The sequence below is a fragment of the Arabidopsis thaliana genome, chromosome 2, assembly GCF_000001735.4.
Source record: "Arabidopsis thaliana chromosome 2, partial sequence".
Lineage (NCBI taxonomy): Eukaryota > Viridiplantae > Streptophyta > Magnoliopsida > Brassicales > Brassicaceae > Arabidopsis > Arabidopsis thaliana.
In genome coordinates this window covers 13,233,730-14,258,675 of record NC_003071.7, presented here as the reverse complement: position 1 = coordinate 14,258,675, position 1,024,946 = coordinate 13,233,730, and the positions used below count along the sequence as shown (strand labels likewise).

Sequence of the window (1,024,946 nt, the reverse complement as noted above, 5' to 3'; positions counted from 1 at the left end):
GATGAAATGGTTGGTAAATAAAAATGAAACTAAACTAGGTAACAGTCTGCATATGAAACGATTAAAAAACGATTCAAGTAAAATTATTATAAATAAATTATTATATAGGATACACATATCGACTGCTAGTGTATAAAACAAAACATGTAGTAAAAGTTTTTTTGTTCTATTCAAATTTGCGATTATTTCATATAAGTGTATCTTTCACCAGTTAAATAACTGAATGGAGAAAAAGGTTCAACATTATGAAAAATTATTCATGAAAATTATTATCTGTGAAAATATGTTTTATGTTTTTAAAAATCAAATTCACATCTTGTGTGTTTTATTGAGTAATCAGAACCATTTAACCTGTTTTTTGCAAAAAAAAAAAAAAATCACGTAATTTGATGGACAAATCCACAAAGAATCGCGATCACAAAATTAAAATCAGAACTAATATGCCTCTTAGATGATTACATGTGGACACTATCAAATCTACACTATTTATGTTAAATGCTATGTATCATCAAAACATAATAATTTACGTATAGATTCATTAAACAATAATAGTATATGATATCATAAATTGCTATTGTTTTATATAGTGTTTCTCAATTAATCATAATAAATAATATAGGTATGAAATCTAAACATTTTAATACCAAAATCATTTGTATGTATTGACCTCATAAAAGAGGATAAAAACTATCCTAATATATTAAACCCAATTTAGAACACAAATTACCATCATAACTCACAAATCACAACAAACAAAATACAAAAAGAAAAAAGAAAGAAAAAATATAGAGATGAACTCAAAGAAAACAGGCTTCTTTTAATCTTGTTCCTTGTATCACCCTTCTGTGAGTTCTTCACTCATACAAATATATTATAATTCATTTACTCATATATCAGTGTGTTAATATGTATAACAATGAAACACACACATATATAATTTATATTTATGTTCTAATGACTATAACATATAGGTGATACCCTGATTTTTAATGGATTTTTAAAAGTAAAAGAACGAATACTATTTAATGTTGATTCAATATCAAGTGCTATTTGCTGTGGTGTAAAATATGAAAATTTTAGATTCATTTTTTTCAAATGAATTAATTTATCTAGGAATTTTCAATTTGTTAGTTTCTTTATTGTGAGCTTAAAGATTTCTTAAAAACAGTAATCAAGTAATCAACACAAACAAAAATTGCGGTTTTAGTTTCAGATCAGAATCAATTGAATTGGCAAAGCAGCCATATTTTTTTATTGGATTATAAATCGATTTTTGGTTTTTAGGATATATAAAACTAATGTTAACAAAAAAATTGTACGGTTTTTCATATCAGTTTGTTATGCTTAACTAGGCGGTTCAAATACATTTGGTTTATCCAAATTGAACACTTACAACTTTTTAAAAATTATTATCTAGTATTGTTTTCTTTTGGATAATCTATTTGAAGGTATGACGATGACAGAAAGCAAAAGATGTCACAAAGACTCAGATTGCAAAAACAAAGTACCATGTGCAATTCCTGTTGCCTGTCTATATGGCGGTTGCGTTTGTACATTAAAGCAGTCTTTCTCTGCTTGTAAACTTATGTGTGCACAGCAGGGAAAAAACACTATAAACCGTTTTGATTCTGATCATTGTGTTTGCGGCGTTAAGTAAGAAAACAAACATGTTGTAATATAACAAGAGAATTTGCAAAACTTGAATAAAAAGTATAATTTAAATTTGTTTACTTTTCTTTTATAATAACAATTCTTTCTATTCAGAATCAAACAAAAGCTACAAAGAATAATTGTAAAGCAGCGCATTACAAAAGTCTTTACACTAGAGGATGAAAATAAGTAGTATTGTTTACTACCCAAGAAAAGATGAACATTGTATTGTATAGTAACAATCTAATTAAGGTTGCTATGGAAACTTTATATATCTGTATCTTTATGTTTGTACTGTATATCTTCCTTTTGTATACATGCAGATTTTTGCTTTAAATAAGTTATACCGTGTTGGCAATGGTCTATTTAGTTCATCTACAATCTCGAAAACTACATTCTTTAGCCCAATTGTAATGTGGTTTTCACCAATGGATAAATGAATAACATAGAGCTCACCAAAGACACAATTTCCAAAGTCGCTTATCGCTCATGATGAAAAGAAGAGTAACCTTAAAACTTATAACACCATGGTTCACAAGATATTGCATGAACCAATAAGAAAAGATGAATACCATACGTACCAAGAAAAAAAAATATAGTAATCAAATAAGATAACGACTGTGCTAATCCTAAATACTTGCCATAAGCTTCAGATCCTTGGACGTCTAAATTTGCATGGAAGACGATATGATAAAGAGCAGTTCAGTGAAATATCGACTGCGGAATGTGGAATCCCATAGCTTTGATACGCAACGAAATCTCGCTATAGACTTTGCCGACAATTTCAAGAGTATCTCCAATACGAGATCGTATGGGATCTGTTCCAAGTTTACTCCTTCATTCATCGGATTCGAACAAGCTCGTGTCTTCATCATGGTAGAGACGCTTCTCTTAAACACTAAAGTCTCTTTTGTTTTCCATTTGCTAAATTGAAACAGAGATCTAAGTGTTTCTTTAAATATAATGAATATATAGGGGTTAATGTGAACTGTCCTAATAGTATGAGGGCCTAAATGCAAATAATAAAATTCTGATAAATTTTTTAATGAAAGGAATTTGGTGGAACAAGTTAAAAATTATTTACAATGGGATAATATGCATCCATCTAAAATCTCAATGGATGTTGAATACTACTAATATTGGTAACAACAACATACTCAGAACACAACATGTCAATAAACCTGTAAACACTCTCTCTAACTTGGCAATAGTCTCACAAAGTAACGTACAACATAACATGCTCACGGATAGCCATCGAGCACGCCTTTGAGTAGGTTTAACCCTTCCGCAGATATGCTCCGCCTCACCCGTGACTGCATTCGGATCTCTATCCTCTGTGGAGGATCCGGAGAGAAGCACACAACAATCACTGTCAAATTGTCACATGTATTCCGTTTAAGGGCCTCCCTCACAAGCTCTCTAGAGCATCTCTCTGGATCATTATGAATCATCAGTTCCTTCCTAGCTATTGTCACAGCGCACTGGCTGCTCATCACATCCCACAGACCATCACATCCCATTATCAAGAACTCGTCGTCTTCACTCAGGTCTGTCTCTTGCAACTCTGGCTCTGGGCTTAGCGGACAAGCAGAGCCTTTGGGACCTTTCATGTGCCAGTCTCCAATGGCACGTGCAACTGATAGTTGCCCGTTGAGGTAACCGTCATACACAACTCCACCTAACTTTTCTATTCTTACTTTCTCGGCTGTGCAGTTTGGTTTGTGATCTTTGGACAACTCAATTGCCCTACCTCTTCTCCCCAGTACTGCTCGGCAATCACCAGCATTTGCAATTATCAACCTCCTGTAAAGAAAGAAAGTAGCAATTCTATTCAAAATCACATCAAAACTACAAAGAAACATGGTAAAACAGCCCGTTACATAAGTCTTTACACTAAGCCTTATTCTCTATCTTATACACACAGGCAACCTGATAAGTATTGATGATTATACAGGTGATAACATATATAGCTTCCCAAGTTCATAAATACGAATTTAAATGCTCTTACCGTCCAAAAATAAAAGCTGTAAGCGCAGTGGTCCCAGAAGAGATGTCAAGAGAAGAATCATCTGCAAATTCATAATCAGCTTTTAAGAAAGCACTCTTAATTGCTTTCTTTACGCATAGTGGGAAGGAGGAGTCCTCTACAATGAATCTCAGAATGTTCTTTCTAACAAAGTGTGCTGCATCTGTGCCACCGTGGCCATCAAATACCTGCCAAAGGACACACAATCAACAAATGTTAGAAGAGTTTTTGAAGTAATACCTCTTATATCGTACTAGTACAAAAGAGGAGAAGAAAGAAGAATCAGGCTAGTGAATTGCTTTTATGCTTCTTTGGGTAAGATTGGAAGATAAACTCACCCCATAGAAGGCTCCAAGAGAAGAGCATTGAATAGCTGCACCAAGATGATTAACAAGATCATCGATGCAAATGTGTTCATCTTCCATGAACTGTTTTGCCCCTTGCTCAGCACAACTTCCTGATCGGTATACAGGTAGAAACTCTGATTTGTCATCAAGTGACTTCATAACCAAGTTACAAACATCCACATCCTGCGCACAAACAGAAACCAGTTACATCATTCGAATCCCATTGTAACAAAGAAAAGGAAAAAGAAAAAGCAGGGTCAAGTATATTACCGCATTGGCTGCAAGCTGCAGCCTAGTAGCACTGCTTGTGAGGTGCCTCGGAGGTTTTCCTTTACTTATCTGCCTAGTGTCATCTAAGTTCTCTAAAGTATCAATTTCTGTTGCAGAAGAAGTATTATCCTTGTTGAAATCTCCCTCAAGAACCGTTAACAAAGGTGAAAAATCCATACTCATCGGTGAGTTCTTCTCTGAATCATATAAATCTATCAGCAATCCAGACAGTCTCTTCAGGAAGCAATTCCTCTTGTGATAGCGTTTTCAAGTCTGCTGCTTTCCAAGGACTTCCTTTATTCACACTAGATCTAAGATCAATAGAGACCAACTTCAAGGATCAAACTTTGTGAGAAACAAACTTCACCAAAGACCTTGACAACTACAGCAACCTTACTTCCACAAGATCAATTTCAGATTTTGATCAAATACCCAAAATCAACAGATCCTTGATCTTGTAGCAGACTCAACAAATGAAGAAAGTGAAGAAATCCAATGGTCTTGTAGCAAGCTCCCAAACACAACTTTGTAATAGAACCAGCTCTACTCAAAGGTTTCTACTTTTTCTCAGGTCAGATCAAGTAATCGATTATCCACAAATATAACCAAAACTCAGAAGCCTATTTCAACAAAAACCCAGCTCGCAAATTTCAGAAACCTCAAAGAATTCAGCTTTGAAACTAAACCCCAAAGATCGATGAATAAAAATGAAATCTTGAAGCAGGTAGAGAATTCAGAAAGATAACAAAACTACAGAAAAAAAAGCTCTGAGATTCCCCACAGATGACAATGATGATGAATCTTCTTATTCCCTCTTAATTTTCCTTTTCTCTTACCGTAAGATCCTTTCGAAGAAATTCTCGAAAAACCCAGAAAAAGTTATGAGTTTAATGAAGAAGAAGAACAGAATTTGACGAAAGACAATTTCCAAAAGCTTTCTTTGAGAGAGAAAGATAGATAGAGAAAGAGAGAGAGAAGCTTGTCTCGTTCGGTATTTGGTTGGCCACCGGCGTTTCCAGGTAATCTCTCGTATCGTCTATCTGTCAAACCGGAGCTAAATTACCGACACGTGTCAAATATCGACGGTACGCATTACTTTGACCGGGTGGTACCGCCATAAATTCCTAACCATTAGATCTCTAAGATAGAACATCGACGGTCAAGATCGCTACCATGCAAATCTCCTTTTGTCTTTCCCAATGGCGAGGGGTTACCTCCGATTAAAAAATTAAAGTTGCGGCGTCTGATTCCCGCCATACACGTGTCGTAATTATATTGGTTTCAGCTAATGTTGCGGCTGTGTTCACATTACCGAGAAATTTATTTCCGGTTTAGGTTGATCAAAGCCGGTAGAAATCAAATTGGTAGCTAGTTGTTGCCTGTTGGGCATCATAATTAATTCATACCGATGGAAGAAGCATATTAATTTTGTAACTATCAATTACTGACTTTAATTAGAGATTTAGTGGACTAAATATTACATTTCCGTTTGATGAAACATGTTTGAAAAGAGAGAGTAAAGTTTTCAATGTGAATTCTTGAAACTTCTATTCAAACATGTTTGTTAATTGCTAGTAGTTGTTAAGGATTTGACTTTTAAGGTTCATTTTATTTCTTTTCTAATATGCTATCGATCAGACAATCAGTAGGTCACCACAACTTGTGCTACAATATATGTCATGAAATGACACGTACGAGAGTTTTCTTGACCAAATATTTTTACAAATTTGGCGTATAATTCTTCGCAAAATTCTGTTTTTCAAGGTGAGAATATACATAACGTGGGTTGTTAATGTTGCAAGATGGCCAAAATCCCTTCGACTTGACATCTATTTATTGATCTTAGATTGGATCATATCAATGGAGAAAAGGAGAAAAAACAAAAACATGTCAATTATCACAATGCGTCAAATGAATCACATTGGAGAGTAACTAAAACAGAATCAAGAGAAACATTTTGTGAGTGGTTCACTTCTTAGCTTTTTGGTTAGCGGAATCTATGGCGGAGGGAGCAGCATCACCGGAGGGGGTCGGTGCGTCGGTTGTGCCGCCGCCGTGGCCAGGCTTAACGTCCTGGTGACCGGAAGTTCCATAAGCATTCTTCTTGTAATCCTCTATATCCTCGTACTTTGTATACGGACTTGTTTCTAGTGGCAACTCTTGTTTCTCTTCACTCTTCGACATATTTCCTGACATATTTCTTGAATTTAAGTTTAGCTTCTTTTTTTTTTTCTTCCTTGTGTGTGAAGACAATATATTTGGAGACGTAAATAATTATTGTCCAAAGAAATTGCACAAAATTGGCCATCGAACTAGGGAGTGTATTTGACTAGGTTATTTCCACATTTAGCTAAATCTCAATTTCTCTTTATTTCAAAGTTCTAAAATCTAAAGCATGCATGCATTGTCTAATTTGCAATGAATGGAAACAAAACATTCAGTAATTTAACACTATATGGCATATGGTTATAAAAAGTGAATAATCATTTGGTTAACAAAAGAATTACTATTTGTGATACATTTTCACACCTAAAGTTACACTCACACACCTAAAATTAAAACCTACAATATAAAAAATTTCAACAAAAAATTTATATTATGAAAGAAGTAGATAATTGTGTTCCTTCTTCTTCTTCGACAAAAGACGAATCCAACACAGTTACGAATCCTTCTTCTATCATCTGTCTACTAACCAAACAAACCAAATCCTTCGTCTCTTCAATCATCGGATGCATTGTATCTCCCACAACAAAAACATGGTACTGATTCTTCAGCTCGATCCAACTGCAACCCACTTCTTTGCTCACCCCGTTTGCTCTCATGTGTTTCCAAACCCGTTCCACATCTCTCATCCGCCCTAAAGCCGTGTAAATGCCTGACAATTGCACATAAGTTGATGATTCTCTCGATCCAAGGGCCATGAGCTTCTCTCCTGCGTAAACTCCTAGCTCACATTTCCCATGGTTCTTACATGCGCTTAATAGTATCCGCCAAAGGCATAAACCGTGATCAATATTAGCTGATTCGATGAACTCTTTTGCCTCTTTGAGCTGTCCTGCACGGCTCAGCAGATCAACCATACAAGCATAGTGGTCAACTTTTGGATCAAGCCCGATCTGATCTGACATCATATTGAAATAAAACCAGCCTCTCTCTACAAAACCTTTGTGGCTACACGCTGATATAATGTTCACGAAAGTGACATCATCTGGTTCCATTCCTTCTGCTAACATCTCCTCAAACAGTTCCAAAGCCTCATCTCCTTGTCCATTATGGGACAAGCCTGAGATCATAGCGTTCCAAGACACAACATCTTTATTGGGAGTTCTTCTAAAGACGAGGTTCCCATCTTCTAAACTCCCACACTTTGAGTACATTGTAGAAAGTGCGCTTCCTATTGGAACTTCAAGCCCAAACCCATGCTTGATTGTGTGGCCGTGTACTTGCTTTCCGAGCTCCAAGGTAGCTAGAGAAGAGCAAGCTTTTAGAACACTTGCCATGGTTGGGTCGTTTGGGATAATACCTGCTGTTTTCATTCTGCGGTACAGAATCAAAGCCTCTTCGTTATCTGAGTTTTGAACATACCCGCTAATAAGCGATGTCCAAAGCGCCACATCACGTTCTTGTAGGCAGTCAAAACCTTTTCTGGCATCTGCTAGACAACCGGCTTTTGCATACATGTCAACCAAAGCAGTAGTTGCAAATAAATGTCTTTCAAATCCCAACTTTAACAAGAAAGAATGAAGTTGCTTCCCTTCTTCTAGATAGCAAATGTCACTGCATGCATTAAGAACCCCAACAATCGTGTATTCACTGGGCTTGATTCCAGCAGAAAACATTCTAGAGAAAAGCTTTACTGCTTCAAGTGATTCCCCATTCTGAGAATAACCAGTGACCATTGCTGACCATGTAATCGAATTTCTGTCACCAGACGAGTCAAACATCTTGCATGCCTCATTCAAGCTCTCACACTTTGAATACATTGTAACAAGCGCATTACTCAAAGCTACAAACCCAAGCAACCCATTTTTAATTGTGATGCAATGGATTTGCCTGCCTAGTCCTACGTATATGGTTGCAGCCAGCGAGCTGAGAACCGCGGTGAAGACATAGTCACTATCACTTCCTTCCTCCTTCTCTCTAAGAAACAAATTGAAGACTTTAATTGCCTCTTCAACGCGTCCTCTTGTAGCATAACCAGAAACCATAGTAGACCATGTATAAGTATTTCTTTCAGGCATATAGGCGAACACTTTAAGTCCATCCTCGACCAAGCCCGCTTTACAGTACATGCCCACCAACGAAGTATCAACATATATATCCCCAAAACTTGACATTTTGACCACTAGCGCGTGAGCCTGCCTCCCAACTGTAGAACTTTGAAGACTCGACTCGGCCTTAAAAATCCCAGCAAGGGTATAAGCATTTGGCAGTATATCTTGCGCTCTCATCTCACGAAACAGCTGCATAACAGTGTAGGAGCTGGAGATACCGCCGTTCTGAGAATAGCCAGTGATGAGACTGTTCCAGGACACAACATCCTTGCAGATTATGGCGTTAAAGATGGAGTGGGCTTTGGCCAATTTTCCACATTTTGCATAAAAGTTGACAAGGACATTGGCATGTTGGATGCAGGTTGATGCTCCCGTTCTGATGATCTGTCCATGAACTGCACGTCCAGCCACGAGGTTCCTTTGCTGTGAATGATGAGTCAGTTTTTTTAATAACGTGGAAGTATGCGGGTTGAGTTCTGTTTGAAAGGTACTTGGATGCATTGGTATAGAACATTGTTTGTCCCTGCACAGAACACGCTGATGATAGTAAGGAATGAAATATTCATATTATTAGACACTAAATAATAGTTGAATACTATCTAAGAGCAAAAGTGTCAAAGTAGATCATCTAATGGAAAGGAAAAGTACTCACTGAGTCGTTGTTCTCGATTTATCTAGAACAGAGTGTTCTTCCAACCCAGGTTTCTGTCTAATCGCTAAACTCTGATCATTTTGACTTAAAATCACTCTAAATGATACTAAAAGATAATCAAATACCATAAAACATGCAGACATATAGGTATTTCTGTACCTCTCTGTCTAAATCAGTGAAAAGGCCAATACTTCCAACTCCGTAAATATCTTTCTCAAGTTTCTTCTTTATTGCTGTCAATTACACAAGGAGAAACTTTCAAAAACCAAATTACTAACATAGTGCATGAAAAACAACCCACATTAAGCCTAACGCTAAAGTTTACATCCCCATGAATCCCATAGTCTACTTTGAAATTCTTCCTTCTTCATTTTGCGAGAGTTCAATAATTTAGGAATAACAAAGATAATGAATAGTGATACAAATTCTTAGAAATGATTGCTTAAACTATGCTATTTTCATTCCTAGATCCGCATATGGTTCAGCTTACGGAAATCATATCCTAAGTTACGAAATTGCCATTGCGAGCACCGCTCTGATAATCCTTAAAAAGTTTGTGCCTTTACAGTAAGTTCTATAAGCTTCTAAAGGATATATAGCTCGAAATCATTCCCAATGAAAATGCATGACAAATTTTTATAGAAGTAAACAAAATTTACCCTTCATGGCAGGAGCCTTTATCATGGAATTCAACACCTTTTGAGGCAGCCTGAACATAAGAATTCCAACATTAGTGGCGCTAGTTCAATTGAATTCCAAATACTTAACACTATTATCTCTGATTAATACTTCAAACTACTCAACAATGTGCTTATATATCAAATCAATTTGATACTTAAAATACTTCAAAAACTATTAGGCATTATGAGTAAGCAACCATACCAGAGAAAGATAGGTACTTTACTTTATACTCAAGAACAACCAAAAATTTTCAGTCTAAGCCTCTTCATTTCTCCGGCCTAACTGTCTCCCATGAATTTAATAGACGCGAATATGGAATTACTGCAATAACCACAAACATTCAGAAAAAAAAATGAGTGAGAAGACGCGTCCTATATATCACATGTATCTCTTAGGCATTTGATCGAACACGTTGTGTGCAGAAATGTGTTTTTAGAAAACAGAGCAATATCAACCTCCTTCAGTTTAGCTCAAGTTAAGGCGGGGACTTGTGAGAGAATAAAGTAGCAACGGAGGTGACGGCTGCCAAATGGTGACGACGGCGAAAAACTCAAGACGGACGATTCGAGATTAGGGCGTTATTTTTAAAATTTAAGGTTTTATAAACTGACTCGAGGCAATTGAACAAAACCTGAGTTAACCGAAATAAGTTAAACCAAACATTTGGTCAGTTAGTTTGGTATTGTCCCATTTACCAAACCTGACCCTATAGGCTCATGTTTTTGTAGTAAGTCTATTTTGATAAGCTGGTACAGAATTGAACTAATTGTGATACACATACAACAAACAGTTACATGAATAAATGATTAAAACCTATAATTTGAAAAGAAAATTTGTGTAGAGAGACTTAGAGTAAGCCGGTTAAGTGAAAGTAATGTCTTGACCCGTTTGGTTTTTTAGGGACCGCTTAAGAGGTCTCTAGATTGAGATTGATCACTTTCTTTAACATCAACACTAGCCGTGATATTGGCCGGAGAAGCAGACTCAATATCGCCGCCGGTTTTAGGTCGGAGATTAGGCAATGGAGGCTGCGTTTGACCAGGAGTTTCGCTCTTTTTCTTTGCATTTTTATGCCAATTCTTTAATGCCTTTGACGTTTGATCATCAAACACCGATCGCTTCATCGTTGATCCCATCTGGAAAAAAAACATGTAAAATCTTTAGAGTGTTTACAATGGCGGCTTTTTACTCTTATTGGAAGAGAAAGAATGAAGTATAAATCTTTTGACATGCCTGAGTCACGAGAGCGTAAAGAGGAAGTGTGATGTAACTGCAGAGAAATTGTACTCCCACCCTGCATTTAGAACTCAAGATAAGATTCTTGTGGCTCAAGAAAACCAAATATCACAAAAGAAGATTCTTGTAGCTGAAGAAAACCAAATTTCACAAAAGAAGTACTCACCCAAGAGCAACCCTTATGATTATTAGCGCGAAATGGTGATGAAAACAGGACCGTAACCCGAACTCATACTGCAACAATGGAAGGAGAGTGAGAGAAGTAGAGAGAGATCATGGGAAAAGAGAGTTGTGAGTTGTATTTGTTTACCCATATCCAGAAGAAGTAGGTGATCTCAAAAGCATTCTGAACATTTAAGTAAGCTCGTTAGAAGATAGACGAACCAAGAAAACATACTTTTCTATTGTTTTATATTTGTAAGCGGCGATTAGTTGTACCTGGAAGAGAATGAAGTGGATGATATGGAGGACTAAGGCGGGACGACTAAACCAGAAATGTCGATCAGAGACATTGACAAGTGGCATCCCTTGTATCACGGCGTGTCTCTCCTGAATTTCCAACGCCATGTCTGAGATGATGGCTTGAAGCTTGGTTCCTATCGCTAATGTCAACTTCAAACCAAACACAATTAGTCGGTTCTTTCTTTATATTGCTATTTCCGTGGAAGCTAGCACACGCTACAAAGGTAGATTCAGTTACTTACAAGTGGAGGAATCATGGTGATCACAGCAGTAACATACCACCCTATACCGCGAACAATTAGCTTCTAAGCTTTGTATGTTGAAGAATATTACAACACAAGATTATAAAAAGACTAACCGTGAACATCAAAGAGCAAAAAGAGCATTACAAAGGCCCATAGCTCGGGACTGCATTACCAGAATGATTGTGAAATTGCATCCGAAAATGATGAATATAGGATCGTTGGTGTAAGAAGAAGAAGTATTAAGATGTACCTTATTCCCACGACTACCTTGAAGTCGTCTTCCAATGATCTTTTGATGTATTTTTGGAAATTAAACTTCATACCCGGTGCCAAATGGACCTAAGTAACCGAGGATTTTGGAAACATATCTCAAACAATGTTTTGGGGAGAAATTAATTAAAGAATGGTTTTGCATAATCTCAAGGAACTTACACTTATGAAACCATGACGCATTGTCAAATAATCAGATTTTCTGACAGATCTCAGCATTTGACGAAAGAAACACATCTACAAAACAGAGTAACAAGGAAAGTCTCTCTTGCTTTAGATACATAGAAACAAGAGATGGAATAATAAAAACAAACGATCAAAATCTTACAACGTAGAATGAGAATCTATTTTTGGCCCAAGGATTGACATGCTCTCTAACAAATGATGTCTCATGTGTGAGCCTAAACCTTGAAGGGTCTGTAAATTACACCAAAGTAATAAGAAATTGATATTCTTGTTTGAAATGTGAATGGCATCTGTAACTATAAGCTCAATAATCTAACCATTCATCATTTCATGATCATTTATGACTTCTTCCTCCCAAACTTTCCATCCACGAATCTGCATAATCCAACAATCAAAATCTCACAAACACATACACATTGCTACGACATTAAGTAAACATTATATATGCAAATATACCTTTGCTCGTCCAAGCATCATGGTAATAGCACTATAAATGACATGAAACACAGCCAAGAAAAAGATGAAGATATGCACTTGATGCAACGCGTTGAGTGATATAAGCGGTACATAGCCCTGCATACATCAAAAACATTCATCTTCATCAATTTCAACCATGTTATCTAATTAAGCAAAAAAAAAAATATATATAGAAAGATTTTGACCTTCTTGCACTGAGCTGGAGCAGCATCAGCCAAAACACGACGTTCTAAGTGTTCGGTAGTCTTTGGCTTCTTAGACTCACCACTTGGACCATCGTATGGACCACAAAAGGACATCGCATGGCCGTATCTTGACGCCACACACAAACTTGCTATGTAGTTTTGTCCAAATGTTAATAACAAAGAAATGAATCCCAAAACCATAAGCTCTGCAAAATCAATAACACAAAAAGTTCTAAAACTTGTAACCCACGAAAAAAAAAAAAAAAAAAATCAATTGGAGGGTTTGGTACCGTTCTTGATCTTTTGAAGCGCTTCGTACAAAGCTTTCTTCCTTCTTTCAGTGAAAACCTGCGAAAGAACAATCAATGACTGGTGTAATAAGAAATCATAAAATGTAGAGCAATCTTTGAGAAATTGTGTTAGTTTTTATTACCTCTCCGATTTTGTGAATCATGAGCTCTAGAACGATAGAGATCAAGATGATAACGCCACAAACAGTGGAGACGGCCCATGTCGGTGTCTGATCGAGCTCTCTAGGACCTTCTCCAGAAGTGCTACCACCTCCTCCTCCAGCCATTTTTTCTTTAACGAAATTGTTTTTTTCTTATGTACCTTGTCTTATATGTTTTTTTTTTATATACGACTATCAATATTTATATCTTCTACGGCCAAGAAACGGCGGTAACATGCAAAGAAGGAAGATGTCTCCGTCGTTCCGCTAGACGGATTCCGGTGATGGTGATTTTCTGGTTTTTTTTTTTTTTTTTTTTTTTTTTGGGTTTTATTTTTCTTGTTTTGGAAACTTTTGCTCTGTTTGTCCATTGTGTAGCTGTAATGGTTTTGAATCGGAAATGTAGGGAGATGAACGACTTTGCGGATTTATGGGAAATTTCAATAAAAATATTTAAGCAGAGTTCAAAAAAATAAAACAGGAAAACAAAATACGCCGTTGCCGGGGATCGAACCCGGGTCACCCGCGTGACAGGCGGGAATACTTACCACTATACTACAACGACTTTGTTGCTACGTTAGTTTTATTTACTTATTTAATTTTAATCTATAAACTGAGACGTGGGATATAAGAAGAAACCCTAATTCTACTACAACGATCTTTGTTGATTGTTGAAACCATAAAAGAAAAAAATATGGAGAAGATGTCCGATCTTCCCCGGGAATTGGTAGAGGAAATACTCTCAAGGGTTCCAGTGAAATCGATGAGAGAAGTCCGAGTGACTTGCAAAACGTGGAACGCTTTATCAAAGCACATTAGTAAAGCAGAAGCTGCAAGGGAAGGAGAGTTTCTTGGGATCGCGAAGGTGTGGAACAGGGTTTATTTAAATAGTGTCAATCTCCATGTTCTTATGTTCCAAAGTTCTTTCTTACATACAGAAAAAGGGGATTTCTTTCTTACATGTTCTTATGTTCCAAGTTCAGTGTTCTTTTGAGTTTTGGATTTGATAAGAAACGTTAGAAATTTTTGTTTGTTACAGTTTGACATCAATTCTGCTTGTTTTCCTAATATCAGAACCAGGACCAATTAGCTAGCTGGCAAGTGGTCACTCAGCCAGCTACTGTATACTCCGATGAAAGAAAACAGAGGCAGAATCAACCTTAACAAGTAACAAACTTTGTTAGAAACATACATAGAAGAAATTTGCCGCCATAAGACATACAAAGCTGATGTAGTTCGACAGAGCTTGCTAACTGCTAAGCATATGGGGTGGGGTTATATGCTATATGCTATATAATTATACATTGTACATAGATAAAAAAAAAGTCTTTCTTGAGCTTATTTAGTTCCAACTCCTTTTGATGAACTCAGCCTTCTTTGACAACTTGAAGCATACATGTTCGTTTTTGTTGTTTTGTACTCCTCTAAGAGCACTACATGATGAAGGAAAGCTTCACTTGAAAAATTAATGTTTCTTTTAAACTTGTAAGTAAAGGAGTCTTCTTCTCTTCCTATGAGATAACTTTCTCTTGGTGACACCATTTTCTTTTTGCTATTTTGAAGAATATTTCCGGTGAATTATACAGTTTTTAAAATTCTTTCTACTCAGATATGTTACAAATTAAACCAACAAAACTGTCACATTACCAAGAAAAAAAAGAAAAAGAGAAATAAGAAACAAAATTACCTGAAAGGAATTGGTGTGGGTGTGGTGTTGAGAGTCAAATAACCATGTCAATGGGTTTCCTCTAGCCCTTGTGCTATAATCAGTCCCAGAAGAAGTTTTGCCGTAATTCATTCTTGTTGTTTTCTATTCCTTGGCTGCGTGTTCTTATTGTTGTTGATTTCAGTAATGCAATGAAGGATGCTATGAAGGATGCTATGAAGGAGATACGATCGTCTTTTCAGGCTATGAGGTTGATTGTAGTGTGTTCTTTTGTTTCTATGTTTTGGAAACTTTTGCTCTGTTTGTTCTTTGTGTAGCTCTAATGGTTTTGAATCGGAAATGTAGAAAGATGAACGACACAGCGGATTTGTGGAAAATTTTCAAAATAAAAAAGACGCCTTTGCCGGGGATCGAACCCGGGTCACCCGCGTGACAGGCGGGAATACTTACCACTATACTACAACGACCTTGTTGCTACGTAAATCTTATTTAACATTTTAATTGTAATTGTAATTGTAAACTGAGACGTGACTCTGCCTCTGCCGTTTGAGGCTAATTATGATATTGCGACTCTATCTGCATTTGGAGAAGAGCAGCTTGCAGTTTTATTTCAACCTTTTGAAGGCTATGTGATGGAGATTTGGGTTACGACTAAGATAGAGCCTAGTGCCGTGAGTTCTTAGCGGTTGTTGATATGATTTATGAAACCACTATATGATGGGAGTGGTGTGTGTTCTTTTCTATCTCTTTGTTGTAAAATTTTGCTTGTTTGTTCATTGTGTAGTTCTACTGGTTTTGAATCGTAATCGGATCGGGGCTTACCAGTTACCACTATACTACATAGACCAACCTTGTTGATACCCTTTTTCTGTATTTATTTAAATATTTTATCTAAATAGTAAATAGAGAAGTCGATTAGACCTAAAATACCTTCTCAAAGACGTTACAAATAAGAAGAAATTAAACCCTAATTTATTTATTCCAAAGATCTTTGTTCATTCTTGAAAAAAAAACAAAAAATGGCGACGATGGTAGAGGAGATACATTTTTGCATCAACTCTACTTATTTACCTAAACCAGATCCAAGTTCTGTATGCAACATCACTCATCTAGCTATTCCGAGATGCTGCGTAATGCATGTGTATCCTTATTCTCACGGCAATACTGTTAATTTCTTTCTTTCTTGGCAATTTTCAATAATAACCAGGTGTTACAAACTAGTTCTAAATCTTGTTTTAAATTTCTTCCCTACCATTAAACCAATAAAACTGTCTCCTTAATTGGCAAGAAAATAAAAAGAGAAATAAGAAACAAAACTTGAATGGAAACATATAAGTTGGTGATCTACAAAATGTTTCTAATGGAATCTAGTAGATAAATGTCTGTGCAGTTGAGAATCAGTAGGCATAAACACTGGAAGTTGGTCTCCTCTCTGTGATCTAACCTGTTGAAAATAACCAGTCAATGGGTTTCCTCTAGCCCTTCTGCTACGATCAGTCCCAGTAGAAGTTATGGTGTTGAGACATTCATTACCAAGAGGACCTCCAACATCTGTTCCGGGAATCCGAGACAACGATACAAACCGGCCAGCTTCTGGATCCCAAACTACTGAACTCTCATCGCTTGACGGCAAGTTTCTTCTAGCTGCAACAACAGCATTTCTGCTTTCTTCCTCGTTTAAAGGTGACTCGTTAGCTGGTGATGACATGTACATTGGGTTGAAGTGATCTCTCGTCAAACCTGGACTACTAAGGCTACAAGACTCTGAATCAGCAGGTTTGCCTCTTCCGGGGCTGCTTCTCCCGCTTACATTGCTGCTGGTTTTGTAAGGGTTTTGCCGCGAACTTACAGGAAGAAGCACTGATGAAGATGCACGTGCTTTTGCAGCTGCTTTAGATGCTTCTTTTGAGTCAAGTTTTGCCAGCTTCCATGGATTGATCCTTACTTGTTGACGCTGAGGTGGCTTCTTCTGTGAAAGTGAGTCGGGATCTATTGTGGATCGTACAGGTCCAGGCTCCAAATGCTGGATAACATCGTCCTGGCAAAACAAAATTTATTATACAACTGAAGAAAGCGGAAAACAGAAGAGATTTGGTGTTTTTACCTGTTGGTCCACGAATATGTTTGGGGGTGTACACAAGGAGGCACCACGGTATTGAATGCTCAATCCGAGAGAGCTTCTAGCACTCGTGGCTGTCACAGCTGAGCTTGCAGGTGAAGGATACTGGCTTGTTTGGTCTAGCTCATCTACAGATGTTCCAAGTGGTTCAGTTTGCGCTCTCAGGGCAACAACATATTCATATGTTGTGATTCCCTACAGCCACAAAAGTGACATATCAACGCTCAGCTTTGTGTTTCCTTATGTGTTTGTCAGTGGAGCGTAGAATTCAAAAAATGGTGCAAGAAAAAGTATATACAAAACCTTTCGGATCAAAATCATATGGAAAAAGAAAAGTTCCCCAAGAGGTATCAAAGCCAGTAACGAGAGAGTTGTACAAACAACCTGCAGAATGAGAAAGCAAGCTCAAGTCGGAAACTAAGCATTGATAGAAAACAGAATAAACCAGTATTTTCTTTGAGAATACTTACCACAACAGCGGCAAATGGAGGACGGGAGAACCCAAGCCCAAGCTTTTCAGTTATAAGATGTTCCATCGCCTTTTGGTCCACGAAACATCGAACAAATACAGTAACACCAACTCCAAATTCAGCTATAAGCTGACACCATATTTGCAAAGTCATATCATATGGATATGTTAAAATATTATCAGATGAGATAAAGCGTAGGCAGAAACAACCTTAAAATAACAAACTGTGTTGGAAACATACCCAAAAGAAGCTTGCTGCCATAAGACACACAAAGCTGATGTAGTTTTTCTGCCCCACACAGTTATTCAGCCACTAAGGCAAAAAGAAACTTAACATATCAGTTTAAATTGCTAAGTCAGAAACCCAACAAAAACAATAAAATTTTCAAGTTGCTTACCCGGCAATGGTGATCAAACCCATCTACACACTTGCCACAACTTCGACAGTGCTTGCTAAACATACGTACCTTCAAGAAAAGAATGTGCTGTTACAGTACAAGATGCAATGAGAAGCTTCTAACCAGAAGGTAAAAATGTACTATACCTCAGCATTGCACAATGAGCAGAACAAAGCTTCTTCTTGTTCGTTTGATTGCTCTTGTTGGGTATCTCTACGGCAATCTTGTATTACTAAACAACCACAAATGAATCTTCCTATAGCACTACAGCAACCTGAGCCGTGTCTAATATATGGCCCACCATCAATTGCTGAAGCATTCTCTGCAACAGAGACATCACTATAAGAAAGAAGTATCCGATTTATGTAAGCCTTATACACAACATCATCGGGTAGAGAACGTACCAGGAACATAGTTACTGTTCTGTGACTTATGAGCTGGAGTGTTATCAGCCTTCACAAAGATTCCAGGATCTGCAGGATCTATACCAGTGCATCGGATGTAAAGAACTAAAACCGAAAACGCCTGTAAAATCATTATGCAAACTCTATGAATAAATTGCCATAGTGATGAGAGATGTGAGATAAAGAACAAGTTTAATGCAACTGAGAGCTTAGTGTAACAATGTTTCGTTTTAGGTCTTACCAGGAAAGAGTAAACACCAATGGCAATATATTCATAGAGTTTGTTTCCAAGAAATGGAGCAAAGAAGGCATAGTAAGCGACAGTTAGCAAGAAAAATACAGTTATGGCAACAACCTGCACAGCAACATGAGCAACAGACCATGTTAGATAACCATATACATAAACTTAAATGTGTGTTTTATCCACAAACACATAAAGCAGAGGAAAAAGAAAAGATTTTGAAAACTATGTGAATACTATATCACAACAAAGTAAACTACCAGATACGAACAAAACATTTGATGTCATTTTCAAAAGGATTAGAAAAAGGAACAAACTTGTCACAATAGCAGATTACGACAGGAATTTCCCAAATCGTTAAAACCAAAGTCAAAGACAGAACCCAATCAATACTCTCAGTGAAGTATTGTAAGGAAAAAAACCTGAAATGTGTGAGCTGGAAGTTGCCATCCATGTCTTCTCGCCATTGCAATGAAGAAACCCACAACCCCTAATTAATTTATCTCGGGAAACCAGATAAACCCTAGATTACTAGAGGAAATATCCTAAACCTAAAAACCTTGAACTCGTTAAAAAATTGAAGATCAATAGATTTTCGAAATTCTTTTTTTCCCCCTAAACTCAGCTCCTACACTAACATCATGAGCTTGACCGAGTGTATAGCACTTGATTAAGTCGACTAGTGAGGAAAATTTCAGGACTTAAAAGGTTCATCTGCTTGAATTTTATCAATCAGAGAGTGTCTCTCGGGGACGAAGTCACAGGCAGTTAGAGATATAAATGAAGAACATTAAGGACTGGTTTAGACTTACACAAGAATTTTCTTTTTATTTCTGAAATTCACAAAAATTCGATTTGTTAATATATTTATTTTTAATTTAACAGTTTTCTAATATTAAATTTGTTAATAAATTTTTAATTCAATAGTTTTACTCTTGTTCAAATTATCTCAATCAAACATTAAATGTTAATGTCAAATAGAAACATATTTCTCCCTATTGTTTTTTCTATCTTTATAAATGAGATTATATAGTATAATTAGCAAATTACAGGATGTTTGTCCATAATGGGGAGAAAACAAATAAAAGTATAAAAAACAATTCCTGATCAAATTAGTTAAGTTAAAGTGTATACGTGGCAAACCATTATAGCTAGCTGGGTTTGGAAGAAGTCAGAGACGCCGTGTCGTTTCTCATCTCGCCGGTCAACTTTTGAGAGAGAGAAGAAGAAAAATGCATTTGAGTGAGAATGAAGGTGTCGAAGGTAACACCTTCGTGGTCACTGGAGGTCTTGGCTTCGTCGGTGCAGCTCTCTGCTTAGAGCTCGTTCGTCGTGGTGCTCGCCAAGTTCGCTCTTTTGACCTCCGTCACTCTTCTCCTTGGTCCGATGATCTCAAAAACAGTGGCGTTCGCTGCATTCAAGGTTCCAATTTCATCGATCCATTAAACCCTTTTTCAATTTGATCTGTAACTTCTGAATCTCAAGTTTTTAGTGTTAGATCAGTTCCGGATTTATATATTGTGATGATGATGTCACAGGTGATGTGACTAAGAAACAAGATGTGGATAACGCTTTAGATGGAGCAGACTGTGTTTTGCATCTTGCTTCTTATGGTATGTCTGGGAAGGAGATGCTTCGGTTTGGTCGTTGTGATGAGGTTAACATCAACGGGACTTGTAATGTCTTGGAAGCTGCGTTTAAACATGAGATTACAAGAATTGTGTATGTTAGCACTTACAATGTTGTGTTTGGTGGTAAAGAGATTCTCAATGGTAATGAAGGTTTGCCTTATTTCCCTCTTGATGATCATGTTGATGCATATAGTCGAACTAAATCGATTGCAGAACAGTTGGTTCTCAAGAGTAATGGTCGACCTTTTAAGTAAGTCTGGTTCTTGATTCTTCAATAGAGGAAATGTTGAGGTTTTTATGCTTATCAGTGGCTGTGCTTATGTAGGAATGGAGGCAAACGGATGTATACATGTGCGATTCGTCCAGCGGCTATATATGGACCTGGCGAAGATAGGCATCTTCCTAGGATTGTTACTCTAACAAAGTTGGGTTTGGCTCTCTTCAAGATCGGTGAACCGAGTGTCAAATCAGACTGGATTTATGTCGAAAACCTTGTCCTAGCAATCATCTTGGCAAGTATGGGACTCTTGGATGACATTCCTGGCAGAGAAGGACAACCTGTTGCTGCTGGTCAACCATATTTTGTCTCTGACGGTAAATGCATCTCTTAAACCTTAAAACTAGCTTCCTAAAGCAAGCTGAAGTATTTTGCATTGGCGATGTTGTAGGTTACCCGGTGAATACCTTTGAGTTTCTGCGTCCTTTACTAAAAAGTTTAGACTATGACCTGCCCAAGTGTACAATCTCTGTACCTTTTGCGCTGTCCTTGGGTAAGATCTTCCAAGGTTTCTACACTGTGCTATATCCATGGCTATCAAAGAGCTGGTTACCACAGCCCCTTGTTCTTCCTGCTGAAGTCTACAAGGTAACAGTTTTTTTCCCAACTCATATTCCAGCTGAGATCATAAACCAACTTGTATGAAACTTTTGATGTGGTGCAGGTCGGTGTTACCCATTATTTCTCATATCTTAAAGCCAAGGAGGAGCTTGGATATGTTCCATTCAAGAGCTCCAAGGAAGGTATGGCTGCAACTATCTCATACTGGCAGGAAAGGAAGCGGAGATCTTTAGACGGTCCAACCATGTTCACTTGGATAGCTGTTACAATAGGAATGTCTGCTCTTTTTGCTGCCGGATGGTTACCCGACATAGGACCTGTGCCTTTCTTAAGAGCCATACACCTCTTCTTTTTCCGGACAATCACGATTGTAAAGGCTGTCTTCATTGTAGCAGTGGTACTACATGTTGCAGAAGGAATCTATGCGTGGTTTCTGGCTAAACGAGTCGACCCAGGAAATGCAATGGGGTGGTTCTTGCAAACCAGCGCTCTCGGGTTTTTCTCAATGCGGTTTTTATTGAAGAGAGCGAAAGAGCACCAGATTTAAACCCAGCCTTGTTTTGATGTTGTAATCAAAAAAAGTTTTACATGACTTGAATGTTTTCAAGATTGAAAAACACAAAATAAAAGATCTACATTAATCAGGATATTCCAATTTCTGAACAACTTATGGTTCCGAAAGTACCTCAACATAAAATAAAAGATCTACCTTAAACAGAACATTCTAATTTCTGAACACCTATGGTTCTGAAAGTACCTCAAACACACAAAATAGGTCGGTCAATTTATCAAACTCCTTTTGTCTGAACAGAACTAGAAAGTCTAAACCAACTGTAGAAATAACCATCAGAACTAGAAAGTCTAAACCAAATGTAGAAATAAATCACTCTAATAACGGGAAGTTGTTGGTTTTAAGCCGACACAGATCACTTGGCTACTTCCAGGGCATGTTAATGGTGTTATTGTAAGGTCCTCCAGTGCTCTGATGAATAGGGCTTCCATGTCCTCCTCCACAAGATGACTCACTCATTGTGCCTCGAGATTGTGGGCTACTTGGAGTCATCAGCACCTGCGTTGGGGCCACACGCGGTAATACGGGTGACGACAGTCCCATTTGTCCCACATGCTGTTTTGGTTCTTTTTCTCCGTCTGGTAAGAAACTCCCAACAACAATCTGTAATTTGAAAGCCAAACGTGTCCTTACATTGATCTCATGAACATGTATATATCAAATATTTTGAATTTGAAGAAGGCAGAAAATACCTGAACAGGTGATGCTGCTATAAGAAGACCAGCTACACTGCCACCGAGGACATTACCATCCGGACTTGATAATGACACGCTTAGACCTCCCGTCCTGCTTCTTTGACCATTGTTCTCCAGCAAATGGAAAGATCCCGATAAAGACAGAATCTCAAATCTCCCCTGGTTTTCAGTGTATACAAATCACTAGGATTAAAGCAGTAAAAAAATCGGAGTAAAAAGGGATTGAATAACTTTACAAGCTGAATCTTGATACCTCATATGTAACAGTTCCACCGGATGTGGCAGACTGGCGGAGAGTCACATTGGAGATGGCTCCATTTGCAGACAAGACACACACAGCACGGGGTCCATTATGAGTTAACGCCATTATCTTGGATGATACATCCTATCCCATGGATCAAACAGCAGCAAATCATAAATATGTCAGCTCTTAGATATGATAAAATCAAATGGACCTAAAATGTTAACAACACTAACAGCCACACAACATACTCTTGTCAGGTAAGAAACAACATAACCCTAATCAAGTTCAACATTCTCTTGTTACCAAATAATGATTGACCTTAAAAGACAACAACTCGTATACTATACAGATAAGCTTAGACAGACATCGTACAATTAAATAAGGAAATTCAAGAAGCTAGACGAAGATAGATACCTCTCCAGCCAGCACGGTAAGTACATGAGGCGTAAATCCGATTCCAGTCGAGCCTGAAACAAAAAGAATCTGTCAATAATATAGCAAAGCAAGACACAAAATATGCCAAGATTGGTAGGGGATTTACAGAGCAAAGATGGTTGACAAAGATACGCTTAAAAGGGCATAAAAGTCTATTGTAATAGCAATGATTCTCAAGGTCATTGTTTAACTACCATATTCACCATTTTTACTATATTCTAATAGATTGCAGCCGACACAAAACAAAACTTTCTAATTGCAGCACGTGAGGGAGAGAAGATTCCAAAATGTCAGAAGAATCATTGTGTGTTGTTACATATATAGTAAATACATACCTAAAGCTTGAAGCTTGAGCCTTTTGCTAGAAGAACCAGGAGGTCTTCCTCTCTTCTTCTCTCCTCCATCGCCGCCGCTACTAGGTTGGCTGACAGTGAAAGAAGGAGCTCCAGGATTCAAACCAAGTGACATTTCACCACTATCAGGCCCATATTTCCTCGGTCTACCTCTCCTCTTTTTCACTGGCTCACTTCCAGTTCCAGTCATGCCTCCAGACTCACCTCCGGGCAAGTTCATGTTCAAGACAGAATTCTCACCAGCTGAGTTGGGTTGGTACTGCTGCGGTGGTGATACTGATCTCATCGGCTGCTTGTAAAGAGCAGTTCCGTCGTCTCCACCGAATGACAATGGCCTGTTCTGAGACTGCTGAGGTTGAGCTTGACTGTGTTGCTGCTGCTGGTGGAGAGCCATTGTAAATTGCATTGATTCTCTGGTCGCCGCCATTAAACCCGTCTCAGATCCTGACATTTTCTTCTCACTTTCCCAAACCAAAACAGGGCAAAAAGTGTTAGCAGAAGATTAACCAAAACCACAAAACCATAGTTTCCATTCAAGAAGCTCTGAAGTGAAGAAAGTTTGAAACTTTTAGCCATAAATCTAAGCAACAACACGCACAAGAGAGACAATTCAGTGTTTCAACTTTCAACAACAAGATTGAACCATCTCCAAGAAAAAGTTTGAAACTTTAAGCCATAAATCAAAGCAACAACAACACCCAAGAGAGACAATGCAGTGTATAACTACAAGATTGTACCATATCCAAGTTTGAAACTTTTGGCCATAAATCAAAGCAACAACGCCCACGAGGGACACAATTCAGTGTTTAACTACAAGATTTGTACCATATCCAATGAAAAGTTTGAAACTTTAAGCCATAAATCTAAGCAACAAGGCCTAAAATTCAGCATTTAACTCCAAGATTTGAACAAAATTGTGGATTTTTTTAGATCTCTTCTCTCTCACAAAACTTTAGAAAAGCGGATCGCGCATTAAGGTTACCAGAATTTAAGATTAAAGATGAAAATTATATAAACATAAATGAAAAAGAAACCACTTTTATAATATTAAATTTTACAGGAGAATTTTGTTTTCTCGAAGAAAATAGAAAAATCAAACAAGAAATTACATTAAAAATTGAATTGAATGAGAAAGAGAGAGAAAACTTACGAGATGACTGAGGCGAAACTTCAGGAGATAAAGTAAAAAGACAAAGAGGAGATCTCTCTGTCTGCCTCTTTTTTTTAGGGTTTTTTATTTTCTTTAGACAAGAATATATATATAGTGCGGAATCTGTCCCAGTGACCAAATCTTTTTATTTGGATTATTATCCCCAATTTTTTTAAATATTTTCACTTTTATCTTTTATTTTTATTTAGTCCAATTATTTTTTTGTTTTTTATCTAATTGTCCAGAAATCATATTTTTTCACCCCAAAAATTAGTGCTTCCTTTCTAATTAGTAATTAGACAAAATCTTGATATTTTCTTAGTAAGAGACATTTATTATTGACACGCAAGATAGATTTTTTTTTTTTTAGCTTTACAATATTGTAAAATATAGATATTAATGACCCGGAAATATTGTTGATCTAGAAATATAATACTTTTTAAGCTAAGTATTGTTGTTTTTTAAAGAGACATATATTATTGACGTGGAAAATAAGCAAAAATTAACTTTTAAAATATTGTAAAATTTATTATTTAATTTTCATAATATTGAAAGAAAAGTTAGTGAAAAAGTCTTAGTGATAAATGTTAAAGAAAGGAGATTTGGTGTAAAATTGTTTTTGGCAGAATAACAGTTTCCGTGATGGAATCTACTAAAAATTAGGAAAACATTTTGATAAAAGTGTTGGTGATCTAAAGGTAATCATCTCTAGGGGTCCAAGTTGTTGTATATTGACAATGAATTTAAGATTTATTAAAAAACATTAGCTTTTACAATATTGTAAAACATATATATTAATGACTCGAAAATATTGTTGATGCAGAAATATTGTTATTTTTGTAAGAGACATATAAATTGACGTGAAATAAGCAAAATTTAACTTTTAAAATATTGTAAGATTTTACAATATTAAAAAAAAGTTAGTAGAAAAACAAGTGTTTGTGGTGATAAGTTTTAAAGAAAAGAGATTTGGTGGTGAAATTTTTTTGTAGAAAAGCTGTTTCTCTGATGGAATCTACTGAAAATTAGGCAAAATTTTTGATAAAAGTTTTAGTGATCTAAAGGTAATCATCACCATGGGTTTAGGTTGTTGTATTATATAAATTAACAATGAACTTAAGAAGTATGTGTCAACTAGTTTATTTGTTTTGGAAAACAATAACAATATATTTTATAAGTTATTTACATAAAATCTTTAACAAAATATCTAGATAGTCTAATATATATACTTACTATATGTGGTGTACTTCCTCGTTGACGGATGGGTTAGCTTACCACATGATAAGTATGTCAAATAGAAGGGAAGCAGGTGTAGAAGGCCACATTCGAATAGCTGAAAACTCAAGCTACCAATAGAGAGTGCAAACTAAACTATGGCAAAGATGTTCCTCTTTCTTTCACTTGATGGCAAATACAAGAAGAGTTCCGTCACGCAAAAACCGGCTTAATAATCAAATAGTAAGATTGTTACCTATGACATATGACACACGTACATATATTAAATAAAACCTAAACAACAAAGCTAACTTTCTATTAATGTGCCTCTTTTTTCCAATCAAACTTAATATTTCATTAATAAAAAAGCTTAACCTAGATAAAAAGAGAAATAGAGGATACATCAAAGGTACAAGGAACCGAACCAACCAACACAACAACCAGCAAAGTGATCGCATAAGAAAAAAAAAAGCTAAAACTTAGCAACAAAGCTCAATTAGAGACATGCAGATAACGAGATAAAGGCTGAACTAAAAAATTCTACCAAAGCAGAAACTAATTATAAAGGCCATCAATAAAGTAGTTATGATAAGTTATTTACCTCTATATATTTTTATTTTTTATATTGGGAAATTGTTTAGAATGCAGTATTAATATGTACATAATATATTATGGTTTATATTTTGAATTTAAGATGTAAATTGATCTTTTTAAAAAGAAAAAATAGAGTTTAAATATTTACGAAGAATGGATATTTACTGAATTTTTAGTTAAATATAAAAGATTTTATATTGTACGAGTTTAATATATAAATAAATTGGGTTTGGTTTCCCGATGGGGAAGAAAGAAAAATACACTCTCTTTGTTTCTAATAAATTGATGTTCTACCACTTTTAACTTGTCCCACAAAAAAAACATTTTCGTTTTTTCTTTATTTTTTTTAAATATCACTCACTCCTTTCTAAATTAGTTATGTTTTAGAAATTAAATTTTGTATTAAATTAGTTATCGTTTTATATTTTCAATGCATGTTTTTGAAAGATTTTCCAAAAGAAATTCTTATTGTTTTGGCTGATTAATTGATGATATGATATTAAATAACACATTAATTAGAGATAAAACAGAAAATTCAATGTTTTTTTAGTTTGTCTGAAAAACCTGAACTAGTAAAGTTCAAGATAAAATGATTGAAATTTGTTAGACTGCTATTGGTTTATAGTTATTGAAAATGTTTAATATAACAAACAATACAGAAATGATTAATTAATGACTGTTTCTTAATATAAAAACCATCACTCTTTTAGCAACAAAGAGAGTAATCATGTTACGGAGATACAAAAAAAACATCGGTAACTTAACAACATTTGAAGATTAACCTATTTAGTGAAAACAAAATCTATCTTTTATATCGGATATCTCCAAAACCCTGACATTTTCTATTGTTTCCAAAAGAGCAAAATTAATTTTTAAAACTTTTCCACTTGTGATTGCCTGATAAAGACAAAAATTATACTTCGACGCAGTTGCCATTTGGTTTTGACTTTTATACCAACCCAGCCTTATTTATACCAATTCGATCTCATCTCATTTTGTTACCAACACATCTCAAGTACACTACAATACAAGTCATCTTCTTAACCAGACAAGAATCAAATAAGAAATAACAGTTTCAAATTAAGTGCGTTCTAACACTCTATTCTATCTTCAGTTTTCCGGGCTTTTCTGGTGTGGAAGAAAATGTTTAATTGATCAACGAAAAGCAGATTCCTCACCTCCTCCAATTGTTTCCGGCTTCTCTCCATTTCCAAATCCAATTTCTCGAAATGAACAATCCTATCTCGGATCTTCTTCATCTGTTAATCCCAAATTTTGTTTGTTCCAACATAAATCATCATTGAGTATAACCATATAATAAAAAGTCTATGGAAAGTTGCAGATTGTTACTAACCTCAACTTCAACAGTCTCTTTGATTGCTCCTTCTACCTCATGCTCTTCCTTCTCAATTAAAGACTTTGCATCTGCCCAAGCTCTTTCAGATTCGTTTCTAGTGGTTTCACCACTCGATGCAGCATTGGCATCTGTGTATCAGGAAAACAAAACTGTCACTATTGGGTTTGGCTTAGGACAGAAATGGACTGCAAATAGAGACAGCTTGGTCTTTGATACCTTGTCGATTTGGGTCTCTACTGGCGTTTTTGTCAGCCTCGTAGTCTACATCAGATAAAGCTCTCACTGCCGCTCGAGCTGCTGCTTCTGCAACATTTGTGCCAGCCAAAGCTGAAAGAAAAGCAGCCTGAAGAGGACATGATAGGATAAATCTTATTCAGAGACAGCCAATGAAGCATAACAATTGAGGTGTGATAACACAGTACAGAATTATCTAACACATATTTGATTCTTAAATGCCTTATATATGTCAACTAGGGTTTGTTATTACTAGATTTCAAAGTAAGCCCCACAAGGTATTCTAGATTTAGGTTCTTTAAGGAGACAAAAACGCAAGTCGTGGAACAGCCTAGTGCAGACACTGGACTATTCTTCAGTAGCCTAACAATGTAAAAGCATTTCCACGCATGTTGAAGACTTATACAAATAAGATTAACATAGAGAGAGAACGCAACTACTCAAATTGTAGTGTCTTTCTAACCTGAGCCATTATTGGGTTGCTTGCATCTGCAAGAGGTGTTAATTTGATCCGCTTGTTGGGAGAAGAACCGTCTTTATCTATTCCTTCAGATTCAGGAATATCAGAGTCCTTGATCTGATCAAACATCTCTAAACCATCCTCAGAGTCAGACTCTTTTACAAACTGTTCCCCAAACGGAAGCTTGACAAACTGAGAAACACAATCCTTCTCCGTTCTACCAATAACATGCGATGCAACCTTCTTCCAATCATCTCCATAGTGCATAACAGCTTCCAGCAGCAGCAGAATTTCCTTATCAGACCACTCTGGCTTTGACTCCTCACTAATCTCAACTCGTTTAAACTCCGAGGAGTTAATACCAACACGATAATTACTACGAACATAGCACCTCGCACACAATGTCAAGTCATACTGAAAACAAAAATGTACATAATCATTCTAAGTGACAAACTCAGTGAATGAAATTATTACTATGGCTACAAATTATGAAATCAAACCTTATCACAGGCGAAACAAGCTATGCTGCAAATTGCTTTGCAGCCATTGCAGTTTCTCTTGGCAGTTTCTTTGACAGTTGTGGCTGGCTCAGAAGCAGCATCTCCGGCGGATTTTCCGGCCTCTTTTTCTTCCCACTTGAGCGGCTTAGCAGAGGCGGAGCTATTATAGTTGATAAGTCCCCATGAATCGAGGAAATCAAAGACGCGACGAATAGAGACAACATCACTGACGAGAGTTCTCCGAACGTCAGTGAAACTAATCTTCCGAGGATGGTCGTCTCTGTACTGCTTAATAATCGAGTTCCTCAAGTAGAGATAAAACTTAGGGTTTTTGGATGAAGATCTCGAATCGAAAAATTCCGGCAGTGACCGGACCTCGCAATCGTTAATGTCGGTCCATGAAAACCAACCTAATTGGTTAAATAGACGGTACAAGTACAAAATCCGTAAGAAACAGTGAAGAAAGTAGAATAAATCAAAGTTTTCTCGGCGTTGCAGACTTACTGGAGTAGCTAGGTACGTGAATATTATCGATATCGGAAGAAGAAGACGGCAATTGAGCCGACTTAGAAGCTGCTGCGGCGCCTCCAGACGTAGTTTCGGAAAGAGAGGGAGTGCTCGGGAGAATTTCCCCAGATCCGCCGGGATCGGGAGCTTTCATGGCCATGACTCTCTGTTTAACTAACGCAACTTCGCCGGAGAAGGAAGAGGGAAAAGAGAATCTAGCTATCGAGATGGGCAAAGTTAAAAAAAAAGTCGGATATCTAAACGGGCCTGGTTTGGGCCCTAATACAGGTCCATTAACCTGGCTTTAGTTGTTAAATATTGCGAATGTTTTTTTAGTCCCATGGTCAGCCAAGATGTAGTGCATCTGCTACGCTAGGCTTAGAGGTTAATTCGAATGGTGAAGTTGTGCGTTACTGATTTCATGTATTAATGGTGAAGTTATCCTTTGTAAGTAGGTAGAAATTGGAACGTATCAAAGAGATATTGGAACATAGTTATGGAAGGAGTAATTGTAGATTGGTCATAAAAGTAATGGTGTCTAAGAAAGTAACAAAAACTCAGAAGTTCATGATGGAAAATATGTTGCACAACTCTTATTCTTGAGTAAAAGATGAAAGAGCGTGTGCAGATAGGAACACTTAACACATGGACCCAAAACACTCATATGCTATTCGTTCCCAGTTTTCAGTCCACAAGCTTAGCTTTGCGGTAGCTCTCAACAGAATCCACAAGTGTTTCCTCCAACGGCCGGTAAGTCCAACCCAACTTCTGCAACTTCTCTGAACTCACCTTCACTTTTCCATCCGCTTCGATGTATCTGATATTGGATAAGTAGAATTTAGATCAAAGGTAAGGTCTAAAAGAAACTTCAGAGACATTGATGTAAAGGTAAGTGACACTGTTTACTGATGAAAGTAACAAAAACAGCTTATTAAGGTTTAAAGGTTTTCACTCAAATTGGGTAGAGAGATGTGCAGCTGTTGTTTGCTTACCTCTTTGGGTAGTTGTAATTTAGATAAAGACTTTTCAGCTTCTCAGCGACTTCTTGTTCCCTAACCGTGTGGCCTATGCAGATGTACCTTCCTTCAGCTTCTGCTTTCTCATAAACCAAAAGTAAAGCTTGAGCCACATCACGCACATCTACCAAATGCCGTTCTTGGTTATTACGCGATTCATAACCCTCTGCACCACACTTAAGTATAAAATCAATACCAACTCATATACCAAGTTGCTGCTTCTAACAATCCCAGATGAAATGAGAGGCTTGTTTATAATACCTTTAAGAAGCTTGAGAAGAACAAGGCTACTAGCATTTACTGTGTGCTGCTGCAATACAGGTCCCAAGACAAGGGTAGGGCAAACACTGACGAGATCAAGTCCGGTTCGTTTTGCAAATTCGAAAGCTTCACTTTCTGCTCGTGTCTTTGACAAAGAATACCAATTCTGCCAGAGGGACGAAAGTCAGATTTAAAAGAAGAAAAAAAAGTGAGATGAGGGATTCAAGATGCATTATTAACCTCAGTTTTTTTGCAATAATCTTGGTCAGACCAAGCGGTCTCATCTAACACTTGACTCTTTGACCACATAGGGTTCATAGCAACTGCAGATACAGAGGAAACATACACAACACGCTTAACTTTTGCTTCAACGCATGCCTTAAGCACATTCAGCGTACCATCCACTGCAGGTGCGATCAAATCTACCTGCAAAACCAGTGAAACCATAGTGAGACAATGCATATAGCCACCAATGAGATTGTAAAAATGAAATCCTCACCTCAGGATTAGGGACTGAAGCAGATGGAACAGGGCAAGCGACATGGAAGACGCCGCTGCAGCCAGCAATAGCAGATTGAAGAGAGCCGTAGTTGAGCAAATCAGCCTTGAAGAGCTTGAGTTTGTCACCAGCTTTATCAAGCTTCTTCAAATGAGCATACTTTTCATTACCTATAACAAGAACCATGCGAAACTCTTCATCAGAACAATAGACAAACTCAAAAGGCTTAATCTTCTGTCTGTAGACAGAAACATCGGAGCTACAAAAAGAATTGGGAATAGAAAACCTTAGAAAGTAGACGAAAGAATCAATTTTGACCAGGCTGAGCTACAAAAATTCGATGAACTAGAAATGCGAGAGAATAAAGGTTGACAATTTACAGAGGGAGAGATAAAAGGTGAGGAGAGTAGTACCAGGGTCTCTGACAGTGCCGTGGACGAAGTAATCCCTAGAGAGGAGATGATTGACGACCCAAGAACCCAAAAAACCTCCGGCACCGGTTACACAAACCTTTCCTTTCTGCACAACCGCCATTTTTGATCACCCAAATGAGAAGAAGATTCTTCCTTGTGCAAATGGTAGCTATTTGTTTGACTTTGACCATCTCTGCTTCAGCTCCATATCTCAACTTTTGTTCGACTAATTTTATTCATCGGAAAAAGCATTAATATTTATGTTCAGCTTAAATCCACATTTGTTATGTTATTTTCTACAATGATTAACAAATTTATACAGAAACAAGACGTACCAATTGAGATAAAAGTTTGTGTGTTTTATCCTTTGAAAGTAAGATTTCGGTAGAAATTGGAACAACATATACAATAGAGAGATATTGTAAAATATTATGGAAAGAAAATTGTAGATTGGTAATAAAAGTAATGATATCTAAAAAGAAAATAACAAAAACTCAGAAATCCATGGTGAATGCACAACTCTTATTATTGAGTAAACGATGAGAGAGTGTGTGTGTGTGTGCAGAATGGAACACTATAACTATAACATATGAAGCTAAAACACTATTTTGCTCTTCTTTCCAAGTTTTCAGTCCACAAGCTTAGCTTTCCGGTAGCTCTCAACAGAATCCACAAGTGTTTCCTCCAACGGCCGGTAAGTCCAACCCAACTTCTGCAATTTCTCTGAACTCACCTTCACTCTATCTTCCGCATCAATGTATCTAACATTGGATAAGTAGAGGTTGGATCAAAGTTAGGTCTTAAAGAAACTTCAAAACACTGATCTAAAGGTAAGTGTCATTGCTTATTGAATGAAATCAGTAATGAGCTGACAGCAATTAGTCTGTTCTCAAGACAAAAGGTTTTCGCTCAAAAAATTGTCAAGGATGGTTTTGAGTGTACAAAACTAAGCAGAGAGATGTGTTGTTTGTTTACTTACTTCTTTGGGTAGTTGTAATGTGGATAAAAACTCTTCAGCTTCTCAACCACAATCTCTTCTTTAACCGTGTGGGATGTACATATGTATCTTCCTTCAGCTTCTGCTTTCTCATAAACCAAGAGTAAAGCTTGAGCTACATCACGCACATCTACCAAATGACGTTCTTGGTTATCACGTGTTTCAAAACCCTCTGCACCACACAAAAGTAAAATCAAAACCCGAGATTCACCAACCCATGTATACCACGCTGCTTCTAACAATCCCAGATGTGAATGATAAGGCTTGTTGTATACCTTTAAGAAGCTTAAGAAGAACCAGGCTACTAGCATTTACTGTGTTCTGCTGCAGTATAGGTCCCAAAACAAGGGTAGGGCAAACACTGACGAGATGAAGTCCGGTTCGTTTTGCAAATTCAAAAGCTTCACTCTCTGCTCGTGTCTTTGCCAGACAATACCAATTCTGCCAGAGGAATTTAAAAGTCAGCAAAAAAAAGATGTGATATATAACAAGTGAGATGAGATGAGGGATTGAGGATGCATTAACCTCAGTTTTCTTGCAGTATTCCTGGTCAGACCAACATGCCTCATCTAATACTTGATTCTTTGACCACATAGGGTTCATGAAAGCCGCAGCTACAGAGGAAACATACACAACACGCTTAACATTCGCTTCAATGCATGCCTTAAGCACATTCAGCGTGCCATCCACAGCAGGTGCGATCAATTCTACCTGCAAAACCAGTGGAAGCAGAGTGAGACTATGTTATATATCCCCAGTGAGATTACAGGAGTGAAGTGAAATCCTCACCTCAGGATTAGGGACTGAAGCTGGTGGAACCGGGCAAGCGACATGGAAGACTCCGCTGCAACCTGCAATAGCAGATTGAAGAGAGCCGTAGTCCAACAAATCAGCCTTGAAGAGCTTGAGTTTGTCACCAGCTTTCTCGAGCTTCTTCAAATGAGCATACTTTTCATTATCTATAACAAGAACCATGCGAAACTCTTCATCAGAACAACAACAACTACACTAAAAGAAGAGAAGCAAACTAAAATGATTTGGGAACAACAAACAAAAATCAAAAGCTAAGGCTTTTATCCGTCGAGAGAACAGAAACTAGCGAATCTAAACACCTAGAAAGTAGATTAAGAAAAAAATCAAACTTTGGGAACAGACTTTCTACTTCGCACGCACACACAAGTCAACGAGACATCAGAGTGAATAAAGGCGGAAAATTTACAGAGGAAGAGAGTAAAAGGAGAGAAGATTCAGTACCAGGGTCTCTGACAGTGCCATGGACGAAGTAATCCTTAGAGAGAAGAAGATCGACGACCCACGAACCCAAAAACCCTCCGGCACCGGTTACACAAACCTTTCCTTTGTGAACATCAGCCATTTTCGATCTCTTGATTGTTCGGAGCAAACAAGAAGATGGTTACTAAAATCGGCTGAGAAGATGGTTCTCGATTTTTCTTCTTCCTTGTCCTTGTCCAAATAGCCAGGTGGGTATGCTACTGTTTGACCATCTGTAGTGCCTCCACACTGACCACACACCATCTCAGAATCTTCCCTATCATTATTTTGGAATATTGCTGTCTTTAGTAAATTTTTCGTATATAATAATAAGTTTTCTCATCATCAGCATTCACCAATATATCCACTTCCTTAGTCTTTTTTTTTTCCTTCAAATTCGACAGCGATATGATATGAATGATATGCTCAGATGTTACCAAATGTATTTCTGTGCTCAAATTGTTAACCAATCCTGCTGACTTCAAATATTTTTGCCATTTTTGTTCCACAGATTGTATTTTATTTACCTACACATATTCAAAGTCTATGGGCCCTATATGGTAAAACAATGTTCTCCGGCCCACAATATATTTGAGCGGGTCTCCAAATGTTACGTGGAGAAACAACAGCCGCATGATGTGTCAATCCCAAACATCAGATTAACCGTCTCGGCGACCGGTTTAGCCTTTGGCAGTGTTCACCAAGCAAATGCGAATCAAAATCAAATCGCCTGCTTTTACTTTTCTTGCAATTTCAGTTCCAAATCGAATCATCATCAAAGTCAAGCAATTGTCAGAGAAGAGATCCAGAAGAACCTTAGACCAGTTCGTATAGTTGGGCATCAATCAATGGCTAGCAGCTGGAGAAGATCAATTGGAAACGTGAGATCTTTCATCGGTAATTCCATGGGAGGTCTTAGAGGTGGTCAGAGTGCCGCTTCTTGGGTCGTCGCCGGAACTATTGCTTACTTTCTCTGGATTAAGCCAGAACAAGATCTTAAAAAGGAACAAGAGGTACCAATTTTGATTTTTTTGCACATCCAAAAAAGTTTGTGTTTTTATTGAATCCTCTAGTCTCATTTCCACAGTTATCTCTGGTTTGATTTAGGCTAGGGCAGCTCTTGCAATGGCTGATACTAATCAATACGTTGAGAAGAGGAAACCAATCGCTGACCCTCAGGTAAATTTCCAACATTTATTAGTAGTTTAGTATTCATTTGTGGATTCTTCGTTTAGAGTATCAATGGTTTTTTCTTATGCTATTTGTAGGTTACTGGTTTGATATATGGAAACAAGAACGGAACTGATAAGTCAGAAGATTGAATTTTCTGTTAAGTTTGAACATTTGGTTGTAAGTTAGCTTCTACAGTTTTGTTCCTTATAGCTAATGATCATGTATAGACACTATAGTTGTAACTTACAACGAATAAAAGATGGAAACTTTTTTTGTTACCAAACCATCTCTGAAGGATTTTATGTGCATTGTGAGATTGAGTATGGATCTGAAACTTCGTTTTGACTCCAAACTTTCTATCATTTCCTTTTACTCTGTTCAATTTGGCACCAATTGGTTTCATGGTTAGTAACTTTTTTTTTGAAGTTTGCCAGTTTGGAACACCGATGCTGTAAACTTATATACGTCGGATTCGAAATTTTTTTACCCTTTAAATTGGTGAGATGCATCGACTTGCATCATTTCAGGTCCTTGCAATTATTCTGTGGTTGGTTTATGTTTGTGCTCTGCCACAAGGATGGGTGATTTTCTCGTGTCATATTAGAAAAGCATGTCTGTCTTGTTCTTTAGTTCGATCGTGAATGGAAAGCTTACTTCCCCGGGATATAACTTAGTTTTATATCATGTGATGGCGATTGACAATGGACCTCTGTTTTTTGTTGTGGATTATAGTATTGAAGTTATTGCCTCGACTCATTATTGGAGCTATATGCTTTAGTGTCCTTATCTTGGATGTTCTATGAGTTGGTCAGATGGATTTGGTTTGTTCTGCTTTGCGTCCTTAGATTCATCAGTTTGGTGTGCTTGTTGATGACTTGATGTAGTCTTCTAACCGAATTTGTATCCGTCGGAACCATATGTAATGCGTTGCAAGTTCTTTGGTAAACCTTTCATGACTTTGCTATCCAAAAGCCATGTTCATGGATCGCTTTAATAGTTGGCCCATTATTTTATCTAACTGTAGTTTGGTTATGATATAGGTTAATCTAGTTATACAGTTTTCATATCGAAACGATGAAACTAAATCTTCCGTATAGTAGGATGATGAGAAAATCGTGGTGCCGGTAAGAGTTTCCAACAGCATCATACCGCAAACCAAATGAATCTCTTTCCTTCTAGGAACAACGCCAACTTAGAAGTTTGAAAATTGTAGAGAAGATTATTTAGATTGACGAGAAATAGTCCATGACCATCTTTAAGTTGTTTATCACGTCGAGAATGGGTATGGGTTGAGTACCCGGAAGGAAAAACGGTAGCAACACGTATTGGCTGAGACAATGTGTCTCTTTCACATGAGATCCAAGAGACCAAGACCATCTTTATGTCCATGAGAGAGCTAACGTAGCTTAAGGGCATTTAGCATGATTAGTATTACTTAGTTCACTTTTGTATTCAGCTTAAGACTATTACTGAACAAATTTACTGACCTGGTCAACTTTCTAGAAGACGTACCAAAATCTCCTCTAATCCCACATATTATCATTTTGACGGTAGGACCAATGAGAAACGTCACAAAAAGTCAACACATACGACGCGTTTCCATTGACTAAATAAGTCTTCGCCGTCTCCTTTGGTTCATCATCGTCCTCTCTGTTTAAATCAGGAGAAAGCTCACGAGAATCCCTCTTCAGATCAGAACACCACAAAACATGGCTGCGTGTACACTCCACGCGCTCTCAGTCACCTTATTCCTCCTTCTCTTCTTTGCCGTGTCACCGGCGAAAGCTCAGCAACCGTACGTCAACAACCACCAGCTCGCCTGCGAGGTCCGTGTCTACGACAACATAACCAACGGATTCACATGTAACGGCCCACCTTCTTGCCGCTCATACCTCACTTTCTGGTCTCAACCACCGTACAACACGGCGGACTCAATCGCCAAACTCCTCAACGTCTCCGCCGCAGAGATCCAATCAATCAACAACCTCCCCACAGCCACCACCAGAATCCCAACCCGTGAATTAGTCGTGATCCCAGCTAACTGCTCCTGCTCCTCCTCCAGCGGAGGATTTTACCAACACAACGCCACTTACAATCTCTCCGGTAACAGAGGAGATGAAACCTATTTCTCAGTGGCTAACGATACTTACCAAGCTTTATCCACGTGTCAAGCCATGATGTCACAAAACCGTTACGGCGAGAGACAACTAACCCCCGGCTTAAACCTCCTTGTTCCTCTCCGATGTGCTTGTCCCACCGCCAAACAAACCACCGCCGGATTTAAATATCTCCTGACTTACTTAGTCGCCATGGGAGATAGTATCTCCGGCATCGCCGAGATGTTCAACAGCACATCCGCCGCCATAACCGAAGGTAACGAGCTTACATCAGACAATATCTTCTTCTTCACACCGGTTCTAGTTCCTCTCACAACTGAACCTACCAAAATCGTTATATCTCCGTCGCCTCCTCCTCCACCCGTTGTTGCTACGCCGCCTCAAACGCCAGTTGATCCTCCGGGATCTTCTTCTTCTCACAAATGGATCTACATCGGAATTGGAATCGGAGCTGGTTTGCTTCTCTTACTCTCAATCTTAGCTCTCTGCTTCTACAAACGAAGGTCTAAGAAGAAGTCATTACCGTCGTCGTTGCCGGAGGAGAACAAGCTCTTTGATTCATCAACCAAACAATCTATTCCCACAACAACAACGACTCAATGGTCAATAGATTTATCCAATTCATCAGAAGCTTTCGGTTTAAAATCCGCCATAGAATCTCTAACACTATACAGATTCAACGATCTTCAATCAGCTACTTCGAATTTCAGCGACGAAAACAGAATCAAAGGCTCTGTTTATCGCGCGACAATCAACGGCGACGATGCCGCTGTGAAAGTGATCAAAGGAGATGTTTCTTCCTCTGAGATCAATCTTTTGAAGAAGCTAAATCATTCTAATATCATCCGTCTCTCAGGTTTCTGTATCCGTGAAGGAACATCGTACCTCGTCTTCGAGTATTCAGAGAATGGATCGATCAGTGATTGGCTTCACTCGTCGGGCAAGAAGAGTTTGACATGGAAACAGAGAGTTGAAATAGCAAGGGATGTGGCAGAGGCGTTAGATTATCTCCATAACTATATAACTCCACCTCATATTCATAAGAACTTGGAATCAACAAACATACTTCTGGATTCTAATTTCAGAGCCAAGATTGCGAATTTCGGTGTTGCGAGGATTCTTGATGAAGGTGATCTTGATCTTCAGTTAACAAGACATGTTGAAGGAACACAAGGCTACTTAGCTCCAGAGTATGTGGAGAATGGAGTCATTACTTCGAAACTAGACGTGTTTGCTTTTGGAGTTGCGGTTCTTGAGCTTCTTTCGGGGAGAGAAGCAGTAACGATACATAAGAAGAAGGAAGGAGAAGAAGAAGTGGAGATGTTGTGTAAAGTGATAAACAGTGTGCTTGGAGGAGAGAATGTGAGAGAGAAGTTAAAAGAGTTTATGGATCCATCTCTAGGGAATGAGTATCCGTTGGAGCTGGCTTACACCATGGCTCAGCTTGCTAAGAGCTGTGTCGCAACTGATCTTAACTCGCGTCCATCTGTCACTCAGGTTCTAACCACGCTCTCAATGATCGTCTCCTCCTCCATCGATTGGGAGCCTTCTGATGACCTTCTTCGTTCCGGCTCTCTTGGCAACTAGTTCAGTTTTTTTTTTCTATTGGTAGTCAATAACAAGTATTTAGACTTTAGATAAGGACCATACGGCTAAAAAGTTGAGATCTAATAAGTACCCCACTGTGAAACATAGTAATAAGAACATATCATAGAGAAACTTTATTTAGATTTTGACATGTTGCTTCAGTAGTCTTTTGTATTTCAGAAAAAAATAATCATTTTCTTCCAATGAGAAGTAGAATCTTGAGGAGAAACAGATCCAAAATGATACAAGTAAACAAACATAACAATACCACTACACATAAAATGCTTATCAGAGAGAATCCTATCTAAGATTGGATAATTTCATCTAAATCAAAACAAGAAATTCTTTGTGTATAATCATAGTCACACCAGAAGGGACAAAGAATCTACTTTGTTCCTTTTCATGACCTTATTTATAGTTAGAAACATCAGAAGCTACCTATGTCTTGCCTAAGAACTGAATCACAATGACTAAGAACTAATTAGCTTTGAATTATTTGCTATTATCGAATGAATCATTGAGTCAATGATTTTAAGAATCTTTAGCTAAATCAATTATTGTCTTACGACAAAATAATAAAAACCAACGATGTTTTGTATGTCCAAGGTCTTGAGTAACTCTAATTTCTATTAAGTTCAATACATAACAAAAGAAAACACAAGTAATTTTCAAAAATATTGATCAAAGTCATTAATGAAATAGTAAAAGAGGACAAAACAGAATGAAAAATGATACATGTAATGTAGAAACAACTATACCTTTATAGACAAAATGCTTATCAGAGAGATTACAGCTATATTATGGTCATGAGAAATTCTTCACATCCGTCCCAAGTTTTTTCTGCTCAAACTCTTTAATCGTCTTCACTAGCTTCTTCATGTTGTCATCATACACATACGGAAGCTTATTGTACAATGTCACCTTCTTCTTGGCTGAATTTGGTAACATCTCTCTACAAAGCTCCTCATGCACAGTTATGGTGTTGTGGTAATGGTAATAACGAATCTTTGTCTCTGTCTTGTGTAGTGTTTTGCCTACAATGTTTTCAGACATATGAACTCCTGTAGCAAATGCGTTCTTCGCTTGGATTGCATATTTTCTATCACGTCGTATCTTCGTCCTTGAATCCTTAAATAACAATTTCTCAAATCCCCATTGCCTGAAATATCCCAAACAAAAACAAGAATTGAATCAAAATGGAAGCTAATTTCTAGATTCGATCCTAATAGTATCATCTAAGCTAAATACAGAACAATGCTCATAAGCCATCCAACATTATTCCAAAGTCCTATGACCAAACTTTTCGATTCTGAATTGCATTATAAGTGTTTTAGAGGTTGAAGTTTAGTACCTTGGATAATCTTGAGAAGAGTCGTTTATGCAAAGAACACTAGACATTGGATTCTGCTCAATCGTAAACTGCGTGTTAACCGAGAACTCATCGAGCACGGATTCGAGTGTATTACCATGCGGCAAATAGATATACTCATCGACATCGAAGAAGAAGGTCCAATTCGCAGCGTATCGATACCGATGCAAGCAATCATTAACAATAAGAAACTGATTATAGTAGTAACCATCATACTGCGACTGATCCCGAATATTCTGAACCGTGACCCTCCCAGCTCGAATCCACGGCTCAAGAACCTTCCTAACTTCCGGCGACACACCACCAGCATCGTGGAAAACAAAATGCGATTTGTCACCAAAGAACCAAGCGTGGTAAGCCATCCACTCTCTCATACGCGACGCGCTCACGTTACCGTACAGTGACGAGCCACAATAGAGGTAATCGTACTGATACGGCGGCGAGTATTTCGATTCGTCGTAGATTCCAGCTGATTCTTCTAACGTAGTGAATCGTTCAAAGAGTTTGGGAGATTCGTTGTAGTAAGCGTTGAGAATGAGTTTACCTCCGGTGTTATCGGAGTTAGGGTTTGAATTGAAAGTGCAATTGACGACGACGACGGTGTAGACTCGTCCGTATCCCCAATCTGGTAGAATCTTCTGTGCTTTAGCTCGAATCGAAGTTCCATTGTTAGATATCCACTCACACTTGTACCATGGTTTTCCGTAAACGTGGATCGGTTTCGACGCGAGTCCGATAACGGAAAACGTCGTTGGACCGCCGCGGTAAGCTCCCATTAGTACGAATAACGCCGCCGCGTTTCCGAACGGTTGGAAAACGCGTTTGTTCGGATCTGAGGGAGTTGAATCGTACTTCTGAGAAGCTGCTGCAGTTGTCGTTGAGAGAGAGGTGGTGAAATTCTCCGCCGAAGTGAAGTTCGATGAGGAGAGTAAGGTGGTGGTGGTGGTGGTGGTGACGGCGGAGCAGGGACGAGCGGTGGAGATGAGGTTGTGGTAGTAAGGAGGAAGGTTCCAGACAATCATGACGAGAGAGAGAGCTAGTAATGTAGCAATTATTGGTTTCTTCTCGAAACATACTGTGGTGGTTGATAACACCGGCGGCAAAACTTCCTTCCTCATGTTTTTTTTCCCGACGACGGTGAGTAAAACGCACCGTTTCGGTTATCAATTATTTAAAAATTAAAAAAATTCAAAAGTGACGACAAGCGTCAGAGAGAAGTGACGAGAGGCTTTGCCGACACGGCGTGTAGAAATTAGAAGACTCGTGGCTGTCTCACATATGATATGAGGAGTGATGTGGTGGAGGTTATACGAGAATGGGCTTGGATCTATTATGATTTACGAAAAAGACACTGCATCTAACTTGTAAAAAGTTGGATCAAGTCTGTTTTATGTATTGCTGGCTCCCAATTGGCAGCATGGTGGGGACACATGGTCCTTTGGGCAAGTTGGCGTAACGGTGTACCTTCTTTGGTGATGATTTAGTTTCGGTTAGAGAAATCGAATGAGTTTGGGCACGGAAAGGTGAAATGTGAATAGACTCGTTAAAGAGTTTGTGAATTCCCAGCAAAAAGTAAAAAAAAAAAGTGTGTTCTAAATTCCTTTGAATGTAGACTTTGTTTTAAACATTTGAATTAAAAACATGATTTGTTCTTCCAGTTATGGAATTCTTAAACGTACGGCAAAAGGCTTTTAGTTTTAGACTTTAGTAATAACAAGCAAAATGTATATTGATTGCGAATACGATTGCATGCATTTAAAGACTTGTTTTTTTTTCCAAACTTAAACGTCAATAAAGGAGATCATGTGTGTCACATTCCCAAACTGAAGGATACCATAAATATCAATTCTTTTATTATGTTTTCTTCATTTCATTTTCTTCAATAAACTGTTACTGTTTTATTGTCGGTGGAAGTTGTTACAATGGAAAAACAGACTTTGTATACAACTTCTAATCTTGAGTACGTTTTGTTTAGGAATTCATAATTGAGCACACTAGGTTTAGCGTGTAACGCAATGTATGTGATCATCCCTTGTTGAACCGACAGACAGAGAGCATCTTGTGGTTGTGGATGAACTTTTTTTTAGCTTCCAAGTCAAAAAGTGAATTATGCTCGTAATTTATTTAAAGAAGGTAAAAAAAGAGTACATCTTCTCTTTTATCTTTTGCTTTGATTGTTATTCTCCAAAAGACCAAAACCATCTAATTTAGAAGAAAACAAAACAGTAAAAATAATTTTCTCTGGATTATTGTGTTATTTTGTTCAGCCAATTGAATTAATGAAGTGTATTCTGTCATTTCTTTTACTATTTTACTTTCGCTCATTGTCATTTTTCTTCTCTTATCGATTATTTGTAGTAGGAGTATACACAATTCGGTTTAGATGGCCACTTAATGGGTTTAAGAAATCAAATCATGGCCCATCTAAGTTAGGCCCATCAAAAGCGTCTATACGCTCCGAGTATGCGTACATCAAAGCAAAAAGTTGCGAAGCTCTCTCATTGAGTAAACTAACGGCTATATTCTCTCTGATATTCAAAATTTGCTCGAAGAAACGACGATGGCAGCCGAAACGAAGGTTCAGGTTTCAGATCCAGAGGCAGAGTTTCTTAATTCGAAGCAGGAGACTGGATACGAGTGGGAGCTTTTCAAGGAGAACGTCCGGCCATTGAAGAGAGGTCGCAATGTTGGTATTCTCAACCACGCTCTCAAATCTCACTCTGACCACCAATTGAGAAAGAATCTCATCGAGAAACGCAGGTACTGATTTCAATCTCACATCTTTGCTCTTGGGTTTTAGTCTAATCGCTCGATTCTTGTCTAATTTTGTGTTGTTTTTGTGAATTAGGAATTTGATTGAAGCCATTGATGAGTATGAAGGAGATGACCCTTTATCTCCATGGATAGAGTGAGTTCCTTTTATCATTCTTGATTGGGTTGTTGAAAAATTGAAATTTTTCTTGAACCAATCTTTATGCTGTGACCAATTTGTAAACTGAGCTTCTTAATTGGTTTCTTTGGAAGGTGTATAAAATGGGTACAAGAGGCTTTTCCACCAGGAGGAGAATGTTCAGGACTGTTAGTGATATATGAGCAATGTGTTCGTAAATTTTGGCACTCTGAACGTTACAAGGATGATCTTCGTTATCTTAAAGTCTGGTTGGAATATGTAATGATTCTATCTTTAATTAAACCCTCTAGATGATTCTTTCTTTGTTATGGAGAGAGTACTCATAGTTTTTGTGTGTGTTTTGAAGGCGGAGCATTGCGCTGATGCGGAAGTGATTTACAAGTTTTTGGAGGTCAATGAGATTGGAAAGACACATGCTGTCTACTATATAGCTTATGCTTTGCACATTGAGTTTAAGAATAAGGTCAAAACTGCTAATGAGATCTTCAATCTTGGAATCTCTAGGTAAATGAACAGATATGTAATCTTACTTTCATGTTTCGGCTCCAAGTTATTGGTCTGATTTGAAAGTGGGAACTTGTGCAGGGATGCAAAGCCAGTGGAAAAGTTGAATGACGCGTACAAGAAGTTTATGGTGAGAACGATGAGAAGGTCCAACACAGCTGATGAAGTAAAAAGTTTTGTCTCTTTGTAACACTTTATATCTATTCATTATGGACTAAGGTTTTTCCTAATCATAATTAATGTTCTACCTACCAGCAGGAACCAAAGGAGAATAATGACTTACCGTCAAGAAGCTTTGGCACTTTATTGTCCAGGGGAGATAATAGTGAGTCACATTAACTTAACTTGGAAACCACTGAAATGTTTTGGTAAGCTATCTTACATGAAAATGTTTTCTGTAGATGCAAGAAGGCAGGCGTTAGGAAGTTCTAACCCACAAGCCAAAAAGCTAAAGCCAAATCAGTAAGTAGTTTGATTGGTTCTATATTTCTCGTTGTTTTCATTATCTGCATTTTCTATCAACTCATACCTTTAAATTATTCTGCAACTCACTATGGTAAGCAACTTTGTCTTTTGCAGATCATCCAAGACACCTTTTGCTATCTACGCAGATGCAGTTTCAGACACCACATCAGGGAATCAACCAGAGTCAGACAAGTCAAGACCAGAGTTTGGTAGTTGGCTCATGCTTGGAGGCAGAGCAGAGAGGAACAAAGAAAACAATTCTTTACCTAGAAAATGGGCATCATTCAAGGTTTTCCCTCTACCCTCCTAAACAAAACTATCTCACTTGGCTCATACTATCTCTATAAATTGATCACTAACTGCATTTATATTTATTGTCACAGGTTCCTCAGAAACCCATTGTGAGAACTGTTGCAGCAGCATCTGCTTCCACCTTTGAGGTTTTTGTCGATGAAGAAGAATGTACAGAGTAAGTTTGACTAATTTTTCAGAAGTTTTCTGAACAAAACATGTTTCCACCATTAACATGATTCTGAAATGCAGAGAGGAAGAAGAAAAGAAGAAGAATGATGAAACTATCTCATCATCATCAAACGTTCTGCCCCTTAATGGCGGCCGTGAGATAAAAAAGTAAGCAAAAAAATTCCCCTAAAGATTCATTCACCAAACAAATATTATATCATGACTTGGTAGAGATCTAACAATGGTTACTTAAAAAAATGCAGAGAAACAGAGCTGCTACGACAGAACCCTTTAAGACATTTCCCACCCAACAGCTTCCTACGATGATGATATTGGACTTTCTTCTCTACACGATCTTATGGTTTGAGATTTGAGCTTTTGTCTATAAAGCTCCTTGTGTGTTTTTGCCTATTTGGATTTGTTTTTGTGATGTACTGGGATATACTATCCTACTATGTACCATGATGTGCCTTTCATGTTTTGAAATTAATGTGACTTGTCTTGTTTCAATCCTTATATGATTTGTTTCTCCTAAAGTAATCATTCTACAAAAAAAAACTTTATATCAATTTCCACTAATTAACCTAGATTACCACTTATGATTAAACTTAAGGAATCATTTTAATAATGCCCTAAATGTGGCCAAGTCATTGGTTTATATGGCAAGTGACTTTGTGATCCCAATAATTTTTTGGTCTAGTCGTCTAGGCAACTAGCGTACCTTTGTTTTAGAAAAATTCTAGAGTTTCATTGTAAATCAATGGATACGTATGGATGGGTACAAACTAGAAAAGATAATCAATCCATTGGGCATTTCTTCCATAGAAAATAAAGTGGCTTTAAACGGATGGGAGGGGGCATAAAACATAATCAAGCATTAATAGCCATTTAAATTAATGATTAAAAACGAATGATGCGATTTTGGAGATAGACTTTGAGTGGTAAACAAGGGCAAATGAAAAAAAAAACTTGGGAATTTTATTTGGTGTTAGTGGTAGGGGCATCATTTCATTTCACAATCTACCCTTTAGGGGTTTTAAGGGTTCCCTTTAATGCAAAGTATTGCATTAAGTACGTAGCTAAACATTTATACGACTGAGTCAAGATTTCTAATAAAACAAAAAACAAATTCTATGCGTAAGATGAAATTCTATATTCAAACAGAAATGGTATTTACGGTATCGATGTCTCTTGGTTTTTATTTTATTGGCTTTAGTTTCATGTCCTCTTACTAGCAAGCTTGAACAAAACATTGGCATTGGTTCTCTTTCTCCATCTCAAAGAACATTATGGTTTAATCTTGATTTGATTTATACATGTTTACCCTTAGTCATGTGTGTTTCATAAATCATATCTCCATTTTGGATTTGATCTATTTCATAGAAAACTTTGCTCTATAGTTCTAGAGCTCTAGAGTTTCTCTTTCTACTTGTCAAAAATCATAAACCTTAACATGTAGTAGTGATATCTCTGTTTTTCTTTTCTTCTTACAAACCTTAAACAACAAACTTTTTTTTATCATGATTTTTTTTCTTATTTTTAAACCCTCAAAAGTGAATATATTGATATATCTATCTCTACTCGTCAGCAAGCTTTCCTCATGCTTCTCTCGTCATTCATTTGCTTTTTCATAATGATGTTGTCTTATTGTCTACATTGTTTTAAGGAACGGTTAGCTACGATTTGTTTATACATTTAAGTAGGCTCAGAATTATGCCAACAAAAGATAGTTTCAGAGTTTATTGCAACAAAAAATAGTTTACAAAAAGGGTCCCAAAACCCATTTAATCATTTAAATGATTTAGGGTACTGTTACTAATTATGATATGTGACTGTTGAAAACTTCTACAATGTTTATAGCATTTTTTGTAATGGAACTCCCAAAAACCCTGAGGGCTCTTAAAGATCACTAGGTTATTAAAGCAGAGACTCACTAATATTGTCATTATCTTAAGCTGACAAAAACGTAGAAAAATCCAAAAAAATAAATGGCGGAGGAAATTGACCAAAACGCATATATAAGGATTATGGAGTAAAAGCAACTTATGGTAGTTGGAGAGAAATTAACCAATAGAAATACTCAAAGGGCGCGTTTATTGCCATAATCTACGCCCCCTCCATATTTACACACAACCATATCATAATATTACCAAATATGAAAATTATATGTGCATTATCTTTATTACATAAACAATAAATACAGTTTATTATTAATATAAGAAAAAGATAATTTTTGATTTTATTTTTAGAGTGATCTTGGCCGTAGAAAATGAGGTGATGAAAGTGATGTGTCAAAAAAATCAGGAAATAGCCATATCAAGCATGTAATCCCTAATTACGGTCTAAAGGAATTAAAGATTACGGTCTACTTAAATTCAACATATCTACATGAACCTTATGAAAGGCTTAAGGGACGAAATTAAAATAAAATGATAACACAAGGGTCAATTTTATCTACAGTCACCAAATTAAAAATCAGATTAAGATACATTAAAAAGTCATTATCTCACAAAATAAATCTTTTCTTTGCTCTTTCATTTGTAGCTCCTCTCTCTCTCCGGCGCTAACGGGATGTCCTCACCATAACGCCGTTAAGTCTGGAACCCGTTTGAACGGAATTATCAAAACGGGAAGGAATATTCCGTTTGAATGGCTCTGGAACAGTTAGGATTAGGAGTGAGCGCCGTTGACGGTGGAGAGAACAGTAGCGCGCCGTCAAATGACGGTGGAGATGACGGCGTTAAGACGGCGAGACTTCCTCGTTGGACGAGACAAGAGATTCTGGTTCTGATTCAAGGGAAGAGAGTGGCGGAGAACAGAGTCCGGCGAGGGAGAGCGGCGGGTATGGCTCTCGGGTCGGGTCAAATGGAGCCTAAATGGGCTTCTGTTTCGTCTTACTGTAAACGTCACGGTGTAAATCGTGGGCCGGTTCAGTGCCGGAAAAGATGGAGCAATCTCGCCGGAGATTATAAGAAGATTAAAGAATGGGAGTCTCAGATTAAGGAAGAGACTGAGTCCTATTGGGTTATGAGGAATGATGTTCGTAGAGAGAAGAAGCTTCCTGGTTTTTTCGATAAGGAGGTTTATGATATTGTTGACGGTGGTGTGATTCCTCCGGCGGTTCCGGTTCTTTCGCTTGGATTGGCTCCGGCGTCAGACGAGGGATTGTTGTCTGATTTAGATCGGAGAGAAAGTCCTGAGAAGTTGAATTCTACTCCGGTGGCTAAATCAGTTACTGGTAAAATTCAGATCAAAGTTTAAGTTTTTATTTTGTATGTTCATCAGAATGATTCCATTTCTTATGAAGTTCAATTTTTTTGATGAAGATGTTATAGACAAAGAGAAGCAAGAAGCTTGTGTAGCAGATCAAGGTTTGTTTATCTCTCTGTGTGTATTTGCTTGATCTATTGCTCTATATGCTAATCTCAAACTAGTTTTAGAGCTCTAGAGTGTGTTTCTCTTGAGTCTTGACTATGTAGTTATGTTGTCATGTAGATAAATGATGTTTTCGTATTCTAAAATGCATCTCAAATTGTGTTATAAAAGTAGTTTAACAATCTTCCCTATGGTGTGTGATCTTTTCGTTTATGTTGAAGGGTCTCTATGTTCTTGTTTTTATACTAAAATGTTGAGTTTGAACTTGAAGGTAGAGTGAAAGAGAAACAGCCAGAAGCAGCAAACGTGGAAGGTGGATCGACATCACAAGAAGAGAGGAAGCGTAAACGGACATCTTTTGGTGAAAAGGAAGAGGAAGAAGAAGAAGGAGAAACAAAGAAGATGCAGAATCAGTTGATAGAGATACTAGAAAGAAACGGGCAGTTGTTGGCGGCACAGCTTGAGGTTCAGAATTTAAACTTAAAACTAGACAGAGAGCAAAGAAAAGATCACGGTGATAGCTTAGTCGCTGTTCTCAATAAGCTCGCTGATGCTGTGGCAAAAATCGCGGATAAGATGTAGATTTAGTAAAAGTTAGTTGTATATCACTTTGGCCATTACTTCTCATTCTTCTTCTTCCTTTTTTTTCAATCATTTATCACCATTGTTGATTGAATATTGATGCCACCACAAGAGGTTATTATACACATCTTATATAAACATTGAGATTTATACGGGTTTAGGATATCATTTGCCTTAGTGTTACCTTTTGACTGATTTGAACATCTTGATGTGTTGATGATTTGTTGCATAGCATGAAATTGAGTTTTCATCTTTCTTGCTTCCCCTAACAACAGGATTAATAACATAATATTAAATGGTATACGTAGTCATATGACCCTTGAACATATACAAATAGTTACTCAATTGGTTAGAAAATGACTTTGGTATATGCAGATTGAAGATCTGCCACTTTATGTTGTTTGGTAATCTGATAGCTACTTTGAAAACAATTTCTGTATTTTAACTTCTTCTTTTATAATCTATAGAAATTAAATTGAAACCGTATCTAACTCGAACCAATTTTTTTGTCTGGATTGTAGTGCAACATGAACTATATTTAACATATTATCGTGAGCTTGAATTTGAAACCAAAAGTTGTACTAATACCAAAACTCAGTGATGCAAAATATCAAATAAGTTCCCATATTACTTTGGATTATCTTTCACAAAATAGTTGTTATGCACATAATTCCAGTCCAAATTTGTTTTTTTCGTCAGTTATAATAAAAAGACAAGCAACAGTTTCATAAAAGCCGCACGACATATTTGACCACTGAAATTTATGTACGAACTTCGACTTCCATAGAGGTAAGTTAACTGACAAACTTTTCGAGTCAAAAACTTTGGATCATCAGACACAAAACTAGTAAAGAAAATTCACAGAGATGTCTACTTTCGTCATTTAAAATACCCCTCATCTGGCGCCAATCACACGTCGCGCTGACATAATTTACCTCGTTCGGATCGCTGACGTGTACGGTCTAGATTAAACTCCTTCTCTCAACTAGATTCTCCTTCTTCTTCTCTCTCTCTCCCTTCGTCTATATTTCACATTCTCTTCAAGTTTCGGCCTTCGGAGAAAATAATAAGCATCTCAAAATTTGGATCTGGAGAAGAAAATTTGAAAACTCTCTTGTTCTCTCAAAGGTGGTGGTAGATCTCGAATTGGGAATTTTCGAAATTGTGAATCTTTGAAAAAAAAAGAGTTAAATTGACAAAACATTTCCTTAACTTGAATCTCTGTTTTTTGAATCGTTTAAATTAGAGAAGAACCCTAATTTTTTCTGTTTTGGAGATCTCTTCTCTGGACCGGGGACTAAAGTGGGCGATTTTCGAATTCAAGGTTTTTGTTTCTGAATCGGGTTTGGATTCGTTTTTGAGCAAAGTTTTGAGATTTTTACATGCTTGTAGCTCGATCTGGTTGTTCTAGAACCCTAATTCGAATGGGCAACGATGAAAACTTGATGGTAATGGTGGATGTTGAGGAAGGTGAGATTCCTGATTCTGTCAACACTGAGATTGAAGTTAAGCACAAGAGTACTACTACTACGGCCGATGTTGGCGGAGACGTCGATGTTGGGGTTGTGGCTGGAGGAAGAGGAGGAGGTGGTGGTGGTTCTAATGGCAACTCTAGGGTTTGGACAATGGAGGAGTTGATTTCTCAGTATCCTGCTTACCGTCCATATGCGAATTCGGGTTTATCTAATTTAGCTTGGGCTCGAGCTGTGCAGAACAAACCTTTTAATGAAGGTTTGGTAATGGATTATGAACCAAGAGAGAGTGATAAGATTGTGATTGAAGATAGTGATGATGAGAAAGAAGAAGGTGAGTTGGAGGAAGGTGAAATTGATTTGGTCGACAATGCTTCTGATGACAATTTGGTTGAGAAGGATACTGAATCTGTTGTGTTGATAAGTGCTGATAAAGTTGAAGATGATCGAATTCTAAAGGAGAGAGATTTGGAGAAGAAAGTGAAACTAATTCGTGGTGTTTTGGAGAGTACTTCGTTGGTAGAAGCACAGACGTAAGACTATCCTGAGAATGGAGAGATCAGATGATGATGATGAAAAAAATTAAAACATCTGTCAGAGTTTGATGAGTGAAGTTTGATTTTTTTTTCTTTTCATGTTTTGTTCTGTTTCGTTTCAGCGGATTTGAAGGAGTTTGTTCCAGAATATTGGGGGCGTTAGAGTCTTTGCGAGAGCTGGTTTCAGATAATGATGATTTTCCGAAGAGGGATACTTTAGTTCAATTGTCATTTGCTTCTCTTCAAACCATTAACTATGTATGTGCCACTCAAGATCCCTTCCCTCAATCTTCTGTTACGTTTACGGTTTTATGTAACTAATCTATTATCTTTCAGGTGTTTTGCTCGATGAACAATATTTCCAAGGAGCGTAATAAGGAGACTATGTCAAGGTTGTTGTGAATCTGTGTTTTTACTGTGCCAGCCTTTGATTAAAGATGCTTCTTGGAGTCCTTTGATTGCTCACATTATTTTTGGTTTTTCTTGTGCAGATTGCTGACTCTTGTAAATGACCATTTTTCCCAATTTCTCTCATTCAACCAGAAAAATGAGGTGCGTTTCCTTTGGTTTACCTGTTGAAGTAGCACAAGTCAAAATCTTTTCCACTGTTCCAAACATTGGGATGAGTGCCTTCTCGTCTTACATAAGTACATGTCTTGGTTTTGCAGATAGAGACCATGAATCAGGATTTAAGCCGTTCTGCTATTGCAGTTTTTGCTGGAACCAGCAGTGAAGAGAATGTTAATCAAATGACTCAGCCGAGTAATGGTGATTCTTTTCTTGCCAAAAAGCTGACTTCAGAAAGTACACATCGAGGAGCCGCCTACTTAAGGAGTAGGTTGCCTATGCTGCCTCTTCTAGACCTTCATAAGGATCATGATGCAGACAGCCTTCCGTCGCCCACAAGGGAAACAACACCAAGTTTACCTGTAAATGGTCGCCATACAATGGTTAGACCAGGTTTTCCCGTTGGTAGAGAGAGCCAAACGACTGAGGGTGCCAAAGTCTATTCATATGAGAGTGATGCCCGTAAAGCAGTTTCTACCTACCAGCAAAAATTTGGTCTTAATTCAGTGTTTAAGACAGATGACCTTCCAAGCCCAACCCCATCAGGAGAACCTAATGATGGCAATGGAGACGTTGGTGGAGAGGTTTCCAGTTCTGTTGTTAAGAGCTCGAACCCGGGGAGTCACCTAATTTATGGGCAAGACGTTCCTCTGCCCTCCAATTTTAATTCTAGAAGCATGCCTGTTGCAAATTCTGTTTCTAGCACTGTTCCACCACATCATCTGTCAATTCATGCTATTTCTGCACCAACTGCCTCTGATCAGACAGTGAAACCTTCTGCAAAGAGTCGAGATCCAAGACTAAGGCTTGCGAAACCTGATGCTGCCAATGTAACCATTTATTCGTACTCGTCTGGCGACGCTAGAAATCTTTCAAAAGTAGAGCTTTCTGCAGACTTGGTGAACCCAAGAAAACAAAAAGCCGCTGATGAATTTTTAATTGATGGGCCTGCATGGAAAAGACAAAAGAGTGATACGGATGCACCAAAAGCAGCTGGAACTGGTGGCTGGCTAGAGGATACAGAATCATCGGGACTTCTAAAACTGGAATCCAAGCCCAGGCTAATTGAGAACGGTGTAACATCTATGACATCAAGTGTTATGCCCACGAGTGCTGTTTCTGTGAGCCAAAAAGTACGGACAGCTTCAACTGATACTGCATCATTGCAATCCCTTTTGAAGGATATTGCAGTAAATCCTACAATGCTACTGAATCTCCTGAAAATGGGAGAAAGACAAAAGGTACCTGAAAAAGCTATTCAGAAACCCATGGATCCAAGAAGAGCAGCACAACTCCCTGGCTCTTCCGTACAACCAGGGGTATCAACACCGCTTAGTATACCTGCATCAAATGCTTTAGCTGCTAATTCTTTAAACTCAGGAGTACTTCAGGATTCTTCCCAAAACGCCCCTGCAGTGAGTATCCTTTATATATAGGGATTCTAGAACCTTTTCTTTCAATTTTTTCTCCAACTATTTTTTGGTACTTTCAGGCCGAATCTGGAAGCATTCGCATGAAACCTCGTGATCCTCGCCGAATCCTGCATGGAAGTACTCTTCAAAGAACGGACTCTTCAATGGAAAAGCAGACCAAAGTGAATGATCCTTCCACTCTAGGAACCTTGACTATGAAGGGTAAGGCAGAAGATTTGGAAACACCTCCCCAGCTTGATCCACGGCAAAATATTAGCCAGAATGGTACCAGCAAAATGAAAATTTCGGGTGAACTTCTCAGTGGGAAGACACCAGACTTTTCAACACAATTCACCAAAAACCTGAAAAGTATTGCTGATATGGTTGTCGTATCACAACAACTTGGCAATCCCCCAGCAAGTATGCATTCGGTACAGCTTAAGACGGAGAGAGATGTTAAACATAATCCTTCAAATCCCAATGCCCAGGATGAGGATGTGTCAGTTTCAGCAGCATCAGTAACGGCTGCAGCTGGTCCCACTCGTTCCATGAACAGTTGGGGAGATGTGGAACACCTATTTGAAGGATATGATGACATTCAGAGAGTAGCTATTCAAAGAGAGAGAGTTCGTAGGTTAGAGGAACAGAATAAAATGTTTGCATCTCAAAAGCTCTCTCTTGTCTTGGATATAGACCACACCCTTCTCAATTCAGCTAAGGTTAGTTTATCTTCCTTCTGGTTTGATTACTTTTCTTATATTTTTTCTAAAGTTTTTGTTTCTATCGTTTTCAGTTTAATGAGGTTGAATCCCGCCACGAGGAGATATTAAGAAAGAAGGAAGAACAAGATCGTGAGAAACCATATAGACATCTCTTTCGTTTCCTGCACATGGGAATGTGGACTAAACTAAGACCAGGGATTTGGAATTTTTTGGAGAAGGTGACTTAGTTAATAATATTATCTTACTACTGTTCAACTACGTGTGGAAGACTTAAAATGTAAATATTCCTGTGAATTTCAGGCTAGCAAGCTGTACGAGTTACATCTTTACACTATGGGAAACAAATTGTATGCTACAGAGATGGCCAAGCTGCTTGATCCCAAAGGGGTTCTATTTAATGGACGGGTCATATCGAAAGGAGATGATGGAGATCCTCTTGATGGAGACGAACGAGTACCTAAGAGCAAAGATTTAGAAGGAGTTATGGGTATGGAATCGTCTGTGGTGATCATAGATGACTCTGTCCGAGTGTGGCCTCAACACAAAATGAATTTAATAGCTGTTGAAAGGTATCATCTTTCACACTATGGCTAACATGAGACCGTAGTACTTACTGTATAATATTTTCCTGCTGATGTTAATTATCTTGTTTTGCAGATATCTTTATTTCCCTTGTAGTAGACGGCAATTTGGGCTTCTTGGTCCTTCTCTTCTTGAGTTAGATCGTGATGAGGTACCTGAGGAGGGCACATTGGCATCTTCATTAGCGGTCTGCACTTTGTCTATGCACCTTGTTATGTTATTTTCTACTCTTCGTTTTGGATCTCAGCATCATCACATGGTTTCACTGTGCAGGTTATTGAGAAAATACATCAAAATTTCTTCTCGCACACTTCATTAGATGAAGTTGATGTGAGAAATATTTTAGCTTCTGAGCAACGAAAGATATTGGCTGGTTGTAGGATTGTATTTAGTCGGATAATCCCAGTGGGTGAAGCCAAACCGCACTTGCATCCCCTGTGGCAAACTGCTGAGCAGTTTGGTGCTGTCTGCACAACCCAGGTGGATGAACATGTCACTCATGTTGTCACAAATTCTCTTGGAACCGACAAGGTAAGGAAGTCTGCAAATTTTAACTGTTGGGCCACAGAAGAAATATCATTGGGGAGATTCTGAATGTGTCTGTTTGAGCAGGTAAATTGGGCACTAACCAGAGGTAGATTTGTTGTTCATCCTGGCTGGTAAGGCCCTCTTGGTCTCCTCTTAAAGATAGAAAAAAAAACTGGTCTATTCCTGATTGTAATAGTTTTCATCGTCTGAGTGTAGGGTGGAAGCATCAGCTTTTCTGTACCAGAGAGCAAATGAGAACTTATATGCCATCAACCCGTAAACCAAATCCATGATCCGCCCTCTTAAATCCCCACCATTTGGTGGAATTGAGACTTAAGAAGGCCTGAAAACCCAATAAGTCATATTGGGTTGATTAGGCTAGGCCCCGGGGTACATACACATTCTTTTGCCCCAAAAGAAGCGAATTCATTAAAATGCCAAAGGTATTGGGGGCTTTTAACAAAACGAACTCCACATTGTATCAATGGTCTAGAGTAGATCTACTTACTTTGGGATGGTGAAGGAAACTAGTCTGTCTCTGAATCTAAAAAAATAACACCAGAGAGACCCAGCATTAGAAAGTATGATGTGCCAAGGTCACGTGTCAAAGGAGAGGATCATGTTCAATTTTGGTTCTCATCTGTTGATTCATGATCGGTCAGATAAATGTTTGTTGTGGTATTTATGTCTCTTGTCGGAAGCAATTCTGATGGGGTACCAAGGCAACAGAGAAGAGAAGAAAGCTTTAATTGAAATGTTCATATGCCTTACTAATCCCCAGAATTAAATGTGGTGGAGAAACCAAATTCATTAAGTATGACAAACAGAGACCACATTAAACAGTTACTTGACGTCTAAGTTATTGGTAATGGATCATTATTAACCGTAAAACCACAATGGACTATATACTATTAAGGGTACCATCAATTGGTAAATGACTGAATGGAATTTGGCACGTCATTTCATTCTGCAGGTACTGATGCTTTTGATGAATATTTAGAACACACAAAAAAAAAACTTTTAAGAACTCAGAAATTAATCCTCAGGATCTCTCTATGCTTTTGCACCATTTGGGTAATCGATTCGATTATGTGAAGACTATAATAACCAAAAATGCTAATTTTAAAAGACCAAAATGATTGTATTTCTAGTGAAAGTCAAATCTTCCATATAACAAAATCTTGCACGCAGCCTCTACCGAGTTGATGATTTGGAGTTTGAAATTAATGTAATACCTTGGTTTAACAAATTCAATATATATAGTATATATTCTATTAAGGGTGAATCCTTCCGAGAGTATCTTTGCTAAATTTATCATGAATATCAAATATATCATAGTATTATCCTATTGTTAGCATATATTTGATACACTAAAGATAAAGAGAAAAGGGAGAGACAAAAGGTATGAAATTGGTGATACCACATAAGAAGTGGTTGTGTTATAGGCATGCGGCTCTTTAATTTAATAGTCCCCACCACATCATACACTTTTGCCCCATTTCTCGAATCTTAATCAAACAAGCTAGCTTTTGCTAACTATGGGAGAAGGTGGTCTTGTGAATCATATCACATATTGATTTCTAATTATGTTAATGAACTTTTCTTCCAAAGTTTAGACCCTTTTCAATCTGACCTAAGTCTTTTTGTGTAACTTCCAAACCAAATTAGCATGGTATATTATATACAAACGCACATCAAGATGGTAGTAACACAAAAGTGTCGTAGGATTGAAAGACACAACTTTTTGGTCTTGGGATTGTTTTTTTGTTTTGTGTGTGTGTGGATCTTACTGTTTAGCAGGGATATCCAATTAAGTACAAATAACTCAATATTAATCACATGTTCATAGAAAACTATAATTCTTTTCCCCTGTCTAAAGTTTACAGATTTAGCTGTTTCAAAATGTACATTATTCAATAATACTATGTACATCATTCTTAAAACAAAGAGCAGGTCCATGATAACTCAAATTTGAATCCAATAAAGTTAAGATATTGAAAAGCACCACTTGGCTTAAGTAATTAAACAAATGCAAAGCCAAGAGACCTTAAAACCTCAAGGCAGATAAAGCAACAGAGAGATCTGTCGAGATGAGTTAGTCTGTTTTACAGAGAAGATTAATCTTTATTTATCACTCAATGGTTTTAAACTGTAGTGATTCAGATAGACAAAATAAATATAAAAAAATTGTAACAAATAGATTTTATGGAAATAGTTTGGTTTACATTGGATTGTTCTTTTTCGTTTTTCGGTTACCATTTGAACCGAATATATTTTTAACACATAAGAACCGAAAGTGTGAATGTGTGTGCGCATTTCTCCTTGTAATTCGTGTATTAAAGAACACAATGTAATAATTATTTTGTTGCTAAAAAAAGTGATAGTACTTAAAACTTAGTTAGTAAAGGTGTTTGCCAAAAAAAAAAAAGTTAGTTAAGGTAAAAGGGAATTGAGTATGGAAAATGGAAGATCAGAGACGAGAGGTGAGAAGGTGGGGATGGGCCAGTAACACTCTTTTAGCCAACCTATGGCTATAAAGGCAAAAGTTGTTTTCAGTTTCAGACCAAATTGAATTTGTCTTTTACCCATTTCTACCTCTCTATTTCATTTCCCTAACAACTTAAATTGTTATAATTCATTTTTCTATGGTCAAGAAAGATAATGCATTTAGGCTGTGAATGGAGCATGCGGAGCAGGAGGATCCAGTTGCAAGATGGGGTGGATTATTGATTATTTGTTGCCATTTACATAAGTTATGTTCTCTAGAGTGTGTTTAGGAAAATAAACTGACTTGTCAAACATGTCATTCTTTCTTAAACCTTGTTCGCATCCGCGGTCCATCAATAAATGATCCAAATAGTATTGGATCAAGTTAGCAGAGAATAAAACGCAAAATCTTACGTTAACTCTATTTTGTACGGTGTAACTTTCAAAATTTGGTGTAGTATTTCTTTGAAGCTTAACTTCTAGTATTAGAAGGACCTTAGCTTTATTTGAGATACTAAGCATAAGTTTCAAAATGTATTTATCTGAAATTCAAAGAAACTCTTATAGGTAATTGAACTAATGTACACACTATTCAGCCTTCGGAGACATACTTGTGTCACACAAATTGTGTGCATTGGTCTTGCATATGCAATTGGGAGAAGCTACGTGCTCTTATAACACCCACATATTTTCTCTATTATTTGTCCTCAAATTTCTTGAGCGTTTTTTTTCTCTTCCACGCCTAAAATTTTATAGAAAGAGGACCACATTCAAGTCCCTTTCCAACTTTTTATTATTATTTAGAAATGGTAAATATGAGTGAGTCTTTTGGGGGTTTGAGTGAAAGTCCAGCCACGCCAAGCTCCATTTGCTGATTACTGCTTAAAAACATCACCAACCGTTTCTTAATTACCTTCATTGTTTACTCATGTTTATTGTGAATGGTTCATTATAAAATTTCTATGACATAATAACTTGAATAGCTAGCATCATCTCTTGACCAAAAAAGAAGAAGAAGCTAGCATCACCCAAATTAGTCAATGATTCAAAACGAAAGTTTTAGTACATATAAGAAGAAAACCAAACCTAAAACTATGAGTAGTGGTAGTAAAACCATTTCAATATGTTTACTTGTTGGAATGCCATCATAATAACAATAAAATAAGAAATGTTTTAAGAAACTTTTACCTGTGAATCACGCGGCTTACGGCTTTTGCAGAGAAGAAAGATATTTACAAATACTCGATTTTCACAAAAATAAAATACAAAAGGTGATTTCTTGATATAAAACCCAAAAGTCATCTTTCTTCTCTATTGACTTGAGAAGAACCACAACAATGCCTCGCCTACAATGCCTAACAATGGCGACTTCACTAATTCTGCTGCTTCAAGCTCTGAGTTTAGTGAGCTCAACTATTCTGTCCCGGGCCGATCGGATCACCCGTTTACCCGGTCAACCCCGAGTCGGGTTTCAGCAGTACTCAGGTTATGTCACTATTGACGAGAAGAAACAGAGAGCTCTGTTTTACTACTTGGCTGAAGCAGAAACCAAACCCATCTCTAAACCTCTCGTTCTCTGGCTCAATGGAGGTTAAATACTAAAATCTTTCATCTTCTTGATTACAGATTGATACCCTAAAGATTACAAAGAAAACAAAACGTTTTAATCTTTTTTTGAGTAAAACGCAGGACCTGGATGTTCATCATTAGGTGTTGGTGCATTCTCTGAGAATGGACCTTTTAGACCAAAGGGATCAATCTTGGTGAGAAATCAACACAGCTGGAATCAAGGTTAGTCCTTGGAACATTCGAATTTTACACTTTTTATAAGAAAGAATTGATTTCGAGTTTTTTTTATTCAAAATTGTGCAGAGGCTAATATGTTGTATCTGGAGACACCTGTTGGAGTTGGATTTTCTTATGCAAATGAGAGCTCCTCTTATGAGGGTGTGAATGATAAGATCACTGGTAATTTATTAAACCGAATTATCTCCATTTCATTCCCAGTTATAACTCAAACCCTAGAACTCAAATCTTCACTCTTTTCATAAATAGTGTAGTGATTTAGGCTTTGTAAAAGAAACCCAAATTGATACCAACATTACTTGTTATGTTTTCAGACATAAACTGCTCTAGATAATTGTTATGTTTCTATAGTTCAAGTATTTTTCTTTGTGTATGTTTTGAATTTGAGTATTTTTTTCATTTTTTTTGGTCGAGTAGTAAATGGTTTAATTTTGTGATGATGATACTGGGGTGCATGCGATATGAATCTTGTTTGATCGCTTTTAAAAAAATATATATATATATTAATGTTTCCCTGAAAACATTTCAGCTTTTATTTGTTGTTCTTTCTCAGTCTGACAAAAAGAGAAAAATAATCGACCTTTTTTGCAGAATTCAGATCACATCTGAGGATTATTCTCTTCATCTTTGTTTCTTTTTGTTTGTCTTCACATATCAAACATTCTAATATTTGTCTTTTTTGTCCATTTTCGAATAAAAATTTGCAGCAAAAGACAATCTTGTGTTCTTGCAAAAATGGTTCCTCAAATTCCCTCAATATCTCAACAGAAGTCTCTTCATCACTGGTGAAAGCTATGCTGGTACGTAAATATTGCTCTGTTTCTCTTTGAAAAACAGTAGTTTTCGTCGCTAAAATGTATTAACTAAATTGCAAATTTTTAGGCCATTATGTTCCTCAGTTGGCTCAGCTTATGATTCAGTACAACAAGAAGCACAATTTGTTTAATCTCAAAGGCATTGCTGTGAGTATTTTCATATTCTCCTCAACATTTTCATATAATCCGGTTATGTTTCTGTCTTCATAACACTTGGTTTTGTAGATTGGCAATCCGGTTATGGAGTTTGCAACGGATTTCAATTCACGAGCAGAGTATTTCTGGTCTCACGGGTTGATATCGGATCCAACTTACAAATTGTTCACATCTTCTTGTAATTACTCGAGATTTTTGAGTGAGTACCATAGAGGATCAGTGTCGAGTATGTGCACTAAAGTGCTAAGTCAAGTTGGCATCGAAACAAGTAGATTCATAGACAAATATGACGTTACTCTTGACGTCTGCATTCCCTCTGTGCTATCTCAATCCAAAGTAGTTAGCCCTCAACCTCAAGTAAGTTCAGAAACCAATAAAAGTGTTAAACACTTTTGTTTTTGTTTTTTTTAATTTTCTTCTGCTGATTTCTTGGAATGATGTAGCAAGTGGGAGAGACGGTGGATGTGTGTCTAGAAGATGAGACGGTGAACTATCTTAACCGGAGAGATGTGCAAAAAGCTCTCCACGCTCGGCTTGTCGGAACTCGCAAATGGACTGTTTGCAGCGAGTAATATCATTTTCTTTCGTAAACATTTAACCGAAATTGCCTATTTGGGTCTAGTTACTAAATTTGTTTCGTTTTATTGTGATGACAGTGTGCTGGATTACGAAGTACTTGATGTGGAAGTACCAACGATAAATATCGTAGGAAGTCTTGTTAAAGCTGGTGTTCCAGTTTTTGTGTACAGGTAAAGCAATGTTCATAACAGAGTTGTGAACTTCTGTTAAACTAGGCTTGACGTGTCTGTTTAAAACATAACAGTGGAGATCAAGACTCTGTGATTCCGTTAACCGGAAGTAGAACATTAGTGAAGCGACTGGCTGAAGAGTTGGGACTAAGAACAACCGTGCCTTATCGAGTTTGGTTCGCAGGACAACAGGTGAGCATCATGACTCTAAAATTTAAGGGTGCTCAATTCTTGGTGATTGATGTTTTTCGAATCTACTGTTGATATGTTTCGGTTCGGATACAGATTTTTGAATATTTAAGAGACGTGGTAATAAAGGTTTGGTGTTACAGGTTGGTGGGTGGACTCAAGTTTATGGGAACACATTGGCGTTTGCCACTGTGAGAGGAGCAGCCCACGAGGTACCATTCTCGCAGCCCGCGAGAGCGCTTGTGTTGTTTAAAGCATTCTTGGGTGGTCGTCCTCTCCCTGAAGAATTCTAATGCGTTTACCATTTTCTGAGCTTGTAAGTAAACATTGGTGAACAATGTCCCAAAATGGCTATATTTGATTCACGGCGAGAAAAGGAAATACTACAAACATTGTTTGTAGAATGTGTAGAAATATCAATATGTATTGTTCTTTAAGTTTTCAAGATTTTTAAAAGAAGGATGTAAAAATAAAAATCTAGTGTTTACCGTCTCATGACATTTCTCAAAACGTAATTTTGTTTGTTTTTATTATTAGAAGTCCTTGTTTCATGAACAAAACAAGTATTCTAATTTGCCTAATACAACATAAACGCGGATCAAAAGTAGATCATCGAGAGTAAATGGTCTCATCACATAATAGAATTAATAACGACTTCGAAAGCAGCACTGTTCCACGAACCAGCAACAACATAGCGTCGTCAAACTGCATCATTACCAAACACAAGTAAAAGCGATTAAATTTGTTTTTAAGCTGAAATATACTTTTAAATTCTTAATTGTTATATCAAATTGACTTGATTCACAATTTCACATTAACGTGACATAATTATACATAGGTTTTTTTTTTTTTTTAATTAAGAAACCAAAACCTCTTTAGCACATTCAGAACGTATAAAACTTAAATTAACAATTGGAATTTACCAGCTTCTGAGAAACGGAAAGCAACCAACATATTCTCCGTCTCCATAGTATTCATGATCTGATCTATATGGACGTAGAGGTGGTGGATGCGGCTGACCGTAGCCACCGTAGTAATCTTGATACCTCGTTCGGGTTGGTGGATACGGTGGCGGTGGAGCCTCTATTATCGGTTGGTACAATGGTGAAGGACCTACAAAATTCATATAAAATATATATACACATGCATGGGATTAATTCAGTTCATCAAGTTTGTTACATATATAGAAATAAAATTTACCAAGAAGAAAAGTAATTTATAAAAACGTTTTGAGAATTGCCTGGTGATTGATATGAATCATGAGAAACATGGTAAGATGCCATTGTGAATCTTTAGATTTGCAACCTCGTTTCGGCAATGGAAAGTTGAAAGAGGTTTGATTTTTAAAAAGTGATCTTTTGAGAATTACTTCACAAGATACAAGACATGATCTCTCGTTTTATTTTTATGAAAACAAACTGAAGTTGTGGTCTACAACGAAGAGGTTAGTTTTATCGACGGGAAGGCACTTGGCAATAAGTTTTGTCGACGTGTTGGCTTCCAAACACCGTGACGAGATAAATTGGCAGTTCTTCCGGTTTAATCCAATTTAGGCCGGTACCTTCCGGTTAGGCTTGATTTTAAAATTTCCAAGTCCCCTTGCTTTATATTCGTTTTAAATAATAACCGTACTCCGTAAGTGTTTCCGACTTTCCGTTTACAGTAGTTTGGTCCCATCATAGTTTCTTGTTGTAGTAACTCTGTTTTCTTTTGTGTCGACAAAACTAAAAGTTTTGGTTTGATAGGTCTAACTTAAATATTGGTCAATTTGGTTTAAGATTACTATGGAACTAGAACTTGAATTGACAGAATCAAAATCAAACTCCAAGTAAATCCGGATTTTGGCTTTAATAGTTTGAGCTGTACTTGGTTTTTGTGAAACTAGTATTATGGCCGACGTAGTAATTTCATACAATTAGATTATAGATTTTTATATTGTTAACAATTCATACATGACACGCATTAAATTGTTAGTGCCCATACTAAATACTAGTGATGGAAGACCAAAATCTCTGTAAATAGTTCACTTCCTTAACAGTCATTTTATAAGTATGCAACATAAAGTTCTCTATTAAGGCTACGCATGGGAAGGCATTTGTTGTTTTCCACTTGGAATATTTGATCATCTCTTGGAATAAAAAAAAGTTAACTATCATCTCTGCTCCTTTATTAAGCTTGGAATATTTGATCATCTCTTTTCATTTTTATCTCCATTTTTTTACCCGAGATAAAAAAATAAAAGAAAAAAGGTGTCCAAGAAAATCTACTTACAATTTTTAAAAAAGGATTCGGATGCAACAAAAAGGAAAACCATGAAATGTGGAGTCACATGTAGCAATCATTATGATTAGTACTCGTCTTTATTATTTAAGAGGCGCGCGATTCCTCAGGGCTCATTTCATTGACCAACTTTAATGCAACAACTCTTCCTCACATAGTCACATCCCATTCACATTACATTCTTTTTCAACTTGTAAAGCAAACACAACTCATTTAATGGATACCATTCTCGGAAATTTTCAGACTCATTTTAACATTTTACTGTCTGATACATTGCCTTTGAAACTCGTGTTAATGCCACTCACATGAGAAACCACTAAATTATAACAACAATATAAGATTAAAGTGGAAACCTAAACAAATTCTCATCTGAATAAAGGGAAAATCCAAACAAAGACAAGGGTTTCAAGAAGATGCAGAATGAGGTCGATCAAAGTGAAGAAGCTGTGCTGCACATTTAGGACAGTCCTCAACAAGCTTAGGAACCATGAAGTACATGAAACAAGCTTTGCAACCAGCAACCACTAGCACATCTTCTTCTTCTTCTTCCTCCTCTTCTTCTTCTTCTTCTTCTTCTTTATGATTCTCTCTTGATGATGGAGATGACTCTGATGAAGACTCTTCGCTGTCGTAATATGAGCTATCTTCTTCTGAACACACGGTTCCATATGAGTCTCCACTGTCAGGATCTGCATTCATCACTTTCCTTGGATCCTCTTTCACTCTCATTCCGTTTTTCCAGTTTATGTAGTAAATCTCTCCTGTCTAAAACAAAACAAAAAGCTCACCTCATGAATTCAATCATAAAGTGCTCTTATTACTATAAAGTTTTATCTTTTTTCTTTCTTGGCAAATTGCAATGCACCTCCCAAATTTTGGTTAAGACAAAAAGCTTTGGTCCTAGATCTATATATGAGCAAATGACTATGTACTTTTTGTATGTATGTTTTGTGGTAGTGCGGCATTGATTTCTTTAGACAAATCATTGAACATGAAAAACAAAAACATTTGTTTGTTTGTTTTACTTCCTTATGAGAATAATCATATCTAGGAGATGAAAGATTGGCTGATAAAAAGCATCAAATAGCTTTACAAAAATTATTTTGTTTTTATCCAAAAGCAAAAATCCCAGAATTTAGTTTCATGGTCAAGCTTTCAAACTTTTTTTAGCCATTTAAAATCTCTGCAAAAGTTTTCCATATAAGGCAAACATCTTTCCCTAAACACAAAGCCTGAAACCAAAAAGCCCTATGAGTAAACATTTATACGGTCTGAAGCAATAAATGCATCACAAAGATACAAGAAAAAACATTATATTAACATGAAAAATTTATCCCCCAATGTACATTTAATGCAATCCAAAACACGAAAACGACACGAGTTCGAAGTTTCTGTAGTGATTAGTTTAACCTAGAAAGCAGAAAAAAAAGAAGAAAAAAAATAGAAAGATGAATCTCATTTGTTTAAAGTTTACCTTAAGATCAAGACACTGTTCCCAGTGACAAGGAAGAGATAAGTGAGAATTGAGCTCCAATGTTCTATCTGAGATCGGAGTCATGTGTTCGTTGCTCGACGATCTCCCAAACCCATCTCCGACGACCCTTCTTCTCCGATCATTCAGAGAACAATTCATCATCGATTTCTCTAGAGACTCCGTTATCGTCTCCATGTTGGGTGCTTTCATCTTCTCTTTTTTTCTTGCCTCAAAGACGCAGAGAAGAAGAAAGAGATGAAACAAAAGAAAAGAGTTTATTATTATTTGTGATGAGAAAACTAATCTTAAGAGAACGAAGAAAACAAAAAAACAGAGTGAAGGGTAGTTTCGGAAATTTAGCATTGGTTGGTTTTGAAAGTTCACGCGCAAGTAAAAGAAGCGCGTGGGGATATTTGGGTAAAAGAGAAAGTGGACCCGTAGCTGTCAGAGAGACCAAAGTGACCACAGAGGCTCTCTCGCACTTTTGTCTCACGTCCGTGTTACCGTGTTCTTGAAAACGTATGACCATTAGGTTCACACGCGAGGGTTTAGGCGCGTGGTGTTATCGGTTAGTGGCCGGTTTAAAATAAGAGGAGAATAAAAGTTGAAAAATCTTGGGAAGGGTTAAAGTTGGTAAACCTGAGATTTTTGTTTTTAGAAAGAAGGAAAAACTCTGTTAAATTAAATATTACTATCAACGTAGATATCGAAAAGAATGCCGGAACTTCCTTTATTCTGTTATTTCGTTTTTCTTTAGCATTGCAAAATCTTACTTGATTATTAAATGAAACAACTTAGTATTTTTTATGTTATATTAATCCCATTCCCTAGATGGTAAACCGGTGTTTAATCTGAATTTTAGTTTGAGTTTTTGGATTTTTTGTTATCAATAATGGTTTTCAAAGTAAAATCTTTGATGTGATATAAAATATAAAAAGTTTGGTACAATTTCGGTTTCGAATTGGATTCAAGTTCTTATCAAAAATATTCTCAAACAAATTTACATTAGCTGTTTTTTGTGGTTGTTCAGTTCGAATTCGGTTCAGTATTTCCTTTCGGCAATTAGCACTTGAATATTTGATTCATGAGAAACTTGAACCGTCCAACCTAAATATTGTTCATGATCAACTTTATAATATCCTAAAGCCATTAAGCCTTTACTAAAATTTAAATCCAACTATGTTCTACTGTTTAATATCTACTCGAAACATCCAAAAATCTATAAATCTCCTCCTTCATCCAATGATAACTAGGACTTACCACGGCTTTCAACTCATTCAATCTAGAAGATCATTCTCGTCTACAAACATTAATTGAGATCCACAAATCACTCAATCAAAACCAGATCACATAGCCTCATACTTATATTTTTATAAATCGATCACACATTATCACTTTCATCTCATGCACGTATAGTCACGATTACATTCAATATACGATTTTTCACATAGTCTAATGCATAACACATCAATCTTCTTGCTAAGACGGTCACCTTTTACATATTCATCTAATCCATTCATATTTGAATAGAGTGAATACAACAAACTATAACCTTAATCCAATAAATATTTATAAGAATATGTTATATGTGAGTTCAAATCTAAAACTCGATGGCTAGCTTGAGGTTTGGTGCATACATCGAAAGTCAATAGCAAACAGGATGATATTTTCAGGATGGAATGACTATACGACAGCAAGTACTAACCTCGAAAATGAAATGAATCTGGCCGTGAGATGACAATTTAAAATAGCTAAAGCCTAATAATGCAATATGATGGGTGGAGCAAAATAATTGAAGAACTAAAGATTTTTATTTTAGAGAAAGTCAACCAAATTATAAAGAAAGTAAATGCAAAATGTCAACATTTGTTTTAACACATTAGAGTAAAGTATTTTTTATGTGGGCAAAGGCTCTCGATCTTTAGCTGCAATTATTAAATTTGTGAAAACTATCATATATTGATGCCTCACTTCACTCATCTTTTGAATAATAAAGCCAAGAACATCACGTCAAAAATAAAAACTACAAAAGTCAAGACCATGATCACCATGTTCCTACTTTCATCCTAAAAAGTTTACGAAACAACAATACACAAAGGAATGAAAAAGATGAGAAAAGAAAGCCAATAAATATAGTTTTCTCACCCAAACAATTGAAGACCATGTGATATATAACTATATAAGATATTAGGTACTAACATGAAGCATGCTATATCTATATAGTATGGTTTAATAGAATATTAGGTAGATGTATGTATAATTAACTTCAGATTGCATAACGTTTATTATTGAACTGGTAAAATCGAGGGAAAACAAAAAAAACTTACCATTCTTAGTTACGTACATACACAAAACATGCAAAGAAAGATAACTACCTAACTATAAATTACGTTTTTGTTGTTGCTGCAAAAATACAAAAAGGAAGATAAAGAGAAGGAATTGTGATAGACCAATATATACAGTGGCAATAACATTTTTACACCATACCATTATATATATAGGGAATAAAGGTATTGTCTGGAGGAAAATGACGTTTCCGTAAACAAAATAATGATAAAACAAAAATAGTGAAAAGAGTGAAAGAGAGAAGTGCAAAAGGGAATCTGTTGGAAGTGTAGAAAGAGAAAGCGACGACCACTTCAATCCAGTGTTGTTCTTTCTTTCTTTTTTCCTAGAAAATTAAAGATATTGCTTTTTACCAAATAATAATTTTATCTTGGTGGTAGAAAGGTTTGCAAGAGTTGTAATATACAGAAAGAGAGACAATGGGACCTAAGAAGGGAATCTCTGAGGAGAGACAGAGATGTTTCAGATCGAAAGAGACGCCAAATTGTGTCTGTCACTCTGTTCTTGTGTGTGGGTCTCCTCTCCTTCCTTCCTTATCGAATCCATATTCCATTTTGCTTTTTTTTCCCTAGAAGATTTTTAAGAATCCGAATTTTAACATAATCTTTTGTTTAGTATAATTCACTTTCCTTCTTTTTTAATTACTTTTTAAGGGTTCTTTAAAGGTTGTGTTTAGTTAAATTTTCGTTTCTCTATTATGAATTCAAGTGATATAGAGAATAAAGATTTAAGTGATATAGATGATAAAAGTTCACTTGTTAAAGAATAGTTGAATATTGAAGTCCTTTATGGTTTCGAAACCGAATTTACAACGTGATTTTCTGTAGGTTTTCTACATAATAAAGAATCAAAATTCGTAAAAGTAAGAATATAGAATATCCATTCCAAGTGAGTTTGAAACACATAATAGCTAAGTAACATGTGAAAAAACCTTAGGGCATAGGAAAATAGCAAAGGTTGGATGTTTTGTTTCTCGCACCACATAATGGGCAATGATTGTAACACCATTCATCTTCTATTCATATAACAACACAAGTACACAACCAATAATGATTTGTCACATAGGTGAAAGCGACACATGTGTGGGAGGAAAATTATGTTCGCTGAGCTTGATGAATCAATGAGAGAAAACATGGCTTTAAGAGATGAATCAAAGATGGATGTAAAAGGTAAAAAACACATCCTCATCCGATTGAAAAGTGGAAATCAGTAATTTATTTCCAACGTTTACTATATTCCAAACCTATGGACAAACATCTTGAGTTTTGGACAATTCTTAGAGATATGTTATTGATATTCGACTAAAAGATAATAACCTTTCTAAAAGAGACCAAGAAAGCAATCTCGTTACCAAGATACCAATGTCAAAAATAGAATGTTGTTATTGACATTCAAAATGACATTGCACAATGTTTCAAGATGTGCTACAACAGAACTTGCAAGATTTTTGGATATTTGGATACTTGGTGTGAATTCATGGCTGGATTTAGGATATGTTCCTAGTATATATATATTGACTTATTTGTTTTCTAAATTGCCAAATAATGATCATCTGGAACGATTTACGAGTTAGTAAACTTCGTACATGTGAAATATTCTCCTTATCGATCATGTCGTTAACATCCTAACGTCCCATCCAAATAATGGGCTTAGAATTGGGCTTAGCAGAAACATGGGCTAAAATCCTTGTGCGTGGATCTGAAAGAAAGGCAGCCAATTAATGTGCCTAAATCCATACACTGTAATGCAGCCAATTATTTCTCAAGTAATTAATTACCTATGTAAATGCAACTTTATTTCCGGTACAACAGTTAGATATTTTCAATTAATGACATCTTCTTCTTCTCCTTTCACTGCAAAACCGAAAGCTTGAGACTTTGAGATTATGTCTATGTCATCTTCTTCTTCTTCCATCGATCACTTCATCACCTTTCGTCATCTTGATCTTATTCTCCACTGTATAAAATCAGCGAGATTTTAAGGGATTGTGAAGGTACCATCTTAAACACAAAATGGGTACTTCTACTACAGAGAGTGTGGTGGCGTGTGAATTTTGCGGCGAGAGAACGGCGGTTCTGTTTTGTAGAGCCGATACGGCGAAGCTTTGTTTGCCTTGTGACCAGCACGTGCACTCGGCGAACCTTCTCTCGAGGAAGCATGTTCGTTCTCAGATCTGTGATAACTGTAGCAAAGAGCCGGTGTCCGTACGTTGCTTCACAGATAATCTCGTATTGTGTCAGGAGTGTGATTGGGATGTTCACGGAAGCTGTTCCTCCTCCGCGACGCATGAACGCTCCGCCGTGGAAGGGTTTTCAGGTTGTCCTTCGGTTTTGGAGCTTGCTGCTGTGTGGGGAATCGATTTAAAGGGTAAGAAGAAAGAAGATGACGAAGACGAATTGACTAAGAATTTTGGGATGGGGTTGGATTCGTGGGGTTCTGGATCTAACATCGTTCAAGAACTGATTGTTCCTTATGATGTGTCTTGCAAAAAGCAAAGCTTTAGCTTTGGGAGGTCTAAGCAGGTAGTGTTTGAACAGCTTGAGTTACTGAAGAGAGGCTTCGTTGAAGGCGAAGGAGAGATTATGGTTCCGGAGGGAATCAATGGCGGAGGAAGCATTTCTCAGCCATCTCCGACGACGTCGTTTACTTCTTTGCTTATGTCTCAAAGTCTTTGTGGTAATGGTATGCAATGGAATGCTACTAATCATAGCACTGGCCAGAACACTCAGGTCCATTTCTCTATCTCTCTCTGGCAATTGATTTTAGGGTTTTAAGTTTGGTCATGTGTTCTTGCTTTTGTGCTTAGAACATGTTACAGTAACTTCAGTTGGATCTTTAGGTCTCCAAATCTGTTAAGTTACCTGTCGGAACGTTGATTATTCTTTCTTGGTTGTCCTAATTAGAGATAAGACTCTGTTTTATGGCCTGGGGTTCACAGTGGAATATACGTTGTTGCAGATATGGGATTTTAACTTGGGACAGTCGAGGAACCCTGATGAACCTAGTCCAGTCGAAACTAAAGGCTCTACTTTCACATTCAACAACGTTACTCATCTCAAGAACGATACCCGAACCACCAATATGAATGCTTTCAAAGAGAGTTACCAGGTATTACATTGTTATTAGGTTTGGAATTGTAAACCATTTTATTTATCTCACAAATTGACAAACACAACGCACATTGCAGAACGTAATTAGAGTTTGTTCTATAGACAATAAACTCCCCCGATCCCTAAATTCAATCCCAAAACACTCCATACCTTAAACATTTGAATATTCCCTCATATATAGCTTAAGTTGGTGACTGATATACTGGTCTGGTAGTAGCTACATCTCATGGGTTTATTTCTATTGGTTAGAACATCTTGGAATGAATGAAACCTGATGTATTTATATCATAATTGATAAGTCAAACTACTATTTTTGGTATATCTTTGTCGGTGAACTGTGATACTTATAAGTAGAATGTAGCAGGAGGATTCCGTCCACTCAACTTCTACCAAGGGACAGGAAACATCTAAGAGCAACAATATTCCTGCTGCCATTCACTCGCATAAAAGTTCTAACGACTCCTGTGGCTTGCATTGCACGGAACATATTGCTATTACTAGTAATAGAGCCACAAGATTGGTGGCGGTAACGAATGCTGATCTAGAGCAGATGGCACAGAACAGAGATAATGCTATGCAGCGGTACAAGGAAAAGAAGAAAACGCGGAGGTAATGATGTTCTCCATTTTTTCTTTTAGTTTCCCTTTTGTAAGTTGATTGTCTTTCGAAATCGCTAATTTGTAATTGCTTCAGCAGATATGATAAGACCATAAGATATGAAACGAGGAAGGCGAGAGCCGAGACCAGGTTGCGTGTTAAGGGCAGATTTGTGAAAGCTACAGATCCTTAGATGTCTCTCCACGTTAGGTTTTACATTTGAGATCCTAAGTTAGGAACTTTTTTTGTTTTTTCTACTTTCAACTACCTTGTAAATGTAAATGATCGATCTTCAGCTGCATAATGTGTGGCCAGATTTTTGTAATTTTTACGTTTAACCTTCTAGAAGCAAAGTTTCTTAACCCAATCAAAAGAAGACAGACTCCACAGAAGTTAAACCCGTAAATCTCGGACGTAAAACATGTCACATCACTGGACAAAAAAAAAAAAAAAAGCTTCGTTGAGTGATAGTAGAAAAACCAAAATTCCTCAGGCAATTATTATTAACTCTGTTTGCCTCTATTTTTGTCATCATTCTCAAAAGGGATCAACTACTATATGTAATATACAACTAAGATCATCCATGAGACTAAAAATTGGAGGATATTTACATATATCTGCAACTATAGGGAATGCCTTCCTCCTACAGTTTTTAGGCAGCTACAAACGTCTTACACCTTACATCTTAAATCCTCCTCTGCAAATTCACCAATTAGAACGTATATCAGCAATTCTAGATTTTACACTTAAGCAGAACTTTGCGGAACACATGAAGGGAACCAAAAATCGGATTGCCCACATCTACTTAAACGTGACACACATGATGACTTTTTTACTCTAAACCACACAAAAAACTAATAGACAGTGAAAAGAAGTAAAATTAATGGTTTACCTCTTGTTTGGACATCATTAGGTGGTCTGCACGTTCGGGAAGAGCCTGTGGCGGTGGATGGATCAATGACATTGGGGTTAAAGGAGGCGAGGGAGTGCCTAACTTTTTAGTGCCCAGACTTGTCTTAGACATATCTAAATCTGATGCTCTAAGGTTGCTAGTAGGTATAGAGAAGCTACGAGTGATTGCAGGTGGTATAGGAAGAGGAGAAGCTGAATTTGTAATAAGAGGTTTACTAAGCAATTGGCTCCTCGAAACCAAGGGAGCTGAATATCCCAATTCCCTAGAGGACTTAGTAGAGCTTCTTGGTGGTGGTCTAGGAAGCTCATGGAGCTCACTTATTTTTGGGGTTGAGACAAATGTAGGGGAAGCAGTTGGAGATGATGACACTTTTGGCAATTTAGAAACTGGATTCCTTGGGATCGGACCAGAGTATAAGTGAGATGTTGTAGAGAGAGGCTTGTTCGGTAACGGTTTACTTGTCAGTGGACCAGAGAAGGATCGTCTCTTGAGTGTACCGAGACGAGAGAACAAGAGTCCATCTGCTAAAGGCGGAGGCAACCGAGATGTATTCTTGTTACTCTCTCTCAGGACTTGTTCTTTCAAGGCTACCATTGATCTTGAGGAAACCTTTGCAGGTCCGCGAGTTTCAAGTGGGGATGAATACCAAATCTGCTTTGTAATTGCCTTTGTAGGATTAGATGACCCCACGTTTTTGTGACCTGGACTTGTAGTAGATGAGGGACTTCTCGTTGTTTCCACAGGAGTTGGCAATGCATAAGTGTTGAATTTCCGTGTCAGAGTTGATCGCATCCGTAACAGCTTTTCTGAAGGAGGAGTTGTGCGGTTCTCGGGAAAAAGTGGTGCTGATTGGCTCACTGCCCTTACATCTCTCCTAAACGAATGAGATTTTCTGTAATTTCCTTCCTCATTTTCCTGGTAAATAAATAAAAAGACAAAGACTGGTAAGAGAGAAATAAATTGGGTGGTTTTCGTGGTAAAGATGAAAGAAATTAAATTCCTTGAACTATGAGCTTCCTGAGAATTTGTCTGCGTCATTTGAAAGGAAAAGCAGAGAAGATGTGATCAAAAATAAAGCATGGTTGTGTTACCTGTGCAGTATATGGTCCTCCAATTTGTGGAAATGTGATGTCTGAGTTACCCAACTGCATGCATTAGGCAAACATTTATTAAGCAAACGGGTTTAAGAAATAAAATAGCACAAGATTCAAATTACTCAAGACTGATAATCTAAACAATTTCAACCGATCTATTTTAAATGGCATTCATCATTCGTCATCTCTAGCAGCAAGTGGTCCAGAAAAAAATGTTCTTCTCCATATGACCTTTTTGTTGATAAAAGATTCAAATTGCTTCCTGTATTAACCTCATTTATAATTTCTTAGGTCACCTTTGGGAGAAACATTGGAACATCGAATATCACTATTCTATTAGTGATAACCAATGCACTAAAAAGGATAAACAGGAAATATCATCAGAACCGTAAACATATGAAACCATCACCTCTGAGGAGCCACCAGCTGAAGAATCCGCATCTTGGTCCTTGTCATTAACTCTATATTCAAAACTCAACTCTCCATCATCATGCACCTCAGAACCATCGTTCTCATTGTTTTCAATTTCATCATCCCCGTCATCATCTTCTAATCCGCTGAAATGGTAATCAATATGCTGTGACTCGGTTACCATCTGTACATGTGGGTCCACTTCTTCAAGGGAACTAAGAGCCTTCTTGAAGAAGCATAACTGCAAAACCACACAAAAAAGTGATATCAACAGAGTGCTCTGGTGATCGAAACAGAAAGATGAAAAACAGCCCAAGATGAAACCTGTGCTGCATGGTGCCTTGCTGCCTGAGTCAAAAGACTACGTGTTTGCCCTTGTTTCAGGGATTTTAAACGGAAAACAAATAAAGTCGTCTCGTTTTCATAATCATCATGAGCTTCTTGTAGTTGCTGTGGCGAAAAAGTTTCTCCTTTCCCACCCTTTGATCTCCCTTTCTCTCTTTGTCTTGTAAGCATGCCTTCATAAACATTCCTGAAAGGTAAGAGTTCCATGAATAATTGAATAAAATACTTTTTGCCCACTAAGATATAAGGACATGTTGATAGGAGGAGATAATTTAATAACTATGGAACGGTAATCCCCTCATGAGGCCAATCAGATTTCTGCAAAACTCATGTATCTCTAAAAACTGAACAAAATATAGGTGTAACGTTAAGTTCTTTATTTCAATTATAGTAAGGTAATACATTTAAGATATTATTTCATGTCTCACTAATAGGTGTTGAGAAATGAATAAGAAGATGAGGCAAGAAAAACCTTTTCTCATCACAAAGCCGCTGCATCTCCTGCATAAACCACCACTAAAACACATTATTATCGTCGCTTGAAAGGGCTGAATCAGCAAGCTTATCAAACAACGCTTAAAAATCTCGTTCTGTCAACATGGAAGTTCATTTATACGCAGCAAGGATGGGCCATTCTGACAATTTGCGAAAGTAAATAGATATGGCAGATTTGAACAAACCTCAACTATGCGGAGTTCATTTAGAAGTGACTCTGAGGGGATTGTGATTGTTTGAAAAATATGAGAACGCTGAATAAACAATATAAATAGTTAATTGATTTTTCTTTGGTGGTTAGACAAAGGAAAACTCAGTTGGAAAATATTAAACCAGTTCAGTTTGTACCAGATCTCAAAAACTCACATATTTATCAACAAGTTTTTGCAATTCAAACTGCAACTTTCCCAGCATAATCAACACTCTACCTGCATAAGAATAAGAGAAGCAAAATGTTTCTTATCAGAAATGTGTAGAAAACTTGGAAAAGGGATAAACGCACAAACTGTCGGTTTCAAATGTTTAAACATTAAGATGAGATATAATATGATATCTTTAACGAATCTGTTTGACAAAGACTCAAAAAATTCTTACCACTTTCTTCATCATCATTTAGCGCAGTTTTCTCAAGAAGACAAGCACCTAGTTCTCGCAAAGATTCAGAAAATTCTGCAAGCAAACGAAATCTGCAAATGATAAGAATATATATTTATTAACAAGAAGATGTTTCTCTCCATAAATTGGGATGCAAGAGATTCACTCAAGAGTTATAACTGAAGGTTCAATACAGTTCAATAATAGACCTATGCGTTTGAACCAGTAAAATGAGAATGCAAAACTACAAGTATTAAATCTAAACTTAAGAATACATCAAACTGAAAAACCACCATTCTGAATAGTAAAGTTATGAAGTTAGCTGGGTTACTTTTATCCGAACAAAGGAAAAGGAACAATAGATTACCATAAGCACTATTGGCAGTAGCAGCAGCGGCATTGAGCAAGCTATCATAGCAATCTCTCATGTCTTCTACGTCCTGCGAAAATAACAAACAAGCTAAACAATGTGAGACCAGTTACATCAACATCTCATTAATCTCATCGTAAAACAGAGAGCAGTAAATTGAAACACCTAAGCACCTTCCACCTTTCAATTAGGTTGGTCAAGTGAAAGAGACGATCTAACTTAACCAGATAAAGAAAACGTAAAAGCTACAGAGAAGCTCAGATTAAATCGAGGAAGCTCTAGATCCACCACAATTTTCGTGAATATCTGAATCATCACCGTTTCCTAAATCATTGTCACTAAACTTAAATTGGAAACTAATTCCACCTAGAGCGACGATATGATTGAGAATCGCCTCATCATCAAACAGCTAACAACGAAAAAACGAAAACAGTCCAAATTCGAATTGGTGAGATAGAGATTGGTACCTGAGAAGCTTGGGCAAGCTCATCTTTCTGAACCAGAGCTCGAAGATCTCTCCGGTCTTTAGATTCATGCTTGTGAAGCACACCTCGTAACCGTCGGAGAGAGGTTTTCATTGCCGGAAACGCTATTTCTCCGGCGAATCAAGGAAAATCGAAAAACGACGACAAAGAATGGGCAAGTAGGTAGATGATCGATTCGTCTCCTTTCTCCAACTACGCCATTTTCAACAACGTATGAAAAAAACCCTAATAATAATGCCAGGAAAAAATCAAAACCAGAGGAAAAAAGAACAGAGAGAAATTTAGAAAAATAAAAAAGCGATTGTTTTAGAGGAAAAGTTAAGGCTTTGATCCTTGACTTCGTCGTCTCTTTGATTCTCTTTCGTCCTTTTTATCAATTTTCTTTTTGGGATCATATTATTCTCGCTTATAATTACGTCAGCAAGTGCAATTAATGATGGCAGCAAATGGTTTAGGCTTTTGAATATTACAATAATTACTCCATTTACATTAGAGTTTTATCAAACCGATTCATTCTTAATCAATCTGAAAATCAAACTATAAAAGTAAGTTTCAATCAAACCGAAAAAAAAATAAAAAAAATTTGAAGATCAAAGATATGTTTAACTAAAACCAAAATCATACTAAATTGTCTATGTTATATTAATATTCCTTTATTTGATTTTTTGGAATTTTAAATGAGATGATGTTTTCGACTTCCATTGCAAAATTATCTAGTTTATTATTGATTTTGGGTGATTTATATTTGATAAATTATTTTATATTGGTTGAATCGGATATAGATAGATAATCAATGATGTTTTAGTTAAAAATAAACAAAAATTAATTGATTTGTTAATTTGTGCCAAAACTAAAATATTAATTTACCTTTAAACCAATTTATTCTAACCTTTTACTAATTTATTTCAACCAGACATGAGAGTTTTCTTATCAATGTTGTGATCTTTTACAGTATGGGTAAAAAAGTGTTGTCCAAAAACTTAGAAACAACCCAACAATTGAAAGAAATAATCATTATGCATTTTCTATTTTTAACATATAATGCTTTTTCAGATATCAAAATAAATGAATTTGTGTTGTTTGGGTATATGATTTTTTCTATAAAAAAATGTTCCACATTTTTTTTTTGTAAGAGTGATCTTTAATGTAGTGTTAGTCTCTGATTTGATTGCTTGAATTGTTAGCTAGATGGTTGGTCCTTGTTGTTAATTGACACTCATTAACAAATTAGATATTTGATCAACCAGTTTTCAATATTTGATACAATTAGATAAGCTATAAAATATGGCTATTAATTACCAAAACCAAGAAAGACTCCTGGATTGCATAATTAACTTTGGAAACAATCATAATCTAATTTATTAAAGTTAATAGAAGTTGTTCCCAAGTTTGTTAATCTATAGAAACAAACAAAACTTATTTTCCCGATAACTGATTTCTTGACGATTATCATTAGAAGATGTGTGAGTTAAAGCACTTGAGCAAACAGACGACGAAGAAGTCGAAGAAGAGCAACAACAACAAGTAGCAGGAGTCAAATTCAAATCACAGCATCTTCTTCTCCTTCTCTTTTTCTTCGTGTCTTTTCTCATAAAGTCATAAAATATGGGACAAGTACTCTTCTTGTTCTCCTCCTCACGTTCTCTCTCTGTCTCTGTCTCTTTCTCATTCTCCACCTCTTCTTTCTCATCTTCTTTCCTCTTACTATTACTATTGCTTCTCTTCTTCAAGAACACTCTACACAAAACCCAATTCATGTTCTGTCCCTTTTAAAAACACATTAAAATACACTTTTTAGCCAAGTTTTTATCCAACTGATTGATGAATCTAATTTATTTGAATTTGATTCTCTTACATATAATGAATCTTGTTGTGAATCAACAAGACGATATTCATGAAGAACCCAGTTAGTTCTTGTTCCGTTTGGTGGTTTACCTTTGTAGAAAACAAGAGTTTTCTTCATCCCCACGACAAGCTTCTTCTTACCGATCTGCTTATCGAGACCAGTCGCTTTCCAATAACCCGAACCGGTAGACCGGTTCGACCGGTTTCCGTTCGGGTATTTAGCTTCCCTCGTGCTAAAAAAATACATCTCTGATTCACAATCACCTGTGATCATCATGCATATACACCATCAAATATTGAATTTGAATGAAACCCTAGAGTAGATTTTTCAATTTCTGTACCTGGTAAATCCCATGGATCGGATTTACAAACATCGGTTTCCGGTATTACAGAAGCTGGTAAGGGTAAACCGGTTACTTTTCGACGTAAATATTGAACCACTAGCTCTTCATCGGTCGGGTGAAATCGGAACCCTGGTGGTAATCTAAGTACTCCTCTGTTTTTAATAGAGCTCCTCTTCTCCATCTATCTTTTTAATGTTTGAACCGTAGAAAGAGAGACGAAAGAAGATGAGAGATTATTGAAAATGGAGAGGTAAAGTTTGGCTTATTTTATAGCAATGATAATGGGGTTGATATCGTATAATATTCGAAATACTTTTTCTTTTGAGCCATGTCGTAATGAATTGAATTTGGTAGCTTTACTATTTTAGAGTAGGGTATTGCTCTCTTTTTAATAATGTTTTTGGCACATAAAAAATTGTTTAAACTAAAACAAATACTATAACATTTTCTTTAAAGATGTGATCACCATATATATAACAAGACCTCATGAGTTTTTTTTTTTTTTTTTTTTTTGTATCAATGTTAAGTACTTATACTATTTTCACAAGTTTTTTACCGAAGTTACAGCGAAATACAAATTACATAAAAGATCAAAAACTAAGTAAAACAACAAAACTACATCACAACACAAACACCAGGGAGTACAAGCAAAAACTCAACGAGTAGAGTCTCCGGAAAAAAACATTACTGATTCTGAACCGCTCGGACATCTTGTCCTGAGCTATCTTGTCCTGAGACACTAATGTTTGCTAACCAACGACTTCCACCCTTGAATCACATAGTGTGAGGTAAACAAATTAGAGATCATGTTCATTCATTATGCATCAACAATTAACACACCTCATAACACATAGATAACACGACTAATATATTAGTAATTTTTAGTATTAACGATCGTTAACAATATTATTAGAAGATTAAGTTAGTTTGTAGTTATGGCATATGTCGTATATGTGCTACGACCAATCGTAGACAAAGATGCGTATGCAACTGGATTTCGATTATTCAATTAAAAGAGATGTGATTTCATGGGGTCCATGAAAGTGACAAATGCCCTGCAGATTCCTCTACTCCATCGCATGGTCCAATCATCTTTTCCTAATCCAGATAATAAATTACATAACCCTGTTATTTGGTAAACACTTTTAGCGTATATGTTTATATTTTTTTCTTTCTTCTTTTTGTCAACCATTATAAGTATGGGTTTCTAAACCAACACGTTATTGAATCTATATAGTCTTACGTAAAACGAAAGAAAAGAAATTCCAAAACGGTTGGCTTCCTACAACAATTTATTTATAGGAGATGAAATTGAATTGACGTGCTTTCATCAAGTCTTTCCATTTCTGTTCTACGACTTGCTAATATACCTAGCTACATGGCATTTTAATTGTGTTATAGTTTTTATATTTGATTGGTGAATGAATCTATAAAAAGAAAAGCTCATGTTATACTCGCAAAACGTCTTTTAAGAGATGTGATTAATTCAGGAGCTCAAACAAGTTGCCAGGTATTTTTTTTGATAAAGGGTATAACAAATTGTCAAGTTGCAATAACTTAAGAGAGCAAAAGTGGTAATGTTGTAGAAGAACTTAACAAGCTAAACAAGTAAAAGATGCAATTAGGTAAATGCGTAAATCGCAAGGAGAATGGAGAAGTCAAGAGGGCATTTAGTTGCTTCTAAAGCGACTTTCAATTGCTTTGTCCCACTATAGATCTCCTCCACATTAACTTCATTTGTCTCACACACTTTTCCGTACACACCTCCTAATCTCACAAAAGACTAAATTGCCTCTAATACAATTCAAAGACCACGAATGAGAAAATCACATACTAAGTGGTACAAAAGAAGCGTGATTAGTGCGGAACATAAAGAATTACTCGTACGAATGACGACTATAACAAAACAGCAGCGGATATAGAAACTAAGTTTTGTTGTGTTCAAACATAATTTATTTATCAACAAGTGAATACTATATAATTTAACATACGGTTAATGTAGTTGAATCGTATCGTACATTAGTGTACAACTTTTATGTAGAATACCAAATACAATGGGTTAGTTTGGCATTAAAGGTAGGGCCCAAAGGAGGGACAATGGGAGACTTCAACAAATGCCGGTTGCGTGAGGAGAAGGTAAAGGTCATGTCTCTTGTCCAAATAATACAATGTGGATTTGTCGTCAACGAAATCCATATCGACTTTTTTTTTTTTTTTTTTTCTCTTCCATATGTTCTTGTTGTATGTCTCAACATAATATTATTTTTAGTTGCGGTCAATAATTGGGTTGTAGAGAAAGTTACGAAAAATGAAAATTACATGTCAAGAAATGATACTTTACTTGCTCATACTTGTTACTCACTCGGCTTGTTAAGCTTTATTGTGATAGTCAATTACTCGTTTATATTTCTACTAATCCAGGATATTTCTACTAATCCAGGTTATTACAATTTCACAAAATATTATCAAAGTGAACTATCATTTTATTTGAGTTACGGTCTTAATTAGATGAAAACAAACCAACCCCTAGAATCTATGGATAATGAACTAACATGCTAAAGTTTTGACCAAGCGATTGGAAAATCAACAAACGAAATGGAAACTATTATGTGGCAATACTCGAGTACTATAGACCCAACTGACCCGACATAATCTCTTCACTTTTTATTTTGTTATCTAAAAAAATTCGGTATAAAGCCTTGTTTGGTTTCAAATTTTATCCACTTGAGAATCTCATATATCAAGATGAAACACCTACAACAACAAATGTAACTTCATATGTCAGGACCGGTCCGCAGGACAAGCATGTAATAAAACTGTGTGTTTTCTACATTTTCTATGAAATGGGTGTAATTGAAAGATACTAAATGTTAGGGCTTTTCAGAAACTTCCGTTACGTTTTAGGCGTTTAACACAATTATTATTTTCTAAAACGAGAGCCGTTTAAAGAGAAAGAGAAATTTCTAACTCCAGAGAGCGAAGAACACAATCCCAGAGTAGCAGAATCTGATCCATCCCACCTTTTTCAATTCTCAGGCAAAGGTACGATCTTTCTCCTTCCCCGTTAGAGATCAGCCTTAGATTCGTCATTCTCGTCCATTGAATCAATAGATCTCGAATAATTGTCTTGTTTTATTGTTTCTTCTCACGCTGTTTTGATGCTCTTGCTTGATTGGTGGATCCAATTGAAATTAGATCTCTGTATCGATTCGGTTGATGCCATTTTTATGATTCTTGTTCTGGATTTCCACTGTAATGGAGCTGATTTAAATAGTTCTATATCTGCATGTGTAGAGAGATTGTTGGCTGTTTCAATTTTCCTTATGGAGCTGACTCATTTTTACAAAGTGACTTTCATGTTTGATTCAATTCATTACCTTTTTGCTTGAGTTAATGTGTTTCTCAGTGTTGTTCATGTTGTTTCTCAGTTTTGGGTTTGTTTAATGTTGATTATCTTCATTCTTCAGTGTTTGATCTCATATTCAGATAAGTCAAACTTGAAAAAATGGAAGGGACTGTGTTCACGCCTTGTTTGGAAGGAATGAAGCATGTCAAATCTGATCAAGGCGAGATGCTTACTAAGCCATTTTTAGAGCTTTGCAAGACCATCTTGCCTGTTATAGGTAATAAAGGGAGAAGCTTTTTCTAATTGTTTCTTTGTCTGTCTTAATACTTTTAATGAGGTTATTGACATTTGTTATTGTGATTGTTCCTTGTTCTTCAAAACTTCGAAGTTCACGTATAGCTTGTGATTGTTCATTTTTCCTATGTAACACAAATGTTGTGTTTCCTACATGATGACTTCATTTTTCTGTGGTTATCTATTTTCCAGATAAATTTGGAGCTGCTATGACTCTCGTGAAATCTGACATTGGTGGCAACATAACGGTAAAAAATGCATTGTCTGCCCCTTTGATAATCGAATAGCACAAATCTATTTTACATTCACAGTACAAACTACTGACAAAAATGCATTGTCTGCCCCTTTTCTCGCTCTTCTTAGATTGTAATGTGTACCTCTGATGGCGGAGAATAGGCTAGTGAAAATGTCCTGTAGACTGTAGTAGTGATATGACCTCTCTGTATTGGATTATTGTCTTCTTACAATATAACTTTATTGGTCCGTCTCTTGTGTAGAGGTTGGAGAAGAACTACTTATCTGATCCCGACAAGTTCAAGTACTTGTACACCTTTGTTCAAGTCGAAATTGAGTCTAAGATAGCAAAAGGATCGTCTAGCTGTACAAACGGTCTTCTCTGGTTAACCAGGTAAACGATGACAACATGTCAACAATACACACCTTTATTTCGAAGAGAGCAGCTTCTCAAAACCATATATATCACCTATGAGTGAATCTTTCAGAGCAATGGATTTCTTAGTGGAGCTGTTCCGAAACTTGGTAGCACATCAAGACTGGTCAATGCCACAAGCTTGTGCTGACTCATACCAAAAAACACTCAAGAAATGGCACGGATGGCTCGCCAGCTCTACCTTCTCTGTATGTACTCACTAGTGCTTCTCTGTGTAATCAGCATATTCTGCAAACCAATCTCATTTTGATTTCCTGAGACACGGTAAACTTTGTTTTTATCAGATGGCTTTAAAGCTAGCTCCGGACAGGAAGAAGTTCATGGATGTCATATCTGGTTCTGGTAACATCCAAGCCGACATGGAAAGGTTTTGTGCTGAGTTTGGTCCGTTTCTTCATGATAATCATAAGTTTCTGGTAAACAAAGACTTTAAAAACTTTTGAGTCTTTACACTTTCTTCAATTTCATCACACAGGCTTTGATTATTTTGTTCTTGTTTTCTTTTTGGCAGGCTAGCGTCGGTATGGATGACATGAAAGCTTCTTAAGTCATCATATGATTATCGCCGGTATCAAATCTTCTTTGCCGGAATCTTTGTCTGTTTTAACTTTTCTCCTTCCAATTATAGAACCTCCAAAAAGAAACAGAATAATGTGTTGGTTTCTATCTGAATGTTCACTTTATATTACAAGTTATAACATACGAATCAATCTTATCAACTCTTCTTGTTAATGTTTGTTATGAAAACTTGAATCTTTCTTTTCATAATCTAAGAAATTTATTTTCAAAATATTTCACATAACATAATAATGTTTAACTTGTTAAAAAATAATGTAAAGTCTTTAAGATAGTAAATCTCATGCTTCAAAGTTCAAACCATTTTGCTTACTATTGCAAAATCTCTCAATTATTATCTTAGTATTCAGATATCACATTTTTCAGTATTTGCAATCTATGCAATTTCTCTAAATAATACTTTATACTATCTTAGATTTCATTAGAGTATGTTTATTAGTAAAATAAGAAATTGGTGTGGTCGTGTCTCCTTCCATTCGACCCGGAAAATCCTCTTGACAACTTGTTTCCCAAAGGAGGGTTCCCTTTGATAATAGCTCTACGTTGCCTCCATTACCAATCAACAATCTAATTATAAAATTATCTGTTAATTACAACTATGAAAATATTTCTTTCTTTTCTAAATTTTTTTATCCTCTGTTAAAACAACAACAAAACTTAGTGCTCTTCCTCTTCTTCTTTTTGGTCTGTTGATCTTTAACCAATAACTCCTCGGAGATCTCTCGATCCTTCTCTCTCTCCCTCCCTCCCTCTCTCTCTCTCTTCAAAACATTTCAACATTTTTTTTTCTCGTCAAGAGAAAATCCATGCGTTCAAGGTTTAAGTCTTCAGATTTCGTTATATTCTCTGTTGTTTTTTTGTTTGTGCCTTACAACTTTTTTCTTGATTTGTTCTTCGTTTTCTTTTTCTGCATGTTAGGTTTACGGTAACGATCGTCAAATCTTGAACCACAAAGGTTGTATCCGGCGTGTGGATACACATTAGCCGGAACCAACCCTTTATAGACCAATGGCGACGACAATGAAGGGTCTTCTTAAGGGCCTTCGTTACATTACTCAGATTTTTGGTGAGTCTCATTCATTTTCCCCATAAACATGAAAAAAATGAAAAATCATTTGTGTTTCTTGTGTCAAAAGTCAAATTACATGGTGGATGTAATTATTCTATTGCAGATGAAGAGAAAGAGCAGGAGATGCAGATAGGATTTCCGACCGATGTAAAGCATGTTGCCCACATTGGCTCCGACGGTCCAACCAACACCACACCAAGCTGGGTAAGATCATACGTACATTTATACGTATTTTCATACATGTCACACGTATCTGTGCTCATTATTGTTTTTTTATGGGACAAAAACTGCAGATGAATGACTTTAAAACTCAAGAACATGAGAAAGGTCAAGTCGTTTCCAGGGGAAATTCCAACAAATACAACCCGCAAGGTTAGTTATTTTTGCAAAGTGTGTTTTTCCTTTTCCCTTAAAGTGTTAAGCTTTGAGGAACAAATCTGGATTGGTTCGAGGAATTGATGTGTATCTCAATAGGGACGAACCAACGTGGAGCCGGGCTAAAAGAGTTACTGCCTTCGAACACAAACGAGAAACCGAAACAGAAAACAAGGCGGAAACCCGGAGGAGCAGCTTCTCCAAATCATAACGGGTCTCCGCCTAGAAAAAGTAGCGGAAATGCTGCATCATCAGATGAACCATCAAAGCATTCAAGACATAACCGAAGCGCACACGGGTCAACAGACTCATCGAATGATCAAGAACCATCAGTTCGCAGAAGGCGTGGTGGTATCCCGGCTCCAGACACAGAAGTTCCTAATCAAATACCTGATGGTTCAGCTCCTCCACGGAAGGCTACATCGCGTCCTAGGAAACTAAAAGGATCATCAGCAGGAGGAGAAGGTTCGATTAAGAAGTCTTCAAAAGGAAAACCCGAGAATTCAGTTGATACAACCTGTAACGATATTATCTGAGAAACATAAACAAAACCATGAAATGTATTATTTGAGCCACCTGCAAGTGAGAGTTTGTTTTCGTTTCTCTTTAAAGTCTTTTCTTGACAGTGTCTGATACAACAACTCAGAGATTCCATTGATACTTACCAAAATCTAGAAAGGAAATGTACGAGTACTGCAAAAGGAGAAGCAAGAAATGTATATAATAAACTTTGCGATCATCATATCTATTTCTTGCGAAGATCAATGCCGGCTTTCTTGGCAACAGCGTCGAGTCCGTTCTTCTCAATGGTCTTCAAAGCCTTAGTTGATAAACGAAGTTTGACAAAACGTTTGCCAGCTTCCCACCAAACTCTCTTGTATTGTAAGTTGACGAATTGCAACTTCTTGGTCTTGTGGTTAGAGAATGAAACTTTGTTTGCTCTGTTTGCTTTCTTCCCAGTAAAAGGGCAGATTCTACCTGACATTTTGGAAAACAAAAACACAGTTTCAAGAAAAAAGGAGCAAATTGCCCAATGCTCAGAATCATATAAATGTGGTCAATTTTGGAGAATTTTTTTAACATAACATCAAATTCAAAGGAAAAGTTTAATACGAGAAATTATGCTACGGGTTTTAAATACACTGCTCATTTTCATATCTAAAAGCAAAGACATAGTTCCAGACAATTCAACACAAGCTTGCTAACTCAGAGATTCGAAATTCGACATGAATAAAACGAAAGCAAGATAAATTTAGTACGCCAATGCATTCGACTAAACCCTAAGAGAAAGGGAAAAGGGGAATTACGTGCGACGATTGGCTGAATCCCGGGGAACGAAGGAAGGGAGATACGGTTGATGACGTCACTGGGAGTATATGAGATTCTTAAGCCGCTGAGCTGGGAGGTGAGGAATCCAAGCTCCTTTGAAGTCACGGTTGACTTGGTCATGGACTTGGCTGATGAGGTCATTCGTAGCCAAGCGCCTTGTGTCGCCATTGTCGTCATTTTTGGTTGCTGTTACTTCTGCTTCGAAGGAGGATTTGGATAAAGAAGGAGATTGGGTTCATTTTATTTATTATTTTGTAGAAAATGAAAGACGCTTTCTCATTCAGAAGGTTACGTTCTCTTTTAACACAACAATTTTTCAGTAAGCAAACCGGTCCATATAGCCACCAACACAATAGTATGGTTTCATCTTTCCCTTCTTGGATTCTCTAATACATAAAAGTAACGAGACACAGGTGGTGATGAATAATCCAACCTGATCAATCCCAACGATTACAAAGAGATTTTTGAAGGGTTTTTGATTGTAGATGCTATGTATCTCTGAACTCGGTTTGAACCGGTTATGTGGTAAAGATGAGAAGAATCACAGAGTCTCACTTGTTGTGGGATTATTTACCCACTTGGGAACCGGATTTGGTAAAGCTCTTTAGAAACATATTCTGCTTTCACAATCCGGTTATCATATAGCCTTCCGTGTAAAGAATGGGCTGCATCACATGTCGCTTCTGGTCTTCTGTACTCAATGAAGATACAACCCGTCTCAAATACATCCTCGGGGTCTTCTTCTTGTTCTTCTTCTATCTTGTCGCCAGCATCCCATCTTGTCTTCACGGTACGCACTGATGCTACTTCTTGTGGATTCTCTGCCTCGGCCTGCGCACTTTCTTCAACAATCTTTTCACAATGCTCTTGTTCAGTGGAGTGTAGATCTTCATTTTCTTGAGTGCTTGTTTCAGCAGCAGTATCCGAGCACGGTTCACATAACTTGTCTTCACCTGTCAAACTGTCTGGCATGACAACCTCTGCAAGATCTACATTGTCTGCAATATCTTCCGCTTTCTCGGATCCTTCATCTTTCTCCTCGATCACTGACACATTCATTTCTTTAGAATCAGTTGATTCTAAGTTCAACAATGGATTTGTTTCAGAAACAGTGATATCTTTGCTCTTGTGTTCCAAGATGTTTATCGACTTAATAACCCCAAACCTGCATCATGACAAGACCCAGAGGCCTATTTTCTTAATTTACTAGCTTTTAAAAGCTCAATGGACTCATGGGAAGATGATCTCAGAGCTTAACCTGGCACATTCTAACCGTACATCCTCCAAAATTTCTTTCACTTCTTGCTCGGAAAACGACGTGAGATCTTCTGGGTCAACCTGTCAAACAAGAAAGAATGGAATGTTAATATAGCCTCACATAGTTTATTTGGGAAAGATTCACAAGAAAAAGGATACACCAATTATGCTTACCACATTTTTTAGCTTTAGAATATTCTTAGGCTTGCCAAGAAGTGGTTTTGCATGGCTAGGTATCCCATAGAATGGTGGATTCTCATTCACCTGCAACACATATTACGTACACACACCACTCTCACAAGTAACTAAAGGAATTTCTGTTCAATGTCACCCATACAAACACAACATGAACTAACGAAAGCAAAGTTGGGTCACTGAATTACCGCTACGGATGATGCATCAGGAAATGCACAAACGGCTGTTATTACACTGCCACCTAACCTCATACCATTTAGACCAGCACAAGCTTTGAGGGTAACAGATCCATCAGTGTACTGAAATATAGAGATTTAAAAAGAGTTAGGGCTGGTTAATATGAATATACTTGGAACTACAGTCACATTCATGGTTACTCTGTAAAAGTTACAAGGTAATAACACCTTCCCATGCTACCCGGAAAATGAAAAATTAAAGATATGAAACAATCACAAGAACTACATCGAGATGGCAGACTAAGATGGGGGTATCTTGGCCACAAATAAAAGTACATTCTAACCTCTAGGAAAGCGCATCGCTGATTGAGATCATTGTTGCTCACGAACCGGTATGCTTTCAAAGGTCCAAAGACGCTGACAATCTCCATAAGCTGGAAAAACGTTAAAGAGGAATCAGACAATCCTAGAAGTTGAAACGATAGAAATGGGGACAATAGAAGATTGAACGTGTCAAATGTTTTCAAAGAATTACAGTTCAGCATACCATTTCAGATGAAATAGCTTTTGAAAATCCGCCAATGAAGATCTGCAACAAGTACACTAGGCTCAATATCAAGCTTGACAGAAAAAGAAATTAGTATAGCAAGCAAATACAGTGAAGCTTTCAACATTATCAACCACAAAGATGCCGTAGCTGCGGAGAGAACTGCACTTCTATTCTCTGCGTGTTTTTCACTTTAAGATTATAATAAGGTGGTCTGACATTTGGCTTTCCAGGTTGAACCACTATGAACAAGCTTTTGATCATAACACCTACTACCAGCCAAACTTACAAAAAAGTTGATCCAGCCACATGTTTTATTCCTTTGTTGTTAACTCTAACAAAATTGATATTCTACTGACAGACAATTAAACGGAAAAGGATATAAAAGCTGTCAGCATGAAAAACATGCAACAAAATTCCAAGATATGCCCCACATCATGAACCATGAATGGAAAGGACCAAGTCAAATTTAGAAATACCGATGTTTTGTCTCTAGAGCAAGAGATTACAAATTACAGTGGTATCGAAACTATGGCACAAACTAAAAATTTGATCTGAACTATAAACCAAGGGTCACTGACATATACAATTACAGTACTTTCAAAAGGGAATACGTTAAGAGATATTTAAAAGACACTCTACACTCATTTTCGATATAAAAAGTTTTACCCACTGTCGTAAGAAGCAAATTTAGGGCAATTATTTGTACCTTGTTTGATGAGTCCTCCACGTTGTCACTTACTGCATTTGCGGCTGGCTCTTTTTTCTCCAATTCACCGTTCTGCATGAAAATAGCAACCGTCTGAAAACCTGCTTCATGGATGGTAACCATAACATAGCTCAGAAATCATAGTAAAATGCATGGTACTGATGTACAAGGCCAAATAGAAGGACAAAGTCCACAGCCTTGATAATCAGTCATTTTTCATAGACTTTCCTACAACTACTCAGCCGAAAATCACAGTAAGAACTGATCAAAAATGAAGGACAAAGGCAAAAAATCCTCGCTCGCTTAGACCCGAACGAGGATCTAAGAGGAGGTGGTAAGAGTTTAGGGTATTCATGTTATTCTTAGGCGCGCCAACACGAAAGAATAGAGATAACAATCAACACCAGGTATCTGATCCTGCTGAGGAATGAAACACAGTAATAGCCAAACAGATAAATGAATAAAGGTATTACTACAACCACATTCAGTTAGGAGACGATCAAAGATAAAAAAAAAGATTGATATGGTATCATCTGATACCAACATATTTAGACAAAACTAACAAAGAACACAAGAACGGTAAACCATATCACACAGGAATCATATGGATTATCTGTATGAATTCCTAAAAGCCCAAAAAAGAGAAGAAGAATGGAAACAAACTTGGAAGACAACAAACTCTTCACTACACCTGGTAGTCTTCTTATTTAGCAGACAGCGTCATCACCCTCCTGAATGTGAATTATGACATACCCAACATAAACACCCTATTTAAGAGATTCCAACACACAACAGTCAGATAACGGTATGACATGTGGCTTGAAAACATATCATGTCAAGTGCAGGAATCCATAAACTACACTAATTCTTAGTGACACCTATTGTCAGTATTAATTATGATAATGGCACGGGAAAAAAACAGAGAAGCCTTCAAAACCAATTGCAAATAAATAATAAGATTGCACCTCAACACATCAAGCCTTTTTGCAAATTCCAAATCGCTTGGACTTCACAACCCAGCAAGAGAATCATGTGATGGAAACATCAAGCAAATACAGAGAAATTCATTTATTCTTTTCCTATAACCATGATGAATTTACTTCAACGATATCTAAATTTCTATTCTCAGAGGGCCATCCTTTGAAAAATGGCTAAGGTTTTAAGCTTACTGAAGCAACGCAAAACCATATGTTTACCAACAAATCTGCTAACAGTTGTAACATCAACAGTACTGTCTTGCATTTATCAAACTCTCAAGTTGCAATACATAGTTTAAAAGTGGCAATATGCTTCCATTGAGACTACCTTCAAAGATAGGACCATGAGCATTTTTTGGTTCCAACATAGTACATTTAAGGAGTGGCACAGTATGGGCATCTAAGACTGAATCATACATGAATCGATGATAATAAGAACTCTCCTAATTTTTCTGATTATAGAAGACAACCATAATCTTCAACAGAAAAGTTATCAGTAAATGAGAATTTGGTTATACAACACCATGCTTATGTGCTCTAAAATATAGAGACAGATGTTTTGCTAAGTTCCTTATGTCTGTCTACTTTGAATATATCTATCTGGATCAAAAGAGGACTGATGCTCACGACTTGTAAATAATGTAACATAAACTTACACCGGACAGTGGTCATATAACACAATAAATTCAAGCTTAAATCATTAAAAAGAAGTCACACAGGTTTCAGTAGCATGTTATCAACTGAACTGAAAGTGGAAACATTGAATCTTACTGATGACACCTAGAGAAATATATTGCCGATATTTGAGCTAGCTTGCAAAATTAACCAGATGACTATTAGAAGATAAAACATGCGGAGCAAGTAGCAAGAGTTTTAGAGAGAGAGAGATTGTAGAAATTGCAATTCTTACTGTTGTCCTGACATAGTCTTTAGGGCGTCGGATTTTGAGGTTTGAACCCGCAAAGGAGCAGCCATCCAAGGAGAGTGCAGCAGAGGCATCTTGTGGCGTAAGGAACTCCACTAGCGCCTGACTTTTTTCCTTGTTTATCTGCATTTAAAGGACAAATACTATCAGGTGATATAATTCACAAGCATAACAAGAGTGATATGAATAAGGAAGTCACATGACAGAAACTTACAATACAGCTAATACATGGTTCACTTCCTTTTATGTGATTGGACCCTGAAGATAACATATAGCCATTGAAGCATTCAATCAGAGACTTCTCAGAGGCCGAATCAGGCACATTTTCTGCGTAAAGTCTTCTCATACGTCTGGTGGATTCTGTCAGTTGAACAGAATCGAATGAAGTGGTCTGCCTTGCCGGTGGCGTCCTAAAAGGCGCATCCATAACCATAAGTGGCTTCAAAAGCGTCAAGGAAGCCTCACTGATGGTAGGATATGCTGTCTGAGTTGCTGCTTGGAGACCAGAAAATACTGAGTCCGAAAACATGCCAGCAGTTACAGTAGCTGCAAGACCCCATTTAGCACTTTTTTTCTCGGAAGAAAGATTAGGTGGAGATGCAGCCTTGGTAGATGCTTGCTCCCTTCTTTTCCGTGGTGAATATCCACCAAGTTCACTTTTGGAAGCACTATACCGTCTAGACTTGTTACTTACAGTGCTTGTCACTTTGTCTTCATTATCATTACAATGATGTTTTCCCGACCTATCTTTGACAACATTTTCCGATCGCTCCTCATGGTTTCTCTTATGACGCGATGTAGCCTTTTCAGCCCTTGGTAAGGGGGATGACCTTTTCTGTCTGTCCTGCCCATGATCTCGACTTCTTGATCTCCTTCTTTTCTCTCTCAAGTCGCGTTGACGTGATTTTGGTTGTTCCCTTCTCTCCCATCGCTCTGAAACTTCAACACTGTGCACTTTTCCTGGATCATGCCTCTTTGACATATTTATCTCCCTATTCTTCTTATGATTTCCATTTTGATTCTTTCTCTTGTCTCCATTGTCAGGTTTTATACTACTTTCATCTCGAGGTACGTCTGCCACAACTAGACTTCTAAGACGCTTTTTACTACAAAGCCCATCTCTATCTGTCATTGTTTTTGTTTCAGTTGTAGGGATTTCTCCTTCAATTTTTCTGTTTGAAGCAAGGTCTTCCTTCTTCATCTTCTTATCTCGTCTTTCCTCCCTACAATTAGAATTAGTTTCTTCTTTCTTTCCTCGTCTATCCTTACTATGTTCTTCAATTGATTCTGTTTCAGCTGTAGAACACTCTCCTTCTGCTTTCCTTTTTCTATTTGAAGTAGACTCGTCTTTTTTTTGTTTATCTAGGTTTTCTTCTCTAGAACTAGAAATAGCCTCTTCCTTCTTTCTTGAACTGTCCTTAACACGCTCTTCACGGCTCAATTTCTTGGATCTGTCATACCCTTTTTCAGTTTCATGATAGTCAGAAACCATCTCAACAAGATCGTTACCCAGTAACTGAGCTGCTCCCACATGATCCTCTTTAATCGGTTTTTCTCCTCTAGAACTAGAAATAGCCTCTTCCTTCTTTCTTGAATTGTCCTTAACACGTTCTTCACGCCTCACTTTCTTGGATCTTTCATGCCCTCTTTCAGACGTATGATAGTCAGAAACCTTCTCAACAAAATCGTTACCTAGTAACTGAGCTGCTCCAACAGGGTCCTCTTTCGTTGAATTATCTACTCTTTCTTCCCTAGAACCAGAAGTGGCATCTTCTTTCTTTCTTGAGCTGTCCTTAACACGTTCTTCACGCCTCACTTTCGTCGATCTATCATGCCCTTTTTCAGACGCATGATAGTCAGAAACCTTCTCAACAATATCGTGACCCAGTAACTGAGCTGCTCCCGCATGATCCTCTTTCATTGATTTTTCTTCCGTAGAACCAGAAGTGGCGTCTTCTTTCTTTCTTGAGCTTTCCTTAACATGTTCGTCACGCCTCACTTTCTTCGACCTATCATGCCGTTTTTCAGACGCATGATAGTCAGAAAACTTGTCAACAATATCGTGACCCAGTAACATAGCTGCTCCCACATGATCCTCTTTTCTTGATTTTTCTTCTCTAAAACTAGAAATGTAGTCTTCTTTCTTTCTTGAACTGTCCTTAACATGTTCTTCACGCCTCACTTTATTGGATTTATCATGCCCTTTTTCAGATGCATGATTGTCAGAAACCTTCTCAACGATATCGTTACCCCGTAACTGAGCTGCTCCCACATGATCCTCTTTCATTGGTGTTTCATCCCTAGAACTAGAAGTTATGTCCTCTTTCTTTCTTAAACTGTCCTTAACACGTTCTTCACGCCTCACGTTCTTGGATCCATCATGCTCTTTTTCAGACACATGATATTCAGGAACCTTCTCAACAAGATCATTACCCAGTAACTGAGCTGTTCCAACAAGATCATCTTTTATTGGTTTATCAAGTTTTTCTTCTCTAGAACTAGAAATAGCCTCTTCTTTCTTTCTTGAGCTGTCCATAACAAGCTCTTCATGACTCAGTTTCTCGGATCTATCATACCCTTTTTCAGACTCATGACAGTCAAGAACCTTCTCAACAAGATTTTTATCGGGTAACTGAGCTGCTCCCACAGGGTCCTCTTTCATTGGTTTTTCTATTTTTTCTTCCCTACATCTAGAAATGGCTTCTTTTTCCTTTCTTGAACTGTCTTCAACATGTTCTTCACGCCTCAAATTCTTGGACTCATGATAGTCAGAAGCCTTTTCAACAAGATCGTAACCCAGTAACTGTGCTGCTCCTACAGTTTCCTCCTTCACATTTTCCAAGGACTCTTTCCTCTTCCTCCTTAGCCTAATCTCCTCAACACTTGTAGGTCTTGTTCGAGCAGCAGATCCTTCTTCATTTACAAGTGTTTCATGTCCATCACGATTTTCCTTTTGCTTATTAACTTCGTTCATCCTGCTTTATTCCCTTGAGATAATGAGCAGAGAGCACAATCATCAGCAGACATAAATCACAAACTAATAGAATGAGAACAAAAGACAATTATAAGGCAATGCACAGCTGAATTCATGAGTTTCCACTCCCTCGTCCAACATAGAAATCATTACCAGGAACTTCAAAATTACAAGATACATGGAGCCAAAATCACAGAAACAGAAACCTACCAACACAATACTATTCCAGATTTTTTTATCATATCATAGATCTTCGATCACATTTAACAAGCTCCTAACCACCAGAAAAAGCAAGTTATTTAACTGATTGTACAAGAAACAGTGACTGCGCCTCTAAAAACCAACACCATTTCCTAACTACTTGACTAGAAACTTCAAGATGAACGAATAGATCAGAACTACGATCCGATTGAATCTAATCGCATTAAGTAATCCACGACCTAAAGAACTAGACGGCGCAGAGTAGAGATATCTCCACAGCCCATTCTCCTACCCACTAACCACATAAACATTCAATTACTAGCTACTTCTCAGCAATCATATGCTCACACAAACCCTAATATACATCGAAATGAAGAACCAATCGTGATTTTTTCGCGACTAATCCAACTATTTACACCCAAAGAGAAGGCATAAAGAAGCTTGACATGAGACGAGAAATAACAAGAGCAGAAAAAAATAAGCGGAGTAGAAGCGTCGCACCTCCGGAAAGTTAAATTGCCTCGCCGACGGCGAAAACTAGCGCCTCCGGTAGAGAGTTTCGTCAACTTTTTTTCGGGGACGAGAGATTAAAAGAAAAAAACTCACATCAGATTTTGTCCGCTGGATTTTAAAATCAACTTGTTTACTTTTTCATTTTCCCCTTATTTATTGGAGATATCATCAGATCGCCCTTTTATTTTGACATTGTTTCCTTTTAACCCCAAATTGTATTTGCTTTTCCACAGATTGACCACAAGAGTAATCGTCTCTTTTTAGCATGCTTCAGCATTCTAAAAGATTACTAAAATAAATTTACCATTTCCCACATGAATTGTTCTTGAAAAGAAAACTAATCTTCTACCCAAAGTAATTTCCTAAAACAGTGAAACCTCAATTTACATTATTAAATAAAATTGTTACATAGAAACAAAACTTAGAATTTCAACAATATCCAAAGTAAGCCCGGTCCATTAACTGCAACGGACTGGAATACAGAGCCCTCGTGTGGCGGCAGTAACATCATCCTCACCACCATTATCATCATCATCATCATCATCCTCATACTGGCTTAGCTTAGGTGTATGTATACCATCTTCAGTTACAGTTCATCTTGTGTTTTCTCTGCGGCGAGAGTAACGAGTTCTGTCATTGTATCTCGGTCTATCTTGGGCTCTCTGCGGCTGTGGCTCAACCCGCCTCTGCCTCTCTGGTGATCGTTGGACTATCTCTCCATTAACAAACAGCTCAGCTGCAAGTCAACGACAACGATTAAGAATAAATCAGAATTCGATCACAGTAAATGTTCTTCTGTATAGTTGAGATTTAATTTGAGAAATGTAAAGCTGGTGTATCTCTCGTAATTGAGTCCATGCTTCCTCAATATAAAGAGCACAGCACAAGAAAGAGCGAATCTGGATGTGAGTCCATTAACATTCAAAACTAGAAATGGCAGAAAGCTACTAGCTTTGCCAAGAAGGACTTCTGGTCCATGGTTCTTTACTAAAACCTCCAATCATCTCTATACCGGGTTATTATGGTTACATATATACTTTTTCTCAACCAGGAAATTAATCATGTTGCTATTCAAAATCCACACATACACCAAGTGAAGAAACTGATACAAGTCTATTAGCATTCTAAACTAAACATTGCTAAAAAAGAATTATTAACTTTACCAAGATGAACTTTGAACTATCTTTTACATGGCTAGGGAGAGTGACACACAGATACTATCAGTGCGTATATATTTTATCTTCTCAACTGGTCATGTCATTAATTTAGTGCGCACACAGAGCCAATAGATTCACTAGGTTCACCAAAATGGACTAATTGAAACAAGAAGCACTCAGGAGATGCAATGTATGTTTTATCTAAACCGGTCTGCAGGTAGATATTACACTAACTATCTGCAAAAGTCGGCTTAGATAAAAATTATTTGATGTCAGTCCATTAGCATTCAAAGCTAATCATAGCCCAAAGACTCATTAGCTTCGCCAAGATGGACTGATAATCAATAACACGTCTTCACGTTCCAAGAGAAAAGCACTCTAGAGTTGCATGCAATATATGTTTTCATCTAAACCAGACTGCAGTTAGATATATTATTAACTATCTGCACAAATCGGTTAAGAGAAAATAGACGATGTCAGTCCATTAGCATTCAAAGCTAATCATAGCCAAAAGACTCATTAGCTTTGCCAAGATGGACTTATAAAAATATTTCCTTCATGTTTCAAGAGAGGCACACACTAAGACTCAAAATTTGCAATGACAATGGCACTAGCAAAGATTTCATTTGGAGAAATAAAGCAAACATATAGGTTAAACTTGAATAGTAGGCAGAACAATTACCTCCATAATCTTTGTTTTCAGGATCCACATAGGAATCTGGAAGCACAAACAGAACACCTGGTAAACCTGTTGTAAACAAAGTAACACTTTAAGAATACTCTTCTTTATTATCAGTTAACACATAGTAAACATAAGAAACAAGTTCTAAGTAAAAAGACCTTCAAGCTTAGTGGATGTCTCTTCATCAATCTCACAACCAAACCCTAAATACCTCTCACATGAAACATTGTAGATTCGCTTCTTCGCCTCTTCCTCACTAACCAAAAACCAACAACAAACACTATACAGAGTCAAATACACAAAGTAAACAGAATTTTCTGCCCTAGATTTTTTCATACATTTTTCATTATATTTCAACAGCAACCTAGACAATTAACATATATAATCTGAAGATTATACCTTCCAACGACTTTCGCTAGGGTTTGAATGTAACAATCAATCATCTGCTGCTTAGTCGCGCCTTCCCCGCCAGGTTTATCCATAACAATAAGCCAGTGCTCATAATCGCATCCCGGAAACAAAGGAGCCATCTCCGTCGGAGGCCGATCACTAAAGTTAGAGCCAGAGTTAAGCGGCGAGTAAGTAGAACCTGACCGGTTAGCTCCACATCGAATTGAGAAGAACCGGGTCGAACAACCTAACCGAGATCCACCGTAGTGAACAGAGGAAGGAATCCGAGGAGGAGCCATAAGAGTGACATTAGAGAGGAGAGCGCGCGTGAGGTGGCGCGTGCCAGACAAAGGCAAAGCCATTGTAGGGCGACTGAGGAAGAAAGACGAAGGTAATGGAGGTTTAGAGTAAAGTGGATAGGGTTTTGGTTTTTATCTTCGAATTTTTATCTTCTTATATACTATAAAGGCTTTACATGAGTTGGGCTCAAAGCCCATTAAATCTCATTCTTTTCATCATCGCAAGAACTTGTTACAATTTCTTAAACAAATAAAGACTTTCTATTTCTGAACACATCTAATTAAAGAATTAACGAATATTTTCCTCGTAAAACAACAAACAATTCTCTTCAACCTCAATGCAACAATTTTTAGATTACAAATCAGCCCCAAAAACTCGAAAACCATACTTTTAACCCATTTACACAACGAATCAAGTTCACATCCTTCACCAACACCAACATATTTTTTTGTTGAATTTTTCTTTTTTCCTTTCTTACTTCTTACCAGTTCACCTTCGTTTAGGCAATTGAAACGATTTCTTTAAAAACTGATTAGCAACACGGTCGTTTCTATGACAAAGTACCCTCAAGATCGTGTTTGGATCAGACCGGTTCCACCGTCCTGTAGTTGGAGGCATAGGTAGCTTCTGTCCAGAACCAACCATCCCCATTCCACTTGTCTCACACGTTACAATACTAAAATCTTCCATAAGTTGTTCTGTTGGTTGACTCATAAGCTGAATCACTCCTTCCACTGTCTCTGCCTCTCTGTCCACCACTTCTTCAGGTATCAACCCTTCACCACAAGTACAAAAGACCCTTTTCAAGTTCTCGAAATCTTCTTCGATAATACTGTGATCCGATCTATAGAACACTCGGGAGTATCCACCGGCGAGAAGGACCATCAAGAACGCTTCGAATGATGATTTCATAACCTCCCTCATTGCTAATGATTGAGCTCTATCCGCAAGAATCGCTGACATCAATGTTAAGTTCTGTTTCATGATTCGTAACGCTGGTCTGATCCTCGCGTTCGCAACTTCTCCTACGTAGAGGCTCTCGTACAAAACAGAGTTTGAATCGAGGAAAATCAAACGGTAAGCCGCGACCTCTGAAACGTGTTGGCAAGCGGATTCGATTCCAGCGTATGTGAAATCGAAATAAGAAGATGAATTGTTGTTTCTATGGCGGTAACGTTTTCGAGTTGCCGGAAGTATCCTCGGGTTTAAAGAGAGTGTTTTGTTTAAGGAGTGGATATGTGAGCTTAGGAAATGTAATGTGTTGAGACGAATGTATAGACGTTGTGTCCCGCGGCTTGTGGATGGCCGTGGATGGTGGCCGTCGGATATGACAGATGTGGTGTATTTAAGGTCTTCGTTGGAAGTAGTACACGGTGTAGCTCTCTTCCATAGCTTAACGAATCTGGAATCTCTGTTGCATCTTGTAAGAGGAGGTAATGTAGGGATGTAACTTTGTCTTGCTCCTGAACAAGACAAGAATTAGAGATAACAAATTCAATTCTTGCGGTATACAGATTTGGATGTTTTGCTTACCGCAAGATGCAACAAATGTGGTGTATTCTTGAAAAAGTTGTTCCAATCCTTCAGCGATATCATGAACAAGATCTTCAGTAATCCCGATGGGGATTTCGAAGAACTCATCGATTGTGTCCTTCGCTAGCTTCATCAACTCTCCTGCGGATTGTGCATAAGGTTCTGATTTGGATTTCGGGTTCCACGTCTACAAAGATAGAAAGCAAACACCATTAGATGAAGTAATGTTTCTTGGATCACAAGTAAAATCTCTAAAACTTACTTCAGTTTCCTTTGCTCTAAATAAACACTCTTGAACTGCCTTGAGCTTTTCTTCGACCCATTGTCTTAGAAGACGCAATATAATAGAATCGACTTCATAAGGAACCATCTCTCGTACAAGCCCCTTTCCACCGTCCTCGCATTCCTCTGAATCTTCAGCTACCATCTGCACCAAGACCTTCTCAAGCTTCCCTGCCGTTTGCAAAACCTCAACAGTATCTCTCGAGATAAACGATCTTCCAGCTAAATATTGCATCAAGATCGAGCCATAACATTGGTGAAGTGACACCGAGGCAACACCAGCAGCAACTGAGTGCCATCTCTTGAGTATCGGACTGAAACATTCGCGTTCCCTTAATGCTAGCTCCTCTGTTTCTTTAGCTAGCTGTAACAACGTTCCAGCAGCTTCTTCTCCTTCATCTGTAGCTGCGATCTTAGCTTTTGTATTTTCTATCACCTGTAACATAAAAAAATCAGAACCCTAAAAACAGAGAGGAAATGAAAACAAAAATAAAATTTTGTGTTTTTACCTTAGAAAATGCGTTTTTAATGGAAGATCTTATGTAATAATCGACGCGATCTCCTGAATGATCCACTAATTTCACATCACCTTTCTCTTGTCCTTTCCCTTGAGAAATTGTCACATCTTCTCCCAAAATTCTTGACGATGATAATGCCAATGGCAGAAGATTTTCTATCAATCCCACATTCCCTCTTTGGAAATAATCATGGTAGCTCAATAACCTAATAACCAAAATCACATTAAAATTCAAACATTTTGTAAATATAATTGTTCTTGACTTCTTGGCTTAACGAGAATAGTCAAATACCTTTTCTCTGTCCATCCTTGCATAGAGGCCAATGTTGAGTTTAATAGTTTCACATAAAGAGCTTCGCGGTCAAGCTTCTTAGCGTCATTAGCAACTTCAGCTAACATAGCATGAGAAGCGCCGAGCAAGTCCGGTTCCATTTGTGATGTCACGACGTACTGATGAAACAAAACCCAAGTGAAACACAGATTATGTATCGGTCGTGTGATCCCTAGTGTTGACCAAGTCTTCTTCATTAGCTCTAGAAGCTCATCGATCTCATCGAGCACCAATGTCTCGTCTCTCACATCGAATATCGACTGCAACAAAGCAACATAAAGATGAATGTTGAGCGGGTAACCGTCAGCCCAGTGACAAACATCAGTTGGGTTTCCATTAGTGCCACGCCAAGATAAAGACACGACCACGTTGGTGAGTGTTCTCATCGTGTCTGAGGTTTTGCTTGTGTCAATGGGTTTTGTCTCGCTTTGTCTGACAACTTCTCTTAGACGCATTGCAAAGTTGTTGGTTTTGTCTAGAGGAATCGATGGATGAAGAAGAAGACCAGCTTCAAGAACTTTGAGTTGCCTTCTTTGCCAAAGCTGGTACTCGTGTATGTCACCAAACTCCGATGTTTTTAAGTGTCGAAGGAGCTCTAACGGTAAGATTATCGTCTCCGCTCGTCTACCCGTCTAATTTTTTTATAAAAAAAAAAACAATTAAGGTATTGTGTCAAGGCATTTCAAAGTTTAAATTAACTTGTAGAAGAAGGAAGCTAACGATTAACTTACTTGACCAACAAGCGTTCTCAAAAGGGTTTTCCGAAGCCGACTGTCACTCTGTTCTGTCACCTTCATTTGTTGCCTCATGATCTCTGCCGATGTCAACGGTCTTCTAGGACGAGAAGGTTGGACCGTCAAGAATCCGGCTCCAGGACTAATATGTCCCGCACTACTATTCATTCCGCCAGGGGATAGTGAAGTTGCGGCTCCTCCAGCCGCTCCTATCGTGGACATTCGCCTAGACGGAGACCGTTTAAGCATCTTCAAACCTAAAGCCCGTTTCACCCGGCTTGTAGGGGTCGTCACCACCTCTTTCCTCCCAGAAGAGCCAAACCCAGACCCAACACCAGTTGAGCCACCAGATCCTATTCCTCCTCCTCCGTCTCCATGATGGTCATTGCTATTGTGGTTAGAGTAAAACGTGAGAGCAGTCCTACCACCAAAACCCGGTGAAGACCGGCAAGCCGTGAAGAAGATTTCATAAGCCGTCTCACGAATATCATCTCGATCAAGCCCTTCAAGCTTCCCAAATGGCCAAAGAAGGTCGGTATTAGGACAAAGCACGACGGAACCTCCCATGGTAGAGGGAGTAACCGAGAAGGACTCTCTCCGGTGATGATGGGTCATGGCGGAGGAGGGGAGAGGGTGGAAAGGAAAACTTTACGGGATTTTATGAAATTAGATTGCTCAATGAGAGAGGAAAGAGGAAAGGAAAAGACATATCTCTTGTGTTATTATAAGACAAACGTAAAAATAAAACTGGAGAAACTGAGGAGGTGGAGGAGGAAGGCGACAAGTTGGAAAAAGGTAATCTACAGCAAAAAAAATCTGTATTGAGAGAATCATAGAGGATGCGAGTAAAATTAGGAATACTCACAAATAAAAATAACACTAGAATTAGCTAATTTCCTATTTCGAGTAAATTTTGTCCATCCAAATCTCATCTGTAAAATCTTTTATATATATGTACTAGATTGTTGCCAGCACAATATACCAGTTTTTGTATATATTTCTTTAATGTAGATGCTACTCAATGTCTCAATCTACATTTTTACCTATACGAAGAGAAATACGCTTTAGACTTTTAGTTATCGTATATAGAAAAGAAAAAAGACATAATGGTAATCTCTTTTCTTCTGTCGGTCCAAAATGGTTACGAAATCTAATGTATTGAAAGAAAATATATATTACAAACTCAAGAGGTTTCACTGAGCGAGTGTTTAAAACATAATTAACTGGGGGAAAACAACTACTAGCTACAATGTATTGCTTTACTCACATGTCAGAAGTGTTAGATTAGCCGCAGGATTTGCAAAAACTGGAATGCAGTAGAGAAGATAACTTATTACCGTAAGAGAGAGAAAATGATTTAGAGACGGGCCGGTTTGGATTAGAAACGTCATGTTTGAACAGCCACCAAACAGACCAGTTTAGTCAGGTTTTGTCTGACAAAAGACAATATTTTAAAGTTCTTGGGACTGTTAAGTTTCCGCCAACACGACCTTCATGTAACAACGCAATCTCAAAGTGATTTATTGCAGCTCTTGCTCTACCAAACACTTTTCTTAGATCACATTGAACACTGAGCAAATCATCTTCCCCTAAACAGAGGAGATGCAAAAGCAAGAATCTGTGAATGGAATATTCAACAAAAATGAATGAACCAAAAGGGAGATGAATAATGATAATCTGGAGGATGTATCGTTAAACACAAACACTAGAGGATAACAGAGAAAGAAAACCATTCCAAAGCGACAAATATAAATAAGCACGCAAACTTAAAAACTACAACTTGATAGGAAATAGTATCCGGAATTGCCTGAAAACAACTTATTGAGAAACTAACAAAAGAGATAATCCAGCGTAGGTCCACCTCCTGGTCTAACCGCCAAAGACGTGACATGGTTAAGGCGGAAAGCAGGAGGTTTCAAGGTCAGCGATAAAACCACATTCTAGTAGTATTTCTTCTTCAATCACTGTTGTTGAGCTTGCCTACCACTTCCATAACCTCCACCATAACCAGCTTGCCCGTTGTTCCCTTGGTGATTCCCATAGCCTCCAGAGCCATCTAAAGCATCCGCATAGCCACCGCCACCATGGTTGTTAGGCATATTCCCAGATCGCCCCCCTACTGCACCATAGGCAGATGGAGTCCCGTAAGAGGAATCATTTCCACCATAGCCATAACCTTGACTGCCATAACCTGCAGATGCACCAGCTTGACCCATTACTGCTGAACCAGGACCACCAGAACCACCCCACGGAGCTGCATTTCCATATCCCACATTCCCATAACCCGATGGTGCTTGAGCGCCCCATGAACTTCTTGGACCACTTCCAAACCCAGCTCCAGGGACACTAGGATTCCCATAAGGCGCACCAGCTGGATTGCCATACCCACCAAAACCCCCATAACCTACACCATTGCTTCCATAACCATAACCAGTACCATACCCAGAACCACCATAAGGAGGATAACCACTTCCAGTGTTTTGCGGCTGCATGTATCTATTAGAATCCACACGACCCTCATAGCCACTTCCACCAGAACCACCATAGCCCGGAAACCCTCCAGCTCCACCACTGCCACGACCACCACCACTGGCTATTCCAGGGTTAGCATCTTTAGGAAGAGCTCTTTTAACTTCGACTTGTTTACCATTCAAATCGTGGAAAGTCTTATGTAAAACAAGGTCAACCGAATCTTCAGAATCAAAAGAAACAAACCCAAATCCTCGAGGACGCTGTGTAGTCTGATCAATCATAATGACTGCATCACTCACAGGACCATAAGTCTCAAAGTAAGCCCGAAATTCATCTGATGTTAATGCAGGAGGCAAACCTCCCACGAATATCTTCTTAGTCCTCACGTTAGCTCCACTATCAAAATTCCTAGAAGCATTAAAAGTCCCTGATCTCCCAGCAGGACTCTGCTCCTCTCTAGACATTGCTCTCTTCACATCAACCTAAGAAATTAACACAACTTAAATCCATCAAAGATGAAAATCAAACCTCGACAACAACAAGATTCAAAGTATCAATTTTTACTATAAAGATTCAAAATTTAGAAAGACCCATTTGAGAAACAAGATTTTTGCTTACATCTCTATTATCAATATGGTGCTTGTCCTGAAGAACCCTATCAATAACAGCAGGATCCGAGAATGCGACGAATCCGAATCCTCTAGGACGACCAGTAGCTTTCTCTCGCATAACAGTGACCTGCAAAACCTCGCCGAAATTGCTGAAGTACTCTCTCAGAAGATTCTCGTCGGTATCCCATGAAATCCCGCCGATAAATAGCTTTCCCTGATCTGATTCCATTGTGAGTTTTTTTCTCTCTCTTCAACCCTCCGGTGATACCCAAAAACCCTAGATTTAGTACCGACAAATCTCCCCGGTGAAGAAGAGGAAAGAAGCTGTAAAAATTTCAGTGTCCCGAGAAAATTAGGGTTTCGGGTTTGTGAAATTGGGTGAGAGAGAAGAGAGAGAGATTAAAAAAATAAACAGACTTTGGAAAATAGCGGCCAATTGGGTTAAAGTGAGTGAAAGAGAGATCGACTTACCAAAAAAAAAAAAAGAAAGAGAAGACTTTTCCATATCAGCTTCGTTTATTTATTTATTTATTTTTATTTTTTAGTCATGTAATAATAAGTTCCATTTAGAGATTTAAAATGGTTGATAAATTTTATTATTAGTCGTTAATATGTTGGAAAAAAAAGGAGAGAGATATATGAGCAAGAATGTAGGTTATAAATGTTATAGTGATTCCATGTTATATAAGGATCAATGACCTTATTATTTGAGAAAAAATGTTAGATCATTTTAAGTCTTTGATTTTTTGTATTAAAATTTGTTACTWTYATATATATATATATATATATATATATATATATAAAAGCATTAATCGACAAAAAAACCATATCTCAAATCGAGCTCATCAAAGCAATCTTTCTACTTCTCTCATCGAAATATATCGAGCATTGATGGAAGAAATGAAATATCTGCAATTTTACAAAAAAAATCAAACAACGTGGAATGTGCTAAGAATCGTACATTTTCGTATTAATTCAAATGTATGTTAAGAAGGTCATTGATCCGAAAAATAATAAACACTTCATTTGGCAAACTTTGTGAGGGTGTGGTATTAAAGAAGAATTTATATAATCAAAGAATACAATGTAATCTACAAATTCAGCTTACAAGGGAAACCAATTAATCATGTTATTTTGTATAGATGCTAGTACTGCAAATTTGAACTCTTAAATGCAACATTATGCTGTGACCAAAAAAAAAAAAGCAACATTAATCTCTCTTTTTTTTCTAGTCATCAACGTTATTCTCTTAACTCTTAAGAATATTTTTGTCGCAAAAAAAAAATTAAATTATTAGAAACTCTAAAATTATAAATTTAGAAAACAATTCCTATTAAATAAAAATTGGATCGAGGAATCTCAAAAGAAAGTTCTTAGATAGTTATAGCCTGATATTTTCATATTTTGGTGATAACTAACATTTCTAAAATCAAACTTAACTTAAGCTGTTTTCAGTTTTCACATATTCATAATCATATTGCGCAAGGTGATCAAAATTTGTGCACCACTTGTTTAGAGTGAACGTTGAACTTAAAAGGCATAAACGTAGGCCTAAATCTGTCTTTACAGACCTCAAAAGTCAAAAAGCACATTAACAACAAACTGTTTGAAATGGGCCGCAAGGCCCAACATTCCTTGGTTGTGCATAGAAACAAATAAATGCTTTTATTTTGGCATAAAATGTTATAAAAATAGAAAAGGAATCCAATAATTAATTTTGTCTCATCTTCATAAAGAAAAGACGGCATAAACTCCGTGAGCCCACCGTCACTTTCATCCGTTTGAAACCCCAACGTTCCTATTTCTCTCTTTTCAAAACACCTCAACGAGGCAACAAAGTAAACAACTAATCATCTCTCTTCTTCTTCTTCCTCTCAAGTATCGAAACCGAAACAGAGAAACATCACCACCAATGGGATGTTTTATGGGTTGTTTCGGTCTCTCTTCCAACAAAAAACGCAGAAATTCCATTAGGAAGATCCTTCCTCGAGATCAAGTAAGCTTTTTTCAATTTTCCACAATAAGTAAAATAACACTCTTTCTTCTTACTCTATCTCTTTAAAGTTTAGGTTTTTTTCCATTACTCTGATTTGAACCTTAACCTTTATTGCAGAGAATCTGTAGCTATGAGCCGCTGCTTTCTTCAGATCCGACAGATTTCAGTACTGTTTCAGATAACCCTGAAAAGATCTCAAATTCGAACCTCAGGTATAATGTCTTAGGGGCTTGGATTTACTTAAAAACTGAAACTTTTTCTTAATCTGAGTTATGAAAAGCCAAAATGAAACCCAATTTTAGCAGAGATTATCAATTGAAATGGCTATTTTATGTTTACTGTGTCAGGAGTGAGGTAGGGGAGGAGGAGGAGAAGAAGAAGGTGACTAAGAAGACGAGGAAGAGAGTCAGATTTGACTTGAATGTACAAACCTATGAACCTATTGTACCTTCAAGATATGAGAATGCTTGCAGTGATGATGAAGAGGGGAAAGGAGGAAGAAGCAAGGGATCTTCGGCTATAGATAAGAAACCAGAGGATCTAAGCAGTAGATCTGTGTATCCTTCAAACTATAGATACCACAACTGTGTGGATAGTTTTGAGGATGAAGATGATGAAATGGGTTATGGAGAGAGTGATTTGGAAGATGAAGACTATTACACCGATAATGAAAACGACTATGAAGATGATGCTGATGATGAAGATGAAGAAGAAGAAGAAGAGAATGAGCAGGACGTGGCTCCTCTTTTGAATCCAGTGGAGAATCTTGCTCAGTGGAAAGCGGTTAAAGCAAGGCCAGTGAAAGTTAAACGGGTAATGAAAGAGAATGTTGAAGAGGATATGGATGATCAAGCAAAACCACTACTGAAGGAGATAATCGTTAATACTAGCCTTTCCAATTGGTTGGCCTCACCAAAGAGTCTTCATGCGAATGGTTCATCGAAGAGATCCCCAATTGTGGATATCACCAACATGGAGAACAGGTAAAGGTTTCACAGTGGTTAACAAGAAGGAAGAAGAAGAAAAACTGTGTTTTGTTTGTTTGTCTTTGTAGCATTTCTGATTCTTTGTGTGTGTATGGATGGAGGTTTGTATTTGTTTTCCCTTTTAGGGCTATTCTTCCCACTGGTTGTTTCTGCAACTACATCTTGATACAAGTTGTGATCTTTCAACTTTTTTGGATCAAGTACTATAAGAAGAAGAGAAAAAATAATAAATTGCTGCATATTATACTTACAACTTAACAAGTGTGTATGTTCGAGAAACAGATACATAGTTTACTATCAAAACACTGTCAAATCAAACAGCACTCGATGATCTTCGCTTTGAAGATCAGCCTCTATTGAACAATACAGCAATAATAATCTATATACTCACTCTTGTCACTGAGATGAGACAATCTGATATAGCTTATGAGTCTAAATCCCTTGTTTGGACTGGCTTCTTGTCAGAAGTCACCTTAGCATAAAAATCAGACAGTTACATGATTGTGATGCCCAATCGCTCAAGTTCTCGTTTGTCTGTCCTCACAAAAACTGATGGCTGAAAAGAAGTCAGATTACAAGGACGAGCTCATTGTTAAACTCCATGTTAATGGTGGTTGATTGCGGATTGGTGGACTACATAATTGTGCAGATGCAGGAATCTGAATCATCGTCCTCTGTATCGCTAACTTCGCTGCAAGCATAAAATGGCAGACGTAAGATATATAGTTGTTTTCAATTGCCAAGGGGAAAAACAACAATGTAAAAGAGTAAGTTCTTAAACAGAAGATAACTACTCTATTGGACCTTCAACTACCAATATGGATGTAAACGACAAGCTTTTCCAATGGGTTTAGTTAGTGTTTCTAGACATAGTAAGTAGATTATCTTCAAGGTTCTTTACTAAATTCAGATTCCACAACCCCAAATTGAAGTGAGAAACAGGACTACAGGTTTGTTTCGTCTATCAGTTAGTACACTAAACTGCTGCCAGATAGGAGCACAAACGCTATAAGAAATTTATCAGCTACATTACACAGGGAAGCCAAATTGTTTCTCATAGGCTCATCAACAAAAATATTGGAAATAGTCAAATCAATACTAATCTAAGGTTTACAATATGGCTAGAGCAACTATAAGAATTTCTCTATGGAAACCATTCTTAAACAAAAAGACCACCAGTCAAAGATCAAGAAGACCACTCCAAAAGCACGGAAATAGCCAAAACAAAACTAACCTAAGGTTTCCGATACGAATCCCGCATTTGCAAATCATTAACATTTAAGTAAGAGCTAGACCAAATAAAAGAGAAGAGAATCACGATACAGCGAAAAACTTGAAATAATACTCTACAGAGATAGTGTTGTTAAGGATGATATTACCTTGGTTCATAAACTAAAACCTCAGCAAGATTGTCTCCTTTAATGTCATTCCACTGCACAGTCCTCTTAATCTTGTCAGTGCTTCTAGACATGCCTCCTTTCCTTGGAGGCAATAAACATTGTGACTCACTTTCTTCTTCCTCAAAGATTTGATCTTCAATTTCACTGCTATTTAAACTAACTATAGCCTTATTCTCACATCCATTAGCTTCTTTACCCTCTCCACGACCCGTATCCATAGCAAATCTTCAATCTATGGAAACTAAACCCCAAGCTTAAACAATCTGGAGAAGATAGAGATATCACTCGTGTTCCCTAATTCATGTCAAATACCAAATACCACCTGATCATTCATAAACCCTAAGCTCCCTAACCATTAACCTCAATTTCGCTTCAGTATTCAGGGGTTTGAATTTGATCCTGATACAAAACAAAAGATAAATATGAATCTAACAAACCCTAATCACAAAATCTGAAAATTTGTGAATTCTAATATATCAAAGTCAACGCTTGGATCATGAATCAAGATCAGGATACGAAATCAGAAAACTGGAAATGAGAAAAAGCATTACTTACGTAGTAAAATGGCTGCGTTTTCTCTCGATTAGACGAACGAAAAAATCTCAAATTTTCTCGAGGAAAAAAATCAAAACTTTGACAACGATTAACACAAACAACAAACACCCATATCGAATTTCAACAATAATCGAATCCAACAATCCAGGGAAACCTCGAATTTCCCAAAATTTTGTTCTGATCCGATAACGAGAAAAAAAGAAAAGGGAAAGTGAAGGATTGAAATCTGAGAGACGCGTTTCTCTCAGCTGAGTTCTGATTGGGTGTCGAGAAAGTGTGCGAAAAGAAAATTCGTTAAATAAGGAATTAACGGCTAAGATCAAACTTGAGATATTTTTGTAGATGAGATTAAAACTTGTTTTGGCACACGGTAGGTAATCTCGTTATGAGATTATACTTCGGCCGTTGACTAATCATTTTTAATTAGCAAACTTGCAACTTTTTAATTACTTGTTTTTTTGGTTAAACAACAATATTTTAATTAAACAACTTGTTGAGCTTTTATGTGTTCTATAATTTAATAAGCTTTGAATTTTTCATGTTGACAAATTCAATATAGACTTCTAGATTTATAATTGATAATAAATTAAATTGATAGAGGTCTAGTTATCTTAGCATATGTATAGTTTTATGTGACTAAGATTACTTTTATAGTTTTAAATTATATAACAAATCAGGGTATTTTACAAGTTGTATTATCAAAATGAATCTATATAAATAAAACATGAATTTATATATTGATGGTCATCATAACAAAGACACATTTTGCTAAAAGATTTTATTTTCCTGTTTCATAAAAAAATAATATTAATAAATAAGTTATAAATTCATGTCAGATAATATGGTTTTACAATGACCATTCTTTTACCCTAAGTAAACCTCACGTCCACACTGAATAGAAAGAAGAATTGTGACTTAGTATGTGGGGTAAACTAATAACTATATGTTGGTGAAGTCAATAATAGCTTGCGATTTGTGTGAAACCGACGCTTAATGTTCATTGGATTAGCTTGGATTACATTCCAAGTATTGCTTTTTTAATGATAAGATTAATGTCCACATAATGACAATAGAAAAACAATCATTTATGTTTCTAACAGTAGAATTTTGCCTTTGAGGTTGAATAAAGATCAGGGAAAAAATATATGAAAATCTCATTTTCCATGGTTTCGATATTTTAGATGTAATCTAAGTTTTTGGAAAAAACACATTCTACCTCTGTCAAATTCCTTCTGTGTCATCACGGGACCGTGCGAATCGGCGTCCATCGGATCCCACAGCTTTAGTCCGAAGGCTGAGAAAGCATTAAAACTCTTTATCAACGGGCCTATGTTTATATTCGGCTCACAGGTACATCCACATGTTACGTTTCAGTGGCAGATACAATAGCTAAAATGTTTTCTTAGAAAGAAAGATAAAAAAATGATTGCAAATTTAAACTGACATTTTACTCAACATCCAACAATTCACCAATGCACGAAAGAAAAAGCGCACTTATTAGGCTCTCACACAGATATATGTGCAATGCACACATAAAAAGTTATAGATTGATGACATTGTAAATTATAATTATTGTACCCTCAAGTTTCTTCCGAGGTGTTTCAAGAATGGCATATCTCGAAAGAGCCTCTCCAACGTTGAAAGAAACACTCCTCAAGATATACCGGTAAGCCACACTCTCTCTTTTATTCTCTGGTCCAATTTCATTCCCGGTTTAGCTACCTCCGTACCTAACAATATTTTCCGGCTTAACTTCAATCAAGATTATTTGAAATGATTTTGTTAGTATGGTTAGTAAACATTAATTTCCAACTAAAAATCAATTGGCAATAAGTTCATATCCAATGCCAATGTGAGACATTATAACATAAGGTTATTGAATCCATGGCAGTGCTGAAAAACCTATTGAGGTCGATCAACATTTCCATGAGTTTGGTTCGATTGAATACCATATCAAGGTATATTTTTGGGGCTTCCTTTTTTTAATAATAATCTTCTTTCTTATTCGATTATATGTGCTCTTACAAAATGAAATATATATGATTTGGACATGCAGTACTCGGTTTCGGATCCAAATATTGTGCATGTATCGACGTCGACGTTGCTTGAGACACAAGGAGCAGTGACATTGAAGGAGATTTCAAGTTACACTTATGAGGTGATTAAGAATATTGGAGTTGGTGTGATTGACATCGTTGATCCACCAAGATTAGGGTTTCAATTGACCCTTGGCCTAAACCTTGATAATATACCACGTGGCAAAGGTAAGCTTCAATATTGAAATGTACTTTTTCCCGCTACTTAGTTATTATAAGTTTTTTTCATATTTACTCATTCAAATGCAGAAGCGATTAAAATCATTACAAGGATTTCTGAACTACAAGCGATAATATTAAGTAGCCAACTAAAAGAGATGCTGAGAAGTTTAAATTTTCAAGATGATTCACGATCGATCAACAACATGCCCATCAGGATTGTTTATCACCCAAGTGAACCTTTCTACGTCTTTAAACAGGTTTATTTTACCGCGTTTTATTCGTTTATCTGAGTTACATCCAACTAAATATAATAATGGATAGAGACCAACGTCTAAAATTTATCGAATAACTATAACTATAAGAATAAGTCTTTGAATGTTTTTTCAGCCGGAAAAAATCACGGCCGTGTTTCCGATGAATTTTAAAGACAATTCGGATGTGGTCATCGCCACGTCATTCTTCCAGGTACAACTAAAATGCATACAATCAATGGGTGGGACTAGAGTTTTGCATTGAGACGTCACTAAGGTTTCCTTTGTCAAATTTTATCTTTTTATGTTAAAAACAAATTGGACAATACATATAAAAAGGAACTAGTTGAAGTGGGAAGCCAAAAGGATATGGGAAAAGCCCCACAATGTAGTTGGTCGCCAATTCCTCCTCTCCAACTTAGAGGAGAACCGGTTCAAGACTTGACCACCAATTCTGGTTTTGTATCATTTGGTACGTTTTGTGTCATTTTATCTGTTTATAAAACTTAATCCAACATCTTTAATTAGTATTCTTAAATGTCAAAGTTCAAACAATTCTCATTGCAGATATTACTTCACGGCACATTGAAGGAAAGAGACTGGACAAAACGGTTTGGAACTTGCTAAATTTCTACGCATGCGCTAAGTACCATATTAAGGTACATTAGTTCTAGTTTTTCAAATAAAATATAATAGATTTTGTGTTCTTGTAATTGAAAATTTTCAACCTCGTATTGTTTAAATAGTGCTCGAGAGGGTACATACAGAGACGGATGAGAAAAAGAATGGAAACTTTAGTTAAGGTATTTTTATCATATATTACGTACACACACGAATCTACAACAATAGTTGACATTTCATAAACAAAATAACGTATGTTTGTAAATTTACATTATATACGTAGCTGCTAAATAACACAAGCCTAGAAGAAGAAGCTGCTCAAAATGGTATCCTTTTTTTTTGTTACCTTTAACCTTACTTAGGTTTGTATATATAAAAAAGTTATATTATCATTTTTTCTTTTCCATTCTCTAATTTCTATATAGAAAACGGAAGATGCAAATACGTAAAGGAGTTTGTGAAGGTACCAAAAGGTAAATTGATGATGAAACAAAGATGCAAGGAGATGACAAGGAGAGTGAAGATAAGCAAGTTCCGGATCAAAATCAACGGTTGTGCTCGGTTTCGATTCAATCAGCGGTGGATATCTCTCCCCAAATTCTCTTCGAAACCATCAGATAAATCATACACAAAATTGGACTAAGTAATCACTTAACTTGGAAAGTCTCAAGAAAGAGGCTCGGTGTTGTTGTTTTTTTTCTTTGTCAACATGCTTTAAAATTGAATTCGGGGAGCAATATTATACGTTAATGAATATCTTGACAACAAAAAAAAACGTTATCAGATAAACTTATGGATATAATTTGGTAAACCAAAAATAAACCTAATCAAAAGTTGGCATTGAATGCAGCATGTTACGTAAGAGCTTTGTACAAGTACCATTCACTCTTTTTACTTTTCAATGTATACAATCATCATGTGATAAAAAAAAAAATGTAACCAATCAACACACTGAGATACGGCCAAAAAATGGTAATACATAAATGTTTGTAGGTTTTGTAATTTAAATACTTTAGTTAAGTTATGATTTTATTATTTTTGCTTATCACTTATACGAAATCATCAATCTATTGGTATCTCTTAATCCCGCTTTTTAATTTCCACCGCACACGCAAATCAGCAAATGGTTCCAGCCACGTGCATGTGACCACATATTGTGGTCACAGTACTCGTCCTTTTTTTTTCTTTTGTAATCAATAAATTTCAATCCTAAAACTTCACACATTGAGCACGTCGGCAACGTTAGCTCCTAAATCATAACGAGCAAAAAAGTTCAAATTAGGGTATATGATCAATTGATCATCACTACATGTCTACATAATTAATATGTATTCAACCGGTCGGTTTGTTGATACTCATAGTTAAGTATATATGTGCTAATTAGAATTAGGATGAATCAGTTCTTGCAAACAACTACGGTTTCATATAATATGGGAGTGTTATGTACAAAATGAAAGAGGATGGATCATTCTGAGATGTTATGGGCTCCCAGTCAATCATGTTTTGCTCGCATATGCTATCTTTTGAGTCTCTTCCTAAACTCATAGAATAAGCACGTTGGTTTTTTCCACCGTCCTCCTCGTGAACAAAAGTACAATTACATTTTAGCAAATTGAAAATAACCACGTGGATGGACCATATTATATGTGATCATATTGCTTGTCGTCTTCGTTTTCTTTTAAATGTTTACACCACTACTTCCTGACACGTGTCCCTATTCACATCATCCTTGTTATATCGTTTTACTTATAAAGGATCACGAACACCAAAACATCAATGTGTACGTCTTTTGCATAAGAAGAAACAGAGAGCATTATCAATTATTAACAATTACACAAGACAGCGAGATTGTAAAAGAGTAAGAGAGAGAGAATGGCAGGAGAGGCAGAGGCTTTGGCCACGACGGCACCGTTAGCTCCGGTCACCAGTCAGCGAAAAGTACGGAACGATTTGGAGGAAACATTACCAAAACCATGTAAGTGTGAATGTCCAAATTTATGATTTTAATGTGTAACAAGCGGGAAATTAAGTGGTTACGTTAAATGAAACTACAAAAACATCCAACTATTAACATGACAAATCGTATATTATCCATTTTTAAAAGTTATGGTGAGGACATGAACATGTTTCAAATTAAGTGTACCTTTCAAGATTTGTAGTGTTCAACACAAGTCACAATAACTTAAAGAAAAAATGTAATTTTCTTGAAAAAGATACATAATAATCTAACGTACAAAAATGAAAAACAGACATGGCAAGAGCATTAGCAGCTCCAGATACAGAGCATCCGAATGGAACAGAAGGTCACGATAGCAAAGGAATGAGTGTTATGCAACAACATGTTGCTTTCTTCGACCAAAACGACGATGGAATCGTCTATCCTTGGGAGACTTATAAGGGTAATTATTACTTGTTATAGTCTCTTCAAAGACTTCAATCTTCAGAAAAAAAAAAAATTCAAATAATTGTATAAAAATTGCAGGATTTCGTGACCTTGGTTTCAACCCAATTTCCTCTATCTTTTGGACCTTACTCATAAACTTAGCGTTCAGCTACGTTACACTTCCGGTATGGAAAATAATCCAGAGACCCTTCGAATTTAATTTGAATTTTATTATTATTTTGTGATTTTAATTTATGTTGTGATCAATTTTATGTAAAAAGAGTTGGGTGCCATCACCATTATTGCCGGTTTATATCGACAACATACACAAAGCCAAGCATGGGAGTGATTCGAGCACCTATGACACCGAAGGAAGGTAACATTAACATATATGTAAAATATAATATCCAATAATTTTAAATAGAATTTTCATGATACTCAATTTTGTAAAATTGCGATTGTTTATAGGTATGTCCCAGTTAACCTCGAGAACATATTTAGCAAATACGCGCTAACGGTTAAAGATAAGTTATCATTTAAAGAGGTTTGGAATGTAACCGAGGGAAATCGAATGGCAATCGATCCTTTTGGATGGTTAGTACTAAAAACATTATTGGTTATTAGTTGATTTTTTTGAATGAAATTTATTAGTTGATTTTACATACACGGTAATAAGTTAACACTAAATCCTAACGAAATCTGCTAAATTTGTTGTGTTGGTTATGGCAGGCTTTCAAACAAAGTTGAATGGATACTACTCTATATTCTTGCTAAGGACGAAGATGGTTTCCTATCTAAAGAAGCTGTGAGAGGTTGCTTTGATGGAAGTTTATTTGAACAAATTGCCAAAGAGAGGGCCAATTCTCGCAAACAAGACTAAGAATGTGTGTGTTTGGTTAGCGAATAAAGCTTTTTGAAGAAAAGCATTGTGTAATTTAGCTTCTTTCGTCTTGTTATTCAGTTTGGGGATTTGTATAATTAATGTGTTTGTAAACTATGTTTCAAAGTTATATAAATAAGAGAAGATGTTACAAAAAAAAAAAAAAGACTAATAAGAAGAATTTGGTATTGTTCATTTCATGATTAAAATGGTTCATGGGCTATCATGGGCCTAAAAGGCCTTTTCCATAGGTTTAAACCCTAATCCTTTCTTCTCCTTCATTTTTCTACTTCGATCAGACGCCAAACATCAGAAGCCCTAGAGCTTGAGCCGTCGAAAATGTCGAAGCGAGGTATGTCTTTTTCGATTCCAAGCCTTCTTCTTTCGTAGCTGTTGCAATTTAGTATAATTTGTTTTTGAAGCTTCCATGGCTGTTAGATTTAATAATAATTGAAATCAATCTACTACTCTCAGTATAGAATGCTCGAAAGTTTGAACCTTTGATCTCGATTTCTTCAATTCCAAGTAATATGATCTGATGTATTCATCTAGACAGCTCATTAACAACATTTGATATCAAAAATATTGAATTTGAGACTTGATGTTATTGAAAACAGAAAAGGTAAATGTTTTTGAGCATTGTTCTAATGGTGCTTGTGTTTTGTTGTTTGATTTGATTAGGACGTGGAGGAACGTCTGGTAACAAATTCAGGATGTCACTTGGTCTGCCCGTTGCAGCCACAGTGAACTGTGCAGACAACACTGGTGCTAAGAACCTTTACATCATCTCTGTTAAAGGAATCAAAGGTCGTCTCAATCGGTTACCTTCTGCTTGTGTTGGTGACATGGTTATGGCCACTGTCAAGAAAGGTAAACCAGACCTCAGGAAAAAGGTTCTTCCTGCTGTGATTGTTAGGCAACGTAAGCCATGGCGCCGAAAGGACGGTGTTTTCATGTACTTTGAAGGTAATTTTGCATACCTCAACAATTTCTCGAGTTGAAGTTTATGATCATGAGATTGGTACTGATTCGGTTCTTGGATCGTAGATAATGCTGGAGTGATTGTGAACCCTAAGGGAGAAATGAAAGGTATTAGTTTGTTTATTCCATTAGTTCTTTGTCAAACATATCTTGGCAGTACATTGTTTTCTGAAACATGTTGGTGGTTTGTTTTGGTTTTCAGGTTCTGCAATTACTGGACCTATTGGGAAAGAGTGTGCGGATCTCTGGCCAAGGATTGCTAGTGCTGCTAACGCCATTGTCTGAAGATCATTTATCACTTTTGCTGGTTATGTATCTGTCTTCAACGAAACGCGAAATAGTTGGTGTTTTGAGTGTTTTAAGTAGAGACGACAATCTTTTGTGAGCTTCAGACATATTTCCAGTTTCTAAGAGATTTTGCTTAGATTTTTCCAGTTTCTGATTTTGTGAAAATCAATTGCTCAGAGGTGACTATTAATAGGTCATAAAAATGAGTTATAAAGTCGAAAATTATGTGCAGAAGAAACTCTTACAAAACCAGAATATCATGAAGGTGAAAATTTGGAGGCAGCGAAATCATGTGGTCTACAATATTTGGAGGCAGCGAAATAATCTGCTTCACAATCTTCAGCGTCTTGCTCCGGCCCTCATCTTCAAGTTCATTGACCGCGAGATTCGAAACATCATCACCTCGAGAAGGCACCGGGCGCGTTGGCGGTCGTTAATGCTTCTTTGGATCCGTTAATCCACCCAAATCTTACGTAACTCTATTGTAATCTTGTTTTACTTTTTTGCCAAGATTGCTTTGGTTTGGTTTTGCTCTGTAAAATCACATTGTTCATTCTAATGATATTAACAAATTTAGCAAAAAAAAAAAAAATCATGAAGGTGAAAATCAAAAGTCAGAATTTACATTTTACACAACTCTTTGAAAAACAATACCAAAGCCCACATATGATTCCAGTAAAGAGACAATGATATACTTTCTATAGATTTAAACAGAAAGCCAAAAAATAAAAAAATAAAAATAATATCTACTAATTTGTAGATATTGTTAACTCAAGAACCCAACTAAAAACTATGAAGGCTGAGTTTTGCCCATCTTACTTTGTGCAATCCTTTCTTTTGCTAGTTAAGCTTCTGTACACTTCTTTGACGACCATGGCCGGAGTCTCTGGCTTTGGCTATGAATGTATGCTAAAGCAATTGAAAAAGATTGCAAAACTGATATCTTTGCTTGAGACTGGACAAAGTAGAGACCATCTCGAACATTCATGATCCTTAGTCCAGGACTTCCCTGCATCAATCCCTGAAACGAAAACACACAACGAATCAATCGAATTTCAGAGTCAATATGACCAAGACTGATTTTTTAGTTGATGAGTTATCTTGAATGCAAGAAAGTTTCCATTTTTTGAAATCTATGATGTATGGTTAAGGAAGTGGTAACTGGATCTTGAATGCTACCTCTGTGAAAAGCTCAAAAAGATTGCATTGGCCTTCACTTTGGTCTTTTCGCGCTTGGCCTTTAAGGACGGTTAAGGGGCAACCCAAGTCCCATCCAGAGCAATCACAGCATCCACCGGATTTCCATCTCTGAATCAAGCTCGAAGGACCACCGTTTCTATTTCTCGGCCCTCCGTGAATCCCTAAAGGAATCACAACATCTATGCTTGTGGAATGCTTAGAACATTTAGAAGCATCCTTGGTTCGAGCTAAGGGAATTTTCTTGAGAAACTTCATGCCCCAGCCTCCAACTTTTTCGACTTCTTCTTCTTCTTCTTCTTCCACTGGAAACTGTTCTCTCACAACAACAGCTGAGGTTTCAAGATTTGGTGGAAGGTCATTATCCAGTAAACTTATGGGTTCAAGATCGCTGTCATGTTCTTGAAATGGCTCCCAAGAACAAAAATCCGGTATGGAGCTTGTTCTACTGAATCTTGAGATACTTCTTTGCCTTGAAGTGCGTTTGGTGCTTTTGAGAGCATCAACGACTTTCTTAGGCAATCCTCTGTTTTTCCTAATATCTTTGTGGCACGGTAACTGCGGATTTCCACCACTGCTGAATAGAACAAACTGTCTCTCTACAGTTTTTTCATTCGTGGACGAGACAGAAAACAAAGTTGATACCTTTAGTTTACCAACCAAATGCTGCGGCTCAGATCCGCGACCTTTCTTCAAATGGATCAAATACGAATAGTCTAGAGAACTACGGTCGAAACCTGACCCAACACTAGTAGTGCTTAAGCTAGCTACATAGATCTCTTTCTGATCATCCAGTGAGAAAACAAAATGAGGCGTCTTGTTGTCTTTCATAGTGAATTGAAGTGTTCCTTGAGAAACTGATGAAGATGGAGACCACGAGGAAGAAGATTGCTCAGAAGAAGAAGAACTCAATGAATTTGTGCTTGATAAAGAAACTGCCTTTCGGGGCATGTTTCCAGAATGATAACTCAGAAACTGTGAATCCGGGGTGTTTTTTTCCTCTATCTTCCTCACAACATCATATGAAACCAACTCGCTTTCACCATTATGGTCTCGCCTTGTCCCGATATTATTACCATCACCATCTAATGCTTCGAGACTGTGTAACGTAGGCTTATCAAGCATATATGTAACCCTCTTGCAACCTATAATTGCACGGCTAATCACTGGACTGCCTGAATCATCTACCAACGGAAGATCAAACACAAGGCGAGCAACATTTTCTTTGGGGATAACAGGTAAATCGAAGCGACGTGAAGACAAACTCATCTTTGATCCTACAAGATTCAAAGAAAGGCTGCAACTGGCTGACTTAAACGCACTGATATTAATCAGGTCAAGGCATCGACGGAGATACTTCTCGTCTACTGACACCAACTGCCTTGGGATCTTGTTATCGAAGAAACTAGTGGCACGAGAAAAAGATCCCTTGGGACCGTTTTTAACAATCTGTAACCACTTTCCGCTGTTTGAAACTAAACTACATTGCTGTCTTTTCTGGCTCAACAAGTTCCCTGACTTCAATAAGCCATTTCCCCCAGACAGATTCTCATCAATGTTCAATGAATCTTCAAGCTCAAGATCATCCTTCTGAGCATCAGGAGAAACACTTCCCATCGTTCCGCTCGCTATACTCAAATCAAAGCCGAGCAAATTTCAACTTCCCATCTTCTTATACAGATTGAAGAAAGACCACTTCCAAGTTCCAAGTAATCTGAAAGACAAACATGAACAGAACAAGTGAGCATATTAAGTCAAAAGTGAACAAGATTTTAACTATTTTGGACACAAGACATCTTCAACAACCTTTGTATTTTGTAATATTGTCAAAAATCAAAATTGTGCAGAATCCCAAAATGTACTATACAGAAATCTACTGTTTCAAATAGAAGCTGAATTTGAGACTCTTAATGCTAACAAAACTAATTTGCGGAAAAGTCAAGGTCTTTAAATATGACCTAATCTCTTACCTAAAAGCAACAAAAAGCTAAAAACGAAGAACCCTACACAATATTGACAATCAAAGAAAAGCTTGAATTTTTAGATGTAGCCATTAATTGAATCACAGAAAAAGCTAAAACTTTGATGAAGTTTCCAAGCTCGAAAGAAACATTTGAAGAATAAGCACCTAACTCAAGCTAACAGAGAAAAAGTAGAAAGGTAGGAATTTTACTCAGGAGTGACCTAGAAACTAAAATTCTCTATCTGAATCACTTCATGTACCAAAGCCAATCTAGTAAAAAGGAACCCACAAGCTAGTTACTAGTAATAACTCCAAGAACAGATTTTTAAAAACCAATCTATACCTGGAGGATGGAAGAAGAAGTGATTAGATCGAAGCAATCTCCTCCACCAATTCTGGATTGTTGCGATCTTCTTCCTTCCGTGTCTCCAATTTCTTCTATGTTAAGAGGAAGCAGAGGAAAAGAAGCAAAATTTCTCCTTCTAATAAGCAATTATGAGTGGGAAAAGCTTGGAAGCAAGAGTTTTCTTCTCTGGGTTTCTAGAGAGAGGGAAAGAGATGGGTTGGTTTTTCACAAAGGCACGTTAATGTCTGACTAGTAAGTAAGTACCAATGGAGACGAAGAGAAAAAAGGAACGTCTTTATTTTTGGTGTGTGTGTGGTGACACTTGACTATGGCCACTACTAAGGAATGGTGATTCTTACAAATGCGGACCCACTTCTTTGTGTTGTGTGTTTCTTTTTTCTCTCTTGTGTCAAGGCTCGAGATTTAGGGTTTTTTAGTTTAAAGTGTGGATTTAGGAGGGTGAGTGAGCTGGTGGGCACGATCGAGAGAGAGAGAGGGAATCAAAAGGAAGGTAGTGATGGCTACTTGTTGGCGAAAAAGCAGGAGTTTTTAGTAGTAGAAGTTACTGTTTCAGAGACTAGTGCCCACATTATTAACTCCCCCATTTTCTTCTACTATTTACTTTTTCTATTTTCACTATTTTCTTTCTTTATTCTTTATTAATTTATTTTATTTTCATTAAAGTTTTTTTTTTCATTAGATCTTCTTTTTTCAATTATTGATTTTTTAGAACTTTTTTATGTTAATTGTATGGATGATGTAGTGGATCGATTCAAATTCATGTGCTTAGGTTTTGATTTGGACGTTCTTATATGTAGTTGATTAGTATATAACTCTTTTGCTAACGAAATTAGCCCGATCATTAGAAAATTTTGGATGACCAATTTTGATATTGAAATTTATACAAGTGTCCATGATGTTTACCAAGACCGGATCGAGTTAGGCCATTATTTAAGGAAAAAAAAAAGATACGAATAAGAAAAAAAGACAAAAGTAGTATTAATTGTAATAAGATTTAGTTACACATCAAAAGAAGAAATTTCTTAAATTTCAAGCATGTATTTATTATACGAGTTTCAACAAAGTTTCTAAATTCTCTAGTTAGTTTTGCAATTTGATTGTTGTTAAATTTTAACAAATTTGTACTAAACATGCAATACTGACTTGACTAATATAAACATTCAACCAGAAAATAAGAGGTTTTTAAATTGTATGATTGTGTTATAAAAATGGTAGGTTTTTAATTAGATAGATATTGAGTGATTTGTTAGAAAACGGTCGACTTCCAAAGTAGGTAGCTCCGTATACAATAATGGCAAAGGTTAAATTAAACCTATATATTGTTTGAAAGTTTTAAAACAAACCCTACAATACATATTTTGCCTTTTTTATACATGATTAAAATATTTGACATTTGGAGGCTTTAGAACATATATTGATATTTTATCTACGAATATTGAGAATATATGGACCAACCCAACAAAATTACAAAACTGTTTTGTCTCATTCCGGACCGTGAGCTTGTGGCACATGGTTGACTCGACCATTTGGTTGCACCTTCACTTACATTTTTATTTAAATTTCAAAATTCAAATACGTAAATTTCGATAAAATAGTATAGTGAAATTTAGTTCCACTACATATGTGTATTATTCTTCTTGAAGATCGTAAATGTCAGTTCAATTATTCATCTAGAAGATTATATGTTTGTAAATATATATCTATATGACTTTAAATATACGTGTAAATTCAGTCGACCTACCGTACGTATTATAAAATTGATGCTCTGGTTTGTATACTCTAAGATTCTCCTCCACCAAATCCGGTCCATTTGTTTGCACTAATCTCATTAACCTTTTTAAAAAGGAAATGTGAAGCATCAACCAGAATACATGTTTCTTCATGCATGTGATTTAGTCTTATTTCTTGGATTTTATAGTTCGTTAGTGTGTCTGGTCGAAAATCATATCTATCGATATTTTTGATTTTTGACACACGTGTAGATGTTCTGGAAAATAAGTTATAAAATAGACTCGAAGTTGATAAGACTTGTGTCGTGATCAAGTTGTGTAAGTCTATCATCTATATAGATCAAGATCGGATGTTTTAATTTTCAAAAGAGTAATTATAGCCATGATGAAATTTTTAACTCATTGGACTTTTAGGATAAGTTTTGTTTGCTCTGAACACTTCGATTATACGATAAATTAAGGAACCAAACAATGAAATCACTTTGCGCTGTCAAAAAAGAAAAAAAGAAATCACTTTGCATTTATTCGACCGTAAGATTATAAAACTGTATTTATCGTGTTTATAAGTCAAATGGCATAGTTAAACTCTTGAATATATATAGTTTTATATAACATAAAAATCTATAGTGATTTCATAAATTTGATGGTGACATTTCAATACCATAATTCATCTCTAAAGTCAAAATCACTATATTTTAATATTTGCCGTTGATACGTTTGGTTCGAAGTTATTGACTTAGTCGCCATTTATATTTTAACAGTCCTCGGTTAGAACTTAGAAGTTAAAAAAAATTAGCAAATGGGTTTTCACTTTTCAGAAACGAACAAAAAGAACTATTCAACATAATAAAATATCGAATTATTTCATTACAAAGTTACTACAAACCTTTTTGTTCTTCTTTCAGTTTAGCAACTATATATGGCCATGAAATTATGGTACGATCATCATTTATTGCGCATGCATCAAGTTGTCAATCGTTTAAGCTTTACATTAATCTTAAATGGTAGCCTACAAGGGAGGCCTTAATTATATAATTGATCTGTAACACTCTGTTGGCCCAGTCCAACATTTTGATACTAACAAATTAAAGCCCAATTATTTCATCTTTTTCTTAAAAATAGTTACTACTATCCTTTTTTTTGGATCAAATAGTTATTATCTAATTACTAATTAGATCTTCTAACCAGGTGTTAGACATGACAATTTGACCGGTCTATTCATTTTGTATGCATAGAACATCTGAATGATTTGAGAAGCAAAATAATAACTCATATGACGATTATATATATAGAGTGTTCAGGTGATAAAAAATTCAACTCAACTTATCAAATACAAGACATCACATATCATAGTATCTACAAAATTTCCAAATTGCTAGGTAACATAATTACAACCTTATTCTCACTACTGATTTATTCATCCAAACCTGCCTAAACCCATTATTCATTATTTATTTTCAATACGAGTTAGATTATTTATTTTTTTGACAGAAGTCACAGAACTTGTTGGGGGCATGACAAAACTAAGTATACAAGTCATAACTCTATAGCAATACTATTTGTGTAACTATTATAAGATTCATGTTAAAACATGAGGTATATGTGGTGTTGCACTTGGAACTCAAATCCAAGATTGGATTGGGTAGTTGCACTTGAAGGAATTTGCTCCACTAATGTGTGCAAAAATGTCTGAAGAATCTACCAATTGTTCCTCATCCTTCACTCCCATCTGTAAACCCAATCGGCTTAGTTAGTTTTCACATAAATTCATATAAATCGAGTTAAAATAACCCGGTTTTCTTACATCGTCTTCATCTTCATCATCATGATGGCTTGAAAAAGCTTGTCTATTTGGCTCACCAAATTCATCATTCTTTGCAAATCTTCCTCTAACTCTTGGTCGACTATCTGCCAATGTTTTCCTACACGCATACTACAACCCCCCAAAAAAATCATTGGGACAACATTTAACAACGGTTAAGTCCGGTTTGGTTTAATAAAAACCGAACCTTGATTTTCTTGTTGAAATTCCTTTCGTTCCTCTTCTTCATGTACCTACGAATCTTCTCTTTCCTTTGCTCAGGGGAGAGTTTTCCAACTTTGTTCAACGTTGAGTCTTCTAAACCGTTTATATCGACCGGTCCTAATGCTGGATGAGCTTGAGGTGTCACCAAGTGGCTCTGGTTCTCGGCGCCACCACCAAGTGCCTTCTTCAACAAAATTAAACCGGTTAGCATCACATCAGAATACCAACCCGGTCTTGTGACCGGAAATCTTAGCTCCATACCGGTTCTTAAAGATAACCAAACGTTAACCGGAAAATATTTGTAACAAAAACTCAATTACCTGGAGATCTTCTGGATTAAACATACGTTTGATGGAATCCGGACAAAAAAAACCACCATTATCAGCTTGAAAGTCCATCAGTGGATCATGTGGCTTATTGATTTCTGATCCCACATGAATATTCCCGGGAAGATAACCGAGATTACTTTCAGCAGATAATAAACCGGTACTCATATACGCCGGTAAACCGGACGAACGGAAGAAAGAGCAAGAAGGGTTCAAACCAAGATTGTAACTTGGGACTGAAGAAAGACAATCTTCTTCGAAAACCCCTGATTGTAAGGGAGGAGGAGCTAGAGAGGAAATCGCCGATAGAGACAGAGGATCTCCAGAGTATGAAATGTTAGGAGGCTGATGAATAACTTGGAGACCTGATGAGAAATCAAACTGGTCTTGGCTTATTGCCGTGAGGAGATGATCGATGACTGGATATTGCAGTGAAGATGATGAGAAATCGATTGAAGCCGTTATATCGTTTTCGAAATCTTCTTGTGAATCAAAGATTATGGACAGATCCGTGTTGTTGTTGTCATCTTCATCGTCTTGAAGGTTTGTGTTCTTGTTGTTGTTGTTGTTGTTACTGTTCTCAGTTGTTGTGGTGGTGTTAGTGTTGGAATGGAAGCTTCCGGATTTCTCAAGAATGTTTGAAGTAGAGGTGACTTCAGAGGATTGATTAAAGGTTTCTTGAAAGAGTTGTGGATCGCAGAAATCGAAGATCTGAGCACTAAGAGGGCTCGTGATATCATCCTGTTAAGATAATAAAAACAATAGTTAGTTTCAAAGATTAGATCGAGCATGGAAAGTAAATGAACCAAGATCTTTTGAAGAGATTACGTTAAAGCCAAGCATCAAAAAAAGGTAACAAAGGTTTTGGCTTGAGTCACAAGAAATTAGAACTGGTGAAATCATAAGAAGCTACAAGATATTAGTTCTTAAATCTTAAGAGAAATTTATTTATACTTAAGTAATTTTGTTCTGGCTTAACTATGTTAAGAATCTGTAAGATGTTTTGATTCTGTTTTTCGACATCCAAACACTCCAAAGATTTTGGTGTCTTGATCAAATCCAATGTTTGTTTGTTATCAATATTTGTTGAGGACAACACAAGAGAGATTAAATGCATCTGTTCTTTTATGTGACATGTTAAGAAGAAGTGTTCCAATTACTTCCAATAGCTAAAAAGATAAAGTAAAGAAGAGTGGAGTTTCTATAAACGGAAAGTTTTCTGATTCTGGTATTTCCTTTTCGTATTGACAAAATAATTTAAAATTGCCTGGTATGAACCAACATCCAGATTTTTTTCCCACAAAGAAAAAGTAAAGGGCACTTCATAAAATATCAGAACATGTGTGAAACCCATTATGATCATGATCATATACAAACCCATCATGATAACAAACAATGCTCCTAGTGAAATTCACGTAATATGTAGATTTTGCATAAAATCCAAGGTGAGAGATTAAATCTAGCATTTTTCGTTTGATGAGAATAAAAATCTATACTAAAATACGATAGATATAGTGAATTATGGTTACAGTTATTTTGTAGAACAATATTGTTCCATATCATGTGACGATTTTCTATTGGTTTATAAGTAATAATCGTATGCCAATGAGAATTATGATAATGATTGTTCAAAAAAAAATCGCATGGAAGGACAAATTGAAGTGCGGAGAGAATAACAAAGAAAGAAAAGCGAAAAGAATGAAGCAATTTATAAGAAGATCAAATGGAATATAAGTAGAAGAAAATGACGTTACACCAAAAAAGAAAAACTAGCTGAAATTATAGGGTAGTTGCCGAATAAAAGACTACGGAATAAAAATTAATCAGTTTATAAGATTAGACTCGAGTTTATATGATCTATACATGTAAGCAAAATTTCAAAGACAAAAACATCTACGCATTGCATGAATAAAAATGAAAGCAATAATGAGAAGAGAATTACGATGGAAAGCTGATCGTGAGAGTGAGACGAGATCATGTCTTGCAACATGTTTGTGTTCTTTGTATATCTCCAATGTTAATGCGAAAACTTTCTGGGAAAATAAAGAAAATTCCCGAGAAAATATGAATTATAGCAAGAAAATTAATGAACGAGGCTTCAAGGATGATTTGTGGAATAATATTGGAATGAGTGATGTATGATGAACAAGAAAATCCATGGAAGAAATTCAAATATTGGGAGGAAAAAACAACAAAAACTGAAAAAACAAAGAGGTAATTGAATTAAAAACAGAACAAAGGTTCTTCTGTTTGGACAGAGAAGAAATTCAAATTCTTATAGTTTTCTGGAAAAAAAGAGGTTATGGGAGTTTCACGTAACAATCATACATATATATATATACTTTTGGTTTTATGTGTATGTATATATTTGTATATACTAAACTAATGCATGTGTGTTTCAGTGTATGTACAAATTATTTTCACATAATTTTTATAATATATTCCAGCGTGGACTTGATGCAAAAATGTGATACCCTCGATTCTCCTCTTCACATGACGTGGAAAGCCCACGTAGATATAATGGTGTTGACGTGGGTAAAGGATCTCACGTAGGAGGAAACTATTTAGACCGGTCAATGAGTTTGACCCAATTCTTGTTCCGTGGATTTTGACGTTTTTGACTGAAAATCGTCCTAAATTAAGCCCTATATTCGTGGAATTAGTTTCTATGTTTTTAATTTAGATATGCATTTTTCTATCTTTTATCTCGTTTGCTAATTTTATTGACTTGGCTCATGATTTCCCGCAAAGGAGAGAAAAAGATTTCGACCAGGTCAGTAAAGTATTAGAAAATAGAAGATATCTAAAGTAAAATGCTACTGGACAAAATGTCTTTGGACAATAAGCATATTATTTGCCTTAAGAAAATATTTAGGGATATCAGATAAAATTCGAAAACAATGTTTAACCAACTTCGAACATTTTTTTTAATAAAAAATATGAAAATGATTTCATATAGAAAAATGCTTTGATTGTGACAGTTTGAGCATAGGGTCAATGCATTGTTATTCAAAATTGAGAATATTTCACTTTCGTACACTTTTGTTATTCTAATAACCATAAGGTCCATAACAGAAAAAAATTAATATGAGAAGATATGTGTGTAGAGACTACAGGCTACATGCTCGAGATCTCATTATCGGTACGTAAGACACAAACAAAAGTACGAGTCGTACGTGTTATCCATCAAACTATAACTTACGAGTGTTTATTTCACATTTATAGTCTTCAAATAGGTAAACACGGATTCACTTTTTGTTTAAGCCCACGATTTACATTTGTACTTGTGTTGCCGATAAAAATAAAATATTATTTTAATGGTTTTGAAAGCGTTTTTGGTTACTATAGTAGATCTTAAGTGTTTTTTGTATTTCACTTATTTCATTACATGGAAAATATAGTTCTCTTCTTTTTATTTGTTCTAATCATGAGACATCAACATCGCCTTTCAGTATCTTATTTTGGTCACAAAAGTCTATCTACCATTTGAAAATCATTGTCAAGAGTCTATCTAGTTATTCTATGTCCAAAAATATTATTACTTCACTTTCAAGTCGTCTGCACAAACTAAATTTTATATGAGGTTTTTTTTTTGAACACAAAATTGTGTATGAGCTTAAACTACACTACACACGTGCATAATAGCGATTAAGACACATATTATAAGGATTATCTGGGTGTAGAAGTTCAGAATTTGGGATTACGAGAATTGCAATAAATTGTTTACAGATTAAAATTTAACGAAAGGAAATTAAAATAAAAGTAAAACAGCTTAAGATCAAAGCTGATTTGATGAATTGATACTTTTGAAGATATGACCATCTTCATATAAAGTCTGAAATGCAATATATGCATCACGCATTATCCAAATAGAAAACGACCACCACTTTAATTTCAAGATATAAAACCAATACCTAAAATGAAGAAAATTTATATATGCATGTGCATCTGTAATATATAATCAACCATTAATTATCTATATATAATTACGATTCACCAATATTAATTACATAATCTCAAACGTTATACGTACGTATTATTTAGGGTTGAAAACAAAACAAAATGTCATGCGTATATGAACTATACATATGCGTCATTAGCTCGTTCTTCAATCTAGGTTTAATATGAAAAATAATTTTTTCTTCATAAATATCTTTTTCTTGGAGCATTGTTTTTTTTTTCTTTTTTCTTTTTTTCTTGGAGCATTGTATTTGTATGAGAGTTCGCTTTCATCTTTGGATCCTAAGAATATAACTTTTATGCAAATAGAAAGGACACAGCTATTGTGCTTAGGATGGTACCCTCATCGTCCTATCTTTAGACATTAAAAATAAAATACCATTGATTTTGACCTTAGGTATATAATTTGTATATCGAACCCGTGGAGGTCGCATTTGCAACGTGAATCCATAACGATATACCAACAGATAAACCATATCTCTAATTGTCAATGAAATGTACAAACATATATCCCTTATTCTTTCATCTTAGAACATATTTTTAGGATCTCTTGAACGGTTGATTTTGTTTGTTGTGATCGAGGATATGTTGTTAATTGTTATTTGATTGTTGGTGAGTATGGAGTGTTGGTGGGTAATGGGTATAAGATAGGCGATTAAGATGCAAAGAACAAACCTACCTCGGTCTCATTCGATATTTGTGCTCGTTCTTTAGATTAAAACATAGTCGCAACAACATATAACAAAAAAAAATCTGTAACAAAACAATGGGTTTGTTTTATAATCTAATGAGTAAATGTACATGAATCAACCAAAATTACTGAATGCCCAATTTTAGTTCAACATGAGTTAAAACAGATTTTAAAACTAATATAAAACGTCGTCAATTTCAAATTCTAATGGTTGGATCGATTTAAAAGCCCAAATATAAGAAGGTGATCGTTAAAGGCCCAATTAAATTGAATCCCTAATATATCAAGTGAGAGTGTTAATCGTCGTCTCTCTCTTCAACCATTTCCCGGCTTCCGCGTTTTTGCTTTGTAGCGCCGGACCGGAGAAGATAAAACCCTTGCTCCGCCCCACTCACAGGAAGTTCTACATCGACCTGAGTTCTCGTACTTCGTCGTATCACTCGTTCTTCCTACGATGAACTGTGCAAGTAAAGCTTTCAGTCGTCTCTCTCTATTTTTTCTCAATATGCCGATTTAGGGTTTTCTTATGGTTGATGTTGGTGGCGGCACTGTGTTCTTTCAGTTTCAGGAGAAGTTCCCGTGGAGCCAGTGGTTTCGACGAAGTCAGGATTACTCTTCGAGAGACGACTAATCGAAAGACATATATCGGTAAGCTTTGAGCTGAATTAAGCACTGCCAAGTACTTTTACCGTCTTGTTTTTTTTGTTCTCACTGGAAGGATTTCTCGTAATTTGAGTGATGTTGTTTGGTTTACTTCGGATGATTCTTGTAGCACTGTGAAATTATCGAGAAATTCTTTTGGGCACCAATGAGATCCGATCTCCAGTGAGAGCTCTTTTAGATTATCACGCCACTTGGAAATGAATGATTTCTTCTAAATTATTTTCCTCTGTAGGATTATGGGAAGTGCCCGGTTACTGGCGAACCACTTACCATTGATGACATTGTTCCCATCAAAACTGGGGAGGTAGTGTAATCTCTTTAACTATTTGATGCAAAGTACTGTTGACGATATTTGTTTGAGATTTTTTAATGTAATTGTCAATTGTGTAGATCATAAAGCCGAAAACATTGCATACAGCTAGTATCCCTGGATTGCTCGGAACGTTCCAGAATGTAAGCTTTAATTGTTCTTTTGCAAATTTGTTCCTACCTTTTCTCTTGGATTTATGCTTGTTTTCTTAATGGGAAGTTCACTAAGAAATGTCACAATGTTTTATGTTATTGGTCATGTAGAGTTTGGTTGATTGACTTAAAATAAATTTTCCAAGGTTGTTTCTTAAATGTATACAAGATTCGTTTAACTGAACACATTGGCCTCTTCTCTTTAGTAACATTATTACGCGGATCACCTGCTCCTTTTCTGAGTGCTAATCAACATAAATTGTTCATTTTTTTGGGATGAATTATTCGAAGTAATTGCGTGAGAAGTTTAGCTGCTTTGCATTTTTTAGGAATGGGACGGTTTGATGCTATCAAATTTTGCACTGGAGCAACAACTACATACTGCAAGGCAAGAGCTAAGTCATGCCTTGTATCAGGTAATTTTGGCTGTGTGTTTCTGTCACCAGTTTATGAGGTGCCATGGTCAATAAATTTGTTTTATGCACCCTAGATTTATTTTCCTCACTCATTTCATCTTTTAGTGTGTTTAGTCTACTGATGGGACTGTTTTACCTTCTGTTTGCAGCATGATTCTGCTTGTCGTGTGATTGCTAGACTTAAAAAAGAAAGAGACGAAGCACGCCAATTACTGGCCGAGGTTGAGAGACATATACCTGCGGCCCCTGAAGCTGTGACAGCTAATGCTGCTCTGAGTAATGGTAAACGAGGTATGATTGTACACTTTTTACTCAAAATATATTGGCTAGTTATTTTTTCCTCTTGTAACATGTCACTATACTCTTTTGTTGTATAATAGCTGCCGTTGACGAGGAACTGGGTCCTGATGCAAAGAAATTGTGTCCTGGAATTTCAGCTGAAATTATTACGGAATTGACTGATTGTAATGCTGCTCTTTCCCAGAAGCGAAAAAAGCGACAGGTACTGCACATAGACTCGTATCTATCTTTGAATATGCATTTGAATGTTAGAAGGCAAGACCTGACGACTTGCTACGTTTATGTATTTTTTCTTGTTTGTAGAGGCATGTGATTTATACTCACTATATCTATTTAGATCCTAGTATTCGGTTTGAAACTTAACTAAAAAAATGTTGCCCTCCTGCCTAGTCTTGTGATTTTTTTTGTATTGGTTCCTGCTGTCTTGATAATTTTAATATTTTTCTGTAGATTCCTCAAACATTGGCGTCAATAGATACTTTGGAGAGGTTCACTCAGCTATCAAGCCACCCACTTCACAAGACCAACAAACCAGGCATTTGTTCGATGGACATTCTACATTCTAAGGTCCCTCATCTGATGGTTTTTTAATCACATCCCCTTATTCTTATTTTCCTCTGTTTCTGAAAGCCTCTTCATAGCATGTGATAACCGACTGGCAAACTTCTAATCTTCTATGTATAAATTATTTGAATATAGCCTTGAGTCCTTGGTTGGGGAATGATCATATCATTGTTATGTCTTTTTTGCATAATATTTTTATTTGCCTATTACATACCTATATGCTGTGTGTGATAGTTTGTATTACGACCACGACCAGGGATTCTTTGCATTTCTTTGATCTTATATTATGCTAAGTTTTGGTGTGCAAAAATTTACATCAGAACTATATTTCTTCTTAATTCGGTGACCAGGATGTCATTGCTACTGGAGGAGTTGATGCAACTGCTGTTCTCTTTGATCGCCCTTCTGGACAAATCTTGTCAACACTGACTGGTCACTCGAAGAAGGTTTTTAACTTTTTGCCTTAGATTTTTGTTTGAATTTGTTTCATGTAGCTCCATGCTTGATATGTGTTGATTCTTTTGTAGGTTACAAGCGTAAAATTTGTAGGCGACTCTGATCTTGTTTTGACTGCTTCTGCTGACAAGGTAATTTCATATGTCATATTTTATGAATAGTGCTTGGTATTAGTTCTATAGGAAATTGTAATCCCACATTGTGTATTGCCTTCGTTTTGAAAAGTAGTAGCCGGCAGATGCATTTGTTTATTTGTATTGTGAAAAGATGACTAGTAGCCATTGAATCTTTTTCTGTAGATGTCATGATGCTATCTTTGAAAACTTTGTTTGCTGCGAGTTATAAAACACATTTTGATCACTCACACCAGAAGTCTCTGTAATTTGTTGGATGCTCTGTTCGATTTCACAGAGGATGTACATCACCAATTGTTCGATAGTTATCTTTTTATTACTAAATTAGTGACTTACCTGCAGACAGTCCGTATCTGGCGGAATCCTGGGGATGGGAATTATGCTTGTGGGTATACATTGAATGATCATTCTGCGGAGGTAAGGATGAATTTGAGGAACTCTTACAGTCCGTTCCATGTTCTTTTAATTCATATACTTTTTGTGTAACTTTAGTTAATGATGCTTTATTCAGGTGCGAGCTGTAACTGTGCATCCCACAAATAAATACTTTGTCTCGGCATCTCTTGATGGTACATGGTGCTTCTACGATCTGTCCTCTGGCTCATGCCTTGCACAGGTCCCTAAACACTTTCCTTAAAGAACCAACTAATACCTGTTTTCCTTTCTAGCTTTGCCTGTATGCTATATAACAGAAATGATTATATATATTTACAAGAAACAATTGTGTGGATTATACTTTCTTCATGAGCATTTTCATATCAGCTAAAATCCGTGGTTCGGTGTATGGTTAGAGTACGAGCTCCTTTACTCATGAAAGCCTTTGTCATATTCCTTGTTTTTATTCAGGTATCAGATGATTCAAAGAATGTAGATTACACGGCTGCTGCTTTTCATCCCGATGGTCTCATTCTCGGAACCGGTACTTCTCAATCTGTTGTTAAGATTTGGGACGTTAAAAGTCAGGTAAAAACTATGGGCTTCCAAACTATATGACCTATTAAAATTATTAATTGTGTACAGTGTTCTTCATTATAGTTTTCATTTTTTTGGTTGATAATAGGCAAATGTGGCTAAGTTTGATGGACACACTGGGGAAGTTACAGCTATATCTTTCTCTGAAAATGGTTACTTCCTCGCGGTGAGTACTTTGAACAAAATACGAGAAGAGAGAATACAGCTTAAGTTATGCTTACATGAATGATTTTCTTTTTGTCCTGGAATTGACAGACAGCTGCAGAGGATGGTGTTAGGTTGTGGGATCTGCGCAAGTTAAGGAACTTCAAATCATTTTTATCTGCAGATGCGAACTCTGGTACACAACTATCGTATCTGTTTCTACTCATTTTGTTGATAGAGAACTTTCTATGTATTATAAGCTCGCTTTGATTAAACCTACTTTTTTTTTGTGTGCAGTGGAGTTTGATCCTAGCGGATCTTATCTCGGTATTGCTGCATCAGATATCAAGTGAGTACACATTTGAAAATAGTGATCAAAACATCCAAAGCTCAGCTAAAGAAAATATCCAAAGAGACCAAGCTAGCTTGATTAATCTGCACGTTGGGTTAACACAATTTATGTGTTTTGGCTGCAGAGTATACCAGACGGCAAGTGTGAAAGCTGAATGGAACCTTATCAAGACACTCCCAGATCTCTCCGGCACTGGTAAAGTCCCTTACCTAACTCCTTCAATGATCACATAGCGATAATGTTGCTAATTTCGAAGCCCTTACACTTGCAGGTAAAGCTACGTGTGTGAAGTTTGGTTCAGATGCACAGTACGTTGCAGTCGGTTCGATGGACCGTAACCTACGGATATTTGGTCTTCCTGGTGATGAAAAAGCCAACGTCGATGATGACTCTGCGCAAGACTCGTGAACAATCCGTAAAAAACTCAGACAGAACATTCCAAATGTCCATCTCCAGTGTTATCTCGCTCAAATTTCTCAAGTTCTGTTGTATCTTACAGTATTTGCAGCAATGGGGGAGAATTTCATAGGTGCGGGTCATGAGTGAGTGGTGATTGTGATCATCCTCGCTACCTCTTGGAATTCAAACAATGACACTCACAAACCCTCGAGTTTTCTTATAGGCTCTTTTAATCGCTTTGTACCTTCAATATATGTACCAAAAAATGTGTTCTTTCTGTTGCCAAATGAATTCAGACACTAATGAAGATCCCAAACCGATGGTGCTAAACCGCATTTGGTATTATTTAATCTGTTCTAGACAGTGGTGGTCTGCTTAGTATTCCGTATTCCAACAAATGATTTCAGCTGGTCTCTGAGAACAAAATTTTAACTAAATGTTAAAGAATACCCTTGACTGTACTTGGTCAAAAATCACTGGGCACAATATTTACATTTATCCACGAATATCAGATTCGTGATTCCTTTTGCAATTCCAGGATTAGTTTAACTTCACGCAAAAGATAATGTTTTGTAATACCCTTTCTTTATTGTGACCAGGATTGACAATTCGTGTTAAGGTATAACCACGTGTTTCCTCACAATTCTAAAGAATGCTTATGTTTCTCCCTGTCTATATTATTTTTTTAATTTTGTCTGAAAATACTAAAATAACTTGAACAAATCATCGTATAAAAACTACAAAATACATAAACTAAGCTTAAAGAAATACCTACACGATGAACTTTTTATATAGTAATTAGTAACAACTACAAAATACATAACCTTACTAGCTACTGGGAAAAAAATTGTCCAGTTTTAGATGATCAGAGTAAATATAATACTAATTGTCTTCCATTTTAATTATTGTCGAAAACGTGTTTTCATAAAGTAACTATTATTGGGTTTCATTACTAAATTCTAAACATCAAATGGAATTGAAACCAAAAGAGTAGTTATTCTAATTTTAAAAAGTTAGGTGTTGAATAAACAGTTTAAGTGAAATCTAATAATCAAAGACTGCAATACACACACCAAGCTCACTGTACTGTCTTTAGACTGGTCAGTGGTGGCTGAAGAAAGAAAAGAGTGTTTGATTGTTATATTAAAAAATAAAGAAAACAAATTACGCTCCCTTCTCTACAGACTCTCTCTATCCTAATCCTATTTCTTTTTCCACATCTCCTAAAGAAAGAGAAAAGAGTGGTCATCCATCCATCCACAGCCTCTTACAAAATCTCTCTCTTTCACCATTAACACCAAATTCAGAAAACTCAGAAGAAGCAAAATAAAGAGCTTTTACTGATCCACCAAACACAGAATTTCATAAACTCCCAAAAAAGTTAAATTCCAAACAAGCCCCACAACAACAACAACAACAAAAAAGATTTTAATCTTTCTCATTTACCCATATCCTCAAAATTCCCACAAAAATCTTTCCTCCAATAACATAACAAAACAACTCTTCTTCTACAACAAACTATGTTCTGATTTTTTAGTTTCTTCTTCCACACAATACAAAAGAAATGGGGTTTTATTCACTGAAGCAGCTTTTGTTACTTTACATCATCATCATGGCTCTGTTCTCAGATCTCAAGCTAGCAAAATCTTCTTCACCAGAGTACACGAACCTAATCTACAAAGGTTGTGCAAGACAGAGATTATCAGATCCATCTGGTTTATACTCACAAGCTCTCTCTGCAATGTATGGCTTATTGGTTACTCAATCAACGAAAACAAGATTCTACAAAACCACAACTGGAACAACAAGCCAAACAAGCGTCACTGGTCTTTTCCAGTGTAGAGGAGATTTAAGTAACAACGACTGTTACAACTGTGTTAGTCGTCTTCCTGTTCTCTCTGGTAAGCTCTGTGGCAAAACCATTGCTGCTAGAGTTCAGCTCTCCGGCTGTTATCTTCTCTATGAAATCTCTGGCTTTGCCCAAATTTCAGGTATTACTCTCCATTATTTGGTTTAATCTCAATTTCTTCGAAATTTTTTGTTTCTTGAACCGGAATTCGAGTTTCTGTGTGAACTTCAAGAACCCGGTTAAGAATCAGGTTTTGGTTTTAGATATAGGTTTAACCAAAGTTAGGATTCGACTAAACCAGAGAAACTTTTAACTATCGACCTAATTTCGGTTTTAACCATAAACCGAACCGAGATTGACTAATTTTAACTCCGGTTTAAAAATTTCTTTAGGAATGGAGTTGTTATTCAAGACATGTGGGAAGAACAACGTCGCCGGGACAGGATTCGAACAGAGAAGAGACACAGCTTTCGGGGTGATGCAAAACGGCGTCGTTCAAGGTCACGGCTTCTACGCAACGACATACGAATCGGTTTACGTTTTAGGACAATGCGAAGGCGATATAGGCGATTCAGATTGTAGCGGTTGCATAAAAAACGCGTTACAGAGAGCTCAAGTCGAATGTGGAAGCTCAATATCTGGTCAGATATATCTTCATAAGTGTTTTGTCGGTTATAGTTTCTACCCAAATGGTGTTCCCAAGAGATCTTCTCCTTATCCTAGCTCTGGCTCTTCGGGTTCTTCTTCTTCTTCATCTTCTTCAGGTGAAAATTTCTATTTCTTTTTATTTGTTTATTATTTTGGTGGAAAATTTCAATACCAACGTTCTAATATTTGCTGGAAAATCTTGAAAAGGTGTTCATTAAAAAGAAAATGATTCGATGTTGAAGTTAATAATTAATTTATTTGACTATCTTCACTTTAATTCAAAAGGTTTTCAGTGTGAAACTTGTTCTTTTGTTTTCAGGCTCCAATTGTGATTTTTGTTTCTTTTCATTTTGATGAATAAATATTGTTTTTTTCTTTTCAACATTATAGTTTGCTACGGTTTCGTAACAATTAATTCTTTAGAAAAGAGAGCGTAAAGTTTAGGAAATGTATTTTTAGGTATATTTTATTAGGATGATGAAATGGTTTTTGATGGAAAAAAACAGGAACAACAGGCAAAACGGTGGCAATAATAGTAGGAGGAACAGCTGGTGTTGGATTTCTTGTCATTTGCTTACTTTTCGTCAAAAACTTGATGAAGAAGAAATATGACGGTAATTACTTCCTCTCCACTTATATATACATACACGTAGACAACATTCATGCACGTATCACGTCTATAAGCATACATGCATATGTAACGTAATTCATACGAGTTGTCATTTTTGTATTGCCAAAATAATAGATTACTCAGTGTTTTTTATTAGAGATATTAATTATCCTTCTAATTTGAGCATATTGAAAATTAAGTGTGGAAGAGCTTGCATATAATAGACATACACATGCATATGTTGAGAAGAAGAATAAAGGCAAAAAAAATTGATTACTTATGTTTTTTTTTTGGCAGATTATTGAAAATAATTAGGATGAAGACAACAAAATGAGTCCCAACCCCGAAATGGAGGCAAGCGTTAATGTGAATTCCGAGGTGCATGCAATTAATTGTGTCCCGATTTTTATATTTTTCGAATTGTTAGTTTATTGAATACAGTATTTTTGAGAGGTGGAAATTGTGGTGGGATGGATGAAGAAGAGCTGGGACCATTTTAAAATGTTAGAAGATGGAGAAAGTACTTTCAATTTATTTTTAAAAATGTAAATGAATTATCTCATTTGAAGTTCCTTAAGTACTTATACTTGTCTTAATTTCATACCTTTTACAAGTTCCGTGAAGTCATTCTATTGGATGTTATGCTATAGTTTAACAATGGGTAACTCTTAAACAGAAATGAATTTATACTATGCTGTAGCATTTTACATTATTCTGTTCTGATAACGTTATACATTTTTGTTTTCGTATGTTTTAAATGATATTTTGTTTTTTCTAGACTGTTGAGTTGCTTTTTGAGTTTCTGTCGAGTTGTTTTTTTCTGCCAACTTGTTTTTGGTACTTTTTCTATCAAAATCTCGTTTGATAAGTAACTTTATTGGTATAACCTGGCAATTTTTATTTGTTTCTTGTAAAATGAGTAGGATTCCACCGCGTTTTGTATTATTGTGGGCAATTTGCATTATTTAAATGTTTTTTTTCGGCATTACTTAAATCTTATTTGTTCAGAAAATAATCGTGTGCATAATTTATATATTTGGAAATACGAAAGTCGAGTTATGTACTTCTCAATGTGTTGTTGTTTATGTATCTCGAGTGAAAGAAACTATGGTTAATTTTTTATACAACACTCATGCGATTTCATGGAGAAGTGTGATGCTTTTTATGATTTTGGGAATAGGGAACTTGATTGATACCTTTTGGGATCAAACATCAATACTCTCCGCACAAGTTTTGATGAATCTTGTAGTAATTGTTTTGGCATTTAATTGCATGATATGAGATGTGGTGCATAGGGTGGTCCATTTTTGTTACTTTTAAATTTTTAATAGAAGAACCAATATACAAGAATATTACGAATTTAGTATACAGCCATTCAGAGACCATTATCATTTATCAAAACGGAGAACAAAGGTTACGAAGCTCACACCATCACGAGAGAAAGAGAGAAATTAAAACTTTACTCTAGCCAGACGTAAATGACGTTGGATTTGGCCCATGACTCTCAGTTTGGGCTACAAATCAGAAAGCCCATTGATAACATACGAATAAAAATCCCAGTTTTTCAAAATTGTGATAGAAGCAACATACATAGATGAAAAACGTCTCTTATGAGACAACAAAAGACTTTCATAAATCATATGTGAAAATCACTTTTCCAGAGATTATTAGCCTCTGGTGTCTATCGTATCGTTGTGCATAAAGATTATTCATATCTGATATCTCTAAGAATTGACAATTTGATCCTATAAACTCCCTAATATAGCAAACTTCTACAATATCTTACTAAAGATTATCACATGACCAACCCTAATTTACTCTTTCTCTCTCATTTTTTTCACAAAATAGCCCAAATATGGAACCTAAGATTGACTCGTTTTATCTCTCTCTCTCTCCTCTCTCTGCTTCAAAGGTTAATAAAAACATGGAAAACTGAGATAGGAAGCAATGGCCAATACCTTATCCCTACCATTCGGAGATTTGCCACCAAACGAATAACAATCTTAATGATCTATCCAATGGAGAATCGTCCACTCCTTAGGGGGCTAATCAAGAATTCGATTTTCCAATTCCATAGCTTTTTCAATTCTCCTAATTTCGTCAAATGTGACTGAGAATTTGAATAACAAACACTGATTGTGTACACAAACAATGTCGATATTTCCTTCTTTCCAATTGCTAGAGCTCAACATAATCTCTGCTCAAGATCTAGCTCCTGTCTCACGTAAAATGAAGACCTACGCGGTGGCTTGGGTTCACTCTGAACGCAAACTCACCACCCGCGTAGATTACACCGGTGGTGGAAACCCAACTTGGAACGACAAGTTTGTCTTCCGAGTTAGCGAGGATTTCCTCTACGCCGATACTTCAGCCGTCGTGGTTGAAATCTACGCTTTACATTGGTTCCGTGATGTTCACGTTGGCACAGTCCGTGTCCTCATTAGCAACTTAATCCCTCCAAATCGCCGACCTGGATACCGAAGCAACGAGGAGTACCGTCGTACACCCCCTCCCGGAATGCGATTCGTCGCACTTCAAGTTCGCAGACCATCAGGTCGTCCTCAAGGAATATTAAACATCGGTGTGGGAATACTGGACGGATCAATGCGTAGCATGCCACTTTACACCAATATGGACTCTTCTGCAGTAGGTTACAGAGACTTGCTTGGAGAAGAAGATCCAAATCTGCAGAATTTGCATCTCAATAGCTTCAAAGGAAGCTCAAAGAATCCACAATCACCATCTTCTAAACAATACCAATCCGTAGTCTCGAGACCGCCAATGCTCCGTCGTACAAGGAGCGATACAAGTTCAATGGTCGTTTCCGATCTTCTAAGCAGAGTTGAGCGAAGTCGTGTAGCTAATAGGAAGCCAGCGAGCGCGTTGATGAGCGCAGAATCGGAAACTGTACCTACAACGACGGGACACGATTCAGTGACTTCAGATTCCGAGCTGACGAAATCGATAGAGTATGCACTTCCTTATCAATCCCCAAAGATTCCAAGTCAGGGATACGATTCATACGAGCCTGATTTCATAGATCAATCACCAAATCACAATGTGTTGCGGCCGAGAAGTGAGAGACAACACGAACCTGATTTCATAGATCAATCACCTTTTCGATCAAACGATCGTTCACGCAAAACTCCGAGAAGATCAACACCAATGATCGAGAAACCAAGACCGCCGAGAGACTATGACCGTACAAGCAGCCGCGCTTCACCATATTTGTCAAGACACGGAACGCCGTTGAGATCAAACATCGTCGCGTCTACTCCGATCAGATCTAACATGGTTTCATCAAGTCCAATGAGATCCACCGGCGTCGGATCAACTCCGAGAAGATCTAACATCCTCGGATCGACTCCGTTACGATCCAACATCGTCGGATCAACTCCGATTAGATCTAACTACAAGGCTACACCGATGAAATCGCCTATGCAATTTGGTACTCCGATGAGATCTAATTTAGCAGGAAGACCGGTTTTAACAGAATCCGAATTAGGTCCGTCGCCATCAGAAGTAGCGCAGAAAATGGCGAAAGAGAGATCACAAGCTTACGAAACAGAGAGTTCGATTCTTAGTGAATGGAGCTTAGACGATGATAGTAACATCGAAGGTCTCCGATCGAAACTTGAGAGATGGAGAACAGAGCTTCCGCCGCTTTACGATCTGGGATCGAGTCATCAAAGCAGCGATGTAGGAAGCGGCGCGATGGTTGTTGCTAATGTAGGTGGAGGAAAAAGCTCGAGGAAGAAAACTCCGGCGGTGAAGAAGAAGCATAATCGCCGTCACACTGAAGGAGGAGGTAACGGACTTTTCTCGTGTTTTAGTAATTTGTGCGGCGTGGAATGCACATTCGTGTGTGGAGGCGGGTCGGATCAAGACGGGTCAAAAAAGAAAGGTGGGTCTGGGCGTTTGCCCCGCTTGGGCTCTGCTGATGATTTGAGTTATTTATGATTATTTTTAATTTTTAGGCTGACCAATATTCTTTTATTTTCTATATATTTGGTTTGTGAAAATGAGAAAATATTTGTGAATATTTTTAAACATTTCTCTTTTAAAATGTCATTGAGAAATATTGCATGCTATTTTCTTCTTATTACAATTGATATACAGTACACTAATACACATGAAACTATAAGGTAAGTTCAGATAGTTTGTAAAATGTAAAAATTTGCATAAAATATACTCTTGATATTTTGCTATCAAGCTATATGATTTTATATTTAAATTTTTGGCAAATGTGATCACGTGGACCGACGAAATAAAAGATCACTTTATGATGGATTCGGTTCAGAATTTTAAATCAATTAATTGTCGCTTATAGCTTAGTTTGACACAATAATTAAACTTAGCGAGATTAAAAATAGAGAAAAAGGAAATAAAGAGGCGCGAAAAAGGGGATTTGTGTCTTGCACTAAACGGGTAAACATCCGGGTGGTCCGCAAAGACCATTGAACAACGTGTCGTTTTAATATTAAGTACTTTTTGGTTTGATCCACCTTGTCGTTTTGTCCCCTTAAAACGACAGCCTTTTTCCTCCTTTCACAACCATTTTTTATTTACTTTCCAGTAATTTGTCACAGTATTTCTCCTCACATATTTGCTGACTGGTAAAATTTAGAACAGTGAAATGATTCTTCAGTTTTCAGTTTATTTTATTCAACTGTTGTCATTTCATCATTTTAGTGAAAAAAATAAAAATGAATTTTCATTCTACTGTTTTGCAAGTAATATGTTTTGTTTTTTCTTACAATTCTGATATACTATCTGACTGATGTAGACAATGTTTTGAGATAAGTTGATTTATATAAGAATGCAATAAATTTCCATTTTTAACAGTCGTATATCTAAATTTTTGTGTATAACTTCCTTAATTATGTCTTCGGATTTTTTTTAAAAAACTCGTTGATATATACTAACGGAAGCAATAAATTCTTTAATTGCTAAAGATTAATAAAGTTGTAACCTTTTTTTTGGGTCTTTTTCTTTAAAGATCGTTATGAAATGGGTATGGACCATGCTAGTATGCTACTAATTCAAAATAGTACATTGGCTATCTAAAGTTGGACTGTGTGAAATAGTTTATTCTACAATTTAAGACCTTTTTCAGGTAAGGAGAAATCACATATTAGAACTAAGATAATCTTAAATGTCTTCGAGTGATCATTTACTTTGTTATACAAAGACAATTTCCTTTTAATATCTACTGTAAAACATATTAATATATCGACAATATTGTTTAGTCTCAAAGTCTTTATGTTATGGTCCTAATAAAAACACTAATTTTTCTACATATTGATTTTAGTCTAGCATGTAGTATTTTTATCACTTTCTAAAAATCATGACTAGTCCTTAATCTTACTTTACAGAATACAATCCTCTTGCAAACTAATACTCTCATTATATATCTTTTCTTAGAATAGTTATATGTTACTGTTGGGATGTTTATAATATAAGATCAATCAAATCAAACAAATATGTATATTTATTTATATACATCTACAAGCGTGAAAATTCATTTGGAATGTCACATATGTTACAATTTTGGAACGTTTATACTTTATCAATATATATATATATTAATATATATTTACAAGCGTGAAGTCATCTCCATCATTTATCTTCAACCATTTGATTACAAGTTATGTATCATGAATCTGCTTTTGTCTTTTCCTTATGATTCCAAATGATATTAACCTTCAACTTGTTGCATGTTCACAAGAGACAAACACAATTCACGGTATATTTGATCAATTGTAATTCGTTACATACATAACTTTAATTCATTGAAATATACACGAACTAGATCAATTAAAAAATTCAGGACGTTGAAAAAGCTTTACAAAAGAAAAGAATGTATAACTTTTCCTTTACACGAATAGTAAATGAGAAAAACTCACATCTACAATTTTCGTTATCGTGTTAAATAGTATACAAATTTAAACCACTTTTTGAGCATTTAGACCTAAGTTTTATTTTCCGGAGATAAGCTGTTATTTTGCTCTGTTTACGTTTTCTTTTGCATCACTACTCTTATGCATATGTATATAAGTCCTCACTTTACTCATTAATAAATTTCTTATTTAAACTAAAAAATCATATACCGAAGTTACTATAAAACCTACGAATTCTCTCTAATTCATAAACATTTGTAAACAGCATTCATTAATACTATATGATAGATAATAAATAACTGTTCGTATAATCTACTTATTTTTCTTATTTCACCTTTACAGACAACCCCACAGCCCACTTGGGTATCGACTTTATAGTTAAAGCAATGTTCGTGCCTTTTGTCCTATAAAGGAACGACACAGGTAGCGCCTAAGAAAAAAATAAAAACTAACAAGTGAGTAAAAATGCAAAATAAGTAGAAGGGAAAAAGAAAAAACGAGTATAAAAATCACACGCAATTCTAGAACAAACGTAGATAACGTGAAAAACATAGAATCAACTATTTGATATTGACTAACTGTTAGTGTACTTGGAACTGTGAGAATAAGTCGCTTTGAAGTCTGAAGAGGTTCAGGTGTCCTGAGTTTCTAAATAAATAAAGAGAACAAACTTGTACTTGTTTTTTGGTTGTGAAATATTACTGTATCTTAATACTGTGAAATTTCAACATATTTCTTGAAACTAAGTTTGGTATTTCTAGCAAATCCATCAATAGAGTATGAAATTCAATGTTCTCATTTAGTCATGATTTTGATCAAAAGAGAATTTTCCACACATCAATTGCGATTGAAAAAGTTTTCAAAGGATCATCATAGCTCACATCAAGAAACATGATGATGAATAATCTCATCACCACTATTTATTTAATAATTCCTTATAATGAAAACCAATTTTGTTCTCACTTTATTTGGAACCCATCATAGTCTAGTCCTCCACGAAAAAAAGAAAAGAAAATAAATGAGCATATAGTGACCCAAAACTAAACCCAAATTCAACTTTTTTTCAAAACTGGTACTTAGCTATACGTTTTCACATATTTAACAGTTGTTACTATGAACATGATATAAAGCATAGCTAACCAGATAAGATCAAACGCAACGAATACAAAATAAACTCTAATATAGCAATCATCAAAACGAATACAAATTCTTGCAAAAATAGAAAAGAAAGTGTGATGCAAAAACAAAGCTTTCCACAAATACAAACACATAACACAAAAACAACAGTTTATATATTTAATATAGTTTAATAAGATATGTTTGTTTTGTTTATCATATTTTTTTATAAACACAGGAGAAAACAATAAGGTAAACGGGAGCACGACAAGTTTGATAATGTCGGGAAGAAAAGTTAAAAAGAATTTCTTTGTTAATAATAAAATTAGGGAATAAAAAAAGGGTAAAAGAGAAGAAGAAAGAATGGCATTGTTGTTGGTATGGCCACTACCAGACATATGGGTCCTACTCTTCTCATCACTCTCTCCACCACCTAATCCTCTCTCTCTTTCTTCTTCCTCAATTCTTGAAACTCTCTTTCAGATTTCAAGAAACCCTTAAAATCCTCTCTCTGTCTCTTTCTGTTTGTTTGTTTTCTTGTTTCCTTCTCTCTCTCTCTTTCTTTCTTTGTCTTCCTTTCCCAGGTTGTTTTTTTTTGCTCTCTCTGCCTTCTTGACTTTCAAAAGACTCTTTCTTTCTTTTGGATTGATTTTGGATTCTAGGGCTCTCTTTCTTTTAGTGGGTTTTTGTTGTTGTTGTTGTGGTCTCTCTGATGATTACTGAACTTGAGATGGGGAAAGGTGAGAGTGAGCTTGAGCTTGGTCTAGGGCTGAGTCTTGGCGGTGGAACGGCGGCCAAGATTGGTAAATCAGGTGGTGGTGGCGCGTGGGGAGAGCGTGGAAGGCTTTTGACGGCTAAGGATTTTCCTTCTGTTGGTTCTAAACGTGCTGCTGATTCTGCTTCTCATGCTGGTTCATCTCCTCCTCGTTCAAGGTTCGTCTTTTTCAAGCTTTTTGGTTTCAAAGAAAGATCTTTTAAGATGTTTAATTCCTTTTGTATGATGTGAAATTGCTATTCTCTGAACATAGTTCGTTTAGGAGTTTCTTAAAGATTCTTTAGTGTTTGGATGTATACTTGATCTGAGTTATGTCGGAAGAAATGCTCTGGTTTGGAATTAGGAATCTTGAATAGTTGAATCTGTTCTTGGTTTTGATTCATTTGGATAGATTACAAGTCCTGACTTGATGTTTGCTTTGTTTGTAGCAGTCAAGTTGTTGGATGGCCTCCTATAGGGTCACACAGGATGAACAGTTTGGTTAATAACCAAGCTACAAAGTCAGCAAGAGAAGAAGAAGAAGCTGGTAAGAAGAAAGTGAAAGATGATGAACCTAAAGATGTGACAAAGAAAGTGAATGGGAAAGTACAAGTTGGATTTATTAAGGTGAACATGGATGGAGTTGCTATAGGAAGAAAAGTGGATTTGAATGCTCATTCTTCTTACGAGAATTTGGCGCAAACATTGGAAGATATGTTCTTTCGCACTAATCCGGGTACTGTCGGGTTAACCAGTCAGTTCACTAAACCGTTGAGGCTTTTAGATGGATCGTCTGAGTTTGTACTTACTTATGAAGATAAGGAAGGAGATTGGATGCTTGTTGGTGATGTTCCATGGAGGTAATAGATCTAAAAACCTTGTTTATTTATCTCTTACACTTCCAATAAATGTTTCTGATGGTCTTTTTGTTGGAATTATCTTAGAATGTTCATCAACTCGGTGAAAAGGCTACGTGTGATGAAAACCTCTGAAGCTAATGGACTCGGTATGTAGATAATCTCATCTTGATTCCTGTTCTTGTTTCTCAAGATGACGCAATGAAAAATTTCTACTAAAACATGTTAATATATATGCAGCTGCACGAAATCAAGAACCAAACGAGAGACAGCGAAAGCAGCCGGTTTAGATCTCTTTTCGACGTTACGGTGTTACAGGTTTTATATTTTGGGGTTTTGCAAGTCTGAGATACTTCTGAAGCAAGCATAAGCTAGATTGATCTTATATCCAGTTTGTGTATTTTCTTGGTTCTTATAATGGTTTTTACTGGTTTTCTTTAGTTTTTTTTTTTGCTGTCTTTTAATTTTCGGTTGCGATTTCACTATATACTATGGATGGAAGAGAATGCTCTTTATATCTTTTACTACACTGTAAATATTTGAAGCTTATCTAATATCGTTTTTAAGGGTTTTTGTTGATGAGTCTACTCTAATGATCTTAGAACTATGCCAATATATCCACAAATAACTACTCAGATCAAATGGGGTTACGGAAACATAAGGCAAGAAAGCAAATAGATTACAAAACTCATAATGTATTTACAACTCAAAACGTTTCACACAGGTTAAACTTCTTATAATAGTGATTGTGAAAATCCTTAATACATACATATTCCTCTCACTGTTAGCTTTTGAGTAATGTAATTGAAGCAGTGACTACAATACTCTACTTTAAGCAAAAGAATAAGCAAGCAACCAACGTTTTCAAGTCATAAGCTTTTAAATTCCCTAGTGACATTTAGCCTTGAGTTTTACGGGACTCTCTGAGTTGTTGATCTCTGATACTCTGCCTCCAACATTGAAGAAGTTTTGAAACAGAATTGCATATTTTTCGGTTCTTGTGTTTTGTAAGATTCTCTAGCCTAACCATGAGCTTCCTTGTTTCCATAGCTCTTGCGCTGATGGGGAACTCCAAGAGCAAAGCGAGGGTATCTACGCACATTGATGTTTCTACTTCAGACGCGAGGATTCCCTTTGCGTTGGCAAAATCAGCAGATTTTTTGGCGATCTCGAACAGTTCCAACAAATCCTTGTCGTTCTTCTTCAAGACAGGACAACCTTTAGATGCGTTCACAGGTGGCCCATGTTCCCCGGATCTAGGGTTTTTAGAAAGTTTCATTGGTAAAGCTGATTTCTTCTTCACCTGAATAGTTCTCGCTGCAAAAGACTTGTAATCACCAGGCTTCTTCAAATTTTGTTTGGTCTTGCCGGTTTCATGATTAGCCGCCCTAGATCTCTGATCTTCTGTCTTGTTCAAGTTTGAGGATACTTGAACAACATCAGGCTTCTGTAGCGTTAGGCGAACCTTGTAGCAAGTACTATTATCCCTCACGCTCTTCATGGATACTTTTTCTGGAACATGATTCTGTTCATCAATTTGCTTAACTTCTCCGGTTTCATGAGCGTGCGAACTCTGATGTTCTCTCTTCTTCAACCCCGAACATACTTTAACAACATTATTTTTCTTCAGATTCAAGGTAAGAGCTTTGTTGTAAGTATAAGCGTCTTTTTCACTGGAAGAAAGAGTCTTCTTCATCGATGAGGAGTTGAACAAAACGTGAGATTCCATTCCTAATCTAACTAGGGTTTAACTCTATCAAATTTGGTTATCGAATTATGGAGATAGAGCGTAGAGAGTTTCAGGTATTATATAGATTGTAGAGAGTAGAGACCCAAACAAAAAAGGAAATTAAAGGAAGCTTTCTTCAGGCCCACGCAACGAAACAACGTCGGACTATACTAATTTCCTTTTTTCTTGTCGAGTACATCCAAGGGTAAATCTGTCAGACCAGATATTTCAACGTTAAAACAATCAGTGACCAATCAAGTAGTAAGTATTTTTAAAAATCCTCTCTTTTCGTTCTTTCTTAATCCGATCCTCTGTTTCGTAAGAAGAAACAGAGATTATAAAGAGCCACTAGATTAACCTAGATTAACCTAGATTAACGAAAAAACGGTTTGTTTCGGTTCCACGTAACAACGGTAACTTGGTAAGAAGCAAAAGCTAACACGAAGTAAAACAAGAGCTGGTCTGTTTCAACATAAATTTACATAAACCAAAATTACTTTCACAAAAAATATAGTAAAAACCCCTCAGTTTTTACAAAAGAGAAACACATTTACTTCACTTAAACAATTAAACAAAGAGAGATTGTTGTTTTCCTTATTTATTCACTACTGAGTAAACACTGATCAATTTGCAGAATAAAAGGCAAACATTTTAAGATTAAGGAATAAACAACTTCAAAAGCTTTTTATACCAAGAAATTACAGAATGTTTTGTTGATTTGCTATTACATTGTTTTTTTTTTATATATCAGCTTAAGCTCTAACATAAGGGGGAGAGAGAAACATACAAAAATTTCAGTACATTAATAACAGAACAAAAGTACAAACACATTTGACAAAGAGAAGTTTTTACCCCCAAAAAATGGATGCAGAACACTCACCGACCATGCCTCCCATTCTTGCTTCACAGAAAGGTTGGAAGACATAACAACAAACGAGCAGAGAAAGGCTTTGATCAAAATTTTCTCCATCTGCATCATTGCTGTAAGAGATTAATGCCATAGGAAGCAAGACAGAGAGACCAAAGATATAACAACACTATGATGAGAATTTACCTCAAGGCTCAAGCTATAGCACAAAAACAAACTTTGTAAAAACTAGTTGCAGATGGCGAGCTTGCCGTTCACTTCATCTGCCAAGCCGTAATCCAGGCTTAGCTCGGCCAACGGTGAGATATTCTCCAGCGCAAAAAGCATCACACGGGGGAACATCAGGTGATTGTGGTCATGCAAAACAAATTGCACCATCACATTTGGTTCTTTGCTGTGACTAATGTAGCAAGCCACGTTCCTCATCCTTGACACATCCATTGAGAAATCCAGTGGAGGGAGAGATGGATAATTCGGCCTAACAAAATCTGGGTATACTTGAGATAAATCACCCCAGTTACGCCATTGGTCTGTGAACCGACCAGGATAGACCATAACATCCCCATTCATTGACAGAATCTCGGCTTGAAGTCTCGTGACAACTACACCTGCATATTCGCATATGAAAGCACCAGCTTCAATTAGATCAAGTGTCCTGACACCCCAACCGGTTTCCTTCGATCTGAAAACCTCTAGCCTGTTCCTCAATCCCTTCTGTGTCACACGGCTCTTACAGCTCGGACCACAAGTGCAGAATTCCCCACATTCAAATACCACATGCTTTCCTTTCAATAGATGCCCGTTATCATCATATGCAAACTCACCACCGTTCTTCCTTGCACAGAGACAATCATCAGTACAAGAGAGCTTACACTCGCAGCCAGTCCTGCTGATCCCCCCCTGACCAAAAATTCCAGGAGGAAAGACAGCTTTTGCAATGTACTCATAATGTCTCGGTTCTTGATCACCATCTACATCATTATATAGAAACACGGGTACATTCTCCTTCTTGTTAGAAAGGTCAAAGCTAACATAACCAGTAGGCCTAACCATCGATGGCTTATTTCTAAGAGTTTGTGCAAACCTCATTACCGCACTGCCCATCATCGGTTGCCCTTCAATTCTTACTAACCTAAATTTAAAAACCCCAAAACCAGACTTCCCCACAGCAAACCACCAATCTACTATCTTATACAAACCATCATATACATACACCTTCGAGCTTATACTGTTCTCATACTTAATACCTCTAATCACACGTACCTCGATACCGTAGTGCATACTTCTCTCCATTCCCAGATTCCCACCTACTAGCCTCTGGTTATCACACTGCTTGTGTTGATGATCCTGACCACCGTGACCAGTATAAACCAAAACATCTCCTGTATCTTCATCATCCTCATAACCACCTGAGACAACAATGCTGGTAGCTATAGGCTCTCCAGTGGCGCTCCGTTCAGCCGTTAAACAATCAATCCCGGCTTGTGTCTGGCCGTGTAAGCCCAGCACACACAATTCCATACGGTAGAAGAATATATCCCCTACTTCAACCCCTGTGACTGGACCAACTATGTGCTTATCATAGTTCAACCACAGTCCCCGATCCCTCATTATATACGCAGCCGCCATATCGCTCCTCCGTCTACGCCCTTGACCAAGTACATGATTCTTCATACTCTCCGCCATTAGATGAATCCGAAGAGACTCATAAGTCATCCTAGTTCGTTTCATGACTTGTCGGAGTTCCTTCCGTTGTTCATGACCTAGAATTGCAATTCTCGCTAGCTCTCTCGGTCTCTCGAATTTCGGCGAGACAACGACGGTGGAGACTCGATTATCCTTAAATCCTGGAGGCGGTTCAATCAATTCCCGGTTTTCTTTCTCCGGTACAGCAACGATGGCACCAGAATCCAATCCGTATACGGAGACTCCGTCTAATCCTTTGACCTGCAGTGGCTTGAATGCCGAGCGGAAGAGCTCTGAGATACGAATAAACTCGGCGATGAGATCGGTATTGGCTGATTGATCGGAGGTAGACGATGGTGGAGTTTGCCATTCCTCAATTGGTTCCGATTTCACTTCTAACTTTCCGGTGACTACAGTGTCGCCGGCTGTGGTTCCGGCGGTGGAGGATTGAGAATCCGGCATGAGGTTGAGGTCAGGAAATGGTAACAATGTACTCATCCTTCCCAATGAACCGAAGACAGAAACAACACCTGGGCTCCGAATCCGGAAACTATTCGGGTCACGAATCGGATCCGGCCTTAAAGTGTTTGCATTACTTCGAGGTTGTCTCAACTTGTCAACGGAACTGTTCCTGTATATTGGAAAAATATACGTATATTCAAAATTGGATTTAGTTAATTTGTAAATAATTCGTACGTATAGGCAAATATTACGAATGGAAAAGATGTTACAAAAGAATGACTTTGAAAATTTTAACTTTCAAAAAGAAAATTTTGTAGTTGACAAATCTTTAAATCTATTTTTATTACAGATTAGTTTTGTGATTAATTAGATATTTTTAACATTAAAATACATATACATTTGTATGAACTTAAGATCGGAATTCATCATAATTAATAACTAATAGAATTATAAATGAAAGTTTGTAAAATACCTCATTTCTTCGGCTAGTTGGATCTATTAAGACTTAAGAGACAAATATTTTCTTCTGTACTAATTATTTGGTTTTTCCATCCTTGCGTACAAGTTTTTGACGTTTTGACAATGGACTAAAATCACGTATTTATAGAGGAAATGACTGATCTTTTTGAGATATTTTTTTTAACTTTGATCTTAATCGTCTACATTAAATTTTAATAGTTCAAAATTGTTTAATGTGATTTGTACTAACATTAAAACATATCTTTCTATATTAATTAAAAAATATATTTCAGACTAGAATCTTATTTTTTTTATAAGAAAGTTACCAAAATGACGTTTCCATTAAATACAATATATTTTATTATATTCATTAATTTAAATATAAATGTATGTTTCCTTTTATATTTTATTTTTTTTCAAGCAAAAAGGAACTATACATTTCTATTTAAATTAAAGGAAAATAAATGAAAAATTATTTGTATTTAATTTCTAATGTCATTTATTTGGTAATTTCCTTAAAATTTTACCATTAGACTCTGAAATATACTTCTCAATTAATATATAAAAGATTTGTTTCTATGCCAGTACAATCCACATTTGTATTCAAGTGCTCTTATCACTTTTGGATAAAATATATCTTTTATAACATAAAAGAATATTCATTTCCTTATATTGATATATGAAATCTTTGAAAGTGATTATATCAATATATTAACTTACAAAAACTTTCATTTTTTATCCAAAAAATAAATTATAAAGAAAATTACACTTTTTAGACTAATATTTAATTTTTGGACCCTGCTCACTTAGATGTTCATATCAAAATCTTTGATGTCAAAGATAGATTCCTAGAATCCTATTTAGACTAGGAGAGAAGGTCAGAGTATTCGGATCACTACTAGAAAAAAATTTGAGAATATGACTTGGCCATTGACCGTCGTTGATCGGCAAAAATAAGTGGTCTAGTAAACTTTGGATCTATTGCCTCCACCATATTTTAATGTTGAACAATGTCTAACATATATGATTTATTTTAAACTCTAGAGGATAGTTTAAACGTGATATATGTGTTAGAAATCTTACCAAAAGTGTTACTCGGAAAGAATGAACTTTGTGACGATGATGGTTTCCCTTCATGATATAGAAACATGATGGATGGTCAAAAATTTTGAAAAGGGGAAGAGAAAGACTCGAAAAAAGGAGGAGAAAAACTTGTTGTGGTAGGTGATCGGAGGTGGAAGAGCCAAGGAGGAACATAGGATTTCGAGTAATGAAGCAATAGAGAAGTCAGAGTTGCTCTTAAATAGAGAAATCAACTATGCAAAACCATTAATCCCTAAAGTGACACCTCCTAATTTACTAGGTTCCTAAAATCACAACCACAAGATCATCGGAATCTTTAATCTCAGCCACTGAATATTCCAATTTGCTAATAAATCTATTCAAACAATCTTTCTGAAAACCGTAAATCTCTTACAAAATAACATACCAATTTCATTACTATTCAAAATGGTCTAATCAAAACTTTAATTCACATCCTAAATTTTCTTTCATTACATAGCAATTTCATTACTATTCAAAAAATGGTCTAACCAAAACTTTAATTTCATTTCTAGGTCATTGTTATCCTAGTACAAGATATTACACTGTGCGTTGGCTTGTCTTGGAAGAAATGACATCTCATGTCTCCAAACCAAGAACGATGAATGAAACAGTGGGGAGATTCTTGGAGTTGCTGCAGCAAGATTGGTGTGAACTGAGATATAACATTGCTTTGATTGGATTTATGAGATTCTTGTCAATCTTGGGACTTTTATGTTTACCAACATCAGTATCCATCCTTACTTACATGGGCACAAAATCTTCTCCTCCCAAGAAACAATGTTATGTCAGCTGAAGAACTAGCTCTAACTATAACTCAGACTGATTCTTGTTTATGTTTCTCTTTCCCGCCGGTAAGCAAAACTTTCCTGACCTATGACTCTCCCTACACGTCTATTCCTTCTGCTTTTCTTACTCATAGCTCTCTTCCCTTCTCTCTCAAAACCAGGCTCTAACATTGGAACATAATGAATAAACCACAAAGGCACCAAAGCTGCCAAAGACTGTATCAGAATTCCTGCAGGCAGGTTTGAGTAATTCTTCGATGTTATCCCGATCATATTAGCCATTCCAACTCCAGTGAATCCGCTTACAACTGATGACAAACACAGAGTAGAAGCAAGGAAAGAAGTGATTGATCCTTCACAGCCTCCAGGGCACATATTTGCTAGCAAAACAGAGAAAGGAAGAATCTTGAACTGTGCAAGAATTTCCGCTACACTAGAGAAACAGAGCACAAAAGCCGTGTTTGAGATCCCGAACGCGAGATTTATTTGCTTCACCAAGATATAATCAAACAGTAATGAAAACGCGTACAGGAGTTGCACGATATGGATCAACGCCCTCATGGGAAGTTTCTTCCAGTAACGATCATAAACAACAGTTAAACAGAGAAGCATCAACTGTCCAATAACCTTTGACATACCAATAACTGAAGGATCAAGGTTTAGAACTTGAGTTTGGTAGCAGAAGACTGATCCTGAGAGAAGAGGGACCAATGCAATGGAAGATACTATCCAAATCAAAGGCTGGGAGATTTCATCTACCTGAACAATTCCCTTAAGATCCAAAAACTGTTTCTTTACGATCCCCAAAACAGAGCTTATCTCTGGAGTTACTTCTCCGATCCGTGGCAAGTTAACAGATTCTTCTTTAGAAGATAAAGAAACAATGAGCTGAAGAGATAACAAAGCTGTAAAAGCAAGAAACAAGATTCTAGGAGGTGTCTTGAGTAAGCAATATCCACCGAGTAAGTTCCCAAGGATTCCTCCAACTGCTGAAGCCATAAGTGCATAAGACTGAAGACCATTTATCTGATATCTTAAACCGTATTCCGCAACAAGAGCGTCTTGAGAAACTTCAGTAATGGATGCTCCAAGGTTACTAAGCAGAATAAATGCCATAAGTGAAGGAAGAACTTCTCTAGCACCAGGGAATATCGCCAACGAACCCCATGCTAGACCCTGCAAAAGCACTGAGACAACACTATATTGGACCATTTGGAGCATAATGCGAAAGAGACCGTTTTTTCCGGGACAGTTGGAGAAAGAAAACTAACCTCCAACGGAGATGTAAGGAACTCTACGAGCACCGCCAATATAAAGAACATCAGAGAGAACTCCATAGAGAGGCTTAGCAACCATGGGAAGACTAGCAGTGTACTGTACAAGCTGAAGCGTCGATGGCTTGAGATTAAGACAATGAGCCATATGGAAGTTAAGAGCAAGCCATGAGAAACACCTTAACCCTTGAACCCAATACCCTAAAGCACACAACAGAACCGTTTGTCCTTTTTCATCTCTACCCACTTTTTTAACCAGCGTCGTTTCACCATCGCCATTGTTGTTTCTCCTTCTAACCAGCGAGACACTACTAGTCAATGATGTTGTAGACCTTTTGTTGGATTTCACGACAAGGGTTTTGCTTTGATGCTTCTGTTTCTTGTTAATGGTGGTGTTTAAGCTTATTCTGTACGGAATTGGTGGTTTAAAGAACTTTACTGGGTTTGAGATTGATAATAATGGATTGTTCATGATTCTGTAATGACTTCTTTAAGCTTTGTTATTATTATTTTTGTCTTAGGGATTCAAAATCTGGAGAAAAAAATTAAGAGATGGAACAGAGAGAAAAGAGGAGAAATTCACGGGTCGGTTCTTAAGAAGACTACAGCACTACAAACGAAATTAGCCACAATAATAATGTGATTACCATTATATTAACAAAAACTATAAAAATATGTGTTTACATATGAAATTAGCACTGTATTTGTTTATGAGAAAAAACCCTAATTTAGAGAGATATTTCTAGAATCAGAGAATGATACGGAATAAGATTTTTTGTCAATTTTCCGACATTAAATTATAGAAAAAGACAAATCTAGAAGAGTGATCGATAATTAAACAACTACCAATCAGTTTATTAAAGATTAATTAACTTTGTTTACATGGGACCCACTTCACGGAGTGTTTGGTTTTTGTAAGATACGAGTGGGTCCCATTCTTACAAAAACTTATCGAAACTATACGATTGTGACTTCTTATTGAAACTTTGTTTGAAAATTATCACATCTCACAATTTCATGTAACTTCGACACGTATAGTTTGGCCATGTGTTAGTGTTACACTACTCTTTTCTTTCAAACAACATGACAACATACATTATTTTATTTTCGATAATGAGATTAAAATATAAATACGAGTCTATCTCACCTTACATAATTAAACAAGAAACTTTAACACAATTATACCCCCCAAATGAACCTGCATTTACAATTAACATTATACACATATGCATATGACTACTCTATATTGAATCACACAAGCAAATGGTAACAGCAATGCTAGACCATTCATGCAGGAGCAGGACTAACTAGTAGTAGAGAATGTTCTACTTCTTTTTGTTTATTAAAAGTTGGAGATTTCGGGAGAAATATTTCTTTCTTTTTTTGCTCTTGGATATTTCCACACGATGTGGGTTTATAATCGAATGACAAGTCTTTATTTGCAGCCATGGCGACAAGTTCTTTCTCCTCAAGCCCCTTTGTTTCTCCAATGCTACATTGCTCCCTCCCATGCTTCTCCAACGCTTCCTTGAATTTCCTTATCTGCAAAAACAAAACAACAAAATGTGCATTTCATGTTTAATTAGGTTTTGATTTTTACAAATGCAACTTTTATGTTTGCGTTTTTTACTTTTTAAATCACACTTTTGAAACTTTAATGTTTTATTTTTATGTAAAATACAAAAAAATAAAACATTTAAGTTTCAAAAGTGTGATATGTAAATTGTAAAATACAAAAAAAAGCCATTCTGAAAGGGATCCAGATTCCACACCCTCAAGTGTTTTGCATTTATGTTTACAATGAACACAGATTTTGTTTAACGTAACATGGTTTGTGGGTTTATTTGAATGTGAACAATACTAATATAAACATAAATGATAAATGTAAATCCAAACAAACAATCAAGTTTCGAGTTGTTAATGGAATGAACAAATGAATAGAATCGTAGATACCGTGGCATTAGTACAACTGAAGCTGCAAACGCGGCCAGAGGAACCACGATAGAAGCGGAAGAAGGGAAGAACATGAATGTTAAGACTTTGACATAAACTTCTATGTTCTTCATAATTCACTTGTAGAAACTCTACTTCCGGATTCTTCTCTGCAATTTTACATATCTGAAAATATATATATATCTAAGTCACATTTACGATAAAAATATAAAATCCAAGATACTGTACCTAAAGTAACTCACAATGTCAACATAACTTGAGTTAATTTTGATTAAATCCTATAAATAGTTTTTGCTTAATTTGGTAAATAGTTATTCTTAAGATCTTTCGTGTAAAAAGCTGTCCCCGGTTTATTTTTTTCAGATGATTAAGACCGGCTTACCTTGGGATGAAGAGCTTTGCAGCCACCACAACTAGGCGAGAAGAAATCAACAACGACAAGTTTATCTCCAGCGTTACGTAAAGAGACGACAAGATCTTGCGGTGATGTAACCGACTTCATGTTCGGTTTCAATTCCTTCTCCCACCATTTTTGGTTCCTTCCGATCCCAAGACTTGTCTGGATTAAACAATTCAAGAAAATTAACTATGTTCGATAAAAAAGATTAAATTTTCTAATGATTTTGAACTAACCTGACATCGGACAAACGCGGGGATCTTTTTCTTGGAAAACAATATGTTACCATTCTCGCCGGATATCAATGTTCTCGGGCTGAAATGGTTGCAAGATATCAATCTTGGGCTAATGCAACACAGAGAAGAGATGCTTTTAGGACTTATGCCAGCAAAATCTCGGAGGTCGAAGCGGGCACGGTTAAAGGAAATTGGATTTAACTTGATGAACGAATCCGTCGCCATGAATTTTACTTAAAAACAGAACTGCCTTGTTCCACAAGAAACATGCACATCCAAGGAAAAAAACTTGAACAAAGAGAGGAGAGGCTTTTGAAGGGAAATTTGATATTTCTCTTCTACTCTCTCCCCACCCTCGAAAGCGAGATTTTGGAGAAGGACATACGCTTACAAATCATAATTTTTCCCATAGTATTTATCTATTTTTAGCTTGATATTTCTCTTTTGCCTTTTTTTAGTAAACTTAAGGTTTTTCTCTTCCTTTTTCTTAGGAAACTCCTGCGATCTTAAAGAAACTATTGCTGCATGTGACATGTACTCTATTATCCATCTGGTTTGATCAATTTCGGTTCAGTCACTCGGTATAACTATTTTATTTTGTAATTCCGTTTGGTTTAGATCAGTTTAGCAAACACATTGTATTGTATGTCTTTTTCTGTTTGCGAGAATATCAATCAACCAAATATCAACCATCTTCCTCTTTCTCTCTACAATTCAAACCCGAACCAATCCAATCCGGATATATATTGAGAGGAAGAAAGCAATTGCTGGTGGTCTCCGGATCCAAGAATTGAAGGAACGGGTCAAGAATATGGAGCTAACTTTGTTGGACTTCAAAGTTGAACGGAATAAGGAGAAGGCCAAATCTGCTGCTGCTGCTTCTAAAGTCTTGTCGTTTACCGACATTCTTTGATGTCGAAACTAAGTTCTAGCAATCTAGCTTAAATATTTGGCATAGAAAGACTACTCTATGTCCATCCTTACATTCTCTGTTTTGTGCAACTCACTATTGATTTGGCATAAGACATTTTATTTACATGAAGATTAGTTATTAGTTGAGTTTTAGGCTGTGTCTAGTGTTAGCGGTAATCAATCCAATGATTAGACCACTCCAATGAAAGGCAAATAATCAAAGATAGATATTGTACCTTTAATTTGTTTCTAAACCAATCCAATCCTTTTGGTTAGACCAATTCCTCATGTCTGGTTTATTAGACAAAGCCCTAAAAAGACACTAAAGAGTAAATAGGTATCTTCACAAGACAGCCTTAAGATTCCAAAAGTTGATACCAACAAAATCAAATCAGGTCCACTTGACAGAGAATCTTGCACATCGCATCAATGGCTCTTCCTTTTCGCCAACATTCTCTAGCTCCCATTGCAGCAACGCCCACATTTTCAAAATTCAATCTTTTTCCCCAAAATGTCCTTCGTACACTCTCTTCTCGCCTGAGTTTTCCCAAGTTTCCCGACTGTCGTCATTTTCAGAGTTCGCCTCCAACCCAATTTACCAAAGATTACCGGAAACCCATTTCGCAGAATGGCTCTCTCTACTCACCTTTAGTTGTCAAATGCAGCGACCACGATGAGCCTCACTCAACTATCGTGTCTTCTGAGTTCGTCAAAGATGAAAAGTCGGAGACTTTAGAAAAAATGGATGATTTGGAGATTACCCACGAAACGAAGAAGGGAAAGAGTTTTTGGGCTGCCGTTAGTTTGATCATCGGAACAGCCGTTGGTCCAGGAATGCTCGGCCTCCCAGCTGCAACTATCAGATCTGGTTCTATCCCATCGACCATTGCTTTACTTTGTTCTTGGGTTTACGTCATTTCCTCTATTCTTCTCGTGGCTGAGCTCAGCTTTGCAGCAATGGAAGAAGACAATGCAGCAGAGGTTAGTTTCACAGGACTTGCAACTAAATCCTTTGGGAACAAATTTGGAGTTTTCGTGGCTTTTGTGTATGCTTCACTAAGTTTCTCTTTGATGGTTGCTTGTGTCTCGGGTATTGGCTCCATTGTGTCTCAATGGTTTCCTTCAATGAATCCATTTTTGGCCAATGCTATATTCCCTCTAGTTTCCGGAATCTTGATCGGGTTTTTCCCTTTCAATGCCATTGATTTCACCAACAGGGGTCTCTGCTTCCTCATGCTCTTCTCTATAACTTCACTTGTGGCCATTGGTTTATCTGTGGCTAGGTCCAATGTGTTAGCCTCATTTGGTCAATCATGTTGGAAAGTCTCCATGGTTTTACCCGCGGTTCCTGTTATGGTACTGACACTAGGGTTTCATGTGATCACGCCTTTCATATGCAATCTCGCTGGGGATTCGGTTTCAGATGCTCGGAGAGCCATTCTTGTAGGCGGTGTTGTGCCATTGGCTATGGTGTTGTCTTGGAATCTAATTGTTTTGGGGCTTGCAAGAATCACTGTGCCTGCTGCACCTTCTTCAACCATTGACCCAATCTCTCTTCTTCTATCTGTGAATCCTTCTGCCTTATCTGCTGTTCAAGGCTTTGCTTTCTCAGCCTTAGCTACCAGTTTAATCGGATATGCTGTTAGCTTCCCGAAACAGCTCCTCGACACATGGAAGCTTGTGTCTAAGCAATCAAATGGAAATGGAAGACTTGGGTCTGTAAGTTTCTCATCAAAAGAGCGTGATAGGAGAACTAATGGGAGAGCCTCATACAATGAACCAGCAAGAGCTCGTGATGGGTTTGAAGCAGTAGTGATGCTATTTGTCCTTGGAGTTCCAGCTCTAATTGCAACATTCTTTCCCTCAACGTTCTCGAGAGCTCTGGATTTTGCCGGTGTTTATGCAAACTGTTTCCTCTTTGGTGTCCTGCCTCCTGCAATGGCTTATATTCAACAGTCCAGAAAGAAGCTCAGGTAACTTCACCCTACTATACAAAACATTCTCTGTAGTCCTCTGTTTCTTCATTGGAACTATCTATGGGATTCATATGAAACCAAAACCTTCTGATTTTGCAGGCCATGGGTTCTTCCCGGAGGCAACTTTACCTTGTTGATCTTATTTGCAATCGCCATTATTCTGGGAATATGGCATTAGATCACCATCAAATACAAATGTTTTGTTTGTATCATGATTCTGCGAAGACATGCCATAATCTGACCGTGCTAACCAGACGCTAGGGAAGCAAAAAGACCCCACTGGGACCTTCACGAAGATATATGCATTCATTGGTTCCTTGTAGAAACACTAATAGCGATTGAGAAGTCTTTTTCACTTAGCAGGATCACATTTCACACTAGATCTATCATTGTTGGAAGACTTACTAAGAAACAGATTCAGCCATTCAGAGACTAGAGATGATATTAAAAATCTTGAAATTTTGGATTTAACAAACAACAATGTTTGCCCTCACACACATGTTCGCTAGACGACCATGCAGGGACACAATTGTGCAACTTAAAGATAGCCAGTGCATAGAATTCCGTGGTTTGACATTTATGGCTATCCTGAACAGATACTGTGTTGAGTAGGACACTAATTTGGTCACTGAAACTACAAGATGAGGAACTTGGAAAAACTACGGGTTCAGGTCGAAGTTCGTCTCCAATAGGTTCTGGATTTTGGACAAGGAATCAACCTTAAAATCAGGTTGCAGACCGGAAACAGAAAAATCGTCTGGTCCATACCTTCCGGTTTCATCTAGCAAGCAAGTGAAGGCTCCAGCTCGTTTCCCACATGCTATCTGCAGAATCGAGAAAAGAAAGATCGATTACCAGTTGTAATCTTCAGTAAAGATGTGAGAAAAATAGTCTGAAAAGTTGGTAGGCATCCTTTCCACATAGAAAATCTTTAAGCAATGGCATGAGAAGATCCATTGTTTAAGCTTCTTTCATTGCATTGCTTATCGATTTGCTATGGAGAAAGGGTTGACCAAAGGCTTGTCATCATGTCTGTCACTCACATCATCTTTTAAGCTGTCACCAACCATCATGACTTCATTAGGTTGGATGTCCCATGTAGAACATATATGCAACAGCGGGTCTGGGTTTGGTTTATATGGACGAAACTCTCTGCCTAGTGCTGGAGAAAAGATAACCTATACAATGAAAAATAACTGTAAGGAACTGCCTCAGATTTCTTCTCTCTGATAAAAAAAAAAGAATGATCCAGCTAAACCTATCTCAGGCAGCTGTCAAAATGTCTTCAATTCAACATTCTTACCTCAAAACGTTGATGGAAGATGTCGATTGCCTTTTGAACATTGCGTGTAATTAGCCCCCTCCTATAAAGTAAAATACAAAATGTAACAACAGTCAAGTTATCTGAACAAGAAAACAAAAAATCATAGACAGAAGTATCTGAAAACCACAGACTTTATCTTTTTGGAATCAAGGAAGCCACATAGTTCAGCAGTACCTGCCACATAAATGATCACATATCAGAAGAGAATTAAACCTCTAAACGCCAAAGAAACACAGTACTCCTTCTAGATTTTCAACTGCTAAATCATCTTATAGAACTCAACAGCATAAAGTCAATGACCAGTAAAGGAATGATCTCAAATCGTGATGTGGGGCTCTAAGACAAAAGTCAAACCTCCGTTAGACCATAAAGTCTTCACTTTTAACAAATGTTCATTTTATCTTTCAGCCTTGAATTTGCAATCTTTTCTCATCTTTAACTCTACGAAATTCTCAATCTTTAACCCATTTTACGATAGATTATCAGACGAAAACCCAAATCCTTAACACTTCCTCAGCGCAAACACAAAATCAAAAATAAAAAAATAAAGCAGATGAATCCGTACCAGGCATGATTTGAAGCTTATCTATTCCTTGTTTCTCATAATCAGCAATGATTTCATACGCCTTCTGCTGTTTATCAGGACTCCACGACTCAATATGATGCAGAATATCAATCCCACTAGGGCTCTCTGCTTTGATTCGCTTGTAAGCATCTTCACCAAGAACAGCTCTATACATTGCGGCGAAATCGATGACCGGAACAGTCAGGGTTCCGTCCATATCGAATACAACACCTCTCAGGCGAGTTTTAGCGTTCGTCGTTAAATTCGCCATGGAAATCGAACAAGAAGGTCTGAGAGTGAGAGAAATAAATGTTCTTGATAAGAGGAAAGTCATGGAAAAGAAATGGTGATGCTCAAACTGAAATTGAGGCTCATAATTATTCTCTATTTTTAACCAATTTCGGTTCGGTTTAATTTGAACAACTTGGTTTGTTTTGGTTTAGTGGTTTTTCACTTGAGCATGTTTGTGTATGTGCTTAAGAATGGAAACAAAGACACCAACAATCTCAACAATAATGGTTCTGCTGCCTTTTCTCTTCTTACTCTCTTCCTCTTCGGTAACGGTTTCTTCTTCGGTTCGCTTGTTGGCCGTTCGGGAATGGTGGTACCAAGCCCGTCTAACTCGTCCCACCCACCAAACTTAGAAGCCATTCCAGCTGAACTACGGTTAACTCCACGGCCATTGACATTGTTTCTAACGGTTGATGGGTTGTATCGAATCCTGCTACTACTTCTCTCCACTTCTTCTTCTTCTTCCTCTATCCCGAATTGATTTGCTATTGATGTACCTCTGCGTTTATCCCAACCAATCAACTTCTGGAACGCATAAAATAACAATGATGGCCCGATTGCTACGGCTAGTGACACGAGGAAAGCTTTGGGTCCGGTGCTGAAGAAAAGCGATAAGATGATGAATGGGAGGAGATATCCATACGATTTGAATGCCTACAAAGTGAACATAAACCAAACACAATAAAGATCCCACACCAACAATAAGAGAGCAAAATCTGGTGTATGCAAATAAAATGCAGCTATATATCAACAAAGCCGTTTCTCTTATCTTTGAGCAGAAAGACACTATCTAGTTAGAAATCAAAACTAGTTCAGATTCACTACACAACGATATTAACTGTTTCTTACATGATCACCATAACCATTACCAAAGAACAATTTTGATACTTTAATCAATCAGCATTTTCAATTAGCAGTAGTAGATTCCCGGCTAATTTCATAATTAAGGCTTAAAAGATGCATGATTGAAACTAATTACCTTTAAAATCCAAACATTATCTACAATTTCCTCTAAGATCTTCCACAGGTCAAAATTAGCACTACCAATTCCACCACCACCATCATCTTCATCATCATCGTCTTCAACATTATCTTCAAAAAGTTCTTCCCATAGCTCCCGCCGCTTCCTTCCCCTTTTTCCCCTTTCCGTCAAACGGTATCCCCTACCGTCATCAGCGGCGGCGCATATTTTATAGCTGAATCTCCGGCGGTTCAGCTGAATTATCTTCGCCGAAGTTACTCTAGAGCATGAGGAAGAGAAACAGAGGAGTTGAGAACGAGAGGGAGGATAAGATCTAGGGTTGTGGAATCGCCAGACATGGAGGTTTGAGAAACTAAGATAAGTAGAAGCTCGCGGTAACGAAAGAGCTCCTCTATCCGCCATTAACGTCTGGCGAAGCGAGAACAGTGAAGAAAATGCTCTGCTCCATGTATAGACACACTCAACTTGCGCCACGTTGTCATCATCTCCTCCATTAGAATCGAATACTATAAACCGGCTTGGTCCAGGAGAAATGTTAGAACTGAAATCCGGTATAATTGCAGGGGTAATTTCGAGATCATCAAATGTCTGACCTGACACGCCTACGTGGATTCTCTTTTCTCTTCCTTTTTCCAGAAACGAGGGAGAGAGAGACGAAGCATCAAACAAGGCAAAAACAAAAAAAAACCAGGAGAGAATATTCCGAGGGAAAACGCGAGAAAATTTCTTACGTTCTGCGAGAATCTCCAGCTTTCCTGGGGAAATATTGGAAGGCAAAAGCCGAAGGGTTTAAGGTCTCTGTAATCGTCGGAGAAATTTGAAATATCGTCCGTAAAACGTGAATGTAGTCTTAATCTTCCGCATTTATAACGTCGATCAGAGATTTTGAAGCTAGTAGAGAGAGAGAAGCGTTTTGTGTTTGATTTATGGTGTTTGGATCCATGGTGTGGAAACACCAGCTGATTGGGTTCTCAGGGATTTTTTCTAATGTTTCTCCCGTTGGAAATCTTTATTCGGGATCATTTCTAGGAAAATCAGACCAGATTTGGCCGTGATAATGGTACGAGTCTCTCTTCTCTTATCTGCATTGCGATTTCTCCGTGTTCTTCATTTTTACCTTTTTTTTTTTATCTTCTGTAACCATAATTGCTATTTGAGCTGATTTTTATGTTGCCCCTTACATTTTAGATTTCATTATAAGATGTGTCTAAAAGAGAACAAAAGAACCAGCTAATGAAGCTTGACAATATTTTTTTTATTTGTTTCTAATATATTCTACTTTAATCAGGCTTCAGTGAAGGTAACTGTGGGGTCACAGGTCTGGGTGGAAGATCCAGATGAAGCCTGGCTAGATGGAGAAGTTGTGGAAGCTAACGGTCAAGAGATCAAAGTTAATTGCCAAACCAAGACGGTTAGTCCCTTTTCTCCAAAGCAACGAGACAATGTGTTAGTTCTTAAGGTACCTTAAGAATACATTGCTCATATTTGTGATGCATTTGTTTGTAGGTTGTGGCAAAGGTTAATGCTGTCCACCCCAAGGATCCTGAGTTTCCTGAGCTTGGTGTGGACGACATGACAAAGCTTGCGTATTTGCATGAACCAGGGGTTCTTCTCAATCTAAAAGCCAGATACAATGCAAATGAAATATATGTACGCTTCAGCATGTAACTCTTGTCAGTTTTCCTTCTTTCATTACACCCACTTATGAATTCTATGATTATCTCTACCATTGTTTTGCTGAAAATTACTGCACAGTTATAGCAATATCATTAATATTTCTCTGAAGTGTTTGTAGCAAGCTAATTTCTTCTTGATGGTTACAGACATACACAGGGAATATACTGATAGCTGTGAATCCCTTTAAAAGATTACCCCACCTATATGGAAATGAGATAATGGAGCAATATAAGGGCACAGATTTTGGCGAGTTAAGCCCACATCCTTTTGCTGTTGCTGATTCTGCATACAGGTAATCTTTTGTTGCATAGATGAAACTTTAACTAATGTTGCACTATCATTTTTTTTTGGGCCTCACCATCATCAAGAATATAAATTTAGAAAAATGATCAACGAGGGAGTAAGCCAGGCGATCTTGGTGAGTGGAGAAAGCGGTGCTGGGAAGACAGAGAGCACAAAAATGCTCATGCAATATCTTGCATACATGGGTGGAAAAGCTGAGAGTGAAGGACGATCTGTCGAACAGCAAGTTTTGGAGGTAGATAGTCTGTTTACAATGCATCTACATTCTTACTAGAGACAGACTCACTGAGTTTCTCTCTGTAGATATCTTCTTATTCTTCTCGTATTATGATCCTGTTATGCAGTCAAATCCAGTTTTAGAAGCTTTTGGTAATGCAAAAACCGTCAGAAACAATAATTCAAGGTGGAATGTCATTCACATTTCTTGATTTTTCAAGTTTATGTATGTTCTTGAAGTCAACCTTGACATATGTAGGCAAATCTCATATTGCAGTCGTTTTGGTAAATTTGTGGAGATTCAGTTCAATCATATGGGAAGAATCTCAGGAGCTGCTATTAGAACATATTTGCTGGAGAGGTCACGAGTTTGTCAAGTTTCTGATCCTGAAAGAAACTATCATTGCTTTTACATGCTTTGCGCTGCGCCAGAACAGGTAAACATGGTCCCTTGTATGTTTACATCAGGTCGAACATATGAAGGCTCTGTATGTCCAGTGCTTGGCCATATATGGGATTCATACTGAAAACTAGCTTCTGTTCTGAAATTTCAGGAAACTGAGCGGTATCAGTTAGGGAAACCAAGCACATTTCACTACCTAAATCAATCGAATTGCCATGCATTGGATGCAATTGATGATTCCAAAGAATACCTAGCTACGAGGAAAGCTATGGACGTTGTTGGAATTAGTCCTGAAGAACAGGTACCTTTTGTTTTTTCATTGACATGATCAGCAATGAGGATAACTCTTCTTACATTTTACTTTTGTAGGATGCAATCTTTCGGGTAGTTGCTGCTATCCTTCATCTAGGAAACATTGAGTTTGCAAAGAGCGAAGAATCAGATGGTGCAGAACCCAAGGACGATAAATCCCGGTTCCATCTAAAAGTTGCTGCAAAACTTTTCATGTATATGCTTCACTATTATGTGTTCTCGGATTACAGGTTTCTTGTCAATGGGAGGTAGAACCCTGATTGCTCTTTTTTGGGTAGGTGTGATGAGAAAGCTCTAGAGAACTCCTTGTGCAATAGGGTGATGGTGACTCGTGGTGAAAGCATTACAAAGCCTCTTGATCCCGGTAGTGCAGCACTAAGCAGAGATGCTCTTGCCAAGATTGTCTATTCTAAATTGTTTGATTGGTAGGTTTACAATAACGGCTTCTTTCTTAAGGGCTTATTATCAATCCTGGGATATAAAGTTTTGAAAGCTTACAAATTTATTGCTCCCAGGCTTGTGACTAAGATAAATAATTCCATTGGCCAAGACTCAAGTTCTAAGTACATAATTGGAGTCCTGGATATTTATGGATTTGAGAGTTTCAAGACAAACAGGTGCTTAACCGGTACGCTACCAAAATGTTCAATTTCCTTTTTCGAGTTGATTTATAAACTCCCTATACTGCTTCCTGCATGGCTGCCTATATGCTCTCTGATTTAGTCTTCTTCAAACATTGAGCAGATGGTTTGTTATTGGATTTCTTAAGTTTTAGCTACTTAGCTAGAGATTTTTTTCTGGTCTGGGACAATATTATTATTATTCTCATAATTGATTGTTCCTAGCTGTTATATGGTTCAACTGATAGCAGTTTTAATGCTTGTGTTACAATTACAACGTTGTCTTTCTCTTTTCACATTTTGCAGTTTTGAACAGTTTTGTATAAACCTGACAAACGAGAAGCTGCAGCAGCATTTCAATCAGGTTGGAGACTGAGGTTCTTTTCATATTTTTGATTCTTGATTGATCTAATTTTATGCTGATCCATATTCATGCATATGTTCCTCTCTTCTACAGCATGTGTTCAAGATGGAGCAAGAAGAATATACTAAAGAAGAGATTGACTGGAGTTACATAGAGTTCATTGATAATCAAGATGTCCTTGACCTTATAGAAAAGGTAAGTAGTATCACAATGAGTGGTGTTGGAATCTTTATTCCGTTTTCTAGCAGTTCCAGTTTCATACATATTTATTGATTTCTAGCACCTAATACAGAATTGTTCAATGTCAGAAACCTGGTGGAATTATTGCTCTTCTTGATGAGGCTTGGTAATGTACCAAAGCGTCATGTTCTTTCTTCACTGATTTCTTTTTACTTCTTCAATAAGTGGCTGAGTTTGTGTATGCCTCTACAGTATGTTCCCAAGATCAACACATGATACACTTGCAGAAAAGCTATACCAGACATTTGGTAGCCACAAGCGTTTTACCAAGCCAAAATTGGCTCGTACAGACTTTACCATCTGCCATTATGCTGGTGATGTTAGTGATTTAATTTACTACAGAAGTTTGTGCTTAAATGTTTGTCTTTAAGTAATGGCAAAAATGTCAATGTGGTGTAATGACTGTATTGATGTTCAACTTCAGGTCACTTATCAGACTGAACTATTTTTAGACAAGAACAAAGATTATGTTGTTGGAGAACATCAATCTCTCATGAACTCTTCAGATTGTTCCTTTGTCTCATCGTTGTTCCCAAAATCGCGAGAGGAATCGTCCAAATCATCAAAGTTCTCATCAATAGGCTCTCAATTCAAGGTCTACTAATGATGTTAAATTCATTAAATTCTTCTTATATTGTTTTTCCGGTGATTCTCACCATGTTATAAATTACAGCAACAACTACAATCTTTGCTCGAGACGTTGAACACCACAGAGCCACACTACATACGTTGTGTTAAGCCAAATAACGTTCTTAAGCCAGAAATATTTGAGAACGTTAATGTTCTGCATCAACTTAGGTGTGGGGTAAGCTTAATGTTTCAGAGAACCATATACTGTTATTTTTTGCAACTGCGACAATTTTTCGGTCTTTACGTGATGTTGTGAAGCATACTTTTCTGACCTCAGGGGGTCATGGAAGCCATTAGGATTAGTTGTGCTGGATATCCCACTAGAAAGCCTTTCAATGAATTTTTGACCAGGTTCCGAATTTTGGCCCCAGAGGCAACGGAGAGAAGGTAGATTCTCCAATACATATTTTGCAGTTAAATTCTTAGCCTAATGTTAAATAGACGTTAAGGTTTTAGACTGATATAAACCTTTTCTCTCTGGCCTTAATATTCTATAGCTTTGATGAAGTTGATGCTTGCAAAAAGCTTCTAGCAAGAGTGGACCTTAAAGGTTTTCAGGTGCGTTTCCATATACTTATCACACAGTTCCTGGATTGCTGCCTTTACATTGTGATTTCCAAAAAAAGAGATACAAAGGGTACAGGCAATGCCACTTCGGATATATTGCCTGGTTACACTGCACAAGATTCATTAAATTTTTTAAATCACAGATAGGGAAGACAAAGGTGTTTCTTAGGGCAGGTCAGATGGCAGAACTGGATGCTCACCGAGCGGAAGTTCTTGGGCATTCAGCAAGGATTATACAGAGGAAAGTCATTACGTATCTGTCTCGCAAAAAATATCTGCTGTTGCAGTCCGCTTCAACTGAAATCCAAGCCTTTTGTAGAGGTAATACATGTTCTATGCGATTGCTCGTCGGGTAGATTATTGGCGTCAAATATAGTTTCATGTCTAACAAGGCTTCTCCCAACTCATTTCAGGACATATTGCACGCGTTCAGTTTAAGGCCACGAGAAGAGAAGCTGCTTCTGTGAGAATTCAGAAGCAGGCACGGACATATATATGTCAGACAGCATTTAAAAAGTTGTGTGCTTCAGCTATTTCCATTCAGTCTGGGTTGCGTGCAATGGCTGCTCGAGTTGAATTTCAATACAGGACGAAGAGAAAAGCAGCGATTATTATTCAAGCAAGTTTAAAACCTCATATTGATGATAAAGATCTCTCCTTTTTCGTATCTTAAAGATATCAAATACTTGAATTTGTTTGTGTATCAATAACATGTGTGTTACTGATTCCACAGAGTCAAATCAGAAGATGTTTGTGTCGACGGCGGTATTTGAGAACGAAGAAAGCAGCGATTACCACTCAATGTGGCTGGAGAGTGAAAGTTGCACACCGAGAATTGCGGAAGCTTAAAATGGTGACTTTCTCTCTTAGCTAACAATAAAAGCTCTTTCTTTCTCTAAACCTAATTTATACGATCCTACCTTCCATGAGATGTACGTGAATATTCAACATGATTGTCATCAAGATGTTGAAAAATTGTATACTTGTGGATTGGAAGTTTCTCTCAGTATTTTTTGAATCTTTTAAGGTTCTCTTTTGAGAGCTCAAGTTGATGATCTATAGTCAATTTTATGTACAAATTCACAGATTCGAATGTATCCTGAGATTTCCTAAGATATTTTTTTGTCTTCCAGGCTGCTAAGGAAACAGGTGCCCTCCAAGACGCTAAGACTAAGCTAGAAAAGGAAGTGGAAGAACTCACTTCATGCTTAGAGCTTGAGAAACAAATGAGGGTACACATCTCAGAACTTGCAATAGTAGATCTTTTGTTGATGTTTCCCTTTTCTATGTGAAGCATCTGATCTGCCTACTGATGCAGATGGAGCTTGAGCAAGTCAAAACTCAAGAAGTCGAAGATTTGCGGTCAGCTTTAAATGATATGAAACTTCAGCTAGGGGAAACTCAAGTAACCAAAAGTGAGGAGATTTTGAAGTTGCAGTCTGCTTTACAAGATATGCAACTAGAATTTGAAGAACTTGCTAAGGAGTTGGAGATGACAAATGATCTTGCTGCCGAAAATGAACAGCTCAAGGTAAGGTCATAAAGATTTTGAAAATATGATCGTGGTTTCTCTGTCTTATTTATTTTCCTTCTAACTTCTAAGGATTTGGTGAGCTCGTTGCAAAGGAAAATTGATGAATCCGATAGCAAATATGAAGAAACAAGTAAGCTAAGTGAAGAACGAGTAAAACAGGAGGTTCCCGTCATTGACCAAGGTGTAATTATCAAACTCGAAGCTGAAAATCAAAAATTGAAGGTAGGATTTCAAGATATTGTTTTATGATAGACGACCCAGATTTGTGGCAAAAGCGGTTCATTTGAGATTTCAATGTTTTCTCTCGGTAATTGATATCTTAACAAGTACAACGTATCGTAGGCTTTGGTCAGTACATTGGAGAAGAAAATCGATTCATTAGACAGAAAGCACGACGTAACAAGCTCAAACATCTCAGATCAATTGAAAGAGAGTGCTTCATCTGATTATGAGATGTTGAGTAATCTTGCAGCAGAGAATGAACGTCTGAAGGTAAAGTTACAGTGACATAGCTCCACTCCTGATTCTTTTTAAGTTTTAGGTTTGTTTTTCCCATTGTTCTGAGTATGACTCTTCTCAGGCACTTGTGAGTTCATTAGAGAATGAAAATTATGAAAACGATGGAAATGATTCACCAAACGAGCAAAAGGAAGGACCACAGATGCTCAAAGAAGAGATATTAGCAGAAGATTTTTCGATTGATGATGAAATGACCAACAAACTTGCTGCTGAAAACAAAGATTTATATGTTAGTTTTCCACAAAATGTATTCTTCTCCATTAAAAGTTTGTGCGTTATGTCTCTCTTAAATTTATTGAAATTCTACAGGATCTGGTAGATTTGTTGGAAAGGAAAATAGACGAAACAGAGAAGAAGTATGAGGAAGCAAGTAAACTTTGTGAAGAGAGGCTTAAGCAGGTTGTGGACACAGAGAAGAAGTATGAGGAAGCAAGTAGACTTTGTGAAGAGAGGCTTAAGCAGGTTGTGGACACAGAGACAAAACTAATCGAGTTAAAAACATCTATGCAAAGGTTATCGATTTGCATTCTCTATTTTCCCAAAGTTTCAATGTTTCAATCTTTTCTTTGCTATTTATTTTCATTTTCAACAGTATCTATGTATGCATTACTTATTTACTCCTAAATTTAGGCTAGAGGAAAAGGTATCTGACATGGAAGCAGAAGACAAAATTCTTCGGCAGCAAGCGCTACGTAATTCAGCTTCCCGGAAAATGTCACCTCAGGTGTCATTTACAAGACCACCTGTAAAAACCCTCTATTTTCCACTTCTCATATTCTTTATATAGATTATATTTTCAAGAAAAGTCTTGACCTCTTCGTTTTCATGTACCTCTTCCAGCCTGTGGAGAACGGACATCATGTAAGTGAAAACTAGATGAATTGTTCTTGTTTACACTTAATCATCTTCGCAAGTTTTTGTTACTATAGAATTATAATAGAAATCTCTTTCTTACAGGAATCATTTGCTCCTATACCATCAAGAAGGTTCGGGGCAATGTCTTTTAGACGATCTCAGATTGAACAACAACCCCATGTATGTGCCTAACTAATACAGCAGTCATAGTACTGTGATACTTGTTTGAATTGGTCAATTACTTATGTCATGTTGTTATTATGCAGGAATTTGTTGACGTCCTACTCAAATGTGTTTCGAAAAACGTCGGTTTCAGCCACGGAAAGCCTGTTGCAGCATTTACAATCTACAAATGTCTCATACACTGGAAACTATTCGAAGCAGAGAAAACCAGTGTCTTTGACCGTATTGTTCCTATTTTTGGTTCTGCTATAGAGGTAACCTGGAAGTTTAAATAGTAATCGCTTTATAGTGTTTATGGTCAAAGAATCATTGGAAATATGGCGTCTTGAATACTACTTCTCAGAAGGTTTAATCAATATGCGTTGATATACTTTCAGAACCCAGAAGATGATAGCAATTTGGCTTATTGGCTAACAAACACATCTACACTGCTGTTCTTGCTTCAAAGAAGCTTGAAATCTCATAGTACAACCGGTGCAAGTCCGAAGAAACCTCCTCAGCCAACTTCTTTTTTTGGGAGGATGACACAGGTAACAAAATCCTGTTTATAGACTCTAAGAATACCTTAAGCATACTAATGGCCATAAAGCTTTAACTTAAGGGTTTCCGTGTCTTGTGGGATTTCCTCTAATATGACTTCCATATGTTTAGGGTTTCCGTTCACCCTCCTCGGCCAGCCTTTCAGGTGATGTAGTGCAACAAGTAGATGCTCGATATCCTGCTTTACTTTTCAAGCAGCAGCTTACAGCCTACATTGAGACTATATATGGGATATTTCAAGAGAATGTGAAGAGAAAACTCGCACCTGTGCTTTCGTCCTGCATTCAGGTAGAACTATTTATGGTTTCCTTCAGATCATGATCTCTGCTAGATAAGGTCATCTCACTTATTAGTTCTCAACTAATGGATCAGGGACTGAAAGATTCATCACATGAGTTCTCTGCAGAGACTTTATCAGCTGAGTCATCTGAACAGAATTCACCAGAAAAGCCATCTGAAGAGAATCCACCGGAAAAGCTGTCTGAAGATAATTCATCAGGAAAGCTGTCTGAAGATTATTTAGCAGCAAAGCCTTCTGAAGATAATTCACCAGCAAAGCCATCTGAAGAGAACTCACAGGCAAAGCTATCCGAAGTGAATCCACAGGCAAAGCCATCCGCAGAGAATTCACTGGCAAAACCATCTGAGGAGAATTCACCCACGGAAACTTGGCAAGACGTCATTGGTCTTTTGAATCAGCTTCTCGGCACATTGAAGAAAAACTACGTAAGAACTTTTCTGTATTCGAGGATGAAAGATTGTGTTTGATTCTGTTTACTCCTAGATTTCCACTCTGACAAACTTCTTCTTTCAGGTTCCTCTGTTTCTTGCTCAGAAGATTTTCTGCCAAACATTCCAAGACATCAACGTTCAACTCTTTAACAGGTAAAATATTTACATTCCCCCATCAACCTTTAACGAATATAAATCACCTAACCCACCATCAGCCAATAAACTTAAAGCTGTAATCTAACTAATGCAGCCTTCTGCAACGTGAATGCTGCACATTCATCATGGGCAAGAAGGTGAATGTCTGGCTAAATGAACTAGAGTCTTGGTGCAGCCAGGCAACTGAAGATGTAAGTTCAGTTGTTTTAAATGATTCTAGTAACCAGACAGTTTCAATCGCTTGATTTCACTTGTCGATTAAGTTCTCCTGAATGCAGTTTGTAGGATCTTCTTGGGATGAACTCAAAAACACAAGACAAGCCTTAGTGCTATTGGTCAGTTTCTTATGAACCAAATAACATCAACTTAATTAACATCACAACACTCTTGCTTCTTTCTCGTTCCTGAATGTTTCATCGTAATCCTCTTCCAGGTTACAGAACAGAAGTCCACAATTACATATGATGATCTAACGACTAACCTCTGCCCGGTAACTACTCTCTGCTTCTCTGATCTGAAAAAAGTCTTTAAATATTATAAAACATGCCTGGAAAATGGTTAGGATTTGTTGTATTCCTCATCTTATGATCTTTATATCTGTCTTTAATCTCTCAGGCTCTTAGTACTCAGCAATTGTATAGAATATGTACCCTCTGCAAAATTGATGATCACGAGGATCAAAATGTATCTCCAGACGTATGTTTGCTCTCAACATTTCTCAGATAAACCAAATTACATATTTCCAATCTCTACATCGGCTTCATATATCTATGGGTGCAGGTGATTTCCAACTTGAAACTTCTAGTTACAGATGAAGACGAAGACAGTCGTTCCTTCTTGTTAGACAATAATTCCAGGTATTGAAGATTTCACAATACGCCTAAATTTCTCTAAATTGTTCAAACATCATCACCATAACCTCTTGAATATTGTCTTGGTGAAACTCAGCATCCCCTTTGCAGCTGATGAAATCTCGAACTCTATGCAAGAAAAAGACTTTACCAATGTAAAACCAGCTGTGGAACTCGCTGATAACCCTAACTTCCACTTTCTGAAGGAATGAGACCTATTTACTTGGCAATGAAATTGTATAGTAATCCCTTGCACAGTTTTACGATTTGTAGAATCTTGATCGATTTCGTCGTCTAGGCTTTAAGAGGGCATGTTGAGCTCAAGTGTAGGGATCGCTCTCTTCTTTTGATTTGATTCTTATACGTTAATTATCTTCAGGGTGGTGGTGGTGGTTAGGTTAAAGCCAGCCAGTATTTTACTTGTAAGGCAAGAAACTTCTCTATGTAGAACAAACGTTAGTAATCAGTTTTGTAACCTTAGTCCCTTATTGGGTCAGAGATTCATAATTGGCCTTGCGATATTGTTCAAATTTGGAGGATCTTTTTGCATTTTACTAACACTAATGTTTAATACATCAATCAAAACGAGAAAAAAAGTGGCAGTAATTAATCCAGTATCGAAGATAATAATCCAGGCTTTTTATTTTATTTTTGCTAAAAATGTGAACATGTCATTAAAAATGAAAAAAATTAGGATTGACTCACAAAAAAAAAACATGGAACAAAGAATAATCAGTCCGTCGATCAACAAATACAATAATGTTTACAGAATCAATGAAGTGATAAAAGATTTTGAAGAATTTCCAAAAAGACGTCTCAAGGAGGAAGAAACGAGATGTCAAACGGCGATGGTCGAATCATTGAAAACCAAACAAAAACAAGTCTTTCAACACGGTAGCCCGGGAAGACTGAACCAGAGATCATGAACACGCACTCAACATGTGAAAGCATCTCTTAGATACGACCATGAGCTTTCTCAAAGTGGAAACAGACGAACCAAAAGAACAAAAGCGCTAGCTCACTCTACCAAGATCATTTCCCAAGGTTGGCTAGCACAGACCAAAATCCACTAAAACAAACCACGCTAACACTCCTAAGTTAGCTAATTGACGACAAACCAAAGCACTAGCCATCTCCAATCATCAACACAGTAAGGTAACATGCATTATACATGTTTGAATCTTGATAGGGACACATCAATGACAGTAATATAATATCATTATATTATATGTATCGGTTTTTAATATAGTTATGTTTATGGTAGTTTTAGACATTTAAAAAGATTGTTGTAATCGTATGAAAAAAAAAAAAGATTGTTGTAATTTAAAGTAGTGATATTATTTGAAAAATACTAACTTAGAGGATACCCTATTTCTAATTTTGTTTTTCAAAGGAAGATGAAAATTGATGGAATGGGGTTATAGTTAACTAAGTTAGTTACCAATGGTAAAAACACCTGATGATGAGTCTGAGTCTGAGTGTGACACTGAGGAGGAAAAACATGTGAATCTGATCACATGGTCTTCCCATACTCTTTTAGTTATTACAGTTATGGAGGTTTGTTTGCATTTATCATCTTCTATTTCTTTTGTCCCTTTTCTCCATCCTATAATATTTACATATACATGCACGTATATCTATAAATGTGTTTGTGCAATGATTTTGCCCTAACAAATATTGTGAACCAAGTGTTTTTCTTTTAATTTTGTTTGGGTTGATTCCTCAAAGTTAAGCCGACGTCGCAAATGCAAAAAAACTATATTATCTTTTTTCTTGTTAATGTAAACTATATTATCTTATCATATGGTGATCGACTACATATAGCCATATATATCTATGTGTGCATGTATGAATTCATTATTTGACCTCTTTAAATATATCTCTTAATATGATCCGCTCCAGTATTAAAGAACCTATAACGATAATTACCACTAATTTAGTTAGGAACAAAATTGTTCTTTTTTTCCTGGTTATTGTTGTTGTTTTGGTTTAAACTTTAAAGTAGTATACGTATATAATCGTTCATTTCAAACGTTATAATGTGTTCTAATGATTGGCTATAATCTATTTATAATGTACGCATATTCCCAGCACGTGATTTGACCAATATATTTGTCTGAGTGTGTGCATATGATGAGAAATGGTTTGGTCGCTTCATGGAAATAGTCGAATTATTTACTGCATTACCGAGTACTATTACATTTCTATTCAAATAAAAACGAAATATTACCTATAGCTTTTAGCATATCTTTGTAACTGAATCCAAATTATTTTTAACTGGATTCAAATTACGATTGTATTAATTTTTTCTTATCAGTTTTTTTTCAGCTTATATAGAAGTTGTTTATATAGAACGCAATGATCACAAGTATTACTTTTATAATGTATAAACGACTCTCAAGTATGCGATAGTTTTATTAAATCTAGGTTGTTAATTACTTGCTAGTGGCTTAACAGTTAACACTGGGAGTCTGGGAACACTCTTTTAGTTTTATCATTTCAAAAAGGACAATAGACCTACTCATGACTCATCGATAGAGTGAATAGTCTCGTCATTCCATGGAGCCATGAATTTCATAATTATCAACTAAATCTAAAGTTCATCTATGAAACTAAAACTATTATTAAGGCTAGACACGTCATATGCATGCATCTATACACATTTTCCTTATATTAAACTTAAAAAGGAACTCTAGATTTTGGTGAGAAAAATCTTTGCCCGATTCAACTCCACTACGTACATATATCACTCTCTCGAATCTCGATCGAGGTTTCCTGAAGAAATCTAGTTTTCATAAATCATGATATTAGTTTCTTACACAACATGATTCGATATTATCGATGTGAATCATTTATAATAGATTGCAGAGAACTATAGTATCCTAAGAAGTTATGAAGGATATAAAAAGATAAACAGAAAACGTAAAGAAAACAGAGTAGTTATGTTGTAGTTCATCCATCATTGGGTGTGTTGGTTATTTAATTTCTACTGGCAAAACTCAAAAGATATCCATTTCACTTTTTCTGTGTGGATTCCAATGCATATTTTTCACACACACATATGCCCTATTATTTTTACACAAAATATACTAAGAAATGTTTATATATATGGAGTAGATATATATTATTAACAAATATGAAAGGCTAACTATGAGAATCTTTTGATTCAATATTGTACTACTTGATCAAAAGGTTCTTAATGATTTACTACTAAAACTAAATGAGATTTCTTAACTTATTATAGCAAGACGATAAATGTTTAAAAACAATGAAAAAGTATTGAGATTGTTTTGGAAGTAAATGATACGTGTTCAATCTCAAGATTTTTAATGTTAATTAATACTTATTCAAATTATTTTTACCCAAAATACGATGTTGAGAAAAATGAAAGTATTTTTATGGTAAAAATATAGAAAAGAGAAAGATCTTTATCAAAAAGAAAATAGAAAAGAGTGGTACAATGAGATCTTTTGGGATTTATGTATTAAATTCCAAGATTAATAGTTCTATAAATAGGGGTTATTCAGGATCCAAAAATTACAGACCATTTTTCTTCAATAGACTTAAAAATAATAATGGGTTTCACAAAAATCGTAGTGACTTTCTTTCTTGTAGTTATGTTGGCTGTTTCGTCGTCCTCCCAAAACGCTATGGCATCAGGTACTTTTTTATATATAATAATAATGCACCTATAGTAACTAAAATTAGTTAGCTTTGATCATGTAAATTTTTAAAAGCGATATAAAAATGGAGAATTTTGAGAATTATCAAAGAATATGAATTTTTGAAAATGTAATTTGGCATGTTGTGGTTGTAGTTAGATTAATGTGGAGTTTGTGTATATATGTGCAGAGATCAAAGCAAAGATCAATGGACTAGAATGCTTTAATACATGTACGCCTTATTATGATGATTATAAATGCAATGTGGACTGCCTATCATCGGGCTACCCGGCAGGAGATTGTCATATCGTGTCTCCTTCTCAACCTAAAAAATGTTGTTGTTATTAATTAAAATTGATGATCCGGTAATTTCCTTATGTTTTTCCTTATAACTATGAGAAGCATGTGGTTAATTTCTCTTGTAATAAAAATTCCATGAAAATAAAAGCCATCTTTCAAATACACAGGATGTTCTAGATTAGAGGTGAAAACAATAATACAAGAGGAATAATTGTGTAAAATTATTGTATCACAATATGTACTGATATTTCATCATTGCATTAAAAGAGGAATTGACCAAATTAATTTAAACATGAAGAACCCAAATTTTACACTCCAGCTGCACATGAATAGATTTCACATTTCTCTTTCAGCCTCATGTTATGCGTATCTAACCCTAGATTTGGTTTGTGCATTGATCGATGTAGATCTTCTTAAAACATTCCAAATCTATATGATTAACTTATCACAAGAACAATGTGTTTAACTTTAGTATGGTATTTAACAATTTGTTTAACTTTAGTATGGTATTTAACTAAAAAAAACTTTACTATGATGCTCTTCGGACGTAACACTTTGCGTCTAATGAACGGGATTAAAACCCTCGGTTTTAGGTTTAATTGAACTCATGAGAGTGGTCGTTTTCTTGAAGAAACAATAGAAAAGCTAAATGGACCCATTTATGATCCTGTCTCTTTTTTTAATAGAATGTCTGCTCCTTTTTTCTCAAAGACCGGATTACCGGATTAGAGAATTCTCATATAGTATATGTGGGTTTGTATCCGAGTGGTGACACAACGCCGATTCTAACACAAATCATTCGGATACATCATACATGTTTTGGTCGAATATAACACAAACCATTAGGACACAACAATAGTTTAAACACAAGTCATTAGCCATGATGTAATATAATTTAGGCAAAACTTTTCAATAAGTGTCAGTTTCATTCTTATAATTATAATCCGGTATATGTATATTCAAGTATTGATCTCTTCATACATAGCTTAAATCAATTAATAAATGCGGCTACAAGCCAATCATTTAACCATTTAGAAGTTAAATTAAATGGAGTAAAATAATCAAATAATCATCTTGAGAAATAATTTTTTCAAAAACAAAATTCCAAATTGCGTAAAGCTCTTCTCTATATAAACCCTTTCCCCTCAATCCATCTATCATCATTACATCTTTTCTTGCCCTAAAAGTAAGTATAAATACACTAAAAAGCTCCCAATAAGATGTGTAATAACAATAACACAAGTTGTGTCAACATCTCAAGTATGCTTCAGCCTGAGGACATTTTCTCCCGTCGTTGCATCTGGGTGAATGGGCCTGTCATCGTCGGTGCTGGCCCATCAGGCCTAGCTGTCGCCGCCGACCTGAAACGCCAAGAAGTTCCGTTTGTAATCCTCGAGCGAGCTAACTGCATAGCTTCTCTGTGGCAAAACAGAACCTATGATCGTCTCAAGCTTCATCTCCCAAAGCAATTCTGTCAATTACCCAATTTACCCTTCCCCGAGGATATCCCGGAGTATCCAACGAAGTACCAGTTTATTGAGTACCTTGAGTCCTACGCTACCCACTTTGATCTCCGCCCCAAGTTCAATGAGACGGTCCAATCAGCTAAATATGACAAGAGGTTTGGGCTGTGGCGGGTCCAGACTGTTTTGAGAAGCGAGCTGCTCGGTTATTGTGAGTTCGAGTATATATGCAGGTGGCTCGTGGTGGCGACGGGAGAGAATGCTGAGAAAGTGGTGCCGGAGTTTGAGGGTTTAGAAGATTTTGGTGGTGATGTTCTTCACGCTGGAGATTATAAATCCGGCGAGAGGTACCGCGGAAAACGAGTTCTCGTAGTTGGATGTGGAAACTCAGGCATGGAAGTCTCTCTTGATCTATGCAATCATGATGCGAGCCCATCAATGGTCGTTCGAAGCTCCGTAAGTAAAATTCAGTAAATTATACCCACCAAGTTACGAAAAACAGAGCACCCTGATTCTTAGTAGCTCCTCTGTTTAAAACAGAGCATCTGATAGTTATACTCTGTTTTTCCTTGTTCGATCAGGTTCATGTATTACCGAGAGAAGTTCTTGGGAAGTCGACGTTCGAGTTAAGTGTAACAATGATGAAATGGATGCCGGTTTGGCTCGTGGACAAGACTCTTCTCGTTCTCACAAGGTTACTTCTAGGGAACACCGATAAGTATGGGCTCAAGAGGCCTGAAATTGGACCGTTAGAGCTGAAGAACACCGCAGGTAAAACTCCCGTGCTAGACATCGGAGCCATTTCAATGATCAAATCAGGAAAGATCAAAATCGTAGCGGGAATAGCTAAGTTTGGTCCGGGAAAGGTCGAACTCGTGGATGGTCGAGTTCTGCAGATTGATTCAGTGATTCTTGCCACTGGTTACAGAAGCAATGTCCCTTCATGGCTTAAGGTAGACAAAAGTATTATCTTTTTCAGATTTTTGTCTCAAAAGATAACATTTTATAGGACCATAGAATACCGGTATTGATAGTTATGGGAAGTTTGATAAAAACTAAGACGTTGATTGGTGATTGATTTATTGTTATGCAGGAAAACGACTTGGGTGAGATTGGGATAGAGAAAAACCCATTTCCAAAAGGGTGGAAAGGGAAGGCTGGATTGTATGCGGTGGGATTCACCGGAAGAGGACTCTCAGGTGCATCGTTCGATGCAATGAGTGTAGCTCATGACATTGCCAATAGCTGGAAAGAAGAAACTAAGCAACAGATCAAAACTGTCGCTACTCGCCACCGTCGTTGTATTTCACACTTTTGATTTTCACTGTTTATACGAAAACATATATGAGAAGAGGTAAAAAAGAGAGGATCGATAGTGTTATGTGATGTGAAAATCAAAGAGATAAGCCCACTCCATGAGAGTATAACTGTGAAATGTGTTTGAGCTTATTTTCTTGTAAGGAGGATGTGGCTCCATGTATTTAACGTATTCTTTAACATTCCAACTTATCTTTTGTTAGCAAATGTGTTTGATTAGAGCTGATCTAGAAAGTTTAAAACATGATTAGTTTAAACAAAATATATGAACATGTGTCTGAAACTGATTTCGTCATTGACAGAAATAAGTGAATGAGGGAAAAATACCGAAAACATTCCTCCGTACCGTACCAGCAATACATGAACTGTGTATGTATCATTTCTCTTATTATACGATGGAAATATAGAGACAACAAACATCAAGGTTCTAAAATGCTTAAACAAACATTCATTCATCATCATCAAAAGGAGCCATTGAAATTTTACCAGACATCAGGACGAAGCTCTCCGGTAGCTGGAGGCATCCAACGACCAGAATTGTACACGTTTTCACCGACTTTCCATCCAGGAACATCCTTCATCACATCCGCCTCGTATTCTAGATACTTCTTCCACTCAGACACAAACCTATTTACAAATCAACACGTGGTGATCCAATGTGAGAGTTTGTACCACACAAGCAAACATAACTTCTTTTGTGAATCCTACCTTTCATCTTCTTCAGCTTGAAGAATCGGTAGAATTGCTCTACGTGCAGCGTACTTCTCTTCCTTCAACGCCCTATCATCACAGCAATCTTCATTAAAACTTTGGAGTTGATACATTGTGCTCATTTTGACACTTTTGTCATCATTATGCAATTGAGAGTCTAACAATAGAAGACTATTAGAGAATGTCACTTACACACACCAAGAAAGATAACACTGTGTTGTCTTATTCGTTGCAAATTACTCCAAATCGACACTAATCAAGCTAAATAACTCACAATGTGACCATCTAAAAACCAATATGCAACTAACCACTAGTATATCATCTTGCAATTTGATTGCTTTCTTCATCACAGCTCAAGAGATCGTTAATTAGTAACCAATTTCGAGACTAACCACACAAATTTATAAGCATCAATCCCAAATTGTCTTAAGATTCAATCCCAAATTACTCAAAATTTCACAATAGAGAAAAGCCTAACCAAACTCAAATTCCACATCTCATTATCTAATTACCTGCGGATTTTGTTGCCCTGACCAACTTGGTACATGCCCCAAGCAAAAGCACCGGAAACGGTAAGGAAAATAGCCATGGCGCTAGGTCCCGTGTTGGAGATCCGGCGAGCATATCGGACCGGCGCGAATCCACCAGGTGGTGGACCATCCTGAAGCAACGGCATATCCTTCACACTCGCCATTCCTGGCTTCTTCCTTATCATCGCCTCCGTCATCTTCTTCCTCGATTGATCCCCAAATCGATCTTTGATTCGTTAATCAGTGTGTGTTCTAGGGATTCTGAGAAAGACAATCAGAAATGAAATGAAATGAAAAATCTTTTTTTTGGTGACTTTTTTTTTAAAATGTTGTAATAATGAACTGGGCTTTAAAAGGCCCATATTAAAATAGTACCGGGTCAAAACTCGAACCGGATCCAAAACCGGAGGCTAAAACTCGACCAAGCAATGATGAGCTTGGAGAAAACGTAAAACCCTAAACCCTACTGCTTATAGAATCTTCGACGATCTGCTTCATTTCTCCTCATCTACGAGTGAGAGAATTTGTCAATTTAGCTTCTTTAGTTCGGTCTGATCTGAATTAATTGCAATCTTCTCGGTTGTGTGAGAGAATCAATCACCATGTATCGGCTTGTCTCCAACGTTGCTTCCAAAGCTAGGTAGATCTATTCGACTTTTTGGTTTTCTTTGTGTATATGATTCCAATGCTGCTTTATTTTCTGTGAATTTGTTTCTGATTGGATCCTCGAAATCGGAAAGTTGCGAGAAACTGTTGGGAATTGAATCGGATTTTGATCGGATTGAATTGAATATTTCTCTGCCATTGGAGAGTTTAGCATCTTCTATTTTCTTTGTATTTCTGGAAGTTGCTTCATTTATTGATGGGATTTATTTTTCTTTGTTTCAACAGGATTGCCAGAAAGTGTACAAGCCAGGTTCGTGTTCTTCATTTTGTATCTAATTTGTGGTTTAGCCGTTTGTGGGTATGTATTGATGTGAATTTGTGTATTGTTAGATTGGAAGCAGGCTCAATTCTACTAGGAATTATGCAGCAAAAGACATAAGGTTCGGTGTTGAAGCTCGGGCTTTAATGCTTAGGGGTGTTGAGGATCTTGCTGATGCAGTTAAAGTCACTATGGGACCCAAGGTATAAACTTATGTTTCAGATAATTTCTGTGTAAGAGACTTGTATTGTAAGTGAATCTAGTTAAAAATAGATAACGTGACGACCTATTGACAAGTATCAACAATCGTCTGTTTTGTTACCCTCACACTCTCTGATACTACATGTCTAAAACCATTTTTGAAGGGTCGTAATGTCATCATCGAACAAAGCTGGGGTGCACCAAAGGTGACAAAGGATGGTGTGACTGTTGCCAAGAGCATTGAGTTCAAGGATAGAATTAAGAACGTTGGTGCCAGTCTTGTGAAACAGGTTGCTAACGCCACAAATGACGTAGCTGGTGATGGTAAGTGTTCCCTTTCAATGGATTAAAACGTTTTTTCTGTTTTTGCTAATTGGGTTGTTAGTCTCCTATCTACTCATATTAATCGGTGTTTTTGTATCTGACAAAATATATGGTATGCGTTACAGGAACAACGTGTGCCACAGTCCTTACTAGAGCTATCTTCACGGAAGGTTGTAAATCAGTTGCCGCTGGAATGAATGCAATGGACCTAAGACGTGGTATCAAATTGGCAGTTGATACTGTTGTGACGAACTTGCAGAGCCGAGCACGCATGATTAGCACCTCTGAAGAAATCGCCCAAGTTGGAACAATATCAGCTAATGGAGATAGGGAAATTGGTGAACTGATTGCAAAGGCTATGGAAACTGTCGGCAAAGAGGGAGTGATCACAATTCAAGTGAGTTGAATTTTATCCCTAAATGTCAAATTATTTTGCTTATTCCTTAAGGTGACCAATGTTATCATCTCTTGATTCAGGATGGCAAGACCTTGTTTAATGAGCTGGAAGTTGTTGAGGGTATGAAGATTGACAGGGGATACATCTCCCCGTACTTCATAACTAACCCGAAAACACAAAAATGTGTAAGGATTCCCACCTTGTTACTTTATCAATTTAAGGAATTGCGGATTTAATTTGCTCTGAATGAATATGTGTTGCAGGAACTAGAAGATCCTCTCATTCTTATCCACGAGAAGAAAATTTCCAATATAAACGCAATGGTGAAAGTATTAGAACTGGCCCTCAAGGTATAAACAATTTGGCGATTTCTTCACTGTCAATAGTGTCTGATATTCATTAAGTTACTTTGATCTGAAGATCGAAATTTATTTTCACTGCCATTTTTCAGAAGCAAAGGCCGCTGCTGATCGTTGCTGAGGATGTGGAGAGCGATGCTCTTGCCACCCTAATTCTGAACAAACTTCGTGCTAATATCAAGGTTTTTCTTTTCAGCCTTTTGTTATTTGCCTTTTCCTTACAACGTCTTAGTAAAAAATTAATTTGATTGGATTGATGTACATGGTATTGCTTTATAGGTCTGTGCTGTGAAGGCCCCTGGTTTTGGAGAGAACCGAAAGGCCAATTTACATGATCTAGCTGCCCTCACTGGAGCCCAGGCATGCCCATGTTTCTTTTTATAATAACTGCCAAGACCATCACACCCACACTAATCGGATGAGCCATAATGTGTCTTTGGTGATTTCACTTTGTAGGTAATAACAGAAGAGTTGGGTATGAATCTAGACAACATTGACCTCAGTATGTTTGGAAACTGCAAGAAGGTTCGTTTGGTCCAATTCCTTCTGCTTTCTCTCTTTCTCCCTTGTACCTTCTGATAACTTGGTTTTCATTTGTTAACAGGTAACGGTATCCAAAGATGATACTGTTGTTCTCGATGGGGCTGGTGACAAGCAAGCAATTGGGGAACGATGTGAACAGGTTAGCGTGTTTTTCGCTTTTTTATCATTTAGTGGTTCAGTGTCATATACCTTTGCCCTTTTTTCCAACTGGTAGTTTTAATATGTTTTGAATTTTTATTAAACCACGCAGATACGATCCATGGTTGAAGCAAGCACTTCTGATTATGACAAGGAGAAGTTGCAAGAAAGGTTGGCTAAGCTTTCGGGTGGTGTTGCTGTACTAAAGGTAATGTACACCTCTTGTGAACATCAGACTAATAGGCTATTAATGCATTATTAGTTTATTACTAATGTCGAGATTACTCATATGGGTTTTTAGATTGGAGGAGCAAGTGAGACAGAAGTTAGTGAAAAGAAAGATAGAGTAACGGATGCTCTAAATGCCACTAAAGCAGCCGTAGAGGAGGGTATTGTTCCAGGTATAATCTATCCCAAATCTAAAACAAAATTTGGTTGAATCCCTTAAGAAAATTGCGTGAGAAGAGAATTATATTACTTTGTGTGTATTACAGGTGGTGGTGTTGCTCTTTTGTATGCTTCGAAAGAACTTGAGAAGCTTTCCACAGCTAACTTTGATCAGAAAATTGGTGTTCAAATCATTCAAAACGCACTCAAGGTGTTTCTCTCATCACATTGTTCATCCTCGCTAGCATAAACAGCTTCTAGAATCTTACACACAAAATCTTTCTTTGATGCAGACACCTGTTTACACGATTGCTTCCAATGCTGGAGTCGAGGGTGCAGTTGTCGTAGGCAAGCTTTTGGAACAAGATAATCCTGACCTTGGTTATGATGCTGCTAAAGGTTACACTCTTATATGCATTAGATAATTCACTTTCTATAGTTCTTGATCCACCTTGTTATATATTTCCCTATATTCCGAAATCTGAACTAGCTTCTTTTGGCATTTACTTTCAGGAGAATATGTGGACATGATAAAGGCTGGTATTATCGATCCTTTGAAAGTGATCAGAACCGCATTAGTTGATGCTGCAAGGTACACAAAGATTGAAAATTGGTTGTCCAATTTTGTATTTTATTGCAATGTTTTGCTAATTTATTCTATTGGTTAGTGTTTCGTCTTTGTTGACAACGACGGAAGCAGTTGTGACTGAGATTCCAACGAAAGAGGTAGCATCTCCGGGTATGGGCGGTGGTGGCATGGGCGGCATGGGTGGCATGGGCGGTATGGGAGGAATGGGTTTCTGAGGAGAACTATAAACCCTGAGTAGGGTTCTTTGGAATCTGTTGTGAGAGATGCTACGGTTGGTTCATCCACAAGACACTAATGTATTCTTTAATCATGATTGGTAGAGAGAGACCTTCAGATTTTCCGTGATTTTCAATTCACAAACGATTTATAAACTATTTTGAAGAAGATCCTTTTCCGATTCATGCAAATTTCTTCCAAAAATAATTCAGATTAGAGAGTTCAGTGAAACATCAAGTAGGTTGTGTTTGCGCATATGGAGGAGATTCCTTAGTTCTCGCCAACTATCACCAAACCCTTATATCTTATTAACACGATATTTAGCTGTTTATTTATATGTGGTTCAAGTAACAGACTACTTATTTCAAATAAAAAATGGAAAAAGCTTTTTTCATAGAACGAAACAAACGATATAGTGTAGTTTAAAGTATGTTACCCGAAAAAGAAAGCAAATCTACTTAACACGGTCCACAATTCGCGTGGTGAAGAAGGTTATAATTGGGTCCCAAAACATTCATTTCCCCCCAAAAAAAGTCATAATTATGAACCAAACTCTTTTTGTCTTCACGTCTTTGTCCGTTCCATAACCATAGCTTGCCCTACTTATTATAGCAGTAAGCCATAATCAAGGAAACCGTATTTGTATGTAACTTAATATTGTGGATTGATTACAGCTTGGAGGGAATTGATTCAATTTGGCCAGTTGGTCAAACGCAATGGTATAAGTCCACCGAACTAGATGGCAAAAACAAAAACAATTTGAGAATGTTCTTAAAAGTTCCAGTTCAAATGTGTTGTAAATAGTCAAATTCCTTTTACGAACGATATAAAAGTAGTCAAATAGAGATAGGGAATAAAGAAAAATACTTATCTAGATGATGAATTAGCTTAACGAGAAAACTATTAGTATCTGTTTTGGCAAGAAAATTTTATGTCTCGGTTGATTACACACACTTTTTAGTTAAACTACAAGTAATCAATCATAGATTTTACTTTAAGAAAGTTCCACAAACACGACGTGGCTGTCCATTATAACATAACCTCGTGGTCATGGAATGTTTCGTCTTATTTTATTTTTAATATTACACAATGTTCAAAGTTCTCAATTAGCAAGTTTCATGTGGTGTGATGAAAATCATTAACCATAAAAACCAACACTCAAGCGGAAATCCAACTCTCTTAAATTAAAATAATTCACTCAAAATTTTATTTTCATTTGGAGATAAAAATATAAATTGGTCAAAAGCAAAATAAAGATAGAGGTCATCAAATCGTACGGCTAGAAACAGAAGTGCACAGAGTTATTACGATGAAAACGTTACACAGAATCATTTTCATACACCAAAAGCTCTTTCTTTTTGTATTTTAAATCGAGTTTCGAACCGCTCTGCTTCTTCTTTACTCTCTGCGTGATTATCGTGTGAGAACATTGAACTCACACTTCAACTCTCAAGCTTCTTCTTCCTTCGCCTTCTTCTCATTCATTTGCTTCTGTGTCTAATTTTACATAGCGAAATTCCAGCCATAGCCAAAAAAAAAAGGGTCAGATTTTTTAAACGGATTTTTTTCTCTCTCTCTCAATTACTGATAATGAGTCTAATTGAGAGTTTCTCTTTTGACCTGTTGTTCTTGTTCTTGTCTTTAGATTCTAGGGATGTTCTTAAAGTCTTGGTTGATTACATTATGATCCTTCTAGAGTTTGTTCTGTGTCATCAATCTAAACCAAATCGCTCATATTCTTACAGAATAAAAGAATTGATTTAGACACTTTTTAGAATTTTGTATACATTGGATCAAGTAGCATTCAAAAAATAATTACTGTTCTCTACATTTTCAGTACTTACAGGTTCTTTAATTTCAGTTTCTTGTAGGTTTTGGCAATGAATGGATCAGCGGAAGCTACACGGACAAGACCATTGCAGATCAGTCCCGGTGATTTAGAGGCTGCTCATCTAGATGAACTCATAATGGAAATAGAACAGAGGAGTCTCTATTATTACCAAGAGAAAAACAAGTCCTTGAGAGCTCGTTATACCTACGGAACCATTTTCTTGATCATAAATCTATGCGCTTGGTTTATCCGTGACTACGCACAAAAGGCTCTGGCCTTGCTTCCATGTATTTTTTTCATAAATCTTTTGAGATATATCTAATGTTGAAGTTAAAGATACTTTAAGTTGAAATCATCATTGCAGATGTCAGCAGTTGTGGACCAGAAGGAAGTCGTTGTTTCCATACGCTTGGAGTACTCCGCGTGAGTTTAGGATGTTTCGTATCCTGAAATATCAAATCTTTTGCTGATAGAGTCATACTTTTAAGTAATTTGGTATGTTATATAGTTTATCCTTAGCAATGAAGATATTTTACTTTGTTATGTTCCTCTCAACATGGAACACAATGAAACTCCACGAAGCTCAAAACAGCTGGCACTCGGATAATTGGATCTTTAAGTTTTTTCTACTGGTTATAGTCATGGTAGCTTCTTTCTTCATACCTCAGCTTTACATCCAAATTTATGGTATGCTTCTGTCTCACTATAACTCTATAATATTCTCCATTTTATCTAATTGGTTTGGATCACGACAATGATGTTTTCCTTACAGGAGAAATCGCTCGTGTTGGTGCAGGGTAAAATCATCTTTCAAGTTATACTCTTCTTATAAGATAAGAGAATAAGAGAAACACATAATTCTCTTACCATTTCTATTGTTTCAGGATATTTCTTGGTCTGCAACTTGTAAGTGTTATCGAATTCATCACTTGGTGGAATAACTATTGGATGCCTCAAAACCAAAGTAAGCAAAGGTAAGCAAGTATCAGTCATTACAAAAGCGTTTTCTCTATGTGGATATATCACCAATTGGCTAACACTACTGTGTTTTCTGCAGCTGTTCTTTTGGTTTGGTCATGTCAATAGTTTTCTACATCGGTTCTGTTTGCGGGATCGCAGTGATGTACTACTTTTATGGAGCTTCTACTGCTTGTGGCCTCAATATATTCTTCATCTCATGGACTGTTATACTTTTAATCGTTATGATGGTTATTTCCTTGCATTCAAAGGTACATTTCCTAAGTTTTGCTTAAAGGTAGCACAAAGATTGATCTCTGCTTCGAATACTGATGCTTTGCATTAAAAGGTGAAGAATAGAGGTCTTTTGTCTTCCGGGATTATGGCTTCTTACATTGTCTTCCTATGTTGGTCTGCGATCAGAAGGTAAAGACAAATACAACATCTGATTTTTGTTTGTTTAGTTCTTCAAAGCATTACTAAAGTAGAAGTTTTGTATCAGCGAACCTTCACATACAAAATGCAATGCGCATACTCAAAACAGCCATACTGATTGGACTACAATACTGGTAAGAGCTCAAAGCCTCTTCTTGAGTTCTTGTTTACTTAAGAGTTTATCTAACTTCTTACTTTTTTCAGAGTTTCCTTATAGCTATAGGCGCCATTGTGATGGCAACATTCTCAACCGGGATCGATTCAGAATCCTTCAGGGTTAGTTTACATTCACTCTCATCTTGAAAATCAATATTTTTCAGTCACAGACATTTTAGATCTTTATTACAGTTCGAGTTTCGTAAAGATGAAGCGAAAGAAGAAGACGATATACCATACAGCTATGGATTCTTCCACCTTGTGTTCTCCTTAGGAGCAATGTACTTTGCTATGTTGTTTATCAGCTGGAACCTTTCACATTCCACAGAGAAGTAAGGAAAATTCCAATCTGCACATTCTCATCTGAAACAACAATACTCAGAGTCATGACTGTGAAATTGTATTATTTATGTAACACATAGATGGAGCATTGATGTTGGATGGACAAGCACATGGGTGAAGATAGTGAACGAGTGGTTTGCCGCAGCGATTTACCGTAAGTTAAAAATGTAAAACTAAATGGTTTCAGCTCTTGATCTAACAGATGGCTCTAAACGAGAGATTTGCAATCAAATTATATACCAACTAGGCCAGTAAATGACATTTGTTTACTGAGTTTGGGTTTTTATTGGTTTGAATACAGTTTGGAAGTTGATTGCTCCTATTGTGAGACAGCATAGAGTTCACGAACAACCTCAGCCAACAGCAGCAGAAGTTCACAGATAGATAGATGAACTGAAATTGACTGTGACATTGCAATTTTGAGAGCTGTGTGTTGTTTCCATAAACAAATTTTAGAGGATCAGTTGTAAGATTTCTTACAAGATTACTATAAGAACTTTTATCAAACAAAGATTCATTAAACCACAAACTTCCGTAGAATTTGTTTTGTTAAAAATCGGAAAAAGATGAACAATAAAAGCCTAGAACTAATCGATAGTAATATCCAAAGTCAAAGTAGCCAAAAAACACTTAGCTCTGCTGATTCTCTCTGAATCTTTAGACTAGACCAAATGAGAAACCAATCTCCTTAAAACATACTCAAGCATGTCCTGGAACAAACCAGAAACTCTTCAAGACTGAAGCATCTAATGATTTAGGCCATGTGATTGTACTTGTCGCAAGATCAAATACACCGCACATAGGTTGTGTGATGGGAATAAAAAGCTGACTAAGTGGCCAAAGATCATCACCGCGGAAACAGATTGAATCACTCTTGATTCCCAAACCATTAATATCTAAGATCGGTGCTCTTATGGTAACCCCATGACCAAATATCAACATCTCACCTCCAAGAGAATCTACTCTCTCCCAGTTACAACTTCCAAAATCCATCTTATATATATAAAACAAACGCTTATCTTCTAACCCTTTTAAGCTCACGATCATCAAAACCTCTCCAGAGTTAGTAATCGCTACAACCTGCTTCCAAGCGTGTTCCTCGGGCTTCGAAACAAACCGAAAGCTAAACGGATGGTTGCGATACGGATTCTCCTCGACAATCTCACTAGGAAACTCACCATATAAATCAAAAATCTTGATGGAGTTATCTAATGCATACACATAAAGCTTGTAGTCCTTATTCAAAGCCATAGACACACACTTAGTGCCTTCAAGATTCAACCATGAATCATCTCCTTTCTTGTAAGTGAACAAATAGTGCTGTTTGATACTCCAAGCCACAACATAATCCCCTGTTCTCTCATTTATCCAAAGACAAGCCTGTTTCTTGGTAGAGATGATGTCTGTACGCTCGATGAAATGTTTCCACGCAACTTCTTTTTCCAATCTCTCTTTACCAAGAATCGATGACTCCATCGATGGAAGATTGATTCTCTCACGAGTGAAAGCATTCAGGAGATAGAATTCTAAACCAGAATCAACCATCAAGAACCAATTGCTGCAGCTAGCAAGAACATTCCTATCGGAGAATTCGATTCCGGGATGTTGAATTTCGTGGATCTTGTCTTCTCTTGGATCGAAGAGTGAAGTTGAAATCTTGTTGAATTTGATTCGCCATGGATACAGAGGTCGCTTACACGTTGTGGAAGCTGTGTACCAGTTAGAGCAAACGGTTCTTGCTCGATGATAATCCTTGTAGTGCAAGCTTTCGAGTATCAATCGCAAAATATCGTGACAAAGCTTGGACCAATCATAACGAGTTCTCGACATTGTTTGTCGTCTTCTTCAAATCATTCCGATGGTTGTGAACTTGTGATGTAAGAAATAAAGTAGGGTTAGGTTTTTGAACAAAGGAAACCATTCATGGGCCTAAGACCATATTAATGGGCTATATATGTGACAAGCAAAGCCCGCGAACTAAAACAGGGTTATGCGTATCAAGTGTAATAATTTGTCTGAAAAGTATATTAGTGTTGATGATTTGTCTCATCTCTTAATTGTCACTAGAAACAACAACTTTAGTCCATGATTTAATCACATATTTCCGGTAGAAAATCATACGATATCTTTATTAAAAAAAATTAAGCTTAAAAAAGCATGTTACAATCAAAAAACTTTATTCAACGTTTAACAAAAAAAAAAAACTTATTCAAATTGTTGATAAAACCAAAATCAGAGACTGAGGAGGAGAGTTTTAGACTAAGCACATCCTGGAACAAACCAACAAATCTTCGAAGACAGGTCTTCTAATCTTGTATGCCATGTGATTGTACTTGTCGCAAGATCGAACACACCGCAAATTGGTTGTCTCTTCATTGTAAGATAATGATCAGACAAATAGTCATCATAAAGAAAACATATTGAATCACTCTTGAGTCCTCCCCCACTAATATCTTTGTCCGGTGCTCTTATTGTGACCCCATGACCAAAAATCAACATTTCATCTCCCAAGGACTCTACTATTTCCCAATCACCAATCTTAAGATTCAGCTTGTAGATGCAAATCTTTTTATCTAACCCTACTAAACTCAGAACGATTAGAACCTTTCCTTCCCTTGTGACCGCAAGTCTCAACTTATAAATCGCATCTACGAAACTAAAAGGATGACTAAGATAAGGGTTTTCTTCCATGGGTTCTTTAGGAGAATTTCCAGAGAAATCAAGAATGTTGATGTAATGATCAAATGTATACACATAAAGCTTGTTATCTTTATAAGCCATATCCTCACATTGTGTGCATGTGATACTCCATCGCTTATCATCATCATCATTTCCTATTTTTTTGTATGAGAAGATATAGAACTGTTTGATAGCCCAAGCAACAACGTAATCTCCATTTCTCCCGTTTACCCACAGGATAGCAGTTTTCTCAAACCTAAAATCGTTCCACGTCAAGAGAAACTTGGTGCCGTAGAGCTCAAGAAAGTATCCAGACTCGTCATCATTTCGTATGAATCTAAAAGGACGATCACCACGTAGCGATGACTCTAATGAAGGAAGATTGATCGTCTCGCGAGTAAACACGTTCAAGAGGTAGAAATCTAAACGAGGATCTACGATTAGGATCCAATTACCATAACTAGCAAGACAATGGATTTTGGACAAGTCGATTCCAAGAAGATTTTTGGTGTAGATCTTGTCTTGTATTGGATCAAACAAGACAGAATTCTTACCTCGGAATACGATTCTCCATGGATACAGAGGACATGATCGAGATACGGCATACCAGTTTGAACAAACGGTTCCTGCTCGATGAAAATCCAAGCAACTCAAGCTTTCGAATATCGATCGCAAAAGATCAGGATAAAGCTTTGACCAACCATTATCATCTCTAGACATTTTCGTGTTGCAATTGTTGGAGGCGTACGTGCGCTTAACAATTTAGGATTTTTTCTTCTCGTGTGAAACAAAAGAATCATTAATTCGGATAATTCCGTTTCTATATCTTTCATGTACTTATTTTTACATTTCATTTGTTTATAAAATAATTAAGTACAAGATAATTCGTTGGAGACGATTGATCCATCTCGTTTGTTCATATTCTAACAAACCAAACCAATTTAAAAAAAAAGAAATCTTATACTAAAACGGTTTAATGAATCTATTAAAATAAATAAATAACCAATCTAAGCCACACACTTATGGAATCAAATTTGGAGCTGTATCGAGTTTACCGCACGGGTCCCTGTAGACTAGGAATAAACCACCTCACGGAACCAAACGTTTTACTCGTGAAATCCTTTTGAATCACCAAATGATCAAAAACGCTAAACCTAATCAAATTAGGGTTTTACTCGCACATATATTATTAGTTATTAAAAAAAAAAATTGATAGTCTCTTTTGGGCTTTTAGAAACGATGTATACTTTGCTACAAAGCATCGATTTTAGATACTCAACAGAGTTTTAACAACTCATAAGCATCATCAAACTTCAAAGTCACATTAAGCAGCAAGAAAGATCAATAAATATTTTCCAAATGAACAAAATGGAAGATTTAGAAATTTGCAGGACTATCATCGAGTTGCTTTTCATCTTCAATATTAACCTCCAAAATCTCAGGGATCCTCTGTTTTAAGTAGTTCCCAAGTCGAGCTAGAACCATTGCACGCGTATGCCAAAACTTGCCTCTTAAACTTATCGTAACGAATGGTCCGTCTAGTTCCACTAACTCTACTTGTCCTGTTATCCCAACCGATGAGTCGAAGAGTTGTGCTAGCTATCGTACAAAACCAAAACATGAATTTCGATCAAAATTCACAAATTCGGAACCTCTAGTTTAGCTCTGTAAAAAACTGAAACCGAACAAAGATTGTTTCCTCTACAAGCAACAATGCTCTGTTTTGTTTTTTTCATACGGAACACAATCTCTCAATATGACCTAGAACCGGTTCGTTACGGTTTCGGTCTAAATAAATTAAAGAACATAACCAAGCAGGAAGAAAATCGGACCATATACGTTGGTGCAATTCGGTTATATACTGAATGCCGGTTCAGAATTTATTTCGTACTAATCTTGGATTAGGCAAAAGCGGTTAAGAAGAAAAAGCTTACCTCGATACGAGCTTCGGATAGTACCAAATGGATATTATCCTCAGTCAAATCCAGCGGCGGAAGCGAAACTCCACTTCCGGAAACTGCTTCCGCCGTCGTTAATGTTCTTGCTCTTGATTTCTCAGATAAGATCGTTCCTAAATACGCGGGCTTTCTCATTCTAACATTGCTGAATCGTAGAGCTTGTCCAATCCGGTTAGCTACTGGATTTCCAGTTTCGAGTGGTGGAAAATTCGGCGGCGCCGTACGGTGGTGGATCGGAAGAGACACCAGTTCCATGGCGACTCAGTACCGTAAAATCTGACTAACTGGTAAAGGACTTATGGTTTCTGATAATGTTTACTGTGACGTGGCAAAATTTCAACCGTTCGTTTCTACTTCAATCGAAATCTCAGATATATGGGCTTACAGATTAGGAAATAACATGGGCTTATCAGTAATTGTTAAAAAGCCCATAAAGCCATCAATTATTAACATTTACATCTTTTTTTGACAAATTACTTTTCTTTTTTTATGGGCCATCTCTCTCACATAAGCCACAAACTCCCAACACATGTAAAGAGCAAGTTACTGTTCTAATGGAAAAAATGCACAGCTTGAGGATTACGTTAAGAGTTTTGATGAACACCATATATATGGTTCCCACGTAGTGAAAGATTTCATTATTTGTGACTCTAACGTTGTAGAAACCAATGAGAAAATAAAGAACGGTGAAAGAAAATCTATAGATACAAATGCAGTGTTATTGAATCATGGAGTCTTTGAATAGTCTCACGTGGTTACAAATGTTAGTGGAAAAAATGGGATTGGATTGGTGGTGACATGGACATGTGTGGGGTTTCATTATCCACCATATATATCCTTTGCACGCTTTTGGATCCTACAGAGAGACGTACGAAACTACGAATACGTATATACGCGTATACGTGATACGTGTGTATCAGTGTATGTATATGTATTATAGGCGCGTTATATATCCATGTATGTATACACCATCGTATACATGCATATTCCATCCGTTCACGTTTTCATTCAAAGCCTTAGATCGTGAATACAATTGCATATAGAGAACGTTGAATGATTAATTATTAGCAAGAATTTTAAATACGGTGTTATATATTGGAAATTATGCACAATCCATGCTAGATTAGATGCATCATGCATGGATCAACCATTCTATATTTTTCGAATACAATCAAACACAAAACAAATCCGTTAAGTTACGTATAGCTATAATAATTGTTCTTTACAATAATCATATTTTATACGATGAATTTATATATACATATATATATATATAATTTGTGTTGATTATGATAAAAATATATATAATTTATTTTTTAGATTTTGAGTAGAGATATACGGTTTAATTACAGATAAACTGTGGTACGGTTCTAATAATAATAAAATATATACAGTATATAGAAAATTTCGTTGTTATTGGAATCGCATTACACTATGCAGTTGAATTTCCATTCAAAACCTTAGTTTGCTAGAAAGTGACTATTTGTTTATGCATCGTAATAAGAAAAACAAGTGGGCGATGCGCTCATAAAACAAGTATTTAATAAAATAATGAAAATCTTAACTTATTGACGCATGTTGAGTCAAAGCTTGGCAGATCTGATCTCCGAGAGCTTCTAAGCAACTTCGACTAAGATGTTCTCCTTTAGGAAAACTCCCAATAACTTGATTAATCATATATTGGTGGTTCTTCTAACTTAACATAAACTATTGTTAATTTGAATATCATTATATTGTTATTTTTATTATACTCTTATAAAATACAACGCTAGCTGCGTAATCGTTGGACTCTTGTAGTGAAAACCAGTTTTGTTTAATGACTACTTGCTTGAGATTCGATAAGATTTAAAGTGTTATCTCGAGATTGATGCTTATGTGAGATTATTTTGATTACTTTAATACTTATACGCATATCTCCGTTACAAGCTATTGTAATTGTATCCAAGAAAATTATTATAAACATGCGAAATAATTCAAAATTTCTCAAAAATATAAAAAGAGATACTCGACCTTGTAAAAATACGACGCGTTAGTCATTTTTTTTTTTTGGATTCACGAGAATATTCAATAAACTTGACTCCGACTACTTCAACTTAACTATTTGAACTGTATATATATAATAATAATAAGTTAGCAACGAGTAATCAAATTATTTACCCACCAAACTACAATTGTTTATTCAAATGGTATATACAACTATAAGGACATTTTGTATTGTGGGCTTAATTTGATTGCTAAAATCATTTGCCAAGAGTTTCTTCTACTATTAAACGACGATGACAAGCATATCACGGGTCTTATTGAAAGTTTATAACAAATATACATATTCATAGATATCTTATATCACAAACTGATATATAGTAATATAAAAGTTTGGTACTAACACTTTGTTAGGAAAAGCAAACGAGTTTACATCAAAATATTATATTCCTAACTTGTTGAAGTGGCCAATTCAATTCAAAGAAGCAAAATATTTTGATTTTTTGATATATTAAGTAAAAAGAGAGGAGGAGAGTAAGGAGAAACGTGACCAATGTAGCGTAGAGAGTAGCTAGCCCCCTTCTACTCCTAGTGGATATCTTCTCATTTTGGCCGAACATTTTAAATAATGTCAAATACACACCTAACTGAGTTGATTGGATCATAGTGGCTATGGACCAACTCACAAAAGATATATATCTTATGTCACATGACAAATTAAATAAAAGAAAATTTTGATATGCGAATATCAAATACACAAATACTTCATTCGGTTTAGACTAATAATATTTTGTTAACAATGTTGTTTATGATTAATATGTAATGACTTAATAAGAGATATAGCTCTTAGGTATAACTAAGAAAAATGTAAAATTAATCTTATAATAGAATTCAAGGATCAATCTTATTTGTAAAAGCATAACTATAATATAAGCTTCGTTACCTTTTTATTCATGCGAAAGTGTCAAACCGATATTTAATGAAAATGGATGTAATATTAATTTAAATAGCTATCGGCACTCTTAAAAATCGTTTTTGATAGTATTAGATATATATATATATATATATATATATATATATATATATATATATATATATATATATATACTATTAGATAACTATATGTGTGACTCACATTGTACAACGAACAGAGGCGATACTTGAAAACAGTTTTCTTCAAACCAACACCGGCGGTTCTCTCCTCCGACCGGCGCTGGCCTCTCCGGCGTCGGTAGATTCTATGTTTTCTCTTTTCCATTTTTTTATTTTGTTATTGTTGTTGTTAGGTTTTATGCAATAACTCGAGAATGATAGCGATGATGATGAAATCGTGTTCGTCATTACGTTAGAATGGTGTTTTACTGTTTTCCGGTGAATCTATTGTGGTTTCTTATGTTGTTACACTATTTCTATGTCGGTTCGTGTTCTCGGAATGTATGTTTAGTCACCGGCGGTTTCGATTCAACCGTTGTTTTGCTATGTCCGGCGATTGCCTCGTGAATCTTTTGGCTTTGTTAGTCGTGTGTTTGGTCATACTAACATCTGATGTTAGTTATGCGATAGTTCCCGGGCGTCAGTATGATCTACTATGGGCGTTCCGAAGTTTAACACAAATCCTATCAGATTTGATATGTCACCATCGACCGGCACGGAAACCACCATGGAGGCAATATGTTGAGGAGGAGTTGGAGGCTAATAGGAGAATCAGAAGATGGTTTATACCATATCAACAAAAATGGGGTTTAAGAAAAACCAAGATTAATGACATCTCTTTCTATATGAGAGTTTCGATCAATTCGAAGGTTTTGCGATGTAACAGATGGATCGCTGCCTATGATTTTCGTATGCGTTACCGGTATTTCATCTATAAAAAGAAGATGATTCCCAAGCAAGAAAGTCACACCAAATTGACGGAAATGATGAAGACGATTAAGTATTTGATTAAGTATTTGATTAAGAAAGCAGAGCGTAATTTACTTTATCGTTTCTTCATTACATAAACTATTGATTATATCTGTAATCTCATTGATACTTTTGTATACAATGATTCATATTAATGAAATATTTTTAGATGAAAAAAGAAAAAAAAGATACATATATATATGTGTATATATATACATATTTTAAATACAAATGTTATATTTTTCGAAATTGTTTATCGGTTTGCATATATAGTCACTCCTAAATTACATTCTTTAATTGTCGCAGTAAAATATTAGTTCATATAAAAGATACTTACTGGGAAGATTCATGCGACCTACATCTTCCGGATTCATGCAAATGTTAAGAAAGGAACAACTTGGTTTTGTTAAATGTTTCATATATCATTTTTAAATTTGCCGCCTTTAATTTAGTTCTAACCATTGAGGAAAATCTAACAACTATAGGTAAAATGTTATTTACTTATGCCAAAATGTTTACGAAAAAAGTTATCGGGGTCCCCTAAAGACCCTTTTCGTTCTAATAATTTAAGCGTTTCATGTCAAGCACATGAACCTCTCCTAACGTGTTTATATTATACTATTATATCTAGTGTTTATCACTTTCCAAAGTTAGAATCGAAAGAAACAAAACCTTAATGTAAATTCATTGTAAGTTTTTGTTTTAAGAGTTTTTTTTTATAACTTTTACACGTTTTGTGATCTCCTAGCTCAATGAGCAATATAGTTTCACAATTGCAAATCAGAGATCAATGAAATTTTTAGTTCTTCTATTTTTGTTTTTATAAAACTGTGCAGTTTAGTGATTCCATTAGCAATAGAAAAAGTTAAGTAAGTTCCACATCAGACGGTGATTATCTGCTGATCTAGTCTCTTTCATTGAATAGTTTTTTTTCCTCACGATCGTCCCGTTGGACCCATATTCCCCAGTCACATCATGTTGTCCTTAATACGGTAATGTATCAACAATTATGAAGACTTTTGGGAATTTAAAGCAAATATTTCTAGTCAATTCATAATGTTAGTTTTACATCGTTGCTTTAACTCAAAGCAATGCTGTAAATACGTTCCTTCTCGATTGAACCTGACTAACCGGTGTTTTATTAAGAAAATTAGTTTAGAAGACGACCATATTGAATTAAACGATCAATAATTTTCGAGCGAGTTGTTTCTTGGATTTTTTTTCTTTTCTTTTAATATTTATCAATAAACGTATGACTTTGACTTGTAGTCTTGTACCATTGAATTTGACTTAAGCTATTATAATATACTATATTCATCTCATATTGTAATTAATCAAAGAGACAGAAATTTCTAAGTAATTTTTGTGAAGAAATAAGCCAGGTGATTTTCAAAAGAATGAATAGTAATTAATGTTTAGGAAGCTGAATCGTAGCAATATGTGCACGACCTAATGTTTTAACAAATTTGTCAAGAGTTTTTGATTTAGACTTAAGTACCAATAGATCTACAGTTTCAATTGGATGAATTAATTGTAAGTTTGTAACCATGACGTTCTTTTCTCACAACACTCGCATGCCACATGTATAAGTTGGTGATGAACAATGTCCAATGGGGAATGGGGATTAGCCAAGTTTGTCCAGCATTATAAGCTGAAGGATTGGCTTACAATTCTTAAAATTTGGTGTTGGTTGGTCCTGAATGTAGACTCTTGTTTCAAAACAAAAAATCTACTGCAGAAATTTTGAAAATGTGCATGAAACTTAAAAAGAAAATAAACAAACCCACATATTATTGGCTTTAGCTTAAATGGAAAAAAAATTGAATAATTGGACCGAGAAAATTTAACAAAACTTAATAAAAATCAAACTTATATAATTGAAAACAAAGTTAAAAGACTTTATATTTTCAAAGTCTCGTACCAATCACCCCTAACTTTGAGAAAAATGAAAATTATGATCTATCTATCAATCCGGTCTAAATAATGAGAACCTAAGCTGTCTCAATCAATAAATCTTCAAAAGCTATTCCTCTGGGAAAAGATTTAGCTGAGAAATAAAAATTCTATCACTTTCCCTTGGCCTAAAAAAGTTTGCCACTTTCTTTCCCACAAGTTCCTTTTTTCAATTAGAAAATTGATGTTCTTGGCACTGAAGAAAATGGCCAAAAGAAAAACCCACAAGGCACACACACAAGCTTCTCACAATATAAGAAAGAGAGAGAAAGCACACACAGTAGAGAGAGAAGGCATGCCTTGTCGGCCATTAGAACTTCAAGCCAAAGCAAAAACCTTACTTATCCTTTCTCCATAAAATCAAAATCCTTATTGGAATATACACTAATTGATTCTCCTCATCACTATCTCTCTCTCTTCACTTTTTCTTTCCTTTTCTAGTTTCTCTCTTTTAATTCTTGGGATTGTGGAGCTTTAAAGTTCCTTTTTTTGAACCTTTTGAGTTTCTGATTCTGCTTGATTCCAGATCATAACCATGATCTTTGTTGATTCCAGAACTTTAGCTTTTTGATTTCATTCTATCAAATCACTGAAATTTTCATTTGAGGAATCAGAAGAGTAAGTTTTTGCGATACTCTCATTTGTCCTCAGCTGCACAAAGTAAGAAATCTTAAAGCTTTGACATTTTTTGAAAACTTTAGTTCGTTTCGTAAAGGTTCCATTTTTTTGTTTCGTGCAGCTATAACTTCCGATAAGATTGATCAGTTTTGACCTTTGTGCTTGGTGGTTTCTTCTATGGATTCACATTGGTAAGCTTCTTCGTTATTCATTCTCTAGTTTCCATTCATTTGAAATGAACTGAAATTTGAATCCTGAAACCAAATTAATCAGAACCAATGCTAGATCTAAGGCTTCGTTGCTTAAAGCTCTGAGTTTTGCATTATATTGTCTCTGTTAAATTGAAAAGATTTGATTTTTTTTAAAACTTTGGTGTGAAAAGAAATGTGAATCTCTCTATAATTGCAGGTGTTGAGGGATTATATAGTGTTTCTCTTTGTTGAGAGGATCAATGGGTTGGTGGATCTTTGAGTTTAAGAAAGAATCAAAATCTATGTTTGTTGGGGTTTTGTTTCTCTTGACTCTTCTGGTTTGGACTTCAGAGAGTTTGAATAGTGATGGTCAGTTTCTCTTGGAGTTGAAGAACAGAGGATTTCAAGATTCGTTGAACCGTTTACATAATTGGAACGGCATTGACGAGACGCCGTGTAATTGGATAGGTGTGAATTGCAGCTCACAAGGCAGTAGTAGTAGTAGTAATAGTCTGGTGGTGACATCTCTTGATTTGAGTTCTATGAATCTCTCTGGGATAGTAAGTCCTAGCATTGGTGGTTTAGTTAACTTGGTCTATCTTAACCTCGCGTACAACGCGTTAACCGGAGATATTCCTCGGGAGATTGGAAACTGTTCGAAGCTGGAGGTTATGTTTTTGAACAATAACCAGTTTGGTGGTTCCATTCCAGTCGAGATCAACAAGTTATCGCAGTTGAGAAGTTTCAACATTTGCAATAACAAGCTTTCAGGTCCTTTGCCAGAAGAGATTGGTGATTTATACAATCTAGAAGAGCTTGTGGCTTATACTAATAACTTGACCGGTCCATTGCCTCGTTCTTTAGGAAATCTCAACAAGTTGACGACATTTCGAGCAGGGCAGAACGATTTCTCGGGGAATATACCTACTGAAATTGGTAAATGTCTTAACTTGAAGTTGCTCGGTCTTGCTCAGAATTTCATTTCTGGAGAGCTTCCCAAGGAAATTGGGATGCTTGTTAAACTTCAGGAGGTGATTCTGTGGCAGAACAAGTTTTCAGGGTTTATTCCGAAAGATATTGGGAATTTAACAAGTCTTGAGACTCTTGCTTTGTACGGTAACTCATTGGTTGGACCTATACCATCAGAGATTGGTAACATGAAGTCCTTGAAGAAGCTCTATCTTTACCAAAACCAGTTGAATGGGACTATCCCAAAGGAGCTTGGAAAGCTTTCCAAAGTAATGGAAATCGATTTCTCGGAGAATTTGTTGAGTGGGGAGATTCCAGTTGAGCTGAGCAAGATCAGTGAGTTGAGGCTGCTCTATTTGTTTCAGAACAAGTTAACTGGAATCATACCAAATGAGCTCAGTAAGTTGAGGAATTTGGCGAAACTCGATCTCTCCATCAACTCCTTAACCGGTCCTATTCCACCGGGTTTCCAGAATCTTACGTCTATGCGCCAACTTCAGCTTTTCCACAATTCCCTCAGTGGTGTAATCCCTCAAGGTCTTGGTTTGTACAGTCCTCTATGGGTTGTTGACTTCTCAGAAAACCAACTTTCAGGAAAAATACCGCCTTTTATCTGTCAACAGTCTAATCTCATTCTGTTGAATCTCGGGTCTAACAGGATATTTGGAAATATTCCACCAGGTGTATTGCGCTGCAAATCTCTGCTGCAGCTTCGTGTTGTTGGAAACCGACTCACTGGTCAGTTTCCGACTGAGTTATGCAAGCTTGTCAACCTTTCTGCTATTGAGTTGGATCAAAACCGGTTTAGCGGACCACTACCTCCTGAGATAGGCACGTGTCAGAAGCTGCAAAGACTTCATCTTGCAGCTAACCAATTTTCCTCTAATCTACCCAACGAAATCAGTAAACTCTCCAACCTGGTAACATTTAACGTTTCCTCAAACTCTCTCACTGGACCAATCCCCTCTGAAATAGCCAACTGTAAAATGCTTCAACGACTTGACTTGAGCCGGAACAGTTTCATCGGTTCTTTACCTCCCGAGCTTGGAAGCCTTCATCAGCTCGAGATACTCAGACTCTCAGAAAATAGATTCTCTGGCAACATACCGTTTACCATTGGAAACCTTACCCATCTAACTGAGCTGCAGATGGGAGGAAACTTGTTTTCAGGAAGTATACCGCCTCAACTCGGTTTACTCTCGAGTCTGCAGATTGCAATGAACCTGAGCTACAATGATTTCAGTGGTGAAATACCTCCCGAGATCGGGAATCTTCATCTGCTAATGTACCTATCTCTGAACAACAACCATCTCAGCGGCGAAATCCCGACCACATTCGAGAACTTATCCAGTTTACTCGGGTGCAACTTTTCCTACAACAACCTCACCGGACAGCTTCCACATACGCAGATCTTTCAAAACATGACTCTAACCAGTTTTCTCGGAAACAAAGGACTCTGTGGCGGCCATTTGAGAAGCTGTGACCCTAGCCACTCCTCTTGGCCTCACATTTCATCTCTAAAAGCGGGTTCTGCTCGGAGGGGGAGAATCATCATCATCGTGTCTTCAGTCATTGGCGGTATCTCTCTTTTACTAATCGCGATTGTCGTTCATTTCCTAAGAAATCCCGTGGAACCAACGGCTCCTTATGTGCACGACAAGGAACCCTTTTTTCAAGAATCCGACATTTACTTTGTCCCGAAAGAACGATTCACAGTCAAAGACATTTTGGAAGCAACAAAAGGCTTCCACGATAGCTACATTGTCGGTAGAGGCGCTTGCGGGACCGTTTACAAAGCAGTTATGCCTTCAGGTAAAACAATAGCAGTTAAAAAACTCGAATCCAACAGAGAAGGCAACAACAACAACAGCAACAACACTGATAACAGTTTCCGCGCCGAGATTCTAACACTAGGCAAAATCCGTCACAGGAACATTGTCAGGCTATACAGTTTCTGTTACCACCAAGGATCAAACTCGAACCTCTTGCTCTACGAATACATGTCTCGGGGAAGCCTTGGCGAGTTACTTCACGGCGGGAAATCACATAGCATGGATTGGCCAACTCGGTTTGCTATCGCACTCGGTGCAGCGGAAGGTCTCGCTTACTTACATCATGATTGTAAACCAAGAATCATTCACCGTGACATCAAATCGAATAACATTCTCATCGATGAGAATTTCGAAGCCCATGTTGGAGATTTCGGGTTAGCAAAAGTCATCGACATGCCACTATCAAAATCCGTCTCAGCCGTTGCTGGATCCTACGGTTACATCGCTCCCGGTAAGTTTGTAAAAAACCGTTAAACTTTCGAGTTTACACTAACTTAAAGCTAACCGTTTTTTAACTGTTTTTTTTTTGTTGCAGAGTATGCATACACAATGAAAGTAACAGAGAAATGCGATATCTACAGCTTTGGAGTTGTTCTTCTTGAATTGTTAACCGGGAAAGCTCCGGTTCAGCCGCTAGAGCAAGGCGGAGATCTTGCCACGTGGACAAGAAACCATATCAGAGATCATTCGTTAACATCTGAAATCCTTGATCCTTATCTAACAAAGGTAGAGGACGATGTGATTCTCAATCATATGATCACAGTGACGAAAATTGCCGTGCTCTGTACGAAATCTTCGCCGTCTGATCGACCGACGATGAGAGAAGTAGTGTTGATGCTTATAGAGTCCGGTGAACGTGCCGGAAAAGTAATTGTGTCTACAACGTGCAGTGATTTACCTCCACCGGCGCCGCCGTGAAAAAAGTTCTTTTTATAACTTACTTTTTCTTTCTCCGAAATTGATTATGTATAGATTAATATGATTTGTATAGTCATTATAGAAGAAAGAGATTTTTTTTTTTTTTTGTCATCATCATATTGAATTATATTGAAGAAGTATAATCACAATGTAAAGCAAAACTTATTACACGGGGAACCCAGAAATGATTAGCAAATAAAAATTGATGTTGTAGTGGTGTTCTTGCGAGGATGTCAGCTGGTTTGTTGTTCTGCCTGTTGGTCCATTGAAATTGTGTCTGCTCAAACTTCGATGCCCACCATAGTATGTCTCGAATCCAGTTAAAGGCTCCAAAATGCATCTTTAATCCGTTTATAAGATCAAACATCTCCTTGTTGTCACCTTCAAAACAGATGCGTCGATATCCTTTACTCCAACAATGTTGCATGGCCATTAGCAATGCTTGAAATTCACACTCTAGAGCATTATCTATGCAGTTACCAATGGCCTGTCCCGCAAACTCATATCTCCCGTTGTGGTCCCGAACAATCCATCCTCCTTTGCCTGGTATGTTTCCATTAATAAATGAGCCATCTACATTGCACTTGACCCACCCATTTGTTGGACGCCTCCAATTAGGGATATGACTTCGAATTGTTGTACCATGGCTGTTGATGTGTGATGGTGTGACAGCTTCATTCCACTCCTGAAGATCCATTTGAGCAAGCTGTAACGTAGTCTCCCATGGAACATGTCGTCGCTGAAAATACAAGATATTTCTGCTATTCCAAAGTCTCCAAAGAATCCATAAAGGTAGTTGATGGAACCGCTGTGTTTGTGTTGTGTTTGCCAATTGGAAAATGCCTTGCATCTTGTCTTCTAACGTGGAATTTGAATCCGTAATGATGTTGCTTGGAAGAAAGAGATTTATCTGAGGAAAAAATCATTCATATAAATCATTCATCGTGCAAATTGGAATAAAATTACTGTACATAAGTTTGTTCTTAGAATCTTAATAACACAAAAGACAAGAAAAATGGATGATTCAAAATGTAAGTTTTAAAAGCTAAAGATGATTCGTCAACGTTAAGCTACACATATAATTTTTTTATAAATAATATAATTTAAATAAAATGAATTGATGAATAATAATTACAAGATGTTTTTTCCCATAACAGAAAATGTATAAATGAATTAAAAAAGGTCGGTCATAATCGAAATTGGACCAACTCTTTTTTGCTTTTCCTAAAATGATGCTTATATACCGCAGCAACCATTCACATCCCAAATTTTTTGAAATTATTTGGATGTTTATTAGGTTTTAGTAGCCTCAGTATTGAATCGAAACAAACGCTAATAAAATCCTAGACCTAAAAATTTATATAAAATCTATAAATCGAACAGTCTAATAAAGATCAAACCCTGCAATTTGCAGGAACAATCTTGCCACGAATCGAACCACCAACGTTCTCACACAAAGCCGTGACTAAACCGTCACGTCCAACGTAGTGCAAGTTGATATTTGAGAGCTCAACGTCTTGACAAGGAAACGTTTTACTACATTGCATCTTCAAAGCCTCTTTGCTTGTGGAAGTTCCCCAAATATTGTTATACTTGACGTCTTTTATCTGAACATGAGAAGCATACTTTCCAGGACTATCACATTGCCCGTGTGGACAATACTGCTGATCAATGACGATAGGGTTTCCAACATTGATCATTTGGATGTTCTCGTACAAGAAATTCGAAACCGAAATCTGCGATACGGACTTAGCCCATGTCTTGATACGTAAACCGTCTGTGGTACCGTTGATAATCGAGTTTCTGACGGTTAAGCCCTGGACGTTCTTCTCCTCTTTATATCTCCCGAGACTCCCGACACTAATACCATGCCCTGGTCCGCATCTGTTGTTGGGAGATATCAAAACATCATATCATATAATAATAGACATAAATATTCGAGAATATTATTATATCTTATAGTTTACATATAGTAAACCAGTAAATAAAATGAAGAATAAATATAAGTATTATTCTCAATTTTTACCAGTTATCTAAAATAAAGAAAAATATTACAGCTCATTCAAAGTTTGTTAAGAAAGAAAAAGTTAAGGAAACAAATCACCTACTAAAGAGGAAAAGAATAAACTAAATGTTCCTCTATTTGTTATTTTCAATTCAAAACCTTCATCATTATTTCTTTAGTTAATTTCAAAGTAACATTTTGCACAGCTAGTGAGATTGAGTCAAGAGTTATATTTACCTGACATCAGAGATATCCAAATTGCTGGTTCCGTCAAGGATTGCGATACAATCGTCACCGGTTCCGATAGTGACGTTGTAGATTTGCATATGGCTAGATTTCCCGATCTTGATTCCGTCGGTATTAGGGCTATCTCCGGGAGCAGTGATGGTAACTCCGGTAATGTTAAAATCCTCAACGGAGAATAAGTTGAAATGCCCCATTTTGCTATTGATGGACCTTAGACCGTTGATCTTCGATGATTTAACAAAAGCAAACCCAATGTTCATAGCTAGTGTACGACAATTAGTGTTTTTGTTACAATCATTGAGAGGCCAAGAATAAGATCCTTGACCGTCAAGTAATCCACCGCCAGTAACAGTGAGATTATCGACGTACTTGAAAAGTATCCATTCTTCTTGGTTGATGGCGTAAGGATTACGAGGAGCCAATAAAGTTCCTCTGATAAAAAAAGTTATAGAGCTTTTGCAAGGACCAGAGAATGTTACTTGACGGAGATAGAATATTCCGGAAGGAATATAGACCGTTGATCTTCCGTAACTCCATTGGCAAGCTTCGTTCCACGCCTTTGTAAACGCAAAAGCGTTATCTCTTTGGCTATCTGCGCGAGCACCATAGTTTCTGACGTCAAAGATTTTTGGTTGGCCGGGATATTCCTTCGTGGAAGCGGCGAGGAAGAAGAAGAGAGAAGGCACACACAAAATCAGAAGAACCCTAGACGCCATTCTCTCTTCTTTGGTTTGGTAACCCTTTTTTGGTTGAAGGAAAATAAAGCGTTTAGGCTTCTTATTTATAGAGTTACAAGATAAGAATATATGTATTTATTTAACAAATATGGGAAACGCAATCTTTACTATCACCCATATGGAAAATACTTAGGAATAATATTATGAAAGGATCCTTTTAAGATGGAATAAGATGATTTTATGTACATATATACTACTAATAAATTATGAAATAAATGTAGGATTCATTCTTTTTCTACTTCTTTTTGCATATCCGCTTGAATCTATATAAATCTGTATAAGTTGGAATGTTTTGACTGTATATTGTGTCACATTACATTATACATTACAGTTCCACGTGGTATTTTTTATGATTTATTAAATTTGTATGTGTTAAATAAATTTATACTTCATTCATATAGATAAGAAATGTATACTTTACAGTTTACATGTGTATTTGTTATTAAAAAAAGATAATATAAAAGAATAAGATATGGGAATGTTTACCCTAAAATCATATATAAGAGATTCAATTATCTTTTTATCTCATTTAATTTTGAGTCAGGAAAAAATATATATACAGAGAAGAAACAAAATTATTAAAAATGTAAAATTTATTGGTTAACATTTTGTCTTTACAAAAAACATAGATATGTTAATATAACGAATATAGTAAATGATAGAATAAAGATATTTAGTATGGTTAAGTAAGAAAATTAACATTTTCAATAATTTCGTCTCTTCTTTGCATAGGATTTGTTTGCCAACTCAAAGTATATTAGATAAAAAGATAAGATTGAAAACTAAAGTTGATAAGATATTATATTGTTTCACAAAAATTAGACATTGGATAGATGTTTAAGATTAAATAATCTTGTTAGAAATAAAACTGAAGTCTATGATGTTGCATGTAAGAGCTAATACAGTAAAATAAAATTATAAATTAATAACATGGGGAATAAAATATTTTATTGATTTATATAAGTGTTAATTTTTAGATGTAGTAAAAATATTGAAAATGACTTTTTCACAAAAATTAAAACAAATTCAAAGAAAAACAAATAACATTTTTATCCAATTACGTTATATATTATATTCGTCCAACTTTGAACCGGAAAAGTTTATTAATTTACAATGATTATTAAATTGACAAGTATTAATATATAGATGTTTCACTCTAATAGGTTAAATGGACAACTATATGCGAAAATATTAGGGCGATATTACAATAATCACAATGTAAAGATAGACAAGCACAATGTAAAGCTGATCACGTACAGTTTTGTTTCTTCCTCTTCAATGTTAATCTCTCCATTCAGTTAGAGTTAATTTCTAGTCTGATACATAACAAAACTACAAAGTTTCTCGAGTTTTTTTGTTATTTGATAACTCTCTACACGATCTAATTTCAATATTACATGTCGGAAAACTTCCGGAAAGTACCACACAAATGTTTGTAAGATTGAGTAAAATTGAGTAAAGAGAGCTTTAATCTCCCATATTTGCAAGTCGATATAAATTTGGTATCACGGCGTGTAAGAGATCTTGACATGCTAACCTTACGCAGATGTGCATTGTTGCAGTGCCATATTGTCATTATTGGTAATATATATGCCTAAGTAAAGTTCATATTGATAAAAATTTTATTCAAACACTATTGCATCTGCTTGTCAATCGCATAATAACATTATTAATTGAAAATGTAGTTTTCACTATTATACAATATCCGTTCTTATTTCGTTTAAACCGGCCGAGCCCATAGTATTGCAAACTATCACACCATATGGGCTTTAACTTTACGTTGGTAAAACGTAAAAAGAAAATAGCGATCAAGTCTCAAGAAGGGTACTTTTAGAATTAATAGCAACTTTAAGGCGTAAATAGAAGTAATACAAATAGTTGGGGTTATTATGTAAATATGAAGAAGATTAAGATCCAGAAGATGGAAATGAAAAACACGGCACGCATTTCAAAGCCCAAAACGGGCGGGGGCAAACGTCACGCCTAATCTTATCTTCTTCTATCACACTCTCAGCTTATCTATGACTATGACTCTCATCATCAATTATTTCACACTATTAACAATCACCAAACCAGTGTGAACATTTTAATTCATAATTAGAGTAAGGTCATTAGGCTAAAAACTGTTTGATTTGGATTTTACAACTATAGGATAAGAACTTGTATCGCTGTCACAGATGATATTTTTTGGTCGTTTAAGCAAAGAAATATTACGAAAAAGAGATATTTTTTATTCTTACTTATTTTGGGATTATCATTTACCCGGAACGGGCAAAGCGGTGAGTCATCTTACCTTATAAATGATCACAAACCCGAGGACTGTGAGTTTTCGTGTAGAACAAATCCTTCTCTGAGAAAAAACAACAGATCCGAATTTTATCTTTAATCAGCCGGAAAAAATGGAGAAAGCGATCGAGAGACAACGCGTTCTTCTTGAGCATCTCCGACCTTCTTCTTCTTCTTCGCACAATTACGAGGCTTCTCTATCTGTAAGCATTCTATCACCACACACTCTCTCTCTCTCGATCTATCGCGATCTTTTGGTTGTCTTCTCTTGTGTTTGCAGTCTGGGGATTATGGATCGTTGTTGATCTGGATTCATTATATGGAATTTTCGATTTTGATTTTGATGCTGAATTATAATTTGATTCGAGGCGTGCCTGTGAGCTGAAAATTTTAAGTTTCAGCTCGATTGAGATCAAATTCAAGACTTGGATTTTGTTTTTGTATTTCGTTCACTGGATTGAGATAGATATCTTTTTTTTTTTTGTTGTTGTTTGATTTTTGTTCGATTGGGTTGAATTATCCGTGCTCTGCATGTACTGATGATTTCTTAAAAGTCAAAGCTTGATTTCAATTACTACGTGTGATCTCTTTAACGTGTTCTTTCCAAATTCCCAGGCTTCTGCTTGCTTGGCTGGGGACAGTGCTGCATATCAGAGGACCTCTCTCTATGGAGATGATGTTGTCATTGTCGCGTAAGTCCCATCTCTTATGCTTTTACTCTTTTGGTATTTGGTTTTTCAGCAACGTATGAAGATTTCTCGTCTCTTTCTGATAGACTTACACTTATTGATCCATTGCAGGGCACATAGGACTCCACTATGCAAGTCCAAACGTGGCAATTTCAAGGATACATATCCCGATGATTTGCTCGCACCTGTTTTGAGGGTCTGTCGCTATCTTTTCTATTCTGTTGTTGGTTTTTATTTCCTTTCTACGTCTATTTATAGATAGTTCTTCCTTGACATAGGCATTGATAGAGAAGACGAATCTAAACCCAAGTGAAGTAGGTGACATTGTTGTGGGTACTGTTTTGGCACCTGGATCTCAGAGAGCCAGTGAATGCAGGATGGCTGCGTTCTATGCTGGTTTCCCTGGTATGTTTCTTCTATGTACAGTACAATACAATGGTGAAAAGTCTTTGTTTTTATTTCCTGTATGCTCATCCTGTTATGTTCATTTGCAGAAACCGTGGCTGTCAGAACTGTGAATAGACAGTGCTCATCTGGGCTTCAGGCTGTTGCTGATGTAGCCGCTGCCATTAAAGCGGGATTTTATGACATTGGTTAGTGAATAACCGTCTTTAACTACGCCACATTTTTTCATAGAGAACCGAGCTGACGATATGATGGATGCAGGTATCGGGGCTGGTTTGGAGTCCATGACTACCAATCCAATGGCATGGGAAGGGTCAGTCAACCCAGCGGTACTGATTCTCTCTTATCTGGAGTCTTACTTGGCTCTGTTATTTTAATACGTACTATAATACGGACTATGTTATTTCAGGTGAAGAAGTTTGCACAAGCGCAGAATTGTCTTCTTCCTATGGGTGTTACGTCAGAAAATGTAGCACAACGCTTTGGTGTCTCAAGGCAGGAGCAAGATCAAGCTGCTGTAAGGGAACTGAACTTTTTCAGTATGGTTGTATTTTAAATAACCTATAACTTTGATCGCTATGCTAAGCTATGGAGTCATATTGCTAGGTTGACTCGCACAGAAAGGCAGCTGCTGCTACTGCTGCTGGTAAATTCAAGGATGAGATCATTCCTGTTAAGACCAAGGTATTTTTCAGATCCTTCATACAATAACTGTAACATTTAAGACTTCTCTTGGTGGATTAGTTACTGAACTTCATTCATGTTCTAGTATTAGTCAATAACGTGTGTTTTAAATTTCAGCTTGTTGACCCGAAGACTGGTGATGAGAAACCCATTACAGTTTCTGTTGATGATGGTATCCGACCAACCACAACTCTTGCTTCTCTTGGGAAGCTGAAGCCAGTGTTTAAGAAGGATGGCACCACTACTGCTGGTACTTTTCCCGAATCAATTGTTTCATTATGGAAACCACAGTTCTTATTATCACAATTTTAAATCCATTGCTTCATTTGTTCTGTCGCAAACAGGAAATTCCAGCCAAGTAAGTGATGGTGCAGGAGCGGTTCTCCTAATGAAGAGAAGTGTTGCAATGCAAAAAGGACTTCCCGTTCTTGGTGTATTCAGGTGGGTAATAATTACTTACAAAGCTACGACTGTGGAAGTCTGAAAACCGAAAAAACTGCAGAGGCTTGTGATTTCCATTTACACAGATATGCTAGTATACGTGGAAAATACATTGTTCTTTCTGTATTTGGCTTTTTCTAAGTAGCACACTATTGGACATATTGCAGGACATTTGCTGCAGTTGGTGTTGACCCTGCAATCATGGGTATCGGTCCAGCAGTTGCCATTCCTGCTGCAGTTAAGGCGGCTGGTTTAGAACTTGATGACATCGACTTGTTTGAGATCAATGAGGTATATAGCAAACAATTTCATGATCTTCTTATCACATATCTCTTCCCGCACATTCTGATGATGACCATCTGTTTGAATCCTTGTGTGTTCAGGCATTTGCATCTCAGTTTGTTTATTGCCGTAACAAATTGGGACTTGACCCAGAGAAAATCAATGTCAACGGAGGTGCAATGGCCATAGGCCATCCTTTGGGCGCTACAGGTATATCTGTTAAGAACAGGACTAAAACTGTTAAGCTTGTTCCAATTTACCAAACCATAGAGACTTGAATTAATGAGAATCTCTCAACTCTCAACCAAACCTTAAGAAATCCACAGCCGAGATATATCTTTATAAACTCTGTCCTCACTAATGGTTCTTTAACCAACTTACAAGAGCTCTATCTTGCCGCAGTCCGTCCTTTTCAAAGCATATCAATGTCTACATTGTGTCTATATAATTATAAAACGCTCATGAACAGTTGCTAATACTTGTTAAAACTCTCACAGGAGCGCGTTGTGTTGCTACATTGTTGCACGAGATGAAACGCCGTGGTAAAGACTGCCGTTTTGGAGTAGTGTCAATGTGCATTGGTATGCTTCTCACTCGAATAATTCATTGTGAATTTGGTGTCTGAAATATGTGTCTGAGGGATGGTTTTACTGATTTGGTAAACTCTGGCAGGGACGGGGATGGGTGCAGCAGCTGTGTTTGAGAGAGGAGATGGAGTTGATGAGCTTCGCAACGCAAGGAAAGTTGAAGCGCAAGGTCTTTTGTCCAAGGACGCTCGCTAGAGAGGACCATGCACCAAAACCGTTTTTCACCTCACCTCTCTCTTTTCTGGTCTTCTTGTCACTTTCTTCAGATATTATTATAGTTTCGAATAAAGCACACAACCAATGTTTGCCTGAGTCTTGTGTTGTTCTTGACCAGGTCATGTGTTTAGTATTTTTTTTAAGTGAAGGGGGATAATCTTTAAATCTTTTATATGTAAGAATATTGTTCTTCTCGAATTTCATCAGTTGTTGCTTCTAGAAATTTTAGATTTTTTGGGTGGCAGCCATTTCTATATTTCGATGGATAAGTCAAACGTTCATAAAGTCAAGGGTTCTGCCTTTTGTTTGTGTTTCATGATTTTACCTTGAATTTCATTAACTAAAACAGTGTTAATAGTAACAGTTGGGGTGGTGGCGCAGTTGGCTAGCGCGTAGGTCTCATAGCTACTGAGTGATCCTGAGGTCGAGAGTTCGAGCCTCTCTCACCCCATAATTTTATTTTCTCATAGCTATTTATATAACGTTCCTTCTAGTATTTTTTTTTCTTTTCGTTATAGTATCTTGTCTTTGATACCGGAGACGTTATAACGGCAGTATAAGACGTTATAATCATGTTCCAATGCATCCCCTCAGTTTTGTGTTAAAAACGAGCCATCAATGTTATCATATATGGAAATCATTATTGAGGCTTTGACCAATTAATTATGCGAATTGACCGACTTTGATCACTATACAGAGCAAAACAAATCCACTGAATCATTTATTTGTGTAGGTTCATCTTTTTTGGGCACCGTATTCATTTCTTATTCCATGAATTTGACGGAGTAATTTTGATTTTCTTTTTCGAGTAAGAATCTGGTCAAATATTCGATGAACCTCTACAAAAAAAATTAACCTCTATAAAAGTGTAGATTAACCAAGTGTTTCATCACAAACCATTTCAACGTAAACGAAACAACAACTACTACTCTCAACTTTACACTCTCTTGATAAGTCTCGATGATGAATAACATGAAGCTCTTGATCATCGCTGTGATGATCATCTCGGCAGCTTTGCTTCCAGCGCTTGTGGTCGGATCTCGTCCGGTAAAATGTGACAATTGCATGGACGGTGGAGAAAAAGAAGAGATCATGAAGATGAGTTCAGGTGTAGATGTGAGCCATAGGATACTTCAAGCTAAGAGATTTATAGATTACGAAGCATTGAAGAAAAACTTACCAGCCAAACCAGATGGTAAACCGGATAAACCGGATAACAAATACCGACGTGGTTGCAGTGCCGCTACAGGATGTTACCGCTTTACAAATTAAACATAAACCACCTCTCTCTTCTTCTTCTTCTTCCTTTCGTTGGTGTGTTTTATTTTATTTTTAATTAGTATTTCCAATCACATTTCTTATTATTATATTTTATTGCAATTTGTAAGCCTTTGAGGCATTATCTCCTAGAGAGTTAGAATAAACTTCGTTTAGAAATTGTCATCCTTTTCTCACCAAATGATTGACGAGTGAAAATTGATCTCATCGTAAAGTATTTTTGCGGTCAAGTTCAAACAAATTGATCCCTTCTCTCGCACCATATTCTTGTTTTATTTTATTTAAACGATCGATATATTTCCAAACCATTCCTCCAAAACTATCACACATTCACACCTACCAATTTCAACTTTAAATACAAAATATAGTCTTGTTGTAAATATAAGATACACTTTAGAAGTGTACACGTGAAATTCAGGTATATATATTACAATAGTAAGCAACCTCTAAGTACAATTAAATCAAGAAAAAAATAGATTTGAATTAATAGGAGCGGACATGGGATGCATGTAGAATTGTAGATTATCATTTATTATGGTGACTAGACCATTGAACTTTCCTATAACTTTGAAAATATTCTTATTTAGTCATTTAATTTAGATTACACCAAAACCCCAAATATGCCAAATTTTCTACAAATACCCCAAAAAAGACAATTTATAAAATTATTATCCAACCACATGTAATAATCTTTGATGACTTTTAAGTTTTAAATTTTAATAGTAGATTTAGATAATATAGGAACCAATTATTCAAAGGTCAAAGTTCAAACTAGCTTATCCAAATTCATTTTCGCTGATAAAAATACGTTGAAACTATCAAATAACAAAATACCATTACACCAACATCACCAACTTTTTAAAACCCCACAAGTTGATTATTTGAATTTGCTTTTAGGTCCTCAAGTTCAAGATTGTTTCAATTTGCACAATCTGCATAAATCTTTCTGAAATATAACTTTTTTGCCCTCTAAAACTCAAGGGTTTGATTTTTCTTCTTCAACTACGTTAAGATTTCTCCTACACTTTTCTTTTTCACCGTATTCTCTTTTAGTCCTCGATTCTCTACGCGTTTCAGCGTCAAGTCTTCTAGATCTCTAAAGCCTTCGTGCTCGCCAATATAAATCTCTGAGATCGGTCCCGTAAAATCGGATTCGCGTCGTTTTTGAGTAAAAAAAATGGCGCAACAATCGTTGATCTACAGTTTCGTCGCTCGTGGTACCGTTATCCTCGTTGAGTTCACAGATTTCAAAGGCAATTTCACATCAATCGCTGCTCAGTGCCTTCAGAAGCTTCCTTCTTCTAACAACAAGTTTACCTACAACTGCGATGGTCACACGTTCAATTACCTCGTCGAAAATGGATTCAGTGAGTCAAAATATTGCTCGATCTGTAAGCGTAGCTTGTTTGTGTTTTGATTTATCCATTGTTTGAATTAGATTTTTTGCCTAATTGAGAAATATGAATCGAGTTCTTATGTTTGGTATAGTTTCCAGTAATAATTATGTATTGGCGTTGATAATTAATTGATGTTAGATCTATGGTAATCAGTGATATTTTTGGTGGATCTATCAATGAATATTTGCAATTTTTGTTCTGGATCTATTGATTCTTTGCTTATTTGCGTGTAGCTTTCGATATCATGAAGTTTTTGGCATTAGTGTATTGTGTTCTTTATGTAACTCTGTTTTACTAAACCTAATTGGGTTTTGGGTGATGTTGATGGCGGATATGGTCTCTTTATGATAGTGTTAACTTTCTTATCAGCGATATATTGATGAATCTATTGCTTTATCTCTTAATATAGAGTTTAAAATGGACCGGTTTTGTTTTCGTTTGTGCAGCCTATTGTGTTGTTGCAGTTGATTCTGCTGGGAGGCAGATTCCTATGGCTTTCTTGGAACGAGTTAAGGAGGATTTCAACAAGAGATATGGTGGTGGAAAGGCTGCAACTGCTCAAGCAAACAGCTTGAATAAAGAATTTGGGTATGTGTTTTTTGATCTCTTTGATTGGTATTGAAAAGGGTCTATGATTCATGGGCATAGTTATTGATGGACTTCTTTTTGGCTTCTCTAAAGGTCGAAACTGAAAGAGCATATGCAGTATTGCATGGATCATCCTGATGAGATTAGCAAGCTTGCTAAGGTTAAAGCTCAAGTGTCTGAAGTTAAAGGTGTTATGATGGAAAACATTGAGAAGGTTTGATTCTGACCCTTTTTTCTTTTTATCGATATAGTTTTATGTTGTAAACCTTTTCGAACAGAGTTCAGCTTGTATGACTTTAGTACCAGGATCTTATGATTCGTAAAGCATAAACTGTAGAGAGGAATGTTTTATTCTCGGTTGTGAAGACATATTCTGTTGTTAACTCGTTTATGCATTCGTTTGCAGGTTCTTGACCGTGGTGAGAAGATTGAGCTTTTGGTTGACAAAACAGAAAACCTTCGCTCACAGGTTTGTTTTCTAAATGGTTCAAAGTCAATAGACCCACACAGAGACATGCAAGAGTTTGCAGCTTTCTCTTACTGATTGTTGTTTCTTGGGTTTCTAACTTTAAATTTGAACTCGACTTTATCACAGGCGCAAGATTTTAGAACACAAGGAACTCAAATGAGAAGAAAGATGTGGTTTCAGAACATGAAGATAAAGCTCATTGTCCTTGCAATTATCATTGCCTTGATTCTCATCATCATCCTCTCAATTTGTGGGGGATTCAACTGCGGTAAATAAGTCTGGAACATTTCTTCCCGGCGTTATCGACTGCGCTCTGTGCTTCCCAAGATCTCTGAGAATATCTTCATTCAGTTCGTTGTGCTACCTTTTTGTTTTGTTTTTGTTTTTGTGATTTCTATATTCTCATACTATATGTTTCTTCTTAGATTGTACTTCTTGAAATTTGTTTTGTATAGGCTATATATATTATACATATATGTATGCATGTTCGACAATCTGCAATGTTGCTATTGCTGGTACTGACACTAATTCTTGCAAACCAATATTTGGACGATACTTGTTCTTGGCAATTTACTAATTTCTTTGGTCTGTTGATGAGACTCTAGTTGCGGATTGCAGTGAGGTATAAGCATAGTCCACAGCCGGTTAATATTAAATGGAGATGAATATGTAATTAACACGGTTTCGTCTGACCGATTCACCAGAGTCTCCGGTTAGTTCATTAAGGGTTTGCTCAAACGCTTTCTCCTCTGCTTCCCTAATTTCGGAAACATTCGCCTGATTTTCTGAGATTTTGGAATTTCTTCGAATTGATTGCCATGCTGAGCTCAAGATTTCGACTGCTGAAATCGAGGCGACTTGCGGAGCCACCTCCGGCTGATGTCGCGGTTATGTGTATTTGCAGGAAATGAAAGTGATCTCCTTATTGCGGCAAATCAGCCACTTCCTGTCGACTAAAACTGTGGTGCAGCATGTAAGAACAAATGCAAGTTCGGACAAACGTGTTGTCTTGGTCAGTGGTTTTACTTGGCTTAGTCTTCGATTCTCTACGCGTTTCAGCGTCAAGTTTTCTAGATCTCTAAAGCTTTCGTGCTCGCCGATATAAATCTCTAATATCGGTCCCGTAAGATCGAATTAGATTCGCGTCGTTTTTTAAGGAACCAAAATAATGGCGCAACAATCGTTGTTCTACAGTTTCATCGCTCGCGGCACCGTAATCCTCGTCGAGTTCACAGATTTCAAAGGCAATTTCACATCTGTCGCTGCTCAGTACCTTGAGAATCTTCCTTCCTCGAACAACAAGTTTACCTACAACTGCGATGGTCATACGTTCAACGACCTCGTCGAAAATGGATTCAGTGAGTCAAAATATTGCTCGTGATGTGTTTGTGATTGTGTTTTCGATTAGTCGATTTATTCATTGTTTGGATTAGATTTCTTTTTACCTAATTGAGCATTTGAGAATCGAGTTCTTATGTTTGGTATATCTCTATGACTTATCTGAGTCGAGTTCTTATGTGTTTACCGTTTGGTATAATTTCAGGAATAGTTATGTATTGGGTTTGATAATTAATTGATGTTAGATCTATAATCAGTGATATGTTTGGTGGATCTATTTAAGCATCTATGCAATTCTTATTATGAATCTATGATTCTTGGCTTCTTTGCGTGTAGCTTTTGTTTTCATGAATTTGGCTGGTTTTTCAAATGAGAGTTGTTTGGGAAATTTGTGGATATATATCGCTCGAGTAAATTGCATTGGTGTATTGTGTTTATTATATTGCTCTGTTTTAATTAAACTTAGTTGGGTTTTGATGACGTTGGATATGGTCCATATCATATGGACTCTTTATTATATTTTTTAAGTTTCTTATGAGGGATATGTTTGTGCAGCCTATTGTGTTGTTGCAGTTGATTCTGCTGGGAGGGAGATTCCTATGGCTTTCTTGGAACGCGTGAAGGAGGATTTTTATAAGAGATATGGTGGTGAAAAGGCTGCAACTGATCAAGCAAATAGCTTGAATAAAGAATTTGGGTATGTGTTTTTTGATCTATATGATTGGTATTGAGAAGTTTGTATTATTCATGTCAATGACAGACTCCTTTTTGGCTGCTCTAAAGGTCGAATCTGAAAGAGCACATGCAGTATTGCATGGATCATCCTGATGAGATTAGCAACCTTGCTAAAGCTAAAGCTCAAGTGTCTGAAGTTAAAAGTTTAATGATGGAAAACATTGAGAAGGTTCGATTCTGACCCTTTTTTCTGTTAATGGTATAATTTTATGTTTTAATCTATTTCCAGTAGAGTTAAGCTCGTATGAGTTAAGTGTCATGATCTTTTGGTTCCTTAACCTTTAAATTGATGAGGGGAATGTCCAGTTCTGGGTTGTATAGGCATGTATGCTGACCGTTTTTACATTGTGGAACACATTCATTTGCAGGTTCTTGCCCGTGGTGTGATATGTGAGATGCTGGGTAGTTCAGAGGTTAGTTCTCTTAGGCATATGGTTCTAAGTTCCATACACATAGATATGCTTGAGTTGCCAGTTCTCTCTTACTAATGTTGTCTTGGGTTTCCAACTTTTAATTGAACTCGAAACTGTCACAGTCACAGCCGCAAGCTTTCTATATAAAAAGAACTCAAATGAAAAGGAAGAAGTGGTTTCAGAACATGAAGATAAAACTCATTGTCCTTGCAATTATCATTGCCTTGATTCTCATCATCATCCTCTCGGTTTGTGGGGGATTCAACTGCGGTAAATAAGTCTGGAACATTTCTTCCCGGCGTTATCGACTGCGCTCTGTGCTTCCCAAGATCTCTGAGAATATCTTCATTCAGTTCGTTGTGCTGCTTTCTTTTTGTGGTTTCTAATTTCTAATTTCTGCTATGTCCTTTCTACTTAGGTTGTACATAAATATTATACATATATGTATGTCCTTTCTTCTTTGAAATTGGTTTTGTATAGGCCATATATATGTATGAATGTTTTTGCTATTACTGGTACTGACACTGATTCTTGCGAACCAATACTGTGACGAGATTTAAATATGTAATTGGCAACTTACAAATTGCTCTGGTCTGTTGATGTCTTAATGAAGGCTCTAGTTGCGAATTTGCAGTGATGGTGATAACGGTGTAACATAGCCTAGATTGGAGACGAGTCTGTTTGGTCTGACCGGTTCAGCAGAGTCTTTTTTTTTTTTTCGTCCTTCAGCAGAGTCTCCGGTTAGTTCGTTTCTTTCGTTGCTGCCACATCACCTCGCTCGAACCTTTCTCTTCTGCTTCCCTAATTACGGAAACGATTCGTCTGATTTCGATTCTTCTAAACGATTAGTCGGCTAGCCATGTTGAAGACGACGCGCTCAAGTTCTCGACTACTGAAATCGAAACGACCTGCGGAGACACCTCCGACGCCGGTCCGAAGGCTTCTGGACTGGAGGTGATTTGGCGTCTAACCGATGGATAGCTGCGACTGCGATGCATTGTTAAGGAAACAGACAGAGATGAGTAATCCAAATGCACCTGTGACCTGCTTTGGTATTGTTTCTGATTCCCCTCCTATGTGAAATTCAATGCTTGTTAAATTAGGGAAATTTGGTAAAGCTAAACCCTTGGTTTCTAGCTTTAGAGTCTGATATTGTATTAGAGAGAGTGTTTTTATGTGTATCTTTGTTATCATTTTCGATGATTTGATCTATCTAGTTTTCTCACAATGTTATACACAATCTTTTAACCATTGATAAGCAACCTTCATTGAGATAGAGAGAGGCAAAGCACAAAGAAAGGAGATTTCAGAACTCAAAAGATTTCAGTTTTAAGTTTTCCTTATAATAGAAAAGGATCTATTAACCGTTGAAATTCTAAAGCTTTTACATTTCCTTCCAAACTCATTCCTCTGTTTTCTTATTTTCCTCTTTTCCTAAATCAGGTTTGTCAAAAAAAAATAAAAAAAAATGGGTTCAGTTTCTCTCTGAAGAAACCAAACGACCCAAAACAAGATAATTCCATAATTGTAATGGCTTCAAGTCCACCCAAGAAGACCTTAAATTCACAATCTTCTTCCTTAAGCCGGCCTCCACAAGCTGTCAAGTTTGGTCGCCGGACGTCCAGTGGTCGCATTGTTAGCCTCTCCCGTGACGATGACATGGACGTCTCTGGTGATTACTCCGGCCAAAATGATTACATCAACTACACCGTCCTCATGCCTCCAACACCTGACAACCAACCTGCTGGCTCCTCTGGCTCCACCTCGGAGTCTAAAGGTGATGCTAACCGAGGTGGAGGAGGAGGAGACGGGCCCAAGATGGGGAATAAGCTGGAGAGGAGATTGTCTGTCATGAAATCAAATAACAAATCAATGTTGTTGAGGAGCCAGACGGGAGATTTTGATCATAACAGGTGGTTGTTTGAATCTAAAGGAAAATACGGTATTGGAAACGCGTTTTGGTCAGAAGAGGATGATACCTATGATGGTGGCGTTAGCAAGTCCGATTTCTTAGACAAGCCATGGAAACCTCTCACGAGGAAAGTTCAGATCCCGGCCAAAATTCTTAGTCCCTACAGGTGATTGTTTGTTTTCACATTTTAAAACCCCTCAAGATTTTCTGCTTCTTTTATTGATGTCTATTACAGAACATCAAAATCTTACAATTAGTCCCCTTGTTTCAGGTTATTAATCGTGATTCGTCTTGTGATAGTCTTCTTCTTCCTTTGGTGGCGTATTACGAACCCTAATGAGGATGCAATGTGGTTATGGGGACTATCGATAGTCTGCGAGATTTGGTTCGCTTTCTCTTGGATTCTTGACATTCTTCCGAAGCTAAACCCTATAAATAGAGCTACTGACCTTGCTGCCTTGCATGACAAGTTTGAGCAGCCCTCTCCGTCAAATCCCACTGGTCGCTCTGATCTTCCCGGTGTTGATGTGTTCGTTTCCACGGCTGACCCTGAGAAGGAACCGCCTTTAGTCACTGCAAACACCCTTCTCTCGATCCTTGCTGTGGATTATCCAATTGAGAAGCTTTCTGCTTACATTTCTGACGATGGTGGTGCAATTCTCACCTTTGAAGCTATGGCTGAAGCTGTTCGTTTTGCTGAGGTTTCATTTCCGCTTTCTCTCCCTCTGTATCTTAACTAGTCTATTAGATGGTGGCAAAAATCTAAATGGTTTTGAATTTTGTTTGCAGTATTGGGTGCCATTTTGCAGAAAACATGATATAGAGCCACGGAACCCGGATAGTTACTTTAGCATTAAAAAGGACCCAACAAAAAACAAGAAAAGGCAAGATTTCGTCAAAGATCGTCGTTGGATCAAGCGTGAGTATGACGAATTCAAGGTCAGGATCAATGGTCTTCCAGAACAAATCAAGAAAAGAGCTGAACAGTTCAACATGAGAGAAGAGCTCAAGGAGAAGCGAATTGCCCGAGAGAAAAATGGGGGTGTATTGCCGCCAGATGGGGTTGAGGTGGTAAAAGCAACGTGGATGGCTGATGGTACGCATTGGCCAGGGACATGGTTTGAACCTAAACCTGATCATTCAAAAGGAGATCACGCCGGAATTCTACAGGTATGAACCATCAACTTCATTGATTTCAAGTAAAACCATGAAAACTTGTCAAACTTGACATAATGTTTTGTAGATCATGAGCAAAGTGCCTGATCTTGAACCGGTGATGGGCGGACCGAATGAAGGCGCGCTAGATTTCACAGGGATTGATATTCGTGTACCTATGTTTGCTTATGTCTCGCGTGAGAAACGTCCAGGTTTTGACCACAACAAGAAAGCCGGCGCTATGAATGGTATGGTTAGAGCTTCAGCCATATTATCCAATGGCGCGTTTATCCTCAATCTGGACTGTGATCACTACATCTACAACTCCAAAGCTATCAAAGAAGGAATGTGTTTCATGATGGACCGAGGTGGTGACAGGATCTGTTATATTCAGTTTCCACAACGGTTCGAAGGAATCGACCCATCAGATCGATATGCAAATCACAATACTGTCTTCTTCGATGGTGAGTTGTTACATTGATTTGCAACACAGCAAAATTGTAATGCTTATGTTACAAGCCACCATAACTTAAACATTATTCCGGTTCTGAAACAGGTAACATGAGAGCATTAGATGGGTTACAAGGTCCTGTCTATGTTGGAACAGGGTGTATGTTCCGAAGGTATGCTCTCTATGGATTCAACCCACCTCGAGCCAATGAGTACTCAGGCGTGTTTGGTCAGGAAAAGGCTCCAGCTATGCATGTCCGGACTCAGTCCCAAGCATCCCAAACGTCCCAAGCGTCTGATTTAGAGTCTGATACACAGCCTCTTAATGATGATCCAGATCTTGGTCTGCCCAAAAAGTTTGGTAATTCGACCATGTTCACAGACACTATTCCAGTTGCAGAGTACCAAGGACGGCCTCTAGCAGATCACATGTCGGTTAAAAACGGAAGACCACCTGGTGCTTTGCTCCTGCCACGACCTCCCCTTGATGCTCCAACAGTGGCTGAAGCCATCGCTGTCATTTCTTGCTGGTAACGTTTTGAAAAAAGAGATATGCTCTGTTAGTATAAATGGATATGTAGTTAAAAATGTTGAGTTTATTTGGCCTTTCAGGTATGAAGACAATACTGAATGGGGAGATAGAATCGGATGGATTTACGGGTCGGTCACGGAAGACGTGGTGACAGGTTATCGTATGCATAACCGTGGTTGGCGGTCCGTTTACTGCATCACAAAACGTGATGCTTTCCGTGGCACAGCTCCAATCAATCTCACTGACCGTCTCCATCAAGTTCTCCGTTGGGCCACAGGCTCTGTAGAAATCTTTTTCTCCAAGAACAATGCCATGTTCGCCACCAGAAGGCTCAAGTTTCTCCAGCGAGTCGCCTACCTCAATGTCGGGATCTACCCTTTCACTTCCATCTTCTTGGTCGTCTATTGCTTCCTCCCTGCTCTCTGTCTCTTCAGCGGAAAATTCATCGTCCAGAGCCTCGATATCCACTTCCTCTCCTACCTTCTCTGCATCACCGTAACCCTAACCCTAATCTCACTCCTCGAGGTCAAATGGTCGGGAATCGGACTGGAAGAATGGTGGAGAAATGAACAGTTTTGGTTAATCGGAGGCACAAGCGCTCATCTTGCAGCAGTCGTTCAAGGTTTGCTCAAAGTTATAGCCGGAATCGAAATCTCCTTCACCCTGACATCGAAAGCCTCAGGAGAAGACGAAGACGACATCTTTGCGGATCTTTACATTGTGAAATGGACAGGCTTATTCATCATGCCGCTTACAATCATCATAGTCAACCTTGTTGCGATAGTGATTGGAGCTTCGAGAACAATATACAGTGTGATTCCGCAATGGGGCAAGTTAATGGGAGGAATATTCTTTAGTTTATGGGTCTTGACTCATATGTATCCGTTTGCTAAAGGATTGATGGGTCGAAGAGGAAAGGTTCCAACGATTGTTTATGTTTGGTCCGGGCTTGTGTCGATTACCGTCTCGCTGCTTTGGATCACCATTAGTCCTCCAGATGATGTTTCAGGCAGTGGAGGAATCTCAGTGTAAATTTGGATCAGAATGTAAAAACTGAGGATTTTTAACTCTATTTTTTTTTGTTTGTAAAAGTAATTTTGGTTTATGTAAATTTATGTTGAAACAGACCAATTCTTGCTGTACTTCGTGTTAGCTTTTGATACACACCGTTGTTACATGGAACAGAAACAAACAGTTTTTTTTCATTAGTCCCATGGCTTTTATAATCTCTGTTTCTTCTTACAGAACAGAGGATCAGATTAAGAGAGAACGAAAAGAGAGAATTTTCAAATATACTATATTTGACGAAACTACCCTTGTTGGTCATGAACGTTGAATACCTGATCTGACAGATTTACCCTTCGTGGAACTTGACAAGAAAAAAGGAAATTAGTATCAGCCGACGTTGTTTCGTTGCGTGGACCTGAAGGAAGCTTCCTTTAATTTCCTTTTTTCGTTTAAGTCTCCACTTTTTACGCTCTCTATATAATATCGGACACTCTACTTCTCTCGTTCCATAATTCGATAACCAAATTTGAGAGAGTGAAACCCTAATTAGATAAGAATGGTAGATCACGGTATGTTCTACTCCTCCAGGATGAGTACTCTTTCTTCCAACGGAAGAGGCGACGCTTATACTTGCAAAAAAGCTCTTCACTTGACTCTGAATAAACCTAATGTTGTTAAAGCATGTTCGGATTTGAAGAAGAATGAACATCAGATATCTCGTGATTTTGCGGCAGAGACTAAGAAAAAGACTGAGTTTTTGGTGTTGAAGAAGAACAACGATGAGAGATCTAAGACTGGTGAAGTAACTAGAGAGAAGAAGCAATCGGCTCTACCTCTGAAACTTTCTAAAACCCCTAGATCTGGAACGGGAGAGATTAAGCAAACTTTGAAGAAGCGTGGCCTTTCCAAGTCTGTTCCAGAAACATCGAGGCTGATCAAGTTGAAGAAGCAGCCGCCTGTGAAAGTATCTGACAAACCTAAGAGTTGTCCTGTCTTGACGAAGAACGACACGGATACGTTGGAACTGTTCGAGATCGCCAAAAAATCTGCTGATTTTGCCAACGCAAAGGGAATACTCGCGTCTGAAGTAGAGACATCAATGTGTGTAGATACCCTCACTCTGCTCTTGGAGTTTCCCATCAGCGCAAGAGATATGGAAACAAGGAAGCTCATGGTTAGGCTAGAGCATCTTACAAAACACAAGAACCGAAAAATATGCAATTCTGCTTCAAAACTTCTTCAATGTTGGAGGGAGAGTATCAGAGAGCAACAACTCAGAGAGTCCCGTAAAACTCAAGGCTAAAATGTCACTAGGGAATTGAAAAGGTTGTAACTTGAAAACGTTGGTTGGTTGCTTATTCTTTTGCTTAAAGTAGAGTATTGTAGTCACTAATTCAATTACATTACTCAAACCCTAACAGTGAGAGGAATATGTATGTATTAAGGATTTTCACAATCTCTCTTAGCTTTGTGTTATTCAAGTTCAGTGTGTATTTCTTCTGTTTAGGCAATCAATGAAATTAGAGTTTTGTTCTGAAAATTTGTTTTCAGTTGTCGATTGTAACTGAGAGACAATAAGTCAATACTTGAGAGAGTTTCTCATTTGCATAATGGTTTTCCAACATAAGCTCAAAGATCTTCTATTAAGAGAATCCATGGAACTAAAAAAGTTAAGAAATCAACAGTAATGGTTATTAGTTTTCTATGCATTTGTGTCTTTATTCGGAAACAGCCCTCCTGATATATCGAGCGGACTGTTTCAAGAGGTGATGATAAACACTATTCTCCATTGTCAGAGCAGAACTATTTTCCTAAACTTACAGTTATCTCGGTAGCAAACCTTCTTGGGGAGACCATATGGCGTGTTCATCATGATTCCTCTGTGAGTGAAGGAAGATAAACAATACTTCAAATGCAATTTTTGTTTTAAGAGAATATTTGGGTCTAATAAAGCTTTTTGATATTCTCAGGGAGCTTTTGAGCTATTTTCCTCTGCTTTTTCCCACTCCTCTGTTTCATATTTGTATATGACATCAAGAGATAGATATGTACGTGTATGAATGTAACTATTGAAAATTCATCATTCCAACATTAACCATAAAAGTAACTACTTCATAACAAGACCAACAACGACTTGACATGCATTCAAAGATCAAAAGCAAAACCGAAACAAACCAATTATCTTAACAAGCCAATCCGGCTTGTATGAAGCGATGACTTGAGCTATAGCTAATCCAAGCAACAGTCCAGTCCCATATCCTGTTGCCACTGCTTTCCAGTTCAGCACTTGCTCCTGTTCTTCGTCTTCTTCCTTAGGTTGTTGTGTTGGCGGCGCATTCTTTCCAGAGCAAGTTTCCTCCAAAGGAAGACCACAAAGCCCTGCATTCCCTTCAAAGGAGGATTTATGTTGCCCAATAATCTGTGTTCCTTGTGGTTTTCACCCTTGAGTTTATTGTGAGATACATTTATGTATGCCAAAAACGAGAGGGTCTTGAGTCCATTAGGAATAGTCCCAGAGAGTTGGTTTCTTGACAGGTCTAATGACTCGAGCTCAGTAGCATTGGCCAAAGACAGAGGAATATGGCATGTAAATGCGTTGTTTGATAAATTGAGTGCAATGAGTTCCTTCAAGAGACCAATAGATTTAGGAATCTGTCCTTCTAATCTATTCCCAGAAAAATCAATGGCACTGTAGGAGTTGAGGACCATCTGTTGCTCCATGGATAACCCTTTGTATTTCATATCTATAGTATCCCTATACACATACGAATCTATACCGAATGCATTATTCTTGTATACCATATATAAATCTCCATCTTCATTCACCGTGAGTGATGATGTTTTCCAGTTCACAAAGTATCTTGGTGACAAGGTTCCAGTAAACATATTATCAGCTATCTCAAATATCCGCAACTCAGGAAACGCGAGAGGACTTTGATGAGGAGGAGCTATAGGACCATACAATTTGTTTGAACTTAGGATAAGGACTTGCAAATTTGGTAAAGCCTTGAGCCAGAAGGGAAATGTGTCTTTGATTCTGTTGTTGTCAACGCTAAGAAACTCTAGAGACGAGCAGTTTAGGAGAGATCTTGGAAGCGTCCCAGATATTAGATTGAAGCCAATGTCGAGTGTCTGAAGAGAGTCCCCGGCACATAATGTGTCAGGAATACTTCCTTCCAAATTGTTCTTTCGAAGATGCACAAACGTCAAATTACTCAGACATTGAGGAATTTTACCGGTGAAATTGTTGTAAGGTAGAGAAAGAGCAGCAAGAGAGCTTCTGTTGCAGATTGAAAGAGGTATCTCTCCTGAGAAATTATTATAACCCGCAGAGAAGGCTTTGATAGAGAGTGGTAGATTAGGAAGTGCCCCTTGAATATTGTTTGAATGCATAAATAATATCTCCATTGATGAATTTACTAAAACATCTGTTGAACCTTCGAAACCGTTGAAAGAATTATTTGCAAGACTCATTGATCTTAGGCGAGGAAGTCTCCATAACCACTCAGGGATTTTACCATTGATTCTATTGTTGGACATGTCTATATACTCCAACTTCTGAAGGGTCTTTAAGATGTTTGGAAACTCTATGATGCCGCATTGCTCCAATAGCAACTTCTCAAGGGTTAGTGGGATGTATAAATCTGACCTTAAACTTCTCGGAGATATACTGTTACCGGAAAGATCGAGGTATGTTAAAGATTTGAGAGAGGAGAAGAGGTTTAAGTCGAGTGGGTAGCTTATGTTTAGAAAAGAAAGTTCAAGACGCTTTAGGTTTATGAGCTTTGAGATAGGCTCTAGGATTTGTCCTTCAAAAGGTTTAAGCCCAAGGTAAAGGATCTCGAGCTTCGATGAGGTAGAAACTTCAATGGAACCGGTGAAATGGTTTCCATATAAATTAAGATATGATAAAAAGGGCATCATGAGGAGAGAAGAAGGGACGGTTCCAGAGAATTTATTATTTTCAAAGTCTAGATGGGAGAGGTTAGTTAGATTTTGTACCTGTGGGAAACCACCAGTGAGCTGGTTATTGGAAAGGTGCAACTCGGTTAGCTGACTTAGGTTACTAAATGAGGAAGGAACTTGGCCAGTGAAGCTATTAAAGGAAAGATCCAAAACCTCTACTTTGTTGAGATTACCAAACTCGGAAGGGAATGAAGTGGAGGTGAAGTTGTTGTGAGAGAGATTAAGGAAACGGAGCTGATGAAACCAGAATAGGCTACTGTTGGGATTCAGAGTTCCACTGAGACAAGCGTTGAGTTGTAGCTTCGTGACCACACCCGTCGAGTTATCGCACCAGACTCCATTAGAGTGGTCACTATGGTTGCAACGATGGGTATCAAACTCGTTCTTGAACTGTGTAAAGGCTTGAATCTGATGGGAACGACAAGCAACAAGATCAAGAACGGGATAACTGAAAGTGAATAAGCTTGAAGTCGAAGAGGAGACACAACAGAGTAATAGTAGCGAGAGAAAACGCAAACGCAGATGTGATCCTGACATGGTTCATGGAAACTTTTTAACAAGGATGATTTAGTTTAAAGAAAAGCGAGAGTCAAGATTGATATAAATATAGGCATATATAGATACGTGGTTATGCATAATTGGAGCACAAATTGACTTATAAGAAGTTATAGCCGTGAAGTCTTTGTATTCGATCGGGAGTGAAGAAAAGTATGGCTAAGTGGGTCAAGGCTAGGTGCCACTAAAGTCATGAAATGAATCCACGTTAGTTGAAATTCCTAACGTATAACTTGGATTGGAATCACATCAGTTTGAAACTTCTAAAACTTACTTTTCAAAACTACAAAAAATAAACTTACCATAACGACAAACCCATATACGTTTGTTGATTAATTGTGCTATCTGAGTCTTTAATCATTGGTATAAAACTGGTGAAAAATACGAGTTTGGTAATTGATAATGATGTTATATTCCAAAAACATGAACTACTTGAATCTTGATAGACATCTAAAGACCAAATGTAAAACAAAATACGTCGACGTGTCTTATCGGCAACAAATAGCATCATCGAGTCATCATTCATAATCATATATATGGGCAACACTTGATATTTTGATGCCTCGCGTCTTTACATGAGTTATAAAGGGGCCATTTGCCACACTTTCCAGATTTTATGTTTGAATACTAGTTTTACTATTAGTGATTTTTTTTCATTCCATATATGAACACAAAATTATATTGTGCATTTTGTTTTGTTACAATTTTTCTCTTCTATTCAATACGATTATCTTAGAACATATACTATAAAAAAATACATTATGCATTTTAAAATGATAATTTTAGTTAATTCATTATAATATATAGTTCTTTACATTATTTATCTAGTATTGTTTTCCTGGGGCAAATTCTAAATCTGAAACGGTGACCATCTACCTTCCAGGGGTCAATAAATACCCCATGCAATTTTTCCAAAAGGGATCAATGTAACAATCGTTAGTTTCTTTCTCAGCCTCAGGTAAGCTGTCCCCACATATCCCTCCCTCTTTCTAATTATCTGATTGTAGTTTGTATAATGTTTTGTTGTATTCGTAAGACTTGATCAACTTGCAAGCAAAAGAGATGGTGCAAAAGGTGGAAGCAAGGGGTGGTGAGATAGGAGATGTATGGGATGATGGTGCTTACGACGGTGTTAGAAAAGTATACGTAGGGCAAGGCGAAGATGGTATAGCCTTCGTCAAGTTTGAGTATGTCAATGGTTCTCAAGAGGTTGTTGGAGATGAACGTGGGAAGAAGACTTTGCTAGGAGCTGAGGAGGTATACTAATATATCTATCGATCTATGCATGTTGAGATTTGTTTATTGGTTTCTTCATTGAGAATTCTCTTTGCAGTTTGAGGTTGATCCGGATGACTACATCGTATACGTGGAAGGTTATCATGAGAAAGTTTTTGGGGTAACAACAAAAGAAATCATCTCCACTCTTACTTTCAAGACTTATAAAGGCAAAACTTCTCCGCCGTTTGGAATCGTCTCGGGGACAAAGTTTGTCCTCCAAGGTGGCAAAATCGTTGGGTTTCACGGACGTTCTACCGATGTTTTGCACTCACTTGGAGCCTATATATCATCGCCGGCCACTCCCAAATTGCGTGGAAAGTGGATTAAGGTAGTAGTAATATCTTAGATGCATGTTACCAATAATAATCAAAATCTAATTCTCTTAAGAATATAGAACTAACAAGTGTTACTTATTTATAAGGTGGAGCAAAAAGGAGAGGGTCCAGGGCCAAGATGCTCACATGACATAGCACAGGTGGGAAACAAAATTTTCTCATTTGGTGGTGAGCTCACACCAAATCAGCCCATAGACAAACACCTTTACGTTTTTGACCTCGAGACCAGGACTTGGTCCATTTCTCCAGCCACCGGAGACGTTCCAAACCTCTCTTGCTTAGGCGTCCGTATGGTGTCAATTGGATCAAGCCTCTATGTCTTTGGAGGCCGAGACGCTTCACGCAAATACAACGGCTTCTACTCGTTTGACACGACCAAGAACGAGTGGAAACTGCTAACTCCGGTCGAACAAGGACCCACTCCTCGTAGCTTCCACTCGATGACCGCAGATGAGAACAACGTTTACGTTTTCGGTGGAGTGAGTGCTACGGTTCGGCTCAAGACACTAGACGCTTACAACATCGTTGATCACAAGTGGGTGCAGTGTTCGACCCCGGGAGGTTCGTGTAGCGTAAGAGGAGGAGCCGGGCTCGAAGTGGTTCAAGGGAAAGTATGGGTTGTGTATGGATTCAACGGATGTGAAGTAGATGATGTTCATTGCTACGATCCAGCTCAAGACAAGTGGACACAAGTGGAGACGTTCGGTGAGAAGCCTTGCGCTAGGAGTGTGTTCGCTAGTGCGGTTGTTGGGAAACACATTTTGGTCTTTGGAGGTGAGATAGCGATGGACCCAAAAGCTCACGAAGGTCCGGGTCAATTGAGTGGTGGAACTTTTGCGTTGGATACAGAGACGTTGAAGTGGGAGAAGCTGGATAAGTTAGGTGAAGAGGAAGAGACTCCGAGTATCAGAGGTTGGTCTGCGTCCACGACAGGTACCATTGATGGTAAGAAAGGACTGGTGATGTTTGGTGGGAAAGCTCAAACCAATGATCGGTTTGGTGATCTCTTCTTTTATGGAGTTGACTCTGCATAAACGCTGTTCGGTGACGGTGATGATGAGTGTTTGTAAATATGTGTGTGTGATGCAATAAGGGAGGGTCGTAAATCGTAAGACTATATGATCCTGTATGTTTGTTTGCATGTTTCGTGTACGGTGTACCAATAAATTTCGATAAAATAAAATAAAATAAATGAACAACGATGAATGTGTTTGAAACTAAACCAATTTAGACCAAGACTGCATTTCGATTTATATTAAACCGGTATATGTATGATTTAATGAACCGGATTGTTTGGTTTAAGTCCTCTCTTATTATGAAAACAAGTCGAGAAGGAGATTTTATGGCGCGATAACGGCGGAGTGCGACCACCGTCACTCTCGTCGAGTTTTGGTGGAGGCTTTCAAACTCAATGAGCATCAGGTGATTTCATTTTCGTATATCTTATCGTCTTTTCACTAGCAAGAACAAATGCTCTTTCCTTTTCTCTGGGGTTCGCTAATTATATTCAAATGCTGATTTAGTTAAGAACACCAAAATTAGTTTTGACTACAGTCATGAAACGAAACCAATCTTTTGAATTGAATTTAGGGTTTTAGCTTCTCGGATTGATGTTTTAGGGTTTTATTATTTTGGCTGTCTACTTGTTGATTTTTGTGTTTCAAAGCACACTACAAGTTCAGCTCTCATCTGAAAATAGATCTCTCTTGGTGTGTTTCCTTTTATGAGAATTCATGAGATTGGAGTTTGATCTGTTAGAAATAATTTCAGTTACAATTGAGAGACAATACACTTGCGAGAGTTTTCATGCGCACACTTTATTTCATTGTTATCTGAGAAAATTAGTTCAAACTGTGACGCAGATTGTTGTATTTGGTAAGTCCTCTAATGCTACAAGTTTGTTTATTCACATTAAACTGTTTTGTATCATTGGTGGGGGGTGCCATATGCACTCCACAGAGGGATCTCATGAATGTCTAGTTTGAGACTGAATTCTTGAAACTGGTAATATAGTCTCTGACTCTCTTATGTTTACTTGATCCATTTTATCTTAACAGGATGCTGGAAGATGACGTCTTGCGTTATAAAGAAAGTTCAGCTCGAGTTATTTCAAGAATTAGAGAAGATCCAAAACAGTATATCATAAGCCTCTTTCTCAACCAATATACCAATACATGCATCAAGACATTGTCAGCCAAACAGAGATCTTAATTAAGGGAACCAAAAGTTACAGAAACTAGCAAAACCTCTTTCTTACATCAGGTAACAATATATCCACATACTACATAGTCTACATTTACATATCACTTTTTTGTTCTACGTTCTTCTTATTATTAAAACTATCCCATCTTGAATCCAGAGTCATAAACAATCTAACTGGATTGTCTTCCTTGCGCTTCTCCGGACCAACTATCTTGACTAACCACTTCGGCTTGAATGAAGCAATAACGTGTGCCATTATCAATCCAAGTAACAGTCCAGGCCAATACCCTATAACCACTGCTTTCCAGTTTAACACTTCTTCATCTTCGTCTTCTTCCTTTGGCTGTGGTGTTGGTGGCGCAAAGCAACTTCCTTGGAGAGGAAGACCACAAAGACCTGCATTCCCTTCAAAGGAGGATTTAGATTGCCCAGTGATTTGTGTCCCTTGTGGAATTTCACCTATGAGTTGGTTATGGGCCACACTTATGTACGCCAAAAACGAGAGGGTCTTCAGTCCATTAGGAATAGTCCCTGAGAGTTGGTTTCTTGAGAGGTCTAGTGACTCCAGCTCTGTCACGTTTGCCAAAGACAGAGGAATATGGCCTGTGAATGCGTTGTTTGATAAGTTGAGTGCAATCAATGCCTTCAAAAGACCAATGGATTCGGGAATCTGTCCTTCAAGTTTGTTCCCAGAAAAATCAATGGTGGCATAGGAAGTAAGGACCTTTCCTTGCTCCATGAATAGACCTTTGTATTGCAAATCCACTGTATCTTCGTAGATATAGTAAGGATTGTTGTAGTCTCCCATATAGATTCTCCCATCTTCATTCATCTGGAGTGATGATGCTTCCCAATTCACAAAGTAATTTGGTGGCAAGCTTCCTGTAAAGTTGTTATCTGATATTTCAAGTATGCGCAGCTTGGGAAACGCAAGAGGACCTCGATCAGGAGGAGATATAGGGCCATGGAATTTGTTTGAACGGAGGGTAAGTGCTTGTAAATCAGGCAAAGCCTTAAGCCAGAAAGGAAATGTGTCTTTGATTTTGTTGTGGTCTACACTTACAAACCTTAGCATGGAGCAATTCAGAAGAGACCTTGGAAGCTTCCCGGTTAGTTGATTGTAGCCAACGTCAAGTGTCCGAAGCAAGGCACCATCAGAAAATATATCTGGAAGACTGCCTTCCAAGTTGTTCTTCCGGAGGTTCACTACAATGAGAGACTCTTGGAAATCACTCAAACATCGAGGAATTGGACCGGTTAAGTTGTTGTAGGATAGGTCAAGAATAGCAAGAGAGCTTCGGTTGCAGGTTTCAAGAGGTATGTTTCCTGTGAAACTATTGTTCCATGCAGATAAGAGGTTGATAGAGAGTGGTGGTTTAGGAAATGGTCCTCTAAAATGGTTATAAGCCAAATCTAAAAGCCTCACCGATGAATTCACTAAAACTTCCTCCGAACCTTCTAAATCGGTGAACAAATTGTTAAAAAGATTCACTCTGCGGAGACGAGGAAGGTTCCAAAACCACTCAGGGACTTTCCCTTTTATTTTATTGTTGGAAAGGTCTATATGCTCCAATTTCGTAAGGTTCTTTAAGATGGTTGGGAACTCAATGAGGCCGCAACTTAACAAGACCAAATTCTCCAAGTTCAGTGGGATCTTGGAATCTGAAGTTATACTAGTAGCCAATAAACTATTACCGGAAAGAACAAGCCTCACCAAAGATTTGAAAGAGGAGAAAAGGTTTAAGTCAATTGGGTAGCTTGTTTTTAGGAAAGAGAGGTCGAGATGCTTGAGGTTGATGAGCTTTGAGATAGGCTCTAGGATTTGTCCTTCAAAATGGTTATTCCCAAGGTACATGAACTCAAGCCTAGATGACGTAGAGGAGTTAGGAGCTTCAATAGAACCAGTGAGATAGTTTTCACGCAGATCAAGAGATGATAAGAAAGGCAAAGTGAGGAGAGAAGAAGGGATGGTTCCAGAGAAGTGATTATAGGAAAGCACTAAAATCGAGAGTTTGGTTAGATTTTGTACAAATGGGAAACTACCCGTGAGCTCATTATGGGAAAGGTCTAAAATGTTAAGCTGGCTAAGGTTACTAAATGAGGAAGGAACTTGACCTAGAAAGCCATTAGAGGAAAGATACAAGACCTCTAATCTGTTGAGATTTCCAAATCCAGAAGGGAGCGAAGCAGAGGTGAAGTTGTTATTTGAGAGATTAAGGTAACGAAGATGCTGCAATCCGAAGAGGCTACTGTTAGGCTTCATAGATCCATGAAGGCAGCCACTTGGGAGTTGTAGCTTTGTGACCACACCGGTCTTGTTATCGCACTGGACTCCATTGAAGTAGTCAGTTTGGTTGCAATCGCTGGAATCAAACTCGTTTTTGAACTGTGTCAGTGCTTGAATCTGATCGGGACGACAACCAGCAAGTCCAACAACAAGAGTGAAGCTTGAAGCAAAGATAAAAAACAGTAAGAGCACCGACAGTATGGTCTTCATGAAAACTTTTATGAAGAATAACATTATTTAAGCAAAGAGATGGAGAAGCCGAGTATGATGTGTTCTTTTTAGATGAAGAATTTATATTCTCTTTGAATTTTCTAGTGCAAATAAGTGATAGTTGTTGAAGACTTTATATTCTCATTAAACTTTCTTGTGCTAATTTAAAGAATTTGTGACCTTTTTACAATGAAATGGCATTAAATTTTGTTTGTTGGTTGGTAGGAGAAGACTTGGTTAAATTGTTGATAACCTTTAACGTCTTGAGGATAAGATTTGATGTTGATTTGTTGATGGAATGGAGAAGAAGACGTTGCAAACTTTGAAAACAGAGACATCTCTTTGCGTTATCAGTTTCCCTATCAATCAAGCTCAAGAACTTTAGAAAAAAAACTGCGAGGGTTGATGCTTGAGCTTGTGAATTAGTGGAGATAATATCAATTTTGGAGAAAGAGAGTGTGAAAATATAAATCTCTTTTGTGTTTGTTTGACAATTCGTGTGACATAAGTAATAAGAAGCTGAACCAGCAAAAAGTTAACCAATTTAGACCAAAACTACACTGCGGTTTATATTAAAACCGTTAATACATATTTAATATACCAGATTATTCTATTTCAGTAAAGTCGAAAAGGAGATTTTATGACGCGACGACAGCGGAGCTATTGCGATCACCGTCACTCACTCTCGTCGACGTTTTGGTGGATGCCAGGTGATTTCATAAGCAAGAGTAATCGAATCCTCCTTTAAATTTTCTTTCCATTTTTGGGTTTAGCTAATTCTCTTTCTTTGATCCTAACGTTGATGATATAGTTAAGAAAAGCAACTCTCAAGGTCAATTAGTTTTGACGCAATCATGAAATGAAATCAGTTAATAGTCAATTTGATTATAGGGTTTAGGGGTTAAGCAACTCTGGATTGATATTTTAGGGTCATTGATAGCTCTCTGTTTGTATTGTGCATACTTTCTTTCTCTGTTATCTGAGAATATTAGTTCAAAGTGTAAGAAGATTGTTATATTTAGTAAGCCCTCTCATGATATTTTTTTTTTTTTAATTCACATCAAACTGATTTGTTTCATCAGTTGTAAGTGGTAACATTTACTTTTAGAAAAAAGAGATCTCGTCAATGTATGGTCTGAGATTGATCTTATACTCTTATGTTCACTTCATCTAGTTTGTCTTAACAGGAAGTTGAAACAGCGGGCTTTCGTGCATTACAAATCATCGGCTCGGGTTACTTGAAGAATCAGAGAAGAACCGAAGCAGTATGTCATAAGCGCCTCTATCTCAACAATCTACCATGACATTATCATCCAATAGAGAGATCGTAATTAAGGGAACCAAGAGTTACAGAAACTAGTCAACTTCTTTCTTACATCAGGTAACAACAACATATCCACATACTATTATTTTCATATCACTTCTTCTTCTACAGTATCCTTATTATTAAAACTGTCCCATCTTGAATCCAGATTCATAAACAATCTAACTGGATCTACTTGCTTGCCCTTAGCTGGACCAAGTATCTTGACAAACCACTTCGGCTTGAATGAAGCAATAACGTGTGCCATTACCAATCCAAGTAACAGTCCAGGCCAATACCCGAAAAACACTGCTTTCCACTCAATCACTTCGTCCTCTTCTTCTTCTTCGTCTTCTTCCTTGGGATATTTTGTTGGTGGCGCAACGCAACTTCCTTGGAGAGGAAGACCACAGAGACCTACATTCCCTTCAAATGATGATTCAGCTTGCCCACTAAACTGTGGTCCCTGTGGTATTTCACCTTTGAGTTGGTTATGAGCTACACTTATGTACGCCAGAAATGAGAGGCTCCCGAGTTCTCTTGGAATATTCCCTGATAGTTGATTTCTTGACAGGTCTAGTGACTCGAGCTCCGTAACATTTGCCAAAGACATAGGAATATGGCCAGTGAAGGCGTTGTTCGATAAGTTGAGCGCTATCAATTCCTTCAACAGACCAATAGACTCAGGAATCTGTCCTTCAAGTTTGTTTCCAGAGAAATCAATGGTGCTGTAGAAAGTAAGGACTTTCCCCTGCTCCATGAATAGACCTTTGTATTGCAAATCCATTGTATCTTCATAGATATAATAAGCATTCTTGTAGTCTCCCATATAAATACGCCCATCTTCATTTATCTTGGGTGATGATGCTTTCCAGTTAACAAAGAAATTTGGTGGCAAGCTTCCAGTAAAGCTGTTATCTGACAATTCAAGTATCCGCAGCTCGGGAAACGCGAGAGGACCTCGATCAGGAGGAGAGAGATGGCCGAAGAATCTGTTTGAACGGAGAGTCAAGACATGCAAATTGGGTAGCGCCTTCAGCCAGAAAGGAAACGTGTCTTCAATTCTGTTGTTGTCAACACTCAGAAACCTCAGAGAGGAGCAATTCAAAAGTGATTTTGGAAGCTTCCCGGTTAGTCGATTATAGCCAACGTCAAGCGTCTGTGTCTTAGCACCGCTATGGAACTCGTCAGGTATACTTCCTTCCAAGCTGTTCTTCCTGAGGTTTACTACTTTTAAGTTACTCAGACATTGAGGAATTGGACCGGTGAATTTGTTGTAGGATAGATCAAGGACGATGAGAGAGCTTCGGTTGCAGATTGAGAGAGGTATGTTCCCTGTGAAACTATTGTTCCACGCAGACAAGTAGATCGAACCGAGTGGTGGAGTAGGAAACGCTCCTGTCATGGAGTTATAGGCAAAATCTAGTAACTGCACTGATGAGTTAAGTAAAACTTCTGAAGAACCTTCGAAACCAGTCAAAGAATTGTTAACAAGATTTGCTATGCTAAGACGAGGAAGCTTCCAAAACCACTCAGGTACTTTCCCTTTGATTAGATTGTTGGAAATGTCTATATGCTCCAAGTTTTGAAGGGTCTTAAAGATGTTTGGAAACTCGATAATGTCGCACTGGATCAAAATCAAGCTTATTAAGCTCAATGGAAACTCTGAATCTGAACTTAAACTGGCTGGTAATAACCTATTTTGACGAATATCAAAGACCAACAAAGATTTGAGAGGAGCGAAGACGCGTAAGTCAATTGGGTGACTTATGTTTAGGGAAGCAAGTTCAAGATGGTTGAGGTTTATGAGCTTTGAGATAGGCTCTATGATTTTTCCTTCAAATTGGTTAAACCCAAGGGACAAACGAACTAGCTTAGATGAAGAAGAAGAGTTTGGGACATCAATAGAACCAGTGAGATGATTCTTTTTCAGATCAAGATAAGACAAGAAAGGCAAAGTGGGTAGTAAATCAAAAGGTATGGCTCCTGAGAATTGATTGTAAGAAAGGTCTAAAAAGGAAAGCTTTGTTAGGTTTCTTACAGGTGGGAAACTACCAGTGAGCTCATTATGGGAAAGGTTTAAATGGGTAAGCAAGATAAGGTTACTAATTGAGGAAGGAACTTGACCAGTAAAGCTACTAGAGGCAAGAGACAAAACCTCTAATCTGGTGAGATTGCTGAATTCAGAAGGGAGTGAAGAGGAAGTGAAGTTGTTGTGAGAGAGATTAAGGTAACGAAGCTGATGCAACTCAAAGAGACTACTGTTTGGTTTGAGAGTTCCAGTGAAGCAACCACTTGGGAGCTGAAGCTTCGTGACCGCACCAGTCGTGTTATCACACTGGACTCCGTTTAAGTAGTCACTGCGGTTGCAGCCGTCAGATTCAAACTCATTCTTGAATTGGATTAGAGCTTGGATCTGGTCAGGAAGACAAGCAAGAGCGTCGGTCGTCAAGAAGCTTGAAACGAAGACGATACAGTAGAGTAAGAGTAGCGAGCAAAAATGCAAACGCATGGTGTTTGTGATTGAACCAACAAGTTGAGGAAATTATTGAACCCAAAAAAAGACATATCAAAGATTTGCTATATATATGTTATTTTAAGCCGCCTTTACTAAATATGTGGGGTTTAAATGTCACGTGAAATGTCTACGAGTCACATTTGTTCATGAAGTAAATTCCACGTGGACATCTCTGACTATATAACTGGGAGTTATAGTTGACTGTTAAAATTGGCTTCAAAATTTAGCAACAAGAGGAAATCAACACTCAGCAATTTACTCTCATTGGATCAAATGAACGCACATTAATATGACGTAACGATGATGACAATTCTGTTTAATAGTATCTTATTGTTTACAGATACAGAAAAATAAATTAAGTGGGCCTTTCAATAATTAATAGGTTGGTGAAATGTTACCTTCTCTTGATATTTTTTTAATTTTCATTTATTATGAGTATGTTGCGTTATGAAACAACTCGCATTAATTTGGTTATAGATTGGAGAAAGAAGAAGTCATGGTCAAAACTCAAAAATGTAAAAGGAAACAAGACGTGTATGACGACGTGATTGATAATCTGAGGAGATACCTTTGGGCCTTATAAGATGGGCCGAAAAAGTAATAGTATTAGCCTCTATTCGGCCCGATTAATTTCAGGGGAAATTTTGGTAATAAAGTGGAAACGACGTCGTGACAAAACTACTGTGTAGACTGAGAAATAAAGAAGCCCTTGATTTTGCCCATTGCAGTCATCTCTCTCGAATCTCTCTCTATAATCCGATCTGAGAAATTTCGCCGGAGCTAGGTTTTGTTGTTTACCGATCAATCCTTTAATCAATGGCAATGGCTGTTTTCCGTCGCGAAGGGAGGCGTCTCCTCCCTTCAATCGCCGCTCGCCCAATCGCTGCTATCCGATCTCCTCTCTCTTCTGACCAGTGAGATCTCTTTCTCATTCATCTTATCCTTGCGTATAAACACACATTTCGCTGTTCCTCTGTGATGCTTTTCTGAATTTGAAATCGTTTGATTTAATTGAGTCGTTGATGTTTTCATTTCCTTGAAATTCGAATCGACGAAAATTTATGGAAATTGTGTTGTTTGACTCGGGAGCTGCTAATGAGTGAGGTGTTTTTGTTCGTCTATTTGGAGTTTTGAGACTCGGAAATGTCCTGTTAAGCTCGTTTCGTTGAATTTCCTATTGCAAGACCAATTTGATTTTCCTCGTAGAAGAGACTTTGTGATATGTTGTCTAAGCTCGTCAGATTTAATCAGCTTTTACCTGCAAAACTTTGTGATATTTAGGATGATGAGGACTAAACTTGTATTTGATTTGTAGGGAGGAAGGACTTCTTGGAGTTCGATCTATCTCAACTCAAGTGGGTAAGTCAAAGCTGATAATTGGAGATTGGTTTTACCTAGTTAGGATTGTGTTCTAAGAAATCTGTGATGTTCTAATCTTTATGAATTGCTTTACATGTATTCTCTGTGCAGTGCGTAACCGCATGAAGAGTGTTAAGAACATCCAAAAGATCACAAAGGCAATGAAGATGGTTGCTGCTTCCAAGCTTAGAGCAGTTCAAGGCCGAGCTGAGAACTCCCGTGGACTTTGGCAGCCATTTACTGCACTTCTAGGAGATAATCCCAGTATGGTTGGCTATATAGAGTTGTTTTTCTTAATAACTTTGTTCTAGTATCACTCCGGGCTTGCATCGGTATTGAATATTGATGACGACGAACAAATCTGTTGCTCTTACTATAGTCTGAGATATCCATCCTCTTGCTATCTCTTGTTGTTATTGTGGATGTGTTTCTGATTTCTAGCGTTACTTGATGGAAAAACCAGGCATTGATGTAAAGAAGAGTGTGGTGGTCACTCTCTCTTCTGACAAGGGTCTCTGTGGTGGAATCAACTCCACTGTCGTTAAAGTGAGCAGGGCTCTGTACAAATTGAATGCTGGTATGTTTGAAAACACTACGATGGTTCCGTGGTTTAGTTTTCCTGAATTGCATATCCGATATTAATTCTTATATCATTGCAGGTCCTGAAAAGGAAGTTCAGTTTGTTATTGTCGGAGAGAAAGCAAAGGCTATAATGTTTCGTGACTCAAAGAACGACATTGTCCTCTCTGTAACAGAGCTGAATAAGAACCCACTCAATTATGCTCAGGTAGTTCTTAGTTGCTAATAGTTAGGAGCAATAGTTTCTCTCCCCGATCCATTTGTTCTCGAGCTATTTATTGTTGTCTATAGTGTTTCTTATGTTTACTTGCTGCTTCAGGTGTCAGTTCTAGCTGATGACATCCTGAAGAACGTTGAATTTGATGCTTTGCGCATTGTCTACAACAAGTTCCATTCAGTTGTCGCATTTCTGCCAACTGTGTCCACTGTTTTGTCACCTGAGGTAAGTCATAACTGTTGAACGTCTCAATTTGTGCTTAATATTTCACATTCTGCTTTAAGTATAAACTTGATTGTATATGTGTGTGTTTTGCATTGAAAGATTATTGAGAAGGAGTCTGAAATTGGAGGAAAACTTGGCGAGCTTGACTCATATGAGATTGAAGGTGGGGAAACAAAGGGAGAAATATTGCAGAATCTGGCCGAGTTCCAATTCTCTTGTGTAAGTAACCAAGAAAGTTTAACTTGATTTATGGTATTTCAGCATAGAAAGAAACATAACATTTTGGTTGTTTACGTAAATTCTACTAGGTGATGTTCAATGCGGTTCTGGAGAATGCATGTAGTGAGATGGGAGCAAGAATGTCTGCCATGGACAGCTCAAGCAGAAACGCAGGAGAAATGCTCGACCGTCTCACCCTCACATACAACAGGACTCGTCAAGCTTCTATTACAACAGAGCTTATTGAGATTATCTCTGGAGCTTCTGCTCTTGAAGCTGCTAAATAAGCCCATCCGTGTTAGTTCTCTTTTCTTCGCTTTGATATTTACCCCCACCTTGAAGGAGAAGAGTGTGTTAAAATTTTACTGAATCAGTTTCCTTTGCTGGCTTCTTGTTGAGACCTACCAATGTTTGCTCAACGATTTTTAATAAACATACCTGTAATTTCCAGCAGGATTTCGAATAATTGCATTAACATTTTGTTCTGATTCAGACTCGCTTCCTCCAGAGTCTGTAGTGTTGTTTTGTGCAAACACCATGTACTCCGGTTTATTTGATATTTTTTTACCTGAGCCAATATTTTGTCACTTCGCCAGGTTTTGAAGTTTGAAACTTTGAATAATCCCACAAACAAATCTAAACAATATATCCAATGCAGTGTATGTTGTCATGCTAGTGGATTTCTAGAATTTTGGAATTATGTATAAACAATCTGATGTTAGAAAGTTTAAACTGATGTGAATCCAATCATGTGAAACAAATTTTATGGCTCAATATCTCCTCTTGATCGAGGTCCACTAGGGTATCCAGAGCTGCGGATATTTGAGATATCTGGTAATAAATTTACCGGAGGCTTGCCACCAAATTATTATGAGAATTGGAAAGCATCATCACTCACGCTAAAATCAAGAAGGGGGTTTATATATGATATACACTAAGAATGCTTACGGTAGCATTTCTTATACCTATCAAGATTTTATAGATTTAAGATACAAAGGTCTACACATGGAGCAAAAGAGGATTCTTACTTTATACAGCGCTATTGATTTTTCCGGAAACAGACTTGAAGGACAGATTCCTGAATCCATTGGTCTCTTGAAGGCACTGATTGCACTCAACTTATCAAACAACGCTTTCATAGGTAATATTCCCATGTCTATGGCCAATCTTATTGAGCTTGAATCATTAGACATGTCTAGAAACGGACTATCTGGGACTATTCCTCAAGGACTCAAGACCCTCTCGTTTTTGGGGTACATAAATGTGTCCCATAACCAACTCAAGGGTGAAATACCACAAGGAACACAAATCACTGGGCCACCAAAATCCTCATTTGAAGGGAATGCAGGGCTTTGTGGTCTTCCTCTCGAAGAAAGTTGCTTCGGAACGAAAGTGCCACCAATACAACAGTCAAAGAAAGAAGACAACCAAGAGGATGCAAAAGTGTTGAACTGGAAAGCAGTGGCAACAGGGTATGGACCTGGAGTTTTTTTTGGATTGGCAATAGCGCAAATCATTGCTTCATACAAACCGGAGTGGCTCGTCAAGATAATTGGTCCTAATAAGCGTAGAAACCATTAAGATTTGTTAGTGTTTGATTTTTGAATGTATGTCAAATTGTTACTTGTTTTGCGTATGATATTTGAATGTTTGTCAAGTATTCCTTGGTCTTGTGGTGAAGCAGGTTCTCTATGCTTCATTCAGCTTTCCTCTGTATCTTGGAAGAGAAAAATACTAGAGGCCGGGAACGGGAATCACGTTATGGATTTTTTGGTCTCTGACAATAAAAAGTAGAAAATCCAAACTCTTGTTATTGTTATCCCACAGGAGGAAATCCGTTCTTGTTATTTTCATCATTGGATTCTATTTCCGTGTAAAAGTAACTTTTTCCCCTAAAAACAAGCTTCTCTATTTTGTAAACAAAAAAATAAAGAAACAGAGGAAGGAGACGAGAGGGAGAAACAGAGCAACATATGAGATCTGTTTCCTAATGAATAAAATGCATGAGAGAGAGGGACCGAGACTGAGACTGAAGTGTGGCGGTGAGATCATACGGAGCGTAAAAAAAAAACAAGAAAAAGATAGATGTTCCCTTTTCTGTGTTTTCTTGGATCCCAAGTAAATTTTTGATTTCGTTCACACTCTAAGTTCAAATGGATTGAAAACTACGTGTGTTCGTCGCTAGATTCAGTTTTTTTAGACTAGACAATTCTTCTTCTTCTTCTTCTTTCTTTTTGGATTCTTAAGTTCCGACAAAAAAAAAAACTAGTCAATCTCGTTTTCCACACACTGAACCTGGTCCCTAGACCCTAGGCACATATATATTCCTCTAATCAAATATTTCAACGTTAACGAAATTATGTTCAGACCAGGAGAATGTACTACTAATAGACATAAACTCTTTGTGATCTGTTCATAATTGGGTTTGTTTAGAATAAATATTTCCTCTTATTCGTCAGAGTAGATAACACATTTTCCACGACGTCCTTGTCGTTTAGGATTTGATTTCGGACCTTTTGACTCCAAGAAAACATGTCCCATGCGTTGGACAAAAAATAGTGACATGCACATGCATTTGGTATTCAGACTTTATGATTCATTTCCCACTCAAAGACTTCACTTAGCTCTAACTTCTTCTAAGTCAACTTGTAGCTCCAAAGCAAAACCACATACCGTTTATTTATACCAATCTTCTCTCTCACTTTCCTTAAACCATAATCATTTAATTTTCCTAAAATAGTTCTCATCATGAAGACCGTGTTTAAATCGCTTCTGCTTTTGCATTTTCTCTTGCTACTCTTACTCTGTTTTGTCTCCCCTTCGAGCTTTTTCCTTCTAAAAGTTCCGGTTGGTGGTCTTGTTGCTTGTCGTCTCCGCCAGAGTCAAGCCTTTATGCAGTTCAAGGACGAGTTTGATACCCGCCATTGCAACCACAGTGACGACTTCAATGGAGTCTGGTGCGATAACTCCACGGGTGCGGTCACAGTGCTACAACTCAGGGACTGTCTCAGTGGAACTCTGAAGTCAAACAGTAGCCTCTTCGGGTTTCATCAGCTCCGTTATCTTGCTCTCAATCGAAACAACTTCACCTCTGCTTCGCTCCCTTCAGAGTTCTGCAATCTCAACAAATTAAAGCTCTTGTCTCTTTTCTCTAATGGCTTTATAGGTCACGTTCCTTCCTCATTTAATAACTAAAGTCAGCTTTCCTATTTAGATCTTTCCCATAATGATCTCATGGGTAGTTTCCCGCTGGTGCGAAATCTAGGCAAGCTCGCAGTTTTAGACCTTTCGGATAATCACTTCTCTGGAACTCTGAATCCCAACAATAGCCTCTTTGAGTTGCACTCCCTCCGTTACCTGAATCTGGCTTTCAATAACATTAGTTCCTCACTTCCTTCCAAATTTGGCAATCTCAACAAATTAGAGGTCTTATCTCTTTCTTTTAATGGCTTTTCTGGTCAATGTTTTCCCACAATTAGTAACCTTACCCGGATAACGCAGCTGTACCTCCACAATAATGAGCTCACCGGTAGTTTCCCACTTGTACAAAACCTAACTAAGCTCTCTTTTCTAGGACTTTCGGATAATCTCTTTTCTGGAACCATTCCTTCTTACCTCTTCACTTTCCCTTCCTTATCAACTCTTGATCTGCGTGAAAATGATCTCTCCGGTTCTATTGAAGTTCCTAACTCATCTACCTCATCTAAGCTCGAGATCATGTACCTTGGGTTTAACCATCTTGAAGGAAAAATCCTAGAGCCGATCTCAAAGCTTATCAACCTCAAGCGTCTCGACCTTTCTTTCCTAAATACAAGCTACCCAATTGACTTAAACCTCTTGTCTCCTCTCAAATCTTTGTCTTACCTTGATTTTTCGGGTAATAGTTTATCTCCAGCCAGTTTAAGTTCAAGTTCGTACATCCCGCTGAGCATGGAAAGCATAGTCTTGTCGCTCTGCGGCATCCGCGAGTTCCCAAACATCTTAAAACATCTTCAAAACTTGATTCATATAGACATAACCAGTAATCAAATTAAAGGAAAAATACCTGAGTGGTTATGGACCCTTCCTCAGCTAAGCTTCGTGGATATTTCCAATAATTCGTTCAACGGTTTCCAAGGTTCGGCAGAAGTTTTTGTAAACTTATCAGTGCGGATTTTAATGTTGGATGCAAACAATTTTGAAGGAGCACTTCCTACTCTACCACTCTCTATCATCGGCTTCTCTGCGATTCATAATAGTTTCACAGGAGAGATACCTCTTTCAATCTGCAACCGAACATCTCTTACAATGGTTGATCTATCCTACAACAACTTCACCGGTCCAATTCCTCAATGTCTTAGTAACTTCATGTTTGTCAATCTCCGGAAGAACGACCTGGAAGGAAGTATCCCTGACACTTTCTATACTGATTCTTCTCTAAAATCACTTGACGTTGGCTACAATCGACTAACCGGAAAGCTTCCAAGGTCTCTTCTAAATTGCTCCTCTCTGAGATTTCTAAGCGTTGACAACAACAGAGTCAAAGACACATTTCCTTTCTGGCTCAAGGCTTTACCAAATTTGCGTGTCCTTACCCTTCGTTCAAACAAATTCTACGGTCCTATATCTCCTCCTCATCAAGGTCCTCTCGGGTTTCCAGAGTTGCGGATATTTGAGATAGCTGATAATATGTTTACTGGAAGCTTGCCACCAAGTTTCTTTGTGAATTGGAAAGCATCAGCCCTCACGAAGAATGAAGATGGCGGATTATATATGGTGTATGAATACGATAAGGCTGCTAACAGTCCAGTTCGCTACACTTATACAGATACCATAGATTTGCAATACAAAGGTCTACACATGGAGCAAGAGAGGGTCCTTACTTCTTATGCCGCCATTGATTTTTCTGGAAACAGACTACAAGGACAGATTCCTGAATCCATTGGTCTCTTGAAGGCATTGATTGCGCTCAACTTATCGAACAACGCATTCACAGGCCATATTCCTCTGTCTTTCGCCAATCTTATGAATCTCGAGTCACTAGACATGTCAGGAAACCAACTCTCTGGGACTATTCCTAATGGACTTGGGAGCCTCTCGTTTTTGGTGTACATAAGTGTGGCTCATAACAAACTCAAAGGTGAAATACCACAAGGAACACAAATTACCGGGCAAATTAAATCATCTTTCGAAGGGAATGCAGGGCTTTGTGGTCTTCCTCTCCAGGAAACTTGCTTTGACTCTAGTGTGCCACCGATACAACCAAAGCAAGAAGACGAAGAAAAAGGAGAGGTGATTAACTGGAAAGCAGTAGCTATAGGATATGCTCCTGGATTGTTGTTTGGATTGGCAATAGCACATCTCATTGCTTCATACAAGCCAGAGTGGCTCGTCAAAATTATTGGCTTCTGAAAAGCGCAAACACCGTTAGAGGATTGACTTGGTTTTACGTGTGATCTTTGAATGTCTCTATCAAAACGTTGCTGTTTTCGTTCCTTATGTTTATTTGTATCTTCATGTGAAACTTTGTTCTATTTCCTTTTCAATAAAGTAAGAATGCTAAAAAGATTGTAGTTGGATCAATCTTACAAAAATAGAAGGAATGAGAATAATCGAACAAGAAAAATGGCATGGCAGGGAAAATAATGGCATCTAGAAAGGGCAAACTAGGTTTGACTCATCATCGCTTCTTCTCCAATTACTCTGTCCCAAAAAAGTAAGAACCTACTCTGTTTTGTAAAAGTATATAATGAAGAAACAGAGGAGATGAGAGGGAAAAGCAGAGCAAAGTGATATAAAGGAACAACAGTTGTCTCTATGTTTCATATATCGTATAGCAACTGTATAGAATCAAATCTGTAAGATAATAACGCTCTCCTTATCCATTTTATGTTTCACAAATCGCAGTAACAACTGTACCTGCTCTATTCTATTTTTTCCTTTCTATACAAGGCAAGAATCCTTTCGAAAATCATATACATCTCTCTGTCTTTCTTATCTGTTTCATCATCAATCAATGGAAACTGTAAAAATCCAAAGCTAAGTGTTGTGGAAGACCTGGTGGAGAGTTGTAGAACCACTCTTACAAATTTTGCCTACAGTTGCATTCATATCCCTGCAATCATCTTCTCCACCCACTGAGCGCAAATCGTAATATCTGTTGTTAGCTGGTGTTAGCTCGTCAATGGCATTGCGGATGTCTCTGACGGTTTGGTCTGATCTAAAAGGAATATATACCGGTGTCACAGACCCACCATCGTCCAAGTAGATAGTTAGTGTAATTGTAGTCGGTGCAGCTTCATGCCCCACACTTGTCCAGCCTTGGATGGCCTGAGGATCAAGAAATGTCTCCGTGCTTAAATCTTCCTCAACAACAAAAAAGGCCACATCCAAAGAAAGACCATCAAGAGAGATATATCTAGGTTGCTAACTCCTAATGTAAAACTAAGATCCCTATTTTTCCTTTACAGGTTCTGTTTTAAGCTAAGCTTTCAAGCTAACACAATTCGAGAAAGTAGCAAGACTATAGTAAATAGTGCAGAGGAAGAGAAGGAAAGTTACATCCACTTGAGACGATGCCATTGGAAGATTAGCTACGGTGAAATCAGTCGGGTCAATGTTCGTCAAACTGTACAAGTAGGTGAATGGCGGAAAAAAGAAAGATTCAGATAAGGATGTTCAGAGATCTTGAAAGAAGGCAGAGAGACTCATACTAAGTATAATCGGGAAGTCACCTAGAAAAAGAGCTCCCCGAAGCCTGAAACTGTGATTGTGAAGGTAGTCCTATCAATGGAAGAGGCGGGTTGGATGTTACATCCTCTGTGAAATATGCCTCATTCATGAAATAGTCGATGGCAACTTGTAAACTCCATTGGCAACGCTCGAGGTAAGCGACTGCGACATCTGGATGCAATCCAACAATCTCACAGAATTGTTTGATGATTTCCTCTTTGTTTAGCGGTAGTTGCTCTGGCTGAATCTGCAGCTCATTCGAAATCGGACAAGAATTCATCACCAGTGGCCTCTCTGTTGGTGACTCCCACTCTGGTACCGCGGATATCTCATTCACCGAAACCACTGGCGAAGATCTAACCTTGAGGGTAGGCAAGTTTTTGCTGCGGCAAGCCTCTATCGCTGAAGCCAAATCACCATCGAAGGATTCAAGGTAATAGACTGCTTCACCTCGAGACACACCAGTTTCAGTGCAGATTCTATCAATATTGTTTGGCGGTGGGTGGTCTTCCAAGTTTTGAGCAGAACTGCTACTTCCCTGAATCTGAATGTAGAAAATGCAAACAGTTAAAACATAGGAGAAAGATTGAGTCTGAAATCAACTCTCGTTTTCTCTAAAGTTCCTTCATCATCAAACACAAAGCTTCTATGTGCATCAATCAACATAGAGTTAGTTCCCTTCTTTGTAAAGACTATCTTAAGGAAACAGAGCAAACCAGAAGAAAGATATAGTGCAGAGAAAGAGAAGATTAGTACCTGAACTTGAGACGATGAAGACATTATAGGTATATCGTATACATCTCCAAACTCATCCACATCAACGTTCATCAATCTGTACACAAACATTTTCTCAGGAATCAACTAAACCCTAAATCAAAGAACTCACCAGAAATCGAATTCGATAGACAAAATCGCAAGAAAAGTAAAAGGAAATTACCCAGAAAAAGAAGAAGAGTGGTCCCCTAATTGATAACCAACAGAATCATGAAACTGAGATTCTGAAGGTAAATGTAACGATGGAAGAGGCGGAGCACTATGCTGCATCAAATCCATAGTCGATGTTTCATTTTGTGAGAATCCTTCCAAATTCGAAACCCCAATCATCGGCGTATAACCCTCTTGAAACCGCTGCAAATACGACTGATCAATCTCCGTACGATCATATGAAGTACGCTGCTGATCTCGATCCTCATAGTATTGGGCCCCGGCTCTCTCCACGTCCCAATTGAAGCGCTCGAGATAAGAGAGGACTTCTTGTGAAGGCAAATCAGAAGCCACTGCTAGGAATAGATTGATTCGTTCTTGCTTCAATTCATGCGATAGTTCCTGCGGCGGATTCAAAACCCGTCCTGAATGGCTTCTTTTTCTTGGCGGCAACGGATTCGAAGTCAGACTTGGATAATTGATCGATCTTGGATCCTGATTCGAAACCCGAGGTGGAATTATCGTTAATGGAGTAGCTGAATATTCCTCCGCCGTGGACTGCTCTGTAACTGAAACTACCGGTGAAGATTTGACCTTGACGGAAGGCAAGGTTTTGACGCCGCAAGCTTCCATCGCCGGAGCTAAATTCCAGTCGTATGCTTCGAGGTAATAGAGTGCTTCTTCTCGATATGCTCCAGTTTCATCGCTGATTCGGTCCACTTCCATTGGATTAGTCATCGTCGTCTTAAATTTGGGCGGGACTTTCAAAGAATCTTTTTCCAAGACGACGAGAGACGAATGATAATCTTCTTGAAAAAAACAGCGTCGTTTTTTTATAGTAGAGCCTGAAACGACGTCGTTGTCGGGGAACTCTGTTACATTCACAAAATACGAAGGGTAAAACGGTAAATAAGAAAGAAGAGACCGTTCTAGCTTCCAACGAATTAAATCAAATAACAAAAACATTAGTCGATATTAATTACTATAACTTATAAGAAAAAACTCTAAGCTTCTTTTTTTTGGTAGGGAAAACTCTAAGCTTATAAATATCATTAGAAAATAACTTTGAGGTATTACAGAGAGTGATAGTTTTTTTTGTCTGCATCCGTTTTAGGCTTTGTCACTGCTCCGGTTTGGATCCGATGTGGCGTAGAAATTTTATTTTCACTGCTATTTGTATTTTTCTATAAATATATCAAAAAAAATTTTGAGTAAAATAAAGAAAAATAACAAATAAATTTTTAGTTGATGTAAATGTATTTACTGTCGCAATTAAGTAAATCAAAAGAATTATGTAAGTAGCCTAAACCATCTTTATATAAAACATAGCAATTACAGTTTCATGATATATTAAATGTTTTCGTTCGGCGACTTCTTTCACTTTCTGAATTTATTATGTAAATATTTATATATATATTTAGATAGGTGATGATACATAGTTTTTTAATTTCAAAAAATCATAACATAGTTTTATTTTATCAAATCCCAAAACAAAGAGTTGCCCCTTGTATTGTTATTTTGACGGCTGATGGATATCGCCCGCCTCAGCAAGCCGTTTTATGTAAAAAGGGACGAAAGCACAAGATACGATGTAGGACTCCGCATAGGCCAAAGTAAAATATATGAACAGATCAATTGAAGTCCACTACCACATGTCTTTAAAGAATCTGAGCAATATTTGCACATAATCAGCTACGTGAAGTCCACTGCCACATTTGTTTTGTGCATGAGTGCATCAATGATGTATCGAATCGATACGAAAGCCAAAGCCGCAGCGATTAGAAAAGCTATCATTTCATTACAACGTTTGACATACCATGGCCATCGGTTCTTATAAATCAAAAGTTTTTTTAAAACAAAATAAAATCTTGTAAATGAAATATCATATGCTACCAAATATTAAATAAAAGCATTTATGTTATGTTATTTTTAGATTTTATACTAATTTATCTCTAATGAAAAGAATAGATAATTAGATAAAAACAAAATACGTCCGGCTAAAACAAAAAAAAAACAAATCTAAACTAAAGTTATAGTCTCGCTTGTTTACAGTGTTTCCACGCTGCTGCAAATTTCCTTCCGTCATTGTACTGTCGTTTTGTGATGGCTCAATCACCACAGCAAGTATCGAATTCGGATTTATCGGTTGCTCTTTTGGCTTCCTCAAAGCAACTAAAAGACCCGCCAAATTAGGCAGATATGAGAAATAAATATAATTTTTAATATAATTTTTGAATTCAAATAGTATTCCACACTTTTTATGTATAGAAATATTTTAAAACCAAATTTTAATCTTACACATTCTATTTTATAATATAATTTAACTATTTATTTATAAAAAAAACTAAATTTTAATTTTATACACTCCATCTTAATAGATAAGAGCTAAAACTTTTGATTTTACATACTTAATCTTATTTTTTTTTTGTTCGATCATATTTAAATTTTAAATAGTACATCTATTTTTAAATATTTAATATTCTTACGCTTGTCTTAATTTTCTATTCTCTTTAAATATTATTAAATCACGTAAGTTACACTTTTTAGTTTAGTAAGCTACTCTAAACGTTTTACTCAAATATACTTACATTTAATTCTCATTCATCATTGATGGTATTTAGTTTCTACATTATAATCTTTATCTATACATCACATAATTTTTTTTGTATTTTGTTATATTTAATTCTCATTCATAAATGTATTAATTTTAAAGACACCGCACTACTATAATATTAATTCTTTTTATTATATATTTTTTGTATAGGGGAAGATATCCAAAACCTTGGTTTGTAGTGAGGTTATATGTGGGAAAAGATCGTCACTAGCGTAGAGATTATCCGCCATAGCTTCTATTGGTGCAAGCATGACTATGTCTATCAACTTATTGCTGGTCTTGTAAATTGTAATGAAGCATTTCCTTATGTTTTGAGCTTAGCTTGTAGCTAACTCTTCTGTAATGGCTAGCCTCTGTGTGCTTCATTTGAAATTCTCTGTTCCCAAAAATCAAGCCTAATACGTCTTCTGCCCTCTATTTAATATGCAATCATAATAAGGTCTTTAGTTTAACAGCAAAGAGATAAAAGGAACAACGGTTGTTTCAAATCTCTCTATGTTTCATTAATCGTTTCGTACCATACAGTATAAGAAAACTCTCTTTATCCATTCCTATCTCAAACAACTAAGTGCAAAGCTGCTCTGTTCTATTTTTTCCATTCTATACAAGGCAAGAATCCTTTCTAAAGTCCTATACATCTGTTTCCTTTCTCTCTATGTTTCATCAATCAACGGAAACTGTACAAAACCAAAGCTACAGGTAGATCTGGAGGAGAGTTGTAGAACCAGTAGATATTTCGTGTACAGTAATGTCTGGATCCATGTAAACTACTTCAGCCATTGATTGCAAAATGTAGTCTTTCTCGTAATCTGGTGTTAGCTCGTCAATGGCATCACGGATGTCTCTGACAGTTTGGTTTGATCTAAAAGGAATATTTACCGATCGCGTATTGGCCAAGAGGATAGTCAATGTAATAGTAGTCCCCCCAGCTCGAGGCCCCACAATTATCCTGTCTTGGTAGGCAACAGGATCAGGGAATGTCTCCATGCTTGAGTCTTCCTCAATACCCTTACCCTTCAAGTTAAAAGACAAAACAAAATATTGATAAGAGAAACTTGAGAACTGCTAGCAGTACTGTTTGAGTACCCTTTTGTTAAGATCGACATTGCCGGCTTATGTTTTGCGCTTAGGCTTTAGTAAACACAGTCCGAGAAAACAAGCAAGACCATAGAAAGAAAGTGCAGAGGAAGAGAAGGTTACATACATCTACTTGAGACGATGTCATTCTAGGAATAGCTACTGCGGCGTTTTCTTCACCAGCCTCTTCGAGTGACCTTTTTAACTCGGTCGGATCAACCTCCAACAAACTGTACAAGTAATCAAATGGCGGGAAAAGGATTTAGAACTTGATATAAATCAACATTTACGAGACTATTTCATACTTCTTGGAGACAAAATCGCAAATGAAAAAGGGACAAATCACCTAGAAGTGCTTCCTTCTTTCAAGTAACCAAGTGAAGCCTCAAACTGCGATTGAGAAGGTAATTCGATGGATGAAAGAGGCAGCTTTCTGTTCTCCTTCAAACTCATATTGACTGCCACTGACGTTTGATGCTCTGAGAAGTCCTCCATATAAAAGCCGATGGCTCGATGTACATCCCAGTTGCAGACTTTAAGGCAATAGATTGCCTCCTCTCTAGTCGCTGTACTAGCCGCCTCGCAGAATGAAGAGATCCATTCATTTTTCAGTAGAGACGGTTGCTCTGGCGAATTCGGCGGCGCCTCAGCAGATTCCTGGCTCGCCGAAACCACCGGCAAGGTTTTACTGCGACAAGCCTCCACAGCCCGACTGAAATTCCACTTGGATCCCTCAAGGTAATAGAATGCTTCTTCTCGAGACACTTTGGTTTCATGGCAGATTCGATCAACCCAAGTTTTCATCGGCGGCCAAACACTAGTACTTTCCTGGTTTTCTTGAGTCTGAATGGAGAAAATGTAAGCAGTGTATGCGTCAACATTGAGTTCCATTCTTATTAACTATCTTAAGAAAACAGAGAAGTCCATCAAGAAATGAAACTAAGATTCTAAATTTAGCAAACACAATTAGAGAAAACAGCAAGACAATAACCACAGAGTGCAGAGAAGGAGAAGATTACAGTACATTGACTTGAGATGACGCCATTAGAGGTGGTATAGCTTCAGGGATCTGTTCTCCTGTCGAGTCAACTTCCATCGAGCTGTCAAAGGTAAGAAAATGGCTAAAAATTACACACAAAAAAACCCTTACTCGAGAAATTCACCAGAATCAGAAAGAAAAACCCTAAACACTTATATACGAAACAAATCCATACTCAGAAGAAGATCTCCCGATTCTGAGTGGTTTCGAGTAATCTAGAAACCGCGATTTTGAATCTAATCGTAGAGGATTCGACTTCTTTTGAAGAGGCGTTGCACGGCGCTCGACCAAGAAACTGTCGACGGCTAGGTTTATATTCCAATTGCTTCGCTCGAGGTAAGCGCGTGCCTCTTCTACACTAACTCCAGCAACCGCGTAGCAAAATCGTGCGATACTTTCATTTCTCGATTGTTCATCCGGCGGATTCCAACTCCGAAGAGGATCGATCATTAATGGAGTTGTCAACGACGCGGAGTTAGCGTTCACCGGCGTAGATTCAACTGTGAGGGACGGCGGAAACGGAGAGGTTTGGTTGCGGCAAGCCTCCAACGCCGAATCAAAATCCCAGTGGAATCCATCAAGGTAACAAAGTGCTTCTTCTTCACATACTCCAAGTTCAGCGCAGATTCTATCAATCAGATCAGCCTTCGCCGTTGGTGAAAGGTGTTCGTCCCCAATTTGGGCGGGACTTCTACTTTCTTTCATCCAGAATTTTGCCAAGAAGACGATGGAGTTTCTTGCTTAAAACAGCGTCGTTTGGAGTGAAAGTGTAAGAGGACGTCGTATAACGCAATTAATCCACAAAAACGGCAGGGGTAAAAATGGTAAGTGTAAACTGCAAAACAGAGGCAAAAAGAAGAGACCGTTCGAACTTCTTAACTAATAAAATTGACAAAAATCTATATTGATAATTGATATTTTATACACACTTTTTATTTAAAAACAAAACAAAAAAAAAAAGTTGAGAAGAAAAACTCTAACAATATAGAAATGGCAAAATGGGTGCAAAATAAAACCACATTTTCTTTCTTTTTTTTGTATTGATTAAATAAAAACTATCTCTTATAAGTTGCAACCAAGCTCACATCTTCTTCTTCAAGTTTTTGCTCCTCAAGCTCTATAAGTCTCGCAAACACACCGACCAAAGGAGCAGTATTGTACGTACAAGCCTCCGTTTGAACGTAATTACCCCTCCGGTCATCAAAATCATCCTGGTGATCCGGTCCTCCAACCAAAGCCCCGACTAAAACACTCGGATTTGGCTCGGACCGTCCATACCAATTATCATATCCTTGAGTACATCCTATAAAACCTTTGTGCTCTTTAAAAGAAGCGATAGACGCGCCTCGATGATGAACCCTAATCGGGTATTTTGGACCGTACCCGACTAGATAACTTGTTTCCATTGGATTTGATCCTAAAATGTAATCGATTTGAGATTTCGCAAAGCCAAGCATCTCGTCAGGAGTTACGGTTCCTTCGTGACACTCGAGATCGGTGTTTGATTTTCGGAGATGATCAGAATATACGGTTAGGAGGAAAGATGCTGTGGATACGTATTGCATATTGTTCCATTGTCGGACGTAGAGTAAACCGGCAGGAGTTCGCTGGACGTTTGTGCCGTTGATGTTCTTGTTGAGAATTGAGCATAGGTAATGATCCGCCTTTGATTTGTATTGTTGTAGGACTTTAGAATGTTGCTTGTGCTTTTCTTCTTTTAGCAACTGAAAAATGAGGCAAGTGTTGTTAGTGCTTAAAACTCAAGTAGAATTTCGTAGACTAGTTCATACATAAGAATATAGCTTCTTCTTTTTTTGTCAATCAGAATATAGCTAATTTATCAAGTAGGTTTAGAATCACGTGCCATAAAACAGAACCATTTAAAGAGACGTATCCGCTTAGACTTAGAGGAACAAAAGCACGTGACCTTTAGTTTTGTTTCTGCTTCATAACTAAACTTTTTTCTAAATGCTAGTACTAATATTTAGTTATAAAGTATTTCATTTGCATACAAAGAGAAAATATTTGAATAGTTGTTGTACATATGTAACGTGGGGTGGGGAATACCTTACTTTTGGTAATTCGACGTGAGAATATTTAAACTTGATAATCACTTCACATAAGGCAATTATAAGATTCTACTTAAATCTTAAATTAGACTACTAAGAGGTTAGTGCTATAAATATTTCACTTTTACCACACACAAAATTGAACAATATGTAAGTACTAACCATGGAAGCTAGGAGTTGAACACCGGCGAACTTGACGTCCCAGCTAAACTCGGACATGGCCCAAGAAAGGCCACCTAGTTGGTGAGCCATGTCAACCACATAACTCATATAGTGCTCATTGTCGGTGGCTCGATAAAGCCAAGTGGCACCCCATAAAAGCTCGTCCATGTACCCACTCACCGAGGCATAATAACTTTTCACAACTTTTAGACTCTCATCGTATTTTCCTCTGTACTTGTCTCCAAACTCAAACAACTACAACCAAAACCATAACCATAACTTATTTAAATGTCCTACCCAAAAACATTAAAATGTCTGTTCCAACTGTAACATTAAATTAAATTTAAAATGAGTATGTATGTACTTGTTGGGCATGGTGCAAGAGAAGGTGAGAGTAATGTGGATTTGTTGAACGGAAAACGATCGAAGCTGCCGCCATAGCCGCCGCAGTTTCTCCAGCGATATCTGATCCCGGATTATTCTCATCGATCTTGAAAGCTCTCCGTGAAGTCGTCATGTCCTCCGGTCTTTGCCAACAGTAGTGGTCAGTGTCACCGTCGCCAACTTCGGCCCATAAGACATTTGGGCTTGTGTGTGCCTTGATGAAGTAGTCTGTTCCCCACTTGATGGCTTCAAGCGCGTGAGATAACTCTCCGGTGGAAGCGAGTGAGTCACCGTACTCTATTACACTCCATGACAACATTGTCACCGTAAAAGCCATCGGAAGTCCAAATTTAACATGGTCTCCGGCGTCGTGATATCCTCCCACTAAATCAACCTTTATTACCAAAATTTTAAAATTAAAGTCACATCACAAAATAAAACAAATAATTAATTTCAATACTTAATTCACAAAAGGTTTTCAAGTCTCATTCCAAACCAAAGAAAATAATTTCTTTAAATGGAAATCTACAATAAATTTATGTATTATTTATAAATTAATACAAACAATAAATTTCAATTCTCTTATTAAAATTCAAACTAATGATAGTAAACTGAATTAGTTTGAATTCAAAAATAAAATTAATTAAAAAATAAAATGACAAGAGTTTTGAACAGAAAACAAACCCCTTGTTCAAGACCATCGGTGAGACCAGAGTGATCACGCCAAGTCACGCGCTGGTTGTACGGAAGTCTTCCTGATCTCTGAGCTTCAAAGTAGAGTAAGCTTTTAGACAATGCTTCACCGTAGTCAAACCCTCCGACGTCTGTCTCGGAAGAAACACCATCCAACGCGGCAGAGAAGACAGTGATCAGAAGGAGGAGGAGAAAATGACATTGCTTGTGTCGGTGATTCATCACAGTCATATTTGTGAAGATCTCTTTCTCTAGAAAGAAGTCTCTGTTGGAGATGAAGAGAGAGCGAGAGAGAGAAAGAAAGAAAGCGATGGACTCTCTCACTCACTAGTCTCTCTCTATTTCTCTGCTCTCGCAGGAGAGGGATATATTTGAAAGCTCTGTGGAGTGGTGGAGGAGAGAGATGACGTGACTTTGTTTTTATGGTTAACTTTTGTTTTTAATCTAAAATATTTCCACATGAGAAAATGTGGAGACTTTTGCTTTTTCCATATAGTGGTAATGGCCGTAATTTATGCAGCTAGTTATTGCTTTTACTGTGCTAAATCTAGACCGAATTAATTAAAAGTGCATGTAGTAAAGTCATTTTACATACTATTTACAATTGTTGAAATTTTACATTTGTACTGTGTGAGAGGGTGTTTTATGATACTTTTCCTAATGATTTCAATTTTTGTTTCAAAAGGTGGTGATAATTTCAATGTATTTAGCGATCTTGTGTAATTTTGAAAAGTAGAAGGAGAGTGTCAGTTGTTGATAGTGTAACAGTTAAAGTGGACGATTTTGTCTCTTAATTAGTTTCTCTTAATTATTTCAAGTTTCCATGAAACGGTCCAATTAATACTAATAAATTTTCGGAACCGTAGAATGTCATTGCTAGGCAGAGATTCGTTTCTGTTTCTGTCGTTAAGGCTGCTGTGTTAGGCGAGAGAATCGTGAATAGTAAGGCTAATTTCTCAAATCAAAACTTTGGTTTTGGCTGGGTTCACTGTTACAAATTATAAAGTTTACAAAAACTATCACAAATGTTAAACTCAAATCTGCAGAGTATGAATACTAATTTATTCACCTCTATTGATATCTAAAGCAAAAACACCAAACATTCAAAAATATAGGATGGATCTAAATGGGTTTGAAAGATGGACCTGGGTCATCTTAATATAAGTTTGCCCACCACCAATAAAAACTGAGGGGTATGACAATGGGGACTAAGAGACACCTACACGTGTGCAGTGCCTACAACCATAAATTTGGCAGTAATTCAGGTTTCCGGAGTTTCATGATGACCGGTTTAATTTAGCGGTTTATCTTTTTTCCGAGCACCGACATTTTCAAAGTGGGCCTAACTATTTGTTACCTTCGAGCTAGCTCGACCGACAACTTGGTCAAAATAATTTGACTTGAGCGAACCAAAAAGGTGATTAGCGCCACTAAGCATGGAGACGTAAAAATTGTTAACGGGGAACATGCGTTTATTTGTTTATCATTACTTGTATCATTTAACTATATGAATAGCTGTTGACAAACTAATTAATTTTCATGTTGATCCACAACAAAATTCGTTTATACACTTTCATTATACTGTATCTTTTATAAAATAAAGTTAGTTTTTAAAATTAGTTTCGATTTGATGTTATATTATAAAATTTATATAAAGTTTACATTAAAAATCCTACTCGATATTCTTTTAAAATGTCTTTTTTTTTTAAATGGATTTTCTCTGTTTTTATTAGTGAACTTTTTCTTCAAAAAGATGACTATAGTTTCAAATGTGTTAAATTAATCAGACGGCAACTAATGTGGAAAAAAACAAAGTAATTCATATGATTAAGTTGTGTTGCATGCTGGTTTAATAAAGCTTTCTTTTTCAGTTTTCCTAGTCTTCCTCTTAATTTTTTTTTTTTTTTTTTTCAGTTTCCTAGTCTAGTTTTTGCTACGATTCAGTTTTCTTTCAAAGGATGTATATAAAAAGAAATGTTGTTAAAAATCAGTGAGCCCCAAGTGCATTTTTTGAGTTATTCTTCAGTAGACTGGCAGAAGAACGTTCTTTTCAAAGATAGTAGCTTGATCAGTTGTCGCAAGAACAATATTCTTTCAAATATTCATGAGTAGAAAAAGATGGTCGTTTCCTATCGTCTTGAGTCGCAAACCATTAATAACTTAATTAAAATGTTTAAAACAAATAAAACGCCTCTTAGTTGTGATAATCCAGTCGTTAAATATCAGTCTTATAAAGTTTAACTATGCATTGATTATTCGCTTAGCTTATGCATAAAATTTTATTCGGCATCTGGTGTGTGGTGTGGTTCGTGCAACCCGCTCAATTAACTCCGAATCTATGGAATTAATAATGTTGTCGTTGGTGGTTCCCATATTCCAAAAGAAAGAAAAAAACTAAATTATTTTCAAATGATTGAGCGCCACGTGTCTCTTCGTACCAGCACATCACCGACGACCTCAAGCTCCAAAGTTACACTATATATTCCACCTTACTAGTTACTACGATAGTATTTTAAGACAATATTTAAGGAACTTTATTACTTGTTTTTTGATAAAGAAATGAGAAGATGGGAATCGAACCCATTACTTAGCTTGAGTATAATATCATAAAGGAACCAAATGAGCTGCGAATAAACTTTATTAACCCCATATGTCTAGCTTATTTGGTGAGTACGAGAAGGATTGAATTTTGCTTGTTGTTGGTGCTGAGTTCAAACTTTCATTTGGGAAAGGATGGTTTAATTTCATTTGGGAAAACTTAAATTCTTGTTTATTTAAGCAGATTTGATGTGTTTATTTTTCTTGATAATTATTTTAGATTCATATGACAAGAGTCGGTCGATGAAATTTCTATGCATGGGTTTTGTTTTCTCTCCCTCTCTCTCTTAAATCCATGCAGAATAAAAAAATTGGCGATCCATAATAATGCAGAATATTAAATGCAAGGTATAAAATAAATAAATGTAACAATCAAATCCCAATGTTTTTAGTTAATAAATATGTTAATAACCAGATCTGTCAAATCTTTGATATTAAAGAGTCTTTTAGTATAAAGTGAAGAACTTTTTATTAGATCAAAATATGTTTTTTTGCTTCTAGACGTTCCATATTTCATAAATCTCCCACCGACGGTCTCACATTGTTTCGACTTTACAATTAATAAACGTGCCATAAGCTAGAAGCTTCTCAGAGCAATCTTATTAAAAACAATCTTAAGAAAGATTCAAGCTTTATTAATTTAGAAATAAGCTAAGAATTTATATACAGCTCAGCTCATGATTTCTTTATATATATAAAAAAGAAACTTAATATATAACTCGTAAAAAGCTTTATGTATTGTACAAAGAAATGAAAAAGGGAAAGACTAATTGAAAAACACCAAACATTTTTTTTTTTTTTTTTTTATCCATATCAAGGTTACCATATATTGATGTTATAATTTCTAAATACAAATATATTTAAATTCTCGTTATTCAACAACATTTTTTCATAATGGCATATCAACAATACTAATACAAACCACTAGTTTCTATTACATTGGTTGGTTTTTGTCGGGTTGCTTTCGTTCCGTCACGTAGCAGATCTCAGTGTCCATATTTCTCGACCGTCCGTAATAGCATGTTGGGCTATCTTCAGCATATTTCTGGGCTAAGCCCATTTTGGTCTTCGGTTCTTCTTCAGATGTATTTTTGTGAAGTTGTTGGATGACTTACAATTTTACATATACAAAAGTAAAGTATAAATTACTGAAGTAGGAAAAAAAGAAAAGAGTTTAATGGCATGACGAAAAGTTTTTGAATATTTTTGAATTTGGTTTTATATATAACAATCTGGATCCGCCACCGTCGAATTAATCTCCGGAAAGCTCGTCGAAAGATGTCGATGGGAGGCGACACGACGTGGGTTGGGAAGAAGCCGATCAGACGCATCGGTGGATTATCTGATGCTCTCTCTATCGCCTCCGATCTCGGTTTCGCCGTCGCTCCTCCTCCGTCGCAGGTAACTTCTCTTGTTCACTTTAATCTCATCCGAATCGGAATTGCGTCTCCGGTTAGTTCCATTAGCTTGAGTATAGCATATGCTTTGGGTTGTATGCTATTAGATTGACTTTGCAGAACAATGCGTATGAGAGATCTATAATTTGAAGGAGATTATGTTTCTGAGGAATGAGGAATTTTAGCTGCTTGTTAGTTTTGCGAATCTCTGGACCATATGTTTTGATTAGATCTTTGATCTCTTGGCTTTTATATACTGAATCTGAATTTTTCATCAAGTAGAGAATATTTATGGTTAGTTATCTCTTCAATTGGCTCAATCATTTTCCGATGTAGGAAGAATTACAAAGCTTTGCGTCTTCGAATGGGGAAAGAGGTGATGATTTGATAAGGGTATTGAGAGAGTTATCTGTTGTTCAAAGGAAAATTGCAGACTTGCAGGTCGAGCTTCAAGGGAGGAAGGTATCTTTCTCATGGTTTTGGTTTCTTTTTCAAATTGAAATAAGATATGGATCATAGTATTTGCATTGCCTGAAGCCTTATGATAACTTATTGGTATATCTCATGTAACAACTTTTGTTAGATGCTTTGTATATAACTTCTTTTGTTGGCGAATTTCAGGATGATAAAAATGTGGCGCATTTGACTCATGTTGGTGAAATGCAAAAGAAAATCGAGACTTTGTCAAGGATTACTCAAATATTGAAAGATGTTATACAAAACAAGGTAGGATCATTTTTCCTTTCTACTTACCTCTAAAATCTTCTCTCTCTTTTTTTTCTGGACTAAGGTTTATGTATCTTTCGAGTTCATTTATCTCTCTTTTCTGTCTTTAAGCGATATCCCTCTTATTCACTATCGTTCTGAAAATTGAGAAAATTCCTTAAGATGTTTTCGAAACATTAGCTTCTGAGTACGTCTTAAGACTGCCTTATCTTTTAGTCAATTTGTGACCCTCTAGTTGAAGTTTATTACATCATTTGTCTGTTTATATAACAGGATCGCATCATTGCTCGTCTCCAACAACCTTATTCGCTAGATTGCATTCCAGTTGAAGCAGAATATCAGGTGATTCATGCCATTTTATACTATTTGCAACTTTGAGGACCTTATTTAGTATCTGAAGTTGCACAACTGGAAAACGAAGATGCTATGTTTAATGGCTTTGTTCTGCTTTGTTTTTCAGAAACAATTCTCAGAGTTGCTAATGAAAGCCGCCAGTGATTATGGCGCCTTAACAGCATCCGTGTCTGATTTTCAGTGGAGCCAAAACTTTAAAGAACCTCCTTCAGTCTGGGGGGTACGATTTTACTCTCTTTTACATGCATCTTGATTTTTTTTCCATTTACATCTTTGACTTTCAGACATAACTCCACATGTTTAGTTGCATACATTGGATTACTCATTTCAGTTGGAATCTAATACATTGTTCATAGTGTAAGAGGAAAGCACTGTATTACACTACGCCATGCGTTAACTGTATAGAATACATTGCAGAAGGATCAGTTGTGTCATCAGGTCCTTGAATTAGATTTCTATGTGTTTAAACTCTTTGCATCAAGAGAGAAGGAGATTGCTACTTTTACGTAATGTGTTGCATAACAGTTGTTGATTTCGGTTTTACATGCTATAATCTCAATCTCTCTACTCTTTTTTTCCCCAACAAAATTATAGGAAATGCTGCGTCCAATACCTGTGGCACTAGCGTCATGCACGAGATTCTTTGAGGCCATGTCTGCGATGAGAGAATCATTCGCGACTCTTCAAGAGCTTCGAGTTGGTAACTCTGCAGTTTCTTTACCAACAACACCAGGAGGTAACGAAATGACACATAGAGACTCAGATTGTGTGACTCCACCTCAAGGGAGGATAGAGTCAAGCTTCGACGATTTAGCTGTTCATAAAACAAGGAGACAAAACAATGATCAAAATGAAGAAGAAGAAGAAGAAGAAGAAGAAGAAGATGGTAATAACAATGGGAACCGGAGACTATCTTGGCCTCCTTCTGTAAAAAAGAGTAGCGTTTAAACAGTTGCTTTTGTCTTTGCTTGAGCTTTTTAATATCGATCGTGTTTTGTTTCATCAGCATTAGTGTTCTTTATGGATTTACTTATTTCTATTTGATAGTCTTTGAGTGAAACTTAAAACAGTGTATATTTTGTTAACACTGGTTTTCATGGTCCATGTGACTATCATATTTTAGTCTGTTCGTTTGTTCGCCGCTTGCGGCTGCGGCAGACCGCGGCAAAACTACCGCAAAATTAAAATATTTCATAGATGTGGGAATTGTTTTAGTCGAGAAATCTAAAGAGGGGTCTATAAAAAAAGGATTAGCATTCATAGGCACAATCGTTCCACTAAATAACTCGTATGGTCTAAATATTGTAGTATGTAGACTGTAGAGAGTAGACCATGAATTTAAGACAACTTTAATTGAGAACCGGTGGCACCTAATCATATTTTAGCCACCTAGTTACATAGCCCGGTCTGGTCTTAAAAGTAGTTTGTGTAAATTGGACAATAAAACCTCATATATCATTTACATGATATTTAAACTGTAAAACTCATCACTATTTAAAACTATAAAACGAACCACAAAAGTGTTTGCAATAAAAAAAATACCACTTATATATAAAATTCATATCAGATTAGATTGCATAGGTTCACTGCCAATCCATGGCCAACATTTCTAAATGATATACAGTACATGAAAGACTATTATATTCAACTATTCAAAGTTATCTGATGGAAAATTATTACATGAAATCAAATAAGTAGTTGAATCTGGATGATCGATCTCAATATTCATATTAAAATGGAACACACTTTTGTTGTTAGAGTATTGATATAATGCATGTAACGTGAAATTGCAATAATGCATCATATATAGGTTTATATAGATTAACTGAGAGACATCACTTGCGTTGGTTACTCAATAATTACGTAGCTAAAATTAATAAAGCGGCGTTAAGGACCCACCCACGAGCTCTATCTATATATTTCCGTGGTTTTTGTATTCGAAACAGAATCGATCACATACGTCCAAATTTTGATTTGTTCCTGGCCCACTCCTTATCCTTACGCGCCCGAACGCGTGTCCTTTTAAATTGACTCTTTCATATAACCAAAATATCAGACCAACCTCTGGTTTATTCGGTTTAGCGATTATACTCATTATTACACATTTTCCAGACACACAAATTGAGATTATTTAATTTCTCACATTTCAAGTATATATTAAATTTCGGATGCGTGCAATTAAATGAAACGAATAAATATGTGCAAGCGATTAATGTACCGACGCAGGCGATGAATATTCGTATTTCTCGCAACTTTAAATGTCGATGATACACTTTTCAAAGCATAACTTTAATGTCAAATGTCAATTCATTGTCCATGCGTCCATTTCCCACTCTCGACACCTATTTTCATGTCTTAAATTCTTGATTTATTGCTTCATTTTTGATTTTTATTTTTATTTTGTTGTTTACAATTCATTATTTCTTGTTCATTTTCTGTAAGACATTTGACAAATTATACAAAAGAATCGAATCTACAAAACATATTCTAATCTAAACAACAAAATCTAAATCTAACAGTCTCAAAAATATTTGACAATCATGCAAATATGTTACAGATAATATCAATTTTTCATGATGCGAGAAAATACCATTTTAGTGCTCATTGAATAAAGATGCATTATTAGTTTGCGGCTTTTCAGAAGACATCAAGTCTCAAAGGACCATTATGTAATTTGAAGAAAATAGGAAACTACACGCGCCTGCCAAAGAAGGACCTTATCCCACGCGTTTATATATCTTCCAATCCATAAGCAGAGCTTCTCTTCAACGTGCTCCGGTGAAGATTAAAAACCGACGAGACCCTGGCGCCATCACAACTACGCAATCTCATTCCTCCGTCTTCTTCGGCTTTCAAATTTACCATTTTACCCTTCTCTTTCCCTGAGACGTCTTCTTTGGAAATATTCTTCTCTTCTTCCATTCCAAGTAAACCCAAATTCTCTCTCTCTCTCTATCTCTCAAATTTCAAATTCCGGATTTATTGATTCTCTGGTGATAAACCTAAACCTCTGGTTTTGATTTGTGGTTGTTATTGTTGCTACATTAATGGTGCTTTTAATTTTTTCTCTGATCCATTTCTCGCCGTGTGATTTCAAATTTCTCCGGCTGTTTTTGTTCGCCGGCGGGCGGTGTTGATTCGATTCTATACGATTTGAATTTCCTTTTTCTTTAGGTTTTAGAGTTTCCTTTTCTATTAAGTAATCACACAATTTTACAAATTTGTTCCTAAATTTATTTATGTCATTTTACCAACTAACTACCATTAATTTGTATAAAACTCGTCGGCAATAGCTTCATGACCTCTTTCTCTCAAGGCTAAGCTCTTGTAATCTCTGTTGAGAATTTGTTGTGGAGTATGATGATAATGACGAATAATCTGGAATTACGTCTTTCGATTTTTCAGTGATTTTGAGGTTAATTGGAAATTAGAGTGCAAAATTGGGATTTAGATGGGGATTGCTGATGAATCTAAATGTGTTTTCCCCTTGACGAGTCTCCAGATCGGGTAATTTTATCTATCTATTTGATCTGCATTGCCGCTTTTTTTTTTTTTTATAAGTTATGATTCACAGGATCAATGATTCTGCAGTTAATTACGTGACCTGTTTTTGAATGAAGTACAAGCTTGTTGAGCCTTTAATTGGAAAACTATGTTGTCTTTCCAGACAAAACAAGATCTGTTTTTGTGGTTTTGACAATTTATTATCTAAGTTCTGCAATTAAAGCTATCACTTATTTGTGTTTCTTTCATTATCTTGATTCCAGGCTTATGTTCCTCTCCTGAATCTGAACTAGTAATCAGTTTTTGGTGTTAATGTCTTAAACATTTCCCTCTGAAGTGAATTATATTTGTTCTAGCAATTCTCTTGTCCAGTTTCTTGAAATTTTCTTCTACGTATGTGATATTTTAAAGTCTCACTCGTGTTGGCTACTTTTTCTTAGCAGAGATCTTAATCTGATGATACTTTCGTGTGTTTTTTAAGAGTTAACTACATTGTCACACTTTATTTGCTTGATTGTTCTCTGCTTTTCTGGTTAACCTTTGTTTTTTTGGTTGGTTACAGAGACTTGCAATCATATCTTTCTGATCTCAGTATTTTCCTGGGAAATAAAAGTAAAAAGATTTACATATTGGTGGATAACCGGCCATGGTTGAATCCTGGCACCAGATCTGCTCATTTTTGGCAACTAATGGTCACAAAGGTTGTAAAAGCTGCTTCAAGTACATTTCTCTGTGGTGTGTAGGTGAAAAATTATGGTAAAGTGACACATCTATCTTTGTTTGCAGTCCAGACTCTCCCCTTTTGCAAACACGAAACTTCGAGGGGAGAAGAAAAATCAGAATCAGGACAGGGAGAAGAAAAAGTCGAAGCAGGAGGAGGAAGAGAAGCCTAAAGAGGCTTGTTCTCAGCCCCAGCCGGACGATAAAAAAATGAAGAAGCTTAAGCAGTGGTTCTCATTGATAGATGCGACAACTTTTTCGAATAAGAAATTACCTGCAAAGAAACTGCAGAGCTCTTTGTATCTGAAAAAGCAACTGCACAAGACCTTGTATGGTTTCATCGTGTTTGAGATTGAATGGGCTAATGTGAGGGGTATCAACTACTTAAATGAGCTACAGGTACTTCTTGCAACTGTCCACTTTTTTTTTGGTCTGACATTGTGTGTTATTCTTGTTTCTTACTTGATCTATATCTTTATGTAGACAGACACATCTCTTGCTATAGAAGCTAAGTTGATGCGAAGGTGGGAGTTTGAGAGTATCGATCAAGCTGTGAAAAGCATGTCTCAGTGGTTCTCTGGATCAAAAGCTGAAAAGTCTTGCTTGAGGGAATATCTCGACTCAACTATAGGTATTATAGTTTTTCATAAAGAATATCTATTCTGATTTAACTTTGAAATTCCTTTTAACAAACAACTTTGCTATAGTGGTGATACATCTTATGGCATGCTTTAACGTTGCACCTTTGTGGACTTCTAGCTTAAATAAGCTTACAGTATTGTAATTCTTGCAGGAGAGGTTTTTCATGACACTGAAATGGAATTCTCAAAAACTACTCTCTCTGATGACGATGACAATCTTTCTGTTGAAAATGATTCTCCTTGCTGCTCCAGAAGTGTCTTCAACGTTAATCATTCTGCTGCAAATTATGATGAAAACGAGCCTCACACACCGCCTCTGACTGGACCGTACAAGAGAAGAAGAGTAACTAAGGCAATCAGCACCGGAGTTGAAGTTGACTATATGGAGGAAACACCCAGAAGAAAAGATAACTCGGTAGACCACTGGGAAAGCCATGTACCTGATTGTGACAACATCATTGAAGCAACCCAGTATAAGGATGTACTAGTTCTTGTTAGGTGTGGTGACCGTGATCTCCCTTTCAAGTTGCGAGAGGTTATAATGGCTGACATACGATTGCTTACTTTACTTGAAGCTGGTCTCCCTTCATGGGTCTTGTTTCTGCAGTCTTATCCCGGTTTCTGTCATCTTTATCGACCCTGGATGTGCCATTTCGCCAGAGCATTATATGTGATGATATCTGTCATCACTGTTGTGATTGGTTTTTATGACCTGTACAAAAATGTCCCTGTTCTGAAGGCTACTGCATCTCGGTTATGTGGGCCACTGTTCGATTGGGTTGAAACATGGGACATGGTATCCCGAATAAAGTACTTGGGAACGATGTTGTTTCTTCACAACTTCCAGAAAGCTGTCAAGTGGGCTCTGACTATGGCACGTGCTATGCAGTCATTTGTTTCTTTTTGCATAATGCCTCTGGTAAATCCTCTCTTAGACATTCTTGAATTGCTCCTACCGTTATGGAATTCGTTGGCGGAAACAGTGGCAAGCTTGGTTTCAGTGGTTTGGATAGTGATGGAGTCTGGTTGCAATCTTGTTGGTGATGTGGTAGAGTTGGTGCTTTTGCCCATCTCGCTAGTTTGGAACGTCAGTAAGTAATCAAACGTTTGCTTGAGCATTCCTTTTCTCATCTCTATATAATCATAATCCTGATATTTTTCTTCTTTTTGATGCTACAGCAAATACTGTTTTACTACCTCTATTCTGGATCATATGGGAAGTGGTATATGCACCGATCAGAGTGGTTGCTGCATTGGCCAATTGTTTAGCTGTTTCCTTCTCATACATATTCGATGTTATTGGAGATTTATGGAGGTATATGAGCAGTATACTTCAGCTTGCATCAGATTCTCAAGCAGCTGTGAAGACTTATGAAGTCTCCATGTGGCGTACACTTTGGAACGATCTCTTTTCTCATGTAAGTAAACAATGCCAAGTACAAGAGAAAAAAATCTGAATCCTTGCAACTTCAGTAATTACTAATTGTGTTTGTTTTGCTTCATATTTTCAGGTTTTTCGTGCTGTCAGGAGCATATTGAACGGTTTTGTAGCATTTTTTGCTGCCTGTAACAGACATCGGCTTAGGTATAAGTGTTTTCTTACACATGTTTTACAGTTTTCTATATGACCATTTCTGACATATATTTTTTGTGATTGATCTGGTTTCTGTTTGCAGTACATATAATCACATACAAGAGTTTATGGAGAGAGTACATGGACGAACCACGAGACCAGAATCTATAGACTCAAGACATGGCAAGTCTGTTAAGAACAATCAACGTACAGTAAGTTTTCTCTCAATGTTCTTCTCTTATGGGAATCAGTATTGTGTATTTGTGATTCTCATACTGGTTTTTGATCATTTTTCGCAGGGAGACGAAACGAGAAGGAAATTGCACCTTGCATAGAAGTCAAAACTTAAATTCTTTTGATTACTTTTTCTTGCCAGAGAATATGATAGGTTAGTGTATAGATAGATAGGTTTTACACCACGAAACATTGTCCCAACTCCCAACTCAGCCAAATGATGTATATAAGAAAGAAAGAAAACACACACTCACCACTCTTCTTGCAAATCTTCTAGTGGGTCTTCCTCTTCAGAATTGGTAAGTTTTCGATATAATAACAAAAAAAAAGAGAGAACATTTTTATGATTTTGTAAAGAATGTAATTATAACTTATGTATGGAAACGACTTTAGATAACAATGTGAGTTGGTTGATGAGGAAACCCAGTGAACAATTAACACACCAATGCACAATTGATACAATAGACATCCAAATTTTGTTTCACTTGCCAATGACATTTGGTAACCAAAATTAGAACTCGTTACTCGACTTTGATGTTTCTTCTAAACACCAAAAAATACCCTTTTAATTCTGATCAATTATTCACTATCACGGGATTGATCAGAAGAAGCTGAACAGACTGGTATTGTGACTCACGTTAACCTGATGTGGCCAGTGGCCTATCGGAAATGTTGAGAAGAATGAGTGGACTCGAGTTAACTCGGATGTGACTCATCAAGGAGATGTTTGGTCGTATATGTGTCATCGGTTTACCAAACCAGTTAGTCTTACTATTCAGTTTAGTATAGTGATTGCTTCACATTATTATCATGATGAGGATACTAATCCTGCAGTTGAATAAATTTCATATTAAACTAAACTGTTGTTTTATTTTGTTGCGTTAATTTATAAATTAATACATTATTAGATTACAAATGAATCAAAAGAAAAAGATATACAATATTCTTCTTCTTCCAATTATTATTGTTATTATTTGATTCAGAAAAAGAAAACAAAAACCAGAAGAATTTGATGATTCCTCAGGTAACTCATGATTTTTCTCCTCCTTTAATTTTGTTATTCAACTATGGAAAAAAGGGAATGACGGATTGGTCAAATCTTCTTTGATTGTCTCGTTTTTATTTTACCTATTGGAGCAAGAAAAAGACATTGGAGTGTGCTTCAAGCCTGATACATCGAATGACTCCAAGAACCTTTGATCCGAAACTCTAGCTTTAGCCGCTGCAAATCGCTTATACTCATCGAGTATCGATGTTATGCACCATTTCTGGAGTTTCCTCATGCACCCAACAAGACACCCGGTTCTGTGCTGCAATGATCATATATAAACCATTGTGTTGAGTCAATACAAAGAAAATGAAAATCATTTAAGGAGATTTATAGCTTTTGATATTTACTATTTTACATATACCTTGCCTCGTTTGCAATGAATCAAAAGTGGATGGTTCTTCTCATCTGAGGATTAACAAAGAAGACAGGATTAGAAGACTTGTATATATAACCAAAACATATGATTTTCTCTTAACTTTGTTTTAGGGCTTCTATGATTTTTACCGAGAAGGACTTTGAGTGCTTCACGGATTTTCTGATCTAGGATATCTACAAATGGCTCCTGCAAAAATGAGGATCACACTATCAGTGCCTTGGTAAGTCTTTAGTAACGCACAAGCCAGCAAAAAATATATCCAAATTATGATGAGATGTGTCGGCTATATTCATTCTTAGAGACCGAAATTGATCAGAAAACTAGATTGGTTTTGGCTGTTCCCTAGAGTACTGTAAAAGACCTGTGGAGTATATTCTATCTTCCTATTTTTAAAAGTTAAGCACAACAAAAAATAAACACAAGATCAAAGAGGGTCCATCAAAAGCAGCCAATAATGAAAATGATTTCATATGAAGACTAGAGACTAGAGAGTTGTCACACCCAACATAAAGAATCTTAGCCAATAAATAATATATGAATGTGGAATATCCAATACCCTTATAGTCTATTATAAGAAAAGAAAAAAAGCCACTTTACTTCATGTTTAGTCTAAAATCAAAAATTAACAAACTACATATCATATATACATGAAACAGAATTGACAACACAAGGCTTAGTTTGTGTGAGAGAGAGAATGATCACTACCACAATAGCAAATCAGCACAATTATATTTACTTTCAGTCTTCTCTTTCGAATATAAAGATGTTCTAAATCAAATCAAACTAGCCGCCCCATCACAAGTTGTACAAACTTGTTCAACTAAAAGTAAAATATGTTTGCTTGGCTTCTTATCTCTACTTTAATATCTAAAAAGTTACAGATTATACACTTGGAGATCAAGATAACTAGTTCACGACTCTAGTTTTTGGTTATTCCATGAAACGAAAAGTCATTTTATCCAAACAAGGGCCAATAAAACATAAGCAACAATAGGTAGGTAGGTATTTACACATCAGTAACTGACATTAAACTTAGCCATCTATCACTTTCACACTTAATTCCAGCTTGATTTATGTACTATACCTACCAGTTGATATGTGAATACTCTTACCATTAATACATCGACAAGTCACTATCCACAAAGTTTTCACCACCAAAAGTTAAGATACATAATATACCATTCATGCATCAAAGTGCACACAGAACTAATATGAACCAAGAAAACAGTATCAACATACACACAAAGAAAAGTAAAACTTTTGAGTAGTGGATCACTGACAATACTTGTATGCAAGAAATATTTTTGACGCAGCCCATTATCTAAAATATTATATATACACAGTAAGAGGACCAAGTGGTCTATTAGTTGAGGAAGGGCAAGCAAACAAACAGTGGGACCATAGAGTCAATGGTAACGGACAGAGCCAAGAAAAGCATCCTTCAATAAAGCATTAAAGAATGGTGTACACTTTTCTTGGGCGGTTCATATATAAAAAATATGGATAACTAGTCTATATCATAACATGCATAAGCAAATTACTACTCCTAAGGAAACATGAAACTAGAGATACACATGCATAATTAAAGAACAGTTAGGCAACATTAAGCAATTCAAAACTAGAACTCCAAATAGTATTCAGATTAATACCGAAGTTTTTGAATTTCCATTTGTATAAAAATCCTCTTTCTGATGCTTAGAACTCCAAATATGCAACCAAACCTCGTTCTCTAATCCGGGAAGACACTGCAAATTCAAGATATCCAAGAGATGTGAACTTTTAATTCTAATAATTCCTCCTAAAAAGTTGTGACAACAACTTCAAACCACAAAATCAGAATTACAGAGAACAAGGCAGTGATTGAGAAATGGATTTTTATAAACCAGAGGCCAAAAAAATTTAGCAAAATGGCACACACCTTGGACTTAGAGCCTTCAATGCCAAACTGAAAAAGACTAATTCCATTGGATTTGAGGAACTGCATGTTGTTCTCAGGATATGGCTCTGGACACAAAGATCTTCACACATTTCCCATACACAAACAAACCACAAAAACTTGATGTCAGAAGGAAAAAAAAACACACACAAAAACCTAAATCAACAAGTCCAACGTTTCCAATATAAGAGTCAATTGATCATAGTAGCTTTATACATGATTGAGCGAAGGCCAAGAGTCTTGATGAAGGAGAAGTTCGCCGAGTCCGGGAATCCAGACCGGAATATACCATTATCGACCATCGAAAAGTTCAACGGTGGAATTAGGTTAAGTTCATCACCGGGAACTTCTAGCAGTGCTGCAGTAGCAGCCGGCGGCGGCTGAGACACGTTGTTCCGGTCAACTTTAGCTACCTCGATGGTATGGAAAAGCTCACCACCGTCTTGCTTCTCCTCCTCCATAGTCCTAAACTGGTTCATGCTCATCGTCTTCTCAATCAGTTTCATTCTCTAGCTAAGAAAGAATCTAATGAAACTTATATTTGTTGGAGTGTAGGAATCTGAAGAGATCTTATCTTGTTTTTGTTTCTTGAAAGGTTATGGAGAAGTAATGGAGATGGTCGTTATGAATCGACGACCTTGCTTTATATAGACACGCCATGGTAGAGAGAGAAACCTATGTTGTCGCTGTTGGACTTTTAGAAGAGAAAGAACATAAAAAAAGAAAAAGAACATTTGGAGGAGATGAACGAGACTTGCGTTTTCAATCAACTTTTTTAAATTAAATTAATGCAACAATCTTTCTTTGTTTTCGTCAGAATATATAATGCACAATCTAAATTCGATTTTGTCGAAAATGACAATATAATAAAAATGACTCAGAGTGAAAGTGAAAATACGGCTTTATTAAATTGTAGGAATGCCATGGTGGGGGGTGGGATACACAAGAAGCTTATTGAGATACCACAAATATTTTCCACCCCAAAAGGAAAAATATTCAATTGGTGACAAAAATAAACTACTATAGAAGTTTTTATTTTAGAGCAATTATCTTACATATCGTGTTAATAAGATATATCTATATGATATGTGATTTATTACAATATCTATTGTTATAGTTAATTGTGTTGGTAAATACCGACAAAAAGCTAATATTGGTATATAATTTTATATATATATATATGTATATTAGAATTTAACTAGTCAACAAAATCAAATTGTTGTTTCTCGTTGTAGTAATTCCATCAACCGATCGAACAATTACTATAGATTTGTAATTTGTAAATCGATCGCTAAAAATTTAATGGGATTATTATAGATGTTCTATAGCAGTCCCGTGTTATAAACTATGCTATACTCCATATATGAAATTAGGAACGCTAACGCTTTCTCAAATTCTCTATATATTAATTGAGATATATTTTCAAAAAAGACTTATCTTCATGTATGATTAACAAAAATGTTATGTTCAGTTGTTCACATAACTCCTCAAACCATTTAAGCAACTAATGTTCTCCTACTATTTTTAGTAGTCCATCAATATATATTGTGAAAAACAAGAGTCAGGACTCAAGAGACATATAAAAGATTGTATGCCTGTACGGGCCTCTCATGAGCTCCGAACCAATACACATGCTGCAAAGTGTTCGACAAAAAAAATTTAGTTTTTTTTTTTCCGTCTATGTCTATATAACTGTTTTTTGAAAATGTAACGAGATTTTATGAAAAGAAAATACTAAAATAAACTAATGGAGAAATTGAAAAGGTACATTCTATGGAATATGCTTCAGATTAGGAAAGGTTTTGGGTCCCGAGCTGAGCTGGGCTCCACACCGTAAAGAGCTTCCGTATTAAGACTTAAGAATGTACAGTAAAACCCTAATTTTGTTTCATTGTTACTATTTTTTTTTACAAATCTTGGGAATATTTTTTTTTAACCGTACCAAGCAATTTTAGAGTTTTGATCTATAGACTGTTCCAACTTCCAACCAATATTAAAAATAGGTTCATACTTCTCTTTCGAAACAGAATTGAACGAGCATAAAAGGTTTTATCAACAAACAGAATTGAACGAGAACTGAAACTAATAACATCGATATAATACTCAGCAAATAAAAATGAATTTTGTAATGACACTTGAGCTAAACAAATGTTTGGGAACTAATGGCTAATTTTACCATTCCTTGCTAAGAATATTTTGAAAACTAACATTATTTATTGGTAAAATCAAAGATTGATCGATATAATTGTCAAAAAACAATTATCCTTATTTGGTAATCATTTGTACCGTTGATCTCGGTCTATCTCTCGTTCTCTCAATATTATCCCACCTCATATTTGATACCATCATTAGAATTTATATTGCCTTGTCTTGTTGATAATTAAAACTTCAATATTGGATCTCTTTACTTGATTCCATGACTAGTTTAATCAAGGAAAATTGAGTTCATGTATATTCTTATATACATGCTTAAAATTTGTTGTAATGTTGTTAACACCATGTCGTTACACTTGAGTAATGTTATTAGTAGATAGTGGATATTGTTCTTACACCCATTAAACTTACCATATGTCAGATACTTTATTAACGCATTTTCAACTTCGTTTAACGATTGCTTCAATATAAATTTAAAATATATAAATTTATCTGAATCATCACATGATTGCTAAAACTCAAACTACTTGTAAAAAGCAGTTTAAATACTATTTTATGAACCGTCCTTAATCATATAATTAACAGAAGCTAATTAATTAATGTCGAGCTACGCATACTTTAAACTTTCTACTTATTGGAAAACAACTTGGATAGTGAATGTCAGAATGTATACATAACTAGTAATTACCAACTCGATTACTAATTTGGTCAAATGAAAAGAGTTTTGGGTAAAAGAATATTATTATAAGTTTTGAATTATTGTTCCACTACTTAAGTGGCTTAACATAAGTAAGTGGGAATTTGATGAGAAACGATTCCTATCTCTCCAATTATTTTTCGGTTCTCAAGTTGGACACTGTGGAAGAAGTGGAGATGAGAAGCCGATCCAATCATTCCCACCTCTCTTCAAACCTAAAGGACAACAGACTAAAAATCATATCGTATAAAATATATTCTGTGTCTAAATATATTCTTTGTCTCCGCCCATGTGAATCGATAACGAATTTATTTCTATTTATAGTGAAAGTTTGTATTTATGGCTTTTTTCTGTACATTATTAGGAAATATAGTTCTATTTAACATGAAAACCAACGTTCATCTAATTTTGCAATTTATGATTAAAATATATTTATTTGATTATTTAAGTAATATTTTAACACGCAAACTAAAATCCACATTATATTAGCTATGAACAGTTTATATAGTTTTGATAATCACTAAACAGCAATGCCGAGTTTAGTGATTTTGAGAGTATCTGGTTGTCTTTATTATACTGTATGATTTTGTGATTATACCACAAAACAAAAGTCGTAGTAAAAGTGTTGGCTCCAAGTCATCCACACCGACTTTTTTTTTTCTTTTTTTATCAATCATCCATTTACCATTTATGATTAATCTCGGTGTTTCTTGGTATATAAAAGTTAAAAATTCATAGGACTCGTCGTGAGAATAAAATAATTAGTAGTGTTATTACTAATTGTTGTACTAATATATCTATACTTGACGTAAGTTTAGTGACGGAAAAATATAAAGAATACATCACATTTAGATTTCATAGATATATGCTTGAGTGACTCCGCCTATATTATATACTATACGTATTATAAACTTATAATACGATGTGAACCTGAAAGAAAATATATGTGGCTAACGTGAAACGATATGATATTATCATAACAACGAAAATTCCAATTATGTGACCATCTAGTTACTTTAATAGCCTAATATTGTAACATTTCTTTAGAACATTGACTTGGTACTGTGTTTTATTTAGTTAATTATATAAACTCAAAATATTAACACACATTCAATCTTATCCACAATTCATTTTCATATATAAGACTAGCCAATTTCTTTATTGATTTTTCTGATTAATTACTACGATAAATTTAAGTTGTTGTTTCGAGTTTATAAGATGTATATTATAAGCAATTATAAATTAAAACGTACAAAAAATTGTAATTTTTTTAAGACTAGTTTAATATAATTTTTTTTGGGAAGAGATGTATTTCGCTAGCAAATAATTTCTAAAAGAAATAGACTAAAAATTGAATCTGAATATACAGAGACTAAGATTTAGACCCGAATTCGCGGTTATTTTTTAAAAAATAGGATAGGTATCGAATTATATGTGTAGAATATCAATTAACAAAAAATGTTGTATGAAAGTAGTTATTTAATAGAAAGAAAACTAGGATTTGATGGCTATGGTTGCTTAAAGGGAAGAAACACATTAGTGTGTCCAATTCGTTGTGAAAAAGTCGTTCTTTCCACTCAAAAGAGATTGTTTACAAAGTCAATGACTTGTAACTTAGGGAATTAGAAAAACCTGTAAATAGCATTCTTTTATTAAGCCACCTAACCTAATTATTATGACTAAGATGACCAAGTGAAGTATGTAACGTTTTTAGGAACGAAAACAAAAGACGAAAACTAAAATGTTTGGCCATGTGATTTAAACTTCACAAAGCATGCATGATTTTATATAGACATCATGCCATCCCTAGTTGCGTATCCAAATTTAAAAGGGTTACTCTTATAGTATTGATACGACCAATTTATGAAAATGTGTCACACAATCACTTTGTTATGAGTTAATTTAGAGGTGTTAAGTAATTGTATATAATTTCACTTATGACACAAATTCGTCAATTCTCATGAATTTTACATTATAAAATGATTTTTTTTTTTCAATGATCTTGCTACATGAACATACTAATGACTTATTGCATGGGTCGGACCTTTTGTATAAGCCAAGGTTTGACTTTTCATGACCGATTCACATCACCGCATTTTGATTCTAACATTTAATTATATAAAGTAGAAGCTAAGAAACCGTAAGACATATCTACATCACTGATACAAATTCTTCTTGAGGAGTGTTCCAAGGCAAGCATAATAATACAAAGTTGCTTTCCAAATGATGAACCCTACTTTTAATAAATTGTTCTCTCTCTATATGTAACTCCCACTAAAGAACATAGACGGCAAATTTGTTTTTATTGATTCACGAAGCTATAAGATCTTTTGTAATGTCTACTAGAATCACGCAGCGAGTACCAGAACTTTGATGGTTCCTTGACTATTCGCAGTCAACATCGTGGGACTATCACTCTTCCAGCAAACCGCACTAATAAAGTAGGAACCTGCCTCTTCCTCTGCATCGTCCATGTCTGGCGATCCAAATCTGTGCGATGTCACGGGTCTCGTGATTTCCTGCATCGCATCATTCACATTTTAAAATACTTGAGCAACGACAGGTTGAAAATCTGTGAATCATGAATGAAAAATGCTAAAGTTGAGAGCAGAGGTTTCGGATTTGTGAACCTTGTGATATACATATACTTCGTTTGTCTCGCTTCCACAGGCGAGATACTCGCTGTTCACTGTGAGACCCACAAAGTTCTTCTCGTTAGTATGTCCTCTGAATGTTCGAACCTGAAAAGTAAAATTGAACAACATAGTCAAGACAAGTTTTTCTTTTTGACTGAATCTGCAAGATTGGCTCGGGCAGTAATCTAACTGGCAAGTTGTCTTTGACATCCCATAAGCGTAGTGTGCTATCTGTGGACGCAGAAGCGAGCTCGTTGTTGGACAAAAATTTAACATAGGAAACTGCTTTCTTGTGTCCACTGAAGACATGAAGTGGTTGGCTTATGTTTCTTAGATCGTAATAATGGATGTGATGATCAGCTGATCCGACCTGTGATAAGTCAACAGGCTTAAACGTCTAAGTCTCTCTATCTAATTAAAGATTATATCTAGAGACGTGTGATAGTGTCATGCTGATCATGAGTGGTAGCGAATAAATGTGAGATGCAAAGTTGAGGCGTGGAAGTATATACCGCAATGTAGTTGCTTGAGCCAGGATTGTACTTGACACAACATATGTTTGCTTTCATATCAATATTAATCACACTTGCTTCCTGCCTCGTGCACCAAACTTTAACCTGGATCAAACACACAGCACAATTGGTTAATCTATGAGACATGATTTAACAGATGCAATAATGCATGGTTGAGGATTAACTAGTAGTGAATTGACTTAAAAGGAGCCCACTGGTATAATATGCTTTTGTCAGAATTAGAAATCCAGTGAATTTTTCAATAACGTTTAATTAAATTTGGACAAATGAAGCTACAAAATTTCAAGGTAAAATCTACTATATACAAGTGTCCAGTTTCGTTTGTTTCCTAATGTATAGCCACCACAGATACACTAAGGGGAAAATTTTGCTGAAAATTTAAGAAACCAACAAACATTCAATGTAGGAAGGGCTACATATGACCAATCCCCAAGTTGGGAAGAACAACTCAAAGAAAAGTTTAAGAAGTAGTAGAAAAGATTCATGAGAACACAATGTACTAATGAGCAAGTAGGAGATTCTCCAGTTTTGTTTCACAATATGTCTCTTTAGTTCGTCGTAGAAATTAGACAAATCCGTGACCAAGTTAGTTATAAGAGCTAGGAGATATCTAAAAGTAGTATTCTTTTTATATGAGACATAGCCCAATGTGAGATGAAAGGTGATAACGGAAAATATGGAGATATTTACCTTGCAGTCGTCACTACCAGATACAAGCATTGATGGTTCTGTTCGTGAAAAGTCAACACTCCAGGCACGTTTTTCGTGCTCTTCATACTCCATAAGACTCTGCCTCAGTTTACATAAAAATTCAAATACGCTGCAGAATTCATGAGATGAATATCTTATAGGTGCGATGTTAGATACTTTGGGTAAAGTACTCACCTGCCTAGTAGTTACATCCCACACTGTTACTATTCCTTCATAATCACTGCTTGCTATGTGATTTTTTTCATGCTTATTCCAACTCAAGCAACTAAGTTTAGACCGAGTTGACATCTCCACAATCGGACACTGCATATCTGCTGGTTCATTTACAACCTGAAAAGTAGCAGCCGATAATCAATCAGTTCAGCGTGGTCCATTGGATAAAACAGAAAATTAAAACCAAAAATTTGATTAGCTTTGATTTATATTCTTCTACGCAATACAAAAGTGTAAAATGGCTATCTTGCATCAAAGCTAGAATTTCCCAAGAGCATAACTTAGTTTCATTATCAACGAAGCTTTCTTAGAATTGAGATGCATGATCAGTTTCACAAAAGCATAAGGTTGGACAAGAAGATTCAATTGGTATGTAATTGAATGCACTCCAAGATTTATGAACGTACCGAAGAGAAGTCAAAAACCTTTATACATCTAGAAACACCAGCAGTGGCAAACAGCTCATCATCACGATCAAACTCTATGCTGAAAAGGAACAGCACCCTCTTCATCAGCAAAATCAGTAAGATGGTACATCAAATTACAGGTAAACTAGAGGTCCAGGCAAAGCATAAAGCATGTAAACTATGGAAGACCATAAACCAAAGCACATAGAGAGAAAAAGATATGAGCCCCGGAGCTCCCAGACCATAAACTAAAAATATATATCTTTCGTCTCTTCATTGAGAAGAGACACTTTCATATAAAAGATCGCAAACCGATTCTATATATTCCGACATGGATAAGGATAACATAGTGTTCCATCTTTTAGAAAATTCTCCTCAAGTGGCCTGCTGACTACACAACCTTCTCCCTACCATGTCAGCAGTTTTATCTTCATACTATTCACTGGCTTAGAATTACACAGCAACGAATCCCATAGTAATAATTGCGTCTATCAATACATTAAACAAAACTTAATCACTTAAGGGTCTATTTTGATATATTCGGAGACATTCTTTTGGTACCTATCATCTGTTATCTGATCAACGAACAAGGAATAGAAAATTCACCTTGATACAATGTTGGCTGAATGAAATATATCCCCATGCCGGATTTCTGCTATAACTCTTAGACGACTGTGAATAAAGAGTGCAATTAAAACCCCAACTAATTCGAAAACACTCTTTATGTACGGCTAGACCGATTGAAAAGGGATAGTCACTCCTCTACCTGTAGCGAGTGAAGGTAGTCAACACAGATTGAAAATCTGCAAGGCCGTTGCTATAGCCTTCCCTCCGTACTACACTCTTATCATTTTCTTGTTTACTATTTGGTTGGTCTGCCAACTGACGCCGCTTTTGGAGGTAACATTCTTGTAAATCATTGAACTACAAGACAAGACACTTTAACAGAATTAGGCAATCTGTGCATATATCAACAAGCAGTTACAGAGAGATTAAAGGACCATGCAGGTTTTTTCAAGAAAACTACTATAATTGTGATTGCATAGTATTCACAGAACTGTTAGTGTGTCTAGAGAACATAGTGACTTTTTGTTGCTATAGTACCAGAGAGACAAGAAGCGGCTACTATCACTAAGCAGTAGATATAAAGTCCAGAAAGCTATTTCTACTTTTACGTGCAAACAATACGAAATCAATCTCTCTGAAGTCCAATCGGCTTTTTATAAAGACCACCAAAAATGTGGGCCTTAATCTAAGGTATCTTTTCCGTAAGAAGATTCATCCTCTACCCACAACCACTTTCAATTTCTCGAGCTGTCAATCCAGATGACCAAGAGCTGAGTAGCTAGGCATGGTAGTAACTGTAACACAATCACTGGGGCCTAATTGTAGTAATTATTCTTATTCTTTAATAGACAAATATCTTAAACTTTAATGCCATTGTCCTTTTACCATTTCAGCATAAAGATGTTGAGTAGACAAGGAGGAACAAACCTGAGCATGAATCCGTTTCTTTCTAGCCATTGAGACAGTTGACTGATTCAAACTTTGCGAATCTGACCCACTCAGCGCATCCTTCTTTGGTAGCCCATGAGAGCTTCCTTGTGCCTTCCCCTCTACCTTTTTGTTTTGATAATTGCCTACAAAATTTCCTCCTCTTATGCTGAGAGAATTGGAGTTGAAACCAATCTGGTTCTTCTCATGTGGCCATGCATTTCTTGTGCTTGGATCATCTCCGAGCATCCGCAACTTTACAGAATATCTGTCCCTAGCTCGGTATAAATCTATTCTATGTCTCTCAACGGCATTTATATCTTCTTTAATATACTGGAGATCAGTTTGCACCTACATTAAGATAGAGAAGACATAAATGACAGAATTCTATAATATTCTGAGATCTCATCTAACATTCAGGGGTTATACGTCTCATGAATAGTTGGATAGATCATACATCTATTGATAGAAACATGGTTTATGGCTTTCTTTTACAACAACTATACAGTCTAAACCCAGTGAAGATTTTGAAGCAAATGGAATGAAGAGCAACGAGAATAATTATCAATAGGTAGCCCAATGCTACTCCATAATTCAGACAAACCAACCTCATTTAGTTCATCAACTTTTTGCTTCCTTAGACAATGCAAAAAGTCCAAAAGTATCTGCATGTTCCTCTCAGCTTCTTCCTGTTCCATTTTTCTCTTCCTTTCCGCAAGAAGTGTCAGAAGATTATCAACCTCCTTAATTGACACATCACAACCCTGTCTAAGTATGAACGCAGGAAGTCAATATTTGATCAAAAGAAATGACTTAGAATTGCTTTTTACTCCAATAATAATTCTGAGAAAGCAAACTTAAAGAGGAAAAAATGAAACATAAAAAGCTTGTTAAGAACCGACCCTTTGTAGTGCTTCCCGAAACTGATCCAAGGGCGATGCAGTTTTTGACACATGCCGAGCTGAAGTTTTCTTCAATAGCTACACAATTGATACATAAACGTCATATAATAAGCTGCATTCCAGTGATAAATAGTTTCAATACACTATCATTCCTATAAACATGCTTCTATTTAGCTGTAATAAGCAGAATCCTACCACAATACTACACATCAAAAACAAAACAAAACCTTCCTAAGAAAATCTAATGGCAAGGTTCATTGGAATCGATTAAAGACTAAGCTAGCTTACTTGTTTCCACAAAAACCACGACAAAAACCAAACTTGATTACAAGCTAAGACTCAAACAAGCAACACCCGAACTTGAACTGAAAAGCTAAGGACCAAACACAAATTACGAGTAAAATTAGAAAAAGAAACCTTATCGAGCAAGAAATTAGGGTAAAGCTGATTATTGGTGAGGTGTTGGCTACAACAGGGACAATCACTCTTGTTCCTAAGATGTGTGATGATACACATATAGCAGAAACTATGACCACAAGCCGTGAGGAAAGCATCTTTAATAATCTGCATACAAATCGGACAAAGCAAGTCTTTATCCAGATCCGGTGCTCCAATCTCAGAACCGCCGCTTCCTCCGTCGTCATTTTCATGACGATTAGCACCTTCACCAACTGAAGATGTTCTCGGGTCAGGTTTCACCGCTGGAACAACCGGATCCGTCGAAATCTCTTCCATTTTGCTTTCAAAAGATTTCTTCGATTGTGATTTTGGTTTTTGAGAAAATCGGAATTGTGAGAAAAGAGTGGTTTGGGTATGACGTCGGAGATGAAGGAGGAGTGAGGCTGAGGTGTGGTGGGATCCACCGTGGTTCTTTTCTGAGGTGACAAATCCTACACGTTCTGGTCTACGCGCTTCTTTTCGCGCGTGTGTCTGGCGTTTCTCCAAGCGCTGGTACGGTTTAATTATCCGGCTTCTAATTTATAGTCCGGTTCAATGAAATTTCTTACAATTACCACGACGGTCTAATTTAATTTCTTACAACCATTCATTTTATTTCTTACTATTTGAAATGAATAAGTTGGGAATTTCAATCCATTCAACCGGAGCATAACCCTAGAAATAGAATAAGTTTTGAAGGATTCGGTTTAATAATTTTGGAATAAACCATTTTTATTTCAGTTCTTAAATTTTGTTACTGTAAAAAATGACTGAAAAGTGAAATATATTTTAATTTTCCCATCACTGGAAACGTTCCCTCCATTCTTTTGCTTGTCTGGGAAACCCAAAGAGACTGTGACGGAGAAGAGAAATGAGCTAAATAAATTCCTCTCTTTGATTCACCGGAACCCTAGAAATCCTCTTCTTAATTCTTTCAAAGGTGCGCTGTTTTCACTAGATATCGCTGTTGTAATTGTTGTTGATTCGGAGCTAGGTTTTGTTTTTGTCTCTCTTTCGGAGAATTTGCATGAAGCTAGGATTTGTCTGTTGATAGTTGTATGGTTTTGGCTGCGTTGTTTCTCTCTTGAAAGTCTTGTTATGCTACTGTATGACACACTCGAATGAGTTTTTGTTTGTGTAATGTTTCTCAATTTTGAAGGCGACCAACAGTTAAAGGTGCCATTTTTTTTCCAGATTAAGTTTGTTCCTCATCTGAAATTTATACCATTTCTCGCGATTTAGCAGGATATGCCCAGAAATTAAAATCTTAGAACGACAATGGTGGTAAAGTTTTTAGCTTTTTACCTTTTGGAGTTGTCTTCTTAATTTGGTGTTTTTCTTTTCTTTCTTAGTCTCCTGAGCATTGTGTTTTGGACTGGTTTTTGCACACTGTAACCAACCTCCACTTTTCTCTCTTGCAGATTATTTTCCCCTGGAAGGATGGAGACATCTTCATCTCTGCCACTGTCACCCATAAGTATAGAACCAGAACAGCCCAGCCATCGAGATTATGACATCACAACTAGACGTGGGGTTGGAACCACAGGCAACCCAATAGAATTGTGCACCAATCACTTTAATGTTTCTGTGAGACAGCCGGATGTAGTATTTTACCAGTACACTGTAAGATTCATTAGTCACTTTTCTGCATTCTTTCATCAGTGTCTGTGCGTGTGTGAGATGTTTGACATATCGGTACCTTTTTTGCAGGTTAGTATCACCACAGAAAACGGTGATGCTGTTGATGGGACAGGAATAAGCAGAAAGCTTATGGACCAACTATTCAAGACTTACTCTTCTGATCTTGATGGTAAAAGGTTGGCATATGATGGAGAGAAGACTTTATATACTGTTGGTCCTCTACCACAGAACGAATTTGACTTTCTAGTCATCGTGGAAGGGTCATTTTCAAAACGGTATGTCCCTCTTATCTGGATTGATATTTAATCGTTTCAAGGTGTCAAGATAGATCTTGTTGATCTTCTAACTAACGCAGTCTTGTTAAGTTTATAGTGATTGTGGTGTCTCTGATGGTGGTAGTTCTTCCGGTACTTGCAAGCGATCAAAACGTTCTTTCTTGCCAAGAAGTTACAAGGTTCAGATACATTATGCTGCAGAAATACCGTTGAAGACTGTTCTTGGCACTCAGAGAGGAGCTTATACACCAGATAAGAGTGCTCAGGATGCACTTAGAGTGCTTGACATTGTACTGAGGCAGCAAGCAGCTGAAAGGTAAATCTTTCTATCTGTTTGCTTTTGTGCAGTTTATATTTTTATTAAAATAGATACTCTACGTTCTAATGGACCAATTTTTATTATCATATTTTCACTTTGTTGGTGAAATTTAATCAATGTACAACTATTTGCATTTTGTGACCATGCTCGATGCTTACTATAGAAAACTGTTGATAATGCAGGGGATGCCTTTTGGTCAGACAGGCATTTTTCCATAGCGATGGGCACCCCATGAAAGTTGGAGGAGGTGTTATAGGTATTCGAGGTTTACATTCGAGCTTTCGTCCAACTCATGGAGGACTCTCGCTTAACATTGGTATTTTTCAGTATACCTTTCTCATCTCCAGCTTTCATAAACTTGTCTTAATTGTGGATAGTTTTATTAATAAGCAAAACTGTTTTCGTTTTGTGATGGTTTGCAGATGTGTCAACAACAATGATCTTAGAACCTGGTCCAGTTATTGAATTCCTGAAAGCCAATCAGAGTGTTGAGACACCACGGCAAATCGACTGGATTAAGGTAGTTCTGGCTTTTAAATGCAATAACTGAGAACATGACTGGCTGCTTTTGTTTTGAGCTTGTGAAGTTTTCATTGAAACTTGGCAGGCTGCGAAAATGCTTAAACATATGAGGGTTAAGGCAACACACCGTAACATGGAATTTAAAATTATAGGTCTAAGTTCGAAACCGTGCAATCAGCAACTGTAGGTTCCCCATGATTGTACTATCAATATATATTTTGTCCTCTTTTTCAGCCTTTGCTTGACTTTCTTCACCGTTTTCCAGGTTTTCAATGAAGATTAAAGATGGTGAACGTGAGGTACCTATTAGAGAGATTACTGTGTATGACTATTTCAAGCAAACCTACACAGAGCCTATTTCTTCTGCGTACTTTCCATGCCTTGATGTTGGCAAGCCAGATCGGCCCAACTATCTTCCACTGGAGGTATCCATCTCCAGCAGTGTTTCCTTCGTTAATTTTTTTGTAGTCTCTTATCCCACTTCTGGAGGTGTGTATGTTTGAACTTCTAATTCTTTTCTTGCAGTTTTGTAATCTTGTATCTCTGCAACGTTATACAAAACCATTGTCAGGGAGGCAAAGAGTTTTACTTGTTGAAAGTTCAAGACAAAAACCTCTAGAGAGAATTAAAACACTCAATGATGTGAGCTTCGTTTTCTGACCTCGGATGATGCTTGATCTATCTTGGATGGCAAATACTGTTACTGACTAGAATTGTAGGCAATGCATACCTACTGCTATGACAAGGACCCATTTTTGGCTGGATGTGGCATCTCCATTGAAAAAGAAATGACTCAAGTTGAAGGCCGTGTTCTCAAGCCCCCAATGGTAAACCTGTTTATGTTTTGTTTGCAGATAGAAAGATATGATCTACCATGGAAATTATAGTCCCATATTGACCCATTTGTAATATACAGCTGAAGTTTGGCAAGAATGAAGATTTTCAACCTTGCAACGGACGGTGGAACTTTAACAACAAGGTAATTGTCTGCAAAGATTTCCGGGCATCACTATTTCCCTTTTATTTTTACCCTTTGTTTCTTGCTTTACAGATGCTTCTAGAACCAAGAGCTATTAAAAGCTGGGCTATCGTCAACTTTTCTTTTCCATGCGACAGTAGTCACATTTCCCGTGAGCTTATAAGCTGTGGCATGAGGAAAGGCATTGTAGGTTTTGTAGATACTGTCTCAATTTTCTTATATGGTTTGTAGTGTTGTTCTATGGTTATTGACAGAGTCTGAATATGGTTTGTTAATTTGCAGGAAATTGATCGACCTTTTGCACTAGTTGAAGAGGATCCACAGTACAAAAAAGCAGGTCCTGTTGAAAGGGTAGAAAAAATGATTGCAACGATGAAGTTAAAATTTCCAGATCCTCCTCATTTTATCCTCTGTATTCTGCCAGAACGGAAAACTTCTGATATCTATGGTATTATCTCACCTTTTTCCTGCGGATATTAAAGTTTGAACTCTCTCATTCAACTGGTCGTTGCATACTATAAAGGTCCCTGGAAGAAGATATGCCTCACTGAAGAAGGGATCCACACACAATGCATCTGCCCAATCAAGATCAGTGACCAATATCTCACCAATGTACTTCTGAAGATAAATTCGAAGGTATATCACCAACCACGCTAACACTTGAGATATCTTCTTTTGATGTGTTATTCTCTGTGAATTGACTTCTTTTCTTCCGTCTTAATATAGCTTGGAGGCATCAATTCTCTGTTGGGAATAGAGTACTCTTACAACATTCCATTGATAAACAAAATTCCCACCTTGATTTTGGGTATGGATGTATCTCATGGGCCTCCAGGTCGGGCAGATGTTCCTTCAGTAGCAGCGGTATTGATTACATGTCTTTTCCTTTGTATGTTCATTGTATCTGGTTATCTTAGGATCTGATTATTTATCTGTTTACTTTCTCGATCTCTGCTGCAAGGTTGTTGGTTCAAAATGCTGGCCCTTAATCTCAAGGTATAGGGCAGCTGTAAGAACTCAGTCACCACGTCTGGAGATGATTGATTCGCTCTTCCAACCTATCGAGAACACTGAGAAAGGAGATAACGGTATCATGAAGTATGTGAACCCTAGTTTTAATCAATTTCAACAACTCAAGATGTTTAAGTCTCTTCTTCATGTTTAATTATTCGTTTCAACAGCGAATTATTTGTAGAGTTCTATCGGACAAGCAGGGCACGGAAACCTAAGCAGATTATCATTTTCAGGTATTAGCAAAACATTTACTGTTTATCTTTGTTGTCTAACCTCCAATATCTAAAAGTCTATCCTTACACAAACCTTGGGCATTTGATAGGGATGGTGTGAGTGAATCACAGTTCGAGCAAGTCTTGAAGATCGAAGTGGACCAAATTATAAAGGTCTTGTTTCAAAGTCCCATGGCTGGTTCTGGTTTCAATCTATTAGTCAAATTGTAGTGAAGATATTATTTAACAGTTTTGCTTCTTTTTTACATGGCGCAGGCGTATCAACGTCTTGGTGAATCTGATGTGCCAAAATTCACTGTCATTGTGGCTCAGAAGAACCACCACACCAAGTTGTTTCAAGCTAAGGGTCCTGAAAATGTTCCTGCAGGTAAAAAATACTTTTTATTCTTCACCCGTCACTAGGATTCCATTTCTTTCCGTAACTATTTCATCATAAAAAAAACAATGTCGTTTGTCAGGAACTGTCGTGGACACCAAGATCGTACACCCGACAAACTACGATTTTTACATGTGTGCTCATGCAGGAAAAATAGTAAGTGTAGACAAAAGTTTAGCTTCACTCCTCGCACCTTTATTAAAATCAACGCTATATAATGTTTCCCTCTATGATCTCTCAGGGAACTTCAAGACCGGCTCATTACCATGTATTACTTGATGAGATTGGTTTCTCCCCCGATGACTTGCAGAATCTCATCCATTCTCTCTCCTATGTGTAAGTTCACTCCTTAACGTCAATTACAAAAACCAACTTAGCTTTACCATCACTAAGATCTAATTGTCTCGAATCATCATCATTCCAGCAACCAACGTAGCACAACTGCAACTTCGATCGGTAACACTCCTTAATCAAACTCTCTTCTATAAATAAAAATGCGACCTCCTCTTTTACACTATACAGAAACTACTCAACTCAATATTCAATGTGTCCTCTCTTTTGTGTGTGTTTGTGCTCTCAGTGGCTCCAGTACGATACGCTCATCTTGCAGCAGCTCAAGTTGCGCAATTCACAAAGTTTGAAGGTATATCGGAGGACGGGAAAGTTCCAGAGCTTCCACGTCTGCACGAGAATGTCGAAGGCAACATGTTCTTCTGCTGAGTACATATAAGTAGTTCTGCTTCCTCCCTAGTCTAAACCCAAACCCTCCTCTTTAGAGGAAGTTTATCATTTTGCATATATGCAATCATCACCGTACAGTTTCATTAGAAGTAAGAAGAAAGATCCTCGCGTAGATTAAGAGGCTCATTGGCTTATTGATAGCCCAAGTTTGCTTACTAAACGGCAGCGATTTTTGCGTTTAGCTTTTGGATTTTTCAATACGTTATATTAAATTTTCTTTTTTGTTTTGTGACGGGACTCACAAAGGGAAATGAAAAGTGAGAAAAACTCTTGACGTAAAAGTCTTTCAAACGGTCAAACCGGTCTAACAAACCGCGTCAAACCCACGTGCACTACTAGAAAACTTTGTAATGAAGTGGACGTTACCACAGACAATCACCACCTTTCAGAACTGTTTACGTGGTACAATATAGACGGGTCAGAATCATTGCTCTTACACTACTCCCGAGACCACCAGATCATTACCACTACTCAATTTTTCTCCACACGTGGGTCCTACTTGGCTGCGATGCAGGAGATTTCTTGTGCATGACTCAAACTTGTTTTGACTACTTTGCCCCTCCTCTCTTTAACTTGTTTTCTTCTAGTTTACGACGAGTCAAGAAACTTTGCCTTGGTCCCAAAGCCTGTTGTCTATTTTATTTCCTTTTAAAAAAAAAACTGTTTACGAATCGTGTCTACGTTTTTGTCCCTCGAAGAAATCTAAAGCCGGTTTGACTAAACTGGATTCTATTTATTTTTTAATTATTATTTGTCCTACTTCAGAATCAAAAGTTTAAATTAATACAACTCACAAGTAAACAAAATTGAGATACTTATTGCAATTTGAGTATAAATTACCAAACCATCTTATAAGATAAAACAAATAAACACTTTATATTTTGTATCAGAATAAATATAATTTGACGAAGGACAGAAAAGGATTACAAGCATATGTATGTAAATCTTCTTCGTGTTTAAGCTCCTAAAAAAAATCTTAACTTGTGAGTTCAGTTATATAATTAGATTGCTTTTAAGACAATAATCCTAGTTGTAAACCTGAACCCTATAGTCTATAGCTAAGTCTACACTTGTCTTGTGCCGAATTAAAAAATGATAGTATGATACAATGCAGCAAAAAGGTCTCTTGGTAGATTCTGCCAAACTGCATTAAATGTTTTTATTATTTATTCTTTTTTAAACCCAATTGCTTGCTATATCGTGCGTTACCTTAAAATCGAAATTTACCCCAAAACAACAAAACAAATTGGTCGTAATTCTAAGAGATTCAGCTAAAAACAGGTTTTGAAGAGTACTATCAAACCGATTTAACAACTAATTAGATGATCATTAAATTTATGTATTTTTGTTTGTAATTAGACAGTGGAGTTGATTCAACATTCACATTCGATTTGTTTTTAAAATTTTAACTCTTAAACCTAATTTATTTGTATTAGTTTGGAAGCGAACTTATTGAACTCATGATTTAGATATAGATTCGAACTGATGGATAGAAATCCAAAATATTATAGTTCATGATTATTTGAGTTAAGTTCCTTTCACAAAAATAATTTAACTTACAATCTAATTTCTTGCATGTTAAATTTCATAACGTTTTCTAATATAAACATAAACTTATTATATGAAAGTATTATAAAAACTAAACTAAAATTCACGTAAAAGAAAACAAACTGGTGGCCTGAATTTTGCAATTAGTGTGCATTCTTAATCAATCGTACTGAGTACAACAGTATTGGTCATTAAGCAGCTACAAATTAAGGAAGGATTCAGCGTGGGCCCTACAGCAGAATTAAACTGGTCCAAACCGCAGATTAGCGTACGAAGAACATTTTAGTATGAGGCTCTATTTTATTAAAAAAAAAAAAGCTCCCTTAATCTTTATAAATCAGTATTTTTTACCTTTCTCATTAAATAAAATACCGTGTAGCTCACGCTTTCCTTTTTATCCTTTACTCCACACTAAATGACGAAAACACCCATCAATTTCTTTTCTTTCTCTCTCTTTAACTTAATAATAATATATTTATATTTCCCCTAAATTCTGAATTTATAATGTCTCATAGAAGAAATAGTTTAGTTTCTACTTTCAAGTTTCAACGTAGTTTTTTGTATTGTGAATAAAACTATTTGTTGTGGAGTCAATTGTAAAATGGGGTATAATTCAAATGCTAAACAAAATTAGAGTCGTTTATCAAATAGTAGATTCATTTGTAGAAGAATAAAATATAATAATGATGTAATAGACTACAAACTTGTCTTAGATAATTTCATCTCTAATCAAATACATGTTTCATTATATTCTGTTTGTTCTCATAATAACATCTTGGTAAAAAATTGAGCTTATATGTCAATGAGACATAATTATTTTCATAAAAAAAGTTATACAGTAAGTCTTAATTAATTTACAGCATTAGTTACAATTTGGATCAACATTAAGTATCTTTTAATGATACCATCAATTTGTTTATAGAGATCAGGAGTCAATAAATACATTTATTCATTCAGCATAATATAGTTGGAAATCTGTAGAATTTTAGTGAGAAGATATAATAATTAAGAAAAGGACCCACGCACCGTCATTTAGATACGCGAATAAACTGCTTTCAAATTAGGTGTGTCATGTGTGATTGCATATTAAATGTTAACAAACCTTAATTTGGCCAAAAAAATAAACAATTTACAACACTAATAGACTTATTTATAAAAAGATCAGAATATGTTGATAACTAGAGATAACATTTAAGAAATTATAATCACTTTACATTCATATTAAATCATAAGTTTATCACTATTTTTTATTGAATTTAGTGCTAAAACTATGTGCTAGAAATAAATTATTTTAGAAAAGTATGTTGAGTTATTAATTATGAAAAAATAAATACTACATTAAGATTACATTATACAATTGAAAAGTTCAGTATTAACTCTATTAAGATTAATTAACATATAATAGCTTTTTTAGGCAGCATAATTTCATTTGTTTAAATTAAAATGCAATAAGAGAAAAAAAATTAATTTTTATTAAATAAGGTTCCCAAACAAAGAAGAAGAATAGAGGGGGTCCCACAAGGTTTGTATCCAACGGCTCAGATCGAACCAACACATTGAAAATTAAACCACGCGCAAACGAGTTAAAGGAACATATAGGGGTAATATAGTCATTTCAGATGGACCGGCAGAATTTATTAATCCGTACACGGGGGGGGGGGGCAAAGACTCATTACTCAGCACTGTTATTTTTATTTTCATTATATTATATAAATGCAATATTTGTTATTATATTATTATTTGATCTCGTTTTCACATTGAAGAAGAAACTCTTCATTACATTGGGAGAAAAAAAAAGAGGCAAAAAACCAAAAAGGAAGATCCGAAAATTTTCCCACGAAAATCTCAGATTCTGGGGAAAAAGAAAGGAAATCGCCAAGCAGAGAATAAGGCAAAATTTCATTCCTATTGGAATATTTGGGCTGAGATTTTTCTCTTTTCTTTTGGATTTGTTCAAACGATAAATCTATCTTTGGGACACAAAAAAAAAGTTAAATTTAAGAGATCGTTTTTTATTCTTTTCAAGTTTTCACATTTTGTTCTTCGTTTGATCTTTCATCGGAAAAAAGGAAAAATCTTATTTTCCTTTTGTGTTTGTTTCCTTTTCGTTTGTTTGATCATTGTGATCATCGTCTCTACTTACATACAACTCATAAACGATTTTTTCTCAGAGGATTAGAGACGAGTTTTGATTTTGTGTCTGTGACTGTGTTTGTTTCATAACGAGCCATGTCGGAAACTCAGCAGCAGGTTCAGAACTCTACTGGGTCGATTCGATCTCCCGACAAAATTGAAGGTAGTTACTCTCTTTTTTTTCATTGAAGATCCAACGAAACGGGTTTTTTCCGTAATGTGTTTGAAGATCATATAATTTCTGTTGTTGTTTTTGATCATTCAAGTCTTATTGTGATTTCGTTTATTTTTTCTGAGAGTTCTGATCATTCAAGTCTTAAAAGTTCGAAAATTTAGAGTTTTGTCTTTTTGGAGTTATCTTGTTGGATTCGTCTTGTCGGATCATTGATTCCGAATGCTTCTTCTACATTTATGGAAGTTAAAGATCATGTTTTTTTTCATTGTGTGATATTGTTCTGATTCTGATTGCTCTTTGTCGGATTTAAAGTTTGACATTGTCTTTTTGTCTTTGGAATGTGGATTCTTATGATTTGAGTTTGGTTTTTCTTGTTATTTAGATATATAATGTTCTTGGTGTTATGATTTTGTAGATACCTTCAGGAGGATGAAAGTTAATGAAGACAATATGGAGCAATCTAGTCCATATCCTGATCGTCCTGGTGAGCGAGATTGCCAGTTCTTTCTGAGAACTGGTCAGTGTGGCTATGGAAACTCTTGTCGATACAATCATCCTCTTACTAATCTTCCACAGGTGAGAAACTTAGTTTATATGGCTGAATCTTCTCTTCATCTTTCCTGATACTCGAGCTTACAGTTTGTAACATTTTGCAGGGTATTATTTATTACAGAGACCAATTGCCTGAGAGAGTTGGACAGCCTGACTGTGAGGTGCACTGCTTACATTATGCTGCAAAACATACCTTGTCTTGAGTCTTTCCTTATTTGGAAAGTGTTAATACAGTAGTTTGGATAGTTGATGCACCGTATTGTTTTACTTTTCTCTGAAGATGTTTAACGAACATTTTCCTCTTCTGTATGCATTTTCTTTGCAGTATTTTCTGAAGACAGGAGCCTGTAAGTATGGCCCAACATGTAAATATCACCACCCTAAAGACAGGAATGGTGCTGGACCCGTGCTGTTCAATGTTCTCGGTTTGCCTATGCGGCAGGTAAGATTACATCGTTGCATATAGCCTGCTTTTCATCCACCAGTTTCATACTTGATAGAAAACTTTATATGTTTCTTCTCTCTCCAGGGTGAGAAGCCATGTCCATATTACATGCAGACAGGATTGTGTCGATTCGGAGTTGCCTGCAAATTCCATCATCCTCATCCTCATTCTCAGCCTTCTAATGGCCACTCTGCATATGCAATGTCCAGCTTTCCGTCTGTTGGTTTTCCTTATGCCAGTGGAATGACAATGGTGTCTTTGCCTCCTGCAACATATGGAGCTATTCCACGTCCTCAAGTTCCTCAGTCTCAGGCCTATATGCCCTACATGGTTGCACCCTCCCAAGGCCTTTTACCTCCTCAAGGCTGGGCCACTTACATGGTAAGTCTTAAATATAGTTTCTCAGTGCATAGACCTTGCTTTCTCTCTGTGAAGTTACAATAAATAGACAGAGATTCTGCTTTTAACAAATTTCACTTTCTTTTACAACATTCCTATTTTGCAATAGATTGTCTTAATCTGAAAATTCTCTCTTTTCCTTTTTACCGTGGTGCAGACTGCATCTAACCCCATTTACAATATGAAAACTCAACTCGACTCCAGTTCTAGCGCATCGGTGGCTGTGACCGTGACATCACATCATCACAGTTTTTCTGAAAGAGCTGAATGTAGGTTTTTTATGAACACTGGAACTTGTAAATATGGTGATGATTGCAAATACAGTCATCCGAAAGAAAGATTGTTACAATCACCACCAACTCTCTTGAACCCTATTGTTCTTCCAGCAAGACCAGTAAGTCTCTTGTCCTTCTTTGTTATTTTTTGCCAACTTGACATTTCCGCAACTCGTTCTGTTTATTCTGTTAAAGCCAACAAGCTTTGGTGACACTAATTTCTCTCATTTTGCTGTGTTCAGGGACAGCCAGCATGTGGTAACTTCAAGGCCTACGGATTTTGCAAGTTTGGAGCAAACTGCAAATTTGATCACTCAATGCTGCTAAACCCTTATAACAATACGGGCTTGGCCATGTCTTCTCTGCCTACTCCTTATCCTTATGCTCCACCTGTTTCAACTAATTTGAGGATCTCATCGCCACCAAGCCCCTCTGATATGACTACCCTATCCAATGGTAAACCCGCTGCTGCAGAAGCTCAAAGCTTGGAGACTGAGAAACAAGACGATAGTCCAACAGAACCAGAAAAATCAGAAGTGGAGGACTCATTGCCACCAAACGGCTCTGATTCAACCTCCCTGCCCAATGATAAACCTGATGCAGAGACTGAGAAACAAGACGATGATTCTGCAGAACTGGACAGCTCAAAAGTGCAGGATTCATCTGATAAATCTACATGATCACGATCATGATCTCACAATCTGGCAGAGTCTTTCCCTGTCAGGGGTATCTAACGGTCTCAAAATGATCTCTCTGCCCTTTTTGTTAATTTTTTTGGAAAGAGGGCTTGGAAATGTTCTATCTTTTTTTTTTTTTTTTTTTCTTCTTCTTTGGTTTCGGAGACAGCAATGGCTGAAACAAAATAGGAAAAGAACAGTGTTTTGAATTGGTTAATAAAACTTGACATCCTTTAGCACAATTTTCAGATTCTCAACATATCAAGTTCCATGATTTTTCTATTTCTTTATCAAACTGTATATTCGATTTCCTTGATGCAGCAACTAGAAAATGTTGAACCTAACTAGTTTTTGGAACCCAACACAAATAGTAACCCTCTTTCTGAGCCAGAGGCTTGCCTAGTTAATGTTACAAAAGAAAACGAAGCGACATCTTATGCTGATGTGTCAGGATATTATTGGTTAGACTACGTAATTCCACGGAGCTTGTGTTCTTAAATCTGCTGCTTCGCAGGATCGCGAGAGAGAAAAGGATACAATTTTACAGAAGAAAGTGAAAAGAAAGAGAGAAAGGGGAAGAAGAAAAATGTATAAATCACCATTAACGTTGCTCACACTTCTTACTATTTGTTTTGGATTCTTCGATCTCAGCAGTGCTCTTTATGGATCTTCGTCACCTGTGGTTCAGCTCACTGCTTCTAACTTTAAGTCCAAGGTATGGGCTCTGCATCGATTTCATCTTTTGGTGTTTCTGAGAATCTCTATTGGTTTATCTGTATAGATCCGGTTTAGCTGCTAATTCATTGCTCCAATTTGTTGATTGTTGTGATTGTTTGGGTAAACCGAAAATGAGAATTGATGTGAAACTGTGTTAGTGTTGATAACTTGTTTCTTGTTGCAGGTTCTTAATTCAAATGGAGTTGTTTTGGTAGAGTTCTTTGCACCATGGTGTGGTCATTGCAAAGCTCTAACACCTACATGGGAGAAAGTGGCTAATATTCTGAAAGGAGTTGCTACTGTGGCTGCAATTGATGCAGATGCTCATCAGTCTGCCGCGCAGGTTTGTGATGTTGATACCAGTCAGCTAAAGTTTCAATTTTTCCATGTAGCCGTTGCTTGTGAATCATACAAGAAAAAAAAAAACTTTTTTACTCACTATAATGCACAAAGCTCAGGCTCAGGTTTGTGATACTGATGATGTACTCTCTTGTTCAGGATTATGGTATTAAAGGTTTCCCAACAATTAAGGTTTTTGTTCCTGGAAAGGCTCCAATCGATTACCAAGGAGCAAGAGATGCCAAATCCATTGCTAATTTTGCTTATAAGCAGGTTTGTCATATGCTACTACTTGATTCTTCATTACACTCTTTTTTACTGTCAAGAAATTTCTCATCCTGTGACATGATCGGGTGTATTTAAAGCCCCAGTCAAGATGTTCTTGCTACAACAAACGACCTTTACCTTGTTATTTCTTTTGGCCAGATAAGCAGATAACATGTTCTGATAGATATGCCATAGTTATGTAGAAGAAGTTTTATACTTTTTATACCTTCTTGAAGCTAAGTACTACAAACATACGTTGTGGAATCACACTAATTGTCCATCAAACAAAATATACTACTTAGATACGTTGTGGAATCACACTAATTGTCCATCAACCAAAATATAGCTAGTTTAGTAAAATTTGAATATGAATTGAAGAACCACAAATGGCCATCTTAAGTTGCACTGCAGATATAACATTCTCCATCAAACAAACTTGTGTACCTGCATTCAGATAAACATATTGCTATTTGCTTGCATTGGCAGATCAAGGGTCTTTTGAGTGACCGTTTGGAAGGCAAAAGTAAACCAACTGGAGGAGGATCTAAAGAAAAGAAATCTGAACCTAGTGCATCTGTGGAACTGAACGCTAGCAATTTTGATGATTTGGTCATCGAAAGCAATGAACTTTGGATCGTTGAGTTTTTTGCACCTTGGTAAGTTGTCCTTATAGAGCCAATGAACTGGTCATGCCTTTGAACTTCTTCGGTACATCTGAAGGTGTAAAATATCTTTCTTTTTTTCCTTTCTTCTTAAAGGTGTGGACATTGCAAAAAGCTTGCCCCGGAGTGGAAGAGGGCTGCAAAAAATTTGCAGGGAAAGGTGAAATTAGGTCATGTCAATTGTGATGTTGAGCAGGTAATCACTAGAAATCCTTACATTTTATTAACTTGGCTTCAGAGATAATTTCTATGGACTCCTTCCCGTCTCAGCGTTATACTGATTGCTTAGAAAATTTACCATATTTACAGTCTTTACCCGTTTTTATCTTTGAATCATGAATCCTGATCAGCTGCCCCACCGTCTTATTTTTTGTATCAAAAGTCTTGTTTTCATTATTCTCTTGATGAGTTCTGACTTCTGACCAAGAACCTTATATATTGCAGTCGATAATGAGCAGATTCAAAGTTCAAGGATTCCCTACAATTTTGGTATTTGGTCCAGACAAAAGTAGTCCATATCCTTACGAGGGTGCTAGATCTGCTTCAGCGATAGAATCTTTTGCTTCTGAACTTGTGGAATCCAGTGCTGGCCCTGTTGAAGTGACTGAACTAACTGGACCGGTATTTTTCACATCCTTTGTTTCGTCTTTAACATTATTTCTTAAATACTACTAGACTCGAATCCAAGACATTGACACTTGTTCCATTGTGGTTGTATAGGATGTCATGGAAAAGAAGTGTGGTTCTGCTGCTATTTGCTTTATCTCTTTCTTACCTGACATTCTTGACTCCAAAGCTGAAGGAAGGAATAAGTACCTCGAGATGTTATTATCAGTTGCAGAGAAGTTTAAGAAGCAGCCTTACAGGTATACTAAGAAAGATTATAACCTCTGTGCTGTGGCATTGTCTTGTTCTCAGTTAGTATTAACGGTTACAATCAGCAGAGAGAGGTTTAGGGTTCTAATAGAAGTGTTAGGACTTGCTGTGAGCACATATGTACAAGCCTCGTTATTTTTCATGCACATCTCATGATATTATCATTTCTTAAGGCATAATGAGAATCTTATGTAAAAATTTCATATTGTCTGCAGTTTTATGTGGGTGGCGGCTGTAACTCAAATGGATTTGGAGAAGCGAGTTAATGTAGGAGGATACGGTTATCCAGCAATGGTAGCCATGAATGTGAAGAAAGGAGTATATGCTCCTCTTAAAAGCGCCTTTGAGCTTCAACACCTCTTGTAAGTTTGGTTCATCTAGGGATCACAATGGTTTAGGTGATTTTCGCTCTTATAACACGGTAATCATTGTTCGTGTTATTTCATCAGAGAATTTGTGAAAGATGCTGGAACCGGTGGAAAAGGAAATGTGCCAATGAATGGAACACCAGAGATCGTGAAGACAAAGGAGTGGGATGGTAAAGATGGAGAGTTGATTGAGGAAGATGAATTCTCACTTGATGAGCTCATGGGAGGTGATGATGCTGTTGGTTCTAAGGATGAGTTGTGAAGAATCCAAGGGGATTTTGCTACTTTTGGGATCTGAACCGCTGAATGTATTTCACCCTTTTTTATTTTTGAAAAGAAAGTAAGAGCATTTCAAGAGATAGAACATGTACGGATTTTGTATTACGATAGACACATAACAGAGAATCTATGCTGGAGTTATATTAGAGTTCATTGCTAGTTTTTCAGTGGAGTTTCATGTTATCCTTGAAGCAATCCACAACATGCATGTCGATTTGAGGATTTTAGTACCTATATCGGATTTCTTCTTATATCAACTAAGCACTATGAAGTATCAATCCTCTTACTTCTGGCAATATGAACAGGCAATCATTGACTAGTATTCTTGGTTCTAGCACTATCTATTAGATAGAAGAGATATTATTTGAAGAAACCCACTGGTATAACGACCAAATTTAAGTCGAACCCTTTGGCAGCAACTCTTTAGTATCCATATCCAAGATACATTAAACATCAGATAAATTCAAAGGAATAGGAGAATTACACATTCTGATTTCAGCGGTGAGAATAAGGCAAAGACCGAGAATAAGCATACCGGGATGTTACTAACGAAGGCGGAAGCTCAGGTTCAGTTACGCTTGGGTATCTTTGTGATGATCGGTAGTACTCAGCCAATGAATCCGGTGTTACATACCGGGAATACAGGTCATCATCTTGTCTACCTGGAGAAACCATGTATGTCCTTGGTGGTCTTTCAAGAGCATGGCGCTCACAAATGTAATACGGATCTCTCCTGTAGGAATCCAGAGTAACCGCTGAATCTGGTGGGTCAGGCGAGTTTCGAACCAAGATTTCCCGTCTAGAAGTAAGATGATCATACGTCTGGTAGTCTCTCTCAGACAAATGAGGGTGACGAACTTCCCTACGGTCATGCCTCTCAATCTCTGCTTGTCTCAAAAGCCGGTCATGGTCCATAGATGAACGGTAAGAATCCAAATGAACACGGTCTCGGTTGACAATGTGGTAAGAAGAAGAGGATTCTGGAGGTGGAATTTGGTAATGCTGGGTTGTTTCTCCTCCTCTCAAGCCATATGTTCGATACTCCCTTTCACTAAGATATAAATCACGCGGTTGTTCTTCTCTGCGTGGAGGAGGTGAAGCACGTCTTCTTTCATGTTTGCGTGTTGGGTGACCCCTACTGCTACCAGGGGCATACCGGTCTCTATCAGATCTTTTCCTGTCAGTATCACGAGGAACAGGGATTTGCTGGGTGTGGGTAACTTGTGCAGGGATCGCAGCTGGCCGAAAAAGCTTTTTAAGCTTAAATACCTTTAAGAACACCATAATAGAAGAGACGAACAGAGTGATTAAGACGTGTTAATAGTAAGATATAAATTAGAGAAAATGATGAAAATATGAAGGTCACCTGCTTATGAGTCAATTCTGTTTTGAACTTGTTTTTATTATTGTAGTTCTCTATGATTGCTTTCTTGAATTGGCTCTCAGCCAATGGGATGCAATCACTAAAAACCTTAAAGCGCACCTGAATCCAAAGAATATCATCATCTAGATCCGTAAGTTAAATAAATTCCGACGAAAGAAAACTGATATCATCTTCGAGACAAGTTGTACAAATGGAAAACGGCTAACAAACATGGGTGACACACAATGTTACCTGAGCAGGAAAGGATCCACCAAAAGCATTGCGCTCAAGTTTCATACCACCAGCAGAGGATGCTTCAAAAATTCCATAGAGGAGTTTGAGATCATAATCATAAAGAAAAAGCTTAAGCCCAGGCTTGATACCCTTGACAAAATCCTTCCTTTTCTCTTGTACACCCATTACACTGAACCGAAAACAATCGGGTCTAGTTTTTGTATTGCACATGAAGATCAATCCACCAATCTTTACTTTCCCAGGCCCATCCATTTCTCTTTTCTCAGGGTCAACCGGCTGCTCTTTCCTCTCTTCCATTCCCTGTTCTGTTGTATCAGCACCAGCTACTACATCTTGCCTAAGTTTCTTGTTTGAATCTCTAACCTGTTTTGTTGGTCTCTTCCTTTTGCGTCTCTTGTCTTCAGTCAAGCCAGTTTTGGCTTCTACAGAACCGTCAATAGCTTTCTTAGCTACGATCAAGTTTCCTCCTGGAGAAGCTCCGACGTCTCTCTTATCAATTGCACTCTCTTTATCCATCCCCTGAGCAAGAGTACCTTTGAATTTTTTTTCCCTTTGTCTCTTAGCTTTTCCCTTTACCTCTTTTAGTGTTTCCTTACCAGAAGGCTCCCCTCCAACAACTTTAACATCAACTGCAGGTTGAGTAGCTACTGCTAATTCTTTCTGAAATTCCATATCGTTTCCTCCAAGATAGGGTTCTGAATCTTTGTCCTTTTCGCTTTCGCCAAGAGAAGGCTCTCCACTTTGTTCACCTTCCTTGATGACATTCTCCTCACCAGCCACCTGAGCAGCAGTGCCTTTTATAATTTTCCTTTTTACCAGCTTCTTTACTTTCTTAACAATTTTAGTTTTCGCTGGTAAACCCTGAGGCTTTTTCATTCCAGAAGAAGTTGCTTCAACAGAGGCAGGAAGAGAAGGTTCTTCAACAGTCACATTTTCCGTATCATTTTCCTCTACCGGTATTTTGAAGGTAGCCAAATCCTGATTGGTATCCAACAGACTTTCAACAAACTCGTCATCTGCCTTACTTTTTCCTGAATCAACGGGTTCTACAACCTCATTCCCATCCTTTTCCTCAGCTTCAACCACTACATCCCCATTGTTCCCGGAAACTTCATCATTCTGAACCACCGAAGCCTCAGGGGCTTTCTCATTCTCATCATTCATAGCATCTTGTAGTTCCATTTTCAAGGAACAAGCAGATTTCAAAGCTTAGTCGCTGCAACATAAAACGAAAAAGAGATCATGAATCATATGGTAAAAGAAACATTAGCAAATGATTATTCAATGACATTTGGCATCAGAAAGATTCTCTTCTCATAATTCCAATCTCCAAACAAGTAGATTATAATGTCAATGTCTTACAAAACAGTAACTGAAACAAGAAGATTGTAATTAAGACAGCAATTAAGAGATGAGAGAAAACATTTGCTAAAGTCTCTGTCTTTTTTTTCATCACTTGTAATCTTAAGCTAATCAATTAAATCCCGAAAAGGTTTCCAAATCAAGAAAATGTAAAAAGACTGTAATTGACATGTATAGAGATCCGGGCAGAATCAAAATGAATAAGCTCAAACTTTGGTTACCCTGAAATTGAGATTGATTTGAAACAAACCCGAAAAGGAAAAAAACAAATCGAATCTAGAGTCTGCTCGAAGAACTCTTACAGAATCGAAGAAAGAGCAGGATTTCTATGACGATGATGATGATGTTTCTCCAAATCCGCGGCACAAGGTTCTGATTAGATCTCTAGAAAGATCTTATCACAATCGAATAGAAAGAAGAAGGAATTGACCAAAGAGTTTAGAGGAAGAAAGCTTGTTCCTTTATGATTCTTGTTTCTTCCTCTGTTAAAAAGTCTGGACTTTTCACTTGTTTAAAAGGTACTGAGAGACGTGCTTGAAGACTAGCGAGATCAGTCTTATAGAGTTTTCTCGTTGAGATCAATTTTGGATTGTAGCTGTTCTCTTCTCTCTTCATTACTTTCAAAAGCCATTCCGGTGGTGATGTTTGAATTGGTTCCACCTCTAAAGGACTATCGATTTTGAGTCTCTTGCGAGTACTCTCTTCTTTGTCCATGTGGCGACGTTTCTTGAAGTGGGTAACGCAAGAGGAAGAAGAAGGTTCAGATTCCGGGTTAGGGTTTTGTAGTTCAGATGATCTCTGTTGTTCGATCACACGCGTCCATGGTGTTATCGTCTTGTTAGAAGAAGAAGATGATCGGTGAGTTCTGTTCTTTCTAGGTATTGTATCTCCAAAGATTCTTGCTTCTGTCTCTGTATCTTCGTCAATGGTCTTTGACTTGTGTTCGTCATGAGTACCGTACTCATGATCGTAAACCATGACAGCGACTTGTATCAACATCTCGAAGTTTGAGAATTCACTCGACTCTGAAACCCTAGGATCATCAGATTCATCCATTCTCTTCGATTCTCTGGAAGACATGGGAAATTGTAAAAAGAATTTGTAACGTTGTACGCAAGAAACCTAAAGATGGGGAAGAAGAAAGAAAGAAAGAGAGCTAGAGGAAAGACAATGAGCGTGAGAATGGAAACTTGAAAGTAAGAGAGAAGGTAGAGATAGATAGATGTGTGGTGTTATTAAATAGAAATATATGACGTCATCTCAAGTTCTTGATAGATCACTAAATCTAATAAGATCTTCTAATGAAATTTTTCCTTTTCGGGCCCTTAATTATGACCGTTATGTGATTTTGTTAACATTTTAAACATGTGGCCAACATAAGGAAAAATACCAATGTCGACAAAAAAAAAAAAGGAAAAATACCAATGTCTCTTAACTCTATTTCTTAATGTAATTTTGTTGGTTTATGAGACCAAAATATTTTCCTAGTGTTCATAACTTAATATTAGTTTATGAAATAGTTTTTAATATAATATTAGCATCTAAACACATCATACATTATATTTGAATAAGTATATCAAAAGTTTAATTTCATTGAAAATCATTGTATCAATAATTTCATAGAAATATTTAGTGTTTTCATGTGTTACGGTTTTCAATATCCTATCAGTTTCTTCTTTTTTATTTTTATTTTTTTTATATTAGTTTCTTAGTTAAGGGTTTTCAAGTTTTTAGCTAACTGGAAAATGCAATATTTGGAGAATTTGTACCGGAAAATTGTTGTTACCCAGAGCGTTTTACTTGTTGAATCTAAAGCCCAAATGTACAACAAAATCTGGAACACGCTTTTAAACCTAAAGTTTTAAACTCATCAGCTAAAACTCTCTTTACATATATATTCTTACACAAGAGTGCGTCGTCGATGTTACAAGCTGCTGACATTAAAATACCTCATGGCTCTTTTGCCAAAATAGGCTTTCACTTGCTTCTTCTCACAAGTCTTGAGTTTTTTTTTTAAGTTTTATCATTTCCAATCTACTGGTTAACCTCGTCTATCCTCCATAAGCATTCTTTTCTCAGCGGCGAATCTGTAAATATAGCTTTGATGAAATCTTGTACCTGTAACCAAGTACATTCCAAAAGCTTTCAGAATCACCATAACCAATAATCAAAGATCCAATAATCACCATAAGAAATAGCCTTAATCCATATATCAGGTAGTAGGACACGAGGTCAAACGATTTAAAAAGATTGTACCTCTGTTCTTGTGAAATTGCATCTAAATAACTCCCCGCTTTCCCAAGCTGAAGTTATAGACATGAGAGGCATATCCAATAGTTCTGGAAAATGATAAACAATAAGAAAAGCCATGGTAAGAAAACTTCGCTGCGCCAATGTCAAGTTAGCAATAAACTGAGGGATATTTAAAAGAAAAAAGAAAGAAAAGACATGCCTGCTAGTTTACGGGTTTTGCGCAAAGATGGTATGATATCATCAAGAGGACGAGAAGTCTCATCTGCAGATCTCACGGAATCGAGTACAGAAGATAGATTCTTCAACATGAGATAAATCAGTTTTTGTAGCTGAGAATATATAAGCAAACATTTTCATTACGCAGTTAAAATATAACATTGCAGAAGCGACTAGCAAGGAGAAACAGCTACCTCGAAAGTTTCGTCAGCAGCCATGTCGTCTAGAAGAAGAATATCTCTAGCTATTCTGCGAAATACAGACTCCAAAACTGCGCACATGCTTTGCTTGTAAGTTTTGGGCCGTAAGACTGGCTCCCATATCATATGCACATTCTTTAGACTAAAGACAACCTATAAAACAATTGCATTTTCCTCATATAACTGACACTTTATTGGAAAGAAGGTAAGAGAAAAGCAAACAATTTCAAGTCTGTGTGTTTACCTGATCAATGCTAAATTCTGCAGATTTAAACTGTTTAATTTGATGAGTATTCTGAAATCCATCTGCACTATCTATAGCCTGATCGTAGATGCAAAATGTTAGACGAGGAATCAATACTGAGTACATAATATTACTTTGTAAGATTTAAGCACAGTTTTTTCCACACAGATTCACCTCTCGCAGACTTGAAATTACTAGATGAACTTGTTTTTGCAAAACTTCTTCGGCCATCAGTTTAAATCTTGGGGCTATGTCAGCAAAGACTGCATACTCCTTGATGGAGCTAGGGAAGCTAGCACGATACTGTGAACAAAAAATGATGATAAAGTCAGCAGAAGGGGATAATTATAACTTTCACCTGTCAATGAAAAGGATGCTTAAGAAGACAATTACTTAACCGAAAAAAAGAAATTAAAAATAGCGGTTTATCTTGCTTAAGACACATTGTTCATACCTCAAAAGCAAGGCCAAGTATCTCTTCGAACAAATATAGACAATCGTTGTGCAGAAGAACAGCAGCTTCATTGAGGCCATCGAGTTGTTTCTCTAGCTTCACATTTCAACGGAGTAAGGAAAAAGAAGAATAAGAATTTGTGCATATTGGTGAGAAATTTCCATGTGACGACAGTCACTATATTGATTCAGTTGTTAAATCTTCATTGAAAACTATTTTTTTACTGACCTTGACAGGAACAACAGCTTCATATAGAAGGATAGAATCTCTAGCAGCGTTGTAGAACTCTGAAGCAACCCTTGCAGAAGAAACACAGACATCCTGTATAAAAATGAGTTTATTATCCCAACCGTGTCTGGAAAAAGCTTATATTGAATTGCAAAAGTCTGAAAAGAGCCACCTCGAGCGTCTTATGCACCAAATTCATAAGTTGAGATGCAGCTTCAGATACCACACACCTTTCAGAGGAGAAAAGTAAGCAGACGATGTGCTTGGCATTCCTCATAGCAATATCCTGGAAAACGGAGTTCACAATCCTGATCTTTCACATGAAAAGGTTAATGCGGTAAATATGACATGATGATGATGAAAATCAAAAGCCCACCTGGGGAATCGTAAAGTTACACTGCAACAGCAAATTTCTTGCTTTTGCTAGGATTTCTATCTTCTTTCTAGATGCAAAATGAACCTCCACATCTTCAGCATATTTGCTGAGCCTACTCTCTGCGTCAGATGATGAAACAAAATTCAGTTCCTTTAGAGCGGCTTCGAATTGAGAGGTCCGCTCGATAATTTTCTGAAAGTCAGCAAGTTTTGAAGCATCTTCTGGGACAACCTGACTCCAAAGAAAACAATAACCTTTAAACAGACTACAACAGTTAAAGTACAAAGGAGAAGAGTGCTCTCACACCAAAGAAATTTCTACAAAATTTCACAACTTCACGAGTTCTAAAAGCAAACCTTTGAAAGAAATTTAGATATAATTAACTCTGATATCCTCGGCCATGTCAACCTCCCAAAAGAATGGATCCATGTAACGTTTCCAAAGCACAAGGAACTGCAAATGAACTTAACAACCTTAAGAATTCCAGAATACATTGCATCTCCATCCACATCTTCAAACTGCATTATTAAGTGGGTAAGTATTTAAAGGTTCAGAAGACATAGACCAAATGCAGGAAATATAAAAAGCACATAATCTATATAGGCTAGAGACAAAGAAGATATTCATGAGATGGACAGAGGCTTCTCTAGACCTTATGATCTGAGGATTGCTCTAGCCTTAGTGTCGCTTCGGTGACTTCCCCTGCGGATTTACATAAATCTTCCACAGCGGCAAAGGTAGATGCATGAGTTACAGCTGGAGTGATGACATGCTTAAAGATTGAGTCAGCTGCTTTCGCAAGCCCATAGTCTAATATTCCAATCACCTAGATAAATCCAGAACAGTCAAATGCCAAAAAGTGTAATCTAACAAATGACTTAACACAGAAATAAAAATAAAAATTGATACAGAAGTCAAATCATATATCCATACCTCCATTGCCTCTAGAACAGTACTAAGAGCGATTCCAGCAGTCTCACCAACGCTTAGCTGATACTTAATCCGGATTCTACTCGAGTCTAGCTCAAAACGCACTGCATTCTCCATGAACTTTGCAAGCACCTCTTGAATCTGCAAAACACATACACGATTCTTTGAAATGTGGATGCAAATTCGAAGATTAAAGACACTAAGCTAGCCATTGGCACTGAGTTTAACTAAGGTTGCACCTCGTCAAAGCAATTAGACCATTCCTTCCTAAGTAAAGCGTAAGCCACAGGTTCTCCATCTTCCTCTTCACCAATTCTCAATACAACTTTAAGTTCTCTGATTCTCTCAGCGGCGAATCTGAAACGTCCATTTTTCAAAGCTTCCTTCGTTTCCTGCAATGCCTCACAAATTCCCACGATCGCATTCACTAAATCAAGAGATTCTCTTTTCAATTTCACTTCCTTAGTCTTTTCCGTTATCTCATCTACCACACTGCGTATCTCAACATCAATCGGACGGTCAGAAACCAATTGTAGGACATCGGAGACGTCATCGGAGATCAGACGAGTCCTCGAGACGGTGTCTTGACAAAGAGAAAATAGCTCCGAGAAATCAGAGTGATGAGCGACGAGATAAGACTGAACTTTGGACTTGATCCGCAGAGAATGAGACTCTAAGCGGTTTATGAGGAGACGGAGATCCGGTGCAGATAACGGAGTTGTGGGATCGTTTAGATCGTGTCCGGCGAGAAGGTCCCGAACATTGATCGATTCAAACAACGCGTCTATCTCCGGCATGACGGAGGGACGGTGGTCGTTGTCGTCGGGGCTCTTTTCCGATTAGAGAGTAATTGGCGGTGATAGATTTGGCGGTGACGATGGACCTTATTGAACACGGACGTTTTTATTTTACTTTTACTATTGGGCCTATCAAATAAAATGTTAGGCTCAAGGCCCAAGTCTTCATCGGGAACTTGTAATAATGTATGTTTTTTGACATCGAAAACATGTCATTTTTTTGTTCCTTGTCACTAACGTACCACTTATTTAAATGATTTTCTTTATTTTTGCTATGAATATTCAAGTAAAATACTGCAACAGTTACTTAGCCTTAAGACCAGCTCAAAAGAAATCACTCTACTCCATTAATAGTAAATTCCATTTCTTATATAAGCACAATTGTAAGAGAAAAGCATAACAAAAGAACATAGTAAATAAAAAGAACAAAAGCTTTTAAAGTAAGTTGGATTAATCTATATTATCATTTGTTTTTCAGACAAGAGAAAGAGAGATAGAGAGAAAGTGTCTGATCCATGGCTGCATCTAGAGAATTTATTATATGTTGCTTCTTAACACTTCTCCTATGCAATTTCTTCATGAGAGTCGAGTCTGGTGCTGCTGCTGACGTCAGTAGAGGAGGATGCGGCGGCGGCGATGGCAGCCTCGGGGACGATAATGAGCGGTGTGTGGAGGCGGTGAAAGAAGACGACGACGATGATGTGGATGATGTTTACAAAGTGATCAACAAGATGAGGATATATGCTTGATCATGCATGCATGATGCATTCTTTATATATAGGGCTATTTATTTATTACTTTTTTTTCGTTTCCATTTTCTTTTCTCAAGTTTTTTCCGATTCTTCTGTTTTTCTCTTAATCTATTTGCTTTTTCTTTTTTCCCCTTAATGAGAGAGATTATGATCCGAAGAAGAACCTGTTGCCTTAAATATATGGTTTACTAACTTTCTTGGATCCGACAAGAATGTACTTATCCTAGCGTTACACATTTTACCTCTATTATAAGTACATTATTTATTTAAAAAAAACAACAAAATATATTAATTATTTTCTTATATAACAATACACATGAATTTTCTACATAAATATCCAAAAATATAACAAATGACTGGTAATATACAATTATCTTTTGCTAAGTTAGACAATACTAGCTTACCATACACGTACCAGTCTCAGCTTGCTGCTACTTAAAAAAACATTATTCTCATAGAATTAGTTACAAAAATTTTGTATTTTATAGTTTTACTAATTTAGTTGAAAAATTAAGTTTTATTTATGTAATTTTATCTTTTCTTCTTTTTTCAAGAAAAATTATATCTCATAGTATCAACCCCCACGACATCTTTGGCTAGCTTCGCAACCTGGTTTATACGGATTAGCCGGTTGCATCTTGCAACCAGCTGAAGATCCAGGAGCACAACCTTTGGGTAAATCTTCTCGCATAGCTGGAGCGCCTATACTGTTTGCCTCCGTTGTGCTCATGACGATAGATATAATAATTATAAGAGCAAATGATTGTACAACTGTTTTCTTGGATATACCCATTTTTCCTTATTGATAAACTTTTTTACTTTTTACTTCTTATTCCCAATAAACATTTGCGCTATTATATAGTGAAGATTTGTTGCTAAATAAAGAATTTTCTGATTGGTTTAGTCATTTGTAACCGTTGAATGTTTTGTCGGGTTTGCGCATTGTTTGGTGAACCATACTTATTATTATTATTTTTGTAAAAATAAAGATATCTCTAATCAAAGCCGTTTCTAATATTTTAGAGGCCAAAACAACTAAAGAAAATATTAAAATATGGTCGTTTTTTGATATTCAAATAAAAATTCGTTATAAGTTTTACTTCAAATTAAAACAAAAATTAACATAGTACTGTTAAATAAGTACATTATACCATATCTTGGTTCAAAATTTGTAGAGATATTGTAAACAAAACAAATAATGAAGAAAAAAAAAACAAAAAAGCCATGAAGAATGTTTCATAAAAGTAAAATTTCTAAATATAAAGTAAACAAAAGAGAGAGAGAAATGTTTTAAGTTAAATAGATGTTAAATAAAAAATGGATGTAAGAAAAAAAAGTTATTGATAAAAGAAGAAATATATCTAGGCACATTGCATTGTGTTGCTCGTCTCTGGCTAGGCGTACATATCTCGCCTTTATAATTGTCACCCCACTGTTGTTAGATTCTAGATAACGTGGGAATACATGTAGGTGCTTAATTGGTCGTACATGTCAAAACGAATGTGCTTGGTAGAAACAAAATAAAAGCTAGTGTGTTTGACGGGACCGGAGGATTCGTACTAGATATGATCGAATATTTCTATTTCTATGTGGAATTTAGTTATCTTCTCTAGCTTGGATTTTGTTAGACCGGCCAGCCAGTTCATGTGGTAGCATTATATTAGCAACACTAGTTACGTAAAGTTTTGTGCTCAGATCTGGGACATGCAACAAATGATATTATAATTTTGTATGCATGCAACGTAGTGGGAGATGTATCAGCTGTATCAACTAATGATATTATACAATATGTACAATTTACAAATGATATTCCCAAAGTAACGCCCCATGCACTAGGTCCTTCTAATAGGGTCACATATTTATCGGTCTATTCATTTACCCAAGGAAAGATAAATTGCTTTATTATGTTTAACCAAAATTCAGCATCTAATATAGCTTCGAAGTCATGAATTTGAAACCCTTTTTTTGTCAACAATATTATATTAATCTTCGAATGCGATTACAACCGAAAGAAACCGGGTACTCGATGCCGAAAAGTCCCGGAATGATACATAAATGAGATAGATTAAATAAACGGTTACAACCGTAGATAAGATTAAATACAAAACATGAATTTGAACTTAACATAGGAAACGAACTATTTTAACTTGTTGTAGTTGTTAACCCGAAAAGAGTTTGGATATTCTTACATTTAAAACTTTTTGGTTACCAAAAAAGTATTTAATACAAAGTAATTTTTATGTTGAATGATGTGCAAATGAATATATCCTCAAGGTTATCAATTTGGACCATACGGATTCCTGTCAAGACCAAACATGTGTAGGGGTGAATAAATTAGCCGAAAAACCGGCTCTACATTAAATTAAACTTGTTTTTTCTTTTTTTCTTTCTAAGAGCAACTAAGATATATATAACCGGTTCAATTTATACCCTAATTGAAACCCCTTTGTCAAGGAACCTGTCTATATATACAGACATATGCTTACTACTTTCTTCTCACTCCAATACAACTAAAAAAATCTACTACGGTGTATTATACGACGACCATCATGCTCAAAATGGGTCTAACGTCATTTGAAGGTTCGTTTTACTTCTTTCTTCATGCGTACATATAAGTTTAAATTCATTTATGTCTATTTATGTTTACTCATATGTAATGTAATATAGACGCCATAAAAGAGCAGCTAAAGGAACGAAAAAACGCTCACTTCATGTTGGTTGATGGAATGTCGAAGCTACTGACTGAAAAAGTTAACAATTTTCAGTCATTGGATTTCCAAGTATCTGGTCTCAAATGGTGAGTCATTTGATGATCTGGTGCCCCAACACGGCTCTGCAATTTAATTAAACTTAAGTGTGTTCTTTGTGGCTTGAAATTGGCGATATAGGAGGTTGCTTATACAACCAGCTGTGGGAGTAAAAGATTATCTATCTGTTGCTGTATGGATCATAGATGAAAAGTGTACCGGGCCTAATTGGGAAGTCAAATTCAACTTCAAAATCGGCCTACTCCCTCAGACTGGACCTGAATATTTCTACGGTATGTTTTTGTGTGTGTACATATATAAATATATATACCCAAATATTTCACAAGTATTATTTTGATAATTTGAAATATATGTTTTGTATCAGTCTCGGTGGGGTGTCACAACGAAAAACAACCTGCTCAAGGGGTAGTCAAATTCATAACACACACGCAGTTAAAGGAGAGGTTTCTTGTGAACGACAAAGCGGTTTTCTATGCCGAGATAAGCGAAGAAGTCATACCAAACTTCCTCGTTACTGGTATCCCTCGAACCATGGGGACAGCAGAACGCTTTAAACTGATAGAGGTGGCTCGGAACAATTCCAGATTCACCTGGAAGATCACGAAGTTTTCCTCCTTCAATGGTGAAGAGCATTCGTCTTACGAGTTCACGGTTGGACCACGGAGATGGTATGCAAATCTTATATATACTCTCTCATCTTGTGACTTGTTTTGATTGAATGTTCATGAATTTTTTATAAAAATTATCTAAATAGACTCACTTATTCAAAATATTAGAATAAAATTAATAATGTGTTACATTAAAAAAAATATACAAAACAATGGTAAAAATATGTTTATCTTATACATTGCGCACATGTTTCCCATATATATGAACCAGGAAACTAGTAATGTACCCAAGAGGAACCGGAGATGGGAAAGGAAACTCGTTGTCTTTGTATTTGAATGCGTCTAATTACGTCACCAATAATGGTCCAAAGGGGAGAACATTCGCGGTCTATAAATTGAGAGTGTTGGACCAACTCCATCGCAATCATTTCGAAATTGGTATGTATGTATACGTAATTATCCTTTTGTTTTCTAAGCTTTACATTTTCTATATGCATATATCATCTATATAATAAGCCGTTTGCTACTACTAATGATCACATGTTTGATAAAGACTGCCAAGATTGGTTTCTTTATGATCCGGTTCATCCAAGATTATGCTCATGGGGACGTACCAAGTTCTTGCCGCTGGAGGAACTCCACAAAGCTTCTAGGGGATTTCTGGTGAATGATCAGATATATATCGGTGTTGAATTCTTAATTGTATCCACTACTGAGTATCTCTGATGCGCATTCACGGGTTTGATCAAGACCACACCAATAAATAGCTCCCGTTGAACCTATCTACCTATTGTTCTATACTTGAATATTGTCATGTACGTTGCTAAATTATCTTATTGAGGGATGCATGCTTCATGCTTGTGTTTGTGTTTAAGTGCTATTTCTTGTTTGTAATATATACATAAACAATTAAAAACCTCACCACGTTGAAAAAATCAATTTCCATAACAATATTTATACATATTTCTTAACATTTATGGATACTATGGCCAAATTATAGGTGGCTTTGAAATTTAAATGCCTATCTCTCTACAAAATATTACTAGAAACTTTAGACCATCCTTATTGGTCATATTCTTATTCGTGTCTTAAAAAAAACAAAGACACCATCATTTTGGGATCTAAAACTGTCTTCCTAGTAACACTAATCTCACTAATTCACACATTTAAAGACACCCCCATTTCCTTTCTTTTTTTAATATTTAGAGACACCCTCATGGGATGACCAATGAGGGCGGTAGTTGAAAATTTATCATTAATTCGTAAAATTATGATTGTTTTAATGCATAAAGGTTCAATTTATCTTTTAAAGCCATAGAATTCTATATAGTTCAGAAGTAAATCAGTGTTAAGTTTTTTTATATTTCGACTCTTAGAAAAATATAACTTATAAATGAGATTCTTGTTTATAACTGCTAAACTTCAAAAGTAATGATATAAAACATATGTTTGCATCATTTTATAAAAATTCTTTCTTATACTTTTTCATTAATTATATACATATATGAGTCACACATTTCTAAGGTCGACTGTCTTTGGCATGTAGTCCTAAAGTTCACATTAGTAGTTTCATTTTAATTATAGGTTTTGTAATTTCGGTTTAGATTTCCAAACCTTTTAATGAAAACTCTTTCTGTTCTATTTTACTATAAGATTTTTAGGTAAAAGCACGGTCTTTAAAAACTGGTAAAATATTTGATCATTTCTACAATTCCACCTAACATTTTGGTTCAAATTTCTTAGAGATAGACAAAACAAATTATCATTAAAATGAAAAAAAAAAACAAATATGAAGAATTTTACATAAAAGAGTCTTAGTTCTAAATATAAAGTAAAAAATATAGAGAGATTTTTAAGTTAAACAGAAGTTAAATATAAAAAAATGGATGTAAGAAAAAAACAGAAGACAAGTTATTGATAGAGAAGAAATATATCTAGGCACATTGCGTTGCATTACTAGGAAAGAGGATATTGCGTTGCTCGTCTCTAGACACATATCTCGCCTTCACAATTGCACTCACTGTTGTTAGATTCTCGATAACGTGGGAATAAATGTAGGTGCTTAATTGGTCATACATATGTCAAAACAAATGTGCTTGGTGGAAACAAAATAAAAATTAGTGTGTTTGAGGGGACCGGAGGATATGGTTCGTATTAGATATGATCGAATCTGTCTAATTCTATGCGGGAATTCAGTTATGCTCTCTAGGGTGAGATTTTCTAGACTGGCCAGAAAATTAATGTGGTAGCAACTAATTATTTTGCAAAGTTGGACATGATCAATGCAACGTGGTTGGAGATGTATCATAATTGTATCAACACTTGTACGTAGCATATGTACAAATGATACTCCCAAAGTAACGTCCCAGGCACTATAGCTCCTCTGAATAGGCTCATATTTATCCGTCGATTCATTAGCCCAAGAAAAAAATATTGTTTTTGTCAGGTTTAATACACAAAAATTCAGCATTAGTTTTCAATTGGGGTGTGTATGAAGAGATCTAAGATCTTTAAAGTCATGAATATAATCATGAACTAATTTAACTTGGTGAAGTTTTCAAGCCGAAAATAGTATGGATCAAACACCTAAAACTTTTTCATAAATAAAAAAGAGTATTTAATACAAAGTAATTATATATATTCTTCACATTAAAATCAAAAAATAAATAATTATATATGTATGTTGAATGTAAAAGAAATAAAATGTCATGTCGTCGAATGATGTCGTGTAAATATATATACCTACTGCATATATACTTAACGGTTAATTATCAATTGGACCATATATACATATTCTTGTCGAGTCCAAACAGGTCTAGGGATATTTCAACCTTACATCTTAGCCTAAACCCGATCCTAAACAGCTTGGAGATCGATATCAATCGAACCAAAGATTTAAACCATGAACAACAGTTTTCGAAATAAAATTCATGAACAGTCGAAAGAAAATTTATCTGATGACCGGCACAAGAAATCTGATAGGACCCTAATCGTGTTTAACCGGAAAACCCCGCTCTATTTTTATTTTTTTGAGCAAGTAAGATATATAACCGGTTCTATTTATATCCTAATTGAAACCCCTTCGTCAAGGAATCTGCCTATATATAGTAACATATGCATACCAATTTCTTCTCACCCCAATACAAACTATAGACCAAAGAAAAGAAAAAAAAACCCTCCTACGGTATATTTGACGACCATTATCCTCATAATGGGTCTACTGTCACTTGAAGGTTCGTTTAATTTCACTTAATTCTGCATGCATGCATACAAGTTTAAATTCATTTATGCTATTTATATTTACTCATCGACATATATACTTCAAGCCAGACACCATAAAAGAGAAGCTAAAGGACCGCAAAAACGCTCACTTCATGTTGGTTGACGGAATGTCTAAGCTACTGACGGAAAAAGTTAAGAATTGTCAGTCATTGGATTTCCAAGTTTCTGGTGTCAAATGGTGAGTCGTCGATCTGTTGACCAACCACGGTTCAGCAATTTTATTTTAACTTATTTGTGTTCTTTTAAATTGGCTTGAAATTTGGCGTTATAGGAGGTTGGTTATACGCTTATCTAGGGGAAGAAAAGACCATCTATCTTTTGTTCTGGAGATCACAGATGAAAAGTGTACCGGGTCTACTTGGGACGTCAAATTCAACTTCAAAATCGGCATAGTCCCTCAGACTGGACCAGATTATTGCTTCGGTATGTTTCTGTATGTATATAAACATAAAAAAAAATAAAAAAAATTCATACATGTATTATTGGGTGTAGATTTTGATAATATTGAAATATATATGTTGTGTTATCAGTTTTGGTGGGGCATCAAAACGAAAAAAAACGTAGTCAAGGGTTAGCCAACTTCATATCACACACGGATTTGAAGGAGAGGTTTCTTGTGAACGACAAAGCGGGGTTCTATGCCGAGATAAGCGATGTCCAACCAAACTTCCCCGTTACCCGTATCCCTCGAACAATGGGGACAGCAGAACGCTTTAAACTGATAGAGTTTTCTCCGAAAAACTCCAGATTCACCTGGAAGATCACGCAGTTTTCCTCCTTCGATGGTGAAGAGCATTCTTCTTACGAGTTCACGGTTGGACCACGGAGATGGTACGCAAATCTTATACTCTCATGCATCTGTTAAAGTAAAAAAAGTAATGCATGTTTCAATATAAATTTAACGTTTTACATTGAATATTTACAAAAACAAAAAACATGTTCTTTTATAAAATATGCATGTTTCCAATATGAACCAGGAAACTAGTAATGTACCCAAAAGGAAACGGAGATGGAAAAGGAAATTCGTTGTCTTTGTATTTGTTTGCATCCGATTACGTCACCAATGGTCCTAAGGGTGGAACATTGGCCATCTATAAATTGAGAGTGTTGGACCAACTCAATCGCAATCACTGTGAAACTGGTATGTGTATATATACACTTAATTCACTAATTTATACTTTTTTCTAAGCTTTACATTTTCTATATGCATATACATATAAGCCTTTTGCTGATAAATAGTTACATGTTTGATAAAGAGTGTAGATATTGGTTTCCTTATAACCCTGTTAATCAAATGGATTCCTTATGGGGACGTCCCAAGTTTTTGCCGCTGGAGGAACTCCACAAATCTTCGAGGGGATTTCTAGTGAACGATCAGATATATATCGGTGTTGAGATCTCAATTGTATCCACTACTGAGTATCTCTGATGCGCATTAATGGATTCGATCAAGACCAGAAGAATGAATAGCTCATGTTGAACCTATCTACCAGTTATATATTCTGCCATATTGTGATGTGTGTTTAGATATCAGTGAATGATACAAACATGCATGTTTATACAAAATAATAAAATAAGCGACGGATCGAATCGGTTGATTGTATTGAATGTTACAATAACGTTCAACCGAATCCGTTGCTGCAAATTCTCTTATGGAGAAGAATGCATGCTTGTCTATAAGTACTACCTTTCTTGTTTGTAATAACAACGATATATCTATGTGTGTGTTAAATATTTTATTCCGACTCTTAAAAAATATAACATATGAAAGAGATTATAAAACATATATATATGTTTGCATCTTTATAAACATTATTTCTCATAGTTTTTATTTATTTAAGATATATATCATTCACACATTTCTAAGGCCGACTCTTTGGCATGTTGTCCACATTTGTAGTTTCATTTTTGTAGGTTTTGTAATTTCGGTTTATATTTTCAAACCTTACATTTAATACAAGTTTAGAGGTTGACCAAGAAAACTATGATTCACATATGCATTGCATATTTATTATTAACTGTTAAGCATATCTCTTTTTTTATAGTCCGCTATATATTGCTGTTAGATTCTCGATAATATGGGAATTAAATTTTTGTGATTTAGAGTGGTTTTTGAAGATATATGTCGAGGCATTAGGCATATGGTTCCTGATATAACTCGCACCTACCTATCTTATGTAGGAATCTATCCCCTTAAGTTACGTCGATCGGACTACTAGAAGATAAGTATTTTGCATCAATGCTTTAACATAGCTTAAAAGCTGACCCCAAAAAAAAAAACAGCGTCTCATATCACTTTGAATAAAAGTTGATATAAGATAAATGACGCTAACCGTAGAAAATATGACATTACTTATTGTACGACCGTCATGCGTTCAAATAAGTGATAGTTATTATTGTTGTTTTACATCACTTATTTGGTAACCAACGCATAAACAAAAATAGACTATAGATTTTATATAGACGACACATTTCTCCTCATTATTCTAAGACATCGTCGACAAATTTAAAGCTTTAATTGTTTACTTTAATTATATGTATATATATAGGAGAAAAGAACAAACAAAAGAGGATGTGTGAGGCTTTACATAGTTTAAAAACAAACATTCGATCGTAGTTTTATTCATTATTAGTATGTGCATACAAACACTCACAAAACACAGAAACATATATATATTTTAAAACATAGATATGACCATCTCAGCTTTTATTCTTCTTATTATAAACGATATGGTTAGCTGAGGATTGACTCTACTATAAAAGAGTAGATTAGTGATCATATCATACTTTCACCATTTCTTCACATAAAATCGCTCCTGTAACTTAGCTGCGAGTTCTCAGGTTCCAGATACTCAACGTCGAACAACTTGGGTGCATATCCTTTCTCACGATGGCCCTCGAAATAGCATTTATGGAGAGTCTCTTTGGAATCAAGAAACTCACTTAGCCATTTTCCAGATGACCTTATATAACGTTTCATGTTGTCATTATAATCGACGTAATAGAGCCCGAACCTGACTTTATAACCTTTATCCCACTCGAAGTTGTCCATTAACGACCATATGTAGTAACCCTTCAGCCTCACTTTGTCCATCCTGCAAAGTGCAAACCATCCATTACATAACTACATGATACGACTTATCATTCTGACAAAGTCGCTTAGAAATGTGAGATGATAATGGCCTAAGATATTTGTATGTTATTTGCTATATATAAGTATTTTTAGTAGAAATATATAGTTAAGTATATTATACCTGATGGATTTACCCATGATTAAGATGTGACTCTTGATGAACTCTTTCCTCCCGTAATCGTTAGTAGCTTCCGTTATGTTTTTGGTCCCATAGTCGATCTCGTCCATCCCTACAATTTATAGAAATTAGTATAACTTACCAAAAACATTCTAATCATCATACTAATTACTCATTCACACACATATGTATATGATATAGTTCATTCATTACCATTCTCCATAATGTAAATCTCTGGGTCCATGTATTCGTCTTTGATATGTTTCAAGATATTCTTCAAACCCGCTGGATATATCACTATACCCATTGAAGTTGTCTGCAAATCAGGAAGACTTAGGTTATTAGTAATAACTTGAATTAGCAGGAAAAAAAGGATACTCATTTGAATTTAGTTGACAAAGTTGACGATTTTTGTTTGTTAATAGATATAGAAATGTTTTTAAAATAAAATCTCCGTTTTCTAATTTTGCAGCTTAACATTTTTTTAAAGAGTATTAAAATATATGTCAAGTGTTTTAGGAGGATTGTTAAAGAGTACCTTGAGATGTGGTGAATTGTTTTGACTATCTGCAAAGAACCAAAAAGAAGTAAAGCAAACCATTACTTTTCATAGAAATTAATGTTAAAATGATATTGTTTCATTTTGAAAGAAATTTCTTGAAAACGGTCAAGGTTATAGTACCTGTCCAGTTTACACGTAAGTCGGTCTCATAATTAAGCTGCGATGAATTGACTTTGGCGAGAGGGGTAGAGAAGAATGCTCCATAGTAATTTAATCCGACGAAATCCAAAGATTTTCTTAGTTTCTCAGATTCTTCTGGTGTAAATTCACGCAGTCGGATGTTTACATCTTCTAACATTTCCGCTGGATACTGTCCATATGTGAGAGGGCGAAGAAACCTGCCCATTTGTAGTTCAGAAAGCAAGAATGTCACATCTTATGTATGATCAATTTAAACATTATTTTAATTAATCATGGATACATACTAAGATCGATCCCAAAGGAAAAATAGTTAAAAGAAGGAAGAAAAAATCACCAGCCGAGTTGGTACTCGAGGGATCGTCTAGCTGCTTTGACGTCTTCACTCGAATTTGGATCTTTAGGCTCGAACCAGTGAGATACCAACACTATCCCAATTTTCCCTCCACCCTCTTGGCACTATATTGTAACATAGTAAAGAAATTATTAAATGAATAATGTATGTATGGCATACTATTTTTGTAATTCAGATATGTATAGGATTTATGATTTAAGCTTTATAATATATGTGGAAATTAGTTAGTATATAAGCACCGACCTTTTTACAGTTTCGGAATTCATCAACAGCAGCAAGATGAGCAAGAATTTGGTTGTGAGCAACTATGTATGGCTCCTCGGATGAATCTCCTGTGGGACATTTTGGGGCTTGCCATTTAGAGCACCGTCCTGGTGCTTTCTTACCTTTCGAGTAACCAGCAACGCTGTATACCGATGGCTCGTTAAACGTCGCCCAATTCTTCACCCTATCTCCAAATTCCTTGAAGCAAAAGTTTGCAAACTCACGGAAATCCTCTCTACATTAATTTGTTAGCGACAAAAAAATTATTTAAGAAAATCAGATAGTTGAATAGTTTTCTTAATTATACTAGAAGAAGAAATCTTGAGAAGTTTTTATCAACAAAATTACTTACACTATCCTTTCGTTTAGGAAACCTCCGTACTCCATTTCTAGAGCAAGTGGAGATTCCCAGTGAAAGAGAGTAACCGAAGGCTGAATTCCTGGCAATTAGTATTACAAACGATTAAAAACAAAAGCTGGTATAATATACACAAGTTGGAAATAACAATTAAGATTGAATAATATAAGAGACATTAAGTTATAAGATGTTTAACCATTAGCTAAAAGTTCATTTATAAGATCGTTGTAGAACTTCACCCCCTCCTCGTTTACACCTTTTTTAATAGTTCCATCTGCAAATTATATATAAATTTTCATGAGTTATAAAAGTAAAAAGAATCATTACGTCATTGCAATATAGATTTAAGTTAGAGATAATATGTGTGGTCTGGTAAATTAACTGTAAGGACAATGAGATTGACTTACAAGGCAAGATCCTGGTCCATGAGATTGAAAATCTGAAGCCATTCGTGTTCAACTCCTTCATTAATTTTATATCATCCTATAACGTCACATCCCGCCCAATCGTTTCAATTTAATTATAGGATAAAAAAAAGACTATCATTTACTATATATGAAATCATATACACCCATAATAAATAATGACGTACCTTGTAACGGGTATAGAAGTCGACTCCCTCATCTCCATCGCCATTTTGTTGAACCTTCTCTGAAAGATGCCACAATATTGGTGATACATTTTCTTTTAAGAAAAGCTTTTGGTAAAATAAAATACAATTCATAATCACTTGGTAATTTATACCAGGAAACATGTGTGTAAATTCGTCCCATGAGGTCAAGCCTCTCCCAGAACCCTTTTTAGCACCTTCAACCTAAAAGTCAAACCAATTTGAAAATGATAAGACTGATCTTCTATATATCATCAATGTTATAATGTGTTTATATGTATGTTGACCTGATATGCGGAAACAGATGTTCCAAATATGAAATCTGCGGGGAAATCTTGCTTGTGGATCTCAAACTCGGGTCCAATGATGGTGCCCAAATCATCATCATTTAGGTTGGTCTGCGGTCCAACGGTGGTGCCCATGTCCATGTCAATGTCTTCGTCATCTACGGTCGCATGTGGTCCAATCACGATGCCTATCTCGTCATCGAAGCTAGTTTGATGAGGTCCAATGATGGTACCAAGATCCTCATCACTTGGTTGAGGCCTAGCATCGGCGTTGAAGCTAAGTATGGTACTAGTTAAGGCTAAGAGCCCTAGGAAAAGAGTGAGAGTAGCTGTAGCCATATGAGTGTTTTTTCTTGTGAATTTTATTAGTTTTTTTTTTTTTTATGCTTCTTCCATTTCCAATCCATTCTATTTATAGGAAAGAAGCTTCAAGTGTGTGTTATGTGAAAGGGAATTTGTGATTTCCTTGTGTTGCACTCATATTTTGCGGGGCATCTTTAGTTTAGTTATAGGATTAGTTAAAAAAAGTTTATAATATTATGAACATTTACTTCCTTTATATTTCTGAATTCGTCAAGCGTCATTGTCCATAACAAAGCACGAAGTGCATTTTAATGACTTTAATAAAAAAAAAAGTATTCTAATACCTTGCTCAAAACTTTAAATATTATAATATTCCAATCGTCTTTACTAGCATATATCCATCATTTTCATATATTTCCTTTACTCACCTCATTTTCTACTTATTAACACAACAATAAGAGACAAAGCGGCATTCCTGGTGAATATCCACGATACTACATTCATTTAAAACAATTTCGTCAAAGTTTACATCAACTTCACATTAATCCCAAAATAGTCCAAAGACCCAACAAAAAATAAAAACTGAGTTCTAAGAAGACATGGGCTTGTTAATATCATTTTCATGGGAATAGATAGCGCCAGTTTAGTTTTTTTAGAAGCTGTTTTCATATAAAATTCAGAGAAGAATTGTTGAACATAGTCAATCTTAATGCTGAATGCAAATCCTTGATGCACAACATTTCTCTTAAGATAGGTTCTTTAAGGAATGACATTCTGAAATCCAATCCAATAACATTACCCCTATGTCCGCTTGTGTCCAGCATCCGTACGTCGGTTTCTACAGCAGTGGTTGGCTGGCTTATGTCTAGGGTTTCACCGTTCGTCTCCTGTATCTTGTCTAGGGTTTATTTTGTTTTGGTTTTGGTGAAGTGGTGTTGTAGATCTGTGAAAGTTTCGACACCGGTCCCTTTGGTGATGATCAATAATGTGCTCAAGCCATCGATAATCTAAAGTTACAATAAGTTCAAGCTTTTTTTTTGGAAGAAAAACCTTGTGTTATAGCTTTGAGTAAACCGGTAAATGTCCCTCAAGTCTCCTTCCGAGAACCGAATTCTCTAATCATTTTTCAGTGCTTTTTATTAAGTTCAAGAACCCACATGTCGCGATTTGATTGTAGCCAATTCTGATAAGAACATGCATTCTAGAATTAGAGCAAATCAACAAGTGTAAAATTGTAAAATCATCTCTATATTTGCAACAGAAATTACCTAAATGTATCTCATAACGTTTAAAATACAAACTTTATGATAAAATGTACAAATGCGTCAACAAATGTGAAATAATCAAATAAAAATAGGTATTGGGAGGGTCACGGTCCACGTTCAGGTTCACGTCTTAATTTTACGGCTTATTATACAAAACCATAACCAAAATGTTCTTATCTCACTTTCCTTTCTATTCCCGGATTTGCCGCTTTCTTCTTCTTCATCATCTCTCTCTCAAAATCACCCCTTTTAAAGTTGTTTCCTTTATACGCAAAAGTGAACGCAGATCTTAATGCAGCTACTGTGATTTCGATTCTTAGGGTAAATATATTCTTTTACTCATTGGATTGGCACTCCTCAGCATCTGGGTTTTTGCAAAGGTATAATTTTTATTGTCTCTTTCGATTGGATTTGATTGATCTGCCGATTCTCTGTTTCTCCCGAGCTTTGTGGGTTAAGATCTCGATTATCTATCTGGGAATCTTTAGATTTTGTGTTCATCGGAGCTGTTAATCGTTGGACTCGCTAGTGTTCTTCTCTTGTAAAAACTTTGTGGAGGAGAATCTGATTGTAGGTATAGTGTGAAGTGAGTTTGAGCTGAATTCTGTAGCTTTACATGGAAGTTTTTGGTTGATGATAACGTCTTGTACTTTGATACCATATCTGACCATAGTCGCCAGATTCTTAATCGGATCTAGTTCGAGTTATAAGACTCTTCAATAGTCTCTCCTTAGGTTCTTATGTTTTTATTGTGTGTTGATCTGGTTTCTCTGATCAAGGATTCAGCTTTTAGCTCCCTTTATTGGTCATATAAGAATAGATCTGTTTGATTGGTTTCTTAACTGAGCAATTGTGTAGCAGATTAGGTGCTTATCATTATCTTTGTTTTTGTTCTGTGTATTTGAATATCTCATTAGGATCTTGGCATCTCCTATTGATCATGATATCTTGTTCTCCGAAGTTTGTTTGGTTTTGTAACAGATTTTATGTTTATGCAGCATTCTTATTACTTCCACTGATTCAAACATGTGGAAGTTTAAACCTTTTGCTCAAAAAGAACCTGCGGGTCTCGAAGGTCGATTTCTCGAGATAGGAAATCTGAAAGTTCAAGTTAGAAATGTCATTGCGGAAGGAGGTTTCTCCAGTGTTTACTTAGCTCAAGATGTAAATCACGCGTCAAAGCAATATGCTTTGAAGCACATGATATGCAATGACGAGGAGTCACTTGAACTCGTAATGAAAGAGATCTCGGTTCTGAAATCCCTCAAGGGACATCCAAATGTTGTCACGCTCTACGCACATGGTATCTTGGATATGGGGAGGAATAAAAAAGAAGCTCTTTTGGCTATGGATTTTTGTGGTAAATCTCTTGTGGATGTGCTTGAGAATAGAGGTGCTGGTTACTTTGAAGAGAAACAAGCTCTTACGATTTTTAGAGATGTGTGTAATGCTGTCTTTGCAATGCATTGTCAATCCCCACGCATTGCTCACAGGTATACATGTTGTATTATTAGATTTCGTTTCGTTTTTACATTAGCAAGCGATGTGAATTGATACTGTATTGGTGTTGCTAATCGTGACAGAGACTTGAAGGCTGAGAATCTTCTATTGAGCTCAGATGGACAATGGAAATTGTGTGATTTTGGAAGCGTTTCGACAAATCACAAGATTTTTGAAAGAGCAGAAGAGATGGGAATTGAAGAAGATAATATTAGAAAATACACAACACCAACATATAGAGCTCCTGAGGTTTGACTGGATATGCACCTATGCAGATTATAAGAGTTTTAAAAGTGGTGAAAAAATGTTTGATTTATGTCTTTATTGGCAATAGATGTGGGATCTCTTTCGAAGGGAGATGATAAGCGAGAAGGTCGATATATGGGTATGTGATGACACTTTTTCAATCTCTCCAGATTGCTAATCTATTTGGTTGAAACTTGAAAGTAAAGGTTTGTTTTTAAAAAAAAATAGGCTCTTGGATGTCTCTTGTTTCGGATATGCTATTTCAAGAATGCATTTGATGGAGAATCAAAGCTGCAAATCTTAAACGGGAATTATCGTATTCCAGAATCGCCTAAATACAGTGTATTTATTACGGATCTCATCAAAGAAATGCTCCAAGCTTCACCCGATGAACGACCAGATATTACACAGGTTAAAAGTCAATTTTTACTCATTGTTTCTTCTCAGTTGAGGAAATGTAAAATGTCTCTAACAACATGTCCATCTACAGATTTGGTTTCGTGTCAATGAGCAGCTTCCTGCTAATTTACAGAAATCATTACCGGATCGACCACCTGAAATGCAATCTACTGGAGTCCATGATGGTATAGTGAATAAAACCTATTTTGGATAGCTTCTCAAAGAAAGATGTGATTTCTTTTGATCCTTATGAATTTTGACAGGCTCATCAAAATCAGCAACTAAACCTTCTCCAGCACCTCGTAGAAGTCCGCCACCGCCGCCACCATCTTCTGGAGAATCAGATAGTGGAGGACCGCTCGGTGCCTTTTGGGCGACTCAGCATGCTAAAACCTCAGTTGTATCAGAAGATAACAAAAACATGCCTAAATTTGATGAACCAAACAGTAACACATCTAAATCTGAAAGAGTTCGTGTGGATAGTCATCAACCCAAAAAACCAAGTCCTGTGAGAGGAGAGGCTCGTGGTATTCAAAGAAATAAAGATCTTGAAACTACGATTTCTCAGAAGAATACAACTCCTGCTGCAGCCAATAACATGACAAGAGTGTCCAAGGATGATGCCTTCAACTCGTTTGTTGCTGACTTTGATACCACAAAGTTCGATAATGGTAATAAACCTGGCAAAGAAGAGGCATTGGAAGCTGAGATACAGAGGTTAAAAGACGAGTTGAAGCAAACAAAATCAGAGAAGGCAGAAATAACTGCTAAGTTTGAAAAGCTTTCTGCTATCTGCAGATCGCAAAGGCAAGAGTTGCAGGATCTCAAACAAACACTTGCCTCTAAAAGTGCCTCACCGTCACCGAGCAGAGACTCTTCACAAAATCAACCCTCTCCAGGGATGCATTCCATGTCATCAACTCCATCGGTATTATTCTTGGTTCTTGTTCATCTAAGCTTAGACACCCATACAAAAGTCTTCATCAATGTATATCTTAGAATTCTAATGTTCTTGATGAAACAGAGAGATAAGATGGAAGGAACAATGTGGGAACTTCAACAGGACAGATCTAACTGGTCAACTGGCAGCTCTGATACAAATTCATGGCAACCTTTTAGTGATGAAGCGAAACCCGTGATGGAATCTGCATCAAAGGGTAACAATAATACGATTAATCAGTCTGTGAGAACCAGAAGTAAACCAGCTTCTGCTGCAGGTACTCAAGGTTTTGAGCCATGGGGTTTCGAGACAGAATCCTTTAGAGCCGCTGCAACGTCTGCAGCTGCTACTTCTGCATCTGGAACACAAAGATCTATGGGCTCTGGAAACAGCACTTCACAGAGATATGGGAACTCAAAGATGAGAGAAAACCAGAAAACAGCTCAACCTGCTGGATGGGCCGGCTTCTAAAACTCACTCAGATGCGCATTGCTATTTCTTCCTCATGCAACAACAACAGCTTCATGTTGCTGCCATTACAGAATCTTGAATCTTTTTGTAGATGATGATCATCCCCTGTTTTTGTGCTGCTGCTAAATATACCCCACCCATATCCATTATGTTTTATGTAGAGTCTTAAACTTTACACATTCTCTGAGCTGTGGCCAGATATCTCAGCTTATGGATTATTATTGGAAAAATAAATAATTCAAGATTCAGACAGCTTACACTTCTTTCTGTGAAACTTAGAACTAAGGTCACATTTAATACCGAACCCAACCATACGATGGCTGCATTATGGTTTAAATGTTACCCAAAAAGATTTCAGCCGTAACTAAATCAGCATTTTAAAATCCTGGATTAATTTTCGTTAATGTAAATCTCACATTGAACCGGACCCGAGTAGAAAAAAGTAAAAAACCGAACCAAAACATTAAATACCGAGCCCTAGTTTAGTTAGTTAGAAGGAACTTAAAAAGAGTTCGTGTCCTGAAAATCAAAGAAAAAGCTACCAAATTTTGAATCGTTGTCTTTAACTTGATTTTCCCCAAATTTCTCAGAAATCAAAATCCGCCGGAACAATGTCTACTCCCGATCCCAATCCCAATCCAAATCCAAATCCTTCCGTCTCTGTAGCAGTATCGACTCCAATCGTCACCGCATCTGAATCTCCGGTGACACAACCTAACACAGTCATAACGCCGTCGTCTCAACCTCAACCTCAAACACCAGCTTCGTCGTACAGAGCCATAGCTCCGCTTCATCGTCATCATCCTCATCAAAATATCTACACTAACCCTTTACCGATTAGGCGTTCGAATTCCGTTACTAATTCGCCTCATCAGCCTCCTCACCCAGACCCGTCTAGTCTGATATACCCGTTTGGTTCTTCGGGTCGAGGGTTTCCGACCCGACCCGTTAGACAGAATTCCAATTCCGTCGCTGATCCAGTTGGTAGTCCTAGTCCAGGTGGGTATACTCCTCGAGGGCCAGTTTACGGATACCACCATGGCCAATTCGTGTCGAATTTGGATCCAATGAATCAGTTCATGAGAGCTGCACATCCTCAGAATCAACAATCTCCTCAACTTGGTTCCGGTCATATGAAAGGAGTTCCTCATTTTTTGCAACCTCGGGTTAGTTATCGTTTTCGTTACCAAAACAAGTTTGAATCTTTTTGTTTAATTCCATAGTTTTGTCAAGTGTTTTTTTTGTAGCTTGTGCTAGTTAGTGAAAATGTGTATGTTGAAGTGAAGATTATTTGCTTTGGTGATTGTAGAATTCGAATAGCAATCTCTAATGAATTAGGAAAGGTTGAAACTTCTGTTAGATATTTGTGTGAGGTTACATTTTGTAAATTTTGGATTTTTGATTGTTAGGCTACTCCTTCTCCAACTTCAATTCTAGACAACAGTGGGCATAAGAAGGCCAGGTACTTTATCTTCTTTGCCATTATGCTTTGTTAATTAGAAACTACTCTAGAAACTTAATAATGTCTCTGTTTCGTTTCCATGGTGTTTAGGAGCCGGGATGATGCTCTGGTCCTCGTTAGAAAAAGAAAGGTATAGTTTTATCCTTGTTTTTTGGTTTTGCATTATCGTTCGAAACCGCTTGCTTCGCCATTTGAGGAATTTTAAATACTTTTTATTTGTTCTGCAGGTTAGAATAACCGAGGGAGCTTCTTTATACTCGCTGTGTCGATCTTGGTTGAGAAATGGTGCTCATGAGGGAATTAAGGTTCGTATCCATTTCTTATTTCTGCTTTGTAGTATAATGCAACACTTGGATTTTTGTATATCTATTCTTGATATCTTTGGAAGATTAATGACGTTGTTTACAGCCGCAGCGAATTGATATGATGACATGTTTGCCAAAGCCTTTACCTGTGGACAAGACGGAGACAAGTTTGCCAAAAGATTTAGTTGAAGAAGCAATTTGCGAAGAAGACAAAGAGGTTTCGTGTTTCTCTGATTTCTTTCTAAAATGGTAATTGTGAAGGGTAAAGCTAAGTTTGATTATTTACTTCAACTCTCTTGATGAGCTTCAGGACGAGGAATCTGTGAAACATTTGTCAGAATCTGATCTTTTGAAAAGACATATAGACCGAGCTAAGAAGGTCCGCGCTCGGTGAGTCCCACAACATATCATCAAAGCTAAGTTCGATGGTTGAAGATTGAATATTTTTTGTTTTGAACAAAATTGTGTGGTTTGTTTTGTTTGCAGATTGAGAGAAGAACGGTTAAAGAGAATCGCGAGGTACAAGGCAAGATTGGCTCTTCTTCTGCCACCCTTTGGAGAGCAATGCAGGAACGAGTAATGATTTTAAAGTTAGGGACTTCGGTGTGAATATACTTGCAGTTGATTTAGAAATGACATAAATTATCTTAGAGCCAGAGTTATGTCTTATGTCTGTGTGTAATATAAGAAAGATTTTCTCTGAATTTTCGTCATACACTCGTATTAGATGATTCTAAACTAATCAACAATCTCAAGATTTTCTGAGATGGTTAACTTATATAGCTCTTATCTTTTTTTTTTTTCAAGAACACCTAGTAGTTCTTGGACAAGTAAAATTTTCAATATAGTATTCGGTCATGGTGGGTCGACCATGTTTTGAACGCTGGATCGATCATCATGTGGTCGGACGATCATAATTTCAGAGATTGATCGACCATCCTTGGAAGCACGAACACATTTAGTCATGTGTTTGAATTTTCTTTTATCTTATTTGTTTCCAACTCCCAAATGATACGAAATGTCACAAAAACTCTTAAAATCACTACATAATCTAAGACTTCCTAAGACACAAATACTCCTATGGACATTAAAACAAGATTTTATCAACAGTGAAGCCATATTATCATCACTGTAGTTCTGAAAATGCCATATTGCCCAAAGTCTTTTCTAGCTAGTATGCCATAGTGGCTAACATCTTCTTCTTTCTTTTCATCTCTCTAAATAAGCAAAAAATTGAGAGGCTTTCTCTTCCTCTTCTATTCCTCTCCAACATAGTATTCATTCTCTCCTCATCTCATCTCTTGTTTCTTTTCAGCCGGAGCTTGTGCCGATGGTTCTACGTCGATCTCACTCTCTCAACGACGAAGAAAACATCCCCCAAAGCCTCCTTCTATGTCCAAATGTAAAGCTTCTCCGCAGCACACAACCTTCCACCGCTGTACCACCACCGTTCCTACTTTTCTGACATGGAACTGAAGCTTTATCAAGTTTTATGTTAAGTAATGTTAATCGGAAGTCCTTTAGGCAAGATGTCTAGCTAAATGTTATAGAAATTCTAGGGTGACAATTTTTGTTTTCAGGCAGACAATGGTAACTAGTAACTGGACAAATTAATTTGAAGTATACAAATTATTATGGACAATATTTTTCTAATATTTGTAGACAATTTTTATTACATATAAGATCAATTACTCAAATTTTGTTTTAAAATATATTTTTTCGAACGAAATATGATTTTAGGATGAAACAAGAGGCCATATAGTACGACGAACATGACCCATCCACAAGCTTAATTTGTTCTTGTTTTCCAACTCACTCTTTTCTAATTTGAAGATTAATGCTTACTGACCTTTAAGATTAAGATGTTGTAGTTTTGTTTTTCAAGTTTTCACCGTTTAAAATACACAAATACCAAAAGTCTTTAGTTACACTTTGTTATGTAACAAAAAACATTGCTGGCATAGTGGCATATTGACAAACCTTCCAAAATTTGATTTATCTGTTTGAAATATCACAGTTAAAAAAACAAACCCAAAAAAAAGAGATGTTTATGACAAATGAACTCCATGAATATGTATTATTCCCTGGCATATGTAACAACATAACTTTATTAACCAACTCTTGTCTCATTATAAATTTCTGAAACAATGTATACAATAATTACTCACTAATTCTTGTAGCAAATTAAACCCAAAAATAGTTAAGAAGAAAATTAACAAAAAAAAATATGGTTGCATACGAGAAGAGTCCTATTGTTTTTCTATTTGCTACAATGATGCTTGTAATGTTTTTGTTTTGTGGAAGTGGAGAAGCAAGAACATTAGGGTACGGATCTATTAAAGGAGACCGAATTCCGGCATGTGGCTATAAAAACCCCAATTCATGTGTCAAACAACCAGTTAACCATTACCATAGAGGTTGTGAAAAAATTACCAGGTGTGCTCGTGATGCTGCTCGTTATACTGAATCCTTCAATGTCGATGACGATGAAAGTCCCATTATTAATCTCCATTGAAATTTAATCTTTAATTTACTTTCGTTGATACTACAAAGATTCATGTATTTATACGTCGTGTAGCTTGAATATATTCATATACCTAATTATCAGTCTATTAAAATGTGAAAGATTATATTTTATTAATTTGTGTTTTTATGTAAAGTCACTAATTGTTGTCTTAAATTTTTATGTATTCTATGCTTTTCCTGAGATTATTTATTTATTTGTTTATAATTTTTTTTTAATTAAAAAATAAATTATGTGTGACTACTCTTTCTCTAGATATGCCTTAAGCAATAAAAGGGGGAAAAACATTTTTTGATGACAAATTAGTTTGTCATATGAATGAAATTGTGGTTTAGATGAATTTCATCCAAGAATTCTTAATAGAACCGAAAATCTCTTTAAGTTTTAACATAATCAACAAAGATAAATTCTATGAACATTCCTAATATTTCCTTTAAGATTACTCAATGAATTCTTGTCCGAGCGCTTGCATTTGTCTAATCATCAACATAGACGAATCATACATTTGCTTGCGGCTAACGTCACCTTCCTTTCCTCCTTCCTCTTCGAAGAGCCTACCATCCAATATACTCAGCACATAGACAAAAATCTATATGAGTTACAAAAATTCATCCATTGAGTTGTTACAATTTAATTTGATTGAAAATTGTTCATTAGACATTAGGTGAGGAATGCAATGTTGTGTGAGTTAAATTTAAGTTACTACTGCTACTATTGATTCAAGTCCGTCATACAAAATTCTAGAGAAAATTAATATATATATCCTCTCGTTTTCCCATATCTTAAAATTGTTAAATTGAAATCCAGAGGGTAAGTGAGAGAAGCAATCGACCTCAGCAAGAGGTGTAGTATTCATAAAAGTTTTACGTTGTATATTTAATGACACTACAAAGTCATTGGAAAATATATTTTTGTAAGGTATATTCTTATAGATTCTTTTAAATGTACTTTTCGTTTCTAGAGTTCTCTGAAGACTTTAGTTCCACTTCAGCGTTTCAACAGTTCAAAGTTTCCACCTCATGCATGTGTTATGTGTACATATTTCTTCTATACATCCTTTTTTTTCAGTGAACTATATGTTATAAAACAGTAACTCTATAGTTAAGTGTAAACTGGTTGGTTTAAGAATAAACTAAATATTTTTTATTAAATTGTAGTAAATTGATTAGTTTAAGATAGAAACCAAAACCAAGCTTAATAAAGTTAGATTGATTCCTAACGTTAGAAAAAAAAAGTTAGATTGATTCCTCACGTTTCAAAAGGGGATCGTTGGTTCTTGGCCTCACACATACTTTTCCTTGACTCTTTCAAAAAAGACAACCTTTGACAAATCGCTTATAAACTGCATTTAATTTTACATAGATAACTGCACTCACTGTCACATGCATGTTCACAATATCTTGACTATATAATAATTACATTTATAAAATACTAGCCTATGTGATCAAAAATTGTTGTATCAAGATTTTCTCTCAGGTGACTGAACAACAGAGAAAAACATGGCGAAAAAAGGAAAAGAAGTGTTGAACGCTTTGGACGCAGCCAAAACGCAGATGTACCATTTCACAGCGATTGTAATCGCGGGTATGGGTTTTTTCACTGATGCTTACGATCTATTTAGCATCTCCCTCGTCACGAAGCTCCTAGGCCGCATATACTACCACGTTGATAGCTCCAAGAAGCCTGGAACGCTCCCTCCTAATGTTGCTGCCGCTGTTAATGGTGTGGCCTTCTGCGGTACCTTAGCAGGCCAGCTCTTCTTCGGTTGGCTCGGTGACAAGCTCGGCCGCAAGAAAGTTTACGGTAACCTTTGCTAATTTCTTGGCCTTAACATATGTTTTAGTAGTTTTACGTTTAAAATGATCTATCTAGATTAATTCAAAGTATTTGATCCATTGGTAATACTAGAACTATTAATTATAGTATTTAGTGGCTAAATTAACTAATGGTATATAATGAAAATTATTGGAATACACATAGGTATTACCTTGATGCTCATGGTACTATGTTCTCTCGGGTCTGGTCTATCATTTGGTCACTCAGCTAACGGAGTAATGGCCACACTTTGTTTCTTCCGGTTCTGGCTCGGTTTCGGCATAGGCGGCGACTACCCTCTCTCAGCCACCATCATGTCGGAATACGCCAACAAGAAAACACGTGGCGCCTTCATAGCAGCCGTCTTCGCTATGCAAGGCTTCGGAATCTTAGCCGGAGGAATCGTGTCTCTCATCGTCTCGAGTACATTTGACCATGCCTTCAAAGCGCCCACCTACGAGGTTGATCCTGTTGGCTCCACTGTTCCTCAAGCGGATTACGTGTGGCGGATTGTGCTCATGTTTGGAGCTATCCCAGCTTTACTTACTTATTATTGGCGGATGAAAATGCCGGAAACTGCTCGGTATACCGCTCTTGTAGCTCGGAATACCAAACAAGCCGCCTCCGATATGTCTAAGGTACACGTTCCTTAACTAATACTTAATTTCATCATATACTAAATCATCATACTAAACCATGATGATTAGTGTAAAAGTAATTATTATTTACACAACAGGTGCTTCAAGTGGATCTAATTGCAGAAGAAGAAGCACAATCAAATTCAAATTCATCAAACCCTAATTTCACCTTCGGTTTATTCACCAGAGAATTCGCTCGCCGTCACGGTCTCCACCTTCTCGGCACAACCACCACATGGTTCCTCCTAGACATCGCCTATTACAGCAGCAACCTCTTCCAAAAAGACATCTACACAGCAATCGGATGGATTCCCGCCGCCGAAACAATGAACGCAATCCACGAAGTCTTCACCGTCTCAAAAGCTCAAACCCTAATCGCTCTCTGCGGCACCGTCCCTGGTTACTGGTTCACCGTCGCATTCATCGATATACTCGGTCGATTCTTCATCCAGTTGATGGGATTTATCTTCATGACGATCTTTATGTTCGCTTTAGCGATTCCTTATGATCATTGGAGACATAGAGAGAATCGAATTGGTTTTTTGATTATGTATTCGTTGACTATGTTCTTCGCTAATTTTGGACCTAATGCGACGACGTTTGTTGTTCCTGCTGAGATATTTCCGGCGAGGTTGAGATCGACTTGTCATGGGATATCGGCGGCGAGTGGTAAGGCGGGAGCGATTGTTGGAGCGTTTGGGTTTCTTTACGCGGCGCAGAGTTCGGATTCGGAGAAGACTGATGCTGGTTATCCTCCTGGGATTGGTGTTAGGAATTCGTTGTTGATGCTTGCTTGTGTTAATTTCTTGGGGATTGTTTTTACTCTGTTGGTTCCGGAGTCTAAAGGGAAGTCTTTGGAAGAGATTTCGAGAGAAGATGAGGAACAAAGCGGCGGAGATACGGTGGTGGAGATGACTGTGGCAAATTCCGGTAGAAAAGTCCCGGTTTGATTATTTTGTGTTACTCATTTTGTAAATTTACTCTATATATGAAAGTCCCTTGCATAAAGTTTTTCGATACTCAATATATCAGAATAACAGTTTTGCTGGAACTTTGCAACCAAATTACTCTGTGAATTGGAAAGTATTATCTTACTTCTTCCTATAAAGCACCAGTGATCTTTTTGTAAAGAGATTCATAAGTCTATTGGTTTATGGAACAATGCCTTCACATGCAAGTCATATTATTTGTCCAGACGACGAAGAGGAAGAATTTGTTGAACTAGAAAGCAGTGGCGATAGAATCGTTCATTAAGATAAATGGTTCGTATAAAACCATTAGGATAAATTCTATGTTTTGTGTTTCATCATTGAATATCTACCAGACCAAATGATTTTATTTGGTTTTAGTTTCTTTTGTAAATCCCAAAAAAGGTAAAGTTATATCAAAACCAAACTACAAACCAGATGTTAATCCCTATTGTATTAACCACAAACATGTTACCAGAATATATCAAAAGTGTATCAGTTTCAGTTTGCTACTAAGTAAAGACTTTCATCTTTGTGTTGCTTAGGCTTCAAGTTCGTTTTATCTTGTCTTCTCTGTTTTACTCTGCTTTATGATGATGATAAATAACGATGGAACACAAGAGAGAAGAGCTCCATTATGCACAAGAATTCATTTCCATAATATAGTTGCTTGTCATGTCGTTCAAATCAAACTCCATTTTCATGAATTTGCATAAACAAAAGAAAAACACACATTCCACTTGAAACAACACACCGAGAGATTATGAAAATCCTTATATAATATATTCACAACTCATTAACTCATAACATTGTTTGCTTCTAAGTAATGGAATTTAAGTGGCATGCTACTCTACTCTAGTTTACTAAACGAATAGAAAACCAAAACTTTCAAGTCACGATCCTACTAATTTCCATCCCTTGTCTTCCGCAGATTCTCTGATGACACTACTCATTGTTGTTGATTTCTAATGGTCTGCCTCCAATGGTGGAGAAGTGCTAATGCAGCATTGCATATCTTTCTATCTTTGTGCTTTGTGAGACGCTCAAGCTTTTCCATGATCCGTCTTGTTTCAATAGCCGTTGAGATGATGGAAAATTTCATGAGTAAAGCGAGTATGTCGACGCATATTGATGCCTCTTCTTTAGCTGCGAGAAATCCCTTGGCATTGGCAACATCTGCTGACTTCTTGGCCATCTCGAATAGCTCCAACATCTCCGGTGAGTTCTTCTTCAACACAAGACAAGTTTTAGGGTTTTCAAATGCTTTCACCGGTTGATGCTTCTTCATGTTGAGAGGAGGCCTTGATGGAACAGACTTGCAGCAAAAGTCAGGCTTCCTCAAAATTTTCTTAATCACTCCCGTTTCACCCGCCCCGGATCTAGGGTTTTTAGAACCTTGAATTGGTGAGGCCGATTGCTTCTTCTTCTCGATAGTCCTCATCAATGCAAAAGACTTGGAATCACCAATTTGTTTCATCTCTCTGGTTTCATGAACCCTAGATCTCTCATCTTCGTTCTTCTTCATCCCCAAAAAAACAGTCTCTTTCTTAGCCTTAAGTACCGCAAAACCATGAGATAGTTGCTCTTCGTTCTTCTTCTTCAACTCCGAACACGCTTTAACAACTTTCTTCAGTTTCAGGGGATTAGGTTTGTTGCAAGTAGAAGAAGAGTTTTGTCCGCTGGAGTAAAAAGTCTTCATCCATGAAGTGAACAAGACGTGAGCTTCCGTTCGTATCTTAGGGTTTTCGTGATCTCTCAGACTCTCCAAGGGAAGTATCACTTTGGAATGGGAAAGATTTTTGACAGAGAGATTCAAACCCTTCAAGTATCGAAGAACATCAAAGCAACGTTCAACATCAGAAGCATTCTGCGAATTAGAAGCTCTAATTGCAGTAGATACCAAACGAGGAAGATCTGTTCTCTCTGTTGCTATCGCAATCTTCATCACCATCTTCTTCTTCTTCTTCTTCTTCTTCTTCTTCTTCAAGTGTTGATCGTTAGGGTTAAAAAATCAGAACTTTGGATATCACAAAATAGGAAGTTAGAGAGGTATTGGATATTATATAGAACGTACTAGAAACTTTAGAGAAAAGGAAATAGAAGGAAGTTTACTTTTGAGCCAAGGAAACTTTATCCAAAACAAAATCATAATCTGACCAGGATATTGCAATAAGGATACACACATAGATCTTGTTGTTGCTTCATTAATTGCGTTATTCTCAAGTTACAGCTGTGAAATTAATTTATTATTTGCTGTTGTTAAGTTTAATTTTATTTTTGGGCTATGTTGCACTTTTATAAACGTTTGGGGATATTTTAACATTTAGTAGAAATAGATATGGGTATCGTCTTCGAGTTCGAGATACACGCTAAAAGGAAAATCTGTGGACTTTGATGAGCTTTTACTTCAATGGCAGAGTCAATTCGAACTTTTTCGCTTCAATGGCGGATACTGTCACTGATCATCGCTTTACTTGTGTACTTTCCGATTCTGTCGGGAAGTTACTTTAAACCGTTCAATGTGAGCTACGATCACCGGGCTTTAATCATCGCCGGCAAGAGGCGCATGCTCGTCTCAGCTGGAATTCACTACCCTCGAGCCACTCCTGAGGTAACAATCTCTTTCACCGACCTTAGCTCAACAATTTTTGATTTTTTGATGAAATGCTGATAGAAGAATTGGCATTGTTAATTGGTTATTCAGATGTGGTCTGATCTCATCGCAAAGAGTAAAGAAGGTGGAGCTGATGTGGTTCAAACTTATGTGTTTTGGAATGGGCACGAGCCTGTAAAGGGTCAGGTTAGCCAAATTTCCTCTTTGTCCTGTCTTGATTTAGTTAAAATTGGAAATTTTGATGTTTATCTTCTATGGCTTTGTTCAGTATAACTTTGAAGGAAGATATGACCTTGTCAAATTTGTGAAGCTTATTGGATCAAGTGGTCTTTATCTCCATCTACGGATAGGTCCTTATGTTTGTGCTGAGTGGAACTTTGGGTATTTTCTTTTTTTGCAACCATTGGTGTCTCTTAGTCTTCTTTTTTATTCAGCTTTCTCTTTATTCTTTTTGCTCCAATTCTTTGTTAGGGGGTTCCCAGTGTGGCTGCGGGATATTCCTGGCATTGAGTTTCGAACAGATAATGAACCTTTTAAGGTACTTTTTTTTAATTGAATGCTCATTTCACATTTTCTTTGTTATTGTACTTATTAAATTCTGTTTTAGCGTTGTTATCATCGGACAGACTATCATATCTTTGTGTTTGCTATTTTCCAGAAAGAGATGCAAAAGTTTGTAACAAAGATTGTGGATTTGATGCGAGAAGCAAAGCTCTTCTGTTGGCAAGGAGGTCCCATAATCATGCTGCAGGTCATATGAAAATGTTATATGTTTTGAACTTTATATCCAAATCAGTGAGCTTTCTTTCTTTTATTAGTCTTTCTATAAAGGTGTGATTATACGTATGTGGTGACAGTCTCCGGCATTCTTTGTTCGCTGACAGGACTTGTCATGGGCTGACCAGCCCTCTTAATTGAATGTTGTTAAATTAATGCAGCTTGTTGAATGAGAATGCACCGTCGACTGAAATATTTTCTTACACAGATCGAGAATGAATATGGGGATGTTGAAAAATCTTACGGGCAGAAGGGAAAGGATTACGTCAAATGGGCAGCTAGCATGGCTCTAGGGCTTGGTGCTGGAGTTCCGTGGGTTATGTGCAAACAAACGGACGCTCCAGAGAATATTGTAATGTTGCTAACTTGATTTTTGTGCATTAAGATGTCTCTGTTTTTATTTGTTGCTGATCTTGTTCACCAGGCTGATGATTTTTACAACGATTTTCTTTGGGTGCCTAAAATAAGATTGAGATACTCAGTATTTACCGACCTGCAATCATTGATAATGACTTGTAAACCATTTGTTTCATTGATTTTCTTTGGAATATAAAAGGGGTTTTATCTTTCAATTCATAATGAAAGATTCCTTGTTTTTGAAAACCATCCTTGTGACGCCTATTAATCTCTTTTTATCTCAGATTGATGCATGCAATGGATACTATTGTGATGGTTTTAAACCAAATTCGCGGACGAAGCCAGTACTTTGGACAGAGGATTGGGATGGATGGTATGTTTTTGTCATGCAGTCTTCTGACAAAGCTTTGCTCTTATCAAATAAGTGTTTTGGTGAAGTTTTTATTTCAAGGCCAATGTACCAGTTGGCCTTAACTGTTATGTTAATTGGTATTTGGATTAAATGAGTATGTTAGGCTGACTTTTTGAAGGTACACGAAGTGGGGTGGAAGTTTGCCTCACCGACCTGCTGAAGATCTTGCATTTGCAGTTGCAAGATTTTATCAGCGTGGAGGAAGCTTTCAAAATTATTATATGGTACAATAGTTACAGACTAGATTGTTTTCTATTTTTCTTGTCCACTTTTTCCTGCCGTAGTTCATTTGCATCATCATCTTCCTGTTTCATATTTATTTGCAGCTGATTTCAAATGATATTCAGAAACAACAATGACTAGTTCCATAGGTTTTTTGCTTGAGTTGAGAAACTAGGTTTTACTAAGCCATAGTATTTACTTTACGTCCCTCCCGTAGAACCCTCAAAAGGCAAACGATGTAGGAGATAATCTACACAACTTGCGGGAATTGTTTTTACTCAACTTGATTATTGAATGCCTATGATAACGCTTTCAATCTGTTTGCGTTGCATATATTGATGCGTCTGTTTTATGGTTGCAGTATTTTGGTGGAACAAACTTTGGTCGAACTTCTGGTGGTCCTTTCTACATTACAAGCTATGATTATGATGCTCCTCTTGATGAATATGGTGGGTGCAAGCTAAGGCTAGCAGGAGAGCAGATTGCTAAGAAAAATTTAGTTACTTAGTTTTCTAATGAAATTTTGTTTGTCATATACTAAGGTCTGAGGAGCGAGCCAAAATGGGGGCATCTAAAGGACCTTCATGCTGCCATAAAACTTTGTGAACCTGCTCTTGTCGCGGCGGATGCACCTCAATATAGAAAATTGGGATCAAAGCAGGAGGTGTTATCCTACTCTCAAATGCTAGTTGCATATAGTGACATTAGTAGAACTCACTCTTCTTATCTAGGTATAATAAACTAGTGCTGTTAGATAGATTTCCTGCCGGTTTGATTCTTACTCTGCTTTACCTGTCAAGATTTTCACTTAGTTCTACTATAAGGATAGTCTTCATTGCCATCTATTGGGTGCTTCTTTTAAATGTACGTATAAATGTGATTTATCTACTGAACAAAATACGGGCCTGTTATTTGATTACCTTTCAGAATGAAGATGAGGTTTTATATTATACATGCTTAAGATTCCAGATTCTTATTTGTAAATAACGCAAATTTCAGGCACACATTTATCATGGAGATGGTGAGACTGGAGGAAAGGTGTGCGCTGCATTTCTCGCAAACATTGATGAGCATAAATCTGCACATGTGAAATTTAATGGCCAGTCATATACTTTACCACCTTGGTCAGTGAGTATATTGCCAGACTGTCGACATGTGGCCTTCAACACTGCCAAGGTTTGATTTCCATTTCTACCGGTATTCTAAATTCTTTTGACTGGTAATTGCTTGTGAAATTCTGGAATGGTTTTTGTTGACAGTTTGTCTTTCTTAAATTTAGTCCAGTGGTCTGAAAATTCCTTTAGCACATTACTGATATGGTTCTTTGTGACTGGATTTTTAAAAAAACTGTCACTGTTGGACTAGTTCTGTTTCTATTGTTTCATTTTTGAAACTGCCCCAGCCTCAAATATCGTCCTCTGTGAACTTGACATTTCTCTCTTAATCAGGAAATTGGCTTTTTTAATTGCTTCAGATAGTAGTTCGCCCCCAAGATGATTCCTGACATTATCGTTTTTGTCTGTTCTTGAGCAGGTAGGAGCACAAACTTCTGTTAAAACGGTTGAGTCTGCAAGGCCATCTTTAGGTAGTATGTCTATACTGCAAAAAGTCGTGAGGCAGGATAATGTTTCTTATATCTCAAAATCATGGATGGCTCTGAAAGAACCTATTGGCATATGGGGTGAAAACAATTTCACTTTCCAAGGATTATTGGAGCATTTGAATGTTACAAAAGACCGGTCTGATTACCTGTGGCATAAGACAAGGTAGATGCGGAGTTGTCTATTTCATGATCTAACTAACATCAACCATTGAAGGGAAAGAATTCCTACAAGATAGATATTCAAGATGCTTTTACATCATAATTTGACTGAATTACCGGAAGTTGTTTGTTGTATGTAATGGCTTTTTGCTTCTTTGTCAACCAAATGTAGAATAAGCGTATCTGAAGATGATATCTCGTTCTGGAAGAAAAATGGACCTAACTCAACAGTGTCGATTGATAGCATGAGGGATGTGTTACGTGTGTTTGTTAACAAACAACTCGCAGGTAATTTACAACACTCACTCCTGCTTTTTATGCATGTCTGCAATTGTACAAATGCACTGCTCCTGTATTGTGTCTGTTCGTGGTTGGGTATGCCGTCTCTTGTGATTCGCTGTGTCTAACTATACATGAGGGTTATAGCTTTCATAAAGTGCAACGCTTTATAAATTGTTTTCTCCCATCTTGTGCTAACTTTTTCCTCCTGCTGAATGGAAGTAAAGGCAGTATTGTTGGTCACTGGGTGAAGGCAGTGCAGCCTGTACGATTTATACAGGGAAACAATGATTTACTTCTGTTGACTCAAACAGTTGGTTTACAGGTTAATATCTACTACCTAATTTCTCTTTTTATCTTTTTTCTTACAGCTAATTGTGATCACTTTCGACTTTGTGGCACAGAATTATGGTGCTTTCTTGGAGAAGGATGGAGCCGGTTTTAGAGGCAAAGCTAAGCTTACTGGATTCAAGAATGGAGATTTAGACCTGTCAAAATCGTCATGGACGTATCAGGTGTAGTTAGCGTGCATATGGTTTAAAATTATATGTCTTAAAAAAAGTTGAACGTTGTGGATTCTTTTTTCTTTCTCTCGCTTTATCTGAAATATGAAGATTATTTTGGAAGCATTGAATGTTTGGCGTTTGTTATAGGTGGGATTGAAGGGCGAGGCTGATAAAATATATACTGTTGAACACAATGAAAAAGCTGAGTGGAGTACTTTGGAGACCGATGCTTCACCTTCGATCTTCATGTGGTACAAGGTAAATCTGTGAAACATGTTGGCGTTTTGTTTTCTCGTTTCTCCGAAAACAAAGATGTTTTCGTATTACCGTCCCTCATTAATCTACTGATCATTGTTCATTTTTTTTCCCCTTATTGAATTAGACATACTTTGACCCCCCGGCCGGAACAGATCCTGTTGTTCTTAATCTGGAAAGTATGGGAAGGGGGCAAGCTTGGGTCAATGGACAACATATTGGAAGGTATTGGAATATCATTTCCCAAAAGGATGGATGTGACAGAACCTGTGATTATCGTGGAGCCTACAATTCAGATAAGTGCACAACAAATTGTGGAAAGCCTACACAAACCAGGTAATGTGCATGTAATAACTCCGCAATGACTATTGAATGCCATGGTACTGACATAATATCATTGTACAGGTACCATGTACCGCGTTCGTGGTTAAAGCCGTCAAGTAATCTACTTGTGCTCTTTGAAGAGACTGGGGGAAACCCATTTAAGATATCGGTTAAGACAGTTACTGCTGGGATTCTGTGCGGTCAAGTCTCGGAATCGCATTATCCACCTCTGCGGAAATGGTCCACACCAGATTACATAAACGGAACAATGTCGATAAACAGTGTGGCACCAGAAGTGCATCTGCATTGTGAAGATGGACATGTCATATCCTCCATAGAATTTGCTAGCTATGGGACTCCAAGAGGTAGCTGCGACGGGTTTTCTATCGGGAAATGTCATGCATCCAACTCATTATCAATCGTCTCTGAGGTAAAATTATATTGCCTGCAACACTGGCAACTGATTCAATCATACGAAGGAATCTAAAAACCGGTGCTGGAAACATAACTCCAATTATAATCCAAAGTAGAACTTATGATGATCTTAATTTCCTAAGCAAGCTAGTAGAAATATTTTGGGTGCAAATTGTTGACATATAGCTCTAAAACAGGTTCGTAGCAATTGCGTACTATAAATTTTGTGGACTATCTGAACAGTTCTTTGCTCTCTTCTGCAGGCTTGTAAAGGACGCAACAGCTGCTTCATCGAGGTATCAAATACTGCTTTTATCAGTGACCCATGTAGCGGAACTTTAAAGACTTTAGCGGTTATGTCACGATGTTCCCCGTCTCAAAACATGAGTGACCTCAGTTTTTAGACACCAGGAAGCGGCTCAGAACGATGAACAGCTGTTTCTCTAAGAAACAAGAGACCATTGATATTGATTAAAGAAGTGTATGTCCCATCACAAGCTTTCTTTGACCTTTATATTTCAAAGTCTGAACTCTGAACAATTGTGTTTGCTCTTGTTCATTGGTGTATCCAAACTCTACCTGGAACCAATTAACAGACTCAAAACCATCTCTAAGGTTTCTTACCGTATGTAATGATTTAGATCTCAGTGGTTTTAAATGCAAATAATATTTATGTTTATCCTTGCTTTACCTGGAACCAATTAACAGACCCAAAATCTTTATAACATAATCAACAAAGATAAATTACATGAACATTCCTAATATTTCCTTTATCATTACTCAATGGATCCCAAGCGCTTGCATTTGTCTAATCATCAACATAGACGAATCATACATTTGCTTGCGGCTAACGTCACCTTCCTTTCCTCCTTCCTCTTCGAAGAACCTCTCGCTTCCATCCAATATACTCACCACTTGGCTAATGCTAGGCCTTAACTTCGGATCGGTTCTCGTGCAAACTAACCCTAACCGTAATAGCCTTGCCAATTCTCGATTCTCGTATTCATCATCCAAATGAATATCTGCAATCTCCTCCAAGAGTTTTTTTCGGTTACCAACTACTTCGCGGATTCGCAACACCATAAGAGCATCTTCTTTTTTCCTCTTGTAATCCACTGCTGGCTGCCCCGTAACCATCTCGAGCACTACCACGCCAAAGCTGTATACATCCGCCATGGTTGTAGCCTCGCCGGATTCCATGTATTCTGGTGCCATATAACCAAAAATCCCTTGAGCAGATCCTTTCTTTTTTGCAGCTTGATGAGCCTTGTCGTTTCTAGACAAAAACTCTGCCAATGCGAATCCGCAAAGCCGCGGATTCATATCTCTATCAAGAAATATAGTTGAAGAAGTAATGTTTCGGTGAATGACTTGTTCGTCCCATTCCTCGTGGAGATAACGTACAGCGCAAGCAAGCGATTTGATCACGTTGTACCGACTTTTCCATCGCAAAACAGAGTTTCCAGGTATATGATTATGGAAAAGAAGATGACTTAGCTTACGATTCGCGGAATAATCGTACACTACAAGCATTTCTCCGTGTTCGGTGCACCAACCACGGAGCATTACTAGGTTACGGTGTCGAAGCCGGCCTAGGTTAAGTAGTTCAGTGGAGAACCGGGTAACAAGCGCCGGACATTTAGTCATACCGAGACGTTTCACCACAATATGTTGGTCTCCATTTAGTAAACCATAATAAGCCGTACCAAAATCAACCTCAGCAACGCGACGTGCATCAGAGAAATTATCAGTGGCTAAAACAAGGTCGTTGTATGAAATCTCTCTTGGCGTGTCCAATACGAAAGACTTTGATGACATCACTCTCCGGCTGTTGTAATTAAAGTACGGATTTTCTCCAGTCTCCGCCGTCTGGTAAATAGAATCCTCAAGGGCAGTAACGTAATTTGATGACGGCGTTGACTCCGACGACGCATTGAAGCTAGTTGTGGAGGTGGTGGTGGTCATCGTTGTTCTTGTAGTAGTCGTAGTCGCCGAAGTTGAGGTTGATTTTAAAGAAGATAAAGGAATATAAAGAGGATGGCTCTTAAACGAAGGTAACGCCGGTAAGTTACCGGAAAACTCGCCGGAAAGTGCTCCGATAACCCATTTCATGTTGGGACGATGCGTTGGATTGTTTAAAGAACAGAGCAGAGCAAGATGAATCATTCTCTTCATATCAGAGAGATCATAAGATCCTTTTGCTAACCGAGAATCCCCGGCGTCGAGTAATTTCCGGTTATCGGATAATCTCCGAACCCAATCAAGTAAAATGATTTTATCTTCCGAGAACGAAAGATCAACGGCTCGTCTACCGGAGACAACCTCTAAAACCACAACACCAAAGCTGAAAACATCTGTTTTAGCGGTGGCAACGGTTTTTTTCCGGAAACTCTCCGGTGGTAAGTACCCGATAGTCCCACCGATCCGAGTCGAATCCGCGACTCGGAACTGGTGGTTACGGAAGGAAGAAACAGAGTCGTAACTCGAATCATGCTCTGTTTCATCAATCTTGTGTTCTAACCACCGAGCTAAACCAAAATCTCCGAGTTTAGCGTTAAACTCAGAATCCAACATAACGTTACTCGTCTTCACATCTCTGTGAATGATCTGAGTCTCTAACTGCTCGTGGAGGTAGAACAACGCGGCGGCGAGTCCTTTGACGATTTTACCCCTCCGATCCCAATCCAACGGTTTAAAATCGGAGTTAACTTCCGGTCGTCGGAAAAGCACACGATCTAAGCTCCGGTTAGGCATGTAATCGTAAACAAGAAGCAACTCGTCTTCGTGTAGACACCAACCTCTTAACTTCACAAGATTTCGATGGCGGAGCTGAGCCACCGCAACAAGCTCCGCCGCGAAAGTTTTCTCGAATTGTTCTCCTTTCTTCTCCGCCAAGCATTTAACAGCCACGGTGGTTCCGTCGCTCGGTAACAACGCCTTGTAAACGCGGCCGAAACCGCCGCTTCCGAGGATCAGTTCGTCGCTGAAACCATTAGTTCCGATATAAAGCTCAGAGTATCCAAAGATTCTTGGATTCTCGCAACCGACTTTGCTGGAAAGCTGAACACCTTCCATGTCAGTGAATGATTTATTGATCTCCATTGAAATCGAATCTTTACTCTCGTTGATACTACAGAGATTCAAGCTCTTCACCAACTTAGAGCCGTGTAATCGCCGGAATAAATCTCCGATTAAACTCACAACTTGACGTCCACAATCACGACTCTTCTTCTCCTCTTCTTCTTCTGTGGTCTCCTCGACCATCACCGGTGGCTTTAACTCGCCGGATTCTGTCGGTAGTACGAAACAGAGATGATCCATAGCCATTGGCGCCATGTGAATGTGTAAAGATATCGAAATGTGAATGAATTTAAAGATGTGATAATGCTTTATAACATTTTGTGACGATCTATTTGACCGACCAAAATTGAATGATGGATTTTTGCCAGCAAGGATGTTTTTATTTATAGTGTGTCTTCTTTCTAGAAATATATGTGATTTTATCATCTTTAAAAGTGTTTGTATAATTTGAAGATTGGAGGCATTAATTTCAACAAGATTAGGTTCGCTTTGTTTGAATATAGCAAACCCCTTAATCGGGTTTGGTCATTTATGGTGATGTGTCATGGCCCATGATTCTTCATTTTTTGGTATAAAGTTATTTTCCTTTTGTTTTATTCTTAGTTCTAATTGATTTTTCAACGATAAATTTTTTAAAAAAAAACCATTGATTTCGCGAAAATGATTTTACTTAGAAACTATATATGTAAATTGAAATAAATGTATTTATTTACGTATGGAAAAAATGAGAACGAAGAAGACTTTCGAAGCGTGTCGTCGGGAAGAACATTGACGCGGTCGAAACTTTGTCATCTTCTATTTTTCTTCTTTTTTTTCTTCCTAAATTAAATTCTAAATTTGAATAACTTTTTACTTTTTGATCAAGGACGTGTAATGCATTTGAAAATAATTACGCGCTAGTTTAAATGTTTTATAGGTTGTATTTTTCTTTCATCTTATCGGTTATATTCATAGTTTGAATGTGCTTTATTAACCTATCAGTAAGAAGTAAGGGCAAAAAGTTTTGGTCCATGCCTTTCACGAGAATATAAAATTTGAGCAATTGAGAAACTAATAACATGAATGATCAACCATTTAACCCAAAAAAATGGCAACAAACAATAACGACATGTCGACATTCTTCGTTGCGTTTTTAATTGTATGAATCAAGTAACCAACAAGGCAATGATATCATATTCCTGGAGCTTTTTGTTAGTGGAGTACTAAATTCAGATACTTTTTAGGTCCGAGAACTAAAACATGTCACAACATCATTTAACTAGTATAAATAGGCTTTCTCAAATATAAACTGAATTTAAACTTTGATGATATTTGTCATTTGTGGCGGGTCCAACTGTTATATTCATATAGTGATATAGTTCTTGAGATCGCTTCATTAGTTTTAGTTTTCGGATGTTTTGAAGATTCGCCGGTGCCTTATTTTGCCATTGAGTCTTCAAGACCGATCTTGATTGAGATGACTTTAGATTAGATTATATTTTCACATATATACGCAGAGGAATGTAGACATTAGACTATATACTTTTGTATTTTTCTAGAGACTACTTGTTTTTATTAAAAAAATTTTATTTTTTATAAAAAAGTTCAGACTATTTTGGAGTCTGTTTTATATGCTGGTTTGAATTCGATAATATTAATGATAATAAAATCATCAATTGCGAATAATATTCTAGTAGCGTTTGGAATCCTGACTTCTTTATATTTTTTAACTAATTAGTTAACGAATCTCCATTATAAACACTGGTTTTAAAACTCACTGTGTTGTTTTAAGTTGATTACAAGTATTAGGACCTTGACTAATCTTTTGGTGAACATATCATTCAGCAAATAGATTTCGTAAGTCAAGTAGTTTTCTTCCCAGCAATCAGGTAGTTCAGAAGTATTACTTGATTCTGGTAAGATTTTTAATGAAGAATTAAGACCAAATAACTTTACCCCAACTTTTGCTCAAAAAAATAAAAATAAAAATAAATATTAGATCAATTCAGTTCATGAGTTTAAACGTCTTACTAACTTTACTGTCTAAAAAAGATGGCAATATAAAATAATATGTATATAATTTTAATATTTACCGCAAAGTTTTACTGCTATATGGGTTTGTAACGTTAATTAACCAAAGTAAGAAAAAAAAAAAACAGATGTACGAACGTAACTCAAAGGGAACTTGAGTTGAGTGGAGGAAAGTGGAGGACAAACATGAGTAAGATGTTGATATGAAAATAGAAAATGGTAAGCAAAGTAATTATGATTATACGTTTTGATTATACCCCAATATTATGAGGGATTAATGGATTATCAATCAAATCCGCCCCACCATAAACGTTTCATCTATATATAATCTTGATTTATGACATCAAAACACATGTGATTATACCTCCCAATCACTCATGTCGAGTTCGTGTCTCTTAAATGATCAACACTTTATGAAAATGAAAAGACCCAAAGTCAACAGTTTCTATTTCTTTAGAAGCAGGGACTGCATTAAGATCCAACTTCAATTACTTTTGTCCTAAATTACTCTCCAATGATATATAGTAAGCTTTGCATAGATAATTTAGTGTTTATCCAACATATGTACTATATAACTTACTGTTTACAGTTTCTAGCATTTTGGACATGTAAAACCAGTGGGTAAGCAATTTCTATCTTAATGAAAATATTCAATCATAGAATGGTGTGTGGAATTCTTTGGATATAAATTAAACTATAAATAACAGATTTAGAAGTTAAGAAATTATAAATTGGTAGAGCACACTTTGCTCTTTCTATATTGGACTTGGACGCAATTAATAAACAGCCGCATCAAAAAGTTGATAGTTGCATTCCCATATCCACTGATTTAAAAGTTGATTACTACTGTATCTGAATATAAACAATTTAAAAAAATTTGTACCAATTTATACATAACATATGAGGTTTTTTTTTTCTTTCTAAATACTGCCACCTAGCCTCTAATTAAAAGGAAATGAAAGTTTTGGTGGCCGCAACAAATGGCGTGATCAGTGTCTATTTACAAGAGTTTCAGTGAAAGATTTCTATTTTGTCTCACCCAAAAAAAATGAAGATTTATATTTTACGTATTTAATTTATCTATTTTAGAATTATATTGGTTATTTTCTTCGAATTGTCAATTGTTTTGTATCTGGAGAAGTCAATATTTGAACAGTTGGAAATTGAAAAACTTTAAAGGATTCAACGGACATAATGCCACCATAAATGCAAAAAGATAAGGTGGCAATTCATTAAAGAAAAGAGAGCTTATAAAGATAAGATTGCTACTTCAAAAGATAAGTAATTGATATAGGGAGGAGATTGGTGATTAGAAGATTCAAAATTTCATATTAATTACTTTCAAAATTATATACTTATATATAGTTTTCTTTTGTTAAAGTAGATTATATATATATATATATATAAAGTTGGTTTGTAAACGTTGTATATCTATAGCTTCATTTTATTTATTTATTTTACAATAAATGGACTAGCAGGAGAGGTTGGGTGATGTCGTTGGCCTACCTTATTTTGTTCATCAATTTTTTTTGTTTGCTTTCATTTTCAAAGCCCACGAGAAGATTATGGTTTGGGAATCTCTTAGTGTAATTGTTCCAACTGCTACTCACTCATGCTTTGATCCGAATAAGTATGACCTTTTTGGCCAATTATTTCAACTACATTTTTATAAGCTTCTTTAAATGAATTAATTAAAGATGCTAATTTTTCAATCATTTTGTAGCCACTCATCATATATACTCCTTAGTAACTATTAAGTATAACTCACCCATCAGATTCTTATCTTGACATATGTATCTATTTTTTTCCATCATTTCTTTATAGTATTTTATCAAGATGAGAATATATGTATATCAAGCTTACGAGGTTTATATTGAATCTAGATCAGATCTTGTAAAACAAACGAACAAAATGCTGAACTAATCTATCCAAACCGAGCAAACAAAAATCTATCAGTAAACTAAAATGGGTTGGTAAGCCATTCTGAATTTTTAAAGACATTGTCTAAAGATATTTGATTCAGTTTTACATGTGTAACTAGTTTTCGGGAAAATCAGTCTAGTAAAAATCGAAGCAAATATATTAATTTTATATATTCAGTTTTTTTTAGTTTTAATAATGACATCAAGTGAAAAGACACGATGTGTAGGAAATTTTTAAAAAGGTTAAAGTAGTCGTATACATTATACATATAGTTTCGTGGTTTGGTCATATACTAAAGATCCAAATTTGTAGGAAATTCACTTTATAAAAACATCAGAGAATAATGTATAAATGTGATCAATAATTCTCAAACAAACATACCTGAGAAACTTAATTAGTCTTCCTTCACCAAAAAACCAAGACTTCGTAAGAAAATTAATTAGGTGATGAAACTTAAGAGACAGACAATTCTGATAGTACAAGAAGTTTGAAAATATGGTACATGAAGATGTCTTAGTACTTTATTTAATTATATATTATTCATCAAACGATATGATTTTTGCTTTGCTATAAATTGTTTTTTTTTGGTAAAGTGATTGATTAATTTTTTATAAGTCTTTTTCTTCATAATATATATCAACTACTATCAATTATATGCTTTTGCCAAATATGAGTGTATATTGTTCACATACGTACATAACAATATTACTAATTTGATATATAAAAGATTAAAAGTTAACAACATTTATAATTGTTCCGCAATGATATATTACAAACGATAAAGAAAACTTACACCTACTTGCAACTAAAATTGGCTTTACCGTGACTGAAGCTCACATTTTTCAATATAAAAGAAAAAAACCAATATAAATATTGACTTTAAGAATGCTGTTTTGTATTCAGAAAAATTGTAGCGAAAAAAACATTCAAATAGGCAAATGGTTTATGAATGTGTGTAGTAGGGAAAGTGTCAAAGTGGGGTTATAGACTTTATAGTTTGCTTCGATGAAAGATGATTTCTTTTGACAGTCATATTGGGCTCTGACTGGATTCTATTTATAAACTGCGGCCCACTTTAAACCATAGTGGTCTTCAATTGTCATACAATATCGGATATCCTAATCCCACTAGTGCGTTACCTTAAGGAAAGTAAGAGAAAATGTTTTTGGACAGACCAAATTCCTCATCCTCATTGAAAGAGAGGCCGTTCTCATCACTCTTCTCCTATGTCGAGTGTTTCAAAAATCTCAACCGTAGAGGCATCAAGAGCTACTGTTGTTCGCCCGCCTTCAATGGCAAAAGAACAAGCATCACTCTCGGATCTATTACAAGACCGAGGATTGATCGACTTCAAACTGATCACTTTCGAAGTACTTTTCGAGGAGCTTCTGGTTGTCATCATTGATTTTAAACTTCTATCTTATCGCTTTCAAACATTCTTTTTCAATTGTGTTTCTATTTCAAATATTCGACAAGTAAATTCTTTGGTGAAGAGCTTCCGGATTAGTGTTGTTGTTGTAACCGCAAGTTAATTTTAATATAATATTATATTGGTGTTTCAAAACAAAACAAATTTTGGTAAAATAATTAATAACCATCAACTGGATCACGTCAAAATTGTTTTAAAAGTTAACGCGTCATTGATTCGAGACACGTCTTCGACATTTTTATGTAATGTGAAACGTTAGAGCATCTCCAATGGTAAGAGCCAATGAGTGGCTCTCACCAATTTTTTTCTAATAAATTTTAGATTATCCAATGTTAGAGAGCCCATGATACTGTTTTAAGAAAAACCTTCTCCAATGGTTGAATACATGAGGAGTTCTTAAGAATGTTTCTTTTGAAAATAAAGCTTGGTTTCTTAAACATGAGAAGTTCCATACTCAATTCAAAAATGGCAATACTTCATAACACAGATGATTACAATTACACAAGAAAAAAGAGTTGCTACCTTTTGACCACTTGAAGACAGCTTCTCAAAAGTGTTTGGATCAAAGTAAATTTATGATTATAAGACACAACATATCAGTTGGGCATTGACGATAGGTGTAACACACAAGAGTCCTCATTCCAGTTGGACACGATCCATGTCGTTTATCATACCTTTAAGCTGTGCAATGGAAAAAAAAAAAGAAGAAGTCAAAGATCAAAAATGACAGTCAGGACACCCATATGCAAGAAGAAATCACCATAACGTTTTGAGGGTTTTGATTCCACAACGTAGATCATGATTTAGAATCAAACAAAAACTACCTTTCTATCAAACTTCATCACATGATAGTCATACTCTTATATTTAGGTCATCATCCATTCATCAATGCTAATTATATTGTTATCAACAATGTTTCATAACGTTAAAGTAACATGAATAATCAAATTATGAGTATGATAATAATAGAATCCATGTAGCTAAGTGGATTAATCAAAAGGATTCTTTGTAACAGGGAGGATTCATTTGAAAGAAGCTTACTAAACAAGATCTTCCTGTTATTGGCGAGATTTTCAGGATTCAAAACATATTGGGGCATTACTAAACATGAGCTTAATCATCTTCCTATCTCACAACGCTTTGTTAAAATAGCTTCTCTAGCTATATCTATTCTTCCTCAAGTAGCAAACAAGAAACTTCACACTAGAAGCCCATCACAACTATCAGAAACTAATTGTCTCCGTCAGTCCAAACCATAAAACAATCGGATACAAAACTTAAATTCTTTATACAATCTACAGAGCTTTAGTTGCTTCAATTTCCAGTCAAAAGAAGAAGCAATTACCACTATTCAATAACAGAATAAGATCCCAAAAGTTGATATAAAAAGCTTCAACTTTTAGTAAGAATCGCTTCTAAGAAGAACATATCATCCAAATCTATATATTGATCCAATGATTAGGCTTATTGAATGCAAACAAATACGAAGTTTAAAGGTTGACTAACCTGTTCCATAGCAGCCTGAGCGGCACTCATGAGCTTAGTGACGAGACCTAGCTTGCGATGGGTACGAAGAATGGCGAGAGAAGTGATATGCTCGTGTCACTCGTTGCCTCTCCTCAACGATTACTCTCCAACTGGGAGTCGCAAATCTCCGATTAGGTGAACCTCGCTTCGCCGATGGTGAGAAGCTGACGAATCCAGCGGAACGACTTGTCAGAAACCGAAATTTTGAATTTGCCGTTAATTTCACCCTCAATTGTCGAAGCAAAATTCAATCTTTATCGCCATAGTCTCGCCTAAAGAAAGATACAGAGAGTCGTGGGAATTCCAAAAAGGCAAAATTCACTCTCCATCGCCATAGTCTCGTCTAAAAACGTGATACGTCATCGTCTCTCTTACCTTCCAAAATCTCTGTCAAGAGAGACAGCTCTCTCAAAAATTAATCATTCTGATTTATTTTTTCCAACTTTTAATAAGAGAAACCGTGAAGAAAGCTCCATTTTTACACCGTTGGAGATGCTCTTAGAAGTTACATAATCAAACCAGCTCTCTCGGCTATTAGTGGAATGAAGACTACTTTCTATAATTTCATATTTTGGCCGTAACTCAAAAATGACTACATGATAACAATAATTGGTCTGACAATATTACCAATGACATTTAATTTTTAGACATCCTATAACCAAATTACTTCCAAAGGACCAAAGCTAGGTCATAAATATACATATATACAGCTTTTGTTATACTTCTTTCTCTCTTTTTAAGATCACTATATACGTATATCATAATCACATTGATTAATCAGATTTTAATAGTAAAGTGTCATTTCAAGGTTTCTATTTTGTGTTCACTTATAGATGAAAACGTGTTGATGATTTCACATGCTTTTTTAACTTAATTTCGCAATGCATTGACAAAAGCGTCGCTCAAGTTGTGGCTAACATTAAATTACTTTACCAACCATTCGATTGCCTCTAACTCTCTCTTTTTTCTGCTAATATACTCTAAAACTTTAACACTATATGATTTGAACACATGATTTTTAGTCAATTAGACTTTGGATTTTAGACATGTAAGAATTTTTCTAGGTTAGATTTATTTAGTTCTGATGTAATCTTGGGTAAAAATTGTAGTATGAGGTTAATAATCCTACTATATTATTTGGGAAGTACATTTTAAATGTAACCTTAATTTTTGTAAGTAATTACATAGGTATGCCATTAGAAATAAAATTTTAAAGAGTAAATTAATTTATCTCTTTAAGGATTAAAAAGTCAAATACTCATTTAATTAATTAAATTTAATTAAAAAACGAAATACATTATTAATTTCCAAAAATAATAACCAATCAAAATCAACATATAAGATTTGATATCTAAATTTTAATTAATTTAATTTAATTAGAAAAACGAAATACATTATTAATTTCCAAAAAAGTAACCAATTAAAATCAACAAATTATATTTGATATCTAAATTATCATATTATTTTTTTATTAATTATTATAGTTCACTTCTCATCTTTATATGATTTTATTTTTGCGGAAAAATAATATCATCATTATAAAAGAATAATTAGAGTTTTTTCCCATATGCCATAATTTGAATTTTTAAAAACAAATATAAACTGTTCAATACATAAAAAAATATTATAACGGGTAAAAAATAGATTTAAGAAAACTTTCTACTGAGTAACAGGTCATAATTTGAAATATTTATATTCAATTTCATACATATTATATTGAAAATTTATAATCTTATATATTACAATAATTAATAACATATTAGATGTGATTCAATTTTTAATACAAGTTGGAAATCATAGAATTGCATGTTTAGATCGATATTAATACAAAATGGTATACTACAGGTGAAACTCGTAAATTAACAATCAAACTACAAGTGTATAATCTTAAACACTAAACAATATAGATAATATCAACAAAACATATACAACTCACAGTTTACTATACATTTAAAATCAAATAAAATAATATCAAATATTTTTAAATCATCTTTACAATAAAAAAATTTAGTTTAACTAAAATATATACTGCAGGTTAATATCTAGATTATAGGGCTTATTGGATCTAAAGACGGGTCATCAAAGATTTCTTAAACTGAAGCAAAATATATTGAATATTCAAATATCTATCTGTTACCAAATTATAAACAAATAAGTCAATTTAATATTTTATATACAAAATCAATTAAATCTTAATCACATAAAAATTAGCACAAAAAAAGTATTCATCAATTAAAAAATTATCAAATCTCTGTGTTATATAAGTTTTGATACTATATTCGAATAAAGTGTAATATACCTTTTCAATTTGTATTCTTTAACTAATTTAAGCTAACTAATATATTTGCTAATCTTATACCTATCAAAACCGACTATCGTTTCTTATCTCTATAGTATTTTTGCAAGACTTTTTTGGTGGATTTGGATAAAAGTGCATTCGGGTCATATGGTACATTCTCCTATAAATTAAATATGGTGCACTCCTATGTTATTAGCTAAAATGTTTAGATTCTAATTCAGAGTCATATCATTAATAAAATTAATATTAACAAAATAAATAGCTTTTTGGCAAGACGGATTTGGAGGGACGGGTTTTTGAATCAACATTAATAAAAAAATAAAATATAATTAATCCACCGTTTCAATACGGGTTAAATCTTTAATTTATTATTTTTTAAGACCACTAATATTAAACATATCAAATCATCCTAATTTAGAAAAAATTATATAAAACCAAAAATGTTATGTGGTATGTATAATGTTACTATATATAAAATTAAACTATAGATATAAATGTATTAGAGAATGATACAATTTGCAAAACTTTTTTATATAAAAAATTATTCTTAAATGTTAAAAAATTACTATTTTTTAAAAAAATCACGTGACGGTAAAAAAAATTACAGAACGAGTTCTATTTTGGAATTGGGTTATATGGTGGATGTATTTGAATCAATATTTATAAAATTTTAAAATATTATTAATATGCTGTTTTAATAGGGGTTAAAACTTCAGTTTTTTAACAATTATTTCATGAATTCGTGGTATACCGTTACTTAATAACAATTATAAACTGTAAAATATAAATATTTTATAAAAATAAAATTTGCAAGTTTTAATATATATTACTTTTAAAAAATAAATCGTCCCGCGGTATACCGCGGGTTAAAATCTACTAACAGTTTATAAATTAAAGCACTTAAAACAAAACAAAAAAAGATGATAAGAAGTAGAGAAATAAGAAGAAAGTCTTGACTCCTTTATACTTAAGTCTTAACCAATCAAAATGCACGAAATTTTGACGTCAAAATATAAAAGAGTTCCTGAATATCAAATTCTAGCTAGATTCCACCATATATGTAAATACTAACATTCACCGTATACATCATTGTTTTCTATAAACTCTTTAAAGTTCTTGTCAATGATTCGACAAAGCATTATATGTAATTTATGTCGTATAAGTAAATAAAAGAAATACTCAAGAAAAATATAAATATGAGCTTAACTATAATCTAAGAAAAGCATAGTCTCTCTCTCTCTCTCTCTCATAATACATAGAGGAGAATAAAAAAATGATGTGTTTCCAAAACTTCAAAGTTCGTAAATTCTTTACGTCGAGGAACTCCGGTAAAGTATCTCCAGACACCGTCTCAAAATCAGCGGAGAACAGATTGTGGAAAGAATTTCAAGAAAAAGATGACGTTCTGAAGATCCATGTGAGATCGTGGTTACCTTCGCCGGAAAATATTTTCCGGTGGGAAGCCACCGTTAACGGCCCGGTGGGTTGCCCTTACGAAAAAGGAGTCTTCACCGTCTCTGTTCACATCCCACCCAAATATCCTTATGAACCACCCAAAATCACATTCAAGACTAAGGTAACCAAAATTAGAAATCCGGTTTAATTTAGTCTTTCGGAAATGTTTGGTTCCCGGTTAAAAATTTCGTTTTATGTTTTTGGATCCAGATTTTTCATCCTAATATAAGCGAAATTGGAGAAATCTTTGTTGATATATTGGGATCACGATGGTCATCAGCCTTGACCATTAACTTGGTGTTGCTCTCTATATGTTCGATTTTATCGAACCCGGTTGAACCGTTATTGGTTAGCAATCATGCCGCGAGACTGTACCAGAAAGACCGGAAAGCTTACGAGAAAGTTGCGCGAGAATGGACTTTGAAGTATGCAAAGGGATGATTAGTTGTTCTCAAGTTTTTTTGATGTCTATTGCGATTAAACTATATGACTTCTGTTTTGTTTCGTCAGTTTAGTGTCGTGTAAGGTCGTTTACTACCGAGAGATTGAATACAATAGTTGTCTTTGTATTCAAGACGTCAGCAGCTGCTAAACCTTGTTAAAAATTGTTTGTGTGCTTCTGTTTTTTTTTTTTTTTTTTTACTTTTACAGTAACCAATTCAAATATTATTAACCGCAGAAAATTTAGATATATGAGTGTTTTTTGAAGGACATTGAAAATGATTTCTTAGTCGTTTATCAAATACTACATTACGTACAAGTTGTAACTCGGTGATACGTTTTACTTTATATAGTAATAAATCATGTACATAGACACATATATACATATATACAAATGAATGATCACATATAAACACCATAAATTTAATTTAAAAATGAGGGTACAATATAATAAATATTCGATAAATAACATTATAAACGAAACAGAAAAAATAAAATATATATTGCAGTTCAGATGAGACTCACGACTTTGATGAATCTAGGGATTGGCCTTTTGTTTGAGACATGATAATCTAGGAAACTTTGGACTACATCCCCATGCATGATCTTGTAAGAGAACTTCGTAGCTTATCACATCTTCCGCATTGGTCTTGAGTGTTGCAAATGTGAAGAACACCATAATAAGAGCCATATATATTATTATAGCCTTTGTTGATTTCTTAGAGATACCCATATCTTTTTCTTTCTTTTTTTTTTGAATGAACGAAGGAAAAAAGCTTGAATTTATCTGTAGAAAGATTAGCTTTTTTGTTTTTTTTGTTGTGGAGAAACATGAAGGGATTATCAAACCTTTAAATAATATTCAAGATGGGAGACAATATTGTTATGTTTCTTTCCTTTTTTTGGCATGTAGATTTGGAGTATCTATCTAAAATATGGATATTGTTATTTTACTATTTTACTCCTAAAGTGATTAGAATTTAGTTTCACGTCTAAAGAGATATCGAAAGTTTTAAAGATTTTGTTATCATTGCAAGTTTGCAACAATATACTGGATAAACAGTTCAACAAAACTGAATCAATTAACAAAACAAAAAGACAGATTTATACTTTTGTTTTTCTGAATGGTACAAAAACAATAAACTGCAAATTACAGGCAAATTATGTTTTGATTAGTTTTTTTTTTTTTTTTTGAACCAAGTTTTGATTAGTTTTCTTAACTCGTTCAATTATCTGGTTTCTTCTTCGTAAATATGAAATGAATATTAGTCGATGGATTTACGGCCAGTCGGCCGCCTTGAAAAATCAGTAAGCAGTTTGGTAGTGGCGGACCCAGCCAAAAAATTAAGTGGGTACAAAATGTAGCCAGATAGAATCGAACCAGCCACCTTCACCATTTAATGCTTTGAAAGCTATAAACGTATCTTTTTTTTGGGGGCAAAAGCTATAAACGTATCTTAATCGGAAAAAAAGATACGTACATGAAAGCTGTTATAATCAAGTTTCTAACAAACATACAAAACCGAAATTCCTACTCTACTATAATATTCGTTTTAAGAACTAGTTATGATTTATGATTTTTACATTCTTTATATAACTTTATTTTAGCTGAAACGATAATTTATTCAAAACATGAAGTTCATATCCATATATATAAAATAAAATTACACATAGACGGTATTAATTTTCTTACGTATAACATAATAACTACATTAGGAAAGTCACTTTCTCATCAACTTAAGTAGTTTGTGCTAATGTCGTCGATATCAGCATTCACATTTAAATCCGTATGATACATGTTCTAGACAAAAGAAACTAGAAACACATAATTGTGTATATATAACCATTAAAATATAGATTGATTGATATGATCGTTTTCATCAACGATTGTAGAGAAAGATTACACTTTATTATCATATAAATTGCAATTTATCTATGAAAGGATAAAATAGGAATATATATATATATATATGAATATATATAATAATCATAAATAAATATATCTTAATCCATATAAAAGAATACATTTTCCCATTACCAAAAAAAAGAATACATTTGCCGCCCTCTTGTTCTCCATAATACGTTTTGTTGATTTCTTTTTTGAGATTTTTTGATATATATGACTCCGAATCGTGTTTTCATATCACAAAAATTCCAACCCCTATGAAGCTTCACTGTTTTTTGGGGGTGGCTTCGTATATGGATTTGCCCTAGTTTTCTGGCAAAACTGAGGATATTTTTGAGAACATCCCCATGCATGATTCACACGCATTGACTCATATGATATAACTTGCTCCCTGTTGATTGTATCCGCCTTAACAACAAAAATAATCAGTAGAGCGACACATAAAACCGATATTGCCTTCAACATCGCCATATTTTCAAAACGAACAAAGTAAACTAAATGGATTTACACTTACTTTTGATTATTTATTACTTTCTTATAGATTTCTAATTTCTAATTTTGCGTTGATGCTTTATAAAAATAGTTGGTTGCGTTTGCTAAATAAAGTTAATTGTTTTGGAGGTTCCTTAGTTATCCAATTCCAACAAGACTTTCTTTCACAAATGTAATTATTGTTATTAGTTCCAACTTCCAACAGTACATATATAAGATCTATGTTAGCTAATAACAACTAAATGTCGATCCAAAATTGATTCTTAAAATGTCAATCAAAGTTAGTTCTTTTTAGTTTTGTGTAGTGTAAAATTAGATAAATGTATTAACTCTATTTTATTTTATTTTGCCTTTTTTCCTGATTTTATCTACTCAGATTTTATTTTCCTTTTTGCTTACTCAAACTTTTTTTTTATATAATTATAAATAGTACATGGTCTACTTCTATAATTAAGTTACAAAACTATCTATATTCCCAGTTGAGTAGTTGACCTTTAAATATTTCTTTTCTTTTATTTAAAAACGAATTTTTTCATTTTATATTATTATTATTATTATTGGTAAAAGACGATTAAAAAAGAAAATTATTTGTGGGTAATTTTTTATTTTGTTTCCTTTACCCTTGTGACTTGGGTTCTCTTCGTCTCCCTCTCTCTTTGTCCGAGTAAGATACTGAATATATATAGTCTCTCTCGACTCTGTTACTCTCGACAACGTTGGCAAAAAAAAGTAAAGAAAAAAAAACGAACTTTGTGAGTTGTGACAAAACCTTCTTTGTGCTCGTATCTCTCACAAATCCCTAGATTAGGTTAGTTTCTAATCTCTTGGACTTCGTTTCGTCTTCCATCCTTCTCACGTTTAATATTATTCTCTTTGATTCTTCTTCTGCTTTGTGGGTTTAAGGGTAAAACATATGGACTCTGCTTTTTTACAACTTTTATTTAAAAAAGCATCTGTTTTTTGCGTTTAAGGTTTAGTTGACTACTAGTATTTAGTATAAAAATCCCAACTTTTTAGTTGTTTAGACCACTGGAAGATTTTGACTCTTTGAATTTCGGATTTTTGTTGGGTAGTTTTTACATACTAAGTATTGTAAGGTAAAAAGTTGGAACCTTTTTGCAATGTGTGTGCTAAAAGAATCCTGGGGTTTGTTTGATTTTCATTAATGTACAAGTTGATTGTTACTCCTTCTCTGTTTGTTTCGTCTAATGCTTCATTATTTATTTGCTAAGCTGTGATTTGATTATTCGGATGAAGCTAACATCTTTCTGTATAATGGTGTCTTTACGCAGTCTCCTTTGTCTGGCTTTGAAAGTTTGGTATATTTATAATTAGTAACGAATGGGAAAGAGATTAAAGAAGGGTCAAAAGCCTCCATATATGAGGTTTGCTGCAACGGTCTCCGAGAAGCAATCTGAGCAAAGCGTGGAAGTAACTGAGGAGTTTGCTGTGACAATGACAGAAAAAAGATCTTGTGTCCATTTTGATAAATATGTTGATTTGGATAAGTTGTTGAAAATTATCAAATCTTATCAACAAATCAAGTGTGGAGAATGCAATGAAAGAGTTCACGTGAAGAGAGGAAGTAGATGGGGTGCTAGTAACAGGAGAGACTGGTATTCTTCCTCTGACCAGAATTGTGCTAGAAATGCTATTTGGCTTTGTTTGGAATGTGGCTATTATGTTTGTGGAGATGTTGGTTTGCCGACTGAGGCTCAGAGTCATGTTATGGGGCATAACAGGTTGACGCGTCACCGTTTGGTGATTCAATGTAAAAATCCTCAGTTAAGGTGGTGTTTCTCATGCCAATCACTTCTCCCTTTTGATAATGAAGAGAATGGTGAGAAAAAAGATTTGTTGCTGGAAGTTGTGAAATTGATTAGAGAAAGATCTCCAAACACGTACTCTGCTTCATTTGAAACTGAATTTTCATGTTCAGGAAGTATCTATGGTGGTATAGAAGCAAGAGATGGTTATGCTGTAAGAGGTTTAGTTAACCTTGGGAACACATGTTTCTTTAATTCTGTAATGCAGAACCTTCTCTCTTTGGATCAATTACGTGAGCACTTCTTGAAAGAGGATCTATCTGTTAGCGGGCCTCTCGTTTCTTCCCTGAAGGAACTATTTGCTGAATCAAATTCAGAGGCAAGCGTTTTTAGGAATGAGATAAATCCAAGAGACCTTTTCTTTTCTGTCTGTTCTCAGGCTCCCCAATTTAGGGGATATCAGCAGCATGACAGTCATGAGTTGCTAAGATGTTTGTTGGATGGTTTGAGCATTGAAGAATCGAGCCTGAGGAAGAAGCTTGGTGTTTCTGATAGTAATGACAGTTCTACATATCAGAAACCTACTCTCATAGATTCTGTATTTGGAGGTGAAATATCGAGCACTGTTTCTTGTTTAGAATGCGGACATTTCTCAAAAGTGTATGAACCCTTTATGGATCTCTCTTTACCCGTTCCGTCCATGAAACTTCCTCCTAAAAAGCAACAAATCCTTTCTCAGGCAAAGGAGGTCCTTAAGAATGGGGCAGTCAGCAAAGATTCAGAAGTTGTGTCCGCTAAACCTGCATCGGATCACAATTCCACAGTTCCACTCTTTCCATCGGATCACAAGATTCAAAGCAGGTCTCTGAAATCACAATAGATACTGATACGGAACAGGATAACTTATGGTCCGAACATGATGACTTTTGGTCGAATTTTCTTAGACCAGAAACCTCTGACAATGAAACCGATTTGGTTTTGCTAAGCGATGTTAGTGATACTGCCCCATCAACCGAGGCTAAAGGAGTTAATCAGATTTTGGTAGGTAGCACAGAAACGCTGATGCATGATAATGATCGAACTGGAAAAACTGTACCAGATAAAGAAGATGTACGAGCTACGCAGTCTAATGAAGAAACATCTGCAAGTGGGATTTCAGCAGTGATAGATGAGGCTCAAGTTTGCGGTTGTCCTGATTTAGAGCAAAGTTCTTCATCTGCAAATCAGGGGGCTGATGAAGAGCTTGCCTTGATGGTTGCAGATTCTCAGGTTCTGTATATGCCTTATAAAGATCACTTATTCTATGATGATTATATGGTTGCAGAAGCTTCCTCGTCATTCGTGAGCGGTGACCATGAACCAAAAAAAGACTATTTTGACTTTAGCAGTTTTCTTGATGAGCCTGAGATACGCGAAGGACCTGTTTTTAGACCACTATCTAAATCTGAAGTTTATGAAGCTGGTTTTAAGGCTGACTGCAGTGATGATAAAACAGTTAGTGCAGGTAAGGGTGAAGCTTCCTCGTCATTCATAAGTAGTGACCATGAACAAAACATAGATTATGTTGACTTTAGCAGTTTTTTTGACGAGCCTGAGATATCCGAAAGACCTTTCTTTCGACCGCTATCTAAATCTGAAGTTTCTGAAGCTGGTTTTAAGGCTGACTGCAGTGATGATAAAACAGTTAGTGCAGGTAAGGGTGAAGCTTCCTCGTCATTCGTAAGCAGTGACCATGAACAAAACATAGATTATGTTGACTTTAGCAGTTTTTTTGATGAGCCTGAGATATCCGAAAGACCTTTCTTTCGACCGCTATCTAAATCTGAAGTTTCTGAAGCAGGTTTTATGGCTGTCAGCGGTAATGATAAAACAGTTAGGGCAGGTAAGGGTGAAACTTTTTCTTCATTCATGAGCGGTGACAATGAACGAAACATAGATTATGTTGAGTTTACTAACAGAATATTCGATGATCGTGGGACATCTGAAAGACCTGTTTTTGGACCACCATCTAAAGCTAAAGTTTCTGAAGCTGGTTTTGTGGCTGTAAGCAGCGACTCTGATCCTGCAGTTCTTGATGAATCGGATTCACCAGTGTCTGTAGATAGGTGTTTGGCTCAGTTCACGAAGCATGAGATTTTGTCAGAAGACAATGCTTGGCATTGTGAGAATTGTTCGAAGAACCTAAAACTTCAGCGGTTGAGAGAAAAGAGAAGAACTAAAGAAGGATTGAGCAACAGATGGGTGAATGAAAATGGAGCTAGTTCGGCTTTTGATGAGTGTAGAGACAGTTCACTAAATCAATCCTGTATAGATCTCGAAAACGGTTACAAAGCTGCTCCTCCGATCACAAAATTGCCAAACTGCAAGGAAGAGGAAAGCGCAATAGATGATGGATTTGTGGGAGAGGAAAATACAAAGCAAGCTCCAATTACTTCTGTTACTGAAACACCTCTCCTCGGTGGAGAAACCATCAGTTCTCAACCAGCCAGTGACAATGAATGTGAAAATTGGGAAGACTTGGCAGTAGATTCTGAAGAAGTGATAGTAAAAAGAGATGCTAGGAAAAAGGTACTTATAAACAAGGCACCACCTGTCTTGACCATACATCTCAAAAGGTTCAGCCAAGATGCTCGAGGCAGGGTAAGCAAGCTAAGTGGCCATGTTGATTTCCAAGAGTTCATCGATCTTAGCAAATACATGGACACTAGGTATGCCCATTTTCTCTATATACATAATCTTTTCTTTTAATGTTACCACATTTGGTCAGAAACCATCATAAAATCCACTAATCGTTAATTTCTCTCGCTCTCTAGGTGCTCCGAAGAAGACGAGCCGGTTTACAGGTTGGCCGGGTTAGTGGAACATTTAGGGGCAATGAGTCGAGGTCATTATGTTTCTTACATTAGAGGAGGCCACAAGGAGAGGAGAGACTCTGATACTAAAGAACCAAACTCATCCATATGGTATCACGCAAGCGATTCTCAGGTTCGACCGGCTTCTTTGGAAGAAGTTCTCCGTTCTGAAGCCTATATCTTATTTTACGAACGAATCTGAGAACACGGAGGCTGGATATCTTTTTTTTTTTTTTTTCTCTTTCTATAATTTAGGTTAATAGAACAAGATAGGTTTAACGTTCTTCACACATTGTGCTGGTGAACTCTCTTGACTTAAGTTTAGCATTTTGCCTTGTTTGAAAAGTTAAGTGTTTTTACGTTCAGCTTATAGATAATGGCTACGTAAACTGTAGAACGTTATAAAATCTACCGGTATAACTACTTGGTTTAGTTGCAAACCGAGCACATTTCAGGCTGACGTACAATATGTATTACGTCGGCGGCGAGATAGTACAGGTCTTGATTCCGGTTCCAGCTCCACAATGCATGCGTCTCATTCTTCACCTGAAAAGGCCAACGTAAAAAAAAACACTTCGTTTTAAGCAATTTTAAATTGGTACAATCTGAGAAAACAACGGACCGGTTCTGAGTTTGATCCATGATGCTTATGCCCAAGAACTATTCTTAGTAGGTTACTTGAACATCAAGCGATAAAGAATAGAGAGAGATCTAACTTACTTCTAGTATACCGAAACCGAAGCTGCTTTCTCTGTATGCGCTATACTCCGGCTGCTTAACCGGACAAGTCTCATCTTTTACAGGCTCCAACGTGGAGTTCAAGCCGCTGGATCTGCACGAGTAGTTCTGAGAAGGATCTGGAATATTTCCTGGGTCGTCTACATGCTGAGTCTCCAGCTTCCCAGCTCCTCCTGCACCGGTTGTTATATAAACCGGGCCACATTGGTCTAACGTGTAGTTGTAGACTCTGTTTGATCTCTCATATGCATCAACCTAGTTCAGGTTTTGTGGGAAATTAGCGTAAAAGAAGATATTTCCCAAAAGCAAAGGAATACTTTAACAGAACAACACACATACATGACTATTGAAGACGATATCGACTCGGTAGTTATAGAGCAAGTCTTCAAGGTGAATCCTCATTGATTCAGCTTCTCTGTAATGCCCTTTGAATGTGCTGTACCAAGGAAGACTCCAAGTTGCAACCACCCATGGAGTTTCTGATCTGTTTATTTTGATCAGGTCACTTTCAAGCCAAATATACTGATCAGCTGTTGAAGAAACAGGGAATTAAGAAAATCAGAAACACATTTCAATGAAATTTAAACCTAAAGAGAGAAAATCAAAACCTGGAGAAACTATACATGAGTTATCATAAAGTGTGTATGAATTGAGCACTATGAAATGAGCTCCTCCCGCGTTGAAAGAATAGTATAATGGTGAGAAAGAACCGCTTTCGTTTGAAGGGAATGCGAATCTTGAACTGTATGCAGCGAATGTCAGATTATTCTCGGTCTGCGGCTCAATCTCGTGCTCCCCTGCTACCATCATGGTTGGAACATTAGCCGTGAGTGGCTCCATGAACCTGTCATCAAAGACAAAGCCCCCAATAATTTAGTGTTTAAAACCATCAAAGGATTCACAATCACTAGAGAAGAATCTTCTTTTACCTTCCCCAATAATCCCAGCGAGGCTGATAAGTTTCTCCACTAGAATAACAAGAACCACAATCAGAACTAGTTCCATTTTGGTCACAATGACAAGAACTACAATCTAGTTTAGTCTTATTCGCAAGATAAGTATCAGCGTAGCTGAATCCTCCAAGTAAAACCACAAGATCTGGATGGTTAGACAGAATATGCCCCAAAACAGTTGATGTGTTGTAAGTAAGACCCAAATCTCCAGCCACAACGATTCTGTGTGGATAATTCTCTGATGTAGACTTAGGCATTGTCCTGAAGTAATACTCTTTGCTCATTGCTGATAAAGACGGGTCTCCGCATTGGTATCGGTACAATGTGTTTGGTTTAAGACCTGTGAGTTGAACATGGTGAATGATGCCTGAAGTATAGTTCATGAAACCATTCTCAGAAGAATACTGTTGGTTATAAACAATAGAATGGCCTGTTGCATTTTGCTTCCTAGTACGACGAACATCGAATTCACGGTATTGAACTATGCTTTGCACACAATTAGGATCCAGAGGTGCAGAATCTTTTTCACCAATTTGGTATTCCCCTGTAGTATATAATACAACAACCATGCTTCAGAGTTCAGACAAATGCAAATAGTTAACTTAAAGGATGAATATTTAAGCAAAAATCTTGATGAAGCTTCTTAAGTAGATCCAGCTCTTGGCTCAAAAAGATTAAACCTTTATGTACTTTCAAGATAAACTAATCACACATTCCACATTTTTGTAAACATAAATAAGTCCAATTTTGAGAATTTAATAATATTTCAAGACTTTTGTAGTAAAAAAAATTGTTTTTTCCGAAAGGTAAAGAAAGTTGAAGAGACAAATAGAGACCTGTGACCCAAGAAATCCAGACGGAGTCAAAGCTGTAAGAGAGAGAGACAGAGATCTGTTCGGGAAGAAGAAACTCCGAAATGGGTTTTACGAAACTCGGGTCGGATTCTGGTAAGTCGAATGCAATCGGGTTAAGATTCGGGTCGAGTGGAGCAGTAACGGGGTTAAGCGGACCGTCGAGTGTCGATGGGAAACCATGAACGATGATAGTAACAGTAGAAGCGAAAATGACGAAAAAGGACATCGACATTGTATATTTTACCACCATTTTCACATAAATGTTTTGTTGCAGCGAAGAAGATAATAAACTCTATTAGACCAAAAAAAAAAACAAGAAGATAATAAACTCTGTTTGGAATGAAATCTTAACATGAAATCTTAAGATAGTAAACTCTTTACCACAGAAAATTGGTTATTTACAGGAAGGTAATATCAATTCCGATTATTTCCCGGTTAACTCTGTGAACCGGTGGACGCTTTCTCGATATTCCGGTTCTCAGATTATTTACCAATTACCGAGAGAAAAACATTAACTAATTTCCTTGGAAAATATTAGTACGAATTAACAACAACGTTAAGAGAGACTTAAGATGCAACATTGAAACTAAAAGAGTAATTAAGAAAAATAACTAAAGTTCTTTAGAAAGCCTAATCTGTTTATCCCGCGAACAAATCGGGAAAATTTTGAAGAAACTCCGGCGAGATCTCAAGGAGTGTAAGGACCGCCACCACCAAGTTCCATGACCATACAGATCTCATCTTCTTCTTCCATGTGCAGCTGTTGGAACAAAAAAGTAAATGAAAGTTAACAGTGACCAACAGTGTTGTTGTAGATACATAATAATATAAACAAAAATCAGAAGAAACTAAAGATGAGAGAGACCTGAGCAGGAGTCTGTCGAGCTTTGATTTCTCTACCATTGTAGACGAATCGGACAGAACTGTAATCTAAGTTTCTCTTCGTACAGTAAGCACTCATTAGTTTCTTTAGATGTGCATGAGTTCCAATTTTATACAAATCCTCTGCTCCCTGTTGGTTCTTGACCTTGAGAGTGACTTTCATATGGGGTGATGTTTCAGGAGATCGAGACTTCTTTGATACAAATGAAGCAGAGATTGTGTCTGTGGAACTCACCATTGTTGTTTTGAGAAACCTTTTTTTTTTTGAGGTTTCTTCTGGGTTCAGAGAGAGAAAGAGAGAGAAAGAGAGAGGAGGAGGTGAGAAAGAGATGATGGGAAAAGTTAAAAGAGCTTTGAACGAACATTAAAGTACAATCCTCGTCAAACACTCCTATTGGTCCATTTTTACTTATTGAGTTTCCCATTTTACCCTTGGTGGTGGTCTTTTGTTTTCTCGCCTTTGAATCATCATCACTCCACAGTTCACACGTTTCGTATTCCAACAGTACGTTGAAAATTGTACTGACTCAACAACAGGCTCATTGTTACAAATTCAAACATATTTCAAATGGTACAACTAGCACAAAAAGATAAAGGGAAACAAAAAAACTAATACAGCTGTTAGAACTTAAGAAAGAACTGTATAATAGACTAAGCTTTCGTTTATCGTCGGTCTCTCCAAACCAAAAACATCACATCTAGAGAGGAGGAGTCTCATCCTAAAGAGAATTTCCATGTCTAAAATTTCTCTAACAAAATCAATTATTTGTACTTTTTTACCTCCACAAAGTGTCTGACTTGAGATGATTCAATAAACAAGAAGAGACACTGGAACTCTGGAAGATGTGTGAGAAGGAATGGATTGATATCTTCATCATCGTCATTATTTTCGTCGTCATCATCATCATCGTCATAAATAATCGATATAATCTGGAGATTGGATGATTCGAATTAGCTCCTTCAGGTTTGCTAGAACCTGACGTGGTCCTAGACTATTTTCCCCCACAAAGTTCAAGAGTTGCTCGATGTTCTGTGATACGATGACTATGATTAGATGAGAGGAGAGGCAAGCTACTGTTTCAAGTATCAGGGAGAAGAGCAAAACCAAAAAAAATCTCTAACTAACCTTGTTTAGTAAGAAGACAGCATAGGCAGCTCGTGTTGTATCTTGACCATCCAGAAACAGAGGAAACTCTACAAAGTTAATATTTTGGGAAAGCGTGGTAATCGGAGACATGTCTGATGGTGAAGGCTCAATGTAAGGTGCATAGTCTCGAATGTATGTTTTGGAACCCCCCAGGCACAAAGGATAACGAATTGGCACTCTCAAGTAAGGAGCTATTAGTGACACGGCCTGCAAAAGCCAAGCAGGAAGCCATTAATACTTTCTATCAAGAATTTAAACCAAACAAAATTCGTTTGTTTGAATTCATTAGCAGTGATTCCTGAAATCCAAGCCAAGAGATTTAAGGCCGCACAATAGATATGGAAGTATAAAGCAAGTTTTAATGCATAAATCAGTAAGGAAAAAGAGGACGGAACATACATGGGCTACATATCCTAGGGCAGTTGCAGACTTCTGAACTTCTTTCTTGTCGGTGAAGAAGCTCATCTTTGTAAACGGGGCCATACTAAAAGGCAACCCCAGAATTCTCACAGATCCTTGACTCAGAGGCTTAGTTCCTACAAAAGCCATAGATATAAACATGTCAAGAAGGTAGATGCTGCAATTAAAAACTTTCTGTAAACACTTACGACAACAAAGGCAAAGTTAGTCCTGATATCAATATCAGACTGAATGAAGTAAAGATAAAGGCATGCACTGAAAGATGTTAAGGAGTTAGGTCTCGTTCTCATCAAAGGCTACATTCTTAATTCTTATAAGATTTTAGACTTAACTGACCTAATCTACTGCCACCAGGAAATGATTCCAGTTCTTGGTCTTGTGAAGGTCCAGCTTCAATCTTCAAGGGATAGATAAATGAAACTTGAGATACCATGAACTGCTGCCTCTTTCTCAGCTTATTCGTTACAATCTTTAAATGTGCATAACCACTTTCTCCTTCTAGTTGGCAGTTTGATTCCTATGAAAAGAGAAAAATAAGTTAAAACAGTGTATCTATGATTCAATCATTCACAAATTGTTCATAGAATGGAGAATATACTGAAGAAAATTAGCTTTCCTTCTTTAAAGAAACAGCTATCAAATAATTCATACTAGAACTAAAATACAGTTAGAAGAAGAAAAAGTAAGTCGTAAAATAAACTGTACTCCTGCCAAAGAAGAGGCCAAGAGAACATGGGGAAACAACTAATTTGAAATAGCCAAACACCAGGATATGCAAAACTGATGCACCTTGCTTCCTAATAAGATAATTCTGCACTGAATGAGGTAATACCTGCAATTTGCTTTTAGCGATCGAAAGAGTTGTTCCGCCTACTAGCAAAGACCTCACTTCTGTACTAAGATTCTCCTCTTTCTTTTTAACATCCTGCTCAGTAACTTTGCAAGCAACTGATGTCTTGTCCACCAACAATTTTCTTGCTTCAAGCCTCTGACGCATTTCTTCAAGTTCATTAGTGCGTCTCAATGATTCAGTACTAACCTGCCCGAAATTTTGCCGCCCGCTAATCCGCGGGCTAATCAATTAAAGCTCATCGAGTAGATAAAGTAAGAGATAAGCAAGAATAATAAGACTAAACAACACATTCCTAACCAACACAATAAGAAAGCATAAATTTTCTTTGAATAGAGTTTCTTCTTCTAGCTATCTTCATCCACCCTTAAGACAATGCCACTAATAAAAATCTATGCTTTACACTCAGAAATGAATCAAATTCAGACATGCCCAAAAGAAAACACATGAGTAAGAGAAAAACCTGAATAAGAGACTCAAGTTTCGGTTGCAGGATTTGTTTCCTCTCTGTGGCTAATTTCATAGCAGAAGAAAGACTCCATAACCTCGTAAGCTCATGGTCGAATTCTTCCCATTCTATAATCTTCCCATCTTCTCGATCGCTTCTTCTCAAATTTTCTGACAAACTTCGCTCTGATACTCTTTCCATCAACAATTATCTCGGAACCCACGCAACGCAAGTTCTGACATCAAGTCTTCAGATCTTTTCATATCACGCTTCGAAATTCATCATCAATCTTAAAGGAACCGAGAGATCGGATTAGAACAATCAAAAACCCTAATTTTTAATAAACCGATCACCTGGAGATGATGATTGGTACAAAGGAAGAGCAATGGAAGCAAGAAACGAATCTGGGAAATGAGAGATTGGTACGTAGAATGAAAAATTTACAGGATTGAAGAAGCTTCTCGGGCTGATGATTCGTTGTTCGATTTTGCAGAAAATTTAAAGTTTGTTACTTTAGGAAAGAGAGAGAGATTAGAAACTTCCGGGTCAGAGATGACCCGAATGACTTAACAGGTGGGTATTATCTAAAGACCGGGTTAAGCAGTAGGCACCGTTCGATCCGGCCAACTGGTGGCGAACTGGCGATTCCTCGTGGAAAGTATGATTCCTTTAACCAAAGTTGTTTTGTACTTTGTACCAAACCAATTATTTCGTCCTGGTTATCTCAAGTTTGAACCAATTATTATGTATCTTAATTTAACTTTAACATTTACCATTCACATTCTACTTTAAACTTCATATTTCGAATAGACTACAGTTTAACATTCAGCTAACTTTTTATGTGTATGTTAACTTCCATATCTAATTTAGCCATCCAAATTCTTGATAACGAAAAGTCAAATTCTCTTGTCATAGTTTCAAAACATTCTCATTCATACATCAAAATCCATTTATTATATAGTATTCGAAATTAAGTTTCTTTCGAGAGATCATATTCATATAGTTTTTGGTTGCTCCACATCTTAAGGAACGAGAAAGAGAGAAATTTGTAATTTATGCATCCTTGTAAAACAAAATCGATTGATTTACTTACAATTCCAAAATGTATCTGAAATGTGATTCAACATGCTATAAATACTGAATGTGCATTCATTAACAATGTCTTAAGGCTTAAGCAGTTTTTTCATGTATAATCTCAAGTTTTTTCAAATCCTTTGTCTGTGAATAATACTGACTTTGAACATCTTTCCCTTCTTCCATCATCCTCTTAACCATTGCTACCCTCTCAAGCATCCTATCCACTGCAATGTCAAACGCATCTTCAATCTTCTCCGGTCCAAACCCTGGTTTATTATATATGATTTTTGGTATAATCTTCACAACCTCTTTTCTCATCCTCAAAATCCTCTCCTTAGCGATCATACCCAAAATATTCTTGAGACTAACCGTTCCATTTCTCATTTCATTCTCTGGTATGTAAACCGAGTACTTGGTATAATCCTTTGGAAAATACCAAATATATTGGTTGTAACCCGAACCTGGGCTGAAGAAAACCGGTATACAACCCGCCAGAATCGAATCGAATATCGATCTCCGAGTGTACGAATCTCCCGAAGGTTGTAAACAGAAGACAGAATTTTCAAACACCTTCATTATCTTAACCGGATTATCGCAGTCATTAACAAAGCAGTTAAGAAAGTTGCATTTACCGTGAGATGCAAGGCACTGCTTTATAATCTCTCCCCTAATAGATCCATCCAATTTAGGTCTTGGACCTCCAACAAACGAAAACAAATACTTCCTCTTCACACTCTTCACTTTCTTCTGCCATCTCCAAATCTCTGTTAAGCTCTTTGGATGGAAATAAGTAGGATAAGGAATCGCAAATTCGTTAGCCCAAGCAGTCGTTTCGATACCTAACATTGTCAGATTCGAGAATTCAGGTAATAGCATCAGTTTGCTTCCCCAATCTGAATCTTCATCGTGAAACCTCCTGAAATCCCAACCAATCCGTCCGGTCACAAAGAAGTGATCTCGGCCGTACATCTTCCCCCATTCAGGTCTCTCTCTCAGCCATTGTGCCAGCTTTATCGCCAATTCGTCTCTAACCGTCACGTTGTATCCCCAGAGGTGACGGCTCACATCAAATCCTGCGTAGTATGGGACATAGATCGCTGAGGCTAGAGAAGAGTTGTTGGTCAAACACTCGTAGTGTTTCATCCTCTCTCGGAAGATAACCGAAAGCAAGAATTGGTTCGTTGAGTACCAAGAACCGGTTTTCACGGTTAAGACTCGAGCTGTGGTTTTATCGGAGACCAAAATCTGTGGACCGAGCCCGGAATTGACCATGAATGGACACATATCGAACCATTTGATGAGTGGACGACATTCTTTGATGATGTCGTCGTTGAATGTGCTTGGAAGATTGTACATGTAGATGTATCTTCCGGCGCAAGTATCCGTTTCTTCTTCCTCAAGCTGTTTCGCTCTGATTCCATCACTCTCATTCGCATGTTTGGTGTGATTTAGGATTTGATTATTTGAAGAAGCAACGAAGGAGATGAGGAAGTTGTTAACTTGATGAGTGATTTGGAGATTTGCTTCGATCAAATCTGATTTATTGATTTGAAACAGAACTAAAAGACAGAACACAAAGGCACTTGAGATGACAACCCAAAGCTTTGGAACTGGTTTCATCATCTTCATTTACTTGTGAGAAAACATTGGTATTACTTTTTGAGATCTAAAATTAATAAATGTAATCTTAAGGAGAAGAATAATTGTATTTTATTCTTTTTAATGGCGCTTTAATTGCATTTTCCAAATGAAGTAATAGATATTTGACCATTTATTATGAATTTAATTCAATGGATTATATTCTAAAAACTTCTCTCTGATTTTATAAAGTTTCTATCATGGACACGCAAAGATGATTCCCATATGTCAAGAAGAGATCTCAACTCTTTCCCAACTGTATTCCACAGAATTTAATTGGAAAATAATATGAATACCAGGAAACTTAATAATTATATATATTTACTAAAATATTCTAGAATATAGGGCAATTTCTTTGTGTTCTAAGAGATTGCAAATCCAAAAGTAGTGTAAACTGATTTTCATGATATGTTTAGAGGGGAAGAAAATAAACAATTTAGGTTATGACCATTTTAGATCTTTTGTCTTGTGAAACCATTTGTCTATTATATGGACGGTAAGAATATTCTTTTCCTTTCTTGGAAGATTTATATAAATAACAAAAAAAAAATCTATAAATCAATATTAACCTTTTTCGGTACATGTGAATAATACAAGCTACCTTCCTGAATTTATTTTGGTAAGAAACATAAATTTCCTCTTAATATTCTGATTAGGTAAGTTAAGCTTTTCTATCTATTAATGAGAGAATTTTGGTTCTGACAAAGATTTCCAGTATCTTGTCAATTGTTTTACCACAATTAGCTGACGCGAATTCTCTTAGCGAAAGTGTAATTATTTAACAGGGTTCGATATAGAGAAGGTTAATTTTAAAAAAAATGTGGAATACATGGTTTAACTTGGTTTAAACGATTACTAGATTACTATAACATATTGGGATCTAAGCGTTATTCGACTGCAAGTCAAAATTTTCATGTTGATTTTTGTTTCTTTAAACATAATCGTTTCCGAACAACATCGATTACATCAAAATATTAATATAGAAACTTTATGTTTCAAGATGAAACCAACCAAAAAAAACGACTTGGAATAATATCCTAAAGATCATCTACCAGACTCAACTATGATTGAAATCGTAATGAAAACTGAAAAGCCTCTAATCTTAATTAGTACATAAAAAGTTGAAAACTAATCGTTTAAATTAATAATTGTTGTGTAAAGAAACGAATTTTCAATAATTGTTGTGTAAAGAATTACGATGATTCATTGTTCATACTCTATAATTTCAATAATTGTTGTGTAAAGAAACGAATTTTCAATACCATAAATCATTACTAAACTATAATACTTGGCATAATCCTTTGATACTTTGCTTTGCCAAATTAGTACCCCAAAAAATATCTATAATACTTCTAAGTTATATTTCCCCCCCCTTAATATAGTTATGTAGTTGCTAGATCCGTGTCATCTTGAACAATGACACTCTCTCAAGCACCCTAGCCACTGCAATTTCAAATGCATCTTCAATCTTTTCCGGTCCAACCTCCCCCGGTTTTGTATAAATTATCTTTGGTATAATCTTCTCAACCTCATTTCTCATCCTTGAAATCTTCTCTTCACTAACATTAGCCAATAACTTCTCAATACTAACCTTCCCCTTTTTCACACCTTCCTCCGCGATGTAAACCGAGTACTTGGTACGATCTTTTGGAAAATACCACTTGTACTGGTTATAGACCGAATCAACGCTAAAGAAAACCGGTATACAACCGGCTAAAATCGAATCAAATGTTGATCTCCGAGTAGGTGTATCTCCTGGTGGTTGTAAACAGAAAACCGAATCTTGAAAAACTTCCACTACCTTAACCGGATCACTACAGTCTTTACTCGATGTGTCACAATCAAGAAATTTGCATCTTCCTTGTGATGCAAGGCACTGTCTTATAATCTCACCTCTAATAGATTCCTCCATTTTTGGCCGATTAGCTCCGACAAACGAGAACAAGTATCGTCTCTGCATCATCGTCACTTGCCTCTGCCATCTCTTAACCTCGGTTCGGCTCTTTGGATGGAAATAAGTTGGATAAGGAACCGCAAACTCGTTACTCCTAGAATTTGTCTCAATGGATAACATAGTTATGTTCTCGAATTCAGGCAACCGCATCAGTTTGTTTCCCCAATCCGAATCTTGATCTGTAACCCTCCTGAAATCTCTACCAACCCGTCCCGTGACAAAGAAATGATCTCGTCCATACATTTTCCTCCACTCTGGTCTCTCCCTAAGCCATTGAGCTAGATCTTCACCAAGTTCGTCTCTCAGCTTAACGTTGTATCCCCAAAAGCGTCTCACATCGAATCCAGCATAAAACGGGACGAAAACCACGGAAGAAAGGGAAGAATCGTTGGTCAAACACTCGTAGTGTCTCATTTTCTCTCGGAAGATAACCTCAAGCATGAATTGGTTTGTGTAGTACCAAGAACCGGTCTCGATGGTTAAGACTCGAGTGGTATGGTTATGATCTTCCTCCAAGATACGTGGACCGAAGCCAGAGTTAATAAGGTACTTACATTTGTTTCGTAATTCGATGTATGCCTCACAGCTCTTGATCAGATCTTCGTTGAATCTGCTTGGAAGATTGTGCATATACACGTATCTTCCGGCACAAGTATCTGTTCCACCTTGTTTAGTTTTCACAGTGATATTTAGGGTTTCTTTGTCGGAAAGAGAGAGATAGGTTGCAATTTGACTGATGTGAAGCAGAAAGAGCATGGAGAACAAAGGTGTTGGTGAGATTTCAGTCAAAACCTTTAGAGCTCGTTTCTTCACAGTCTTTTCCTTTTTTGGATTGAATTTGTCCATTTTGATTATGGAGAAACGAAAGTGGTACTACTTTGTGAAGATAAGATACAAAAAGATAAGTGATTTTACAGAAAATTAAAAGATCATTCTTCTACTTGGTGGGGATGTGATTCATGTGAATCTATAATTTGTTTTCAACAACTTGTTTTAAATAGAAGTACTATGACTTTAGTAAGTCAAATTAGTGGATATAGAAAGGAAAACCATAAAGTTATCGTGTTTTCCTATCCTTTTATTTTCTTATCTTTAACTTAAATTTATGTATGACACCATCACCATGTGTATGTCATATAAAATGACACATTCCACTTGTCCTAATATTATAAAGGATATCAAAATAATAGAGAATAAATTTTAACCCGCGGTGTACCGCGGGAACAATTTATTTTTTAAATAAATATTATAAAAGTTTGCAAATTGTATCTATCTATAAAATGTTTTATTTTATAGTTTACAATTGTTATTAAGTAACGTCCTGCCAAACCCGTCCCGCCAACTCGTCCTGTAAAAAAAACTCATTTATTTTATTAATGTTGATCTTATTTATGATATGTTTATGAATTATTGTCTAAATATTTTGTAATTTTGTAGTAATTAAATGCTATCAAATATCTATGCGGCTTGATGATTATAATCATGTCGAAAAGCAATATCAAAAATGATAATTTTGTAGTAATTAAATGATATTAAATATTTTGGAAGTTTTATTTTAGTAATTAATTGTGTAGTTAAGGTAGAAAGATTTTGGGAAGATTGTTAAATGTCAAATATTTAATTAGAAGATTTTCTTTCTAATTATCAAAAACAATTATTAAATGCCAGTGGTAGCGACTGTAAATAAATCTCAACTCCAGGATTTATTTCACAAAGTGACTGCAAAAATGTATATATAAATGGTTAGTGCTATTACATAATGAAACACGTAAGACTTGTAAAACCTCAAATGTTTTAAAAGACCCTATACACTTTTGACAAAGAAAATAGGAAAAACAAAGACCCTAGAGACTTTTCAATTATGACTATAGAAGTTAACAAACCTAAGCAAAGTGTTTGGATATAAACATAGAGGTTAAAAAGGATTTAGATAATACTTAGAAAATGTAGTTTATTACTATCTTGTTGTAGAAGAAATCAGATATACCAGTACCACTAAAAGACATAAAACGACACTTAATTATTTAGATAATACTTAAAAAGAGAAGTACCTAATACAAGATCGTAGTTGAACATGAAACCAGTTGCAAATGACAAGAAGCAGTTATCTCAAAGTTCAAAGATCTGTTTTTCTCTCTGCCTTTTGTCTTTCAACAGAAACCAATAAAACCAACAACAAATTCCCACTAATTTTAAATGAAATAAAATCATGAAGCGTATTCAAAGGCTTGTGGAGGTTGTGGCTCATCATCTACGGCCATAGCTGAGGCCGGGGTTCCTTGTGCAGCCGCTGCTGTACCAGTTGCAGGAGAAGCTGTTGAAGTTGGTGCGTCGGTCAGAGAGAGAACCTCTGGCTCGTGTTCACGCAAGTCTTTGAGAAGAACGAAACCTGACGGTGCTAGCTTCACTGGTACATATCTGCTGTCATCAAGTAACTTTATGTATTTCTCTTGAGCTGGGACTACTCGAGCTGGGTTCACTAAAATCTCAAACGCTGGCTCAGGCTCAGGTGCTTTCTTCTCGACCGCTGCTGGGCTATCGACCTGACAGTTCGTGGAGACAAGACTATCAAATCACAGATGGTCCAAACACACAATAAACACCCAGATTAAACATTCCTTTAGAATTCACCAACTTTGAAATTCAAAATGTCTAACGTGTGTGATTGTAAAACAGAATAAACCTTAGAATTCTAGCGATTAAAGGACTAATCAGGTAATCAATAACAGAAGCTATTAGAAGAGGCTAGAAATGACAACATTACCTGCATAGAGTCTCCTTCCTTCTCAGTTGATGCTTTTCCTTTTCCAGATCCACTTTCATTGACAGGCTTTTCAGGGCCAGATGTTTTCTCAGCAATAGCTTTTTGCTCTGCTTCTTTCTTAGCCCTAGCTTTGGCTTTAACTGAAGTTGAGAGAACAGCGGTTGGAAGTTTAACGGCGGTATTGGCTGTAGGAACCGTGGTGGGTTTTGGGTACTCAAATAAAGACGGTTTTGCATGTGACATGAACTCAAACTTTGGGACCTTAAGGTCATAGTTCAAACCGATGAAAGCGGTTGGTGAGAAGGCCAAACTAATGAAATAGATCAGTGGGTACCAATACCAAAACTGGCTGAAGACTGCAAGGCCGATAACAGCAGTGACTTTGTCATGTTTGGTCTTAGAGAGCAGTCTTATAGTAACGTTCCTACCACCAGCATCAAGGATACCAGAGGCCAGAATCGCTCCCATCTTGCTCATTGTATCTTCGTGCTTGTCAAGTATAATCTTCTCAAGTTGGCGCCTACAAAACATAGAAAAATCTCAGTCTACCAAGATATTCTCTACCTCCCAATGCTGAAGAAACCAGATTTATACTAACCTAAATACTCCAACACGAGAATCGCTAGCTTCGCTAATTTGAACCATCACCATGGCCATTGCAATCAAAGCACCTTGACGAACAAAGTCAACAACATCTGATGTAAGTGGCTCCAACAAGGATATCGCTTCGCTGAGGCCAGTGCCTGCACAAGAAATACCCACTGCAAGAGCCGCACCATAGCGAACATGTGGATTGTATGACTCAGAAAGCAGTGATACAATACGGGGAGTCTACAATTTAGAAAAAAAAACATTGTAAACCGTTAGGGAATGTAAGCGCTCACAAAAGTACTGGAAGCGCTAAAGAAATGGAAGTCAGTGGTCACAGAAAAGGAGCATCAGAAACTGACCTGCTCTGGATCAGAGTACAAGACAAATCCAAGTGCCAGAACGGCAGTCCTCCTAACATCATCACTGACATCAGATACAGCAAAGTGCAGCAATTGTCGAATTGCCTTGTTGTTTGCGGTTCCACTGTAAGCCAATGCCAATGCGTACATGCCACCATAACGAATGATTGGATCCTGATCTCTCGTCATCTGCTCAATCAAGGTATCTGCTCCTTCTTCTCTACCATATACTGTAAGAGCTATTCCTAGAGCCAATCCCCTAAAAACGCATTCCGGATGTTGATTAGTGAAATACTAAAGCAAGACAAAATGCACCCCTCTTAACCAAAAATATCCTTACTGTACATTACCTTATTATCTTCTCATGTTGTGTCTCATGAGCATAAGCGAGCATCTCACTTGCCTTTTCAGTAGCAGTTCCAACCAATAATAAACCCATGCTGATGCCAGCAGCTTCACCAGCAACTGCACTGTCAGTATAAAGCACGCTTTTGACATCATCATATATCTCTTCATCAGCTGTCCCGAGAGCTGACAAGCCAAGACCTAAACAAGCTCCATGTTGAATGACCTGCATCCATATTTTTCCAATAAGTATTAATTAGGCTGCCAGGGAATATGAGAGACTATATTGAAGTAAGATATTAATTAATCACCTCAACATTAGTGCTGCGTAGGCTATCACGTAGAAATTGCTTGATTCCCTCGCCATGGTTAGCATGAATAAGGCCAAGAGCATATAAAGCACCTCCTTCGGAATAAGGACTCCCACCACCACCTGCTCCTCCCTGAGGCAAGTATGGAGCCATCAATGACCTACCCTGTTGCAGGTGACCTCTGTGAATAACACCTAATCCCGCGGTAGCACTGAACTTAGCCCAATTGGTTGCCCTGCTTAGCCAATCCTGGCATTAAAAAAAAAGAATGATGAAAGAAAGTTAAATACACTAAGCCACACAGACAGTTAAACTCAAACATACAGAAATATTTGAGTGAAAGTAAATAATTTACCAAATTCTCTCTAAGGAAAGTGTCCACTGTAGTTCCAGCATGCATAATGGCATTAGCATATATTGTAGCACTGTGGCATACACTGTTCCGCATCTCTACAGACTGTTTGATTGTCTTCAGTATCAGCAGGTCCGATCTACAGAAAGACAAAATTATCAATGGAGCAAATGATTACTTCCTGGAATAAACGATTTTTAGAAGAAAAAATATCCCTTGAAGATATCAAAACTGCAACAGTAACTTACTTGTTGTGGCTGTAAAGAAACTGCAGTGTCAGCTGAATAGATGTCTCTCCAGATAAAATTCCCTTAATCTTTGTTAACCTCTCAGCATATGTAGCATCAACTGGATCCGTCTCATGCACAATTGTCTGAGCTGGAGTTTCATCTGCCATCTGAACATCTCCCGAAGGGTTCTCATTAGGAGCAATAGTTGTTTCAACAGCCTGAGTTGCTTCTACAGCACGTGTTTTGGGAGCTGGAAGGCGATCTCTAACACTCAAGAGAAAGGCCTGGTGCTCGTTCTCTACAAGATCAAATGCAATTTGCAATGCCAATAAAGCATCATCCTTGTTCTCTGAGCGAAGAAGCTTCTCCAATATGCTTGCAACACCTTGCGGTTCATCCAAAAACATGAGGCATTGACAAATGCTCAAATAATCAGGAGAGGGCAGCTTCTGGTAGACTTTTACAAGTAAACTAAGCACCTGAAAGAGTAGACAAGTATGTCATCACCTTTTTTAAATAAAGACTAAACTAAACAGCCTAGACTAAAAGACCTAGAAAAGGGAGATTTTTTTAATTCAGGCCTTGACACATCTCAGATAGGTATCACGAAAACTGAAACAGGACTTTTGGCTACAGCTTAGGACATAGAGGATGCTAGCATACATGTTTGCAGGCATGGTAATGGAAGATGCAACATAGAAACTAAATGGTCACATTATCTTCCAGATGAGGCAAAACTATACAGTTCTAATCAGTCGATAGAATTAGAACACCTTTCTACTTAACTATTGTCTAAGAACATCAGTCTCACCTCATGTCTGTACTCTCTGCGGTTGACAAAGGAATGAGAAACATTGATGCAATATGATAAAGTTCCCTGAACATTATCGCTCTTAATGATAGCTTCTTCCAACTTATCCAATCTCCGGCATTCTATCGCAATGCCCATGGCTTGTTGATACTTCCCATCACTGATGCATCTGCAGAAGGAAAACCATGTAAGAAGAATTGAAGCACTATGAAAACAAGAGCATTAAATGTATAAGCATTGCATACTTTCCAAGCATTCTTTCAACAATCGCCTCTAGCCTGGGATCAATGTCCACCATCTCATTTGACTCAACTGCCTTTGATCTGAGACTGGCATATTCGTCTATTGCTTTGGCTGAAATTTTAAAAGAAGCATCTGATGAGTATACATTCATCCAGCATTTATTAAAACTCAAATAGTCAACTTATCTGTCTTTTTCTAGTATTATACTACTTAAAGGCAGAACAATATCTGGATGTACAAGCTTCAAGTCTACTTTTAAGATAATAAGTCGTGCAGGCTATATAGGCTTTTCTTGCCTTGAGAGTTGAGACAAGTTGATTTGGTAAGCAATTTGCATTAAACAGTTACCCTAGCTAGAGTCTACAGACAGAGAACAGCATGAAGAGAGTAAAAACATCAACAAACTTCTCAATCCTCACCCAGAAGCGTATGAACATAATCAGAATCCTCTGAAACATCAAATAAGGGACCGGCTCCTAGGGCATAAGACAGCGAATCATTAAGCTCGCCCAAGTAATAGAAAACCTGCGATAAAACAACCACGATCATCAAGAAACCCATATCTTGTAAAACAAACATATAACGTGATTAGAAAAAGGCTACGTCCCAAAATTCTACCACTATCCACCAGCTCTTAAGGAGAAAAATAACCATAATGTATTCAGAGCAACAATTAAACATTCCTCCACTAACATATAGCAAATATTATCCGCAACTAGACAAAACTTAAGTTTAACAATCGTGAAATCGCACCTTAGAGACCAGCAAAGCAGCAAGCTGTCTTTGATGCAGATCGAATTCTTCATCTTCATATAAACTCTCACTGTAAAAAAAAAAATTCTCTCGAGTCAAGCTGTCAAGTAGTGCAAATCATTAAAGAGAGATTATCATAAAACCCTAAGCATTGCGCCAGCACAGCCTCTACAACTGGAATCTATACCACTAGAATGTACGATGATAAACCAAAACGAATCCAAGCCTTTACATTACATGAGTAAAAGAACATAATCATGTCCAGGAAGAAGTTAGATACAATTACTCATTCATAATCTATAAAGATCACTACAGAACTTGCTAAAGCTAGTCATGTAAAATAAAAAACTTTACTTTTCTTATCCTACCCATTGAATCTGCATCGCCACAAACTATCAATCCCTCACTCAAAATTTTGAACTTTAATACCCAAATCGAGAAGACCTACACACAACCACAGCTCAAACAATCCAAATCCCACAATCTTCTCTAGAATATCCCGAATAAAAAAACAGATCAAGTGAGAGAACAAAACCCTAAATCTCAAACCGGAAAAAAAGGGTTTAAAAGAGAATTACATGATGGGGACACTAGTGGAGATCTCAGGCCAGAATTGGTCAACCAAATTGTTGAGGTTAGAGAGCGCATGAAGCTTCAAAACAGGATGAGGCTCGTTGAGCATTGCTAGTAATCCTCCAGCGGAACTAACCATGGGTGTCGCCATTGATGGAGAACACTAAATCGAAATCGAAATAAACCCTAAGAGAAAGCTAATCAGATGACGAAAGATTCGAACTTTCGATGAGACTCGTCTTGAATCTCTCTACTGGATTTGAAGAAGAGTGTTTTCCTTATTTATTTTAGTTTATAGGACGAAAGTAAAAATAAAAGGAGATTTGGGAGAAGATAGTAAGTCAGGGACTTGGATGCAAACTACGAATATTTAGAGACTTACCCAACAAGTCAGGATATTAAAAACTGCCCCGAATGTATAGCTTTATTATGATTTTAGTCTCAAGTTTTGTGTTATTGAGTTATGGATCCAATATATTTTGAAGATTTACAAAAACTCCTTATTGCTTTTACAAAATTGGTTGGTCATACAATTTTAAGTTTTAGGAGCTTTTAGGATACCCTAATTGCTAAATTATCATCATATCATATCAATAAAATGTGTTGCAATTCAGAACATAATACAAAGCTTTATAGAGATATGCAAGGCATCATAGAGAAATTAATAAACTTACAGTCGGTTAATCAAATTTTATAAACAAAATTATCATAAATCGATTCAGCTCATTACACGAAATGGTAAGCGTAAACTATGATGATGGTGTGGTCGACCATTAGCTCGATTATGTAACAAAGTCATCTAGTTATTTAGCTTATAAATCATTTCAAGATGTAATTCAAAAACATATGCATTCAATTTTTTTTTTAGTTATCTGTTTATCGTATCAGAAGTTCAATGAAAATAGTGTATGAACAAACAAACACGATTTTAGTTATTTATATTTATTGTTCATTTTAAAATTATATATATATTAGTTTTTTTTAATGTGTAAATTGTATTTAATATTTTCAAAGCAACAATTTTTAGTATTGAAAAAGATTTGGTGGTCCTAAAAGTATAACTTTTTCTTTTAATAACATTATTTGGTACTAAAAAACATAAAGAAAATGATGGTTCTAATCTTTTGGTTAACCTGCTTGTTTTTCTCTAGAGAACATGGCTAATGTATTTTTTTCATTGTCGATGGTTCAAATTTGAAACTTCTCAGACCTCTTTTCGTTTACAAGGTCAGAAATTCACCGGTCAATCTATTGATTTTGAATAATATGTACATTTTATATAAGCTTTAGAAAGAAAAAGATTTGTGTCCCTAATAAATAAGGTCAGTTGGTATGAAGCAGCGGCAATTTATTTTTCTTATGTAGTTGTATCTACTAATATAAAACTACATAAATATTACTTATGAGAAAAGAATTCATATGTACCATAATAAAATTTATTGCACATCATTCACCTACCGATCTTGAATGAAAAAGGCAGAATTAGAGCGCACAACCGCAACATTTGCACTGCCTACCTACCTACCCCATCCACTCAACCGGAAATAACAACTACTACCAAACCACTTAACCCATCGGTTCAACATTGGCACATATGTTTTCAAAATCGTACAGATGAATACCATAAGGCCAAAACAGTAGAGCAGCAATTAGGTACAGACTATGTGAGAACAAACTCAAAATCAATTTTCATTAAACCGGTTTTCAAAGCTTCCAAAACTCACCAACCGATTACTTTGAGAACGAACCAAATTAAACCGGAATTTAACTGATTCGTCAAATGGTCTTTAACTCAACAACTCTCTCTCACACTCTTGTATAAAGTTTTGAGCTTTAAGTCTCAGAGTCAGGTTTTGGTGGGTTAATTCTGGTAGACAAGAATCAAACAAACAATGGGAGACGAAGCAAAGATCTTCACTCTTTCAGAAGTTTCAGAGCATAATCAAGCTCATGACTGTTGGATTGTCATCAATGGAAAGGTTTCATTCTTCTTTCTCCTTATTCTCACCTCTGAAATTAGAGATCTCGTGCTTCAAAGTTTCCCCTTTTGGTGTTTGCATGAGATTAAGCTTTTGAAGTCTCAGATTTCTAAGTCTAAAATTATCAGATCAAATCTTTAGATGGGTAGAGAGAGTAGAAAATGGTGTAGTTATTAAGCTTATGCTGAAGATTTAGCTCTTTTGATCTATTTATCAGCTGAAAATTTTCTAATTTTGATTGAAGATGGAGAAATGTAGAAATAGTTCTTATTGTCTTTAGAGTTTGTTTGATCGACATCAACCTTTCTTGGGATGGACTACTGACACTTGTCGATTAGTTGTTTGCCCTGAAGATCGATCGTTTTTGTATTGTGATTATTAACTTGTGAAGGAATCTGTAGATACATCCTTGAGCCTCCCTTCATAGTGAACTTGATTTTTGTTTTCTTCATTGATTGGTTTGTGAAATCAGTAGATTATCACAAGAAAGTAGGAAACATTAAATGTTTTGGTCTGTTGTTCCATCAGTAGTTTATGTTTCTTATTAATATTGTCACTTAAGTTCATTTTTTTTGGGAGTTTACCTCTGTGCAACAAGTTTGCTATGTACACAGAACAATCCTTTTTATCAAGTTCAGAAGATCCCAAATGTATCTCTGGACTTGGTTGTTGGTACAGTAATTTGTTTCAAGTATTCATCTTTCTATTCCTATTGTTTGATTTTTAGAGTTATATGCACCATATCTTGTTTAGTCCAAAGAAAGCGATAACCTAAGAACTTTTCTTTTTGTTGCTCCATTGTTTCTTACATTTTAATCATAAGCCTCAGAAGTGGATCTTCCCATGTTTTAAACTTCTTGATTTGACAAGAAATCTTCAAAGTTCAGAAGTTCTGTAATTGGGTTTCATTTGCCTCTCCTAACTTCACACATTTGCAAAAAAATGCAGGTGTACAATGTGACCAAGTTTCTTGAAGACCATCCAGGTGGGGACGATGTTCTCTTGTCTTCAACAGGTCTGTATAAACACAACTATCACCATGCTCCCGGCTTAGTGGAGATCAATCCATCGGTTTTTGATTCTTATTCTCTTTTCAGGTAAGGATGCAACGGATGATTTTGAGGACGTGGGTCACAGCGAGAGTGCAAGAGAAATGATGGAGCAGTACTACGTAGGAGAGATTGATCCAACAACAATACCAAAGAAAGTCAAATACACACCTCCTAAACAGCCTCACTACAATCAAGACAAGACCTCTGAATTCATAATCAAGCTCCTCCAGTTCCTCGTACCCCTTGCCATTCTTGGTTTAGCAGTCGGAATCCGTATCTACACCAAATCAGGGTAGGCTTCTTTTTTTTCTGAGCATTACTTCCTTATATCTTATATATAGAGAGAAAGATTCAAGTCTTTTGAAAAGACAAATCTGAAAGTCTCTCCCTTTGTTATTGTCTCTTCCCATATTTTGCTGTTTGAATGTATTTTGGATAATTTCTTATCTATTGTGGTGTAACTGCATATAAACAACAGTCTTGTTGGTGTTTTTGCCTTATGCAACTAATGAACATCTCATCTATATTTCAGATTCTGAAACCGAAGTTATGACTAATAAGTGATCTGTTTTGAAAGTCTGGTTTAGTATTGTTTGAGATCTGTAGAAGAAAAGTAACCAAGGAACTATCAAAACAAGGCCATGATCTTACTAATTGAATGCTTAAGAGAACACTTAATTAACTTTGAGAAAAGGAGAAACAAAAACAACAGATTACGAATTCCAAAGAGAAAGAGACGTTTGTTTTGGCAGTTACTTGATAGAGTGTGTGGCAGTTAGTGACTTGAGCTCACAAAAACATATCCACACGAAGAATCCAAAAACTCTTCTGCAACTGTAGGACCCTCTTTTTGTACCTCTTTACCGCTTTGGCCGCAAGAAGTCGCAACCGCAGACACAAAGTTCGATACTTGTAACTTCGAGAGCAATAAATTTCATTTAAGTAAAGATTGGAATGGATTCTGTGGCAAGTTGACAACTATGGACTGTTTCATTCAAAACGTTGTCGTGTGTAGACTCAAATCAATACAATCAGAAAACGAATCTTATGACAAGCAAAGACGCGACGAAGTTTCGATGATTGATCAAAAGACGATCACCATAATGATGATGATGATGATGATATGTAGTGAGTGGGTACGAATTACATATTTAAGATAATATAGTGGGCACAAATCTCACAGAGTGGAAAGTACAATGGACTCACACAAGAGCAAGAGAAAGAGAAAGAGAATCTTTTTCTAACACTTTTGATTTTAGTGAGAAGACAGAGACAAAACAAAGACCACTATGAGACACTATCCATATCCATAACGAACAGCTTCTCTGTCTCTCTATTATCAGTATACAATTGTGTATATATAGACATGTATTACCTACCTGTCATTGTGATGTTATATGTCTGAAGAACACAACACATGGACCATAATGATGATGATGATAAGAACAAGAACTTAAGATGAAGAGAACAAAAAAGAGAAGGATAAGTCTTTATTGAAAAGAGTTTGAGATCAGTACATGTATACACATAAAAGGATAGATTTTTTAAAATGGTTACAGGACAAAGAGTTTTAAGAGAATGCAGAGTCCCCCTGTACCGGAATTCATAAAAGAAAACACTGACCCTTAAACCGAAAGAACTCTAAACCCTAAACGCTAAACCCTAAACAGACTTTGGGTTACTTCTAAAAACCTTCTCTTATGGCTTTAGTACTACTACTAAGGTGATCTGTATAGGCTTAAAAAGGATTGGTATCAAGTTCTGTTACACAAACCCTTTTCAGCCACTTATGTTACAGACACCAATTTAAAAACACTACATGGGTTTTTTCTCCTAAGCTCTTTACATGTTGAAAAAGTTAAGAAAACGGATGATGGTAATAAGATCAAACCGATAATTAGCAGGAAAATGTTAATATATTCTGTATTAACTATTAACCCCCCATTTTTTTGTTGTTTCTAATCATCTACCTTCGTCCATTCAAACCGTCCTGGTAGTGGTTGTTCGTTCACAGGATCAAAGTTGTACCTGAAGAAAGAGTTGACAGAAACCATTAGAGACACAAGACCAAAAGAGAAGAACAGAACAAACTGGAAACTCATAACCAAAAGAACAGAACAGATGAAACGAGGAAACACATACTTCTCAATGAATTGCTTCTGTTGTTCTTCTTCAGCACCCGAGAAAAACTCGTCCATTTCAGGTGTAGTTGGTCGGCGACGATGGCTGCGTGACAAACTGTCTTCTCTCTGGTTGCTTTCACTTACACAAATGTTAAGCTTTGTAGACGATCCCGGGGTTGTCATGATTTCAGGCCTTCTTATCAAACTGCATGGTGTGGATTCCCTTGTGGTCCTGTTGAAGCTGAGAGTAAGTAATATGTTACTTTCATACAATGCTCTCAAGGAAAAAGCACATAACCGTGTTTCCTTAATTAGCAGCAAAAGCAAGCAAACTTTATTGCATATAGATAACTAAAACTAAGCAAGTCATGTTTAACTGAAAAAAGGACAAGGAGAAACTCCTTGTTGATTTGTGGTTCAAAGTTCACAAAGCATAAAACCAAAGAAGAAACTTCCAATGAAGATTACTTCAGCAATGCTTGAAAAGTTAATGACTCATACAATGTTCAACAAGATCACGACTTTAGACTGAAATCATAACATCAAAAAACAACCAAACAGCAAGAAAAATTAAAAGACAGAGAAACTAGAACTTAAGATGTTACAGAGACACATCATATACTTTGCAGAATCCCAAAAACGAACCAAACTTTAAAGAGTTACTTACAGAGACATTTCAAACACAAATCCAACATTCTTTACATGAAAGCAGATAAAAAGTCTGAAGAAAAAACAATAGTCACTATCACCTTCTTCAAAGTAATTGAAGAAAAAATAAAAACTTTCTCAAGAAAAAAGAAACACATTTTTGATTAATTATATATATTTTCTTTCCCGGAAACAGAGAGAAGAGTCTGGTGTTGTCAGATAAAGAAAAGATGGCATCATATCATACACATGGTAAAAATATCATTAAATTTCAAAATCGAAAACGCCAGTTTCAATTTTAACCAAATACAAGACAAAAAATTGATCCTTTTTTCAAATTAACAACGGAAATTTTCAAATCCAATACCAAAGTTTTCTCAAGAAACAGAACAAATTCACACAGATTCATAAAAATAAGAAATCCCCCAAAAAATTAGGTTGAAATTGATGAAGAAAGATGATACCTTTGAGTGTGTTCTTCTTCAAGGTCGAAGAAATTTTGGCCAAAGGTTGGATCTTTATTGATTTCAGAAATCAAATCCTTGTCTTTACCAAAGACAACACTTTCAGAAACAGAATCAGACCTAGACCCATCACCACGAATCGAATCCAAATTACTCCTAGGGTTAGGGTTTCTTCCGCATGTCTCATTCCTCCGTTGCTGTTTCCTCCGTTTAGTAGAACGAATCACAACAATTGGTGGTTTCTTCTGAAGCCGACGACTCCGTAGCTGAAGATACGAACCACAATCGTTCATCTGCTGCTGCTTCTTCTTCATCTTCTGCTTTGACGGTGGATTAGGAGAAGCAGAAGTCGGTGGTAACGAAGAAGGAGAAGAGGGTTTTTGAAGAAGACAGCGTTGTTGTTGTTGTTGAAGAGCTAGAGATTTAGCTCGAGTTAAAACACCAAGTGAAGAAGAGGAAGAAGGTGAAACAACATCCATTAAAGCAATAGAGGATTCACCTCCACCTCCGCCTCCACCTCCACCACCAGCTCCAGCTCCAGCTCCGTCGATTTTGCTCTTTCTTATGTATTTCCCCATTTTCCGTTAGCTTTTCATCAGAGAGAAAGAAAGAGAGATTGGGAGGTGTGAGAAAAATCGGAGTTAGGGTTGTGAAGATTAGTGCTCTTTGTGGGGTCTCTCTCTCTCTCTCTCTCTCTCTCTCTCTCTCTCTCTTTTTTTGTGTGTGTTATTTTTTTTTTCAGGTGGCTGCTTCTTCACTACTGTGAGTAATGTACTTTGCTATTTTTTCACTTTAGTTTTTAAAAAAAAAAAATATTTTAGAACTTGAGTGTAATAATTTCGATATTTATAAATAGAAATGATGACATATATTTTTATTTATAAATTTATTATTTTTTTCCACATTTATAAATTATATTTAAAATAAAAAAATTTGAGTTAGTTGGGTTCAAATATGTGTCACAGCGTTAGAAAAGATTGAACGGTTACACAACCTGAATTAATTCAAGGATCGTATTTTGCTCTACTTTTGTGTATTTTACTTACCTTAGGATAAAAAGTTTTAAATCTAGTTGAGGTAGAGATTGGACGAATTTGGAATGTCAACTTCTACTTCTCTACTAGGCTTATGATGTTTGACAATTTTATTTTTATTGTTTTCTGCGAATTGCTTGGATAATGTAGCATAAGATATTTAGCCTTTGTAATATTGAGAATATACTGATGAATCTAATGACTAGATTATATAAATTACAAGAGTTAGATGATTATGAAAGTTTAAGCAGTTTTGAGAATTGGGAAGGAGTAGGAGTATTTTATATCTTATAGTATTGTATAAAGGTTTGAGTAGGTATATATTATCGATTGAGAAACTAAAGATAACTTAAATTAATGATTCATTCAACCACTCAACTGTTACAAAAAATAAGTTCATGTTTAAGAAAAAAGTACATTTATTTTAGACCAAAAAAAAAAAAGTACATTTATTTTAGTTTTTCCAAGTTAGACGTGTTTGTAAATTGTAAACAAACACAAACGTAACCGTGCTTTTTACTTCTCCTTATGTTTCACATTTCCGTTTTCTATATATAATATCGAGTTTTTCTTTTTTTTTGAGTTGAAAGTTAAATTTATTCAAACCCAAAAAAACTATTTTTACAATAAATGTTACAGTGATGCTGAAACAAATAATTTTGAAAGAGAGGCAGAGTCATTCAAGAAAGATGCGGTTATATTAGAAGTTCAATAAGTAACCCAGAACAAAGACAATTTAAGCCTAAGCAGATAATAAACTCATCCTTAATCCTAAGTTTTAACGTACGAGTACTTTCAATGTGCATGCTTAGAGTTTTGTATTCATCTTAAACCAACTTAATGTATGCAGTGTCATTATAAGATATTCGTAAAGAGACCTTAAAAACAAGCGTTTGGCTGATTATAAGAAATTATTATTCAACAATGTAGTTGGTCTAGAGAAATTACTTACATCTCTCTTTCACTCTAAACACTAGAGATCAAAACAACGAAGTAAAGAAGTAGGATCATTAGACAAAGATTGGAAATATCACAAGTCTCTTTGCTTTTGACATAAACAAACCCAATTTAAAAAAAAAACCAACTTATTAATGTAACATTAAAAAAAAAAAAAAAATTAGACCCAAAAAAAGTCCTGAGCTCTCTGCTATTTCTTCTTTTTTCCTTTTCTTTTCAGACGAACATAGAAATATTTCTACTTCCAAATCTTTACGGATTTGTCATGACTTGCAGACGCAACCACTCCCGTCGAAGGCGACTGAGCCAAGGCAGAGATCACACACTCGTGGCCTGCTACCGTCATACATTTGTTCTCCATTGTGTTCCACAGCTCTATAGCCTGTCACAGATTCGTTTACCAAAGTTAAAACAACTGAGAGACACATTCACCTCATCACACATTTGAACATAAGACTAGATATTGTTTGACACATTATTTGTTTGAGAAATGGGGATATAGGTTATACCTGATAGCCACCGATGACCAAGAGATCGGGATAGCTAGGGTGAAAAACAACAGAGTGGAACTTGTTTCCACTGTTGCTAAGCTCGTGGATGCAATCTCCTGAACTCAGTGACCATAATTTTACAGCGTCTTCACTAACAGACGCCACCAACTCTCCGTTTGGGCTCCAACAAACAGAATGTACATTTGAGGAATGTCCCTGCCAGATCAAAAGTAAATAAAGCCATGAGTAACGATCAACACTTACGACATCTAAACATATGCCCCAATGCATCTAACAAGAAAAATGCACTGGACTTTGAAGATTCAAAGTATTAAAAGTAAAAAACAAAGCTTTTAGTCTTTTATGTGGATTGACCCGGGGAATTCAAAAATATCAATATATCATCTTCAGCTCTACCTTAAAAATGTTGACCCGTTTGTTATTATTTTCAATATCAAAAATTGACACAGTATTTTCTGACGCTGCAGCTAAAAACTGTCCTGTTCTTGGCTGGAAACGTACTTGCGTGCTAGCCCCCTGTGCTTGGAAAATTCAACGATTAGCAAACAGAGTTCACATCCCAGAGAAACCATACAAAAGGTCAGGGGCTTGCCTTTACAGCACGAACGCAAGAGGCGTTTATGTCCCAAAAGCGAATATCATTGTTGCTATCACAGGAGCATAAAAGCTCGGTTTTCTTAGGATGAAAATCAATGGACATAACAGGTGCAGCATGACCAGAAATTGTTCGTAGGAAGTAACCAGGCTGCACAAATTGGTAGTAGTTAGTCACAGCAGAACACGAAAAATTGCAACAAATAAAAGAGAAACAAATTAAATTAGTATACATCAGAAGCATCCCAGATTTTGATTGTTTTGTCGAATGATGACGTTGCCAGTTGAGTTGAATTCGGTCTGAAGCGAACATCTGTGATGATATGAGCATGTTCTTCCGGAGTGCTCTCAACTTGTAGTGTTTCCATGTTCCATATAAATACCTACTGACAAAAATAAATTTGCATCCACATTATCTGTTTTTAAACAAACAAAATGTTACCTACCTATAAATGATCTATAGCTGTTTTAGGGCCATGACAAGTTTATAAGCAAACCGTATCTCAGAAATTAAGAAGTTGCACCTTCTTATCATGTCCAGCGCTAGCCAACAACTTCCCATCATATGAGAAGCTACAGCAAATGACCTTACTGGCACTTTTTCTTATACAACTAACCTCATTGAAACTGAAAGCTGAAACGAGAAAAAGGACCGTGTTAGTATATATTTATATCGTCTACTTGTATCATACTTATCCTTGGGGTGTTAGAATACGCTTTGAGGTTTCGGTATGCACAGAAGAGTTCCGCTTTAGGGTGCCAAACAAGCTTCCTCCGTCTCCATCATCTTGGGACAAAAATGATTCTACATTATCTTCTAGAGCTCCCACATCTCCAAACTGGTCCATGTCATCCTGCAGCTATTAATTCTTGTCATAAGAAAGCTGAAAGAAACACGGCCCCATGGGATATAAAAAAAATATTCAAGCTGCTAAGAAAGCACTTGTTTCACACAACACAACTGCATGCTGTATCCAGATGTTATTGGAGGAAAACTAGATTGTCGTTATCATTCTTCTGAGAAATTAAGAAACATACCAGTTGATTTGCTGATGATGCAAGACCACCGATCCCATCAGAACCATACATCATTGGCCCTTTTGGCATGCTATTCACATGGTGCATGTTACCAGCTATAGCAACTCCATCAACAGGGGTATGCGTTGACGGAGTCGATGGCTGTGAGTTGGATGGGCCAACAGTGTTTCCTGTCCCTGTGCTGTTAGCAGGACCAGAAGAGGAAGGCCCTTTTCTTTTGCGGTTGTTCTATCAGATACACGAAAAGGAAGTTGTGGCTCAATCATCTCAGACACTAAAGAATATATTCAGTTGGTTAAAACCACATGCTTGATAAGACTTGAGGGATTGGATCCACATAAAAGTACCTGTTGTGATTGCTGGGATAGTAAGTGATCTTGTTGCTGAGAAGAAGATTGCTGTACTGGCGGCATGCTGATATGCTATAGACCAACAAGCAACGGAAAGAGAGAAAATCAGAAGAAAAAAATGTGATTGATAAAATTTTAGCAGTAAAGTCCCCATGTTTGGTAGTAATCAGCTACTAATTGCGGATAAGTTTTCTCTATTATTGGGTTCATGTGGTTAACAAGAAAAAACAAAATTCTGATACCTATGTAGATCTACATTAGGATAACACAAACACATTACCTTACACATTTTCCAAATGGAAAGTATAGCAGTCAGACGATAACCCAAAAGAGTACAATTTTAAAGCATAGACGAGCAATTATCAGAAAAAATGCATAGAAGGACAGACGTAATGATCCAATTACACCACTTAACGGAACACAGAAAAAATGAGATGCTTCATTTTTTCTCTGCTACCCGAAAAAGATGATATAATGCAGCTCAACAGATTCCACTGCATCCAACAGGGATATGCATTTATTGGTAATTTGAGAAAGTCTTACCTTTGACGAACTTGACTGCATGGGGGACCCTATAGATCCATCATTTGCATTTTGTTGGCCATCTTTCGGATTAAGGTTTCCTCTAGGTAATCCTGTAAATCTTCGAGGGTCCATGTCACCACCATACATGGGTGAATTAGTCATATTTCCTTGCGCTTGAACCTGAGCCAACATCTGATGTTGTTGCTGCTGCGGCGAGAGCTGAAATTGACTTTGATTTTGTAGAAAAGATTTCTGAACCTGAGGGCCTCCTAAACCTGGTCGCATCTGCTCGATGCCCTGTAACATTTGTCAAGAAACTTAGCAAAATACTGGGCTTGGAATGACAAACAAATAAATTCTTAGAAGAACCACAGAGACTTACAGTTAATGGCCATCCCTTTAAAGGAAGACCACTCACTCCAGGGTTTAATCCTTCACAAGGGACAAACACAACACCATAAGAATTTATACAAATTGTAAGCAAAAGATTCTCGTGATGCCATTAGCATATCACCCTATGTAATTCATCATGATTTTGCACATAACAGGGAAGTAATATTTAAATTTTGGAGTCCATAGTCAACTAATTGCCATAGAAGGCATACTACCACGTATTTTACCACCATTTTCTTTTCGGTGAGCGATTACTCTACAATGCAATACATTGATATATTTACCTGCACTCCCCATCCCAGGCTTTGATTGCAGAATTCCCTGGCCATAAACTGTAGAAGGATCCACTGGCAGTTGTCTTGGAGATGTACCCAAATTAACTTCAGTTTTGATTTCCTGCACGTACAAGAGATTCAGATGTACACCAAAATATCTGATTGGAGACTTGTCTGTTAGAAAATTTGAACAGTATAAAGTAAGGTGCTCGAGTAGTAGTTACAGTGGGCTGCTGAGTTCGTGATTGAATTTGCTGCAGCGCTGCCGAAACACCTCCTTGATGGTTTCCTTGGACAATCTGACTGTTTAGGGACAGAAAAAAAAAGAAAGGACAACAAGGGGTCAGAGGTATGAGGACTAGAAAAACGACAGCAAAAAAGAAGCTGAGCCAATTTACCCATGATGGTTTGTTGCTGATTTAAGAAGGGCCATCCTTGCATCAAGATGAGGTTGGGATGTCTCAGAATTCATAGGATTAGGCTGCTTCATGCGTTCCTCGTACATTTTAGCAGCCAAAGCACTAGCATTAGACTGCCCAATCATCCCTTCAGAACCAATAGCATTCATTGGACCGCCAAGAGAAGGATGATTAGGGTCCCTACGCTGCATTTGAGCTTGGCGCATCATCTGCAGTTGCTGTATTTGCATTTGCTGCTCCTTCGCTTTACCTTGTTGTGCCTAAAATTTCAAAACCACTGGTCAGTTACGTAATTCAAAACTAACAAAACATATTCCCAGATGTTAGTAGAAGACATTCACCTCTATATAAGCTGCAGCAGCCTCTGAATGCTTCTCATTCGTCCTTGCAATGAAAATGTCCCAAAACACAGACCACCACTCAAAAAGAAACCCTCCAGGTGCATCAATTGCTAATCATTCACACAACAAAAAACAATTACATATCAAAACTTAAAATTAAGAAAGAACAAAGTGGAACAAAGAAAGTGTAATATTACCAACTGGATCAGGAGAAACCTTCCCTTCAGTCATAAACGACTTAGCAGTATTATGAAGTTTCTTCTTCACCAAATAATCATATATGTAAACATCAAGCCTACAAAAACACAAAGATATCAAAGTAAGGAATTGAAAAAAAATAAGCTTTTATTGAATACAAAATTAACTTACATCTTGTCAGCTTCCCAATTACTCTGAGCCATAGCTTCAGCCCAAGATCGAGCTGCTATAAAAGGAATTCAAATCTTCAATCCAAAGAAATGATATGAACTCAGAATAATTCGATTGTTTTAATAAACAGACACTAACCTGAATAAAAGCCCAAACAAATAAATATCAAGTAGATCAGAACCCTAATTCGATCTTCAGATATCAGTAAATTTAAAGATCAAGCATTGCTGCTACACATACAGAGAAAATATAAAGAAATCGACAAGGTTAAATTGCTTATACGCGAACATGACTTTTGGAATTCGTTGAATTGATATAGAAAGTAATCGAATTCACATACCTGACGGATCACAATTGAAAAGGAAAAAAAAGAATCTAGGGTTCTTGAGAGATTACAGTGAATTGTAATCAGCTGTAAGTTAAGAGTAAATCGATCATGAAACAGCTGGAAGAGAGAGATAGATCAGATTGATGAGTTTGGAGAGATCATCGGATGTTTGGTTTGATGCTTAGCTTTAGGATTCGATGAAAAAGTTTATTCATGGGCTTCGATATTTGGACCTAGTTATGGGCTTACTTTTGGGCCTGTGATTGACTTTTAATCTAAAGTCAACTCGAAGGTAGGCCGAAATTTCTCTTGAATCGTTAGAGCAGCCAATTCATGGTTTCTAAACAGAGTGAAAAAATTTATTATAAAAAAAAGTGTAGGTTTTTTTATTAGTAAAGAAATTATTTTCAAAGTACGCAATGCTATGTCAAGATAAATGGTTCATACTTCATGTAGCTACACTCAATAATACATTGGAAAAAATGTCAAAAAAATTGCCAACTTTGAAAAATGGGATGAAAAATCACCAACTCCTGAAATGTCGTTTTAATCACATACTTTTGATTGAGTTCTTTAGAAAGATAACAGAGCAAAGTTTTGTTGATTACGAATCTTTGCTTTATTATCTTTCTGGAAAAGTCAACCAAAAGTATATGATTTAAATGACATTTCAGGAGTTGGCGATTTTTTTGTCCCATTTTTAAAAGTTGGCGATTTTTTTAACATTTTTCCCATAATACATTCATTATTCTACCGTATTTAATCTTCTAGTTATAGCTTACGAATGGTTCAAAATGAAAACTTGCGTCAAATACTAGTTCTTTCTTTTTGGGCAAACTCGTGAAATATGTTTGTATTTTGAGGGTGAGATTTGACCTTATAAACTGATCACTGCATATGTTTTATGAAACTAATTCAAATTCTAAATAGAAAATAAGAACTAATTAAAATCCTTTAACTAGAGGTCTGTAACCAAAAGATTGCATGCATATTCTCAATAGAACCAATCTAATTTTTTTACAAAAAAAAAATGCATAGGATATTCATTTGGCACTTAATTTGAAGTTTTAGTACTTTATGATGTGAAATGAACAATCCACACTTGTAGTGTTATGAAGTATTAAACGTATTTCTTAAATTTCTTACTAACAAGTTAGCCCTAGATTAACTAGTTAAATATTCTTGTTAAGCCTCGTTTTTTTTTCAAATCACTAGTTGACTTTAAAATTTAAGTCCCAACCATTATTCTAACAACAAACAGTCCAAATTAAATAAAAGATTACATTCACAGCTCAAACCAGTCAACCTCAAATTTTTAATAATCTAAATCTATGTGGGTGATGCATGTATAATGTATAAGCCTATCTGTTTTTCTTTATTTGTTAGTTTGGAAAATGAAAGGTTTAATATGTGTTTGGTTTGAGCCATTAATGACATAATAAATGAGATCACTTTTTTTTCACTAAATGAGATCACATTTAGGGCTTGAATAATGCAAAAGAGCCCTCATATTATTAATGGCTTTGTAGTAGACATGTCCTTCAACTATAAAAGGAAAAATAAAACAGCCACGATTATAAACTTTTGTTTTTTTGATAACGACACAATTTATTCATTTATGGTACGTCTTTTATGAAAATACACTAAAAGAGAAACACACTGTTCTTTTTGCTATAAATCCATGGAAGGTTGATTTATGAGGAATCATATACATATGGTGAACTGATGATTGCATTCTACGAATATGATCAGTCTGGTTTTTAGAACATGAACCAATTATTATTATTTGACAAAGTACATGAACCAATTGTAGTATATATTTTCATCAATTTCAGGTTTTTTCACCATCGGCGCCCACTAGAATCGTTTGCTCATTTTCTTAATCGGAAATAAGATATACATTTCATTTCATGTGCATATATATATACATCGATATTATTTATTTATTGAATTCATCAAATGTACATTGATTTCATTTTTATTGTTATGTTGGATGAGATCAACTGGGCAGTTGGCAGACATAAATAAATTGTCCTATGACAGGTGAACCTCATTTAATTTAGTTTACTCAACCAATTTATTTTTTTCGCCTTCTTACAAGTTAATACGTCCGGTTTAATCAATTCCGGTTTCCCACTTTTCCTCACGGTTACGCCTTAACCAAGCATTTCAACCTCTGAAATAGAATAATTTGAGTATATATGAACAAATCAACAAACTAAACTAAACCGGAATTGATAAGAAACCTAGAAAAAGAAGAAGCAAAACCGGTTATGTATGTAACGTACTCACGAGTGGACGATATGTCTATATATAGAGGTCAAGACTAAGCTTCACTGACACAACTACTGTCTTCGATCTCTCTTTCATATACACCATATAAAACGAACCAGTTAATTATGGGTTTAATTTCCGGGAAGGTGTGTGTGTTTATCTTTGTATTCGCTCTAGTCGCTGAATTTTCGTTCGGAAATGTTGAGGTTAACGACGACAAACACTTTTTCCACAAACCTCGTCCATTTTTACACAAACCTCGTCCATTCCTCCACAAGCATGGCATTTACAAGAAAGGTTTCGGTAAGGGTTTGGGCGGTGGAGGCGGTCTAGGCGGCGGAGGTGGTCTAGGAGGCGGTGGTGGCCTAGGAGGCGGTGGAGGTTTAGGCGGTGGTGGAGGTTTAGGCGGCGGTGGTGGTCTAGGAGGCGGTAGCGGTTTGGGAGGAGGAGGGGGTCTAGGAGGCGGTAGCGGTTTGGGAGGAGGAGGGGGTCTAGGAGGTGGTGGTGGTGGTGGTTTAGGAGGAGGAGGTGGATTGGGTGGTGGAGCTGGAGGAGGATACGGTGGTGGTGCTGGAGGAGGACTTGGAGGCGGAGGTGGAATTGGAGGAGGAGGAGGCTTTGGCGGTGGAGGGGGAGGAGGATTCGGGGGCGGAGCCGGTGGTGGATTTGGTAAAGGCATTGGTGGTGGAGGAGGTCTTGGAGGAGGTTATGTTGGTGGTGGCCATCACTGATGAGTGGTGAGGCTCATGCTCATGCATTCGTAACGTTGTTATATTATTTAATTAAATGGAAAATGATAAATTAATTATTGCAATAAAATGATACATTAGCAATTGTGTATGTCGTTATTTTTATTTTGAGTCGCATTGTATGCTGATTCCATATGTTCGGCTTTGGTCGGTTTCAAGTGTGGTTAATAAAATGGTTATTTTACTTTTGCCAACAGTTATTGAGTGGTTGTGTTTATGTTTTATATACATGTTCACTCATCTTTCCATATGATCTTACAACACTTGCTAAAATGAATTCGGTTAGGTGAATTTTATGAGTAGATACACTATGTAAATAATTAGTAAAGTAATATGATATTTATTTATCTTTTGGAAACTTTTAAAACACCAAACTTAATATTACATGCATTGATAGTGATCACTGTAAAATTTTGTACTAATCTAAGTTCAAAAAGTATTACATGAGTATGTCTTATCCCAAATTTAGTCTCAACAATTGCAAACTTTTGAGACATATATACAGCAAACTCTTATCTCACATAAAAAAACTTTAAAGTTATGAGTAATCTAAGTTATAGACTTGTAGTGCTACTCTAGCTAAATTAAATTCATTAATTCTGGAGCATAAAGAAATCTGAAAAATAACCATCTTCTCGATCATGTCCTTTGCTTAGCATAATATTTCTTGTTCGGTTTAGCGATCTCCTAAAATGCAACGTGGTCACTTTGCCACATCACTTTGAAGATGAACAATCTACAAGCTGACAAACGTATCTAATGTGTTTGTCCGTATGTTAAGTTTATTTCTGTAATTTTGAACACATGTGAGAATTTTCAAACTGATTTAATTCCGATTCCAAGCTATACGTAAGAAATTTCAACTAACGTGGATTACATACTTTTCTTTGAGTCCGAATACAAAGACTTCACATTCTATTTTGTTTTCTTCTTTCGAAACCACTAAGGGCTACTAACCTCTCGAATCGACAAACGTATCCAATGTGTCTGTCGTTATGCTACGTTTATATCTGTAATTCTGAACATATGTGAGAAGAGAAATTATCAACGGATGCATGTGATTCCAATCCCAAGTTATACGTTAAGGGATTTTAAGTAACGTAGAAATCACTTCATGATTTGAGTGGCCCTTAGCTGCTTGACCATACTTTTGTTCTAGCCCGAATACAAAAGACTTCACGTATAGCTTTAACATTTTCTGAGTCAAATTGTGCAAAACCACATATCTGTATTTATACCCTTCTTCTCTCTCACATTTCTTAATCCAAAATCATTCTTCTAAAAGATATTTCAAGACAACCATGTCAAAGGCGCTTTTGCATTTGCATTTTCTTTCTCTGTTTTTACTCTGTTGTGTCTGCCATTCAAGTATTTTTACTTTAAATTTTCATTTTACTGGTATTGTGGCCTGTCGTCCCCACCAGATTCAAGCCTTCACGAAGTTCACGAACGAGTTTGACACCCGCGGTTGCAACAACAGTGACACCTTTAATGGAGTCTGGTGCGATAACTCGACGGGTGCGGTCGCAGTGCTACAACTAAGGAAGTGTCTCAGTGGAACTTTGAAGTCCAACAGTAGCCTCTTCGGGTTTCATCAACTCCGTTACGTTGATCTCCAAAACAACAACTTAACCTCCTCTTCACTCCCTTCCGGGTTTGGAAATCTCAAAAGATTAGAGGGCTTGTTTCTTTCCTCTAATGGCTTCCTCGGCCAAGTTCCTTCCTCATTCAGTAACCTAACAATGCTTGCTCAATTAGACCTTTCTTATAACAAGCTCACTGGTAGTTTCCCACTTGTCCGGGGTCTAAGAAAGCTCATTGTTTTAGACCTTTCATATAATCACTTCTCCGGAACTCTGAATCCAAACAGTAGCCTCTTTGAGTTGCACCAGCTACGTTACCTTAATCTCGCTTTTAACAACTTTAGTTCCTCACTCCCTTCCAAATTTGGCAATCTCCATAGATTAGAGAACTTGATTCTTTCCTCTAATGGCTTTTCTGGTCAAGTTCCTTCCACAATTAGTAACCTGACCCGGTTAACTAAGTTGTACCTTGACCAAAACAAGCTCACTAGTAGTTTCCCACTTGTACAGAATCTAACCAACCTCTACGAATTAGACCTTTCATATAATAAGTTCTTTGGAGTCATCCCTTCTTCTCTCCTCACTCTGCCTTTCTTAGCACATCTTGCTCTACGTGAAAACAATCTTGCTGGTTCTGTTGAAGTTTCAAACTCCTCTACCTCATCTAGGCTCGAAATCATGTATCTCGGGTCTAACCATTTTGAAGGACAAATCCTAGAGCCTATCTCAAAGCTCATCAACCTCAAGCATCTTGACCTTTCTTTCCTAAACACAAGCTACCCAATAGACTTAAAACTCTTCTCCTCCCTCAAATCTTTGCGGTCTCTGGATCTTTCTGGAAACAGTATATCTTCGGCCAGTTTAAGTTCAGATTCATACATCCCGTTGACCCTGGAAATGTTGACCTTGAGGCACTGTGACATCAACGAGTTCCCCAACATCTTAAAGACCCTCAAGGAGTTGGTGTATATAGACATATCCAACAACAGAATGAAAGGGAAGATCCCTGAGTGGTTATGGAGCCTACCTCTTCTACAGTCAGTAACTCTTGGAAATAATTATTTCACAGGTTTCCAAGGTTCGGCGGAGATTTTAGTAAATTCATCAGTGCTGCTATTATATTTGGATTCAAACAATTTTGAAGGAGCACTTCCTGATCTACCACTCTCTATCAAAGGCTTCGGTGTGGCTAGTAATAGTTTCACAAGTGAGATACCTCTTTCAATCTGCAACCGAAGCTCTCTCGCTGCTATTGATCTATCCTACAACAACTTCACTGGTCCCATTCCTCCATGTTTGCGTAATTTGGAACTTGTGTATCTCCGGAACAACAACCTGGAAGGAAGTATCCCTGACGCGCTCTGTGATGGTGCCTCTTTACGGACACTCGATGTTAGCCATAACCGATTAACAGGGAAGCTTCCAAGGTCTTTTGTAAACTGCTCATCGCTAAAGTTTCTAAGCGTTATAAACAACAGAATTGAAGATACGTTTCCGTTCTGGCTCAAAGCTTTACCGAATTTGCAAGTCCTTACTCTTCGCTCAAACAGATTTTATGGTCCTATATCTCCTCCGCATCAAGGTCCTCTCGGGTTTCCAGAGCTGCGGATATTTGAAATATCTGACAATAAGTTTACAGGAAGCTTGCCACCAAACTACTTTGTGAACTGGAAAGCATCATCACGCACGATGAATCAAGATGGGGGTTTATATATGGTATACGAGGAGAAGCTGTTCGACGAAGGCGGCTATGGTTATACAGATGCTTTAGATTTGCAATACAAAGGTCTACACATGGAGCAAGCTAAGGCCCTCACTTCCTACGCCGCCATTGATTTTTCTGGAAATAGACTCGAAGGACAGATTCCTGAATCTATTGGTCTCTTGAAGGCACTGATTGCAGTCAATATATCAAACAACGCCTTCACAGGCCATATTCCCCTGTCTATGGCCAATCTTGAGAATCTCGAGTCACTAGACATGTCAAGAAACCAACTCTCGGGGACTATTCCTAATGGACTAGGGAGCATTTCGTTTTTGGCGTACATCAACGTGTCTCACAACCAACTCACGGGTGAAATACCACAAGGAACACAGATTACTGGGCAATCTAAATCTTCCTTCGAAGGGAATGCAGGGCTTTGTGGTCTTCCTCTCAAGGAAAGTTGCTTCGGCACTGGTGCACCTCCGATGTATCACCAAAAGCAAGAAGACAAAGAAGAAGAAGAAGAAGAAGAAGAAGAAGAAGAAGAAGTGTTGAACGGGAGAGCAGTGGCAATAGGGTATGGATCTGGATTATTGCTTGGATTGGCAATAGCACAAGTTATTGCTTCATACAAACCGGAGTGGCTTGTCAAGATAATTGGTCTGAATAAACGCAGAAAGCGTTAGGACTGTTTTAGTTTGAGTTTGATCCCTCAATGTCTGTCAAGTAGTTGTTGGTCTTGTATTGAAGCATTCTCTGGAGTCATAATATACATCTCAGCTTTTTCTAATGAGAAAAACAGCAGAGGCGGGCAAATGAGGATAAAATTGGGGTCTATACTGAATTAGTTTGATTTCACACATTAGGACAATACAAAAAAACTGTAACAGAGGGATCATGGTTTCATTCATTTGGTTAGCATCAACAAGAGGAAAAAATAAAAAGTAAAGAGATTGAAGAAAACAGCAAAAACTCAACATTAGATTTTAGATTACAGAAAACATATCATCACCATGAGAGCAGAAAGACCTAATTTCTATATAAGCAAACCCCAGCAGCTTACATCTATTTCAGACAAGCATACCCTAAAAGTATCATTTCTCAGAACTAAGTTATCATATTTCGTTCCTAACAAAATCAAATGGAAAAGTATATATGTAAAGAGTGACCTCGAACACAGGAAGAAAAAGAAGGGCATATACCGGGAGAAGTTCCAATGAGCTTAGTAGAGCAATATGGGGCTGGTAATCTCGCAACGTATTCTTCTTATTCTTTCAAGTTTTAGGTACACTTGAATCCCCCGCAAACAGAGAGGATGATGATGAGAATCAAGGTAATGATGATACCGAGGACTATGAGCTTAATCTTCATGTTTTCAAACCACATCTTTCTTCTTATTTTTGTTCCTTGTGTTCTGAAATCTTGTGCCTGTAGATATTTGAATTGGAATATAAAAGTCTGAAAACTGGAAAGCCATTTCATGCTTATGCGCTTATATGTATACACGTATAATATTCAGACAAATATGAGTGAAAAGGTAAGTAGTAAACCTGTGAACGAAGGTTCTCAGTTTTGTCAACTAGAAGCTCAATTTTCTCACCACGGTCAAGGACCTGCCAAAGAATGAATTACATGAAACTCATTCAGTTTCGTTAAGGGCATAGAAAGTTCAAGCCAGATATGACAAATATACTCAAATTAACGACACAGAATTGTGAGATTGGCATGGATATACAATTCAGACCTTCTCAATGTTCTCCATCATAACACCCTTCACCTCAGTAACCTGAGCCTTAACTTTGGCAAGTTTGCTAATCTCGTCAGGATGATCCACACAGTACTGCATGTGCTCCTTCAGTTTCGACCTGTGGTACAACCAAAGTTTAAATCATATCCACAGAAATTTAACGTAGAAATTTTTGTTTTCTCATTCTAATGGCAGAGCTTATAGTACCCAAACTCTCTGTTTAAGCTGTTGGCTTGAGCAGTGGTAGCCTTACCACCACCATATCTCTTGTTGAAATCTTCCTTAACTCTCTCCAAGAAAGCCATAGGAATCTGCCTCCCAACAGATTCAACAGCAACAACACAATACGCTGCATAACAACAATTTTATCAGATCCATCAAAGCAATTATTACTTCATTGCCAAAAGTAGATATAGCAATGCAACTTCTGAATTCCATCATTGCAAAAAAAAAAAATAGAGATCAAGATAGACATTGATTAAACCGAAACTTATTGTAACGCGAGTTTCAAGCTTAGAGAGAATCATATATAGAGATCGAGAAGAAGAGACTCACTGAAGCCATTCTCGACGAGGTAATTGAACGTGTGTCCGTCGCAATTGTATGTAAACTTGTTATTCGAAGAAGGAAGCTTTTGGAGACACTGTGCAGCGACGGCAGTGAAATTTCCTTTGAATTCTGTATACTCGACGAGAATCACCGTACCACGAGCGACGAAGCTGTAGATCAAATTTTGTTGTCCCATTGTTCTCGTGACCCGAAGAAGGAAGAAAAACCAAACGCAACCACGAATTCGATTTTTTGAATTCCACCAAAGAGAGAGAGAGACAACAGTTTTTTGTTGTTTGTTTGGGTTTGTGTGTACGGAAGTAAGAAAGATCCAAAATACAAGGAGAAATTGAAAGGGAGCGAGAGATATAGGGACGACGCTGCGATCCATTTTTCTCCTTTCTATCAACGTTTTTTTTTCAAAAATTAATTGCGTTATTTAATTCTAGTTAATTACTTTAACTATTTAATGTTTCTGTTTTCTAAAAGTACCAGTTTCGGAATAATGGTTCATGAATTTTAAGGTTGTTAAATATGAAACAATCAGAAATTTTTCGCTATTTGTTTATATGTAACCATATATAGCAGTGTGGATGCTTAAAGTTTGAATTTATGATTTTGACTAAGACCAAATTATTTCTAATAGTATGAACTCTATCTGCGGATTTGTTTCTTATTAAAAAAAATAATAGTTTGCGTCAACTATAGTAGTACTATTCATCTTTTGTTTGTTTCTATAGAAGCAAAATCTATGAACCATGGAGATGGAGGTCAAAATGGTGTTAAAAAATAGTTGACCATTGCATGCCATTAGCCAATAGGTCTGTGATCATGGTTGATACATTTATATTTGACCATTACTGTTTCTACCTCTAATGAACGTTTGTGATTTGAGGTACATTGGAAGAGAGAAGCTACACAGCTATCTCACAAATTAGCAATCTAAAAGTCGACTGAATAACAAAAAAGTTGCTTTATATATACTTGTAAGATTAGGTGAACAATAATTAAGTTATAAGATTAGGGCCGGTATATGAGATTAGGTGAACAATAATTAAGTTATACAAAAAGTAATCGAATAACTAATCTTCTTAAAAGGATCAGTCATTAATCGTGGAAGATAGAATGGACCTAATGACTAAGGGGAGATGTTTTTTTTTTTTTTCCATCAAGAGGAGATGTTTAAAGGTATGGCATATACTCCCTTTGCAACTAGTTACGTACGTGGGAATGTATCATATGTTGACCAGAAAAAATGTCAATCGCTGACTGTGTAACACTTCAGTTGAAACTAAAGATCAAAAAGGAAAATAAATTAAATGATTCAAGCTACGTCATCGAAAGAAATGTAAGTTTTTTTTAATAATATGTGTAGTACAAAATATAAGTATAACTTTCATCGTGTACCAAAAGGTCCAAAACCGTATCACATATCTTTGTATTCTTCTATCGAATTATAATAAAATCATTTTTTTAAGTGAAAAGAAAAACTGCCACGCAATCTGTCATGAAAACTTATGAGAGTTTTAAGAAGTCAAGCCACGTGAAATTTTCGTAGCATCCTATAAAGACAATTTAAATGTCCACATGATACAAAATCATGTTAGTACGTTACCCTATCATTTATCTCTTTAAATTTAAATAAAAATAGTAAAGTTTTCCAAAATAGCAAAAAACTTCAATTTTACCCACATAACTCATACATCCTCTTGTTATATTCTTAAATAACATGTTTCTTTTCTTTGCATTGAAATATGCAACTAGTTATGTGGAAACGTTCCTGCTAATGCTATATTCAAATTTCCATTACTTCATTTGCTATGCTCACTATATCACAATTTAGTCTGAACAAAGACACCAAGAAAGACAGAAATTACATTATTTAATTCTCGAATCCAGGGACCGCGTAAAGAAATATAAGCCCATGTCTCTTTTTTTTTCTTTCTTAAGTTTTGTTTTGTATGACTTTTTTGAGTTTCAAGAACTCAAGCCACGCGAAAGCCGTCATTCTTTACAACTTGTGTGACTATATAACAAAGCCACAAGGAATTGATGATTCACATGCGAAAGCAAAATATCCATTGCAATATTCTAAAAATTTTCACACTTATCCATCCAAATGTCAAATTTGCGTTTGCGTTTACTTTCTCTCGTGTCCATCCTCTACTGCATCGCTGCTCTCCGATGTCGTCCAGACCAAACCGAAACCATTAAACGTTTCAAAAACGAGTTTGCGTTCTCTAGCATCTGCAGAAATGACACCAACTTCTTTAGCGGTGTGGTCTGCGATAACACGACCGGTGCGGTCACGGTTCTAGAACTCCCCGGTGGATGTTTACGTGGCACTCTCAGACCAAACAGTAGCCTCTTTGAGCTAAGTCATCTCCGTTACCTAAACCTCTCTTTCAACAACTTCGATTCTTCTCCCTTGTCCTCTGCTTTTGGTCAGCTCAACAATCTAGAGGTCTTGCTTCTATCCTCTAATGGCTTCACTGGCCAAGTTCCTTCTTCTATACGTAACCTAACCAAACTTACCCAATTAAATCTTCCCCACAACAAGCTCACCGGTGATTTACCCTCACTTGTACAGAATCTAACCAAGCTTTTAGCTTTAGACCTTTCTTATAATCAATTCTCTGGAACCATACCTTCTTCTTTTTTCACCATGCCTTTCTTGTCTTATCTTGATTTAAGTGAGAATCATCTCACTGGCTCATTTGAAATCTCTAATTCTTCGTCTAAACTTGAGAACTTAAATCTTGGGAATAACCATTTTGAAACAGAGATCATAGATCCTGTTTTGAGGTTAGTTAATCTCAGGTATCTAAGCCTCTCTTTCCTAAACACAAGCCACCCAATTGACTTATCAATTTTCTCTCCTCTCCAGTCTTTGACACACCTTGATCTTCACGGCAACAGTTTAACACTAACGAGTGTGTATTCAGACATTGACTTTCCAAAGAACATGGAGATCTTGCTCTTGTCTGGATGCAACATCAGTGAATTCCCCAGATTCTTAAAGTCCTTAAAGAAGTTATGGTATTTAGATCTTTCCAGCAACAGAATCAAAGGAAACGTTCCTGATTGGATATGGAGTCTTCCTCTTTTAGTCTCTCTGGATCTTAGTAACAATTCATTCACCGGTTTCAACGGTTCATTGGATCATGTTTTAGCCAACTCATCGGTCCAAGTACTAGATATTGCTTTAAACTCTTTCAAAGGATCATTCCCTAATCCACCGGTCTCTATCATCAACTTGTCTGCTTGGAACAATAGTTTCACAGGAGACATTCCTCTCTCGGTCTGTAACAGAACCTCTCTTGATGTTCTTGATCTGTCCTACAACAACTTCACTGGCTCAATTCCTCCATGTATGGGTAATTTCACCATAGTGAATCTCCGGAAGAACAAGTTGGAAGGAAACATTCCAGACGAGTTTTATAGCGGTGCTTTGACGCAGACACTTGATGTTGGATACAATCAACTAACCGGAGAACTTCCAAGATCTCTCCTGAATTGCTCATTCATAAGGTTTCTTAGTGTGGATCACAACAGAATCAATGATTCATTTCCCTTGTGGCTCAAGGCATTGCCCAATTTGAAAGTCCTTACTCTCCGTTCAAACAGTTTCCATGGTCCTATGTCTCCACCAGATGATCAAAGTTCTCTTGCATTTCCCAAGCTCCAGATACTTGAAATATCGCATAACAGATTTACGGGAAGCTTACCAACGAATTACTTTGCGAATTGGAGTGTAAAATCTCTCAAGATGTATGATGAAGAGAGGCTATATATGGGAGACTATTCGAGTGATCGGTTTGTTTATGAAGATACTTTGGATTTGCAATACAAAGGTCTATACATGGAGCAAGGCAAGGTTCTTACTTTCTACTCCGCCATTGATTTCTCTGGCAACAAGCTTGAAGGAGAGATTCCAGAATCTATTGGTCTTTTGAAAACATTGATTGCTCTCAACTTATCAAACAACTCATTCACTGGACATATTCCGATGTCTTTCGCTAATGTGACAGAGCTCGAGTCATTGGACTTGTCAGGGAACAAACTCTCGGGGGAAATTCCACAAGAACTCGGAAGACTATCGTATTTAGCGTACATAGATGTCTCTGATAATCAACTCACTGGTAAAATACCACAAGGAACACAAATCATAGGGCAGCCTAAATCCTCATTTGAAGGAAATTCAGGGTTATGTGGTCTTCCTCTTGAAGAAAGCTGTTTAAGAGAAGACGCACCATCGACACAAGAGCCCGAAGAAGAAGAAGAAGAAATATTGGAGTGGAGAGCAGCGGCAATAGGGTATGGACCAGGGGTGTTGTTTGGATTGGCAATTGGACATGTTGTTGCTTTGTACAAGCCAGGGTGGTTCATCAAGAATAATGGTCAGAATAGGCTTAGAGGCATCAGACACCCTTAGGATTAAAATTGTTCTGTTTCATTTTTTTTTTGTAAATTGATCAATGAGTAAGTAAAGTTACTCAAAAACAGAATTATGGCATGTTCTGTTTACATTTAAACTATGATCTTATAACAGAAGAGCCGAAACTATTAAATTAGTTTCTTCCATATCAAACAACGTATTCATGACTACTTCATTTTATTATGGAAACATAAGAAACAGAACAAGTATTTCTTTACATGTGAAATTTTTTGAGTAACGAAAACATATGTTACATTTGTTGGGTAAGGGTAGTTCGTCCTTTAAGGATAACAAATTATTAGGCGGCTTAATTTAGAGCCCAGGAGTGTAAAAATTGTAATCTCACCGACTCTCATTAATTTAATCGCAAAATAAAATCAATTTCCCTATGAAGAAAAGGAAAACCTGAATACCTTCGTTCCTTGACTACAAAGCTAACCTTTTTCTCTTTCGCTAGAACTCGAGTTTCCTTCTAGGTTTTATAATTTCCGGTTCTGTATCTTCAAGAGACTTGATCAAGATGATGAAATCTGATGATCGTAGTTTTTCCAAGCAGAGATGTTTGACGAGATTACGTGAAATTCTTCAGAAGCCCCAAACCTTTGGTCGCTTTGAGGTGGAACAAATTTCGAGACGTCAGTGGGATGTGCACAAAGAGTACGGTACTAACGAAGACAAAAGCTTTAAACTGTTGAATCCGCCCGTCATGTCGTTAGAGTACGAGACTAAGAAAGACAAATCGAAAAAGAAGGAACCTAGGGTTAACTCAGGGCGGGTTAATATGCAGGAGTTGATGTACGAAGTTGTCGCAGAGTTGCCGCTTGACAGCCTCTTAGAACGTAGATCAATTACTTCCGTACTAGAAAACCCTAATCCGGATTCACAGTCGTCTATGTCATCTTGTGTCAGTCAGTCCAAGAAAAAACGTTGTTCTGTTAAGGTGGAAGAGAGACGTCCCAAGAAAGGCAAAGTCGTTAGTCCTTTAGAGGTGCAACCAAATTCAAACGACTCCACCCGATTGGCTTTTGAACGTTATGAGGAACGAGAATGGCTACAATCCGAAGCTGATCTCAACGAGGGAATTGTTTAAGTCTGATCTCGATAAAGGTAAAGCACGTCTCCAAGTCCCTTTTAACCAAGTGAAAACTCCGGACTTTTTGACAGAGGACGAGACAAGAATCATACATGAAAATGCCATGAAGATTCGTGACGATGGTGTGCCTGTGAATTTGGTGGATCCTCGGATGAATAAGCATGCGCTTGAGTTGAGGAAGTGGAAGATGAAGGGAAACTGGAATTATGTCTTTGTTAAAGGTTGGAACGATGTGCTTGATGCTAACAAGTCGAATTCGTTTAAGGAAAAAGACGTCTTTCCTCTCTGGTCTTTCCGATCTGGAACAGGCAAACTCTGTTTTGCTCTCACCCCAAAAATTCCAGCAACGGCTCTACTTCAGGAGAATCTGGCAGTGGCGGCGATGGTGCTTCTACTTGAGGTGAATCTGGTCAGGTACCGTTACCCATTCCTTCGGCAGTAGATTCTAGCCACTCTGGCCAAGGCTGTTCAGGAGAGAGCAGCTCTAGTTCTTCCTAATCATAACTCTGCTTATTGCTTAAGCCACAAGTAAAACGGATTTAGTTTTCAGGCAAATCTGGCTTGGTTTTCTTTCTTTTTTTTGTTCAGTTGATGAAATAGTGGGGTTTTGTCCAAATATGATGTTTTGATTTGAGTTTCTTTCTTTATGTTTGATTTTTTTTTATCTCTCTCTGATGCTGCCTATGTTTACTTATGATTAGCATTGAAAATGCAGAACAAAGGAGAGAGAACTTGTTTTCTTATATTATCACAAAAAGATCCATCAGGCTACAACAACACACAACAAGTGTAAAGTTTCTTGGCTCTACTAAAAACTCAAAAGTCTAAGTTGGATCAATCATCACCATAGGCCTTGAAACAATACCGCTCAATATAAGGAGCGTTAAAGAAAAGATCAGCTTCCAACCATTTCGGATACCGAACAAGATCTCCAGCTAAAAACTGCATATACCTCTTGCTTCCTTCGGGAACTACTCGAACCTCTCCTTGTTCAATGTAAACCAACTGATCCACCTGCCAATCCCATGGCAATTTGCATTTCCCTGTCTTCCAAACTGACCATCTCGAAACCCCGAGTTCCTCCAACCGTTTCTGTGAAACTTTCCGTTCCACTTTAACATTGTATAGCTCCTCTAATGGTTTCTCTGTCTGCATACAAGTCACCTTAAAGGCTCTCTGAACAGACAGGTTATTTGTCTTCTTACATGCAGTGACAGAACCTGGGAATGGTGTAGTCATTATCAGACTTGCCATGGCTGCTTCTATCCAATCTTGTGAAACCTGAGATCCACAATGAACTTTAAATAACACATATCGAAATTCTTTGTGATGTGTTAAAGTCTTGTAACTCCTGAAACAGAGAAAGAAGGTGAATTTCTAAACTCTAGTGTGTAAAAGTGAATTATATTGTAAAGCTGAAGGCTTTATCATTTACTCTCTTTGCAATAGCTTATATGAATCAATGACACAGCGTAACACAAAAACTCACAATTCAGGAAATTAGCTAATGCCCATTTGCTATTTCGATTGGAAAAGTGAAAACTCATCGCAAAATTGAAGATATACGAATTTAACCCAACAAGTCCGCAAAAAAAGGTTGTCGATTTCAAAACCAAAAAAAAAAGCGGAAGACAGATTATACGCATCGAAATCGAATTTCTTACCAGCGGAAGTGTGAGTGAGAGTAACCCTTAAACCCTGAAGCAGTCAGGCTTATCCGATCCCCGATTTGATGAATCAGTAAAAAAGAAGAAGAGGATATAATAAATATTACAGAAACGATACTAACATTTAGATTTGTTTTAATTTTAGAACAGAAGTTTGTTTTGAGTTAATGTAACCCAAAATGTTTTTGTTTTGTAAGACTGTAAACGTGTCACATTCTCTGACACATTGCACAATCTTTCCAGTTTTCTCTTCACAAGTTTTATCTCTGTTTATCAAAAGTTCGCTCTTGGTTTTATAGCATTTGTTTTGGAACTCATTGTCATGGTGGTTCTGCAAATTCATCAGTTCAATGGGTTCGTTAGTTCCGTATCAAGGGCTCAGACAAACCAAGGAAGAAGGAGAGCTTCGACGACAGTGTGCGTTCAAACACAATTGGCTCCCTCTCTTACACAGGTCAAGCTTTCTGCTCAATTACGCATCCTCTGGGGGGAAATGAGAAAAAGTTGTGAACTTTATCAGGATTAGAGATGATTTTGTGGTCTGCATTGTGATGAAAGTTTGCTCTTGATAACTGATAATTGATTTTCATTGCACAGGAAAAGAAATTTTCATCGCTTTTGTTCTTTCTTAGTTGTTTTAGTATTTGAATCTTGAGAGCCTTTAAGCGAGATTGCATAAGCATGTTTAACTTCACGATGAGTTGTTTTTAGCTGAGTATGAGTTCAATCATTTCGATATGCAGAAGATAATGGAGAGTATTTCAGTTGGTGGAGAAGCTGGAGGTGCTGGTGGTGCTTACTCTTATAATGCCTTGAAGAGACTTGACAATATTTGGTCCAACATATGTACTCAACCAACAGGTAATAAGAACAATAGTCTTTTGGTAACCATTCAGATAATTAAGAAATATGCTTCTCTTGGTGATGAATGTTAGTCTTTGCAGGACCACAAGAAACTCAGCAAATTGTTTCTAGGGTATCTGGTTTTTCTCAAGATTATAGTATGGGGAATAATCTCGTTGGAACCTTTGACATAGTGGTTTGTGGGGGTACTTTGGGGATTTTTCTAGCCACGGCTCTATGTGCCAAGGGTTTAAGAGTCGCTGTGGTGGAGAGAAATGCAATCAAAGGGGTAAAGCTTCTAGTTAATGCTGTGGTTGAGGTCTGGTTGGAGAAGCTATTGTTAAAGCTTTTTGGTTTTGTGGTGATTTAGAGAGATCAAGAATGGAATATCTCAAGAAAAGAGATGAAAGAACTGACTGAAGTCAGAGTTTTAACCGAAGATGAGATCGAAGAAGTAATTGCTGCAAAGTTCAATCCGGTAAAGCTTCTCTTCAGTAAGCAATATCTTGATGCTTTATAAAAGTCATGTAGCTTAAGGTTATCTTGAACAAATGCAGAACAGATGTGGATTTGAGAATCTTGGTGATATATGGGTTGAAGATATTCTTAACCTCGGCGTTTCGTGAGTCCTGTCTTCTCTTATTCTCTAATACATAGGAAAAGAATAATCCCCTTGTGTTCTGCTACTTTCTGAAAGTGATGATTTGTTTGTTTTTTCGTTTTGTATGTTAAAACAGCCCAGCCAAACTTGTGGAAACTGTAAAACAACGTTTCATTTCTCTTGGTGGAGTCATTTTAGAAGACTCCAGCCTCTCGAGCATCGTCATCTACAATGATTTAGCTGTGAGTTATCTGGCGTTTTCTCCAAAAACATTGTACCTAAGAAGAGTATTCAGCTTATTGATATGAATTGTTTGAACATTTTGATTGACAGGTTATGCAACTTTCTAAAGGTGACACATTATCTTCCCGTCTCGTTATTGATGCCATGGGAAACTTTTCTCCTATTCTGAAGCAGGTCATATCTTGGCCTAAGAACATATCTACTTTTACATTTTCATTTGCATTAGTTATGGTGGTAAAAAAATAAAACTTACTGATTCGCTTTTCTTGAGCAAATTGTGTATTGCCCTTGCATAATACTTTTCTTGTTATGTATTCTGCTACAAAAGATCAAACGTGGTAGAAAGCCAGATGGAATGTGCCTTGTTGTTGGATCTTGTGCTCATGGGTTTAAAGAGAACTCATCAAGCGACGTTATATATAGCAGTTCATCGGTGACCAGAGTTGCAGATTCCAATGTACAACTCTTTTGGGAGGTAAAAAAATCTGTCCCCATTCTAACACAATTCCCATAACCACAAAGAAATGGTTTTAATATAAGGATGCTTATTGTTGCTTTAAGGCTTTCCCGGCTGGCTCTGGTCCATTAGACCGCACTACTTACATGTTCACTTACACTGAACCGCAATCAACATCTCCGAGTTTAGAGGATTTACTCGAAGAATACTGGAAACTGATGCCAAAATACCAAGTGAGTTTCCTTCCATCTTATATCACAATCTTTCATCAACTTTCGTTTTTTCTTTCTTTTCCTGATGTCTTTTGGCAAAGGGAGTCTCTCTTGATGAATTGGAAATACTGAGAGTTGTATACGGAATCTTTCCTACATACCGAAATAGGTACGACTTTGACAAGAAACTCCGTTGATGCCTGTATCTCTATATCTATCATCTCTGGAAGTTTGAAATTCTATCATTGATATTATAATTCTGTTTACCAGTTTCGTACAATAATACTGCTGCATTCTGACATATCTAACCCTGTTGGATTGGACTTGTCACCAGTCCGTTGCCAGCTGCATTTGATCGTGTTCTACAGGTTGGTTTGGTTCATTTATATATAAGCTTCCAAGATAAGTTTGCGGATTGATAATTTGATAAACTAAATAATCAAAGTTACTTACAAATTTTTTACTCAGTTTGGTGATGCTAGCGGTATTCAATCACCTGTTTCATTTGGGGGTTTTGGAAGTTTGACCAGACACCTTGGAAGATTGTCCAATGGTATATACACTCACTCTCTGAGAGTACACTTGCTGTCTCCATATCTCATTGAACATTATACAACTTTTTATATCATGAACTCTTTCAGAATATTCAGATTTTCTGACAATCTTATTGTTCAACTTAAAAAAGGAATCTATGACGCAATAGATGGAGATCTTCTGGACTCTGACAGCTTATCAAAGCTAAATCCTTATATGGTAATATAGCTTTGTGGTTCTCAGCTAAATATCTTTCTCCCTGCTATTAACTTCACTGAATCCATTTGGCTTTTGAACGACAGCCAAACTTGAGCGCATCATGGCTGTTTCAAAGAGCAATGTCTGCAAAGCAACAGCTCGATGTTTCCCGTGGCTTCACCAATGAGCTTCTCCATGTAAATTTCAGTTGCATGCAGGTATAGTACACTTTTCTAAACCGGGAAATGAGAGTTTCGAACTTTGGCTTCTAAGTAATGGTTTCATATTTCTCTTGTAGAGATTGGGCGATCCAGTTCTCAGACCATTTCTTCAGGATATAATACAGTTTGGTCCTCTAGCAAAGACATTAGGCCTTGTCATGCTGACCAAACCTCAGATAATTCCGTCAATATTCAGACAGGTATAGCTCTCCTTTGATAATCGTTGCATCATTTTTGAACCAGAAAACGGAAACAAAAGATTGAAAATGTTCTTGGTTTATTCATGAAATCTTCGTTTCTTTGGTGATTCTCCTCAGGTTGGGATACCTGTTCTGCTTGATTGGTCTGTTCATTTTTTCATGCTGGGCTTGTATACGCTCCTCTCGGCATACATCGATCCATTGCTAAGGTGAAACATTTCTGAATCTCTTTAAGAAATTATGTATGGATTGTTGCTTCTGTTGCCATGACTCTGCCACATTATGGATGTCGTGTTTCTTGAACTTTCTTGATATTTTTGTGTATTCTCAGGCCGTCTTTGGAAGGACTTCCCTCAAAGACGAGGTTCGAGTGGAAGAGATGTCTCGAGGCCTGGAAATATGGAGCTGGCCTCGATTATGAGTTGTGATTCTGTTCGTATTTCTGAAGAATGGTACCCTCATCGTCACTGGCTTTTTGAAAGAATAAAAGTTCATCAGATATCAACATCTAGTACTTCATAAGCTTCATAAATGTCTGGCTCATATACACAGAATCAACATCTCAATCCTTAGATTTGATTCACAGGGTTCTAGAAAACTCCTTCAATATCAGTTTATACACACCTACATTCGAAAAGCTTTGTTCTATGAACAGACAAATTTATAGTAATTTAATACACCAAAAGCGTCGAGCTTTGTTTTCTTTACCGCGTAGACATCAATGGTGGCTTGATTGATCCATTGTGGATACCAAATGATCATACTCCAGCAAAGTTTGATACATACCCTGTCCCAACTAGCTCAAAGAATCTTTCAGAAAATAAATGGTTCTGTTCAAGTAACCGATTTTAACCATTAACAGGTAGAGATTTCAGGGGTTACCAGCTCATACAGGTCTTTGTTTGACGAATATGTTTTAAGTCTCAGGTGAATGCATACTTCCAATGAGTGCAGTATAAACCTTATTATCTATTGTATACCCTTTCCTTTTCATCTCATCGTACAATCCAAAGGCTTCGTCTGATTTTCCAGCTTTGGACAAACCCGAGATCATCACCGTGTACGTAACAGAATTCTGGTCCAAACCCTTCAACCCCATCTCGCTAAAGAGCCTCATTGCTTCATCCACATTATCAGCAATACATTCCCCGTGTATGAGCGACGTGTAGGTATATGAATCCGGATCCATCCCATTTGCTTCCATGTTGGCCCTTAGTTTACGTGCTTCTTTTATTTTCCCTTGCTTGCAGTAAGCGTAGATCATCACATTGTACGTGATAGCGTTGGGCTGTACTCCCTTGCTGCTCATCTCCACAAATAGCCTCTTTGCCTCTTCAACGTTCCCTTCTTTGCAGTAAACATCGATCAAATTAGTATAACTAACCGTGCTAAGCTTCACACCACCCTCCATCATCCTGAACAGCCATTGTTTTGCCTCATCATACCTTTTCAATCTATTGAAACAGCTAGCAATCGTATTACAAGTGAAAACATCAGCTTGAAACCCTTTCTGCTCCATCACATCATAAATCATTGATGCTTCATCAACCATCCCTTTCCTGCAATACCCATCAATCAACGTATTAAACACCACCTGAGTGATATTAACTCCTTTACTTTGCATCTCGTTCATCAATATCTCAGCTGCACCCATTTCCCCTACCTTACACACCCCGTCAATAAGCGCCCCGTAGGTATAACTACTCGGCGAAAGTCCCTTCTCTGTCAATTCATCAAACAACAAAAACGCTCTTTTCATATTTCCCTTTCTACAATTCCAACTTATCAAAGAAGTATACACATGAACATCAGATTCTATTCCTCTCTCACGCATTTCATCGAACAGCTTCTCCGCATCACTCATTTTCCCATTCTTAACACTCAATTCCATCAAAAGCGTATACGTAACCTTGTTATACACCACACCATCCTTCTTCATCACCTTCAAAACCCCTTCCACACCCGAGAAATCTCTCTGTTTAACATAAGCATTGATAATAGTGTTGTAAGTATAAGCTTCAGGTTTAATCCCTTTAACAGAAAACTCCTTAATCAGCTTCTTACTCTTCTCAACTTCACCTCTTCTACATAATCCTTCAACCACAATCGTCAATGAATAAACAGTTATCTTCACTCCAGAATCAACCATTCGCCGGAAAATTTCCAAACAGAGATCAATTCTCCGTCGCTTCTTCGCCGCAACCAAAAACACAATGCAGGATCTTTCATCAATACTCAATCCCTTTTTAACCATGTAATCAAAAACCCTTAAACCCTCTTCAAACATTCCGTTATCAACATACACCCTAAATACCAAATCGAAAAACTTTTCGAAAAATTCAAACTTTTCTTCAGAAATGTCACAATCCACCATCGCTGATCCTAACTCCTCAACCGGACGCTTGTAAAACCCGTCGTTAACAACTGAATTCAGAAGCGATCTCATCTCATTGAACCTCCGGTTAGAATATAACCGGTGAGATAAAGTCACTACCGCCGTGAGATCAGGTTTGAGATTAGATTCGAATTCGCGAAGAAGCTTGAAGAAATCGATGCAGGATTGAGTGGGAAGAGTTGGCTCAGATAGAACGAGACGGGTAACATTTGAATTCAAATTGAAGAGGAGTGATGGATTCGATTGAAGTTTTCCGATGGTGGATTTCTCCACCAGGCACGCCGTGATTCTTCTGGCTGCTTCTTGGTCAGAAGAAAGCAAAACTGGAGATTTCTGATTCTGAGTTACAATGTTGAAGAGTCGCGAGAGTTTGCGAGAAGAAGAAGACATGTTCATGATTCACTGCAGAAGAAACTCAAGAGTTCAAAACTCTTCTTTCACTTCACTTCGCTTCGCTCTAAATCTTGGTGTTGGTTTAGGCGCCCTTGGCAGCAATACCAAACCCGGTTTAGTTAACCAATTTAATAATTGTACGCAGATGAATATGTCTCTTATTGTTTAAGCTGGCGATTGTTATTGTCTATCCAATGCATTAAATTTCTAAGTTTTCTCTCTAATGTCTAAAGAATGGCAAGTAAAGTTTTATCTTAATGTTCTTTTATGATATTTTCCCCTAGATTACGAGGATGATGCTGATGCTGTAGGAAATGAAACTAACCAAAAGAAACAGACAGAGACAAAAGTCACACAGAAACATACAGGTAGTCGGTTGTTTGTGTGTTCTTATTCATGTTTTTATATGCATGATGATTGATGACTTACGAGAATGTTTGATTGTATTCAAATTGATGTGTTTAATAATGAAGTTAACTTCTTTACATATATAACAAAACAATATCACTATACTAGTTTCCTACAGAGAAAACAACAAATGAAACTGCTAAAAAGCCAGCTTTTGAGAGAGTAGACAATGGGATTCCATATTTTCCTTTCGCAAACAAACCCTTTAGGAATGGAAAGAACAACATAACCACCAAAATACATGCACAAGCTTCTCCCAAACCCGAACCACCTCCTCCATGACTATAACTTGACCGTTGTAGACCCACGAAAACCCCAACAAGGGCGGCTAGATTCACCAAGACAATAAATGTGCCGGGCAAGAAATAAAGTGAGCCGTCAAATTCAGTTTTACCTGAGTTCGGACCATCATCTTCTCTTTGAGATGGTCCAATCCCAGATCCTGACATGGTTTCGACGGGCATAGTCTTTTTAGATACTAAGAACACGTTTTTCGAGAGTCCAAGAAGCTTGAGTATAATATCAAAGATGCTAAATAACCAACTACTAGTGGCTACTATTCTCCAAAATGACTGTGAGACATACCACGATTGTATGGAATGACCAAGACACATAAATTCCCATAGAGTGTAGAGACAGTGCATCCCCGCAAGTAACATTGTTATGCCAAGACAAAGTCCCTAAATCCACAAGGAAAAAGTATCAAAGATCAAAATTGAAATCTCCTTCTAAATTTTTCATATATATGATGACAAATAGAACAATATGATATTTAGTATGAATGACAGAGAAAGAGAGAGTTACCTTGGGAAATAAGGCAGAGTTGTGGAGTAGGCAATATGCAGGCAAGAGACAATAAATGAGCTCAGGGATTGACCTTACACAAATGGAAACGCAAAGATAAGCTACTCGCTGTCGAAATCTTAATTTTCTGCAAAACAATCCTAGCAACGGACTTTGTTTGTTGAAAAGAACTTCGATCGATCCTGTTGCCCATCGCCGTTGCTGGATCATTGCCTCCAGTCCTCCCGGCGGCATAGATCCAAGAAACGCAGGTGGATCCGGAGCAATGTATGAGCTAGTCCAACCTCTCGAGTGGATTCCGATACTAGTGTTCATATCTTCTGACATTGAATCGTATAACCAACCAATCTGCATGATTTATATGGTAAAGGTCCAGCTATTTTGTAAAATATCAAAGATGTAAGAGATTTAAAATCTACGTACGGTTTTGCCCCAGCTGGTTTGGGACTCGTAGTCACAATGTCCCACTTCTTGAGCCGCTTCTATGGAGTTTGTAAGTATATTTTGGGGATTTGGTTTTCTTTGTAATGCCTCAACAACCGATGTCACCATCTCTTTTGAATTCCCAAATCCACTTGACAAACTATCCTCAGCCAAAAGCTCCCCTGAAATAAATAGCAACAGCAACGGTGAATAATGAAATAACTCAAATATATAGTAATACACTACATAACAACAAAATTATTATGAATTGTATGTTAGATGAATATATATAGTTTAAAATCAGATAACATGAGAACATGGTTTTAATATACAATTGAAATGTTTAAAATACTTACTTGTAGCAACCGAAGAAAGACTTCCATTGTCTTCTAATTCGTCCGGCGATAAACCGTACATAACTCTTCTACTGTGGAAGCAACCTGAACCAACATTTATTGGTCCTTGGATTCCTGCAATTCCTCGTCCCATATACTAATTTTAACAAAGAAAATAAAAAGAAAGAAAGATTTAAGTATTGAACGATAAATAACATATTGAACCGATCGATCATTATAAACAAAAATTTAAAAAGGAGAAATCTTACTGATTTTATGACGGTGAGTTTGATGGTGTTAGAATCATAGAACTCTTGAGGGAATTGAACAAAAGCACAATGGTTTTGATTTTGTGATTTTTGCAGAAATATACACATTGCTTGTCGCACCACATCTGCTTCGTTTGCATACATGTCGCAGTCCACGTTCAACATGTATGGTGCATTTGTCATCAACCCTGACACTCTTGCCTGTTCAGTTCATCTCACACTCCATCAGATATTTAATATAACGATGCAAAAGAAAAAGTAAAACGACATTCATTGATATAGTTCGATATGGCTTCTCATTTATGATATATCAATTCTCATTGGTTTAGTGATCATAATTCATAAGATATGATTTGTTGGAAAAAAAAACCATAAGATACGTAGTACAACAAATTTAAAAAAAAAAAATCAAAGGTAAATTTTTTACTAATTTAAGTTATGTTATTGATGGATTTAAATATATACGAATCTAAACCATAATGATCAAATGTGTGCTTCATAAAAAACTAATCTGTGATCTCAACCAATCTTGTGATGGTCTGACTACAAAATTCACTGACCAGAAAGTTCATGGCTCCAGCTTTGTAATGATGAAGGTAGTTTGGTCTTTTTTCTCTTGAAATGTATACGATATGAGGGACCTCTTTCTCGTCTCCTACACCTCCTTTGTTCTCCCATACCACCTTCACATTAACAAGATTTCATGTAATTGTTTTAATTAACCCTTATTATGAATTGTAGAAATACCTTGATTATAGTTGAATGATCATTTGGTTTTGTGTTTGAAAAAGCTTCCAATTCATTGTCTGTGCCCAACAAATGAGAATCTCCGGTGGCATCTTCCACTTTCCGGCATAACTTCTCGTACTCCCTCTTTAAATTAATACAAAAACACAATTTCAACTAATTGTTTTTACCACCAAAAAAAAAACTAATTGCTTCTTTTTTTTAACCAAATTTCCTTTTATATATAATTACCTTCCGTATTTATAATTAAAAAAAAAACTGATTAAAAAAATTTGTAAATCTAAAGACAAACACAATCGCAAAATAAACAATCAAATTCATTACCTTAGTCATTTCCCAATCTCTACTGAATTCAGAACCCTCTGTTGCGGCAAAAGGGTTTAAGAAATACCGAAAAGGAGCTCTAACTTTAAGGTTATATTTTTTGCAGAAGGGAACCCAAATCTTGGCGAACTTAGAAGCTTCCTTGAGAGAAAAGTAAGTGAGAGGTGAGCATCCATCATCCGATACATAACAAGCAAGTTTATTCGCTGGATAATTCACTGCTAACAGCGAAAGTACGGTATTCACAACCATAATTGGCGGTTCTCGAACTGGATCTGCGGTGGGCACGAACATATCTACTGAGGGAAGATCATAAACCCTGAAATTTCAAGGTCAGCTCAAATAAATAGAAAGATAACATGGAAATGAATAATACGTCTTTAGAATTAAATTAAGATCTAGGTAGCAGCTAGTTAAGACTTTATACAAATTTATTAAGAATATTGCTTTTCATGTATTAATAAAAATAATATTTAATATTTGTGTATACACATGATTTCTGTTTAAATGAAAATGGTACCTTTCATCAAGTCTATCTGGATAGGGTTTAGTTTCAGCAGGACTCCATTTTGTGCAGGTACTAAGGAGCCACACGAATGAGAAACAAGATTCACAAAGGAAAGCCACGAGCCAAATGATGCCGTTTTGGCTCATATATAGGATTCGGTGCAAGAGAAGAGAAAAGAGAAGGCCAAGAATCGTGAGATCCACAGCTCTTAGAATATAACTTTTGTATGAAATGTTTTCATAAAGAGGAGGGAGAGAACAGCTTGAATCTGCCATGGGAGGAGCTTTCTTGCGATTTTTGAATATGTTTCTAAAGGGCTTAATGTACGTTATTATGTCTATGAATGCTTGTATATATAGTGCTTCTAACAAAGATTTAAGCTTTATACGCATGGTAAGGGTTAATGTTCCCTATAAGAAGGAAGCTCCAGCTTCATGACTGATCCCGAGAACAAGAAACCCTAAATGTCAAAGTCTTTGTTTCTTGTGGATGAAGTAACACGTTATACGTGGATTACGTTAAGAGACATGCATACAGCTAAGTTAATAGACATACCGCTACTGGAATAAGTGAATTACGTAATAAGTGGAATACGTTAAGAGACATACCGCTACTGTAATAAGTGGATTACGTTAAGAGACATAGCGCTACTTAATAAGTGAATTACGTAATAAGTGGATTACGTTAAGAGACATACTCTTAACGTAATAGCTGGATTCTGAAGGACATGATAGTGAGTAGCTTGTGTTCTTGTTTTAAAGCAATGATATATATTTCATGTTTAATTTGGTGTTGATAATTAAAAAACAATTTATATCGTTCTAAGCATTTAACACCAATAGCTAGTGGCATAGTCCGCATGTGTGAAATAGTATAGTTAATCTTATAGAATAATTTTTTCTCAGCATCAACCATAATCCAGATAATTAAACCACACTTTTCAACAAAACAAATAATTATTTTTTAATCTCTGCGAATTATTCTAAAACATCTTATCAAACGGAAAGAGGGAGTAGTGAAATCAATAGTTTAACCGGTTATGATAGAGACGCCAAGAAGGTTGAACTTCGTCATTATTGTTTTGAGTTAAGGTAATGACTACACACTAATTTACATGTTTTGTTTTCTATATATGACTTAAACATTTTAAATTGCAAGATCCTAACTTTTTTTTCTTTCTGACCGGGCATTAAAACAATTTAGTTTAGTCTTGTAGACTGTAGTCATACAACTCGAACCTAGGACTACATGGTTCACACTTATAAATTGGATCTCCATTTTTCTCATTTAATAGCTTGCAAGTTTAACAGTATTTTTTTTGAGAATCACTCTTTCTTTCTTTCTAATTCACAACTTAAAACTGCTTCAATTCACATTAGTTAATTATAGTTTTGGGCAAACATTTTGCACGCAAAATAAAGTTACATATATAGAATTATTAATTAAGACAATGTCATGGTAAACTTAGCGTAGTAACACAACAAACACATATCACCATACTACATTCAAACAGAGAAAACAACAAATAAAACTGCTAAAAAGCCAGCTATAGAGAGAGTAGACAATGGGGTTCCATATTTTCCTTTCTTAAACAAACCCATTAGAAATGGAAGGAACAACATCATTACCAAAACACATCCGCAAGCCTCTGCCAGACCCGAACCACCTCCTTCATGGCTGTAACTCGACCGTTGTAGACCCACAGAAAAAACAGCTAGAGCGGCTATATTCACCAACACAATAAATGTGCCAGGCAAGAAACAAAGTGAGCCATCAAATTCAAATTTAAACAAGTCTGAGTTTGGACCAACGTCTTCTCCTTGAGAGGGTCCAGACCCTAATGCTGACTTGGTCCCAGCCACAGTCTTTTTAGTGATTATGAACACCGTTTCCGAGATGCCAAGAAGCTTGAGTGTGATATCAAAGATGCTAAATAACCAACTACTAGTGGCTACTATTCTCCAAACTGATTGGGAGACTAGCCACGATTGTACGGAATAACCAAGGCTCATAAATTCCCATAGAGTATAGAGACAATGTATCCCAACAAGTGTGACAGTTATGCCTAAATAAAGTCCCTACATACACACACACAAATAATAATAATAAAACATTAAAAATTTCCTTCAAAATTAATTTTATGAAAGTAAATTGAACTTCATTTAAACCAAAACAGAACTTTAAACCTTATTATGAGTGTCAGAGAGAGAGTCACCTTGGGGAATAAGGTAGAGTTGTGGAGTAGGCAATAAGCAGGAAGGAGACAATAAATAAGCTCAGGGATTGACCTTAGACAGGTGATAATGCAAAGATAAGCTAATCGTTGTCGGAATCTTATTTTCTTGCTAAACAATCCTCGCAACGGACTTTGCTTGTTGAAAAGGATTTCGATCCATCCTGTCGCCCATCGACGCTGCTGGAGTAACGCCTCGGGTACTCCTGCCGGCATAGATCCAAGAAATGCAGGTGTATCCGGAGAAATGTATGAGCTAGTCCAACCTCTCGAATGTATTCCGATACTCGTGTTTAAATCTTCCGCCACTGAATCATATAACCAGCCGATCTGCATAACTTTCAATATTATAGAATTTTTCGAAACAATATAATATTATTTGGTTAAACTGAAAAGTGAATTATACGGTGTTTCCCCAGCTGGTTTGGTACTCGTACTGACAATGTCCCACTTCTCGAGCCGCTTCTATGGAGTTTGTAAGTATATTTTGTGGATTTGGATTTCTTTGTATTGCATCAACCACTGATTTCATCATCTCTTTAGAATTACCAAATCTTCTCGCTAAACTATCCTTAACCAAAAACTCCCCTTGATAGCAACAGCAAGGGTCAATAAAAAAATGTTTTAAATAACGCTTTGAAGATTTTTATGAAAGACTTACTTGTAGCAACTGAAGAAAGACTTCCATCAACTTCGAAATCGTCTGGAGATAAACCATACATAACTCTTCTCGTGTGGACGCATCCTGATCCTATATATATCGGTCCTTGGATTCCCGCGATTCCTCGTCCCAAATGCTAAATTTAGCAAAGAAAACGACATATCATAAATAACAATGTATTGATTAGAATTATAGATAAACAAAATTTAAAAGAAGAAATCACACTGATTGTAGGACGACTATTAGCTCGGTGCTTGAATCATAGAATTCTTGACGGAATTGAACAAAAGCACAATGTTTCATATTTAATGATTCTTGCAGAAGTATACACATTGCTTGTCGGACTACATCTGCATCATTGGCATACATGTCGCAATCCACGTTCAAGATGTATGGTGCGTTTGTCATCAACCCTGACACTCTTGCCTGTTCAAATTCATCATATCATATGCTTATCACATTTTCGGTACAACAAAAAAAAAAAATACACTATATAAGATGTGAAACTTCAGAAAAAAATAAGAAGAAAAAGAGAGAGATGTGTAAGAAAATTCATTAACCAGAAAGTTCATGGCTCCACATTTTTGATTATGAACATAATTTGGTCTTTTCTCTCTTGATATGTATATGATATGAGGGATCTCTTTCTCGTCTCCTACACCTCCCTTGTTCTCCCATACCACCTTCACATATATACACATAAAACAATTAACGTGTGCGTATATAACTATAGTTAGAAACTTGATTGTTTTTACTTAAGGAATTTTTTTTAAATACCTTAACTAGAGTTGAATGATCATTTGGTTTTGTGTTTGAGAATGCTTCAAAATCATCTTCTACATCCAACATATGAGAATCTCCGGTGGCATCTTCCACTTTCCGCCTCAACTTCTCGTACTCCCTCTTTGTATTTACACAAAAAGAAAACATCAAGAAATTTCTCAATACATAAGATGAAAGACTAAGAACAAATCTTCAGATCATGTGCAACTTTATTAGGTATCTCAATTGTTTCAAAACAAGAATTTAATCTGTAAATAAGCACAATAATATTATTTGTAAACATAAAAATGTCATACACCTAAAAAATAATCAAACCCTTTTTACCTTCGTCTTTTCCCAGTCTCTATTGAATTCATAATCCTCTGTTGCGACGCTTATAGGTTTCAGAAAATATCTAGAAGGAGCTCTAACTCTAGTGTTGTACTTTTTGCAGAACGGTACCCAAATCTTGGCGAACTTAGAAGCTTCCTTGAGAGAGAAATAAGTGAGAGGTGAGCATCCATCGTCCGACACATAACAAGCTAGTTTATTTGCCGGATAATTTACAGCTAACAGCGAAAGCACGGTGTCCACAACCATAATCGGTGGCTCTCGAACCGGATCTGCTGTGGGCACGAACATATCCACCGAAGGAAGGTCATGAACCCTGAAATTACAATATTTTATATGCCAGGTTAATGAATTACGTAAAAGATAACATAGAAATGAATATTATCTTGATGATTAAACTAAGGCTAGGTAGCAAACTAGCTCAGACTTTATACAAAGTTAATAACAATAATGATTGTATATATGCTAAAAATAATATTTGTATATATGATTTATGTGTAAAACGAAAATGATACCTTTCATCAAGTCTATCAGGAAAGGGTTTAGTATCAGCAGGACTCCATTTTAGGCAAGTAATAAGCAGACATACCAAGAAGAAACAAGATTCACAAAAGAAAGCCACGAGCCAAACGTTGTCGTATTCGCTCGTATGTCGGATTCGGTGCAAGAGAAGAGAAAAGAAAAGGCCTAGAACCGTGAGATATACAGCTCTTAGAAAATAGTTCGTGTATGAGATCCTTTCACAAAGAGGAGGAAGAGAAAAGCTTGAATCCGCCATGGGAGGAGCTTTCTTGCAGTTTTTGGATATGTTTTCGAACTTCACATCGATGAATGCTTCATGCTTGTATATAAATACGCATGTGGGAAACTCCTAATTAATGTGCTAAGAGTTAATGATGATTCCCTATAAGCAGGGAAGCTTCACCTTCGTGAAGATCACGAGAACAAGAAACCTAAAAAGTCAAAGTCTTACTTGTTTCTTGTGGAAGAAGTAACGTAAGACATTGATGTTCATGTTTTAAAGCAATGAAATTAGTTACACGCATTTATTTGATAATTAATAATAATTTTAAAGTAATTTATATCATTCTTATTATATTATCAAGTAGTGATTTAGCTTGATTATAAATTCCAATAAGTGAAAGCAGAAATTGTCTGTCTATCTAGGATTTTAATTTAATCAGTTTATCATTATAATGAATCATGTATGAAATAAAACCTGATGACGTTATTTTCTCTTTAACACATTGATGGGCTGATATTGGGCCTTAAACTGTCTCATCTTATTCGAAACCCAACCCACATTAGGGTCTCTGATAAACCACCCAATCTCCCCCATCTGTGCTTTTTTTCCCCAATCTTCATAAGTCATAAGAAAAATCTCAGCAATTGTCAAAATTTTCCAGCAATCGAGAGAGCAGCACAAGAGAGCATAGAAGGACCGATTGGGGATTAGTTAGCGTGAAAGGAGATCCTAGTAGCAGCTATGGATAGAGAATGGGGTTCCAAGCCTGGTAGTGGCGGCGCCGCCTCCGGCCAAAACGAGGCCATAGATCGCCGTGAGCGTCTCCGTCGTCTTGCTCTTGAAACCATAGACCTTGCTAAAGATCCGTATTTCATGCGAAATCATCTTGGAAGGTATGTTACTGTATTTATGTATGCTTTGTTGCACGAGTAAGTAGCAGATTCAATTGTTGGATGATCAACCTGAGATTTATGAATACTGTGATTTTACCAACTTCATCTACATTTTTGCTCCGTTTTGAGTTTGATTATTCATATGTGTGATAGCTCTTGAGTTTGTTTGGCTGTTGTTTCTAGAATTAGGTTCTTTTTTTTAATTTTCCCCTCATGCCACTAATTTGATTTTTGGTGTGTTTTTATGTTGTGCAGCTATGAGTGTAAACTATGTCTAACACTGCATAACAATGAAGGAAACTACTTGGCACATACTCAAGGTAAGAGGCATCAGACAAACTTGGCAAAGAGAGCTGCTCGAGAGGCTAAGGATGCTCCTACTAAGCCGCAGCCACTCAAGCGCAATGTCTCAGTTCGCAGAACAGGTAATAAGTTGTTTTATTTTCTATAATTATAATACAGCTTTATTCCCATTGTTGATATCAAATCTGCCTAGGCCTGGAATTGGATATAATGGGAAAGTGATTGTCTAGAAGTAATAGCAAAATTGTATATCTTTGCTATTGAGTACATAGATTTTACTTAATTGATTGCTTTAAAGGGTTTATTAATAACTCCATTTTATGTATGGTCTTGCAGTTAAAATTGGTAGACCAGGGTACCGGGTTACAAAACAGTATGATCCCGAGCTGCAACAAAGATCTCTTCTGTTCCAGGTAAGCATCTAATTGTTATTGTTGAACTTCAATGATCATCATTAGAGACTTAGCCAGAGTAAAATCTCACTGTGTCTGTTTACTCCTCAAACAATGTTTTACAGATTGAATATCCTGAGATAGAGGACAACATAAAGCCAAGACATCGTTTCATGTCATCTTATGAGCAGGTGAGTGTTACAACTCCTTGTCTATGTATCTCATAAACTCTTTCTTTTCCTTCATACTGAATAGTTTTCTTCCTTTTTTTTTGTGTGCAGAAAGTTCAACCTTATGACAAGAGCTATCAATACCTTCTATTTGCAGCCGAACCATATGAAATCATAGCTTTCAAGGTATGTGTTTTTTTTTTCTTTTATTCGTGACATTTACATTCTACAAGTCATCTGGGATTATAGCTCTAGTAGCCCAACATATCTTGGTCGAATTGTTTACTGATATTGATGGTTGTGTTTTCGCATTGGTTTCAGGTTCCTAGCACAGAGGTTGATAAATCAACCCCAAAGTTTTTCTCTCACTGGGATCCAGACTCCAAGATGTTTACAGTAAGTGCTTCTCATCATAATTCTCATAAAGCCATAAGCTTAGTTTCTTTTCCGAGATTGGATAAGTTTTGTGTTTGGATTAATCAAAATACTGACAAAGAATGTAATAAAACAGCTGCAGGTGTATTTCAAGCCTACCAAGCCAGAACCAAACAAGCCTCAGTCAGCTGTTGGAGCAAATGGTCTTCCACCGCCACCACCACCCCCGCCTCATCAAGCTCAACCGCCACCACCACCTCCATCTGGTTTATTCCCACCGCCACCACCTCCAATGGCTAACAATGGTTTTAGGCCCATGCCACCAGCTGGAGGTTTCGGACATCCTAACATGTGAAAGAGAATCCAGCGAAGCAGTTTAAAAACACAGTACTCTGATCATGGTTTACTAAGAGAGACTTGCTCTTTGACTGAAAAACAAATCTGTTTTGACATGGATTCTCAAAGCTGTGATCTCTACGGATGTATTAGCTCTCTAGATACCTTCTTTGAGTTTCTTCTATCTGCTTCTCGTATGTACCATTTTGACAAGATTGTTTTCCGTTAATAGTACAATTAGCGTTGGCGAAACAAAATTCATTTGTTATATATCGGTTAACTCTTAACCAAGTCTTAACCCAATCTATCAGTCCTATGACCGGCCATGGATATTTCATATTTAAATTATTTCTAACGATGATCAAAGTGGAGTATACCACGTCACTCACCTTTCGACGGGGGTAATCATGTATTTACACATTCTCATCAGTGTCTCTGAAATTCAAAAGGGTAAAGAAGAGGGAAAATCAAAATATTAAAATCCCTAATTCCCAAATTATTTTGAATTTTCTCGGATCCACAAAGCTCCGGTGAACCCAACAAACGCATTTTCTCTCATTGAGTTTATACAAGCGGAGAAGTTCTGTCATGGATGAATCCTTAACTCCAAACCCTAAGCAAAAGCCAGCTTCAACGACGACTCGAATCCAGGCTCCGACGAGTCCCTTCTTCTTGGGATCTAACGATGACAGATTGGAACGGGAACAAGCTCGAGCCGCAAGAGCCGCTGCTAGCCGTCGTAGGTCTGTCATTTTCGCTCGTGGGTCTCAGCCTGAGACGGAGTCTGATCCTTGTTTCGACAAACAGCAAATTCTCGAGTTGTTTCAGAACTGTATCAAATTAGCCAGTGAAAACGTAAGCAACTACTTTCTTCTGTCTTTTTTTCCCCCATAATTATAGCAAGTGAAAAAGGAAAATTCGTGGCTAAAAGTCCTTGTCTTTGACCTTGGTCTTGGGTAAATATGCTTCTGATGAGATTTACAAGTAGCTTTTTAATCACTATAATCTTTGTTTAGCTTTGCAATTTAATTTATGTTATGTGGGTTTTGTGTTAAACAGAAAATCAATCAAAAGAATACATGGGAGTTGAATTTGATCGACCATCTTTGTGAGATTATCAAAGTTGAAGATGAGAACAATACAGAAACAAATTTTCAAAAGGTAAGCTTTCGATTTCATTCTTCTTTGGCTTTTTTAAAATGCTGTTAAGACGTTTGAGAATACACAAAAACATAAAACTGAAAGGAAAAACAAGAGTTCAGAATCATATTTAAGACATATGTGTTCGTCCAAGTCAGGCAAGTTGCACTCTTGAAGCTGGAGTTAAGATTTACTCAATGCGGGTAGACTCTGTTCATTCAGAGGCATACAAGGTCTTGGGTGGAATTACCCGAGCTGGCCATGATGACGGTGGAGGTTAGATTAATAACCTTACACACAAGAAACTATCTTATCTTTAGTACTTGGTTATAACTGTCAGGGTAAACTTCAACAGACAACATGTAGCTTTATCTATTTGTGGAGATATTTATTCACTCATTTTTGTTAATATGGTTTGCCAAACTAGTCTTGAAACTCATTAGGTAAACAGATGAATACTTTTCTTATTGTTTTGACTTCTACACGAGAATTTAAAATCTCTGAAGAGGGCTATGCAATGCATTGAATTTCTTTCTTTAGCTCTAATTTCTAACGTAGGTACTAAAGTAAAAAAAGTTCTTATATTCTTTTCTGATATTTCTTTCATGAACTAGATCACGAGGATGCTGCTGGTGCCGTAGAAAATGCAACTAACCAAAAGAAGCAGCCAGAGAAAAAGGTAGTTCATACACAAAATCTAATTCTGGATTTAATAGATGAGACTATTTACTGATGTGTTTCGAACTTTCAGATATCGCCTTTATCAACACTGGAACCTTCCTTTGATGCCCTTAACGTGAAGAAATTTGATGGTATTTGCTTAACTTAACGTAACTCCCTTTGTTCGTTTGTGAAAGTAAGTTATGTACGACAATAATTTATCTTTCTTTTTTCTTTCCAGTGGCATTTGCAGTGGATCCCCTTTATCATCAGACTTCAGCACAGTTTGATGAAGGTGGAGCAAAGGGCCTGCTGCTAAACAATTTAGGAGTCTATGGAGGGTGTCAAGTTCTATTTGATTCACAAGAAATCCCTGGAAAGCTTGTTTCGTCTGCAAATAAGCATGACAAATCAGAAACAATTGATCTATCCTTTGTTAAAGGTCTGGCTTTACTGGCTGATATGCCTCGCTCTACCATTGTACATGTTTTATTGCATTATGCTTTCTCTGATGTTGTGGTTAAATTTGTAGAATGTGTGGAGCAAATGGTGCTAAACATGCGAAAGAAGGATGAGATTGTACCATCTCTTCGGGCTATAATCAATCAATTTGATGAAGAGAACCAAAGACCATCTGACACGTTTTCTTGTGGTCAGCAGACGACCGAGTCATTTGATATTTCACATGGTAATGATGCTAGCTATGCCGACGATGATGAAGGATATGAGAACTTTGGAACTTCTTTTGATTATGAGGGTCAATCCGGTGATGTTGATGAAAACTTTGGCCCCAATGAAGCAGAACCAATATATTCAAATTTTCATGAGGTTATTACCATCGCTCTTCTAATAATCTTTTTTCTTAATGAATTTTATTTGGTACTGAAAACCTAATGTTTTCACTTTGCAGGAAGTTGAACCAGCCTCCCTGCAAGACATGGATTCAGATGACAGACTGGAGAATGTTGATGACTATCTCTTTTTGTCGTTGGGAATTTCATCTAAGCAAAATTCTTGGGCAGGTCCTGATCACTGGAAGTATCGAAAAACAAAAGGTATGCGCTTATATCTCTGATTTCAAGAAATAACATAAGTCCTCTTAGTTTTCGATTTTCTTCTGAGGGTTTACATTCTCTGAACTCTTTTTGCAGGTCCAGATGTTCAACCTGCTTCAGAAATTAAATCCTCTCCACCAGCGAAGAAAACCAGGAAAAAGAAGCAAGCAGAGCCTGAACTAGATTTTGCAAAAGCTTTGGAGGAAGAAATGCCTGATATTTTTGCCCCTCCAAAAAACCCAAAGACTTTACTTCTCCCAGCAAGTAGAACCCCTTGTCAAACGAAGCTTCCAGAGGATTGCCATTATCAACCTGAGAATCTAATAAAGCTATTTCTACTACCGAATGTGATGGTATGGCTTGCCAAACACAGACCAAGTCACTAGTTTGCTATTATTTCTGTGTTTTTTTATCTTTTCTTTTCCATTTTGTGTCATCTTTTCTGAATTTACTCTCCTGAATGATAACAGTGCCTTGGGAGGAGGAGAAGAAAAAACTCAGGTAACACTTCCAGTCATTAAGAAAATCATCACTTGTTGGTATCCGTGGCGGTTTATGAGGCGTATAACAGTGTCTTTGTTTTCTTTACTGATATTAAATTTCCGTAACAAAGGAAATGGTTTCAACAATTTACCACTAAATCTGTATTGGGTTTCTGAAAAAAAAATATTTATGTTACACTTGTTTTGTTATGTGCATATTCCAGGTGAAACTTCAAGACAGCAGCCTGATGATTATGAACATGGGGAATCCTGGGGAAATGATAATGTTTATGATGATGATGATGGCCCATTCGATGATAATGAAAATGATCAAAGTGATGCAGAGGATACCAACACATTAATCTCTCAGCCACGCCAGGTATGATAGATTGATCTGCATATGGTTACAGCATTACAAATCATTTTAAAAGGCTGTAGCTATCTATCTTAGGAATGAAACATTGTTGTAATTATCCTACACAACTCATGCTTTAGGTCAACAAAATTGATGTCCAATACGATAAAGCTTCAAAACAAGTTGATGTGCAAGTGCTAAAGGAAACTCTTTGGGAGTGTCTTCAGGAATCTCATCAACCTCCAATTCAGGTTAACCAATATACTCTGATTATCTCTCTTATGATTTACATGACTCATTCGTGTACTTCACATCAGCCAAGTTTTGTCAACATACAATCTAGAATTCCACACACATACATTCCTGTTTAGTGCAGTGCACCTTTTTCTTATGGTTCCATGCCGAAACTAACCCAAGGATGGCTTTTCCTTCTTTTCTGCCCATTACTGTGATGATATTAACAGAATCTGATTGTGCAGGATGAGGAACATCAACAAGAACCACCTGAAAGTAGATCTTTCAAAGTGCTATTGGCTAGCTTCCCAGATGATTGCCAAGCAGCCGAGAGAACCCAAGACATCTCACCACATCTATGTTTCATCTGCTTGCTGCATTTGGCGAACGAGCACAATCTCAGCCTCATTGGTTCTCAAAACTTGGATGATCTAACAATACACCTTGCCTGAAAGAAAAGTGAAGATAGACCAAAAGGAGAAGCCGAGTGTTTAGAGAGTGCCTTTGTGCTCATCACTATGCCTAATAAGTATGTTGTAGTTCAATGTAATGACTTGATTGTGTTGTAACTTTGTTCAAAATCCACTAATCCTTTGTTGTTTTGGTTACATGTTTTCATTCCATCTGATTGATTTATCTCCATCAGAAAACTTAAATACAATAGTATGAATCAAATTCACAGATACACTGAAACTTTTCTTTCGTGTGATAAGAAATCAAAACCTTTGGTGTGTCCTTAAGCAACCTCAGTGCCGCTTTTGGATTTAACAGTTGACTTGGTGGCTCCATCTTTGTATCCTTTCTGACGAGCTCTCTGTTCCCACATAGAAGTCAGCTTCTTCTGCTCCACAAGTGCTTTCTCCGCCTTCTCTCTTGCTTCTTCACAAGTCTCCATACCCGAGTTACACTTATCTGCCTCCTTTTGGTAAGATGATGTTATCTTCTTGGCCTCTAGCAGACCCGTGTCTACTCGTTTGTGTTTCTCCATCGATGCTGCTTCACGCTGCTTCAGTTCCTCTGTTAAAAGTTCAGCGTAGTTCTTCTCTGTGTCTTCGTTCACCTCTGGATCACGCTTTGCACAATCTGCGCATCAAAAGACAAGATGTTCTTAAAAGACTCATTTACTAAAAACATAGTCAAGAGTTTTCTTCCGGGAACTCTTTAACTGATGAATCCAATTGACAGAGAAACTCACCAGTGAATGAACCATTGCTGAGTCCTGCAGCAATATGAAAACAAGTAAAAAGAGTTAGGCTTTTTATTTTTGGTATCATCCGAAAAATACACATATAGTAGATAAAGAAGTTTGTAGATAGTAAAGAAGCAATGATCACAAGGCATTGTGGACAACCATATCAACCTCCATGAATTCATTAAGAGTGAATCACATACATGGATAAAGATAAAGATAAACACAGAGTAAACCACATACACTGCTATTAGAAGTCACAATGACCAGAACAAGTAAACCAGAAGCTAAATCACAACACAAGTCAGATCTCAAAGACTCAAACTTGGTGTTTAAACAAGAACAGCAGCCTGCAAACTTCAAATCTCCATGACCAAAAACTATAGCTTCAGATATACTTATCAAACCAAATAATCAGAGAAACAAAACAATTCTTGTAGATCTACACAATTCTTGTCTATCTATCTGCATAGAGATTCAAACTCAAAATCCCTCATCAAGCTAAAGCATGCAATCTGGCAACTCAATCACCAACTACTACTAAACAATACCAAATATGAAAAAGGTACTAAATTTGCTCTCGTTGTCTCAGGGAAAATGAATAAACTTTAGAGCCGATCAAGCAAGATCCAATAAAGGGAAATAGTGATTACCAGTTGGGATGGTGAGAAGAGGCAACGAAGAGCAATCACAGACGCAAGCAGAGCAAGAAGTGGCTGAAACGGCTAAGGCTTCCGTGAGGTGCCAGTAGAGCGGTGGACCAAGTATGTAGCCAATCATGCTGAGGGCCAGTAAAGCTAGTCCCACCTTCAACGCTGCCGTGTGCTTCGCCATTCGAGATCCGCTGATCTGGGTTTTTACAAAAGATTCCAAATTTGAGCTGTTGCAGTAAGGAGAATTGGATTTGAGTCTCTCTGATGGAGAGTATGGACTCTTGCACTCAGATTATGGTGTCGGTGGAGATTCAACTGAATGGTTTTCTATACTTAGGTATGGGACCAATAAAACAAAGTGTAAGTTGAGACTTGAGTTAATGGGTGGACTCTTTTTACTCGGTGATGTTTTTGACTTACAGATACTAATTTTCTAACTACGTTGAATCCCGAAGCTGTGTAGAGACATATCTATGACTTTATGTATTGACTATTGAGGATGTGTCTAAGGAGGATCCTCCTTATAGCGTTACAAAAGTGCTACTTATTAGATAACGTTAGGCGATGGAATTGCTACTTTGTTGCAAGGAAAATATGACTACAGGAATCTTTCTTCTCAAGAAGATGAGAATCTTTAGTTTGGGTTTATTGAGAGTGGAGCAACTAATGCTGCAATGGTAAGCTTCTTTTTTTGTCTCTTCTTCTGATTAGGATTCTGACTTTCAAATACAATCCTTCCCAGGAGCAGCGACATGTTCATTTGATGCAAACCCAACAGGTGGTTTCAATGTTTCTGTCTCCACAGATGATTTGTTTGGCAATGATACTGATGAGGTGCAGAAGAAAAAAAGACTCAAGATAGGAATGAGGAACAGACAATGGGCAGTATGAAACTTTGTCTTTGGATACTGATTGTGACAAAGGTGTATTTCTAAATAGGGCATGTAAAAAAATTCAGAGGAGATCAGAAGGTGTAGCAGAAAACCTGAAACTCTGGGAGAGCTTGACATAGCAAGCGGCAACAAGATCAAAACCAAAATGCTCTTTGAGTATTCAAATCAATTGTATTAAGTTTTCCCTATACAACACAATATTTCTCAAATCGAAGTGACACAATAATTTCACGTATAGACTTTATTCCCAACAAATAATTCACGATCAACCATACATTGGATAAAAGAGAATAGACGTCTAAATTTAACAACCTACTCTCAGTATAGTGATGTGTAATATCTTTCCCCATGTGTTTAAGCAAAGCTTCTTTAATGCTATTCCAAGATGGAGCAAGGCCAGTGACGTTTCCACATTGCAATCTCTTCTTTACAATTTAGCTTTCGGATTCCTCCATAGAACCCGTCTTCTTCGTTACCTTCCTCTTTATGATCTCTCATGATCATCGTTCTTCTCCACCTTGATCCGACTGTGTACTGGTTGAATTCCAACACTACCGTCTCTGTTTTTACCATTCATCAACACTTGACAATTTAGTACAACATGTGAATGCAAAAACTCGTTTAACACATTATCAGTAGACAAAGGTTAAATCAAGATGCAAGTGGGCAGAGAGAAATCCCAAAAATTATCTATTTCGATGTGATTTCTACTTTTATGTGGTCATGCAATGTGCCAGCAAAATGATAAAAATAAGAGATTTTTTTGGAGTGATAAAGAGACAGAATCATTGTTGAGCCCCACACCCATTAGTAATGCAAATTCCAACGATGAGGACATAAGTGGAGGTTTCAACATCAACTGAAGACACACATTTATCAAAATGTCAAGGAAAATCAAGACATATCATCACATTATCATCATCATTTGTCGTTTTGGGACCAATCTTAACAAGAAAAGGCATTGCTTGAATTGGCTCTCTTCAATGTTCACCCTTTTCAACTATGTTTTGGGAATTTAATGGACTTTATGAGCTGAGACAATGAGTAATGCATAGAATATGACAGCCAATTTTAAAACAACCAACCAAGACTCCATTTTTTAACCACAGAAGATGAAGATGAAGATGAGAACTCACCACTAAGATGGCAATGGCAATGGTTATGATCTCCATCACAGGATTCCAAGTGGCGAACAAGACCATACCACCATCCTACACAACAACATCACACAAGCTTTTTTCAGAATCAGATTGCAAGTTCAAACCAAAAGCATCATATTATTATTATTTACCATATGGGAACTCTTTGTTCCTTCTCCACTGGATTTCGATGTGATCTCCAGGTTTCAACTCTTTTAAAGAATCTGATACATGGAGAAGATGAGGTGATGCATCAATGGGAGCTGCTCTTATTCTATCCCATGTCACACCCTTTTCAATCGCAGATGCTCGTCTACCATGTGGTGGATACCTAAACTCCCCAATAAACGTAAACTTATGATGAGAAATAAGAAAATTTGTTAGCGTCAAATGTGGACATTAGATATTTTATACCTGGCTTGGAACGTATCCGTGTGAGTATCATAGCTGAGCTCCGCATCATAGCATGACAACATGAACCCTACATGTCCATTCTGCTCTTTCACCAAAAAAAAGCCTCTTAGTACTTTAATCAAATCCATAAAGCAAAAATGGAGCAACTATGTTTATGAAATGATTACCTCACGGTTGTAAACTTGAGCTGGGAACCAAAAACGACCTGTTTCAAGGGAGAGGTAGCAGCTCATGCTGGAATCAAGTGGCAGAGAAGATGCATATCCCCTCCTTTGTTTATCCTCTCGGAAAACGGATGAAAGAGATCGGATCAGAGAGATGATTTTGGCAAAACCAAGATTCCCAGTTTGATGATGAGGAGAATCAAGATGATATGTGGAAGAGGAGATATAGCATTGCCACTCTCTGTGAGCAGCAGGGCCAAGGATTTTGCCCCATTTGGTCTTCAAATGTTTCTCCCATAGATGATCACTAACACATCTCTCCCTCAAGGAGCTACAAACCCTAGCCATGCTGCAGAGTCCAGAGGGTGGAAGAAGGTCAAGAATGCAGTCAAGAGCCAGCTCAGGGAGGTCAAGAACCGACATTTGGTCGATCACCGGAGAGGCTGGATCGTGTTTGGTCTGATGTAGGGTGTTCATAAAGGGATTCTTGATGAAGTAGAAGGAGAGCAAGGTTTTGGTTTCAGATGCCCATGGAGGAAGAGAAAGAGATTTGGTAAAGAAAAAGAAAGAGAGACAAGTGATGAGAAAGTAGAGAAGCATTTAGACAGTATTATTGTGCTGCCTTTTTGATTTCTTGTTTCTGAGAGTATAAATAAAAGAAGAGGATAGATGGATAGCCAATTGGAATTGGAGGATCACCTAACCAACTCATGGACACAATAAAATATTCTTTATCTCTCTCTCTCTCTCTCTCTCTCTCTCTCTCTCTCTCTCTCTCTCTCTCTCTCTCTCTCTCTCTCTCTCTCTCTCTCTTGTTTTGGAACTTGAAATTGAATGAAGTTGCCAAGTTGTTAAAATCAAGAGAGAGAGAGTGTGTTGGACCCACAAAAACCCAGATTACAGGAAAGAAAATGCCTTAGAAACAAAGCCTAAATTGAAGGGGGTTACTTATTAAAGAATAAAAAGAAGAATTTATATAGAAAAAGGTCTACTTGGTGGTGGTGGCATTGGGATTTCCAAGGACAGTGGGAGGAGATAGAATTGGATCTGGCCAGACACAGAACAAAAGGTTCACTGAACCTACAATATTAAAAGTGAAGGAAAACTATATTATAAAAACATAACCAACCAATAAAGAAGAGGAAGAAGAAGAGATGGGGATGACCTTAGTAGTAAATAAACAATTATGCAAAAATAGTAAATAAGCAATGATCACAAGTCATCCTAAACAACATTATCAACCTCCATGAAGTCATTAGAGTGAATCCTATAAACCAGATTAAGGATATAAGCATACACCGCCATTCGGTGTCACCACGACAGCCACATGAAGTAAAACAGGATGCTCAACCACACCACAAGTCAGAGACCTCAGACTCAAATTTGTTTAAACAAGGAACAGTAGCCTCCAAAACTTTAACATCTCTAAGATCTTCAAAACTATAGATATCAAAAACTGATCATTGCCTACTTATCAAGCCAAATAACCGGAGATACTACAACAGTCAAAAACAATGCAAAATTCTTGTTTATGCAGAGAGATTCAAACTCATTCCCTAATCAAGCTAAAGCAGCTCAATCACCAGAAACTAAACCAACTACTAATCATTCCTACTTTCAAATTGCTAACAATACCAAATATGAAAAAGTAGTAATTTTACTCATTTTCTCAGGGGAAAGCAGTAAACTTTAGAGCCGATGAGGCAAAAACCAATCAAGGGCCATTGTGATTTTACCTTTGGGGAAGGTCAGAAGAGTCTGCGAAGAGGCGGAAACGGCTGAGGCCTACGTGAGGTGCCCGCCGGACTTTTAACGCCACCATACGAGATTCGGCGATCTGGGTTCCAAATTCGAGCTGGGATTTGGTGGAATTTTAGCTGTTTGCAATGGCGAAAATTGGAGAACCCAATGGATTCGAGACTCTGATTTTTACTGTTGCACTCAAATTTTGACGGTGGTTCAATTTTGGGTAAAGTAACCCATAAGAATTAAGAAAATGTAAATTGAGTTAATATGCTTTTTTTAGTTTTTTACTCCGTCATGTTTTGACTATTTTACTCCAAAAGATTCCGGAGCCAAATTCCGACTAATCTCCAGAGGCATGTGGCGGGTAACATTCACAGTCAGTAGTAAATACTATCCATAATTCAATGTGACAAATTCTTTAAAATGTTTATTCTATCCAAAGTTGGGGATTGGTTTCTAGCTGATTTTGCTTGGCAATGGTACTGACTCATAATAGGAATGGGGCAACTATGGCAAACAAAACCCCCCATACTAGACTTCTATGGATGTGGAATGATTTCGCAAGTTTGGCTAACTCAAAAGACCCCTTAATAATCAATATTCCTCTGGGCCCTGGCCATGCAATGAAATGTCTCTCACCTTCAGGTCTCTTTTCTAAAAGTCCTAGTTGCTTAAACTAACTCAGAGGAACTCAAAACCACAACTTCCAGAAGCTTTACATCTAAATAACATTACCCTAACTTATTTTTTATATCAATCAAGATCATCAAGTTGCAAATAGTTAAGCAAATTAGCTAAATCCGATTGCTATCAACCAGTTGAAAAAGATAGATAGAAAATGGCAAAGTGCATTGAAATGTATTCCAAAAGAGAGAAAACAATGTTGAAAGAGTAACGAGAGTCATCCAAAAGATATTAAACCAAACAACAACATAAGACTTTTCATAGAGTTTTTATGTCTTTAGTAAATTATTACTTAGCGTTTACGCGTAGGCGTACTAAACCCGTACTCTGTGGGGGCTGTTCTGTTTTCATTGCCTCATTGAAAACAGTGTCTCGAGTACTTCATTGCTTTAGTTGTCCAGATTCTGAAGCAGCTGAATTCGATTGTTAGCAGCCACTGGATCCTCCTACAAAAAAAACAGACAAGACACACATAAGCTTTACTATTCCCTGCATGAACCAAAACCATACAAATTCCAAAAAACACAAGAGATTGAAATCTTACAGCATATAATCTGGAAAAGGTGCCGTCAAACAGCAAGAAAGGCGTGTATCGCCTTATTCCGTTACGAGCCCTAATGCATATACCAAAAACTCAAACTGTTGTTTGCTTTTACAAAACCTAATCATTTGTATCAATATCAAAATATTATCACGAGGTTTAGCAAGAAAACCTGGAGTTCTGGGAGAGCTTGACGTAGCAACCAGTAACAAGGCTGAACAAGGATGAAGGAGGTCTGACCATGTTAGAAAGATAGAAGAGCACCTTCTTAAGGAGCTCATCGATAACGTAAAACCGATCAGCCAAGACGCAGCAGTAATAAAGCCCCTGATCCGTCGACATAATCTTGTCGAGTATGTATAAAGCAACCTGAACAACAAGTATTAAGTTTCAAAATGCTTTCTTTATTCTTCTTTGATTTATAGTCAAAATGAGTAGAAGTAGCGTGCGAAAGAAACTTACTTTTTTTGTTTCTGTAGAGCCAAACTCAATGGGTTTAACGCAGAAACCAACAACACCACTTTCCATTAGGTAACGATTAACAGCTCCATCTTCAGACTATAGAGAAGTGAGATGTTCAAAGTAATTTAGTGGGGTTTTCAATAGCATTTGTCACAAACAGATTATATTGTAAGAGAATATGTATGTGGTACCGCCTTCAACATATGAGCAATGACACCCAACGCAGCAAGCCTCATGCATTCGTCACTTTTATCAATGAGACCAGTGTCCATCAGAGGATAGAAATAATTTGGCATCTTAGCTGCAACAAATCAACCAACATAAGCAGAAAAATTTCAAAGACAATGCAACATCATATGGTTTGTTGCACAAGAGGAGAAAGAAATACCCCTAAGAAACTGACGGCTTGTGTCTGGGTGACAAGCCATGCTCTGTAACAGGAAAAACGATGATAACATCACAGAGCAAGTTTAGGCTTAAGCATTTATGAAAGAAATGGTTTTTAAACTTAAGAAAAAAAGAAAGGTGTGAGACCAAAACAAAACCTGGAACAAAAGAAAAACATTGTACACTCGAAGTGGATTCAACGGATGAGGGAACAATCGAAGTGAGATGTGTCCTGCGAGGTGTCTGTAGGCTTCAAAAACCTCCTGCATAGATTGAATTAAATTTAAAGTGAGTGTCACAAATATAGAGAAGTTTATACAGAAAAAAGATGGCAAGATTTAGAAACAATCAGTTTTAAAAAGCCAAAAGAAATAACCAAAGTAGTGGGTACTTAACCTGCAACATGATGTACACAGTATTTTTAGATTCCCATAACAGACTCGGCAAGAACTCAAAGTCGTTCCTATGCTGCCATTGGAGAAAAAGGATAGAGATAATATAAGTTGTTAACATTCCAAAAATGTTTTTAAATGGTCCTCGACTACTAGATTGTATATAAGTTTGTGACATTCAAAAAATTAAAAGTGTGAGTGAATTTATTCTCAACCTATGGACAAATTAAGGCAAATTCCAATGTTGCATATCTAAAGAAATACTAGAGATAAGATCTCGAATATCGATAAGATCAAAATACCCCAAATTACGAAATTTTTGGTTTTCCAAATTATAAAATTTTGGATTTCCATATATTCAGGTCGTACCGAGATAAATTACTATACTTGTATAGGGCCACAAATATGATTAGCTGTCATTTTTACCTACCGCGAATTTGGAAAACAATTTGCAAAGAATTGATTTGTAGAGGATTTTAAATGCATAACAATTGGCAATATCATAAAAGTGAATCAAAATTTATTACTAGACAATGTAATCCTTGACTATCCAAATTATAATCTATCTTGATACGTTGTAATTCTTAACCACACACTTTATTATCTATCAGGATACGCTGTAATTCTAAACCACACAAATTCTTATCTATCGGAATACAATATAGAAATAAATGAAGAACGAGCAGAAGAACAAGATCTAGGCTTAAAAATATTATAACCTAAAGAAGAGCACATCAAGAAAAACAGAGCAATTTGAGAAACGATGATACAAATGATTGTGGGATCTCCTAACCCTAAAAAAATGTGAAAGCCGACAAACAATATAATAGCGAAAATCGACAAATTGGATACAAACAAAAGAGGAATAACAATTGAATATTTCATGTGATGAGACAAATTGCGAGATCTCATAAACCTAAAATCACGAAAACCGATCTAACGAGAAAATAGCGATAATCTTCAAATGTTGACAAACAATAGAGGAATAACAATTGAATATCTCTTATTATTAGAAAAACAGTGAGATCTCCTGAACCTAATGAAATTGCAAAAGCCGCTCCATCGATGTAACGCCTTTTAATCATCGAATGGATGGATACAAACAAAAGAGGAATAACAATTGAATGTTTCTTATGATGAGAAAGCCGATCCAACGATAAATTCCCCACAAATCGACCAAATGATATAAACAAAAGAGAGAATGACAATTTATTCTTTCTCATGTAGGCTCCAAGAATATGATTATCCACAAAGGAAAGCCAAATTGACTCACAAACAAGAACATTCCATGTCAAGCAACCAAATCTAAGATAGATACGAATAAAATCTATCATTTGACGGCGAAAACGAGAGTAGATGATATTATATTGTAGGGATAAAGACGTTAACCTATGCAGCAAGAAACAAACGGAGATCTCAAGAATTTCCCATAATCAGAAAAAAAAAAAAAAAACTTTTCTCAAAAACTAATGTATTCATAGGATTCAAAGATCAAAAGCATGTTGAATCAAACATAGAGACGACAGATCAAACAAAAACCATATCAAACATAGAGAGCATCGAAGAGTATTTGTTGCACTTACATAGGCGAGATTATGCAGCGCAAAATCAGACATGTATGACTTCGGTTTATGAATATCACAGACCCACTGGATAATCATCTCTACCGTTGGATGAGCTACGACGCTGAGCCTGGGCGGAGGAGCTGAGGAGGATGAAGAAGCGTTGGAGGGTGAAGTCAACTTGAGTTTACTGTAGTCCTCGTACAAAGAATCCGGTAGATTCACCATGTTTTCCGACATGGATTGGTCGGAGAAAATCTCTGTCGCAGATTCTTTACGAGTGTTGTGGCAGTCGATGAGTGGGAGAATAAGTTATATAGACTAAGGCAATGCACGCATGGCTTTAAAATTGTGATTAGACGAAAGTACCCTATGTAGACCTTATTTGTTAAGTTAAATATAAAGAAAAGATAGTATTAATTGTCAATGTGAAAAAGTAATAATACTTCCAAAGAAAGAAAAATTAATTTATTTATTTATTTGTTGGATTTTAATTAAATATTATTTTTGTGTTAGAAATCTAAATCTGTATTCTGACCAGAGAAAAAGCTTAATTTGTATGAAGTTATCTTATCCACAGACAAGTGTAAGATGTTAATTGAGAATTATATTACAGTGAGCTATAATTTCTTAATCTATAATTATGACACTTTTAGACCTGGTAATATATATTGTGGTTTTCTATGTAATTGTGAGTAAGCAATATTTACTATTTTTAGTATTTTTAATATTTCAATCGGCAATTTTTTTTAATTGTTGTACTATTGAACAAATGCGAAAAAATATATTTTAAAGTACTAACTAGTAAAATCCATAAATTTGTTGACAAAATGGTGTATACATATTGTTAGAAATACACAAAACTAGCCAAAAGAAAATTCAGATGAGTAGATAATTCAGAAAATTCATATTCTTCTCTTTTAAGGACCTTCCATAGTAGATAATCCATATTTACAAACAGACTTTACGAGAGAAAGATTTATCGAATCACTGGAATGGCTGAATGATCTAATTATATATGGTTAACAAAAGTTTTGATGTATTTCATTTTGTTCAATTGATTAAAATGACTCTAATCAACAACAACAAAAAAATAACCAAGAAAACATTTATTAGTTTCATCTTCTTTCGTTGTGATACTTGTGTTGATATATACCACATACAAAACTAGCTTGCCAATTCTAGATCGCTGTATGTCAGAATAACGTTCATTTGTAATTCAACGCTTTGAATGGTTTCACATTAGTTAGTTTTACGTACGATCAATAAAACAAATTGCATAAATAGCATTATCAATAGAGAAAATGTCATGATACACTTAACGATAGGTGCATAACAAAACCTTACCACACTATACTAGTTTCCCACAGATAAAACAACAAATAACGCTGCTAAAAAGGCAGCTTTAGAAAGAGTAGAAAATGGGATACCATATTTTCCCTTCTCAAACATACCCTTTAGAAATGGAAGGAACAAAATAACCACCAAAATACAGCCACAGGCTTCTGCCAAACCCGAACCACCTCCTCCGCGACTTTGTAGACCCACCAAACAACCGGCTAGAGCGGCTAGATTCACTAACACAATGAATGTGCCCGGCAAGAAATAAAGCGAGCCATCAAATTCAAATTTACCGGAATCTTGGTTTGGACAATCAACTTCTCGTTGAGATTTTTTGGATCCAGACCCTGACTTGGTCTCAGGCATAGTCTTTTTAGTGACTATGAAGACGGTTTTCGATATTCCAAGAAGCTTGAGTATGACATCAAGGACGCTAAATAACCAACTACAAGTTGTTTTTATCCTCCCAAATGATTGAGTGACATACCACGATTGTATGGAAAAACCAAGGTTCATGAATTCCCATAAAGTGTAAAGACAATGTATCCCCACAAGTGTGATGATTATACCTAAGTAAACTCCCTAGAGCAAAAAACAAAAGAAAAACATTAGACTTTTCCCCTAAAGAAATTCTATAAAATAAGTAGATAAATATTAATAAGGCTTATGATATAGTTAAAGAGAGACCGAGAGACATGTAATCTAGTGGTTCTTGTTTTGTTGTCTTAGTATCATAACAAAGGAGAAAGAGGGTCACCTTGGGAAATAAAGCAGAGTTGTGGAGTAGGCAATAAGCAGGCAGGAGACAGTAAAAGAGCTCAGGGATTGATCTTAGACCCCAACTGAAAACGTATAAATAAGCCAAGCTTTGTCGAAATCTTATTTTCCGACAAAACATTCCGATCAACGGACTTTGTTTGTTGAAAAGGATTTCGAGCAGTCCCGTGGCCCATCGTCGCTGCTGAACCATTACCTCCGGTCCTCCTTGTGGCATACACCCAAGAAACGCCGGTGGATCCGGAAAAATATATGAGCTAGTCCACCCTCTCGAATGAATTCCGATACTCGTGTTCACATCTTCCGTTGTTGAATCGTATAACCAACCGATCTACATGATTTATATATAAGAAAACACATTAATATTGTCTAAAATACTATAGTGATTCATTTGAGAAGAGAATTACGTTTTTTCCCCAGCTGGTTTGGTACTCGTAGTGACAATGTCCCATTTCTTGAGCCGTTTCTAGAGAGTCCTTAAGGTTTTTTTGGGGAAATGGTTTTCTTTGTAACGCATCGACCACCGATTTCACCATCTCCTTAGAATTCCCAAATTCTCTCGTTAGACTCTCCTCAGCTAAATACTTCCCTTAATGAAATTACAACGAGAACCGTGAATGATTTGACATGTGAATAGTAGAACGATGGAATAACAAAAATGTTAGTATAATTAATGAAAACATCAGAATTTTGCATGCTAAAAGATTGGTTTTTTTATGTCTTTGTTGGTTGTACTTACTTGTAGCAATTGAAGAAAGACTTCCATCGTCTCCTAAATCGTCTAGAGAAAGACCGTACATAACTCTTCTAGTATGGAAGCATCCTGAACCCGCATACTGAGGTCCTTGGATTCCCGCAATTCCTCGTCCCAAGTACTAGTTAATTTTTTAATAAATAAAAGGAACTAAGATTAAGTACGGATTGGTATAACAAATATAAATCATCGAGCTGACTGAAATTTATTATATTAACATTAGAAATAAACCAAAGAAAAAGTAAAGAGATAAATCTTACTAATTGTAAGACGGTGAGTTCACCGACATTAGAATCATAGAAATCTTGAGGGTATTGAACAAAAGCACAATGGTTTGAATCCATTGATTTTTGCAGAAATATACACATTGCTTGTCGCACCACATCTGCTTCATTGACATACATGTCGCAGTCTACGTTCAACATGTATGGTGCATTTGTCATCAACCCTGACACTCTTACCTGTTCAAATTCATCTCAGGCTCCGTCATCATGTTCTAAATTACTATAACAAACCACATAAACTAAGATATACAATCATTGATATATAGTTGTTCAATATGGCTTTACCATATATGATGCCTTAGGCTAAATTAGTCTATGGTGGCTCATTATTAAATATCAATTTCAAAGGCACCATGAGTGTTGTTGCACTGGTTTTGCCTTCCTTGAAAAGACGTATACATGCATTATGACATTATGCACCTCTATATGTCCAAGCTCATAATTCTTATGTACTTTACTTGAAACTTAAAAAAAAAAAAAAAAGACAGATGTGTGAGAAAATTTACTAACCAGAAAGTTCATGGCTCCAGCTTTGTAATGATGAAAGTGATTTGGTCTTTTCTCTCTTGAAATGTAAACAACATGAGGGACCTCTTTTTCGTCTCCCACACCTCCCTTGTTTTCCCATACCACCTTCACATAAACACATAAAACAAGATTTCAATGAAATTGTTATAATTAACTCTTTTGTTTTGTGGTGATTATTTGATTTTACTCTGGAAAATTGTAGAATTACCTTAACTATAGTTGAATGATCATTTGATTTTGTGTTTAAGAAAGCTTCAAAGTCATCTTCTGCATCCAACCAGTGGGAACTTCCAGTGGCATCTTCTACTTTCTGGCTTAACTTCTCGTACTCCCTCTTTATATTAATACAAAAACACAATTTCAAGAAAATTCCCAATAATTATTACGAAAAGAAATGAATGAATCTTGATTTTTTTCAGTTTTTTTAAAATTCAAATGTCATTGTGTTAATTGGCTGAAGAACTTGTTTATATTTTTATCAATCACAACAATTTTCAAAAAAATTATAGATAAACATTGTTTGAAGAATTTGTAAAAGACAAACAAACCCTTTACCTTAGTCATTTCCCAGTCTTTACTGAATTCAGAACCTTCTGCTGCTTCCGGAGAGTTTCTGAAGTACATAAAAGGAGCTCTAACTCTAACGTTGTATTTCTTGCAGAAAGGAACCCAAATCTTGGCAAACTTAGAAGCTTCCTTGAGAGAGAAGTAAGTGAGAGGTGAACATCCATCGTCCGACACATAACAAGCTAGTTTGTTCGCCGGATAATTCACAGCTAACAGTGAAAGCACTGTGTTTACAACGATAAGCGGTGGCTCCCTTACTGGATCAGCTGTGGTCACGAACATATCTACCGGTGGAAGTTCATGAACCCTGAAATGAAAAGTTGCTATGTCATTTCAAATTTTTAGTTTCGAATGTTTTCTACTCAACTAAAATGAAATGATATATTAGGACTTGATACAAGTTTGATAAGAATATTGCTTTTTGTGTATATATAGGAAAATGGTACCTTTCATCAAGTCTTTCAGGATATGTTTTATAATCAGCAGGACTCCATTTTATGTTGGTAATAAGCAACCATACGAAGGTGAAACAAGTTTCACAGAGGAAAGCCACGATCCAAACGGTGTCCTTTTGGTTCACATGTAGGATACGGTACAATAGAAGAGAAAGGAGAAGACCTAGAATAGTGAGATCCACAGCTCTTAAGAAATAGCTTTTGTGTGAGATCCTTTCACAAAGAGGAGGGAGAGGAGAGCTTGATTCCGCCATGGAAGGAGATTTCTTGAGGTTTTTGGATATGTTTCTAAGAATTAAGTAAAAAATATATATATAATTTGTATACACTTATAATAAAAAGGAGTGATGAGAAGATATAAAATTGAGTAAGCTTTTTTTGTGAAAACTATTAACAAAAAAAAGAACAAAGAGGTCATAGTCAAGTGAAATTGGACTAGTTTGTTATTTAGATACATGAATAAAAAATGCAAATATTATTTATTTATAAAACGTATATTTATTGTACACATTGATATGACCAATAAAATTTATGAACTTCACGTAAACTGGAATTAAACTTGTAGATAGATACCACCACTATACTGATCCTAAGTTACCATCAAGTGAAAGCTATCATGTTGGTTTTTAATATCATATTAGAAGTTTAAAAAAACTAGACCCGAAGAAACTTTTTTCAACGAATTAATTACTCATATCGAAGTCGTTTTTTTTTCGTTATTAATAAAACAATTCAATTATATAGAACGTTATCTTATATAATAAAAGATTGTCAATAATATATGTATCTTTGTCTATTTGTGGTGGGTTATTGTGTGGTCCGATTCAAATTAGGATAACGATAAAGTATGTCTTCTTACTCCTGATTCAAGTTTGCGCTTTGTGGTGAATGATGACTAGTCGCCACTCGTCACACACAAAATGAAGTCAAGTAATGTTTCTTCATTTTGTTATTGGTTTTTGTTCCTAAATCACTTATCTAGATATTGGCTTCGTATGCCCTATTTTATCTCTTAAATTTTCAAAAAAATAACGTCCACATAAACAGTTGACTTCAAACCCCAAAAGTAGAAAGGATGAAATCATTGAGTCATTTTCATGAAATCGAAAAACCACGAATCTTACAAAAACAAAATCAATCAGGTCCTGTCATAGTTTTAAAACCCACAAAGATAAATAGTGTATTTTTTTTTTGATCAGTCAAATAAATAGTGTCTTATATGGATATAAGCTAATAATTGTGAGAACGAGACAAAGCCGTAGAAGAGGCGATGCAGTTGTTTTGGAAGTAATACGCTACTCACTACTTCAGAATGTACATCAACTATTTACGAATTTATAGTCCTAGATTTATTTTGTATCAAAGAAACTAAAATTTAGCCAGAGGTATATTAGAGAATAATTATTTTCATATTAGCAGTTTTTAGCTACAAATTAAAGCCATATCAGTATACTAGTTTCCCACAGAGAAAACAACAAATAAAACTGCTAAAAAGGCAGCTTTAGAAAGAGTAGACCATGGGATACCATATTTTCCCTTCTCAAACATACCCTTTAGAAATGGAAGAAACAATATAACCACCAAAATACATCCACAAGCTTCTGCTAAACCCGAACCACCTCCTCTGTGACGTTGTAGACCCACCGAACAACCGGCTAGAGCGGCTAGATTCACTAAAAGGATAAATGTGCCAGGCAAGAAATAAAGCGAGCCATCAAATTCAAATTTACCGGAATCTTGGTTTGGACAATCAACTTCTCGTTGAGATTTTTCGGATCCAGATCCTGACATTGTCTTGGGCATAGTCTTTTTAGTGACTATGAAAACAGTTTTCGAGATTCCAAGTAGCTTGAGTATGATATCAGGGATGCTAAATAACCAACTGCAAGTGGTTTTTATCCTCCAAAATGATTGGGAGGCAAACCACGATTGTACTGAGAAACCAAGGCTCATAAATTCCCATAGAGAGTAAAGACAATGCATTCCCACAAGTGTGACGACTATACCTAAATAAACTCCCTAGAGCCACAAACAAAATAAAACATTAGACATTTCCCTTTTAATCAATTATATGAAATAAATAGAAACTATACTAATGAGAAAATGATACAAATTAAGAATTTAGTGGTTGTGCTAGTTCAGTCACCATGTCATAATCCAAATTGAGTTTCGGTAATTTGTTGAAGTTGAAGAGACAGAAAGAACTAAGAGAGAGTCACCTTGGGAAATAAGGCAGCGTTGTGGAGTAGGCAATAAGCAGGCAAGAGACAATAAATAAGCTCAGGGATTGACCTTAGACCCCAAGTGAAAATGTATAAATAAGCCAAGCTTTGTCGAAATCTTATTTTCCTACAAAACATTCCGATCAACGGACTTTGTTTGTTGAAAAGGACTTCGAGCAGTCCTGTGGCCCATCGCCGCTGCTGGAGCATCGCTTCCGGACCTCCCGGTGGCATAGCCCCAAGAAACGCTGGTGGTTTCGGAGATATATATGAGCTAGTCCACCCTCTCGAATGGATTCCGATACTCGTGTTTGCATCTTCCGCTGTTGATTCGTATAACCAACCAATCTGCAGGATTTTATGCATTACAAATGACATTACTATGAATAAGAAGAAAATTTGAGTTTAGATTAATAGTCTACTGTGATATAGTTTAAATCTAATTACAGTTTTGCCCCAGCTAGTTTGGTACTCAAAATGACAATGTCCCACTTCTTGAGCCGCTTCGAGGGAGTTTGCAAGGGTATTTTGCGGATTTGGTTTTCTTTGTAATGCCTCGACCACCGATGTCACCATCTCGTTAGAGTTCCCAAATTCTCTAGCTAAATTCTCTTCAGCCAAATACTTCCCTTAATGAAATAACAACAATACCATTAAAATGATTTATTTGAATAATAAAATTACTGAACGTATTATATAACGATGAATCACAAAAGTACTATACATTGCATGTTAGAAGAATAACAGAACATAGATTTAAGTGTTAGAATAAATTGAAAAAAAAAAAAGAGAAATAGAATTTTCAATACTAAAATATTGGTTTAATGATATATGCATTTTTGTTTTCGCCTGTAGTACTTACTTGTTGCAAGTGAAGAAAGACTTCCATCATCTTCTAAATCATCTATTGATAGACCGTACATAACTCTTCTAGTGTGGAAGCATCCTGAACCTGCATATGTAGGTCCTTGGATTCCCGCAATTCCTCGTCCCAAATACTAAATTTAACATAAAGAAAACAACCTATTACGTACATAACGATTAATAACATTAAATTGATCAAAAAATATAAAGAGTAAGAGAAATTTAACTGATTGTAAGACGGTGAGTTCGTCGGCGTTAGAATCATAGAACTCTTGAGGGAATTGAACAAAAGCACAATGGTTTGAATTCATTGATTTTTGTAGAAATATACACATTGCTTGGCGCACCACATCTGCTTCATTAGCATACATGTCACAGTCTACGTTCAACATGTATGGTGCATTTGTCATCAACCCTGACACTCTTACCTGTTCAAATTCATCTCACGCTATGTTACTACATTTTTAATTATTATATCCCAAAATTAAAAATTAAAGCTGCAATCGTTGATAGTTGTTCACTATTGCATGTCATATATGATGTCTTAGGCTAATGACACATTATATATAATATATCAAAGGCAATACCACTATGATTCTTTAGTTTTACATGCATGCAAAATTATCACATAAATATAGCTACACATAAACATGGTTACATTGGTGTTGGTAACTAACCGTGTATTAGTTAGCCACCCAAAAGTATATATAAGCAGGAAGTTTTTGGTTACCTTTCATTTTAACAATTAATGTGGATTGTCACATGCAACAAAATGTGAAAAAATGATTGCAGCCATATATCACATGGGACTTATTTGTACATAATTGTCCCATATTTGGTTGGGCCTAGCAATCAATTGAGTGATATTTAGCAATAGGAGAAGTAGCTGTCATTTTCACCTTTACTATTTACCTTCCTTGAAAAGACGTAATTTTATATCTATATGTCTAAGCTCATAATTTCTGTTGTACCTTCTTTATAAAACTTCAGAAATAAAATAGAAAGATACAAGAGAGATGTGAGGAAATTCACTAACCAGAAAGTTCATGGCTCCAGCTTTGTAATGATGAAGATAATTTGGTCTTTTCTCTCTTGAAATGTATACAAAATGAGGAACCTCGTTCTCGACTCCGACACCTCCCTTGTTCTCCCATACCACCTTCACATACACACGTAAAAGAGGTCATTTAATTGTTATAATTACCCTCTTTTGTTAGAGACTATTTGTTATTACTATCGAAAATTGTAATAATACCTTTACTATAGTTGAATGATCATTTGGTTTTGTATTCGAGAAATCTTCAAAGTCATCTTCTGCATCCAACCAATGGGAATCTCCAGTGGCATCTTCCACCCTCCTGCTTAATTTCTCGTACTCCCTCTTAATGTTGATACAAAAACATAATTTCAAGAAAATTCCTAATAATTAATACGAAAATTTGGAACAATTAATATCAAAAGCTAAGAACAAATTTTGATCTTCGTCCCAATTGTTTTAAACGCAAAAATCTGATTGTGCTAATTAATTGATTTTGTTTTTCTTTATCTTTCTATAAATCACAGCATTGTCATAATGTTTTAAAGAACACAAATTCGAAACATCAACGATTTCTTCTACTTTACCTTCTACAATTTACAAATAATGTTTGATTGAAAATAAATTATGTGTTCTTCTTGAAAGTAAACGAAATCATTTAATTTGTAAACACAATTGCAAAATTAAACTCATACGCCGAAAAAACAATTAAACCCTTTAATTTACCTTGGTTATTTCCCAGTCTTTACTGAATTCAGAACTTTCTGTTGCGGCTGGAGGGTTCAAAAAATATCTAAAAGGAGCTCTAACTTTAATGTTATATTTTTTGCAGAAGGGAACCCAAATCTTGGCGAACTTAGAAGCTTCCTTGAGAGAGAAGTAAGTGAGAGGTGAGCATCCATCATCCGATACATAACAAGCAAGTTTATTCGCTGGATAATTCACTGCTAACAGCGAAAGCAACGTGTTTGCTACAAGAATCGGCGGCTCCCGAACAGGATCCGCAGTAGTCACAAACATATCTACCGATGGAAGGTCATGAACCCTGAAATTATTTAATTACTAAGAGTCTTATATTTTCAAATTTTTACTAGCTAGTCCACTAAAATAGAAAGATAACAGAAAAAAATGAATGATATTTCGTGAGGAAAAAAAAACTTAAGAGTTAGGTTTCAGCTAGCTAGGACTTAGGTTTTATACAAAATTAAAAGAACATATGCTTTTAATATGCATGATTGTATATATAATTGTAAGTGTAATATAAATTGATACCTTTCATCAAGTCTTTCAGGATATGATTTATATGAAGCAGGACTCCATTTTATGCTGGTAATAAGAAGCCATATGAAAGAGAAAAAGGATTCACAGAGGAAAGCCACAACCCAAACGGAGTTGTTTTGGTTCATAAGTAGAATTCGGTACAAGAGAAGAGAAAAGAGAAAGCCTAGAATCGTGAGATCCACAACTCTTAGAAAATAGTTTTTGTATGAGATCTTCTCGCAAAGAGGAGGGAGAGAAGAACTTGAATCTGCCATGGGAGGAGATTTCTTGTGAGCTTTCTTGCGGTTTTTGGATATGTTTATATAGGGTTAAGTAAAATAATGCGTCGTCACGTCTATGAATGCTTGTATATATAAAATATAGGACCGATTGGCCACACAAAATCGTATAAGTTTTTTAGCAAGTAGAAAAAACGGTAAGAGATACAAAAATAGTTTAAAAACGATATAAAGTAGCGGTACGAAAGAAAAAAAAATCATAAAACTTAAAATATCGTTTTTAGTAGCATCCTTTGATTGATTATTATCAAAGCAATATACTCCATACTACAGCGGTATTGGATACCAATCAACCCATAATGTGTAGTAGTGTTTAGTTAGGAAGAAAAAAAAAGATACACAAGAGAAAGGACAATAATAAATTAGTCATAGTCAAATTCCATTGGACTAGTTTGTCAAATAGATACATGACTTCACAAATGGTGTATGTACTACATATTATTTTTTTGTAAAACGTATTGTATGTCTAGATTATACATTGTGGTAAATAAATATAGATTTGTAGAATGGAGGCCAAAATATACACAGAAATTGGAATTTGAACTTATAGATGTTTAGCACTAGACTGATACTATATATTAAGTTACACCCTATCAAAACTTTTTCAACGAAAATAAGTCTCATTAAATTCGATCGTTTCTCTAAACATTATTAATGATCCACTAAGCTACATATATACATTTTTGCATGATGTGTCTCGCTGTATGTATATCTTTGTCTATTTGTGGTGGCTATTTTGTGGTTTGGTTCAAATTAGGATAACGATAAAGTTTGTCTTTTTATTCCGTTTGCTCTTGTGGTGAATGATGAGTAGTCGTCACGCAAATTAAAGTCACGTACGTAACATTTTTTTGTTGTTGTTGAAGAACGTTTCTTTATCATTGTTATACAACAAAAATTTAAAATTATTATAGAAAGCGAAATCAATAACTTGCCTTTATTTCCTCGCATCGCCATTTTGGGAATTGAAAAGAAACGTGATGAACTCTTTCATTTATCCCAATTGAGATGTGGCTATATATGCCCTTTGATACATGCACTATACCTTTTAAATTCAAATTCATGGAACTAATCATATGTATATAAAGTTAATACGTATCACATATGACATCTCTTGGTAGATATTTTGTGATTGATTTTTGTTCCGATATCACTTATCTAGATATTGGCTTCGTAAGCCCTATATATCTCTTATTTTCAAAAACTTAACGTCCATATATATACACATAATACAGTACTGTGTATGTGTATATATATGGACGTTAAGTTTGGGTTTTGAAGTCAACTAGTTGACTTTAAAACCCAAAATACTATAGAAAGGACGAAATCATTGAGTCATTTTCATGAAATCGAGAAACCACGAATCTTACAAAAACAAAATCAAGCTGGTCCTGTCATGGTTACAAAATCCACAAAAAAAATAATTTCTTATATTGATATAAGCTAATAATTGGGAGAAAAGAGACAACGCCGTAGCAGAGGCGATGCTGGCTTTTTGGATATTACCAAACTACTATTTACGTATTATCGTCGTCGCAAATACAAATACAAATACAAAAAAGGACTTGATTATTTGGGCCTAATGGCCCATATATTTTTAAAAATATACCGGGCCCAGATTCACACTCACAGATACGTCGTCGTTTTTGTGTCGTTTGGGGTTGACTCTGAAGAATTTCTTTCCTCACAAGACACAAAAACAATGTTAAGTACACTAGTGTCATCCTCATCCAGATTCTTCTCTTCTTCAATCGGAAAAACTTCTTCGCTCTATAGATCCTCGATTCCTTCGTTTTCTCGCTTATCAGTGCGATCAATGGCGGATTCAGCTTTCAGGAAAATTCAGATCCAAAGAGATGACACTGTAAGAGCTTCTCTTTTTTGTCTCTCCCTGAGTTTTTTTTCTACTTAGTGCCATTTTTATGGTTGTGTTTGGTGTATCATAAGCTTCGACTGTATCCGTAGTGCCTGATTTTGAAGTAAAAAAAAATTTTGGTTATCCTTTCCGTTGAATGAAAATCATCATTTCTTTTGATATCCCCCAAATCTCGGAATCTGTTGTGTATGATGTATGGATTATATTTGATTTATCATTTCAATGGCGTTTCTGCTTCAGGATTGTGTAGTGTTGTTCTGTGGTAGAGAAACTGGGAATGAGAGTAAGAGATGTTATTATTGCTTAGCTACTTCTGAAGATCTCCGTATAATCATAGTCCTTATCAGGTTTGGTTATAGAACTGGTTGATTTAAGAAGGAAGATTGTGAGTTTAGGTTTCAGTTCACAAATGATCAGTATAGTGATAAACAGTTTAGGTATTGTTTTGGTCAGAGTTTTCGGCGATGTTATGCTTTGCTTGTAACTCTCTCCATGGATAGACTGGTTTCTCTTGAACATTGGAGTTTCTTGATTATTAGGATTGTGAAAAATGCATTTGATTTAGCTATTTTTTTGTGTATGATTCTTCTATAATCTTGATTTTACTCTAAAGAAAACTTATACACTGTGGTCTGTTGGTTAGACATTTGATGCCTATGTGGTCGGTAAAGATGATGCGCCTGGGATTGTGGTGATTCAAGAATGGTGGGGTGTTGACTTTGAGATCAAGAACCATGCTATTAAAATCTCACAACTTGAGCCTGGATTCAAAGCCCTTATACCTGAGTGAGTGCTTCTTTAACTGCAAGATTCAGTTTTGTAAATTATGGTTCATTGAGTATCGTCTCACAATATTATATTTTGTAGCTTGTATCGAGGAAAGGTTGGTTTGGATACTGCAGAGGCACAGCATCTAATGGATGGCCTTGATTGGCCAGGTGCTATCAAAGATATCCGCGCTTCTGTTAATTGGCTAAAATCCAATGGCTCAAAAAAGGTGCTAAACTTAAACAAAGTTCTTTCAGTTCGCATAAAATTCTTGAGGAAAATGCAGATGAATTATAATTGTTGTGACAGGTTGGTGTCACTGGAATGTGCATGGGAGGTGCATTAGCTATAGCTAGCTCTGTATTGGTTCCTGAGGTGGATGCTGTTGTTGGATTCTATGGAACCCCTTCCTCAGAGCTCGCAGATCCAGCACAAGCTAAGGCACCTATTCAGGCTCATTTTGGAGAGCTCGACAATTTTGTCGGTTTTTCTGATGTCACGGTATGTGTATATACACTACACTACATCTCAACTTTTCTGAAATTGACATGAGATCCCATCATGAATTATTACAAACCTTTGCAGGCAGCAAAGAATCTCGAAGAGAAGCTGAAAGCGTCTGGAGTAGCACATGAAGTTCACATCTATCCAGGTAATGGACACGCGTTCTTGAACAGGAGTCCAGAAGGAGTGAGCAGAAGGAAAAGCATGGGACTTTCTGATGAAGATGAAGCCGCAGTGGAGCTTGCTTGGTCTCGCTTCACCTCCTGGATGAAACAGTACTTGGCTTAAGCTTTCTTCCATCAGGCAGCAATGGTTGATGTAAGTCCCAAAACGTTGTGTGATGCCCAATCATCTTTAAATAAGGACATTGCTCTTAGAACTTTTAATCTGAACCAAATAAAGAGGTTTGTTTACTTGTGAATCAGTATTGAGTGGAAATGTTCGAAGCCTTTTTTGTAAATTAGGACTAATATCGATGTGTCTCGTCTTTTTGTAATTGTAATGAGTTCAATCCCGGAAACTAGGAAATGATAGTGTACATGTAGTAAAACTGAATTACTGCCAAGTCTGTTATATCAGCTTATAAGTACTCAATTGTGAATACATCAAAGACATTCTCCTAGCAAGGCGTTTCCGCTTAGGCTGCACACGTCGGCTCTCTCAATGGTCTCCCATGCTTAGCAAACTCATGTAATCACAAGTTTCTTTGTAATAGTTATCTAAGGCTTTTTTAAAAAATTTGGTCTTAGAAGCTCCTTGCCCCAAGCTTTTGTAAATAAACATGTTCCTTTTGGTAATATAATTCACATTTTATCAAAAAAAAATAAAAAAAAATATGAATACATCTTAATCAGGGGGGAAATCTATTTAATTTATAGGACAATGTGAACTCAATTTAAGCCAATGGTAGCTCCTCTTATCATATCAACAAGAATGCGAAAATGATAGGATAACAGATTGTCTTCCTGTCAAAATAGCACGTTTTCCAGCATTGTCTACGTACAGTACTTTTGTTTTGTTTGTCGGCAAAAAGTATTTGTAAAAAGTATGTATTAATGTACGTAGTATTAGAGCCTCCTCTAAAGTCTTAAATAAAGTATAAAGGATTTGAAGGGTAACCATTATTATAGTTGTACAGCTTTGACGGTTATTAATCACAAAACTTTATAAAAAACGTTACTAAACATTTTATTTTTCTTTTTTTTTGTAAGACTTTCTCATACAGTTTTTTTTGTACATTTTTGCATTATTCCAAAAAAAATATACATTTCCAGTTGACAGCTAAAATTTTTGTACAACATAAGTTTTTATAGATAGTTTAATTCATTCAGGTTTTATAAACATATAGATTTCAACATTAATATAATAAAAAAACTAATTAAAAACTATGTCTAAAAGTAGAAAACTAAAAAAAAAACAGGGAAAGGACACCATATGGAATATAACTCGAGGATAGACATACGGATTAATACATCCAACTTATATGAAATGAGATTAAATGTATTGTTAGGATTCACCAAAAAAATTAGATTTGTATATATGTTATGTAATTAGTATATGCCATGGATATATCATACCTTTCTAACTAATTTTAGTTATGATTTTAGATACTGAATGATTAACATAATTCATGTTCAAAAAAGCTACTGAATTTGGGCATATACATAATAAGCTCTTACTTTCGAATCACACAAATGCTTTCAATTATATTTCATTCCTTTACTAATTGGAACCTAAATATTAAACAAAAACAAAAGTACATGAGAAACAGAATTAAATAGTAACCACGTTTTCTTTGATAAAACAAGATAGATCTTGTGCTGATCTTGTTTAGAAGTGTAGTGTCGGTTAGCAACTAGAAGCGGCTAAACACTTCCCAAGCTGTGTTCACATTTTCTCACCAACATAAGAAATACGTCATTCAGTTTTGCTCCAATATCTTTCTTTTGTATATCACATGCCGACAAATGATACCAAGCTAATATCAAATCAACCGACAAATTGTGATTCTGTATAATTACTAAATTAGTAACCCATAAAACGTGCATGAGGTAAAGGAACCACGCGATTCATGGCCAATGGCAAGTGAGACAAAAACAAATTTGTTGAAATAATTAATATAAAAAAAGTGAGAACAAATTTGATGATATGATATATTTTGGACTATTTTATTCACTGATTAAACATCCGTTGCAAATAGAGAACACTTAAAAGATTAGACAAAAAAAAATCTACCATAAAGAACATTAAACCCATAAAAAGGTAAATTTTGATACTCCAACGTTTGGAGCAGTAAAATCTAGAACAAAAATGGAGATCAACTTTGATCACCGTAGATATCCACATAAAACTACCCTCATTAAACTCTCATATGGAAATGTGGTTATACGATGAGTTATGTTTCCTTGTACTATTCACATTTGTTCTGTATTGTCGTCTGATCTATTTGTTTTAAACTATTCATTTCGTTGTTACCATTCATATCATGATTTCCAATTTTCATAATTGCTTTGATTCCTTCATGCATGATGGCCTGATCAATTTATCCAAACCATAACCGTTTATTTACTCTTTTTTTGTTTTTAACGTCAAAACAATTTCATTGATTAAATAGAATTGATTAACCGTTTATTTACTATTAGTCTCAAAGTTCTATCAATACTATCATACTTTTTTTGTGTGTGAAAATACTCACACTTTTTGTTTCAACTTTCAACAGAAATGTCTCTCTAGGAAAATTAGTATTTTTAACAAAAATTCAACGGAACTTTTTACCATAAATACGTAGCTGATCTTTAAACAAAATTAAGTGAAAATAGGAACATGATTATTCAAAATAAGTGCTATAAAATGATCTTTTTTGTAGTGACGTACTTTTGCAGAGATAAATTTCTATTTAATTTCTTTACTTATTTAAGTTAAAAAATATTGAAACGATGTTCATATTGACACCGAGAAATTACTATTTTGCTAATATTGATGTTTCTGTTTTATCATCTTGATTTGCTTCCCTTTTTTAATCATGGAGATGATTGTTTGGGATTTTATTGGCTGGGTGTACTGTTCTGCGGATAAGTAAATAAAATTAAAAGTTTATATGACTAAAGTATTACCACGAGTTTTGAGTACCATCGATGTTTATAGTTAAAAAATTATCTAGCTAGTGTGTAATGTAAGCAAATCGTTGCAAAAGACTCAAAATTAATTTTCACCATATAATAAAGTTTACTAGCTAAATGTATCTTTTCAAATAATAACCGATTGAAATAAGTGAACCTAAAATTATATATATATATATATATATGGACCAAATGAAGTTATTCATTATCATAAATTTTATTATGTGAAAAGCGAATAGATTTGTTTTTCTAGAAAGAAGAGAATATAAGTTCCTTATGTCTTACTCTTGATATCTAGAGTTTATATTTTGAAGCAACGAAAGAGGTCTATTTTGCTTTTCTCACGCATAATAGATTTGTCTTTAGTTTTATTTAATAGATTAATTTTTGTGGTTGAGACAAAATTTGAAAATAAGATCTTGCTTCTTGAATCATAATAATAGATCCAATCAAACTTTAAATAAATCTTTGAAGATTTGCATGCTTTTAAATAACAGTCTCTTAATTCATAAACTCATATATATGGTTCTTGAATAATTGCTTCCTTTTATTTTCTGAATATTTTTTCGGTAATCATTTATTTACTTTTCCACCTTTTTGGTTTACTTTTGTAGTGACATACGTATAATTAAAATTTAATTTGAGTAGGTTATTGCTTGAAGTAGGGCGTTCGTGCCCTTTTTACATTCATCCTTGTTTTCATGCCATGTGTTACAAACACGCATTAGTGTTTACACATCTCCGTATTTAAATGTTTAATGTATAGTAGTTAGTATATCATATCTTACGAGAACGTACTGGAAAAGCCTACCAAACAACACGGAAATTATACTTGTTTTCCGACAAATAAAACTATAAATGTGATGAGTCACATTTCAACATTAGTTTATTTATCAGATTTTTTTTTAAAGAATAATTAAACCTATAAAACAGACATGAGTTTGAGGTACCATTCCATGAAAACCATTGGCTAAAGCTTGTAATTTCTTTCATAGCCAGAAAAAAAAGTTACTGAGAGGCATTTGTGGAACATTTGATCCTGTAATCTAAGATTTTGGTCATGTTAAGGTGAAACACAATTGAAGTTTATTGCACCATTTTGATATTCGGAAATTCAGATAAATTTATATGATACGCTATATTGCACTTTAAGTCATTAAATGTTTCTTTTGACAAAATTGGTTCATAAACTGATAACGAGATAAGCTATTTGGAGTATAAATAACGAAAGAAAAGTGATGAAAGAATAATCATCATTAGCCTAATTAGTCATGGTTATATATGTGAACTTGACTTTAATTAGAATGTAAGTTGTAAGTTAGAACCATAAAACAGACCTAATCATATTTGAAAACGATTATTTATTTCTTAAGCATCAACCGAAAATGGTGGTTAAAACCACCGCTCACTTTCGTTTATTTTCTTTCCAAGAGGTAAACGATTCATTAAAAGAAGCTTCTTAATCTATTCTATTGTTAAATTTGGTATGCTTGTCACAATATTTGTTTAACGAACGTCTATCATCTATCTCAAACAAGTTGACTAGATTAGAGTAAACAAATACATAGAGTTGAATATTATAGGCCTTGGTCGCCGGTAGAAGAATGATAACCCAAATCTTGCCAGTGATCTTTTTCAGGAAAAGAAATTTATATATGTAACACAAGTAGCAAGAAAATAATTTTCAAAGGACAGAGAATACAATTGTTAATCACGTTTTAAATAATAATATGTTTGTTTGAAACAGACTGTTTTTATTTTCTAAGATGATATAATTCTATCAAGATTGGTCTTTTAGATCCATTAATATTTTGTTTCTGTATGAATTCTTTTAAATTTGTATTTAACAGATATTTGGCTCGTTCTGCTATAATTTTTATAAAACGACCAATTCCCTAGTTGTGAATAACCCGGGTTTATTTATGGATCAGTTGAAAACTGATAATGTATGTTGCATTTGTTTGTAAGCATGAAGACAGATTTAAAACATTGAAATATTATTGATATTTTGCAATGAGAAAAATAAAATAAAATAATAAGAACTATTATAAACAAATAAAATATTCAAGATAATAGACCAAAACAAAAGATAAAGTAGAATAGACAACAGATGAAAACATTGCAGCCAAGAATTATATTTTATAAAAATAATTTTGTAAAAACAAAATCTTGCAAGTCTGAAGAAAGTATATATGTAAAAAAAAAAAAAAAGATATAAACGATCACGAAATGTAACGAGGAAGGTTTAAGTGTGCAGATAATCGATCAAAATCGACCAAAAGTGCCCAACTTCTCCTCTCCACTAATTTCATTTTTGCAATACCAAACTCATAAGAAACCACAAATCAAAACAATAATTCTAATAATTATTTCTTCCTTTACACAAAATAAAACATTAGTCCACTTGTAAACCACAACGTAGCATCTAAAACTTGTGGACACGTTGCTCCAGAAATATACGTTACTCTGACTCTGGTCGTATCATAAACTAAAAGTTGTTTTGACCAACCATATATTGACACATCATGCTTTCTAGAGACTGTAATATAAAGAGTACAGGCTCGTCAAAACGAAAAAAAATACCACGTCACCATACTCAACGAACTTACGTTAGATACGTTCCATTGCCAGGTCACACGCCAGTTGATATTTCAATCACGTTTCTCAATTGTTGTAATCTTGAAAACTTCACATATTCAGATATTCTACACATTTCTCTCTTATTGGTTTCTTTTTAGACCTTTATAAAAATAGTAGTATCAAATCAAATCGAAACGGGTTACATTTGGTTATCCACCTCAAAAAGAAATCCACGTGTGTACACAAGAACATAATTACGTTGTTATATTCATAATTTAAATTTTAGCGTTGGTAGATAAAACTCGATGTTACCAAAAGTATACACTATCTAATTCACAACCAAAAAAAAAAAAAAAATCGTTCACCCTTATATAAAGCTTCTGTTGAATAAGCAGAGTGGAAAAAAGCAAAATCAAACAAACATACAAAAAAAAAACATTTCTTTTTATAACTCTTCTCTAGTCTTCTCCAAATGGAATGGACTAGAGGAAGAATCCTAGGCCGAGGCTCTACAGCCACCGTATACGCCGCCGCAGGTCACAATTCAGATGAAATCCTCGCCGTTAAATCATCTGAGGTTCACCGCTCAGAGTTCTTGCAAAGAGAAGCCAAGATTCTCTCGTCGTTAAGTTCTCCTTACGTGATCGGATACAGAGGATCAGAAACCAAGAGAGAGTCAAACGGTGTCGTTATGTATAATCTTTTGATGGAGTACGCACCGTATGGAACGTTGACCGATGCGGCGGCGAAAGACGGGGGAAGAGTCGACGAGACTCGGGTAGTGAAGTACACGCGCGATATACTAAAAGGATTGGAGTATATACACTCGAAAGGAATCGTGCATTGTGATGTAAAGGGTAGTAACGTGGTTATTTCGGAGAAAGGCGAGGCCAAGATTGCGGATTTTGGTTGTGCGAAACGGGTTGACCCGGTGTTCGAGTCGCCGGTTATGGGAACGCCGGCTTTTATGGCTCCAGAGGTGGCGCGTGGAGAGAAACAGGGGAAGGAGAGTGATATATGGGCGGTTGGTTGTACGATGATAGAGATGGTTACGGGTTCTCCACCGTGGACGAAGGCAGATTCGAGGGAGGATCCGGTTTCGGTTCTTTATCGGGTCGGGTATTCGAGTGAAACTCCGGAGCTTCCTTGTTTGCTTGCGGAAGAAGCAAAAGATTTTTTGGAAAAGTGTTTGAAGAGGGAAGCAAATGAAAGATGGACAGCGACACAACTCCTAAACCATCCTTTTTTGACAACTAAACCAGACATTGAACCAGTTCTGGTTCCCGGTTTGATTTCAAACTCACCGACAAGTGTGACAGATCAAACGTTTTGGAGATCAGTAGAGGAAGAGGAAGAAGAAGAAACAGAGGAAATACAGAAGGATTCGAGAGATCTTGATCGTTTAAGCTTGTGGGGTTGTTACTCGGAGAGGATCGGACGGCTGAAGTGTGTTGGTGGTTTGGATGGGACCAGATGTGATATGGAGGGTGGGGATTGGATTATGGTGAGAGCGAGGTGTGAAGGAACAATGATTAGTGGGTCACAAAAGGAATTGATTATTAGTGAAAATGTATTGGTGGGGGAATTGTAAATTTGATTTGGGGTCATTTTGGGTGAATTGTAGAAAGTTTAGGGGTTGAAATTAGTGAAGATCTCCAATTTAGGGGAGATCAATGTAGCTTTATTAGTCTCCGAATCTTCGATTGATCACATGTATATTATTATAATCACGATATTTATAAACCAAACCCAATTTTTTAAGCTTGGACAAGAGTCGAATACTTGAATTATATGGAGTTTCAACGTTTGTTGGCCTGTTATAGAGAAAATAGTTGAACTATTACATTCGAATCTTAGTATTCCATGTTTTTCACTGTTTCTGTTTTGACTAACGATAGTCTTGGAAATAATATAGATAAATCATAACTTTTCTAATGTCCCAAATGTCAAATTTTCTCAATCATATAACAAATAAATGAACTTGTTAAATCAAATTTGGCATATATTTGAGAGTTATGGGTGATATGATATCAAAATATGTTAGAAAATAGGGCATGGTACCAAATCTAAACTTGTGGGGAAAATGAGAAGTGGAGTAAACAAAGTATTTAAGTGCCAAATCGGCCGAATTGGGTCGTTGGTTTTGGTTGGGCACTTTGTGTTTTTGACAAAACCTAAAGATTCCTTTCGAATCATAAAAGATGATCCGTGTAATATATTCATTTGTGTAATTTGGTAGCTTCGTTAGGCCAATGTGACGATTCATCAAGTCTTTGCTTCCACTTATTAAATGTGTAAAAAGTTGACACACCTCACATAATTAGTTAATCACTATTGGATCTTCTCTTCAGAATGATTTATTTTCATCTATATTTTTTGTTGTCAAATATGCATTTAGAATTGTATTTCAACTTCATTATAGTTCTATATATTGATCAGTCATATATTTGATTTTGTATTATACCCATTTTCTCAAACACAACAATAGATTTCACATAATTGTTGTAACTTGTCTTAAGTTTCATTTTAGAAACTTCCGATCGTTAAAAACATTATAACTACAACAACAATCTTAGTGAAGATAAGGTTAAGTAATGGGAAATAATAGATGAAGATAAGAATACTTTGCTTGCAAGATAAGTTCATGTTTGGAGAGTTATCTTTTTTACTTAGAAGGTGAATAACGAATCTTTTGTTTTATGGTTTTGACTCGTGTTTTGGATAAAGTTGTAACCATAAATAGTATGGGCACTTACTACACGAATGCTTAACTTCAAAGACGATTATATGTCCTGTGTATATTTATCTCTTTGGAAATTGAAGAGTAAATTAACTCATGTATACGTGCCTAATCTAACTTTGGGATCGATCTTGTATATTAAGTTTTTGAGGGTTCAAAAAATATTAAAAATCAATATAACTGGCTTGGTACGATTTTAATTTAGATTGATATCACAATATATCTTTAGTTTCAAATTATTTATTTTGTTCATTTTTTATTTCGTACATCACCTGGTTCGTATAAGAGTTATACAATAAATAAATGATCAGATTCAGATGTGTATTTTAAAACTATCCTTAGAAATTAATTACAAAACATTTTTAAAAAAAAGATCAAAAATCAAATTAGATAATAAATAGAGTAACGAATTTTGTGGCGCAAAAAGGATTGTATTACAAAACTATTAACTACCACAAACCCCAAAAATCTTATTCCCTTGTTAAATCTCTCTATATTGGGAAGTGATAAAGAGGCAACAATGCGAGAGACTTAGTCCGCCACACTCGATAATGATCCATCAAGCTTTAGCTCTCCCTCGTCCTATTCTCACCAGAGGTAAAGTTTCGGTTTTTCAATCTGGGTTTTCGATTCTCAATCTCACTCTACTAAATCGAGTGGCGGGTTTGTTGATTTCGGCTCAATTCGACACATCAATTTGAAAATTGGCCTCTGTTTCAGTAATGCCGTAACATTGTTTGTGACCTAAAGATTCTTCTTTCTGAAATTGACAGGATTTGTGTCTAATGGTGGCGGTATGTTTGTCCATCAATGTCGAACAAAAACCCCTAGGGTTACATTTTGCGCTGCTGATGATCAGATAGCCAGTTCCAAGTCGAACAAGACAAGGTTCAGTTTTTGAGAAATTAGCTCCTTTGTGATAGCTTATGTTAATGTGTGTGTTTAAAGCTGAGATTCTTGAGAAAGTTTCGAACTTTGCATATAGGTTTATGACTCCACATTATGTTTTCTGATGAAAGTTTTATAATCTATGTATCAATGATGTTCCTTAGGAAAGTAGTGGAGCATGTGTGTTTACTCAAAGCAAAAGAGGGTTTATCTGAGGAAGTAGAAAAAGATATGCTTGACTATCTTTACACAACTCAATACCAAATGAGAGGCATTGTTGCTATATCTGTTGGTGAGTGCTTACATATTCTTGCTCCCAATCTAGATAGAAAGTCTCTGTGTGTGTTTATAAAACCAGTCTCTATCTGTTTGTTTTTTACTCGCACAGGTTGTATCGGTGATAGAAACAATGAATATTTCACGCACGCTCTCTACATGCGATTCCAAAAGAAGGAAGACCTTGACAAGTTCTATGAGAACCCTTTCTTCTTGAAAGTTCTCAATGAATATGTTACACCATTCTGCCATGTATGCCTTTACATGTAAACGCCATTTCTCTTGTTAGCTCTGTCTTTGCGTCATCAGCATCATCTTCTTCTTCTCTATTAAGATGTTTTGTTCATGTTGATGTATCAGGGGCTAACTAATGTGGACTATGAATCAGAGGTTGAAGATGACATCCTTGCAATATTTAGAAAGGGGGAGGTATAACCAACTCATTTCATATTCTGAGTTTTTCTTTCACAAATCGTCCATAGCTTTAGACCAAGTGGGATACTACTATCTAGTGTAAACAGACTGAGTTACTTCCCATGGCAGGAGTACAACTATGGCGAAGAGTTTGTTCTTCTGATCACTTTTGCTAAGAGCGCTTCCGAGAAGAACACTAAAGATGCAATGGATTCTTTTGCTCAGCTAACTTCATCTCTTCCATCATTAATTGTCCAGTCCACACAAGGTGCCTATGTTTCTGACATCCATATATAGTCAACCTCAAATTGATCTAATCGCCATTTTAACTTTTCGATGGTCTCAGGTTCAAACTTTAACGGCAGCAGTAAGGAATTCACACATGCAGCAGTAGTTCGATTCCGTTCCTGTAATCACTTTCTCCAAATTCCTAACATATTTTACCATTCCTCTGTTCTCCTCTCACCCAAGCTTGCTTATGTCACTTCCTGCAGTTGATGCCATGGAGATTTTCTTTGAGGGCAGAGAGTATAAAGATGTAAGATCTATCATCAACTTGAACCTTGTAGTTTAACACTTAACGCTATACACAACTTTCCTCATATATGATATAAGTGATATTGATTTATATTTCAGATGTGGCGGTCGCAGTTTGAGCCGTTTATAGAAAAGTCAGAAGCTCTTCATTTCTCAGTGGATCCCGTTGGTACCGACGTCATGTAAAACATTTCAACTCTACATTGGGTTGCAGTGCATTATGAACAAAGTTTTCTCTATGAATCCGAAAACGTGAGTTATTGAGTTTAAAGAAAGCAAAATACATTGATTATTTGCAAATAATAGCTGTTTCCTAACAAGACAAGCCAACAAAAGAAAGATTTTAAGCTCCCATTTTCCAGAGACGTTCCTTAACACCGAGCTTGCAGCAAACATAGACATCATGTGACGCTTGTACTATCTGATCATGAGAGAGGCTACGAGCACCCCAATTACTCATACATAACTCCTTATCTTTCGTCACTCCTTCATGCCCCAAATACACCTTCACAATCGTCTCAAACGAGCTACTCAAGAGCAACGGATGGAGATAGTGCCTTATGTGGACAAGTCTCCAGATATCCAACTGATGGTGGAATCTCTCGAGCTTGTCCTTGTCTTGGCTGTTCCATACGCCGACAAAAGTGATTGTCTGATCTTCCAAGAAACTTCTAAGGACGTCGGGGACGTACTTACAGTGAGACAACTGAATGATGAGACAGCGAGTACCAACACATAGTTGGAGAATATCCGGTGGAGGATCGGAACCACGGGGTGTCCATTGAACGCCAAGTCCGACAACTAGAGGGTGTGATAAGCGAAGACGGCTGACGAAGCGGATACTGTGGATCCATCGACGTATCACTGAGGGAGTATGAGTGACTGTGACGATCAAACGTTCTCCAAAGAAGTCGACGTGGTGTTCTTCGGGTAGAGATGTTGTGGTGGGTAAAAAAGCTCAGCCCATGAACCCAAAATAAACCCGCCCACCAAAAACCTAACTTTAGAAAACTCAGATGGGTTTTTGATATAGTGGGTAAAGCCCAAAAAAACCTGATTGTTCCGAGACTATTCGTGGGTACCCAACTTAGTTTTTATCATTTTTTTAGAGTTTATGTTTAACTGTTAATATACTATTATATGTATGTTATATCTATATTTTGCTTATAAATATATTTTAAATTATATTTATTTTCTGTATTACATATATATTTGATGGGAAAAAGGTTGAATTGCGTTTTTGGCGGGAAAATGTTAAATTGCTTTTTTTGGCGAAAAAATGTTAAATTGCGTTTTTGGCGGAAAAATGTTGAATATCATTTTCGGCGGAAAAATGTTAAATTGCGTTTTTGACCGGAAATGTGAAATCTTTTTGGCGGGAAAATGTTGAATGTCGTTTTGGCGGGAAAATGTTAAATTGCGTTTTTGGCGGGAAAATGTGAAATCATTTTTGGCGGAAAATGTTGAATCGCGTTTTTGGCAGGAAAATGTTGAATTGCGTTTTGGCGGGAAAATGTTGAATTGCGTTTTGGCGGGAAAATTTTGAATGTCGTTTTTGGCGCGAAAATGTTGAATTGCGTTTTGGCGGGAAAATGTTGATTGTCGTTTTTGGCGAGAAAATGTTGAATGTCTTTTTTGTCGGGAAAATGTTGAATGTCTTTTTTGACGTTAAACTGTTAAATCGCGGTTTTGGGGAAAAAATGTGAAAAAAATTTGACAACAAAATGTTGATTCACTTGAAAAATGACTTAGAAAAACCCGTGGGTACCCATAACACAATGAGGTAAACCCATATGGGTTTTATTTATTTGGGTACCCAGCTCATTTTAAACCTGTGTTTTTTTTCCAGAAAAAGTAGATGTATGGGCTTAAATTTTTATGTGGGTTTTGGATACCCAGTGAATTTTAACCCATCATTAACATCTCTATTTTTGGGGATATGGTGCTTTTGGATTCTTTTTCTGATCCTAGCCATTTGATATTATTTGAAAGAGTTACAGAGAAGTGAGAATGAGAGAAGAGCGTAAATAGATATTAATCTTAACGTTCAAGAAAACGTTATCAAAAGAGCAGATTTGAATTTTGAAAAAAGAAAAACACATAAAAAATGAATAAGATTTGATCCAGATATATAGAGGAATATATTGCTGGAATATAGCTAGTTAAGGAGGATTTGTTTGTATTTATTTTGGTGGTAATGTACGTAACAATAATCTCTGATAATCAAACGTTTAAAGTTGAACTGATTTTGCTTATATTTTATCAAGATTTACATAGGGGAACTCATAATAATATTATTTTCATCACTTTTCTCTTTTGCTAAAAAAGACATCTAGTCAGACCCATATTGCGTCAATAAGGCCCAGCTTATCAATAAGATTACAACCAACTATAATCTTAATTTGTCCATTGCAAAATAGAGAATGAAAATAAAGTACAAGACAACGATTACATATAAATTTTGTTTTTTTTCTCTTTACAAAAGAAATTGAAGTTTTTGAAAGGGGAACTCTTCCTTTTTTCATGCTGCAAGCCATGAACACGACGACTCATATTTTATATATCATACTTGAATCTCTAAATGTAATACTATTTATAGTTAGTTTCATACTGATTTTATTTCTCGCATATTCATATCAATCCATCATCTAGAGCATATTGTAATGAGTCATGCAAAGATGTTTGACTCCGGTTTTACGCCGTTCTTTGAGCTTGATCCTGCATGGAGTTAAAAAAAAAAAATATTACCAACATACAACTTTCCTTTAGATCTTAGACATTTTCTTATATATATACCATGCATAATGTCTAAAATCACCAGCTAGCCCATTCCGGATAAGTTAGCATTCTTCTTCTCTTCTCCGATCAAGTATATTTTGGGAGAGATGAGTCGACCAAAGAAACGCATATACATAGATCAGAGGAGAGAATGCTGACTTACCCCTAACCGGTCTAGTTGGTTAGAATTGCAAACCATACATATATACAACTTTTGGAAAACATCTTTGATCCTTAACCGGCCAAGAGGGGTTAATTAGTCAAATAGGTCAATAATGAATTAATAATACATCAATATTCCAAAATCATTAGCAAGAAGATAACGAGTTTTTCTCTCACGCACCCACATGCATATTCTTCTTTAGTACCATGTTTTTATTTTACCTAAAACCATACATGTGTTGTTTTTGAAGCAAGTAGCGAAGGCTGTAAATTGCAACCAAACGTTTTTACCTCTTTAGTGATCACATTTTTAAGATATTAAAATTTAACATTCAAAAATTATGCCAAATATTTGAGAGAGAGAGAGCTCACATACCATGATAATGATGATGAAGTGATGAGTAGCCCGTGAAGCCATTGAAACATAGATGTTTGATACCTCTCTTCATCAGCCCATTTTGTCTGCAGTTTCAAAGCTTCGTTAACATGTAAGTCGCTTGCAAATATACCAAATTACAATTTTGGTTTAAATAACAAATTCAAGAAAGCAAAAGATTTGTTTATTCGTTTGGTTAGGTGTGTGTGAATAAATAATTACAGAGTTATATGATATTGTTATACTGATGAGCATGCTTACGAGCGATGAAGAATGATGATGGAGATAATAAAACAAGAACATACAACTTCCAGGTTCATTGAACCTGGTTGCCTTTTTGCGCACCCACAAAGGCGCTTAAGGAGGGATTAAACAAGAGAGTGGGTCGAAATTTATATATAGACCCGAAATTTTTAATTTCCCTTTCATTTATTTTTAAAAAACAAAATTCATGCAATTACTTTTACTAATCACTACTACTATTATGTATTTTCTCTCGTATTGTATTGTAGATTGTTTTTTCTTTGTCAGAATAATAATTTAAAACTACCGTTAATAATACATATGGAAAAACGTAACTACTTTTTTCATGCGTAGTAGTACTAACTCAAATACGAAGTTCCATACATTAGTCAGGTTATATACTTTTTAGTACCGTATTATTAAAAGTAATAGTAGAAAAGAAAAAGAATCACTTTAAATAGTAAGAATTGTGGAAAGATGACCTACCTACAATACAATCAAGTTCAATCAAATATAACTATACGAAATGGACACGTTGTTTATTTCATTACACCCAACTTGTGTTAGGTCTTTTAGTTAGTGCATGCTTCTCTTTTCTATCTTTTCCAAAGATTGATGTTTCCAGTTGTTTTAGCTAGATTGATGTTACTAGTTATCTAAGTTGTGTATAATTCTTTTCTTACTTAATTCGATCCATTGGACTTTATAATGTCAATCTGTAACACAAATAAGACTTAATGATTTTTGTTTTTTTAAAACAAAAAGTTAGCAGTAGTAGTAGTATCTAGATTTTCTAAAAAAATTCTGTGTTAAGATTTGATTTAAATAAAAATTAAATTTATCGTTGGATTTCTCGATTAAAAGTTTGAAATTCAACAAGAAATATGTTATGCATTAGCGTCTATGACGACGACAAAAAAAATCAAAAAATAAAAAAAATATATATGTCAAATGAAATCAAATATAACAGTAAAAGTAACACTTAAGCCGACAAAGCTTCGTGTAAAAAAGTAGATTACAGTGTCTGTTCAAACCCAGTTTATCACGTGCCCACCAAACCTTACAATTTGCAACTCAATTGGCTTCTTCGGATTCTCTCTTTTTCTTTTTTGTTGATCTCTTTGAATTTCAGCAAAATAAGTAGATTAGAATTTTGATTTACCTTAGAAATAATTTTATTATATTTCTCAATATTGGAATTCCAACGGTGGCTCCGTTTTTATAATTTACTAAATTTAATAAAGTATCCTCTCTAGAAAGTATGTAGGTTTATTTTCACTACTAATCTTTAAAAAGATTGCATCTATTTCATATTGTAACTTTTGAGAAATATATTTTTATTATTTTCTTAAAAAAAGTTAAACATGTTTTTTTCTTAAAATCTTTTTATGTCACAGAATTTTTTAAACATAAACTTCTTTCTATTTATCGTCAATTGATTTTGAGTTGAAAATAATTCATATTGAGTATTCATAATTTCTAAACGTTTTGATATAAAGATCCTTTTATAAACCGAATTAGAGAAACCCTGTAAATCTTCTTCATTGCACAAAATAAGCAGATCCAAGAATTCAATCTAGATCACTTATCACTCGATTTCAGTGTCTACGTATCCTCTATTTCAAATTTCCAAACACTTGTTCTACTCTTACATCTCCGTATAACAACACTACTGGTAAACCAACACAAAACAAAAAAAAATCTACTCGTTTGACCCAAAAAAATATATTTGGGCCCTAAAGTTCAATAACAAAATCGATGCTGACATTATTGTATGTAACAAGGCCCATAGACAATAATTCAAAAATACTCGCAAAGAGATTAGTGTTGTGTTGAATTGAATCACATCCACATACACCCAAAAAAAGCCAAATCACGACTCTGTTTACTCATTATTATCTTCCTCTCTATCATCAATGGCTCCAATCGTACCACTTCACCGTAGTACTCCAAAATCTCCACTTCTCACGAAACAATGCTATTAAACATTTCTTCTTCTCCAATCTCTCATCGAAACCCTCACTTCCTCTCCAATTTCAACAACCCCATCTCTTATTTCCCTCGACGATCCAAAACCCATCTCTCAAAATCTCATTTTTTCCCCAAGTTCACTCCTTTATCCAACCAAAGTCTCAAAAACAGAGTCTTGTTCGGAAACAAGAGGTACCCAGATGGAGAAAGGTTTGATTTTAGATCAAGAGCTATCTCCGGGATTGATTTGGGAAGCTTTGAATCTGTTCTTGAAGCTATTGCTGTTCTCACAACGATCATCGTCGTCCATGAATCAGGTCATTTCCTTGCGGCTTCTCTCCAAGGGATCCATGTGAGTAAATTCGCAATTGGGTTTGGTCCGATTCTAGCTAAGTTCGATTACAACAATGTTGAGTATTCGCTTAGGGCTTTTCCTTTAGGTGGGTTTGTTGGTTTCCCTGATAATGATCCAGATAGTGAGATTCCTATTGACGATGAGAATCTTCTTAAGAACAGACCAACTCTAGATAGATCAATTGTTGTTTCAGCTGGAATTATCGCCAATGTGATCTTTGCTTATGCTATAATCTTTGTTCAAGTGTTATCTGTTGGTTTACCTGTACAAGAAGCGTTTCCTGGTGTTCTTGTTCCTGAAGTTAAGACCTTTTCTGCTGCTTCTCGTGATGGGTTGCTTTCTGGTGATGTAATTCTCGCTGTGGACGGTACTGAGCTGTCTAAAACCGGGCCTGACGCTGTTTCGAAGATTGTTGACATTGTTAAAAGAAACCCGAAGAGTAATGTGGTGTTTAGAATCGAAAGAGGGGGTGAAGATTTCGATATTCGGGTTACACCGGATAAGAACTTTGATGGGACGGGGAAGATCGGTGTTCAGTTGTCTCCAAATGTTAGAATCACTAAGGTGAGACCGAGGAACATTCCGGAAACGTTTAGATTTGTGGGAAGGGAGTTTATGGGGCTATCTTCTAATGTTTTGGACGGTTTAAAACAAACATTCTTTAACTTCTCTCAGACAGCAAGTAAAGTAGCAGGTCCTGTGGCAATTATTGCAGTGGGAGCAGAAGTGGCAAGATCAAATATCGACGGGCTTTACCAATTCGCAGCGTTGCTGAATATCAACCTTGCGGTGATCAATCTCTTGCCGTTACCGGCTCTTGACGGTGGAACATTGGCATTGATATTGTTGGAAGCTGTTAGAGGAGGGAAGAAGCTTCCTGTAGAGGTAGAACAAGGGATAATGTCTTCAGGGATCATGCTTGTGATATTCCTTGGATTGTTTCTCATCGTTAAGGACACACTTAGCCTTGATTTCATCAAAGAAATGTTGTAGTTATCTCTTTGAGGAGGAAGAGAGAAACTTTAGTGTGAAGAGGTTGAGAGTTTAGAACAAATTTGGCTATCCAACACAAAGATGGTGATGAATTTATGGTACATACATATTCATGTAATAGTTCTACTCTTGTTATCCCTTATAAAAGATGTGTTTGTCAAGAAAATCGTCGAAATTGTTGTTTATCAGCAAAACAAGGCATGAACAGAAGGGAAAAAGCTAATGAAACCATGAAAACTCCTCACAAGAACCTAATATTCTCAATGTAACCTCCAAAATCAATATCTCATGAGTTCGCATACCAATCCCACAACGAAATCTAATATCATCGTCGTTACTTCCTTGGATCTCTGTTTTTTTTAACCCCACTTTGTTAAAATGGTAAACGCAAACACTAAACGGTTTATATTTTGACGATTGTAACCGTGGATAAATCCCCATAAGCTTGCCGGTATGAATCTCTTCCTTGGCCCTTACGTACTTCCCAAGTGAATCATCCCACACATCACACGCCATATGCGAAACTCTGAGTTTCTCAGCATCCTCTAGAATCCAAAATCTTACCTCTTCATTGGAATGATTCTCCATACGGATCATATCGCTAGACAAATATAAAAGAGTGGAATAGTATGGTGGCGCGATATGTGATACTTCGTGTGCTTGAATGAATTCCATCTTCTCAGACCTAACATCGAATTTAACTATTATTGACTGTGAAACCCCATAGTATATAGCACCATCTATGCATATCCCTCCATAGACCATGTGATAAGTTTCTCCAGTGGTGTTTTCAATCTTTCTCCACTCTTTTTGTTGAGAACTTAGCGTGAAAACGAAATATTCCTGATCTGTATCTGTTCTATAGCCGTCGAACATCATCACAACCAACAACACTTTGTATTGATCTTCCACTGGATCGTATCCGAGACGTACGTGCATGTAATTTTCGTTGGTAACAACATCGGGCAGTTTTACTATTTGTCTCGTGGTTGGATTACAAACCGCGATCGATGAACCACGTGTGCAACAAACGAATCCGTTGACAGGGGGAGATCTGATGTAGTTGACGAAATTCGAGATCGTCATGTCGTGTCTGGCTATGCCCGGAGAGGATTTTCCGTTGTCGTGATCAGGAGCTGAGTAGATGAAAAGCTTGTCGGAATCCAAGTGTTTGAAAGTGAAAAGGAGACGCGGCCGTGTCTTTGACCTAGTCAGGAACGAGTCAACGAATTCTTTACTGCGGATGATTGAGAACCAGAGCTTTGATACGGATTGGAATCGGATATGGATTTGGTCGGAAGGATCGATAGTATCTCGAAGGTGAGATCAAAAGAGATGGTTTTTGTGGAGTTTCCGGAGTGATCTAGGTTACGTGGGGGAGAAGATTTTGATTTTTTCACAACGGAAGATCTAACTAGAAGAAAAGCTTCTTTCAAACAATTTTCTTTATATAGGAAAACTCTTGAACAGTCTAAACTCTAAAGATTCGACTTCAGTTGAACAGTTGTGTAGATCACTCAATTAATCACCAATAACCATAAAGCTTCTCCGCTATCTAGATCTTGAATCTCATCAATAGCTCCTAAACCTAGGATTAAGCTAAAGTATATATTGTAAGATAGTGAAATTCTCCTTGAGGAGATAGCTTTGCATTGCACTCAATATATACACGGTTTAGCAACGATCTTTCCTAGATTCTAGGTACATGAGATATTAACAAAGTCTAACAAAGTCTTATCTAAACTTGTAACAAACATATCGAGACGAAATATTGAATGGAATATTCTATCTCCTAATATATATAGGTACCATAAAGATAAGGTCAACACAATGGGCTGAAGTTAAAAACATAAGTTTAAGATTTCGGATTTTAAGAATAATAAAGCCCATGAAATAAAATATATGATAGTTTTCAAATCCTTTTGTAATTAGAGGCCCAAAATGTTATTAATCTCTTCAAATCTCTAATATATTAGGTCCGACTCACAGTCACACTTAATCGAGCTAGATTCGGTAAAAATAGTGTGACAACGACTTTTTCTTACAAAAGGATCTAATTAACCACATAAACTTCTGAAATCAGCAAGAACGTCTTCTACACAAGTACGAAAACTATAGCTTTTTAATTTTGAAATAAGGAAAATGTAATGAAAAATGATATATTGTACTTTTAAAAGTATTTCTATATTACTATATTAAAGTAAGAAATTAATATAGTAATATGGTCAAATGAACCTGGATATATATGGAAAGCACTTCAAGGTAAGGTGCGTTAATGTGAAAGAATCCAATGGATGGGCAAAATCGAGGGAATTGTATGACAAGTTACAACAATTCATTGAAAATGTTCAACAATAATATATTAAAGGGCAAACCATATTATTTTAATTAAAAAAAAAAAAACTGAAAATCACTAATAGGTCAAAGTTGAAAACTAATTATTATATGGCCCGATAGTTTTTATCAGAGTTAACAACTTTTGATCAATTCTATTGACACTCTTCATAATTGAATTACATATAATTAACGTACGAGGTTTTGAGCTACAACTTAAATGTATGTAACAAATTTGGTGGGACTTAGATCAATCTCTCTATCATAATCAAGAATAAACAAATTGCAAATATCAATTAGTGATATAATTCAACTGATGTAGGAAAGACTAAGAAAGTTTAATTTAAGTTTATAGGTTCTAGTGTTCTACTAATGTGGTATAATTTTACACATCCTGAAATGAAAATTAATATATTTGAAAACATATTTTATATTGAAATACATATTTCTAATAAGGAATAGAGAAATTTTATAGGCGAATTTTTCTATGTAACTAGGCAATTATTTTAGTTAAAAATTTAAACTAAAAATATTTACACCAAATACATGTGGTTATCATTCAATTTTTCAAATAAAGAAAAATTTAAGCGTATTCAACGTCATTTAATTCTTTGTTTTGAAAAGTAAAAAAATTGCAAGACGCGTTGAACTCGTGAATACATATTATGTATATACGACAAATTCATTAATTTGCCTTATTTTTGTCAACAATTAACATTTTCAATTAGTAGAACTGTAATGAAAAAAGTTAGGGAATCTTTTAAGAGGAGTGTTCTAATACAATTTGACACTTTGGAACAATTTTGCTCTTAAAAAGAAGTAATTGCTTATAAGACTCAAACTCTTATGATAAAAATGTTGCCCATATGAAAAGTGATCATGCCAACGTAATTTTGCATGAAATATCGCATACAATGACTTCTGATTTATCTTTCTTTCCCTCTACCCTTGAATATAGAATAAAGAAAATCATTACATTATATATTTTCTAGATTTAAAATAAATGTTTTTTTTTAAAAAGAGCAAGAAGAAAGACATAAAAGGCGTGTGGGAAAAAGAAAAGGAGTAAGACAAGTAAATAAGAGAAAAACGCGTCTTTGAAGAGAACGTCCCCATTCCATTAGGCATGCTATGCGCGGCCGTGAAAGAAGCTCACTCCTCTCCTTTTTCTTTTCTTCTTCTTTAATTTACAATTTTAAATCTCTAATCATATATTGTCAAGATTCAAGAGATATATAAACTGATCAATTTGAGATGTTACTTCCATTTCTTAGTTTTTGATATTCTTAGCTTAGTTATAATTCGAGTGTTTGTCTATTGTTTCATAAAAGTTTATAAGTAGGTGGAACAAGTCATTTTCAATTGGATTCTCTGTTAACATCAAATAAAACGGCTTTGACTAATTACTATGGATTTTATTGAGAACGACTTGTAAACATAAACTTATCTATGTCAGAAAACAAAAGAAGATTCAAACAAATATAAGACTGAGACAAGAAGAGGTCTTTGATCAAACAAAAAAAACACAATAAGAGGTGATAAAAGTAAGAGATATAATTTCTCATAATGATCTCATCACAATTTTTATCAACTCTAATATATATAGGTCTAAAGACAGACAATTATCTAAGTCTTTCTGTAATTTCTTAAGACCACTCTGTCTTTTCTCTAAGGAAAGACCAAAGAGACGAGAAGAAGACAAAACAAGGCATTAATAGTTTAAATAAAGCACGTAATAACAACAAATTATTACGTAATAATTTAACACAAAATTTATATTTCTTCCAAATATACACCAAACACCTCTAAAAAAAAATTCACCCTTTTCTTCTTTTTCTCTATATATCTAAAATCACAACACACAAAAATACTCATATATACAAAAATATATACAATATACAAACATCGTATATATCAAGTAACAGAGAGAAAAATCTTTTTTCTTCCTCTCCTTGATCGGAGGGTCGCCGTGTTGAAAAGGATGGATGGTGGTGGAGAGACGACGGCGACGGCTACGATGGAGGGGAGAGGGTTGAAGAAAGGGCCGTGGACAACGACGGAGGATGCGATCTTGACGGAGTACGTGAGAAAACACGGTGAAGGTAATTGGAACGCCGTGCAAAAGAACTCAGGTTTGCTCCGGTGTGGCAAAAGTTGCCGTCTACGGTGGGCGAATCATCTCCGGCCAAATCTAAAGAAAGGATCTTTTACTCCTGATGAAGAAAAGATCATCATCGACCTTCACGCTAAGCTTGGAAACAAATGGGCTCGTATGGCTTCTCAGGTTATAAATTTTTATCATAAATCTTTTTTTTCTTATTTCTTCATTTATTAATTTTTGTTTTTTAAATTAATCACCTTATTTGTTTCTTCAATTCAAGAAACTAGAGGGCTTTAAATTTTCTTATATGCAATTTTTTTTTCCTAGTTAAACACACAATTTGCATGATTAAATGTGTTTGAACTTTGAATCTTTCTTTCTCTTGGCATGATTAATCTTGCTTCTCTATTTTTTTGTTTGATGCTTATAAGCATGTTTTTTTTTTTGTTTTTGATGTATATAGTTACCTGGAAGAACAGACAATGAGATCAAGAACTATTGGAACACGAGGATGAAGAGAAGACAAAGAGCTGGTTTGCCTTTATACCCTCATGAGATTCAACATCAAGGGATTGATATTGATGATGAGTTTGAGTTTGATTTAACTTCCTTTCAGTTCCAAAACCAAGATCTTGATCATAACCACCAAAATATGATTCAGTACACTAATTCTTCTAATACTTCATCATCCTCGTCTTCATTCTCTTCTTCATCTTCTCAACCATCAAAAAGGCTGCGTCCTGATCCTTTAGTCTCTACTAATCCCGGCCTAAACCCGATCCCCGATTCTTCGATGGATTTTCAAATGTTCTCTCTTTACAACAATAGCCTTGAGAATGACAATAACCAGTTTGGTTTCTCTGTTCCTTTGTCCTCATCATCCTCGTCTAACGAGGTGTGTAATCCCAACCACATCCTTGAGTACATCTCCGAGAATTCGGACACAAGAAATACCAATAAGAAAGACATTGATGCTATGAGTTATAGTTCATTGCTTATGGGAGATCTTGAGATAAGATCGAGTTCTTTCCCTTTAGGACTAGACAATAGCGTCCTAGAGCTTCCTTCAAACCAAAGACCGACCCATTCGTTCAGTTCTAGTCCTATTATTGACAATGGTGTCCATCTTGAGCCACCTTCTGGCAATAGTGGACTACTTGATGCCCTCTTGGAGGAGTCTCAAGCCTTGTCTCGAGGCGGACTCTTCAAGGACGTTAGGGTTTCCTCCAGTGACCTATGTGAGGTTCAAGATAAAAGGGTGAAGATGGACTTTGAGAATCTTTTAATAGATCATCTAAACTCTTCTAATCATTCATCATTGGGTAAGCACATAAAATTTCCCATCATTTTCATTTATAAAATTCTTTTTGTTATAACCGATGATTTTAATTAATTTACTCAAAAGTAGTATGGATCTTTGGTAGTATCGAAGATATCTACTGGATCTTAGGGCTAATTGACTCTTTCATTTTAAATAGTGTTTAATAGTACATAACTTGGGTTCAATGCAACAGGAGCAAACCCTAATATTCACAACAAGTACAATGAGCCAACAATGGTAAAAGTAACGGTGGATGATGATGATGAATTATTGACGAGCCTTCTCAACAACTTCCCTTCAACCACAACACCTTTGCCTGATTGGTATCGGGTGACAGAAATGCAAAACGAGGCCTCATATCTTGCCCCACCAAGTGGAATTCTTATGGGAAACCATCAAGGTAACGGCAGGGTGGAACCACCCACGGTGCCGCCTTCGTCCAGTGTAGATCCTATGGCCTCGTTGGGGTCATGCTATTGGAGCAACATGCCTAGCATCTGTTAGTTTGGAACCTGCCCATGAGCAAAAATCATATTTCTTTGATTTGAAAAAAAGAGAAAGCTAATTGTGAGCTTAACTTGTGTTTAATGTGTAAAATCTTCTTCAAAGTGTTTTCAACTTGGGATGTGCTATGAACTGTATGTTAACATGTTTTCAAGGAACAAAAGAGAAATTGAAAGAGATGAGGAATGAGCATATAATTTTCTTTTGGGTTAAAGTCATGGTACATATGGATCTTATGGCTGTACAAGAGATGTTTACAAGTAAAAGAATTGCATTATACAAACTGATAGTTTCTTTTATTTATTCATTTTGGGACAAAACCTAATTTTGCATTTGATTGTTGTTTAGATTTATCAGATCCTCTTACACAGAATTTTAAAGTTCATCATCTCACAATCAGTTAAGATTTAGTGAAGTGATAGTCGACATCCTTTGTTTTACTAGGAAAATCTCTATTTGATTTTAAATGTCAGATCTTTAACAATGGAGTAGTTTAGATTCACGACTAGGCCACAATCTCTTGGATGTGTACTTGACTTTTATTTAGGAGAATTACTATAACAAACGTAAGAAACAAGTAAGAGCTCGAGAGTAGAAAATGGGGGAGGAGAATGTGATTGGGCAGTGAACCAACTAGTTGCATCCATTGCCATTGGCTTATGTCATTTGCATATTATTTCACACTATTCCAAGAAATAATTTCCTTAAATTGCGGCTCCCAAAGAAAGAAAAGATAATAATTATGTATGCAAGTAGGTCCATAACATATTTTTTCTTATGAGGTTCCTTAATCTTTGTACTTGCACCTTATCTGAGTTCTGACATCACACTGCAGTTCTTGGATCAGAAGTCTCTTTATTTCTACATTTTCACTTTACTTTATCTGGATATATTGATGTCACTCACTCTACAGTTTTCTTTCTTCTTAAGTTCCTCAAAATATAGTAATAATTCCTTCTCTAAAATGTCATTTCATATAATAATACTGAATCAAATAGCACAATGCGAGAAAAAAGTAGTACTAAAAGATAAAAAGCTGAAAAAGCACTCATTCCAAATTTAGCATCAATATGCAAATGACTACAGATGCTATGAAATTCTGAATCTGACAAGAAAGTCAGAAACTGGCCAAGCCTGAAAATGTCAGAAATTACATTCTAGAAACTGAATACAGTTTATTCCATTCACGACCATCGACAAAATCATATTAATCTGAAATTGAGTGGAAAATAAAAAAAATACAACAAGAAATCATCAATCATACTTGCTCACCAACACACACTACATCAAAACTATACACACAACTTAAGAAAAAAAGACTACAGATTAAGATTTAAGAAACAAGAACTGTGGAAATTGAATTATACCACCAAAAAAAAAAACTTATGGATATTTTTCAAGTGGCTATTGTTTTTTTATGAGATTGCATTGAAAAACAAACACACTTAGCTTTCATGGCTTCCACTTCACTCGCATACTCTCTGAATTTATATTCCTCCTGCTGTTTAAACGTTGGAGGAATCTTCCCTTCGCTGTAACATTGGTTACAGAGGCTAAACCCTGTTTTCACTTCCTTAAACCGAGACCCGATAATCGGATATCGGCAAACTGAACAAACCTGGTTCCCGTGTCGATTCCTATCTCTTGTTTCGAGTTTAAAAACAGTCGACATGATACCAAATCCCCACTCTGAATCATCGTACATCTCTAGAAACTGGTTGAATGTTACCGTCGAAGTATCATCGCTTTCTCCATGAACTTCTAACATTTCACTCATTCCTTGTGATGGTATGTAGATAGCTCTCAAGAGTTTGATGTATTTGACGGCTTCCATTTTTGTAATCTGAGAGCTTCCTTCGTTTACCGGTTTCCAAAGTAGCGCATCAAATGCAACTCTTTTCCTTTTGTCTGGATGGCCACCGCATAAAGGAGCAATCACTGCGTAAAACATTCCCAAATCGACTCTTCCCGACCCTGAATCATCAAGAACCGAGAGGATTTTCTCGTTTATGGCCTTAATAGCTCCTTGGAAAGTTTCAGGTTTCAGGACATTAAGCAGACGCCGGAGAATCTCTTCTAAGTTTGGTCTCCTTATAGATTTTGTGGGAATTCCATTGCCGGAATAGGATACAGGAACATTGTTGTCTCTCATCTCTCTTCTTAATGCTTCAACATCGCATTTCCACAGCCTTGTGACTCTCTGGAAGGCTCTAACTTGAAGAGCTATGGCTAAATCTGGCCTTAAAGTAGTCTTCTCGCCTACCGTCTTGAATTTGGAAGATTCCACAACAATAAACGGACCTTCTTCGTTAGCACTATTTCCTTTTTTGACCTTTTTCTTCTTCTGCAACTGTTTCAGATGAGATACCGCATCGTGCAACTCAACTCGGTTAGTCATTTTCAGGGCCTCCTTTAAAGCCCTTTTAGCTTCTTCGGTCTCTCCAGCACCCAACAAGGACACAGCCTTGTTGAGTTGTGCACGCCAATGGTTAGGCCACACCGCTAAAACTCTAGTGTACATCTCTGAAGCTCTTTGAAACCTACCCAAATCCATGTAAAGCCCACCGAGGTTATAAAGAGCATCAACATGACCAGGTTTCAAATCTATAGCTCTCTGGAAAACCTCAATAGCCCTCTCATCCTCCCCCATTGCATGAAGCGACGAAGCCAAATCACAATGCGCATCAGCATAATCCGGTTTCAAATATATAGCTTCCTCTAAAGCCTTCACAGCAGCTCTATACTCTCCTACACCAAACAGAGCACTACCTAGAAGCTTCAAGGCTCTGTAATGCGTTGGACAAAGAATCGCAGCCTCTCTATAATACTCACAAGCACTCAAAACCATACCTTCACCTTCAAGAGAGATACCAAGATTGACATAAATCTGAGGAAGCAAGTAAGCCCATTGATTCCCACCAGACTCCGCAGCTTCCAACGCCAACAAGAACTCGTCTTTCGACTCTTTATACTTCCCCAATACATAAAGACAATTCCCAGCTTTGAAATGAGGTCTCACATCAGTCGGTTGCAACTCACAAGCTCTCTTAAAACTAACAAGAGCTTCTTTAAACAACTGGTGCTCATACAAAACCTTACCAATCGCCATATGTCCATCAAAAGCTTCTTCTCTTGATCTAGCACCATCTGCTTTACTTCTCAACACACCTAATTCCTTCACAAACACTCCATAATCATGACTCGATTCTTCCCAATAGATTCTCTTATCCGAAATATCCGAAGACGGTCCTAACTCTCTAGACCATCCAGCTTCAGAAAACGCATCAACATTATTATTATCCACTTTCAATTTCCCATCTTTCTCCTGCTTAGACTTCAATCTCTTAACCAAAATCTCCAAATCATCAACAAGCTTCCACGTCTCATCGAAAACAATACCATGGTTCGGCGAAACCGCCCAAGCTGCCGTTCTCTGCTGCTTCTGCGCTTCAACAGCTCTCTCATCAGTAATCGAAGATGACGAAGCTTCAGAGGCACCCTTTGTCTCTTCGTTAAACTCAATCCCTAAAGCGTCGAAATCACGATCAACATCTCCAGCACCGTCGTCGTAAGTTCGGAGAAGACCGTCAAAGGTCAAACCTTTATCTCCGTCGATGAATTCAGCGTAGGTTCGAAACACTTCATCGAGAATTGCGCTTATCTGTTCGTCGCTGAATTTAACCCTAGGGTTCACAGCTACGACGAGAGCTGACATCTCTTCACGGCTTAATCCTCCGTCGAGATTCCCGTCGAATTGCTGGAAAATTCTCTTGACTTTCTCCGATCTGCTTCCTCTCGTCGTCATTTTTTCCTCACCGGAAAAATAAAAATCCAACCTTTTATCTTTCCCTCCCCACAAAATCTAAAAGTGAGAATCCAATGTAGGAAAAAACACGAAATTGAACACTAATTACGGATCAATTTCGAAGCTTTGTTGAGAGAAGCTACTTAATCCTCTGGTTTGTATTGTGAAAAAAAGTTGCTAAATTTAAGAAATGAAGAAGAAATCAAAGTGGTACAAGAGTCCGAGCTGTCTATTTGTTGTCTCTCTGTGTCTTAAAAAAAACTCAGAGATAGTGGACAGGAGATAACGGTGTTGTTGTACTCTGCTGTTGTGGGCTTAACTCTATCTTTTATTATTTTGATTAATTCTTACGAAATATTTGTCTTTCTAATTTTTTTTTTAAAATTCGAGAAAAGTAAGTACAACTATATAAATAGTTCAATAGTCAATACCAATAAATTGAATATTTATTGAAGAAGTCAATTCTCCACTTGTAATTAGAAAATGTGATAGAGAAGAGATAAAATGACGCATTATTGGCTAATAAATGCGAAATAAAGAACAAACCTTGATATTAGTTTAATCAATTCACACTAACCTTGATGTGGTAATCAAGCTAGGTTTTATTTCAAGAAATTCGATTTTACTTTTTTATAACCAAATTTGAAGCTAAACCAGAGAAAAATTTCAACATTACTTTGACAAATCCTTCAAACTATTGATACATCCTAGTAAACCAAATTCACAAACCGAACCGGTTTGGATCAAGTTCTAAGAGAAGATGAAGACAATGGAAACCTGAGACGAAGCTTATATATTTGCTAAGGGGTCTACTAGTTTGAAGATGATGATTATGGCATCGTTCTGGTGATTCTTGCTAGGCAATTATCTTTGGGTCGATTGTGAGGCAAGAACATCACCGGACATCCGGGATTGCTCCTTTCCACCCTGTGATTATGCCATTGGAAACAAAACATTACGATTCTGCATGCAGAGTGATAACTTGAAAGCTGAGCTATATACAGAGAGAGAGGAAGTTACCGGTATTTGAGGAGGAAATGATGAAGAAAAATGGAAATCTCGAGCTTGGCAAGATCGTTTCCCGGGCATAGGTGGCTTCCCAAACCAAAAGGAAGGAATGTGCCTGCTTTTGGTGTGTATCCCTGTAGAAGGAACCAGACAATGTTCAGATACTTTTGACATATAAGAGACGGCATCACCAAATACAGTTACAAAGACATTTCATTGTAGAATGCTTATCTCTACGTACCTCCCATCTTGAAGGATCAAATTTCTTTGGATCCGGGTAGATTTCAGGGTCCAAATGGACGTTCCTAAACCAAGTCAGAACCTTCCAGCCTTTTGGAATTATATAGCCTGAAAGAAGAGACATGAGAAATGAGTATAATAAAAAATTAAGATGATTTACCATGTTCCATGTAGGTAATGAGTATACTGATTACTGACCATCCATTTGGACATCACTCTTTGCTTCCCTGAAGGCCGTCAGAGAGAATGTAATTACTCGAAGGGTCTCATCAATAACCTGATAAAAAGCTCTTTCCATCAGTAAAAGACTGTAACAACTCATACAATGTTATAAACACCAAAAATTACGTTGCAATGAGGCAGAAACTTGACCTGAGAAAGATACACCATTTCACGTGTCTCTTTAAGCGTCAACTTCTGTCCCGGTGCTCTCTTTTTTACGATCCTCTCTTGTTCTTCCTATGGTACAACGAATATCACAACTCAAGAGTATAAACTGAAATTGTGAAACATATCTTCTAATTTACCTTAGCCTTTTGCAGAATCATAGGGTGTTCTTGCATCAAAATGGTAGCCCACATAGTGAGGTGTCCAGAAGATTCATGACCCGCATTAAGATACATCAACAAAAGGTCAATAATTTCCTCATCATCTAAGACTCTTCCGTTTTCATCTTTAACATCTATTAGATTATCCAGCATATCTTTTCTATTGGATGAAATATTCTGCTTCCTTTGATTTCTTCGGTTAGTCACTATGGACTGAAAGGCAGCTACAAGTTTTTTCCTTGCCTGTATAAGTGGAAAATACTACTCTTCAAATCCCAAGAGATATGCACAAGTGGAAACAAGAGGTTGTTGAATGTTTTACCTTCAAAGCTCTATGATAAGCAAACCCAGGAAGATTAATACCCATTGCTCGAACTCCATAGTTAAGGTTGGTATACTCCCGTTCCAATGAATCCATGACATGCTCACTCTCACTGCTGAGAAATATGTACATAATGACCTTAAACGTAAGCTTACGCAAATGAGATAAGAACTCGATTTCTCCCATTTTGGACCATTTTTCTAGATCAGTATTAACAGTTTCTTCAATGAACTGTATGTATACAGAGAGAGCTTCAGGGCCATTGACAGGAGCAGAAGTCAAACGCCTGAGCCTCTTGTGTTCTTCAAAGGAGATACCAACAAAGGACTTCCTGCCAATGAGTTTCATGGTAGATTTTGGCCAACCTATGTGGAAGGCATCATCATCTGTTAGAACTCGCCTACAAGTCTCTGGTGTTGTTACTAGTACACATGGGTACCCAAACATGTGTGCTTTATAAATCCCGGTACGCCCATACCTGCATCATTGAGGAAACGGAGAGTATGTCTAAGTTTTCAATTCATGATATGGAGAAGCAAGAGAGCAAAAACAAAATCTCAACTAAAGCAAAAAGTTTGAGAAGAGAGAGCACCTGGTGATGTAGGATTGGATGAAGGATTCAGGATCAGATGTTTTGAAAGCTCTAAGAAAGGACCACATGTTGCCTATGACTGGCCATCCCAAATCACCTGGTGGCAGATAGTGTTTTTTCTCACCAAGTTTGGACACATAAATCCAAACATTCACTCTCTTCAGCACCCATTTCAAAACAAACAATCCCAATATTATCAAAGGGAACCACATGAGAATCAAACCCGTTTCCGTCATAGCTTCAGTCGTAAACACTCTCCTATAAAAAAAACTCAATCTTTTGCACCTGACCACCTCTTGTATCCTCTAGATGTTATATCATACCCTGCATATAGATAAAAAATGGTGAGAAATATCTCTATAAAAGGAGGTTTCTTAAACACAAAGGAGAGTAAACGGACAAAGACTTAAAATTAGAATAGTGGAACAGTGTTGTTGAGTCTATCAAGGGAATGATACTTATCTAAACTTTAAACTAAAGAACCCGACCGCTTGTTTTCTATCTATTTGTTGGATAGATGTTCACATGTAGTGCTCAGTGACCATACTTTCTTTTCCATTTTAGCTCACTATAGCTCTTCCCTAAGCCTTTACTTCTTTGAGAAAAATATGTTCTTTACCAAAACCATACTCTTTATAACATTCATTGATGACAACAATCACATAAGAAACTCCAAAATTGAACAACACACCACGCAAATTGATCACAACAATCACATAAAAAACTTCTAAACTGAAAAACATACCACGCAAATTGCAGTACCGTTGGATCCAAACTAAAACCAAACTTTGCAAAGAACTTATGTAAAAAGAGGAGACAGAAAGGTGATAAAGAGCAAAACTCAAAGTAGGAGTCTAGGAGAAGTGAGACTCTAAATAATAAACGTTGCAGAAGAATACAAAGACCGTAAATGGTGGTGAAGAGCACACATTCCCAAAACAGAATCAAAAGGAAACAATTTAACAGAAGAATCCAAAATTGGAACAAAGAAACAGGAACTCCTATCAAATTTCTCGTGAATCATTGAAAGACACAAAGACTTTATTCCTGTTTGGTTCAATTTTAGCTCTTCAAGCGTTACTTTTCTTTTGTCACCAAATCAAATCCGTCAATTTTGTCTTCCTCTGAACACAACCCACAACACATTTGAGAGAAAGCCCGAACCTTTTTGAGCCACCCTGCTTCGTCTCCCCCATTGGCGAGAGCTACGTGAGCAGAAAAAGATGCAAAATTTCAGTCCCTCCGGTTAAATAGGTGTCAGAACTTGCCGGATTTGCCTTCTCCGCCATCTCCGTACCACCATTGAACCAGAGATTGTGTGGCACAGAGTAAACTAAAAAGAGCACAACTTTGATAAAACACTGTTCTATTTTTACCTCATAACATACTTATTTCTTTGTAACAAGATATTAAAAACATTCGTTACTTTGCATTGATCTAAATAAAACCCACAAGCTACTTCACTCCCACAAAAAACAAAAACAGCCAAAATCAGAAAGAAGCAATCGCGTTTGCTGCAGCATTTGGTTTGTAATTTCCTTCTACTAATCGGAAACGCTTCTCAAACGCAAACGCTATCTATCTCTGCTAGAGTTTCATTTCGTACTTATCTCTCTATAGTCCTCTCTACTATGCAAGTTACTATGATATACAACAAATGTAGCTATCTTCTTGGTTCATAAAGAATATGAAGAAGAAGGAGAAGAGTTGTTTTCCGGGTGATCATTCATTTGATGACCGATCGTTTGGTTTGAAAACAACTACTTCTTTATATGATCTATGTATATGTAGTGGAAGGGCCTCAAAATCTGGCTTTCCAAATAGCGTTTTCCGGTTCACCACATCGCTTGTGAACCTCTTTTATCCGATCAGCTGATCTGCAGATACCGCTACACGTCCAGTCGAATGAAGCTACACATATGTTGCCTGCTTGTGCCTTCCATTCACAATCTGCAATTCACCAAGAATCATATTTAGTGTATATCATATGATTACCATTTACATCCAGATTCTGGTTAAGGTTTGTTTTAAAAAAAAACATTCTAGTTAGGTGCATAGAACTAACTAAGTTTAACCTTTTACCACTTCACAATCATCTAAGATGTATTGAACTGAGTCTATAGATATTTGAAGGAAGGTACCAGGAGGAGTGCCACAACATAGTCTTCTATCATCGATATGTGTCACATCAAGCCCGATAAACCAAGCACCTAATGTAACATCCTCATTTGCATATTTGTGCAGAACATGCCTGGAACATTTTGTAAGAGAAGTTAGATGGAGAATGAGGCATAAATGATGCGGTACAAAGGAGTTCAAATCTTACTGATTAAGGGAAATGTAAGAAGCCAAGTCTCTAGAAATGGCGTATAACTGTCCAGTAGCGTGACGGAAGTACTTGTTTCCATTCTCACCAAATTTCCAATACTCAGGCTCATGGTATCTAACTCCTCTGCTCCATAGACAAAATGTGAGTTAAAACAAAACTGAGAAAGAGATTCAAAAAGAAGGTAAGTGAGAGAAATGGGATTATACTTTTGAGATAGTACTGGACCAGATTTCATGCAGCCGAGATAGACTCGATGTTTCTTCCTGTGTCTAACAAGAGTTTCCCCAAGAGTTGCTGCAGATATTTTCAACAAAACAATTGACCACGTTATTGATGTGAGCAACATACAAACTGGGAAATAGAAATTGAATGTAGGAAGATTGTTCAGCTTACCGATATTTACATGAACATCATCATCTACTTTGACATAGAACTCTGCATCCCACTTCGAAACAGCTGTAGAAAAATATGTTTTCGTTTTGCCTGATAACTCAAGGTATCCTTCAACATGGTCCTGGTGAAAGTAGCAGAGAATGAGAAACCAATATTCAAGGATTTGGACACCAAAAGCGCGAGAGTTAAACTTGAGAAAAAAAAATACCAATCTCAAGAAATCTCCATGCTTCTTGTCCTCTGCTTCAATGGATCGGTCTAGAATTCCGCCAGCCGTGGCACTAAAGAACCAATGCCAAATAAAATTAACACTGAGTATGAATCATCTCAGAAACTATGTAAGAACATTGTGGTTGATTCGATATCTGACATTATACTAAAAGATTCAAACTCTCACCTATGACCAATCACAAACCGTATAATAATTCCCTTCTCTTCTTCCAACTTCTTTCTTTTCTCACCTACAAGCAATATTTTCATTAGAAACATCCATCAAGTAACATATCGATATCAGCAATCTTGAAGATAAAGAACCTAGAAGGTGATATTAGAACCTGAAGGCATCCAAGTTGTTCGAACAGAATCTCTTCTCTTTCGGCTACTAAAAGCAGTATTAATCCCTACAACCATCAAATACCGTCTTTTCCCCGGTAATTGCTTCTTCTCCATATCATTAGATATAGGAGCACCGTTTACTAAAGACTCCTGAGCCGATCTTGCTGCAGCTAACTCCATCTCTAAGCTTGAAATAGTCTTATCCAATGTCCTGAAGTTAAACAAGAACGTTTTCAAACCCGAGAAGTTTTAAAATAGTTCATTACAGCTTAAGAGATATCTCACTGTATAGCGTTATGAGTCTTGGAAACTTCTCCAAACAATGCCTGAGGATCACGATTTACTTCTTTCTGGTAGAGCTAAAACAGAAAAACACCAATCAAAACTTGTACATACTCAAACCAAAATTGACTAAAATGAATCAAACAGAAACACATAACACTCACGGTTTTCGGATCACAGCCCTCAGAGATCAGCTTCAATCTTTCAGCTTCTGTACTTACAGATGGTCGAGGCATGTCTTTAGACTCCGGAATAATCCACATCCTGTAACAGAGAGTTTCATAAGTTTTGAGAAAAAGTCTCATCGCATAACCAAGAAACAGACTAGAACTAGCTTTAATCAGATCTCATGGATTGAACTACAAATTTGGAATCCAAAATAGAAACAGTGAGCATCAAACAATGGTGATGCAAGAGAAGAATCCCAGAAAGGAAATTGTTAAATAAAATAAAATAAAAATAGGAAACTTTTACTATAACGACTCGATGAATCTCTGAAGAAACAAACCATAAGAACATCATGTAAAACTAAAGAGAACAAAAATCAAAACTTTCCAGAAATAATAGCTGAGGAAATTCAAAAGTCAAGATTTTTAACAATCATACCTATCGGTGAATAATATTCCGAAGCAGAAGCTCCCAAAGCAGAGTAAAAATGTCCATTTTTTAGATACTAAACTTCTGGAGGGAAAAAGCTCTCCTTTGATCTTCGTCGACATTATTTATTCTCTTCAGCTACCAGAGGAAGAATAGAGATTCCTCAGGAGTAAAAGTAGCTAATTTAATCCAATCAACTCCATAAGATTAATCATAACCAAAAATCAGGTTAAATTCAGATACATCAAAAAGAAGTAGCTCATCAATCTTCAGAGCCTCCTAATAACAATAAAGTTGAGATTTTTCAATTAGTCCGAGAGAAATTGAAAGAGAAGTGGTGCTCTGTAGTTTCGTATTGTATAATAAGAGATGGAATTAAATAGATTCTTGGTCTCTTTCTTTCTCTTTCTCTGGCTCTGTATTTTTGACGTAAGAGTGGAAGAGGAGGGGTCGTTGAAGAAGAAGAAATAAGAACGAACTCTTAACCGTTCCGGTTTATACTTATACCAACTCTGGGCTGACATTTCTTGGATTTTACCCAACTATCCCTATCAATACCGTTTTTTATTAAAACCTAACTAATTTATTATGATGTGTAATTTTGATAACAATCGTATGCCTTTTTTTTTTTTTTTTCATTTAATCAAATCTCATGTCTTTCTTATTTCTTGTCTTTATGACTCATATTTTCACAGACACCCACCTAATTTTTCAAATTTTTCTAGTAAAGATATATATTTCTTTCTGCGGAAAAAACTAAAAATTCATTTATAATTGGTGCTTTGTTAGTTTTTAAAGGTGCATAATGAGACACATTTATATTTATCTTTTCAAAAATTATATTATATATACATGTGTTTACTAAATTCAAGATAATTTAAAAGTATATTGTAACAATATGCAAATGAGATTGATATAGTTGCCAATTAATTAGTTATTGTATATTAAAAAATCTCTTGATTTTTCTTGGAGTAAAAATTAATATTCATAGTGTTAAAAAAAGAAAATTAATATTCATTTGATTGAAAATATTTCATAATAATTGATAGAAGTAACAAATGCGATGTTAGGACACCAAATCTGACACCACTAAAGAAAATGATGTGTACTAAACTACTAATTCGTGCTAGAAATCTATAATATTCCAAAATTTTGCCTTTTGCCTTTCTGGTGATTTTTACACTGTTGTGAATATTATATATATACCAATAAGATTATCATCCCATTATCATACGTCTCAAAGGGAGAATTAAATATACATATATGTTTGTGGCATGAAAAAATCTATATTTCGAGAATTTTCCTTTTGGTGTGGGTGTAGCGTAGAGGTTGAAAGAATAAGGCGGTTGATGAAAAAGGGCATGGTGGTCCTGAGCTTTTCTCAGCAGATAACACATGATCTTGATAGGATTCGTTATTCAACTAAACTTTTTATTCACAAACAAAAAAAAAGAATTATTTACACCATGAATATCATTTTCATCATAGCTAGCCTGAAGTCTCTGGGTTCGGGGGTTAATTAGGGCGATACACATAATTCCAATATTAAAGAAAAAGTATGGGATAGGACCATATATTCCATCCAAATCTGTTCTCCTAAAGAGTGATTGTTATTTGACTCTTGCAAGTTTATACGTGACTAACTATAACAATATTGGTTAACAGTATTATTGATTTATTGTTGACAAAATAAGTGACGTGAAACGACTGACTTTGTCTTTTTCTTGGGACAAACACGTCGGCAGCATAAGCTAATTAGATTGCTTGCGTTTTTATATTCGTTCCAACTACAAAACTTTTTGTAACTATCAAGAAAAGTATTTGAAATTTACATGAGCAAATAAAGAGAAGATGAAAATGAATGAATATAAGAAAATGAAAACTTTTCTGATATCTTCCTTTGTTATGCTGAATGGATCAAAAATTTATGAATTGTTTTCTAACAACTTCTGTTTTTAAACTATATAATTGATAACGGAATTTAAGATCAATACAACTTCATATCATATTTGACGAAATTGGGAGACTGTGATTGCTAATAAACTCAAAATAAATTTGACTTGGGAAAGAAAGTTTAAAGTGGTCTATGTATCAGTTCAAACTTCAAACACATGCATATATGATATATACAGTGCAATTGATTGCATTTAGCCGTACGTAGAAACAATCATTGAGGTGGCATTAAAATGATTGTTGCCATCTATTTGACGAAAACAAATAGTAATTTCTTAGTGGAGAAATAATAGTATAAACATGTGACACATGACATAAAGCGTCTAAGCCAATGAAATTTAGTTATTATCAAACAACTCCCACATGCATTCCCAAGTCGTTCACTCGTTTGCATAGCTTTTTGTTGGGTAGTTAAAGACAGTTTTCATTTATAATATCACCAAAAATCATCAACACGATGATAGATCATATACTTAAATTATAAATTGATCTAATTCTCACGCTGTTTAGCGATTTATGAACAATACGCTCGATCAAAAACCAAAACAAGAAGAAGCATGTAGTAATCTCTAGGAATCAAAACATTAAACAAACAAAAGTTAGAGAAGAGAAAAGCGGTTCTGACGGAGTGACGGGAGGGGCACTTGCAAAAGGGGACGGTCGGAATAAAGTACACGTGACAAGGTTCTGCCATTGGACATGTGTCGTTATCTGGTTGGCTGTTCAGTTCATTAGATCCGCTCAATCATGTGACGTTTTTCCGTTTTCCGTCACGTGGTACTGCGTTAAAGTAATGATCATTGGATCCAACGGCACGAGTTTCATCCACGGAACTATGATTTTTCCTCACTTTGTGTAAATTACTAAATTGTGTCCAAAAACAATACCACATGACTTCACCTCATTAGCAAATATTTCGGTCTGTTTTTGTAAGTCGATCGTTATATACATCCATCATCGAACATTATTCTGAGGTTGTTTAAGTTTTACATCTTATACTGGATACAACATTTGCTATCATTTTACAATTCTAGCAAGTTTTATGGTCATTTATTTGATTTCACATGTTTACTATACATGTATTATACCATTACCAATGGTGGTAAATGGTGGAATAATTCAAAACGGTGAATCAACCGGTACTTTTATTCATCGCGGTAAAACGTAGAATAGATAAACTTTAATCACTACATAAATCTGAGATTCGTTTTCGACATTAGCAAATAAATTGATGGAACCTATGAAATTATAACATAGACAATAAATTAACAATGAGGTGACATCTCCAAAATTGATGGCACTTTAATTTTGTAATCTTTTGGATCATTTATATTTTATGGGATATATGTCCTATCCAGGGAACACACATACGTTGTACAACGAGAGGATATGACATGACAGTCGTCGTTACATGCCACATTCATTATTTTTTGAAACTTTTATCAAAAAGTAATTCTTTTAGGCCGGTTTTTAAAGAAATGTAGTTGAAATTGTTTATAAGAAAAAAATCATAGAATAACAGTCCATTGATGCTTGTGCTCATGTGTCATGACATCTGTTTGAAGGAGTTAGTTCGAATGTACTTATATTAGTTAACAAGCTGATCGAAAAATGAATTTGATATTGGATCAATGCTATCCAAATTTATTTAATAACAAAAAGGCTTCAGATCTCTCCTTGATAAGTGTTCTCCGGAGCCTATGGAATCCCCAAATGGCCAAATATCTTTCTGTCTTCTTTTTTTTCTCATGCACTTTTTTTGTTCTTATGCACTTATTATGTTTATCTGTATATAATGTATTGCATGAAATTTTACATTATATTTCAATACTACAAAACAAATTTGAGTCACCACCACCCAATACTGGTAGTGTATATCTATATATATATTATATTATTTACGAATTAATAAATTATATTAATCAAATCTAGAATGGCATACCAAAAAGTGATATAGTGACTAGCGAGTTACGTTACATATGGATTAACATGTGCATGAAAATTATACATGTATTTATATACAAATACACATGCACCAATAACTTAGGAAAAATAGTGTCATTAAAGTATATACAACGTACATACGCACCAACTGCACAGGCTGTCAATTTGATAAATCATAATGCATTGTACGTTTTTTCTTTTTTTGCAATGATATATGTAACCCGGTTTCGACCACGCGAGTGAACAACTAAACAAAACCCAACTAGGTCAAAATACATTCGTTTCCCCTTACAAATTATACAATATAATGGCAGAAAATTTAAACCGTTTCTGAATCTCAAATTTACAAGAACCAAATATTAGCTTGATTTGGATGAAGCCGGTCAATTTATATAGGTTTACTTCAGTAAGTAAGAGCCTAAAATGGTTAGGCTTAGGTGCTTTGCTTGTAAGAAAGGAGAATTTGTACTTTAAATGAAAAATATAGGAACAACCTAATTTATATGTTTGGTTTGGTCTCTCTGGTCTTCTAACGAACTCTAGTTAAAGCTGCCATCTCCATATGTATATATGCCGGGTTCTTGTTAATACGCCTTTGTCAAAAGGTATTTTTGTGTGTGTTACGATAACTAGCATAGTTCGACATTTGAGGCTGAGTTTATATTTTGAATCCAGGCACAGCCGCACATTCAAACTTGATAATTCTTTACTTAGGCAATGCATATGTGATCTCATTCATTATGCATTCATTTATTTACCGATAATTCTTTACTTAGGTATGAATCTTCCAAGAAAGTCTTAGTCAAACTTGAATCCCGCTGGTGAGATCGATGTGGCAAATAATAAAGAATCTGCATGGTGGAAATATATTTAACGGTATACAGTCTAATAGTCTTTTACCATTTCACTAATTTTTATTAAAGTTGTACGTACGAGAATAATCATAGTCATAAATATTATGAAATAGAAAATCAGATCAATGTTGTCCGTAGTTTGCTTTATAAGTGAGATAAAGTTACGAAAGTGTGGTAAAATTTGTCTCGGAGAGTAACTTGAAACGTAAAGATGAAACAAAGTTGTTAAAGATTTGATTCTTATTAGATGTGCCACGCTTTTAGAGAACCAAAAACGATCATGAAATAAATTCGCTGTTTCTATCGAGCTCTTTTTGTTATACATTACTATAATACTATGCGGTATAGAATTACGTACCATATTGTTTTTATCAAATAGTTAATAACTGTATTAAATTGCTGATAACCAAAACAAATTTGGTATGGCTTGGTTCTTCGGTTAACGTTTTCAGTTTTTGTTGTTGTTGTTGTAATTTCATAAATTATTAAGAGACCACTACATTATTAAGAGGCCATTTTACATATTCTATTAATATATCTGTAAAAATCTACTCGTTCGACAAATTTATAAACTTTTATTTCTTTTTGAAATTACCGTTTTGCCAAGGTTTTTTGTCGACAATTATGTGCATATGACTTAAACGTTGATCTTACTTGTTTTAAAACTCTTACCGAGAGAATTTACTCTTTATTAGAAAATTTACTTCCTCTATATCTTAACGTTGACCACATAGTTTTGGAGTCCAAAAATACTGAACTTTCTTAGTCACGATAGTGGGCATTGATAAATGCAGCATGAGACTATATATCACTATTGATTATCTGCTACAACGATTTAATGCTCTTATTGATAAATAATTCACAACTTCAATATTTTTGTCTCAGTTAAAATTACCACCGGTATGGAGTCAATAGTAAGTGATGCCCAAAACTTGCCATAAACTTTCACACTAGCTCTCACTCTCAATGGCCCCAAATCCCTTAATTTTATGCATTCTTTGTCAATTACAATATTTTTTTTTGTCGTATATACATCTTTCCATATCTGAGTCCACATGTTGATATATTATATCAAATATTTCTTAGTGGAAAACTCTTTTAGGATTTGGATATTTAGCATAGTTTTAAATTTGAATTGCCCTTTTTTAATTACGTTTATGGTTGAAACTATAGGTGGACTTCTTGGAATATACGTCATGTAAACATTAGGTCAATCAATCATATCACACACCATACAAAATATTCAATTCTCTGCTATAAAATAAGACAACAAGTGAAAAATACTACAACAACTAACACAAGACACAAGACACAAGTGGTGTCGTTGAAATTTTAATATGCTTCAAAGACTTTTGAGGTTTTTGGGCCAAGGAATCCAAGTTTATGTCTACACTTACAAATGGGCCTGTTTGAGTCCATAGCCACAACACGTGTCAGGATCTTGACGGGATTCTAAATAAGACACGTGTTAAGATCTTCATGGCCCTTTGCCGCCGTCGTCACCGAGAAATGCCGCAGACAGATTTGCTCCGGGAACACTAACGAACAGTTTTTCGAGGTTAGAAGAAAAAAAACATGGAGCTCAAAGAAAAGGCTAAAGTCGTAATTACCGTAGCTTCTCTGGTGGCGGTGACAATTCTGTTCGTGACGGAGTATCGCCGGCGCCGCCAGAGGAGGAAGCAGACATCTTCTTTAAGCTCGTGTTATCTGCATTCTGAGCTGAAGCCTCAGTTTGGTTTTAAACGTGTTCTTGCGGATAACTCTTATTCTGAATTCAAACACTTGAAGCTCGTTGATGCTTCTTCTTCTTCCTTAGGTGGGATTCAATATCTCAAGTTTTGAATGCTTTTTAATGTTTATGAATTTGCATTTTGATTTTTGGTGTTTTATATTTGAAACTAATGCAGAGAAACCTTCGAATGGTCATCCATATGAAACTGAGATCACTGTTTTGTTAGAGAATCCTCAGATTGAGTTTGGATTTTTGAGAGGAGAGTGTTCATTGGAAATGAGTGATTCATATGTGTGGGTTGAGACAGAGTCGCAGTTAAAGGAACTTGCAGAAATATTAGCAAAAGAACAAGTTTTTGCGGTTGACACTGAGCAGCATAGTTTGCGGTCGTTTCTTGGTTTCACTGCTCTAATTCAGGTAACCAACTTGTAAGAATCGTTGTAGTTTTTTTTAACCGCTGAAGTTGTGATTTTAATTCTTCTCTGAAACTTGCAGATTTCTACACATGAGGAAGACTTTTTGGTGGACACAATTGCGTTACATGATGTAATGAGTATTCTTCGTCCTGTTTTCTCTGATCCTAATATTTGTAAGGTATATTGTTCAGTGTTAGAATCTTGTAACTTAATTTGTTTCAAATTTTTGGAAGAAGTCTTATGTAGCACTTGTATGTTTCTGACAAGATGATTTAGTCCCCCAAATTTCTATGTGCATTTTGGAACATTAATATGTGATTGGTGCATCTAGGTGTTTCACGGGGCTGACAACGATGTTATCTGGCTTCAAAGAGACTTCCATATATATGTTGTTAATATGTTTGATACTGCCAAGGTATACATTTCTCTATCCTGCTCTAAATATTTAAGCTTTTGGAATGAGTCAGCATAGAAGAATTTGTGTGTTCTGCTAACTCTGCCGTTTTTAGAAAATGTTGTTATTTGTTATTCTGTTATATGCATATACCCATGTTTTTTTATAGTAAGGTGTGAATAAAGTTGGTGTTGCAGTATTCTAAAAGGGTTCCACTAAATTGCGATAAATCAGGCATGTGAAGTGTTGTCAAAGCCTCAACGATCACTGGCATACTTACTTGAGACAGTATGTGGAGTGGCTACTAACAAATTGCTGCAGGTCAGTGCTTTAACATTACACTAGTCTTTTAGCCATGTCTTACTCTTTTCTATCGAAGCTTAAGTTGGTGACTTTAACTCTTTTGCTTTGATATTTTCAATGAAGCGTGAAGATTGGAGACAGCGTCCTCTGTCCGAAGAGATGGTGCGATATGCTAGAACAGATGCACACTATCTGCTTTATATTGCAGATAGTTTGACAACTGAACTCAAACAATTAGCCACTGGTAGGCATCTTTGCTATGGAGAAACATTTTAGTATATGATGGAAAAGTAGAGCTAACCCGGCAACAATGTTAGCGATATTGTTTTATTCTTGCAACAAAGTTCTAAAATGTGAAATGTATCAGAAGATTCATCTAGCCCCGATGACAGATTCCATTTTCTTCTCGAGGCTAGTAGGCGGTCAAACATGACCTGTTTGCAATTGTACACGAAAGAAACTGAAGATTTTCCTGGTAGTGCTGCGTCTTCCTCAATAATTTATCGGCATTTAAACGGACACGGAGATAAGTCTAACATCTCCTTGAACGCAGAAGTATGCATACCCCTCACCTCATTATGTGTACTCAATTATATATCGAAACTTTTTGTTGATGTTCGTATTTTCGCAACAGGAGCTTGTTAGGAAGCTTTGTGCATGGAGAGATTTAATGGTGAGTTGATTCCCCTGTTTTTTTTTTTTTTAATTAGTTTCAAGTTCAAAATGTTGTAGCTGCAAGACATTTTCCTTGTCGTTATTTCATTCAGACATGATTTTTTGCAGGGACGGATTCATGATGAAAGCACGCGATATGTGTTATCTGACCAAGCTATAGTTGGTCTTTCTTGTAAGCAGCCAACTACAACCGAAGAGATATATGATACAATAGCTCATATTGATTTGGCTACAGAGTCTTCCCCGAGCTTGAGTTCCTCTGTTCAGTCTCCATATCCTGTTATTTGTAGTCATTTGGATGACATATATAAAATGATTCTGGACAAGTTGGCTAAGCTGGATGATCTCTTACCGGTGGTTCTTAAGAAATGCTTGGGCACAAATGGAACATGTCCAATCTCTGTGTTCAACTATTCCCTTTTGGTGAACTTCAAGACAAAGCTAAGTAGCCACTCTGCTCCCAAGCAAAATGGGCATAAGAACTTCAAGCAGCAATTCACTCGGAAGGCCTCGCGAGAGCTTTTTGTTAAGAAGTTTTCCTGCAAGGCTCCCGTTTATCATAACTGTAGAATATACGCTAATGATGGACGGTTGCTATGTTATTGCGATAAAAGAAAACTTGAATGGTAGATGATGATCTACTGTTGTATTGTATCTGTACTTCCTCAGTTACTTTGATTCAAGAGCCTACTCTCTAAGTTATATATCTTTGTAATATCTTACAGGTATCTAAACCGTGGCCTTGCGAAGCTAGTTGAAGAAAATCCACCTGCGATAATGCTTTTGTTTGAGCCCAAAGGGCGTCCAGAAGATGAGGGGAACGATTTTTATATCCAGACCAAGAGGAATATATGTGTTGGGTGTGGGGAAGGGAAACATTATCTCCGTTACCGAATAATACCGTCGTGCTATAGAGTTCATTTTCCTGAGCACCTAAAAAGTCATAGATCTCATGACATTGTTCTTCTTTGTGTGGATTGTCATGAAGTTGCACATGCTGCTGCAGAGAGGTACAAGAAACAAATCGCTACGGAATTTGGAATTCCTCTTTTTGTTCGTAGAGTACTCGATTCAAAAGAAGCACAAGGGACGTCTTCTTTAGTGGAGGATGAATCAACTGGTGACTCTGAGGATGCAGGTGTCTCCCCATTACATCTTAGATCAGCTGCAATGGCGCTCTTGCGACATGGGAACAGAATGCCATCAAGTCGCCGTGAGGAATTGTTGCAGGTGATGTGATCATCTAACTATTTCAACTTTCAAGAAATTGATTTGAACCAAGTATTCTGTTATTGATACTTTCTTTTGGATTCTGAATATAGACTGTGAAGATGTATTACGGTGGACGGGACCTATCTGAAGAAGATTTAGAGAAAGCTTTACTCATCGGATTGAGCCCTCACGAAAGAAGAAAACTCGAAAGGAAAAAAGGGGTCTCCTTCAAACATTCTGCAGAGGTTGCTGGTATGGACAAACAAGAAGGTAACCATATAATAAGCATTGAAAATTGTGTTGGTTGATAAAGTGTAAGATATGATGATCCTTTGATATCCAGAAATACTGATGCAAACAACTTCGTATCTTTAGATGAAAACAATGATGGGGAGGCTCTTGCAGATTTTGAGAAAATTATGACTGTAGAAAGGAGCACAGTTGTTGATGATAGTGGTGATGGTACAAGTGAAGGAGATGGAGCTAAAGAGCTAAATGATACTCAGTGTAATGGGAATACGTTGCACCAACAAAACTCCAAACTCTCTTTGTTAGGACATGGACCGCACGGGAAACAGATCGTAGAATATCTTTTAAGGGAACATGGAGAAGATGGTGTACGTGATTTCTGTCAAAGGTGGAGAAAAGTGTTTGTTGATGCTGTTCATCCTCGCCATTTACCTGGTGGTTGGAATGTTAGTCACAGGTAAACCTTAGATTTACGTCTTCTTTTTAATTATAAACTTGAGGTTCTACTTGGATGTTTATCATATCTTGTTGTGACATGAGACAAGTAACAACTTTTGTGTTAGAGAACCAAAAGTCTTTGAATTTACTAAAAGTGAATTTATGTGGACCTTGTTCTTTACAAGGGTTTGATTGTTTTGTTGCTAGTGGCCGAAGAGACTTTGGAGAATTCAGCGTTTACAATCCCACAAAGAGACTCTCCACCGAGTAGATTTGTCTGTTTCTGTACCATCTCTACCGTTTCGTCAATTTTGGATTGTCATAATCTAGGATTATTTTGTAATCCCCCGACCGCATCAGTGGTTTGTTGTTGTATTCTTCTGTAGACCTCTGTACTTTGTTTTAGCCAAAAGTCTGATCCTTTTAAAATTGCAGTATATGACTATTTTGAAACGATACCAGAATTTTGCTTTAGGAAAGTCATACAAAAATGGCTCTATGCCCATCACTTAACGCGAGCTCTTCGGTTTTGAACCGCGGCTCAAAATCAATCAATATACATGAGGAATTCGAAACTGTTTCTACAAAGAAATGATATCTAGTTAGTCTGGTGTATAGCAGAATAAAAACTCCAAGAAAAGGTTAAGTTTCAACTTGAAGTGAGGGTAAAAGATATGTTGGAGTTCTTCTGCAGCCACCAGTGTCTAAGAATCTTCTATAATGTCAAAGACTGAGACTTGTGATCAATGCCGTTGAAGATGAAAGTTCCTCGCTTGGGAACAAACTGCTTTGTGATGAGCTGCAAACATTGCCAAACCATAAAAGAGGTTAATGTTTGTTTCACACTCCTATTTGATACTGCGGGGTAACCATTTTGAGCAACATGGATATGAAACGAACCTTGATCACTTCTTGAGATGTGATTCCTCCTATTAAAGCAGCAACCACGTGAATCTCTGCAGCACCAAATCTACACATCTCATTGTACAGTTCTTCCTGAAGTTCATAGCCGTCACAACCCATTTCACTAAGAAGACTCAGGGCAATAGTCTTTAACTGGGATGCGTCCTCATCAGTTGATCTATGAGAAAAGAGACATGTTAATGGCCTAACAATGCCAAAATTATTCAAGATACAATCAAATTTTGCCAGAATGTGTTCTCTTACCCATCAAACTGTCCAGGAAACTTCTTATAGGTACCAGCAAATCTATCAACAGCTCTAAGAAGAATATAAAATCCAATTGCGCCACTGCAAGAGGAATAAACAGAAAAGTGGTAAGACCCTTAAGAGCTAACAGCAACATGCCTCCAAAATGCTGCAACTGTAAATATTATTTTTCAGTTCTACAAATATACTCCAGTAATATTTTTGTTATCACAGTCTCTATGGTCGTATAAAAGAATCAATTTTGACGAAGTCATTCTTACCTGTAATTCTCATCAGCCAAGTACTTATGTAGTTCTGTTGTAGAAGGACTTTTGAACTCGTCTTCTATCGTTCTATATCTGCAGACCTACAAGGCGCAATTCCCGGTTTTAATGATACAGTACACATCAAATTGTAAGAAATTTCAGCATTCTCACTTTAAGTTTTCGTGCATTCTTGCAGAAGCTCTTGATAGTTGGCTTTGAGATGCTACTTGGATCCTGACCAACTTTAACTAGAATACTTTTTACTCTCTGTTCCATGGAAAGAAAATCAGCTTCCGCTTTGGAATGGTAGATTTTCTGCAAATTGATGTAGTGCCTGCAAAAGATACAATACAGCTATATAGTAATCTGATAAAGGTGATGGACGAATTTTATCCCTCCCATGAAACAAAAGCAAGAACAGGAGAACTTACTCTGTGGAAGATATCATATCAGGCATGGAACCTTCAAGTGGTACCTCCCCACCACCTTCATTTGAAATAAACTCCTGCAGATGATGCATATAATAAGTAGGGTTAACTTGGATCAGAAAAATCTGAGGAATTTGAGCCATGTTGATGGGAATCAGAAAAAAAAGCTAACTTGGATCAAAAAAATACTAAAACCCCAACAAACGTTCTCAACCCCTTCCATGTTTGAAATATCAATATGAAGTATGTGCTTTGAAGTGAGGTCTTTCAAGTTACAAACCTTGAGTGCTGCTACCATTACCCAAAAATCTGAGGAATTTGAGCCAACTTCAGCACAACTATCATGATTAATGTCTTGAATCTCTTGGCCTGGAGAAAAAGAAAACATGTTTAGTTCAATGTGAAAACTGACTTCATATTTTGAACTCCAATGTTAACTGATCTGTTATGAATGAGCAGCAATGAATCATGCTTCATGAAAATAGTAGATAGTTGTCCATTTGGTTCTCGTTGCAGTTTTTCCCATTCTCCAACCAATTTCTTTATTTCCAGCATCTATAGTATATATTTAAAAGTCCAGTTTCCACCGATGTCAAGACGAGGTGTATGTATACTTACTGATTCCTGTAGGAGCAAAGACTTTGAAAGCTGCAAGAAGGGCTTCTTTGTAATTTTCTTCATCCGCTGATACCATCTTGGACTTAACTAAGTCCTAAAATTTCAAGGAGTAAGAGAGATAAAGACAAGGAATCACAAGAAAAACAAAGATTAATAACTGTTTGCTGATTAACAAAAAGTAAGGATACCTTAAACTCGTTTTTCTCTTCCCTGGTTGATGGAAGGTTGCCGCTATGGTGTTGAGCCCATTCTTCAGCCACCTTGACTAGAATGACGACGTAAGGAATGTGCTTATGGGCAGCGGGTTCTTCTACATTTAGATCAATGGACTCCACATAGCTGCAGATCATTGAATAAATAAGATTTTCTTTCAACTGGTTGCAAGTTTGTGGAGATTAAAAGTAATTTGAAACACAAGTTTAAAGAATGGCAAGAACACATAACGAGTGAGAAGATTGAAGCAGAGTACCTCTTCAGCTCAGGCCATGGACTATTCAAGCGGAGATCATCAAGAGAATGATCAGGCTTTGTCTCAATAGCGGTGTGTTCCTGACAGGAAAGAGCGAACATGACATAGCAGTTAGCAGACAGACCATATGACAAGTGACAAAGCACTCTATCCACAAAAATCTTACCTTTACACTGATACGAACAAACCCAGTAAGTCCATAGGAGCGAGCCAAAACCAACATGACGTTTGCTTCCCGGCAGATTCTATCTAATTTCACCATTGAATCTTCTACTAGCTACAATCAACACATGACAAACTAATAAGGCAAACGCTCTGTGAAAATCTGAAAACAAAGACTAGAAACTATCTAATCCTCAACATAATGTACCTGAGTGGCGATAACTAGAGTGAACTGAGAGAAGAAAGATGGGTCTGTCGATATCAAAGTGTCTGGATTCTCCTCAACAAAATTTGCTTTAACAGAATCGTTAAGCTCCTGAAGAAAGCCACAGACCGTTTTGGCTCTTGACTGACCAACGCTCTTCGCATCCACTGAAACATCAACAACAATCATCAATAAATGTCAATAAACAGCAAATAGAAGAAACGCATTGCTTAAGAAAGATGAAAAAGAGAGAATTATACCCATGAAATTGTTTCCAAGGTCGCCAATTTCTACTTTAGATCCGTCGACAATGGTGATACTTCCGATTCCACCAATAACAAGATTCTTTAGAGCCTCAGAGCCAGTTGGACCACAATTGAGCAAACATATGCTCGCGGTTTCAAGAGCTGATTGACCTAATTCTCCCCAAATCCTATGAATTTATCCCCAATCATCACAATTTGAGCGAAATTAAGAAGAATGATGAAAGAGACAGAGAAGTTGAAGAAGAGAAAGAGAGTTGGGAGGAGAAAGAGTGCACCTTAGCTGACGATCATACTTGGTTTTGGGTTCCGCCATTGTTGGTTCGTGCTCGAGTCTTTCGCGGGTTTTTCAGTGGTTCGTGTTCTCAACTTCAGACAGAGAGAAAGAGAAAGACGCAGAGAGAGAGAGAGAGAGAGAGAGAGAGAGAGAGAGGTTGTGACTTGTAAGAAAGAAAGGGAATGGCATTTAATAAGAGAACCTTAAGTTGTCTCCTTTCTTTATTTCCTTCCTAATTTGGAACATTTACAAAGTTTAGGGCTTAATTGTAATTTTTAAAAATTAAGACTGTATTATTGCAAAAACACCTTAATGTATAAAAGAGATAACAAATTATAAATAAAAACATATAATTTAAAATAAAATCAAAATTTATGTTTTCTGGATTGAGTTTTCATTTATTAAAATATATATATACATGGAAACATATCAAAATTTTATATAAATTGTAAAAATAAATGACATAGCTAGAAAAAAACACATATGTAATTTAATTAAATATTATTAGATGAATAAGTGATAAAATCTCATTATGTAATAGTTTTTTGCCGCCTAAAAATCTTTATTATGAATAAAAAACGCCAACTCAAATTTTGCCTTGCTACGGGTCTCTCTTTATGCAAAAATAAAATGAAATACTATTAACATTTCATTGACAAATTAACTTAAGAGAATAAACTTTTGAGAAGAAATAAAATGATTAACACATGGCAATTAAAATATTTATATTGTAATCTAATCTTAAATAAACTTAACAAAATGGGCCGTTACATGTAGGGCCCAATAATGATGGGCCCCACTGAAAACAAAAATACAAACAAACGGCTGCTGTGACTATAGAGTATATAGACTAGATAGGACTTTGTGAGCTCGAATCAAAAAAGCACTTCAGTCACACGTTTTTCAATTTCTCTCTTCTATTTTGTTCTCAGAAGAAGAAGAATGATGGATGAATTTCTGGGCATGATTTGATCTCTCTAGTTTTGTTTCTCTTCCTTTAGTAATCTCCTGTCAAATCATGGTTTTTTAAAAAAGATAGTTCTTGACTTCTCTTGTTAAAAATTCGTTGCGTTGTCGTAAAATTTCCCTTTTTTAACTTATGCCTACAAAGTGTTTGCGTATATTCCGCAGAGAGAACCAGAAGGTAGCTCAAAGAGGTAAAGAGAATGTCTCACTGTTGTTAATTTCAATGAATTTGTAAAAACTCTTTTTCAGATTTTTCTTCTGTCCGGATGAGTTTGTGTATATAAGTCTTCATATCCACATTGTTGCTAGTTTTCAGCTAAAATAATCAATTTGGTTTGACTTGTGATTGCTCTTCGCTTAGATCTTGATTCGTCTTCTAATCGCATTGACTCTACAGGTCAAAGTTGGAAACTTTACCTTGCTTAGTTCTCTAATCTTCTCATCCTCAATGCTGAATGAAGAGTTGCTAGATTTAAATGAGATGGTTCTAGTTCCAACACAAACTATCTGAAGTGGTCCTTACTTTGATTGCATTATCTCCATGGGACTGGGCATTGACCCATCTGTCGCTATTACGGCACTGATTGTGGTCATTCTGGTGGTTCCAATGGATTGCCAAAGACCTCAACTGGTGAACATCGGTGCTGTTTTTGCTTTTGATTCGGTTATCGGAAGAGCTGCAAAAGTAGCTCTAGAGGCAGCTGTTTCCGATGTGAACAATGATAAAAGCTTTCTCAAAGAAACGGAGCTACGGCTATTAATGGAGGATTCTGCCTGCAATGTCTTTCGTGGGTCCTTTGGAGGTACCGTGACTGTTCTTCTAGTTCTTTTGTGTTTCAAACACTTGTGACACTCATCCATGGCTGATACAGTATATCAAACATATTATAGAAAGCGGTCAATGCACATCAGTAGCAACAATATTTCATTTTGTGATAGTTGGAAATGATTGGCACATCGATTTACGTTTTAATCCGTTTTTTATTGGTACATATTTTGGGTTCCGAATGCTAATAATGCATAGAACAATATAGACCGCATACCCTAAACAGGCTGTTACTAGGACCTGTGTTTCCTGTACATAAGTGGAAACAAAACTTTGGTTTTACCACTAAGGGCCTGGTTTAAGCTTCAGTGGTTTTTGTTTTGCAGCTTTTGAATTGCTTGAGAAAGAAGTGGTGGCTATGATCGGTCCAATTTCATCCTCTGTTGCTCATACAATTTCCGATATTGCAAAAGGGCTCCACTTTCCTCTTGTCTCATTTGCAGCAACTGATCCAACTCTCTCTGCCCTCCAATTTCCCTTCTTTCTTCGGACTACACCTAATGATGCCCACCAAATGTCTGCCCTTGTGGATCTTATCAATTTTTATGGATGGAAAGAAGTGATCTCAGTTTACTCGGATGATGAGCTCGGAAGAAATGGAGTTTCTGCTCTAGATGATGAACTGTACAAGAAAAGATCCAGAATTTCCTATAAAGTGCCGCTCTCAGTTCATTCTGATGAAAAATTCCTTACTAATGCTTTGAACAAATCCAAGTCCATCGGTCCTCGAGTTTATATTCTTCATTTTGGTCCGGACCCATTGCTCAGAATTTTTGATATAGCGCAAAAGCTGCAGATGATGACCCATGAATACGTATGGCTCGCCACAGACTGGCTCTCTGTTACCTTAGATTCTTTGAGTGACAAAGGTACTCTAAAACGCCTTGAAGGAGTAGTGGGGCTTCGTCAACATATCCCAGAATCCGTAAAGATGGAACATTTCACGCATAAACTGCAGAGCAACAGATCAATGAATGCCTACGCATTACATGCCTATGATACAGTGTGGATGATTGCGCATGGCATCGAGGAATTGCTGAATGAAGGAATCAACATAACGTTTTCTTACTCCGAAAAGTTACTTCATGCACGGGGAACCAAACTGCACTTGGAGAAAATCAAATTTTTCAACAGTGGGGAGTTACTACTTGAGAAACTTCTGAAAGTAAACTTTACTGGTATAGCCGGTCAAGTTCAGTTTGGTTCTGGCCGAAACGTTATCGGCTGTGACTACGAAATTATCAATGTAAACAAAACCGATGTTCATACTGTCGGTTTCTGGTCGAAAAATGGAGGCTTTTCGGTTGTAGCCCCAAAAACCCGTCATTCACAGAAGAAGACTAGCTTTGTTTCTGATGAAAAACTTGGAGATATAACCTGGCCTGGTGGTGGCCGTGAAAAGCCACGTGGTTGGGTCATTGCAGATTCTGCAGATCCATTGAAGATTGTTGTCCCGAGAAGAGTGAGTTTTGTCGAGTTTGTGACTGAAGAAAAGAACAGTAGCCATCGGATCCAAGGATTTTGCATCGATGTCTTCATTGAAGCATTAAAGTTCGTCCCTTACAGTGTTCCTTACATATTTGAGCCTTTCGGGAATGGTCATTCAAGTCCTAATTACAACCACCTTATTCAAATGGTCACGGATGGTGTAAGTATCCACTCCAAAACGTTCAAAACTGATTCGGAAAGCCTCTGAAGTCATGAACATTCCCAGACTAACTTTCACTGTGATAATGGGTGGCTTTTCCTTGTTTTTCCCCTTTATTTCAGGTATATGATGCTGCTGTTGGGGATATTGCAATAGTCCCAAGCCGGTCCAAGTTAGTGGATTTCTCGCAGCCATATGCTTCCACAGGCCTTGTAGTGGTGATTCCTGCTAATGATGACAATGCGACTTGGATCTTTCTGAGACCCTTCACCAGCCGGTTATGGTGTGTTGTTCTAGTTTCATTCCTGGTTATTGCCGTAGTCATCTGGATCCTCGAACATCGCATCAATGAAGATTTCAGAGGGCCACCCCGAAGACAACTCAGCACAATGCTCTTGTAAGTTCAGCTCGTAATATTCACTGCACTTGATAGTTCATTCTTGGTGATTTTCTGATACATCTACTTTGATTTGTTCCTGCAGGTTCAGCTTCTCAACTCTTTTCAAGAGAAACCGTGAGTAGCCTTAATTTCATCCATCCATCTTTCTTTAAAAACCATCAAGCAAGAGAAAAAAACAAGTTTAGAGTTACATTTAAGAATCTGTCCGATACATATTCAACTCTGTATTGATTTTTTGCCAACTCAGATCAGTGATATTTCTGTTTTATCCTGTTATGTCAACAGAGGAAGATACAATAAGTAATCTAGCAAGACTAGTGATGATTGTATGGCTCTTCCTATTGATGGTTCTAACCGCGAGCTACACAGCGAACCTCACCTCAATCCTCACAGTTCAACAGCTTCCCTCTGCTATTACCGGTATTGATAGCTTGCGGGCAAGTGAGGTACCTATCGGGTACCAGGCTGGGACGTTCACTTTAGAGTATTTAACCTACAGTCTTGGCATGGCTCGGTCTAGACTGGTCCCACTTGACTCGACCGAGGAGTATGAAAAGGCTCTAAAGCTGGGGCCAACCAATTGGGGAGGTGTTGCTGCCATTGTCGACGAACTCCCTTACATCGAACTGTTTCTAGCAGAACGAACAGGCTTCAAGATTGTTGGAGAACCCTTTATGCACCGTGGTTGGGGATTTGTAAGTACAATTTTCATGTTTCTCTTAATCAGAAATTATTTACAAAAAGATTTGAACTTAATTTTTTATATAACAGGCGTTTAAGAGAGATTCTCCATTGGCTATAGACATGTCAACAGCTATCTTGAAACTCTCTGAGACGAGGAAATTGCAAGAAATTCGAAAGAAATGGTTATGCAAGACGAATTGCGCAGGGAAATCAAATTGGAACCCAGAGCCAAACCAGCTTCATCTCAAAAGCTTCAAAGGGCTGTACCTTGTCTGCATTGCAATCACAGTCTCTGCGTTTTTGGTGTTTGTTCTCAGGATGATACGCCAGTTCGTGCGGTACAGACGGATGGAGAGAACATCCTCGATGCCACGCGCTTCTTGGTCAGCTTCTCCTACATTGCGGTTGAGAGAATTAGTGTTTGATTTTGTGGAGTTTGTGGATGAGAAAGAAGAAGCTATTAAGAGAATGTTCAGAAGAAGCGATGACTCTAATAACAACCCATCTCATGTAGGGGAAGTCCAAGCTGATACTGAGGTACCACGAAATTGATGAGTAGATTCCACTCTATAGGAAGAAAATTGTTATGTATAAGAACTAGATATAGCTAACATGTAAGTCAATATTCGAATTGTAACTTAGCAACATAAAAAGCTGGTAAAGAACCAGTGATCATTAGTCATTACCATGCTTAATTTGGCATTGACATTGGGGATTTATGTGATAGGGTTTGGTACTAATAGAATATGCAACACTTCAAAAGCCAACCAAATTTGGATATATAAACTCCTCAAAAATTTTAAAAAGGTTGGATCTTTGTATGTATATGTACGTCTAATTGTACTCATAATTGTTTGGTAATCATTATTGCCACGTTCTATGAAGTATGAACTCATGAACTTTTCTTTTATCCAACTTGGTGCTTTTATCGTATGCTAATTTGTTTTGTCTGGCCCACCCATTTGCTATTTTATTGGTTTTTTTTATATAGTTCTGTTAATTTATTGCCATCATCTCTGAGATAGTTTCAGTTCTGTTTCTTGATCGGTACAGAATCCAAGATAAATTATATACAAACACATACATATATGTAAAAAATCTAAGTCTTTGATTTTAGGTTCGATACAATGTCAATAAAGTTTTGTCTTTTTTGTCTGACCCATCTTTTTCTAGTTGATGTTGATGTTAAAATCAATGGTCGTTAATGCCTGTTCGATCAGATTTTTTTCTAACTCCGAATCATCAAGTGGGTATATAATGAGCCCGTAAAAATCACTCCTTTTCGATTAAAAGATGGGATTTTTCGTGATGATTAGAGATGTTTCCATGGGATTTATGCTCCTATGTATTTCTGCTTTGTGGGTTTTGCCAATACAAGGTGCTGGTAGAGAAAGTTTCTCAAGAAACTCTTCTTCTTCTTCTCTGCCAAGCTCTGTAAACGTTGGAGCTCTGTTTACTTATGATTCTTTCATTGGAAGAGCGGCCAAACTTGCGTTTGTGGCGGCCATTGAAGACATTAATGCTGACCAGAGTATCCTCAGGGGCACCAAGCTTAATATTGTCTTCCAGGACACTAATTGCAGTGGATTTGTTGGCACCATGGGAGGTACTTTTCGTAAACTGCAATTTGAATTATGTCTGAAAAGTTGCTTGTGAAAATGCCCCAACGAAGCTGGGGTTTAATAGTAATGAGGTTATTCAAATTGCAGAGCTTGTCTTGTTCATAAACCTCTTGTTAAAATCTTCGTTTTGCGCATGGATTGCTTTTTCTGAATGAGGAAGTAGATTGGTGATATGTTTTCTTATGGTGTAGCTTTGCAGCTAATGGAGAACAAGGTGGTTGCAGCCATTGGTCCACAATCTTCAGGAATTGGTCACATAATCTCCCATGTAGCTAATGAGCTTCATGTACCTTTCTTGTCATTTGCAGCAACGGACCCGACTCTTTCTTCGCTTCAATACCCTTATTTCCTTCGTACCACACAGAATGATTACTTCCAGATGAATGCAATCACGGATTTTGTATCCTATTTTCGATGGAGAGAAGTTGTTGCGATCTTTGTGGATGATGAGTATGGTAGGAATGGAATATCTGTATTAGGTGATGCTTTAGCCAAGAAACGTGCCAAGATCTCTTACAAGGCTGCATTTCCACCTGGTGCAGATAATAGCTCAATCAGTGATTTATTGGCTTCTGTTAATCTGATGGAATCTCGCATCTTTGTTGTTCATGTGAATCCTGATTCGGGTTTAAACATATTCTCTGTCGCCAAATCTCTTGGAATGATGGGAAGTGGCTATGTCTGGATCACTACTGATTGGCTTCTTACAGCTTTGGATTCCATGGAACCGTTGGATCCCAGAGCTTTGGATCTCTTGCAAGGAGTGGTTGCATTTCGTCATTACACACCTGAGAGTGACAACAAGAGACAGTTTAAAGGAAGATGGAAAAACCTTAGATTCAAGGAGAGTCTAAAAAGTGATGATGGCTTCAATTCTTACGCGCTGTATGCTTACGATTCTGTTTGGTTGGTAGCTCGCGCTCTCGATGTTTTCTTCAGCCAAGGCAATACAGTGACTTTCTCTAATGATCCAAGTCTGAGGAATACCAACGATAGCGGCATTAAGCTATCAAAACTTCACATTTTCAATGAAGGGGAGAGGTTCTTGCAGGTCATTCTTGAGATGAATTATACAGGTCTGACTGGACAAATCGAGTTTAATTCAGAGAAAAACCGGATTAATCCAGCCTACGACATTCTGAACATAAAAAGTACAGGTCCACTGAGAGTTGGATACTGGTCGAATCATACAGGTTTCTCAGTCGCGCCTCCAGAGACATTATACTCTAAGCCTTCAAACACATCTGCAAAAGACCAACGTCTTAATGAGATCATATGGCCAGGGGAAGTAATAAAGCCACCTCGGGGTTGGGTTTTCCCTGAAAATGGAAAGCCGCTGAAAATCGGGGTGCCTAACCGTGTAAGCTACAAAAACTATGCTTCTAAGGACAAGAACCCGCTTGGTGTTAAAGGCTTTTGCATCGACATCTTTGAAGCTGCGATTCAATTGCTTCCATATCCCGTTCCACGTACTTATATACTATATGGGGACGGGAAGAAAAATCCTTCATATGACAATCTCATAAGTGAAGTTGCTGCAAATGTGAGTCCTACTTCTTCTTCTATTTTACTCAATCAATTACACGAAACAGTATACTTATGTTTTGTTCTATTTATGTCTCTAGATTTTCGATGTAGCTGTTGGGGATGTTACCATCATTACAAACAGAACCAAGTTTGTAGATTTCACGCAGCCATTTATAGAATCAGGGCTTGTGGTGGTAGCTCCAGTGAAGGGGGCCAAGTCTAGTCCTTGGTCCTTCTTGAAGCCATTCACTATAGAGATGTGGGCTGTGACCGGTGCCCTTTTTCTCTTTGTTGGAGCCGTCATCTGGATTCTTGAACATCGATTTAACGAAGAATTCCGCGGACCTCCTAGGCGTCAAATCATTACAGTCTTCTGGTTAGTTCCATACAATTATTGAATCGACACAAAACTCATATGTATTAGTTTAAGCTCAAGTGCTAAAGCTTTGCTTTACCCCCTTCCTTTCTCGTCTTCAATATTGCAGGTTTAGCTTCTCAACAATGTTCTTCTCTCACAGTATGCACACAATTACATTTAAGATCATACGAAAACATCAAAGAGAAGAAACTCTCGGTTCTTTTCTTTTGTTACCAAGGTCGCAAGGTGTTTTATTCTTCTTCCTTTGTTGATCTTCAGGGGAGAATACGGTGAGCACGTTGGGAAGGTTTGTGCTACTCGTATGGTTATTTGTGGTTCTAATCATCAACTCAAGCTACACAGCCAGTCTCACTTCAATCCTCACCGTTCAACAGCTAACATCTCGGATAGAAGGAATGGACACTTTAATAGCAAGCAACGAACCCATTGGAGTCCAAGATGGTACCTTTGCGTGGAAATTTCTGGTCAATGAACTTAACATAGCTCCATCAAGAATCATTCCGCTTAAAGACGAAGAAGAATATCTCTCTGCTCTTCAACGTGGTCCCAGAGGCGGTGGCGTGGCAGCCATTGTCGACGAGCTTCCTTACATTAAAGCTCTCTTGTCAAACAGCAACTGCAAGTTTCGAACAGTTGGACAGGAATTCACTCGGACAGGCTGGGGATTTGTATGTGAAAACCAACTTCAATTTTTTAAGATCAGTCTCTGTTAAAACTTTGCTTAATGGATCTCGATTCTTGCAGGCGTTCCAGAGAGACTCTCCTCTAGCTGTGGACATGTCGACAGCGATCCTGCAACTGGCTGAAGAAGGAAAACTCGAGAAAATCCGCAAGAAATGGCTTACCTACGACCACGAATGTACAATGCAGATTTCAGATACAGAAAACTATCAAATATCGGTACAGAGTTTCTGGGGACTCTTCCTAATATGTGGCGTCGTTTGGTTCATTGCACTCACACTCTTCTGCTGGAAAGTTTTCTGGCAATACCAACGGTTAAGACCAGAAGAGAGTGATGAAGTACAGGCGAGGAGCGAGGAGGCTGGTTCTTCTAGAGGGAAAAGTTTGAGAGCAGTGAGTTTCAAGGATTTGATCAAAGTTGTTGATAAGAGAGAAGCAGAGATTAAGGAGATGCTTAAGGAGAAGAGCAGTAAGAAACTCAAAGATGGCCAAAGTTCAGCTGAGAATTCGCAGTCGAAAGATCACGAAACTCCACAGTGAGATATATAATAACGAGTTACACAATTTGTTTAATGACTGCAGATATAACATTACACTTAGAAAGGTACATAGATTTATTACATAGATAGAGATAAAAATGCAAAACAATTTCCCTACCATCTTGCAAGACGAACAAGTGAACTGAGTCATGGTTTCAATACCAAGTAGTCTCAACATTTTAAAAGATCTAAAACGTAACACTAAGAAATGTACCTTGCTAAAGAATTTGCTTAAGGCAATGCAAGGTTGTAACTTGCAAGTGTGTTTACGAATATGATTCCTCCAAGGCGTGAGAGATAAGGAATTTTGAAATGATCATGTCTTTAGACTCCCTGAAAAATAAAAAATAAAACATCTGCAAATTCAAGAGTCGAAAGTTATTAGAACCGTAGAGTTCACATTTTTCTAGACTATGTAGAGGATGTGAAACTTATTCAAATGTTTAGAACTTAAGATTTTGTAACAGATCATGGGCTCTCTTAATTAGTGTAGTCCTTCGGGTGACTATTTTTTCTGGATACTATATACATCCTCCGAGGAAGATTATGGGCCTAAGGCCCGGTAGTGTTCGAATTTACCACTGAATCAAACCGGAAAAATGGTAGCCGTTTAAACCGGTTCGCTTTAATTTAGATTTGGCCAATTATTAAGTAGCCGGCTCTTCGTTTCCGCGGTCAACGACAGATTAAAGCAGAGAGAAAAACAAAATCCATTGAAGAAGGAGAAGAAGAAAAAAAATGGGAGCATTTTGCAAGTTGATCGATGCGGTTCTCTTCTTATACTTTGCTCTCATGGCGGTAATTGCGCCGCTTATCGACGGTCAAACGAGTCTTCCCGGCGATATCTTCCCGGCGTTTATCGTCGATCTGAATCGCTGGTACATTGATGAATTTGGAGATTATCTAGTCAAAGAGAAGCCGCATTTCCTAGTCGGACTCGTCTGGCATGAGCTTTTGCTTCTTTGGCCGCTCTCAATCGTCAACGTCTACGCAATTCTCGCTGGGAAATCGTGGTTTGGTACCACCTCAATGGTGTACGGAGCTTCCGTCGTGACTTCTATGGTACATTTAGATCTTAATCTCGCTGTTTCTGATCAATTTGGATATAACGTGTTTGATTTAGAGTAAGATTTTGTTGATTTATGGATCTGAAATCTGAGATTAATGAAGATTATAGGAGAAATGATTATTGGTGATCAATGTTAAAGTCTGTGAAACTGGACCATTACAAAGTATGAACTAGGAGCAGACTAGTGAAATTTGTATAATGCTTGATTCAAGATTTCATTTGGTTCCCTAAAATCACAACATTGTATGTTGATGAGGGAGAGAGATTTTGAGTTTCTACTATGTTGAATGACTAGTTTCATGGTTATTAGAATTAGTAACGTTATCGAACTTATACTTATTGTTCTGCAATGTGAATCTTTCCGCATTCATTGCTAATATGCCTTGTGATGAAGAATCTGATATTGAGTATTCATTACTTATTAGGCTGCTATACTGGGAGAGATGATAGGATCAGGGAAGGCATCTGAGAAATTGTTGATGATGTATGTGCCATTCATGGGTGTTGGTATTCTAGCTCTTCTTCGTGGTCTTCTTTCTCAATCCAACAAAAGTGGTGGAGCTGTTGGCAAGAGACCTGCTATTTTGGCCAGGAGAAAGCGTGCTTGAGGTACACTTGATGATCAGCAAGTGTATCTTTTGACTCTGAGAATTTCTGCTATAGGTGGATTTGGCTTTTCAAACAGAAAATTTTGAACCTTTGTGATGTATTCTTCCTGTTTTTTTAGCAATATCATGTCATCTGTGTTCTTGTTTGAAATTAAATGAAGTTAAACTGAAAATATTTTACAGTTCACTTCACCAAAAGGTCTACATTGTTGGGTCTTGACAAATCACACGTTGTGATTCCCATTCCCAAAAGGTCTACATGTTCAGCACAGATTTCTTAGTCTTGTTGGGTTTGGTCAATCTAAAACCATAGGCAACGCGCAACAGCCAAAAACTCTTTAAGCTCTCTTGCAAAACAGAGAGTCTTGGGAAGAAAAGGTGTGAAGTTTTGATAAACCAAACTACAGAAATAGACAACAAAAACAATACAAAAGAAATATCCATACTCTAGAAGAAGATCTAAAGTCAATAGAAAGAAAACAAAAAACAAATTTGAAACTCAAATAGAGAAAAAGAGTACTCAATAACTTCATAAAGGTTTCCAAGTCCAACAATGACAAGGAAACAAACAGACTCAACTGAAACAACGAAAGGTTCCATGTCCAACAATGACAAGGAAACAAACAGACTCAACTGAAATAACAAAAGGTTTCCAAGTCCAACAATGACAAGGAAACCAAAGACTCGAATGAAATAACAAAAGGTTCCAAGTCCAACAATGACAAGGAAACCAAAGACTCAACTGAAATAGCAAAAGGTTCCAAGTCCAAACAATGACAAGGAAACAAAAGACTCAAATGAAAGGAAAAGATAGTTGTTTTTTCCATCTTGAATGGGTTTATTCCAGGGCTAGTCAAATCCCGAACCTCGTAAAAAACCAATCTCCTTGAGGTTCGTTCTTGACTCCTCCCCTTTTGAAGCTCTCCAATAGATTACCGAAATGGGGGTGGTTCAAGCAGTCTGACAAGGAAACAAATCTTTGATCCTCCGCACGGTTGTACGAATCAGATTCTCAGTAGTTGCAACAGAGCTAACACTCAGCCTAGCCTCAGGACCTGACTCAACCAGCATTTGGAAGGAAATGGTCAAAAGTGATCCTCCTTCTTTTCCTCCAGGCTTACCCGTACCATCTGGAAAAATAGCAAAACCAGAAGGCAGGATCACCACAAAGTCAGGATCACCACCTCCATGGAGAGTAATATCCATTGATGTCATATCAACAGGCGCATAAAGCACAAATGAAGCTGTTGGGTCAGTAGAAGTCTCTTGAACTATCATCATCTTGCTCTTGCTAGTGTGTCCATGCTGTAACCAATAATAACATCAGTCACAGACCAAAAGATATAATATATATCACATTTTCCAAAATACAAGTTAGGTATTTTATACCCGGAGTAAACTTGCACAGTTCCTTTTGTCTATCCCATTCGTAATCTCTGCTATCTTGTGCATCATCTCTCCGTTGCAGAGAACATCCCACTGCAGATACATATCTCAAAACATGTTATATAAAGAACATAAAAAAAAAAGGAAGTCCTGTCCTAAGTAGTAAGTAAGTACGTATACATTGTGTCGGTGAGTAGCCTCTCTGAGGAAGTCAAAGACAGTGTTAGGAGGAGCAGGAAGCCAAAAGGAAGTGGCTGCACAAATAATGACACCGGGAGGCTTTCCTGGATCATTCACGCTCTTCATTGTCATCACTCTGATATCTTCTCCTTCAACACCAGAAAATATTGTAGACCCCGTCGCATTGGTCATTCCAGCAAAGAAGGTTCTCGCAATCCGCTCAGCTATCTTCAGCATGCTCATCTTTCCATGGTTAGTTAGCGCTGCAAAACATCACAAAACGTTTAAGAAAAGAAAACAGAGAATACATTTTCCATATGAAGCAAAATTTGGTAATGAGTTTACTTATGTGATCACCGGAATCGACAGATTGAAAATCTGTCGACAAGATGCTAGATATCCGCTCACACTGGCGTACCAATGTACCAACCCAGCGGTTAGCAGCAAAAGCTTGACCAGTACAGATTAATTTCTCAAAGATGCTGTAACTTCCTGCATCATCTACTTCCACATGTTCCACCCATGTAACCTTTTTCAAACCAAAAAAACAAAAAAAAAAACATCATTTAAAATATAAATTATATGATGATACACAAAAATAACCATAATGTAACAATAAGTTACATACCTTGGAGTAACCACTATGCATTTCTTGAATCAGACATCCAGAGGGTCGGCGGCGACATTTTAGGTTGATGTTTGGGAGGAGATGGTCGATGGAAATATCGACCACCGCCCACAAACCCTCTCCTTGTTGCTTACAGTAGCGGACGAAGTAGCTTTCGCGGGTTGTGACTAGCGGGGAAAGCACTTGGTACTCAGCACTCATCTATGAATAAGAACAATATTAATTGGTTAAACTTTTATATATCAAACAAGTATTGTTTTTTTTCTTTGTATAACTCTATATTAGTGTAGAAGACTTACTATTTGGAGATTTCCATTGAAGTTTCCAGCAGCATCAGCCATTATCTGTTCATGAGTCCTGGCTCTACCAACAATTCCGGCAAACATTGTTGACCACAGATTCTGCAAATACAGGTCATTAATTACACACCTGACCTAATATATGTTATAGTATACTATATAAAAGGATTAATTATGATCATATAATTTGATTGATTAATTTACCTCTTGCATGAGCATTTCAACAATGCCAGTAGGACACATTGCCACGAGTGCAGTTTCCCTGGATGCCTCGGTTCGAAACCCGCCAAGTCTAGGACCGAGACCCGTGCGAAACGTCTTTTCGTATTCATCCAAGTTCAAAGCTAAGCTAGTGCCATTAAATCCTCCCATCCACAGTGGTTCAGCCACTTGAGCCATCACCAAGAGCTCCTCCATGGCTCCAAATGCCAACTCCATGATGATCGGCTTGGTATTAGCATCTGCAGGTCCAGTGGTTTCCCTCGAGTGGTTTCCGACATTTCCCTTAGATCCCATCCCGAACTCGAAATTTGGAGGAGGATTAGGAGGAGACACACGGGGATGGCTCCTTACTGGTATCCCCGTAAGCCTTGATATCTTTTCCGCTGTCACGGAAAGTTGCTTGATCTATAACCCACAAAACAAGAAATACAACTTGTTTAATCATTTTTGAAGTGTTACTTTCATATTCATTGAAATAGTCAATGTGCAATTGTTATGAACATTTACATTTACATAATAGAAATGCTCTAGTTCAAATCTAGTACCTCTTCAGTCAAACGAGCGTTGAGGATGCGAAGATGGTGCTCTTCGAAGGTCATTTCGCCAATTGCAGTTTGGCCTCCACACTTAGGGCATAAGGCTTGATGAATAGCTTCTCGTAACCGCTGATTTTCAGACCTAAGGTGGTTGTTCAGATTCCGAAGTTCTGAGTTCTCAAAGCGTTCTTGTTGATTCTGCAAAACAAAACAAAAGTTCTTAGTATATTTCAACTTAACTGAAAAAACAACTAATTAAGTCGTTATCATTGGATATGGAAGCAGCAAATTTAAAATGAGCTTTTTGGTTTCAAGTGAATAAAGAATAAACAAATGTCGTATTAATTGCGTTCACAAACACACACACTTCGTCTACAGATATATACACCTGTGCAAAAACGTTGTGTTGTTCCACACGTTTCAAAATGTTATTATAATATTCTCTTACGGAAAAAAGACAACAAAAAAAAAACACTTGATTTCATTTATTTCACAAAAATCTTACTACAATTCAACAAATAATATATATGTGGAACCATCATACTCTAGACTTATATACCAAGAATTATTCAAGCCAACTCATGCCTATATATACATACAGAAAATATGTGTGAGATTGTGAGAAATTTATTACATATATACGTACCTTGTTTTGAGTGCGTTTGTTCTGGAACCAGAATTTGATCTGAACAGGGTCCAATCCCAATTGAGCGCTAAGGTCGTACCTTTGTTTGTCATCTGGGTGAGGACACTCTCTGAAGAAACTATTCAACACATAAAAGAAAAAGAAAAAGGAGAGATGTGAAATGATTATAAATAACTTAGTACTGATCTAGCTAGATAGAAGTTGAGTTATTTAAAGAAATGAAGAAAAATTACGCTTCCATCTCCGAAATCTGAAGTTGGGTGTGACGATTGTATTTTTTCTTCTTATGACGAGGAGCTTGATTGTTTCCCAACCCTTCTCCATGATTGCCACTTGAGGTATTCCCACTGTCGAAATCTTGATCTCCAGAATCATTTCCAGCATTAGTGTTGTCAGTTCCACCATTGTTGTTGTTGTTGTTGTTGTTTTCGTTGTCGTTGTTGTTGTCTCCGTTGTTAGCCACTGGTACCATGTTTGACTGAGACATTTTTGTTGTTGTTTTCTTTTCTTTGGGATTCTAAAGATCTGAGAGTTGAAATAGAAAATATCATGAGTTACATCAAATTAGAGGGATATAAAATGATAAGAATTCATAAGATCTAGAAATTAGGGTTTGTGAAAAAGGTTTCTTTTTCTTTTCTTTTCTTCTTGAGTACAAGAATCAAAAAGGATTTTTTTCCAAGATTTGGATTTTTGCAGTCAGACAAAACAGTACACTCTCTTTCACTAAATTCCTGACAACAAAAAGTTTGCTTTTCCAAGTCAACCAATTTTTTATCTTTATTTTCTTTTTCTAGAAGATCTTATAGATAAAAGAGAAACAGACAAAAAAAAAAAAGACAAAGTAATTGAGGATGATAGTTGGAAACTTGGAATAAAAAAAACCCACCAGTAGAGATTAACAAATAATCAACCCAAACAAAATGAATTATATATATATAGACTATTAAATTAACCCCAAAAATATTTTGCAAAGAACATGAATTAAGAAACAAGCCCTAACCGGAGATCAACTTTATGAACTCTCCGAGATTAGTTTTTAGAAGTTTGATTTAATTGTTCTTTAATTCCAGGATTTCACAATTTATAGATCTAAATATAGAACAAGGAGGGACTATAGAGGAAGAGAATACAAAAAGAGAACTGTTGGATTCATTTGCCCAAAACAAATAAAATCACCATATATAAGTAGATCGAAAAAAAAAAAAAAAAAAAAGAGTAGATCGAAGATAGACTTATTATTATTTTATTTTTTAATCAAACAATATTTTTTTAAAAAAATTGATAGATTTAAAATTAGTTTTGTAAAGATCTCCCACTCAACATTTATTTTCTCCCTTCAGATATATTATCAATTTTTGTATACAGGAAGAGACCAAAAAAAAAAAAAAATGGTATGAGTCAGAGTATCATCTGTATATGTTCCGACCAAGCAGCAAAGAATAATTGTGTGTGATGTATTAAAATTTTCCCACTATTTGTTATCATCTTTGTATTTGGTAGGATATAAAGTATATAATCGTAGATGCATTATTAAGAACATAAACATAAAATACAAAGGATAACGAAGAGATCCAACAATACCTTTTGAAGTTTTGGCTGTGATAAACTCAGAAAAATCAAATCTTTTTTATGTTTTTCGTTCCTTTGCTAGCTTGATCTATCCCTCCGTATATCTTTGGCTCACTCTTTTCTACAAAAACGAAAAAAAATATTAAAACAAAATTTCGTTCCCAGTAGAAAGATATACAAGAATCAGTTCATCATTTGATGTATATGACAGATACAACAAATATGCTACTGATAACTCGATATTTTTATATATACAGAGGATATGGTGCAACGAAATTCAATCGAATGAAAAGGTTGAATCCAATGATATATTTGAGATTAATGAGAAAATCAATGAATGGTTGGTGTATTACATGGGCGATGAAATATGGGAGTAACTCTTAGATGGTATCGAGGTTTTATGAAGCAGTTTTGAGAGGTAAATGAAAGTGCTGAGAGTGCGAGTGAATTGAGTGGTTTACACACACATATTTATAGGTAGAGAGGGAGAGACACTTACTTAACCCTACACTCTGGAAGAAGAGGGAGAGAAAGCTACACGTTAAAAAGATAAATAATAAAAAAAGTAGATTCTATCTTTCCATCCATGTGTCTCAATTCAATTGGTTTTCCAGATACGTTTATAGTATTATTACATAATTCTAATTAAATAAATAAAAAACTAAATTAAGTTTTCTCCATTAAAAGAGAAATATAATAAAATTTAGATTTAATGTCATTGAAATATTTTTAACCATTTTTGGTATATTTAATTTAGTCATTTTAAAATTTTTAATTTGAAACAAAGATTTCTATAAAATATTATGCTTATATGGTATGAGCCTAGGAGAAATAATGTAAGATTATTTCAATTTTAAGATTTGAATTTCATAGTGAAATGGACCATCAAATAGTTTAGGAAAGAGTAAAATAAGATAAGAGTTTATAACATATTATCATAGAAAAAAATTCAAGTATAATTAGTTGTTTTGATAATGATTACCATCAATTGATTTTTGAATGTTAGAAGATTTGTAATATTAATCGATCTAGTTAATAATACTATTTGTAGATATGAGATGTACGGAATAAAAATACAGAAACGACAAATCTATGCTTTTATTAACTATATAGATCGTTATACACATATAAAGTGAGCAAAATAAAGAAAAAACTAGAAAATAATTATTGACTAGATCGATCATTTATAATAAGAAAGAAAAAAGTCGGCGGAACAAAAAAATAAGAAAGGTCCAAAATAGAATTACTGACTCGATCGATCGTTACTACTATTTATTAAACATATTCAAATATCAATAGATAATAATTTGGTAAAATTTATTTAACTAACTTTAATAGCTAGTCAATACATTATCCAAAATATCCTTAAACATAGTTAGTCATTAGTCAATTATTTTTCTATCAATATGTTCAATATACATTTTTAAATATGGATAGTGACGTAACGACTGACACTAGATAGAACATAAGAACCAAAAGTACAAATTCTAGTCGCCGGTCATATAATTATTTTTAGGATTTTGTCATCTAAAATAAGTTTGACCTAAGAATTAATCATAATAGTCAAACTTGAAACAATTATTTAAATTTATGATCAAAAATAAAAATTTAGTTTTTATGTGAAATTTCATATCATTCAAAACTATACATACTTTAAAAATAGTCTATAACATAATTGGTTCCATTATTTGGTAATCTAAATTAACCTAACATAGTATCATATCACTCAAAACTTATAGTCACTATATTTCTCATACTTCAGAACACAATATAAGTTTAATATTCAAGAAAATCAAAATTAAATCCATAAAATTAGGAGATAAAAATCTTATAGACTATAGTGAAAAGTGTAAGCAGCTGGTTGAAAAACCAAAATCTATTTTTTTGTTTAAGAATTTAAAATCTCTTTGTCTTTATCGATAAGTGTCACTAAACCCAACTCGTGAAACAACCAGTTCTGCAAACCAAGTTAAGAAATGAAATGGGTCCAATGGTAACGGAAAGCACGTTACGTATTTGACTGCTAAACAGTTTATGGCCCTAACAATATTTAACCTTTTTGGTTACATTCAAATTTAGTTTTGTTTTTTACACTAATTTCCCTTTATTACACACTAAACAGTCTGTCGTTTCTGGTTTTATCTTGCACCTTCACGGAACAAGCATGCTTGCTTGTACACGTGTCAGATATAGATTTTTTTTTGGCTCCTTTTTTGGCGTTTTATGTTTTACGGTTTCATGTACTCATTGCAATTACAAAATGTCTGATTTACACCTTTGAGTTGTTATCCTTATTAAGATATAAATCCAAAAGTAGCTTTTATTGATAATATATTTTCCCTTATATAATTGTTTTTTTTAAGTAAATATGACGTAGGCAAACCAAAAGACGTTACAATTTCAACTGTTCAAGATGGCAAACTATGATTTGTAGAAATTTTGGATATATCTGCATTTTCAACTGTTCCCAATGTTTCAGATTCTAACTTACATTACAAATTATCAATCATTAGACCACAATAAAGTATTCATACAAAGTTGCATGATACAATATAGTTTAAACCAATTAATTTTTGAGGATTCTGAGGAGGTCTCATCCAAAACTCACAACCACTACTTTTCATGTTATGGTTTTGTGCAAATCAATTTCTTACGGGTTTGAAAACTGTAGTTTATTCGAGAAAAAAATATCATTTACAACATAAAATCATATAGCTTATACAACTTTATATATCCAAGCTGCATTAGAATTACTGTCAAATTTTGATTAGAGAATATTTTGAAGTAATCATGCATGTTTTAAGACCAAACCTTATATAAATTAAATCACAATATTAAAAACGAATTAATTCAACTTCATACATATTAGTGATCCAACCTTAAACCCACTAGATAAGTAGTACTGTATATCCCATATCTACATTTAAGTAAGTACGAGTGCAATAGTGTAATAACACAACTTCCTACCTTACCACATATCGAATATTTTAATATGGCTTAAACAACTGGGGTAACCAATTAATAACAGATTGAAATATTAATTAATGGCAAAAAACGATTCTCTTAATATCGTAAGCCCCCTGAATAAAAGCCTTTGTTAAATATGGAGAAGAGCCCATTAATTAGCCCAAGTCATAAACTCATCTTGACTTTCGTAATGTGGTAGGCGCAAAAGTGGAGTCGATCCTTTGGTTGTTAAACAAAATTTTATAAGTGTATTTTGGATAAATTCGTTATGAGGATTACTTACAAAAACCAGAGTGATTAAGTGTATTTTGGATAAATTCGTTATGAGGATTACTTACAAAAACCAGAGTGATTACCCTAATTATGTTTCTTTTTCGTAAATATTAGAGACAAATTCTATATAGAAATGTATGAATATGATCATCATATAGTTCCCTAAATATTTTTGTTAATTAGTTCCCTAAACTTGAGGATAGATTTGTTGAAGGATCCTACTTAGTCAAAATATGTAAAACAAAATCTTGTTGCAAGATATCCGCAACGAAATTGAAATAAAACAAGATAATAATTTCCATAAAATCAAACACGGTATCCGATATTTGATACATTGAATTGAAAACGAAAATCGCATGCGTTGTGTTTGGTTAGTTCATGTTTTCATACATAGCAAGATCTTAAAACAAAAAAAAAAACCATTGCCAAAAAAATAAAATAACCAAAAAACGAAAAAAGTAACAATAGAAAAAAAGATATGAATATTTGTCTCAACAATCACAATCATAAGATTTGGTGGAGAGAGATATTAAACAATGAAGGTGAGTGTGGAGATAATAACGGGAACATTTATAGATACGGACGTGAGTGAAGATGCGACGGTCAAGCAAATGAAGGAGAAGATCGCGGTGGAGGTGAAATTGCCGGTGACGCGTTTGATACTTGTCATTGGAGATGAAGAGACGAGAAGATTGGTGATGGAGGATGAAGATGACATGATGTTGAGAGATTTAGGAGTGGGAGAAGATTCTCATATCTATTTGTTCTTTAAGCATCCTGATTTGGTTTCTAAGGAAGAGAGATCTAAAGGAGAAGATGATGATGATCCTATGGAGGAGGTTTCTTCGGAAGCAGAGAGTGGAAGAGGAAACGAAGAAGAAGTCGAAAAGGCAAAAATAGACGGTGAAGAGGAAGATCAAGCGATGAAAGATGAAGAAGAAGATAGAGATGTGAAAGTAGAAGAAGATGAAGAAGAGAAGGAGAAGGAGAAGGATGGTGAAGCAAAGTATGTTAAAGAGGAAGCAAGAGAGGTTGAAGAAGCAGATAATAAACAAGAAAATTAGGGTTTCTTGATTTGATTTGAGATTTGTTTTAACAATTCCAATTTTATTGTTTTGCTTTTGTGATTATCTAGTTATACTGTTTCTTGATATACAAGTAAACAACCAAACATTGATTTTGTTCTGTTTAGTTTCTTTAGTTTATTTTTCGTCTTCTCTGAAAAAAACATATCAAAAGTTTCTCTATGAGACAGAGGTTGGTTATCAAATGCACAGAGAATCCAGTTAACCTGAAGAGCCGACTGGTCAAAAGTTGCTTAAGATTTGTCATGGGAAGTAATTATTCTTCATCCCCTCCCACTTTCCTCGTCAATGAAGCGGCACTTCGGCTAGATCCGGATATCTGGTAGTAATTATCTTCCGTCATTGAGAATTGGATTAATTAAATTTCTTGACAACAAACACATTATTTTGTTGATTAATTGAAAATTTGTTTACATACGTTGATAAAAGAAAATACATTTACTAGACATTACATTAGTAAAGTTCTTAATAGAGTTTAAATATCCGGCGACTTTTTTGTAAACCTAAAACAACGATGGTAACATCGTAAAGTTGTAGAATCCACCTAGTCCGTTAGTCGTACTATTTAAACTTTATCTATTTGTTAATAAATTGAAAATTTATTATCTATATTCTTTAGTGAAAAACTATTTACATTCTAGATATGCATCACCTGACATTAGATTAGTAAAGTTTTTAATCGAGTTTTAAATATCTGATGACCTTCTTGGACACACAAAATTTTGCTTTTAATATTTTAAAAGTTATAGAGTCTAATGTACTTACTCGGTAGTCGCACTATTTAAACTCATTTTTGTTAATAAATTAAAAAATATTACCACCTACATTCGTTTAAGAAAATATATTTACTCTCGCAGATTATACATTACCAGACATTACATTAGTATAAAATTTTAATAGAATTTAAAATTCTAACTTCTTGCTCAGAATCCCAAAAAATCAACTATAGCCAGCATGTTAATATTGTAGGATCCACCTACTCGGTTGCACTATCATTTAATTAACAACTTTTTTTTGTCAACATGCATTATGTAGGTTTGAACTCGTGATACAACACAAAACCAATATCAATTGGTACAATGCACATTCTTGTTTTAACCACATTAAAATCTATATATTCCATCAATGTTTAAGAATGTATAATCCAACTAATTAATCACTATTATTAAGAGGGACTTATTCAAATACGAAGCTTAAATTTTAAAAATCTCAGAAACCTTCACGACTAATAGACCCTTTAAACACAAAAAGAGTGTCACCATTTTCAACACCATGCCACCGAAGACTACAATTCTCTCGCATAATCCGTTGCTTGTGTACGAATATATACTCGTCTCTTGGCAACGTCTTGTTAGCTTGTAACCCTTCTCGCATCTCCGAGATGGTGCAAGTGTCCTTAATCTCCACTGGAATTCGCGCACCGTTGAATAAACTCGATGACGTCTGCACCAAGAAACAGAGTTTCCTTACCGGAGCGACGTCTTTCGCACGGTTGATTGACTTAAGAAACACCACAATCTCTGAGAATTCTGTGATTCCATATTCGTTTAGGTTTCGATAATCATCAGCTAGCTCGATCCCAGAATAGTATAACTGCATTCGCTTTATCGGTGTGTTCTCAACAATGTGAATCTTGTCCTTTAAGCTACTTACCTGCAAAACATTAGTAGCTTGTTAATCAAGAAATCTCAAAAACTGTAATAAGATGGGAGGTGAACATGTTGCTAGTATTACCGTTTCGGTTCTGTCTACTTCGACGGTGAACTGTTTTGACGGGAACTTGACGGTGACGTGAATTTTCCTAACGGCGGCGTGGATAAAAGACGGTGCGGTGAAAAGGGGAGTTACGGTGAGGTCGATTCTGGTGCCGTGAGAGATGATTGGGTAATCTTCGATGTCAAGACCGTCGATGAGTTCCCAACAAGAGACAAAGAGAGTTATAGAAGATGTTGGTATCTGAAGAAACTGTCCTAGACGTTTCTTGACCTCCAACACAGATTCTTGTTCGCTGATTTCCATTGTGAATTCTTGTGTGTATGAAACAATTGTCACTATCATATTTTCAGAGTAAAAAAATGTGTTCTGATATGCTTATGTTATGGTGAAAAAGGACTATGATTCCACAATGCGTAATGTAAATATAGACGCACACATATATATACAGTGGAGAATGCAAGTTGTTGAAATGCATAAGATATTCATGATAATATTCTGATGTTTAGTTGGGTCTTGTTTGTGTGTGTGTCTGTTATATAACACTATGGTTCTCGTCGTGATAGTAACTGAATTTGGCATGATATTCGATTGTCTAGTTTAGCATTCACAGCAAAAAAAATGAAAACTGAAAATAATAATAATAGATATATAGCTGTAAATTCAAAAATTTAAGGTTTGAGTCACGGAATAAATATGATCCTAAGTAAAAATTCGAGATGGTTAAAAAAATGAATTAGAAGCTGAGTTGATACATGGAATGTGAAATAATTTATTTTGTATAGTTCTTATATGAAATTATTCATCCTAAAACCAAAAGTAGATAAAATCATGACAGCATATGTTTTTAACAGGTTCTGAAATTTTATGTCAGCATAAGTTTTATCCTCCTCATGAGAAACTCACTCTACCTTGAGATTAATTTACTTAGCAAGATACATTCCGGAAACTATGGCTGTTCCAACGACTACAACCACCATATATTTCAGAATATTCTTTACAGTAAATATGGATTCATTTGTCGGTAACTCCATCAGTTCCTTTATCTGCAATACCATTAGCACAGTGATGGTGACAAAATTAGCTCTGTTTATTGTGTTGTTTTCAACCAAATGTGTATTAATGAGGTTACTAACGTTTATAGTTTGGTTCCAATTCTTCTTGATCCCTTGAAGATGTCCTCTACCCACAACTGCCACGACTGAACTATGCTCACTTGCAATTCTCAACAATTGATATGCCATGTACCTGAAATATAATGCAAGTTTTGCAAATAGATCAGACAAAAATTTGGATACCAAACTGTTGACTTTTCGATGTTTTAAGATTAGCTAATTAAGAGCTCAAAGGAAACAAGAGCTTGAAAGCTAAATTTGATACAAAGTGGAAGAGGAAGTGGTCGATTAATCTTGTAAACTCTATATTAGAGAGGATAGTATACTAACTTATCTCGCTCATGCACAAGTGTCTCCATGAGAGTCGGAAATTCCGTGCTCATTTCTTGAATCGCCAATGTCAGCATATCCCCATCGCCCAGGTCTTTCAGCTAAAGCCATCCAAACTTATCATCACTCAATATTTCCTCTGACTGAATCACAAAAATGGAAAAAAAGAAGGAAGAAGAAAAGACTTTACCATCTTCTCAAGTTCCTTAGGGTTCGGCAGAAAGACAGCTTGACTTACTATGCTATACACTAGTTTTATTTTATGCCATAGAGGCATCTTACCCCATGTTCTCTGTAACGTGATCTGCTTCGACAAATATGAAAGAAACTGAATACTCACTAGAACACAGTATAAAAAACAGAGATGCACTTCATAACATTCCTATAAGAAAGGTTTGAATTATGAACACCAAAGTCACCTGTACTGAGCGATCGCCAAGAAACACTCTGCCACCATATTTGTTTGCCTCTTCAAATCCCACACGAAATTCAGCACCAGGAAAAACCTCAAGCTTCTTGGCGGCCTACACACATAAGAAAATGATGTATATTATTAGTCTGGAAATTTAAGATACAAGCAAAGTAGATCTTAACCACAGAAGCATGCCTTTGCAAGAATATATCCGTAAACTATTTCAAATAGGTTGTGTTTCTTCTTCCACATGTATATCATTTCCATCCAGGTTGGTGGTTCCTGTCAAACCAAAACATTGCACCTTTCAAGAATAAACAAAAAAAATGGATAGAAGAGATATAGATTCATTATAAGTTATGTCGACGACCATAATATATATGCTAAGAAATCAACTGAACTGGCCATGTTATAAGACTTGACAACAAACCTTCACAGTCTGAGGTGTGAGAATAGACAATCGACTTGAACACAACTCCAAAAAGACAGCCTACAAGCATCAGCCACGTACTAAGAAGTGAGTAAAATAACACATGAGGATATAGCAGTTGAGTCCTCAATGAACTGTTAGGATAAGAACCTGTGGTTTCAAGGCGCTGATTACAGCTTCAACTTCTCGACATGATTCCTACAAAACAAATGCAAATATGAAAACAAACTTTTTTTTTTTTTTTTCGTCATATAAAAACAAGCTTATGAATGCTAATATATTATAGTCCAATCAAGGGTTAAAAAGGGGATTGAAAAGTTTCCATCATTATCCAACATTTCAACCAATCACAAAACCAGTCACCAAATTCTAAGAAGCAACTTACAAATTCCTAATTATGGAACTAACCGAAATTGAAAACGAGGATTACCTGTGATACGTGAGCAGTGCCAACTAAGTACACATCACAAGATCCACCCTCAGCTGTGGATTCGCACGTTAGAACCATAACGCTTTTCGCAAATTCCTCAGGCAGCTCCAACTTCTCCGTCGTCTCCACCGCCACACACTCAACATAATCTGCTACAGCGCATATATCACCATCACCACTATCACATATCGAATGGTCGCAGATAATCACTGAACCTGCGTCGCTATCTGCTTCCTCCCTACGAAGGTCCTCCTTGTCCACATTCACTAAGCTGTTGGTTAACGAAAAATCTCCATATTGAACCTCCGGCTTCAACTCCATTACGCGAGGAGTGATTGGCGGAACAGGTAAATTCGAAGATTCTGACGGACGGAGAATGTAGTGGTGTGGAACGAGAGAGAGAGAGAGAGGAAACGTTACGAGCTAAGCCAAATGTATGACAATGGCAGAATCGTCTGATCGTCGAAGGAGGTAACGCTTATTTTTTTATTTAATTAATAAACTTTTTTAAAATGGTGAAAAAGGAATGAAAGAAATAAAATATTATTAATTGTGTTATTAGCACCTATGATTGAAGTTAAAAATCTCTAATTAATTAATTAGTAATGGAACTTTCTTTCAATTAATAGAGAAAAATCTACCTAGGTGTTATAAATACAAATTAATTGAAAATTAGGGAATTCCCCTTGAAATTAATTTAAAAATATTGTTGTGCTTGGAATGAGATTCTACTATAGTAATCATTAGGCAAGAACACAATGTATCTCACTTTGGGTCAACTTACCTTAGATGAACATATTAGTCAAAAAATTTGGATGAGATTTTCTTCCTCTTTTATCATTTTAGTCAATACATTTTACGAATCTTACTTTACCAAAAAAAAGAAAAGCACTAATATTGCTTATCCTACCAGTCAAAGGAAAATTAACAACCCAAATCTCTCATTGAAGGAAAAAATTAACTACCAAATTGAAAAAGGTTAATTTAAAATAATGGAAAAAAACAAAAAATAGTGAAAGAAAAAAGTAAACCATTCGGTTCGATTGTTTTGTACTTTAGCTTCGGTTTATCAAAATAAGAGCTGAATCTCATTCGGTTTTCGGTTTGGAATTTTTTTTTGGTAGCAATGAATACCTGTCTTAGGAGAAGCTAAGAATGTGAGGATGTTGTTGCCAGAAACATTGGTCGATAATGTTTGAATAGTCTACGCCCACTTCTGCTTCCACTTGCTTTCCTGAAACTTCTCCATTCTCCTCTGTAACACCTTCCTGCGTCTAAATGTAAAAACTATTTCAGACCACTTATTTCAGACCACTTGTTTAAAACTATTTCAGACCACTTGTAAAAACAAGAATGCCTTAAAAGGTTTCTCTTGAAAGGACCCTTCTTTTCTTCACAATAATAAGAATCTGCTATGAAACACTAGAAGGATTTTGGAGTATGATAATAAAAGTAGCACCTTTAGGCGGAAAACGGAAGAACCCATGCGGAAGATTACAGGTAATGAATTGTACTCAATTCCAAATTGCTGGCTAAGTAACTCGTTTTTTTCTCGTGTCTGGGTACCCTGAAACAGAGCCAAATGTAAGTGACAAGCCATTTATTCATTGAACTAAGAGGGAGCATTGGCTACTCGAACAAAGCACCTTTAAGTAATCCTGGGCTTGAATTTTGCTTTTTCCAGACTTAACAAGCATCCAGAAACATGTATTATACTGATTGTTGATATGGCCTGCAAGACAAAACAAAATTGCTGAAAGGAGCATCCAACTCAAACTACGAGTCTATTTGATATCAAGCAACAATCTCACAAGACAAGTGAATCATTTATAAGACAAGTATACTCACAGTCGACTTGTCTCCAAGCTAGATAATCCAGGAGAATATCTGATGTTGGATAGCAAACAGCTCGTCCATCGAATGATGGAGGGTACTTCAATTTTTTGTGAGGGAAAAAATCTCCCCATCTCATCATGTAAGTCGATGTGAAGAAGGATACTACTGCAGATATTATCTTACTGTAACAAGATATAGAAATTAAAGTTATAAAGACTGAAAAGAACAAGAAAACCTAGGAGAAGACAGATAAGTTTATCCTGCAACAAGAAAACTTAAGGGCATAGAAAACTAGTCTGACCTGGACTGTCTTTTGTAAAGCTCAGATTTATTCTTAAGAACAAAGCTGCAAACCAAAGATGAACTCGATTAGTATCTAGAAATGTAAACTTGGTTTAAAGGGGCTGAGAGTTACATACCTGAACTCATCACTAACGCCGTAGGCAAAGGCAATATCCTGAAACTCCTCAAGAACAGCCACTGCACATGAATTCATAAGTTTCAGAGCTTGCTCATCATTTGGCTTCTCAAATTCATGAACTTCAGAAAATCTATCAAAATCCAAAGCAAGCTCTATGAGTTTCACTTACAATATAACGATAGTAATCATTCAAGCAATAGGCAGGCGTTTGTTTGTCAAAGCTGTCAACTACTGTTCTTATATGTTTTCTAAGTTCCAAAAAGTAGAAGCATTGCCTAATAAATCACAATTTAAAGCAGAGCACAAAAGCAATCGCAATGTAAGAATAGACCGACCATAGCATTCAGAAGTGTATAAACTTGTAATATAGCATTATAGCTTAAGGAAATCGTAGGGAACATATGTATATTTTTTAACAAGTCTAAGGCTTCCATGCAAGACACATTGTCTAACAATGAAAATAAACAAAGACTAAAAAGCATATTACCTGTGAAAATGGCAGCCATCAATCCTAACCACAACCCAAGTTAAAGGTAATAATCTACTCTCAAACTGAAACGACTTAACATAATCTGGTTCAATTTTGCCAATGTCTTTTGCAAAATGTCCAAGATCTTTATGAAGAGAGGAGTGCTCATTCCAAAAGCTTCTTCCAGCAACATTTTCTGAATGCACTAAAGTTTCTCTTCTCCTCAATCGTTTTACAGGCTTTCCATTCTCATCATGCTTTACAGTTTCTTCCAACTGAATAAATTCAACAAAAGTATCACACATACGATATATACATTAAACCTGACCTATAGAGACAAGAGAACATCTGACTTTTACATTTCCAACTAATAAAATTGATTTTGTAACCTTAACATGCAAGATGCAGCGACACAAGACTAAATAAATTTACAAGATTTCAGTCAACTGAAATTTACAATGCAAAAACATACATGCACACCAATTAAAACACTCAACAAAAAGAACTTACTAATCTTCATAACGATTCAAGTTACCAATTGAAAGCTCTTAGATTTCTACATACATATGCAACACATCACAAAGCAAGTATTCGGAGGCTAGAAAATAAAAGAATGAAATAATGGAAAAGATCACCTTTGTCTTAAAAAGGCATGATCCTTGACGAAATAATACAGGAAGCATTTTATAATTAATACCAAATTGTTGAAAAAGAAGCTCATTTCTCTGTTGTTTCTGTGTATCCTGCAGTTATCAATAGGAAGTAGTGTTATTATACAATAAAATATGATTACAAGGTATGAAACCAGGTGAAGGTAAAGGACCATATATCTAAATCAAAAATTCTAGTCAAAGTGCTAAGACAACACACCTTCAAAATCTCCTGAGTTTCACTTAAGGTCTTTCCACTTTTTACTAACATCCAAAGACATGTGTCATACTGATTACTGATGTGGCCTGCAATCAAAACAAAGGAATGTTGAAAAAGTTCTAGATGAAAACGACAATAAGAAGTAATAGTATCCAGAGTGCAGAATATCATGAATTTGTTAAGGAAAACTTCATAGAACATAAATAGATGTTAGAAGGTCTTACAGTCATGTTGTCTCCACGCAAGGTAAGCTTGAAGAACCTCTACCGATGCACAACTTACAACTTTTGAAGCAAATGAAGGAGCATATTCTAATTTTGTATGAGGAAAGAACTCTTTCCATTTCGTTACATAGACCGCAGCAAAAAATGAGGCTACCAAAGACAGAATCTTACTGCATATGAAACAGCATAAAAGTCAAAGTAGATGTCAAAATTCAAATCATACAGAAGAAAACTAAATACAAGTCGAGCTATCTCCCAAATCCTGAAATACCTGGCTCGTCTCTGGTAGAATCTTGATGCTTTCTTGAATACAAAGCTACATGATAATATATGAAAACAATAAATCTTGTCACAAGTACTAGTCAAAGCTAAGTCAAGTAAAGTAATCCAAGTGACAATGGTACCTGTACTCGTCACTATATCCATATGCAAAGACTATATCAGGATACTCTACTAAAACCGAAGATGCACATGAATTCATCAAATTTAGAGATGTCTCATCATTAGGCTTTTCAAACTTGTGAACTTGAGAAAATCTACAGTTATTATAAGGAAAAAGAGAGTTAGAAACAGAAGGAAAGCCTTCTCAAACACAATCTACTATGAATAAATTCAAGTAAGTTCCCAAAACAACCTATCAGACTCTATACTCATCTCGTTCACAATCTACACACCATCACTACTTGTTGGGTGCGCAGAAATTTACCTGGAAAAATCACGGCCATCGATACGGATAATTATCAGATTGGGAAACATAACTTCGTCTTCTACTTCGAATGACTTCACGTACTCGTACTTACTATTCGCCATATTTTGAATGATGAAGAAGGCTACAAAAGAAGAAACTGAAGTTCTAACATTAGACTCTAAGAGCATCCACAATGGGAGGTTATTAGCAAAGGTTCTTAGCAATATTTTATGAATTGATTTTAAAAAAAATTGTAGTTTAGATTTTGGGTAGAAGTTTTATTTTTTGGCATTGTGCAATGGTAGTGTATTAAGTTGGGGTTCTTAAGAAAAAATAAATTAATTAATACACTAATAAACAAGTCATAAGACTCAAACCACCAACTGGTTAGCTTAACAAAAGTAGAATCACTATAAGCTAGGATTTGCTCTTTAGGGATTTGAAGCTCATAAAATGCATCATCAACACTAGATTTCACTACACGATATTGAATCAAACAAACCAGCTGCACAAACACATTATCCTACAACACAGCAACAACAACAAGAAAAAACCTAATTTACATGAATCTCAAAGGATCAAAAGGAATAAGTGATCACGAACCTTAGTTTTGGTTTCAATTTTGGTTACATGTAGCTAACAGAGTCGACTGCAAAAAAGAAACAAATTGAAAAGAGTTAACACATGATGAAACTAAATCAATGAAACACAAAACCAAATATGATCCTCAATAATCAAAAAGGTAAAAAAGAAAAGAAAAGAAAAAAAAGACAGAACGCAAGTAATGATTAGATTAGCCAAATCAAAGAGACAAATCTATTGAGAAATCGATTGAGAAATCACGAAATATCTAATTACTCTGAAATAACAATTCTAAAATAAACCCTAGAACCAAATCATAGCATCGAAAACCATATATCTCCAAATAGATTCATACTAATCGCAATCAAAATCAATGAAAAATAATTTTAGAGCTTAGGGGATCAATTACAATAAACAAACGTGGTCTATCCCAATTTACAACCTCAAGGACCAGAAGATAAATCAAACGATTGACATAGAAAACAAGTAATTGAATAAAAAGATGAACTGAGAAACAATAAAACTTACCATCTTGTTCAATTGAGATTGATAAAATCGATCTTCCTAGTCTCCTCCTCCTTGTCTGGTGATGTTCACCGTCGGGGAATTCGATAAATAGAGAGAGAGCAAGCGTCGACAGACTGAAGAAACAAAAACCCACGACTGTTTTTTTTTCTTTCCTTTTCTTCAATTTTCAGACAACTCACCCATGCCACGTCACCGCCTCTTAATATAATTTGGCCCTCTTATATAAGAGCGCCTCTTAAATTTTAGCCCAATTTGCAATTTAATTTTAATCACAAAACAACCCTAAAAACCCACCTAAGAGGCCTGCGTTAATGATGGTCTAAGAGGTTTCCAGTTTCTCCTGGCTTTGCTGCTGGACCATTTGACAGCTCTAAGCTGCACAGTGTCGATATAGTAGAGGTTATGGAGATTACATTTGGGGATTCGCGGCGGATTTGTTGGCGGCAACGGCCGTGGGGAGAGTTGATAATTAGAGAGTGTTTGGTGAATTTGGAGAAATGAAAAAGTCGAAAGTACAAGAAAATTAAACTTTCGGGTAACATTGAAAGTAAATGAAGAAATTGAGGGGTCATTTCGCCAATTTAGTTATTTTAAGTGGAGAAGTAGTAAATAAGTTCTATGTTCCGTGACATTGAAGGTACCATCAGAGACAAAAAAAAAAAAAAAAAAAAAACAAAGCTTGACAATGACACCCATAATTTACAAATTTTTCACCAAGGTTTCGAAAGTACAAGTAGAACAATCACTGTATAGCTGGGGGGTCATTGTCGAATTCGTCATCGTTTTTCACAAATCTACCTCTGCTTCGTTTTTTCTTCGCAGCTGTTTGTGCTCGACTTTCATATCGGTGTGCCTTCACGAATCTGCAAAGATTCACCAAAATCCTCAATAATAAGAAGATGAAATCCCAGCCCTAACTAGAAAGCTAAACGAAACACTTACTTGCGACTCCTCTTCTTCTCAAAATATCTCTGTTTTGCTTCCTCTCGGTATTGATTTCTCTGGATGGTCAATGGATCAAGTTCATTTGGTGGTACAACTTGTTCATGATGATCTTGTTGGTTTTCTGATGATGATGATGATGATGATGATGATGATGATACCTAATGACAAGTGTGATTAATATATCAAATCTGTAAGCTTTATTGCAAATTTCAGAGGATTTACCGAATGTGGATAGGTCCATGTTTGACATTACCACTGTAGAAGAGGAAGGTCCAGAGTCAAAAGAGCCTATGTTCAACTGATTTTCATGCCACATAGGTAGATTTGAGCTGAATTGTTGTTGACTAGAATCAGCAGCAATTGAAGAACCACCACCACCAGGCTCATTGAAATTAATATTAAGAGGTGGCAGTGGGAATAACGTCTGAAATTCAACTGATGGTGTGTATAGTTCCTACAGAATATGATAACAACATATATTACCAACTCATAGTCTTATAAAACATGGACACTTTTGAGCAGATGAAACGGATAAGATCATATTTGATGATACCTGATAGTGAGAGTGTCCACGTTGAAGCTGATAAGTTCTGTTACTAGTTTCATATAAAGAACCAATGGGCTCACCATATCCGAAATTATGTGGTGGCACTGTGTATAAGTTCTGGTTCGCTTCAGTGGAGGCCAATAAAGAATTTAAGCTCTCTGTTGCAAATGGTGTGTTTAGTTCCTAAAGCAAATGATGATACATATATATTAGCAACTTATTGTCTTATAAAAGATAGACACTTTGAGCAGTTTTCGAAGGGTATCGATTAGATACCTGATAGTGAAAGTGTCCACGTTGAAACTGAGCAGTTCTGTTGCTTGTTTCACATAAAGAAACATTTGGCTCGTTGTATCCAAATTGCCTAGACTGATCAAGATCTTGTATAGCGTGTAAACTAGACGATAACGGCAGTTGTGGTGGCGGTGGTTGGTACTAAGAGAAATGATCATAAACCGTGTTAGAAAGATGGAAACTTGTTGAAGACAGAAACGAAAAACCAAAGGAAAGAGAGATACTTGAAATTGAGATGGTACAGGCTCGGGACGAGGATTGATGTTCAACGGAAGTGTCGTTTCTGCATCTCCTAGTAACGCTGGTGTCTAACCAATATGGTGAATCGTTAAACAAATGTGGGATCTAGTTATACAATGAAAATGTAACAAGACTTTACCTCTGGTTCTCCGAATATCTTGAGAAAATCCTCTATCTCATCATAAAAACCCTCCCAATCCCAATCATCATTCATGTTAACTTCTTTCCAAAGAATCTCTATCTCGTCTCTTCTATAGTTTCGTTTTTAGGGTAAAACGCAGGAAGCATTACAAAAAGATGAAAATAGCAAGTCTTGAATGAGCAGCTAGGGAGAGATAAGAACAGAGTTACTGTTTACTTGAGATCGATCGGAGAGGGAGAGACAGAGATTTGAGAAAAGAGCTAAGAAAGAGATTTAGTAGAAACAACAAAGAATCTGCAGAAACATACCTATGAGCGAGAGAAAGACTAAAAAGTGAATCTTGATCTAAATCTTGACGAGTGTTCAAAAACGATCAACACAATCTCTGTTTCTGTTTCTCTTTGCAACTTTAAAAGTTTAAATGGTTTATATAGGGTACTAAACCATTCGACTAAACCGAAATAAACCATCTCCGCTAGGTAGAGAATAGTAATTACTTTATGGTTAACTATTATTTTTTCCCCTTCAGTGAAGTCATTCGTACAATAACCGGAAAAAAGGGTACTAAAAAGACACAATTATTTTAATCCGTCGATTAGAAAGAAAAAAAAATGTTACCACTTACCTTTTTTCGTCTATCACATTTTCAAATGGGATTTGAATAATTGAAAGCAAAATATATAGTTAAACCTTCAAAACTTTAAATACTAGACGAATACACAAAACCATAGTTTCCAGAAATACTTTTCTTTTTGCTCTTAAAATCAATGAATTCGACTATAAGCCTCAAGTACAGAAGTTATGAACTTATGATCAAAATCAGAATTTGATGCTCACCACTCATCCATCTTTCGCCACCACGTGGAGAGGTCATGGAGAATACCTTGAACTGTTTATCAATTGGATCGTATCCCAAATAGCTTTCCACCGTAACTCTCCTATTTTCCTGAGCTAGGGTTATATATCACCGGCACCGTTTTCATCACTCCTTTTGAGTACAGCTTCTCCTTAATACAGACCAAGCCATGAACAAGACCACTCATTTCACTGGACCAACGAAAGGAGAACTTCATATGATAATTGGCGACTATAGGAGACGAGTCCTCATTAGGATTTTCAACCCTAATATTGGACATACATCGAATTAATTTTTATATTAGTCTTCAGTTTCATAATAGATTAGATGTATGTCCCATATAAATTGTAATAATGTATTATAAACGGAGATAGTGGTAAATTTCACAAGAAAGCACCCAAGTAAACACAAACAACATTTCCCTCTACAAACAAATTTCTCTCCACTTAAAAAAAGAACACTTAGAACAAATGAAGCATCATAGCAACCATGAATCCAAATCCTAAAACAAGTGTTTTCGCGGCAGAGGAGGAGTCAGCCGGAGGAGAGTCTGCGCCAGCAAGATCGGCCGTTGTACCGGTAGTACTAGAAGGGAAGGTCCCGACGGTTTTGGTGGATGTTGTGCTGCTAGAGCTACCTGGTGAGCCTGGGAATAACGGCAGAGAAGTCCCCGCTGCAGTAGCCGGAGATAGTGCCGGAGAAAGTGGAGGAATGAGAGGCAGAGAGGAGGAAGGAAGTGGAGTAGAAGAAGATGGAGAGAGAACTGGGACAGGGTTAAGAGGTAAAAGAGGTTGAATAGGTAGAACAGAAGAAGGTGAAGGCGCGTTTAGAGATGGGACGGTGTTTGGAAGCGGTGCGGTTGGTGCTACGGTTGCGGTTGGAACAACGTTTACTTCAAGTTTCATCCCTTGGCTACAATGTCCCGGCATTCCACAAATGAAGTACCTAAACAAAATGGATCAAGAATTTATATATTGCCAATCATCATTTGGTCTTTAATTCATTTGTATGTGGAAGTAGTATTAACCTTTTTCCAGGAGTAGTAAGAGGAACCAAGGAGTTTCCATTAGCAAACGTTATAAGCGGTTTAACCGCTTGACAGCTATCGAATTCGGGTTTTGTGACTTCAACGACGTCGTGGAACGCAGCAGGGTAGGAGAAAACTGTTTCAAGCAAAAACAGAGTTTTGGTTTTTAGTCTTTTTTTTTTTTTTGAATCAAAGTTTAAGATAGAGATGTGATATATCTTACCAAGATTGTCTCCAACAGCAAATGTTTGTCCTGCAGCCCAAGTTCGAAGACTAGCTCCTACAGTCCAACCACTAGGACCACCAATGGTATGGTCAGTAGCTACTGTTAAACCAATGAGTGTAGTAGCGAGGACCGAGATTATGATCAGCATTTCTCTAGATGCCATTATCTTCTTATATCCTTTTTCTTTTTGGGGGAAAATTGACAAGAGAACTGAAAGATAGATCAAGAGATGATGATGTTTTGTGCATGACATATGGTGTCAAATGTGTGTCTATATAGGGGTCAAAGGAGGATAAATTATTGAGAAGAATCTTTTGAGATAAGAGTTGGTAAATAATAAACTTGTGTTTGTATCTGTTGAGAGTTAGTATGTATGTTGGATCAAGTAAGCTTTTCTTTTTTTGGTTTTACCTAATCCACTATAAAACCAGACAATGTTCATGTTGCTACACTTGTCCAAAACCAGTTTAGTTGCACCTAAAGCAAGTTCCTTTAATGCTTTATAGTTTATCTCTTACAAGAACAGGTGAAGTTAATATTAATACAAGAGAAATTACACAATTACACATCTTCATGTACATTATAGAGCCAGTGTAGTCTCTCTCTCTGTAATGGAAGTTACAAGTTACAGTATAAGTAACAGAGTACTTTGTATGTGTTGTTATTCAAAACTTTTCAGAACTTAGCACAAAACAACAAGAACATTGAGATTTTTATACACCGGGGCTGTGACTATGCGCGAGTAATTTCTCATGTTCACTGTCGATATCATGTTGGAGTGAAAGAGGATTAGATTGATGAGCAGTATGCTTGGGATTGTTGATTTTATACCACACGTTCTCTATACGGAAAAACGCCCATTGGAATCGCCTGTAAATCTCCAAGGCAGTGATGATGAAGACCGTTATGTAGTTGTTACGGAGATGAGCAGATAACTTATATGTCCATGTCCACCTTAGTACCAGATTGCTTCCGATTACCCAAACATATACCTGCAAAACCACAAAATCCAAGATTGTTCAGACACATTTGGCTACTGTCGTTGAAGATTTAATGAAAAAATGAAACTATATATTACCCAACGGCGTCCATATAGTAGATGGGAGAAAAGATTTGGTCTGGTGAATTTGAAAATCCGAGTGAAGACACTACAAGCAACAAAGAGGTAAGAAATCTAAATATCACACTGAATCCAAGATTGGAGTAATCTGTTTTACATTCACAGTACCTTAGATCCCAATCGCGTAATATATCCCAAAAGAAGGAGAAGAAAGTGTTAGCTAGACCAGAGAGGATCCATGCCGGCTGTATGGAGTAAGTCCATGTATCTGGATCGATATAATACTTGAGGGCTGAGAGAAAGATGACAGGCACCGCTGTTAAATACTTCCCAGCTGAAAAACAAAGACAAGGGAGAGATGTTAGAAATCTAGCAGAAAGCCAAACACAAAAGAATCTCTTGGATTTGGGGTTATTACCATTGTAGATGTTTGCAATGTCCTTGCTATCTTTGTACTGACGAATGCATTGGAACAGCCGGAAAAGATAAGGTAGAACAAGAACCAAGGGAATTGCAGCAGAATGACTCCCGCAAACCGAATCAGCTTCAAACCATGCAACAGTAGCCACCTACAACGAATTTATCAGATACACTGAGCATTTGTTATGCATAATTTAACCGTAAAGAAGAAGAAAACTTACTGACCTGTCGATGGACCATACGACATACTGAACGTTCTAAATCCGACAAAACCTGCAAAATATATTTGTTGTTGTTCAACAATTGCATTATACATATATATAGGAAAGACAAACAATTGTGTTACCTTTGACATTGAAGTCAGGATATCAGCTAGAAAGAAGTCTGAAAAAGTCACTGCCTGTTTGTGATACACGAAAGGATAGTTAGATGATGTAAGTGAATCTTCAATAGAAAAAAAAAACAATAGTATTCCTTTACATGCACAGGGAAGAGTATTCGCCAAAAAGTCCAAAGCAAATAGTAGCGAGACGACATGTAGAAGATATTGAAAGGGATTATCAGAATAATCACAGCTGAGAAATACAAAACCACCTGGAAACATCCGAAAAGGTCACTCTTATGAAAAAATGAATCAAAATCTCTTTGAAACAACTTTAAGAGAAGATGCATCTATTACACTGGTTGAGATGCAGCCAACTTTACATCTCCGTGCGAGTATAGATACAGATAGGCAGTCATGCTAGTCAATATAATTATTGTCATCCACCTGGCACACTGTGACATCGGTTACATAGATGTAATCAAAATATATACAAATGATCTAACTAAGAGTTGTTTACCTTCCATATCTCTCTGTGACTAAGATGATCTGATCCTAGATAAAAGATTGCTGCATAATCTACTCCAGACCGAGAAAAAACCCACAAATTAACACCCCAGAGCCAGACCATCAGCGTCTGAACAAAATAGCATACATGAGGAAACACACTTGAAGCAATTTGACTTTACTAATTTGAGAGCAGAAAAGTAACTTACAATGAGAAGGAGAGGGTTATAATACAGAAATGTCTCATAAAAGAACAGTTCTCTTGTCTCTACGCCCATTTTCATTACAGATTCCAATCCAACCTGCAAATTTTAAACATTGTTGTATATTACCAAGACTGAAAACTCAAACAATGGCTTCAAATCAAAATCTAAGATCATTGTTTGCAAGAATAAGAGTTCAAATTTTAACCTTTCCACAAACATAAAGACCACCAATATACAGAGCAACCTGGAGAATCAAGATAGCGAATCTCAAATCAGCTAGTTAGATGATATAAAGCAGGAAGAAAAATTTGATAGTATGGAACAATCAGCGAGAATCTAAGAACTTTGAGTAAATGAACAAAACCTTGAGACTTCGAAGGAATATAGGAGTTTGCAATTTCGCATAAGTACTCAGAAGCATACTTGCAGTCTTCAAGTCATTATCTCCTGTCCAACACCACAAACCATCCAGAAAAAATGTAATCAAAATCACTAAGCAGAAACTGATTTTTCTAGTAGCCAAGATTTATTATAAAAACAAAAACTAACCGAGATTAGTGACGATGTGTCTACTTCCAGATTTGCGCAAGTGAGGATTATTGACAGGCATAGACAAGACACCCCCAAACATAGATGCCAAAGACAAAAACTTTCTCTGTCTCTAGTTTTGTTCTGAAACCAATCGCAAAACAACTGACATAGCTTAAAACCTAACTCTTACGAAATTCAACTAAAACTAGTGTCTAATAACCAACCACGAAAGTGAAAGACTTTACAACGAAGAAAGACAAATGAGTACCTTCCAAAACAGGAAACTTTCTTCACCAATAGCTTGCTGCTACTCTGAAGAAGGCGTCAACACTGCTCAACATGAACAATCGCATCGAGATGATGTTAAACCCAATTGATACCAAAGAAAATAAAAATAAAGTAAACCCATCAAAAGATTCAATCTGAATCACAAAAAAAAAAGTCGATGGCTTTATTGAAGCGGCTGAGAAAGATTCAATTAAAACCCTCTTTTGTATTTTAGCGAAAAACTCGCATTAACAAAAAAAAAAAACGTCTTCAATTTTTTCCCTAAACGTCAAAGTGTACATTGCATTGAGTTTCCTCCTATGAACAATTCACGAGATGAGTATTTACGTTGTAAGAAGAATTAAGGAAGACTTGGAAGGCAAAACCCAGAAAAGGAACAATCAATAAAAGTCTTAATGGAGAGAAACGATTTTAGATGAAAAGAGAAACGTTGTGATGATTAGATTAATAGCAAAGACAATAATCAATGAAAGCGAGACAGAGGGATAAACAAATCGAAAGAGTTTTTTTTTTTTTTTTTTGGTTAAGAAAACAAATGTTTTTGTTTTGGTCAACGGCTTATGCAAGTTAATTGACTTTAACAATTCTTTTGTCTTATCAAAGCAAATCTCTTAAATCTTAATATAGTACTAGATTTTGTTCATGTAAAGTTGAAAAATCATCCAAAAATGGAAGACAATTACATAAGATTTCGTATTTGACAATAGTAGAACATTATTAATTTATTATAATCATTTTCACTTAATTTGTTTACGTTTGTTAATTTGATAAAAAGCTAAAATATTTCACATATAAAGTAAGAAAGGTACAAAAGAAAAATAGTTTGAATTCGGTTTTTCCTAATAGGTTCATGATGAATATTTTATTGTCTAGATTTATCGAGTTGTTCGTAGTTTTGATAATAAACTTCTTGTGCGTCGGGGTTAGGCCGAGTTGATTTTTCTAAAAAGAAAGACATGTTTAAAAAAAAAAACTAAAATTCTTAAGTGAAGTACCATTTGAAAATTTCTACGTGAAGGGAAAAAAAAGATAAGTTAATGCAAACACCATGACGTTAAGAAAAAAAAGTCAATGCCAACACCATTTTGTTTTGGTCGACGGATTAGATAATGCATATTGTGCAGACGTATTACTTCTTTGTTGTTACGGTACCAATGACTCGATAGTGGTCAACCAGATTGGTGAAAAAGCCCGACCGAACATAAACGAGACTGATTTTGTCCTACATGGGCTTCCTCTCAGCCCTTCACGTCATTCGGTTTCTCTACTTGAGATCAACTTTTTCTAAAAATAAGTTGAAATCGTGGAAGAGCAGAGCCGAAGCCGCAAAGCCCTAGGATTTATCATTGGAGGATCGTCTTGCATGCCTATGCAATATGCGACCAAGGACCTCACTTAATGGTGGAGAAATAGGCGACGACATGGGAAAGCTCCACACACAGTTTCTTGGATCATCGAGTGGATTAACAAACAAATCCGAAACCGTTTTCCACAATCCGACTTCTAGGCGATAAACGCTATGATAACGGATTACAAGTTTGGTTTGAAACAAGGATCTAAGTGTAAAAGTTTCTAATTTTCTGCTAAAATTTTCTACTATTCGATGCACTAGTTGTACAAACGCTATGTTTTTCTTTAAATATAATTTAATATTATTTTCAAAAAAAAAAAAAATTTATAGCGAGATGTTATCAAAGCTATGGGCTTCCATACTTGGCCATCCCTATTTTACCGTGATGTTCTTGACCAGATCTTTGGCTCGCCCACAGCTCTTGTTTGCCTGCAAAAACAACGATGAAGTATTTTTCTTCTCCTCACCTCAGCCTCATAATCCGGATGAGAAGTCGTCTCATGTAGCCGCCACTAGTCACATGAAAATTCCGTATGACTTTGTATTTGAAAGATTCAGTCCTATCAGAGGTCTGGTCTTTCTTAGAAATCATAAGATATCTTAAATGGAAAGAAGCAGAAGTTGTCGGTGATATGTAATCAGAGGTCTGGTCTTTCTTAGAAATCAGAGGATCTTATATCGACCACTGTCCATGGAATTGATTATTTATCAAGGCACGATGAGTTGTCTCAGGAGCATACATTTTTCATTAGTAACTGGAGAACCTTCATGGACACTGATCGAATGTTGCATACCCCACTATCCTAGTATCACATAGATATTTATTGGTTATATGATAATTCATTCTTCTATTTTCCGTGAAACTACAAAACAAGGAATAAAAACGTGACTAAACAAAAATACAAAAAAAAAAAAAAAAAAATTGGGCAAGAAAATTATGGCCACGTTTTGTTGATAGCATACGAACGCGCCAGAAAATTAGCAAATTTAATTAATTTCACTGAAAAAATTATTTTTGTGTGTGTATGATCATAATGATTCCAGTAAATGATTTTTGTAGTTCCGTCAAGTGCAAGGTACCATGACAAGCGTATTAGGAATGATGAACCCTAATCTGATCAACGGAAGAAATCTCCACAAAGGATCTTCAATTTTTGTACAAGATAAAGAAACTAAAAAACGAGTCCAATGGAGATTATCAATCAAGGAGGGATCTCTAAGAACGCATCAAGCCACTGCTTCTTCTGCAACAGAACCAAAGGTTAGTAGTAACAACAATCTTTGAGCTTTTTTTTCTGTTAACTCTCTGGTTTTGTGTTTTTGAATCATTAATCTTGAAAACACAGGCGACAGAGTTCAATACGACGACGTATGAAGACAAAATGTTGACCAACTATGTTCCTGTCTACGTCATGCTTCAGCTTGGAGTCATCACGAACGATAACGTTCTTGAAAACGAAGAGAGTCTCAAGAAACAGCTCAAGAAACTGAAACAAAGTCAAGTAGATGGAGTGATGGTTGACGTATGGTGGGGAATCGTTGAATCAAAAGGTCCAAAGCAATATCAATGGAGTGCTTATAGAAACTTGTTTGCGATCGTACAAAGCTTTGGACTAAAGTTACAAGCTATAATGTCGTTTCATAGATGTGGAGGCAACATAGGAGACGATGTCAACATCCCGATACCGAAATGGGTACTCGAAATCGGGGATTCGAATCCGGATATCTTCTATACGAACAAGAGTGGTAATAGAAACAAAGAGTGTTTGTCTCTCTCTGTAGATAACTTGTCTCTCTTCAGAGGACGAACAGCTGTTGAGGTATGAAAAACTCTTGATCTTAGAACGTAACTCGGAAAAAATTGCGTTTATATATTGATATAATCGTTGCTCTGTTTCTAGATGTATAGAGACTACATGAAGAGCTTTAGAGAGAACATGGAAGATTTCATAAGCTCTGGAGTTATAATAGACATTGAAGTAGGGCTTGGTCCTGCTGGAGAGCTTAGATATCCTTCTTACAGTGAGACTCAAGGATGGGTTTTTCCAGGAATTGGGGAATTTCAAGTAAGAAAAAGGAAATAAGACTCTTAATTTCTTAGGCTTTGAAAAAACAAAAAACAGAGCTTTTTAAGTTTATTTTGTATGACTTTTTCAATCCCAGTGTTATGACAAGTATCTAAGATCAGACTATGAAGAAGAAGTTAGAAGAATCGGGCATCCAGAGTGGAAACTTCCGGAAAACGCAGGCGAATACAACAGTGTTCCAGGAGAAACAGAGTTTTTCGAGTACTCGAATGGGACTTACCTTAAGGAAGAAGGAAATTTCTTCTTGTCATGGTACTCCAAAAAGTTACTTCTCCATGGTGATCAGATTCTTGATGAAGCTAATAAAGTATTTCTCGGGTGTAAACTCAAGATAGCAGCAAAAGTAAATCAAATATTTGTAGGATTTTCCTTTGGGATGAATTCTAAACATGATTAAGATTTATAGTTTTCTTAATTTGTTTTCTCAAATTTTTAGGTCTCTGGAATCCATTGGTGGTACAAAACTGAAAGTCATGCTGCAGAACTTACGGCGGGTTATTACAATCTCAAAAACAGAGATGGTTATCGTGCGATTGCGAAAATAATGCGTAGACATCACGCTATCTTGAATTTCACTTGTCTAGAGATGAAAAACACAGAGCAACCAGCAAAAGCTAAGAGTGGACCTCAAGAACTTGTTCAACAAGTAAGCAAGTTGAATCTGTAAATACCACACTTTTGTATATTCGTTACTTGAATTGATTTTGGTAATGGTTAAAATTTGAAGGTTTTGAGCTCTGGATGGAGAGAAGGGATTGAAGTTGCGGGCGAAAACGCGCTTCCAAGATTCGATAGAAATGGATATAACCAGATCATACTAAACGCAAGGCCTAATGGAGTTAACCAAGATGGTAAACCGAGGATGTTTGGGTTCACATATCTCAGACTGTCTGATAAACTTCTCAATGAACCAAATTTCTCAACGTTTAAAATGTTCTTGAAACGAATGCATGCGAACCAAGTAAGCAATCAAAAAGAGCCCTCTTCGAGATGTGTATTTGCTCCAAGATCATTTAACATTTTTCTGAAGTTGTGTGTGCTTTTCATGATTCAGGAGTATTGTTCAGAGCCTGAAAGGTATAATCACGAGCTGCTTCCGTTGGAAAGATCGAGAAACGATGAATCCTTGGAGATGTTTATGGAAGAAACAGAACCATTTGATCCATTTCCATGGCTGGACGAGACAGACATGAGTATTAGACCCTTTGAGAGTGTACTGTCTCTATTGCGAAGCACATTTTTGAGAAAGAAGTCCTAGAGAATATGCTAAGGGGAAATTCTATAAACGTATAAGATTTCTGAAGTAAATATGTAAAGATTTGAGATAAATATATAAAAGTAAATAATTCATCCTAATGATATAAATTTGAACCATTAGTTTTCTGATTACAGGATATGACAACTGTAGACATTTTGAAGTTAAACAACAGAAAAATCAGTTTTCATACAAACTCCTTTTTGGTCGGATTTCAGACCAGATCTTCTTCTGGTAGTAAAAAATGTTTGTGCAATTCTCTACTTCATAGTGCCATTTGATACTCTCTTCTATAAAAATTATTCTATTTTCCTAGAAATCAGTTCTACAGATTTCAAGTTTCCCGTGACAAGGATTCACATAGGTGTGTGTGTGAAAAAGAGAGAACGAGAGACAATTGAATTAATTTAAAGACCCGAAGCAAAGACAAGATTCCACCGAATGTCATTATCACTAGTGCATTTTAACCCCACATGCGACAACAGAGCGTGACATAAAAGCTTTTCCATATTTTTCAAAATGACACAGCTTTCAAAATTACAAAAGTGACTTCGAAATAAGTGAAACGATTCATAAGAAGAAATAAATTGAAACTAGGTTATATGATTATACATAAATATAGTCAAGAACAAGGACCTACCTGTTCCATCATTAACCGTGACACTTTGTCACTTAGCTTCATCTTTGGCCGCAGTGGCAGAAACGTAATAAGCAACACAGAAGAGGGCATGAAGAAAACACAAAATCCCTCCAATGGAGAGAAAATGGTGATGTGTGAATCCACAAGAGGATCTTGACTTACTGTTCGACATCGTCCCAATCACTATACTCCCAAATCCAACAGCGAATACGATCCTGTGATTACACCAGCCAATCATGTCATTTTACTTGGACCAACAATTATTAATGCCAAGAAGATTTTGTATTAACGTACCAAGTGAGGACAAGACAAGCCATGGAGATTTGTCTAGTGGAAGAAGATCTTTGAAACTCGTCTTGAGAGCAAATACAAAGACAGCCTCCGACCAAGTTAAGTAGGACATGAGCCATTACCAATATCGCGGCTGCACCTAGACCGAGCCTGAACGCGTCCTGGCTCGGCTCTCTGCACTCAAATAACCAAAGCCTCATGTGCTTCACCTACAATAGAGGAAATCGATGGTTTCATTTGTTAAAAAAAAATCTATTAATTCAGGTTCCTAATGTTTTTTTTTTTTTTTTTGAGAAAATTTCTAAGTTTGAGACAGTATGTATGTTATGCAACCATCATTACCAATTTTAGCATCATAAATTAGGGAAACAACATTTATTAATTTGAAAGAGAACATTTATTTTACCTGATTTTGGGCGACTTCAGCTTGGATTCCGAGGATTGCAGCAGCTACATCTAAGCCCACAATGACTAGACAAACAAGAATACCTCCTATCTTTGTCATTTTCAAATCTCTTAACTTAGTAGGATTTAGTTTTGTTGGAGATACTTTAAGAAGATACAATTTTGGAAAATGTGAATAAAGAACAGGAGAAGCTTCTTTATGAGGGCCGGGGAAGAATATTAGTTGAAGAGAGAATGAGAATGGGTAGTGGAAAGTCTTAACGAGTAATGATCTTTTATGACAAAATGGGTTGGTGGTATATATATAATAAAGTCGTAAGTAAAGTTGTGAGGGTGTGGAAGAAAAAGAGAGAGAAAGAGATAGAAGAACAACAAATATAGACAATGAGAGAAAAAGATATTTCTCCTGTTGGATATTTGTATCTTTTAGATTTTTTAGCTTACCTTTTAGTTGAATGTAGGAAATGAGACCTATAACGTTATATCATTAACTAGATTGCAATATATAATTACACTGGATAATTGATCGAATCAGATCAATTATAACCCCTTTTTTTTTTTGGTGAGGCTCAATTATAACCTTTTTGATTGATATTTAAAACATCCAAGTTAACATGAAAATTAGAAAGACATTAGTGTCTCTTATGAAATATCTCTTAATATATGCTAAATTTAAAATTATGAAGCTTTTTTGTTTGTCGACAATTTTTTTTAATTATGAATCAAAATGATAAATAATTGTATTGCCCTTAAAAATTAAATAATTGTATTGATATTTTTATTTACTCTTTAGTAGATATATAATTTATTTATCTAAAATTACTATTCACAAAAAAATAATCCTTTTACTTCTAAATTATCATGATAGTTTATACTTTATCTACTTTTGTAATGAATTCATTTTAGTAACTTATTCACAAAATTTCTTACTTTATAATATTCTAGATAAAAAGTCGAACAAAAATGTTTACCGAAAGCAAATCTCCGATTTGGATTAGTATTGTTGATTTTAGTGAAAAGACATAAAGCTATATTTTCGTTTATATTTAATACGATTGTTTGCTACATAGGTAATGTGCTTTAGCAAAGACATAAAGCTATTACAATTTGATGTTGATGTAGATAGAAATTCTAGTAGAAACTCCGAACAAATATAGGATTAGGTAAAACAATTGAAATGATTATCATGGGAATATAATCAATTTTTTAAAAAAAAAGGATAGAAGAAACATGGAATATGATTAGCTGGGATATGTCAAAAATAAAAAAGATTAGCTGTGGGATATGCATGTGGGTACTTTGGCCCAATAAAGCTTCTTTTTGTCCATATGGTCATGGAATGGCGAATTCGCTTTAAATAAAAATTATCGATTTGTTAATTAACATTTCTTCAAGTGAATAATTTATAGTTGCTTTTTATATATTTATTTGGTTTGGTTAAACATGGTTGGATTCTTTGTGTTGGGGGGGAAGAAAAGTAGGGCATAATACAACCCAACCAAGCATGGCCAATATCTTCACTTCTCTGTTAAAGAATCAAATTTATGTTCCTTAATTCCACAGTAATTATGTAGAGAATATATTATTTATAACAACATCATTTGACAATATGGGAAAATTTTAGTTCTAACCCATAGTCGGAACTCGCAAAATCTCCGAACTAAAACAGTTCATATAAAGCGGTTGGCGTCTCGTTCACTAAACATCATTTTGTCATGTGAACATCATCGTGGTTTTATCCAAACAATAATGCAATAATCCAAATTTGTTTTTGAAAAAAATGAATATTCTAATTTCTAATTGTTAAGTTGTGCTTCGAATCACGCGGTTTAGTAATGGTTGTGTGACATTAAACCGAATTTGTATTTTTTTTGTTTAAATATTAAACCGAAGAAAAAATGTTAAACCGAAGACTAACTGAACCGGAATTGGCTGAAAATTAGGGTTTTACTGATTAATAGAGATAAGGTTTTTTATGAGCCGTGTTCATGTTGTTATCTTGTACGATAGATTTTTTGGCCATGATTCGTGAACCTCCGGATTTATGGAGCTCTCCATGATCTTGTGAAGTTAAGTTTATGAATTGTTCAATCCCGCTCTCGCCGAGATGTAGGATCAATATCACACCGATTGATCTTAACTAATAACTTCTTGTGTTCATCTACTTCTCTTATCTATCTTCTCCATCATTAATCTATATATGTTCTTGAGCATGAGTTGTTAGATCTTTGTTCTGGTTGTTTACGATTGTATTTGGTGTAGTTTATGCTTCGATTTAGGTTCCAGATTGATGCAAGAATCGAAGAATGCTATCATATTCATAGCCCCATGTTACAATTTTAATGGTGGTGGATACTACTATGGATGGGAGTGGATCATTTTGATGGAAAGGTGATTTGTAACTATGGATGAATGAATGGATGCTAAAGACACAATCCATGTCTAAACAAAGGTAGAATCTGGTGAAACACATAAATTGACTTAAGACTCCTTAAAGGTTAGTTTGTGATATAGGAAGACTTAAAACTTGATAATCTTTATTGTTTGTGATTACATATTGCGGGAGAACATTAATTGCAACCTCGATGTGGTCTACTTTAACAAGATTGTATAGGTAAAGATCGTATCTATATGCAACTCAAATTCTATATATACGTTTGAGATGGAAAAATCAAAGTTGTATAATTGATGTGAACATTGATGATTTATTCTGAAATTGGTAGAACATCTTAGCAATCTTGGTGTAGCTATATCCAAAGAGGTTCAAGCTATCCTCTCAAAATCTCATTGCCTCACAAGTTTGATCAACTTAATGAAACACTTTAGGTACGGTAGGTACTCTATATCAGCTTCGATGAAGTCATTGTTGCAGCAAGCTCTAAGAAGAGGAGAGTTGTGTGATTGTAGTAGGTCTCATAAGATTCAAGTTGATTAAACATGAGTGAAGGTCAGATAAAAGGGATGATGATTTTTATATCATGAACTAGGTCAAGAACAAAGACTAAAATCACAATGTTGTTTTTTGGAAGAAAGAAAGACATCTTAAAGAGATCTAAATTTATTACAAATGGTTTTGTCGCTGTAACACTGTCCTCGATACGATTACAACACCATTCTAATTTGCTTTGTTAAAGAGAAGAAAACTAGAGACTTCAATATGTAAAGAGGACCAAGAGTGAATCCTGGCGATACTCTCTATCTGTCACTTAAAGATTCCGACCTAACAACCAAAACACAAATCATTAATATACTATTATGATGAACAAAGTATATATGACAAAAGAATGAAATAGATTTCAATAATAGTTCAAGATAGAGAAAAAGCATTTTGCTACCATGAAATCATCGGAATCTCTTCAGTAATTTGTTTAACCACCAAGCATGTGAGACTCTCGAGTTTTGGTGGTCACTCTCGGTTTCGTCACCTTCCAATATCGGAGGTAAAGACGGACTCCACCGTGTAGGCGCTGCTGAGTCACCTGAGTCAGTTGAGACACCTGAGTCAACTGAGACATCTGAGCGAACTGAGTCACCTGAGACACTTGAGTCATGGCCTAGCGATGGCTCGTCAATCACAGCGGAGGTGGAACGGCAACATCGACGGAATAGAGAAAAAATCATTTGAAACTCGACTACTTAAAATGTGATTATTAGTTCGACAGTGTAGAGATTTGGGTTTTTCTTTTCCTTTTTTTGTGTGTGTATATATACACACTTTAATATATATAAAAGGTAATTACTCTCTTTTTTTGTGGGGTCATATATCGGGTGTTAGTTGTAAAAAATTATATCTTTTATAGTAGTAAATCTAATAATAATATTACCTATTTAAAATTTAATATCACATTAATATTGTATTTTGTAATTAACTTAAAATGTCAAAAAATGATTAATTTTACAATTAATAATAGCTGTAATTGTAAAAAAGGTTATGAGAATAACAGGGAAACAATAGAGAACATGTGAGTCAAGATTCGTGAATGGGAATTTGTTGATATCAAAATTTTAAATTGGAAGTTTTAATTTGGAATGTAGTATTTTCTTTATTATATATGCATGATACAGGTTGTACTTATGTGGTGGAGGGAACTTAGTATATGTTAACCAAAATTTTATTCAAAAATAAATAAATATATAAAGATAAGAGATTAAAACTAACCAAATTAAATAAAATAGATATAGCGATATGTATCTCCCACCTACATTATCTATTTTCGTACGTACATGTATCAATTAAAAAAAAAAAAAAAAAATCTAATCTTCTAATATTGTGACATATGATGCACGTATATGTTGAATTCGAACATATATAACCATGATAAATTACTATAGTATATATATATTGTATATATGGAGAACATTGTTTTTCATTAAGGACGACAATTTTCGGTTCGTATACTTTGCCACGCTATAAAAAGTTCTTTTTCACTTTGCCAAATAACGAAAAATATATTCAAAAGTGGTCAAAACACGTCACTATTTCCTTTATGTTTTCCCCTTATTGATGGAAATGGTTAAACATGAAGGTAGTGAATTTGTTCGAATAATATGTTGATATATTTTGATCAGGGGCGGTTCTTCAGTAGTGTAAGTGGAGCAAATGCGTATGGCCAAAAAAATATTTTAACTAAATTTGAGGACCAAAATTTAAATATTGTTTTAATGTTAAAAGTACTTTTTTAAATCCACTAAAAAATTAGTATGAGCCGCTACTGTTTTTGATGGTTTTGTTTTGTCATCGACTCATCTGTAATAAGATTACAAAAAAGAAGGTTTCGAAATATAGAAGACACAAAAAGCAACGGTCTTTTCCGTACCGATTTGTTTTTAGGGTATATTTTTTGAACACGCATAGAGGATACCAAGATATTGTTGTGTCGAATCTAAAACAGATAAACCAACAAGTACTCATGGTTTATGTAAAACCCACTTCAAGAATTATTGTTTAGTTTGCACTTTGCTGTCACTAAACTTTTTAACTTCAAACACGCTCAACAACATGAAAATGGATAATCGCATATCCAATTCCTTTTTTTACGATTTGAAAGAAAATTTAGAAAAATAATAATTTACATCATATGCAATTTTCTTTCGCAATGCATATATAAGGGAAGAAAATTATACAGTTCGACACATAACCGGACAAGGAGACAACCCCGGCGAGGCTCTTAAATTCGTTGACATTGCAATGTTCCTGTTAGACAAATTCAACAAAATATATTTAGTAAATCCAGCAAAGACAATGTCTATAATTTTAATAGAAAGACATCTAACATATGTATTATTTTTTCTAACCAGCTAATATGAAATTTATGAAAATAATAAAAAGATAGACGGAAACCATCTAATATATACGTGAGGACTAACCAGGCTCTCTTGATTTTGTAGCTGAATAAAACCAACTTTTTGGTCTTTGATTTCCCACGTACGACTGAGACCTTGGCCGTTGAGCGATCACTCTCCCCGACGTCCTCCGAGATGGGATATAAAGACGGTTGCCAACGTGTGGAATCCTCACTCGTGCGTCGTCCTGACTGAGGAGCCAGCAATCGCTGATCAATCGTCGATGATTCCTCTCGATCCACAGCATTGGAACGATAACAATGACTAAATATAGAGAAAATCATTTCAAACTTGAGAAAAATGATTAGAACAAAAATCTAAATAGTTTACTTGAATTTTGGGTTCAGCGACAGAAGGATTTAGGGTTTATTATATACTGAAGTTTTTATAACTGAAACAAAAACAAGTTATGAGGATCCATTTAACAGTTTCTGCACATTTATTTACTTTCTGGTATAGTTTTATTTTAGGTTTATTTAATGCTTTTTTTATTAAGTTATGTTAAATGAGCCTTTCAAAACTGTTTGTGTTAATGAATCTGTTGGATCTTTTTCAAACGAAATTTTACTTTCTACACACTGATACGGTTTATCTATTATTAATAAGTTAAACTCTTGTATGTTTTTAGTTATTACTTTTAAAGTTGGACAACTTACAAAAGTCGTGTTTCAAAAACATAACATTAATGAAAATTGATGCCATATTGCCATATGTTTATAAATAAGATTCCTTTATAAATTAACGTCAATGAACAACTAGATATGAATGCTCAGAGGAGTATGAGATTTTGTGTACTTGGGGATGTTGTCTTTGTCGAAGCCAGTAAAGATCCAATTATATATACACAGTAAATTTTAAAATAATGAAAACAATGAAAAGATGTATGAGTTTAATGACTTCTTGTACAATATACATGTGATCCACATTGGAAAATTAGAAAATAGTTTTATAATATATAAGCCCAATATAACTCTTCGTGTTAGTATGATATTATCTGCTTAGCAAAGCGATATTAACTTCTTAATATAGAAAAATGAATTTATTTGCCCTAAACAATAATTTTTTTATGTGTAATCTTTTTCTAAGATAAAGATAATATATAACACAAAATACATACATAATAGATTATCACAAATCACGCAAGCAAGCAACAAATCAAGGCTCGTTACTTTCCTTGGACACTGATCAATATACACAATTGTAATAATGTTAAACATGAGTACATGAAGTGTTTCAGAAAATAGAGATCTCAAAAATATCATTGAAAAGGGGGAAAATAAGAACAAATAATTCGAATTCAAGGTGGCCATAAAAGGCCATGAGCAAAAACTAGAAGAGTTGAATTAAAGAGCTATCAAGCCCATTTAGCCAATAGAGACATGAGGCCAGCACCAAGAAGGAGAGCAATATGGGCCATAATTTGAAGCCCAGTATTGGATTGCATTTTAGGGTGCGTGAAATCTGCTGCGAGAAGGTCAACCAAAGACATGTAGATGAGAATGCCTGCGGATGCAGCGTTCAAAACTCCTTGAACGATCAGAGCCGTTGGTGAAGACTCATCGTAAGAATTTGCTATTCCCATTCCCACAACGATTCCTATCGGTGTCGTTATTGCGAAGAACGTCGACATGATTGTTACTGACAAACACTTGAATTTTCCCTGCAACAAAAAAATATTTTCAGTATTTTGTAGACCAACATTTCAATTTATTATTATCGATGTCATCAGTTTTTAATGTGGGTTTTTTTAATAATACAAAATGTACATTTTTTATAGATTTTGCTTGCTATTTGACAAGTTATTTTACATACCTATACCATCAACGATTTTTTTTTCTTTCAAAAGGAATCAATTTAGGAACCAGTTAAAGTTGAAAACTATGCAATACTGAGTTTAATTATATCGGAAATAGAGCTTTCATTAAAGGAGTAAATAATGAATATAGAGAAGAGGAAATATACCTGAGCAATACAACCACCAAGGCCTAGACCTTCGAAGCATTGATGAAACATTAAGGCAATAAACAGAGCTTTTGCAGCATCTGGGCTCTGTGAAGCTCCTAGTGATATTCCTATTACCACTGAGTGTACTATTATTCCCAACTCCAATACCTATTTTTAGAGTTTATAATATATAAACACAAGAATATCAGTCATGAGGTAATTTCAAATGTTACATTACACTTTTTGTTCTTTTTTTTTATATTAGATTTCGGACAAAAGAAAATTACGCCATGTGTTCGATTGCATTCCAAATAATGGACTTAGTCTTTTTTAATCTTATATTTAAAATATGATTTGTTAAAAGCTAATCATATGAAAAGTTTTAATTTGGAATTTCGGTACTTATAAATAACATGTGACGGTTTCTAAAGAATCAAATCTCACATTCACATGTCCGAATCTAATTCACCGCGTCGACAAGAAAATAAAATCTGGCAAATGCATGAATTTGTAGTAGGGTTTTTCTTTCTCTAGAGAAAATATAATATAATTAAAGTCAAAAACTACATATGCATGCACATAAAATTTATTTAATTTGTGTATGGATCTGATTTTTCATTTTTCGCATTTTTATTTTAACGTTAAAAATAGAATTAAATAGAAATAACATATTCATTCACAAATTAAAGAAATGTTGTGCATGCAACATTTTATTTTAAAAAAATTTATTCTGCAAATTTTCGTTCTGCAACGTCATTACGTGATTATGCATTTGTTATGTTTTTTTCAATAAATAAACAACAAAATATTTTGCCTCTTTTATTTTTATCAAAAATCCTTTAAAGTTTCCTAAATGTTATCATTGCTTGTTTCCATTTACAATTATGTTCGATTCTTAGTATTAGTATATATAACCATTGAAATTGAAATGGAACTGCACGACTATCTTCCACATATCAATTCATTTCTTTTGTTCCAAAAAATCAAAACGTTTTTTTTTCTTTTTTTTGAAAGAATGTAAAATTATATTCAAACAAAAAACGTTTATACAATGAATGCTACGTTTTGTTTTCTCTATAAAATATATATATTTAAACTAAAAAAAACTCTATGATGATAGTTAAAGGTGGAGCTCAACAAACTCAAAATCTATGATTGTTAAAACGTGGAGCTCAACAAACCTGTGCAATAACTCTAGTCCGGAGAATTTGGACCTTCTCGGAGTCAACGGAGGACTCGCCGGTTTCTCCATCACTGACCCTCTTAGACGCTTTGCAATGCGATTTATAGAAACTCGAAGTGGCAAATGTATCAACGGATAACGTCAAGATCGCAGCAATCATCGCAATAAATCCGGTGAACGGAAATTCCCATGCTTCAGATGTCAAACATGGAGAGTTAAGCATCTCGTAAGCCTCAGGCAAGACATGCATAAATCCGGTAGCCAAGATAACTCCGGCTGCGAAAGCTTTCGTGACGAAGAAGAAACATGTTTCTGGACGCAAAGAAGGGAAGACTTTGCCTAACAAAGGGAAAAGAACTCCGATTATGCCGGCTATTAGAACTGTAGGAATTGCGGCGATCTTGTATTTCCGAGCTCCGGCTTTGTTTTCATGGTCGTCTTCGTGTGAGCATTCACATTTTGGTCCACCATGTGAATGGCCTTCGGCGGCGTTGACGACGGCGATGAGAAGGAGGGAGACGGAGAAGAAGAAGAATAAGAGTTTCACGTTCTTAGTCTTCATAATCTCTATCTTATTTTAAAATTAGGGCTTTTATGAACCGGATAGGTTGGATTCTTGATGATGAAAAGAAGAGAAAAGCTTGGTATGGTAATGGAAGTACTGAATGTATATATACGTATATTAATATCATATAAAAATGTGTGGTAGTATTAATTTTGTTCGTTTGGTCATTCGTTAATAAGATATTGAACTTCTTAAACTAACAAAAACTAAAATATTCAACTAATGATTTTGTATCTCGTTTTGCCCTTTTATCTTCACGAGATCTTGATGGTAAAATTAATTCAAACTCAATACGTAATTTTTTAGGAAGTATACCATGTATTTAAACTTGTTTTATATAATAATGCGCATTATTAGTTACGATTCATAAGAGACAAATCTGATCATATCTAATGAAAGTCAACTTGAACGAATTGTTTAATTTAATTAATATAGCAATAATTTGATATTACTATATCGTTTGGGTATGAAATAGGAAACTCATCATGAGTCTCAGAGCTTTAGTTGCGTCCTCGACTTGGGATTAGTCCGCGCGAGGATAATTGTAAATGGGGTGATGCGTCTTTTTCTCACTGGAGGGTTTGTTCATGCGTTAGGTAAGGTTGAATCTGTGTACGACCAGTAATCGTTTAATCTTGCCGACGTGATGTCCCTTCTCCAGGGTGGAGTTGGCAGAGATTTGGGGACACTGATATTCTCATACAATGTCTCGATGTACTCTTAACTAGTTGTCCATGCGACATGAATAAATGGTCAAAGTATCCCGGGATTAATATGATATTGGGAAAGCTTTTAATGAGTGAGAGATGCGTATAACATGTTTAGTTCAGAAGTATATATCGTTCAAAATTTTGGTGAGTAATTGAGTATTGATCTGGAGGAAATGTCTCTAAATCTTTTTGTAAGTGTTTGTTTGTTGGATTGTTCTCTTATTTTCATATCCCTTCTCCAATTGAAGGAATTTTAGTTTGTATGAAGAAATGATTGATATGGCTTGGGTTTTCAGACAACATGGGCCGAAGCCTCCGATAACGATTAACTGGAAGCATGACATATGATATTATGACGTAATTAAAATGTTTATCCAGTTCATATAATTAGTATATGAAATCAAAATTAATTTATTTAAGTCATATATCACAAAATTATGTTGAAAATATAGTCTCATAGAAAAATTAAATCTTGTAAAAAGGAGAAATATTATTTTTTGCTCTTGTGGAACTCAAGTTAAAGTGGAATTCTATATGTCTTCTATGTAACAGTATTAATTTTCATAGTGACTACAAATTAATATATGTTCTCAAAGGAAAATGTGGGCATCGTAAACGTAGTCGAGAGCGACTATTATGAAAAAAAAGAGAGTAAATTAATATCGTTTGCTTCATAGTGATTAGTTTTTCATTATATTAATTCAAACTAGACTGATTCAGACACGTCGTCACGAGTACCCTGGTTTACGATACTATTTTTAAATAATTAAGAAATCGAAAAGATGAAAAGATATAAGACAAAGAATATTTCCTTTTTCTTTTTTCAAAAAGAATGGCGAAAGAATGTCGACATAAAATGTACGGACCTATGTAGCACACAAGTTGACTCCTCTCTTAGCTAGAGAAAAATAATGGTAATGAAGCTTAAACATATCAAGTCAAACTCTAAATATGTCGATACTATGACTCATTTTTTACATCTTCATATGCTTACATCTTTTTATTTGATTCTTAATGTTCTATTACATATATTCATACAATATCCGTCTTGACGCAGTTATGTATACACATCATCTTTCTGGATACAGATTATCCTGTCATTTTCGTTTAATATTGTTAATTTTTTTGTCAACAAATTCTATAAGTATTTAATCTAACTTATTTGTCTTTATACTAATAAAATTAATGTACAAATTATCAAATTACATAATACATTTTTCAAATTATTATGTTATAGAAAAAAATAATTAACTATTTTGACTTTACTAACTAAACTTTGTATTGCCATTAGATATTTAAAATGCAGAATACTTATCCTAATATTAGCATATATTTAAAATGTGGGTGTACAAATTAATTTGACAATCTATACATGAATACATCCAAATTAATTTTTCATAAATGTATAAATGATACAATTTGTATACAAAGAAGTGTGGTGAGCCTAAGTTTTCATAAAAGATAGTCCATAAATGTTGCAGTTATATATAGGGATGCTCTATCTTTCTTCCTTTTAGCACATTTATAAATTTTAAATATAACACTTTTAAGTAAGTATATGTACTCTTCTATCCTTATAGTAACGTAGATAAATTTTAAATTGTTTCAAAAATTGTTTGAGGATACATACATCATTTAATGGTTTACTTTTAGTTCATTTTGAGTTTCAAATTATATGAGGAGACTTAATTTTGAGTTTCACACTTTTTGAGTTTCTTTTTGATTCAAAATAATACAGTTCCAAATTAACCTTAATATATATCTTACTTTTTTATTTCTTAGAGAAACATAATTTTTCTCAATCTTATTGTAGTTTTCTTCAATGTATTCAAAGTTGTAGTCTAAAAGATGAAAAAGTCTTGATATTACTGTAAGAAAATGAATCTTGATATTAAAAACTTTTTCTTTCGTCGGGGTCTTAGTTGTCTAGTGATATGAGTTGCACTGGTGAAGGTAACATATACATATTCTTTTTCTAATAAGTAATTTGGGGTCTTACAATTTTGCCGTTTAAGTTTTTGCTTCTGCATTTGTTTCTTTAAGTTTCTCTGAAACTCGACGTTGGTAAAGTCAAATTAAAGAAAAAAGCAAAACATGGGTTCTACTTTGGTTTGTAATTTAATTTCATGATTCTTTTCAATATAACTCTGATTTTACTTACCTAAAAATTCGACCAATGTTTATATATAGTCACCAAAAACAGATTTAATCCCGATAGAATGAGATTTTGAAAACTATGGCGGTTGCTAACCGCCTAAGATTTAGTGAGAATCACTCTAAATAATAACAAAGATGGTGTAATCATGACATGTTTTACTTTTCTCTTGACATCTAATGTTCAAATATTTGCCATATATATATGTGTAATCTATTGTTTATTTTAAAGGTACACAATAAAATTATGCGTTTAAGTTATGTCCACAGTCCACCAATAATGTACACATAGTTTGATATCGGAAGCAATTTTTCGAAGTGAAAACCATTGGCCTGACAAGCACGGTCCTAATATGTAAAGAGAGTTGGTTAACAACACTCACGTAGTAATTCATCAACTTCTCTTTACACAGATCAGCAATGGTTATCATATAAACCCTGAGCTTAGTGATTCATAAAGGTACTTATGTATGGGAGAAGCTAAACCTCCAATCTTTATTTTCTACTAATTAATTGCCTTTTTGTATAGTTGTGTAGGACTTGATTAGCTGACATTTGAGAGGAGAGTTGTGGAGTCTTCGAGTGGACAGAGAATTTCGAACTAGTTACCAAAGACATCTTTAAAGCAATCGGCTATCCTTTGCTTTATCTGCCTTTTACTCACATTCTTGGCCGGCTCATGGAATTGGAAATAGCACAAAATGTGATTTGTAATCTATTAAAACTGCAAACTAAAAATGTGAATTAAAAAAAAAATAAGAACCGACTTTTGACCAATTTGTATTTCAATATTTGAAGAAAACGAGTTGAGTTTGGAACATGGAAGATGTACACAGCGATGTTTACTTTATGGCACACACGAACCATTGACTTATCCTGTTTTAGACAATTGCATTGTACTTCATAACACTTTGCCCGTCATGAAAAAGAAGAAAAAAATACATGCGCATTCAAAAATCAACAAAGATGAGACCAACTCACCAAAGACAACCACGCACGTTCGTTTGTTCAACACACACAAACAAACACATCACACACTCTCTCTTTCTAAACATTGGTATTATATGTTAAGTAGATGAATTTCGAGAGAGAGTGCGAGGCTTAAGGGAGTTTAGTAGAAGTGGCCATAAGTAGAGCTAATCTGAGGTTTCTGCAAGCCAAATTTGTTCTTACTTGTTGTCTTTAGCATCCGTCATAACAGTTTTCTCTGTCTCTTCTTCCTTTACTTCTTCCTCGTCGTAGAATTTTTCATCTTCATCATCGTCACTACCCATGTCATGATCGAAGTATTCTTCATAGAACTGGTCGTCTGTGTCATCATCCTGACCGTTCTCCAGCCTCTCTGCCGACTTTTGTCTCATTAACCTTTCTTGGATACTGTCTACGATTGCAGTTCCCTGTTAACATTTTACGCATTTGTCAAGTTTAATCAAGGTTATACAGAACATAGTCATGAATATTAGTAGATTTTTGAAGCACTGTATGTGTCTTCAAGATTGAACTTACCATCTTATGGCAACCTTCTTCAAATATTTCAAGAAATCCAGCGACCCATCGATCTGCATTCTCTACCCACTCGTTGCGCAGCATTTTTACAGTTTGGATCTGGAAAAACCGGGTTTAACAACAACAGAGGAAGGAGCATTATAAGAAACTTCTACAAAATCAGCTTTTTCAGAATCACATATGAACTTAGTCTCATCAGATATCATATTACTAGCTAAAGCATGAAACTGCATGGAGGTTTCAAGCGCAGCGGATACACGAGATAAGGCTGCTACTACCGAGATGAGATTATATAACATGATATCGCCTGGCACTACTACAGCGGATTAACAAGCATCACTTTGTGATGCAATTCTATAACCCAATAATCACAACAAGAAGACACAAAATAAAAGCAATACATACAAATGTTTTCTGCCTAGAGGCTACTAACCAAACAGAGTATTAAAGTCCTAAAAGAAGTGAACGAGGTTCAAATTAAGGACAAGTTAGACTCCAAAACGTGACACATTAAGAGTGGTTTCCAAACAGTCGCTAAATAGTCAAAGGTACAAGATCAAGCGGAGATGTGAATGAATAGGCAGAGACAAGACCTAAAATTTAGTTATTTCTCCTTGTAACTTATGATGAACAGCTTTATTTGATTGAATGCAATACAGTCCAAATGATGGACTTGTGATGAACTAATGATCAATTAAGCAAAATGAAGTTGAGAGAAGACATGCCTTTTCTCCCACTCTTTCTTGTTGTTCTTTGACCCTCTCCTGGAGTTTCTTTAGCCTCATATTAACTCTAAGTCTCTTTTCCTGTTGCAAATCGACAAATCCAAAGTTGATTCTTACAAGTGAATTTTTTTTGAGAAAGGACAAAATTGTAGAGATAAGAAAATGATGACATGCCTTGACAAAGCTAACTCCAAGATCTTCCCTTGAGTATCCTCTATCCAAGTTACGCATGACATACTGATTGTAATCTTTCACTATTCTCATTATTATATCCGAGGTCGATATTCCTTCAGTTCGCTGTGTTTCCTTAAACCTCCCAACTTTCTTAACCTGCAACAGATGCTCAGTTACAACAGAACTATGAAAGTGTCAAAAGCAGGAGTATGAAAATTCTTCCGACTCACAAATTCATAGACATCCTTTCCAGCTCCGCTTGAATCAGCATAGCTGTGCATGAGAATTATACAAAGAAGGTTATTGTAGTTCTAAAATCATTTGTAAGAAAAGAGCTAAACTAACAACAAGCACGTCGTGAAAGGTAAAAACTACAAAACTAAGTTTTCACCATTTTTTAAAACTAAATAAAAACTAACACAAGAGACACATGTTCTTACGGAAGAGAATCGTGGGCAACATAGTCAATCTGGTGCTTGTCAAGAAACTCCTGGTTGACCACCCATGGTGCATCAGGGATGACTTCATCCACCCACCTGCATGATAAAAAAAACGTGTTCTAAAATTCCACTCACTGCCACTTCCATGGGTTTTTCTACTAACACATTCAACAGAACATAAGAGAAAACAATTACTTGCAATGTCGAAGTGATTCATATCGCTCTTCTGCAGTCATTACAGTCCTTCCCTTGTACTTATGGGTAGTCTCATCATTGCAACATCCAACAAGAAGGTAAGTGTTGTTTGGAAACCTGCTCGGCCGATTAAGAAACGGCACAATCATAGCAACACCATAAGAACACGAAACCAGAAGTCAATTTCTCTCATACCTCCTCAAAATAATAAAAAATCGAAAACATTCGTCAAGAACATATATCCAGAAACAGTATCAGCTATTGCAAATTTCAACATTTAGAAAGGGATTCACTAAAATCATACGCGACAAGACCTTGCACATCACAGATTTCAATCAATACAGACCAATCAATCACCGAGACTATCTAATAAGGAAGATATGTCTCTCGACCTAAACAAAAACTGTACAACTTACAATGAACCAGACTCAACAGATCAGAGAAAAATGACACTGGAACGGCGAAAATTGAGCACGCGACGGTAAAAAAAAGTCGAATTAGAGATGAAAATCAGGACAATCATCTCTAAGAGATAAGAAATACTAACGCTAATTTGGCTTGTTCGAGAGATCGAGCATGACCAAAGTGGAAAAGATCGTAGATCCCATCGGCGTAGACGCGGACAGGACGATCAGTGGGAGGAGAACTCTGGACAGCCGTAGAGCCAGAGGCCGCAGCGGCGGTGGAAAGGCCGTCTTCAGTGCGATCGCCGATAACGTTGCTCATAATTTCCGATGAAGGAGCCGAAATCACCCGCCTTATACAGAAAATAAACGGAAAACTACAAAAGGTGCTAGTCGCTTCCCTCTTCTCCTACTCTTTTTTTTTTTAATTTTGTGACGAAGAATATCCTCTAGAGGAAACTGATTATTCTAATTTTATTTATTTTTGTGTTCAGGCATTTGTAATTTTATTTTCTCACTGAATAAAATGGAGAGAAATAAATAGTATGTAGATAATTTTAAAAATGAAGAAAAAGTAATGAATTCTAAATTTTATTAATCTGATATCTTTGTCATAAGGCTGGAGAAATAGGAAATTCGAGAGTTTTTTTGTAACAGTTGGTGTTTTTGTTGTAAAGTTGAAAAAATGGTTTAGTTTTCTTAAAAAATCTGTATTGACTTGTTGGATACTTAGGAAATATTTTAAGTCTTAAAAGCTGTTCTTTGGTTTATATAATTAAATGAATGTTTTGGAATTTTTTTAATGAAAAGCTATAGTATAATGTTTTGAATTAGTTGTTTGAATTTAATTGGTGAGTTATATACAACAGAGTGAATAACTGAATATTGCTAAGTGAGCCAGTGACCAAGTCCAAGGTTGTCTCTCAGTGGCCCTCAAGGTTAACGAAGGTTGTCCATGACTTTTGAATGGTAACTACAAGTCTAAAAGAAGATTAGAGAATGTGAATACATTAATCATATATTTATATTATGATTCCGGTATAAATACAAGCAAATCCAATCAGAGTAAGAGTTTACCTCAAAGCCAGTTCCACACTTTAGACCTTTCCTATTTCTGTACATACAAAACATTCCACTATTTTAAAGATATGAAAGTAGCAACTCTTGAGCTTGTTCTGTTCTGTTAATTGGATAAGCGGTGATCACTAGGATGGCTCGAATCAGATCCCTGAAACTGTGAGGACCCCATTGTCTGCACAAACAAAAACCGGAAAACATACAACGGTTATAAATAGGGCTGATCACATTTTCTACTGTAAACAGAGGAATTTCGCAGTCTCGCTTCAATCAAACTGATAAAAACCCGAGAAGGAAGAAGTTGACATTGTCAAAAGAAAACATTTTGAGGAATTGGGTTCGTTTTCTCTTTCTTTCTTTTGTAACATTAGAGCGTTTTTACTAACGTCACAAGATTACATACCATGTCGTGCAGAGTTTCTTCGATGTCATAGCAGCCACGGATAGCGCTTCCCCTAAACCCCGTCTGTCCCTGAAACTAGACAATCCACAAAATGAAATAGATCCTTCTTTCTTAGAACAACTTGACTCGGGAGGAGGAGAACAATAAGATATATATATCTCCCGAAAAATACTTAAATAGCATAGAACATCAACTCACAGCTCCTTGCATGCTTGGTTGTGTCTCGTATTGACTCATTCGTTCATGAATAGAATGCAAGTTTCCCTAAATCATCCAGTATATGAAATATCAGTCTCGAGCTTTATCTTAACTACCAAAAACTTCATCAGACTATGTCAAGCGATTGGATATTGGTTACGGATATGGATTTGCATGTGTTATAACAAAAGCTTTGAAACTAAAAATGAGATAGATAAAGCATTTCACCATAGCTTGTATGGTTGGCGGATGTCCATAGTAACCATTCTGGATGGAAGAAATCGATGGGAACTGCCAGAATAACAAGAACAGTGTATCAATTTCAATGAAACAGTAATATAAAAATTGTTAGACAACAAAATGACAGAGTAATAATGTGCACCCACTCCTTGATTAGTTTGTTGTGTTGAATAATAGACCCCAAGAGTTGTTGCACGGGAGCCTAGTTCGGGCTCTTCCATATTTGCTTGAGGAATGTAACAATTCTCAAACGTAGGAGCTCTGGAGCTAACTTGTTCCTGCACATGAAAAATAAGCCTAATAGTATCAGGGTGCATGGACTAATTTCAAGTATTTGGATGAAAATAATTTGCCATGAATAATAACACTGCTAAGAAAATGGGAGATTTCAGATATAATAGCATGGCAAAATCAGATTACTAACGGTTTCTTGGCGAAGTTCTTCTGACCTGTTTGTTGCATCCTCTGGCCCACAGTATACCTTTAAACACAAGATAATCAATCAGATCTTTCCGCCAGGGCTAGCAAACTACAAATAATCTCATAAGATTGAAGAATCTAAAAATCACCTTTCTTTTCTTCTGAATTTTCTTTTTCTTGGACACTTTTGATGCACAGTCCAACACACCTTCGTTTTCTAAGCCAATAGATCCACCTGTCATTAACTTGTCTGGCTCTGAAGGAAACTTGGAAGAATTATCCATACTAACACAATGCTTCACGGTTTCCTCCAATAACTTTAAAGCAGTTTTGCAGGCTTCATCTGATAAAGATGCAACTACTCCCAGCTTGACAAAGCGCCTACATAGATCATCAAAACGTGCCATTCGGTTATCTATAGTGGCACATTTATCGTTTTTGTCTTCTTTGTTGTTACCTTTCTTTGACCAGCGCTTCAATATATACTGAGACGGAACGCGGGAAACATCAGCGCTTTGAAGTACAAGTATCGCATGTTTGCATAGGAATCCCTGGTACTCAAATAAATGACAAGAGCAACACGCATCCAACAACTCGTTGTTCAAAGCAACGAAGAAATTTTGTCGTTCCTCGAAATCTTCAATGCGGAATATTGCTGTTGTCCCATCTTCTCTTTCTTTTTGAAGTTGACAAGAAACAACTCCGGGTACCTCAGCTTGGAACTTCTTAAAAGCAGCGTCCGTGTAGATCAAGGAAAGCTGTTTCTCGAAAGCCAAAGAAGACCTCAGTGTAGGCTGTTTGCTCTGATATTCAAGATCATCCTTAGCTTCCACATCACATCGATATTGCAGAAACTTCATGTAGAGCTCAAAGAAGTCCTTGAATGTAGCCTCCGAGTTCATATACTTGTCGAAATGAGAGGCGATACTGCCAGATCTTTCAGGTCCAGACAGTCCAGCTAAACAAATTCCATGAAAATAATGTGGAACCCATTTTTTACGATCTCTAAACAACAACTGAACCCACTCATTCTCGTTAAGTTCAAATTTACCAATCATATTTGACCACCTCCTTTCAAAATGTTCATCTGTCCAAGAGCTTGCTACGCAATTTCCGAAACTTTCCATAAAACCATCATCTTGACTCACAAATGGATTCAGCATCTCAGAAATTTTGCTCAGCACACTCCACAAACAGAAAATATGACGAACATCTGGAAAGACTTCAACAACAATATCACTTAGAAGCTTATCCTGATCTGTTATCATCACTCCAGGAGCTTGACCACCGACTGCTTTAAGCCACGTTCTAAATAGCCAAGAATATGTTGACTCACTCACTTCTCCAATCAAAGCACATCCAAGCAGAACGTATTGACGGTGATGGCTGACCCCAATAAAAGGAGCAAATGGGATTCTGTATCCGTTCCTAACATAAAATGTGTCGAACAGAACAACATCAGAAAAGCTGCAATAGTCATGCTTAGCCTTCGCATCAAGCCAAAACACATTTCTAACACGTTTGTCACTATCGAAATCTACCGCATAGAAAAAACCAGGCTGCTTATCCTGCATCTCCATAAAATGCTCAAGCAATAGCTTTAAGTCTTCCTCTTCTAAAGCCAATTGAAGACCTTTCTTTATTGCTAGCGCACCAGCAGGCTTGTTCTTTCCTCGTACGCTAACATAAAAATCATCAGGACATATCTCATGGTTATGTTCTTTTACAAAATTATATATAACCCATTTCTCATCTTCCTTCCTCTTCATATGCAAACCGGCTTTGCAACCGGTCTTTGGACATGAACGTGGATTGATAGCTGTGGCTTTCTCGCGCTTGGTTCCAAATCTCGAACACGCTATTTTGACATCAATAAACTTCCCTGATCTTTTAGAACGACGGCTAGCTTTTATTGTGATACCAAATCCCACTGATCGAGCATATTCTCTGTAGAAATAGTATGCAGCTTCCTTTGACTCAAAATCCATCCCATTTCTGAGCTCACTAACCGTTGCACACTGAGCAACGTTCCCACTTGTACTTGCTTCACAAAATACATCCACATTACTACTTTTTGTTAGAAGATCTATTTCTACATCTTCATCATCCATAACACTAGTTCCAACTCTGTTAACCGATTAACCGGTTAGACAAATTTCCACAAATCAACCATTTTAAGGTTTGCTAATTTCAGAATCCCAGCAATTGAATACTACGAAATTAGTGCATCACATGATCATGGATAATCTGAGAAAGCACAACAAAAACGCTTCAAGGTGGTATCAGGATTCAATTCAACTACCTAGTTAAATCTCGAAGAAATCAGAAACCCAGAGATTCAAAGGTTCAAAATCAAACCTCTCGAGTTCAAAATTTCTCCGTGTCTTTGTCTTCAGTTCCCTAATCGAGCTCTTCTGTCACAGACGTGCAATAGAGAGTAGCATCTGGCTTCGCGAGGACTAAAAGAACCTCAGATTTAAAATTTCTCCGTCGTCTTTTTCTCTGCTTGCAGCGAAAGAGGGAGGTTTTCAAAATGAGCACGGGAGAGAATTTAGGAACTTTTTATAATAGCAAGTCGACCCTTATATTTTTGTATTCATTTGGAAAAAGATCTATGTTTGAGAAAATTTGAAAAACGCCCACTTTGAAAAATAGTTGAGGTTGAGTTGGCTTAATCTTAAATCTTTTTATTTTTTTTGACAAAGATTGAACCGGTTCTTTTTATTCTCTTTTTCTTCTACATATTATTCAACAGAAGTATTATTCAAAAAGATATTTTAATAAGAATTTCATATAGTACGACGTAGTTTAGTTAATTTGAATTATGTTTTGGGACTTCTAATATAAAAATTTTGTTTGAATTTCTCTCTTGTGACTTTCTTAGTTTTTCTTCTTAATAACAAAAAAAGTACGATGAAAAGTCCGGAAGAGCATTGGCTGCGTTTCTTTGAACTTTGACCCAATGTGGACGTTTCAATAGCCGCCAATTTGGCTAACTTGACCACTTTTGAATTTTAAATACTTCCTTAAGCTCATATATAAACAAAGTCATACATTTAACATGTAAACCATAATTATTATTGTTCATGTAACTTTGTAAAACCCATTTATAGCCACCGAACATAAAAGTCGAACCAAACATTTTGTGATATTGACTGTGTAGATAACTAAACTTGTCATTTTGTAGTCTTATTGAAAAAGTTGTAGTGACGATTTCAGGACGGTGACGATACATTTTCAATTGCACAACTTGGAAATGAAACAAATCTTTAAATAGAAAAAATAATCAACGTGATGTGGATTTTGATACCATAACAAATGAAATAAATAAAGTGAAAGCGTCTCTATTCATATTAGGGGAAATTAAATAGGAAATAAAAGCTGAGGGGTCAAATCTAAAAGAAGGAAATAATATTAGATTTCATGGTGAGGACGGTTTGGTCGGTCGGTGGCTCCATTGGTGGTGTGGGCCTTCTTACTCGCTTTTTTCGACCAGCCAGCCGTTCAGCCACCGCCTCTCTTTTTGTTCTTCTTCTGTTCTTCCCAAATGACTAATCTGCCCTTTTATTCATTCTACATACTTTTTTGGTCAACTCCTTACAAAAAATTATGAATCATTAAATATAACATATGTATCTAATGCAATTCAATGTCATTTTTGTATTAGATGTTTTCACTTTTTTTTTAATTGAGTAAAATATGCTATTTTTACTGAGGTAATGCATAATTATTATTTTTAGTAAGAAATCATGTTAATCCATGATTATTTCTTGTTAATCCATGATTTCAATTACATGTTAGGCATAAATCACTATTTAGATGTGTTATTGATCACTTTCTTCTTTAAAAGTAACTTTAGGTATACATTATAACATGCAAACTAAATATGTTTTATGGTTTACATATGACATATTAAGTTTTATCACAAATGTGAAACACACCTTTCAAAAAACTAATTATTCTAAATTTTCTAAATATAAAGATTTTTTTTATTTTTTATTTTATAACCTCATTAGATTAATTGTATATAAGAAATAGTATAGAAGAAAACTAAAAACTTTTTAAAAATATGATGTGTACAGTAATTTAACAAACATTGGATCTTCTCACTTCTCTCTTTTACTATATATAAAGATAGTTCTTATCATTGTCTTTTTTTACAGCACTATTGTTATCATTGTTTAGTGTCAAATGTCAATATACACACCACACATATTACCTCTAGTTCTTTTATTTTTTAAAATAAAACAATTACATTTGTAACATTTTGATAATTAATGGAAGCTAATGATCAATTTGTGCCACATCACATTTAGGGGTACTAAAAATTATAATGAGAGAAAACAAAGGGCAAAACGGGAAATAAAAACAAAATGCGACGGTCTTCTCGTCCGCCAGATTTGGCTTTCAAAAATACGAAACGACCCCACACTCACTCTCCACTTTATAAACCCTAAAAGATTCTCCTTCTCTCTCTCACACACACCCAATTTGCATTTCTTTCGTCATCATCATCTACTCTTTCTGCGTTTTTCCCAGCTGAATAATCTAAACAAGGAAAAGTAAAACAGAGTACCAATCTCAGATTCATCAGCTCCACTTGGTAAGCACTTTCAAATTCATGGTCTGTTTCTATCATTTGATCTTCTTAACTCTTTTTTCGGGATTTCTAACCGACCACAAATTGATTCAGATCCTTTAAGTTCATTTTCAGAAAAATGGGTTATTAGAAAGTTTTGTTGGGTGCCGCTTCGTCTTCTTCTTAGTTACTGAATTCTCTAATTTGTATGATTTTGAAATATTCATCGATCCAAGTTTCACGTCTCTCTGCGTTTAGATCTCTAGAGATCGAACTTGTTTGTGATAGCTGCAGATTCATCAGATGAATCAAATCATTTTGAAGTAGTGTTGACTCTGTAGTGATTAATCTTAGGATCTCTTGTGTTGTGAACGGATTTAGAAGGGTTTTTTTCTATGGTGATTAAGGTGAAGAAATTTTTGAACTGTGTGATTACTAATCTGAACTTCTTACAAACATTTAGTGGTAGGTTTTGGAAAAAAAAGTATTATACTACTAATCATCGTCTTGTTCTGATTACTAGATTATAGTATTAATTAAATATTTAAAACATGGTAATTAGGAACATGATTTGGGTGTTAAGCTTGCAACTTTTGAACAAACAAATAAAAAAAGGTTGCTTGCAAGTTGCACAGCCTTACCAATATATATGTCTTTATCTATATAGGCAACGATTAGACTTAGACCAAATAAGTTGACAAATCAAGATAAACTTCTTAGATTAGAGAAATTCCTCTTTTGATCGAATATTCTTGGGTTTTATACAGAAAAAGAAATTTGGTTGGATATTGAATCAAGCGTTAATGATGTTTGTGATCCATCATCAGCAACCATTTCTTGTATCGTTACTCTTTAGTCTTTACCTTAAGATTTAACTTTAATGCGTTTTCGTTTGTTCTTTTAGTTTTTTTTAACCAGATGTTTTATAAATAGAATAATATTCTGGTCTTTGTTTTCTTGTTACAAAACCACGGGCTCATGAGTCATCCGCTGCATCTGGTCGGCGTACCTTATGATTCTTTTCATTCTCTATTATATAGTCGTCTAATTATATGTATAATAGAAATGATTGCTATTAGTTTAATATAATTTGCTTTCTAGTACTTATTTGTTTTGGCACAATGAAATTGAAAACCACTTTACTTTATTTTCTTATACAAAAAGAAAGAAACTTTGATGATGATGGTTTTGGTGGGCACTTTACACATTACTTATCTTTAGTTTGTTTGGTAGGAATTTATTTATATAATAAGTGTGCTTTTATTCATTTGTATTCTGGTAGAGATTGTTGGCTATTGAAACAGATTCTTACTCTGGTAACATCACATGCCTGCACCCATAATACCTATTGATCTTTGTCTTCTCCTGATTGTTTTTGGATTCTTTAGCTTTCTGATCTAAACATATGTCATTTTCTAAACTTAAAAAAAAAAAAAAAAACTGAAACGAAAATTAGAAATCTTTATTGAATTGGTATTTCAAATAGTTGTGTAATGAGAGATGATGTATACCTGTTGACTGTTCACATTAAATATCTTATCTTGTTTGTTTTGTATCTCTTACTTGCAAGCTACTGTTTTCTTTTTTGATGTAAAGAAGGAACTTTAAATCTGATATATTAGTAGAAGTATATCATCTTCGAATTTCTTCTCATGCGATATCTTATATTTCTTTTCTCTTCTGCAGAATTTAAAGTAGCCATAACTGTTCGATCATAGGATGGAAGAAGCAACTCAAGTAACGAGTTCTGAGGTCCCTGTAGTGAAAGGTGATGTTGATGACCTTAAGACAGCTGATATTTCCGTCAAGGTAATGATCATTAGTGTTCGGTTTCGTAGAATTATCTGTTTCCTCTTGACTATAAGGAATCCTTTCTGTAAATTGATGCGAATCTTGCAAAGATTTTATTTGTTTTATCGAATTGAATCTCCTGTCTGTCTATCAAGCTTCTTAGTAGCAGCGCCAAAGATGTAAGTATTGTCTTGATCTATTGCAGGCTGTGAATGGAGAAGTGCCAAAGGAGGAGAAAGAAGAGGAAGATGGGGAATTCATAAAAGTTGAGAAGGAAGCTTTTGATGCCAAGGATGATGCGGAGAAAGCAGATCATGTTCCTGTTGAAGAGCAAAAGGAAGTTATTGAAAGAAGCTCGAGTGGTTCACAGAGAGAACTACATGAATCACAAGAAAAGGCAAAAGAACTAGAGCTCGAATTGGAAAGAGTTGCAGGGGAACTAAAACGGTATGAATCTGAAAATACCCATTTGAAGGATGAGCTTTTGTCTGCGAAAGAGAAGTTAGAAGAAACGGAAAAGAAGCATGGAGATCTTGAAGTTGTCCAAAAGAAGCAGCAAGAGAAAATTGTTGAAGGGGAAGAGAGACACAGCTCACAGTTAAAGTCCTTGGAAGATGCTTTGCAGTCACATGATGCGAAAGATAAGGAACTAACTGAAGTTAAGGAAGCTTTTGATGCGTTGGGCATAGAACTCGAGAGCTCACGAAAGAAGTTGATAGAGTTGGAGGAGGGGCTAAAACGTTCAGCTGAAGAGGCTCAGAAATTTGAAGAGCTGCATAAGCAAAGTGCTTCTCATGCTGACTCTGAGTCGCAGAAGGCTTTGGAATTTTCGGAGCTGCTTAAATCGACAAAAGAGAGTGCCAAGGAAATGGAGGAAAAAATGGCGTCCCTGCAACAAGAAATCAAGGAGCTCAATGAGAAGATGTCTGAAAACGAAAAGGTTGAAGCTGCCTTAAAGAGTAGTGCGGGAGAATTAGCTGCAGTGCAAGAGGAATTGGCACTTTCAAAATCTCGTTTGTTAGAGACGGAACAAAAAGTGTCTTCCACAGAAGCCCTCATTGATGAACTGACTCAGGAACTTGAGCAGAAGAAAGCTTCCGAATCTCGGTTCAAGGAAGAGTTATCCGTTCTCCAAGATTTGGATGCTCAGACCAAAGGTCTTCAGGCTAAACTTTCTGAACAGGAAGGTATTAATTCAAAGCTTGCGGAAGAACTCAAGGAGAAGGAACTTCTGGAATCCTTATCAAAAGACCAAGAAGAGAAGCTGAGAACTGCAAATGAGAAGTTGGCTGAAGTTTTGAAAGAAAAAGAAGCGCTTGAAGCAAATGTAGCAGAGGTCACAAGTAATGTAGCAACAGTAACAGAGGTCTGCAATGAACTAGAAGAGAAACTGAAGACCTCAGATGAGAATTTCTCCAAAACAGATGCTCTTCTTTCTCAAGCTTTGTCAAACAACTCTGAGCTTGAACAGAAACTGAAATCGCTGGAGGAGCTTCATTCTGAAGCTGGATCTGCAGCAGCAGCTGCTACCCAGAAGAACCTTGAGCTAGAGGATGTTGTTCGGTCCTCTAGTCAAGCAGCAGAAGAAGCCAAATCACAGATAAAAGAGCTGGAGACAAAGTTCACTGCAGCTGAACAAAAGAACGCGGAGCTTGAGCAGCAACTGAATTTATTGCAGCTGAAAAGTAGTGATGCAGAACGCGAGTTGAAGGAACTCTCCGAGAAATCATCTGAACTACAAACTGCTATTGAAGTTGCCGAAGAAGAGAAAAAACAGGCGACCACTCAGATGCAGGAATACAAACAAAAAGCATCAGAATTGGAATTGTCTCTGACCCAATCATCGGCCAGAAATTCAGAGCTTGAAGAAGATTTGAGAATCGCTTTGCAGAAGGGTGCAGAACATGAAGACCGAGCTAATACAACTCACCAGCGCAGTATTGAACTAGAAGGTCTTTGTCAATCATCACAGTCAAAACATGAAGACGCAGAAGGAAGATTAAAAGACTTGGAGCTTCTACTCCAGACAGAAAAGTACAGAATTCAGGAACTTGAGGAGCAGGTTAGCTCGCTAGAAAAGAAGCATGGGGAAACTGAAGCAGATTCTAAAGGTTACTTGGGTCAGGTGGCTGAGCTTCAATCCACACTAGAGGCATTTCAAGTGAAAAGTTCAAGCCTCGAAGCTGCTTTAAACATCGCAACTGAAAACGAGAAAGAACTGACAGAAAATCTGAACGCTGTGACGAGTGAGAAAAAGAAATTAGAGGCAACAGTGGATGAGTACAGCGTGAAGATCAGTGAGTCTGAGAATCTGTTAGAAAGTATCAGGAATGAATTGAATGTCACACAAGGAAAGTTGGAGAGTATTGAAAATGATCTGAAAGCTGCTGGCTTACAGGAAAGTGAAGTAATGGAGAAACTGAAGTCTGCTGAAGAGAGTCTTGAGCAGAAAGGAAGAGAAATAGATGAAGCTACTACGAAACGTATGGAGCTTGAAGCTTTGCATCAGTCTTTAAGTATAGACTCAGAGCATAGACTTCAAAAGGCAATGGAGGAGTTCACTAGCAGAGATTCAGAGGCCAGTTCTTTGACTGAGAAGTTGAGAGACTTGGAAGGCAAAATAAAATCATATGAAGAGCAGTTGGCTGAAGCATCTGGCAAATCTTCTTCTTTGAAAGAAAAACTTGAACAGACTTTGGGAAGGCTTGCAGCTGCAGAATCTGTTAATGAAAAACTCAAACAAGAGTTTGATCAGGCACAAGAAAAATCTTTGCAATCATCATCAGAGAGTGAACTACTAGCAGAGACAAACAACCAACTCAAGATCAAAATTCAAGAGCTTGAGGGGTTAATAGGTTCTGGTTCTGTCGAGAAAGAAACTGCATTGAAAAGGTTAGAAGAGGCAATCGAAAGGTTTAATCAGAAAGAAACAGAATCTAGTGACTTGGTTGAAAAGTTAAAAACACATGAAAACCAAATCGAGGAGTACAAAAAGCTGGCTCATGAAGCATCAGGAGTTGCGGACACTAGAAAAGTTGAGCTTGAAGACGCGCTATCAAAGTTGAAGAATCTTGAATCTACTATTGAAGAGCTCGGGGCCAAATGCCAGGGGCTTGAGAAAGAAAGTGGGGATTTGGCCGAGGTGAATTTGAAGTTGAATCTGGAACTAGCCAATCATGGATCTGAGGCCAACGAGTTGCAGACAAAGCTCTCTGCCTTGGAGGCCGAGAAGGAGCAAACAGCCAATGAGCTTGAGGCTTCAAAGACAACCATAGAAGATCTAACAAAGCAGCTTACCTCTGAAGGGGAGAAATTACAGTCACAGGTAACACCCTGAATCTAAACATGTGTTAATATCTACAGTGTCACAGTTTTGTTGTCTATAATACAATATGACACCACTTTGTGCTGCAGATTTCTTCCCACACTGAGGAGAACAACCAAGTCAATGCGATGTTTCAGAGTACCAAGGAGGAGCTGCAATCAGTTATTGCCAAGCTTGAAGAACAACTAACCGTAGAGAGCTCTAAAGCTGATACTCTGGTCTCCGAGATTGAGAAGCTCAGGGCAGTGGCTGCTGAAAAGTCCGTTCTGGAATCACATTTTGAAGAACTTGAAAAAACTTTGTCAGAGGTCAAAGCTCAGTTGAAAGAAAATGTAGTGCATTCTTCTCAGACAGAGGAAATTATCAATATCATAATTAAGAATCCATAGGTAAAAATATTGGTTGCTAATTGATGACGTTTTTACAGGTGGAAAATGCAGCTACTGCGTCTGTAAAAGTGGCGGAATTGACCTCAAAACTGCAGGAACACGAACATATTGCTGGTGAACGAGATGTGCTCAACGAGCAAGTGCTTCAGCTTCAGAAAGAGCTTCAAGCGGCTCAGAGTTCCATTGATGAACAGGTTAATGTTCTTTCTTTTGTTTCAGCTTTATTTATCTCAGATATAACCTTTTCGGGTTTCTTTAGAACTCTTTAGTTTGATGATTAAAACAAAAAAAAAGAAGACAATCTATCTTCCCTCATTATGTTACTAAGATCTGAAAACGTTTCCATGGAAATAGAAACAAGCACACTCCCAGAAGCAATCAGAGCTGGAGTCTGCATTAAAGAAATCACAAGAAGAGATTGAAGCTAAGAAAAAGGCTGTCACTGAATTTGAATCAATGGTCAAAGATCTTGAACAGAAAGTGCAGCTCGCAGATGCTAAAACTAAGGTTAGTCATAATATCTCTGCATCAGAACTTTGATTGACTGATAACAGACATGCAATGCATATATTATAACATCTAGAGGGACAAAATGACATAAGATCCATAAAATTAGAGACAGAAACCTTGCATTATGGTTTGTCAAAATCTCAATCGCATACTTGCTTATAATCAAAAACCAAACTTGCAGGAAACGGAGGCAATGGATGTAGGTGTCAAATCTCGAGACATTGACTTATCCTTTTCTTCTCCAACGAAACGTAAGAGCAAGAAGAAGCCAGAAGCATCTCTTTCTTCTTCTTCGTCTTCGGGCAATGTTACTACTCCTACTCAAACAGCATCAACTTCACATCTCATGACAGTGAAGATCGTCACTGGAGTGGCGCTGATCTCTGTTATCATCGGTATAATTCTTGGGAGAAAGTATTAGTCTCGTCTTCTCAGTGTGGCTTGATGATGTTCATATCTGAAATGAAGATCTCTCCTTCTTCATTTGTTTTTTTTGGGGGTTTTTGAATTTTGATAGCAGAACTAAGAAGCTTTGCGTGAATATGCTTCTCTCTCTGCTAATATTTGCTTGTGGTTGGGTTTTGTTTTACCGGGTCTGGGAGATTTTGTTGTACCAGCCCTTGCTTGTAGGTCAAGCAATTGTCCAGATATTGTATTAAATTAAATCAAAGGTGAATTAATTTGATAATTATCCAACTAAACCAGTTGGTTAACAATAAACCCGGTTCAATCGACCCGCATTCGCCTATATAAACCCCACTCCAGTGATCGTCTTCTTCATCAACTTCTCATTTCTCTCTTTCGCATTTGAACTTTTAACAGTACTGAGATCAAGATGGCGACGCTAAACATGGCGGAAACCCTAGAAACCCTAATCGCTAATTCCCAAGAAGTTGATTACTCCTACGATCCCGAAGAAGATGACATTGATCTCTCCCTCCTCCGTCTCAACAGCTTCGGAAACTCCTCTGATCGCCGCCGTGCGAATTCCTCTCCTCCGCAATTCAAATCGTACGGATCTTTCGGTTCCTCTTCAACCACCGCAACAACCAGTCCCGTGAAACGTCCATCGCCGGAATCGAAGCAAGGTGACGAGCCGAGACGCAAGAAGCTGTTTATTCCGAGACCTGAGGAAGAAGAAGACCCGAATCTCATGGGATATTCAAAGATTCCGCTTCCTGTGGTTGAATTCAATCCGACGCAAATCCGTTCTCCTCTTTACAAGCGATCTTTATCCGATACATTTGCTTCGCCCGTTGGATCTACATTCGGGTCGGGTGGGTCGGGTTATACCCGTAACAGCGTCGCTCAAGAAACATCACCTCCTTCGGGTAATGTCCCTTCTCTCCCGCCACGTCCACGGATGTTCCGGAGGTCCGTCTCTGATCTTTCGCCGGCACCGTCCTCCAAGTCTCTTCTTGGATCTTCTCGCTCCAATGCAATTCCTGAAGGTGATCTCGCGAATCCAGAAAGCTCTGATGCCAATAAGGTTCGAAAGCTTCTATTGCCTTTTGGCTCTGTTCATCTTTTGCTATGTTAATTATCTGATTCGTTTGAGAAATTCTGCGATTTGAGAACGAAGTTTAAGTTTCTTGTTGATGTCATTGATCATACAGAGATAAAATTGATTTGTGTCTTTCGAAGTAGAGATCTGTTGTGTGTAAGCTTACTCAAGATGGTGATAATGGCAGATGCTGTATATTATCAAGGATGGAGTTCGTGAATTGGATCAATGGTGTAACAAGCTTCTTAAGTACGGTGAAGCAGTCTCCTCTGGCTCTGTGAAACAAGACGACAGTCCTAAGGTTCGAGAATCTTCTTGACACACAATCTCAATGGAATCTTGCTGGTGAAATGCATTTGGAACAATCGTATTGGTCTATCAAACATGTCCTTCATTGAGTTGTTCATTTACTTGGCTCTTATCTAATCTCTGAGTTAAAGTCCTGTTTTTAAGCACAATGATTGTTGCTCACTTACTTGTCTCTTATGATCTTCTGAGTTTAAGTCTTGTTTTTGAGCACAATGATTGTTTGTTGCGGTGCAGGCAGTAGATGAGGTAGTACAACAAGAGGAGCAACCAAAAGAGTGCAAAGAAGGTGTGAAGGTCAACAGACTCGGTGAGGCCTTTGTGGTTGAGATCAACTGTCCATGTGGAAGAAACTACCAAACTCTCTTCTCAGGCCGTGACTGCTACTACAAGCTCTTGTAGAATGGTGACCGCTACCTTTTTGCAGTTGTTAGACATTCACATTCTTTGATCATCATCACCATTAGTTGAAGGATCTATCATGCTGCATATTCATCACAAAGGTTTTCTGTAGATAAGAAGACATTCACACTCTGTTTCATGCTTGTATAGATACTAGGTAGCTATACGTTCCATTGTCATATACTCTCTTGTGCATTCGCTTACTTGTAATACTCTTAAATATGTTTCATTCGTTAAAATGGAAGTGATTTCTTGTGTGTTTGTTATCATTCTTCTTTTAATGTTTTATGCGCTAAACAATGTTGTAAACACAAGACGGAACCATGACCGGTCTGGGTTTTATCTAGATCAGTAAGTTTGTAACCCAAAATCAAAATTGACAAGCCGAAAAGGAGAAAGAAAAAACCCAATTTTTAAAACCCTAGCGTTTTCTTCTAAAGCCCTAATGTGTAAATATTAGGCCGTTTTTGGGCTTCACAGGATAGAAATAAACAGAGTACCTAAAACGACGTCGTTAGAAAGTAGCATCCAAAATCTCTATCCCATGACACTCTTATATCTCAATCTATTAACCTTGGAGATAATCCATGGTGAATCCTGAAGGACAAGCTGTGTCGACCAAAGTCGTCTTTTTATCTTTTCCAATTTTCCCACCAGAAAGAAAGTTTCTCTCTGGTTCGATGTAAGTTCTTTTTCTCAAAATTCTTATGTGTTGCCTTCAACCTGTTCGACGATATTACCCAATGAACAATTTCCATGTTTCTTCACATTTCTACTCCTTTTTATCGACTACTAACTCACATTCTTACATAACCAATATCTAAAGTTTTGTTCTTGGACTTTGTTTCGGATATATTGTAAATTGCCCGTATATCAAAGGTTTTCAATTTTGTCTTCTCTGTTGTTATTGCTCTTTATTTCTCGATAATGTATAGACTATAGAGCTTTTAGATGCTTAGACTAAGTGTAAACAGCTCATTTTTTTAATTCTTGAATATTTTCTTCCTGTCTCTTGCAGATGAATTCGACTGAGAATTAATTCTTCAACAAGCTTGAGAGCAAAGTTATGCTGCGTTTAACTTGTTTTACACCTTCTTTTTCTCGAGCGTGTTGTCCTTTATTTGCAATGATGCTCAAAGTCCCATCTGTTCATCTCCACCATCCTAGATTTTCTCCATTTCGTTTCTACCATACTTCCTTACTTGTGAAAGGCACCAGAGATAGACGTCTTATTCTTGTTGAGCGTAGCAGACATCTATGTACATTGCCTCTCGCTGCTGCTAAACAATCAGCAGCTTCTCCTTCTGAAAACTTATCGAGGAAAGCGAAGAAGAAAGCTATTCAACAGTCTCCTGAAGCATTGCTGAAACAAAAGCTAGATATGTGCTCTAAGAAAGGTGATGTCTTGGAAGCTCTTCGCTTGTATGATGAGGCAAGACGCAATGGCGTGCAGCTTAGCCAGTACCATTATAATGTGTTGCTTTATGTATGCTCGTTGGCTGAGGCAGCAACAGAGTCGTCTCCAAATCCAGGGCTTAGTAGGGGTTTTGATATTTTTAAGCAGATGATTGTTGATAAAGTTGTTCCCAATGAAGCTACATTTACAAACGGTGCTAGACTCGCAGTTGCAAAGGATGACCCGGAAATGGCTTTCGATATGGTGAAACAGATGAAAGCCTTTGGTATTCAACCAAGGTTGAGATCCTATGGACCTGCCCTTTTTGGTTTCTGTAGGAAAGGTGATGCAGACAAAGCTTATGAAGTCGATGCGCATATGGTTGAATCAGAGGTAGTCCCTGAAGAACCTGAGCTTGCTGCTCTTTTGAAAGTTAGTATGGATACAAAGAACGCAGACAAGGTCTATAAGACGTTGCAGCGATTGAGAGATTTGGTGAGACAGGTTTCTAAATCGACTTTTGATATGATTGAGGAGTGGTTTAAATCTGAAGTAGCTACAAAAACTGGAGTGAAGAAATGGGATGTGAAGAAAATAAGGGATGCGGTTGTGAGTGGTGGTGGTGGGTGGCATGGACAAGGATGGCTGGGGACTGGCAAATGGAATGTGAAAAGAACAGAGATGGATGAGAATGGTGTATGTAAATGTTGCAAAGAGAAGCTTGTTTGTATTGATATCAATCCGGTTGAGACAGAAACCTTTGCTGCATCGTTGACCCGATTGGCATGTGAAAGAGAAGTCAAGGCTAATTTTAATCAGTTTCAGGTAACAATTATTGTCTAAAAGATTGTATTAAAACTATCTAAAAGAAAACCTGAGAAATGTGTTGTTGTTTTTTGCTTGCAGGAATGGCTGGAAAGACATGGACCGTTTGATGCAGTCATTGATGGAGCCAACATGGGCTTAGTCAACCAGCGCAGTTTCAGCTTCTTCCAGGTGGTTTTGACTCTTTCTCATTCTAATGCCAATCTCAAGAACCATTGTTTGACTACTTTATCTAATGCGACTCTTTATCTCTCCCCACTAGCTTAACAACACTGTCCAAAGATGCCAACAAATAAGCCCGTCGAAAAGGTTACCACTTGTGATCCTGCACAAGAGTCGTGTAAATGGAGGTCCAGCTACATACCCTAAAAACAGAGCCTTGCTAGAGAAATGGAAAAACGCTGGTGCTCTCTATGCTACCCCTCCTGGCTCAAACGATGATTGGTATTTGCATTTGCCTTTTTTTCTGGGTCTATGAATTACATTGACCATGAATAATCCAAAAAAGACAACCATTTCTTATGTGAAATCAAATTGTTCTAGGTATTGGCTTTACGCTGCGGTAAGTTGCAAATGTTTGTTAGTAACAAACGATGAGATGAGAGACCATCTCTTCCAGTTACTTGGAAATAGTTTCTTCCCAAGGTGGAAAGAGAAGCATCAGGTAACATATAATATAAGAGTCTATGTAATGTATATACATAAGCTTTTGATTGATACTGGATTCAATGTTTGCAGGTTCGGATCTCTGTCACTAGAGAAGATGGACTCAAACTTAATATGCCACCTCCATACTCCATTGTTATACAGGTCAACACTCACATTTCTATGTCCATCTCAATGTTTTCGTATGCATTTTGCATTAATGATGATGATTGATTGATGAATGATGCAGGAGTCTGAAGATGGAACCTGGCATGTACCAATGAGCGTAGAAGATGATCTCCAAACATCAAGGCAATGGTTATGCGCAAAAAGATCCAAAACACCTTGAATTTTTTTAATCCTTGTTGTATCATCTGACATTGATTCTTCATTTCTTAATAAATTTGTGTTTCATTAACCACAAGATTGAAAGAAATGTCTCACAATGAAGAGTTACTAGAAAGATTAAAACTTTAACCATCAAAATTGAATATATATTACTGAAATTTAGAACAAAACATAACCTTGAGCTAAACCAGAAGCAAAAACAATTCATGGTAGATAAAAATTGAAACTTTAAAACTAAAATTAAAAACTGTAGAATTCAAAACCTAAGCTTGGTGAAGAACCATCTGTTCTTGCCAGTCTTAAACCTCTCTTCAAACTTCGCCTTCGCTTCCTTAAGAGCCGTCACTTTCTTATCCTTGGACGAGATCGCGTCGGCGGAGACAACGTTCTTCAGATCCAAATCAAGAGTGTAGCGCGTAGGCATCACGTGCTGGTAATTGATGACCTTGAAGAAGCATTTCACGCGCGATTTCTTAGCCGTCTTCTTTGCCGAATCCTTGCGAATGACTTTGCTTGGGTACTTCTTCAATCCGGCGACGAGACAGTGACCGTACTTCTTCTCAACGGTACCGTCATCGAAGGATTTCACGATCACCGCCTTTTTACCGGTGTATCGTCCTTGTAAAAGGATCACGGCTTTTCCTGGCTTCATACATTTCACCATTGTCACTCTCTTCTCTGTCTTTCTCTCGGCGCTTCCTTGGATTCTAGGGCTTTATCGGGAGATATTTATACGCATCGATTTGTTCATTATTTGCATTCTAACCCCAAGAGTTTTAATTGTTTATAACTTTGGCTTATATAGTGTTATTAAATTGATTTTAAGTCCACGTTGACTAACCGGTAATAAAGTCAAAAATGTGAATCTAGCGTGGTTTAGAAGATGTCTAAGAGAAAACAAACGATATATTAAGAATTTATAAAATTACACAATGCAAAAGAAAGAGTGATATAGAAATGAATTAACAAATAGAAGTACCAAATGTCATAAACCTAGTCGAATCATTTTGGTAAAGCAAAATACAAAGATAATCAAAATAAACCATCTAAGTCTTCAGAAGCATGCGTCGAGGACACAACAACAACACATGGCCGCAAGACTGCATTCAAAAAATGAAAGAAAACAAATTAATCAATGCAACACACGATAACCGAACCGGTTTGATAGTTAACCAAACGTGCATGCCTGGTTTATACTAGAAAAAGAAGACTAACCAGCCTTTTAAGAATCCATCACCCTTGGACTTTGTCTCCACCGTTGCCACCGTGGCATGACTTGTGTCGTTCGTTGGGTAACCTAGCGGTGGCGGTGCCACGTAAGGGCCGGTAGACACTGGCGGCGTAGGATAAGCTCCTATAAGTTATTCATATTTCACATTAGTCTTATTACCATTTAAAAAAGTACTTACTACTATGAAACTGCAAATATGATTATAACCATGAGAATATTGACTAAACATATGGTCTGATGCTAAATTAGTACGAAGAAAAGAATACAAACCTGAAGATTGGTTTTGGCTGTATTGACTCATCTTGGAACAGATAGATTGTGATTTCTCTTTGAAAACAAGTTAGAAGAAAGTAGTAACAAATGTAGAGAGGTGTATGATTATGAAATGAATTGAAATATGCAAATGAAGATAGAGATATATATATAGAGAGGTAAGGGAAGTAAACGAAGGTCGGTTTAGTAAAACCGCGTGAGGTCAAAAAAAAAAAACGCGTGAGGTCAGATTGCATTAACTGCTAAGTCTCCAGAAATTTATTCTCTTGAAGAATAACAATGTGTTGATTTTTTCTCTTAATAAATATCAACAAAAAGGTAAGATGCTATCGATTTGGTCTTTTAATTCGTTGTTCTCTATTTACAAAAGTATACGAATTAGAGAACCTTATATATAGAATATGTAAAATGATGATAAATGCAGCATGGTTTTATATTTTTCTTGATTTAGTAATAATAAAGAGTTTTTTTATTCTTTCTCAAAGCAAAAAGTGTACTTCTTTCTCCATGGGAATATTTACATGTTAAGCAAAAGAGAGAACAATAATTAACGCTTATATTAACTAATAAAAACTAACAAAAGTAGATCAGAATATATATGTTATTAGAAGTTATGTTTTACACAAACGGATCTTAGATAATAGTTTGAACCATAATAATTTTACTTGAATCGCTTTATCTCGTCCAAAGTGCGTGTTGTTATTAGAGTAAAACTTTATTTTCGAGAGAGCACATGAAAGTTTTCTTATGAAGAAGAATAATTGCTGGTTTCAAATTAGGTGGGAATATAAACGCAAAATGTGATTTAATTTAGCGTATCTAAATCTAATTCCAGAAATTTAAATGAACAACAATTGACAGTTTTGGGCACAAAGTAGAATAAATTTTACTATTACAAACTAAGTTGTAATAAAATAAAAAAAGTAGTAATAAATAATTAAATCAACAAATAGGAGGTCCAAATGTTATAAGCTAATCGAATCCCAAAAACTACTTGCAAAATACAATGAAAAATATTTGCATGAAGTGTCAAATTTAATAAACAATCGACTGCTTCCTCCGAACTCAGAAAATGCATGCGTCGAGGACGCAACAGGCCAACATGGTCGCAAGACTGCATTTAACAAAAAAAAAAACAATAACTTATCAAACGTGCGGTCCCGGTTACGTTGAGCCACAATAACAAATTGTCCTAAAATTTTCCAAAGGATTGGAAAAAAAGAAAAGAAAAAAGAGAGACTAACCAGCCTTTCAAGAATCCATCAGCAGCTTCACCTTTAGACTTTGTCTCGACAGGAGCCACCGTAGCATGAGTCGTGTCGTTCGTTGGGTAACCGAGCGGTGGCGGTGCCACGTATGGACCGGTAGACACTGGCGGCGTAGGATAAGCTCCTAATTATACATATTTGACATTAGTTTTGTTACCATAAAACTCTAGAAATATGATGTATGACGAGATTGATGAACGATGATACATGATCATGATGCTTAATTTGTAGGGACTCAAAAAACAAACAAACCTGCATATTGGTTTTGACTGTATTGGCTCATATTCGAACAGATTATGATTTTTCTTTGAAAATGTAGATGAAAATGGTATGTAGATGTGTATGATATATGGATTGATATTTGCAAACGAAGATATATAGTCATGTAAGGGAAGAACCAAAGAAGGTCGGTTTTAGTAGAACCGCGTGAGCGCAGATAACAGTCATTGTTAGTCTCCAGAAATTTATTATTCCAACGACTAAAGAAAACGGCAAAGAACCATTATTTTTAAATGTTATAAGAATAACTAGATGATGCCAGTGGCGGACCCAGCCAAGAAATTTAGTAGGTGCAAAATGTAACTAGATGAGAATCGAACCTGCTATCTTCAGCATTTAGTAGGGGCAGTCTCTACCATTTTGCTACTTTAACTATAATGTATAAGCTAAAACCTTTAATTCTTTATATATTACTGGTGACAACTGTCCCCACAAACTATACCGTGGGTCCGCCCCTGGATGATGCAAAGAATAATGTTAATTTTTAATATTTTAGGTATAATATTTGACGTTTCTTTATAGACCAATTATAAATACGACTTCTCGTGACTCAGTCGCATATATATATATATATATATATATATATATATATATATATATATATATATATATATCGCGCCCAAAAAAAAGAAGACGATACAAGTTGGCTCTTTCCTTGTGATGTATTTTGCTCCACAACTTTGTGATTAAGAAAGTCCCAGTGAGTTTGACGAAAAAGAAAAAGCAAAGTCTCATTGTTAATTAATGGCATATATACTTACTAGATAGTTTAGAAGCTCTATGCGTAATCCAAATATGCAGCTTAAGATTATACTATTGGAGAAGTTTATTACTCAATAAACTAAATCAGCTATATTTTGCTATATATACCCTCTAGCCTTTTGTCCATTTGAAGAGCTTAATATGAAAAATGACCAATTTTACCATAGATTTCCTATGGCGAGTAGTCCTCTCCCGTACCATAGGAACTACGGCACGTCTTAACGCAAAAGGAAGTAAATAGACTTTGCCAAAGATGTTTCCTTTTTTAAGAAATTATACCATCTTCACTTGTCTCTTTTCCATCATGATTTGGAGACTTTCAACTATTCTTTTAACGATCATATAATCTTTTTCTGATGGTTGTTTGCAATCTCACGCATCAATCTTTTCAATATTTACAATCTCATGCCAATAGTTTTCATTCTTTATAACTTTGGCCTAATAATGTTACTGGTTTTCGAGTCCAAGCTGACGTAACGGAAATTCAAATTTAAGCATGGTTTAGATGTGTAAGAGAAAAAACGATTTATTTATAAGAAGGTAAAAATTACACAATACAAAAGAAAGAGTAATAAATAAATGAATTAAGAAATATTAGAAGTTCCAAATGTCATACAAATCCCAAAATATAATTTGGGTAAAGCAAAATACAATGATAAATAATTTGCATGAAACATCAAATAAACAATCGAATTTCTCAAATTCAGAAGCAGGCGTCGAGGACACAACAGCAACACATGGCCGCAAGACTGCATTTAGAAAATTAAAGCAAAGAAAATTAATCTATATTTCAACACACAATAACCGATCCGGTTTGATAGTAAAAAGAAGACTAGAATCCATCACCCTTGGACTACACCTCTACGTGCGGCCCCGGTTATAATAGAAATTAAACAAAAAGTAGTAAAAAGAAGACTAACCAGCCTTTCAAGAATCCATCACCCTTGGACTTTGTCTCCACCGGAGCCACCGTGGCATGACTGATGTCGCTCGTCGGGTAACCGAGCGGTGGCGGTGTCATATAAGGGCCGGTAGACACTGGCGGCGTAGGATAAGCTCCTAATTACACATATATGATTTGGCGCCCATAAGTTTTATTACCATAAGACTTTAGAAATACATGATCATTATGACGAGATTGACAACATATGATGCTTAATTTGTAAGAACAACAAACCTGAAGATTGGTTTTGGCTGTATTGGCTCATCTTCGAACAGATTATGATTTGTTTTTGAAAAGTGTTTAATGAAAATCGTATGTAGAGGTGTAGATTAATATGAAGTGAAGATAGAGATATATGTATATATAGGTAAGGGAAGCAAAAAGGAGGTCGGTTTAGTAGAACCGCGTGAGGGCACCATTAATTGCTAAGTCTCCATATATTTATTCCAACGACGAACGAAAACTGCTACGAAGCTTCCTTTTTTTTGTTATGTAACTCAAATTTTAAGAATAAGTAAATGACTCACACATGCAAGGAATAATATTTATTTCAATATTTATTGAGATATGCTAATATATTTTCAAACAGAGGAAGTATATATTTACTTAGTTGTTTATGTATATTTGCCTAAATCTTATAAAGGCTAATTAAATAAAACACTGCATTAGACAGCCTTTAGAGCTCAAGATCAATTTAACAAAACGCAGAAACCTTAATACGCCTCTCTCTGGTTTCTGACAGAGGATTTAAATATTTTAAACCAAAAAATATAATATAACAATGATATGAAGATATGCCTTTTTTATTGTTTTTGTTAACCTTTCTAATGCGAAATATTTTACTTTTAACAACATTAGAATATGCACCATGAATGAAATGATAAATTCAGCATGTCTTTATTTGAGTTATATGTTATTCCTTTCTTTGTTAATAAAGAGTTTCTTTTCTTTCTCAAAGCAAAAGTTTAGTGCTTTCTCTACGGGAATATCTACATGTTAATTAAGAAAAAGAGAGAATATTACAACTAAACCTCACAATGCTGACAAAATAGTAAACAACTTAACAACGTAAAACAAAATATATGTTATTTTGAGAATAGTTTCATTTAGAGATTCAACTAACCATTTTCCTTTCTGTAAGAATTCACGAAAAAATATTAAATCCGAAAACTTTATCTTCTAGAGGCCACATGGAATTTTTCCAGTTAAGGAAATTGAGTATTGGTTTCATATCAGGTGAGAATGTGAACGCAAGTTGTGATTTAATTAGTGTATACCTAATAATATAGAATATCAACGTTAGAGAAGTTTGGTTGTTTGTTTGGTTAACCGACCAATGTAGTTCTCCATTTACTAAACGTAATTTATTTTCGTCACGTATAACCACACCTAGAAAAAGAAAAAAGAAGATATAACGCGCTATGCAAAAGATCATCTACGTCAACATTCTCAATGCAAAAGTTTGACCAATGGATTACGTCAAATCTGAAAACGTTACGTCTATAGAAAAAATATTTGGGTCACATTAACTCAAAACAAACTTCTAGTCTAAAGTTAAAACAAATATAAATATTAGGGTCGTTTCTGTAACATTTATTATATCGGGGATCGGATAAGCCTGACTGCTTCAGGGTTTAAGGGTTACTCTCACTCACACTTCCGCTGGTAAGAAATTCGATTTCGATGCGTATAATCTGTCTTCCGCTTTTTTTTTTGGTTTTGAAATCGACAACCTTTTTTTTGCTTGTTGGGTTAAATTCGTATATCATCAATTTTGCGATGAGTTTTCACTTTTCCAATCGAAATAGCAAATGGGCATTAGCTAATTTCCTGAATTGTGAGTTTTTGTGTTACGCTGTGTCATTGATTCATATAAGCTATTGCAAAGAGGGTAAATGATAAAGCCTTCAGCTTTACAATATAATTCACTTTTACTCACTAGAGTTAAGAAATTCACCTTCTTTCTCTGTTTCAGGAGTTACAAGACTTTAACACATCACAATGTTTTCGATATGTGTTATTTAAAGTTCATTGTGGATCTCAGGTTTGACAAGATTGGATAAAAGCAGCCATGGCAAGTCTGATAATGACTACACCATTCCCAGGTTCTGTCACTACATGTAAGAAGACAAATAACCTGTCAGTTCAAAGAGCCTTTAGGGTGACTTGTATGCAGACAGAGAAACCATTAGAGGAGCTATACAATGTTAAAGTGGAACGGAAAGTTTCACAGAAACGGTTGGAGGAACTTGGGGTTTCGAGATGGTCAGTTTGGAAGACAGGGAAATGCAAATTGCCATGGGATTGGCAGGTGGATCAGTTGGTTTACATTGAACAAGGAGAGGTTCGAGTTGTTCCCGAAGGAAGCAAGAGGTATATGCAGTTTTTAGCTGGAGATCTTGTTCGGTATCCGAAATGGTTGGAAGCTGATCTTTTCTTTAACGCTCCTTATATTGAGCGGTATTGTTTCAAGGCCTATGGTGATGATTGATCCAACTTTGACTTTTGAGTTTTTAGTAGAGCCAAGAAACTTTACACTTGTTGTGTGTTGTTGTAGCCTGATGGATCTTTTTGTGATAATATAAGAAAACAAGTTCTCTCTCCTTTGTTCTGCATTTTCAATGCTAATCATAAGTAAACATAGGCAGCATCAGAGAGAGATAAAAAAAAATCAAACATAAAGAAAGAAACTCAAATCAAAACATCATATCATGGGTCTCACAATTTGGACAAAACCCCACTATTTCATCAACTGAACAAAAAAAAGAAAGAAAACCAAGCCAGATTTGCCTGAAAACTAAATCCGTTTTACTTGTGGCTTAAGCAATAAGCAGAGTTATGATTAGGAAGAACTAGAGCTGCTCTCTCCTGAACAGCCTTGGCCAGAGTGGCTAGAATCTATTGCCGGAGGAATGGGTAACGGTACCTGACCAGATTCACCTCAAGTAGAAGCACCATCGCCGCCACTGCCAGATTCTCCTGAAGTAGAGCCGTTGCTGGAATTTTTAGGGGTGAGAGCAAAACAGAGTTTACCTGTTCCAGATCGGAAAGACCAGAGAGGAAAGACGTCTTTTTCCTTAAACGAATTCGACTTGTTAGCATCAAGCACATCGTTCCAACCTTTAACAAAGACATAATTCCAGTTTCCCCTCATCTTCCACTTCCTCAACTCAAGCGCATGCTTATTCATCCGAGGTCCACCAAATTCACAGGCACACCATCGTCACGAATCTTCATGGCATTTTCATGTATGATTCTTGTCACGTCCTCTGTCAACTCCTGCATATTAACCCGCCCTGAGTAAACCCTAGGTTCCTCCTTTTTCGATTTGTCTTTCTTAGTCTCGTACTCTAACGACATGACGGGCGGATACAACAGTTTAAAGCTTTTGTCTTCGTTAGTACCGTACTCTTTGTGCACATCCGATAGACGTCGTCTCGAAATTTGTTCCACCAGAAAAAGGTTAGCTTTGTAGTCAAGGAACGAAGGTATAGATGAGAATTGGAAAATATAGAAGCTAGGGTTGGTTATTATATAGCAACAATTCAGGTTTTCCTTTTCTTCATAGGAAATTGATTTTATTTTGTGATTAAATTAATAAGAGTCGGTGAGATTACAATTTTTACACTCCTGGGCTTTAAATTAAGCCACCAAATCCATAGTAATTTGTTATTCTTAAATAACGAAACTACCCTTATCCAAGAAACTGTATAGCTTATGTTTTCGTTACTCAAAAAATTTCATATGTAAAGAAATACTTGTTCTGTTTCTTATTTTTCCATAATAAAACGAAGTCATGAATACGTTGTTTTGATATGGAAGCAACTAGTTTAATAGTTTCGACGCTTCTGTTATAAGATCATAATTTATTCATCAAAGAAAAACAAAAGAAATCCAGACACAAATAAAGAGTCCAGGAGTAATTTGCTTAAGTTGTTGTTATAGCACATTTCTTCCTCATTGTCCAGAAGGCAGTATAGTATCGGTTCTGCAAAACACACAACATCACATATTTATCCACCTATCCGATATCAACCACCCGAATATAGAAACAGATAATGAAAAATCATAGGGACATGAAAAAGCTAACCTGCATCATAGCCCGGGGATTTGTAGTGTAAGTTGTTTCAATTGTTCTTTCTTTCTGCAAATGTTACGGACAAGTACTGAGTGTGGAAGAACATGAAATGTTTTATGATCAACAAGAAAATGTCATTTTTATATCGAGTAGTTACCTCGATCACAAACCCAAAATGTGAAGCAACCCTCTTTACATCCTCCAAACTTAGCTCGATAGACATTTCCTAAGGAGAAACAAGAAAATTATTATTGTGATACCAAAGTTATGGTGAGATTGTGGGACAACTCCAATGCTTACATTTTCATGGCCATATGTGTCCGCAAAATGATACAACAGAGGTCCTAAATTTATCCAAACCTGATGGAAAATTAATTAAGATATGTCAGGAGCAAAGAAAACATCAAAGAAGAAAGAAAAAGGTCAACGGTGAAGGAAAGAGTGTGACAGGGTAATTACTCCTCCATCTTTTAGGATCTTGGATATGGTTTGAATGTACTCGATGACATTATGAGCAGTGTCGATGAAAAAGCAAGTAACAACTGCATCCCACATTCCTGAAATTAAGAATTAACGGTTACAATTAAACAAATGAATGGTGTATTGCTTAAACAAACAAGCAAGTAGCCACCGTTTCTTACCTGCATGACTTGATTCATTGTATACTTCAACAAAATCACCACCACACATAGAGAAACCTTCTGTTATTCCTGCACTGCTCACAAAATGTTAACCTTTTTAGTAAAGTGACGTTTAAATGATTGTAGCTACACGAAATCACCAATACAAGTTGCCTAATCCCTTTCAATTGAGTTCCCTTATGTTTCACAAAAAAAAACAGATGAGCCTTTATACCTAAAACTACCAACACATTCCAAAAACCATAGGCCAGTTCTACTGTTGTTCGATAAGGCATACCTTGCAGGATGAATATCAGGAATCGCAATAGGGCGTAGCTGATCATTGTCCGAGAGCGAATTGCAGTTGCTGTGTATCCAGGGGTATATTGTCCACTCACCAGGGACTTGTGTACTGATGAAAACAAAAACCAAGCTGAGCAAAACTCAAAACTGGACCAAATGTAAGAAACTACCTCAACTTAATTTAGAGATACATCAGAGAAGAAAGTAAATTGTGGACTCTCCAAGAGCAATTTAGAAAAACAGTTTGAAATTTAGAGGTTGGCTGATGTGAAAGTAAAAGATGTGAATTACTGAATTGTGGATAAACTGATTTCTATTTTCTGAAACAACATGGGTGACCAAATATCTCAACCTAGAAAAGGAGGACAGAGAGGCTCTTTGAGGCGGACACGTAAGGAATATAAAAAGATAATGTATTCAAGAGAATAAGAAATTCTTACTAATTCAGAATAAAACTTGAGCATATCATCATGTAGTATGAAAATTCATTTCCTTGGCTTATGAAACCTGCTCCAGTGCACATAATTGTCATATACCTTATTATCATAAAGTATACAATAAAAATTACTTCCGCATTGCATACCTAGACAAGAAATTTCAAGGGCCAGACGTCCAAGTCCAGCACCAGGGACTAAACAGGCAGGAGGGGTGCTGCATATCATATAGTCAACTTTGTAAGGAGAGTGAATGCAGCAGGTACTAATCAAATACTAGTCGTCTGGTACTAAGAAGGAGCTAAAACCATTATCCGATTTTCTGTTTCTCTCTTGTTAAGTCTCTATAAACCCAAAAGTCAAAAACAAATAGGAGTAACACGGCGTACCTCTCCTTCAAACGGTCAGGAAACAAGGAATCAAGCTCTTCAAGGATAGGCTTGTAGCATTGATCTCGTTCTCTCTGACCCTACAAGTAAAAAGAATATACCACTAAAACTTTGGTTGTGATTTAAGATTAAAGAAAGGATTTCCACACATCATTGTCAGAAGAAAATGACAAACAAAAATATGGCTACCTCTGCTGCCCAGTCTCGAACAATATTCCTTATAATACAACGAACCTGTGTTAGAATACAACAAAATCATGAACATTTTAAAGTATAGATTGGTGAGAAATACACACAACATCGCAACAAATATATGCAATTGTACTGGTGTGTGTGTCACCTCTATCATGTGCATATGCATACGTGTAAGAAGGTGCACTTAAGCTCAACAGGATTTACCTCCCCATGCAAAGCTACATGAGCAAACCAACCCTCATAACTTACCAAACTGCCTAATGGAACTAATAGAGATTGAGAATAAGTTCTAACATGACACATAATGATCTTTGTCTCACGCTACAAGAGCTCTTATACAATTATGATTACCTAGGAGGCTAGGACTGAGGAAAATGAATATCACCAGCCATAGTAAATTTGAAAAACCATACCTTATCTACATCAACCAGAGGAACATGTGTCTGTAACGATGAATCCAACCAATCATGGGATGAAAATGATACCTAAGAAAGAAAAGAGGAACATTAGAATTAGAAAAATCACATGAATTATGACAATTTTATAGTCATAAATGAAGTATAATGCAAAAATATATACAACAAGCCTATGCTTGACAGTTGAATGCTTTCTTAATATAGACTAACAGTTAAAATTCATTTGATCTAGAATGCCAGGAAATACTCATATGATCCCACCAAAGATCTTAACTGATACAATAACTAAAGAATCTGCGCAAAGCTAACATAGTCAAAAACGTTTTCTGGGCGGAACTGAGGTATAAGAGTATATGAGTTGGCATTACACTGCCATGGTCATGATTTAACTGGCCTTCATGACAATCACATGTCTTATCGTTGATTCTTGTGTCTGCAGAGTCATCCTTGGGAGAATGATCATGAGCTTCTTTCCTCTGAAGCTCCTGTATTTATACAAATAAATTAAAGATTTTAAATGACAAGGATAAAGTTCCAATGTCTTGATCTGACCTCGATAGACACTCCTGTTATTGGGTCACGAATGTGTTTGCTTTCTTCCTTATATGTACAACTATTGGTCAAGGCCGGCTGACAAGAAGAGTCGTGCCTTTCATCTAGAGTGTATCTCTCATGTGGAGCGCAGTCAAGATTTGAGTCTTCACAACCATCAAGTTCCTGACTCAAGTCTATAGGAGGCTCAAAAGCCTGCCAAGTAATTATGAATTACATTTTTACATGACAATTGACATGAACTGTAGATTTTCTAGCATTTCAAGTCAAGTTACGAATCACATAATCAAATAAGTTGAAGCAAATGAAACACCAAGGGAATTAGAAAAAGAAATGTCTGCAACTGACCTGAAGCATATTAAATATGAAATATGAATTCGCCGATATACACCTGCAACAAACAAAATCCAACAACTTACTAACACTTCAACAAACACTATGTGCAGGGTGTCTGGGACAAGTACAGACAGGATAGAAATGAGTCAAGTTCAATCTTGCATACTATCGAGTTTAGTATGCAAGCATGAGAAAGAAGAATTATAAGAAGCATGGATATCATAAAAATGACACCCGAACACAAAATTTAGGCAATCAAATGCAAACCTCGAAGCAACTATGATGGAAATAAAAAATTCTGAATATCATCCAAGTGAATCGCGACATTTAATAAGACTACAAGATGATAAGTGAAATATTTAACTGACTAAAGATTTCACCTTCTTAATCTCTGAAACTTCATAGGGTAATGGGGTACCAATGCCTACACAAAGGACAAAAATTCATCACTGAAACCATTAGTTCTATTATATAAGCAAACAAAGAAGATTCGACAAAAAATCAACTTGACTTGAAATCGTTTGGTAATCTCTTAACTGTTACAGAACATGCTACTACTATTCTCAATGCTAGAAATGAGGCAAAAAATAACCTTGTGTGCAGGAGACAGCTTCCGATATGATCTTTCCCATCTTTTCAAATCCTCTTCCGAAGCCTCTGGGTAACTGTAAACATTTCCAAAGGTCAACGATGCAGAACCAATACCAAAATGCTAAAGAAAAAGATAAAAAGTAAAATCTAGAAACTAGAATTGTGATTTGAAATTCCCAATCAGTAGAATTATCTTTAGAATCAGAAAACACAGTGCCTATGAAATGATGTAAAATCCAGAGAAGGATGAGTGTTTAAAAGGACTGAGAAAAGTGAGATACTTGAGGTAAGCACTGATAATGCGGCGAAGAGATTTGGCTTCGAGAGCTTCTTCGAGCTTCTTCTGACGGCGTATTTTCTCCTCCTCTTCATTATCCACGAGTTCCCTCGAACTCTCTATCCTTTCGCTTTCCGTTGTCATAATTGCCGGTGCCGTCTCCGTCATCTCTGACGGCGAAACCATGGTGGTGGCTCTTCGGTTTTGGAGTTGATTTCATCGGAAAGGTTATTAGTAACAAGAAACGAGTCTTTTTCAAGTTGGGCCTCATATTATTTAATGGGCCTTAGTTAGCCTATTTGCGTAGTAGTGCCGAGAAAATAATAAAATTTTAGCTTTGTGCCCACAGGCCAAAGGTTTTGTTTAGCTTTGAGTGTTGGTTACTTGGTTTTCAAACATCAACCGAAAAACACAGTTTCATTATTTTGCAACAACAAAAGAAATAGTATGTGTTTTAGATTGGACCCGTTAATTCCTTAAAAACAAATGCAACAGAATAAAACATATATAGTTTTGAGGAATATTTGGTTAAGTTGTTGTTATAGCACACTTCTTCCTCATTGTCCAGAAGACAGGATAGTATCGGTTCTGCAACAGACACACACAACATCATGCACAAATTAAACCCATCTCTGGATCCAAAAGTCAACCACAAATCCAAAGACATGGAAAAAAATCTGACCTTCATCATAGACCGGGGGTTTGTAGAGTACGTTGTTTCTATTGTTTTTTCTTTCTGCAAATATTGTTAGGACAACCACTCATATAAGTGAGGAAGAACATGCATCATGAGATGTTTTATTTCTGACAGGCAAATGTCATTGTCATTATATTGTGTAGATTTACCTCCATCTCAAACCCATAATGTGAAGCAACTCTCTTTACATCCTCCAAACTTAGCTCAATCGACATTTCCTAAGGAGAAACAAGTAAGATATATTATTGTTATATCAAATTTATTTATCTAGCGAGAGATTGTGTGACAATTCCAATGCTTACATTTTCAAGGCCCTGCTCGTCTGCAAAGTGATACAACAGAGGTCCTAGATTTATCAAAACCTGATGGATAAATTCATTAATTTAGATAGGCGAGTGATGAAATATCAAAGACGTTGGAAAGGAGGGTACGTATAGGAAATTACGTACTCCTCCATCCTTTAAAATCTTGGATATGGTTTCGATGTACTCGATGATGTTATGAGCCGTGTCAATGAAAAAGCAAGTCACAACTGCATCCCACATTCCTGAAACTCAGTGATGAGTGGTGTATTTGGTATAAAACATACACATATTGGCTTAAACAAAAGCAAGTAGTCACCATTTCTTACCTGCTTGACTTGATTCATTGAATACTTCAACAAAATCACCACGACACATTGAGAAACTTTCTGTTACTCCTGCACTGCTCTCAGAGAGTGTTTACATTAAACTTTTTAGTAAATTGAAATAAATGATTGTAGTAGCTCCATGAAATCCCCAATACAAGTTGCTTAGTCCCTTTATCCTTAAAGCTATCAAAAATTTCCAAACCATAGGCAAAGTACTCTCTCTGATAAGGCATACCTTGCAGGATGAATATCAGGAATAGAAATAGGGCGTAGTTGATCATCATCCGAGAGTGAATTGCAGTTAGTGTGTATCCAGGGGTATATTGTCCACTCACCAGGCAATTGTGTACTTATGAAAAAGAAAAAAGAAAAAAAGTAGAGCAAAACTCAAAACTGGAACAGAATCAAGAAATTAACTCAATCAAATTTAGAGACTCTCCAAAAGCAACTTAGAAACACACTTATAAGTTTGTTGCTGGCTGATGTTAAAAATGTATAAGAGAAAAGTAAGAAACTCTTACTAATTAAGAATAAAACTTGAGCATAACATCATGTAGTATGAAACTTCATTGCCTTGGCTTCTGAAACCTGTTCCAATGTACAAGAGTTGTTATATTAATTCCTCGCTATCATCAAAGCTACAAAAAAAAAACAAAAAAAAAAAGTTTGCTTCTCCACTGCATGCCTAGACAAGAAATTTCAAGGGCCAGCCGCCCAAGTCCAGCACCAGGGACTAAACAGGCTGGACGAGTGCTGCAAATCATATACGTTAACTTTGTAAGCAGAGTTTATGGATTAGACAGCAAAGCCACCAAATTTAGATATTGAATGGTAAAACAAAAATACTCAGAATGCATTGATGGGAGGTCAGAAACTCAAAAGTCAGAAAGTGTACCTCTCCTTGTGACGATCAGGAAACAAGGAATCAAGCTCTTCAAGGATAGGCTTGTAGCATTCATCTCGTTCTCTCTGACCCTGTAAGTCAAAAGATTGTATATACCACTAAAGTTGTGATCATGATATTAGAGAAAGGATCTCATCCTTGCCATCATGACAAACAAAAATATGATTACCTCTGCTCCCCAGTCTCGAACTATATTCCTTATTACCCAACGAACCTGTGTTAGAATACAACAAAAACCATGCATGCACATTTCTAAGTAATAGATTGGTGAGCAATACACACAACATCCAACATATATATATATATATATATATACAATTGTACTGGTGTGCGTGTCACCTCTCACCTCTAACATGTTTCATGTACATTTTGAGAATTGAGGATATATTCTTTTTATCTTTGTTCACACTAAAATAGCTCTACAACAATTATGAGTTGCTAGGATGAAAAAAAACTAATATAATCAACCATAGTAAAAGTGAAAAAGCATACCTTATTTACATCAACCAGAGGAACATGCGCCTGTAACGAAGAATCCAACCAATCATGAGATGAAAATGGTACCTAAGAAAGAAAAGAGAGCAACATTAGAATTAGAATTACACTATATGAGGTATAAAAGTATATGAGTTGGCATGATTACACTGCCATGGTCATGATTTAAGTGGCCTCCATCAAATTCACATGTCTTGTTATTGAGTCTTATCTCTGCATTCTTGAGGGAATGATCATGATGATGTTCCTCCCTTTGGAGCTCCTGCATTTATACATATAAATTAAAGATTTCAAAATGAAAAGGATAAATTTCCAAGTCTTGATCTGACCTCCATAGACAGTGCTCCTGTTATTGGCTCGCGCATGTGTTTACTCAAGTCTATAGGGGGCTCAAAAGCCTGCCAAATAATTACAGGACATGGTTCAAATTACGAATTACAAATCAAATAAATAGCATGAAGCAATTGAAACGCAAATGGAATTTGAAGAAGATATGTTTCCAACTGACCTGAAGCATATTATATATGAAATGTGAATTCATCAATATACACCTGCAACAACAAATTAAAGTCCAACAACTTACTCATATTTCAAATAAGACCATGCTTAGGATGAAAATGTCCACACCAATAACTTGCTTGTTACACGTTTAGACTGCCCCTGACCTCAATTTCTCTAGGGCATATCATTATTGTGACAAAAAAATAATATATATCCAAGTACAAATGAAGAAGTAATAATCATATCTGAAAAGCAACTATAATGGAAAAATATAAAATATGAATATTATTACTCTGTGACGTTTATCTAATTGTACAAGATAATATATAGTGATTAGTGAAGTATCTACTGATTATAGATTTCACCTTCTTAATCTCTGCAACTTCATAGGGAAATGGGTTACCAATGCCTGGACAAGGAAAAAAAAAAGGCAAGGCTGAAGATAGTTAGTTCTGTCTATTATAACAAAGAATCAACTTGACTTGAATCATTTGGGTGATCTCCTAACGGCTATTATTGAATATTGAATATTCTAAAATATGCTGCAGCAATAAACCATTAACATAATATTGGTAAACACAACAAATAACAAAATTACCTTGTGCGCAGGAGACAGCTTCTGATATGATCTTTCGCATTTTTTCAGATTTTCTTCCGCAGCCTTGGGATAACTGTAAGAATTTCCAAGCACAAGGAAAGTAACTATTTAACCTAAAAGCGAAGAAATATCCCACATCCAAAATATGAGAAGGGACTTGAGTCGTATATAAAGGACATGGGCCAATTCAATAATTGCCAATTGCTTTTTGAGTTCAAAGCACAACAAACTTAAATGACCAAAACAAACTCAACTAACGAATCACCCTACAAAGATACACAATCCAACCAAGTAACATGGTTAAAGAGCTTGAGAAAACTTAAGTCTAAGATTTAACTCGGTCAAGTCTTCTTGAATCCGCCAAGATAGTGCTATTTATGAGTAAAAACGAAGAAAAAACAGGAACCTACTTGAGATAAGCACTGATGATTCCGGGAAGACATTTAGCTTCAAGAGCTTCTTCTTCAGGATTCTTCTTGCGGCTTATTTTCTCCTCATCTACTTCCCTCGAATTCCCTATCCGTTCAGTTTCAGTTGCCATGGCTGTTACAAATTCCGGAGCCTTCTCCGTCGCCATCATCTCTGACGATGAAATCATTATGGTTCCTCGTATACACGAAGACTAAAAAGACTTTTCTGTTATTTAAGGATATATTTTGACGTAAGATTATTTCTGAAAGGTACGTTTTATTATTTCTCCTACTATGAAAATGGGGTAAAGTTTGGCCTACTAAGGAACATGAGGTCCAAATTTGAAAATATAACAATAGCAATTTGAAAATGTTATATTACTAACATAGATATAAATGTTATATTATTTCTCCTACAATGAAAATGGAGTAAGTTAGGAACGTTTTAAATGTTGTAATGCCAGACATTCAGAATTTATAAATACCATAGATATAAAACTGTGAATTACTTCCTACAGTAGAAAAAAAACTTCGGTAGGATTTAGAAATACAGCAAGATATAAATCGCAAGGGATTCGTTTATCAAATACAGTAAAACCTTTATAAATTAATAATGTTGAGACTGCAAAATTTTATTAATTTATAGATGTTTTAATTTATCGATAAATTAATATTTATTAATTTATACAGAGATTTTCTTAATTTAGTAACTTTTCAAAAATTTCTATAAGATTTTTTTCATTATAGAAAATATCTTTCAAAAATCAATTACAAGTAAATAATAATATCATGTTTAGAAAACAACATCAAAAGTTTTTGATAAAGTAAAATACTATAACTAAATTTTAAATAAGAATAAATACAAGTTTTAAGCAAAAAAATATTAGAATTATATTTCAAAACAATTTCTTACATATAATGTATATATAATTGATATATTTATAAAATTATTAATTTATGATATTGATGAGACCATATATTTACATAGGACTTTTCAAAAAGTTATTATCTTATTAATTTATCGATTTATATTATTTTTTATAATGGTCCCAATTCGGGAGTGAAAGAATTTATTAATTTATAGAGATTTAACTGTAATATGTATCATGGTGGTTGGAGATAAAATTATAAACAGCATATCTCTAATAAAAAACTATATTTAGTCTGTTCGTTTAGTGGCCGCAGGCGGCAGCGGCTGCGGTTGCGGCAGCGGCAACGGTAACACTGCCGCAGGTTGTTGTTCGTTTCGTCGCCGCCAACGTTGCCGCAGCCGCTGTCGCAACCGCAGGTTTTGTGTTCGTTTCGATGCCGCCATCGTTGCCACCGACGCTGCCGCATGTTTGGTGATCTTGACAGAAGAAACGAAGAAGAGAATTGGGATTTAGGGTTTGTTTGTTGAAGAAGAGAATCGCTTGGTTTGTTTGTGAATTTTCAAAAATAATAAGGATATTTTTGTCATTTAGGATATATAACGCAACTCTTTCATCTTTGACGCTAAATTTAAATGGCGTCTAAAATTTTTAACCGCAGAAAACTGCGTTTGACGCTGCGTTTTGCCGCAAGTAGTTGCGGCAACCAAACAAACACAACTAGTTGCGTCTACCGCAGCCGCAGGTACCCGCGGCGACGAAACGAACAGACTAATTATAAAATCCCAATCAAACTTTAAAAAAATCAGTTGAATAAAAATGTACACATATTGAAATCATAATCATCATACATAATATTATCTGATTGCGTATTCACATTTGGTGTCCACATGGGATGAATATTGTCCACCACCACTATTATTTATATTCACATATGCATTATCAACATTTTAACGCCACCTGTACAATCCCAACCACTAGACGTTAAAATTATCCAACGGCCACGATCCGCCCACTCGATCACGTCACGCACCGACGGCTGCTATTGAAGCCATACCCTCCAGCTCACTCTTGCTCCGTCTGATCCTCTCACCACCAACGTCAAATCCGCCTGTCGCCGTCGCCGTAGCCCAAATCTCTGGCACCGCCGTAGCTATCTCAGTAACCGTCTCCACCGCATAATCCGCATCTTTCGTCTTTTCTGCTCTTCCCACCTTTTTGTAACCAAATTTTTAAAACTTGAAACTAACACATACAAATGTCGCAAAATAGGGAATTAATAAATGTGAAATGTAACAAAAATTTACCAGGATTGTGCGAAGCCCGACAGATTTACCCGCGGTAATATTGTGGATATTATCATCCAAAAATACCTATTTACAAAAACAGTTTGCTTATTGTAATGATGATACAATAGTTTTATCATAAGAAATAATTAAATAAATAAGAATATTACTGTTCGGCGAGGATCAACGTTGGCTACACGAATGCAAATATCCATTGCGGTCAACGAAGGCTTGAGAACAACCGGGTATTCATCGGGTCGGGTTGTTGACCCGAATAAATTTGGGTTCATTGTCTCAAAACAAATCATCTCTTCGAAACAATCTTCTAAACCAAGTTTCTTGAGGACCTTCACCGCATGATTCTTGTCCGAATTCGTAAATATCTGGACCCAAGAAAAAACAAATGATCATTTATTAGTGTTGGCTGTATGGACCCAAGAAAAATTCATGCCACAATAAATAAAAGATTAAACTTACAATTTTTCTCTGTTTGATTTTGTTGAGAAGGTTACGTAGCTTGTTGTTTGGTTCGATCGACCCATACGGTAACCTTCCGTGCACGAAACTACAAAACAGATTTTGCAAGAAAAAAAAGCTTAAGAACAAAAATCGCTTTCCTGAGATCAAAATATTTATATAGTTGTTGAAGATGATTGATTATTACCTGTGATATTCATCAGGATGAACATCATGACCTAACGCCTACAATTTATAAGAAAGAAATAAATAAATTAGAAAGCAATGATATATAATGAACTAGTAATTCTTTAGAAAATGGAGAAGTGAAATTACCCTAAGACCAGCGAGAGTACTTCCATAAGTCTTGAAGAGTTCAACTCTTAAGCTTGAAGCTTTACTTTCTGAGAATCCAAATTTCTCCACTAGAAAATCTGCCCAGATAATAATATCATTCACCCAAATGTCTTAAGAAAAATATAAGTAATTAAGCACTAATTAAGATTGTTTTTGTTTAGTTACCGTCAATATTCTTCTTGACAGCTGGCGCTATTCCAGTTTTTAGAGGGTATAATGTGTCATCCAAATCTGATCACAATTAGAGAAACAAACCAAAGACAATTAGAACAACTTTAGTAAACACATTTTACCAAATTTGATATCACGTATTTGTATAAATGTTTTACCGAAAATGAGGCAGTTGATCGGAGAGAAATCCATTACAAGAGAACAAGTAAGTAAGAAAATATATAATTTGTTTAGAATATTGAGAAATTGGAGGATTTATATAGCAAACAACAATAAGAGGCGTGAAGAAAGGGAGATGTTTGAAGGTATTTATAGGAAGACGAGTCTTTTCTTTTTAGTGTTTGTTTTTCTCTATTTTTTAATAATGGATACTGACTGCTGACTCATGGTTCAAATCCCTTTCGTCTATTTTATCTGGTTATACATTTTCTTTGAACATCCATTACATTATAAAATATGATTTGATATTTACTCGGATCATATTCTATCCTCATTTGTGTTTCAAACTTGCAATGGCCGCTTTCTATCTTAATTAAACAATGTTAAACCACTTTTTAATTAACCTAACGTGTTAAGTCTCTAAAAATGTTCTAATTAACTTGTATTAAAACGCTATGAAATATTACTTATTCGATGTCTTCAGCGAGCATGGAACTTCGTCCATGTTTTTTTTTTTTTTTTTTTTAATGTTAAACTTAAACTTCGTCCATGGTTGATAGTAAATGTTACTATAACGTTCCAATATTTTAACTTAATAGAATTTAGTTTTTCAATGCCATCACAAGAAAAGTTACAGAAAAATTAGGCAACGCGTCGCTATAGTTTGTACTAAACATCGATGAAGTATCATATGAAATGTCCATCATTAGGTTTTAACTTTTAGCTTTTAGATGTTTTCTTAACAACATCGCCTTTATGTGAAATTCAAATATGATGTCACGATCGACTCACTAGCCTAATTAAGTTTGTGCACACAAAACACGTGTGTTTCACACAAAAAATAATATCAATTCCTAGTAGGCTACTACGCGTTGACAGAATATGCTTCGTTCAGTTGTACGTGTTTCACATGCTACACCAGATTATTGGAGAATGATTAGCAAAAATCTCATGTACTACTGATTAGCATTACAAATTCCTAAAAACCACGAAAAAAAGAAGAAAAAAATGCCATGAATCTATCTAACCAGCAGAAATTAGGAATCGTGTTCTTTTCACACATAAGAAATACGATATTGCTAGTGATAATGTTCTGATTTTTTTAAATAAAATAGTATACTTATTAATTGATAGTTGTTGAGTTGTCTGTGGACCTCTCCCAAACATCAGCACTTCCCCATCAAAAGATGTCACCAATATGTTGCGTTATTGGTTGGACATTTTCTACAACTTCTTCATCTTCTATCGTGAAAGATTCCAACATGATACTCTTATTATTTTCTGCTTTCATTATTCATTTATTAAAATTTCAATTATCATATACTTATTTGAATAACCATTGGAGCCAGAGAAGAATGACAATTAATATTTCTAGTCCAAATCATCACATTTGTTCTCTTCATCTGGAGTCTAGCAACAACAACTTTCATCATCGTATGTAACTAGATAAGACTCACCTAAATAAGTTGTAAAAAATATATAAAATTTTTAATAGAATATTTTAAGTTCTAATAATAATTTATATTTTTTTTATCTAAATATTTTAAAACCAATTCTAATTTTACAAATTGGATTCTGCAATACAATCTAACTATTTATTTCATGTAACTTTGAGTATTAGTAACTTGTCTTAAACATATTTGAGTAGTGTAGTACAAAACCTGAGACAACATATTTGAGGCAAATTTTCCTTGAATTGCAAAGAAATTACGTCGAAATTTTTCTGAAATTCAGGACGAAATTCCTTTCCCCCTATGCGTGGTCAGAGAAGTAGTCACTTGTTTTCCAGAGATTCTTAGAAAATTCTTTTCTCCATTCAATTATTGGGGCTTATGTCGTGTTCTTCCTTTGCAACTTCCGTGTTTAGGCACCGAAGTTTCCAGGAAATATACCAAAAAGTTTCTTTTGTCTGAATATTAATTATTAACGACGATAGGATGTAGGTAATTTCAATTCCAACCAAAAAAAAAAAAAAGACATACAGATTTTGCTGTCCCAGAACAAGTTCCTTCATTGCGTCTTCCAGATTCTTCTTTTCTTTCAAACAAGAATCGATCAAACTCCTTTTGTTTCTAAGAAAGAACTCGAGATCGGATGGCAATAGCTTCTTCTTCTCCTTCTTCTTCTTCTAATGTATCAGTGATCCCAACGGGACCTCAAGTGTTCATCAGTTTTAGGGGAAAAGAGCTACGCAAAGGCTTCATCAGTTTTCTTGTGCCTGCCTTGAAGAAAAAAAACATCAACGTCTTTATAGATGAGCACGAGGTGAGGGGAAAAGACCTAATCAGCCTGTTTAGGAGGATAGGTGAGTCAAAAATCGCGTTGGTAATCTTCTCTGAGGGATACACCGAGTCAAAATGGTGTTTGGACGAGCTGGTACAGATCAAGAAATGCGTTGATCAAAAGAAAATCATAGCGATTCCCATCTTCTACAAGCTTGATCCCGCAGTGGTGAAGGGTCTTAAAGGAAAATTCGGCGATAAATTCAGGGATCTGATTGAGAGATATCATCATGAACCAGAAAGATACCAGAAATGGACGGAAGCTTTGACTTCTGTTTCCCGAACGTTTGCATTGTGCTTACCAGAACACAGGTTACGATTTTTCAATCATAAAAATTGTCTGTTTCTTGTAGCACAAGATACCAAGTAAGTGTAAAGGAAAGCTACTAAACCCATTAATCTTCTTTTCTTTTACACATCAAAGTGATAAATCTGAGAAGGATTTCATAAGGTCAATCATCAAGGAAGTTAAGAAAGCCCTGTCAAATATCTCCAGAGAAAGAAATGGAGATAGAGAAGAAATTGACGACTGTTTCGTGGTTTCTGAAAGGAAACTCACTACCGATATGTACGATACACCAGAGTAAGAGCTTTTTTTCATATAGTTAAAACATTAATTAGACCATTTCTCATACTACAGTTTCATTCACTCGTATATGATATGAATAATATAAGGGTAACAAAATAATCAAATGATCGTCCGTATAACATATGTTTTACATGTAATAGAGTTTCGACGTCGACGATGAGGAAGGTCTCCTCCAACAATGGAGTCGGAGTCGGTACGTTTAAGTCACAGAAACCAAATTTCGACGATGAAGATGACGACGGAGACTCCCTTTTAAAAGCGTTGGTTGCGAAGCTCGTCGCTAGTACAACTTCCATTGTAGCTGCTTACGCAGAGCTTCAGAGGGCGCATAGCGACGCTATACAAGCGGCGGAAACGGTGGTAGTTGATGTTAAAACTTTATCGGAGCTTATACGGAGTAGTAACGGAGGAGGTGGTGGAAGTGGCAGTGGAAGCGGTAGCTCCCTTGAGAATCAGCCGAGGAGATCAAAGGTGAGGAAGCAAGTGTGGGCTGAAGTTCTCGGCATCTCATCCGACTCCACCATCATATTAGAGTGTATATAGTTGGTTTAGTTATGGTTTAGATTCGTTAGTATTTTGATTTAGTTTACTTGTATTTAAGTTTAATTATATATCATTTTTACACTTAACTAGATATTGACCCGCGATACACCACAGATTGATATTTTCATTACAAGGTGTATCATATATTAAAAAAACAATAGCCTATATATTAAGGGTAACAAAATAATCAAATGATCGTCCGTATAACATATGTTTTACATGTAATAGAGTTTCGACGTCGACGATGAGGAAGGTCTCCTCCAACAATGGAGTCGGAGTCGGTACGTTTAAGTCACAGAATCCAAATTTCGACGATGAAGATGACGACGGAGACTGCCTTTTTAAAGCGGTGGTTGCGAAGATCTTCGCTAGTACAACTTCCATTAAAGCTGCTTACGCAGAGCTTCAGAGGGCTCAAAGTCCGTACGATAGCGACGCTATACAAGCGGCGGATACGGTGGTAGTTAATGAACTAAAAACTTTATCGGAGCTTAAACGGAGTTTTATGAGGAAGGAATTGAATCTTTCACCAAAAGTTGCGATTATGTTAGCTGAGATCCATGAACAGCAGAGTTTGATGAGGACTTATGAAATCGCGATGAAGAGACTTGAATTTGAAGTTACGGAGAAGAAAGTGAAGATCGATGAGTTGAAGATGAATCTTGAAGAGAATTTGGTGATGAATAAATCGTTGGAGAAGAAACTCACAGCTACTTGACTCATCGCTTGAATTGAAAATTATTGTATTTTCACTAACTTGTTGGACTTTAGATATGAGCCGAGCTTGCTTTTAAGTTGACATTGAACGAATTTTTGTAGAAATTTTGCAAAATAACTATTCAACGTCCGTGACCAAGAAATTTAAAAAGTTAAGTGAGACAACCCTATTAATTATCATGCTAATATTGTTATTTTATACACCAAAAAACCAGCATTGTTGCCTTGTTGGCCACATAAACATCAACCAAGAATATAAACACATTATGCAATTTTTTGAAAGTAAAAGTCTCCAACAATATTAAAAACCAAAGCTAAACAAATGATCATTTACCATACTGTATATAATTTGGAACTCTAGCGAGAAGCACACTTGATTTCATGGCTTTCCGAGAGCCTATACTTCATAATGACTATGCCACATATATAGCGCAATTCTTGATTAAATCGAATGACTATGGTATATTGGTATAAATTTAGGTTTGAGCCTTTATGACCAGATGAACATTCTAGATACTTCTTAGCACAATCATGTACATATAAATCGATAAACTGGAAATTGTTGAGAGCTCACGTCTTAAAGCATATGTTGGCCAAAAACGCCAATCACGTAAGATGCATAATTTATGCATCTCTTAACGTTGATTACTTTGAAATCTCATCTTGTGATGATGAAATTTAATCCCTTAAGGCGAAGAGAAATAAGCACAATGACCAAGAAAATCCTCTTCTTAAACTTCTTTGACGATTGGAGTTTCTGATGCTAATTCTTTGATATTCTGTATATGCATTGGCCAATTTTCATATATGTAATTAATAAACACACTGATTGATATACTAATTCATTGAAAAATTTAGAGGAAAAGAACTAATTGAAACAAATATTATAATTTATGATCTAGAGTTGGGCCAGTACTATTCTACAGGCCCATATGATTTGTTAAAATTAATATATATATACAAGTTTACTTCAAATGGGCCCATTTTTTAGAGAAAAATAGTAAAGTAAATTATTTTCTTGGGTCGGCAAATTAATTTAGCGAGAAAAAAAAAGGAACTCCCTCCTCTTTTCTCTGGCAAACTCTAGAAGACCAAGGAAGCACAGTAACAATCTCTCTCTCGCACCTTCTTAAAAGCTGCTCTATTTCTTCGCTTCCCTCTTCTCTTCACTCACAAAACATTTTGTTCTAATCCCGCAACTGCTAAAAACAAACCCTTTTGTCAAAAATCTCTCCTTTCGGTGGTGACAGGTTTGTTCTTTCCGAGTCCTCTCTTTTTGAATAATACTTTGTTTGGTTTTAGCTCAGTTCTTGTACTTATTGAAATTGCAATTGTTAGATTTTCTGATTACTAGTCTAATCCTTAATTTGATTTCAAGTTTATTTGTCAATTTTGAATCTTTATCTGGGTGGAATCGTACGACTGTAAAATCCTGATAAAATCCTACAAGACACTTTGAAATTAGTTTCAGTTTGTGGTAGAATTGGTTCTTAATTTGTTTTGAATGTTGAGTGATGAACTCAAGGATAAATCTTTGATTGTGTTGATAAATCTTGAATCCTGAATCAGAAATCTATGGCAGGAAATGGCAGAAGCAGCATACACAGTAGCATCAGACAGTGAAAACACTGGAGAGGAGAAATCATCATCATCTCCTTCATTACCCGAAATCGCCCTTGGTATCGACATTGGTACTTCTCAATGCAGTATAGCTGTTTGGAACGGTTCTCAAGTTCACATCTTGAGGAACACAAGAAACCAGAAGCTCATCAAATCATTTGTCACTTTCAAAGATGAAGTTCCTGCTGGTGGTGTTAGCAACCAGCTCGCACATGAGCAGGAAATGCTAACCGGAGCCGCTATCTTCAACATGAAGCGGCTCGTTGGTCGTGTAGACACTGATCCTGTGGTTCACGCTAGCAAGAACCTTCCTTTCTTGGTTCAAACTCTTGATATTGGAGTTAGACCGTTTATTGCAGCTTTGGTGAACAATGCTTGGAGATCAACAACACCAGAGGAAGTTTTAGCTATATTTCTGGTGGAGTTACGTCTGATGGCTGAAGCTCAGTTGAAACGTCCTGTGAGAAATGTAGTGCTTACGGTTCCGGTTTCGTTCTCTAGGTTCCAGCTCACACGGTTCGAAAGAGCTTGCGCTATGGCTGGACTTCATGTTCTTCGTTTGATGCCGGAACCAACTGCTATTGCGTTGCTTTATGCGCAACAGCAGCAGATGACTACCCATGATAACATGGGAAGCGGAAGCGAGAGGCTTGCGGTTATATTCAATATGGGAGCTGGTTACTGCGATGTTGCGGTTACTGCTACTGCTGGTGGTGTTTCACAGATAAAAGCTTTAGCTGGTAGCCCCATTGGGGGTGAAGACATTTTGCAGAACACAATTCGCCATATCGCTCCACCTAATGAAGAAGCTTCGGGGTTGCTTCGTGTAGCGGCACAGGACGCGATTCACAGGCTAACGGATCAAGAAAATGTCCAAATTGAAGTGGATTTGGGAAATGGTAACAAGATATCCAAGGTTCTTGATAGGTTAGAGTTTGAGGAAGTGAACCAGAAGGTATTTGAGGAATGTGAGAGACTTGTTGTGCAGTGCCTGCGAGATGCGAGAGTCAATGGTGGTGATATCGATGATTTGATAATGGTTGGAGGGTGTTCGTACATCCCGAAAGTAAGAACTATTATCAAGAACGTATGCAAGAAGGATGAGATATACAAAGGCGTGAATCCTTTAGAAGCTGCGGTTAGAGGAGCTGCTTTGGAAGGTGCGGTGACTTCAGGGATTCATGATCCTTTTGGGAGCTTAGATCTGTTAACCATACAAGCCACACCTCTTGCAGTTGGAGTAAGAGCTAACGGAAACAAATTCATACCCGTGATTCCGCGTAACACAATGGTTCCAGCGCGGAAAGACCTCTTCTTCACAACGGTTCAAGACAACCAGAAGGAAGCTCTGATCATTATATACGAAGGAGAAGGAGAGACTGTTGAAGAGAATCATCTTCTTGGTTATTTCAAGCTCGTTGGGATTCCGCCAGCACCGAAAGGTGTTCCAGAGATCAATGTGTGTATGGACATTGATGCATCAAATGCTTTACGGGTTTTCGCAGCTGTGTTGATGCCGGGATCTTCGAGTCCAGTGGTTCCTGTGATTGAGGTGAGGATGCCTACGGTTGATGATGGACATGGTTGGTGTGCTCAAGCTTTGAATGTGAAATATGGAGCTACTCTTGATTTGATTACTCTTCAGAGAAAGATGTAAGATTAAAATAAAATGGTGTTGGTGATAGATTTTAGATTAGATGTAAGATACGAGGATGCTTCGTATAGAAAAGAGTTTGTAAAGTTTGTGTGTGTTTTGGGGTTTGTCGTTGAAGTGGTAAACAATGTTTATGTGTGTAATGAAGTAATAATGCTTTGCAGATTGTATAATAAACTAGAGAGTTTGGACTTTGGACACTTTCTTTTGAGCTTCTGATATGTTGTGTTGCAAGTTTTTAACTGTTTTTGAGCTTCTCATTAAAACTTGGCAAATTTGGATGGTCAACACTTTTATCGAGTAGGACATTATATGGATTATATTGAATGAATTTTTTCATATTGGGGGATTAATAGGTTAAAAGAATCAAAATTCGCTGAAAGGAGGGGTCGAACCTCCGACCTTGAGGTTAACAGCCACACGCTCTAAACCTACTGAGCTATTCCAGCTGGATATTTTGTTTTCATTTTTCTACAATTTAAAAATTAATTTGATTACTTTCCTTAATTTTCCTGAATCAAGTGATCACACTTTTGTTTCCTTTTAAGGGAATTGCTCACCATGAATCATGGCCGGATCGTTTTATTTGACTCTAAAGAATTATGGAAATCGCAACAAAATGAATATGAGGCTCGGCCGAGGCAAGATGTGGTGATCCGGTAAAGGCATAGTAGTAACCGAAATATTCACGGCATTAGTGTTTAGGATGTTGTTGACAATTCAATAAAGCGTATAACTTTAATTTTGATAGGAAAGGTAAGAAATCCAAATGCAGTGCATGAGTATCAAACTTTTTATTTTGTCTCGATAGTGATCTCATATCTTGAGATTGACCCATATTTAGGTAGGTGTGGAACTTTTAAGTTATTGGACTCAAAAGTGATTGTATAATTTTGCAGAAAATAACATGCATGGATCCATTTATAAGTAAATAAATAAAAATCGTCTAAACTCGTAAGTCGTAACATGTGATATCACATGATTTGTATTGACTACGGCAACTTGCTAATTTCAACGACAAATTATTTATACACTATTATAGTTTTTGAGTTTATTAGACCATTATAAAATGTATTCTCGTTATGGGATGTAATCACAAGTATTTTGTGATTTACGGGATATTTCGGAGAAAGGCTTGGCTAAGAAAATGGCAATTGCATTGAAAAAAATCTCAACACTTAAATCTAGCTAGTAAGCAAATTATTTCTTCTCGGATTCTTTTTCTGATTCGTTTAAAACAGTGAGGTGGTTGACAGATAATTTCCTATCTAAATGACCTTCAATTCGCACCGAAATGGTCAAATGGACATATGAAACTCTACTGTACGTTTGACCCAAATTTGTTCTCTCTCTCACACACACGCATAAACATTGTGGCATAGGTTCTATTGACTTATCATTATCAACCAAGTGGTTAGGCAGAGTTGGAGACAAGCGGCAGAAAACAAGGCACCATTTACCAACTCGAAAAGTATAATTAAGATTGCTCACGTTTTGAGTCGTTTAACTTACGATAAAATCATAGTCAGTTATTACATATACATGACGATTTAACAAAACGCACATTTTCTCTAATTATAAATATATAACATCATAGTCATTTTTTATTATTTTTTGTAAATTGTAAACTCATCATAGTCAAATTTAGTTGCAACTTTTTTACCAAAAGTAAAAAAAAAAATTAGTTGCAACTTCGCCCATAAGCACCTTTCATGCAATAAAAGACATGCTGATTTCATTGCAAAAATGAGATTTAGCTAGTTCACTAATGAATTCAAAGTGTTAACAAATATGAGCTATTTAGCCCTTTATAGTTGAAATGTATAATCTTATACTAATTAGATTAAGTTGAGTGTTTTACTCGCAATTGAGCGGGTCTAGAGGCTAGTTTTAATTCTTTAGTGAACACTGATCAATAAGACAAATGGCATGGTCTTACTTTCACCTAAACCAACTAACTTATAATACTTTGTTTAATTAGACCCTTATTTTAAAGTATTAGCTACATTTTTTAAGTTTATTTGGTCGAGTGGACCTTCCAACATCCGTCTCTTAGGATTCTCAATTATTTTGTTTTGTCTCACATTGTGTTACGTGTAAATCTTATGGAAAGAAGCAAAGGAAAATAATAGATTTCATTATTTAATTGATGTAACAAACAATATTACTTCTTCACAAAAAAAAAACAATATTACAGAGTCTATATATTTTGTACAGAAACAAAACAATACAACTATACAAGCAAAAAGTAGCATCCTTTTGTTGTCTTAACGATAATACATATACATCCATGAAGGCAACATTAAGAACTGAGGCAACATACAGAAAGTAAAAACTTCTACTTTTTTTACTTTATATATTGTAGAAACATTAACTATATATGCCTCTTTATTAAAGTATGGATACATAGTAATATTTAAAACACGATCCATGCATGCCTTGACATAATATAAGCAACTAGAGAGTTTATCGATGCCTCAAGCTTTGTACCTTGGTGATATTGTTGTCTACTCAACCTTATGCTTCATTGATCCAACCAAGTTCCATTTTAACTCTTATCATAAAGTTTTTTGGACGTATTTAGCTTTGATTTATTTGTTAATTCATAAGTTTTAACGTTTAAACCATTTCTTTAATTACTTCTACCTCCGAACCAAGTTATTGTTATTCATATCACATTAGAAATTCACTTCTAGTTCTAATACTTTTCTTTTTTTTTGCCAATAGTGATGTTCAACACAAAAACATGTTTTTATGTCTGTTTCACTCAATCATGGAGTGGACCAGTTTTGATATCCCGGTTTGCTATATTGTGCGGTTTATATTAACGAATTTTGTTTTTTAAAACTATAAACCATTTAAAAGAAGTTCTTTTCGTCAATAAAATATCTAACTTTATATTATCCAACCAAATATATGAATTATCTCAAAATTCTTCTATCCTTTGCATCATTCAATTATTTTAATAAAACATACAAAATATGAAATTGTCAGTAATAATTTTTTCTGGTTTGCTTAGTTACTCTTCCATGAAGACGTACATTGGAAAAAAGAAAGTTAGGTTCACTGAACTAATAGTCACGTGTTGCATTCATTGCACGGGAGTTTTTTTTTTATCCCGGCGGCCATCACCACGTCAGCATATCCGGCGTTCTTCCGACAAGAGTGAGACCAATATGTCGGAGAAAGCCCTGATGACGAACTTGTGTGTGTCGGCTGGATTTAAAGAGAGATAAGTGAGTAGCAGTTCATCCAAGAAATCGTAACCGTCGTTCGGATCACGACTAAGTTCTCCGGCGTCGATGGCGGCGTCAATCATCTCTTGCATGGATCGCCGGAAGTCAGTTAACGGATCCGGTGAGTCCACGTGTTGAGTTACGGCGGTTCCTCCGCTTATAAGCCTCGTAGTAGTAGTAGTCACGGAATTATCATAAACCTTCTTTTTCTTCTTCTTTGTCGACGTGATAGTGGCATCATCGTAATTATCAGAGAATTCTCTTGACCGGGGTTCTGGTGAGTCGGTGATTGCATTGGACCGACCAGGGGAAGAGAAGAAGAAGCGACGGGAAGCAAAAGCGGCGGATACATCAGGAGAGATATCAGATTCATATGATGACGTGGATGAGGAGGAGGTGGCGGCCGGAGTGGTTGTGGTGGAGGAAGAAGGTAAGTCAATGACACGATGGGGGTGGTGGTGGTTGTCATTGTGGTAAAGGAGGTTGAAGTTATTGAGAAGAACGATGGAGGGACGGTTAGGTTGGATGATACCGTCGGGATCGGCGGAGGACGGAGGAATACACGGCGAAGAATAGCATTTGGTGAGATTTGACGGGAAGCAAAGATGGAGGCTTTTCCACAAGATTTTTGGCATTTTTAAGAGAGAGAGAGAGAGAAGAATTAAGAGAATAAATGTCTCGAGCAAATGGATATGTTGGCTTATTTTGTAACATATATATACACAAATGTCTCATTACGTTTATAAAAGGGTACTTATGTAATTTACAAATTTCTATATACTAATGTTGCCAAAAATTTTTTTTTTATAAATGAATAAGTGAATTACTATCAATTTTCTGATTTATCTCATTTTCAAGAATCGTTATGTAGCTACCGAGAGTCTCAATGTTGACTATGTGTTCACCAATCACCACATGCACTTGTGTTGCGACTTGCAAAACAAAGTAATGGTACTTGTTACTATTGACTAAATGCAGTTATTAGGATCCTTAATTTTCATCTATATTGATGAAACGTTTACAAAACATATATTCCCTAAAGGGTATTGTACTTTCGAGTGAATCTGAATATCAGATATTTACTTTTTTAGCGTTTTTCTTTCTTTTGGTTTGATACTTTCTAATTTTGTAATTATTCACTTTCTTTCTGAAACACTGACGTACAAAGCTGAATTCAACATGGGGAGGTCTTTCTTTATACGTGAATGATAGTATTTATAAATTTTGGTTTATTCATATAACCTTATAGTTTGTCAGAGTTACAAAAACTGCAAAACATGAAGAATGAGTGTCCTTGCAATTACAGAATAGAGAGAGCTCACGAGGAGGTAAATTCATCCACCACCTAGATTGGTCCACTCATCATGACGTAAAGCCAAAAGACGTTAGTTCAAGTACGAATACTTCCCTAGTGTGGTCCTGGTTTTTGGTCCACCGGTCCGATTCACAAGGTCAGGTCGAGTTTTCACTGGTCCGACCAAGCAGGTCATTCGGTCAATATTTGTTTTGTTAATCAAGTCCTAAAGATATTTTAGCCACCAGTGACTATAACTAAGTCTGGCTATTTTTGTACATGTAGAATCAAGTAATAACTAATAAGGAGTTAAGGACTAACGATCAGTTATGACTTGCTGTTGCTGGTAATTTGGCGGGTGAGAATAGACAATGGATAGAAGCAAGTTAAAAATGGAAATGAAGCATCCAATATAATAAGTATTTTGGAAGCATGTTTTTGTGAATTATCTCATTATGATTTGGTTATAGAGACTAATGTGAAGTCGTGTTGGTGAAAGGTTTGAAACTTGTTGTGTTTCATATATTCAATAGTTTAGCGACTATTTTTGCTTGTAGCCTATATATTTTCAGGGTTATCCCTCGTTACTGGTAAAGATCGTATCGGATAACACTCGAAATGCACAGCTGAGCTATCATCGTGCCAAGGCTAGGGTGGACCGGTGGTACCACTTCGCGTAGTTATCCGGCACCAGAAAAAAAAAAAAAGATTCGAACTCATCTTTCATATGGATAAATTTATGTGGGCCACAACAGAAAATATAGCTATCATCATACTTTGTTGTTACATAAGCTACTCATGATTCGTCCGCCAATATTCCATCACCAAATAAGAACCACAAAAGCGGCGACTGATGGATCATAAGATTTTAGATTATGGTAAGTTGTAGAATGTTTGTAATGCCTTCACACCATTATGCCTCTTGCCATGTTGGGGGTATGGACAACAACTTAGCCCCACAAATTGATGCCCTATTTTGTTTAGACTGGAATTTTGAAACACATTTTTCTCTATTTTGCTATTTTTGGGGTCATCAGTCTACACATGGATGTTGCAAATGACCACCAATTCGGTTCACTTCAGGTTGGGTTTAATTACGACCCGACTATGATCTAGCCAACCATAATTTAGCCTCGATATCTGAGGTTTAGGTCTGATTCGACCAAGCTTTATAGCAATACAAGTCAACCGGAAGTTAGAAATGATACGTTTGATGAGTTCAATCCGGGTTGAACCGGGTGAGTTTATATGACCAAAACAACTCTTCACAATAAATGAATAAAATATCTCGAGTTGTGAATGTATGGTTGTTCTTAGTTGGGTCTCTATCGTCCTCTCTCTCTATTATAACTATCCCAATCTCTTCGGTGTTGTAATAGAGACATGGGAACTACTAGACAAGGAAAAGCTCATAAATTCGATACATCCAACATTCAAAGCACATGACACGAACTTTGAGGCGTAAGCTGTCACAAGTTAACATCAAACCTAGACATATAGATTTTATTTCAACAAACTGATTATTTATACAATACTTTTATTTCATTCTATAAGTAGTGATACCACATATTTCAGGTTCAAGGCTCATGATCGACTTGCTACCTCTAATCCGTTTCCTGCAAAATTTGACGACAGAATCTGTAAGTTGAAACAGACAGGATCGCTGAAAGATAATCCTAGAACACATGTTCCGGATCGATAGACCAAAGTACTAAAGCATCAATGCATATAAATATATAATACACAAGAACTGTAATTTGCAAATGCTTGTGCTGAATAAGAAAAGTAGACATATATCTGACCAAGTTATAATAGTTATTAAGCCGGCTTAAGAGCAAAACAGAGATTAATTACCATCAGGATCAAAGAAGAAAACTTGCTTGACTTTTCCATCAGGAAGAGACTTCTGAAAAGTTTCTATCCCTTTCTCCTACATCATAACAAGGACGAGAAAGGATCGATTAAATAACTCTGAAAGATACCAATCATATCCATAACTGTACCATCAAAAGCTCATGTAAACAAGCCAAAGAAACAATACCTTGAGAGAATGAAGGAAAGAGTCGAAATTTGGGACAGAGAAACAGATATGATGACCCATTGGGAGATGGCTAGGATCCTTAACCGCTGAGGTAGCACTGTAAGGACCTTCTGGAAGATTTGTTGAAGGGTTTCTCTGGATAATATGCATTGCAAAAGCACCTGGTAAGTTTAGCCACACCACCTGTAGGTCTCCAAAATCAGGACTTTCGATCTCCTCGAACCCAAACACCTGACAATTATACATATATAATCCATTGGTTTCAGAACAAACCACGAAGATGAAGATAACACTAACTTAATCAAAAGGATTAAAGGCATCCAAAAGTGGACACTCTCAATAGAAACTAGAAACGAGATAAGTGACAAGAGAAAGAGACAAAGCCACAATAGCAACACAAATCTCTAAATAAAAAGCCAAATTACAAACCATAGATTCTAATCCAGATGGGTAATCGACTCAGTGCGTTTGTTTTTTTGGGTCGAAATTGGTAGTAACAACACAAACCCAGAACAGAGAATACGAAGAGAGATAAGAAAAAGAAAAGTGTAAGAAATTGAAAACGTCGATTAGGTGTCGTTACCTCTTTGTAAAACTGGGCGAGGCGTGTGATGTCTGATGATTCTCTGGCTATATGGCCAAGACTCGCCATGTTTGGTTCCAAGCGGACAAAGCTAATCAAGAAGAACAACTCAGAAACAAAAATGGTCGACAAAAAAGAGATTAGTAAAAGTACGTGGCATCGGCTCCTTATAACACATCTTTAATCAAACCATAAGGTTGAACCGATCGGTTTGACTATCAGTGAAACTAAAACCAACTTTAAAAAAAAGAATTATTATACGTAATTGCAGTTACTCCAAGAAAAATTAATCTGTTGCTTAATCTGAATATCCGACCAATCAGAAATGTTCGGACCCCGACCAAACAATGTATCCGGTTTAAAACATCCGGTCCGGTATTAAACCCTTATTGCTCCGTAATCTCTCACCTCCACCAATTCCTCATTCTTCCAATCGCACTTCCTTTACCAGATCAGACGTCAATTTCAACTCTTCAGTGAAGAGATTTCTTTCACCGAATTTTCTACTCCGATCGATCAATTGAAGATTGAAATGGAAGCTAATTCAGGCGGAGGAGGAGGAGCTGAAGGCGGAAGAGCGGTAACCGGAGGAGGAGGAGGAGGAGGAGGGAGCGATGTGGAATTGGTGAGCAAGACGTTGCAAGTGGAGCATAAGCTATTCTATTTTGATCTTAAGGAGAATCCTCGTGGAAGGTATCTAAAGATATCGGAGAAGACGTCGGCGACGAGGTCAACCATCATTGTTCCTTCCTCCGGCATCTCTTGGTTCCTTGATCTCTTCAACTACTATGTCAATTCTGAGGAACACGAGCTTTTTAGCAAAGAATTGCAGCTTGATTCCAAGGTTTCAACTTTATCATCACTCTCTTCTGGCGATCGTTGACTTTTCCACTCTCTTTAATTTCTGCTGTTGTTGCTTTATTCAGGTGTTTTACTTCGATATCGGTGAGAACAGAAGAGGACGCTTCTTGAAGGTAGAAATTTTTCTGTTTTACTTAATGAATCTGAAGTTTTTTTTCTTTGGTATATGTGAATTGAAGATTTAGGGAGTACTAGACTTATGGTTAGGAATGTTCTTTTCATTTTGGTTATGTGACTAATTATCCTGAGGTATCAGAAGTTGTAGGAATGTTCTGATGGGTTTTGGTGTGGTGTTAGGTGTCAGAAGCATCGGTTAGTAGAAATCGAAGTACCATTATTGTTCCAGCTGGAAGCTCTCCTGATGAAGGATGGGCAGCTTTCAGGAATATATTGGCTGAGATACATGAAGCATCAGGACTTTTTGTGATGCCAAATCAGGTGGTATTATCGTCTCCTTTGATTGAAAAGCCTTTAACTAAGTTCTCTGGTCTCATTGTATCTTCGTTTTGGAAACAGAAACCTTCTGATGGACAGGAACACTTGGTTGATGATGTTGGAGCTGGTTTTATACCTGGACATGGTAGTCAGCAGCCATCTTCTTCAGAACATAATGTGGATCGAACAATTGACTCGCCAGGCCAGGAAGAAACCGGAATGACTGGTGTTTCTAAAGTAATCAGAGCTGACCAGAAACGGTTCTTCTTTGATCTTGGGAACAATAACAGGGGCCATTTCTTAAGGATATCTGAGGTAATCTTGGAAGAACAATCTTTTGCTGGCTTATCTCTTGAGAGCTTGTATTTACCATGGTTTTAACATTAAAGCATTTCTCAATATAGGTGGCAGGTTCTGACAGGTCTTCCATCATTCTACCGTTATCGGGTCTTAAGCAGTTTCACGAAGTAATTGGTCACTTTGTGGAGATCACCAAAGATAAAATTGAAGGTATGACAGGTGCAAATGTCAGGACAGTTGATCCTCCTCAGAGATAAGTATTGATTCTCTTAGAGGATGGAAATTTTCAATCCTCTAACCATTTGAATCTGGCAACTTCAAGTCGACTGCCTGATCGCGGTGTGCAATAGTTTCACGTAATATCTCTCGCCCCTTCACATCTTCTAAAAATAATTCAGCAGGATCATCATTTGCCTTAATAGTAGATAAAACAAACTTTGGAGTCTGCAACTGGGAATAAGCTGAAAATCATCCACCATGTGTATCTCTCTCTCTCTCTCTCTCTCTCCCTCCCTCCCTCATTTGCTTCTGTTCTGTTTTAACTTTTTTTGTTTTTGTTCAGTTTGGGTCATTGGGTGTATATCTGTTGACGGCTTGATGCATTTCAATTGTAAAAGAATATTGGGGTTTATATGTTTGGGCTAATGCCTGTTGGAATAAAAGATGAAGTGTAAGTTCTATACATGAGTTACGAATTCTTTTTGGTTTTGTCTGAAAATGATTTAGTTCTACTACCAGAGGTTCTAAGAGCAGTTGCGAATTGTATATACTGTCCTAAGCATGCTTTGGTTAGACAAAAATTTCGATTTTTAGGTTAATCGAAAATGCCTCAATAATAAAAAAAAAAGAAAAAGAAATCAACGTTGCGTATAAAACAAGGGAGAAGATAAAAAAACAGCGTTTGTAAATAAAAAACAAAAACCCTAAAAAAAGGAGCAACTTTGGGCACAGTCCGAGAGAGAGAAAAAAATAAAAAATAATCTGTCGGTGATTTATAACCTCCTCTCTAATAAACCACCACATCCTCTGAAACCCTAGCCTGAACAACTCGCCGTCTTCTCGAGAAACATCTTTCTTACTTCGCTTCATTACAAGGTTCGAATCCAGCTGTCTCTCTTAGTATTTGTCTATGTATCTGTCGAGTTTCTCTGTTTTCATTGATTTATGTAAAATCAGAAGGTTTTGGTTTTTGTAAGTGATTCATTTGTTTTGTGTTAAATCTATTGCAGATCTGATGAAACCAGATCGGATCTTGCTCTAGATCCAGATGCTCCTTAACTTATTTACTCGAATTCATCATCATCGTTATCATCACCATGTCACTGTTTCTAAAAGACGATTCGATTCAAATCCGTGAAGTATGGAACGACAATCTCGAATCAGAGATGGCTCTGATTCGAGAAGTCGTAGACGATTTCCCATTCGTAGCGATGGACACAGAGTTCCCAGGAATCGTGTGTAGACCAGTGGGAACATTCAAAACCAACACAGAGTACCACTACGAAACTCTCAAAACAAACGTCAACATACTCAAGATGATTCAGCTTGGACTCACTTTCTCTGATGAGAAAGGTAACCTCCCAACTTGTGGAACAGACAACAAGTATTGCATCTGGCAGTTCAATTTCCGCGAATTCGACCTCGAATCCGATATCTACGCTACCGATTCGATCGAGCTTCTTCGTCAATCAGGCATCGATTTCGTGAAAAACAACGAATTCGGTATCGATTCGAAGCGGTTCGCTGAGCTTTTGATGTCTTCAGGGATTGTGTTGAATGAAAACGTTCATTGGGTTACATTCCACAGCGGATACGATTTCGGTTACTTGTTGAAGCTATTGACTTGTCAGAATCTTCCCGAGACGCAAACAGGGTTCTTCGAGATGATCAGTGTGTATTTCCCGAGGGTTTATGATATCAAACACTTGATGAAGTTCTGTAATAGTCTTCATGGAGGTCTGAATAAATTGGCGGAGCTGCTTGATGTTGAGAGAGTTGGGATTTGTCACCAGGCCGGATCGGATAGCTTGTTAACGTCGTGTACATTCAGGAAGCTGCAGGAGAATTTCTTCATTGGTTCAATGGAGAAGTATTCTGGTGTTTTGTATGGTTTAGGTGTTGAGAATGGTCAGATTGTTCATTGATAAAAGCTTAAAGTTTTAAACAGGTTATGTTATTTATTTTAGATTATTACATCATAGGTTGTTTTAAGAAGTGTATGATCACAAGAACTAAACTCTGATTTTGGTTTGGTATTGTGCTCTCTTACTTGTTTAAAGATAGCATCTCACTTAATTTATGAAAAAAAAAGTTTGATATATGTCCTTTTTCATCATATCTTAAAGATATTATCAAAGGTATACGTATTTGGCCTATTAATAAAATTTCACAATGTGTTAAAAGACTTAAAGGACAACATAAATTGTGGATTCTGTGAAGTGTTTAAACATTAAAGATGAAAATTGGGAAAGATTAAACAAACGACAGCGTTTTTTAAAAGGACCCAGATATTGAAGGAATGGCCCAGTAAAGCCCATTAAAGTAGAGCCCAGGTTCGTGACAAATCTGTTAAAATCGTATAATTCAGGGTTCGTAAAACCCTAATATATAACTTCGCTACTCATTTTTTGCTCTTCGTTGCAGCCTCTCTCTCTTTAAGGTTAGTCTCTTACTCACTTTTGCGTAGTTCCTCACTGAAAATTGATCTGTGTTCATGTATGTGATTGTCTTACTTTGTTCATCTTCCTCCGATTTGGTTGTGTAATTTCGATTTATGTATTTATTGAGACTGATTTGCTTCATTTCCTTGGCAGATTTGGAAAAGACCTTTGCTTCTCTTCGTTCGGAAAACCAGCTCAAAGATTCAATATGTCAGGGTAAGTTTCTCTTAAGATGCAGCTATATTGGATTCTTACTCCATTCTTAATATACTGAATCAATGGTTGATACATTATGGTTTAGAGTTTTAGTTTTAGGTCGATAGATGTTATTACTTTGATTGGCTTATTCTATGTGTGCCTCAAGCTCCAAACTTTCTAGTTGGCCATTGATTACATGATTTAAGTTTAGTTCTAGAATTGATAAAGTTTTATACTTTTTTCAATTTTTAGTGATGAGGCTGTTGCTGCTCCTGTGGTTCCTCCTGTTGCTGAGGCAGCAGTGATCCCAGAGGACATGGATGTGAGTACTGCATTGGAGTTGACTGTAAGGAAATCTCGTGCTTATGGTGGTGTTGTTCGTGGTCTCCATGAAAGCGCTAAGCTTATTGAGAAGCGTAATGCTCAGCTCTGTGTCCTGGCTGAAGATTGCAACCAACCTGATTATGTCAAGCTTGTTAAAGCTCTTTGCGCTGACCACAGCATCAAATTGCTTACTGTTCCAAGTGCCAAAACACTCGGCGAATGGGCTGGTGTAAGTTGTCTTCCTTTTTTATCCTTGAAGCTTTCTCTCCTCTAAGGAAGACTTTGATGGTAACTAATAATCTTCAATTTGGTTGCAGCTTTGCAAGATTGATTCTGAGGGCAATGCAAGGAAGGTTGTTGGATGCTCATGTCTCGTGATCAAGGTAACAAATCCTTTTTACATTCTCTTAATCCATGAATCATAGGAACCTCTAGATACTTGCAAAGTCATTGAGAAATGTGCCTGGTGGTTTATTTGTGTGGTTCTGTGTTGATTGTTACAGGATTTCGGTGAGGAGACAACTGCACTAAACATTGTCAAGAAGCATCTTGATTCTAACTAAATCAAGCAAAAAGGTCAAGTTTACAGATGCTTTCTTCTCAAAAGGAAACGCATTTTGTGGCCACTCTTTTTTTCTTTCCAGTCTTTTCTGTTTTTGACATTAAATACTCAGTAGTGGACATGTCTTGAGATTTGTTTGGAACATGAAAGTTTTGATGTTTATGTAGGTTCTTTCAGTTCGCTCATCAAGGTTTTATATTTTGCTTTCTTACCACGTAGTTCTACTTCCATTAAATGAAAATTTCAATTTCGGAAAAAAAAAACAAATTGACTTCTTGGTATACATAACAAAACCAAGCTAAGACAGACCTGTAGCAAGACCTAATTCTCCTAGGAAAAAAATAGTTTAGAAATTGTAACCAATCAGAAAAAAGGGAAAAAGAAAGAAAGAACGGGTTATCTATATAAGAGAGGAACTACAGATTGATCATTCCATTATTTTCTTTCGTTGCCATAGAAATTAAGAACCTCTCTCAACCCTATAAAAATCTGTCACTTGAGCATTCGGGTCTCTCATCTGGTGGGATTGTTTTTGGGTTTTGATTAGGGCTTCTTATTTGATTTCTAGTTGTTCTTTCTTGCGCGATGGGTGAAAGAAAAGGCTTGAACAAATACTATCCACCAAACTTTGATCCGAAGCAGATTCCTCGGATCCGAAAACCTAAGAATCAGCAAAGGAAGATTCGTTCGATGGTTCCATTACGTATTCGATGCAACACCTGTGGGAATTACATGTCGGAAGGTACCAAAATCAATTGCCGTGAAGAAAACGTAATCGGAGAAACCTACTTAGGGATCAAAATCCATAGGTTTTACTTCAAGTGCAGTAAGTGTTGCACCGAGCTGATATTGAAGACTGATCCAAAGAATTCGAGTTATGTAGCCGAATCAGGTGCAACTTGTGTTTATGATCAACACGAGGAGGAGGAGCAAGCCGAGGACGGTGGGGATAGGATGAGTTCTTTAGAGAAGAGAACTTTGGTTTCGAAAAGAGAGGTTGATGTAATGGCTGCACTTGATGAGATGAAATCTATGAAATCTAGACGCGTATCGGTGAGTGTAGACTCTATGCTTGAGGATTTGAGTAAAAGACACAAAGAAGAAGAAGAAGTTGCAAAGGAGGAAGATGCAGCGTTGATAAAGTCTACCAAATTTGGTAAGCAGAGGAGGATTGTCGACGAAGAAACTGATGAGATGGAGAAGACGAAGAAAGTAAGAATGGAGGCAGTAGATGAGAAGAAACCTAAGACTAAGAAACTTGCTTGCATTATAACCTTGAAGAAGAAGAAGACAACAAGTTTGGGACTCGCATCACTATGCCACAACTATGGTGCTGATGAAGAAGAGTGAATCAGGTCTGTTGAATCAAATCAAGATTCATGTTAGAAACTATCTTGTAGAGATTACTATCATGACTATTTTTGCATATTGAAGTATTTTTCTGCAATCTAATAACAAAAGAGTTTATTGTTTTAAGAATTACAACATTTTGGTTACATGATATTTTGGGTAAAAGTAGTTTCCATGTAAAAGCCTGCTTCATTCTTTTCAAGTAATAACAGGGTTGGAACTGAATACACAGAACACCTCTAAAGGTATATCACATTTTAACTTTTGATAATTATCATCATCTTCCTTAATTGGACTTCATCTCAACGTCTGCGTCATCTTTAGTAAGAGTATCTGGAGAATCTCGCGGTAAAAGACCGAGAAGAGGCAGAGGGAGCAATGAGCTAAGATTGCAGAGGATAATAAGTGTTGATAAGTTACCAAAACTGTCTCTTGTAATGCCGAATGCTTGAGTCAGTCCTGCACCCATAAGCCCACCTAGAACACTGCCTCCGTTAGAGATTGACATGAGTGTAGCGAACAGAGTTGCTTCCATTCCTTCTGGACATAATCTCGCTGCTAACACAAGAACCGGCATGAATGAAGCCTGTTACAGTTCGATTTTAAGCTGTCAGTGCATAGATATTGACAAATTCCAATAATGCTCCATTAACTATGGAATCACAAATTCCAATAATGCAGCCTTTGAAAAACTCAATGCTGACAAATATGTAAACCTGAGCAAGGACTGTTAGGATTAGAGAGTCTCCTATAGCAAACCATTCGTCGCTAATCCCCAACTGTCTGTTAAAACCTGACACGAGGATAACCTGCAAAACATAAGAACGGTCCCAAGAGTTATTGGTTGTGTAACAGATAATAGATGGCAAAGTTTTTCTTGTAAAGAGCGGACGGGAACCAACCTGAGTCATCCCAAGACCCGTGCCAAAAATTGTCGTCACGAGAAAGATTTTTCTCAATGGAACAGTCTTCAGGAATCCATTGTACAGTCCTACTCCAAGCAATGAGGCAATTGAGGTCACAAGTTTAACTCGTCCCAGAAACTCCGGGGTAAAACCGAGTTTGTTCGTTCTGAGGTGAAATTTGTACCAAATAAAATTAGTTAGAGACTAGTTAATACATTCCAGAGAATATGAAATAAGCCAATAACCATGAAGGCATGAACCAAGTGGAAGAGGACATACGTGAAGTAAAACATTGCAGAATCTGAGTGTGGTGTGGCTTGCCATAAGAATATAAATAAGGTGGGGAGAAAAACATTCGGTTGCTTAATGGCACCCCATAGCTGAATCATGTTCTGCTTTGAGGTCTGAAGAAAACCAGGACTGAGCAGCGTTATATTCTCTTTCTGCCCTGATGCTGGTCTGACCACACGTTGTTCATTCACGAGAACAGCAACTGCTGAAGTTATCAAGGGTAGTAAAGCTGTCACCCCAAATACAAACCTGAGGTATAACAGCTTTTAGAATGCCACTTAGTTAGTTAGCTATGCCACGGAATACCGAAAAAGAGAAAAGCTACTGTTTGCGCAAATTGTGAACTGTACCTCACACCATATGACTCCACCAGGGAGCCGCTAAAGTAGGAACTCACAATTCCACCAAAAGCTGAGGATCCCCAGCACAAAGACTGCAGCGATCCTGACACGCTTTGTGACTCACCACGAGCCCGTTCCACTACCATTGAGTCTACTACCTATTAAAACGTTAACCACTTAATTAATATTTCAATATATCCAACTCTATCTTGCAACTTAACCAAGCTAAGTTAACCAGAATGGATTTGAAAACTTACAACATCAGAAAAGGCGACAGAGAGGGAACCGAGAAGTATACAAAAAGCAGCACTATATTTACTGTCAACAAAACCAGCCATCAAACTCCAAGAAAATGCACCAAGAAGTCCCGAGAGAACTAGATATGACCTCCTTCGATAACCAAATAGAGGCACTGAATCACTGCAAAACAGACCAACTTCCTTAAACAGTTATCACAGTCAAGAGGTATAGAGGTGATAAAGAACTCATACCTGATAAAACCATAGAGAGGCTTAACAAGCCACGGCAATGAAGAAAGACCCGTTATCACAGCTGTCTAGTCAAGAGGTATATATTTGTCAGCCTATAAAGAGATATTCCCATGAAAGTCCAACAAGGAACTACAAAAAGCATACCTCAGCAGGATCAAGATGCAAGTCATCTTTTAAATAGAAACTAACAGCGAGCCTAGCGAGTCCTAAAACACCTTGAACAAAATACACCATTGCTACAGCAACATTATCTGGTGATAATTCAACACCGTAGAATTTGATTCTGCTGCTACTAAGATTTCTTCCTTTACGAGGGGGAGGCTGTGTTCTAATACTAGAAGTAGTATCTCTGTCTCCTTCTACATCTGTATTCGATGTATCTCCTTCAGCTACACCTATTCATATACACACATTTCTGAGGATTCAGTTAATGGAGCTTCGATACTTGCAAAACCTAATCCCAAATGCCAATTTCTGAGGATTCTGTTGCTTTAAGAACTTACTGATTCGAGAATCTAAAAGCAGGCTTTCCTCAGAATCCCGCCGGCGAGGAAGCTCCGGGATTGAAACTATGGAGGACATATCTCTATCAGGAGGTCTCTTACGAATCTTCCGGCGTGATAGTCGGTGAGATCGAGCGGCGATAGCAAGGCGTCGTCTCTCGTTGTTGATGGATGGCAAAACTGTAAATTGAGAAGGTGAGATTGAGATAGAGAAAAGAGAGCGACTCGCCATTTTAATATTCGTTCTTTTTTTTTTCTTTCTTTTCTTTAAATAAACAACACTCCGTCTCTTGCGCTACGTAGATAAATTAATTTTTCTTCGTCTTTTTTTTCGATTGATAAATTAATTTTTGATTTTTCTCATGAACTATATTAGCAGCTTATTAAATTTTTATTGACAAAATATGTATTGAACCTTATATTTTAAATAATTTTGAGTTTTAATGTCTTTTTATGTGATTTATTGTAAAAAAAAAAAATCAAATTCCAGTAAAAATATGAGATTTGAATTTTTATATATGTAACTAAATAAATCTTTTTAAATTTTCTCAAATCCTTTAAAATTAATAAAGAGGTGTATTAGATCTAAGTGTGTCAAAATGGGTAACACAACTCAACTCAACTCATAATCAAATGAGTTTAGGGTTAAATGAGTTATGGGTTGATCCAACTCATTTTGTTAAATGGGTTAAGTCAACCCATAACTCATTTAATTTAATGGGTTGAGTTGTTAAATGGGTTAACCCATTTAAGTAATAATTTAATTAATTATTATTATAAAATAATAATAAATAATTATCATTATTAATTCATTATCATCAAAACTTAATATATTTACGGATTCCACTTTTTACGGGTTTACGTTTTTGGCGGGAAAATCTCGGGTTTACGTTTTTGGCGGGAAAATCATGGATTTACGTTTTTGGCGGGAAAATCACGGATTTACGTTTTTGGCGGAAAAATTACGGGTTTACTTTTTCTCAATTTCATCGCTTGTATATTTAAGAAATTTGGAAAAATATTAATTTTATTAAATTGGTTTAGATGTGTTGGTTAGACTTAAATTGGCATTGGTTTAGAGATTTTAGTTGGTTTAATTCAATTTTACAAAATTTGATGGGTTAATTGGATAAACCATTGAAACCATTAACCATTACAACCCAACTCATTTTACTCATCAAACCAATTGACTCATCAACTCATTTGACTCATCAACTCATTTGAGTCAAAATTTTCAACTCATTAGGGTTCATGGATTGAGTTGAGTTGAGTTGAGTTGACTCATTAATTTGGACCTTACAATTTGAGTTTTAGCTAGTTTTTATATGAGTTTGATGATTTTAGGAAAATTGATGTGATTTATTATAAAATATTTTAAAATTCTATATAAGACCATGAATTTCGATTTTGTTATTTTTAACTAAAGAACTTTCTCAAATCCTTCAAAATTAATAAGAATCAAATCTACCAATTATTTTCAATAACAATAGATTTTAAGATAGAATTTTAAATCTTTAGTTCAATAATACTAGATTTCATTAAAGTTTTTCAAATCCATAATCGAACAACATAGAATTTATAAATTTTACACAAATCACTTAAAATATTAGATTGAATACATTCTTATAAAAATCAAATCCATAAATTATTTTTAATAACAGTGAATTTAAAGGTAGATTTTTAAATTATTATTTTAATAACACTAGATTTCATTAGAATTTTCAAAATCCATAATTAAATAACATATACTTGTAAAATTTACGAAAGTCACTTTAAATACTAGATTGAATATACCTCTTTTAAATCAAAAACGATGAATGGATGGTAAATATACGGTTCACCCATACCCATTATAAACCGTCTTTTTCACACCTTCCATTCAACAAGAACTAATTGTTGCGTATTTGACCGATCGAAGCAAGAAGGAACGTTCTGTTTATTTTCTTTTTTGTTAAAAAAAAATCAGTATTTAAATCGTGATTTGTAGAAGAAGTATTATCATAATGCCTCTACACAAATCTGTAAGAATTGAGAGAGATAATTTATTTTAAAGAATCCCAAAGAAGCTTCAAAGACTCAAAAAGGAAAGTAACCAAGAAAAAGTCAATGGAGATGGACTCAACTACTACGATCAAACCGGAGACCCTATCCACCGTGAGTTCCTCACCTCCGGAGAAAATCCATCTCCGGCCAATGACTCTTTCCGACGTCGACGATTTCATGGTTTGGGCCACTGACTCAAACGTCACACGCTTTTGCACGTGGGAGCCTTACACTAGCCGAGAAGCCGCGATCGCGTACTTAAACGACGCTCTTTTGCCACACCCTTGGCTTAGAGCTATATGCTTAGATAACGACCGTCCGATTGGCTCGATCTCCGTAACGCCAGTCGATGAGATCAGAGGAGAGATTGGTTATGTCCTCGGAAGCAAGTATTGGGGGAAAGGGATCGCCACTGAAGCGGTGAGGCTTGTGGCGGGGGAGATATTCAAGGAGAAGCCAGAGATGCAGAGGCTTGAGGCACTTGTTGACGTTGACAATGTTGGATCTCAAAAGGTTCTTGAAAAAGTTGGGTTTGTGAAAGAAGGTGTGATGAGGAAATTTATGTATCTTAAAGGAAATGTTAGAGATATGGTCATGTTTAGTTTCTTGCCTTCTGATTCGTTGCACTGATCTGATTTGAATTAACAAATATCAAATATATATATTAAGTTTGTTTGATGTCGAAATTTATATTTTGCTTAGTTTGTAAAAATCACATGTATAATTTGATGTGATGCTCTATCTTTCTTCTTCTTATGTAATTGTTAGTTGTAACCTTATATATTAACTATTTCATACAAAAGTTATTTTTTATAATTTGAGAGTAATGTATTTACTATTTACCATGTTCACTTCACCAAATAAAACAAAGCTTCACTATCTCAGAAAAAATGTAAGTTTATATTGAAAATTAAAAGTACAAAATGAAACATGATATATATATATATATTTTCTTTTTGAATCTAAACATGAAATATTTTATACAATAAAAAGATAGTGTGATAGCTAGTTTTACAGCGATAGATGAATGGAATTCTGATAACATTCGATTAATTAATCTTTAGCTAAATTACTTAATCATACAACATGTTGAGTGACTTGATTCTTGAGTTGATTTTGACAGTATATAACAAACGATTACGATCATTTGCACCACAAATATTAACAGTATTAAAATATTTAATCCATTTAGAATAACTTGAGAAACAGTTAAATCCTTTTTGGGAATCAGACCACACACGATTTGACACGTGGCATTGTGGGCATCCAACTGGAAGCAACACATTAAGTTCCGAAACCAGAACAATACTTTGTTTGGCAACCAAGTAAGTGTCGAAAGTCCAAGGTCAAATATAGACAATTATCCACTCACACGATGACACCTCATCTTATGTCGTATATTTAACACTAAATACACTTATCTATAGCAAATGGTAATATTTAGTGTTTTTTTAGTCAAAAGCAATAAGGGAGAATCTCAAAGTTTTTCAAGATCGCGATGTGTATAAAGACATCGCTTAGACGTAGTGATATGATATCTAAAACAATCACTAATCCTAAATGGAGATGGACTCAGAAGAAACTAATCCAATAATGAGCTCTTCGCCTCCGGGAAGAATATCTCTCCGGCCGATGACTCTTTCCGACGTCGATGACTACATGGTTTGGGCCACAGATCCTAAAGTGGCTCGATTTTGCACTTGGGAGCCTTGCACGAGCCGAGACGAAGCTATCAAATACATAACCGATCGTGTCCTGACACACCCTTGGCTCCGAGCCATCTGCTTAGAAGACGACCGTCCAATCGGCTACATCTTGATCATGGCGGTTGATAACATCAGAAAAGAGATTGGTTATGTCCTAGCGAGAAAGTATTGGGGAAAAGGGTTTGCCACGGAAGCAGTGAGGCTAGTGACCGCGGAGGTATTCGAGGAATTTCCAGAGATTGAAAGGCTTGAGGCACTTGTTGATGTGGACAATGTTGGATCTCAAAGGGTTCTTGAAAAAGTTGGGTTTACTAGAGAAGGTGTGATGAGGAAGTTTATATGTATCAAGGGAAGTGTAAGAGACACTGTTATGTTTAGTTTCTTGTCTACTGATACTTTGAAGTAATTAATCAACAAAAAGATTAATTAGCAATTCTACATATATATGTTGGATTTAGTGTATGATTCATATACGTAATACATGATGTAAACACTCTGTTTTTCATTTGCCAAAAAAATCTATAAATCCTACATTGTAAATTACGAAACAATTAAAGTCAGTGCATGAGACAGAAGTGAGGTTAGAGGGATCATCCGATTACAAATTGATAGGTAGAGAAGAGTTTTAAAAATCAAAGGTTAATAGAAGCGTATAAACGAATAATGTAGAATGTAAATAAAACAATGGGATTCGTCCTGTATCCATAAAAAGGTTCACATACTCATCCAACAAGCAAAAGAAAAAAAAAGCAAAACATCCCATGGTCCTTGGGATGAGAACTTAAGAGCCAGACCAGCTTTGTTAAAATAACACAGGATATTAAAAGTATTTGTAAAATTTGAATTATGAATTTATGTAATTCAACAAATTTACTATAAGTAGTACGTAATTAATTTATTATGATTTCTCCATATTTCTTAAATTAAAGTAAACAATCTTTAGATTCCCCTGAGTTTCTTCTTCTTGTTGGAAAAATGAAGTTTACTCGTGCGTAATTCGTTAAGAGAGAAGCCCATGTGGCCCAAATTTAGGGCCCGTGTAGTGGAGGTTTCGTTATAAAGAATCTAGTGAGAAGTGAAGTGAGCAATTTCTTTTCTTTTTTTTTTGTTATGAAGAAAATAATCTGGAAATAAGAAATTACAAGAAAAAATGGATTTTTTTGGGTAAAAAAAAGAAGAAGAAATCAATCATCACTGTGCTTGTGTGAGGCTAATTTCGTTTCCCACTTTCAAAGGACTAAATATATTACTAATACAATTTATTTTAACTTCTGTGGTAGAACTAAAATATATTTGGCCTATAGATACACATGCATATCAAAAAAAGTTATTTTTAGGTTATGTGAATAAAGACTCCACTCCGTTCAATATGTCTGACCAGTCAGTCCATATAGGATATACGCATATAGTATGAAACAATTTATTAGTATTTGAAATCACTATGTAAGTATGTGATATTTTCTGTTAACCAACAAAAAAATTAGATTCATTTACTAACTAGCTCACTAAACATATGTTTTTAGGAATTAAAAATAATCTTAGCTCCAAAATTCGATAAGACTATATAGATATTTTACCTTTAAATAGGTACAAATTTGGAATGAACCGCAACATTTATCGAATTAGATAAAATATCAGAATGTCCACTCCTGTAAATCATAGCTGATGGACTTTAATTTTAATAGGATTGGAGTAATAGTTAAAGGTATTTAAGTAAATCATTTCGATATACACTTCTTGTTCTGGACCACATATTCCATTCCATTTTTATTTATTTGTTAATGTTAGGTAAAAATAGGGGTTTTCATGAAAAAAAAAATAGAGCTGATCATTGTCTCACTTCACATTGTACAAGAATGTTTTTATTTTATTTTTAATTTGGGTTTAAAATAAATAACCCAAAAAAAAAGGGAATTTAGAAGTGTTGTTGTAATCACGAAAGCTGAAACAAGAGAAAGCATGAGCAAATAGGAAAAAGAGAAAAGCATGAGATTACACAATACACTCTCTGCACTTTCATACTCTTTTTCAATCATTTCATTCTACATTCACATCTTTACACTATTCTCTCTCTTACCTTTAATATTTCAAAACATAATATACAAATTTCATCTGATTAAATTACAGCTTATATACTCAAACTAATGATTGAAAATTATTAAACCTTTTGCACGCAGTGCTACAAAAAATAATGCAAAGGTATTTGAATGTTGATATTTTGACTAATTGCTTACAATTATAACTCTTTATGAGATTGCAGAAAAAATAAAACTAATCATTGAATTTCTGTATTCCAATACATAGAATCAGAGAATGAGTGAGCTTCGAGGTTATCAAGAAGCCCTAACTTTTTCAGTACAAAGATCATCACAAGACGTTATCTTTTTATTCTTTTCACTTTTCCTTTGTAAGAAAACTATCATAATGAATGAAATAATTGCTTTTGCTGTATAGTATTTTTGTTACACTTATTAAACGGCTAAATCTTACTTATACAACAAGCATTACACTATCATTGTCTCGGGAACACACTTCAATTTACAATAATAATATTATCAAAAACTATCCCTAAAAAGACTGATGAAGAACTAAAAAAAACCTTCCATCTGTCAGTTTAATAATCCTGCACAAAAACAAGTTTTATTAAACTGTTGTTACCTTATGAGTAGAATCAAACTGAATTAAATTGTGATTACAAATTAATTATTACCTACACTGTAAAATTTACTTTTAACTCCTACTCCTGACATGATAAATGAAAGAACCGGTTTGATATGCGAAATTCTATTAACCAAGACAAAATTACAATCCTTTATACACCTGTAAACCGGAAATTCAACCGTTAAAATCAATCGAAACCGAACCGGAAACAGACATAGGAAGAGAAGTTGGACCAACCTGTTATTTGTTTCCTTTGTGTTAAAAGGAGCAATGAAATGTCTCCATCATCCACTCCTCAAGGCTTCAACATTCGAACAAAAAAAACTTTAATTGACCTGACAAAAGCCGAAACAAATTATATACCATAAGTGATATTAATATGATGAAGAATCATATACAATTATAACTCTTTATGAGATTTCAGAAAAAAAAGATCACACAACAAATCTTGGTGTCAAGAAATCTTCCATCATTAATATTATTGCTGATGATGATGCAGAGACAATATCTTATCACATTTTCGAATCGAAAACACGAAAACAGATCGCTTTAACGGGTCCATTTTTATCCAAATCAATGTGATGTGCCTTAAATGATATGAGAGGAACGTGTGGATTATACTTTTCTTGGCTGATACATAATAAATGCAGACCTGTCTCATTGGACTTAAGTCTCTATTTTGAGTTTCAGGACCACAACTATTACTACTAGTCTACTCCTACTAATGGACTACATTGGCTTTGATCAATGTCACTGACACTACATTCTATCTGCTATCTCCTAATTTTATGGTTAGAATTATAAATCTTATGAAAAGGAGATGTTACCGTAAAGAAGAAGGCTTTTCAATTTTCTTTTAGAAAAATGTTAGCTCGGTGTATCCGCGGGCGTAAGGTAAGAGTTCTTCAGCTTCGACCCGTGCAGTGGAGTGACTATTGGTTCGCTTTGATCTCTTGTGATTTGACTCAACCTCTGCGCTGAATATGCCATAAACCGGTCTATGATCAGAAAACCGTGACTCCCCTCTTACATAAGATAACTGATGTAGTCCTTCTCCATGCCATAGTATTCGATCACACCTTTAGTAACATAACCAAAAAATACCATTTTTAGATCATTACTTGGTTCTTGTTTATTATTCTGATTGCAAGAAACTTACCAAGCAGGAGTACGACGTTTCTCCTTTGGATGCAAATCACCTCCTGCATATCTATCCGAGTTATTTGAGTATTTGTAAGTTGGTGGGAAGTATATCTTTCCTTCGTTCCATCCTTTAAACACATGTCCTCGTTTCTGCTCTATCCGTAACTGCAGTGAAAACGTTTTCAAATGTTTTGGATTAGACCATTCTATAAAGTAAAAGTAATGTGAAACTCTATAGTCTCTATTGCTTTATTTGTCTACTACGTATACCTGATCGTTCTCTAGTAATGCCCTCCAGTTTTGCATCTCGACAAGTGCTTTTGCGGATCGGTAAGAGAGTGCTATTCGGTAGTTCAGATCCCCGAGCCATATTACCCGACTAAATCAAATGGAAACAAAGACAAATGAGAAATGTAACAAATCATGAATCTTAAGCAAATGATTCGATTCTTGTCATTTCTTGATGTTCGGTCTTACTCATGCTGAAGGATATTCTCAGGGGACTTCTCGTCCGCAGAACTCTGGACTCGAGGAAACCTTGTTTTCTTGAGTATCTCCATGACATCGGAGTTTCTCCTTAGCTCATCACCTTCTTTTTGTCCCGAGGTCAAATGGGTGCACACAAAGCAGAAGCTTGTTTGATGAAGCAACATACTAATTGAGATTGATCCCTACAAGAACCACAGAAGCACATTATAGCAATGCACTAACTAACCAACTAAGTCAAGCGGTAACAAACATAAGATTTTTTACCTTATTTCCGAGATAACCCATTAATCCTCTACCAACACAAGATACTTTCATGTTCTTGACGTGTTCTCGTAACTCGCTTTTCACCCAAATGGTTAAAAAGATACCAACCATCTGTTTACTTGCGACCAAACAGTACTGCGATGAGTTCCACGGGGTTCTGTAACCGTTTTCGTTTGCTGCAGAACCAAGAAATGACCCCGGTGAATTCAAAAATGTGCTTGGAGAATCCCCTGGGCCGTTATCATCATCCGAGGAGCCCCACCTGGAAACATCACTAGGCCGAGAATAGTTACTCGGCCTAGAGTAATAATCACTCGGTCTAGAGTAATCACTAGGCCTTCTTGAGTAATCACTAGGCCTGTGACCACACCTGAAGCTCGGGTCAAAATCACTTGGTCTATGACTGAAGAATACGCGATCACACACGCTGAAACGACGGTCAAGCCGTGGTTGTGAGATCGAAGGGTCATTCTCCTCCATACTCCATACGCTCGGCGTCTGGAAAGATCTTCTGTTGAAGAAAGTCTCGTTCTTTTGCCTTGAAGATCCTGAGAAGTCAGCATCAATCTCTGCAATGGGGACAGGAATAGGCGATGGAGTATGGCATGCACTGCTTGCTCCGGGAAGGTTATTGAGCGTTTTCCTGATGAGTGAATGCCATTTCTTAGCAGGACCATTGTCTTCAGCTCCAAGAACATTACCAGCATTAAGAGGAACAATCTCTTGGAACCTAAAAGAACACACAAGATAAGTAAGAACAAAAAGAGACATTCTTGAAAAGAAGATGTAAAATGGAAACACACCCGAGAACGTATATATCTGCAGGAGCTGAAGAATGAAGCCATTCGTCGAGGTTTAAATCTTCAGGAGGAGAGCGTCCAGCAACGTTCCATGTAGCTACGAAGATGCTGTTCTCAAGAATCACCAACATGAGATTCTACTAAAATAAGTCACATATGTGTGTGTGTGTGTGTGTGTGATTGTGTTCATATATATGTTACCTGTGGTTTTGGACATCAATGATTCTGGGATTTTCATAGTTCATTTTCCTTTGTCTAGCTTGCTGCTCCCAGTTCTTATTGAGTTTTTCTGTGAAACTCAGAAATCATGAGACCAAAGAAGAAAACTCTCTCATAGAGAATTTGATCATATTGGTAAATGATTATATACCAGTTTTGCTCTTCTTGATTGTGCAGGGCTCTCTCTCTGAGAAGCTGTTTCTGTGCTCAACTTCAACTCCTTATTGAATAAAAGATCAGAATTTGAAATCAGTACATAACAAGCCAATTGCTAATTCTTTAATTTCCACAGAGAAGAGTGGTTAAAGCAAAAGAAACAGTAACTGTCAATTGACCCCAAAAGAAAAGAAAGAAAGTGAAACTGAGATGTTTTGTTTTCTCAGAAAAGACAAAATATTACAAATTAAAGCTCTGCAGAACAGAACAAAGAAACAAAATTTTGACAAGAAGTAGACTTTTGGTTACCTTGAGGAAGAGAAACATCTGCTTGAAACTTTTCAGTTTTGCTTTTGATGTTGAACCATTTCCTCACCATCTTCTTGGACCATGACAACTTCATTGAAGCATAAAAAAAAAGAAGGTAAATGAAACTGTTCATCTGTAAAATTCATGAAAGATGGCAAAGAATTGAAGAAACATAAAAACAAACCTTGCTTTTCTTGGTTTTATCGTCTCTCATTCTTGCTCTTATTTGATTCACTGTTTGTTCTTGAGACTCAATCCATCCAAAAAAAAGAAGACAATAGAGATCAAATCAACTAATTTGGGGTTTTTAGTTGAATCACTGTTTAAAAAGAATTGACAAGATTTGGCTTCTTTCTTGTCCTTTGATTGAATCAGACAGAAGCTAAAGTAAAGACAAGTTGGATTAGGATTAAAGTGTTTTGTGTCTCTCTACTAATGCTCTCAGGGACAGGAATTAGGAAATGGGTATAGTGTTTTGAGACAAATGAGAAGTGAAGATTGGTTTTCAGAATAAGAAGGAAAAAAGTTGTTGGAAGAGACAAGAGTTCTTGAAGGAGGAGGCAAAGAAGACAATGAGAAAGATTTTGGAGAGAGAGGAAACAAACAAAAGTGTGATTTGAAGAGAGAGTGGTGGTTTAAGCTTTTCTACTTAGGTCCTGAATCTTCTTCTTCTTCTATGAAAGAGAAAGAGAAAGAGAAAGAGAAAGAGAGAGAGTGAGTGAGCGAGCCTCGTTCTCAGTGAAACGGCAAAGTAAAAGCAGAGGATTTTGAACAGAATAAAGCGCAGAGAGAGAGAGAGAGAATGAGAATGAGCTTATTATAAGGAACCTTCAATTCTTAGATTAATCAGTAATCACTTTTTTTTTTTTTGGCTGAGTCTAAAATATTAATTAGTCAAAAAAAGTTTTTTGATTTGATTAGAAGAAATTAAGGGAGGCTTATTCAATTGTTTTTGTTGTCTTTCCTATTGGTAATGGTTTGAATAATTAAATATTGTCCTTAACGATTTTGTGCTTCTTGGTCATAAACTCATAAAATATCCCTATTTTAAAATTTTGATTAGTAGTATTTCATTTTCATATGAATCGTCTTAAAAATATGCTACTTGTTCATGTTTTAGTGATTTCTTTATTTTCATCACTCACAACATTGATAATTTTTTTTTACGTTTTTGATAAATGATTATTTTGAAAATATGTATATTTCGTATTTGTATTTCTTGTCGTATATCCTTGTATACATGCTTAGGGCAATGTTTTATATAGGCCTACATCTCTTATAATATAAATCATTGGAAATCCACAGAAATTTCCATATGTACTTCCATTTTCTTATAAAACATCTTGTCTAGGTTAATAATACACTATTATATTTTAATTTTTAAATAATGATTCTGAACAAAATATAAAAGCAATAGTAATTATGTTTGATGTGATTATAAAACTAATACTAAATAACTAATAAATTTATTTTGAATTAACTCCTTCATAATCAACTTAAGAATATGAGTGATGCTAGGGAATCGAGAGGTCTGTGTCTGTGTCTTTGTATCATTAATAGGTCGAAGAAAACCTATAAGGTAACAAGATCATGACGGATATTAAATCATTAGACCAAACACACACGCAAATTAACAATCATTTTGAAAGTTTTCAGTTTGTAAATGCTAAACGATGTGATCAACGTCTATAACCAAATGAGCATTACATAGCCTTCCATTCAACAACAACTATAGAAAAGAGGATTAATTCCACACAACTATACACAAGCATAAAGCAATTAACTAATTATATAATACTCACATATATATATATATATATATATATATATACATGTGTGTGTGAACTGTGAAATGAATTGTAAAACATGATGAATCTTGTTTGCTTTTGACTGCCTCGTAAATGTTGAAATTTTAAGGATATTAAAGGGAGTCTTCCAAATCATTTTGGATTAGGAAGGAGCAAAAAGTTAATCATTATATAGTATTATAGAATCAACTAATGATGCATAATACTACACTATTATAAATTTATAATATAGCAAAGTTTTTCTATAGTCATGCTTTTACCGTTTTTGTTACTTACATACTTCTTGTAGAAAACATCTATTTGCCATTCAACTGCTTAACAAACGTGTAATTTTATCTGAAAAAGACGCCCACGTTTAATTTCGTTGGATGACAATGACTGTATACATGTATACACTATTTTAATCTACGATTGGTTTATATAAGTATACATATATTGTATAGTATATGCATGGATAGTCATTGTAGTTATAATATCGAAACGGATTCTTTTGCTTTAAAAAAGACAAAAATAATTAAATATTTGGATAGGATGGGTTTTGGCTTTTAGAAGGCCAGATGCCAAACATGCCTTCATCATTTCGTCTTTCCCATTCCAAGTCCCTGCCTCACAATGTTGGTCTTTTTCTGCTTTGATTTTTCGTACGTCCACCTTAAATTATTTTCTTGGTAAACCATATTAATTATATTACTTTATATCATAGTATAAACTGTTTATGGTCTATGCCGTTAGGGTTCACTTTGATGCGAATCTATGCAAATATGTATAACTGTATAAGGATCACCAAGTAGTTCTATCGTTTTTTTGCTAATCACTTACCAAATAACAGAAGTTCACTACTGTAATATATGTTGAATTAAAAAACATAAAAGGGTATCATAAGATAAACAAATTAAAATATGAGATAAAAAAACAAACTAAACAAAACAAAACTACAGTGGTTGGTTTTCTACATGATATATCCATATAGAAATAATTTGCCGCCACATCAATAAACGATCTTCCCACGAGTCGTTTCTTCGTCAGTCCACTATCACACACACGTTGTCATTTATTCTGAGTTGTATTTAACACACTTTGAGTTTTTGACCTGACTTTTCGATTTTCTTATATATTCAAAACGAAATTATACTACAAAAAGTAGAAGACTATTCACAACATTGTCAACAGAATTTCTCAAAATAAACTGTTGTACTCGTACGCGATAATGGATATATGATATATCCAACGTTTCAAAGATATCATCAAAAATATTAGGGTTTGTTTCAAAGGAAGAAACACTTTTTGTCAACAAAGGCTCAAAGCTCGCTCACATCTGTACACATATGATGATATGATCTAGTATTTGTATCATATATATGAGCATGCATGTGTATGCACTGATGCACATAACACAGACTTTAGTAGAGTATCCTAGTATCTTATGCTCAAACAATTGTGCTCCAAGAAAAGAATAATGATATAGTTTTTAAAACTTGGAAATTTCACAGAATCTATAACTTAATAAGTATAGCAAAATATAAAAAGAAACAAAAAAAGCCGAAAAAAGAAAACATATTGAAAGGGAAAGATGATATGTCACTACAACAAGACACATTACCCTTTATTGTTTGCTTTTTACTTTGTCTGGTAGACCAAAATCTAGGACTAGGAGGGATGGGAAATGTAAATTTTAGTCAGTATTAAATGTTTGGATTGTGATATCGTCTTTACTTATCGAGCATGATTTTTGCCAAATATATCTCCTATATATGAATGGACACGATCAAATTCAAAGAAACCTTTTGATTACATCGCATGTTATTAAAAAAGCTTAGCAAATCCTATTTTTATTCGTTTACGATTTTAAAGTAAATAATATAAACTCAATCTACTCTACCTTTTTCGGATATTTAAATGTAAATCACACATACACAACTTACTCTATTAAACAAGAGAAATACGATTTATGGATTCAAGGAATTTTGTTGGGAATTTGTTCAATTTTACGGTATACAAAAGAACCAAACCGAAACCAAACCGAATTTTAAGATGTATACTAAACGATGCCGTTTAATATATAGGAAAAAAGCGGTGTATAGTCGTCGTTTCTCGTTTAAGCTGATTTTAGTTTCCGTCGCCGGCTAAAAAGCTCATTCGACGCCGCCTGAGCTTTGAGTTTTGACCCGATTCTGACGTCTTCTTCAATGGCTAATCTCCTCAGAGTTCTTATGGTTAGTGAACTGGGTTCTCCTATTAATCAATTTCGATTCTACTTCTCCCATCATTATTTCTTCATCTCTTACAATTCTTCTTTTCATCAGGTGGCGGAGAAGCCCAGCATTGCCCTCTCTATAGCTTCAGTTCTCTCACATGGCCAGGTTTATATACCTCTCTATCTCTATCGATTCTCTAGTTTCTAAAAGCCTAACTGCAAGTAGCTTTGATTTTAGTACCGGAACTGTTGTGCGTTAATTCGATTCTTGTTGAATTAAGAGATAGAATCAATTGAAGTATGCTCAGCTCTGATGGATTCTTTAACGTAGCTTTGTTGACTGGATTTCACTTTTAAAACTTCAGTATCCTTTAGAGGTTAAAAACCGAATCAGTTGTGTGTGTTCCAACTTGGATATCTTTCTCCTTCTGATTCAGATGTCTACAAGGAGAGGCAGTACAGAGGTGCATGAATTTGATGGCATGTTTCGAGGCTTCAAAGCACATTATAGAGTTACATCTGTTATCGGTCATGTTTTCAGGTTCTCTCTTGCCTATCAATCATATTCAAATCAAAGAGTCATCTGCTGCTGCATAATCACACTCCCTGTATAATACGCATATTCACGTTTCTCTTTTTCTTGCTGCCCTCGCGAGTTTGGAAAATGGTTTTCATCTTTCATTATCTCTTGGACTATATCTCGTGTACAAAGCTGCTGTGAAAACCATTGCTTGCAGACATTCCAAATATTTCAAAGCAGATTTCTCAGTCTTTCTAAATACCACTCTCATATTCTAGTGTAGATTTCCCAGAAAAATATCAGAATTGGGCAACTATTGATCCACAAGATCTTTTCGACGCTCCAATTATTAAAAAGGAATCAAACCCAAAGGTAAATAGTTCTCATGATCTTATCTCTTTTCTTTGTGCATGGGGAGTGCTTTAGCTGGGTTATACGTATTGTTAGTAGTAGAGATGCATCTTTCTAGTAGTCATATGTTTCTTGTATTCTTTTATTTACGGTATTACACTTTTCTCTAACAGTCTTCAAATCTCAGGCTCATATTTGTAGGCATTTAAGTAATGAAGCTCGTGGTTGCAGTTATATGGTGTTGTGGTTGGATTGCGATCGTGAAGGAGAAAATATATGTTTTGAAGGCAAGTCTTTAGCTACCGTTTTTCATTTTTGTTCTCACCAGATTTTTCGCTTGAGACATACAAAATTACTGTGCCTAACCATTGCATCCACTCTGCTGGTAAATTTGATTCAGTGACTAAGTCTTCTCTGTTTTTACTAAATCAATCTGTATATGATGCCAGTATCCAATGGTAGACCCTTTAAGTTGTAGTAGTAGATTGGGTGTTTAAGTATACAGTTAGCCCCTGCATATGTGGTGCAACCACCAATATCTTAATCTTTGTTCTCCTGCAAAAGTACCTTTTGCATGCCGATTATATTTGGTAATGCACATGGCCGTTGCTTTAACTTGTTGACCATTAAATTTTTGTAGTTATCGAGTCTACTGGCTTTGACATGAAAGATAGTAAGAGAAAGGTTTATCGGGCACGGTTTTCTTCTGTGACTGAGAAAGATATATCAAAGGCCATGGACAACCTTGTTGAACCAAACAGAGATGAGGCACTGGCAGTAGATGCTCGTCAAGAGATAGATCTAAAAGTTGGTGTAGCATTCTCGCGATTTCAAACAAGTTATTTCCAAGGCAAATATCAGAATCTAGACTGCAGAGTTATCTCGTCAGTTTCCTCTTGTCTCCTTCCTTTCCTCTCTTTTTGTTCTGTGTAAAGAGTCGCTGAAAAGTAGGGTCAACTTCTTTCTTTAGTCCAAATGCATTTTTTTTCTTTTTTCCTTGGGGTATTTGGTACAATTGATCATATAAGATGCAGCTATGGAATTCTGTTGTGGTTATCTCCTGTCATTTTGAGTGTCAGAGTAATGCATTTCATGTAAATACTAAAAAAGAGTACAGACATAGCTTTGTAAGACTTAGGCTTGTATGTTGTTTATCTTTGTCGAAGCACCTCTTTATTTCTCATGATAGGACAAGAAATGAGTTGTCGTGATTCAATCATGGTTCTGGTTCTCTTGGGGGTTTAAATTCGATCATCTGTGTTTTCCGTACTAAGTATTCCTCAGAATGCTCGAAAGAGTGTGCGTGATTTTCTGTCCATTCCGTCAGATTTCACATTCAATAGTAGTTTTTTCTGTTAACTATATTGTCAACTAGATTTTCCCATCTTTTTTATGATACAAGTCACTGTATCCATCTGGTTTAAGTCTTTTAACTACTTAAAGATCCTTTTGAATGTTTATTTCAGGTATGGGCCATGCCAGACACCTACTCTTGGGTTTTGTGTGCAACGCTACATGCATATTAATACTTTCAAGCCAGAAAAGTTTTGGGCTCTGCGACCTTATATAAGAAAGGATGGTTATGAGCTCCAACTAGAGTGGGAGAGACGAAGATTGTTCGACCTGGAAGTTAGTGTCTCATTCTTGTCTTAGAATTTCTTTGACATTCTTGACTGTTGCTTTCTAATCTTATGTTGCTGATATATATATGCTTTAACAAATTATAGGCTGCTACTGTGTTCCAAAAGTTGGTCGTGGAAGGAAGAACTGCAAAAGTAATGGACGTATCAGAAAAGCAGGAAGTCAAAGGTCGCCCAGCTGGTCTTAACACAGTGAATTTGCTAAAGGTCAGAAAAGTCAGGAGTCGTGATTACCATTCCTTTAAAATGAACTCGCCTGGTTGTACATTATACTTTAAGCAAACACCATATCATGTACTAATGATCGCAGTACACTGACTGAAAAACTGAAATATTCTGCATCCAAAGAAATTTTGTTTATATCAGCTTCATAATTGTTTTTGGGGATGAGTTGGCAACAACATTGGGATCTTCGTTCTCTTCTTGTTTTGTTAATTCTGTTTTTAATGTTGGGATTAGAGCTTTGCCATTGCTTAGTCTTGTTCACGAGTTCAAAGGTCAATAAAAGCTACTTTTATGCGAATTACTCTCCTGATCGAGCATAACATTAGTGGTTACACAGGTTGCTTCAAGTGCTCTAGGGTTTGGGCCTCAGACGGCTATGCATCTTGCAGAGCGATTGTATACTCAAGGTTTCATCAGGTTCGATTGCTCCATTCTCCAGATTATTATTTTTGTCATTTAACTCCTCTTTACCAGCGTATAATTGGCTAATTTTGGTAAATCCCAATTCGTTATTGAATGGTAGTTTTGTTTGTTTAATTAAGAACTGGTAGATAGGAAATGGAAAAAACCGTCGCTGACGAGAACATACATACATCACAATTTTCGCTGTATAATTTATTTAAACATTTAAAGTGACGGAAACTTTTGACTCAAAGTCCTTTGTTTTGTGCTAGCTATCCCCGCACAGAAAGCACAGCCTATCCTTCTTCATTCGACTTCACAGACACACTCAGAGCACAAGTTAGTAATCCAGTATGGGGTGGTTACGTACAGAGACTGCTCTCAGACGGATTTCATATGCCAAAGTCAGGAACTGACGCTGGAGACCATCCTCCTATCACCCCAATGAGAGCAGCAACCGAGGTCATGGTCGGAGGAGATGCTTGGCGACTCTATCAGTATGTCTGTCAACATTTTCTTGGCACTGTTTCACCTAACTGCAAATACATAAGGTAAATAAAGCCTTGTTTGTAGCTTAATCCATGTCAGTTACAGCTTATTCTTTGCACATTTTAAATGTGGTATTCTCTTGGATGGGTATCTCAGGACTAAAGTGGAATTGTCAATTGGTGGAGAAACTTTCCATTGTACGGGGCAGCGTGTGACAGAAAAGGGGTTTACAGCTATAATGCCATGGTCTGCAGTAGATGAGAAAAAACTCCCTTCTTTTCTCAAAGGAGAGAGGATTGAAGTTTTAAGAGTGGAGCTTTACGAGGTCACATTCTTCTCCAGTTTTTGTTACTGCTCTCTTTGCTTTGTACTAGGACACAAATTACTATAATGTTTCCACTTTTAGTTTATTTTTTCTGTTTGTATTTGAATGTTGTAAAATCTACAGGGGAACACTGCGCCTCCGGACTACCTTACTGAGAGTGAGCTGATATCTCTCATGGAGAAGCATGGCATAGGCACAGATGCATCAATAGCTGTACATATAAACAACATTGGTGAACGTAATTATGTTCAGGTGGGTTAACCTACCCAAAGGCGGTGTGCTTTTCTTCACTGTTACAATGTTACTCTCTCAGGAAGATCCTTTTTTGTTTTCTGAAAAATCTCATTACTCTTGTTTGGTGCTTACACACTTTTGCAGGTCCAATCTGGGAGGAAAATGGTTCCAACGGCGTTAGGAATCACGCTAATAAGAGGCTATCAGTGTATTGATCCAGACCTTTGCTTACCAGACATCCGGAGTTTTATCGAGCAACAAATCACTCTTGTTGCCAAGGGCCAAGCTGATCATTCACACGTTGTGCAGCATGTGATTCAGCAATTCCGGCGTAAATTCAGTTATTTTGTTCAACAGGTTGGGAAAACCTGGCTGATATTATGTTTTCTTCGGAGGCATTTACTGATATTGTCTTCGATTTAATCTGTTCCTCCTTAACATCTTTCGTATATTGTCCTTTCAGATCGAACACATGGATGCCCTCTTTGAAGCACAGTTCTCTCCTCTGGCTGATTCTGGTCGTGCTTTAAGCAAATGTGGAAAATGCTTGCGTTACATGAAACATATCACAGCAGTCCCACCACGTCTCTTCTGCGGCACATGCGAAGAAGTTTATTATCTTCCTCAAAAGGGCACAGTCAAGGTAAAACCCTTTCGTCACCTTAACCCTTGAGCTGAAACCTCAGTGAATCTCTAGTTTTTCTTATCCTTTGCTAACGGATTTTCTCACAGCTATACAAGGAACTCACATGTCCTTTAGACAACTTTGAGCTCGTGATCTATTCAGTTCCAGGACCTGAGGGGAAGTCATTTCCACTATGCCCATACTGCTACAACTCTCCTCCATTTGAAGGCATAGACACACTTTTTGGAGCCTCTAAGACGCCCAATGCTCCTGCCAAAACCAAAACCGGTGCAGGCATGCCATGTTCTCTCTGTCCTCATCCCACATGCCAACACTCTGTCAGAAACCAAGGAGTCTGCGCTTGTCCAGAGTGTGAAGGCACGCTCGTCTTGGACCCGGTTAGCTTCCCCAAGTGGAAACTCAACTGCAACTTGTGTAGTTGTATCGTTTTGCTTCCGGAAGGTGCTCATCGCATCACCACCACTAGTAACCGCTGTCCCGAGTGTGATTCAGCCATCATAGAGATCGATTTCAACAAGAAAACTACTCCTCTGGAGAACGGAGCCACTCTGCATCAAGGATGTGTTCTATGTGACGAGTTGCTTCTCTCACTTGTAGAAGTGAAACATGGGAGGTCCTTTGTGAGGCGTGGAGGAAGGGGAAGGGGACGAGGGAGAGGCCGAGGCAGAGGAGGGAGAAGAGGCTCAAAATCTGTCGACCCAAAAATGAGTTTCAGAGACTTTTGAAACTCTAAACTTTGTGTTTATGTCTTTGCGTTACTTGCATATCATTGGAAATTCAAAATTCTGAAATACTGCCTGCGTTTCAAGGAACAGTTTATAATCTTTTTAGCTTTACTTCGATTTTTTCCACATACACTTATCTAAAACAGCTCCCCAAAACTTTTAAACATTTGACTAATTCTTGTTTATGCCCTAAAGAAAAGCTAAAAAACCCAAGTGTAATCTTTTGGGCTTGTCACGTGTCACATGTCATGCATACAATCTTTCCTTTTTTAGATCATAACAACATAGTTGAATGCATGATCTATTCTCTTTGCAATTACTCTGTTTTTTGCTTGTTTAAAAGTTTTTGAAGAGGAAGAGCAAATCATTGATTAGGAAAATGGAGAAAGCAGTTCACTCGTCGACCACGTCTGGACCGGCGGTTCCAGGGGAGACAACAAAGACCGGAACCTCCATAATTGACACTGCAGCCTCCGCTGTTCAAAGTTTTGCACCGGTTAACCAAATCCACCAACATCTCTGCGCGTACGTAAAACCCGATCTTTGTCAACTCCACCTCTTTTTAAGCCTCTTAGATTTGTGATTCTCACTATGAAAGTAAAAAACATATAGCTACTTGTTTTGAATATATATATATATATATATATATATTTTGGGCCAACAAAAAATTATGTGTAATCAATTTTAACTAACAAGGCACCAATGAGCAATCTCGTCTAATTTTTTTATTCGTGATAAATTCTATTTCGATTTGGTTTAACCGTATTTACAATGTTACAGAGAAGGCATGTTATTTAATTTCTTGTGATGGCAGGTTCCATTTCTATGCTGACGACATGGCACGACAAGTAGAGGCTCACCATTTCTGCAGTCACGTGAACGAAGAGATGCGTCAGTGTTTGATCTACGACGGTCCGGATGCAAACGCTCGTCTAATTGGATTGGAGTACATAGTGTCAGAGAAGCTGTTCATGACTTTGCCTGACGAAGAGAAGAAGCTTTGGCACTCGCACGAGTGGGAAGTGAAAGGAGGGTTCTTGTTCATGCCTGGTGTTCCAGGTGCCATTCAGCGTAAAGATCTTGATAAAGTCGCTAAGACTTATGGGAAAGTTTTCCATTTTTGGCAAGTTGATTTGGGCCATGAGCTTCCCATTGGTTTACCTAATGTCATGATGGCTGTTACACGCGATGGCCAGCTTTTCCACGAGATGATTCAGGGTACGTAAGAAAATTCGTATATTAGTTATATCATGTCTTATATTAATGTGAGATTTCTTGTGGTTTTACATTTTAATTTTCTTAGAAAAAACAATAGACAGTGTTTAGTTTAATGTTGAAAAAACGGTCTAGGTAGTTATGACTATTATTTTTTAGGCATTGAAATTAAGCGTTTTTGTCATAAAACAATTATAGGCTGTCTATATTTAACTCTTAACCAATTATCGTTTAATTGTCAATTATTTGCTCGTTGACTTTTCAATTTATATTTATGTAGAACGGCGTCTAGACATGTTTAGCTAATGCTCCTTTTATTTATGGCATAATGTAGTAAAGACTAAAGATCATTGGTAGGTTATGCTTGGATTTGGGTATGGATTCAGAGACAGATAAGCGGTTTAGGGTATCAATAGAGAAACAACCTAGACCGGTTTAGCTAGCAATGGCATTGATATGGCACACTGTAGTTAGTATATATCATTTGTAGTTGATCGGATTTGGATTTGATGATGGATGCAGAGGCAGAGAAGCGGTTTGGGGTATCGGTAGAGGGGGAGAGGGACTCACGGGCGTATATGTCTGGACCTGAGCTCGGGATCCATCCATTGGCGAATGGAGGAGGCAAAGGGATGAAACTAGAGCTACGAGAGGTCGATATCAAGCCGGTTGAGTCTGTCGGCAGCGTCTTTGTCTGAGTTTACTTAAAACCTCTAATAATGCCCTCAAAGCAAGCAATGTATGTTTTGGTAAACACAAAACGTACGGAACTAGACAACAAGATTACTTAAAATAGTTTGGATTATTTCTTTGTGGATCTTATTTATAATTAGTAATAAGATAAGAAATAATATCTATAAGAAAAGGTTAACTAATTCACATGAATTAAATTAAGTAACCATGAAAAGCAATGTAGTAAACAATTTAGTTAGAAAGGTTGATATATACTATTATATAATTCAGCTCCGAGCAATAGGAATCAGACTCGAGAGCCATACTACTCTGACTTGATTTTTGGAAATAAAAATCACAAGAAGAAGTTTCTAACCACCCTACGTATGTATATGATTATAAAATTGAGATTATGAAACATCATGACTTTTATTCCCCAATCAAAAAATTCCTCTGTAAGACACCACACCAAAATATTTATTAATAATATATTATTTGCGTGTGACTTTCTGACATTTTTCTCTCTAAACTTTGACATGGATCATCAAATCAAGAACACCATGAAGAACAACAACAGTTCATCAGTTTCAATCGAGAATCATCCATGGAAGAAAAAACCAACCACTCTTTTACTTTTCCTTTCTCTTCTCTCCATCTCTCTGCTTCTCCTTCGTCTCTCCCAAGACAAAATCATACTCATCACCACCACCAAAACCACAGCCACCACTGGAACCGATCATCAACGCAGTCACAAATCTTCTGAGGACGATACGTGTCTCGGACGCTACATATATATCCACAATCTACCTTCTCGATTCAATCTTGAAATCATCAAAGATTGTAAGTCTATTACAAGACCAAAGGACAAAATCAGTATGTGTAAGTATCTCGACAACTCCGGATTCGGACCTTTGATCGGCGGTAAAAGTTCTGACTACTCTCCGAGCTGGTACGCTACTAATCAGTTCATGCTCGAAGTGATTTTTCACGAGAAAATGAAGAGTTACGAGTGCTTGACGAGAAATTCTTCACTGGCTTCAGCTATTTACGTACCTTATTATGCTGGCCTCGATTTCCGGCGACATTTACGGCGGCGTAACGTTGCTGCGAGAGACGCCGCCGGGAAGGAACTTGTTAAATGGCTCAAGAAGCAACCTCAGTGGAAAGGTACGCGTGTTTTACTTTTTAGTATTATTTCGTTTTGGACCCCTAATATTTTCAATTGTTTGCAATTACTTCTTGCTGTTTCGATTTAATCAATATTTACTCGAAATTATTCAAAGCTAGCGATGACTTTTCCACCGACGACTTTTAAATGAAAACCTTTTTATTCTCGAATAAATGTAAACCTTTTTAAGTACTCTTTAGCTTTCACAAATAAAATAAAAATTATATATGAAACAACACAAAATATTCTATAAACGTAGCTATCTTATTTATTGACATCCTATAATATATTGGAAGTGAAATTTTAGTATAACATTAAAATCCTAATTTTAAAGGTTTTTAAAGTATGTCGGTCAAATAACTTTTTTTGACATAACTACAAAATAAAGTTCAGTTATTACTAATAAAAATATAGGTATATTCTACCATTTCCTCGTAATAACTGACAAAATTTTGCAAATCACCCAATTTAAATTTAAATTTGATATAAATTTACAACATTCAATTTTTTAACGTGTATTTTTGGTCCGTCCGCCAAATTTTCTTTTTGACAAAATAGCCAATTAAATTAAATATTTTGTTTCTTTTATCTCTAATTGAAATTAAATGCAGATATGTCAGGTAAAAACCATTTCCTTGTAACCGGTCGGATTTCACGAGATTTCCGGCGAAACTCCGGCAGTAGGTCAGCATGGGGAACCAACTTCATGCTCTTATCTGAGTCGCTAAACCTCACTTTCCTCAGCATTGAACGAAGTCTAACGAGCCACAACGAGTTCGCAATTCCTTATCCTACTTACTTTCACCCTACGTCAACCCCCGAGATCCTTCAGTGGCAAGAAAAGATCAGGCTTACAAACCGGACGGTCCTCTTCTCATTTGCCGGAGCTCAAAGACCAAGCAGAAACCAGAACGGTGTGGTTCGCACTGAAGTTATAAAACAATGCAAGAGTTCATCTAAAACGTGTAGGTTTCTTGACTGTGACGTCAATGCAAATAGCTGTGATGATCCGATCAGTCTGATGAAACTTTTCGAGAGTTCGACTTTCTGCTTACAACCGCCGGGTGATTCGTTGACCAGAAAATCGGTATTTGATTCAATCTTGGCTGGTTGTATACCGGTTTTCTTTAACCAAGGAAGTGCATACAAGCAATATTTATGGCACATACCTAAGAATAGTAGCAAATATTCTGTTTATATAACGGTTAAGGAGCTGAGAACCGGTGGAAAGAACAAAATCGAAGAGATTTTGCGTGGAATACCAAATGAGAGAGTGGTTGGTATGAGAGAAAACGTAATAAGATTGATTCCGAAGATTGTGTATGCTAAACCAAACCGGAACAAACCGGATGGAGAGATTCTTGAAGATTCTTTTGATGTTGCTGTGAAGGGAGTGCTAGAGAGAATAGAAGGGATAAGGAGAAACGAATTCAAAACTGATTAGCAAATTTTATAGTTAGCCTAAACAAATGAAGATGTCCTACATTTGTTATTGTATTTAATTGTTCATAGGTCTTGTACAAAGATAAGTCTATCAAACATGGCAAACTTTCTCCCCAATTTTAAAACCTTTTGATATGCGAAAATTTCAGGATCTATGATGTAGTAGGATACGTATGTCTGTGAATGACCATTTTAATGTCCCCTTTGAGACTCTTACGCTTAGGGAGAGAAACAGACGAAGAGAGAAGACATAGAATGTCATTGAATCATCTCTCGATAGCTTTCATTAATGTTTGTCAATAAGGATTGGTTAAAGCATTAGTATATTTAGTCTCTTATCTTCGGCCCAAAGCAGCGTAAAGCTTTGAATGGCTTTGTTGGAAGACGTAAAGCAGTAGTAGCTTGAAGCAAAGTGTGGTGTGGTCTATGGGGTTCTTAATTTTAACGGTTCTTTCTAAAGGTGATTACCAAATTTTGGTTGATATCAAATTTTATAACTCTCAGTTCTTATATGTATATCTCTCGCTCTTCTAATGAATATATCTATTCATATTTTGGCAAAACATATAATTATATTTTATTTTCAAATTGTGTATACCTACCAATCTACCATCATGGTTAACCAAAAATTTGTATCATAACTAATTAACTATTTTTGTTTTGTTTTCCGTTGAACTAGGAGGCCAGGAGGGGAGAGGGGTTTATAAAGTTATATGAAAGTATTGTTGTGTCGAAAAGAAAAGTTTATTTCGTTAAAGAGCTTGATTGTTAACAAATACATAAAGACATTATACATTTCCTCTTGTCCGTAACGGATTGAGTTGTTAATTATTGAATAGTTCGGCATACGTATAAGAGAAGGTGCTACGTGAGCAGCATGCGAAGAGAAGATAGGGCAGATGTCAAATTCAGTTGATACGTGTCGCTCTCCTAAACAAAAACTCTCTCTTGCATGATAACAAAATCAGCAAAACGACAACAATATTTCAACACCAAATCGAGGCGATAAGGAAAAGGCTAAAGCGACCCATGATCCCTCGCTCCTTTCGTCAAATTAGAATTTAAAACTGTTTCATTGGTGCAATTAAATGATCCTCTAAAAAGTGTTTGAACATAATTATTTTTCCATATACATCCATAATTGTATAAACTTTTGTGAGAAGAAACCTACGAAATTTCTGTCTTTTTAACATATTAATATCAACTAATAGATGGTGATCTAAAGTTTAAAAATCAGGTATCAAATAATTTCAATTTCATTTTGAATTATAAGTATGGACTAGTTGACAATCATAAATAAAAACCTTAAATTACCAAAAAAATAATCCAATTGCTTAGATTAGGATATATAATTAGTGTGTTCGAATCCGATTTACAATAAAAACAAAATTACAGATCGGAGCAATTCACATATATACGTTAAAAAGGTGGGGGCTCACTTCACGTGGAGACTTAATTGGATCAGAAAAGTAACTTAAAAGATGCGGAACCCCGAAGGTGCCGATGGCATGGGGACCCATTCACGTACACCCAAACACAAACACCAACATTGCCTAAACTCTTTCTCTATATAAACACTTCTCTTTCTTTTTCTTTCTCTCACACAAAAATACAACAACTTAGATCAGTCTCAAAGGGGGAAAAAAAACTTAAAAGAAACATTAAGAGGCAACACAAATCACACAAAAGATCAAATTGAAGCCTAAGAAGAAGGCAAAAAGTGAGAAGCAATGGCTACCATGTTGAAGGTCTCTCTTGTATTGTCATTGTTAGGTTTTCTGGTGATCGCTGTCGTGACTCCATCGGCGGCGAACCCATTCAGGAAGAGCGTAGTTCTCGGAGGGAAGTCAGGCGTTCCAAACATTCGGACCAACAGGGAAATTCAACAACTTGGAAGGTATGCATACATGATATTGATACATCTACTATACAGGTATGATATGAATTAGAAATGTGATGTGATTGTGCGTGATCACAGGTACTGCGTGGAGCAATTCAATCAACAAGCACAGAACGAGCAAGGAAACATAGGATCCATTGCGAAAACAGACACGGCAATTTCGAATCCATTGCAATTTAGCCGAGTAGTGTCTGCTCAGAAACAGGTCGTCGCTGGACTCAAATACTATCTAAGGATTGAAGTCACTCAACCCAATGGCTCTACCAGGATGTTTGACTCTGTTGTGGTTATTCAACCATGGCTCCATTCTAAGCAGTTGCTCGGTTTCACTCCTGTTGTCAGTCCTGTCTACTAACTTTATTTCTTCTTATTCGACTTAAATTTCCATAATATGATCAAGAAAAGACTAAAAGGTGTATGATACAAAGCTATTAAGAATGGGTTAATAGTTGGTTTTCATGATATGTTTACGTTGTTCATAAATAAAAACAAGTTGTTATTAAGAATATGCGATGAGACTTGATGAAATATCAGAACCATCAACAAACTTTGGAATGTTGTAGCATTCTCTTAACAAAAACTTAACATAAGGGTTCAAAGAGTTGCCTCCTCTACATACTGATTTTTCAATTCAACAGAAATTTTTGCACACATCTAATCAAACAATGTGTAGAGCTGTATATAACAGAGCCAAGAAAGCTACACGTAGCTTTTCAAAAAGATGAGCTTACCGTTAAACATTAGCTGAACTGTTATGTTGGTTTATAGAACAAGCCACTGGTTTATCAATCAAAGATCTCTTGGGCCTCGATTATGCTGTGTTGCCTGATAAGATCCCCAGTGAAGTATCAGGTCTTGAATTCAGAGTAAATGGAAAAGCAAGTATAGAAAGAAGAAAAGATGAGAGCGATAATAGTTTGCTTACATATCATCTTTTGCGACCCGGTAATATTTTTCAGCATGTTGCCTTTGGCCAATCATTTGAGCAAAGCGTTCATCGTGGGTAATGACTATGAGTTGGAAATTCTCTTGGCCCTTTCTGTCTTCCATGATCCTGGAGAATACAACGACATAATATGATCCAATGTTGAGAGCAATGGTCTTAGGATGTGTAACAACATTATACGGAAAAGACAGGAAAGTCACAATAATGACTCCAGTGTTTAGAGAGTTAAATGTCTATGTAAGAGGAAATATTTATATGTACCCATGTACCATCATCATAACTCATTAGGGGTATAGATCTGAAGTCTTACCTAAGAAGAGCTCCTGCAAGAGATTCTGAATTGGGCCCATCCAGGTTTGTAGTTGGCTCATCAAGGGCTAATATTCCACAGTTTAAGCAAAATGTCTCGGCTAAAGCCAACCTAATTATCAATGAAGCAAGAACCTGCGGGAGATGATGAAGAAGAAAGTGATCACCTGAGTTCAACAACGAAGCTTAAAATAATATTGAACTGATAACTATGCTTTTACAAGAACGATTTTAGAACAATTCACCTTTTGACCTGCACTGCATCTTCCTCTCATTTCAAGTTCTGTATCACCAGTCTGCATAAGAACCTAAGAAAAAACAAGGTTGACAACGATGCTAATGATGATCACATCGTAAAGTATGTTGTCAATTCTGTAGCATACCTTGTAGCTGTAAGAGCGGGTGCCTGCACCTTCGGAATCTGAGTGTATTCGTATGTAATCCATATCTTGACCTCTGTATGTCTGCTGCCACAGTTCCCTTATAATCTTATTTATTTCCTCCATTTTCATTGTGTGGAAGCGCATTAGTGCTCTGTATGGAAATATATGTTAAAAACTGCAGATTAAATGATTTTGTTAATTAGATAGTGCAAAATGAAAAACAACTAGCCAGAAGGTTATATAAGGACTCGAGAAGCTTACTTGTCAAGGGCATTGTAGTATCTATCCAAGTCTTTATTTGCCATTTCAGTTGTCTGGCCAAAATGAAATGTTCAATTTAACATAAAGTGGAATTTGTTGACCATTCAGGCACTACCACAAGGTAATACTACGTCTTACCTTTAGCTGGATCAGTTGATCAAAGTGCCGCTTATCTATGTCCTTGTATTGTGCCTGTTTTAGCTCCACTCTGTTCTTTGAAATACTGCTCTCGTAAACAGACACTGTTCCACGACACCGGTTCAGCTACAAGAAAAATATAATTACTATTCAGGCACAATAAAATAGGCTCTGAAACCTTTCAATGGATAAACTATCTTTAAATAATCAAGAAAAACACAGGTAACTCGACGTTCACACATATCAGTTGCTAACAGCCACGAGCAATGGTAGTCAGTGAAGAAAATCTGTTATCTATAAATGATAATTTCTAAATTTTATATATTTTGGCTACCTTGAAACAAGGATATAAATTTTAAAAACCAACCACCTCGGATATTAAATGCTTAAATCAGAGAAATGCAAGATCTTACACTTAGCATCATGGAGAACAAATGAATAGCTAACCATAGACACCAAAATCATATCAGGTGATGACTGCTATAAATATATAAGGATCTGCTTACCTCTGAAAGAAGTCTTTCCCTTTCCCGCAATATCTTTACAATTTCAGCTTCAACTGCGGCAATCCCACCAATATTCAATATTTGCTCTTCCAATGATTCAATCTCACGTGTAAGCTCCTCAACTTTTGCTTTTGTTGTCCGGTAGTTCAAGTTATCCTCTATATTTCTTCTCAGTTGATCTTGATTCCGCATCAAGTCTTTATTTCTGTTCAGTTCACCTGCAAGTTCATTCTTTCTAGCTTCACAGCTCTGAAGCTGAGAATCAGATAACCGCTGCTTTTCTTGAATATCATCTAAGCGCTCCCCTTTCTTCAGATCATGATACCTGGTAAAGCAGCTGTAAGGATATCTGGTGCACAGGATAATAATGAATTAACCTTTGCTAGCAGAACATACTCATTTATTTTATAACTGGCCTTGAGTAATGCCTCAACTTCCTGTTGGTAGTTTCTCTTTTTCTCAGCCAGTTCTTCATACTCTTGATTACGTCTAATCTTCATATCATTGTAGTCACTCAGTAATTGCTCTTTTTCCTTGGATAAAGGGCCCAGGGCCTCGGTCAAATACTGAAAAATAATGAAATGAACAATTAAATTTTTAAAGATTCTACATTTAATGTAACAGAGAAAATTTGAAACAAAAATAGGAAAGAAGACTGAATATTACTTTTTGCATGTTTCGAAGAAGTACTTACTTGATCACATTTCAACGAATGCACAGAAAAAATATATTTGAAGCTTTCAAATACAAAAACTCAAACAGTTACAAGCAAAATACCATCCAACTCGCTAGGAATGTACTTATTGCTACCCATTTTATTATGTATTCTCTATATATCTGTGTTGCATTGCATTGCATTACTAGTAAGCAAATTTATTCAGAAAGAAAATGATTCACTAATCTGTTTTAGCACATTCCTCACAAAGTAGTACTCTCATTCATGATCAAGGACCTAATAAATTAGGACCTTTATAGTCACCAATGAAAAATGGAGTTTGATATTGCACATTTCTCACATAGTAGTACTCTCATTTAAGACCATAGACCTAATAAATTAGGACCTTTATAGTCGCCAATTAACAATGGACTTTGATATAGTGACACACAGAAAGACATGTGGAAAACAATCTAAAACGCTCATCAAACGCACCTTCACATCGAGGTCAAGTTGACTTTTCTCCTCGGCTAAACGCTCCAGGTCTTCTTCTGCCTTTGTAACGTCCCGTAACAAATTGGCTGCCTTGGCCTTCTCCTCCCTTACTGCATGCCATCTGGCCTGGAGGCATGATATATCACGTTCCATGTAAATCTGGTCATCTCTAAGTTTCTCCAGCTCACCGTGCAATTTATCCCTGTTCAAGGGTACATAAGGAAGAAAATATTGGAAATTATGTGTCTGCTAGACTAAGAAACGTCCAAGGAAGAGAAATATGTTCTACCCTGCATAAATTCAGAGTACTTACTTGCTGCTTTGGAGGCTACTTAATTCTGATTGGATTTCTTCCATAGTTTTAACCCCAAGACCCCTAAAATCAAGCTTATATTCAAGATCTTCAATTTGCTTTTGGTAGGATACGATTTCCTGAAAGATCCTGTCAGCATTTTCGAGGGGCTGCACCAGTGCTTCAATCGAGTCTTTGTCAGCTTTTATCTGTGCAGAGATTCCTAATACCTGAAGACATACACATATATGATTTGAGATGCTATGAACTGGAATTAAAAATTCCAGCTCATGTGCATGACAACAGGATTAAGAGGAAACAGAGCAAGCAGAAAACAGCAACACTTTGCACTTGTAAAGAAACTGATAGAATTTGCAGCTGCGAATCAGTTCTATCCAAGGAAATTACAAGTGATCCCCAACTCACATCATCAAGAGCTTCAGACTTCTGACCCAGCTCTTCTGTATGCTCTTGCAAAGTTTTCTCAGCGAGAGGAATAATTTCAGTAGTTAGTTTCGAGTATTCTTCAAAAACTGCCCGTAGTTTGTCTAGCTGTTGAAATACAGAGTCAGCATTGGAAGACTCCACTGCTAATGCTTTAAGATGCTCCCCTGTGCTTGAAGCCTTTACCCTTTGCTGTATTTGAAAAGAAATTTACGTACTCAAATAAAGAGACATTCCGTTATTTCAGAAGCAGAAAATAATTTGAATCGTTAAGGCAAAAACAGGAGAAGATTGTGTAACCTTCTTAATAAAGCTAGCCTCTTCATCAGCTGTAAAAGAGCGCTCGCAGCAAGGACAAGAATGCTCTTGACGTGCTCGTTTCTCAAAAGGTTCAAACATCTGACGCATACCATTTGCCATGTTATATTCGCTGCAAACACAGACCAGAAACAGAACTATGCTTTTCAGTGCAAGAGAAGAATATATTGGAATTCACGCAAACATACAGGGGGTGGGGTATGGAAACAGTCGCCAGTTTTAACCACAAACCGTTTACGGTCATCTCTTTTGTCCTTAGCCGACTCCAACAATTTGGGATAAGCATCAATGGTAACTGATTCCTGTTTTAAGGCCTGAAGCTTGGACTCAATGTATCTCTTTCTTGCTGCATAAAAGTACTCAAGTCAGATTGAGTGAATAGATATTTTCTAATCATCCACTGTACACCGAAAATGGATTCCTTATCTGTCTTTAAATGTCAATCCAGGTACATTGTAGAAACGAAAATCAAATAAAAGGGGTGACAGATGACACATTATATTAACATGTTCTAATAATTGGTAACACTGAAAAAATTGTCAAGAGCAGTTTATTCACAACTTAAGGCGCTAGTCAGAGAACTGACCAATAGATATCTAACTTTAAATTATACACCAGTGCTTACATTCTGTATCCTTGTTATGCTTGAATAGGCTATTGTTTACTTCTTGTATCTTCATCTGCAACATGTTGACCTCCTTTTCTGCTTCTCGGGATTTCAAACTGAGGTCATCATATTCCCTTTCAATTGACCTAAACCAAAGAGAAAACAAATACAAAGAAATGTTTGAGATGTGATAACTTTGAACACCAAGTAGCAAGCTATTCTCTTGTTTTGAGATGCTGATCAAGAGATCTTATATTAATAAGTGATTCATTCCGAATCATCAAAAATAATAACTTAAGTGAAAACACGACCTCAAAGCTTGAACTATTTCCCTCTTCATATCCTTCTCGGGTGGTAATCTCCCCTTCAGCACTCCTCTAATTCGATCCTTGCACTCATCTATTCTGGTAAGTAGCTTTAGAGAGTGAAAACAATAGATAAATAGAAAAAAAGACAGAAAACTGAGAAAAGTTTTGGTGAGTGAGATCACATCTTTTTGTGTTTCTTCTTAAGATTCTCCTGTTCCGTCTTCTTTAAAGACAATTTCACTCTATCCTCAGCATCACCAGCCATAACGTCTCTTTCTCGATTCAGTGTCTTGATTTTATGCTCCAAGCTGTATATTTCATGCTGTTTCTGTTCTATTTTGGATTCAAATCCCCTTTCAGAATTCTGTTTTGTCTTTCTCTCAAGCTCAACTTGCTGTGCAAACGCAGATGATGAAAAAGTAAGGCACATATAGCAAGGGAAAAGTCATCAAGACCAAAATCATGTAAGTAAATAAAGGGACGAAAGCAATACCACTTGTTTCTCTCTTTCATCAGTTTGTTTAACATCCACAGTGGAAATTTCGAATTCAAATGAATCACGCTCAATTTCTTTCTCTTCTATGCGTTTTGATATGCCCATCTGCATAAGTCACCATCAAAAGTAAAAGAGTGAAAACTTAGGCTCGTTAGTGGAGGATTTGGGTTAGAGTTCCAAATGGTGAACAACACCTTGATTTCATCTTTAGCTCGTTTCTGAGCTTCGATGCTTTTCCAACGGTCATTAGCATCCATATAGCAATCCCAAGCCGTACTTAGAGCAGTTTCATTTGATTTCTGAGATGACAATCAAAATCTCTAAAGATGTCAACATATGCAAATAATGCAATATACAATTAAATTTCTGTAGAAAATAAAGAATGTGAACCTTCTTATCGAGCAAATCCATCTCAAGTTCACCCAGTCTTGATTTTATTCGATTTGTGAGATTCAAAACTACCTCAGTACTGAAGGGGGTACTAGGAACATTTCCTAAATTGTAATGGAAAAAAATGTTCTGGATGGTAGAATCTCTTTCATTCTTCAGCAGCATATGAGCCTATGAAAAATATAAAGAAAACATGTTAAATCAAATAGAGCAGAGAACTCATAATATTTTACTATGTGGTGGCTTTTTCAGATTTACTTCAGCTTCTGTTTGTAGCTTGCTGATCTCCAGCATATAGTTAGTTTTTGCATTGTGAAGCGAAGAAATTGTAGTTTCTGTGTCAACCATCTCTCTCTCCATTTTTCGAATTTTGGTCCCCAAAAGAGCAAGTCTTTCTTCAAACTTGCTTTTCCATTCTTTCAATTCTTCAATAGTATCTGAACAACAAATATTACAAGCACCAACAAATTTAATCTACGTGAAGAAATAACAAAATGTGAGATACCTTTACAGAAAGGCAAAAGTAAATTCATACAAATGCAGGGACTCAATCTGTAAAACGGACAGACTACTAAAAGGCAGAAAGGACCTTAACATTGTGATAGTAAAAGAGAAAACCTTCATTTTCCTCAGGTAATGCTGCATACTGTCTCTGCTGCTCCTTAAACAAGGTGCTCCTTTCCGCAGTTTTTATTGATACTTGGTCCTGGAGCTTTCTCAGATCTTTTAACATCATTTCCTTATTATGAACTTCAGCATCAACTTTCTGAACACTGGTTTCCAGTTCCAACATCTGAACTTTTGAAGATTCTGTCCTTTCTTGATCTTGAGCAATGCTCTCACGAAGCTGTATAGGAATTATCATGGCATAAGAATAGCCCACACAACCTAAGAAATGCATACCATATGTATACAATACTCTATAATTACTTTCAGAATTAAAACAATCGACGTTAGTGTTAATTTTGTTCCTTTGACTTAACAAAAAAAAAATTATGCGTGAGAGACCAGGGTCGGATACTGAAAAAGAAAAGAAAAATCAATGTCAAACAAGTTAAAGTCTAACATACCTTATAAGCTGCGTCTTTCAAGGTCTGCAGATTTTCCAATTTTAACTTGAAAGTTTTTATCTCCTGAGCTTGATCCTTGTGAAGTTTCTTAATAACTTCCAGAGCCTTTGTATATCTGTTTCATGTTAAACACACATGTTACATTTTCTGGGATTCGGTTTCTTCTACAACAAAATACAGCAAGGAACTGATGATTTAAGAGAAATGTTGGTGGTGAGCCAGAAACTACCTGGTGGCTGAGAAAATATCATCAAACTTCTTTTTCAAAGTAGAAGGATCTTGCAGTGGCCAGTTAGACTCATCCTGATGCACAAATATGACGTTTTCTAAAATAGCTTTTGACACACCCATCAAAGCTGGTATCTCCCTATCCATGTCAGCGCATCTGTAGCTGAGACATACTTTCTGCAATTTGACAATGTATGTGGACAAAATAAGAAAGAGAAATGATCTAGATGGAACTCATGCAAAAAAATGGAGGAATAAATAACAAAACAACATTAGAAACTCCAATGAGGCTGTGCGTTAAGACTTTCTTCACAAAAACAAGGTATCAAATCATTCTATATGCAGACAAAACAAACGTTGTAACTTGTAGGGAATATAGATAGTCTAACACTTAGCTCGAGACCTTCAAACCAAAATCAAGATACTAATACATAGCTAAAAAAAGGGAGAGAAGAAACCAAATGAAAGATTAATAACAAGAGATAAGTGCAACCTCTCCAGTGTGAGGATTAATGGTTTGAAGCACACTCTCAATAGCCTTGTACTCCATCTTTGAAGCCTTTTGCGTCAACTGAAATGACCTTATACATACCACATCCTTCCCTGCAGCTGTCTTGAATCTCAGCTTTATTTGTGCTTTTGTCTCCGTTTCTCCAGCAACCTATATAGTAGGAACCAATGAAATTTCAATCTGAATACTACTATAAGGCGAAATCGAATCCTGAATTCCACATTCATCAACAACAGAAACATGAAATTAGGTAAGAATTGAGAATCTAACTAGAGACTTACCTTAGGGTCATGAATGAAGCTATGACCAGACCTCGCGTTCGGTGGCAACTCTCCGGTACAAGACACCTTTAAACACTCTATAATCGTCTGCAAAAATCACGAAATAGCCACAAACTTTTCAATTACGGAGGCGAAGAAATGGGAGTGAACTGAGGAGAAGAGAAAAGGTTTAAGGAACTTTACAGTTTTTCCGGCTCCGTTAGCGCCGACGATTAGGGTTAAAGGTCTGAAGAAAGTAACAACGTTCTTATTTTCTGGGTCGAAGCTTCTTATACCCTTGATCAACATTTTATCGACCGTACTCATCTTTTACCTTCAGCGATTACAGATATGAAAAAGTGGAGGTGATAAGTTACGGAGAAAATTTTGGTGACACAGGAAGGTTAAACCCATAAACGAGAAGGGTTTTGCGGGAAAATCATGAAAACTCGACAATGGAAGAAGAAGGAACTGGAAATTGGAAAAAGAAGACGAATTGAATCGCGAGAGACCGGTTTATAAACAGAATCGAATTGAACCGGTGTAGTATTCGATTGAGAACCTCCGGTCGTATACAGTTTCTTCCTTTTGGGGTTAGATTAGAAGCGTACTAAAATATTTTGAGTATTTTGAAAACAACTACAATTTCAGGGACTTATCTTTTATTTAATACAAAATAGAACCAATGCAATCAAAAGTCAAAACCTTGCCAAACCGATCTACACTATCGCTATTTCCTTAAACCGAAGATTTAAGAACCAAGTAAGCCGAACCGAAACAAAATCAAAATCCGGAATACACAACTCCTAAAGAACCATAGATTACTTTGTAAGAACGTAGTAAAAGAGGCATAATTGTCTTCAATAGTATTAAACTATATACATGTGTAACTGTTCTCTGCTTATATGATTTTTGTTTCACTCCTTGTTCTTGGAAGAGCGGTCTTTTCTCTGACCACCAAGAATACGTGAAATCTGCAATCCTCTGCTAAATGCTTGGTTAAAGAGCATTCTTGTCTGAAACTCAGACACGAACGGGAACCAAGCCAGGAACGCTACCGGAGTGAACAAAAGTAAACCCATGAGAATCTCATAGCCTCGAGCCAGCGTCCTAACCGATGACCAGAATCCTAGCCGTTGAATCAGAGGCTTACACGCTTGTGCAATCTTGAAAAGAAAAGAGAGAATGTTTTGAATGAATTGCAGCAACTATCTCAGAAACAAGACAAACACAAAGACGTATTAAAAACAATTTGGAGGAGTTTAATGGAGGAATGAGAACTTACGAGTAACATTCCCCAACCGGTTGGCATGAAAGCGAGCATACAAAGGAAGATGTCCTTGGGTGTTAAAAAACGAAGAGCTAAGAAAGTAATGAGAAGTCCAAGAAATGTGAGGAACACAAAACCCTTGATGATCCTGAAGAGAAGCTGGAAGTTTGTGCTGAACCGTTGTCTTCCCACACCCAGACCCTGTGATTAGTTACATTCAGTTTAGTAAACAACCTTGATCGATTAAAAGATTGTTGGTATCTCATACTTAAGAAACCCAAAATGTGAATGAATATGTTCATGGTGATAGTTATCATACCTTTACAATAAGTAAAATGAATAAGATCACGAACCATGAAGCTCCATAAATCTGTGAAACATTGAGAATCAATTTATTAAAAACCAAGAGAATTCGAAAACAAGAAGAGCAACATGAGATGGGTAAGAGCTCTCACCCACAAACTTTGATTTTCCTGTTTAAAGGTGCTGAGTTGATAAACCAGTCCGTACTGAAAGATGAAGAAGCGTAAAGCCAAAACAATCTCGAGGATGATACCCCGTTTTCCCGAGTGTCGAAGATGTCCTATTTCCTTCTCCCACCAAGACTCCCAACTCTTTTCTGGAGGAACACCAATTCCCCCTCGGTTATATATCCATTTATTCCAATCTGTCCAATCATCTACGATCTTTTGCCACTCGAAACCAGAGGGATTGAACAGGAAAGGAGCAAAGAGCCAAGTCACCACCATGAACCATATCGAAACAGTGATCAGAATATATGTAACAACTCCTCTATAGGCATGGCCAAATATCTGATACACTAGCAGGAGTATCATCAGCTCAATACCCTTCACAAAATGACTGCGCGAGTAGAATCTGTAGTTTTCAGCAAATTTGGCATGGAACACCACAAAACCACGCCCAGTGCCTCTGTATTCTGCGCCGCCATGAAACAATGTTCGACCATAGTAATGAGTTTTTGTCCCCAGTTGGAACGTGAAAAACACGGAAGCGAGTTGTAACTGCATCAGTACAAAATCAATTAGGGCGTTATGGAATCCCCTCTCAAGACCTATCTCCATCATCATAGGTAAGGCCATCAAGAAACCAATCTGCACAAATGATTGAGAAGCAAGTGCAGCTTGAAGAGGCATGTTGGATCGAAAAGCTTTCTGGTTGCTCAATCCTTCTTCAAGACCACTAAGAACGAGATACAGCCGTCCATATAGAAATACATAGACCGTAAGCACGGTTAACTGTAAGAAAGACACAGATAATGTTTCAGACTGAGATAAACTTCCCATGTATCATACTGATCGTGAGATAAGATAAAGAAAAAGGAATATGACCTACCATAGTACTGAAGTAGAACCCAATTGTAGTGAAATAACAAGAAAGCATGCGGAAGAAATCAAATCGGTGCCCCAGCCTATATAGGTCACGGCTTAGAGTTTGCTCCCCATTTCCGTTAGCGATCTTTGCCTCAAACATTGAAATCTGGTTGAGTCCTACATCTCTCCCTTTACCAACTTGTATGTATTCATGATGAGTCACATTGCCTTCACGAAGAGTAGAGTTGAAACCTGAAAATAGCGAAGGTATGAGAGAACGAAACAAAAACGTATGGAAACAGATCATAATATGTGTCACCGGAGAAAAGGCGATGAAGCAAGTACCAGCAAATATGTCTTCACTTAGATTGATAACTTTAGAAGCTTTGCAGACACCACCTCTGGTAAGGTGAAACAGTCGATCAAAAACATCTGGATGACCGTAATGGAATCGTACCCTGGAGGAGTCAAAATGAAAGTTACAAATCCAGGTCTCCCTTCATAGAATTCCACCACGAGATGTAAAAAAAACTTACTTCAAGGGGCTAGCTAGCACCCTCTGCCCAATAGTAACAAAGCTGTTTTCCTGATTCGACATAAACCATGCAAGAGAAGAAACACTGCCACAAGAAACGAGACGAGTAGGATATCATTTTGTGCACCAAGATCAAATTGACTGTCTAAATGGCAGTACAAGATTGTACTATTTTACCTTCCCGTGAAAATATGCTCTCTAAGTCCAAGTATTGTAGGGGTTCTTACGCCTCCATGCTTAACAAGAAATTCTTGAAGCAAGTTCCTCATTTTGAAAGCTTCCTCCATGTAATTGTCCTGTTTATCGAATGTTTGAATCAACATTTTAACTACCGGCATAAAGTGATTAACTAGGACATTCAGCCCAGAAAAAAATGAAAAAGTTAATAGGGCGCACCTGGTTCATGTCTATTGTCTGTAACCCTTCTCCGCGAGTAAAAATGATAGAATGGTTCTGATTCTCTGGCTTCCCCTCTCCTAGTATTGCAGGTCCTGGTAGCTTAATCCGGTATATGACCTGCAGGAAGAAATATAAACTTAAGTCCCCAAAACTAGAACAACGATATGGCCACAAATGAAAAAAGAGAAGACACACACACACAAAAATCAGCAACAAGAATAAAGATTGAAAAATCCTCATATGCTTATACTCTAGAGCCTCGCTTACAGAAATAACTGAGCACCAAAGTTTAAAGTATTCTAGAGCATTATTTTAACTTTTGTACCTGGTCTAGTGTTTGCACAGATTCAGAAGAATCCATAGATTTGGTCTGCGGAGCAGCTTTGACAAGGGCTGAGTAGTAAATTTTTTCGTCTGCCCCTTTATAGCTTTCTTTATGTGTTTGCTCAACCTCGTCAATATAAGCAACACGTAGAGACGGGTACCTGTCACAGAGAAATAGTAAGGTTAACTAATGCATATAAGAAAGACATAACAGATCTATTGAAGAATTATGATGAGAGAAGACATACGTAGTCATAAGCCTCAATATGTCCTTCGCACGTTGGTCACCGGATCTCTTCTGAACACTGTATTGTTGGCATGAAACCACAAAGGTAAATTTCATGTCAGCAAGTGCTTGACACTGAGCCCAGAGCGACGTTCCACTCTTCGATGCGTCTTCACTAGTTAACTCGAGAGCCTTGTACCCTTTCATTAATTCTTAAAACAAAACAAAACAAAAGCAGTTTTAGGAATGTTTTCACAGTTTCTATAAATAAAAGAATCATAACAATGCCTGGTAAGCACCTTCATCCTTTGCCATATCAAGGAAGGCCTGGAGCTCCAAAGCCTTTCGGTAATACATCATGCCTCGCACTGGTTGATTAAAATCAGAAAAATCCTACAGCTAAAACGTGAAGCAGAGTGTTTCTTTGAGAAAGGAAATGAAAAGCCACATACCAGTTTTGGTCAGTGTTTGGCCTCTGTAAGATGCCCACAGACGAAGTTCCTCTTCCAACTCTTCTCTTGCTCTGAGTTCTTCTTCGCTGCCACATTTCACGCGTTCCAAAAAGTTTGTCCACTCATCTGAGGTAAACCACCGAGTCAGTTTATGGAATAGAAATTCAGAGGACAATAGTAGTGGCACAAGACCATTTGGAGACAGAAGAAAAAGTGAAACCTGGAAAGATCTTCTGCAAGTAAAAGAGTATAGAGACTCCATCTTCATTTTGCTTCTCCAAACCAAAAATGGAGAATAGAACATCCTCTGAATAGTATGGTGTTAGGACCCTATGGAAAAGCAAAAAAATGTATAGCTATTAGAATTTGTACATCCTCACTGCTTGTAGGAAAGAAGGAATTAAGAGGCAAATAAAAAGATTTATCATATAACTGCAATGGAGTTTCTTGCAAATTGAAAAGGAATGGAACTTACGAAAAGGAAAGCATGTTGCGGATTTTGGGGGCATCAGGCATTTCCATGAATAATGAATTTGAAAAGAATGTAAGTCGCCTTCGAGCTTCCAAGTTGGATGGCACATCCATAGCCGACTCTTTGACAGTAAGTAAAAGATGAAGCCTCTTGATCTGCACAATAAAAACGTAAGGAGATAGATAACTTAGAAGGCCCTCAGGCAAAAGAGATCAAATGCACCAGTATTGCAGAAGCATAAATGAAGCAAATAGATGAATTTTAAAGAGGAGACTTGCTTTTTCTTTCCAGGCTTCTGTCTGAGAGTACACTGGGAATCGAAGTTGGCTGAAATATTTGCGCTGTTGATGAAGAGGAGTCATTACGTCGTACTTGACATAAGTTCCATTGTGAGTTGACTCTAGCATGCTATGGAAAGAAAACTTTAAATGAGTATGCTTCAAACAACATTGATCAAACCATTCAGCAGAAAGCCTAACTCAAATTATCTTACCTTGGGACCTCTTCGTCCATTATGTCTCTTGTCACCACTTCTAACATGTTCAGCAAGACAATAACAATTTGGTCCTTGTCCTCCTCTCTGTTTTCCATCTGTGGCAAGTAGACTCAGCTCAGTTATTTTCTTAAATTCATGCTAAAGTTGCAGAGGTGTTCAACATGGTAAGGGTACAAGACTTACCAGATATTCAATTAGTCGAACAAATTGACCATACAGATCGGGAAGAGCACTCAAGTTCAAGTCCTTTATTAGTGTTTCTTTCTCTATATGTTCATCAATCCTGGAGAAGATTTCGTTTATGACCCTGCACAAGAAAAGTAAATTAGGAAATTGAAATGTATTTTCTGAGTTAAATAAAACACAAGTTGAATTTGTGAGGAAAACCCTATAAACTTACTGTCCTTCTCGTTCTCCAACAACCAAAAAGTTTATGAGATTTTTAAAAGAGGCGTAGCACTCTCTAACCGCACAAGTCATGTAACTGTCGACACTCAATCTCTTGGTCAGTTCACGATCTTTTCCATTGCTATCTTTTGCCATATCCAAAGCTATTGGGATCTACCACATTTAGCAATAAATAATTAAAATAACACCAAAAAGCCAACCTATCATAGTTAAGACAAAGATAAAAATACTCACCTTACTAGCCAGCAGAAAAGGTGGCCAGCGGATAAGATCCAGATCACGGTCAGCCCAATATGGCACAAGCAGGAGTTCCATTTCCCTGCATAGTAATGAATGTTTTCACTGAACTCTTCTCCGATTAAAAGGATTTCAAAATCATCTAAATTAAAATAAAGATGAATATTCAAAGGCACACTCAACCTATCGCTAATCAAATCCTCCTCTCGGAAACTACTGATTATTTTGTTCCACATCTGAGCAAATCGTGCGGCCTCCTTGTCTTTACTAGATGGAACCTGCAATTACCAAAATATGACACAACTTTAAATGGAGCTCTCTCCAAAAAAAATGATTAGGAGACCAAACGTTTGTTTACTAAATATTGTTCCGTGTCATTTGTTTTATTACTGGTATAAGAGAACTATGCTGACCTGATCGAACTTGCGAGTGAAGGTCGCCATAATCCCCTTTTTCTTTGGAGTTTCGCTCTTCTCATTTGGAACCAAGCAAGCATTAAAGGCCTCTGGTAAGGACTGAAATCTAGACCTCAACATTCCTAGAGTTCGGATCTGCAAATGAAATTAACTTCTTTTCAGACATTCTCTTGCCGGGAAACTCAAGAAGTGAGAGTATGCCTCTTGATCATGAACAAACTAAGTTTGCAAGGAAAGTAAGTATGAACCTCTCCAAGACGTCGAAAAGCTCCATTTAAACCTCCCACCAGAGTTGAAACTATAGCATACCATATTTGAGTGTCCATGAAATAAACCTGCATATGAAAGTTAGCATAGATAGGGGAAAGAATAAAAAGGAAGCATACGGCAAGAAAGATGTGCCGACTCACAAGAATAACAGGTGACCAGAGAGCGATCACCACACCCATATTACTCTTGGCTGAAAAAAAGAAGCAAAACCAACTAGATTATTCAGTAAGAACTCATTATGCAATGAGATAATACCTAAATGCTATTAAGCATTACCGTGAGGGAAAAACTCATGCCAGCGGTAGACTGATATATGAACTCGCATAATGTCTTTGGTTGGTTTAACAAGAGGCTTAATCTGCTTTGAAGATGGAAAGTATGAGAAACGTGTATATTTAACAATGTCACTAGAATTTCTCAGTGGTTGTTAGTGAATGCTCCTTACATATTTCTCTTGTTATACTATAAAACAAAACATTGAATATTTGTGAAATTGATGTACCTCTGCATAAAAACTGAATGCAAGCTTTGATATTAGAAGTACAACCCAGAACATCGTGTACCTAGATATCATCCACGAAACCTTGTTAAGCAGTGTGGTAAGAACAGTCAAAATTTCAACAACCATAGCATGCAAGTTTTACACTCTTACTTGAAAAGTGACAATGCACTCTCATGCATACCCCTCCCTATATAGAGTCTCGGCTGTAACACCAAAAATAGAGATTAGTCACCTTCTTAATTAGCATTCATGGACTGGCGATTTATCAAGATAAGATATATGAATAAAATACCTGAGACCACCACATCATAAGCATCACTATTTTATAGTCAGACCTTTCAAGATAACGTCGGATGAATGGGAACGCGAAGAGCAATGTAGAGAGCATATTTGGGGATAAGTAGATAAGAATGACAATAATGAAAAAGGAAGGTGAGGAATTTTGGTGTCCCCCAAACCAGTTCTTTATGGTCTCTGCAAAACCAGAAGGGGTCTTCCAGCTGTATGCGTAAGTTAGTGGCATGAGAACCACCCAGATTGCAGCTGCAACTGCCTTGAAGATAAATCTGAGCTTCACATGGAATGACATACTATGTCTTGATTTCCAGCTTAGAGCTATATCAAGGACAGCTGAAAGTTGCAAACATTCAGAGAACGGTAAGAAATGATTTCCCTTCACTTATAATAAATAGTTTCTTACAGAAATATTAAAGAGCAAAGCAAGAAATAAATGTATAAGGCACATATCTATGAATGAGATGAATATATAAATAATTGCACATAAGTTTTCAGAAAAATTATTAATGATCCGCATGAAAGTGGTATATAAGTTGACGAATAATCACCTTGTGCAAGCTTTAATATAGCTGCCGTAATGAAGATGCTCAAAACCTTTAGGAAGACATCACCTTGGAAGATGCCGCTTAATTTCCCAGATCCATTCCAAGCAATTATGATCATTGCCTTAAAAAGATATAAATACATCAAATTACATGACAGGCCAAGAAAAATACAAGTTTGGAAATTGAATTTAACCATACCTGCAAAGACAGGATATAGAAACTCCACATTCTATCGAAACTTCTAAATATATGCCAGAAGGAGCGTATCTCAACAAAATTGACTTTGCCCATCCATCGATCTCCAGTTTTTGGTTTATTCTGCAGCATTGTGAACATCAACCATGAAATTCTAGATACACAAAACTCGAGGAAAGTAAATGGTATTCTTCTATGACTTCTATCTAACGTTTCTCATGACTTGTTAAATTACAATTTGAAGTTCAAAAAGTTGTATGTTCCTCTAACAGACATTATGAACAGCTTAAGCTGGTTGATCGAACTTAAGTTTGATATTAAACACTTAGTTAACAAATTTGTGTTCCATAAGACATGAAGTTGCAAACAGTTTTGAACAACCATCAATTAGTTTCTTCTACCCATACCTCACTTCTGTCAAGTCGAAGTTCTTCCGCTGTCTGACAAAAGAAATCAGCATCAGCTCGCATAGGCCACCCTAACCGAAAGCACCGAATTGACCTACCAGTTAAAATACATGGAGAATCATCATGAAGAAATGTAAAAGACGTGTATTTCCAGTCTGTTACAAGATGATCAATGAATTGTACCAAAAATATTCATTCAAGTCGTCATAGTTTCTCCACTCAGAATGCTTTGATTTTCCTCCTCTACTTCTCTTTGCTTCCTATAGTGCACAGATATGAAGATGAAAAAATGAAGGAATTGGTTCAGAGGAAAACTAAAGAAGACAAAATGATCAAGACTGAAAAACTGAAGCAACCAACCTTTGCTATTGTCTTGTATATAGGAGTCACTACTTTTTGCAGGAAAGCTTCGTCTTCACCACCATATGCCGGTTTTACATGCTCCCCTGTCATTGGACTAACACTCCCAGCCAACATCCCATACAGCTCAAAAGCCATCTGAACAAATTCAGAAAATCAAATTAAACTCGGAGTTAGACACAAGTAGCAAAATACTCCTACTCTAAATAGAAATAAGTATTACTAAATCCTTGCACTGGTTTCTTGCCTTCAAATTTTACTAGTTGATTACTAGGTATCAGCCAAGATCACCATTTTATCACAGTGCCCTTGTCTAAATTGAACTGATATTTTTAGAGAAGGACACACCACAAAGTTGCTTAAGAGAGATAGGGAAGACTGATGTTTTCACATACATGGTGATATATATAGCAAAGGCATTCTGGCAAAAATCTCAGGTTTGCAGCTTCTCCCCATATTAAAAGATAGAGTCCCATGTATAGCAGTTTCCGCTGCTGAACCTCTTGTTGAATCGTCGGCAACCTACAAGCAGGGAAAAGAGAGATAACTAAGCACAAAGACTTATAGTATCCAATTTATGTACTACATCTGTTTCTATATTCCTAAGAAATAACAAAATAAATTCTCAAAAGCAGGTGTTACAAGGAGATGCCTCACCAAAGGCTGCTCTTCCGACCCAAATACTTGCACCACTTTTTGTAGTTTTTGAAAAGTTTCTTCATCACTATAGTCAATGCACGATCATCCAGCTAAAGGCAGAAATTGTAATTTAGGCCGTTAGTGCAGATACAGAGGACTAGACGAGCAAGAAACCCTCATATCCAAGTTGAAAAGAATACATACCCTTGGTTGTTGTTCAGGTCTTGGAAACTGTCGAATGTGGACATTAGCAAGTAACAAAATCAAGTGCTCTCTTTGATTTGAAACATTATCTTTCTGCCATTTTAAAGGTTTGGAGCACAATCAGCACAGGGATAAATCCTCAATCAACTAACCAAACAGGATATTCGCTAGCATCACCTGAAAACCAAACATAGTTTGAAGCCAGTCTAGCATGTCTTCATCGAGTTTCTTCTTGTGACCAGCTGGCCATGGTAAACCCCTAGTGTTACGAAGTGCGCTTACTGTAGCTTGTATCTGCAGAAAAGTGTTATTTATTTTCCGTCTCAAAAGACAAGTAAACATAGAATTGAAACAGTTAGTGGAATGTTTGGTTAACCTCAGGAAATCTCATTATAGCCTGATTTTGACTATCAGGATCAAGGGGAAGAATGTTGTAAGGCACGTAGATTTGGCTTTTTTCTTCCACCTTTGTGTGAGCCTCCAAAATCTACCAGCAAGAAAAAGGATGAACAAAACCCAGTGAGTCAATAAAGAATATCAAAATTTTTTATTAACAGCTTTCATACTACAAATAATATCAATAAAGAATATCAAAATTTCCACGAAAGCATGGGATAAGATCAGAAGTAAGAGACTTAAATACTACAAAATATAATCTAGAATCAGGTCACCTCATCAGCAACTTCCACATCTTCTGTCTGATTAACAGCTTTCAAGACTTCAAAGAGAACAGCAGCAGTTTGATATGCCTTTGTAAGTTGAGCACTACAAGTAAAACAAATTTGTATTATGAATGAGAATCACAGAAAGATAGATTGCAATAGAGATAAGACAGGGATGTCAACAAACCGGTCAGCTTTGTCAGCGGCGTTTTGCAAAGCTTGGATGTATTTCTTGTAGTAGTGTTGATAGAAACTTTGCATTTCGCGTGCATCACTCTTCTGCCTTCCTGCAAGAGTTGTTTCATTCTCCTGCAGAAGTTTGGGATATAAGGCAAAATGACACATAATCCCCTAGCAAGACAACGGGGTGAAGATGAAAACTCAAGCAGAGTAAATGAAGAGACGATATTCACCCGTTCTAACCGTTGAAGAAGCGCAGTCTTAAACTGGCGAACACCACGTCCACTTGATGTGGGATCAAGCCTGTGTGCCTTCTCAAACGCATAAAACCGACCTGATAGAAACATCCACGACGATATTTTTCAAGATCATATAAGATGACCAAATCACATCACCAGGCGATTTTTTTAATTATTTCAACTCACATAAGTAAGCAACACGGGGGTTACTAGCTTCAACTTCATTAGCTACACGAAGGATCGGAGCAATCTCCACAAGAGACGATGGCACCACTTCACTGTCCAACATAGCCTCTCCGAGATTACCAGCAGTTTGAGTCCGCAGAATCCGCCTTTGAGGCGGAGGCGGATCAGGTCCTTTCCTTTGAGCCATGATCTTCTAGATCCTACTAAAAATAAACTAAACAAAGAACCAAATATGTCAAATAAAAGAGCTTCTACATCACCATCAAGAACAAACTTTGACAACTATATGCACTGCAATCAGATAAGCATTCCGACAAAACAAAAACATGATTTGTTTCACTCCGAAGCAAGATGAGAGATTCACTCCTATAAAATCGATATCATCGGAAAGAGATACTAAAAGTTACTTTTTTTAGTTAGGCCATACCCAAAAAGTAGCAGAAGATGTGTAAAGCACAAACCTTTATCACCAAAAGCTAATTACCCAGAACCACAACTATCTTCGATAATCTACAGCGAGGCACAAGACAATCCTGAGTTCAGAAGTAACAAAGGCTTCAACTTTGGAAGCATCGACAATCTTCGATAGAGAATCAACCAAAGAAAAATAATCGAAAATTGATACTATTATTAATTAATTCCCTCCGGAAACAGACCTAGAAGACGAATCTATGTCTCACTCATAAGAGTTCAGTGAGAAAAACCCCTAGTTAAAGTTGTAAACTTTGAATCAGATTCGGATTAGTAAGACAGAGAAAAAAACGAAAAGCAAAACCCATAAGTTTGCAAAATAAAAAAACCAGAGATCAATGACCAATCACCTGAAAAGAGAAGCGGAGGACCACAAGTAGAATCAAGAACAAGTGATGGAGGGAGAAGAAGAAGAAGCTATCATCTTCCCCAAAGTAGTAGAACAAGAGAGACAGAGAGAGAGAGAATTGGAGATAAAGATGGGGAAAAGCAACGGGAACAAGACAGGCGCCAATGTCTTTGTTACTAATTAATTATGTATGTAATGGTGAGTCTTCCCACTCAGGAATGTCCACGACAATACTTCACCTTCCTTATTCCAATGTTCTTATGCTTTAATCTTCTTTAGAAGATGCTCGGTCGTTCTCCTCCTTAATATGTTTTTTTATTTAACGATCCATGTTTTTTCACCAACATACTGTACATACTTTAGCTTCATAATATAAAATCGAAAATGTTAAATATATACTCCAGAAAGTTTCTTTATTAATCTCATCGATTGAAAATGGGAACTTATATATAATCGGAACATGAAATATTAGTTCAATATTCTTTGTACATTTATAAAACCATAAATTTGTGTAGGAAATGAATCCAAACTTTCTTTTTTAGTATTTCATGTATTGAAAAATGATATTTTAGAACAAACTTAGAGAAAATCATTGCTTAAAACTGAGTTTTTTTTTTATATCAGCTTACATATAAATTAAAAAACCATAATCTTTTTAATCAATCAATAATGAATTGTGTTATTATTTTAAAATTTTAATATCAAAATAATGAGAAACAAGAACTTAATTAGGAAGGACAAAACAAGGTTTGCTACAAATGCATTTGCGGGTGAATCCTTTGCAACGACCGTCAGTGAAACCTTCGCTAATGCATACTTGGCGACAATTCCTCCATTTCAGACACATACCCTTCCAGTCCAAGCTCTTTGCTTCACACATTTGTTGTCCTTCAACCATCTCTATATCTATAATATAATACATTATCATTATTCAATAAATAATTGAATAATAATATAATTATAATCATATAAACAATCAATAATTGACTTATTCTTCAATATCATCAAATATTAAATTATTCAAGTAGATGCGTAAAACCCCATGCATTAAATATTAAAATATAAGCGTATATTATATGTTTTAGTAACTTTTTAATATTGTGAGTTTGTGAGAAACTAGATTTGCATACCTGGTGAAGCAAGAAGAATGGTTAAGAAGAAAAGTGTTGGAATTAACTGCATAGAGGTAGTAGAGCTCTTCATTTTATTTCCTACTAACTAGTTAAGCGATATGAATACGTGGGGAGAATTGTTGATATTGAAAATTAGCGTGAGAATGTCGCATTTATAGTAAACATGTGCACAAAGCTTTTTTGGTATATCAACGTATGCATACGATAATGAAGAACAATAGGAATATGTGGAAAAGAATCTGATCTTGACGAAAAATATCTGCAAATACACATACGAGAATATTTTGTTGTTTATATATATCTCTAGTACTGTACTGTACTGGTTAAAGATATATGCTAATGATTTTTTCTTTCTTTAACCACTATGAATAGACAATCTACCATAAGAGAAGAGATTGAATCAACATAGTTAAAGTGGGCCGAGGGGACTGATACAATGAACGTATAGACTATAGAGTGTTAAGAAAATTACAAAGTGGTAGTAATATCATAGATGAATTTAGACTAATGTGAAGCTAGACAGATATGCAAAAAACCATTCCTCCATAAGTTCTTCCAAAAAAAATTCCTTTATAATGATATATTTGTAGTTTAGATTTTGGTGTGTTTTGACTTTTGAGTTTATATCTTTATCCAATAAAACAAAGTTACGTACAAAATTGATCAAAGCCAGTCACACAGCCTAAAATTAACTTTAGATTACATTATCACTAACTTGCTTAGATAGGAAACCATCGTTTTAATCAATCAATCATAAATTTGGTTATCTATAAAGTTTTAACATAATATCAATATACAGAGAAATAAAAAATTTAGTACAAATGTTTGGAGTTTGGTTGTTACATAATTCGCAGATTGTAAAATTTAATAGTTTATTACATTAAACAATGATGTAAGCACAGTTAATAAATTATTATTCTAATGACATATCCGATCCAGATGCAATCTGAATTTCACTCGGACCAGTAAATTTACCAATTGAGGTCGGTTTGATTGCCTATAACCGGTAACCGGCGAGACCGACAGATATCATCAGAAAAGACGAAAGAGTTTCATGTTTTTTTTTTTTTTGTTTAGGCTTTTAGCCAAACTCTCTCTAGTCTCTCTCTCTCTCTCTACTTGAGAGTGCCGTCTCCATTTTCTCAACGTAGTCGTTTATTTTGAACAAAGACTCTCTCCGTTTACCAAAGGTCATCTCTTTTCTTCCTCCTTCTCTCACTTTTGATTATATTTTCTGACTTCCTCCTCCTTTCTCAGAAATTCTCTTTCGATCTTCTCTACAGTGTTGTTAACGATGAGGAGGTGCTTCTCCAAAATTACTGATTGCCACTTGGGTTTCAAGAATTCCAACTTCTTATTGGTAAATTTCCCAACTTTACTAATTCTCACTTCTCTGCTACAATGGGTTTCGATTTCTCCCACTCAAGTTGGTTGCTTTTTCGAATTGATTTATTCCTGTAGCTACTAGTATTTGCTTATATAGTGTAAAGGTTAGGGATTTAAGAGCTGAATGAATTCATTTTGTGTTCTTTTATTTAGAGAATCAATGCTTATTTGGAATTCTTAAACAGGTTGGTTCTGAAGTTGGTTCAGGTTCAGTAACGAGAACCATTACTACTACTACTAGTGAGCGTTTATTTAGCAGTAGTTATGCAGCTCATCAAGTTGATCAGATAAAAGACAATCCTGTCTCTGACATGTTGATTGATAAATTTGGTCGCTTACATACCTACTTGAGGATATCTTTGACTGAGCGGTGTAATCTCCGGTGTCAGTATTGTATGCCGTCTGAAGGTGTGGAACTTACTCCTAAGCCTCAGTTGTTGTCACAGTCTGAGATTGTTAGGTTGGCTGGTCTTTTTGTTTCTGCTGGTGTTAACAAGATTCGGTTGACTGGTGGCGAGCCTACGGTTAGGAAAGATATCGAAGAGATTTGTCTGCAGTTGTCTAGTTTAAAAGGGTTGAAGAATTTGGCTATTACTACCAACGGTATCACTCTTGCGAAAAAACTACCAAGGCTTAAGGAATGCGGACTTGATTCGCTGAATATCAGCTTGGATACTCTGGTTCCAGCAAAGTTTGAGTTTCTGACTAGACGTAAAGGGCATGATAGGGTTATGAAATCGATTGATACTGCTATTGAGCTTGGATACAATCCTGTGAAAGTATGTTTATTAATCCTTCTTCATGTTTTCTGTTTGAATGTAGCAGAACGATATTTGATGTTCAAGAGTTTTTGCAAATCGTTCTTGGTTTTGACAGGTCAATTGTGTTATCATGAGGGGATTGAATGATGATGAGATTTGTGATTTTGTTGAGTTGACACGCGACAAGCCAATCAATGTCCGGTTCATCGAGTTTATGCCATTTGATGGAAATGTTTGGAATGTGAAGAAACTTGTACCTTATGCAGAAGTGATGGATAAAGTGGTAAGGTAGAATTCTCTCAATGTTTAGCCTTTTTTGAGATTACTCAACTTTTCCTTGAGCATTTTCATGATTGGTTTCAGTTGTTATGGTAACAGGTCAAGAGGTTTCCGAGCATAAAACGAATGCAAGATCACCCAACTGAAACAGCTAAGAACTTTACGATCGATGGGCATTGCGGTTCTGTTTCTTTCATCACATCCATGACAGAACACTTCTGTGCTGGCTGCAATAGATTGAGACTTCTTGCAGATGGGAACTTCAAAGTTTGCTTGTTTGGTCCTTCAGAGGTAAAGTACATTTCCAAATTTTTCCATGGCTAAAAGTCAGTAACTGTTGATTCAAGTGGCTGCGAACATGTACAAGTGTGCAATAACTTGAGTACCGGTAAACATGAGTATTCGTGGTTGCTTCTCAATAATGTGACGATCATTTTGTTTCGCCCGATGATTTCTTGTGAACAGGTTAGTCTGAGAGATCCTCTCCGGTCTGGTGCTGATGATGAGGCGCTAAGGGAAATTATAGGCGCTGCTGTAAGTATTTAGTTGCTTCATCTGATTTTACGAACCAGTCAAGAAATCTTTCCTCTGTTTTTCGTTTCTGTATTGACTTAAAATTCACAATGGGTTTCAGGTGAAGAGAAAGAAAGCTGCACACGCTGGAATGCTTGACATTGCTAAAACAGCTAATAGACCAATGATACACATTGGTGGCTAAGCTCCGGTGAACGTAAGTTCTTTAATCCATTGTTATGTAACTCATAAAAATTGGATACTTTGTGTCGATTCAAGGGTTTTGACACTTGATCTCAGTAACAAAGTCTTTGATGCATTGATCCGTTTAGTGTAACTCTGCGTTTTGATTCACGTGACTCATCGCGTCATATTTCTCTTTACAGGTTGGTGAAGTTCCTGGAAAACACTACAAGGAACATTTGAGTTTTATATCTTGTAAGAATCTATCTGCTGCTCCCAACTCTGTGAGACTGTGACAAACTTTTTTGCAAACAAGAACAAGAAGACTGAAGAGTTTCTCAAACTGTTTCTTCTCTGTATACGTAACAGACACTGTACAGGAACTCAGAATTTCCACACGAATCTTTTCAGTCCAATTACTTTTCTTATTTATGGCCAAAAAGATCAACTATAAGCTTTTATTATGTTAAGAATTTTAAAATCTTAAATTTGATAACAACAACAAATTCACTTGCGATATTGATCAAAGCTTATTGTATAATAGAGTTTTGAGATACATGACTTGTACTCTGCTGTTTTATTAGCTTACATAAAAATAGGTATCTTATTAATGGCTTATTCATAACAATATAATGTCTAGTTTTCGGTAGAAAGAAGAGCACAAGGCTTCCTGCAAACACATTTGTTGTTGAAGAATCCTTTGCATCGACCATCAGGGAAACCTTCGCTAATACATACTCGCTTGCAACTCCTCCATTTCAAGCACAACCCCCTGTAGTTTAAGCTTTTCGTTTCGCACAATTGTGGTTGTCCTTCAACAACCATCTTCATACCTATAAGATCATGGCATTTTATTATTCAATAAGAAATCAAATTTATAACCATAAATATAATCAAGAATGACCAAAGCTTTTTGTTTGTTGATAACTTATAACCAACCAATATCTTTTTATTGCTCCTAACTCCTAATATGTGTTTATGTAAATATGTGATTTTCAATATTCTATGGCAAAGTATGAGATAAGTTGTAGTGTTGTTTTTTCATTATCATAATAGTTTGAACTAAATAGTGTATGCATAAAAACAAATGTTAAACTAAACAAGGGAAATAAAGTATAAGTTTATAACGTATAGTTTAGTAGATTTGTTTAGGATTTGTATACCTGGTGCGACAACAAGTATGACTAGGAAGAAGAGTGTAGAGATTAACTGCATAGAGCTCTTCATTTTGATAACTACTTGATCAAAAGAGTTAAGAGAGAATAGAGCTCTTGATATTGGAATTGACTTGTAAGAAATAATGTGAAGAGGTCTGCATTTTATAGTAAACAGAAGTATAAAGCTTAGTTGGTAAAATATCAACATATATTATTTATGAATGTGAATATGAGAACAACAAAAACATGTGGAATCAAATTAGTTTTTCTTAACACCAATAAATCTGATATTATTTAACACCAATTCATATATGAGATTATGTTTATATCTCTTGAGCTAGTAAAAGGGATAGATAATTAGATATCATTGAAAACAATTTCTTAAAATAAAATTATTCCACATCACATTCTATTTTTTTTCTTACAAATTCACTATTGTTTTTAGTTTTTTTTTGTATATTGAAAAATTTATTATTAAAATAAGTATGTTCAATACTAATCATATTTACAAGTAACATATTATTTTAAAACTTCTCAATACAAATTATAACGAGATTTGTGTCCATGTAAAACTTATATAGACAGATATACCTTTCTAATTACGAATTATTGATATATATTTATCTATATAATATACACATGTGGGTGTCAAATCCACAAAAGACCTCCCAAGCAAATAAGGAAGTAACTTGTGCTCATCACTTAATGTACATATAGAGGACACAACATTTAGGCCTCTCGTGGCGTACAAACTCTATCAATCTCGATTTATTGGCCAGTTACATTGGTCACGTGTTATGGGAACGCTAGTTGCACTTAACTTATGGGCCACGCGACTTCTGTGACAGACCGACAAATGGTCAACCTACCACTTCAGAATTTACTCACTTTGAATGTCTAAATTCGAAAAGGTAAAAGCTGGAAGAAGGATCTTAAGTACAAAATCTCACCAAGACTCTTAATTTATCTGTTAGCCGATCTCTTCAAATTCAATCGAACACTTTTTTTATTTGAGTTTTGGAAAATCTAATGGAAAATAACATATCACAATGTCAGCGTCTGAAAATCCTGTATCTTTCATGGTCCAAATGTTTAAAGCAATGTTTTTTCTTTTACAAGATGAAATTTTCCTACTCTTATATTTCTTCTCTCTTCTGATATGGTCTTATTTCCTTTGCAAATTATCAATCATTGTTTGAGAAATATGTATTGAATTGAAAAATACATTTCCCTTCACGCTTGGTGAGGATGTAAATGTTTCACCAAATTCAAATAAATAAAACATCAATCGATAAATATGTTTAGTTAAATATAAAATTACTAATCAAGATTATGCTAAATCTCTTTGGACTATACTTCGTACGGCACGCTTAATACTATGGAATTGATCAACATCTAAACTAATCATACATATGTACATAGAGATGGAGTACTTATGAATCTTACATCAAATTAACGAGACAATCTAAAAGAAAATGAAAAATAAATCAAATAATGCCGTGTAGTTGTTCTTGTTGCTGCCTAAGATGGTGATGATGATGTAGTTGTTGTTGTTGCTGCCTCATCTTGCGAAGAAGAAGAGGACCCGTTAGATGAAGGAGACATATCGTCGCCAGCAGGAATATCCTGAAGCGCCGCCAGAATCCGACGGATGCTGACTGACCTCATCGGTCGGAAACTGTAAGCCCTTTTCAACGAATTCGATCTAGCAAAAACCCTCGACGATTTCAAGAGGATGAGATACACCAAACCTTGAACTAGGGCAAATAAGGCAACCTTCATCAACATCGTTCCCAAGCCTCCATCCATTGGTTGTAATAGATAAGAAAAATACTCGATTATAAGATTTTTGATCAGACAAAAGTTAATAGGTCGTGGTAAAGATTTTTTTATTTTTTTTCCGCTCTTGAGGATGTGTCAAGATTTGAAGATGAGTTTGAGATTGAAGATTTATAGAGAAAGAGAGCGCCTTGCGTATTTGACCAGAGGCAGAGACGTGGAAGTAAAGGACATATATCGTTCGACCTTATCCGGTCAAATGAAAGCACACGCCATACATATTTTTTCTAGAAAAACATTGTTGCTAGAACATGTAACATGAAAATTCAATATTTTACGTTACATACGAGGAAAATATCGATGCTTGAACTGAGTTGTGGACTAGTACCTTAGTCCCCGGGTTCGATCCTCGGTTGGGGCGGAATGATAAAATTTTCTCATAATTAAGGATACTAAATATTGACCGGTTTAGTCTTAAACAAAAGTTTAATTTTCCCCCAAGGCCAAAATGAACAAAATATAATTCACCGTCCATAGCTATTTGGTGCAGATACCAAAAAACTTGGTATAATAATCTATTGTTATTCTCGTCATAATATATACTAAGAATTATTCTATACCATGAGACAAAAGATTCCATAAAACGGTACAATTGGTGAATGAAATTTAAACCAAAAAAATTACATCAAGAATCCATTATACTAAACCCAAAGAGAAAGTCAAGAGTAGTAAAAGAACCAATAAACGACGTCATCTCATTATCTAAGAGGAAACCAACGTTCTTGAAACTGAGATTGATAAGAAACCATGAAGAAGAGAAAGACAAGCATGAAGGCCACTCCCCACGGTGTTCCTCCAGCTCTATACAAAGACTCTCTTTCGTTCAGATGGATCAAAGACGTCATCATCCCTCCGACTCCTTGATCATCGGATAGAAAATGAACGGCTAAGAGCAAAAGCAGAGGAGAAGCCATGAGAGCAAGCTTGAACTGATACGTAAAACCTTCTATAACTGGTTCGTAGCTGGCGTACCATGAGATTGTTACGAACATTAAGAGGATCAAGACGAAGACGCAGAGATGTAAGGGAACTGGAGGGCTTCCTTCTTGATCTCTTCCCATTATAGATTCTTGATTGTTGTTTAATTGTTTTCTATTGAGAGTTTTCTTTAGATGTGAGATTTTTTTTTTGTAGAGACTTCTTGATGTTTGAGAATTGAGATTGATGAAGAAGTTGGAGGATGAGGTGGGTTTTATAAAGAGAAATTAATTAACAATTAATGTTTAATTTGCTTCGGAATTCGGATTCTACAAAAATGTAATTAAATACGTTCTTTTGTATTCAGTAATAGAAATTTAATTTTATACAATGGATAACGTAATATATTATTTAAATTTACAGATAGGTTTATGAATCAAACTGGATTAAGCGAGTGTTAAATGAACTAACGGAATTAATCAAAATAACAATGAGAATATGAGATCTAAATTTATTATATATATATATAACTATAAATGTAATCTGACGTATGTTTATTTATTGATATGATATGATGATATGAGCAACAAATTTTTGTATATATATTGAAATACAGTTTGATATAATGAAATATTAAGTTATAATTTTGGTACATAATTGGGATCAAAACTGGACAAAAATTGGGATCAAAACTGGACAAAATTTAAGCTTAAAATTTCTTAAAACATTTGTTAAAACATTTATTTTTTGTCTTAAAAGTTATAATTGCAGAAATCTACTTTTAAGCAGAAAAAAAAAAATTACTTGGCGTATATTTTGTGAAGTATAATAATGTTTGGTAGCCGAAATAAAGTAAAAGAAAAAGAGCTGACTGGACACTTTAGTTAAAGATTCTTGCTTTTCGACGGTGCCACAAGGTTACTTAACATGGTCGGTGAGGCCATGCATGATGCATCTCCAATTTAATTGGTAAAAAAGATACCCAATGATAATATGCCACGTACTACCGACCCTTTCCTTACATCTGAGGTCACCTGATACGTTCTCATTTTATTTTATTTTATTTAACCAACAAAAGTCTATGATAATATAAGAAAAATAAATAAATTAGCTACGTTGTTATTTGTGAACAAAAAAAAACTACGTTGTTATGCGTACCCGCCTAGTAGTCGGTACGATACGACAATAAAAACTCGATAAGCCGGAAAATATGTTGTGAAAGCCCTAGGGAAATAAAGAGCAGGAAAATTTTGAACGACAAAGATTTTAGGCTATAGTTATTGACATATTGTAAGAGCAACAAACAATATCGTCAAATATAGTTTCATGATGTCAACTTGTTACGTATTGTCTTTTTTTTTTTGTTTAAAAAAAAACAAAAAAACTTGTTAACTATTGAATTTGAGAAGTTTTGTACATTTCGTAAACTACATGATTATAAAAAAACAAAAAAAAACAACATCCATATATTTTTAATTTAGACAAACTAACTGAATCTAACAACGAAGAATTCAAATTTGATACTATATATGTTTTTCGAGGATCAAAAACTGTCTTTAATTATGTTAATTATTCATGTGACTTCTTGAGTATTTACTCGTTTTTTAGTATATGATAAATCATATGGATGAACTACATAGAGTGTTAAAGTTATTTATTACAATGATATTTTGATATTATTATATGTTATCTTCTTAGGAAATGAATTTAAAGCATCACTAATTTGGAGGTTATATATATAGCTATAAAATCGCCACGCTTCTGCATATTTTATATTATGTAATTTGGATTGAAACTAAGCAATGTTGATTAAATTAGAAAGAAATTGTATTGTATTACGTATAAAGTAAAACAAACCCTTAACATTAAAACCAAAAAAAAAAAAAGTATAACAAAAATAATATTTGATTGACTGAGAAGATTACTTACCTATAAACTATTTTAAACATTTGGCAATTAGTTAACCCCGTAACTATTGTAATGGCAGAAAATGAGGATAGGTCTTAGTCAGACATCGTCAGTTAAATTGTTCATCTATGTCACGATGTGTCATCTGATATATATGAAAAATACAAAAACTCACAACTCACAATCCGAGCCACAACACTTAAATTTGTTTCATTCTTCGTGTTTTATTTTTCTTTAAGATTTTTTTTTTTATTGGGTTATAATATCGCGAATATTAATTGGAAAACAGAAGTAAAACAATTATCCAAAAACAAAAATGGTTGTATTTAAGAACATATTTTATGTTTTAAAACATTATCTTTGGTTTCTCTTTATGTTTTGCCTTTTCTTTATAAAAAACACTTCAAATTGTTAGAGCTACAAAAATATCAAAAGTTATATATTACAATTATGTATAAACCTAAAGTTCACCTAATCGTAACTAGTTGGCAAAGAACGACTACAGTTTAGACCGTTAAACCAAAAAAGATCAACCGTAACACCCTAAGATCTGACGACGAAAAGACTTTAACAGATTTGTTTTTTTGGCAAAAGCTCAAAACACAAAGCAAAACTCATGTAGTGAGATTCTTAACAAAAAAAACAAGAGTTGCATGTATATAGTGCTAATTACAATCTCAAGTCAAAACCAATATGCCAACAACAAACGTGCACATCAATAATACGTACGTACGCAAAACATTCCAAAAAACTGCCTAGTCTACAGCTTATCTCTAATAACTAATCGTATAATATATATATATGTGATCACGTATATGAAACGTACGTATATAGGATTCAAGTTTTAAACCGAAAGACCGGCGATTTGTGGTCACGTTTGGCCTTTATCAAACCGCTCCAGACCTTAACATATCGACCCACCATACCTTTGAATTTCAAACCACCTTGCTTCTCTTTCTTCACCACCAATTGCATCGTCGGCTTGATCCCCTCGCCATCCTCGAAATGTTGATCTAGAGAGCTCTTGTTGTTAACATCAGCTTCTCCATTCAATTTCTCATCGCATCTCATCAGATTGTTCAAACTCTTACGATCAATCTCTTTGTCTTCGATTTGCTCTTGTTCTTTGTCTGGTTTTGGTTGTGAGCTTTGGGTGCATATTGCATGGTGATGCATATCGTTGATGAGACTAGACCATGGTTTTCGAGTTCTTTTCGACATGCTTAGATCAAACCGTGGCTTGGTCGGGTTTACTACTTCACTTCCCATGGTTATTAATCATACAAAAGAGAATCTATACTCTTTCTTTCTTTTTCAAAGGAGAAAACTATATAGAGGAATTAGGAGTAGCTATATGTCCATTTTCACTTTTGAATTGATAACGTAAGAGGTCGGTGACTGTGAGTGTTTGGACTACTCGTTACTTAATTAATAAATAAAGAAATGATTACAATCGTGACTCAGATGTCTATTTTGTAACTAATCTTAATTTATCTTGATACTTTGGGTTACTTGTAGCATACAATAAATTGAAACCACAACGGACCAAATTTCTAGGCTTGGGTTGATAATCCATACGTTTAAAACCGAAATTGTGAGAATAGTGTGGATTTATCTAGCTCGTGTCGAAAATTCAATATAGCTCATTCACTTAGATTGTGTCTGTAACTTTTGTAGCTCGAGCAGAAAAGAAATAGGATCCTAAGATTGATACAAACCCATCTCAGTCGCCAAGCTAGGGAAATGTTAAGATCCGAAACTTCTTATCATGTACTTTTCTTGTAATAAAAAAAAGTGGAAAAAGAGATACCGGATAACAAAGGTACAAACAAAGCAAGTTCACAAAATTTGGAAGGTTGGTTGGAGTGCGACCTGATGGGCGAGTTGGAGTGTCAACACTCAACACAAACACAGGTAAGTAAATGATTGGACACTTCACTTAAGTTTTCTATTCCAAGCATCTCCCCCATAAATTTGACAAGGTATTAATCATCAAACAGGCCTTGCATGAAAATATTCTTACAATTATTTTTTCTCTATAGAGTAATTTTAGTTGGACTTGGCCCATCACAATACACGCTTAAATGTGTGTAAAAGGCTTTATGATGTTAGGATTAGATAGGTTTATGATGACAAAAGAAATCTTCATCCTAATCGCATGCATAGTATGTTGTAGGTAGTGTACATCAAATATTGCTAAAAAGTCTCACTTGCAAATCACAATCGGATATTACAAAAGAGACAAAAAGGCTCGTGCTTTACACCTGCAACCAACAAAAGCTTTTTACTTGCAGCCCTTACCAAATCTCGAAGACAGAGAGACAAAACTGTTTACTTTTCCCGACACAGTAAACGACGAACTCTCCACATTCCCCGAGACACCTCTCTCTCTCTCTCTCTTTGAGATTCCTTCCCACTCTTCTTCTTCTTCCTTCTCCCAAAAGATGCTTCAGCTTCTTTTCCCACCATGGCTTCCCTCACTCCTGGAGTTCTCTCCAACCTTCTCAATATCGCCGCCGGAAACTCACCTTCTTCGCCGCCATTGTTGTCTTCTCATCGTTCACCACTCCTCCAAGTCATAGAAATCGTTCCTTGTCTCTCTGACGACCAATGGCGTAGCGAAGCATTCTTCGTCAAAGTCTCTGACTCTCTCCACGCAGCTTACGTCGCCGTTTCCACCGGTGATGACGCTGATCTGATACGTTCCGATGAAATTCAGCTAGGACAATTCATTTACATATGCGGTGGTTTACACGTCGAGAAAGGATGTCCTGTTCCTGTAATCCGTGGTTTGAAACCAGTCCCTAAGCGGAGGATGTGTGTTGGAAACCCTAGCGATCTTTATTCTAGCGATTTGCTGCTTCCTTTTACTCAGGTCTCTGTTTCTCCGACGACGACGAAGAAAAAGAATCTTGTTGAAACAAGGAGATTGAGTTTGGATTCCGCGAGAAGGAGTTGTTGGGATCAAACTCCTCCGGTGACTCGTCGTCGTGACGCTGCATTGCTTCTTTCTTCACCACGTCTTAAATCTAAATTGGTACACCTTTCATCTTTTTTTTTTTTTTTTTTTTTTTTTCTGTGAATCGCTCTGTTTTAGTGGTTTGTAGGGATTCTTGTCCTTTAAGTTGCCTACAATGGTATGAGATTGATATATGTGACATGTGAGAAACCAACAATACTACTAGACTAGTTTTCGTAGACCTTGAATGTTGCTCTGTGAGTCACTCTGTTTGATTCTTTTTGTTGCATTTGGTTGGATTGTGGAAGCTGTTGTTTTGAGTGGTGTAGGGTTTCTTGTTCTTTAAGTTGCTAAAATAGTTTGTTTCAGGAAGACCTTAAAAGTTGTTTCTTATAGATAGTACAGCAATTTGATATTGGTTTCACAGTTCATACACTTGAAGTCCTTGGCTTTCACAGATTTGTGATGTTTTTGCAGGTCTTGAATGATAAGAGTCTGCTAAAGATTGAGTCCCCATCAAAGTACTTTAACTGTGGAACCTCTCCTGCCTTAAGGAACAAGAATGTGGTTAAGCCTGGATCACCTATATCCATGGCTAGTTCTCCGAAAGATGGTATCAAGTCACCTATATCAAAGCACCTTAACTGCGAAACCCCTGCTTTAAGAAGCAGATATGTGGTCAAGCCTGCATCACCTATATCCGTGACTAGGTCTCCTAAAGATGGTATCAAGTCCTTGTCAAAGGCAGTGACTCCTCCGGTTGCGCTTTTTAAGGTGCCTTCAAGTCACATGACTTGGTCTGATCAAAGAATGTCATGGAGTGGACTCCCAAAAACCATTCAATTGCTCGGAAAGGTACGGTATTTGGATCAATCTACCGACTCTAAGAATTCGTAGTCATGTCTTTCAACCCCTCCTTTCAGGAAGTTTCATCACATAGGCAAGTAGCAGTTTCGGCAGCAGTAAGTGCACTGGAGGAAGCATCTGCCATGGAGTCTGTTCTATTTAGTTTGCAGTATGTCTTCTCTATTTCATCCCTAACCAGTTTCATTACACGAGTTTGCGAGTCCTTAATAATAGCATACATATGAATTTGTTCCTTCAGGGCCTTTGCCGAGCTGTGTGATTCTACTAAGAAGTTATCTACTGGACAAGTAGTGGCCCGGTTCTTGGACATCTACCACAATACACAGAATACATGCAAAGCGGTCCATCGGTTGCTTACTCAAAATCGAAACAACGGCTCGTGTAGATTAGTAGTAAATAAAAATGCAACATCTTGGGTTCAAGCTGCGGTAGTGACTGGTTTTTCTCAGTTCAACTTATTTAAAGAGCCTGGAAAGAAAGGTGATGCTGCTGATCATCACTACATTGTTATGCAGAACTCATCCGAGAAACTGAACCCCAAGGAGACAACAAGTTCAAGAACCCCATCCTACAAAGGCGCGAAACCGCCTGCAACGAAACATTGTTCTGTTTCAGACCGAAGTAGCTTAGAAGGTAAAAGCAGTCTGAAGGATTCAACGAGTCTAGCGGATGAGCTAGTCCAAGTTTCCAGCCAATGGTTCTTGAAATATTTGGAGAATTCATTGAACAAAGGGTCTTTCTTGGTGAAGACGGAAGAAACAAATGGAAAAGAGTCTCTTCTCGTCCACCTTAAAGCTTTAAACCATTGGCTCGATGATCTGAACTTAAACAGAACAGAAACGAACGAGAAAGTCGAAGATTTAAGAAAGAAGCTGCAACGGTTTCTACTTGAGCATATTGAATCTGTCATTGGGGATACTTACAATATGAAAAGAAAGATTATAAATTCCATCTAAAGAATGTATACAATATGGGTTAAGAAAAAACAATCATCTGCGCATACTGTACTGATGTTCTACTTCATCATCCTCGTCTTCCATAAAAGGCGTAGCCTCATGATCGGTCTTGGCTTTACCTTGGACAGGTTCTTGATTGTTGTTTTCTGCGGTTTGTCTGTTAGCAGAAGAGTATTGTTGGACCACAAGAACCGAAGCTTGCATTGTGAAGTTTGATGAAATTAATGTATCGCCTATAATCCCTAAATCCGGAGTACTATTCCAATCTGTCAACCCTGAGGTCACAGGTGTTTCTACTTGATATCCTCTTCCCACAATGTAAAGATCGTAAGAATTGTTATCTTCCAGTTCTAAAATCGCTGTGATCGTTTCTTGGCCATTCTTAACCACTTTCTCTACATAAGTCACTGATGGATCATTCATAGTCTTGAAGTTAAACTCGTAGATGGACTCTTCATCGACATGTTTATCCTTCTCGTACTCGTCCGCGGCTTCCCCGGCTGAGACTAAAGCTTCCTGGCTTGGGACGAATCTAACGACCGTGAGTTGAACCATTTCTTGTCCCACCATCCTCCAAGCGTAAGCCAAAGCCTCTCTGTCGTCTCGACCTCCTAGGAATAGCATGGCGATTTCTTTCTTTGTGGTTTCGCCTTGGAACATAAAAGATTCAAACCGGACAGTCGTCATGCCACGGTCAACCAAAATCCCAACCGAACAAGGCGCGTGGCTCATAACGTTTTGGTTGATTTCAGCGTGCACTGCGTTACCTTCATTTAACCGACCGTCTGACGTCATATTCTTGTGGTAAGGCAATAAAATGAAGCAGGCTTGTTTATCCTCGGCCAACAAACAAATATCTTCGTCCATCGTTGCGTAAGGTGAAACCGCGGTAATGGTCTGAACCATTACCCCGTCGTTGTTCACTTCGAGAGCTGTGAACATCTCAGCGATCTGGTCAGATTCCGCTCTAACTCGGTCAGCAAAGTTAGCTTTCGGTTTGGCCTCATCGTTCATAATGAGCAACGAAGCCGTGGTGCGACCCGTTAGCTCGACTAGGTGGATAGCAAAAACGTTAAGAGGAGATTTCTTGGTCGGGTTAGAGAGTTGTAATAGATTGGTTATGCCAGAGACGTTAGGGAGGACATGGACGCATGTCAATACACAAAGCTCTGACTCTCCTTTGTGTTTTTGAATGGTTCGGTTTTTATAGAAAATCAACTTCTTCTTTGGTTTGTAAGCAATGGCTAATAGTGGCTGCACCACCATTGACATCACTAGAAACGCCAACGTCAGATGAGTGTACATAATAACGTCCAATGCCTTGGTGTCTCGTCCAGCATTGAGAATGACTAGTGCCATTGTTCCCTTGGTATTCATAAGTGCACCAATGGCTAAACCATCACGCAAAGGTATACGCAAGAAAATGGAGCAAAACATCGTTGACAAAATCTTCACCATAACCGACGCAGAAGTCACAACCGCCATCATTCCAACGCTCACGGTCCTGTTCATGTAACCAATATCAGCTCTTAAACCGCAGATGATGTAGAAAAGAGGCATTAGCATTCCCGAGAGGAAATCGTGGAGCTTCTCTTCGATCATTTTTCGAATGATGTGGTCATGAGGGATCGATAGACCGAACAAGAATGCTCCGGTAATTGAGTGAACCCCACATACTTCGGTGATTAAGCTGCAAATAATGACTCCAGCGAGAGTGTACCATACGTGAGTGTCTCCCACTTGACCTCCTTCGACGGTGTTGTTGAAGATCCAAGCCACTCCAGGTTGGATCACAAAGTAGCAGAGAAGGACAAAAGCTATGGTTGATGCTAATGAGTATGGCAACATTTCGTTGCGTACACCTAACAAATTAAATATGGTTTTCGTTAGTACTATAATTCAGTAACTATGCGTGTGTGAGGAAAAATAACACAAGGGAACAACCATATTTAGTTACCAGATTTGGAAAAAATCGCCATTCCAAAAATGAAGAGAATCCAAGTGCACAAATCAGTAACAACGGCTGCACACATTGCAGTATGTCCCATATCCGTACGCAAGAGCTTGAGATCCGCAAGAATCCTAGCAAGATCAGGGAAATTTGTACAGCCAAATGCGATCGACCAGTACATACAACCTGCTAGGATTTTGTCGGCCTCTCCGTTACTGGGAAGGTAGTATAAGCCAGCACCGGCAAGTAAAGCCGCAAGGAGGCCAACAATGGCTATGATCACTGGTTTGATGTCTTTGATCTTTATCATCCTCAAGTCCAAGCCGAGACCGAGGAGGAAAACGTTGTAAACGAGAGCTAAGTTTGCGAATGTCTCAAGAAGCATTGTATATTTATAAGGGAATATAAGTTTAAGGACCACTTCGTTATTGCCGAGCACAGTCGGGCTGAACAGTAATCCGCACTGTAAACAAAATAATCATTACAATTATTATAGGATCATATTATAAATTATGTACGAGATTAATTTGAAAAAGATCCAATAATATAAATCGTATGTTGCAAGTGGACAAATCTTAAATTTTTTATCATTTTGGTTTTATCTTAAAATCACCGTTTTCGAAAAAAAAAAGAAGCAAAAAGCTGAACTTTCGTTAGAACAATGAAGTTAATTGTTAGCAAAAATTTAATCAAGAATTTGAAGATGAAGACTCTTTAGGACATAGCTAACAAAGAAAAAAAAGGAAACATAGGTTTGCAATAGTTGTGGGTAATAAGTAATGAAAAAAAACAGTTTAAAGATTGATAATGGTTAGTTAAATATGTTTTCAAGATTGACTACTCACAAGTATTTGAGCGACGAAAGGAGGAAGACATAGAGGCTTAAGAAAATAGTAGAGTATGCGGTAGGTAAGATTAGCGACAGACAGTTGCGTCATAAAGAAAGGAGCTGCGGCTGAAATGGTGTTGCTTCCATGCATTGCCGTTTGGTTATAACATACGACTCTCCCAAACCGCGACGAACTTGCATCAATAGATTCAGCTGCGGGATCGGCCATTTATTGGGGGGATTTTCCTTAATAGATTTAAACGGGATTCTCTCAAAAAAAACCCAAGGTTTTGGCCTTTTCCCTTTCACAAAATCTTTGTGTTTCATCATCTGTTTTGTTTTATTGCATTAATAGGTGAGAGCTACACAATCTGTTTTTCCTTTTTTTTTTTTTTCTCTAATCTTCTTCTTTGTCATTGCTAATTATAGTTTTTTTTTATGTTTGATGTCAAATAGAAAAGTACTAGTAATTTAGCTGTCTTTGTATTCTCTTTTGCAAATGAAATTAGTCAATTTTGGTTGGTTTTCTTGTTTAGTCTGTTATAAAGGGATTATAAAATCCAATTACATGCTGTTTTCCTTGTTATCAAATAATAGTACTACATGATATCAGTGTTTTTTGGATAGATGAGTTAATATCTCCCTTAGTGATACAATGATATATTTTTATTTCATTTAAGGAAAAAGGCTAAAACACAGGGTTGCACATGTAATCATGATGTTCTTGGATCAAGAAATTAGACAGATAATGATGCAGGTTTGAATATTTAAAGATTACTTAACAAAACTAAAATAAAAACTTTCGACCATAAATAAAAAAAGAGAGGGAAAAGAAAGCCAAACCTAGCTGGAAAAGTTAATCCAAATGGTCCAGTCTCAGAAACCGGCCTTAACCGCCACCGGAGATTCTCCACCGGCCATTACCTTCACACACCCCAGAAAATAAATAAATGGAAAAATATGTAACTTTCTATAAGATTTGACAAAGTCTACACTTTTAAGGTGATGACTTCAAGTTTAAGCACCACACATTGGTGAAAGGCCTTTTGGCTCTGCAGTAAGAGATGGAAACAAACGTAAAGGGCACTATTGTCTTTTAATGAAAAAGAGGAAAGAAGTTCACTTTCACAGCGAAACAGTACCTGGCCATGGCCGATCAAGAGAAAAGTTGGTGCAGTAGCAATATCAAAATGTAAAGCAGACAACTTTATTGTTCTAAAAGCAGAGATTTCACATTTTGTTCAACGTACGAGGACCCCATTCATACTCAAAAGGAAGCATCATAAAGCTTTGAAAAGGAGAAACATATGAAGAGTGTGACCTTACACCAAACAGTTTTCTATGGAATGCATGGTTTTCAAAGCAAATGACCTAAGAGAGAATATCTGAAAGAAGTTGATTTGCCGCCGCCTTTACTGCATCTTAAGCTCTAAAACCTGCAAAAAAGAGTTAAGAGACTTAGTGGAGACGAGAGGTGACTAGGTGAGGGAAAAGTCACTTTCTAAGTTAAGAATCTCCAGTATCTTCTGATTCAGAGTCGCCTATTTTTTTATGATTCATCTCTTTCTTCTTACCTTTTCTTTTGATCTATCTCTCTGTTCTCCAACTGCTGCAGATTCTCAGTGTAAGAGCTTGGAAGAGCTTGAGTTATGGTAAGCCTCCCCATTAACCTCCTGTTGCATATACTATCTTTTCTTCTTACTGTGACTATTGAAAAGCTTTCTTTGATAAATAATGTTAGGGGACTCCTGTAAATATCACACTCGGATCACATGTCTGGGTCGAGGATCCAGAACTCGCATGGATCAGTGGAGAAGTGACTGAAATCAAAGGCACCAATGCCAAAATAGTCACTGCAAACGGGAAAACAGTAAGAAACTAATATTCATTACATATAAAACCACAATAAATGGAAAAGATTATGATATTTTTACCATGGACCTTTGCAGTAAGATTCACAGATTTTTCTAGAAGAATTTTGAGAATAGATTATATTATTACAGGTTGTTGCTAGTATTTCTAGTATCTATCCAAAGGATACAGAGGCTCCGCCTGCAGGAGTTGACGACATGACTAAACTGGCTTACCTCCATGAGCCAGGGGTACTCCACAATCTCGATTGCCGTTTTGCATTAAACGAGATATATGTCAGTAATTTAAGACTTTTGATATCTAAAACATTCCATTTATCAAACTTTTGAAAGTCGAAGTTGTGATTATCTAATTGCAAACTCTTGAATAGCGCAGACTTACACCGGAAACATCTTGATTGCGGTGAATCCATTCCAAAGACTTCCGCATTTGTATAGTGTCCATATGATGGAGCAATATAAAGGAGCTGCGTTTGGAGAGCTAAGTCCGCATCTGTTTGCTGTTGCAGACACCAGTTACAGGTAAAAGTTGTTAATCCATGAGTAGACTTTTAAGCAGTTACTGTAAAGAAGTTAGCTTACCAAAAGCTTCCATTATACTAGGGCGATGATTAATGAGGCAAGAAGCCAGTCCATTTTGGTTAGTGGAGAGAGCGGAGCTGGAAAAACAGAGACAACCAAAATGCTCATGAGATATCTTGCATTCATGGGAGGCAGATCAGATACCGAAGGGAGAAGCGTTGAACAACAAGTTTTAGAGGTGAGTTACTTGCTCTGAGTTTTTATCTGCGTCGAACAAGCTTCCACCATTCTAAATTTTTCTATTTATAGTCTAATCCAGTGCTCGAAGCTTTTGGAAACGCCAAAACTGTGAAAAACAACAATTCAAGGTGGTGTCTATGAAACACTTACTGTGGACATATTTTTCCTTTTTCTGTTGGCATCTTTTGTTTTGACTCGTTTGTAATATTGTGTGTTTCCGACAGTCGGTTTGGAAAATTTGTTGAGATCCAATTTGACAAGCGTGGGAAAATATCTGGAGCTGCCATCCGCACTTATCTTCTTGAACGGTCTCGTGTTTGCCAAGTTTCAGACCCAGAGAGGAACTATCACTGCTTCTACATGCTCTGTGCAGCACCGCCTGAGGTAAGTCTTCAGTAACAATGCTGAAAGCAAAAGAGCTGGAACAATTATTGGCCAGACAATTCTAAATATATGTTTGATTTTCAGGAAGCTAAGAAATTCAAGGTAGGAGATCCAAGGACGTTCCACTATCTAAACCAGACGAACTGCTACGAGGTTTCCAATGTAGATGATGCAAGAGAGTATTTAGAGACCAGAAATGCCATGGACATTGTGGGCATTGGACAAGAGGCACAGGTTTGTCTCATGACTCTCATTCTAAAGATATGGTTGTAGAAATTTCAAATACTAACCAGAGAAACTTCAACTTTAGGATGCCATATTCCGAGTTGTAGCTGCGATCCTCCACCTTGGGAATGTCAATTTTATCAAAGGAGAAGAAGCAGATTCTTCAAAACTCAGGGATGATAAGTCAAGATATCATCTTCAAACAGCAGCAGAATTACTCATGTATCTTACCACTAGACCTCGAAATTCTGCATTTTCCAATGGAAATGCTGACTAATTTTCAATCTTTCACTTGACGTAGGTGCAATGAGAAGATGATGGAAGATTCACTCTGCAAGCGTGTTATTGTCACTCCGGATGGTAACATTACAAAGCCGCTTGATCCAGAATCGGCAGCCTCAAACCGTGATGCTTTAGCCAAGACAGTGTACTCCAGGCTGTTTGACTGGTATGTAAATCCAACCCCTGAAACAAAAATGAATATTCTAACAATCATTAGGCAAAAGCTGCTCTGCCTTCCACAAGAATTATAATGGCGCAGAGGTAAAATAGAAACTGCATACACATTATAGGAGAGACCGAACAAACTGCATACACATTATAGGAGAGACCGAACACACCTTTAACATGGTTTTCCTTCAGGACTCTAAATAAATAGTTCTCAGTTTGAGCAATCTCCCACCGTGACATGTGCACTAATCAATAATGACAGGATTGTAGATAAGATCAACAGTTCAATAGGTCAAGACCCGGATGCTAAAAGCTTGATCGGAGTCCTCGACATTTATGGTTTTGAAAGCTTCAAGATCAACAGGTAGACCTGACAGAAAGTATAAACCTGAATGATGAGTACACATAAAACTTACGATCTAATATCACTATTCGTTTCAAAGTTTTGAGCAGCTATGCATCAATCTCACAAATGAGAAGTTACAACAGCATTTCAATCAGGTAGAAAGTAAAATCACTGTAACCTGTTCACATTGCAAGCAACTTTCACATGAAACAATGTTTTCTCTGCAGCATGTATTCAAGATGGAGCAAGAGGAATACACGAGGGAGGAAATAAACTGGAGCTATGTTGAATTTGTTGATAACCAGGATGTCTTAGATCTTATTGAGAAGGTATAAACTATGCAACTAACATCATTTATATGGATGACATTGGCTCCACAACATGTACAAGCACAAAAAATTATCAATGACATCTTCTTCTTTTCAGAAACCAGGAGGCATAATTGCCCTACTTGATGAAGCATGGTAAGTGTAATCCTACTTTTAGGGGAAGGACAGTTTCACAATACTAATCCATAGTAAGAAGTAAAACTGGCTCCTCTAGGCATAATCATAAGGTTCACCCTTGCAGCATGTTTCCCAAGTCGACTCATGAGACGTTTGCACAGAAGATGTATCAAACATATAAGGGACACAAGCGTTTCAGCAAACCTAAGCTTGCCCAAACAGCCTTCACTGTCAACCACTATGCAGGAGATGTGAGACAAACACAATTTTAGACGCTAAACTGAAGTAAATACAGTAGCTAGTTACTAAGCACATTTTTCTGTCTCCAGGTTACGTACTCAGCAGAGCAATTTCTTGACAAAAACAAGGATTATGTTGTGGCAGAACATCAAGCTTTGCTAGATGCATCTAAGTGCTCTTTTGTCGCCAATTTGTTTCCACCACTTCCAGAAGACGCATCAAAGCAGTCCAAATTTTCATCCATAGGGACCCGTTTCAAGGTAAGCCACTAGTAAGTATATCATTTGCACATTGCTCAAGATCTTGATTCCTGACCTAACCTACCCCCAGCAACAACTCCAAGCTCTAATGGAGACGCTGAACACAACAGAGCCCCATTATATTAGATGTGTGAAACCAAATGCAGTTCTGAAGCCCGGAATTTTTGAGAACGACAACGTCCTAAACCAACTAAGATGCGGAGTAAGCCTAAAGCCTCAGGTTTCCTAGTTAAACAAGTTCATGTTTTCCCACCAGGATATTTACTAATACCGTATCTGGATAAGTGAACAGGGTGTACTGGAAGCTATAAGAATCAGTTGTGCTGGTTATCCAACGAAACGAGCTTTCGATGAATTCCTAGATCGTTTTGTGATGCTAGCAACAGACGTTCCAGAGGGGTAAAAATACTCAATAAATAAAAATCTAGAACACAGGTTATTAGTTGTATGCTATTATCCTGATCCAATCAACATTGAGAAAATTACATTATCTATTGACAGATCCGACGAAAAATCCGCATGTGCTTCGATCTGCAACAAGATGGGTCTAAAAGGCTACCAGGTATGTCAAAATCAGAATACAAGAATGTCAGATATGAAAGAATAAAGAAACTCAATCCTAACAGTGTAATCTACGATTGCATTATGATTATTCATATTCAGATAGGGAAAACAAAGATATTTCTTAGGGCCGGACAGATGGCTGAACTAGATGCAAGAAGAACCGAGGTCTTGGCTGGTGCCACTAAACTCATTCAGAGGCAGATCAGAACTTATCTGACAAGAAAAGAGTTCCTTGGGCAGAAAAGGGCTACAATTTATATGCAAAAACTTTGGAGAGGTTTTATTCTTCTACCAATGTCTCAATAGTAACACCCTACCCAACACACAGCTATGAATTAATACTTTAAATCAATAGAGCAGCCTAATCTGATATAATGTCACAGAATGATTCAAATTTCAGCCAGGTAACAGTAATCTTTAAATTAACTGTGTCATGTGCATTGCTTATGTAGCAAAACTTGCTCGCAAGTTGTATCAAAACATGAGAAGAGAAGCTGCTTCAATTTGTATCCAAAAGAACATTCGTGCTCACAGAGCAAGGAAAAACTATACTAAGCTCCAGGCATCAGCAACAGTTATTCAGACTGGTTTACGGACAATGTCTGCTCGAAACAAGCATAGACACAGAAGAAGAACAAAGGCAGCAATTATAATTCAGGTACTAGATTTTGACTATTTAATCACACTTCTTATTTCTCTATCAAAATATCATATGTCTCCGGACTTGTCTTCTATAATCTGAAACTAGTTATATTCAAAAGCAGTAACCATTCTTATTTCAAAATTTGGATTACTCTTCACGCATAAGGGATCAAGATTTTAATAACTTTTGCTTGATTAATCAGACGTCAAACAATATGGTTATTCCTACTTTTCTGAGGATTAGATAGTACGGTGATGATGATTTTGATAAATTTTATGACAAATCTTAATGACATATCTTCTAACAGAGGGAATGGAGAAGACACCAAGTTCATGAAGCTTATAAGAAGCACAAAAAAGCAACATTAGCATTACAATGTCTATGGAGAGCTAAAGTAGCTCGAAAAGAGCTAAAAAATCTCAGAATGGTAAGTTTCATTGATAAGAGGGCACTTTGAGTGATTAATCTCATAAGAATCAATCTAATCTGTCCACGAGGCAGGCAATGGAATGCAAAATTAGAAAACTGCTTCAGTCTAAGTTACTAACAAGTAACAATTAATCTTTCCAACAAAGGCTGCCAGAGAAACTGGGGCACTAAAGGAAGCCAAGGACAAGTTAGAGAAACGTGTGGAAGAGCTAACCTGGCGTCTCGAATTAGAGAAGAATCAAAAGGTATTGTCAACAACATTAGAAACTGGTCCTTGGAAAAGTTCCAAATGAAGCCCATGCTTAATTGTGTCATTAGGCTGATCTCGAAGACGCCAAAGCACAAGAAATCGCAAAACTACAAAATAATTTAACTGAATTGCAAGAGAAGCTAGATGAAGCCTACGCTGCAATCATACGAGACAAAGAAGCAGCAAAATTAGCCATTGAACAAGCTCCACCAATCATCAAAGAGGTTCCAGTTGTAGATAACACTCAACTGGAGTTACTGAACAGTCAAAACAATGAACTGGAGGTAAGTTTGAGCTACAAGTTCCACTAACTAGCAGATACTTTTCCTGATACAATATCTTCAAAATGTAGGTTGAGGTAGCTAAATTAAAAGGAAAAATTAAGGAGTTTGAAGTGAAATGTTTTGCACTTGAGAATGATAGCAGGGCAAGTGTAACTGAAGCAGAAGATGCAAAATCAAAGGCCGTCGAATTTCAAGAAATCATCGAAAGGTATACATTTACTAATTGCTTAAGGCATTTGTAATCATATTTCTGTTCTACAGTCAGAGTTCATGAGTATTGATTGTAAATTCCAGATTACATACGAACCTGTCAAACCTTGAATCCGAAAATCAGGTTTTGCGTCAGCAGGCTTTGGCCGCTTCAACAAGCGTTGAAGAGATTGGAGAGTTAAACAGGTACGGTCCTGTGAGCTGAGCAGTTTTCTCAGCCTAGTAGATTCTTTTTCTTCTATCAGGCATAGCTGCATGGATTTTAAAATTTTTAGTCGACCTAAATTATAAAAGATGAAATAAAAATATGAAATTGTATCTGATATCACTGTATATCTGAAAGAAAATAAACCTCTTATCAGCCTGAAGGATAAGGTTGCAATTCTAGAGTCAGAAAATGAAACTCTTCGAAGACAGACAGAGTCTGCAGAAAAGACAATGCCTCCTGCAAGAGTTTTTGCGTCTGAAAAGGTGCAAAACTTCCGTCAACATAAAGTTTTCTAAGTCAAGAATTATGTATATAACAATTTGCAATAATGTAATATAACTGTGCAGAATCTTGAAAATGAACATCAAACAAAAGAGATTCAGGCAACAAAGGTACGATATCTTGTTAGCCCAATTAAGAAATAGTACTCTACAGTTTCTCATCCCTTGCTATTTGTTTCAGGAGCCAAGGAATCCAATCAATGTGTTAGCAAAACAAGGGTCTCTAACAGATAGGCAACAGGTATTATTCGAGAACTTGTTTGTACTAAAGAGCTATAAGTTGATAACCAACAAAAGCAAGCAAAATATATTTCCATATCTGTTTCACTACAGAACAAATAATAATTACTATTACTGGACAGGAGAGCCATGAGGTGCTTATGAAATGCCTCACCGACGAGAGAAGGTTTGATAACGAAAAATCTGTGGCAGCTTGGATAGTGTACAAGGCATTACTTCAATGGAGATTATTTGAAGCAGAGAAAACAAACATATTTGATAGAATTGTTCATAAGATTCGATCGTCCATTGAGGTAATAATTTAAAGGCAATGACTATGAAAGTAGTATCTGAACCCTCTGAAACCCGAACTTTATATTCAAGTTATACTAATTTTGGTCCAGAAGGGCCAAGATGACACAAGGGAACTAGCTTATTGGCTCACAACAAGCTCTACCCTCTTATATCTTCTCCAATCTACACTCAAGTTCAGCAATACAAATAATGCGGCTTCAAGACGTAACAGATCATCCCATGCTACACTATTTGGGAGATTGGTTCAAGTAAGCTTGGTAAAGTGAACCTCCGATTAATCCATTTTTTAAGAGCCTCAGTAATAGTTGGTAACAACATTGTAGGGAATGCAACCATCTTCAGTGGGATTGGAAACATCCAGCGGTTACAGTGGGATGGCTGGAATACCAAATGACCAACAGATGGTCGAAGCTAAATATCCGGCTTTACTATTCAAGCAACACTTAGCAGCATACGTTGAGAAAACATATGGAATGATCCGAGACAAATTAAAGAAAGAGATAAATCCATTACTAAATCTCTGTATCCATGTTAGTACATCATTCATCAAGTTAATATGGAACTCATCTTAAAGTTTTGCTAATCGCGTATGTTAATAATGTGTTATATGTGAGATGTAACAGGCACCAAGACCAACAAGAGCCAAAACCTTGCGAGATGTGACTAAAAGCATCCACTTGACCACAATTGCCAAGCAACAAGCATCATATGTACAGTGGCAGAACATTGTCAACAAGCTTGAACATACCTTGACTTTTATGGCAGAGAACCATGTAAAACAATGCACTTTCGAAGATTTCCAGCTCAAGCTTAAATTTGTCTTTTCCTGTTTCTTGACTGAGCCTTAATGATCTCCAGGTCCCATCTATGATCACAAGAAAACTCTTCCATCAGGTTTTCTCGTACATCAATGTGCAGCTCTTTAATAGGTACAAAAATATATCGCATAGGACACAAGTACCTATGTTTGGTTATGACGTAGCTTGACTTGTAAAGTTTATCTTCTGGCAGTTTGTTGCTTCGCCGAGAGTGTTGTTCAGTTAGCAATGGAGAATACCTAAAAATGGGCTTGCATGAATTAGAGCAATGGTGCCTGAAGGCAGATGACGAGGTAGGCTATAAAGCATTAATAACCAAATCATGCAAAGATGAAAAATAAGACAAAAGAGATTAACTTACATAATTCTGTTCTTTTTTGTCTCCTACAGGCAACACGATCACCATGGGATGAACTTCAACACATAAGGCAAGCAGTGATGTTTCTGGTATAGCATCGAACCATATCTGTTGGTTAAAGTACAAAACTAGTGAACAAAATTCGATATTTGATATACACTATCACTCTACAGGTCTCACATCAAAAGACACAGAAATCATTGGACGAAATCGCAAAAGAGATATGCCCGGTAAAGACCTTAAACCAAAAATTTCTGCAGAGCATATAGAAGGATCTTAATATGACACAATTATCTATTAGTGGTTACTCCTGAAACACTATACAGTTGGATACATGAGCAAACGGGTGAAAGATCTTATGAAAGTAAAAGCATCTAGAGAATGACAAGATGGCATAACTAAACCATCCTACATTTCTACTTCCAGTCACTGTCCCCTGATTTGTTGATTTGTTGCTCAGGTACTAAGCATTCCACAAGTATATCGAATCGGGACTATGTTTTGGGACGACAAATACGGAACTCAAGGACTCTCCCCCGAGGTAAGTAATGGATCAACCTAACTAACTCCAGAAATTCTCTTCAAACACCATGAACCAGGATTGTATCCAAATTACACAAAACTAAGATTGGGCTCATGATCCAACGATTTGTGCCGATAATAGGTGATCAATCAGATGAGGAAACTAATGACGGAAGATTCAGCGAACATGACTTACCCTTCTTTCTTGCTAGACGTCGATTCAAGGTACGCAAAAAACAAAATTCTCGCTTTCTTCTCAGTTTCTCTCCCTAATTACTCTCAATGCATGTTTCAGCATTCCTTTCTCAGTGGAAGATGTTTCGCAATCCTTCCACGGCGGTAACATTAGCCTCTCCGACGTCGATCCATCGCCGCTTCTCCGCCAGCGATCTGATTTTCACTTCTTATTCCAGACATTGCCGGAATAAAGGAAGAGAAACGTCGGAGAGAAACTTCTCTGTCTCATAGAAGGTTACAACAGCTGAGAATCTTTTATAATTTATTAATTAAGCCACGAATTTTCCATATATTACAGAAATGGAAGCTTTTCAATTTTTTCTTTCAAATTTTTTTTTTCTGTCACATGAAGCAAGAAGCTTCTCCTCTTTTATGATTCCTTTAATTTTTCATTTGGTTTGGGGTTCTTTGCTTTTTATCACTTAAAATTTACATTGTGTATAGATAGAGTTTTGATTCATATCGTACATGGTATACTCGTTTTTGATACACATGATGTAATGAATATTATATGTGTTAATGTAATTGGATTTGTAAAATTTTGAATTTGACACAAAAGGAATATCAAAAAACCAATCAGTGCTACATTTGGTCCTTATTAGGATAATTTGTGGATCTACAATTTTTTTTCCCCTTTAAATATAATTTAACATTAAAAAAACACTACTTACTAATATAATGATTTGTATTAGTATTTTCGTTGATTCGTTGTATTACCATCTGAATTTAGATTCACAAAATGCATATTGTTGACAAAAAATGAATGTTGAGGTTTGTGCACTTCGGATTAGTACTTGATTCCATATGTGTATGATCAAAGCCGTCGACGAGACTAAGCTAATAAAACTTCTGTTTGCGGCTATTTTTTGATTATATACAAGATTAGCCATATTTTTAGCAAAATTATTAATGTAGATTAGTGGCAAAAGGCATGGTGGCATAGTTTGGGCATGGTGGCATAGTTTGAGAGTTTGAGTTTTTTACCTCTATTTTCATTAGTTTTATCAATTTAAATCATGATAGTAATATCTAAAATTATTTATTTATCCAAACAAAATAGTGGGCATGTTCTATAATAAGGCGATTTTTGAGGGATCACTAAGATAATTAATGGACATCTTTTATTAGTGCTTTGGTTTGAAAGCAAACTCGCTAAGCTAGCAAGAGGGTTTAGCTAAAACCCACTCTCTGTTAAAAATCACAGCACTGCCATTAAAATTCTCAGATAGAAGAAGATGGAGTGTGTAGTTCCATTCCGGCGATGCTTCTGTCTCAATCCGCCGGAGACACGCCACCGTATCGTTAACCACAACCACCGAAATCTCCATATTTCTCTCTCCTCCTCCTCTTTCGCATCAGGTCGTCATTTCATTTCCTCTTCTCTTCTTAGTCAATCAACCCAGCTTTATATCCTGACTCGCTCTTACGTCAATTCCAGGGATTTTGCCTCTTTCTAATAAGAAGTATCGATTTGTTGGTCCTCTAGCACAGAGGAGTTCCTTGCATCGCCGTACGGACTCTCTCAAGCACCTTCCTTTTTCCGTGGTTAGTTCTCAGAAATTTCGTTTTTTTTTTTTCCTTTTCATTTCAGAGATACTTGAAATTTTCATATAAGTATGTGAATGAGGAGTTGTTGTGGTTGCTTTTATTGATTTAGTCTTCATTTGTATGTGACTCATGATGTGGAAGGTTTTGGTCCTTTTGGATAAGGTTGCAGAAACAAATTTATCTGTGAATTCTAAGCTTGAGTGTTCACATATTGTCTTGGTGTTGCTTCAGAATGCGTCTGTGATTGGTAACTCGGAGGAAGAAGTGGAAGAAGAGGATGATGATGGGGACTGGGAAGCAGAGTTTCTCGGGGAGATTGATCCGTTGGATATTCAACCTCCGAAGAAGAGGAAAAAGCAGAAGAATTCGAAAGCGCTTGAGGACACTGAAGGGATGGATTGGTGTGTAAGGGCAAGGAAAATTGCACTTAAATCGATTGAGGCAAGAGGGTTATCTTCTAGAATGGCGGAGGTGATGCCATTGAAGAAGAAGAAAAAGAAAAAGAGCAAGAAAGTCATTGTAAAGAAAGACAAGGTCAAAAGTAAAAGTATTCCAGAAGATGATTTTGATACCGAGGACGAAGATTTGGATTTTGAAGATGGATTTGTGGAGGATAAGATGGGGGATCTACGGAAGAGAGTTAGCTCATTAGCTGGTGGAATGTTTGAGGAAAAGAAGGAGAAGATGAAGGAGCAATTAGCTCAGAGGCTATCCCAGTTTTCAGGACCTTCTGATCGTATGAAGGAAATCAACCTGAACAAAGCTATAATAGAAGCACAGACTGCTGAAGAGGTATTGGAAGTAACTGCTGAGACAATCATGGCTGTTGCCAAAGGTTTAAGTCCATCACCTTTGTCTCCTTTAAATATTGCTACTGCACTTCACCGAATTGCCAAGAATATGGAGAAAGTTTCAATGATGAGAACTCGTAGGCTTGCATTTGCTCGGCAAAGAGAGATGTCAATGCTTGTTGCTCTTGCAATGACATGTCTACCAGAATGTTCAGCTCAAGGCATCTCAAATATTTCTTGGGCATTATCCAAAATTGGAGGTGAATTGCTATATTTGACAGAGATGGATAGGGTTGCAGAAGTTGCCACATCAAAGGTGGGTGAGTTCAATTCTCAGAATGTTGCTAATATTGCTGGGGCGTTTGCTTCCATGCGGCATTCTGCTCCAGAACTCTTTGCTGAGTTGTCAAAGAGGGCATCTACTATTATCAATACCTTTAAGGGTCAAGAGATTGCTCAACTATTGTGGTCATTTGCCTCACTTTATGAGCCAGCTGATCCTTTGCTTGAATCTTTGGATAGTGCATTCAAAAGCAGTGACCAGTTCAAGTGTTACTTGACGAAAGAAATAACAAACTCTGATGAAGTAGTGGATGCTGAAGTAAGCGATGATGTTTCAAGATCTCCAGCACTTAGCTTTAACAGGGACCAGCTTGGAAACATAGCATGGTCTTATGCTGTTCTTGGGCAAGTGGAGCGACCTTTCTTTGCCAATATATGGAATACTTTAACCACCTTGGAGGAGCAAAGGCTTTCAGAACAGTATAGGGAAGATGTCATGTTTGCTTCTCAGGTGTATCTTGTGAATCAGTGCTTGAAGCTTGAGTGCCCCCACCTTCAGTTGTCACTTTGTCAAGAACTCGAAGAAAAAATAAGCCGCGCAGGAAAAACCAAAAGATTCAATCAGAAAATAACCTCATCGTTTCAGAAAGAAGTTGGACGCCTTCTTATAAGTACAGGGCTTGATTGGGCTAAAGAACATGATGTGGATGGCTACACCGTGGATGTTGCTCTGGTCGAGAAGAAAGTTGCTTTAGAAATCGACGGGCCAACTCATTTTTCAAGAAACTCTGGTAAGTGACATCACTCTGTTTCTTAATATATATTGGTGTCTGGTGGAGCCAACCCAAACTTAATGATCATTTCGACTCTTGTGTTCTACAGGACTACCATTAGGGCATACAATGCTGAAGCGGCGATATGTTGCTGCTGCTGGATGGAAAGTGGTATCTCTGTCTCTTCAAGAGGTGGGTCTATAACGTTGAAAAATGGAAACTGATATAAAATTGAGTTGCTAGGATAAGAAATTGTCTCCATTTTTAGAATACTTGTTCTGTTCAATAGTAAAAAGATCTCACATGCTCTTGCATAATTGATATGTTTTCCCATCTCAATCAGGAGTACATACTGAACATGTGTTGACTTTGTTTTTATTATTTTTAGTGGGAAGAACATGAAGGCAGTCATGAACAGCTAGAATATTTGAGGGAGATTCTCACCGGCTGCATATAGAGAAGACAAGTAACCAAACATGTAATGTGTTGTCATTTTAAGGTTGTTAATCAAGTGTTCTTTTCCGTTATGTATATAGCTAAGATTCTTATAGTAGATTGATGATTTATGTTTAGAGCAATAATCATAATTGAAATCCATTTAAATTTTACAGTCGCCATTACAAATTTCTGCCAAGATTGTGTTCATAGTTATTTCGTATGCAACAGGAATCTAGGAAATATAGATAGAAGCAAACAATACATATTGAAACACTAGTGCTTGATCTGGGACAACATGGTCCTGACATCTTTACTGTTCGGCCTCTGTTTTGGATCATCCAAAGTACAGTAACAGGCGATCTTCAGAACCAGAAGCATCTGTTCATCGAATCCTTGATCCATCAACTTCGGATCAATCGCAAGGCTAGGATTTTCCGATGTTATTATGTTCCTCATCCACTTTATCAGACTCATCTCGTCAGTATGCTGAAAAAACTCATCTGAAGGAAGCTTCCCAATCACCAGAATCCCAAGAATCACTCCAAAACTATAGATATCACATTTATCTGTGAACTTGTGGGTTTGATAAAACTCTGGTGCTATGTATCCCACAGTACCTGCAACATGCGAGGTTGTAATATGTGTGACTGCATCTGGCATTGCCTTTGCCAGTCCGAAATCTGAAATTCTGGCTTCCATGTCATCATCAAGAAGAACATTGGCTGGCTTTAAGTCTCTGTGAATGATTCGTGGGTTATGATCCATGTGAAGGTACTCAAGCCCTGCAGCTATACCTAAAGCAATCTTGTGCCTCGCTGGCCACATTAGTTCTTGATTTCCAGCTTGTACGTCAGTCAATATATCTTGCAAACTCCCCTTTTCCATGTACTCGTAAACGAGGTAGTGGCACTCGGGTCTTGACACGTGTGCTAACAATGGGAGAAGATTCCGGTGCCGGATATGGCCGACTGTGTTGATCTCGGATCTAATTTGCCTCATTTTCTTGTTCAGAAACTTGGAATCTTCATCTGTTAGTTCATCGGCGTCTTTAGGCGGTTGGATCACTTTCTTCACAGCTATGATCTTCCCATTGCTTCCTGGTAGTTCAGCTTTGAAAACTTCTCCACAACCTCCTCTTCCTATGATCTCCAGAGAAGCTAACGCTTCTTCATTCTCCAAGAAAGCTAAATCTTCAGCTTTCTTGATCAATGGGCTGAATATGGAAGGACCTGGTGGTTTTTCTGATCCTCTTATTGCTTGAATAATCAATTTGAACAACACCGAGAAGACAAACCCAGAGATTGTTCCTCCTATGGCTCCAACGACAAACCCTAAGATCCATGCCGCTACTTTCTTCTTCTTGCTCTTCTTCTTCTTCTTCTTCAACTTCCCTGGTTTTGGAGCTCCCTTTGGAGCTTTTGATGTAGTGCTGTTGTTGGGTTTGTTCGTGGGACTTGAAGTTGGAGTTTCAGCAAGAATGTGTCTTGTTTGATGTGGAGATGTCTGAAGCTTGATACTGCTCATAACCGGAGCCGGACCTTCCAAATACCGGTTTCCGGAGAAATCAAAGAACCGGAGATTGTGGAACGACACAATTTGTTCCGGGATTTTGCCTGAGAAGAGATTGTTTGCAACAGAGAGATTCTCCAGATTGCGTAGATTCTTCAAGAAATTCAAGTTCCCGGATAACTTGTTCGAAGAGAGATCAAGGATTCGAAGACGGCTCAAACTAGAAAAGTTTCCCGGAATCTGACCGGAAAATCTATTTTTCCGAAGATCAAGAACTTCAAGTTGCTTACAGCTTAAGATATCCACCGGAACAGCGTTGACCAACTGGTTATTAGACAAAGTAAGTTCCTTGAGCTCCGACAACATTCCGATGACCGGAGAGATAGTCCCCGTCAAGCTCCTGGATCGGTAGACGAGCCTCGTGACACGGAGAACGTATTCTCCGGTGGTGGCAGAGTGCCGTCTCTCGCAGAAAACTCCTCGGCGACCGCAAGGGTTGACATCACTGGCCGAAGAACGTTGACTGTTGACTCCGAGCTCTGTTTCGATGACCTGAAGAGCTTTGAGATCTGAGGAATCGATATCGAGCCACTCAACAGAGGAGACGAATGAAGAGAGAAGAAGAAAGGAGAGAACGGCGAGGATGAGAGGCCGGAGAAAGAGATTGGCGCTTCCCGTGGGAACAGCCATTTTAATTAGAGAAAGTTTCTTCTTGTGGATGTTGTCGGAGTCTACACTCTGTCTATTTATGGTCAGCAACTGGTACTAATCTATTGAGAAATCTTTACGTGTTTCGTGGTTTTTTTTTTCTTCTAAAACTTTATTTTTGAAGTGACAAAATATATTTGACCCAAAAAAAATAAAGTTACAAAATATATTCACAAGTTAATTTCTTAATATTGTTATACACTTATACATATAATTGGTAAACTTAAATTAACAGTTTGAAAAATTTATGGTTTGTTCAAGGGATCCATCCAAGCCCCGGTTTCATATCGAAAAAATGGGGTTTTCTATTGCTAGTATTTTATTTGATTAGTTTGATATTAATGATAGATTACTGAATTCTTACATAAGATCTCCTAACAAAATTGTATTTTATATTATGATATTTAGTTATCAATGGTTTTGGAGAAACATTGATTCAGCGTATACTTTTTGAATTATTTGTATATTCTTAATAAGAGTTCTGTTTTTAATTAAAGTCTAAAGAAGAAAAAACCATTATAAAAACTGATAATCCTGACCTGTGAAATGGGCTAAATTGTACATTTTTTTTTTGATTTAAATTCTTCCAGGAAGTTTTATGGGAAAATAATAAAGTAGAAAATGTGAATATAGAAAGTTGCAAAACTGTATTATTGATATAGCGAATTTTGTTATTGACTTGACTATGTAAGCGTTGATAAGTCAAAGTCTACGCTGTGGGTTCCATAGTGAGCCACCGTTTCCTACACGTTAGAAAAAAATAAATGTTATGTTACACACACCTTCTATTTTCCAGTCACTTTCTTTTAGCGTTTTCCGTCAATACGTTCGTTGTCTGTATCAAGATTCCAAACTGGTGAGTGTGAAATAACTCGAAACTGGCTTTTAACTTAAAATGAGTTAACCAGATAGCTAACGAGGATGTTATTGCCACTAAACCAATACATTACCGATATGGTTCAAGTTCCAACTTCCCGGTTCTACAAAACCGGTTTGCCTTTCGCCTTCGCACTCTTGACTTTTTTAGATTTTTTACTCCGGGACTTGAGTATCTTCTAGCGGCAGCAGAATCTTGTCGCAGAAGCGATTCGTAAACCTGTTTCAAAAGCAATTGAGAACAGCTGTGAGATTAGAAAAATCGAAAAATGGAGAATCGCGAAGATCTTAACTCAATTCTTCCGTACCTTCCACTTGTAATTCGTTCGTCGTCGCTGTATTGGCCGCCGCGTGTGGTGGAGGCGTTAAAGGCAATGTCTGAAGGACCATCTCACAGCCAAGTTGACTCAGGAGAGGTTCTACGGCAAGCTATTTTCGATATGAGACGATCCTTATCTTTCTCTACTCTCGAGCCATCTGCTTCTAATGGCTACGCATTTCTCTTTGACGAAGTAATTATCTCTTTTTAACTTTATGGTGATTGCTTTTGGATTTGAGTGTATCTTCAAATCGAATTGAGTAGTGGAACTAAGTTTTTGGTACTCGCAGTTGATTGATGAGAAAGAATCAAAGAGATGGTTCGATGAGATTATCCCAGCATTGGCGAGCTTACTTCTACAGTTTCCATCTCTGTTAGAAGTGCATTTCCAAAATGCTGATAATATTGTTAGTGGAATCAAAACCGGTCTTCGTTTGTTAAATTCCCAACAAGCTGGCATTGTTTTCCTCAGCCAGGTATTGATACAAAGTGCTATCTCCTACATTTGAGCTAAAGGTGTTTTTTTGGTTCTATTCCTGACTCTTGAGTAGTGATTTATGGGGAGGAAATTACGTCGAATATACATGTGTTCTTACTGGATGATTACCTTGTGTGTTGAAGATATAGTCTCTATGGATTCTTGCTTTTCTTACTGGATAATGACCTTGTGTTGAATATACATGTGTTCATACTGGATAATGACCTTGTGTTGTTGAAGATATAGTCTCTATGGATTCTTGCTTTTCTTACCTGTCCGTTCGAACTTCAATATTGCAGGAGTTGATTGGAGCTCTTCTTGCATGCTCTTTCTTTTGTTTGTTTCCGGATGATAATAGAGGTGCAAAACACCTTCCAGTCATCAACTTTGATCATTTGTTTGCGTATGTTACCTCTCTGCTTTCTCTTCTAAACCTTTCATAGTGATTAAGCCTACATTAGTCTGGTCTGGAAGAAATGCCTAATGTTAAAATGTCAGTCATTTGGCTTAAGTCATGAATGATCAAGCACGTATGTGAAAGAAAGGGAACCTTTAATATGTAATTTATTGACATTCACACTCGAGAGTGAGAAAGCAAATCCGCTAGAGAGCGCATATGGGCCTCAGTCTCCATTGGGAGTTCACTAGTTAGACTTGGATTAGCTTGTTGTGAGAAAAACCACATATTTCTATGATTCATTGGCTATCATGTGCATGTGAAGATTTTAATTCTGAAAATTCTTGTCTACCGTGCATTGAGTAAGTTTCATTTGGATTCTTGGACTTCGTATGCCCACAGTCTGATATCCGAGTTTTACTTGCTTTTCAGAAGCCTTTATATAAGTTATAGTCAAAGTCAAGAAAGCAAGATAAGATGTATTATGCATTACTTTGAAAGGTTTTGCTCCTGCGTGCCTATTGGTATTGTTTCATTTGAACGCAAGATTACCGCTGCTCCTGATGCTGATTTCTGGAGCAAGTCTGACGTTTCTCTTTGTGCATTTAAGGTGACAAATATTGGCTTGTGGATTTCTGTACCTTGTAATATTAAATCTGCAAATGCTTGTACATTACTTTTTGCTGACAGCTTTATTGTTATAGGTTCACTCTTTTGGGTTAATTGAAGATCAACCTGACAATGCTCTCGAAGTGGACTTTGCAAACAAGTATCTCGGAGGTGGTTCCCTAAGTAGAGGGTGCGTGCAGGTTTGAGATCATATTACATTTTAGATTTCACAAGCATACATGATTCTTGAGTTCATTTTTTTTGTCAAAAGATCTATTGTAAATCAATGGTTTAGGATTTTTCATTGACTTCCAATTGGATTCTTGTCCAGGAAGAGATACGCTTCATGATTAACCCTGAATTAATCGCTGGCATGCTTTTCTTGCCTCGGATGGATGACAATGAAGCTATAGAAATAGTTGGTGCGGAAAGATTTTCATGTTACACAGGGTGAGATTTGGTAGTTTTGTAGCATTGGTCTGTGTTTATTTAATATATTGGCTGATAAGTCTCTGTATTTTGATACTTTTACATACCAGTAGGCTCGTTTCAGATCAGTTTGTACAAATCCTGATTGAGGCATGTTGACAAATAGTAAAAGAAATGTACGTCTAGATTATTGCTTATATTGTAGGTGTGCTTCATAAATAAGGGTGATAACTATGTATTGCTGACTTAGAAATGGCCGATAGTAGTTGGCATCTAAATTATCAAGTTTTGAAGAAAGGTTAGTTATTTGTAGTTATTTACCTTTTTTTTCTATGATTTTTGTTTCTACCTAGGTATGCATCTTCGTTTCGGTTTGCTGGTGAGTACATTGACAAAAAGGCAATGGATCCTTTCAAAAGGCGAAGAACCAGAATTGTTGCAATTGATGCATTATGTACACCGAAGATGAGACACTTTAAAGATATATGTCTTTTAAGGTATGTGAAACCTTCTTTTGGGGATTCATAGGTTTTTCAGACAATCCACAGTTTGTGTCTATACAACATTTTGGAGTCTTGCTACTAAGTTCTTTCTATACTCTTCTATTCTCTTTCCACGTGAAATTTAATGTCTCCTCCTCTTTCTGCTTTTTTCAGGGAAATTAATAAGGCACTATGTGGCTTTTTAAATTGTAGCAAGGCTTGGGAGCACCAGAATATATTCATGGATGAAGGAGATAATGAAATTCAGCTTGTCCGAAACGGCAGAGATTCTGGTCTTCTGCGTACAGAAACTACTGCGGTTGGAATCATCCTACAAACCTTTAGTACCTTTTTTCATTTGTAGCCAATTTGAATTAGCTTTTGAAAAATAATGTTTCAACTTTTTTTGTTGTTCTCTACTGTTTCTGATGCAGTCACACCGAACTCCACTAAATGATGTTGAGATGAATAGAGAAAAGCCTGCTAACAATCTTATCAGAGATTTTTATGTGGAAGGAGTTGATAACGAGGATCATGAAGATGATGGTGTCGCGACAGGGAATTGGGGATGTGGTGTTTTTGGAGGAGACCCAGAGCTAAAGGCTACGATACAATGGCTTGCTGCTTCCCAGGTGCTTTTATACATCATCAGCTAAAAGTAATGAAATTATTATTTTCCTGGAGTATACAAGTTGAGTACCAGTAGGCCATAAGAATAAAAACATATAGATCTTTCTATGAAACCACAGACTTAGTCTGTTTTGACTGTAAGAAACACTCCATTGTCACTTTTGACTTAATTTTTCTAGAATGAACCAAAGCTTCGACTTGGATGATGAGATATATAGCGATTTTCATTTGATGCTTCTTTCTTAACTCGGTCATGGCTATATTTCAGACTCGAAGACCATTTATATCATATTACACCTTTGGAGTAGAGGCACTCCGAAACCTAGATCAGGTAACCTCCGATACTCTTTTAAACTTCACAATTCTAGAACCTCTCTTACAGTGTCTTCTTTTTCTCCACTGACATTTTACTTAGAATTGGGTTTGTAGTAAGCGGATAGAGCATCCAGGGTATAGTACTTTTAAGGTCGTCTGTGAACATATCTTGATTTTGAAACTGATACATACTCTTACAAGGATAGGTGACGAAGTGGATTCTTTCCCATAAATGGACTGTTGGAGATCTGTGGAACATGATGTTAGAATATTCTGCTCAAAGGCTCTACAAGCAAACCAGTGTTGGCTTCTTTTCTTGGCTACTTCCATCTCTAGCTACCACCAACAAAGCTATCCAGCCGCCTTGACTCTGCAAATTCTCCTTCATTAACTTGTTTGATGCATTCTCATACTGTATCTCTGCATTTTCCCACATGGGTGTGTAAAAGTGATTATTTTCCTCTTACAAGCTTGAATCCGTTGTAAGCTCGCCAGTTCTTGACCTCAAGCGTAATTAGTTTAGTGCGTTTGCTGATTTATGATTTTGGTCAAATGTTTGAATCAGGCTTTTGTTTTAAAGAAAAAAGTTCTTTTTGTTTATCAGTTGAAATTACAGGGTTATGCTGGAATCTTCTGGGAAAGTTAGTCCGGGAAAAGTTTATGGTCCACCAACATTTTGTTGTCAAGAGTAAATTTGACTCGGTCTTTCTGGAAAACGTGTTCCTGATTGACTTTGGTGCCATCTGTTAAAAAGAAAAATCAAATGGGTTTCTTTGTCCTTAAGCTACCAACGGACTAAGTCATATAGAGATACAACATCAAATGTCCATATCCTTAAATCATTTGCAAACTTTCATCTCCTAAGTTTTCTAATCTCCTTTTCAGGCAATAAGGATGGAACTGAGGGCAGATCTTAGGTCAATTCTTCAGTATTTGCCTCTTGTGGCTCAGTCTTCATCACTAGTTTGGCCACCTTCTGTCGAAGAAGAGCTCCAAACAATATCTAGAGGACCGAGTGAGTCAATGGTTAACTCGGGAGAGGCTCTTGCCTTGCATATCACGAATATGCGGAAATCTCTCTCCTTGAATGCATCTGATCTCGCCCCTTATGCATTACAAGGGTATGGTCTTTTCTTTGACAAGGTAACAATTCCTCTGTCCTTCTTTCATCCACTTTCTTAGTGTTTTGTGTTTTTCTTATTCATTTTACTCTTAGGGGGAACATTTGTCATGGAGCATAAAGTACTCACAAAAAAATTTCTTCTTGTGATGCAGAAAATTTCCAGAGAAGAGTCGGCAAACTTTTTTGGTGAGGTGGTTCCTGCATTGTGCAGATTACTTCTCCAGTTACCTTCCATGTTAGAAAAACACTATCAGAAGGCAGACCATGTTCTTGATGGAGTTAAGTCCGGGCTTCGTCTATTAGGCCCTCAAGAAGCTGGAATTGTGTTACTTAGCCAGGTATACTCTTTCAGTCCAAACAAAGACATGCCTTGTGTTGCATTGAATTAAAGATTGATATAGTAACTGTCTAGTACTCTTTGTAAATGAAATTTTGCTTGATTTTTGAAACCAAGCTTCGTTCCTTTATTCTTCAACTTTTTCACCCCTTGATGTATTTTGCTACCTTCTGCAGGAGTTGATTGCAGCTCTTCTTGCGTGTTCCTTCTTTTGCTTGTTCCCTGAAGTTGACAGAAGCTTAAAGAATCTTCAAGGAATCAACTTTAGTGGATTGTTTTCGTATGTGTCTTCATCATATTTCTTAAAAGTTACAACCATATATGCCCCAAAGTCACAAATCTTTCTTGTGTTTTTTTAAGGTTTCCGTATATGCGTCACTGCACGAAGCAAGAAAACAAAATAAAGTGCCTTATCCATTACTTTGGAAGAATATGTCGATGGATGCCCACCGGCTTTGTTTCATTTGAGAGGAAAATTCTTCCACTGGAATACCATCCTCACTTTGTTTCTTATCCCAAGGCTGATTCGTGGGCTAATTCTGTCACCCCACTTTGCTCCATTGAGGTATCATAGAAACACTCCTAGTTAAGCCTTCTTCGCCGTTGAATCCATTTCTTTCAGATGATTCATGAGTATGCTTTAGGTTATTCTCCTTTTGATCCATTTTTTATTGGAGTAGATTCACACCTCGGGAGCTATAGAAGATCAACCTTGTGAAGCTCTTGAAGTAGATTTTGCAGATGAGTATTTTGGAGGCCTTACTCTGAGTTATGATACTCTACAGGTCTGACTTGTACTTCCTTTTCTTCCATCTCTTCTAAAAACTCTACTATCTCATCCACTAAATAAGTTATAAGTTTTTCTTATTTCAAAATATGTTGAACATGTCAAAATATACCTATGTAGGAAGAAATAAGGTTCGTGATCAACCCGGAACTTATCGCTGGCATGATCTTTTTGCCTCGTATGGATGCAAATGAAGCAATTGAGATTGTTGGTGTTGAAAGATTTTCAGGTTATACAGGGTAAGTACCAATGAACTGAAGTAGATGTGTTTATTGGGTCTTCAAAGTTGATATTAAGCTTATTATATAGTCTTCTCTCTAAATCCAACTCATGGTGGCTCCATTCAGGTATGGGCCTTCGTTCCAATATGCTGGTGATTACACAGACAACAAGGACTTAGACATTTTCAGGAGGCGAAAAACAAGAGTCATAGCTATAGATGCCATGCCTGACCCAGGAATGGGACAGTACAAACTTGATGCCCTCATTCGGTAATCAAAACTTGTCTTTCAGCCAGTTTTTCATTCTTTCCTTTTTTTTATTTTGTTTGTGAATTACTCAATTGCTCCTTTTGTTTCTGTAGAGAGGTTAATAAGGCTTTTAGCGGATACATGCATCAATGTAAATATAATATCGATGTTAAGCATGATCCTGAGGCATCATCTTCGGTAAGACCACAATTATGCTCCATACATGAATTTAGCATACATGTTAAGCATTTTGTTTTTCTTGACTAGACCAAGATTAAATTTGTTTTCGCAAAGCAGCATGTTCCTCTTACATCAGATTCTGCGAGCCAAGTTATAGAAAGCTCTCATAGATGGTGTATCGATCATGAAGAGAAAAAGATTGGTGTAGCTACAGGGAACTGGGGCTGCGGTGTGTTTGGAGGTGATCCAGAACTAAAGATCATGCTTCAGTGGCTTGCCATTTCACAGGCATGCTTCTCTGTTTTCATCAACTTATCTTACAAAACATAATTATCATTCTATTTAACTGCGAAAACAATCTCGATCTACTTTCTCTAGTCAGGAAGACCCTTCATGTCATACTATACCTTTGGCCTCCAAGCCTTACAAAATCTCAATCAGGTTATTAGAATCCTAATTTATTAAACAATGAAACCACTCTTTCTCCCATTTCAACACTTTAAAAACATGCTCTATACATATATGTGTGGGTGTTCTTTCAGGTGATCGAAATGGTCGCTTTACAAGAAATGACTGTAGGAGACCTATGGAAAAAACTAGTTGAGTATTCTTCAGAGAGGCTCAGCAGAAGAACATGGCTTGGCTTCTTCTCGTGGCTCATGACCTCACTGTCTACCTAGAGTAAAAATTGAGTCAAAGTTATATAAAATACTATTCTTGTCTGAATTATGGGAAATGTATTATCCATATCTCTGTTTGTTTCTGACATATTAAGTCTAAAGCGTTAGATTGCTAATCCATTGTAGTGAAGTCAAATAATACTCATGATATAAAGTCTTTATGTAATTTGGTTAGTTCCAATCTTACGAGGATTATATATCTTGTGAAACAAAGGTAAGTGGGAAATAAAACTTGCCAAAAACAAACATCATCCGTTCAAACAGAAAGGAACGATATAGGGAATGAAAATCAGCACACTCTAAAACAACAGCACTCAGACTGTCTACACTAAGACCATTAACTAAAAACCAGTACTCAGAAAATTGAGTTTAAAAGACCAAAAAATAAAATAACACCTAGATAAAAAGAACAAAAATCCTAAAAAACCATCTTCGAGAGTCTGAAGAAAACTACTTGCAAGGCATAAAAAAAACCAAAAAACCAAGAGAAACTAATCACATAACATAGCTGTTTTTGCCAGGAAGTGACAACCGGAGCTCGAGGTCCAGCTCTGTGTCCGAGACTAGTGAGCTCCTCCTATTTGCCTCTTGTGAAACCTCGAGACAAGTCGTCTCCTCGGACACTTTAGCCAATAAATTTAGGCACTCCCAATCATTATCTGCATGAACTGGAAGTATTCTGTCACCCTCTTCTTGAGCATCAGCATGAGATATATATAGCTCGTCAGAATCTCTAGTAACAACCGGAGGCGAAGATGGAGTTGGAGCTGGAGCCAGAAGGATAGCCAGAGTTGGAGCTGGAGCTGGATCCAGAGGAACAAGAGCAATATATAGCTTGGCTAGGGAGTGGAAGGACCAGAGCCGAATCCTCTGGCCTTCAATTAGAGTGTTATCGGAGACGACCTTTTTCCATCTTGAAGCCAAGACGTAAATGGAAGTGGACCTCATATTCCATCTCCTGAGATTAAGCTCAAGTAACTTGTCCACGATGTGGCACATACAAGAAAGGTTAACCCACATTTTTGAATGGCTTCCATCATTATAGATTGGACTGGGCGTTTCTTCGGTTCCTTTCGGTTCTTCTGTTTCAGCCCCTTAGAATCCATAAGGGATATATCTAGGCCCTCATGTAATCTCTCCAGAGCTGGTACTAGAACCGGAAATATGCGCACCATCATTCTATGTCCAATCCATTTTGTTGTCTCTTACTGTCTTACATTAAATTATTCATAAAGCTTCTTTAATCCTTTCTTATGATTTCAAATTTCAAATAGCAGACCGAATATATCCTTTGAATAATTGATTAATCAGAGTGGTGAGCTGTAGAAGACATGAGTTTGTCTGAATAATCCTTTCCACGTTTCTTGATCTCCAAGGAATGATATAATAATCTAATCTCTATAGTCAGATATAAGAACATGAAAGTCAACTGTGTTCGTTAGGTATCTATATATCTATGTTTTGTATTTCATTCTTCAGAAAGAAACCTGCAATCTCAACTTGAGAAGCAAGAGAACAGAGCAATGGAGAAAAGAGAAGATCTTGATACAATTTTACCTTACTTGCCGTTAAAGATTCAAGATTCGTCTCTGTCTTGGCCATCAACACACTTGGTGGAGGTTTTAGAAGCTATGACCAATGGACCAAGTCACAGCCGAGTCTATTCGGGACAAACTCTCTCTGATTCCATCTCTCTTATGAGACAAGCTCTCTCTTTGACTTCTCATCTTTCTTCTTCAGCACTTCAAGGCTACGCTCTCTTCTTCGACGAGGTAACAAAAAAAATCAACATTTTATTTCATCCTTTTCCGTTTTTTGTGGACTGATTCAGTGAAAAATGTATTGGTTTGGTGTAGAGAATGTCGAAAGAAGAATCAAGCAGATGGTTTAACGAGTTTTTACCTGCAATGGCTTGTCTTCTTCTGAGATTCCCATCTCTCTTGGAATCACACTATCTAAATTCAGACAATCTCATCAATGGAACCAAAACCGGTCTTCGTGTCTTAGTCCCCAACAAAGCCGGCATTGTGTTCCTCAGCCAGGTATATCTTCCGAAGTCCTAACACTTCAATACAGAAACAGAGTTTGAAATCTCGAATTTCATTTTTGTTTTTGGCCATGGCAGGAACTTATAGGAGCTTTGCTTTCATGTTCTTTCTTCTGTTTGTTCCCTGTCGATGATAGAGGCTCAAATCATCTTCCAATCATCAATTTCGACAAACTATTCGGGTATACATTCTCAAACAAATTTCATTTTCAAAATCAAGATTCAAGATCTGGTGTTGACCTATTGCAGGAGCCTAATCAACACGGGAAGAAATGAGCATCAAGAGAACAAGATAAAGTGCATAATTCATTACTTCCAGAGGCTATCTTCAAGTATCTCTCCAGGGTTCGTCTCATTCGAACGAAAGATTCTCTCTTTAGAACAAGATTCTTCTACTCTTGATGAAGGGTTTTGGGGAAAATCTACTGTCAATCTCTGCCCTGTTGAGGTAATGAACTAACCAGATGAGATATTCTCTTGGCTCCGTAAAGATTTTGTGTTTAATCTACAGTTTTCAATGGTGTAGGTTCGTACTTCTGGTTTGATCGAGGATCAAAGCGTAGAAGCTCTTGAAGTTGACTTTGCCAACAAGAACTTAGGAGGTGGCGCTCTTCGCAAGGGATGTGTCCAGGTATATAAAACCCTAAACCTAAACTCCTTTTGATCTTGTGAAGTTTTTCTGATGTGAATAGTTTCTTGATAAACACAGGAAGAGATTAGATTCATGATCAATCCAGAATTGATCGTTGGTATGCTCTTTTTACCAACCATGGAAGTCACTGAAGCCATTGAAGTTGTTGGTGCAGAAAGATTCTCTCTTTACACAGGGTACATGGTTCGATCTGTACTTTTGAGTTATACAATGTGTGATTCTGAAAAAATGTTGTTAAAATGGTGTTCTATACACTCTGTAGATATTCATCTTCGTTTCGGTTTTCCGGTGACTACATTGATACAAAGGAAACAGATGTTTTCGGAAGGCAAAAACGAGAATAGTAGCCATAGATGCTCTGCGACACCCAGGAGTCTCCCAATACAAACTTGAATCCCTCCTCAGGTAAAGTTGAATCATAACTTCTTACAATTGTCAACACTCTTATTATAAAAGTGTTCTAATCCTTTCTTCTTCAGGGAGACCAATAAGGCTCTATGTGGTTTCCTTCACGTCTGCAAGAATCAGAGCAACGGGCAGTGTATAGATCATGAAGATGGGGTCGGTGTCGTTACAGGGAATTGGGGATGTGGTGCTTATGGTGGAGATCCTGAGCTCAAGTCTCTTCTTCAATGGCTTGCGGTTTCACAGGTCAAATCTTTATCTCTTCTCTCCATTAATTGCTTGTAATTATCAACCAATGGTTGTTGTCTGGCTCACAACATTACATTCTTTTCAGGCAAGAAGACCTTTCATGTCTTACTACACATTTGGATTTGAAGCACTCCAAAACCTAAATCAGGTTTAGTCTCTTATCACTACATCAAATTACAAAACAGAGCAAATGCTCTGTTCTGATTAATATGGTTCTTTGGGACAGGTAACGGAACTAGTTGTATCCAAAGGATGGACTGTGGGAGATCTATGGAAGAAGCTGGTCAAGTATTCGAACCAAAGGTTAAAAATCAAGAAAAGAAGAGAGCCTAATGTTGGTTTGTTTGATTGGCTTATTTCGATCAAATCTGCTTAATATTCAATCTGGTTTCAGACAATGAATATCATTTGTATTTTGGAGTGAAGTGTATATGAAATAAAAGGCAGTGAGAAGAAAATCGTATCCAGTGCAAAAGGAAAAATATAACATTTCATTATTTATCACATCCATTCACATTTGTTTAAGGAAGCTAGCCAACTATATTGCATGAAAATCCACACATTATAAGATAATACTTTGCACTCTTTAGATGAAAGCAAACAATCTACCAAAAGATTATGACGATCAAATAGAAATCTGGAGCTGGAGCTGAAGTTGGACCAGAAGTAGGAGACGGAGGTGGAACCAGATATCCTGGCATGGAGACAAATGGGGACCTTATGCTTCTCCTTCCCCTTGGAATGTCAACAAATATCCTCCGATCACTCTCTTCGTCCATCTTCGCGTACACTCGGGGATATTTGTTTGCTTTCTCCGCAAGAATGGATGACGATGAGCCAATTGGTAGAGAATGTAGGACTAATGATAAGAGAGGAAGTTTACTACTTATATAGATTTTAATTGCTTCTTACTCTTTTTCCTAATCAATTCCTTTGTCTTTATTTTTTATTTTCACAAAAAGTAATTTAATTTGTCTTTTTCGTATATTCTGATTGGTTGTTCTTTTCTTTTATTGCTAAAATATATTTTCTTTTAACATAATTAATGATTTTCAATTATGTTTTAGTCAAACCCGAAAGAAAAAGGAAACAAATTTTTTATATTTCCATTCATGCTAAAAAGAAATGAAAGTGTCACGAGGTCCGACCCAAAGGTCATACATGCTAAGCAGCTTATGGTTACTTATTCATTTTATGCTTTGCTTATCACCAATTTTGTTTTATGATTATGGTACCAAATTTGTTTTTACTAAATAGTTGTTGTTCATAAATATCTGATACTATTTTTTAATTAATGTGTGGTTGACAAAAAAAATAATAGAAAAAGGTCATGTAACCGTTTTTTTTATTCGGACAACTATTTTTATTGGACCGGCCATGCGTATAACTTCCCTATTTGGCAAGTTTTGGTCTACCATTCTATCCCAAATAACAAAACTTGGGTTTTATGGTCTGGTCTACAACTCACAAATCACAAGCATAGACAAATCCGATCATGTGGCAAATTCAAGCTTCAGATTGTTGTTGCCACACACCAAGTTAATTTGTTGATTTTTAAATTTAAATTTGTTTTCTTTTCGCTTCTTAACTATTTCTTTTTGGTTGTCTTTTTTCGGAACTATTACTTAATTATTACTACTACTACACATTTGGATTTGAAGCACTCCATAACCTAAATCAGGTTTTGTTTTTCATTCACTACATGAAATTATAAAACAGAGAAATGTTTTGTATGGATTTATATTGCGTTTGGGATAGGTCGGAATTGGTTATATAGGATGGAAGAAGCTGATCGAATATTCGAACTAGAGGTTAAGAAGCAACATGAAAACAAGAAACCCTAAATTTTGTTTGTTTGATATATTGGCTTACCTCGATTAAATCTGCATGATAGCATTGATTCAACACATTAATTTTAAGCAACAAATCTCGAACTGGTTTCAGATAATTAAGAAAGAACATAAACTAGTTTATGGATCCTTTTATTAACTCTCAAAGGTCAAAGCAGTTGAATAAAAAATTTAACTCTAAACAACTTATTCCCTACCCAAAAAAAAACTCTAAACAACTTATTGATAAGACACGAAAAGAATTGTAAAACCCCTAAAATTCAATTTTGATTTTCATAATTCTTAAGTTTTTTTTTTTAGTTAAAGAGATAATTCTAAGACTTGTAAATACTAATTTTAATAAAACTTGATTGACACGGAAATAGAGCTACAAAGTCCACAATAAACAGAGATTAATCACAAATCATAGCTATTCTGTTCGTTGACATAAAAGCGAAATTAAATCGAAAAAACTATATAGGACAAAACGAAAAAAAAAAAATGTTGAAAATATCCTGAAATCTACTGCAAATAAGAAAGAAAAAAAAAAAGAAAAAACTTTTATTGCTCTTTTTTTACCTCTCAACGCAATTGAATAAAATTTTAATCCTGAACAACTAAATTCACAAGAAACACGAAAGAATTGTAAGAACCCTATGTAGAATTAAGACTTTGATTATAGATGCAAGATTATAAAAGACTATTCTTTTATTCCTTCGAAAACTTACTCAAAACCCAAGTTCTTACAATCTCTTAATCTCTCTCTCAACCATCTAAGGTTTTCCACAACTTGGAAACTCATATATTTAGAGACTAACATATCCAAAACTTACTAGGATTGTAATTAGATAACTCCAAACTTTTTTTTTTCCGCTAGATAACTCCTAACTTATCCTTTAGATATCTCCTAAAGATTTAATATAATCCTATTTAAACTAAATCACTTATATCTCAAGTTATTACCAAGCTTAGTCCAAGACCCTAAAACTCAAATTTGATTTTAATAATTCTAAGTTGCAAACTCATGACACGGTAATAGAGATATAGTCCGAATACACAGAGATTGGTCACACAGCTGAGCCGGAGTCGGCAGTGGAGCTACAACAACAACAGGATCCAGCCGGAGCCGGTGACGGAACTGGAGCTGGAACCGAGTTGGATCCGGTGCTGGAGTCGGGGCTGGAGCAGGAGCCAGTGCTAGATCCAGACAATCCAGCGTCGTCCTGACGGAGACCATTGAGTCTAGTTGCAACAAAAGCTGGAGCTGAAGTTGGAGCAGGAGTAGGAACAGCGGAAGACAAAGCTGAAGCTTGACAATCCAGGGTCTTCCTCTCTGTGACTGAGTTCCTCCTGCTTCTCTTTCTCCTTGGAACATCATCAAATATTCTCCGGCATCTCTCACGATCCATTCTCCGCGTACACCTAGCTGACTCTGACAAAAGAAAGTGTTGTTTGCTCCACAAGGAACAGATAATAAGAAATAGATTGACTAGGGTGAATGAGAGAGGAGATTATATATGTTTTCTGTTTTGTAAATAGTTTTTTTTCTTATTTATTCTTTCTCTCAGTCCTAATTTTTAGGCTTTTATTTCTTTTATTTACAAAAGTATATCAGTGATTCTAAATGTAATATTTAAGATAAGTTCACTACCATTAGTCCGTTACCGACTTACCGTCCTGTGTTATTAGCGAAAAAAAACAAAAAAAAACATTTTTGAGTTACAACAACAATATGTTCATGACGTGTCATTTTCTTATTTGATAGTTTTTAGTCTACGATTCTATCCCAAATAACAAAACAGAGGTTTCTATAGGGTTTTAAGTGTTTTGTTTTTGCTGCTGGGGAAGAAGAAGAAGCAGTGGCAAATACAGTTCTGTTGCTGGGTTTGTTGATTTTTTAGTCAATTCTTTTTTTTTTTCTTGGCGATTTAATTTTGGAATTGAACTTGAAAAATCTCATTGGGTTTTCGATTAATTTAATCTTGTTCATTTTGTTTCAGGAGGAATGATTCTTCCATTTTCGACACAGTTCACTTGCCCTGTTCAGGATAATGGATTCAGCCCTTCTTCACTACTTTCCCATTGCAAAAGAGATCGTTTTGAAGTTACTTCGTTGAGATATGACTCTTTTGGTTCGGTGAAGACTGCCTCCTCCTCGGTTAGTTTCTGATTACCTAACTCTCTAATTTTGATTACTTAAGTTGCGAATTGGCTAATTTGAAACCTTTTTTGCTCTGAGGTATTGCTAGAAGTGGAATGTTATGAGGTCGAGGAGAAATGTGAAAGCTTTTGGGTTAGTTGATAAACTTGGGAAGAAGGTATGGAGAAAGAAAGAAGAAGATAGTGACAGTGAAGATGAGGAAGATGAAGTGAAAGAAGAGACCTTTGGCGGGAAAGAAGCGAGTCTCGATGATCCAGTAGAGAGACGGGAATGGAGGAAGACGATAAGAGAGGTGATTGATAAGCATCCTGATATTGAAGAAGACGAAGAGATTGATATGGTTGAGAAGAGGAGGAAGATGCAGAAGCTTCTTGCTGATTACCCACTTGTTGTGAATGAAGAGGATCCTAATTGGCCTGAAGATGCTGATGGTTGGGGGTTTAGTTTCAATCAGTTTTTTAATAAGATAACGATTAAGAATGAAAAGAAGGAAGAAGAGGATGATGATGAAGATAGTGAAGGAGATGATAGTGAGAAGGAGATTGTTTGGCAAGATGATAACTATATACGCCCGATTAAAGATCTCACAACGGCAGAATGGGAAGAGGCGGTGTTCAAAGATATTAGTCCTCTCATGGTCCTTGTTCACAACCGCTACAAGAGGTTGGTGGTAACAGTTTGTCTTACTTATGCTTGTCAAAATGCTACACATTTTGTTGATTAGTTTTTATGCTGATCGCTGACTTTGGTTGTTATTGGGCTGTTTTGTTTATGGATTCAACTCACTTTAGTGTTTAGAAGTTTCAACCTTTATTGTATCTGTAGATAGGTGTCTCTGGCTCTCTATTCTTGCTGATGGGATCTTTCAATCCTGACTATTGTAGTTCTAGCTGTGTTGTTGAAATTTGATACGAGTACTGGTTAATTTCAGGCCTAAGGAAAACGAAAAGTTCAGGGAAGAACTAGAGAAGGCGATTCAAGTTATATGGAACTGTGGACTTCCTTCACCAAGAGTAAGTTGTGGACATCTCTTTACCATTTCTAAAACCATTATTGAATCTTGCTGTATGTTGTGGTCTGTGCTTAAACCTCCTGGGTCATTATTACTTCCAGTGTGTTGCTGTTGATGCTGTGGTTGAGACAGATTTGGTCTCTGCTCTGAAAGTATCTGTCTTCCCAGAGATCATCTTCACTAAAGCCGGGAAGATACTATACCGCGAGAAAGGTATTGTTCGAGGAAACCTGAAACCGTTCAGTACCTGAATCTCTAACCTTTGTTGCTGTACTTAAAATCAATTTAACTTATTTTTCAGGCATTAGAACAGCAGATGAGCTTTCAAAAATCATGGCTTTCTTCTATTATGGAGCTGCAAAACCACCTTGTTTGAATGGTGTCGTGAATTCGCAAGAACAGATTCCTTTAGTCGATGTAAGTGTGAATTAAGCATAAGCCTTTGTGATCTTATGTAAAGTAGTTTCTTCTCTAGTCTGAAGAAAATGTATGAACTGAAGAAGTAATCAATCTTTTGAATGTGAAATATATGTTTTTCGAAATTGCTATTTATAGAACATGATAAATTTTATGAGTCTCAGAAGCAGAGGCTTCGCGTCCGTAAACACTTGATCACCATGTTTCTCTCTCTTGCAACGTGCTCTCTTCTCCCTTTCTCTCTCGCTCTCTCTCAATCTCCCACCATCTCTCATCCTCATTTCCCCTTCATGGTTGGTTTTGTTCCGATTTCCAAATTTCTTCATTTGGCAAATTCTTTTGATCTTCTTCCATGGATTCGGTAATTATTGAACCAGATGAGCGGGAGGCGTTGGCATCGCTTGTCCCTGCTCATCCTCTTCCTCCCCGTAAGACACATTCCTATGTCGAGCAATGCGAACAGAAGCCGCACCATCCAATCCGCAAATATAGCCTTGATGAGGGCTCTAGATCCGTGACATCGGATTCTGAAGCTGTTTATTTTGATTCCTCTGATGGTGAGTTCTCTACCGAAGGAGTAGCCATCGTCGATGGAAGAACCAGTGGTGAAAGAGGCAACGGGGAGGAATGTGGTTTTGTCACGCCTCCATCGAAACCAGCATCACAGGGCGGTGGAAATGACGGCGGCAGGGAGGATGATATCGAGTCCCTTCCAGAATTCATTGGCGCAGGAGGTGGCCTTGACGTATTCAAGGTGCCGGTGCGTGCCGCGGTGAATCCCGGACGGCCTCCATGTCTCGAGCTCCGACCGCATCCATTAAGAGAGACACAGACGGGAAAGTTTCTGAGAAACATTGCTTGCACAGAAAGTCAGCTATGGGCGGGACAAGAGAACGGCGTGAGGTTCTGGAACTTGGAGGAAGCATACGAGGTCGGTTGTGGCCTTGGCGGGCAGGTACGGCGAGGGGATGAGGATACAGCCCCGTTTCATGAATCTGTTCCGACCTCGCCTGCCTTATGTTTATTGGTTGACCACGGCAATAGGCTTGTGTGGACCGGCCACAAGGATGGCAAAATTAGGGCCTGGAAAATGAATCAGCCCAATACGACTACTGCAGATGATTCAAAGCCTTTCAAGGAACGACTCTCATGGCAAGCTCATCGTGGTCCTGTGAATTATATTGTCATAAGCTCATATGGTTAGTGTTCTATGATCCCATAGAGTTAATATTTTGATGGTTCGAATTTGGATTCTCAAATCTGTTGGGTCTCTTCTTGTTTATGATGCAGGTGATATGTGGTCATGTTCTGATGGCGGTGTGATAAAGATATGGACTTTGGATTCTTTAGAGAAGTCTCTTGTGCTAAAACTGGAGGAGAAGCATATGGCCGCATTGTTAGTTGAGAGGTCTGGCATTGACCTGAGGAGCCAAGTTACTGTCAATGGTACATGCAGCATTTCTTCGTCAGATGTCAAGTTTTTGTTAGTTGATACAGTAAAAGCTAAAGTTTGGGCTGTGCAACACCTCTCATTCTCACTTTGGTAGGCCCTTTTTCTCTGAAAATAATGACATACGTTAGTCTTAATTGTTGGAACTTTTTCAAAGAGATCTATCTTGTGCAGGGATGCTCAAAATAAAGAGCTTCTGAAAGTTTTTAATATTGATGGCCAAGTCGAAAATCGAGTGGACATGCCACCAACACAAGGTCAACAAGTTGAAGACACGAAAGCGAAGTTCTTCTCCGCACCAAAAAAGGAAAAATCACAGGGCTTTCTGCAAAGATCGCGCCATGCCATTATGGGAGCTGCAGGAGCTGTTCGTCGAGCTGCCACTAGAAGTGCAGGAGCTTTTGCAGAAGACACTAGGAAAGTAGAAGCTATTGCGATAGCGGCAGATGGATCAATTTGGACTGGAAGCATGAATGGTGTAATTGCTCAGTGGGACGGAAATGGAAGCCGCTTGCGGGAGGTGAATCATCATCAGCAGGCTGTTCTGTGCTTTTGCACTTTTGGTGATCGAATATATGTGGGTTATTCAAGTGGTTACATTCAGGTCTTGGATCTTGGTGGAAAGCTAATTGCAAGCTGGGTTTCACACAATGAACCTGTGATAAAGCTAGCAGCAGGTGGTGGTTTCATTTTTAGCTTAGCCACTCATGGTGGTGTAAGAGGATGGTATGTGACATCCCCAGGACCTCTTGACAGCTTAATCCGAACAGAATTGTCTCAAAAGGAAATGGCATATGCCCGACAAGACAGTGTTAAAATCTTGATTGGTACCTGGAATGTTGGTGAAGGACGGGCTTCACGCGGAGCGCTTGTGTCTTGGCTGGGTTCTGCTGTTTCAGATGTTGGCATTGTCGCTATTGGCTTGCAAGAGGTGGATATGGGGGCTGGTTTCCTAGCCATGTCCACTGCTAAGGAAACGGTAACTCCTTTTCTTACAGTTATGTACTCATGACTATTTTTCTTATATCAAAACCGGTTGACCAGATCATTAACCAAGTACAGCAGGCAAAACCTGTCCAGTACTACCTAGGATCACTAGTTATAGAGAAATACTGTCATCAGTAGAATGTTTAAAAATGTTGCATGCGAATTCATACGCTTAATATCGGGATAATGCTGTTTGTCCTACATATTTTAATTGAGCTCATATTGGTGTTTCGGTTGTAGGTAGGGGTTGAAGGAAGTGCCGTGGGGCAATGGTGGCTTGATGCAATTGGAAATGCACTGGATGAGAGAAATACTTTCGAACGTATGGGTTCAAGGCAGTTGGCTGGACTGCTAATATCTCTTTGGTAGGCAAAAAAGTCATTTCAGACGTGTTACATTTTGTGTGTTTTCGAGTGATTGCAGGTGGACCAGACTAAAGTAGTTTTATTTCCTTACATAGCACCAAAAATCTTTCACCTGTCTTAAGAGTGTAAAGTTAAATCATATATTCCAAATTAATCATCTTTTGTCACCTCATATCTTATAACTTTCTGCTTTAGGGTGAGGAAGAGTATTAGGACACATGTCGGAGATCTTGATGTCGCAGCAGTTCCATGTGGATTTGGCCGCGCCATAGGGAACAAGGTTTGACCTTTACAGCTATATTTCCCTTGGTTATGTCTAATACAAAATCAGGTAGTATGATGTATGATCCAATAGTCAATGATAGTGGATTTTGATGGCTAACCTCAGATTAGGATGAATCTTCATTGTTGATCTAACTGCTCACATATTAATGTTCCTACTTTGTCAAAAACAGGGAGGTGTGGGTTTGAGAATCAGAGTTTATGACCGGATTATGTGCTTTGTGAACTGTCACTTGGCTGCTCACTTGGAGGCAGTTACTCGGAGAAACGCGGATTTTAATCACATATATCGGTCAATGGTCTTCTCCAAAGGACAAAGTGTATATACTGCTGCAGCTGGTATAGTGCCGTACCTGTTTTTATCTTGCTCGCTTGGCTTCTCCACGTACTTATTTTGGCTTCTTTATTCTTCTGGCTTGCCATGGGCCCTTTCTCTTGCAGCTGGTGCTTCAACATCTGCTCAAGCGCTAAAGAATAACCCTGTAAGAAGATTTCATATTAGCATTTACATTTTTTGTTCACAATCTCGGTCTCAAGCTCCTGCTGTTTGTCCCTTACTAATGTTATTGTTCTTTTTCCTTGTCACCTAGAATACAAACAACAGCACTGAAGAGGAGAAGTCTCATTTAGCATCAGCAGATCTGGTTGCATTTTTCGGTGACTTCAATTACAGGTTGTTTGGTATTACCTATGATGAAGCGAGGGACTTCATCTCGCACCGATCTTTTGATTGGCTCAGAGAGAAAGACCAACTTAGGCAAGAGATGAATGAGGGAAAAGTGTTCCAAGGAATGCGTGAGGCATTAATCACCTTCCCGCCGACCTACAAATTTGAAAAGAATAAACCAGGTCTTGGAGGTAAAAGATAGATTTGAAATAAATTTCTCCTGGTTGCTCTATCATGAGTTTGTGTCTCTGATTTCTCACTAACTAAACAAGCTTGTAGGAAGAGAAAGATTTAGACAAGGTAATTGATTTCTATGCTGCTCCTATCTCCAGGGTATGATTCAGGGGAGAAAAAGCGAATACCCGCTTGGTGTGACAGAGTTATATATAGAGACAACCAATCAATCTCATATACGGAGTGCAGTTTAAAGTGCCCTGTAGTTTCGTCGACTATAATGTAATGTTCCATCCACGATCTTCTGATCTTCTCTCTTTTCTTTCCCTTTCCCTCTTTCCCACCACCCTCCTATGCGTTGTGTTTGCAGGTATGAAGCTTGCATGGATGTGACTGAGAGCGATCACAAACCCGTGCGGTGCAAACTTCATGCTAACATAGCTCACACCGATAAATCTGTGCGAAGACAGGAGCTAGGGAAAATAGTCAAGTCGAATGAGAAACTCAGAGCCATGTTCGAGGAACTAAAATCAGTTCCAGAAACATCAGTGAGCACCAACAACATTCTTCTCCATAGTCAGGACACGTTCATCTTTACAATCAGAAACACTTCAAACTCGAGTAGAGCCATCTTCAACATCGTCTGTAAGGGTCAAACTCTCGTTAGAGAGGATGGAGAGGAACCTGATAATCATTCAAGAGGCACATTTGGTCTCCCTCGCTGGCTTGAGGTTATTATTCTCCTTTTACGCCACTGAATTGCTGTTTTTGCCATAGACTTAGACATGATTTAATGATTTTTATTGTAAAACAAAAAACTCTATCTAGGTTTCTCCAGGAGCTGGGATTATAAAACCAGATGCTTCACTGCAGGTGAAGGTTCATCATGAAGACTCCCACAACTCGGAGGAGTTCATTGATGGCATCCAACAAAACTCATTGTCTGAAGAAAGTTCTGACAAAGAAGTGACCCTGATCATAATCGTTCAGGGAAGCTGCTCGACCAGAACAATAAGCCACTCTATCAAAGTCCGGCACTGCTCCTCCGCAGCCAAATCCCTTAGTCTTGTTCATTCTAAAACAACCACCATGACTAAGAATCTAGAGGGTTCCACTCGTTACCAGACAGATGCTAACCGCGGTGGAAGCACCAGACACAGAACCGATGACTCCACCAGACGTGGTTGATGATGATTCCTGTTAACATCTCAACTATAGCTAGATCGTAGGAGCAGCAGAACTGTGAAGCCATCAAAAGAAATGCATCCAGTTATAGTTTCTTCATTTTCATTCCTTAATTCATCGGATATTAGAAAAGGGCAAATTGCTTTGAGACTGTTCTTCAGGGTACAGTGAGCTTTTCTCTCTCTCGTAAGGTAGACATTACACAGATAATGAACTCATTACAGATCTGTTATTCTAGTCGAGAAGCTCAAATAGCAATGGCTTACAGGTACAAAATACAAGTATATATATATTGGTTATTCTTACATTCTGCGTAAATCTCTCAGTATCCAAATTCTCTACAAATCAGAGGGCATACATTCTCTTATTGTATTCACCATTTAGAATATCTGAATCAGACGGCATACGAGACATAGAGAAAGACTGAGACTTGCTTCTTTCTTTCCTTATGCTCCTCAATTTAGATTCTTCCATCCTATGCATGACCACACAATAGCACATCGCACCAATCGTAGTCAACATAATCGTGCCGCCGATAACAGTCGCGCAAACAGCCAACCACATCTCCTCTTTGCCAACAACAATATAAGAGAGAGAAACAAAGGCAATGGATATGAACAGACAAGCACACCACATGAGCTTGTTGATTACAAACACAAGCTTCTTTTTCGCCTTCTGCTCAATCACAACAACTGAAGTCTGCACCACAACAACAGCTAAGGATATAAACAGTGCCAAGCTGTCAAAGATGAAGAAGACCAGAAACGGTGCTTTGTTTGCTATATGAGCTTGTCCTAGCAACTCTCCTTTCGACCGGTCCTCTTCGTACTGACCGGGTATTGTGAAGATTGCTGCGAAAGCCACTGTGGCAATAAGCACTGCCACAACAGTTGCTGAGTTTATAGCGTTGTTTAGACCACTAATGTGTAGCTTCTTGAGTCTTTTTGCTATCTTCTGGACTCTTACACCTGTTTGTCTGGATTGCTGAAGCTGAGATTGTACTTCATGTTTGATGTCGCTGACTGTTTGCTTCAGTTGCTTAGCTGGGTTCTGAGGCTTTCCGAGATCTTTAGCTGTAGCAGCTCCTGCTTCCTTCAGAACTGACACAAGCTCTGCGTTTCCTATCTTCTCAGAGACATCGAGTGGCGTATCTCCAGCTTTGTTTATTGGGTTGAGGTTTATGCCTTCAAAAGATACCAAACACCGTACTATCTGCAGAGAAGTCAATTAACAGTTTACATAAGAACTAACATTAACTGGACACTCAAGAAAAGGATCATTCCATAATGAATAATCCCTTTTATTACACTTCTCTAACACCGAGTTTTGATATATGAGAAAAGTAAAGAGCCATTACCTTAATACGCCCCTTGTTTGTGGCAATGTGCAATGGTGTATTTCCTTTATTATCCTCAACGCTCAAAACAGCAACATCAGGTTTCACCAACTCAACAACAATCCCATCATTTTGACCTTTTACAGCCATGTGAAGAGCAGTTTGCCCTTTTTTATCGGTTCTAAACCCAATGCTTGGATCCTTACCTATCAGAGATTTAACAACTTCCACATGACCCATCCTTGCTGCAGAGTGAAGCGCAGTTTTACCGTTGTTCTTAGCAATCTTAGCCAAATTAGAGTCTGTCTCCAAAAGAAGATTCACCACATCAATATGTCCCTGTGTTGCAGCAGTGTGTAACGCAGTTGTACACGATAAATCCGTTGTCATTGCCAAATTAGGGAATGTCTCCAACAGTATCTTCAACACCTCTACAAAAGAAGACGAGCCAAGTAAGAGAACAATCCATTGAGAATGGAGAAAATATGAAGAAAGTATAAATCTTTATACCGAGATGGCCTTGTTTGGCGGCGACATGAAATGGATCAAACCCGTTTCTAGCAGCGATGGAAGCAGTTTCAAGGTCCATATGCTTCAACATCTCCTCAACAACAATTGAATGCCCATTCTCTGCTGCAGTATAAAGAGGAGTCTCTCCTTCAAGATTTTGCTTTGACAACAACTCTTTCAACTCATCACCACAACCTCGAATCAGTTCTTTAACCTTACTTAAGTTCCCGGTTCTCGCAGCGATATGAAGAGAAGAGTCTCCTCTTTTCCCTGGTGATTCATTCTTCTTCCTCCTCTCACCTATAAAACTCAATTGCCTCTCCATCACCACACGGAAGCTCTTCTGCTTCTCCAAAAACCCACCACGGAAACTCTTCTGCCTCTCCATTGTTGCTCTACCAAAACTCGGTAGCTTCTCCATAACTCCACGTTTATGATTCTCAACGTTGACACCTCGAAAACTCTGTTGCTTCTCCATTGATCTTCCGAGTCTGCTTTGCTGATAGTTCTCTACATTCACACCTTGGAAACTCACTTGTTTCTCTAAAGCTCTCGCCTTTCTCGGTTGATTCTCCACCACACATCGGAAACTCTGTTGTTTCTCCATTGATTTTGTCTGATTCTCTTGTGTTTGGTTTATTATTATACCATTAAAGCTCTGTTGCTTCTCTCCCACAGGACTGTTGTTCTGCTTCTCCTCCATTATAGTCATATCCTATTACTCCAATTTATCGTCGTTATCAACTAAAATACCTAAACCCAGATTATCTATATATTATCCCCAAATCTAACAAAAACACTAATCTCTAATACACAAACCTTGAGAAAACAAAAGAGATAAGCTTTTGTTGATTATCACCTCGAAGAATCCATGTATTGCAAGCAACAAGAAGAAAAAAAAACAACTTTACGGGAAATGAATTGGAGAGTAGATGTCAAATCGTCCCAAGCTGTGAAGAAACTTAGAATCGATTAAGATCGGAGAAGAAGAAGAAGCTGATTCAGTACCTCAACAAGACCAAGAGAAACACCAAATTGATACCAACAAAAAAAAGAGAAACACCAAAAGAGCTCGAATTTCAACAAGGGTTTGAAAAAGCTTGAGCCTTTGTGTGCTCTCTCACCACGTGTGTGAAGTTTTGTTGTTGTTAAGCCGAAGATGAAGAAGAAGCTGCGAAAAGAGAGAAGAGAGAGAGAATGTCAGAAGAAGAAGAACATCAGCATCACCATCAGTTGGGTTTGAAGAATTTCAGCAGCCACAAACTCTTGTTTTATTTTTGTTAGTGCCTCTTTTTTATTAATAACACGCTTTTATGCAAGCATCACTCTTAAGCGATAATAAAGTTTTTACTTTTTACTTTTTAGTATTAGTTTCTCTTTTTGTGTCGACAGTGGAAAGCTTTTTCTCTATGGTGTGTTAGATATTTCAGTTTGAGTCTAATAAGATAAAAGAAATTGAATAATTGATGGAGGTCTCTAATGCTCTTTTCATTGACTAATCTATGGATGGTGCCATGTCACCTAATCGGAGTTAAAAGTCTAAACAAAGGTAAGACGATACAACTAGTCGTTTTTACTTACTTGCTCTAGTTAAAAGTCCAAGTCAGTATCATTTGGTTAGGGTTTTGTTTGGTTGATCACTTTGTTAGTTAACTAACGAATTCTCCTTTTTGTGTAGTGTTGTAATTTAATGTCTTGTACACAAAACTAAGGACGACTAAAAAGAACTTGCATTTCTTAACTTATTCACATTTCTAATTAAATGATTAAACAATTTGTTTGACCGGATTTTCTTAGCTTAGTAATATGATCATATTACAAAATACGGAAAAGTGTTGTAAAAAATTCTCAAAAGTTAACTCTAGCTTTTTATAGCTGGAGAGACAAAATTCTACACTAACTACAAAATACAGTTATATCTTAGTACAAAATTACGGTTATAAACTGTGGTTAAATTGAGAACTGTCTTAGTACAAAATAAATTAAGAAACAAGGAGATTACAAAATTATGATTCAATGAATAATTTATATCTTCCGCCGATAAAGCATAAATAAATTGATCGATCCATTCATAGTGCCCGAAAATTTTGTAGTCACTACAGACAAATTAAAATAAACGAGTAAAGCATAAAAAGCACATGGTCGGCTCTATAATTGCAATTCTCAAACTTTTTCTTTTACATATGCATATCGAAGAGAAACACAACTTTTTCTTTCCAAAAGTGTATTTTTCCAAATCTAAGTTTCCCCGATTCTAAATACAGAATAATCATGAAAATGGTTAGATTTTTTGAAACTTGAAAGTATATTCTTAGAGAAGTGACATTTATTGAAAAGGTTAAGAGATGATGATATGAGTCGTATGGATCTTATTTGGACTCACAATTATTGAATTACTTTTGTCAGGAGTAATCGTTATTGAAGTTACCAATGTAAGAATCGAATTTGTAGAAGAGGAGTCATTTTTAGGTACACGTCCGGGTCAGTCAACGCTTACTTAGTTTGACTTTTGACTCTCTAGACTATAACATTTACAAAGTCCATTTGTGTTTCCTCTTTTAGCCATCTCATAATAATAACTTGGGAAATATTGGGAAAATAAGACGAACGAATATTAATAATCCTAACAACTTTTCTTATCTCAAAAAGAAAAGAATCGAAATGAAGCCAAAATCAGCTAATTGTTTCATAAACAAAGTCACAAACATATATCTACGCAGTCTCTCTGTCTGTCTTTGAGTTGGTTCATAGACTGTGTAATGAAACTTTTACCTTCAAAAGTTTCTGATGTTCGATGGATGCACTCTGCAACGGTTTAGCCTGTTAAAGGAAAGGAGTATCCACGAAGGTACTTGGAGTCCACTCCCGATTCACGAGCCAATGCCACACGACCGGTTCTTGCAACCTGTGATTGATTGTTCATAATAAGCGTCAACACGATGCATAATCTGAAAGTAGTCATGGCTTGTCAAGCTTATTCTTGTTCTACACACAACCAGAAGAAGATTCATGTAACTAGGTCCAGCTTTGGTTATTGATTTTACCAGAGAGTTAGATTTCACTACTCTGTTTCTAAGTCGTAAAGACTACAACTAAATTTTGGGACTTTATCCGAACAATTGGAGTATCATTATAAGAAATTAAGAATTCACGGGGTTATGCATTCACTAAGAGATGAAAGTAGATTGCGAAACAAACCTCACATATACCATAGGGCTCCAATAACCTTTGCAGTGCAACCATCTTGTCTAGATCCCCAGTAAGCTATACCCACAGCCAACAAATTTCAGCACAAAATCCAAAACACAAAAGCAAAAAAATAGAGATTAAGATGGAAAATCCAAGTCAGCTTCATATATTTTTTTCAAACGGAACTCTGATTATGTCAAACAAGTTGAAGACCTATGGAAAGACGTGAAACTTTGAAGATCTCCAATTGAAAGGATTTCTCATCTGAGATGCAATAACAGCTACATAAAAATCCCATTTATGAGAAATGTATTTTACCTGCAAAGTAATTGTGTGATCAGATACGTCAACAGCTTTAGCCCTGAAAATACTAGCAATGTCCAGGACATCTCTTCTAGCAGCAGCGTTCACGGCAATCTTAATCAGCATCAGTTCTCTTTCAGAAAATGGCAAATGAGTAAGATCATGGACCTGCAGAAAATCCTCACAAAGTTAATAACAGCTTGGAAAGTTGCGGCAAATCATGTTCAGAATTATTTTCATCAAGCCTGTACAGTTTGACTTTCTGGAACAAGAGGTCTCATTCGAGTAAACAGACAAGACCAGGAAATGATATAGGAAAGTCCAGAAAGATTTAGCAGAAACTCTTCCTCTAATCTACGTTTTAAAAAAAGCCAAAAGGTCTAAGACAGCAAAGGAATGATAGGGCCATCAAGACATTCAAACTGTTAAATATATAAGAAAGACAGTAGCTTTTGGTAATCCCACCTCATGCACATCTACGAGTTTGTAAAGTTGCTGCACCAATTTGCTGACCGATTCATCTGTTGCAGGTATAACTGTTGTAATGCGTGAAATGCCCTTGGTTTCAGCATGTCCTACGGCCAAGCTCTAAAAGAAAGGAGATCTTTCAGTGTGTCAGTAAACCTAAGCACACTGTGTGTGCGTGTATGAGAGAGATAAGGACTATGCCTGGATATTGTATCCCCTTCGAGCGAAAACACCAGTCACAATATTAAGAACTCCTGGAATATCATTTACAAGCAATGATAGAGTATGCGACCGTAGTCCACTCGTCTGAAAGATCAAAAAAGAATAACTGTGATAAATAAAACGAAATAGCTTAAAGAAAACCCCAACTCTTTCAATGTCTGCTTTGTAAGTAAATACATACAGTCTCCAAATCTAACACTCAATTGATTTATCATTTATGTAACTATATTAACAGAATTGATTATGCCAGACGGCTTGAATGGAAAAACAAGTGTAACTCGTGTAATGCAAACCACAATCTGAATTTTTCATATTGCTTTTTAGCAAATTCATGGCACGAAGTTAGATATATAGCAAAGAACTCTCTTACATCTTCGTCAGTGAGAAGTCCCCAGTGAGCGTCGAGAATACGATGTACCTTGGGGTCAAAAAATGGCTCAACGGGATAAACATCTCCCTACATTTAAAAAGATAAGATAACTTTTAAAAATTAGCAAACTCGGAAATCCTTCAGTGCAGCCAGGGAGAAAAACAAAAAAGGGCATGCTTCAAATGTTGATTCCAGGCAGCCACCACATAGAGGGAAAAAAACACAGGCATCTATAGTTCTGTTTAACTTTATCAAATAGCCAAACCTACTATAATTTATGCAACCAAATTTTTTGAAAGGAAAGTGAGGAACTTCAAGCTGAAGTTAAACAATCTAAGGAGCAGAGAAGCACACACCCCTGCTGATGTTTCCTTTTGAGGGACAATGGCTCCTTTTTTGCTACTTCGAAGAACACTAACAGGCGCTTGCTCCTTGAGATCTGGATAGGATGCTGCTGAAAATCGCCAAAATGGAGCAGTTGCACCCATCTTTTCCCTTCTCAGTGCTATCTGTTATCCAAAAATGTCATTCCATTTTCCCTAAATTAGTGAAAGTCCCTGAGATCTATGCCTTTGTGTCCACTCAAAGATGTAACTACTACATACATACATTAGATAGCACAAACTAGATGATATTCAAAAGCCATAAAATCTAGTAATTCCAAACATACACTACCTTTCCTGTCCTTACAATCTCTCTGATCTGAAACTTTTTCAAATTTCTTTCTACAGCAATCATTTTTCCAGGATCTCCAGTTACCTGCAAAATAGCTTAAAAATGATTACTAAAGAGCTAAAATAGGTAAATCAGAGACACCCTTTTTTTTACTCCACTTTCTCATAATCAAGGTAAAAAGAACAATATATTTAAGGTTATGCTTCTCTAACTTTCAAAAGTGAACACTGAGCATTCCCACAGAAATTTGCACAGGCAATACAACTCAGAATACAGATTATAAGCATAGGGTAATCAAAGGTAGCACACTGTTGAATAACTTTCTCGTTATATTAAATTCAAGAAGTTGCACCAAAAGTTTCAAATAAACTTTAATACACATCCTATAATAGAGTCCTGCATGTGGATCATCATCAGTTTCAAAAGGCAACGAAAATCCAACTAATAGATATAAAAGTTAAAATGATACCCTCCATAATATTTCTGATGTCTTCCAACGATTAGTAAGATGTTCAAACAGAAGTCTGAAACCCACAGGCTACAGTGCGAAACAAATATCAAGACCAACACAAATCATAATAAGTAGATGTACCTCGATAGTCAATGCATGTTCCGCTATATCTACAACTCTTGCTCTGAATGTGTCAACTAGCCACATGATCTGTGAATTCATTAAAACAGAAGCTTAATCAAATTTAGAGAGAAAACTAACACCACCTCTGCCCTAAATCAGAAGCAACCAGCAAGTACAGTAAACTCTAATTTCCCATAGGCAAGGAATAGTACCTCTGCCCTGGATTCTGGATGTGCATTCACTTTTACAAGCATCAGCTCACGCTCCACTTGCGGCTCACTTGAGATATCTTCAACCTAATTCATGTCCAAGTCAATGAAGAGAATGGAAAAGGAAATCGCAAATGTAATCTTCAAATAATGAATAAGCAAATTGGCTGATGCGTAAAGTTGGTGCGAATGAAACTATAGTCATGCAGAAACTAATAAGTGCGATCTAACAAAAGAACAACCTTTAGAACATTAACGAGCTTCTGGAGTTGCTCGATGACCTGCTGAAGTACCCTTTCAGTTCCACAGACAACTATGGTGAATAGAGCCTTGTCTCTGTTCAGACCAACAGCAAGACTCTCAATATTGTATCCTCTCCTTGCAAACACTCCTGCAATCCTATTAATCATTCCGCTTTCGTCTCCAACAAATACTGAAATTGTGTGCTTCCTCACCCTGATTTTAATGCACAAAGAATCAATCAAAGCAAAGGCCAAAAGGAAACGACTTTAAGCAAATATTATTCACAGTACTTCGATTTTGGAGTCGCAGATGAAGCTTCGGAGAAAGACGCATCAGAGATCTTCCCATCGACGCTTCTAACGAATCCTTCCATTCTCTTACCCATTTCATCGCCACGGTGCGAAGATATACCGGAGAGATATGAAATCTTCGCCGGGAACGATACACGCGTCGAGGATACAAGAGCAGGAGAAGAATCGGAACATGCCGATCTCAAGCAGCGAATAGATGGTGAAGAACTTACAGAAATGGCCGCCATTGACGAGACGAAGCCGAAGGTTTTTTGCTACTGAAGAAGACTGACGACGACGAAACGGCAAGTGAAAAAGAACGTATATATGTTGGTTAGACCGGTCAAACCGTCCGGTCCGGTTCGGTTGTTGACGACCTTAGAAATCAATGGCTTTAAGAAAAGCCCAAAAGGCTTCGAGTAGATAAGACCAACACGTCAGCTCCACGTATAACAACCTTTTCGAGTCAACTATTTTCCTAATTTTGCTAAAAAGTATCTTGGGTTCGTCGGAACTAATTGTAATTATGAGAAGTTTAGGGTAAAATTCATAATTTAGGAAAAGAAAATGATTTTAAATCCGGTAAAGCCACCGAAAAAAGTGGACAATCAAGAAGAGTCCATATTTACGCGGGACTCGCCAAATAATGATTGAAAGGAAAAGTCAAATCAAAGTCAATCGGAAACAGACGTCGCCAATAATATCTTCACCCGTCAAATTAAAATTAATTATTTCTCGATAAGCAACGCGCTAGAGACGGATCTCACATAATCACCAGATCAATTTTCTCGAGAAAAAGAAAATGTGATTATCCATTCGATTTTTTCGCAGAAGAAGACGAAAGAGAGAAGAAGAGAAAGAGATTTGAAATCATGGCGAATGTAGTGGGACAGCTAAAACGAGGAATCTCGAGACAATTCTCAACTGGATCGCTTCGTCGTACGCTTAGTCGTCAATTCACGCGTCAAGCTTCACATGATCCTCGCCGGAACAATATGCGATTTAGTTTTGGTCGACAATCGTCTTTAGATCCGATTCGTCGGAGTCCTGATGGTTCTAACGGTCCGCAGCTTGCTGTACCGGATAATCTCGACGCTACTATGCAGCTTCTATTTGTGGCTTGTAGAGGTGATGTTGAAGGTGTTCAGGATCTGCTTGATGAAGGTATTGATGTTAATAGTATCGATCTTGATGGTCGTACGGCTCTTCATATCGCTGCTTGTGAAGGTCATGTCGATGTTGTCAAGCTTCTTCTTACTAGGAAGGCTAATATTGATGCTCGTGATCGTTGGGGAAGCACGGTAATGTGATAAATTTCTATTGTTGTCTCTTATTGGTTAGGTTTTGTGCTTTTGGTTTTGAAATTATGTTTGTGTTGTGTGGATAGGCAGCTGCTGATGCTAAGTATTATGGTAACATGGATGTTTTCAACATTTTGAAAGCCCGTGGAGCTAAAGTTCCGGTATGTTGCTGCATTTTTCATTGATTCAAGCTCTGTTCTTTTCATATCTTAATATGTTTATAGTTACATTTTCTTCTTGGTTTTAGAAAACCAAAAGGACACCCATGGTTGTGGCGAATCCTCGTGAAGTTCCTGAGTACGAGTTAAATCCGCAGGAACTTCAAGTTCGGAAAGCTGATGGTATCTCAAAGGCAAGATCTCTCTTTGCTTTACTTTCCTGTAATAATGTCTTAGTTTCCATTTATAGATTTTTAACAAGATACTACATCACTTTTCCACTTGCCAGGGAATATATCAAGTGGCTAAATGGAATGGGACTAAGGTTTCTGTAAAGATACTTGATAAGGATCTCTACAAGGATTCTGACACTATGTAAGATTACTCTTCTCTTCAGTGAGTAATATGTCTATGTTAGCTAACAGGTCAAGAAGGAGTTTGAATTTCTTCTTGAGTGAAGCTATAGATCGTTGAAATCATCTTTGTTATGTTCATAGTGATGATGATATGAGCTGTAACATTATTCAATCATAGTTCTTATAGAATCTTCTATGTTGGAATTGTGCATTTCCAGTAATATTTTCTGGAATCCACTTCATTCCCTCTGTGTTAATCCTTGTTTTTCTTTTCATATATTACGTTTGTTCTGCAATCTTCTCATCTGACTTTTATTATGTACCCACAGAAATGCCTTCAAACACGAACTTACTTTATTCGAGAAGGTACGTCATCCTAATGTTGTGCAATTTGTTGGAGCTGTTACTCAAAATGTCCCCATGATGATTGTGTCCGAGTATCATCCTAAAGTAAGCTTCTCCCTCTTTTTACACCTTAAAAGATTTTTCCCTCATTAAGCAATATTTGGATGGTAGGAACTAATGTTGTCCACTTGGTGGTAACTTGCAGGGGGACCTTGGGAGCTATCTTCAAAAAAAAGGTCGTCTTTCTCCAGCCAAAGTTCTAAGATTTGCCCTCGATATAGCCAGGCATGTGACTTTTTTGGCAAGATTGTATTCAACTTACAACTACATTTTTTTTAATAATCTTTTGAACGAATCATTTGGCTCTTCTCAGGGGAATGAATTATCTTCACGAGTGTAAACCAGAACCAGTAATCCACTGTGATCTAAAACCCAAGTAAGATAACTAAATAAAGAAGCATTTGCACGTTAAGTTTTTCGAGAACATATATTTGGACCCTCGTTATCTAATTTTTGCAACTTCTTGTAAGGTGCCAGAAATATTATGCTCGATAGTGGAGGACATCTGAAGGTGGCGGGATTTGGTTTGATAAGTTTTGCAAAGTTATCATCTGATAAATCAAAAATCCTTAATCACGGGGCCCATATAGATCCTTCAAGTAAGTCCTAAATGCTTATTTCCTCCTGAGAAACTTTGATACAAGTATTAAGTATAGAAACTGTTTCTACTATTGATATACTCATAAGTTATAAGAATGGTCCATTTCCATGAGGCAATAGTTTAAACAGATGATTTTTTTTGTTGTTTGCAGATTACTGTATGGCACCTGAGGTTTACAAAGATGAAATATTTGACAGGAGTGTGGATTCTTACTCTTTTGGTGTCGTATTATATGAGGTAGTACCTTATGGATTCATACGTTTTGGTGTCATCTTATATCCGGTACCTATTAGTTACGTTAATGGTCAAACATTGTGCTCCTCGGCATTTCTTGATGGCTGTATCTAGTCTGGTTTTATTCCACTCACTGTTCTATATGCTCTCTAAAAGTACTTCATTCTGTTTCTCAACCATTCTAGCTGATTATGTTTTTCCTAGCATTGACTGATTGAGGCCAATAAGCTTCTCTAGCAAATCTCATGCATCAATTCTCTGATGAGTTTATCTTAAAAATTTCAGATGATTGAAGGAGTACAACCTTTCCATCCTAAACCCCCAGAAGAGGCAGTGAAGCTAATGTGTTTAGAAGGAAGAAGACCTTCGTTTAAAGCCAAGTCCAAAAGTTGTCCCCAAGAGATGAGAGAGTAAGTGTACTAAGCTTTATCAACTTTAAAACAGAACTTGTTTTACACTTTAAGTTACAGTAACATCATTTGCTTGGTCCTTGATCCTTTACCCAACCTCTTTGAGCTTATTTGGTTCAATTGTTATTTAAACAGATTGATTGAGGAATGCTGGGATACGGAAACTTTTGTTAGACCAACATTTTCTGAGATCATAGTTCGATTGGACAAGATCTTTGTACACTGCTCAAAACAGGGATGGTGGAAAGATACATTCAAGTTCCCTTGGTAAAAAAACTTTCTCTTAACAACTCTTTATCATTTATGTTTTTGCATTTCTACTTCCACCTTAGTTAAGCCGACTTCTTCTAAGATCGTGATTTTTCTTATCCATAACGGACTAGAGCCAAGCTCTTTATATATATCATGATTTTTTCTCTCACCCAAATGTATGATTTCTCAGGAAATAGTACATAAGAACGTGAGAGGTTTACTCAGGAACACGAGAAACTCCACAATTCAAGAGCTCTCTTCTCATGTTTACAATAAACTCGATACAAAGAATACAAAAAGAAACGGCCCTCTCCGATTTGTCATTGTCTTATCGTGTAACAGTGTACAATGTAAACCCCAAAAAGTACTTTCATCGAGCTATATAGACTTCTCTACTGCACAGAACTGAGCATTTTGAGATACAATGTATCATATTTATATAAGTATCAAGAAAGCTCTTTATTCTTGTTATGCTTCAAATTCAAACATCTCCGTTTTTTAATACAGAGTTCATATATGGATTTGTTCGCAGGGGACAACCAATGGAACCAACAGGATAATTCAAATTTAGATGACAAAGAAGCCGTTATTAGGTAATCAACTAACAAACTGATGACATCTCAGTTTCAAATTGTTAAGTCAAAAGAGCAACAAACTCATCAATCTTCTTGTCGGAACTACCTCCTTCAGAGATAGCTTCGCGAGCCAACACCTTAAGCTTCTCAACATTCTTCCTTATCTCTTTCCCTCTCTCTCCTTCCATGACCTCAACAATGCATCTCGCAATCTCTTCTTTACTCGAAAGCCCTTCTCCATCGGTCCTCACTCTAACCCCAATCTTCCACACATCCTCTATAAACTTAGCATTTGTGGGCTGATCAGTCCACTGAGGCACGCCCACCATTGGAACCCCTAAGCATAGTGCCTCCAATGTCGAGTTCCATCCACAGTGTGACACGAAACACCCGATTGATTCATGTGCTAAAACCTCTAGCTGAGGAACCCACTTAGCCACAAGTCCAGAGTCTTTCTCCTCTGCCTCTTCGATAAAACCAGAGGGTAGTTTGCTTCTCTCGGATTCTCTAACAGACCACAAGAAGTGATATCCGGTTTGGCTAATCGCCATTGCAATTTCCTTCATCTGTTTTTCGCTCAAAGCCACCAATGTCCCAAACGCCACGTAAACCACCGACTTCGCCGGCCTGTTTCCCAACCACTTCAAAACAGACTCGTCTGGCTCTGTCTTGGAGTTCTCGAGTTCGTAATCTTTGTCTTCTGGCAACCGGTTATCCAAGAACTTCGATGGAACCACCGGTCCAATGTTCTTCACCGGCCATTGATCATTCATCCATTTCACTACCTGTGAAAGAAAAAACACGTTCCACAAAAACTTTCCACCTTCGAAAACTCAAAATAATGACCAAAACCAATCTAAATAATAACGTTACCTTTGGTTCAAGTTGATCAAAAGTGTTGCAGAGAATGCAATCAGCTTGCAATAAATTAGAGAATTGCCTAACCACAAACTCGTGTAGAAGAGGGTACGACCCTTTTTCGCAGGCGAACGAAGGCAGATCATCTTGGCTTAACAATGGGAAACCAGGAAACGATGCAAGTGTTGGGTTCTCGTGTCTATCAACGGGAACATCGTAGGTGCCTTCGTTGATATGGTAGTAAACAAGACTAGCCAACCATGGTTGAGTGAAATATGCCACTACGTATAGATCCAAGTCCTTGGCTATGTCCAATGCAAAGGGCATAAATGGATCATAGATCAGAGCTTTTGGAGGATTGTCCGACAACTTCGCACTGCATATACAAGGGGTTATATAACAGTAGAGATTGATAACGTTTTTGCATATAAATTATACTTATCCTAAAAACGCTACGAAACTTGCTTTGATAGTTTTAACACTAATTAAGCTTATTTCTTACATGGGCATTAATGCATTATATAAACTATTTTAAATTCATAAAAAAAAAAAGGCTTATGAATGTTGTAAATGGTAAAATCTAGCTGGATTACTGTGTATAAACATGAAAAGTGGTTGATAATCACTCAAAATATACATTAAAAGAGACAGAACACAAAACGTTTCGTAATTGACAAAAATAGAAATTCTATGTCACTCGGAAGTCCAGGATATAGATTTTTGACTAAAATTGTTCTCTCATCAAATTCCAAAGTAAAATTACCTCTAAAATAACTAAGGAGATATGTCATATTGGAAATTCATGTATTGTACCTAGAGATGAAATCGGTCAGGCTTCGAGAAGTAGAGTTGTGGAAACGGTCAAGATCTACGAACTTGGCGTGAGGGTGTTCATGTGGAAAGAAACCGTCGTGGATGGTGTGGACGGTGATGGAGTAGTCGTCGGAGGTGTAAGGTTCACGGTGGTCTTTGGAGGCGATGATGAGTGTGCTGGTGATGCCCTTTTTGGATAAGCGTTTAGCGAGTTGGATCATTGGGTTAATGTGGCCTTGTAATGGATATGGAAAAAACAGTACGTGACCCTTCTTTGCTTCACTCATTTTTTTGGTAAAATTGTTCGAACCAAAGGAACAATAAGTTGTTGATATTGTGTCTCCTATGTAAGTTAAGTGAATATAGTGTTATATACATGTCTCATTATTTACGATGTTGGATAAAAGTTATTATAATTTTTAGAATACTTGTCAATTCTTCTTTTTCGTCTTCTTCTTCTCTTCTTCTGTTAATTTGGTTTTAAATTTGAAGGAATGATTCATTATAAATTGATGCTTCCTTTTTGTGAATAAGTTTGTATGCAATGCGTGAGAGTATTTCAGGATTGATTTCTATGAAATGTGTAGAGAGCAATCTATGACGATTAAGACATTGTGATGGTAAAAAAAAAAAGATTCTTACTATGCCATATAATAAACGTGGCGGGTAGATGAAGCCATGAAGGGAGGAGATTAGGTGGGTGGGTCCGATAAAAATTTTGATTTCATTATGTTATCTTTCTTTTTTTGTGGATCATACTTTTTCATGTTATTTTAGAATTTGTTGGACTTCAGAAAGAGTTGTATAGATGAGCTCAACGAAAATAGAATTATAGATGCTTGAGTTCTCACAATTCATGTAATTTATTTTTAATCTTTGTCATGTTAGGAGAGGTTTCATCCGATGTTTGAATGGATATTACATTAGCTCTTAATCTAGAGAAGTTTTCAGACAATAAATACAAATTATGGTCACCAAAATTGCACTATGAAATATAAAGCAACCAAGCAGCAAAGTCGCAAATCCTTAATTGTAAATAAATAAAACTTTGAGGTCTAAGGTTAAAAAAAAAGGCATAAAAAAATCTACAGTCCTTCGCAGCAAACACATAAACCATAGAAAATATTGAAGTTACTAAAACTCTAAATTAAAGTTTTTATTTTCCTTGTCTTGGACCTTTTGGTAAAAGATTCAGGTTCTTCTATTGACTGGCTCTCATTATATGCCACGTCAACAAGACCGTTCTCCAAAGCTTTCACCAGATTTTCGAAGTAGGTTTTAGTTGCTTTAGTCAAATCAATTAATTTCGCTCGGAGCTCACCGAAATTTTTTGATGGGTCTTCAATTTTCCCGATAAACTGTTTCAACTCCTCCTCTGCACAATGATGAAGTCTCTCCAAACCATTTTCTGCCTCAGCTGAACAACAAGACAACGAAAAAGTTCTGCTACAATTAATGGAAAAATTAAGATTACACACAAATTAAGTGTTTCCGTACCAAAAACTGACCTTGCAAATACTCGCTTGTTGCGCTCTTGACTAAGTATGTAGTATCCATATGCATAGGTCCATTTCAAGACCCTCCTACACTCGATGATCTGTAACAGTAAAATCAAGTACATGTCAACAAGAATTAATATAATGTCGTAACTAACTTAGAGTCTAATTGGTAGTTCTCATGCATAATGGTGGAATGAGAATATAATTAATGCCGTAACTAACTTAGAGTCTAATTGGTAGTTCTCATGCATAATGGTGGAATGGTTTCACCATTTCGGAAAGTTAACCGTCATTAAGATGATTTTTCAATTTAATAAAGCTTTTCTAGTTTTTTCTACTACAGATTATGTTCCGCTGTTACAATGTAAGTAACAAAATCTAACTTAGAATCTCATTGGTGGCTAGCATAATGGTGGGATGATTTTTGCCAGTTTGAAAATTATACACACTTTTTTTGTAATCTATCTATTCATCAGTTCAGATCAATGATAAGTTACTCATAAAATCGTCTTCAAGAAAGCTTGTCGTTTATTATATATCTACTATGGTAGTAATTCCATTATGTTCCGTCGTTTCCACAAACATTTTCAATGGTCTTGTAAATGTTACTTTTACTAACCTGAAGCCATGCATCTACGGTGAAACTGAGCTGAGTTTCTGGTGTGCTCTGAATGTCACTAAGCTGCTTAAGCTCCACCGATTGCCATTTCTCCAAATCACTCATAGCTTTAAGCCTCGAGGATTGATTGAATGCCCATCTTTCATAAAAATGCGTGTATCTATCGATCGCATCTTTAGCCCTTTTTCTCTTAGTTTCATCCTCATTGTCTGCTTTAAACGCGTTGCAAGCCTTGTGATCGCTCAATGGTTGAAGGCATGCCCAACAAAAATAATGTCTACATGGAGCTGAGCATGACATATGGTTACATCCAGTGTTCTTCTCAATAGGACGCTTGCATTTAGGACAAGGCTTTGTCTTAGCAAGTATCCAATTCATGTTCTCCGACTCATCCTTGTTCTTTAGTAACCACTTTGACACTGTTTCACAATCCACAGGAGAGTGAGCGTCTTCACAGCAATTCCAGCAAAACTTATACGAACACAAACAAGAAACATCGTAACTACTACTTCCATTTACACCAAATTCAACCGCGTATTCGCATCCCGGTGATGGACACCATTTCATCTTCTTCCCGTCTTCGACATAAGACCTAAGAAAATATCTATAATACTTGTCCTTATCTTTCTTCTCAGTAACCTCATCGATCATGTCTTGACCAACAACAGCGTAACAAGAAGGTTCGGGACATTTAACCCTTAAACATCCCGGACCGTCTTCGATTTTCGTAGTGATGTAACCAGTCCAGCAGGTCTTGCAATAAGGATGACCACAAGAAACCCTAGCAATTTCCTTTCGAGTGTATGATTCAAAGCAAATTCCACATTGAATATCCACTTCTGTACCATTAACATCAACGACAGGCTCCTTTAATATACCAACGGTTTTACGGATTCTCTCTTCGTCCGTAAACCATTCATCTTCGAGTTTACTAACACACCAATGATAGTGAAGAAGCAGAACAATCGATTCCACTTGGCTTACAGAGAGAACCGTCGAAACTTGTTCGATATCGTCTCTTTGAAGCTTAAGAATGTCTTCTTCCTTAACAACAACGTAACTTTTCTCAGATCGACTAATTGTGTCGTCCACAGGGTTGTAGTCATCGGATACGTTACCACCATCGCTGTACAAATCCTCCTCTCCTGATTCGATATCGATGATGTCGTTACCACCATCGCTATACAAATCTTCTTCTCCTGATTCGATATCGATGATGTCACGATCTGAAGAACTCATGACCGTCTGAAAAAAAAAAAACCTTAAACGACTTTGAGATTTAAAGGAGGCAAATGAAGCCAAGTCTCATTGGTAAACTAGGGCTTTGCTCTAACAAGATCTCGATCGTTATTTTATTTATACTTGTAGAAGCTCTCTTCTAATCATCGCTCAGATATTAGGGTTATCATTAGGATATCCTTGGTGCTAAAACAACATAAGAGAGGATAACTCAAAATTATAGCCAATAAGCATTTTCCACGTGTTTCCATCTCGGAACACCGGAACGTTCTTCAGCTAGTGTTAAGTATAACAATTACGAAAATTAAAGTTTCTCTGGGCCCCACATGTTTTATTTGTATCATATCTATTTCACATTTTCGGGTGTAAAAAAATTCATCAAATTTTGTTTCTCAGTTTTCTCTTGGATTTTAGGCCAAATATATAATATTGGTTCTAAAGTTTGTTGAGGGAATTTTTTTTTTCGGTTGAAGATTTATATATCCAAAAATAACTTTTCAAAAAAAACAAATCCAAATATATATATATATATATAGAACTAACATCAAATGTTGTTAATATTAGTTTTTAAATTAAAAATAGTCATTAAACTAGCTGAAGAACATTAAACTATCCTTAATATTACATCAAATGCTATTAGTTTTAAAATAAAAAATAAAATAGTACATTAAGGATAAAGAAATAATCATTATAAGTCATATTTACTACTATCTTTATAACAAACAAAATCTACATTTAATGTATTTTCTCATTATTTTCTTTATTTGAAATATTTATATTTATTTTTTTATATAGAAGTAAATCTTCCCAACTTACCAAAAAAAAAGTAAATCTTCAAAAATTTCTTTCTAATTTTTTCAAAAATATTTCCCATATTTTAAATAAATAATTAACAGTTTCTAAGAGCATGTGCAATGTGGAGTTCTAACAATGGTTATGGATAATAAAAAAAAAAAAAAAATAGAAAGTAAGAGAGAGAGAGATGAGCATGGGATTTCAAATGAGAACCTCTTGAGAGACTCTTTTACCCATGTCGACATATAATTGGTTTGATTCTTTTTTTATTACTTCAAATTTAACAAAAAAAAAAAAATATGTGTCTTAAAATAATATAATTTGAGAGACTTTGCAAACCTCTTCCATTGCATATGCTCTAATCGAGATCTGCGGTCGAACAAGTAAACTTGACTTTAGCGTTGGATTAGTTGTTATACTTAAGAAAAAATATTTAACACTATTTGGATTAGTTGTGTTCATCGTGTTTAGAAACATTACATTAACAAAAAAAATTATAGGTTTTAAAACCAAATCTAAGGAATTGACAAATACAAAAGCATGAACATTTGATCCCGCTGCATATATTTCTTATACGGAACCAAGTTCAATGTTTTTTCCTTTTTTAAATTGTAAATTTTTCCATGGGTATAGTTTGCCGCCAAGTCGTGACGACGTGGGTGGCCTCTAATATCGGTTTCAAGGATTGTGAAGTACATGTCTATCCATTGCAAATTGTACTAGGCGAGAGCAAGTAATCAAAATTCAAAAGTCAAGTATCAAAAAAAAAATCCAAATTGCTTTGATAAAAAGAAAAAAAAAATATCCAAATTGCTAGCAAAACGAAGGGATTAAATTGAGGCTGAGAGAGATCTCAATCGTAGTAGCAGCCACTTAAAAGAGCTTCATCATATAGCCTTTGTGTTTCGAGAAAATCGTCTTCGTAATCTTGATATTCTTCGTATTTTTCTTGTGTTGATTTGGTCTCATTATCTGGGGGGAATTCATTATGTGTCACATCAACCAGACCATTCTCCAAAGCTTTCACCAGATTTTCGAAGTAGGTTTTGGTTACTGTAGTCAAACCAGTTAATTTCATCCGGAAAGCATTGAAAGTATCGGATGGATCTTCACTTTTAATGAAAAATTGTTTCAACTCATTCTCTGCACAATGATGAAGCCTCTCCAAACCTGATTCAGCCTCCCCTGACAACAAAAATTTAATTAGCTACAATGGACAAATTATGATCACAACGTACATATTTAAGTGTTTCCTTAACGAAAACTAACCTTGCAAATACTCAAAAAATTTCCGCTTGGGGAGATCTTGAAGGTAGTATCCATATGCATATGTCCATTTCAAGACTCTCCTACATTCGATGATCTACCACAGTAAAATCAATCACATGTCAATAAATGTTCAACAACAATGTTCTAATTTATCAAACGTCAAAATTGGAAATTCATTGGTTATTCGCATCATGGTGATTTACCGATGAAACTCTAAGTTCGACTTTTGATAAATTACAACTTTAGTTGAATCATGAAATCGTTTTTACTAATTTCTACGGTGCTTGCTATATATATACAGTTTCGTAATGTTAGTATAATCAAAGAGTTATTTAAATACTTTTACTGACCTGAAGCCATGCATCTACGGTGAATTGAAGCTGAGTTTCAGACGTGCACTGATTGTCACTAAGCTCCTTAAGCTGCACCGATTGCAACTTCTCCAGATCTCTCATAGCCTTTAGCCTCGACGATTGATTTTCTGCCCATCTTACATAATAATGCGTGTATCTTTTGATTTCACTCTGAAGCAATGCTCTCTTACTTTCTGCCTGCTCCACAACAAACCTATTGCAAGCACCGCTGTGACGACGATATGCTTTAAGACAAATCCAACAAAACTCATGTCCACACGGAGCTGAACATGTCATATGGTTACATCCATCGTTCTTCTCGATAGGACGCTTGCATTCAGGACAAGGCTTTGAATTCGCAAGCATCCAATTCTTGTTCTCCGACTCATCCTGGTTCTTGAATATCCATTTTGAAACCGTGTCACAATCCACAGGACTGTGAGCATCTTCACTGCAATTCCAGCAAAACCTATACGAACACAAACAAGAAACATCGTAACTACTACTTTCACTTCCACCGAATTCAACCGCGTATCCGCATCCCGGTGATGGACACCATTTAATCTTCTTCCCATCTTCTACATAAGACCTAAGAATATATCTAGAATACTTCTCGTTAACTTTTGTCTCAGTAACATCCTCGATCATATCTTTACCAACAGCAGCGGAACAAGAAGGCTCAGGACATTTAACCCTTAAACATCCCGGACCGTCTTCGATTTTTGTAGTGATGTAACCAGCCCAGCAAGTCTTGCAATAAGGATGACCACAAGAAACCCTTGCAATTTCCTCTCGAGTGTATGATTCAAAGCAAATTCCACATTGGATATTCACTTTTCTACATTTTTTGTCTTTTTCTCCACCATTGAAGTCAACGACAGGCTCCTTCAATAAACCAACGGCTTTACGGATTCTTTCTTCGTCCGTAAACCATTCGTCTTCGACTTTACTAACACACCAGTTATAGTGAAGAAGCAGAACAATCACTTCCACTTGGCTTAGAGAAAGAATCGATGAAACTCGTTCGATATCGTCTCTTTGAAGCTTGAGAATGTCTTCTTCCTTGAGAATCACGTAACTTTTCTCCGATGGAATAATTGTGTCTACCACATCGTTGTAGTCATCGGATTCGTTACCACCACCATAGCTGTAATTCTCCTCCCCTGATTTGTTATCAATCATGTCATCATCTGAAAAGTCCATTACCGGCGGCTGAAGAAACCCTAAAACGAATTTGAGGTTAATTTAGGAGGAAGGAGACGAAACAAACTGCTAGAAAATCTAGGGTTTTGCTATAGAATAAGTCCTCTCTTGTAATCACGATCCTTGTATAGGCTACTACTAGCAGGCCCCAGCTCCGCTTTATTAGGAGATCTTAAAAGGAATAAATAGTTTTGAACTTTTACTTTTTAATTTGTTAAAAGATAAACTCAAATCTTTTGTTGAAACTTGAAAGACCAATTAATTAAAACTTCTTTTAGACGTTAAAAACGGAGTATAAAATATGAAAGATTTGGTACAAAAATCTTTAGATTTGATTTCAAAACGATAGATTTTTATTAGTACTTTGTTTTGGTCTAGAATTTATACTCCCTTTGTATCAATTAAAGTGATGTTTTCAAGAATTTGTTTTTTGTATAATTTTAAGTGATGTTTTCAATTTTCTATGCAAAAATTATGTAGATATATTTTTTTTTTACCAATTATATTTAAGTGCATGTTTTCTTATTGGTTGAAATTATTTTATTTAATGGTGTTTTGGTGTAAAAGAGGTATATTAAATGAAAATTATGTGTTTTCTTACTTTATGTGTAGAAACCTTAAACATCAATTAAAATGATACAAAGGGAGTATTAAATGGGAAAATAATGATACTATAAATTATTTTGTCTATTTAGATACTGAAATAGTTACAGATATGTAAAAAAACATATAGACGAAAATAGGTTAGGAAGAAAAATGAAAGGTAAAAGAAGGAGATGGAAGAAGAAATAAATGTATGCAAAGTGATAAAAGTTCAAAAGATACACACCTTTGGTGGCAAGAAAACTCAGATTTCTATGAGTCCCCTAAGATTAGTCTGTACAGTATTTCGATTTACCATTCATCCTGGTTCTGTTTTTTTTTTTGTCTTAAAGGATTGTGAAGTACATACATGTCTATATATCTATTGCAATGGCTCTTTCTAAAATTTCGGAGAAGATGATAGTTGTTTTCACCAAAATTGTACTTGGAAATTAAAGAACAAGTAATCAAAATTCAAAAGTCAAAGAAGCATTGTGAAATTCTTTCTATAGTTAAAAATAATCATAGCAAGTTTTTTTTAGTAAAACCTATCAAAAACTATCCAAATTGCTAATAACAAAGGGATTAAACTAAGGGAGAGAGATCTCAGAAGAAGCAGCCTTCACTTATATAAGCATCATATAGCTTTTGTGTTTCGAGAAAATCAGCAGATTCTTCACTTGATTTGGTCACATCAGCAAGACCATTCTCCAAAGCTTTCACCAGATTATCGAAATAGGTTTTAGTTACTTTAGTCAAACCAGTTAATTTCATCCGGAATGCATTGAAAGTATCGGATGGATCTTCACTTTTAATGAAAAATTGTTTCAACTCATTCTCTGCACAATGATGAAGCCTCTCCAAACCTGTTTCAGCCTCCCCTGACAACAAAAATTTAATTAGCTACAATGGACAAATTATGATCACAACGTACATATTTAAATGTTTCCTTAACGAAAACTAACCTTGCAAATACTCAAACAATGGTCGCTTGGCGAGATTATCAAGGTAGTATCCATATGCATATGTCCATTTCAAGACTCTCCTACATTCGATGATCTGCAACAGTAAAATCAATCACATGTCCGTACTTGTTCAACAACGAACAGTGTTGTAATTTATCAAATTCATAATGGTGGAATGATTTCGTCATTCCAAATATTATACTAATCACACTTTTTAGTGATCCATTCATAGTTCAAGATTAATATATAAGTATAATCATGAAATCGTTTTTTCAAATTTCTACGATGGTCATTCCTACATTCTCTGTGTAACATTGCACATACAATTCTTTTTTTAATATACAGTTTCGTAATGTTACTAACCTGAAGCCATGCATCTACAATGAATTGGAGATCAATTTTTGGTTTGCACTGATTGTCACTAAGCTGCTTTAGCTGCACCGATTGGAATTTCTCCAGATCACTCATAGCCTTAAGCCTCGACGATTGATTTTCTACCCATCTTACATAATAATGCGTGTATCTTTTGATTTCACTCTGAAGCAATGTTCTCTTATCGTGATCAGCATCTTCAACATAATTGTTGCAAGCATAGTGATCACTATATGATTTACCACAAATCCAACAAAAACGATGGCCACACGACGCTGAGCATGTCATATGGTTACATCCATGGCTCTTCTCGATAGGACGTTTGCATTTAGGACATGGCTTCGAATTCGCTAGTATCCAATTCTTGTTCTCCGACTCATCTTGGTTCTTGAATATCCATTTTGACACTGTTTCACAATCCACAGGACTGTGAGCATCTTCACTGCAATTCCAGCAAAACCTATACGAACACAAACAAGCAACATCGTAACCACTACTTTCACCAAATTCAACCGCGCATTCGCATCCCGGTGATGGACACCATTTCATCTTCTTCCCGTCTTCGACATAAGACCTAAGAAAATATCTATAATACTTGTCCTTATCTTTCTTCTCAGTAACCTCATCGATCATGTCTTGACCAACAACAGCGTAACAAGAAGGTTCGGGACATTTAACCCTTAAACATCCCGGACCGTCTTCGATTTTCGTAGTGATGTAACCAGTCCAGCAGGTCTTGCAATAAGGATGACCACAAGAAACACTAGCAATTTCCTTTCGAGTGTATGATTCAAAGCAAATTCCACATTGAATATCCACTTCTGTACCATTAACATCAACGACAGGCTCCTTTAATATACCAACGGTTTTACGGATTCTCTCTTCGTCCGTAAACCATTCATCTTCGAGTTTACTAACACACCAATGATAGTGAAGAAGCAGAACAATCGCTTCCACTTGGCTTAGAAAGAGAATCGTGGAAACTCGTTCGATGTCGTCTCTTTGAAGCTTCAGAATCTCTTCTTCCTTGATAATCACGTAACTTTTCTCAGATAGAATAATTGTGTCTACCGCAGCGTTGTAGTTGTAGGATTCATTACCACCACCATCGCTGTTATTCTCCTCCCCTGATTCGTTATCGATCATGTCATCATCTGAATAATCCATGGCCGGCGGCTGCAGAAACCATAAAACAATTTTGAGGATAATTTAGAGGAAGCAAGCGAAACAAACTCCTTGAAAATTTAGGATTTTGCTATAACAATTATCTCTTCTAAGACTTGATCTTGTATAAACTACTACTAGCTAGCAGGCCCAGCTCCGTTTTATTAGCAAATCTTTTAATAAATAGTTTTGAACCTTTTATATAGATAATTTCCAATCTTTTGTAGAAAGACCAATTAATTAAAAGCTTTTTTAGACATTCAAAGGAAATTTCATAGCTTACACAAGTCAGAACCAATATGTATGTCCACTTGTTTCCATCTCGAAAATTGAAAATATAATATTTTTACCGAATTTATGGGTGCAAAATCTTGTATTTATATATTATTTATTTTTGTTTTTATAAATCAAAATCTTGTATTAAAAAATACTGAAAAAGATAAAGATTTGGTATAAAAACCTGCAGATTTGGTAATAAAGTTTGTACTTTATACTCTATCAAACAAGATTATTGGATCAATTGAATCAATTTGATAGAGATTGATCCAATTGATAGAGATTTAATCAATGTTTTAGATTTGATACAAATAAGGATACTATTTTTTTTCCTAATGAATATAGAAAAATATTGTAGTTACAAGGATATAGCAATCTATACTAAAATCGTTAAAATAAATTTAAAAAAGTTTTGAGTTGTGATAAATCGATTGGGAGTTTGGGACTAGTGGAATGTTTTTGTATATGACTTTTTTTAATGGGTTGATATAATTCCAAAAAATAAAAGCTGAATAAAAACGATTGCAAAATTACGGGCAGGGTAATCAGCCCACTAATGCTTCTTTTCGGCAAACATCAGCCCATTAATTTGATATGGGCTAACGTCAGGCCCATTTTTAAAGAAATGGAAACTAGAAATAAGTATAGTCGTTGACAAAAAAAAAGGAAATTAGACTATAAAAAAAAAAGGAAATTAGCCAGCTGTTATGTTAACTGAAAAAAGGAAACTAGGAGTTTCAAAAAAAAGGAAATCAGGCACCGTCATAACTCGTAAGTGTGTTTATAAAAAGGGGAATGCTTAAGCGGAGAGACTCAGAGACTCATAATTTTCTCAAAATTTGTTTTGCCTTCTTCTTTCTCTCGATCGCTAGTATCGTGACGGAAGACGATTTCCAATTATGTAAGTAATCTTTCGATTCTATTGATTTCTAGGGTTTTCTTAATCTTCTGATTTCTAACTAGTTAACTTTATCATTGTAAAGTAATCTTCTTTCTCTGTTTCGCAGGTTTCTCTCGATGGAATCATTCATGACCGAAGAATATTTGTAGCAATAATTACTGTAAGAATTCTTCTAATTCTCTTGATTTCTAGGGTTTCTAAATTTCAATATTTACCAGTTTTTTTTTTTTATTATTCTTTTAGTTTTTTTTTTCCGTTTTGAAGTAGCTTTGATATTAGAGAAACCAAACGAATTCGCGTAGTGTTAATTGGTTTGGAGTTTCTGTGAACTACAAGTTTTTTTTCTTATTCTTTGTTATGTTAATTGATTTGTTTAAGGGGTTTTGGTTTGGGTTTTTCTTTGTTTTGTTTTTGTAGCGTTTTGGATAGTTTGCTAATCGAAAGCGTTCAATTGTTGCTATCGATTGTGGTTTTGTTGCTCTTGTTTTGCTTTGTTTTGTTTTGTTTTGTTTGATTTCTTCCATTGTTTTGGTTTTCTTCCGAACCCAAGAGAGATCAAAGGCAAACAATCTACTATTAGTGTTCTGTCAGATTCTTTCTTGGGAACATTGTCCCGTGGTGTTGGCTTATGAGAGATTTGATCAGAGACTGAAAACCGATCCTTTAGCCACGGCTTATTATATAGACAAATATACTTGGGCTTGGTCTCGGTTTTCTGGTCAAATATCAAGTTACGTACACACCTTAAACTTTAGTCTTTAGACTGAAACTTGAGACTGAACATTGATCCTTCTTAGTACCCACGGCTTTAAAATCACACAGACATCTGGATCATGTTTGGTTTCTTGTTTCGGTCTTTAGACAACAGTTACCCACGGCTTTAAAACTGACAAGTCTTTAGACAGAGACTTGAGGGACAAAACATTGGATTCGGTTATGACAAGTCTTTAGACAGGGACTTGAGGGTCAAAACATTGGATTGGGTTATGACAAGTCTTTCGACTGAAACATTGGCTTGAGTTATGTTGGTGCAATGAAAATGGTACCCACGGCTTCAAACTTTAGTCTTTAGACTGAGACTTGAGACTGAACGTTGATCCTTCTTAGTACCCACGACTTTGAAATCACACAGACATATGGATCATGTTTGGTTTCTTGTTTCGGTCTTTAGACAATAGTTACCCACAGCTTTAAAACTGACCAGTCTTTAGACAGAGACTTGAGGGACAAAACATTAGATTTGGTTATGACAAGTCTTTAGACAGAGACTTGAGGGACAAAACATTGGATTGGGTTATGACAAGTCTTTAGACTGAGACTTGAGGGACAAAACATTGGCTTGAGTTATGTTGGTGCAATGAAATTGGTACCCACGGCTTCAAACTTTAGTCTTTAGACTGAGACTTGAGACTGAACGTTGATCCTTCTTAGTACCCACGACTTTGAAATCACACAGACATATGGATCATGTTTGGTTTCTTGTTTCGGTCTTTAGACAATAGTTACCCACAGCTTTAAAACTGACCAGTCTTTAGACAGAGACTTGAGGGACAAAACATTAGATTTGGTTATGACAAGTCTTTAGACAGAGACTTGAGGGACAAAACATTGGATTGGGTTATGACAAGTCTTTAGACTGAGACTTGAGGGACAAAACATTGGCTTGAGTTATGTTGGTGCAATGAAATTGGTACCCACGGCTTCAAACTTTAGTCTTTAGACTGAGACTTGAGACTGAACGTTGATCATTCTTGGTACCCACGGCTTTAAAATCACAAAGACATATGGATCATGTTTGGTTTCTTGTTTCGGTCTTTAGACAATAGTTACCCACGGCTTTAAAAGTTACAAGTCTTTAGACAGAGACTTGAGGGACAAGACATTGGATTGAGTTATTACAAGTCTTTAGACAGAGACTTGAGGGACAAAACATTGGATTGGGTTGTGACAAGTCTTTAGACTGAGACTTGATGGTCAAAACATTGGCTTGACTTATGTTGGTGCAATGAAAATGGTACCCACGGCTTCAAACTTTAGTCTTTAGATTGAGACTTGAGACTGAACGTTGATCCTTCTTGGTACCCACGGCTTTAAAATCACTTAAACATATGGATCATGTTTGGTTTCTTGTTTCGGTCTTTAGACAATAGTTACCCACGGCTTTAAAAGTTACAAGTCTTTAGACAGAGACTTGAGGGACAAGACATTGGATTGAGTTATGACAAGTCTTTAGATAGAGACTTGAGGGACAAAACATTGGATTGGGTTGTGACAAGTATTTAGACTGAGACTTGAGGGACAAAACATTGGCTTGAGTTATGTTGGTGCAATGAAAATGGTACCCACGGCTTCAAACTTTAGTCTTTAGACTGAGACTTGAGACTGAACGTTGATCATTCTAGGTACCCACGGCTTTAAAATCATAAAGACATATGGATCATGTTTCGTTTCTTGTTTCGGTCTTTAGACAATAGTTACCCACGGCTTTAAAAGTTACAAGTCTTTAGACAGAGACTTGAGGGACAAGACATTGGATTGAGTTATGACAAGTCTTTAGATAAAGACTTGAGGGACAAAACATTGGATTGGGTTGTGACAAGTCTTTAGAGTGAGACTTGAGGGACAAAACATTGGCTTGAGTTATGTTGGTGCACTGAAAATGGTACCCACGGCTTCAAACTTTAGTCTTTAGACTGAGACTTGAGACTGAACGTTGATCATTCTTGGTACCCACGACTTTAAAATCACAAAGACATATGGATCATGTTTGGTTTCTTGTTTCCGTCTTTAGACAATAGTTACCCACGACTTTAAAAGTTACAAGTCTTTAGACAGAGACTTGAGGGACAAGACATTGGATTGAGTTATGACAAGTCTTTAGACAAAGACTTGAGGGACAAAACATTGGATTGGGTTGTGACAACTCTTTAGACTGAGACTTGAGGGACAAAACATTGGCTTGAGTTATGTTGGTGCAATGAAAATGGTACCCACGGCTTCAAACTTTAGTCTTTAGACTGAGACTTGAGACTGAACGTTGATCATTCTTGGTACCCACGACTTTAAAATCACAAAGACATATGGATCATGTTTGGTTTCTTGTTTCCGTCTTTAGACAATAGTTACCCACGGCTTTAAAAGTTACAAGTCTTTAGACAGAGACTTGAGGGACAAGACATTGGATTGAGTTATGACAAGTCTTTAGAGAGAGACTTGAGGGACAAAACATTGGATTGGGTTGTGACAAGTCTTTAGACTGAGACTTGAGGGACAAAACATTGGCTTGAGTTATGTTGGTGCAATGAAAATGGTACCCACGGCTTCAAACTTTAGTCTTTAGACTGAGACTTGAGACTGAACGTTGATCATTCTTGGTACCCACGGCTTTAAAATCACAAAGACATATGGATCATGTTTTGTTTCTTGTTTCGGTCTTTAGACAATAGTTACCCACGGCTTTAAAAGTTACAAGTCTTTAGACAGAGACTTGAGGGACAAGACATTGGATTGAGTTATTACAAGTCTTTAGACAGAGACTTGAGGGACAAAACATTGGATTGGGTTATGACAAGTCTTTAGACTGAGACTTGAGGGACAAAACATTGGATTGGGTTATGTTGGTGCAATGAAAATGGTACCCACGGCTTCAAACTTTAGTCTTTAGATTGAGACTTGAGAGTGAGACTGAACGTTGATCCTTCTTGGTGCCCACGGCTTTTAAATCACAAAGACATATGGATCATGTTTGGTTTCTTGTTTCGGTCTTAGACAATAGTTACCCACGGCTTTAAAAATTACAAGTCTTTAGACGAGACTTGAGAGACAAAACATTGGATTGGGTTATGACAAGTCTATAGATAGAGACTTGAGGGACAAAACATTGGAATGGGTTATGACAAGTCTTTACACTGAGACTTGAGACTGAACGTTGATCCGTCTTGGTAGCCACGGCTTTAAAATCACACAGACATATGGATCATGTTTGGTTTCTTGTTTCTTAGACAATAGTTACCCACGGCTTTAAAAATTACAAGTCTTTAGACGAGACTTGAGAGACAAAACATTGGATTGGGTTATGACAAGTTTATAGACAGAGACTTGAGGGACAAAACATTGGAATGGGTTATGACAAGTCTTTACACTGAGACTTGAGACTGAACGTTGATCCGTCTTGGTAGCCACGGCTTTAAAATCACACAGACATATGGATCATGTTTGGTTTCTTGTTTCTGTCTTTAGACAACAGTTACCAACGGGTTTAAAAATGACAAGTCTTTAGACAGAGACTTGAGGGACAAAACATTGGATTGGGTTATGACAAGTCTTTAGATAGAGACTTGAGGGACAAAACATTGGCTTGGTTTATGTTTGAAGCAATGAAAATGGTACCCACGGCTTCAAACTTTAGTCTTTAGACTGAGACTTGAGACTGAACATTGATCCTTCTTAGTACCCACGGCTTTAAAATCACTTAGACATATGGATCATGTTTGGTTTCTTGTGTTGGTCTTTAGACAATAGTTACCCAGGGGTTTAAAAATGACAAGTCTTTAAACAGAGACTTGAGGGACAAAACATTGGATTGGGTTATGAAAAGTCTTTAGACAGAGACTTGAAAGACAAAACATTGGCTTGGGTTATGTTTGGTACGAAGAAAATGGTACCCACGGCTTCAAACTTTAGTCTTTAGAGTGAGATTTGAGACTGAACATTGATTCTTCTTAGTATCTACGGCTTTAAAACCACTTAGACATTAGACATATGGATCATATTCAGTTTTTAATTTCGGTCTTTAGACAACAGTTACCCATTAAAAATGACAAGTCTTTAGACAGAGACATGAGGGACAAAATATTGGATTGAGTTTTGAAAAGTCTTTAGAAAGACACTTGAGGGACAAAACATTGGCTTGGGTTATGTTTGGTGCAATGAAAATGGTACCCATGGCTTCAAACTTTAGTCTTTAGACTGAGACTTGAGACTGAACATTGATCATTCTTAGTACCCACGGCTATAAAACCACTTAGACAGACATATGGATTATGTTTGGTTTCTTGTTTCGGTCTTGAGACAACAGTTACTCACGACTTTAAAAATGACAAGCAAGATTATGATTGATTGAAGTCTGTAAGTCTTGTTTATGTTCAAAGATTGGATAATTGAATCTGATTGTCTATATAATGCTGTCTGGGCAGCATAACTTCAAGTCTCTGCATAGAATTGCCTTCATTAAGGCTTTTCTAATGATGTCGTAAGAACGAGAAATTCAATGATATGCTTATAAGACTTGTCTAATGATGTCTGAATGGGGAATTCTCTTGCAAGGATGGAGGAATAAGCAAGCAAGCTGTGATTAACACTGTAACACTTGTCACAGTTCTATATATTGCTAGGTGGGCAGCATAACTTCAAGTTTCTGCATGGATTTGCCTTTATTTTAAGGCTTTTCTAAAACTCAATGATCTGCAAATTGATGGAGAGTAAATTCCATGTTCTACTATAGAACTCAATGATCTGCTTATTGATGGAGAATAAATGTTCTTTTATAGAACTCAATGATCTGCTTATTAATAGAGATAAAGTATCTTTTATAAGACTTGTCTAATGATAACTGATTGGAAAATGCATTAAAACATGTAGTTAATCCTCTTTGCATAGCTCTTGAAACTCTTCCTGTTAGCGAAGGCACATCATTGTGCAACGCTTGATGGGTCGAGGCTCGAGCAAGGCGAGAAAGGGAGAGAGAGATAAGGCACCAAAGGTAAGTCATCACGAATCTCACTGAGATATGATATTCAGTGGGACATTTTGTTCTAACTTACAATATTCTGCATTAAAAAGTCCAACGTGCAGACTGTATCTTTCCCTCTTTTAATCAGGTAAGTGTCTCTTTCGCCTTCCAAAACAAGGTATGATTTTCGTAATATTTTTCCTTGATGGAGTTTTTAGTTCGTTAATTGATTACAACCTTAGATCACATAGTCTTTTATAACTATTTATCTGTTTTTTTAGTTTCACAAGACCAAGAAAATGGAGTAAGTGTACGTGATCTTTCTCAGGTTTGACTTCTCTCCCTGAGTTTGAAATATTATAGTGTTACTCGTTGTGTTTGAATTGTTGTAGTGAATGTTCAATATCACGTACAATATCATATAGTTATAATGTTTGGCCTAACATCAATGAATTCGTGACTAATACTCTTTTAGTTTTTATATTAAACTTGTAAGACTTAAAATAAAGCACGGTTAAAGGCACTTAACGCTTACATGTCTTAGTTACCATTTGTAGAATCAAAATTTGAAAAATCTTTATATTCTTTTTGCAGGAACCGTAAAGAAGGCATTGTGTACATGCGTAAGATGTAAGTATTGATCCAATTATTATTGCAAGTTTTATTTATGTCAAAGCATAAACTCTTTAATTCTTTAATCAGAGGCATGATTGGAGCTTTTGGGGTGTGCGTCGTCTTCAACACTCCTATTTCCAAGTAAGTAGATTCCGAAGTTTACTTAATACATTTACGCTTACGCATGAATATTTTTAGATATTTTAGTATTGTTGGCATATTTCTCCTTTGGCTGCAAATTTAATATTTCCATGTGTGTTTTTTTAGGTGGATTAATTTTTCCTTTAGAACCAAACCTCAATTAAGCACCCACGTCTGTAGAGCACACTGATACAAATATACGCATAACACGAATGCATACACTAAACGTAAACATACACACAAACGTAACTTTTGTGCTCACACTAATACAAACATAAATACATGACACGAACACATACTCTAAATGCAATTGCTTATATTGTATGATGAATGAGTGCTAAACAGAAGTTTATGAAACTACTTACTAAGGTTTATAGTTTATATAAGAGGCTTATCAATGAACTGTTAGAGAAGTTCATTTCGTTTGAGGAGCGTTACAACACTCAGCTTGCAGCCCTTACCGCAAGTTGCTCCAAAATCACGTCAGCTCATAATACTTATGCTGACCGAGTCGACACTTTTACTCCAAGGACTTTGCGAACCTCAAGATCAAGAGGGCGTTTAGAGTTTTTACGACCCTATCCACCCGACCCTCTGAGTTTCTCAAACTACGTACTGCAAGGCCTCAGCTCCCAAAGTGTAACCGGAGGAAGTTCTCAGCAACCACCAACTGCTCAAATACCTACCACTTCTGTAGGCTTCAATGCTTCTATAACCCATTATAGCAAACACTAATAGATAACTTTGAAGAAAATCAATATGATCCCAAAAGAACAAACTATCCTGGTTTTTCTATTCTTCAATCCTAATTTCCCAAGTTCAACACCATTTTAGATCACATTGTTCACATCATAAATAACTTTGAAAGAAACCAACAAGTTACATTCTAAACATTTCGTCCTTTGAAAACTCTTAAAAACACATTATTAATTAAGCATCAAAGATTAATCATACAGTCACTTTACCTCACAATTTTAGCAACAAACTCATCAATATTCTTATCAGAATTTCCTCCATCAGACAAAGCTTCCCTTGCAAACTCCATCAACCTCCGAGCATTTTTTCTAATCTCCTTCCCTTTCTCCGACATATCTTCCATAACTTCTCCAACACATCTCACAATCTCTTCCTTCGGAACAAACCCATTTTGATCTGCCTTAACCCTAACCCCAACCTTCCACACATCTTCAATAAACTTAGCATTAGTCGGCTGGTCGCTATAAGCCGGCATTCCTATCAAAGCAACTCCTAAGCTCAATGCCTCTAAAGTCGAATTCCACCCGCAATGAGTCATGAAACAACCGATTGATTTATGTGCAAGAACTTGTAATTGAGGACTCCAATTCACTATCAATCCCTTGTCACAAATGTCCTCTATGTAATTGCTTGGAAGCTTCTTTGTTTCAGTTTCTCTAACAACCCATAAGAAGTTATGGCCAGTTTGTTTTAGACCAGCCGCGACTTCTATCATTTGATCGTCTTTTAAGACGGCCAAGCTTCCAAAAGACACGTAGATCACTGAACCGGGCGGTTTTGAGTCAAGCCAATCAAGGCATTCGTTGACTTGGGCATTGAAGAGGTTGATTCCGTAGTCTTTGTCACCTGCTAATCGTTTGTCTAAGTACATTGATGGAATCATCGGTCCTATGTTCTTGACCGGCCATTGGTTTTTCATCCATTGTAGCACCTGAAAAAAGGATTAATACACGCATTAAAGAAACGTTGATAGGTTGATTGTATATAAGATCAGTTTCAAAATCAATCAAATCAATTTCATGCATGCTTTTATGTACTTCATTAATTACAATCATAACATTTATTGCATCTATAATAATTGGTTGTCACCAGTATATGACCCACGTCAACTATTTTCTTCCTAAAACAAGGAAACCTGTTTCATTTTGAAATTGATAGATAAGCTGAAACCCATAAGGCCATACCCCAAAAAGACACTTTGACATGTAAATGTGTCAATCAACCGTCCCGAGTCTCCCGACCTATCGTGAAAGCTTTCGGACTAAAATTCCTAGTTTGAACCAAACATGACCACGTTTTCTAATATCAGGATTTCAGGCTTAGAAAGGACTTCAAGAACATTAGATGAATAGGGACCAGTGGAAGTAATAAAGACACAATAAAAAAGGTATCATTCCCTTTAATACACGCATTAAAGCAATTTAGCAAGTATTTTTAAAAACAAATGTCACATTTATACAGTAATTTGCGAAAATGCAAACATCGTTAAGAAAAATATGAAATAAACTAATGAATTAAACCAAAAGAATAAAGGATAAAACTAAACTAATGAAACTAGAATTAAAAAATAAATCAAATTGTTGTGCAAAATCTCAATTTGGTCAGGGACACATCCCCACATGCCTAGCCAGTATGTATGCTTTCAATGGAAAGGTAAACGGCGTGACACGTATGTATATTTGAGACGATATTCGTTTTCTGGCTACATATTTGCCACGTTAAATTAAGACCCCAACCAATTGCATAAGATATATTATAAGTAATCTGCACCTTGGGATTTTCGCCCCAATCGATATATCTATATCTTTCGGCCCCAAGATGAATGATGTTCTTTTTGTCCGTTGAAATAATGATGTGTTTTCTATCTAATATCTTTTTGCTATTATTATGTACCAACATCGAATTAAAAAAATTTCACCACGAACCTAGAAAGCTACAAGTCTAGCTACAACTATATTGGAATAAGGACTTATTTCACATCATATACTAATTGGTTCAGTAAGATAGTAGTATATATCATCCACAATTATATCACCTCCAAATATTTTTATTTGGATTGCATTTTGCAGATAATTAAGAAAAATACAATAAACAACAAAACTCTAAAGTTGAGAATTACCTCGACTTCGAGTTCGTCGAAAGAGTTAACCAAGAAGAAGTCAATGTCGTCAACATTCACGAACTGGCTACTAATGAGCTCAAACAACGGCCGGCAGAGATTGTTATCGTACAGAAACACCGGTAAGTCATTACCCTTCAGCGGAGGCATTGCAGGCAAAACGACATCATTTTGAAACTCCTTAAACTCTCCACGCAAGAAATGAATATAGGTCGCGTTCACGGTGGAGGACTGAGTGAAAAACGACGCCGCAGCAACGCCAGGATGTTTCCGGCAAACGTCGAGGACATAAGGCAGGCACGAGTCGTAAACGACGGCGTTTGGTTTTGGGTCCATCGAGGAGATAAGCTCTGAGAGGCTTCGAGATACGTTTTCTTGGAACTTTGCGAAGTAGTCGGGAGATGTGTCCGTAGATGGGTGATCTTCCTCGAATCCATCGTCAATGGGGACAAAAGAGAGAGGAAGAGCAGTGGCTCCGCCGGTGATGGCACGGCGGAGGATGGAGTTGTGGGTGGAGGAAGTGGTGAGGAATGTGACGTTGACGTTTTTAGAGAGTAGGCGTTTTGAGAATTGGAGGAGAGGGTTTATGTGACCTTGTATCGGAAATGAGAAGACTAACACATTTGCTTTCGCTTTCTCTCCCATTGTTTTTCTCTTCTTTTTGTTGAAATTTGTTACATACAAACTCTTACTCTGTTATGACGGAAGTATTTATCGGATATATGCAAGTATGCAACGTAGAAAATAGTAGTTATAGGCAACTTTAATATAAAAGATTTGTTTCTATATGTCTCTTTACCAAATAGAAAAGTTAAAAGGGGTTGGTGGGTTAGTGATTTGGTTAATTATAAGGTATTCATACAAATGGCCTAAGGATCGTAAATTCTTAAAATTAGTGGTGGATACTATTTTAGATATAGGGTTCAATATATCCGCCAGCTAGATTCCTCCTCCTCGATGGGTTATTTTTGTTTTTTATCAAGCAGATGTCGACTAAAGAAACCATTTATCACTTATCAGAGTACATAAAATTAAAATAAGCTAAGATTTGGATTTATGCTATTGGATGAGTTTGTCAATATATTATACCATCTATTGCATATATCTTCTAAAGTTTATCTTACCATTAAATATATTTTTAGAATCGTTGGAAGGAAACTTTCTTTTTAATTATATATATAGATGATGTTTTGACTATATGTTATATCTTAAGACACTCACGAGGATAAATAATGGTTTAGCAACATCCATCCTTAGACTTGTATTTTCAAATGGTACCTTGTTTTCGAAGCATCTGGAAAATGAATTAAAATAAAATAAAATTAATCATAGTCTTTTCATGGTAATATATGTCCTTCTCTCGTAACGTTTAGAGATTTATTACATTAAGAACCAACATTTTTAAGTTCCAAACATTCTTGACGGGATAAATAAAGTAAGACAATCGTGTGGCTCAGACCCATGTAAGTAATCATCTTTCACAAGAAACTAAAGAAAGAAGAGAAGTATTTTGGATGTGAGTTTGGTTTGTGAAGGTATATATATCAATGTCATGCCATGTGCCGTATGCTTTTTGTATTCGTTAGGTTTGCTCTATATATCAATACAATGACTCTGACAACAAAACAGTGACTGCCCACAATGTATGTCCATCCAAATGAATGTGCAATTTAATAATGACTTAACGAGTTACAAAAATAAAACTAAAAAATGCAAAAAGAAATTAGGTAACACTTTTTTTATTTTTTTTACCAAAATGTAGATGGAAGTTCGGGTGATTTCCGTATTGCATGCCAAGTCTGCACGTCCAAACTACGAAAAATGACATATCGTTTTTTTTTGTTTTTTATTTTGTTTTTTCATCGTCTAGATACCTGAGTTTCATTAGCATTTAGAGGATGCTATGCATATATCGGTATCAATAATATGGTCTTCAAAATGAAATTCTCTATGTTAAATCATTTATGATGTATCCTTTTAGTTACGTCATAACCAATGTGATTCGTTTTTCGTCTCCGATTAAACACATATATTTTTCGAAGTTTTCAAATAAAATCTTTTGACATTAAATATTCGAGGTGAAATGTGACAATAATCTTTTCAAATAGGTTAACTTTTGTCTTTTATACATTTTTAACGTATTTAGATATAAGGATCGAGAGTTGTATAATGTGACAATAATTTACCATAACTTTAAATATACATTCGGAGTAATGATTGATGATATGTTGTTTATATCGAAAACAAAAGAGACTTGACTTGATATACCTGTTCATATATTCTTGTCATCTTCGGAGAAGAGAGACACTGCCATCAAATTATAGCTATTGATGTCATTGCTTATGTAAGCATGAAACCCCAATTGCAAAAGTGAGAATAACTAAAAACTAAAAACCTTTCAATTCAACTTTTGGTTTATCTAATGGTAGGTGCCAAGTTTTTCTTGAAAAATGAACAATTTAGCATCCATATATTTGATGGCAGTGTCTCTATCCATTATGACAAAAAATGTATCCATATATTATATAAAACAAAAATTCTGATATAAATAAATTCACTTTCGATTTACTTAAAAAATTTATGATTCTAGATAGCCGATTATAAATTTTTGTTTAGTCAAAAAAAAAGAAAGTTTAAACCGATTATGAGAATTCATGATTTATCAATCAAAACACATATGTATGAGGCCCAAATATTTTATCTTCAACATTCTGACCCAATTTAAGCCCACAGCAGACTCTGACTCGATGGTTTTGGTTAGCTTTCCGGTTCGGTTTGGTTTAATTGATTAGTTTCGATTCGACTTTGAACCAAATTTAAACCGTACTCCGACTTCAGCATCCACCACCTCCAAGTCTTCGTCAGTCGTCACCGTGTGGTAAGTGTAAATCCTTAAGTCTGGAAAATTAGGGTTTTTGGGACTTGGGTGTGTTTCCATAGCAGAGATATGGGGAAGAAGAAAGGAAACAAAGCAGCAGCTTCAACAGATGATTTTTTACAAACCCTCGAAGATTTCACCAGCAAAGAGAATTGGGACAAATTCTTCACTCTCAGAGGCAACGACGACTCTTTCGAGTGGTATGCTGAGTGGCCTCAGCTCCATGACTCGCTTTTACCTCTCCTCCAAGATTCTTCATCTTCTTCTTCTGATTCGCTTCAGATTCTGGTTCCTGGATGTGGAAACTCCCGCCTTACTGAGCATTTGTACGATGCTGGATTCCGTGACATCACTAATGTTGACTTCTCCAAAGTTGTTATCTCCGATATGCTTCGTCGGAACATTCGGACTCGGCCTGAACTGCGTTGGCGAGTTATGGATATAACAAAGATGCAGGTTTTGGTTCCTTTTGTGCTCTGTTTTTTTTTGGTTTCTAGCTGATCCTTGTTCTGTCTCTCATTCACTAAATATTTTTACTTTTTCTATTACGCAGTTGGCTGATGAGTCTTTTGATACGGTTCTAGATAAAGGTGCTCTTGATGCTTTGATGGAGCCAGAAGTTGGTACCAAGCTGGGAAATCAATACTTATCAGAGGTCTTAGTGAACTTCTTTTGTTTAAGGGATTGCATAAATTGGATGAGTGTTGGATCAAACAATGAAAGTTATGTGCTTTAAATGCTTGAGCTTGATTCAGTTTGATCATTAGTAACTCTTTTCTCAGGCCAAGCGGGTTTTGAAACCTGGGGGGAAGTTTATTTGTCTAACGTTGGCGGAGTCTCATGTCTTAGGTACACCTCCAACACCTTTGCTTCTGTTATTATTATTATGTGAAGCTATTTCATAGTTATTGTTATCTTCATTCTATTGTCTGTTTTAGTGACATTCTTAGTGTTTTTGCGCAGCATTGCTTTTTTCAAGATTTCGTTTTGGTTGGAAGATGAATGTTCATTCAATTGCTCAAAAACGCTCGAAGCTTAAGACATATATGGTGGTGGCTGAAAAGGAAAATTCCGTTTTGTTGCATGAGATAACCTCTGCTTTCGAACTTGTATCTCTTGGCCGCAATGATAGTCAGGTAATTATTTCCTGTTTAGTTTGACTTTAACACAATTGTAAATTCAACCACCTTTCCCTTCATATATCGATTTTTTCTAGCTCTTTAAAACACTTGTGTAATTCTCCAGTGTAATATATGATTCTGACTTACAATGTAGGGTTCTGGCATGCGTGAAGCCGTCGAGAGCGAGAACAAAATACGTAGAGACTGCAATAATGGCTCAGACTTATTGTACTCGCATGAAGATTTGAAACTTGGTATTAAAGGAGATTTGGCAGAGCTTACTGAAGGTCGCCGTATAAAATTTACTTTGGGTGGCCAAGGAAGCAATTTCAGTTATAGGGCCGTGCTTCTTGATGCTCAGAAACAAACTGAGCCATTTGTATATTATTGTGGTGTTTTTCTTGTCCCCAAGGTAAGCTTTGTCAACATCATAAATCCTTAATATTTAAGTTCTGGAAATTGCTGTGAATATATTGTTTAATTTTGTTTGATCTATTAAAAGGAGTGTTAAATTTCAGACTCGTGCTCATGAGTGGCTGTTCTGTTCAGAAGAAGGACAGTGGCAGGTTGTCGAGAGTTCTCAGGCCGCTCGTCTCATAATGGTAAGCTTTTTATGGTAAAACCTCTTTATATACACCATGTTACCGTGATCTATTTTCGGCATGAGATTCTAAACACATCTTAATTTCTTGATGAAGGTTTTTCTCGACAGTAGCCATAGTGGAGCCACCATGGAGGATATCCAGGTAGGTACTATCTACATTTTGAGTTGTCTGATGCATTATGTTGTTTACTTATTGATCGATTTTATCTGGTAACTTATTCATCTCAGAATGATTTATCTCCAATGGTGACACAACTAGCTCCCAGAAATGATGATGAAGCTCGCATTCCGTATGTTTATCGGATTTTTTTTTTACTATATTCTCCATGATTTTTGGTGCAACAGTAATCCTAACTCATTTTGTTTCCGCCATTATTGCTTGTTAATTAGTAGTTGAATTGAATTGGTGCTGTAGGTATATGATGGCAAGTGATGGGATAAAAAAGCGTGATACTGTCCACGAGGTATTATTACTAGATATACCCAATTAATCACTTAATAAAACTGTTATTTGTTGTCTCTTCTATTTCTCGCCTTTCACAAATATGATCATCGTTTCCTTTATTGATCTCCGTGATTAGACTTTTATCCACCACTATTTTAGCAAATTTTAATACTACTGATTGGTTAGAATACGTAGTTATGGGGATCTTTTTTGTTTCTTACTATTCATTTCGATTTGTAGGTTACATCTCCTATGACTGGGAAAGTGGTTGTTGAAGATGTGGTTTATGAAAGCGCTCCTAGTAATTTAGAAGACTTGTCTACTTCTAGTGATTTGGCATTTCGACGACTTGTATTCAAAAGGACTGAGGGTTTGATACAGTCTGAAGCTTTGCTTGTAGAGGATGGTGAGATTCTTGAACAGTCTCAGAAAGAAAAAACTAAAAATGTTTCCCAATCGAAGCGAAAGGGAAATAAAAAGCAAAACCAAGGTAAAAATCGTACTTCTGTAAGTGTTTTGATACATTTCAGGTGAAAAGTTTCATGATCTTTTTTACATGTATCCATTTCAGAACCGAGCAGGCCTCTTATGAGGGTCTCTCATGATTATCTGGCTAGCTCTTACCACACTGGAATTATTTCTGGATTCACATTGGTATCTTCCTACTTGAAGAAGGCTGAGTCATGCGGAACGATGGTGAGCATTATTAAGTTGTGGCCTCACGGTGCAACCGATCTGAATCTTTTCTTTGCCTTGTACTGATCCAGAAATGTTCTGATGCTTTTCAGGTTAAGACTGTTGTAATTGGTCTTGGAGCAGGATTACTTCCCATGTTCCTCCATGGATGCTTGCCATTTTTCAGTATTGAGGTAATTTCAGTTTAAAGGATTAATCAAGTTGAGTATTTTCTATTGCCACTCATATTCTGTATCCTGTTGAATAGGCGGTTGAGCTTGACCCAGTAATGCTTAGTGTTGGCAAGGATTACTTTGGTTTCACACAAAATGATCGCTTGAAGGTAAAATTCTCCCTCTTTACAACAAAAGTGCTGGCTAAACTTTAACATGTTTATATTCTATTCTATTATATGCACCATCACTCAGCTCGTTCGCATTCTTATAATAGGTGCATATTGCTGATGGGATCAAATTCATTAGAGATATAACAAACTCTGAAGCTTCGTCTGAGGAATCGTCAAACATTGGCTCAAATGGAGATTCAACCACTCACAATACACAAGGTGGAATTTGTCCTGACATTTTAATTATAGATGTGGATTCAGCAGATTCAAGGTAAAAGACATGGCAAGTAAATTCACATATCTATGAATTTACCCACATGGTAAGCCTGATTGTTTTCTTGTTTGATCTCTTGTCTGCAGCGGCGGATTAACCTGCCCTGCATCTGATTTTATCGAAGAGACATTTCTTCTTTCGGTTAAGCAAGCTCTCCCTCAGCACGGTCTTTTCATAGTGAATTTGGTCACGAGATCACAGTCCGTCAAAGATATGGTAGTATCAAGAATGAAAAAGGTAAAGCAAATGTGATTCATTCCTTGTAAATTCTCTGCATATTTTCACAAATCTGATCTGATACTATTGCACGGAAATTGAGTCATAGAATTGATCTCTATTGTTTTGTTTTTTGCCAAGGTTTTCGATCATTTATTTGGCCTGCAACTAGAAGAGGAAGATGACGTAAACGTAGTGCTCTTTGGGCTTTGCTCTGAATCTGTAATCAGCGAGAACGATATTCCAGAATCTGCAGTTATACTGGAGGGATTGCTCAAGTGCCAGAGATTGGAAACGAAGCAAAGCATCATAGACGCTACAAAGAAGCTGAAATGCTGGAAATAAAAACATTCTTTATTATTTCGTTTTAAAAAGACGTGTGAGATATATTTCTGTTATAAGTTAAGATTGAAATTTTTGAGACTATATTATATACAATACACCTAGTTTCGTCCATACGCAAATGGAAAATGAAGCGTGGAGTTTTTTTCATAACCTTTATGATTGTTAGACCTACCAACTTATTGAAGCATTCAATTTGGATGATAGTGAAGTTGGAATGTAAGTTAAACATCAATGTCTTGATTAATTTTGTGCATTTTTGGGAACTATCCGTATTGTTTCTGATTTGAGTGATCTTCCTTATTGTTGCTAAGAAATGCTCGAATGGTGATTAGCATAATTGCTGTTTATTCATTGGAGCTATAATAATTATGGTTGTAATATTGTAATTTGGGAAAGAAAGCCTTTGATACAGGCCGATTTTGGTACGTACGTAAGAGAGATATAAATTGAAACACCTAAACCAAAATCTGGTCGCCGCGAAGACAAAAGAAAAACATTTGTGGCAAAGAAACAAATTCAGAAACCGCGTGGGTCCGATATGGAACGCTGATCAATTGGACATTTGTAAACATTTCAAATATTTTGCATGTAATCAATATTGTTGTTATATTTTTTGCCTTTTAGTTATAGTTAGGTTTGTTTTTTCTGTTTGTTTGGTTAGATTCAACTATTTGTTTATGCTTTTCAATTTTGGGTTAGTATTTAGCTGTTTACTTTGGAGAAACAAAAGAAGATAGATTCTGTTCCATATAAACAAAAAGCTGTGTCGTTGAAACTTGAAAATGTGAATATACTCGGATATCAACCAAAGGGTACGCTGCATTAACCAACCTCCCTCGTAGAAAATTTCAAAGAAAGGATAACAAAACAAGAAAAAGCACAAAGTTGAAAAAGAAGTGACAGATGCAGAAGAATTGGTCAAAATCATTTTGACAAAACTACATAAAAAACAATCAAATGTCACTTTCAAAATTATTAGCTTATTTATTATTTTATTATGAAAATAATGAAAGCGACTTCTATCTGGGACTGGTAAAAGGACCTCTCTCACCATTGGTTGTACATTAGCTGTCAAATTTTTACATTTCCATTACATTCCCTAACTCCAAATATATACACTAAACTAAATTCTTCAAGTTACTTCCTAATTACTACTATAGTAATTATTTCCTAACCGTCAAATAGTACTGAATAACACATATAATATAGTTTCGATTGATTAAGAGATTTGAATTAAACAGAATAAAGTTTTACGATTATATATTCTAACAATTTATTTGTCTCACAAAAAAATCTATAGATTTAATGAGAATTAAATGAAGAGGACGAAAGGAAAAACAAAATGAAGAAAAAGACATATGAAACGTAGTCCCCTCTTTTCTTTGCTTTCTTCTCTACATAAAACTAAAACTCCTCTCTTTCACGACCCTTTAAGTAACGACGCCGTTTTCATCCAAACACAAACCTCTGGAATCGTGTCACCGTTGGAGCTCCGGCTTCATTAATGGCTTTCTTCAAGACCTGAAGACAAAAGAAAGTAAAAATATATATACACTAGAGAGACCAAGATCCTCGTTTATGGGTTTCATCGTGTCTTGTGCTTAGGGTGACATAAATACCCATTTAGAGAGCTTAGACCAAGAAGTTTTAGAGTTTGTGAAGTTACTTGTTGGTTAGTCTGCTGTTTCTGGCAAATGCTGAGTCTCTTCTCTCTGTAAGTTCTTTTTTCTTCATTTACTCTGTTTTGTTCCCCATTTTTGGTCTTTTTGACTTAACTTAGAGTATTTTAAGGCAAAATAAAATCATGAATCTTTTGGTATTTTTTGTTCTCATCTTCTTGTGGGGTTTTTCTATTGAAGTTTGCTTAGCTTTGAATCTTGTCTAATGGAGCTAACTCGATCCAAAATAAAAACACGTATAATGATTAACTAGTTCTGCTCATTAGATGAACTAAATTAATGAGTTAATTCCGTAGTTTCATGCATCCTACAATGTATTGTCTATGTATGGAAGCAAAGTATGATATCATATTTAAACATCTATGATTGTGCTACTAAACTTTAAATAATACTTTAAGCTGATGTGATCTTATATGGATAACCTCTGACCATTATCTACTTTCTTTGACCATTGCTCTTGTTTTCTAATCCAAAAGTCGTATCTTCCAATGCATTAGTTGGTCCAAACCTAGATTTGCATCCCTTAATTTGTAGTAGTTAACATCTAATTTTGATGTTAAAACCAAGACACCACTTTGTTTGTCTGGTCTGAGAATATCTCAAGGCGTATAGTTTTGTCCTTATGACGCTTGCAAAAGCAAGTTGTTGAGTTGTAATCTTATGTTTTTTTCTGCAACTTGCCTTGGATGAAGCCATGAGATTATCTTTATAAATGGTAGCAAGTAAACCGGTTTCTTATGTCGAAAAACCGATCATTTTTGTTTTGTTTGATGACAAGGAATGGAATACTCTAGAGACTCGGCAGAGATGATGATGGAGACTAAGCGCAATGTCTACTCGCTTGAAGATAACAAAATTAAACGACACAAGTCATCTGATCTCTCTTTCTCTTCCAAGGTCTTGTGATACATCAAAATCAAAATTCATTGTGGCTATGAAGCTACCGGACATTTCTGTACCAGCATGCTAATGATCTTGAAACTTTGTTGTTCTGTGGTTTAAACAGGAGAGGAAAGACAAATTAGCAGAACGTATTTCAGCTCTTCAACAACTAGTTTCCCCTTACGGAAAGGTACTACTTGGTCCGAAATAATCTTTCTTACACGCTCTTTGTCTTCTCTAGCCATGTTCAAGTCTCTATCTATGCAGACCGACACTGCATCAGTTCTTCTAGAGGGAATGCAATACATTCAGTTTCTTCAAGAACAAGTCAAGGTCTGCTCAAGTTTTCTAATCAAATACTTTTCATTCATTCACCTCCTCCAATCCAATGATGATTATGCTTGATTTTCTCTGTTCAGGTTCTAAGTGCTCCTTATCTGCAAGCAACCCCTTCTACTACAGAGGTGAGCTGAATCTATGATCTGGATCTCGTTTACTTGGATCACAATGCAAGACTGATATTTTCCATCTCTGTAACTAGGAGGAAGTGGAAGAGTACAGCTTAAGAAGTAAAGGGCTATGTCTTGTTCCATTGGAGTATACATCAGAAGTTGCTCAAACCAATGGTGCTGATATTTGGGCTCCTGTGAAGACTCCAACATCTTCTCATGCTTTTAATCTCTCGTCTTCTAATTCGCCCTTTCAATGAGCTGCTGCTAAATTCTCTGTCTCAAGACTAATGAAAATTAGCCAAAGCTTTGGTCTGATCATGTATTGATGGAGAGACCTTGAAGTCGGTGATGGCTGTTTCTGTTATTTTTTACTGCTTAATCCCAACTCTGTGGTGGCTTCTTGTAACAATTGATTCTAATGCGAAGTTTAACGGACCGGTCAATGACCGGAATTAGCTTCCTGTTTAATAAAGTTTGAATTGGTGAAAAAGAGTTAACCGGTTTAGAGAAACCCGGGAAACTTAACCCGACCCAAAATTGTCAAACCCGTTTTGTTTGCGGCTATTGAAGGATCTTCTATTGAAGAGAGCAGCTAGCTAAAACCCTAAAGCCCTAAAATCAAAATTACGCTAAACAGAGAAGGCGACAATGGATCACATCGCTGCGGCGGAAGAGCAAATCGTATCGGAGAGACTTCGAAGAAAGCTTGAAGAAGTTAATGTAGCTGCTCAGACTCAGCTTTCTCCTATCCAAGATCACATCAATTTCACCCTTCAGGTATATACAAAAATCTGTACTTTTCGCGAGCTCAGCATAAATTCTCTCTGATATAACAATTTAGCAATGTTAGCTTCTGAATATGGAATCTTTATTGGTTTGATACAATGCTAGTTTCAAATTTGATGAATTGAGTAGGTTCATGAAAAAAGTCTGAAAATTTGCATTTGGGTTCGTACTATATTCGTCTTTAGACACTATGGATTAGGTTCACGACAATTGCTCTGGTTTAATTACTATATTGTGCTCTGTAGGATATTCGATAAGTAGGCGTGTCTCGTTGCATAACAATTGCTCTGCTTTGTCTTCAGAAGCATGAGAGTTATTAACACCTTCTCTTGTGTTTTTGGGTTGCTATATTGAGTTATATGATCCGTTGATTCAAATTAATTAAACCCTGACAACGATATCATTGTTGCAGCAAGCTTATTTCAAATGTGCATATGAGTGCTTTGATAGAAGAAGAAAGCAAGAGGAGATAAGTAACTGCGTCGAGCACTGCAGTGTTCCCGTTGTCAAATCTCAACAGTATTTCGAGAACGAAATGGCTCAATTTCAGGTAAAGATATCTGCTAAAAGATGATACATAGTTTGCTGTGTATAAAGACTGATTTTTGTTGAATGAATGTATAGGAAAGATTGAACAGATCACTGGTGGTGTGTCAAGACAAGTTTGAGGCCTCAAAGCTCCAGAAGATAAGGCCTGAAGCGGTTAACGAGATGGAGAGTTGTGTGCACAAATCCATTGAGGAAAATCTCAATACATTACCACATATTGTGCAGAGAATGAAGACAGCATTTAACATAACCAACTAAAAGCTCTCGTGAAAAACCTTGGATTCCAGAACTTGACTAGCCATATTGTTTGAAAAGACCTTTTCTTTTGTCTTAATATGATCTACAAATTTGTTTTCCTTTTTCTTATATTAAGTTTTAAAATTTGCCACTGTTTTGGAATAACTGTATTTGCTTGTTCTTCATCTTCCCTAGCGAAAACTTTAAAACTCTATAAAAAAAAATTGAGGATAAATACATGAATTTAAAGATTGAACCGAACAAAAGAGACTAACCAATAGAATAGAAGCAAGTAATTTAGTGAATATCTAAAACTAATATAAAAATATATAGAGATTATCACTAACAAAAAAAAATAAAAAATAATAGAGAGTTATATATACCTTTGTTCGTTTGTGAAAGGAATTGACAATCAGAATCATATAAAAGCAAGACTATAAACTCCTCTCTGCCGCTTAACTCTTTCTTCTTGTCTCTCTATTTTTTATAACAATGGTGAGAGGAGATGATCAACTTAATGGTTTGCAGGGAGGGAAGAGAGCGTTAGATATTTTATGTGTAGCGACGGAGAGAACGGTTAGCGCTTTTGCATATGAGGAAATAGGAGAAACATCCACTGAAGGTGATAAAAGGAGGGAGAGACTGAGAAGACTGAGAAGATTAATTAATTACAGTCTGAGCACAACTATGAATTCCAGCTTGAGCAAACGACTGAAGATTGATGAGTGCAAGAATCAAGACCCGGAACAAAACCCTAATCGTGTTGCTTCTTCTCCAAGTTCGTGCCATCTAGAGTCCAAGAGGCCTCAAAAAGTGGTTTCAAACAAACCGGTAAGAAACAGAAAGCCGGTTATAGTGACAGATGAAGATAGGACACCGACGGAATGGCTGATTGACGTGATGAGAGAAGTGAACGGTATGGATGCAAAGCTGATATTTGTGAAGGTTCTTCCCAATAGTGATGTCGACGAACTTCAGACACGTCTTATGATGCCCTGGAAGCAGATACTAGATATGGACTTCTTAAACGAGGAAGAGTTAGAAAAAATAGATAGACATCACAAAAAGATTAGTGCCAGTGACAAAGGAGCGGATGTGATCGTGGTGAATTCTAAGGGTCTACAGAGGAAGCTTAAGCTCAAGAGATGGGATATGACTTCCACTTCCAACTACGTCTTAGGTTTAGGATGGAACAAGGTCGTCACCGATAACATTCTACAGAGAGGCACTAGGCTTCGGATCTGGTCCTTCCACTCCCCAGACATGCTCTTTTTCGCCTTCGTTCTTTCAGATCCAGATCCAGCTCCGACTGAGTGCCTAAATTTATTGGCTAAATTGTGCGAGGAGACGACTTGTCTCGAGGCTTTACAAGAGGCAAATAGGATGAGCTCACTCGTCTCGGACACAGAGCTGGACCTCGAGCTCCGGTTGTAGTTAAGAGTTTCCAGCAGCAAAAAACAGCTCTTCTAGCTCTACTGCCGAGGTTTGCCATGCAAGTATTTTTTTTTCAGACACTCGATGTTGAGTTAAAGTTTGAATATGACTTGACAATTAAGTCATTAAATCCTAGAGAGATTAGGACTAGAAACTTTAGGAGATATCTAAACAATATTTATGAGTTATCTAAATATTAGTTCTATTAGGATTAGGATTAGGATTGTTTAAGAGATCTCTATATAAGGAGATACCAACATGTGGTATAACTTATGAGTTGAGAGTTTAAGTTTTGAGTAAATTTCTTAAACTAATAAAGAGAGTTATTCTTAAATCTTTGTGTTCTTGATCATCTCAAACTATATTCGAAGATGGCTTTTTTGGATTTTTGTCCTTTTTATCTAGGTGTTTTTTTTGGGTCTTTTAGCTCAATATACTGAGTGTTAGTGTTAACATTACGAGTTTGTTTTAGATTGTGCTGATTTTCATCCCTTATATAGTTCCTTTTTGTTTGAACGGATGATATTTGTTTTTGGCAAGTTTTCTTTCCCACTTGTAAGATCGGAACAAACCAGTCAATGACATAACGAAAGTCATATAAACTCGTAAGATCGGAAGTCGGAACACACCAATTATATATATAACGAAAGAATGTAGTAAACAGACAGTGACATGAATATATCTCACATAATCAATTCAGAAATAATATATAACTTTGACCCAATTGGTCCTCTAGGTAGACTGCAGTGACGTACCTATGAGCCACGATAAGAAGCCAAGCCATGTTCCTCTGCTGAGCTCTCTGAAGAATACTCAACTAGCTTTTTCCGTAGCTCAATATGTTCATGGCGAAGTTGTGCAAGAGGCAAATAGGAGGAGGCTCACTGGTCTCCGTCACAGAGCTGGACATCCATCTCCGGTTGTAACTAGAGATTCCAACCAAAACAGTTGTGCTATGTGACTAATCTCTGTTTATTGTAGACTCTTGCTCTATTGTCGTGGCATGCAAGTTTTTCATACTAAATAATCCTAGCGTAAAACATAGAAACTAGTTTGAGTGTTGGTTTCCCCGGACATAACTCCATCAAGACATGGTCTGCCGTATGATAGTGCATTCCTAACATGGATGGTAATTGGAGAAGAAATTCACACAATCCAGTCCAGGAATCACCTCACCAAAAAAGTTAGCAGACTCTTCTCTAGAAACTTTCCGCATCAAACAAAACAATTGTTTGGGAGTACTTTATGCTTCATGCCAAATATCCACTTTAAGAAAAAATGAATCAGATAACACAAACAACGAAGAAAGTAGACCAAAGGAAAAAATAATTGTTACCTTGTCAAAGAAAAGAACATACCCTTGTACCACATAATGTGCAAGATCAGATGCATTCAAGGAGCTAGAGGGATTTCCGCATATTCATGATATGCAACCTAACGAGCCTCCCCTGAGTTAACCATTGACTCACTCGGCCCCTTAGACATTGTTTGAAGCTCTTCTTCAACATAAGGTGGCCAAACTAAAGATGAAGACTTAGTCACAAGAGGCAAATACTGAAAAGGTGACATAAGATCTTGCCCTCTTCTTCTCCATTGCTTATTATTGCCTTCCCTATTTTCTTGAAAAATATTTAAAACGCAGGATAAAAAAAAGTCTGCAAACAAATCGACATTAGCTTGAAGAGAAAGAAACTCATTTTATTTGTTTCCCAAAGTCAAACAAGAGAACACGTTCATTTACTCTGCCAGGTAGTGGAAAACAACGTGTAGTCGGTATGCTCTGGTTAGAAAACGGCACGTAGTTTCTTCGAACTTGAACCGAATAAATATACCGGCTTATGCCGGATTGAAATGTGGTTTTAGTATATCTTTCTGGTTTAATAATGGCTTCCTTGTGATTTTGATTGACAAGGGAAACTCTGTAGAGAAAAGAAAAAATCTCGACTTCGCAAATTGCGAGAGACATTGAGTCCAAGACCGAGTTAACTCGCCAGATTCAATGTAAAGTTTTACTTTTGTCGCCTAATTTGTGTTATTTAGGTTATTCTGTTGAAAACCCTATATATAGATTCGTGTATTCTGTTTTCCACATCTTGCATCTTCGTTGATTCGTGGTTTAACAATTTGGATGCAGAACCATGGCTGGGGTTATGCAGAAGTTCCTTATTGCATCAATGTTTATGTGGATTCTTCCTATTGCAATATTATATGGATTCAACAATGATTTGCTTCCTGGTAAGGCTAAAATTTCCAGGTTTGACTTATGTATGAGGACATCTGTGTCATTGCTCTAATTGTATTGATGGTTCTAACTTTGAGTTTTGCTTAATCGTGTAAACTCTGTAGTTGAAGTTTTAGTGGAACTTGGTTTAGTAGAATAGCTGGTTGTTGGGATCTGATGGCAGATTAGAGAAATTCTGATTGTAACTTTTTAGAAACTGCAAACTTCTTTGATTAGAACTTAGTTTGTAGGTATCATAGAAACTAGTTGGAGCTGGAATGCTACAAGAGGTTATTCTATGGTTGTAACCTTACTTCTTGTAACAAAGGCAGTTTAGTCTTTGACGCGTAGTTCATGTAATGAAGTTTGATCATCTACACATGTGATAGCCTGTTAGTCGGTTACTGTACTTTTGGCATAATGTCTCTCTTTCTCTCTCAGGCTCACGTAGCTTGTCTGTTGTAGTTTCCCAGCTTTAGTTTCTAACAGTAAATGCTGTAGAAATTGACCGTGTTGCTCTGTTAAATCTCGACAGGGTCAACAACGTTGTCTCCACATTCTCTGACACTACTGAGTGGATTTCTTGCCGTGGTATCAGTCAATGTAGTTATTGTGTTTTACATCTGTCTGGCCCTGAAAGAACCTGCGGATAAACACAAGCCAGACGCTTCGTTTGTTGCAGAGGCTAAAGACAGTGTTAAGAAATTGACATCAGGAGTCACAAATACTGACCCTGCGCTGAAGAAACAAGAGTGAGAGCTTGCCACATCCCATTTTTGTTAAACAAGGAACAGTGTCGAGATTGCATCAGAAGGAGCAGAGCTCAGGTTCTTGCAATGTATTGTTTGGTTGCTAGATCATTCTGTGTTGTGAGTTTTGGGTTAGTTGAGCAGAAAAACTTTGACATGTTCATGTTGGACAGAGAAGATAGCTAATGTTGTAGGACAAAATTTCACAAAAACCATAAACAGCTGTGTCCATAATTGTTTAATTTTAAGCAATTTGATCTGTTTTTCTCACACTTCTCTTCCGCATTCTCTTGACATTTGTTCGTTTCTTAGAGTGTTTAAGTTAGATAAAGAAAACGAATATTGAATTATACAATCAGTGGCAAAAATGACACTTCTTTGGCTTGTGCTCTTCATCAGTTTTGGTTAGCAGCTTGATCATTACGATCAAAGCACTTATCTGCCTCTCATACTCTTAGGAGTTGATAGCTTTCAACAACAAAGCTGATTTACAGTCTAGAACGTACGCCACAAAGAAGTACAAATATGTTTAAGATAGGCCTGGGCATAATACCCGGAACCGAATACCCGAACTGAAAAACCCGAAAAATAACCAAACCGAACCCGAACCCGACTTTTAGAATTATCCGAATGGGTTCTCCACTTCACTACCCGAAAAAACCCGAACCGAACCCGAACCGAATCTAATATCCGTGGGTACCCGAATACAAATGTAAAGTTAAAAATATTAGTTATATATATATATATATTTGTAATACCTCAAACACCCAAAATTAAAATTATAAATCCGAATATACTAGATTTTTTAGTAATTTATATGCATTTGGATATATTTGGGATAAAAATAACCAATGTTATAGTTTTTTTTAGGTAATTTAAGTATTTTGGTTACATTTGCTTATATTTGGATAAAAGTAACCAATATATTTACGGGTAATCGGGTATTTTGGGTAGATTTGGGTATATATGAATAAAATACCCGAACCCGAAAATATTTTGGGTATTTTTGGTTATTTTTACATTTTTACTAAAATAACCGAACCGACCCGAACCCGAACCGATACCGAACCAAATTTTAAGAATACCCGAATGGTTCTCAACCTCCTACCCGAATAGACCCGATACCCGGGAAAAGAACCGAATCCGAACGGATACCCGAATGCCCACGCCTAGTTTAAGATATGCATCATATCCCGGTGTTTTTCAAGATCCATTTCACACAAGAATTTTCAAGGTTTAATGCCTTTTCATTATCTCCACCAGCATATAGGATTTTGAAGAATGTTGATTTGAAGACTCTTTCATGTTCAAAATAACTAATGACACGAGATTTCAAGGCCTTTACGAGTTGTTGAGGGAGACTGAATGGAAATGACATTCTGTAAAAATTCTCATATCTTAAACTTTGTGGCTCCAAGCCTTTAGAAAGTTGTCTCCAGATTTTGTAAAGAGCCTCAAGAGAGAGGCAGATACGTAGTAAGCATATGTTTGGGCTTCAATAGCAACATCAGCAAGAGAGGCATGATACGTTTTGTCCACACTTCTCTGACACATACTCGTGATGTTTGTTTGCTAATTCGAGTTTAAGTTAGCTCAAGTAAACAAATATTACACATTCGGTGATGAATAGAAAAGTAACCCGGTTCTGGTCCAAAGAGAAATGTGGACAAAAAGGATCAAATTTCGTTTGAAACATGTGAATAGCATCTTGCTTAATATTCTATTGGAAAATTTATCCTTTTCATATAATGTTTTTAAGGTTTTCAGCTTTTTTCTCAAAATTGACAATGTGAGCTTGAAGAGTAGATTTAAAATTACGCATGGTACATGCAATGAATCAAGTAGTGGATTTGACCAAACACTAATAAAGGCTCTTCTCTTTAGGATCGGAAAATACTGTTCAGTTTGTGAATCTTTGTTTTCAAATTTTTGTAGACTTCCACGAAATTTCCTAGTTATCCAAACCTATAAAGATGTCAGCGCCATGCAAAAGAATAAAGATTAATTTTTATTAAATTATATCAAATAGATTAGAAAAAATATTATTTTACTGTAAAAAAATATATTGGTGTTTACATTCCGGACATTGGTTCAATTTGGGTTTGGATATATGTTTCCCATCACAAATTGTTTCGGCGTAAGCAACGTTGCTTTACCTTTACTTAATGTTTTTCTTGTATATTCATGATCTACATCAGACTACATGTCACATTACAATTGACGAATACTTGATAACTAAAAATTCCTACCATTATTTGCGATACCAAAGACAACAACGACGAGTTAGAAACTTTAGTTTTTGGTCTTGGATTTGCAATAGTTTTTTCTTTACTATACAAAATTTGTAGCTAATTATCCAAATATGATACCATATCTCTAACTATTTTTTATATATATTTTCTAAGTTATAGCTATTCTAATACTCTTTATTAAAAAAAGAAACGATTCTAATACTGTTTACGGTTTTTTTTTGTTTTGCTAAAACTCTTTTTTGTCCTTAACAGAAAAAAAAATCTATACAAAATTTATATTTGATGTAAAATTATTACTTTGAAAAATTTGTATTTAACTCCATTATTTTAGTTTAAGTCCATTCCGTTGAAAAAAATTGTTTGAATTAAAAATATAATTATATACAAAATAAAATTTTGGCATAAGACTATCCCTAAATTTCGTCAAGCTACATTTTTTTTTTGGTGTAGCATGTAAATCCTCTCATGAAGATCATACAAAAAAAAAGACAAATTGTTTTCTCGAGACATACATAAATATAACAAAAAACGAAACAGAAAAGAAAAGAAAAAAAAAGAGAGGAAAGAAACAAGAAGGTGCATGGGAGTTTTACGCCACGAAGGGTCAAATAACGAACAACAACAAACACAACTGCTATTTCTTCCGTACTATTTGAGTCCACTTTTTGCTCTCATGTGTCAAACGTACTCAAAAGTCAAAAATCAAAATCTTTCGTCTCCGCGTATTCATTCTCCTTCGAATGTATTATTTTCTTCTCTGCAAAAAAGATATTATTGCCAAAAAGGCATGATTAGGGATATGTTTAGATTAAAAAAAATTGACAAAAATTTCAATTCAGAATTATTCTTTAATCAAATACAATCCTTTTTATATAAATTTTGATTTATATTGGATCAACTTGGTTTATCCTAATCAAAATTTTATAGTAAATATACTACAAAAACTATAAATGGACGCATTGAGAGTGTAATATTTGGAAAAATAAAACGATCCCATCAAACTTTAAAATTTCAATCCACCACCATGTTACGTCTACCCTTGCATATACTTTTCCAAAAAATAAAAATTATATTATATATACACCATTGGCATTGTATATGTATTTGTAAAGGACTAATTTGAAACATATATATGGTCTGGTCTGGTCTGGTCTGTTAGAATATGGAAGAAGCGTATTATATATATGGTCTCTGTTATCCATATACGATAATAATCTGTAATATTAAAAGCTGAAATTATCGACGTTTACTATACTAGTCTATATATGTTATTCGACAAAGAATTTACTGCCAATAGAAAAGAAAATCAGACCTCCAAAATCCAACAAATCTTTACTTAATTAGCGTGTCAAGATGCAGAATTTTTCTAAGATTAATAGATATATATATATACTTTCTTTTTTCTTTAGTTCTTGTTTAGATAAATTACTTATTTTCTCTCCGGCAGTTTGACTTCAATTTAAAATGCTTTTCTAACCTATGTGGCAACGAAGATGAAAGCTCACTGGTTATAAATATCGAGTTATAGAATTACATTGATACTCTATAATATATACGTCAATATATATTCACAAATATTGAGAGCTCATCTACTACTAGATGAGCAAGCATCACAGGAAAACGATGAAGTTAGTGAAAACGAGAAATTACTGAAAAAACTGCTTATGTCTCGTATATATAAGAAGCTAAACATTTATTGTCAATTAATTACAAAAATATTAATCATTTATTCAGTGTAGTTTTTGTTCCTCAGCAGCATGCAAAATGACAAATTAAGAATATGCATGTATGCGTGTAGGAAGCGTAGGTGTTAATATGACAGACTATTACTTCACCACTTTGGTCTCTTCATCTTCTTTTTTTCAACCCTTCATCACTTTACTACATTATTTATGGTCAAGAATACGAGGAATTTAAGTTGGTATATACTATATAGTCGATAATTTAATAATTATATTTTGTAGTCCACACATGATATGGTAACGCGTACAAAAGACTGAAGTAAGGAGAAACAGAAATTGAAAAGATTAATCATATGTTATAAGAATTTAATAATAGAAAACCGACCACATAAATTATTCTTATCACTCTCACAAAACGATCGCAATTCGAGTATTTTAACTTAAATCTCATTTCTCAGTCAATACACGCAAAAATATGGGGAAGTCTTATCCATGTTCACTATAAATACATCACAAAAATTATTTCTCTGAAAAGCTCCACAAACCCCTCTCTTTCTCTCTTGGTTACGTCATCTTCCATCAATGGCCTTGATCCAAAACCCTAATATGAAACATGCTCCATTTCTAAGAAACAGATCTCCACAACAAACACTCTTTATTCCGTATACTCTTTCTCTCCCTATTTCTTACCAAAACCCCAAAAGACTTAAAACTGCTAATTCTTCTTCTTCTTCTTCTCTATTAGCACCAGTGATTCTAAATTCTCCGGTTGCTTCTTCTTCTCCTCCTCCGATATATTGTGCACCAAAGTTTCCTTGCTCCAGTGGGGCAGCGACTGTACCCTTATCTCGGGTATGGAGAGAGATACAAGGATGTAACAACTGGAAAGATCTCATCGAACCTTTGAACCCTCTTCTCCAACAAGAGATCACTCGCTACGGCAACTTAGTTTCCACTTGTTACAAAGCCTTCGATCTAGACCCTAATTCCAAACGTTACTTGAACTGCAAGTACGGCAAACAAACCCTACTTAAAGAAACCGAAATCGACCAACCTGAGGACTACCAAGTCACAAAATATATCTACGCCACACCGGATATTAACATCAACATCAGTCCTATCCAGAACGAGATGAATCGACGAGCGCGTTGGGTAGGTTACGTTGCAGCTTCATCCGATGACTCGGTGAAACGTTTAGGGAGGAGAGACATTGTGGTGACGTTTCGTGGAACGGTAACTAACCCTGAATGGTTGGCAAATTTCATGAGCTCTTTAACTCCTGCTAGGTTCCATCCTCATAACCCGCGTCTCGACGTGAAGGTTGAATCCGGGTTCTTGAGTTTATACACATCAGATGAGAGTGAGAGCAAATTCGGACTAGAGAGCTGCAGACAACAGCTTCTGTCCGAAATCTCGAGATTGATGAATAAGTATAAAGGAGAAGAGATGAGTATCACACTCGCTGGACATAGCATGGGAAGCTCATTGGCTCAACTTCTTGCTTATGACATTGCGGAACTAGGTTTAAACCGGAGGATTGGCAAGGGAGATATTCCGGTGACCGTGTTCTCTTTCGCAGGACCTAGGGTTGGTAACTTGGAGTTTAAAAAACGTTGCGAAGAGCTAGGTGTTAAGGTCTTGAGGATCACTAACGTCAATGATCCGGTCACAAAACTTCCAGGTGTTTTATTCAATGAGAATTTTAGGGTTTTAGGTGGTTTTTATGAGCTTCCATGGAGCTGTTCATGTTATGTTCATGTTGGGGTGGAACTCACGCTAGATTTTTTCGATGTTCAAAACATTTCTTGCGTTCACGATCTCCAAACCTATATCGATCTTCTAAACCAACGGAGAACTAACTCGAGATCAGTCGATTCCGATGAAGATGAGGACAGTGACAATGTTGCATTAGAGTTTTTAAAGACAAATGGCGAGAAGATGATGTTCTTGAAGAGACAACGAATGATGTATTGGTCCAATGCCGTGGATCTACTTTTTTCTTTTTCTAACCATATGTCGTATTGTAATATATTTTAGGACTAAAGTTTAGGTTTTAAGTATTTAAGATGGAACAAATAGTGATAAGTGTATCTATAATTCGTACAACGTCAGCGTATATATTACTAAAGTGAAGGTTAGATGTATAAATCAATCATCTTTCAAAAGTCGCAAACGCGTAATGCATCTGTGTTTCATACTTTCATATCTGCGTTTACATTTTTCCAATATCTAAAATATTAATATTTTAGTTATAAAGGTATATATATATCATATATGTAAGCTAGTAAACTTAAACTAGTGTAGTAAACCAGGCAAAAAAAAACTCTAAATTGCTTTTGGTTGAATGTGTGAACAATGAGTGTTGAATTTCTGTCATTTATTGTACTTATACTTATTGTATGTTTCATGCAAATTATAATTGACTAACTAAACATTCTCCCTAGTTGGATGTTTAGTTTCTTACATTAACTTCACTTTATCATCATTCTACTATAATTCTATGTTTCATGCAAATTGGAATTGACTATCTAAACATTAATTTCTCTGTAGTTGGAATTTTATCACCGAAATTATTTATTAGTATATTTAAGATGACTAAGCTATGGTCTCCTCTTATTCTTCCCTAATTCCTCCGGCCATGGTAATTAGGTCATACTTTGACTAACGTTAGAGAATACGGCCCTTCAATTTCATATGTGGGAACATACAGTATATAGACTATTGATTGTTGTTATATTTTGTGTTTATATGATTCAAAGTAACTTATTTCGAAGACTGAAAATTATGTCTAATATATTATCATTGTTAAGCCATTCAGAAATATACATCGTAATCATTTACACATTAAATTAACAAAGATAATAATCAAAATGTGTTAAATACTCATTTTAGACCAACCGCACTCTAGAGGCCTCAGCTACTTAAACGCTGATGAATTATGGGCTGTTTTGGGCTTAATATACAATATTTTGGCCCATTAGTTTTTGACACGACAAGAACTTATAATTGCACCGAATTACATGGCACATAATTCAAAACAAATAATTAAAACCACTTCATGCGCATTATGTCTTCTTCTCTATCATTTCCTTTGCCAGCTCCATCTCTCTCTCTCTCTCTCTAAAACCAGTCTGCAACTTTCTCTCTCTCAAAATCAGAAACAAAAAAAACGATGTCGTCCGATGACGAAGGAGGAGAAGAGTATCTATTCAAGATAGTGATAATCGGCGACTCTGCCGTCGGGAAATCGAACCTTCTCTCTCGCTATGCTCGTAACGAGTTCAACGCTCATTCCAAGGCCACGATCGGCGTCGAGTTCCAGACGCAGAATATGGAAATCGAAGGTAAAGAAGTTAAAGCTCAGATTTGGGATACTGCTGGTCAAGAACGGTTTCGTGCCGTCACTTCCGCTTATTATCGCGGCGCCGTCGGAGCTCTCGTCGTTTACGATATTAGTCGTCGATCCACGTTTGAGAGTGTTGGTCGTTGGCTTGATGAGCTCAAGAGTAAGTCTGTATTGATTTTGATTGCGATTTGATTGAGCTAAGATTAGTATTTCCTCAATTTGAATAGTGGATTTAGTCAATTAGGTCTTGAAACTGCAAATTAGGAAGCTGGATTTGGTGGAATTGTGGACTTTATTCTCCAGATTTGGTAGATTGTGTTGATTGATTAGGAGTTTGAATGGTTGTGGCGATCATGGCGGACAAATGTATATGCGGTTTGGACTGCTTTTTATTTACCATTCATAAACTATAATCCGTAGTAGTGCGGATCGAAAAAAATAGAACAAGTCTGCAGCGGACTAACTACGTACCGCTTTTAGGTAGAAGTAAACTTTGTCCACCACGGTTTGTTATCCGCTCCAAAAATAGAGGGTTGTCTAGTCCGCTAACGGTTTAGATCTTCAAGATTTTCTGGTGACTTATTCTTTACTTAGGCCAAATGTGAAGTCTATATGTTCAAGTTTGATTTGAATACTGGTTTGTTGATTCATTTGTGGTTTTTGTTTTATTTTGGCAGCACATTCGGATACAACGGTTGCGAGGATGCTGGTGGGAAACAAATGCGATCTAGAAAGCATAAGAGCGGTGAGCGTGGAAGAAGGCAAAGCACTAGCTGAAACCGAAGGACTATTTTTCATGGAAACATCAGCTCTCGATTCAACAAATGTTAAAACAGCTTTCGAAATGGTAATCCGTGACATCTATACCAATATAAGCCGGAAACAACTCAACTCCGACACTTATAAAACCGAACTAAGCATGAAAAACAGAGTCAGTCTCGTTAAGGACGATAATAAAAGCTCCACACAAGGCTTTGGTTTCTCTTGCTGTTCTTCCTCGTGACCTGAATTTTGATCCCAAATTATTTTTCTTTTGCTTCATTTGTGGATTTTTTTTCTTTTGAATTTTTTTCAACCATAGAAAAAAGGGCAGATCATATAGATTCAAAAATTGTAGTGTTTATGTGTGGATCGTATAGTAAACAATTTATACGATAATTATTTATTGCATAATCTCGATAATTTCAATGACATCACTAGGTAACCACTATCGATGAAACTTAAGGAGAAAAACGTTTATTAAGTGGCTCCAATGGTCACTTCACTCTCAACCACCACTCACAATCTTAAAAGATGATATGCGCAAGAATCCGACCGCTAATTTCGTCACCACTAGCTTTCACTATCTCAACAACCAAACACTCCAGAATCAATCTCCGATTACTCCCTCGCCGCTCCTTCTCCGTCATGTCTTCTTCAACCCCACAGAGTCAGATCATAGAACACATCGTCTTATTCAAAACCAAAGACGACGCTGACTCCACCAAAATCACCTCCATGATCAACAACCTCAACGCTCTTGCATATCTCGATCAAGTGCTTCACATCTCCACCTCTCCTCTCCACCGTATCTCCTCCGCTACCGCCTTCACTCACGTACTCCATAGCCGTTACGAATCTAAAGAAGATCTAGCCTCCTACGCTGCACATCCAGATCACGTTCGTGTTGTTAAGGAATCTGTGTTACCGATCTGTGATGATATCATGGCTGTTGATTGGATCGCTGATCGAATCCCCGGAACCGTAGCGCCGCTTCCTGGTTCGGTTGCTAAACTCACATTGCTCAAATTGAAAGAGGATGTAGCAGATGAGGCGAAATCGGAGATTACGGGAGTGATTAAGGGACTAAGTGAGAAATTTCCAGGGATTGATCAGATTACTGTTGGAGAAAACTTTTCTCCTGCTAGAGCTAAAGGTTTCTCTATTGCTTCGATTGCGTATTTCAAGGATTTGAGTGAAATGGAAGCTGTGGATGCTCAGAAAGAGTTGGTGAATTCGCAAAAGGATAAGGTTCGTGATTATGTGGATTCTACCATTGTTGTTGAGTTCGTTGTGCCGTCTTCTTCACAGTCTTCTAGTCTGTAGAAAGTTTCAATTTCAATCCCTTGAAAGCTTTGGGACCTGTTTGTTATTTGAGAATAAAGAAACTTGAGTGTGATGATATATGCTTCTGTTTCATTATCTTCTTATCTCTCGGTGAGGAACTCTGTTGGAATAAGAATTTTTAAGCACTAAGAAACTTTGAGCAATCAGTATGACTTATGGTATTGTAGTGAAGCTGCATCAGCTACTCTTAAAATTGCACACTGATGCTAACAAAGCCCACATTATGGAATCTTGGCTTCTTCGTGATATAGGTGTAGTAGTAGGATCTATTCTTTTTTATTCTCTACTGTCTTAAATGTCGATGCAATCGTTTTAGTCTCAAATGTCGATTACATGCTTGATTGTTGTTGACTGTTAGAGTGTGTTCTTCACATCTTACTGGTTTTGTCTCTTGAATGCCTGCTACTCTCTCCATCTTGGAATGAAATTTCCTAGCTGCTATGAAACATGATAGTTCCCTGTAACACAAATAATAGGATAATGAGTTTATGTTTGGGTAAGGAAGAAATTCTACAGAAACACCAAATACTTTTGTCATGGCTTTGATTGTCACAAATGGGTGGGTATAAATAGGTTTTGCCGAGGGAAAACACAATCGGATGAGAATAACTTGTACGATGGATTATAGGAACTGAGTGAGACCAGTAAAATGATGTTTTTGTTTATCGGCAAGATTAATGTAAAATTTTATAAATATAACGAAGATATTTGTTCTTCTAAGCTGGAATTAATGTTCTCGTCCTCAAGTTATATCATCTCTGTCTTTAGTCCTTCAGAAACAAAATATATTATCGTCCAGCCCTAGAATTGACCTACCAGAGTAAACTAAAGAAAGAAAGTAACATGTAGTGACAGATTGATAATAATAATTATCACTTTATGAAAGAATGGTCGTACAACCTGATGAGTGACCTTGCTGATCTCTCTGTGAGATCACAAAAAATTCAATATAGCTTTTCCTAAAAAAATCTATCACATCCCAAAAGACCAAACACATAATATAGGATAAAGAGTACACAAAATCCCCCACCCTCCCCAAAAACTGTCTTTCTTTACGAATACAACCAATCCAAAAGAAGAGACGCAACACATTGTATAGTACACACTTTCTTCATACCATAAGAGACTCCATCTTCATCAACCGTAACCACACGGTTTCACAAGGTTCTAGGGATGATCTCTTCTGCTAAAATTCACAAAATCTGCTTCTTCATTTGTATAACCTCGAAGCAAGCGACTATGCCAAATATTTATGAACGAGAATCTCTCACAAAAATGACACCATCTGTGTATCAGACTCTGACTTTGATCCAAAGCTTAAAAATCATAGAGCAGTAACAGGAGTAGAAGCAGCTGCTAACTTCTTTTGCTTCTCCTTCTCGATCTCCACTCTTCTCAGCTCTGCATGCTGTGCTATTCCGTTTGCAATCGCCTGGTAAGTGAAGTCCAGTGACTGGTTCAGGTTCTGAAACCTCTGCGCATCTGATGCCTGCATAACTGTATAATAAACAAGGACGTGATTACTAAGCAAGATACGCCAGAGAACATGAAGCTCCATATAGTATTTTATGTGGTCAAAACTGGTAACCATAGGATTTTTATTTAATGGTACCTCTGATTGCATCGACAAAGAATACAAAGGCATCCACCTCATCGATGGGTGACTGAAACTCGTCCTCATCACTAAAGTCATCATCAGAATCGTCGTCATCATCATCATCATAGTGGAAGGCCTTTGCCTATGAAAAGGATAAACGAATTGGAAAACAGTCAAAGCCAGCAAAAAAAAACCATGCTTCGCAGAAGCAAGTCGATACAAACACTTCACAAACCTGTGCAGCTAACTTCTGCAGTTTAACACTTTGTGCTTCATCTCCTTCCTCTGTATCATCCATCTCCCCATCAGACCCATCATCATCATAATCATCATCACTACTCTGGAGTCCATTCATTTCTTCTTCATAATCTACTTCTGTCTCCTTAGCTGCTTCTGCGAGGAAGATTGGAAAGGGAATAAATGTAAAGATTACCATGCCAAGTGAAGAGAAAATGGATCATGACTCATGAGCAGGACATACCAGCTAGCTGATTCTTATATGCAACTAGAAGATCAAGTGTTGCCCTGAAAACACGCTGCAGCGCTTCATCGGGGAATTGACCCCCAGGGAGAGCAAGTAATGAAGTCAAACCCAAGCAGCAAACCTTTTTATCATGTTCCCTGGTACCAAGAGAGTAACAACCCCTTTATCAGCTATCAAAGCGAACAATAGAATTTCCAACCATTACGCTTATAAGTTAACATGAACAAGATGTGACATAACAAAAATCATCAACAGTACCTTTTGAAGTTTGCTGGCAGGCCACTTTTTCTCTTTTGCTGCAACATCTGGAACCAAAGGTCAAAGACTTTGGAAGCAAGTCCTGTGTTATGCAATACACCAAGCGTCAAACCTGGATTGTAGTAAAGCATATTTGCCACCTGCGAACAGAAATCAAGATATTATGTTGAGAACTTCATGGTATATAACGCTGGTGCTGTTGCTATTAAAAAAACTTGGAAATTTCAACCCATCATTGTGGTCATCACACAACAGAATCAGTTCAATAGGACCCACTTGATTCATACAGTGACATTGACATACATATCTCCTCTAATGTAAGAGCATAAACCGGTAAGTAGAAATCAACCAGTAGCAGGTCAACAAATCCTCCACATAGTTCTTACCACTTGTATAAGAAGAGATTTAACATACGAAGTCTCAGCCCGTTGTAACCGGTCAACAGTGAGACGCAGATATGGTTCAACCCACTGATCCACCTGCCCTTTGCAATTCTGGAAAACAACTTCAATAAGCTTTGGAGCAGACTCAATTTCACTGTCTTCTATGTTTCTGTCGGTCATAAGCTGTAGAAGTGGAAACGTGAGACATATATAAGCTATCCTTGTGCGGAAAAACATAAGAGATGCTTATATATATATTAGCAAAAAAATGGCATGTAGTACTGAATGTAACATATAGTATTCCTAGTGTTTTCACAATAAACAAGATTCCAACAACTTTTTACCACAATAGGCATGTAAAATGAACTCGAAATTTTGTTAAACGATAAAGGAAGATTCTATGCTACATGATATTTGCAAGAATTTTATAACCTTACAGTTCCTTACAACAATCAACAAGCACAGACATCTAACTCACTAGCACTATCAGAAGATATACTCACAGTTGAAAGAACGTTATATAGACTTTGCTGATAGTCGGGCTCTTTGCAAGTGAGAAAATGAGCCGTTCCCCTTGATATAAAGTTGTCCATTGGAACCAAAATATCTAAAATTTCAAAGAGTAACGTGAGTGAACGTATGCAAAAAAATGAATGACGTGGAAGTGCTACCGTGATGGAGTCAACTATAAAATCCAAAGTCTAGAAAAATTTAGAGGTATGTGAGAGAAACCATACTTGGAAAGAAATCGATTCCCCAATCAACCAATGCTTCCACCATTAAAGGCCAGAGACTCCATATATCCAAGGAAATGCTAGGTGAATAAAAGGTCATGTATGATGCAATCTCCAAAACTTCTTCAAATACCTCTGCCAATAGCAAATAGGATGAGAATATAGATGCTTCAGTGTCAATTATTAAATAGAAATAGCTAGAAAAGGAAATTAATAAACTTAAGATCGTGATGCTACAACACAACACAAGGCTGACAGAACAAAAAAATGGATTATACAATTCTGAAAAAAAAAACCATACTAATGTAATGGACCCAAATGGCTAGTTGGCTACCAAATCAGTCCAAATGTACATCCTCTGGACACAACTATAACTTAATTATACTCGGAGTCTACAAACTATATCCCAAAACTATATGAGTATACCTTGGCCATCAGTGGTCAACATTTTCTGCATTATTGGAAGTATAGTTGGTTCTATCTCAACAAACAGCTGCGGGAGACTGCTAACAGATTCAAGGATTGTACTTATGGCACGCAAACAACCAACGGCAGCTAAAGCTCCCATGTCATCAGAGTCGTCATTGGCTTCTGACGTGTTTAGACATCTCCAAAACGCAGCCGCCTGAACAAAAGCAAAGGCAGAAATACATATTTATTACCAAGTTTGAGTATTCAAGAAATATCAACTCAGAGAACCAATTTTTCTTACCAGATTTTGACATAATCCAAAAGCAAAAGGAGCCATCTCTTCGCCAAACTTATCTACGATGGTCTCCAAAGTAAAAACAAGGTCCTCATTCTCTACCTCATTCATGAGTTTGAAAAATTCTGATGGACGCAGGATCACAATAAGTTTGAAGCGTTAGTTTACTTCAACAATACTGACCATCTAGTATTCATAAAGAAGAGTAACCCACCATCAAGTAACTGAGGGAGGATTGGACGTATCTCATTTAAATCTGCATTTGACCAGAAAGTTTTAATTAGCCACAACATTAACCCAGCACACAATCAAAAAGCCAACACACAGGTAAACAAGTGCAAACACATTCACGCATATAAAAATGCGTAGGCGGAAATCACATACCCTTGCACGCCTCAACAAATGAACGCAATGCAAAAACTGAATCAACACGAACAGGGAGATCAGGATCGCGCAGTCCCGAAACAACACTGTGCAATGCTTTACGAAAGTTGTTCTGATCTGAGAAATTGATGTGTGCATATTGCCCAGCTACCCATGCAGCCTACATCCAAAAAAATGCAACCGTCAAACAGATCAAAGGAGATCACAAAGAATATGACATCAAATACTGGGTAACAACGGGAAGTCTATACTAAACTATCGACAGCAATGCAGTAGCCAACTAAGCAACAATGCTAAGCGTTCTAGAATAAATTGAAGTACAACAGACTTCGTGGAAATGCAAAACAAAATCCTCATTCCGGTAAGCTAGTAACAATGGATTACTGAGATATCCACAACACAGATTAAAGCCAAAAATACCTTTGCTCTAAGATGTCCAACTGGACTATTGAAATCAGGAAAAATATGTTGCACCAACATTAGCTCTAGTTGAGATTTATAGGGATCCGTTTGCTTCAATTTGTCACAAAGAGCTCCAACAGCCAGCATCGCACCATCTTTTTGGCGATAAGGCTTCTCCTCTACAGTAGCTTTTTCATAACTACAAACAGTGGACAAACAAGTTGTCAATAAAACACAACTGATATGAAAAGTTCCAAGCAGAAGAGCTCAAATGTAATACCTCAAGAAGATCTCAACGACAAACTTAACAAACTTCGGAAGGTTTTCTTTCCCACGTTTTCGAACCAACTCATTTACAAAATCCATGGACGCTGTTCGCGGACTGTACAAGTCTTCAATGATATCTACAGCACAACAAATAACATTACAAATGATGATTTTAAGAATTAAGACTTTTTAAGAAAGTCATTATTATGTAGTACTTACTGTAACCTTTCCTCACATATTCATGAGGGTCTTCCTCCCAAAGCTTTTGATCATTATCATTAAAGCACATTAGAGGGAAAACAATCTCAAAAAGCAGAACATCCAGCCGAGGCAGAAGCAACTTGTACATGCTATTCTTCGAAATGCTGCAGAAACAACGAATTAGTTTCAACGAATTTTTTTTTACAAAACATCTAAACCTCTAAGAGTTTTCTAATTAATTCCAAGAACTTAAAATTCAGTGACCAAAAAAAAATTTTATAATGTCAGAGAAAAGATGATACTTAAGTTAGCCAAGTGGGGATACTGAATGTGTACATGTATGTACATGAAACTAATGTCTACAAGTGATTGTAACACAAACCTGTTGCTTAAGTACTGAAGGAGAAGATTGATAACTCTGTCAGGAAGATAGCCTCCAACACGAATTGTGTTCAAGAAATTTAGGTGGCCTTCCAAAATTCTGCCTGCATAATTCTTTTGAAACATTTGGGCGAAAGGTTTGTTTTCTGGACTTTGAAGTTTTGGATCTCCAAACCTGTTAAAGAATATTCTATAAACCTTTCAAGCGTACTTTCTTGTTAAAAAAATATTAATGTCAAAGACATACCGACTATAGAGCCTGTTTAAAATGTGCACTGTCCACTTCTTGACCTTCCACCAGCCCCAAGATTTTCTAAGTTCCGGATCCATAGGCTGACCTTCAACTGGAACAGGACGTTCCGAAACACTCAAGAACAGAACCATCCAGGCATTAAAGACGTTTAGATCAAATAATTGCCTTGGAAGCTCCAGCTGCCCACAGAGAACAGTAAAAAAGACATTAAACAGCTTAACTGGTTTGAATTGTGTTTTAAGGATATGCATATTATGTTAAGAAAGATAAAATGTGAAATTCCGCAGAGGCATATGTAACTGATCTCTCTAGCAACTTACATATATGGATGACCAAAATATTTTGCATATCAACTTCATAAGTTCTGCTATCTCCAGAGACGGATTTGGTATCTGGATAAGCCCATTAAAAATAGTCAAAAGTTGAGGAAATGTCTCCTCCACAATGCGGGAAACCGGTGTCCTCTCCTCATCTGACTTGAACCTAGAAAATAAAATCATGAAACATCATCAACGGGATATACTACTTAGGTGTCATCATATAAAGAGCAACTTGCATTTCTAGCTGGAAGTCGTCACATACTTGACAGGACATCATGAATTGACAGAGACACGAAAACCATTGTGTTCTAACAATACGTTTTAAACACTCTCATTTCTCCTGCCTAACACTTCTTTCCCTTCTCTTAATATTATCGGTTACCACCTAATTTTATTAGTCACTACTCAGTGTGATACATGCAAGACTCGAAATTGCGCTATTGCCACCAAAGATAATCTTGAAGATGTCTCAATAACGCATATCAAAAATTTCACTAACAAACCTTTAAATCATACACACAGACATAGGGATACGGAACAGAAAGTGGTGAACTTACTCATATTTTCTAGAGAGTATCCGCAACACAAACAAAGCCCCATAAATTTGTTGATTTTGCAAGTTGTACTTCACCCAATCCAGAAGACGTGGCCATTGTTCTGGGTAGTCAGCATAAATAATTGTCTTGAGAGACTCTCCAAGTTGTGATCTGGATAAGAAAATTAGGGGAAAAAAAAATTATGGTTGTTGTTGAGGCTTATAGAAGATGCTATTGGGACCAAGGTAATGAGAAAAAAATACTAACTTAAAAAAAAATCATCTTCTATCTGCCGTTTTTTAATATCTAGAACCTAAGGATAATGTAGAGACACATTCAAAGATGTATATATAAAAGAAGAGGACTATCAGCTTGAAGACAATCTATCAGACAAGATGATGAGCAATTTGTAGGCATGATTAGCCATACAGGTTACAAATATTTTCATAAAATCGCTTAAAATCAGACCACGTCAGACAGAGTTCAGCAAACCAAATGACTTGAATGATAATTCCAAAAGCTATCTGGCAAATTTACCTGAGTAAGGTTGGAACTTGGGTGACATAGACGAGAATATTGTCCCTCACCAATTCTTTGTCACTCTCAAATATCTGCTGCTGCCTTACTGCAGGACCTGCACCATCAAATATGCAAATTAATCTAAAGATCTTCCAAACGCTAAGCCGAGACAAGATAATTAGAATACAAAATTATTACCACAATCCTCAGGTGACCAGTTCTTAGCAATTAAATTTTTGAACTGAATACTAGCAATTTGACGCACTGCCATGTCACAATTTCCATCCACGGCTATCTGCAATAACCTCACCAAATGCTGGGGCGTGTGCTCCAACTGCAAGACAAAAGAATAACGAGAAACTCAGGCATCAGAAACTGCATAACTTTAATTGATCATTAGAAATAGTAAACACCACTGAAATCTGGCTACAGTGAATTAAAGCAAATAACGATTTGTTCAAAAAGAGTGGGAATCTTTGAACTATCTTCAGTAAAACCAGAAAGTGAACTTATAAGGAAACTCTATACATGAACTCAGCTCAAACTTTAAGATACTACTAGCAGAATAAGAACAATCAAACTCGCGACCAAGCAACCGTGTAAATACATCGAAAGAGAAATTGAAGTGGAAACTGAGAAACCTGATTGAGTTGCTGCTCAGAAACTTTACGCTCATCGGGAATAGGGCTAAGAGCGGCGGTTCGGAGGATCAAAGCGAGGCTATGCAGATCCATTCTCCGTGGAGTTTGAGAATCCGGACACTAAACAGAGTAAACCTTGATGACGATCAGAGGCAGTGGTTGATATTCGATTTGAAATTCCCAACCAAGAGAGAGAGCTGAATTAGAGGAGGGGAGAATCTCAGAAGAGCATGATAGGGTTTAAGAGGGACAAGAATGGCGGAGAAGAAGGAGAAGAAGATTTGATTGATAGTTGGCGAGAGTGGAGGAGAGGGACAAATAGAGCTGGACGATTTACAGTATTTAAATCCCTAGGGTTGTTTAACTAACCAAAACCACCCAATTTTGATTCTGATTGACCCGGGTCTTCTTTAGCCGGTTTATTCCGAACCGGGTCTTCTCTTACTAAATGACGTCACTGATTCTCTTACTAATTAAGTTCAGGTGAATTTGAGGGGAAAACAAATATTTTTGGACATGTATGTGTCTGAAAATGTGATTTTCCCTCTTTTTTTTTGATGAATATATAGTTTAAAATAAAAACTAACAAAGACATAAAAAAATGTTTTTCTCCTTTTAATCAAGTATGTATTATTTTATTTGTTCTGGTCATAATCCTAAGTGAGTGTGGTTGGTATTTTGATGAAAATTTAAAATTGTTCATTCCATAATATTTATGTCCAAGTATATATGGACGTAAATCATGTAAGCGATGATGAATCCCAATGTTAGATGACATCAAAGAATTTTGTGACCATAGGCCATATGTGTTGTGTAAATTTTGTGGGTATCTAGAGAAAGCCAACCAACAAACGCTATATGGATACTTTGACAATAAGTTCCATCCATCAGCTGCCAGTTTGTCCAAGTATCAAAATTTCATCCGAAAAGCTGATAAGCCGCCAATCTGCCCCAAGTATCTAGGAAACGACATATTCTAATGCCTAGTTGATGGGAAGAACTTTGGAGGTACACACATCACCTATCTTGAAGCTCATGAAAGCAAGTATTTTAACCTTACTTACTTTTAAATATATATGTCTCTAGCGTGTATAGCATCCCTATGTGGATCAATTTAGAGCACTAGTGAGCATTGTATGCTACCGCATAAGAAAATGCAACTACTGTTAACCATGATGATTACATCCTTATTAACATATATGACACACTGCAAAAGTCACTGGATGCGATCAAGTTAGCAGCGGTATTTTCCATGTGTCAAAAGCATACTAATATACTACAGTCAACCGTATATTGTTCTTTAGTTAAGTTAAGTAAAGACTACTCCTACTAGACAGATATTCGGTTTATGAATCCAAATCAAGTAATTGCTATGAATAGCCGTTCATTTAAGAATGAAGATAAGGGAAGTGAGTTGAAATGTTTCTTTTAACCTCATATCTTTACTTCAACTTATCACACCTTAAAAACTGGATTAGAGTTCCACTTGTCCGATTCATAGAAAAAATCTTGTATCTATCACAAAAATCTTTAACATATGTTTGATTATTTATCCACAAACTAAGCTTTTTAGGTTGAAATATTATATTATTCTAGAAAACTTCAGAACAATCCAAAACAAGTAATACCAAGGGAGCAAATCGTTGGAATTTCCTCACAAGAAAATTCTCTAGCTCATTTGAGAAAATAGGTAGTATTACTTGAAGAACCCCATTCAATAATTGAATTTATGAGCAATTCGGTTGATTTCTACCTTCATTCAAATTCTAGTCAATCTTGTCTTTTTGTTCCAATGGAATTTAATTTGGATTAACCAGAAAAATATGTCTTATACACTATACTTAACAGACTAAAAACCCAAAAATATACGTATGAACTGAAAAAAAACAAAACAAATTCCATGTAGTGAAGATTACACAAAAACTGGTAAACAACAATTATCTGAAAACAAAACTATATAAAAGAATCAGAGACTCTTGTTGAATTTTGCCCAAAAAAAAAAGACTCTTGTTGAAAATAAAATACATGACAACCGGGATTTTTTTTTTCTACAAGTGGAATTTTTATTTATTTTATTTTTAGTTTTATATGTTTTTATTAACCAGATATTAATTTTTATATACATACACACACACACTATATATGAATGTATGTATGCGGAGATATATAAGGAGACAGAGCAATAGATCTGAAAGACTTGTCATCATCTTAATAAACCCGGCGGGAAACGTAAAAAAGCCTTTTAGCTTCTCCCTCCAAAGGATCTGTTTTTTTCCCTTTTTCTCTGATTCTTCTTCCTAAACCCTAATTTCTCCAATCCACGAAATTCCCTAGCAATTTTTTTGGGGGTTTAGTGAAAGAAGGATAGAGAGAGTGAGCAAAGGTGTCTCCTTTACGAAGCCCTGTGCTTTCTCCCTCCGAATAATCTCCATGGCGTGTTTTTCTAACGAAACCCAGATCGAAATTGATGTCCACGATCTAGTGGAAGCTCCGATTCGCTACGATTCTATTGAGAGTATCTACTCTATTCCTTCATCGGCATTGTGCTGTGTTAATGCCGTTGGTTCTCACAGTCTGATGTCTAAGAAGGTTAAGGCCCAGAAGCTTCCGATGATTGAGCAATTCGAGATTGAAGGTAGCGGTGTTAGTGCTAGTGACGATTGTTGTCGTTCGGATGATTATAAGTTGCGGATTCAGCGTCCTGAGATTGTTCGCGTCTACTATCGTCGCCGTAAGAGGCCGCTACGGGAGTGTTTACTAGATCAGGCGGTGGCTGTGAAGACTGAAAGTGTGGAGCTTGATGAAATTGATTGTTTTGAGGAGAAGAAGAGAAGGAAGATTGGTAATTGTGAGTTGGTGAAATCGGGTATGGAGTCGATTGGTTTAAGAAGGTGTAAGGAAAACAATGCGTTTAGTGGGAATAAGCAAAATGGGTCATCCCGAAGGAAGGGGTCTTCTAGCAAGAATCAGGACAAGGCGACTCTGGCTTCTCGTTCAGCTAAGAAATGGGTCAGGTTAGGGTCTACCTATCATCTCTTTAACTGTTGAAATTCATGGACTTTGAAACTGTTGCGCTGTTGTTTTGCACTGATGATTTTCTTAGTTCAGACTTTGAAGACCTTTTATTGTTAGTGGGCAGACTCCTTATGATGGAGTTTTGATGTGGCAGGTTGAGTTATGATGGTGTGGATCCTACAAGTTTCATAGGGCTGCAATGCAAGGCGAGTGTTTTAACTAGACAATTGTCCACTTTAAGCTATTGCATTTTCCACTTTTTTTGTGAATGGGACATCTTAACAATTGGTTGTCGTTTAATCCCTAGGTTTTTTGGCCGCTGGACGCTCTTTGGTATGAAGGTTCCATTGTTGGATATAGTGCAGAGAGAAAGCGTTACACTGTAAGTAATTCTCTACTCTACTTGAGTTATGAGTTGGGTAGTTCTTTGAGCTATGATATATGTAAAAGCTTGTTCCTCTAACCATGATTAAATTCTTCCTTAGGTCAAATATAGGGATGGATGTGATGAGGATATAGTTTTTGATCGTGAAATGATCAAATTTTTGGTTTCTCGTGAAGAGATGGAGCTATTACATCTGAAGTTTTGTACTAGTAATGTGACTGTCGATGGCCGTGATTACGATGAGATGGTTGTATTGGCAGCTACTTTGGACGAATGCCAAGATTTTGAGCCTGGAGACATTGTATGGGCGAAACTAGCTGGTTTGTCTTAAACTGATTTCCACCTTTTATTCATATATTAAAAAAAATACCTCCTTATGCTATCAGCAAGTTGATGCTGTTGGAAGCATGTAGACAAAGAAAACTACCTACTGACTTCCATAGAACTGCATTTGCTTTCCTATTCGGACAGGTCATGCTATGTGGCCAGCAGTTATTGTAGACGAATCCATTATCGGAGAGCGGAAAGGTCTAAACAACAAGGTATCTGGAGGAGGATCACTCTTGGTCCAATTTTTTGGAACTCATGATTTTGCTAGGTTAGTCAGCGTTTCCTATATACTTAAAAAATCTCGTTTTTCTACTGAGATGTTGAGATCAATGTTACACATTATCAAGCTGAAGTTAACATCCTTTGGTTTTATAGAATAAAAGTAAAGCAAGCAATCTCATTTATCAAAGGGCTTCTTTCGCCATCTCACCTGAAGTGCAAACAACCTCGGTTTGAAGAGGGCATGCAGGAAGCAAAAATGCAAGTCCCTCTCGCTTTTCTTTGGCATTCTGCTTTCTTGACTTTCCAGTACATGTTGCATTAACAATTAGACCAATCATTTCTTCATGATGTTTCATTTTGAAACCTGGACATGTTACCTGTCCTGAAATTTCTGTTATTTTGCCTCACTCAGGTATCTGAAGGCACACAGGCTTCCAGAAAGAATGAGTCAACTTCAAAAGGGAGCTGATTCTGTTGATTCCGATATGGCTAATAGTACAGAAGAGGGAAACTCGGGTGGTGATCTTCTTAATGATGGAGAAGTGTGGTTGAGACCAACAGAACATGTAGACTTCCGGCATATAATAGGGGATCTGCTAATAATAAATCTTGGTAAGCCATGAAACTTATATATAAGTATGGTGTATAATCTTTCATTCTATGGTTCATTATTTATAGTTGGTTATAGGAAAACTCCAATGATAATATATAGGCGTATGACTTGTCTTACAGGAAAGGTTGTGACAGACTCTCAGTTTTTCAAGGATGAGAATCATATTTGGCCTGAAGGGTATACGGCGATGAGAAAGTTCACATCACTCACAGGTTATTTGTTAATCAGTTTTTGGCTTTTACTTATAAATCAGGTATTTTTCCATATTTGGTTAATTGTGATTAGTTCTCAATGTGATGTGGGTTGTTGCTTTTGGTTTTAAGCAGATCATAGTGCATCTGCCTTGTACAAGATGGAAGTGCTCAGAGATGCCGAGACAAAGACTCATCCGCTGTTTATAGTGACTGCAGATAGTGGAGAGCAGGTGAGTTAAACATATCTATTAGTATCTGTTTTATTGAACTTTCAGGTCAAGAATCTATCTCTGGCTAACATCGGTAACTAATTTTTTGGCAGTTCAAAGGGCCTACTCCATCGGCCTGCTGGAACAAAATATATAATAGGATAAAAAAGGTCCAGAATTCTGACAGTCCTAATATTTTGGGTGAAGAACTAAATGGATCTGGTACAGACATGTTTGGTCTCTCCAACCCAGAAGTCATTAAACTTGTACAGGTACCTTGTCATTGCATGTAAAATTATTTGTGGTGGTGTGCATGTGTTTTCATGATAATCTGCTTGCACATGCATTTTGGTCTCATAAAAATCATATAATTGTCTGGACACTGAATATTTTGTGGTACCCTTGCTTTTGCTTTATCTCTAAAACGTGTAAGCGGGTCTCATTTATGTTTAATATGAATGTTTGATGCACAAACCAAGTTTTCCTGTAAGACATTTAAGCTTGTGCACTAAATATTTCTATGCAGCTCTTTGCTAATTGGTTTATGGGTAGCCTAATTCGCTATTTCCGGTCTAAAGGCATATTAGAATCACATCTTCATCAATGAGACAACACTAACTTCACCTACGAAATAATCATTTCTGCCTAGTGACTATGGCTTCTTTTCTTTAATTGTTACGGTTTCTTTCTCTTCTGTAAGAAAACTGTATGAATTAAATTAACAGTTATTAATCGAAGCCAGCTTAACAAGTATTTACAGTGAGTTTCTAAGGATAAAATATGTGCATTTGGTCTATTGATTGAAAGAAAATTTGTGTTTAAGTGAAACTAAAGAGTAGAATTCTGTTCTGGAGTCTTTATAGCGAAACTCGTTTTGTAGGACATATTACCTTATATTATTTCATTAGGCAGATACCTATCAAGATGGTTGCTAGAATTTGCAAACTTTTATAATTAATTCCCTATGTACTGCTTGCCGGCGCCCTGTTTTATACAATTGCATTATTGTTTAGCTTCTAGTGTCTACACTTAATATGTGTCTCACCCTAATATACCATTACGTAGCAGGATTTATCAAAATCCAGACCATCGTCCCATGTTTCCATGTGCAAAAATAGTTTGGGAAGGCATCAAAATCAGCCTACTGGTTACCGACCTGTCCGTGTTGACTGGAAAGATCTCGATAAGTGCAATGTCTGCCACATGGATGAGGTAAAGGTTTTTTTTTTGTTTCACATGAGATTTCAAACGTTTCTCTTTAGTTAGTTCTGATTTATATATTTTTTGTCTGCAGGAGTATGAGAACAATTTGTTCCTGCAATGTGATAAATGTAGAATGATGGTATAGCTCATGCTCTGGGCTTTTTTAGCTATCATATACCTCTTAGATGTATATCTTTAGTGCCTTGTGCTCTTTCTTTCTCTTGGGTATGACTCAATTTGAATTCCTGGTCCACTACTAGGTCCATGCTAAATGCTATGGAGAGCTAGAACCCTGTGATGGTGCTTTGTGGTTATGCAACTTATGTCGTCCTGGTGCTCCTGATATGCCTCCACGGTGTTGTCTTTGTCCTGTAGTAGGTAATTTTACCGTACCATTTGGTGTATGGAGTCTATATGTGCTTTCATTAGTGAATAATTGAAACTTCTTTTAGGGGGTGCTATGAAGCCGACAACTGATGGTCGCTGGGCTCATCTGGCTTGTGCTATATGGATCCCAGGTTCAATCTTAACGATTTGTTGTTCTGTATAAGTCTGCTTTCCTACTAATAGGAGGCCGTATTACACTATTACTTTCCTATTTACAAATTAACACTTGTTATTTTATTCAGAAACATGTTTATCTGATGTCAAGAAGATGGAACCTATTGATGGGGTGAATAAAGTCAGCAAGGTACGTACTTATTTTCTTGTTCGGATTCCTTTACCTTGGTACTGTGGCCTTTTCAAAACTCTTATCCCTCTTCCTCTTTTTCTCTACTCTTAAAACTAGGATCGTTGGAAATTAATGTGCACCATCTGCGGGGTATCTTATGGAGCTTGTATCCAAGTAAGATTTCGTTCTATGTTAAGAGAAAACTGAATCATTCTTATGCATTGTTCAAGAGCTGATATATATAATTTTAAAATGACTACATTTCAGTGTTCAAACAATTCTTGTCGCGTGGCATATCATCCACTCTGCGCGCGAGCTGCTGGTCTCTGTGTTGAGGTACCTTAGGGAATAAAAAAAATTTCTTTCCCACTTACACACATGTACTCTAACACAGCAAGTCCACAAAAGAGATGTTTCTAACTGATTATTGCTTTCCTGACTCTCCATGTAGCTTGAGAATGACATGTCAGTGGAGGGTGAAGAAGCAGATCAGTGTATCCGCATGCTTTCATTCTGCAAGCGACATCGACAAACATCAACTGCCTGCCTAGGATCAGAAGACAGGATCAAATCCGCTACTCATAAAACTTCTGAGTATCTCCCACCACCTAATCCATCTGGCTGTGCTCGGACAGGTATGCAGCTACTGCGTTTATCTGTGGATGCTAAGATTAAAATTTAGATTCACACCACACTTTTGGGACAGGATTATTTCATCATTATTCTTTTACCTTGCATACGGCCATGTGTGTTTTGTTCTCTTTCATATTCTTACATATCCTCTTAAGATATCAGTTTCTTACTTTATATACAAGCATTTTTTAGATTTGATACAAAGGTCAAATTTCAGGCTTTTGTGTTTCCATTCTTTTCTACTTTTATTCGTGTTTGCATCCTATGGGTCAGTATAGATGATAATTTCCGTCTATTGTTGCAGAGCCTTATAATTGTTTTGGCAGAAGAGGGCGAAAGGAACCTGAAGCTCTTGCTGCTGCTTCTTCAAAGCGGTTATTTGTTGAGAATCAGCCATATGTTATTGGTGGTTACTCTAGACTTGAGTTTTCAACGTACAAAAGCATTCACGGATCCAAGGTGTCACAGATGAATACTCCAAGCAACATTCTTTCTATGGCTGAGAAATATAGATACATGAGGGAAACATACAGGAAGAGATTAGCATTTGGTAAGCATTCGTTATTCTTTAACTTTCAGTAAATCTTAAAAGATATTACAGGTCTTTTCAACTTCTGCTAAGATAAAAAATATAGTAGGATTTCTGTAGGATAAAAATAATTTGTAGGATTCCTTTCAGAATGATCTAGTCACATCCTAAGCTTCTTTCAGAAAAATCTTATAAAAGTTGGTTCTTTTTTTGTTTCAGGGAAATCAGGAATTCATGGTTTTGGCATTTTTGCAAAGCTTCCTCACAGGGCGGGAGATATGGTGAGCATACTCAACTTGAACTGGACATTTCATCTTTAGAAAGTGTCACTCATGGAAATATTGTATGATTCTTGTGCAGATGATTGAATATACCGGAGAACTTGTTAGACCGTCAATAGCTGACAAAAGAGAACAACTCATCTACAATTCAATGGTGGTACGTATTTCTGACTTAACTTACTTTCTACATTTTGATGTTATGGAGAAGATTCTATAAACAATAATGGAACAAATAGTCAGGGGATTAATCTGTACCTATTCATCATCTAAAACAGTAACTTTTTGTATTTTTCTTTTATCTTTTACTTTCTCTGTAGTATAAATCTTGGATGCGACGAATTCAATATCTGAGAAAAAACAAAATTTTCTTATGTGATAGGGTGCAGGGACTTACATGTTTAGAATCGATGATGAGCGAGTCATAGATGCTACAAGGACAGGAAGCATTGCTCACCTGATTAATCATTCATGTGTGGTATGAATATATCTGTTAATCTAATTCAATTTAGTTAGCATCTGCAAAAACTGAGCATTTTTGTCTAACTTTAATGCAGCCCAATTGCTATTCTCGAGTCATCACTGTTAATGGAGATGAGCACATTATCATATTCGCAAAGAGGCATATCCCTAAATGGGAAGAGCTGACCTATGACTATAGGTTTCACTTTGATGCCCTTTGAATCATCTGAGATATTCTATGATCATTTTCTGCCTCTGATCTTGTAATGTTTACAGGTTCTTTTCAATCGGGGAGCGCCTTTCATGTTCGTGTGGCTTCCCAGGGTGTCGAGGTGTTGTTAATGATACAGAAGCTGAAGAACAACATGCAAAAATATGTGTTCCTCGTTGTGATCTAATAGACTGGACCGCAGAATAAGCGACTAAAACTGTAGTTAGTAACAATCATCCCTTTATAATGTTGTAGCTCCTTATAATGAGAGAGCATCTGTTGTTTAGTTTTGCCACAATCCATTTTTTTGTACAGATACTAATTAGTGAGTAGTAAACTACACGGATCACAGAGTGGTAAAGCAACAGTACAATTCTCTTTTTCTTTCCTGATTTGAGTGTGCCTTAGGTTTTATCCTGATGGTGTCAATTTTTAGCAATTGGGATGCAGAGCATAATGTTTTTAACCTTACTGTCTAGTATCTCTACCTGAAACAGAGGTTTTGCAAGGATTTAAATCATTGATTTGTCCAAAGCAATATCCCTTTGGTACCAAAAACTGCATTTACACAAAGTATTTATAGTTTCGTACATTTATAAAGGCAGAGCAACTAATTGCATTTTGAGTTATTTGTGCTATGACTACTTTTCTTTGACAATTACTACAAGACAGATAACCACAGGGTTTTTCACAGAGAATACTATAGTTTTGGCACAAGGTGAAATGCATAACGGTATCTTTCAGGTAAAATAGAGCTGCCAAGGGTGGCACATTCATAGGTTGTACAGTTTTCAATCGATTGTTGTTCATTGTAAAATACACTTTTGGTAAAGGTGATTGCATGCGGATTCCCTCCTTTAGAAAACAGGGATAAAAGATACATTCTGAAAACGACTTTTTCGGATGTGGCTCGCCAACAAAAGACGAGATGGTAATCCCTGAGTCGTCGTTTGTTCTTCTTGGTTGAGAAAGTTGTAAATGTCAAGTCCGACTCCTTACCTAGGAAATTCACAGCAGAGTCTTTTTGCGTCTGACCGCAGATTAGACTTGCAGACTTGGAAAAACAAGTGGTGAACGACACCTTTGTCATATTGTCTGACATATGGCTGGATGGTGAAGAGGTGATTTGGAGTACTAATTTACTGTATTTTAGCTTCAATCTTTGTGCTTAGAGAACATTGCTTGATTGGCCAAAATGTGTTGTCCATAATGAAGGTTCTTGGGAAGCTGGAAACGTTATTGATGGTTTTGAAAATGTAAAGATAGTGCCCTCTTTGTTTGTTTTCATGGGAAACTTTTGTTCTCGCCCATGCAACTTATCTTTTGGCTCTTATTCAAGCATTTGGTAAGGGATCATTAATGTGCTTAGAATCTCCTCGATTGTCATCAAAACTTTAATCTTATATAATTGTTGAGTACATGCATCCATTCATTTTTCAGGCAGCAGTTTGATAAACTTGGAAGAATGATTGGAAATCATCCACGGCTAATAGCAAACATGAGTCCATGACGCATGTACAATCTCCTTCACTATCCAATAAATAAAGCCAGGGTCCATGAGGAGACATGACTAATAAAAACTCATTATCTGTGACAGGTCTCTCGACAGTCTTGCCAAGATGCGGTTTACCAGAGTATTTAACCGAAGAGCTTCGAGATGTTATTACCAATCCAGAGAGTTTTCTATACTGCATGTGAACTCTCCATTGTTCATCTATATGGTTATTAGTCTTATGAACACAAAAGCTGCAGCTATGATCTTGTATTTGTAAAATGCAGAGTAAAGTTCTACAACAAGGAGATTGTGTTCTTCCGACACGAGCTTCTATACAGAATGAGCCGTTCATGCTTAATAACCCCTTCCTGAAAAGAAACTAATGACCCATTTTATTTTCCAACTTCTGATTTTACAGTTTTTCGAATTAATCTGAAACTTGTGAAATGTGTTTGTTCAGCTTGTCTCCACATTAATTCATCAGAGCCATCTATGTTATCTAACTCTCTTGGTTCAACACATCATTTGGAACTATGACCACTGTCCACTGCCTTCGACTATATCCAACTCCACACACGGTACATTCTTAAATCTTCTTAATAAAGATTGAATGCCACCTAGTTTGGAAGCATGAAACCCGCCTTAAAAAGAAAAAGGATTGTTAAAGTTGTTGTTGTTTGGAAAACAGATATTATTAGGTGACAAGAGTGAGCAAAACGTATGCAAATTTGGGGGAGAAATATGTTTCAATCCAGGCTCCTTTTCAACTGATAGCACCTTCGTAGCTTATCGACCTTCCACTCAAGAAGTCGAACTCTCTGCTCTGTGATCAGATAAAAAGCCATTAGCTTAAAACATAACTTCATGTCTTCTTCTTTGCTTCTCTGTTTTCTTCTTATCATCTCCATCATGATGTCTATATTAAACCAAAATTAGTCACAATCATCATAAAATCAAGTATATCACCATAAGCTCCACTATACATTTGGCTGGTACGTTATTTTTGATGTATATTGATTTTCATGGAGGCATATAGCTAACGTGTAACAAATTTGAAATTTTAATGTAGAGTAAATTCAGATTTTAAAAGTTTCAAAACTTTTCAACTTTGACCTTTTCATGGGTCCTTCTTTTCCCTCGCCGTAAATACCAAGTCTCACACCCAAACACTCCTCTCTCTTGTCATTTAAAAGACTAGAGTCATTCTTTTCTACAAACTGAAATGAGCAAATATAAAAACACTCTAACACAATGTTTTCTTCCTCTGTATCCATCTCTATCTTGGTCGTGGTGGCCATGCAATTCTCTTTTATCCACAATGTTTTGTCCCTAAATCAGACCAATTCGTATCTGCAACACATATGCATCAACAGTGAAGGAAAATACAAGGCAAAGAATTCATACGAGAGCAGACTCAAAGATCATCTCGACAGTATGTCTAACATTCTAGACTACGGTTTCATCCACGGTGTTGGTGGTGCGGATTCTAGTACCTACTACATCAAGGCCCAATGTCGGGGAGATGCCTCCGAATCCAAGTGCCGCTCTTGCCTCTTTACCGCCTTCTCTGGGGTAACGTCATTACAATATTATCGGTTAGCTGTCCCATATACTTACATATATATATATATAAATGCATGCATACATTAGTTTTAGTTATATCTTAGCATTTCTTAGGAAATATGTCCCAACATATTTATATATATTGTAAATATGTGACAGATTCTTAGGAGATGTCCGAACAACAGAGGGAGAATAATATGGTACGACAACTGTTTTCTCTACATTTCCGAGATATATACCTACGAGAAGATTGATTTCAAGCACTATTTGTATTTGCACAATGCCAAAGATGTGAGCGGCAATAAAAAGTTGTTCAACAAGAACACAAAGGCTCTCCTAGATAAGCTCAAGGAGAAAGCAATTCGTAAAGAACAAGAGCCTTACACAAGAGACTACATGTATGCAGCGGGGGAGGAAAGTCTCGGGACGACGAAATTGTATGGGATGATGCAGTGTACACAAGACTTATCAGTTAAAAATTGCAGTGTGTGTTTGGATTCGATTATTGCAAAGCTTCCCAGATGCTGCAACGGTAAACAAGGAGGAAGAGTTTTGAATCCGAGTTGTACTTTTAGGTACGAGCTCTATCCTTTTGTAAAACCGTAAAAGATAATGAGAGCTCCAAACATTTTAGTTTTTGTTATTTTCGAATAAAGTGTTCTGAGCAAAATGATAATTCAAAGTAACAACATCAAATACCAGGCATTGTTGTCGTCATTCTTTTTCTTATTACGAGTCTTAAGAACAAAAAAATCATGGAACTAAAAGCATTCAACCTCCAGAAAACTTGACATAGGTTAAGAAACAACATGAGAAAAAACTTGTCTGCTTGGAGGATATAAGAGATACGACTAGAGAGTGTCAAAAGTAGAAAAGTTATAACAAAAAGAACAAAATCCCATGGAGTAATAGTAAAAAAGGTCTTCTCTAGGCCACTGGAGGAATCATCTCAGGGTAATCTACGGTTGTGAGTGGAGCTTCTTGCACAAGAGTAACTGGAGCAGCAGCCTGAGCAGGTGCAGAGTAGACAACATCATCTTTAGGAGCATGAATGATCACAACATCAGGCAATGGTGTCTTTGGTCCTGATTTGCCCGTAGGGTCCCAGTCAAGCATGATCTTCACCTTGATTCCCAACACCCCCTGCAAATACGGATTGAACCAACAAGATTAGACAAAGCCGGTATACTTACTCACTAAATGGTAGATAAGAGACTCATTAGAAAGCATACCTGTCTGAGCAAAACATGTCTCACTGCAGCATCGATGTATTCCTTAGTTGGTTGACCAGATGAAACCATGTAACCATCCTTGAACTTCATGGACTTAGCACGTGCAGCACGGAGCTTTCCACTCACGATGACCTCACATCCCTTAGCTCCACTCTCCATAACAAATCTCAAAACACCATAACAGGCCCTGTATATCAAATATACCATTGCAATATTAAGGATGAGAAGTTCAAGTGAAAAAAGAGATGCAATAGCCTTGTCGACACATTATGTATCATCAGTGTGTTCAGTAGATAGAAACATAACTATTACACAAAATCTATAAAGAGTGCGCATTTACAGAAACCCCACTGAGAAATATAATTACAGTTGTATCCTATACATTTCACTATTAGGACCAAGTAAGCTAAACAATAACAACAGCAATTGAGAGAGAATACACAAAAACATACTAGAGAAATGTCGTACCTGCGAACAGCAAGACCACCGAGAAGCTTGTAACGTAGAGACTCAGCCTGAGCAATGGCACAGAGACCTCTGTTGTTAACCTTCTCAGCATAGAGCTCAACACTGTCAACTGGAAACTTGAATCTCTTCTGGACAAGAGATGTCAATTCCCTAATTCTCCTCCCCTTCTCACCTAAAACCCAACATTTTCGATATCAGATCTCGAAACACATTCAAAATCGAAAGAGAGAAGAAATGATCAAACAAACATACCAAGAACATTCTGAGTACGAGTAGCTCTGATGATAATCTCAGTCCTCATTGGAGTAACCCTAACCTCAACACCAGAGTAACCATCCTCTGCTAGCTCTCTTGTGAGAACCTCATTCAATTCAGCGTAGAATACACCATCCGCTACAAACTACAAACACAGTAACCAGATCAGTTCCAATACGATACAGCTAGAGAAGTCCACTGAAAACAAAAAATGAAATCACAATTCACCTTTCTCTTCTTGCTGATTTGAGTCGCCATACTTGTGGATGTGAAAATCAGCCGATCTCTGAAACCCTAAATGTTGAGACGAAGAGAATCGGTAAGCTCGTGTTCGTTATCAGATATGATTTTAGTATTTATATTGACCTAATTCAGAAACTTAGGTCTCACATCCAATTGAGTTTGGGCCTATTTGTTGAATATGTCAGCCCAATGGACATTTTATGGGCTTTAATATATTTTAAAATTTAAGTACTAATATTATTTTTTAAAAATTAATAATTTCATTCCCGACAAGAACATCTGATTTTGAAGCTCTGTCATTTTCCGACGACGGCAATGGCGTCAGCTTCCAAGAACATTCAGCAAAACCCTTTCTCCTCGAAACCACCACGGCCTCCGTATTCCTCCGGCGCTGCATCAACAACCGCAGTGGCTTCCACCTCAGCCGAGCCCCTAATTCGAAACTCTACCTTAAATCCTAACCCTAGCACCAGCGGCTTACCGTCGACATCGAATTCACCGATTACGATGTCACAAGAAGATGAAATCCTCGCACGCTCCAGTCACATAACCCGGTCGGAGCTTCTCAAACGCCGATCACACAACCTGAAGCAGCTGGCCAAGTGTTATAGAGACAATTATTGGGCTTTAATGGAGGATGTCAAGGCACAACACAGGGATTATTGGTGGAAGTATGGGATTAGTCAGTTTAAAGACGAAAATAATCAATCGAATAAGAGACGGAGGCTTGGTCAAGAGGGAGATATCGGAGATGGTGGTGATGCTGTTGAAGGTAGTGGAGACAATGTTACTAACAATGATGGTGTTAAGAGTGATCAGTATGCGAATAGTAATTGTGGGAGTTGTATGTATGGATGCAAAGCTAAAGCTATGGCGCTTACGAAATACTGTCAATTGCATATTCTCAAGGATAGTAAGCAGAAGCTCTACACTGGTTGCACAAACGTCATTAAACGGTTTGTTTCACTTTCCCTTTATTTGGTTTTAAAATTCTCGTATAAACCAAAGTAATTGATGCTTCAAGTTGTGTTCTTTGCATATTATAGTTGGTGAAGATGTTGTAGTGATGATGAATTGAAACTGCAAAGCTGTTTTGTGTTATGTAGTGAGCCAAGAGATTGTTTCTCTTTTTTTTTCAAGTTTGCAGAAAGGATTTGGGATTGACACTTGACTTTTTTTCAAAGTTTTTCATAGGGTTTGGGAGAAGTCTTAGCTTTGGACATCGAGATAGTGATCGTCGGTAATCATTTATAGATTCAGTAGTTGCCTTGTGTTAAAATATTGCTCTATGTGCTTTGTTGTTCTGGTTGATACACATAACTGACGCAGATGCTTGAAGTTGTCTGTTTTGATGTGTATTTGTAAAATAGTCAGGATATGAGTATTAGCATAACTATATCACCCTTTGAAAATGTATTTGTGTTAGAATAGTCCCATTGTGGTAGTATTAAAACATAAACCAAGTTTCAGATTTGAGTTTTTACAACCTAGATTTCATATATAGGTAAGTTTGTATGCTGGTTTGTAATTAGCATATAATGATAATTTAAGCAATTCTCACCTAACTCTGCATTGTTTCCATTGTACATTCAGAGCCCCAGCAGGACCATTACTTTGTGGAAAACCAACACTTGCGTCGACTGTTCCTGCACTGTGTAATATACACTTCCAGAAAGCCCAAAAGCATGTGGCTAAAGCTTTAAAGGATGCTGGTCATAATGTCTCTTCAACAAGCAAGCCTCCCCCAAAGCTCCATGTTATAGTAGCTGCGTTTGTGCATCATATTCAAGCGAAACGAAAAAATCCACAGAAGGAGTGTAAACTTAAAAGTGTAGTAAAAGAAGAAAATACAAGCTGAGTTGAGCTGTTAGCGTTGCCAGAAGTTATTTTTGTGTATGTCCCAGAAGGGAAAAGGTGAGGATCTCTGCCTTACTATATCATTCTAAGAAGTGACATAAAACGTATTATGTTGCGCTCTTAATCGTCTACAGATTTTGTTACAGTGTAGGTATCGGATGTTTATCTGCCCTGAGCTATTAAGAGAGGTTTTGTTACAGTGTCCGGTAGGGTATAGTAGTTTAGATAGTGGTAGTTTATTAGGCTTAATAAGAAGATAACAGATCCATAAGCACAAAAACTAGTGTGTTGGAAGTTGGAACTCATTCTAACATTTGGAGATGTCCATTTCAGTTTAGTTGCAATTTTGTTCATTTCTAAAATTTACTTGTGAAAAGCGTATGCAAAATCGAAATGGTCTAATGGCTAATGGGAGACTCAGGCAACGATGCTTTGCAATTGACAAATTGTATTTTCGAAATTATGGGTGGCCAAAACTTGGCATACTTCGATTTTTGGCTATCCGGTTTAGAATTTTTCCGAACGTTTTAATTTAGGAAACTAATTTCAAGAGGAACCGGAATAGTCACAACCAAAAGTAGCGACCGGATACTAAAAAAGTAAAAAGGAACCAAATTTGGCCGGTTTAGATGTAATCAGGTTAGCTGCTGCTACTCCCTACTTCTCATCTTCAAGAACTGCAGCCTTCCAGCCTTACACTCATCCTACTACTCAAAGTGGTATTGGCAGACTTCAATCCTCTGTTGCTGCGCCCACACCAGGAGTCAGACGGGTTTATGAAACAGGAGAATCATCAAGACGTGTTGAGGATAGGGATTCCAACAATAACCTGCACCTTGGCGACTCATCCAAACGCAAAAACATGATAATCCTACAACGTGAAAAGGATTCAGAACAGAACAAGCAACAAGAAACATATCTAAACATGGGAGGTATTCTGAAACCTCCTAAAAAAACGTTAACATCACTCGTTTGATTCTGTCAATTTTTTATTTACAACTGACATGGTTTCATGTTACAGTTGAAGTTAACAGTTTGAATAAGAGTTCAGATATGGTCTCAGTATCACTTTTTGGAACATGACATATCTCAATTTTTTATTTTTTTTTCACAAGAGTGTCCATTTTATTATAAGGTCATTTGCAAGAATAACACTTTTCTACTAAAAAATTAAGAATATAGCATACTATATGTATCAATTAAGAAACTAACATGAAGGGTATAAAAAATGACCAACGGTGGTGGTGGTATGAGTTCCGGCGAAGGTTTCCGGCGACGGAGCTCCGGCGAGGGTTTTCCGGCAAGGGAGTTCCGGTGGTGGGTTTCGGCGATGGAATTCCGGCAAAAATTTCCGGCGAGAGTTTTCCGGTGAAGAAGTTCAGGTGGTGATTTTCCGACAACGTAGTTCCGGCGAGGGTTTCCCGGCGAGGGAGTTCCGACGGTGATTTTTCCGGTGAGGGAGTTCCGGCGGTGGTTTCCGGCGAGGGAGTTCCGGCGGTGGTTTCCGGCGAGGGAGTTCCAGCGGTGATTTTTCCGGTGAGGGAGTTCTGGCGGTGGTTTCCGGCGAGGGAGTTCCGGCGGTGGTTTCCGGCGAGGGAGTTCCGGCGGTGGTTTCCGGCGGTAATTTTCCGGCGAGTGAGTTCCAGCGGTGGTGGCAAAGGTTCCGGTGGTGGTGGTGGTGGTGGTTCTGGGCTGGGATGGTGGTGTGAATAGTTATGGTGGTGAGGATATTATTGTATTATTACACTTTATACACTTAATATCATTGTATTTTTTTGCATAGGTTAGTTTCTCAATTTATAATTTTTTGATGGTTATAAATGTGAATTTCCCTTTATTATATCAACATAAGCCAAAATTTGAGACAAACAACAGAGCCAAATTCAACTAAACATAAGTGTAAGACTTTTCAAACCCAACTATGAAGCCCAAGTAGGAAACCGCATCAGGAAGAAAGAAGAATCATTGAAACAGAACCTAAAACACGTGTCATGAGAAGGTTAGGTGCTGAAGACACGTGAGAAGAAGAAGATCGGAGAATCACTGGTCGCCGCCGAAGAAGATTGTTGACTCCATAGAAACCCAGAACACCGCGATATGCATGTTGAATCCGGTGATAGCAATTGTCAATTCCAAAGCTCTAAAAACAAATCTTCAACTTCATGAAAATTCAACTTCAAAATCTTCCCGATTAAACGTCAACGGTTCAGGAACTCAAGCATCATATTCATCAATCTTATGTTGGAGAGAATTGTGTTTAGGCAAAAACGAATCGCCTAAAACCACAACACTAATATAGATCGCATAATTTATTCAACAGAAAAAACAAAAAGCGGCAACAGATAGCCGAAACAAAGCCGAACCTCGCCGTAGACAAAGCTGGACCATACCAGAGACAAAACCAGTAAACAAACTGGATGGAGAAACAAAGATCATGTTTCCTCTCTCTGAATAATCGTAGAGAGAGAAGAGAGAGAAATTGATCTTTTGCCTTGGTTGACTCTCTTAAATTATAGTAATTAAAATAAATCTAAACTGATAAAAAACCACAGAGCCGACTCTCTTCAGAGAGTTTTAAGAGGGTGAGAGAGCCGTATACGTGGCAACATGTGATAGGGTGATTAATTTTAACAAAGGAAAAAAAAAATCAAGTTTTATTTTTTTCTTCACAACATCTCTCACACCACGACGGCTATGAAACCAAATGATCAATTCCGTCGGCGTTGTTAGAAAGGAAGCTGAGAATTGCAACTGCTTACAAGGTAAGAATCACTCACTATCCATTTCCATATTTCTTCATCAATCGAGCTTAATTCAGCTTTGTTGCCTTTTAATTTTGTCAATTCGAAGTGTTTAGAGTTGTGGATTTGATGTTCTTGTTATTGATTCAAACGTTTGAACAAATTATAGTATTTGGTAGTGTATGATGAGAAACATACAGATCTATTTATTATGTGACCGTGGCATTGAGATGATTTTAGATTTTCGATTGTCAATAGGAATACTAAATTGTATCTTTCATAAACATCGTTGGCTCTTATGTTAGTTCCACTAATCTCTCTCACCTTATTGCCACTGATTTCATCTTCCAAAATCAAATTTAGCTCAGAGATCACTAAATAGACAATGGTGATAGATAAATGAACCTAAACAATGATCTAAAGCTTCGTTGCTTGTTTTTCTTCTTAAGCTCCTCTTTGCTGTCTTACTTTCGCCTCTCCTCTGTGTGGTAGTAAGAGTTAATGTAGATATAGAAGAACTATCTTCGTGCTCTTATTATTTATTTTCCGCTTTGACACAAAAGTTTTATGATTTCACACGAACCCTTCACTTGTTGATGTTGTCGCTTCTCTCGAACCATATTTGTCTTAAGGTATTAAAACTTGTCCTAATTCTCCTTGTCTTTCTGGTGAGGATTTGAAATTCTGTACTTTCCTGCACACGATTCCCTAGCTAAGAATTCATTGTTTTTGAACTTGAGAAAATGATCTTATTGGAAAGTTTTATATGTTCCTGAATTGATTGTGATCTTTATTGGTACTGCATTAAGAATCTTATATGCTCCTGAACTAGTATTGGTAAGGAATACTGCCATTTTTTTATCTCCTTATGTGAAGTAAACCGTCTTTGCTCATATAGTTTGGTTTCTCTTTCACAGAGCAATGTCGACTCAGCTTTCGGTTTAATATCCTGTTCGATTGCAGTTTTTTTTGTGTCTGGTAGTTTCAAAGTCGATAGCGTAGAAGCAAAGAAGAAAGAAGAAAACTTTCGTGAAACCTTGAGGGATATGGCGAATAGCAAATACGAGTATGTGAAATCATTCGAATTGGAGGATGAAGTCATGCTTCCTAACTTGATGGTTGTTCGAATCGATGGTCGTGATTTTTCTAGGTAAATTTTACAGATTGTGTATAATATAATGATCTATATGAAATTTATCACTACTCCAATGTCAATGGTGATGGTGTGTAGATTGTAGTATCTCTGGAATAATTGAGGGAAAATAATGATTAAAGGCTGCATCTTTGATGGATTTTGGAAGCATGATTTGACATTGTTCCTGAAAGAATGTTTTTTTTCTTTGGCATTTTACTTACACCTGCTTACCTTTGTTTGATAACTACAGATTTTCTCAAGTTCATGAGTTTGAGAAGCCTAATGATGAAACAGCCCTCAATTTGATGAATTCATGTTCAGCTGCGGTTTTGGAAGAGTTTCCTGACATAATCTTTGCTTATGGATACAGTGACGAATACAGGTCCTAAATACACTCCATTGACTTTATTTATTTCACCTCTATGTATCTTGTACAAGATTTATATGTTTACATGTCTTTTGTAGCTTTGTATTCAAGAAAACATCAAGATTCTACCAGAGACGAGCCAGGTATTTTTTCGATTAAAGTTGATTCCATATTTTTAGTGAATTTACTTGAAGAAAACCTTTTCCTCAATGATATGTGGTTTTTTCTTCTCTGATTGACTCATTGTTTTTCACTTTCTTGTTTTTTTTTTTTATATGCAGTAAGATTTTGTCGTTGGTAGCTTCTTTCTTTGCTGCAGTTTATGTAACAAAATGGAAAGAGTTTTTTCCCCAAAGAAAATTATTATATGCTCCGTCCTTCAGTTCAAAAGTTGTAAGTTGTGCATCAGCAGAGGTTCTTCAGGCTTATCTCGCGTGGAGACAACAGGACTGTAAGACATTCTGACAACATAAATATTGTACTTGACACTTATTCTTGATTTCTTGTTTTTCCGGATATTAGTTCTACTTATTGGCGTGAATATCTTCGTGAATTAAGTGAAACCCATTTTTTGGTTGCAGGCCACGCCAACAATCAGTATGACACTTGTTTCTGGATGTTAGTTAAAAGTGGAAAGAGCGTAAGTGAAACCCAAGAGATTCTAAAGGTGTGTTATTCGTGCTTTTCTATGGCAGAGATCAATGTTTTTTTGTCTGCACTACGACTATAATTTTTTTTTTCTAATACAGATGTCAAAATGGCCCTTTACCTTCTTAAGCCAAGTTTCACGCTTAGTAATGATATTACATGGTTTGAACACACGATTTCTATTTCCATTGGATGCCTGCAGGATACACAAAAACAGCAGAAAAATGAGCTTCTCTTTCAGAAATTTGGTATCAATTACAAGACGCTTCCTGAATTGTTTCGCCAAGGATCTTGTCTTTTCAAGAAAAAGGTGATAATTTATATCTTTTGTTAGAAATTATATACAGAGCACTTGCTTTGCTATGTGTTGTGTATGTATTTAGACTTCCAGTTTTAAGTTGAGTCTCTAAGAATGTTAGTAACCTGAGTTTGTTGACAATATTGTTGATGCACATGTACGTTTAGGCTTATGCATTGTAATTTGTAAGTTTGAATTGTCTGAACCCTAGTAAAATCTAGCAATGTGTAGAAGACTATTACTTCAGCTTAGTTGATGTTCAGGTTTAAAACTGATGTATCTAGCTGCTCTTCTTGATGTTCATCATAAATTTGCGTGATGCTATGTAGCTAAGACTTATTGTAAATTTCCAATAACACACTTTCATTTAACTTGATTCAGGTGGAAGAAACTGTAAAGCATGACGAAAATGGCAATCCTGTAAAAAGATTGAGGAGAAAGGCTGTTTTTGTACATTCAGAGAATATTGCAGGAAGAAGCTTTTGGAATGAGCAGCCCTCTCTATATAATGATCTTGGCCACTTCACGAAAGACATTGGAAAAATTGAACCAGATTTTATTAGGTCGTTTCAGTTTGAGAACAAATTGTTACCTTTAACTTGGGTCGTGGTTAGGATTGATGGCTGTCACTTTCACAGGTAATTGTCTATAGCTTACCTTTATTTCGTAAAAGTTTGTCAGTCTTTTTACTGCATTGAAGCCTTAGACTAGTAAAATCCTTGCGCTCCATAGGATTCAGCTAGGCTAGCCTGTTCAGTTTTATTATGTTCTGTTGTGGTTGCATTTGTCTAGGGAATATTCTGATTATTGAATCTGAACTTGCATTTTCAGAAAGAAGTCATTTTGTTAGTGATTACTAGTCTTCTGTGTTGCAAATTACGACTCATGGAGCTTGCTTGGATTTTGATAGATTTTCTGACGTTCATGAATTTGAGAAGCCAAATGATGAGCAAGCTCTGAAACTTATGAATTCATGTGCAGTGGCTGTTCTCGAGGAGTTTGAGGATATTCACTTTGCCTATGGTGTCAGTGATGAGTATAGGTGTCCATCTCGCAACCTGTTTATCTCAGCTTTACATAATTTAGATATTAATTAAGTTCATCATCGATTACAGCTTTGTTTTGAAGAAAGAATCTGAGCTCTACAAAAGACAATCCAGGTTAAACTAAATTTCTCTTTTTCCTTACACTTTTGGCCGTATCTCCCTGATATCCTTAGTCTTAATACTTAGTATTGCATTACAGTAAGATAATATCTGCAGTCGCATCCTTCTTTACATCCACATATGTGTTACAATGGGGAGAATTTTTCCCTCACAAAGAATTGAAGTACCCTCCATCATTCGATGGACGAGCTGTATGCTATCCAACATACAATATTCTCTTGGATTATCTGGCGTGGAGACAAGTTGACTGTTAGTATAATAACACTGTGATAAATTATTTGGAATCGTCTATATCTTTGCAAAATTTTAGATGAGTAGTCTTATGTTTTCTTTGTTTTTCGTTTGGCAGGCCACATCAATAATCAGTACAATACATGTTTCTGGATGCTTGTTAAGTCTGGAAAAAACAAAACTCAATCCCAAGATTACTTAAAGGTACTTTGTTATAATGGATTGAAAAAAATTATTCTCAAGTAGTCAATGCTTAGAATGGTTCTTATCTTACTCTTTGTGAATGACATTCCCAGGGTACACAAACACGAGAGAAAAATGAGCTGCTTAGCCGTCAATTTGGAATTGAGTACAACTCATTACCTGTAATCTTTCGAATGGGTTCTTCGGTTTTCCGTCTAAAGGTTAGTATTGCCTTAACTTTAAATCTATGCATAGAAAGATTATGATACAGTGGACTGGCTGAGAAACTTTATAAGTGCCAAACTGGTTCTGCTCTTATCGTATCGTATGAATCAATTAAGTTACTCAAACCTTTGGCTGTTAACTCGTAAATGGCTAAATCCATATACCAAACCTGAAATGTAACTACCTGCCGAGGTTTCTTACTGTTTCTATCAAACTCATCAAGCAGTCGTGAAGATCTTCTTCCGTTGCAGAACTTGATATTTGTAGAGCTGTCTGAATATTCTTTTTCAGGAAGCTGAGAATGGAGTAGTTTCAGGGAAGAAACTGGAAGGAGAAGTGGTCGTGGATCATTGCAACATCATCGAACGCTGTTTCTGGGAAGAACACCTACACATTCTTAGCTACTCATAAACAGCTGCATTTTAGTATTTTACTTCACTTGTAAGACTAATTTATTGCAAATTCTTAATCTCCAATTAGCACAGCTTTACTTCTTTTCAACATGTGTTATACCTTAGTTTTTCACATGTATGTCAACCATTGTTAAGATTTTAGAAAAGTTATTGGTTTTGTATGTTAAATACATTTGTGGAAGACGAGAGAAGGGAGATAGATAGATATGTAAAACATTAAATTCACACCATACCTGTGCACCGACCAACTGCTAACTTCTCTTGCGTTACGTAAAAGTAACTTTATCCTCTCCATTTATTTTGTTAATGTATAATCACTAGAGACCAGTATTATTAATAATTTTCTATCATGTTGTTGAATAGTACTAGTAATTCAAATGTCTATTAAGTCGGTCCAACTACTTGATAAGACCTATAGACTAAAATTTTCAGGTCCGGTGGTTAGATTCTGAGATATGTTTTTGTTCTCATTCCATTTTAAATTCCGACTTTATGTACTTGTATATATTTGGTGAAAAATTTGTATATAACTTTTAAATTATTCAACCGAGCAAAAGTATACTTTTTTGTTTGTTTGCCACACATTGATTGATTTATTACTTTTAAGTATATCAATTTAACAGGGAAATATAACTGAATCTAGTAAATATAATAACTTTCTTGATTTGGGTCTCAAGTCTGAGAACCAAAAACCCAATGATATTTTGATAAAATACTATTTTTTACGTGACAACTTGCAGTAAATCAGTATCTATAAATTCTAGATGTTTTCCTATAATTTTCTTGCTTTTTGAACAAGCTATAATTAAGAAAAATCAGGTCAAACATTGGAAAGCATAATTGGCAGCGAATCCTATTACAGATTTTTTCCATTAATCATATCGTTAATATCTAAAATGAAAGTCAATTGTAGTGGTCGTTTTGGAAAATATGAAAGGTGGCAATTTGATATGTTTTTTTTTGTAGTGAAATTTATTTCCAATTACGTTAATATTTAAATAAATTCCGTGTAAATATTGATACTCGACACAACACGCAAAAAAAAAAAGAAAAAAAAAAAAAGAGTTATATATTTGAGATTTCTTGATTTTAAATAAGGAATTGAGTTCATGTACCAACTAATCAATGAAAGACAGAAATAAGAAAAATATAAAAATGAGAAGGGTAAGCAATCAATATGAAGTCGTGGATGCTTACCCCACCATTCGTCACAAGAGATTCGTCATTTAAAGCATTCTGATCTTATAACATTTATCAACCATATATATACACACAAAATATTTGTTAACAAAAAGATTTATATTTCTTCTCTTCTTTGTTCATAACTAAGAACTCAGAAAGAGACCAACGACACTGCAAATGGCGGATGAATCTCCAAAGTCTATCTACGACTTCACCGTCAAGGTTTTTCCTCTCAACGTTTTTCTTGCTTTTATTCATAAATTATCAGGGTTTTTTTTTTCATAACTATTATGATTAGTCTTAGATTCTTAATACACATAAACAGAAAGAGATTTTGTTTTGATCCGAAATTACGATACCGGAATTTCTAATGTTCGATCTCAGGCAAAAGAATATAGATGAACAATTTCAAGGTTTGTTATAAAAAGAAAACATATTATGTGTGTTTATATTTTATTCATGAACATGGCAGGATATCGGAGGTAACGATGTGAGTTTGGACCAATACAAAGGCAAAACTCTTTTGGTTGTAAACGTTGCTTCCAAATGGTAAAAATCCCTTTTCACTGTTTTTCATTTTTTTGTTGGTTAGAATTCATTGCCTAATTGTACAAGATAGTATTTGTGATCTAAGAAAGGAAGCAACGTTTGATTTCACTTTTTGGATTATTATGTTCAACTTTAAGTATTGGTTGTATGGCTTGTATGCTCATTGATATCTGTAAAAAAAAGTATTTGTGATCTACCAGATTAAAAAATATAATTGCAAGGATCTTGTGAAATTAGTACTTGTTCAATCCGGTTCAGTTTGGTTTGATTAGTACTTGTCCTTTTTTCTTAACCGCAACATAGGTTTGTTAAAATATAAACAGAGATTTCGAGTAATATTGGTCTTCGTTTGTTCAAATTTAAGATTTTGCTTAAAGTCAATCAAATAGATGAAATCAAAACTAAACTTCCTGATTAACTTGCAGTGGTCTGACGGATGCGAACTACAAGGAACTGAATGTTCTGTACGAGAAATACAAGGAGCAAGGTCTTTGATTTATATACTATAGCTAGCTCCCACAAAACTAAACCTGGTTTTAGTTAGGATTTTAATTCTTGTCACTATAACTAAATAAATGTAAAAAATGAGAATAGGGTTGGAGATATTAGCATTCCCGTGTAATCAGTTCTTAGGACAAGAACCAGGAAACAATGAAGAGATTCAACAAACTGTCTGCACCAGGTTCAAAGCTGAATTCCCCATCTTTGACAAGGTAGTTCATTTTTCTTTTTATTACACTTCTCTCTTTCATTGGTTAAATGTTTTACTAGTGACTGATCTTTACAACATTAAGGATATGTGACTTTCTGTAAGTAACTTAATGAGGAATGATGATTGTCTAATAGGGAAAGAAAAATAGTATATATAAATAGTTGACGGAAATGTTGACGGCAATGTAGGTGGATGTGAACGGTAAGAACACGGCACCATTATACAAGTACTTGAAAGCAGAGAAAGGAGGTTTGCTCATTGATGCTATCAAATGGAACTTCACCAAATTCTTGGTTTCTCCTGATGGCAAGGTCTTACAGAGATATTCTCCCAGAACCTCTCCTCTTCAATTCGAGGTACGTATACCATCCTGGTTTTCACCTAAACCGGAATCCATCCATACACAACCATCTTATTACGGTTTGTTATTCGGTTTATGCAGAAGGACATTCAAACTGCGTTGGGACAGGCCTCTTCTTAATCACCAGAAGAAGAAGTTTCAAGAACTTTCGTTTGGTCCAAATTATGATCTTAGAATCATCAACATTGCAAACTTATTTTCTTTGAATTCTATCATTCTTGTTTTAAATAATTGATGTATTCGATGTCTTTTCATGGGATGATATATCATATATTATCATGTGACTCTCGTTCAAACAAACCTCAAATCATAAAAAGTTGAGTAATAAATTCTATTGGGTCATTATTAGACATTTGTATACGTAAAAAGAACATGTGAAAGGATTTTTGCCCTATCGTACACGACACGTTTAAGTGTGTTCACAACTTATGACCACAAAAAGTTTCTGATTCTTTCCTAGCCACGGGACAAAAAGATAAGAATCACATGTAAAAGAACATAAAAGAAGGGTCATGTGCTTTCTTTGTTGACATCTTGTGATTGAAGCAAAACCTCATCATATAAGCCTAATTACCAATGATACAAAAACAAGATGAAGATCATGAAAGAACAGAAGATATCAAAACATGAACAGTTAGATCAATTACCTCAGCCAAAAACAGAGGTCTTCAAAAAAACAGTTGGAGATTGATTTCTGTGTCTAAATCTCATCACTGCATATGAGAGGACAAGAACCCTAATTCAGATGTCATATGTTAAGCAACCACATTGCACTCAATCACAACAGTCAGGAGAACTGTAGACAAAGAATTTGAAGTTTTTTTATTCACTTGACACAATTAAAATCATAAAGACTTAAGATTACTACAACACATAACATACATAGAATTTTAAAGTAAAAGCCAAACCAGTTTATCCACAGACACATTTGCAGGTCTATTCTCAGCGAACAATGGCAGAGACTTCATTCTTGCAAAGACGGTCTTTCTCTGGTTCAAAGATGAAAATCGATTCTAGTTCAGCTGCACAACCGTACGGTGCAAGCAACAGTTTGTGCCCAATATTTGAGTCTAGCTTTTACATCATCTGGATCATCACCTGAATCAAAAATTGCAACAATCAAACATTCAAGTCAAGAAAATGTTCTTCATAATCACAAGACTCAAATCTATCTCAGATTTAGAGATTTACCAGGGCTAGAGATCTTCCAATTTGCAATTGGAGCGGTCGTGGTCGGTGGTGGCGACGAATCATCTTCCTCCTGGGACTTGTGGTGGTTTTGTTGCTTATCATCTAAGAACTTCTGGCTCATGGAGTAACAAAGCTCTAACGCAGGCAAAGTGTTGCAAAGCTCAGGGATCTCATCGTAACTAAAACCAAACCCTAGATCTAAACAACCTTTAAGCTCCTCAAGATCATCATCCGTCAAACTCTTGGCTCTCGTCAAATCATCTTGATCATCCAACGCGTATCCCTCAAGCAACACTTGGCTCTTCTTCTTCTCCAGCTTCTTCCTACTCTCTCCGGCGAAATAGCCTCCTCCTCTGCCGCCAGAATCTCCAATCGCGGCCCACGTTTCTTGGATTCCCCCGTCGCCACCGTCGTGGTGTTCTGGTAAGGTTGTGTTCGATATATCATCAGCATTTGCTGGTTTGTTCTCTTGGACAGAGTGTGTCTTCCATGCAGGTGGATGTGATGATTCGATGTGAATACAAGCCATTGGTTTTTCTCTCTGTGATTGTTTTTTGTTATCGGATATAACATATTGAGTGGTGAGGAAAGATTATTATATAAAGGAGATGGTTTCTTTCTTAGAAAAGTGGCGACGTAGAAGCATCAATTATTGCATATATGCCATCTTTGTTGTGGGGCCATATGCAAACGAATCAATGATTCCATGAAACGTGTGTTCGAGAAACATTGGGTTTCCATTTTGGGATTCGTCTCGGTTTGTCTTTCAAGTTTCAACTTCTATTTAATTTATGGACATCTATTTTACTAATAATAATGTTGCATAAACATTGAATCACATCGAGAAACATAAAGTATTGTTGTGAAAATTTGTATACTACTTAATTGGAAGGAGAAAACAAAGTGTATTCAAATGAACATGAGAAATTATATTCTGATATTAAAAAGTGTATTGCAGAAGAGATCACTAGTAATCCCATTTATTTACATGATATAAAATTGAATTGCGACCTGAGAAGACATGAAGTTGACATCTTCTTCATAACATTGTTTACAACATCAAGCAATGTTGTCATTGGTCATCAAGAAATGTTAAAATCGTCCCATTAATTTATAAAAACTTAAAAAGTGTAAATTTTCAAATTGTTTTTTTTTCAACTTATCAATATTGGATTTATCTAAAGAAAACTATGCACGGAGTCGCCGCTGGCCACACGAACAGAAGAAGTATGGCCTACTTCAGAGAGTTTGATTTTGGTTTCAGATATTGGTATAAATTATTTTTCTAGACACTTGTTCTAACTGTCTCTAGATTCGTGTTTAGTAAGTTAAGTATCTCATGCTGGAACATGTTATAGTATGTTGTTAAATGTTATCCATATCATATGAAAGAACAGAATTTATTAGTTTTTTTTTGTGGTTCAGGTATTTATAAACATGTTAATCTTTTTTTCTTTTGGGTTAATGTTAAATTTTAATAAATATAGCAATCTTAATATGACTTGTTAGCAAGAAAACGACAAAACACTCTCAGCTTAAGTTTAGGTCATTTTCTTAAACCAGAATTCAGAATTGGAGTTCAGTTGGAATCAAGATATGTTGGTTTAATTTGTTTGTTTCTTTATCGATTTGTTTTTTCACATTATCAATTCTTAAACGCTAAACAAAAACGTTTGCTTTTCTATTTTCCTTTGCTCGACCAACGAAATTTATTTTCTTTTGACCACATTGTTTTTCAGTTTTGTGAAAAGCTCATCAATATCTTAACAAAATCTTTATTTAGACTATAAGGTTCAAAGCTCTTGACTTCATCCATTTGTTACACACTTTAAAAGAAAAACAACCTCACAAAGCCAGCTTGGTAACAAAAAAAAAGTCACCTTATAAATACACCACAAAAACAACACATTTCTTCAAATCTACTAAAAAACAAAAACCAAAACAAAAAATGTCGACTTCTAAAGCCATAACCTTAACTCTCTTCATCACAACAACATTACTAGCGTCCTGCGACGCAGCCGCAAATGCAACAACGAAACCGCTCTTCCCAGCGATTCTAATCTTCGGCGATTCAACCGTCGACACAGGCAACAACAACTACCCTTTACCAACAATCTTCAGAGCTGAACACTTTCCTTACGGCATGGATCTTCCAGACGGAAAAGCTAACGGAAGATTCTCAAACGGAAAACTTATCTCCGACATAATCGCAACCAAACTCAACATCAAAGAGTTTATTCCTCCTTTCTTACAACCAAATCTCTCCGACCAAGACATTCTAACCGGAGTCTGTTTCGCATCAGCTGGTGCGGTTACGACGACCTAACCAGTCTCTCGACACAAGCCATTCGTGTCTCGGAACAACCAAACATGTTCAAGAGTTACATTGCTCGTCTCAAAGGTATCGTGGGAGACAAGAAAGCGATGGAGATCATAAACAATGCTTTCGTGGTTGTGAGTGCAGGGCCTAATGATTTCATTTTGAACTATTACGATATTCCCTCAAGGCGTCTCGAGTATCCTTTCATTTCTGGTTACCAAGATTTTATTCTTAAGAGGCTTGAAAATTTCGTGCGGGTAACGTCTAAAATATTTCTTCATATATATATTACCACAATTAGGGTTTTGGAACAGACTATAGTGACTGAAAGTTTTATGATAATTTGTTTGTTTTGTTAATCTCTCCGGTGTATATGCAGGAGCTTTACAGTTTAGGTGTCCGGAATGTTTTGGTTGGAGGTTTACCGCCAATGGGGTGTTTACCGATCCATATGACTGCTAAATTCCGCAACATTTTTAGATTCTGCTTGGAACACCATAACAAAGACTCTGTTTTGTACAATGAGAAACTTCAGAAGCTCTTGCCCCAAATCGAAGCATCTCTTCCAGGAAGCAAATTCCTTTACGCCGATGTCTATAATCCTATGATGGAGATGATCCAAAACCCTAGCAAATACGGTATGTACATAAAGATTTTTCTTGCTCCACAAGTTATCTTATTTGTTTATATATATATGATTCGTGTGTGTGGAATCGAAACAGGGTTCAAAGAGACGAAGAGAGGATGTTGTGGAACAGGGTTCTTGGAGACGAGCTTCATGTGTAATGTCTTTTCTCCTGTGTGTCAAAATCGGTCGGAGTTTATGTTCTTTGACTCGATTCATCCATCGGAAGCTACCTATAATGTCATAGGCAATCGTCTGGATCCTCTGATTCGTGGGAAGTTTCAGGCTTAAGTGATCATCACGATTTGCAAAACTGAAACAATGTTTTTTTCTTGTTTCTTAATGCAACTATTTGTCGACTTTTGTTTTTAAATCAAATGTACTTTGGCTCATATTTGTGCTTTCAAATTAGCCAAATATGCCACAAGTAAATGAATTGATTTCACTTTTTTTTTAACATCTAAAACAATCTTTCGTCACTCATTGTGATCTTTAACTATATAGTCTTGAAATAAAAATTCATTAATACATCAAGGAGGATACAAATAAGACCGGAAAGTTTGGCCTTAAATATTTGCCATTAAAATTGACAGATTTATATATTTTAATTTGCCAAACTGTTTTATATATGTAGGTTAGATTGTATAGAATTTGACCCACTTTTACTTTAATTGAAAGGTACAAAATCATATATAAGAAGTTGGCCGACTCTCTAATTATCTCTTCTATAAAACAATTCCAAATTTCTATGATGTACGAAAAGACTCGAAGCTTTTTCATAGCGTTTTGAATCAAAATCTTTCTTTCTTTCCATATTTAGTTTTTATCAGTCTACTTTATGACTTTCTCTTTATTCTGGTTTCCAAAATCCATATTAGTCTTCTATTGCAGAGTGTATCTAACAAGAAGATATTTCAAACCCACAAGACGTCTAATTACGATGTAAATGCTAAGGTTTCATGTTCTTGTAAGACCATCTTTATTGGGGGTTTCTCATAAGAGTTTTTCACAATTAAAAATATAAAAATAATGAAAATAAAGGAGAGAGAGTATAGAAAGTTTCTCACTTGAGAAACTTTGAGATACTTTGAGATACTTTCTACAACCCATGATGATATTTCTCTTCTCACTATTAGTTCAAGATTTTAATTAAAATAAAATTTCAATCATATAATTAAATTATAATAAAATATTAATTTCTTTTTGTTTGAAAAACTTTGTGAGTTTCTCATGAAATTGCCCTAAACATAACTTGCTTTATCTCCCATACGAGGTTTCTAAGATATCAAGGCCTCGTCTTAATAAAAGACGAGCATCATGCAAATGTCTTTTTGCTTTGACTTTGGTTTTAGATAATGTTTATAGGGTCGCAAGGTTTGGTGCACGTTAATCTGACAAATTCTGTTTCTTGGGAGTGTAATGAGTATTTAGAATTGATCAACAAAAATATTCAACATTTTTTTTGAAAAACTAAAGTGAAGACCCGCTTCAAATATAAAAATCAGTCGAACTAAGTTTTGGTCGATCTCCCAACAAAAGTATACAACCAAAAAAAGTCACACTTTAAGCTTCTTTCACTATTTGTTTTCAGATCCCACAAAAAGGGAAGTAAACAAATCGTTAAGAACTCTTCAAAACCTCCACTTCGAACAATATGTTTGCAAAAGACACATGTCGTTGAGATTTCTACTTCCCAAAATACAACCGAGTAGGCGAAGATTACAATAATGATCTCATATTTTATATTGAAAAATAAAAATATTTCAATAATCATCATCTAATTCAAAAAAAATAAGAAAAAAAATAAGCACCAGCTAATCTAATTTAATTATACCGCAGAATCAAAGAAAATCATCTGGATCATGGTCTTAACATGGCCTACATGATTAGGTTGAGTAACAATTATTATTATTTTCAGCTTTTCAAAGATAACAGCATTGTTTTTCAGTTTTATTTTTAATCATTGGGTGAAAAGCTCATCAATATCTCTATTTAAACTAAAAGATTCAAAGCTCTTGACTTATCTATTTGTTAGTCACTTAAAAAGGAAAAACAAACTCAACAAAGCCAGCAAGGTAACAAAAGAAATTTCACCTTATAAATTCATCACCAAACAACAACATTTCTTCAAATCCACCAAAAACAAAAAATGTCGACTTCTAAAGCCATAACCTTAACTCTCTTCATTGCAACAACATTACTAGCGCCCTGCAACGCAGCCGCAAACGCAACAACGAAGCCGCTCTTCCCAGCGATTCTAATCTTCGGTGATTCAACCGTCGATACAGGAAACAACAACTACCCTTTACCAACAATCTTCAGAGCTGAACACTTTCCTTACGGCATGGATCTTCCAGACGGAAAAGCTAACGGAAGATTCTCAAACGGAAAACTTATCTCCGACATAATCGCAACCAAACTCAACATCAAAGAGTTTATTCCTCCTTTCTTACAACCAAATCTCTCCGACCAAGACATTCTAACCGGAGTCTGTTTCGCATCAGCTGGTGCCGGTTACGACGACCTGACCAGTCTCTCGACACAAGCCATTCGTGTCTCGGAACAACCAAACATGTTCAAGAGTTACATTGCTCGTCTCAAAGGTATCGTGGGAGACAAGAAAGCGATGGAGATCATAAACAATGCCTTCGTGGTTGTGAGTGCAGGGCCTAACGATTTCATTTTGAACTATTACGAAATTCCCTCAAGGCGTCTCGAGTATCCTTTCATTTCTGGTTACCAAGACTTTATTCTTAAGAGGCTTGAAAATTTCGTGCGGGTAACGTCTAAGATATTTCTTCATATATATATTACCACAATTAGGGTTTTGGAACAGACTATAGTGACTGAAAGTTTTATGATAATTTGTTTGTTTTGTTAATCTCTCCGGTGTATATGCAGGAGCTTTACAGTTTAGGTGTCCGGAATGTTTTGGTTGGAGGTTTACCGCCAATGGGGTGTTTACCGATCCATATGACTGCTAAATTCCGCAACATTTTTAGATTCTGCTTGGAACACCATAACAAAGACTCTGTTTTATACAATGAGAAACTTCAGAATCTCTTGCCCCAAATCGAAGCATCTCTTCCAGGAAGCAAATTCCTTTACGCCGATGTCTATAATCCTATGATGGAGATGATCCAAAACCCTAGCAAATACGGTATGTACATAAAGATCTTTCTTGTTCCACAAGTTCTCTTATTTGTATATATATATATATATATATATATATATATATATATGATTCGTGTGTGTGGAATTGAAACAGGGTTCAAAGAGACGAAGAGAGGATGTTGTGGAACAGGGTTCCTGGAGACGAGCTTCATGTGTAATGTTTTTTCTCCTGTGTGTCAAAATCGGTCGGAGTTTTTGTTCTTTGACTCGATTCATCCATCGGAAGCTACCTATAATGTCATAGGCAATCTTCTGGATCCTCTAATTCGTGGAAAGTTCCAGGCTTAAGTCATCACGAGTTGCAAAACTGACACAATTAATTTTCTTGTTTCTTTAATGCGACTAGTTGTGGACTTTCGTTTATGAATCAAATGTAACTTTGGCTCCTATTAGTGCCAAATATGCCACAACTAAATCAATTGACTCTCATTTTCTGGACAAACGAAGAAAAGAAATCAGTTTCAAGTTCAATAATTCTCGGAGTATTTGCAGACATTTATGAAGTTCGACTATTCCTGCATAATCTTTCCGCAAATGCTTGTGATACTTGGCCCTTGGGTTTTAAGTCTTCTAATATTATGATGGAAATGTGTTTTGGTTCTTAATACAAATTATCTAATGCCTAATCTACTAATCAAAAGAGCTACAGAAACTTCTAAAGTTTAAACGACAATAATATATCTATAAGTTCTTCTGTTTCTCCAATCTCCCTTTATACGCCATATCTCTTTAACGCTTTGCTTAAACTCGGCATTACATTGTAGGCATGGTAAGATCTTCTGAGTTCAATAATGGAACCAACCTGTACACAAACAATAGAGATTATTAACACAACGACATCAATACTGCTAAACTGAATGATATTGATACGTGGAAAGAACACTTACAATGATCAAAACAGATGTAAATCCGATAGAAAAGCCTTGATTGATGCTGCGTAGATAGTGGTCAAGTACAGTAGAAGCTGTTGCCAAAAAGCTCAACAGAAGGCCACCTGCATCAAACCAAATGAAATGGTTTTTAGAGATTATACTTGTACCATATACGCAATATATCTAAAATGAAACAGCTTAACTTACCCCAAAACCTAGTTGATGCTTGTATCTTCGTTAAGTACTCGATTGTGGCTTTCCCAGGCTTTATGTTCGGTATTCTCGCCCCCATTTTGTTTAAATAATCCGCTATTTCCTTTGGCAAGTTGGCCTACATAACAAAACAAGAAACCCGGTAAATGTAATGTTTAATGTTCATTGGAAGACTGAAATTCAGACTGAGAAAAAGTGTAATGGATTTACTCACAATGTCAAATATGTTGAAGAGAAAGACGAAAAACGCATATATTGAGTAATAGACCCAAGGTGGTGCTCCAACTGTGCTTTCAGGGTTTAATATCTCCTTCATGTTTAGCAAGAAAGGTGAACCCAGAATACTAAAAACAATAAATTACCTTATTAGACAGCCTTAGATGGTAACAATAACACAAAGAAGTAAGAAACAGGAATGATTTAAACCCTAATAGTAAGAGGTTCTTCAAGCAATTTACCTTGCAAGAATGCTGGGGAATGCCAAAAGATATGTGGTTGTGAGAACAGGTTGCATTCCAGCCGGGTTGATGTTAAAAGGTATGTACGGCTCCACCTCTGTTATTGGAGAACCTTCTCTGCCCAAATGGCAAAACATAGCATAAACACAAATATGAGTAAACCACACGTTGCATCCAAATGTACTTTAACCGTAATCTACTCCTAGCTATATTGGTAAAAGTGGCAATTATACAACAATCTTTTCGATAAAATAATGATGCTGAGCTACATATATCACCTCGAAGCAGAAGCAAGTTTAAAACCATAATATTGTAGTTTAATCTTCCTGCAGCCCTCAGTAACAACAACAGCGAACATAGTTACTACGGTAAAAATGCCCAGCAAGCCTAACAAGTAAGGCAACCAGTTCGAGAAACTTCCTGCAAAAGAGAAGAACGCTTCCTTTTTTTATAAATCAATTGAGAAGATAGGCGAATGATAGTTGCCTCCAGGAAATGTGGAAGACATGCAGGTCTAATGTAAAGACTAACCATAAGTTTGAGAAATGTGGAGTAAGAAAAACCAAAGGTACCTGAGATTTGATTGAGCATCTTGTGTAAAGTCTCTGTGTAGCCCGTCAATATTCCCACACAAATAATCAGAGATGAGCCATGACCTGTAAAAGGCTTAGAAACAGGTTATGAGCAAGCTCCACCAATTACTCCATATCAGCATCACTTTAAGCTACCAATGGTTATAGAGATAGAGATATAGAGAATCAAATACCAAATCCAGATTCTGATATTGTATCACAGAGCCACGTCATTGTCATTGCACCACAGACTAGCAGAGATGATGTCATCATCACATGCTTGACCCTGAATAAGCATGCATTATTACTTTAGCATCAGTTGTGGCAAAATGGATGATAGAATTTAAAAGCACCATTTTGATACCCCGAACGTGAAGAATCCTAATTAACTTACTGGGCAGTGGCTGCAAAAACTGAATATTGAAGAGAAGTGTAAGCCACCACTAATGCTTCCACTATAGCGAAGAAAAACGATAGCCACCATCTAATAAAATAAGACCAAAAAGGCGATTTAGTAACTTTGTTTAATGAAGCAAAAAAGTCACAAGACAAACAAAGTAATTGTATGTTAAGAATTCATCTCACGGCTTGAGAGGTAAGAAACTAAACACACATATAACTCTTGATCTTCTCGTGACCATCTAAGCCTTCCTTTCGCAGTTTCACCAAGGATGGAAGAACGTGACAAAGCACCTGGTGTTTCATGAGCACTTTATCATCAATCATAATCTTAATATATAAAGAACGCACAGACTCAGGCAAACACATCAAATCGAGGAGAGATCTTAACCTGCATAATTATGGATGCTATTATTTGTGGACTGAGCCCAAGCTGGAAGAGCGAAAGCTTGATCTCTGCTCCAAACTCACCCAGTTCCTCTATCAAAAACATAAAATGTTAACTACAAATACATAGAAATGTCAACCAAACAAGGGACTATAAGACTCAAATGACATGAGAACACTCACCAACAGAACCCGAGACAAAGCTAAGGTAATCTTGAGGTATTAATCTTCTGTCGAATCCAGGTAAAGGTATAAAATATCCAACACGGCTAAGTACAAGCAAAACAGCCGTTACAAACAACCTCCTCCTTATCTCGCTCTTAAAGAATCTTTCTGCTGCAGTATTGAGTACTGAACTTATCCGAACAAAATCAAGAAACCTATTTCTAAAAGACTTTGGCCTATCATCCTGTAGTGTGTTGGAGACAGCAGAGTTCTGTGAATTACGAATGTCCTGTGAATCTGGCGGAATAATCTCCACATCCAAAGCATCTGTATGCATCTCCTCGCTACTCATAGAATCATCTCTGAACTTATCGGAATAATTTATCGAAAAACTCTTCCTTTCTTTCATAAGAAGATGTCTTCTGTTCATTTGTATAGAATGCCCTTGTCTCGTTCTTGACATATTCAAATTCGTAGTAAGGCATTTTCTGGGTTGAGAACACAGAAATGGGTCTCCTGCAAAAACATTATCAAGGTCAAAACACATGCCTCAACAATTGTTTCTGTTCATAAAGTTGGATACTTTGAGAGAATTTCCGGGTTAAGAGAACTAGTCTAAGAGATAGTATCAGTGAAAAAGTTATCAACTTTGCAGGAACAGTGAAAAACCCAGGTCTGTGCTTTTGAAATTAGGGTTTAATCAATTCGAAGCAACGAAACTCTAACGATTGTATCCTGAACTAGTCTAGGTAACAACAATCTCTTAAAATTTCGATTCCCAAGCACTTAATTTGGGGAAGGAAAACTTACGTTTCGAGAGGAAGGCATAGGAGGGATGCGAAAGCGAGATTGGTCTAAGAGAAAAATGGAAGAAGCAAGCTTGAGAGGAATTCATCGAGAGGATGAGGAGAGAAAAAACGCGGCGCTGAGACAAGGAAGAACAAAACTTCGGCTTTCAAGTGTGTTACTGTTATAACTCTCTTAAAATCTTTTTTTTTTTAAATCTTATACATACTTAGCATACTTTTAAAATTTATGATTCATGTATATTTTTATGTTACTATTTACCCAATGTTATGTTTTGTCATTTTTAATTGGCTATAGATTAGTGTATCAATATTTCAGGTTACACATCAAAATTTTACAAGAATTAGATCACTCATATTTTTTAGAATGAAATGACAAAACAAAATTGTAATAATCCATATAATTGATGATGGTATTAGATGAATTTTTGTTGGCAGGAGAAGAATCACAATGCTGTTAAGACCAAAATGCCAATGTAAAAAGTTTTATTTTTAATTACTGTGTGGTTTGAAAAAAAAAACAAATCCAAGTAATTTCTGACAAAAAGAACCCCAAAATAATATTAGTCTCCTATTGGGCAGATCCGGTGGAGACAAGTGATGATGATGATGCTGATGATGATGACGATCATCACGACGACAACAAAGAACATGACATAAGCGACACTGATACTCTTCAGACAGTGGATCCAGCGACTCTTATTCCCGGCCTTCAATCTTCGCTTTCAAAGGGGAATCAACGCCAGGTACAAAAACTTTCAGATGGTTATTCGGTTCCATGCGTCATTGAGGACACAGACCTCACAGTTGAAAGACTCCGCTACCTTCACGCCAAACTTGCAGGAGTTAAAACTGACGCACCGGTTGAGAAAGATCTGCTCCTTGAGTCCTCTGACAATGCACAAAATGAGTTTGTCTTCATGAAGAGAAAGAGGGTTCGATTAGAAGAAATGTACCAACAGGTGGAAGCTGCAGATGAAATGGGCGTTCTGAGTCAACTTTGCAAGAAAGGAAGAAAGACTGAATCTGCAGGATCGTGTTCGATACATGATGGACGTGACGGAGGCGCGGGGGGCCCGGTACCCCTAAGGGATCCAATATGAGGATCATCTCATGGAACTGTCAGGGCATCGGTATGCCGCTGACTCAATCGCGGTTGTTTCGCTTATTCCGTATGTATAACTATGATATTTTATTTTTAGTTGAAACCTTAAACCAGTGTGATAAAGTATGTAAACTAGCATATGATTTAGGCTTCCCTAATGTAATAACTCAGCCCCCTAATGGAAGGAGTGGTGGCTTAGCTCTTATGTGGAAAAACAATGTCTCTTTATCCTTGATTTCTCAGGATGAAAGACTCATTGATTCTCATGTAACATTTAATAATAAGAGCTTCTACTTGTCTTGTGTGTATGGTCACCCTACTCAATCTGAACGTCATCAACTATGGCAAACTCTTGAACATATCTCAGATAATCGAAATGCTGAATGGTTGCTAGTGGGTGACTTCAATGAGATACTTTCGAACGCTGAAAAAATTGGTGGTCCCATGAGAGAGGAATGGACTTTTAGAAATTTCAGAAACATGGTTTCTCATTGTGACATTGAAGATATGAGATCAAAAGGAGATAGATTCAGTTGGGTAGGGGAAAGACATACACACACAGTCAAATGTTGCCTTGACAGAGTTTTTATTAATTCAGCCTGGACTGCAACATTTCCATATGCTGAAACAGAATTCCTGGACTTCACGGGCTCTGACCACAAACCGGTCCTAGTTCACTTCAACGAGTCATTTCCCCGTCGATCAAAGCTTTTCCGTTTTGATAACCGCTTAATTGACATACCGACATTCAAACGTATTGTTCAAACAAGCTGGAGGACAAACCGGAATTCACGTTCTACACCTATCACGGAACGGATCAGTAGTTGTCGACAAGCCATGGCAAGACTGAAACACGCTTCTAATTTAAACTCAGAACAACGAATCAAAAAACTTCAAAGCAGCCTAAACAGAGCAATGGAGAGTACAAGGAGGGTTGACAGACAACTAATTCCACAACTTCAAGAGTCACTAGCGAAGGCCTTTAGTGACGAAGAGATTTATTGGAAGCAGAAGAGTCGTAATCAATGGATGAAGGAAGGCGATCAAAACACCGGCTATTTTCATGCCTGTACAAAAACAAGATATTCTCAAAATCGAGTGAACACAATCATGGACGATCAAGGAAGGATGTTCACAGGAGATAAAGAAATTGGAAACCACGCTCAGGACTTTTTTACAAATATCTTTAGCACCAATGGTATAAAGGTATCACCAATAGACTTTGCGGACTTCAAATCCACAGTCACTAATACAGTCAATTTAGATCTTACAAAAGAGTTTAGTGACACCGAAATATATGATGCTATCTGCCAAATAGGAGATGATAAAGCCCCAGGGCCTGATGGGTTAACAGCAAGATTTTATAAGAATTGTTGGGATATAGTCGGATACGATGTTATATTAGAAGTCAAAAAATTCTTTGAAACATCATTTATGAAACCCAGCATAAATCATACTAACATATGTATGATTCCAAAAATCACTAACCCTACAACACTCTCCGACTATAGACCTATAGCACTTTGCAATGTTTTATACAAGGTCATCTCCAAATGCTTAGTGAATCGTTTAAAATCTCATCTAAACTCGATTGTTTCGGATTCTCAAGCTGCTTTTATCCCGGGTCGAATCATTAACGATAACGTCATGATAGCACATGAGGTTATGCATTCACTCAAAGTCCGAAAGCGCGTGTCAAAAACATATATGGCAGTGAAAACAGATGTTAGCAAAGCTTATGATAGGGTGGAATGGGATTTCCTGGAAACAACAATGCGACTCTTTGGTTTTTGCAACAAATGGATTGGGTGGATTATGGCTGCAGTTAAATCGGTTCACTACTCAGTCTTGATTAATGGATCACCACATGGATATATTACACCAACACGGGGTATACGACAAGGAGATCCGTTGTCACCATATTTATTCATCCTATGTGGAGATATTCTTAGTCACCTAATAAATGGAAGAGCGTCAAGTGGAGATCTTCGGGGAGTTCGCATTGGCAATGGAGCACCAGCAATAACCCATTTACAATTTGCAGATGATTCTCTATTTTTCTGCCAAGCCAACGTACGGAATTGCCAGGCTCTAAAGGATGTGTTTGATGTTTATGAATACTATTCGGGACAGAAAATAAATGTTCAAAAATCAATGATAACCTTCGGATCGCGGGTCTATGGTTCAACACAATCAAAGCTAAAACAAATTCTGGAAATTCCAAACCAGGGTGGAGGAGGGAAATACTTGGGCTTACCTGAGCAATTTGGTCGTAAAAAGAAAGAAATGTTCGAATATATAATTGACCGAGTAAAAAAACGAACGTCAACATGGAGTGCACGTTTCCTCTCGCCAGCAGGAAAAGAGATTATGCTAAAGTCGGTCGCCCTGGCAATGCCCGTCTATGCGATGTCATGCTTCAAATTACCTAAAGGTATAGTTTCGGAGATTGAATCATTACTTATGAATTTTTGGTGGGAAAAAGCTTCAAACCAGCGTGGAATCCCATGGGTAGCGTGGAAGAGACTCCAATACTCAAAAAAAGAAGGCGGCCTGGGCTTTCGAGATCTCGCAAAATTTAATGATGCTTTACTTGCCAAGCAAGCATGGCGTCTCATACAATATCCAAACTCCCTGTTTGCACGTGTCATGAAAGCCCGGTATTTCAAAGATGTTTCAATTCTTGATGCTAAGGTAAGAAAACAACAATCTTATGGATGGGCATCGCTTTTAGATGGCATTGCACTTTTAAAAAAAGGAACAAGACATTTGATTGGTGATGGACAGAATATTCGTATCGGATTGGATAATATTGTGGACTCTCATCCTCCTAGACCGTTAAATACAGAAGAAACATATAAGGAGATGACAATTAATAACTTGTTCGAACGTAAAGGCTCCTACTACTTCTGGGATGATTCTAAAATTTCTCAATTTGTCGACCAAAGCGATCATGGATTCATACACCGTATCTACCTTGCTAAGAGTAAAAAACCAGACAAAATTATTTGGAATTACAATACAACGGGAGAATATACGGTTCGTTCTGGCTATTGGCTCCTTACTCATGATCCGTCCACAAACATTCCCGCCATAAACCCTCCTCATGGTTCGATCGATTTGAAAACCAGAATCTGGAATTTGCCAATCATGCCGAAATTAAAACACTTCCTTTGGCGAGCCCTATCTCAAGCTCTTGCTACAACTGAGAGGTTAACTACTAGAGGAATGCGTATAGATCCTATTTGTCCTCGTTGCCATCGGGAAAATGAATCGATTAACCATGCTCTCTTTACTTGCCCTTTCGCAACAATGGCTTGGTGGTTATCGGATTCGTCACTCATTCGTAATCAACTTATGTCAAACGACTTTGAAGAAAACATCTCCAATATCTTGAACTTTGTCCAGGATACCACAATGTCAGATTTCCATAAGCTTCTCCCGGTTTGGCTCATATGGCGAATATGGAAGGCAAGAAATAATGTAGTATTCAATAAGTTCAGAGAAAGCCCGTCAAAAACTGTTTTAAGTGCAAAGGCTGAAACACATGATTGGCTCAATGCAACACAAAGCCATAAGAAAACACCATCACCGACTCGACAAATTGCAGAGAATAAAATAGAATGGAGGAATCCACCTGCCACATATGTAAAGTGTAATTTTGATGCTGGTTTCGATGTACAGAAGTTGGAAGCTACAGGAGGCTGGATCATCAGAAATCATTACGGGACACCAATTTCATGGGGTTCAATGAAGTTGGCTCATACGAGTAATCCGCTTGAGGCAGAAACCAAAGCTCTTTTGGCGGCTTTACAACAAACCTGGATTCGAGGATACACACAAGTATTCATGGAAGGCGATTGTCAGACGCTAATTAACTTGATTAATGGGATTTCGTTTCACAGTTCCTTAGCAAATCACCTGGAGGACATCAGTTTTTGGGCAAATAAATTTGCAAGCATTCAGTTTGGTTTTATTAGGAGAAAGGGAAACAAATTAGCTCATGTCTTAGCGAAATATGGTTGTACTTATTCTACCTTTTATTCTGGTTCTGGTTCTTTACCTATTTGGCTTGATCGATACTTTTGTAATGACTCTAATTGATTAATATAATTGTTTTGACGTAAAAAAAAAAACCAACTCTAATTTTTCAACATCATGCTATTGTAGTATTATCAATCACATAAATAAAGAATTAGATTCCTACAAAAACAAAGATTTTAATAAATAATTTAGAAAAAAAATTCTATTAATACAATTCAGTTATACTTCTTTTTAATATATATATATATATATATTTATTTATTTGTTGATACTAAATCACCATCTGAATTGAGTACAAAATAAATGTCATGGTTGATCATATAAATAAAAATACTATTGAGTTTTAATGAAAATACTAAGATCTAATATAATAAGTGACAAAAAAATATTATAGATATTTAGGCGATATAAAATTGATTACTTTCTCCAAGAAGTAAAGGAAAAAAGAAAAACAATAATCTTCCTCCAAAATCATAATCATTTCCATTTGTTGAGAGGCATGTTAGATTTTTTGGTACTAACTTTATGAAAATGATAAATGTGATGTAGTAAGTGATACAAGTCTACACTCTATTCCAGTTATCGCAAACCCAACCGATCCAGTCTCTTTAGATTCCCTTTCTCCTAGATCAGACCACAACCATTTGGCCACTTCTGTCCTAATTTATTCTCTCATCAAAACCTCTATTTTGCTTCTCCCTTTCCTTACAAGCTGTTCACTATATCCCCTGCGATTTGTGTTTCCCACAAACCCTAATTTTGCAAGAAGAGGGGTTTCTTCTAATTTATATAAATCTCGGTTCTTTTTGCCATTTCGTTTTCTCTGATCATGGATTCTGAAGAAGACATGCTCGATGCGCACGATATGGAGTCTGGAGAGGATGATTTCTACAGCGGTGGAACTGATGATTGTAATGATAGTGATGATGGTGAACCTGATTATGGGTTTGTTGAGGAAGATGCTGATGATTCTGCTATGATCGCCTCTCATCGCTCTCAGGTGGGTTTTTGTTTTTGTTTCTTAATTCATTTTGGTGTTGGTTGTTGAAGCTAATTGCTTTTAGAACTCGTGCATGTTTTTTTTACTTATCTGATGGCGAAATGTTGAAACTTTGGGGCTTTTCATGATAAAGTGGTTTTTATTTGGGAGGTAGAGTCTAATTGAGGCTACAAAGTTTAGCATGGAATTTCTCTCTACTCATTTAGTTCCATGTCTACTGTATCTGTGAATATTGACTCATTATAACTATAATGTTACTTCTTTCCAGAAAAACTTTTGTGTTCTGAGGGAAGAAGATATTCGCAGGCATCAGATGGATAATATTGAACGAGTTTCCGTTGTTCTCTCGATAACTGAGGTTGAAGCGAGTATTCTACTTCGTCACTTTCACTGGTAAACGCTATGTGTTTCACATTAGTTTCATTTGCATATATATAATTCCTTGTTTACCTCTCTTTAGTTTTTCTAGAATGTATATCCATGGCCATACTTGTGTGGTTATTATAGCTTCCTGATGCAATGATAAACATCTCATTTCAGGAGTGTCGGTAGAGTTCATGATGAGTGGTTTGCTGATGAAGAGAGAGTTCGGAAGACTGTTGGCATATTGGAGAGTCATGTTGTTCCACCATCTGATGACAGTGAAGTATGTCCTTTAAATTGTAGTATCTGAAGTGGTTTTACATGTTTCTCGTCTGACAATTCATGGTCTCACTAACACATGATCATATGTGCAGCTTACATGTGGAATCTGTTTCGATTCCTACCCTCCTGAGAAAATCGCTTCAGTTTCTTGTGGCCATCCTTTCTGCACTACATGCTGGACAGGTCAGTTGTGTTTTTTTCATTAGTATCCTCAAGACTCTTACATCTTTAGTTAAATCAAAGAATGAAAACCGCTTCATTTTCCTTGTATTTGTCTGAGGTTAGGATTAGACCATTGGTTGTTACTTTCGAATTCTTCCAATTTAGTTGTTACTTTCGAATTCTTCCATCTCTTAGTTTACTAAAACAAACTTATGTGCCCCATATTTCTCCAACAATTTGTTGAGTGGTAGCTTACGTTTTACTGTATACGCTTTTGCAGGTTATATCAGCACAACCATTAATGATGGCCCGGGATGTTTGATGCTAAGATGTCCTGACCCATCTTGTCTTGCTGCTGTTGGTCATGATATGGTTGACAAATTAGCGTCTGAAGACGAAAAGGAGAAGTACAACAGATATTTTCTTAGGTCTTATATTGAAGACAACAGAAAGGTAAGCAGTCTAGAAAATTTATATCACACAGACTGGTATTAATGTCGCTGGTCTTTTATTGAGATATCATATTATATTACTTGAAACGTTTTACTCTCCTTCCTATTTGCTCTATGATTGACACTATTTTCCGGTTGAAGAATAGTGGGTTCTGTCTGTTGAGCATCCTGAAGTTTTTGTCATCTCTATTTTGTAGCATGTTACTAGTGTTGTTAGAAGATTCTGTTCTTTTCATGATTACATAAATATTTTTCCTATTCTCAAGTTACCTTCGATACCTTTGCATTGAGCAAAGTAGCAAACTATATTAGTCTCTCTCTATATTTATTCTTATGATGCGATGTTTCTAATCATTATGCTATTTGGTTCAGATGAAGTGGTGTCCTGCCCCGGGATGTGATTTTGCGATTGATTTTGTTGCAGGGTCTGGAAATTATGATGTTTCCTGCTTGTGCTCGTTTAGCTTTTGCTGGAATGTAAGTTCTTGTGTCAAAGCCCACTGATCTGATTTATCCTAGTTATTCAATGTTATTGGTTGATCAATAGCGCTGTGGTAAATCTGAATTGTAGTGCACTGAGGAGGCTCACCGACCTGTGGATTGTAGCACAGTTTCAAAATGGATATTAAAGAACAGCGCTGAATCTGAAAATATGAATTGGTATCCACTCTATCTATATCTTTTTCTTTTACTCGTGTACTTGATCCCTGAACTTTGGCTTTTAAATAGATACAGATATCTTACCACCTCTGAGCATCTTGAGTTAACATATATTTCTTGGTAATCAAACTCTGCCTTCTCTTATGCTCAGGATACTTGCCAATTCAAAGCCTTGTCCGAGATGTAAGAGGCCAATTGAAAAGAATCAGGGCTGTATGCACATGACATGTACACCGCCTTGTAAATATGAATTTTGTTGGTAATGTGTCAATTCCGTCTCTAACGTCTTAGTTTAGTTGAAACTGTATCTCTGTTATTTTGTACTAGAAACGTGGTCTTCAATGCTAATAATGCTGTTTATATATTTACACCTATAGGCTATGTCTTGGTGCATGGATGGATCACGGGGAAAGAACTGGTGGTTTTTATGCTTGTAACCGTTATGAGGTGGCCAAGCAAGAAGGACAGGTAAGATCTCGGGTACTTATTTGATCTTTGGTGGAATTTCTTATTAGTCATTTGCATGTTACTGAATATTGAATTGGAAAAAAATAAAAAAAATAAAAAATATTGAATTGGGTTCATCTCTGCCTGTTAGTATGATGAGACAGAGAGGAGGAGAGAGATGGCCAAAAATTCGCTAGAGAGATACACACACTATTATGAACGCTGGGCAAGCAATCAAACGGTATGCATAATGCTAACACTTCTTATGTCTGAGGACGTTTCTAGGTCGTCATTATTAATTTCTTTGTTTGGGTGATTTGGCAGTCGAGGCAAAAGGCTATGGCTGATCTGCAGCAAGCGCAGATGCAGAATGTAAGACTTGTTATGTTCTTTAGAATTTTGCTTCTTTCTGAATCTCTTCGTCTATTCATCTCAGTGAGTTACTGAATTATAAAGTTCAACGTTCACAAATGTTTCCTGGTCTTAAAACCCGCACTGCGCCGTTGTTCTGCTTTTTAAGTATTTCATTTGTCTGTTTATAAAGCATCGGCATATGCATTTGAAACTATTGTGTTTATTCATGGGTGGGAGGTTCTGATGGTAGAAAATATTTTGAGAAGTATAACGTTTTGGCTGTTTCTAATATATTCTGCTATCTATATTTGACTCATCTCAATTTCTGCCAGCTTGAGAAGCTTAGTGATAAACAGTGCACACCAGAGTCTCAGCTCAAATTCATTTTAGAAGCTTGGCTTCAGGTTAGCAAATAAAAGTGTTGACTAAGCGAGACTGTTCCATAGCATTTTTCTTAACAGTTTCTCATGTGATTTTACTGATGCAGATCATCGAATGTAGGCGAGTCTTGAAATGGACTTATGCATATGGATACTACCTACCTGAGCATGAACATGCCAAACGACAATTTTTCGAGTATTTGCAAGGTCAGAAGTCAGAACCCTCCGTCATTTATTTGTCTATCTTTTTCTTCTTCAGAAGCATCTTAACTTTTTCCTATTGTTCAGGTGAAGCTGAGTCAGGTTTAGAGAGGCTCCATCAATGCGTAGAGAAAGACTTGGTTCAGTTTCTCATTGCGGAAGGTCCATCAAAAGATTTCAATGATTTCCGGACAAAACTAGCTGGTTTGACCAGGTAAGCGTTTTTTCTTCATACATCTATCCTGTTGTGTGACAGAGAAGAAGAAGAAGAAGAAGAAGAAAGTGCTTAAGGCTTTCAGATAGATGTAGGAATATAATTTGTGCGAAACCCTATGTAAGTGACTAAGTCTGCTATATTTAAACCACAAGGCATACATAATGTTAGGTCCTGTGGTAGTTTTCTGAAGTAGCTAAGCTGACCTAGTCGAGACTTTCACCAAGTATTCTTCTTATAAATGCCCTTCACATTTTTCAGAAAGCTAAACCCATATTTCTATATTTTTGTATTCTTACAGCGTGACGAAAAACTACTTTGAGAATTTGGTGAAAGCTCTGGAGAACGGTCTTGCTGATGTAGACTCACATGCGGCTTGCAGCAGCAAATCAACAAGCTCTAAATCAACAGGTTGCAGTAGCAAAACAAGAGGTAAAGGCAAAGGAAGTTCCAGAACTGGTGGATCCAGCAGAAACCCAGATGACAACTTATAATAATCCAGAACTGGTGGATCCTCGCCAAGGTACAAAACCCGAATTGATCGTATGCAATTGTACAATGCACACGCTCGAGGAAAAGCCCAAACTGCATGCACATAGTGGAATTCTAATTCTTCTGTCATGCGTGTATGCGATTTGGATCATCGGATTTGTGACAAGTTTCCTACTTATGTATAGTGTAAAAGAATATGTATGTGTTTATCTATCTCTACACACATTGTAACAATAATTCTGTTGCCTACTCTGCTATGGCAATCTCTGTGAAACCAAAATCCAGTGACCTCATGTGTCTGGTTTTAAAGAAAAAAAAGAGCAAATGGTACTTGCTTTGTTTGGCTTTACGTGACCATCTCTTTTATGTTTGTAATATTTGAATTCATGTTTCATCTAAAGAAAGTGTTTAATATTGAATCATTTTGGTTTTTGTAACTTATACAAGAGTTTCTACTTGCACAGCTTGGAAAACTTTACACTACATGTGACGCCATTGTTAATGCTACAACTTAATAAATTAAATGAATGTGTTTAACGACCTTTAAGGAAAAAGATGAACAACGCAGAGTTAAGCCCATTAAATCACACTTTTTGCACTTGTAGCACCAAAAACAAACACATTAAAAAGAATCAAAGAGTCTTTTGCTTGTTCATTTTTTCTCTTCTTTAGTTTCTTAGACCTGAGGGTTTATAGGTTTTGGAGATCTGAAGCTCCATTGATTTGTTCTTGGGAGCATCAAGCAGCTTAGCCCTCTTCCTTGCTATAGGGAACTCCATGGAATGTGACTTAGGACCATTGTCCCCAAAATCTTCTTTGAACATCTTGATGCTTAGAGCATTCAACAACGCCCTCGAGTACTGCCTCGACGCCATTTTCCAATCCGTCCCTGATTTCATCATTGCCTTAAACTCATCAAAGCTTATCCGTCCATCCTGTCACCACAAAATTTTCACATCGAAAAAGTATAAGTACCAAATTTACCATCCAAAACATGATTTAAGTTTTGAGATGGAACACCGTGAACCTTGCCACGCACTCAACCTTTTTTGGCCCTAATTTGGTTCATTTACCTTGTTGAGGTCGACGTCAAAGAAGATATCTTTGATCCACTGGTCGTTACCGTTAGCGTGGCCTAGCTTATCATCGCAAAGAGCTACCTTGAGCTCATCTAGCTCGATAAATCCGTTCCCGTTCTTGTCAAAATACTTGAATGCTTCCTGCAAATGCTCATCACATCCCATTCTCTTCAAATGTATTGAGAGTGTCACAAACTCATCACAGCTCAACATCCCATTTCCATCTGTATCCGCTGCATCCATTAGCATCTTCACATCGCCATCGGGAACAACTTGTCCAATCTTCTTCAGTCCATCTCTTAGCTCCTCAAAAGTCAAGTGACCATTCTTATCAGTGTCCATTGTTTGAAACATCTGTACTATCGCTGCTATCTCCTCGTTTGGTAGATTGTCCGCTACAATCTGAAAGATTGCCGTATCAGTAACAAGGAGAGAGTAAACTCATAAAATATGGGAAATCAAGAAACTTATATATACCCTGAGGACTTTCTTCTTGAACCTGTTCATCAACAAGAATTGTTGAATCTTGGTCCTGACGTTATCTCCAAGATTCACATTTGGTGCTCTCTCTGCGTTCCGGATCCATGGATGTTCTGTAAAACATAGATTTTTGATCAGTTGATGTCGTTTATTTACTTACCGTTTATCAAACGTTATTATTAAATATATACCAAGCACTTCTTGGACTGTGAGTCTGCTATAAGGATTTGCATCAAGCATGTTCTTAACGAGTTCCTTGGCTTCATGTGAGACTTTTGGCCATGGATCTCTCTCGAAATCGATGTTCCCTCTCACAATAGCGTGCGCGATTCCTTCCTCGGTTTCTGCCCAAAAGGGAGGAACACCACAAAGCAAGATATAGAGTATAACACCAGCACTCCAAACATCGATCTCAGGACCGTAATTTCGTCTCAAAACCTCTGGAGCCATGTAGTAAGGACTTCCCACAATCTCATTGAACCGCTGGGCTGCAATATCCATTTTACAGAAACCGAATTTTTGAAGAAAATGATGACACAAGATTCAAAGTTTATGATGTTATAATAGAGTTATGATAATTAATTAGTACCCGGTTTGAAGAAAATGGAGAGACCAAAATCAATGGCTTTGAGTTGTGCAGTCTCAGTTCCATTCGAAAAGAGGAAGTTCTCTGGTTTAAGATCACGATGAATCACTCCATGTTCATGACACACCTTCACAAAACAACAAACATAAAGAACCAAACAAGAAGCCAAAAAACCGACACAAAAAAAGGAGATTACAAATTTTGTTTTGCACCTTGACAACTTCAAGAATGGTTTTAGCAACAGATGCAGCGGCGCGTTCAGTGTAATGCCCTCTAGAGACAATGCGGTCAAAAAGTTCACCTCCTTCACAAATCTCCATGACAAGATAGACAGCGTCTTTGTCCTCAAAAGCTTCCTTAAAGCTAACAATATTAGGATGTTTTGGTAAACATCTCATGATCTCAACCTCTCTTCTCACATCCTCCACATCTATCTCCGTCCTTAGCTTCTCCTTCGATATCCTCTTACACGCAAATCTGCATGCCCGCGCGGTTACACGAAAATCAAACCGAGATCAAGAGAAGAAAAGAATAAAAACATATCAAAACAGAGGAAAGACCTTTCTCGGGTACTGATCTCGATACATTCATGAGTGACACCAAATTCACCACGGCCTAGTTCTTTTCCCAAATCATACTTGAGGTGAATTCCATCACCGATAGGCTCGGGGAGAACGCGGCTTGGTGGCTGGAAAATCAATCTCCGGGAAAGATTAGTTGAAGAATCGAAACGAGGAACAGAGGATGTTCTGCTATTACTACTGTGTCGCCTTCTTACCGGTCTCTTTCCAAAAGGAGAGCCTTTCAATGGCGACGAAACACAACTTCCCATGGGATTCTCTTTTTGGGTTGTTTTGGAATAATATCCAACGGTTTGAATCGATTAATCGATTTATAACAATCAATCAAGCGATTTCAAGGAGGAGATTAGTTCAAATGCACCCCATGGGAAGGAAGAGAGAAGCTTTTTGCACTCGAGTTCTTTTCTTTCTCTTTTTTTTTTTTTTTTTGGTTTTTTTGGGAGGAGACTTCTCTCTTCTTCTGATATCTTTTGTGCTTCGTTTTCTATTTGTTAATCTGTTGTATGTTTGAAGAAAGAGGGAAAGTCCTAAAAGAGAGGAGAGGAGATTGAGAGGGAAACAAATATTGGATGGATTGGAGAAATCTTTCTATTTTTGGTTAAGACAATCTGTTCGTTGTTGTGTTTTTTTATATATTCCGTTAACTTTGTTGCCCTTCCTTTCTGTTTCCTCCTCCCGCCATTTTTTCACCTATTGTTCATAATTGTTTTATTTTGTTAAAAAAATTCTTAAGAAAATAACTATATTTGTAAACAAAAGTTGAACTTATAAATCCATTCGACGATCCATAGATCAAAACTTAATGTTAAAGTTAAAGACATGGTTTCATAGTGACTAGTGAGGGGGTATTTTTGCTTCAAGTTCACAATGAGCATTACTTGTTAAGACTATACACCTACCCACATACACCATTTGACTCATATCCAAGTTCAGGGGTTTGCTTTCAGGATAACCATTTATTTTGTTTCGGACCTTGATTTGGTTCAATGCTTCATTTTATTTTGTGCCTCTAGAACAAGTGTTTAAATCCTGCATATGCTGAATCAACACACACAATAAGTATGTCAAACTCAAGGGAAAACTGAGTTTTGTTTATTTGCATAACAAAGTGTAGTCATTACAACAAACTTTTCCAAAAAATAAATTATATCCTTGGGTTCCAGATGTTGATTGAAATGAAAAAACAAAAGCGGGTTTTAACATCCTCGTCTTGAAATTTCACATTGCTGAGACTTTATTGCAGAGAGTGTTCTTGCAAACAACCTCAGAGGAACTTTCTGTGTGGTCTGCCTGCATCTTCATCTTGCATATGCTATCAAAAAATGAGTTTAGAGTCCATTAGATTGAACTTAGTATATTAATCACAATAACTACACAATTGTATTGGAAGTAACACATAAAAAAAATTTCCATCTCAATCGTCATAGACAAATTCCACTAACAAGGGATGGCATAGATCATCAACCACATAAACATGGTCCTAACAAGAATCTATATTCAAGGACACAGAGTAGAAACTACTATGGAGGAAGAATCCTCAAGGATTGTAGCAATGAACTGCTGAGAGATTAAGAACCTTGAAAGTCCACTATACATAATTTTTCATAACCAAATCAGCTCAGACTCAAACTCAGAACAATAGAAAGCAGTTAAAACCATTTTTTTAGCCAAAGATCCAATTTTTACAAGCTAAAAGAGAACTAAATTTCTTCTGCCCTAACTCCAATCTTAGACTTTCATTGGTCGGTCTCGAAAATTTTGAGTTATAATCAATCTGAAATCGAACCATCATCACCTAAGAATACTAGTATGGAGGTGAAAATTGAAATCCAGTTCCGAATCCAATCGTTGCAGCAAAAGAACTAATCTAATTCAAATGCATCTACAGCTAAAATTAAACCCCAATTTCAAATGTATCAAACGATCCAATTCCATACGATACATGAAAAATTAGGGCACAAAACAGATATCTAACTCGGGAGGATTCGAAATGCAAATAGGATCGAGAATGAGATAGAGATAGAGAGATTTAAACTCACGAAATCTTTGACGATTCCCTTGTAGACAATGATCGGGAGAGCGATGCCGAAGATTCCGATGAGAGCGAAGTTACGACGAGTCCAGCGGAAATTGTGCTCGAGATTCTCTCTAGCAGATCCCCAGTCCTCGATGAACTTGTTCTTGTTCGTTTCCATTCCTCCACCCATCTTCGCTTTCACCGAATCGTCTTCTTCTTCTTCTCCTTCTTCAAATGGTGGTTTTAGCTCTGTCCGCGACTGTGGTTGGTCAGCTCAGATCGCTATTTCCATTTATTGTTTTTGTTGCAATAAACCAAATACTATCAGATTTGAAGTACTTAAGCCCATAAGCCCATTTACGAAAGGCCCAAAGCCATTTAAGAAAGGCCCAAAGTTACGTATATGAGTATTTTACTATTTTTGTTAAAAAAAGATTAGCTTTTCCAACAGTTTTTGACTAACCTTTTTTAAAAAAGATCTGTATATAAATGTTTAGGAAATAGATTGTGTTTTTAATATTAACATATGAAACAAAATTTAACAAATATTGAATATAATTAAAAATCAAAACTGATACTTTTTAAATTGACCTTTAAAAAACTTGGGTAGGATTTTCATTAAAATGCATTAAGATGGCTAGATTTTTTTAAATATTATATTTGAAGATACTAAATAATTAACTTTTTTTTTTTTTTTTTTCAGCAAATAATTAACTTTAATGAAGTCAAAAATTAATAATTAACTTACAAAAAAAAAAAAACTGCGAGTAATTGCACCTCTTCGTCTTCGATTCTCACTCTCAACATCTTCAATGGATATATTTCGCCGTTCAATCGAAAAAGGTTTCTTATTGTTATTTCATGTTTTGAAAGCTAGGTTTGGTTCTTACCAAGAGCTGTTTAATTTACAGATTCTTCTAGGACCAATCGGTACTTAAATTTTGAATTCGAGCATTTTATCAAGAAGGTTCTGTTTGTTTAATGGTCAAGCTTATTGACTCTTTCTAATCATCATCAGAAGAAAAGAAAAAACTTAGTGCTAGGTGTGTCACAATTTTTCAATTAATTTTTTATTTGATATATTATTTGCATTACATCAACTAATCAAGAATGTTTAAGAATTTTAAATTTCATATATCATTTTCAAGTAGTTGACATTTTCTAGGAATTTTTCCTGCATTTGCCGTTTCTGGTTAATCTCTAAGCACACGCAAATGTTGTTTATTATGTTGTGAATTGTTCTGCTTATAAATCAAACCAAACATTGTATTTTGGCTCTGAAGATTGAAGGAGCTAAACTGAAACTGCAATATATATGGCTTCTACAGGTGGTGGGAAAGATGGATCTAAAGGTTTTGTGAAGAGGGTTACATCAACTTTCTCCATTAGGAAAAAGAAGAACACAACAAGTGATCCAAAACTACTTCTTCCTCGATCGAAATCAACCGGTGCTAACTATGAATCTATGAGGCTACCTCAGGGGAAAAAGGCTCTTCCAGATGTTGTTACAACAAAAGACACAAAGAGAACCAAATCTGCAGGTGTTTCGCCACAACCAAGACGTGAAAAGATTGATGAATCCGGTAAACAGTTTATGAAGGTGAGATGTTTTGATGACAGTGACTCCATTTGGTTATCTTCAGATTGTGCCTCTCCTACGTCTCTTTTAGAGGAACGTAGATTATCTGTCTCGTTTCATTTCTCAGTAGACGAAAAGATCGTCTCGTGGTTGTCCAGTGTGGCTAACTCTTCTCTGTCTTTAAATCAAGAATCCACCAGCTCAAACAAAGAGAATCATCATCAAAAAAGTTCAAAGAACACAAAAACTTCTTTAGAAAACGTTCGAAAAGATGGAAAAGTTTGCAACTCATCAGCTGGGAAAGCTCGTGGTACTGGTTCTGCAAAGCCGTCTTTACCAGAAAGCAACAACAAGACTTGTCCTCAGAAACAATGTGAAGAGTCATCTATTTCCAACAGATTTGTGACTCTTGAAGAAAAGAAAGTTAGCTTCTCAGTAGCAAAAACAGAGAAGTCTCCTTCACCAGATAACTCAACTGCCACTGCGACATCATCATTAAAGAAGAGTGCAGAGATTGGGGTCACAAAGAGTAAGATTGTTGTGGAGCCACTTTTTTGGCCATTTGAGCAGAAGTTTGATTGGACACCAGAGGATATTTTAAAGCATTTTTCAATGTCTCCGAGGAGAAAGAAGTCGCTAGGATCCAAGATTGCAGGTACCTCTCCAAGATCAATGAGGGCACAACTCCAAACAAGAAAGCTAGATCTAAAAGAAGGGTGTAAGAGAAAGCTCATGTTCAACGGTCCTGGATCAAATTCAAAACCAACAAGAATCCCAGAACTAAACAGAACAATCAGCAATAGCAGCAACAATAGTAGCATGAAGAAAACCGAGATCAGCAAGAACCAACAACCTATAAGGAACAGTGTGAAGAGAAACAAAAGTTTACCGTCGAGGTTGAGAAAATCGAGCAAAATATCTTCAAAGGTGGTACCTATTGAAGCTGCGGAAGAGAGTGGAGAAATAGTTAAAGAGCAAAAAACACCTAAGAAGCTCATCATGACCCGCAAGTCCAGGACATTCTTAGAAGATGACTTTGCTTTAATGAATGATTTCTCTATAGAAAAGGCGGTCGGGCTTTGCGAGTTTAAGGGAAGAGAAGGCATAGATTCAGATTTCAACACTGATGGTTTCTTGTTCGACGATTCTCTATGAAAAGAAAAGGCTTTACAGGTTCGATACGGACGTCATAGATTCACCACCTTCTCGCGTCGTCACAACAGAGATACCACCTGCTCGCGATCCGACGACACCACCAGCACCACCGCCGGAGTGGTTAATGAGAGAGATGGCGAAGGAAAACGGCTATAACCCTAGGCTGATCATGTCTAGGACTCTGACGAAGAACGATGTAAGCAAAAGGCAGGCATGTCTCTTGATTCTTGGGAAACTTGAAGGATCAGAATTTCTTGGAAGACAAGGAAGCTTTATTGTTGGAAACACAATCCTTGATGACTGATGCTCGAGCGGTTCGTGAGTGTCTTTTTTGGATCCGCTGTAAGTGAAGTCTATTTGAAAAAAACGGAAAACCACATTGATCTGTGGTGTATATGGGGTTATGTTCTATTTGAAAGGAGTCTTTTTCTCTTTGTTGTTTTCATATTTCATAAGATCAAGCTATGCTTCAAAGCAGAGGGATGGATTGTTCTTGTTTCAATTCTGATCATTTTTTTTTGCTACACCTAGGAAAGATGATTTGCTGTCTTGCTAGGAGCACTTGTTTCATTATAACTGTCATGAGTCGAGATGAAATCATGATAATCTTCTAATGTCAAGGATAAAGTTATAAACTATTCTGCTGTATCAAATTTTTTCATTAGTCATGATAAATATGTGCCGTGATTTACTCCACTCCACTTGTATATATATATATGTTAACCTTTTTTTATTAGTCATGATAAATCCTGCGCCGTGTTTAATGGAAAAATAACGACACGCAAACTATATCACTTTTTATATTTACTTTTTCTAACCCTATTCTTCATATCGTTCCAAAAGAATTTGATTACTGCAACATGAAATCACGGCGACAGAATGTGTCCGTGGCTCGACAAACCATCCTTGGACGCGACGAAAACTTTGAACCAATCCCAATTGATCTCGTTATCGAGATATTCTCAAGGTCGCCTGTGAAGTCTATAGCAAGATGTCGTTGCGTATCAAAGCTTTGGGCCTCCATACTCCGCCTACCCTATTTCACGGAGTTGTACTTGACCAAATCTTGTGCTCGCCCGAGGCTCTTGTTCGCCTGCCAAAAACACAGAGAGTTGTTCTTCTTCTCGACACCTCAGCCTCATAATCCTAATGAGAGCTCGTCTCCTTTAGCTGCCAGTTTTCATATGAAAATTCCCTTTGATGGTCGCTTTAATATTATCAGTCCTATCGGTGGCCTTGTCTTTGTTAGATATGAACAGATCTTAAAGGGAAGGAAAACTCCAGAATTTGTCTCGGCGATATGTAACCCTAGCACGGGACAATCCTTAACCTTACCAAAACCTAAGACAAGGAAGAGGATTTGGGGTACAAGCCATTTTGGGTATGATCCTATTGAGAAACAATTCAAGGTATTGTCAATGAATATAGGTGATGGGGTCTATAAAGAGCATTATGTTCTGACATTAGGAACTGAGAACCTCTCTTGGAGAAGGATCGAATGTTCTATACCCCATGTTCATGGTTCTAAAGGGATATGCATCAATGGTGTTTTGTATTATCGAGCAAAGGCTGACATGTTTTCAGGTACTTTAATGATAGTTTGCTTTGATGTTAGGTTTGAGAAGTTCAGCTATATTAAAATCTTGAAACCTACAACAACTCTGATTAGCTACAACGGTAAATTGGCTTCACTAGTGTGGGAAGGGCCTAGTTATATTTGTGGAAAACGTTTTGAAATGTGGGTTTTAGGAGACCCCGAAAAACATGAATGGTTGAAGCATACTTACGAATTGCGTCCTCGGTGGCAGAATGTACTTGGAGAGGACTTGTTAATTTTTGCTGGAATGACTGGTACAAATGAAATTGTGTTGTCGCCAAAGTATCCATCTCACCCTTTCTATGTTTTCTACTACAATTTGGAGAGGAATACTATCAGAAGAGTTGAAATCCAAGGAATGGGAGCGTTTAAGGTTAATGAAGATTACATCTTTCTAGACCATGTAGAGGATGTGAAGCTTATATAAGTGTTTAAAGACTTAATAAGTTGACATTTTGTCACATAGCTCTCGTTTGGCTCATAAGTGCTCATCATAAGGATCTTAATTGAACCCTTGTCTTTTTTGCTGCTGGTTTTGTGTACTTTTTTTGGTTATTGGATATAACTATTTTTCTTAATTAGTCTTAAAGTTAGTCTATGATGGTTATCATTTTTCCGAGAAACCATCTATATATCCTCTTGTTCACTGGTTCATAAAATGTGAATCAACAACAGCTGTTCTAAGCTAAGCTAAGAAAAAATATCTTTAAAACTCTTCTCTCTGGGGACTGAGATCCTCTTAGGAGCGGTCCTGAAGAGAGCAACATGACCCCATTTTTATTGAAAAAATTACAGCAAGGCTCTAAAATGTATTCAGTTCTAAGAAAAAGGTACACTATTCAGAAATATAATTTGTTGTTTGGCCCCCAAATTTTCTGGACCGCTAACTCTAATTTCACGTCTGACTACAGGCTATACTGCTATAGCAACCGAGCCACTAAAAATAAAATTGTTTTAAAACAAACTTAAACCAAAACATAAACCGGAGTGTCACTTCTATTCTGAACCGTAAATCTACCCTCTAAACCCAAAATTTCCCATTTTTTACTGGTTATGTTAGATTAACTGGAATCTACCTTAAATAAGTTTTTTGATTTCAAATTTTTTTCTGGTTATGATCAATTTCTCAAGTAATCAGTTTTTTTAAGTCTCAATATTATTCGTTATCATATCCACCAGACGTATTGGACCATTGTTGTCGAATCGCAAAACTAAGGTCGAGAATGTGGCTATCAAACTTGGGAGTGTATTATATTCACCACTATGAACAAATGGTATGGTCTTAATACTGCACTTCGCCGTATACTCGAGGGTTATAACATTGCAGTTCCAGAGAGCGCTATTTGTTCGACAAAATGCCGAGGAGATATTGATGGTTGCTAATGTTGGAATTGTTGTCACAAGCTGCAGAGATTGGTTTCTTTCAGTAATAGAATGGATAAAGTACTCTCTTTTTTTTTTGTCTTAGGTCATTAGATCTTTTAAGTAGTAAAACAGTGGCAGCTGTATCATCTAGAAACATTTTTGCCAGCTATCGATGTTGCTTTCTGCCTTAAGTAATGTTGGCTTATTAGTTTTGTTTCTTGTTTCACTTGATCAAGTATGCTTACACTGATCACTTGAAATTACTCTCAGAGATTTGTTGCCACGTGAAAGTGACCGTTAATCTGCTACAAACATTGTTATCGGTTCTTTACTGATACAGGTTGCTGTGGTTTATCATGCAACGGAAAAGGCTTTGTTGCGGCTTCAACTGTATGCATATGATGCACAAAAGAGAACCGTTTCTGATGACAATTTACGTTTTGGTGCTCCATGAAGGCATCTTCCGCGTATTAGGGATCTCAGAGGGAGCTAAAATTCAGCTGATTGATTTTTCCCAAGTTCTCCTCAAAACAGAATTAGTTGGGTGACAATAGCCTTGAGATCAAAGTTGTTCTTTGTTTTACCTTACCAGAAAAGAAACCAACGATCATAGCATCACTGAAGAATAAACTGGTCTTAGCCACATGGCCCACATCTACTTTTAGCAAAACCCTAATTATGATCTATGTGGTTTTTGCTGTGACTTGGAGTGAACTCAATCCTCTCAGAACAACAAATCTGTTTTATTAGATGTACGTAGCAAGTGTTTTCTATCATTCATGAACAGAGTACATCGTAAGCAAATCTTGATAAACAAATCTGGTTTGACTCAAACTCAGAATAGTACAAACCAAAGCAGATTAACCAGTTTTAGCTAAAAACCCATCAAGAATTTAAGTATAGGCATTCTAAACACAATGAGAGAACAATCATTCCTCAACGAAATTGACTTAAGCAAACTAAACAAAAGACTATACAAGTATGAAAACTCATACGTGTCAGTCAAGAAACAAAATACCAAAAGTGTAACTGAAGCATCATCTTCACTGGTAGTGACCGGAATCACGAATCGAGCCATCATCGTTGAAGCCAAAGTCTTCATCTTCGTCGGGAAGATAGCCTTGACTGTCTTCTTGATCAAAGAACAGGTGGTTTAACTCGTAAGACTCGTCGAAAAAAGAGCTAGGTTCAACAGAATCTTGAGGAAGATTGTCGTTGTGGCCGTCGTGACCAGAATCTTGAGGAAGATTGCCGTCGTGAACAGAAACTTTTGCAGGAACCAGAACAAAACAGAGACTACCTTGCTCCAAACCGTCAACAACAGAGTCGGCGTGGCCACCCGAAAGATTGACGCCGTCGTGAACAGGGTTCACTCCTCCGCAACGGAAAACCCAGAGAGAGAAAACGTCGCCCACCTTGAACGTTTTGTCGTTCTTATCAACCACCTTATTCCAACCTTTAACAAAGGCATAGCTCTTGGTCCACTTATGTAACTCAAGCACGTACTGTTGCGATTCAGGATCTATAAAAGCTACTCTCAAACCAGCCGTCCGTCGTTTCTTCATCTTTTGTGCCTCTATGGTTCGTTTTTCATCTTCCGTTAAGAAGCCTGAATTTTCCATATGCATGGAAGAAACTTGGAGTCGTGACTGTTTGTCATCGAGATCACACTTGAAGAGAGTCTTCTTTGGAATGATTAGTTGTGGATGATACCCATTCAATTTATTCATGGATTTCAGCAGTAACTCCGGCTGTTGCATCTCTGCAGAATCTGACATTAAATCTAGAGCACAGCAAAAGAGATAGAATGATCGTGTTTTTTTCTTGCGTTTCAAGAAATTATGTAAAGAGAAGAAAGATAGAATGAGAGTGTGATGTATATATATACTGTATGTTCTAACTACACCCATTTAGAAAACAATATTTACTTTGAATAAACTTTGAATTAATTACAGGTTTCTTGACCCTTTTCTTTATTTAAACTTGATCTCCATTGGAAGTATCTCAATGAGATACCCAACAAAAAAAAAATAATTAAAAAAGAAAAAGTATGAGAGAGGTGAGAAAAAGTAGGAGAGAAGGAGAGTTAAGTTTCTCGGAAGAGAAACTTTGAGAAACTATTTTCATCCAATTTGGACAGGTGTCATCATATAATTAGTTCAACTATTAAATAATAATTAATATATCTGTTTTGATTAAAATATTAATATATTTTTTTTTTAGAAACTTTCCTTATTTTTATTGAGGAGATGGTCTTAACATTTAAAAAAAAAAAAAAAAAAAAAAACGTTTTGTGGTTTCAATTTATGGGGGAGAAAACGATTTCAATTCATATAATTTGATGAAGCTTTAATAATAACAATGTTGCAAATTAATATATTTTCGGCAAAATAAAAAACAAATGTTGCAATTTCCTTGAATGATTCTTCTGGTTAACGGAGGAGCCGCTACTTCAATCCATCCCAACGCCGCTCGATTTTATCGAATTGGGACCATGAGTCGCCAAATTCACGGAGCTGTATCTTCTTCTAAGCACATCTCCTTAAAAACCCAACACCCCCTCTCAGATTCCAACTCAGGTTCTTTTCTCTCTCTCGCTCTGTCTGTTCAAATTCCTTGGAGATTGTGTGTTGCTATTAGCGTGACTAGTATGTTTCACTAGAACTAGCCTATGGAGCTTCTGGGTCGGAGACTCGAGTGTATACCCGGAAAAAAAGGCTAAAGCAGGAACCTTTTGAGCCTCTGGAGAAATATTCCGGCAAAGGAGTCAATACCCACAAAGTAAGTTTCCTCAATTGAGCGTTTAGCATTTTGTAGAACTGGGTTCTGGAGATTTATCTCTCAAGTGTGATAATTTCTCTAAAGTGTGTTCTTACTTGGCTCAGATTTTGTCTTATTTGTCCAAATGTCTTGAGTTTTAAGTTAATCTGACTCAGCCCTATGGGTTGTTAGTGATCCTAGTGTTTTTAAATTTGTTCGCCCTGTGCTTCAGCAAATGAGAGAAAACCTTGATTAGTGTTGCCATTTGTTCCATGACCATATATGACCTTGTGTTAGTATTTTACTATTTAGAGTCTTATGTGTTGCTTAATGTAATGTCTTCCATCTTTTCATGTCTAATGATGCATCAGCTGTGTGGTTTACCCGATATAGAAGATTTTGCTTACAAAAAGACTATTGGATCTCCTTCATCTAGTAAGTCTCCTTTTATAAACTCACAACTTTCACATTCCCAACCATTCATTAAACTTAATATCAATCACCAGGTTGAAAAAATAGCCAAAGAACCTGACTACTTTCTAAACTAGTTGCATGATATGTTCTTGTCACTTGAATGTCTCAACAGATTTAATCTGAATAGAAGTTGGTAGGAAAAGTTCTATCATCAAGAAGATTCTTTAAACGGTCAAGAGATATTAATTATCTAGCTTTTGCAGGCAGGTCAACGGAAACTAGCATCACTGTGACTTCAGTCAAAACAGCAGGTATGTTATCATGCACCGAGTCCCTTAATGATAGGGTTGGTTTGGTTTTTACTTTACAGATTTCTTCACACACAGTAACTTGTTATGTTTATAATCCAGGATATCCGCCTGAAAACTGGGTCGAAGTGCTCGAGGGTATTCGTCAAATGAGATCTTCTGAAGATGCACCAGTTGATTCTATGGGATGTGATAAAGCCGGAAGCTTTCTACCTCCCACGGTATAATTATTTTCCTCAATTTAGTGTTTAATTTTTGTGTGGAAGTATGCCATGAGATACACTGAGTTTCTGCTCTTTTGGCTTGAGCTTTTTTGTTTACCGTATAAAGCACATGTGTCCTTGAGTTTCGTATAAAATTTGATGTAGTTATAGCTAGTGAATGGCTTACGAAAGGATTCTTATTGTCTGCTCAAGAAAGCACCTTTTTCTCTTTGTTGTTTTCTCATTAAAACAAGCTATGCTTGAAAGCAGAGGGATGGATTGTTCTTGTTTTAATATTAATCAGTTTTTTGCTATCCCTAGGAAAGAAGATTTGCTGTCTTGCTAGGAGCACTTCTTTCAAGTCAGACAAAAGATCAAGTTAATAACGGTGAGTTTTGTGCTATTAAGAAACACTTATTTCACTTTTCTAGTTTACACTCAAATCATCTGCATTTACAAGTTCATGATTGTACATGGATACTTACTATTCAGACGCTTTCAACATGCAGCGGCAATACATCGTCTTCATCAAAACGGCCTTCTTACTCCCGAAGCGGTTGACAAAGCTGATGAATCAACCATAAAAGAATTGATCTATCCGGTATGTTATCCAAGTGCCGTCTTACTTCTTCACGTCATTGCCTCTAACATGAGCCCCTTGATGTGCTAATTTTATGCCATTTTCTCATAAAAAGGCCTTATTCTTAGTAAAATCTTGGTTTAACAGTTTGCCTTTACTTTCAGGTTGGATTTTATACAAGGAAGGCTACCTATATGAAGAAAATAGCTAGAATTTGTCTAGTGAAATATGACGGAGACATTCCAAGCTCTTTGGACGACCTGCTGTCTCTTCCAGGGATTGGTCCCAAGATGGCCCATCTGGTAAAATTCGACTATATTATTACTTATATCTTGTGAGTTTTAGATGAAATGTTTTCAAAAAGCTTCTCAAATTTCTCTTCTGTTCTCTACATGGCAGATTCTGCATATAGCATGGAATGATGTCCAAGGCATATGTGTAGACACACATGTGCATCGCATTTGCAATCGACTTGGTTGGGTGTCTCGTCCAGGAACCAAACAGGTACCTCTAAATTGGCTTCAATCAGAAATGGTATTGTGACATACCGAGCAGATTGTCTCCGATTCTGTTTGCCTGGTCTTTGTCACCCATTTGCAATCTATGACTTTCTAGAAAACTACATCTCCAGAGGAAACAAGAGTAGCTTTGCAACAATGGCTTCCAAAGGAAGAATGGGTTGCCATTAACCCGCTTTTGGTTCGTCATTCTCGCCAATTCTTCTACCTTAAGACACACATAAGACTATACAAATCCCATGATAGTATTGAGTAACATAGCTGCCCTCCCTGATCTTCATTCTTGTCTTGTCTGACAATCATACACAGGTGGGGTTTGGACAAATGATTTGCACACCAATAAGACCACGCTGCGAAGCCTGCAGTGTCAGTAAGCTTTGTCCTGCTGCATTCAAAGAAACATCAAGCCCATCTTCCAAGTTGAAGAAATCTAACCGAAGCAAAGAACCATGATCCGAAGTCCAAGACTTTTGTATTTTGAGTAAAACAAAAAAAAAAACCATTTTTTGATTAGTTTCTCTTTGCATCCAAGAAAACTGTTAGAGCTTCGAGGCTTGCAATGTTGATAATGAAAACTTGTCGATGTATATTAATTAGGAAGCTTGCAGGTAATTAATTAATTAATTTTCTGGTGTTAAATCTTAAGTTTTTCAATGAAGGATGTGAAACGTCAGATTTTTTTGGTTCCAGAACCACAAAAAAAGACTCTTTTTTGTCAATTGATTCGATTCAAGAGTTCTTTCAACGTTTGGAGTAGAGAGAGTTTGACCTATTTGAAAGTCTCTGAGACCGGTGTGGCATGACGGTCGCGGCGGGTATCGGCTACGCGCTGGTGGCTTTAGGACCGTCTCTTTCACTTTTCGTCTCCGTCATCTCCAGAAAGCCCTTTCTCATCCTCACTGTTCTCTCCAGGTTCTTTCTTTTTTCACAATCGCTCTGCTTATTCCGGATTGTTTTTTTTTTGTTTCCCCCAAAAGCTATCTATGTGATTCAATTCGATTGCTTCGAAATGTTGGGTATTTCGCGAAGATTTTTACCTGGAAAAAATTAGGGTTTTTGGGAGATTGATTGATTTGCTTGGTAAATGTAATGCAGTACGTTGCTGTGGCTTGTGAGTCTGATCATCTTGTCGGGATTATGGAGACCATTTCTTCCTCTCAAAGCCAATGTGTGGTGGCCTTATGCTTTACTTGTTATCACCTCTGTTTGTTTCCAGGAAGGCCTTCGCTTTCTCTTCTGGAAGGTTTACAAGTAAGTTTGTTCTTCGTCCTACTGTTGTTAATTTGATGTTGTTCGTTTACGGAGCCAATGTATGTATGATAGATAGGCAGATTGGCTGTATAGCTTGTTTTGAAACTTGTTATCTCTGTTGTTATACTGAAGGAGGCTTGAGGATGTCTTGGATTCCTTTGCGGATCGTATCTCAAGGCCCCGCCTGTTTCTCACTGATAAGCTGCAGATTGCTCTAGGTACGCTTTCCGGTTTATTTTTTCGAAGATCTTTAGTTTGTTTCATAGATTGTATGCGGCTTTTGTGTTAGTTTATATTATTAGGTAGGAAAACACACTTGTGGACTCTTGCTGTCTGATAAGAAACACGAAGTAAATGGGTTGCAAGTATCTTGATCTTGGAATAGGATTTAGATTTGTCTACCTTGTTCTTAAAGCTTAGTTTCTTGTTTTGGAAGAAGGAGAATGCTGTAGAATAGGTTGGATAACGATATAGTTGAAACTAATATGGAACCTAGAACCCACCCAGCAGCTGTTATGCATCCCGTTTCTTACTATTTGACATGATCTAAGACTATTCCAGTCAATTGCAAGCAGCTGGTGGTTTAGGTCATGGTGTGGCGCATGCTGTATTCTTTTGTTTGAGCCTCTTAACTCCAGCGTTTGGTCCAGCCACATTCTATGTCGAAAGATGTTCGAAGGTGCCATTTTTTCTCATCTCTGGTGAGTCATTTGAACCCAAATCTTGTTCGTACAACATATTAAGCTTTGTCACTTCTTCATTAAGTCGCTAGTGGTTTGATTTTTGTCTAGTGCACTAGTACTCATGTTATAATTTTACAACCATGTCTTACAGCAATCATTGCTCTTGCATTTGTTACGATCCACACATTCTCGATGGTCATTGCTTTCGAAGGGTATGCAAAAGGGAACAAAGTAGATCAAATAATAGTTCCAGTCATACACCTTACTGCTGGAATGTTGGTAAGATCTCAGACTTTTCAATACCACCTGTATTGTCTATATCCTTTACTGGTTAGGATAGGCTTAACAGTGATCTTTTGTTTTTGTTTTCTTGATTCTTACCAGACATTGGTGAATTTTGCATCGGAAGGTTGTGTGATCGGGGTTCCTCTTCTTTACCTTGTGGCATCTTTGACTCTTGTGCATTGTGGAAAAATGGTTTGGCAAAGGTTGTTGGAAAGCCGGAACCAAAGCAGCGCCTCACGGTAATCTGGCCTCGGTCTCAGAACAACAATAGAACAGTCGTTAATATCATTTTATCTCATGTCTTGGTTTCTTGCTTGCAAATCTCGTTCGTCTTTATCTCCTAATTGCCTCGAAACTTAAACCCTTGTGTTTTAAAACGCACTTATGATCCTAAATTATCAAAAAAAAACTGAGGAAATTTTATATCACTGAACCAAGAAATATTTCAGAAAATCCAGTTTATAACTGCGTGACAAACTCTGTTGATCATAAGAGGCGGTTGCATTGGTCAGTTAATTTTTGGTTTGGCCTCTTTAGATCTCCCGACTTGCAAATCTCATTCAGGTCATGTATCCCATAATTGCGTCAAAAGTTTAAAACTTCATGTTTTGCATGCATTTATGATGAGAAATTATCAAAAACTTATAAATAAATAAAAAAAAGTCATTTATTTAACCTAAACAGATAATACTCAAAGTAACAATACAACTAGCTAGGCGTTAAGCCTTTTGACAATAACACGAGTAATTTTAACTAGTTTTCGAACTTTATGGTACCAGTAAGAAAAAGGACACGCTTGTTCATGTTCTAGAATCTTTGTCCATTCGTCTTGACAATCGAGCACAGCCTCAAAGCCAGCTTCAGTGAGTTGGGACATTTCCATACGGTCCGTTAATGACTTTGACTTTTTCTCTCCAACTACTCGAGCCTTCTGAAAACTATTAACCGCGATCTTGTATTTTTCCTCGCATACAGCGACCCAATTCTTCTCAAATGGTTCATTATAGTTTTTACGGGTATCTTCACCGCTGATAACCAAGAGTCCAGTGTCAACTATAATTTGGGTCCTTGATACCTGGTAAGAAGGTTTCAATCATAAATAAATAAAGGGTATATTTTTTTGTGTAGTGTATTAGTAAACTACAATTTTTTCCAAAAATATTCTAGTACTTTGGATGCCATTTAATAATACAAGAAATGTTGAGGTTAAAAATTTCTACTATTAATCCAATCCATTTATCAATATCCCTAAGTTTAGACCGTTATTATCCCTAAGTTTATTTACATTGAACCAAACATTTTGCTTCTTCTTTGTAATATATGTGACCAAGCTATTGTCACATATATTACATTAAACCAAATATTTGATTTTTAAGATATATATATCCAATCTTCTCCAAGAAAAGAAAAAAAAATAAAATAGAAATTACCAAAATTAAATTAAAACAAAACTCAGCTCTATATCAAAATTTATTGTGTAGGGTACTATTTTCTTGATTGATAAAATTTTAATAGTCCTGTAATTAATTTAATGAAAAATGATTTTCTAAAATATTATTAACTTGTCGATTTATTTATATATTATATGTTAAATATGCATGGATCGAAGTAGAGGAAATATTTGCATCTTCTAATCTAATATTTGCGATTTGTTTAACATTTACTTTTGATTGGTTACAATTATTCAGTTTTCTTAATTAAATCTAAGTTACGTTAGATCATCAATATTACGAAAATTCTTTTTATTCCTAGTTTCTACCACATGGATTTCTGCATAATTAATATAAAAAAAAAACGAAAATTGTTACATTAGTAACTATCTAACGTACCGCGATTAAAAATATGTCATAGAAGTCGCGTGCGGCTACTATACGTTTGTCCGACCCAATGTTTTTCATGCAGAAATCTACTTCAGACGACTCCTTGCAAAGACTGTATACGTCTTTGGTTGGCATTGCATTTGATTTTGGAAATGCAAAAAGCACTAATAATAACGACGAAAGAAAATTTATGTGTTTTTTTAGCATCGTGGCCATATTGAGACACAAATTAAACGTGTATCTTTTTTATTTAAAAAAAAATCTGTGTTTCAAAGATCTTATTTATAGTTAGATTGAAAGTTAAAAACGGTAATAATTGTCTATGGATGAGATTCCTTAAATATTTGAATGGTAGCACAGTAAAATAGTAACAATAATTAATGGAATTAAATCAACCTGGTTTAAGAATACTTTTGGAGATATTCACCAAAAAAAAAAAAACATTTTTGGAGGGAATATGAGTCTCCGACTGAAATCAGCGATTCTTATTTGAGTCTTTAATTGTCCAAGGCTTTGGCGCATATATATCTTGGAGGAACATATATATATAACAAACATCGACATAGACTTTAGGAGTGAACAAGAGTGACTATAGCATTAGAAATCTTAAATGATAGTTTTTTTAATAATAAAAACAAATCTTAAAATGTGTGTTTAGAACCAAAAAAAAACTTATAATTTGGAATAAAAGGAGTAACAAACTTCAGTAGAGAGTGAAGACTTTTACGAGAGAACGTTAATGAATTTGGCATACTTTCACAAACGAAACGTCCTTTTCACAAAAGGTCACTTGTGTCGTGGCCATGAAATTCCGGTACAATTAGGTCACAAGCTTGTTGAAAATAAGAAGAATGATTCCAGAAAGCTTGAAAACATTCATGTTATAGAAAGTGAGAGGAGACGTTTGTATCGGACCATCCCTTCTCCATACGTTTTCGCAGTCGATCACAGCGTTGGTGCCAATCCTTGCCAGTTTTTCCACGTCCCAAAACGATTTTTGAAGTCCAAGTTCCCAAGCTGTGTGAAACCTTGCCGAAGCAATTCCGTAATTCGTCTTGCAAACCTCGATCCGTCTCCTCCCATGAGGACCATTGAACTTTCGACGGACTCTATCAATATGAGTGGTTGCGTCATCCACTTGCATTTTTGACTGCGTTATCTGATAAAGTTTCCAACATAAACAAGATTAAGTACACTCGAATAAAATTGCAATATATGTATAAAATTCATAACATTACCGCAATTAAAAGCACGTCAGTGAGGTCACGTGCGGCTGGTATACGTGGATCTGTCCCAAGGTATTTGAGGCAGAAGGGCACATCAGTTGTCTCTTTGCATAACTTGTCAATGTCTCTGGCTGGAATCGCGTTTGCTACTGGAAACACGACTATTAACAACGACGTAAGGAAAAGCATGTGGTTTATTAGCATTGTGGCCATTTTGAGAAACAAGAAGTGTTTTCTTGTGTTTTTTTCTTAGCCCTGTTAAGCGTTATTCTTTCTTACAAGAAACTTTATAACCTTAATGTATTAGAATTTTCTTATTCTTTTGTGCTAAACTTTTCCAAAACTTTAGCACCATATTTATACTAAATAGGTTGTGGCTATACAATAAGCCAATTTCCTATTCTCGTACTAATAGCAATAGATAATTTCCTTTTTTTATGGATAGGAAATTGTCCTCTGTCTTCATGCTTTCTTTTCCTCATATATAAAAAAGGAAACTCTTGATAATGTATGGAAGAGAATCTCTTCAAGAGATTCCTTACTAAATCTAGAATACTCTATATTTGCATCATGCATCTCCAAAAAGACATCATAGACAACTATTTTTGCTTTCGAATTTGTGCTAATTTAGCATACATCTTTAGCATTTTTCCGGACTTAGTTTTTGCTTGAAACTCTCATTCAGGTGTATACCACAAATTGCGTCGAAACTCGAGATTTTAAAACGTCATGTTTTTCACGGAATGATGATAAATTATCAAAAACATCACAAAGGTTTTATTCATTTAAACCAATAAATACATATAGTTTCAAAAATCGGGTTTACAACTAGAAGCAGAGAACAATCGGTGTTAATAAACGTGTGAGTGAATAAGCTAAACCAGTTAATATCGTAAATAAATCAAATTCCAATACGACGTACTTAAGCCTAAAGCTTGCTGATAATAAGACGAGTAATTTGGCATAGTTTCAGAACGTTATGGTAATAGAAAGTGAGAGGAGACTCTTGTTTCGGACCATGCTTTGCCCATTCGTCTTCGCACTCGCACACAGCATCAAAGCCAGCTTGCGTGTTTCGGGTTATTTCCATATGGTCCGTCGATGAATTTGACTTTTTCTGTCCGACTTCCCAAGCCTTGTGAAAACTAGTGCCCGCGCTCTCGTATTTTTCCTCGCATAGAGCGATCCGATTCTTTCCAAGCGTGTCATTAAACCTTTGGCGGATATTGTTGATTTGTGTGATTGCATTGGTCACTTGAATTTGAGTCTCAGATATCTGATAAGAAGGTCTCAATCACAAACCAAAAATAATACTTCTTTTGTAGAATATGAATAAACCACAGATTTCTATAACTTCTATTTAGTATTTTGGAGGCCATGTAATCTTACAAGAACTGGTGTGGTGAAAATTTTCAACTAATCTATACTATTATCCCTAATTTTACCAACACTGAACAAATATCTTGCCTTTTTTGGTAATATATGTGATCAACTAATCTGACATATCACTAATCAAAATTGTCACATTAAATAACGTTACCGGAATTAAAAGCATGTCACTGAAGTCGCGTGCGGCTACGAGACGTTGGTCCGACCCAATGTATTTCATGCAGAATTCTACTTCAAACGTTTCCTTGCAAAAATTATGTACGTCTGAGATTGGCATTGCATTTGACATTGAGAATACAAAGAGCACTAAAGATAACAACAGTTGAAGAAACTTCATGTGTGTTATTGTCATTTTGGCCATATTGTGAACAAAGAAGGTCTTTCTTAATTAATTTTGTTTCCGTTGTTGTGTTTCAAACATTTTATTTATAGTTAAATTCAAAGCTAAAATAGGTGATGATAATATACGGATGAGAATGAGATTCCTGAAATTTTTAGGAAAGTCAAAGACTTTGAACGGTAGTTCATCAAAATAGTAATTAACAATCATTAATAACCATGAAAATACTAATGGCAGTTTAATGTTTCGGTTTCCACTAGACCATTCCATTATCTCCTAATTTTAATTTTTGTACACAAAACTTTTTTTCTCTTGGGTCATGGATGACAAAAGATAAACATGTTTTGCTTTGGGAAATAAAGAAACTAATCTTTCACAAAAAAATAAAATTCATCAAGATAAACAAATAAACTAATCCAATTTTTTTTTACTTTTGGAAACTAAAACCTATTTATGTTAGGGGAAAAATAAATGAAATAAAACAAAAATTTGATTAAAAAACGTTAATTAACTGGATTTCACCTAATTATTAAAATTAAAAATTAAAATAGTGAGAACTAAAATAAAAATTTATCACTAGAAAATTATTAAAATAAGAATTTATTACTAGAATATATATATATATATATATATATAACTTATTTAAGGAAGATTGGGAAAAAAACAAGAGCAAATCCTTAGTAAGAACGTAATTAAAAATTCTGTTATATAATATTCTCTATCTCTCTCTTAAGCTTGTTATTAAACCTCTTCCTTAATTTCTTGTAGTTCTCTGGCCGCACAATGGAGGCTTATGATATTTGTAAGTTTTGGAAGCTGGATATGTTGGAAGAATTTTCTCAAATAGTTCTCAAAGGAAAAAAGAAAATCATCCTCGACATCCCGAGCCCCTCTCAGCAGAACAAAAGCGACATCGTTTCGTTATGTCCTGCTGATAGTCCCGAAACATGCAATTCTTCGATACCAGACTGGCTCGTGAAAGTGATGAGAAAAGAGAATGGATACGATCCAAAGCTGATCATAAAGAGGAGGGTGCTGTGTACGACTGATCTCCGTAAAAACCAGGGGTGTCTCTCAATGCATCTCAGCAAATTAGAGAAGTCAGATTTTTTGACAGAGGACGAAACCAGATTCTTAGATGAAGACTTTTTAAAGGCTAAAAGGGATGGTTTGAAAGTGTTTTTGGTGGATCCTGAATCGGATAAGCATGTCGTTTATTTAAAGAAGTGGAATGGTAATACAGTTTGGAAATATGTGTTAAGTCATGGTTGGAACAATGTGATTGATAAAAAAATCTTCAAAGTCAATGACGTGATTGAAATCTGGTCCTTTCGAGATGGAAGTGGAAAACTTTGCTTTGCTCTCTCTTCTCCAACCCGTTGTGGTAGAAGCAGCTCTGGTCATTCCTCATAATGTCACAATGTTGCTTGAGACCCAAGTAACTTTAGGAATTTGTTTTTCATTATTTTTTATGGTTTATTGATTTTTTTTTGTAGAGAGATTGGATATTTTCTCCCTTGAGTCAACTAGAGAGGTTGGATGTTTGTCCAATGACCTTATTTTTCTGAATTTATTTATTTATTTTAAATTGACTTGGTAATAATGTAGATTTATTAACAATTTTTTTCTAAAAGATTACTTTGGATTTATTGTTGCGGTACTAACTTGTGTTAATAGCTTGAATCAATATTTTATCACGAACATGGATTTATTCCCAATTCTATCCAAATTCACAACCTAAAAGATTTGATTTGGTTTTCTACAATTTAAAAGAGAAGGTGTTTGCACTAAAACAGAGTAATTGATGAATCACATAATTTCCGGTTCGGTTCGGTTATAATTATGTGGTCGGCTAAAAAACCGGAATTTTAACCCTGTCTCCATCCTCACTCATATAAATAGTCGAGAAACCCTAAATTTCTGCCAAAACCTCACAGCCACACAAAGAAGAGAAGAAATGGCTTGCACCGTAGATTTCCGGTGCCTTGACGAAGGATTCGGCGGCAAAACCTACAAACGCAAACGCGAATCTCAAGAACAAGCCGCCGCCGAAGCAATCGCCGATGAAGCTTCCATGGACATCGATGGTGCTCCTCCTGCCGCGAAACGTAGCGCCGTCGCTTCCTCTGAAAATCCAGACAAACCTATTGCTCTAGCTGTCGAGAGACCAACCTACGACGGTGTAATCGCCGGGAAAGTCTCCGGACGGAACTGGAAACAGCCGCGAACTCATAGATCTTCAGGGAGGTTTGTGAAGAACAGGAAACCAGATCTGGAGGAGATGAAGAGGCAAAGGGAGATTAAGAAAGCGTATAAGGAGAGGGTGAATGAGCTGAAGGAAGAGATTAGGAGTAATAAGGTTGAGAAGAGGAAGAAGAAGGAAGAGAGAGAGAAGCGGAAGAAGGAGAATGTTTTGAGAACTGGTACTAAGTTGCAGAAGATTACAAATCCCAAGACTTTGAAGAAAATTTCTATGTCTAAGAAGCAGAGGAAGCAGCTTAAGAAAATTCCTGACGAGATGTTGAGTGGTGGTAGCAAGAAGAGTATCACGAATTAGTGGTTTTTTGTTCCTTCTCTTTAAAGGCAAGTGTTTTCAGTTTTTTGTATTTCCTCATGAGGTTTATTCGATGTTGTTTAGTTAACAATCTGCAGCTAAGAACTAAATGTTATGAAAGTTTAATAGTGAGAAACTGTGTTTTGCTTCAACAGATAAGAACCCATCTTTTGTTTGCAGTTTCAATTTCACTCCATTGAGAAATTGGATTTTGATTATCATTGTGTAATTGACTTGAATCTGTCGCACATTAGTTATATGTAGTGTGTCCATTGCTATATCTGGCTCTGCTTCTTGATAAGGATCTTGGTGTTTGACTTTGATTAATGGTTTCATTTCGATAGCTATGTTCTGATATGTTCTCAATAAAGTGACAACCATATAAAGGGTTGATCCCATGAGTTTGTTCTCCGTTCCTCTTGTTTGAAATGCGGTGATTTTAGCTGTTCTTAGGAGTATTTCAATTGTAGTCCTATCCTGTGAAAGTTCTTTGTAATGTCTTGAATTTTGATTATGATTGTGTTGAATTTATCACGCCTTAGTTATATGTAGTTGTTCATTGCTATTTCTGGCTCTCCCTCTTGATAAGGATCTTGGTGTTTCTCTAATGCTGCCTCTTGCTGTTTGGTGCGATATAGATAGGCATTCGGGTCTGAAATCTAACCTATACATTGACTTCGATCTTCGATTTATGGTTTCATTTCAATAGCTTTTCTCGGGTTTTAGTTTTACTGAAATATAACAATTGAATGATCCCATGAGTTTTGCTTGTTGTGTGATGTGTTCTCGGTTCCTTTTGTTTGTAATTTCAATTGTATTTATGTCTTGTGAAAGAGCTTTATAATGGTTTAATTGGATGAGAGACAAATAATATACATTCTCTATGGCAGCCAGTAACTGTTGATCTTATATTACACATGTAAGATAATGTTGGACCAGAAATGTCAACATCTTTCGAGAAGTTTTGTGTGGCAGTAATTCAGATATATGTTCACTCTGTGACGCAAGCGTTTAATATCTTGGCACTGAAATCGTTGTCGGAATACTGAGAGTTTGACATCTGGAACATTAGGATTCCTTTGGAGTTCGAAAATTCTGGTTCCTACATTTATATAAAAACAAGACAGTGATATCAGAGTTTTTAGATTGTTTCAGCTTTCTACATTACTTTTTTGCTATATTAGGTGGAACAATGACTCGTGCAACATCCAAATGTTCTTTCTACTCGTCAATAGGTAGGTGGTTGATTACATAATTTGGTGAGAGTTGGTCGCATAAAGCTTAACCAATACCATATCTTTCCCCAGATCTCCTCTCAGAAAGTCTGATAAACAAATTATTTAACAGAACAGATACACAATTGGAAAACAAATATGTGACAATTATTGCAAAAACAAATAAGAATGAAAGAAACAGACGAAAGTTAAGTAACCATGACTTTAGTGAAATTAATCAATTTCGTAAGCAAAATAATAAAAAATCATTTTTCTAGGAAGCAGAGGAGGAGAGTCCTACCAATTCATCTTCTCTCTCTCTCTATCGGCTCATATCTCCAAAAGACCTATCCAAAAAAAAAAAGTTTGAGTCTTTACGAATTCCAAAGAAGCAATGAAAAACCCTATCCATATGTAGCTCTTTTCGATTCCGTAATCACCACAAACTCTTCCTTTCAATGGCGTCAACGCCGCCTCACTGGGTCACCACCACCAACAACCACCGTCCATGGCTTCCTCAGCGTCCTCGTCCCGGTCGCTCCGTTACCTCAGCTCCTCCCTCTTCTTCAGCCTCTGTTTCTTCAGCTCATCTTTCACAGACTACTCCAAATTTCTCTCCTTTGCAAACCCCCAAATCAGATTTCTCCGGTCGTCAATCTACCCGATTCGTCTCCCCCGCCACCAATAACCACCGTCAGACCAGGCAAAACCCAAACTACAACCACCGTCCGTATGGTGCCTCTTCTTCTCCTCGTGGCTCAGCTCCTCCGCCTTCATCTGTAGCTACTGTAGCTCCAGCTCAACTATCACAACCTCCTAACTTTTCGCCTCTCCAAACCCCAAAATCCGATCTTTCATCGGATTTTTCAGGTAGACGATCGACTAGATTCGTCTCCAAGATGCATTTCGGGCGGCAGAAGACGACAATGGCTACGAGACATAGCTCTGCTGCTGAAGATGCACTTCAAAACGCTATTGATTTCTCTGGAGACGATGAGATGTTTCATAGTCTAATGTTGAGCTTTGAGTCAAAGCTGTGTGGCTCTGACGACTGTACCTATATAATCCGTGAGTTAGGGAATCGTAATGAGTGCGATAAAGCTGTTGGCTTTTATGAGTTTGCGGTTAAACGAGAGAGGAGAAAGAACGAGCAGGGGAAGTTAGCTAGTGCTATGATAAGTACTCTTGGTAGATATGGTAAAGTAACTATTGCTAAGAGGATTTTCGAAACTGCTTTTGCTGGTGGATATGGAAACACGGTTTACGCCTTCTCGGCTTTGATCAGCGCTTATGGGAGAAGTGGGCTACATGAGGAAGCCATTAGTGTCTTCAACTCCATGAAAGAGTATGGCTTGAGGCCGAATTTGGTTACCTACAATGCTGTGATTGACGCTTGCGGTAAAGGCGGGATGGAGTTTAAGCAAGTAGCCAAGTTTTTCGATGAGATGCAGAGGAACGGTGTGCAGCCAGATAGAATAACTTTCAACTCGTTGCTTGCTGTTTGCAGTAGAGGAGGGTTGTGGGAAGCAGCAAGGAATCTGTTTGATGAGATGACGAATAGAAGGATTGAGCAAGATGTTTTTTCTTATAATACGCTTTTGGATGCAATTTGCAAAGGTGGGCAGATGGACCTTGCTTTCGAAATCCTTGCTCAGATGCCAGTTAAGAGAATCATGCCTAATGTTGTAAGTTATAGCACCGTTATTGATGGGTTTGCAAAAGCCGGAAGATTTGATGAAGCTCTTAACTTGTTTGGTGAAATGAGATATCTTGGTATTGCATTAGATAGAGTTTCTTACAATACATTGCTTTCAATCTACACTAAAGTTGGTAGATCTGAAGAAGCTTTGGATATTCTGAGAGAAATGGCATCTGTTGGGATTAAAAAGGATGTTGTGACTTATAATGCTCTTCTTGGAGGATATGGGAAACAAGGGAAATATGATGAAGTGAAGAAAGTTTTCACTGAGATGAAGCGAGAGCATGTGTTGCCTAACTTACTGACTTATTCAACTTTGATCGATGGGTACTCGAAGGGGGGTTTGTATAAAGAGGCAATGGAGATATTTAGGGAGTTTAAGAGCGCCGGATTAAGAGCTGATGTTGTTTTGTACAGTGCATTGATTGATGCATTGTGCAAGAATGGGTTGGTGGGTTCTGCTGTTTCTTTGATCGATGAGATGACAAAGGAAGGAATTAGTCCTAATGTTGTAACTTATAATTCCATAATCGATGCCTTTGGTCGTTCTGCAACTATGGACAGATCAGCCGATTATAGCAATGGTGGATCTTTGCCTTTCTCTTCTTCTGCTCTGAGTGCATTGACTGAAACAGAGGGTAATCGGGTAATACAGTTATTTGGGCAGTTAACAACTGAGAGTAACAACCGAACGACGAAAGATTGTGAGGAGGGTATGCAGGAGCTCTCCTGTATATTGGAAGTTTTCCGCAAAATGCATCAGCTGGAAATTAAACCAAATGTTGTAACCTTTTCAGCGATTCTGAATGCTTGCAGGTTTGTTTCTCCTTTGGATCCTCTTTTTGAAGTTAACGAGTGAAAGATATGACCAAATAGTTTGGGTTTTCCTAGATTAGCTCTATGTGGTTTTGCTGTTTGACTCCATTTTCTGTGGGATACTTATTTTGCTTACACGTTTGTATCTATGTAGTCGGTGTAACTCATTTGAAGATGCATCAATGCTACTAGAGGAGCTCAGGCTGTTTGATAATAAGGTATATGGTGTTGTTCATGGACTTCTCATGGGCCAGAGAGAGAATGTATGGCTCCAAGCTCAGAGCTTATTTGACAAAGTAAATGAAATGGATGGTTCGACTGCTTCTGCCTTCTACAATGCCCTAACTGACATGCTTTGGCACTTTGGCCAGGTAAAATAACACTGATATTGTAGAGGCCAAATTTTGTAACCGTTTTTTAATGCGTTACTATTAGTACAAAGGCTTACTTTTGGGAACCTTCTGCTATAGAAACGAGGTGCAGAACTGGTGGCACTTGAGGGAAGATCTAGGCAAGTTTGGGAAAACGTGTGGTCTGATTCTTGCTTGGACTTACACCTCATGTCTTCTGGAGCTGCACGTGCAATGGTCCATGCGTGGCTACTAAACATACGCTCCATTGTCTATGAAGGTCATGAGTTACCTAAAGTCTTGAGGTAAGCTACAAAGAGCTCTTCGGTTTAACTATCAACTTAAACCGGCCTATAATACCCGGCTCTTTTCCTTTTATGGTTGCTTCCTAAAACTCCATCAGGGCCCGAGAATTAAGTCCAATCTCTTCTTTTCCGAAATCTGATATGCAGCATGTCCTTGATGATGCTATGTTTTCTTGTGATAGGTTGAAGTTTTTGGTCATACACTATGATTATAGTGTCTCTGTAGATACTTTGCTTATGTGATGTGGTCATGTTTCGCAAATCTTTTGTGATCCCCTCAACTTTTATCACTATCTGGGTTAGTTCAAAACTTGTTAATAACTTTTTCTTATTGTGGCAGTATATTGACTGGCTGGGGGAAACACAGCAAAGTGGTTGGAGACGGAGCACTAAGACGAGCGGTTGAAGTTCTTTTGAGGGGAATGGATGCACCATTCCACCTGTCAAAATGCAACATGGGACGGTTCACATCAAGCGGTTCGGTGGTAGCAACTTGGCTGCGTGAATCAGCCACACTGAAACTCTTAATCCTCCATGACCACATAACAACCGCCACAGCTACTACTACAACAATGAAATCAACAGACCAACAACAACGGAAACAGACGTCGTTTGCTTTACAGCCTCTTCTTTTGTAGCTTAGTGTATGATGTAAAAGTAAAACAATTTGTGTTGATCATTAAAGTGTATAGGACCAATGGTCCTAACAATGTTTGGCTCTGTGCTAATATTTGTAACAAAGCAACTCGATTGATTATGTGAAAATCGTTTTGTCTTTTTCTTTTCTTAAAGATATGTAAGAATAAATATTTTAAAGCAAATCTCGAGATTTATTAGAAACAAAAAAGGATTATTTACATTAAACAGAGAAAATCTCTATTGACATTGGCCGTTTCGTGATCCGTTGCTGGTTTTATGGAAACTAAACAGAGGAATCCACAGGTTTTCGAAAGTAAACCAGTTTGATTATAAATAGTTCAACTTGTCAACAACACCCCAGTGACGCTTCAGTTACTTATTTAACGTGATTTTTTCACCCGTCGGTAAAAAAATAAATATCATTCTTGACTTTACTTTATTTCTATGTTAGATGACACATATTTATTTCATTACTTTCTTACCAAAAGGCAAAACCCACAATCGAGTTAAACTTCCACTGTAATGGACCTAATGGTTGCAATTGTCTATCCACACACATCTACTACGTTTCTCACTAGAACAATCACCTACAAATTTCATGGTAAATTCTTCTATACAGTTAAAAGTAAAACACTCGAATAAATATTTTCCATAACACGTGAGAGTATCTTGTTGGTGTTTTGTCATTATCCTCTTAACCTGACACCAAATTTGTAGTAAGTTTATTTTTTACGCAACATATTATTGACTACTATATTCATACACGATTTTTTTATTTTATTTTTCGGATCAAATCAAATACTCAGGCAAAGGTCGAAAAACGTTAAAAGATTTTTTCATTTTATTAAAAAAACCACAGAAACTCATGGTTTTTTTTACGAGATATATTTGTATCTTATATAATAAAATACGTTAATAATATATCAGTAGCAAGCCTTTGTACACCAGTCCCATCGTTCTCTATATAAACCATTCTTCTCCTTCCTCTCATTTTTATGTATTCTTCTCCTTGTCCTTCCTTACTCTCTATATTTTTCTCAATTCTCCGATTTGATCCAACGATTTCACAGATCTCTGATCTAAATGGCATCCAACGGTGATAAAGGACTGATCGTTAGCTTCGGCGAGATGCTAATCGATTTCGTCCCTACCGAATCAGGCGTCTCTCTCGCCGAAGCTCCTGGATTCCTCAAAGCTCCAGGCGGTGCTCCCGCTAACGTCGCAATCGCTGTTTCTCGTCTCGGTGGACGATCTGCTTTCGTCGGAAAACTTGGAGACGACGAGTTCGGTCATATGTTGGCTGGGATTTTGAGGAAGAACGGTGTTGATGATCAGGGGATTAACTTCGATACTGGAGCTAGAACTGCTTTAGCTTTCGTTACGTTACGTGCTGATGGAGATCGTGAGTTTATGTTTTACCGCAATCCTAGCGCCGATATGCTTCTTCGTCCTGATGAACTCAATCTCGACCTCATCAGATCCGTACGTTTTAAATCTCTCTCTCTTCGCTATAGATTTTTACGATTTTGGGATTGTAGAAAGCCAGATCTAGAGGATTTTTAGTTTAAATTTTCTGGGAAACGCAGAAACGAAATTCGATTAGGAGTGTTAGTTATTGGGAATCGCGTTATTGAATTTAGAAAACGTAGAAGATGATCTCACTCACTGGCGGTGACTTTTCTCTTAGATCTTTTTTATTTTCGCGGGTCTTATTTAGATCCACGTGATACCACGTGATTTCTCCAATTTCTTCATCTTTCAGTTTTTACCCAAAACAACTTCAAATTAAAAGGCTATAACCTTTTTGGCCGTGTAGTTAACCATCACCATCTTAGCTCAATTCTAGTGACATGTTTCCCTTGAGTAGTTTTTTTACTGAGCTTAATATGTGTTCTTCTTATTGATCTATATTAAAGTCTTGAGTATTTTTAGGTTTATGATGTGAATATGTGATTAAAAGTAAATGTGCACATATACGTGTAAAGTTTGGTTTTTTATAGCAATGGTGTGAAATGATGCCAGGTTGAGTATTTTTGTGTACATTTACCTTTACAGCTAATTTCATGGCGAGGATCTTTTGCTTTTCTTGTATAGTTTGATAATGATTGACCCTTGTCGTAGTTAATATTCAAAACATAAACCACAATTGGGTCCCTTGACAATTATATTCCTTATGATCTAAGTTGTGTTATTTTGTGAGTTGTTTTTGGTACCAACCTTGGTTTTGTTTTTTTCTGTTATTTTGACGTTTTTGTGTCCCATGATGTGGTGTGTTTTTGTGTAGGCGAAAGTGTTTCACTATGGATCAATAAGTTTGATAGTGGAGCCGTGTAGGTCAGCTCATTTGAAGGCCATGGAAGTGGCGAAAGAAGCAGGAGCTCTTCTTTCCTATGACCCAAACCTCAGGGAGCCTCTGTGGCCATCAAAAGAAGAAGCCAAAACACAGATCATGAGCATTTGGGACAAAGCTGAGATCATCAAGGTGAGCGATGTTGAGCTTGAGTTTCTAACTGGAAGCAACAAGATTGATGATGAGACCGCGTTGACCTTGTGGCATCCCAACTTGAAGCTGTTGTTAGTCACTCTTGGTGAAAAGGGCTGTCGGTATTACACCAAGGTAACAAACACACTTGAATATTTTTATGCATTTACCGTCATCATTCATCATTATCACCATTATTATCAGTATCATCAGCATAGTTGTCTCTTGGTTATGCTTTGTTTGTTGTGTCCATTAGGTGATACCAGAAGGCAAAACTAGTGTGTTATAGAATATAGTTTCAGGATTGCTTTTATGTTAACATCTTTTTAAAATAGGATTCTCGAGATACACAAGGTATTTGAATACTGCTGCTGGAATCAATTCTTCAACTTTGATTAAATTATTAGTGGGTTTTTTAGTAGGTTTGGTAGATCTCACCAACTGATGAATAAGAAATTTAATATTAGCCGTGGACCCTCCAAAAGATTAATACTATTCTAATCAATTAAGGGGTACAGCAAAAGTCGTGATCTCTAAGGTTCTTGGTTTAATCAAACATGACAAATGTTAATGTCAAGAAAGGGGAGTTACTTTTGCTTTTCTCATTTGCCGAATCACATGCTATTTTTTTTACTTCTTTACGGCAGTTACTCTGTGACCTTCCACAAAAATATGTTTCTCTTCTTATATGTTCTTACCAAATTGTGTAGACTTTCAAAGGAGCCGTTGACCCTTTCCATGTGAACGCTGTGGACACAACCGGAGCTGGAGATTCCTTTGTCGGTGCTCTTCTAAACCAGATTGTCGATGATCGATCCGTTCTCGAGGTATGATATTCGAAAGAAGCATCCAATTAATCAATGTGCATTCATTGGATGAATCTTTCTTAGCTACAAGATATATATATAGGTTCTAACTTCAATATCTAATGACTTGTTGGGTTTATTTGAACAGGACGAAGAGAGATTGAGGAAAGTGCTGAGATTCGCAAATGCTTGTGGAGCAATCACAACGACCAAAAAAGGAGCCATTCCAGCTCTTCCCTCAGATGCTGAAGTTCGGAGCTTTCTCGAAAAGAAATAGAAACAAAACAACTCAAGCTTCTATTACGTAATCTGTTTCCGCGATTATCTTCTCTTTTTGTATTCTTGTTTTCGGATGGTTGAATCGAGAAGAGAAACAAATTCGGCATTCCGCTCTGTTTTTGTTTCTCTTCTTCAAATGTAATGATTTAGAAAAGACGTATGTTGCAATTTAAGGCTTCACTTGCTAATAAAATGATAAGGTTTTTCCAAGTTTTAGCCTGCTACTTACAGTGATACACATATCAGATCATGGAGAAAGCAAGGCGAAGAGCCGAAGACTATGCGAATCAAGTGCTATATATTATAAAGCTTAGTAGATTCATCCATAGTTTAGCCTAGGTCGGGGACTAGGAAGTGCTCTTCTTCATCATCATACCGGTACTCAAGCCTCTGCTTCTTGTTGGGTACATTGGACTTCATAGGTCTGTTGTAGGAATGAGCATGAGCCAAATGTGAAAAGGAAAGCTCGGGAACTTCGGCTACCGGTAGAGCCTCTTGATCAGGCTGGTCACCAAACAGACCCATCTCTGCAAGCCAATCCAGCTCCCCGAGATCGAGTTGCTCTTTCTCCTAATGTACAACAAGTGATTTATATAGTTGTCAAAACAAGTTACAAACCAGGATATTTGAGTATTCATCAGTTTGGTAAACCAGTTCTCACCTTATTACTGCAGTCAAGATCAGAGTAGCTGAAGAATTCATCGGTAGCCCACAAAGGAGATGGAGCAGCGGGTTGCTGAGTTGGCGGTTTAGAGAGACTCTGCTGATTAGATGGGTCAAAGTGATTCTTTTCCACTTCTTGATTGCAACTAGTGGAACTAAGAGCAACTCGGATTCCAGTGGCTAAGAACCTCTGGTGATTAGCAGAGCGAGTATTTGGCGCATGGGTCGCCTCATCGCAATCTCTGCAGAGCAGAGCCCTATCCTCTACACAGAATATGAAAGCTGCCTTCTCCTGCAAGTCAACAAAGATGAACACAAGAAAGAGATTTACTACATAAGCAACTTTGAGCATGTTTTTCTTGAGATCCCATTAAGAATATCTACCAAAGTTGGATCTACATATCCAACCTTAGCAAACTAAAAACATCCAAAAACAAACAAATTTCCTGAGATCCCACTAAAACCTTTACTAAACTTAAATCTAAAACCTTAATCTATGTTATAAAGCTAAGAACTTCTCGATAATTATACTTAAAGAATCTACCAAGAACAGCTCAATCAAAAGATACCCTCAAAACAAATAAAGATCTCTGCAGATACGAATAGAGACAAAAGAGAGAAGAGGAGGTATTCTTACAAGGCAGATGTCGCAGGGAGGGAATTTAGTTGAGAGAGAGTCAAGAAAAAGGCGTTGGTGTTTGCTAGCGAGTTTATTAGCAGCATGAACCTCAACGTCACATTTAGCGCAGAGAGCAGCTTCATCAGCACAACATATAAGCGTGGCCGGAGCTTTCTCACACACATCACATTGTATCTTCATATTTCTCAAAAAAAAACAGAAATTTTCTTTAGGGTTTTCCTGAGAAGTAAGAATCTGAATATCAGAGGAATCTACAAAACAGGAGTTATCAGCCTTTTGTTTCTTTCCCTTGTTCAAGAACAGAACCTTTTTATAAGACAAATGACTTGAGAGACAAAAGCAGTTTTGTTTCTGTGTATTCAAGTTGAGGAGAAGAGAAGAAGATAAGAAGGGCTTTATGAGATTTTAAGAGGATTTTGGGAATCAAAAGGAACCACATCCTTGCTTCTTACATCAATGCCTTGTAGGTCCTCATTTCTTCAACTTCTGCGGCTCTCGTTGTTTCTCTTCTTCTCTGTCTTTTTCACTTTTATTTTGATATTATTGTAAAGCGATCTTATGGAAACTGAAAAGACTATTAATGTTTTCTTTTTCGTGAGTCTGTATACAGTGTAGCCGTAAAATCTTGTGGACAATGTTGCACAACAATTTCGTCGGCTGAAATGTTTTTGCGGTCTGTATTACACATTGGAGGAGACATTAATTTTCTTTAACATCAATACAAGTTTGTTGGCATTTGTGTGGACTAATCTTGACATCTTGTGGCCTTCCTTCTTTCTTTTAGAGAATAAAGTCAGTATTTAATTCCCTGAAAAATGATTTGGATATATACCAAAACCAATAGTGAACAAATATCATAACACAAAGTAGGTTTGTATCTTAAAACACAATTGTTATAAGATTATAACAAATTAACAGCTTTTGAACGTGATTATATTTTTACATACTATGGTTTCGAGACTCAGTCTCTATATCAAATCCAAACAACTAATAATTGCAGTGCATTGCATATTTGCAATGCACGGAACTCTGTTTCTTTGGGCTTACCCAAATGTTTATCTTCAATGACCTTACCAAAAGGTTTCTTCTACGTACCAAAACGCCAATACCCTGTAGGCCAAGGCACCCGTTAAGCTGTGTTAGCTAAAACCCTAAAATCCAAGAGACTGCAAGTGATGGATGAACAACAATTTATGAATGAGAAAGGAATTGTTCAGAAGGAGAACCTCTCACTTACGTGGGACATATTCATATTCCTCAGTTCTCTTTCTGGGCTTGTGAAGGCTTGAGTCTTACTCCATTTTGTTGTTCTTGCTGTTGAAGCCGCTGCTGCATAAGCTGTTGCATCTGTTGCTGTTGAAACTGATACTGTTGCTGTTGCTGCTGCTGCTGTTGGTGTTGCTGTTGTTGTTGTTGTTGTTGTTGTTGCTGCTTCTGTGAATGAATCTGAAGTTGCTGGAACTGTTTTGCAGCTAAGATTGTTTGCATTGACTGATTGTTGGAATAGAATTGCTGCTGGTTTGATCCAAACGACCCATAGTTCAACGCTGATGGAGCAACTTGGCCAGTCAACACCTTCAGATGCTGGATTTCCTCCTTTAGTGCTTCGTTTAGTTCTGTTAATAGAGAAGATTCAATTCGATGATATGAACCAACTATAGCAGTCTTGGCACAGAGGGATATTGTTTGTGATAAAAGAGAGACTCACCATCCTGCAAGTGAACCTGCTGCTCCATTGTTTGTAACCGCAGCTTCAGCTCATTGTTTTCAACAGTCAAGCCATTTGTGTCTCTCTATACAAACAGGAAGAAAAGAGCACAAGTTTTCAACCCATAAAAAATCACAATGCACGAACAAACGTTGTAAGGCTAGATTTAGTTTCATTTAGCATGAAGAAAGAACAACCGTACAATGAGTCAAAACTAACCTGTAAGAGGGTCAACTGGGCTGAGAGAGTTGTAGCCTCTGTTTGCAAAGTCTGTACTTTTCTCTCAAGCTCAAATATGTATCTCGTCTTCCTTTCTTTTGATCGTGCTGCGGACTGCCTGTTTGCCCATATCCTATTGTATGAAACAAAAACAAATTATACACTTGCTCCACTCATTAAAAAGCTGAAGTTATGTGGGAACAGCTGAAGCAACTAAATGACTGGTGGCATTAAGGTTCAAACCAAAAGCACACAAATAGTCACCGTGTCCATCCACACTATAAACAGGATTTAAGAAACCAGAGAATCACAGAAGAAAAACGAAAACCAATTACCTCTTAGCACGTTTAGGATCAATGAGAGCAAGCTCAGCAAGTTTAGTAGCAGACATAGACTTCTTAGCATCAATAGCAGAATCATCTTCATTTCCCGACATAAGCATCTCATTGATATTCATTGAACCATCCATAGATTGGCTATGTTGATGCCTGATTCTTGGCCTTTCGCCAAGACTATTAACCGTATTCTGAGGATTGGAAGTTGAGCCTGTGCCTGTCTGCATCATTGTCTCATTTTTCCAAGCAGTTCCTGATGGCTCACCAACTTGGGCAGAAGATGTAGCAGAAGAATTAAACTTATCCATATCAAGATACATAGAGAGCAAATCTTCTTCAGTCTCATCAGAGAAAGAAGCTCCATCAGCAGCATTACCAACCACACCAAGATCACTATCAAAGCTCAAATCATCAGGGAGAGTAAGTATTTCAGAATGAGCTCGCCGATGTCCAATCTTCTTAGGTGGGTTATCAAGCATACGGCTAATATCATGACTCATTCGATTAGCATCTGAACCATGACCAATGGGACCAGCTTCTGAGAATGCAGAGCATCGACCTGATGGAGATGGAGGAGGAAGACCTCCACAAGGAGGTGCTGGAGATTTCTCCTTATCCATTTCTACTGACTTATCACCAAATCAACGACCCTGCAAACGATTATTACACATAAGAATAGTAAGTTGGCAAATTAAAGCTAGCAACTTTCTCCATGGAATAGAAACAGTGAAGCAACTATAGAAAAAGGAGAAGTTTTTAATCCTAACCCTGAATCAAAGTAGATCAAAGGAGACGACTTTGAAAGACCCACTTACGAAATAGATCTAAATCAGCTGTAGTGTGAATCTGCAGATATAGAGAGAGAGATCCAGGAGGAAAAAAATGTAAGATTTTTCCGGTTAAAGTTAAATGCTTTTGGACAAAGTAGAGATTAGAGAAGGAAATTTAGTAAGGGAGAAGGAAATGAGAGGAAGAGAAGAGAGAGATCTAGGTAGGAGATGAGATGAGGGAAGGAGAGAATTCGATTCTTACAACAGATCATCATCATGGATGAGTAGGTAATATGCTCTTAAAACGCGTCGTTTTGCGTGTTCCGCCATTTCCGTGACTGTGACGATGAGATTGCAGAAGAGATTTTTGAAGAATTAATTTATGTCAACTTGTTACCAATCAGGCCAAGGCCTTTTCTTAGACAACAATTTATGGGCCTAAAGCCCATTAAACCTAAGCCAATTTATGGGCCTACTACATCTTTTTTTCTTTTGTTGGATTAGTATAGTATTAAATGTCTACTGATCACAAAAATACTTGTATAATATTAAATCCAATGTGTGATCTTATGATTTTATATTAATTAAACATTATTGTCTATCGGATGAAAAAAAAAAAAAAAAACATTACTGTCTATCTTCTTTTATTACATATCTCTGTTTAATAATATCCCCTATATTATTTGAAACTTTATCTTAAAGTTTAATTTTTCTAAATTATTTTAATTGACTTTTTATGATAGCAACAGATAAATCAATTATGATTGTGATTTGTTATGATCGAAGCAAAGCAAGATGTATATTTTATTTTATTTTTGGTTTGTAAATGTATCATGTAAACAAATAAATATCAGTTTTTCTTTTTTCATAACGTGGAAAATATATAATTAATATGAAAAATGAGATATTATCTGTTTAGGACAAAGATATTATTTGAACAGATTTAAACAAAAAATGAAATAATTTTCTCTTCTTTTTTTGTGTGCCATTAAATAATTTTTCCCTATAAAAATAATAATAATTGGTGATGGTACCACATGTTGTATCTGCGAAGCATCATTGTCCTTTTCCTAGTTGGAAAGGAATGTTACGGTGGTCGATTTCACAATTAATAATCTGAAAAACGTTTTGAAGTGATTGATATATTAACTTCTGATGTCCCTATAAAAATCAATATTATCTGTAGTGGTGTCCTCCTATATTCCTATCATATCATACATTTGCAATCAATTTCATCTGGCGATAGCATTAAAGTCACTTGGTTCAATGGTCAGGTTTCACACATTTCCTCGTACTTTGATATTACTCGTCTTTAATAGAGGTAGTTCTTTGTATTTATCGTGTGTGATGAATTGATTGAGTCTGTCAAAGTTTCATAAGCTAAAGCTACCTAGCTAAGTTAAGGGATTCTTTTGGACGGTTTTAGACGTAAACTCTGATTAGTAATCATACAGGGCAAAATAACATTATCAGTTAGACAGTATATCTGTATATAGTGTGTAATGTATACTAAAGTTTTGAAATGGTTAAGTCTCAGTGTATTTCTATTATATTCCTTAAAATATGATTTGTCCGGAAACATTTGATGAGATTAAGTAGGAGTTTTAACCACCTAATGTAGTTAAGTAATGCATTACATTGTGATGAATGTGAAAAGTTTATAAGTTAGGGAGGAATATGTTATATTGAGAGAGTATATTTGATCACTAGTAGTCAGTGACTTCTGACAAGCTACTACTCAAATGGCGATCAGGGACCATTAGCATCATTTAACTATTTTTTATCTCTGCACACATGTTACGATCATTTTTGTTTTAGAATATATGTTATATATATATATATATATATATATTAAGAATTCCAATATTGTAATGTAGAAGAAGTTCTGATACATGTAATATTATTTTCAAATCAAATCACGACTAGTTTTAAGAATACTAAACTCAGCAACTATGTATTTAGTCCGTTTTCAGGAAAGAAAACTACGTGACAACATTATGACTTCTTTTCCAGTTTTAGTTGGACTCAAAATACCAAACACAAACCTATATTCTCATTGAAACAACAGAACCAAGTCGGAAAAAATACTATTCTTCTCAAAACACGGAAGTGATTTTCTAATGTTTTCTTGACCAATGCAATGTAGTACTCAATTTTTTTTCCAAAAAATTAAACGTCATAAAATCTTGGGTTTAGAAATATGGTAATATAATGACGATTACCCTCCCAACACCATATATTTACCTGCTCCAAAATCCTAGTACCCAAAATTTTAATGTGGTTAAGAGTTCAGATCGTAATAAAATGTTTTGTTGAGTGTTAACATCTTCTTGTTAATTGATATCCACCATAACTTTATTAATGCATTACGTATGAATCGGTCATTAGGTTTAATGCTTGTTAATCGTTATTAACAAAGCGCAACTACCTTTCTCACTTTAGGCTTTCTTACTTAACCACAACCTAACAAATTTCTAACTAACGCAATCCATACCTTTAATGCTAATGTTTTGATTTAGAAACTACTAAGGTAAGTGGGTACAATACAAATTGGGAAAAAAGAATTTTTATAATCAACAATATTAGTGATGGTAGAATTAGATATATCCATTTTGAGATGGAATATCCGTTTCATTACGTATGCATCCCAAATTTCATTTTCAAAGTTTTGGTAGTAATCAATGAAATTAGCTCTCCTAATTTAAAACCTAGGACATTTTGTTATCCAAATTAGTGAGAATATTGGTAGTGATCAATTAATTTTGCTCTCTTAATTTTTAAACGTATTTTGTTATTATTTAGATTATCTGTTCCCGATCTTTACTCTGTTTTTTTTTCGTTATGATATGAAGCTGCTTACCTATAATGAAAGTAACTTCACTATGTCTACTATTCTTGTAGGGCACTTTCAATTCTTGTACTCATATTATTTTAATTTTCATATTTTTTGTCGTCTTACGTTTCCGGAGTTCGCGAGGCTCTTTTTTTTTTTTTTCCTCGCGAGGCTCTCTCATCGCCACTATAGTGTTTTGAATAACTAAAGTTTTCTTTTTCAAGATCTAGAAAACCGAGGATCTAGGAAATTCTGGGACATTTATTCAGATGTGATGATTTAGTAAGTTGTTTGTTTATTTTTATTTTATACATATAAGAAAGTGGCTGATCACTTACAGTCACAACAAGATTGTTTGAATTGTCTATACGAAATTACAAGTTAGAGCACATGCTTATGTCTACGTATCGGATCTTAACATGTGAAAGTTTACGATCTTATATTTGTCTTTTGATCCAACATATTCTTTATATCATTAGAGGTATGGTTTCAAATTAAGTTTTAGTTACTTAAAGCATTAAATGTGTGTGGGCAACATGGCATTAGGCCCCAAAGTTTATAAAAATATCGCTCATCATAATATTTTTTTAAACAAAGATACTTGAATATTTGAGATTTGAGAGCGATATCATTATAGGGTGCATAAGAAGATATCATCATATCGTACACTGAATAATTAAATATATTATTTCATAGTCAGATTTTTTTCGAGTAATGTACTTTAGTGTTTAAAGTAATAGTAATAGAGACGTGTATGCATCGATGATCAATCTTGCAACCCTAAAATGATTAGTTTAAGAGGAAAAAAGCCTAAGAATACATGTACTCTAGTACTTGATATCTAAACTTTAAACGAATTGATAAAATACTGTACGGCTTTTATTTAAACCTCAAATTTGACTATTCATTATTCAAATAATATTACACAAATACATACGAACGTAATACCTAACCTAATGAAAAATATTTACATATACCCCAAAAATTTAGAAATGATAGTCAAGAAATACAAGAACTCTAGAAAAATACATACATTTTCTATTTATTTGTTCATTTACATTCTTAATTTTTACAAAGATCCAAATGCTATATATTTTTCTTCGGTCTACAAATCTTGTTTAGACAAATCCGTACCCCACCGGAAATGAATCATATCTATTAAAACCGGAAAAACGGTCTATTTCCCCACAAGAAATACCGCATCATGCCAGATAGAGCCCAAACTTCAACCCCGGTCTACATGTCCATGAAAACAAAGTTTTAAACCTATTTCTCTCCGAAACGTAAGTTCTATAGCTAAATCTCCCCAAATTAATACTTCGAGATCTATTAGCACATATATCTGGTTTTTGTCGGTTTAATGTACACCAATTCAGTCTTAACCATTTGAAAACAAACTTTAACCAAAACTAAACCAAAATTATCAAAAAGTAACCCGAACCCGCCGACCTATTAATGATCCGATCCAACGCTTCTTCTTCACCTGAAATTTTGCTTGGATTATCTTCGTTTAAAAACAATACTAGACTAACTTTTTCCTGATGAAATCAATGATCGATCTTGGATGCAAGTATAAAGAGACTTTCCTCATCATGTGGGGTATTAAGTATACTTGCACCAAATTAATAGGTCGGCGGGTTCGGGTTAATTTTTGATAATTTTGGTTTAGTTTTGGTTAAAATTTGTTTTCAAATGGTTAAGACTGAATTGGTGTACATTAAACCGACAAAAACCAGATATATGTGTTAATAGATCTCGAAGTATTAATTTGGGGAGATTTAGCTATAGAACTTACGTTTCGGGGAGAAATAGGTTTAAAACTTTGTTTTCATGGACATGTAGACCGGGGTTGAAGTTTGAGCTCTATTTGGCATGATACGGTACTTCTCGTGAGGAAATAGACCGTTTTTCCACTAAAACCCAAACTAGAAGAAAATAAATAAATAGTTTATTTTTATTTTTATATGCCAATAGTTTTTTTCTTTCTTTTACATCTTAATAATAAATATTCAATCAACAAAGTTAGATCGAACACTTTGAGCCAGATCTGTTATTTTTGGGGTCAAACTTTAAAAATTTTAAAATAAGAATATAAAAATATATGCTTTTCTTAGAGATCTTTTCTTTTCTTTTTGCATATTAAAAGGAAAGGTGTTAAAATCACATCTTTTTTATGAGCTGGATAGTCAAATTTATATACTATTCCATTTTTTGGTCAACTATTAATGGTACTATTTGATTTATTTCTATTAAATAAATAAAATTAATTAATTGAATTGATGTTATAAAAAAATAAAAATTTGGATTTATTTCTTGTATATATTGTAAAATAAATAAATGTATTGTATTAACATTAGGAGTTGGTGTATATTGACACTTGGGTCCTTTAGTTTGTATATATATTGTCCATAAATTATTGATAAGATAGGACTAAAAACAGTATATGCTTGGGTACAAGCCAGTGGGTAATTCCAATTTTTATTTTAAAAGAAACAGAAAAAAAACTCTGGAATTTTGATAACAGTTTTCCAGCTACCCGAACGTGATTTTTGCCTGTAATCACGTACATCCATAAAGCATGTATATCAAAACAGTAGAATAAGTCAAAACTAAATTTCGAGCCCTGTGACACTTTTCCTCTTTACGTTGGCATCTATATTTAACCTTCTTCTTTTTTTTTTACTGGTTACACAAAATATACTTTCACTATTGCATGTAGTAGATACACCTCAACCCTTACGTGCCCATCCGCAACAACAAATATCATGATATTTATTATTTACTGATTCCTTATGATACTTTGTTGCAGTAAATTAAAATCACTATAAATTAGAAGAGAAGCATCACTTTTATTCTTCTCCATTAACAAAAAAGAGAGAGAGAACCTAAAAAGAAGAGAAGAGAAAGAGAGATCCGAAATGTCGGTGACATCAACGGTGGAGGAGAACCACCAGAAAAATCCATCAACGCCGGCGGCGGTGGAGGAGAAGAAGAAGAGGAGATGGGTGTTTTGGGATAGAAGGTGGAGGAGATTAGATTATGTGAAATTCTCAGCTTCTTTCACTGTTCATTCTCTTGCTCTCTTGGCTCCGTTTTATTTCACTTGGTCGGCTCTTTGGGTTACGTTTTTGTTTTACACCATCGGTGGTCTTGGTATCACCGTCTCTTATCATCGCAACTTGGCTCACCGGAGTTTCAAAGTCCCTAAATGGCTTGAGTATCTCTTAGCCTATTGTGCCCTTCTCGCTATTCAGGTTCATAACCCTTTTTTATTTTATTTTTAAAGTCTATTTAATTTTATAGATCTTAAGATCTTAATTGCTTCTTGTACTTTATTTTATTTAGATCTTAAAACTTTATTTTATTTTATTTTTTAAAAATAGGGAGATCCGATTGATTGGGTGAGTACACATCGTTACCATCACCAGTTCACGGATTCAGAACGTGATCCACATAGTCCTAAGGAAGGTTTTTGGTTTAGTCATCTTCTTTGGATCTATGACTCTGCCTATCTTGTTTCAAAGGTGATTTTATTTGTATGTTTATTTTGTTGTGGATAGTCTATTTCGCTATAATTCGTTTTGGCTATAACCAAAAGATTCAAATTAAATACAGTGTGGAAGAAGAGCAAACGTGGAGGATTTGAAGAGGCAATGGTTTTATAGGTTTCTTCAGAAAACAGTGCTATTTCACATTTTAGGATTGGGTTTCTTTCTCTTCTACCTTGGTGGCATGTCCTTCGTTACTTGGGGAATGGTAAGTGAATGTCTCTATATATTTTTAAAACGTATAGTATTTTGGTCGATATAAATTGTAGAATCAATTAGCAATTAATGTATGGGTTGGTGAGATTCTCAGGGGGTAGGAGCAGCATTGGAAGTGCACGTGACTTGCCTCATAAATTCACTCTGCCATATTTGGGGCACTCGAACTTGGAAGACCAATGACACTTCTCGTAATGTTTGGTATGTCAATATTATCTCTTAACATTTTTGGTTTCTGTACTTTGAATGGTATAATATCTTTTATGACACTTTCCCAAAATACAAAAGTACACATGAATTGGAGACAGCTCATATAAAGTCATGTTTCCAAAAACTCAATAATGTAGTTGAATTATTTATATCTTTTTTGTTTTTTGAAAGGTGGTTATCGGTATTTTCATTTGGAGAGAGTTGGCACAACAATCATCATGCGTTCGAGTCATCGGCTAGACAAGGACTTGAATGGTGGCAAATAGACATTTCGTGGTACATTGTTCGGTTTTTCGAAATTATCGGTTTAGCGACCGATGTGAAAGTGCCAACGGAGGCTCAACGACGTCGTATGGCTATAGTTCGTTGATGGAAATTGCGGGAAGAGCATAGAAAAAGGGATCTATTCTATGTAATTAGAATAATTTCTAATCCTAAAAGAGAGTTATTGTTTTATTTTCTTTATTACTACTTTTGAAGTTTTGGGTTAACGCAAAGGACGTTTCCGATGTGTTTTGGTGTTGGACCAAGTTGATTAAGATATTTGTCGTAATTGGTACTTATATATAAAATCTTAGTGGGGACAATTAATACGTTAATTACGGTCTCTATGTGAGACTTATTTTAATATATAGACTTCTCTAAAATATCTAATCGTCGTTTACGATAAAAGAAGAAAAGCAAAAAGACATAAGACTTGTTCAAAAGGAGATGATATTGGTTGGTTGTTGGAGTTTATAGCCACATATAAAATTACCTTTTTTATGTGATTTTTTGTGATCATTTCAATAGATATATATAAAGATGAAAAAGAAAATTACAAAAGAAGAAAAGCAGAGACTTTTTCAATGCGAATATATTGGTTTTTGGAGTTCATTGGCTTTTTGGTTAAAACCTAAAGTTTGATGTACGTATATCAACATTATCACCTTTGCTTTTTACGTTGAAGTCGGCACTATTTTATCTCTTTCGGATTTGAAGTCGGTACTCTTTCTTAACTGTTGGGTTTTCTTTAAAAAAATGGTACACAAGTTTATAGGCTGCTTGGATTTTCTTGTAAATAGGAATATATGATTTTACCTTTGGATTTTATTCTTGGCGAATAGTATTTCTTTTGAAATGAGTGGTCCTAGAAATAAAGAGAAATGTATTCTATTCTTTTTCAATTGAGTCAAAAAATTCGAATTTGAAAAAAAATAGGTTAGGTTATTTATTAAAGCTTATATTAGTGACAATGACCAACTTGATTCTCTTCATCAACGATCAAATCCTACTAGCTAATCATCAAATATCGTCAACTCTATCAACAAGGACAAATGTTAAAAAAAAGTAAACTCTTGTTTTGGCTTTGGAAAATTTAATCTTGGTTGTTATTTTTTTTTTTCGTTTTTTTGGGGTGAAGTTACTGCAAATAAAGTTACGACTATTACAATGGTCATAACACAAATATTCTATTAACACTCTTAACTAAATTTCTTAAATCAGTAACGAGCTGTTAAACACAAGTTGTTTGAAATTTGAGTAGAAAAAGAAAAATTAGAAGTTTTACAACAAAGTTAATAAAAAATGTCTCTTTTTTTAGGTTTTGTATTTGTATTTTTTTTTATAAAACGTCAAAGTCAAAGGGTGCACACTCATTTGAGGACTACATAAGCAAACCAAAGGTTTACCTCAGAAAAAGCCTAAGCTTAGAAATCATCCTTTGCTTTCCGGATAATCCCTAAAGCTTCTGCTTCATCTGCGGCCTCTGGAATGCGTAAAGCCCGACGGATATCTGTATTTGAGCTGCGGAGGAAGGGGTTACAAGCTTTCTCCATCTTCACTGTTGTCGGAATCTGAAGTTTGACAAAGAATCAACACTAAGTTAACCAAGAGAATTGAGTAGTGAATAACGATCATTGGTGATGAAACTGTTTTTACCGTTGGTAATTTCTTGCTTCGGAGCTCTGCAACATGAGCTGCATAGGACTGAAGTACTTCGTTGTTTGGCTCTAGAGACAACGCAAACTTGGAATTACTCTGCACACCCAAATCAAATTATAGTCATCTGAGATTATCTCTTTTAGTAAAAAACTTTTCACCAACACTAGAATACTAAAGTACAACAGACCAGTGTATATTCATGACCACAGTATATGCTTGTGTCATCTGGTAAAGATGTGATCTTTTGGAGAGAAGCAAGCATCTGCAGAACATGTGCAGAGGATTTAAAAATATACATGAATTGATTCTGAGAGTTTGGTTCCAAAGGAAATGTACATAAGCAGAAAGATGGAGAGGGATATGTGCTGTTTACCTGCTTAGGAGTGCCTTCAAAGAGTTTACCACATGATAAGCTAAACATCGTGTCCCCGGTGAAGATCGCTCGTGATCCTGGAAAGTATAAGCTGATATGGCCTGCAAGTATAATTAAGAAGATAAGAGACAAAGACTAAAACATGGGACAACAACGCTTAAGAGGTATATAACGGGATGGTTTTCGCAGAAACCGTCAAAACCACAGATAGATGTTGGCCATATGCATATCTAATTTGAAGAAGAGAAGAACAGAACTGTTCTGGTTACATAATTTATGGTAGAACTCTCATGTTTCCTCAATACAATGCATGTACAAACTTTAAAACCCAAGGATCATAAGAGAGAAACCCCAACTTTTCCAGACAAAATTCCCCATAATCCACAAGTCTGTTGAAAAATAGTCAAACTCCTGTACGTTTAGATGTGCATTTGGCTTCTTTGAACAAGACATACAATTCTATCTTCGGCGGCAAGTTAAGAGTTACGACCACAAAATCCACCGTAGCTAAACCAAATCTCCAATCTCAGCTTAAATTCATACATAACTGAGATATAATGAAGACACTGAACATAGGCTGAAATAATCGAATTCCGAACTACTTTAAAGTGGAATATTTAGCAAAGCAAAGGCTTAACTGGAATGCAAGAACATGCATTCAAAGCTCCAAAAGTTAATATGAGAATTATAAACAACCTTTTGTGTGGCCAGGAGTATCCATAACATGGACTTCATGGCCAGCAAACATCCATTTGTCACCATCCTTCAAGGCCATATCAATTCCAGGAATCCGGTCTTTATCCATAGCTGAGCCAATCACCTGCATACCAAAGATGTAACCTTCGTTTATACCAACATTCTTTTTAAATGTTATCATTGCACAACGAGTACATAAAGAGAAGTTAAAACATCCTACCTTTGCCCCGTACCTGTCTTTTAATTCCAAATTCCCACCAGTGTGATCATAATGATGATGTGTATTTAATATATATGTTAGATTACGACCACTCCTCTTCAACGAATCGATAATAGGTTCAGCTTCAGAAGGGTCAACCACCCCAACTGTACCAGTATCCTCGTCATGCAAGATATAAGCATAGTTATCCTTAAGGCAAGGCACCTGGAAAGAATAAACACCTGGGAATCATTTTCATTACATGATAACCTACTACATGGGCTCAAACAAATCTAGAGACCAAATTAGTAAGTACTGTGAGAAAATGGTTTAGGAGATTCCCAACAGCACGCACCAGTTCAATTTGCAATGAGGAGACATTGGAGACACTGCAGAACTTTGAAACTCGGATAGATTTACCAGCACCACGCAAAGTCCTAAGAGGTGAAGAGACCAGCTTCATCACTCTGCACACAAGACTCTTTCTTATGTTAAGCTGTCTCACACATGGCTGGCTTGATAGCTTCTGGAAGCAATCAAAATAAACAGAGAGATGTTAGGCATGAAAATAAATACTCAAACAAGAGGCAACAAGAAGCTTTCTCAATATCTTAGGCATGAAAATGAAATCATCAAAATGATCATCACGTATTAACCATGAATCATCAAAAGGTTCAGATTTTATCTTGTCATGAATGAAATTTCAGAATTTCAGAAAACAAAAACAATCACAATTATAGTTTCTTCCCAAAGACAAAGAATCACAAGAATCGAGAAGAGGAAAAGAAAACAAACCCTAGAACATCGAAAAAAGGAGGTGGCAGAAGAAGCTTTCGAGATGGTTTGCATATCTCTCTATGGATCGATGTTCAAAGAGAATTATCTCTCTATGGATCGAAGAATTTCTCTTCCCCTCTCAATCTCTCAGAGAATTCTCTCTTGGATCAAAACGATCTTCGAAGAGAATTGACGGAGAAAGAGCGTCAGCGAGAAGAAGAAGAAGCCGTACAGAGAGAGAGCAATGTGTCGCCTCCTAGAACATCCTAAACCGGAACGAACCGGACCGGGACAAGTGGTGCCGAATACTAAACCAAAATATTAAACAGCGAGGCATCTCTGAATTTAGGTAAGACGTGTTTTCACGACTACAAAATGTGCATCAAAATTTTAATTTAATTAAACTTTTGATTTATTTCAAATTTTTTTTAATGAAAATGAAACTTAATATTGTTTTTTTATGGTAGGAATGAAAATGAACTTAATTGTTGTGCTTAAATACAAGATTTGATCATATTATTTAAACTTTGCCGACAAAAGGCACTTTTTCATGTAATTTTAAAATTCAAATTGACTTGATGATTTAGTAATGTTCAATTTTTTTACATTCACCTGATTTTACTATAGAAAGCAATGTCGGAGAACGTTTCAGAAAAGTAAGAGAATTATCCTTTTAATCTTATAAGAGATTATTATATAATCAATGTTTTGAAATAAGTTACAACATGAATCATGCATGCTTTATACTATAAAATAAATTAAAGAAAAAGAAGAAGAAACATGAACTCACATGATCGATGACATGACGCGAGCATATATGTAATTAAACTTGTATATTAAAGAAAACTTGTTTTCTCAATTGTAGTATTTCGTTAGGTGGACCTATAGTCCTATACACGCATGCAAGTATGTAACAATTAACATAAGTGATAAGCCTTGTTTAAGAGCATAAATCGTAAGGACCTACCTAGGAATATGCTCGGCCAACTAAACCGGGATTATGATCCGGTTTTCAGAATTTTTTTGCGTGTGAATAAAGAACTCGTGGTGTAAAGGCGAACCGAGTCGGGTGTTTGATTAATTCCAATATTAATTGTGTTGTTCAAATGTTTTCAAGCCGAGTTTCTTCCCAAATAAAAGTCATATCTCATGAAATTCCTAAGAGACCAAAATTCCCGAGTCAAATAAACAAACAAACCCTGATTTTATCTATAAACACATACACATTTTTATTAAGTTATAATCAAGCTAAATATAAAAATAAAAGAAAAATCTCTAATCTCCACGCATATTGTTTACTTTACTGCTCCTAATGAAAGTGAAACACATGTATATTTATGAACGTAATAGTATTGTGGTATTTACTGATCAGGTGTATCATAAAATAAGGCGACTTTAAAGTTTCGTTTGAGTTTTATACATATTGTGTTTACCATCTTAAAATATGTGTGGTATTCTTACATGTTCAATGCAAACGTAAACAAATAATCATATTTAACTAATTTCAAACATAAATTTCGTTAATAACTACAGTATAACTTACCGAATTGAATTGGAATTTTGATTTGATATATGGTCCACGTGTTTATAAACTTTGATAAATCAATCCTTTGAAAATTTTGATGAATAAGCATAGACTCTTTTTTAGCAACTTTTTACCAATGTGATATACAATATGGATTACCAACTTTGTCAACAACAAAATGATACCAAAGTTGCATACAATACAAATGGTACGGATCAATAAAAAAAAGTGGCGGCATAGTTGTCAAGTTGTAGCTACGTACAAGAGAAACTCAAACCAAGAGTGGCGGTATATTTATGATTTATCACCTCTAATTAGCACTCCTCATCTCTTCTGGTTGTCATTCTCGACGAATCTTATGCCTTGGTTTACAATTTGGACTAGTATATACGATGAATCAAACTAGAAATTATCGTCCATAGATCATTTAATTTCGTACATTTAGACGAAAAAGGGCTAAAGACAAATTTATTAGTACCCCAAATTTTTCTCTTACAAAATATAAACATATTACAGCGATTTAATAACTCGAAAATTAATACCTTCAGAATATTAGTAAAAATTTAGATATGAAAATTAGAGTACATTCATTTGTCATCATAACACTTTTTGACGCATGCATGCTTGTATCTTTATTTTCGCATTATTTTATCATAAGATCTCTAGTATCGTAAGTACTACCATATTATTAACAATGATCTCTTACTCTCTTTCAGAACAAAGCTTCACCAAAAGCTATCCAACTTATTAAAAAAAGAAAACACTTTGCTTTTGTAAGAGATGATATATATTTTAGTTGAGTGTCTATTAATATCTTTCAATTAGCAAAAGAGAATCCATTTCCACACTCTGTCACGAAAAGAGAAAGTTGTATCTGACTACGAAGCCAAATGAAACCAATCTGAACCGAAACCAGAATTCGGTTTAGAATGAGGCTGCTAGGGCCAGGTCTTGTATATTTTTAGCAAAAGCCTGTGTGGACTTGGACAAACCGTGTCTAAGTGAATTTTATATTTCAAAATCCTTCAAATTTGGTTCAAAATGTTGAAAACGAATTCTTTTGTAGTAAAGTCAAAGTCAAATTTCATGTATGTGTGTGTATACATAAACATAAGATAGTGAGACCAAACTAGCACAAGTCAAACAATGACATCTCAAAAACCCTATATATATGAGTCATTATCGAATTTATTACACATACAAAACAAAAACAAAAAAAACTCTACATTCACCAATAAAAAAGCTCAATTTTGTTTTTGTTTCTCATTCGAAAAACTAAAATTCTAAACATGATGAAAAAACAATTGGTGGTCGTAGTTATGTTAGTTGTTATGTTCGTTGTTTTCTTGGACGCTACGCAAGTTGAAGCCATGAGGCCTTTCCCAGATCCCGTAGATGAGATCCGGCTTCTGTTTCAGGCGTTGCAAAGAGGACCGGTCCGTGGTTCTGGTCGGAACGGTTGCACTAATATTCCTCGCGGTTCAGGCAGATGCCATAACTGAGCTGTCTTATACGAATCTTCTTCTTCTTCATCTTCATCATTCTTTAATTCCATATTTTTTTTCCTCACATTTGTGTGTTACGTACATAATTACATTTACGTAATTATACGATAGCTTTAGACTTCGTCTCATGTAATTGAATTGTAATCAACGGAAATTTAATTAGTCTATTAGCGTGTTTGTACTCAATACAAACATGTTTTTTCACTATTCACTAGTTGGTCAAGAAAAATGTAAATGTAACAATCCAAAGATTTTTCATTTTAACAACAAACTTTATTGGACTTTTCGGCTTGGAAAGGTAGACAATACAGTGAATAATTGAATTCTTTGACTTATAATTTTACTTGAAAAAAATCGACATAAACACAGCAACATGCGCTTTATATACAGCGTCTGAAGAGAAAGACGTTCTCATGGCAATGTATTCCCACTTACACGATTACACCGTTCTGTAGCTGGAGGTTTTTCCCTCCGACGTCTCTTCTTAATGTGATTTTACTAAAAGTCAGACCTTGACGGCAACAAAAACAACGCCCCTTTATGTTTTCTACTTCACGGTAAAACCTGAGTCCGACATGTGTACGTGCACAAGATACCGAGATTTCATCGACGTTCCTGTGAAAACAAAACCTGCATTGATGTGTGAAACTTGGGATAATTAGTTTTATCAGTAGAAGTAACAGCAACATTGTACGTTTGTTGAGACTTGAGGATTCATCGATGCTAACGCATCAACTTGAACAGATAAGTTTTTGAATCGAAAGTTTACGAAAGTCCTAAGTTCATTATCCTCTAAAGCAATGTGATGCAAGAGAGCTAGAAACAGAGCGTGTAATCGTCTCTACCTGTGTGAAACTGCCTATGTTCTGTAGCCAAGCATTAAATGCTTGTAATAACGACCCCGGATGATTCTCTGCCACCAATATTTTGTTGAGCTCCAATAACTCATCTGCATCCGCTCTTGGATGAGCCTGTAATGCAAATCATGAGCGTAAGTAAAAAAACAGAGTTTCAAAGAGCAGATCCATAGGAGAAGGGAAGAAAGTTTGCTGACCATCTAACAAGGCATCTTTTAATGCCTTGAGATATTGGCCGGAAAAAAGATGGATCTCGCTGAGTATACAGTATCCCAACCTGAAACAGAATTAATCAGTTTTTAGTAAAATGGGTCTCGAAATTAGTGTCTACTGATCAAGAAAAGATAGAAGTTTTTACCTCAACCAATGCCATAGCTGAAGGGTCTTCAAAGATCTCAAGGCTATAGTCACCCAAATAATTTACCTATAGAATCATTGATGCTTGTACACTATTAGTGATGCTATAATCATTAGTTTCATGTCCGATAAGGTAAAACTGAACACTTTGGCTTTATTTCCATCAAGGGTCTAGAAGAGTAGGTACCGCGAATTCTGTATTGACAAGAGCTTGGACAAAATCCATCAGCTGAATTTTAGCCCACTCAGAGTTCTGTGTAGGATCCTCAGTTTGCGGAGGATGCCTCCATGAAGCACCAAAACGTAATTTTTCATACGGAATGCTTCCTTTTCGTACATCAGTGGCATACCGTTGAAGCCGCAACAACGCTTTGTCCATTGCAGGATTAACCACAGCAACCTAAACAAGGAAATAGACTATAAAATTAACGATGACTTTCGTGCGTAATTTGAAAGCAATCACTTTAAATGAGCTTACTTGTAAATATGCCAAGTATGCATCCACAATATCTTCAAATGTACCTGCTTTACTCCCCATCAAACTGATAAAACACAACGGCACTAGGTCACATTTGAGAAACGAAAAAATAGAGGGTTGACACATTTTGAGATTAGAGCAAACGAAAGAACAGGAAACCATTACCTCTGGTAATGATTACTTTGTTTAAGCGCATAAAGCTCAAATAGATGCCGAGAATTCGCACCAAGAACATCAGCAATGATAGTCCACTACAATTCCAACATATGTTAAACCTCTAGTAATATACAGCATCTCAATTAAAAAAAGAATGACCAGTAAAATTTTAGCATAAAAGATCATTCAACCTTTCTGGTTTGATATTATTAGGTTTTAGAGTTGTCACATATTTTGGTTTCATTAAACAAGCAGTGCCATTACCTACAGCATTTTTCTCACCTCCGAAGCACTGAAGTAATCAGGAACCATGTGTAATTTTGCTTCTTGAGGATTCCATCCAAATGTCTACAAATGAAACAAAGCCAAAGTGCAACGTAAGAAAGGTAGAATGAAGAAAAATAAAAAATGAACTTTCATGTTGATATAATGAAGGTGAGACGGGGAAACTCTACATAATATATCAAATTACCAATACATGCTCACACAAATACACACAGAATCAATAGTTTACTTAGATGTATACATGTAGCTTCTATACCTCACGAGAGATGAAAATGTCTGGAAACCCGTAGTCAACAAAGGCTTGATATGAATAGTAGCTGTCATAATTCAAATTATTAGACATCAGATAAAATGATAAAAAAGTTTCAAAAGACATTTCTGTAACTAAGAGCCAAGTTCAGAATGGAAAATGATTATTCAGACTTTCGGTAACTTAATGGCATACTACAAAGTGATACAAGTCAGAAACCAGTTTCCCCTCTAGTGTTGAGAAATTGAAACTTAAAGGCTAGATTAAGAGACCACGTAATCATCAGATAGTAACAGATTGTCCTTATTAAACCCAAAAATGCTAACAAAAAACAGGACAAACCTGTCCGAAGTCACGAATAGGACAGGTAGACAGCGCTCATTCGCACCTAACGCTATTATTCTCCAAATAAGATTGTCATGGTACATTGACGCTGAGACTGTTGAATCATCAGTCTGAATAGCCCTCTTCAAGATTTCAATGTTGTTCAAGACCAGCTTAGGCTGTCAAATGAAACAAGAAATAGAGACAAACAAAAATAACATCAATAGTTGGCAAACTGTTTCCAGATGAATACATTTACTGTTTACCACTCATAAGATCAAAGATTCCATTCCATTACTTATCTATTCCATTACCTGGAAGAAGCCAATCTCTGCAGCTTGTGATAACAACTCAAGCATTAGCAACGGCCAATCAGTACATGAATTCGCTAAAGTTCTCGAAAACCCATTAGTTCGATTAAGATGAGCAATGGCATTGGCTTTCCAACCCTGGTGCACCTTAATAACCTCTTTAGCCAATCTTAACGCAAAAGCAGTCTCTCTATAATACGAAGCCTCTTCAACGGACAAGCTATTACCTTTCTCTTCCAATTCAAGCAACCCATCAATCTCATCGGCATTTTGTCGAACAGATAGGGCATACACAGCCCGTTCCCAGAGAAATGAAACCGAGACTTTCTCTGGAACAGCAATGTTATAACCCTGAAGTATACGACGAAGTGCAGTATTAAGACCATACCATTTGTTCATAGTAGTGAAAATCTGCTGCGAGCTTATACTCCCAAGTTTGATAGCTTTGTGACTCATAGATTCAAGACAATTCTCGAGCTGGGTTTTGCAATTGGACAACAACGGTGGGTCAACACTGGTCCAAGACGTCCATGGATATGATTGGTGGTGATCTGGATGGTGTTCCGTTATCGATTGCGCAAAATCTACATAGCCAGCGAGATGTGGCCCTTTGTTCCAATCTCCGAGTAGACCTAATAAGAACGAGATCGGGAACGAATCAAAGGTACGATCATTTGAACAAAATTGGGGAAATTAGGGATTCAAAGAGAGGATTTTACGGTTGAGGATCAATGTGGTTTTGCCGACGCCACGAGGACCATGGAGGATGAGAGGCTGAGGAACACGGTGGCGTTGGACATGGTTGTTGAGAACTGTTTCTAGAAGCGGCTTTGGAATTATCTTCCAATGTTTATTCACCATTTCTCTGCTTCTCCTTCTTCTTGAGCTCGATCAGTGTATGGGGTTTAAGGACACTCCCAAATCTCAGGGGAAATGTTCAATCCAAAACCATGGAGGGTTTAAGCGTTCAAGGATCTCTCGCCAACGAAGAACAAATTTCAACTCGAACCAATCTCAACCGGTTTATACAATCGAACCAATATGAACCGGTTTATACAATCTGAATCATTTATCGTCTCTTAAACCAAATAAGAAGACTATTATTCCGGTTATCAAACATTTCCAGTACTATTACAAATTTGTTAAACAAACTTATACTTTCAAACAAATTTGCTCTCATAGCTTTGTTACAACTTACAAGAACATGTAAAGCATAGTTTCTCGTATACAACAAAAATGAATACAAAAAGTTCCACCCATAGTCCAAATTTTGGTATTGAGATCAAGCTTGAGATTCACAAGAGGGATCATCCGTGGCACGAACCCGAGCCTTTGGGGATGTGAGAGCAACGGTTAGGACCAGATCCAGGGACCGTACCCTTCTGCAAGGACTCGAACACGAACCGGATATCACTATCGAAGGTGATTCTTAACATCCTCGTGGCTTCTACTTTTGTGGAGTCCAAGAAAACCACAAAAATGGCAAGCATAATCACTCCAAAGATTACTTAATTCTTCATAATCATCACTTTAACTTTGTTTCTTTGTACTAAAAAGTATTTGTAGTAAGTTCGTTTACTCTTTTGTGTCGCATTGAAAGATATGAATATGAGTTAAATATATAGAGAGGGAGGGTTTACTTTTTTTTTGTCGTCAGGGAGGGTTTACTTGGATTCTTATGGATTGACTTTTTAGTTGGAAAAAATTGGTTCTCGACATTTGAACTAGAAAATAAAGATTGAGACTGATTAAACAAGTTAACACGTAAACCGGTTTTGTCTTGGACCGCAAGATTTCTTGCTCATACGGAAGGGCGAAGAAGATCACGCGTCTCACGAATTTTTAAGCAAATAGGAGGAAAATGCACCCGGGATGTTATTACGGTCCAACTTGATTAGTGTATTCCCGGTTTGATTTTCTGACAAATTATGGTGATCAATTTCATATTTTTTTGCTTCTTGTAGTACATGTTGGATTTTTTTTGTTAGTACAATATTCTGAAAATTTTGATGGAAAATGCAATCATATAATTATAGCGAAAAAAGGCTGCAAAGCTAAAAAAAAAAAAAATCGAAACAAAAACACAACAAATAAACTAAATGAGAAATTCAACTAGCAGTTTTTCAAGAAGAAACACTGATTCTGAACGCCGAATTAAAGATGGACATTCGCGTAATTGTCACAGTTCCAAAAATCTCGAGACCTTATCGTCGTTATTACGAACAATCTCTACCCTATACCAAGCTTCTAACCTCAAAGAGACGCTAACTGCTGTTTCGAAAACTAACACAAAACATGTCGGATTTAATTTAGCAATGTAGCTCTTACGTGGTCAAAATTCTCATTTTTGTTCCAATGTAAACTAGAAATGTACAGATGTTTTCCGAAATATACAACCACCATGATTCAATCGTTCGACGGATTCTGCGAATTCGTCCATGATTTGTTGATTTTTTTTGTTAATATATTTTTCACCAATGCTATTTTCTTTTTTCTTTTTTCAATTCCCTATTGTCATTTTATAGCCATAATTTTATGTTCACATAATCTTTTCTTCCTGTCTCAAAAATATAAAACAACAAGTGATAGTAATCATCGTCTATTGCATAACGGAGGGTGCAAATTATTGATTTACTAATCTGATATCAAATTAAATCATTGAATAAATCTGATTATCAAAATAATAATTGAAAGCAATAATCTTAAAACAGACTTTTTAGGGTAAAAAAGGGAAAAAGGGTTAAACGGTAGAAACACAATCTGGAAAAGCGTCGCCGAGAAGCTTTACTCTCACCTGAAACATTCCTCAATCCGTCGTCATCATAATCATCTTCGATAGAGAAGCCATACGTATAAATAGTACTCTCGCATTGTGTAATTGTCTCTTACCGGAGAAATGGCAAGCCCACATAAGCCGTGGAGGGCGGAGTATGCAAAGTCGTCGAGGTCTTCATGTAAAACTTGCAAGTCCGTCATTAACAAGGAGAACTTTCGTCTTGGAAAGTTGGTTCAATCTACTCACTTCGATGGCATCATGCCCGTATGACTCTCTTTTCTCTCCCAGAATTTGGAACTGTCTCTGTACTATACTCTCGTGCTTGTTAGTGTGCGTTCTAATGTTTCTTTCTGATTTTGAGGACAAAATTGATTCTTTTAGAATTATTGTCAGACAAATTGGGTTTATTTGGTTGAAATTGGTTATTTTTGAGGGTTCAATCCTGTTCTCTCTGCTTCCACTGTTCTACATTCCTTGCAAATTTGTGTGTGTGTGTGTGTCAAGCTTGTTTTCTATCTCAAAATTGGAACTTTTTTAACTTCTTAAATAGATGTTAACCTTCCTCACATTATGTTCTTTCCTCCTTTTGTGCCTAATCGAATGTGATAAAAGAGCATTTGAAGCTTAAATTTGAGTCACTTGTGTGTTTATTTAGTACTTGATGATTGCCAAAAGGTTCGTGCTTTTCTGCAATGACGTATGTGAACTCCTATTATTCCCTTTGGAACTCTGACGTTATTCTGTTTGGATGATCATAATCGTTTGTTTAGCTGTGTTTTGATATCTTTATGCCGCCAATGCTATGATTGCAATCAGCTGTGTTTTTCATGAGCTTTTATGCTTGTTGTTTAATGGAATGGCAGTGGTCATTCTTCTCTTCTTCTTTTCACTATGTAGTTCCTTCTTCATGCTGCTTCACTTCACCATGTTAATTATATGTTGCTTTTAGCTCCAGTTGACATGAAGTTTTCCTAGCTGACTATCCTCTTTGTACTTTTATTTTTCTCACACAGATGTGGAACCATGCTTCTTGTATACTAAAGAAGACGAAGCAGATAAAATCGTATGTAAAACCAATGTCACTTTGAACAAATATTTAAAGTGTTTGGCTATTAACTCGTTTTTGTCTCTTGATTTTGCTAGAGTTGATGATGTTGAAGGCATAGAATCACTTCGTTGGGAAGATCAGCAAAAGATTAGAAAATATGTCGAATCTGGAGCAGGGAGTAACACAAGCACAAGCACAGGCACAAGCACGAGCAGTACCGCTAATAATGCCAAACTAGAATATGGGATTGAAGTGTCACAAACTTCTCGTGCCGGTTGCAGAAAGTGTAGCGAAAAGATCTTGAAAGGAGAGGTAAATTGTTGTTCTACTTCATCTGTCATGGTTGTAGCGTTTTATATGAACTGGTTCGATATGCATTAGGGTTTTGTTTTGCATTTTTGTTTTCCAGGTACGTATATTCTCCAAGCCTGAAGGCCCGGGTAACAAAGGTTTGATGTGGCATCACGCTAAATGTTTCCTTGAAATGTCTTCCTCTACTGAACTGGAAAGTTTGTCTGGATGGAGAAGTATACCAGACTCAGACCAAGAAGCTCTTCTTCCCTTAGTGAAGAAAGCTCTGCCGGCAGCCAAAACTGGTAAGAGTCTTAAGGTGTACGGTAATATATTGATTTCCTTGTTACAGGATCCTGATTTGCAGTACTTTAGTCTGATCTTTCCGTTAATTTATTTTGGCCCAACTGGGACAGAGACAGCAGAAGCACGTCAAACAAATTCAAGAGCAGGCACAAAACGAAAAAATGATTCTGTTGATAACGAGAAGTCGAAACTAGCAAAAAGTAGTTTTGACATGTCTACAAGTGGTGCTTTACAACCTTGTAGCAAAGAAAAGGAAATGGAGGCCCAAACTAAGGAATTGTGGGACCTGAAGGATGATCTGAAAAAATATGTAACATCAGCTGAGTTGCGGGAAATGCTTGAAGTAAATGAACAAAGTACAAGAGGATCTGAACTTGATCTGCGTGATAAATGGTAAATTACTTTGCGAATCTGTCTGGAAGTTAATTGCTTGTCTTTTGTTCTATTTCTGTTACTGTTGTGTGGATCTTCTTAAAGGTAATTTGGATTAGAGAAACCGATGCATAATCATATGCCTAACCTCTCTATTTGTTTCTATTTAGTGCTGATGGCATGATGTTTGGCCCACTCGCTCTCTGCCCAATGTGCTCTGGGCATCTTTCTTTCTCCGGAGGACTTTACCGATGCCATGGATACATCTCAGAATGGAGCAAATGTTCTCATTCCACTTTGGATCCAGACCGCATCAAAGGGAAGTGGAAAATCCCTGACGAAACAGAAAATCAATTCCTTCTGAAGGTAAACCAGTCTTTTTGTAGAGTTGATATTGGTATGGGTTAGGTTAGATGTGGTATATATTACTCATGAAGTTAATATTTATATTTTGATTACTTGCAGTGGAATAAGTCTCAAAAGAGTGTGAAGCCAAAACGTATTCTGCGTCCTGTATTGTCTGGCGAGACATCTCAGGGTCAAGGTTCTAAAGATGCAACTGACTCCTCAAGGAGTGAAAGGCTAGCAGATCTTAAAGTTTCAATTGCTGGAAATACTAAGGAAAGGGTATGTTCTTCTGTCAAAAATTATATTGTAGACTATCTTTGCACTTCATTGCTTGATGGGATCATTTTGCAGCAACCATGGAAGAAGAGAATTGAGGAAGCTGGTGCAGAGTTTCATGCTAATGTTAAAAAAGGTATGGATAACTCGAGTGTCTATTTTTGATTATTGTGACACTAGTTTTAGCTTTTGAATATCTCTGTTTCACAAATTTGTAGGTACAAGCTGTTTGGTTGTTTGTGGACTGACAGATATCAGAGACGCTGAAATGAGAAAGGCAAGGTAGAATATTGCCTTCATTGTGCTGATACTCTTTAACTTTGTCACACTATTTTTTCTCACTTTGAACGCTGGAGTTGATAAATGTGTGGCAGGAGGATGAAAGTGGCAATCGTGAGAGAGGATTATTTGGTTGATTGTTTTAAAAAACAGAGGAAACTTCCATTTGACAAGTACAAAATTGAAGACACTAGTGAGAGCCTTGTCACTGTTAAAGTAAAAGGACGAAGCGCTGTGCATGAAGCGTCTGGCCTCCAAGAGCACTGTCACATTCTTGAAGATGGGAACAGTATCTATAACACAACTCTGAGCATGTCTGATCTCTCTACCGGTATCAATAGTTATTACATACTCCAGATAATCCAAGAAGATAAAGGTTCAGATTGTTACGTATTTCGTAAATGGGGCCGAGTTGGAAATGAAAAGATTGGTGGTAACAAAGTGGAGGAAATGTCAAAGTCTGATGCGGTTCACGAATTCAAACGTCTATTTCTTGAAAAAACCGGAAACACATGGGAATCTTGGGAACAAAAAACGAATTTCCAGAAACAACCTGGAAAATTTCTCCCGTTGGACATTGTAAGCATCCATATGACTATATCTTTGTCTCTTAAGATTCTCTTATGTATCGTTCAATAAACTCTTTTGTATCGTTTGTTTTAGGATTATGGAGTTAATAAGCAAGTAGCCAAAAAAGAGCCATTTCAGACCAGTAGCAACCTTGCTCCATCATTAATAGAATTGATGAAGATGCTTTTTGATGTGGAAACTTACAGGTTAGAAACTTATTTGCCATTGTCTTCTTCTCCTCTTCTCTCCCTAGAAACTGTATGAAGTAACCTAATAATTACTTCCGCAGATCTGCAATGATGGAGTTCGAGATAAATATGTCAGAGATGCCACTTGGGAAGCTCAGCAAACATAATATACAGAAGGGTAACTCCTACTTCTCTAGTTTACTTTTTTATATGATAAAAATAATAAAATGTTAATTCTACATTACATTCTATTATGTTTTTTCTTGTTTGTTCTTCTAAAGGTTTTGAGGCATTGACGGAGATACAGAGGCTATTGACTGAAAGCGACCCCCAGCCTACTATGAAAGAAAGCTTGCTTGTTGATGCTAGTAACAGATTTTTTACCATGATCCCTTCTATTCATCCTCATATTATCCGAGATGAAGATGACTTTAAGTCAAAGGTACTTGCCATAGAACATGAACCATGGTGTTGTTTTTTAATTCCTAGCCTCTTTTTCTGTGTTACAAAGAGGTATTGTATCTGTGTGTCACAGGTGAAAATGCTCGAGGCTCTGCAGGATATCGAAATAGCTTCAAGAATAGTTGGCTTTGATGTTGATAGCACCGAATCTCTTGATGATAAGTATAAGAAGCTGCATTGCGATATCTCACCACTTCCTCATGATAGCGAAGATTATCGATTAATCGAGAAGTATCTTAACACAACTCATGCCCCAACGCATACAGTGAGTTCAAGCTCTGTTTATCCCTTTTCATGTTTTGTTTATCATAATTTTCTAATTCAATTTCTGGTCACTGGATTTGTCAGGAGTGGAGTCTTGAGCTAGAGGAAGTTTTTGCTCTTGAAAGAGAAGGAGAGTTTGATAAATATGCTCCCCACAGAGAAAAACTTGGCAATAAGATGCTCCTATGGCATGGTAAGCCAACTGCAACCAGCCACATTTACATGCTTTGGGAAACAGATACAAGAAATTTCATTGTTTGGTTGATTCTATATATTTGGCTGGTTGATCATCAAAACCCTTGGTTTAACCAAAATAAATCTGCTTTCAGGTTCTCGATTAACGAATTTTGTTGGAATATTGAACCAAGGACTGAGAATTGCACCTCCAGAAGCTCCTGCTACTGGTTACATGGTCAGTACTCTATCTGTGTCTTATTTGTGGGGATCTTATCAATTGAGAGTTCTTCACTATCTAGTTAACTTGTTAGAGAATCTGAACTTTTTTTAAACCCCATGTTTCAGTTTGGAAAAGGGATATACTTTGCTGACCTTGTCAGTAAAAGTGCTCAGTACTGCTACACTTGTAAGAAAAATCCGGTGGGTCTAATGCTTCTGAGTGAAGTTGCATTGGGAGAAATACATGAGCTAACAAAAGCTAAGGTGAGCCCATATTACAGTTTTTCAGGTTATGCTACTAACCATTTGGTTCTTATCTTGAAAACTATATGAACAACTTAAGATATTACTTACCTTCATATATGACTTTCTCTTATGTCCTCAATTCTTTAGTATATGGATAAACCTCCGAGAGGGAAACACTCGACCAAAGGGCTCGGCAAGAAAGTGCCTCAAGATTCCGAGTTTGCCAAGTGGAGAGGTGATGTGACTGTTCCCTGTGGAAAACCTGTTTCATCAAAGGTCAAGGCTTCTGAGCTTATGTACAATGAGTATATCGTCTACGATACAGCCCAGGTAACTTGTGTTTCCAAAATAATCTTCCTTGTTCCTTACAACAATGGGATATTGCGCACACACTAAAGTCCTCTTTTGTTCTTATCGGGTACTTGGGAATGAGAACTGAATTCCCTAGAAAGCTCATGCTTTAGAATACGGCTTTAGCTATTAGTTTTGCAACATATTCTGTGTTTGATTCTTTTATGGTGTGTACATGTCTGACAAAGATTGCTTTGTCTCTGAACAGGTGAAGTTGCAGTTCTTGTTGAAAGTAAGGTTTAAGCACAAGAGATGAGCCTGAACCAAACAAGAAGACGTCACTTCTGTTAACTAAATGTTTTTTTGGGAAATCGAATCCAACACGAAGACTTAACTTTTGTAACTAAATGTCTTTTGATAAATCGAATCCAACATGTAGTCACAGATTTAACTCTCTGGCGTTGTAGATGTTTCTGGTTTTAAAACAGCGTACACTACATTTTGTTATGCTTTTTCTCAGTAATGACACTTCTTAAGACTTGACACTTGTTCAGATCTGATGTTGTACCTATGAAAGATCATCGAAGAAGTGGTTATTCTCAAAGAGAAAATGGTTGCATGATTCGATCTCTACTATGAAAAATGTCGAAAAGTCGATACAATAGAAAGATTGTAAGGTTCCATCTCTGACAAAGTAGTCACTTGTACTCAAACAGACCAAGGAAAATTGACCTCCTGGTAGTAATTAAGTGATTCATTTGAGCTACAAGGAGACTCATTATGATCCATGGACCGCTCATTGTCGCGTGTAGTACCACTCATTGGGTCGAAGTCTGAGTCCAAGATTCCTTGGTGAAACCAATTGTGAAGATCTTGTGGCATTTGTTGAGCAAGAACCTTTTCTTGTTGCTTCATATTACAACCAGGATCATCTTGAGGGAACCTTCTCGAAGCTTCTTCTCTAAGTAGAACCACTTGTGCTTGTAAACTAACAACCTTAAGAACAAAGTCAGTGAAGTTACTTGTAAGTACACTAGAGATGATGAAGCAAAAGCAAAAAAAAATTATGTATACATTTCCGAAGAAAAAGTATAATACCTGTTGTTGGAGGGAGAAGATTTGGGAGACGCAGCCGTAAATAGGATCATGGAGACGAGAGTGAGCCTCGTAAGAGATGGTTCGTACGGCGTCACATCGGTCATGATCAGGGAGATGAGAAATGAGCTTAGAGAAGTTGCTAGCTCCAAACACTTTGTGAATGGCTGCAAAATTAGAAGATCCTTCTTCGTAGCAAAAGTATGGTGCAAATACACAACCCTCTACACATTTCCTACGCAAGAACTTGCATCCTCCACATGGTGAGCCTAAACCTCCCATTCTCAAAACGTAATTATAATCTATTGATATTAACCAACTATTACTATCTTGTAGGAATATTAATACTTCATTACTTATACTCTTCTAGTGACGATTATATAGTGCACGAGTGTTTATGGTAAAGGACTAAGGTGGGATTTATGATAACTCAACTTGTTATTTTACATATTTGTCTCTCTAATGGCTTACAATTACAAGATTGCAGCTTTTATATTTTCCCTCAAGTTTATATTGTAAAACATCTCTCTAATATTCAATAACTCGTTGTAATATATTATTGAGATTAAACTCTTAAGGTGGAGAATATTCTTAAGAAAATATTGAGAGAACCATATTAATATTAAGATCCGATCAAATGAGAGATTTGGTTGACGTATAGGACAAAACAATGAGTAAACATGAACCAAACCCAAGTTGCTTTTTGTTGTGGTTTTAGCTTTTTTTTAATTCATAACTAATTTACTCTCTTATTTTATTTAGAAAAATAAATTAGAGTTTACTTTTAGTGTTTGTTTAGTTGAAAATTTACATGTACTTGTGAAATTATGTTAAGATTGTTGTCATTATTGCTTAATTTGGAAAACAATAGTTTAAGATTTAACAATGCTCAACATATACACCACATAAGTGATTGAGATGTGTGTAGAATAAGAACAAAGGCATTTGATATTAGTAGTATATGAGACAAGTTATTTCTATATCTCGATTTAAATATTTTAAAATGCTCTCAGTTTCGATCAAACTTTACAGACTAGAAAAATAGAGAGACCCATGATTATCCAGCCCACATATTAATCATGAATCATGATTAACATCAAAAATATTCCAAAATAATTGATCAAGTACAAAAGTTAAATTATTCGATAATAATGAACAACTGATAGTGGATTTATGACTTAATGTTGGTTTAGTGGAGATTAAAAATAGTAAGAAAAATTTGAGTTTGAAGCTTTATTTTTGTTTTCTTATCTATGTTAAGGATTTCGGGTGTCTTTAGATATCCTAACTTGTGCCTAGAGTTTGCGGAAAAGACGGAGTTTTGGTCAAAGAAGGACCGGGGAACAAAGAAATAACAGAACCAGTACGGCCATGGGATCGGTCTCACCAATGACTGATCTAGGACTCCTCAAACAACCCTCATAAGCCACATTGGCCGTGCCCATCAGTCAAATGCAGATCCAATATCCCTGGAGCCAACTAAATAACCCGCATCGATCAACCATCATGGTCATAGAGCCACCGATCTAGCCAACCAAACCATCCGACCAGTAGCTACATCGTTCTGCCATATCGGTCATATTTTTTTATCGATCCTAATCACAACCCATCTGATCCAGAAGCTGCATTGATCCCAACATCGGCCAATGAAACCCAAACATTATACTTACCCTTTGCAAATCCTATTCTACTGGGAAAATAATATAGTGCTCATCTTTTAATTGATGAAACCCGAACATTGCATTTTGAGAAATAGTATGCAGTCGCAAAAGCAAAAGCAAAAGCATATTCAAATGTAGAAAGAAAATATAACATCCTTGTAATTCTTTAACTAATTAGCAATCTTCAATGATTCACATCATTTTCAACAGAGTATGAAGGAGTTAACATTGCAATGAATCTGCAAATTACTTGTACATATACATAACGCCCAACCAGGGTTAGATAGGAGAAGAGACCAAAACAACAAATGTGTGTTCTTCCATGATCTATTAAAAAGCTTCAATATATAGTAACGTGAAAAAACCTGATTGATTAGTCAACGGCTTTAGAATCATTAGAAGAAGATGCCTCACCAGATTCGGAGTGTTCATGGTTATGATCACAGTGATGGTTGTTATCATCTTCTTCTTCACTGTCATCCTCATCAAAAGGCTTCTGTTTATGAAAGATGCAACACTTCTTCGAACTCTTCTTCTGCATAAACTCATTGTCTACAGTCCCATCTTTCCATGAAACTTTCTTCTTCTTCCGGTTCAACCGAAGCACTAATCTTTCAGTAGGTTGTGATTGAGAAACAGGGTTTTCTAATATGACAGAAGTTGTTGCTGAAGAGGAAGGCCTTGTTGCTGTGCTCATAGCTGAAGATTAGCTTTCAAAATCTGCATAAAAGACTAATTTCATAAGGTACCAAAATACAAGAACAGAGAATAAAAGTTCTTAATAGTAACAACTAACAACATGCTTAAGAATGACAAGAGCTAAAGATAAAAACTAAGACCTTAAACAAAATCGTAAAACAGAACAAAGCCTTTAGGGTTCATTCTTTAGGTAAACAAACCAAACAGATGCTATTTCTCTAACCCTAAATTCATTGCCTACGAGATCTGAACCCTAATCATTCCTAATTCCAGGGGATAAACACAAATCGGTGATATGAAATTGAGAATCAAATGTTGCAGTAAACAATAGAGAGACCTAGTTTCGATCGTAGAAACAATAGCGAAACCTAAACCTAGGGGAAAAAAAGATTCAAAGAATCAAATCGACGAAGAAGCAAACCTGTGAATCCCCAAGGAGGAAGGGACGCTTGTTGAATCGAGAAACTTTTTTTTTTTTTCGTTTTGTTTTTTTTTTCTTTCGCCGATGGAGAAATTTAGTCGCTCCAACCAAAAAAAAAAAAAAAAAAAAAATTCGGTCTAATTTTATATTTATTTTCTAAGAAATGTTAATATATATATTAGAAAAAAGACTAATACAGTGTAATTAATTTTGAGAAAACTATAATGTTAACTTATTTGGGATTCGAAAACTGAATATATAGAATGACTTTATAAGTTACTCATACTCATAGTGAGGTTTAGTTCAGATTTTTACATGGATGGATTTGATTAAATCCAATTATGTATATTTAAGTATTTAACTAATGCAGAATTTAGATCTTATTTTTTTTTTTGCTTATTATTATGCTGGGCCGCCCCTAAGACAGGGCCAAGGAAAATAGAAAATGATCTGGTCATAAAAAATTGGGCTATAAGAGTAAAATAAAACACACAAACAAAAACATCCGTCTCTTTCACTTACACTTTCACTTCACGTTTGCGACTGTGTCGTCGTCAAGCTCCGGATCTCATCGGCGTTTCATCATAATTATCTGTCCATCTATTCACCGTACGACTCCGTTTTAGAAATCTGTAGATGTCAATTTGAGAGAAAAGACTGTCTTCATTACAACACATTTGGGACAACAAGGATCACTCATGGCAGTGGTGGATGTTCATCGTTTCGCTGAGTCAATCACTTGCCATGCTTGGAGTCCTGATCTCTCCAGTATGTTTCTAACACCTCTCTGATTTTGTGATTCTCTTCTTTCTCTCTTCCGTCGTTTTTCTGTTTTTAGAATTATAAATGAGGAGGATCTTTAGTTAGTTTTTCTGAATTGACTTGTGTTATTCTTATACATCTTGGTAATCAAGTTTCTTCTAAATCCCTATAATTGAGAATTTTCGAGTCAATGTTTTATATGTCTGTTTGTCGGTGTCTCTTGTTAGGAGCACTTGGTATCTAGTATTGTACATTAGTAGATGCGCTTTTCTAAACAGATGAACCAAATCTATTGTTACAAATGATTTAACGTCTGTACTAAAGCCTGTAACCATTTATGTGCTTTGACATTTGTTTCGTTTTTCTTGGTAGTGGTTGCTCTCTGTCCTAACAACACTGAAGTTCATATCTATAAATCATTGTCTCAAGACCACTGGGAGAGGTTACATGTCCTCCAAAAGGTGAAACCTTTCTCTCTCCCTCTCTTTCTGTAACTTTTGAACTTGCACTCCTTTTGCTTTCTCTTCTTGGGAATTCCTTACTTTCGTATATTTATGTATTCTCATTTCACTGATCACTTGTCGCTGATAAGTGTTGTATAGACAGCTTGAATCTCCCTTACAACAACTTCATGATTATTGTTCGTCTTGTTGCAGCATGACCAAATTGTTTCTGGAATAGATTGGAGCTCAAAGTCCAACAAAATCGTCACTGTTTCTCATGACAGGAACTCGTAAGTTGCTACCTTTGATATACTTTGAGAAACTCCAAACCTGTTAATCTTAGTCCTTCACTTTTTTTCGTTCGTTGAACTGAGTTTAGAATGCTTCTTGAAGGTACGTCTGGAGCCTGGAAGGAGCTGAATGGGTACCAACTCTCGTTATTCTTAGACTAAATCGTGCTGCACTTTGTGTCCAATGGAGCCCCAAAGGTAAATGTTTAATTTTTCTGGTTCTTAAGCTTAATTTCCGTAATATATCATGTAATTTTCCTATAATTTCTACAGCTTCTAATCTATGTTCTCATCTTTTTGCTCAATACCCATAGAGAACAAGTTTGCTGTTGGAAGTGGTGCTAAAACTGTTTGTATTTGCTATTATGAGCAAGAGAATAACTGGTATTTTCTTCTTCTGCTCCTAATTCTCATTATTAGTCCTTGATTTTTTCTTTGGCAAGTTTCCTGACTTCTTTGCTACGAATGGTGTTGTTGGTCTATGTAATGATATTATCTTGTCTTATGTACTGGCATGATATTAGCACCAATCATATTTTTTATTATCTTGGCATGCATAACTGTGTATTGTTTAGAGATTTTAGAAAGATACTTTCATGTAAACTTTTAGTATCTGACATTGCTTGGCTTTACTGTTTGCAGGTGGGTCAGTAAGCTAATCCGGAAAAGGCACGAATCTTCAGTCACATCTGTTGCTTGGCATCCTAATAATGTACGTGCAATCAACAGAACCTCTTGTAGTTCATGTAGCCAAAATATTAAGCAGGCTCTCTGTAAAAGCTTTCTCTACCAAAAATATTCTATAAGTTGGCCACCAGATTGAGTATAGAGTACATGATCCCTAAAAATAGAATATCAATCTCCACAAACTAGTTAATCTTCTAAATCATTTTTTCTCGTATGCTTTTTTATGTTGCTGTGCTCTCTGATTGTCTGTTATGCATTAGGTTCTTCTGGCAACGACATCAACAGATGGAAAATGTCGGGTATTTTCAACATTCATCAAAGGAGTTGACACAAAGTATGCTCATTACTTGAACGTCTACTTTTAAGACATTTTTTCAAACATGAGGCCATTTCTTATTTTTCTTTCAATGGGCTGATACAGGGATTCAAAAGCAGGCTCACCAGCGGAAACGAAATTTGGGGAGGTTCGACTAGTTTGGCTGGCTTTCCTTCTTTTAGTAAATATTATAATTCTTGTGCCATATATATGTTCCGTCTACTCTCTCATCTAATGTTAGGGAGTTTTTTTTTCTACTGTGGCTTTGTTGAAACAGCAAATTCTTCAGCTTGATCTCTCATATTCTTGGGCATTTGGTGTTAAATGGTCTCCAAGTGGAAACACCTTAGCATATGTAGGTCAGAAAATCCTTCAGACTTGGGATGTTTTTCCATTGCGCTCTACTGAAATAATACAATGGAACTTCAACTTGGTTGCAGTTTTTACTACCATCTGTCATACTTTGCGTGTTTATGTAATCATGTATAGGTCATAGCTCCATGATTTACTTTGTTGATGATGTTGGCCCTTCTCCTTTAGCCCAAAGCGTTGCATTCCGAGATTTGCCTCTTCGTGATGTGGGTCAGCATCCACCTTTATTTTACTTTTGAGAACCTGGTTTCTCCGGTGTGTTATGTCCTGAATTGATATATTATGGGGAAATTGCTATTTCAGGTCCTGTTTATTTCTGAGAAAATGGTGATAGGGGTTGGATATGACAGCAACCCGATGGTATTTGCTGCAGATGATACTGGAATATGGTGTGTAACTCTCAGAAATATCTGCTTAAAATTCTCTTTCTTAGGGGTTTGCATACTATCAAATTTTCAGTTCTTTTATTCCTCTTAGATCACAGGCCGGATTGTTGGTTCTGAAACGAACCACTACCAATAATTGCTTCGTTTACAAGTTTTTGTATTTGGTCTGTAGGAGCTTCATAAGATACATTGGAGAGAAGAAAGCGGCATCTTCAGGTTCCAGTTACAGTTCGCAGGTACATACCAAATCTTCTTTCTTATATTGCAATATGTCTGGTTTTAGCCTTTTAGTGAAAAAAATATGACTGAACTTTAACTTATCCCTGAGTTGTTCCTCTAAAGATCGTAATCTTTGGGGGTTAGTGTAGTTCCTCTCTTTCTTTTTTTCTTGGATTTACGATACGACTTTCCACTTGCATTATTTTGTTGTGTTGTGTCTGACACATCTGTTCATTATGTTATTTTTCAGTTTTCCGAAGCGTTTGGAAAATTCTACGGTAGTCAATCAAAGTCTACAACAGCCAACGATGCTTCTGATTCACGTGGAGGCGTTCATGATAACAGCATAACGTAATTGTTTCTTTATCTAACTTGGCTTGTACCAAATCATTTGCCAAAAAACTGTCTCTTTAGCTCTTTTACTTGATTATCTGTTAAGAGCTGACGTAGAAGTTTACCTGCAGTTCCATTGTGCCTCTGGGCAAAGGAGGGAGTCCTAAAGTTATGCGATTCAGCACTTCAGGTCAGTCACTAAATTTAAATTTATATAACCCTTCATGGAATCACCCGATTCAATTCATACAAAATGACAGGTTTCATTAGCTCGCATTTTCGGTTTATTATTTATAGGATTGGATGGCAAAATAGCCATATGGGATCTAGAGAACATGCAACAAGAACTTGGCAATCAGTTTTAATAAAATCTGGATCAGTAGTCAGCTTACTTAATTTGTATATCAGATTTTGTTTCGACTAGCCTTTTCACCTTTTTCCAATTTCGTAATTGTCACACTTGGTAAACTGCATAATAAAGGCCATGTTTTCCTGGTTTGTGTAAGGGCAGGTGTTATTAAGTTTTGAGCTATGCCCTTGTCTCTGGATCTTTGTAATATCTTGAATGCTCTATCATTTGATTCATTATACGAGTTGGTATCTTGTATATTAACATAATAACATTTTCAGCTTTGTGTCGAATGAGTTCTCCGGACAACAACCACAGAAATGAATGCTATATATCAACAAACTTGAAATGAATCTTTTCATCTGTGATGATATATACAATCCAGAATGAAGCTGACACTAGTATCATCTGACATAATCATCGGGGAATCAAAAGCTCCGCTTAATATCTGTGTAATCAAAACATGGCTTACATCAACTGAAGCACGTACGTACGGTCTTCAGGGGTTAGAAAATTTGACCACTGGTATGTCCTTTAGGAAGCTGCAAGGTGACTTTATACACAGACCAAATGTGAAACCAAGAACACATATCGGGAAAATTCCAAGTACGTGCAAATGTTTTCACTCAATTTCTGGACCACGTTCATGAAGTATATAGCATTGTTTCAGAGAACTCTTAACTCTTGATTCCCGCCCAAACTGAACTAAGTGAAAGTATTCCAGCTGCCTTAATTCACAGATTCTATCTTGATCTAGCATCTGCGGGGAACAACTCGTATTTTGCATTTGTTTACAAGCATATTGTGATCTTCGTAGCTTTCAGAAAAAGCACAACGTCTTAGAGATTGCAGACTATATAGGTAAATTTTTCTCCATTGGGTGTCACTGAAGAGAATCTGAAGAGAACGTCCAACTTTACCAGAATGTTCTTATTGGGTGTCACTGAAGAGAATCTGATAAAACCTTTTTCTCTCTTCTGGATCAAACAGACCACCTGGTCGATCCCCATGGTTTTCTTCTTCATCGACATCATCTCGATCGTGGTTCCTGTCTTTCTTTCGCACCACAGGCTTCAAAGATTCAATACCTTTCTCTCTCTTCTTCTCTAGATTAGCCAAATATCGCCTGTGATTATACTCATACAAGCCCTGCTGCATCAATTCCCCAAATTTATCCTTCACAACAACGAGCGGGTCCTTGTGAATCAATTCCGAGCCATTGTATCCTTCTCTGAGGATCACAGTGTGAACCTGATACTTGTTTCCAACGTAGAATATGCCTGGATGCTTCAGAAGCATACCATTTAGCTTCTCCGGTAACCCAAATTCCCTCTTGAAATGACTCAGCTTTACGATTGACAGCTTTTTCCACAACGTCAACGAGAGTAACTCGTGCACCAAACCAACACTTCTCTTCTCACTCTCCTTTGAACCCTCAACAAGATCCCCATGATCCTCATACGGAGATATGTAAGGAAAGGCATTAAACTCCATGAACCTCTCCCACGGTTTGGTCCACGTGGAAGGTAGAGAGCAAGAGAAACTAGGCTCAGAGCCACATTTCTTTGCTGCTGCTTCAACTGCAGAGACAGCCAACTCAGGCTTCCACAACAAAAGCTCAATCTCCATTGAACTCTTCCTACCACTATAATTCACTAACCGAAACACATCTGAGTACTTTGGAACTATTCTGATAACATAATCATCAGGGAATCCAAAGCTCCGCTTAAACTCGTTAAGCTTCACGACATTGAGACGCTGATTAACACTCAACATAAGCAGCTTTGCAAGCCTATCTGCGAGTACAGGCTCTTGTGTATCTTTGACCAACTCTTCCTCTTCCACAAGCGTCATCATCGGTTTCGTTAACCTACAGTAATACTCATCGTTCTCGAGATAAACATGGAAACAACAAGGGTATTTCTTAAGCCAATTCAAGGCTTTCCCCTGAAGATCAAGAGTCTTAAACTTCTTCTGTAGAAACTTAATCGATGCAACCTGATTGGGACACCTTAAGATAATGTTCTTGAGCCGACTGTTAACAATCCATCGCTTGTTACGCGAGAGAGCAGATTCGAGATCAGGGTCTTTCTTCGTTGACCAAAGTGAGAATCTTCGGATTAACAATGGAGCATACTTGGTACCCAGAATCCGATATAACTCTCGTGTCATAGCCATATCAGTCTCTGACTACCAAACCTAATCAAACTCAAACTTCAATTATTGACGAATGCGATTGGTTATAAGCAAAAAGAAATAGAAAAGCCTCCACCTTTAGAGTATCAGAGGAGCAAAACAGAACCCTAATACCGCCACGAAGGAAGTATGATCGGAGGAGATAAGCGAGGAGCAGAAAGGAGAAGCCTTTGAAGTCGATTCATCAGACTCAACAACGCCACAGTTTCGACAAGAGGTAGAAAAGAGATTTTGCTTCTGAACCCGAGATTCGAAGGAACAAATTTTATGCCCTTACTCTCTGCAGCGAAGAGACTGTGGCAGAACAGGGACTAGTGCTGGTGAAAGTGAAAGCTTTCTTCTTTCTAAGACTTCTTTGTTTGGGTTTAGTGTTTGTTGTTTACTCAGTTTTGATTATGATAATTACAATGCATGCTTGCAAATTTCTAACCATTAATTTATAATTCCACAGCTTGCAAATCAAACGTATGAAGAAAATCAAAGTTTCAAGTCATGTATATATACAAACTTCAAAGGGTCCAAAAACTCAAAAGCAAACAAATGCAAATCATAAACACACTAAACACTCAACTTTGAAGTCCTATCTTTTATACAAAAAATCAAAACAAACAAATGAAAGTATTGCAGTGAGTGTCACAACAACACTGTACAAGCCCACACAAGCCTATTCTTTATCTTACGTAAACGCAAACTCTGCAACCACGCCTGTTACCCCTTCTCATTGGCCTTTGGTTGAAATATTTGCACCAGAGACCACAAAATGTCCATCCTCTGCATTACTTTGCTGTTTTGGCTCTGCCATTCATATATCAGTATCTCGATGTTAGTCAGTCATATATATCATACTAATCCAAAGTTCAATCAAAACCAAGGAAAATACTTTGATTTGCTTTGGAATCTCTTTCATGAATTGGGTAATTCGACTTCCTACCTCAGTTACAAAGCATATCCATGTTTTCTCGCCCTGAGTCTCGGTGAAACCTCTTAGGATGACGAGGTCTAAGCTCCTTATGACGTTTGCTATCTCAAGAAAATGGCCACATTCTTCACATAACATCTGTCCAATACCCAAAAATACTTTTAATACACACTCGCAGAACTTGGGACTCGAGTTCAAACAAAGATTAAACTAAACCAAAGAAAAGAGACAAAATGTAAGATTACATACCTCGATAAGCACCATCCCCTGCTTGTTCAGATTCTCCACGATGATCGAGCTTACTTGAAGATGACCTCCAACCTCCACTGCGCAGCTTGAACCTTGCATACCAGTTTCCTTTTGTTGCATCTGAGATTACAAAGGTATAAGCTAATTTTGATATTTACTTCTGATTTTCAGTTGAGTTTTTCTATATATCTCCATGTGCCTAATAATCCTATCTTCTCATTCAAGGATTCAGAAATTTGATCCACTATTTGCTACATCAATCAATCAAACCTAACAAACTGCTTAATGTGTTCATTTACAAACTATGGAGGCTGGAATAAAAATTTCTAGGATAGAACAGAGATTATCAGTTATCAAGAAAGCTGACATTTTTACCTTTTCATTAGCACTTTTACTGAGCTTTTCAGCATGCTTAGTAACATTCTGCAAAAAGAGCATGTGTTTGATCGTTCGTTCTAGCAAAGAATCGATACTGCACTGAAAATGTGACAAAAATATTAGTGAATGACAAAAATATATTATAAGTTAAATTCATTACAAAGGAAGGTGCAAGTAATCTTGTAGCTAGGAAGAGAAAAATCACCTTAGATCCATTAGGCACAAGTTCTCTAAGTTCCTTGATTCGATCTTGAATAAGTTGCCTGTCTCTTGGGCGAGGTCGAGAACTTTCACCAGGTTTGGCCCTCTTTTTGTTCTTCTTGGGTATGTCCAGGGATGTCTGAAACTGATCACTAGAGGAGCTGGGGTACGTAGATGAGAATCCAATTGAAGAAAACGCTCCACAAATATCTGATGAATTTTGTTGGGTATCCACCTCTGCCATTGGTGGCTGATTCATAGCACTATTAATTGGGTTAACAATATTATGCTTCTTCTGACCTGAGGGTTCTGCCAGTTCCATGTTAGTAAGCAATGATTGTACCGATCTGCTCGACATCATATCATCCCTCGCATTACCATCTCTTTGACACACATTAGCAACCACAGCATCTAGAAGATTCTCAGGGCCAGGGTCAAACGTGAGCTGGCTATGACTCATATCGTCTGTTGGTCTCATTGTTGAACCATGTTCAGACTTCAGTAGCTCCTCCTGACCAGTGTTCGTTTGCTTGAAAGCAGAGCCTAACGCTTCTAGTAGCTCGCTGCCAGCAAAAGTATACCCAGATGAGATCAAAGCATCAAATTGACTAGACTCGCAGTTCCTCCCCAGCATACGCTCAGTCTCTTTTATGTATTTATTTCCTTGGTTCTCAGATAGTTGGAACACTTCATTATGGTAAGAACTTTCTTTATCTGTTCTCGAGGTAGCCTGAAAAGTTGAGTCCAGGCGTGGATATGATTGGCTTGTTATCAATCTTTCAGCCTCAATTGCTAAAGCAGATGTGCTTGTATCATTGAGCACATGATTCTTCATATACAGATGTAAATTAGGATCTAAATCCCTTGAATCTTTGCAGCCACTAGTCATTCCCACATGAGGTGCATCCCTGATTATATTAGTACCTACTTGATTCTCATGTTTGGCACCAACCAAGTCAACTGGAAAGCCAAACGTAACACCACTATAACTCCCACAAGTAGATCCTTGCACAACTTCACGACCACCAACAACTTGGGCTGCCTTCTCCATGACAAGACATGACGAAGGAGTATTGTAAGGCATGCTATCACTTCTTCTAGTTTTGTATTGAGTTAGAATATTGGACTCTTCCACGTCCATAGCTTTGTCAACTTCTCCAGAGCAATCAGGGAAAGCCTCAGCATGTAAACCTTCAGAAGGCATTTTTGGCTGCAACAAAATTATACAACACATCATGGTCTACTCAGGAAGTCAGTGGAGGTTTGAGTAACTGTTAGAAGAACCCTAAGCACTTTACTCTCCCCATTTTGCAAATAACAAGAAATCTAGAAAAAACATGAATCCATATTTGAATGAAGAAGATCTTTACCAGACATAACGAATTGTTCATATTACATTGCCTTAAATTTGCTGCATGGTCTGCCAATGGATCCCTAAGTGCCAGAAATAAATGTCGGATATGATTCACAAAATTCACATCTTCATTAACCTGCTCCAAACAAATACAAAATAAGACCAGATATGTATATATGTGCCATCTATTATAAGTGTGCAGGTGTTCTTCCTGGCTATTATTTTGTAACTGCGAACACCGCATCCAATTTTAAGATCTTACTTACTTTACACAAAGAGCCTAGCTGAACAACTCCACATGGACCAACAGCTACTACAAGAATGGTCTGCGGAGAAGGAAGAATAGATATTTTAAAAAGGAAAGTCTCCAGTGGCAAACTTTGAGGATGTTCTTGACAAGTATGTATAATAAAGCAGACAGAAAGAGCACTAAAGAAAAATCCAAATACCTTAATTCCAGCAGAAATTTGACTTTCCCAAACGTTATGAAACTGTAATTAAAAAAAGACATTTGGTTTAAAAACACGAAGAAAACAAATTTAATTTCAGATAGAAAGTCCCTAACCTCAAATGCTGAGTTACAGTTGTTATAATTTTCGGGAAATACCCATTGGTGTTCTCCAGAAACTGCAACTTGTCCTACAATCCTGTTTATATAGATATGATAACATAATTCAACAATAGACCCAAGATTGTTAACTATTGTAAAAGCTAACATCAAGCTCAAGGACACAACAAAAGCTTTGCATTATGTGGCTACTGTCAAATAAAAAAAGAAGGAAAAAGGGCACATCAAACTATAGGCATGATAAGAGTGAATCAGAGCAATATATTCTTACCCTTCCCCTAGAGAATAGACATGATAAGACATCTTTGCCACAGCTAACCCAAGGGGGTCATGTGCTCCATGCATATTCGTCCCATGATGGTCATAGTAAGCATCCTCCAAGGTAAGTACCCTACAGGTGTTCATTATTCAAAAAATTGAGAAACTATCTGGTCAACTAAAACACTAAAACATATAAAGAAATAGAATCCTGAACTGCACACAAAACTTAAAAGTACAGAAACAATCTTCAGACACTTAAACTACAATTGTTAACTTAAAGCTGCTGCATTTCGATATAAGGTTCCATATTTCCACTCTAGCAAGTTGAAGTCAATACACCTAAATCAATTACCACAGTTCTAACTCGTAGACAATTATAATGATCCACCACGCAAAGACAGTAAAGAGAATTGTTTAGATGACTCACATTCGAGATCCTCGATGATTAAGTTGCCAGAACACAGCATAGTCCCAGTCCGTGTTAAAGCAAAAGCTCTTCAGTATCTCTTGAGAAGTAGAACCCATTCTAAAGGGTAAACCTCAAAACCCCGGACTCAAAAACCACAAATCAGAACTCTAAACAGTTGTTTTATACTATCTCCTCCCCAACCTCTAATAAAAAAAAAAAGAAGCTTCTTTTGATTCGTTTTCGATGAGATACAAAGTAACTAACTACCTCTGTAAGAACCTCTTCCAGCTTGTTCCCTTCGTAAACCAGCTCTTGGTTTTATGGGCGGACCTACTTCATCTTGTGATATTTGCCTCTTACCCATCCCTCCCAAAGATACAAACTTTGAATCGGATTACGAATAAAAACCCAAGAAGGAAACTAATTTAGCCCTAGCTCAAACAAAAAACACCGAGAGAATCAGAATTTGAAACAGAGATAGATCTGCTGCAACTGCTACTCGCCATGGGAGAAATCAATATTGAAAATTCAAAAGCTAGAGAAGAAGAAAGAAGACAGTAGAAAAGGAAGCAGAGAGAGACAGAGAGATTGTAAGAAAGAATCGAGTTTAGCTTATGTCAGAAGATATTGATTAACTACAACAGTTGATCTCTGCATCACTCAGAGACACTAACAATCTCAGCCCAGAAATTCGCCGGAAAAAGGAAAGAACAGAGATAGAGATAGAGAGAGAGAGAGGGTAAAGGAGGCAGAGGTAAGCTAAAAGACGTTCCTTTTTAAAAGGGTGAAGGAGAAATCGAGCAAGTAAGCGGGTGAATCACGCACCATGCTCATTTTAGCAACGAAAGGCCAAGGATCGGTGTGCGCATGTTAACTATTCGAGTTAGTGGGATGGTGAGTGTGTGTGTGTTTGAGGGTATGGGATTTTATGGAGATAGGATCTCTCTCTCTTATAGAGTAATGGCCAGCAAAATGATTCACCAACTGAACTTTGCTTCCTTCTTTACTTTTTTTTTTACCCATTACTCACAAATTTATAAAATATTTTACACATTGCACTAATTTATCGTGTGTTTAATTACAAATTCATCACATTAACATCACAATCTTTTTTGTATTTCCCGCGGAAATTGTGCGCTAAACATTGTATACTCGGCTCGTTTACCGAAGTTGTAGGAAGTCTACTATGAATTGTATATCCCATGGGAGAAGAGAGTGATGAGGCTAGAGCTGCGGAATTAGTGGTAGGATTCTTAAAGGCAAGAGTTTGTGAGTCGAACCCAATTGTCTTTCTTGATAAGTTTGTATCATATATTTTATCTACAGAGTAGATAATTCGAATCTCGTATATGTATAAAGAGGTTAACCGTCTAGCAAAAATATTAGTGAACTATGTATATACTTTACTTTAAGGTGTCTATTTGTTTGATTTGACTCATACGTTGGTGGATAAGATTGTAAAAAAAAATGTTTGAGGAATTGCGTTTTCGAGGCTCATTCGTCTATAGTTTAATTTTTTTTTTATTTTGAATAAATTTTGAAGAGACAATTGTTTTTCCCATATACTATTAAAATATAATACTTTTGTAATAAAAAACCTATGATATTTAAAATGTTGTACATGTTTTATTACAACTTCCATAATAATTTTCCTTCTAATTCATAAGATAAAATATTCCGAAAATTTAGCAAGTGTCCCTCGTAGTCGTAGTGACAATCCTACTATATTATTTGGGAAGTACATTTTAAATATAACCTTAATTTTTGTAAGTAATTACATAGGTATGCCATTAGAAATAAAATTTTAAAAAGTAAATTAATTTATCTCTTTAAGGATTAAAAAGTCAAATACTAATTTAATTAATTAAATTAATTAAAAAACGAAATACAATATTAATTTCCAAAAATAATAGCCAATCAAAATCAACATATAAGATTTGATATCTAAATTTAATTAATTTAATTTAATTAGAAAAACGAAATAGATTATTAATTTCTAAAAAAGTAACCAATTAAAATCAACAAACTATATTTGGTATCTAAATTATCATATTAATTTTTTATTAATTATTATAGTTCACTTCTCATCTTTATATGATTCTATTTATACGGAAAAATAATATCATCATTATAAAAAAATAATTAGAGTTTTTTCGCATATGCCATAATTTGAATTTTTAAAAACAAATATAAACTGTTCAATACATGAAATAATATTATAACGGGTGAAAAATAGATTTAAGAAAACTTTCTACTGAGTAAGGGGACATAAATTTGAAATATTCATATTCAATTTCATACATATTATATTGAAAATTTATAATCTTATATATTACAATAGTTAATAACATATTAGATGTGATTCAATTTTTAATATAAGCTGAAAAATCCTAGAATTGACGGGTTTAGATCGATATTAATACAAGATGGTATACTACATGTGAAACTCTTAAATTAACAATCAAACTACAAGTGTATAATCTTAAACACTAAACAATATAGATAATATCAACAAAACATATACAACTCACAGTTTACTATACATTTAAAATCAAATAAAATAATATCATATATTTTTAAATCATCTTTACAATAAAAGTTTTTAGTTTAACTAAAATATAAGCCTACCTGCGGTATACTGCAAATTAATCTCTAGATTATAGGACTTATTGGATCTAAAGACGGGTCATCAAAGATTTCCTAAACTGAAGCAAAATATACTGAATATTCAAATATCTATCTGTTACCAAATTATAAACAAATAAGTCAATTTAATATTTTATATATGAAATCAATTAAATCTTAATCACATAAAATTAGCACAAAAAAGAAGTATTCAACAATTAAAAATTATCAAATCTCTGTGTTATATAAGTTTTGATACAATATTTGAATAAAGTGTAATATACCTTTTTAATTTGTATTCTTTAACTAATTTAAGCTAACTAATATATTTGCTAATCTTATATCTATTAAAACCGACTATCGTTTCTTATCTCTATAGTATTTTTGCAAGACTTTTTTGGTGGATTTGGATAAAAATGCATTCGGGTCATATGGTACATTTCCCTATTAAATAAATATGGTGCATACCCTTTTAATTTGTATTCTTTAACTAATTTAAGCTAACTAATATATTTGCTAATCTTATATCTATCAAAACCGACTATCGCTTCTTATCTTTATAGTATTTTTGCAAGACTTTTTTGGTGGATTTGGATAAAAATGCATTCGGGTCATATGGTACATTTCCCTATTAAATAAATATGGTGCACTCCTATGTTATTAGCTAAAATATTTAGATTATAATTCAGAGTCATATCATTAATAAAATTAATATTAATAAAATAAATGACTTTTTGGCAAGACGGATTTGGAGGGACGGGTTTTTGAATCAACATTAATAAAAAAGTAAAATATAATTAATCCACTGTTTCAATATGGGTTAAATCTTTAATTTATTATTTTTTAAGACCACTAATATTAAACATATCAAATCATCCTAATTTAGAAAAAATTATATAAAACCAAAAATGTTATATGGTATGTATAATGTTACTATATATAAAATTAAACTATAAAATATAAATGTATTAGAGAATGATACAATTTGCAAAACTTTTATATATAAAAAATAATTCTAAAATTTTAAAAATTACTACTTTGAAAAAAATCATGGGACGGATAAAAAAATTACAGAACGTGTTTTATTTTGGAATTGGGTTATATGGTGGATGTATTTGAATCAATATTTATAAAATTTTAAAATATTATTAATATGTTGTTTTAATAGGGGTCAAAACTTCAGTTTTTTTAACAATTGTCTCATGAATTCGTGGTATACCGTTACTTAATAACAATTATAAACTGTAAAATATAAATATTTTGTAAAAATAAAATTTGCAAGTTTTAATATATATTACTTTTAAAAATAAATCGTCCCGCGGTATACCGCGGATTAAAATCTAGTAATTATTTATAACTACAATTTGTTATTCTATTTTCTCGCAATGAATTTGAGGATTTTCAGCTTTAGAAAAAAAAATGATTTCATTTGCCAATATAAAGTTGAAACATATTGGAACTTTATAACTTGTCCATACATATTCTCACAAAATGATTAACTACATCGCTTCTTTTATTTCCCTTTTTGTATTGTCAACAAAAATCCAATGTCTTTTTCATACTCACTCATTTTGTCTTGTTTACCATAATCATCCTTGGACAAAGCAAATACCCTCGAATAATTTATGTGCTGGCCTATGTTATTTTTGGTTGCGGGTCCGTTATATAACCAAAATCACATAAGCTAATAATCACTAATATTTGTCAAAACTTATAGTCACCTTTAAATTGAAATATTGATAACTCATGTGTGTAAAATTTAGACGCAAGTTAAACAGCAAAAACATCCAATTCTTAGAGTAGGATGTTCAATCCAAATAAACCAAACCGGCTCAATCTCTGAACCGAAAACAACTGATTCTACAAGCAAACAAAACCTTAATTTGACTATTTTCTCTATTTTTGTCATTTAATAAACCGAGACAGAATCTGATCCAAACCAAAGAAGTAAAATACCAAACCAACACTTTTTTAGAAACATAAAGATAGGTAGTTAAATTATAACCAAAATTGAAATCGCATCAAACCACATTATACCACTCGGTAACATGTTTTAGATAGATACAAAATATTTTAAATCGTAACTTTTTAAATTTTAAAACTAACTAAAATCTAGATTGTAACATCTCTAATTTTAAACTATTTGTGAATAGTTTGTAACGATATTTTTCAAGTGTAAAATTACTTTGCAAAAACAAGAACAAAAACAACAATTGTTAGGCTCGAATTGACGGCCTAAAACAATTCCTAGTCCAAGTTTTTTTTTAAGATGTTGACATTTACAAAGATGATCTTTGTAAATACATTTATCTCAACAATTCACAAGTGTTTTCTGTCGACCATTTGGTAAGTTCATCAAAACCCCAAGGGTTGAGAGTATTTTGAAATATGTATATCAGATTTGGGTTCCACTTAGAAATTAAAAAATGATGATGTTTTACAATTGATAGCTCATAATATTCTATCTGGAGGCTCTTATTATATGCTCTCATGACTTGTTTCCATCAATGTGTTCTAATGCAACGCACCAACTCAACATCTATTTTCCCCTTTTCATCATTTTTATCTGTTAACTTGTTTAGCTGTAATTCAATTAATAATCCATATAAATATATTATCCTTCATTTTTAATCATTCTTTTTTCCTACTTTATTTCAGAAATTTTCAATTTAAAACTCTAAATATTATAAAATTATTCAAAACAATGTTTTAAGATTACACACGAATAGAGAAAGCTGAACATAAATTGTACCATTAGCTTACATATACATGGAGAATTTTTGGTTAAATAAATATTCATGACATCGTCGCCTTTGAAGTAAGTCATTGAGATTTGAGATAACTAAAGATGTTTTCATGAAGTCGTTACCTTCTGTTAATGATTATTTCCTTTAAGCCAATATCATCCTAAATTTTGCAAGTTCTTTGTTTTTAATATGTTTATATTTTGACATTTAACAATTACTGAGCTATCTTTAAAAGTCACATTTAAAAAAAGGGAGACAGTTGCACTTTTGTCGATTATTCATAAATTTCTATTCCACCGATAATTATACTAATAGATTTCTATATGTTTCCGAAAGTTGGCATTAATTAGAACAAAGCATGCCTGTATCAAATTGTTTCAATGTCTTTCAAATGAAAGAGCTTTTGATAATATGTTTTAGTGGACAACGTTTGAACTATAATGACTTGGTCCGTAACTGATAAGCCATGCAAATAATTCTTTTAATTATTTTTTAGTTATGAATTAAAAATACATTTGGTTTGAAGTGATTTGTTATTCTGTTTTTTTTTTCCCCAACAATTATGTTCAATATACTATTTATAAAAAAAAACATACTTCACAAGACTTCTTAATTTCCTCTGCATTGGCTTATTTGAGTCAATATAATAAAGTTATTGACAATAATAAATGTTTCGTAATTTCGAACTCACATGACTAGCTATGTATGACATATATTTTACCATATGGACATGCATGGTTTTGGAACCCTTTCAAAAACATTTTTGTAGCATTTTGAACTTATTATTATTAGTTACAATTATAACAGAATATCTATTTTAGATTTTCATAAAAAAGTAAAGTTAAACGAATTTTTTTCTACTAAACTCTCAAATTTTTTTTATAGTAAATTAACTATTGGTTTTGTAAAATACTGAATACCAAAGCATATGTTTAAGAATTATATGTATATCACATAGTTTACAGAAGAAGAAGAAAAACTTAAATTTCTGCAAAGATAATATAATTTAATTTTTCTAAAATAGCAAAGAGAAATAAAATGAAGGTGAGATATCCATATTCTTTTTACCAGAAAGAAAATAAACGAATCTTAAAAAATAGATTCCAAAGGTAGGGTTTTGAAGGTTTCTCCAAAAAGGGAATTGGGTCAGAAATTGCTTAAAAGAGTGGCAAAGGTCTCTCTTTTTTTTATTTTTCTTTTTTGGAGATTTTAATTTATAACTTATCTCTCTATTTTTTCTTCTTTAATAAAATACTTTTGTTATATAGTACAGTATATTACTGTTTGGGAAAGGCTTTTTCAAAGGAAAACAATGAGACTTAGGAATGTATGATGGGACTACTTGTGGTCCATACAAGATCTAAGGAATCTAATAATTATTGTCCTTATAAAGAAAACAAAAAAAAAAGAGAAATCTCACTCAATACAAAATTCCATTTTTTCTTCTTCTTCTGATGTATTCTTTTTGGCTCATTGGAATGGCCATGAAAAATCATAACCTACCTCACTACCAAAGTGATATCCTCCAGTTTTATTTCTTGATGCATTATTTAGATGGCTCTCTTTTTAATCTGTTGTTTTTGTTTTTAGTTTCACTTATTTCATTTACCATAGGTTATTATATAGTAGAGATGTAAATCGTGTGTATTGATGGCATATGGATAAAGTAAAATGAAGAAGCTTTGTAAGTTGTGACAAGATGACTAGAGAGTCAATAAAGATGACCGGCCTATAGTTGTTAATAGTGACAATATAGCTTGAATTAATTGCTAATCTAGAAACTCAATAATCATTAGTCGTCAATATACAAATCTATTGAAACAAAAATTATTGACAGTCCTAATATTATCACTTAGGAATTTAGGAAATAGTCTCAACGGATTAAGGAGAATGCAGCAAAGGTTCCTTCAATTACATAACATAATTAGAAAGAGAAGTATCATTTCTAGGATTGAAATATGTTAGCAATGTTCTATTAAGCTTTTCTGATACAAAAATGTATCTATTAATGATAAAAAGACTCAGTATTTATGAGAGAGTGGAGGAGCGAGATCGGACACGACGATGATGATGATGAAGGGTTTAGTATTTATTTTAGGTTATTTGGCGCGAATCCGACTTGTGATGGTGCCACGTGGACTCCCGCCGAATTCCGTCCGTTAATACTTCGCGCGATTTTCTTTGTGAAAGCCCAGTAGGCCCAAATGATGCTCTCAGAAACACACCTCTCTCTCTTTTTTCATTCTGTCTTTTTCTCTTGTGCAAATAAACCAATATATTTTTAAGCTGTGAAATTGAATATTATTGAACATTGGGTTCACAATATACCAGAAATTTTCTTCTAATTCACGGAACCGAAGTCCCAAATGGCCAATGACCCTTTGGAACTTCGGTAGAGGAACTAAGAGGAGTATTAAAGTGGCTTGAGAAATTAAACTTAGATCCAAAGGAACTGGTTATTTGCCTAACATATATGAAAATGTCTAACGGATTTAATCAAATATAAAGGGACATAATCAGAAAGAGAATTGTCATCAAGGATTTAGATATGTCATGGTTGGGAGATTAAATCTGATCTCTTTCCATACTTCACACAACAACGGTCCTTATAGTCTTGTTCTATAAAGAATTCTGTTACAAAATGCATAAAATTACTCTTTATTGATAGAGAAATAACCTCATTGTCATAATTCAGAAAAAGATGAAAACACCTTCCTAAATAGTTTGTCATCTACTTGTTTTCACCCTTTTACTTTACTTAGGAACTTTATAACTTAGTAGTCTCTACACATCTGTCTCATGAATAGACTATAACATATTTGGCAGTCCAAAAATAAGTTAGAACCCAAAGTAACCGCAGCCGATGGAACCACGATCTCAAGAAAGCAGTGGAGCCATCTCTTGCTTGTTTTCTTCTTCAAGACGTGATCGGATTGTTAGAGGAGATGCCAACTTGTTTATGCTGCATATTAAAGTTGCTTACATGAGCGATCCATAAAACCAAGAAAAAGTGAGTTGAGTATATGTGAGATATTAGACTCACCATACTAGAACATCTCCACTTGATGATTTTTTCTCAGACATCCATTCAGGGACAATTTCTTGCAGTAAGATTAGTTGTTCTTCAACTTCCTCTGAAAAATGTAAGTGAGGCAAGAACAGTTAGGATGGTTTTCAAACAATGTAAAGAAAAGTAATAATGAGATACTTAGTGGTTAGAGGGCTTACTTCTGTCAGTAATATCAGAGTGACCGGCAATGATCTTGTGCACAAGCTCTTCTTTTGTGATAACCCAACGCCTTATCGATTGAATTAAGTAATGGATGACATTGAAAAGTTTAGGTAGACAAGCGATCATCTTTCGCCTTCTTTTTGCCAGAGAGATTGCTGGATTTTGATCCTCAATCGCTTTCCTCTCTTGTTCTTTTATCTGAAATGAGCAAAAAAACAATCTCAGTAAGTAAAGCCAATCTCAGTTTGTACTTCTTAATCTCAAACTGAAAAGTATAAAGCAAAATTACGAGAAGAAAAGGAATCACTAATAGAGATGTATTACCGCATGTCGAAGTTTATCAGGAAGTATGCTGAGTATTTCATCATCGCTGGATACATCTTCTTCTGGTACTTGATCAATGGGTATATCATCTGTGAAATCCATAGTTCTCTCATCCTCAGGATAAGAATCAAAGTTCAGAGACAAGGAACGCCTCACGAGCTTAGTCGGTGGGTCAGCAGAAATATCATCTGGATTTGTATGACCGTTGCTTCTTTTCAGCGGACGAGCTGCCAGAGAAGTACTCATCAGCCGGGCAGGAGTTGAAGCAAATTCAGGTGGAGTTGCAGTAATGACTGGTGTTGAGTCAATAATCGCCGGTGTTGAAGGAAACTTAGCCAGAGTTGACACTGGTTTGACTGGAGTTGGCAATATATTAATCTCAGACAAAGTCTGTTTAGCAGGAGTTGAAGTTGGTTTGGTTGGAGTTGGAGCAATGTTAATCTGAGACGAAGTTGGTTTAGCCAGACTTGAAGTTGTTTTGACTGGCGTTGATGTGATGGGAGATGAAAACAATTTAGATGCTGGAATAGAAGCCATCTCTTCCATGAGAGAACTAACACGCTTGACTTCAACATTTGAGTTTTCAACTGGTTTCCTTCTATTGAAGGGCTCAGGAAGCGGTTCCTCTGGAACTTCATCACCCTAAAACAGAGAATAACACCATTAGTACTTGAATAAAATCACAATGCAACTTCCAAAATCACTAAAATAGATAGGGCATTATACCTGAGGGTGAGCTTTAACAAAATCCGCAAGTCTAGCCCGAAACACTTTCCGAAGAGCGATTTTCTTACTTTCCGATTTCGACTTGTCGTTGTATTCAACAGCATCGGCATTGAGCGTAACATGAAGGTCCGGTTTCATACAGCAAGTAGTTTCATCATGTATCAATACTCTCTTAATCTCAATCGCTTCAGGCAATATATGCTTTATTTGAGCCAAGTGACTATAACAAAACCTCCTGAAATATACATCCACACAAGAATTATATAAACACACCAGAAACAGACTCGTGAATATCTAAAATCTAGAAAAGTTATCGGAGAAATCTATAAAACCCAGATCTAAAGTATTCTTTTGTCTCATCGAACCTATAAAGTATAAAAAGCAAAGATCAAAATGGTTTATTTATTCAGATCAGATCCCATAAACACGATCTAGATTATTAATTTGTCTTATCGACTCTATAAAGTTTAAAGGCAATAACCAAATTTGGCTTATTTATTCAGATCAGATCCAATCAGTGACAATCACAAACACGATTCAAATTGAAATGTCAGGAAGACTACCTCTCGGTTAAATGCTCGATTTGTTTAGAAATGTTGGAGAATGTTGGCTTAGAACCTCTTAATTTCGATAACAACATCGAATTATCCAATGCTTCAAAGAACTTTCCCAGATTCTCGTACCTGCACAAATCCAAATCCTAATCAGTTAAAAAGGGGAAAAAATTGAAACTTTTTATAAACCCTAGAGATTAAAACTTACTTCTCCGGAAGTTTCTCTTTCTCTGCATTTTTGTTAGAGCTTTTACGTTTTGAAGGAGAAGATGATGATGAATCGAAAAAGAGCCTGCTTTTGGCAGATGAAGCAACCGGATCTTCAGATCTGCGACGAGATCCAGCGGCTTGACGAATTTCTTTCACTGATAAAGCCACAGATCGGTTTCTCGATCTACTAAGCATGTTCTCAAGTGGTTTTTCCGGCGTAGGCAATGCTACAGAAGACGGATTTGGATTCCCGGTTTGAGATTTCGAAGACGGCGAATCCATCACCAATCGTTTCTTCGATTTGAATGGAATGGATCTAGAAGAGCCTGGTGTACTCATTTTTATCAACAATGTCTATAGAGTGTCAGATGCAGAGAGGAGATAGTGGAGGAGATAGATGAAGACGATGAAGACGACGGAAGAAGAAGAAGGGTTTAGATTTATTTAGGTCTTTGGCGCGCAATCCTACGTGTACCAAAGCCACGTATACCTCCCGCGCCTATTAACCCGTTGCTTCCCGCGAAAACACTTATCTACGAAGAAGCCCATTAATTAGGCCCATTATGAATTGCTGTCTCTGAACGAATCTAATAGATGCAAACCAAAGAGACCAGATTTCTTTTTTTCAACTTGTGATTTTTTTTATATGAACATGATTTATATAAGGTCGTCGTGCAATGTTTATGCTGCTTGTTCAGTATTTATAGTTTTTTTGAAAAATCAAAGATAATCTCATCATAAGGAATCTTATCAACAGTAAAATATTAAGATAAAACAGTTAGCCCAGCAAATCAAATATAATCAATGGTTTAGTTTATGTTTTCTATGTTTCTCTTTCTAAACTTTGAATATATTTACCACATCCTTATTTTAAATCATAGAATTAAACAGTTTTTAAATGATTATGATATTTTTTCTATTGTCATTTCTAATATTTTACTAACAAAACTTTAATTTTATTTGTCTATTAAATGTTATATTTTTCCGGTATTGTTATTTCTGTATATACTTGAACTTTTTCTTATTAAGGTTCGTCGTTTCCATTTTATTTTATATTATATTTGCTAATGAGGAAATCTATATAAAATCATGAAATAAATATTGATTATTAAAAGAAAACACATAAATATTAAACATTGAATATTACCACATCCCTATTCTAAATCAAAGAATTCAATAAATTTTCAATGATTATGAGATTCTTTTCAATTGTCATTACTACTATTTTCTTACTAACAAAACTTCAACTTTTCTTTTTATTAAATGTTATACTTTCCGATATTATTATTTCTCTATATACTCTTATTTAAATTTGTTGTTTTATGTCAATATATGAAGTTTTGATGATTATAATAATAAATACCAATTTTTATTTCTTTTATCGGTTTATCGTCTAGTTGACAAAAAAAAATATAATGCCGTTATAAAATAATTATAACTTTCATGAGTTTTTATTTTTGATTAACATTTAAAAAATTAAAGGAGCTAGATGTATCAATTTGTATTATATTATGCTCTGAGACTAAATATTGATCTTGATACCAAGAATCTGATCTAGATCCAAAATTTATGTCAACTGACTCACTATCATATTTTCAAAACTCAATTTTAAAGTTAGTAATATAATGTACATCTTAACTATTGTTTTTTTGGGTCTGTTTAGAATCTGGGCCGGTGCCCACTCAAAACAATCGGCCCATTATACAAGTTGTTAAAATAAAATTCAATATATCACATTAAAGAAAAATTACAATTTTTTGGCTTCAAGACTTTTTTTTTTGTGTGTGCAAAGACTTTTTTGGATTCAAGCTAATAAATGTTAGATTACCTTTTTAACCAAAGATCAAAGTAAAACCAAAATCATAGAAGAGGAAGAGAACTCGTGATCACGTTTCTTTGGTTAAGTAATGTTGTATAGAAGAGAAGAGAAGAGAAGAGGAAGAAGAAAAGCCCAAATCGAAAATTGAAAACTAGTACTCCAAACTCCAAAGCATCAATATTTTATCACTCCTCTTTTCTTCCACGCAAACCCAATTCTCTTCGTCTTCTTCTTTTGCTTTTCTCCCCTAAATTCGTCGATCAAATTCTTGTCTTTTCAACTTCTTCATCGAATTTTCCATTGCCCATAGCCTCTGTATTTGATTCCTCCTTCTCTAAAGCTTCGGATATTAAGACAATTATATCTTCCTAGCTGCTTATAGACCTTCGCTTTCTAATTGCTGTTCCTTTCGTGGGTCTCTGGTAAGTTTTGATTTTCTCATCTGCTGTTATCGAGAAAGGTTGATTTTTTTTGATTAATCGCACTGTGATTTAAGGTTGGAGGAGATTATAGTGTTAGCTTAAGGGTTTTTGAGGTTTCAATTTAGAATCGTATTGCTCCTGATCATTTCCCTGTTAAAAGTAGATAAACCCCTTGTTCTATTGGGAAGGAATTCGCCGTTTTTGCTTCGTCTTCTTGTGAAAAATAGAGTTGGTTTTAGGTAATTGACTTTGATCAAGGTCTATTGGTTGTGCAAAGGTTGCGTGAATCTTGTGTCAGCCTCTTGATTGAGTATAGATTACTTCGTCTTCGCTTTCTCTGCACCATCAATTGTCATCAGAGTGCTAGGCATTTAGTGCATTGTCCAAAGATTCTGCTTGTGCATGAATGCTATTGTTGAAAAAGAAAGGAAGTGTTTGAAATCGAATAGTCTTTTGAGTGTCAAGCAAAGGATAGGTGGGTCTGGTTTATATCCATCATGGTGGAAAACAGATATAGAAACATTTCTTTAGCAGGTTATGCCACGAGTTCCGTATCCTTGGTTTGTCTTTCTGCGTTTAAGGATTTGATTTGCCTTAGTGTCTCATTGGTTAGTATATTCATTGTATGTGCTTCTAGCTTGAACATTTTAGTGGCACTTTTTTGTTTGCATACATAAATTATCTCTGTCATTAGGTGATTTGCATTGTGGATGCTTTATGTTATTCATGTTTGATGCAGGATTTGTAGTTGCATTCTCATTGCGCACTACACTTTCTTCAAATTTCCGCGTGGTAAGCAGGGAATGGACCGGCTGTTTTGGCCAATCGTCTGTGTTTACAAATGATGAGCAGTGGGCATAAGGGTCCAAATGTACGTAACTTTTTTAAATGGCAACGTGGTGAATCATCATCGTCTTTGACTACTGGATTGCTTCATAATGAGTCACACGAGATTGAGCTATCTAACTACGGAGGAATACCAAGTCCTGGTAGTGAGAGCCCATCGGGACTTCTTAATGGAGAGAGTTTAAATGTTCAACCAATTGCTGATTTGGATCTTTTTGTCGAAAGGCTCTACAGCTACTACAGAGACAAAGGACTTTGGTGTATTATAGTAAAGTGGGCTGTTGAGCTTCTAAGTCTGGGCTTCATCATATGCTTCTCTGGGTTTTTCTTGCTGTATGTTGATTGGAATGGTCTTCAGAATGCAAAATGTGGAATGGATGCAGTTGAATCAGGAACTAAACCATGTGATCTTGTCAAAGAAGCTATCCATCCGCATCCTTTATCCCCTTTCACGCTCACAACTGCTATAATTGTTGGATATTTGGCCCTCTTCTCTGTGTACTGGCTCTTCTGCTTCTTAAGGTTTTTTGCCCAGTTGAAAGATACTTTGGACTTTCGGCACTTTTATTACAACAAGTAAGTTGGAAGTTGCAACATGCTATGAATAGTTATTGCTAGAGCAAAACATGCATTTTAGGTCATAATTGATTTTCTTTCTTTTTGTTGTAAATTTGCAGTCTCCATGTCACAGACAATGAAATCCTTACTATGCCATGGGCAACAGTCCTTGAGAAGGTTGTTCAGTTACAAAGCTCACAATGCCTTTGTGTGGTTAAGGATCTTTCTGCTCATGATATGGTTATGCGCCTTATGCGGAAAGAAAACTACTTGATTGGAATGCTCAACAAAGGTTTGCTTTCTTTCCCAATTTCCCATTGGATCCCTGGTGCTGGTCCAGCAGTCAAATCCGCACCAGATGGGACACAGTATCACCTTGTATTGACAAAGACCCTTGAGTGGACCCTTAACTGGTGCATATTGCAGAGCATGTTTGACTGGTATGCTATTCTCCACGCTAATCTTTGATCTAATCTGAAAACTGCTTTCTAATAACATTGTAGATATAGGATTTTATGAACTGCTATAGTGATAAATGGAGAGTTTGTGATGCATATGGAAGTTTCAGTTTTGATGATTTGCTTTTTCTTGGTCAGATTGTAGTGATCTTTTCAAGTTAATAAGATTGTCCTGTTAGAGGTTTTCTCCCTGTATATATATTACGTCAGTGAAAAATTGCGTAAGTTAATAAGATTGTCCTGTTAGAACCTACATGGGAGTGGCCGAAGTGCGTGTATGTTATATTTCATATTCGTAGTTAACTACTAGTACTACGGTGAAGAGTAAGGCCATAGAATGAAAAATTCCTTGCACATGCTAAGAATTGTCCGTTTTGTCTAATTCAGGCGTTTTCATTCTGCAGCAATTTTCGTGTTAGAAGGGACTTTGTTTCAAATCCTACAACACTGAAGAAACGACTATTTGTGGTTGGGCTTGCTATGCTTCTGCTGTCACCGTTTCTTGTCATCTTTATGTTGGTGTATTTATTCCTAAGGCATGCTGAACAGTTCTACAATCATCCAAGTACTGCATCTTCTCGAAGATGGTCCAATTTGTCAAAGTGGCTCTTCAGGGAATTCAATGAGGTAGTTGCCTTCATCTGGCGTCCATGCCCACAAAAGTCGTGTGAACGGAGTTTAATTCTGATTTCTTAGTAAACCTTTGAAATTTTCCGACTCTCTCCATTCAAAATAAATGTGATGCCTTTTCTAAACTTCTTGTTTCTACAACAGGTTGACCATTTATTCAAGCATCGGATTAATAGCAGTGTAGTACATGCATCCGAATATCTAAAGCAATTTCCCTCGCCTATCATCTCCATTATTGCAAAGTTTGTCTCGTTTGTTTCTGGCGGCTTTGCTGCTGTCTTAATCATCATTGCGTTTCTTGAAGAATCTCTACTTGAGGGACATGTAAGAAATACTAACAACGCAAAAAGCATTTGATAGATAAATTATTTGGGTATTGAAGTTTCTTTTACCACCTGTGTAGATATTCGGCCGCAATCTGTTCTGGTATGCCGCTGTTTTTGGAACAATTACAGCTATTAGTAGAGCTGCCATATCGGATGAACTTTTGGTCCTCGACCCAGTAGGAACTATGTCTTTGGTGGTCCAAAACACTCATTATATGCCTAAGAGATGGCGTGGAAAGGAGAACAAGGATGATGTCCGCTTGGAGTTAGAGACTCTGTTTCAGGTACCATGTTAACTTATTAACTTCTTTTTTTACAAACAGTTTGTTTAAGCTAAAGATCAATATTTAGTCACTGCCATCTTTCATGTAAATTTTCTGAATGTTTTCTATTTGACACTGTCAAGATAACTGCATACAGTCTTATTTTCCATAATACGCTGAATAGTGAATGCCAAATTTATGCTTACACCTATTTTTACTTAATTAGCTTCATAATGTAATGAATTTAAGCAGCAAGATGAGCTACTTACAGGGTACAATAGGATGTTCTGCTAACTTTTTGGGTTCTTTTTATGATATTCCTTCTTGGTCTCTACTACTTTCTGAATGAATTTATATAAATGATGCTAATGAAAATTTCTGCACCTCAGTATACTGGAATGATGCTATTGGAGGAGATAGCTTCAATCTTCATCACACCATTTTTGCTGATGTTTGTCGTGCCAAAGGTATATTTCTCTCACATTCGCGTTAGTGTACCCCACGTCAAAATTGAGAATATACAATGATTGTGGTCTCACACATTTTGAGTTCACTTTCCAGCGGGTGGATGACATCTTGCAATTCATTAAGGATTTCACAGTTGATATTGAAGGTGTAGGCCATGTTTGCAGGTAAACAACTCTTCTAGTCATATCCTGTCCAGAAATTGTTTTAAAGAAATTTACAATAAGGATTACATTATGATCATTGGCCGTTTCGCTTGCAGCTTTAGTGCTTTCTACTTTGAGAACCATGGAAATATCAAATATGGTTCACCACATAATGCAACTCGTCGTGAGCAGAGAAGCTCACAAGGGAAAATGGAGAAATCATTCTTGAGGTTTGAGGCATTTCATTGTCTGTTTTTTTCTCTGCAACATATGAATTCTCTTGGAATATATGCAAATCAGTGTTAAGTGTTACATTTTATTTGCAGTTTCCAGAGTAGTTATCCTTCTTGGGAGTCAGATTCTCTTGGGAAGCAGTTTCTGTCAAATCTCAGAACTTTCCGGGACCGAAAGCTTCATGAAATAAACACAAGACACTCATCTCCTAGTAGGGCGTGGCGAGAAAGCACTAATACCCCTGCTTTATACAGAGACATTCCAAGAAATCCGCTTGCGAGCGGCAATCACACTGATTCAATGTGGCTGATTGATCCAGATCAGAGGAATCATCCTTATCTTCTTGACTGGTATTACACTTCTCAGGCTCACAACAGAACTGATCACCCAATAGAGAGAGCAAATGAAATCTTAACCGCAAATCAGAACGCTACAGATTGTTGGCCTCCTGATTTGGGAATCCGTGGTGAAGATAGCAGAGATCTGCTCAACATGGAGGCAAGCACATCAGGTCAGTTTTTCAGAGAGAGCATTCTGCGCCATGACCAACCCGAGGGAGAGGATAGTTATGGGAGTCAGCATCCTCTTGATGGTAGGAACCAGTGGTGGGGAAGAGGCAACCACTCTCAGATCAGCACAGCTCATCCCGCAACCACCAATAGCTTCATCGAGCCACCTGATTTTATAAACCGCTACACAGCAGGAAACTTATTAGACAACTCTTGGAGCAGAAGAAGCATAGAAGAAGAAGATGAAGAAGAAGAAGAATTGGATTGGGAAGAGAATGCAAGAAGAAATTTGTCGAGAACTACATTCATGGACGATAACGATATCGAAGCTGGGATTGATCTCCATTTCGACGATGTATATAGTTCAAGACCTCAAGAAACTTCAACATCAAGCACCACATTACGGTGACAACAATGAATTTTTTTGATTCAAAGTTGTTTCTTTGTTCAGTCTTTTTTATGGTGGATGAAGAAGGAAGATAAAAGAGATGCTTTTGTAGAAAGTGTTCTCTGTATTTGGAAAAAAAAATGTGGGAATAATAACAAGTCTCTCCTCTTTTTTTTTTTTTCTTTGGTTATGTTTCATCCTAACAATACATGCAATTCTTTATTGTTGTGTATATAAAATAGGTCCTTAAAAATGGTGTTTTTCAATCGTGTTTAAGAGCTTTATCGGCGTAAGAAAGAACCTTTTTCAGGATCCTCACCTCACCTGATACAGAGCAGATAAACCTAGCTCGTTATCTTCGAAAGACAATTCCATCTCCTTGAACAAACGGAACACTTCATCAGTGGTCTCTGCGGAATCGAAAGCCTCTTTGAGATGATCTTTTCCTGATATAACGGATAATCTCAAGATTAAGAGCTCAGTGTTTGACCACACCGAATTGCTTGACTTGCATTCCACGCCAAGAACACCACGTTAAGGTGATCCTTCGGTGAAGTAGGAATCCTGTTTCGAGACTGAAACGAGAAAGGACCAAGATGCAAATATTTTCTACTAAAACGATAAAGGACCAAGATGCAAATATTTCTTCTTACTTTTTTTTTTTTTTTGCTTTTTACATTTCAAAATAAACCTGAGAATGCCTATTACATTTTCTTAAAATCCCTCTTCACCCGATCCCTCTTTCTTTGTCTCTGTCTCGAGATTGCTAGTAAACTCAAAAAGCTATGGCGGTTTCTAATGCCTCTGTTGTTCTTAGCCCGAATCTGGAGACATCGTCGTCATGGTATCACCATAATCCGTCTTCTTCTCTAGACCTGATTAGGATTCATACTCTTCCGATGAATAAGATGACAAGGAGAGGTTTGATACAGAGAGTGCGTTGCGAGACTTCTCCGTCCAGCGACTCATCGCCTCTGGACAAGCTTAAGAATTCTCCTGCAATTGACAGTAATAAGAATCTCTGCCTTCATTTCTGAAATGTTCCAACTTTTGAATTTTGTTTTTGATTGCATTTGAGATTCGTGATTAGGTTTCGTTGATTAACGTTAAAGCAAATCCTCGGAGATTGTTGTTACCTTGTTAAAGTTTATAGCTTTGTTGAATATTAGGATACACAAGGGAGAGAAGCAGCATTGTGGTGATTGGGCTTAGCTTTCACACATCTCCTCTAGAGATGCGTGAGAGGCTTGCTATTCCTGAAGCTGAATGGCCACTAGCTATCACTCAGTTGTGCGCTTTGAATCACATCGAAGAAGCTGCTGTTCTCAGTACCTGCAACCGTATCGAGATTTATGTATCCGCTCTTTCTCGTTACCGTGGTGTCAAAGAAGTCACTGAATGGATGTCTAAGGTTTTCTTCCCTTTCCCTTTTATCTCATTCACTTCAGTGTTACAATCGGTGGCAAATGATTACATGATAAAATGCTATTTCTTTGCCAGAGAAGTGGGATTCCAGTTTCGGATATCTGTCAGCATCGGTTTCTGTTGTACAACAAAGACGCCACGCAACATCTGTTTCAAGTCTCAGCTGGTCTGGAATCTCTTGTCATAGGAGAAAATCAGATACAATCACAGGTTAGAAAAGCTGAACAAGTAGTTAAACAAGAAGGGTTTGGGAGGATTATCAGTACTCTATTTGAAAAGGCAAACAAGGCTGGAAAGCGTGTCAGAGCACAGACGAATATCGCGTCTGGGGCTGTTTCCGTTAGCTCTGCTGCAGTCGAACTTGCTCTCACTAAGCTTCCAGGATCTGTATCATCTGCTATGATGTTGGTAATTGGTGCAGGAGAGATGGGGAAGCGTATAATCGAGCACCTGGTTGCTAAAGGTTGCACTAAAATGGTGGTTATGAACCGGAGCGAAGATAAAGTTGCAGCTATCCGCAAGGAGATGCAGTCTGGCGTTGAGATTATTTATAAACCCCTTGACGAGATTCTAGCTTGTGCTGCAGAAGCCAACGTGATTTTTACTAGCACATCATCTGAGACACCATTGTTCTTGAAGGAGCACGTAGAGATCCTCCCTCCTTGTCCTGCAGATTATGCGAGGCTCTTTGTTGATATCTCTGTTCCTAGAAATGTTGGGTCTTGTGTTGCTGAATTAGACAGTGCACGGGTTTACAACGTTGATGACCTCAAGGAAGTTGTTGCTGCCAATAAAGAAGACAGGGCGAGGAAATCAATGGAAGCTCTCCCTATAATAAGAGAGGAGACAATAGAGTTTGAAGGGTGGAGGGATTCGCTGCAGACGTTTCCAACAATCAGGAAATTAAGAAGCAAAACAGAGAGAATCAGAGCTGAATGTGTTGAAAAATTAATCTCGAAACATGGGAATGGCATGGACAAAAAGACGAGGGAAGCAGTAGAGAAACAAACCAGAATTATAGTGAACAATATCCTGGATTACCCAATGAAACATTTGAGATACGATGGGACTGGTAGCAGCAAGCTGCGGGAGACGCTAGAGAATATGCAGGCTGTGAACAGAATTTATGAACTCGACGGAGAGTTACTCGAGGAGAAGATTAGAGAAAAGAAAGACAAAAAGTAGAAATGTTTTGCTCTGTTCTTTTGAGTTTTTGCTCTGTTTTGACATTATGGTCTTGTTTTTTAATTTTTAATGAAACGTTGGAAAAAAAAAAAAAAAAACGAATTTCTTCTTTTGGGGTTTTGTTTTCTTTTAGGGTTTTTCATTTTTGTTAGCGAGAGGATTTTCTCGACGCGAGCTCCGGCAATGAAAAGTTTATCGATTTCTCTAATCCGTCGGCTTCATTTCCACAAAATCAGACCAATCCCACTTTCAATCCACCTTAATGCTGCTTCTTCATCGTCTTCGTCCTCTTCTCTGATCTCGCCAGCACGCGAAATCTCCACTAGCTGCAGAAGAACCAATGATCTGATCAAGCGTCAGTTCTGGGTCAATCCATATCGGAATTTGAATACCCATGTCGAGGAACCTCCGGAGATTTCGTCATCTGATAAAGAAAAAATCGATCTCGAAGAAGCGTTCGAGTCAGCGAACACCACTGATGAAATGGTACGTTTGTTCAAGGAGATGGAGTTATCATTCGAAGGGAACGAATTAGGTTTATCTGCTTTGAAATTAGGGCTCCATCTCGATCGTGAAGGTGAAGATCCTGAAAAGGTTCTGTCTTACGCTGATAAAGCTCTTAAATCATTCGATGGAGATGGTAATAAACCTAATCTTCTCGTTGCTATGGCGTCGCAATTAATGGGTTCTGCTAATTACGGTTTGAAACGTTTTAGTGATAGTTTAGGTTACTTGAATAGAGCTAATAGGATTCTTGTGAAGTTAGAGGCGGATGGTGATTGTGTTGTGGAAGACGTTAGGCCTGTTTTACACGCTGTGCAGCTTGAGCTTGCTAATGTTAAGAATGCTATGGGAAGGAGAGAGGAAGCTATTGAGAATTTGAAGAAGAGTTTGGAGATAAAGGAGATGACTTTTGATGAAGATAGTAAAGAGATGGGTGTTGCGAATCGGAGTCTTGCTGATGCTTATGTTGCGGTTTTGAATTTTAATGAGGCTTTGCCTTATGCGTTGAAGGCGTTGGAGATTCATAAGAAGGAGTTGGGGAATAATTCAGCTGAGGTTGCGCAGGATCGGAGGCTACTCGGTGTGATTTATAGTGGTTTGGAGCAACATGACAAGGCGTTGGAGCAGAACCGATTGTCTCAGAGAGTGTTAAAGAATTGGGGGATGAAGTTGGAGCTGATTCGTGCGGAGATTGATGCTGCTAACATGAAGGTTGCTTTGGGTAAATACGAGGAAGCGATTGATATATTGAAGAGCGTTGTTCAACAAACTGACAAGGACAGTGAGATGAGAGCTATGGTGTTTATATCAATGTCGAAAGCTTTGGTAAACCAACAGAAGTTTGCTGAATCAAAGAGATGTTTGGAGTTTGCTTGTGAAATCCTCGAGAAAAAAGAAACAGCTTTGCCAGTTGAAGTCGCTGAAGCATACTCTGAGGTAGCAATGCAGTACGAGTCAATGAACGAATTTGAAACCGCCATCTCTTTATTGCAGAAAACTTTAGGTATACTAGAGAAGCTTCCTCAAGAACAGCACTCAGAAGGAAGTGTTTCTGCTAGGATAGGTTGGTTGCTTCTATTCTCAGGCCGAGTCTCACAAGCGGTTCCTTACTTGGAAAGTGCAGCCGAGAGGTTAAAAGAAAGCTTTGGTGCTAAACATTTTGGAGTTGGATATGTATATAACAATCTCGGTGCTGCTTATTTAGAACTCGGAAGACCTCAATCCGCTGCTCAAATGTTTGCAGTTGCTAAAGACATTATGGATGTTTCACTTGGTCCAAACCATGTGGATTCCATCGATGCTTGCCAGAATCTTTCTAAAGCTTACGCTGGAATGGGAAAGTAAGTAAATTTCCGTTAACACAATCTCACTCTTTGATGTGACTGCATTTTTCATAGAAAGTGTTTAATGCCCTGACCATTTTGCCTGCTTGCAGTTATAGCCTCGCAGTGGAATTTCAACAGCGAGTAATCAATGCTTGGGATAATCATGGAGATAGCGCGAAAGACGAAATGAAAGAAGCGAAAAGACTTCTTGAGGATTTGCGATTGAAGGCTCGAGGAGGTGTATCAACGAATAAGCTTCTGAATAAGGCTTTACCTTTGCCCAAGCCAAGCCATTCATCTTAGTGAGCTTTGTGAAGTCTCAGCCCCAAAGAACAATGAAAAGAATAGTGAGATTTAATGTTTTTTCTTTTCAAATGATCGTCGTATACTAAACTCTTGTTTTGCCACTGAATTATGAAGTTATTCTCGAAATAATTTGTTTAGCTACTTCGATCATTAAATTAGAATTCTTTTAGATTTCACTCCACTTCTTCACAAAGATTGATGTTTTAGGTGTTGTTTTTGATTGATGGATGGCTGGTTGATTTTTATACAAGTCTACATGATATTTTCAAACATACCCTACCATTTATAATAATTGGACTTCATTATTGGATCTTCTTTGTTTGGGTGTAAACGCTTTAAATTGCAAGGTTATTATTCCATTATCTATAGATTTTGATGATTAGTTTGGATTTCGATTCAGAAATTATTTGGGCTACCAAAAAAAGTGTAAAAATTATTTGGCGGGTATTTTGCATGTAGAAATGATTTACTGTCTTTCATTTTGGTCTTGGGTCCAAGTCCAACACCAATGCTTGATGCACTAAATGGGTCTAAGTCCAAAAAAGTGTGTGATATTTTGTAAGCTTAACGGAGCTATCTCAAGTTTTGTCGTAATTCACATTCCTACCGGTCCAAACTAGTAAACCAATTCTGAACCAAATAAGAGAGTCAAGTCAAGTCAACTAATTGAGGCATATTTGGCCAAATCAGAGAAGCCTATATTTTCGAGGTATAACTTTGTTGACCCTAGCTCCTCCGTGCTTTAGCTTTAAGCCTTTAACTGAAGTGCCTAATCATATGACCTAGTTGCAAATTGTTTTAAAAAAATTCATCACTACTTATCCAAAAACCCCAACATAAGGATATATTTCTTTCTTTTTTGATCATTGAGGTAGATTTTGAATCGAGATTCATGAAACATATTACTCCATGAAGCAAGTGAGGTATTTTTGCTATTTACTAAAGACTAAGAGTGATCCTAGCAACTTTTTGTAAATGACTAAATGGTGTGGTACTCTTCCCAGTCTAAATTCACAAGACAAAATTTGTTCTAAATAAACAGACCATTTATCACACGTTTCTTGGTTTAACGAACTTTTATCTTTTTAATTTTTAAAATTGAATATACGGGATACGGCCGCCGGCGTTAATAATAGAAACAACGAACTTATGTATGATTCGGATACAGTTGCTTACGGAACACTCTCGCCGCCGCCTCTCTTATGCATGTATCATTTACATTTGTATATATTTTATTGGTATATATTTATGAATACTTTACAGTTTAATATATGCATTTGGAGAATTTTTAAAGATAAAAACAAACAAAGATTCTCCATTTGCTCATGTGTCCGATGAGTGATGACTTAGTCATAACAAACTTGATACACACGTGCTTTAATTGAAGATGCATGCACTTTGATGATCACTTTCTCTTACTTTAGTTTCAACGGGTAAACGCCTTGAATTATAAAGAAGTTTCTGGATCTTTCCAAGACCAACTAAGAAAATTTGATTTTTCTAAAAAAACTTATTGTATTAAAGTAATAATGTATTACATTGAGTAAAAAAAATACTATTGTTTTGCCATTATGTAAAAATTCAATGGAAGTATATAATGTATCATATTAACTTCTTTTTTTTTAAACATGTATCATATTAACTTATTAAGTTAGAGTGGTAAAAAATGCAACACTCTCTGTTATATATCTGAGTCTTGTGATATTTTATTAATTGAGTTTTTTTTTATAAAAAATACAGCTTGTAATATATACTGTATATGTGCATCCATGAAACGAATACCACATTTTCGTAAATTAGTGAACACACAAGGTTAAATCGTCAAGCACACGTGAAGTGATCACAAGAGCATGGTCAATCTATGGGTTCCAACCCAAACTTGTACTGACACATTTAAGAGTATGTATTGATATTGTACTTGGATAGATCATAAGATATTGTAGTTCGAATTTGTTTTGAACTAGTTTTATAACAATAAACGGTCAACAATGTTTTAAGGAGTTCACGTAATTTTGAATCTTAATTTGACCAGTACATATTTTAGGATTATAGATTTTTCACGTGTCTTCTTGTTTGGTTAAATTTGAAGCTGAATCTGGCAGCATTGTAACAACACTCCTCCAATTGATTGAGCTACGAAAGCTTAATTACAAAACTTTTAATTTTGACCAAAAAAGTTGAGACAAACCAGATTTTGGATCCTACAACTTTGATCCATTTGCTTTACCACACTTGGATAACTTGACATATGATTTAGAAACGTGATATTAGTATTTTTAATTGTATTCTCATTTCTCAACCTAAGTTATAAAAGAGAAGAAGAATTACATGTAGGTCATATATTCAAACCGCCTAGTTGAATTGAATTCTACTGGCCTAACTAATGAAGGCTGTCACCGCCTCACCGGCCAGTCTAACAATTAGAAGAGTTTACCATCTAGATGGTCGTACATTAATTATATAGTACTTGAGTTTCGAATTATTCAATAACTAATTATATTAAGGTCAAGTGATGATAAAATAAAAGCTATTCGAATAAGGCCTCGTGGGGATTGCTTTCTCTTAAGTTGAAATTCGTGAAAGATTAGAAACGTACTCATCATTTAAACGTCAATATTTAGTCTACTATAATATTGCATGTTTCGCGATTGTTTAATCTATTAATAATTTAGTATGTCTACTTCTATTTGAAAGTGGGAATTGTTAAACCAGAAGAAAGAAAAAAATTGGGAATTATTTGTACCATCGATGCATGCATGTACCAATGAAATGGTCAATTTTTTTTATTTTTTTTTGTGTATAAATATATTATTGTATTAATAAAAAAAAACCATGTTTACAATAAATGCATCTCTGTTTAAAGTTTATAAAAATCAGCTAAAATTAGAAAAGACAAATTCTAATAAGCTGATCAGATAATATCTATTATGAGAAAATAATCTCTCAAGTTTTTGCATACGAACAGTATAGTATCAAAATCCAAATCTTTAGTTGAAAATTTAAATGTTGTGTGACAAATATTTCAAATTATATATTATATATACAACTTGTATTATAATGCATTTCTGTGTGTTCCAATCCTAACTCTATTATACATGGCTTCAATTAGAAAATACGGAGCCAAATCAAGGACTAATGTTTTTCTGTTCTGTTTTGCAAGATATTGTAATTAAACAATATTACATGTAAAATATCACTAAACCTATTAGATATCTAAGTATCTCACATCGTTTGAACTTTGAATCATCTAAACGTTTTACTAATATTAACAATCGTATTTCTAATTTCTAGATTTTAAGACAGACACCATTCTTAAGCATAATCTTCAGACTAACTGGATTAATCATCTAGTGGTTATATATTTAGGACGAAAATAAATATAAATTATTAAACATATATGGGACCATGCTAGCTGTTTCCAAAAGATATTAACAATAACCTATATAACCTATCAATCTATGAAAAGTAATACTGTACCGTTCAAAATAAGACATTTTTCTTACCATTAGCAAGTTGATCAGTTATTATTGATTCCACCAGGAATTGAATATTACTAACTGTTAAGTGCACTAATCAGAAATGAATCTACTAAGTTTTCTCATAGTTATCCTTAATTTAGTGGGGACATCAAGTCGCATGCATGTTTGATGTACTTTTAATATAAAAAAAAATTGGCCAAGAAGAATTGATAAAGAAGTTACGGGTCTTTGGCCTTCGCTATAAGCAGGGCTAGGGTCGGACACTATAAAGTGACATTAGAACAAAAAAAAAGAGTATTCATGCACCGTCTCTCTTATTATTTATTATATGGTATTATCTTAATTTCAAGTTGTCATAGAAGTCATCTTACTAAATTACATTCTAATGGTCCACAATTCAATAACCCTCGCTCCAATTTAAAACAATTTTATTCAATCTTTTAATATAGAGTTTGTTTTGCTTCTGTGGTGAGACACAATAAACGACGACTAGAGAGATTCTAGAAGGAGAAGAGAAAAAAAAAAAGAAAGATAAATTGTTTGCAGTAAAAACGAAACTGAGAACTCATGATGTATTTAAAGTGTTTATAGCCTTGTAAAGACAGACTTTGTGGTTGCAGTTCAGTCACTCTTTAAGTATGGTTTTATTCCGAAAGGAGTGAATATCACTATTTAAGTTTGGTTTGGTTCAAGATAACATAGACATCTCTCACTTTTTTAAATTTGTTAATGCTTTCAAATTTTGCTTAAACACAAGCCGCACTTGACGTAAAACAGTTTTTTCGAATAATTTTACATAATATTAAAAAAAAAAAAAAAAAAGAAGAAGTGTTTATAGCCATATTTTAAATTTAAGTTAGTTATATCCAACTGTGAAAATACTTTTAGTCAAATATTATATATCCATATTTATGGTCTCTCTACGGACCACGAACTCAAATGCTCACGTTAGTTTATGTTGTAAGATTTTAAAAGATCGACTCAAATAATATCAAAATATCTACCGTCTAAGAATACCATGATAAAGTCGTGTTATTTTGAATTAATTTTTAAAGACGATCTTTTAACAATTAGGCTAGGTAAAGTATTTCTATTTTGAGATCCAATACAAAATTAGATTTGATCCCGTATGATAACAGGGTAACCAGAGTTTTCATATCGTAATATCAGATAATTTGATTTAGAGACTAAAATATCAAATTCCATTTTAATTTGTATACCTTTATAGTATATATTTGAAAATGTCAAAAATAATCATATTTCGCTGATTAGGATCCGAAAGATAGTCCTTGCTTTAAAAGTTCCATAGTACTCTTAAGCTGTTTACAAAACCTTTCTAAAGACTAAATGTGCTTTAAAGTAGTAATTTTTAGAAAATATTCTGTGACATTCGAAAACAGAATATGTTGTTACTCTAGTTTAGGGGATATGCTTTGAAGTGATTCCTTTTCACTCCAATTCTAGGTAGTCTCAGTTCTCATTTGGGGGAATATGTTGATTAGATTTGTCTTCTCCACTTCATATACATGTTATGAAAGTTTCCCAAGAAACTATTTGTGTTTAAAGTTTCCTTTAGAATTCCATCATGTGTAAGATAATTACAATAGAACCATTTATAACCCAAAAAAAAACAGGTGACCCCTTGAAATAATGTTGATAAATTTTGTTGTCGTTATATATCATTGGTATATCGATACAAATATGGGTGGTGAATATATGAAAATTATGTATATTCGGAAGGGGTATGCACTTGGACGTTGAGGTCAAACATCAATTACTTTAGTGGACAAAAACATTTTATTTTTGTTTTGCGGGCAAGCTCTCTTGTCCGCCCGCTTTAAACACTCTTCAAAGCATATAGTATCACTCCTTACCAAAAAAAAAAAGCATATAGTATCACTGTATCATCAATAGTTTAATTTTATTTCTCTAATGTTTTAGCTATTTCCCACTTTTTTGTGATGGGGAATAATCAATAGCCATATTTTCCATTTATAGCACATGGAAATAGTACAATATTGCATGCCTCAACATTGTTATTGATTATACGGAATATAGTGAGTTTTCTTTCTTTTATTTCTTGACAGAAAAATGGTTTTTTATTTTATTTTGAGCATGATCAAAATTTCCGAAATAGCCGAAACTGGAAATGCCCATAGTAGAAAAATAGATCATTTTTTGGCATCCAAAAGAAATCTATATTTGAGCTTTTACTCTATTTCCATTGTTATTACATGAGGACTAATGGAAATTCACGATATTTAAAAGAAAAAGATTATCAAAATCGATCTTACGTTTTAAATAATATTAGTGTAATCTCTCGACTTAAGTGCTCTGAAAAAAATAAGGTTTTTTTTTTTTTGTTAGTTTTGACAAATTAATGTTTCAACATTGATAAATATTATCGTGATGTAAAGAAGAGTATCCCTTAAGGAATTTGATCCTAATACTAGCCATGCCAACGCATTTTATAGTTTAATTGATACTTTTTCGTCACGATTAACTTTTTAAATAGCATTTATGTAGCACATTATTATATTTTCTATGGAGTTTTATGTCGCAGCCAAGCTACTACAGGTCGACCCACTCATCCCTTGAAATATACGTTTTATATCTTCTAGTTGTTTTTTCTGTGGGTATTAATTAGTATTTCAGTTCCGGTCCCTTAAAGTTATGTGCATTGTATATCAGTGACAAACGTAATCCAATTGTACTATTTAATGTTGTAAGAAAATGAAATGTCTTGTTTTATTTCTCTAATCAGTAAAAAAAAAAAAGGTATCTACGATAATCGTCAAAATGTTACTAGTATATTATATGTAGAAATGTTAAGGACGTCCCTAAAATAAATTATGAAACATTTCATGATATTATTGGTTTGAGTGTACTTACAAATAGAGTTGACAAGACTTTGTAACAAGCAAGTGCGACCCATTAATTCATGAGTTATAAAATAATATCGAAATGTTTTTTTGTTGTTGTTAAAGAATAATATCGAAATGTTACATGAGATTTTTTTGGTTTATTTTTTTTTCTCATTTATTTTTCCAAGAGTTTTATGTGGACAACAAACAATAAAGAGACGTGTCGTATGACGCATATTAAAACCTCAAGTAATACTTTTCTTTTACAAAATTAAAAAGAGAGAGGCCGAGAAAGAAATACTTTTCTAGACAATTGTAAGCAGCAAGTGGTATCAGATGCTTGAAAACGCCAGAAAATTAAAAAAAAAAAAAAAAAAAGCTTCATTACGTTGATATCATATATTTAAACTAACTCGTTGCAGTAATTACTAATTACTATAAAACATTTTGGCCAACTTGCTTGTTGTTGTACATGTGTTTGAGCTATATGTAAGTTATAATTTCAACATTTTCTTAAGTTATTGTTTAATTTTAATTGATAACTATTTACAAAAATAATTAGGAAAAATAAATTTTAACTATTAAATACTAGTTAATTTAGTATGATAAGAAGTAATGCGAAGAGCTACCTCGCACCTTCCGCATCAATGTATCAGAAAAAACCTTAGTCGCTAACTAAAAGCGGAAAAAACAAACTTATTTTACGCATATAACAACACTATATTAATATATGATACATCAAACACACTTCGTAAACAGAAGGTATTTAGGCTTATTACATCTTCCTAACTAATTGTGCTTATATATGCTAGTAAGTGTAATGTGTTTTTATCTCTATTTAAATTTGAAAAGGGATTTCAAGTTCGAAGAAGGGACGAACCAAGGTTAGAACCCAAGTTCTGCACAGCCGTGGATAAAACACATTACACTTACTAGTAGCATATGCTTTATATATTATGTGCATGTCATATTTTCTATTGAGCTTCTTGTTATATGAACATAACATTGAATGGTTTTTAAGAGGCATCTCCTCTAATGCGTCAAGCGATTTTGATCGTTATCTCCAGTTTCACATGTTCATCTACTTTCTAACAGTTAATCTTTATGGACACAAACATCCTCTCATATAAATAAGCTTGACCAAATTTCTGAATGAACAATAACTTATAATAAACCACTATACTTATTTTTTCACAAACTATGTTTCATATCTCCACCAAAAAACAAAACAAATAAACATAATCCAAAAAAAAAGCATAGGGCTTTTTGGCCATCGGTTACTCCTTCAAAGATTGCTGATACACAATTTAGAAAGGAAAAAAACAATTTTAAAGCCATATTTTATTTAGCTATAGTAAACACAGGTTTCAGGCTTTGTGCTAGAATCTGGACAAAGTTTCTAATCATAAATGTTGGATCGAGGAAGTCTCATCCAGTTTCAGTTCTCGGTCTTTTAAGAACAAAGAAAAAGAAAGTCAATTTAGTTAAGCTAAAACTGTGACGCTTCAATCGATCTTTATTACAGAACCCTATTCTCCAACCATATATAAATGGACCAACAATTTTGACCAATGGTTTTCATTTTTCTGTTTAGGTTTTGGATCTGAGAAATATCTATTTTGTCTTTGTGCCAATATTAGTGGCTGTCGGCACATCAAGAAAAGACCACTCTCTTGGGGCCACAGTTCGATCTATCTTTTTCTCTTAAAATTCTTTATCAAACAAAACTCAAAATTAATGATTTCAACTTTGGAGAAAGAAAAAAAACAAGAATGATTTCAACCGTAAAAATAGTTATTGCAGTTAAGACGAAAAATTAAAAAATGTGGTATTACGTGTACAACCGTTGGATAATTGGCAATAATGAATCATGTGGTTACTGCGAACTTTACAATTTTTCTATCTTGCTATTCTAAATTTATTTTCAAGCTTTCCCTATGAAAAAAAAAAGATACGAATTAGTAATTCTAAAAACAAAACGAAGTATATGTCAAGGGAAGATTTTGTAAACCTACAAATCAGTAACTAGCTTTATAGAACTTATAAATTGCTATTGTATACCCTAATTAATTGTTGTCAAATTTGTTGGGCATTAACTAATTGCTGTTGTATACCCTAATTTGTTGGGCATTATACTTAACTAATTAATAAGTTGCTGAAGCCGATGTAAAATTAACAATCTGGTGAAATAGTGTGATAGACATATCACATATACACCAGTCTTGTCTGTTTAAAACATCAATTATTTAAAACAATGTTGCAAAACTTTTATTATTGTTGTTATGTGTTACTCATCTATCATTTTGAGAAAGAGTGTCATTTTGACCAATTTCACACAAATTAAGAAAATATTAAAACTACAAGTGTTTGTCTCTATTTAATAAGTGATTAATAACTTAAATTCAATAAAAATAGTTGAGGTAAAGGTAAACTAGAAAATTAGTTTTAATTTAAAAAATAGCATTGAAAATGTAAAACAACACTATTTGCGAGAAAACAATTTGTGGAACGATACTATTTGTGAAAAAAAGAAGTACTATTAAGTTTAAACACTATTCTTTATTTTTAGTTTCTGTGTTTCGTTATTAATGTAAGACAATCCCAACATGAAGACAATCTCAACGCGATGAAAAAAAAAATAAACAAAAAAATATTTAGCCTTAACATCTAAGTACCACATGGATTTTTTTTCAGGTTTTTTGGTATGCAAGATCAGTTCAATACCCGCCTATAAGACTCCACACTCTACCCTAGTTTTGAGAACACATGACATGCAAGCGACCTAATAGTTTTGACTTAACCTTGTATCTTCTATAATTTGTAAAATGGATCAGTACATAACATCCTTGCCTACATACATCTAACCAAAAGTTTATCCTCTTATTCCACAATTTCTTGCTAACCTTAGATATGTGACTGCTACTCTTTAGTCATCGGATTTAATATATATGGTTAATGTACTTATGAAAACTGAATCCTTTGGTTGGGCCTTTGTGGTATGTCATCCAAGAAATCTGACAAGACCAGACTTAAACGAACAAATTCAAAATAACAACGATTGTCATTTTTTTATTGTATCGGAAGACGTGGAAGATGGTATTTGATGCCCGGGGAGGATGGTGTTTCTTAATATACACACTCTAAAAACATTTGCCACAAATGAGATCGAAATATACTCAATCTATGCATTATTTTATTTTATTTTTATTATTATGAGTATCTATTGTTAATAGTATATTCGTTAATTCACGTATTGGGAAATGTTTCTTTTTCCAGTCAACTCTTTTAAGACTTTCAGTACTATCGTTACTCAATATTGCCTCGAAGGACAATAAGCGGGTCCTAAAATCGAGTCTGTCAAAGCTTACGTGGCACTTGTTTGCCACATCACCGGTACTAATGATCTCATCTATTTTGTCATTTTCTCGCCGCCTAACGTCACTCCCTCTAAACAGTTTTACGCCACGTGTAAATAAAAATCACCCATTTATTTTTCTTTGAATTGGAGGATAGGTCCGTATAAAATCTTGTTTTTTTCCCAAAATACATTGAAAAAGAAAATACCAGTTTTGTGGTTGGTCCCCATTCGGTTGTGTTAAAATTTTATTAGTTTTTTAAGGCAGCCATATTTGTCTAATAGGACCTATGATAAACAATATAACAATAAAATACTTCCCACTTTCATATATCTTATAAATTCCGTGTCTCTTATATATATAGGATTAGGTTTTGAAATAAACTTATTGCCACAACAAGAAGAGATAACAAAAAGAAAAGAAAAAGAGAAATCGTAAAAAAAAAAAAAAAAAAAAACTTATGGAATATTCCCAATCTTCCATGTATTCATCTCCAAGTTCTTGGAGCTCATCACAAGAATCACTCTTATGGAACGAGAGCTGTTTCTTGGATCAATCATCTGAACCTCAAGCCTTCTTTTGCCCTAATTATGATTACTCCGATGACTTTTTCTCATTTGAGTCACCGGAGATGATGATTAAGGAAGAAATTCAAAACGGCGACGTTTCTAACTCCGAAGAAGAAGAAAAGGTTGGAATTGATGAAGAAAGATCATACAGAGGAGTGAGGAAAAGGCCGTGGGGGAAATTTGCAGCGGAGATAAGAGATTCAACGAGGAATGGAATTAGGGTTTGGCTCGGGACATTTGACAAAGCCGAGGAAGCCGCTCTTGCTTATGATCAAGCGGCTTTCGCCACAAAAGGATCTCTTGCAACACTTAATTTCCCGGTGGAAGTGGTTAGAGAGTCGCTAAAGAAAATGGAGAATGTGAATCTTCATGATGGAGGATCTCCGGTTATGGCCTTGAAGAGAAAACATTCTCTTCGAAACCGGCCTAGAGGGAAAAAGCGATCCTCTTCTTCTTCTTCTTCTTCTTCTAATTCTTCTTCTTGCTCTTCTTCTTCGTCTACTTCTTCAACATCAAGAAGTAGTAGTAAGCAGAGTGTTGTGAAGCAAGAAAGTGGTACACTTGTGGTTTTTGAAGATTTAGGTGCTGAGTATTTAGAACAACTTCTTATGAGCTCATGTTGATCTTGTAATTGATTTCAGCAAAAGCCACTATTAAACTTTAATTTTGTGATAATTAATCTTGAAATTTGTTTTGTTCATTCTGCAATTTCTTTGGTTCTCTTATTTTTTGTTTGTTGTATCCAAATGAAATTATTGGAAGAGATGGTGATGTTAAAGTGTATATATATAAAAAAAAAACTCTTATTTTTTGTCTTGATGAAAAAAAAATCTATTATTGCGTTATATGGCTGAAAAGTGTGTGTGTCCACCTTAATTGCTTTAATTTTTTTTTTTTTTTTGTGCTTTAATAATTTTCATTTTTTGCGTGAAAGATATTAGAGGATATAAATTTCTCCAAGTAACGATTCCTGTAAATCTAAGACTGTGAATCTTAAAAAATCAATCAAGTCGATCCAAGCTATAAAGTTATTCTTAATTCGAATAACAAAATCTAACCAAAAAGAAGTTGATAAGATAAACTATTAAGTTTTGTGTGTGTAGGGTAATTCGATTAGATCTATAAAGGTACGTTCCTGTTATATTGTATAAATGTTATATTATAAATTATATAAAATATCATTATGACGTTCATATTATATTGTGTTAATACGTCGTTAATGATGCTTTCGTTATCATCATTATTGTTAATCTCATTATTAATTGGCTGTTTGACTTTCTTATTACTTTTTTTGTGTGTGAAACATTCTTAACCCAATAAGCTATAAAGATTAACCATAGGCGATAAAATCAAATTCTACATGTCGATATTTTGTTGGATGTCGTAAATTGAAACATTCTTAACCTAATAAAGCTTAAGATTCACCATGGACGTTGGAATTAAAATAATTTCATGTCGAGATTTTTTTTGTTTTTTGGTAGAGTTTGAAGTATTGATACAATTATTTGAAATTTTGACAAAAAATAAATAAACATATACTGTTAACAGAAAAATACTGAAAACCTAAAGAAAAAAGCTTTAAAAACGTGATTGGTTTAGCTCTAAAGAACCCGATCCCTCAACTCCAAAGAATCCAAGTCTTCATCATGGCCTCCACGAGCAGCTCCTATCCTAGACAAGCCCTCAAACCTCAGTTAAATGCTTACAACTTCTTTGAGGATAAACGAAAAAACGGAATGGCAATAACGGAGTTGAACAATTAGAGAAACCGTCACCAACCACAATTACCGTTTTTTTTTTAATTTCCTTTTGCCAAATGTGAATATGTGAAAAGCTATATATAATTATCAAGTGATATGCTTGTCCAGAATTAGTAAGTTAAAATTGTGATACACGTCATAAGCTTTTCACAGACATACTTTATTTTAAATGTGAAAATAGACTTCAAAACAAAAAAATACACATGAACGTGTTCGAAATAGGGAATAAGCAAAAAGGGTGACAGACAACGAGCAAAGACAAGAGCGTTGAGACAAAATCACATCCTTGTTTTTTTGTTTTAGATCTAAAACAAATTAACATTCACTAATTGATAGTACATTTTTTGTTTTGTCAAAGCCTAATTGATAGTACACATTATTAAATAAAAGCTTAAACACGTAATTCAACGGTAAATGAAAAATCGTAAAAAGAACCAGATTAAAATTGGCTCATTGTAAAAAGAACCACTGAAAATGTAAGCAAGTTTCTTAATTTCTAGTTAGAAAACCAGAATCGATAAAGAAGCAATGGTTTATAAATTCCGGACTGATGATTATTCTCAAACTTTTCAAACGACACGGCCCACTGGCCCATTAAGAGCAATATGAAACGTAAGGTAAATATGAGCAAGAGCATTTGTTAAAAAAAAAAACGCAAGAGATTAAAATGTGGTCGAAAAACGAAACCGATAAAGCTAGAAGAAATATATAGAGTTAGACAAAATCCAGACAAAGAGCCTCAGCTCTAGCTCTAACTTTAACTCTAGCTAAATAAACTTGAAAATTACCAAAGTGATTAATAACTTAATCAGTCATTAGAGGGGTATCACAAAAGTTATTAAAAAGCAATAAACTACTCCATAAGTGTGTCTGGAATCTAGTAGCCGTTGCTAGGAACAGCTTCCATGTACTGCTTCTCCACGACCTCCATCAATGTGTCTGCAATTCCACTTGCATACACACAAGATCCTTCACAAATCTGCCTCAAACCAAATTGAAAAAGATTAGTTTATTGGTTTGGAGTTAATAACAGAACTATATTAGTGAGACATTTTCATTACCTTAGTGTTGAACAAGAAGCTGTAATGTTCACCAATCTGTCCACCTGCAACATGGTGAAGATCTAGCTGAAGCTGATCAAGAACTTTGGTGGTGAACAACAAACAGTTAATCTTCTTCTTCTGAACAAGCTTGATGGTTACTTCATCATCGATTATACGTACATCGACCTCAGTGACTTTCGATTTCCTCTTAAGCCATGAACATCTCAGTGAGTTGTTGTTGTTCTTGTTGAAGCAAGACTGGTCTACTTCGCTCTGTGGCTTGTAATTCACAGTGTCTTCTTCTTCTTCTTGATCTTCTCCTCCTCCTCCTTCACCAACTCTAGCTCTCTTCTTGCTCCTGAATCTCCCACATCTCTTCTTCTCCACAAGCATCTTAAACTCCTCTATTGTCCTTAAAAGCTCTTTGATGTAATCTATCGCCTCTCCAACTATCGATGCTCTATCAATCTACAGAGATTAAACCAACAATGTCTCTCATTTCATAGTCTCCTCATACACATTAACAACATGAATTGAAATCAAAGCAAAGTAAAGTATATACCTTTGTGGGATTTGGAATGAGGTTCTTTAAGTCGAAGAAACGATCATTGAAGTGAACTCGTCTCTCACGTTCTGTAGGGGAAGTTCTCGACTTTCTTGATCCTCTTCCTTTACGAGTAACTCCATTGTTAAACTCAAGAATCTCATTCTCAAATCCACCATTGTTGTTGTTTGCTCCTTCAAAGTACAAAACATTCATTCCTCCATTAGCATCCATCTGAATTTGATCTTCAACTCCAAGTAAACAAGAGCCGTTTCTTAGCTGGTTCTGATCTCTAGGCTGCATAGGGAAATTCAAATGGAAGAGAGGGTCGTACATAACAGCAGCAGCAGAAGAAGAAGACATAATGTCTGAGAAAGAGGTAGGTAGCATAGAGGAAGGATGATGATTAGGAGGCAATGAGCATCTAGGCAAGTGTAAGAGACTAAGCAAATCAGGAGTTGTTGCAGAGTTAGGTCCCAAATTCACAAAATCCTGATACCCATTATCCCAATTAGAGTGTTGTTGTTGATGTGAAGCCATTTGGTGAATCAAATTGTTGTGGAGTTGATCACAAGGAGGAGGTGGTGGAGGAGGAGGATTGATGTGAAACTGGAGAGGTGTTGAAGAAGCTTGAGGACAATCTTGTGGGCTGAGATGGAATTCAGAGAGCTCTTCTACCTCAACACTGCAGTTGCTGTTGCTTGTGCTTCCGGCAACCAGAACTTGCGGTGGTGGTGGTGGTGGTTCGGCTTGAGAGAAGCTACTCTCCACCGTAACTTCTGCTGGAGTGTTGGGATCGAAACAACCCATTTCCTCGTAAAGGCTTTCTCTTTCTTCTGCGTTTGTAACTCAAACACTAATTTAGATCTTCCAGAACGAAAAAGGTAGCAACTTTCATGAGAAATTAGACCAAATAATGAAATTTTGTTACCTTCCATGGAAATGGTTCAACGAGTACTCTAGATGATTCTTTAACACCTGCAAATCAAAAGTAACATTCAACAATCTTTAAGAAGAAGAAAAACCAAAAATTTGAAACTAATTTCAAAAAAAGTTAGCTCTTTTATAATTTTGGAAACGAAACCATAGAAATGTTTGTTAGGATCCAAAAGATTAAACATTGGGTTAAGGGTTTGAATTTGACAATAGATAGAAAGAGATGTAAGATAATGAGTAATCAGAGCTGGGAAAATTAGAACCTTTGTTACAATTAATTCTTCTCTACGTCTGTCTTCTCAATTTTCAGGAGAAGAAGTAAGTTTTTTAAACAAGAGTCTCTCTCTCCCTCTCTGTGTTTGAAATATACGGACATTTGTAGATGGAGACACACAATACAATAAGGGTAAAAAGATGGCAAAGTTAAATTATTGGATAACATGTATATTCTAGGTGTCTAATTTAAACGAAAATGTTGTATATAATCCATTAAGCTATGTTTCTAATCCAACTTTGATGCATGATTTATTAAGGTTTTGATTTGTTACATGGTTTGTGAAATTACTTCTTGTTTATAGTCATTTTTTAAATCATTTTCTATGCAACTTATTTTTTGATTAATCATTTCAAATGTTGAAACCTGATTACCAAATACCAATATGATCCTAAACATATCTTTTAACACTTAACCAGTTGTAAGAAAATTAGCATTGTATATATTTCTTTTACGTTATAAGCTCACTTTTAAGAAAATATAAATTGGGTTTTTTTTGGGGGCTGTTTTGGTTGGAGCATGTGATTTATCATTGTGGCCAAACATAAAGGTTGGTTAGAAGAATCAACAGATGGGTCCCTTGCCGAATCTCTCAGGTCTTTTCAACGACTTTAGGGGTATTTCCGTCATTATCAGCAAATACGATCTTCTCTCTGACCAATATGATATGGGCTCCACTAACTCACACCGACAAACCAAGTAGCCCCGTTTGCTCTTTCCCATTTCTACCCTTTTCCTTTCATTTTAGTAAAATTTGGATAAAAATATCCCAAATACAAAATTGTAATTGATAAAAGTATTTTAACGCGAAACTATTTTCTTGTCTTAGATGTATGTTTTACTTCTATAATTAATCTCATGTTTAATATGTGTTATGTTTATGCAATCGTATTTTATTATATACTCGAATTGAAAAAACTCTTCGACTTAATACAAGAACCAAAAATACTAATGCACGGTTTAAATGGATATGTTTTGTATATAAAAAGTGTTCAGTTTTAATTTATGGATGATTAACTACCTTATCATCAACAATCATGGAATTATTTATCACATCATCTAGTTTGATTCATCTATACGTTGTACATGGCATTGATAAAACTTATGTATGTATATCATAGTTAAATAGAAGTATAAATACTTAAACCCCTGGGTTTTCTAATTTTATAAGTAAACTGTGTTCAACAACTAAACCATCATAGAATAGTTTCTATCTCAAACACTTCCTGTAATGTATATCGACAACTCACTTAATTAATCTAATTTAACACTTCCTTTCTTTGTGTATAATCGATAACATAAAATGATAAAATAAAAATTCATCCATAAGAAAAATATTTAGATACTTGAAGAGATGTATAATAGAGAATCTGGTAAAAAAATAACATGGACTGTATTGAATATAAATAATTCATTTCATTCATATATGTTTATATTTCAATCTTTTCTATTAAATTTTTCTAAATAAATAACAATTTTGGATCAAACTAATTGTATAAGTTTCCTTGTTGAGCGGTTGGGTCATGCGATTTCTGTTTATAGCAAAGAGAGCGGGTTGTTTGAGAAGTAGTGGAAGTAGGTCCCACATCCAAGAATGGGATAATAATATACTTTATATTTGATTTAGTAAAAAAAAGAATTAGGGTTATTCTTGAAATTCGACAGAAACTGAAAAAATTCTGGTCACCTACCTCTCTCGTACACGGTACACTGCGACTGTCCCCATCCTAACTAAACAGTACAAACTCTGATTACTCAGAAAATGTTAAAATGTATTGCCGGACCAAACCAACGATTTGGTTTTTGATATATTAAAAATGTAGTGCCGCTTGATTCGGTCCATACATAGCCAATAGTTTCAGAAAAGGGGTTGGGTTGGATTCATTTAGGTAATGAATCGTATCATTTTTATTTTATTTGACGGTTGCACTACAGATATTTCATAGAAATTGATATTAGTTTAACAGGGCCTGCACTTCTCTAAAAATTATCGGTCTACAAACCCGACTTAACCGGTCTAAAACACACGTCACAATATCTCTAACAATAGACAAGTCTATTCAAAGTGGTCTATGATTAATTTGATCACTCTTATATATTATGCATGATGCTTCATCGTAGATGCTTGGGGTTGGGGATGAATTTCATCATTCATCACTGCTTCTTTTCTTTGAATCATTCCTTCTTTTCTTTCTCCGTAATCAAAGTGCATTCATCTTTCTTATATAACATTGTCTTGACATTTTCAGCTCTAAAGAAAGTTGGGTGTGTTGGCAAACTAGTCACTTTTTCAAACTTAATTGGAAAAGTAGTCACTTTACTATTCATAATTTGCAAAGTAGTCACTTTTCACTATTTGATTCGTACACTTGGATTGTACAACACTTTTAGTGTACAAATGTAAAGTGTACGTTGTGTATTTTTATATATATATGTACACTAAAAGTGGTGTACAAATCTAAGTGTACGAATCAAACAGTTAAAAGTGTTTTTGTTTTTGGAGAATGGATGCTCTATCTTGCTAGTCCCATAAATCGTGTTTTTATTGTCTACTTCAATGTTGTTGTGCCTTGCACCGCATTTTTTCTTCTCAACCAAATACTTAAGCTCGCTAACTAGTCTTTGTAACTCGTTGATGTAAACGATCCCATCTTGAACAATGGATGCTTCACCTCCCTAGTAATAGAGCATGTGTATTGATCAAGAGATATTGGAGAGAATGAATGAAAGATTAAACAGACGAAAAAGAATGAAAGATTAAACATAAAAATATATATCTAACCTTTGTGGGATTTGGAATGAGGTTCTTTAAGTCGAAGAAACGGTCATTGAAGAGAGCTCGTCTTTCGCGTTCTGTAAGGAAAGTTCTCGACTTCTTTGATCCTTTTCCTTCCTCTGCCTTGAACCTCTCGTTTTTTTTTGTGTAACGTTCCATGAAGATGGTTCAATACTCTAGAAGATTATCAATTTCAAGAGAAGAAACAAAGTTTCTTTAACAAGTCTCTCCCTCTCTGTATTTTGATTGAATATAAGGAGATTTGCAGATGGAATTAAAATTTTCTATTTTTTTTTCACTTAGGACACAAATTTATTATTTTATTTTTTTAGGACACAAAATGTTGACTTGACTTAATTAGCACTATGTTTCTAACCTATTTCACAGTAATGTCTTAAATAGATGTTGTTAAACATATTTTATGTCTATTTTTTAGCTTAATAAAGTTGTGCTTTTGCTGAAAAAATTATGAAATTATACCCTATATTATCTTTACAATTGAATAACTCTTCGACTGGATTACACAAACAACAAACAGATCGAAGATGAGGGATTTGGGTAGATAGTTTCCTACATATAAAGTTTTCATTATTTGTTAATAAATTGACAATTACTACTTCATCCCCAATAATCATTCATGATATCACTTCGTTTTAACCTCATTTATCTATGTGCATCACACTCGTAGAAGCGATGATTCAGAATGTCCAAATTTCGACGTTAACTGTTTTGAAGAAAATAAATTGAGAAACATATCTATTTGTCTCTCTCTTAATAATATCAACAAACGCTAGAAAAATATTATAAGTTTTATGTTGCGGTTAGATCATGCCATATATGTTTATAGCAGTATGAAAGAAGATGAAGAGGTAGGTCCCTCATCCAAAAATGTGAAAATATAATTTCATATTTAATTATTTTTTATTTTTTATTTTTTTTTGTAACGTGATGATTTATGGATACTCTCGTAACTTTATAGAAACTGAAAATTTTCTTGTCACCTACTTCTCTCGTACACAAGTACAGAAGTAGTTGCTATTGTTCCCAACCTACCTAGTCATACAAACTTTGGAACCATAACGATGGTTGTATCAATTTTAACAAAGAAATACCAAGTGTTTCTTGGTTTAATGGCTTCTTTCACTGGCCGAGGTAGGACGAATTTTTATTGGGTCAAATTTTTAATAAAAGAAAAACATGAAAATGTATTTAGTAAGCGAATGTGTTTAATCTTAATCTGTAAACCCAAATTTTATAAGGTTTCTAGAAAAAATGTGGGGTTTTAGGGTTTTTTTTGAAGTAAAACATAAGTCAAATTTATAGGGGTCAATATAAAATTTTCAGTGGGGTCAATCTTACAATTTCTTTTTTTTTTTAATTATTTATTTTTGTTGGGTCAGTTGACCCCATTCCCTTACAATTGCCTCTGCCACTGGTTTTTAATTTTTTAAAGAGAACATATACAAGAACATTGAAAAAGAGATATGCCTAGTTCGGATTGCAGTTAGAAAGAGGGACATTCCAAAGATAATCGTCTAAAAGTTGCCTCCAGATATTTGGAGAATATAGAAAAAACTCGGAGCTTAACGAAAAGATAACAAATCTAACATAGAAATGATGAACTTATGATGTTGAGTAATATGTTCATTCCTTTAGGTCTTCTAATTTGTAGGCTCTTTGGCTCATTTGAGGGATCCAAATCATACATATCTTGTTAGAAACTAAACATCCAAATCATCCAAAATGAGTTTTTATTTAGTTTTGCAAATGAGTAAAAATTACATGGATTAAAAAACGTTAGAAAATAGATGAAGTTAGCCTAACAATTAATAGTTACTGTTGGGAAGAGAAGCCATGTAGTGTTTATCCACAACTTCAATCACTCTGTTTGCTATTGCACTTGCATATATTGTTGATCCTTCATATATCTGCAATTTATTCAATCATTATTACCAAAACTAAATCCAGTATATATCAAAATCCATAAACCAAGATTTGTTATATATATATATATATTCATTGATCACTAACCTTGGTGTTGAACAAGAAACTGTAATGCTCACCAATCTGTCCTCCGGCAACATGGTGAAGATCAAGCTGAAGCTGATCAAGTACTTTGGAGACAAGTAACAAACAATTGATCTTCTTCTTCTGAACAACTTTGATTGTTACTTCATCATCAACAATCCTAACATCAACTTCTGTTACTTTTGATTTCCTCTGCAGCCATGAACATCTCAGCGAGTTGTTGCTTGAACATTGGTCTATTACATCGCTCTCCGGCTTCTTCTCCATGTTTTCATCATCATCATCATCATCTTCATTACCATGATCATCCAAGTTTTTGTTGTTATTGTTGTCGTCTACTTCATTGTTCTTGTGTCTCCCACCACATCTCTTCCTCTCTACCAAATACTTAAGCTCACTTACTCTTCTGCGTAACTCGTTGATGTAATCGATTCCATCTTGAAGAATTGATGCTCTATCTCCCTAAATAACATATAATATGAATTAAGCAAAGTGCCATTGGAGATAATGAATGAAGCTAAACCAAGAAAGATTGTTGTCATAAGTAAATAACTAACCTTACTCGGGCTAGGAATGAGCAATTTCAAGGCCTCGTACCGCTCATTCAAGTGACATCTTCGCTCACGTTCTGTAGTAAAAGGTTTGTTCTTTCGCTTCCCTCTTCCTTTACGCCTAATCTCTTTGCTAAACTCGATGATTCCGCTATCAAACTGAGCATTGTTATTTTCATCTCCAACATTAGACTCATCTCTTTGAGTAGTAGTATTGGTATCAATACCAAGCAAGTACCCTGAGTAGTCATTAGAAGGGATCAATGGAGGTTGTGGAGGAAGGTTTAAGTGAAAGAGCGGGTCATACGTGAAGCAAGAACCCGCCATTATATCAGAGCTTGGTAATGACATAGAGCATCTAGGCAAATGCAAGAGGCTGAGAAGATCAGGGATTGGAGTTGTTGTTGTGTTTGGATGTGAAGTGTTCATGAAGAAATTAGAGTTGTCTTCAGAAACACCCCAATTCGATTCTTGAATCATTTGGTTGATCAAATGGTTGTTGTTGCTGATGTTTTGGTTCTGAGTTTCTGAGTTTGGGAGAGAGATAACAGAAGGGAAAACAGAGAACTCATCCATTGTTGGGAGCTTAAGATCGTCATCAAAGCTGTTTGTTGTGCTTCCAAGCGGTGGTTGAAACTGGTGGCTTACCGTAAAAGTTGTTTCCGCCGCACAGAAGCCGCCGTTGTTGTCCACCATCGAATTAGGATCAAAACATGAACTTTCCTCATACATTTTCAACTGATTTTTTTCTGCAACCAAAACTAATTTTCACAACCATAATTAATCTTTAAGACAAAAGCCAATCTAAGTTAATTTCATTAAATAAAGAAAGTTTGTATAAACTCAGTTAAAACCTAATCTCAAACTAATTCCCTTAAGCACCTTTCTTTTAGATTGGAAAAGAAAAATCCTCTGTTTTTGTGTTTTGATAGCTTCTCTTCTATCACTTTTTTAGTATTGATTCAAAAATCAGACTTTGTTTAGAGAATGAAATTATCTAATTACCAAAAGTTAGAAGATGATGATCTTTTTCCTTCTTTGTCGTCTTTGAAGGTTACCACCAGCTATATTTCAGCTTCACAATGTCAAATCAAAGATCATTTCAACATTTAGAGCTTAAATCAAATGTAGGAAAAAAGAGAGAAGCTTTTTTGGTTTGCTTTATTTCTGTTTGATGGAGTTTGGGTGTGTGTTTGTGTCTTTTGGGTCTTTCTTGTTCCCATAGGAGAGGGTTTTTTGGACGTGTTTGTATTGTTTTGGACAGCTCTCTACTAAATACTTCAAGACAGAGGAAACAATTTTTCTTTTCTTTTTTTTCTTCTCCCTTTTATGAATGAGAACAAAATGGTTCCAACCTTTAATTTCTGACACAAACAAAGCTTTAATTCTTTACTAAGACATGTTCTAATATTTGGAGAATTATTAGAAAGTTTAGTTATTTTCTTTTAAACGTAATTCAAGCCGTGTATTTATAAACTACTAGAGTTTGGAGCAAGAAAAATTAAAACTAATGAAATATGTTGGAACTAATAGATATATTTTACTTTCCAGTTCCACTTCTTATTCTAAAATGTTCCCCAATGTCAAACAAATAGTGGATACATGATGATAATAGACTGAAGGAAATGGACCTTAATATGAGATATGATAAATAAACATATAAAAATAATGCAATCTCCTTCCTAATTGAGATTTCAGTTGGGTCATGCAATCTCGCTTTTGGCCACAACGGCAATGGACCCCACTTGCAACCTCCTAATTCCTTACATTTTTTCTCAAATGGTCAAGGGTATTTATGTCATTTTGACTCCAGTTTGGTAACATTTTTCTTTTTGACATCACAGTTTGGTAACAGTTAAGCAATTAGGAATTAGGAATGGTAGGTTAAGTATACAACCTCATAAAATGGTTTTGCTCTCAATGGAATCGGAAGGGGATATGCGGAAACAAGAAAGAGGTTTTTTTTGTTTTGTTTTAGAAAGCAGGTATATGATAGAACTATTATACATACAACTTAAATTTTACTACACCGAAGAAAGTGAGAAAAAGAAACCACAAATGATGAGGGAAACTTTACACACTACCACTTTCTATATTGTTCGCAAGGATTAGACTCGAATTCAAGATGGCTACAACAAGAGCTTATACAGAATTTGCTAGACTAGTTTAAGAACTCTCTCATCATGCTCATCAACATTCTCGTTATCTACTAAAGAGAAGTTTCTTCTCCCTCTTAACATTACTAATATATCAACCTTTTACGATCTTAAACCATATTCAGTTTACCTAAGCTTTAGGTTGTGCAATCTGAAACACCAGAGGTTATACAGTTTGACATAGAACATGAAACTGTGTTTACACAAATCAATCCACAGAGAATACGAATTATTCATTACATTACCATAAGTTTTGAATAGACATAGCAATCTTGCTTGCTCTCAGTTCGCTCGTTCGCGTAACACTTCAAGATCAACCTCAGTAGGATCAGTAGCTTGAATCTCATAGTGAATCCCTTGAAGCTCCCTACTTAACTGGTCTTTAGAAGTCGAGTAAAGCACCTTGGCTCGAATTCCAGAGGTCGAAGGAGACCTACAACATCAGTAGTCCCAAATCAAAATGTTTTAGTCTCAACACATCAAAACCCTTATAGACTTACTAATGGTAAAAATCAAACTAACCAAGCAAAGAAGAAGATTTTGCTCTTTTGACAATTCTCAGAAGTAACGAAATCAAAGTCATAAACAGCGTATCTGCAGTCATTATCAGGAAGTGAAGCTAAGAAATCATCGTAGCTCTCTGTAGGATTTCCAGTTTTCTCAACAACAACTTCTTTTTTGGATTCATCAATCTTGAAGACCACATAGCGATGAGTTTTTTTCCTTTGAAGCTCTAGAAATGTGGTTTTGCTCTCATCTGCAACACCCATTCCAGATATTGCATTTGGCTACAGATATAAAACCAAAACACATATCAAAACCATACCAAAAGATTCGATTTTTAATCCAAAATTCATCGAATTGACTTCATCTAGTGATCTTAAACCCTCAATAAGAGTAAAAATGGAGATGGGTTTAGTTTTTTTTAACATCGACTTCATAAAAATCAAATTTTTAACATTGAAGATGCTTGCGACATAGACAAGAGTACATCGATTTTAAGCAAGAAGAGAAAAGTTTTTTTTTGTAATTTTACCCTGCTAAGTCCTCTGAAAGACATGGATTTGATTCTGCTTTCTTCAGACACCACAGAATTGGGTTAGAGAGACGAAGACGACACGAACTTATCAAACAAATAAAATCGGATGCGTCGCTTTGTTCTTCGTGCACACTTTTGCTTAGTAATTAAGTTTTTGAATTTTTAACTTTTTTTGGTTTATTGCAGAAGAAAAAGAAGTGTTCGGTCGGTGGCGTTAGAACAACGCGATAAGAAAAGTCGTGTTTCTTTTTAAGTGGGCCATATTTGTTGCCCCTTAACTAGTCGCCGCGTATCTATCAATATTGGGCCTTAATTAAGCCCATTAGTGAATAGTAACAAAAATCATTTGGGCCTCAGAAGTAGAAAAGGAACGAAGAAACGACGTCGTTGTTAAGATAATCTCTTTGATTTTGTTTTTAGACGGCTCTAGGCGATTACTGTTGTGGTGGTTCACTCCAACTCCGGCGACTCTTAACGTTCGGAACCTGACTGTGCCATCGTGTCTCAGAGATGCAGTTTCTTGTAGGATTTCACAATCTTTATTCTATTGTATTTTTAATCTCATTTTATGATTCTCCAAACTATAGTGAATGACTTTGTAACTTGGGGAACGAAGCAGGAGAAGGTGAAGTTGATAAAGAAGGAAGACCCAGTAATGTTGAAGAGCCCTGAAGACTTTCCGGTTTACTGGTTCGAAACCTCTGATTCTGTCTCTCACCGTTATCAGTTCCAATCCGACGGCCACCTCTCTGTAAATCTCCCTCTCCCTCGTTCTTGTCTCTCTTATGCCATTGCTCTCAACTTGTAGAATCATTATGTGAATTATCACGTTTTAGATGAAAGTTGTTGATGATGCAAGACCTGTTCCTCAGAAGATGGTTGAATCTTTCCTTAACAAGTTCTTTCCTTCTGGTTATCCATACAGGTGAACTCAAAGTTTGGAACTTTTGTTTTTAGAGAGTCTCTAGGCTTTAGCCTTAAAGCATGTGTTTTAACCAAGTTTCTTTCTTTACTTCTTCTCTATAGTGTCAACGAAGGATATCTTAGGTACACACAGTTTCGAGCACTTCAGCATTTCTCTAGTGCAGCATTATCAGTGTTATCGACTCAGGTCTTCTTCATGATTCAGCTTTGATTATTGATTTTGGGAAAATTGCATTTGTTTACTTGAGCTGTTGTAATGGAGGTTTTCACATGGACACATAACTTTTTTTTGTATCATTCCTTTGCAGTCACTGTTGTTTGCTGCAGGCTTGCGGCCTACACCGGCACAAGCAACTGTTGTTAGCTGGGTATGTTAAACCACTTCAGTTTGTTTGTTCGTTTGCTTGTTCAGTCCCTGTCCGTAAGTGAAAGTTTTGTTTACTCTATTGGTTCTGTAGATATTGAAGGATGGGATGCAACATGTCGGAAAGCTAATATGTAGCAATTTGGGTGCAAGAATGGACTCTGAGCCTAAACGGTGGAGGATTCTGGGTATGCACCATTCTGTAGCTACATGTTTCTGCTGATGTCTTTATAGCGTTAACTATAAAAAGTATTGATTCATAATTTTCAGCTGACGTGCTTTACGATCTTGGTACTGGTCTGGAACTCGTTTCTCCATTATGCCCGCATCTGTTTCTTGAAATGGCTGGTCTGGGGAATTTTGCTAAGGTATAGATATCTTTCTTAGAACATCTGTGCCTGCTTTCCTCAGCAGCTTCAATAGGAGACCTATGAGATATATTAGCTTTCTAAAGACCATCCTTTTATACATCAATCAGCTTCACTGGTTTCCTGTTTTTCATACTTTTCTGGCATTGTTTGTTTTAAATAGGGAATGGCTACAGTTGCAGCAAGGGCAACAAGATTACCAATATATTCATCTTTTGCCAAAGAAGGAAATCTTAGTGACATTTTTGCAAAAGGAGAAGCTATCTCTACTCTTTTCAATGTTGCCGGGATAGGTGCTGGTATTCAACTTGCGTCCACAATATGTTCATCAATGGAGGGAAAGGTAATGTCATTCTGCTACATCGTTACTCTCTATTTCAAAATGCAGTTTCTATTTGTTTGGATTGCAACTCTATTATGAAAAGGCTGATATCTGCAGTTGGTGGTTGGGTCAATTCTTTCGGTTGTACATGTGTATAGCGTTGTAGAACAAATGCGAGGGGTACCAATCAACACACTGAATCCACAGCGAACCGCTTTGATTGTGGCTAATTTTCTCAAGGTAATTAGCATCATCTTTTGTTCAATTTTTCTGTAAACCATCTTGTTGATTTCTTTTAATTACATAAGAGGTGTTGTTGTATCTTCTCAGACTGGTAAAGTCCCAAGCCCTCCTGATTTAAGATTCCAAGAAGACCTAATGTTCCCCGAGAGACCAATCCAAGACGCAGGAAATGTAAAAGTGGGAAGGGCTCTCCATAAAGCTGTGAAGCCTTCTGAGGTACAAAGACTAAAACAAGTGTTTGTAGAAGAGAAGTTTCTATTGAGTCATGGAAAGTCATGGACCGATATGGTCTTAGAGCACGATGCAACCGGTGAAGATGCATTGCGAGGGTGGTTAGTTGCAGCATATGTCAAGTCAATGACAAAGATATATAATGACCCTGATGACATTATATTGCAAGACGCGTATGACAAAATGAACGATGTCTTCAATCCATTTTTATCTCAAGTGCAAGCTAAAGGATGGTATACTGATAGATTTCTCGATGGCACGGGGACAAGATTTGCTTGGTAGCTCCCGAGTTTCGAGTAATTTTGCTATTGTAATTTTTTATTGTTTCAAGTATAAACACGAATTTGTAGGCGTAAGAAGTCTTTATCCAGATCATGAATCCACAATCTAGTACTTTGAAGACTTAGATGGATTAGATTAGAGTGAGATTGTTAGGTGAAACAAAAGTTTGAAGGTACGGTTCTTGTCCTCGTTTGTACTTTTGTTTTGCCATTGTAAGTTTACATATTTTATCATATATATCAATCAAAATGGAATCTGATTAATGCTTTTTATGGATATATATATATATATATATTTATTTAAAGTTAAAATAGTTCTCTTGGTCAAATCTTGTGTACGGGCTCTATTTTTCCTTAGACCTGGACCCTTCCTTAGTCTTCATTTTGGGATATTTTGATCAGTGAAAATGTCCCAAATATATCACTTTTGTTGCATGTTGTTACATATAATATTTGATAAATGCAATTATCAGAACTACCTTATACGAGGGTTAGCCAATGCTACTGCCTACTGGACACATAACTAGTAAGATTCTGATAGAGCATGAGAGGAGGTAAAAGATTTTGTTGGTTAAGTTGTGTTTCAGGTTTGGTTAGACTTAGACCAAACTTAATTTCAAATTATCATTATGCATGTTGTTAATAAATAAAAAAAACTACAGAAAATAAAAATGTCATTAATGTATTAAAATTAACATTTCAACCTTTCATGATTATTTAGCAATTTGTTAAGTGATGAAAATGTTTACTTTGTTATTCTTATACAGATTTCAAAATTTAGTTGAGACATTTTATTTTAGGGATAGCTAGTTGGATCTGATTGAAGAAGATAAGTAACACCTTTTTAAATATTAACTAGTGAAATGTTTAAGGCTTCTTTACTTTTGACATGCATGTATAATCAATAATGCAAATCAGCCGACCCTTGGAAAATTACAAAAAGAAGCGACAAAGTTAGTAGTTGAATGGACCCACAAATATCTAGATTTCGTTAGGTCACGATCCATTTGAATTTATCAATTATCAAACAAAACACTTGCATTAAAAACATGGGAACTCCACAATTATATTGGAGTAGTGTTGTAAGAGAAGATAACCCTCGTTGTATTAGAAAATGAAACCCCAAAAAGAAAACGGAAAGAGAAAAAAAAAATTGTGAAAAAGGGCAAGATCTTGGTAATGATGGAATTAGATATCGACGATCTTCGTTTTGTTTTAGTCTATTCTTTTTAAAACGTTGTAATCTTGGTCTAAATACGTTTAATTTGAAACAGTATACAAAAGTTGCTTTTGACAGAGACAAACGAATAGTTTAACTCAAAAGTAAATGTTGTAATGGTGAGTGAAGGTGTGCAATTGAAAGAAGCCAAGAACCATATCACTAAATATCAATTGACGACAATTTCATACATTTTACGATCTCATGGTTGTAATTATCTTACGTAATGACATATACCGTAAGAAAGACATTTCTGTTTTTTTTTTACGGTATGACACTATGAATAATTGACGTGTTTCAAAATAATCTGGTTGTCTATTTTATTTTAATTACTAACTCACCGGTAATTTAATAAATTTAAATTTGTATTTACAAAGTAAAATTATAAATACTCTTTCGAAATTAAAGATTCATATGACCAAAACAATTCAGATGTAGTATCAAGTCATATTTAACATTAAAAGAAAGCGGGAAAACAATGACCAAAAAGTGGAGTCATCAAATCATATTCTAGCTAATAAATCATTTCATAAAAATTTTTTGTTAACAATATGACCTCTGATTCTCTGAATCATATTAGAAAAGAGGAACCCCTTTACGTACGTACCGTACCTACTTCGATGTCTATGATTTTCCCTCTTGACACCACAATTGTTTTGGCTCTACATACCTATTTTTTAATTAATCGTAACGGTATTATATACATTAAGAAAGAAAATAGTGTAAGTGTTTAATATGCGCATAGAAAAATATGAAACTTTTAATGTTTCTTATTGACTTATAGGTCACCCAACAAGCTTGATTGAGATTAAAAGTTTGATTATTTTTGGCCCATGATTTGATCGGAATTGAGCACTATGAGCCTCTTTCTTTGACATTTTTATGCATATATAATTTGAACCTTTCTTTCCTCTCATAATGTTTTATATTATTTTATTTCCTAATTTCTTATTATTTATATTGGAGCATTTTTTGCTTAATATCTTTTTTATATAACTCCGTAATCCGAGGCTCCGAGCGGGAGTCCGGGTAAACTAGAATGGAGCAAGCTTGTGAAATACAAACACACCATATTAAACATTTAGACTACATATCAAAACCAGTCGTCCAAAAAAAAAAAAAAAAAAAAAAGACTACATATCAAAACCAACTTATCCAATAAAGTTGTTCCAAAAAGAATATGAAACATATATGATAGATATATTTAATAGTAATTAAGATTTGTCATAACCAATCAAGTAAACGGATCATGGCTTGTATACCAGTGGTTTTCAATAATAGCTTGTATAACAGTGGTTTTCAATAATAGATTTAGATATCGGGTCATTAACTTTTGAAGTGGGTACACAGGTCGACCATATGTCGATCTTTCATATGAATCATGTGACTCATATGCTTAGTGAAACTAGCGTCCCTAGAACATGATAATTCAGGGCAATAATTGCATAAGTAGAGTGATGTTTGCGTTTTGCTTCTCATCACACACTCGTTTCCCTGGTTGCGTGTTGCATCTCAAAAATATTGCAAATATCCCGAAATAGAAAGTTTTGGACCCTATCTGGTGATATATAAAGAGAATCCTTTTGGCCTGAGTCGAACTGATTAACCGTTAAATATTTTACTACTGAATGGCACCTGAATTATAGGCAATCTTTACACAACAGGAGTTACAGGACATCGAGGCTCCAGTGGTATTCGTCGACCTCATCAAAACAGATTAAAATACATTAGAAAAAAGTTTTTTTTTTAATGAATCTAAAAAAAAAGTTCAAAGGAAAAAGGTTAAAAACTTTGGACTGTGTAGATCAAAATTAGTATGAGAAAATTTCAACTTGGAGTTGTCCCACGGTTGCATTGTGATTATATAATAATAATATGTGTGTATATATAATAACACACTAAACGTCGACATCGCATACTTCCTTCAAGCATTTGGCTTCTTTAGCTCTCATAAACTTCATACCCATTCAACACTTGTCCTTCTAATCATTTTACTCAATTGAAGACCATTTTGTTTTTCTTTTTCTGAGTGTTTTTTTTCTTGAGGGGGCAACGGAAAAAAGAATGGGAAGAGCACCATGTTGTGAGAAAATGGGGGTGAAGAGAGGACCATGGACTCCTGAAGAAGATCAAATCTTGATCAATTATATTCATCTTTATGGTCATTCTAATTGGCGAGCTCTCCCAAAACACGCAGGTGAGTTTCCTTTTTACATTTTACTTTGTATATTGATTATCTATTAATGATTCTTGAAAATGAAGCAATTTTGGTTGGTGTTTTTGTGCAATTTGTTTAGGTTTACTTAGATGTGGGAAAAGTTGCAGACTTCGTTGGATCAATTATCTTAGACCAGACATTAAACGTGGCAATTTCACTCCTCAAGAAGAACAAACTATTATCAATCTGCATGAAAGCTTAGGCAACAGGTTTGTCTTCTTTTTTCCCCTAAAGAGTGATTGAGAAATCAAACAGTTTTAGGGTCGACGTTTCTTTTTTTTTTTGTAATGTCAACTTCCTTTTTCCTTTTTCCACTTTGCATTACACTGACTCTCTGAGAAGTGAGTATTACCCAGTCTAAGTTAATAAATGATTATTTATGTAACAATTTGCAAAATATTTTAACACCATGGGGGTGGTAAGGAGATTCCTGTCCGTGATTTCCTCTGTCTCAAACCAAACCAAAGACTTCATTAATTTGTTTTCAAATATACTTTAAAAAAAAAACAGAAACAAGATCTTCTATATTACTATTAAAAAAGGATATGCACTTTGATCAATGCAAAACATATGGCATGTATAAGCTTTTCTTTTGTTGTTTTCTTCTGTTTTTGAGCAACTAAAAAGCAATATAAAGTAAGAAATTGATGAAATCCATACAATACTATTATACGTGGGGCGCTTTTTTAAAAAGTGTTTTGTTTTTTGTTTGTTTCTTAATTAATTTAGATGGTCTGCGATTGCTGCAAAATTGCCGGGACGAACCGACAATGAAATAAAAAATGTTTGGCACACTCATTTGAAGAAAAGACTCAGCAAAAATCTAAACAATGGCGGAGACACCAAAGACGTTAACGGAATTAACGAGACCACAAATGAAGACAAAGGATCTGTGATAGTCGACACAGCCTCTTTACAACAATTTTCTAATAGTATTACAACATTTGATATTTCAAATGATAACAAGGACGATATTATGTCGTACGAGGATATTTCTGCCTTGATAGATGATAGTTTTTGGTCGGACGTCATATCGGTAGATAATTCGAATAAGAATGAGAAGAAGATAGAGGATTGGGAAGGATTGATCGATAGAAATAGTAAAAAATGTAGCTATAGTAATTCTAAGTTGTATAATGATGACATGGAGTTTTGGTTTGATGTTTTCACTAGTAATCGTAGAATTGAGGAATTTTCCGACATACCCGAGTTTTAATTTTGATTTTGATTTTGTGTTGTTTTTGTCGTTAAGACTTTGAAAGTCTTTTTGTAATCCAAATGAATAAATTCCTTTTCTTTTTCTTCCTCTCTGTCTATGTTTGTAGACTTTTGAGATTGCATGTAAATATGAATATCTTACATGCATTTTGATAATAAACATCATTTAAGATAACATCAAGACATGTAGCAATGGTTAGTTTGAACATGTAACATCACTTTACCATGTTACCACCCAGATTCAAACATGTATATAATATGAAAGAAATAAAACTTTTAAGAGGGCCATTTCGGTTAGTTTGGTTTCTAAAGAAATAAATGTTAACTGAAGTAAAAAGAAATTAGAAATGGGTCGACTTGAATTGTGGTTTTCAATCTAAAATGAACTCCTAAGTGTGTAAAGACTAATAACTTCATCCTGGTTTATAATCAGGACAAAAGGAACCATTGTTAAACGTTTTGAACATATAACAATGGTTCCTTTTGTCCTAATTATAAACCCAAGAACTTATTAGAGAACATACTATCGCCGAGCCAACCTCACTCCTTAACTTTGTTTTAGCTGGTTGATCTACACTAGGGTTTTGCCCTAAACTTTTTGTGATAATTTTTTTTGTTCTAGTTGATCAATGTTTTGCAAAACTTCAACATATAAGGTCCAAGGTCCTGTAGTAGACAACTAGATATTATTTACAAAATATTAAGGACTTTTAAACTATATTTTGTAGACCTTTAATTAAAACCTATGGATGGTTCCTACGAAAACATCAATAACACCATTCCGGTCGTACTTAAAAATTTAAGAAAATCAAAATGACAAAAACGTGAGTAGATTAAACGATTATAGTTAACGATTACGCATACGTAATATCACATCGAAATATGGTTCTTTAAATTTTAATTTTAATTCCAATATCATCATCACTAAAACATTCTTTTTTCCTTCAATATTCCATTAGTGGCTAATAGACAATCCCATATATTATTTGAAAAACCTAGACATTTTAAAAAATTTCGTCAACAACCAAGATGGTGCTCCTCTAACAAGTCTTGATTAAACCGAACCGGAAAATAAAACCGGTTTACACAAACCGTAATTAGTTCAGAGGTTTTAGCTAATCACTCGCCGCTTTTTCCTATCCGAGATTTCATCATCTTCTTCGGAAGGAGCTTATCGTTCCACACCAATGGCTTCTTCTGTCCTTAATCTCTTCAAATCATGTAGACCCTTCACTCCAATACGCTTCTCTTCTCTTCCCAAGTCTCAATTCAGAATCCAATTTCCCCTCAGACCCGGAAAAGAAACTCAACTACGTCGCTGTTTCACGACTCTGTCATCATTAACGGACGGTGGAGCACCAATTTCCGGTGGGAAGGAGCTGTGGCTGCACAACACGATGAGCCGGAAGAAGGAGCTGTTTAAGCCTAAGGTCGAAGGTAAAGTTGGAATGTACGTTTGCGGTGTCACTGCTTACGATCTCAGTCACATTGGACACGCACGAGTCTACGTCACTTTCGATGTACTCTTGAGGTATCGACTTGGAGAAATAAGCTTTAAAACTTCTTGGGTTTATGGAAAGTTATGATTTTTTTATGATTTTGTTCTTTTGAATTTGATTGGGAATTAGGCAGGTACCTTAAGCATCTAGGATATGAAGTGTCTTACGTTCGAAATTTCACGGATGTGGATGACAAGGTGAGCTAACTCTGCTTCTTGGTGGTTAGCTCAGAGATTCAGGGGTCTTATACAACTTAAGCTCTGTTTAGAAGTTTAGAGACAGCTTCTCGAGTTCGTTCAGGAAAGTTTTTTAGTGAGAACCTCTTAAGATTGAGTTTTGTGGTACCGTTAGGTTAATAGGATGAGTAGCCAGTGTCTGTTATGGCATTCCTGGACCGCGTTTAAGTTATTTATTTTCTTGGCGGCTACATATTGGGCAGTAGAGAAGTTGAAGCTGATTGATCTTATTTCTAGTGTCTCCAATACTGTTATTTCATCTCATTTACTTGTGAGAGGCATGTAAAAGGATGGATCATAGTGCCATCAAAGTTGCAAGATTTGAACGTTTAGACTGCTAAAGTTATTATATTGGTGGTTGAGGCTAGTGAAAATGTTGTACTATGAAATGCCAAAATGGAGAATAGTCAGTATTTTCTCTTTGTTAGGGAGAAGTTCACTTAGTTTTATCCTTTATGTATGTGTCTGCTCTTTTACATCTGCCTACGTTTGTGTCACCAACTTTGATTAACCTTAACACAGACTAATTAGCTAGAAGAATAGAACTAATTAGTAATGTCCTTTACTAGATTTCCTCCGTATTGTGCTACAAGATTTCACAAATGTTTTCTTTATTTCAGCCTCTCTCTGACTATATTTTCTAGGGGAACTTTCACTTTTTCTTATTGAAGTTGTATATGGCTAGATTCTTTAGCTACATATGCAACTGACTCATGAAATTTCAAATTTTGTAGATTATTGCCAGAGCGAAAGAATTAGAGGAAGATCCAATCAGTTTGAGCAGACGTTTCTGTGAGGAATTTAATCGAGATATGGAACAGCTTCAATGTTTAGATCCGTCTGTCCAACCACGAGTTTCAGATCATATACCTCAAATCATCGACCTGATCAAGCAGGTTTGACCACATTTACTTCACTTTGCTCCTCATGTTGCTAAAAATCTAAGATATATTCTCATATGCTATGTTTTCCAATTCAGATTCTTGATAATGGCTATGCCTACAAAGTTGATGGAGACATTTACTTCTCAGTCGACAAATTTCCAACATATGGAAAATTGTCTGGGCGAAAATTAGAAGATAACCGTGCAGGTGAGAGAGTCGCAGTTGACACGAGGAAGAAACATCCCGCAGATTTTGCTCTGTGGAAAGTACGCTTTTTAGTTACGTTTTAGCCCTACATTGAATACTTGTTTACTCATTTAAGTCTTAAAAGACTTCTGAATTTTTGGGCAGGCTGCAAAAGAAGGGGAACCCTTTTGGGAGAGTCCGTGGGGAAGAGGAAGGCCCGGTTGGCACATAGAGTGCAGTGCGATGAGCGCGGCTTATCTCGGTTATAGTTTTGACATACATGGTGGCGGAATGGATCTTGTGTTCCCTCACCATGAAAATGAAATTGCTCAGAGTTGTGCTGCATGTGATAGCAGCAACATTAGCTATTGGATCCATAATGGTTTTGTTACTGTTGACTCCGAGAAGATGTCAAAATCCTTGGGGAATTTCTTCACTATCAGACAGGTAAACATTTCTCAGTTTTGCAATTTTCTTCTTACATCCAATATTTATGCCTAAATTTCGTGTTTACAAACATGGCAGGTTATAGACCTTTATCATCCTCTTGCTCTGAGACTTTTCCTAATGGGAACTCATTATCGGTCTCCTATCAATTACTCCGATTTCCTCCTCGAGAGTGCTTCGGAGCGCATTTTTTATATTTATCAGGTAATCCCTCGTTATATAGCTTTTAGTCGGATTGAAGATTGCATTTTGGAGTACCTCACTTGTTTCTTTAGCTTAAGATGCTTTAATTAGGCTATTGAAAAAACATTTAAGAGAACATTATGTTCTTCTTCACTACAATCCTTTGACGATGCTCATTTGCTTATTGACAGACGTTACACGACTGTGAAAGCGCTTTAGGCGAGAAAGATTCGACATTTGAGAATGGTTCTGTTCCTTCAGACACTTTGACAAGCATCAACACATTCCGTACTGAATTTGTCGCCTCGATGTCTGATGATCTTCTCACACCTGTAACTCTGGCTGCAATGTCAGAACCACTGAAAACTATCAACGATCTCATTCACACCCGAAAGGTAAATATAACGTCTGCTTTTACGTTTATAAACCTTTATAACCGGTTAATGATATAGTTGATCATTCCATTTTCAGGGGAAAAAACAAGCAAGAAGAGAAGAGTCACTTAAGGCTCTAGAGACAACAATCAGAGATGTTCTTACTATCTTAGGGCTTATGCCCACAAGTTACTCAGAGGTTCTCGAGCAGCTAAAAGAGAAGGCACTAAAGCGAGCTGGACTAAAAGAGGAAGATGTGTTGCAGAGAGTGCAAGAGAGAACAGACGCAAGGAAGAATAAAGAATACGAAAGATCTGATGCAATTAGGAAAGATTTGGCAAAAGTTGGGATCGCTTTGATGGATAGTCCTGAGGGAACAACTTGGAGACCAGCCATTCCTCTTGCACTTCAAGAACCTGTAACTACTACACCTTGAGTTTTTAATCCTATACTACAATATCTATTCTTTTTCTTAGTGGTTCATAGTATTTTTGTATCAGTTTTGTTGAATTCGACCAAAAGATTAAAGAAGTAACATTGGATTCTTGTACTATTCGTTTTTGTGTAAGTCCAGCGAACTTGTTATACAATGCCTATGCTCAATAATCAGAGGAAGTTTATTGTCTACTTTATCAAAAAGCTTATTGGTTTTACATTTTGATTTGTATTTTCTAGAATTTGTGATTATAAATATTTTTGATATTTAAAAAAAAAAGGTATGAGATACGTAATAATTTTTCCTAATATCCAAAAACCAAAAATGGTTCATTGATGTCGATTTAGTTAGGTTATATATTATAACTTTCAAAAATAAAAGAAAATGGAGATTTTATATTTTTCCGAAAAAAATATATTCAAATCTTGATGTTGACAAAAACATATAAAAATAAATAATCAAATCTTGTATTTGACTTAAAGAAGCAAGAGATGTTAATTTTTGGAGTAATGCATGTGGTGGAGTCTCACAAGGGTTTCACTAAATATAGGTTTGGGTGGGTAATGATGAAACAAGAGAATCATTTGGAAAATTCGGGGTCCCTCGTTTCAATGTCGATTGTCTCCTCAATTTGTTTTTCTTTCTTCTTTTAAATGAAATATTCGTATCAATCCAAAAATGTGAATAATTATGATGGAACTTATGTAAATCTGAATAATAAATGGATGTTGATTCTTGAAAGGTCTTTCTGTTGTTCTAACCATATATGGAAAGGCCATGATTCCATATCAAAAGTCGAAAGGCCAAAATCCTAATGTCCACTTCCAAATTCCAATCAACATATATATTCTCATAATTGAATATTATTGTTTGAAGGAAATTCTCGTAATGCTTAATGGTTATACTTTGTTAGTGATGGTTATATATATACTTGTCGATCACATTAGAGCCATTGTGGCATTATGGCACTCAATCTATTATTTTCGAGTCATGCATAAAAAAAAGTGCAAGAACATTGTTTTAGCTCAAAATAGAAACCTTGTATAGACTGTCAAAATTTCGATAATATTGTCGGTCGGGTCGGGTCTAAAAGGAAGACTGACCAAAACAAATATGATTAGCTGTTTATTGACTGTTGGTTCTAAATCTTAACCAAATAAATGAACAGAATGTCTCGAACTCTTTTTAACATGAAGAAAACTGAAAGATGAAACTTAATTTGGTACGGTAGTACTTGTTGACTATATTTCCCAAAAATGTATAGTGTTATCTGCATGATTATCCAAGTTTAAATTGCATAATACGTTGTTGACATAAAAAACACACATAAAATACAATGTTAGAATTCTTCACATGTTTTTGTCTTTTTCAATTAGTTTTCAGATGAAAATTCAAAAAAGTATGTTCGTAAATATGAAAATTCATGAACTTTAATAATATATATTTGAAAAATTAAAGGAGTCAAATAGTTTTTTTAATATAATACATATGTTAGGATTTTCACATAGAAAAGTACAGTAAAATTGAAAGATATAAGAAAAATAATGTCGTACATAAGAGATAAATACTCGAGTCATTTTCAATTCATCCTGAAACTTTAGGAAAATTGAAAGGTAGAACTACAGAATTGTTTTATCCTGTCAAATGAATTTTACAATATGTGGAAGGAAATTCAGAAATGGACAAGACTCAATAAAAGTTGAAGGGCTGGGGTCTTTGAGTGCTCTGGGAGTAAACAACTTACAGAGACAAGACAAGTGAGAGACAGAACTCTGGCTCTACCTCTAACACACTCATGAATGATGCAACATTACACAACGTACCAAGATGAGTATTATTTTAAAAGAGATTTTAGTATTAGTTATATTTCATTTATGTACACATAATGAGGATATCAAGATAGCAAAAGTATCACATATATGGTCTAAGTTTAAGGTACTAAAAAAATGTGATAACATATGTTGTTTGATTATCAAATTTGACAAAGATTGTTTCATCCGCCGGACCTATTGTTCTGACGCTATCTAAACTATTATATTGATTAAAACATATACCAAATGAGATAAAAATCTGTCCAATCAAAACTTTTTCAAGTTGTATTTGTCGTTTTCAAATATAATTTTATTTAAATATTAAATAAATTCATTAGCTTATGAAAATTACCCCCAAATAAAATCAGATACCCCATTACAACAAAAAAAAACCAGCAAAATATATACTGAAAAATGATATGTTTTCTCTTTCTCTTTCTCTCTATACATATAGTTATATACTTATATATATACAGTTTAAACTCTCACTTTAGCAGCCAAAACTACAAAATTTTATGAGATCTATAATTTTCACAATTTGCAAATATATATCACAAAATATGATGTACGAACCTTATTTAATTATATAATTGACAACACAAATAAATGAAAAGAATGGTGCAACTTGCATAATGGAAGAAGAAGATCATAGACATTCGATTTTTGAAAAACATATTCTATGCATCTTCATTAGAATAGCATACCAAAACTTATTTAAAAAACTGGTTAAGATATACTAGGTAAATTTCAGTTTTCTTATTTATAATTCCGCTATTCGTAGGATTACCATTTGTTTTTTTCATTTTTTTCGTAGGATTACCATTACTAATCAAAATGATGCCGCATTGCTCTTAGAAAAGTTGACATCATATAGGCAACTACTAGAGATTCCATCTTCATGTTTCAGAATTGCAGCTAGCAATCATGTGGCAATCTTTCCGTATTAGGCAACTTAACTCCATAAAATAAATTAATATTTTTTTTACATCGTTGATTTGATAACTATAAACGATGAGTTGTAGTATTTTTTTTCTTTGTTGTTAATAAGAATGTGGTAAACAATGGTATACTAATGCCAATTTTGAATACTATGTATATCTTGTACTTGTGAAAAAATATAAGTAGGTCATTTCACCAATTAATTTTAAAATATAAGATCATTAGACATCACATAAAATTAGTCTTTCCTCTTGTTGGCCTTCACAAGGGTGTTATGTCATATATGTTAAGTTAGTGAAAACCGTAGTTACTACAAATGAGTTAAATATCTCGTCGCTATAATTGTATTTAAATGACATACTTAGTGTCGCTATAATTGTATTGAAATGACATACTTAGTGGCACACAATCTATTTAACATGGAATTACCATAATTAAAATACAACATCAATCATGAATCATCAGATCTACAAAATCTAGGGTTTATGCAAAAGCCGAGACACGCACATTGTTCTTCTTGAGTAAAAAAGTAAGTACTAAGAAACATAAAGTGGAGAATTTACGGAACTGTTTTTTTTTCCCTACAATTATGCTGTAAGAGAACATATCACTCACAACTCACAAGTAAACCTATGAAACCTACTTTAACATGAAAAAGAAATGATTTTAGAGATGAAAAAACATACGACAGCATATTTACTGAAGCATGCCACGTATGCATGTGAATATTGGTGAGTGGGAACGAATGCAGTAAATCTTTGGGGAATTTGGACTTTGGAGCATTGAAATTTTTCATGAATTTAAAATAGTTAGTGCAATCACTGTCAACTACTATAAGACCACTGTTAGTTCACTGTCACTTTTAGAAAACGACCACTGTTTTGCATCAAAAGAAGAAAATCAATAATACTATTTTAGCTTCTAGTATCATCATCATACTCCATAAATCGATTTAAAGTAAACCTAAGACCTCTCTGTTTTAGAAAAAAGAAGACCAATATAACTATGATGATGATAGTAATGATACATAGATACTCATATATATAAATATGTACACATTAATACATGTGAATTTCTCTTTTATTAGATATAAATAAAATTGAAAACCCTACCTTCCTCCCCCCAGCATACACTAGTAACTAAAACTGAACCACATAACCTAAAATTAAAATCAACATATAAGAAAGAGACCAAATCACATTTCAGATTACATAAAATACTCCATTTCTCTTAATTATATAATTACTTACTTCTCAAACTTTAATTGAGTAGTAGAACTAGTACCCGGTAGCATTTGAAATTGCTGGTGGCTAGCTACGGCGGAGGAAGAAGAAGTCGACGACGAAGGAAGAGGACGCTTTCGCTTCTTCTTCTCGTAGCTAACACCTCTAGCTTTACTCTGCATATCTCTAACTTCCCTTAGATAAAGCCTAACGGCACGAGCTCCAAAAGGATTCGTCTCAGGCTTGCCTCCGTTTTCCTCAAAGGCAGCTCGAAGACGACCGATAAGAGCGTCAAGACTTCCCCAAGCTTGTCGGAGAGGACACGGACACGGTGCCGGAGGATTAGGATGGCCATAGAAGTGACAAATGTTCGTGTGGACTTTTGTCTTACCGAACTGGTCCAAGTAACGGAGGAACTCGAGCACGTGAGCTCCACTGCATCGGGAAAGCGAAAGCGGTGGCCGATGGTTCCTTAAGTACTGTCCGAACGTGTTCCAGTCTCTCCTCTTCTGGTTCTCGTAACGGCTTGAGTTCGCCGATGGTGAGGAGGAGGAAGACAGTGGTTGCGTTGCTTCACCTCCGGTGGCTCCGGTGACGGAGGAGGAGTTGTTTGAGATGATGTTGAGGTTTGTGACACCTCCGTAAGCTGAAGAGCCTTCCATCAATTGGGGAATCATATCCATTTTTTTTTAACGGATCGATCGATATTGATTAGTTCTTGATTCTTGATCTTTCTTGATGGATATGGAGGAGCTGAAATTTTGTTTGTGCGGTTGGGAGATATAATAAGGTTACTTTGTGCAGATATATATTTTGCGTATTAATTGATTTATTGAGAATATTATTATATAATTAGAGAAAATGATATAAACTTTGTCGTTTCTTTTTTCCCCTTGTTTTGTTTTTATATTACTTGAGATAGGTGGACTATAGTTTTCATACCTTTACTCTTTTGTATCCATTGTTTGTTTTGTCTGCATTTCATATACCGGGTTTGGTGTTTTTAATGTAATATTTCGAAATTAATGTCGGAGGGACTAAATAGCCTTTTCGGGATAATACTAAACGAAAACGTTCGTTACAACTATTAAACTTTTTCTTTCGATTAAACACACAACTATAATACCTATTACAGTGGAAGTAATAGGTATATTATTAAAATTACGTTTAGGTTTTAAAATTTTAGATGTTCTTATAAAAGAATTTTTCTTTTTTATGTGTAGGGTTTACTAACAATTTAATTGAGATATTTAAATTAGTGGTTTCTGGCTCTCAATTCTTTTAAATACATAGTTCGTTTACGTCCACGACTCATATTTGAATTTTCTCAGTTTAGTTGTTATCCTTTCTTCCGCTATAAATTCTGAAACCTTTAAATATCTTGTAAATAGTTCGATTCTAAATACTCAAGCAACTAGAACTGAAGAAGCATATGGGAATAGTATTGTCGTTTTAGTGTGTATATTTATCTAGCATACTCTCATCACTTAATTGGTAGATTAGAGAGAAAATGATTGTAGGTTTTAGAAAAAGTAAATGAACGTATCGTTTAAAAAATATATATATATTTGGCTTCATTATTGATAAAGACTTGTAAGCTTGGATGTCTTCTTACTCTTCATCTCTCGCTATTTTTTCTACGATAAAATAATTTTCTGTCGCTAGAAAAAAGCAGAGAAGGAGTTGGGCATTTAGGTGTGGACAAAGGCACCCAAAAGTTTGAAAAAGATGGGAAAATATTTTAATTATATATTTCTATCTATACTGTAGAACTGATTGACAGTTCATTGATATTTTACAAAAGTAGCCCTCAATTCTTCTCCCTTGGACATATGTGAAAAGGGCTTTTCTTCGGACCATTGTACAAAATACAAAACATCTTCTTTATCTATAATATTTTTATTTTGTCCGACAAAAGAACAAACTACGTATTTAGAGCGTGTCATCTGAAAATGGTAAAAAAATATTGAACCGAGACGAAAGATAGACCATAGGCTGGTCTTCACTTTCAGTAAATTCACCTATTTTTGTTTTAACACTGCGAAGAATAGAGCCCGATTGATCAAGTATTACATTCATCTCAACCCATTGATCAGTAACTTTTAAAAAGAATGGTATTTTTGCGAGATTGAATTTTTGTTCTCAAATCCGAGTTATGTTAAAGAAAATTAGTTTATATTAATTTGGTAGTTTATACATTTAAGTACATAGAAAATATAAATGACATCTCTGCCATTAGGTTAACATTTTCGTGTTGCTCCACAAAATTTCATCACAAAAGGACAAAATATTCTGGCTAGATCATACTAAACTACAAAATCAATCCTCGTTTACATAAACACTCTAAATAGAGTTATGTACGACATCATTTCTAAACTATGATAAAACACTAACTTTCCTCAACTATTTATCATTGAATACGACACATATTGCAATTAGCTAGGTACTAGCAGTAGCTCGAACTTCGTAACATTGCTTTTGTAAATATCAACGAATTTTTAAGTTACCAGTGTACTCTCAACATTTGCCTAACGAAGTTGGGAGTTATAAAACAATTATTCAAATAATTAAGTACCATCACCTATGTATATTCTCATTTCTCAATACGTTGAGAGCGTCAATGTTTTGCGTGCACATGCACAATTTTCATGTGTTGAGACTTGAGAGCGTTAAAAATCTTTAGAGATATCTCTTTATGAACAGGAAAATCCAGCCATTAGCGACAATTATGTCGTTCTGTCCGTTAACTTCTTTCGAAAACTTGATCCGGCGTAATTTTTTGAGTATTCAAATTTACCAATTTGCTCTACAATAATAGTTTTATTTGTGTTTTTGTATAAAACCTATAATTTATAGTTAAGTGTTCTATGAATCTCTTAATTTTTTTTGATAAAAGATCTGCAAATTTCTTTCAATATGCATATGTTTGATCGTATATTTTACATGTAATTTGAGGTACATGCAATTTAATATTTTAGGTTATCGGACGCACCTCGAGGTATATAATGAACAAAAAATATAATGAACAAAAATCGAAAAAAAAAATATAATGAACAAAAGTCGAAAAAAAAAGTGAGAATAATTAAACAAAAATACTTCTGAATGTAGTGAGAGAGTGATAGGCTCCTAATTAAAAAAATAGAAAAGAAGAAGGACAAAACTAGAGATGGGACCTGACATCAGTCAATGTCACATTACTAAATGAGGACAGTAATTTCACAACACACAAACAAATTTACACCGACCTCGTGTCACTTTAAGTTTTGTTTCTAGAGAAACATGCACTCAGTTTAATGCCACCTCAATTTTCAATTACCATGGACATATGAAAACATTTACAACAAGTTCATAATAACATTGTTTCAAATTCAAGTATACAATTCTTGAAAAGAGAATGACTAGTTTATGGACGAGACGAGACATAGGTTTTGATAAATTTGCATTTGTAGGCTTTGTTTGCATCTCAAGTTTGGCTACTCGAATTTTTCGTTAACTCTAATAATTACACCTATCGACAATCTACATACTTCTCGCGTGATCGAGTTGACAAATTCTATAGTATCAGTATATCACGCTCATCAAATCAGAAAACAAATACCATTCTCTTTGTTAATCATTCTGCTTACGCAGCAAAACTTTAATTGAGTAAAACTATTTTGTTAGAGATTGTGAAATCTAGAAGTTCACTAATTACTTAAACAGGGCAGACGGGCAGGGAACAAATCGCTTCCACATTTCTTTTATCTTCTTTTCTCTAGTCCTCTCCTGTCTTTATCTTAAAAAAAGTTAAACCCTTTTCCAATTTCTTTTGATACTTTAAGAAACTTAAAATGAATTAGTTCAATTATGATTTTAAATTACCCGCTAATCAAGTTGATTATGCCTTTAATAAGACAAATTCAATATCATTAACACACAAAAGAAGAAAGAAAAACATTTCAATTTTGCATTAAAAAGCAGAAGAGAAAACTCAAATGTTAAATAAAAACAATGCATGAAGATTATGAATGAAACGAGTATTTGGAGATTCATTAGCTGTATCAAAAACTCAAGCAATGTTTAATCTGACTCATGTTAAAAATCTGATCATCATGCTTTATTACTACTACCCAATAAAGTCACTAGCTCAACTTTCTTCATCTTTGAAATTCCTTTGAGTCCTCTTGATTTTGCTATGGCTCTAAGTTCTACCAACTTCAGTGCACTCAAATCTTCGTCTTTCGCAGTCTCTTCCTCGGTAGTCGGTATTGAGAGACTCGTCATCATCTGATAACTCATCTATAACGAAGTTATGATCCTCCTCATCTTCATCTTCCTCTTGGTAAAACGACTCTAGTTTCAGCTCTGACACTGATTCGAGAATAGCAAGTTCTGGTTCAGATTCAGGTTCATACTCAGCCTCAGGTTCAGGTTCATCATACTCAGCTGCAGACTCAGGCTCAGGCTCGTATTCAGGTTCATCACGCGACTCTACTTGATCCTTTTTCTGGGTCCAAGTCACACTGTAACTTGAAGCTTCATCAAAAATGGCCTCACTAGAATAACTGGCTTGAGATTTATGTCTCGGTACAGGAGAATTACGTTTGAAGCTTGATGCTGGCCTGGTAAAGGGTGTTGCATTATGATCTTTGTTTCGCGAATCGAAACGACTGGAACTGTGATTTTGTCTTTCTGAAGCATCATCATCTCTTTGGAGCTGCTTCTCAGAATTGAAATTGCTAACTTGTTTCTTGCTTTGTTCTCCTGAGTGCTTCCTCAGTAACTTAAGAAGGGAGTCCACTGTCTCACTCTCTTTTCCTCCCTGTCCTTTAGAAGCTTCTTCAGTCTTCTTTTCTTCTTTCTTAGCAGCAGCTCGAGCCCGGAGCTGAACTTGGACTTTCTTGAAAAGCTCCACTATCTCTTTCTCTTTTGGTCCAGGTGATTAAGTAGCCTGGAATTTTGGGAAACTGGATAGAGAGAGTAAAGGACCGTTTTTGGAAGACAACATGTCGTCTTCAAGACCACCATCTACTAAACCATCCTTATCTTCGTTTCGCCTGTTTCTGCCTCGGAAACCATGCTTATTGTTTCTTGAGAAATCAGGATTATTTCTCCTATGGCCTGAAGAACTTGCTCAGCACACAAAGGAAGTTTTGTTAGTAGCAGATTGTAGATGTCCATTCTCGATGCAACGTTTGTTAATTCGACAGGACGAGCAAGGCAATACGGCGAGGGTTCTTTTTGACACAGCAGATTTAGAGACGCTCCTGCTATCTGAAGCTCCATAAACTGTATTTAACAAATCAATACCATACAGAGTAAGCCAAACCGCTACATATATAAGTATATAACTAAGAACTTCAGAGTATAATCTGAAACAGATACCAGACGACAAAGAGATTTGAACATTTTGATACAAAACAAGTATATTGAAGCTTAACAAAATCATAAAGTATAAAATCTTTTCACTTTCTAATGACGCGATGCATAATTGAAAATCTGACCCTTAATGCTGAATAATGTGATGAACTAAAGCACACAGCAGTCTTTACCTCGGATCCAACTTCTAACATATTCAAAACCTTAACTCACAGAGCCAATGCCTAAGGAATTACGCGTGAACTAAAGAAAATTAAGTAAGTCCTACACCGAAATAGCTTCGTAAACATCTTCAGGGCACAAATGTGTTCAACCAAATTCTCAATGTTTCTTAGATATCTGATCAAATGTCACAGAAAGTAATGCCTAACACACCAAATTTATGCAAAGATTAAACCTTTCATAGTATATACCTAACATAATCTAGGTAGCTAAAACAGTCCTGATTTTTCGCAACATAATCTTACTGGGTTCTGAAAATTTAACATAAGCAAAAATGCAAATTTTTGTTTTGGATTGAAATTTGACAAGAAATGCAACTTCGTTATCCATAGAGAGGCAAATAACACCGTCGAAAAGCAATTAAAACCTTCACACAGTCATTTCATCGAACAAGTGGTGGACAACAATAACAAAACGGCAAGCTATTCCAAACAGATAGAAAGCTTATCCAAATTATTCTAACACGATGCCCGAAAACAGAGATACTAAACAATTCTGACTATGAGAGAGAGAGGAAGACTAAGAATTTATCAGGAACGTAGTCAGAAGTCAGCTGCAAAGTTCCTGAAAACGCCGTTAACAGATTCAGACAGAGCACATAGAGACACTTCTTCTTCTTCTTGCATTTGCTTTCCCCTCTCCTATCTCAAAAACTGTCTCTTCATATTTTTAGAGCTCTTTGCGTTAAATAGGGCTTTTCATCAGTCTATAATGGGCCTGAAAGGTTTAGCCCACGTAAAAGTAAATTGATAAATCAAAACAAATGACAGTTTTTTGTCCCACATCGGAAAACTCAGCAGTTTTGCGTTTGTTTATATATCAGAAGAACACAACAACTGTAAGTCGAGCTAAGTAACGAGAGCTTGTGACCCGAGTGGGGACAATAAGGTGGTGGAACAGTGGTTCAATTCCTCGGGTCGGACCTGATGCTGACATATATCTGAGCTGCCCAGTCCAAGCTGTGAGTAATCTGTGTGGGTCAGGCGAAGGCTTGACTCAGGCGGATTCTAAAGTCGGAGGGTAATGCGTGAGGCTGGTTTCACAGAGCAGCGACTACTTCCCTCTTACAGCAGTGGATGGATCATAGTTCGAAGTCTCTCAGATCCACTATGGCCCGCTGGTTCGATCTCTCCTGGACCACCACTTTTTTTCACTTTCTTTTGAAAAATTACCTAAAAATTATAATAATTTTTATGCTACATCAAGATTTGGTGCAAAAATATATATTTCAAGGTACAAACAAAACTGGTTTCAAGATTGTTTTGGAAAGTGTAATTTAGGATTTTAGTTTCATTGTTGTAATGATTTATTGTTTTCTCAAATCTCAATCAAAGAAGGCAATTTTAGCTTTGACAATAATAAACAAACACAAGAAAGTGCGTCTCTCTATGCCTTATGGTTCTTAGCCATCTCGTCCACGTCCAATTCCACGGCCAGGATTGGAGAATCTTGTCCCATTGCAGTTTGGCTGAAATCGAAGGGAACTATTAGAGTAAGCAAAAACAAAACAAGATTACTGAAATGCAAATTTAAGAGACAAGATTATGTTTAACCTGTTTCGAACAGGTCCGTGATCGACGGCTGTTCTCAGACAGTATATAGCTCTTCCAACAATGTCTGCTGTTGAAACTGGACCAAATGTTCTACTATCATATGCTTCCTGTTAAAAACACACATGTAAGGATAAAGTGAACAGAAAGAGACTATAGACTATATAGTTGGGTTTTTGCATAAGATCATTTAGTTATGTATGTACCTTAGCTTTGAGCTCCTGGTTTTCAGCTGTTACCCAACACTGATTCTTCTCAAGAACAAAAGGCTCCTCTTTTTCATCACCCGATACCATTTCGAATCCTTCTACAGCTGCTAATCTTCTTACCAGATACTTATCTGAATCGTTTGGATCCTTTAAGACGACAGCATCTCCAATGAATACAAACCTTAACCATGGAATTCAAATGGATTTCATAAATCATATGAAGGGGCACAAAGATCTCAGGGGATTCAAGTGGTTAAAAGAAATGACACAAATATAGTAACATTTGCCACAGACACTATAGTTTATTTCAATTAATTCAATGCACAAAGACTATGACAGTGTGTATCGGCTATGAGATGGACCACACTATGTAACAGAAATTGATGTAACAGAAACATACACTGGAACACCAAAGATTGGAAATTGAAAACATACCTGGTATTAGCAATTGGTATCTTACGAATAAGAAGTGTGTTTTCATTTGCTGTCATGGTTGGTGACATTTCTGGTCCTTTATCCGAGTGTAAGTAGGTTATTTTCCCATAGAACAGATTCTTGCAGATTATTTGAATAAGTTCCCGGTCACTCAGTTTATTACTCCTATGACTCTGTCAAAATTGGTTAACATAAAAAAAAAATCATAAGTTTCCACCACTAAACAAAGTTGTTAAAATCAGCTATCAACACAAGAGTCATCATGAGACATTGAGCACTATATGCAAAACATTCAAATCTTATCGAAAGTTATAACACAACATCAACATTGTCTTGTGAGTGAAGTTGTTCTATAAAAGCATTCAAGAATCAAAAGCTATCAACATTAAACAGCAAAATCCAAATATAAAGTAAGTCTCTTTGTATTCTCAACATCAAAGTTTTTAACTTTTTCATAAATCAGATAGCTAGTATATCTTCAATTATGAACAGATTGATTCGAATGCAGAATGAGAACACAATAAACGCAGATTCCCCTAAACCGGAATTCTAAGAGCATTTATCAAATAGTTCCCGAAAACCAATTCCCAGATTGTAAAGATCGGAGACTATGAAGAGAAATCTAAAGAAAGCTGGTGAAGACAAACCAAACCTTGAGACTGAGAGTGAGGGAATACTCGAGCTTGTGAGCCATGTATCGGAACCAAGTCGAGATTGAAGCCATGACCAAAACCCTTAAAATGAATTTCGCTTTTAAAAAATAAATGCTAGAGGGTTTCGAAGCTGGCTTCTCCGCTTTGTCGGTCTTCTCCGCCTCGTCGCCGCCGTGGTCGATAGGAACAGAACAGCAACAACACAACCCTATGGGTTTGGTTTGGTTTTTGATAAAAATGGGTTTTTGTTTCACAAAAATCTTGTTGATGCGTTGAAACGAAATCAGAAGTAAAATATTAATTTACATAATGAACCTTCATTTCATTATCTATTCATGGTATTCACCCTGTAATTTATTATTTCAAAAATTAGTCCCTACAAGACAATTTGTAGTATTGAGACGGCCCATTAATAAACCGGCCCCAACAGTACTGCTGCAATAAACAAAACAAAGCCTCGTATTAAAAGTTCATCGAAAATTAAGGCGGTTTTGATAGAATGTCGAGAAACTGTTCAATTCTTCAAACGCAGTTTGAAAAGAAACAATTTTCTCTTTTTTCACATCAGATATTTAAAAAATTCTTTTGTTATCCACGTTTTTATTTTTTATTTTTTTGCTTTAAAAAAGATATATCAACAAGTTTTTCATAAGTGTCTCCATATAATAAACTAATACAACAAAAAAAATATTTTTTTTTGTTGAAACAAGATATTCATATTAGACATTGAAAAAGGAAGCACCTAAACGAAACATAAATAGGTCTATATGTATGTCTTCAAATCCTAAAACTTATATAAGATAATAAAACTTAAGAAATATTATTATATGGAAAGTATTGTAGGCTTCTAGCTATAAAAATATACAAAAGATTAAGACAAAAATAAATTTTCAACAAAAAAAGTGTTATATAGTTCATTTAAATTTATAATGACTAGTTTTGATTCGAACATGTACGGAACTAGAAGTGGGCCATTTCAATGGGCCCAAATAAAAACACAGATTTTTTTATTGGATCCAGTTTAATATAAGCAAACTCGAAATTTTGTATGAAAACATATAAATTCGATTATTAAATATGAAAATATCTTTATAAATCAAAATCCAGATCATTCTGCTAATCTGCTCTTGATTAATCATCTTAAATATCTTATACTAGATTTTAATCCGCGGTATATCGCAGGACGATTTATTTTTTAAAAGTAATATATATTAAAATTTGCAAATTTTATTTTGTATAAAATATTTATATTTTACAGTTTATAATTATTATTAAATAACGTTATACCACGAATCCATGAGACAATTTTTAAAAAACTGAAGTTGTAACCCCTATTAAAACAGCATATTAATAATATTTTAAAATTTTATAAATATTGATTCAAATAGATCCACCATATAATCCAATTCCAAAATAAAACCTGTTCTATAATTTCTTTACCCGTCCCGTTATTTTTTTTTAAAGAGTAATTTTTAAAATTTAAGAATTATTTTATATATAAAAGTTTTGCAAATTGTATCATTCTCTAATACATTTATATTTTATAGTTTAATTTTATATACTAACATTATACATACCACATAATATTTTCGGTTTTATATAATCTTTTCTAAATTAGGATGATTTGATATGTTTAATATTAGGGGTCTTAAAAAATAATAAATTAAAGATTTAACCCGTATTGAAACGGTGGATTAATTATATTTTACTTTTTTGTTAATGTTGATTCAAAAACCCGTCACTCCAAATATGTCTTGCCAAAAAGCCATTTATTTTATTAATATTAATTTTATTAATGATATGACTCTGAATTATAATCTAAACATTTTAGCTAATAAATAGGAGTACACCATATTTTTTTAATAAGGGAATGTACCATATGACTCAAATGCACTTTTACCCAAATCCATCAAAAAAGTCTTGCAAAAATACTATAGAGATAAGAAACGATAGTCGGTTTTGATAGGTATAAGATTAGCAAATATATTAGTTAGCTTAAATTAATTAAAGAATACAAATTGAAAAGGTATATTACACTTTATTCGAATATAGTATCAAAACTTATATAACACAGAGATTTGATAATTTTTTAATTGTTGAATATTTTTTTTTGTGCTAATTTTTATGTGATTAAGATTTAATTGATTTTGTATATAAAATATTAAATTGTTTTACGAACTTATTTGTTTATAATTTGGTAACAGATAGATATTTGAGTATTTAGTATATTTTGCTTCAGTTTAGGAAATCTTTGATGACCCGTCTTTAGATCCAATAAGCCCTATAATCTAGATATTAACCTGCAGTATACCGCAGGTACGCTTATATTTTAGTTAAACTAAAAACTTTTATTGTAAAGATGATTTAAAAATATATGATATTATTTTATTTGATTTTAAATGTATAGTAAACTGTGAGTTGTATATGTTTTGTTGATATTATCTATATTGTTTAGTGTTTAAGATTATACACTTGTAGTTTGATTGTTAATTTAAGAGTTTCACCTGTAGTATACCATCTTGTATTAATATCGATCTAAACCCGTCAATTCTAGGATTTTCCAGCTTGTATTAAAAATTGAATCACATCATACACATAAAAAAATCTAATATGTTATTAATTATTATAGTATATAAGATTATAAATTTTCAATATAATATGTATGAAATTGAATATAAATATTTCAAATTATGACCTGTTACTCAGTAGAAAGTTTTCTTAAATCTATTTTTCACCCGTTATAATATTTTTTCATGTATTGAACAGTTTATATTCGTTTTTAAAAATTCAAATTATGGCATATGCAAAAAAACTCTAATTTTTTTTTTATAATGATGATATTATTTTTTCGCAAAAATAGAATCATATAAAGATGAGAAGTGAATTATAATAATTAATAAAAAATTAATATGATAATTTAGATATCAAATCTAATTTGTTGATTTTAATAAGTTACTTTTTTGAAAATTAATAATGTATTTATTTTTTCATTAAATTAAATTAATTAAAATTTAGATATCAAATCTTATATATTGATTTTGATTGGTTATTATTTTTAAAAATTAATAATATATTTCGTTTTTTAATTAAATTTAATTAATTAAATTAATATTTGACTTTTTAATCTTTAAAAAGATAAATTAATTTACTTTTTAAAATTTTATTTCTAATGATATACCTATATAATTACTTACAAAAATTAAAATTATATTTAAAATGTACTTCCCAAATAATATAGTAGAATAGTTAATCCTACATAAAAATCATAAACCTGGAAGAAAAAAAAATTGGCCACATAGAAGAAACCTCACAAAACTTGACATGAACGTGTTTATTTCTATAATAATCATGAACCGTTTGTGATTGCATATGAATCCAATAGTGGAATAGAGTCATCAAGAATCAAATCCACTTGCATGACACGTGTCCAAACAAAAAAAGCAAATATTCACACTTTCCCAATAAATAAAAGTTGGTAAAATAATTGTCAACGCACTCCTGGGCCCTGAACCGGGTGGGTCAAACAGACCCGAACCCGGCGGATTTTTTCCTGTAAAAACATAAAAAAAATAGCTTCTCTTTAAAAGTTATGTGTTTTATTGTTTGCCATTGCTTTGTTGCTTCATCGTAATAACTTACTCTCTTTCACGAAAACTCTCTCAATCGAGTGAGAAATCAGAATTCGTACGTTGCTTTGAGGTTAATGATCCGTCTCTCTTCTTATCCTAAAGTTTATTCCTTCTTTTTTTTCTGATTGATTGCAAAAGAGGTTTTCCGGGTTTTAGGGTTTTTGTTTTCTCATCACGTTTTTTTCGCCCGAGTCGTGAAATTTCTCTTTTCCCACGTTTTGGGTTTCGAAGTTTTGTAAGTCTGCTTCTATCTCCGTCAAAATTCGTTGATTTTTGTGATAAAGTTTGTTTTTTTCGCAAGTTTAGCACAAGCTTAAATCCTTCAATTTTCAGCTTCTGTTTGTTAAATTTCAGGTTTTTGTTGTTTTTGAGCTAATTGAAGACCCTATTTGATCTTAAGAAGCAATCAGCTTTTAGTTTAAGCATCTAGAAACTTGAATTTTGCGAACCTTTTTGGTATTTTTCAAAATTTAGTCTCTCTGTAGAACTTTGGTTTTGTGTCCGATGATCGTTGATTGGTTTCTCAGGGTTTAAGTTGGTGTTGAAATATTTAACTTTCTATTTATGGTCTCTACATGTTTTCTGTTTAATTCTATTAGAAACATGTGATACAGAGAGGTAGCTTATATCTGCAGTCAAAAGATCTTATAAAGGATATGTTTATGTTATATATATCTTAAGGAACTTGTTTCGGTTAGAATTTAGCGTCTAAAAGGCTCCTAGGATTTGGGGAATATTGATTATTGGTGGATACAACTATACAAAAGGCTTACTTAGAAGTTGCATTAGCCATGTTTTCTTGGATAATCTCTTTAGGATAACGGCTAAGCAATTGTCTTTTGTTATGAATATAGCTCTTCTATTCTTTTGCAATCTTGTTTCTCTAACTAAAGAATTGATGTTGTGTATGCGCATATGCTTCTTCTCTCTCTGAGTTTTCTTTTTGTTGGCATTGACAGGACGCACACAAGAACTTAATTCGATTCAGAGAGATAATGGATTTTAAAGGTATAAAATGGGTTGGGAATGTTTATCAGAAGTTTGAAGCAATGTGCTTAGAGGTTGAAGAAATTATCGTGCAGGTAAATGCTTGTTTGTGTAAGAACCTGTAATTGCTTACCTCGTTGATTGTATCCTTTATTTAAACTCTTGCTTTGCTTTTTTGTGTTTTTAGGACACAGCAAAATATGTTGAGAATCAAGTTCAGACGGTTGGTAACAGTGTCAAGAAATTCTGTTCAGATGTGGTTCACGACTTGCTGCCTGATGAATCTGTAGATTCGGGAAAACCTTTGCCCGTTTCTATGTTACATGAATACGCCCCTGTTTATTCTTTCAAAAAAAAAAAAGATAGTATGAACCGGAAAACTAAAGATGTGACACAAGAGCAAGAGGTAACTGAGGGGAAGAAGGATGGATTTGCAAAGAAATTACGTGGTCTTGATGCAGATGATTATGATATCTGTACTTCTCCAAGGCAGTATAGTTATGGAGGTCCATACAGAAGAACAAGAATCGGCCGCAAACAGATATTTAAAAAAGAGGAGCTTTCCCAAGTCATCAGGCCTTATATCCAGAAAGACTTGACTAGTTTATCAATGGTTCATAGTGCTCGTGTCAAAGATGATCTTGGAACTGTAAACTCTAGTAGTTTATCAATGGTTCATAGTGCTCGTGTCAATGATGATGTTGGAACTGTAAACTCAAGTAGTTTATCAATGGTTCATCATGCTAGTATGAAAGATGATGTCGGAACTGTAAAGTCAAGTGATTCTCCTCCAGGTGAAGTAGAAAAACTCATCTCCAAAAAGAAATGTCAGAAAGACGATAAAGCCAAAAATCAACAGAGTCTGACAGTGGTTAATTCTGTTAAAAGTAATGATTCAGAGGTTATAGTCGATAATGAACACGGTCTTTCGGCAGATAAGTCTGTTAGAAGTCAAGATTTGGAGATTCAACCATCTCTGGCCACTAGCTTACCTGCAGAATCTGATGGTAACATTTCTGCATTCTGATTTTTCTCTCTTTTGAAACTATTGATTCTTAAACTAGATCCTGTTACATCATATCCAGTACCACAACCTATATGTTCTGTATCATTTGGTTTAGTTTCATGATTATGCGATTGCTTAGCGTTGTTTGCTACTTGCATTGAGAATAGAATGCAAAAGAGAGAAAGTAGCTCATGATTTGAAGCAAATTCACTTAAACTTGGTTATGGTTTCTTCTATTCAGATTGCAGAAAGGAAACCAATGTGGAAACAAGTTCGAGTTCTGTCTCAGAGCCGAAGTCAGAGATTCTCCAACATCTTAGTGGGAGATCAGTTGAAGAAAGCTGTATACTTGTGGATAGAGACGAATTCCATAGTGTGTTTCCTGACAAGATGGAGAATGACAAACACAAACCTTACAAGGTTGCTTCTTCTGTCTCTCTCTATCTGTCTCTGTCTTTGTCTCTTTTTTGTTTCATGTTTGCATATATCATCACGTGTAAAGTAACACCGCCTTATAATAAACTGATTCTACAGAAGATCAGAGACGCTATATCTTCAAGAATGAAGCAAAACAGAGAAAAAGAATACAAGCGACTTGCCCGGCAATGGTACGCAGAAGATGTTGAAAATGGGAGAGAATGTGGCGATAATCCGAAACCGATAGAGGAAAACCAATCATCAGAAGAATCTGAATGGGAGCTTCTGTAAAATGTTAAATGGTAAACAGAGAATATAGCTCTCCTCTCTCTCTTTGTACATAAAGAATGTATTAAGCAAAACATAAGATAAGAAGCAGCTAAGAAGTCAAAAGGCTTCTTCCTCTGGTTACATAATAAATAAGGCCCTTATCTTTATCAAATTTTCGTTTAACTTATTTTTATAATTTCAAGTGAAGATGTTTTATAAATTGTTTGCATTTGTGAATATTTTTGTGGGAGAAGAAAAAAGTCTTTCACTTGGTGGTTGTGTAATAATTGCTTTCTTGTTTCGTCTATTTTACATTTCCAAATTGTTCCAAAGATAGGACCACTCCACATCATTTCTATTTTCTTTCATTTTGATTTTGATTTTATTTATTTTCAATCCATAATGTTTGGGACAATTTGAACCATACATCTTTTCAAATAGAAAACTATAGTCATTTTCGCAAATAATTTTCTAGGAGTTCAGAATCCGATAAGCCCCTATAAAGTATCTTCAGCTTCGACCTATTGTGCTATTTTGCGTGTTTTATATTCATTTTCTCGTTTATTTATTATGAGTTGGAAAGGATATAATAAACTTTATGTCATATAATCAATAACTCAACCGTTGAAGTAATTATTGAATTATTTGATGAATGAACTAATGGAAATTTCTAGTTTTAGTCACAACTTGCTAATGAAGGTATAATCATTAACAATTTTGAATAAGAAGATGAGCCAAATGAGTATTAAGTTAGTACTTGCATAAATAGTTATATTTGTTCCTTTATTTATACATTGATACTTTGTAAAAAGTAGTCAAAATTGAAATGGTTCGATTCATTGCATTACCTAAATAAGAGTCAACAGAGTAATAAAAGCATTCGTTAGGTGTAGATTAGAAAAAAGCTTACTTATAAAGAAATAAAAATGAAGAAAATTAAAAGAGAAGTAAGTTTTTGGGAGTGAGTGGTGGTCTAGTTGGAAAAAGCAAGCCACCCTAAAACTCATCATAACATGTGCCAATTGCTACTACATATATACATCATCCTTGTCTTTTCATTCTCTATTACAACATGCATTTTAAGCCAATAGCTACGCAGATAAAATATAAACCGTTAAAAAAGATTCATGAAAATTGATAACACAACATGATTGAGGTTGAACTAAATGGATCTCTTGATTTTTAATAGTACTAATCGTGCTGTCAATAACCAATTACTGAATTTTGTAGTGACGCACTGATTTTCTACATTAGCTAGATTACTCTGTTAGGAGGAATAGTTTTTACTTTAATTTGAGTACAATTTTTAAATTTATTTTTTCATGAAATAAATTGGTTATTATAAAAATTTATCCTTTGAGAACATTCAATATGTTAAGCAATTTTGCAAGAACCCCATTTTAAGTTAATAATATATCAAAAATGGTTGTGCATGCAGAAAATTTATGAAAAAATAATAATTCATATGCATTTAAATATTTAGTACATAGTTTTATAAATATAGTTAAAAAAAAGTTTTGGCTGAACCGATATTTCTAACTAACTTGCTTATAACAAGTTTTATTCAATTAGTAAATTTGATTCCAAATCACCTTTATCAACTCTTAAAGTATATATTAAGTTTAATGATTGTCCACGAAATAATTATGTATATTGTATACAAAAATATATAACAAGAAAGGTAAACAAGAGAACTCACTGTAGAAACAAAGACTTATAAAAAGCTTGAGGCTTGAAGAATAAGTTGATCATTCTTTCTTGGCGACCTTAAATACAAAATGGGACTCTGTTTCCAACTCAACTTAGCCTCTCTGTCTCTCATACTCTTCTCTTCATTCCCTGGACTTTTAGCACAATCTCAACAACATTTCTTGGGACAAAACAACACAAGCTTGTTGAGTGGAGGGAGATGCAATTTGGCTAGAGGCAAATGGGTCTATGATTCTTCATATCCTCTCTATAGTGCTTTTAGTTGTCCCTTCATCGATTCCGAATTCAACTGCCAGAAAGCGGGTCGTCCGGACACTAACTATCAACACTTCCGTTGGCAGCCTTTCTCCTGTCCTCTCCCTAGGTACTTTTGCACATGTATTACTATTAACCACTATAGTTTTAAATAGTTAGTTAGAAGAAAAGCTAAGGTTTAGATTGGCTTATACACTAATTTTTGCGTTTGTGTATAAAATATAGATATATAGTATTTTCTGATAAAATACTTTAGCAATATGTAAACACAAACTTGTTGGTGTTTGCGTTCACAATTAACAAATGAGTTTTGTTTAAAGATAGTAAAGATTATGAGTTTATTTGAAAACAAAAGATAGAAACTATATATAAACGCAAACGCGAACAAACAATCCAAAATGTTTTTGGTATCAAATGAACGAGTATGAAAAGTCTAACTAGTATCTTGATCATGCAGAAAATTGGTTTTGAATTGGGTCAAAAGAAACATAATAAAGTTTATAAGATATGTTTTTCGAAAGAGGTATATTAACAATTAAAAATGACTATACAGATTCGATGGGGCGAATTTTATGAGGAGAATGAGAGGGAAGAAGATAATGATGGTAGGTGACTCACTGAGTCTTAACATGTTCGAATCGTTGGCCTGCTTGCTTCATGCTTCTCTCCCTAATGCTAAGTACTCTCTTCGTCGAAGCCAACCTCTCACTTCCCTCACTTTCCAGGTTTTGATTTTTCTTTATAATATCTGATTTTATTATCTCTTTTGTTTCTATTTTCATATATCAATAACTTCACTTAAAAGTAAGCATTTCATAGAGCTACTCTTGATTCTTTGATATTTTTTTGTTTATCATTCTTTCTTGATTTTATATAAAAGATCCTAGCTTTATCAAGTGAACACCGAACACCAGTACTAGAAAGTAGAAGCCTACTTAAATTATTAATCTGTACAAAAGTAATCATTGACGATTGTACAGTACTCATCGCCAAATCTTTTGTCTTACTAGTAACTGATTTATCTTCAATCTAGTTAAAAATAACCGAAAATAGCACATTTTCTAAGTTAATAAATTTTAAAATGGCGTAACTTCATTAAAAATTACTCACTAACAACCCACTTTGTCTCAGTGAGCGAACATCTATGTAGGTCTGTGAAATTCTGAAAATTTTGTGAAACCTAATTTTACTTTGGACAAATTTGACAGTAAGTGCCATTTTAAACTTATGAAAAAATGTGTTTTTTTTTTTTTTTTTTCTCTGGTAAAACCGTGTTTATGTTTTTTAACTTTTAATGCGACGAGTCATCGCTTCTGGCAATTGAACCCCTTTTTTTAATTTTTAGTGTTAATGGTATCTCCCCTTTTAATGCTTTTAGGTTCTATTGTTTGGTTTTGGGTATTTAATTTTACATCAGAAAAAAAAAAAAGAACGAGTCTTGCTAATTAAGTGCCTGCATGATAATGATATGTCAAATGAGGATCAGATACGTAGTTATGTTAATTTTCTTTAGGTTTGGCGTTTTGATAGATCAAACAGTTGTCATATAATAATAAATGTAAAACAAAAACAAAAATGATATTAATGTAGATGAGATCATGAGAATAAGATATGACTACGAATTATTCCACATTGATGTTGAAAAAAGAGGTTCCTACAACGTCACCACCTAATTTATCTTCTGAAGTATGATTATCTTTGTTTTAAAAATTGGGCTGGTTAAGATAATCCTATATAGTTTCACTAAAACTTATAAGACTTTAGCAACTTGTAAGGATATTGAATTTGTGGCCAAGACAATTGTAAGATTTATGTATACGGACTATTTGACGTAAGTCGTAGTTAGTAATTAATTAAGTTTCTAAAAGAGTTTTCAATAATAGGACCAAACATAAACGACATACTAGATTATTAAGACTACATGTACAATATAACCACTTACTTAGGTCAATGTCTTATTCTTCATTGTCGTTTTCTAATCACAAAGTGTATTATTAACAAGTGGACATTCAGAAATTTAACTAATTATTTATTCAATATTACTTGTTTTTGGGGATCTTCATATATAATTACATATAGACAGTGACTAAACAGTGACAAGAGTCTGCCTCCATTGGAGCTGACTTTGATTGCTAGTTAGCTAGCTTCTTTGTTAATGGTTTATGTGCTTCTCTTTCTTTTGGTTTGTAAAATTACCGAAAGCATGATTATAGAATATATGAATATACTATATTATATACATGTTTAAAATGTAATATTTAATGTATTATAAAAAGAGAAGTAATATTTCTATTTTTATATATTTTTGACATTTTATTTCCTCAATATTAATGTTGAATCACGTAGGAATGAGATACACACAAAGTCACAAATATCAACTTTTTTTTTTCTTTTCTATGAAATGCCTCGTTCAAATATTATATGACTGTAAAACCAAAAGAAAAGGTACTAATTGACTGATCATGCCATGTTCTTGTTACTGATTTTGGGGTTTCCTTCGTATTTGTCAAATGTCACTAGTTAATGTAACATATCTTTAAACAAATAAAAATGGGCAGGATTATGGAGTGACGATAAATTTGTATAGAACACAGTTTCTAGTAGATGTGGTTCAAGAAAAGGCAGGACGAGTGCTTGTGCTTGACTCCATCAAACAAGCCGATGCTTGGCTTGGCATGGATGTTCTTATCTTCAACTCGTGGCACTGGTGGACTCACACCTCCGGACTTCAGCCGTACGATCTCTATAAATTAAACTCTCTCTTTTGATAAGTTTCATTAATTATATATGCTTCTTAATTAAACGTTTAATAATGGTTTGTTTAATTACCAGCTGGGATTATATGAGGGAAGGAAACCAATTGTACAAAGACATGAACAGGCTTGTGGCTTATTACAAAGGACTTAACACATGGGCTCGTTGGATTAACAATAACATTGTCCCTTCACGTACTCAAGTCTTCTTTCAAGGTGTTTCTCCTGTCCACTATGAGTAAGTTTTCTTTTACTCTCCCTCTTTTTTCCCACTTTACCTAAAATAACGTTTTCAAAACATTGATTTTCTTGAAACAGCGGAAGAGAGTGGAACGAACCATTGAAGTCGTGCAATGGTCAAACTCAGCCGTTCATGGGACAAAGATATCCAGGAGGATTGCCCTTAGGTTGGGTTGTGGTTAACAAAGTGTTGAGCCGAATTAGAAAACCGGTCCATCTTCTCGATCTCACTACTCTCTCGGAGTATCGCAAAGACGCACATCCAAGTCTCTACAATGGTATCTCAAAGGATCTAGACTGTAGCCATTGGTGCCTCCCTGGACTCCCTGATACTTGGAACTTACTTCTCTACTCATCTCTTACTTCCTAGTCCTTGTTTTACATATTTGTTTGTTTCTACCATTTTATAAATAGTTTGTGATGATCCTGTGTGATTGTGATTGATATTTTTCCTTCGTTAATTTAATCTTAAATGTAATTAACATTGTTACTAGTTTACTTGCAGCATCGATCAGCTTAAATTCTCCATACATTTGTTATTACTTTAATTTATTTTCCAAACTATTATAACGTGCGTATTTACACTTTCAAAGTCTTTAACAAGCAAAACTTGTGTGAAGGACCAATACTTACACGCATTATCCAAACCTTTGAACACTCCAAACGAATTTTACGACGGCACAAAGAGGAGGAGGATTGGACAGAAGAGAAGCGAAAATGGTAGGAGACATCGCCACGAGATGGAAAGAATTGAGCGGTAGTAGCAAGTGGAAAGACCTGCTTGATCCTCTTGACTTGGATCTACGCCGTTATATCCTACACTATGGTGATATGGCTGAGGTAGGGTACCTTGCCTTTAATAGTGACCGCCGGTCTAAATATGTAGGAGATAGCTGCTACACCAAAGAAGAGCTCTTTGCTCGAACCGGTTACCTCAAAGCCAACCCTTTCAGGTAACAAACGTATCCACTAGTATCATCCATATCGTTTCGGTTCTAGAAATTTTTGTTTAGTTTTCATGCCTACTCATATATGAAACGTGTGAAAAAATGTTGTCATCCAGGTACGAGGTGACCAAGTACATATATGGAACTTCGTCTATAAGGTTACCAGAATGTTTCATAATCAAATCATTGTCAAGGGAAGCATGGAACAAAGAGTCTAACTAGTTGGGTTACATTGCGGTGGCTACAGACGAAGGCAAGAAGTTGTTAGGGAGGAGGGGCATTGTTGTTGCATGGCGAGGGACCATTCAGCTGTACGAGTGGGCTAACGATTTCGATTTCCCACTTGAATCAGCTGTTATGGTTTTCCCTGGAGCTAACCCGAATGACGAGCCTCGCGTAGCAAATGGTTGGCTATCCCTTTATACATCCACTGATCCACGATCACGTTTTGACAAGACCAGTGCACAAGAACAGGTCTATACAAAAAAACCTGTTCCCTTACAAACTTCACATCTGAATCGACATCCACTGATCCACGATCACGTTTGGTTTGCAGGTTCAAGAAGAGCTCAAAAGGTTACTAGAATTGTACAAAAACGAAGACGTTACCATCACCTTAACAGGCCATAGCTTGGGCGCAGTTATGTCGATTCTATCCGCCGCAGACTTTCTCCATAACGAATGGCCTAAGATCACACCAAGTCTACAACACAGCCTATGTGTCACAGTATTTGCTTTCGGGAGTCCCCAAATCGGTGACCGAAGCTTCAAAAGACTCGTAGAGTCTCTCGAACACCTCCACATCCTAAGAGTAACAAACGTCCCGGACCTCATTCCCCGTTACCCCGTATTCAGGTTCACAGATATAGGCGAGGAGCTTCAAATCAACACATTAAAATCAGAGTACCTAAAACGATCTCTAAACCTGGGACATTTCCATAACCTGGAGGCTTACTTACACGGCGTGGCAGGGACACAACACAACCAAGGAGAATTCAAACTAGAGATTAACCGAGATATAGCACTGGTAAACAAAGGTTTAGATGCTCTTGAAGATAAGTACTTAGTACCAGGACATTGGTGGGTTCTTGAGAACAAAGGAATGGTTCAAAGTGATGATGGGACATGGAAACTAAATGGTGACAGGTCAAAGAAGAAACAAGAAGAAGAAGACGAAAAAGAAGAAAACAATTGCAAATTCCCATGAATATAATAGCTACACTACATGTTCTTAAACTCTTTTGAAGCAGTAAAAGAAGAAGAATTGCACACAAATCAGAACATAAAAAGCAAATCCAATACAAGTTATGTACATGGAAGAACAAATCTAGAAGAAGAAGGAGAAGATCTCAACAAGGGATCTTGGACATGAACCACTCCATAACATGAATTGGGGCTTTAATCAAACCAATTGCGATCTCCACTAGTACAGTCACACACAAGCAACATGGACATATGCATGATAACAACAATCTGCCAAACAAAACAAATTTCAACCAGAAGCTAAATTGATGATTCCAAATTCAAAATCAAAAAAATCAGAGATGAGATAAACTGACCCGACGATCCAGATAATGACACCGATGATGGAGAGAAGGAGAGAAAGGAAGGCGAAAGGAAGACCTAAGAGGAAACCGAGAGGACGGCAATCTCCGTCGCACATGGTGGCTCCGGCGGCGAGTTTTTTTCAGTTAGGAGATGTGACTCGGTGACTTTTGACTTGTGAGTTGTCTTTTCTGAATTTTCTTAAGTAGAAGAGAGAAAGAGAGAGACGCGTTGTTGTTAGGTGCATCTGCCGTATCGTTTTACTTTTTTTTCTTTTTTTTTTGGTAGACAATCGCTATTCATATATTTATTTACATGCATTTAAGACTTAAGACTATGACCATTCCAGAATAAGTAATGTAGATATTGAATCTAATTTTTCTATTTTTATCATATAAAATCAGAGAATAATTTCTTCACGTAAAATAAAGATCGATTTTTATATGAGTTAAAAAAGAAAGAGATTCGATTTATTTATTTAGATGTTATATGTTTGTGTGAATATATATTAAAATTCTTTTGGAATGAATTATAAAAGTGACGATTGTTTTGTTGTTGTGGGATGAATGTTGGCGTGGAAGAAAAGTGAACGAGGCCCATATTATATAGCCCCTGTCTTCTAATTTATTTCAAAGGGTTGTTAGGCCCATTTTCTGGATGTGACACAGTTAAAAAAATTTTCCTAATTCTACAAATAATATTAAAAAGTTTTCCAATTTTTTTTCTTTCTTTTTTAATTCTGCAAAGTGAAGCAAAACTATATAGTAAATGTTTAACATTAAAAGCTCTAATTAAATTAATATATTTTGGAAAAACATTTTTTTTTTATCATTATCCGACCAGATAACATGTAATTCATGACAACTCACCGCGAGATTCGATATTGTATGTTTTAGCAATATATCCATATCAGAATAGTAACTAGGTCCCAATTTTATCGATCCAATTGGTTGGTTTGGGTCAAAGGTCTTAAAACATTGCAAACACAAAAAATAGTGTTTATCCTGTTGCCATGAAAAGAAGAGTACTAAGCCCAAAATCAATTTGGTGAAACAAGTCAATTGGCAGATTTTTTAATTCATTTTTCAACAAAAGGTTTATATACTTACCAATCTTGTCGTCATATGTCACCAAACACTAATCTTTTCAACTGGTGGCAGAACGTTCCAAGACCAAAATGAGAATGTCAAGGCTATAGAATATTATTGCTTGATAATAAAGTGCAACATTCAATGATTCAAATGAAGTCAAGAGAAACTATAATATCAATGAATCTATATCTGCGCGTGTAGAGAAGAATTGTAGAGAATAATCTTTTTGTGGAGAATAATGTTAATTTGTCGAGTTTATAGTTTATAATTTTAACCTCTCAAAATTTCCAACATGTAGTTGATGTCGGCAAAACTTTATTTTTGAAAGAGTGCATCAAACTGTTTTTAAAATTTCATATATAGTCCAACCAATTTATATATAATATCAGCTGAAAAGCATGCAATTTTTTTTTTTTAATAATCGTTGAGTCATATATGTATTTTGAAGTGCAGATTTCAATCATTCTTTTAAAAACCCTCTAGGGTCTATCTTGTTGGTTTCCCTACAAATGAAAAGGTAAAACTTAAACGATAAAGACAGGGGAAATAGCCAATCGCTGTTACAAAAAAGGTAACTCATTGGAGACACAAGAAAACATAGAGAGTAAAACCTTGATGTTTAAAGATAAGGAAGGTACAAGAATACCAAAATCTTGATACAACAAAAGTGTAGGGAAGATTTATGAAAAAGAAAAGAAAAGCATGTAAATGACGATATTTAAATTGACTTGCATGGATCAGTCACAGTTATATGTGTGCTTCGATCTTCGGTAAAGTATATATATATCGGTAAAGATCAGTCAATGGTGTTGTGGATCAGGACCCCCCGGAGAAACCCTTTCGGAATCCACTAAAAACCGTCTCTCGTCTTGACCTTTGAACTTAGAGAGATCAATCCCGAGTTCACGTAGGAGAACCTGACTATCCATATCGCCCATGGTTGTGGGGCGATATGTACGGAGGATTCGAGCTTGAGAACTCAAGATTGGTGTTGAATATATGATTAGGAGTATGATTAGAGATTGCTTAAGGATCAAATTCGCCATTAAAGGTGATTAAGAAGAAGAAAAGTGACTTGTGGGATCTTAAGAGATTGAGAGAGAGAGAGAGATGAAGTTGAGAGAGTATGATGACTTGTATGTGTTGAGATTTTCTATTTATAGATAATTAAAGACACAAACATAAAACGGGAACAGGTTAAGGATATAGTTTGGGCCAGTGGAGAGAACATGATGGGATCCACAACAGAAATTAATGAAAGCCGAATCCTACGCATATTTTGGATTATAAAACTCATGCATGAGTTGAAAAGAGAAACTCATCATATATGCATGCATACACAAAGACACTATTTTTCACGATATGGGTTATTTTAATTGACCTTCTTATTTTTTTGGTCAAAATTTAGTTGACCCTTAACGATCGAAATTCTCAGGTGGAAATCTATATTTCAGGGACCAGTAGTAAGTAACTTTATATCCATATTTAATTAAGAATTAGTCATAAGGATCACTAGGATAATATTAAAATTACAACTAACCTAGATTCTTATGCCACTACTACTAGGTTATAGTCTTATAGATATTTATATTCTAATTCATTAATTTGCTTATGTTGTTTCTCATGGATTTCTTTTGCGGTTTTTACAAATGTCAAATTTATTATTACAGATACTATGAATCAATTGTACTAGCTCTCTTTTGATAATAATGTCTTAATTGTTTTTTTGTTTCATAACAAATATATCAAAAAGTTTTATCAATACCTAATTTTAAATAAAATTAAAGTTTTAGTTATCAATACCTAATTTTAAATCAAATTAAAGTTTTAGGACACTTATAAATAAAATAAAACATGGATATATATAGTTTGCAAAGAAAAAAGGCAATTTTGTATTATAGACATTATTTTAACAGAATTTATCGTAAGGCATATGTATCTAGCAATGGAGTCATCTTTGTAGGTGTGTAGGTTATATGCAAATAAGTTACTTCTATAAGAAAACATATTATTTTGAAATATGTAGATAGATGCATATTATTACCTTCATATACATTTGATTAAAAAAAACTTCTGAGGATAGCCGATCAACTTAAATTCACAAGTGTTTGTTTTACAACTGAACCCTTTAAAAAAATATATATATATTTGATGAACAAAATGCATTTTCTAATGTCGAAAACAATTTATTACTGTCTCTTACTAATCATTCATTATCTACGTTTTTTGGGGTAAAATTATCTAAGTTGAAACTGCAGAATTGATATAATTCAAAACATTTTAATAACATCTAGATCAGGTTTATCAAATTTGTGTATCTTTCTAAATTTCGAATTAACCCTCTAAAACCTCGCATAGTAATATCTATCTAATCACAAAGATTATTTTTTTGCATTTTGAAGTGCTAAGACGTCCAATCATTATATTCCTCTACCTTTCGAATGAAAAGGTAAAACTCAAACGATTAAAACCGGGGAACATTAATTATTAGCCAATGGCTGTTACATAAAAGGAAACTCATTAGAGACACAAGAAAACACACAGAGAAAAAGCTTGGTGTATTAAGGTAATGTGTGGTACAAGGATACCAAAACCTTGATACAACAAAGTTGTACGTAAGGTTTTATGAAAAACAAAGAGAGGAAAGAAAAACATAGAAAGAGCGATAATCATATGATGACTTGCATAGATGGATGATGAATCAGTCACATTATTTGTGCTTGGATCTTCGGTAAAGTATTTATTTAGGTATCGATCATTCAATGGTGTTGTGGATCGGGACCTCCGGGTGAAACCCTGTCGGAACTCACTAAAAATCGCCTCTCGTTATGACCTTTGAACTTAGAGAGATCAAACCCGAGTTCATGTAGGAGAACCTGACTATCCATATTGCCCATGGACACGGCACGATATGAACGGAGGATTCGAGCTTGAGAACTTAAGGTTTGTAATGAAAATATGATTAGGAGTATGATTAGAGTTTGCTTGAGGATCAAAGTCGCCATAATAGAGGAAGAAATTAAAGGTGAATTTGGAGGGGTGGGAGTTGAGAGAGAGATGCAAAATGAGATGATATTGAGAGAGTATGATGGCTTTGTATGCATTGAGGTTTTCTATTTATAGAAAATGAGGAACACAAACATAAATTGAATAGGTTATGAATCGAGAAGTTTGGGTCATGAGTGGGGAGAACATGATGGGATCCACAACAAACTAAAACCAAATCCAATTCATATTTCTTTGATTGTAAAACTGATCATGCACGAACACAAAGGCACTAGTTGTGTTATATGGGTTATTCAATTGATCTAACGCTCGGAATTCTCATCAGGTGGAAATCTATATTTCATGACCAGTAAGAATTGACTTTACATGCATAGTTGATTAGGAATTAAAGAAGTGCTTGACATAAGGTTCACTAGGATACTATAAAAATTACAACTAATCTAGATTCTTATGCTAGACTACTACAAGCTAGGTTATATTTCTTTTTTTTTTTTGTCAAAGGCTAGGTTATATTTCTATTTTAGTTTATTACTTTGCTTTTGTTATTTATTATGGAGTTTTCCTAACGGTATGGTCACAACTGTCGAATTTATCATCGTAAGGTACTAGGAATCAATTGTATATAACAAAAGTAACAGTATCTTGTATGATAACCATTATTTTAGTACCATTTAAAGCAGTGTTATACAGAAAAGTCATCTTTCTATGTGTGCAAGTTATATAAGCAATTACGTGATTTTTTACAACAGTAAACATATATTTTTGGACGAAAACAATTGTACCTGATCGACAACTAGTTTGATATAATGTGTACTGTAAACATGCTAAGAATTTGTAAACATTTGAGAAAAAATTATTTTAGAAAATATATTATCACAATATTCATTCTGATGATTTTCAGGTTTGTAATAGGTAATTTTCTAGGTAACGCTATTTTATTTTTTCTTCCTGAATAACACATCCACATTTTTCTTGAAAATATGATTCTAGTTTTTGAGACAAGTTTTTGCCAATTCAGAATTATAATTGGTAAAACTGTTCCTTAGCGGTAAAATGTTTTGGTCCATAATGTCAATCATATTTTTTCTGTTGAAACTGTCAGTTTTTTTCAAAAGATTCTCGGAAATTTTCAGTGCTTTTAAAAATTCGCAAGTTTTCAAACAATATTTTTATAAGAAAAACTTAATAAAGTTTTTGGCTTTGGAAAGCTCTTATTATATTAAAAAACTTTTAAATAACCTTTTCATGCACAATAATAGTTGTTTCCAATAATGTAAATATTTTCTAGTATTATGATAAAAATAAATTTTCAAAAATATTAGTAAGTTTTTAAGTCTTAAAATTTACTCTTAATTTAACTAAGTTTTTAGAAACTTTTATGTGTTTCTTTTTGTAGAAACATTGTTTATCTTCTATACTCTTATTTTTAATGACAAATTGTGATTTTTTCTATATCTTATCTTAAATAATAAATCTAAACTCTCATTTCAAAATCCTAAACTGTAACTGTCGTATTATGTTTTAGGGGACCGTCTAACACGGCAAACTTAACGATTAACGGACACTACTACGAATAGTCATTCATAAAATAAATAAAAATAAAGAGCCTAAGTTATCTCAAGTAAAAAGATAAGAAAAATATAGAAAAACTACTTTAAGTGTAGAAGTGCATAAAGAAGGTTATTACATGGGAAGGTGTTATAAGAAAAAAATTAGAAACCCTGTGTGCCGTAGTATAACATTTCTTAGCTTTAATTTTTGGGATTATTGTTGCAAATGCCACTTTCTTTAAACTTTTGGATTTGCCATTTTTTGACATTCAAAATCAATACATTTGTGAATTGTTTTTTATAAAATACATTTTTAATAACAAACACTAAATCCTAAGTAAATGAAACCAAATAAACCAAGCATATTGTGTAAATTGTATTTTTTATATCTTTAAAAATGGCAAATCTAAAGAATTATAGGTAAAATAGCAAAATCTATAAATATCATTTAAAACTTATTTGATAATTGATTCTTAATTTTATAGGGTATGTTCCTCAATTTCAATTTACTACATACTTTACTTTTTTAGAAAGTGAAAAAAGGGAGACGAAGAAGCAGTTGTTCTGTCGGACCACGTTATAAAGGAATATAAGTGATAAAATGAAATTTAGCTAGGGTGAAAATGGAATGTAACTTGACAAGACACTGCAAAATAATTTGACGAAATTAATGTACATGTCAAACCATTCTTCTGCTTATAACTAAAAGTCACCGACAATTTATCCAAAAACCATTTAGTCCTTGTTTATGTCGCAAAGACTAGTATAAGGTGTCTTTGTGGATGTTACATATCAATGGAATTTGGCCAAAGAGATATCATGGGTAAGTGTATAGATAAGTTATCATTGTGACCAAACAGATAAATAGTTCAGCGCGTCATCAATTCGTTGGTGTATTGAGAGGATTACTAAAGAGAGTCTTTGCGTCATACAGCAATGAGGACAAATAGGATATAAAATACAAACATAGGCTCTCAATAGTAATATGCGATTCAACTGCGAATTAAATGTAGTGCAATTTAAATACTATAAAAATATCTATATATGTATATATATTTTAATTATTAAATGGATGTGATTGTTTAAAATTTCAGATTAATTATTTATTTGATTAGCTAAATGCCACAAAAAAATAATAAGTAAATGAAAAATATTACTTGCCCTAATATAATGAAGTATGAAATTAGAATAAAATATTAATTTTACATTATCAACTGGCCACTGCACCTGCCATTTACTTAAAATTTTCATTTGTTTTCTTACCATATGCCCAATCCACTCCAGTTTTTTCTAGAGCTTTTGAAAGTCACAAATTCGAATCTCAACGGCGAGAAACAAATAATCTAGTCTAACTACACATGTTCAGATATTTGGTCCACAAAATTATATATGAAATTATGAGCCAATTGTTTAAAATAATGGACCATGCATAATAATAACGAAATTTTTGAAGAAATGAAAACATGCCCACATTATAAGTTTAATAGTTCTCATGAAAATTATTTACGTCAACTTCGCATCAAAATAACGTTCATCGATCTACAGACGAAAACTTCAGTTGTTTGTTTTTGAAAATATCAGGAAGAATTTGAATCATTTAGTGTTATCCCACATTTAACTAGTATATCCTTTATTCATGTCTTCTTTTTTTGTCTAATTGTTATGTTATATATAGGAGAATTTATCTTAAAAACCTATTAAAATCAGTTTTTTTGTTGATTAAAACTCTTACTGTAGCCACTAAATAACGAACGAATAGTAAAGATAATAAAATTTGATCCCAAACTTAGATCTGTAAGAATATATTATATCTATAAGAATAATTATATATCCATTCGAATTTTGCCACTCAACAACCACATTCTTTGGTTAGTTAGTTTTTTTTTTTGGTTCGTTAGTTATAGGTAGTAACGTTATAGTATATAATAATTGGTCATAAGCTCGACAACTATTAGTATTGCCCACATGGGATACTATGTCGGACCGACATATATGCACATGCTCTATAGGTTCAACAAAGTTTATCCATTCTCACTTTTATTCGGTTGTATACATTAGATAACTAAAAAGAAAAAGTAACCAACGGCGAGTCGGCGACAAAAGTAATGTTTGGATTATTTTATGGTTAATGTGACACAAAAGTAATGTTCTACATGTCATACGTTCAAATCTTCCTTTCAACATTATCTTGTTTATATTTTGACATCCCATAATCAATGTTCTACGCCTTCATTTATTTATCTTAATATTATATGTTTTAAAAAAAGAATAATCCGAGAAGGATTATGTCCATAATCACAACATATATAGTTTAAGATGGAGAAAGGCCACATATATAGCAGCATGACTAGATTACAAGTCAGTAAATTTGATGCTCTTTGATTCGGTTTGACAATTATCTTAGGTGCCATTAGAGGTAGAGAATAAAAGGGTTCTTAGATAATAATATCCATCAACCAAAATAATAATTGTATACATACGTGCAGTTTTTCTTTATGTTTTTCCTGGACAATTCTTAAAATTCAGTTATCTACATAACATGGTGACAGTTAGTCGTCGTCGGGTCCTCCTTGCCACACAAGAGAAAATGAATTTATATGTATTATGAGGTTGTATCATTGTCAAACTTGGACGAAATGTTAAGCTATTCAAAGTGAGAACTAATTCTACTCGAAGAAAAATTGATATTTGTAGGAGTCAATTTTGAGTTATCTTTGCTGATGAGACAAAATGCTTCATTTTCTTGAAGATGTTTCTTTATATTATTTTCTACATTAATATGTGTATAGTTAAATATGATAAGAATAATTTTTTGGTGACTAAGAAAGCTAAAGCATATGCATGAAAGTGACAATGCCCCTTCAAAAACCTTATCTATCCCTTCCTAAACCTAAGAAGGCGCCTAAAATTAGTTTCCAATGATTCAATTAGCTATTTCTTTTAACTTAAAAAGAACTAATTTATTTGAACATATACGTATATATATATATATGTATGTATATGTACATAATTTTGTAATAAAAAAATGCTGAATTCATATAGGCTCTAAACAAAGAGGTTTTGGTGCATTAATATGCTCTATTTTGATAAAGATGGATGTCAAGCGGATATCAAACATTTTGTAGTATTTGTGATCCGTTTCTTTATGTTTCGATTTATGATTAGTCCGGTGTTTGATGTCTAATATCATAAAATACAATAAAATGGGATCATACATTAATTTTCTTAATAAAATTTTGAACGTAATACATCTAGATAAGTATAGAAAATAGCAATATCTAACAAATAAATGCAAATGTTTCATAAAAAAAATTCTTGTTTGTTAATAAAATTTTAATAACAAATTCTTCGAATTTTTATTTTCCGGGTGTTTGGTGAAGTTCGGATATTGGATACTAAATTAAAAAGAAAGAATAAATACCAAAATAAATTGAGAAGATACGTTGTATCGTGCAATGACGGCGCCATATATACTCACATCGCTCTCTCTCTCGAACTCCAACTAACATAAATACTTTATAATTTAAAGACAGTTTAATTGATGGATCAAAGTGGAGTTTGTCGTTATTGGGTTCGTCCACGTAAAGCCATGATAGTGATATTCATGTGAACCAAAAGACAGATTCAGTCGGCAAACTCTAGTGGCCACGTGCGCATTTCACGTTTTCTTTTGTCCTTTTTAAAATTTTATCTTTAAATCTTGTTTTTTTCTGCATTATGGGACCCCAAACCGGCGATGTGTCTCTGCCGGATACATTGAGTCTAGAGCTATTCGGTGATTTAAAGAATGGTTAAACATGTTGATTTGCTACATTGAATTGCAATTAGATAAGGTTGCACGAGTGATAAGACCGTCGTGCATATTCTTAATATATTTAGATTGAGTAGTGTGAATTTTATCGGTGGTGCAATAATGGAATCATTATTTGAAATTGTTGTTATGTCTTGATCATGAATCTGATCATTCATCGTATGCAATAACATTACATTTTTGTTTGTTGGTTAGCGAGTCGAGGTATCCCGAAGCTATTGGTTAAGTTTATGGGATGTAGTTTCACAAAAAAAAAAAAGTTTTATGGCATGTAGTTTGCAGTTTAAGTTTTCTATTTGGACTTATTCTTGCGGACTAAAGAGTTGGATTTAGGATCACGTTTTTATATATATATATATATATATAATCTTCTTTTCCACGTTGAATACTGTAACAATTTTCGTCCATTAATAGAGTGTTTTGTACCAACGCTGATCAGTAGGGAACAACGTAATTGTGTATTGTGTTTTCTTTCGGTATAACATGAGTTGAGTAGACGAATATTGAGTAATTAATGTATGTGTTACATTAATCTAGTTAATGGAATTTGGTCTTATTGGGTTGAAGAGGAACCAATTACGATTTTTAAATAAATAAGCTACAAATGTTTATTTGCTTTGGTTTATGTTTGTGGCCACTATTTGAATGACCTATCCAATAATACAGTACAAAGTGAGCTGATCAGGAGGTTGGGCATCTATATACATACATGTACAAATTATAAAGATTTTTTTTTTGTTTGACAGCATTATAAAGAATATTTGAATAAAAGAGATTAAAAAATGATATTACAATAGATGTCAACATCTAAAAGTAATCTTTAACGTAATTCACAACTGGATAAGTACTCTTTGATTAAATGTCAAAATCTCAAACATTCTTTAGTTTTGGCCCCTACAAACTCAAGTGACCAGACCAACCCACTATGCAAACACATTCTTATGGGAGAAATTATTGAAGCTGAACAGTCATGGAGCTACTTTTGGTCTCCTCTTGCTCATTGTCACGACTTTGAGCCGACAACTAAACTTTCTGACATCTATGTAACCCGAAGAAAGTTTTTGATATTTATGTTGACAAACATCACGAGTGGGAACTTTTGATAGGACACTGCGCAACACATATTGATGCGACCAGCCCGTTCCTTAATGCCGCAATTAGTTGGAACTAGTCATTTAAATGAAACGATATTTTCAAAATGGCTTAAAAAATTCATTTCTGAGTCGAAATGTCTAATATTGATGGCTTTAAAAAATAATAATATGAGAATTTAACATATCTTGATATTTTAAATTTTATTAATGTTGATTCAAACTCATCCCTCCATATAACTCTATCCTACAATATAATATATTATGTATTATTTTTTTAATATGTCCAAATTTTCATAATATTATAAATTTTTATTGATTTTAAATCTATGAATTATAATATTTAAAAGTTTTAAATTTACTATTTTTGATAAAAATAAAACAATTCAAAAAAACTGAATTAACTCGTATACAAACTTTTAAATTTGAATGTTTGTTAAGTTAAGTTTTCTCCTCATTCGAATTTGGTTTATTTTAATCAATGATTCAAAACAATTCAAAGAATATTCAAACAAAGATGATAAGAAAATCATAAATTTATGTTTTAACGAAATCTTCTAAATATATATTTTATTAAATATGAAATATCAGATACAATTTCAGATATATTTTGGTCTTATCCAAATACAAGATGTATTTTAAAAATACTAGTATAGATTAAGATGTACCACATCAATATATATATTTTTTTTTAAATTGAGTTTAGAACATAAATATTTTAAAATTTATGTGCAGGGGCGATGTTACAAAAAAAAACCATACTGAGTGCATGGGCCAAGTTACCATTCTTAAGGCTTATGATGGGCTCAAATCGGAGGACCTCCAAAATGATGCTTAGTTCGGTTTCGGGTATTCGTTTTTTGTCCAAATATATGAGGTTCCAACAACAAAAGATGGTGGCTGGACGAGATAGCGCTTCAAAAGACAAAATCTATCGAGCATTGTGTTTGCGGATGAAAGAGCTAATTAATGAGAGATATGATCACCGTGGACGTCTAACCAATTTCTAAAGAATCCATGTGGTCGATGAATGTCATCACTTTGACCACTATTACCATAAACCTTTTTTATTTGTACATTGTATCATGCATAGATGTGATACACTCGAAAAGAATAATATGTGTAATGAAACAAAAGAAAAAAGGAAGAAGAAGAAGAAGCAATTGTAATTAAATAGTTATTGTTCAATTAATTGGCACATGCATGTATATTCTATGTATACCTATCGACCCTTGAGCCTTCCATGGGACAACCAATTTGATATCGCATTGTGTAGATTCACTTCTTTATATCGTTGTTAATGACAAGAAACGACGCTCATATATATAACTCGATATATCATAGACGCATTATTGAAAAATATAGGTAGGATATATATTTAGTTAGATAACTATTTCCTTATGTAAATTCAAATTCTTCATAGATATATCATTAGTCGACAAACTCTACAAAAACTATTTGTTTTGGGGCAAAACTCTACAATAACTTAAAGCTAAAACCTATTGAATTAAAAACAGAAACATAGAGAAGAAAGACTATATTTATAAAATTTTCAAATATTTAAGGTTCTTATTCTAGATCTAGGGTGCACTTTTTTGCAGATTAATAGTGTAAGATTAATCGGAAGTTCCAAAATGTTATAGGCAAAACCGTTCGTGATGGTCTCGAGTGTAAGGATAAAATTGGTATGTCACATGTAAGAATTGTCAATAGGAGATCCAAGTGTTGCGAGAATAATTGCATGTTGTGGAATTGTTCATGGATTCGTTTATACCAATCGTATGTGTTGCATGTAGTTAGATCTGATAGACTATTCATCATGTATTTCTTCGGAATACTTTGAGAAACCCCTATCAAAATTTCTCATTCGAGAAACTATTAAAATTTTAGTGGGATTTCTTAACTTTTGAAAATATCCACTCATTTATATTTTTTTTTTGTTTTTTTTTTGAAAATATCCATATGAAAAACTTTCCAATAGAGATGCTCTTTATGATTTCTACGTTACACACCCATTAAAGATATTCACCACAGACGGTACATGTTATGCCATCAGTACAATGCTAGAAAAACTCAAGGTATACGAGATGCAACAAACCCGTCATCATTTGTACTGTACAAGTAGTTATTTTTTTAGTAAACATTTGTTTAAATAAATCAATTTTTTATTTTTACTTTTTTCTTGCTTCACATCACTATTCGTCAGAAGCCCAAATATTTTATATTGGTGCCGAAGACCATCTTTCAGAAAAATACATTATGGATACGACACTATGACTATGATAAAGTAATTTGTGAAATAAAGACAGCTTTTAGAACAACATAGTATATATTTCATGACACGTTATAAAGTGATGGAATATAGAACTGAAAATAAAGAGCATCAAAGCTAACCATGAAAAGTGGATTTCTTTTATAGTGAAACCATCACGCTTTAGTTCGAAACAATTCGCCACGGTTCATGTATTTAGGTTTTCGAAGGTCACCGTCCCATTTATATATATGCTTTCTGCCTTTCTCTTAGGTCATTTTTCTTTTTCTTTATCATTGTTATTTTCTTCATGTGACTAATAAAGAAACAAAAAAAAAACGATTCTTAAAAGGTAATCTAATTTAGAGCTGGTATTACTTTAGAAATAAAACACTCGATGATGCAACCTTTTTCTTGTTGTGTAGTGAATTGGTTCGATCTTTATTTTTTGAAAAAGTTAAATTCATTGATTAACTAATTAGAAGTTGTAGACAATAAAAAAGAATTGGGACTTTTACTTGTTTTTATATTTTCTCGTTTGAATTGTTTTTTAAAATCTCATTTAAAACTCTTGAAACGAACCAAGAATTGCTGAGGTGATGAGATGTAATTATGAATGACTTTCTGTAGTTCGAAAAACCATGACATGACGAGGTCGTTTCTTTCCCTAAGCTACGTTTGGAAAGCTCACGAAGTGAGTATGAAATTAGATTTGTTAAGTGAAATGATGTGCATAAGATTGCTGATTAATACGTATATTAGAAAATGTGTTGTCCAGTGAATCAGTGATTCAGGGTGAAGCCGTTAGATATACTTATGTGCCACGAGAGAATTGATCAATTCGTTGTAAACCTAGTGTTTTCACTATTCGTTGAATTTCCTAGTGTTTTCACTATTTTGTGTGAGACCAATTTCATAGGTGATACATTATGTAAAACCTAAACATTTTCATTTTTAATGAATATTTACATTCTTAGCATAAAAGAAAACTCCTTTTTGTAGGAGTTGGTAAAATTTGCCAACCAATTGTATTGTTCATCATAATTATACACGTTCTCTACAAGTCTTTCCTTAATTGTTATTTCACCAAGATTCATTTTTTCTTCGCAAGACACACCATGTAACTCATTTGATTGTTGGAACTATGAAAAGACAAAAAAACATTTATGAATGTGTTACTGCACTGACTCCCTCTGCATTCGCCGAAATGGTGCGATGAGATTGTAGACTCCTCAAAGATATTTATCTCGTATGTTAATCAACTCTTAGATACTCAGTTCGTGGGTAAACTCTTTCAGCACCATAAAACATAATAACTATGAAGAAAACATGTTGCGTGAAATTATAGGTCAAGTAAATCTAGTGGATGATGTATTTTAATTAGGCTTTTATTGGCGTTAGAGATACCAACTAAAAATATCAGAAGGGCGAGTGTGGAAATTAAATGTAGTCAGGTATGTTCAAAGTAGGATAACTTGATGATGTTGGACGCAATGTCATTGTTAGGCTTTGAGGATAAAAAATGGTTTATTGGTGGTAATTAAACACTTTTTAAATCATTGTATGATCTAATTTTATTTCATATAATTTTGTATTACTTCCGTGTGTAAAACTATTGTTTTAGTAATATGATAGCTGTAAGAGCTGAGAATATATATTTTTTTTTAACCAAAATCCTTATAAAATATAATATCATGCATGCGTTTATCGGAGGTGGTCATTCGCTTGATGAAGAAAACAAAATATTGGCTCAAGTCATTGAATTTAATTACAAGTACACTTCAGGAGAACCTCAATCTTACAGCTTATACGATTTTTCAAACATCACATTGACTTCAGAAGTCTACAATATTTAACATGAAATAATAATACTTGGCAAGGGAGCAACACAAACTCTAGTCAAATTCTAGGTTTTGAAGACAGAGGATAAGAGTGATGTTGAGGGTCAGGCCCTCCTGGAGAAAACCTATCTACTTCGTTTTGGACGGAAAGCTCTCGGCCAATACGCTTTAGTTCAGAAACATTGTAACCTAACCGTTTCAAAAGATCGTTGCTCTCACCATCTTTAGTCTTTGAATTCACCCGAAGTATCCTCCCTTCCATTTCAATTACCAATAGAAAGGTGAGCATAACAAATAACAATAACGCTTTAGAAGCCATATTGAGTGATGTGGAAACAATGAAATTAAGAAAAGATTAGTAGTTGGGATGGTGGAGTGACCAAGCTCGACTGTGGAAGAGATGATTACAGAAGAAGCTTAAGTGAATCTATTTATAGTTAAAAAAATGGAAATGATAATGTAGATATAACACTATGCATAGTGGCCACTAATTAGTTAAGATACCAAACGAATTATATGCATAAGATATGTAGCTCAGTGGAGTTGCATACTTGCATATATTATGTATGATGTCTATATATCTATAGTCTAATTCGGACGACGTACCTTAATTTATTAGTCACTCTATTCATTATATCTTATCTTCTTATTTTTTCTATATATAGAATCACTTAAATTTCCTTTTATAGTCGTATCTTCCGGTACCGAGTTCACTCACACTCTTAATACTTCTCATCTTTGAATTCGAGAAATTTATTCTTTGTCAAACCCGATTAAGAATGAAAAATCTTAAAATTAATACTCGTATTAAAAATAAATAAAAAGGCTAGCCAGTTAAAAAAAAAGGAACTGGTGTTTATAACTTATATTATAATAACCTCCTCACTTGTTCACCACACGCCCCTATTAACTCTCTGTTTCACATATTTTTTAAAAAAATTTAGAACTGATTCTTTAACTTTCTACCTCTTAAAATTTAGAAGCATTCTATCGTAAAATGGTTTTGTCTTCTTGAAATAAAGTTTTGTATAATGGTGATTCTAGCTAACCCTAAGAATTGGCAAAATGTTTCAAGTTTTTGTAGTAAACATTAAGCTTAGTGCAATTGTAAAATGTGTCTACATACTTCTAAACCTTTAGAGGTATTGCAAACGATGTTTTAAGAAAAGAGTTCAAACTTTTATTTGCTAGTAAGGCTTGTATAGTTGTATAAACTCTTTTTTACTTTTAGAAGTACTGAAAATTGCAGATGATATATCTATCCCGTGAGTAAAAGTAAAGGTTTTATCCAGGTTAGTTAGGCCTTAGAGATTCCAAAGTTAAGATTCAAGGTGGAAGCATAACTTTGGAATTAAGCAGGGTTGCAATGTTATCAATATATGAAAAAAGGTTTTTCTTTTTTCCAACCTAAGCATAATTCTTCAATAGTTCGTACCATTTACTCATATTATATTACTCTTGTAGAATCTCTGTTAAAGTTCAAACTGCAGTTTTCTTGATAAGAAAAAAAACGTTACCCGTTCTTTTGTTAAGTTAATTTTTACAATACCATTTACCTTTAACTAAAAAGCATTACTCACTTTATCTGTTAATTAATCAAACACGAGAATGCAAATGCTATTCGAGTTGGTCGGCATTACAAAGCAGCAAAGGTTATGTGCTTTTCTCTAAACCAATTGTGTTATATTGTCGATTCGGCCAAGTTAAAAGAGATGACCTAATACGAAAACAATATAAAAAAACGAACTAAAGCAATCGATCAGAAAACCAAAGCATATCTTAAAATTGTTTTCAATGATTCATTTTTCCTATATCAAATATCAAAATATGGTTTTCGACCGAACCACAAAAATTCGTTTAAGACCTAAATTATATTTCTTTGAGAAATTAATGATGCATATCCGATTAAATCCTAAATCCGAATGTGAAGCTAAACCATACTATATATTATTCATATTAAACTAATTTTTGTTTTCGATACTATTACCGTACTCATGCATTAACCTAAAAACATAATGATAATAATATCCAAACTAGAATCTGGATTGAACCTTGATCCATCACATCTATGTATATTTAGAAACCATTAGAGATAAAATTTTATTTTTGTGGTTCTGAAATATAAAAAAAGCCCTGAACTACTGACTAAACCGTTAACACTAATTATGAATTCGAAACCATTTAACATTACATAATTAATAATTTTTCATCGAGTATATATGCATATTGCAGTCCTGACTTGTATTATTGAGCATATATAATATCCATGTTTGAATTCGAATGGTAGTATGACACTTATATACGTTACGTGTTAATTAGGTTTACATGTGTTAGTCACCCTAGCTTGTTAAATCTTATCCGATTCTATCATTCTAATATTACATACTACATATCCACAAAACATACAATATATATATATATATATATATATATTTGGTGTATGTCTTGATAATATTTTTGAAGAAAAAATATATTTGACTAGAAAAAAAAAAAAAAAACATTTCGTTGTCTAATGCATGCGTGCATGTGTACTTTAGACTGATTACGATTTTTGTCGTGGTATACATCATCTATGCAAAGATTTTAGTGGGATTATTCGAGTAGGTTGATTTTTGTATTCCCTTATATATTCTATGAGTACGTACTTCTACTATTAATTATTTAACATCGTCTTCCTTTAGTTTTACTTTATCTCGTTACTGATGATCAAAGCCTTTTTTAATCAAAAACAAATGATCAAAGTCTCGCGTTTAAAATATATTAGAAATTTTTCAACTAGAACGGCAGAAAATACATTAGAAGTGTAGCATTTGATGAAATGTTTTTGGAAAAATTCAATTTAAAAGTTACTCACATAAAGCTCATAATTTACTGTCAAACAAAAAATAACACCAATTGAAATAGTATAAAATACATTTAGTGGAAATCAATCTTAATTTAGTGTGATGCGGTACAAACTCTTAATTAATTTGATCATGATCAGCTTATAACTAGTACTGTAAGAAAAGTTCTATTTATTCCTAATTGTTTTAAATGTTATTTATTTTCTTATTTGAATTGTGGATAAGTTTAACGAAATTAGTTTCTGAAATTATTGATATAAGTTATAACCCTGGAGACTGGAGTGGACTTATGGTGGTAATGTAACCGTACCCATCCGGTACAATTAATATTAAAAAAGAAGATAAATGACAATTCCTCATAATTTTGGGAAGCACAAAAGAAAACTTAATACAAACAAGCACATTATCTAGTACGCTTCACCTTAGATGAACATACTTCAAGATTTAATTTCACCTCAATGTTAACAAGATGGTAGCCTTAGAGTTACACCAATAACGCTTATGCAATGCCCTCAGCTGATATTACAAGTTTGAATACCTCACCAAAAGGTTATAAAACTACTCATCATTTTAGTGATGTCTAGGGTCCGGCCCACCAGGGCTGAGCCGCTTTGAATCAAGGGTGCCTAGAACCGTTTGGCCGTCTTTCGATCTTACCTTCAGCTCTTCTGATCTTTTGAGAAGTTCCCTCATAATCTTTCTTATGTTACCTGAATCTGAAGGGCTCTCTTCCGCAACCAGTGGTCGGCATTGATGCACCGAGAACTCGAGTAGAAGCAATATAAGGCAAACCCATAACTTGAAACTTGCCATATTCAGTTAATTGTTATTAATATTGCCTACTAATCCCTCTTCAAGCTAGTCTTTGGAGGTTCAGAATTAAATGTGATATCTTACATGCTTCCAAGTATAGGTTTATATAGTTAAGCCAATGCTTAATGAATGTTGACCTGTCTAACTAATCTAAATGTGTATTTTTAAAAACTTAAGTAAACTATATTAGCGGCAGTGGTTATCAAGATTTGTGATCAAATTAAAGTTTGTTTTTTAAGTTTGAGTTGCATACTCATGTGTGCACTAAGTTGAAATCTAGTCAGATATCTAGTTTGGCTTGTCATGTATTGCCTACAAGTCGATCCCCAAGATGCCATTTCCCTTTTCCCTACGAACTCTTGAAAGGCCGTTGCTACGAAAGGTCCTTTTCTCATTTATAAAAGTAAAACCTCTCTCTCTAATTATTTTACTTAATTATCTACATAAGAGAAAGATGTAATAAGTTTTCAATTTAATTAAAGCGAGAAGATATGTAGTTTGCGACTTGTTAACATAGTCCTGGCCGATGGTTAATACAGGGTGTCTTCCAAAGGTGAAGAATCAAACCATCTTTGAAGTAAAAACGATTTGAAGCTATGCACACATATATACTTTATGTATCATATTTCTTCATTCCAAACAAATAATAATTCATGAAACCTCTTGTGTTAACACATCCCAACAAAATGGTCATGCCAAGCAAAAGCATTGACATATTCTTAACGTTTTTTGTGTGCTCATGTTTTAAGTAAATATTTGAGAACGGTTTACGTGATAAATTGCACGTTCACCTATCATTTTCAAGATTGGAACTATATTAGGTGTTAGGGAGCTGGGAATGAGTCGAAACGTGTTTGACAAAATTTTGGTTTATGACCAAATAACACCTCAACTAACACCAGCCCCTGAAATTTTACGATTTTGAGAACAATGTTTTTTTATTTGTTAAGTTTTTCTTGTAAAATGTATAAAAACTCAGTTTAAGCCATGGTGAATATTACAATACAAAAACCTTTTATGGATTATGTAGTAATAAACACATAAATTCGGTTGGAGCGGATGCGATATGGTAGTAGTTGGATCTAGGGAAACGCGTAAATTCGATATTCTTTTGGTTCGACTTCCATGCACTAGGTACATTGTCGCCTACTCATCTATAAAGTGAAGGCTTGACCGTCTGTATTGTTTCCGGCTGGTTGTATTGCTTGGTCTTTGGCTCTTTGCAAAATAAATTAAACCATTTGTCCACCCAGATCGATGTCGGAGCATTTCAAAACTTGCTGGACCAACTTTTCTTTATCATACTAGCTTATTTTCGATCAGCTTGAGGCCGGATGACATAAATCAGTTACGGCTGGAAAAGCTAGGTTTTAGTTCGGATTTCTAGTCAGACCAAATCACCCAAAGGATGAACTAATAACCTTAAACGATATACAGTATGTAATGCATTGAACTATATCTATTACAAAAATCTGTGTATGATGAAGTGGTTGCCGCGTCCACTTCCATCTTGAAGTATGAAACAAAAAGCTATGAAAGCAAGTAGAGAAGAGGGAAATTAAAAGAAAAAGCTATGTTGTTTTATTGATAGAGCTAGTGACGTTTCATAAAATAATTTACGTTGATCCATCACTTATCATAGAGCTAGTAATATAATATATGTAATGTGGTTTGATTGGTGACCAAAAATAAAGAGTTTCTAGCGATTGTATAAAAAAATGCAGTAAACGTAATATGTGAATTATATTTGAATGGTGATATAAAGCAGTAAAAAGTTTTTCATAAAATGAGAAAGTGATCAACTATATCAAAATACTTAGAAGCGGTAAAAACAGTAAAAGTTAATAGTAAAAACAATAATGAAAATATGTTTTTATGATTGATGATAACAAAAAAGTCTAAAATAGTAAACTTTGTATCATAGCAGTTTATCATGTACCAAAACAGTACATAGTTACTAATTAGAGCTAATAGGAAATAAAGTTTAGAGAGTTATAAAAAACAACGGTGCAAAATAGTGATATAGATTTTAGTACCACTATATTTTACTAGTTTTGTTATTGGTAACAAAACGAACAGCTTATCAAAGAAAGAAAGAAAAAAAAAATGAATAGTACACTTCTTAGTGTAACGGTAAGAGTTTTACCAATCAAAACTGTTTTTGTTTTTTTAGATAAAATCCAACGTAGAATCACAGAAAATTCAAGTTATATAATCTACAAAGCTTTTTAGGAACCTACTTTAGATTTTATTCTCTATCATCAGGAGTAGATGTGACAGGCTTCGTGGGTTTTGGGTTACTCATTCTCAAATTATATAATTACTAAACCCTTTTTAAAAAAATGATAGAATTACTCTTGAAACTTACCAACATGTTCGTTAAGTATGTATATATCATATCCGCTAAATCTATCTAATGGTATTTTGTTGTTGTTTATGTTAATTTTCTTAAGTAAACGTTAAAGGAGTAAATTAGCTAGTGTGACCGCAAATATTAGAAAGAATAAACTTTTGATTTAAAATGCTGTTTAAAAGAAAATAAAAAAGGTGCTTTCATAAAAAGCAGGATGAAAATACTGTTTAGTGTCAAATGTATGTAACCGCAACTATTCATAAATGTTATGTAAGCTGTTTTAGAGAACCAATCATGACATCTCATAAATGTTAAGAACATTTCTAAGAACATCATCGAATGAGGTATATATGTTTCCGTCATCTCTCCTAACTTTTATCTTAATCCTGATATCCCTCACTGAGTAGCACAATTTTATCGAACTACCGTTCTGTTTCGAGTGGAACATACTGATCGATGCCAGATCTAGATTACTAAATTGTTCGCAAATGAAAAAGAAAAAGAAAAAATGGTTGTTCAAAGGTAATTTGTGTTTTAGTTGCACATAAATTATAAATCTATTGGATTATTATAAAAATATAGATGTAAATCCAATGGCTTTCATCAAACAAAAACTTTACTATCAAGGAAGTTTTATTGAAAATCTGAATTTTATCTTCGGAATATTGAGAAAAGTAAAAAACTAAATAATGATATAAAATTAAAGGTCAAAATGTGGCGCAATCAAATAAAAAAATCTTATACTAGTGAATAAAGTAAATTGATGAGTGTATTTTTTTTTTTGTCAACATGTCATAAAATATATAAGCTTTCGGCATTTATCCAAAAATATGTAGGGGCCTTTGTCTATAAATGGTCGATGGATTACCATATTAAACACTATAATAATAATTTTTTATTATCATTGACTCTACTCCACTTCTTAAGGGGGCACTTTAGGATTTGATGTCGATTGGCGATTTATTAATTATAAGATATGACATAATTAACCACTATAGTACTACGTTGTTTAATGATTTTCTAAATTTTTATACTATTTAAGTTTTTTTGGATTGGAAAGAAATGAAAGTGTCCGTACTATAAAAGAAAAAGTAAGTCACACCTCCGAATATAAATATGGTATCATTTGTTTTAAAAATAAACATGTTGATGTTGCAATTTACTATCGAATATGAAAGAAAAAGAAATAATTCTATATTTTACGATTTAACCCAACAAAAAGTGGAAGCGACCCAAAGCGACACAACTTTGTTTTGTAAAATATATATACACATTGTAAGTCAACTTTTCGCTCTTAAATTTTTATGCTTACGAAAAAAGCTTAAAGATTATATTATATTAAAAGATAAAAACAATTGAAAACATTAAAAAAACTATATTGTGTAAACTAGTTGAAATAGGTTACTCACAAGTCACAACTCTCCTCTTCTTTTCTTTTTATAAGATAAATAGTCCTAGCCTAAAAAAAACCCTAGTCCTAGCCTCCTCCTAGGCATTCGAATACTCGGATTGAATTCCAATCATATTCATTCGAATTTCGAGATTTTGGATTTTGAAGTTTAGGTTTCGTTTGGATATTTTAAATGTCTGATTTGGTTTCGAGTCATGTTCGGTCGGTTATGGTTTTCATATTTAGAACTGGTGATAATTCAAAAATATTTAGATCATTAGATAGATACGGGGAATCCATGGATACGGTTAGTATTGGTTACATTCTTCCTTCTTTAATTATACATAATATCTTGGAGAGATGCATATATGAGATATGTTTAAGTTTCGATTAAGCTGGTGAAAACAAAACTACTCGCAAAAATTGGTAACTCGTTTTTATCCCCATATTGAAGATATTATGTGGTCCTCAAAATCAGGAAACCTATGCCCGCAAGGCCGCAACTACCAAGCTCCTTTGTCGAAAACATGCAAGAGATTCTTTCATTCTAAGTTTCTAACTTTCTAAGCCCGGGTAGTAACCCAAGTTTTATTTCTTCCAGATTTTGGGCTTTTCTAGTGGACCCTCTCT

The 1,024,946-nt window shown here is 36.1% G+C and overlaps 289 protein-coding genes, 34 long non-coding RNA genes, 14 other non-coding genes and 6 pseudogenes across 600 annotated transcripts in view, besides 1 other annotated feature; 165 read left to right on the top strand and 178 right to left on the bottom strand.

Annotated features, from left to right (window-relative positions):
* Window positions 1–167, top strand: part of AT2G33710 (Integrase-type DNA-binding superfamily protein) — a 2,396-nt gene extending 2,229 nt beyond the window's left edge. Inside the window, exon 2 of the mRNA NM_128929.3 lies at window positions 1–167. This exon is cut by the window's left edge and continues 1,071 nt beyond it. The gene's annotated coding sequence lies outside the window, so the exon portion shown is untranslated.
* A 1,250-nt stretch (window positions 168–1,417) lies between these two features.
* AT2G33707 lies at window positions 1,418–1,657 on the top strand (annotated as a pseudogene). The gene has a single exon.
* Window positions 1,658–2,315: 658 nt separating this feature from the next.
* On the bottom strand, window positions 2,316–2,525 carry AT2G33705 (F-box family protein; the record flags this gene model as incomplete). Its single annotated transcript, NM_201862.1, has 1 exon — window positions 2,316–2,525. The coding sequence occupies one exon, from the start codon at window positions 2,523–2,525 to the stop codon at window positions 2,316–2,318; it is 210 nt and encodes a 69-aa protein (NP_973591.1).
* A 147-nt stretch (window positions 2,526–2,672) lies between these two features.
* PP2CG1 (Protein phosphatase 2C family protein) lies at window positions 2,673–5,464 on the bottom strand. Its single transcript, NM_128928.3, has 4 exons — window positions 4,294–5,464; window positions 4,015–4,206; window positions 3,659–3,864; window positions 2,673–3,453 (listed from the first exon to the last, which is right to left on the bottom strand). Exons 1-4 carry the CDS (start codon window positions 4,474–4,476, stop codon window positions 2,892–2,894), a joined length of 1,143 nt encoding a protein of 380 aa, NP_180926.1. The 5' UTR covers window positions 4,477–5,464; the 3' UTR covers window positions 2,673–2,891.
* Window positions 5,465–6,032: 568 nt separating this feature from the next.
* Window positions 6,033–6,522, bottom strand: AT2G33690 (Late embryogenesis abundant protein, group 6). The gene has a single exon (NM_128927.3). It carries the CDS (start codon window positions 6,487–6,489, stop codon window positions 6,262–6,264), a length of 228 nt encoding a protein of 75 aa, NP_180925.2. The 5' UTR covers window positions 6,490–6,522; the 3' UTR covers window positions 6,033–6,261.
* AT2G33685 (uncharacterized protein) lies at window positions 6,181–6,561 on the top strand (the record flags this gene model as incomplete). The annotated part of the gene is made up of 2 exons (NM_001349587.1): window positions 6,181–6,221; window positions 6,543–6,561. Coding segments are annotated over 2 exons (60 nt in total), but the record flags the coding sequence as incomplete, so codon positions are not given.
* Window positions 6,562–6,739: 178 nt separating this feature from the next.
* Window positions 6,740–10,619, bottom strand: AT2G33680 (Tetratricopeptide repeat (TPR)-like superfamily protein; the record flags this gene model as incomplete). 8 transcript variants are annotated; one of them, NM_001336462.1, is made up of 6 exons in its annotated part: window positions 6,740–9,090; window positions 9,220–9,290; window positions 9,379–9,452; window positions 9,879–9,928; window positions 10,102–10,221; window positions 10,356–10,619. In NM_001336462.1, 4 exons carry the CDS (start codon window positions 9,901–9,903, stop codon window positions 6,885–6,887), a joined length of 2,376 nt encoding a protein of 791 aa, NP_001323755.1. The 8 variants fall into 8 exon arrangements, with proteins under 8 accessions (NP_001323755.1, NP_001318343.1, NP_001323754.1 ...); NM_001336461.1 differs by having other exon boundaries at window positions 6,753–9,090; window positions 9,220–9,276; window positions 10,356–10,582; NM_001336463.1 differs by having other exon boundaries at window positions 6,753–9,090; window positions 10,124–10,221; window positions 10,356–10,582.
* Window positions 10,521–13,725, bottom strand: MLO5 (Seven transmembrane MLO family protein). The gene is made up of 15 exons (NM_128925.2): window positions 13,395–13,725; window positions 13,252–13,309; window positions 12,962–13,167; window positions 12,756–12,872; window positions 12,617–12,674; window positions 12,442–12,530; window positions 12,276–12,350; window positions 12,094–12,182; window positions 11,957–12,006; window positions 11,841–11,881; window positions 11,575–11,748; window positions 11,447–11,482; window positions 11,303–11,370; window positions 11,134–11,194; window positions 10,521–11,036 (listed from the first exon to the last, which is right to left on the bottom strand). The coding sequence occupies exons 1-15, from the start codon at window positions 13,536–13,538 to the stop codon at window positions 10,797–10,799; spliced, it is 1,506 nt and encodes a 501-aa protein (NP_180923.1). The 5' UTR covers window positions 13,539–13,725; the 3' UTR covers window positions 10,521–10,796.
* Window positions 13,726–13,905: 180 nt separating this feature from the next.
* Window positions 13,906–13,977, bottom strand: AT2G33660. The gene has a single exon. It is a non-coding gene; the product is annotated as a tRNA-Asp (tRNA).
* Window positions 13,978–14,106: 129 nt separating this feature from the next.
* Window positions 14,107–15,761, top strand: AT2G33655 (F-box and associated interaction domains-containing protein; the record flags this gene model as incomplete). The annotated part of the gene is made up of 3 exons (NM_179885.1): window positions 14,107–14,277; window positions 15,189–15,338; window positions 15,630–15,761. The coding sequence occupies 3 exons, from the start codon at window positions 14,107–14,109 to the stop codon at window positions 15,759–15,761; spliced, it is 453 nt and encodes a 150-aa protein (NP_850216.1).
* Window positions 15,474–15,545, bottom strand: AT2G33650. Its single transcript has one exon. It is a non-coding gene; the product is annotated as a tRNA-Asp (tRNA).
* A 494-nt stretch (window positions 15,762–16,255) lies between the features above and the next one.
* On the bottom strand, window positions 16,256–19,496 carry AT2G33640 (DHHC-type zinc finger family protein). Its single transcript, NM_128924.4, has 10 exons — window positions 19,132–19,496; window positions 18,710–18,823; window positions 18,469–18,589; window positions 18,211–18,386; window positions 18,065–18,133; window positions 17,908–17,979; window positions 17,668–17,796; window positions 17,501–17,581; window positions 17,183–17,392; window positions 16,256–17,116 (listed from the first exon to the last, which is right to left on the bottom strand). Exons 1-10 carry the CDS (start codon window positions 19,174–19,176, stop codon window positions 16,436–16,438), a joined length of 1,698 nt encoding a protein of 565 aa, NP_180922.2. The 5' UTR covers window positions 19,177–19,496; the 3' UTR covers window positions 16,256–16,435.
* Window positions 19,497–19,798: 302 nt separating this feature from the next.
* Window positions 19,799–21,843, top strand: AT2G33630 (NAD(P)-binding Rossmann-fold superfamily protein). The gene is made up of 5 exons (NM_128923.5): window positions 19,799–20,131; window positions 20,248–20,590; window positions 20,666–20,934; window positions 21,009–21,205; window positions 21,282–21,843. Exons 1-5 carry the CDS (start codon window positions 19,942–19,944, stop codon window positions 21,723–21,725), a joined length of 1,443 nt encoding a protein of 480 aa, NP_180921.1. The 5' UTR covers window positions 19,799–19,941; the 3' UTR covers window positions 21,726–21,843.
* On the bottom strand, window positions 21,793–24,650 carry AT2G33620 (AT hook motif DNA-binding family protein). 4 transcript variants are annotated; one of them, NM_201861.3, is made up of 6 exons: window positions 24,302–24,611; window positions 23,459–23,937; window positions 23,103–23,155; window positions 22,698–22,829; window positions 22,442–22,603; window positions 21,793–22,352 (listed from the first exon to the last, which is right to left on the bottom strand). In NM_201861.3, exons 2-6 carry the CDS (start codon window positions 23,925–23,927, stop codon window positions 22,113–22,115), a joined length of 1,056 nt encoding a protein of 351 aa, NP_973590.1. In that variant the 5' UTR covers window positions 23,928–23,937; window positions 24,302–24,611; the 3' UTR covers window positions 21,793–22,112. The 4 variants fall into 4 exon arrangements, with proteins under 4 accessions (NP_973590.1, NP_565769.1, NP_850215.1 ...); NM_128922.3 differs by having other exon boundaries at window positions 24,214–24,456; NM_001124965.1 differs by lacking the exon at window positions 24,302–24,611 and adding an exon at window positions 24,627–24,650 and having other exon boundaries at window positions 21,814–22,352.
* Window positions 24,159–24,611, top strand: AT2G08595. Its single transcript, NR_140374.1, has one exon. It is a non-coding gene; the product is annotated as an other RNA (long non-coding RNA).
* A 2,617-nt stretch (window positions 24,651–27,267) lies between the features above and the next one.
* Window positions 27,268–29,704, bottom strand: SWI3B (switch subunit 3). The gene is made up of 6 exons (NM_128921.6): window positions 29,491–29,704; window positions 28,987–29,396; window positions 28,490–28,900; window positions 28,009–28,135; window positions 27,790–27,920; window positions 27,268–27,694 (listed from the first exon to the last, which is right to left on the bottom strand). Exons 1-6 carry the CDS (start codon window positions 29,651–29,653, stop codon window positions 27,527–27,529), a joined length of 1,410 nt encoding a protein of 469 aa, NP_180919.2. The 5' UTR covers window positions 29,654–29,704; the 3' UTR covers window positions 27,268–27,526.
* Window positions 29,705–29,933: 229 nt separating this feature from the next.
* On the bottom strand, window positions 29,934–32,008 carry CRL2 (NAD(P)-binding Rossmann-fold superfamily protein). The gene is made up of 6 exons (NM_128920.3): window positions 31,683–32,008; window positions 31,270–31,439; window positions 31,011–31,196; window positions 30,771–30,936; window positions 30,486–30,675; window positions 29,934–30,310 (listed from the first exon to the last, which is right to left on the bottom strand). The coding sequence occupies exons 1-6, from the start codon at window positions 31,801–31,803 to the stop codon at window positions 30,178–30,180; spliced, it is 966 nt and encodes a 321-aa protein (NP_180918.1). The 5' UTR covers window positions 31,804–32,008; the 3' UTR covers window positions 29,934–30,177.
* A 31-nt stretch (window positions 32,009–32,039) lies between these two features.
* CRL1 (NAD(P)-binding Rossmann-fold superfamily protein) lies at window positions 32,040–34,408 on the bottom strand. The gene is made up of 6 exons (NM_128919.4): window positions 33,934–34,408; window positions 33,469–33,638; window positions 33,205–33,390; window positions 32,955–33,120; window positions 32,662–32,851; window positions 32,040–32,443 (listed from the first exon to the last, which is right to left on the bottom strand). The coding sequence occupies exons 1-6, from the start codon at window positions 34,052–34,054 to the stop codon at window positions 32,311–32,313; spliced, it is 966 nt and encodes a 321-aa protein (NP_180917.1). The 5' UTR covers window positions 34,055–34,408; the 3' UTR covers window positions 32,040–32,310.
* A 100-nt stretch (window positions 34,409–34,508) lies between these two features.
* AT2G33585 (subtilisin-like protease) lies at window positions 34,509–35,506 on the top strand (the record flags this gene model as incomplete). 2 transcript variants are annotated; one of them, NM_179883.3, is made up of 3 exons in its annotated part: window positions 34,509–34,964; window positions 35,059–35,130; window positions 35,220–35,506. In NM_179883.3, 3 exons carry the CDS (start codon window positions 34,509–34,511, stop codon window positions 35,271–35,273), a joined length of 582 nt encoding a protein of 193 aa, NP_850214.1. In that variant the 3' UTR covers window positions 35,274–35,506. The 2 variants fall into 2 exon arrangements, with proteins under 2 accessions (NP_850214.1, NP_001325343.1); NM_001336460.1 differs by having other exon boundaries at window positions 35,039–35,130; window positions 35,220–35,476.
* A 915-nt stretch (window positions 35,507–36,421) lies between these two features.
* Window positions 36,422–39,195, top strand: LYK5 (Protein kinase superfamily protein). The gene has a single exon (NM_128918.5). It carries the CDS (start codon window positions 36,834–36,836, stop codon window positions 38,826–38,828), a length of 1,995 nt encoding a protein of 664 aa, NP_180916.1. The 5' UTR covers window positions 36,422–36,833; the 3' UTR covers window positions 38,829–39,195.
* A 228-nt stretch (window positions 39,196–39,423) lies between these two features.
* On the bottom strand, window positions 39,424–41,905 carry GALS1 (glycosyltransferase family protein (DUF23)). Its single transcript, NM_128917.5, has 2 exons — window positions 40,180–41,905; window positions 39,424–39,987 (listed from the first exon to the last, which is right to left on the bottom strand). Exons 1-2 carry the CDS (start codon window positions 41,313–41,315, stop codon window positions 39,633–39,635), a joined length of 1,491 nt encoding a protein of 496 aa, NP_565768.1. The 5' UTR covers window positions 41,316–41,905; the 3' UTR covers window positions 39,424–39,632.
* A 716-nt stretch (window positions 41,906–42,621) lies between these two features.
* Window positions 42,622–45,075, top strand: BUBR1 (BUB1-related (BUB1: budding uninhibited by benzymidazol 1)). 2 transcript variants are annotated; one of them, NM_128916.3, is made up of 11 exons: window positions 42,622–42,957; window positions 43,046–43,105; window positions 43,222–43,366; window positions 43,455–43,612; window positions 43,694–43,778; window positions 43,871–43,937; window positions 44,014–44,074; window positions 44,192–44,366; window positions 44,461–44,546; window positions 44,621–44,707; window positions 44,803–45,075. In NM_128916.3, exons 1-11 carry the CDS (start codon window positions 42,758–42,760, stop codon window positions 44,864–44,866), a joined length of 1,188 nt encoding a protein of 395 aa, NP_565767.1. In that variant the 5' UTR covers window positions 42,622–42,757; the 3' UTR covers window positions 44,867–45,075. The 2 variants fall into 2 exon arrangements, with proteins under 2 accessions (NP_565767.1, NP_001189668.1); NM_001202739.2 differs by having other exon boundaries at window positions 43,868–43,937; window positions 44,803–45,072.
* Window positions 45,076–46,982: 1,907 nt separating this feature from the next.
* AT2G33550 (Homeodomain-like superfamily protein) lies at window positions 46,983–48,694 on the top strand. The gene is made up of 3 exons (NM_179882.2): window positions 46,983–47,777; window positions 47,866–47,910; window positions 48,186–48,694. The coding sequence occupies exons 1-3, from the start codon at window positions 47,189–47,191 to the stop codon at window positions 48,494–48,496; spliced, it is 945 nt and encodes a 314-aa protein (NP_850213.1). The 5' UTR covers window positions 46,983–47,188; the 3' UTR covers window positions 48,497–48,694.
* Window positions 48,695–49,483: 789 nt separating this feature from the next.
* On the top strand, window positions 49,484–55,275 carry CPL3 (C-terminal domain phosphatase-like 3). Of its 2 annotated transcripts, NM_128914.3 has the most exons (12): window positions 49,484–50,501; window positions 50,627–50,762; window positions 50,841–50,896; window positions 50,996–51,056; window positions 51,173–52,486; window positions 52,564–53,202; window positions 53,277–53,423; window positions 53,506–53,774; window positions 53,863–53,974; window positions 54,061–54,318; window positions 54,400–54,446; window positions 54,532–55,275. In NM_128914.3, the coding sequence occupies exons 1-12, from the start codon at window positions 49,879–49,881 to the stop codon at window positions 54,593–54,595; spliced, it is 3,726 nt and encodes a 1,241-aa protein (NP_180912.2). In that variant the 5' UTR covers window positions 49,484–49,878; the 3' UTR covers window positions 54,596–55,275. The 2 variants fall into 2 exon arrangements, with proteins under 2 accessions (NP_180912.2, NP_001325202.1); NM_001336459.1 differs by having other exon boundaries at window positions 49,484–50,762.
* Window positions 55,276–58,001: 2,726 nt separating this feature from the next.
* Window positions 58,002–61,030, top strand: scpl46 (serine carboxypeptidase-like 46). Its single transcript, NM_179881.4, has 10 exons — window positions 58,002–58,392; window positions 58,492–58,593; window positions 58,675–58,770; window positions 59,316–59,408; window positions 59,491–59,570; window positions 59,649–59,936; window positions 60,023–60,147; window positions 60,236–60,328; window positions 60,403–60,520; window positions 60,661–61,030. The coding sequence occupies exons 1-10, from the start codon at window positions 58,140–58,142 to the stop codon at window positions 60,808–60,810; spliced, it is 1,398 nt and encodes a 465-aa protein (NP_850212.1). The 5' UTR covers window positions 58,002–58,139; the 3' UTR covers window positions 60,811–61,030.
* Window positions 60,970–61,944, bottom strand: AT2G33520 (cysteine-rich/transmembrane domain protein A). Its single transcript, NM_128912.2, has 3 exons — window positions 61,758–61,944; window positions 61,441–61,630; window positions 60,970–61,222 (listed from the first exon to the last, which is right to left on the bottom strand). The coding sequence occupies exons 1-3, from the start codon at window positions 61,798–61,800 to the stop codon at window positions 61,162–61,164; spliced, it is 294 nt and encodes a 97-aa protein (NP_180910.1). The 5' UTR covers window positions 61,801–61,944; the 3' UTR covers window positions 60,970–61,161.
* A 990-nt stretch (window positions 61,945–62,934) lies between these two features.
* AT2G33510 (ATP-dependent RNA helicase) lies at window positions 62,935–64,580 on the bottom strand. 2 transcript variants are annotated; one of them, NM_001202738.1, is made up of 3 exons: window positions 64,272–64,526; window positions 64,163–64,207; window positions 63,029–63,562 (listed from the first exon to the last, which is right to left on the bottom strand). In NM_001202738.1, exons 1-3 carry the CDS (start codon window positions 64,479–64,481, stop codon window positions 63,203–63,205), a joined length of 615 nt encoding a protein of 204 aa, NP_001189667.1. In that variant the 5' UTR covers window positions 64,482–64,526; the 3' UTR covers window positions 63,029–63,202. The 2 variants fall into 2 exon arrangements, with proteins under 2 accessions (NP_180909.2, NP_001189667.1); NM_128911.3 differs by lacking the exon at window positions 64,163–64,207 and having other exon boundaries at window positions 62,935–63,562; window positions 64,272–64,580.
* Window positions 64,581–67,037: 2,457 nt separating this feature from the next.
* AT2G08590 lies at window positions 67,038–67,249 on the bottom strand. The gene has a single exon (NR_140373.1). It is a non-coding gene; the product is annotated as an other RNA (long non-coding RNA).
* Window positions 67,250–68,397: 1,148 nt separating this feature from the next.
* BBX12 (B-box type zinc finger protein with CCT domain-containing protein) lies at window positions 68,398–70,762 on the top strand. Of its 2 annotated transcripts, none has more exons than NM_201860.2 (4): window positions 68,398–69,346; window positions 69,576–69,725; window positions 70,092–70,336; window positions 70,424–70,762. In NM_201860.2, exons 1-4 carry the CDS (start codon window positions 68,630–68,632, stop codon window positions 70,515–70,517), a joined length of 1,206 nt encoding a protein of 401 aa, NP_973589.1. In that variant the 5' UTR covers window positions 68,398–68,629; the 3' UTR covers window positions 70,518–70,762. The 2 variants fall into 2 exon arrangements, with proteins under 2 accessions (NP_973589.1, NP_850211.1); NM_179880.2 differs by having other exon boundaries at window positions 68,422–69,346; window positions 70,089–70,336.
* Window positions 70,571–75,413, bottom strand: AT2G33490 (hydroxyproline-rich glycoprotein family protein). 4 transcript variants are annotated; one of them, NM_001336456.1, is made up of 12 exons: window positions 75,014–75,413; window positions 74,544–74,616; window positions 74,177–74,251; window positions 73,949–74,010; window positions 73,768–73,836; window positions 73,560–73,588; window positions 73,067–73,274; window positions 72,741–72,983; window positions 72,329–72,382; window positions 71,217–72,152; window positions 70,936–71,021; window positions 70,571–70,756 (listed from the first exon to the last, which is right to left on the bottom strand). In NM_001336456.1, exons 1-11 carry the CDS (start codon window positions 75,122–75,124, stop codon window positions 71,010–71,012), a joined length of 1,872 nt encoding a protein of 623 aa, NP_001323890.1. In that variant the 5' UTR covers window positions 75,125–75,413; the 3' UTR covers window positions 70,571–70,756; window positions 70,936–71,009. The 4 variants fall into 4 exon arrangements, with proteins under 4 accessions (NP_001323890.1, NP_180907.2, NP_001323891.1 ...); NM_128909.3 differs by having other exon boundaries at window positions 70,571–71,021; NM_001336457.1 differs by lacking the exon at window positions 70,936–71,021.
* An 823-nt stretch (window positions 75,414–76,236) lies between these two features.
* On the bottom strand, window positions 76,237–77,698 carry NAC041 (NAC domain containing protein 41). Of its 3 annotated transcripts, none has more exons than NM_128908.5 (3): window positions 77,218–77,698; window positions 76,887–77,140; window positions 76,237–76,797 (listed from the first exon to the last, which is right to left on the bottom strand). In NM_128908.5, exons 1-3 carry the CDS (start codon window positions 77,399–77,401, stop codon window positions 76,429–76,431), a joined length of 807 nt encoding a protein of 268 aa, NP_180906.1. In that variant the 5' UTR covers window positions 77,402–77,698; the 3' UTR covers window positions 76,237–76,428. The 3 variants fall into 3 exon arrangements, with proteins under 3 accessions (NP_180906.1, NP_001324909.1, NP_001118435.1); NM_001124963.1 differs by having other exon boundaries at window positions 76,274–76,791; window positions 77,218–77,490; NM_001336455.1 differs by having other exon boundaries at window positions 76,240–76,797; window positions 76,887–77,650.
* Window positions 77,699–79,875: 2,177 nt separating this feature from the next.
* Window positions 79,876–82,320, top strand: GLTP1 (glycolipid transfer protein 1). 2 transcript variants are annotated; one of them, NM_201859.4, is made up of 7 exons: window positions 79,876–80,262; window positions 80,707–80,843; window positions 81,053–81,108; window positions 81,358–81,488; window positions 81,583–81,718; window positions 81,815–81,946; window positions 82,042–82,320. In NM_201859.4, the coding sequence occupies exons 2-7, from the start codon at window positions 80,726–80,728 to the stop codon at window positions 82,075–82,077; spliced, it is 609 nt and encodes a 202-aa protein (NP_973588.1). In that variant the 5' UTR covers window positions 79,876–80,262; window positions 80,707–80,725; the 3' UTR covers window positions 82,078–82,320. The 2 variants fall into 2 exon arrangements, with proteins under 2 accessions (NP_973588.1, NP_565766.1); NM_128907.5 differs by having other exon boundaries at window positions 80,688–80,843.
* A 390-nt stretch (window positions 82,321–82,710) lies between these two features.
* RIC1 (ROP-interactive CRIB motif-containing protein 1) lies at window positions 82,711–84,532 on the top strand. The gene is made up of 5 exons (NM_128906.3): window positions 82,711–82,923; window positions 83,025–83,172; window positions 83,279–83,379; window positions 83,469–83,547; window positions 83,650–84,532. Exons 2-5 carry the CDS (start codon window positions 83,115–83,117, stop codon window positions 84,084–84,086), a joined length of 675 nt encoding a protein of 224 aa, NP_180904.2. The 5' UTR covers window positions 82,711–82,923; window positions 83,025–83,114; the 3' UTR covers window positions 84,087–84,532.
* On the bottom strand, window positions 84,020–85,097 carry PRPL28 (Ribosomal L28 family). Its single transcript, NM_128905.3, has 2 exons — window positions 84,858–85,097; window positions 84,020–84,528 (listed from the first exon to the last, which is right to left on the bottom strand). The coding sequence occupies exons 1-2, from the start codon at window positions 85,054–85,056 to the stop codon at window positions 84,296–84,298; spliced, it is 432 nt and encodes a 143-aa protein (NP_565765.1). The 5' UTR covers window positions 85,057–85,097; the 3' UTR covers window positions 84,020–84,295.
* Window positions 85,098–85,166: 69 nt separating this feature from the next.
* AT2G33435 (RNA-binding (RRM/RBD/RNP motifs) family protein) lies at window positions 85,167–93,551 on the bottom strand. Its single transcript, NM_001336454.1, has 10 exons — window positions 93,342–93,551; window positions 89,880–92,652; window positions 89,651–89,788; window positions 87,764–87,835; window positions 87,055–87,096; window positions 86,852–86,941; window positions 86,520–86,630; window positions 86,311–86,400; window positions 86,138–86,217; window positions 85,167–86,044 (listed from the first exon to the last, which is right to left on the bottom strand). Exons 2-10 carry the CDS (start codon window positions 92,637–92,639, stop codon window positions 85,450–85,452), a joined length of 3,978 nt encoding a protein of 1,325 aa, NP_001318342.1. The 5' UTR covers window positions 92,640–92,652; window positions 93,342–93,551; the 3' UTR covers window positions 85,167–85,449.
* A 1,149-nt stretch (window positions 93,552–94,700) lies between these two features.
* AT2G08585 lies at window positions 94,701–94,851 on the bottom strand. The gene has a single exon (NR_140372.1). It is a non-coding gene; the product is annotated as an other RNA (small nucleolar RNA).
* Window positions 94,852–94,906: 55 nt separating this feature from the next.
* Window positions 94,907–95,028, bottom strand: AT2G08580. The gene has a single exon (NR_140371.1). It is a non-coding gene; the product is annotated as an other RNA (small nucleolar RNA).
* Window positions 95,029–96,057: 1,029 nt separating this feature from the next.
* On the bottom strand, window positions 96,058–100,005 carry AT2G33420 (hypothetical protein (DUF810)). The gene is made up of 6 exons (NM_128902.3): window positions 99,277–100,005; window positions 98,507–99,177; window positions 98,207–98,420; window positions 97,678–98,133; window positions 97,416–97,602; window positions 96,058–97,345 (listed from the first exon to the last, which is right to left on the bottom strand). The coding sequence occupies exons 1-6, from the start codon at window positions 99,892–99,894 to the stop codon at window positions 96,372–96,374; spliced, it is 3,120 nt and encodes a 1,039-aa protein (NP_180900.1). The 5' UTR covers window positions 99,895–100,005; the 3' UTR covers window positions 96,058–96,371.
* An 806-nt stretch (window positions 100,006–100,811) lies between these two features.
* On the bottom strand, window positions 100,812–102,823 carry AT2G33410 (RNA-binding (RRM/RBD/RNP motifs) family protein). The gene is made up of 2 exons (NM_128901.4): window positions 102,370–102,823; window positions 100,812–102,233 (listed from the first exon to the last, which is right to left on the bottom strand). Exons 1-2 carry the CDS (start codon window positions 102,589–102,591, stop codon window positions 101,241–101,243), a joined length of 1,215 nt encoding a protein of 404 aa, NP_180899.1. The 5' UTR covers window positions 102,592–102,823; the 3' UTR covers window positions 100,812–101,240.
* A 1,274-nt stretch (window positions 102,824–104,097) lies between these two features.
* On the top strand, window positions 104,098–105,970 carry AT2G33400 (FK506-binding nuclear-like protein). Its single transcript, NM_128900.3, has 3 exons — window positions 104,098–104,358; window positions 104,476–104,570; window positions 104,706–105,970. Exons 1-3 carry the CDS (start codon window positions 104,275–104,277, stop codon window positions 105,343–105,345), a joined length of 819 nt encoding a protein of 272 aa, NP_180898.2. The 5' UTR covers window positions 104,098–104,274; the 3' UTR covers window positions 105,346–105,970.
* On the bottom strand, window positions 105,558–107,683 carry AT2G33390 (uncharacterized protein; the record flags this gene model as incomplete). 2 transcript variants are annotated; one of them, NM_128899.5, is made up of 3 exons in its annotated part: window positions 107,300–107,683; window positions 106,724–107,143; window positions 105,558–106,035 (listed from the first exon to the last, which is right to left on the bottom strand). In NM_128899.5, exons 2-3 carry the CDS (start codon window positions 106,960–106,962, stop codon window positions 105,978–105,980), a joined length of 297 nt encoding a protein of 98 aa, NP_180897.1. In that variant the 5' UTR covers window positions 106,963–107,143; window positions 107,300–107,683. The 2 variants fall into 2 exon arrangements, with proteins under 2 accessions (NP_180897.1, NP_001324479.1); NM_001336453.1 differs by lacking the exon at window positions 105,558–106,035 and adding an exon at window positions 106,579–106,633.
* Window positions 106,015–106,747, top strand: AT2G08575. The gene has a single exon (NR_140370.1). It is a non-coding gene; the product is annotated as an other RNA (long non-coding RNA).
* A 1,090-nt stretch (window positions 107,684–108,773) lies between the features above and the next one.
* On the top strand, window positions 108,774–111,294 carry arpc2b (actin-related protein C2B; the record flags this gene model as incomplete). Of its 4 annotated transcripts, none has more annotated exons than NM_001202737.2 (10): window positions 108,774–108,965; window positions 109,191–109,257; window positions 109,356–109,563; window positions 109,645–109,814; window positions 109,945–110,022; window positions 110,148–110,280; window positions 110,376–110,467; window positions 110,555–110,611; window positions 110,713–110,755; window positions 110,855–111,294. In NM_001202737.2, 10 exons carry the CDS (start codon window positions 108,907–108,909, stop codon window positions 111,070–111,072), a joined length of 1,125 nt encoding a protein of 374 aa, NP_001189666.1. In that variant the 3' UTR covers window positions 111,073–111,294. The 4 variants fall into 4 exon arrangements, with proteins under 4 accessions (NP_001189666.1, NP_001323477.1, NP_001323478.1 ...); NM_179877.1 differs by having other exon boundaries at window positions 108,907–108,965; window positions 110,175–110,280; window positions 110,855–111,173; NM_001336451.1 differs by having other exon boundaries at window positions 110,555–110,755.
* Window positions 111,295–112,120: 826 nt separating this feature from the next.
* On the top strand, window positions 112,121–113,845 carry RD20 (Caleosin-related family protein). 2 transcript variants are annotated; one of them, NM_128898.4, is made up of 6 exons: window positions 112,121–112,404; window positions 112,679–112,828; window positions 112,912–112,997; window positions 113,094–113,188; window positions 113,281–113,406; window positions 113,542–113,845. In NM_128898.4, the coding sequence occupies exons 1-6, from the start codon at window positions 112,302–112,304 to the stop codon at window positions 113,690–113,692; spliced, it is 711 nt and encodes a 236-aa protein (NP_180896.1). In that variant the 5' UTR covers window positions 112,121–112,301; the 3' UTR covers window positions 113,693–113,845. The 2 variants fall into 2 exon arrangements, with proteins under 2 accessions (NP_180896.1, NP_001031472.1); NM_001036395.1 differs by lacking the exon at window positions 113,281–113,406 and having other exon boundaries at window positions 112,205–112,404.
* A 64-nt stretch (window positions 113,846–113,909) lies between these two features.
* Window positions 113,910–115,548, top strand: AT2G33370 (Ribosomal protein L14p/L23e family protein). 2 transcript variants are annotated; one of them, NM_128897.4, is made up of 4 exons: window positions 113,910–114,044; window positions 114,374–114,658; window positions 114,740–114,781; window positions 114,876–115,548. In NM_128897.4, exons 1-4 carry the CDS (start codon window positions 114,032–114,034, stop codon window positions 114,956–114,958), a joined length of 423 nt encoding a protein of 140 aa, NP_180895.1. In that variant the 5' UTR covers window positions 113,910–114,031; the 3' UTR covers window positions 114,959–115,548. The 2 variants fall into 2 exon arrangements, with proteins under 2 accessions (NP_180895.1, NP_001324123.1); NM_001336450.1 differs by lacking the exon at window positions 113,910–114,044 and adding an exon at window positions 114,045–114,217.
* A 9-nt stretch (window positions 115,549–115,557) lies between these two features.
* AT2G33360 (cadherin EGF LAG seven-pass G-type receptor, putative (DUF3527)) lies at window positions 115,558–118,916 on the bottom strand. 2 transcript variants are annotated; one of them, NM_001084531.1, is made up of 4 exons: window positions 118,465–118,694; window positions 117,481–117,872; window positions 116,141–117,015; window positions 115,558–115,982 (listed from the first exon to the last, which is right to left on the bottom strand). In NM_001084531.1, exons 2-4 carry the CDS (start codon window positions 117,773–117,775, stop codon window positions 115,806–115,808), a joined length of 1,347 nt encoding a protein of 448 aa, NP_001078000.1. In that variant the 5' UTR covers window positions 117,776–117,872; window positions 118,465–118,694; the 3' UTR covers window positions 115,558–115,805. The 2 variants fall into 2 exon arrangements, with proteins under 2 accessions (NP_001078000.1, NP_180894.1); NM_128896.6 differs by having other exon boundaries at window positions 116,141–117,872; window positions 118,465–118,916.
* A 2,584-nt stretch (window positions 118,917–121,500) lies between these two features.
* Window positions 121,501–124,866, bottom strand: AT2G33350 (CCT motif family protein). 5 transcript variants are annotated; one of them, NM_001336448.1, is made up of 6 exons: window positions 123,550–123,626; window positions 123,399–123,460; window positions 122,565–123,311; window positions 122,228–122,425; window positions 122,023–122,151; window positions 121,515–121,947 (listed from the first exon to the last, which is right to left on the bottom strand). In NM_001336448.1, exons 2-6 carry the CDS (start codon window positions 123,411–123,413, stop codon window positions 121,840–121,842), a joined length of 1,197 nt encoding a protein of 398 aa, NP_001324047.1. In that variant the 5' UTR covers window positions 123,414–123,460; window positions 123,550–123,626; the 3' UTR covers window positions 121,515–121,839. The 5 variants fall into 5 exon arrangements, with proteins under 5 accessions (NP_001077999.1, NP_001324045.1, NP_001324047.1 ...); NM_001084530.3 differs by lacking the exons at window positions 123,399–123,460; window positions 123,550–123,626 and adding an exon at window positions 124,513–124,866 and having other exon boundaries at window positions 121,501–121,947; NM_001336449.1 differs by lacking the exon at window positions 123,550–123,626 and having other exon boundaries at window positions 123,399–123,534.
* Window positions 124,867–127,451: 2,585 nt separating this feature from the next.
* Window positions 127,452–132,535, top strand: MAC3B (MOS4-associated complex 3B). Of its 3 annotated transcripts, NM_179876.5 has the most exons (19): window positions 127,523–127,688; window positions 127,784–127,869; window positions 128,117–128,188; window positions 128,275–128,337; window positions 128,676–128,762; window positions 128,912–129,053; window positions 129,143–129,264; window positions 129,513–129,629; window positions 129,977–130,072; window positions 130,154–130,213; window positions 130,559–130,633; window positions 130,728–130,832; window positions 131,063–131,179; window positions 131,277–131,354; window positions 131,444–131,528; window positions 131,630–131,681; window positions 131,809–131,879; window positions 131,956–132,099; window positions 132,184–132,459. In NM_179876.5, exons 1-18 carry the CDS (start codon window positions 127,676–127,678, stop codon window positions 132,090–132,092), a joined length of 1,578 nt encoding a protein of 525 aa, NP_850207.4. In that variant the 5' UTR covers window positions 127,523–127,675; the 3' UTR covers window positions 132,093–132,099; window positions 132,184–132,459. The 3 variants fall into 3 exon arrangements, with proteins under 3 accessions (NP_850206.4, NP_850207.4, NP_001031471.1); NM_179875.7 differs by having other exon boundaries at window positions 127,452–127,688; window positions 131,956–132,535; NM_001036394.4 differs by having other exon boundaries at window positions 127,533–127,688; window positions 131,809–131,884; window positions 131,962–132,459.
* Window positions 132,536–133,138: 603 nt separating this feature from the next.
* AT2G08570 lies at window positions 133,139–133,460 on the bottom strand. Its single transcript, NR_140369.1, has one exon. It is a non-coding gene; the product is annotated as an other RNA (long non-coding RNA).
* On the top strand, window positions 133,150–135,870 carry PDLP3 (plasmodesmata-located protein 3). Its single transcript, NM_128893.4, has 4 exons — window positions 133,150–134,074; window positions 134,325–134,696; window positions 135,087–135,194; window positions 135,488–135,870. Exons 1-4 carry the CDS (start codon window positions 133,648–133,650, stop codon window positions 135,493–135,495), a joined length of 915 nt encoding a protein of 304 aa, NP_565764.1. The 5' UTR covers window positions 133,150–133,647; the 3' UTR covers window positions 135,496–135,870.
* Window positions 135,871–136,485: 615 nt separating this feature from the next.
* AT2G33320 (Calcium-dependent lipid-binding (CaLB domain) family protein) lies at window positions 136,486–139,369 on the top strand. Its single transcript, NM_128892.3, has one exon. The coding sequence runs from the start codon at window positions 137,342–137,344 to the stop codon at window positions 139,148–139,150; it is 1,809 nt and encodes a 602-aa protein (NP_180890.1). The 5' UTR covers window positions 136,486–137,341; the 3' UTR covers window positions 139,151–139,369.
* A 3,217-nt stretch (window positions 139,370–142,586) lies between these two features.
* On the top strand, window positions 142,587–145,651 carry IAA13 (auxin-induced protein 13). Of its 3 annotated transcripts, NM_001124962.1 has the most exons (5): window positions 142,652–143,139; window positions 143,413–143,820; window positions 143,905–143,966; window positions 144,058–144,135; window positions 144,868–145,651. In NM_001124962.1, the coding sequence occupies exons 1-4, from the start codon at window positions 142,919–142,921 to the stop codon at window positions 144,105–144,107; spliced, it is 741 nt and encodes a 246-aa protein (NP_001118434.1). In that variant the 5' UTR covers window positions 142,652–142,918; the 3' UTR covers window positions 144,108–144,135; window positions 144,868–145,651. The 3 variants fall into 3 exon arrangements, with proteins under 3 accessions (NP_180889.1, NP_001118434.1, NP_850205.1); NM_128891.4 differs by lacking the exon at window positions 144,868–145,651 and having other exon boundaries at window positions 142,587–143,139; window positions 144,058–144,469; NM_179874.2 differs by lacking the exon at window positions 144,868–145,651 and having other exon boundaries at window positions 142,707–143,139; window positions 143,410–143,820; window positions 144,058–144,395.
* AT2G33300 (Transcription elongation factor (TFIIS) family protein) lies at window positions 144,476–145,651 on the bottom strand. The gene has a single exon (NM_128890.2). The coding sequence runs from the start codon at window positions 145,544–145,546 to the stop codon at window positions 144,716–144,718; it is 831 nt and encodes a 276-aa protein (NP_180888.2). The 5' UTR covers window positions 145,547–145,651; the 3' UTR covers window positions 144,476–144,715.
* A 560-nt stretch (window positions 145,652–146,211) lies between these two features.
* Window positions 146,212–150,147, bottom strand: SUVH2 (SU(VAR)3-9 homolog 2). Of its 4 annotated transcripts, none has more exons than NM_001336445.1 (3): window positions 150,105–150,147; window positions 146,601–148,731; window positions 146,212–146,527 (listed from the first exon to the last, which is right to left on the bottom strand). In NM_001336445.1, exon 2 carries the CDS (start codon window positions 148,596–148,598, stop codon window positions 146,643–146,645), a length of 1,956 nt encoding a protein of 651 aa, NP_001324077.1. In that variant the 5' UTR covers window positions 148,599–148,731; window positions 150,105–150,147; the 3' UTR covers window positions 146,212–146,527; window positions 146,601–146,642. The 4 variants fall into 4 exon arrangements, with proteins under 4 accessions (NP_001324077.1, NP_001318341.1, NP_001324078.1 ...); NM_001336444.1 differs by having other exon boundaries at window positions 146,212–146,516; NM_001336446.1 differs by lacking the exon at window positions 150,105–150,147 and having other exon boundaries at window positions 146,601–148,712.
* AT2G08565 lies at window positions 150,088–150,287 on the top strand. The gene has a single exon (NR_140368.1). It is a non-coding gene; the product is annotated as an other RNA (long non-coding RNA).
* Window positions 150,288–150,509: 222 nt separating this feature from the next.
* On the bottom strand, window positions 150,510–152,780 carry AT2G33280 (Major facilitator superfamily protein; the record flags this gene model as incomplete). Of its 3 annotated transcripts, none has more annotated exons than NM_128888.2 (2): window positions 152,182–152,558; window positions 150,510–152,097 (listed from the first exon to the last, which is right to left on the bottom strand). In NM_128888.2, the coding sequence occupies exons 1-2, from the start codon at window positions 152,330–152,332 to the stop codon at window positions 150,956–150,958; spliced, it is 1,293 nt and encodes a 430-aa protein (NP_180886.2). In that variant the 5' UTR covers window positions 152,333–152,558. The 3 variants fall into 3 exon arrangements, with proteins under 3 accessions (NP_180886.2, NP_001318340.1, NP_001325055.1); NM_001336442.1 differs by having other exon boundaries at window positions 150,615–152,097; window positions 152,182–152,780; NM_001336443.1 differs by having other exon boundaries at window positions 150,956–152,108; window positions 152,182–152,780.
* Window positions 152,299–152,764, top strand: AT2G08560. Its single transcript, NR_140367.1, has one exon. It is a non-coding gene; the product is annotated as an other RNA (long non-coding RNA).
* A 371-nt stretch (window positions 152,781–153,151) lies between the features above and the next one.
* ACHT3 (atypical CYS HIS rich thioredoxin 3) lies at window positions 153,152–155,161 on the bottom strand. The gene is made up of 4 exons (NM_128887.3): window positions 154,771–155,161; window positions 154,520–154,696; window positions 154,138–154,302; window positions 153,152–153,726 (listed from the first exon to the last, which is right to left on the bottom strand). Exons 1-4 carry the CDS (start codon window positions 154,993–154,995, stop codon window positions 153,472–153,474), a joined length of 822 nt encoding a protein of 273 aa, NP_180885.1. The 5' UTR covers window positions 154,996–155,161; the 3' UTR covers window positions 153,152–153,471.
* Window positions 155,162–156,004: 843 nt separating this feature from the next.
* On the top strand, window positions 156,005–157,941 carry AT2G33260 (Tryptophan/tyrosine permease). Of its 2 annotated transcripts, none has more exons than NM_001336441.1 (2): window positions 156,005–157,655; window positions 157,758–157,941. In NM_001336441.1, the coding sequence occupies exons 1-2, from the start codon at window positions 156,112–156,114 to the stop codon at window positions 157,834–157,836; spliced, it is 1,623 nt and encodes a 540-aa protein (NP_001324867.1). In that variant the 5' UTR covers window positions 156,005–156,111; the 3' UTR covers window positions 157,837–157,941. The 2 variants fall into 2 exon arrangements, with proteins under 2 accessions (NP_001324867.1, NP_180884.1); NM_128886.2 differs by having other exon boundaries at window positions 156,248–157,655; window positions 157,758–157,848.
* Window positions 157,942–158,052: 111 nt separating this feature from the next.
* AT2G33255 (Haloacid dehalogenase-like hydrolase (HAD) superfamily protein) lies at window positions 158,053–159,898 on the bottom strand. Its single transcript, NM_179873.3, has 5 exons — window positions 159,548–159,898; window positions 159,114–159,156; window positions 158,962–159,022; window positions 158,702–158,836; window positions 158,053–158,482 (listed from the first exon to the last, which is right to left on the bottom strand). Exons 1-5 carry the CDS (start codon window positions 159,879–159,881, stop codon window positions 158,318–158,320), a joined length of 738 nt encoding a protein of 245 aa, NP_850204.2. The 5' UTR covers window positions 159,882–159,898; the 3' UTR covers window positions 158,053–158,317.
* On the bottom strand, window positions 158,527–158,717 carry MIR8170. Its single transcript, NR_140366.1, has one exon. It is a non-coding gene; the product is annotated as a microRNA ath-MIR8170 precursor (primary transcript).
* Window positions 159,899–159,924: 26 nt separating the features above from the next.
* Window positions 159,925–161,307, bottom strand: AT2G33250 (uncharacterized protein). The gene is made up of 2 exons (NM_128884.3): window positions 160,818–161,307; window positions 159,925–160,492 (listed from the first exon to the last, which is right to left on the bottom strand). Exons 1-2 carry the CDS (start codon window positions 161,220–161,222, stop codon window positions 159,998–160,000), a joined length of 900 nt encoding a protein of 299 aa, NP_565762.1. The 5' UTR covers window positions 161,223–161,307; the 3' UTR covers window positions 159,925–159,997.
* Window positions 161,308–161,390: 83 nt separating this feature from the next.
* XID (myosin XI D) lies at window positions 161,391–172,092 on the top strand (the record flags this gene model as incomplete). 8 transcript variants are annotated; one of them, NM_001336439.1, is made up of 43 exons in its annotated part: window positions 161,762–161,818; window positions 162,109–162,231; window positions 162,327–162,470; window positions 162,644–162,789; window positions 162,879–163,035; window positions 163,145–163,203; window positions 163,294–163,453; window positions 163,571–163,720; window positions 163,789–163,925; window positions 164,010–164,156; window positions 164,247–164,348; window positions 164,658–164,715; window positions 164,809–164,910; window positions 165,024–165,061; window positions 165,148–165,274; window positions 165,380–165,550; window positions 165,629–165,760; window positions 165,863–165,972; window positions 166,083–166,143; window positions 166,296–166,473; window positions 166,566–166,771; window positions 166,886–167,005; window positions 167,286–167,384; window positions 167,471–167,683; window positions 167,756–167,908; window positions 168,029–168,178; window positions 168,267–168,434; window positions 168,515–168,594; window positions 168,658–168,717; window positions 168,836–168,929; window positions 169,007–169,066; window positions 169,163–169,240; window positions 169,327–169,497; window positions 169,621–169,773; window positions 169,895–170,071; window positions 170,156–170,509; window positions 170,598–170,668; window positions 170,766–170,862; window positions 170,950–171,006; window positions 171,105–171,161; window positions 171,287–171,367; window positions 171,452–171,528; window positions 171,620–171,734. In NM_001336439.1, the coding sequence occupies 43 exons, from the start codon at window positions 161,762–161,764 to the stop codon at window positions 171,732–171,734; spliced, it is 5,250 nt and encodes a 1,749-aa protein (NP_001324209.1). The 8 variants fall into 8 exon arrangements, with proteins under 8 accessions (NP_001324212.1, NP_001324210.1, NP_001324209.1 ...); NM_001336440.1 differs by having other exon boundaries at window positions 168,515–168,604; window positions 168,668–168,717; NM_001336434.1 differs by having other exon boundaries at window positions 161,391–161,880; window positions 168,515–168,717; window positions 168,836–168,950; window positions 169,046–169,066; window positions 171,620–172,092.
* Window positions 172,093–175,061: 2,969 nt separating this feature from the next.
* LCR49 (low-molecular-weight cysteine-rich 49) lies at window positions 175,062–175,646 on the top strand. The gene is made up of 2 exons (NM_001036393.2): window positions 175,062–175,182; window positions 175,375–175,646. The coding sequence occupies exons 1-2, from the start codon at window positions 175,098–175,100 to the stop codon at window positions 175,530–175,532; spliced, it is 243 nt and encodes an 80-aa protein (NP_001031470.1). The 5' UTR covers window positions 175,062–175,097; the 3' UTR covers window positions 175,533–175,646.
* Window positions 175,647–176,704: 1,058 nt separating this feature from the next.
* Window positions 176,705–178,357, top strand: YUC7 (YUCCA 7; the record flags this gene model as incomplete). The annotated part of the gene is made up of 3 exons (NM_128882.2): window positions 176,705–177,403; window positions 177,529–177,900; window positions 178,041–178,357. 3 exons carry the CDS (start codon window positions 176,705–176,707, stop codon window positions 178,263–178,265), a joined length of 1,296 nt encoding a protein of 431 aa, NP_180881.1. The 3' UTR covers window positions 178,266–178,357.
* AT2G33220 (GRIM-19 protein) lies at window positions 177,933–179,826 on the bottom strand. Of its 2 annotated transcripts, NM_001336433.1 has the most exons (4): window positions 179,488–179,826; window positions 178,973–179,044; window positions 178,751–178,891; window positions 177,933–178,271 (listed from the first exon to the last, which is right to left on the bottom strand). In NM_001336433.1, exons 1-4 carry the CDS (start codon window positions 179,700–179,702, stop codon window positions 178,175–178,177), a joined length of 525 nt encoding a protein of 174 aa, NP_001324708.1. In that variant the 5' UTR covers window positions 179,703–179,826; the 3' UTR covers window positions 177,933–178,174. The 2 variants fall into 2 exon arrangements, with proteins under 2 accessions (NP_001324708.1, NP_565761.1); NM_128881.4 differs by lacking the exon at window positions 177,933–178,271 and having other exon boundaries at window positions 178,498–178,891; window positions 179,488–179,825.
* Window positions 179,827–179,903: 77 nt separating this feature from the next.
* On the top strand, window positions 179,904–183,909 carry HSP60-2 (heat shock protein 60-2). 2 transcript variants are annotated; one of them, NM_179872.3, is made up of 17 exons: window positions 179,904–180,145; window positions 180,397–180,421; window positions 180,502–180,633; window positions 180,796–180,955; window positions 181,081–181,352; window positions 181,433–181,537; window positions 181,616–181,702; window positions 181,804–181,893; window positions 181,991–182,071; window positions 182,168–182,236; window positions 182,316–182,393; window positions 182,505–182,600; window positions 182,694–182,793; window positions 182,887–182,990; window positions 183,073–183,178; window positions 183,293–183,371; window positions 183,448–183,909. In NM_179872.3, exons 1-17 carry the CDS (start codon window positions 180,108–180,110, stop codon window positions 183,581–183,583), a joined length of 1,758 nt encoding a protein of 585 aa, NP_850203.1. In that variant the 5' UTR covers window positions 179,904–180,107; the 3' UTR covers window positions 183,584–183,909. The 2 variants fall into 2 exon arrangements, with proteins under 2 accessions (NP_850203.1, NP_001189665.1); NM_001202736.1 differs by having other exon boundaries at window positions 179,932–180,145; window positions 182,006–182,071; window positions 183,448–183,806.
* Window positions 183,910–184,939: 1,030 nt separating this feature from the next.
* On the top strand, window positions 184,940–187,843 carry AT2G33205 (Serinc-domain containing serine and sphingolipid biosynthesis protein; the record flags this gene model as incomplete). 9 transcript variants are annotated; one of them, NM_001336431.1, is made up of 13 exons in its annotated part: window positions 184,940–185,126; window positions 185,446–185,702; window positions 185,780–185,856; window positions 185,943–186,102; window positions 186,188–186,212; window positions 186,300–186,389; window positions 186,473–186,644; window positions 186,722–186,798; window positions 186,875–186,941; window positions 187,012–187,083; window positions 187,156–187,295; window positions 187,386–187,459; window positions 187,607–187,828. In NM_001336431.1, the coding sequence occupies 12 exons, from the start codon at window positions 185,465–185,467 to the stop codon at window positions 187,687–187,689; spliced, it is 1,275 nt and encodes a 424-aa protein (NP_001324781.1). In that variant the 3' UTR covers window positions 187,690–187,828. The 9 variants fall into 9 exon arrangements, with proteins under 9 accessions (NP_001324781.1, NP_001324783.1, NP_001324780.1 ...); NM_001336429.1 differs by having other exon boundaries at window positions 187,156–187,459; NM_001336430.1 differs by having other exon boundaries at window positions 185,446–185,856.
* A 161-nt stretch (window positions 187,844–188,004) lies between these two features.
* AT2G33200 (F-box family protein) lies at window positions 188,005–189,135 on the bottom strand (the record flags this gene model as incomplete). The annotated part of the gene is made up of 1 exon (NM_128879.1): window positions 188,005–189,135. One exon carries the CDS (start codon window positions 189,133–189,135, stop codon window positions 188,005–188,007), a length of 1,131 nt encoding a protein of 376 aa, NP_180878.1.
* Window positions 189,136–189,526: 391 nt separating this feature from the next.
* AT2G33190 (F-box only protein (DUF295)) lies at window positions 189,527–190,810 on the bottom strand. The gene has a single exon (NM_128878.2). The coding sequence runs from the start codon at window positions 190,702–190,704 to the stop codon at window positions 189,565–189,567; it is 1,140 nt and encodes a 379-aa protein (NP_180877.1). The 5' UTR covers window positions 190,705–190,810; the 3' UTR covers window positions 189,527–189,564.
* A 289-nt stretch (window positions 190,811–191,099) lies between these two features.
* AT2G33180 (uncharacterized protein) lies at window positions 191,100–192,551 on the bottom strand. Its single transcript, NM_128877.5, has 2 exons — window positions 191,919–192,551; window positions 191,100–191,583 (listed from the first exon to the last, which is right to left on the bottom strand). Exons 1-2 carry the CDS (start codon window positions 192,195–192,197, stop codon window positions 191,362–191,364), a joined length of 501 nt encoding a protein of 166 aa, NP_180876.1. The 5' UTR covers window positions 192,198–192,551; the 3' UTR covers window positions 191,100–191,361.
* Window positions 192,552–195,052: 2,501 nt separating this feature from the next.
* Window positions 195,053–195,977, top strand: AT2G33175 (uncharacterized protein). The gene has a single exon (NM_001161077.2). The coding sequence runs from the start codon at window positions 195,359–195,361 to the stop codon at window positions 195,920–195,922; it is 564 nt and encodes a 187-aa protein (NP_001154549.2). The 5' UTR covers window positions 195,053–195,358; the 3' UTR covers window positions 195,923–195,977.
* Window positions 195,978–197,827: 1,850 nt separating this feature from the next.
* On the top strand, window positions 197,828–202,576 carry AT2G33170 (Leucine-rich repeat receptor-like protein kinase family protein). 2 transcript variants are annotated; one of them, NM_128876.4, is made up of 4 exons: window positions 197,828–198,437; window positions 198,517–198,586; window positions 198,804–201,838; window positions 201,923–202,576. In NM_128876.4, the coding sequence occupies exons 3-4, from the start codon at window positions 198,847–198,849 to the stop codon at window positions 202,303–202,305; spliced, it is 3,375 nt and encodes a 1,124-aa protein (NP_180875.1). In that variant the 5' UTR covers window positions 197,828–198,437; window positions 198,517–198,586; window positions 198,804–198,846; the 3' UTR covers window positions 202,306–202,576. The 2 variants fall into 2 exon arrangements, with proteins under 2 accessions (NP_180875.1, NP_001323641.1); NM_001336424.1 differs by having other exon boundaries at window positions 197,885–198,586; window positions 201,923–202,426.
* AT2G33160 (glycoside hydrolase family 28 protein / polygalacturonase (pectinase) family protein) lies at window positions 202,430–205,272 on the bottom strand (the record flags this gene model as incomplete). Its single annotated transcript, NM_128875.1, has 3 exons — window positions 202,430–203,215; window positions 203,706–204,189; window positions 204,548–205,272. 3 exons carry the CDS (start codon window positions 205,270–205,272, stop codon window positions 202,430–202,432), a joined length of 1,995 nt encoding a protein of 664 aa, NP_180874.1.
* A 2,003-nt stretch (window positions 205,273–207,275) lies between these two features.
* Window positions 207,276–211,198, top strand: PKT3 (peroxisomal 3-ketoacyl-CoA thiolase 3). Its single transcript, NM_128874.4, has 14 exons — window positions 207,276–207,782; window positions 208,195–208,271; window positions 208,380–208,464; window positions 208,547–208,673; window positions 208,763–208,861; window positions 208,935–209,002; window positions 209,083–209,190; window positions 209,280–209,357; window positions 209,475–209,607; window positions 209,702–209,798; window positions 209,966–210,089; window positions 210,182–210,290; window positions 210,578–210,661; window positions 210,753–211,198. Exons 1-14 carry the CDS (start codon window positions 207,693–207,695, stop codon window positions 210,860–210,862), a joined length of 1,389 nt encoding a protein of 462 aa, NP_180873.1. The 5' UTR covers window positions 207,276–207,692; the 3' UTR covers window positions 210,863–211,198.
* A 51-nt stretch (window positions 211,199–211,249) lies between these two features.
* Window positions 211,250–211,334, top strand: AT2G33140. The gene is given in 2 exon segments: window positions 211,250–211,287; window positions 211,298–211,334. It is a non-coding gene; the product is annotated as a tRNA-Met (tRNA).
* A 278-nt stretch (window positions 211,335–211,612) lies between these two features.
* Window positions 211,613–212,288, top strand: RALFL18 (ralf-like 18). The gene has a single exon (NM_128873.2). The coding sequence runs from the start codon at window positions 211,844–211,846 to the stop codon at window positions 212,153–212,155; it is 312 nt and encodes a 103-aa protein (NP_180872.1). The 5' UTR covers window positions 211,613–211,843; the 3' UTR covers window positions 212,156–212,288.
* A 692-nt stretch (window positions 212,289–212,980) lies between these two features.
* Window positions 212,981–215,276, top strand: SAR1 (synaptobrevin-related protein 1). Of its 3 annotated transcripts, none has more exons than NM_128872.3 (5): window positions 212,981–213,528; window positions 214,005–214,146; window positions 214,240–214,360; window positions 214,553–214,615; window positions 214,742–215,276. In NM_128872.3, exons 1-5 carry the CDS (start codon window positions 213,339–213,341, stop codon window positions 214,889–214,891), a joined length of 666 nt encoding a protein of 221 aa, NP_180871.1. In that variant the 5' UTR covers window positions 212,981–213,338; the 3' UTR covers window positions 214,892–215,276. The 3 variants fall into 3 exon arrangements, with proteins under 3 accessions (NP_180871.1, NP_001189664.1, NP_001031469.1); NM_001202735.1 differs by having other exon boundaries at window positions 213,132–213,552; window positions 214,005–214,094; window positions 214,307–214,360; window positions 214,742–215,217; NM_001036392.1 differs by having other exon boundaries at window positions 213,133–213,552; window positions 214,742–215,217.
* Window positions 215,277–215,286: 10 nt separating this feature from the next.
* Window positions 215,287–217,662, top strand: VAMP723 (vesicle-associated membrane protein 723). 2 transcript variants are annotated; one of them, NM_179870.4, is made up of 5 exons: window positions 215,287–215,973; window positions 216,509–216,650; window positions 216,737–216,857; window positions 217,057–217,101; window positions 217,224–217,638. In NM_179870.4, the coding sequence occupies exons 1-5, from the start codon at window positions 215,784–215,786 to the stop codon at window positions 217,377–217,379; spliced, it is 654 nt and encodes a 217-aa protein (NP_850201.1). In that variant the 5' UTR covers window positions 215,287–215,783; the 3' UTR covers window positions 217,380–217,638. The 2 variants fall into 2 exon arrangements, with proteins under 2 accessions (NP_850201.1, NP_001323822.1); NM_001336423.1 differs by having other exon boundaries at window positions 217,057–217,662.
* Window positions 217,663–218,131: 469 nt separating this feature from the next.
* CSLD1 (cellulose synthase-like D1) lies at window positions 218,132–222,357 on the top strand. Of its 2 annotated transcripts, NM_001336422.1 has the most exons (7): window positions 218,132–218,153; window positions 218,545–219,179; window positions 219,285–219,714; window positions 219,803–220,183; window positions 220,257–220,632; window positions 220,725–221,148; window positions 221,231–222,357. In NM_001336422.1, exons 2-7 carry the CDS (start codon window positions 218,632–218,634, stop codon window positions 222,180–222,182), a joined length of 3,111 nt encoding a protein of 1,036 aa, NP_001324935.1. In that variant the 5' UTR covers window positions 218,132–218,153; window positions 218,545–218,631; the 3' UTR covers window positions 222,183–222,357. The 2 variants fall into 2 exon arrangements, with proteins under 2 accessions (NP_001324935.1, NP_180869.1); NM_128870.4 differs by lacking the exon at window positions 218,132–218,153 and having other exon boundaries at window positions 218,519–219,179.
* A 357-nt stretch (window positions 222,358–222,714) lies between these two features.
* Window positions 222,715–223,461, top strand: AT2G33090 (Transcription elongation factor (TFIIS) family protein; the record flags this gene model as incomplete). Its single annotated transcript, NM_128869.1, has 1 exon — window positions 222,715–223,461. The coding sequence occupies one exon, from the start codon at window positions 222,715–222,717 to the stop codon at window positions 223,459–223,461; it is 747 nt and encodes a 248-aa protein (NP_180868.1).
* Window positions 223,462–224,242: 781 nt separating this feature from the next.
* Window positions 224,243–226,678, bottom strand: RLP28 (receptor like protein 28). Its single transcript, NM_128868.2, has one exon. It carries the CDS (start codon window positions 226,659–226,661, stop codon window positions 224,439–224,441), a length of 2,223 nt encoding a protein of 740 aa, NP_180867.1. The 5' UTR covers window positions 226,662–226,678; the 3' UTR covers window positions 224,243–224,438.
* Window positions 226,679–227,511: 833 nt separating this feature from the next.
* Window positions 227,512–230,394, top strand: NSP2 (nitrile specifier protein 2). 3 transcript variants are annotated; one of them, NM_001202734.1, is made up of 4 exons: window positions 227,512–227,936; window positions 228,013–228,291; window positions 228,379–229,714; window positions 230,350–230,394. In NM_001202734.1, the coding sequence occupies exons 1-3, from the start codon at window positions 227,742–227,744 to the stop codon at window positions 229,324–229,326; spliced, it is 1,422 nt and encodes a 473-aa protein (NP_001189663.1). In that variant the 5' UTR covers window positions 227,512–227,741; the 3' UTR covers window positions 229,327–229,714; window positions 230,350–230,394. The 3 variants fall into 3 exon arrangements, with proteins under 3 accessions (NP_001189663.1, NP_180866.1, NP_001031468.1); NM_001036391.1 differs by lacking the exon at window positions 230,350–230,394 and having other exon boundaries at window positions 227,607–227,637; window positions 227,716–227,936; window positions 228,013–228,285; window positions 228,379–229,489; NM_128867.3 differs by lacking the exon at window positions 230,350–230,394 and having other exon boundaries at window positions 227,602–227,936; window positions 228,013–228,285; window positions 228,379–229,486.
* A 20-nt stretch (window positions 230,395–230,414) lies between these two features.
* RLP27 (receptor like protein 27) lies at window positions 230,415–233,193 on the bottom strand. The gene has a single exon (NM_128866.4). It carries the CDS (start codon window positions 233,013–233,015, stop codon window positions 230,589–230,591), a length of 2,427 nt encoding a protein of 808 aa, NP_180865.2. The 5' UTR covers window positions 233,016–233,193; the 3' UTR covers window positions 230,415–230,588.
* A 243-nt stretch (window positions 233,194–233,436) lies between these two features.
* On the top strand, window positions 233,437–237,023 carry AT2G33051. 9 transcript variants are annotated; one of them, NR_140706.1, is made up of 6 exons: window positions 233,543–233,719; window positions 234,179–234,372; window positions 234,464–234,802; window positions 234,869–235,031; window positions 235,170–235,485; window positions 235,575–236,987. It is a non-coding gene; the product is annotated as an other RNA (long non-coding RNA). The 9 variants fall into 9 exon arrangements; NR_140707.1 differs by having other exon boundaries at window positions 234,464–235,031; window positions 235,235–235,485; NR_140703.1 differs by having other exon boundaries at window positions 233,437–233,719; window positions 234,505–235,031; window positions 235,235–236,999.
* Window positions 234,278–236,948, bottom strand: RLP26 (receptor like protein 26; the record flags this gene model as incomplete). Its single annotated transcript, NM_128865.2, has 1 exon — window positions 234,278–236,806. One exon carries the CDS (start codon window positions 236,804–236,806, stop codon window positions 234,404–234,406), a length of 2,403 nt encoding a protein of 800 aa, NP_180864.1. The 3' UTR covers window positions 234,278–234,403.
* A 467-nt stretch (window positions 237,024–237,490) lies between the features above and the next one.
* ATP3 (gamma subunit of Mt ATP synthase) lies at window positions 237,491–240,066 on the top strand. Its single transcript, NM_128864.4, has 8 exons — window positions 237,491–237,726; window positions 238,128–238,171; window positions 238,283–238,435; window positions 238,635–238,748; window positions 238,831–238,958; window positions 239,070–239,192; window positions 239,292–239,411; window positions 239,501–240,066. The coding sequence occupies exons 1-8, from the start codon at window positions 237,629–237,631 to the stop codon at window positions 239,696–239,698; spliced, it is 978 nt and encodes a 325-aa protein (NP_180863.1). The 5' UTR covers window positions 237,491–237,628; the 3' UTR covers window positions 239,699–240,066.
* Window positions 240,067–240,335: 269 nt separating this feature from the next.
* RLP25 (receptor like protein 25) lies at window positions 240,336–240,992 on the top strand (the record flags this gene model as incomplete). The annotated part of the gene is made up of 1 exon (NM_128863.1): window positions 240,336–240,992. The coding sequence occupies one exon, from the start codon at window positions 240,336–240,338 to the stop codon at window positions 240,990–240,992; it is 657 nt and encodes a 218-aa protein (NP_180862.1).
* A 1,167-nt stretch (window positions 240,993–242,159) lies between these two features.
* RLP24 (receptor like protein 24) lies at window positions 242,160–244,879 on the top strand (the record flags this gene model as incomplete). The annotated part of the gene is made up of 2 exons (NM_128862.2): window positions 242,160–242,577; window positions 242,626–244,879. The coding sequence occupies 2 exons, from the start codon at window positions 242,160–242,162 to the stop codon at window positions 244,800–244,802; spliced, it is 2,595 nt and encodes an 864-aa protein (NP_180861.1). The 3' UTR covers window positions 244,803–244,879.
* Window positions 244,880–245,429: 550 nt separating this feature from the next.
* Window positions 245,430–247,838, bottom strand: AT2G33010 (Ubiquitin-associated (UBA) protein; the record flags this gene model as incomplete). Its single annotated transcript, NM_128861.2, has 5 exons — window positions 247,060–247,838; window positions 246,726–246,954; window positions 246,125–246,666; window positions 245,952–246,018; window positions 245,430–245,816 (listed from the first exon to the last, which is right to left on the bottom strand). The coding sequence occupies exons 1-5, from the start codon at window positions 247,782–247,784 to the stop codon at window positions 245,430–245,432; spliced, it is 1,950 nt and encodes a 649-aa protein (NP_180860.1). The 5' UTR covers window positions 247,785–247,838.
* Window positions 247,839–250,138: 2,300 nt separating this feature from the next.
* On the bottom strand, window positions 250,139–252,541 carry AT2G33000 (ubiquitin-associated (UBA)/TS-N domain-containing protein-like protein). Of its 2 annotated transcripts, NM_128860.3 has the most exons (5): window positions 251,952–252,541; window positions 251,762–251,837; window positions 251,084–251,580; window positions 250,865–250,967; window positions 250,139–250,674 (listed from the first exon to the last, which is right to left on the bottom strand). In NM_128860.3, exons 1-5 carry the CDS (start codon window positions 252,479–252,481, stop codon window positions 250,354–250,356), a joined length of 1,527 nt encoding a protein of 508 aa, NP_180859.2. In that variant the 5' UTR covers window positions 252,482–252,541; the 3' UTR covers window positions 250,139–250,353. The 2 variants fall into 2 exon arrangements, with proteins under 2 accessions (NP_180859.2, NP_001323452.1); NM_001336421.1 differs by having other exon boundaries at window positions 250,141–250,674; window positions 250,865–251,580.
* A 69-nt stretch (window positions 252,542–252,610) lies between these two features.
* Window positions 252,611–255,548, bottom strand: GH9B8 (glycosyl hydrolase 9B8). Its single transcript, NM_128859.3, has 4 exons — window positions 255,076–255,548; window positions 254,372–254,785; window positions 254,008–254,262; window positions 252,611–253,500 (listed from the first exon to the last, which is right to left on the bottom strand). The coding sequence occupies exons 1-4, from the start codon at window positions 255,313–255,315 to the stop codon at window positions 252,832–252,834; spliced, it is 1,578 nt and encodes a 525-aa protein (NP_180858.1). The 5' UTR covers window positions 255,316–255,548; the 3' UTR covers window positions 252,611–252,831.
* Window positions 255,549–258,726: 3,178 nt separating this feature from the next.
* On the top strand, window positions 258,727–261,351 carry AUG2 (HAUS augmin-like complex subunit). The gene is made up of 6 exons (NM_128858.4): window positions 258,727–259,083; window positions 259,416–259,541; window positions 259,701–259,805; window positions 260,079–260,147; window positions 260,266–260,379; window positions 260,754–261,351. Exons 1-6 carry the CDS (start codon window positions 258,961–258,963, stop codon window positions 261,105–261,107), a joined length of 891 nt encoding a protein of 296 aa, NP_565760.1. The 5' UTR covers window positions 258,727–258,960; the 3' UTR covers window positions 261,108–261,351.
* A 1,419-nt stretch (window positions 261,352–262,770) lies between these two features.
* Window positions 262,771–267,359, top strand: AT2G32970 (G1/S-specific cyclin-E protein). 4 transcript variants are annotated; one of them, NM_001202733.2, is made up of 10 exons: window positions 262,771–263,086; window positions 263,565–263,666; window positions 264,226–264,364; window positions 264,450–264,782; window positions 264,867–265,014; window positions 265,177–266,115; window positions 266,204–266,442; window positions 266,536–266,609; window positions 266,701–266,809; window positions 266,897–267,359. In NM_001202733.2, exons 2-10 carry the CDS (start codon window positions 263,611–263,613, stop codon window positions 266,930–266,932), a joined length of 2,073 nt encoding a protein of 690 aa, NP_001189662.1. In that variant the 5' UTR covers window positions 262,771–263,086; window positions 263,565–263,610; the 3' UTR covers window positions 266,933–267,359. The 4 variants fall into 4 exon arrangements, with proteins under 4 accessions (NP_001189662.1, NP_001325248.1, NP_565759.1 ...); NM_128857.2 differs by having other exon boundaries at window positions 262,927–263,086; window positions 264,455–264,782; window positions 266,897–267,228; NM_001336419.1 differs by having other exon boundaries at window positions 263,086–263,152; window positions 266,897–267,290.
* Window positions 267,360–267,681: 322 nt separating this feature from the next.
* Window positions 267,682–271,007, bottom strand: PFA-DSP2 (Phosphotyrosine protein phosphatases superfamily protein). Its single transcript, NM_128856.5, has 6 exons — window positions 270,411–271,007; window positions 270,177–270,276; window positions 269,908–270,003; window positions 268,387–268,444; window positions 268,244–268,287; window positions 267,682–268,141 (listed from the first exon to the last, which is right to left on the bottom strand). The coding sequence occupies exons 1-6, from the start codon at window positions 270,698–270,700 to the stop codon at window positions 267,956–267,958; spliced, it is 774 nt and encodes a 257-aa protein (NP_180855.2). The 5' UTR covers window positions 270,701–271,007; the 3' UTR covers window positions 267,682–267,955.
* Window positions 271,008–275,066: 4,059 nt separating this feature from the next.
* COP1 (Transducin/WD40 repeat-like superfamily protein) lies at window positions 275,067–280,795 on the bottom strand. 2 transcript variants are annotated; one of them, NM_128855.4, is made up of 13 exons: window positions 280,359–280,795; window positions 279,942–280,019; window positions 279,648–279,803; window positions 279,040–279,390; window positions 278,312–278,469; window positions 278,152–278,217; window positions 277,546–277,624; window positions 277,100–277,255; window positions 276,905–277,003; window positions 276,194–276,298; window positions 275,872–276,051; window positions 275,676–275,786; window positions 275,067–275,564 (listed from the first exon to the last, which is right to left on the bottom strand). In NM_128855.4, exons 1-13 carry the CDS (start codon window positions 280,674–280,676, stop codon window positions 275,394–275,396), a joined length of 2,028 nt encoding a protein of 675 aa, NP_180854.1. In that variant the 5' UTR covers window positions 280,677–280,795; the 3' UTR covers window positions 275,067–275,393. The 2 variants fall into 2 exon arrangements, with proteins under 2 accessions (NP_180854.1, NP_001325309.1); NM_001336418.1 differs by having other exon boundaries at window positions 275,137–275,564; window positions 279,648–279,807; window positions 280,359–280,788.
* Window positions 280,796–281,154: 359 nt separating this feature from the next.
* On the top strand, window positions 281,155–286,760 carry AGO6 (Argonaute family protein). Its single transcript, NM_128854.4, has 23 exons — window positions 281,155–281,319; window positions 281,801–282,002; window positions 282,090–282,295; window positions 282,393–282,611; window positions 282,797–282,930; window positions 283,037–283,134; window positions 283,222–283,319; window positions 283,402–283,561; window positions 283,662–283,778; window positions 283,856–283,963; window positions 284,053–284,115; window positions 284,188–284,301; window positions 284,398–284,563; window positions 284,639–284,751; window positions 284,842–284,979; window positions 285,077–285,213; window positions 285,297–285,362; window positions 285,452–285,515; window positions 285,618–285,729; window positions 285,821–285,894; window positions 285,980–286,074; window positions 286,163–286,194; window positions 286,319–286,760. Exons 2-23 carry the CDS (start codon window positions 281,820–281,822, stop codon window positions 286,456–286,458), a joined length of 2,637 nt encoding a protein of 878 aa, NP_180853.2. The 5' UTR covers window positions 281,155–281,319; window positions 281,801–281,819; the 3' UTR covers window positions 286,459–286,760.
* Window positions 286,761–289,718: 2,958 nt separating this feature from the next.
* Window positions 289,719–292,962, top strand: ZFN2 (zinc finger nuclease 2; the record flags this gene model as incomplete). Of its 3 annotated transcripts, none has more annotated exons than NM_001336416.1 (7): window positions 289,719–290,323; window positions 290,751–290,911; window positions 290,992–291,048; window positions 291,213–291,329; window positions 291,417–291,713; window positions 291,889–292,125; window positions 292,249–292,962. In NM_001336416.1, the coding sequence occupies exons 1-7, from the start codon at window positions 290,257–290,259 to the stop codon at window positions 292,684–292,686; spliced, it is 1,374 nt and encodes a 457-aa protein (NP_001318339.1). In that variant the 5' UTR covers window positions 289,719–290,256. The 3 variants fall into 3 exon arrangements, with proteins under 3 accessions (NP_001318339.1, NP_565758.1, NP_001325104.1); NM_128853.2 differs by having other exon boundaries at window positions 291,225–291,329; window positions 292,249–292,686; NM_001336417.1 differs by lacking the exon at window positions 289,719–290,323 and having other exon boundaries at window positions 290,651–290,911; window positions 292,249–292,918.
* Window positions 292,963–293,144: 182 nt separating this feature from the next.
* Window positions 293,145–296,463, top strand: PDIL2-3 (PDI-like 2-3). Its single transcript, NM_128852.5, has 9 exons — window positions 293,145–293,398; window positions 293,585–293,743; window positions 293,899–294,012; window positions 294,493–294,662; window positions 294,765–294,864; window positions 295,113–295,289; window positions 295,389–295,534; window positions 295,760–295,906; window positions 295,994–296,463. The coding sequence occupies exons 1-9, from the start codon at window positions 293,270–293,272 to the stop codon at window positions 296,172–296,174; spliced, it is 1,323 nt and encodes a 440-aa protein (NP_180851.1). The 5' UTR covers window positions 293,145–293,269; the 3' UTR covers window positions 296,175–296,463.
* A 94-nt stretch (window positions 296,464–296,557) lies between these two features.
* On the bottom strand, window positions 296,558–299,640 carry AT2G32910 (DCD (Development and Cell Death) domain protein). The gene is made up of 4 exons (NM_128851.4): window positions 299,474–299,640; window positions 297,807–299,025; window positions 297,558–297,674; window positions 296,558–297,460 (listed from the first exon to the last, which is right to left on the bottom strand). Exons 2-4 carry the CDS (start codon window positions 298,989–298,991, stop codon window positions 296,687–296,689), a joined length of 2,076 nt encoding a protein of 691 aa, NP_180850.2. The 5' UTR covers window positions 298,992–299,025; window positions 299,474–299,640; the 3' UTR covers window positions 296,558–296,686.
* Window positions 299,610–300,304, bottom strand: AT2G32905 (B3 domain protein, putative (DUF313); the record flags this gene model as incomplete). The annotated part of the gene is made up of 1 exon (NM_179869.2): window positions 299,610–300,304. The coding sequence occupies exon 1, from the start codon at window positions 300,249–300,251 to the stop codon at window positions 299,610–299,612; it is 642 nt and encodes a 213-aa protein (NP_850200.2). The 5' UTR covers window positions 300,252–300,304.
* A 623-nt stretch (window positions 300,305–300,927) lies between these two features.
* Window positions 300,928–305,011, bottom strand: ATZW10 (centromere/kinetochore protein, putative (ZW10)). Its single transcript, NM_128850.3, has 14 exons — window positions 304,312–305,011; window positions 304,076–304,213; window positions 303,795–303,968; window positions 303,499–303,660; window positions 303,143–303,373; window positions 302,939–303,052; window positions 302,767–302,859; window positions 302,539–302,634; window positions 302,259–302,387; window positions 302,085–302,162; window positions 301,835–301,993; window positions 301,624–301,753; window positions 301,428–301,510; window positions 300,928–301,289 (listed from the first exon to the last, which is right to left on the bottom strand). Exons 1-14 carry the CDS (start codon window positions 304,867–304,869, stop codon window positions 301,206–301,208), a joined length of 2,229 nt encoding a protein of 742 aa, NP_565757.2. The 5' UTR covers window positions 304,870–305,011; the 3' UTR covers window positions 300,928–301,205.
* Window positions 304,561–305,960, top strand: RALFL17 (RALF-like 17). Its single transcript, NM_128849.2, has one exon. The coding sequence runs from the start codon at window positions 305,385–305,387 to the stop codon at window positions 305,616–305,618; it is 234 nt and encodes a 77-aa protein (NP_180848.1). The 5' UTR covers window positions 304,561–305,384; the 3' UTR covers window positions 305,619–305,960.
* AT2G32885 (Rapid alkalinization factor (RALF) family protein) lies at window positions 305,198–306,990 on the bottom strand. The gene has a single exon (NM_001084529.1). The coding sequence runs from the start codon at window positions 306,412–306,414 to the stop codon at window positions 306,196–306,198; it is 219 nt and encodes a 72-aa protein (NP_001077998.1). The 5' UTR covers window positions 306,415–306,990; the 3' UTR covers window positions 305,198–306,195.
* A 940-nt stretch (window positions 306,991–307,930) lies between these two features.
* AT2G32880 (TRAF-like family protein) lies at window positions 307,931–309,943 on the top strand. 2 transcript variants are annotated; one of them, NM_128848.3, is made up of 6 exons: window positions 307,931–308,201; window positions 308,289–308,418; window positions 308,510–308,661; window positions 308,754–309,057; window positions 309,269–309,435; window positions 309,551–309,943. In NM_128848.3, exons 1-6 carry the CDS (start codon window positions 308,171–308,173, stop codon window positions 309,721–309,723), a joined length of 957 nt encoding a protein of 318 aa, NP_180847.2. In that variant the 5' UTR covers window positions 307,931–308,170; the 3' UTR covers window positions 309,724–309,943. The 2 variants fall into 2 exon arrangements, with proteins under 2 accessions (NP_180847.2, NP_001324351.1); NM_001336415.1 differs by having other exon boundaries at window positions 309,269–309,943.
* A 1,942-nt stretch (window positions 309,944–311,885) lies between these two features.
* AT2G32870 (TRAF-like family protein) lies at window positions 311,886–314,138 on the top strand. 2 transcript variants are annotated; one of them, NM_128847.4, is made up of 6 exons: window positions 311,886–312,230; window positions 312,328–312,457; window positions 312,551–312,702; window positions 312,810–313,110; window positions 313,257–313,420; window positions 313,536–314,138. In NM_128847.4, exons 1-6 carry the CDS (start codon window positions 311,900–311,902, stop codon window positions 313,706–313,708), a joined length of 1,251 nt encoding a protein of 416 aa, NP_180846.3. In that variant the 5' UTR covers window positions 311,886–311,899; the 3' UTR covers window positions 313,709–314,138. The 2 variants fall into 2 exon arrangements, with proteins under 2 accessions (NP_180846.3, NP_001323465.1); NM_001336414.1 differs by having other exon boundaries at window positions 313,257–314,138.
* A 654-nt stretch (window positions 314,139–314,792) lies between these two features.
* On the bottom strand, window positions 314,793–318,489 carry BGLU33 (beta glucosidase 33). Of its 2 annotated transcripts, NM_128846.4 has the most exons (13): window positions 318,105–318,489; window positions 317,952–318,021; window positions 317,800–317,858; window positions 317,615–317,690; window positions 317,404–317,481; window positions 317,202–317,289; window positions 316,829–317,084; window positions 316,568–316,689; window positions 316,213–316,430; window positions 316,069–316,097; window positions 315,744–315,846; window positions 315,534–315,642; window positions 314,793–315,374 (listed from the first exon to the last, which is right to left on the bottom strand). In NM_128846.4, exons 1-13 carry the CDS (start codon window positions 318,441–318,443, stop codon window positions 315,080–315,082), a joined length of 1,842 nt encoding a protein of 613 aa, NP_180845.2. In that variant the 5' UTR covers window positions 318,444–318,489; the 3' UTR covers window positions 314,793–315,079. The 2 variants fall into 2 exon arrangements, with proteins under 2 accessions (NP_180845.2, NP_973587.1); NM_201858.1 differs by lacking the exon at window positions 316,069–316,097 and having other exon boundaries at window positions 314,875–315,374; window positions 315,744–315,881; window positions 316,568–316,682; window positions 316,825–317,084.
* Window positions 318,490–319,830: 1,341 nt separating this feature from the next.
* AT2G32850 (Protein kinase superfamily protein) lies at window positions 319,831–323,520 on the top strand. 2 transcript variants are annotated; one of them, NM_128845.4, is made up of 9 exons: window positions 319,831–320,052; window positions 320,671–321,165; window positions 321,256–321,421; window positions 321,507–321,557; window positions 321,647–321,829; window positions 321,909–322,002; window positions 322,081–322,745; window positions 322,842–322,974; window positions 323,035–323,520. In NM_128845.4, the coding sequence occupies exons 2-9, from the start codon at window positions 320,699–320,701 to the stop codon at window positions 323,226–323,228; spliced, it is 1,953 nt and encodes a 650-aa protein (NP_565756.1). In that variant the 5' UTR covers window positions 319,831–320,052; window positions 320,671–320,698; the 3' UTR covers window positions 323,229–323,520. The 2 variants fall into 2 exon arrangements, with proteins under 2 accessions (NP_565756.1, NP_850199.1); NM_179868.3 differs by having other exon boundaries at window positions 322,842–323,520.
* A 206-nt stretch (window positions 323,521–323,726) lies between these two features.
* Window positions 323,727–325,837, top strand: AT2G32840 (proline-rich family protein). 2 transcript variants are annotated; one of them, NM_128844.3, is made up of 7 exons: window positions 323,727–324,394; window positions 324,638–324,690; window positions 324,781–324,820; window positions 324,918–324,995; window positions 325,099–325,212; window positions 325,306–325,385; window positions 325,482–325,837. In NM_128844.3, the coding sequence occupies exons 1-7, from the start codon at window positions 323,840–323,842 to the stop codon at window positions 325,573–325,575; spliced, it is 1,014 nt and encodes a 337-aa protein (NP_180843.2). In that variant the 5' UTR covers window positions 323,727–323,839; the 3' UTR covers window positions 325,576–325,837. The 2 variants fall into 2 exon arrangements, with proteins under 2 accessions (NP_180843.2, NP_973586.1); NM_201857.1 differs by having other exon boundaries at window positions 325,099–325,385; window positions 325,482–325,741.
* A 511-nt stretch (window positions 325,838–326,348) lies between these two features.
* AT2G08550 lies at window positions 326,349–326,596 on the bottom strand. The gene has a single exon (NR_140365.1). It is a non-coding gene; the product is annotated as an other RNA (long non-coding RNA).
* Window positions 326,597–327,222: 626 nt separating this feature from the next.
* RALFL16 (RALF-like 16) lies at window positions 327,223–327,510 on the top strand (the record flags this gene model as incomplete). The annotated part of the gene is made up of 1 exon (NM_001084528.1): window positions 327,223–327,510. One exon carries the CDS (start codon window positions 327,223–327,225, stop codon window positions 327,508–327,510), a length of 288 nt encoding a protein of 95 aa, NP_001077997.1.
* Window positions 327,511–328,912: 1,402 nt separating this feature from the next.
* On the top strand, window positions 328,913–331,070 carry PHT1;5 (phosphate transporter 1;5). Its single transcript, NM_128843.4, has 3 exons — window positions 328,913–329,322; window positions 329,500–329,972; window positions 330,071–331,070. Exons 1-3 carry the CDS (start codon window positions 329,019–329,021, stop codon window positions 330,920–330,922), a joined length of 1,629 nt encoding a protein of 542 aa, NP_180842.1. The 5' UTR covers window positions 328,913–329,018; the 3' UTR covers window positions 330,923–331,070.
* A 626-nt stretch (window positions 331,071–331,696) lies between these two features.
* On the bottom strand, window positions 331,697–332,859 carry AT2G32820 (Transcription elongation factor (TFIIS) family protein). The gene has a single exon (NM_128842.2). The coding sequence runs from the start codon at window positions 332,637–332,639 to the stop codon at window positions 331,890–331,892; it is 750 nt and encodes a 249-aa protein (NP_180841.2). The 5' UTR covers window positions 332,640–332,859; the 3' UTR covers window positions 331,697–331,889.
* Window positions 332,860–333,254: 395 nt separating this feature from the next.
* On the top strand, window positions 333,255–339,549 carry BGAL9 (beta galactosidase 9). 2 transcript variants are annotated; one of them, NM_128841.5, is made up of 19 exons: window positions 333,255–333,551; window positions 333,645–333,740; window positions 333,823–333,935; window positions 334,026–334,092; window positions 334,213–334,305; window positions 334,540–334,683; window positions 334,973–335,061; window positions 335,219–335,324; window positions 335,684–335,771; window positions 335,865–335,986; window positions 336,322–336,498; window positions 336,856–337,088; window positions 337,257–337,372; window positions 337,591–337,688; window positions 337,768–337,878; window positions 338,017–338,127; window positions 338,252–338,460; window positions 338,530–338,878; window positions 339,126–339,549. In NM_128841.5, exons 1-19 carry the CDS (start codon window positions 333,351–333,353, stop codon window positions 339,264–339,266), a joined length of 2,664 nt encoding a protein of 887 aa, NP_565755.1. In that variant the 5' UTR covers window positions 333,255–333,350; the 3' UTR covers window positions 339,267–339,549. The 2 variants fall into 2 exon arrangements, with proteins under 2 accessions (NP_565755.1, NP_001189660.1); NM_001202731.1 differs by having other exon boundaries at window positions 333,325–333,551; window positions 338,530–339,544.
* AP4.3A (protein kinase family protein) lies at window positions 339,497–342,236 on the bottom strand. The gene has a single exon (NM_128840.3): window positions 339,497–342,224. The coding sequence runs from the start codon at window positions 342,196–342,198 to the stop codon at window positions 339,643–339,645; it is 2,556 nt and encodes an 851-aa protein (NP_180839.2). The 5' UTR covers window positions 342,199–342,224; the 3' UTR covers window positions 339,497–339,642.
* Window positions 342,237–346,825: 4,589 nt separating this feature from the next.
* On the bottom strand, window positions 346,826–347,145 carry AT2G08545. The gene has a single exon (NR_140364.1). It is a non-coding gene; the product is annotated as an other RNA (long non-coding RNA).
* Window positions 347,146–347,765: 620 nt separating this feature from the next.
* AT2G32795 lies at window positions 347,766–349,253 on the bottom strand. The gene is made up of 2 exons (NR_143763.1): window positions 348,812–349,253; window positions 347,766–347,986 (listed from the first exon to the last, which is right to left on the bottom strand). It is a non-coding gene; the product is annotated as an other RNA (non-coding RNA).
* A 3,040-nt stretch (window positions 349,254–352,293) lies between these two features.
* On the top strand, window positions 352,294–353,194 carry AT2G32790 (Ubiquitin-conjugating enzyme family protein). Its single transcript, NM_128839.3, has 2 exons — window positions 352,294–352,707; window positions 352,797–353,194. The coding sequence occupies exons 1-2, from the start codon at window positions 352,405–352,407 to the stop codon at window positions 353,025–353,027; spliced, it is 534 nt and encodes a 177-aa protein (NP_565754.1). The 5' UTR covers window positions 352,294–352,404; the 3' UTR covers window positions 353,028–353,194.
* A 371-nt stretch (window positions 353,195–353,565) lies between these two features.
* AT2G32788 (uncharacterized protein) lies at window positions 353,566–353,843 on the bottom strand (the record flags this gene model as incomplete). Its single annotated transcript, NM_001084527.2, has 1 exon — window positions 353,566–353,843. The coding sequence occupies exon 1, from the start codon at window positions 353,758–353,760 to the stop codon at window positions 353,566–353,568; it is 195 nt and encodes a 64-aa protein (NP_001077996.1). The 5' UTR covers window positions 353,761–353,843.
* Window positions 353,844–354,181: 338 nt separating this feature from the next.
* Window positions 354,182–354,417, top strand: AT2G08540. The gene has a single exon (NR_140363.1). It is a non-coding gene; the product is annotated as an other RNA (long non-coding RNA).
* A 734-nt stretch (window positions 354,418–355,151) lies between these two features.
* Window positions 355,152–355,442, bottom strand: AT2G32785 (uncharacterized protein). Its single transcript, NM_001084526.2, has one exon. The coding sequence runs from the start codon at window positions 355,402–355,404 to the stop codon at window positions 355,189–355,191; it is 216 nt and encodes a 71-aa protein (NP_001077995.1). The 5' UTR covers window positions 355,405–355,442; the 3' UTR covers window positions 355,152–355,188.
* A 1,363-nt stretch (window positions 355,443–356,805) lies between these two features.
* UBP1 (ubiquitin-specific protease 1) lies at window positions 356,806–360,266 on the top strand (the record flags this gene model as incomplete). The annotated part of the gene is made up of 3 exons (NM_128838.2): window positions 356,806–358,052; window positions 358,136–359,899; window positions 360,005–360,266. The coding sequence occupies 3 exons, from the start codon at window positions 356,806–356,808 to the stop codon at window positions 360,243–360,245; spliced, it is 3,252 nt and encodes a 1,083-aa protein (NP_565753.1). The 3' UTR covers window positions 360,246–360,266.
* A 20-nt stretch (window positions 360,267–360,286) lies between these two features.
* On the bottom strand, window positions 360,287–362,851 carry PAP13 (purple acid phosphatase 13; the record flags this gene model as incomplete). Of its 3 annotated transcripts, none has more annotated exons than NM_201856.4 (6): window positions 360,287–360,589; window positions 360,764–361,036; window positions 361,121–361,311; window positions 361,405–361,625; window positions 361,711–362,278; window positions 362,571–362,851. In NM_201856.4, the coding sequence occupies 6 exons, from the start codon at window positions 362,836–362,838 to the stop codon at window positions 360,473–360,475; spliced, it is 1,638 nt and encodes a 545-aa protein (NP_973585.1). The 3 variants fall into 3 exon arrangements, with proteins under 3 accessions (NP_973585.1, NP_180836.1, NP_850198.1); NM_128837.1 differs by having other exon boundaries at window positions 360,473–360,589; window positions 361,492–361,625; window positions 362,571–362,838; NM_179867.1 differs by having other exon boundaries at window positions 360,473–361,036; window positions 361,711–362,838.
* Window positions 362,852–362,975: 124 nt separating this feature from the next.
* SUMO5 (small ubiquitinrelated modifier 5) lies at window positions 362,976–363,905 on the bottom strand. The gene is made up of 2 exons (NM_128836.4): window positions 363,454–363,905; window positions 362,976–363,348 (listed from the first exon to the last, which is right to left on the bottom strand). Exons 1-2 carry the CDS (start codon window positions 363,706–363,708, stop codon window positions 363,277–363,279), a joined length of 327 nt encoding a protein of 108 aa, NP_565752.1. The 5' UTR covers window positions 363,709–363,905; the 3' UTR covers window positions 362,976–363,276.
* A 3-nt stretch (window positions 363,906–363,908) lies between these two features.
* On the bottom strand, window positions 363,909–367,139 carry AT2G32760 (UV radiation resistance-associated protein). Of its 3 annotated transcripts, none has more exons than NM_001036390.2 (6): window positions 366,351–367,139; window positions 365,870–366,098; window positions 365,374–365,554; window positions 365,017–365,153; window positions 364,597–364,824; window positions 363,909–364,500 (listed from the first exon to the last, which is right to left on the bottom strand). In NM_001036390.2, the coding sequence occupies exons 2-6, from the start codon at window positions 366,032–366,034 to the stop codon at window positions 364,381–364,383; spliced, it is 831 nt and encodes a 276-aa protein (NP_001031467.1). In that variant the 5' UTR covers window positions 366,035–366,098; window positions 366,351–367,139; the 3' UTR covers window positions 363,909–364,380. The 3 variants fall into 3 exon arrangements, with proteins under 3 accessions (NP_001031467.1, NP_850197.1, NP_001323615.1); NM_179866.2 differs by having other exon boundaries at window positions 365,870–366,076; NM_001336413.1 differs by having other exon boundaries at window positions 365,870–367,139.
* Window positions 367,140–367,406: 267 nt separating this feature from the next.
* AT2G32750 (Exostosin family protein) lies at window positions 367,407–369,103 on the bottom strand. Of its 2 annotated transcripts, none has more exons than NM_001336412.1 (1): window positions 367,407–369,103. In NM_001336412.1, the coding sequence occupies exon 1, from the start codon at window positions 369,039–369,041 to the stop codon at window positions 367,506–367,508; it is 1,536 nt and encodes a 511-aa protein (NP_001324603.1). In that variant the 5' UTR covers window positions 369,042–369,103; the 3' UTR covers window positions 367,407–367,505. The 2 variants fall into 2 exon arrangements, with proteins under 2 accessions (NP_001324603.1, NP_180834.1); NM_128834.2 differs by having other exon boundaries at window positions 367,410–369,036.
* Window positions 369,104–370,345: 1,242 nt separating this feature from the next.
* GT13 (galactosyltransferase 13) lies at window positions 370,346–371,882 on the bottom strand. Its single transcript, NM_128833.2, has one exon. It carries the CDS (start codon window positions 371,848–371,850, stop codon window positions 370,444–370,446), a length of 1,407 nt encoding a protein of 468 aa, NP_180833.1. The 5' UTR covers window positions 371,851–371,882; the 3' UTR covers window positions 370,346–370,443.
* Window positions 371,883–372,939: 1,057 nt separating this feature from the next.
* Window positions 372,940–378,717, bottom strand: AT2G32730 (26S proteasome regulatory complex, non-ATPase subcomplex, Rpn2/Psmd1 subunit). The gene is made up of 13 exons (NM_128832.5): window positions 378,342–378,717; window positions 377,764–377,833; window positions 377,430–377,535; window positions 377,013–377,121; window positions 376,768–376,936; window positions 375,975–376,435; window positions 375,730–375,865; window positions 375,375–375,623; window positions 375,069–375,289; window positions 374,719–374,977; window positions 374,367–374,599; window positions 373,769–374,288; window positions 372,940–373,547 (listed from the first exon to the last, which is right to left on the bottom strand). The coding sequence occupies exons 1-13, from the start codon at window positions 378,485–378,487 to the stop codon at window positions 373,212–373,214; spliced, it is 3,015 nt and encodes a 1,004-aa protein (NP_180832.1). The 5' UTR covers window positions 378,488–378,717; the 3' UTR covers window positions 372,940–373,211.
* Window positions 378,718–379,965: 1,248 nt separating this feature from the next.
* Window positions 379,966–382,864, top strand: CB5-B (cytochrome B5). 2 transcript variants are annotated; one of them, NM_128831.4, is made up of 3 exons: window positions 379,966–380,315; window positions 381,264–381,330; window positions 381,413–382,864. In NM_128831.4, exons 1-3 carry the CDS (start codon window positions 380,229–380,231, stop codon window positions 381,661–381,663), a joined length of 405 nt encoding a protein of 134 aa, NP_180831.1. In that variant the 5' UTR covers window positions 379,966–380,228; the 3' UTR covers window positions 381,664–382,864. The 2 variants fall into 2 exon arrangements, with proteins under 2 accessions (NP_180831.1, NP_001323464.1); NM_001336411.1 differs by lacking the exon at window positions 379,966–380,315 and adding an exon at window positions 380,318–381,006 and having other exon boundaries at window positions 381,413–381,916.
* Window positions 381,939–385,314, bottom strand: AT2G32710 (Cyclin-dependent kinase inhibitor family protein). Of its 2 annotated transcripts, none has more exons than NM_128830.4 (3): window positions 384,603–385,314; window positions 383,510–383,731; window positions 381,939–383,395 (listed from the first exon to the last, which is right to left on the bottom strand). In NM_128830.4, exons 1-3 carry the CDS (start codon window positions 385,178–385,180, stop codon window positions 383,326–383,328), a joined length of 870 nt encoding a protein of 289 aa, NP_565750.1. In that variant the 5' UTR covers window positions 385,181–385,314; the 3' UTR covers window positions 381,939–383,325. The 2 variants fall into 2 exon arrangements, with proteins under 2 accessions (NP_565750.1, NP_850196.1); NM_179865.2 differs by having other exon boundaries at window positions 382,839–383,395; window positions 383,510–383,722.
* Window positions 385,315–386,429: 1,115 nt separating this feature from the next.
* LUH (LEUNIG-like protein) lies at window positions 386,430–391,955 on the bottom strand. 7 transcript variants are annotated; one of them, NM_128829.4, is made up of 19 exons: window positions 391,750–391,916; window positions 391,548–391,636; window positions 391,410–391,464; window positions 391,238–391,335; window positions 391,041–391,150; window positions 390,679–390,959; window positions 390,505–390,583; window positions 390,290–390,401; window positions 389,995–390,044; window positions 389,631–389,909; window positions 389,085–389,159; window positions 388,738–388,965; window positions 388,415–388,559; window positions 388,224–388,333; window positions 387,933–388,082; window positions 387,698–387,850; window positions 387,502–387,621; window positions 387,103–387,300; window positions 386,430–386,975 (listed from the first exon to the last, which is right to left on the bottom strand). In NM_128829.4, the coding sequence occupies exons 3-19, from the start codon at window positions 391,439–391,441 to the stop codon at window positions 386,832–386,834; spliced, it is 2,364 nt and encodes a 787-aa protein (NP_565749.1). In that variant the 5' UTR covers window positions 391,442–391,464; window positions 391,548–391,636; window positions 391,750–391,916; the 3' UTR covers window positions 386,430–386,831. The 7 variants fall into 7 exon arrangements, with proteins under 7 accessions (NP_565749.1, NP_001031466.2, NP_850194.1 ...); NM_001036389.4 differs by having other exon boundaries at window positions 388,415–388,553; NM_179863.3 differs by having other exon boundaries at window positions 386,515–386,975; window positions 391,548–391,639; window positions 391,750–391,955.
* Window positions 391,956–392,208: 253 nt separating this feature from the next.
* On the bottom strand, window positions 392,209–392,471 carry MIR407. Its single transcript, NR_140698.1, has one exon. It is a non-coding gene; the product is annotated as a microRNA ath-MIR407 precursor (primary transcript).
* A 1,494-nt stretch (window positions 392,472–393,965) lies between these two features.
* Window positions 393,966–395,041, top strand: GRP23 (glycine-rich protein 23). Of its 5 annotated transcripts, none has more exons than NM_001161076.2 (2): window positions 393,973–394,539; window positions 394,627–394,959. In NM_001161076.2, exons 1-2 carry the CDS (start codon window positions 394,137–394,139, stop codon window positions 394,740–394,742), a joined length of 519 nt encoding a protein of 172 aa, NP_001154548.1. In that variant the 5' UTR covers window positions 393,973–394,136; the 3' UTR covers window positions 394,743–394,959. The 5 variants fall into 5 exon arrangements, with proteins under 5 accessions (NP_180828.1, NP_001154548.1, NP_001325117.1 ...); NM_001336410.1 differs by having other exon boundaries at window positions 394,076–394,473; window positions 394,510–394,959; NM_001161074.1 differs by having other exon boundaries at window positions 394,080–394,509; window positions 394,540–394,959.
* A 1,020-nt stretch (window positions 395,042–396,061) lies between these two features.
* On the top strand, window positions 396,062–398,907 carry RLP23 (receptor like protein 23; the record flags this gene model as incomplete). Its single annotated transcript, NM_128827.2, has 1 exon — window positions 396,062–398,907. The coding sequence occupies one exon, from the start codon at window positions 396,062–396,064 to the stop codon at window positions 398,732–398,734; it is 2,673 nt and encodes an 890-aa protein (NP_180827.1). The 3' UTR covers window positions 398,735–398,907.
* Window positions 398,902–400,799, bottom strand: VAMP725 (vesicle-associated membrane protein 725). The gene is made up of 5 exons (NM_128826.4): window positions 400,351–400,799; window positions 400,003–400,144; window positions 399,793–399,913; window positions 399,599–399,661; window positions 398,902–399,476 (listed from the first exon to the last, which is right to left on the bottom strand). The coding sequence occupies exons 1-5, from the start codon at window positions 400,733–400,735 to the stop codon at window positions 399,330–399,332; spliced, it is 858 nt and encodes a 285-aa protein (NP_180826.2). The 5' UTR covers window positions 400,736–400,799; the 3' UTR covers window positions 398,902–399,329.
* A 1,389-nt stretch (window positions 400,800–402,188) lies between these two features.
* On the bottom strand, window positions 402,189–402,553 carry AT2G08535. Its single transcript, NR_140362.1, has one exon. It is a non-coding gene; the product is annotated as an other RNA (long non-coding RNA).
* On the top strand, window positions 402,379–404,977 carry RLP22 (receptor like protein 22). 2 transcript variants are annotated; one of them, NM_001336409.1, is made up of 1 exon: window positions 402,379–404,977. In NM_001336409.1, exon 1 carries the CDS (start codon window positions 402,464–402,466, stop codon window positions 404,777–404,779), a length of 2,316 nt encoding a protein of 771 aa, NP_001323933.1. In that variant the 5' UTR covers window positions 402,379–402,463; the 3' UTR covers window positions 404,780–404,977. The 2 variants fall into 2 exon arrangements, with proteins under 2 accessions (NP_001323933.1, NP_180825.2); NM_128825.3 differs by having other exon boundaries at window positions 402,564–404,918.
* Window positions 404,978–405,332: 355 nt separating this feature from the next.
* Window positions 405,333–407,009, top strand: AT2G32645 (B3 domain protein, putative (DUF313)). The gene is made up of 2 exons (NM_001124960.1): window positions 405,333–406,289; window positions 406,591–407,009. The coding sequence occupies exons 1-2, from the start codon at window positions 405,817–405,819 to the stop codon at window positions 406,685–406,687; spliced, it is 570 nt and encodes a 189-aa protein (NP_001118432.1). The 5' UTR covers window positions 405,333–405,816; the 3' UTR covers window positions 406,688–407,009.
* On the bottom strand, window positions 406,596–407,687 carry AT2G32650 (RmlC-like cupins superfamily protein). 2 transcript variants are annotated; one of them, NM_128824.3, is made up of 2 exons: window positions 407,540–407,687; window positions 406,596–407,156 (listed from the first exon to the last, which is right to left on the bottom strand). In NM_128824.3, the coding sequence occupies exon 2, from the start codon at window positions 407,127–407,129 to the stop codon at window positions 406,710–406,712; it is 420 nt and encodes a 139-aa protein (NP_565748.1). In that variant the 5' UTR covers window positions 407,130–407,156; window positions 407,540–407,687; the 3' UTR covers window positions 406,596–406,709. The 2 variants fall into 2 exon arrangements, with proteins under 2 accessions (NP_565748.1, NP_973584.1); NM_201855.2 differs by having other exon boundaries at window positions 407,365–407,576.
* On the top strand, window positions 407,305–407,530 carry AT2G08530. Its single transcript, NR_140361.1, has one exon. It is a non-coding gene; the product is annotated as an other RNA (long non-coding RNA).
* On the top strand, window positions 407,678–411,757 carry AT2G32640 (Lycopene beta/epsilon cyclase protein). Of its 2 annotated transcripts, none has more exons than NM_128823.5 (17): window positions 407,678–407,996; window positions 408,286–408,403; window positions 408,487–408,674; window positions 408,756–408,863; window positions 408,943–409,007; window positions 409,123–409,228; window positions 409,320–409,403; window positions 409,558–409,704; window positions 409,791–409,919; window positions 410,000–410,067; window positions 410,233–410,266; window positions 410,367–410,451; window positions 410,584–410,651; window positions 410,735–410,848; window positions 410,929–411,051; window positions 411,169–411,260; window positions 411,383–411,757. In NM_128823.5, the coding sequence occupies exons 1-17, from the start codon at window positions 407,865–407,867 to the stop codon at window positions 411,477–411,479; spliced, it is 1,758 nt and encodes a 585-aa protein (NP_180823.3). In that variant the 5' UTR covers window positions 407,678–407,864; the 3' UTR covers window positions 411,480–411,757. The 2 variants fall into 2 exon arrangements, with proteins under 2 accessions (NP_180823.3, NP_973583.1); NM_201854.2 differs by having other exon boundaries at window positions 410,169–410,266.
* Window positions 411,758–411,967: 210 nt separating this feature from the next.
* On the bottom strand, window positions 411,968–413,896 carry AT2G32630 (Pentatricopeptide repeat (PPR-like) superfamily protein; the record flags this gene model as incomplete). The annotated part of the gene is made up of 1 exon (NM_128822.2): window positions 411,968–413,896. The coding sequence occupies exon 1, from the start codon at window positions 413,840–413,842 to the stop codon at window positions 411,968–411,970; it is 1,875 nt and encodes a 624-aa protein (NP_180822.1). The 5' UTR covers window positions 413,843–413,896.
* Window positions 413,897–414,250: 354 nt separating this feature from the next.
* CSLB02 (cellulose synthase-like B) lies at window positions 414,251–417,989 on the bottom strand. Of its 4 annotated transcripts, none has more exons than NM_001336407.1 (10): window positions 417,670–417,989; window positions 417,150–417,468; window positions 416,826–416,951; window positions 416,639–416,761; window positions 416,079–416,279; window positions 415,831–415,966; window positions 415,475–415,656; window positions 415,052–415,399; window positions 414,833–414,927; window positions 414,251–414,689 (listed from the first exon to the last, which is right to left on the bottom strand). In NM_001336407.1, the coding sequence occupies exons 1-10, from the start codon at window positions 417,930–417,932 to the stop codon at window positions 414,656–414,658; spliced, it is 1,827 nt and encodes a 608-aa protein (NP_001323767.1). In that variant the 5' UTR covers window positions 417,933–417,989; the 3' UTR covers window positions 414,251–414,655. The 4 variants fall into 4 exon arrangements, with proteins under 4 accessions (NP_001323767.1, NP_001323766.1, NP_180821.1 ...); NM_001336406.1 differs by having other exon boundaries at window positions 414,251–414,927; window positions 415,052–415,124; window positions 415,204–415,399; NM_128821.2 differs by having other exon boundaries at window positions 414,251–414,927.
* Window positions 417,990–419,035: 1,046 nt separating this feature from the next.
* Window positions 419,036–422,559, bottom strand: CSLB01 (cellulose synthase-like B1). The gene is made up of 9 exons (NM_128820.3): window positions 422,180–422,559; window positions 421,659–421,980; window positions 421,329–421,454; window positions 421,112–421,234; window positions 420,777–420,977; window positions 420,552–420,687; window positions 420,297–420,478; window positions 419,873–420,220; window positions 419,036–419,735 (listed from the first exon to the last, which is right to left on the bottom strand). Exons 1-9 carry the CDS (start codon window positions 422,440–422,442, stop codon window positions 419,163–419,165), a joined length of 2,274 nt encoding a protein of 757 aa, NP_180820.2. The 5' UTR covers window positions 422,443–422,559; the 3' UTR covers window positions 419,036–419,162.
* Window positions 422,560–422,917: 358 nt separating this feature from the next.
* On the top strand, window positions 422,918–425,131 carry AT2G32600 (hydroxyproline-rich glycoprotein family protein). Its single transcript, NM_128819.4, has 7 exons — window positions 422,918–423,302; window positions 423,558–423,727; window positions 423,942–424,018; window positions 424,123–424,188; window positions 424,279–424,353; window positions 424,489–424,563; window positions 424,679–425,131. Exons 1-7 carry the CDS (start codon window positions 423,151–423,153, stop codon window positions 424,895–424,897), a joined length of 834 nt encoding a protein of 277 aa, NP_565747.1. The 5' UTR covers window positions 422,918–423,150; the 3' UTR covers window positions 424,898–425,131.
* A 202-nt stretch (window positions 425,132–425,333) lies between these two features.
* Window positions 425,334–429,386, top strand: EMB2795 (condensin complex subunit). Its single transcript, NM_128818.3, has 13 exons — window positions 425,334–425,733; window positions 425,938–426,039; window positions 426,177–426,294; window positions 426,633–426,697; window positions 426,770–426,830; window positions 426,920–427,120; window positions 427,211–427,506; window positions 427,589–427,733; window positions 427,830–428,086; window positions 428,204–428,234; window positions 428,440–428,594; window positions 428,711–428,821; window positions 429,050–429,386. The coding sequence occupies exons 1-13, from the start codon at window positions 425,467–425,469 to the stop codon at window positions 429,254–429,256; spliced, it is 2,016 nt and encodes a 671-aa protein (NP_180818.2). The 5' UTR covers window positions 425,334–425,466; the 3' UTR covers window positions 429,257–429,386.
* Window positions 429,359–431,251, bottom strand: AT2G32580 (transmembrane protein, putative (DUF1068)). 2 transcript variants are annotated; one of them, NM_128817.5, is made up of 3 exons: window positions 430,647–431,251; window positions 430,000–430,023; window positions 429,359–429,887 (listed from the first exon to the last, which is right to left on the bottom strand). In NM_128817.5, the coding sequence occupies exons 1-3, from the start codon at window positions 430,825–430,827 to the stop codon at window positions 429,541–429,543; spliced, it is 552 nt and encodes a 183-aa protein (NP_565746.1). In that variant the 5' UTR covers window positions 430,828–431,251; the 3' UTR covers window positions 429,359–429,540. The 2 variants fall into 2 exon arrangements, with proteins under 2 accessions (NP_565746.1, NP_001189658.1); NM_001202729.1 differs by having other exon boundaries at window positions 429,405–429,887; window positions 429,996–430,023; window positions 430,647–431,240.
* Window positions 431,252–431,415: 164 nt separating this feature from the next.
* AT2G32560 (F-box family protein) lies at window positions 431,416–434,013 on the bottom strand. Of its 2 annotated transcripts, NM_179860.2 has the most exons (5): window positions 433,260–434,013; window positions 433,093–433,172; window positions 432,831–433,009; window positions 432,676–432,750; window positions 431,416–432,099 (listed from the first exon to the last, which is right to left on the bottom strand). In NM_179860.2, exons 1-5 carry the CDS (start codon window positions 433,854–433,856, stop codon window positions 431,915–431,917), a joined length of 1,116 nt encoding a protein of 371 aa, NP_850191.1. In that variant the 5' UTR covers window positions 433,857–434,013; the 3' UTR covers window positions 431,416–431,914. The 2 variants fall into 2 exon arrangements, with proteins under 2 accessions (NP_850191.1, NP_001323563.1); NM_001336405.1 differs by having other exon boundaries at window positions 431,687–432,750; window positions 433,260–434,012.
* Window positions 434,014–434,046: 33 nt separating this feature from the next.
* AT2G00860 lies at window positions 434,047–435,275 on the bottom strand. Its single transcript, NR_143693.1, has 2 exons — window positions 434,993–435,275; window positions 434,047–434,336 (listed from the first exon to the last, which is right to left on the bottom strand). It is a non-coding gene; the product is annotated as an uncharacterized misc_RNA (transcript).
* A 539-nt stretch (window positions 435,276–435,814) lies between these two features.
* AT2G32550 (Cell differentiation, Rcd1-like protein) lies at window positions 435,815–439,324 on the bottom strand. 3 transcript variants are annotated; one of them, NM_128814.3, is made up of 9 exons: window positions 439,052–439,324; window positions 437,473–437,544; window positions 437,235–437,339; window positions 437,078–437,120; window positions 436,881–436,990; window positions 436,690–436,785; window positions 436,400–436,596; window positions 436,231–436,300; window positions 435,815–436,132 (listed from the first exon to the last, which is right to left on the bottom strand). In NM_128814.3, the coding sequence occupies exons 1-9, from the start codon at window positions 439,268–439,270 to the stop codon at window positions 436,076–436,078; spliced, it is 969 nt and encodes a 322-aa protein (NP_180814.2). In that variant the 5' UTR covers window positions 439,271–439,324; the 3' UTR covers window positions 435,815–436,075. The 3 variants fall into 3 exon arrangements, with proteins under 3 accessions (NP_180814.2, NP_001318338.1, NP_001325240.1); NM_001336403.1 differs by lacking the exon at window positions 439,052–439,324 and adding an exon at window positions 437,684–437,767; NM_001336404.1 differs by lacking the exon at window positions 439,052–439,324 and having other exon boundaries at window positions 437,473–437,767.
* Window positions 439,325–440,265: 941 nt separating this feature from the next.
* CSLB04 (cellulose synthase-like B4) lies at window positions 440,266–444,133 on the bottom strand. The gene is made up of 9 exons (NM_128813.2): window positions 443,728–444,133; window positions 443,270–443,588; window positions 442,923–443,048; window positions 442,697–442,819; window positions 442,163–442,363; window positions 441,888–442,023; window positions 441,556–441,737; window positions 441,129–441,479; window positions 440,266–440,953 (listed from the first exon to the last, which is right to left on the bottom strand). Exons 1-9 carry the CDS (start codon window positions 443,988–443,990, stop codon window positions 440,387–440,389), a joined length of 2,268 nt encoding a protein of 755 aa, NP_180813.1. The 5' UTR covers window positions 443,991–444,133; the 3' UTR covers window positions 440,266–440,386.
* A 970-nt stretch (window positions 444,134–445,103) lies between these two features.
* On the bottom strand, window positions 445,104–449,657 carry CSLB03 (cellulose synthase-like B3). The gene is made up of 9 exons (NM_179859.4): window positions 449,131–449,657; window positions 448,585–448,903; window positions 448,078–448,203; window positions 447,859–447,981; window positions 447,050–447,250; window positions 446,821–446,956; window positions 446,406–446,587; window positions 445,956–446,306; window positions 445,104–445,755 (listed from the first exon to the last, which is right to left on the bottom strand). Exons 1-9 carry the CDS (start codon window positions 449,391–449,393, stop codon window positions 445,189–445,191), a joined length of 2,268 nt encoding a protein of 755 aa, NP_850190.1. The 5' UTR covers window positions 449,394–449,657; the 3' UTR covers window positions 445,104–445,188.
* A 1,308-nt stretch (window positions 449,658–450,965) lies between these two features.
* AT2G32520 (alpha/beta-Hydrolases superfamily protein) lies at window positions 450,966–453,387 on the top strand. 4 transcript variants are annotated; one of them, NM_001336400.1, is made up of 5 exons: window positions 450,966–451,281; window positions 451,937–452,079; window positions 452,161–452,290; window positions 452,371–452,562; window positions 452,647–453,387. In NM_001336400.1, the coding sequence occupies exons 1-5, from the start codon at window positions 451,000–451,002 to the stop codon at window positions 452,851–452,853; spliced, it is 954 nt and encodes a 317-aa protein (NP_001324288.1). In that variant the 5' UTR covers window positions 450,966–450,999; the 3' UTR covers window positions 452,854–453,387. The 4 variants fall into 4 exon arrangements, with proteins under 4 accessions (NP_001324288.1, NP_001324287.1, NP_180811.1 ...); NM_001336402.1 differs by having other exon boundaries at window positions 451,037–451,281; window positions 452,647–453,326; NM_128811.2 differs by having other exon boundaries at window positions 451,140–451,281; window positions 452,647–453,157.
* Window positions 453,388–458,576: 5,189 nt separating this feature from the next.
* On the top strand, window positions 458,577–460,115 carry MAPKKK17 (mitogen-activated protein kinase kinase kinase 17). Its single transcript, NM_128810.2, has one exon. It carries the CDS (start codon window positions 458,737–458,739, stop codon window positions 459,853–459,855), a length of 1,119 nt encoding a protein of 372 aa, NP_180810.1. The 5' UTR covers window positions 458,577–458,736; the 3' UTR covers window positions 459,856–460,115.
* A 1,323-nt stretch (window positions 460,116–461,438) lies between these two features.
* On the top strand, window positions 461,439–463,432 carry AT2G32500 (Stress responsive alpha-beta barrel domain protein). 2 transcript variants are annotated; one of them, NM_128809.6, is made up of 9 exons: window positions 461,439–461,601; window positions 461,778–461,892; window positions 462,057–462,184; window positions 462,281–462,420; window positions 462,529–462,597; window positions 462,712–462,850; window positions 462,929–462,991; window positions 463,077–463,120; window positions 463,219–463,432. In NM_128809.6, the coding sequence occupies exons 1-9, from the start codon at window positions 461,556–461,558 to the stop codon at window positions 463,303–463,305; spliced, it is 831 nt and encodes a 276-aa protein (NP_180809.2). In that variant the 5' UTR covers window positions 461,439–461,555; the 3' UTR covers window positions 463,306–463,432. The 2 variants fall into 2 exon arrangements, with proteins under 2 accessions (NP_180809.2, NP_001318337.1); NM_001336399.1 differs by having other exon boundaries at window positions 462,712–462,991.
* A 14-nt stretch (window positions 463,433–463,446) lies between these two features.
* Window positions 463,447–464,049, bottom strand: AT2G32490 (annotated as a pseudogene). The gene has a single exon.
* A 1,306-nt stretch (window positions 464,050–465,355) lies between these two features.
* On the bottom strand, window positions 465,356–466,819 carry AT2G32487 (uncharacterized protein). 4 transcript variants are annotated; one of them, NM_001336396.1, is made up of 4 exons: window positions 466,697–466,789; window positions 466,436–466,521; window positions 466,241–466,323; window positions 465,499–466,130 (listed from the first exon to the last, which is right to left on the bottom strand). In NM_001336396.1, exons 1-3 carry the CDS (start codon window positions 466,753–466,755, stop codon window positions 466,259–466,261), a joined length of 210 nt encoding a protein of 69 aa, NP_001318336.1. In that variant the 5' UTR covers window positions 466,756–466,789; the 3' UTR covers window positions 465,499–466,130; window positions 466,241–466,258. The 4 variants fall into 4 exon arrangements, with proteins under 4 accessions (NP_001324541.1, NP_001318336.1, NP_001077994.2 ...); NM_001336397.1 differs by lacking the exon at window positions 466,241–466,323 and having other exon boundaries at window positions 465,356–465,837; window positions 466,658–466,819; NM_001084525.2 differs by lacking the exon at window positions 466,241–466,323 and having other exon boundaries at window positions 465,499–465,837; window positions 466,697–466,791.
* A 1,779-nt stretch (window positions 466,820–468,598) lies between these two features.
* AT2G08525 lies at window positions 468,599–468,847 on the bottom strand. The gene has a single exon (NR_140360.1). It is a non-coding gene; the product is annotated as an other RNA (long non-coding RNA).
* On the top strand, window positions 468,599–470,159 carry ARASP (chloroplastic membrane metallo proteases). 2 transcript variants are annotated; one of them, NM_201853.2, is made up of 2 exons: window positions 468,599–469,568; window positions 469,680–470,159. In NM_201853.2, the coding sequence occupies exons 1-2, from the start codon at window positions 468,654–468,656 to the stop codon at window positions 469,995–469,997; spliced, it is 1,233 nt and encodes a 410-aa protein (NP_973582.1). In that variant the 5' UTR covers window positions 468,599–468,653; the 3' UTR covers window positions 469,998–470,159. The 2 variants fall into 2 exon arrangements, with proteins under 2 accessions (NP_973582.1, NP_565745.1); NM_128807.1 differs by having other exon boundaries at window positions 468,603–470,159.
* AT2G32470 (F-box associated ubiquitination effector family protein) lies at window positions 469,782–471,504 on the bottom strand. The gene has a single exon (NM_128806.2). The coding sequence runs from the start codon at window positions 471,081–471,083 to the stop codon at window positions 470,217–470,219; it is 867 nt and encodes a 288-aa protein (NP_180806.1). The 5' UTR covers window positions 471,084–471,504; the 3' UTR covers window positions 469,782–470,216.
* On the top strand, window positions 470,935–471,145 carry AT2G08520. The gene has a single exon (NR_140359.1). It is a non-coding gene; the product is annotated as an other RNA (long non-coding RNA).
* Window positions 471,505–474,192: 2,688 nt separating the features above from the next.
* On the top strand, window positions 474,193–476,569 carry MYB101 (myb domain protein 101). Of its 2 annotated transcripts, NM_001084524.1 has the most exons (4): window positions 474,205–474,322; window positions 474,355–474,615; window positions 474,896–475,754; window positions 475,947–476,468. In NM_001084524.1, exons 1-4 carry the CDS (start codon window positions 474,317–474,319, stop codon window positions 476,255–476,257), a joined length of 1,437 nt encoding a protein of 478 aa, NP_001077993.1. In that variant the 5' UTR covers window positions 474,205–474,316; the 3' UTR covers window positions 476,258–476,468. The 2 variants fall into 2 exon arrangements, with proteins under 2 accessions (NP_180805.1, NP_001077993.1); NM_128805.4 differs by having other exon boundaries at window positions 474,193–474,615; window positions 475,947–476,569.
* Window positions 476,570–477,277: 708 nt separating this feature from the next.
* Window positions 477,278–480,356, bottom strand: AT2G32450 (Calcium-binding tetratricopeptide family protein). The gene has a single exon (NM_128804.3). The coding sequence runs from the start codon at window positions 480,060–480,062 to the stop codon at window positions 477,654–477,656; it is 2,409 nt and encodes an 802-aa protein (NP_180804.1). The 5' UTR covers window positions 480,063–480,356; the 3' UTR covers window positions 477,278–477,653.
* Window positions 480,357–480,649: 293 nt separating this feature from the next.
* On the bottom strand, window positions 480,650–484,088 carry KAO2 (ent-kaurenoic acid hydroxylase 2). Of its 2 annotated transcripts, NM_001202728.1 has the most exons (9): window positions 483,937–484,088; window positions 482,773–483,096; window positions 482,181–482,658; window positions 481,838–482,101; window positions 481,683–481,769; window positions 481,509–481,587; window positions 481,312–481,418; window positions 481,083–481,204; window positions 480,650–480,989 (listed from the first exon to the last, which is right to left on the bottom strand). In NM_001202728.1, the coding sequence occupies exons 2-9, from the start codon at window positions 483,006–483,008 to the stop codon at window positions 480,893–480,895; spliced, it is 1,470 nt and encodes a 489-aa protein (NP_001189657.1). In that variant the 5' UTR covers window positions 483,009–483,096; window positions 483,937–484,088; the 3' UTR covers window positions 480,650–480,892. The 2 variants fall into 2 exon arrangements, with proteins under 2 accessions (NP_001189657.1, NP_180803.1); NM_128803.4 differs by lacking the exon at window positions 483,937–484,088 and having other exon boundaries at window positions 480,674–480,989; window positions 482,773–483,106.
* Window positions 484,089–484,173: 85 nt separating this feature from the next.
* On the bottom strand, window positions 484,174–487,380 carry AT2G32430 (Galactosyltransferase family protein). Its single transcript, NM_128802.3, has 11 exons — window positions 486,938–487,380; window positions 486,496–486,595; window positions 486,335–486,408; window positions 486,049–486,260; window positions 485,892–485,955; window positions 485,703–485,775; window positions 485,495–485,615; window positions 485,308–485,395; window positions 485,099–485,224; window positions 484,914–485,023; window positions 484,174–484,722 (listed from the first exon to the last, which is right to left on the bottom strand). Exons 1-11 carry the CDS (start codon window positions 487,048–487,050, stop codon window positions 484,574–484,576), a joined length of 1,230 nt encoding a protein of 409 aa, NP_180802.1. The 5' UTR covers window positions 487,051–487,380; the 3' UTR covers window positions 484,174–484,573.
* A 5,687-nt stretch (window positions 487,381–493,067) lies between these two features.
* Window positions 493,068–497,566, top strand: AT2G32415 (Polynucleotidyl transferase, ribonuclease H fold protein with HRDC domain-containing protein). 3 transcript variants are annotated; one of them, NM_001336395.1, is made up of 13 exons: window positions 493,068–493,495; window positions 493,587–493,828; window positions 493,907–494,005; window positions 494,159–494,242; window positions 494,456–494,542; window positions 494,648–494,768; window positions 494,892–495,079; window positions 495,159–495,197; window positions 495,308–495,825; window positions 495,925–496,429; window positions 496,522–496,681; window positions 496,787–497,117; window positions 497,306–497,566. In NM_001336395.1, exons 1-13 carry the CDS (start codon window positions 493,255–493,257, stop codon window positions 497,367–497,369), a joined length of 2,679 nt encoding a protein of 892 aa, NP_001323729.1. In that variant the 5' UTR covers window positions 493,068–493,254; the 3' UTR covers window positions 497,370–497,566. The 3 variants fall into 3 exon arrangements, with proteins under 3 accessions (NP_001323729.1, NP_850189.5, NP_001189656.1); NM_179858.5 differs by having other exon boundaries at window positions 493,220–493,495; window positions 494,895–495,079; window positions 497,306–497,539; NM_001202727.1 differs by having other exon boundaries at window positions 493,220–493,495; window positions 494,895–495,079; window positions 497,284–497,534.
* On the bottom strand, window positions 497,524–501,083 carry AXL (AXR1-like protein). Of its 3 annotated transcripts, none has more exons than NM_128800.4 (14): window positions 500,937–501,083; window positions 500,656–500,828; window positions 500,399–500,562; window positions 500,195–500,305; window positions 500,029–500,108; window positions 499,748–499,898; window positions 499,560–499,653; window positions 499,222–499,310; window positions 498,945–499,018; window positions 498,685–498,847; window positions 498,529–498,614; window positions 498,266–498,349; window positions 497,999–498,179; window positions 497,524–497,897 (listed from the first exon to the last, which is right to left on the bottom strand). In NM_128800.4, the coding sequence occupies exons 1-14, from the start codon at window positions 500,972–500,974 to the stop codon at window positions 497,814–497,816; spliced, it is 1,572 nt and encodes a 523-aa protein (NP_180800.1). In that variant the 5' UTR covers window positions 500,975–501,083; the 3' UTR covers window positions 497,524–497,813. The 3 variants fall into 3 exon arrangements, with proteins under 3 accessions (NP_180800.1, NP_001325390.1, NP_001031465.1); NM_001036388.1 differs by having other exon boundaries at window positions 497,599–497,897; window positions 498,266–498,422; NM_001336394.1 differs by having other exon boundaries at window positions 497,532–497,897; window positions 498,266–498,614.
* Window positions 501,084–501,782: 699 nt separating this feature from the next.
* On the top strand, window positions 501,783–506,413 carry GLR5 (glutamate receptor 5). Its single transcript, NM_128799.4, has 7 exons — window positions 501,783–502,092; window positions 502,299–502,704; window positions 503,054–504,375; window positions 504,498–504,772; window positions 504,858–504,889; window positions 505,061–505,470; window positions 505,547–506,413. Exons 2-7 carry the CDS (start codon window positions 502,443–502,445, stop codon window positions 506,009–506,011), a joined length of 2,766 nt encoding a protein of 921 aa, NP_565744.1. The 5' UTR covers window positions 501,783–502,092; window positions 502,299–502,442; the 3' UTR covers window positions 506,012–506,413.
* GLR3.5 (glutamate receptor 3.5) lies at window positions 506,395–510,396 on the top strand (the record flags this gene model as incomplete). Of its 7 annotated transcripts, NM_001336392.1 has the most annotated exons (7): window positions 506,474–507,065; window positions 507,273–508,624; window positions 508,707–508,984; window positions 509,094–509,125; window positions 509,246–509,273; window positions 509,362–509,655; window positions 509,732–510,388. In NM_001336392.1, the coding sequence occupies exons 1-6, from the start codon at window positions 506,753–506,755 to the stop codon at window positions 509,363–509,365; spliced, it is 2,007 nt and encodes a 668-aa protein (NP_001324010.1). In that variant the 5' UTR covers window positions 506,474–506,752. The 7 variants fall into 7 exon arrangements, with proteins under 7 accessions (NP_001324013.1, NP_001324012.1, NP_001318335.1 ...); NM_001336391.1 differs by having other exon boundaries at window positions 506,395–507,065; window positions 509,246–509,655; window positions 509,732–510,396; NM_001336390.1 differs by having other exon boundaries at window positions 506,395–507,065; window positions 509,094–509,273; window positions 509,732–510,396.
* A 469-nt stretch (window positions 510,397–510,865) lies between these two features.
* Window positions 510,866–512,110, top strand: AT2G32380 (Transmembrane protein 97, Putative). Its single transcript, NM_128797.3, has 2 exons — window positions 510,866–511,269; window positions 511,702–512,110. The coding sequence occupies exons 1-2, from the start codon at window positions 510,946–510,948 to the stop codon at window positions 511,882–511,884; spliced, it is 507 nt and encodes a 168-aa protein (NP_565742.1). The 5' UTR covers window positions 510,866–510,945; the 3' UTR covers window positions 511,885–512,110.
* Window positions 512,111–512,389: 279 nt separating this feature from the next.
* HDG3 (homeodomain GLABROUS 3) lies at window positions 512,390–517,798 on the bottom strand. The gene is made up of 12 exons (NM_128796.3): window positions 517,707–517,798; window positions 517,366–517,474; window positions 516,015–516,306; window positions 515,782–515,899; window positions 515,145–515,333; window positions 514,582–515,004; window positions 514,378–514,479; window positions 514,079–514,279; window positions 513,796–513,979; window positions 513,451–513,713; window positions 513,274–513,363; window positions 512,390–513,189 (listed from the first exon to the last, which is right to left on the bottom strand). The coding sequence occupies exons 3-12, from the start codon at window positions 516,266–516,268 to the stop codon at window positions 512,836–512,838; spliced, it is 2,178 nt and encodes a 725-aa protein (NP_180796.2). The 5' UTR covers window positions 516,269–516,306; window positions 517,366–517,474; window positions 517,707–517,798; the 3' UTR covers window positions 512,390–512,835.
* Window positions 517,799–521,129: 3,331 nt separating this feature from the next.
* On the top strand, window positions 521,130–521,657 carry AT2G32360 (Ubiquitin-like superfamily protein; the record flags this gene model as incomplete). The annotated part of the gene is made up of 1 exon (NM_128795.1): window positions 521,130–521,657. One exon carries the CDS (start codon window positions 521,130–521,132, stop codon window positions 521,655–521,657), a length of 528 nt encoding a protein of 175 aa, NP_180795.1.
* A 1,230-nt stretch (window positions 521,658–522,887) lies between these two features.
* AT2G32350 (Ubiquitin-like superfamily protein) lies at window positions 522,888–523,731 on the bottom strand (the record flags this gene model as incomplete). The annotated part of the gene is made up of 2 exons (NM_128794.2): window positions 523,413–523,731; window positions 522,888–523,331 (listed from the first exon to the last, which is right to left on the bottom strand). Exons 1-2 carry the CDS (start codon window positions 523,695–523,697, stop codon window positions 522,888–522,890), a joined length of 729 nt encoding a protein of 242 aa, NP_180794.2. The 5' UTR covers window positions 523,698–523,731.
* A 410-nt stretch (window positions 523,732–524,141) lies between these two features.
* AT2G32340 (TraB family protein) lies at window positions 524,142–526,707 on the bottom strand. Of its 2 annotated transcripts, NM_001336387.1 has the most exons (9): window positions 526,109–526,707; window positions 525,829–525,876; window positions 525,679–525,738; window positions 525,444–525,530; window positions 525,256–525,360; window positions 525,027–525,140; window positions 524,837–524,937; window positions 524,528–524,639; window positions 524,142–524,437 (listed from the first exon to the last, which is right to left on the bottom strand). In NM_001336387.1, the coding sequence occupies exons 1-9, from the start codon at window positions 526,427–526,429 to the stop codon at window positions 524,315–524,317; spliced, it is 1,071 nt and encodes a 356-aa protein (NP_001318334.1). In that variant the 5' UTR covers window positions 526,430–526,707; the 3' UTR covers window positions 524,142–524,314. The 2 variants fall into 2 exon arrangements, with proteins under 2 accessions (NP_001318334.1, NP_001325115.1); NM_001336388.1 differs by lacking the exons at window positions 524,142–524,437; window positions 524,528–524,639 and having other exon boundaries at window positions 524,792–524,937; window positions 526,109–526,598.
* Window positions 526,708–526,719: 12 nt separating this feature from the next.
* Window positions 526,720–531,895, bottom strand: AT2G32320 (tRNAHis guanylyltransferase). 3 transcript variants are annotated; one of them, NM_001161073.1, is made up of 16 exons: window positions 531,727–531,857; window positions 531,220–531,265; window positions 530,635–530,773; window positions 530,333–530,464; window positions 530,200–530,244; window positions 529,929–530,098; window positions 529,705–529,790; window positions 529,470–529,577; window positions 529,370–529,390; window positions 528,853–529,109; window positions 528,364–528,495; window positions 528,246–528,290; window positions 527,957–528,126; window positions 527,755–527,840; window positions 527,568–527,675; window positions 526,909–527,382 (listed from the first exon to the last, which is right to left on the bottom strand). In NM_001161073.1, exons 3-16 carry the CDS (start codon window positions 530,736–530,738, stop codon window positions 527,248–527,250), a joined length of 1,599 nt encoding a protein of 532 aa, NP_001154545.1. In that variant the 5' UTR covers window positions 530,739–530,773; window positions 531,220–531,265; window positions 531,727–531,857; the 3' UTR covers window positions 526,909–527,247. The 3 variants fall into 3 exon arrangements, with proteins under 3 accessions (NP_180791.3, NP_001154545.1, NP_001154544.1); NM_128791.4 differs by lacking the exon at window positions 529,370–529,390 and having other exon boundaries at window positions 526,720–527,382; window positions 531,727–531,895; NM_001161072.1 differs by lacking the exon at window positions 529,370–529,390 and having other exon boundaries at window positions 529,434–529,577.
* Window positions 531,896–531,975: 80 nt separating this feature from the next.
* On the top strand, window positions 531,976–532,377 carry AT2G32315. Its single transcript, NR_140697.1, has one exon. It is a non-coding gene; the product is annotated as an other RNA (long non-coding RNA).
* On the bottom strand, window positions 532,302–534,282 carry AT2G32310 (CCT motif family protein). Of its 2 annotated transcripts, none has more exons than NM_128790.3 (8): window positions 534,203–534,282; window positions 533,892–534,003; window positions 533,737–533,820; window positions 533,495–533,653; window positions 533,225–533,401; window positions 532,925–533,125; window positions 532,669–532,829; window positions 532,302–532,589 (listed from the first exon to the last, which is right to left on the bottom strand). In NM_128790.3, exons 2-8 carry the CDS (start codon window positions 533,964–533,966, stop codon window positions 532,469–532,471), a joined length of 978 nt encoding a protein of 325 aa, NP_180790.2. In that variant the 5' UTR covers window positions 533,967–534,003; window positions 534,203–534,282; the 3' UTR covers window positions 532,302–532,468. The 2 variants fall into 2 exon arrangements, with proteins under 2 accessions (NP_180790.2, NP_001077992.1); NM_001084523.2 differs by having other exon boundaries at window positions 532,469–532,589; window positions 532,669–532,792.
* A 752-nt stretch (window positions 534,283–535,034) lies between these two features.
* Window positions 535,035–536,314, bottom strand: UCC1 (uclacyanin 1). Of its 2 annotated transcripts, none has more exons than NM_128789.3 (3): window positions 536,001–536,249; window positions 535,778–535,913; window positions 535,035–535,695 (listed from the first exon to the last, which is right to left on the bottom strand). In NM_128789.3, the coding sequence occupies exons 1-3, from the start codon at window positions 536,164–536,166 to the stop codon at window positions 535,212–535,214; spliced, it is 786 nt and encodes a 261-aa protein (NP_180789.1). In that variant the 5' UTR covers window positions 536,167–536,249; the 3' UTR covers window positions 535,035–535,211. The 2 variants fall into 2 exon arrangements, with proteins under 2 accessions (NP_180789.1, NP_001325251.1); NM_001336386.1 differs by having other exon boundaries at window positions 535,062–535,695; window positions 536,001–536,314.
* A 138-nt stretch (window positions 536,315–536,452) lies between these two features.
* On the bottom strand, window positions 536,453–539,904 carry AT2G32295 (EXS (ERD1/XPR1/SYG1) family protein). Of its 2 annotated transcripts, NM_001336385.1 has the most exons (15): window positions 539,665–539,904; window positions 539,318–539,379; window positions 539,068–539,190; window positions 538,883–538,965; window positions 538,724–538,762; window positions 538,522–538,614; window positions 538,326–538,442; window positions 538,165–538,260; window positions 537,964–538,077; window positions 537,830–537,883; window positions 537,709–537,756; window positions 537,482–537,632; window positions 537,232–537,397; window positions 537,082–537,151; window positions 536,497–536,995 (listed from the first exon to the last, which is right to left on the bottom strand). In NM_001336385.1, exons 3-15 carry the CDS (start codon window positions 539,147–539,149, stop codon window positions 536,717–536,719), a joined length of 1,392 nt encoding a protein of 463 aa, NP_001318333.1. In that variant the 5' UTR covers window positions 539,150–539,190; window positions 539,318–539,379; window positions 539,665–539,904; the 3' UTR covers window positions 536,497–536,716. The 2 variants fall into 2 exon arrangements, with proteins under 2 accessions (NP_850188.5, NP_001318333.1); NM_179857.6 differs by having other exon boundaries at window positions 536,453–536,995; window positions 539,318–539,831.
* Window positions 539,905–541,020: 1,116 nt separating this feature from the next.
* AT2G32291 lies at window positions 541,021–541,487 on the top strand (annotated as a pseudogene). Its single transcript has one exon.
* A 186-nt stretch (window positions 541,488–541,673) lies between these two features.
* BAM6 (beta-amylase 6) lies at window positions 541,674–544,160 on the top strand. Its single transcript, NM_128788.3, has 7 exons — window positions 541,674–541,949; window positions 542,035–542,508; window positions 542,590–542,754; window positions 542,852–543,118; window positions 543,212–543,421; window positions 543,503–543,736; window positions 543,830–544,160. Exons 1-7 carry the CDS (start codon window positions 541,770–541,772, stop codon window positions 544,031–544,033), a joined length of 1,734 nt encoding a protein of 577 aa, NP_180788.2. The 5' UTR covers window positions 541,674–541,769; the 3' UTR covers window positions 544,034–544,160.
* Window positions 543,468–545,748, bottom strand: AT2G32280 (GPI inositol-deacylase C, putative (DUF1218)). 2 transcript variants are annotated; one of them, NM_001336384.1, is made up of 4 exons: window positions 545,368–545,710; window positions 544,965–545,170; window positions 544,671–544,885; window positions 543,468–543,949 (listed from the first exon to the last, which is right to left on the bottom strand). In NM_001336384.1, the coding sequence occupies exons 1-3, from the start codon at window positions 545,464–545,466 to the stop codon at window positions 544,699–544,701; spliced, it is 492 nt and encodes a 163-aa protein (NP_001323429.1). In that variant the 5' UTR covers window positions 545,467–545,710; the 3' UTR covers window positions 543,468–543,949; window positions 544,671–544,698. The 2 variants fall into 2 exon arrangements, with proteins under 2 accessions (NP_001323429.1, NP_180787.1); NM_128787.4 differs by lacking the exon at window positions 543,468–543,949 and having other exon boundaries at window positions 544,177–544,885; window positions 545,368–545,748.
* Window positions 545,749–548,319: 2,571 nt separating this feature from the next.
* Window positions 548,320–549,072, bottom strand: AT2G32275 (uncharacterized protein). Its single transcript, NM_201852.2, has 2 exons — window positions 548,702–549,072; window positions 548,320–548,586 (listed from the first exon to the last, which is right to left on the bottom strand). Exon 1 carries the CDS (start codon window positions 548,985–548,987, stop codon window positions 548,709–548,711), a length of 279 nt encoding a protein of 92 aa, NP_973581.1. The 5' UTR covers window positions 548,988–549,072; the 3' UTR covers window positions 548,320–548,586; window positions 548,702–548,708.
* A 739-nt stretch (window positions 549,073–549,811) lies between these two features.
* Window positions 549,812–549,928, top strand: MIR417. Its single transcript, NR_140696.1, has one exon. It is a non-coding gene; the product is annotated as a microRNA ath-MIR417 precursor (primary transcript).
* A 781-nt stretch (window positions 549,929–550,709) lies between these two features.
* On the bottom strand, window positions 550,710–550,958 carry AT2G08515. Its single transcript, NR_140358.1, has one exon. It is a non-coding gene; the product is annotated as an other RNA (long non-coding RNA).
* On the top strand, window positions 550,794–550,995 carry AT2G08510. The gene has a single exon (NR_140357.1). It is a non-coding gene; the product is annotated as an other RNA (long non-coding RNA).
* Window positions 550,996–551,747: 752 nt separating this feature from the next.
* On the bottom strand, window positions 551,748–554,608 carry ZIP3 (zinc transporter 3 precursor). Its single transcript, NM_128786.4, has 3 exons — window positions 553,835–554,608; window positions 552,672–552,821; window positions 551,748–552,369 (listed from the first exon to the last, which is right to left on the bottom strand). The coding sequence occupies exons 1-3, from the start codon at window positions 554,396–554,398 to the stop codon at window positions 552,064–552,066; spliced, it is 1,020 nt and encodes a 339-aa protein (NP_180786.1). The 5' UTR covers window positions 554,399–554,608; the 3' UTR covers window positions 551,748–552,063.
* A 294-nt stretch (window positions 554,609–554,902) lies between these two features.
* AT2G08505 lies at window positions 554,903–555,438 on the top strand. The gene is made up of 2 exons (NR_140356.1): window positions 554,903–555,255; window positions 555,362–555,438. It is a non-coding gene; the product is annotated as an other RNA (long non-coding RNA).
* Window positions 555,439–558,027: 2,589 nt separating this feature from the next.
* CCT1 (phosphorylcholine cytidylyltransferase) lies at window positions 558,028–561,219 on the bottom strand. 2 transcript variants are annotated; one of them, NM_128785.3, is made up of 8 exons: window positions 560,853–561,219; window positions 560,306–560,422; window positions 560,111–560,206; window positions 559,901–559,943; window positions 559,671–559,826; window positions 559,497–559,577; window positions 558,772–558,870; window positions 558,035–558,662 (listed from the first exon to the last, which is right to left on the bottom strand). In NM_128785.3, exons 1-8 carry the CDS (start codon window positions 561,029–561,031, stop codon window positions 558,435–558,437), a joined length of 999 nt encoding a protein of 332 aa, NP_180785.1. In that variant the 5' UTR covers window positions 561,032–561,219; the 3' UTR covers window positions 558,035–558,434. The 2 variants fall into 2 exon arrangements, with proteins under 2 accessions (NP_001323485.1, NP_180785.1); NM_001336383.1 differs by having other exon boundaries at window positions 558,028–558,662; window positions 560,306–561,191.
* Window positions 561,220–561,469: 250 nt separating this feature from the next.
* On the bottom strand, window positions 561,470–565,582 carry FRS2 (FAR1-related sequence 2). 8 transcript variants are annotated; one of them, NM_001124959.2, is made up of 8 exons: window positions 563,197–565,582; window positions 563,052–563,108; window positions 562,774–562,905; window positions 562,616–562,678; window positions 562,388–562,453; window positions 562,190–562,258; window positions 561,787–561,961; window positions 561,470–561,690 (listed from the first exon to the last, which is right to left on the bottom strand). In NM_001124959.2, the coding sequence occupies exons 1-7, from the start codon at window positions 565,156–565,158 to the stop codon at window positions 561,893–561,895; spliced, it is 2,418 nt and encodes an 805-aa protein (NP_001118431.1). In that variant the 5' UTR covers window positions 565,159–565,582; the 3' UTR covers window positions 561,470–561,690; window positions 561,787–561,892. The 8 variants fall into 8 exon arrangements, with proteins under 8 accessions (NP_001118431.1, NP_001324564.1, NP_001077991.1 ...); NM_001336380.1 differs by having other exon boundaries at window positions 561,497–561,690; window positions 562,190–562,264; window positions 563,197–565,571; NM_001084522.2 differs by having other exon boundaries at window positions 561,497–561,961; window positions 562,190–562,264; window positions 563,197–565,294; window positions 565,406–565,571.
* Window positions 565,583–567,520: 1,938 nt separating this feature from the next.
* Window positions 567,521–574,377, top strand: AT2G32240 (early endosome antigen). The gene is made up of 7 exons (NM_128783.5): window positions 567,521–567,650; window positions 569,313–569,435; window positions 569,623–572,742; window positions 572,832–573,074; window positions 573,170–573,325; window positions 573,486–573,638; window positions 573,823–574,377. The coding sequence occupies exons 2-7, from the start codon at window positions 569,346–569,348 to the stop codon at window positions 574,060–574,062; spliced, it is 4,002 nt and encodes a 1,333-aa protein (NP_565741.4). The 5' UTR covers window positions 567,521–567,650; window positions 569,313–569,345; the 3' UTR covers window positions 574,063–574,377.
* Window positions 574,378–574,427: 50 nt separating this feature from the next.
* AT2G32235 (uncharacterized protein) lies at window positions 574,428–576,119 on the top strand. Of its 2 annotated transcripts, NM_179856.5 has the most exons (3): window positions 574,428–575,130; window positions 575,333–575,446; window positions 575,689–576,119. In NM_179856.5, the coding sequence occupies exons 1-3, from the start codon at window positions 574,477–574,479 to the stop codon at window positions 575,851–575,853; spliced, it is 933 nt and encodes a 310-aa protein (NP_850187.1). In that variant the 5' UTR covers window positions 574,428–574,476; the 3' UTR covers window positions 575,854–576,119. The 2 variants fall into 2 exon arrangements, with proteins under 2 accessions (NP_850187.1, NP_001324628.1); NM_001336378.1 differs by having other exon boundaries at window positions 575,333–576,119.
* Window positions 576,120–576,342: 223 nt separating this feature from the next.
* PRORP1 (proteinaceous RNase P 1) lies at window positions 576,343–579,147 on the top strand. Of its 2 annotated transcripts, none has more exons than NM_001336377.1 (7): window positions 576,343–576,732; window positions 576,872–578,074; window positions 578,156–578,245; window positions 578,337–578,518; window positions 578,618–578,738; window positions 578,813–578,884; window positions 578,970–579,147. In NM_001336377.1, the coding sequence occupies exons 2-7, from the start codon at window positions 576,920–576,922 to the stop codon at window positions 579,066–579,068; spliced, it is 1,719 nt and encodes a 572-aa protein (NP_001324632.1). In that variant the 5' UTR covers window positions 576,343–576,732; window positions 576,872–576,919; the 3' UTR covers window positions 579,069–579,147. The 2 variants fall into 2 exon arrangements, with proteins under 2 accessions (NP_001324632.1, NP_850186.1); NM_179855.3 differs by having other exon boundaries at window positions 576,368–576,535.
* Window positions 579,148–579,152: 5 nt separating this feature from the next.
* Window positions 579,153–579,766, bottom strand: AT2G32220 (Ribosomal L27e protein family). Its single transcript, NM_128781.3, has one exon. It carries the CDS (start codon window positions 579,729–579,731, stop codon window positions 579,324–579,326), a length of 408 nt encoding a protein of 135 aa, NP_180781.1. The 5' UTR covers window positions 579,732–579,766; the 3' UTR covers window positions 579,153–579,323.
* A 3-nt stretch (window positions 579,767–579,769) lies between these two features.
* On the bottom strand, window positions 579,770–580,690 carry AT2G32210 (cysteine-rich/transmembrane domain A-like protein). Of its 3 annotated transcripts, none has more exons than NM_128780.3 (3): window positions 580,569–580,690; window positions 580,283–580,421; window positions 579,770–580,167 (listed from the first exon to the last, which is right to left on the bottom strand). In NM_128780.3, exons 1-3 carry the CDS (start codon window positions 580,597–580,599, stop codon window positions 580,122–580,124), a joined length of 216 nt encoding a protein of 71 aa, NP_565740.1. In that variant the 5' UTR covers window positions 580,600–580,690; the 3' UTR covers window positions 579,770–580,121. The 3 variants fall into 3 exon arrangements, with proteins under 3 accessions (NP_565740.1, NP_001324698.1, NP_001324699.1); NM_001336376.1 differs by having other exon boundaries at window positions 579,846–580,167; window positions 580,254–580,421; NM_001336375.1 differs by having other exon boundaries at window positions 579,846–580,421.
* Window positions 580,691–581,369: 679 nt separating this feature from the next.
* On the bottom strand, window positions 581,370–582,287 carry AT2G32200 (cysteine-rich/transmembrane domain A-like protein). Of its 2 annotated transcripts, none has more exons than NM_128779.4 (3): window positions 582,092–582,188; window positions 581,816–581,963; window positions 581,370–581,685 (listed from the first exon to the last, which is right to left on the bottom strand). In NM_128779.4, the coding sequence occupies exons 1-3, from the start codon at window positions 582,120–582,122 to the stop codon at window positions 581,637–581,639; spliced, it is 228 nt and encodes a 75-aa protein (NP_180779.2). In that variant the 5' UTR covers window positions 582,123–582,188; the 3' UTR covers window positions 581,370–581,636. The 2 variants fall into 2 exon arrangements, with proteins under 2 accessions (NP_180779.2, NP_001323680.1); NM_001336374.1 differs by having other exon boundaries at window positions 581,404–581,685; window positions 582,092–582,287.
* A 1,032-nt stretch (window positions 582,288–583,319) lies between these two features.
* On the bottom strand, window positions 583,320–584,421 carry AT2G32190 (cysteine-rich/transmembrane domain A-like protein). Of its 2 annotated transcripts, NM_128778.5 has the most exons (3): window positions 584,058–584,278; window positions 583,801–583,939; window positions 583,320–583,629 (listed from the first exon to the last, which is right to left on the bottom strand). In NM_128778.5, exons 1-3 carry the CDS (start codon window positions 584,086–584,088, stop codon window positions 583,584–583,586), a joined length of 216 nt encoding a protein of 71 aa, NP_565739.1. In that variant the 5' UTR covers window positions 584,089–584,278; the 3' UTR covers window positions 583,320–583,583. The 2 variants fall into 2 exon arrangements, with proteins under 2 accessions (NP_565739.1, NP_001077990.1); NM_001084521.2 differs by having other exon boundaries at window positions 583,390–583,939; window positions 584,058–584,421.
* Window positions 584,422–585,299: 878 nt separating this feature from the next.
* AT2G32179 lies at window positions 585,300–586,835 on the bottom strand. 2 transcript variants are annotated; one of them, NR_140694.1, is made up of 4 exons: window positions 586,750–586,835; window positions 586,027–586,433; window positions 585,781–585,937; window positions 585,300–585,653 (listed from the first exon to the last, which is right to left on the bottom strand). It is a non-coding gene; the product is annotated as an other RNA (long non-coding RNA). The 2 variants fall into 2 exon arrangements; NR_140695.1 differs by lacking the exon at window positions 586,750–586,835 and having other exon boundaries at window positions 585,427–586,424.
* PTAC18 (plastid transcriptionally active 18) lies at window positions 585,420–586,426 on the top strand (the record flags this gene model as incomplete). 2 transcript variants are annotated; one of them, NM_128777.3, is made up of 2 exons in its annotated part: window positions 585,420–585,488; window positions 585,868–586,426. In NM_128777.3, the coding sequence occupies one exon, from the start codon at window positions 585,895–585,897 to the stop codon at window positions 586,312–586,314; it is 420 nt and encodes a 139-aa protein (NP_180777.1). The 2 variants fall into 2 exon arrangements, with proteins under 2 accessions (NP_180777.1, NP_001323810.1); NM_001336373.1 differs by lacking the exon at window positions 585,420–585,488 and having other exon boundaries at window positions 585,895–586,314.
* An 86-nt stretch (window positions 586,836–586,921) lies between the features above and the next one.
* On the bottom strand, window positions 586,922–592,280 carry AT2G32170 (S-adenosyl-L-methionine-dependent methyltransferases superfamily protein). Of its 2 annotated transcripts, NM_001161071.1 has the most exons (19): window positions 592,019–592,220; window positions 591,739–591,811; window positions 591,527–591,570; window positions 591,159–591,201; window positions 590,811–591,005; window positions 590,627–590,743; window positions 590,256–590,327; window positions 590,011–590,163; window positions 589,837–589,881; window positions 589,648–589,727; window positions 589,408–589,523; window positions 589,265–589,331; window positions 588,820–588,933; window positions 588,543–588,616; window positions 588,361–588,458; window positions 588,202–588,261; window positions 588,059–588,127; window positions 587,914–587,967; window positions 587,161–587,811 (listed from the first exon to the last, which is right to left on the bottom strand). In NM_001161071.1, the coding sequence occupies exons 1-19, from the start codon at window positions 592,198–592,200 to the stop codon at window positions 587,752–587,754; spliced, it is 1,716 nt and encodes a 571-aa protein (NP_001154543.1). In that variant the 5' UTR covers window positions 592,201–592,220; the 3' UTR covers window positions 587,161–587,751. The 2 variants fall into 2 exon arrangements, with proteins under 2 accessions (NP_850185.1, NP_001154543.1); NM_179854.3 differs by lacking the exon at window positions 590,011–590,163 and having other exon boundaries at window positions 586,922–587,811; window positions 589,408–589,475; window positions 592,019–592,280.
* Window positions 592,281–592,292: 12 nt separating this feature from the next.
* AT2G32160 (S-adenosyl-L-methionine-dependent methyltransferases superfamily protein) lies at window positions 592,293–596,538 on the bottom strand. Of its 4 annotated transcripts, none has more exons than NM_001124958.2 (18): window positions 596,251–596,516; window positions 595,841–595,913; window positions 595,608–595,651; window positions 595,250–595,292; window positions 595,071–595,139; window positions 594,890–595,003; window positions 594,739–594,810; window positions 594,416–594,460; window positions 594,238–594,317; window positions 594,028–594,095; window positions 593,864–593,930; window positions 593,578–593,691; window positions 593,343–593,416; window positions 593,161–593,258; window positions 593,014–593,073; window positions 592,861–592,929; window positions 592,697–592,750; window positions 592,293–592,602 (listed from the first exon to the last, which is right to left on the bottom strand). In NM_001124958.2, exons 1-18 carry the CDS (start codon window positions 596,436–596,438, stop codon window positions 592,543–592,545), a joined length of 1,392 nt encoding a protein of 463 aa, NP_001118430.1. In that variant the 5' UTR covers window positions 596,439–596,516; the 3' UTR covers window positions 592,293–592,542. The 4 variants fall into 4 exon arrangements, with proteins under 4 accessions (NP_001118430.1, NP_001324710.1, NP_180775.2 ...); NM_001336372.1 differs by having other exon boundaries at window positions 592,379–592,602; window positions 593,161–593,243; window positions 596,251–596,538; NM_128775.3 differs by having other exon boundaries at window positions 592,407–592,602; window positions 594,739–594,768; window positions 596,251–596,463.
* A 1,189-nt stretch (window positions 596,539–597,727) lies between these two features.
* AT2G32150 (Haloacid dehalogenase-like hydrolase (HAD) superfamily protein) lies at window positions 597,728–599,788 on the bottom strand. Of its 3 annotated transcripts, NM_128774.4 has the most exons (8): window positions 599,548–599,788; window positions 599,384–599,449; window positions 599,198–599,295; window positions 599,070–599,107; window positions 598,883–598,970; window positions 598,576–598,788; window positions 598,427–598,492; window positions 597,728–598,333 (listed from the first exon to the last, which is right to left on the bottom strand). In NM_128774.4, exons 1-8 carry the CDS (start codon window positions 599,579–599,581, stop codon window positions 598,145–598,147), a joined length of 792 nt encoding a protein of 263 aa, NP_565738.1. In that variant the 5' UTR covers window positions 599,582–599,788; the 3' UTR covers window positions 597,728–598,144. The 3 variants fall into 3 exon arrangements, with proteins under 3 accessions (NP_565738.1, NP_001325314.1, NP_001325315.1); NM_001336370.1 differs by having other exon boundaries at window positions 597,891–598,492; window positions 599,548–599,687; NM_001336371.1 differs by having other exon boundaries at window positions 597,910–598,333; window positions 598,427–598,788; window positions 599,548–599,672.
* A 1,518-nt stretch (window positions 599,789–601,306) lies between these two features.
* On the top strand, window positions 601,307–603,049 carry AT2G32140 (transmembrane receptor). The gene is made up of 3 exons (NM_128773.6): window positions 601,307–602,142; window positions 602,255–602,413; window positions 602,560–603,049. The coding sequence occupies exons 1-3, from the start codon at window positions 601,643–601,645 to the stop codon at window positions 602,960–602,962; spliced, it is 1,062 nt and encodes a 353-aa protein (NP_180773.3). The 5' UTR covers window positions 601,307–601,642; the 3' UTR covers window positions 602,963–603,049.
* Window positions 603,050–603,150: 101 nt separating this feature from the next.
* On the top strand, window positions 603,151–603,871 carry AT2G32130 (intracellular protein transporter, putative (DUF641)). Its single transcript, NM_128772.4, has one exon. It carries the CDS (start codon window positions 603,207–603,209, stop codon window positions 603,678–603,680), a length of 474 nt encoding a protein of 157 aa, NP_180772.1. The 5' UTR covers window positions 603,151–603,206; the 3' UTR covers window positions 603,681–603,871.
* Window positions 603,872–604,730: 859 nt separating this feature from the next.
* HSP70T-2 (heat-shock protein 70T-2) lies at window positions 604,731–607,234 on the top strand. 2 transcript variants are annotated; one of them, NM_179852.3, is made up of 2 exons: window positions 604,731–604,929; window positions 605,262–607,234. In NM_179852.3, the coding sequence occupies exon 2, from the start codon at window positions 605,265–605,267 to the stop codon at window positions 606,954–606,956; it is 1,692 nt and encodes a 563-aa protein (NP_850183.1). In that variant the 5' UTR covers window positions 604,731–604,929; window positions 605,262–605,264; the 3' UTR covers window positions 606,957–607,234. The 2 variants fall into 2 exon arrangements, with proteins under 2 accessions (NP_850183.1, NP_180771.1); NM_128771.4 differs by having other exon boundaries at window positions 605,249–607,234.
* Window positions 607,235–607,327: 93 nt separating this feature from the next.
* Window positions 607,328–607,402, bottom strand: AT2G32110. Its single transcript has one exon. It is a non-coding gene; the product is annotated as a tRNA-Asn (tRNA).
* Window positions 607,403–609,673: 2,271 nt separating this feature from the next.
* Window positions 609,674–610,977, bottom strand: OFP16 (ovate family protein 16). The gene has a single exon (NM_128770.3). It carries the CDS (start codon window positions 610,822–610,824, stop codon window positions 610,090–610,092), a length of 735 nt encoding a protein of 244 aa, NP_180770.1. The 5' UTR covers window positions 610,825–610,977; the 3' UTR covers window positions 609,674–610,089.
* A 1,729-nt stretch (window positions 610,978–612,706) lies between these two features.
* Window positions 612,707–614,378, bottom strand: AT2G32090 (Lactoylglutathione lyase / glyoxalase I family protein). 2 transcript variants are annotated; one of them, NM_128769.5, is made up of 4 exons: window positions 614,108–614,378; window positions 613,525–613,755; window positions 613,338–613,413; window positions 612,707–613,099 (listed from the first exon to the last, which is right to left on the bottom strand). In NM_128769.5, exons 1-4 carry the CDS (start codon window positions 614,174–614,176, stop codon window positions 613,068–613,070), a joined length of 408 nt encoding a protein of 135 aa, NP_565737.1. In that variant the 5' UTR covers window positions 614,177–614,378; the 3' UTR covers window positions 612,707–613,067. The 2 variants fall into 2 exon arrangements, with proteins under 2 accessions (NP_565737.1, NP_973579.1); NM_201850.2 differs by having other exon boundaries at window positions 612,847–613,099; window positions 613,954–614,128.
* On the top strand, window positions 614,255–616,439 carry PUR ALPHA-1 (purin-rich alpha 1). 2 transcript variants are annotated; one of them, NM_179851.3, is made up of 5 exons: window positions 614,255–614,951; window positions 615,034–615,081; window positions 615,266–615,406; window positions 615,485–615,718; window positions 615,808–616,439. In NM_179851.3, the coding sequence occupies exons 1-5, from the start codon at window positions 614,640–614,642 to the stop codon at window positions 615,958–615,960; spliced, it is 888 nt and encodes a 295-aa protein (NP_850182.1). In that variant the 5' UTR covers window positions 614,255–614,639; the 3' UTR covers window positions 615,961–616,439. The 2 variants fall into 2 exon arrangements, with proteins under 2 accessions (NP_850182.1, NP_565736.1); NM_128768.3 differs by having other exon boundaries at window positions 614,510–614,951; window positions 615,266–615,409.
* Window positions 616,440–616,615: 176 nt separating this feature from the next.
* On the top strand, window positions 616,616–618,082 carry AT2G32070 (Polynucleotidyl transferase, ribonuclease H-like superfamily protein). Its single transcript, NM_128767.4, has 2 exons — window positions 616,616–616,798; window positions 616,933–618,082. The coding sequence occupies exon 2, from the start codon at window positions 617,020–617,022 to the stop codon at window positions 617,845–617,847; it is 828 nt and encodes a 275-aa protein (NP_565735.1). The 5' UTR covers window positions 616,616–616,798; window positions 616,933–617,019; the 3' UTR covers window positions 617,848–618,082.
* A 162-nt stretch (window positions 618,083–618,244) lies between these two features.
* AT2G32060 (Ribosomal protein L7Ae/L30e/S12e/Gadd45 family protein) lies at window positions 618,245–619,914 on the top strand. Of its 3 annotated transcripts, none has more exons than NM_001336369.1 (5): window positions 618,245–618,255; window positions 618,347–618,579; window positions 618,814–619,114; window positions 619,203–619,268; window positions 619,389–619,631. In NM_001336369.1, the coding sequence occupies exons 2-5, from the start codon at window positions 618,572–618,574 to the stop codon at window positions 619,446–619,448; spliced, it is 435 nt and encodes a 144-aa protein (NP_001318332.1). In that variant the 5' UTR covers window positions 618,245–618,255; window positions 618,347–618,571; the 3' UTR covers window positions 619,449–619,631. The 3 variants fall into 3 exon arrangements, with proteins under 3 accessions (NP_001318332.1, NP_850180.1, NP_180766.1); NM_179849.4 differs by lacking the exon at window positions 618,245–618,255 and having other exon boundaries at window positions 618,306–618,362; window positions 618,517–618,579; window positions 619,389–619,914; NM_128766.5 differs by lacking the exon at window positions 618,245–618,255 and having other exon boundaries at window positions 618,360–618,418; window positions 618,517–618,579; window positions 619,389–619,660.
* Window positions 619,782–620,818, top strand: AT2G32050 (cell cycle control-like protein (DUF572)). The gene has a single exon (NM_128765.2). The coding sequence runs from the start codon at window positions 620,033–620,035 to the stop codon at window positions 620,795–620,797; it is 765 nt and encodes a 254-aa protein (NP_180765.1). The 5' UTR covers window positions 619,782–620,032; the 3' UTR covers window positions 620,798–620,818.
* Window positions 620,595–623,582, bottom strand: AT2G32040 (Major facilitator superfamily protein). 2 transcript variants are annotated; one of them, NM_128764.4, is made up of 9 exons: window positions 623,329–623,582; window positions 622,970–623,220; window positions 622,826–622,890; window positions 622,592–622,754; window positions 622,344–622,492; window positions 621,982–622,242; window positions 621,700–621,868; window positions 621,514–621,606; window positions 620,595–621,383 (listed from the first exon to the last, which is right to left on the bottom strand). In NM_128764.4, exons 1-9 carry the CDS (start codon window positions 623,558–623,560, stop codon window positions 621,084–621,086), a joined length of 1,683 nt encoding a protein of 560 aa, NP_565734.1. In that variant the 5' UTR covers window positions 623,561–623,582; the 3' UTR covers window positions 620,595–621,083. The 2 variants fall into 2 exon arrangements, with proteins under 2 accessions (NP_565734.1, NP_001323845.1); NM_001336368.1 differs by having other exon boundaries at window positions 620,840–621,383; window positions 622,970–623,240; window positions 623,329–623,570.
* A 1,542-nt stretch (window positions 623,583–625,124) lies between these two features.
* AT2G32030 (Acyl-CoA N-acyltransferases (NAT) superfamily protein) lies at window positions 625,125–626,208 on the top strand. The gene has a single exon (NM_128763.4). It carries the CDS (start codon window positions 625,435–625,437, stop codon window positions 625,999–626,001), a length of 567 nt encoding a protein of 188 aa, NP_180763.1. The 5' UTR covers window positions 625,125–625,434; the 3' UTR covers window positions 626,002–626,208.
* A 538-nt stretch (window positions 626,209–626,746) lies between these two features.
* Window positions 626,747–627,696, top strand: AT2G32020 (Acyl-CoA N-acyltransferases (NAT) superfamily protein). Its single transcript, NM_128762.2, has one exon. The coding sequence runs from the start codon at window positions 626,932–626,934 to the stop codon at window positions 627,481–627,483; it is 552 nt and encodes a 183-aa protein (NP_180762.1). The 5' UTR covers window positions 626,747–626,931; the 3' UTR covers window positions 627,484–627,696.
* Window positions 627,697–629,420: 1,724 nt separating this feature from the next.
* CVL1 (CVP2 like 1) lies at window positions 629,421–633,925 on the bottom strand. 4 transcript variants are annotated; one of them, NM_128761.4, is made up of 13 exons: window positions 633,303–633,925; window positions 633,119–633,206; window positions 632,805–632,873; window positions 632,636–632,723; window positions 632,438–632,542; window positions 631,635–632,364; window positions 631,359–631,552; window positions 631,152–631,260; window positions 630,898–631,046; window positions 630,566–630,817; window positions 629,976–630,073; window positions 629,788–629,897; window positions 629,445–629,700 (listed from the first exon to the last, which is right to left on the bottom strand). In NM_128761.4, exons 1-10 carry the CDS (start codon window positions 633,330–633,332, stop codon window positions 630,595–630,597), a joined length of 1,785 nt encoding a protein of 594 aa, NP_180761.2. In that variant the 5' UTR covers window positions 633,333–633,925; the 3' UTR covers window positions 629,445–629,700; window positions 629,788–629,897; window positions 629,976–630,073; window positions 630,566–630,594. The 4 variants fall into 4 exon arrangements, with proteins under 4 accessions (NP_001324865.1, NP_180761.2, NP_001324864.1 ...); NM_001202725.1 differs by having other exon boundaries at window positions 629,555–629,700; window positions 629,976–630,039; window positions 633,303–633,884; NM_001336366.1 differs by having other exon boundaries at window positions 629,421–629,700; window positions 629,788–630,073; window positions 633,303–633,900.
* A 2,854-nt stretch (window positions 633,926–636,779) lies between these two features.
* AT2G32000 (DNA topoisomerase, type IA, core) lies at window positions 636,780–642,928 on the top strand. Of its 2 annotated transcripts, none has more exons than NM_128760.4 (15): window positions 636,780–637,139; window positions 637,230–637,286; window positions 637,558–637,661; window positions 637,919–638,012; window positions 638,179–638,278; window positions 638,632–638,875; window positions 639,458–639,620; window positions 639,719–639,838; window positions 640,194–640,273; window positions 640,531–640,809; window positions 640,904–641,072; window positions 641,196–641,324; window positions 641,451–641,663; window positions 641,770–641,949; window positions 642,039–642,928. In NM_128760.4, exons 1-15 carry the CDS (start codon window positions 637,113–637,115, stop codon window positions 642,675–642,677), a joined length of 2,598 nt encoding a protein of 865 aa, NP_180760.2. In that variant the 5' UTR covers window positions 636,780–637,112; the 3' UTR covers window positions 642,678–642,928. The 2 variants fall into 2 exon arrangements, with proteins under 2 accessions (NP_180760.2, NP_001031463.1); NM_001036386.1 differs by having other exon boundaries at window positions 637,035–637,139; window positions 637,924–638,012; window positions 642,039–642,740.
* Window positions 642,929–642,983: 55 nt separating this feature from the next.
* AT2G31985 (lipoprotein (DUF1264)) lies at window positions 642,984–644,748 on the top strand. Its single transcript, NM_179848.1, has 3 exons — window positions 642,984–643,202; window positions 643,492–643,895; window positions 644,415–644,748. The coding sequence occupies exons 1-3, from the start codon at window positions 643,057–643,059 to the stop codon at window positions 644,588–644,590; spliced, it is 726 nt and encodes a 241-aa protein (NP_850179.1). The 5' UTR covers window positions 642,984–643,056; the 3' UTR covers window positions 644,591–644,748.
* A 199-nt stretch (window positions 644,749–644,947) lies between these two features.
* On the top strand, window positions 644,948–647,376 carry AT2G31990 (Exostosin family protein). 3 transcript variants are annotated; one of them, NM_001336364.1, is made up of 2 exons: window positions 644,948–645,731; window positions 646,344–647,376. In NM_001336364.1, the coding sequence occupies exons 1-2, from the start codon at window positions 644,987–644,989 to the stop codon at window positions 647,174–647,176; spliced, it is 1,578 nt and encodes a 525-aa protein (NP_001324319.1). In that variant the 5' UTR covers window positions 644,948–644,986; the 3' UTR covers window positions 647,177–647,376. The 3 variants fall into 3 exon arrangements, with proteins under 3 accessions (NP_001324319.1, NP_001324318.1, NP_180759.2); NM_001336365.1 differs by having other exon boundaries at window positions 644,999–645,731; window positions 646,344–647,358; NM_128759.3 differs by having other exon boundaries at window positions 645,103–645,731; window positions 646,344–647,325.
* Window positions 647,377–648,581: 1,205 nt separating this feature from the next.
* AT2G31981 (uncharacterized protein) lies at window positions 648,582–648,695 on the bottom strand (the record flags this gene model as incomplete). Its single annotated transcript, NM_001124957.1, has 1 exon — window positions 648,582–648,695. The coding sequence occupies one exon, from the start codon at window positions 648,693–648,695 to the stop codon at window positions 648,582–648,584; it is 114 nt and encodes a 37-aa protein (NP_001118429.1).
* A 25-nt stretch (window positions 648,696–648,720) lies between these two features.
* Window positions 648,721–649,583, top strand: CYS2 (PHYTOCYSTATIN 2). The gene is made up of 2 exons (NM_128758.4): window positions 648,721–649,072; window positions 649,154–649,583. The coding sequence occupies exons 1-2, from the start codon at window positions 648,906–648,908 to the stop codon at window positions 649,428–649,430; spliced, it is 444 nt and encodes a 147-aa protein (NP_180758.1). The 5' UTR covers window positions 648,721–648,905; the 3' UTR covers window positions 649,431–649,583.
* Window positions 649,572–658,245, bottom strand: RAD50 (DNA repair-recombination protein (RAD50)). Its single transcript, NM_128757.4, has 27 exons — window positions 657,897–658,245; window positions 657,714–657,800; window positions 657,415–657,582; window positions 656,923–657,098; window positions 656,694–656,808; window positions 656,242–656,470; window positions 655,882–656,060; window positions 655,624–655,794; window positions 655,428–655,532; window positions 655,231–655,338; window positions 654,920–655,131; window positions 654,741–654,833; window positions 654,448–654,575; window positions 654,054–654,168; window positions 653,805–653,934; window positions 653,487–653,696; window positions 653,082–653,290; window positions 652,769–652,970; window positions 652,015–652,184; window positions 651,619–651,943; window positions 651,113–651,238; window positions 650,975–651,027; window positions 650,714–650,864; window positions 650,576–650,638; window positions 650,332–650,465; window positions 650,001–650,129; window positions 649,572–649,900 (listed from the first exon to the last, which is right to left on the bottom strand). The coding sequence occupies exons 1-27, from the start codon at window positions 658,017–658,019 to the stop codon at window positions 649,861–649,863; spliced, it is 3,951 nt and encodes a 1,316-aa protein (NP_565733.1). The 5' UTR covers window positions 658,020–658,245; the 3' UTR covers window positions 649,572–649,860.
* Window positions 658,246–670,154, bottom strand: GSL03 (glucan synthase-like 3). 5 transcript variants are annotated; one of them, NM_001336361.1, is made up of 44 exons: window positions 669,766–670,154; window positions 669,406–669,477; window positions 668,945–669,158; window positions 668,753–668,853; window positions 668,527–668,648; window positions 668,349–668,442; window positions 668,054–668,164; window positions 667,855–667,971; window positions 667,678–667,770; window positions 667,492–667,583; window positions 667,230–667,356; window positions 666,835–666,972; window positions 666,658–666,734; window positions 666,475–666,568; window positions 666,071–666,190; window positions 665,876–665,993; window positions 665,323–665,660; window positions 665,181–665,233; window positions 665,031–665,091; window positions 664,805–664,886; window positions 664,669–664,718; window positions 664,507–664,593; window positions 664,256–664,393; window positions 664,026–664,120; window positions 663,840–663,924; window positions 663,598–663,758; window positions 663,381–663,504; window positions 663,195–663,292; window positions 662,980–663,109; window positions 662,705–662,856; window positions 662,450–662,559; window positions 662,230–662,355; window positions 662,077–662,145; window positions 661,800–661,989; window positions 661,553–661,712; window positions 661,225–661,344; window positions 661,006–661,124; window positions 660,830–660,913; window positions 660,639–660,751; window positions 660,316–660,545; window positions 659,418–660,218; window positions 659,282–659,332; window positions 658,978–659,163; window positions 658,246–658,858 (listed from the first exon to the last, which is right to left on the bottom strand). In NM_001336361.1, the coding sequence occupies exons 3-44, from the start codon at window positions 669,129–669,131 to the stop codon at window positions 658,610–658,612; spliced, it is 5,853 nt and encodes a 1,950-aa protein (NP_001318331.1). In that variant the 5' UTR covers window positions 669,132–669,158; window positions 669,406–669,477; window positions 669,766–670,154; the 3' UTR covers window positions 658,246–658,609. The 5 variants fall into 5 exon arrangements, with proteins under 5 accessions (NP_001318331.1, NP_001189653.1, NP_850178.2 ...); NM_001336363.1 differs by having other exon boundaries at window positions 658,301–658,858; window positions 669,406–669,454; window positions 669,766–670,102; NM_001336362.1 differs by lacking the exon at window positions 669,406–669,477 and having other exon boundaries at window positions 658,338–658,858; window positions 665,323–665,365; window positions 665,489–665,660; window positions 669,766–670,103.
* On the top strand, window positions 669,763–670,109 carry AT2G08500. The gene has a single exon (NR_140355.1). It is a non-coding gene; the product is annotated as an other RNA (long non-coding RNA).
* Window positions 670,155–670,417: 263 nt separating the features above from the next.
* Window positions 670,418–671,001, bottom strand: LCR75 (low-molecular-weight cysteine-rich 75). Its single transcript, NM_001336360.1, has 2 exons — window positions 670,895–671,001; window positions 670,418–670,670 (listed from the first exon to the last, which is right to left on the bottom strand). Exons 1-2 carry the CDS (start codon window positions 670,965–670,967, stop codon window positions 670,489–670,491), a joined length of 255 nt encoding a protein of 84 aa, NP_001318330.1. The 5' UTR covers window positions 670,968–671,001; the 3' UTR covers window positions 670,418–670,488.
* Window positions 671,002–671,972: 971 nt separating this feature from the next.
* On the top strand, window positions 671,973–674,691 carry CNX2 (cofactor of nitrate reductase and xanthine dehydrogenase 2). Of its 6 annotated transcripts, none has more exons than NM_001036384.2 (8): window positions 671,973–672,087; window positions 672,181–672,257; window positions 672,469–673,062; window positions 673,160–673,327; window positions 673,423–673,614; window positions 673,789–673,857; window positions 673,958–674,053; window positions 674,223–674,691. In NM_001036384.2, exons 2-7 carry the CDS (start codon window positions 672,192–672,194, stop codon window positions 674,039–674,041), a joined length of 1,173 nt encoding a protein of 390 aa, NP_001031461.1. In that variant the 5' UTR covers window positions 671,973–672,087; window positions 672,181–672,191; the 3' UTR covers window positions 674,042–674,053; window positions 674,223–674,691. The 6 variants fall into 6 exon arrangements, with proteins under 6 accessions (NP_001031461.1, NP_001324731.1, NP_850177.2 ...); NM_001336358.1 differs by having other exon boundaries at window positions 672,155–672,257; NM_179846.4 differs by having other exon boundaries at window positions 671,973–672,257.
* On the bottom strand, window positions 674,656–675,300 carry LCR76 (low-molecular-weight cysteine-rich 76; the record flags this gene model as incomplete). Its single annotated transcript, NM_001036383.2, has 2 exons — window positions 675,183–675,300; window positions 674,656–674,852 (listed from the first exon to the last, which is right to left on the bottom strand). Exons 1-2 carry the CDS (start codon window positions 675,244–675,246, stop codon window positions 674,656–674,658), a joined length of 261 nt encoding a protein of 86 aa, NP_001031460.1. The 5' UTR covers window positions 675,247–675,300.
* Window positions 675,301–676,309: 1,009 nt separating this feature from the next.
* Window positions 676,310–677,142, bottom strand: AT2G31945 (uncharacterized protein). The gene has a single exon (NM_128753.3). It carries the CDS (start codon window positions 676,983–676,985, stop codon window positions 676,698–676,700), a length of 288 nt encoding a protein of 95 aa, NP_565732.1. The 5' UTR covers window positions 676,986–677,142; the 3' UTR covers window positions 676,310–676,697.
* Window positions 677,143–677,541: 399 nt separating this feature from the next.
* On the bottom strand, window positions 677,542–678,305 carry AT2G31940 (oxidoreductase/transition metal ion-binding protein). Its single transcript, NM_128752.3, has one exon. It carries the CDS (start codon window positions 678,074–678,076, stop codon window positions 677,714–677,716), a length of 363 nt encoding a protein of 120 aa, NP_565731.1. The 5' UTR covers window positions 678,077–678,305; the 3' UTR covers window positions 677,542–677,713.
* Window positions 678,306–680,384: 2,079 nt separating this feature from the next.
* AT2G31930 (uncharacterized protein) lies at window positions 680,385–681,298 on the bottom strand. Its single transcript, NM_128751.3, has one exon. The coding sequence runs from the start codon at window positions 681,108–681,110 to the stop codon at window positions 680,679–680,681; it is 432 nt and encodes a 143-aa protein (NP_180752.2). The 5' UTR covers window positions 681,111–681,298; the 3' UTR covers window positions 680,385–680,678.
* Window positions 681,299–681,571: 273 nt separating this feature from the next.
* Window positions 681,572–681,816, bottom strand: AT2G08495. The gene has a single exon (NR_140354.1). It is a non-coding gene; the product is annotated as an other RNA (long non-coding RNA).
* Window positions 681,817–682,294: 478 nt separating this feature from the next.
* On the top strand, window positions 682,295–685,008 carry AT2G31920 (elongation factor 1-delta, putative (DUF936)). The gene is made up of 4 exons (NM_128750.3): window positions 682,295–682,878; window positions 683,278–683,655; window positions 683,724–683,815; window positions 683,906–685,008. The coding sequence occupies exons 1-4, from the start codon at window positions 682,309–682,311 to the stop codon at window positions 684,621–684,623; spliced, it is 1,758 nt and encodes a 585-aa protein (NP_180751.1). The 5' UTR covers window positions 682,295–682,308; the 3' UTR covers window positions 684,624–685,008.
* CHX21 (cation/H+ exchanger 21) lies at window positions 684,044–688,569 on the bottom strand (the record flags this gene model as incomplete). Of its 3 annotated transcripts, NM_001336355.1 has the most annotated exons (4): window positions 684,044–686,485; window positions 686,581–687,037; window positions 688,247–688,455; window positions 688,546–688,569. In NM_001336355.1, 2 exons carry the CDS (start codon window positions 686,957–686,959, stop codon window positions 684,657–684,659), a joined length of 2,208 nt encoding a protein of 735 aa, NP_001324589.1. The 3 variants fall into 3 exon arrangements, with proteins under 3 accessions (NP_001324589.1, NP_001324588.1, NP_180750.2); NM_001336356.1 differs by lacking the exon at window positions 688,546–688,569 and having other exon boundaries at window positions 684,657–686,485; window positions 688,247–688,270; NM_128749.2 differs by lacking the exons at window positions 688,247–688,455; window positions 688,546–688,569 and adding an exon at window positions 687,420–687,632 and having other exon boundaries at window positions 684,657–686,485.
* On the top strand, window positions 687,547–687,750 carry AT2G08490. The gene has a single exon (NR_140353.1). It is a non-coding gene; the product is annotated as an other RNA (long non-coding RNA).
* XIF (myosin-like protein XIF) lies at window positions 688,207–698,306 on the top strand (the record flags this gene model as incomplete). 5 transcript variants are annotated; one of them, NM_001336351.1, is made up of 41 exons in its annotated part: window positions 688,207–688,885; window positions 689,019–689,055; window positions 689,145–689,273; window positions 689,407–689,550; window positions 689,651–689,796; window positions 689,878–690,034; window positions 690,106–690,164; window positions 690,261–690,420; window positions 690,505–690,654; window positions 690,731–690,867; window positions 690,947–691,093; window positions 691,358–691,459; window positions 691,539–691,596; window positions 691,669–691,770; window positions 691,868–691,905; window positions 692,012–692,138; window positions 692,217–692,387; window positions 692,458–692,589; window positions 692,680–692,786; window positions 692,889–692,949; window positions 693,051–693,228; window positions 693,404–693,609; window positions 693,902–694,021; window positions 694,170–694,268; window positions 694,342–694,557; window positions 694,626–694,765; window positions 694,852–694,953; window positions 695,130–695,238; window positions 695,323–695,367; window positions 695,438–695,497; window positions 695,619–695,789; window positions 695,883–696,038; window positions 696,114–696,320; window positions 696,414–696,563; window positions 696,649–696,719; window positions 696,802–696,901; window positions 696,999–697,055; window positions 697,140–697,196; window positions 697,427–697,507; window positions 697,631–697,713; window positions 697,784–697,916. In NM_001336351.1, the coding sequence occupies 40 exons, from the start codon at window positions 689,053–689,055 to the stop codon at window positions 697,914–697,916; spliced, it is 4,671 nt and encodes a 1,556-aa protein (NP_001318329.1). The 5 variants fall into 5 exon arrangements, with proteins under 5 accessions (NP_001318329.1, NP_001323600.1, NP_180749.2 ...); NM_001336352.1 differs by lacking the exon at window positions 688,207–688,885 and having other exon boundaries at window positions 689,053–689,055; window positions 695,880–696,038; window positions 697,784–698,306; NM_128748.3 differs by lacking the exon at window positions 688,207–688,885 and having other exon boundaries at window positions 689,053–689,055; window positions 697,784–698,000.
* AT2G08485 lies at window positions 688,555–688,894 on the bottom strand. Its single transcript, NR_140352.1, has one exon. It is a non-coding gene; the product is annotated as an other RNA (long non-coding RNA).
* On the bottom strand, window positions 688,714–698,222 carry AT2G31902. 5 transcript variants are annotated; one of them, NR_140693.1, is made up of 8 exons: window positions 691,266–691,459; window positions 690,877–691,110; window positions 690,711–690,766; window positions 690,187–690,440; window positions 689,857–689,933; window positions 689,338–689,774; window positions 688,978–689,256; window positions 688,714–688,839 (listed from the first exon to the last, which is right to left on the bottom strand). The 5 variants fall into 5 exon arrangements; NR_140689.1 differs by lacking the exons at window positions 688,714–688,839; window positions 688,978–689,256; window positions 689,338–689,774; ... (3 more) ...; window positions 690,877–691,110; window positions 691,266–691,459 and adding exons at window positions 694,865–695,018; window positions 695,120–695,230; window positions 696,539–696,655; ... (1 more) ...; window positions 696,970–697,074; window positions 697,685–698,222; NR_140691.1 differs by lacking the exons at window positions 688,714–688,839; window positions 688,978–689,256; window positions 689,338–689,774; ... (3 more) ...; window positions 690,877–691,110; window positions 691,266–691,459 and adding exons at window positions 696,299–696,655; window positions 696,752–696,882.
* Window positions 698,307–698,795: 489 nt separating the features above from the next.
* RAP lies at window positions 698,796–702,176 on the top strand. The gene is made up of 5 exons (NM_179845.4): window positions 698,796–699,084; window positions 699,164–699,270; window positions 699,505–701,137; window positions 701,229–701,311; window positions 701,508–702,176. Exons 1-5 carry the CDS (start codon window positions 698,961–698,963, stop codon window positions 701,574–701,576), a joined length of 2,016 nt encoding a protein of 671 aa, NP_850176.1. The 5' UTR covers window positions 698,796–698,960; the 3' UTR covers window positions 701,577–702,176.
* AT2G08480 lies at window positions 699,512–700,103 on the bottom strand. The gene has a single exon (NR_140351.1). It is a non-coding gene; the product is annotated as an other RNA (long non-coding RNA).
* Window positions 701,699–703,806, bottom strand: SOBIR1 (Leucine-rich repeat protein kinase family protein). Its single transcript, NM_128746.3, has one exon — window positions 701,699–703,782. The coding sequence runs from the start codon at window positions 703,754–703,756 to the stop codon at window positions 701,831–701,833; it is 1,926 nt and encodes a 641-aa protein (NP_180747.1). The 5' UTR covers window positions 703,757–703,782; the 3' UTR covers window positions 701,699–701,830.
* Window positions 702,563–702,751, top strand: AT2G08475. The gene has a single exon (NR_140350.1).
* A 1,025-nt stretch (window positions 703,807–704,831) lies between the features above and the next one.
* On the top strand, window positions 704,832–708,815 carry TEJ (Poly (ADP-ribose) glycohydrolase (PARG)). Of its 2 annotated transcripts, none has more exons than NM_001084520.1 (11): window positions 704,832–705,162; window positions 705,260–705,445; window positions 705,747–705,850; window positions 706,277–706,454; window positions 706,549–706,653; window positions 706,785–706,903; window positions 707,236–707,379; window positions 707,539–707,680; window positions 707,799–707,996; window positions 708,263–708,325; window positions 708,516–708,815. In NM_001084520.1, the coding sequence occupies exons 1-11, from the start codon at window positions 704,920–704,922 to the stop codon at window positions 708,675–708,677; spliced, it is 1,644 nt and encodes a 547-aa protein (NP_001077989.1). In that variant the 5' UTR covers window positions 704,832–704,919; the 3' UTR covers window positions 708,678–708,815. The 2 variants fall into 2 exon arrangements, with proteins under 2 accessions (NP_001077989.1, NP_565730.1); NM_128745.3 differs by having other exon boundaries at window positions 704,833–705,162; window positions 707,539–707,683; window positions 708,516–708,740.
* A 289-nt stretch (window positions 708,816–709,104) lies between these two features.
* PARG2 (poly(ADP-ribose) glycohydrolase 2) lies at window positions 709,105–712,132 on the top strand. 3 transcript variants are annotated; one of them, NM_179844.3, is made up of 11 exons: window positions 709,105–709,452; window positions 709,585–709,770; window positions 709,946–710,049; window positions 710,130–710,334; window positions 710,450–710,554; window positions 710,677–710,795; window positions 710,904–711,047; window positions 711,140–711,224; window positions 711,324–711,494; window positions 711,585–711,647; window positions 711,749–712,132. In NM_179844.3, the coding sequence occupies exons 1-11, from the start codon at window positions 709,204–709,206 to the stop codon at window positions 711,884–711,886; spliced, it is 1,569 nt and encodes a 522-aa protein (NP_850175.1). In that variant the 5' UTR covers window positions 709,105–709,203; the 3' UTR covers window positions 711,887–712,132. The 3 variants fall into 3 exon arrangements, with proteins under 3 accessions (NP_850175.1, NP_973578.1, NP_001324969.1); NM_201849.3 differs by having other exon boundaries at window positions 711,294–711,494; NM_001336350.1 differs by having other exon boundaries at window positions 711,140–711,494.
* A 79-nt stretch (window positions 712,133–712,211) lies between these two features.
* AT2G31862 (B3 domain protein) lies at window positions 712,212–713,127 on the bottom strand. Its single transcript, NM_201848.2, has one exon. It carries the CDS (start codon window positions 712,904–712,906, stop codon window positions 712,382–712,384), a length of 525 nt encoding a protein of 174 aa, NP_973577.1. The 5' UTR covers window positions 712,907–713,127; the 3' UTR covers window positions 712,212–712,381.
* A 235-nt stretch (window positions 713,128–713,362) lies between these two features.
* On the top strand, window positions 713,363–715,737 carry AT2G31860 (annotated as a pseudogene). 2 transcript variants are annotated; one of them is made up of 10 exons: window positions 713,363–713,658; window positions 713,743–713,928; window positions 714,012–714,115; window positions 714,183–714,381; window positions 714,460–714,564; window positions 714,643–714,761; window positions 714,848–714,990; window positions 715,065–715,236; window positions 715,325–715,387; window positions 715,466–715,737. The 2 variants fall into 2 exon arrangements; another variant differs by having other exon boundaries at window positions 714,012–714,381.
* Window positions 715,738–718,135: 2,398 nt separating this feature from the next.
* On the bottom strand, window positions 718,136–718,477 carry AT2G31850 (uncharacterized protein; the record flags this gene model as incomplete). The annotated part of the gene is made up of 1 exon (NM_128743.1): window positions 718,136–718,477. One exon carries the CDS (start codon window positions 718,475–718,477, stop codon window positions 718,136–718,138), a length of 342 nt encoding a protein of 113 aa, NP_180744.1.
* A 394-nt stretch (window positions 718,478–718,871) lies between these two features.
* On the top strand, window positions 718,872–720,921 carry MRL7-L (Thioredoxin superfamily protein). 2 transcript variants are annotated; one of them, NM_001336349.1, is made up of 6 exons: window positions 718,872–718,939; window positions 719,069–719,226; window positions 719,318–719,892; window positions 720,161–720,242; window positions 720,343–720,454; window positions 720,543–720,921. In NM_001336349.1, the coding sequence occupies exons 2-6, from the start codon at window positions 719,074–719,076 to the stop codon at window positions 720,671–720,673; spliced, it is 1,053 nt and encodes a 350-aa protein (NP_001325041.1). In that variant the 5' UTR covers window positions 718,872–718,939; window positions 719,069–719,073; the 3' UTR covers window positions 720,674–720,921. The 2 variants fall into 2 exon arrangements, with proteins under 2 accessions (NP_001325041.1, NP_180743.1); NM_128742.3 differs by having other exon boundaries at window positions 718,872–718,952.
* 5PTase14 (endonuclease/exonuclease/phosphatase family protein) lies at window positions 720,876–726,193 on the top strand. 3 transcript variants are annotated; one of them, NM_001202722.1, is made up of 12 exons: window positions 720,935–721,857; window positions 721,949–722,201; window positions 722,283–723,087; window positions 723,336–723,460; window positions 723,656–723,740; window positions 723,916–724,081; window positions 724,184–724,224; window positions 724,333–724,600; window positions 724,742–724,865; window positions 724,954–725,314; window positions 725,412–725,724; window positions 725,806–725,996. In NM_001202722.1, exons 1-12 carry the CDS (start codon window positions 721,011–721,013, stop codon window positions 725,937–725,939), a joined length of 3,522 nt encoding a protein of 1,173 aa, NP_001189651.1. In that variant the 5' UTR covers window positions 720,935–721,010; the 3' UTR covers window positions 725,940–725,996. The 3 variants fall into 3 exon arrangements, with proteins under 3 accessions (NP_180742.1, NP_001189651.1, NP_001324125.1); NM_128741.3 differs by having other exon boundaries at window positions 720,876–721,857; window positions 725,412–726,193; NM_001336348.1 differs by having other exon boundaries at window positions 724,742–725,314; window positions 725,412–725,900.
* Window positions 725,328–728,910, bottom strand: AT2G31820 (Ankyrin repeat family protein). The gene is made up of 3 exons (NM_128740.2): window positions 727,615–728,910; window positions 727,126–727,535; window positions 725,328–726,980 (listed from the first exon to the last, which is right to left on the bottom strand). Exons 1-3 carry the CDS (start codon window positions 728,324–728,326, stop codon window positions 726,114–726,116), a joined length of 1,989 nt encoding a protein of 662 aa, NP_180741.1. The 5' UTR covers window positions 728,327–728,910; the 3' UTR covers window positions 725,328–726,113.
* Window positions 728,911–729,963: 1,053 nt separating this feature from the next.
* On the bottom strand, window positions 729,964–734,628 carry AT2G31810 (ACT domain-containing small subunit of acetolactate synthase protein). 3 transcript variants are annotated; one of them, NM_179841.3, is made up of 12 exons: window positions 734,158–734,628; window positions 733,867–734,080; window positions 733,628–733,711; window positions 733,434–733,502; window positions 732,842–732,925; window positions 732,523–732,675; window positions 732,167–732,253; window positions 731,776–731,880; window positions 731,572–731,694; window positions 731,122–731,274; window positions 730,813–730,878; window positions 729,964–730,519 (listed from the first exon to the last, which is right to left on the bottom strand). In NM_179841.3, exons 1-12 carry the CDS (start codon window positions 734,403–734,405, stop codon window positions 730,430–730,432), a joined length of 1,476 nt encoding a protein of 491 aa, NP_850172.1. In that variant the 5' UTR covers window positions 734,406–734,628; the 3' UTR covers window positions 729,964–730,429. The 3 variants fall into 3 exon arrangements, with proteins under 3 accessions (NP_850172.1, NP_850173.2, NP_850174.1); NM_179842.2 differs by having other exon boundaries at window positions 730,175–730,519; window positions 731,572–731,692; window positions 731,771–731,880; window positions 733,867–734,015; window positions 734,158–734,454; NM_179843.1 differs by lacking the exon at window positions 730,813–730,878 and having other exon boundaries at window positions 730,175–730,519; window positions 734,158–734,454.
* Window positions 734,629–734,757: 129 nt separating this feature from the next.
* On the top strand, window positions 734,758–738,351 carry AT2G31800 (Integrin-linked protein kinase family). The gene is made up of 12 exons (NM_128738.4): window positions 734,758–735,458; window positions 735,545–735,619; window positions 735,706–735,810; window positions 735,906–735,991; window positions 736,302–736,422; window positions 736,523–736,602; window positions 736,691–736,753; window positions 736,855–736,976; window positions 737,130–737,215; window positions 737,498–737,622; window positions 737,758–737,889; window positions 738,065–738,351. Exons 1-12 carry the CDS (start codon window positions 735,030–735,032, stop codon window positions 738,069–738,071), a joined length of 1,431 nt encoding a protein of 476 aa, NP_180739.2. The 5' UTR covers window positions 734,758–735,029; the 3' UTR covers window positions 738,072–738,351.
* On the bottom strand, window positions 738,312–740,477 carry AT2G31790 (UDP-Glycosyltransferase superfamily protein). The gene is made up of 3 exons (NM_128737.4): window positions 740,121–740,477; window positions 739,323–739,683; window positions 738,312–739,234 (listed from the first exon to the last, which is right to left on the bottom strand). The coding sequence occupies exons 1-3, from the start codon at window positions 740,405–740,407 to the stop codon at window positions 738,509–738,511; spliced, it is 1,374 nt and encodes a 457-aa protein (NP_180738.1). The 5' UTR covers window positions 740,408–740,477; the 3' UTR covers window positions 738,312–738,508.
* AT2G08470 lies at window positions 738,607–738,871 on the top strand. Its single transcript, NR_140349.1, has one exon. It is a non-coding gene; the product is annotated as an other RNA (long non-coding RNA).
* A 785-nt stretch (window positions 740,478–741,262) lies between the features above and the next one.
* Window positions 741,263–743,477, bottom strand: ARI11 (RING/U-box superfamily protein; the record flags this gene model as incomplete). The annotated part of the gene is made up of 3 exons (NM_128736.3): window positions 741,263–741,537; window positions 741,629–741,717; window positions 742,239–743,477. 3 exons carry the CDS (start codon window positions 743,475–743,477, stop codon window positions 741,534–741,536), a joined length of 1,332 nt encoding a protein of 443 aa, NP_180737.3. The 3' UTR covers window positions 741,263–741,533.
* A 1,648-nt stretch (window positions 743,478–745,125) lies between these two features.
* Window positions 745,126–747,097, bottom strand: ARI9 (RING/U-box superfamily protein; the record flags this gene model as incomplete). The annotated part of the gene is made up of 3 exons (NM_128735.1): window positions 745,126–745,457; window positions 745,542–745,635; window positions 745,892–747,097. 3 exons carry the CDS (start codon window positions 747,095–747,097, stop codon window positions 745,126–745,128), a joined length of 1,632 nt encoding a protein of 543 aa, NP_180736.1.
* A 1,188-nt stretch (window positions 747,098–748,285) lies between these two features.
* On the bottom strand, window positions 748,286–750,183 carry ARI10 (RING/U-box superfamily protein; the record flags this gene model as incomplete). The annotated part of the gene is made up of 3 exons (NM_128734.1): window positions 748,286–748,560; window positions 748,645–748,738; window positions 749,008–750,183. 3 exons carry the CDS (start codon window positions 750,181–750,183, stop codon window positions 748,286–748,288), a joined length of 1,545 nt encoding a protein of 514 aa, NP_180735.1.
* Window positions 750,184–750,986: 803 nt separating this feature from the next.
* On the bottom strand, window positions 750,987–751,355 carry AT2G08465. The gene has a single exon (NR_140348.1). It is a non-coding gene; the product is annotated as an other RNA (long non-coding RNA).
* A 1,959-nt stretch (window positions 751,356–753,314) lies between these two features.
* AT2G08455 lies at window positions 753,315–754,304 on the top strand. Its single transcript, NR_140346.1, has one exon. It is a non-coding gene; the product is annotated as an other RNA (long non-coding RNA).
* Window positions 753,349–754,304, bottom strand: AT2G08460. Its single transcript, NR_140347.1, has one exon. It is a non-coding gene; the product is annotated as an other RNA (long non-coding RNA).
* A 451-nt stretch (window positions 754,305–754,755) lies between these two features.
* On the top strand, window positions 754,756–755,142 carry AT2G08450. Its single transcript, NR_140345.1, has one exon. It is a non-coding gene; the product is annotated as an other RNA (long non-coding RNA).
* Window positions 755,044–755,464, bottom strand: AT2G08445. The gene has a single exon (NR_140344.1). It is a non-coding gene; the product is annotated as an other RNA (long non-coding RNA).
* A 936-nt stretch (window positions 755,465–756,400) lies between these two features.
* Window positions 756,401–761,536, top strand: AT2G31751. Of its 5 annotated transcripts, NR_140686.1 has the most exons (7): window positions 756,562–756,750; window positions 756,998–757,118; window positions 757,199–757,236; window positions 757,370–757,416; window positions 757,683–757,718; window positions 757,791–757,844; window positions 757,971–759,335. It is a non-coding gene; the product is annotated as an other RNA (long non-coding RNA). The 5 variants fall into 5 exon arrangements; NR_140687.1 differs by lacking the exons at window positions 756,562–756,750; window positions 757,971–759,335 and having other exon boundaries at window positions 756,884–757,118; window positions 757,199–757,266; window positions 757,791–757,861; NR_140685.1 differs by having other exon boundaries at window positions 756,401–757,266; window positions 757,791–761,536.
* On the bottom strand, window positions 758,448–761,558 carry UGT74D1 (UDP-glucosyl transferase 74D1; the record flags this gene model as incomplete). 2 transcript variants are annotated; one of them, NM_001336347.1, is made up of 3 exons in its annotated part: window positions 760,720–761,443; window positions 758,810–759,531; window positions 758,448–758,553 (listed from the first exon to the last, which is right to left on the bottom strand). In NM_001336347.1, exons 1-3 carry the CDS (start codon window positions 761,362–761,364, stop codon window positions 758,448–758,450), a joined length of 1,473 nt encoding a protein of 490 aa, NP_001325305.1. In that variant the 5' UTR covers window positions 761,365–761,443. The 2 variants fall into 2 exon arrangements, with proteins under 2 accessions (NP_001325305.1, NP_180734.1); NM_128733.5 differs by lacking the exon at window positions 758,448–758,553 and having other exon boundaries at window positions 758,653–759,531; window positions 760,720–761,558.
* A 1,850-nt stretch (window positions 761,559–763,408) lies between these two features.
* On the top strand, window positions 763,409–767,882 carry AT2G31740 (S-adenosyl-L-methionine-dependent methyltransferases superfamily protein). 2 transcript variants are annotated; one of them, NM_179840.2, is made up of 16 exons: window positions 763,409–764,053; window positions 764,151–764,252; window positions 764,380–764,446; window positions 764,561–764,733; window positions 764,873–765,130; window positions 765,237–765,320; window positions 765,417–765,464; window positions 765,551–765,612; window positions 765,738–765,786; window positions 766,008–766,257; window positions 766,339–766,463; window positions 766,556–766,636; window positions 766,711–766,785; window positions 766,893–767,059; window positions 767,149–767,299; window positions 767,420–767,882. In NM_179840.2, the coding sequence occupies exons 1-16, from the start codon at window positions 763,667–763,669 to the stop codon at window positions 767,621–767,623; spliced, it is 2,283 nt and encodes a 760-aa protein (NP_850171.1). In that variant the 5' UTR covers window positions 763,409–763,666; the 3' UTR covers window positions 767,624–767,882. The 2 variants fall into 2 exon arrangements, with proteins under 2 accessions (NP_850171.1, NP_001324378.1); NM_001336346.1 differs by having other exon boundaries at window positions 763,564–764,053; window positions 764,151–764,446; window positions 767,420–767,837.
* A 1,114-nt stretch (window positions 767,883–768,996) lies between these two features.
* AT2G31730 (basic helix-loop-helix (bHLH) DNA-binding superfamily protein) lies at window positions 768,997–771,126 on the top strand. 2 transcript variants are annotated; one of them, NM_128731.5, is made up of 6 exons: window positions 768,997–769,337; window positions 770,081–770,199; window positions 770,309–770,374; window positions 770,452–770,517; window positions 770,604–770,648; window positions 770,726–771,126. In NM_128731.5, the coding sequence occupies exons 2-6, from the start codon at window positions 770,083–770,085 to the stop codon at window positions 770,891–770,893; spliced, it is 462 nt and encodes a 153-aa protein (NP_180732.3). In that variant the 5' UTR covers window positions 768,997–769,337; window positions 770,081–770,082; the 3' UTR covers window positions 770,894–771,126. The 2 variants fall into 2 exon arrangements, with proteins under 2 accessions (NP_180732.3, NP_001325383.1); NM_001336345.1 differs by lacking the exon at window positions 768,997–769,337 and having other exon boundaries at window positions 769,985–770,199; window positions 770,726–771,124.
* A 42-nt stretch (window positions 771,127–771,168) lies between these two features.
* Window positions 771,169–772,439, top strand: AT2G31725 (FAM136A-like protein (DUF842)). The gene is made up of 3 exons (NM_128730.3): window positions 771,169–771,413; window positions 771,835–771,972; window positions 772,047–772,439. Exons 1-3 carry the CDS (start codon window positions 771,285–771,287, stop codon window positions 772,227–772,229), a joined length of 450 nt encoding a protein of 149 aa, NP_565729.1. The 5' UTR covers window positions 771,169–771,284; the 3' UTR covers window positions 772,230–772,439.
* A 261-nt stretch (window positions 772,440–772,700) lies between these two features.
* AT2G31720 (B3 domain protein (DUF313)) lies at window positions 772,701–773,642 on the top strand (the record flags this gene model as incomplete). Its single annotated transcript, NM_128729.1, has 1 exon — window positions 772,701–773,642. One exon carries the CDS (start codon window positions 772,701–772,703, stop codon window positions 773,640–773,642), a length of 942 nt encoding a protein of 313 aa, NP_180730.1.
* Window positions 773,643–775,482: 1,840 nt separating this feature from the next.
* Window positions 775,483–776,918, top strand: AT2G31710 (Vacuolar ATPase assembly integral membrane protein VMA21-like domain-containing protein). Its single transcript, NM_128728.4, has 3 exons — window positions 775,483–775,643; window positions 775,777–775,877; window positions 776,399–776,918. Exons 2-3 carry the CDS (start codon window positions 775,781–775,783, stop codon window positions 776,617–776,619), a joined length of 318 nt encoding a protein of 105 aa, NP_565728.1. The 5' UTR covers window positions 775,483–775,643; window positions 775,777–775,780; the 3' UTR covers window positions 776,620–776,918.
* A 189-nt stretch (window positions 776,919–777,107) lies between these two features.
* On the bottom strand, window positions 777,108–778,166 carry AT2G31700 (uncharacterized protein; the record flags this gene model as incomplete). Its single annotated transcript, NM_128727.1, has 3 exons — window positions 777,108–777,295; window positions 777,655–777,781; window positions 778,086–778,166. 3 exons carry the CDS (start codon window positions 778,164–778,166, stop codon window positions 777,108–777,110), a joined length of 396 nt encoding a protein of 131 aa, NP_180728.1.
* A 2,962-nt stretch (window positions 778,167–781,128) lies between these two features.
* AT2G31690 (alpha/beta-Hydrolases superfamily protein) lies at window positions 781,129–782,583 on the top strand (the record flags this gene model as incomplete). Its single annotated transcript, NM_128726.1, has 1 exon — window positions 781,129–782,583. One exon carries the CDS (start codon window positions 781,129–781,131, stop codon window positions 782,581–782,583), a length of 1,455 nt encoding a protein of 484 aa, NP_180727.1.
* Window positions 782,584–783,590: 1,007 nt separating this feature from the next.
* Window positions 783,591–785,082, top strand: RABA5d (RAB GTPase homolog A5D). Its single transcript, NM_128725.3, has 2 exons — window positions 783,591–784,052; window positions 784,570–785,082. Exons 1-2 carry the CDS (start codon window positions 783,719–783,721, stop codon window positions 784,893–784,895), a joined length of 660 nt encoding a protein of 219 aa, NP_180726.1. The 5' UTR covers window positions 783,591–783,718; the 3' UTR covers window positions 784,896–785,082.
* A 37-nt stretch (window positions 785,083–785,119) lies between these two features.
* Window positions 785,120–786,430, top strand: AT2G31670 (Stress responsive alpha-beta barrel domain protein). Its single transcript, NM_128724.4, has one exon. The coding sequence runs from the start codon at window positions 785,186–785,188 to the stop codon at window positions 785,975–785,977; it is 792 nt and encodes a 263-aa protein (NP_180725.1). The 5' UTR covers window positions 785,120–785,185; the 3' UTR covers window positions 785,978–786,430.
* A 378-nt stretch (window positions 786,431–786,808) lies between these two features.
* Window positions 786,809–794,382, bottom strand: SAD2 (ARM repeat superfamily protein). Its single transcript, NM_128723.3, has 22 exons — window positions 794,065–794,382; window positions 793,622–793,757; window positions 793,442–793,538; window positions 792,926–793,075; window positions 792,369–792,531; window positions 792,043–792,227; window positions 791,797–791,970; window positions 791,433–791,578; window positions 791,227–791,350; window positions 790,965–791,145; window positions 790,545–790,704; window positions 790,375–790,416; window positions 790,167–790,285; window positions 789,881–790,079; window positions 789,458–789,589; window positions 789,224–789,327; window positions 788,724–788,903; window positions 788,338–788,477; window positions 788,077–788,216; window positions 787,831–787,988; window positions 787,611–787,737; window positions 786,809–787,495 (listed from the first exon to the last, which is right to left on the bottom strand). Exons 1-22 carry the CDS (start codon window positions 794,155–794,157, stop codon window positions 787,323–787,325), a joined length of 3,123 nt encoding a protein of 1,040 aa, NP_180724.2. The 5' UTR covers window positions 794,158–794,382; the 3' UTR covers window positions 786,809–787,322.
* A 1,862-nt stretch (window positions 794,383–796,244) lies between these two features.
* Window positions 796,245–803,404, top strand: ATX1 (homologue of trithorax). The gene is made up of 24 exons (NM_179839.3): window positions 796,245–797,078; window positions 797,234–797,285; window positions 797,387–797,461; window positions 797,565–797,784; window positions 797,936–798,062; window positions 798,170–798,274; window positions 798,429–798,628; window positions 798,749–798,841; window positions 798,956–799,053; window positions 799,146–799,304; window positions 800,101–800,244; window positions 800,327–800,374; window positions 800,496–800,613; window positions 800,688–800,753; window positions 800,865–800,926; window positions 801,026–801,082; window positions 801,176–801,244; window positions 801,360–801,543; window positions 801,846–802,091; window positions 802,290–802,351; window positions 802,431–802,508; window positions 802,731–802,826; window positions 802,906–803,009; window positions 803,087–803,404. Exons 1-24 carry the CDS (start codon window positions 796,495–796,497, stop codon window positions 803,226–803,228), a joined length of 3,189 nt encoding a protein of 1,062 aa, NP_850170.1. The 5' UTR covers window positions 796,245–796,494; the 3' UTR covers window positions 803,229–803,404.
* Window positions 803,405–803,440: 36 nt separating this feature from the next.
* On the top strand, window positions 803,441–805,345 carry AT2G31625 (annotated as a pseudogene). Its single transcript has 10 exons — window positions 803,441–803,479; window positions 803,694–803,765; window positions 803,855–803,952; window positions 804,062–804,142; window positions 804,237–804,366; window positions 804,462–804,523; window positions 804,586–804,690; window positions 804,779–804,933; window positions 804,977–805,094; window positions 805,205–805,345.
* Window positions 805,346–805,767: 422 nt separating this feature from the next.
* Window positions 805,768–806,685, top strand: AT2G31620 (Receptor-like protein kinase-related family protein; the record flags this gene model as incomplete). Its single annotated transcript, NM_128719.1, has 2 exons — window positions 805,768–806,088; window positions 806,239–806,685. The coding sequence occupies 2 exons, from the start codon at window positions 805,768–805,770 to the stop codon at window positions 806,683–806,685; spliced, it is 768 nt and encodes a 255-aa protein (NP_180720.1).
* An 8-nt stretch (window positions 806,686–806,693) lies between these two features.
* AT2G31610 (Ribosomal protein S3 family protein) lies at window positions 806,694–808,435 on the bottom strand. Its single transcript, NM_128718.5, has 5 exons — window positions 808,263–808,435; window positions 808,032–808,179; window positions 807,780–807,951; window positions 807,312–807,498; window positions 806,694–807,222 (listed from the first exon to the last, which is right to left on the bottom strand). The coding sequence occupies exons 1-5, from the start codon at window positions 808,290–808,292 to the stop codon at window positions 807,007–807,009; spliced, it is 753 nt and encodes a 250-aa protein (NP_180719.1). The 5' UTR covers window positions 808,293–808,435; the 3' UTR covers window positions 806,694–807,006.
* Window positions 808,436–808,530: 95 nt separating this feature from the next.
* AT2G31600 (INO80 complex subunit D-like protein) lies at window positions 808,531–810,740 on the top strand. Of its 6 annotated transcripts, none has more exons than NM_001336342.1 (3): window positions 808,531–809,233; window positions 809,871–810,191; window positions 810,269–810,496. In NM_001336342.1, the coding sequence occupies exons 1-2, from the start codon at window positions 808,593–808,595 to the stop codon at window positions 810,133–810,135; spliced, it is 906 nt and encodes a 301-aa protein (NP_001324026.1). In that variant the 5' UTR covers window positions 808,531–808,592; the 3' UTR covers window positions 810,136–810,191; window positions 810,269–810,496. The 6 variants fall into 6 exon arrangements, with proteins under 6 accessions (NP_001324026.1, NP_973576.1, NP_180718.2 ...); NM_201847.3 differs by adding an exon at window positions 809,462–809,517 and having other exon boundaries at window positions 809,871–810,496; NM_001336341.1 differs by adding an exon at window positions 810,671–810,740 and having other exon boundaries at window positions 808,540–809,233; window positions 809,871–810,340.
* On the top strand, window positions 810,543–811,847 carry AT2G31590 (uncharacterized protein; the record flags this gene model as incomplete). The annotated part of the gene is made up of 3 exons (NM_128716.1): window positions 810,543–810,639; window positions 810,764–811,091; window positions 811,550–811,847. The coding sequence occupies 3 exons, from the start codon at window positions 810,543–810,545 to the stop codon at window positions 811,845–811,847; spliced, it is 723 nt and encodes a 240-aa protein (NP_180717.1).
* A 99-nt stretch (window positions 811,848–811,946) lies between these two features.
* Window positions 811,947–812,674, bottom strand: AT2G31585. Of its 2 annotated transcripts, NR_143762.1 has the most exons (2): window positions 812,498–812,641; window positions 811,949–812,410 (listed from the first exon to the last, which is right to left on the bottom strand). It is a non-coding gene; the product is annotated as an other RNA (non-coding RNA). The 2 variants fall into 2 exon arrangements; NR_143761.1 differs by having other exon boundaries at window positions 811,947–812,674.
* Window positions 812,675–812,743: 69 nt separating this feature from the next.
* On the top strand, window positions 812,744–817,834 carry AT2G31580 (tRNAHis guanylyltransferase). 5 transcript variants are annotated; one of them, NM_128715.3, is made up of 14 exons: window positions 812,750–812,896; window positions 813,839–814,025; window positions 814,261–814,392; window positions 814,476–814,520; window positions 814,659–814,828; window positions 814,959–815,044; window positions 815,228–815,335; window positions 815,705–815,961; window positions 816,234–816,365; window positions 816,439–816,483; window positions 816,569–816,738; window positions 816,839–816,924; window positions 817,017–817,124; window positions 817,420–817,834. In NM_128715.3, the coding sequence occupies exons 1-14, from the start codon at window positions 812,839–812,841 to the stop codon at window positions 817,537–817,539; spliced, it is 1,704 nt and encodes a 567-aa protein (NP_565727.2). In that variant the 5' UTR covers window positions 812,750–812,838; the 3' UTR covers window positions 817,540–817,834. The 5 variants fall into 5 exon arrangements, with proteins under 5 accessions (NP_001325129.1, NP_565727.2, NP_001325127.1 ...); NM_001336338.1 differs by having other exon boundaries at window positions 813,793–814,025; NM_001336340.1 differs by having other exon boundaries at window positions 812,744–814,025; window positions 817,420–817,826.
* A 918-nt stretch (window positions 817,835–818,752) lies between these two features.
* GPX2 (glutathione peroxidase 2) lies at window positions 818,753–820,702 on the top strand. Its single transcript, NM_128714.4, has 6 exons — window positions 818,753–818,945; window positions 819,196–819,272; window positions 819,698–819,759; window positions 819,867–819,985; window positions 820,173–820,340; window positions 820,427–820,702. Exons 1-6 carry the CDS (start codon window positions 818,901–818,903, stop codon window positions 820,463–820,465), a joined length of 510 nt encoding a protein of 169 aa, NP_180715.1. The 5' UTR covers window positions 818,753–818,900; the 3' UTR covers window positions 820,466–820,702.
* AT2G08440 lies at window positions 818,923–819,216 on the bottom strand. Its single transcript, NR_140343.1, has one exon. It is a non-coding gene; the product is annotated as an other RNA (long non-coding RNA).
* On the bottom strand, window positions 820,665–822,191 carry AT2G31560 (signal transducer/transcription protein, putative (DUF1685)). 3 transcript variants are annotated; one of them, NM_179838.2, is made up of 4 exons: window positions 821,537–822,191; window positions 821,254–821,443; window positions 820,993–821,141; window positions 820,665–820,911 (listed from the first exon to the last, which is right to left on the bottom strand). In NM_179838.2, the coding sequence occupies exons 1-2, from the start codon at window positions 822,063–822,065 to the stop codon at window positions 821,364–821,366; spliced, it is 609 nt and encodes a 202-aa protein (NP_850169.1). In that variant the 5' UTR covers window positions 822,066–822,191; the 3' UTR covers window positions 820,665–820,911; window positions 820,993–821,141; window positions 821,254–821,363. The 3 variants fall into 3 exon arrangements, with proteins under 3 accessions (NP_850169.1, NP_973575.1, NP_001325346.1); NM_201846.2 differs by having other exon boundaries at window positions 820,683–820,911; window positions 820,993–821,443; window positions 821,537–822,119; NM_001336336.1 differs by lacking the exon at window positions 820,665–820,911 and having other exon boundaries at window positions 820,972–821,443; window positions 821,537–822,151.
* A 1,277-nt stretch (window positions 822,192–823,468) lies between these two features.
* AT2G31550 (SGNH hydrolase-type esterase superfamily protein) lies at window positions 823,469–824,879 on the top strand. Its single transcript, NM_128712.2, has 3 exons — window positions 823,469–824,113; window positions 824,236–824,494; window positions 824,579–824,879. The coding sequence occupies exons 1-3, from the start codon at window positions 823,907–823,909 to the stop codon at window positions 824,770–824,772; spliced, it is 660 nt and encodes a 219-aa protein (NP_029729.1). The 5' UTR covers window positions 823,469–823,906; the 3' UTR covers window positions 824,773–824,879.
* Window positions 824,880–826,610: 1,731 nt separating this feature from the next.
* Window positions 826,611–828,207, top strand: AT2G31540 (GDSL-like Lipase/Acylhydrolase superfamily protein). The gene is made up of 3 exons (NM_128711.2): window positions 826,611–827,260; window positions 827,383–827,641; window positions 827,750–828,207. Exons 1-3 carry the CDS (start codon window positions 826,631–826,633, stop codon window positions 827,941–827,943), a joined length of 1,083 nt encoding a protein of 360 aa, NP_180712.1. The 5' UTR covers window positions 826,611–826,630; the 3' UTR covers window positions 827,944–828,207.
* SCY2 (SecY protein transport family protein) lies at window positions 828,044–831,665 on the bottom strand. Its single transcript, NM_128710.7, has 13 exons — window positions 831,532–831,665; window positions 830,740–831,237; window positions 830,561–830,649; window positions 830,384–830,463; window positions 830,165–830,254; window positions 829,965–830,056; window positions 829,771–829,854; window positions 829,477–829,618; window positions 829,199–829,315; window positions 828,955–829,084; window positions 828,735–828,858; window positions 828,543–828,649; window positions 828,044–828,457 (listed from the first exon to the last, which is right to left on the bottom strand). The coding sequence occupies exons 1-13, from the start codon at window positions 831,614–831,616 to the stop codon at window positions 828,368–828,370; spliced, it is 1,728 nt and encodes a 575-aa protein (NP_180711.4). The 5' UTR covers window positions 831,617–831,665; the 3' UTR covers window positions 828,044–828,367.
* Window positions 831,587–836,736, top strand: AT2G31520 (annotated as a pseudogene; the record flags this gene model as incomplete). Its single annotated transcript has 1 exon — window positions 831,587–836,736.
* Window positions 836,737–837,104: 368 nt separating this feature from the next.
* ARI7 (IBR domain-containing protein) lies at window positions 837,105–842,125 on the top strand. Of its 3 annotated transcripts, none has more exons than NM_128708.5 (15): window positions 837,105–837,676; window positions 837,945–838,069; window positions 838,217–838,322; window positions 838,414–838,504; window positions 838,764–838,936; window positions 839,308–839,412; window positions 839,507–839,595; window positions 839,747–839,854; window positions 839,973–840,063; window positions 840,194–840,283; window positions 840,367–840,414; window positions 840,729–840,800; window positions 840,884–840,983; window positions 841,065–841,191; window positions 841,493–842,125. In NM_128708.5, the coding sequence occupies exons 1-15, from the start codon at window positions 837,506–837,508 to the stop codon at window positions 841,683–841,685; spliced, it is 1,689 nt and encodes a 562-aa protein (NP_180709.3). In that variant the 5' UTR covers window positions 837,105–837,505; the 3' UTR covers window positions 841,686–842,125. The 3 variants fall into 3 exon arrangements, with proteins under 3 accessions (NP_180709.3, NP_001324417.1, NP_001324416.1); NM_001336335.1 differs by having other exon boundaries at window positions 837,105–837,826; NM_001336334.1 differs by having other exon boundaries at window positions 841,065–842,125.
* On the bottom strand, window positions 842,074–844,938 carry CPK24 (calcium-dependent protein kinase 24). The gene is made up of 7 exons (NM_128707.3): window positions 844,389–844,938; window positions 844,041–844,305; window positions 843,832–843,955; window positions 843,434–843,730; window positions 843,240–843,355; window positions 842,757–843,164; window positions 842,074–842,618 (listed from the first exon to the last, which is right to left on the bottom strand). The coding sequence occupies exons 1-7, from the start codon at window positions 844,658–844,660 to the stop codon at window positions 842,352–842,354; spliced, it is 1,749 nt and encodes a 582-aa protein (NP_180708.1). The 5' UTR covers window positions 844,661–844,938; the 3' UTR covers window positions 842,074–842,351.
* A 452-nt stretch (window positions 844,939–845,390) lies between these two features.
* On the bottom strand, window positions 845,391–846,736 carry AT2G31490 (neuronal acetylcholine receptor subunit alpha-5). The gene is made up of 2 exons (NM_128706.2): window positions 846,449–846,736; window positions 845,391–845,721 (listed from the first exon to the last, which is right to left on the bottom strand). Exons 1-2 carry the CDS (start codon window positions 846,614–846,616, stop codon window positions 845,674–845,676), a joined length of 216 nt encoding a protein of 71 aa, NP_565726.1. The 5' UTR covers window positions 846,617–846,736; the 3' UTR covers window positions 845,391–845,673.
* A 908-nt stretch (window positions 846,737–847,644) lies between these two features.
* On the top strand, window positions 847,645–849,713 carry AT2G31480 (uncharacterized protein). Its single transcript, NM_128705.3, has one exon. The coding sequence runs from the start codon at window positions 847,742–847,744 to the stop codon at window positions 849,158–849,160; it is 1,419 nt and encodes a 472-aa protein (NP_180706.2). The 5' UTR covers window positions 847,645–847,741; the 3' UTR covers window positions 849,161–849,713.
* Window positions 849,714–849,955: 242 nt separating this feature from the next.
* On the top strand, window positions 849,956–851,296 carry DOR (F-box and associated interaction domains-containing protein; the record flags this gene model as incomplete). Of its 2 annotated transcripts, NM_001336333.1 has the most annotated exons (2): window positions 849,956–850,744; window positions 850,969–851,296. In NM_001336333.1, exons 1-2 carry the CDS (start codon window positions 850,021–850,023, stop codon window positions 851,019–851,021), a joined length of 777 nt encoding a protein of 258 aa, NP_001324061.1. In that variant the 5' UTR covers window positions 849,956–850,020. The 2 variants fall into 2 exon arrangements, with proteins under 2 accessions (NP_001324061.1, NP_180705.1); NM_128704.2 differs by having other exon boundaries at window positions 849,998–851,184.
* A 1,869-nt stretch (window positions 851,297–853,165) lies between these two features.
* AT2G31460 (B3 domain protein, putative (DUF313)) lies at window positions 853,166–853,900 on the bottom strand (the record flags this gene model as incomplete). Its single annotated transcript, NM_128703.1, has 1 exon — window positions 853,166–853,900. One exon carries the CDS (start codon window positions 853,898–853,900, stop codon window positions 853,166–853,168), a length of 735 nt encoding a protein of 244 aa, NP_180704.1.
* Window positions 853,901–854,453: 553 nt separating this feature from the next.
* ATNTH1 (DNA glycosylase superfamily protein) lies at window positions 854,454–857,544 on the top strand. 2 transcript variants are annotated; one of them, NM_001084519.1, is made up of 11 exons: window positions 854,454–854,701; window positions 854,791–854,903; window positions 855,254–855,317; window positions 855,560–855,607; window positions 855,707–855,825; window positions 856,129–856,195; window positions 856,317–856,408; window positions 856,552–856,689; window positions 856,787–856,891; window positions 857,003–857,086; window positions 857,215–857,539. In NM_001084519.1, exons 1-11 carry the CDS (start codon window positions 854,542–854,544, stop codon window positions 857,356–857,358), a joined length of 1,134 nt encoding a protein of 377 aa, NP_001077988.1. In that variant the 5' UTR covers window positions 854,454–854,541; the 3' UTR covers window positions 857,359–857,539. The 2 variants fall into 2 exon arrangements, with proteins under 2 accessions (NP_001077988.1, NP_565725.1); NM_128702.3 differs by having other exon boundaries at window positions 854,483–854,701; window positions 854,785–854,903; window positions 857,215–857,544.
* On the top strand, window positions 857,470–859,581 carry AT2G31440 (gamma-secretase subunit APH1-like protein). 2 transcript variants are annotated; one of them, NM_128701.3, is made up of 7 exons: window positions 857,470–857,513; window positions 857,596–857,817; window positions 858,001–858,156; window positions 858,289–858,374; window positions 858,732–858,857; window positions 858,991–859,118; window positions 859,224–859,581. In NM_128701.3, exons 2-7 carry the CDS (start codon window positions 857,705–857,707, stop codon window positions 859,365–859,367), a joined length of 753 nt encoding a protein of 250 aa, NP_565724.1. In that variant the 5' UTR covers window positions 857,470–857,513; window positions 857,596–857,704; the 3' UTR covers window positions 859,368–859,581. The 2 variants fall into 2 exon arrangements, with proteins under 2 accessions (NP_565724.1, NP_001325103.1); NM_001336332.1 differs by lacking the exon at window positions 857,470–857,513 and having other exon boundaries at window positions 857,546–857,817; window positions 859,224–859,555.
* Window positions 859,582–859,729: 148 nt separating this feature from the next.
* Window positions 859,730–861,196, bottom strand: AT2G31432 (Plant invertase/pectin methylesterase inhibitor superfamily protein; the record flags this gene model as incomplete). Of its 2 annotated transcripts, none has more annotated exons than NM_001336331.1 (2): window positions 860,954–861,196; window positions 859,730–860,199 (listed from the first exon to the last, which is right to left on the bottom strand). In NM_001336331.1, the coding sequence occupies exons 1-2, from the start codon at window positions 861,158–861,160 to the stop codon at window positions 859,837–859,839; spliced, it is 570 nt and encodes a 189-aa protein (NP_001323887.1). In that variant the 5' UTR covers window positions 861,161–861,196. The 2 variants fall into 2 exon arrangements, with proteins under 2 accessions (NP_001323887.1, NP_001118428.1); NM_001124956.2 differs by having other exon boundaries at window positions 859,837–860,199; window positions 860,954–861,092.
* Window positions 861,197–861,392: 196 nt separating this feature from the next.
* PMEI5 (Plant invertase/pectin methylesterase inhibitor superfamily protein) lies at window positions 861,393–862,634 on the bottom strand. Its single transcript, NM_128700.4, has 2 exons — window positions 862,183–862,634; window positions 861,393–862,103 (listed from the first exon to the last, which is right to left on the bottom strand). Exons 1-2 carry the CDS (start codon window positions 862,381–862,383, stop codon window positions 861,765–861,767), a joined length of 540 nt encoding a protein of 179 aa, NP_180701.1. The 5' UTR covers window positions 862,384–862,634; the 3' UTR covers window positions 861,393–861,764.
* A 274-nt stretch (window positions 862,635–862,908) lies between these two features.
* On the bottom strand, window positions 862,909–863,961 carry AT2G31425 (Plant invertase/pectin methylesterase inhibitor superfamily protein). Its single transcript, NM_001036381.3, has 2 exons — window positions 863,711–863,961; window positions 862,909–863,446 (listed from the first exon to the last, which is right to left on the bottom strand). The coding sequence occupies exons 1-2, from the start codon at window positions 863,918–863,920 to the stop codon at window positions 863,099–863,101; spliced, it is 558 nt and encodes a 185-aa protein (NP_001031458.2). The 5' UTR covers window positions 863,921–863,961; the 3' UTR covers window positions 862,909–863,098.
* A 578-nt stretch (window positions 863,962–864,539) lies between these two features.
* Window positions 864,540–865,312, top strand: AT2G31420 (B3 domain protein (DUF313); the record flags this gene model as incomplete). Its single annotated transcript, NM_128699.3, has 1 exon — window positions 864,540–865,312. The coding sequence occupies exon 1, from the start codon at window positions 864,683–864,685 to the stop codon at window positions 865,310–865,312; it is 630 nt and encodes a 209-aa protein (NP_180700.1). The 5' UTR covers window positions 864,540–864,682.
* Window positions 865,313–865,748: 436 nt separating this feature from the next.
* Window positions 865,749–866,795, top strand: AT2G31410 (coiled-coil protein). The gene has a single exon (NM_128698.3). It carries the CDS (start codon window positions 865,857–865,859, stop codon window positions 866,454–866,456), a length of 600 nt encoding a protein of 199 aa, NP_565723.1. The 5' UTR covers window positions 865,749–865,856; the 3' UTR covers window positions 866,457–866,795.
* Window positions 866,796–867,821: 1,026 nt separating this feature from the next.
* GUN1 (s uncoupled 1) lies at window positions 867,822–871,722 on the top strand. Of its 2 annotated transcripts, none has more exons than NM_128697.3 (4): window positions 867,822–870,182; window positions 870,337–870,553; window positions 870,653–870,837; window positions 871,178–871,722. In NM_128697.3, exons 1-4 carry the CDS (start codon window positions 868,126–868,128, stop codon window positions 871,473–871,475), a joined length of 2,757 nt encoding a protein of 918 aa, NP_180698.1. In that variant the 5' UTR covers window positions 867,822–868,125; the 3' UTR covers window positions 871,476–871,722. The 2 variants fall into 2 exon arrangements, with proteins under 2 accessions (NP_180698.1, NP_001324971.1); NM_001336330.1 differs by having other exon boundaries at window positions 867,898–870,182; window positions 871,020–871,674.
* Window positions 871,723–872,283: 561 nt separating this feature from the next.
* On the top strand, window positions 872,284–875,253 carry AT2G31390 (pfkB-like carbohydrate kinase family protein). Its single transcript, NM_128696.4, has 4 exons — window positions 872,284–872,958; window positions 873,761–874,093; window positions 874,669–874,785; window positions 874,913–875,253. Exons 1-4 carry the CDS (start codon window positions 872,560–872,562, stop codon window positions 875,039–875,041), a joined length of 978 nt encoding a protein of 325 aa, NP_180697.1. The 5' UTR covers window positions 872,284–872,559; the 3' UTR covers window positions 875,042–875,253.
* On the bottom strand, window positions 872,937–874,690 carry AT2G08435. Of its 2 annotated transcripts, none has more exons than NR_140342.1 (1): window positions 872,937–873,784. It is a non-coding gene; the product is annotated as an other RNA (long non-coding RNA). The 2 variants fall into 2 exon arrangements; NR_140341.1 differs by lacking the exon at window positions 872,937–873,784 and adding an exon at window positions 874,070–874,690.
* STH (salt tolerance homologue) lies at window positions 875,206–876,909 on the bottom strand. The gene is made up of 3 exons (NM_128695.4): window positions 876,344–876,909; window positions 875,705–875,998; window positions 875,206–875,613 (listed from the first exon to the last, which is right to left on the bottom strand). Exons 1-3 carry the CDS (start codon window positions 876,524–876,526, stop codon window positions 875,374–875,376), a joined length of 717 nt encoding a protein of 238 aa, NP_565722.1. The 5' UTR covers window positions 876,527–876,909; the 3' UTR covers window positions 875,206–875,373.
* Window positions 876,910–876,914: 5 nt separating this feature from the next.
* Window positions 876,915–879,747, bottom strand: AT2G31370 (Basic-leucine zipper (bZIP) transcription factor family protein). Of its 7 annotated transcripts, NM_001036380.2 has the most exons (8): window positions 879,641–879,732; window positions 879,376–879,454; window positions 878,609–879,258; window positions 878,274–878,406; window positions 878,055–878,139; window positions 877,749–877,962; window positions 877,584–877,720; window positions 877,153–877,456 (listed from the first exon to the last, which is right to left on the bottom strand). In NM_001036380.2, the coding sequence occupies exons 3-7, from the start codon at window positions 879,226–879,228 to the stop codon at window positions 877,639–877,641; spliced, it is 1,134 nt and encodes a 377-aa protein (NP_001031457.1). In that variant the 5' UTR covers window positions 879,229–879,258; window positions 879,376–879,454; window positions 879,641–879,732; the 3' UTR covers window positions 877,153–877,456; window positions 877,584–877,638. The 7 variants fall into 7 exon arrangements, with proteins under 7 accessions (NP_001031456.2, NP_001318327.1, NP_180695.1 ...); NM_001036379.3 differs by having other exon boundaries at window positions 876,915–877,456; window positions 877,584–877,962; window positions 879,641–879,747; NM_001336329.1 differs by having other exon boundaries at window positions 876,915–877,456; window positions 877,573–877,962; window positions 879,376–879,747.
* Window positions 879,748–884,657: 4,910 nt separating this feature from the next.
* Window positions 884,658–887,018, top strand: ADS2 (16:0delta9 desaturase 2). Of its 2 annotated transcripts, NM_001336328.1 has the most exons (6): window positions 884,658–884,676; window positions 885,021–885,465; window positions 885,595–885,735; window positions 885,827–885,967; window positions 886,070–886,176; window positions 886,357–887,018. In NM_001336328.1, the coding sequence occupies exons 2-6, from the start codon at window positions 885,130–885,132 to the stop codon at window positions 886,553–886,555; spliced, it is 924 nt and encodes a 307-aa protein (NP_001323798.1). In that variant the 5' UTR covers window positions 884,658–884,676; window positions 885,021–885,129; the 3' UTR covers window positions 886,556–887,018. The 2 variants fall into 2 exon arrangements, with proteins under 2 accessions (NP_001323798.1, NP_565721.1); NM_128693.5 differs by lacking the exon at window positions 884,658–884,676 and having other exon boundaries at window positions 884,814–885,465.
* Window positions 887,019–887,578: 560 nt separating this feature from the next.
* On the bottom strand, window positions 887,579–890,606 carry GLX2-5 (glyoxalase 2-5). Of its 3 annotated transcripts, none has more exons than NM_128692.5 (8): window positions 890,172–890,606; window positions 889,732–889,902; window positions 889,398–889,601; window positions 889,178–889,301; window positions 888,482–888,582; window positions 888,296–888,370; window positions 888,106–888,204; window positions 887,579–888,020 (listed from the first exon to the last, which is right to left on the bottom strand). In NM_128692.5, the coding sequence occupies exons 1-8, from the start codon at window positions 890,223–890,225 to the stop codon at window positions 887,874–887,876; spliced, it is 975 nt and encodes a 324-aa protein (NP_180693.1). In that variant the 5' UTR covers window positions 890,226–890,606; the 3' UTR covers window positions 887,579–887,873. The 3 variants fall into 3 exon arrangements, with proteins under 3 accessions (NP_180693.1, NP_001324089.1, NP_850166.1); NM_179835.1 differs by having other exon boundaries at window positions 887,683–888,020; window positions 889,732–889,899; window positions 890,172–890,383; NM_001336327.1 differs by having other exon boundaries at window positions 888,106–888,370.
* A 2,269-nt stretch (window positions 890,607–892,875) lies between these two features.
* AT2G31345 (uncharacterized protein) lies at window positions 892,876–893,444 on the top strand. The gene has a single exon (NM_201845.1). The coding sequence runs from the start codon at window positions 892,968–892,970 to the stop codon at window positions 893,178–893,180; it is 213 nt and encodes a 70-aa protein (NP_973574.1). The 5' UTR covers window positions 892,876–892,967; the 3' UTR covers window positions 893,181–893,444.
* emb1381 (embryo defective 1381) lies at window positions 892,876–897,174 on the bottom strand. Its single transcript, NM_128691.4, has 12 exons — window positions 896,921–897,174; window positions 896,205–896,833; window positions 895,909–896,069; window positions 895,573–895,633; window positions 895,314–895,379; window positions 895,041–895,126; window positions 894,876–894,939; window positions 894,585–894,797; window positions 894,399–894,464; window positions 894,238–894,317; window positions 894,029–894,154; window positions 892,876–893,813 (listed from the first exon to the last, which is right to left on the bottom strand). Exons 1-11 carry the CDS (start codon window positions 897,060–897,062, stop codon window positions 894,043–894,045), a joined length of 1,680 nt encoding a protein of 559 aa, NP_180692.3. The 5' UTR covers window positions 897,063–897,174; the 3' UTR covers window positions 892,876–893,813; window positions 894,029–894,042.
* Window positions 897,175–897,292: 118 nt separating this feature from the next.
* Window positions 897,293–897,793, bottom strand: AT2G31335 (uncharacterized protein). The gene has a single exon (NM_001084518.3). The coding sequence runs from the start codon at window positions 897,689–897,691 to the stop codon at window positions 897,509–897,511; it is 183 nt and encodes a 60-aa protein (NP_001077987.1). The 5' UTR covers window positions 897,692–897,793; the 3' UTR covers window positions 897,293–897,508.
* A 1,132-nt stretch (window positions 897,794–898,925) lies between these two features.
* On the top strand, window positions 898,926–904,928 carry PARP1 (poly(ADP-ribose) polymerase 2). Its single transcript, NM_179834.2, has 19 exons — window positions 898,926–899,241; window positions 899,991–900,040; window positions 900,121–900,337; window positions 900,435–900,621; window positions 900,733–901,015; window positions 901,165–901,360; window positions 901,460–901,621; window positions 901,694–901,754; window positions 901,837–901,900; window positions 901,993–902,476; window positions 902,561–902,673; window positions 902,757–902,833; window positions 902,937–903,097; window positions 903,191–903,382; window positions 903,466–903,574; window positions 903,711–903,793; window positions 903,904–904,041; window positions 904,171–904,353; window positions 904,583–904,928. The coding sequence occupies exons 1-19, from the start codon at window positions 899,098–899,100 to the stop codon at window positions 904,628–904,630; spliced, it is 2,952 nt and encodes a 983-aa protein (NP_850165.1). The 5' UTR covers window positions 898,926–899,097; the 3' UTR covers window positions 904,631–904,928.
* A 75-nt stretch (window positions 904,929–905,003) lies between these two features.
* Window positions 905,004–905,759, bottom strand: LBD14 (LOB domain-containing protein 14). Its single transcript, NM_128688.4, has 2 exons — window positions 905,413–905,759; window positions 905,004–905,310 (listed from the first exon to the last, which is right to left on the bottom strand). Exons 1-2 carry the CDS (start codon window positions 905,689–905,691, stop codon window positions 905,023–905,025), a joined length of 567 nt encoding a protein of 188 aa, NP_180689.1. The 5' UTR covers window positions 905,692–905,759; the 3' UTR covers window positions 905,004–905,022.
* Window positions 905,760–906,457: 698 nt separating this feature from the next.
* Window positions 906,458–907,053, top strand: AT2G08430. Its single transcript, NR_140340.1, has 2 exons — window positions 906,458–906,617; window positions 906,713–907,053. It is a non-coding gene; the product is annotated as an other RNA (long non-coding RNA).
* Window positions 907,054–907,185: 132 nt separating this feature from the next.
* INH3 (inhibitor-3) lies at window positions 907,186–908,307 on the bottom strand. The gene is made up of 2 exons (NM_128687.2): window positions 908,191–908,307; window positions 907,186–907,790 (listed from the first exon to the last, which is right to left on the bottom strand). The coding sequence occupies exon 2, from the start codon at window positions 907,765–907,767 to the stop codon at window positions 907,444–907,446; it is 324 nt and encodes a 107-aa protein (NP_565720.1). The 5' UTR covers window positions 907,768–907,790; window positions 908,191–908,307; the 3' UTR covers window positions 907,186–907,443.
* Window positions 908,308–908,671: 364 nt separating this feature from the next.
* Window positions 908,672–912,699, top strand: ARPC1B (actin-related protein C1B; the record flags this gene model as incomplete). Of its 2 annotated transcripts, none has more annotated exons than NM_128686.3 (15): window positions 908,672–908,958; window positions 909,325–909,413; window positions 909,609–909,685; window positions 909,789–909,883; window positions 910,000–910,069; window positions 910,328–910,397; window positions 910,633–910,706; window positions 910,794–910,836; window positions 910,966–911,047; window positions 911,178–911,266; window positions 911,364–911,449; window positions 911,619–911,682; window positions 911,916–912,016; window positions 912,130–912,188; window positions 912,296–912,554. In NM_128686.3, exons 1-15 carry the CDS (start codon window positions 908,889–908,891, stop codon window positions 912,361–912,363), a joined length of 1,137 nt encoding a protein of 378 aa, NP_180688.1. In that variant the 5' UTR covers window positions 908,672–908,888. The 2 variants fall into 2 exon arrangements, with proteins under 2 accessions (NP_180688.1, NP_001323442.1); NM_001336326.1 differs by lacking the exon at window positions 912,296–912,554 and adding an exon at window positions 912,629–912,699 and having other exon boundaries at window positions 908,677–908,958.
* Window positions 912,344–914,952, bottom strand: AT2G31290 (Ubiquitin carboxyl-terminal hydrolase family protein). 2 transcript variants are annotated; one of them, NM_001036378.3, is made up of 2 exons: window positions 914,620–914,952; window positions 912,344–914,546 (listed from the first exon to the last, which is right to left on the bottom strand). In NM_001036378.3, the coding sequence occupies exon 2, from the start codon at window positions 914,523–914,525 to the stop codon at window positions 913,278–913,280; it is 1,248 nt and encodes a 415-aa protein (NP_001031455.1). In that variant the 5' UTR covers window positions 914,526–914,546; window positions 914,620–914,952; the 3' UTR covers window positions 912,344–913,277. The 2 variants fall into 2 exon arrangements, with proteins under 2 accessions (NP_001031455.1, NP_180687.1); NM_128685.3 differs by having other exon boundaries at window positions 912,649–914,875.
* Window positions 914,953–914,965: 13 nt separating this feature from the next.
* CPUORF7 (transcription factor bHLH155-like protein) lies at window positions 914,966–919,858 on the bottom strand (the record flags this gene model as incomplete). 3 transcript variants are annotated; one of them, NM_128684.5, is made up of 11 exons in its annotated part: window positions 914,966–915,338; window positions 915,475–915,600; window positions 915,712–915,831; window positions 916,087–916,188; window positions 916,295–917,500; window positions 917,661–917,780; window positions 917,911–917,970; window positions 918,094–918,135; window positions 918,210–918,291; window positions 918,484–918,603; window positions 918,901–919,858. In NM_128684.5, 11 exons carry the CDS (start codon window positions 918,996–918,998, stop codon window positions 915,252–915,254), a joined length of 2,163 nt encoding a protein of 720 aa, NP_180686.2. The 3 variants fall into 3 exon arrangements, with proteins under 3 accessions (NP_180686.2, NP_001031454.1, NP_001031453.1); NM_001036377.1 differs by having other exon boundaries at window positions 915,014–915,338; window positions 915,424–915,600; window positions 918,901–919,589; NM_001036376.1 differs by lacking the exons at window positions 914,966–915,338; window positions 917,661–917,780; window positions 918,094–918,135 and having other exon boundaries at window positions 915,367–915,672; window positions 918,901–918,979; window positions 919,150–919,246.
* Window positions 919,142–919,246: a sequence feature (AT2G31280.uORF1).
* A 6,986-nt stretch (window positions 919,859–926,844) lies between the features above and the next one.
* On the bottom strand, window positions 926,845–929,814 carry CDT1A (CDT1-like protein A). Its single transcript, NM_128683.4, has 7 exons — window positions 929,299–929,814; window positions 929,100–929,219; window positions 928,537–928,771; window positions 927,811–928,452; window positions 927,483–927,684; window positions 927,298–927,388; window positions 926,845–927,216 (listed from the first exon to the last, which is right to left on the bottom strand). The coding sequence occupies exons 1-7, from the start codon at window positions 929,637–929,639 to the stop codon at window positions 927,132–927,134; spliced, it is 1,716 nt and encodes a 571-aa protein (NP_180685.1). The 5' UTR covers window positions 929,640–929,814; the 3' UTR covers window positions 926,845–927,131.
* Window positions 929,815–931,179: 1,365 nt separating this feature from the next.
* APG9 (autophagy 9 (APG9)) lies at window positions 931,180–936,843 on the top strand. Its single transcript, NM_179833.2, has 10 exons — window positions 931,180–931,541; window positions 932,281–932,963; window positions 933,065–933,385; window positions 933,808–934,030; window positions 934,178–934,357; window positions 934,437–934,643; window positions 935,012–935,089; window positions 935,184–935,254; window positions 935,350–935,463; window positions 935,560–936,843. The coding sequence occupies exons 2-10, from the start codon at window positions 932,383–932,385 to the stop codon at window positions 936,383–936,385; spliced, it is 2,601 nt and encodes an 866-aa protein (NP_850164.1). The 5' UTR covers window positions 931,180–931,541; window positions 932,281–932,382; the 3' UTR covers window positions 936,386–936,843.
* On the bottom strand, window positions 936,627–936,810 carry AT2G31265 (uncharacterized protein; the record flags this gene model as incomplete). Its single annotated transcript, NM_001336325.1, has 2 exons — window positions 936,709–936,810; window positions 936,627–936,688 (listed from the first exon to the last, which is right to left on the bottom strand). The coding sequence occupies exons 1-2, from the start codon at window positions 936,737–936,739 to the stop codon at window positions 936,627–936,629; spliced, it is 93 nt and encodes a 30-aa protein (NP_001323493.1). The 5' UTR covers window positions 936,740–936,810.
* A 235-nt stretch (window positions 936,844–937,078) lies between the features above and the next one.
* HEMA3 (Glutamyl-tRNA reductase family protein) lies at window positions 937,079–939,055 on the top strand. The gene is made up of 3 exons (NM_128681.3): window positions 937,079–937,372; window positions 937,534–937,775; window positions 937,865–939,055. The coding sequence occupies exons 1-3, from the start codon at window positions 937,150–937,152 to the stop codon at window positions 938,972–938,974; spliced, it is 1,575 nt and encodes a 524-aa protein (NP_180683.1). The 5' UTR covers window positions 937,079–937,149; the 3' UTR covers window positions 938,975–939,055.
* A 60-nt stretch (window positions 939,056–939,115) lies between these two features.
* On the top strand, window positions 939,116–941,405 carry AT2G31240 (Tetratricopeptide repeat (TPR)-like superfamily protein). The gene is made up of 2 exons (NM_179832.2): window positions 939,116–940,818; window positions 940,914–941,405. The coding sequence occupies exons 1-2, from the start codon at window positions 939,158–939,160 to the stop codon at window positions 941,104–941,106; spliced, it is 1,854 nt and encodes a 617-aa protein (NP_850163.1). The 5' UTR covers window positions 939,116–939,157; the 3' UTR covers window positions 941,107–941,405.
* Window positions 941,406–951,103: 9,698 nt separating this feature from the next.
* On the top strand, window positions 951,104–952,245 carry ERF15 (ethylene-responsive element binding factor 15). Its single transcript, NM_179831.2, has one exon. The coding sequence runs from the start codon at window positions 951,269–951,271 to the stop codon at window positions 951,998–952,000; it is 732 nt and encodes a 243-aa protein (NP_850162.1). The 5' UTR covers window positions 951,104–951,268; the 3' UTR covers window positions 952,001–952,245.
* A 1,561-nt stretch (window positions 952,246–953,806) lies between these two features.
* Window positions 953,807–956,010, bottom strand: AT2G31220 (basic helix-loop-helix (bHLH) DNA-binding superfamily protein). 2 transcript variants are annotated; one of them, NM_128678.5, is made up of 5 exons: window positions 955,924–956,010; window positions 955,656–955,702; window positions 954,743–955,560; window positions 954,199–954,648; window positions 953,807–954,116 (listed from the first exon to the last, which is right to left on the bottom strand). In NM_128678.5, exons 2-5 carry the CDS (start codon window positions 955,660–955,662, stop codon window positions 954,015–954,017), a joined length of 1,377 nt encoding a protein of 458 aa, NP_180680.2. In that variant the 5' UTR covers window positions 955,663–955,702; window positions 955,924–956,010; the 3' UTR covers window positions 953,807–954,014. The 2 variants fall into 2 exon arrangements, with proteins under 2 accessions (NP_180680.2, NP_001318326.1); NM_001336324.1 differs by lacking the exons at window positions 955,656–955,702; window positions 955,924–956,010 and having other exon boundaries at window positions 954,743–955,603.
* A 2,363-nt stretch (window positions 956,011–958,373) lies between these two features.
* AT2G31215 (basic helix-loop-helix (bHLH) DNA-binding superfamily protein) lies at window positions 958,374–958,869 on the bottom strand (the record flags this gene model as incomplete). Its single annotated transcript, NM_179830.1, has 2 exons — window positions 958,374–958,610; window positions 958,717–958,869. The coding sequence occupies 2 exons, from the start codon at window positions 958,867–958,869 to the stop codon at window positions 958,374–958,376; spliced, it is 390 nt and encodes a 129-aa protein (NP_850161.1).
* Window positions 958,870–960,398: 1,529 nt separating this feature from the next.
* AT2G31210 (basic helix-loop-helix (bHLH) DNA-binding superfamily protein) lies at window positions 960,399–962,533 on the bottom strand. Its single transcript, NM_128677.2, has 4 exons — window positions 962,295–962,533; window positions 961,296–962,050; window positions 960,742–961,200; window positions 960,399–960,638 (listed from the first exon to the last, which is right to left on the bottom strand). Exons 2-4 carry the CDS (start codon window positions 962,019–962,021, stop codon window positions 960,537–960,539), a joined length of 1,287 nt encoding a protein of 428 aa, NP_180679.2. The 5' UTR covers window positions 962,022–962,050; window positions 962,295–962,533; the 3' UTR covers window positions 960,399–960,536.
* A 732-nt stretch (window positions 962,534–963,265) lies between these two features.
* On the bottom strand, window positions 963,266–964,723 carry ADF6 (actin depolymerizing factor 6). The gene is made up of 3 exons (NM_128676.5): window positions 964,482–964,723; window positions 963,968–964,233; window positions 963,266–963,878 (listed from the first exon to the last, which is right to left on the bottom strand). The coding sequence occupies exons 1-3, from the start codon at window positions 964,503–964,505 to the stop codon at window positions 963,728–963,730; spliced, it is 441 nt and encodes a 146-aa protein (NP_565719.1). The 5' UTR covers window positions 964,506–964,723; the 3' UTR covers window positions 963,266–963,727.
* Window positions 964,724–964,876: 153 nt separating this feature from the next.
* Window positions 964,877–967,485, top strand: RUS2 (root UVB sensitive protein (Protein of unknown function, DUF647)). Of its 2 annotated transcripts, none has more exons than NM_128675.3 (10): window positions 964,877–965,006; window positions 965,101–965,235; window positions 965,321–965,409; window positions 965,511–965,595; window positions 965,717–965,776; window positions 965,867–965,960; window positions 966,043–966,140; window positions 966,304–966,483; window positions 966,580–966,702; window positions 966,793–967,485. In NM_128675.3, the coding sequence occupies exons 1-10, from the start codon at window positions 964,995–964,997 to the stop codon at window positions 967,216–967,218; spliced, it is 1,302 nt and encodes a 433-aa protein (NP_565718.1). In that variant the 5' UTR covers window positions 964,877–964,994; the 3' UTR covers window positions 967,219–967,485. The 2 variants fall into 2 exon arrangements, with proteins under 2 accessions (NP_565718.1, NP_001189649.1); NM_001202720.1 differs by having other exon boundaries at window positions 964,882–965,006; window positions 965,104–965,235; window positions 966,793–967,479.
* A 2,810-nt stretch (window positions 967,486–970,295) lies between these two features.
* Window positions 970,296–971,995, top strand: MYB14 (myb domain protein 14). The gene is made up of 3 exons (NM_128674.4): window positions 970,296–970,633; window positions 970,734–970,863; window positions 971,384–971,995. The coding sequence occupies exons 1-3, from the start codon at window positions 970,501–970,503 to the stop codon at window positions 971,868–971,870; spliced, it is 750 nt and encodes a 249-aa protein (NP_180676.1). The 5' UTR covers window positions 970,296–970,500; the 3' UTR covers window positions 971,871–971,995.
* Window positions 971,996–972,997: 1,002 nt separating this feature from the next.
* SYCO ARATH (Cysteinyl-tRNA synthetase, class Ia family protein) lies at window positions 972,998–976,321 on the top strand. 3 transcript variants are annotated; one of them, NM_128673.5, is made up of 8 exons: window positions 972,998–973,403; window positions 973,505–973,568; window positions 974,342–974,503; window positions 974,587–974,757; window positions 974,843–975,124; window positions 975,203–975,328; window positions 975,499–975,702; window positions 975,779–976,321. In NM_128673.5, exons 1-8 carry the CDS (start codon window positions 973,060–973,062, stop codon window positions 976,115–976,117), a joined length of 1,692 nt encoding a protein of 563 aa, NP_565717.2. In that variant the 5' UTR covers window positions 972,998–973,059; the 3' UTR covers window positions 976,118–976,321. The 3 variants fall into 3 exon arrangements, with proteins under 3 accessions (NP_565717.2, NP_001077986.1, NP_001324768.1); NM_001084517.1 differs by having other exon boundaries at window positions 973,010–973,403; window positions 973,501–973,568; NM_001336323.1 differs by lacking the exons at window positions 972,998–973,403; window positions 973,505–973,568 and having other exon boundaries at window positions 973,959–974,503.
* A 2,856-nt stretch (window positions 976,322–979,177) lies between these two features.
* On the bottom strand, window positions 979,178–980,966 carry LSH3 (LIGHT-DEPENDENT SHORT HYPOCOTYLS-like protein (DUF640)). Its single transcript, NM_128672.2, has one exon. It carries the CDS (start codon window positions 980,771–980,773, stop codon window positions 980,114–980,116), a length of 660 nt encoding a protein of 219 aa, NP_565716.1. The 5' UTR covers window positions 980,774–980,966; the 3' UTR covers window positions 979,178–980,113.
* A 3,131-nt stretch (window positions 980,967–984,097) lies between these two features.
* Window positions 984,098–986,301, bottom strand: AT2G31150 (ATP binding / ATPase). The gene is made up of 3 exons (NM_179829.2): window positions 985,283–986,301; window positions 985,059–985,190; window positions 984,098–984,995 (listed from the first exon to the last, which is right to left on the bottom strand). Exons 1-3 carry the CDS (start codon window positions 985,353–985,355, stop codon window positions 984,271–984,273), a joined length of 930 nt encoding a protein of 309 aa, NP_850160.1. The 5' UTR covers window positions 985,356–986,301; the 3' UTR covers window positions 984,098–984,270.
* On the top strand, window positions 986,142–986,950 carry AT2G31141 (uncharacterized protein; the record flags this gene model as incomplete). 2 transcript variants are annotated; one of them, NM_001124952.2, is made up of 3 exons in its annotated part: window positions 986,142–986,394; window positions 986,531–986,572; window positions 986,718–986,950. In NM_001124952.2, the coding sequence occupies exons 1-3, from the start codon at window positions 986,172–986,174 to the stop codon at window positions 986,948–986,950; spliced, it is 498 nt and encodes a 165-aa protein (NP_001118424.2). In that variant the 5' UTR covers window positions 986,142–986,171. The 2 variants fall into 2 exon arrangements, with proteins under 2 accessions (NP_001118424.2, NP_001189648.1); NM_001202719.1 differs by having other exon boundaries at window positions 986,531–986,950.
* AT2G31140 (Peptidase S24/S26A/S26B/S26C family protein) lies at window positions 986,865–988,787 on the bottom strand. The gene is made up of 5 exons (NM_128670.5): window positions 988,517–988,787; window positions 987,865–988,037; window positions 987,427–987,610; window positions 987,224–987,330; window positions 986,865–987,138 (listed from the first exon to the last, which is right to left on the bottom strand). Exons 1-5 carry the CDS (start codon window positions 988,586–988,588, stop codon window positions 987,057–987,059), a joined length of 618 nt encoding a protein of 205 aa, NP_180672.2. The 5' UTR covers window positions 988,589–988,787; the 3' UTR covers window positions 986,865–987,056.
* A 3,323-nt stretch (window positions 988,788–992,110) lies between these two features.
* AT2G31130 (uncharacterized protein) lies at window positions 992,111–995,156 on the top strand. Of its 7 annotated transcripts, none has more exons than NM_128669.3 (5): window positions 992,111–992,216; window positions 993,106–993,228; window positions 993,321–994,140; window positions 994,381–994,559; window positions 994,674–995,156. In NM_128669.3, exons 2-5 carry the CDS (start codon window positions 993,142–993,144, stop codon window positions 994,845–994,847), a joined length of 1,260 nt encoding a protein of 419 aa, NP_565715.1. In that variant the 5' UTR covers window positions 992,111–992,216; window positions 993,106–993,141; the 3' UTR covers window positions 994,848–995,156. The 7 variants fall into 7 exon arrangements, with proteins under 7 accessions (NP_565715.1, NP_001324617.1, NP_001324618.1 ...); NM_001336320.1 differs by having other exon boundaries at window positions 992,111–992,381; window positions 994,674–995,097; NM_001336319.1 differs by having other exon boundaries at window positions 992,111–992,381; window positions 992,501–993,228; window positions 994,674–995,097.
* Window positions 995,157–996,419: 1,263 nt separating this feature from the next.
* Window positions 996,420–1,000,347, top strand: AT2G31110 (trichome birefringence-like protein (DUF828)). Of its 3 annotated transcripts, none has more exons than NM_001084516.2 (5): window positions 996,420–996,900; window positions 997,345–997,516; window positions 999,350–999,525; window positions 999,624–999,782; window positions 999,863–1,000,347. In NM_001084516.2, the coding sequence occupies exons 1-5, from the start codon at window positions 996,605–996,607 to the stop codon at window positions 1,000,152–1,000,154; spliced, it is 1,095 nt and encodes a 364-aa protein (NP_001077985.1). In that variant the 5' UTR covers window positions 996,420–996,604; the 3' UTR covers window positions 1,000,155–1,000,347. The 3 variants fall into 3 exon arrangements, with proteins under 3 accessions (NP_001077985.1, NP_001324555.1, NP_180669.2); NM_001336316.1 differs by having other exon boundaries at window positions 996,460–996,900; window positions 999,624–999,760; NM_128667.2 differs by lacking the exons at window positions 996,420–996,900; window positions 997,345–997,516 and adding an exon at window positions 999,124–999,236.
* A 152-nt stretch (window positions 1,000,348–1,000,499) lies between these two features.
* Window positions 1,000,500–1,001,938, top strand: AT2G31100 (alpha/beta-Hydrolases superfamily protein). Its single transcript, NM_128666.5, is given in 3 exon segments — window positions 1,000,500–1,000,737; window positions 1,000,848–1,001,205; window positions 1,001,288–1,001,938. Coding segments are annotated over 3 exon segments (1,245 nt in total). The 5' UTR covers window positions 1,000,500–1,000,501.
* Window positions 1,001,608–1,002,585, bottom strand: AT2G31090 (uncharacterized protein). Its single transcript, NM_128665.2, has 2 exons — window positions 1,002,291–1,002,585; window positions 1,001,608–1,002,204 (listed from the first exon to the last, which is right to left on the bottom strand). The coding sequence occupies exons 1-2, from the start codon at window positions 1,002,392–1,002,394 to the stop codon at window positions 1,002,081–1,002,083; spliced, it is 228 nt and encodes a 75-aa protein (NP_565714.1). The 5' UTR covers window positions 1,002,395–1,002,585; the 3' UTR covers window positions 1,001,608–1,002,080.
* A 1,231-nt stretch (window positions 1,002,586–1,003,816) lies between these two features.
* Window positions 1,003,817–1,004,524, bottom strand: CLE6 (CLAVATA3/ESR-RELATED 6). The gene has a single exon (NM_128664.2). The coding sequence runs from the start codon at window positions 1,004,411–1,004,413 to the stop codon at window positions 1,004,168–1,004,170; it is 246 nt and encodes an 81-aa protein (NP_565713.1). The 5' UTR covers window positions 1,004,414–1,004,524; the 3' UTR covers window positions 1,003,817–1,004,167.
* Window positions 1,004,525–1,005,761: 1,237 nt separating this feature from the next.
* CLE5 (CLAVATA3/ESR-RELATED 5) lies at window positions 1,005,762–1,006,600 on the bottom strand. 2 transcript variants are annotated; one of them, NM_179828.3, is made up of 1 exon: window positions 1,005,762–1,006,459. In NM_179828.3, the coding sequence occupies exon 1, from the start codon at window positions 1,006,370–1,006,372 to the stop codon at window positions 1,006,127–1,006,129; it is 246 nt and encodes an 81-aa protein (NP_850159.2). In that variant the 5' UTR covers window positions 1,006,373–1,006,459; the 3' UTR covers window positions 1,005,762–1,006,126. The 2 variants fall into 2 exon arrangements, with proteins under 2 accessions (NP_850159.2, NP_001325401.1); NM_001336315.1 differs by having other exon boundaries at window positions 1,005,834–1,006,600.
* A 10,219-nt stretch (window positions 1,006,601–1,016,819) lies between these two features.
* Window positions 1,016,820–1,017,331, bottom strand: CLE7 (CLAVATA3/ESR-RELATED 7). Its single transcript, NM_179827.2, has one exon. The coding sequence runs from the start codon at window positions 1,017,234–1,017,236 to the stop codon at window positions 1,016,976–1,016,978; it is 261 nt and encodes an 86-aa protein (NP_850158.1). The 5' UTR covers window positions 1,017,237–1,017,331; the 3' UTR covers window positions 1,016,820–1,016,975.
* A 2,716-nt stretch (window positions 1,017,332–1,020,047) lies between these two features.
* Window positions 1,020,048–1,020,655, bottom strand: CLE4 (CLAVATA3/ESR-RELATED 4). Its single transcript, NM_179826.2, has one exon. It carries the CDS (start codon window positions 1,020,571–1,020,573, stop codon window positions 1,020,331–1,020,333), a length of 243 nt encoding a protein of 80 aa, NP_850157.1. The 5' UTR covers window positions 1,020,574–1,020,655; the 3' UTR covers window positions 1,020,048–1,020,330.
* Window positions 1,020,656–1,024,946: the final 4,291 nt, after the last annotated feature.

Coding starts and splice junctions, on each gene's coding strand:
- PP2CG1 (NM_128928.3), bottom strand. CDS start 4,476: ATGAGTATGGATTTTTCACCTTTGTTAACGGTTCTTGAGGGAGATTTC. Junction 4,207..4,293: donor TGCAGCTTGCAGCCAATGCG/GTAATATACTTG, acceptor GTTTGTGCGCAG/GATGTGGATGTTTGTAACTT. Junction 3,865..4,014: donor CTCTTGGAGCCTTCTATGGG/GTGAGTTTATCT, acceptor GTCCTTTGGCAG/GTATTTGATGGCCACGGTGG.
- AT2G33690 (NM_128927.3), bottom strand. CDS start 6,489: ATGTCAGGAAATATGTCGAAGAGTGAAGAGAAACAAGAGTTGCCACTA.
- MLO5 (NM_128925.2), bottom strand. CDS start 13,538: ATGGCTGGAGGAGGAGGTGGTAGCACTTCTGGAGAAGGTCCTAGAGAG. Junction 12,351..12,441: donor ATAGATTCTCATTCTACGTT/GTAAGATTTTGA, acceptor TCTGTTTTGTAG/ATGTGTTTCTTTCGTCAAAT. Junction 11,195..11,302: donor ATCATAAGGGTTGCTCTTGG/GTGAGTACTTCT, acceptor TTCTAAATGCAG/GGTGGGAGTACAATTTCTCT.
- AT2G33640 (NM_128924.4), bottom strand. CDS start 19,176: ATGGCGAGAAGACATGGATGGCAACTTCCAGCTCACACATTTCAG. Junction 17,797..17,907: donor TGGCAGCAAGCTTCTTTTGG/GTATGTTTCCAA, acceptor ATATGGTGTCAG/CTTATAGCTGAATTTGGAGT. Junction 17,582..17,667: donor CTCCATTTGCCGCTGTTGTG/GTAAGTATTCTC, acceptor CTCATTCTGCAG/GTTGTTTGTACAACTCTCTC.
- AT2G33630 (NM_128923.5), top strand. CDS start 19,942: ATGCATTTGAGTGAGAATGAAGGTGTCGAAGGTAACACCTTCGTGGTC. Junction 20,591..20,665: donor AGTAATGGTCGACCTTTTAA/GTAAGTCTGGTT, acceptor GTGCTTATGTAG/GAATGGAGGCAAACGGATGT. Junction 20,935..21,008: donor ACCATATTTTGTCTCTGACG/GTAAATGCATCT, acceptor GCGATGTTGTAG/GTTACCCGGTGAATACCTTT.
- AT2G33620 (NM_001124965.1), bottom strand. CDS start 23,927: ATGTCAGGATCTGAGACGGGTTTAATGGCGGCGACCAGAGAATCAATG. Junction 23,156..23,458: donor GCTCAAGCTTCAAGCTTTAG/GTATGTATTTAC, acceptor TTTTTGTTTCAG/GCTCGACTGGAATCGGATTT. Junction 22,353..22,441: donor TAGCAGCATCACCTGTTCAG/GTATTTTCTGCC, acceptor TTCAAATTACAG/ATTGTTGTTGGGAGTTTCTT.
- SWI3B (NM_128921.6), bottom strand. CDS start 29,653: ATGGCCATGAAAGCTCCCGATCCCGGCGGATCTGGGGAAATTCTCCCG. Junction 29,397..29,490: donor TCACGTACCTAGCTACTCCA/GTAAGTCTGCAA, acceptor TTAACCAATTAG/GTTGGTTTTCATGGACCGAC. Junction 27,921..28,008: donor TAGAGACCCAAATCGACAAG/GTATCAAAGACC, acceptor CCTGATACACAG/ATGCCAATGCTGCATCGAGT.
- CRL2 (NM_128920.3), bottom strand. CDS start 31,803: ATGGCGGTTGTGCAGAAAGGAAAGGTTTGTGTAACCGGTGCCGGAGGT. Junction 31,440..31,682: donor CGGCACTGTCAGAGACCCTG/GTACTACTCTCC, acceptor TTCTTGTTATAG/GTAATGAAAAGTATGCTCAT. Junction 30,676..30,770: donor TCTTCTCAAGCTTCTTAAAG/GTATTATAAACA, acceptor AGTGTGGTGCAG/AGGGTTATGAATCGCGTAAT.
- CRL1 (NM_128919.4), bottom strand. CDS start 34,054: ATGGCTGATGTTCACAAAGGAAAGGTTTGTGTAACCGGTGCCGGAGGG. Junction 33,639..33,933: donor TGGCACTGTCAGAGACCCTG/GTACTGAATCTT, acceptor TTCTTGTTATAG/ATAATGAAAAGTATGCTCAT. Junction 33,391..33,468: donor CTTCAGTCCCTAATCCTGAG/GTGAGGATTTCA, acceptor CTGGTTTTGCAG/GTAGAATTGATCGCACCTGC.
- LYK5 (NM_128918.5), top strand. CDS start 36,834: ATGGCTGCGTGTACACTCCACGCGCTCTCAGTCACCTTATTCCTCCTT.
- GALS1 (NM_128917.5), bottom strand. CDS start 41,315: ATGAGGAAGGAAGTTTTGCCGCCGGTGTTATCAACCACCACAGTATGT. Junction 39,988..40,179: donor TCTTCTCAAGATTATCCAAG/GTACTAAACTTC, acceptor GGGATATTTCAG/GCAATGGGGATTTGAGAAAT.
- BUBR1 (NM_001202739.2), top strand. CDS start 42,758: ATGGCAGCCGAAACGAAGGTTCAGGTTTCAGATCCAGAGGCAGAGTTT. Junction 44,075..44,191: donor AAAAAGCTAAAGCCAAATCA/GTAAGTAGTTTG, acceptor TGTCTTTTGCAG/ATCATCCAAGACACCTTTTG. Junction 44,708..44,802: donor GGCGGCCGTGAGATAAAAAA/GTAAGCAAAAAA, acceptor AAAAAAATGCAG/AGAAACAGAGCTGCTACGAC.
- AT2G33550 (NM_179882.2), top strand. CDS start 47,189: ATGGCTCTGGAACAGTTAGGATTAGGAGTGAGCGCCGTTGACGGTGGA. Junction 47,778..47,865: donor GGTGGCTAAATCAGTTACTG/GTAAAATTCAGA, acceptor TTTTTGATGAAG/ATGTTATAGACAAAGAGAAG. Junction 47,911..48,185: donor AGCTTGTGTAGCAGATCAAG/GTTTGTTTATCT, acceptor TTGAACTTGAAG/GTAGAGTGAAAGAGAAACAG.
- CPL3 (NM_128914.3), top strand. CDS start 49,879: ATGCTTGTAGCTCGATCTGGTTGTTCTAGAACCCTAATTCGAATGGGC. Junction 52,487..52,563: donor CTTCCCAAAACGCCCCTGCA/GTGAGTATCCTT, acceptor TGGTACTTTCAG/GCCGAATCTGGAAGCATTCG. Junction 53,424..53,505: donor TTTGGAATTTTTTGGAGAAG/GTGACTTAGTTA, acceptor TGTGAATTTCAG/GCTAGCAAGCTGTACGAGTT.
- scpl46 (NM_179881.4), top strand. CDS start 58,140: ATGCCTCGCCTACAATGCCTAACAATGGCGACTTCACTAATTCTGCTG. Junction 58,393..58,491: donor CGTTCTCTGGCTCAATGGAG/GTTAAATACTAA, acceptor AGTAAAACGCAG/GACCTGGATGTTCATCATTA. Junction 58,594..58,674: donor TCAACACAGCTGGAATCAAG/GTTAGTCCTTGG, acceptor AAAATTGTGCAG/AGGCTAATATGTTGTATCTG.
- AT2G33520 (NM_128912.2), bottom strand. CDS start 61,800: ATGGCATCTTACCATGTTTCTCATGATTCATATCAATCACCAG. Junction 61,631..61,757: donor TGATTCATATCAATCACCAG/GCAATTCTCAAA, acceptor TGAATTTTGTAG/GTCCTTCACCATTGTACCAA. Junction 61,223..61,440: donor TTTCCGTTTCTCAGAAGCTG/GTAAATTCCAAT, acceptor GTAATGATGCAG/TTTGACGACGCTATGTTGTT.
- AT2G33510 (NM_001202738.1), bottom strand. CDS start 64,481: ATGAAAGCACCCAACATGGAGACGATAACGGAGTCTCTAGAGAAATCG. Junction 64,208..64,271: donor AACAGTGTCTTGATCTTAAG/GTAAACTTTAAA, acceptor TCTGCTTTCTAG/GTTAAACTAATCACTACAGA. Junction 63,563..64,162: donor CGAACTCGTGTCGTTTTCGT/GTTTTGGATTGC, acceptor GTTTTGTTTTAG/ACAGGAGAGATTTACTACAT.
- BBX12 (NM_179880.2), top strand. CDS start 68,630: ATGGGTACTTCTACTACAGAGAGTGTGGTGGCGTGTGAATTTTGCGGC. Junction 69,347..69,575: donor GCACTGGCCAGAACACTCAG/GTCCATTTCTCT, acceptor ACGTTGTTGCAG/ATATGGGATTTTAACTTGGG. Junction 70,337..70,423: donor GAAAAGAAGAAAACGCGGAG/GTAATGATGTTC, acceptor TTGCTTCAGCAG/ATATGATAAGACCATAAGAT.
- AT2G33490 (NM_128909.3), bottom strand. CDS start 75,124: ATGAAAACCTCTCTCCGACGGTTACGAGGTGTGCTTCACAAGCATGAA. Junction 74,011..74,176: donor AAATGATGATGAAGAAAGTG/GTAAGAATTTTT, acceptor ATTCTTATGCAG/GTAGAGTGTTGATTATGCTG. Junction 72,383..72,740: donor CAGCTGGTGGCTCCTCAGAG/GTGATGGTTTCA, acceptor TAATGCATGCAG/TTGGGTAACTCAGACATCAC.
- NAC041 (NM_128908.5), bottom strand. CDS start 77,401: ATGGAGAAGAGGAGCTCTATTAAAAACAGAGGAGTACTTAGATTACCA. Junction 77,141..77,217: donor CGATCCATGGGATTTACCAG/GTACAGAAATTG, acceptor TGATGATCACAG/GTGATTGTGAATCAGAGATG. Junction 76,798..76,886: donor CACAACAAGATTCATTATAT/GTAAGAGAATCA, acceptor TGTTTTTAAAAG/GGACAGAACATGAATTGGGT.
- GLTP1 (NM_201859.4), top strand. CDS start 80,726: ATGGAAGGGACTGTGTTCACGCCTTGTTTGGAAGGAATGAAGCATGTC. Junction 81,109..81,357: donor ACATTGGTGGCAACATAACG/GTAAAAAATGCA, acceptor TCTCTTGTGTAG/AGGTTGGAGAAGAACTACTT. Junction 81,719..81,814: donor TCGCCAGCTCTACCTTCTCT/GTATGTACTCAC, acceptor TGTTTTTATCAG/ATGGCTTTAAAGCTAGCTCC.
- RIC1 (NM_128906.3), top strand. CDS start 83,115: ATGGCGACGACAATGAAGGGTCTTCTTAAGGGCCTTCGTTACATTACT. Junction 83,380..83,468: donor CCAACACCACACCAAGCTGG/GTAAGATCATAC, acceptor CAAAAACTGCAG/ATGAATGACTTTAAAACTCA. Junction 83,548..83,649: donor CAACAAATACAACCCGCAAG/GTTAGTTATTTT, acceptor GTATCTCAATAG/GGACGAACCAACGTGGAGCC.
- PRPL28 (NM_128905.3), bottom strand. CDS start 85,056: ATGACGACAATGGCGACACAAGGCGCTTGGCTACGAATGACCTCATCA. Junction 84,529..84,857: donor GATTCAGCCAATCGTCGCAC/GTAATTCCCCTT, acceptor CCAAAATGTCAG/GTAGAATCTGCCCTTTTACT.
- AT2G33435 (NM_001336454.1), bottom strand. CDS start 92,639: ATGAACGAAGTTAATAAGCAAAAGGAAAATCGTGATGGACATGAAACA. Junction 87,836..89,650: donor AAGACTATGTCAGGACAACA/GTAAGAATTGCA, acceptor ATTTTCATGCAG/AACGGTGAATTGGAGAAAAA. Junction 86,218..86,310: donor TTCTAAAGCTAAAAAATGTG/GTAAGCATAATT, acceptor CTTGTTTGACAG/GTTGACCCAGAAGATCTCAC.
- AT2G33420 (NM_128902.3), bottom strand. CDS start 99,894: ATGACCCATCATCACCGGAGAGAGTCCTTCTCGGTTACTCCCTCTACC. Junction 98,134..98,206: donor TTAAAAACGCATTTTCTAAG/GTAAAAACACAA, acceptor TTTATGTTACAG/GTGATAGAAAATACAAAAGC. Junction 97,346..97,415: donor CACATTTGTTGCATCTTGCG/GTAAGCAAAACA, acceptor TGTCTTGTTCAG/GAGCAAGACAAAGTTACATC.
- AT2G33410 (NM_128901.4), bottom strand. CDS start 102,591: ATGGAATCAGATCAGGGAAAGCTATTTATCGGCGGGATTTCATGGGAT. Junction 102,234..102,369: donor ACCATATTGATAATAGAGAT/GTAAGCAAAAAT, acceptor TTAATTTCTTAG/GTTGATGTGAAGAGAGCAAT.
- AT2G33400 (NM_128900.3), top strand. CDS start 104,275: ATGGGATGTTTTATGGGTTGTTTCGGTCTCTCTTCCAACAAAAAACGC. Junction 104,359..104,475: donor AGATCCTTCCTCGAGATCAA/GTAAGCTTTTTT, acceptor CCTTTATTGCAG/AGAATCTGTAGCTATGAGCC. Junction 104,571..104,705: donor ATCTCAAATTCGAACCTCAG/GTATAATGTCTT, acceptor TTACTGTGTCAG/GAGTGAGGTAGGGGAGGAGG.
- RD20 (NM_128898.4), top strand. CDS start 112,302: ATGGCAGGAGAGGCAGAGGCTTTGGCCACGACGGCACCGTTAGCTCCG. Junction 112,829..112,911: donor TCCTTGGGAGACTTATAAGG/GTAATTATTACT, acceptor TAAAAATTGCAG/GATTTCGTGACCTTGGTTTC. Junction 112,998..113,093: donor TCAGCTACGTTACACTTCCG/GTATGGAAAATA, acceptor TTATGTAAAAAG/AGTTGGGTGCCATCACCATT.
- AT2G33370 (NM_128897.4), top strand. Junction 114,659..114,739: donor TGTTTTCATGTACTTTGAAG/GTAATTTTGCAT, acceptor CTTGGATCGTAG/ATAATGCTGGAGTGATTGTG. Junction 114,782..114,875: donor CCCTAAGGGAGAAATGAAAG/GTATTAGTTTGT, acceptor TTTGGTTTTCAG/GTTCTGCAATTACTGGACCT.
- AT2G33360 (NM_128896.6), bottom strand. CDS start 117,775: ATGGGAAGTGTTTCTCCTGATGCTCAGAAGGATGATCTTGAGCTTGAA. Junction 115,983..116,140: donor TTTTTGAGCTTTTCACAGAG/GTAGCATTCAAG, acceptor TTTTCGTTTCAG/GGATTGATGCAGGGAAGTCC.
- AT2G33350 (NM_001336449.1), bottom strand. CDS start 123,473: ATGATTTCACCAGTTCTAATTTCTTGTGACTCAAGCCAAAACCTTTGT. Junction 123,312..123,398: donor TTTTGATGCTTGGCTTTAAC/GTAATCTCTTCA, acceptor TTATCTTAACAG/GATGATATCACGAGCCCTCT. Junction 122,426..122,564: donor TTAATCCAGAAGATCTCCAG/GTAATTGAGTTT, acceptor TTGTTGAAGAAG/GCACTTGGTGGTGGCGCCGA.
- MAC3B (NM_179875.7), top strand. Junction 131,682..131,808: donor ATTGCTGCATCAGATATCAA/GTGAGTACACAT, acceptor TTTTGGCTGCAG/AGTATACCAGACGGCAAGTG. Junction 131,880..131,955: donor CCCAGATCTCTCCGGCACTG/GTAAAGTCCCTT, acceptor TTACACTTGCAG/GTAAAGCTACGTGTGTGAAG.
- PDLP3 (NM_128893.4), top strand. CDS start 133,648: ATGGGGTTTTATTCACTGAAGCAGCTTTTGTTACTTTACATCATCATC. Junction 134,075..134,324: donor TGGCTTTGCCCAAATTTCAG/GTATTACTCTCC, acceptor AAATTTCTTTAG/GAATGGAGTTGTTATTCAAG. Junction 134,697..135,086: donor TTCTTCTTCATCTTCTTCAG/GTGAAAATTTCT, acceptor GGAAAAAAACAG/GAACAACAGGCAAAACGGTG.
- AT2G33320 (NM_128892.3), top strand. CDS start 137,342: ATGTCGATATTTCCTTCTTTCCAATTGCTAGAGCTCAACATAATCTCT.
- IAA13 (NM_179874.2), top strand. CDS start 142,919: ATGATTACTGAACTTGAGATGGGGAAAGGTGAGAGTGAGCTTGAGCTT. Junction 143,821..143,904: donor GTTGGTGATGTTCCATGGAG/GTAATAGATCTA, acceptor GAATTATCTTAG/AATGTTCATCAACTCGGTGA. Junction 143,967..144,057: donor CTCTGAAGCTAATGGACTCG/GTATGTAGATAA, acceptor ATATATATGCAG/CTGCACGAAATCAAGAACCA.
- AT2G33300 (NM_128890.2), bottom strand. CDS start 145,546: ATGGAATCTCACGTTTTGTTCAACTCCTCATCGATGAAGAAGACTCTT.
- SUVH2 (NM_001336445.1), bottom strand. CDS start 148,598: ATGAGTACATTGTTACCATTTCCTGACCTCAACCTCATGCCGGATTCT.
- ACHT3 (NM_128887.3), bottom strand. CDS start 154,995: ATGGCGACGGATTCGTTCATCAAGTTAAATCCAATTTCCTTTAACCGT. Junction 154,303..154,519: donor GCAAAGCTCTTCATCCCAAG/GTAAGCCGGTCT, acceptor ATATATTTTCAG/ATATGTAAAATTGCAGAGAA. Junction 153,727..154,137: donor TCAGTTGTACTAATGCCACG/GTATCTACGATT, acceptor TTGTTTTTGCAG/ATAAGGAAATTCAAGGAAGC.
- AT2G33260 (NM_001336441.1), top strand. CDS start 156,112: ATGGCTCTTCCTTTTCGCCAACATTCTCTAGCTCCCATTGCAGCAACG. Junction 157,656..157,757: donor CAGTCCAGAAAGAAGCTCAG/GTAACTTCACCC, acceptor CTGATTTTGCAG/GCCATGGGTTCTTCCCGGAG.
- AT2G33255 (NM_179873.3), bottom strand. CDS start 159,881: ATGACTTTCCTCTTATCAAGAACATTTATTTCTCTCACTCTCAGACCT. Junction 159,157..159,547: donor TAAGCTTCAAATCATGCCTG/GTACGGATTCAT, acceptor TTTATGTGGCAG/GTACTGCTGAACTATGTGGC. Junction 158,483..158,701: donor GTGACAGCTTAAAAGATGAT/GTGAGTGACAGA, acceptor TCGATTCTGCAG/ATAGCATGTGGGAAACGAGC.
- AT2G33250 (NM_128884.3), bottom strand. CDS start 161,222: ATGGCGGATAGAGGAGCTCTTTCGTTACCGCGAGCTTCTACTTATCTT. Junction 160,493..160,817: donor ATAATGTTTGGATTTTAAAG/GTAATTAGTTTC, acceptor TTCACTTTGTAG/GCATTCAAATCGTATGGATA.
- LCR49 (NM_001036393.2), top strand. CDS start 175,098: ATGGGTTTCACAAAAATCGTAGTGACTTTCTTTCTTGTAGTTATGTTG. Junction 175,183..175,374: donor CCAAAACGCTATGGCATCAG/GTACTTTTTTAT, acceptor ATATATGTGCAG/AGATCAAAGCAAAGATCAAT.
- AT2G33220 (NM_001336433.1), bottom strand. CDS start 179,702: ATGACGGAGGCGATGATAAGGAAGAAGCCAGGAATGGCGAGTGTGAAG. Junction 179,045..179,487: donor CAGGGCAACAAAATCCGCAG/GTAATTAGATAA, acceptor CTGTGATGATAG/GGCGTTGAAGGAAGAGAAGT. Junction 178,272..178,750: donor GAGCTTCGTCCTGATGTCTG/GTAAAATTTCAA, acceptor TCGTATAAACAG/TGAAAATCAAAAGTGTGAAA.
- HSP60-2 (NM_179872.3), top strand. CDS start 180,108: ATGTATCGGCTTGTCTCCAACGTTGCTTCCAAAGCTAG. Junction 181,538..181,615: donor ACCCGAAAACACAAAAATGT/GTAAGGATTCCC, acceptor TATGTGTTGCAG/GAACTAGAAGATCCTCTCAT. Junction 183,179..183,292: donor TGGTTATGATGCTGCTAAAG/GTTACACTCTTA, acceptor ATTTACTTTCAG/GAGAATATGTGGACATGATA.
- AT2G33190 (NM_128878.2), bottom strand. CDS start 190,704: ATGTCTAGAGATGATAATGGTTGGTCAAAGCTTTATCCTGATCTTTTG.
- AT2G33180 (NM_128877.5), bottom strand. CDS start 192,197: ATGGAACTGGTGTCTCTTCCGATCCACCACCGTACGGCGCCGCCGAAT. Junction 191,584..191,918: donor TATCCGAAGCTCGTATCGAG/GTAAGCTTTTTC, acceptor TTTGTACGATAG/CTAGCACAACTCTTCGACTC.
- AT2G33175 (NM_001161077.2), top strand. CDS start 195,359: ATGTTTAGTCACCGGCGGTTTCGATTCAACCGTTGTTTTGCTATGTCC.
- AT2G33170 (NM_128876.4), top strand. CDS start 198,847: ATGGGTTGGTGGATCTTTGAGTTTAAGAAAGAATCAAAATCTATGTTT. Junction 201,839..201,922: donor CTACGGTTACATCGCTCCCG/GTAAGTTTGTAA, acceptor TTTTTGTTGCAG/AGTATGCATACACAATGAAA.
- PKT3 (NM_128874.4), top strand. CDS start 207,693: ATGGAGAAAGCGATCGAGAGACAACGCGTTCTTCTTGAGCATCTCCGA. Junction 210,090..210,181: donor ACTTGTTTGAGATCAATGAG/GTATATAGCAAA, acceptor TTGTGTGTTCAG/GCATTTGCATCTCAGTTTGT. Junction 210,662..210,752: donor AGTAGTGTCAATGTGCATTG/GTATGCTTCTCA, acceptor AAACTCTGGCAG/GGACGGGGATGGGTGCAGCA.
- RALFL18 (NM_128873.2), top strand. CDS start 211,844: ATGATGAATAACATGAAGCTCTTGATCATCGCTGTGATGATCATCTCG.
- SAR1 (NM_001036392.1), top strand. CDS start 213,339: ATGGCGCAACAATCGTTGATCTACAGTTTCGTCGCTCGTGGTACCGTT. Junction 213,553..214,004: donor GTCAAAATATTGCTCGATCT/GTAAGCGTAGCT, acceptor TCGTTTGTGCAG/CCTATTGTGTTGTTGCAGTT. Junction 214,616..214,741: donor CAGAAAACCTTCGCTCACAG/GTTTGTTTTCTA, acceptor ACTTTATCACAG/GCGCAAGATTTTAGAACACA.
- VAMP723 (NM_179870.4), top strand. CDS start 215,784: ATGGCGCAACAATCGTTGTTCTACAGTTTCATCGCTCGCGGCACCGTA. Junction 215,974..216,508: donor CCTCGTCGAAAATGGATTCA/GTGAGTCAAAAT, acceptor ATGTTTGTGCAG/CCTATTGTGTTGTTGCAGTT. Junction 217,102..217,223: donor AGATGCTGGGTAGTTCAGAG/GTTAGTTCTCTT, acceptor AAACTGTCACAG/TCACAGCCGCAAGCTTTCTA.
- CSLD1 (NM_001336422.1), top strand. CDS start 218,632: ATGGCTTCAAGTCCACCCAAGAAGACCTTAAATTCACAATCTTCTTCC. Junction 219,180..219,284: donor AAAATTCTTAGTCCCTACAG/GTGATTGTTTGT, acceptor CCCTTGTTTCAG/GTTATTAATCGTGATTCGTC. Junction 221,149..221,230: donor ATCGCTGTCATTTCTTGCTG/GTAACGTTTTGA, acceptor TTGGCCTTTCAG/GTATGAAGACAATACTGAAT.
- RLP28 (NM_128868.2), bottom strand. CDS start 226,661: ATGTCAGGATCACATCTGCGTTTGCGTTTTCTCTCGCTACTATTACTC.
- NSP2 (NM_001202734.1), top strand. CDS start 227,742: ATGGTGCAAAAGGTGGAAGCAAGGGGTGGTGAGATAGGAGATGTATGG. Junction 227,937..228,012: donor CTTTGCTAGGAGCTGAGGAG/GTATACTAATAT, acceptor TTCTCTTTGCAG/TTTGAGGTTGATCCGGATGA. Junction 228,292..228,378: donor GAAAGTGGATTAAGGTAGTA/GTAATATCTTAG, acceptor CTTATTTATAAG/GTGGAGCAAAAAGGAGAGGG.
- RLP27 (NM_128866.4), bottom strand. CDS start 233,015: ATGTTATTCTTCATAAAAGTTTTCATGAAGACCATACTGTCGGTGCTC.
- ATP3 (NM_128864.4), top strand. CDS start 237,629: ATGGCAATGGCTGTTTTCCGTCGCGAAGGGAGGCGTCTCCTCCCTTCA. Junction 238,172..238,282: donor ATCTATCTCAACTCAAGTGG/GTAAGTCAAAGC, acceptor TTCTCTGTGCAG/TGCGTAACCGCATGAAGAGT. Junction 238,436..238,634: donor ACTTCTAGGAGATAATCCCA/GTATGGTTGGCT, acceptor TGGAAAAACCAG/GCATTGATGTAAAGAAGAGT.
- AT2G33000 (NM_128860.3), bottom strand. CDS start 252,481: ATGAAAGAAAGTAGAAGTCCCGCCCAAATTGGGGACGAACACCTTTCA. Junction 251,581..251,761: donor TGGCGTCATCTCAAGTCAAT/GTACTGTAATCT, acceptor TTCTCCATTCAG/ACTCAAGAAAACCAGGAAAG. Junction 250,675..250,864: donor TGACATCGTCTCAAGTAGAT/GTATGTAACCTT, acceptor TTTAACTTGAAG/GGTAAGGGTATTGAGGAAGA.
- GH9B8 (NM_128859.3), bottom strand. CDS start 255,315: ATGACTGTGATGAATCACCGACACAAGCAATGTCATTTTCTCCTCCTC. Junction 254,786..255,075: donor CCGATGGTCTTGAACAAGGG/GTTTGTTTTCTG, acceptor TTGGTAATAAAG/GTTGATTTAGTGGGAGGATA. Junction 253,501..254,007: donor TTCAACTCCTAGCTTCCATG/GTTAGTACTTAC, acceptor CTCATTTTTCAG/TTGCTAAAAGAAGAAAAGCA.
- AUG2 (NM_128858.4), top strand. CDS start 258,961: ATGTCGATGGGAGGCGACACGACGTGGGTTGGGAAGAAGCCGATCAGA. Junction 259,084..259,415: donor TCGCTCCTCCTCCGTCGCAG/GTAACTTCTCTT, acceptor TTTCCGATGTAG/GAAGAATTACAAAGCTTTGC. Junction 260,148..260,265: donor CAGTTGAAGCAGAATATCAG/GTGATTCATGCC, acceptor TTTGTTTTTCAG/AAACAATTCTCAGAGTTGCT.
- AT2G32970 (NM_001202733.2), top strand. CDS start 263,611: ATGGGGATTGCTGATGAATCTAAATGTGTTTTCCCCTTGACGAGTCTC. Junction 263,667..264,225: donor TTGACGAGTCTCCAGATCGG/GTAATTTTATCT, acceptor GGTTGGTTACAG/AGACTTGCAATCATATCTTT. Junction 264,783..264,866: donor ACTACTTAAATGAGCTACAG/GTACTTCTTGCA, acceptor ATCTTTATGTAG/ACAGACACATCTCTTGCTAT.
- PFA-DSP2 (NM_128856.5), bottom strand. CDS start 270,700: ATGAAACTGATTGAGAAGACGATGAGCATGAACCAGTTTAGGACTATG. Junction 270,004..270,176: donor TTGAAGGCTCTAAGTCCAAG/GTGTGTGCCATT, acceptor TTGAATTTGCAG/TGTCTTCCCGGATTAGAGAA. Junction 268,445..269,907: donor ATGGAAATTCAAAAACTTCG/GTATTAATCTGA, acceptor TCATTTTTGCAG/GAGCCATTTGTAGATATCCT.
- COP1 (NM_128855.4), bottom strand. CDS start 280,676: ATGGAAGAGATTTCGACGGATCCGGTTGTTCCAGCGGTGAAACCTGAC. Junction 278,470..279,039: donor AGAAACGGATTCATGCTCAG/GTTTGTTCCTCC, acceptor CTTGTCTTGTAG/TTCAATGATTTACAAGAATG. Junction 278,218..278,311: donor ACTACCTTCACTCGCTACAG/GTAGAGGAGTGA, acceptor CTTTATTCACAG/TCGTCTAAGAGTTATAGCAG.
- AGO6 (NM_128854.4), top strand. CDS start 281,820: ATGGAGACATCTTCATCTCTGCCACTGTCACCCATAAGTATAGAACCA. Junction 283,562..283,661: donor CCAACTATCTTCCACTGGAG/GTATCCATCTCC, acceptor CTTTTCTTGCAG/TTTTGTAATCTTGTATCTCT. Junction 284,302..284,397: donor GTGGCATGAGGAAAGGCATT/GTAGGTTTTGTA, acceptor GTTAATTTGCAG/GAAATTGATCGACCTTTTGC.
- PDIL2-3 (NM_128852.5), top strand. CDS start 293,270: ATGTATAAATCACCATTAACGTTGCTCACACTTCTTACTATTTGTTTT. Junction 293,399..293,584: donor CTTCTAACTTTAAGTCCAAG/GTATGGGCTCTG, acceptor TTCTTGTTGCAG/GTTCTTAATTCAAATGGAGT. Junction 294,663..294,764: donor GTTGAGTTTTTTGCACCTTG/GTAAGTTGTCCT, acceptor TTCTTCTTAAAG/GTGTGGACATTGCAAAAAGC.
- AT2G32910 (NM_128851.4), bottom strand. CDS start 298,991: ATGGAACTACAAGATGCTATGAATGATGAGAATGAGAAAGCCCCTGAG. Junction 297,675..297,806: donor GTGGATCCTTTCCTGCTCAG/GTAACATTGTGT, acceptor CTTTGGATTCAG/GTGCGCTTTAAGGTTTTTAG. Junction 297,461..297,557: donor CAGAATTGACTCATAAGCAG/GTGACCTTCATA, acceptor GTGTTCTTAAAG/GTATTTAAGCTTAAAAAGCT.
- ATZW10 (NM_128850.3), bottom strand. CDS start 304,869: ATGCCGGAGATAGACGCGTTGTTTGAATCGATCAATGTTCGGGACCTT. Junction 303,374..303,498: donor TATCTAAATTTCTTTCAAAG/GTTTGCTTTTAG, acceptor CTTTGGAGTCAG/GTTGTCCCAGAAGATGCTTC. Junction 301,290..301,427: donor GCAATTTCACAAGAACAGAG/GTACAATCTTTT, acceptor ACTTGGTTACAG/GTACAAGATTTCATCAAAGC.
- RALFL17 (NM_128849.2), top strand. CDS start 305,385: ATGGCTGCATCTAGAGAATTTATTATATGTTGCTTCTTAACACTTCTC.
- AT2G32885 (NM_001084529.1), bottom strand. CDS start 306,414: ATGGGTATATCCAAGAAAACAGTTGTACAATCATTTGCTCTTATAATT.
- AT2G32880 (NM_128848.3), top strand. CDS start 308,171: ATGCTCAAAATGGGTCTAACGTCATTTGAAG. Junction 308,202..308,288: donor GGGTCTAACGTCATTTGAAG/GTTCGTTTTACT, acceptor AATGTAATATAG/ACGCCATAAAAGAGCAGCTA. Junction 309,058..309,268: donor ACGGTTGGACCACGGAGATG/GTATGCAAATCT, acceptor TATATGAACCAG/GAAACTAGTAATGTACCCAA.
- AT2G32870 (NM_128847.4), top strand. CDS start 311,900: ATGAACAACAGTTTTCGAAATAAAATTCATGAACAGTCGAAAGAAAAT. Junction 312,458..312,550: donor CAAGTTTCTGGTGTCAAATG/GTGAGTCGTCGA, acceptor TTGGCGTTATAG/GAGGTTGGTTATACGCTTAT. Junction 313,111..313,256: donor ACGGTTGGACCACGGAGATG/GTACGCAAATCT, acceptor AATATGAACCAG/GAAACTAGTAATGTACCCAA.
- BGLU33 (NM_201858.1), bottom strand. CDS start 318,443: ATGGCTACAGCTACTCTCACTCTTTTCCTAGGGCTCTTAGCCTTAACT. Junction 317,085..317,201: donor TTCCTAAACGAAAGGATAGT/GTAAGTAATTTT, acceptor AAATTAATGTAG/AGAGGATTTCCGTGAGTTTG. Junction 316,683..316,824: donor CCGAAACTGTAAAAAGGTCG/GTGCTTATATAC, acceptor TATAGTGCCAAG/AGGGTGGAGGGAAAATTGGG.
- AT2G32850 (NM_179868.3), top strand. CDS start 320,699: ATGTGGAAGTTTAAACCTTTTGCTCAAAAAGAACCTGCGGGTCTCGAA. Junction 321,422..321,506: donor CAACATATAGAGCTCCTGAG/GTTTGACTGGAT, acceptor TATTGGCAATAG/ATGTGGGATCTCTTTCGAAG. Junction 322,003..322,080: donor ATCTACTGGAGTCCATGATG/GTATAGTGAATA, acceptor GAATTTTGACAG/GCTCATCAAAATCAGCAACT.
- AT2G32840 (NM_128844.3), top strand. CDS start 323,840: ATGTCTACTCCCGATCCCAATCCCAATCCAAATCCAAATCCTTCCGTC. Junction 324,395..324,637: donor CTCATTTTTTGCAACCTCGG/GTTAGTTATCGT, acceptor TTTGATTGTTAG/GCTACTCCTTCTCCAACTTC. Junction 325,213..325,305: donor TTTGCGAAGAAGACAAAGAG/GTTTCGTGTTTC, acceptor GATGAGCTTCAG/GACGAGGAATCTGTGAAACA.
- AT2G32820 (NM_128842.2), bottom strand. CDS start 332,639: ATGAAGACTTTTTACTCCAGCGGACAAAACTCTTCTTCTACTTGCAAC.
- BGAL9 (NM_128841.5), top strand. CDS start 333,351: ATGGCAGAGTCAATTCGAACTTTTTCGCTTCAATGGCGGATACTGTCA. Junction 334,093..334,212: donor CAGATAATGAACCTTTTAAG/GTACTTTTTTTT, acceptor GCTATTTTCCAG/AAAGAGATGCAAAAGTTTGT. Junction 334,684..334,972: donor CGGACGCTCCAGAGAATATT/GTAATGTTGCTA, acceptor TTTTTATCTCAG/ATTGATGCATGCAATGGATA.
- AP4.3A (NM_128840.3), bottom strand. CDS start 342,198: ATGGCGCCAATGGCTATGGATCATCTCTGTTTCGTACTACCGACAGAA.
- AT2G32790 (NM_128839.3), top strand. CDS start 352,405: ATGATGTGTTTCCAAAACTTCAAAGTTCGTAAATTCTTTACGTCGAGG. Junction 352,708..352,796: donor AAATCACATTCAAGACTAAG/GTAACCAAAATT, acceptor TTTTGGATCCAG/ATTTTTCATCCTAATATAAG.
- AT2G32785 (NM_001084526.2), bottom strand. CDS start 355,404: ATGGCGATGTTGAAGGCAATATCGGTTTTATGTGTCGCTCTACTGATT.
- SUMO5 (NM_128836.4), bottom strand. CDS start 363,708: ATGGTGAGTTCCACAGACACAATCTCTGCTTCATTTGTATCAAAGAAG. Junction 363,349..363,453: donor CTCGACAGACTCCTGCTCAG/GTCTCTCTCATC, acceptor TTGTTCCAACAG/CTGCACATGGAAGAAGAAGA.
- AT2G32760 (NM_179866.2), bottom strand. CDS start 366,536: ATGGAAAGAGTATCAGAGCGAAGTTTGTCAGAAAATTTGAGAAGAAGC. Junction 366,077..366,350: donor AACTTGAGTCTCTTATTCAG/GTTTTTCTCTTA, acceptor AATTTCGGGCAG/GTTAGTACTGAATCATTGAG. Junction 364,501..364,596: donor CTGTCTTCTTACTAAACAAG/GTTAGTTAGAGA, acceptor ATCGTATCACAG/AACATCGAGCAACTCTTGAA.
- AT2G32750 (NM_001336412.1), bottom strand. CDS start 369,041: ATGAAGATGATGAAACCAGTTCCAAAGCTTTGGGTTGTCATCTCAAGT.
- GT13 (NM_128833.2), bottom strand. CDS start 371,850: ATGGACAAATTCAATCCAAAAAAGGAAAAGACTGTGAAGAAACGAGCT.
- AT2G32730 (NM_128832.5), bottom strand. CDS start 378,487: ATGGCGACACCCATGGTTAGTTCCGCTGGAGGATTACTAGCAATGCTC. Junction 374,600..374,718: donor TGTACTCTGATCCAGAGCAG/GTCAGTTTCTGA, acceptor TCTAAATTGTAG/ACTCCCCGTATTGTATCACT. Junction 374,289..374,366: donor TCTCGTGTTGGAGTATTTAG/GTTAGTATAAAT, acceptor TATGTTTTGTAG/GCGCCAACTTGAGAAGATTA.
- CB5-B (NM_128831.4), top strand. CDS start 380,229: ATGGGAGACGAAGCAAAGATCTTCACTCTTTCAGAAGTTTCAGAGCAT. Junction 380,316..381,263: donor GGATTGTCATCAATGGAAAG/GTTTCATTCTTC, acceptor AAAAAAATGCAG/GTGTACAATGTGACCAAGTT. Junction 381,331..381,412: donor TGTTCTCTTGTCTTCAACAG/GTCTGTATAAAC, acceptor TTCTCTTTTCAG/GTAAGGATGCAACGGATGAT.
- AT2G32710 (NM_128830.4), bottom strand. CDS start 385,180: ATGGGGAAATACATAAGAAAGAGCAAAATCGACGGAGCTGGAGCTGGA. Junction 383,732..384,602: donor GAAGAAGAACACACTCAAAG/GTATCATCTTTC, acceptor ACTTACTCTCAG/CTTCAACAGGACCACAAGGG. Junction 383,396..383,509: donor CAGAAGCAATTCATTGAGAA/GTATGTGTTTCC, acceptor CTCTTTCTTCAG/GTACAACTTTGATCCTGTGA.
- LUH (NM_001202730.1), bottom strand. CDS start 391,441: ATGGCTCAGAGTAATTGGGAAGCTGACAAGAT. Junction 388,966..389,084: donor TATCCCAGCAATCACAACAG/GTACTTTTATGT, acceptor TGTATCTGATAG/AACAACCGCAAAAGAAAAGG. Junction 388,083..388,223: donor GCGCTGGACATGATAAGAAG/GTGCAACTTCTT, acceptor TTTTGTCAGTAG/GTATTTATATGGAACATGGA.
- GRP23 (NM_128828.4), top strand. CDS start 394,137: ATGGGTTTAATTTCCGGGAAGGTGTGTGTGTTTATCTTTGTATTCGCT.
- VAMP725 (NM_128826.4), bottom strand. CDS start 400,735: ATGGATCGCAGCGTCGTCCCTATATCTCTCGCTCCCTTTCAATTTCTC. Junction 399,914..400,002: donor AGCTTAAACAGAGAGTTTGG/GTACTATAAGCT, acceptor GTTGTACCACAG/GTCGAAACTGAAGGAGCACA. Junction 399,662..399,792: donor TGATGGAGAACATTGAGAAG/GTCTGAATTGTA, acceptor ATTCTTTGGCAG/GTCCTTGACCGTGGTGAGAA.
- RLP22 (NM_001336409.1), top strand. CDS start 402,464: ATGTCAAATTTGCGTTTGCGTTTACTTTCTCTCGTGTCCATCCTCTAC.
- AT2G32645 (NM_001124960.1), top strand. CDS start 405,817: ATGAGGAACGAGAATGGCTACAATCCGAAGCTGATCTCAACGAGGGAA. Junction 406,290..406,590: donor CTTGAGGTGAATCTGGTCAG/GTACCGTTACCC, acceptor TTGAAAATGCAG/AACAAAGGAGAGAGAACTTG.
- AT2G32650 (NM_128824.3), bottom strand. CDS start 407,129: ATGGCAAGTCTGATAATGACTACACCATTCCCAGGTTCTGTCACTGCA.
- AT2G32640 (NM_128823.5), top strand. CDS start 407,865: ATGGTGGTTCTGCAAATTCATCAGTTCAATGGGTTCGTTAGTTCCGTA. Junction 410,452..410,583: donor CCTTGGAAGATTGTCCAATG/GTATATACACTC, acceptor AACTTAAAAAAG/GAATCTATGACGCAATAGAT. Junction 410,849..410,928: donor TAAATTTCAGTTGCATGCAG/GTATAGTACACT, acceptor TTTCTCTTGTAG/AGATTGGGCGATCCAGTTCT.
- CSLB02 (NM_128821.2), bottom strand. CDS start 417,932: ATGGCAGATTCAAGCTGTTCTCTCCCTCCTCTTTATGAAAACATTTCA. Junction 416,762..416,825: donor ATCATTCAACTATAATCAAG/GTATTTCTACAA, acceptor GTTAATGTGAAG/GTGGTATGGGAGAACAAAGG. Junction 414,928..415,051: donor ACTCTGCCTTATTTCCCAAG/GTAACTCTCTCT, acceptor TTGTGGATTTAG/GGACTTTGTCTTGGCATAAC.
- CSLB01 (NM_128820.3), bottom strand. CDS start 422,442: ATGGCGGATTCAAGCTTTTCTCTTCCTCCTCTTTGTGAAAGGATCTCA. Junction 421,981..422,179: donor CCTGATAGACTTGATGAAAG/GTATCATTTTCG, acceptor TTGTAATTTCAG/GGTTCATGACCTTCCTTCGG. Junction 419,736..419,872: donor ACTCTACCTTATTCCCCAAG/GTGACTCTCTCT, acceptor GTGTGTATGTAG/GGACTTTATTTAGGCATAAC.
- AT2G32600 (NM_128819.4), top strand. CDS start 423,151: ATGGATAGAGAATGGGGTTCCAAGCCTGGTAGTGGCGGCGCCGCCTCC. Junction 424,189..424,278: donor TCATGTCATCTTATGAGCAG/GTGAGTGTTACA, acceptor TTTTGTGTGCAG/AAAGTTCAACCTTATGACAA. Junction 424,564..424,678: donor CAGACTCCAAGATGTTTACA/GTAAGTGCTTCT, acceptor GTAATAAAACAG/CTGCAGGTGTATTTCAAGCC.
- EMB2795 (NM_128818.3), top strand. CDS start 425,467: ATGGATGAATCCTTAACTCCAAACCCTAAGCAAAAGCCAGCTTCAACG. Junction 426,040..426,176: donor CAGAAACAAATTTTCAAAAG/GTAAGCTTTCGA, acceptor CGTCCAAGTCAG/GCAAGTTGCACTCTTGAAGC. Junction 428,822..429,049: donor CTCATCAACCTCCAATTCAG/GTTAACCAATAT, acceptor CTGATTGTGCAG/GATGAGGAACATCAACAAGA.
- AT2G32580 (NM_128817.5), bottom strand. CDS start 430,827: ATGGCGAAGCACACGGCAGCGTTGAAGGTGGGACTAGCTTTACTGGCC. Junction 430,024..430,646: donor TCTTCTCACCATCCCAACTG/GTAATCACTATT, acceptor ATATTGCTGCAG/GACTCAGCAATGGTTCATTC. Junction 429,888..429,999: donor CAGCAATGGTTCATTCACTG/GTGAGTTTCTCT, acceptor TTTGATGCGCAG/ATTGTGCAAAGCGTGATCCA.
- AT2G32560 (NM_179860.2), bottom strand. CDS start 433,856: ATGCTTCTCTACTTTCTCATCACTTGTCTCTCTTTCTTTTTCTTTACC. Junction 433,173..433,259: donor CTCAAGTTTACAACCGTGAG/GTAATCATTTCA, acceptor GTGAAAGAGCAG/AATGGACATGTAGGGTTCAT. Junction 432,751..432,830: donor GAACAAAGAGTTCCCATATG/GTAAATAATAAT, acceptor GTTGTTGTGTAG/GATGGTGGTATGGTCTTGTT.
- AT2G32550 (NM_128814.3), bottom strand. CDS start 439,270: ATGTCGGAAAACATGGTGAATCTACCGGATTCTTTGTACGAGGACTAC. Junction 437,545..439,051: donor CGCTGCATAATCTCGCCTAT/GTAAGTGCAACA, acceptor CTCCAATGGCAG/CATAGGAACGACTTTGAGTT. Junction 436,597..436,689: donor GCTCTACAGAAACAAAAAAA/GTAAGTTTCTTT, acceptor CTTGTTGTTCAG/GTTGCTTTATACATACTCGA.
- CSLB04 (NM_128813.2), bottom strand. CDS start 443,990: ATGGCGGAATCAAGCTCTCCTCTCCCTCCTCTTTGTGAAAGGATCTCA. Junction 443,049..443,269: donor AAGACTGGGAAATGACTAAG/GTAAAGGGTTTG, acceptor ATTAATATAAAG/AGGGAGTACGAGAAGTTAAG. Junction 442,364..442,696: donor CTGGAGCCATGAACTTTCTG/GTTAGTAAATTT, acceptor GAATTTGAACAG/GTAAGAGTGTCAGGGTTGAT.
- CSLB03 (NM_179859.4), bottom strand. CDS start 449,393: ATGGCAGATTCAAGTTCTTCTCTCCCTCCTCTTTGCGAGAAGATCTCA. Junction 446,588..446,820: donor TCTTTCTTCACTTGCAACAA/GTAAGTACTACA, acceptor TATTTCATTAAG/GGAAGTATTTGGCTGAAGAG. Junction 445,756..445,955: donor ACGCTGCCTTATTTCCCAAG/GTGACTCTCTCT, acceptor TTGTGGCTCTAG/GGAGTTTATTTAGGTATAGT.
- AT2G32520 (NM_001336400.1), top strand. CDS start 451,000: ATGGCCCATATATTTTTAAAAATATACCGGGCCCAGATTCACACTCAC. Junction 451,282..451,936: donor AGATCCAAAGAGATGACACT/GTAAGAGCTTCT, acceptor TCTGTTGGTTAG/ACATTTGATGCCTATGTGGT. Junction 452,563..452,646: donor TCGGTTTTTCTGATGTCACG/GTATGTGTATAT, acceptor AAACCTTTGCAG/GCAGCAAAGAATCTCGAAGA.
- MAPKKK17 (NM_128810.2), top strand. CDS start 458,737: ATGGAATGGACTAGAGGAAGAATCCTAGGCCGAGGCTCTACAGCCACC.
- AT2G32500 (NM_128809.6), top strand. CDS start 461,556: ATGATCCATCAAGCTTTAGCTCTCCCTCGTCCTATTCTCACCAGAG. Junction 461,893..462,056: donor TCCAAGTCGAACAAGACAAG/GTTCAGTTTTTG, acceptor GATGTTCCTTAG/GAAAGTAGTGGAGCATGTGT. Junction 462,421..462,528: donor ATGTTACACCATTCTGCCAT/GTATGCCTTTAC, acceptor TTGATGTATCAG/GGGCTAACTAATGTGGACTA.
- AT2G32487 (NM_001336397.1), bottom strand. CDS start 466,738: ATGTTCTTGTTTTATTATCTCCATCATCATTCTTCATCGCTCGTAAGC. Junction 466,522..466,657: donor TAACAATATCATATAACTCT/GTAATTATTTAT, acceptor TTGAAACTGCAG/ACAAAATGGGCTGATGAAGA. Junction 465,838..466,435: donor ACTTCATCATCATTATCATG/GTATGTGAGCTC, acceptor AACTCCATGCAG/GATCAAGCTCAAAGAACGGC.
- ARASP (NM_128807.1), top strand. CDS start 468,654: ATGCTATTAAACATTTCTTCTTCTCCAATCTCTCATCGAAACCCTCAC.
- AT2G32470 (NM_128806.2), bottom strand. CDS start 471,083: ATGACGATCTCGAATTTCGTCAACTACATCAGATCTCCCCCTGTCAAC.
- MYB101 (NM_128805.4), top strand. CDS start 474,313: ATGGATGGTGGTGGAGAGACGACGGCGACGGCTACGATGGAGGGGAGA. Junction 474,616..474,895: donor GGGCTCGTATGGCTTCTCAG/GTTATAAATTTT, acceptor TGATGTATATAG/TTACCTGGAAGAACAGACAA. Junction 475,755..475,946: donor TTCTAATCATTCATCATTGG/GTAAGCACATAA, acceptor TCAATGCAACAG/GAGCAAACCCTAATATTCAC.
- AT2G32450 (NM_128804.3), bottom strand. CDS start 480,062: ATGACGACGAGAGGAAGCAGATCGGAGAAAGTCAAGAGAATTTTCCAG.
- KAO2 (NM_001202728.1), bottom strand. CDS start 483,008: ATGACGGAAACGGGTTTGATTCTCATGTGGTTCCCTTTGATAATATTG. Junction 481,205..481,311: donor TTGATCCTTCAAGATGGGAG/GTACGTAGAGAT, acceptor TTCCTTCTACAG/GGATACACACCAAAAGCAGG. Junction 480,990..481,082: donor CATTTCCTCCTCAAATACCG/GTAACTTCCTCT, acceptor GCATAATCACAG/GGTGGAAAGGAGCAATCCCG.
- AT2G32430 (NM_128802.3), bottom strand. CDS start 487,050: ATGTCGACGAAGATCAAAGGAGAGCTTTTTCCCTCCAGAAGTTTAGTA. Junction 486,261..486,334: donor AAGACTCATAACGCTATACA/GTGAGATATCTC, acceptor GTTTAACTTCAG/GACATTGGATAAGACTATTT. Junction 485,396..485,494: donor TGATGTTCATGTAAATATCG/GTAAGCTGAACA, acceptor AAATATCTGCAG/CAACTCTTGGGGAAACTCTT.
- AT2G32415 (NM_001336395.1), top strand. CDS start 493,255: ATGGAGCTCAAAGAAAAGGCTAAAGTCGTAATTACCGTAGCTTCTCTG. Junction 493,496..493,586: donor TGCTTCTTCTTCTTCCTTAG/GTGGGATTCAAT, acceptor AAACTAATGCAG/AGAAACCTTCGAATGGTCAT. Junction 495,080..495,158: donor ACATCTCCTTGAACGCAGAA/GTATGCATACCC, acceptor TTTTCGCAACAG/GAGCTTGTTAGGAAGCTTTG.
- AXL (NM_128800.4), bottom strand. CDS start 500,974: ATGGCGGAACCCAAAACCAAGTATGATCGTCAGCTAAG. Junction 498,350..498,528: donor TTGGCTGATGAGAATTACAG/GTAAGAATGACT, acceptor TTCCTCTTGCAG/TGGCGCAATTGGATTTTATA. Junction 498,180..498,265: donor TTTCCTGGACAGTTTGATGG/GTAAGAGAACAC, acceptor CTTTTCTCATAG/ATCAACTGATGAGGACGCAT.
- GLR5 (NM_128799.4), top strand. CDS start 502,443: ATGGGACTGGGCATTGACCCATCTGTCGCTATTACGGCACTGATTGTG. Junction 502,705..503,053: donor CTTTCGTGGGTCCTTTGGAG/GTACCGTGACTG, acceptor TTTGTTTTGCAG/CTTTTGAATTGCTTGAGAAA. Junction 504,890..505,060: donor AACTCTTTTCAAGAGAAACC/GTGAGTAGCCTT, acceptor TTATGTCAACAG/AGGAAGATACAATAAGTAAT.
- AT2G32380 (NM_128797.3), top strand. CDS start 510,946: ATGGGAGCATTTTGCAAGTTGATCGATGCGGTTCTCTTCTTATACTTT. Junction 511,270..511,701: donor CTTCCGTCGTGACTTCTATG/GTACATTTAGAT, acceptor ATTACTTATTAG/GCTGCTATACTGGGAGAGAT.
- HDG3 (NM_128796.3), bottom strand. CDS start 516,268: ATGTCTCAGTCAAACATGGTACCAGTGGCTAACAACGGAGACAACAAC. Junction 513,714..513,795: donor CGATTCCGGTGATCACATAA/GTAAACTCATTA, acceptor GATGTTTTGCAG/CGCTAACTAACCATGGAAAG. Junction 513,190..513,273: donor ACTGTGCAAGTTTACTCCGG/GTATAAAATACC, acceptor TATTGGTTACAG/CATGGACACACTAGCAAGAG.
- AT2G32340 (NM_001336387.1), bottom strand. CDS start 526,429: ATGGAGTTGAAGCCGGAGGTTCAATATGGAGATTTTTCGTTAACCAAC. Junction 525,877..526,108: donor GCACTGCTCACGTATCACAG/GTAATCCTCGTT, acceptor TTTGTTTTGTAG/GAATCATGTCGAGAAGTTGA. Junction 525,531..525,678: donor TCACACCTCAGACTGTGAAG/GTTTGTTGTCAA, acceptor TTGGTTTGACAG/GAACCACCAACCTGGATGGA.
- AT2G32320 (NM_001161072.1), bottom strand. CDS start 530,738: ATGGCGAATAGTAAGTACGAGTACGTGAAGTCATTCGAAGTAGAAGAC. Junction 530,245..530,332: donor GGATATAGTGACGAGTACAG/GTACCATTGTCA, acceptor ATTATCATGTAG/CTTTGTATTCAAGAAAGCAT. Junction 529,110..529,433: donor TTTCATTCTTTTATTTTCTA/GCCTCCGAATAC, acceptor GAATTTATTCAG/TTGGAAGAAACTGTAAAGCA.
- AT2G32310 (NM_128790.3), bottom strand. CDS start 533,966: ATGAATGATGATTGGGATTGGGAGGGTTTTTATGATGAGATAGAGGAT. Junction 533,654..533,736: donor CTGTACCATCTCAATTTCAA/GTATCTCTCTTT, acceptor CATTTCTCTTAG/TACCAACCACCGCCACCACA. Junction 532,830..532,924: donor GACCTTCCTCTTCTACAGTG/GTAATGTCAAAC, acceptor ACTTGTCATTAG/GTATCATCATCATCATCATC.
- UCC1 (NM_001336386.1), bottom strand. CDS start 536,256: ATGTCATGCACAAAACATCATCATCTCTTGATCTATCTTTCAGTTCTC. Junction 535,914..536,000: donor TGCTGTTGGAGACAATCTTG/GTAAGATATATC, acceptor TGCTTGAAACAG/TTTTCTCCTACCCTGCTGCG. Junction 535,696..535,777: donor CTTACTACTCCTGGAAAAAG/GTTAATACTACT, acceptor CATTTTGTTTAG/GTACTTCATTTGTGGAATGC.
- AT2G32295 (NM_001336385.1), bottom strand. CDS start 539,149: ATGTTTGGGGGTGTCTTGTCTATGCCTGTCAATAATCCTCACTTGCGC. Junction 538,261..538,325: donor GTCACAGAGAGATATGGAAG/GTAAACAACTCT, acceptor CCGATGTCACAG/TGTGCCAGGTGGATGACAAT. Junction 537,398..537,481: donor CATTGCAAACATCTACAATG/GTAATAACCCCA, acceptor TTTGTTTTTCAG/CTGGGAAGTATTTAACAGCG.
- BAM6 (NM_128788.3), top strand. CDS start 541,770: ATGACAAGCGTATTAGGAATGATGAACCCTAATCTGATCAACGGAAGA. Junction 541,950..542,034: donor CTTCTGCAACAGAACCAAAG/GTTAGTAGTAAC, acceptor TTGAAAACACAG/GCGACAGAGTTCAATACGAC. Junction 543,422..543,502: donor CTCAAGAACTTGTTCAACAA/GTAAGCAAGTTG, acceptor TAAAATTTGAAG/GTTTTGAGCTCTGGATGGAG.
- AT2G32280 (NM_128787.4), bottom strand. CDS start 545,466: ATGACAAAGATAGGAGGTATTCTTGTTTGTCTAGTCATTGTGGGCTTA. Junction 545,171..545,367: donor CTGAAGTCGCCCAAAATCAG/GTAAAATAAATG, acceptor CCTCTATTGTAG/GTGAAGCACATGAGGCTTTG. Junction 544,886..544,964: donor GCTTGTCTTGTCCTCACTTG/GTACGTTAATAC, acceptor GTGTAATCACAG/GATCGTATTCGCTGTTGGAT.
- AT2G32275 (NM_201852.2), bottom strand. CDS start 548,987: ATGATTTTTTCTCTATTCCGTCGATGTTGCCGTTCCACCTCCGCTGTG.
- ZIP3 (NM_128786.4), bottom strand. CDS start 554,398: ATGAAGACTAAGAACGTGAAACTCTTATTCTTCTTCTTCTCCGTCTCC. Junction 552,822..553,834: donor GGACTAGAGTTATTGCACAG/GTTTGTTGAGCT, acceptor CTCTAAAAATAG/GTATTGGAGTTGGGAATAAT. Junction 552,370..552,671: donor TTGGTGGTTGTATTGCTCAG/GTATATTTCCTC, acceptor TTTTTGTTGCAG/GGAAAATTCAAGTGTTTGTC.
- CCT1 (NM_128785.3), bottom strand. CDS start 561,031: ATGAGCAACGTTATCGGCGATCGCACTGAAGACGGCCTTTCCACCGCC. Junction 559,944..560,110: donor GTTGCCCACGATTCTCTTCC/GTAAGAACATGT, acceptor TCTCATGCACAG/CTATGCTGATTCAAGCGGAG. Junction 559,827..559,900: donor GAAAGGATGTCTATGAATTT/GTGAGTCGGAAG, acceptor CATCTGTTGCAG/GTTAAGAAAGTTGGGAGGTT.
- FRS2 (NM_128784.4), bottom strand. CDS start 565,158: ATGGATGATGAAGATGTAGAAATAGATCTTCTAACAAAAAGTAGTAAT. Junction 562,454..562,615: donor CGCCAACCATACAAGCTATG/GTGAAATGCTTT, acceptor TGGATGATTTAG/GGAAACTTGCATTCTATTCA. Junction 561,962..562,189: donor AAGAAACTCTGCACGACATG/GTATGTAATCTT, acceptor TTGTTTGTGCAG/ACAATGGGGTCCTCACAGTT.
- AT2G32240 (NM_128783.5), top strand. CDS start 569,346: ATGGAAGAAGCAACTCAAGTAACGAGTTCTGAGGTCCCTGTAGTGAAA. Junction 569,436..569,622: donor CAGCTGATATTTCCGTCAAG/GTAATGATCATT, acceptor GATCTATTGCAG/GCTGTGAATGGAGAAGTGCC. Junction 572,743..572,831: donor GGGAGAAATTACAGTCACAG/GTAACACCCTGA, acceptor TTTGTGCTGCAG/ATTTCTTCCCACACTGAGGA.
- AT2G32235 (NM_179856.5), top strand. CDS start 574,477: ATGGCGACGCTAAACATGGCGGAAACCCTAGAAACCCTAATCGCTAAT. Junction 575,131..575,332: donor AAAGCTCTGATGCCAATAAG/GTTCGAAAGCTT, acceptor TGATAATGGCAG/ATGCTGTATATTATCAAGGA. Junction 575,447..575,688: donor AACAAGACGACAGTCCTAAG/GTTCGAGAATCT, acceptor GTTGCGGTGCAG/GCAGTAGATGAGGTAGTACA.
- PRORP1 (NM_001336377.1), top strand. CDS start 576,920: ATGCTGCGTTTAACTTGTTTTACACCTTCTTTTTCTCGAGCGTGTTGT. Junction 578,075..578,155: donor CTAATTTTAATCAGTTTCAG/GTAACAATTATT, acceptor TTTTGCTTGCAG/GAATGGCTGGAAAGACATGG. Junction 578,885..578,969: donor CATACTCCATTGTTATACAG/GTCAACACTCAC, acceptor TGAATGATGCAG/GAGTCTGAAGATGGAACCTG.
- AT2G32220 (NM_128781.3), bottom strand. CDS start 579,731: ATGGTGAAATGTATGAAGCCAGGAAAAGCCGTGATCCTTTTACAAGGA.
- AT2G32210 (NM_128780.3), bottom strand. CDS start 580,599: ATGAGTCAATACAGCCAAAACCAATCTTCAG. Junction 580,422..580,568: donor CAGCCAAAACCAATCTTCAG/GTTTGTATTCTT, acceptor AATAACTTATAG/GAGCTTATCCTACGCCGCCA. Junction 580,168..580,282: donor GATGGATTCTTAAAAGGCTG/GTTAGTCTTCTT, acceptor TTTTGAATGCAG/TCTTGCGGCCATGTGTTGTT.
- AT2G32200 (NM_001336374.1), bottom strand. CDS start 582,224: ATGACTATATATCTTCGTTTGCAAATATCAATCCATATATCATACACA. Junction 581,964..582,091: donor CAGTCAAAACCAATATGCAG/GTTTGTTTGTTT, acceptor ATGTATAATTAG/GAGCTTATCCTACGCCGCCA. Junction 581,686..581,815: donor GATGGATTCTTGAAAGGCTG/GTTAGTCTCTCT, acceptor TGTTAAATGCAG/TCTTGCGACCATGTTGGCCT.
- AT2G32190 (NM_128778.5), bottom strand. CDS start 584,088: ATGAGCCAATACAGCCAAAACCAATCTTCAG. Junction 583,940..584,057: donor CAGCCAAAACCAATCTTCAG/GTTTGTTGTTCT, acceptor ATGTGTAATTAG/GAGCTTATCCTACGCCGCCA. Junction 583,630..583,800: donor GATGGATTCTTGAAAGGCTG/GTTAGTCTTCTT, acceptor TTCTAAATGCAG/TCTTGCGGCCATGTGTTGCT.
- AT2G32170 (NM_001161071.1), bottom strand. CDS start 592,200: ATGGTTTCGCCGTCAGAGATGACGGAGACGGCACCGGCAATTATGACA. Junction 589,728..589,836: donor TTCGAGACTGGGCAGCAGAG/GTAGCCATATTT, acceptor TTTTACTTGTAG/GGTCAGAGAGAACGAGATCA. Junction 588,128..588,201: donor ACACATATGGCCATGAAAAT/GTAAGCATTGGA, acceptor GTTTCTCCTTAG/GAAATGTCTATCGAGCTAAG.
- AT2G32160 (NM_001124958.2), bottom strand. CDS start 596,438: ATGATTTCATCGTCAGAGATGATGGCGACGGAGAAGGCTCCGGAATTT. Junction 595,293..595,607: donor AAGTTGCAGAGATTAAGAAG/GTGAAATCTATA, acceptor TTGTTGTTGCAG/GTGTATATTGATGAATTCAC. Junction 592,930..593,013: donor ACGAGCAGGGCCTTGAAAAT/GTAAGCATTGGA, acceptor GTTTCTCCTTAG/GAAATGTCGATTGAGCTAAG.
- AT2G32150 (NM_128774.4), bottom strand. CDS start 599,581: ATGGATTTCTCTCCGATCAACTGCCTCATTTTCG. Junction 599,450..599,547: donor GATCAACTGCCTCATTTTCG/GTAAAACATTTA, acceptor AATTGTGATCAG/ATTTGGATGACACATTATAC. Junction 598,789..598,882: donor AAATCAAACAGAGAAAAATT/GTAAGTTTAATC, acceptor TCTTGGGTCCAG/ATATTTACGAATTCGGACAA.
- AT2G32140 (NM_128773.6), top strand. CDS start 601,643: ATGGCAATAGCTTCTTCTTCTCCTTCTTCTTCTTCTAATGTATCAGTG. Junction 602,143..602,254: donor TTGTGCTTACCAGAACACAG/GTTACGATTTTT, acceptor TACACATCAAAG/TGATAAATCTGAGAAGGATT. Junction 602,414..602,559: donor GATATGTACGATACACCAGA/GTAAGAGCTTTT, acceptor TACATGTAATAG/AGTTTCGACGTCGACGATGA.
- AT2G32130 (NM_128772.4), top strand. CDS start 603,207: ATGAGGAAGGTCTCCTCCAACAATGGAGTCGGAGTCGGTACGTTTAAG.
- HSP70T-2 (NM_179852.3), top strand. CDS start 605,265: ATGGCAGAAGCAGCATACACAGTAGCATCAGACAGTGAAAACACTGGA.
- OFP16 (NM_128770.3), bottom strand. CDS start 610,824: ATGCCAAAAATCTTGTGGAAAAGCCTCCATCTTTGCTTCCCGTCAAAT.
- AT2G32090 (NM_128769.5), bottom strand. CDS start 614,176: ATGGCGAGTCTTGGCCATATAGCCAGAGAATCATCAGACATCACACGC. Junction 613,756..614,107: donor TCGCCCAGTTTTACAAAGAG/GTAACGACACCT, acceptor TATAATTGTCAG/GTGTTTGGGTTCGAGGAGAT. Junction 613,100..613,337: donor TTTCTTCTTTGATCCTGATG/GTAATTAATCTC, acceptor CAAATTTTGCAG/GAAACGGATTAGAGGTAGCA.
- AT2G32070 (NM_128767.4), top strand. CDS start 617,020: ATGTCACTGTTTCTAAAAGACGATTCGATTCAAATCCGTGAAGTATGG.
- AT2G32060 (NM_179849.4), top strand. Junction 619,115..619,202: donor CACTCGGCGAATGGGCTGGT/GTAAGTTGTCTT, acceptor ATTTGGTTGCAG/CTTTGCAAGATTGATTCTGA. Junction 619,269..619,388: donor GCTCATGTCTCGTGATCAAG/GTAACAAATCCT, acceptor TGATTGTTACAG/GATTTCGGTGAGGAGACAAC.
- AT2G32050 (NM_128765.2), top strand. CDS start 620,033: ATGGGTGAAAGAAAAGGCTTGAACAAATACTATCCACCAAACTTTGAT.
- AT2G32040 (NM_128764.4), bottom strand. CDS start 623,560: ATGGCGAGTCGCTCTCTTTTCTCTATCTCAATCTCACCTTCTCAATTT. Junction 622,891..622,969: donor TGCATCTTGATCCTGCTGAG/GTATGCTTTTTG, acceptor CCTCTTGACTAG/ACAGCTGTGATAACGGGTCT. Junction 622,493..622,591: donor CTGTCGCCTTTTCTGATGTT/GTAAGTTTTCAA, acceptor ACGTTTTAATAG/GTAGTAGACTCAATGGTAGT.
- AT2G32030 (NM_128763.4), top strand. CDS start 625,435: ATGGAGATGGACTCAACTACTACGATCAAACCGGAGACCCTATCCACC.
- AT2G32020 (NM_128762.2), top strand. CDS start 626,932: ATGGAGATGGACTCAGAAGAAACTAATCCAATAATGAGCTCTTCGCCT.
- CVL1 (NM_128761.4), bottom strand. CDS start 633,332: ATGAGAGACGATAAAACCAAGAAAAGCAAG. Junction 631,553..631,634: donor TGGGTTATCTCGGAAATAAG/GTAAAAAATCTT, acceptor TGGTTCTTGTAG/GGATCAATCTCAATTAGTAT. Junction 631,047..631,151: donor CATTACTAGAGAACGATCAG/GTATACGTAGTA, acceptor TTTTCACTGCAG/TTACGGATAGAGCAGAAACG.
- AT2G32000 (NM_128760.4), top strand. CDS start 637,113: ATGGCTAATCTCCTCAGAGTTCTTATG. Junction 638,876..639,457: donor CTAGACTGCAGAGTTATCTC/GTCAGTTTCCTC, acceptor TGTTTATTTCAG/GTATGGGCCATGCCAGACAC. Junction 640,274..640,530: donor TATACTCAAGGTTTCATCAG/GTTCGATTGCTC, acceptor GTTTTGTGCTAG/CTATCCCCGCACAGAAAGCA.
- AT2G31985 (NM_179848.1), top strand. CDS start 643,057: ATGGAGAAAGCAGTTCACTCGTCGACCACGTCTGGACCGGCGGTTCCA. Junction 643,203..643,491: donor ATCCACCAACATCTCTGCGC/GTACGTAAAACC, acceptor TTGTGATGGCAG/GTTCCATTTCTATGCTGACG. Junction 643,896..644,414: donor TTTCCACGAGATGATTCAGG/GTACGTAAGAAA, acceptor TGATGGATGCAG/AGGCAGAGAAGCGGTTTGGG.
- AT2G31990 (NM_001336364.1), top strand. CDS start 644,987: ATGACTTTTATTCCCCAATCAAAAAATTCCTCTGTAAGACACCACACC. Junction 645,732..646,343: donor GAAGCAACCTCAGTGGAAAG/GTACGCGTGTTT, acceptor AATTAAATGCAG/ATATGTCAGGTAAAAACCAT.
- CYS2 (NM_128758.4), top strand. CDS start 648,906: ATGGCTACCATGTTGAAGGTCTCTCTTGTATTGTCATTGTTAGGTTTT. Junction 649,073..649,153: donor GAAATTCAACAACTTGGAAG/GTATGCATACAT, acceptor GCGTGATCACAG/GTACTGCGTGGAGCAATTCA.
- RAD50 (NM_128757.4), bottom strand. CDS start 658,019: ATGAGTACGGTCGATAAAATGTTGATCAAGGGTATAAGAAGCTTCGAC. Junction 652,971..653,081: donor AGTAGCCTCCAAAGCAGCAA/GTAAGTACTCTG, acceptor ACCCTTGAACAG/GGATAAATTGCACGGTGAGC. Junction 651,944..652,014: donor GCCAGTTATAAAATAAATGA/GTATGTTCTGCT, acceptor CTGCTTTACCAG/GTATCATGATCTGAAGAAAG.
- GSL03 (NM_001202724.2), bottom strand. CDS start 669,131: ATGGCTCAAAGGAAAGGACCTGATCCGCCTCCGCCTCAAAGGCGGATT. Junction 668,854..668,944: donor CCCCCGTGTTGCTTACTTAT/GTGAGTTGAAAT, acceptor TGTTTCTATCAG/GTCGGTTTTATGCGTTTGAG. Junction 668,443..668,526: donor GCCGCTGACAAAGCTGACCG/GTTTGTTGACAT, acceptor TTTTACTTGTAG/TGCTCAACTTACAAAGGCAT.
- LCR75 (NM_001336360.1), bottom strand. CDS start 670,967: ATGAAGAGCTCTACTACCTCTATGCAGTTAATTCCAACACTTTTCTTC. Junction 670,671..670,894: donor CATTCTTCTTGCTTCACCAG/GTATGCAAATCT, acceptor ATTATATTATAG/ATATAGAGATGGTTGAAGGA.
- CNX2 (NM_001036384.2), top strand. CDS start 672,192: ATGAGGAGGTGCTTCTCCAAAATTACTGATTGCCACTTGGGTTTCAAG. Junction 673,615..673,788: donor GCTTGTTTGGTCCTTCAGAG/GTAAAGTACATT, acceptor TCTTGTGAACAG/GTTAGTCTGAGAGATCCTCT. Junction 673,858..673,957: donor GGGAAATTATAGGCGCTGCT/GTAAGTATTTAG, acceptor AATGGGTTTCAG/GTGAAGAGAAAGAAAGCTGC.
- AT2G31945 (NM_128753.3), bottom strand. CDS start 676,985: ATGGATGGAGGCTTGGGAACGATGTTGATGAAGGTTGCCTTATTTGCC.
- AT2G31940 (NM_128752.3), bottom strand. CDS start 678,076: ATGGGAAGAGATCAAGAAGGAAGCCCTCCAGTTCCCTTACATCTCTGC.
- AT2G31930 (NM_128751.3), bottom strand. CDS start 681,110: ATGGGAAGTGAAGTAGTAAACCCGACCAAGCCACGGTTTGATCTAAGC.
- AT2G31920 (NM_128750.3), top strand. CDS start 682,309: ATGGCTTCCCTCACTCCTGGAGTTCTCTCCAACCTTCTCAATATCGCC. Junction 682,879..683,277: donor CACGTCTTAAATCTAAATTG/GTACACCTTTCA, acceptor ATGTTTTTGCAG/GTCTTGAATGATAAGAGTCT. Junction 683,656..683,723: donor CCATTCAATTGCTCGGAAAG/GTACGGTATTTG, acceptor CCCTCCTTTCAG/GAAGTTTCATCACATAGGCA.
- RAP (NM_179845.4), top strand. CDS start 698,961: ATGGAGTGTGTAGTTCCATTCCGGCGATGCTTCTGTCTCAATCCGCCG. Junction 699,271..699,504: donor AGCACCTTCCTTTTTCCGTG/GTTAGTTCTCAG, acceptor GTGTTGCTTCAG/AATGCGTCTGTGATTGGTAA. Junction 701,312..701,507: donor TATCTCTGTCTCTTCAAGAG/GTGGGTCTATAA, acceptor TATTATTTTTAG/TGGGAAGAACATGAAGGCAG.
- SOBIR1 (NM_128746.3), bottom strand. CDS start 703,756: ATGGCTGTTCCCACGGGAAGCGCCAATCTCTTTCTCCGGCCTCTCATC.
- TEJ (NM_128745.3), top strand. CDS start 704,920: ATGGAGAATCGCGAAGATCTTAACTCAATTCTTCCGTACCTTCCACTT. Junction 705,851..706,276: donor AACTTTGATCATTTGTTTGC/GTATGTTACCTC, acceptor CTTGCTTTTCAG/AAGCCTTTATATAAGTTATA. Junction 706,904..707,235: donor AGATTTTCATGTTACACAGG/GTGAGATTTGGT, acceptor GTTTCTACCTAG/GTATGCATCTTCGTTTCGGT.
- PARG2 (NM_201849.3), top strand. CDS start 709,204: ATGGAACTGAGGGCAGATCTTAGGTCAATTCTTCAGTATTTGCCTCTT. Junction 709,453..709,584: donor ATGGTCTTTTCTTTGACAAG/GTAACAATTCCT, acceptor CTTGTGATGCAG/AAAATTTCCAGAGAAGAGTC. Junction 710,555..710,676: donor TGAGTTATGATACTCTACAG/GTCTGACTTGTA, acceptor ATACCTATGTAG/GAAGAAATAAGGTTCGTGAT.
- AT2G31862 (NM_201848.2), bottom strand. CDS start 712,906: ATGTGGGTTAACCTTTCTTGTATGTGCCACATCGTGGACAAGTTACTT.
- MRL7-L (NM_001336349.1), top strand. CDS start 719,074: ATGATTCTTCCATTTTCGACACAGTTCACTTGCCCTGTTCAGGATAAT. Junction 719,893..720,160: donor GTTCACAACCGCTACAAGAG/GTTGGTGGTAAC, acceptor GGTTAATTTCAG/GCCTAAGGAAAACGAAAAGT. Junction 720,455..720,542: donor GATACTATACCGCGAGAAAG/GTATTGTTCGAG, acceptor CTTATTTTTCAG/GCATTAGAACAGCAGATGAG.
- 5PTase14 (NM_001202722.1), top strand. CDS start 721,011: ATGGATTCGGTAATTATTGAACCAGATGAGCGGGAGGCGTTGGCATCG. Junction 722,202..722,282: donor CACCTCTCATTCTCACTTTG/GTAGGCCCTTTT, acceptor TATCTTGTGCAG/GGATGCTCAAAATAAAGAGC. Junction 723,088..723,335: donor TGTCCACTGCTAAGGAAACG/GTAACTCCTTTT, acceptor TTTCGGTTGTAG/GTAGGGGTTGAAGGAAGTGC.
- AT2G31820 (NM_128740.2), bottom strand. CDS start 728,326: ATGACTATAATGGAGGAGAAGCAGAACAACAGTCCTGTGGGAGAGAAG. Junction 727,536..727,614: donor CGCCAAACAAGGCCATCTCG/GTATAAAGATTT, acceptor CTTCTTTTGTAG/AGGTGTTGAAGATACTGTTG. Junction 726,981..727,125: donor CAAACAAGGGGCGTATTAAG/GTAATGGCTCTT, acceptor ACTTCTCTGCAG/ATAGTACGGTGTTTGGTATC.
- AT2G31810 (NM_179841.3), bottom strand. CDS start 734,405: ATGGCGGCCATTTCTGTAAGTTCTTCACCATCTATTCGCTGCTTGAGA. Junction 733,503..733,627: donor ATCCAGAATCCAGGGCAGAG/GTACTATTCCTT, acceptor ATGAATTCACAG/ATCATGTGGCTAGTTGACAC. Junction 731,275..731,571: donor AACTCGTAGATGTGCATGAG/GTGGGATTACCA, acceptor GATTTTCTGCAG/GTCCATGATCTTACTCATTT.
- AT2G31800 (NM_128738.4), top strand. CDS start 735,030: ATGGCGAATGTAGTGGGACAGCTAAAACGAGGAATCTCGAGACAATTC. Junction 735,459..735,544: donor GTGATCGTTGGGGAAGCACG/GTAATGTGATAA, acceptor TTGTGTGGATAG/GCAGCTGCTGATGCTAAGTA. Junction 735,992..736,301: donor TACAAGGATTCTGACACTAT/GTAAGATTACTC, acceptor ATGTACCCACAG/AAATGCCTTCAAACACGAAC.
- AT2G31790 (NM_128737.4), bottom strand. CDS start 740,407: ATGAGTGAAGCAAAGAAGGGTCACGTACTGTTTTTTCCATATCCATTA. Junction 739,684..740,120: donor CTGACCGATTTCATCTCTAG/GTACAATACATG, acceptor TTGTATATGCAG/TGCGAAGTTGTCGGACAATC. Junction 739,235..739,322: donor TTGATCAACTTGAACCAAAG/GTAACGTTATTA, acceptor TTTCTTTCACAG/GTAGTGAAATGGATGAATGA.
- AT2G31740 (NM_179840.2), top strand. CDS start 763,667: ATGGGGAAGAAGAAAGGAAACAAAGCAGCAGCTTCAACAGATGATTTT. Junction 765,613..765,737: donor GATGATGAAGCTCGCATTCC/GTATGTTTATCG, acceptor TTGGTGCTGTAG/GTATATGATGGCAAGTGATG. Junction 766,637..766,710: donor TGCCATTTTTCAGTATTGAG/GTAATTTCAGTT, acceptor CCTGTTGAATAG/GCGGTTGAGCTTGACCCAGT.
- AT2G31730 (NM_128731.5), top strand. CDS start 770,083: ATGGAATACTCTAGAGACTCGGCAGAGATGATGATGGAGACTAAGCGC. Junction 770,200..770,308: donor ATCTCTCTTTCTCTTCCAAG/GTCTTGTGATAC, acceptor TGGTTTAAACAG/GAGAGGAAAGACAAATTAGC. Junction 770,518..770,603: donor TTCTTCAAGAACAAGTCAAG/GTCTGCTCAAGT, acceptor TTCTCTGTTCAG/GTTCTAAGTGCTCCTTATCT.
- AT2G31725 (NM_128730.3), top strand. CDS start 771,285: ATGGATCACATCGCTGCGGCGGAAGAGCAAATCGTATCGGAGAGACTT. Junction 771,414..771,834: donor ACATCAATTTCACCCTTCAG/GTATATACAAAA, acceptor TCATTGTTGCAG/CAAGCTTATTTCAAATGTGC. Junction 771,973..772,046: donor ACGAAATGGCTCAATTTCAG/GTAAAGATATCT, acceptor ATGAATGTATAG/GAAAGATTGAACAGATCACT.
- AT2G31710 (NM_128728.4), top strand. CDS start 775,781: ATGGCTGGGGTTATGCAGAAGTTCCTTATTGCATCAATGTTTATGTGG. Junction 775,878..776,398: donor CAACAATGATTTGCTTCCTG/GTAAGGCTAAAA, acceptor AAATCTCGACAG/GGTCAACAACGTTGTCTCCA.
- RABA5d (NM_128725.3), top strand. CDS start 783,719: ATGTCGTCCGATGACGAAGGAGGAGAAGAGTATCTATTCAAGATAGTG. Junction 784,053..784,569: donor TTGGCTTGATGAGCTCAAGA/GTAAGTCTGTAT, acceptor TTATTTTGGCAG/CACATTCGGATACAACGGTT.
- AT2G31670 (NM_128724.4), top strand. CDS start 785,186: ATGATATGCGCAAGAATCCGACCGCTAATTTCGTCACCACTAGCTTTC.
- SAD2 (NM_128723.3), bottom strand. CDS start 794,157: ATGGATCTGCATAGCCTCGCTTTGATCCTCCGAACCGCCGCTCTTAGC. Junction 792,228..792,368: donor TATTTTGGTCATCCATATAT/GTAAGTTGCTAG, acceptor CTCTGTGGGCAG/CTGGAGCTTCCAAGGCAATT. Junction 790,417..790,544: donor ATTTGTTGAGGCGTGCAAGG/GTATGTGATTTC, acceptor GGTCAAATGCAG/ATTTAAATGAGATACGTCCA.
- ATX1 (NM_179839.3), top strand. CDS start 796,495: ATGGCGTGTTTTTCTAACGAAACCCAGATCGAAATTGATGTCCACGAT. Junction 798,629..798,748: donor TCTGCTAATAATAAATCTTG/GTAAGCCATGAA, acceptor CTTGTCTTACAG/GAAAGGTTGTGACAGACTCT. Junction 800,245..800,326: donor ATGTCTGCCACATGGATGAG/GTAAAGGTTTTT, acceptor TTTTGTCTGCAG/GAGTATGAGAACAATTTGTT.
- AT2G31610 (NM_128718.5), bottom strand. CDS start 808,292: ATGGCGACTCAAATCAGCAAGAAGAGAAAG. Junction 808,180..808,262: donor AAATCAGCAAGAAGAGAAAG/GTGAATTGTGAT, acceptor CTGTGTTTGTAG/TTTGTAGCGGATGGTGTATT. Junction 807,952..808,031: donor TCGTACTCAGAATGTTCTTG/GTATGTTTGTTT, acceptor GTTGGGTTTTAG/GTGAGAAGGGGAGGAGAATT.
- AT2G31600 (NM_001336341.1), top strand. CDS start 808,593: ATGGCGTCAGCTTCCAAGAACATTCAGCAAAACCCTTTCTCCTCGAAA. Junction 809,234..809,870: donor TGCACAAACGTCATTAAACG/GTTTGTTTCACT, acceptor TTGTACATTCAG/AGCCCCAGCAGGACCATTAC.
- AT2G31580 (NM_128715.3), top strand. CDS start 812,839: ATGATCAATTCCGTCGGCGTTGTTAGAAAGGAAGCTGAGAATTGCAAC. Junction 815,336..815,704: donor CTTGTCTTTTCAAGAAAAAG/GTGATAATTTAT, acceptor AACTTGATTCAG/GTGGAAGAAACTGTAAAGCA. Junction 816,366..816,438: donor GGTGTCAGTGATGAGTATAG/GTGTCCATCTCG, acceptor CATCGATTACAG/CTTTGTTTTGAAGAAAGAAT.
- GPX2 (NM_128714.4), top strand. CDS start 818,901: ATGGCGGATGAATCTCCAAAGTCTATCTACGACTTCACCGTCAAG. Junction 819,760..819,866: donor CGAGAAATACAAGGAGCAAG/GTCTTTGATTTA, acceptor AAATGAGAATAG/GGTTGGAGATATTAGCATTC. Junction 820,341..820,426: donor CCTCTCCTCTTCAATTCGAG/GTACGTATACCA, acceptor CGGTTTATGCAG/AAGGACATTCAAACTGCGTT.
- AT2G31560 (NM_179838.2), bottom strand. CDS start 822,065: ATGGCTTGTATTCACATCGAATCATCACATCCACCTGCATGGAAGACA. Junction 821,444..821,536: donor TTGGAAGATCTCTAGCCCTG/GTAAATCTCTAA, acceptor TTTTTGATTCAG/GTGATGATCCAGATGATGTA.
- AT2G31550 (NM_128712.2), top strand. CDS start 823,907: ATGTTCAAGAGTTACATTGCTCGTCTCAAAGGTATCGTGGGAGACAAG. Junction 824,114..824,235: donor GGCTTGAAAATTTCGTGCGG/GTAACGTCTAAA, acceptor GTGTATATGCAG/GAGCTTTACAGTTTAGGTGT. Junction 824,495..824,578: donor CCAAAACCCTAGCAAATACG/GTATGTACATAA, acceptor GAATCGAAACAG/GGTTCAAAGAGACGAAGAGA.
- AT2G31540 (NM_128711.2), top strand. CDS start 826,631: ATGTCGACTTCTAAAGCCATAACCTTAACTCTCTTCATTGCAACAACA. Junction 827,261..827,382: donor GGCTTGAAAATTTCGTGCGG/GTAACGTCTAAG, acceptor GTGTATATGCAG/GAGCTTTACAGTTTAGGTGT. Junction 827,642..827,749: donor CCAAAACCCTAGCAAATACG/GTATGTACATAA, acceptor GAATTGAAACAG/GGTTCAAAGAGACGAAGAGA.
- SCY2 (NM_128710.7), bottom strand. CDS start 831,616: ATGAATTCCTCTCAAGCTTGCTTCTTCCATTTTTCTCTTAGACCAATC. Junction 831,238..831,531: donor CTATGCCTTCCTCTCGAAAC/GTAAGTTTTCCT, acceptor ATGTTTTTGCAG/GAGACCCATTTCTGTGTTCT. Junction 830,255..830,383: donor GAGAAGATCAAGAGTTATAT/GTGTGTTTAGTT, acceptor TTATTTTATTAG/ATGGTGGCTATCGTTTTTCT.
- ARI7 (NM_128708.5), top strand. CDS start 837,506: ATGGATTCTGAAGAAGACATGCTCGATGCGCACGATATGGAGTCTGGA. Junction 837,677..837,944: donor TCGCCTCTCATCGCTCTCAG/GTGGGTTTTTGT, acceptor ACTTCTTTCCAG/AAAAACTTTTGTGTTCTGAG. Junction 838,937..839,307: donor ATATTGAAGACAACAGAAAG/GTAAGCAGTCTA, acceptor TATTTGGTTCAG/ATGAAGTGGTGTCCTGCCCC.
- CPK24 (NM_128707.3), bottom strand. CDS start 844,660: ATGGGAAGTTGTGTTTCGTCGCCATTGAAAGGCTCTCCTTTTGGAAAG. Junction 843,356..843,433: donor CACAGTCCAAGAAGTGCTTG/GTATATATTTAA, acceptor TATGTTTTACAG/AACATCCATGGATCCGGAAC. Junction 843,165..843,239: donor TCAAGAAGAAAGTCCTCAGG/GTATATATAAGT, acceptor GCAATCTTTCAG/ATTGTAGCGGACAATCTACC.
- AT2G31490 (NM_128706.2), bottom strand. CDS start 846,616: ATGGGTGGAGGAATGGAAACGAACAAGAACAAGTTCATCGAGGACTGG. Junction 845,722..846,448: donor AGGGAATCGTCAAAGATTTC/GTGAGTTTAAAT, acceptor ATTTTTTGATAG/CATATGCAAGATGAAGATGC.
- AT2G31480 (NM_128705.3), top strand. CDS start 847,742: ATGGCTTCTACAGGTGGTGGGAAAGATGGATCTAAAGGTTTTGTGAAG.
- ATNTH1 (NM_128702.3), top strand. CDS start 854,542: ATGATTCTTCTGGTTAACGGAGGAGCCGCTACTTCAATCCATCCCAAC. Junction 854,904..855,253: donor AAGGAGTCAATACCCACAAA/GTAAGTTTCCTC, acceptor ATGATGCATCAG/CTGTGTGGTTTACCCGATAT. Junction 856,690..856,786: donor GTCCCAAGATGGCCCATCTG/GTAAAATTCGAC, acceptor TCTACATGGCAG/ATTCTGCATATAGCATGGAA.
- AT2G31440 (NM_128701.3), top strand. CDS start 857,705: ATGACGGTCGCGGCGGGTATCGGCTACGCGCTGGTGGCTTTAGGACCG. Junction 858,375..858,731: donor TAAGCTGCAGATTGCTCTAG/GTACGCTTTCCG, acceptor AATTGCAAGCAG/CTGGTGGTTTAGGTCATGGT. Junction 858,858..858,990: donor GCCATTTTTTCTCATCTCTG/GTGAGTCATTTG, acceptor CATGTCTTACAG/CAATCATTGCTCTTGCATTT.
- PMEI5 (NM_128700.4), bottom strand. CDS start 862,383: ATGGCCACAATGCTAATAAACCACATGCTTTTCCTTACGTCGTTGTTA. Junction 862,104..862,182: donor CTGACGTGCTTTTAATTGCG/GTAATGTTATGA, acceptor AAACTTTATCAG/ATAACGCAGTCAAAAATGCA.
- AT2G31425 (NM_001036381.3), bottom strand. CDS start 863,920: ATGGCCAAAATGACAATAACACACATGAAGTTTCTTCAACTGTTGTTA. Junction 863,447..863,710: donor GTGACATGCTTTTAATTCCG/GTAACGTTATTT, acceptor CCTTCTTATCAG/ATATCTGAGACTCAAATTCA.
- AT2G31410 (NM_128698.3), top strand. CDS start 865,857: ATGGCTTGCACCGTAGATTTCCGGTGCCTTGACGAAGGATTCGGCGGC.
- GUN1 (NM_128697.3), top strand. CDS start 868,126: ATGGCGTCAACGCCGCCTCACTGGGTCACCACCACCAACAACCACCGT. Junction 870,183..870,336: donor GCGATTCTGAATGCTTGCAG/GTTTGTTTCTCC, acceptor GTATCTATGTAG/TCGGTGTAACTCATTTGAAG. Junction 870,838..871,177: donor GAGTTACCTAAAGTCTTGAG/GTAAGCTACAAA, acceptor TTATTGTGGCAG/TATATTGACTGGCTGGGGGA.
- AT2G31390 (NM_128696.4), top strand. CDS start 872,560: ATGGCATCCAACGGTGATAAAGGACTGATCGTTAGCTTCGGCGAGATG. Junction 872,959..873,760: donor ATCTCGACCTCATCAGATCC/GTACGTTTTAAA, acceptor GTTTTTGTGTAG/GCGAAAGTGTTTCACTATGG. Junction 874,786..874,912: donor ATGATCGATCCGTTCTCGAG/GTATGATATTCG, acceptor TTATTTGAACAG/GACGAAGAGAGATTGAGGAA.
- STH (NM_128695.4), bottom strand. CDS start 876,526: ATGAAGATACAATGTGATGTGTGTGAGAAAGCTCCGGCCACGCTTATA. Junction 875,999..876,343: donor CTCCCTGCGACATCTGCCTT/GTAAGAATACCT, acceptor GTTGACTTGCAG/GAGAAGGCAGCTTTCATATT. Junction 875,614..875,704: donor ATCTTGACTGCAGTAATAAG/GTGAGAACTGGT, acceptor GTTGTACATTAG/GAGAAAGAGCAACTCGATCT.
- AT2G31370 (NM_001336329.1), bottom strand. CDS start 879,228: ATGGATAAGGAGAAATCTCCAGCACCTCCTTGTGGAGGTCTTCCTCCT. Junction 878,407..878,608: donor GATCCTAAACGTGCTAAGAG/GTAATTGGTTTT, acceptor TTCATACAATAG/GATATGGGCAAACAGGCAGT. Junction 878,140..878,273: donor CCCAGTTGACCCTCTTACAG/GTTAGTTTTGAC, acceptor CTGTTTGTATAG/AGAGACACAAATGGCTTGAC.
- ADS2 (NM_001336328.1), top strand. CDS start 885,130: ATGTCGGTGACATCAACGGTGGAGGAGAACCACCAGAAAAATCCATCA. Junction 885,736..885,826: donor CTGCCTATCTTGTTTCAAAG/GTGATTTTATTT, acceptor AATTAAATACAG/TGTGGAAGAAGAGCAAACGT. Junction 886,177..886,356: donor GACACTTCTCGTAATGTTTG/GTATGTCAATAT, acceptor GTTTTTTGAAAG/GTGGTTATCGGTATTTTCAT.
- GLX2-5 (NM_128692.5), bottom strand. CDS start 890,225: ATGCAAACCATCTCGAAAGCTTCTTCTGCCACCTCCTTTTTTCGATGT. Junction 889,602..889,731: donor CCTCATTGCAAATTGAACTG/GTGCGTGCTGTT, acceptor TATTCTTTCCAG/GTGCCTTGCCTTAAGGATAA. Junction 889,302..889,397: donor AAGACAGGTACGGGGCAAAG/GTAGGATGTTTT, acceptor TTTGGTATGCAG/GTGATTGGCTCAGCTATGGA.
- AT2G31345 (NM_201845.1), top strand. CDS start 892,968: ATGATGAAAAAACAATTGGTGGTCGTAGTTATGTTAGTTGTTATGTTC.
- emb1381 (NM_128691.4), bottom strand. CDS start 897,062: ATGGTGAATAAACATTGGAAGATAATTCCAAAGCCGCTTCTAGAAACA. Junction 895,127..895,313: donor ATTACTTCAGTGCTTCGGAG/GTGAGAAAAATG, acceptor TTGGAATTGTAG/TGGACTATCATTGCTGATGT. Junction 894,798..894,875: donor CATACTTGGCATATTTACAA/GTAAGCTCATTT, acceptor TTCCTTGTTTAG/GTTGCTGTGGTTAATCCTGC.
- AT2G31335 (NM_001084518.3), bottom strand. CDS start 897,691: ATGCTTGCCATTTTTGTGGTTTTCTTGGACTCCACAAAAGTAGAAGCC.
- PARP1 (NM_179834.2), top strand. CDS start 899,098: ATGGCAAGCCCACATAAGCCGTGGAGGGCGGAGTATGCAAAGTCGTCG. Junction 899,242..899,990: donor ACTTCGATGGCATCATGCCC/GTATGACTCTCT, acceptor TTTCTCACACAG/ATGTGGAACCATGCTTCTTG. Junction 903,575..903,710: donor TAAGATGCTCCTATGGCATG/GTAAGCCAACTG, acceptor ATCTGCTTTCAG/GTTCTCGATTAACGAATTTT.
- LBD14 (NM_128688.4), bottom strand. CDS start 905,691: ATGGGAGGTTTAGGCTCACCATGTGGAGGATGCAAGTTCTTGCGTAGG. Junction 905,311..905,412: donor TCTTCTCCCTCCAACAACAG/GTATTATACTTT, acceptor TTTGTTCTTAAG/GTTGTTAGTTTACAAGCACA.
- INH3 (NM_128687.2), bottom strand. CDS start 907,767: ATGAGCACAGCAACAAGGCCTTCCTCTTCAGCAACAACTTCTGTCATA.
- AT2G31290 (NM_001036378.3), bottom strand. CDS start 914,525: ATGGCTATGACACGAGAGTTATATCGGATTCTGGGTACCAAGTATGCT.
- CDT1A (NM_128683.4), bottom strand. CDS start 929,639: ATGAGTACACCAGGCTCTTCTAGATCCATTCCATTCAAATCGAAGAAA. Junction 929,220..929,298: donor AAAGAGAAACTTCCGGAGAA/GTAAGTTTTAAT, acceptor GGATTTGTGCAG/GTACGAGAATCTGGGAAAGT. Junction 927,217..927,297: donor AGTGGAGATGTTCTAGTATG/GTGAGTCTAATA, acceptor TTTAATATGCAG/CATAAACAAGTTGGCATCTC.
- APG9 (NM_179833.2), top strand. CDS start 932,383: ATGATGAGCAGTGGGCATAAGGGTCCAAATGTACGTAACTTTTTTAAA. Junction 933,386..933,807: donor TTGCAGAGCATGTTTGACTG/GTATGCTATTCT, acceptor TTCATTCTGCAG/CAATTTTCGTGTTAGAAGGG. Junction 934,644..935,011: donor AGTTAGAGACTCTGTTTCAG/GTACCATGTTAA, acceptor TCTGCACCTCAG/TATACTGGAATGATGCTATT.
- HEMA3 (NM_128681.3), top strand. CDS start 937,150: ATGGCGGTTTCTAATGCCTCTGTTGTTCTTAGCCCGAATCTGGAGACA. Junction 937,373..937,533: donor GAATTCTCCTGCAATTGACA/GTAATAAGAATC, acceptor GTTGAATATTAG/GATACACAAGGGAGAGAAGC. Junction 937,776..937,864: donor TCACTGAATGGATGTCTAAG/GTTTTCTTCCCT, acceptor TTTCTTTGCCAG/AGAAGTGGGATTCCAGTTTC.
- AT2G31240 (NM_179832.2), top strand. CDS start 939,158: ATGAAAAGTTTATCGATTTCTCTAATCCGTCGGCTTCATTTCCACAAA. Junction 940,819..940,913: donor GCTTACGCTGGAATGGGAAA/GTAAGTAAATTT, acceptor GCCTGCTTGCAG/TTATAGCCTCGCAGTGGAAT.
- ERF15 (NM_179831.2), top strand. CDS start 951,269: ATGGAATATTCCCAATCTTCCATGTATTCATCTCCAAGTTCTTGGAGC.
- AT2G31220 (NM_128678.5), bottom strand. Junction 954,649..954,742: donor TCATTCCAAATCCCACAAAG/GTATATACTTTA, acceptor TAATCTCTGTAG/ATTGATAGAGCATCGATAGT. Junction 954,117..954,198: donor GCTTCTTGTTCAACACTAAG/GTAATGAAAATG, acceptor GGTTTGAGGCAG/ATTTGTGAAGGATCTTGTGT.
- AT2G31210 (NM_128677.2), bottom strand. CDS start 962,021: ATGTATGAGGAAAGTTCATGTTTTGATCCTAATTCGATGGTGGACAAC. Junction 961,201..961,295: donor TCATTCCTAGCCCGAGTAAG/GTTAGTTATTTA, acceptor TATGTTATTTAG/GGAGATAGAGCATCAATTCT. Junction 960,639..960,741: donor GTTTCTTGTTCAACACCAAG/GTTAGTGATCAA, acceptor AATAAATTGCAG/ATATATGAAGGATCAACAAT.
- ADF6 (NM_128676.5), bottom strand. CDS start 964,505: ATGTCTTTCAGAGGACTTAGCAGG. Junction 964,234..964,481: donor CTTTCAGAGGACTTAGCAGG/GTAAAATTACAA, acceptor TTATATCTGTAG/CCAAATGCAATATCTGGAAT. Junction 963,879..963,967: donor AAAATCTTCTTCTTTGCTTG/GTTAGTTTGATT, acceptor CTGATGTTGTAG/GTCTCCTTCGACCTCTGGAA.
- RUS2 (NM_128675.3), top strand. Junction 965,596..965,716: donor TATCAGTGTTATCGACTCAG/GTCTTCTTCATG, acceptor ATTCCTTTGCAG/TCACTGTTGTTTGCTGCAGG. Junction 965,777..965,866: donor AAGCAACTGTTGTTAGCTGG/GTATGTTAAACC, acceptor TTGGTTCTGTAG/ATATTGAAGGATGGGATGCA.
- MYB14 (NM_128674.4), top strand. CDS start 970,501: ATGGGAAGAGCACCATGTTGTGAGAAAATGGGGGTGAAGAGAGGACCA. Junction 970,634..970,733: donor AGCTCTCCCAAAACACGCAG/GTGAGTTTCCTT, acceptor CAATTTGTTTAG/GTTTACTTAGATGTGGGAAA. Junction 970,864..971,383: donor CATGAAAGCTTAGGCAACAG/GTTTGTCTTCTT, acceptor TAATTAATTTAG/ATGGTCTGCGATTGCTGCAA.
- LSH3 (NM_128672.2), bottom strand. CDS start 980,773: ATGGATATGATTCCCCAATTGATGGAAGGCTCTTCAGCTTACGGAGGT.
- AT2G31150 (NM_179829.2), bottom strand. CDS start 985,355: ATGGAGCTTCAGATAGCAGGAGCGTCTCTAAATCTGCTGTGTCAAAAA. Junction 985,191..985,282: donor CTCGCCGTATTGCCTTGCTC/GTCCTGTCGAAT, acceptor CAAGTTCTTCAG/GCCATAGGAGAAATAATCCT. Junction 984,996..985,058: donor CATGTTGTCTTCCAAAAACG/GTCCTTTACTCT, acceptor CTGGACCAAAAG/AGAAAGAGATAGTGGAGCTT.
- AT2G31140 (NM_128670.5), bottom strand. CDS start 988,588: ATGGCTTCAATCTCGACTTGGTTCCGATACATGGCTCACAAGCTCGAG. Junction 988,038..988,516: donor CCCTCACTCTCAGTCTCAAG/GTTTGGTTTGTC, acceptor CAATTTTGACAG/AGTCATAGGAGTAATAAACT. Junction 987,139..987,223: donor CACGGACCTGTTCGAAACAG/GTTAAACATAAT, acceptor CTTCGATTTCAG/CCAAACTGCAATGGGACAAG.
- AT2G31130 (NM_128669.3), top strand. CDS start 993,142: ATGGATTTTAAAGGTATAAAATGGGTTGGGAATGTTTATCAGAAGTTT. Junction 994,141..994,380: donor CTTACCTGCAGAATCTGATG/GTAACATTTCTG, acceptor TCTTCTATTCAG/ATTGCAGAAAGGAAACCAAT. Junction 994,560..994,673: donor ACAAACACAAACCTTACAAG/GTTGCTTCTTCT, acceptor CTGATTCTACAG/AAGATCAGAGACGCTATATC.
- AT2G31110 (NM_001084516.2), top strand. CDS start 996,605: ATGGGACTCTGTTTCCAACTCAACTTAGCCTCTCTGTCTCTCATACTC. Junction 996,901..997,344: donor TTCTCCTGTCCTCTCCCTAG/GTACTTTTGCAC, acceptor ATGACTATACAG/ATTCGATGGGGCGAATTTTA. Junction 999,783..999,862: donor GTTTCTCCTGTCCACTATGA/GTAAGTTTTCTT, acceptor TTCTTGAAACAG/CGGAAGAGAGTGGAACGAAC.
- AT2G31090 (NM_128665.2), bottom strand. CDS start 1,002,394: ATGTGCGACGGAGATTGCCGTCCTCTCGGTTTCCTCTTAGGTCTTCCT. Junction 1,002,205..1,002,290: donor GTCATTATCTGGATCGTCGG/GTCAGTTTATCT, acceptor TTTGTTTGGCAG/ATTGTTGTTATCATGCATAT.
- CLE6 (NM_128664.2), bottom strand. CDS start 1,004,413: ATGGCGAATTTGATCCTTAAGCAATCTCTAATCATACTCCTAATCATA.
- CLE5 (NM_001336315.1), bottom strand. CDS start 1,006,471: ATGCATACAAAGCCATCATACTCTCTCAATATCATCTCATTTTGCATC.
- CLE7 (NM_179827.2), bottom strand. CDS start 1,017,236: ATGGCTTCTAAAGCGTTATTGTTATTTGTTATGCTCACCTTTCTATTG.
- CLE4 (NM_179826.2), bottom strand. CDS start 1,020,573: ATGGCAAGTTTCAAGTTATGGGTTTGCCTTATATTGCTTCTACTCGAG.